This window comes from Asterias amurensis, chromosome 6, assembly GCF_032118995.1.
Source record: "Asterias amurensis chromosome 6, ASM3211899v1".
NCBI lineage: Eukaryota > Metazoa > Echinodermata > Asteroidea > Forcipulatida > Asteriidae > Asterias > Asterias amurensis.
Window position 1 is genome coordinate 4422517 of NC_092653.1, and position 1153433 is coordinate 5575949.

The following is a 1153433-nucleotide window of genomic DNA, read 5'->3' on the forward strand; positions in this document are numbered from 1 at the left end:
TTGAAATCCAATCATATTAAAGCCTATAAAATTATGATTTTTCTGGTAATTCGGGTAATTTATTCATATCACAGTTCCAGATTTCAAAGGGGCCCCGTAATCAGTAACGATCCCCTCGATCCACTAAAACTAAAGTTAGTAGTCTTGGCCGATTTCTCTGCCCACCAGCCGTCGATTTCACCAAACTCTTCCTAACTTAGAATTAATCTTAGGACTTAGGACGAGGTAAGTTCCTTATCCGAAAACGTAGGACGCTTTGAACCCATCCTAAGATAGGACGAGTTACTCGTTTAGTTCCTAGTTTTTCAGAACTGAGAAGTCTCCCGAATTCCGAAAACCTACACCTGCGGCAAATACCAGTAGGATTTAAAGCAAGACACGTTCACAAAAGAACATAATCTACCCAGCAAGAAAAACACATACACGGTGTTACCGCAAAACTAATAATATTGTATTGATCTCAAAAATACACATTCCATTCAGTGATTTCACTCATTGTCCTGCCAAAATAACATGAATGTTTATGTACTGAACTACGTGCTGTCTGCCCGAACCTCAATTTATTTGGTTCCACATTGATACACATAATTTGACTGCACATAATTTTCACAAAAATGTTTGTATCTCAACATAATATATGCATAAAATAACAAACCTGTGAAAATTTGAGCTCAATTGCTCGTCAAAGTTGCGACATAATGATGAAAGAAAAAACACTCTTGTCACAGAAGTTGTGTGCTTTCAGATGCTAAATTATGAGGTCTCGAAATCAAATTCGTGGAAAATTACTTCTTTCTAGAAAACTACGTTACTTCAGAGGGAGCCGTTTCTCACAATGTTTTATACTATATCAACAGCTCTCCATTACTCGTTATCAAGTAAGGTTTTATGCAAATAAATATTTTGAGTAATAACCAATAGTGTCCACTGCCTTTAATGTTGGGAAAACTGGAAATATCTCATTTTAATTTTGGACGATCTAAAGCTAAACTTAGGGGCATTATTGCTGTATACTTGGAATGAGTTGTCAGTGATAGTGGGGTGAGTAGGGTACAACCAAAGGGCAAAGATGACAAGAAAATAAAGTCAAGCCTAAGTGGTAAATTTCTACATCTTGTGGGAAATCAAGAAATTATACGGCCTTGTCGTGCGGAGTGAATGACATACATGTACAGAAAAATGATTGGAAAGGAGTAAAAAGGCGACCGAAAGAGACGTAGTTTGGACAAAGCGAAAACAAATTACCCATTCACAAATTGCTAATCTCTCTGATTGAGCAGAAAGTACTTACTTTTATTGAATCATTTTTTGCGCCGTAAGATGTATGTAATGTGTAGTTCGTTACTTTCTATACCGTATCCCAAATTCAACTGCTTGTCACTGGTGCCACGTTAATTATAGAATTTCAAGGTTTATCTTCGGCTTTACATTAGATCATTCATGCGATTATTCTGTTTAGTATAATGGTTTTTATTTAAGGATTGGATAAAGGCAATTAACTGTGACTGCCGTTATTCGTTTATGAGAGTATGGAAATAAATGTATTATTGAATTGAATTGAAAAAATAGTGGGTCGTTTGTATTGAACATAAATATGTTTAACAATTACGAATGGCAATAACATTTAAGACCCTTTATGTGTGCGCTTTTTAGTGGATCTTGACTAAGACCAACCATGAATATTTTTTTTCATTTTTCATAGAACTTGGGAAAGAACTACAGTGCTAACACACATCGGTGTATGGGTAATATGCTAAATCAATATCCTTTATCCCTGATGCAAATTTAACATCTATTAAATAAAAAAATTATATAAAACAAGTTTTATCAAATTTCGGCTTAAATAGAAGGGGAAAAAACAAGTCGTAACCAAATTGCTTTAAAAATGTCATCTATCGTTAATTAGATACAATTGCTTAAAGCCATTGGACCCTTTCGGTACAGAAAAAAAAGTTCACAGATTTACAGATAACTTACAGGGTTTACAGAAGGTAGTGGTGAAATACTTCCCTAGAAATACTATTCCATGAAATGCTTTACTTTTTGAGAAAACAGTAAAACAATATCAATTCTCGTTAACGAGAATTACCGGTTTATTTGAAACACAATCATGTCATGACACGGCGAAACGTGCGGAAACAAGGGTGGGTTTTCCCGTTATTTTCTCCCGACTCCGATGACCGATTGAGCCTAATTTTTCACAGGTTTGTTATTTGATATATAAGTTGTGATACACGAAGTGTGGGCCTTGGACAATACTATTTACCAAAAGTAAATAATGGCTTATCGGTAACTGTCAAAGACCAGTCTTCTCACTTGGTGTTATTACAATAAATAAATAGGAGCCAGCAAAAAAAATTGTATTAATTTTTTTTTACATATAAAATCCCATTTAAAAGCGCCAATACAAACGGAAAAGTACTGAAAGGTCGTTCATGAATATTGGTTGGCCAAAATAAAAACAATGTCACAGAGTGTCCTCGGTTGATTGTTGCGTGAGGAGGAACTGTGCAGGGTGTGCGGTAAACAAACAGGAATTTCCGAAGATTACCCCCAGAGATTACGAAGAGGAAACGGCCTGATGATAAAACACCTTTAAATAAATCAATATTGTTGTTTAAAAGGCAAAATTATTCCTTTGTTATGGGGGAACCGTTCGATATTTTTAATCCTATGTACAAAAATGTATTTGTTTACATTAAAGCCATTATACACTTTCGGTAAAGTAAAAAAAAAAAAAAAAAACAGATTTACAAATAATTTACAGGGTTTACAGAAGGTAATGGTGAAAGACTTCTCTTGAAATATTGTTCCATGAAATGCTTTACTTTCTGAGAAAACATTAAACATTAAAACAACATCAACTCTCGATAGCGAGAATTACACATGTCATGACACGGCGAAACGCGCGGAAACAAGAGTGGGTTTTCCCGTTATTTTCTCCCGACTCCGATGACCGATTGAGCCTAAATTGTCACAGGTTTGGGTTTTTTATATATAAGTTGTGATACACGTTGTGTGGGACTTGGACAATACTGTTTACCGAAAGTGTATAATAGCTTTAAAACTAACATGCAAACAATTAATTTCAAAGAGTGTCCGCGTTTTTTTTTAAAGGCAGTGGACACTATTGGTAATTACCGACTCAAAATGATTATTAGCACAAAAACTGACTTGGGACCGAAAGTGTCCACCCACTGCCTTTAATGAAGACAATCAAGATGAGGAAGTACACACAGAAAAACAACATAATTGCTGGTAGATAGCCTACTAGAGCCTTTTGTGAAGGCCTTTCACTTTCGTGTTTAGGCCACAATTTTACAGCCCAGTGGAAGAGTTGGGTGAGTGGGGATATAACGCGGCCTCGTGTGCTGTATCGATGTGTACGGTCTGGGGTAATCCCAGCAAACCTCATGACCTAGGATGTCGTGTTGTTGTTAACGGTGGAATTTCCACTGAAAATGGGAAATGTGATCTTAATTTTTTTTTAAGCCATGATTTCACGCAATGGTTTAAAAAATCAATCCTTTCAACTCGTGGTCTGATTTTGACTAGTTCTCTCTGCTTACACAGCAAATTCCCGGCTCTCAACAACTTCCATGGTTACCGGAATTCAATCGCTTTATTGACAGGAAGGGTCGCCTTTTCGCGACCTGTACTCGGTTTTACATTTCATTCACACCATTACAACGCATATTGCCCCTACAAGTACACAAATGTTAGAGTTATTATTTCATTATTTATTGGGAATACAACATGGAACTCATGCTTGGTTCAAATAGAGGACAACAAATTGCCGAACTCAGACGCTGCCTGGGGGGCTGACCCAAGTTGTATTGAGTTTCTCCTCGGCTATCAGGAAAAGAATGGTTCACTATGAAATATTTTTGGGGTTTCCAAATTAAAAACTTTGATTTCATGTAACCACGGTGCAGACATATATACGGAATTGCTGTATTGAAATATCGAAATAAACACACTGGTTTGTTGGGACTAATATTCTGAATCTGAGTTATATAGTCGTCAAAGCATCCTAATGGAAACGACACAAACTTGTTGTGTTCAGTTTTAGACGTGGGAGGAAAGCCCCTATTTATTATACGGAAAACCCACGTGGTGATAGGGACTGAAAAACCCAATCCGGTAATTAACGGACTGGGTCCGGGAATCGAACCGGGTCAACAGAGTTATACATAAAGCCAACAATGGCCCTATTTCACAAAGCTGTTAAGCAGAAAATACTGCTTCACAAACTTCTTTGCTAAGCACAACTTGAGTAGGGCACCAGCCGCAACAATGCAAACTCAATTTAATTTTGGCTGGTAACCTGTTTCTGCTTGGCGATACTATTTTGTGCTTTAGCAAGCTTTTGCCCTTAACAGGCTTTATGCAATTTGGCCCTGGTTGCCTTTTAACTAACTAAACTATACGCATGATATAAAAAATATGTATACATTAATTAATGCTAAACTTTAAAAGAATACACATTCAAACTAATGGAAACCATAAACCGAGAAGCTTAGGATGAGCCTTCTAAAACAAGGGCAGCGATGTGAAAAGTGCCGAGTTCACTGGCCGAGTAAAACCTCTCGGCTCCGGTCAGCTAAAAGACCGGGCGGATTTAGAATACGGGCCTGACCTAATTTTGGGTCAGTGTCTAAAATAACACAGAAATGGGTCAAAATGACGAAGAATCTGAGTAGCAGTCAGTACTGGCAGATGAGTGAGTCATAATCGAGTATCGAGTAATGTCTCTTGGGGTGCGGACGAGTCATGAGTAATGAAATACAGTATATTATAGGCCCCGAGTCATTTTTTTAGTCGAGTATAATATTAATGACTTCCAGTAGGCCCTACGAGTTTTAAGTAGAGTGGTATATTCACATTCATGATTCCGGATGCCAAACTAACATCTGTCAAAACTTATCAAACAGAATATTAAACCACGCACCGATGTGTAGTGAAAGAACCTTTTTTTAAATATTTGCTGTAGATAAGTTTGCCAGGTGCCATTTTCTGCAAAGATAAGCGTGAAATCTGCAGGGCTCATGTTTAAACTTATTGACACTCTCGGTAATAATTGTCATTGTTGGGAATCTAAACAAAAACTCAATAACAGACAGGCCTATTGCGGGAAACGGCTCACTCAAAAGTAACATTTCTTTTTAGAAAGAGGTATAATTTCTCACCCAAATAATAAAATACTTCAGGCTTGAAGCTATACGCATCTAAAAGCACACACAGAGTTGTGCAACAAAGATGTTTTTCTTTCGTTATTCTTCGATGACCTAAGCCAAAATGAGTCCAAATTTTCACAGGTTTGTTATTGTTTGCATACACCAAGTGAGAATACTGGTCTTTGACAATTTAGAAGTAGGCCTGTTACTGGGTTGAAGCCTTCGGTAAGGTCCAAGAGTGAAATTCAATGCACTTTGCCTCCGTGTTCAACCTTGTTCAATGGCTATTCTTCGACAGAAGCCGGTCACTTTCGTTATTGTTGTTTTATCAGAGGGTGAAAAATGAAATTTGTTCCATTCCAATGGATTTGTGTATAATAAAAGGAATATACAAATAATGCATCAGTTTGCCCCCCACAACAACAACAAGGACGGCACCCCCATGGTTGGACAATTGGACATACAACGTTCGTTGGTCTGTCAATTCGCAGTATTTTTTCTTTTACTTTGTATTATGGCTTGATTTACGCGATGCATCCAGTGGAACAAACTGAGTTCATTTTTTTGTTTTGGGTACAAGGAAACAACGTCAGGAAGTCAATAGAGGACACCGCGGGAATGATGACGCCATGCGGTCAAAATACGGAATATTGAACCTCCAAAAATTGTTTTTTAATTTATTACACCTCCACTTGATGTGGAATGGCGGCCTCTTTCTTCTTCCAACCGTTCCTTCATGGGGTGCGTTTGGTAGTCCTAACCGAAAAAACTGTTTCCGATCGGTTGAATTGACCATTGGTGTATCACTGGCCAATGACCGAAACATGCAGTTGTTGGTTTACGACCGCCAAAAGGCACTCCTGTTCTGTGAATCTCATGAATTATTGAGATGGTTTCGAGGGGATAGGCCACTTTTCTGAACGTTTATATTCCAGTTTTATATTGCGCTCTTCAAACCCGAAGGGCTTCTCAACACGCTTCCAACATTATTACCCCTGATCACCATGGCCTTAATTCATTCCATAAACCATCTCCTCAGCCCCCTGAGGAGTATAGCCTACAGCAATGTGCAAACAGCAAACCAGTCACAAGAACCATCTCTGCCCTCACAGGTACCCATTTACCCCTGGGTGGAGAGAAGCAATTATAGTTAAGTGTCTTACTCAGGGACACAAGTGTCACGACCGGAATTCAAGCCCACACTCTAGAGTGCTAAACAGAAGCATCAAAGCTTGAGTTCGGTGCTCTTAACCGCTCGGCCATGACACCCTTTAGAAAGGTTCGTGCTTTTCAGCACTAAGCAAAAATTGTCCCTCCCTAATGAGAATTACCATGCATGTCGCTATTTTTGTAATCTCTTGATAACTATCCCAGTTTTTTTTTTGCATTGTCACTTTGGTGTCACCTTGTGGATTATGTTCCAACAATACCAACATAATGATACAGCACTTATTTATATTACAACACTGTATGGGCCTATTACAGACCCTTTATAAGTCTTAGTTAGTGCAAACGCCCAAGTGTGTTACTGGAAAACACAAGGAAACTGCCGAGCACAGGAAGCCAAATTTTGTTTTGCTCAGTGATCATGTTCACTTCTGTTTTCCTTCTCATGGCACAAACAACAAAACAACAAAGGAAGTCAATATTGGTTACATGTGGTCCTTTCTCTAAGTTTTTATAGAATGGAGGTTGTCCATGCACTGAAATCAATCTTCCGTAATTGGAATAAATTATCCGTAATTTGGAATACACAACATAAAGACGTACACTGTCAAAAGTCAGAAACACTTCCCAGATTCAAATTATGGGGATAACAATAAATTTAACTAATTTTCCATGACCACATAACTTCAAAGAGAAATGATTCTCAAAATTGATTTATACTAAATCGAAAACTGCTGTATGTAGGCTACTTCTAACCATCTATGTTCTAACCAAATGATTTTTATTTTCTCCACGTTTTAACAAATTTCTTTTTTTACCTCTCAATTTTGTGTGTTTTCAATCGCCAAATAATAATACACAACATTATCATATGTGGGATATTTCATCCAGTCACAAGATGTAAAAATATATGGGGGAAGTAACTGGGTTTTTCCGTTTTATAGCTCCTTTGGTGCTAAGCCAGTACTTCAGGATATGAATGTTGCGGTAAACCACTGTCATGACATAACGCTAAACGAGGATGATTCGATCTTACTCTATGATTCGATCTATTTCCTTTCGTTACGATTCCACGTTTTTGTGAATGATGTGACAGTTTTTATTATTTTCTCAACAAGTTAGGCCTAGAAACTGAATCCAACTAAAGTTTTCTCAAGTGAATTTTGCTGTATCTTTCAAACCTGTTGGAATTTCGAGCTCAATTGGTCATCGAAGTTGCAAGAGAATAATGAAAGAAGAACACATTTGTTGCACTCGTGTTTTGTGTGCTTTCAGACGCCTAAGCGGGGCTTGAGGTCTGAAGTGTTTTAAAGCCATTAAAGCCATTATACACTTTCGGAACAGAAGAAAAAAATGAAAGTTCATAGATTTACAAATAACTTAAAGGGTCACTACAGAAGGTAATGGTGAAAGGCTTCTCTTGAAATATTATTCCATGAAATGCTTTAGTTTTTAAGAAAACATTACAACAATTATCAATTCTCGATATTTTCACAGGTTTGCTATTTTATATTATAAATTGTGATACACAAAGTGTGAGACTTTGGACAATACTGTTTACCGGAAGTGTCCAATGGCTTTAAAAAATATTTGAGTGAGAAATTACATCTTTCCCCAAAGAAATGTCAATTCAGAGAGAGCCGTGTTCTTACAATTGTTTAAACTGTCAACAGTTCTCCATTCATTGTTTCCAATTATTTTGCGCATTTATCAATATAGTGGCAGAATTGTTCGAAACCCGGGTAAGTGCTACTCTAATAGAGTATGGACACGTTGACTGGACTCGGGAATGGAACTAGGCTCCGTGGATCGCGGGGGAGTTGGTCTGGTCTATAAAAAGCTATTTGAAACCGTTTGTTATCAAATGCATAATGTGCATTTTAAAAGTAGAGTATATAATGATCTACACCTACACAAATACGCCTCTTTTACTTCGCGAACTAATAAACTTATCTCAATGACTAAATGACGCGTTCGGCCGTTTTTTAGTCCAAAAATTTGACTCCAAAAGTTGCGTGCCGCGTTATATAGTTCACGACGTTGAAGGAAAACCGGGCAATACCGAGTCATATTTGTGTGGAAGTCATATTTGTGTGGATGATTATTCTACCTTGAAACGTCTAAACGATTTCAAACTCTTTTCATAGACCACGCAATTCGCTCGATCAAAGGCAACGTGTCCCTTGTAGCCTTAGGCCTACACAATCCAACTCTCGCACTGACCCAGATCACTGAACAACACACCATACCTTTTACACAATTGACTCTCAAACACCGGCAGACTGTGCCCGTGGGAGTCAGACAGTCGCCCGGCGTGTGAACTTGACGGGAAGATGAAGGGGGTCAACAACAGTGACCTAGTTCCTAAAAGCAATTCATTCGTCAACAGGGGGCGCTATATGCAATCTGTGTTCTATTATAGCCTGAACGTCTGACGTCATTCTTCGAGGATCCTTGCGGATAAAGATAGGGGCCCAGTCTAATGTTCTGCGTTGTAGTTGCAGAGGGGTGCATGCAAGCATCACACTAAAGCAATAAACTCCCATAATAAACTTTGCTAATGCTAAATATTCCAAAACACTCAACAAATACTTATGAAAGTCCCCGAGCCTCTTGATCCATCAGATATGTTTTCAGCCAACTTTACTTCAGATTTCTTTTTCAATTTTTGTTAGATCAGCCGTTTGGAAATTTAGCTAAAGTTAGGCTAGAAGAAACACCCCCGAAAATTAGGGTTTTTTTTCTCAAAACCAACAGGCCTAAATCTATCAAATCTCCTCAAAAGTTGAAGCACAGAGCGCCACCACCTCCCCTCCCCCCCCCCCCCGCCCTGTTTATAACACAATTGTAATTACAAAATCTGATAATTTTATGCTCGACCCCAAAACTTTCTTATTCCACAGATTCTATAATCAGTTTGCCGCATGAATTTTGGCCCAATTAGTGTGTTGCACCCAGAGTCTCCTTATTTATTCCATCTTTATGATTACTATTAGAAATAACAGTTTTTTTTTGTTCAAGTCATTTTCGAAGTATACCTCTTAGATATATTGAGAACAAAAAACCTAAAATGTTTGGGAGCTTTTTTGCATTACAAACACATTTGGTGGTAGTCCCATCTATTATAGCAAAAAAAGCAGGCATTATTTGTTTGCGACACCCTTAATTGAAAAAAGGAAAAACATTACACAACAAACAGGTTTGCTGCATTTAGCGCCGCTCGGATCATGCTAAAAAACTGTCAAATATAGCACATATTTTTTAATAACCAATTATTGTTGTTTCATTATTTTATTACTTATGCAATAAATTTCGGTTAAACAATTAGAATTATTTTTACTAGCTCATTCATAAATATTCAAAAGTTATAATTCTCTTTTATTCAAATGAGGGATTTACCATGATGCGTGCATTTTGTTTAAGGTGCTATAGTGAACAACTGCTTGGTGTCATGATTGTTTTCAAATTTTACTATGCCCTTTTAAAGACACTGGACACTATTGGTAATTGTCAAAGACCAGTCTCCTCACTTGGTGTTTCTCATCATATGCATAAAATAACACACCTGTGAAAAGTTGAGCTCACATCGGTCGTCGAAGTTGCGAGACAACAATGAAAGAAAAAACACCCCGGTTACACAAAGTTGTGTGCTTTCAGATGCTTGATTTCGAGACCTCAAATTCTAAACTTGAGGTCTCGAAATCAAATTTGTGGAAAATTACTTCTTTCTTGAAAAATACGTCACTTCAAAGGGAGCCATTTCTCACAATGTTTTTTACTATCAACCTCTCCCCATTACTCATTACCAAGTAAGGTTTTATGCTAATAATTATTTTGAGTAATTACCAATAGTGTCCACTGCCTTTAACAAACATTTAAATTGCACAAAATAAATGTCCTAATTCACACACTCTTGATAACAAACTGTGCTGGTAGGCATGGACCGCTGAATGTTAGTTCAATTCTGTTTAACAGATGTTTTAAGCAAATTCAATTTTTTTCCAGCAAACTTTCAATCAAATAAAATACCTCCCAAGATTGGTTGCTTTGTTTTCAACAAATTCAACACAAATTTTTGAATAGTTGTAAGATATTGTTACAAATTCTGGCCATCTGTTGTTTTTTTTTTTGCGTTTATAACTTTCCATAGTTTTCCAAACTCGGTTGGCAAACACTTTGGCTGTAACACTGCAGAAGAAAGGTCCATAGAACTTGACAGTGGACACATTTCATGTGACATAGCTAAAAAAAACAGCCTCACTAAAGTAAAAAATGGACGAGAGATGGCTTGGCCAGTGCACACGTTGCACGTTTCCCTTGTTTGATCCTAGCAATGAGGGCCTATGCAAAGGTCCAGCAATATAGACCTTATGCACATGACGTCATTTCAGTAGGGCGCCCTCACCTAGAGGTCAAAAGGAGGTTGTTCATTGGCCAATCCTGTGCGCCACGTGTACAAATCTGTGCGTTTCGATTGTTTCGTCACCGTTTTTCCACTAAGATGGTCGCTGGATGACGTCAGTGCATAAGGTCTATAATACAGGGTGTGGATATTTAGGCATGAGATAAAGATGCACATAATACTGAAGAATATTATTGATAACTTTGTAAAGGAATCTCTTTGGCTTTCCACATGAAAGTTATACACACAAAATTGTTATAAAGGCACTGGACACCTTTGGTTGTTGTCGAAGACCAGTATTCTCACTGAGTGTATCCAAACATAATATGCTTAAAAGAACAAGTCTGTGAAAATTTGGACTCAAATGGTCATCAAAGTTGCAAGAGAACAAAGAAAGAAAAAACACCTTTGTTGCACAAATTTGTGCGCTTTCAGATGCCCTAAAAAGGCTTCAGGCCTGCTTTTATCAAATTCAAATATTTGCATGTACCTCTTTCTCAAAAACTACGTTACTTCAGAGGGAGCCGTTTCTCACAACGTTTGATACTGTCAACAGCTCTCCATTGCTCATAACCAAGTAAGTTTTTATGCTTATAACTATTTTGAGTAATTACTGATAGTGTCCGGTGCCTTTAAGGAATTTCTTTAGCTTTTCACTTAAAAACTATCCAAAATTGTTTTTAAGAAACTTTTTAAAGGGTCACATCAAGCATCATAACTTAACATTCTCAAATCCAGGAGGCGGTGCAACTGACCTCTGACCCAAGTCTTTCTTTGGATCTGAAACTGTCTCACAGCCGGGGGGAAGGTTCTTCAGGGCTGTTTTAGTCGTGACTGAAGTGGCACTATCATTATGTTTGGCTTTAAAGAGCTCGGGGTTGCTCTTGCTTTCACTGCCAACAGTCTCATACTTCAGATCAGTAAGTCTCTTGTCTTTTGCTCTTCCGTCACGTCCTTCACTGTGAGACGATTCTTTTGATTGGCTACTGCCACCTTTACCACTTTGAGACATGCCTTGTGATTGGTTAATTGGTGATTGGTATTCAGACCTCAGTTTACCTCTACCCTTATTTTGGCTTTGAGACACGTTATTTGATTGGCTAAGCTGTTCGGATCGCTGCAGATGACCTCTGCCCTTACCTCGAGATGGATCTTTCGATTGGTTACCTCTACGGTCACTGTTTTGAAACCTGTCATTTGATTGGTTGAGATGAGACAGTCTCCGTTGGTTTCCTCTGTCTGCGCTTTGGCTTTGATGAGATCCATCTTTGGATTGGTTGAAATGTTCTGGTCTCCGTTCTTCTCTCGTATGATAATGCTCCTTCCTAATCTCAGTTCTATCATTCCTGCTCTTACGTCTTACATCATTAGATTGTTCCCTCTTGCAATCTCCGTCAACGTTGTCCTCGGAAGCTTTTGCTCTTCGCCTCCGCCCTGAGTTATTCCTTGGCTCAGAAGTATCTCCCTTCGTTCGCATGTCGGTCTTAATACTAGCTGATTGCACACTCACATCTGCAGTTATGTCTCCAGACAGTTTTGAATCTGGCCCTTTCTTCCTACGCTCGTCATTTAAAGTTGGTTTTTCCTTCCGCCCTGTGGGCTCTGTTGAGCCCGGATCTACCGTGGCTTTGGCATCTGGATTAATTTTGTCTTTGTAATTATTTCTCCTCTTCTCAATTGGTCGTGTCCCAGACTTTGGACCCTCAATTCTGGTTTCACTTGAATCACACACCGGTTTGTCCAATTTATCGGCCGATGCATCATTTCTTCTTTCATTTTCCGTCCCACGAGGGTCATTTCTCCATTTTGATTCCTGCTCTCTCTCATGTTTCTCATGATCTTTGACCGTAATACCAGCTGGACGTATGCTATCATTGTCAAACCTCCTATCTGATTGGTCAGCCATATTGTCACTTCCAGTACTAATCTGTGATTGGTCGGTAGTGCTCTCATGCTCTGTTGATCCCTTATCCATTGACCTTTGACCAGGCCTGTTATCCCTTCTACCAGCATCTGTTGGTTTAGAAAAGTTTTCCTTATTACCCGAAGAATGTGGGCGTGTGTGACCCCTCCCTCTTGACCATCTCCCTTGGGCGGAGCCCCGCCCAGCCGGTCTGTGGTTGCTCCTATTGGACGATCTTGGCCTATCGGGGTAACTCCTCTTGTTATGTCCTGCGTCATTTCTAGAAACAGGAGGTTTTGCCTCTTCCTGCCCCTGCTCCATCTCACGTGGGGCAACATCTGGCGTCTTGGTATTTCTTTCGTGAAGGTTTTGCGGCTGTGTTGTAACCGCTGTGATGCCAGTATTTAGCGGCAGTGTAGGAGTCTGAAACGAACAATGCAAAGTAAATGAAGACGTTATTCGTCTCAACTTGAACATTTACTCTAATCAGCGGGTAGCTTACGGGGTTTAAATGCGAGATTCTCACAGGCCAAAAGGTTTCTCCAGGACCGGAAGGATTTAGTCTCCTTTGTTTTGTTCATCCTTCTTTTTTTCTGATTGATTATTGCCTCTCTGTTTACACATCTTTCTTCCTGATTGCCTCTGTCCTGGGCCCAATTTCATAAAGGCTGTAAGCTTAAAAACTTGCTAAGCACAGAAAAGTATTGCTTAACAGAAATAGGTCATACCAGCCAAAATTACATTAAGTTTACAATGATGCCCAACAGCTTTATGAAATTGTCAAGCAGTATTTTCTGCCTAACAGCTTCATGAATTGGGCCATGTTTCTCTTGTATACTTGTAAGTGTGTGTTGTCATTTTGCCTTTTGAGAAAGACTAGGGTCAAAACTTGAGCAATAAACTAATACCCTTAAAACCATTGGACACTTTCGGTAAACAGTGTTGTTCAAAGGCCCACACTTCGTGTATCACAACTTATATACAAAATAACAAACCTGTGAAAATTTAGGCTCAATCTGTCATCGGAGTTGGGAGAAAATAAACCCACCCTTGTTTCCGCACGTTTCGCCTTGTCATGACATGTGTTTAAAATAAAACCGTAATTCTCGATATCGAGAATTGATAATTGTGTTAATGTTTTCTCAAAAAGTAAAGCATTTCATGGAATAATATTTCAAGAGAAGTTTTTCACCATTACCTTCTGTAAACCCTGTAAGTTATTTGTAAATCTGTGAACTTTTATTTTTGTTCTGTTTTGAAAGTGTATAATGGCTTTAACATAACATTATATTAAACTGTAGGTCATTTTGGTTTGTACGCAGTTTGCAACAGCTAATTCTGTTTTCTCAGAAATCGTGTGTCTGAGAAGTAATATTTTTAAAGTGGAAAAGTTACCTGAGATATATCTATGAGGAACTTATTACTCTCAGCTTCAAGGTCAATGATTCCACCCTTTGCCTTCTGTCGTCTATAGAGGGCAGCAAACCTTCTCTGCATCTTGCGTAACTCGGCATCAGGGGTGTACGCTTCATGATTGGCACTAGGGGCTGGAGCATTTTCCAGCTGGGAAAGGTCGTAGGTCACTGGTTCTCGACAGACGGCACACACAGTCTTGTTGGAAATATACAATGATGTGTTAAATAGTTTACTCAAATTTCTTTTTGCCATTTCAGTTACTTTCGCTCTGGAATGCAGGCCTGATACTTCATGGAGGCAACAAAGCCGATTGCCTCCATGCCCTCTGGTCATTGTCTTAGTGCCCTTGAAATGCCCCAGTAGAAATTTACAATTTATCTAGGAGAAGATGCCTTAGTGCCCTTGCCCTTTCAAAAATGAAGCATACAGGCCTGGGAATGGTCTTGTCAAGTTGCTGTGTGATTAAAAATAGGAAGAAGATCAACTTGACCAGGGCTAGAAATGTTTTCATATTAAAAGTCGCATCCCCTTAAGGTGATCCCCTAGCTGCCGCTTCCCAGGTTGTATCGTAATTTGGGTGTGATCCCTGGCTACACGGCAGTTAACGGTTGTATGGCTTCTGACTGGCACCCCCGAACAAAGATTTTGACAAAATAGGGACACCGCCAATATAGGGCTAGATAGCTCAGTTGGTAGAGCGCCGGCACGTTAATCCGGAGGTCGTTGGTTCGAATCCCACTCTAGTCAATTCTTTGTTCAACCCCAAAAATCATTTACAAATTTACCCAGTCAGTTTCCCTTGTGGTTTATATTGATATCTGAAACAAAAAGTCGCATCCCCTTAAGGTGATCCCCTAGCTTCCGCTTCACAGGTTGTATCGTAATTTGGGTGTGATCCCTGGCTACACGGCAGTTAACGGTTGTATGGCTTCTGACTGGCACCCCCGAACAAAGATATTGACAAAATAGGGACACCGCCAATATAGGGCTAGATAGCTCAGTTGGTAGAGAGCCGGCACGTTAATCCGGAGGTCGTTGGTTCGAATCCCACTCTAGTCAATTCTTTGTTCAACCCCAAAAATCATTTACAAATTTACCCAGTCAGTTTCCCTTGTGGTTTATATTGATATCTGAAACAAAAAGTCGCATCCCCTTAAGGTGATCCCCAAGCTGCCGCTTCCCAGGTTGTATCGTAATTTGGGTGTGATCCCTGGCTACACGGCAGTTAACGGTTGTATGGCTTCTGACTGGCACCCCCGAACAAAGATTTTGACAAAATAGGGACACCGCCAATATAGAGCTAGATAGCTCAGTTGGTAGAGCGCCGGCACGTTAATCCGGAGGTCGTTGGTTCGAATCCCACTCTAGTCAATTCTTTGTTCAACCCCAAAAATCATTTACAAATTTACCCAGTCAGTTTCCCTTGTGGTTTATATTGATATCTGAAACAAAAAGTCACATCCCCTTTAGGTGATCCCCTAGCTGCCGCTTCCCAGGTTGTATCGTAATTTGGGTGTGATCCCTGGCTACACGGCAGTTAACGGTTGTATGGCTTCTGACTGGCACCCCCGAACAAAGATATTGACAAAATAGGGACACCGCCAATATAGAGCTAGATAGCTCAGTTGGTAGAGCGCCGGCACGTTAATCCGGAGGTCGTTGGTTCGAATCCCACTCTAGTCAATTCTTTGTTCAACCCCAAAAATCATTTACAAATTTACCCAGTCAGTTTCCCTTGTGGTTTATATTGATATCTGAAACAAAAAGTCGCATCCCCTTAAGGTGATCCCCTAGCTGCCGCTTCCCAGGTTGTATCATAATTTGGGTGTGATCCCTGGCCAAACGGCAGTTAACGGTTGTATGGCTTCTGACTGGCACCCCCGAACAAAGATTTTGACAAAATAGGGACACCGCCAATATAGAGCTAGATAGCTCAGTTGGTAGAGCGCCGGCACGTTAACCCGGAGGTCATTGGTTCAAATCCCACTCTAGTCAATTCTTTGTTCAACCCCAAAAATCATATTAAAGGAACACGTTGCCTTGGATCGGTCGAGTTGGCTTTTGAAAAGCGTTTGTAACCATTTGTTATGAAATGCATATGGTTAGAAAGATGTTTAAAAAGTAGAATACAGTGATCCACACACTTTTGCCTCAAAATTGAGTGGTTTTCCTTTTATTTTGCGAATTAACACGGTCTGCCATTTATGGGAGTCAAAATTTTGACTCCCATAAATGGCCGACCGTGTTTGTCGACGAAGTAAAAGGAAAACCACGCAATTTCGAGTGATACTGGTGTAGATCATTATATTCTACTTTTAAAATATCTTTCTAATCATATGCATTCTATAACAAACGATAACATACGCTTTTCAAAGACCAACTCGACCGATCCAAGGCAACGTGTTCCTTTAATAACTGGATATTCCAAGAATACAGAGCTGCCAACATTTGCATCTTGCAACCCAGGAGATTTCATCTATATGTTTGGTTTAAGTGTTAACACCATGTGTGTATCTACTTGCCAGGTAGAGCTTGTTCGTTAGAGAACTGCCTCGCTATATATTCTACTACTGCGGAGTAGATTTTTTGGATTGTTAAGGAGACTTCTCAGTTCTGAAAAAACTGTCCTGCTTTTTTACTTCTACTTGGACGGAAGGTATAGAAAATTGGCTTTAGCTTATAGGATCGTTATCACCTGCACTACCGCAGAGTGAGTTCTTAAATTGGTCTCATATAACAATCAGTTTTTCAATGTAAGCATCGTAAGTTTTCACCTCACCTTTTCTTCGCTTTCCTGAGCGTGTTTGAGATAACGAGCCAGACAGAGACTATGGAAGTAATGGTAGCAGGGCGTCTTGGTGAAGACGTCACCCTCTGTGAAACCATGTAGGCAGATCACACACTGACAGCTCGGTGTGTTGTTATTGGTGAGGCTCTCCTTGGCAACCTGACAAACGAACAAATAAGAAATCACAAAGAATGGTGTTAAAACATTGTTTCATTTTTTTAACAGAACTGCTTGACGCTTGACTCAAGTAAAACTTTTGAAGAGACCTTGATCGTCCGATTAATCCTCTGCATCATGCAAAAAGACTATCCATCATTTGCAGCTCTAGTTCAGCACTTTGTTGTCCGACCTCACTTACCAGGAAAGTGCCAATCAACTCTGCTATGTTTGCGTTAGACTGGGCCCCTGTCATTATCCGCAAGGATAAAGACAGGTACCGGCTACTCAGATCCAGTAATTCTATTGGATACAATGATATCATTGGATAAATGTGCAGTTACATGAGATTTCCATAGATGCCCAAACAGTACACTCCTATTAGTCCGCCATAGAATTTGACAGTGTATCTCTATGTGAAGTGAATGTAGGTCAAAGGAGGATGTACATTGTACACGCCAGCTGGAGGCCAGTCTTTAACATTATTCATGAGCCTCGAAGTGTGACGTCAGATGTTCAGGCAATGTTCGCGATTCATCTCCCTGAATTGGCAATTACTTGACACTAGAGGGCGTAAGTTTAAAAAGCTCATCGAGCCAACACGAAACCTGACTTGAACCAAGTCCTCCCAAATACAGACAAGTGGGTGAAACCAACTGCACTGCTTTAAACAAGTTACAGTTGGGTAGCATAAGAGATTATTTGTTTTTAAACAACGATTATACCTCAATTAGTTCATACAGCATAGCTCCACCCTGTCTCTCCTCAGCTAACTGCTTCAGCTTGGCATCAAGACTGAAAAAGAAACGCCCAAGAACACAGTCTTAACAGTATTAACACTACAAATAAGTTAAACAAAAAACTTCACTGATTATGTGTGTCTTAGTCTGAGCACCTTTTTCAAAAACATCAATCAAACTGAAAGGTATCCACTAGGCCCCACCAATTCTGGACAGTTGCCAAAATAAAATGATAATAGCCGTATTTAAAACGCACTTTTTGCCAAAGGATACAAAGCGCCAGGTATTTTTACTGCAAGGTGAGTGGGACGAAGTTTAAAATATAATGAGACCCAATACTAAGCACCATGTAATGGTTTTACAAGGTGCTTTGGCGCAATATGCTGCCAATCCAGCCAGGAACGCAGGGGCAAACTCCTTCTCTTTACCATAAGTGCACTGGGTTCTTTTACATGCGTTACACAACACATGGGACCAACGGCTTTACTTCCCATCCGAAGGATGAAGCAAAGGTTAAGTGTCTTGCTTAAGGACACAAGTGTCACGGCTGTGGACTCAAACCCACACTCTCCTGATCAGAAACACCAGAGTTTGAATTCAGTGCTCTTAACCGCTCGGCCACGATACTTCCCCATCATGTTCATGATGTGAGTATCAAAGCCCTTGACCCAACTAATGACGATAGATAAAGGCTTATTCTGTCTCTGTTATCAACTTACCTCATGAGGTGTTCGTCCGAAATCCCTCTGGAATTCCTGATGGTGATTTCCGGCAGAACGTCTGGGTACTGTCAAAAGTAAAATAGATAGTGTCAAATGGCCATACTCTCCCAATAACAAATCTTGCCTGTGACTTTACCTTTCAAAGGAGTACCTATAACTGTTTATACACTGACATAATTTTGTTCTTCTACTAAAACTGCTTGGGAGTACAGCTTAGAGTGGGACAAAAAAATTAAAAAGCATCACCCTGGCTTTCATTTCAGGAGTCAAACAACACAACAAATTTCCGGTAACTACTAAAAAATTTGAGCTTCTCATTATGAGTTATTACTGGGCTAAATTTTTACACTTGACAAAAGTCCCATTGATACACAAAATAATAATAATATCAAAGTCTTATATAGCGCACGTATCTACCAAACAAGGTACTCAAGGCGCTGAGTATATACAAACTTTCAGAAAGATAGGTAATTGCAGTGATGAGTTTTGAGACCCAATTGTTTAGCACCTTATAAGGGTCAGGTGCTATGGCGCATGCAGCAGTCACAGCAAGGAACACCGGGGCGAACCCCTTCTCTTTTCGAAAAGTGCACTGGGTTCTTTTACATGCGTGTACCCAGGTCGATTTTCTACCTCCCGCCCAAATAGTAGTTAAAAAGCAAAAAAAGTTCTTTTCAGAACTGAGAAGTGTCCTAAAAAATCTACTCCGCGGTAGTAAAATATAAATTAAAACAAGTCCTCAAAAGAACATAATATGCCTAGCAAGGAGATACACACATGGTGTTACCGCAAACCAAAACCTTGCCTCAAATCCCTAATCCTTGGTTTCGTTTATAAAATGTAACCTAACCTGCTCAGGTAACTTCATATCTAATGTCAGACACACATACTGCTCCTCTACATTATCAGCAGTGGCTGGATGCAAGACTACACTGACTTCATTCGCGATTCCACTGTTAAAACAAAAGGGGGACAAATTATAACACAATTACTTGGTTTTACTCTTACACCAATCAATGTCAGCACTTTTCAGAGTTGTGTAAACAAAATCACAGGCATATCACTTCGATTGGATTTGAACCCACTTCCTTTGCAGTTCTAATACAGTGACATACCAACTAGCCCACCAAGATTGCCCGGTAGCTAGCGGCAGTTAAAATTCTCTATTGTAGCAGTGGATACTGTACGATTTAAAGGATGTTAAATTTGCATCGGGTATAAAGAATATTAATTTTGGTTTTACACTTAAAACCATTATACACGTCCCACACTTCGTGTATCACAACTTATAATATATAAAATAACAAACCTGTGAAAATTTAGGTTCAATCGGTCATCGGAGTCGGGAGAAAATAACGGGAAAACCCATTTTTGTTTCCGCGCATTTCGCCGTATCATGACATGTGTTTAAAATAAATCTGTAATTCTCGCTAACGAGAATTTATATTGTTTTAATGTTTTCTCAAAAAGTAAAGCATTTCATGGAATAATATTTTAAGAGAAGTCTTTTACCATTGCCTTCTGTAAACCCTGTAAATTATTTGTAAATCAGTGAACTTTTTTTTTCTGTACCGAAAGTGTATAATGGCTTTAATTTAAAGTTTAAACCAATGTGCAAACACACTTTACCTGTCATCATAAATAATATTCAGTTCATTAATGTAGATTTCTGTTAGCAGTCTAAGTTCCTGGAGCAATTCACTACGGAAGAGAGAAATAGGAACACAACAAAACATAAATAAATAATTGTTGCACACATCTCATGCAATTGCAGTCTTTATACAGACTTCAGACTTAGACTTAAGTCTTATTCAAGGGTTACACTTTTAACTTTGATATTAATATCATTAATTTTTCTATTAAAATAGGCTTGTTATGTTGAGCTGAGCTGTAGTAAATCGGTCTCATCACAATCGCCATGGCGACTGTGAGGATCCGACTGTGATGGTAGCAATGTTAAAAGAGAGCCACTACAGCTTAGCAAGTTGGGCTATGGGCTATGTATGTTGAAAGGTATTTGTAATATAGGGGGGTATCCCCGCCCCACTGCCCACCGCCCCCTTCTCAATCAGTCAAACGTCACCACTTCTTTATCGATAAATGAAAGGTAAGCAAGAAGGATTGAATCAATTAAATCGGCTCCACTCCAGTAAAGTAACATTTTCAGTGACAGACTTCAATTAAAACACGAACCTTTCACTGGAATCGGTTCCTTCCGAACACTCGCTCACTGTGCGAACTTTCGTTCGACTAATGGAGGCTGCCATCTTGCATTTAGTGACGTAATTGAAGTGGTGACGTTCACGTCCCTGCAGCTATCTAGTCTTGATACAAGACCCTGTTGTTCATTAATAATTGCGATTCCCCGTTCCGCGCCGCACGTTTAACGTGTAGGTCCTTTGGGTTAGGGTTTTGCTAATTCACCAAGAACGTCTTGCACCAAGACTACGCTATCACGCTTCATACATTGAATTTCGTGCTCACAGTCACACTGACAGTAGCTCACCTGCCGGCTAGTGTATTTACTTTTTTAGTAAGTTTTGCGTGATAGATTTCCAATACTTTTCTTCACCATGAGTTTAAAGGTTTACTATGACCTCATGTCACAACCAGCGAGAGCTGTGGTGCTCTTCTGCAAAGCCAACAAAATTCCTTTCACGCCAAAGCCGGTGGCTCTTCGAAAATGTGAGTTAATTTTTTTTCTAGGGACGGGTGCCCTGCTCCCTGGACATGTAATGTAACTAATTCAGGACCACACATCTTTTGAGGAGTGGGCGGGGTATCGCGAGATCTGATTGTGATTATCTGCATTACTTTGCACAATTCATTTTTATTGACTCCTTTTTGTATAAGATTTTTTCACATTATGGCAAAGCCTTTGAATTTGTAAACAAAGTTGTGTATAAAAAAAACAAGTCTTTAGTTATAGTACTAATACACTCCGTCACTAGTATAAGTATAACTTTCAATAATTAAAGTATACCATGGAGGTAGCCCCATAAATCGGTCCAATCCATCCACTCTGTATCCTTGGCCTCTTTCGCTTTTTTGAAAACAACCATCTGCAACGGTCTGCATCGTGAAACTTACTGATCTAATGCTTCTGAACGAGTAGACAGCTCCGGCGCCTAGATTTGTTCAAACAAACATCACAGTTTTGGTAAAAAAATCAATAAATTTTGACTGAATTTTCTCATCGATCTTGCCAACTTGTTCATTTTGAAGCGTGGAAAGCCAAGGGTGCTGTTGCTCTAACTTGTTGCAGATGTTTTGGACATGTGGTTTCCAGCTGAGGTTTTTGTTGATGGTGGCTCCCAGGTACTTTACCTCATCAACGGTTCCAAGTGCAGACCCATGGATTGAGTAAGGGGTAGCTCCCAGAATGTTGGTATGTTTCTTGGAGATTCTGAGAACTTCACATTTGGCTGCGTTGAAAGGTATTAACCACTTTTCTTCCCACTCCTGGAGGTTGGCAAGATCTTTTTGTAATATAGTGATGTCATCTTGGGATTGGATTGGTCTATACAGGAGGGCGTCGTCAGCATAGAGGCGTGTATTATAACTAACACACTCAGGCAGGTTGTTGATGAATACTAAGAACAACGGGGGACCAAAGACGGAACCTTGAGGAACCCCTGATGTGACGCTGGCAACGTTGTCCTTTTTTCCCTCTAAGATGACTTGTTGGGTATTCCTGATAAGAAATCACGAATCCAAGAGAGTAGCAGGCCTCTGACACCATCGTGATGAAGTTTAAGTAGTAGATGCTCATGTGGAACTCGATCAAATGCCTTTGAGAAGTCTAATAGAATAGCATCGATCTGCTGCTTGTCTCGGAGTCCTCTAGCTAGGTCATCTACTGTAATCAGGAGCTGTGAGACGTAGGAATGCCTCTTTCTAAAACCAAATTGGCAGGCTGTTAACAAGTTGTTGAATTGTCTGGCTGTGGATGATGTGTTCAGTCGTCTTGCAGATGATTGAAGTGAGAGAATATATTGGGCGGTAGTTTTCAGGTCTGTGTTTGTCACCCTTCTTGAAGATTGGTGTCACGTCAGCTGTTTTCCATGCATGTGGAATCTTACCTTGATGGAGAGTGGCATTGAATAGTAAGCAGAAGATTGATGCAAGTTCTTCAGCTGCTTCTTTAAGAAGATAGGCTGGCAGGTTATCAGGACCACAGGCTGTGTGAGGTTTGATCTTTGCGAGGAGTTTCTTTACACCTTCGCAGTCGGTGGAGAATGATTGAATTGTTGGGTGCTGGCTTGTGCCAAGATCTGGTAGTTCAGTGGTATCCTCATCAGTAAAGACTAAAACGAACTGGTCGTTCAACATGTTGGATTTTATTGTACTGTCACTTTGTAGGTTGCCATCTTTCATCAGCGGGGCAACGCCAGGGTTCTCACAACGAGTACTCTTGATGAAGGACCAGAACTTTTTAGGGTTGCTAACTCCTCCTTGACACAGCACGTCATTGATGTGGGTGTTGTAAGCTGATCTGCAGTCACATTGCATCAATTTCTTGAGGTTCTTATATCTGGTCCAGTCCTTTAGTTTCTTTGACCGTCTAGCTCTTCTGAAGGCTTTCTTCTTTCTTCTGAATAGGGCTTTGATGTGGGGAGTGATCCATGGTTAACTGTACCATGTAGAAGACAGCTTGGAGGGGACCATCTTATCCAAGATATTGTGAAGGAAGATTGTGATCTGGCTCCACAGGTCGTCGACTGTAGTTTCAACAAAATTGGAAGAAACAAACTGGTTGCCAAAGATATTAATTTCAGACTTTATGCTGTACATGTCAGCCTTCTTCCATAAAAGGATTTTACGGCGGACCAGCTTTTGTCTCCTGGCATAGATATCAGATTAAGAACCATTACGTGATTGCATCATTATTGATAACTTATAAGTGGTTGAGGGAACCCGACAAAAAAAAGCAAAAGATTTTTATATCAATGGTGCTGGGGCCAAGGATACAGGGTGGGTTGGGCCAAGGATTAAGAGTGGATTGGACCAATTTATGGGACTACCATGGAGGTAGGTCTAATTCTACCTCCATGAGTAGCCCAGTAACTTGGTCCTGTACTTAATTTATTTTTTACTTTATCATTTGCATCTTCCTTGCCTTAAAAAGATGGTCGCCTAGCCTTGTGATGTTGTTAGGCAATTTGTTTTTAAAAATTCACGATTTTGACACAGAATGAAAAGGGTTGTGTCGATTGACCATTGAATTGGATAAGATTGATCTTGATTTATTTTAAAACTAAACTTTTGAGTCAACTTACTTGAAATATATCCATACTTGAATTGAATTTTTGAGATTAATTTCTTTCCTTCTTTTGAAGACGAGCATCAAAGTGAGGAATATGGTCTCATTAGTCCTTTTCGGAAAGTTCCTGTTATTCAAGATGGTGATTTTACACTGACAGAGAGGTAAGTTAAATAACTTTCTATATTTAATAAAATATTACATCCGTTTCATACATTTTTGTTACTGGGGTTAAATCTGCTGAGCACTGTTCTGTTGTAAAGATCAGGGCAAAATTTCATTCGTAATGCTTTGACGTTCTTGCAAGGGTATGGCAGTTCTTTCTTGGTAAAAAGCAGAGCAGTTTGTTTTTGGTAAAGGGCAATGAAGTTTTCCTTGGTAAAAGGGCAAAGCAATTTTTTTCTTTGTAAAGGGCAAAGCATTTTTTTTCCTCGGTAAATATCAGGGCATTTTTTTTCTTGGTAAAGGGCTACGCAGTCTTTTCCTTGGTAAAGGGCATAGTTTTTTTTCCTTGATAAAGGGCAAGGCAGGTTTTCTTGGTAAAGGGCAAAACAGTTTTTTTCTTTAGTAGAGGGCAAGGCCCTTTTTCTGTGGTAAAGGACAGGACAGTTTGTCCTTGTTAAAAGGCAAGGCAGGTTAGTTTATTTTATTTTTTTATTTTTATTTTTTGGGGGGAGGGTAAAGGGCAAGGCAGTTTTTTCCTTGATAAAGGGCAAGGCAGTTTTCCCTTGTTGGTAAAGGGCAAGGCAGTTTTCCCTTGTTGGTAAAGGGCAAGGCAGTTTTTTCCTTTGTAAAGGGCAAGACAGGTTTTTCTTGGTAAAAGGCAAGACAGGTGTTGGGAGGCAAAGGGCAAGTAATTTTTCCTTGATAAAGGGCAAGGCAGTTTGTCCTTTTGTACATGTAAAGGGCAAGGCAGTTTTTCTTTGATAAAAAAAGCAAGGCAGTTTTTTCCTTGGTAAAGGGCACCTCTATGAGAAAGTTTAAAATGTCTACCTCCTTGTTTGTTCCACAGTGTAGCTATCCTTCAATACCTTGCTGAGCGGTTTGACTGCCCGGATCATTGGTACCCTAAAGACCGCAAGGCGCGGAGCAAGGTGCAAGAGTACATGGCATGGCAGCACTGGAACACCCGCATGCATTGTGCAACAGTATTCATACAGGAGGTACAATCATTTGCTCGTGTAAATTCATTTAAAGGCACTGGGGTCGTTTTCACAAAGAGTTAGGTACTAGTCCTAACTTAGGACATGTCCTAGGAGATATTAAAAGCATAAGGCTAGTCCTGAGTTATGACCAGTAACTCGTCCTAACTCGAGATAAGACTAGTCTTAACTCTTTGTGAAATCAACCCCTGGACACCTTTGGTAATTGTCAAAGACCAGTATTCTCACTTGGTGTATCTAAACAAATGCATAAATTATAAAATAAAAATTCTGTGAAAATTTTGACGCAATTGGTCATCGAGGTTCATTTCATTCATTTCATTTCAAGACATTTATTTCCATTCTAACAGATAATCAAAATAGTAGTAACAAATAACAATATTGAGGAGAATTGAAAATGGGGGCGTAACCAGACAAGCCAAAGCTTGTTAGAGAACATTGAAAGAGAATATTTTACCCTTGCTGCACAAATTTGTGCGCTTTCAAATTCCTTTCAAAAAGGCTTCAGGCCTACATGGCTTAAAAATTGCAAAGAGCGTGGGTTTGAATCCCACCCGAGTAATATGCCTGTGATTTTTTTTGTCACAGAACTCTGGAAAGTGTTGAGTAAAAATTGCTTACACACATCGAACACGGTTAAAATCAAAATTCATAAATACCTCACACAGTTTCGCTATTCCTATTGGTGGAGAGCACGTTGCGTGGGGGTGTTTAAACCCTTGATAATGACCAGTGTTTATAACCGGTTGTGAGAGGATACTCCGTGCTAGTCTTGATGCAAGACGTATCTTGTTACGGGCGATGCAGGCGCTGTCGGTGAGTTGGCCGCGCTGTGTGTGAAAGGAAAACAGAACGTCTTGCACCAAGACTATACGCGCATGCGCACCAACGGAACCAAAAACTGTGTGAAATAGGCATGCAACACACGGACATTGCACATGTACATACCATGGAGGTAGAAACATACATCATCTCAAGGAAATCGAAGGAAACGGATAAGTTTTACAGAGTTTCTTACTTTATTACGCCTATTTCACGGCTGTTTAAAACCTTGCAGGATCGAATTGTCATGTTATTACATGGCATTTCGGCCCTGCGCTGTTTTAAACGGCTGTGAAAGAACTAGTTGCTACCCTTTTATTCCTTTGTGAATATTCTCTATCTCAGATGCAAATTTAACATCTATCAAAACATTCAATATCTTTGCAGGTGATTTTACCTAAAGCTACTGGCAACCCGCCAGATGAAGGAAAACTAAGAAAGCACGTCGCTGCAATGAACACCACACTCACAAACATGGAGAATTTTTTCTTGAAGGACACCCCGTATATCTCCGGACATCAGATCAGCATTGCAGACCTGCTTGGAGTGTGTGAGGTAATTCGCATTTTTGTCTCAGTTTTGGTCTCAGTTTTTTGGCTCGTAGCTTGATGTTTGCTTAATACCCAAGTCATAGTTAAAGCAGAGGCTGGGCGGCATGTATTTTTGAATGTTTCAATCGATTATTGTAGCGGTCCAACGGAATGATTTATATGTACACGCTTGGACACTTATCCGATCCAATGAGAATGTTTATATCGTTCCGACTTTTGAGATGTTCCCTTATCATTGACATCATTTAATTTGCATGGCACGCATGAGCACTAAATGACAGCAAATCGCACCATTTTGTATGGGGTTATGGTGGGGTGATGCAGACGCATAAATGCGTCTTAGTGCACATCTCTATGGCGTTTGCCAACCAATAGTGTCTGTACGCATGCTGAATGTAATTAGCATAATGTTTTGCTATTTTATGTTATTTAAAGTTTTCATCCATCCTGTTATTGGCACTTGCGCTGTTGGGTGTGGCTAAAATAAAGTTTAAAATTTTACAATATTTCATGGGAAGGGTCTTTTTTGCATTGATCATTCTGGTTGCACATATAGGTAGAGCAGGTAGTTGCTTCAGGAAGAGACGTCAGCGCCGGTCATCCAACCCTGAGAACCTGGACAGAGCGTGTTAAATCTGAGCTCCGACCTCACTTCGATGAAGTACACACCTTAATGCACAGTCTAAGGGACAGGAACAAGAAACACTAAAAGGATCAGCCAAGGCACCGACCGGCAGTCACAGTCACAATTAAAAGTGTCTTGCACGCTGCCATGACAGATATTGGGCCGAGTTCTCGATCCATTTATCGGCCGGTGTCCGGCAGGCACTTGTCTGACTTCCTGCCTAGGTGTGACAAACTGTGCGGAAACTTGTAACCTTCTGTTTGCCCAGCGCATCAACCGATATATTGGCGATCAGTTTGCAATGTGATTAAATGTGAATCGCTGTATCAGGTGATAAAGTTTGGAGTGACTCGATGCACGCTCATTTCCCTGATTTATTGGCGATTGGTTTGCAATGTGAATCGCTGCATCAAATTTTAAGTCAAAGTTGAGAGTAACTCGATGCCCGCTCAAAGTCAATTCCCAAAAATGTCCCAGCAGCCACTGACAGAAACAAAAACACTGAAAAAGATCAACAAAGGAATCTAAACCAAAATGTGCAAACTATGACATGGATGCTTTTCCCCCTTATCGCCTCAGGTGGTACAGGTTTCCGCTTCGGGTCGAGACGTCACCGCCGACCATCCCAAAATAGCGGCATGGATAAAGCGCGTCAGGGAAGAGCTCAGTCCACACTTCGACGAGGTCTTCACGGTTATAAACAGAGTGCGAGACATGAGTTTGAAACAGCAGAAATCAAAACTATGAAAACAGAAACGACATTGATGGATACATGGCCGTAGGAATTGGAGTGGAGTCCAAAAGCAGTCTGCTGAAAGCCCCACAATCTTTTGGGGGATATGATTGAAAAACATGATTTGACAATTTTTCATAATCAGAAATTTCCACAAGATACCATTGCAAGAGTGTGATATATCTTCAGTGAGGAACAGAATATTTCAAGAAATTCCTATTCAGGAGTAATTATTCTCCTAAAAATTGTCCTGTGGTACATGGCACTGCAATCTGCTGTGGAGGTGCATTCCAATACAGCAATACATTCATTCTTCAAAATGCCACAAATCTTTGTGGAATTCTGTGGAATTTTGTTTTCTAACAAAGTGAACTTAGTGTAGGGGGGTAAATATTAAATCAGATCAGGTCCAATCCTAAGAAACCTTTCTTTTCAACAAATTTTTTTTTCAATAATAACAATTCTATATCTTTTAAAGACAGTGGACACTATTAGTAATTGTCAAGACAAGTCTTCTCACTTGGTGTATCTCAACATATGCATAAAATAACAATCCTGAGAAAGTTTGAGCTTAATTGGTCATCGAAGTTCCGAGATAATATTATGAAAGAAAAAACACCCTTTCATACAAAGTTGTGTGCTTTCAGATGCTTGATTTCGCGACCTCAAATTCTAAACTTGAGGTCTCGCAATCAAATTCGTGGAAAATTCTTTCTTGAAAATTACGTCACTTCAGAGGGAGCTGTTTCTCACAATGTTTTATACTATCAACCTCTCCCCATTACTCGTAATCAAGAAAGGTTTTATGATAATAATTAGTAATAACCAATAGTGTCCACTGCCTGTAATACAAGTTCAGATGATAATAACTAACATTGCTTTGTCTACAGGCATCTCAAAGCACTTATTATGATTTGTGATCAAAATGAAAATGTCTAGTTATCTACTGGTGTAGCACCCTTACAGTTACATACATCGGACAAGTCATACACAACACCCGTCCAACGATAGGTCTTCTTGGACCTACTAGGTCTTGGACCTCAGTGAGGACACTATTCAAGCAGGATGAATATGCAAGAGGTGTATCAAGTCGTTCGGTCGGAGTTCAGCAAATATTGTTATTTTATGTTAAAAGAATAAAATATATATTTTGGTTAAATGCTGTAATTTAATTTTAAGAATTTATAATTATGAAGTGAAGTTAATAAAAAAAATTAAGATATCAACAACATGTGAAGTTGCCCTTGTCAGGAAAAGTTTATCAGTGTACGAACTATTAGTTTATCAAGACACCAAAACAGGTTAAACTATCTTACAACAATAATAATAATAATAATAATAATAATAATAATAATAATAATAATAATAATAATAATAATAATAAACATTTATATAGCGCCAAATCCATTAAAAATGCTCCCAGGCGCTTTACAACAACACAAATTTTAACCACAAAAACAAAACAAAAATTAAAAGGTCCAAAATTAAAATCCATAAAGTATGATCATAAAACAATAAAGATACATGTACAAGTAAAAAGATGAATATATAATCAATCAAACACATTGAGTAAAAGCCACCGAAATTGTTTGATCCAGTAAAAAACACAAAACATGTTATTACTGAAAAGCATGCGAATGATGCACAACATGGTAACCGTGTCGTGGCCGAGGGGATAAGAGCACCGAACTTAAACTCTGGTGTTTCTTTTCACAGTGTGGGTTTGAATCCCGGTTGTGACACCTGTGTCCCAAGCAAGGCACTTTACTGTAACTGCTTCTCTCTACCCAGGGGTAAATGGGTACCTGTGAGGGCAGAGATGGTTCTTGTGATAGATTTAGCTTAGTGTGCTACATATTTGGCAGCACAGGTTGTATACTCCCCAGGGAGCTGAGATGGTTTAAAGGCAGTGGACACTATTGGTAATTACTCAAAATAGTTATTAGCGTAAAACCTTACTTGGTAACGAGTAACGGGGAGAGGTTGATGGTATGAAACATTGTGAGAAACGGCTCCCTCTGAAGTGCCATAGTTTTCGAGAAAGAAGTAATTTTCCACGAATTTGATTTCGAGACCTCAGATATAGAACTTGAGGTCTCTAAATCAACCATCTAAACGCACACAACTTTGTGCGACAAGGGTGTTTTTTCTTTCATTATTATCTCGCAACTTCGACGACCGATTGAGCTCAAATTTTCACATGTTTTTTATTTTATGTTTATGATGAGATACACCAAGTTAGAAGACTGGTCTTTGAAAATTACCAATAGTGTCCACTGTCTTTAATGAATGAAATGGCCCAGTGATCAGGGTAATCATGTTGGAAGCGCTTTGAGACATACAAATAAGAGTTATTATTATTAACTGTGAAGCGAATGTGACAGCCTAGTATTACTCTTGTTATTTTATTTTACAACACCCCATACAGATATTCTTTCGAACTAAGCAGCATAGGTCAGAGGTTCAAGCCCTGTTCTTAAGTCTATTTTTGTCTCTGATCATCCATAACAGTAGACAAAATACACCAGTTGAGATTGTTTGTATTGTGTTGATGTGTAGGTATGTACATTCAAACCGGGGACCTATATACATGTATTAACAAAGATCAACAGGGTCCACGGTTCGGGAAAGGTCCACAGTTGGAAAATGTGTACAAACCAATGGGAGCTGTTGCAAAAAAGAGTGACAATAGGAGGTCCACGGTTGCAGGCGTACACAAGTTTTGTGTGAGTTGACTCTTTAACAGGGGATACTGCTGTCGTTATGGCGGCAGCCTCTTTGCCAATGTAAAGGAAAGATAAAGAAGGGTGTACAAACCTATGTAAATATAGCAACCAAGAGTTAATACTAAACACTCAAGGGATACAAAAAAAATATTTTAGCCTCTCGTGCCTCTTGAAAACCAATCAGATATCATTTTCAGATAACTGAACTTCAAACTAATATTATTATTATTATTTGTATACCAAAACTTTTTTAATTTTTGGTAGGTAAGCCATTTGGAGTGTTTGCTTATTACCCAAGAAAAACATCAAATGTTTGTTTTTCCCCAAAACTGACTCCTGCCACTTTCCATGAGGCATTTACCCCATCATATAGCCAAATAGTACAACTTTGAAACCTAAATTTATAAAATCTCCTCAATCGTTGTAGCACAGAACCCCCAGATTCGGATAGGTTGTTATGCTTATACACGAAATATTAATTGCATAACCTCAAAAACGTTCTTGAAAAAAAATGAGCATCTTTGCTGAAGAAAGAAAAGTTACACCGAACATCATGCGCAAAATTAATGTACACCATTGTATTCAACAGTTACCTTGCTGCCCTTACTTTGTTTCGATCTTGTTATCAAATGATGTTTTTGAACTCTCATATCAGTTGACATGAGATAATACAAGAGCGGTTAGGTACTGTTTTACTGTCAACATGCTGTAGGAATAAAAGGTTGCCACAATCTTCAGCTGGATTGAATGGCAGCCGATTTCACGTAAAATTTGCACCACAAATTTTGGATCGATTTCAAAAAAGTACGACCACGTGCCATGCTGAAATTGGCGCAAGTCTGAAAGTTACATCACAAAGTTTACTTTTATTGTGTAAAAGCATGGAGGTAGACAAGGCAGTACTTTATTGCGCAAGTAAAAACATTTATATTCATTTATAACTTCATTAGGCCTATAAACGTATATTACAACCAAATTCAATTTCACTTAAATATTTTGATAGGACGGTTTCATGTTGTCTAATTAGGCTGACAGGGTTATTTACTGTCGATGAAAAATACTTAATAAGTAAGTTCAACGGGCCTAGGCCCCTGCTGGGAATGGTAAAATTTACTCTTCATATTGCATTGGTAAACTAAATAATTCGATCTGTGGGTTTCCTCACTTATAGGTACTTCCAACAAACAAGTTTATAGGTAATTAATTGACACGATATCAACATTTTGTGTGTGTGGAAAACTTCAGGAAGAGTAAATGATTATTATCTCTGGAGTGTTGCCAGACTTTAAAAAAATAATTAAATATTGATGGGAACAGTCAATATTTGAATTCATTGGGTTTTCTGTTCTGAAGCAAATTCACCTACAATTCACTGAAGTTCAAGCACATTATACATACACATTACCATGCGGCACCGGGGGAAAGTCTATATCAACCCCGGTACAAACTTTTTGAACGTTGGAACAACAACATGGTCATAGTTGATTCAGCAGGTTGTTTTGCTGCCAAAGTTCACTCGTCATGTATCACGAAAGCCATTTTCTATAGCCACAATTAGATTGCACACAACATGGCGCATATAGCGCACAACTTTCGTAAGTCGGCTGCTTACTTTTATTGAACTCTATTCTACCTCCATGATATAATTAATCATGAGTCTAGAAGTCTACTACGACCTCTTTTCGCAGCCTTCAAGAGCTGTGGTGCTCTTCTGCAAAGTCAATGGGATTCCGTTCATCCCCAAACCGGTGACTCTTAAAAAATGTGAGTACTTTTATTTTAATACTTTTTTTCCACCATGATCCCTGTCGGGATATCTGTTCACTTACTCTGGTTGTAAGGGTGGCTGCACCCCCCTATATGAGGGTGAACCGATACCCCTGTTTCGATTGGTTGTCAAAGTTGGGTCGTGTGTCAGGTGGTCACCTTGACCACTTCGTCCATTTACAACGTACGAAGTGACATTTTGACACTATGATTTGACACTATGATTTGAATATTATGGTCCTTTCTACCATGATATTTTTTGAAAACTTTCCGTATCCTGCCACCCACGTGGGGTTCGGGATACCAAAATACCATTTTATATAATTTTATTAATGAAGGAAAAAGTGGTGCATGCAAGAGTATGCTCTTGGTTTGAACTGAGGGCACAGCCACAGAGCCTTGAGTCTTCTGATAGTAGGACCAATGGGCACTTCTTTTTGAGGTTGCCGCAAAGGGCACCAACCAATGCAAACAATTAAGACGCACCACAGCAATTGCTGTCGTGTACGTGGGTTATTTCAAAATAAATGGAGGGACAAAATGCATATAAATGCCCTTGTTCAGTGGGCTTTGCCTGGACTTCCAAGCAGTGGCCAATTTAGGCCATCTGAATTGGCGGCTACATCACCGGCTACAGCTGTTGCTAAATGTGTTGCCAAGAACGGAGCCAGAACTGGACTAGCCATAGTCGTGTCATGGCCGAGTCGTGTCATGGCCGAGTTAAGAGCACTGGATTCAAGTTCTGATGTTTGATCAGCAGAGTGTGGGTTTGAATCCCGGTTGTGACACTTGCTACGTAAATTGGGGAGGTAGTGCTTTCTCCTCTACCAGCCAGGCTTCGGACTGAAGATGACCCAATTGCCTACATCTGTATGGACTGTAAAAGGGGTAACCCTGTTTAAGCCCTAGGAGTAGGTGGCAAGGGCCTCTGGAAAAGTAATTGTAGCCCACACCTTGTGGTCATCAGGACTTGTTTGTCTGGCGACTTGCATTTAACAAAACATTTTAAAAAAAAGCTGTAGCCGCCAATACGGACCCGGCTCAATACCCACTTGATGCAAATTCAAAAGTTGAGTGTTCAGAAGTCGCCCAGCCAGACTCCTTTTTTTTATGTCTGTTGTGACTCGGTGCTCCATTGCCTGTTTATCTTGTTATTTTGTGTGGTTATTTCTTTGATACTACTAACTATGATTTTAATTGTTCCATTGTTTGAGTTTTAGTAATCTTATTTTGTGCTCCATTTAAATACTTGCTTTAAAAAAATTTATAGGCATGTATTTTTAAATGCAACTTTCCAATTCCAATTGTGCTCTGTACATTTTGTACATTTTTGTAAAATGTTTTTGGTTAATTCATTGACATTACTATTAATTTTGTCCATTTGTTGGAATTTTAAATCCAATTTGTCATCAATTTGTGTGATACTTGATATGCTTCTATTTTTGTCCTTGTTGAGCTGTTTTATTTTTATGAAAGAAAATGTTGGTCTCCAAGGTTGGTTTCAAGTGTGATATTTTATTTTGGCATGTGCAGGCCTTTAGTTTCATCTTTGAAAGAGTATGGCAATTTTCATTTTGCAAATCCCTTGTGAAAATCTTAAAGTCTATGGGAATATTTTAAAGGGGCACCGAGGCCAAGAGACCAGGGGCAACAGGGCCATTACCTCCGAGGCCTCTATGTTATTTAAAGCCATTGGACCCTTTCGGTAAACAGTATTGTCCAAGGCCCACACTTTGTGTACCACAACTTCTATACCAAATAACAAACCTGTGAAAATTTAGGCTCAATCGGTCATCGGAGTCGGGAGAAAACAACGGAAAAACCCACCCTTGTTTCCGCGCGTTTTGCCGTGTCTTGACATGTGTTTAAAATAAATCCGTAATTCTCGTTAACGAGAATTTACATTGTTTTGCTGTTTTCTCAAAAAGTAAAGCATTTCATGGAATAATATTTCAAGAGAAGTCTTTCACCATTGCCTTCTGTAAACCCTGTAAGTTATTTGTAAATCTGTGAACTTTTTTTTTTCTGAACCGAAAGGGTCCAATGGCTGCATGTGTGTTCCATGGAGCAACCATCTTGAAATGAGGCCAGAAGGGTAAATTAGTCTGATCCCAATAGATGTTAAATTTGCATCGGGATAAAGAATATTTTTTCTTTTTTTTTACCCATACACCGATGTGTGTTAGTACTGTATATATCGTTGCGGTGCCCGCTGCTAAAACATAGGATTCGAAACTGCCTCTAGCTACCGGGCAACCTCAATAGTCTAGTTGGTTAGACACTGCTCTAGAATTGCAAGGGTCGTGGGTTCGAATCCCACCCGAGTAACGTGCCTGTGATATTTTTTTCACAGGACTTGGGGAAAGTACTGAGTATACAGTACTAACACACATCGGTGTATGGGTAAAAAAAAAAAAAAAATTAATAGTCTGATCCTGTTTGGTGGTTGGCTATGAGAACTTTATACTCGTTTACTAATTGAACATATTGTAACATGACCGAATCTTAATCCTTTTTTTCTCTGTTTTTTAAAGATGAACCTTTAAGTGGTGAATATGGACTCGTTAATCCATTCAGGAGAGTTCCAGCTATCCAAGATGGTGACTACATCCTTACAGAGAGGTGAGTTAGGGGATGTCCAAAGAGTAATTTGTGCAATTTTACTACCTCGAATGGGGGGGGGGGGGAGCGCAGGGCAAGGGTTCTGAGGGGGGGGGGGATCCAGCTCCCTCCTGCATGCCCCCCCCCCCCCCCACCAAATAGATTTGGAGTGTCTCTTGGTCGACCCAAATAAATTTCAGAAGGGCGGACTTATAACATTTACATTTGCTCGACTCATGACAAGATCGACGGGACGACGTATGAAACGAAGACGTTCTGAAAGACTGCAATTGTTGATCTTTTCTACTTTGAGCGCGTCCAGTCGCTCGATGACTGTTTCAGACGTCAAACTTGTCAGGATTCAGAATTTGGTTTGGCGGGACTCTGGAGCGTCTGTCTGAAACAGTGTTACTGTGCCCTCTCTACTGGAGGCTGTGTTCGTTATAACTCGTTCAAAAATACTGCAATAGTCAATCTTTTGCGACTTCTAGCATGTCCAGTCGCTCCTTACTGTTTCAGGCGTCAAACTTTTCAGAATTCAAAATTGGTTTGGCGCGACTCTGGTGTTACCCTCTACGGGAGGCTGTGGGCGTTAACTCTTGTACACACAGACTGCCACAAAGTCAGAGATGCCAAGTCAAGAGGCCAGCTATGCGTGAGATTTTTAAAGTCTGACCCCCCCCCCCCCCCCTGCATCGTCGTTATTTTTTATTGTTTTCCCGGTCTGGCCCCAATGCGTGAGAAAATCGGTGCTGTGCGTGTGAGCTAGTCTTGGTTCCAAGACCATTGGTGTTGCGCGGTCACTATGCACGGCAAAAACTGTACACGCTTGTAATGAACGAACGCTAGCGGGCGCTCTGTTTCTCTGATTTAGATCTCACCATTTAGATCTCTTGGTGAGCACAGACATGGTGAGATCCGGAAATTAGAGAAACAGAGCGCCCGCTAGCGTTCGTTCATTACAAGCGTGTACAGTTTTTGCTGTGCATAATCGGAACGTTGGTTGTGTGTGACCGCGCAACACCAATGGTCTTGGAACCAAGACTACGTGTGAGCGTGAGACAGAGCCCAAATGCGTGAGTCTCACGCCTAATGCGTGAGACTTGGTAGGTCTTCAAAGTACCGGAACAAACTTGCTAAGCGCAAGTATTACTCTACAGAAACAGGCTACTAGCCAAAATTAAGTTAAGTTTACTTTGTTGTGACTGTGACTGGTGCCCCACTCACTTTTTGCTTATAGCAAAGAAAGTTGTCAATCTGTATTTTTTGCTTATAATAACAGCTTCATAAAATTAGGTCGTAGTGAATATTTTAAATCTCTGAAAATGAATCTGAGACCTTCCCCTCATTCCTTGTTCCTCCAACAGTGTAGCGATCCTTCAGTACCTCGCTGAACGGTACCACTGCCCTGATCATTGGTATCCAAAGGACATCAAGGCACGGGGTAAGGTGCAGGAGTACATGGCATGGCAGCACCTGAATACTCGAATGCATTGTGTAGCTGTCTTTGTGCACGAGGTATGTACCCATTTGCTGGAGTTCAATTTATGCTTGCTTCTTTTGGGCTTTGAGTTTCATCTTTGAAAAGGCAAGGCCATTTCCATTTTTAAAAGGGCACTCACTTTGGAAGATCTTAAAGTCAATGTAATTTTGCTGTATTTGCTTACTCTTTAGCTTAATGTTTATAATATCTTTTAAAAAATACTGTACAGCGTTTTTAGATTTTTTTATGTAAGACGCTTTATCAAAACTAAATAATTATTGTTATTATTATTTCTATGTTATTCTTTTAGAGGGACACCAAGGCCATGACCAAGGCAATTAAGGGCATGAAGTTCCAGGCTTGTTCTTTCCGTTTCAATATTAAGATTAATATGAATTAATGTTGATGCATATGAACCCTCTCAATCATTGGAAAATGAATTTTGTAACCAAATCAACTTACTAGGCCCTATTTGATGGGAGACTTTTGAATGGTAGGTGGCAGCAGACCTACATGTGCCCGGTTAAAGGCAGTGGACACTATTGGTAATTACTCAAAATAATTATTAGCATAAAACCTTTCTTGGTGACAAGTATTGGGAGAGGTTGGTGGTATAAAACATTGTGAGAAACAGCTCCCTCTGAAGTGCCATAGTTTTGGAGAAAGAAGTAATTTTCCACGAATTTGATTTCGAGACCTCAAGTTTAGAACTTGAGGTCTCGAAATCAACCATCTAAACGCACACAACTTCGTGTAACAAGGGTGTTTTCTTCTTTCATTATTATCTCGCAACTTTGATGACCGATTGAGCTCAAATTTTCACAGGTTTGTTATTTTATGCATATGTTGAGATACACCAACTGTGAAGGCTAGTCTTTGACAATTACCAATAGTGTCCACTGCGTTTAAATGCCATTATTTATGTTGTTCTGAGCAAGATCAATGGACGTAACCTGCTTGGTCTGCTGCAACCTAGAGTCCCCAAAAGTCCCCCAATGTGACAACATTTTCTCGTCCATCATCAGGGTTAAATTTCTTGGAGCTGCTGAGTTTCTTCAGAGTTTTCCGTTCAAAGACTTTAAAAGATTTTATAATTTTCTTCGATCGCAGTTTCTAAGAATAATCTTTGATCTCTCAGCTCTGTTTATAAACTTCTGTTCAGGTCGTTCTCCCCAGATCTACTGGAATTGCCCCAGACAAAGGGAAACTTCATGAGTATGTTGAGTCGATGAACACCACACTGACCAACATAGAGGATGTCTTCCTTCAGGACACCCCGTATCTCAGAGGGGATCATATCAGCATTGCAGACCTCCTTGCAGTCAGCGAGGTCAGTAGATTTTTTATTTTCTCCAAACTGTGAGTTTTGGGAATTTTATAGGAATTGTTTAGGAATTGTATCCCAACATATGCATAAAATAACAATCTGCAAATTTTTTAGCTCAATTGGTCATATCAGTTGCAAGAAAATAATGAAAGAAAACAAAATCTTGTTGCACAAATTTATGTGCTTTCAGATGCCTTGTAAAAGACTTCAGGCCTAAAGTCTTTTCATATTTGAGTGAGAATTTACCTCTTTCTCAAAAACTATGTTACTTCAGAGGGAGCCAGTTCTCACAATGTTTTGTTTTATCAACAGCTCTCCATTGCTCGATACAAAGTGAGCTTTATGGTAACAATTATTTTGAGTGATAACTAATAGTCTCCAGTGTCTTTAAGAGTGATTACCGAACGTATGACAATCCCTTTTAAGGTACTTTGATACAAGCGCCTAATAAATGTCTAATGTTATTATCACTGCCTCAGGTGGTACAAGTTTCTGCTTCGGGTCGAGACATCACCGCCGACCATCCCAAACTAGCGGCGTGGATAAAGCGCGTCAGGGAAGAGCTCAATCCACACTATGACGAAGTCTTCTCCCCTCTCAACAGAATGCGCGAGATGAGCCTTAAACAACGGAAACCCAAGCTTTAGATTGGAGAATCAGGCCTGCATTGGAGGCCATGGTCTCCGCGTTGCCCCTGGTCTTGGCCATGGTGCCCCTTCAAAAATGTCCCATTGACTTTAAGATTTTCCAATGAAAGTGCCCTCTGCACAATAAAAGTGGCCTTGCCCTTTTAAAGGCAGTGGACACTATTGGTAATTGTCAAAGACTAGCCTTCACAGTTGGTGTATCTCAACATGCATAAAATAACAACCTGTGAAAATTTGACAAGTAGCTGCATAGATGTAGTCAGATAGCCATTCCTCTCCCAGACTACATCAAACATAAGGCCAGAGCAATCAGAAGTCAACATCGCCTGAAATTTACAAGACTAAGAACATCTGTCGAATACTGCAACAAACTCTTCACAGGATATATAATTTGCAGGTGTGGTGTGCAAGGGTAGAGGTTGATATTGTGTATTTGGTGCTGACATCAAAGTTATTACAAACTTTTGAAATAAGTGAGGTCTAAATTAATTAAAACACCGACATATCAACCAGTTTGTTTTCTTTGTAGGTACAAGTTTATTTGGCTATTTTTGTTGAGCTACCTGGTCACAAAGGGACCATATCACCTAAAATTATTATATACAAAAAATACGTATTCACATTTTTTTCCCCACATGAACAATGTTTACATTCGTTCCAGCAATGTGCCTTATTTTTGACCGCGCGAGGGCGCTAAAAAAAATATTTTTATCACTTCCAGGGGTATACGCGATTCGCACTGCACAGATTAATAGGCGTTCTGTCAATTTTGTTGCGCCGTAGTTTCAATTTGCTTTAGAGTTGGATTATAACAGCTCCTTTAAAAGTCTTATTGTCCATGATGGATTGGATGTCTGTGGTGGTAGTGTGTTCCAATCTTTAATAACTGTTTTGGCTATGAATGAATATACCCCCGGAAGTGATTGAGAGCGCCCTCACGCGGTCAAAAATATGGCCAATTAATTTGATTTTGAAGGTACAGGTATTTGTACTTGTGGCAATTGGTGTTTTTGACATGTGGCCTGCAATGGCACAATTATATTTCTGCACTGTATTAAAAAGTAAATTCTTTGAACCACCCCCCCCCCCACATCTCCCCCCCCCCTTCCCCCTTAAGCCCTAAGAAATAAGCCACATACAGCAAGATGTTAACTCTAGGTAAAATTCTTGAATACAAAATACTGGAAACATAGTTCTTTTTAAAAATACACTTGTAAAGTTCTTTCAAAATGTTTTACAGATACTATTATTGTTGGAAAAATGCTGATGTCCTTTCGATGAAAATTATTCTTAAAAACAGGGGGTTTTTTTTTCACAAAATTATTTAACAGATTTTTCAAACACAAATTCTGAGTTGTGCAAGATAGGAATTTAAGCTGAAAACTATTACATGATGATAGTTTGTTCTTTGTCAAGATGGATTGCAATGCGCCATCTTTGATATATTAACAAGGGACAAGTGTGCCCGCTGTGCGTGCACCTTTCCCATGTCAACACACCAAAGATGGCGGTCGATGATGCGTACTGCAATCCATCTATAGAATCATAAATACTACTTTAATTAAAAGCAAAGTGTACCTTTGATTTTTTAACTTTTCCTGTGTGTTAATCCTATAAAATTGACCTCTTGCATATTGACATCACAACCCCCCCCCCCCCCACCTCAAGAAAAAACCTCACAAAAACAGGATTTAAAACTTGCTTGGTGGAAGTTTGAATAAAACAGGTTTGCGGTAACACCAAGTTAACGGCGTGTTCTTTTCAGGACCAACATTACTCACAAAGAGATATTTACAAGGTGTGACCACAAACCTCTCTTAGAAAAAAAGCCATCTCTCACTGACTTCAACAAAAACCTATCTTTCCAGTCTCCGACATCCATTTTATTTGAATCTTTGGTTTCATTGTCTTTCATTCCGTGTGTCTTTCATCCCTCTAGCTCTAGCAAGCAGTTTTATTCTCACTTCCCTCTCAACTGCAGAATACTCAGTTCCAAGGATCCAGGACTTTTAGTGGTACGTTTGCCATGGCCAATGGTACAAATCTGACTGTGTAGCCAGCGTCAAAAAGCACTTCTTCTCTTCAGGAGTGTAATTATTTATGATGGGGCGTGCACGAAAATCCCATAGTTTCAAATTCAACACAGCGAATGATTTCCCTGGTATAGCAGAGCAAAATCTCACACAGAGTGTCCAGGTAGCTACTCGATATTAGCATTCAGTGTCGGTGTCCACAAAAAAATGTTGGGTTGAAATATTTTGCTACACTGATGGATGAAATCGTTCCCTGCATATTCAGGATCCTGAATGGAATGAACTCGCAGTTTAGAATGATATTCCTTTAAACTAATAGCAGCTGCCTGTGTGAAGGACGCCCTCAGTGGGCTATGCACAGTATGGGTATTATTAGACAGGTCTCCTCTCTTTATCCACAGAAGGACAGGTACTGGTTAATGTAAACACATGTATGTCGGACTTAACTATGAATCTCCAGAACCATGATGAAGGCCATTTAAAATGATGGGAGTACACAGGCCCAACAGCAGATCTCTGGCGTAATCCACAGTGTGACATCAGATGTTTAGGCTAGTTAGTATTTTCGGTCAATTCAGGAACATAGTGAAATAAACTCGCAATTAAGACTACACTATTCCTTTAAACTCTGTAGGAAGGGCGCCCTCAGTGGGTTACGCACAGTTTGGATATTATGGTCAGTTCAGAGAGACATCCGAGGAGCTTTTGGTGACCTCGTCACTGCTGTCAGAAAGCCTGGGTGTTTTGCATGTGCCGTTGCTACTGTTCGAGTCGTCTCCGTTCAGATCTTCGGAAGTTTTGTCAAAGTTGCGTTTCTTGGATATTCCCTGTTGATTGAAGAAGGGTTATAAAGTTAAAGGGTTTAGGTACTTTTTGTAGGACACAAAACACAATGTCCACAGATTTACATTAAAGGAACACGTTGCCTTGGATCGGTCGAGTTGGTCTTTGAAAAGCCTTTGTAACCGTTTTTTATAAAATGCATATGGGTAGAAAGCTGTTGTAAAAGTAGAATACAATAATCCACACAAACATGCCTCGAAATTGCGTGGTTTTCCTTTTACCTCGTCGACTAAACACGTCGGCCATTTATGGGGGTCAAAATTTTGACTCCCATAAATGGCCGACCATGTTAGTTCGCACAGTAGAAGGAAAACCACCCAATTTCGAGGCAAACTTGTGTGGATCATTGTATTCTACTTTTAAAACATCTTTCCAACCATATGCATTTTATAAAAAACGGTTACAAACGCTTTTGTTTTGACCAACTCGTCCGATCCAAGGCAACGTGTTCCTTTAAACTTACACAGTTTGAAGGTGATGGTAGAAAGCTTCCCTTAAAATAAGTAATTTCTGAGGTGCTGTAGTTTTTACAACAAAATTCACTGAAATAACTTCTTATCTCGGTGAGATGAACATTATTTCGGCATGTACAACAATTCAACACGACTCTCCTAAAAACATTGCTCAGTGATTTTCACTTTTATTTCTCAAAAACTTAACGACTAATGAAATTGAAATTTCTACAGTTAAATTATAACACATACATCTTCATTCACAGTGAGTAGGGATTCATGCCATGGCCCAAAAACTTGATCAACAAAAAGTATCAAAACCCCTTTAAACAAAATTATTAAATGAGACTTTTTGTGAGCTTTGTCTTACCCCTGCTGGAGGTGGTGGCATCTTTTTTGATGGTGGGTTCATTAGGTTGTCAACAATGGCTTTCATTTTGTCGTCTTGTAGCCAAGGATGCTTGAGGGCTTGGTTCACTGTATATCGTCTTCTTGTGTCAACTGTAAGCAGTTTCTTAATTAAGTCCATGGCTGAAAGAACAAATTGTTTTGCTTGTTACAACTTTAATAGATGGGAATTTGTATCAGGATAAAGAATATTAATTTTGGTTTCACCCATATCAATGATGTGTGTTAGCACTGTATACTCAGCCCGAACTCTGTGAAAAAGAGTTGGTAAGACACTGCTCTAGAATTGCAACGGTCATGGGTTCAAATCCCACTTGAGTATTAATATGCCTGTGATTTGTTCACAACGCTCGGGAAAGTACAGAAGTGCTGGTTTCCTAGGGAAATCTGTCCTGGGAGATTTTGTCCCCCCAGAAGAAATTCACATGGGCTGAAGGAGGAGTAATTCAAAAGAGGTTGCTATCAAAAGAAATTTGTACACAGTTTGCCGTATGGGGGGGGGGCACACAAAATCAGCCACTGTCAGGAACAAAGATGTGACCCCTTTCTTTTATCAATAAGTGTCTTGGTGTGGATTTCACAAGAGTAAAGACTTAGTCTTATACTAGCTAGTTCCAACTTAGGACTAGCATTAATTTTTTAATATACCCTAGGACTAGTCTTAAGTTAGGACTATAGTCCAACTCTTTGTAAAATCGATCCCTTGGTTCTTTTATGTTCAATTACACAATTCACATGGGAACAACAGCTTTAATAATAATAATAATAATAAGACATTTGTAAAGCGCCTAATGCAAAAGCCTCTAAGCGCATAAAAGAAACAATAAAATAAACAATTAGAGAAAGATACAAGATACAAATCGGCAAATTACAAAAAAGAAGCTTTAAACAAATGAGTTTTCAACAGGCACTTAAAACATTGTAAAGAGTTAGCTTGGCGAATATGCACAGGAAAACTATTCCAAAGAAATGGAGCGGCGTAAGAAAAACAATACTTCCTATCCTAGTCGGATTTTATTCGCTCGTTTAGTTTTATTTATAGACTAAGAGCTACACGTCTTTTCTCACCTTTTTCCGATACACCTTTCCAGAATTTACCAGGGAAACTGTAGTACCCTCTCTTGATCTGCTCATCTAACGGCATGACAGTCACTTCCTCTGTGAATGGTGGATACCCACCAAGGCTGGAAAGGGATCAAACAGCCAAATGAATAGAGTTCTAGTCTGGTTTTACACAACAACAAATTACCTGGATCAGGACTTGAACCAATGGCCTTCGGATTAACATGCTGGTGCTCTACTAATTGAGCTATCCAGCCCTTTGTCGGCTTGCTGTCCCATCCGAAGGACCAAGCAATTGTGGTAAAGTGTCTTACTCAAGGACACAAGTGCCACAACTGGAACTCGAACCCATGCTCTGGCTCAAGGCTAACACACATCGGTGAATATATGGGTAAAACCAAAATTAATATTCCTTATCCGCGATGCAAATTTCTATCTATTAAAAATATACCCTCCATTATAAAAAAAAAACCTGACTTACCAAATAAATAAAATAACTCCTAGACTCCAGCAGTCCACACTCTTCCCGTAGCCAGTCTTGCCAGCCTTCGTCAGGACTTCAGGGGCTAGATAGGTTGGGGTACCGCATAACGTCTGCATTAAGGATTTCTCACCCACGAACTTGGACAAGCCAAAGTCTGTCACTTTTATGAGGGTTTGATTTTCATCGTTGGTGAGGAGGATGTTTTCTGGCTGTGAAATAATAATAATAATAATAATAATAATAAATAATAATAAAAAGAAATATTGAGAAATATTATGGTTGGATCTTATAGGGAGCTGAGAAAGATTAAAGGGATGTTATTGGCCCAATGACCAGGGGACCAATGTAAAGCGCATTGATACGGTTTATTGTGAAATGCACTATATAAGAATTACCTCAAAATCTAATTCTGATATGGTCTTGAAGTCAAATTTGTGGAAAATTACTTCTTTCTCGAAAACTATGTCACCTCAGTTTCTCACAATGTTTCATACTATCAACCTCTCCCCATAACTCGTTACCAAGTAAGGTGTTATGCTAATAATTAATTTGAGTAATTACCAATAGTTTAGTGTCCACTGCCTTTAATAAAAAAAATAAATTCTTATTTATTCAAGGGTTAAAAAATCGGAAATCAGACTTAAGTAGGAGGAATATCATGCCTGTTGATTTCTACGAGTTGTATTGGCAGATGCAGTAACAGTGAGCCTTTGTAATATGATAAGGGGATTTTTTTAAGGTCAAGAATACACACTTTTACGAGATTCATAATCAAGCATCTGAAAGCACACAACTCTGTGTGGCAAGGTTGTTTTTCTTTCATTACGATCCTATAAGCTAAAGTAGTAGTCCAGTCTATTTTCTATACCATCCGCCCTGGTAATAGTTAAAAAGCAGGACAGTTCTTTTCAGAACTGAGACGTCTCCCGAACCTCCGATTATCTACTCCGCGGCAGTAGAATAAAGCAAGACAGTTCCCTAAGAACAACTCTACCTGGCAAGTAGATACACACATGGTGTAACCGCACACCCAATATACAGAGATTCATTCAGTCATTATTTATGTTAGTCTCAACGTCATGCAATTCATACTTTTAAGTCCCTGTGAGTGATTCCGTTGTCATGGAGATATTTTGTTGCCAGAAGCATCTGGTAGAAGAGAACCCTTGCAGTCAACTCATCAAATTTCTTCACTGAGATCACCCTGTCGAACAGCTCACCACCTTCAACTCTAAACAAACAAAACGGGTCGATAATCAAAATCTTGTTTTAAAGGGTTTGGGTATTTTTTTGTACGACACAAAACACAAACATCCACAGATTAACATAAAACTTACACGTTTTAAAGATAGTGATGGTAGAAAGCTTCCCCTAAAGTTTTTATTGCTGAAGTTCTGTAGTTTTTGAGAAATTAGTAAAACAATTTAAGTAAAAAAAATTTGTCTCAGTGAGACGAAAATTATTTTAGCACATACATTGTATTTATGCGACTCTCCTGTAATTATTGCTCTGTGATTTTCACATTTTTTGTCTCAAAAACTTGAAGATTAATGAGGCTGAACTTCTACAAGTAAATTGTATTACATAAATCTCCATTCACAGTGAGTAGGGATTCAAATAATTCCTTATAAGTGCATTTCTGAATAGAACACATCTGCACTCGGACTTAATGTATGCGTCTATGTCACTATAACATGGAGTTTATATACAGTATATGGTACATAATTTGATTAAAGCCATTGGACCCTTTCGGTACAGAAAGAAAGAAAAAAAAGGTCACAGATTTACAAATAATTTACAGGGTTTACAGAAGGTAATGGTGAAAAGATTTCTCTTGAAATGTTCGTCCATGAAATGCTTTACTTTTTGAGAAAACGGTAAAACAATATAAATTCTTGTTAGCGAGAATCACAGATTTGTTATAAACACATGTCATGACACGGCGAAATGCGCGAATGTGTTTTCCCGTTATTTTCTCCCGACTCCGATGTCCGATTGAGCCTAAATTTCTACAGGATTGTTATTTTATATATAAGTTGTGATACATGAAGTGTGGGACTTGGACAATACCGTTTACGGAAAGTGTATAATGGCTTTAAGATGAAGTAATTTCAGAGCTTGAGAGATTGCATGGGGATATGACAGGATTTCTCCCCAATGAATGTAATATCCTTGCTTATTCCACTTTAAACAATAATTGAATCTACTACAGGAAAAAACGATTTGTATGCTTACAGTTCCAAAATTATGTAGAGTTTATCATCAGTGTGACACACATCCTCAATTGCTATGATGCAAGGCTGAAAACAAACATGTAAAATAACTTCTAACAAATAATAAAATATCCTTCAGTGGCCAGCTCTGGAACATCGTCTTTGTGGGTTGGGGCCATTTTGCAATGGAGCAGGAAGAGATAGTTCAGACTTTTATCTGAAGTCAGATTTTCTTGGCTGTATTTTTTCTCAAATTTGAAAGAGTAATGCTCTTTGATCTACTTCTATAGCACTGAGGATACTGTTCCAAAAAGCTCCTTGGAATCTATTACTCCAGTGGTTACAGGAAAAAAAAAGAATTCTTTTATTTCAATGTACCTCCTAAGATCTGGATCTCAGATTCAGACTTTTTGATCAGCAGTGACCCTCTTCCCAGAAAGGGCACTCTTAAGTTCTGTAGGAAAATTTGGTGGGACCGAAGGCCAAGACAGGGGGCAACCGAACAAGGCCACGACCTTCGTATAATGGTGACCAGGGGTGCATTCCACTTGCTCAAACATATCACAACCTTAGGCGCAACAGTTTTTTATCATGGGAACGATTGGTGAGGACTTTGTTAATATCAATATGGCAGCACTCTGTTATGAAGATGGCGACACCAAATACTGTGTGTTTACCGTACGACTGTCTGGCATTTTAAGGCAACCCACCAACACCTCAAAAGTCCATCGTCTTTAGTTCAATCCACTCGATCCACTCCAAATTGTTGACAAACACGCACAAACGTTCGTTACTTGGAACGCAAGTGGAACGCACCCAATACAAGTCTTTGAACCAGACTTCAAATTTAACTAGTGCACTGGCTTATTGGTATTACACAAAGTTTTCTTATTTATCAGAACGAATACAGGGCACCAGTCTAGGCCAGCAGCTGATAAGTGCATTAAACTCACATGATCTAACGACTTTAAAATGTTCACTTCTTCCATGACTGTCTTCTCCATATTCTGCAAAATATAACGATAATTTAAATACAGAGAGGGAATTCAGGGACTGGTTGTTTGTGTGTGTGTTGTGTTGTCATTTAGCCTTCGAGATCGACTCTGCTAGGGTTGGAATGACAGGCCATTAACTTTTTGTTGAATTTAAACCATGGTCCTAGTCTTGGTTGGTAAGCAATTTGCCATAGCCAGATCTACTTTAACAAAGTTCAATATAGACACTACCTTATGGAGGCAGGGAATAAAACAGGAAAGGGAACACAACAAAGTCTATGGGGGATCTTAACAACAGGGACCTTAAAGACGTCTCCACAGGGATGCAAACAATAGAATCTGTGTGTACTGTATAGACGATGTGACCTCTGACGTCACACGAAAACCATAGCATGATTCGCGCGCATACCGCCGGCCAAAACCTTTGTGTTTTGGCAGCTAGAAAGTGTATGCAATCTTACCATGACTAAGTGTCTTTTTGCCCGGCGAAACATGACGTATACAGTGTTTTTTCGATAGAGGGCGGTTTAAATGTAAACACAGGTCACATCGTCTATAACATTGCAGGGTGTGTATTACACTGCTAGTCAGTATTAATTCATTATACTCACACTTAGAACCGAGCCGCCGATGGAGAAAGTCTTCTTCTCGATGATTTTAATCGCAAACTTTTCACAGCTTCCTTTCCTGAAGGCCAACCTAACCAACCCACATGCCCCCCTGTTGAAAAAGATAAAGAACGTCACTTAATGCAGATCCAGCTGGATAGTTCGGTTTTGAAAAGCATCCCTATTTAAAGGCACTGGACACGCTCGGTATTTGTCAAAGACTAGTATTCTCACTTGGTGTACTCTCAACATTATGCATTCAATAACAAACCTGTGAAAATTTAGGCTCAATTTATCATCGAATTTGCAAGAGAATAAGGAAAGACAAAAACACCTGTGTTACAGATCTTTCAGATGCATAATAAAAGGCTTCAGCTGAAGTCTTTTATTATTTGAGAAACTGCCTTTCTCAAAAACTAATTGCTATGGTGCCCTGTGCTTTTGCCGTAGTGCCCTTTGCAAAGTTCCAATAATAAAATAACCTCAGAGGTGCCCCTTACAAGAGAAAAATGGCTGTGCCTTTTCAAGAGCAACTTTCAAGGCCTGAGAGAATTGGAATGCATGTTGTACCCAAGACCTTTGAAACCACAGTATTGAGCTCTATCTGTTGTCGAGTTTCCTATATTTAAAGTTTCAATTAAAACACATACCTTCCCAGTACTTTAGACAAGATGTATTTATTCCTAATGGCAGCGGGTAGATCTTCCTGTTCTGTTTCGTTGCTGTCCATGAAAACATATGCTGCAAAGAACAATCAAAACTTGTAAATGACAAGGCCTCCAAATACCCACTGGACCACTGGGCCATTATTTTTAGCAAAAAGCCTGGTTCATACTTCCTTCGAAGAATGCGATACGAATTTTGACGTCACAGGGCTGTTTTCGCAGCAAATGTTTCGCAGGAATTGAGCACAAGTCAACTGATGCGAACTATTCATTGCAAATTTGCGTCGTCAAAATTGTTATCGCATAAATGCGAATTTGCCTTCGCAGGAAGTGAACCAGGCTTTAAGCTATTTGAGAGAGTTGCGACATGAAGGAACCAGTTGTCTTTGGTCAAGTGGTTGTTGGATACCATTTTCAGTCCAAATGTTGCATAACCAAATGTGTAGTCTTGTCTGGCACCAAGTTCTGGTGGCTAAGTCATCGGCGTGTAGGTTCGAATCCCGGTGTCCCGTGTCATTGGGCAAGACACTTGGGCGTAAATGCTTCTCTTCACTCAGGGGTTAAATTGGTACCTGTGAGGGCAGAGATGGTTCTTGTGATCGATCTAGCTTGGTGCGCTACATACTCGGCAGCATAGGCTGTATAGTGAGATGGTTTAAAGATTGAACCAAATGGCCCTGTGACCAGGGGTAATAATGTACAAGCAATATGAGCGTCACTGAGTGACTGACTATAAGAAGCCACTTTTATTTTCATCAACAAATACAAAAAAAAGCTCCTTAAGGTGTACCTTTATTTTTGGGCATGGACAGCGCTATTTCATCGTTGTTCTTCATGACAGACTTGTTTCCTTTACCAATCTTCTCCCCGTTCAAGAAGGTTCCATTGGAGCTAAAGTCCTCAATGAAAACGAAGACGCTGTTGTTTTTCTTCTCCTGCAAGTTAAGAGACGTCAATTATGATTCTAAAAAACAATTCTTCAAAGAGAAAGTGTATTGTTCTTACAACCAAAAGTATAAAAAAAGGATAAAAAGGAGTGTTCTCTTCAACAACAAAAACAATAACAGGGATCCTCCTATTTTAGTCTTTATATTATTTTCCAGCTAGACCTCTATTTGAATCAATGAGTTGTAGGACTGATGCTTTGTTTTCGTAACTTGTGTTAGCAAGGTAGTGCTTCCCTTCTTGGAACAGGGAAATTTTCTTTATGAACACTTTAACGGGGCAATGATCAGGGGCTTGAATGCAATTGCCTCCATTGCCTCTGTAAAGTACCATGGCCAATTCCATAAAGCTGCTTTTACAGAAATTATTGCTTAACCATTTTTCTGCTTATATAAGCAGGAAACCAGTCACAAATGGTATGTGTAAAATTGTAGTATTTTGGCTGGTAACCTTATTCTGGTAAGCAAAGTTGTGTGTGCTTAGCTACTTTCTGTATTGAAGCAGCTCTAGGGGCCTTTCTCAAACCCTGGCCTGGGTTCAGTCTCCAGCCTGGGCTTCGTGCATTGCACCTACGCAGTGGAAATGCAGCAACTATGAACTGGCCTTCAAGCCTGTACTTTTTGGAGCAGAGTGTGTTTTAAATGGGGTGGTGGTTTCGAACATCAGACTGTGCCTGGGGTCGATTTCACAAAGAGTTAGGACTAGTCCTAACTTAGGACTAGTCCTAAGAGATATCAAAAATGTACAGCTAGTCCTAAGTTAGGACTAGTAACTCGTCCTAACTCAAGATAAGACTAGTCCTAACTCTTTGTGAAATCCACCCCTGGAGCCAGAGTCTAAAGGCATGGTCAAAAAGGCCCAGATAACGAGAACGAAAACTATAAAGATACACGCCCTTATTCAACCAATCGAGGGCGTGCATTTTTATCGTTCTCGTTTTCGTTATCGGGGCCTGTGTGACCGGGCCGTAAGCCAAGGTTTGAGAAAGGCCTAGGGGAGGCGAGTATTGCGAACCTTGTATATCCTGAAGTGCCTCTTGCTGATGGCTTGATAACATGGATTATTACACATCTGTTGAGTGGTGTAGGTGACGTCACACAACGAGTCTCGTCCAAAGATGTACTCATCCTTGCTTTGTTCCTTTGTCTCCTTTAGGTCTGCAAGAGAATTTAGAGAAATTCAGTTAATTCAAGGCTGTCTCTGCCCCTAGCCCAGCTTGGACTCCTCCAGTAACGACAGGGAGTCCAACCTGGGCCCAGTTTAATAAAGCTTCTAGGCAGAAAATACCAAAAGACAAGTTTCTTCGCAAAGAAATTTTTTAATGGGGTACCAGTCACAGTAGTGTAAACTTAATGTAATTTTGGCTGGTAACATAATTCTGTTCAGCATTACATTTCTGTGCTTACTTATAACTTACTACAGGCTTTTTGAGGGCTATGTGTCTCCAAAGCTTGCTATGAGGAGACATCCATCTAAACACTTTTTTTACTTTTCACAATTCTATCTACATTTGAAAGTGGGTGTTTTGCTCAGGACTTTGACTTAATATCTCTTTTAAAATGAGAAATTAAGAAATGTTGAACAAAACAAAATTATTTAGACAAGTTTGTTGTGATTTGTTGTTTATTCTTATTTTTTCTTTGGCCGTTTAAATTATGCGCTGAGTTTATAAAATAAATCAGGTTGATCGAACAAATAAAGAAAATAAATAAGTAGGACATTTTGGACATACAAGTTTTTAATTGTTTCTTCAATTTCTTTACGAAATGCATTTTCAGTTGTGATTCCTTTTTGTCAATTTTCATTGCCATAATTTTAAATAAATATTATAATTATGAATGATAGTAAAACTCATCCATGGTGCCTTGGTGGAGTAATATTCAATTATTACAGAAAAAGAAAATGATACAAGAGAAAAAAAACAAATAATTGCTTTGTTTATACATTGGTTAGCAAATCAGACTGGCACTTTACTCAATGCATTGCATTTCTTTACAAAGTCAAACTAAGGCACAACAAAACAATAAAAACGACCTACCCACTGCAACAAAAGTTTTGCCCACAGGCAACAGACGGCCCCACACAATCTCCGGGTTCTCATCGGCCTCCTCGTGCTCATCAAAGAAGCCGTCAACAACGTCTTGAGTCGGTAGCGTCTCCATGCTCGACACGGTGCCGCAGAGCTCAACGAACTTGACGTGTTATGTGAATTGGTCTGACTCATAGCGGCCGTGCCCGCGCCGCGTACGACGGTATACGGTCAGGCTGGCGTGCACCTCCGATGAATCACACTCGGGCCGTGGATGGTCGAATACTTCACGCGGCAAATTTAATTTCACATCAATCTAAGAAAATATGTTGAAGTATGATTTGAAAGTCAAAACAGTGCAATGATAATTAATAAGTTGAATTGTGAAATCTTTAGGATCATAATCATGACAAATAACGTAGAAAGGTTAAGAGAAAATGGCATGTCATTCAACTAACAAGAAAAGAGGGAACAGGAATTGTTTATTGAGCAGCCGACGGGGGACGGACGGGGTGGGTGAGATTGCCCAATTTTATTTCATAAAGAATTGATCCTGGCACACTTTCTGAGAGGAAAAACAAGCATGCATAGGTGCACAATGAGTAATAATGAGTGAAATTGTGTTTAATTTGGACACAACCCATGCCAAACTAATATTTCAGGGTGATAAGTTTCAGCAAAAATGAGGGGCCGGCCGCTGAGTGAAGGTGACTGGTGGTACCGGTTCGACCTACGGCGGGTCACGTCAATAAACTTGAAAAAAAAATTACTTGTTTTTGCTTTAAATTTTCGAATAGAATCTGAACATGTCATCTCATAAAAAAACTACCCAATATAGAATAATATATACAGATGATTATTACTTAAAATATCACGGACCAACGCTCAGATCTGTAAGAAAACTTACCTCAAAGTTTGGTCAACAATTGTTTTCCCAAGACTTTAGCATTCACTTGGATTGGCATGTGACGGCAGCTCTGAACACACGTGAAAGACCAATCAAGCATGTTCTGTTGACGAAGCGCTGTGCGTTGTCGCCGGAAATACTGTCGCTCTACGGTTGACCGCGGTGGTTGGCCTACCTACCTGTCCCAAGTAAAGTTTGTCGCTCAGCAGAAATGAGTCCGTCGACTTTTTATAGAGGGGGTTTAGAGTTTTTACTTATTTTAAAGAAACCAGAACAGCAATCATTCATAGTGATAACCAATTTTTCTTTCTCAGAAAGGTAAGTTAAATTATAACTAGTGTACTTTTTAAATTAAAATTTATACATTGTTTATGTTTTTTGTAAGGCTTTTTGAGATTGTAAAACCCCCATTCCTGTATACGTAACCTCGATCCTGATATGGAACACTCCATAGCCATTTTTGTTTGTGGTGTGTATGCATACTCGGTGTTTATTCCTTCATAAAATTCTCTCTGTTTACATGGATTAGACAGCGTGTCCTGGCCGCAGACACATCTCTGGACAGTGCATGGTCATCTCAGGACGCAATGGAGGTGTAAGTAAAGTACATACGTTTATTTATTGACGAACGAAGGGTTAAATTTGATACTAGTTTAGCTACTGTGTGTGTGTAAGCAGTGAATTAAAAAGGTCTGGGTGTCAAACTCCTGCTCTAAAAAATTATTTGTTTGACCTTTGACCTTTGTGACCTACCTTTTCCTTGCGCTTGTGTCCAACCTACTGTTTTAATTTATTTGAAAACTTTGCGTATCCTGCCACCAATTTTTCACTTATTTTTACAAAGCCCCCCAAAAGGAGTATATCCTCTGCTTACCAGTTATCACGCTATTATGCCTTTTTCTTTGAATTGGGAAAAAATAATGATGCAATATATCAACCGATGCCCTAATTATCTTCATTTGTTAATACGAAGTATGCAGACATATATTAAAACTTGATGGACATTGAAATGTTCACACCACACACCGATCTTGGATGACTTCAACTGGCCCCATTTGTTTTGAGTTTTTCCTATTTTCACGGCAAACAAGAAAGTATGGTTTCCCGGTGAAGCCATACATGGAAGAAACATCTGCAGTGACTACAAGTGTTCTTTAAGACTCTGTGTATGACTGTATAGCCAGCAGTTGCCTTCATTTTATTCAAAATATTTTTTTATTAAATTTTTTAAATTACCATGGTAACTTGCAAAAAATTTTAAAAAATAAAACAAAAATAAAAAGTGTGAATAATTACTGGCTTCAAAATCTGATTTCTATTTATTTTTTTTTCTACTTTTTTTCTTAATGTTTATAATAAAGCGTATTAATAAACAGTGATAATTTAATCAACAAGCTGATGTTTAAATTTTATGATAAATAATAGTATTGATACGAGGGTTACAAAATAAAAATCTCAAAAAATATTAGAAAATGATATAAGGCACATGGCTTCTTTAAGCCTCGGTATTTTTCTTTAAGAATGCTCAGCAAAACATTCAATCACATGATTTTGCTCATCATGAATTGTGAATTGAAATAGCGTTTGATGAAACTTTTTCGGTGGGCAAATATTTTTTTATGGCCTCAACATTATGACATATTTTTGTACCTTGTAGAAATGCCTAATATACCAACTTTTTTGCATTTACAAGTGCAAATGACCAGTGGAGCCTTACGTGTTTCTAAGTTTTGGTCAAAGAAGAGGCAAATAAAACTACACAATTTTTATCTAGGGACTGTTTACATCGCGCACAGAGAGGTAAAAGGTTTGCCACGATATTAGGGACACCTCGAAAACAGGACCTCCTACGATACATCTCATTTGGTGGTCTGATTAAATTATGAAAAAGTGGCTGTTCGTTTAGGCCAAATAACAAAAAATACTACAGTTGATCATCCGGATTTTCCCAAAAAGAGGAGGATGAGGGAGGGCCTTACTAATTACTATTTTTTTTTTTCAAGATGGTCGCTAAGTATTTCAAATCAAACAGGCCACCAATTCTTCATTTTGAATCAACCGCAAACTTATTTATAGGCCTACCTATTTGCATGAGGACCTGTGTTAACACTAACACTAACATAACAGGGTCGGATAACACTAAAAAGATTTGCTGGTAGGCATTCACTAATATTGTTTTATGAAACAGACGGTTACAAGTGTTCGAGAGCATCACGTTAGATTTGGCAAAAGCTCCTAGGCTAGTCCTTTTGAAAAGATGGATTTAAAAAAATAAAAAATAAAACTTTTTATATATTATTTTAACAAAAATCGAAAATTTAATAGTAAATAGTTTTAAAAAAAAGATGCGGCCCCAAAAAAGGATGTGGGTGGGAACTTGTTGGGTTCTAAACTAGTGGACAAGCCGTTAAATGTCTGTCGCAGTGGATAGCGTTCCGACTCTATTCCGAATCGCCCCGCGTTTCCCTCGGTATTCTCGCGGGAGTAGAAATGTTGGGAAGAGAAATTGGCAACCAGCAGTTCGCGCGAGAGCAGTGATCTCGCGAGAGCAGTATTCGATCGCGGAAGCCTGAATCATCACGACACGGCCACAACCGCGGCAGACCATTAACGACTTGTCCACAAGCCTAGTTGGGCTCTAGTGTTATGACTCTCTTTGAATTGAACATTGGTCTTATCTAGACCCAGGTACTGGGAGTAACGTCCGTCTGTGTGGGAGTAACATCCGTCAATGCCAGTTATTTTTAATAACCGATTAATCAAAAATTTAATATAAGCTTGGGCGATATCGATTTATTTTATTCACGATATATCGCCGACAATATATCGCGATATTCGATATAATCACGATTAATGAAAATTGACATGATCAGTCTTAAAACTCCAAGTGAAAGTTGTAGAAGAGACATCCAGTATAAGAGAGGTGTTCTAATGACCTATTCTTCTGGTTTTACTCCAAACCTATGGGGTATCAGCTAGCAAATACGTCGCGATATATAATCGATATATCGCAATTATCGCGATTATCGTGATATATCGTGATATATCGCTATTTCGATTAAAACCACATCCATCCGATATCGAAATCGTGTCCAAATTAATATCGCGATATTCGATAATATCGTGATATCGCCCAAGCTTAATTTAATATCAAGTATACTCGATATCAGCCTAAAAACAGTTCTAAAATATACAGACGATCGACAGTTTAGGGTTGCATTTTTACTGGTTTTCGGCTTGATCCTTCGCACTTATTGTTATACAACATCAAAATTTGTGTTTTGGGGGGCGGCCATGACTAAACATAAATAGACTAGTCCTAGTCAAGACGTAGTCACACAGGTTGTATGTTTTTTAATAAAGTTCTTTTGCACCTATTTCTATTTTCAGTGTTGATAGAAATGCAGCAATGTTGAGTAACTATGAGGTAAGTGCGTGGTATATAATCACAAAAGAGTCAACAAAAGGTTTACCAGAATGCATTTATTATTATTTTTTTAAGAAGTGCATTGCAACACCAAGTGTTGATAGTTTTTGTTTTTTTCATCTAATTTTTCATCTAACCAACTGAGTTAAAATTTTCACAGTTTTTTTTATTTAAGCCTGAAAACTGGTCTTTGACAATTATCAAAAAGTTTCCAGTGCCTTTAAAGACACTGGACACTATTGGTAATTGTCAAAGACCAGTCTTCTCACTTGGTGTATCTCAACATATGCATCAAATAACAAACCTGTGAAAATCGGTCGTCATAGATGCGACATAATATAAATACATCTTGTGTGGTTTAACTATATTATAGAGTCCACAAATGGTTTACTAGAATGCATTTTATTTTTTTTTTAGAAGTGCATTGCAGCACCTAGTGTTAGTATGAGTTTGAGAACACGCTGTGCCATCAAAATTCCACCAGCTTTAACTAGCCAGTATAGCGTGACTAAAACCTGATAAAGAGTAGTTGGTTTCACGCCTGGAGCCTTTTTGAGACATCTGAAAGCACATAAATTTGTGCAACAAGGGTCACTTTCTCTTGCAACTTCGATGACTAATTGAGTCCAACTTTTCACAGATTTGTTATTTTATGCATTAATTGGGATACACCTATTGAGAAAACTGGTCTGTGACAATCACCAAAGGTGTCCAGTGCCTTTAATGTCAAAGAGAGAGAGAGAGAGAGTTGTAATACAGATTTCCTAATTAACCTTTTGTGTGTGTGTATTGTCTTTTCTTGCTGTATTGTAGGTGTACTCACTTCTGACAGAGCTTCAGTCACAGACGTCATCCAATCGGAAGAAGCCAAGCAAGACACAACAAAATCTGGCAACCATTTCATATGAGGTAAGATCACTAAACTTTAATCCTCCAAAATCCAGGGCCTAATATCATATAGTTTTTAGCTCGGCAAAAATTTGCGGGACACCAGTCACAGATAGTCAATCTTATGACATGGTTCTTGACGTAGTGGTGCTTTACAAATGCCTTTTATGTATGTATGTATGTATGTGTTTAATTTTGTAGTGCTTAATTGCGGAACAAAAACAAATTGAAAGTTCATAGATTTACAAATAACTTACAGGGTTTACAGAAGGTAATGGTGAAAGACTTCTCTTGAAATATTATTCCATGAAATGCTTTACTTTTTGAAAAAACATTAAAACAATATCAATTCTCGATATCGAGAATAACGGATTTATTATAAGCACATGTCATGACACGACGAAACGTGCGGAAACAAGGGTGGGTTTTCCCGTTATTTTCTCCCGACGCCGATGACCAATTGAGCCTAAATTTTCACAGGTTTGTTATTTTATATATTAGTTGTGATACACGAAGTGTGGGCCTTGGCACTACTGTTCACGAAAGTGTCCAATGGCTTTAAAGGCAGTGGACAATATTGGTAATTACTCAAATAATTATTAGCATAAAACCTTACTTGCTAAGGAGTAATGGGGGGAGGTTGATGGTATAACACACTGTGAGAAACGGCTCCCGCTGAAGTAATGTAGTTTTCGAGAAAGAAGTAATTCTTCCACGAACTTGATTTTGAGACCTCAGAATGAGATTTTGAGGTCTCGAAGTCGAGCATCTGAAACCACACAACTTCTTGTGACAAGGGTGGTTTTTCTTTCATTATTATCTCGCAACTGTGACGACCAATTGAGCTCAAATTTTTCACAGGTTTGTTATATTATGTATTTGTTGAGATACACCAAGTGAGAAGACTGGTCTTTCACAACTGTCAATAGTGTCCAGTGTCTTTAAATTTGTGTTCTGTCTTACCTGTGTGCTATACAAATATTGTATTATATAGTAACTTTGTAAAGGAGGGAGTTCAAGAACATCAATCTCCTCTTAATCATTTGTCTTCCAATGTTTTCTTTGTATCGCAGACATCCAAGTATCTTGAGAACTCGCCCTGTAAACTTCAGAACCCTGACTGCATCAGGGATTTCATGAAGGCAGTGGAAACATTCAACATAACAAAGTAAGAAATCCATTGTCTTTAACTATCAATTAGGAAAAATTATGTATGTTGGTCATTTAATGAAAGGCAAGAGGTTTTTTTTGTAGGAACTATGGACGAACAATAACTTGGTAATAGGCATACTTGGGCATAAAAAAAAAATGTTATGTTGGCGTAACTCGACCTACTCTAAAAAATACGGCCGACCCTGGATATTTTTATTTTTTCAAGGGAAGAAATTTACTGATTAAAATCTTTTAAAGACATACAAATAAAATAAATGTCATCAAGAGTTTATTCTAGTTGTTGTGTGTAGCTTTGTTTTCTTTTGTTATTGTGTATAAACAATTAAAAAACATTAATTTTTGTTGCTGGGAGGGAAAACAAAAAATTCCCTACCTACCTACCCTATATTTTTGGGCCCGCTACGCCAACATAACATTTTTTTATTTTTTATCCCTTGTTACCATCAAATTCACAAAGCATTTGGGTAACAGATATTTCATTTTCATGCATTAATTTGTTGCTGTTTGTTGATATTTCAGAGCAGAGAGATTACAACTCCTTAACAACAGACCCAGCAGTGCAGTGGAAATACAACTGGTAAGACCATATGATCGTCTCGTTTTGCAGAGTTTCCATGCACTATTAGAAACACTGCACTCCCCCCCCCCCCACAACAACCAACAAAAAACATTGAGTTAATAATAATAATAATAATAATTGTGGCTTCTTATATAGCGCACATGTCTGTCACTCAGTGACGCTCGTGGCGCTGTAAACATATATTGTTTCCTGCAAGATGTGGGACTACATTTTTAAATTATTAGACCTACCGGTAATCCTTAGATAGCACCATGTAATGTTTTACAAGGTGCTCTGGCGCAATATGCTGCTGATCAGACCAGGAAAACCGGGGTGAACCCCTTCTCTTTTCGAAAAGTGCACTGGGTTCTTTTACATGCATCACACAACACATGTGACCAACGGCTTTGGTGAAGTGTCTTGCTTAAAGACTAAAGTGTCATGGCTGGGGATACAAACCACACCCTGCTGATCAGAAACACCAGAGTTTGAATTTGTTGCTCTTAACCGCTCGGCCACGACACTTCCACATTGAGTTTGATATTGTCTGTGTGGTTTTGTGGCAAACAAGTATCCTAGACTATGATAGTTTACAAAAATGTTTTTCCATTCCAGCATGCTGGAATTTCAAGGGAAGTTGAAATATTTGTCCCTTTGTATTTTTTAGATGATTGAAGAGAGTGAGGAGAGACTGACCGAGGCACAGATTGAACAGCTGCTGGATATCATTGCTACAACATTACCAGGGGGTGACACAGCGGAAGATGAGGAGGGTATGGAAACTGAAGATGTTATACCTGAGGGGGAATGACACTGAGTGCAACTTGCTACAACATTACCAGGGGGTGACACAGCGGAAGATGAGGAGGGTATGGAAACTGAAGATGTTATACCTGAGGGGGAATGACACTGAGTGCAACTTGCTACAACCTTACCAGGGGGTGACACAGCGGAAGATGAGGAGGGGATGGAAACTGAAGATGTTATACCTGAGGGGGAATGACACTGAGTGTAACTTGCTACAACATTACCAGGGGGTGACACAGCGGAAGATGAGGAGGGGATGGAAACTGAAGATGTTATACCTGAGGGGGAATGACACTGAGTGCAACTTGCTACAACCTTACCAGGGGGTGACACAGAGGAAGATGAGGAGGGTATGGAAACTGAAGATGTCATCCCTGATGGGGATTGATACAGAGTGCAACATGTTCAAGACCATCCAGGGATGATACTTCACAGGGGCAACCAAGGCAATGGCCTCCAGATTACCCTCATGCCTGTAGTAATTGCATTTGAGTGACCCTTGGCATGTTTCAGGCCTGATAATTCCTGGATGCTTTGACTCCATGCCCGTAGTCATTGCCTTACTTCCTCTTGAAATGTTTCAGGCCTGATACTTCCAGGACGCAAGAGGCAATTGCCCCATAGTTATTGCCTTTGTGCCTCTTGAAATGTGTCAGTAAAAAAATACATTTTCCTCTTTGAGGTGGCCCCTAACGGCAACAAAATATCAGGCCTGGCCATCAAAGGATAGAAGTTTTTCAATGTCAAGGATTGTATGGGCCTCTGTTACACTGACTATCAATATCATGTAATTGGAAACTTTGGATGGCTTCTTGGCACTTGCTAATTTTTTCTCACATTACTGATAATGAATTAACAGAAGTCTGCTGCCACCTAGTGTCTCCAGAAGAGCCTTTTAGGGGGACGATTGTGAATGAAACTAATAAATAGATCTAGGAACTATTAAATACATCTGCTTTGATGACATGAAGAGGAACAACCTCTTTCTCGTCAGAACAATAACAAAATTCTAAGAAAGTCTTAGTTATTTTCGGTAGTTTTTGTTTAAGATATGGAAATATCAATTTGTTTATTTATGAAAATAAATATAATTATTATATTCAAAATGAAATCTGGTAGTTTCTGTTTTCTTTATTTTGTCAAGTGTTTTAGTTTTGTAATATTATTCACAACTCGGTATTTTCTTTCAAAAAGAAGTTCCCTGAATGCAGATAAAAAACAATTATTGTCGCATGAGCCCTCTACTTTTAACTTTGTTAAATTCTAAACAGCGAAAGAGTATCAAAAGCGAAGTTGACATTTTTATGTTTATTAAGTTGTTTGTTAATTAATTAAATTGGGGGTAGGGGGCAGGGTCTTGGAGGAGTCGCAAGCTTGTGTCTAGAACACCAGAACCATGCAGATGTGGATTGTTTTATGGGGAGAAATGTTCCAACTGTTTCTGTTTTCCCAAAATCATGGAGGTCTGGGAAAATAATGCACAGCACACCAACAACATCAAAACTTTTGACTGCAAATATGTCAATAGAGGGCAGTATTACAAACGGACCTCTTCGTTCAGCGAATCTACCACCCAGTGGAAATCTAATAGCGGCTGGCTCAATTCGTGAAATAACAATAATTTTAAAGCTGAATTCACTACATGCCAGGTTTATATAAAATTCGAAATTTGAACATAGTGTATTCAGTCGTTTTAGATTGTTTTCCTTTGAAACGCTTTTTCCCCTGTAGTCCAAATTAACACCTTGCGGAAATCTAACAGCCAAACGTTACTTAATAAGTTATCGGTCAAAGGTTAAAGGTTAGGGTCGGTCACAGCAAGTTTCTAGAAAACGACAACCAGCGTGTTAAGTGATAACTGCCGGTCTTTTTATTTCGTCGAGAATTTCGTTTTAGAAAGCGATTTGGCAAAAGTAAAAACAATACAAATAAAATGCCTCGTGGTGGAAGAAGTCGTGGGCGATCTTTTTCGCCAGTAAGGTAATTTTTTAGAGGTGTTTTTGTCTTATAAAACCTGCAAATCAAGTTACAACAATTTTGTGTGAAACTGTTGTTAAATGTTACATCATCCACACTGTCTGTGTTTAAATTTGCTTTTCAATAAATACAAATAATTCATATCACGATATAGGCTCTTTATATTATTCTGAAAGGATGTAATATATTAATTGTAATCTGTCTTGGGATGTTCCCTTTCTGGGAGTATTTAATTAATTTAATTAATTGTAATTAAAAAGGCTTGTAAAACTACAATTGTAGTGCAGTTGAGTTGTTGCACTCCCAGCTCCTGAAGGGGGATTATTTCATCATGATGATTTCTTTCATATCAATCTATCTGCCACATTTAAATATTATAATATTTGATATACAAATAGGCTGTTTCATCAAGTTGATTTCACGTGTACCAAAACACACACACACACAGCCCCGGAAAAAAAGAACGAAATGTATTAAATCATAACTCACATTTTGTACAACTCACAACTATGCGACTTGACAGCAGGCAGGAGCATTCTCTCCTCATGCTTACATTTAAAAAAAAATTGAAATCGGATGAATAGTTTCGGAGATATTGTGAAAAATAGAGAGCAACGACAGAAACCGGATGCTTGCTTGGCCTCGCGTGTAGCGCCCATTCGTTTGTGCATGACGTCACCTTTAAATCCCGTGGACAACGGATTTTGGAAATCTTCGGAAAGGGCCGAAGAAGCCCGAAGACGTTTTTTTGCGATGAGGGAGCACATGTTTACTCAAAATGAGATAACGATTGCATCATCGTGTAGCCGATAAAATTCCGCACATGGTACATCTAGTCGCATAGCTTTTACCATGAAAACCTGTTTTTGTCTGCGTTTTCCTTTTTTTGAATTAAGATTTCTTCCAGAGATAATTATCAAAACTGAATGCGACTTTGTCAGTGCTAATTCCCATACTTTTAAGATTAACTTGTGAAAATTTGGTGTAATTTGATTATGTATTCTTCTCCCTCCGAGAGGTTATGTTCAACCATTTCTTGCAAAGTTGTCCTAAATACGCACGAATGTACATGTACGTCGCAGTCTGCAAACCTCCCTATTGGTAGAGGGCGCTCGTCATATAGTGCGCCCTCTTTTGCCATAGGCTGTGCATTAAACTTGGCCGTGGCCGATGTGAAGAAAAACATAACAAATTGAACTTGAACACAGGTATGTTTTTTGCACGATCCACGCTCATAAAAAACGGTATATCTCTGCAACCAAACATCCGATTTCAAAATTTTAAATTGATTTTTACTCCTTATAATACACCTTAACAGACCACATCTTGTCAGAGAAAAAATCACCTGCATTTAATTTCACTGAAACTGCCTAATACAAATATTGAAAATTCAAATTTAATAGACCTTAAATATTTACAAATAACCAATCTATCTAGCTACTCCTAGATTCTAGAACTATTTACTGAGATACATTGCGCTATCGTCTCTGAGACGATAGCGTAACGAACCTCATAAGTTCTAGAGTATTGCAAATCCATCTGGTTCAATTGATTACTGCTGATGGCCAAGAAAACTTCAAAAGGGATTGTGGAAGGAAAAGGGGGCTTTGTATTGTTAGTTGCGATAACGTAACCCTCCTGCTGACGGCAGGAGGGTTACGTTATCCCAACTATTGTATTGTAAGCCCCCTTTTCCTTCCACACAGTCACACAGTGCCTTTCCGCAACTAAGCAAAATCAACCAGGCGGTTTATGGATATAATGTATAATGTTGAACTTTATTTTTCCCCTTTTTTGTCAAGTACATTGATTTGATTAATACAAAAAGGCGCTATAAAGAAATAATTATATTTTAATTAACAATGTTGATGCTATTTAACAGGTCTGCCCCAGCGCCTCCGAGGACAGTTACTCGTGCTCCAGCCCCAGTGAGCCGAGCACCAGCACCCGTTCAACAACAGCAGCGGGCACCAGTCGCTGCACAGCCCCAGCAGAGTGGCATGGCGCCCTCTAGAGGCCCAGGCCTGTTTGGCCAGATGGCCGCTACAGCAGGTGGTGTGGCAATCGGATCTGCCGTGGTGAGTTAGCTTTATTTATTGAATTATCTGAAATCTTGACGTTACAATATTTTAGGCATTTTGAAACATTTTTTCTCCCTTTTTACTCGATCATAAACTTTGATGTTAAAATGAAAACTTAGTTTTGATCTATTGATGTTTGGTTGATTGCGGTTGGTTAATTCAATACATGATTATTTCCGTTAATCAGCAGACAATGTTAAACTGTGTCTGTAATTTGTTCTCATTTTAGTCTGGATTTTAATCGTTCAATATATATTCATTGATACACAAGTCAGTGATTAGATTGAAGTTATAAGTAAATTACATCTAAGTGGTTTTGTTGATATTGTTTGCAGTTTTAAATGCGATTAATACGAAGATGGAGTAAATAAACATAGTGTAGACATAATGCATAAATAGTTATGATAGCAACTGTGTTTGTATCGGGTCTAACACTTCATGAACAAGATTATAATATACTCAAAATAATAGCAGGCCTGATACTTCACAGAGGCAACAAAGACGATTGCCTCCATGCCCCGTGGTCATTGCCTTGGTGCCCTTGAAATGCTCCAGTAGAATGAACAATTTCCTCATAGGGTGCCCTTTACCAAGGAGAAAATGCCTTGGTGCCCCTGCCCTTTCACAAACGAGGCATATAGGCCTGCAATAGTGTATCCTGGGGCACAATTTCAGGAATGTCTGCACTTATAGATCTAAGATTTATGCCCTTATCTGGGTGCCTGAAGGGCAGAACTCTGTGGCAAAAAAAACTGGTGTGGAATTTCATCATTGAGATGTCAAGGCAAATTTTCATTTTGCAAAGGGCACTTTCATGGGAAAATCGTGAATGTTTATGGGAAAATTTTGAAGGGGCACTATGGCCAAGACCACGGGCAACTGAGGACATGGCCTCTGTGTAATTCAAGGCCTGAAAAACCTGTTTTGTAAAATTGGGCCCACCTGCTGCCCAGCTTGTTTTAATAGAGAATACAATTTTTTATATTTTTGTCTGTTATTTAGGCTTTCATTGCACAGTAAAATTGTGTGTTTTAATCTTTAGAAGAGATTTGAATCAATATTTTTCTACCCCCTAAGGGTCACACAATTGGAGCAGCCATGACGGGCGGTAGCAGTGAGAGACAGCAACCTGCAGATGTCACATACCAAGAGCAGCAGCCATACCAGCAGCAGCAGCAGCAGTCGGACCAGATGCAGGGGGGTGCCTGCCGCTACGAACTGCAGCAGTTCTTAAATTGTGCCCAGAGCCAGCATGATATATCTCTGTGTGAAGGTTTCAACGATGCGCTTAAGCAGTGCAAGGTGTCGTATGGTAAGAAAAACGAAAACAACTAAAGGCAGTGGACACTATTGGTAATTACTCAGAATAATTATTAGCATAAAACCTTTCTTGGTGACGAGTAATGGGGAGAGGTTGATGTGGTATAAAACATTGTGAGAAATGGCTCCCTCTGAAGTGCCATAGTTTTCAAGATGGAAGTAATTTTCCTCGAATTTGATTTTGAGACCTCAGATTTAGAACTTGAGGTCTCGAAATCAACCATCTAAACGCACACATCTTCGTGTGACAAGGGTGTTTTTTTCTTTCATTATTATCTCGCAAGTTCAAAGACCGATTGAGCTAAAATTTTCTGAGTTTGTCATTTTATGCATATGTTGAGATACACCAACTGTGAAGGCTAGTCTTTGACAATTACCAATAGTGTCCACTGCCTTTAACACAATAAAGCCGTGTTCCCATTTGACTTCTTGTTCCTCTGCCACACAACAAGTTTCCATGACCGGCTTTGGTGTAGCTCTACCGTGCACTTCCACCTGGACTTAATCCGCAAGTTTGCCTGGCGTTGCTGTAGGTTTACAGCCCAGAGCTGTTCCCATTGGACTTTTTAGCGGGGTAAAGAATTACCATGGCAGGGCGGAAGTTTTCCGCAACCTCTTTCAATATTTTTATGTCACAGTCTTTAAGAGTAGGGTGTCGTCGGGGTGGTACTTGCATGGTTGGCTGCATTAAGTTTGCACCACAGCTCCTCATAAACCATTTTACATTATACATGTAAAATGGGTCTCATTATTCCAAACATAGCTCTGTATGCCTAGCAAAAACATTTGGGCTGTATTAGAACTGAGCTGTATTAGAACTGCGTGTTGTTATTATTGTTGAAATTAAACTACATTTATAATGCATTACTCTGTTTTCATACGCTTAGATTTGACTCAATTAGCACTTTAAAAAAATAAAAATAATAATTTGATTTCTTTTTTGATAAGTGGGTTGTTTTAGAAAGTGATTAACTTTTGAAAAGAAAATTAGCTATTTTAAAATCCCCCGCAGCCTTAATGTGTATTATCCCCAGCCCTATTGGATATTTATGAAGTGGAAATTAGCCTGTTTTCAAGGCCTTCGTGGCTTGGACAGCTTAATAAAGCAGCTATCCCAAGCTACTTAAGTGGAGACCAAGCATACTTCAGAACAAGGGCTTTTTACAAATAAATCTTGACTTTTTAAATCTCGACTTTTGCTACCAAACTCACTAAAAGTCCAAACGAATCCGAAGCAACGGGGGTCAGTGAGAGTCAGCATACGTAAAGGCAGTGGACACTATTGGTAATTGTCAAAGACTAGCCTTCTCACTTGGTGTATCTCAACATATGCATAAAATAACAAACCAGTGAAAATTTGAGCTCAATTGGTCATCGAACTTGCAAGATAAGAATGAAAGAAAAAAACACCCTTGTCAAACTAAGTTGTGTGCGTTTAGATGGTCGATTTTGAGACCTCAAGTTCTAAACTAGAGGTCTCGAAGTCAAATTCATGGAAAAATACTTCTTTCTCGAAAGCTATGGCACATCACAGGGAGCCGTTTCTCACAATGTTTTATACCATATCAACCTCTCCCCATTACTCGTTACCAAGTAAGGTTTTATGCTGATAATGATTTTGAGTAATTACCAATAGTGTCCACTGCTTTTAACAGATTATGCACACTGCCTGGGAATACAACAATTATCAACCTTGGATCTGTCTAAAAAAACAAATTTGGGAAAGTTTGTGTTTTGATTTAAGCACTCATGAATAATGCAAGTTATGAATAACTGGCCTTAAAAAAAAAAATTGTTGGATTGCCCTATCCCGACCGACCGTAAAAGTAGGAAAATCTCAGTCGCTTTTTTTTTAGTATTTTTTATTTTATTTTCGCACACTTCTAAAGAGATTTTCACATGGTGTTCCCACAATTCTGTTATAGGACTAGATATCTGGCACACCCCTATAAAGTTCAATTACAGCAGTAGAGAAATGTCCTCTTGGGGTCAAAGGCGACCAGATATAGACAATTCCAACCATAGTTTTATCAAAATGGTGTCTAGCATTTCATTTCTCATGCTTCTGTTTGTATCTGTGGTTTTTTTTAGGTGTGCAATAAGAACTACAACGTCATTGCTTGGAGGTCTAGCAGACTGCACGTCGAAAGTTTTAAAGTTTTCAGATAAGTTTACTGATTTTTATGAGATGTTTTGAATGACATTGTTTGACCTTTCCAGTATTTAAAACTGTAACAGCATTGGTTATGGGGGAAGATTGTCTTTTCATTTGGGCCTGTTTGTGCGGCATGGACCTCAAAAACTGTTTATGTACACTTAGCGTGTGTGTTTTGTTGTGCCCTAAACCAAAATTTTCACAAACTATGGGAAGTGACCTCAAAATTGGTCGTGAACAAAATTCAGGTGGATCACCAGACATTGTCAGAATTAAAAACAGACTGCTGCATTAAATAATTTACGCCTATTAAGATTAGCTTGGATGACATAACATCAGGCCTGGAATCACATGACCTCTGTTGCCCCTGGTATTGGCCTTGGTGCCCATAGACTTTCAGATTTTTCCAATGGAAAATTTAGTCCGAGTGATCAGGTTGGCAAACAGTTATCTTTCGTCGCCTTCCCATCTCTAGGACCCCGGTTCGAATCACTCTGGGGGCACTACGAGTGATTGGTTTTCAGTTTGCTGCCTGGGTTTTTTCCTGAAATAATTCTCTGAGGGTTTTCCTCTCTTCCTTCCTTCTCTTCTCTCAATTGGGTTCTTGTGTAGTACAGTGGTTAGGTTTGCTTTTCTTAAGAGTCCTTGGCTTCACAACCAGAATAAATGAAATGAAATTAAATGAAATTGAGTGGCCGACCTAAACGTTAGTGGACCACTAACCCTAAACCAATGCTGTACCAACCTTTCCGAATAACATCAGGATATTTTTAAGGCTAATATCCCTCTTTAAATGATTCAGTACGAATTGTTATATATTTTCAAAGTGTGTGAGTGAATATATGTATAAATTAATCCATTTCTAAAAGGAATATTTATAAAAAATTCCTGTTACTGAGAAAAAAATAAGGGAACGTTTCTGATACCACCAGAAGCACCACACAAAAATGGTTTTCATGGGTGCTGAAAAAATAATAGATGCAGAACTCGAGACTCTGTCGATTGTTTTTTTTTTTTTTATCAAAAAATAACAAACAAGGGAAATAGACTAAAATAGGGAAACCATCAACATGAGGGTATCCGGGGTCTCGGGTTCATACCCAGCTCCAAGTCAATTTGTCTTTGTTCAAATCAAATTTGTTAAACCAGAGGTGGGCCCTATTTTATAGAGCTGCTTTTAAAGCACAAAAGGTAGCCAAGCACAACAAAACTATGCTTACCAGAATAAGTTTACCAGCCAACGTAGCTTGTCACATTTACAATCTGTGACTGGTATCCTGGCTTATTTTTGCTCAGCAGAAAGTTGCTTAGATAATTCTCTGCTTAAGCAGAAAGTCGCTAAGCATAATTCTCTGCTTTTATAAGCAGAAAGTTGCTTAGATACTTCTCTGCTTAAGCAGAAAGTTGTGAAGCATAATCCACTGCTTTTATAAGCAGAAAGTCGCTAAGCATAACGCTCAGTTTAAGCAGAAAGTCGCTAAGCATAATTCTCTACTTAAGCAGCTCTATGAAATTGGGCCCAAATTTGATTGAGGGACTGGCTCAATGCACATCTGAGCAAACACCTCTTTTTTGCGCTTGGCTCTCGTTTCCTGGATCGGTTTTCATTTGGAGGGTTTATCTTTGCTGATCAGCGACCAGTAAGGATGTTTTCAAAAGGGAAATACTTCCCTGGAAAAAACGATCGAATGAACTTATCCAACTGTGGACTGTAGGATATGTTGCGGTAAACTATTAATCAACCTGATCTTGGTTGCGTGAGAATGAGGTTTTGAAGAGGTGTTTCCCCCTGGAAGAGAAAGAGGATCGTAATAATAACCAATTCTTATAAAGCGCATTTCACAATAACTGTATCAATGCGCTTTACATTAGTGCCCTGGTCATAGGGCCAATAACATCCCTTTTAATGTTTCTCAGCTCCCTTGGGAGTATACAACCTGGGCAACAGTTTATATTGCTCCAAAGGCTTTTTCATTCACAATATCAACCTCTACCCTCATGTACCCATTTATACCCCTGGGTGAAGAGAAGCAATTATAGTAAAGTATCTTGCTCAAGGACACAAGTGTCACGACCGGGATTCGAACCCACATTCCGGTGACTTAGCATCAGAACTTGAATTTGATGCTCTTAACTACTTGGCCATGACATTTGAAAAAATATATTGACTGCTGTATTTTAAATTGTAACAAGTAAAATCAAATGGTAATTGTATTACTATTGTTGATCAGTCATTACTTCTGTTTTTCTTTATCTGTATGCGAGTTTCCAGGCAGATTTCTAAAACAGTGACTTGGATATAATGAAAATAGTTGGCAAGAATACAAACAGGTTTATGGAGAGCTTTGGTTTGCATTCTAATAGCTAGCAGGACCACTTATATTGACAAAGTGTTTATTTTAATTTGCATTTAAAAGGGAGGAAACTGAAGTTGTGTTTTGTTTTTTTATAAATAACTCTTAAACACTAAACAAACATTTATTTAGAATCGCGTGGAGAATAAAAAAAGATTTTATATCTTAAGAGATTCCCTGGAGGAAGATGCAAACGATGATACAAATATTCTCGGTAGCAAAACACCTGAGTCTGGTAAACAATGCTTTATAATGGGATCAGATAAATCGGCTCCGTGGCTTAAAATAGCCAGGTTTTACATGATTGGTTTGATGTGGTGTTGTGATGATTGCTTTCTGATCGCTATATTATAATGGTCTCTTATTGACTTGCTGAATAGTAGCCCTACGGCATGAGTGAAGATAGTGTGAAGAGTCACAGTGTGTGTTGTACATGATCAATAAACCAGTAAGCAATAGTTTCAGTTTTTGATGGCATTCATGGTACCCAGAGGGGCAAGGTTTAAGCCAGGACTTGGTAAAAGGATGTCAATATTTGCTGGAAATTTAAAGGAACACATTGCCTGGGATCGGATGACTTGGTCTATAAAAAGCGTTTGTAACCATTTTTTATAAAATGCATATGGATGGAAAGATGTTTTAAAAGTATAATACACACAAGTTTGCCTCAAAATTGCGTGGTTTTCCATTTACTGTGCGAACTAACACGGTCGGCCATTTATGGGAGTCAAAAACTTGACTCCCATAAATGGCCGACCGTGTTAGTCGACGAGGTAAAAGGAAAACCGTGCAATTTCGAGGCATGTTTGTGTGGATCATTGTATTCTACTTTTACAACATCTTTCTACCCATATGCATTTTATAAAAAAACGGTTACGAACGCTTTTCAAAGACCAACTCGACCGATTCAAGGCAACGTGTTCCTTTAATAACCGAGTGTTCACTTACAATACATTTACATGTAAATGACAGATAAAACAGGGTGTCAAAATTTATAACAGGGGGTCCAAAAGACACACAGCAACCTACTGGCTAACACTAATGGGCAAATGGCACCAGAGGTGAAGCGAAGGTGGCCATTCGCCCACTGAGGGGCACTGCTTGTAGAAGGCACTGCTTGTAGAAGGAACTCTCTGGGTGAAAAAGGGACATTTACAATTTTGTCTCGATCCACGCAAGAAATTCTTAAAATTGAAATGTAAACATTTTCGTTTTTTCATTCCTTTTTGAGATGGAGCTGGTTTCTTTTTAAGTTGCCTCATGAGACTTGGCCCCATATTATTAATTATTTCAATTAATATGATTGACATTTTTCAAAACTGACAAATTATCATACCATGCACCTTTTGCACAAGCAAGCATTGCATGAGGATTGGTTAATATTTCCAATTTTCATTGGTGTCATTAATAAGCTGTAAAACTGGAAAAAAATAACTTGCCTGTGATTTTGAAAATTTAATGCAGTTTATCCATGTAGTATATTTATTAACTACTACCTTCCTGTAAGTGTACATACATATTGATACCTCATTAAACCAATGCAATGTCGTTTCTAATGCATGTGTATTTAAAGAATTATAGAAAATAAAGTGTGGAGTTGAATCACAAACAAATGAAATTTTAAAGTGTGTGTTTATTACAGCCCAAGCCATTCAGGTTTTGTCGTTCTACAGTATACTATCGTCGCCTTATGCGCGGATGACTTGAAACTAGGCTGCCATATAAATGACCCATCTCTTATAGCCAATATGTTGCATGCATCAATGCAAGTTATCGACATAGTAGAAATGTTGAGTTGTCGAAATACATCATTGTATAGTTAAAGACAGTGGACACTATTGGTAATTGTCAAAGACTAGTCTTCACAGTTTGTGTATCTCAACATATGCATAAAATAACAAACCTGTGAAAATTTGAGCTCAATCGGTCGTCAAAGTTAATGAAATAATGATAATGATGATAATAAAAGAAAAAACACCCTTGTCACACGAAGTTGTGTGCTTTCTGATGCTTGATTTCGAGACCTCAAACTCTAAACTTGAGGTCTCAAAATCAAATTCCTGGAAAATTACTTCTTTCTCGAAAACTACGTCACTTCAGAGGGAGCTGTTTCTCACAATGTTTTATACCATCGACCTCTCCCCATTACTCGTAATCAAGAAAGGTTTTATGATGATAATTATTTTGAGTAATTACCAATAGTGTCCACTGCCTTTAATATCTTTGTGAAAAATGATGACTGTGAATGTGATAATTATCTTTCAATTCTCTTTCAAGAGTATCAAAGTACACTTACACAATCACACAAATGAGATAAATCGTCTTGTTCAACTCATTTTGATTCTGGTCGTTCAAAATAAATTCTGATTTAATAAAAATGATGACCTACAGTGTACAAGCCCTGAAGTCTAGTGGACCCCCCACCTCACAGTTCCAGCCCTGGGCCCAATTTCATAGAGTTGCTTAAGCAAACATACCGCTTAAAACAATTCTGCTTAGCAGAAATAAGCAGCATACCAGTCATAAATTGTTCACGTGCCATGATAATCTGCCTGGTAAGCTTATTCTGGTAAGCATAACTTATTTGTGCTTAGGTTTTTTTTTGTACTTCAGCAGCTCTACGAAATTGATGACCACATGATCAAATCAAAAGTATTTCCTGAGTCCCCTGAAACAATTGTCCTCTTCCACATGGAGCGTGCTTTACCACAATCCAGCTTAAAATTACCTCATCTTGCCACATAACTCTCAATGTAAGAGGAAATACTATTTTCAGCACAGCGTGTATTACTCATGTTTCCAAATGAGGTTAATCTAGGTTAGTTCCTCAGTAACATTCACAACTTTTTTTTTAACTGGAAAATACTTTCATTTATTGAGGAAGTATTTGTTAAGTTTGAAATGTATTGTATAGGCCATGTCTGATTAAACGCACTTGACCCTTTGGGTAATTACTCAAAAAGTTGTTAGCATAAAAACTTACTTGGTAATGTACAATGGAGAGCTGTTGATAGTATAAAACATTGTGAGAATGAGGTAATTTCTCACTCAAATAATTAAAAGAATAGGCCTGAACCCTTTTGTAGGCATCTGAAAGCACGCAAATTTGTGCAACAAGGGTGTTCATTATTTTCTTGCAACTTCGATGACCAATTGAGTCAACATTTTATGCACATGTTGGGATGCACCAAGTAAGAATACTGGTCAATTACCAAATGTGTCCAGTGCCTTTAATTAAAGGAAGAGTATACTTGTGTTTTTGGAGTAGTTTGATTGTTTGGAAGAATACACGCAGTTACTGAGAATAAAGAATACAAGCATAACTGACTTCTCAGATTCAAATTTAGGGGCATAGTAACTTATATCTGTTTCCATTTAACCACATTACTTCAACAAAGTGAAAAAAAAATTCTGAAAATGCTTTATACCATTGATACTACTGCTGTAGCCTTCTAAACAAAAGTTGTTATTGCCATTCATTTTCAAAGTGATTACCAAACGTGCAGATTGGGGACTTCAGAATTTGTTTTTTTAATATATAAAGCAAAACCTCTTTGTAACAGTGCTCTGTATGATGAGGGTTGACTAGTTATTGCCTGACCAAATGACAAAGTGCTCCCTAACAACAACCCTCCCCCCCTAGCAAGGCATGAAAAGTAGGGTATGCTTTAGGCATAGATGCATCGGTGTCCACTTAATCAATAATAATTAGCTTGAACTCCCCCCCCCCCCACACGACCTGTTCGACAATTGAACTAAGTAATTGGGTCTCAGGTGGATGTTATGTCACCAGTAAATGATGCAAATTGTATAATTCTGTTTCTTACTGATTGAATCATGATCTTGATTTGCCATTTCGGTTCGGTAAATTCTAAGGACATTGTGTTGTTTTGTTTTTTTCCCTTTGTGTTTTTTCACGGCTTAAAGGCACTGGGGTGGATTTCACAAAGAGTTAAGACATGTCTTATCTCGAGTAAGGACTTAGGACTAGTCTTAAGTTTTTAATATCTCCTATCTAGGACAAGTAACTCTCTTCGACCCCTGGACACGTTTGTTTATCATCAAAGACCAGTATTCTCACTTGGTAATGTATATCACAATGTATGCATAAAATTAAAAATCTGAGAAAATTTTGACTCAATTGGTCTTTGAAGTTGCAAGAGAATAATGAAATATATTTTTTTGATGTATTATTTAATTTGTTCCGAATGCATTTGGCCGATTTGTAGCAAGGTTTGTGCGTGTTTGTGTTGTCGCTTTTTTTGTTTTATCACTTCAATTCGGCAAATCTAGACAACAACTGACTTGGGGAGCAGAGTTCTTGACAGTAGTAATAAATTATGACAAAGTGTGCTTAGTGACATAAGAACTTACATAAGATTTTGTTTTGTAATTTCGTGTCCACAATTTTTTCCCACCCTTTTTTGTAGCTGTCTTCCCAGTTTCTGTTTGTGATTATTGTATTTAACATTATATACTTGTACATATATTTTTGATGTATTAGTCTGTGACTTTTTATTAGGTGAAAATTGTTTTTTTTTATTAAAATAATTTTTTTTGAATTAATTGAATTAAATTTCTAACCACGCATCAAAGAGACACATTTTCTTTGAATTGTGCGCTTCGGGCTGTATTTGCTATGAAACTAATGTGGTTGGAAAGATGTTTTTAAAGTAGAACATAATCGCACAAATACCCCTTGCCGGAAATTTAAATGTTTTCCTTTTACTTTATGAACTAACACATAGTTTTGTAGAACCAAAGGCAATGGGTACCTTTAAAGGGACACATTGCCCTGGATCGGGCGAGTTGGTCTATGAAAAGCATTTGTAAACGTTTGTTATAAAATGCGTATGGTTAGAAAAATGTTTAAAAAGCAGAATATTGATTCACACAATATGCCTCGGCCATGGAGTGCTGTGTTAGCTTAAAACATACAAGGAAAACCATGCAATTTCGAGGCATGAATGTGTGGATCATTATGTTCTACTTTTAAAACCATATACTGTAAAAGGCTTTTCTTTGGTTAGACTTTTCTAGACTATTCTAACCAATGCATTTCATAACACACGGTTATAATTGCTTTTCATAATAGACCAACTCGTCCGATCAAAGACAACGTGTCCCTCTAAGCAATACCTCTGAAACCCAAAACACCAAGATTATAAAACGACTCCCGAACTTGTCCTCATTAATGATACCCATTACACAAAGGAGGCTTCTCAACTTGATGACGGGACATTCCAACATGTCTGTGTTTTGTAATCCTACCTATACTGGAAAGCTGAAATGCTTCTGTCTTGTTTTTTATAAGGGCAGTGGACACTATTGGTAATTACTCAAAATATTGTTTTGCAAAAAACCTTAGCTGCATGGTAACGAGTAATGGGGAGAGGTTGATAGTATAAAACATAGTAAGTAACACAGTTTTTAAGAAAGAGGTAATTTTCCACCAATTTGACTTCGAGACCTTAGATTTAGAATTTGAGGTATCGAAATCAAGCATCTGAAAGCACACAATTTCATTTGACAAGGGTGTTTTTTCTTTCATGATTGTCTCCCAACTTGACAACCTATTGAGCTCAAATTTTCACAGGTTTGTTATTTGATGCATATGTTGAGATACACCAAGTGAGAAGACTGGTCTTTGACAAATACCAAAGGTGTCCAGTGAGTTTCCATTTCATAGGGCTGCTATTACCGCGAGCACAAGAAAGGCATGCTAACCTTCTGGTGCTTACCGCACGAAAATATATGATGTCACAACACAAATCCATGGTGAACGCGCAATATGGCCGCCCAATTCTTCTCCTAACCTGTGAAATATGCTTGCACCTTATCAATTTTTTCTGCTGCAGTAAGCAAGAAAACTTGCTTACAGTTAAGCAGCACATGAAATTGGTCCCAGACCATTATCTTCTCTGTCTTTGCCCTTTGATTAGACAGTGACTTAGCTGTAGAAAGTGGAACTAGCAAGTGTGTCTCCCACCCCCCCCCCCCCCCCCCCTCACCCACCTCTTAAAGGGCAACATTGATAAGCTACCAGGCAGTCTCAATGGTCTAGCTGGTAAGACCATGGAGGTTCTATCTCGCATGGTAAGACACTGTTCTAGCATTTCAAAGGTTATGGGTTGGCATCCCACCCGAGAATAATGCCTGTGATTTTTGTTCACAGAACTAAGGAAAGTACCAAGTACATGTATACATTAGTGTACATGTGGGTAAAACAAAAACTAATTTTCATTATGTTCTACTTATAAAACAATCTTTCCAACCACCATTTATTTCAAAGGAACCACTTTTGTAGCCCAAAGCAACCAATCCAAAGACAATGTTTCTCTTTGAAAAATAATAGAAAATGTAACTTACAAAATCACAAAGGTTTAGTTTTCCTGGTATATGTAATCCATACAGGAAGCATATTTATTAGTAAATAATGAGGCAAAAATACATACATCTCATATGAAAATTTCTTGTACTGTTGAACAAAGTTGTTACACAAAGACAAAATCTTGTATAATTGAATGTCGTCATCAAAGCAGACTTAAGCATCATGAATGTGTTTTCTCCCTGTATACATGTACATGTAGCTAGAGTGCATGTGCCTGTATAGTGTGTGTAGTCTAACAGTGCTCGAATTTATGATAATTGACGCACAAAACAAGCCATGCATCTTGCATTTGACTTAACATCTGTTGATTGCTTTCAGATAGATCTCGCCTTTAGTCCCAAACTATAATTTATTGTCATCAAATGGTGTAGAAAGAAGACTAACTTCCTGTAAATGCGAATGCGATGCGTATTTGACGTGAATTTGACGTCTAAACCCTGGTTCATACTTCCTGTGAATGCAAATTTGATGTGAATTTGAAGTCTAACTCTGTTTTCGCTGTGATATCCGCAAGAGAGTTGAACACAACTCAACTGTTGCGAAGTATGCCTTGCGAATATGAAACGTCAACATTCGTATCGCATTCGCAGGAACCGGGCTTTAAGCTCCATTATGTATGTGTTTTGTCCCTATACATATAGCTACAGTGCATGTGCCTGTATAGTAGGGATGCAGTCTAATAGTGCTTTGGTTTTAATTAATGCACAAAACAAGCCATGCATCTTGTTAATGTTAATTGCTTTCAGATCTAACTTAATAACAGACTGTGCAAGTCCCAAAATAACAGACCATGGCGCACTTTAATAAAAGGCGCACTGGATACCTTTGGTAACTGTCAAAGGACAGTATCCTCACTTGGTGTATCTTAATATGTGCATTAAATAACAAATCTGTGAAAACTTGGACTCAATTGGTCAATGATGTTGCAAGAGAATAGTGAAAGAAAAAAACACACTGTTGCACAAATTTGTGTGATTTCAGATGCCTAAAAAAGGCTTCAAGCCTGAATCTTTCTTTTGTTTGAGTGAGAAATTACCTCGTTCTCAAACACTACGTTACTTCAGATGTAGCCGTTTCTCACAATGTTTTGTATTATCAACAGCTCTCCATTGCTCGTTACTAAGTAAGTTTTAATGCTAACAGTTACTTTGAGTAATTGCCAGTACCTGTGTGCATTCAATCTGTGGACATTCCTTTCTTTATTCTATACTCGTAATCTTTTTCAACACTGGTGAAAACGCTGTGTGGACATGTCTAAGTCCACATAGAGTTCAAAGAAGGGGGAAACAAAACATTCTCAAAAACATTAGTTTCATCTTAAAAAAGTTATGGTTTCCAATGTATAGCCTTTTGGGAAAATGAAATCATCATTGTTTGTCTTTTCAAATGTTTTTGTTTGTATCTAAAAAATGTAAATAAATTAAATGCCAACACCAGCAGTCTAAAATATCAAGGTCTAAAAAGCTAAGCACTCCGACCAGCGGAGAGTGTTTTAATTATAAAATCCAGAAAACAATCTCCAGTTAAGTAATGCCACTCTTAAAAAATAAACTCCACACTCTGAAAATTAGTTAGGAAAATATATAATGCTTTTAAACATATTTAGCATGTGGCCAAAACTACCGCAAAATTCTGCAGAATCCGCAGCCTTTTGCATAAATTTTAAGGATCCATAGATTTATACAGGCATGATTTTATTCCTACTTAAAAGTCTGATTTCCGATTTGTCAACCAACGTCACATTTGTATGTCAGCCTTTGTACTTTTTCTGATGGCCAAATATCATGCCTTTTTATATCTTGAATTCTGCCACAGAACATTTACACGGTTCTCAGATTTGAAAATAATTTGATTGTTACCCTGTTGGGTAGTCCGACGGTCTTGTGTTTTTGAGTAATAACACCTCACCACTGTGAGTTTAATTTAAAACTGATAATTACAAATCTCTTTCAATCCTGTTGAGTATTGAAGTATTACCCTCCCATTAGAAAAATGTGACAAAATTGCTCTTATAGTGCTTGTTCCAAAAACAGTTGTGAAACTGTGTGTCTAGTGTTCTTCTCAATTTGATTCCAGTTTTGTATCAAATTTTCTGGTCTGCAGTAAAACAAATTTAGCTACAAGCCCTTTAGTCTTGTGGATTTTCCCCAAAATGTGAGTCCTTTTATAGGGAGGGTGCTATTGATTCTGGTTTAAGAAAGCAAACTTTCAGATTAATCAACGCTCACAACTAGTGGTTTTTTTTTCCAATCATTACCAATTATGTACAAGTATAAAACTTTTTAAGAAGTTTGTTTATCCAAAACTTTATCGATTAAATATATTTTCCACCACCATAACATAATCTCTCCAGTATCACTATATTAAACGCAATGCAAGTTTCATCTTTGGTAGTGTTAATGTTAACAATAAGTTTTTAGTAGTTAATTTATATTTTCCTGTAATCGTACTCTTCATTCTTATGCAATATATAAACAAAACAAAACAAAATAGAGGGCCAGCCTGTTTCTTTTTTATAAACTGAGCGACCAGTCGCTCTAAAGTACTTTTTTACAAATGTTTCTTTTTACACCAATGGTCATAACTCTCGATGGCCATATTTCGCTATGGTCAGAGTTAATAGTATTTACATAATTTATATGGTTTATGGTACCTAGGCTTAGTACCTGGGATTAGTAACTATAGGCTAATGTAATCTACGAGTATTAGCAGACAACTTGCTAATAATGAACTAACTCCCAAAGCAAATTTAAGCGACCTGTCACAAGTAGTGTGTACTTAGGCTAATGTAATCTACGAGTATTAGCAGACAACTTGCTAATATTGAACTAACTTCCAAAGCAAATTTAAGCGGCCTGTCACAAGTGTGTACTTTACGTTATTTTTTGGCTGGTGACTTGTTTGCTGCTAATTATTTCAGTGCTAAGCAAACATATGTGCTTAACAGCTTTAAAGAAATTGAGCCTAAAATACTAACATCCTTTGTATGGTGAGAAGCCAACAGCAATGCACCAATGGTCTTTCCGTTGTACTAATCCATGGGTTTTAAGTTATAGTAACTTAGTTATTCTACCAGTTACTGGGTTATTGAACTACAAGGATGGTTAGTTATACTTCTTAACAGAAAAGTGTTGATGTATATCTAATTTATGATAAACTTTTGTTATAATCTGAAATATATTTGAATTTAGATTCCTCATCGTCAGAAACAAGGGATGATGAAAAGAGACAGAAAATCGGTGGAAGTTTCTAAACTCATTCTAACCAATCTGTCAATCAAGTCAGAACATTTTTTACTACAATCACACACAATAATTACTTAACAAAGAGTGAACTCTTACTTGGGTTACACTTGGGTCCAACTTCATAAAGCTGTTACACAGAAAATACTGCTTTAGCAAATTTGCTAAAGCAAAAAATGAGTCGGGCACCAGTTGCACCAATGTCAAATTGATTGAATTTTGGCTGGTCCCCAAGTTTTGTATGCTTACAGGCTTTATGAAATTGGGTCGAAGTCATTCCAATCATTCTACTAACAGTGAGGTGAACGTGCAAGAGTGTAGCGTGCAAAGTGACACTTTTTGGGGGTGCAGCTGCTAAGATCAGTCTTGTGATCAACAAACATTTTTAAAAACCAATAAAAATTGTCTTCACTTGTCGGTATCATTACCGCTCAATATGCCCTACCAGTATAAACTCTTTCCTTGATAGTTAAGTTATAAATAAAGTCTTTTAGTGGAAAATATTATGTACATTTGTATTAAGTAGTACATGTTTTCATGTCTAACTTTCATCAAAAGATAACATCCTTGTTTTAGTACTTTCTTCATCACAAATTGTTCAAAAATCTTTACAAAAAATATTACACCAACTTTTTTTCCGAATTAATCAGATTGGAGAAGTCTTGACAGACTTGAGCTTGATTTGGGCAATTGTCTTCGTCTTAGAAACCTATCAATTATTCCAAAATAGTGGACAACTTATTTGTAATTCTGCGAACTTTTCAAAGTCCACCCGTGAGTTTTAGACTAATTTTGATCTAACCAAGCAGGGTCCTGAGCCCCAATTTCATGGATCTGCTAAGCAGAAGAAAGAATTGCATAAGAAATGTCTGCTCAGTCACATACAGTACATGTGGCATTATGCTTTGACTGGTAACCTTATTCTGGTAAGCATAATCTGTTTGTGCTTAGCTATGTTTTGTGCTGTAAGCAGCTCTATAAAAAGATCCAAATAATTACTTCAGGTTATGAATATAAAGCTGATGGAACGCAATAACAGGGAAGTTTTAATCCAAAAGGAGAATTGAGTTGGGAATAAAGAACAAAAAGTGTTATACATTTTCAGGAGTAAAGATGAAAGTCTCCGGCCTGTATGCTTTGTTTTTGAAAGGGCAAGGGCACCAAGGCATTTTTTCCTTAGTAAAGGCCATCCTATGAGGAAATTGTGAATTTCTACAGGAGCATTTTAAGGGCACCAGGCAATGACCAGGGGGCAGGGAGGCAATTTCCTTCATTGCCTCTGTGAAGTATCAAACCTGATGTCTGGAAGTACTTTTGGGGACTTGATCTAGTACTCGTAATCAAGTATCTCCTCCAGGAGAGCAGGGATCTCCACATGGGGCCAGGCACGACGGAAATCGTTTGCGCATTTGTTGAACATCATGGAGACGACACGGATGGAGGTGACCTGCATGAGGAGCCGAGCGAAGAGCTGTTTGTTCTTCCAGTCGCGGCGAGTCACCTCACGCTTCAAGACTTCGACGAGTTCACCCTGTAAGTGCTCTACTCTCTGCACCTCCTTCAGCCCGTAACGATCTGCAGAAAACATGAATTGACTCCAATTATATACAATGTTTTGTTTGGTTGTGCTTCTGTTTCAACAATTTAACCCGCTGCTAAAATATAGGAATCAAACTGCCTCTAGCAGTACAAACAGTTAACTGCAACAATGACCTTATAGTCGAGCCAAAAATATGGCTACAGGCCTAATTAATAGTTCCATATGAAAATGTTTTGTAACCTATTTTTCCCGATTTGTTTAGTTGTACTCTGCTTTTTTTGCAGATGGTTGAAATGTTAAGTGTTAGCCATGAGAATTTTAAGCCTTCAATACGGTTTCTAACAAGTTCTTGAAAATTTCTTGAAAAATAAGGCTGAACCCAATATGGTTTCCTTACCGGCACAAAGGATGATGATAGATGTGAAGATTGCCAGCTCTTCCTTTATCAAATCCAGCGAGTTGAAGTTGCGGACAAAGTCGTACAGAGTCTCCCAGAACTTCTCCTGCAATCCCATCCCTTGGAGGTCTGATAGTCGGAAGGAGAACTTGTCACTGTGATCCTCCGGTCCTCCAAAGTCAATGATTTCATTGTCGACTACCTTCAGGAAGGGGGCGGTCCGAATGAGCCAGATCTCAAAGAAACCAGCTTTGAGAAGGGTCATTTGGTCCTCCTGATTAATGAGAGATAAAACAGGACAGAGCATGAGATTTTTGCTAGGGTTGGTTAGTTGTTGGCAGGTCTGCTTGCCTCCATGTCCCTGGGCCTTGCCTTGGTGCCCTTGAAATGCTCCAGAACAAGTTTACAATTTCCTCATAGGGTGCCCGTTACCAAGGAGAAAAATGCCTTGGTGCCCTTGCCTTTTCATAAATGAAGCATAGAGGCCTGAACTGTTGGATTGCAACCGAAATTTTCATAGGGGAAAAAAAGGTTGGACCGTAACTCAATATTCTGGTTCAACCTCCAGTTACTGCTTCTTTAGTTCTGCATTTCATCCTCTTATGACGGTTGTTGGAATTTACTCTTCGGTTATTCTAGGTCAGAATTTTCAGCACCTTTTGCCTTTAACATGGTGCGACTATCTTCCTTTTGCCCTTTATAACTCACCTGAGGAAGAGCACAAAAGCCTGGAAGATTCTTGCTAAACTTCACCACGTTGACAACCGACGGGGTGATAACGTCTGTCAGGAAGGAGCGGACGGCACAGATCTGGGTGTAGATGGCAGCTGGATCCACAAAAGGCACTGGAGACATTAAGGCAAACTCCTGGGCCGCTACAAAGGACATGTCCAGTTGGTCGGTCTCCATCTGGCTCTCACAGGAGCTCTGCTTCAGCTTAAGCTATAGGAGGAGGACATCCACAGAAACAATTTAGTCATTTATTGTAAAATTTGATTCTTCTTCAATTTCAATTTCAATTAATTTATTGTTCATTAAAAAGATAAAAATGGAAAACTTACCTATCTAAACATTGATAAAAGCTCCAAAACAGAACACTAAAAAATGCAGATATAATGATAAAACTAGATTCTGAGAGAAGTTATTAAAGACTTCCGTTTTGCAGGACTTAAAATAACCCACTTCACCCACAGCAATTGATGTGGTGCCCTGTGCTTCTGCTGTGGTGCCCTTTGCAAAGTTTTAATACAAATTGATATATTTCCTCATCTAGAGTGCCCTTTACCAGAGGGAAAGTTTATTTTTAAGCATTGCACCTGACTGACACACCCAGCTCAGGTTTCGGCTCCAGCTAAAGCTGCTGATGTTCGAACCACTGTGTGCGAAATACACACAGCTCCAAAAATGTATAGGTCTGAATGCTGGTTCATACTGCCTGCACTTCCACTGAGGTGCCCAAGCCGTAGCCCAAGCCAAGGTTTTAGAAAGGCCCATGACTTATCTGACTTAAAGACACTAGACTCTATTGGTAATTGTCAAAGACCCTTCTTCACTCGTCGAAGTTACGAGATAATAATGAAAGAAAATAAAAATGAAAGAAATGTGTGCTTTTAGATAGTTGATTTTGAGAACTTAAATTCTAAATCTGAGGTCTTGAAATCAAATACGTGGAAAACTACTTCTTTCTCAAAAACAGTGTCACTTCAGAGGGAGCCGATTCTCAGAATGTTTTATACTATCAACAGCTCCCCATAACTCGTTACCAAGTAAGGTTTTATGCTAATAATTATTTTGAGTAATTACCAAAAGTGTCCACTGCCTTTAAGAGTTTTTAACCTTCTACTTACATGTGCCTGTGTGTTGTTAGTGAAGCATGTTCCTTCATAGGCCTGAACCAGTTTCTGTATAAGAGTGTACATCTCTCTGTCTCGCTGCTCTCTCTCCTGTATCTTCTCCTTAGTAGAGAGACTCTGGATTTCTGCAAGATTTCTAGCTTTCTGCTTCTTGGAATATCTTCCCACTCTGACAGCTGTGATGGATAAATAAATAATCAGAATAATTATTAATCGTGAAAAAATCACTAATAATAATAATAATAATAATAATATGAAAAAGGCCAATGAATTCCATTCCTTAAAGTTTTTAAACATTCTTCTCCTTAGAAGAGAGACTTGAGATTTCTGCAAGACTTCTGGCTTTCTGCTTCTTGGGATATCTTCCCACTCTAACAGCTGTGAGTGACAACAATAATCATAGCATAACAAATTTTGAGGAAGAAAAATTTGCTAGAGTGGGAATCGAACCAGTGTCCCTTGGATTAATACTAATAATAATTCATGTAAATACATTAGTAAAGCACCTAATGCAAAGCCTATTAGTGTATAAAGAGAACAATAAAATATGAAGGCAAATACAATTCAATGTAACACAGATTACAAGCAGCTTCAAACGAATGAGTTTCTAACGGAAACTTAAAACAGTGTAAAGAACTAGTCTAGCGAATATGCACAGGAAGACTATTCCAAAAAAATGGAGCAGCATAAGAAAATAATGTTTGCCCATTAAAAATGGAAGAAGCTTGTGCTTTATCAACTGAGCTATCCAACTCTAGTTGGTGGTCTCCCTATCTGTGGTAAATAGTGCAGCCTTAAGTCTTTTAAAATCAATCAAATTGATGACATCAAATTTTACTTGAGTGATGATTATCATCTAACTATATATTGGTTTGGTGGTAATACAAGAATACTTTTTGTCCTGTGGTTATAATTGTAATTATCATTCTTTGTATTTTAAATGATTTTGTAAGTACCTAATAATTACGTTCAAATATACAAAGGGATTTGCATTTGAGTTCACCTAATTTTTGATGGATTGGTGGGGCAGCCAATCAACTTAAATAAATTTACACAGCCTAGTTTGGCTTGAATGACAACCTCACTTTACACAAAGTCACACTCTATAAACTCTACTCTCTTTAAAAACAATCAGCTGATCTTACTGAGTATTTTAAGCCTATTTAGGCTTGTGCAAATGTTACTGTGTAACTGGCAAATGAGTTTTGGATTTAGATGTGGTTATATTTAGGGGGGGGGGAGAGATTGTGTGACCCAGTTTAATAACACTTGTTGATAAATTCTATAGGTTTTTGTGTAAATTGGTATGAGTCATCTTCTGTGTAACTGTATGAAGTACTACATCATACTGACATGAGTTAACACTTTATTTCTTTAATCTTTTGAAGTGAATATTTCAATGGAAATACAGTAAACAACGTGTCTTTTTGTTGGGCTATGTGGAAGGTTAAGGGGTGGGGTATACAGCTTGGGAACAATCAAAATTCAAAACACGCTAGAGTTTTATGTTGTTGCACTTTGATGCAATTGTTGCCATTAGTGAGGTCTAATGGAAAGAATTTGTACGGAAAGATATTGTTAAAAAAGGGTGTGAGATCACTAAAAGAAGGGGCGTGAGTGAGCTATTCCAAAAAAAGGGGGGAAAAGATATTGTGTTTACGAAAATACATTGTGAAAAAAGGGTGTTAGGGTCACTGAAAGAAGGGGCGCGGGTGAGCTATTCCAAAAAGTGGGGCAACCCTTAAACTGAAGTGAATAGAAAGAAGAAGCCAGTCTTACCGAAGGTAATCAAGATCTAATAGAGTCTTCAACAACTATAAGGTACCTGAGTCTATAACAAAACAGGTGCTTGAGCCTGAAACAGTGATACTCAAGTTCTAAACTAAAGGTACTAGAGTCTTTCACATCGGTACCCGAGTCTGAAACCAAATCACTTGAATCATAAACAAAAGTACCTCACTAGAACCTTAAACAAGTTACTAGAGCCAAAAACTATAGGTACCCGAGTCTGCAACAAAACTAAGCTTGGGTCTTATACTAAGTTATCACCAAGGAGAAAATGCCTTTGTGCCCTTGCCCTTTCAAAAACGAAGCATGTAGGCCTGCACTTGAGTCTAAGTACTTGAGTCATAAACAAAATCTTAAACCTGTTTTTCTTTCTTGTTCATTAATTAGGAAAGCTTACTTACAGTGCACAGACATTCCAACTGCGAGGCATTTCCTGTAGCGGCAGTGTGCACAGCGACCTCTACTTGTCTTGTCTATGTTACAATCACCGTCTTTTTGGCATTGAACGATTAATGTCTTGTTGCCAATGCAGCGTCTGAAGAAACCCTGGAAATTAAAAATTTTATGAAAGCGAACAATTAATGTGGTGGAAATTCAACCCAGGGGTCTTCCTTGATAGTGCTGCCACCAGTTGAAATAGTTAAAGGCATAAACCACCGGAGTTCCACCTCACCAGTTTAGTATCCTGAATTGGTCGATTGGGGTTCGCTGATTATCATTATTTCTTTTTTTTTAGGGGGGGGGACCTTAGTGCTCCACCTCCCCACCCCCACCAACAAACTGCTGCAATTTCCAAAATGATCAAGGAAAATCAACAATGAGAATAGTTTGCAGGTTTGGGCGATGATAAAATAACAAACCATTCATGTTCTGAAATTGCTCACTGCTAGTCCTTGATGAGGCTTTTGAAGAAGTACAAAATATACCGTGTTTACTTGCCCAAGGGCCCTTGCCAAGATATTCATCATTCAACACAAGAATTATCCACATGTAGTATAAGGGCCGGTTAAAGGCCCCAGAAGCTTTATATACAACCAAAACCATTTTCATGTAGACTTACGATTGTAGATGAATTAAAGAACATTTCATTTGTGTGATTGACTTCTGCTTCTGACCCAATTCTGGAGGGACTTTAACCGAGTATCAACTAGGTAATCAAACATGGGATGAGATAAAAACAAATGGTTCTCATTTGGATTTGAACCCAAGACCCCTGACACACCGGGCAGATGCTCTTCCAACTGAGCTATGAGACACAGCATCAGACTCCCTCAGGTTTTTCCCATAAGAACCTGTTTTCCTTGGTAGAGCATCTGCCCGGAGTGTCAGAAGTCTTGGGTTCAAATCCCAGTAAGGACAATTTGATTTTTCTCTCATCCCATATATTTCATTATTTCACTTCTATTGTGATTAGGCATCATGATACAAACTATCATGTTTATCGACTTGGAAGTTAATAAGGGCCCGCCAAAAGGCCCTTGAAGTTTCGCTACAACCCAGATCATTGTTCTAAGTTAATTCCTTTTGTTTGAGAGAAGATGGCTTCTTTTCTGAAGACTTTAGGTTTCAGAGTGGGATTCGATCGAGTCGGTTTTTATGATTTCTCGGTTCTGTTACCAGATTAAGATAAAATTAAAAGATAACAAGGGAGGATATAAAATACTCACTTTGCAGCCTTCACATGACGTAACACCATAGTGAATTCCTGATGCTTCATCCGTGCAGATTCTGCAAAGTGGGAGGACGGGTTTAGGAGGAGTTTTCTTGCAAGATGAGGGTGCCATTGCGTCTGAAGTGTCCAGCACAAGTCTGCAAAGCAAAATAATAATAAGGATTCATAAATATAAGTATCACAAAACAGAGCAATGACCCAATTGAAACTTTGCATCTATGGGTATAAGAAAAATGTAATTTTAAAAGTTGACCCTAACCTGGTCACACTATCAGGGCCCAATTTCACTCAGCTACTTAAGCACAAAAAAGTAGCTAAGCACAACAAGTACTTTAGCACACAACAAAATAATGCTTATTAGGATACAGGTTACCAGCCAAACCGCCATGTCATAAGTACAATTTATGACTGGTATCCTGGATCATGTTTGAATTGTTGGGACTATGGGATGTTGAGTGCATTCCAATGCCTGTTTAGGTACCCCCCCCCCAAAAAAAAAAATGTAATCGTTTAATGCTGATTATTGCATCTGACTGTTTGAAATCAGCAGAACAAGAATGATTGAGCTTGTTCTGAACCAGAAAACATAATAAGCTGTTTCAAAATGCTTCCCAAACAAAATGACCTATAATATGGTGTAAATGCAACAAAAAACATAGTTATGTGGCCTGACATTTCAACCCTAGCAGAATCTTTCTCAAAGGCCAAATCATTAATCTTACCACCTGAAAAATAAATACATAGTTTATAAAGTTGAATTTGCTTAATTAACAGTTAGAAACAGAAAAGACAATACCGCCGCATGAACATTTCTCATGAACTTACCATCAAACACATCACAACATCACCACCAAAATCAGACTGTCAATTTGCATCCCTATTTTCCCAGGCGGCGAAATGCAAATGAAAAGTCACTCACGCATATTTTGTTTTGTGTTTTCCCCACACGAGGAAATAATAATAATTTCCCAACAAAATAAGAAGAAACATAAAAATAATCAATACGCCTCTTGCACCATTGTTCCCTTGAACAAAATACAATAGGAGTTTCTATTTCATGGCGAGTTAGAAGGAAGAATGAAGAAATTATATGTCCGTGTACCTGTGTTGGTCTCTGATAAGAGAAATTTAACTCCCTGACTCACCGTGAATAACGTTTAAAGTTACTCTTTCTTTGGCAGGGATTTTGGTCACGTATTTTAACTACAACAAGTTTGCCTCTTTTGTTTGAAAGGTATTGTAGGCCTACACGAATGTTAGGGGTGAAAACATCCGTGTTTAATTTTCAGTCTGGAAACTCGCTGATTATGAATTTTTCCGTGGGGTATTTCCCCTATAAAATGAAGTAATTTTAAAGAAAACTGTATCGCCAAAAATATTTAATAAACGGAAAAGCTGATGACGACCATGTGTTTACATGCTGGAAATTGTGCTGTTTTTTTTCAGGATTTGTAGGCCAAGGGATTAATAAAAACATTGATTTTTTTTTCCTTCAAATTTTAGGGGATACAAATTACATATTTTCCTATAACCACATTACCTCGAAGTGAAACGATTCTCAAAATATTGTATACCATCCAAAGCTACTGTACTTATAACCAAATTATTTTTATTGCCATTATTTTTAAATGTGATTACCAAATATATATTCCCTTTAAAGTCCCCATCGATGATGTCACTTGACGACTTCACGATGTTCGTAATTTGTTTTAATCTAAAGTTGAAAACAAATAATAATGTATGTCAGCAGCAGATACAAAGGCAAGTGGTCATTGAGTTTGTGGGAAAAAAAACATACCGTTCGTACGCGTAAAAACGTCGACCACATATACCCCCAAAAGTCACCAACAATAAAAACAGCGCGGCTTTCAAATCAATTGATGGACATATTTTTCTTACCAAAATGACTATAGTAATTTCGCAAGGTTTCTTGATTCACATCGCTTTGATATATAACTTTTTGTTCAGTGTATTCTCCCTTTTTTCAACTTCTCTTTTTCAGTTCTTACCTTGCAAGTTTCCCGGTGGACTTTGATTTTTTAGCTCCTGAACACGATGCTACCGCCATCAATTTGACACAGATGTCGTGATCGGTGTGAAAAATAAATAAGAAAACTCTCCAGAAGAGTTGAACAATATTTAGAGCCCAGTCAAGAACACAGTTGAGGAAAAGAAATACCAAACCAATCGTCTAATATTTCAAGTCACATTGACATGATCAAACAGTCGCAAATATTGTTCAATAAAGCTCCATGCCATGGCGGGCGTTTCTGGACCTCATGGTTCCAGCCAGTCTGAGATAATGGGTCTGAACATGGAGCTATGATATTTCACTTTTAGGAGTCAAAACATTTTAGGAGGGGAAAATTTCGCCACGTGCGAAAGCTAGTCATCGTCAAACCAAACCTAGTACCAATTGTGGTACCTGGTGTCTGGTATTACGACCATTCAAATGTTTATGATAACTTATTAATCATAGGGCGGAGGTCACAGGTACAAATGCTTTCTATTTTTCCAAGGAAGCGGTAACAAAAGACAACACAAGGGAAGTGAACGCCCAGGTTTCACTGCACATATGTATCACCGATTAAAGTGACAGCTTATTAGCACCTCTGTTTTGACGACACCCACCACCCCCCCCCCCCTACATTAGTTAAACCATGATGATCAACTTGTTGCCCGTTTACTAATGACGTACAAACCCTTTTGTACACAAGACCAACGCGCAGCGACGGAAAGCTCTTCAACATGTATAATTGTGTACACTTCATTCAGAAAAGTTACTCTACCGTTAATTGTACAGCCATGAGTATTATTAGCAACGTACAAAAGAAGCTGTACATGTACGCGTACATTGGATTACATCAACTTTGTCTTCCTCCATGCTTTAACCATGGGTGCTTTAACCTTCCTTTAGAATGGTACAGTGTAGCTTGGTTTACATGTACACGTATTCTTAGAATAATACAAAATAACCGGTGTTTTTTTTAAAGTCTTATTGATAAAACAAGTAGGGTAAAGACGAACTAAATACATTAATAAACTATAAGTTTTCGTAGATTCGTCGTTATATACAACCACTGGTTGTTGAACAATGATAAAAACATGCAAGAAGTTGGCCTTGGTTTTAACTGTTCCTTGATGGTTGTTAGCTGCGAAAACTTGGACGTTAAGCTAACACAAACAAGGTACTCAAGGCGCTGAGTATTATAGAAACTTTCAGAAAGATAGCTAAATACATGTAATTGCAGTGATGATTTTTAGGCCCAAATATTTAGCACCTTATCAAGGTTTACAAGGTGCTACGGCGCATACAGCAGCCACAGCCAGGAACACCGGGGCGAACCCCCTTCTCTTTTCGAAGAGTGCACTGGGTTCTTTTACATGCGTTACACAACACATTATGTAAGCCTACGTGTAGATTATGATTATACACAGGAGAGAATTGTAATCAATAATAAAGAATACTAAAATACGAATATTCGATTTGACAGAAATTAGTGTTAGTCAAAACACCTTATGGTGTCCATTTTGATAAGCTTTTGGTATCTATGTGACAACACCCATTGTGTCAAACTTACCCTCAGTTTTGGCAGTGTTTAAACCATGGAGGAATCTCAGCAGATATTGCCTTCAAGATTGTCGATTAACTTATTTAAACGGCAACCTTTATACCAAATCACATCAGAGACACAACATCCTTTCAACACATTTAAGACACTTCTGAGAAACCTACTTGTTTCAGGAGACCTACCATCAATAACCTATTTATTTCATCTGTGCCGCGGCGCCTTTGAACAAACCTTTGATTTAGGCGCTTTTTAAATTATTTATTTATTAATGATTGATTGATTGATTTATTTTTTTTGGTGCACAATACACTCTACACGATCTGTTGTTGGGTAGCCATTTGGCAAAATCTTTGGCACTGTTTAAGGGTAGGGCCACACCCCTGTGAATCACCATTAGACCAAGTAAACAAATTTCACATGACATATTATGATCGTCCAGGGTGGGGTCTGAAAGAGAAGAATGAGGGCCTTTGTTTTGTAATAATTGTGTTCAAGGAGGAAAGAGTCAGGAGGAAAAATTATCTGGTGTTGTAAAAGTAACAATTCTGAATATGACAAAGTTACATCATTCGTCGAAAGAATTGTGCCAATACGAAGCGAAATACCAGAACAATTTTTTTTTTTTTTAGAAGGGCAACGACAAAAAGTACAGAAAAAAAGAATGTGGGCTAAAAAAGGATGAGGGCAGAATGAAGCTTAATGTATTTTGCACATCCATGTTTTTAAGACAATTCTACCCCCCCCCCCCACCCCCCTGCATCCTCAGTTACGATGGCGTGAATGACATAGCTGACACGGAGGGCAATCATGTAAAATTTAAGCTGTGATTATGTCTGTTCGGCTTGGACCCCAAGTGCACCACCTATTTTTACCCCAAACCCAAAATGAGGGGGCGAAGAGAAGGCTAGTCAAATTTTGACAAAGGGGTCCAAACACTGAGCCCACCACTATCCCACGCCCACACATCCGGGTTATACTCAGACCAAAATAAACAAACCGCACAAACCAAAACAAAAACAATACTACGGAAAAAATGTGACATTCTTTCTTTTAAACAAAATGTGCAATTTTAAAGTGTCACGTGGCCTTATTTTAAGTCAAAATTAATATTTGCGTCTCTTTCGGAGCCATAACCGACCAAAAGAGATTTGAGCGGTTATGTTTTTATTTATTTATTTATAGTAAAAACGTCACCTTGAATGTAATTTTTCATACAAAATCCTTTTTGAAGCACTTTCCCTTTCTGACAAATTTTGTTTTTAGAAAGAATTTTGTTAATGCTTTGATTCAAGCGGCCTACTCTTGCATCTTGCAATCAGGGATTTTTTTTGTCAAACCAAACAATTTGTCCTGAGAACTGAAAACAAATTGACCGCTGCGTATAGATCCATGTTAGTTAATTAGATCGGTTGGCATTTATATAAACCGAAGGTTATAAAATCAGAATCAGCCGAGGATGCATCCGGCGTGTGAGGGCGGAATAAACTTTGTTTTAAATAATGCATCAAAATTATAAAACAGGACGATTGACAATAACAGTTTAAAATTTGTTTTGTAATGTTGAATTTTACAGATCGCGAACTCAATTTGCCACTAAAGAATAATTGATTTCAGACTGTTTCTATAGTCATGGTTTTCAGCTTATTTTATCCTCTTTTTCACTCAGTCTCCTTAAAGGCAGTTGGCACTTTATTGGTAATTACTCAAAATAATATCGGCATACAAAACGCACTTGTTAACGAGTAGTGCCCCTGGCCATTGCCTTGGTGTCCCTAAAATGCTACGGTAGAAAATTGCAATTTCCTCATAGTTTTCCCTTACCAAGGAGAAAATGCCTTGATGCCCGTACGTGCCCTTTCAAAAAAAACGAAGCATTATACATGCATGCGGACCGCAACACGGGAAAACTGTCAACATCTCGTCTTCTGTACACACAGGTTTCAGATTTGTGGTTTACAGTGCTATTTGCGTTACATGATCCCTCAGGGATTAGTTTAATCTCCCGGAAGATAATTACAAATTAATAATCACCAATAAATGAATGTATATCACACAAAATAAAGATTAATTTATCAATCATTCAATAAATGAACAAACAAACAAGCGCGCAAAAAGAAATTATGACTGAAGCTTTTCTTTCGATAAAGACCCAACTTTTATATGGAAGCTGAAGAAATGAAGTTGTACGGTTCAAATAAAGAGAAGAAAAAACAAGAAACAAATAAATGAATACATAAATAAATACCTATTTGTCAGCGACAACTTTCTTGTGTTTTTTTATGGCCGACTTATATTTACCGAAGAAAAATAAAACGCACTGCAGCTAACGAGGATCAATTCATAAAAATGGGGATTTGAGAAACAAAATCTTTAAAAATGCGATTTTTTTTTTAAACTTACGATCTTCTTCTCGTGTTATTATCGGCGTCTCTGCAGAATGGTTCATGCCCATCAAGTTGTGCCCTACATTCCAGGTCCCTATAAGCACACAACGTGTTGTGTGACATATTCTCAAATTCTCAAACAGTTACTGTAAAGTATCAAGCTCTTATCAATAAAATGTGATATCTGTGACGAAGAGCAGGACGCCAAAACTGTGTCACGTCTTCCTCTGCAAAGTATAAACCCGTGAATACTGACCGACTCTAAATGACTTCTGATAATAGTGATATAGGCCATAGAAAAACTAAGACTTCTCCGTTTCATGTTATTAATTTCTCCAGTCCAATTCATCCATGGTCAAAAACCGTAAACAACCTTAAAAAAAAAGCCTTTTCGTAACCAACCTTTTTGCGTAATCTTCTGCTTATAAAACATCTTATGCAAAGGAATAGTTATATATAGACTGCGTAAAGCAGCAGGCCGCGCTGATACACACAGCTCAAGTCGATTCTCTGCTCATTAAGACAAGGGTGAGTGATGAGAGAGGTTCTAAAAACAATTAAAGCAATGAGTTGTGGGTATGTGCTGCAAAATGCCCCCCCCCCCCCCCGCCCCCTTCTACCATCCCATGCTGTTACCTCCATGGTTGGATCAACACTTATGTCTTATTGCATTGAATAATTTTTAACCGACAACTTGAGGATGGATGTACTTTTCAGGAGCCGATGGTACATGCACATACCTGATATTTCACGGATGCAACGAAGGCGATTGAAATGCACAAGTAGAAATTTACATTTCATCATAGGTGCCCTTTACCATCCCTTTACCAACGATAACATGTCTTGGTTCCCTAACCCTTTCACAAACTAACCGTACCCGGCATGCATAAAGTATAAAATATTAGGTTGGTTAAGTAACTTGAAGAACATCATCATAATTAAAGGAATTCTGTCAATTAGCTTACCGCATATTTGAGGATCCAGCCCAAACGTTATATAATGAGTGTTATTCACGAATACTGCCTACGTCAACGCAGAGAGTCCTATAGCTAGCTAGAGGTAGTCGTAGATTTAGTGGGGATTGGAGATAAGCCTTCCGTCCCGCAGAAGGCTTCCGTCGTCAGTGAGAAACCGACAACTCGTCTGTTCGTCCTCTTCCTTCCTTAAAGTCCGCCACTTTCTGTGTAGTTTGAAGGTTTTCTTGTAGAAGAAGCATTTGCTGCTTCCACGCTGGTGTACTTTGAGGGACTTTGTGCTTTGACGATCGAGCTTGTAAAGTTCGCAATTGATTTTCTCTACTGGCGGCAACGCTACGTGTGTGAATGGATGACGTGCTTTGCTAAAGGTGTCGTATACGTACGTTGACGTAATTGGTGGGTAAATAGCGGTGCTTGGTACCAATTGTTCGGGGATTGGGGGAAAGAAGTGGCCCGGGTATGGGTGACTCACTTTTTTGGTGCTGCTTTGGGCGTGGCAAGCACCGCTCCAGTGCCTATACCTGGTACCGCTTGCCGTTGTGGACCCGTGTCAGTCAGACTCGTATTCCTTTATATCCCGGTATATATATAACTCTGTTCTATGAACATTGACGTGATGGTGGCAAATATACAAGGATCTACATACAACATTGGTAGGCCCATATATAACCATGAACGAAAAAACAACAAACATTTTATTTTCGTAAAATTATACAAATAAGCTCCTATAGAAACATACTTCCTCGTCTTTCAAAGTATTGATGCAGAGTGGAAAATGAGAAAGTTTGAAACGGAAGTTGGCCTTTATATACTTCAAAAACAAATGGGGATACGACCCAAAATAAGCTATAGGGAATTGAACCTTGGAATACTATTTTTTTCAGAAACCACTGTATGTACAAGCATACAAAAGTGTGATTGTGATGTGTTATAGAAAAGACTCTGGACTGAGTGTGATATTCCCAAAACCATGCCATATTTGGTATGTCAAAGACTAGGGTCGATTTCACCAAACTCTTCTTAACTTTGTAGGACTTAGGGACGGGTAAAGTTCCGTTTCCATAGACTTTAGGACGCAATGAACCCATCTGAAGTTATGACGGGTTACACGTCCTAACTCAAGATAGGATTAATCCTAGCGTTTCGTGAAATCGGCTGCAGTATCCGCTGTCAGATACAAGTTTATACAATGAAGCCATACTGAATCCGGGCAAAATGTTTTTTCTATATCCGAGAAAAATGTTTTTTTCTAAAAGGAACAATCATGCTTGCAAAACTTCGAAAACGTTTTCACTCACTGCATGACCCAACATTGCGGTTAATTGTAACACGAGGCTTGATTTTGGCCTACTTTGTACTTTTCGTACATTTTTTTAGCCAAAAAATGGTAGACAATGTTTCAACAAAACATTGAGTATCATGAAAGTTGTGATGTCAAAAAGGTATGCTAACCATTTGAGAACATTATTGCATGGCCGGGTATCAATTAGTTTTGCAACACGTGTGTATCTATTCTTGCTTATGTGCTTGTGATAACTTGTCTTGCTTCATATGGTGTTATCGCAAACCAAATATACATTATAAACTTTATAATCACAATACGTATAGCCTATAATAGGCAACTAACCCGTTTAGGAATTATTTCGGGTTAATCTTTCGGGCATCGTGAAAAAGGATTTCAGAATTTGTCCGCGCTCCGTAATTAAACCCCGGACATGAAGGTCGACTTGTCCCCCCAGGGCTAGTAGTGCACCTTATTAATTCCCCCTATTATGTCCCCAGCTTTATTATAAGAATAACACATTCCAGGCTTATTCAAAATGGCCCCCAACAGCTCACTTTGCCTTTGTGTTCGGAGCACTCGCCCCTTCCGCTGTTCACTGAAAGGCACAATGGGCAGAGTAAGTTCCTACTGAAGAGATCAAAGGGAGAAATCACGCGGTGGAAAATTGGCAAGGGTTTTTCTGCCACTAAAAGTAAAAGCTTTTGATATTAGTGCCGGTAATTCAGTGATTTGGGCAGAATTATTTTTATTCCTATATGCATGGAATGTGGGTATTTGTTGTTGACTATAATAATCACTAGTGTTCACAGTAGTTTAGCTCTTACTCTTAAGGATCTGGGAATAGTTCACGCGTAAAGGTTTAGCCTACAGTGCTAAATTTCACTGATGATTATAGCCTAATAAACCATGGAATGTTGATCAGGTTTTCATAGCAAAAAAAACAGGGGTTTTCTGCCAAAGTGGTCACAAACAGTGCAGTGCTGTTATAAATGAATTTTTGATGCATTCGATTACACTGTCGGTGAATCGAGAGTTGAAATCCGGGCTATTCCATGTCAGTATCTATAAGGCTTTAAATGGAAAGAGAAGTCTGATTTTCGAAGAGTGCGACGTTGTTAAGATCCTGAGGTAATTTTCTGCAGAACTTGGCCCAATTTCATAAAGCTGCTTTCGCACAAAATTTTGCTTAAGCAAACAAATTCTTGCTTAGTAAAATCAGATTACCACTCAATTGTTATGCTATAGTAGTAAACAACAGCTTAATACCAGTCACAAGCAATGTCTCTGACATGAAATTGTGGCCAGTATTAAAAACATGTAAAATAAGCGAGCTATTTTCCTACTTAAGCAGTTGTTTTGCTTAAGCAGCTCTATAAAATTGGCCCCTGTTGAAAGGTTCGGTGAAAACATCCGGAGTGAGTTTATCTCGGGATGACGACACCTTCAAGGAAGAGTGCTGTCTTCCTTGTTACACCCTTCCAGATACACTTCCCCGAAAGTACAATGTTGGCTTCCAGCCTGACACACTTTCTTGAAAGAAAGTATAGAACGCTGTCTCAAGACACACATTTTCCCCTGAAAGTAGGATGTTGTCTTCCAAAGATATCTACATTTTCCGTCATTTTCAGAATGTTATCATTCTATGTTCTCCGGAGGTCGACATCCTATGAGTTCGGGTCGTCATCCCGAGACACTGTCGACATTTAACTTTCATAATGTCTACATCCTAAGATAACTATGGGAAGATGCCATCTTTACGTTTACGTCGGGTGACACTTCTATAGAACTCCATTCGAAACAAATGCATTTTTGCCTTATATATAGGGTGCGTTCGTTCCAGGACGAACGTGTGCGGATAATTACCCACGTTCGTCCTGGGAAAACAAACCGCCACACACCGGGGTCGACCCAGGCAAGCTAAACGAACGCATCCATTATTCACATCTATAGATCCTTGTGAAACGTTGCCAAGCTATAGAAAAGAGCCGAAGCGAATAAGCTATGGTTTCACTAACCATGGAATGCACTATACAGTCCAAATCCCGGCCTCGGGGTATTAGATACCCATGAAAAGTGCAAGTCTCGCTTGTATCCAAACTTTTTGGGGACCACTTAGGTCCAACGTGCAACACTACCTAAAGGGCACCAGACACCTTTGGTAATTGTCAAAGACCAGGGGTGGATTTCACAAAGAGTTAAGTTAGTCTTACAGGATGAGTTACTCGTCCAAACTTAGGGACGAGCCATAAATACACCGGAGGACACCTTTCAAAGAACGGTCTTCTCACTTGGTGTATCTCAACATAATGCATCAAATAAGAAACCTGTGATCATATTAGCTCAGTTGGTCGTCAATTTGCAGAGAATCATGGAAGAAAAAACACCCTTGTGACAAAGTGTGTGCTTTCAGATGCTTGATTTCGAGACCTCAAAATCAAGTTCTGAGGTGTCAAAATCAAATTCAAATTTTTTAGTGAGTGAAAAATTACTTCTTTTTAAAACTGCGTCACTTCAGATGGAGCGTTTCTCACAATGTTTTATTGTGGAATGGAGGTGGTTTTATACATCAACATCTCTCCATTGCTCGTTACCAAATAAGTTTGAACAATTATTTTGAGTATATTACCAAGAGCGGTAAGATCTTCAACCTTCAATGGTGAAATTCTGAATCTACAATATAACTATATAAATAGGCCAGGGAAGTCAATTCTTGTAAATAATTAGGTCAGTCTTTACGACATGCAAGAGTTTCACCTTTGATTCGAGTCATCAAACTTCATGTTCAACTCTTGACACCCGATCATGTTGCAACAGAAACAACAACAGTATTTCCTTTCCAGTGAAACAACAGGGCTTTTCCCGTACCCACCCTTTCCACTTGATTGTTACATTATGATGTTTACGGGTAGTATTTCATATCCTTCTAGATTGATAGATGAATATTAATGCATATTTTAAGATAACAATTTCCAGGCAGGCATTTTCCTGCTTGCATTTTTTTTTAGAGTATTCATTTCAGTAGGCTGATGAAAAATTAGTGTAGCTACCCGGATTTTTTTATTATTTATTATTTACTAGCCTCACGTCCAGCGGAGTCTCTCTCAAGTGCTAAATGACACACCGTTCTTTAAAGGCACTGTACACGTTTTGTAATTGTCAAAGACCAGTGTTCTTACTTGGTGTATCTGATCATAAGCATAAAAACCAAGCCTTTGAAAATTCGGGCTTAACCGGTCATCGAAGTTGCGAGAAAATGATGAAAGAAAAAAACACCCTTGTTGGATAAATTTGTGTGCTTTCAGATATGAATAAAAGATTTCTAGCTAGAAGTCTTTTATTATTTTAGTGAGAAATTACTTCGTTCTCAAAAACTACGTCCCACAATGATTTATACTTTCAACAGCTCTCCATTGCTCGTTACCAGAAGTCAGTTTAAGTTAGCATTGTTTTGTTAGCATTGTTTTGAGTACTTTTTATGAGCTAGTCTGGGAGGGCACATCTTTTTTGATGACAGTGTTTTGACTTTTGCCCTTCCCTGGACGGCCTGTGCTTGTTTTATTGTTTTGGGGTTTTTTTTGTCAGAAGAATTAAAATAAATAAATAATTAATAAATTATTAATGGTTTATTTTAATCTGAATAAAAAACAACCAAAAGGTTGACAACATTCAAATTTACAAAGTTTTTACAGAATTAAGAAAAACGGAATTAACAATAAACAGGCAAAATCTATACATAAATAGACGTGTACCTTCCCTTTAAAGGGTGCGCCCACAACACAAATAAAATAAAGCGTCGATCTCTCTAATTATATTAGATAGATTTTAGAGCCCCAACAGGTGTTTCAGGGTATAAATGTTGCCCTGTGCCAATTTCATAGAGCTGCTTTAGCAGAAAAATATTGCTTAATATTTTACTGCTTAGCAGAAATCCGCAGGGTACCAATCACAAATTGTACATGTGACATGTATTTTGGCTGGTAACCCTATTCTTGTAAGCATTCTTTATTTTGCTTAGCTACTTGTGCTTAAGCAGCTCTGTGAAATTTGGGCCCTGGGGTTCGTTTCCCTTCAACTTGATGTATTTTTGGATGACTAGGCCCTATACAAAAAAAAGGTGTATGGGCATCAGGATTGATGCTCGAACGTTCAGAAAATAACAGTGTTTTGAGTTAAAGACACTGAACACTATTGGTAATTGTCGAAGACAGGTCTTCTCACTTGGTGTATCTCAACCTATGCATAAAACAACAAACCTGTGAACATTTGAGCTCAATTGGTCATCGAAGTTGAGAGATAATATGAAAGAAAAAACACCATGTTGTGTGCTTTCAGATGCTCGATTTCGAGACCTCAAATTCTTAACTTGGGGTCTCGAAATCAAATTCGTGGAAGATTACTTCTTACTCGAAAACTACGTCACTTCAGAGGGAGCCGTTTCTGACAATGCTTTATATTATTGACCTCTCCCCATTACTCATTACCAAGTGAGGTTTTATGCTAATATTATTTTGAGTATTACCAATAGTGTCCACTGCCTTCAGGGTAAATAACTCACTGGGCCCAGGGACTCCCCATATTAAAATGAGCAAAGGATTAAAGTTCAAGAGTCAGAGAATAAATATCACTTTACTGCAAAAAATGTGAGAAATGTGAAAGTATTATTCGTGTAGTTTAGAATATTTAGCACTTCGCACTATATGATCTCAATGTGTGTCTGTATGCGGTGCACCCATAAGACCTTTCTTCTGTGACGTCAGAGACGCAAGTTTTCGGCCGATGGGGCAGGAACTTTCTGAGACGAGGTCTTGCACGTTCGTCTTTAACGGGGCAGGGTCCTGTCCGTGTGATGAAGAAACTCACCTTCGCCACATCCTTTATTGCACGGCCACGATACTGTAAGGTCTTAAACGGAAGTTCGAGACAAAGTCGTCTCTCTCTGATCCCGATTCATGAATTCAATTATTGTTAAAAGCGTGTATGAAAGTCTGTGAGACTCTTCAATTCCTGTTACGTCCATTAAAAAGTACGCTCAATATTATGGTGAGGCTTGGCTTCATGCATTGTTAAAGACAGTGGACACTATTGGTAATTGTCAAAGACCAGTCTTCTCACTTGGTGTATCTCAACATACGCATAAAATACAAACCTGTGAACATTTGAGCTCAATTGGTCGTCGAAGTTGCGAGATAATAGTGAAAGATAAAACACCCTTGTCACACGAATCTGTGTGCTTTCAGATGTTTGATTTCGAGACCTCAAAATATACTAAATCTGATGTCTCGAATTCAAATTCATGGAAAATTACTTCTTTCTCGAAAACTATCCCACTTCAGAGGGAGCCGTTTCTCACAATGTTTTATACCATCAACCTCTCCCATTACTCGTCACCAAGAAAGGTTTTATTCAAATAATTATTTTGAGTAATTACCAATAGTGTCCACTGCCTTTAATTCAATTGTTTTCAAAGCGTGTATGAAAGTCTGTGAGACTCTTCAATTCCTGTTACGTCCATTACAAACGTACGCTCAATATTATGGTGAGGCTTGGCTTCATGCAGTGTTAAACAACAATACCCATCACAGATCAAATCATAACAATATAGAGATATAAATCAACAATAGTTGCACTAGAGTCCCTCAAACTATAGATAAACAAAATTCCCGCAGACACATAAAGAGTTGCCTGCTTGTTTTATGCTCCACTGAAGTGCGCAATAATACAAATCATATTTATACCTTTATTACACCCCAACTATTTATCTCCAATCCAATCTTCAGTTCCTGCCTATTGTTGTAGTCCTACCATGGGCCAATTATGGCATTGGAATATTTATCTCTTTGTGTATTTATCTCTTCAAGATTGTTTTTGATTGTTTGTTTGTTTCTGACGGGTTTTATCGAGAGTCTGGGTCCCATGGGTGTCACGTGTAAATGATACACAGGGCCTATCTTGGTACTCGACTGTTGGACTCGATACTCGGTGAGTCGGCCACTTAATACTCGACCACAGTGGAGCTTTAAGTGGCAGGGTACCAAGAAAACATAGCTTTATGCAATTTTACAGTCAGAAATTGGGCCGACATGCCGCAGATATAAGTAGGATTTGAAACTTTGCATGGTGGAAATACTATAATAAGATTGCGGTAAACACCACGTAATGATAATCTCTAAATAAGTTGGGGTGGTTCTGAAAAGAACCGTTTAGTTTCAACTCGACGTTTCGATCAGTAGGCTATGCTCTGATAGTTGACACTACCTGTAAAAATGAAGAGTGTTCCGGGGGTCAAACCGTGTGCTCGTTGAAAATGTGAACCTTGGTTCACTGTTTAGTAGCACAATGTTAACCGTTCATGTAAGCTTTACCATTGAGATTCATTCGCCTATAAATAGCATGCTGTTTACTTTATATTCAACGTACGTACATTGAACAGATAACGATTAACGTTTTGTCCCTATAAGGATCGTGTGTGTGTGTGACCAAAGCGTCATTGAATGGATGATGTAATTGTTGCTAAAAATAACCTTTGGAATCCTGTTGTTGGTCTGACGTGCGTTGCCCGAGGCTGCAAATTTAAAACTTGATCAAATAGACAAATATTAGTTATACAAATAGCAACGTGTAATGAGTAGGGTAGATGGCCTTTTTCGATCCAAACCGGTGTCAGATGCAATCGTGTTCGCCATGCAATACTGTCCTCTCCGGACACTTTTGCATATGCAATCGTGTCCGACCGTTCGGCGGACAAGTACATAACTGTGTAATTATGTATGTGCGCGCGTAATGCACTGAACCTACGTAGCCTATATGCATCATGAATATTCACGTATTTTATGATTACAGCGAATACCCAACGGCCTAACCTTTCGGTTTTGCATGGGGGCGGACACAACTGCATATGCAAATGTGTCCGGGCGGACACAATTGCATTAGTGCAGCAGCGTCCGGGCGGACACGATTGCATATACAAAACCGTCCTGCGGACATTATTTCATATGCAATAATGTCCTCCGGATAGTGTTGCATAGAGGACATAATTGCATGCAACACCGGACCTTCTTCAGAGGCATAAACAAGTACAAACAAATACATATATATCCATTTATAAAAAAAAACCAATATTATAAAAAGAGGGGAAATGGGTTAAGGGAAGGATCCAGGAAAAAGCGGGAAAATTATAGCCAATCAAAGTTTCTATTTCAGAAACAATATTGGTGGCTATGAATAGCAATAGGAGTAAGGATGTTCAATGCAGATAAGGAGCTCCTTTAGAATGTGAATTATTGTCATATAACAAAATAAAATGTTACATCTGATGAGGGTCAATCTTTGACAGAGAGAAGGTATAACAAGACAGGTTTACCACTCGTCATTAAAGGGTATCTTAGTTTTTAAGAAAGAGGTAATTTCTCCTTAAAATATTGAAAGACTTCTAGCTAGACTGTCTTGTTTTCCTATCTGAAAGCACACAAATTCGTCCATCAATAGGGTTTTTTTTCTTACATCATTTTCTCGCAACTTCGATAAGCAATTGAGCCCAATTTTTCACAGGCTTGTTATTTTATGGTTATGATGGGATACACCAAGTGAGAACACTGGTCTTTGACAATTACCAAACATGTCATTTCAATGCTGCCACTTTGGCATGTTATGGTCTCACTAACAATTTGAAAAACAAATTTAATATTTCAATTGAAATTGAACTGTTTTTCTTTAATTCAAAACTTGGAATGGTTCAAATGTTTCGGAAATGGTGTGTCTTTCGATGCTGCAGGGATAGGGGTTGGGTAGGGGCTGATGGGCCGCATGACAATTTCGATCTGCGTTTGGTTATCACACTTAAACGTAGGTTAGAAGTATAGGCTGCACCAGCTTAGCATTTTGAGGGGAAAAAAGATAGGGGTTCAGTATGGGGGTTCTATCCTCAAAATTATGCATTTGAGAAACGTTACTGCTGCTATAACCAGCTAGTTTTATGCAATTGGCACTCAGATAGCACCAATGCCTTTATCAGTGGTCACGTTTACTTTGTTATTCTAATTCTCTCCATTAAGCACCCCTCACACACAGACCGCACAAACTGGCAACTTATACGTCAACAGTGACGTCACTGCTCCAATTTTGGTGCAAAGCCCGAAGCCTTTGAAGCTGATTAGCAGGGAGCTTTATCTCAAGCTGTGATACAAATCAATTAGGCCTGTTTATGCTCATTAGTTGTGGGTTATGTGTCCTTATAAACGTGGAAACCTAAAATAACTTACTGTTTTCCTTGGACGGTCAAAAATCTCGAGAACAATATGGCATTAGACAGAATTCGGAAACCTTTTAATTTTCATTTGATAAGCGGCCTTAGGGTGGTGTATACGTTTGGTAATCACTTTAAAAGAAAATGGCGATACAAACTGTTGGTTAGAAGCCTACAACAGCTTTCGATAGTACGAAGCGTTTTTGAGAAACATTTCACTTTGCAGTAATGTGGTTATGTAAAACTACATCAAGGGCTTGGGTAGCATGAAATCGACCACCTTACTATACCATCAGTTTCAGTGACCACATAACTTATTGCTTACCAATATCGCCACCTCACTGTGAAACCATCATCAGAACATCCTTTTTGAAAAATGTTCCTTTTTTGTCACTTATTAAAGGGAAGGTGCACGTTTGGTAATTGTCAAAGACCAGTCTTCTCACTTGGTGTATCCCATCATAAGCATAAAGTAACAAGCCTGTGAAAATATGAGCTAAATTGGTCATCGAAGTTGCGAGAAAATGGTGAGAATAAAAACACCCGTGTTGGACGATTATGTGCCTTTAGATAGGAATAAAAGACTTATGTCTAGAAGTCTTTTATTATTTTAATGAGAAATATTAACTCTTTCCCAAAACCTATGTTACTTCAGAGAAATTGTTTCTCACAATGTTTTATACTATCAACAGCTCTCTAATGCTCGTTACCAAGTCAGTTTTGAAGTTAATATTTGTTTTGAGTAATTACCAAATGTATACCTTCCCTTTAAGGAACATTATTTCATTGACAGAAACAAACACAAATCAGACATACCATTAAGATAATATTATATTGTTCAGAACAATACAGTTTATTCGTTGAGATTAAATCTCCAGTTATTTCTTCGCACAAATTTCAAAATATATTATTTTACAACAAAAATCCTCAGGTTTGGGAAATTTTAATAGGAATTTGAGCAGTAATTTCTTAAATTATTGTAAGCTGCTAGATTATAATAATATGTTCAAATATAAAAGAACACGTTGCCTTGGATCGGACGAGTTCGTCTATAAAAAAGCGTTTGTAACCGTTTGTGTTAAAATGCATATGGTTAGAAAGATGTTTTAAAAGTAGAATACAATGATCCACACAAACGTGCCTTGAAATTGCGTGTTTTTCCTTTTACCTCATCGAGAAACACAGTCGGCCATTTATGGAAACTCCCATAAATGGCGGACCATGTTAGTTCGCACAGTAAAAGGAAAACCACGCAATTTCGAGGCAAATTTGTGTGGATCATTGTGTTTTACTTTTAAAACCTCTTTCTACCCTTATGCATTTTATAACAAACGGTTACAAACGCTTTTTATAGACCAACACGTCCGATCCAAGGCAACGTGTTCCTTTAAAAACGTATGATTATGCTAATGTTTTTCAAAGCTATAGCACATAAACACAAACAAATCATTACTTCTTTTGTTTTTTATATATTAATTTCAGGACTTTTATTCCTCGTTATTCAGTTCATTAAATCAATTTGCACATTTTGAAGTGATTATTATTACAAAAATATAGTTAGAAATATGTTATTACAGTCATTATGCCAAGTATAGATTAAGTATATCCTCTGTCAACCAATCAAAAAAATATATAAGTATTTTAGCAGCACGAACAGATTAAAGGAACACGTTGCCTTGGATCGGTCGAGTTGGTCTTTGAAAAGCATTCTGTAACCGTTTGTTGTAAAATGTATATGGTTGGAAAGATATTGTAAAAGTAGACTACAATGATCTACACAAATATGCCTCCAAATTGCGTGGTTTTCTTTTTACCCTGTCGACTAACACGGTCGGCCATTTATGGGAGTCAAAATTTTGACTCCCATAAATGGCCGACCGTGATAGTTCGTGACGTAAAAGGAAAACCGTGCAATTTTGAGTGATACTTGTGTGGATCATTATATTCTACTTTTAAAACATCTTTCTAACCATATGCATTTCATAACAACTGGTTTAAAACGCTTTTAATAGACCAACTCGTCCGATCCAAGGCAACATGTTCCTTTAAGATATCAAATCTCTTCTTAAAACCCACATTACCGCATATTCTGATTACCTTCATGCAGGCATGCTACATTTGGTTGGCAAATGCCATAGAGTTGTGTACTTCTGTATGCGTCACACTTCCATCAGTACAAAAAGGTGCGAGGTTCCCTCAATTTGCCCACCCGTAGACTAGTTAGTTTGCATGAGCCATATGTAATTTAAATATATCATGGGAAAGGTCAATTCACCTGAGGATCCAGGTCTTTAAAAGTGCATTGAAATGATGGCACTTCCACTCTTTGATCACCCCAGAAGTAAGAAATTCCAAGGAGCTTTTTGGAAGTGTCAAATGAATTTATGGGCATCAAATGAGAAAAAAACTCAAGAGTAACGAAGAACAAATTCCAGTTCCCTGAGAATTTCTTGAAGGGTGGATAGACTGCCCTCGGGAAGGTATCATACATTTCAGAAGGTGCCGCCATCAACCTGGACTCTATGTATTGGGAAATGATTGCATCACAAAACTATTAACTTTGGATCCCATCTTTAATATATGAAATGCATACAGACCTCCTAGTTGCAGGAACTTTACAGTAAGTTTATATTTTGTTCTTTAAGTGCATCTTTGCATCTGTTCTGTATGTAGAAGTCGGCGTCATCTCGAGACGGAATTCCCACACTTGGGTTGCTCTTACATATCCTCTGATAGAATGTATGGTGGCAGGCGTTTTGGTGGGCACAGACGACTGTCTGGTGATTTCTGTGGGTGAACAAATATAACGTTTCCTTTTAAAGACACTGGACACTATTGGTAATTGCCAAAGACCAGTCTTCTCACATGGTGTATCTCAACATATGCACAAAATAACAAACCTGTGAAAATTTTAGCTCAATTGGTCGTCGAAGTTGAGAAATAATAACGGAAGAAAAAACACCCATGTCACACGAAGTTGTGTGCTTTCACATGCTTGATTTCAGGACCTCCAAATCTAATTCTGAAGTCTCTAAATCAAATTCGTGGAAAATTACTTCTTTCTCGAAAACTACGTTTCTTCAGAGGGAGCCGTTTCTCACAATGTTTTATACTTTCAACAGCTCTCCATTGCTTGTTACCAAGAAGTTTTTATGCTAACAATTATTTTGAGGAATTACCAATAGTGCCCAGTGTCTTTAAATGGCTTTACCCTGGACATTTAAAGCAAAGTGAAAAGTGATTTTTCTACATTTTGGGTAAAACGAGAGAGAACCTCATGGGTACCGAGTCCTACTATTGCAGAAACAAAGTCCCCTATACTATTTCCACCATAAATTAATGAACTTGACTTGGGTTGAACTTACCGAAGAGTAACGTCAGTCAGCGTCTCATCTCCAAGAAACTGATCATGTAAGATTTGGCAGCTACGACAGAAGGAGGACTCTGTCTGGTTTACAGGATTCACTATGTTACCTGGAGGAATAAAAAACAAAATAATGAACATTTATGATAATAACAGTAATACTACTGTGTTCTGTGTCCCTAGGGGCATATCAAAATGCTCAGTATTTTTCTTGCATGGTATATGGAGCTACGTTTTAAATTAGAAGACCTATTCCTTTATTGACCCAATTCACCTGACGTCACCCTCAGAATAATCTTGAAGCGCCATACTGGTGGGCAATGTCATTGTGGGTTGTTCAGTGAAGGACGCATTTTAGGCGACGCGGCGTTTAATTCGTAAACCCATAGCCCACCAACATGATGAGCGTGGCACAATCGCTGCATGTGACGTGCGTGCAAGGGGTCAATAGCACCATGTAGTGGTTTACATTTTTTTACGTGCATTACACAACACACAGGACCTACGGCTTTATGTCCCACTCATTAAAACACTATATTCAACGGCCTCGAGCCGGCTCCAGTGTAAACTTGGAGCCTTGTTTGGATTTTTTGACAGGCTATTGAAAAAAAAAAACATGAACAGTTACTCCTGCTTCCCCTCTTTGATCTTGAAGACTTTTGAGCAGAGCAGATAAGAACACCGGCTAATCACTCACATAAATCATCTCTGCCCTCACAGGTACCCATTCTACCCCTGGGTAGTGAGAAGCTTATGGTTAAGTGTCTTGCTCAAGGACACAAGTGTCATGACCAGGGTTTGAACCCACACTCCGATGACTACACCAGAACTAGGGTCAAATATACATTTAAAATATTATTATGTACCTTCCAATGTCTGGCTGTGGTTATCGAAGTGGATGAAGTTGTAAGCAGATTTGCTATCCTAAAAAATAAGCAGGAAAACAAATTCATTTTCAATGACCAATTTCACTTCTTCACGTCTTCTCAAATGTTAGCCTCAGTTTACTAAACCTTTAGTTTCAGGGCCCAATTTCATAGAGCTGCTAAGCAGAATAATTAGCTTAGCATAAAGTTTCTTCCTTGATAAAAACAGGTTTACCAACCAAATTTCCGCATGATTTTCAGGAGAAGGAAACAACAGCTGAATACCAGTAACAAGCAATATGCAACAAGTGGAAATTGAATGGTAATCCTGTTTTTTATCAAGGAAGATATTTCATGCTGCAGTTTGATGAAATTGGGCACTGGTCTCTTCTCAGTCATGGTTTTGATCTCGTTCTTCCAGGTCACCATTAAAGGGTCTAGGTGCTTTTTGAGGACACAAAACACAACGGCCACAGATTAACATTTAACTCACACAGTTGGCAGATAATGATAGTAGAAAGCTTCCCTTAACATAGCACTTACTGAGGTAAGTGCCGTAGTTTTAGAGAAACGAGTAAAACAAGTAACAAAAACTATTTTAGGGCTTTTATATAGCGCCTTTTCAATTAGTACCACACAACAAGACAATAGCATTGCAAATAATACAAAATAGCCTTTCAGAGACAATGTAAACAAAACAATTCATGTGTATATCCAGGGACAAAGTTTCCATAAACAGGGAGATTTTCAAACTTGTTCAGAGAATCTTTTGCAGAATAAGGGTGAGTTTGCAGCTCTGGTATCAGCGTTACTCAAATGCTATTCAAGACCACAAACCTACACTCGTTTTATACTCACCAAAGATCTCTCAGGTCTCACAACGTTCTTCAATTGGAGCTCCAGCTCGCCAAGTTCCCTCAAAACTGATTGCCACTGTAATAAAGAAGTGTTATCTTGTTCAATGCAAGTCTCCTCCTTGTAAAATGTTTTAGACATTTAGACATTTCGCAAAGTTGTGCCAAATTTTGGCGACCGGACTAACTTCCTTATGATGCCACGTTAAACATCCTCTCTGAGGAACGTTACTGTCTTCCAAAAAATGAGTCCTTAATCCTCAACTACAATCTGATTTGAGTTCTTGGTGTTGAGCCAATTTTTAGTAACATGAGTTGGTCATGAGTCATCTTTGATTACAACATGCAAATTTTCTTCTGTTTCATTTATTTTTTGTTTCTCAAGTTCCGTCATTGACAGAATGTTGAAATAATACGAAAATGCTTTAAGGGGAACTTTCACAATTCACTATTTATATATTTTTTTTCAACACGCAAACCATACTTTTTAAAGCCATTGGACACTTTCGGAAACAGTATTGTCCAAAGGCCCACACTTCGTGTATCACAACTTAAATATAAAATAACAAACCTGTGAAAATTTAGGCTCAATCGGTCATCGGAGTCGGAAGAAAATAACGGGAAACCCACTCTTGATTTTGCACGTTTCGCCGTGTCATGACATGTGTTTACTATAAATCCGTAATTCTCAATGTCGAGAATTGATAATTGTTTCAATGTTTTCTCAAAAAGTAAAGCATTTCATGGAATAATATTTCAAGAGAAGTCTTTCCCCATAACCTTCTGTAAACCCTGTAAGTTATTTGTAAATCTGTGAGCTTTTTTTTTTATCTGTTTCCGAAAGTGTATAATGGCTTTAAGTGGGATTTGACTCACAAATGTTCAGACTATGGACAGACTGTCACTACATGTGACATCAGTGCAAGGATTCAACACAGTCTCTTAGAAATGAAAACTCCCCTAAATAGTCACATCTCTTACCAACTTATTGAGCATGTCCTTCTCCTCCATGATGGATTTATCAGCGAGAAACAGCAACGTGGTGTCGGAGTGGGCCTGGACGTACAGACTGACATTCACTAAATCTTCCAGGGTGGGCTATGGAAAGAAGAAAATAAAACATGGGTTGAGAGTCATCGCCGACAAAAAGATCTGAAACTAGGATCCAAGTTGTAGGAGGTATTTTGAAATCATGATATTAACAAAGTTTTGTAACCCCTGGAGCTCAGATTGATCTTAAAGGCAGTGGACACTATTGGTAATTGGCAAAGACTAGCCTGCACAGTTGGTGTATCTCAACATATGCATAAAATAACAAACCTGTGAAAATTTGAGCTCAATCGGTCATCGAACTTGCGAGATAATAATGAAAGAAAAAAACACCCCTGTCACCCGAAGTTGTGTGCGTTTAGATGGTTGATTTCATGACCTCAAGTTCTAAATCTGAGGTCTCGAAATCAAATTCGTGGAAAATTACTTCCTTCTCGAAAACTATGGCACTTGAGAGGGAGCCGTTTATTACAATGTTTTATACCATCAACCTCTCCCCCTTACTCGTCACAAAGAAAGCTTATATGCTAATAATTATTTTGAGTAATTACCAATAGTGTCCACTGCCTTTAACTGTGTACCAATTTTAGTTGCCAAGCAAAGTGTGATGTCACAATACAAATCACTGTGGTAATATTGACAACTCATCTGGAGCCATGGAGTTGTACAGTATTCTCAGCACTGGATATAAATAAAACAACTGACTATTCTTAAGATGCTATGTCAGATTTTTGGCCGATTTGACCCCAAAATTTTGATTTAAAATTCAATAGGTATTTTGATGGGGGTCGAGAAAGTTACAAGCTTTCATTTGAGCCGTTGCTCGAAAAATTCCGCCAATTATTAGTAGCAGTGAAATAAATTAGTCTTTGTTGGGATCCCAACAATATATCACGTGACCAATTCTTATGTGTTTATAAGAAACGTTTTAAATTTTGGTCATGGTTCCTGACCATTAAAAGTAAAAGTTAAACTTTTTTATGTTAGAGCAGGTGATACTCTTTGAAATACCATTCACTCAAAAAAATCTATTTTTTAATGTTTTGGGCCAAAAATCTGACATAGCGTCTTTACAGGCGTCTTTTCCTGTAGCCTTGATCAAGGCTGTTGACGTACTGTTCCCCGGCCCGGTTCGCGGCACACGCATGCAGTGCATACACAAATGTACATTACCATACATTGTACAGCGAGAACAGTATAGCGTAGTTGTGAGAACGGTCGTGTCTTTGTATTTTCAAGCTCATACACGTGGCTCACACAACAGCCTTGATGGGTTTGTAAAGCTTTATCGGAATTCCGATAAAAGGGTATTCATGATGTGGGCGTGTCATTCTAAACATTGGCCAATCACAGGCGCGATTGAGAATGACGTATTACTGCTAGCAATCATGCCACGTCCATGTGTGTGTACGCTGTACGCTAGCTGTATATGTACATGTACTGTACTGTACTACGTGCTTTTTATAGCAGTGTCGGGAGCGTGGTTTATATATTAGCTATGATTGTAAGGGGTCTGAATGCGCTGCCAGACGGGTGAGCCGGACATGACTCGCCCGGTCGGTAATGGTGTTGAACAACTTCGAACAACTTCCGTTGTCTCGCGTTTCATTATAACACGAGGACTAGCATCATAATTACCATGTAGCTGGTAGATTTGTCCCTGAATTGGAAGCTGCTGTACTATAGGTGTAACGTTGTAGTGTAGTACTAGTAGTATGGCAAGAGTTAGTTTATGAAATTGAACTTTATTTGTAGTTGTTGTTCAGCCACACGCCATCTTCTACCGTCTGTCGACAACACATATTTTCGATCCCCAACTTTGATTTACCGCGAGAAACGTAATGAATAATATATGTCTACACTAAGACAAAATAAACAGCTGGGTTTCTTATCTTATCTGCTGGTCTGTGCTTGTGCTTCAAGGGGATGGGGTGTGTTGTACTGTCATATGCCCAACACCTAAGAATTCTTACCAAGTAGCCATCTTGCCGGAAACCCATGACACCTGGATACTTTTTTAACCTTTCTCAAACACATTTCACATGGTCTAATTTTCTTCCTTCTATTTCTAAACCCATGATTGATGCATTAAACGCGGTTGTTATATTTTGTTGAAAGTTTCTGTAGTTGTGTTGCAAATTATACACCACTGATTTCCAGCGACTTACAGTTTTGTTTTACTGGTAGGGATTTCTCCCTCGCCCGCCGCCATTATTGCAACTTTACTATACTACAGCCACTGCTTGTTTACAATACGTCGACGAGCACATGTGTGCGAGTGCTTGCAGAACAACGTTGTGATTGACATCGCAGCGAGAGTTTATAGGTCAACCAACAACCAATGAGAACGGGTTGTTAGTAAACATTAGCATAATGAGCTCCGCCCTAAATTTTGGCAGATACAAAACCATCAAGGCGCTACTTGGGAGGTACCCATGTACCGTAAGTGTACCGTATACAGATGGTACATGTACATGTACAGTAAGTATGTGTACATACGCTGTAGTACACGTATTATATGCACTGTGTTATGTATGGGGGTGCGCTGGCGGAATTCAGTGATGGGGACTGGGATTTTGCAGATCGCGGCTGGCTGTAGCGCCTTGATCAAGGCTACTTTTCCTGAGGTTGTGAGTAGTTTATCAGAAATAACTATTGTACCTTCAGGAATTTTTTTTTCACTAGGTTGGTAGAACCTTTTAGGACAAAACATCCATAAACAAATCGTTTCAAATGTGTATTAATGTAACCCTCTCTGAAATATACTGTGTTTTAGGCTTTTACAATGTAAAAGTAAGACACATTCTTTGCTATTCCTATTGGTGGAGAGTGCGTCACGTGGGTGTGTATAAACCTTTGTTTATGACCGGTAAAAAGTGTTGAAACATGGGCGTGACACGCAAGCTTGCACCTGTTCTTATGAGACAGTTTCTTCATTCCTATTGGTCGAGAGCAACGGCTGAAACAGTTGTGCCATATCACGCGATACGCGACGCGCACAGAATTCCCATAAGGAGTTGTTAAAGAAAGAAATCATTGAACAACCAAAATTTTTGCATTTATTTTACTTTTTGACCAAAAAGTGTTGACGTTTTAGACCGAAAAGGTATTTATGAATGGGAATCAAAGTGTGTTGAATCGGTTTTCAACTAGTGGTGTAAACCCGCCGAAGCCTGGTTCTTGATAATTTACCTTGACTTCGTCTTGGTAAAATTATCAAGAACCAGGCCTCGTTGGGATTAAACCACTCTAGTTGAAAACCTCTTCGCCACACCTTGATTCCCTAAATTAAGACTGAGCAAATAGAATTAGCTGTTGCAAACCAAGTGTAACATAATCAGTAAAGTGCTTATGTTACACTTATTATGAACACGTTGCCTTGGATCGGACGAGTTGGTCTTTGAAAGGCGTTTGTAACCGTTTTTTATGAAATGCATATGGGTAGAAAGATGTTGTAAAAGTAGAATACAATGATCCACACAAACATGCCTCGAAATTGCACGATTTTCCTTTTACCTCGTCGACTAACACGGTCGGCCATTTATGGGAGTCAAAATTTTGACTCCCATAAATGGCCAACCGTGTTAGTTCACTCAGTAACAGGAAAACCAGGCAATTTCGAGGCAAACTTGTGTGGATCATTGTATTCTACTTTTAAAACATCTTTCCAACCTTATGCAATTTATAAAAAACGGTTACAAACGCTTTTTATCGACCAACTCGTCCGATCCAAGGCAACGTGTTCCTTTAAGAACCTGCCCATGTATGTTGTGTAATCATTTAGCATTTAAGAAAGACTCTGCTAGGGTCGAAACATCAGGGCCCAATTTCATAAAGCCTGTAAGCACAATAAAAACAGGACAACCAACCAAATTTCCACGTGATTTTCAGGATAAGCAAACAACAGCTGAATACCAGTAACAAGCAGTATGCAACCAATTTAAATTTGGTTGCTAATCTTGTTTTTATCAAGGAAGAAATTTCTTGCTAAGCAAATTTTTGTGCTTACAGGCTTTATGAAATTAGGCTTTATGAAATTGGGCCCAGGCCATTATCTATTTTCTACAATTTATAAATATTAAAAAAGAAACGTTAACATTACTACATGTTCCTACCTCAGATTCATCAAGATTTGCTGCATCATCACCCTCAGAATCTTGGCTTCTTACATCTTCCACATCTTCAGATGGGTTCTCCTTTGCCTCAATCAATTGCTCTCTCACCTCTTCAACTTCCTCTGCAGCATCCTCCTCTTCTTTGCTCTCGATACCCGACGTCGACAATGAGAATTGTAACGTCTTGTCAGATTCCGAAGAACCCACCGAGCCATCTCCGTCCATTGCATTTTGTTGATAAGACTCGTCGCTGCCAGGTTGCTCTTCCGATGATCCAAAACCAGAGAGGCGAGCACATTGCTCCGACACCCCCTTGGAGTCTTCTGGAATGTCTTGTGTAATATTCTCTTCATTCTCAGATTCCTTGCAGACATTGAGAGCATTCGGGTCGTCTCCTGACCTGGTGCTTGGGTTCACCGTCTCAGTGTTCGTTCTTGTCAGGTTTTGCTCTTCATCATCCCCATCCAGTTTTTCCTGCTCTGAAAATAAATTGATCTCAACGTCACCATTCATGACAGTGTCGGTTCCGTCTCCCAAGGAAACCCCACAGGCCGCATCTTCAGCCTCCAGAGAAAGAACCCTCTTCTCTGACAACAAATTTGTCTCAACGTCACCTTTCATGGCAGTTCCTCTTTCGATTTCTTCTCCCAGGGTAACCCCAGAGACCGCATCTTCAGCCTCCAGAGAAAGAACCCCCTTTTCTGACAACAAATTTGTCTCAACGTCACCGTTCATGGCAGTTCCTCTTTCAGTTTCTTCTCCCAGGGTAACCCCAGAGACTGCATCTTCAGCCTCAGGAGAAAGAGGCACCCCTATGGGAGTCTCACATTGATGACATTTCAAATTGGCATTCTTATCTTGGACTGCTCTCTGGTCCAAGTCTTCATTTCTGATGGATGTCTTTATCGAAGAGGACTGAAGCAAGTCCGGGTTTTCTTGATGCTCGTCGCTCCTGCTTCTTAGAAGATCTGGTCTGTCTGCACCCAGATACTCTAAGATGGAATGTGAGCATTTTCCTGTTGCCTCTTTTACTGGAACCTGGCTATTTCGAAGGTGTTCTTTGGACGTGTGTAAATGATTGGTATTTTGCTCTGAAATGTAGTAATCCATTTCCCCAATTCCAACACAAGAGCTTTTTTTAATTGAACAATCTGTGCTACAATTGATAGCTTCTTCATCTACTTGTAATATCTTAACAGACTCTTTAGAATCATCTTTGGATGGAGTAAGACATTCCTCAATAATTTTTACATCTCCTTCCAGACTTGGAAGTCCACGTTCATCCACCGGAACACGATTCCGTAAGTGTCCGTTAGTATTTCTTCGGATTGACCCAGTTTCATTTGAGTTTTCCATGTGATGGCCACTTTTTGATGAGTTTGGCAATGTCACTGAGCAATCAACGACGTCCAGCACCTTCCTTGTGTCCTCATTCTCCTCTGAGTTTTTAGAAGTTATACTTGTCTGACATTCCTGATATGCAATCCCAGATAACTTGTTCGCCGGGAAACCCTCCTCGGCTTGAAGAGCTTCGACGACATCACCGCTATTCCTCGACAAAACGACGTCATTCACGTCCTTCACCGGAGATTCTGATGGTGACCCTCCCTTCGACCGCGATCTAGAGATACCAGACTTAGGAGTGGTTTGCCACACTGTCCCATCCAAAATGCCGCTGAAGTTTGATAAAAGTGTGCCGGCTTTTGAGCTTTTGAGTTTTCTCTTTGGTTTTGCAGGGGTTCCATTCGGCATCAAAGTTTTCCCATCTACCTTCTCGGTCAGAGAGGTAGGAGGGGTGTGGAAGACATCCTCGACTTCGGGCGTGACACAACTGGTTGATTTTGAGGAGGGCTGGGTTGGGGTCAGGATTTGACGGTATTGCTGCTTGGTGACGTAGACTGACATGATGCGGACACCGAATGGTAGCACGGTGTCTGTGACAGACTGGGACGGATGCTGGAAGAGAAAGAAACAGTCAACAAGCATTCTAAACAATTTCATCATTTCTCACAATGTTTTATACTATCAACAGCTCTCCATTGCTTGTTGACAAGTAAGTTTTTATGCATTTATTTTGAGTTATTATAAATAGTGATCAGTGCTTTTAAGCTGGAAACCTTTTTTCACCACAGACTATTGTAAAAAAATTCTCATTGCACTTACATGATGCTGATTTGGCTTGATGAGAAGAAGATGAGAGGTCAACTCAGGGGTCAGCTGGGTGCACAGAACACTGAAGGGAGATAACAAAATGTTACAAATTTGTCTATTAGATTTCTGCTTAAAACATAATATGCAACTGCAGTTAGGGTTCTTTTACGTGCATTACACAACACACGTGCATTACACAACAGACGGAACCTATGGCTTTACAGTCCATGTGAAGTTACAAGCAATAGTGGTGAAGTCTTGTTTAAGGACATATGTGTCAAGACCAGGACTCGAACCCACACTCTGCTGATCGGAAACACCAGGGCCTAATTTCATAAAGCCTGCAGGCACAAAAACTTGCTAAGCACAGAAATCATAGAAAAAACACGTCAGTCCAAACAGTTTTCATTGCTGTGACTGCACCACTCATTTTTCACATAGAATTCAAACTTCCTAATCAGTCATTTCTACTTTATGAAATTGGGCTCAGAGCTTGAGAACAGTGTTCTTAACTGCTCGGGCGGGACTCCCGACACACCAACGTTTGTAGAGAACACATCTAGCACAGAGCAAACTTACATACATTTTACATTGTGTTGACTGGCGCACCAGTCAGTTTTATGAAAAATAAATAACAGCTTTATGAAATTTCGCCCAGAAATCACATGCGGGGCTTTTGACCATTCAGCAACGACTCATAAATCACACCGTACCTACGTCTGTAGAGAATACATCCAGCAAGGAGAGATGATCGACTCTTCATCCATTGCAGAAGATGAGAGCATCTCAGGAATAAACAATTCCCACCCTGCAGTCAATGAATAAAGAAAAATAAGTTTGGTTTTACCCATACACCGATGTGTGTTCGTACTGAATCCTCAGTACTTTCCTGAGTTCTGCAAAAAAAATCACAGGCGTATTACTCGGTTGGGGTTTGAACCCACGGCCTACTGCAGTTCTACAAGCCTTTTTGAGGTATGGCGGACACAACGCTACAACACTGTCAAGTTGTGGTAAATTTGTGCATATTGACCCTAGAAATAGAACGAATTGCGCATTTTGGGGCGACGCGGCGTTTACACATAAACCTAATGACCACCAACACGGTGAGCGTGGCATCAGTCGCAGCGTGTGACGCCCGCGTTTCACGTCCGCCATACCTCAATAAGGCTTATAGCTGCCTCTAGCTACCAGGCTATTTCAGGGGATTCAGTTTCTCAGCACCCTGGGGAGTTTATAGCCCTGGGTAACCAGATCTCTCTCAAGGCACTAACGAATGCAATATGAACCTCCACCCCAGAAGGCACCCATATTTACCCACGGATGAAAAGAAGCAATTATAGTAAAGTATCTTAATCAAGGACACAAGTGTCACGACCGGGATTGGTATGAATGTCAGAGATGATCAATACTTTAAAAAAAATATCTCCTGAAAACAATTTGAGTTTACTGTTCAGAGCCAACATTCCCACAGAGAGATTTACACATGGTTGTACTATTTATTTATAGTTTCGTCCTATTTATCCACACCATGCACAACTTCAAACATACTTCTGTTATATACTGCATCAAACGCACAAGATAAAATAAGCATCAAATAAAAAGTTGTCATCGTTAGTTGTTTTTTCTATTTTACCTTTAATAGTCTTATACTCTGAATGGGTTCGAAGATGCCTGGCACTGTGTTGCCATAGCGACGGACGTAAGGCACGTAGAAATCCCAGATGGCACTCATATTGGATATAAATGCCTCTTTAGTGCCAGAAATCTGACAAAACCAAAAAAGAAAGTTTTCAAAAATGTTAGCTTGTATTAAAATTTCCACTCAATTTGTTATCAACATTTGATATGAGGAAACAGGCGCGTCTCAACATTTGTTTAGCTGTAATTTGATCAGTTCATGATTTTTTGTCGTAATGAGGGACTTTAGGGACCCTAGGTGGCAGCAGACTGACCAGGTAAATCCATTGTTCTTGGTAATGGATGTGTGCACGCTCAGAACTACGTAAACAATGGAAATTTACCTGGTAAGTCTGCTGCCACCTAGCATTCCAAAGTCTCCAATAAATTGTAAACTTTCCCAGCTCCTTGGGAGTATACAGCCCTGAGCTGCCGTGGCGCTCCAGTGGCTTTTTCATACACAATATCAACCTCGGTACCCTTGCAGGTACCCATTGATAACCCTGGGTGAAGAGAAGCAATTATCGTATAACGTCTTGCTCAAGGACACAAGTGTCATGACTGAGATTCAAACCTACACTCTGATAACTTAAAGGGAAGGTACACTATTGGTAATTGTCAAAGACCAGTCGTCTCACTTGGTGTATCTCAACATTTGCATAAAATAACAAACCTGTAAAAATTTGAGCTAAATTGGTCATCCAAGTTGCCAGAAAATGATGAGAGAAAAAACACCCTTGTTGAACGAATTTGTGTGCTTATATAGATAGGAATAAAAGACTTCTGGCTAGAAGTCTTTTATTATTTTAGTGAGAAATTACCTCTTTCTCAAAATCTATGCTATTTCAGAGGGTGCCGTTTCTCACAGTGTTTTATACTATCAACAGCTCTCCAATGCTCGTTACCAAGTCAGTTTTTAAGTTAATATTTGTTTTGAGTAATTACCAAACGTGTACCTTCCCTTTAACCACCAGAACTTGAATTCAATGCTCTAAACCACTCGGCCATGACACCCTAAAAAGCAGCCCCAAGAGGTTGTGCCTTGTCTATACTTACTCGTTGTACATTTGTTATTGAGCAATGGTAGAAGGCAAACACTCTGTACAAGTTTTCCAGTTTGTTAATGATGGCTGCATCTGGAGTCCTGAGCTTACAGGCTAGAGCCTACAGGATAATAAGGATGTAGAAACTATTCAATGATGATAACTCATTCTGATATAGTGCATTTTACAATAGCGTATCAATGTGCTTTACATTTATAGTGCCCTTTCGTCTGATTTCACAAAGCTCTAAGATTCATCTTCAGACGAGTTGTTTAAGACTGACACACATCTTAAGATAAATAATTAATAATAATAATTTAAGGGGGGGGGGGGCTAATCATCCTTACTCGCAGCTAAGAGCTGAATTGCGAAGGACGCGGCTACAACGTGTTCGAGAAGCAGGCATGCAAGGGCGCCTTTGGCTGCCAGCCACATCAACCCATTATGACCACGGAGCACAGCCAAAGATCGAAAGTGTTTGATTTTTTTTCCCGAGGGAGGAAAACCGGATGGTCTGGGAAAACCCTCGTGGCACAGCAGAGAACCAACGTACACCTCAACTCAAGTATGGCCCCAGCCGGGAATCGAACCGGGGTCACCTTGGTGAGAGGCGAGCGCTTTACGCACAAGCCAACCATGCCACCCATAGATCTTAACTCTTTGAGAAAATCTTAATTCTTTGAGAAATTGAGCACTTGTGGTTCAGGCATTAACATTCATTTGTGTAATCTTTCTCAGCGCCCTTAGGAAGAGTAAGCCATCTCGACAATATTGTCAACATCTTCCAGGGGTGAGAGTCATTGCCGACAGGAAACATCTTGAAGGTGATCCCCTGGCTGCCGCTTCCCAGGTTGTATCGTAATTTGGGTGTGATGATCCCTGGCTACACGGCAGTTAACGGTTGTATGGCTTCTGACTGGCACCCACGAACAAAGATATTGACAAAATAGGGAGACCACCGATATAGGGCTAGATAGCTCAGTTGGTAGAGCGCCGGCACGCTAATCCAGAGGTAGTTGGTTCGAATCCAACTCTAGTCATTTCTTCGTTCAACCCTCAAACGGAATATATTTTTTCAACTTTATATAAAATAATCCATCCTTCTAGCTTTCACAGAAAATAAAATCAAACAAATTAAACTGATATTTATTGGACAATTACCAGTGTAAATTTCCCCTCGTGGACAGTTGCTACTTTACTTCGTCGCAGTTTAAACAGCTTTGGTGTAGATCCAGTGATGCTCTTGGTCAAGTTGTACATTCCCACGATTTGACAGCAAAATATACACTGCATATCAAGTGTAGTCTGTAAGAGAAAGGATCTTTAAGGTAAGAACAGGGCCCAAATTCATAACGCCTGTAAGCACAAAAACTTGCTAAGCACAAACATATCTTTCTTAGCAAAAGTAGCTTACCAGCCGGAATACCATATAGTTACCATTGCTGCGACTGGTACCCCGCTCATTTCCTGCTTAGCAGAACTGTCTGCTTAACAGCTCTATGAAACTGGGCCCTGAATGATGGGCCCAACTCCAAAGTACTGCTTTTAAAACTCATTCAGGGCCTGCTATTTGTTGGCGATCCGAACCTATAATGCCAAGCTTTTTGAGGTTTTTGAAAATCTTTAAGTCTGTAAGTCAAATAATTCTTGCTAACCAAATAAAAATGTATCTAAGGCTATGCATGATGGAAAATACTAAGTATTAAAGTAAGGTTTGCGATGACACCATGTAAAAATCTCTTTTGTGAGTAGTGGTGGCTCTAAGAAGAGTCGGTTTGTACTGCTCGATGTTCGGTCAGTGTTTACTCTGACCGTCTTCCGGTGTAAGGGTAAAACCAAAATGGTCAGAGGATAATGACCAAAACGTCAAGCTCTTTTCAGGACAAACTGGCTCTTCTCAGAGCCACCAATACTCACAAAAGAGATTTTTACATGATGTCACCGCAAACCCTACTTACATCATTAGAAGAGATTTGTTTATGTGCGGTGTCAGGCCTAGTTATAAACGGATAGCCACAGAGGCCATGTTCATCTACTCACAGTTTGTGGGTAAAAGTAGACGATAGCATCCTTGGGATCATCTTCTTCCTTTTTGACGACGGAACGATCGTATATGAAAAACATTCTATCCCCTGGCCTGATGAAAGAAAAAAACCAATAGTGACAACGGGTTAATTCAAATTGAAATTCGAGCATGCTTCGTAACCCTCCGGCTCCGCCAACGGGAGGAGGGTTACGTTATCGCAACTAGCCTAGATCCTTTACAAAATCTAAAATATCCCTTAGAAAAGGGAAATTGGATATAGACATCTATGATATAGGCCTTAAAATTAAAGACATTTTGACAAAATAAGGGAAAAGATACCGTATCCTACCACCATGCTGCCATGCACTTTTTCATTTGTAATGAAATTGCCTGAAACAAAATAGATCTAATTTACCTAAAAGATTAATATAGATATGAGAATGAGATATTCCTTTTTGAAAAAAATTAGTGAAAAAGTGGTTGCAGGATACGGAAAGTTTTCACATGCATAACTCATGGAGGTATAAAGTTGTCAAACAACTAGAACTTCACTTCACTGCACTTCACACAACTTCCCAAGTCTTCACAAAACTTCAGTAGGGAGTCTGGCAAAATTTTCCTTTTTTCACAAAACCTCAACCAGTTTTATACCATTGGAAAGAGGATGGCAAGAGCAAACCAATGGTGTTTATTTTATTTCAATAGCTTCTATAATGGAGAAGCTATGCTCATTTAAACATGGCAGAGGGACGTTTTGAGTCTGTCAACTTCTTACTGATTAAAAGAGTGTGGAAACTGCTCATGATTTATTCATAAGAGCATATCAGACATTATAAATATGACAAAATTGATCTCAGTATTCACACCAATGGGAAAATATATGTGATAATTGTGTATTGTTTACATATTTTAAAGCCTAATTATATATTTAAAAAAAGGTAAACAAATTAAAATACATGTAGCGTGAATACATCTCTTTTTTTCTTGAAGATTCAAGCAAGTCAGTTTCAAAAACATAAGCTGCACAGTTAACCGCTACCATGGCAACTGAGAACGTGCATTTTATGTCAATAAACAAATGCTTTAAAGAAATATGGGAATTTGTGCGGTAAAATTCTTTTTAAAAATAGTTACAAAGTATTTTTTTAAAATTAGTGTCAATTCATTGGAGTACGCCCTTTTTTTATTTTGGAAAGTTAAAATAAATATTGCCAAATATCTCTTAAAATTCCGCACGAAAAACTTTATTTGTTTTAATTAATTTATTGTCTATCTTATTAAACAAAATATTAATAACAGTTAAGTTTAAACATGTATGTAACCTCGAACAATGAAAAGAAGCTAAAAAAGGCCATCAGAACGTAATTTATTTTAACCCACTCTGATTCTGAATTAAATCCCCGGGCGGATGTCGCCGCCAGGTGTTTTTTATTCGGTCTATTCTTTGTGTATCAGCGAATTGTGCAATCTTTCACAAACTGGTGTCCACACTCACGCAGCACCGCTTGCTGATACGCCATTTTTAAGTCAGGGGACACGACCATTGAAATGGCAATTTGCGCAGACACGGTGTGTCGGATAGTCTTGGTGGGATCCGGAAATCAGAGAAACAGAGCGCCCGCTACGTTGATTCATTACAAAAGTGTGCAGTTTTTGCCGTGTGTGCATAGATCGAAACATTGGTTGTGTGTGACCGCGCAACACCAATGGTCTTGGAACCAAGACTATGTGTCTGAGTGCGCAGTGCGGCACTGTGTTTAACCATCGACCCGATTTTGATGGTTTTTCTTGAGGAAACCTTCTCTATAAATTTGCTTTCCGCTTGTTTGCGCTAGTTAATAATAATTTTAAAAAGTGCATAGTCGACACCCAGTTGCAGTTCAGAGTCTAATCTTTCAAATAGATTTCTGTCAAAGAACTGTAATGACCTATAAATATGACATTTTGAAGCATTTTCAGGAGAAAAATCGACATATGTCCGTATTTCATGTTTTCGAAAAACTGGGCAAAAATGACATTTTTATTTATGTGAATTATTTCAAAATAGTACTATTGATTGGAAAGCTGACAAAATTCATCATCATGTACTTTGGTTTCTCACTTTATCTCAAAAGAAAGAGCACCCTCCAGTATTCTTGAAAATATACTTCTTGTGGCAGTCAACAAAATGGACGTTCAGAAATTTAGACACGTCAATATCTGGTCCCGAAAACGCAAAAGTAAACTTAATTTTTCACAATTTTACTGCAGCTTTTTCCAAGGTATTTTGTTTTCGATGGATTTATTAATTATTGTTCTTCTGGAAAACTGAATCCTTGTTTGATTTGGACAAGGTTAACGTTATCAATTTGAAAGTTCTTCACAGCTACTTTTCACACACAAACAGACATTTTGACAGACTCGCTAACTTCAGTTCAACAAATACAAACCAAGCAAATTAGCAAGGTTACAATTTTCATATGAAATGACGAAGTCCGAAAACAGTTTTATTACTATATAATAAAAGATATATGCTGATAAAATCGGATAACTTTCCGTATGGCGCCACCACTTTTTCACTCATTTTTACAAAAAGGGATATGTCAATCAGGTAAATTAGATACTATATTATTTTATTTCGAATGAAAAAGTGGTGGCGCCATACGGAAACTTTTCCATAAAATCATACGACTTAAACGAAAACACAAGGTTACTTCCAAAACAAGATTATTGCAACAAGCAAGAATGGTGAACTTGTTTTGTAAACACACACACACTGAACAACGAAGTCAAAAAGTTACCTCATCGCAAAGGAGGCTGCCATCTTGTCTAACCATTGTCATGTGATGATATAAACTGGGTAATAAACTTGTTCCAGTCTTCTCACTACTTGTCAAAGCGCGCCAATCGTTGTACAATCCGGCCGGACGGCGTGGTGGGCGCGCGTACTTCAACTTCAAAACCGCTAATCACTTTTCAGAATGCAGACTGAACTTCTAAAACGATCAGCTTGGTTCAAAGAAACAAGCCGATCCTAATTCATAATGTTAACTTTTTTTACCGATGAAAATATAATTGAACATCTTTACTACTAACCGGATCGCGGCCAAAATATGCACATAATCAGTCGTCAGCGAACGCTTGGAATTGGGCTTCCACAATCTCATCCTTCCATGCTCCGGTGCAGTCTAAAAACATTCCTGACAAAATCTTCTTCTTTCCCCACACAAATAATTATTTAAAATTCCCGATATCTAGACCTAAATGCATTATTGCCAGAGAACAGGCATCATCATGTGTCATAGCAAATAATTTTATTAACTAGTTCCGGCCATAACGTTTCCGAACCCTTACCATAACCCTAACGAAAACCCTAATTAAAAACCCAAACCTAACCCCAACCCAGGTAAAAGGTAAAACCACCAGCAGCTAGCAATATCCTGACCCTCTACAAGTGCCCTGACCCTCTAACCCTGACCCTTATCTGACCTTAACATCCCGAACCCGAACCCTTACCATAACCCTAACCAAACCTCTAATCCTGACCCTCTTACCATAACCCTGACCATAACCTGAGCCAGAAACCGTAACCCTAACAACAACCCTACTTATATAGTCTTAGACTAACCCAGGTAAAAAGTAAAACCACCAACAGCTAACAAGCAGCCTGACCATCTAGCATGGTGATCTCATTAGAGCTATTAAATGCTTTGCTAATAATGTTGACAGAATGGTATCTGGATATCCAAAGTTTGGACCATTGTTCCTTGCTTCACACGTTGTAAACGGGAATTCAATTCAAACACAGCCCGCCGAGGCATGGGTGAGTGTAGACTTGATTCAAGTCCCGTGTGAGTGTGACAGGTCTCTATATCATATCGTACCAACTAGCCCTTTGCCGTCAAATAAGTTAGTTGTGAATAATACGGGATTGGGACTTGAGTCAAGTCTAGGGTGAGTGTGAGCCGTGCGCCGTCTCTCGAGCAAGGTCGATCGTGCACACATGACAAGTTTTGGCTGGATGCTGAAGGTTGACCTAGTAAATCAGGCATAATACACCCATAACTTATTTAAACTGCCTGCAACACTGCTGTAACTACCAACTAGGTGAGTAGACTTCATGCACATGCAATTTGTCGCCCATGCAATAACCCACTGCACTGGGTCTTATCATAGGATGGTCCATGGTGGTTTACACTACTACAACCATGGAGGAATAAACTAGTTTATTCCTCCATGCTACAACTAGGTACAGTTGTCATTTTGGGCATGTTTTGGGAGACACAGTTTTGCATTGACCCGGCAATTGCAAATGTGTCTGCGCTGTACATAATCACCCATGCCGTATTGTTGTATGATGATCGATAAATACGACCATTATTAATATTAGGCATGTAGTCACCGTAAAAAAACAAGCTGTCTGTGTATTTTAAAGCTGATGTTTGTTGATGAATGTTTCACATATTTGACCATTACTAAGGATATTATTATCATTATTATTATTGTTTATTCGGCAAAAAACACATACAAAATACAAACATAATCAAAACAAAACAAAAACCAGGGACATATGCCTGGAATTAAAAAAGTTTACCAAAAAACTGTAACCCGAAGGCCTTCATTCCAATATCCCTGGTCATAATAAAAAAATCTATAATTATTTACAATAAATCTAAGAACATTAGTTAGACAACAGCAGAAAAAAGCAATGATGCAGAATGAGTGAAAATGCAAAATATCCCCCCCCACCTCCGACCAGGCAAAGAAACGAACCAGCAAAAATTTAACAAAAAAGAAGTTAATAATATAAAAATTATCTTTTAAAATTTAGTTAAAAGGTTCCCCAAACAGTTAAAAAAGAGGAAACACAAAAAGAAAAATATATGAAAAGAAAGTAAATGCCAACAGAATAATAAAAAATAAACAATTTTGCCCGATTGGCTACACCCAGCTCATAAATATTTAGTATTAAATAATTTTGCATACAGCTCATGTCAAAGGTCACACCACGACCTGCATTCCCAGGTTTAGTAAATAAATATTGTTCGCGTATGGCAGCTCCTTTGCACAGTGTGTGTATTTACTGTCTGTTAACCCATGCCAAATACACCACAGATTACATGTTACAAAATGAGTGAATCACAAACTTTGACCTTTCTTTTAATGTACATAAGTTTGGTTACCTTTGAAAAGTTTGATAGGCCATACACAGCCAGGGACCTATTGATCGTGATGGTTCTTCAGCTTTAAAACAGGTCAACCTACTTCTCTTTATTTACCAGAGGTTTACGTGCAGATCCTTAAGTGTTGTAGTTAATGAGGGGCGGTCTTTCAATATTTGAGCAGTGTTATACGTGTGGTTAATTGAGTTCAAAATGCTCTGAGAACAATCCAGCAAAGAGGTTCAATACTGGTGGACAGTCATAGATAACACTTCATCTTCTTTGAGGCGTAAGAGGGAGAGCTCACACCTAACAAACCTACAAGAAAACAATCAAACTTCAAGGAAAAAAATTGTACTTTGTGTTAAGCAGGCCTGGAATTCCATCTTTGAACATGCTGAAAGGGTTACGCCACTTTCATTTTGCAAAGGGCACTTTCATTGGCAAATCTTAAAGTCAATCTTTTTGAAGGGCACCAAGGCCAAGACCAGGGGCAACGGAGGCCCGCCTGTACGTATGTTATTCCAGGCCTGGTTTAGTAAAATTGAGCAGAAATGAATTTTTTGTTTGTTCTTTTTCTAATTTCCAGCCACATTGATGTCAAGACCTAGATTGTCCTAAAAGCTCAACATGGCAGGACACATGGCTAGCACCGTGGTCTACGACTGCATCGTAGTCGGAGGTGGAATCATCGGATCGGGAGCAGCCTACCAGATGGCCAAGGAAGGACACAAGACCCTCCTCCTGGAGCAGTTTTCTCTTCCGCACGCGCGGGGCAGCTCCTCCGGTCCATCGCGCATCATCCGTAATGCGTACGCAGAGGACCACCATAGTGCAATGGTCCAGGAGGTGCAAAAAACGTGGGAGGATATTGAACGAGAAACAAATACGACGTTACGGAGGTGAGATCATCTAGTGATCATGTTTGGTGATCATTCTTAAAGGAACACGTTGCCTTGGATCGGTCGAGTTGGTCTTTGAAAAGCGTTTTTTGACCGTTTATTATAAAATGCATATGGTTAGAAAGATGATGTAAAAGTAGAATACAATGATCTACACAAATATGCCTCGAAATTGCGTGGTTTTCTTTTTACCTCGTCCAAAAACACGGTCGGCCATTTATGGGAGTCAAAATTTTGACCCCCATAAATGGCCGACCGTGATAGTTCGCGACGTAAAAAGAAAACCGTGCAATTTTGAGAGATACTTGTGTGGATCATTATATTCTACTTTTAAAACATCTTTCTAACCATATACATTTCATAACAAACGGTTTCAAACGCTTTTTATAGACCAACTCGTCCGATCCAAGGCAACGTGTTCCTTTAAGACAATATTTAAAAAATGGTTTGGTTTGAAGCCTACAGCAGCTTTCGATAGAAAAGCATTTTGATAAACATTTCACTAAAAAGTAATGCGGTTATGTAAAAAGATATCCAGTGCTTAATACACATCGATGTAATTGGGGTAAAAACAAATGATTTTCTTTATACCCGATGCAAAACTAAGGTCTATTAAATTGTTGCGGTACCCGCTGCTATCACATATGATTCTATCTGCCTCTAGCCACCAAGCTAGCTTGGTGTTCTAGGAAGACATCTGCCTAAGCAATGCAAAGGTCGTGGGTTCGAATCCCAACGGAGTCGGTTGCCCTTGGATTTTTTTTCACAGAACTCTGGAAGGTTCTGAGTATACACATCGGTGTATAGCCTAAAGGGTTTTATCAAGTTATAAAAATATGCCAGTGCAACTTTCAGGACTTCTTTAGGAAAGAAAATAACTGCAACTTTTTAAAATCTCGGAACAGACAAACAGGAATGCTGGTTCTGAATCAGAGGAGGAACGCAGAGAGTTTCGTGAGCACAAGACAGACCCTAGTCAAACGCCAACTTCCTTTTGAGGATTTAACAACTCAGCAGCTGACAGCGCGCTACCCTCTGATGTCCTACGAGGGCCACTATGACTGTCTAATGGACACAGAAGCAGGCTTCCTTATCGCTAATAAATGTCTGCAGCTACTTCAGGTTGGCAAAACATACTAATTACTTTTGAGCTCGGTTCATACTTCATGCGAAGCCCTGTTACAGCCCTGTTTTCACTGCAAGTTAAAATTCGCTTCGCTTTCTCATTCACAGGAAGTGTGATTTTAATCAGCCTCATACACTAATTAATTACTTTTTCTCTCTCCCCCTATCATTGACTTTTTGGACGGACTCAATTTCACAGATCTTGAAATAGCCGTCTTTTTTCGTGTTCTTTACTGATCAGAATCAAGGAAATTGTCTTAATCTAGACATCTTTATAATAATAAATGCAGTTCTATATAACGCATTTTACAATTACCGTATCAATGCGCTTTGCACTAAGCACCCTGGTCATTGGGCCAATAACATTCCTTTCATCTTTCTCAGCTCCCTGGGGAGTATATACAGCCCTGAGCTGTCGTGACGCGCCAGTGGCTCTTTCAAACACATCATCAACCTCTACCCTCGCAGGTACCCGTTATGTACATATACCCCTGGGTGAAGAGAAGCACTTGAAGTATTTTTAAGCATCTGCTCACGAACACAAGTGTCACGACCGGGATTCGACCCCACACTCTAAAAACTTAACCACCAGAACTTGGCTTTTGATGCTCTAAACCACTCGGCCATGACACCCTATCGAGAAGAAATTAGACAGTTACGTTTTTTTTAATTTGGGTGTCCTTTGTTAATGAAAAAAAAGGCAAGGTTGAGCATTCGAATATGAGTTAACAGAGAAAAATGGACGTTCATGTCTATTTCACAGCAAAGTTGAAAATAACTGTGCCTTGCACTTACAAGAATGAAGTTGTCTCAGTCTTCCTTAGATAAAGGTGTAAATTTGTCTATCATTTCATCCTAGGATCTGTTTAAAAAGTATGGTGGCACGCTCCATGACGGTGAAAAGGTTACGAGGATAGAGCCAGGTCGTATCGTGACAGTCCACACCAGTAAGGGACAGTATAAGACAGGTGCGTTGGTACTCGCAGCTGGACCCTGGGCCTCTGAGCTTCTGAAACCCCTAGGTTTACATCTTCCACTTAAGGTAAATAAATAATAACATTAAATAATTATGAATATTATCTTAAAGCAGGCTTGAATCCTTTATTCTGATTAGTCGATCCATAGCAACAAGGAGTGTGCAATAAACTTATAACGCACGACCCATATCACGCCCTGCGAATTGTGTGTTTTAACTCCGCGTTTGTGCTTTTATTTATATAAGCTAAAGCTATATGCAAAACGTACAGCTTATAAGAAGTTAATGAAAATTCAAAAGTGGCGCATTTGTGTCAAATGCTGACCGTCACTTTTGTGCTTGAAGTTTGCTCGAAGATGCATTCGTTTTCGGCTTCTTTGGATATGGGACGCAAAAGTGCTATATTTTTTTTTGAATTCCACCCGAATACTTATAACAGATGCATCAACCAATTCTGTTTTATGGGTGATTGAAAGACTGATATTTATGAGACTCAACCTCAACAATTTGAACATGATTCTTTTGAGACAAAGATTTTGAATTGAAAAACAAGACCACTGAACCTGTCCTGTCACCAAAACTTGAGGCAGCCAGGTTGGCTTAGTGGTTTCTGTCCATGCTTTTTACCTCTGTGGACACCCGTTCGATATCCGGACCAGAGTCTTGCATGTGGACTGGGTTTTCCCTGTAGGGGTTTTCCTCCCCAAGCCTAAAACTGAAATGTCTTCATTGTTTTCTCTACAAAATGTTTGCCCGATGTTTCTATTAGGACACTTTGCCGACTTTACAATCCACATATAATCTAGATCCAGATTTACAAAGGCAATATTTTGTAACAAAACAGGTGACAGCTCTCAATGTTTTTTTTTGCAGGTGTGGAAAGTAAACGTCTGCTATTTCAAGGAAAAAGTACACGGTTGTTACGCGAACTACCCCATCATGATAGACGAAGTAGGGGAAGGGTTTGTCTACTGTTTCCCAAGTCAAGACTACCCAGGCTATATGAAGGTCAGTCAGGGTCAAAGGTCATTGTTATCCTTAGGTCACTTAAAGGGGTTTACATACATGAAATAGTTATTCTGAAGTCACACAGGAAAATAACTGAAATTCGAAATACAGGTTTTGTTTAAAGGGTGTGAATAACATTGGTAAGAGTAATGGTAATTTAACATCTATTAAAATCATTGCTGTACCCGCTGCTAAAATAAAGGAATCGAAATGCGTTTAGCTATCGGGAAATCTCGGTGGTCTAGTTGGACGTCTGCTCTAGATGCAAATGTCGTTGGTTCAAATCCCACCCGAGTAATATGCCTGTGAATTTGTTCACAGGGCTCGGGAAAGTATTGAGTATACAGTGCTAATACACATCGGTGTAAGGGTAAAACCAAAATTAGTAATATAAATGTTCACAGATTTGCACACAATGTACATGATTAAAAAAAGATCATAATGGGAAACTCCCGTTGAAATATTTTTGCATGAAATGCAATGGTTTTCGAGAAATGAGTAAAACAATTAGTGTTGATGTTACAAGTCCAAAGCTCAATGTTTGAAAACAGTGAAAGAAAACAAATCCACGGGCAAATCTCTCGGGTGGGATTCAAACGGCTAATGATTAATTCAAACTGGCTCTAGCCTTTCTTAGCTCAGTGATCCAGTGGTAAGACGTCTGCTCTAGCAATGCAAATTCTCACCCAAGTGATTTGCCTGTGGATTTTTTTTCTTCAGAGAACTCAGGGAAAGTACCAAGTATACAGTGCTAAAAACTAAAATTGTGTGCACATGGATGTAAGATACACTTTTAATGTTGTCAAATTATTTGGTTGTGATTTTCTTGTTGATTTTTGGTTCACAGTTTGGTTATTATTTGCTTCGAGATGAATTGGATCCAGGATCTTGTGGTTTTGATACCTTTAATTTAATCAAACTACTTTTTAAAATTTTTTATTCTTCTTCCTGCTTCATAAGTGAAGATTACCGCACTGCGGCTGGGCGCACAAGTGAAACCATGAACCGCAACCTAAATCAAGTACAATATTATACATGGTGCAGGTAAAAAGTTACCAGTAAGATTCTATCTAATTTTTGTGATTTTCTTGTTGATGTTTGGTTCACAGTTTGGTTATCATTTACTATGGGACGAAGTGGATCCGGATAGCAGAGATAAATGGACGGATAAACGCCAAGTCGATATCGATCATCTCAAGTCCTATGTCAGAAAACACTACCCCGGTCTGGAGTCTGAACCGTCCATTATTGAAAAGTGCATGTACACAGTAAGCACCCATCTATTCATTCATTTATTTCATTTAATTTATTCTTCCTACTTTGGTCAGATTTCAGATTTTTTGGGGCCCTTGGAAATTTAGAAATAATTTGCTCAGTAATCAAATTTATATATTTCACTGGCTACCAGTTGAGTCACGATCCCAATCTAAAATGCTCCTACTTATGTTCCTCTGCCTCAATGCCTCTGCCCCGTCGTATCTCACTGACCCATGTCCATCAAAGAACCTGTCAGAAATCTGGGTTCCTGTTCCCAAACTTAAATTTTTCGCATTCAAAGAACCAAACACAATGGGGGGGGGGGAGGATTGTGCCTTTTCTATTGCAGCACCAAGGATGTGGAATCATCTTCGTCAGAACATCAGACAACCTACTTCATAAACAAATTTCAAAACCTTGCTTAAATCTCACCTTTTTTGCGAAAGCCTACATACATGCTAATAGCAATGACTGTTGGATTGGCGCCTTATAAATTCTACTGATCGATTGATTGATTGATTGATTGATTGATTGATTGATTGATTGATTGATTGATTGATTGATTGATTGATTGATTGATTGATTGATTGTATATTATTTCCTTTCTGCAGTGTACACCAGGAGAGGATATTATTATTGACACCCATCCAGTACACCACAACATTGCGATCGGCTGCGGATTCTCAGGGAAGGGCTTCAAAATGGGACCGCTGATTGGCAAGATTCTGGGTGACCTGGCGATGGGTAAACCTCCAAAGTATGACATCAAACCGATCAGAATGAACCGATTCATGAATCAGAAAGCCAAGCTTTAGTCAATGTGTTGCCAGTCCCACACAGTGAAGGAGAAAAACGCATATAATCTTGTGAGGCTTTACACTTTACCAACTAATTACAGGTGCAGCCAGTACACTCTTTCTTAAGTACACTCTTTCAAAGACACCAAATGAACAACAGATAAATATCGTGAAAGTCTTTGCAGATCTTGTATTTGACAAACTCAGCAGTTTTTAGTCATCTTTGACTCGGCGATTGTTAAAGGAAGGTTACAGAATTGGTAAGAAACAAAAACGGTGAAGATCACAGATTTACACAAAACTTACACCGTCTAATGATGATGATAGTAGAAAACATCCCTTGAAATATTTCTCTCTGAAATGTCATATTTGATGAGAAATAAATAATCTAATTTCGCGTTTGGAGTTTATCGCTCAGTGAGCGTTTTATTCATTTTTGTTTGGGCATCACTATTTTCTCATGACCCAGATGGCCGATCGATCTAAAACTTCCACAGGTTTGTAAGTTTATGTGTATGATGGATTACATAAAGTGCTTACACTGCCAGCAACTGTTTTGTTAGCAACAACCAATTCTGTAATGTTCCTTTAATTGATATATAAAAAATAATAAAAAGACTGCTACATCAGTGGTTTTCTAACTGTTGTTCATGAAATGGACATATAACGAATGTGTACCGTACCCATACACATATCTTAGATAGAATATGTATGCACTGCCAAACCCCAGGTCCCAATTTCATAAAGCTGTTTAGCAGAAAATACTGCTGAAAAATGTCTTTGCTGAGCAAAAAATTAGATTGGGCACCAGTCACAAAAGTATAAAGTTTATGAAACGTTGGCTGATAATCTGTTTTACTAAGCAAGATTTTCCTGTGCTTAGCAGGTTTTTGTGCTTAGCAGGCTTCATGAAAGTGGGCCCTACATTCACAAGGTGGGATTTGTGGAAATTGGATCGTGTGTGAGTTTCCTTCCTTCTATTATGATAACGTTCTCAGCTGGATTTGAATATTAATTGAAAATTACTGAACAGTAATGTGTTGCCATATAACTTTGTACAATGTTAGATTTTTAATCTTTTCTGAAATATCATTTTGAAAGTTTGTTTCTTTAAACTCAGTAACATGTGACACAGAACCAGTATTTGAGTATACAGAGCTTAAAGACTCTGTACACTATTGGTAATTGTCAAAGACTAGTCTTCTCACTTGGTGTATCTCAACATACGCATAAACTAACAAACCTGTGAAAATTTGAGCTCAATTGTAGTCGAAGTTGCGAGATAATAATGAAAGAAAAAACGCCCTTGTCACAGGAAGTTGTGTGCTTTTAGATGGTTGATATCGAGACCTCAAATTCTAATTCTGAGGTCTCAAAATCAAATTCTTGAAAAGGTAATTCCTTATTCTCGAAAACTACGTCACTTCAGAAGGAGCCGTTTCTCACAATGTTTATACCATCAACAGCTCCCTGTTACACCAAGTAAGGTTTTATGCTAAAAATTATTTTGATTAATACACAACAGTAAAAACAAATTATAATCTTTATACCCAATGAAAATCAAACATCTTTCAGAACCGGTAGTATAAGTCAAGTGGCTTTCAAGTGACCTCATATCTGCCCTGCCTGTTTATCAACAGCTTGGTTAGATTTGTTTGTGTTTTGATTTTTCTTAAAGACCTGGACACTATTAGTAATTACTCAAATAATTGTTAGTAATGGAGAGTTGTTGATGTTTAAAACATTGTGAGATCTGGCTCCCTCTGAAGGAACGTATTTTTGAGAAAGGTAATTTCTCACTCAAAATACTTCAGACCTGAAGCTTTTTTGGCATTTTGAAAGCACACAAATTTGTGCAACAAGGGTGTTTTTTTCTTTCATTATTCTCTTGCAACTTCAATGACTGATTGAGTCAGAATTGTTGAGTCAACGGTTTGTTATTTTATGCTTATGTTTGGATACACCAAGTGAGAAGACTGGTCTTTGACAATTACCAAAAGTGTCCACTGCCTTTAAGATGGGTTGATCCCCCAAAAAACGCTATCACAGTTGTACTGATGACCTCTGATAAAAATTAACAAGGTTTGTTTTTGTACCAAAACAACTTTGGTAGAAAGGTGAAGTGTAGGTAATATTTGTACAAGGCCTACTCACACACTTTTGTAATGGGAAGAAAGTCCAGTTTATTTTAATACTTCAGTTTTCAATTTATGCAACCTAAATGATTCTGATCGTCGCACTATGAGCCTATATTTTATTCAACTTATTTCAACGTGCCTTGACTGTTATTAAAGGAACACGTTGCCTTGGATCGGTCGAGTTGGTCTTTGAAAAGCGTTTGTAACCGTTTGTTATAAAATGCATATGGGTAGAGAGATGTTGTAAAAGTAGAATACAATGATCCACACAAACATGCCTCAAAAATGCACGGTTTTCCTTTTACCTCGACGACTAACATGGTTGGCCATTTATGGGAGTCAAATTTTTCCCATAAATGGCCAACCGTGTTAGTTCTCAAAGTAAAAGGAAAACCACGCAATTTCGAGGCAAATTTGTGTGGATCATTGTGCTCTACTTTTAAAACATCTCTCTACCCATATGCATTTTATAACAAATGGTTACAAACGCTTTTTATAGACCAACTCGACCGATCCAAGGCAACCTGTTCCTTTAAGAATTTAAGATTATGTACAGGAAAATATGATTATTTTTATTAAGCAAAAACTTTGTTAAGTTTATGTCTATATACAGAGGATTTTTGTTCAGTGTAAATTTCACTATAAACAAATTTATAGATTTATCAAAGATTGCATAATTTGTATTTACATAATAGATAGCTTGTAGATAGCTCAGTTGGTAGAGTGCTGGCATTTTAAAATGGAGGTCGTTTGTTGTAATCCTGTTCTAGTAAACAAAAAATTTTCAACCCCAAATTGTTCAAAATAATAGTAATATTCTTTACATCCAATAATCTTGTCTCGAATTAAATTTATAAACAAAATAACCTTAGAAAATTTTAGTCACAGGGGATTATCACATTTATTTTAGAAAATTTTTAAATAGAATGACAGGTATTTGGTTTACAATTCGATCACATTTACTTGTTGAAAAATATAATGACAGGTATTTGGTGTACAACTTGTTGTTTTAATTGTGCAAATTATTTAGTCCGGCTTTTCTGAAATATTATGTCAAAAGTTCCAGCAGAAATATTTTTGAAGGAAATTTGTATTTTTTGTATTTTTCCCCTCCATGTGATTTTTTTCATGTGGTCTTGAAATCTTGCAATAAGTATTTTACTCTGTTTATAATAAAATCTTCATCAAATTTTTACCTTTAAAAAAGGTGCATTGTAACAAATAGTAAGATTCTTCATTTCTGTGTAGTTTGTACTCTAAACCTGGGTCCGATTTCATAGAGCCAGAAATATTAACACATTTCTGCTAAGCAAGAAAAGGCAGGATGGCACATAAAAGGCAGTGGACATTATTGGTAATTACTCAAAATAATTATTAGCATAAAACCTTACTTGGTAACGAGTAATGGGGAGCTGTTGATAGTATAAAACATTGTGAGAAAAGGTGCCCTCTGAAGTAACATAGTTTTCGAGAAAAAAATTAGTTTTCCACGAATTTGATTTTGAGACCTCGGATGTAGAATTTGAGGTTTTGAAATCAACCATCTAAACGCACACAACTTCGTGTGACAAGGGTGTTTTTTCTTTCATTATTATCTCGCAACTTCGACGACCAATTAAGCTCTATGTTGAGATACACCAAGTGAGAAGACTGGTCTTTGACAGTTACCAATAGTGTCCAGTGTCTTTAAACTACCGTTTTTAGCTGTATGAAATTGGGTGGTGGAGTTATCACATCTCGTTTTGCATGGTGTAAACTTGTTGTATACATTTAACAAGGAAGGTAGCACCATTGTTTTATGTATAAAACTTAAATACTACCTAATTACAATTAAAAAAATGCTTGAGCTTTCGTAACAACTGCTTCGTCATGCACTACCTTCCTTGTTAAATCTATCAGAATTACACAGCTAGTGTTAAAGATGCCTTGGATCGGTCGAGTTGGTCTTTGAAAAGCGTTTTTTGACCGTTTATTATAAAATGCATATGGTTAGAAAGATGATGTAAAAGTAGAATACAATGATCTACACAAATATGCCTCGAAATTGCGTGGTTTTCTTTTTACCTCGTCCAAAAACACGGTCGGCCATTTATGGGAGTCAAAATTTTGACCCCCATAAATGGCCGACCGTGATAGTTCGCAACGTAAAAAGAAAACCGTGCAATTTTGAGAGATACTTGTGTGGATCATTTTATTCTACTTTTAAAACATCTTTTTAACCATATACATTTCATAACAAACGGTTTCAAATGCTTTTTATAGACCAACTCGTCCGATCCAAGGCAACGTGTTCCTTTAATTTTCAAGAATAAAAGTAAATGAATAAGTAGCAAATAACACGAGTTTGATTCATTATGTTGATTTTGTAGTTCTTGCAACAAGCTTGTATGTGTGTTTCATTTGCCCAAATTAATGTATTTAAAGGCAAGGTGTACTTTGGTAACTGTTCCACAAGTTTTACTTGGTAAAACGCATCGAAGAGTTGTTTATATTATAAAACGTTGAAATGACACCCAGCTTTGTTTTCAATAACAAATTTCATTCTAAAAAAAAGGAATCAGGTTTCACACCTTTCTCAGGCATCTGAAAACAATTCGTTACAACAATTGTTTTTTTGGAACTTCAACGACCATTCATAAATACCTCAGACAGTTTCCCTATTCCTATTGGTGGAGAGTGCGTCACGTGGGTGTGTATAAACCTTTGTTTATGACCAGTAAAAAGTGTTGAAACATGGGCGTGACACGCAAGCTTGCACCTGTTTTTAAAAGACAGTTTCTTCATTCCTATTGGTCGAGAGTCATTCCTATTGGTCGAGAGCAATGGCTGACAGTTGTGCCACATCACGCGATACGCGCGACGTGCACAGCATTCCCTTATAAGGAGTTGTTTATGCGAGGGCTGCGGTGGGCTTTACCATTTCATAGCTGGAGGGGTGTTGTGTTGAAAGAAATCATTGAACAATTATAACTTTTGCATTTATTTTACTTTTTGACCAAAAAGTGTTGATGTTCGTGACCGAAAAGATGTTTTGAATGGGAATCAAAGTGTGTTGAATCGGTTTTCAACTAGTGGTTTAAACCCGCCGAGGCCTGGTTCCCTGGTTCTCAATAATTTACCTCAACTTCGTCTCGGTAAAATTATCAAGAACCAGGCCTCGTTGGGATTAAACCACTAGTTGAAAGCCTCTTCACCACACATTGATTCCCTTAATTAAATATGTTCATTAATACACAAGTTGGGATATATCAAGTAAGTGGCAACTACCAAAAGCATACCCTGCCTTAAATACTGGTCAATAAAAGTACAAGGGTGTATCTTTGGGGCACTTTGACAACTTAAAACTGTCCACTCTTGTTGTTTTAAAACAAATAAATTGTACAATTGTAAATAGAAAAATAGTTTTAGAAACATTGATCTAACTAAGCAATTATAAAAAAGTACCATTTTATTCTGGAAATTTTTAAAATTCAAAATCTCAAAAGAGGGAGGGGGGGGGGGCAATTTGAGGGAAGTTTTGGGGGACATGAACATCGATTGGGGGGGGGGGGTGGCCTTAATACACTACTGATCATTATATCAAATAAAAATTTTGTTTCTGAGAGTCAAACAAAAATGCAGACAATTTACATTTAGTTGATAAAGTATTGCATAGTTTATTTCAGACTTATCAGTAGTTATTTATTTTGCGAGTAAAAATGTTTTATTTTATTTTATGATTACATAATATTGATTAACTCCTCGATTGAGTATAACTGTTGCCACTACTGTTCATTAAAGGAACACATTGCCTTGGATCGGTCGAGTTGGTCTTTGAAAAGCGTTTGTAACCGTTTGTTATAAAATGCATTTGATTAGAAAGATATTTTAAAAGTAGAATATAATGATCCACACAAGTATCACTCAAAATTGCATGGTTTTTTCCTTTACCTCGTCAACAAACACGGTCGGCCATTTACGGGAGTCAAAGTTTTGACTCCCATAAATGGCTGACCGTGTTAGTTTGCAAAGTAAAAGGAAAACCACGCAATTTCGAGGCAAATGTGTGTGGATCATTGTATTCTACTTTTAAACATCTTTCTAACCATGTGCATTTTTTAACAAACAGTTACAAATGCTTTTCAAAGACCAACTCGACCAATTCGAGGCAACGTGTTCCTTTGAAGAGGTGCTGAAATTACGAAACTGTTTGAAATGATTGCTGCTGATAGACTGTGGTTTTGAAAAGGACAACTTTTAGCGTAGCCATCTTCTTTTTTTTCTTGCAGCTCGATCTCTGATGGCTGCATTAAACGTTTTCCTTTTTGGAGCAGCGTGTAAATTGCATGAAGTGGTTTCGAACATCAGCAGTTGAAGCCAAGCCCAATCGGAGGTTTGAGAAAGGGCCTTGTAACAATGCAACTACACTGAGGCTGGAACGGAAAAGTCTGGCTCCATTTTCTCATTGAAAAACAGTGATCATGATTGCTGTTGTGTACTGGGCACATTTCCAAATATTTTGCCTGTGAAATATATGCTTTTACATTGCTAAAACAGACAAACAGTTACTTGAATCTGAAATTTATATAAATTAAAAAATTACTTCATACAAAATAGTTCACAAAATATTATATAAAACAGTGACAATAGTACATGAAAATGACAGCAAAAAAAAAAGAGATTAAATATAATATTTTTATGCAAAAAAGTATTTCAGAGGAAAGATTAGATACAAGAATTGGCACTTGGGGAAGAAATTGTAAAAAAATGTACAAAATAATTATGTTCATTTATTATAAAACAAGTATAACAAGTTTAAAAAAAAAATAAAAAAAAAAAAGCAATTTCAAGATCAACTTGTACTTTTTAAAATGTTACATCATTCATTGGTTGCAATAAGGCCATGTCCGAGATATGGGGTTACTAAGGAAAGTCTGCTTTCAATGCATGTAATAATCATGTGGAACTGTCGTGGCCGAGCGGTTAAGTGCACCAAATTCAAACGTTTTTCTGATCAGCAGAGTGTGGGTTTGAATTTAAAAAAAATTAAAAATTCAGTACTTTCCCGAGTTCTGTAAAAAGATCACATGCATATAACTCTGGTGGGATTCGAACCCACAACCACCATTCTAGAGCAGTGTCTTACCACCTAGACCACCAAGATTGCCCGGATCCTATGTTTTAGCAGCCGGTACTGCAATAAAAAAATTATATACTTGTTTTCTTCTCTTTTGGAGAAGGTAAAAAAAAGCCGACTTCTGGTTAAAACGAAGAAATCGCATCCCTGATACTACCGTTCCATTTCTTTCTTAGAAGACATCCAGCATCCACAGCACGGTGGCTCAGTCTCATCCTCCAGCCTCACCCCAGGCTTCTTACTCGTCACTTTCACTCTCTCCGAATGTTTCTCGACAATCTTATCAACAAGACTCTCGAAGCACGTGTCGACGTTCATGTTCTTCTCTGAGCTTGTCTCGACATACTGGATGTCCAGATGCTCAGCGAGTCTCTTTATGCTCTCCTCGCTTACTTCACAGTCTTCTTTCTTGTGGCAGCGAGTTCCTACAAGAACTGCTTGGGGTGCTGAAGCATACTTGTTAAGATCTTCGTACCTAAAGGAAAGGGTGACTTCAGATTAGAAATTGATCAATAAACAAATCAAATATGAAATATGTTTAGGTAAGACTTGCATGGTGGAAGGATAATAGGGGCATAAGAAAATTTGCAGTGACACCATGCATGTACATGGGGGCCTAGACCTTTGGGACAGAATACTGTCCATCATTAGGAGACTGACGACACACAACTGATGACATACATTTATTGCAAAATTGCATATTTAGAACATTTTCAGCTTCCTAAGAAAATAATTTATGACATCAATTGTTTTCAAGAGAATTATGATATTAAGAAAACTGAAAACAGAACTATTTGTAATACTACGGGAAAAAAAAAACTAATTTTGAAAAATGGATCAGAAAATCTTACCAGTAAAGTACGTTCTGAAATGATTTCTCATTGGTCAGATCAAACAAGAGCAGTGCACCAGTGATGGTATTGTAATGGGACTTGGTTAAACTTCTGTAACGCTCCATACCTATATAATACACAATTCAGGCAACTTTTTCTTTGTTATTTTCTTTTTTTGAGTGATCGAGTGTTTGTTTATTTGTATGTTTGTTTGTTTGTTTGTTGTGGTGTTGGGTGTTGTTTGTTTGTTTGTTTGTTTGTTGCTTGGGGTGTTTGCATGTTTGTTTGTTGTTTAGATAATCATCCTAACAAGGGAAATTGACAAAGCTCCCACAGGGGGATATGAACGCCAAGCTGGCAACGGCTAATCCCTCTAAAACAGATATTGGTTGAGCGTCTATGATTATGAATTGCACAAAATAATAAATTGTGATTCAGTAACGCAAAGACGTCTAGTCTTTATGACTAGATAGATATTGTACTCTAGATACTGAATCACAATTTAGTTTATTGATTTGAGCAATTCATAATCCATAGACATTAAAGATGCTATGTCAGATTTGGGGCCCCAAACATTAAAAAATAGATTTTTTTTTTAGTGAATGGTATTTCAAAGAGTATCACCCGCTCTAACGATTTTTTTTTTTAACTTTTACTTTTAGTGGTCAGGAACCATGACCATGACAAAAATTTAAAACGTTTCTTATAAAACACATCAGAATTGGTCACGTGATATATTGTTGTGATAATTTTGGGCACTTTATTTCACTGCTACTAATAATTGGCGGACTTTTTTGAGCAATGGCTCAAATGAAAGCTTGTAACTTTTTCGACCCCCATCAAAATACCTATTGAATTTTAAATCAAAATTTTGGGGTCAAATCGGCCAAAAATCTGACATAGCATCTTTAAACCAATGGCTCCAGAAACATGAGGGAAAAAAACAAAGTTTATTTCTTATTATTAATTCTTTTCTATTTATTATTTATTTGGGTGGGCAGGTTTTTAAAAGATAAGTCAGATCATAGAGGAATTGGTCCTTGCTCTATGGTCAGGTTACTAGACACCAACAAAATAAATTCCCCTAAAACTAGTGAATTCTTTCAGAAAAAAATCTCAATAAGATTGTTTTCATCTTAAGGACCGATTCTTAGGCCCAGAATATTTGTTGTAGCAGGTATGGAATTTCATCTTTGAGAGGGTGGGGCCATTTTAATTTGCAAAGGGCACTTCTTTTAATATATGAAATGTAAGGGAAACCAAAGCAAAGACCAGGGGCAACAGAATGCATGGCTTCAGTGCCCTTCAAATAGTTCCATGCATGTTGGTGAATTAATTTTTGCAAAGTGGCTGACTAGAGTATTTTTTTGAACTGGGATGGTAACATGTAATTAGTTAAGGGCCATTTCATACTCGGAGGCAATTTACTCGGAGGCAATTTACAGGCAACCAATTCAGGCAGTCTCCAAGAAAAAGCCATTCACATTTTAATGATGACCACATATTTTTTGGGGGGGATCTTAAGACAGTGGACACTATTGGTAATTGTCAAAGACCAGTATTCTCTCTTGGTGTATCTCAACATATGCATACAATAACAAACCTGTGAAAATTTGAGGTCAATTGGTCGTCGAAGTTGCGAGATAATAATGAAAGAATAAACACCCTTGTCACACGAAGTTGTGTGCGTTCAGATGGTTGATTTCGAGACCTCAAAATTCTAAAAGGTGAGGTCTCGAAATCAAATTCGTGGAAAATTACCTTCTTTCTCGAAAACTATGTCACTTCAGAGGGAGCCGTTTCTCACAATGTTTTATACTATCAACCTCTCCCCATTACTCGTCACCAAGTAAGGTTTTATGCAAATAATTATTTTGAGTAATTACCAATAGTGTCCACTGCCTTTAAAGCCATTGGACCCTTTCGGTACAGAAAAAAAAAAGTTAACAGATTTACAAATAACTTACAGGGTTTACAGAAGGTAGTGGTGAAAGACTTCTCTTGAAATATTTTTCCATGAAATGCTTTACTTTATGGGAAAACAGTAAAAAAAAAAATACTAAATTCTCGTTGATGAGAATTACAGATTTATTTTAAACACATGTCATGGCGAAACGTGCAGATACGATGGTGGGTTTTCCCTTTATTTTCTCTTGACTCCGATGACTAATTTAGCCTAAATTTTCACAGGTTTGTTATTTGATATAGAAGTTGTGATACACGAAGTGTGGGCCTTGGACAATATTGTTTACCGAAAGGGTCCAATGGCTTTAAGACATTGTTCGAAAAATTACTTGTGTGTTACCAAGGTAGTCCTGTTGAGCAAGCACTGCAGTTGGTTGCCTCCAAGATGCCTGCAAAAATTTGACAGGTGTGACAAGGCCCTCAGAGTGTAAATTAGGAATGTCATTGGAAGCAGAACCTATTTACCTGCAGTATCTTGGATATCCAGTTTAATCCATCGTCCATTCCTGGTGATCACTTTAGTTTTGACATCCACCGAGTGGTCAGGATTGGTCGATCTCAAGCCAGTGCCCTCATCAACGTACCTTAGCAACAGACTCGTCTTGCCGATACCGGCATCCCCGATGAGTGCAATCCGTATGTGGTAGCTGATGTCCAGGTCGGACGATGGTCCAAGCCGATAGGAGTCTCCCCGAGGTCGACTCATGATCGAGGGACTTGAGGACGGACGGTCAGTTATCTCTTGACTTGAACATCCATCTAAAAATTGTTGATGAAATTATTAAAAAACGGTTACAAACGCTTTTTATAGACCAACTCGTCCAATCCAAGGCAATGTGTTCCTTTAACCCTACTCCTATACTATGAGGTTCGTTCCGCTATCATCTCATAGTGGAACGAACCTCGTTCTAGGAGTAGCTTAACCCCACTCTCAAGCAGGGGAATTGACTTACCCAGGGGTTTGCAAGGGGTTACAATTCAAAGTGTTTAGGTCAAAGTGAAGAGTAACTATCCAACTTTCTGCGTCAGACAAGGAGCGTACGCTTACTATCGTTAAAATTAACACATTTTGGCTCTATATTTTGCCAAATAATGTGAGTTTGTTTTGAACACAAACTTTCTAGACTTCAGAGAGAGAGAGCATGACAAAATATCCGACATGAGCAGAACACAAATTTAATTGCAAAACAGTGTTGTGCTTGATGGATATCGACTGACAAACCCTTGTCTATACTTCTAGAAACTATAGGCTCCCCTGTGAGCAGGGGAGCCTTATAGTTTCTAGAAGTAGCCTAGTCCTAGAGTTCACCACCACAACATGGGTCAGAATGCAGAGGATCAAAATTACAGAGAATATGGCAGTATTATGGGGTCTAGTTTTCAACTCGGGGACTATACGGTCATGACAAGACCCAGTAACTTGGGCGCTGTACTCCTTTTTTTCGAAATTTTGACGTTCTCTGTCTACAGAGCTAAAGAATGTCAAAATTTCGAAAAAAGGAGTAGGTCATGACAGATATCTATGGCTGAATTCCGAATTATACCGTATCCAAAGCTTTGAAACTAATATCAGTTAAAACATCTGACGACAACTTACCGCAACCATGCAGGGTATACGACAGCAGGAGGCGTGCGGTGTTGTTTACCAATGTCACCGTGTCCGTTCGTTGCTCTTCACCGGTATGTGTGTTCGCCCACCTTCCGGGTTTCAGTTCTATAGAAGATGCACCTGTAACTGTTTATCCACCTGTGGTTCCATACATGCGCCCTCTATATAAACACGTACACCCGCGCCTCCCGCTTCACTGACGTTTTTATTACCTCCAGCCTATATAAGAGAATTGTGACTGGTCGAAAGTTTGCAACCAAGTGTCACAGGTGTAAATGTACTGCGTGGTTTTGTTTTCTCTGCTTAAAGACAGTGGACACTATTGGTATTTGTCAAAGACCAGTCTTTCCACTTGGTGTATCTCAACATATGTATAAAATAACAAAGCTCTAAAAACTTGAACTTGATTGGTCGTCGGAGTTGAGAGATAACTATGAGAGAAAAAAAACACCCTTGTCACACGAAGTTGTGTGCTTTCAGATGCTTGATTTCGAGACCTCAAATTCTAAACTTGAGGTCTCGAAATCAAATTCGTGGAAAATTACTTCTTTCTCGAAAACTACGTCACTTCAGAGGGAGCCGTTTCTCACAATGTTTTTTACTATCAACCTCTCCCCATTACTCGTAATCAAGAAAGGTTTTATGCTAATAATTATTTTGAGTAATTACCAATAGTGTCCACTGCCTAATAAGTTAAATCCTATTTGATTTCAACAAAGAAGTATACCTCTATGGCTTTTACAATAGTATATTTAGTTCTGTTCTTTTTCATTCATGCCAATACATTTCAAATTACAGTTTATTTGATCTGTGGGAAAGTTCTTCTTTTGTACCCATCTTCATTGTTTATTGGAACTTGAGAAAACGCAAGTAGACTCATTTGCATATTCCTTTGTATTTATAGTTATTTCATGTTTATTCATTAGCTTATAGTCACAGACGGAATAAAAGGAATGAAGGCATTCTGTGGGTCTTTCTATTATCTTAATTAATTTGTTCACAAGACCATGGAGAGTGACCAGACACAGTTCTGCAAGGATCTAGTACAGTTTTAAAAAAGTTTTATGCAGCGCTTGCTGCACACAGTTTCCAGAGAGGAAATAAATCCCTTCTGACTCCCCCTGTTATCAAAACCAAGTCGTACGGTTCCCGCTATTTCCAATATGCATCAGCTGAGCTCAGTTATTGAACAGTTTTCCAGAGGTTGTCAAACAGGCTGAGACATCATAACAATTCAAAACCTGCTTAAATACATGTCTGTTTACTTTGTACAATAATTGTTGATTTCCTTTTACAGGGCATAGGGACCTCACTGTGATATGTGCTATGTAAGAATGGTTTTATTATTATTATTATTATAAAACAGATAACATATTCATAGGTTTCCCTAGTTGCGATGACGTAACCCTCCTCCCACATCACAACGTAGGTTTCGCCAATTTGGGGTTTTCATCCCAAATCTTAAACTGATGCCTGTTGCCTAACGACCATCTTGTCATTGGCACTTGCCTTCTTTGACATGTATTGAAATAAATAAATGAACAAAATAAACAAAACAAAAAGAAACCCAACAGCGTTATAAAATAGACCAATGATTTTATTTGCCATTAAAAAGATTTGAACACACTGCAAAATAAATAAAATACTACTTTGAATTTTACCCTGTGTACATTGTATTAATTAATAAATACAAGCACAAGTTAAAGCCTGTGGACACTTTCGGTATCCAAGGCCCACACTTCGTTTATCACAACTTATGTATAAGATAACAAACCTGTGAAAATTTAGGCTCAATCGGTCATCGGAGTCGGGAGAAAATAACAGGAAAACCCACCCTTGTTTCCGCACATTTCGCCGTGTCATGACATGTGTTTACTATAAATCCGTAATTCTCGATGTCGAGAATTGATAATTGTTTGAATAATTTCTCAAAAAGTAAAGCATTTCATGGAACAATATTTCAAGAGAAGTCTTTCACCATTACCTTCTGTTAACCATGTAAATTATTTGTAAATCTGTGAACTTTTTTTTTTCTGTTCCGAAAGTGTATAATGGCTTTAAAGACAGAAAACAGTTCCCCTGAACAAAACAATTCATTTTGTACAAGTTATAAGGTTAGTTCTCTATAAAATGTACTCTTTCATTAATAAACTTTAAGTAAAAAGACCACAGCTGCCCTTTCCAATTTATTTTTACAAATACATGATAAGTTTCCATTAAAATCCAGAATCACCTCTCTTCATTACACACTTCAAAAATTTGGTGGGTCTTAAAAAGTATATGGTAAATTATTGGTAAGGTGAATCTGCACCTTCATTAAAATGGTTCTTAAATGCAAAATATTAAAACAAATAAGACATGGCCAGGACATGAATCCCTTACTCACTCTGAATGAAGATATAATTTACCTGTAGAAGTTTCAGCTTCCAAAAAAAAACCCAGAGCAATTTTTCCAGGATAGTCGCGTAAAATTGTTTTACTCATTTCTTAAAAACTACAACACCTCAGCAGCAAGTAACATTTTTAGGGGAAGCTTTCCATCATCAATATCGTGATAACGATACCATAAACATTAAGATAAAAAATCATTCACAAGTATTGAAAGACCGGTCAATATTGAAACTTATTTTAAAATCATAATCCAACACTGGCTTTGTACTCCATAAGCTTCTGAAGTGTGATTCCACTTCCGCCGCATACAATCACCAGAACAGACTTCAACTCTGGCGGCAGCTTGCCTTCTTTTTGAAGATCTTTAAGGATGTTGCTATAGACACCTGCCAAAGCTGCTCCACATGCTACTTCAACGAGGATGCGATGATCATCTGAGAATAGAAACAATCATCTTGATTTATCAAACTTCTTGTCAGATTGCTGTGTCTACCATGTAAACCCTTGTTACTACATAATTGGGTCTCAGAATTCATCACTGCAATAACCTATCTTCCTGAAAGTTTGTATCTCAGTGCCTTGAGTACCTTGTTTGGTTGGTACATGCGTTATATAAGACTTTGATCTACCTAAATTAATTTCATATGTGAAGTTTAAATGAATTTAATTCTTACTTTTACTACTTACAGAAGCAAGATTTGAAACTTTGCATGGTGGGAATGCAATCTAGTGAGTTTTGTGGAGACACCATGTTAATAAACTCTATGTGCTGTGGTGGTTCTGAGAGATTTGTGAAGACACCATGTTAATAAACTCTCTCTACGAGCAGTGGTGGCTCCTCTCATCAGAACCACATACCACCCACTGTGGCTACAACACTAGAGAGGGGCAAGAGGCAGGGGGGCAAGCCAAGTTCTGATCCCCCTCCCCTGTTGCACCACTGCCCAGACTTGTGTGTAAACTTTGAGCCTTTGAACTGTTGATCTAAGAGGTGGCAAAGATCGTTTATATTCACCTAATAACCGCAGGCATCCATTCACAGCGTCCCGATCATCAACCACTACAGAGTGAATAGGGTGCTCTTTGCTGTACTCCAAGCTGCGTTTACAAACAGTCAGGGCACCAAGACATTTTGCCCGGCTAGAAAAGAGGGGCAAGTTATGAGAGATGGGAGGAAGATGAGGAGAAAAAATGAAAGGAGTGTTTAATGGGATGGGGCAACATTGAATTTCAACCTACCATGTTTTCAAGCATGGATGAGTTTTTGAGGACCAAATGTGAAAATTCCTGAAATTAGCTTGTAGGTCTGGCATACCTGTATGCTTTATTTTTGAGAGGGCACGGTTGCCAAGGCATTTAGCACCCTATGAGGAAATTGTAAATTTCTAAAGGAGAATTTCAAGGGCACCAAGGCAATGACCAGGGGGCATGGGGACAAAGGAGTTTGTTGCCTCAAAATTGTTATCGCATTTGCATTCACAGGAAGTATGAACCAGGTTTATTATGTTGAAGCATAATTTCAAACCCACCTTGTTATATCTGGTAGTGTGACCAACTCCCCAGCCAAAACCGCTGCGTTGTAACTATCGGCTCCTTTGGTTTCCATGGCAACAATAGGAACATCGCTCCATCCGACCTTCTTCATTCCTTGTACCACTCCGCAGAGCAGACCCCCGCCCCCTACGCAGACGACGACTGCGTCTGGCTTGACTGGCATCTGGTTGGCACTCTCGGATATGACCGTACTGTGCCCCTCCCTGTTGGCAAACACAAAATTACAAGAAGTTTTAGGAGCTTGGAATGGCTAAACTTGTGGACAAGTCGTTAAAACCCCAACGGGTAAGATAGCCGAGTTGTAGCAGTGCTCTTGCGAGATCACTGCTCTTGCGCGAACTGCTGGCTCACCGATTTCTACTCCTCAAATCGGGGAGCCAGCAGTTCGTGCGAGAGCAGTGATCTCGCGAGAGCACTGCTACAACTCGACTATCTTACCACATGAGGCTGATTTAACGACTTGTCCACAAGTCTAGGAATGGCAGACAAATTTTTCATTTAGTTTATCAGTGCTGGTTGTGAAGCCAATGACTCTCAGAGATTGGAAAACTATTGAAAGCCATAAATGCAAAATAAAAACAGATGGCTACAGTTTGAAACAATGTCACAAAATTATCCCCAGAGTTAAATTTGTTGGAAACAAAGCAATCAATCATGGCAGATGTTTTATTTACCAAAAATGTTGAACTTGGTCAGAACATAGGTTAACACGATTGGATGTTTTACGATTGAACATTCGGCCGTCCATGCCAACCAGCGCGGTTTGTTTATCAACAATGGAAAGGCTTATACTGATTTCGTTTTTGCTCTGGCATCTTTGATAAATTCAGATCTTACCATAAATCCGGATGATCAAAAGGATGTATTACGATGGAGCCGTCGATATCTTCAGCTAGCTTCATTGCATACTCGTTAGCATTATCCCATACCTGAAGAATCATATACAGAGAAAGTAGTCAAGAAAAAAGAAACTGATTAAGTCTTGGTTCCAAGACGCTTCTAGGGCGGGCTTCACAAAGAGCTAAGATTAATCTTAACTGCCCATCAATCGTAGTTACTAAGTAAAAGGTGATTTTACAATTTCATTGCTTTGTAAAATCGGGCCCTGTTGTATTATTTGCAAACAAAAATCAATGCTAAGAGAGGGTGCTATTATGACATGAACCGATATCAAAGGACAAACTGCTCTAACATTTTTGAGAGTAACTCAACTGGAGCGCCTTGGCACCAAGACTAGTTTGCGGGAAACAATCAGGGTTTCATTCCATGGCTTTTTTGATGGACCGGTAACCAATGAAGTTCATGTAAAGGCAATGTACTGGTCTTATTTTGTATGTTTGGTTTGTGCTATGTGTATACACTACATGCTGGGTAGATTTTGTTCTTTTGAGAACTTGTCTTGCTAATATTCTACTGCCGTGGAGTATATTTTGGGGAATTCGGGAGATTTCTCAATTTTAACAAGAACTGTCCTTTTAAGAACCGAGAAGTTTCGCGAATTTTGAAAAAATAATCTCCTCTGCAGAAGAATATATAGCAAGACAAGTTCTCAAACGAACATAATCTACCCAGCACGTAGATATACACATGGTGTTACTACAAACCAAATATACAGGGTCCAATTTCATGAAGCCATTTAGCAGAAAATAATAATATAACAATATTAAAATCGAAGTCTTATATAGCGCCTGTATCTACCAAACAAGGTACTCAAGGCGCTGAGTATATACAAACTATCAAAAAGATAGGTAATCGCAGTGATGAATTTTGAGACCCAATTATTTAGCCCCTTATAAGGGTTTACAAGGTGCTACGGCGCATACAGCAGCTACAGCCAGGAACACTGAGGAGAACCCCTTCTCTTTTCGATAAGTGCACTGAGTTCTTTTACATGCGTGATACAACACATGGCACCAATAGCTTTAAGTCCCATCCGAAGGACGAAGCAATGGTTATGTGTCTTGCTTAAGGACACAAGTGTCACGGCTGGGGATTCAAACCCACACTCTGCTGATCAGAAACACCAGAGTTTGAATTCGGTGCTCTAAGCGCTCGGCCACGACACTTCCAAATACTGCTTGACAAATTTCTTTGGTAAGCAAATATTGAGTCAGGTACCAGCCACAACAATTCAAACTTAAGTAATTTGGACTGGTAACCTGTTTCTGCTTAGCAATACTATTCTGTGCTTAGCAAGTGTTTGTGCTTACTGGCTTTATGAAACTGGGCCCAGGAAGTATCTTCAATACAAACTACTGCACATTAACCTTTCCATGAACTATGACCTCTGCTCCTTCATCCCGCAGACCAGCAGCCACAAAGTCTGGTGTACTCTCTGGAATGACGATGGTTGCTGGGTAACCAAGCTGCCTGGCTGCATACGCCGCTGCAAATCCAGCATTCCCACCTGACGAGTATTAACCAAATTTACATCTTGTTATCAAATTGGCACATTTGCTTGGCAAGCAAAAATAATAAAAATTTCAAATCATTCACCCTTCTTTCAAAGCGTATGGCACCTACTGCTTGACTCTGACAGATTTAGTATTGTGAATAGCTCAAGCTTGGCGCGTCATGGTCAAGCCATCCAGGGCACTAAACTCACACTCTGGTGGCTAAGTCACTGGAGTATGGGTTCAACCCAGTTGTGCCACACAGGTTTCCAAGAGCAAAACACTTTACTATAATTGCTTCTCATCACCCTGGATTTAACCGGTTCCTGCTAGGGTAATAATAATAATAATAGTAATATTGGCTTCTTTATATAGTGTCAAAAGGCAAAACATCTTCAACTGATGTAATGAATTTGGAAAATTTTGCAACTGCTTTGAGAAAAGCAGTCAAGGTCACTAACTGTATCTCTTACCTGATGAACAAATGATGTGTTTTCCACCCATCTGCACTGCCTGTGGGAAAAGAAAAAAAAAGTTACACTCAGGACTTGCATTACCGGGTAATATTGTGCCAAGTTCATGTAAATGCATTGGACACATTTGGTAATTGTCAAAGACCATATTCTCACTTGGTGCATCCCATTCTCAACATATGTATAAAATAACAAATCACAATTTGGGTTCATTTGGTCATCAAAGTTGCAATAAAATATTGAAAGAAAACACACCCTTGTTGCACAAATTTGTGCGCTTTCAGAAGCCTGAAAAAGACTTCAGGCCTGAATTCTTTTTCAAATTCAAATATTTTAGGAGAAATTACCTCCTTCTCAAAACCTATGTTACTTCAGAGGGAGTTGTTTCCTTCAATGTTTCTTACTATCAACAGCTCTCCATTGCTCAATACCAAGTAAATTTTTATGCTAATACTTATTTGAGTCGTTACCAAAAGTGTCCTTGCGTCGATTTCACAAAGATAGTTCTTACTTAGGACTAGTCCTAGGACTCTATTCAAAACTTAAAGGAACAGGTTGCCTTAGATCGGTTGAGTTGGTATTTGAAAAGCATTTGTAACCATTCATTACAAAATGCATATGGGTAGAAAGATGTTCTAAAAGTAGAATACAATGATCCACACTAATATGCCTCGAAATTGCACGGTCGGGCATTTATGGGAGTTTTCGACTCCCATAAATGGCCGACCGTGTTAGTTCGCAAAGTAAAAAGAAAAACCACAAAGCGCAATTTTGAAGCAAATTTGTGTGGATCATTGTATTCTACTTTTAAAATATCTTTCTAACCATGTGCAGTTTATAACAAACCAGTACAAATGCTTTTTATAGACCAACTCGACCGATCCAAAGCAACGTGTTCCTTTAAGGCTAGTCCTAAGAACTCGTCCTCACTCGAGATCTCTCTCTGAAATCCACCCCAGCGTTTTTAAACATTCCGTACCTTCTGTATTCTGTGTCCAATCCCTCTGATCTTAAATGACGCCGATGGCTGCATGTTGTCGCATTTGATGAAGACTTTACAGCCAACTACTTTACTCATTGGTACACTCTCCAACAGAGGGGTGCATATATGAAGAGGTTTCGCCATCATTGCCAGATTCTTTGGCCTTTATAGTTCTATAAAAGAAATAGAGAAATAAATTAAAGGGTTTGATTAATAATAATAATAATAGTAATAATAATTAGTGGATTCTTTTACAGCGCTCAGGTCCATCACGTAGTGACGCTCATGGCACTTCAACATTATTATCCCTGGTCACTGGGCCTTAAATCATTCCTTAAACCATCTCAGCTCCCTGGGGAGTATACAGCCTGTGCCGCTAAATATGTAGCCCACTAAGCTAATCAATCACAAGAACCATCTCTGCCCTCACAGGTAACCCAATTACCCCTGGGTAGAGAAAAGCTTATGGTTAAGTGTCTTGCTCAAGGACCCAGTGTCACGAATGGGATTCGAACCCACACTCTGCTGAACAGAAACACCACAGCTTGAGTTTGGTGCTCTTATCCTCTCAGGCAAGGAGTACAACATCATCTGCAGAACGAAGATTAATGATGTAATGTCCTTGTACTTTTGCACCAATCTGCTCATCTTGAATTGCAACTTGGATACAAACAACTCACAAATGAAGTGTCACAAAGCGTTGAGTGCTTTTTTACTTTAGAGTCGAGTTGGTTTGATTTTAGCTACGTGCGCGTCATTGAGGGCTTGTAATGGATTGTGGATACAACCAGTTAACAATGTACATGCGTCACAATACATTTGTCAAGTGTTTTTTCTACAGGGTCTCACAGTTTGGTTTGAGCATACAATGTTAGGTCTATTGTGTGTTCTTTGTTCAATAATCATCTTGTCACAACCAAGGTTGTTTCCCTGCTTTGAGATTTTTTCCAATGGAAGTGCCTTTAAAAAGAACTTTTTAAAAAACAGCCATTCCCTATATCAAGATGAAATTTCATGACTGTTATTATTATTATTATAAGAAAAGCCGGGGCAAAGCTAATCAGCCTCAGATATACAATTCCTTCCATTTCAAATTGATATTCAGTGCCCTGGAATACAAACAACTTGTCCCTTTCTGAAAATGATTTGCTTTCATCCATGTTTTGACATGATTTGCTTGTTCCTTTGTCATGTTTCAGCAACCACAGTAAACAACATTCAATGTCTTATCCATCTTTTTGGTTTCTGTCTCCAAGCTACGGAATAACAAACGGTTGCATTTATAAAGACTTGGCCAAAGCCAATTGGCCATTGAAAAAATGTATCTAAATTTACCTTTCACTGGGCCTATATAAGCCTCAGAGAAATCTGAGTCTTTCATCATTCTTGGGTGTTTTTGTGTGTGCGTTTCAAATAGCAACCAAACTAACATTTTTGTCAAACTTCTTAAGGTATCGTTTGTGCAGCAGATCTAACACATTTTTAGTGGCATTTCTAAATCCTTGTCATCAAACTTGATCGCGGGTTATAGTTTGTGGGTGTGTTGTGAGAGAGTTCAAAACTAAACAAAAACTATCTGCGATCAAGATGGAGGACATCCAAGTTAGCAACTCTTCCACTGAGATACAGCCGAGTGACTTTCAGATAGACGTGGGTACTTACGTGTACCGTACAATCAGCAGCATTATTATTCTGGTGCTTGGAGTGCCTGGAAACTCTCTCATTCTACGCGTGTATTGGTCAAAACCGCTCACGACAAGCACACACATTCTGATCATGGCGTTGGCTTTGATGGATCTCTTAATCTGTTTATGTCAGGTCTCTGATCTTGTGTATGATTGTCTTGCTCTAGTAACTGGTCAAATTGAACATAAAATGTTTGAGATAATGGGATGGATTGAGGAAACCTGCATGTTTACCTCTACTGGTGTCACCATAATGATTGCGCTCGATCGTTACGACTGCATCTGCCGCCCGGCGCACCTGCGATTTTTTAATGCATCAAGAGGAAAGGCGGCAGCTTTCATCTCGTTTCTGGTCGCTTTCTTGTCAACGACTCCAGAACTCACCACGGTACTTACTAATGTTGACACTCCTTTGTTGCACCAAGTATCGCAGGGAACTCGACTAGCTTATTTATTATTCGCATTTGTGGTCATCATCATTTCTTACTCTTGGGTCTACATGGCCATCCGGAAGCATGTCAAAATTGGTTTACCGTCCAACATGGCCAAACCCGATGTTAGCCTTCCGAAGGTTGACCAACAACCAAACCCAGTTACGGCACCAATAAAACCAGAACCAGCTTTACTAACTGTTCCTGACAAATTGGGCAATATGTCACTTCAGAAGGTAGCAGTAGCATCTATTGCCATGGTAACATCATCATCGACAAGGGAAACTAACAAGGCAGCCTCAGAGGGAAGCAGTGAGAACAGCGCCCATCCAACTACGCCACAGATGAGCACGAGTGGGTCCAAAGTTTCAGATCAAGTGCACCGTGACAACAGAGGGCGTCGTGTGAAAACAACTGGTGCCCCTTCTCTGCAGCGGAAGACAACCAGAATGTTGTTGATTACCAGTGTGGTGTTAATGGTGACCTGGCTGCCATATTGTATTTACATCTGTGTCTATTTTGCTGACCTTAATGGGATAAGTGTCAGCCCAATAATCGTAGATATACTAAGTCAGGTTTTTTCTGTTTTATACGTGAACAACTTCTGTAACCCGATTATTTACGGACTTGCAAATAGACGGTTTCGAAAAGACTGTGTGGAGTTGCTACGCAATCTTCACATTTGTTAGATTTGAATAACCAAAACACATCACCTTATTATGGAGCCATAACACATAAAACCATCATATAGCCCCATAACTATAACTTTATAAACATTATATTATTTATGTGAAAATTTATTCTTCTTTTTCCTTTAAAGTGCTGCTTCAGAAAATTTGAAGAGTACCGCACTGTGGCAGGGCGCACGCGTGAAACCATGGGACCGTAAGCCAATCAGGTGCAAAATATACATGGTGCAAGTAAAGACTGGCCAGCAAGATAACTAACTAGGTGAGACCCTCAGTGCATTCTTGAATGCATCTAGACTCTAGAGAGGGTGAGAGTGCAGGGTCCGTCTTCAAGCAGTTCCAGTCCCTAATTGTGCGAGGAAAGAACCATGAGACGTAAAACTGATTGCTGCAGTGTGGGATGTAGAAGCGAGATCCATGTACTCTAGTCAGGTACTGTGCTTCAGCAAGGTGTGTATTGTAACTCGATTATTTACGGACTTGCAGATAGACGGTTTTGAAAAGCCTGTATGGCGTTATCACAATAATCACATTTGTTAGATCTGAATAACCAAATTATATCACCTTTACATAAAGCCATAACATATAAAACCATCATTTGTGTCGATTTTATTGTAAACAATATGTATTCTAGCTGTATTTTTGCTCATCTCTTTTTTCAGCTGTGTTAATATGTAAAAACTGTCAATTAATTTTGGTTTTTACCCAAACACCATGTACACATAGGTGTATGGGTAAAAACCAAAATTAATATTCTTTATCCCCGATGCAAATTTAACATCTATTATATTGTTGCAAAACCCGCTGCCAAAACATAGGATTCGAACTGCCTCTAGCTACCGGGCAACCTGGATAGTCTAGATGGTAAGACATAGAATTGCAAGGGTCGTGGATTCGAATCCCACCCGAGTAACATGCCTGTGATATTTTTTCACAGGACTCGGGGAAAGTACTGAGTATACAGTGCCAACACACATCGGTGTATGGGTAAAAACCTAAATTAATATTATTTATCCCCGAATTTAACATCTATTATAAAAACTGTCTGTACAGCGTTTTTAGATTTTTAATGTTAGACTGTGATTCAAAGTGCGTGAAACAACCTGGTTTGAAAAGTGTGTAAAAGATAAGCAATTGGTTAAAAGTGTGAGAATCACTGGTGTAAAGTGTGTATAGTGGAAGGTTACTAGTGGGAAAAAAAAAAAATACCTAGCTGTTCGGAAAACTATAGGGGGCCTAAATGTATGAAAAAAACATTGACTGACAAGTTTGTGTAGTAACTAAAAGAAGAAGGTTTTTATCTCCACTGAACAGTGGCGTAACCTGAGGGGGGGCAGGGGGGGCCGGCGCCCCCCCGCTCAGAACCCTTGCCCCCCCCCCATATGAAATCAGAGATAAGTGTATTCTTAAATAGGCCTTATATATAAATCGTTTAAGGCTGCATCAGGGGGCTGCATAAAATGCTGTCGTAAAAAGGAAAACTTTTATTCATATCAGTAGGCCCTATGTGGACTATAATATGAAAAATGCGTCGAAACGCGCGCGCGATCGTATTGGCGGTAAATGTTTGTTGTGGTTTTGCGGTTACAGAGAGTGCAGGATATGACAAAGTTCTGTTAAATACGTTGTGGTCTGAACGCAGACCAATACTAATAGCTCCGTAAACACAAAGTCAGATCATGAGGTAGAAATTTCTACCTCCATGGTCAGATGCACTACAGAGAAATTTACTACAGCAAACAAATGGCCAGCGAAAAAGGTTGCTTAGACCATTTCTTCTCCTTTGAAGCAAGCGGTGCAATTGAGAGGTAGGCCTATTATCCGTTTCATAACTAAAATGTGATTATTAAACACCCACAATTTCGATCCTGTATTTTTTTTTTGATGGCTTACACTTGTTACAATAAGGCCGAGTAAAAAAAAGAAATATGTTTAGTGTCTGGGTTTCTCAAAAAAAGGAAGGAGGGGCTTTTTATTTTTTATTTCAAGATGGCCGCCATGAATGTCAAATATCAAATGGTTTTTTCTGCTGCTGAAATACACAAAACATTAATGAAACAGTTTGGTCAAGGCATTCAGACAAGACATTCAGATTTTGTTTTGTTTTGCTGAGATCATTTAAAATAACCCTTTTTCAAAACAAAAACAAAAAAAATGTGCATAAAAAAAACTTAAGAAAAAAGAAGAGGTGTCCTGTAAAAAGGAAGCGGGCGGGGACGCTAAACATTTCTATTTTCTTATTTTTACTTGGCCTAACATTATTATGTTTTGGGTATTTACACACCCACAAAGCCTATTTGAGAATGCCGTGTACAACTCTAAATTGGTACTGTGACCACAGTTGGTAATTTAATCCTTTTATACAGTCAAAAAGTTTTATCTTATACAAAATGAAATGTTCTCTAAGATTTTGTTGTTTTCGCAATCTTTTGTTACCTGCTGACTATAGACTGTTTTAGAACTGCATTGGTGTGTATCAACTATATATCAGTTAACACATTTAATAACAATCTTGCACTTCTTTGGCCCCCCCCCCCCAAATTTAATCTTTGCCTCCACTTGCCCCACCAAATGAAAATGTCTAGTTACGCCACTGCCACTGAACATCCAACTGACTTATGTGAATTTCAAGTTTCAATGAGCTTGACAAGTGTGTTTTTGTGAGCGGAAAATCGCGAGAAATTAGAAAAAGTAAAGTAGTATAAGACTAGACATCAAGTGTTTGTGGAAACAAACACTAGGTGTTCGGCAGTGGTATGGGCAGTGTTTGACTCAATGAAAAGAATTTTGATAATAGCTCGTCAAAATTAAGCGAAGTCAAAATGAAAATGTATTCTTGATGTGTAATGTTTTATAGCAGCAAAAGGTGTACATTTCAATCTGAAAGCCATTAAATAACGCCTTTTCTTGAAGAGCATTTTACAGGCATTTCCAGTTTTGACAGGTCAAAAGGTCAAGACAAGTTCACCAACATATTCAATTTTGTAAAGTACGCAAAGCCCTTTCATATGAGGTATAGATTGTCAAAATAGCTTATGTGGTTGAGGAAATATTAACTTAAAAAATATTGATGACTGTAGAAGAGACTAACTATAACCTAAAGGGAAGAGTAAGTTGAAAACGCCTTGGATATACCATGGAGGTAGATATACAACCAATGGGGGAAATGTGTAGTTCTTTAGACATGAATTTTTAAATTTCAACTTTCGATTTGATCCGGAAAACAAGGTCAAAATGGGGTCATGCCTGTGAAGCATTCACGCAGTTTTTATTGACTTTTCCGATGATGTATTGGTTGTAAGAATCCCTCATGTAGGTCAAAAGCTATGATTTTCTGAAACAATAAACTTTGAATTTTCATAATTCAAGAATGGATGACGTACATCATGACATAACAACAGTTTCCTCTCCTAATGAATATCTATGTGTAGAGTTTCAAGTTCATACGAGTTCTATGGAAAAGCCAAGTTGTTTTTTTAAGTGGACAATTATGGATGTTCCGAAGAAGAACTATTATTATTAAGAAAAAAAACAGACAAAAATAAGACGTGTTCCGGGCTGAAGGCCCATGGAGGAAGGGCCGAACACCTAAATACTGCTTAACTAATAACAGCATCACAAAATTATTGGTTATCACGATAATACGTAGACCCAGTAACTGGGGTGCTGTACAGTACTCCTTTTTTCCGGAAATTTTGTCATTACGGTCATACTTCCGATAATGACAAAATTTCGATAAAAGGAGTAATACCGATAATGACAAAATTTTGAAAAAAGGAATACAACCGATAATGACAAAATTTTGAAGAATGGAGTACAGCGCCCCAGTTACTGGGTCTAGGTTATTCTCATATCCTGGTGTCGTGGGTTTCAAGTAGGATAACGGGAATATTTTTTTACAATAAATAACTTTAAACAATTTGTTTAAATCATCTATCCAACCTTTTTACAAGACACTTTAAACCATCTATCAAACCTTTTTACAAGACACTTGCACTTCATTGTGTTGAAATCTTAAAAGTTTTGGTCTTTCGTTGCGAGAGATCGTCTGCCATTTACAGTGGTAATGCATGCAAAGTGTGTTTCCAACACTTTCATTGGTTGGTATTTTATTAAATTTTCAGAAGCTAGTATGGCGTGCTAAATAAATCATAAATCTCATTCAATTAATATTAAACAAATTTAATTACATTTTTGTCCTTTAAGACATATGGCTGCTAGGTTAGAATCCGGAGATATCACAAGGCATGACAGTAAAACACCCCGACCCCCTTGGAGCACAAACACTTCATAACGATCTGTTTTCCCCCATTTTAGACCAGCAATGTTTGGTTTCAGGAGATAAGAAACCAATCTGTTTTATTTTCTCTATTAAATGCTATTTATTACATTTAGCAGAATGTATTACAGTCTGCAGTTAATAAAAAAAAACTATTTTTTTCATTTTGGCACGCCATAGAATACCAAATAGCAACCACATCACCTGATCTATTGTAGTGACTGAGTGAAGGGGAATGAAACTTAATCTTCCAGACAATAATTTTGCTTTGAACTTTTGAAGTTGGATGTTGTTACTTTGACTCATTCGATTGTTGGTATAATATACCAAAAATTAATCATTTTATAAATGTTTGAGCATAACCTATGACAAGACCCAGTAACTGGTGTGCTGCATTCCTTTTAAACAAAAATTAACAAGAGCTTGCACAGAGTTGGGGGTAAAAAATATGTGACTATCGAAAACATATGATCCGACGAGAACTAACATCAACAACATACAATGTACGTCGGGCAGGAATACATAGGCCCTTTCATAATCAAATCATTGATTCAATAGAGCCAAAACGATAGACCAAGTATAACTGGGGCGCTGTTTGACCCAGTGACTGGGCGCAAGACTCCTTTTTTCGAAAAAGAACGACCGATAATGACCAAATTTATACGACCGATCATGACAACATTTCAAAAAAAAAGAGTACAGCACAGCGCCCCAGTCACTGGGTTCTGGCATGAGACCTACCTAGAAACTATAATAAGCCACTGGTAGCATGGAGTCCGCCCGATAGTCTGAAGGTCCGTTAGTCCGAAGGTTCAATAGTCCGAAGGTTCGATAGTCCGAATGCACAAATTTTCCATAAGAGGGGGTTCATGAGTCCGAAAATGTAATAGGGTTCGTTAATCCGAACATTTGATGCGATAGTCCGAAGGTTCATTAGTCCGAAGGTTCATCGATCCAAAGGTTTACTGGTCCGAAGGTTCGGTAGTCCGAATTTAGAATAAGGTTAGTTGGTCGGAAGGTTCGATAGTTCGAAACAAAAATGAGGTTCAACAGTCCGAAGGTTCGATAGTCTGAATCGACGATAAGGTTCGATAGTCCGAATTGACAATAAGGTTCGATAGTCCGAATTGACAATAAGGTTCGATAGTCCGAACTGACAATAAGGTTCGATAGTCCGAATTGACAATAAGGTTCGATAGTCCGAATTGACAATAAGGTTCGATAGTCCGAATCGATAATAAGGTTCGATAGTCCGAATCGATAATAAGGTTCGATAGTCCGAATCGATAATAAGGTTCGATAGTCCGAATCGATAATAAGGTTCGAAAGTCCACTTGACAAAACAAGTTGTTTAAATAGTCTGACTCCATCGTATTGGAAGATGGAGCAGAATGACATAATAACACTTGACGCCCCCTCCCCATTATACCACGTGATGGGACGGCAACGGGAGTGTCCCCCCCCCCCCCCACTCAAATAAAACTATTAATAATAATAATTATTATAACCGGCAATGGGTTATTAGGGAGATAATCGGCAATACGTATTTAGGGATTATAATATAACAATAATAATAATCTCCCGCCTAATTCTATATCTATGGTTTTGTTATCCGGCAAAGCCGTACGCGCAAGCATTGGCAAGACACACAGGCGCGCACGGGTTGCTATTATTCGTCAGATTAGGGCCCAATTTCATGGCTCTGCGTGACCGTAAGCACAGAATCGGGGTTTACGGAAGCAGGGAATTCTGTGCTTACGGCAAGCTTCACGTTACTAGGCATTCTACGCTTACAAGGCTAGCGCGGAAATTCGGCGCTTGCACGTAAGCGGGGAATCGTGATTGGGAAGCACAGAATTCAGCGGTAAGCAGAGCCATGAAATTGGGCCCAGCGCGCGACATCACGTATAGCCCATAGATGTAGAATAGAATAATTAGATCGGCCGCGCACCATTGCCTGTGTAGAAAAAGTTTTGGTTCGCCATGGACGCGCAGAAAATGCACCCGGGAGATAGGCTTTGGACGCGCTAAATGTCACGTGCCGACGGCAACACACAGAAAATGAACACGGGAGATGGGCCAATGGCGGACATGCCAGAACCCGCGTATGTACGCGCGGCTGATCTAGTTATTTCAATTCTATTTCTATGGTATAGCCCGGTTCATACTTCCTGCGAACTCGAATGCGAAGCGAATGTTGACGTCACAAATTCGCAACTCTGCTCAACTCACTTGCGAATAACGCTGCGAAAGGAGGGTTGTGACGTCAAATTCACGTCAAAATCGCTTCGCATTCGCATTCCAAAAAAGATTCAGCAACGTTTGATTTGAAATCAAGATCCATAGAGTGTTGTTTTTCTCGAAATAAATCTTTAATTTTGGACTTTTCATGTAAATTCGGACTACATCAAACCTTATTGTTTTTGATTCAGACTATCGAACCTTATTATTGTCAATTCGGACTATTGAACCTTATTGTGGATTCGGACTGTCGAACCATATTGTCAATTCGGACTATCGAACCTTATTGTCAATTCGGACTATCGAACCTTATTTTCAATTCGGACTATCGAACCTTATTTTCAGTTCGGACTATCGAACCTTATTTTCAGTTCGGACTATTGAACCTTCGGACTAATGGACCTTCGAACTATTTAACCTTCGGACTAACGAACCTTCGGACTAACGAACCTTCGGACTAACAGACCTTCGAACTAGTAAACCTTCGGACTATCGAGCGGTAACCGGTAGCATCACTCATGGACCATCCATGGTCATGGAGCAAGCACAAACGATGGAACTTATTCTGTTATTGCTTAAAAAAAAGAAGATTACAAACTACATCAGACCTCTCGTATAAATCATGAACATGAATGTCTCACAGTTTACATAATGATAGTCTTACCATGGGGATATAATACTCTCTACTTTTATGATTTTTTAGTGAAAATAGACAGCGGTTCAACAACAAACTTACCCGAAACAGCCATAAAGAGTGTATAACACATGTATACGGTATGGCGCCCTCTGTCGTTAGAACTTTACACATCAACGGGGGCGCGGCAGGGGGCGTAGTCCAACGAGCCAATCATTTTGCAGGAATTTCGACACCAAGAGATTGAGAGAGTGGGTGGGGCAGGATTCGAGTAGGGATGGTCAAGATTTAAATTGTTATCACAAATTTGGGAGATGATCATTTTACTTAGATACTTGACAACATGGGGGGACCATTGCACATTAGCCAAAATTGTTGAGTGATTGTTGTAATACATGGCCCAGAAGTCAATAGAGCATCAAAATCAAGTTCTAGATGTGGGTTCAAAACCTGGTCATGACACTTTATAATTGCTTCTCTTCAACCAGGGGAATTGGGTACCTGTGAGGGTAGTAAAGCCACTGGGGTGTCACGGCAGCTCAGGGCTGTATACTCCCCAGGGAGCTGAGAAAGATTGAAGGAATGTTATGGCCCAATTACCAGGATGTAAAGCGCATTGATAGGGTTATTACTGCGCTATATAAGAATTTAGTTATTACTATTATTATTATGCCAGAGTAAGACAACTTTTAATGTTTAAGAATTATGTTTAACAACATTTTCACTTCCTATTACATTACAAAAGATTCAACAACAGTTCTCATCTTGCAGTTTAGTAAACCAATTTTATTCACAATTCTCCAAAGTTACGAATATAACCAAGATTGCATATACAACTGTTCTAATTATAAATACATCAAGTCAACTAACTCTTAACTCTTTAACATAGACAAGGCTTTTTGAGTTCAGTAACTTTCTTTAGTACTGACAATACTTTTTGTCTGAATTTATCAGGCATTGTACTTGGCCCCTGGGGTTAAAAGGTGGAAAATTTCATTGAGTACAATGGTTAACCTACATGTATATAATAGGCTTGAACATAATTTTTAGGCTATTTAAAGACAGTGGACACTATTGGTAATTGTCAAAGACCAGTCTCCTCACTTGGTGAATCTCAACTTATGCATAAAATAACAAACCTGTGAAAATTTGAGCTCAATCGGTTGTAGAAGTTGCGAGATAATAATGAAAGAAAAAAACACCCTTGCCACACTAAGTTGTGTGCGTTTAGATGATTGATTTTGAGACCTCAAGTTCTAAATCCGAGGTCTCGAAATCAAATTTGTGGAAAATTACTTCTTTCTCGAAAACTATGGCATTTCAGAGGGAGCTGTTTCTCACAATGTTTTAAACCATCAACCTGTCCCCATTACTCGTCACCAAGAAAGGTTTTATGCTAATAATTATTTTGAGTAATTACCAATAGTGTCCACTGCCTTTAATAGCAAGTTTTGTCATTTTTCTGATGGCAAAACAAAAATATGAAAAATTGGGGGAAAATATAATGCCTGATATATTTAAATTTATGTAAGAAATAGCGGAAGTAATCTATATTATAGTAAATTTGATGGTTTAAATTGTATTTTTACTGGTACGTTGAATTTGAACTTTTTTTATCACTTAAACCTACACTGAATACTGATGATTTGCCTGTAGTTTCTCAGTCTGTACACAATAATTATTTGCTTTGGGGCCTTGCAAAAGGCGCCATAGACATTTTAAAATTATTTTTGATGAAGATGATGATGATTATTATTTGTTAACTATTTTTGGTACTTTTGGGACCCCAAATGTGCAAATTAATGCATCCTTTAGGTTTGAAGATACCTATGTAAAGAAGGCAATGAACAAATATCAGTTGTATATGTAAGAGGAAAAACCCCAAGTATAGAAAACCCGCACAATCATACTCAAGGCTTTGGTCCTGAAATTGAACTGGGAGGACTCACAGAGGTGAAAGGCAGGGAAAGAAACTACTGAGCCAACCTGAATACCCCCCCCCTTCCCCTCAAAAAAAGATTACATGTAATTTCAGGATTCAAATCCGATTTAACTTGGTAGTTAACTGTCAATGCATACTTGAATGATATTGGTTAAAAGTTGGAAATCAATTTAAAACCATTCTATTGAGAAAGATTTGACGACTAGATTTGATTCACATAAGGAGGATGATGTCAAAAGCGACTCTGCCTACCAGTTGAGGGAAGGTATTCGCTTTGCTCACGATCGAGCCAGAGAGCACTTAAAACAAAGTGCAAGGCGACAGAAGAAATACTACGATCAGAAGACGAGCCCAACAACGCTAGAGGCCGGGCAGTTCGTTTGGTTACCATTGGCCAGGGTGTACAGGAGGCAGCAGAAATTGCATGCACTGTCTTCAACACCTACCAGGTGGGAAGAGGAAGTAATCCCACCTACCGGAGGTCAATCGGTCCCAGAAACACCTGCTGAAAAGCCCAGGGGCATGGTGAGGATGATGCAGCCGACGCAGGGAGAAGGCGCTGATGACGAGGAACCAGTGGAGGAGCAAGTTGAAACCCTACCGATGAGTGACACACCATTTCAGCTTGGAAGACTTCTCCCAGGTCAATTGGTAAGATGGAAGGAGACGCGAGAAAGCGTCATTTACCGGTCCAAGGACAACAAAGTCATACGAGGAGAGACGAAAAGAGAATTTGACGTGGTTTACTTGAGACCATGCAAAAAGCCAAAGGATCAAAAACCACCTGCACTTGGGGGACACCTGTGTAGGTTGGTACTAGTTAGTTGCGAGATACCGGGGTGAATTTGTTACAATACAGTAAAACTAAACGGCAACAATCAGAGAAAAACGGTGTGTGTTTCTAATTTAAACTAACACAAATTTGTTGGTGCTACCAGTTGCTCATTACCAGCGAAAACTCTCTGTGTTTACTTAAAACAAAAGAATTTGAATAAACTCATTCTTCCAAATAACCATGGTGTATACTCCTTTTAAGGAACTTGTGTTGAATATTTAAAGGAACATTACAGAATTGGTAAGAAAACAAAATTGTCTAAGATCACAGATATACATAAAACTTTAAATACACAGTCCAATAATGATGATAGTGATCTGTCCGACATGTCATAATTTGATGAGAAATAAAAAATATAGTTTCGCGATAGCAGTTTATCGCTCAGTGAGCGTTATATTTATTTTTGTTATTGGCATCGTTGTCATGCAAAATATGTAGTCGGTTTTTAACAGATGGCTGATCATTTATCAGGTTTCAACTTCTACAGGTTTGTCAGTTTATGTATGGTGTATTACATTAAATGCTTACACTGCCAGCAACTGTTTTGTTAACGAAAAACAATTCTGTAATGTTCCTTTAAAGGATTTTGCAGAGAATATCTAATTAACCATAACCAATAATATAAATAATAAACAGCATGTCTGAAATATTGGAAACCCTGATGATATTTTGTATAACAAAACAGGATACTTTTTTTTCAATAATAATATATTCTCTTCTGAACCTATTAAACCTGCAAAAGTTACATAAATTAGCCCTCATTTGGAATGTTTCTTTACAATCTACAAAATAAAAACACAACTAATTAAACAATAATCTATTTGCACCTGTTTGGGAGAGATTTTAATAATTAAATCGGAAATACAGCAAACTAAAAAAGAATAAATTAACCAGAAATAAAAAAAAACGATTCAAGCTGTTTGAAACAACATAACATAACAATTGTATCGTTCTCTTCAACTCTGAAAAAGAAACGTATGTCCCCTGTCCCTTAGTCATAATTGTCAAATAATAATCAACTATTCAATAATTAGTTGGTGTATTGTATCGTTAAGCTATTGATTAATGAGAACAACAGAAATAATACAATTTAAAATAAACATCTTTTGCTAAGAAGCAAAATTGTACCAGTAAAGCAAATTCCGTTTAAAAAAAAATCGACATATTATTGCCCCATGTTGCTAGGATAATGTATTGAACCATTTCAGAAACAATTGGCTCCACACAAAAACTCATTTATACCCATAAAGTGAACCTTGTTTACAATAAGTGTGACCTTGCACATTCTTTGAGTATTCTGGCAGGCAAGATACTACACTGGTCCTATGGGAAAGTTGACATTTTGTGTCATAATTTTCACATAAAACCATATGAAAGTAAAAGCTGGAAAAGTTTTGAGATGTGCCCCCCTTTCATCATATCAAAAGTTGATAAGAATTAGACAGTGCAATCTCCATAAAATATAAGATTTCATGGTTTCTTCCATTGAGCTGTGTACAAATCGTGCCTTTCAGGAAATCCAGGCTCTGTGGCTCTTTTGTAAACATGTGATGTCACAGGTCACATCATCTATACATAATACAGAGTGCTTATGGGTGCATTCGTTTAGCTTCCCTGGGTCATCCCAGGTCTGCCCCGGTGCGTTCGAATAGCTTTTGACATCATTCCAGGGGCTCACCCAGGTCAGCCCCCAGTGCCCTGCTTGTGGAGTGGGTCACTTGGGGGCTGGCCCCAGGTAAACGACCTCACTACGAGAGCGGTGAGTGGTCGTTCGTTTAGCTCTTGTCAGGGGCACACCCGAGTGAGCACCGCGGGGTAGACCCAGGGAAGCTAAACGAACGCACCCTATATAACACTGTAAATTAAATTCGTGTCATGCCTGTGGGCAAACCAATGTTTTTGTACAGAACTTCTTTAAAAGTGTGATTTTTGTGCAGCTGTTGTCAGGCTACATGTATTTGCATATTGGTACCATAGTAATTTCTGTACATTCTGGACTCTATTTATGAAATGCATAACCAGTATTTGTGTATTCTATTTAAATAAAATAATGAATACAAAAGGGGAATCTTCATCATCATCATACATACTCTATGTTCCCAAAACTCGTCTGGCAAGTTACAGAGACCATGCCTTTTCCAGCTGCGCACCGCGTCTCTGGAATTCCTTGCCAGACGAACTGAGGGACACACCTGAGCTATCAACATTCAAACACAACCTCAAGACTCATCTGTTCAATTTGTCTGCTTGCTAGCTTCCGGCGCCTTTGAATGGTACCATTCCAGATACTGTGCACCTCATAAATTGTATGTTATTACTATTATTATTAACAGAATTTTTTTTTTCTTCATGTTTCTCGTTTGGCTATGCATCGTTTAGATGATCATTTGAGTGATACCGTATTTTACACCATATGGTAATTATAAAGTAATTATAAACTAATTATTATTATCATAATTGGTTTCTATTTAAATGTCTCAATCATCTCGAAACAGGTGATGTGTGCTTTAATTAACTATACATATTAACAAACTAGATGCACAGTTTAACAGATGATACATTTGCATCAGGGATAAAGACTAAGCATTTTGGTTTTACCCATATACACCGATGTATCTTAGCACTGGGTGGCATTCAAACCACGACTCTTGCAATTCTAGAGCAGTGTCTTACCAACTAGACTACCAAGATTGCCCGGTAGCTAGAGGCAGTTTGAATCCTATGTTTTGGCAGCGGGTACCTCAACGATATAAAAGATGTTAAATTTGCATCGGGAATAACGACTATTCACTCTTGTTTTATCCACATACAACCAATCTATCTTAGCACTGTATACGCAGTAATTCCTATACTCAGTTCTGTGGAATCCCACCCGAGTAATATGCCTGTGATTTTTTAACAGAACTCTGGAAAGTACTGAGTAATTGGTAAAACCAAAATACATGTAGATACACAGTGTTAATGTAAACAGATGCTAAAAAAACTCTCTTGCATTTCAAAATGGAAGATACCTAAACCATGCATAATTGTTTTCTTTTTTAAGTCTAGTTAGTCACCAAAATTTATCACAAAATATAATCCGACAGTTACAGTTGGCAAAAGATAGTACTATTGTTCTATTTCATAATTGTTAAAATTAAACATTCACATCTCACATAAATAACACATTTATTTTATATATTATATTTCTTGAAAATTAATTTACATTATTTTTATTTATTTTTTTCTGTACACATTGCCTGGCGGGTTTCATGAAGTTCAATTAAAGGAAGATCTCTGTTTTTTTAAGTAGATGAAATTGTAATTTTATTTGAATGGACACATTACAGCCCAGGATTGAAGTTACACCGAGGTTGCCCCTGGTGCCCTGTTCCCTGGCCTCGGTGCCCCATACACTCTTAAAGGAACGTTACAGAATTGGTAAGAAACAAAAATCGTGAAGATCACAGATTAAAATAAAACTTACACGGTCTAATGATGATGATGATAGTTGAGTACATTCCTTGAAATATTTCTGTCTGAAATGTCATATTTGATGAGAAATAAATAATCTAACTTCGCGTTTGGAGTTTATCGCTCAGTGAGCGTTTTATTCATTTTCTTGTTTTGGCATCGATGCAATGCAAAATTTGTAATCGGTTTTCACTATTCTCTCGTGTCCCAGATGGCTGATCGATCTCAAACTTCTACAGGTTTGTCAGTTTATGTATATGGTGGATTACATAAAGTGCCTACACTGCCAGCAATTGTTTTGTTAGCAAAATCCGATTCTGTCATGTTCCTTTAAGATTTATCCAATAGAAGTGCCCTTTGCAAAATGGAAATGACCTGAAATGCCCGCTGCACACTTAGGACTATCCTTAGGTTTGAATAACTCTTGGGACTAGTCCTAGGTTAGGACTCTCTTTGTGAAATAAATGCCTGCCGTCGATTTCACAAAACTCTTCCTAACTTAAGACTAATCTTAGGACTTAGGACGAGTCACAACCCTGCACTGTAGCATGCAGACCTTAAGATTAATCCTAAGTTACTCGTCCTAACTCGAGATAAGACGAGTCCTAACTCGTGCAAACGGCTGGTTCAGTAAAAGTTTTACACTACAAGCCCTGGGGCCCTTTGTAGATTTTCTTTAAAAGGTTTAGCTCTGATATTTTCTTGTTACTCATGATTAAAAACTGTTATTTTATTTTGTTTTTGTAGTCTGATCATACCCTGCATATTAAAAACAATAATCCTCGTCACCCGACCGGGACCAGACTAAATCCAGCCTTAGGCTGTATTTGAATAAGCAGCTGCAACTAATTTCAGCATATATGCTTCAACACACGTAAAAAAAACCTTGCAGTACCGTCATCGATCCGTTTTTCTGACTTTGCAATAAGGGGTAATTAAATCGGCCCCATTTTTATAACGCCTGAAAACAATTTCAAAATGAATTTTGCACAGCAAAATTTGTTGACTTGAGTTATTTTTTGCACACTGAATATTATTGTAATTGAGCATCAAATGATGTTTTTTTAGAGGCAACCGTTTATTGGCCCCAGGGCAAGGGGCCAATTTTACAGTGCTACTTAAAGGAACACGTTGCCTTGGATCGGACGAGTTGGTCAAAACAAAAGCGTTTGTAACCGTTTTTTATAAAATGCATATGGTTGGAAAGATGTTTTAAAAGTATAATACAATGATCCACACAAGTTTGCCTCGAAATTGCGTGGTTTTCCTTCTACTGTGCGAACTAACATGGTCGGCCATTTATGGGAGTCAAAATTTTGACCCCCATAAATGGCTGACGTGTTAGTCGACGAGGTAAAAGGAAAACCACGCAATTTCGAGGCATGTTTGTGTTGATCATTGTATTCTACTTTTACAACATCTTTCTACCCATTCGCATTTAATAAAAAAACGGTTACAAACGCTTTTCAAAGACCAACTCGACCGATCTAAGGCAACGTGTTCCTTTAACGGAAAGCAAATCTGTGTGCTAACTATAACAGACAAATTTGCTTAAGCAAAAAAGATTCTGGTCTAGCAAATAAAATCAATTAAAATAAAATTTGAGCTCAATTGTTTGACAAAGTTGCGAGATAAAATAGGAAGAAAAAACACCCTTTTCACACAAAGTTGTGTGCTTTCAGATGCTTGATGTCGGGACCTCAAAATCTAAATCGGAGGTCTCAAAATCAAATTAAAATATTTTAGTAGAAAATGACTTTTTTCTCAAAAACGACGTTACTTCAAAAGGAACCGTTTCCCACATTGTGTTATACTATCAACAGCTGTCCATTGCTTGTTACCAAGTAAGCTTTTATGCTAATAATTATTTTGAGTAATTACTAAAAGTGTCCAGTGTCTTTAAAGGCAGTGGACACTATTGGTAATTACTCAAAATAATTATCAGCATAAAACCTCACTTGGTAAAGAGTAATGGGGAGAGGTTGATAGTATAAAACAATGTTAGAAACAGCTCCCTCTGAAGTGACATAGTTATCGAGAAAGAGGTAATTTTCCACAAATTTGATTTTGAGACCTCAAGTTTATAATTTGACGTCTCGAAATCAAGCATCGAAATGCACAAAACTTCGTGTGACAAGGGTGTTTTTTTCTTTTATAGTTATCTCGCAACTCCGACGACCAATCGAGCTCAAATTTTCACAGGTTTGTTATTTTATGCATATGTTGAGATACACTAAGTGAGAAGACTGGTCTTTGACAATTACCAGTAGTGTCCACTGTCTTTAAGATGATGATCCAGCTGCAGCTGCTTTAGAAACGACCTCGGTTTAAAATGGCCGACTTGTGAGCAAGGTCTACTGCACATTCTCCGTGGGGTCACTCCGCTGTCCTCATCTTGACATACTGAAGATTGACAAGTGATTCATCTCAAATCCTCGTATGCCTTTGGCTGCAAAGTAGATGTAACCGGTGTGGTACACTGCGAAGGATAATAGAGATAACAATAACAATAATGGTAGGAATACAAGACATTTATAAGGGCAAATAATGCAGGAGCCTCTATGCGCAACACAAAACTTAAAACAATGACAAAATAAACTACAAGCAAGTGTTACAACAAAAAGATTCAAACAAACGAGTCTTAAAAAGTCCCTTGAAAATCTTAATAGAGTCAGCTTGGCGAATACGAAGATGTTAGTCATTCCATAATGAGGGTGCAATGCTTTTGAAACCTCTTTGAGCGGAGAATTTAGTTGAAAAAGAAGTTCCAGCCAGCATACAAAGAGGCTGAATAGGAATACATTTATGTAGAAAGTCAGATACATAGACGGGAGATAGGCCTTAAAGAGCTTTGAAAGTGATAATATTCAATTTATATGCAATCTGTAGTTTGATCGAGAGCCAGTAGAGTTCTTGATATGAGACACTACATTACAAATGGCGAGAGCAGTAAAAGCTTTCAATTTATTTCATTTATTCTGGTTGTGAAGCCAAGGACTCTCAGAAAAGTGAAATTTAAAGGAACCTAACAAAATTGAAATTTACACGGTCTAATGATGATGATAGTAGAAAACATCCCTTGAAATATTTCTGTCTGAACTTTCATATTTGATGAGAAATAAATAATTTAATTTCGCATTTGTGGGTTTATTGCTCAATGAGCATTTTATTCATTTTCTTGTTTTGGCATCAATGCAATGCAAAATTTGGTATCGGTTTTCCACTATTCTCTCGTGACCCAGATGGCCGATCGATCTCAAACCTCTACAGGTTTGTCAGTTCATGTGTATGGTGGATTACATAAAGTGCTTACACTGCCAGCAACCTTTTTGCCAGGGATACCACCTCTGTAATGTTCCTTTAATTACTGTCTAAGAACCCAATGGAGACAAGACAAGGAAGGAAAGTTTAGCTTTAGATGTGAGAGAAAAAAACCAGCAGAAATACTCTAGGGAAACCCACTCAGTCAAGTGGGGACAGAAAACCCAATCCACATAGTGCCCCCGACGTTCCAACCTAGGTTCTAGAGGTGGAAAGCGAGGAAAGATACCAATATGCTAACCCAACGACCCAAAGGTTAAATGTCACAAACACAAACTAGTGTCCCAGTGGTTGTCGGACATGGCACAAGTTTTAAGGGAAGGTACACCTTTGGTAATTGTCAAAGACCAGTCTTCTCACTTGGTGTATCCCAACATATGCATAAAATAACAAGCCTGTAAAAATTTGGGCTCAATCAGTCATCGAAGTTGCGAGAAAATGATGAAAGAAAAAACACCCTTGCTGGACGAATTTGTGTGCTTTCAGACAGGAATAAAAGACTTCTAGCTAGAAGTCTTTTATTATTTTAGTGAGAAATTACCTCTTTCTCAAAAACTACATTACTTCAGAGGGAGTCGTTTCCCATAATGTTTTATACTATCAAGAGCTCACCATGCTCGTTACCAAGTCAGTTTTTAAGTTAATATTTGTTTTGAGTAATTACCAAATGTGTACCTTCCCATTAAGCTTAGACAGGTTACCAGCCACAATAAAACAGTGTCATGCCAACATTTACGTATACCGTTAAACAGCTTCATAGGACCAATATTTAATGTTAAAGCTTTTAAACCCAGAACGTTTAAAGCACTCAATAAATGTTGTTTTCCCCCAAAAAAAACAATAATACATAAACATCGTTACTTCAAAGGAACATTACAGAATTGACTTTTGCTAAAAAAAACTGTTGCCGGCAGTGTAAGCACTTTATGTAAGCCATCGTATACATAAACTGTCAAACCTGTAGAAGTTTGAGATAGATCAGCCATCTTGGTCACAAGAAAACAGTGAAAAAACAACAACACTTTTTGCATGACATCAAATAAAACAAAAAATAATATTATGCTCACTGAGCAATATATTTCAAACGGGAAACAATTTTTATTTATTTTCATCAAATATGACGTTTCAGACAGAAATATTTCAATGGGTGTTTCTACCATCATAATTATTGGACCATGTAAAAAAAAAAATCACTTTTTTTTCTTCTTACCAATTCTGGTATGTCCTTTAATTGCATTCAATGAAAAAACATTTAATTGCATTCAATGAAAAAACAACCATCAAATGTGACATTATTTTTAGCCTTCGAGAAAGACTCTGCTAGGGTCGAAACGTCAGGCCATTAACTATTTTTTGCATTGTTTTTAATACTTACATCCTGGCACAAAGAACAGGAAGCCGATGATGATAAAAATTGCACTGGCAATATGTTCTGTCGAAGGAAAATATAAAAATTCATTGATTAATAATCATTGCCGGATTGATTTGAAGCAACTAGAGCAATGTATTACAAAAAAAGACCCTATCTCTGGTTACACCCTTAGGCTGAGTAAAAAAAAAACATGTTTAGCGTCCGGGTTTCTCTAAAAAAGGAAGGAGGGGCTTTTTATTTTTTATTTCAAGATGGCCGCCATTCTTTTTAAAATGTCAAATATCCATTGTTTTTTCTACTGCTCAAACAGAAAATAATAATAATAATAATAATAATAATAATAATAATAATAATAATAATAATAATAATAATAATAATAATAATAATAATAATAATAATAATAATAATAATAATAATAATAATAATAATAATATCAAAGTTTTATATAGCGCACGCATCTACCAAACAAGGTACTCAAGGTGCTGAGTATATACAAACTTTCAGAAAGATAGGTAATTGCAGTGATGAATTTTGAGACCCAAGTGTTTAGCGCCTTATATAAATGAAACATTTTGGTCAAGACATTGTTTTAGCTGAGATCTTTCAAAGTAAACCCTTTTTTTTATTAAATTTAAAAATAAAAAATAAAAAAGGAAGCGGCCTCTAAAAAGGAAGCGGGCGAGGACGCTAAACGTGTTTCTTTTTTTTACTCGGCCTTATGTTCCAACACCTCTACACATAAGTTCCTAACCCTAATCTGAACCCTCACCCGTCCGAACATAGAGTAGTCACCCTCTTTCTAAAGCAACCTTTGTTGGAAAAAGAAAAATAACAGATTGTTTCAATCTTATCTTTGCAAGACAATAAATGTGGCAATTGGTAGTTTTATAAAATTCCTTGCATTGGTGAACCAGAGATCTACTTGCCAGCATAGAAACATTAAGCCTAGCCCTATTATAGGACCCAACGTTAAAAAAATTCCCATTTTGATCGACCTCTCACAGTGTTGTCTGCTGCCGTGTCTACACATATACATTGGTCACCATATCTTGACTGCACAGCGTTAACATGCAAACGCAACGTAAGATCGTGCGTCTTGTGTACGCCAACAGACTGTGAGAACATGAACATGAACAGCAATATTTAACGTAGGGATCTGCATTTCACGAAAAATGACGGATTTGTGAGGAATATATGAAGACCATAACCTACCTCAGAATAATGTATGCTGACAGGGAATGTGAATCTGTTGAAATTAATGGCTTCTTGCAGGTAAGGTTTGAGTTACGGAATTATGAAGCTTTGAAAATTTTCCTCCCCAGAAATGGACCCTGATATTCAGGACGTCACTGTATAGTATAATACTAAAGTGAAAGGCCGCCAGGGATACTCAAAGCCCAAACCCAAGTTGCCTGTAATTAAAGCGTTTATTTGGTTTTTCCTATAGGTTCCTTTTTAAAGCTGACACACATTTAGTTGAAAACCGTTGATAACTCACCATGTTTTGTTGCTTCAAACACAATTCCAGCAGCTATTAACACTGCAAGATAGGAGAAAAAACACAGCATTAAAATTGTGCATCACACAGACCTGCGCACAATTTCATACCGTCAAATATTAAACCTACTCCTTTTGAATAGCATCATATGATGGTTTGCAAGGTGCTGTGGTGCATAATGCTGCCAATCAGACCAGGAACACCAGGGCAAACCCCTTCTCTTTACGATAAGTGCACTTGGTTCTTTTACGTGTGTTACACAACACACAGGACCAATTGTTTTACATCCCATCCAAAGGACGAAGCAATGGTAAAGTGTCTTGCTTAAAGGCAGTGGACACTATTGGTAATTGTCAAAGACTTGCCTTCACAGTTGGTGTATCTCAACATATGCATGAAACAACAAACCTGTGAAAATTTGAGCTCAATCGGTCATCGAACTTGCGAGATAATAATGAAAGAAAAAACACCCTGGTCACACGAAGTTGTGTGCGTTTAGATGGTTGATTTCGAGACCTCAAGTTCTAAATCTGAGGTCTCGAAATCAAATTCGTGGAAAATTACTTCTTTCTCCAAAACTATGGCACTTCAGAGGGAGCTGTTTCTCACAATGTTTTATATCACCAACCTCTCCCCATTACTTGTCACCAAGAAAGGTTTTATGCCAAAAATTATTTTGAGTAATTACCAATAGTGTCCACTGCCTTTAACAGCTCCTTTACGACATGCCATAAAAGTAATTTGAGGATACTCATACTACCCTAGAGCAATCCGTATCTGGAACCGACTTCCTGCTCCAGCAGTGAATGCTCCATCGATGGAAACATTCAAGTTGGCAGCTCTTCCAGCCATCAGGGAGATGCGTTCACCACCCCAAGCCTAAGAAGCCTGCAAATTACAAGTTTCTTTTTACATCATCACCACATCTTTATATACACCTTTTTTTTATCCATTGAGTTTATTGTTTTGGATTGGCACCTTGAGTTCTTGCTGCACCGGCTGATAGGTCATTGGCCACCAACCTCCTAGTCTAGCCTTCAAGGCTGTAAGAAGGAGCAACCTACTGAAGACTGAGTAATAAAACATTCTTTTCTTTTACTTACAAATGCCCACAACAAGCATAACAACTGATCCCAGCACAGCTCTCCAATTCTGCCTGATCTCCGGATGCTGCCACCACCTGCGAGAGAAAAATGGGAATTTGGCAAAAAGGAAAAGGTTTGAACAACGACTAATGAAGGCTAAGAATTCAGAAGAAGAAACTAATAAACTGAATTACAGGCCTGTAAGTTTTGGTTTTGAAACGACAAGGGCACCAAGGCAATGCATTTTCTCCTTGGTAAAAGAGGAAATAGTAAATATCTGAAGCCCGGTTCCATGCGAAGCGAATTTGACGACAATTTGACGTCACGACCTTCCTTTCGCAGCGATATTCGCAAGTGAGTAGAGCAGATGGCAACTGCTGCGAATTATTCGTTGCGAATTTGTGACGTCAACATTCGCTTCACATTCGCATTCACATGAAGTATGAACCGGGCTTAATGGAGCATTTCTAGGGCACTAAGGTAATGACCAGGGGGCACAGAGGCGATTGCGTCCGTTGCCTCTGAGAAGTATCAGTCCAGGAATTAAAGATTAAAATCAAGTTTTATTTCCTCTTCATAATCTTTTACTGGGATACTATGTGTATATGCAGTTGGGTGATGACACCCTTCAGCGACCCAGCAACTATCGCCGAGAGAACTAACATTCGGTAAAAGTGGAGAAATCCATTGGGGTCAGTTATTGTTACCAACAATTTCCCCCTAAAATTCATGTTCTGATATTGCATTCACAAATCATCCTTTCCGATTTAATATTACGTTTCATGGCTTAAAATTGTTGGTGACAACAGTTCTGACAAATTTTTCGGGCATTTAAAAAAAAAAAGTCTTTTTGCAAACGAGGGTCTAATAATAGGCCTTCTAGGGAATAACAAAGAAATACCCCCAAAAAGCTGTTTCTCCCTTTTGATCAGACAGACATTTTTGTTGTCAAGTGCCTTTGATTAGCGTTGTCCGGAAAAGGGTGCAATTTAAGTTTTTTTTTAGTACACTAATTATGATGCTAATAATTTTGTATCATATGCTGGTAAGCTTAGTAGAAGTAATGAGAGTATCACTTTAGACCTTTTTTAATTTTTATGATGATAACTCTTAAGGATTATTTCAACTCAAACGATTCATCATGGTGACAGTGTCAGATATTTACAGATGTCAGAAAGAAAGACTCTCATTCTCATCCATAAATTAAACAAGAACTTAACTAAGTGTTGTCATTTTTTTCCCCATCAATCTCAGTATTGCCACAACTTTATAGACTATTTATAGGGCCAATAAAATAAAAAATACCAGTTGATCGTCCTCGCCCACATCCTTTTTTTTTTATTACTATTTTTCATTTTCCAATTTTTGTAAAATAAAAAAAATGATAAAAAAAAGAAGTTTTTTTAAATTTTTAATCGATGGATCCTTTCAACACATTATGCTTAAAGCCCACCCTTGTTTCCGCACGTTTCTCCGTGTCATGACATGTGTTTACTATAAATCCGTAATTCTCGATGTCGAGAATTGATAATTGTTTAAATGTTTTCTCAAACAGTAAAGCATTTCATGGAATAATATTTCAAGAGAAGTCTTTTACCATTACCTTCTGTAAACCCTGTAAGTTATTTGTAAATCTGTGAAATTCTGTTCCGAAAGTGTATTTAATGGCTAATGCTCTCGAACACGTGTAACCGTCTGTTTCATAAAACAATATTAGTGAACGCCTACCAGATACTAGCAAATCTTTTTAGCTTTTAATAATCCGACTCTGTTAACACGGGTCCTCATGCAAATAGATGTAAAATAAGTTTGCAGTGTTTCAAACTGAAGAATTTGTGGCCTGTTTTAATTTGAAATACTAAACGGCCAACTTGGAAAAAAATAATTTAAATAATAAATAAACAGGCCCTCATCCTCCTCTTTTTTTGAAAAATCCGGCTGATCAACTGGTATTTTTGTTTTTATATGGCCTAATATACAAATGAAACAAGTTGTATTTTATTTCATAGAGCTCTTCTTCACAAAACTCTTCTTAAAGGCAGTGGACACTATTGGTAATTACTCAAAATATTTACTAGCATAAAACCTTTCTTGGTGACAAGTAATGGGGAGAGGTTGATGGTATAAAACATTGTGAGAAACGGCTCCCTCTCAAGTGCCATAGTTTTCGAGAAAGAAGTAATTTTCCACGAATTTGATTTCGAGACCTCAGGTTTAGAACTTGAGGTCTCGAAATCAACTATCTAAACGCACACAACTTCTTGTGACAAGGGTGGTTATTTCTTTCATTATTATCTCGCAACTTCGACGACCGATTGAGCTCAAATTTTCACAGGTTTGTTATTTTATGCATATGTTGAGATACACCAACTGTGAAGGCTAGTCTTTGACAATTACCAATAGTGTCCACTGCCTTTAACTTAGGATCACTCCTCATGTGATCATGTACATTTTGTGTCACTTGTGATAATAACTGGATCCAGTGCAACAGAAGTCATGGTGTGCATAGAGAGATTTGAATTTAGAAACAGAAAGTTTGAGCTTACCACATTTTTCCCGAGGCGGGAGCATTGTACTCGGATTCTTTCCTGGCCTGGGTGCTGTAATTCTCCTGTGACTCTTCAATCAGCGGCTGCAATACATAAATAACAGGGATTAGAACAAAAGCCAACACACCACATGTTGTTTTAGCAAAAGTATTCATTTAAAGGCAGTGGACACTATTGTTAATTACTCATAATAATCAAAAGCATAAAAACCTACATGGGAACGAGCAATTTCAATTTCCCTCGTGACATTAAGGTGTCCTTTGCCTTTACTTTGGAAAAACTGCCTTGTCCTTACAAAGATTTTAAATGTACAATAGATACTAGGATGCCCGCTGCACCATTTATACAAGTTCAAATGGGTGCATATTACAAGTTAAAATGGGTGCATATTACAACCAGGGCCCACTGTTATTGAGCTGCTAAAAGACAGTGGACACTATTGGTAGTTGTCAGAGACCAGTCTTCTCACTTGGTGTATCTCAACACATGCATAAAATAACAAACCTGTGAAAATTTGAGCTCAATTGGTCATCGAACTGCGAGATAATAATGAAAGAAAAAAAACCTTGTCACACGAAGTTGTGTGCTTTCAGATGCTTGATTTCGAGACCTCAAATTCTAAATCTGAGGTCTCGAAATCAAACTCTTTGAAAATTACTTCTTTCTCGAAAACTACGTCACTTGAGAGGGAGCTGTTTCTCACAATGTTTTATACCATCAACCTCTCCCCATTACCTATACCAAGTAAGGTTTTATACTAAAAATTACTTTGAGTAATTACCAATATTGCCACTGCCTTTAAAATATAAGCACAAAAACTAGCTCAGCATGCAACAAAAATACCAGTACAAAATTCCGTATCACAAGTAACATCTGTAAACTTTGCTTTACCTAAAGAAAATTGTTCAGCAATATTTTCTGCTTCAAGGCGCTCTAGTCAATGATGATGACAATTTGGCCCTGTAATCATCAATAATTAGTCCAACAATATAGCTGTCATTATGAGACAGGTTTATTAAAAAAATAGCGACCCAAGTAAACAATTGGGCTTTGTCAGTGTATGGAATACATCAACATTTTTTAATTAAATGGTATTCTCTTTTTAGCTACACTAGTGTCTGTCCCAACGGACCATAATGGACAAGGAGAGCGAAGGGAGTGTATAACTTTGGTAATTATTAAGGACCAGAAAAACCTACTTGGTAAAGAGGCTGAGCACTGGAGAGCTGTTGATACTCCACAAAATTGATTCAGAAACAACCCCTTTTGAAGTAATGTAGTTTTAGAGATAGAGGTAATTTTTTCACCGAATCATTTGAACCTGATGAAGCCTTTCTCGGGCATCTGAAAGCACACTCTTTGCAACAAGGGTGTTTTTTTTCTTGAAACCTTGGCCTACTCGCTCTTGAAATAACCCACAGAACCAACAGCAATTGCCCTGGTGCCCTGTGCTTTTGCTGTGGTGCCCTTTGCAAAGTTCTTATACATATGCAGTGGCACTAGACACAGATTGGATGTAGGGTTCGATAGTAAGGTTTGTGGTGACACAATCAAAAATATGGGCAGGCCTCCAAATAACCCATGGCACCCACAGCAGTTGCCGTGGTGCCCTGTGCTTTTGCTGCGGTGCCCTTTGCAAAGTTCCAATACAAACTTACATTTTCCCCTAGAAGTGCCCCTTACTAGAGGAAAAGTGCTGTGCCCATTCAAGAGCAAATTCAAGGCCTGAATGACCGAGATTTTCAGTGGTTGAATTTTGCCAGGGCGGCCCCTGCAATAAGCCTTTTTGAGGTATGGCGGAGACAATGCTACAACACTGTAAAGTTGTGGTAAATTTGTGCGTATTGACCATAGAAATAGAACGTATGCTATTCAGTGAAGTGCACATTTTAGGTGACGCCGTGTTTACACGTAAACCTAATGACCACCAACATGGTGAGCGTGGCATCAGTCGCGGCGTGTGACGCGTGCGTATCACGTCTGCCATACCTCAAAAAGGCTTATGGGTCTTTAGTTTTCCCAAAAAATTCTTTCTAATGCTACTATTTAGAAGTAACTGCCACCAAGAAAAGCACAACATAATATGATATATTGTTGAGAGAATGCAAAAACTCAAAAATTTAACAGAGAAATATAGCAAATCTGAGAACCTTGTAAGTTCCGGAAGAAACCAAAGCCCTCACTGTGTTCAAAGTGAACTTTGCAATGGGGCCTCTGCAAGCTAAGGGTCTATAGTTTGCTTCCAAAAACAAACTACCTCTATGCTACTATGTATTTAGAAGTAACTGCCACCAAGAAAAATAACAAATGTGTTATTATTGAGAGAATGCAAACATTCAACATTTTAGAGAAATAAAAGAAAATCTGAGAAACTTGTATGTTTCGGAAGAAACCGATGTCCCACTGAATTCAAAGCAAGAACTATCAATGGCTAAGATTTTCATTGGTTGAACCTAGCCATGGCGGGATTGGTGGCCTCTGCAAGCCAAATGATTACATTTTTCCAAAAACAAACTACAATGTACCGCTATGCTACTATTAAGAACTACCACCAAGAAAAGCAAAAAATATTATATAGATGTGAGAATGCCAAAATTCAAAACTAAAAAGAACTTAAATAAATTGGAGAACCTTATATGTTCCGCAAGAAGCCGATGCCAAACTATCCATATCAATCACTTCCTCAGCCACTCCATCCTGGTAAGACATTTTTTTGTCTCTTGAATTTGTTTATTCTGTCTCTAGAAAAAGGGTCTAAAACACATCAATGTTCGTCTCCTAATTTTTGCTGAAATAAGGCACTGGGAAAGATGTAGATTGCTAAAAACAATTACAATACTGGACCATTATGGTGACAAAGTATCAGAAGTCAGGCAAGCTGCAAAATAGTTTTGTGATGATCGATCGACTTGCAGGGAAAATTGCAGGGAACCGAAATTAACACCTTGGTGTACATGCCCAGTGAGTAGGTTGTTTTATCTACACAGACTCGGCCACACACTCCGGGGAACGATTTCCCTTGTTTAGTATCAGAGCAAAATCACAATTTCCTAGTCAATATTGCCATTCAGTGTGCACAAAATAAGTCCAGTCTAAATTTGTTGAGCACTACACAAAACTGCTGGTCGATATTGTTCCCTGCACTCTCCAACCACAATGAGCAGTTGACCAGTGAAAATGCTAGACACAAAATTGTATCAGTTGCTACTCAAAAATCACGTATGCTAGTCATCAGTGTGCACAACTCGATGTCACTCTAAATTTTTTGCTACACAAAATTGCTGAATGTTATTGTCCCTGTACCACAATTAGCAGTTGACCACCAGTGATGAAAGAAAAGACAGATCCAAAATGTATCAGTTGCTATTCAAAAATCAAATACAGTACATGGTAGTCAATACTGGCATTCAGTATGCACAACTCGGTGTCAGTCTAAATTGGTTGCTCCACAAAATTGCAGAATGTTTTTGTTCCCTGTACCATAACGAGCAGTTGACCACCAGTGATGAAAGAAAAGACAGATCCAAAATGTATCAGTTGCTACTCAAAAATCACGACTTGAATCAGCATTCAGCGCACAAAATAAGTTCAGTCAAAATGTGTTGCTACACAAAACAGGCTGGACGATATCGTTCCCTGCACTCAAACCACAATGTGCAGTTGACCAGTGATGAAAGTAAGGAAAGTCCAAATAGTGAAGTATCACAAAAGCTTTACTGGTGTCAGTCAGCGAATTCCTGCAACAAGTATCCACAGAAACCACAACCTATCCAACGGTGATGGTCCAGGTATTGTGCAGGTGTCAAGAGCAGGGCTCAGCACTGGTTCAGTAGTAAGCCTTGCGTACTGCATGCAGAGACGATCAATTCTTTTAATTCAAACCTCTAAAACTTCAGGTTGAATGATAGCAGCACTTAGTTTTCCAACGTGGAGAAAAAGGTCAATTGTTGAACATGTAATACAAAATCCCAGGAATCCATGGAAATACTCCAATAAATTATCACAAGGTAGATCGAAACAAAGCTGCACAAGCCTGGGTGTAGCAGAATACAATACTGCAGAGAGCTTTCACCGGCTTTTCAGCGTTTCCTCCCCACTACTACTAAAGCAGTGCTTCACCAGATGCTCTCACTAAACCCACCTGTTACTCGTTCCCAACACACTGGCTGTATGCTAGTAGTGTATGCTGAGTTTACAAATACACCATTAGAGAGCCAGGGCAGTCATCCTAACATAACTAATGCATAATTAATGTAGGCAAGCTGCAAGAAGGCCTATTTACATTGTTCTCTATTTAATAGTGTAAAGTGCCTTTGGATGATTGAGCCACACTGTATGATATTGATTGGGAACTCTGTGTCATAGTGGGTTAGTTTAGTAAATTGAATGTACTTTGCATTGCATATATTGTAGTTCATTGAGCCCTGCTCTATGCATGGATGGGAGTAGCTACATGTAACTGCCATAGAGAAGGGAGCAGTACACAAACTATCAGAGTTTAACATTATCAGCTCCTGAGAACATTGCACTAAGCTTACATTGCACCATAGAGCATAAAGCACGGACCAGGCACGATTTTACCCAGTATTCTGTTATTAAAGCACACTTTGAACCCTTTGAAATTTACTGTTAGGAGGAATTAAGCACCCCCCCCCCAATGGCAGCAGAGCACAACATGTACAGTTTTTATCATATTTTCAAGGTTCACCACGTATGTGTGCATTTATTCAATGAAAACAGCTGCTCAACAAGGTTGGAAGAAAAAAAATTGTAAAGATAAAAACTAAGTTTAGGGGATTGCACCGGTAAGACCTATCTGGCAGTGGCTGCTGAATGTGCCGCAGCACTTTGTAAGCCTTTATATATAAATGGGTCTCAACATTCACAAACTTCAAAAACCTGTCTTTAAAAAAAACATATAATAAGCCATTTGAGATGCTTGTAGATAAAGCACTGTATAAAAACTTCTAAAAACTGTTCCAATTGCCTCCCCGATTTACACCATGCCTGATGCGGAAGAGGGTGGGTCCCCTGTGAACTTTTTTTTCTTCTTCTGAACCGAAAGGGTCCAATGGCTTAAAGGCCCAGTGACAATAATGTGGAAGCGCTTTGAGACATGGTGTATAAAGCGATATATAAAAACCGACTATTATTATTTTTATTTTTATTAATATTTCCCATTGGAAGCGCCCTTTGCAAAATGGCTTTACCCTTTCAAAGACCAAAAATTTCAGGCCTGTTACTTCCTGGTTTTTGTTTTGGTCTGTTAAATAATTGGATGACCATTGCATAGGACGGATTTAGTCAGCATCCGAGCTTATGATGGGCATTGTTGTTTAGAAAAACCAACTTAAAGGTTTTGAGGCTATAATATAGAAGTAGTCACAGGCTAGTCAGTAGTTAAATTTTTAAGTTACACCAAAAGATTTTCTGGTTAAGACTCCAGCGTGCTAATCGAGTGTAACCTCCAAATTTGCGTGTATATGACCAACCTCAAAATTTTAGTTTTTGAATCCATGTATTTAGGTGCTATATTTTGTCAAATGGATGAAAAAGTGGCAGTAAGATTGGACATAGATAGATCTAGTAAAACTAAAGTGCTCCTCTACTACATTCTCAGTTCTATTCCTTGAACCACTTTTAATAGTTGTAGGTGAATGTAGTAAATAAATAATGTTCACTTTCTGGTGGGTCATTTCCATGACAAATCACCTGATGGGGTGGCCGGCTCTGTCTCAGATTTTGCCTTTTTTTTTTTAAACAATCCTGGGTGTCATGAATAAACACACACACACACATTTTAGAATCCTATTCCTCAATTTTTTTTTGAGATACGACACCCTAAAAAATTAAAGCCATTATACACTTTCGGAACACAGAAAGAAAAAAAATATTCACAGATTTACAAATAACTTATAGGGTTTAAAGAAGGTAATGGTGAAAGACTTCTCTTGAAACATTATTCCATGAAATGCTTGACTTTTTTAGAAAACATTAAAACAATTATCAATTCTCGACATCGAGAATTACGGATTTATAGTAAACACATGTCATGACACGGCGAAACGTGCGAAAACAAGGGTGGGTTTTCCCGTTATTTTCTCCCGACTCCGATGACCAATTGAGCCTAAATTTTCACAGGTTTGTTATTTTATATATAAGTTGTGATACACAAAGTGTGGGATTTGGACAACACTGTTTACTGAAAGTGTCCAATGGCTTTAATCTTATTCTTATGCTTTTATTAATTCTTCACTCAAAAATTAGATATTCCTTTTTGGTAAAAAAAATGAGTGAATATTTTTGGCAGAATACGGCAAGTTTTCCCAAGAGCCAGGAAGCCGAGAGCCATAACAGCCCTACAACAAGGACTTAATAGGAGGAGAGTTCATGTGAATTTTGAGACATTTATAGTGCTCCAATGGAGAGGAGATGAGAATTAGTAAACAAGGCTACACTACACACGAGCGCCCTCTGCTGACAGTGACAATTGATCTGACTGAGTCTTTCTCTTTTTAGTATTTTCACAAAAATCCGTTATCATGTTTTTCACTAACCTCCCAATTTTCCGACATTGTCAGTTCGCAAGGGCAGCCGTCAAGCTTTCCAGATGAGAACTACATCAGCCACATCTCAAATCAAGCTATTTGTGTGCATTTAAGTTCATTTTCACTTTTGTTTCTCGTGTTGTGTACAATCTTTAGGCATGGTTTTTTGTGTGTACTGTATGCACGCAATCATCGCATTCTGGGTGGTACCTAGTGACCGACCATTCACATATCATACAACGATACGCAAGGAACCAGTTCCCCCATGCGGCTTGTCGATTAAACCGTGGAGCAAGTTGAGTGAAATATTTTTAATGGGTCACAAGAAGTAAGATTAGATACATTGTTTAAGACATCGTCAACTTTCAAAATTATTTTATAAAATTTAAATAAACTAGTGACAAACATTCTATTTACAATCAAATGCACTACGATTGTTTAAAAATATAAAACTCATAAATTAGGCCCCTCCCTAAAACCTATTTTACCTGCTATGAATAATAGACTCTTCCAACCAGTAATCGCCCTCTTTCTCGTAAAAACAATAACAAGAATGTTCAGTATTGTTGTAAAAACTGATCAGAGTTCCTTACATTAACATTTTTAGAACTGACATGACCAGAGTTTGGTGCATTTATATCTTACGTAAATTTGCATTTGTTGTCTTTATCTATATGTTGTTACAATTTCCAAAGTGTGTCAAGTTGTCACGTAGCGTGCCGTGATCGTCTAGTGGTTAGGACATTGCGTTGTGGTCGCAATAACCCAGGTTCGAATCCTGGTCACGGCAGAATGAAAAATTCGGGCACGAAAGTGGCGGCACTTTTTTTTTTACTTTTTCGATGGTTGAAGTATTTATTTTTTTGCATGTATTTATCCCATGAAAGCTTTAAATTTTACTCATTTTGACTTCTTCTTTTCTGTACAACGAGTTCCACATATTCAAACGTGTGGACCAAATCAACCGAACCAACATATTTTGTTAATTTCTGTTGTCTTAAATAACTAATATGCTAAACAATAAACATTTTTTTTAACGAAAACATTGTTTCGTCTAGACATTGAAGAAAACATATTTAGCGGTGCATATTCGACATTATACATATAGTCATAACATTTACAAAAGGTTTCAAACATTTCCCCCCCCCCAATTTTTTGTTTTTTTAAGGCAATGTTAGTCGCTTCTAAACACCCAAGTTAAGTCAGTCACGTAGCGTGCCGTGATCGTCTAGTGGTTAGGACATTGCGTTGTGGTCGCAATAACCCAGGTTCGAATCCTGGTCACGGCAGAATGAAACATTCGGGCACGAAAGTGGCTACGAGTTGTTTTCTTCATATAGGTTTATGTTCACAGTAGTTCTGTTTTGCATGATGAATACACATTTTGATTTAATTCGTGCCCTTACGGGACCACAAAGTCCACCACCAACGTGCAGTGACCCAATCACCCAAAACCAACAAATTGTTACTGTCTATTTTTTTTTTTTTTTAAGAAAATATGTTTTGCCCGTCTAGAAATTTAAAAGAAGAAAACATTTTAGGTGTATGCGCTCCGACTGAAAGTGATTTAATTCAGCAAAAAATATTAAAATAATACGAGTATGGCCATTAGTAAAATAAAGTCTGACACCTGTGTTCCCGCCGACCAATGACAAGGATTTTAAGTGTGTAAAACATTTACAAGTCTGTGATAAATGTTCAAAAAATTATAAATATATAAGTTCAATTGTCAATAAATTAAGTTACAAATACTCATACAAAAAGTTTTAAACATTCCCAACCGAGTAAAATAAAAAACATACAAGTTAAACATGATGTTGAAAAGGCAATTTTTGCCAACTTTATAAGACACAATTGAAGTAATACTTGTTGATAAATTTCGAAAAGGTTTAGACCAAAGGTGTAACCATCATTTATAAAAATTGCTAACTACCGTTTGATTGTTGATTGATTGATGTAATTTTTTTTTTCAATTTTTTTCCTTTTTTTTTATTTCTGTAAAGTTTAATTTTTTGTTATGTGATTTCTTATATTTCTTTCTTTATTTTATTTTTATTATTATTTGTAAATGGAATACATAAAACAAATTCTTATACATCAATCATTTCACAAAGAAACAATAGTCACTTTGATTGTTGTATGATTATGAATGTTTGTTTTACAACCTTTATTTACCATGCGCCGATACCGAGATACGTTGATATAATTTATTTTAACCACAGATAAGTGTCCAAGTTGTCACGTAGCGTGCCGTGATCGTCTAGTGGTTAGGACATTGCGTTGTGGTCGCAATAACCCAGGTTCGAATCCTGGTCGCGGCAGAATGAAATATTCGGGCACGAAAGTGACGGCTAAATTTTTTTACACTCTTTAAAGTCCAAGTATTTCTTATTTTGCATGTAGTTAACTCATAAAACTTCAAATTTGTCTCGTGTATCCTCTTCTTCTTTCACACTGTACAGCGGGTATTCTGGACGGGTCCACTAAAGGTTCACATTATTCAAATTATGCGGATTACATCACCCAAAACCTCTATACCTATTTATTATTCTGTCGAACTTCCTAAATAAAATGAACAAAAGTTCACAAGGGCAGTCCTCAAGCTTTCCAGGTAAAAACCTTTAAAAAGCTTACTTTATTATTAGCAAATGCTACTAATAAAATAATGGGTTTTGTTTTTTATGAAAACATGTTTGTTTTTTCCCGTCTAGTCATAAAAAAAACGTATTTAACGGAAGGCATTTTAGACCTAATAAAAATGCGAATGAAACATTAATTTTTGTTCAGCAAGATATTAAAATGTTACGAGTATGGCCATACGGCAAAATAAAGTGTGACGTGTCTTCCACTACCGACTAATGGCAATAAGATAAATGGAAATATAGTGTTTGATATACATGCTCCTATCAATAAATATTCAAAAAGTTTTCTAATAAATAAATAAATAAGTACAACTGTCCCAAAACTGATATATTTTGTAATTAAATTTAAACCACATTATTTCATCAAGTCAGTCACGTAGCGTGCCGTGATCGTCTAGTGGTTAGGACATTGCGTTGTGGTCGCAATAACCCAGGTTCGAATCCTGGTCACGGCAGAATTGAAACATTCGGGCACGAAAGTGACGGCAACATTTTTGTTTTCCTCAACATATTTCTTGTTTGGCATATTTGTTTCATATATTAACTTATACAACTTTCATTTCCAATTTCCCCCTTTTCAACAATACATCATGCTTGGCAAACTGAGAGAGAAAAAATAGTTTATAATTCTTAGTTTAGGCTTCAATTATGTTCAATTCGACAACTAGATTGATAGAACATGTTAATACCATGTTTTGGCTATTGGTCCCTTCAGCTGTTTAGGCATAATATAGGCCTGTAGATGAACAAAATATTGCTTTCATAATAATTATGTACTGGATTTGATCGGCTATTATTTTTGGGCTTATTGCACTCACTTTTTGGAAATTATTTCAAGGCAGTCACGTAGCGTGCCGTGATCGTCTAGTGGTTAGGACATTGCGTTGTGGTCGCAATAACCCAGGTTCGAATCCTGGTCACGGCAGAATGAAATAGTTCGGGCACGAAAGTGACGGTAAGTTTTTTTGCCTTTCCAAAATGATCCTTCAATAGGTTCGCGCGTGAGTTCGTTCGATGAAACAAAAGGTGGGCAGCACGTGTGCTTTTCCCCATTTAAAAATGTCAGTTCCAGTTTAAAGTTTAGATAAATAAAACGGCTACAGGCATATTTGAAATAAATTGTCCAATTTATTTCTGATTTGTTTAGAGTAAACTTTCGAACGAAGATATTCTGCATTACAACGGACAGAGACACTAAAATTCTTTATACAAAAAAATTAATGTTTATTTTATTATTTTGTGGGGAAAAAACCAGTAGGGCCTACGCCACCTATGTTTTGAGCTTGAGGTCTAAGTCTTTTATGCACAAAATATTGCATTGATGTTATGCACAAAATATTGCTTTCAGAATAAACTATTGACGCAAGATTATGTATCGGACTTTGGGCGGCAATCTATTGCATGAACAAGCTGTAACTATTTCAAGTTGTCACGTAGCGTGCCGTGATCGTCTAGTGGTTAGGACATTGCGTTGTGGTCGCAATAACCCAGGTTCGAATCCTGGTCACGGCAGAATGAAACAAATTCGGGCACGAAAGTGACGGCAAGTTTTTTTCCTGAAATGAGGGGGAAATTTCTTGTTTCGCATGATTAGTTTTAGTTTACACATTTTCATTTTCAATCTATTTCCCCCATGTTAGAACAGTACAACCTGGCTTGGCGAGACAACATCATATACCATGTCTACGATAATGAACGAATTTTATATAATAAAAAAAAAAACACTTTCAGACCCATTTTACAATTCTCGGTACCGATTGATAGAAACTTAAGAATACCATTTTGCAATTGGTCCATTTCCCGTTTTATCTTTATGCACCAAATGTTGCTTTAATAATTATTGACGCCAGATAATGTATTGGACTTTGATCGGCTATTGTATATTGCGTGAACAAGTTAGTTACTATTCCAAGTTGTCACGTAGCGTGCCGTGATCGTCTAGTGGTTATAGGACATTGCGTTGTGGTTGCAATATCCCAGTTTCAAATTCTGGTCACGGCAGAATGGAACCAGGCACGAATGTGACGGCAAATTTTATTCTCAAATGACAGCCAATTGTTTCGCATGATTATAATAATTATATTTGTATATTTTTCACCTTTATTCTACCCCGTCTTTTTCGAAGAACTTAAACAAACAGTTTAGGCCCATAATACATAAAGAAATGCGTTAATATTAGGCCCAACATTTAATTTACCATGTGATGATTAATTTGCTCTCGGCCGCTTTTCCCCTTTTAGGCCTTGCACACATTTATGATTTCTTTATTGCGGCCAGATGTTTTATAAACTTTGGTTGGATGTGAGGCAAGTTACTAACCCAAGTTGTCACGTAGCGTGCCGTGATCGTCTAGTGGTTAGGACATTGCGTTGTGGTCGCAATAACCAAGGTTCGAATCCTGGTCACGGCAGAATGAAAAATTCGGGCACAAAAGTGACGACAAATGTTTTCCCCCATTGACAGCAAATTGTTTCGCATGATTATAATTTATTTTTACACTTTCATTTATATTCTACCCCCTTTTTTAACAGACCGACTTGGCATATTATTTTTAGATAAGGTTCGAGATTAAACAAGCTCTTTAGACCCATTTAATACATAAAGAAAAGCGGTAATTAGGCCACATCAGATTCAACGAAACGTCTGAATATTTTTTTCTCTCAGTCGATTTTCCCCTTTTAGGCCTTGCACACATTTATTGCTTTCATAAGTATTGCCGCCAGATGTTTTACACACTTTGGTTGGATGTGAACTCATGTCTATTGCTTAAACAAGTTACTAACTAAATCAAGTCAGTCACGTATAGCGTGCCGTGATCGTCTAGTGGTTAGGACATTGCGTTGTGGTCGCAATAACCCAGGTTCGAATCCTGGTCACGGCAGAATGAAAAATTCGGGCACGAAAGTGAAAGCAAAATGTTTTGCATAATCATAATTTAATTATATATTGTTCATTTATATTCAACCCCCTTTTTTAACAGTTGGCTTAATTTTGAGCGGGTTCGAGAATAAACAAACTATTTAGACCCATTTAATACATAGAAAGAAAAGCGGTAATTAGGCCCCATTCATTGAAACTTGTTAATATGTTTTGCTCTCGGTCGCTTTTCCCCTTTTAAGCCTTGCACACATTTATTGCTTTCATAAGTATTGCCGCCAGATGTTTTATAAACTTTGGTTGGATGTGAACCCATGTCTATTGCTTAAACAACTTAATAACTCAAGTTGTCATTTAGCGTGCCGTGATCGTCTAGTGGTTAGGACATTGCGTTGTGGTCGCAATAACCCAGGTTCGAATCCTGGTCACGGCAGAACTGAAACAAATTCGGGCACGAAAGTGACAGCACTTTTTTTCCTCAAATGAGAGCAACCTATTTCGCATACCTATCATTTACTTATATAACTTTCATCTTTAATCTATACTCCCTCTTTTTAAACTGAACAACTGGGCAACTTGACATGAAGCAAATAGGCCCCTACTTTTCTATGATATTCAAGATTAAACAAACACTTTCCATTATACATAAAGAAATGCGCATAATAAGCCCCCATATGAAAAATGTGAATGTTATTTTGCTCTTGGTCGCAATCCCCCTAGTAGCAAACAATTATTGCTTTCATAAGTATTGGCACCAGTATCTTATTGGACTTCGGTCGGTTATAGCCCCATGCCTAGGCTATTGCGTGAACAAGTTTGAATCTATTTCAAGTCAGTCACGTAGCGTGCCGTGATCGTCTAGTGGTTAGGACATTGCGTTGTGGTCGCAATAACCCAGGTTCGAATCCTGGTCACGGCAGAATGGAAAATTCGGGCACGAATGTGACGGCAAGTTTTTTGGCCTTTTTCACATTGACCTTTCGTTCGTGAGTTCTTTCGAAGATGAAGAAAGGGCAGCACAAGTGTTTTGACCCAGTGTTTTTATTTTTTTATATTTTTTTTACAGTTTTACACATTTAGCAACATTTAACGGCTAGGCCCCTATTGGCCAATTTATTACTGTTTTTTTTATTAAAGTGATCTATCAAACAAAACATTCTGCAAACGGACAGAGACATTGGGATTTGCGTAAAACTTCTTTGTAAACAATAATATCAACAATATACCTGTATACGCCACGGTTTTTCAGCTTTAAGCCTAGGCCTATCTATGCCCAAAATATTGCTTCGTAATAATCATTGATGCCAGGAAGTTTGATTGGACTTTTGTCGTCTATTGCATATTGCATAACAAGTTAGTAACTATTCCAAGTTGTCACGTAGCGTGCCGTGATCGTCTAGTGGTTAGGACATTGCGTTGTGGTCGCAATAACCCAGGTTCGAATCCTGGTCACGGCAGAATGAAAAATATTCGGGCACGAAAGTGACGGCAATGTTTTTTGACCATTCAAAGTTTCGTGCGTGAGTTCGTTCGATGATGCAAAAGGTGGCAGCACGTATTCTTTCCCCGTTTTTAAATTGTCAAATTTAAAAACTAAGATAACTTTAACGGCCATTTGTACTAAATTGTCCAATTTATACCGATTTGTGTTGTATTCATTGTTTCATTGTATCATAGGCCTACCCCATGTTTTTTTCTGCATGCTTTCTAAACCCATTTCACTGCTTATTAGAAATCCTTCGAGAAAGACTCTGCTAGGGTCGAAACGTTGGGCCATTTACTTTTTATTTTTATTTTTTAAAAGAAATATAAAATGAAAAACTTTGCAAACGAACAGAGACATTATAAATTCGCGTGAAATTCTTTGTAAAAACTAATTTTGAAGTGTAAGACTTGAAACTTTGCATGGTGGAAGTACGAAATAGAAAGGTTTGCGGTAACACCATGTAGGCCTAATGATAATCTCTGAAATGAGTTGGGGTGGTTCTGAAAAAAAAAATGGTTGATACACAGTATGCCAACAATATGTGGGTTTGTGTACAACCATGGATGTAGCTACCTCCATGGTAATACCATGGTTTAAACTACCCTGCAAAAATTGGGTTGGATTGGAATAGTAGGGTCAAGAAACATTTCAACTGGTTTGAACTCTGCTCACAATTACAGAGCATGTAATATTATTTTGGCAGAATCTCAGCAGAGTTTAATCTGATCGCTCATACATATAAAAAATAGTAGATTCATAGGTCAAGACCACCGTCACGTTTTTGTCTTCTTCATTTATTTTTCTACAATACACGTTCATCAATCTGACAACGCTCACATCGCTAACCTCTAAAATGATAAGCATGTACAGATGGCATAATGAGTGAATGAAACGCCATGCAAGGTCACAAGAAGAAAAAGTGAAGATGAAAATATTTCGGGGGAGCTGAAAATAGAAACAGATATTCCTGTTATATAATAGTCTAGATTGTATTGTAGGATGGAGGGAAACATTCAACAGCCGAGGAGTTACAAAGAGATGCAGTTTGTGGAATAAAGCTGTTGGCATGGCTCATTGTTCTACATCTCAGCAAAGCAAGGGTGCATTCGTGAGAAGAAGCAGAAAGCCTGATTTCACCTTCAAACACCCTGATTGGAGGAATCAAATGTGACACAGTGACACAATTTATCATAAACATTTATGCAGAAAAAGCAGAGGCTGGCTACAGACCAGCAGTTGGTTAGAGCATGGAGGAAGGAAGAGAAGGAGCTCCAACGACCCGCAAAACCGCAGAGTAACAAAAGAATACCTGACAATGCCCCTGTCTGACCAGTGGAAAAAGATAGGAGACCTCTAGCTGGACGGCCGATTAACGAGCAGGATTAGATTTCTTTGTACAGAACATGCGGTACCGCCGCTCTGCACCGTTGCCTTCGTGTAAAGTTGAATCATTGGAGACAAGAATTGTGTATACACACATTTTCATTGACCGTTTGTTGTGTTTACATGGAAATATCATAGCATATTTTTACATTTTTTGCAACTTTCCGGTCACTAGCGGTGGATAAAAATTTGGGTACTAGCACACGAGGGTGGTTGGTATTCAATTGTGTTCACCGTTTAGGTATCCAGTAACGTCCAAAAATGTTATCGCGTCTCAAAAAAAGTTGTTTTTTCCTTTATTATATCCATACGACATACGACACCATAGTTTGGTGAAGAACCAAGTGCGCACGCGCAAACTCACACACAGCAGGATGCCCATTGTTTGTGTAAGGTATGTGGGTGATTACGAGGTGTCGTTAAACGACCGCGGTACCGCGGGTTCGACTTTTGAAGTCCCTTTGTTCGAACTCCTTCTCTTCCTTCATCCATGGTTAGAGGTTATAAAGGAAGTATCTGGAATGTGTATCTCAATGATCATTGAAAAGCTAACAAAGATCAATGGCTACCTTTTCATGTGAACATTTTCAAAATAGTACTGCAAGATTGATACGTCTTTTGACAATGTTGGCTTTGACTAAAGCAGTGAAGCCTGCAGTTTCAGAGCAGGGAATTTACATTTTAGAGTGGTACTTCTGAGGAAAAGAGAGAGGCACCTTCATAAAGGCCGGTTTATAGTCGGTCGCATGATCGTCGCTCGTTGGAAATCTTGCGCGCGATCCTAAGACTGAGTGCTAAAAACTGTGTCTTTTTGTGATCGCACGTCAAGATTTCCATTGCGCGCCCATCGCGCGACGGACTATAAACCGGCCTTTCGGTTAAAACTGTGAATGACTTTAAAGAGATATTTAAAGTGAAGTCTTCCCGAGCCAATATGGCTCATCAGGCCGGTCTTTATATCCAGTTTCCTTGGCATTACAGGATTCCAGTCCATCACAGGTTACTCCCCAACTCTTGCCGGTGTCCCAGGGAATTCCGTCCCCCCGGAGATTCTGTCTCCTAGATCGGAAGGTAACGTGGACTGGAGGAGGAGGATTCAAAAGAGGACGCCCTCAGAAGTAGTTTTTACATAGTTCGCAAAATGGGGGGACAGAATCTCCTGCCACAGCGGTACCCATTTAGTCCTGGGTGGAGAGAAGCATTTATGATAAAGTGCATTGATCAAGGACACAAGTGTCGCAACTAACCAGGCAAGGATTCAAACCCACATTCTGTACAGAACTCGAGTCCACTGCTCTAGACCACTCAGCCTTGAAAATTGCAAAAGTTGTTTAAAGGATTCGGGTACTTTTTAAAAATGTCCACAGATTTGCATTAAACTTACAGGGTTTGAAGATAATGATAGTGGAAAGCTTCCCTTTAAATATTACTAACTAAGGTTGTGTAGTTTTTGAGAAATTAGTAAAACAAGTCACAAAATAATTTATTTTAGCATGTAAAATCCCCTTAACCAGTTATGATTTTACACCAAAACCATAGCATAACTGGTTAATACGTTTTTACATGCTAAAACTGAGACGAAAATTATTACTTTTACTCATTTCTCAAAAACTACTGCACCTTAGTAAGTAAAATTTCAAGGAAAGCTTTCTACTATCATAATATTCTAACTGTGTAAGTTTAATGTAAATCTGTGGACATTGTGTTTTTTGTTAGGAAAAAGTACATAGACCCTTTAAGGTCCGTGTATATGATCACAGGATCAATATTTCATTGAGATCGACGAGGGATGGAGTGAAGGTGAAGGGGGTCGGGGGGGGGGGGGGGGTTGTGACTGGTCACTGCTTAACATTCTTAATGGATGGTTGGTTTGATAACTGTTCTATGAAATCTAACATAGGTTGTCATACATTCTTAATGGATGGTTGGTTTGATAACTGTGTTCTATGAAATCTAACATAGGTTGTCATACATGAAGGCCTTAAAATAACCCACGACACCCACAGCAATTGCCGTGGTGCCCTCTGTAAAGTTCCGTTACACATTTACATTTTCCTCATAGAAGTGCCCCTTACCAGAGCGAATTTGCCGTGCCCCTTCCAGAACAAAATTCAAGACCTGTATGTGTAGATATAATTCCCTCAGGATAACACCAGCACAATCCTCTTCCAGAGTTTGTTTGCACATCGTTGATAACTTCCCAGCGATTCCTCAGACAACATTGGTGTCATCAGCAGAGTCTGGGATTCAACATGTAGCATCTTTTGGGCAGATTCCAGTGAACGACTTCCCTTGTATAGCAGAGCAAAATGCTACACAAGAAGTTCCAATTGAGATCAAGAAATCAGCATTCAGTGTGCACAGAACAATTTCCGTCTAAATTTCTTGTTATGCAAAATTGCTGGACGAAATCGTTCCCTGGATTCACAAAGTTGTTGAATAAATAATCACATTGTAAACAGTTCATCTCTGCTTGATCTACTTCTTCTTATTCTTTTTACGTAACTGTTGTCCTTCTCCCTTGAAAGCCTCGAAGTCTGGCACATCCTGCAAACAAATAAAAACAAGAGCAATACTTTACTGAAAACAAAGTTACCGTTTGCCTTTAAATCGTGAACGAGTATCTACACATTCAGGGCTAGAATTTTGAAGTGGACCACAGGCTCGAGGCCGGTAGTTTTAGCGTCGAGCCTGTAAACTCATGACTGGACAAGTCAGGCAGTCTTGTGTTTTTCAATTGAATAACAAAACCCCACATTGTTATTATGAAACAAAGACAAGTTGTGTTCACACGTTGACTTTGAGTCACATAGACACCAATAAAGACAAATGATAGTTACCTCGCCATTTGTGCCGTTTGTTACCGATGGTCTTACTGTTCTGATGAATGTGATTGTGCCCTTTTTGTAGTCGTAGTTTGGAATGCCCCTGTTAGGAACAAAAATAAACAAATATTTTAAAAGATACTTTAACACAACTAGAAATAAATGTAAAATGAGCATACACTACAGCCGACACAATAATAACTATAAAACCTAGTATTTATAATATATAGCACATTTTACAATAACCGTATCAATGCGCTTTACATTAGTGCCCTGGTCATTTGGCCAACAACATTTCTTTAATCTTTCTCAGCTCCCTGGGGAATATAGGCTGCCGTGGCATTCCAGAGGCTTTTTCATACACCTCTATATCAACCTCTACCCTCACAGGTACCCATTTATACACCTGGGGCACTGTGCCTGTTCATGTGTAACTATTATACAAGGATTACCTTACCTTTTTATTGTCGTTGCATTCAGAGGAACTGGTTTTGAATCTACGTTTTTCTTTTTTCCGTCTAACCGATTTCCTTGGCCCTGGAAAGCCTGTCAAGAATGAAGAGTGAAATGAAATTCAGTTAAAGCCATTGGACCCTTTCGGTAAACAGTGTTGTCCAAGGCCCATACTTTGTGTACCACAACTTCTATACCAAATAACAAACCTGTGAAAGTTTAGGCTCAATGGGTCATCGGAGTCGGGAGAAAACAACGGAAAACCCCACCCTTTTTTCCGCGCGTTTCGCCGTGTCATGACATGTGTTTAAAGTCACCTGGAAGTGGTATTTTTTCAAAATAAAGCTTTTGTCACTAATATATGAGTTTTGATGAGTGGAATGTGAATAAACAGTAAACTAAGGTTTTAAAAAATCAGTTCTTATGTTATTTACAAATTTAAGAGTAGACCCTGACCCGAGAAGGGGCTGTTTGTGACGTCAATCGAGGCAGACTTTGCCTGTAATACGTAGAGTAAACACAATTGCAAAGTACATGTACGGACCTAGTCGTGAGTTTGTACGTTTCAAAAAAAAATTTTTTGTTTTTTTCCGGCAATGCCGACCAGGTGTATTGCTGCTGAATGCAGAAAAACACTTTTTGAAATGTACCAACTCACGACTTGGGCGTACATGTACTTTGCACGTGTGTTTACTATACGCAATGCAGGCAAAGTCTGCCTCGATTGACGTCACAAAAGGGGTAGGCGGAGTCAGCCCCCAAACAACTTTATATATTTTTTAAACATATAAATCGTGACAAACAATTACTAAAAAAATTGTTTTATTGTTCGTAAGCACATACTCTTATGTTTGAAAGAAAAAAAATTCTATTTCCAGGTGACTTTAAAATAAATCCGTAATTCTCGTTAACGAGAATTTATATTGTTTTGCTGTTTTCTCAAAAAGTAACGCATTTCATGGGATAATATTTCAAGAGAAGTCTTTCACCATTGCCTTCTGTAAACCCTGTAAGTTAATTGTAAATCTGTGAACTTTTCTTTTTTTCTGAACCGAAAGGGTCCAATGGCTTTAAAAGCAGGACATTGAAATTTAAACAAAAACCTCTTTTCAAACGTACTTCCTTGGGTGTTCTGACCAGGGCCCACTTTCATAAAGCCTGTAAGCACAACAATTCGCTAAGCACAGAATAGTTGCCTAGCAGAAACAGGTTACCAGCCCAAATTATAATAAGTTTGCATTATTGTGGCTGGTTCACGACTCAACTTTTGCTTAGCAAAAAAATTTGTCAAGAAGTATATTTTTGCTTAACAGAAATATGACATTGGGCCCAGGCTCTGTCCAAAACTCAGATCATCATGTTTTAAGGATTGCGAGGGAAATCTCATTTCGCCGCAAAACTCAAAGACACTGGATACCTTTAGTAACTGTCAAAGACCAGTCTTCTCACTTGATGTATCTCAACATATGCTCAAAACAAACCTGTGAAAATTTGAACTCAATTGGTCATCGAAGTTGTGAGATAATAGTGGAAGAAATACCACCCTTGTCACACGAAGTTGTGTGCTTTCAGATGCTTTATTTCGGGACCTCAAAATCTAAATTATGAGGTCTCGAAATCAAATTTAAACATTTTTGTGGAAAATTACTTCTTTCTCTTAAAACTACGTTACTTCAGAGGGAGCCGTTTCTCACAATGTTTTATACTTTCAATAGCTCTCTATTGCCTGTTACCGTGTAAATTTTTATGCTAACAATTATTTTGATAAAGTACCGATAGTGTCCAGTGCCTTTAAGGAATGCCAGGGAAATTGCACTTCTCCTCACAACTTAACTTTGTCCGAGTGATCTTGAATTCTTACCATGAATTGATCTGTATCTATAAGTCCTGCACCATCAACCTGCATTTCCTGAGAAGAAAAAGTAAAACAATTACAGAAACACAAAACAATAAAAGTTGACCCTACAATCGTGCTAGTTTGACGACTACTAGCACCATCGGCAACATCACTTCATCAGAGCCCAATTTCATGGCTCTGCTTACCACTGAATTCTGCACTTACAATCACCATTCTCTGCTTATGTGCATGCGCTGAGTTTCTGTGCTAGCAGTGTAAGCGTAAATACCAAGTAACATGGAGTACGCACGCGCACAAGCCAAAAATCCACGCTTACCCTTGAAATACGCTTGGCGAAAGCACATAATTCCCTGCTTCCGTAAGCGTCGATTCTGTGCTTACCGTAAGCAGAGCCATGAAATTGGGCCCAGTAGTAGTCTGGGCCCAATTTCATAGAGCTGCCAAGCACAAAAATTTGCTTAGCATGAAATTTTGGCCTTCATATATAAACAGGATTTCTAACAAAATTTCCACGTGATTTTCAGGATAAGCAAACAACAGCTGAATATCAGTACAGGCAATAATTTGTTATGCATCAAATGGAAATTTTGTTGGGTATCATGTTTTTTTTTCAAGGAAGAAATTTCATGCTAAGCAAATTTTTGTGCTTAGCAGCTCCATGAAATTGGGCCCTGGTCAAACTCACCTCTGGGTCTTGTTCTGCTGGTCTGTGTCTCTGTGGTTCAACGTAACCAATAGGAGCAGCAAACTCAACCTAGGATCAGATCAACCACATGTATATAACAATAATAATAACAATAATAAAAACTCGTTTTTTATATAGCACCTTTCACACCCGGAGGGAGTCCCAAAGCGCTTCACATTATTACCCCTGGTGTCACTGGGCCTTAAATAATTCCTTAAACCATCTCAGATCCCTGGTGGAGTATGCAGCCTGTGCAACATTAATTAGCGCTACTTGGCTAAATCAATCACAAGAACCATCTCTGCCCTCACAGGTACCCATTTACCCCCGGGTGGAGAGAAGCAATTATAGTTAAGTGTCTTGCTCAGGGACGCAAGACCCACACTCTGCTGAACAGAAACACCAGAGCTTGAGTTCGGTGTTCTTATCCGCTCGGCCACGATACCCTAATAATGTCAAATAAATATACATTCTTAAAAGAAAATGTAAGGGTCCATCCAATATAAGAAATGTACAAGATTACTCCCAAAAAACTCAACCATGCAACTGTAACTTCACCAATAAAAAATGCAAAATGCAAAATTTCAATGATGTTGTATAGTATTTTTTCAATTTTGAATGGTAAAACTGAGGTTAAAAAGAGGAAAACAACTGATCCAAGGAAAAGTTGCATGCCTGAAAAAATGTTGACATACCAACCCACCCAGATTTCGATTTTAAAATAGTGACAGACTATCTAATATACCTTATACACAGACAAATAAAGTAAAGCCTGACTTTAGAAAACCCCAACTTATTGGGATGTTCGTCACTATCCCTGTCACAGTCACTATCAGGCGATCCCAGCTGAAGTTGAGCTGTCCTATCTGTAACACTCAAGTTGGGACCAGTCGCAACTACAGTTGGCACGATTCTGACCATTCCAAACTACAGTTGGCACGATTATTAAGTTGGCCACCTTCACCGAATTCAAACAGGGATAAAACATGTTTTAATCCCGTCTAAAACATGTTTTGTTAAAACATGTTTTTTTAAAACAGTTCTGTTTTTAAAAAACATGTTTTTTTTTTTTTTGGATTTCGCCACCCCAGAAAACAGGGAAAAATAAAACCATTTCAAAATATGTTTCTAAACTGTTTTTTGAAAGTGCAAAACATGTTCTTTCCTGCTTAAATCATGTTTAAAATTTTTTTTTTTTTTAAATAGTTTCTTTTGAAATGGAAGTGTTTAATAAATGAAACTGTTTGAAAAACAACTGTTCTTAAAAAATAGAGTTGGTCTGAGATTTTTTCACAAAAATTAATGCGAAGAATAACGGTTTGATATCCCGGAACACTACTACTGAATCAATTGTTACTACCCACACTCATGTCACACTCAATGATAGAGACTGCATCACTCGGTTTTGTCTCAAGCACCTGTAGTTCATAGCTCTGTTCAAAAATAAAAAATCTGTCATAAGTAAATCAAATTAACAATGTTGACAACACAAAGAATTATAACTACTTACTACTTACAACTTACGGTTTAATGGGTATATTAATTAGGCATAGCCTTTGTGACCCCATATCCTATCTTTTCCTCATTCCAGTGAGTATCCAGTTATGACTTGAATCCTGCAACAGTTTTGGCATCCACTATAGCTTGTGGAAGGATAAGTACATGTACATGTTTGAGTGGTTTCACAAAACCTTAAAAATTCTTAAAAATACCATTCACCAGGACAGGGGTCTACCAACAGTCATTCTTTTCCAGTGCCTTAGGATATGTAACAATCTCCTGCTAGTTTTAAGCAGGGTATGCAGTCAGTCCAGGGGTGGGTTTCACAAAGAGTTAGGACTAGTCTTATCTCGAGTTAGGACCAGTTACTCGTCCTAACTTAGGACTATCCATGCAATTTGTATATCTCTTAGGACTAGTCCTAACTCTTTGTGAAATCGACCCCAGCTCCGCTAGGTCAGGCTGAACTGTTTTTAGCCGCACTCTTACGTTCACTGTTCACCCACCTGCACTGTATATATCCAAACCCTCGCATGCACACAACAACCACAGTACGTAACACACCAGATGGTGGACTGTACTTTTATGGAAACTGAAGAAGAACCTAGCCTATAAAGCTAACCAACTGTTACCTGTCACCAGAACACAACACAGGACAAAGCCAACAACAGGGTAGGCCTCAGCTTCAGAAGATTGAGAGTTAAATGATTGATAACTTGGGGGTCCATCCTATCTTACCTTATTATTGTAATTGATTGCGATCATATCCCCCTTTGTTAGGCAGGCAAAGCCACGTAAGATATTCTCCAGACTGATAGGGTATATTAAGGAAACTCAAATAAAACTTAAAATATGTTAAATTTGCATAGGGGATAAAGACAATTTAATTTTGGTTTTACCCTTTCATCGATGTGTGTTCCCGAGTTCTGTGAAAAAAATCCACAGGCAAGTCACTCAGGTGGGATCGGGGCCTATGACCCTTGCATTTCAAGAGCAGTGTCTTACCAGCTGAAGACACTGCTCTAGAATTGCAAAGGTTGAAGTTTTGTATCCCACCGGAGTGATTTTCCTGTGGATTTCTTTTCACAGAACAATACTGAGTATTGACCCAATTCACCTGACTTCATCATCAGAATAATCTTGGATGCGCCATACTGGTGGGCAATATCAACGTGCTTTATTCAGTGAAGTGCGCATTTTAGGCAATGCTGCATTTACACGATTGCCCACCAACATGGTGAGCGTGGCACAGTCGCCGCATGTGACGTGCGTGCAAGGGTTAAATAGTTGGATCTCAGAATTCATCACTGCAATTACCTATCTTTCTGAAACTTTGTATATACTCAGCGCTAGGACTACTCAGCGCCTTGATTACCTTGTTTGGTAGATACGGGCGCTATATAAGACTTCGATATTATTATTATTATTATTATACAGTGCTTATTACACAATAATGCAAGGGTAAACACAAAATATAGTTCAATAAATTAAAAGGATACACTGCTTTGGGATTTGTGATATCTAAGAAGTCAACAGATTGAGGTTCAAACTTTGAGTAGGTAGCGACAGACAGACTGCAGCTCTCCACATTCAGTAGGTCACCCTCATCTAAAAATAGATTTTTCATCATCTGTGGAATGAAAAAATCAAGTTGACACAATCAGACGAGCTAGAAATACAATCTGGAGGGAGGAAAAGCTAATGGAATCATACTGGGTTCTAATGTAGTGCTTTATCACACCCAAAAGCGCTTGCACCAATGCGCTCAGTTTTTTGTCAGTGTTTTGAAACATGAGATATATTGCTTTATAGCACTACATGTCTGTAATGGTTAAAGAGGTGCTGTAACGCAATATGCTGCCAATCAAACTAGGAACACCGGGGGCAGACCCCTTATCTTGACGAATAGGTGCACTCTGGGTTCTTTTACATGCATTACACAACACACGGGACCTACGGCTTTACGTTCCATTTGAAGGCCGCAGCAATAATGGTTAAGTGTCTTGCATAAAGACACAAGTGTCACGACCAGGACTTGAACCGACATTCTACCGATAAGAAACACCAGAGCTTGAATATTTTATTGTGATGAAAAATTTCAGTCTTACCCAGTACGGTAAATAGACCTTTCCTTCATCGGCCACAAACTCCAGTACACCGCAGTGAGTTACTCTTTCCATTTTCTTGTGTGTCAATTTAAACAACATGGGGTAGTCGATATTCTGTCGGGCTGCAGAGAGGCACAAGGAGTAGTGTGTTTAGTTTAAACATTACAGGCAGTAGACACTATTGGTAATTACGCAAAATAATTATTAGCATAAAACCTTACTTGGTAACAAGTAATGGGAAGCTGTTGAAAACATTGCGAGAAACGGCTCCCTCTGACGTAATGTAGTTTTCCAGAAAGAAGTAACTTTCCTTGAATTTGATTTTGAGACCTCATAATTGGATTTTGAGGTCTCGAAATCAATCATCTAAAAGCACATAATTCGTGTGACGGGTGTTTTTTCTTTCATTATTTTCTTGCAAGTTTGACGAACAATTGAGCCCAAATTTTCACAGGTTTGTTGTTTTGTGCACATGTTGAGATACACAAAGTGAGAAGACTGGTCTTTGACAATTACCAATAGTGGCCTTTGTCTTTAGAGTATTTCAAGCAAATTGTATCAAATACAATATTTGATTTGGTATGACATTGCTCAATATGCAATAACTGAACTATTACTGAAGAAAGTTAGTTTGTTTGCAGCCTGAAATATATTTGAGCGAGAACTTACCTCCTTCTCAAAAACTATTTACTTCAGCGGGAGTCGTTTCTCACAAATTTTAATACCAAGAGCTCTCCTTTGCTCGTTATCAAGTATGTATTTATGCTAACAAATATTTTGAGTAATTACTAATACCGCCAATAAGCCCATTATCATTCCAACAAAGAAACAAAATGATGCTTACTCTTTTTCTAAAGTTTAAATATTGATGTTAAAGGCAGTGGACACTACATGTATTGGTAATTACTCAAATTAATTATTGGCATAAAACCTTACTTGGTGACGATTAATGGGGAGAGGTTGATGGTATAAAACATTGTGAGGAACGGCTCCCCCGAAGTGCCATAGTTTTCGAGAAAGAATTAATTTTCCACGAATTTGATTTCGAGACCTCAAGTTTAGAACTTGAGGTCTCCAAATTAACCATCTAAATGCACACACCTTCGTGTGACAAGGGTGTTTTCTTCTTTCATTATTATCTCGCAACTTTGATGACCGATTGAGCTCAAATTTTCACAGGTTTGTTATTTTATGCATATGTTGAGATACACCAACTGTGAAGGCTAGTCTTTGACAATTACCAATAGTGTCCACTGCCTTTAAAGTTTACATCTTTAGATGTCACTTTGATGAAACACAAACTATACTTACTTAAAACATCAAGAGCAGAAGGTGGCATAATAACTGAAATAAGAAAACAACAATTTTAGAATGTTACAATCACTATTGAAAAAAAATCCTCTTACAAGAAAATTCTCTAGATTTCAAAAGGCACCCTGTGAAAATTTACTGAAAAAATAAAAAAAAGTTCTCTAGAAAACACTGAGCAATGATTTATGTTTATGTTGGGTTTTTTATTGGGGTTTATATGATCTTCCCAACATGAGAACTCGGCAAAGCTCCCTCAAGGGGATACAAACCCCAAGCTAGCAACAGTTAATTATCTTTCTCTATTAGTTTAAAGTCTACGATTATGAATTGCACAAACCAATAAATTCTGATTCAGTAATTAGGTGACAAATAGTTTTCTAGTGATTGTGAAATTAGTGTTTAGCTTGGCCGGGCTCAAACCCAGACAACCTTGTGATTGCAAATCCTGCAGTCTAACCCCTTTACAAGGGTGCTGTAGTTTAGTCCAAGACTTAAAGACACTGGACACTATTGGTAATTGTCAAAGACCAGTCTTCTCACTTGGTGTATCTCGCATAAAATAACAAACCTGTGAAAATTTTAGCTCAATCAGTCGTTGCGAGATAATAATAAAAGGAAAAAAAAACCTTGTCACACAAATCAGATGTTTGATTTCGAGACCTCAAATTCTAAATCTGAGGTCTCAAAATCAAATTGGTGGAAAATGACTTTCTCGAAAAACTACGTTACTTCAGAGGGAGCTGTTTCTCACCATGTTTTATACTATCAACCTCTCCCCATTACTCATAATCAAGAAAGGTTTTATGCTAATAATTATTTTGAGTAATTACCAATAGTGTCCACTGCCTTTAAGAACATTCTAAATGTGTGTAAATCCAATCCAAATAAGAAACCAACTGCCGAGGGACAATAATCTCAGGCATGGCATTATTTCAAAAGTTGCCTCTCAAATAATGCCTATTAAGAGTTTAAACAATTTTGTTTTAATGAGGTGTAGCCCATGTCACAAGGCTAGAAGGCCATTTCAAGGTCACATGAGGGCTACACTGAACCGATTTGGGCTATATAGACCCAACTTAACTGTCACTAGGGACCCAGGCTGCAGGGGTTGCCCTTAACTTTTCTTTCAACTGGCCAGCAGGACCACTTGGCTTGATTTTTGACATGGTCCGCCAGGTTTTTGACTGGTCCGCCAATTTTTGATGTTATTTTTTTAAAACTAATAGTATACTGTTGTATACCAACTGCTCGATTTTCGATCGTCGCTATTTCAACATGAATTGCAACGTCAACAACTGAACAGCACTGGAAGCCATACTTTATTTATGTGTACCAAGTTATTGTGTTCGTAAGGGGGCTTGTTAATTTGAGAGTATTTTTTCTTTAAAAATGTAATAACAATAATGTTATTAAAATTAATTTAAAAGCAGGTCAAATTATTTGTCAGAGCAAAATGATCTTTATTTAGGTAGTTTTTTTTAGTCCACGGTTTATTGTAAGCACTCGACATTAAAGTATTCCTAAGAAGAACTTTGTTATGAAGAAAAAAAAAAGTGTTTGTACTATAAAAAACACCCCAAAAAACACTTTAAAACCGACTGTTAAAATATCATTAACTTTTTATGTACTGCCTTCAAATCTTCTGTGGGGGAGGGTTACGTGCGATCCGATCGCTCAAGTTATTTTATCATGTATAAACATTGCCTATTATTGTAGTTTTAATAAGTATTCATAAACATAATACATCGTACCGAAGTTCCCAAAATCTTCCCACTTTCGTCCAGAAAAACCCCCAACAAAAAGTAGACATCAAAAAAGTTGCAACATCCATGAAGAAGCATACGAGTTTGACGGTATTTTTTTCAATTATGTGTATGGAATGGTCGGTGCCGGCGTCTGTTTTGTGAACAAAATTTTCATTCATTTAAAAAACGTTTTTAAAAGCAGCAAAAACAACTGCGCCTTTGTTTAACACATGATTGCATTTTAGAACCCAAGTCTTTCTTGAAATCAACCAGCAAGAAACCCAAACAACTGCGCATTATGTGACTAATAAAACCATGGATTGGAACAATAAACTAGATCGCCCACCAATCGCCCGCAAAAAAAAAACAAGCCCCAAATAACAACAAAATTACGTAAAATCAGGACGGAAGAACTTTACTAAACATAATTAAATACTCCTGTTTGCTCATCCAGAGTATCCTAACTTGGTAATTTTTGTTGAGTGAAGCCTCACCGCCTCGCTCTTTTTTCGTAAACACGCAAGACTCTTATTCCCACACGGAAATCTGCTCCGTTGTCGACGACCATGCTGCTGACAGAATGTGTTTTGCTTTGTGGTCTTTTGTCAAGGCGATTGAAGCTAGTTTTGTAAGCTATCGCGTACTTTCACCAATAGAGGGCGTCTATTCCCACGCTATCGAATACTCTGAAACGCCCTTTAGCGTTCAATATTTCTTACACTTTCTGCCACACGTGAACTAATACGAAGACTACAAGCCTTTGCGTTGCATGATGGGATTTTGCGCTGTGTATGCGTGATCGTCGGAAGTTTGCCAGCGGTCAGCGGCACTTCAAGTGATTTTTATTACGTTTTATCCAAACCTTGAGTGAATGTTTTTACGTTTTATTCGAGCCTGAAAATAGTTTTAAAAATTGTCATAGTTCTGTAGTACCGCTGCCGATATTTTTGACTGTTTGAGCTGGTCCGCCGGTTTTCTACTGGCATTTGGCCAACGGACCTGCGTTAAGGTCGAACGCTGTCTGACCCATTGCCACCTACTCCTGGGGCTGAAAAAGGGTTACCCCTTCAAAGTCCGTAAGGATGTAGGCATGGGTATCATCCACTAGGAGTCACCTACTCCTGGAGCTGAAACAGGGTTACCCCTTCCACAGTCTGTAAGGATGTAGGCATGGGTATCATCCACTAGGAGCCACCTACTCCTGGGGCTGAAACCCCCTTCACAGTCTGTTAGGATGTAGGCATGGGTATCATCCACTAGGAGTCACCTACTCCTGGGGCTGAAACCCCCTTCACAGTCTGTAAGGATGTAGGCATGGGTATCATCCACTAGGAGCCACCTACTCCTGGGGCTGAAACCCCCTTCACAGTCTGTAAGGATGTAGGCATGGGTATCATCCACTAGGAGTCACCTACTCCTGGGGCTGAAACCCCCTTCACAGTCTGTAAGGATGTAGGCATGGGTATCATCCACTAGGAGCCACCTACTCCTGGGGCTGAAACCCCCTTCACAGTCTGTAAGGATGTAGGCATGGGTATCATCCACTAGGAGTCACCTACTCCTGGGGCTGAAACCCCCTTCACAGTCTGTAAGGATGTAGGCATGGGTATCATCCACTAGGAGTCACCTACTCCTGGGGCTGAGACAGGGTTACCCCTCACAGCCCGTTAAGATGCAGGCATGGGTATCATCCACTAGGAGTCACCTACTCCTAGGGCTGTCAAAAGGGGTTACCTCCTTCGCAGTCGGGAAGGATAATCACATCTAGGCATGGGTATCATCCACTACAGGATGCTGGTAAGGTAGCGCAGAGAGCAGAATGCGCTACCTTACCAACTTTTTTGATGCAATTATGGTTAAGTGCCTTATTAAAGGGATCAAGTGTCATGACCGGGATTTAAACCCTCATTCTGCTGCTGAAGAAACGGAGCTTGGGTCGGGAACTAAAACGCTCGGCCACGATATGCCACCAGGGGACTTGTAAACTTGTGTTTCTTCGTAAGACACAAAAACAGCTAGTCATCTTACTTTTTCCTCCTCGTTCCACATCTTGTCTGTATGTTCCAGTCAGCATAGACACAGAGTAACATCGGTACTGCTTGTTAAAGGTCTGGGGAAATGCGCCAAACATCTGAAACCCAAACTGAAATTTTTTAAAGAGAGAATACAAGGTACAGTTTGTATTTTTTTCTTTGTCCGTAAAAATGACACCTAAATGATGTCGTCATATGAATCTAGGTAAAAAAGTTGAGTTAGTTGCGATAATTGTTAATCCTGGATCCTGTTGATTGTCGTAAACTAGTGAAGCGGAGGGTTAAGAAGAAACATGATATTTTTGGGGACCTTTTTCAATGTCAGACATATTCATATGTGTCGATAGACTTTGCAAATTTCGCGTGTATCAGAATGAAAAAACACGTCAATCGAAGAATATACTTTTTTCTGAAATGAAATCTTTGATTTAAATTATTTCTATTAATTTTTATTGTTACAGTTTTTATTTAAGCCCAGTTTTATTCATACTTCCTGAGAATGCGATTGCAATACAAATTTTTACGTGACACATCCGCAAAGAGAAATTTGCATCAGTTGACTTGTGTTGTGCTCAGAAGGGTTATGACGTCAAAATTTGCATTTTGCAGGAAGTATGAACCAGGCTTTAGAAAATGATACTTAGCTTTTAGTAACAAATCCTCAAAAAGTCAAAGTCAAACTCAAATAATTTGTTAAATATTATTATTTTACCTTAGTCATTAGTGAAACAAAATTCCAAATTAAAATTCTGGGACAAGGATTCTTATTTTGATATTATCTCGATCTTGATGGAATACTTGATTCTTAGCTCCTTTCTACTAGGAACAACACTCAATGAGGCAACATTGAGTAACATTTCTGAGCAAAAATTCATTTCCTGAATGATGGTGGAAAGGAGTCAACAAACAGAATCAATATGTGACGATATTATTTACATTTCTTTTTGACAACCTAAGCTTTCATTTCATTAAAAGTACCATATAGCTTTTGTGTAGCGATTTCATCTATGTAAATCTTATGGTCTGTTAATACATACCATCGTGACTTATTAAAATGGCTTCTTCCTTAGTTGGAAATTTCTTTTCACAATCGGCGGAATGAAAAAGAAAACAGTTGACTCGCCAAAGTTGAGATATATAACAGAACAGACGGACGTATGAAGCTAAGCCACGAAAACTACAACCCACCGCTCTCTTCAGTGCCAAATAGTTTTGCGCATGCGCGAGATTTTCAGAAAGTCCAACATGAGATGAATTATTCATAGCAGTGACCCCATCGCTGTTTTGTGCATGTTTCTAAGACTTTAAAACCGAGACCGAATGACGTCAACTATGGCGTGTAAAACGTTGCATTATTCGATAATGTACATCATATGTGCGATGTTTCTCATATTTATGCGATAATTGTCACATTATGTGCTATATTCATTTGATGTATGCAATAAATGTAACATATATGCAATAAATGTAATATATATGCAGTAAATTGTAATATATATGCAATAAATGTAATATATATGCAATAAATTGTAATATATGTGCGATAAATTGTAATATATGTGCGATAAATTGTAATATATGTGCGATAAATTGTAATATATGTGCGATAAATTGTAATATATGTGCGATAAATTGTAATATATGTGCGATAAATTGTAATATATGTGCGATAAATTGTAATATATGTGCGATAAATTGTAATATATGTGCGATAAATTGTAATATATGTGCGATAAATTGTAATATATGTGCGATAAAATGTAATATATGTGCAATAATTAGCAATATATGTGCGATAATTTGCAATATATATGCGATAATTTTTAATATATGTTTGATAATTTTGTAGTATATTATATGCGATCATTTGTATGCGATGTTTTATGACGATATACATATGCGATGATTTAATATACATGTGCGATGTTTGTTCTTATATATGTGCGAAAACGGAATTGTGGGATATAGTATGGCTTCCTATCCACTTGATCCCCGTATCCGTAATGTTTTGGATCGGGCCAGACTATACTGTGGACGGTATAGTATGGTTCCTATGGTTCAATGAGATGGGCGTAGGGTTTAACTGATGGTCGGGGTACGAGACTCGAGCCGCGTATTTCCGAAATAGCCAGCAGCGTATTATTGGAAAATAGAACACACAGTACAGGGTGGTGACAAAAGTTGCGTTTTGCTCGTGAAGATAAGTTTTGGTTATTATTTCATATGCTTTTTACCCGGTCTCTACGGCCATCTAATAGATTGCCGCAGAGACCGGGTAACAGTCCGCGAGACAACCCGATGAAGTACACCGGCACTATAACCGGGTGCGTTAAGAGAGAGCATTTAGAGTGGCAACCCATGTTGACCGGGCAGTCTGGCAAACCTTTTCTTGGCCCCTTATACGGAAGGGTACCCGAAGCAAGATTTGTCAAAGAGAGAAACCTCCAGGATATAGAGGAAAGTTAATATAACTGGCGGAACATTGATGTAATTGTATCAACTTAGTGTTAAACGTTGAAAGAGTTGAGTATACAAACACTCAAGCGAAGGAAAAATTAATTTGAATATTACTTTCAGTGAGTAATTTTAACAGCTGATTTGAGGTTAGGATTGAAGTCAAAACGATACCAAAAAGTAAAGTGTATGGACAAATAGTATTTCATGCAAGCCAGTGTTTAAAGTCACCTGGAAGTGGTATTTTTTCAAAATAAAGCCTTTGTCACTAATATATGTGTTTTGATGAGTGGAATGTGAATAAACAGTTAACTAAGGTTTAAAAAAATCAGTTCTTATGTTATTTACAAATTTAAGAGTAGACCCCGACCCGAGAGGGCGCTGTTCGAGACGTCAATCGAGGCAGACTTTGCATGTAATGCGTAGAGTAAACACAATTGCAAAGTACATGTACGGACCAAGTCGTGAGTTTGTACGTTTAAAAAAAAAAAAAAATTGTTTTTTTTCCGGCAATGTCGACACTTTTTGAAAGCGAAACAGGTCAACTCGTACCCAAGTCAACTCGTACCCAAGTCAACTCGTACCCAAAATATTGTACCCAAGTCAACTCGTACCAAAGTCAACTCGTACCTAGGTCAACTCGTACCCAGGTCAACTCGTACCCAAGTCAACTCGTACCGTACAACGTACGTTGTATGCCGAAACGGAGAATTTCCGTGCGGCGTGATTTTGTAAGCGATAGGAAATAAAAATGATATTCTACCATCATATGGAGCTCACTTTTATTAATAATAATCTCACGAATTTCGTTTTTAATAATGTTTGTTCATCTCACTTCTGCCTTTTTTCCGCTAGGATATTCATTCAGATCCATTGTGGTTTCTTTTATTTAAATTCCCGCGTTGAAGGGTCGCCGTGAAAGGCGTTGAGCAGATCAGATGCGCACTAGTTCTTCGTATCAAGGAGGTATAAATATTTCGACCTCCATGTTCATATGAGACCAATTATTTTCATTGAAAAAATATACTATGTATAAAACGCAACCCTTCATGTTTACCTTGGTGTTTTTTCTGTTAAAGTGTTCCCAAAAGAAAATTTCATGGTAAGAATTCATTCAATTCATTCATTTGCGTTATGTTCTGATTATCGTTTTCCGATTCAAACAAGTACATTTTAACAAATATACTGTTCCACTTTTTCCAACCAAAACACTTTGCGTAAATTCTTATTATCTTTTTCCGAATAAAAAAAACAAAAAATTCATTCTAACAAGCCTATATTAAAAAAAAAGTTCTCTGATTAATTTTCCCCACCGATAGGGCCCTATTTACAAATTTAAGAGTAGACCCCGACCCGAGAGGGCGCTGTTCGTGACGTCAATCGAGGCAGACTTTGCCTGTAATGCGTAGAGTAACCACAATTGCAAAGTACATGTACGGACTTAGTCGTGAGTTTGTACGTTTCAAAAAAAAAAAAATTGTTTTTTTCCGGCAATGCCGACCAGGTGTATTGCTGCTGAATGCAGAAAAACACTTTTTGAAACGTACCAACTCACGACTTGGACGTACATGTACTTTGCACGTGTGTTTACTATACGCATTGCAGGCAAAGTCTGCCTCGATTGACTTCACAAAAGGGGTAGGCGGAGTCAGCCCCCCAAACAACTTTATATATTTTTTAAACATATAAATCGTGACAAACAATTACTAAAAACATTGTTTTATTGTTCGTAAGCATATACTCTTATGTTTGAAAGAAAAACAATTCTATTTCCAGGTGACTTTAAATTGTAGAACAGTTAAAGTTAGTAAATTACCGAGCTATATCTGAAACACTCATGATTGATTATCTTTAATTGTTGTCAATAAAATTTAAAAGTTGTTGTGCTATAAAAATTCAACTGTGTCTTGTTTGCAAAATCATTTTTCAAATTTTGGAATCTTAGTCACCACATTTATAGTTATGTCAGCCGCGAGCAAAAGGTGGTGACACCCTTCGTTAAGACAAACATTTTCTTTTTATTGCAGAATCAATAATAGTTGACCAATTTAGCCAGCTCAAAATTTGATACGTCCAGTCTATCTTCCTTCAAGATTCTGGAACAAGAAAGCAACTTTTTGTCTTAACGAAGGGTTCAAATTCTTTTCAAATTGTGTTTAAGTCCACCGTCTATGTAATTGGGCGGAATGTACATTGACAATGGCGTCAGAATAACTGTGGTTAATTAACCACTAGTTAGTGAACCAAATTTAGCCAGCTCCAAAATTTGTTACGCCCACTATATTAGTCTTGAAAGTTCTGGATTACAAATTAAATGTTTTGTTTTAACGAAGGGTATAAATGCTTTTCAAGTTATGGTTTTGTATTTAACAGTGATGATTTTTTGACATATTATTAAAACATGCAAAAAATACAAAATAAAAAATTTTGCCTTTTTGTTTACGGGTCATTTTTTGACGTTTTGTTAATGTTTTTCACTTTTTATAAATTATTTTTTAATCATGTAAAGCTATGAAATTGACATATTATCAATTAACAATTATAATAAATTATGCTAAAATACGCTGCTCGAGTCTCGTACCCTGACCATCAGTATAAACCCTACGCCAATCTCATTGAACCATAGGAACCATACTATACCGTCCACAGTATAGTCTGGCCCGATCCAAAACATTACGGATACGGGGATCAAGTGGACAGGAAGCCATACTATATCCCACAATTCCATTTTCGCACATATATAAGAACGAACATCGCACATGTATATTAAATTATCGCATATGTATATCGTCACAAAACATCGCATACAAATGATCGCATATAATATACTACAAAATTATCAAACATATATTAAAAATTATCGCATATATATTGCAAATTATCGCACATATATTGCAAATTATTGCACATATATTACAATTTATCGCACATATTACAATTTATCGCACATATATTACAATTTATCGCACATATATTACAATTTATCGCACATATATTACAATTTATCGCACATATATTACAATTTATCGCACATATATTACAATTTATCGCACATATATTACAATTTATCGCACATATATTACAATTTATCGCACATATATTACAATTTATCGCACATATATTACAATTTATCGCACATATATTACAATTTATCGCACATATATTACAATTTATCGCACATATATTACAATTTATTGCATATATATTACATTTATTGCATATATATTACAATTTATTGCATATATATTACATTTATTGCATACATATTACATTTATTGCATACATCAAATGAATATCGCACATATGTGACAATTATCGCATATATATGAGAAACATCGCACATATATTGTACGTTATCGAATAATGCAACGTTTGACACGCCATACCCTCCCGTGTTAACAAACTGATATGCAAAACACTGGGTTGAATTTCTGCCTAAATGCACATTCATGAATATGCAAATCACACTGTTTATTTGGGAAATAGTGCGAACACAGGGTAAGAAAACCTCCATTCATGATCCAACCATTAAAAGGTGTCAGTAGACAGTTTACCCAAAGCAGTTACGTGACAAAATATGACGGGGTTGAACTTTAAATGGTTTAATACAGAAAATAGTATTGGCTCAAAAATAAACACAACATTACGACTGCAAGAGATTAATCACAACTTGCGCATGCGTATTTCAATCACAACCATTCGTGGTTTAGCTTCATACGTCGTGTTGGTTATAGACCTTTCTTTTGCAACGTCACAGCCCGAGCTTTTGCCAACCCAGATTGGACAACTATGGAAAGCCATAAGTGCAAATCAAGAAAATATTGCAATTTTTTGTGATAATGTAACCAAATTTGTCGATTTTGTTTAAAACAAAACAACTAATTATGAGAGGTATTTTGTTAAACTGAAAGTTAGCAGAAAATGTTGAATATTGTTTAAACATTTGTTTTTACGATTTAGTGTTTTACTAACATTCGGCCGACCATGCCAACCAAGGCGGTTTATTGAGCAACAAAAGAAAGGTCTATATACCTCCCAAAGTTACAAGTACTGTCTAACCTTTTACCTTTGACCTTATTTTGTCAACATTTCTAGGCACTATGATTTAACGCTGTGGAACTAAATAACCATAAAATTATAAATTTACTAACAAATAACCATTTCCAAAAACTATTTATACATTTAAAAATATTAACTATTAATCTTAAAGTTTATTTTTTAAATATTTTTGTGCTTGCATAAGTCTTGTATTCAAAAGTAATTTGATTGACCTTTCGCACCGCATAAATTTGCCATTTTAGATAACCGAGTCCGAAACTCGACTATTTCGCATCTCTTACTAAATATCAAAATATTCCGCCTACCAGGCTACATCATTCCGCGGGAAAGTTAAAGGCGACGTACATTGAATGAGTGAAGAAAGAGCCGATATTTTGCTGTTGTTTACAACTCGTCGCAACGATCAGAAGTGATATAAACTACTGCTAAACGAGATCACAATGTTTGTTACGGATATTCGGAAGGATTTTTATGAGAAGGTGCTTCACAAGGTAAGTTGGCCGTCTTTCTTTTATTACGTTCAGCAGATTCCTTTTTCATTTCATCCAGTGAGAGCTGTACAGCACAATCAGTCGATGTCAGTGTGCCCGGGGATAGCACAGACAGTGACAGTCAGTCAGTGATGTGTTTTGTATAATTTTTTTATGATGACTCAGTTGACAAGTGAGTTGACTGATTGAAACCATGTGAACTTTTAAAAATATTATTTGTACCTTTATTGGTCAGCAGTCAGAACACAACGTGTAACAGCAGTCACTTTTTGTTTTATTTTTAATAAATACATATTTTGGGGGTTTATAATTATATTATATAAAATATAATTTATTTAATTATTAGTATTATAAAAAATAATATTATTTGGAAAAGTTTCCGTATGGGCTTGGCGCCACCACTTTTTCATTCGATATGAAATGATATTGACCCAAAGGTTACCGATTTATGGTCATTTGAATGTCAGAGGTCAGGCGCATTTTGACCGAAATCAACAAGAAAGAGCATGCCGTAGCGCGAAAACCGTTTATTGGATGGAGCTGAAATTTGATATTTGAGCTTGTTGAGCCATTATTACCCTATAAAAAAAATTTGAGCAAATTTGAAGAGGGTAGGGTTTAACCCATTGGGTGATTTGACACGGAATGACCCATCTAATTTAACCTCGAATGAAATATCCTTTTTTGTAAAAATGAGTGAAAAAGTGGTGGCGCCATACGGAAAGTCATCAAATTTTTTAAACAGAAATTGGATAACTTTACAAAAAGGGATATCTCATTGACATTTTTATTGAGGTAAATTAGTTAGATACCATATTATTTTATATCAAATAAAAAAGTGATGGCACCGACCGTATGGAAACTTTTCCATCAAATTATTAGTTATAATATTATAACAGCTAATTTGTACTGTGTTATTTTTTGTTAATAAATTACAAATGACACTGAAAATGTATTTTAGTTATTGTTTCAACATGCATTATGGCACTTAGTTTTATCTTTCCCTGACATCGGATTGGCAAATGTTAAAGCCTAGATAGATAGTTCCATAGTTCCATGCCGTTGTGACCTCATAATAATATTCACAACCTCTGTTGTGTCTGTTGCCCTGTGATGCCCCTTTAGATATTTCCCACAGACTTGTTAGGATTTTGCAGTGGAAGTGGAAGTGCCCTTTGTAAAATTATGAAGTCTTTGCCCTCTCAAAGATGAAATTCCAGGCTGGCTTTTGAATGCAATGCAATGCATGTTTTCCTTCCTCCCATCTTCATGGTGTACTTTTCTTTAAAATCCATTTTCTTTTTCCTGTTCCAGCGCGTTCTCGTCTTGGTGTCATTTGACATTGATGCAATATGTGCCTGTAAGATTCTACAGGCCTTGTTTCACTGTGACAGTGTACAGTACACCTTGGTGCCCGTCGTGGGTAAGATGGACTGGGAACGAGCTTTCTCGGAACACGCAGAGCAGGTATGTTCAAAAGGCATACATGTAATATTCTTCATAATCTCATTTCACAATTTATTTTACACGTACCTTCAGGAAATCTGTAAGATTAATATATTATTGATTATAGTTTGGCCTTTGTACTCAAGTTTTCATACAATACAATTTTACTTTTGTTCAATGTTGTAAAACAAACATGCAATTGTTGACAATGAATATTGAAATTGTTTGTTTGTTCATTTTCAATGTTTTTACTTCCATATGATTAGTAATGTTTCGCAGCTCATTTGTTTTTCACTTTTGCGTCATATTTTAAAGCTTTTAGTATAATTTGGCCTAAAAAGGCCTTAGTTAATAAACACTAAGGCCAAAAAAAAAAAAATACCAGTTGATCGTCCCCGCCCGCATCCTTTTTTGGGGCCGCATCCTTTTTTGAACTATTTATTATTATTATTTATTTTTTTTTAAATCCATATTTTCATAAGGACTGTCCTAGGAGCTTTTCCCAAATCTAAACGTGATGCTCTCGAACACTTGTAACCGTCTGTTTCATAAAACAATATCAGTGAATGCCTACCAGCAAATCTTTTTAGTGATATCCGACCCTGAATAGTGTCAGTGTTAACACAGGTCCTCATGCAACTAATAAAGGTATAAAATAAGTTTTCGGTTGATTCAAACTGAAGAATTGGTGGCCTGTTTTGATTTGAAATACTAAGCGGCCATCCCATCTGGAAAAAAAATAGTAAATAGTAATTAATAAGGCCCTCATCCTCCTCTTTTTTGAAAAAATCCGGACGATCAACTGGTATTTTTTTTTATTTGGCCTAATATAAAGAGTCTTAAAAGCATATTTTGATGTATTTTTTTTACGCCTAAATTTTGTTTTTGTTTTTAATGTTTCAATGTGAAATGTTTGGTTTAAAAATAATCAGAAAGGAAGAAAAGATGGACTAAATATTTGTGCATTACTTTACATTTAATGAGGGTATGTGTTCGATGATTTGTCACAGCTCGAGTTTGTTGTCATGATTAACTGTGGTGCAACGCTCGACATTCTGGAGACTCTCCAGCCAGAGGAGAATGTGACGTTCTTTGTTTGTGACAGCCATCGACCAATGGACCTTGTCAATGTCTACAATGACACCCAGGTGAGAATTAAGTGCTCACTCCGCGGTAGTGAAGTTAGTAACCAGAAGTCCCCCTGATCCACTAAAGCAATGTAGTAGTCCTGGCAGATGTTCTACCTTCGACTAGGTCGTGTCATGGCCGAGCGCTTAAGAGCACCGTATTCAACCTCTGGGGCCGATTTCACAAAGCAATAATGTTCATCGCAAGACAAATTTTCAGTATTACCATAGTGATTTGTATTGTGACATCACACTTTACTTAGCAACTACGGTTGATTTGCAGTTACGATCAATCTTAGGTCTTTGTGAAATCGGCCTCTGGTGTTTGATCAGCAGAGTGTGGGTTTGAATCCCGGTTGTGACACTTGCTACGTAAAAGTGAGGGGGTAGTGTTTTCTGCTCTACCGGCCAGGCTTCGGATTGATGCTCCCAAAGCCTACATCCTTATGGATTGTAAAAGGGGTAACCCTGTTTCAGCCCTAGGAGTACATGTAGGTGGCAACAACCTCTGAAAAAAAAAAATTGTAGCCCACACCTTGAAGTGGCCTTCAGGCCTTGTGTGTCTGGCGACTTGCATGAAAAAAAGAGGAAAAAAAAAGGAGTTAAAAAGCAGTACAGTTCTTTTAAGAACTGAGAATAAGTCTCCCAAAGTCCGAAAATCGGGCGTATAATATAAACTAAGACCTCAAGTCAGTTCTAAAAAGAACATAATCTATAGGCTAGCAAGTAGACAAACACCGCAAACCAAATATATATTGACACCCAGGTACCTTCATCAAATGTAGATGAAATCTTATCTATTGATTTGATATTTTGGGCAATCTTTTTTGTAAGCTGTTTGTAAAGTAGCCCACCATAACTGACATGTAGCCCACCGGAGTACCAGACTAATACACTGCTTTTTACTCGCCCCAAGAAAATTTTAGTAACCCAGATATTGTCTTAATATATGTACTTTTCTGATGTATTAAAGCCATTATACACTTTCGGAACAGAACAACAACAAAAAAATTCACAGATTTACAGATAAGTTACAGGGTTTACAGAAGGTAGTGGTGAAAGACTTTTCTTGAAATGTTATTCCATGAAATGCTTTACTTTTTGAGAAAACATTGAAACAATTATCATTTCTCGACAACGAGAATTACGGATTTATAGTGAACTAATGTCATGACACAGCGAAACATGCGGAAACAAGGGTGGGTTTTCCCGTTATTTTCTCCCGACTCCAAGACCGATTGAGCCTAAATTTTCACAGGTGTGTTATTTTTTATATAAGTTGTGATACACGAAGTGTGGGTCTTTGGACAATACTGTTTACCGAAAGTGTCCAATGGCTTTAATGGTAGCAATCACAACCAAATTAATGGTAAAATAAAGTTAATTTCACACACTGAGCCCCTTCGAGGTAGTAGTTCAAGGTCTGAGGAAGGCATTGTGCTAACCAGTATCTTTTCCCCTGGTTTAAGTGGTTAGTTTGTGAAGTTAAGTAAGAGACTGAACTTTGATGTATTTTTTGTCTTCAGGTCAAACTGCTGATAACACCTGAAGAATCCATCCCAAAATATGAGGAGATTTTCAGAGATGAAGAGGTGAGCGGGTTTTAAGGAAGGAAATGTCAACATCAAATATGAACATAAAGAATCCATCATTAATCCAGTCCATAGCAAACAGATAACCTGGCAAGCTGGTAGAGAGCTTACAGCCAGTGTTGGATAAGTTGATGGTACGGCACTTTTGATTGGTTCTCTCTGCTTTATAAATTATAACAGGAGTCCTGCAAAATTCCTGGGTGGAAAGATTTGACCATGTTATTCAGATAACAGGGCCCAAACTACCCACAGGCAACAGTCTGGTAACTTTTAGCTTTGGCCTATAACTCAACCTCAACCGAGAAAGTCCCGCAGTCTAGTTTTTTTTTTTTTTCAAATTTAGAAAAGTTATCTGGCCCAGTAAAAATGCTGAGTAATAATCCTAGAGTCTAGTGGAGATTCTTTTAAAATTTAAGTTCTGATCTTAGTGTAATTCACTGCTCTTTTTTCCTCCTCTTTATCTTCGATTTTAGTCTGATGAAGACGATAGCGGACATGAAAGTGACGGCTCGGAGCCAAACGGAAAGAGGCGTCGATATGATGCGGTAAGAAATCGGTCTTCATATTTTCTTCAAAGAAGTAAATCTACCATCAAAGAGTTTAAGAGGTCTTCCTTAGAGCTCAGTGAGTGGGCTATTTGAATTTTATAAGTGACGTCATATGCAAGGCTTGTATTAGAATTTGAAATGTAAGGGCCATGTCACGCGATTTACAGGCAACCAGTTCCAGGCAATCTCCAAGAAGAAAAGGCAGTCACATCTGAACGTTCAAATACTTTTCAGACATTGTCTACAAAATCACTTAAGTGCAACCAAGTTACCTGCAAAATTTGCTTGCTTCGTGTGACAATGCCCTTACATCCAGAACACCAAAAGGCTTGAAATGTGACTTTATATTTCTGATGGTCGTATGCAGGATGCCTTGGAGAAGAGGATGGAGAAGAAACGTCTCAAGAGAGAGTGGGATGAGAAGAGACATCAGCTGTTATTTGACTATGAAGAGTTCTCGGGATACGGTCAATCGGTAAGTCACGAAACGTCTTAGATTCTTAGATCCTATAAACGGAACGCAGGCACTGTTGTAGCCGCCACGATGGGAGGTGCTGGGCGGCCTGCCCGGGACTCACAATTTTTTGCCCAGCACTCTAGCATTGTGCCTCCCAGCACTGTTTTCCCCTAGAATAAATCATAAAATTCTCCACTGTGCATTGATCTGAGACAAAGCTAATGATAAGTAGTATCAAATGTCACAGAGAAAGAACATATTCAAAAGGCCATGCGACTTATTGCATGGCCCCGTAACACAAACAGTTTGGAAACATGGCATCATGCCTGAAGCTTGCACTTCAGCCATAATGGCCCCATAATTAAACATGAATAATTTTGTTGATCCGCTTGCCCTGAGTGGATTTTGAAATAATTTTATTTATTACCCACCACTAAAATTGGTCTAGCTACAACCCTGAACCCAGGAAGCCTAGGGATTCGGCAAAACTAAACATAATGCTACCGAAACGCACGGAAATCATCCATCATAGCAGTGTCATGAAATTGAGCCCAGGTTTGATTGTTGTAAGGAAACTTTTAATTCTTGACTTTGAACAGGCGGCAATGATAATGTACGACTTGGCTTGGAAGATGTCCAAAGACACAAATGATTTACTCTGGTAAGTTTTGGGTAAATTTGTTTAATTGTCGCTTTAGAAAATAGAAGCAAAACTTCTGAATAACGTAGTAGAGGATAAAGTATCATTTCAGTAGATGTTTATAATAGATGTTAAATTTGCATTGGGGATAAAGAATATAATTTTATGTACCCATTATACACCGATGTGTATTAGCACACACATCCGGGGAAGGGGGAAAACCTCCCCCCCCCCCCCAAAAAAAAAAAAAAACCCAAGTTATTATACTCTCTATTATCGATGCAAACAAAAAGCGATTAAATTTGTACGGTACCGGCTGCTTACACATAGGATTCAAACTGTCTAGACACCGGGCTAGCTCTGTGGTCTAGTGGTAAGACATCTGCTCTAGAAATGCAAAGGTCATGGGTTCGAATCTCACTCAAGTGATTTGCCTGTGGATTTTTTTTTCACAGAACTCTGGAAAGTACCGAGTATGAAGTGCTTAATACACACCGGTGTTAGGGTTAAGACAATTATATTGAGTGTTATTTCAATAAAATCTGTACTTTTGTTTGTAATTTTCGTGAAGTCATAACCTAACCCCTGTATAACGTTCACTTTTGTGTAGGTGGGCTATTGTTGGATTGACCGATCAACTACTCTCCAAGAAAATAGACAGGTGAGATTATTTTGCTCCTTCCGAAAGATTAGACAAAGAGCACTCTGTGCGTGACGACAAGTAGGACTTGAAACTTTGCATGGTGGAGTATAATAAACTGAGGTTTGCTGTAGCGCCATGTGTAAACATCTTTTGAGTAGTGGTTGTTCTGAAAAGAACCGGTAGTTGACACTCCTCGATCTACAGTTTTAAAATTGTACTTAAATCCTTGAGTATATTGTTAGTTCTAAAAAGAACCGGTGGTTAACACTTCTCAAAAGAGATTTACACTCGGTACTACCACTACCTCAAACCTCACCTTACTTAACTTCCACCATGCAAAGTTTTAAATCCTACTTCAATTCCAATTAATAATTTTCTTTACAAGTCTCCTCTCCCATTCTTTATTTCCTTTCAGAGAAACGTACGTCTTGGAGGCGACAGATTTAAATCGTCACGTGGCAAGACATAATCACAGAGGGGAAGACGAAGATGACTCCGTCTCCATCAACTCCATGAGGATATCATTCACCTCAGAGTATCCTTTGTATATTTGTTTACCGTAACAGTTATTATTTCTTCATTTTACAATTTAGTGTTGTCTATCCTGTTTTGTGTTGTATCGTTGTAATGAGCACATCCATGACATGCCTCTGCTTCTAGGAAAATGTGCAAAATAAATGATTTTTGAGAAATGAGTAAAACAGTTTTTGTTTAAATAAAATATTTTCCTGTGGCTCTGATGACCAATATGAGCTTAAATTTTCACAGGTTTGTTATTTTCATACAAAGTGGACCAACCTTTGCCACTTGCCAATTTTTCTTGCGACTTTAACGTTTTTAAGTGATTTTCTGATTTAATTTATTTAGTTGCCTTAATACTTGTTGAACAGACTTCAATTGGCGTTGTACAGGCATTGGTCATTATTTGACAGTCTGAGGCACTCATCGTACACAGCTTGCAAGTAAGTGATTGGCCCAGGGTTCCCCTTTATAGGCACGGGGGTCGATTTCACAAAGGTAGTCCTAAATTAGGACTAGTCCTAGGCAATGCTAAGAGATAGAACCAGTCCTAAGTTAGGATGAGTTACTGTTCCTAACTTAGGACCAGTCCTATCTCTTAGCATTGCTTAGGACTAGTCCTAAGTTAGGACTACCTTTGTGAAATCGACCCCTGGACACTTATGGTAACAACTCAAAATAAAATAATGACATAAAAACTTACTTGGTAACGAGGAATGGAGAGCCGTTTGATAGCACATGAGCATTGTGAGAAACGTCTCCCTCTGAGGTAACATAGTTGTTGAAAAAGAGGTAATTTCTCACTCAAATATATCAATCTGAGAAAGACGTCAGGCCTGAAACCTTTCTCAGGCATCTGAAAGCTCACGCTTTTGTGCAATAAGGCCGAGGGTGTTTTTCTTTCATTATTTTTGTTCAGCTTTGATGACCAGTTGAACCCAAGTTTTCACAGGTTTGTTATTTTATGCATGTGTTGAGAAAACTGGTCTTTGACAATTACCAAACATATCCTTTGCCTTTAACAGTTGTCTGCTGGCCAAATGCCAGGTAAAACACAGGGACCAGAAAATAACCACCATAAAGTGTAGAATGCTATTTTTATGCTCAGTATATTGCAATGAAAATGGGCGTGTGTTCAACAATTAAAAAAATCTTATATTTATATCAGCTTTTCTCTGTTATTATTTTTGTTGTCCCCTTTTCTTTGTAGCCTTAAGTTATGGACATTGAAGGGGTTCAAGAAGCTTCATGAGTTCTTGGCTGATATGGGTGTGCCGCTTTCTGAATGTAAACAAAAGTTTTCCGCTATGGACATGGGCCTCAAGGATAATGTGGCCGAGTGGCTGGTTACATCTGCTCGCAAGTTTGGGTGAGTGTACGTTTGTAACACAGGGGTCAATTTCTCAAAGACAGTTCTAACTTAGGACTAGTCCTAGGAGTTTTTAAAAAACTTAAGCCTAGTACTAAGTTAGTCTTAACTCTTTCCACCCCAGAGCACATTGTATGAGAGAATTATTAATTTGGTTAACATTCATGATCGTAACACATACACGAATTCAACTTTGTGAGACTGATTGGGTGAAGTACCCTTGTTCCCTTGGATTCATCATCTATTCAGTCTGCCGTACAAGCGCGCACAAAGTGCATTGAAGAATTAAAATCCTGGATGACTGAAAATATGTTGAAACCGAACAACAATAAAACCAAGTTCTTTGTTGCAGCCTCACCTCATTTCAATTGCCTCATGCCCAGTGTTCAACTGCAAATTGGAGATGAAATAATCTCACCTCCAATTCAGTGCCTATTTTCAAGAAAGCACTTAAAAAACATCTTTTTCCTTAGTTTCTGTTTATTGCTTGATTGCTCATTTGTTGTATTATTTGCATTGCTATTTTTTGTCTAAAGCGCTGTGGTCTAAATGAAACGGCGCTATATAAAAAAAAAAACATTGTATTGTATAAACCCATTGTATTGTTTTAAAAGATAGAACTATGTACCTTTAACTTTTCAATAGAACTATGTACATTGTGCAGAATTATGTAAACAACTGAAAATTACCTGACTTGACTACTGCCGCTTTAGTGTCGCAAAGTGGACAAAATGTAAGTTTTGCTGTTAAGAACTGTGTGGCCTCATAGTTCACAAGTTGGACGGCAATTTTTTTCAATAATGACTTTTCTCTGTGATGTCTTCTCTCAGGTTGGAGCAGATAACACTCTCTTCATTTCAAGCTCAGTACGGCTTCAAGAACAAGGTGATTTTTTTATTTTTAAAACAACATGTGTGTGAATTTGTTAGAAACAAACGAGTTTGGAATTATATTTTATATTAAAAGGACAATTTTGTACCCTTTTGAAATGGACATACATACATTATTTTACAGCGGCACTGCGTTACAAACTGCGGTATTAACATTTTCTAAACATGTGTTCAATTAATTTTTTTTATTATCATCTATTTCGAAGAAGAATGACTTGTATTTTATTTAAAATCATGTTCGAAGTTACTTTATTTAAAATCATGTTCGAAGTTACATGGATCATTTTTATCATAAGTTTGTTTACATAGCGCTATCATCTTATTTTCTTCAACTTGTTATTTGTGCATGAGATTTGTCTTTTTTATTTGTTACTAAAGTGTTATTTTTCTTTGTTATATTTTTGACAAGTGTTTCTTTATTTGCAAATGTTTCCCTTTGAAATCAAATTAACTTGTTTTGTTTTGTTTCCTTTGCCAGTTCTGTGCATTTGACATTGCCTATGCAGTCAATGCTCTTCTTGAATCAGTTGTAAGTATTTTTTGTTCTTCTTTTAGGAACCATAAAATGTTTTTTTTTTTACTCTTACATCTTTACATTATTTGAATTGACTGTCCTACAACAAAGCTGCAACAAAAGCGCTCAACCTGGCACCCAAACAAAAATGTCTCCCCCCCCCAATGGGCAGATCTCATTGGCTAAATGGTACTTGCGTAAACAACCCACAAAACGGAATTAGCCAATCGCGGGGAGTTGGCCGATCCATCCCACCTGGTAAACTTGTTTACTGTCATGTTACACCTCCATGTTTTCTTCAGTCCACACTTGACATCAATCACTCACTCACTTGGATGTTCCCAGAGCAAACAAACTTCAGGGTCAAAAAGCATTTAGTGTAGCTGGACCAATGATTTGAAACAATCTTTTTCCTGATTTTGAAATTGTAATGAAACTTTTATTTTATTTTGACACAGGAGATGAACAAGACTTTAGAGGGTAATTTCCTGGAAGCACTCGACTGTCTCTCAAGGTAACTGACTCTTTGACTGTACACTTTGTGGTATAAAATGGAAAGTTATTTTATCAGACTCAAAGCAGGCCAGGAATTACAAAGAGGCCATGGCCTCCGTTGCCCCTTCTCTTGGCCTTGGTGCCCTTCAAACGTTTCCACTGGTTTTTCAATGGATGTGCCCCTTGCAAAATGAAAATGGCCTTGCCCTCTCAACATGTTCAAAAAAGGAATTCCAGGCCTGTTAAAGCCAACACTTGATCACAATATTACACAGTTAAAAAACAAAAGACTTTACTGGCCCAACTTTAAAACTACTGGCCTTTAGGACTGTGGGCCAGTGTAAAGTTTGAGCCCTCTATGGGTGTGTTTTTGCCAGTCTTTTTTCAAGTTCAAGCTACAGTATAAAATGTAGAGAACACCAATCTACCCCTCTTACCACAAACATTTTTACATTAAAAAAAACCAAACTTTTAAATGACTTCTTTGGTGTTGGGGTAAAACCAAAACAAAAATTTATATTCTTTATTCCTATGTAAATTTAACATCTGTTAAATCAGTTTGTTACCCGCTGCACAAAAAATATAGGATTTGTACAGCAGCTAGCTACCGCGCAATCTCAGTGGTCTTCTTGGTAAGACACTGCTCTGGAACTGCAAAGGTTGTGGGTTCGAATCCCACTTGAACAATATGCCTGTGATTGTTTTTCTCCAAAGTAGTACCGAGTCTGTGTTAACACACATCAGTAAAAGGGTTTTACAAAAAAACATTTTGACTTCTTTATTGGCTGTAAGGGTAAAAAAAAGATACAAATTTTAAAATTAAAAAATTTAGATGACATTTTATTTCTTTATGGGCAGATCTAACATTGAGAAGCTCGTCCACGGTCTGGAATTATCTAAGCGCCAGTTCCGTGCCACCGTCAATCAGGTCCAGTCTCTACTAGACATGAGTCAAGTCATCTCGGCCGGGTCCTTCCTCTATGCTTTCATCCCAGAAGGAACTCCCGATGTCAAGTACTTCTCCATGCCAAACTGTCTTGGAATGCTTGCTAGGTTCACGCTTGAGGCCTATGTTAAAATGGTAATTTTTTTTTTAACAGTTTGTGGACAAAAGACTGAAAAGCACCAAGTGTAGAGGTTTATTTAGTTTTTCAGGCTCTTGGCGATGAGGGTCTGCGGATCTCCTCTCCAGGCAAAGTTTCTATATTTGGTTTGTAGTAACACCATGTGTATATCTACTTGCTGGGTAGATTATGTTCTTTTGAGAACTTGTCTCGCTTTATATTTTACTACCGCGGAGTAGATTTTTTGTAATTTGGGAGATTTCTCTAATGCTGCTGAGTAGATTTTTTGGATTCAGGAGTATTCACAGTTCTAAAAATGACTACCTGGGCGGAAGATAGGAAACTGGCCGGGACTGCTACTTCTCTTAGTGGATCGAGGGGACTTCTCGTTATTAACTTCATTGCCGCGGAATGAGTCCTCAATTGGTCTCAACGATTCGACGAGCTTGCTCTGATCATTGTCAGGAGACTAGGGGTCTACCAAGTACTTTCAAAATCCTTTTCCACTGTTGTCAGGAAAACAGTGGTAAAGAGCATGCATTTAATCCTGAAAATGCAGTTTAACTCAAAACTTTAGAAATTTCATAGGATTGTGCATATTTAGAACTTCAAACAAGTTAACAGGGACCATTTTTCAAGACGATCCAAATGACTTATTTTGATTAAGGTCCACAAAATGCAAGTTTGTCCTCTTTATCTTCAGGAAAAACTGTTTTTATGTTTCTTTTTGTTTCTTTTCTTTCCAGTCGAAGAACAGGAAGGCTAGAACGCTTCCACTTGTGATGACTGCACCTTTAAACCTTGAGACTGGGACGCTGTTAGTTGTTGGAATACCACCACTCCCTGAGCTGGAACAAAGCTCAAGAAAGTAAGTCCTAATTTGGGGTTAAACAAAGAAAGACATTGGCTAAAGCAGGATTTGAATCAATGACCTCAGGATTAACGTGCCGGCGCGTTACCAATTGAGCTATCCAGCCCTATGTTGGTGGTCTCCCAATCGCTGTGGTGCCCTGTTCTTTTGCTGTGGTGCCCTTAGTAAAGTTCCGGTACAAATTCAAATTTGCCTCATTGAAGTGCCCCTTACTAAAGGAAAGTTGCTGTGCCCCTTCATGAAGAAAATTCAAGGCCTACATATGGCCAACATGTTGAGAAAGTTTGTAAACCATTATATTTGTTATTGTTCCAGTTTCTTCGGAAGAGCTTTCGAGCAAGCTGGACAAAAGACGGGCTCGAGGATTCTCCATGACAAATTTGACTCGTCAGGTAAGAAGAAACAACTCTGGCTTTTATTAAAACATTTCTTTAATTTAAACCTTCATGTTTTAACTTCCTTACTTAAAAAATCAACCATGAAACTAAAGTATGTGAAAGCAAACTTACCAACATTATGAATACCAAACAATTATAAACAAAGTAGTTAAAAACACACAAATGGCAGTTATGTTTCTTTCGTTTATGCCAACAGAGTTGAAGAAAAATGCAATAAATTACACCTAGTATTAAATAAATAAAATAAAATTATAAACTAAATACTTATACCTGGAATGTAATGGAAAATTTTAGTTAAAGTACATTTTCAGCTGTCTTTAAAAATAGCTACATAAGGTTGTAAATGTATGTTGAGATCGATGGGTGTCAATGAGAGCAAGAGACTGTCAAGTTTGAATGTTGAATAAATTTTTCTTCTTTTGTCTATTTGGATTTGCAGTAATCGAAATGAAGAATGAAGATCGGAGTAAATTCTTCGATGCCCTTATCTCGCTGCTGACATAGGAATACAAGCACAGTAATTTCACATACTGGGTATGTACATAGTCGTTTATCAACATCATCTGTTATTTTAAAAAGGCACTGGACACCTTTGGTAATTGTCAAGAGAAGTTTCCTCTCTTGGTTAACCCAAACATAATTTTTTATTTTATGCATTTATGCATAAATAAAAAATCATTGAACATTTTAGACCCAATGGTCATCGCAGTTTCAAGAGAACAATAAAAGAAAAACCACCCTTGTTGCACAAATTTGTCTGCTTTCAGATGCACAATAAAATGCTTTCAATATTTGATTAAGAAATTACTTCCGTCTCAAAAACTACGTTACTTCAAAGGGAGCTGTTTCTCACAATGTTTTATACTATTGACAGCTCTCCATTGCTCGTTACCAAGTAAGTGTTTTTGCAAACAACTATTTTGAGTGATTACAAATAGTGTCTGGTGCCTTTTAAGTCATACAAATTTCACATAGAGTGGTGTGTGTTACTTCTCAGTAACTAACTACCAGAAAATATGTCAGACTTATTTATGTTTTTATTATAAATGTGGTTAACAACAAATTGTACAAAATACTCTAAAAATAAGCCCGTGTTTGTAAATTGTACAAAGTGTACATTATTAAGATGCTAAAACCCATGCCATTATGTGAAATATGCTAGCTTTAGTGCGAATATATTTAAATGAACTGACCATAAGCTACAATAACTGACCATATAGATCTTGGAATTTAACTAACTTGACACCTTTGGGTAACTGTCAAAGACTAGTGTTCTCACTTGGTGAATCCAAACAATGCATAAAATATGTGTGAACAGTTATGTGATACAATGGGTTTTGTTTGAACATGTTGTGCTATGTATTTAAAATTGTTTGTATGAGTTTTGCAGAGCCCAAACTTGAAAGAAATTTTCAAGGATTGGGCGTGTACTACCTTGTCTTTATGCCATGTACAAGTTTGTAGTTAATAAACAAAAAAAATGGACTGAAACTTTATATTTTAAATAAATTCTTTTCAGTTGAAATAATGATATCCAGGAATGACCACTAAAACGGACCTTGGTTTTGTCTTACGTCACTTGTTGAACAAAACATCTGTATTTCATTTCTTCCATACAGGCATGAATTGTTTTGGGAGCACAAACATTTTTAAGTTTCTCATTCCACCAGTGATCTCACATGTAAACACATAATGAGCCAGGCTCGTTTTGGAAGGCGTTTGTTTTGTTGTTTGTTAGCTTCCACAATGGGATATAAACACCAAGCTGGCAACAGCCAATCTCTCTTATACAACCGCTGGTTTAAAGTCTATGATTATTGAGTCAGTAACTAGAATACAATAATTATTCTAGTCATTGTCAAATGAGCTTTGTAGGATTCAAACCCACAACCGTGTTATCGCAAGTCCTGCAGTTTAACCATTTGCCAACGATGACATTACCTGATAGCATTATTTTAAATTAAATTAAATAAATTTGGGGGGGGGGGTGGGGGGGGGAGTTGAAAAGGAGGTATCACCTGATTACAAACTTTTAAATTGCATAATGGTAAGGTAGTGCCTACATGTTCTTTAAAGATAATGTTACTCTAATCATATTTTATTAAATAACCCTCTCTTTTTTTCTTGACAAATTGAAACTAACAAAAGTAAATGAATCTTCATGGAAGTTCTTGTTATAAATATCTTTAAAAATAAATAGTCCAAGACATTGAAATGTGTAAAACATGAGCGCAACACTAATAAATGTATTATCCATCTAAAACAGAAAAACATGTATATATTATCTTTTGTATATTAAATAAAGTAAATTACGATTTGTGATAATTTTTATTTGTACATAGATTTCAGTAAAAAGTTTTAATTTCTTAAAATATATTAGTACAGGCTGAGATTATAGGTAATGACAATTGTTTTGAACACAACAATAAATATATTAATCTTAGGTATAAATTTAGTCCTACTTTACAAAATATTTCCCAAACAATTTCCAAAGGTGGGGAAACATCTGAAAGTTTCGTAAATTTCTATAATAGCTTATGCCATGAATGTAAATAAAGTGTGAAAGATATAAATATTAAGAAGAAAACAAAATTTGAGTCCTTACTTGTTTTATATAAGGGTCATGGGTTTAAATCCCAACAAAATAAGTAGTTTGTGGTTTTTTGTCCCACATGACTCAAAAGAGATCAACCCGTTTGAAAAATACAACTTGCATACAAATAGTTGACTTTCATTTTGGTCTCAACTTGAACTTTCTCAAAGGTCAGTTTAAGTAGACGTGTTTTGTCAGTCAATACACATTCCGCAAATGCGGTTAGGATTTAATCATCATTAGGATTTAATCAGCTTAGGAACAGCTGATTGAATGTAACTCCGTGGAAAAAAGGATACTGTAGCATAAATCAGTAGAGTCTCGGTGCAAGACGTTCTTGTTGAGTTGGTAAAACATCCATGGTGCCGTAATACCCCTATGGCGTTCCATAAGCCCAAGAAGCCCTTTCGTAATGTCGTAATGTACAAGGTACATGCAAATAAACGCATTGCTACACATGTTGCACTATTCCACCGATAAAGAGTGTTTCTGTAAGCCGCGATCCTGCCGTGTGGTGGGGTGATCTGAAATTTTTTCAACAGCACCTGCTAATGTTCCATAGTAATTTGCGCGGCGAGGAGAAGTGGAGCAGGGGATTACGATACTTGAGTTATAGTGAATAACAACGCCTTGCACCAAGACTAAGATCTACAAAATTCACATTAGTAGAAGAGTACCTTGACTTGATGTGAACTCTGAGATTAAGAATGGTGGTGATGGAATAAAGAAGTCTCTCAGAATATTCCTTGGAAGATCTGATCAAACACGGCTTGTGCATCATCAGCTGCTTCAGGTGAACTGCATGGGAGATAAGAGAGGGTATGGAAAGTTATAATTTATTATTTAAGGGTGAGTGTAGATGGTTTGTTGTTTTATTTCCTGCGCCGACCGGTCGCTAGCGATCGGTTTAAAATCCCTTCAGACTTAAAACAAGATCACACAGTTTTCAGAATGAATGTATTCGATCAATTTATGACTAAATGGTGCATGACAGTGTTAATTGAGAAAGACTTATGTTAGGGTTGAAATATCAGGTCATTAACTATTTTGTGCATGAAATCATATCAAAAAAGGGAAAATAACAAAACTCACTGGTTGGGTACTGCAGAGAAGAAGTTTCTTGTTTTCTGTCGTCTCAGAAGTGGACTGCAAACTTGTCTTCTCCACAGTGCGCTTCCACTTTTTGAAGACGTTGGAGTAGAGTGTAGAATCGCCTCAGGAGGAGAGCCAAGACTTAACTTTGGAGAATGGTTTTTGAGTTGTCTTGATGGTGGTGAACTTATGTGATGCAGGCCAGGGAAGTCAGACAACCTGGGACTTATTGTCCACCTCTTCGGGAGACCACCTCCCTGTCTTGCACGTGACGAAGGTCTAGGAGTGGCGGCATCCGATGATTGTGATTGTGAAATTGCATCAGGTGGATTCTTAGAGACCAGAGATGCAGGTGACATTTGCCCATAGTCTACTAAGGGCGGGGAAAACGTTGTTGGAGAGATTTCTGGCGAGTACATCAACTTCATTGAACCAGGAATTCCAGCGTCATCTTGGGTTGAATCGTCTTCGGGGAGGGATACGGCTGTCACAGATGAGAGCGGGCTTTGGTTCTTTTGACTTGGTAGAAAAGGATGGGGATTAGATTCCTGGGAACCAAAGGGTACAGGTTTGTGTGACGGCTGAAATCCATGACGTTGGGCTGGAGCTGGAATATCGGAAGTTTTTGATGGATTCATGATTCTACGGCTCTGCTGGATTGAGGTAGTATGACGAGCTTTATCAGCTGAAGTTGATTCAATTGGATGAATATCTGGACGTTTGTTTGGATGAGTGATTTGGGAATGGAGAGGACTTCTATCAGTCAGTTTTGGCTCTGCAGTCCTTCTTGGTTGATGTCTAATTAATTCGTCATGTTTCTTCTGGTGAGAAACTGGAGCAGACACAGCCTGGCAGTCTCTCTGAAACTGGAAATTAAGAAAGGAAATAATTTCCAATCAAAACACTCCTACTGATGTTGGTGGTCTGAGATAATTTCTTTTTTTGTTTGTGTGCTGGCTCTGAAAAAGAGCTGGGCCCAATTTCATAATGCTGCTTACTTAATCTGGCTTTAGGTTCCTACGTCAAGCCTACAACTATAAGGGCTGTAAGCGTGTATTTCTGTGGTAAGCCTAAAACTGTTTAGGAGAAAATGCGCTTAGCAATTTGTTTTGCATAGCAAAAATTAACAGGGAGCCAGTCACAAACAAGACACATTGTGTTGTACTTTGGCTTGTAACATGTTTCTGCTCAGCAGTTTTTTTTTGTGCTAAGTTTTATTGTGTGAAAATAGGCCCAAGTTGTACACACCAATTTTCTCCAGAAAAAAATATTGATACTTCTTTTAAAATTGTTCTTTTCTTCATCAGATCCAACATTTAACACACAATAGACTACTTAAAATTTAAATCTTGCTAGGTAGATAATGTTCTTTTGAGAACTTGTCTTGCTTTATATTTTACTACCGCAGAGTAGATTTTTCTGGAGTTCGGGAGACTTCTCAGTTCTGAAAAGAACTGGCCTGCATTTGAACTACTACCTGGGCAGAAGGTAGACAATCGGCCGGGACTACGACTTTTGATAAGTGGCTGGAGGGGACTTCTTGTTATTTACTTCACTACCGCGGAGTGAGTTCTTAATTGGTCTCAACATTTCGACTAGCTTGCTCTAATCATCGTCAGGATGTTGATGAACAAGAAACTGTTCCTTACCTTTCCCGGTGTAGATCTTACATTGATAGCTTCTTGAAACTCCACTTGGAGACAGCTGTTGAGAAACTCCTCATCTGAGCTGGAGTTCATTGTGTACTGATTACTGTCAAGACTCAACTCTTCATCCGATGAGATGCTGAAGTGTTGGTCCTCGTTCATATCCACTGGCTGGTCTTGTCTTGATGCTTCAATGTAAAAGTGTTCAGAGTATTAGGTTTTTTTTCTGCTGAATTATTTAATATTGATGATAATAACTGTTTTTTTAAAGCGCCAAATTGACAAAGAATACAAGGCGCTGAAGAAAGAAGCAAATTAAGACGGAACAAAGATGCTGTCCACCATTTCAAGGGATGTTTTCAACTATCATCATCATTAGACCGTGTAAGTTTCATGTAAATCTGTGATCTTCACGATTTTTGTTTCTTACCAATTCTGTAACGTTCCTCTATAAAAACAACATACACCTGATAATTTTTGAAAAACAAATTTGTTTGAAGTCTTTTGAACAATCTTTAAAACTTCAAAATCTTCAAAACTACACATACCTTTCCTCATCTGATGCTGAAAGACTGGTGATTTACTAATGCAAGTCTTTGTTGTATTTGTGTTGGATGAAGCCGGACAGGATGCCAGAGCTGATTTTGCTGTTCTGAATTCATTGGCTCTGCTACTGCTGTCGGTGGATGGTGCTTGCCTGAAAAATTAATTTCAAATACATTCATGGTCCCTATGCATAGTGGGTTAAATTTTGAATTTTTCAAGCCATGAAGTTTCCAGCAATATAATTTTGAGAGTCATCAAAGACAATTTGAAGCAATTACCAAAAGCAGTCAAGGAATGGATTTGTTAATGACTGATTCATTTCAACTTTATTAATAACGACACTTGTTTTAAAATTTGTATAAAATGAGAAAAATTGACTAAAGCGAGATTGGAACCAATGACCTTTGGTTTAACATAATAATAATAGGCTTTGATTTATTTCAGAATTCTCACTTTAAAAAAATGTTTAAATGGCAAATTTAACGGTGCTCTACCAAATGAGCTATCTAGCCCCATCCATGTTGGCATTTCTTTAAAGTGAATCAGTGACTCTTGCTGATCAAGTAAAATAACCAATTGCCATTTAAACAAAAAATTTAAGTGAGAATTCTGAAATAAATCATAGCCTTTTAATTGTGTTTCGGGCTTTAGAACTCATCATGATCCCTGAACTGAGATTCATATTACCAAATGTAATTTTTTTATTATCATTACATTTATATAATTACCTTGCTGCTCCTTTGTTACTAGAGGGCCACATTGGCCTGAGTCCCATCGGTGGTGAGGAGACAACACTAGTGTCTTCTGTAGGTTGTTTGCTTATAGGAGACTTCCAAGCAAATACCTGACCTCTGCGCCTAACGCTTTCTGACAATGATCCGCATGGTTGTGTGGCCATACCTCGATACTGACCATGTGGCTGTGGATGGAGGGTTGCTGATGGTGCTGATTTGTTGATGTCCGACTGCTGCTGTTGTGGATCATGATACTGATTCCCTGATGCTTGTTTAAAGGTTGTTGAATTTTGTTGACGAGGATCAGGTTTTTCTTGTTGATGTTGGTTGATTGGTGCTGACTTGAAGGTTGCCATTTGCGGATGTTGACCAAACTGTGGCTGACTTGATGATGTTTGTCTGAAGGGGTTTAATACTCGCTGACTGGGATTAGGTTTGAGCTGGTTTGTGGATGTTGCACTCGCTGCTTCAAGTACGCGGGCCATTGGCTGTTGCCCAAGTTGTGGATCAAACGGTTGCTTATTTGCTGATGCCTGTTTGAAGGGGGTTAATACTCGCTGGTGTGGATTGGGTTGTTTGAGCTGGTTTGTGGATGTTGCACTCCTCCCTGCTTCAAGAACGCGGGCCGTTGGCTGTTGTCCAAGTAGTAGATGTTGCCGGTTTACTGATGCAGGTTTGAAAATGTTCGAGAGCTGGTGTTGTGTATTTTGTTGTTGTGGATGAAGGGTTGCTGATGCTTGATTGGGCTGCTTATAACTAGCCATGTCCCAAGGCTGCTTGTTAGACTCGTTGAAAGCTGCAAACAAATAAAATTTACAATAGGAATGAAGAAACTGTCTTATAAGAACAGGTGCAAGGTTGCGTGTCACGCCAATGAATTAACACTTTTTACCGGTCATCAACAAAGGTTTATACACACCCACGTGACGCGCTCTCCACCAATAGGAATAGCGAAACTGTCTGAGGTATTTATGAATAATTATTGATACTTTCTTTCTACATTGACAATCACTGATCTCAAGTAAATCCTACTTACATTGACTGCTGACGGGGTCAACCTTGGAGCTACTCTCCAAGAAAAAATCCTCTAGGTCCGTATCTGACCAAGACATATCTCCATCCTCGATATTCCTTTTGTCTACCACCCAGGGCGTCGCTTCTTCAGCGATTGGGAGCGAATCTAAAAGTAACACAATAATGTGTCAATTTTGGATGAATTGAATTGGTCATGAAAAAGGGAAACAATGGGCCTATAATGCAGACTACAGAAATAAACCTCTTCTAATGTTTGGACCCAATAAGCATTTAGATAACCAATCACAGATGGTTTAAACTATTAATTATTATTTTCAAACATTTATTAAAATTACTGTGATTTTGTGATTTTGACAGAGCTGCAACTCCCCCTGATTCTGCAGAAAGTTCACTGAAAATAAAACAATCTTGTCATGCTCTGATGATCTCCCTAATTATTGAAGTTGGTGTTGAATGTTATTCTAAATATCATCTCCCTCATTCTCCCTGAAGACGAGCAGAGTATACTATTCCAAATGTCGAGACCAAACCGGCTCTTTTCAGAACCAACACTCACCCTAAGAGATTTACACATCAGTCAATATAACATTTATTTCCACATTCACATTGAGGCATCATCCTTAAAGCCGAGGCTTGTGGTGGATGTACCCGTTACAACAATACAACTACAAAACGAAACAGGATAACAGCACTTAATCGACAAATAAATAAATACTTACTGTTACGGTAGATAACTACGTAAAGGTTTAATCATGGTTAAAAAAAGGTATATATAACATGTATGCGAAGTAAACAAAGGGACTAATAATAAACCAAACAATACGAATTAGAAAACATTATAACATAGATGAGTGAGTAAGTAACGGCTAAGCCAACTACCAATATAAAATAGCAAGTTCAATATTTATTTATAGTTTCTTCTTATTTTTCCACACCGTGCAAAGCTTCAAACAATGCTCCCTGATTGTTGTACAAAATCTCCTGATTGCTCTGCTTTGTCAAAACACCTTGTGCCGTCACATAAAAAGTTCTAAGTTTTCATTTGTAATTTACCTTCACATCTGACTTGATCTTCTGCCTCCTCCATCATGACTCCCTGACACCTTGTCTGTTGATACATATCCAGCATCTCCCATCCCTTAGCGGCTGATTGGGGAGCAGCAGGCGTCCTCGGGGTACCCATGAGGCTGGGGGTAGAGGAGGAGGAGGAGGAGGAGGGAATCACTGTCTTAGACTGAGGTGTAAAGGAGAATCTATCCAGATCGACATTGCATGTATTGCTTCCTTGTTTAGCCTGCAGATAAAAACACAAAATATAATGCAAAGAAATGTTTAGTGTTAAAGACACTGGACACTATTGGTAATTTTCAAAGACCAGTCTTCTCACTTGGTGTGTCTCAGAATATGCATAAAATAACAAACCTGTGAAAATTTGAGCTCAATTGGTCATCGAAGTCGCGAGATAATAATAAAAAACACCCTTAACACCTGAAGTTGTGTGCTTTCAGATGCTTGATTTCGAGACCTCAAAATCTAATTCTGAGGTCTCGAAATCAAATTCGTGGAAATTTACTTCTTTCTTGAAACTATGTTACTTCAGAGGGAGCCGTTTCTCATTATGTTTTATACTATCAACCTCTCCTCATTACTCGTAACCATGTAAGGTTTTATGCTAAAGATTATTTTGAGTAATTACCAATAGTGTCCACTGCCTTTAAATCCAATCAAATGAAACCGGACTTGGACTTCCTCCTGGAGATGTACCTGTGATTTTCTTCCCAAATCCACAGGCCTGGAATTTCATCTTCTAAAGGGCAAGGTCATTTTCATTTTGCAAAGGGCACTTCCATTGGAAACTCATAAAGTCATGTGAAACTTGTGAGGGGCACCAAGGCCAAGACAAATACTTAAAGGGATTCTATACTTTTGCTAACTGGAACCTACTGTTTGTTTCGACCCTGTATATAGTTGTACCAGTTGTACCATAAAACTAGCCTTTGAAATTTTAATTTCAAAAAGTTGTAGAGTTTTGAGATCTTGTCAAAAATCTGGAGCGGTTGTGTCCATGCAGGAAGAATAATCTGCAACTGTCGGTAACGTTTGTCAGATTTTAACACTTAAAAACACTAAAAAGTTATATAGTTTTTCATAACTGCAGCATTTCAAAGTAAAAATTTTCTCAAAATATACTATCCACAGCCGCTGTAATTCTTACCAAGTACGTTTTCAAGAGTCACCAGCAAATGTATACAGACCCTTTAAATATTTTTTACCTTAAAACAAATTCAAATTTCTGAGTTGGTATTCATTTTACAGAAACAATGGAATCCAAACCTTCAATCTTTTAACACTGGGTGTTTGTGGCAATACATCTAACTTTGCATGCAGATCACTAAAGTACTGGTCGAGCCGAGACGATCTAGCAGGCTGACCGCTGGCGGAGGGTGTGGTGGACACTGTTGACCTCTGACTGGACATTTCTTCCTTCGGCTTGGATTGCTTGATGGGTATTCCAAACTTACAGCATTCGTGAGCACAGGAGTCTTTATTTGAACAGTGATGGTTGCAGGGTTTACGGTTGCCATACTCTGATAAATCCTCATCATCAGTATTCAGATCTGACGAGGCAATAAATCACTTTTGATAGAAACTGTGTTTTTACTGTGTTTTTTTAAGGCAATCCTTCGGGCTCCAGCTGTTTCTTTGTTCTTTTCCCAACAAATGCATAAGATAACAAACCCATGAAAATGTTGACTCAATTGGTCATCGAAGTTGCAAGAGAATAATTGAAAGAAGAAAAATTGTGTGCTTTCAGATGCCTAATTAAGGCTTCAGGCCTGAAGTCTTTTAATTCTTGATTGAGAAATTACCTTTTTATCAAAAACTACCTTTACTTCAGCGGGAGTCGTTTCTCACAATGTTTTATACTATCAACAGCTCTCCATTGCTCATTAACAAGTCATTTTTTTGTGCTAACAATTATTTTATTGCTCATTACCAAGTAAGTTTATATGCTAACAATAGTGCCTTTAAATTGCTTCTTACCATTATCATATCCCTGCCAGCTGTTCATCATTGCCGGTTGCCTTCTTTTCACATGTTCTTGTGTATTAGTCTTGGGTTGTAGGGGTGTAGGATGAGATCGCTCTGTTGTTATGGCCTGCATGTGTTTGGGTCCAGAGTAGAAAGGGGTGTAGCTGCTCTGTACATCGAGTCCAACTGACATCGCGGATATAATCAATGTCACAGAATATTAAAAACATAAACTTGAAGAGAATACATTAGACATGGAGTTAAAACCAAATTTCAATGTCCTTTTAGATCACATTTGAAATAACTGTCAACAAAATAGCACTATACATAAACTTCTATTATGTAGGGAGTGGGGAGGACAATAGAAACAAATTGTATTCGGGGGTGGAAGTTCATCTTTGAAAGGGCAATGCAATTTTAAGGGCACTTCCATTGTTCATTCATTCATTCATACATTCATTCATTCATTCATTCATACAACATTTATTTCCATATCACAGAAAAACGAAAATACAGAAGATCATGCATGAAATAGACAATTAACAAAAGACGCATACAAAATGGCCATATAATAAACAAGAACTTAAAGATGAAGTGATACTGGGGCAAATCCTAAAAAAGCAGAGCTTGAGGAGGGATGCCTTACAGGACAGAAAAACAGACAAACAAGTGGACAACGTAACATACAAAAATGAGCAATGAGAAAGTTTATAGGCAAGTCTATTGAAAGTTTGTAGAGGCCAAGTGCAGGTTAACAGTAGAGGCCTTAGCCTCGGTAATTATAGGCATGTGGTTTGACAAAAATACTTCAAAAAAAACTTTTTTCCCCTCTATCTTAGATCATGCCCAAACTGATGGCTTTGGCTGGAATGCTAAACTGTCAAATTATTTAATGTCATTGCAGCCAACACTAAGAGTGTTTCATTTTCATTTTATTAACATCCCATTTCAAGGCCCACATGCCAAACATTAAAAAAAAAAAAAAACAAGAAAATGAAAAGTAGGATTAAAAAATGATTAAAAAAAACACACATGAAAAGAGGAATGGATGTGCAATACATCAATAAAACAACCAACACACAATGACTGTTTAAAACACAGTGGAATATAAGTAAGCAACCAGAGAAAGCATAAAAAGCATAAGTTGTCACTTGATTTGGATGTAGCCTTACCATAGTCTTGACTAATAAGATTGACACTGAGCTGTTCTGCACCTTTAGCTCTCTTGATGTAGATCTTTTTGCTCCATGCTCCACTTCTCACAAGCTGTGAATCCCTACACACCAGGTCAATTTAACACAATGCAAAGGGAACAAACACATTAAAAGTTACTTAACTGGAGTTATTGCTATAGCTTGAGAAACATATGTAAATAATGTGTGAAAAGGTCATACATAACTGCTCTATTTCTCTAGAGAAAATTTGATGACACATAAAATTTTTGAGAGAAAAACCTGAAATGAGTATATATAAAAAAAATCCTGATAAGCACACGAGTATTTTTTGTTTACTGATTTCAGGGTTTTCTAAAAAAAAAAACTTTATTATTTTTATAAATATGTCTGAATAAGAAAATACAATAAACGTATTAATTTCCCAACTGACCAGGAATTTGTATCAAAGTTCACTTACTTTAAAAGAATATTGCATATACAGTGAAGAAGAAGATTTTTTTTCCAAATTAACATCAAAACAACACACTATTAAGTAGAATTTGAAACTAGTAGGATTTGCATGGTGGTGGTAGAATTATCATTATTTTTCACAAATCAAAATCAAAGAAAACAGCTAAATTACATGACATTAGTAGAAAAACAAAAACTACAAGTCAAACAAAACGACTCCAAAAATACACAAAAGGGGAACAATACTTTACAATGGTAAAGATTAAAATGCAATCTATAGTAAGGTTTGCGGGAACACCATTTACATAAATTTATCTTTTGTTCTGAAGTGAAACGGTTACACCTCTATTTTTTGTCTAGTGTATTTTTCTAATCCTAACCCTAACCCTAACTTTAACCCTAGCATATAAATCATCAGGGGGTTTTCTGAACATAGGGGTGTCAGAATAAAGATCAGTCACTGGCGAAATACCTCAAAGATTCAATCAGTTTGCTCTGAATTCTAGTTCTGTATCAACACTTACATGATTCTCTGTTTGAAGACGACTTTATTATCAGCGTCTCCAATAAGAAGCATACATCCATGATAGGTCTTTGCTGTCCGCTTCTTGGCCAAGCTCTCCTGATTCATCAGACCAATGGTCAGAGTGATCTCAGCTGACTGAGTGTTGTACCGAGGGGCCTATGAGAAGAAAAGGTACCGCAAAATGTTTTTTTTTTCTTAATGCAAGTTTGCCCTAAACAAGGATAAGAGCCACTGTTGGTAAGGAGCTACAAGGAGAACAATTAAATGTGCAAATAACTCAGGGGAGCTGAAGGTAGGAATTGATACTGCTTTTAAACAGGCATGATAATTGGTCATTGGGAAACAAGTACAACAACATTTAAAGGGAAGGTACACGTTTGGTAATTGTCGAAGACCAGTCTTCTCACTTGGTGTATCCCATCATAACCATAAATTTACAAGCCTGTGAAAATGTGGGCTCAATTGGTCAACGAAGTTGCGAGGAAATTATGAAAGAAAAAACACCCTTGTTGGACGAATTTGTGTGCTTTCAGATAAGAATAAAAGACTTCTAGCTAGAAGTCTTTTTATTATTTTAGTGAGAAATTACCTCTTTCTCGAAAAATAAGTTACTTCAGAGGGAGTCATTTCCCACAATGTTTTATACTATCAACAGCTCCCCAAGGCTTGTTACCAAGTCAGTTTTTAAGTTAATATTGTTTTGAGTAACTACCGAACGTGTACCTTCCCTTTAATCGGGTACAAGGGCTAACCAGTATGTTCATATGAAAAAGGATTCAATAGACTTTGTAGGCTATTTAATCCCAGTTTTCCCCCAAAAAATCAAAGGGCCTAAAAACGGAAATCAGACTAAAGTAGGAAGAATACCATGTCTTTCTTTAAAGACAGTGGACACGATTTGCAATTGTCAAAGGCTAGTCTTCACAGTTGGTGTATCTCAACATATGCATAAAATAACAAACCTGTGAAAATTTGAGCTCAATCGGTGGTTGAAGATGCGAGATATTAATGAAAGACAAAAACACCCTTGTCACACGAAGGTGCTTTCAGATGCTTGATTTCGAGACCTCAAGTTCTAAATCTGAGGTCTCGAAATCAAATTCGTGGAAAATTACTTCTTTCTCCAAAACTACATTACCTCAGAGGGAGCCGTTTCTCACAATGTTTTATACTATCAACCTCTCCCCATTACCCTTAATCAAGTAAGGTTTTATGCTAATAATTATTTTGAGTAATTACCAATTATGTCCAATGCCTTTAAACAGTCTAGATTGTAGGATGGAGGGATAACCAGTTATAAACCAAAATACTGTGCAATATACATTGTTCATGACTGGTCTCCAAGAAAATAACTTCATTAAAGGTATGGTGTTTTATTTTTTTAAAGTACATTAATTTCAAACCTCGGAAAGCATACCTGCTCTATTGAGACATCATACTTTGGTAGGTGTGTGACAGCGTCTAGAATCAAATTTCCAAAGGGTGGATGCCTGTTTAAAATCTGTTATAAAGACAAAATAAATATAGAAACACTTTATAAATGAATTATTCTCAGGTTTGCAATTGGTAAACAAAAAATAAATAAAAGAAATTCTATAACTTTAGAGTATTGAAGTAAATGCTTTTGCAATAGGCTAGTAACATAAAAATGATGCTTCCCTTATCATTAGAGAAATTTTGTTTATTACATATTGCACACTTTTTGTACTTGAAGGTCGGCACGGCAATTTTCCTCTCTGGTAAGGGGAACTTTGCAAAGGGCACCATAACAGAAGCACAGGGCACCACAACAATTGCTGTGGGTGCTGTGGGTTATTTGGAGGCCTGAGGTGCTCACCAGTTCAAGCTCCCTTGGGTTAGTGCTTTCCACTTTCTGAAAGTTGGTTATTCCTGCATTGACCAAAGCTGTTCCAAGTGCTGGTCCAATCTTGTCTAGTTGCCTGGCCACATTCTTGGAGTTCTCCCAGAGTCTTGCCTTGAAACATTTGGAGATCATTGCAGCATGTAAGAGAGCCTTGAAATTAGTCTTCTGCATCAAGTACTCCAGTAAACCTTAGAAAGTAATCAACAAAAGGTGTAAATGTTTTAAGCTCTGCATGGTGTGGAGAATAAGAAGTTTAGTTCAGGAGTATCAAACGGCTAGAAATCTGTGATCATCACATAAATCCTTTCTGACTCCCCCAGTTATCAAAACCAAGTCGTTCCCGCTCTTTCCACCATACGGCAGTTCAGTTATGGAACAGTCTTCCAGAGGTTGTTAAACAGGCTGAAATATCAGAACAATTCAAAATTCGAGTGAAAACAAATTATGCCAAATCTCACTTCTGCTTAGAAGGCCTTATATTTTGTGCTAAATCCCTAAAAAGGGGTAATTTCCTCAACGTTTATGTTGAACTTACATCTTGTAAGTCTCTGACCAGCTCTGAAGATACGATTAGTGTCTTGAGTCAGACCAAAATCCTGAATGGGTAGACAGCCTAGCACTGACTGGATCAAGCTTTAAAAAAAAAAGACAAAAAACGAGAGTGAAAACTTCCAAAACTTAAAAACTTTTATTTGCTTTTTGATCATATTAAATTTGTAGTAATTTTGGTCAACTAAAGACCACTTTTCTTTCCTTTATTTGTATTTAAAGTTTTTAAATGTGTACATACATTTTTAATTGTAAAAAAAAACAAAACTTCAAATCAAATCAAATTAAACCTACAAAGGTAAGTAAAGCATGAACATAAACAAGAAATAGACTAATGAATCAATTCACTTGACATTATTATCTCAATACTTTTGGTTGCGCCATTGGGAGTCACTGTTTGAGAGTCAAATGTCACTGTGTGAATATGGTGTAGTGAGAACTTTGTGTAACAATCGTTTACACACTTAATAGGCCTACCTGGGCCCAATTTTATAAAGCTGTTAAGCTAGAAAAAAAATGATAAGCAAATTGTTTTGCTGGGCAGAAAAAGAGTGTTAATCTTATGGAATTTTTGCTGGTCACCTGGGGTGGATTTCACGAAGAGTTAAGACTAGTCTTATCTCAACTTAGGACGAGAACTTAAGACTAGCTATGCGTTTTTGATATCTCTTAGGACTAGTCCTAAGTTAGGACTAGTCCTAACTCTTTGTGAAATCGACCCCTGGTCACCATTGTTTATGTTCAGCAAGCTTTTGTGCTTACAGGTTGTGCTTACAAGCTTTATGAAATTGGGCCCGGTTAATTCCCAAAATGAAGAGCGTGTGCAAGGGGTTAATAGTATAATTTCTCACCAGTTAACTTTCATGTCAGTGGTCTTTATCTTTCCTTTCATTGGGAATCGAATGGTCACCCTGTTCTTGTCTTTGTTGAGAGTGTTCAAGACTTTTCTTTCATTGACCCTCAGTTGGATGTCTGCAAACTCCTTACATTTGCACAGCATGGTTAGCTAAAACATCATGAATAAATGAAAAGGGATGGTTAGAGCTGCTATTCCTTTCTGTTTCATCTCTTTAGAACAAAACTCACACGGAGAAAAGAGCAACAAAAGTATGGAAAAGCTGATGTTCACAAACTTTTTAACATCCTTTGACCACATTAGTAAACAAAGTACATCTTTTAAAGTAACAAAAAGTTAATGGCCTGACGTTACGACCCTAGCAGAGTCTTTCTCAAAAAGAAAAAAAAGTGTACACATACAAGTATATGTACAAAAGTAAAATTGGAAAGCAGCACAAAATTATAAAGCAGTACAATTTCCAGTAATAAACCACAAGTGAAACTGACTAGGTAAATTGATGGCCCAGTTGGTAGAACACTGGCATGTTAATCAGGCAGTCTTAGGTTCAATTCCTGCTCTAGTCACTTTCTCTGTGTTTGACCCAAAATAAAAGACATTACTTACAATTTCCTCCATGGATTCTGTGCCTACTACTGCACTAAACTGCTTCATAGTGTCAAAGGCAATGCAGTACCTTGCCATCAACTGCCCAGTCTCTGAAACAATAACACACAGTTTCCCATTTAAAATCAAATACAAATATTTCAACAGAGTGTGTCTAGCAAATTCAGATTTAGTAGACAGACATTTTTTTCAATTCAACAAAGAAAGAAAAGGGTCATGGGGAATCAAGCAAAACTTGTATAATCTTATCATCATCTTAGTATCATAGTATTGATTTTGTTTTAGCTACAATAGAGTTTAAAAAAAAACACCATTTGAACCCATTTGCAGACAAATAAAAAAGTAAACAAATTACTCTAGGTTAGACATTGCAATTTACATTCTGTGGCACTATCTTATTTTTTACAAAAAGGAAATTAGCTCATCAGCTGAAAATGTGCATGTCTGAGTATAGTGCCACAGGAATGTATGTAATTTTTGTACAAGTCTACTGATAAGACCATAAATAACCTGAGTTCTATAATTTGAGCCTCATATTCTTCTTGCATCAGGAACACAACAAATGCTTTGTGTTACAGGGTTTGGATACTTTTTGTTCCACGCAAAACACAAAGTCCACAGATTTAAATTCAACTTACATGGTTTGAAGTTAATGATATTAGAAAGCTTCCCTTAAAATATTACTTGCTGAGGCGAGTAAATATATAGCATGTACCACAGATTTACGTGACTCTCCTGAAAAAAATGCTCTGTGATTTAAACTTATTTTCTCAACTGAAACTTAATTCTACTGAAAAATTAGATTACATACATATTTATGCACAGTGAGAAGGGATTCATTTCTTTGCCAAAAACTTATAATATAATAATATCAAAGTCTTATATAGCGCACGTATCTACCAAACAAGGTACTAAAGGCACCGAGTATATACAAACTCTCAGAAAGATAGGTTATTGCAGTGATGAATTCTGAGACCCAATAATTTAGCACCTTATAAGGTTTTACAATGTGCTACGGTGCATACAGCAGCCTCAGCCAGGAACACCGGGGTGAACCCCTTCTCTTTACCATAAGTGCACTGGGTTTACATGCGTTACACAACTCATGGGACCAACGGCTTTACGTCCCATCCGAAGGACGAAGCAATGGTTAAGTGTCTTGCTCAAGGACACCACGGCTGGGGATTCGAATCTACACTCTGCTGATCAAAAACACCAGAGTTTGAATTGGGTGCTCTTAACCGCTCGGCCAAGACACTTCCACTTGATCTACAAAAGGTACCAAACCCTTTTACTATTGTGCAAGTTTGCCCAAAACAATGCTTAAAGTCACTCTTATTAAAGGGCAACAAAAAGAAGCATTTAATATGAAAATAAGTCAGAGGAACTGTAGGTATAATTCCTCAAACTTAACTTAACTTAACTTAACTTAAATGCATTTATAAAGCGCTTTAACACTGTTTCAAAGCGCTGTACAGACAAGAAAAACATCCTCAGGGTTTAGCTTAGATTTTAGTATAGAGGGAAAATGATAAAGGCAAGGAGTATATGATCAATTCAATTAGACCAAGGTTGAGGTCAGTCTTGTTTTGTTTGTATAACTCATAGATAATCTTTACACAATACTTACCTGTTGGTTTCAGGTCCATTGTTTCTGCATCCATCGTGACAAGACCAAAGTTTGACAGCAAATTCAGGTCTCTAATGCATATATCTTTAAAATAAAAAAACATTTGCGAATTCATGCTATTACTTAAATTAGGGTTTTCCAGTGTTAAGACCTCTCCGGGTAATTGTCAAATGCAGGCAAGACAAGTTATTTCTTGCAACTATACGTACTATGAGTTCATATTTAAATATTTAGAGGCTGATCAACATGTACACATGGCATATGTTATGACAGACATTTGGCTGATTTTTCTGAGGGTTCAAAAATCAGAATTCAGACTTGTTAATATTACTGGTTTGTTCAAATAATAGGTTTAATTATACTACAGATTTACAATAAAAATATAAAAGTACATCATAATATTTATACAATAGGGACATTAAAAATATAAAAGCAATAGACAATAGATTCGTTATGAATACCAAGGAAGAATACGATGCCTTAATTACCTTGTAGTTTTGTCTCCATCTGTTCCTTGGTGAGATTGGCAGGGATCTTGTAATGAGACGGATTCTTCATGATGCGGATATACAAGAAGGTAGACTTGAGCCACTCCAGTGCTATTGAGATGTCATTGATGGTGTGTAGGACTATCTCTGCATTCAGATGCTCTATCAGGTGATTGTGAAGGCTGATGAACGAGGGAAAAAAAGTTATCAAAATTGATATATTTTATCCCTGATGCAAATATGCTATATATTAAATCATTGCGGTACCCGCTGCTAAAATATAGGATTCAAACTGCCTGTAGCTACAGAGCAATCTAGTGTTTAAGACGCTGCTCTAGAATTGCAAAGGTCATGGGTTTGAATCCCATCAGAGTAATATGCCTGTGAAGGGTAAAAACCAAAATTGATACAAAGTGGTCAAGTTATACCGGCACATTTTCCGTTCATGGTGAATTCTTAAATAGATCTAATCTCGTAACTTTATTACTATTTTTTATTATTATTGTTCTTATTTGTTTGACCAAAAACATTAAAAATAAAAACATGTACATACAAAGTAAGAAATGTCACACATCAAGGACAGTCAAGATGAAAGATAAATTTTGTAACAAATACCAATGAAATTGAATAGAGGTACAGTAGGTAAGAATGAGATGGGGAAGAGATGGGGTGGGGATGAGGAATGTATATAAGGGGAAGCAGATTGGGGGATGGGGGAAGTGGGAGGGAGTTCAACAAGCAGAGTAAAGACAATCCAATCTAAGATGGCCAGAATGAACAAAAGTGAAAACACTGTGACTCAAAAGCCAGTTCATCCAATTCTAGGTTGGTAAAACTTTAATGAAGAGTTCACAGTTTTCCAAGTTAGTCACTCATTTTGAACAATACTCAATTTACATGTTCATATACAGAGCTTACCTGCTTTCAATGTCATCAGCTCCATTCAGCAGAGATAAATACTTTTTCTAAATAGAAGAGGAAAGTATAAGATCAAACATAATTATAATTAAAAGTCTTCATTTATGGGGAAAAAGCACATTTTTCTTTGGAAGCAAGACTGAGGTTTCAAATTAAGTCACATTTGGAAAGCCATAAGTCATAAAATATGAAATAGAATAATAGATTTGTGATTGCCATAAAAATCAAATATTGTTCTAATTTTGTTGTTGGGTGTCAATCAACGTAAGAAACATTTCAATAGAAGTGCAAGGAGTAAATATCTTTAACATCTGAGGAGTAACATTAGGCTGGATTCGAACTAATTTGCCTCCCCAGCTGTCCAGTTTAGTCGGAACAATGATTCATTCATGCAACACCTTACAGATACTGACTTGGGCTCAATTTTGATTCTAACAAGTAACTTTTAAATTTACTTTTTGAACTTTTAGTGTCTTTTCTTTTAAATATTAAAGTTTTTCTAGTTTTTTTTTAAATAGATACTTATGTACTGAAATGGTTCTTTTAAATGTTTTGTAATTCTTATGTATTAATAAACTATTGTCGTAAAGGCTGAAATGAATTTGTGGTGAATTCTGGTGTTGGGGATCATAAAGTTAATTTGAGTTTGAATTTTGCCCTATCACATGCTATTTCTAGCTCTTTGCAAAAACGTCTAGTGTACTTTCCTGTAATCGTTAAATTTGAGATACATTGTAAGATAAATTATAATTAACTTCATACCTTGCTCTCATGTTTGGTCATAATGACGGCAGTAGCGCTGGTATCAAACTGCGGCCGACCGGCCCTACCAATCATCTGTAGTACCTGTGTCTCTGTGTACTCACAGTACATGCCTGAGATGTAGTGCTGGGTGGATTTCACTACTACTAGATGGGCTGGTAGGTTAACACCCATCGCTAGAGTACTGGTTGCAACTAAAGGCACAAGAAATAAACTAGTCATAAACTTATTTCAGATTTTGTTTTCCAGATTTATTTTTGCAGTATCCAATGGATTTGACTACTACTAGATGGGCTGGTAGGTTAACACCCATCGCTAGAATACTGGTTGCCACAGAAATAAACTTATATTATAATATTTCCTAAATTTGTTTTCCGGATTTCTTGAGTTGACCTACCAATGAGTCCAAGCTACCTGGCAGTTATCTGTTCTAAAATACCCTACTCCATCACACATTGATTTTATGGCACTAAGGCACAAGTAATAAACTGATAATATTTAAATTTTGTTTTCCCTCTTTCTTTATGCAGAATCCATTGTTAATTTGAGCTGACCGACTAATGAAGCAACCAAGCTACCTAGCAATTAGATATCAAGTCCTAAAACTGATTTCACGGTAGTGCAGTTAGATCAATCCGCTAAGCTAAAGTAGTAGTCCCAGCCAAATTTCTATACCTTCTGCCTGGGTAGTAGTTAAAAGCAGGACAGTTCTTTTCAGAACTGAGAAGTCTCCCGAACATCCGATAAATCTACTCCAGGGTAGTAGAATATAATGGCAAGACAGTTCTCTAAGAACAAACTTTACCTGGCAAGTAGATACACACATGGTGTTACCGCAAACCAAATATAAATTAGATAGCTGCTCTAGAAAACTATGCTTGTAGGTAAAGTTAATGGCAACAAAATCTAACTTGGCAAGTACAGCAGTTTCTAGTTTTATTGTATATTATATCTACACTTGTGATTTGTATAGAAATAAAACAATCACCCAGCTACTTTCCCTTTAAAGACATGTGGACACTATTGGTTATTGTCAAAGACCAGTCTTCTCACTTCCTGTATCTCAACCTCCATAAAATAACCAACCTGTGAAAATTTGAGCTCAATCGGTCATCGAAGTTGGGAGATAATAATGAAAGAAAAAATAACCCTTGTCACACAAAGTTGTGTGCTTTCAGATGCTTGATTTCGAGACCTCAAGTTCTAAATCTGAGGTCTCAAAATCAAAATCGTGGAAAGTTACTTCTTTCTTGAAAACTACTCCACTTCAGAGGGAGCCAATTCTTATGATGTTTTTTAATACCAACCTCTCCCCATTACTCTTTCCCAGGTTAGGTTTTATGCTAATAATTATTTTGAGTAATTATACCAATAGTGTCCACTGCCTTTAATTCATAATACCATTATTCTAAATATATGTATCGTATACAATTCAAAACATTTAGGTGACAAGCTAAAACAAAATAAGAATAAATGGAAAAAGTAAACTTTTATGTACCATTCAGTTAAAATATAAGTTAAGACCTACTTTTGAAATGAATGGCAAAGTACAGTTTATTTAAGGATACAAAAATATATCTGACTGAAAATTATATTGGGTGACATGATTATCAGTAAATATTTTAGGAAATTTAAAAAAATTTAATTTTGAAAAGGATTAACAATTTCAATTTTGTACTCACTGAGAACCGGCAGATCTCCGCTGATGAACAATTCTTCCGTGATTTTCCTGTCTTGGGCATCTAGGCCTGCATGATGATAGCCCACACCACTCAGCAGCAACTCTGTAATTCAGAAACAATAACCTATGAATGAGCCAAACTTTAGTATCACAAGTTTTGGGCCATGGCATGGATGAGTCAATACTCACTGTGAATAAAGATATGTAATATAATTTACATGAAGAAGTTTCAGCTTCATTAGTCATCAAGTTTTTGAGAAAAAGGTGAAAATCACAGAGCAATGGTTTCAGGAGAGTCAAGTAAATCTGTTGTATATGCTAAAATAATTTGTGAGAAATTGTTTTACTCATTTTTCAAAAACTACAGCACCTCAGCAGCAATGTTTAAAGGGAAGCTTTCAACTATCATTATCTTTTTGAAACATGTGAGTCTAATGAAAACCTGTGGACGTTTGTGTTTTTTTTTGTCGTAAAAAAAACCCAAACCCTTTGAGTGGCACTACTTACCTCTTAGTTTAGTCTCTCTGATCATATTGGCTACTTTCTGTAGTCGTCGTTTATTTTGATCGTTCTTAATGAACCTGGCCTCCTTTATAAGTATGCTTGCTGCTTGCTGTACACTTTTACGAGTCGCATAGAACTGTGGCAGGGAGAAAACTACTTACTCTTGGTGGCACTACTTACCTCTTAGTTTAGTCTCTCCGATCATATTGGCTACTTTCTGTAGTCGTTGTTTATGCTGAATGTTCATAATGAACCTGTCCTCCTTCATAAGTATGCATGCTGCTTGCTGTTCACCTTTACGGGTAGCACAGAATTTAAGCATGGAGAAAACTACTTACTCTTGGTGGCACTACTTACCTCTTAGTTTAGTCTCTCTGATCATATTGGCTACTTTCTGTAGTCGTTGTTTATGTTGACCGTTCATAATGAACCTGGCCTCCTTTATAAGTATGCTTGCTGCTTGCTGTACACTTTTACGAGTCGCACAGAACTGTGGCAGGGAGAAATAACTTACTCTTGGTGGCACTACTTACCTCTTAGTTTAGTCTCTCTGATCATATTGGCTACTTTCTGTAGTCGTTGTTTATGCTGACCGTTCATAATGAACCTGGCCTCCTTTATAAGTATGCTTGCTGCTTGCTGTACACCTTTACGGGTAGCACAGAACTGTGGAATGGAAAATGATTCAAGATAAGACTTGAGGCTAAGTAAGTTAGATTTAAGTAGGATTTGAAACTTTGCATGGTGGGAATACGATATAGAATCTCTAATGAGTTGGGGTGGTTCTGAAAAGAACCGTTGGTTTCAACTCCTAAGTTAGATTTGTGATGACACCATGTAAAAATCCCTTTTGTGAGTAGTGCTGATTTTAACCTTACACCAGAAGACAGTCAGAGCACACTGACCGAAACTTTGAGCAGTACACTTCTCAGAGCCACCCCTCCCCCAAAGATATTTTCACATTGCGTCACCGCAAACCTTAATACTTACAATAGAATGAGTCCAATTTTAGTTTAAGAAGAAGAAAAGGTTGTTAGGGAATTGGCTTAGATTACAGGGAAATTATATCATTGGTAATTTTTGTGTGACTTTTTTTAAAGTATGGATTTTGGGGTAGGATTAAGTATGAAAAATTATCTACCGAAAACTTTGTCAAAATGTTAAAAAAGTCTTCTTTTTTCTTCTGTATTAAATAATAAAGTGAAACAATCTCACTGGATACTTCGGAATAAAACTTACCAGGTAAATTTTTATTGTTTATGTAGTTCTGAGCAAGCGCACATTACCCAAGAACAACAGTTAACCTGGTAAGTCTGCTGCCACCAACCATACTAAAAGTCCCCCCTTCCATTTCAACTATTATTGCCACTCACCACAAGTGTTGGTTTTTGATCTGAGTAGGTGTGTATAACTCCACCCAACTTGTAGTTGAGCGACAAGTCAAAGCGGAATTCAGACTGCCGGTCTGAGCAGGGGTAGGAAAGCACTACTTTCCTCAATTTAACAGGCCGGTGACTCTCATCAAGTCTGTTGGAACAATACAAATGATTGATCATTTACAAGACTTGGGTTAGGTTTGGCTTGGGTTGGGTTAGGGTAATTGGGTTAGGTTGGCGGAGGGTTGGGTTTGGTTGGGCTTGGTTGATTTAGGTTTGGGTTGGGTTTGGTTTGGGGTTGTGTTCAGTTTGGGTTGGGTAGGGTCAGGGTTGGGTTGGGGTTGAGTTGGGTTAGGGTTGAGTTGGGTTAGGGTTGGGTGGGGTTAGGGTTGGGTGGGGTTAGGGTTGGGTTTTGTTGGGTTTGGTTAGGATTATGGTTGGGTTAGGTCAGGGTTACAAAAATGTACCTTGGCTAAGGGTTTGTTTGGGTTTGTTTTGCAACATGTTTTCTTGAAAAAGGAAAATACAAATTTTTGAATCCAAGAATCGGATGTGTCATCTGGAAATAAATTGAGACTAAACCTTTTGAAATGATTTTGGGGGTTGAACAAAGAATTGACTAGATTAACAGGATTAACGTGCCGGCGCTCTACCAACTGAGCTATCTAGCCCTATGTTGGCAGTGTCCCTATTTTGTCAATATCTTTGTTCGGGGATGCCAGTCAGTAGCCATACAACTGTTAACTGCCGTGTAGCCAGGGATCACACCCAAATTACGATACAACCTGGGAAGCGGCAGCCAAGGGATCACCTTAAGGGGATGCGACTTTTTGTTTCAGATATCAATATAAACTAAACCTTTTGATAACATAAGACAATTAAATTTGGTTTTACCCATAAACACAGATGTGTGGTAGCATTAAATTTTGATATCATGTTTTGCTCAAGTCTTGAATTCTGGAGGAATAACATTAACACATGCAGTTCGTCAGGACAGAATATTTCACATTTTTGAAATTGATGATAATATCTTTTAAAGTCAGCAGGTTTTTGAAGGGGAGGTTGGGCAACAGTAAACAGGTATTTTGTATCATTTCAATGCATTGTTTGGTCTCCAGCAGTTTAATGAAGACTGAAAAATTACCTTACATTCAAAGTTTCAGTAACAAAGGGTGTTGAAATTCATTTGATTAATCAAGTAATTTATATTTGATCAGGTTTCTTACTTGTGAAAGACTCCACTTTTGCCATCAGTCTTTAACCATTCAGCTACCTATAGAAACAATCAAGTTTATTCCAATAAGTTTTCTTTCTCCGTCATATGATTCCGTCACTAATCAAAGTGTTAGCCTGAACACAGTTGAGACCAATTCAGAACTGACTCCGCGGCAGTACAGTTAATTACGATCCTATAAGCTAAAGTAGTAGTCCAGTCTATTTTCTATACCATTCGCCCAGGTAATAGTTAAAAAGCAGGACAATTCTTTACAGAACTGAGAAGTCTCCCGAACCTTCGATTATCTACTCCGCGGCAGTAGAATAAAGCAAGACAGTTCTCTAAGAACAAACACTACCTGGCAAGTAGATACCCACATGGTGTTACTGCAAACCAAATATACATTAACAATTAATTATTAATTATTTGTTTCATCCCCTCTGCCACATTATCATGGTCATAAGAACTCTTAGTGATATAAAAAGTGATAAAAAAATATAACAAAATAAATTATTAGGAAGGTAACTCACATCTTCAATATTTGGGATTGTAGCAGACACAGCTAAGAATCTCAAGTCTGGTGTCCCCCCTTCTGCCGCCTTCTCAGTGGTTGTTGCTTCTCTGGCCGCAGCTGCTTGTACTGTCTTCATTCTGCTGATCACTGCCTCCACAGTGGCGCCTCGATTCTCTTCATTCAATGAATGAACCTTAGTATGGGAGAGATGTAATGAGTTATTTTACTGTAAACAAATTGTTAATGGCCGGAAGTTTTGACCCCTAAATAAGTTTTTCTCAAAGGCTAAAAAGAGTTATTTAACTGTCATCTACTGTTGCTCATTTAAGCCCTTTTCACATTGTATCCGATAAGTAAGACCGATAATGTGGAACTTATGTTGTATTTCGTTTAGAGTAAGAGTGAGATCTTCAAAATTTTTGTTTACACTTCTGATATTGGCGTGGAAGATTGAAAATGAGTCATTTTCTTATTCCTTTGATTTGTCTCTGCGTTGTCTTTCTGAAAGGTATTGAGCACCACAGGAATTAAATAAAAGCTGACTAGGCTCCGTTGAATTCAGAATTGTCGGGTTAAAAACACAATCATTGAAACGAAGAGTAGTGTCATTCAATGGTTCAGAGCTACTGTCGTCACTAGTGCTATCGTTATTGGGCCCGGGGGTAGAAACGATCCAAGTGAGAAAGCTTGGGCAGCCGTTGTGTGAAAAGGACTTTAGTTTCTCGAGGAAGCTTTTGTTCACAGTTTTTGTAAGTTGTAACAATTAGTATGTTTACCTCATCAATTAGGAATAACTTGACTAACTGCACAAGAGACTTGTTGTCTCTCCATTTCCTTGTCATGCTGTCCCATTTTTCCTGTAAAATTTGAAAAAATTTAGAATAAAAAACTGAACAAAATGAACTGCTTCTTGACAAAAGATTTGAGAAGTCTATCTGCCATTTCAAAAAATATGATTAGCAGACCATATAAAAACAAACTTTTATTAAGTTTTTAAATATCCCGGATGCTGTTTAAATTGGCACATAAACCTGCCCACTGATTATAAATGATGCTTCACTTAAAAGCCAAAACTTATCTTTCAGATAAAGTCATTGATTAGTTTATCAATTTGTAACTGGACCCTTAAAGCTGTGAAGTAAAAGAAAATATACTATGATTGTTAAATGTCTATACCAAACCAGAAGAGACTGGACAGACTTAAAACTGACATGATGACACAAATTTGCAGAAACAAACATTTCAGAAAATTTTAGATGGTTAGTTTGAGGTGAAAAACTGTTTCAATTTAACAAACAATGAAAAAAAAAGGTTAAGTCTTCAAACTCTCTTCATGATCCAAAAGTTTCCAATAAGACTTACCGGAGTGGTCAAGACAATATTAATCTCTTGCAACTGGAAGTAATCATCGATCTCAGTGTCACCCGTCAGCTCTTGACACTTCAGACCAAGAGGCTCAAATTTATCTTTCCAGTCTTGGCAGCGCTGGCTGCACAGGGCTTTGATTGGCGCCACTATAATACAAAAAGATTGGTTAAGAACACAGCATAATTCAGAAAAATCATTGTTAATTTTTTTTTTTTTTTTTTTTATTGTGGGTGGGTGGGTGTGTCAAAAGAAATAACTAAAAATCGAACGCCAATTTAAAAACAAATTACTCAAAATAAACAACAATAATTGTAAAAAAGAAGAAGACAAAATACCTAGCTGGCCAAATCGTCAACTTTGATGACCAATTAAGGCAAAATTTTCACAGTTTGAGAATACTGGTCTTTGACAATTACCAAAGGTGTGCCTTTAAATATGCCTAGTATTTTCAGCATGTCTCCTATAAATAAATTCAAATATCTTCCGCATGAAGTCAAGTAAATTAGGGGGTTAAGACTATGATATACACCACTTACTGTATACAACTTTTGATTTGATGGCGTTCGCACCCAATGCTGTTAGCAAGCGCACAATGGCTAATTCGAATATAGCCGTTTTGCCTGATCCAGTTGGAGCACAAACAACCATGTGCTTGTCTGTATGAAGGACCTAAACAAGAAAGTGTGGGGAAATAACAAAGAACACCAATTGGTATTGTCACATATTGTGGGTAGTTTACAAAGCATTTTAAACGGGTTTTTTTCTAGACTTGAAATTTAAGCCAAGTTTTGTTTTCAGTGACAATAAAATATTAAAAAAATGATTGTTTTGATCTTGTTCCTTGGTGTTATTAACCAAATTAATCATCTGAAAATACCTACATTATAATTATACAGTAATCCTTTAAACAGCTAGTCATTTATACATGATTTTTAAGGATCTGTTCATGCAGGCCCTATGTTTATGCTTTACATTTCTTTGTGCAGAATAAAGAATTTGAAACTGAAAGCTCTTCAATGTCTGTGGCTCTACGCAGTGTTGTAGGACTAAAGACGGGGCTAGTTCTCGAGACCGGTCTCAAGACTGGTCTTGGTGTTGGTCTCAGACTTCAAGGTCTTGGCACTGGTCTCGGACCTCTAGGTCTCTGACTTGGACTCAGTCTCCGACTTGCTCTACAGAATACTTACATCATCAAGTACTTTGGACTGCACAATGTTGAAGTAGGGAAAGGGAAACACACATCTGTATTGTGTAGCTTTAATTTGGTTAAGAAATTTATTTATAACGATGGAAAGAAAATTGCTGTGATCAAAGATGGAAGTTGTTCACGTATATTACACATAAAAGTTTTCAAGGATACGTATTTCATTCACAGAGCGAAGTTTTGTGCCACTGTGTGTTGTTCCACCTGGGGTTGCATACCCTGAAATTAGAGAAAAAAAAATAGTAATAACTTTCACTTGGGAGACTCGACTGTTCACCTTAAAAACGTTCTTTACTATGTCAAGAGAAAGCATCAACAATACTTTGCTTATCGTCAGCAACATTTAAAAAACATTTTCTGACGATCACCTTATGTCATATAACCACATTACTCCAAAGAGCAATTTTTCTCACAATGCTTTGTACTATCAAACACTGCTGTATGGTTCTAAAAAAAAAAATTTATTGCCATTAATTTTAAGAGTGGTTACCAAGCATCAGGCCTGTATGCTTCATTTTTGGAAGGGGCAAGGGTACCAAGGCAGTTTCTCCTTGGAAAAGGGCATCCTGTGAGGAAATTGTAAATTTCTACTAAAGCATTTTAAGGGCACCAGGCAATGTCCAGGGGGCACTTGGGCACTGCCTCAGTGTTTTTCAGGCCTGAAGCATACGTTCCCTTTTAGGAAATAAGGAAAACATTCAAAAGTTATACCACCTACCAGGAATAGCTAGTGTATACGGACTGTCCGTCACCGTAGCTTGTGAGTCATCTCCATAATTATCTTGACTGCTTCTTTGGCTTGAAGTTACACTGTCCGATATTCGAACCCTCTTGGGTGTGAATGAAGGAATGAATCTTTGGCCATGTCTGTCAAAATTTAGTGGATGGAAAATAGTACTGAATTTCCACAAACAAATATACAGTATTATACACTGGGGGCAGATTACAAATGTTTATTTGGTGTGCGCATTACAACTCTTATTATTATTGTTATTATTAAATTTAACATCTATTAGATAAGAAGTGGCAAAACAAAAAATTAACCTGGTCGGCTGCGAACTTGGAATCACATCCTCAACTTGAGATAGAAGTTGTTGGTGCCCTTCACTTCTTTGGCTGTCGTCGTAGTCATTATTGAAGATATCAGACCTCGATGGCTTGGGATCGTCATCTTCAAACAGACTTTGTGATCCAAAGATATTGTCCTCATCGAAAGCTTCTCTGACAGACTGGTGTGTCCGTTTCAAAATACCCCTGGGTGCTATTGGAACTGGAAAATATATAAATCAAGTTGAGTGTAAATCACTGCTATGGTGAGAAATTTTAGTAATTTGCAATTACGCAATATGAAAGGGTATGACTTTATCAGTCAGGCGTGATCGAGCACTCACCAGCAGTTTGATGCAAGCCCCGACCACGCCAGTAGTATTCCTGAAACCATCCTGTGTGCTGTGTCTCTCCTTTATTATCATTATTAATTTGAAACGATTCAGTACCTTTGAAATTACTCTGTCGGAAGAGTTGTGATGCAGATATTTCTCCTTCATCATCATTATCTTGAAAGGATTGTGAGCTGGAGATATCTTGCAATGAAGATGGAGGAATGGGCACTGACTTAGCTGGTTTTATGAATGGATGACTGTTGGAGGAAACATCAAGTTGTGAGATGAATAATTGCCTATATTGTTTTGTGGCTGCACAAATAATCAAGAACAGCAAATATATAATTAAACAAAAGGAATTCAAAAGTCTCAAAGTAGATTTATTATCCATTTTCTACTAGTTATGTATATGACCTATAGGTTTACTTTCAAAGGAAACACATGATGATGAATAGTGCTCTTTTGTTTTTGTCAGGAGGGTCCAAACCTATATATTTTTTATTTGGAACTTTGTTACAACAAAAGGCAAAGTCAAGGGTTGATTACTATGAAGTACATACATTTACTTATTTTCTACCTGCAGCAATTCACATGCCCCAAATAAAATGAGGAATTGTTCTAAACTATTAAATTAGCAGTCTAAACTAATGTCTTATAATAACATTTGCCGAGGTAAGAGGAACTAGTTCATTTCAATAAGTTGGCTGTAGTACAACTGTTCTACAGAAACTAGAGATTCAAACAGGTTTTAGGTTTTTTGTTTTTGTCAAACAAAATATTGGAAAACTTACACTGTTGCCTGTTTGCTGCGGCCAATTGTGTTGGACATAATTATTTCTTTGCTCTATCTGATGACGGCAGGCCGGGGTAACAATCAGATCACTATGATTATGAAGGGAGAACCTTACTGGAGTAAAAACAGGTTGAACATTTACACCCTCATTATGAAAACAGACTATTGCACTGTTATTAAAGGAACACGTTGCCTTGGATCGGTCGAGTTGGTCTTTGAAAAGCGTTTGTAACCGTTTGTTATAAAATGCACATGGGTAGAAAGATGTTGTAAAAGTAGAATACAATGATCCACACAAACATGCCTCAAAATTGCGTGGTTTTCCTTTTACCTCGTCGACTAACACGTCGGCCATTTATGGGGGTCAAAATTTTGACTCCCATAAATGGCCGACCATGTTAGTTCGCATAGTAGAAGGAAAACCACGCAATTTCGAGGCAAACTTGTGTGGATCATTGTATTCTACTTTTAAAACATCTTTCCAACCATATGCATTTTATAAAAAACGGTTACAAACGCTTTTGTTTTGACCAACTCGACCGTTCCAAGGCAACGTGTTCCTTTAAGTATGAGACAATAACCACTTTGACAGTTTTATGTGCCATCTTAAACAAGGGAATGAAGGGGCAGATTTTTCAACATGTTCAAGGCAAGGCCAAGGGAATGAATTGGGCAGATTTGCTTACTTACTTCGATGGAGCTCAAACTTCCAACAAGCACCTTCCAGATGGAAGTTTGAAGCGTGTGGACACCGAAACAACCTTGTCATCCTGGTTGTTTCTGAGCTGGTTGTATCTTGTGATGATACAGACAGACAGACACTGCACTACAAAATGTGCAATATCTTCGCATAGCGGTAAGTCAGAGTCAGACGAGTGATTCTCAATTCCCATTCAATTAATCTCTGATTCTCTCTCAGTCAGACTCAGAATTAGATCAGAATATTACAATTGAATTATTAACGTTCTAGAAAGACAGTTTCTAAGGACAAATAATATATTTCAAATAAGCAAATTACATTACATTACCTTACAATCAATTATGATAGCAGCTCAGATGGTTGTTTTAGCAGACGACATTAAAAAAAAAAGAGTGTCCACAAATTTCCGGGCCAGCGGATATGATGACGTAATTGGAGGGAAGTTAGCAACCACTGGCCAATAATGTGTCTTCTTTCATTGTTCAGAAATACTATCCAATCAGACGATGCGACATGTGATAATAAAATAAAAAACACTGTGCAACTTGCAAGCTGAATAACTAATAAAAGTAGGCCCAACAAAAAAGATTTTTTTTAAAGATCAAATAATAACAAAAATCAAAGTTGTTACTAATTTGTAATGTAGTTTTGAAGTGAATTGTAAAACCGAAAAGATTTTCGTGGCAGAACGCCCGAGTTTTACAAACTAGTCTGGTTTTGGTCCAATCTGCTGCGCGCAGGCAGTATGGAAGAGTCCATGCTATCGAGCGACTGATACCAGACACAAGCTCCAGCGGGAAAAACAAAATGTCAGCCTCCATAATCAAACTTTATTGAAAAAAGAAGAGCGGATCTTACGTCTTCATCTTTCAAGTGAGAAACAAACCTATGGAAATTCTCTAACCTTGTAAAATATTCTAGGTGACTAGCCCTTCTTTTCGTTTAAATGTATTTGTTGTTTAGAACACAGACACACGGTTAAAAGTTAAAGTGAAATAGTTTTGTCTAGTTTCCGGACATGGAGTCTGTGAACGTAACCCTCCTCCGATCCCGCCGTCGTCGGGAGGAGGGTTACGTTATCGCAACGCAACTAGAACTAGCCTAGACCTAAATTTATTTTTAGAATTAGATATTTTATTTCAATCATTAATTAATGAATGAAAACATGGTGCAGGATACAAAAACTTTTCAAAATTTTGTACTCGGGTATTCGCTGGCCAACCATTTTTTGAATTAAACCATGATTTAAATTCATGCAAATTCATGCATGATGACTGCGACTTGCCCTTTTTTATATATTTGTGCGTCAACATGATCAATTATTTTTCAATTGAAATCCGTTGAACCCTCCTAGTCCTAGAGTCAACTAAACCAAATAATACATTAGAAAACATTGATGGGATCTTGTTGCCGCAGGTGTTTACAATAAAATGAAAAGTGCATGGTGCTAAGCCAATCTAATCTTAATATATGTGTGGAATGCCAGTACTTACTGGGAATGTTCTGGTCGTTTAATGAGGTTTTTTGGCTGAAACTTAGGTACAATTTTTACATCCAAACAGAAGGAATCAGCAAGCTAAAGATTTGTGCATATATAGTTTGTGTGTAATAATAATATATCACTATATAATTTTTTCAGAAGAATCTGAGAACCCATGAATCACCACTTGGTACATTTTTACAGGCAGGGAATCTTAAACACACAACAAAGATTGTAGTTTAATGGAAAATGAAATTGTTGATCTTGGCCAGCTGGGTATTTGTTTTTCTTTTTCGTTTGTTAAAAATTTTAAATTTTGGTTAAGTTCAGTTATTTCTGTATTATTTTTTTATTGATTCACAGAAGATGGTCTTTGTTGTCTGAGGATTGATAATACATTTCACCATGAGGCGCTCGGCTGCCCCCTCCCAGCTCGCCTCGGCATGTAAGAGACCACGATTTACCCCTCCTTTTGCAGTCAAACAGACCAGTGGCAACGAGGACAGTTTGGAAATCAAGAATCAGAGATCATCGAGTGCCATCACAACATCAAATAGATGTTTTGATGCACAGAAACCAATTGACGACCGCTCTGCTCTAAATGTTCTCCAGCCTCGCAAGCAGACAACAGAACCCACTGTTCAGACGTTGGGTTCTTCAGCTTTCACCAGTCCCATGAAGCAAACTTTAAATGCAAGAAAATCACTAACATCAAATGTAAAAGAAGACTCTGCAGAAATCAGAAAGTCAACAACCAGTGATCTCTTAAGATGCACTGATAACAAACTTTGTAGCAACTCGAACGACGAAAATTCAGTCCAGCCTCATGAAGGGTCAAAGGTCAAACAAGGTCACCTCATTAGTGGGTCTTTAGGAGACAGCGTATCAGCCACTGAACAAACTCAAGCTCCCGATGTGAAAGCAAGACCTAGAAGCATCCAGTATCGAGGGTTTAGGCAACCCTCACTGCAGACAACTCATCCCCCTAAGGCAGTGGCTGTGGCAGAGCCAGGGGAAGTTGAACCACACTACTTCAATGTTGTGTGGTATGTACGTTTCATACACTGTACTACAATACTTCAGCCAAGACCCTTAGAGCAAATTAAAAAGTGACTACTGACCAATAGACCCTGTGCATTGAAACTGCCTTCTTTGTCACCTAGAGTTCTTGGCTTCTTCTAGAATGAAAAATAAATGAAAATGAAGTAGGTCTTCACTGTTTTGGGCTTGTGACATCAATTGCAAGGGTCTGTTCCTATATTTAAACACTGCGGACAATAGGTTCTGATTGTTTATTACTAGCTGTTGACTTATTTTCCTTTCTAATAATACATTTTCAGGTGCAAGTTGTCCAAAAAGAAGCACAAGAAGTGGGAAGGGGATGGTGAGTTTTCTTCCTTATTTATTTGTCTTTCAGCTGTCTGTTTTATTATAACATGTATTAAAATCAGGTCTCCCTATTTTTCCAATATCGTTGTTTTGGGGTTAAGGTTAGGTGCAAGTCAGAAGCCATATAGCTGTTTATCTGCCCTTTAGCCAGGGATCACACCCATGTTTACAATGTGACCTGGGAAGGGGCAGCAGAGGGGAGGCAAATTTGTATTTCAAATTTCGAATAATACTATTTCTAATCTATATATTATTGTTTTTTACAGCTGTGCTTGTGACCAGAGGAAAGTCTGTCTCGTTATTAGACACAGAAGGAAAAGAGTAAGTTGATTTTTACCTTGATTTAAATATTAAACCCAGATTAATTTTGTGTGTGGTATTTAAACAATTTCCAACATTTTTATTTAAGATCAAACGTGATACTTAATGGAAGCATTTACCCCCATGTTTGCCTCTATGCCCCCTGGTCATTGCCTTGGTGCACTTAAAATGTTCCAGTAGGGTGCTCTTTACCAAGGAGAAAATGCCTTGGTGCCCTTGACATTTCAAAAATGAGGCATACAGGCCTGGAATAGGCTTTCTAAATGTTTCGTGGAAGGGGATTCCAGAGCCGGGGAGCAGCGGTTTGAAAGGCACAATCTACAGCATGCGACTTTAATAGTTTGGGGGCTATGGAGGTGTGTTTTGTTGAATTATGAGCGTAGAATGATGTGTTGAAACATTGCCAAAACGCACCAAGTTGTTCAACTAATATTTATTTTTCACACGACCGCAGATCGAGTCAGCCAAAATTTTGGGTTACCCACAAGTTTTGTTCATGTGTCCTCAGACAAATTTTTGAAGCGTCAAAGAGATATGAAGATGCCTAAGAGGTCAGATATTTTGTCAAATAACAAATGAAGTTAATAATTTTTGGTTTTTCTTGTGTGTGACAGAATCGGCAAGGGTAGAGGCTACAAATCCACTGAACTCAGCAGCTTGTCCGAAGGTCATACGCTGGTCATTGGTGGCAAGGAGATTGAGGTATGTTCATGAGGTATAAGTCAGGTATGAACTGAGTAAACTAAATGAGAGTATTACACGTGTTTATTTGGTTTACGGTAACACCATGCTGGGTAGATTATGTTCTACCCAGGAAGTAGATTTACACATGGGTCACTCTTAGCCAAATATACATTTATACCTTAACATGCAAAGCCTCAAATCCCATATAGATTTATACATCTTTGATCTTATACACCTTATTCATTAGTGACGTCATTACAAACAAAGTAAAGGTCATTCATTTTACAAATGCAAGGCCTTGGTCATCCTTTTGTGCATTTTTCTGGATTCTTTTGATGCTAATTTACCAACGTCTTGATTCTAATACTGCAGGTCATGAGTGAGATTCCCCAAAATGATTTCACTTCAGGCAAATGTTTCCAGACAACTTCAGCTGCCTCTCCTCCAGAAGAGACTTCCTTTTCATCAAAGCCTCCTGCTGCTGCCAAGCCGTTCATGAACCCACTGAAGGCTGGGTCAACTGCATTAAATCCTCTGGTAATTACAGGCATGATATTCTTCCTGCTTAAGTCAGATTTCTGATTTGTTTTGGTCGTGGAAAGGGGAAGTGTCAAATTTCTACAATAGCAGTGTAAGTGAAGTCTAGTAACCCAGAGTACAGATGCGCAAAAGCCGTAAAATCCCTGCTAACCTATGAAATACGCTTGACTTAAAGGCAGTGGACACTATTGGTCATTGTCAAAGACTAATCCTTCACACTTAGTGTATCTCAACATATGCACAAAATAACAAACCTGTGAAAATTTGAGCTCAATCGGTCGTCGAAGTTGCGAGATAATAATGGAAGAAAAAATACCCTTGTCACACAAAGTTGTGTGCGTTCAGATGCTTGATTTCGAGACCTCAAATTCTAAATCTGAGATCTCGAAATCAAATTCGTGGAAAATTACTTCTTTCTCGAAAACTACTCCACTTCTGAGGGAGCCGTTTCTCACAATGTTTTATACGACCAACCTCTCCCCATTACTCGTTACCAAGTAAGGTTTTATGCTAATAATTATTTTGAGTAATTACCAATAGTGTCCATTGCCTTTAAATCTTCACAGTCCATGCTGGTAAACATACGACCAACCTCTCCCCATTACTCGTTACCAAGTAAGGTTTTATGCTAATAACTATTTTTAGTAAATACCAATTCACTGCCTTTAGCCCAGAAATCCCTGCTTCAAGAGCACCAATTCTGTGCTTACAGTATGGAGAGCCATGAAAATTGGGCTGATTGACTGTTGTTAAACTTTTGTTGACTAATAATGGCAGGTAATCAGTGATGTTAACTCAGATTTAAAAAGCTTGTGTTTAAAAGCACTTTCACTTTACAGAGAAGTAAAAGTAGGCAATTTGCTAATTTTTTTTTCTGTTTAGATTTTGTAATAACTTTCAGCTAAAAACCCCCAGATTTGTTTGTGTGCCTTTCTATCCAGGCCGGCTCATCCAACAAAACAGCTCCAAAACCTCTCCACGATGCAACACAACCCGATGCCCTCGTAATGCCCCGCCCTTCCTCTGCACACCAGTGGGCCAACAATCCCCAGCACCTCCCTGTAGTGGATGTGGTCTTGGATCCCTACTTGACATCCAAGCTCAGACCCCATCAGCGAGAGGGAGTCATCTTCCTGTATGAGTGTGTGATGGGAATGAAGGGTTTCCAAGGAAATGGGGCAATACTCGCGTAAGTGTTAACTGGATTTAATAAAATAGGATAAAGAATGTTAATTTTGGTTTCATGGGAATAGAGGGTTTCCAAGGAAATGGGGCAATACTCGCGTAAGTATTAAAGGATTTGGGTACTTTTTCAAAATGTCCATAGATTTACATTAAACTTCAGGGTTTGAAGAAAATGATAGTGGAAAGCTTCCCTTCAAATATTACTAACTAAGGTTGTGTAGTTTTTGAGAAATGAGTAAAACAAGTCACAAAATAATTCTGGTCTCATGAGACCAAAATGATTTTAGCACGTAAAATCCCCTTAACCAGTTATGATATTATACCAAAACCATAGCATAACTGGTTAATACGTTACATGCTAAAACTGAGACGAAAATTATTACTTCAAGGGAAGCTACTATCATAATCTTCACACTGTGTAAGTTTAATGTAAGTCTGTGGACATTGTGTTTTTTGTTAGGAAAAAGTACATAGACCGTTTAAATGGATTTAATAAAGTAGGATAACGAATATTAATTTTGGCCTCACCCTTACACCGATGTGTGTTAGCATCTAATATATGGTTTAGCGCTATTTACTCAGAATTTTTCAGAGTTCTGTTTTTCATGGAACTCAGGAAAGTGCTGGTGTATCTAAGCACTGAATACACATCATTTTTCTTCTGTTTTTCACAGAACTCAGGAAAGTGCTGGTGTGAGCACTGTATACTCAGAATTTTTCAGAGTTCTGTTTTTTCACAGAACTCGGGAAAGTGCTGGTGTGTATGAGCTCTGTATACACGTCATTTTTCTGAGTTCTGTTTTTGAACTCGGGAAAGTGCTGGAAAGTGCTGGTGTAAGCACTGTATACACAGAATTTTTCTAAGTTCTGTTTTTCACGGAACTCAGGTTCTTTTTCTCACTGAGTAAACACCGTCTTCTCCGATTGTCACTTGTATCTACCTCTGCGTTACTTTGTGGTTTCAGTGACGAACTATTGCCAGTATCTGTGCTGAATCTTTCAGGATTTATTGTATTGTTGGCAATTTTATTTTTTCTAGGGATGATATGGGACTTGGGAAGACCCTCCAGTGTATCTGTCTAATATGGTAAGTTCAGGGATGTGGTCTCTCTGTTTTTAACCCTAAATAAAAATTTGTTTACCCCCCCCCCCCCAACAAAAAACAAACAAAAAAATACCAACATAGGGTGCGTTCGTATAGCTCCCCCTGGGTCGACCACGGTGTGTGTGGCGTTTTTTTCTTCCAGGACAAACGTAGGTAATTATCTGCACAGGTTCGTTCTAGAAAAAAAAACGCCACGCACCGGGGTCGACCCAGGGAAGCTAAACGAATGCACCCAAATAAACCACAGCTTGATTTGTTAAGTTTTTATAATTAAAATCAAATTTACAAATAGAATTTCCAAGATTGAGTAGGGTTTTTAAAATGAAAGATAAATGTATGTGAGCAGGCTTCGCGCTAGCAAGGTTTTGTGCTCGCAAACATTTACGCTTGCATATACCGGTACATGTAGGTCAGCCCTTGTTCTCAATAAAATGTTCCTGCTTTTTCAGGAAGGCCAAATATTATGCCCATTGAGCCACACCCTCCTTATCAGAAACACCGGAGCTTAAGTCCGGCGCAATTGACTGCTCGGCCACAACACGCCAAGGACTTTGAGAAGACATTTATGTCTTTATTAATATTTATCGGAAATAGACAAATTTTATGGAGACAATTGCTAACTCCTCCTTCGTGATGTAAACTGCAATTTGTATATTCTAAATATTGTTGTAACCCTTCTCCAGGTTATGTGATATGTCTCCTTTGGAATAAAACAAGAAATCAATCAATCAACATTCTATACCAGAGAATCTTACACAGCCAATTGGTTTATATGTCGTTGAGATCTGTCTTTGTTTTTAACACCAACAGGACACTGTTTAAGCAAGGTCCTTACAGGGGCAAGCCAATCATCAAGAGAGTGTTGATTGTCACACCAGGAAGCCTGGTTAAGGTAAGCATCAAAATAAAGTAGAAACAGAAAACAGGTGTGCAACTTTCCAGCTTATTTCCTTAGTTTTGGTGCCTCAGCTATGTCTCCCGGATTCTGCAGTTCCCTGAATAACCCAAATCTTTCTATGTTCTGATGCACAACTTACAGTATATATTTTGGTTTGCGGTAACACCATGTGTGTGTCTCCTGACGATGACTAGAGCAAGCTAGTCGAAACGTTGAGACCACCCAAGAACTGACTCCGCGGTAGTACAGTTAATTACAATCCTATAAGCTAAAGTAGTAGTCCCAGCCTATTTCTATACCATCCCCCAGGTAATAGTTAATAAGCAGGACAGTTCTTTTCAGAACTGAGAAGTCTCCCGAACACTGGAACAATCTACTCCGCGGTAGTAGAATTAAGCAAGACAGTTCTCGAAGAACAAACTCTACCTGGCAAGTAGATACACACATGGTGTTACCGCAAACCAAATAAATATTGATACCACACCATGTAATGCCTCAAATCCTATATACAAATTACAGTAATTACTATAAATGTACACCTTCTCCTTAACCAGTTAGTCTCCCTTGTAGTTTTTGATATATGAAATGAAAATTCACATCACCTGAATATGATCCCCTGGCTGCCTCTTCCTAAGTTGTACTGAAACTTGAGTGTTTTCCCTGGCTACACTGCAGTTGTATGGCTTCTCACTGGCATCCATGAACATAGATCTGTTCTGTATCTGTATCTATACCTCACAGAAACCAAAACTGGCATAAACGCAACGTTTGAGAGATATTGACAAAATGGGGAAACCGTCAACATAGGGCTACAATCTGGGCCAAATTGCTTGGGCCACCCCCTGCCCACTTTCCCTGACAATAAACAATTCTCTCCCCCGCCCCCGTCCCCCCGCTCAATGTTGACTTGAAGGCAGAAGAAGACCGTGCAACAATGAGAACCAACATTGAAAGGGGGCAGGGGGGCCCAACGAGATATGGCCGAGATTGCAGATAGCTCAGTTGGTAGAGCCCCGGCACGTTAATCCAGAGATTCAAATTGCGCTCTAGTCAATTTGTCTTTGTTTGTTCAGCCCCAAATATTTCTCCTTTATAAAGACATTATTCAATTATTTAAACATGGTTTATTTTTGGCCCTAATTATTAGAACTGGTGTCAGGAGTTCAAGAAGTGGCTCGGTAATGAGAGAATGCGAGTGTTTCCTGTAAATGTCGACAAGAAAGTCCAGGTACTCCTTTTTTAATTGTGTCTCAATTTATAATGAAATGCCTTTTTTTTGTTGGTGTTTGTCTGCAACTAAACTTGTTTAACATTTTTTTTTTTTTTAATAATATATTTTATTGTGGTAAAAATGAATGATAACAATGATTATGTTCATAAAGAAAACTTAATACAATGCCGGTACCTGCCTAAAAAAAAGTGCTCATGTCACTTGAGTATGACTGTGGATCATGTGAGCATGCTTGTTTGAACAGTTGAGCCTTCAAACAATTCTTGAATGTTGTGATGGATGGAGATGATTTGGGGAAGTTGGTTCCACACTTGGGCTGATGCTGCGGAAAATGACCTGGGCCCAATTTCATAGAGCTGCTTAAGCACAAAAATTTGCTTAAGCAAAAAATTCATTGCTTAGTAAAATCAGATTAGCGGCCAAGACTCCACTCAATTGTTATGCTAAGTAAACAACAGCTTAATACTAGTCATAACCAATGTATATGGCATGAAATTTTGGCCAGTAACATGTGTAAAACAAGCAAGCTATTTTCGTGCTTAAGCAAATTTGTTGCTTAAGCAGCTCTATGAAATTGGCCCCTGTGTTGCCCCCCAAAAAATAGGAGTCCTGTGATGAAGTATCATAAGCTCATTCGAACGTCATCAATTTTTTAATGTTTTTGTTCGATCACACCCCATGGGGTATCACAGGAATTTGCCAGCAGTCCAATCTACCCAGTCCTTATCATCAGTTATGAGATGTTCGTTCGATCCATTGAGGCCATAAGAAAGATTAACTTTGACTTGATTGTGTGTGATGAAGGACATCGCTTGAAGAATACCAACATCAAAACAACATCTGTAAGTTTTTTTTAAATTTTTTTTTTAAAAGTTTTATTATTACAGCAGAATCATGTGAGTATGAAGGAGGCTGTTCAAATAACTTGAGAAGTTTTTGCATTTTTGCTCTGCCGGCCAAGCCATCTAGTGGATGATACCAATGCCTACATCCTTATAGACTGTGAAGGGTGTAACCCTGTTTCGGCCCATGACCAGTATTCTCACTTGGTGTGTCTCAGAATATTCATAAAATAACAAACCTGTGAAAATTTGAGCTCAATTGGTCGTCAAAGTTGCGAGATAAAAATAAAAGAAAAAACACCCTAGCCACACAAAGTTGTGTGCTTTCAGATGCTTGATTTGGAGACCTCAAATTCTAAATCTGAGGTCTCGAAATCAAATTCGTGGAAAATTACTTCTTTCTCGAAAACTACACTATTTCAGAGGGAGCAGTTTCTCACAATGTTTTATACGAACAACCTCTCCCCATGACTCGTTACCATGTAAGGTTTTATGCTAATAATTATTTTGAGTAATTACCAATAGTGTCCACTGCCTTTAAATCTTCACAGTCCATGCTGGTAAACATGGTAAACATTTGAACAAATTTTCATTGTTAAAATAATGCTTCGGAAATTCCAAGTGTGCCGGAAAGTGCTAGAGCTCTTCGATCAGCAGGATACTTTAAAATTAAAGCTTATTAAAGGCAGTGGACACTATTGGTAATTACTCAAAATAATTATTAGCATAAAACCTTACTTGGCGACGAGTAATGGGGAGAGGTTGATAGTATAAAACATTGTGAGAAACGGCTCCCTCTGAAGTGACGTAGTTTTCGAGAAAGAAGTAACTTTCCACGAATTTGATTTTGAGACCTCAAGTTTAGAACTTACGGTCTCGAAATCAACCATCTAAACGCACACAAGTTCGTGTGTCATAGTGTCCAATGTCTTTACCACTGCAGTTCTACTCATGACCCTTACTTATTAGGTCTATCTTTTCCCCCTCTGGTGGTTAAAGGCACTGGTCATTGTTGGTAATTTCTCAAAATATTTGTTAGCATAAAAATTTAGTTGGTAACGAGCAATGGAGAGCTGTTGATAGTATAAAACAATGTGAAATACTGCTCCCTCTGTGGTAACGTACTTTTTGAGAAAGAGATAATTTCTCACTCGAAAATTAAAAGACTTCAGGCCTGAAGCCTTTTTAGGACCATTGTAAGCACACTAACTTTCGAAAATGGTGTTTTTCTGTCATTGTCTTGCAAATTGAGCTCAAACTTTCTCAGATTTGTTATTTTATGACTATGTTGGGATACACCAAGTGAGAATACTGGTCTTTGACAATTACAAAAAGGTGTCCAGTGTCTTTAATATAATTTATATTTGTTTGTTTTAATTGCAGCTAATATCAAGTATACCTGTGCAGAGACGGATTCTTCTGACTGGAACTCCAGTTCAGGTACAAATATTTGACGTCATTTGAAGTAGGGCGCCCTCTCTGACAGGTCAAAAGGAGGTTGGTCATTAGACTGGGCCCCCGAGACAGGTCCCCGCTGTCAGATCCCGTGATTCCATTGGATACAATCATGGTTTGGTGGATGTGCAGTGACATAGATGCCCAAATAGTCACTGCTGTCACGTCCGCAATAGAAGTTGACAGCGTATCTCTATGTGAAATGACCGAGGTCAAAGGTCAAACTATACTCCGCTTTTGATCTCGGTCTCTGGCGTTGTAGTGACGTCAGATGTTCAGGCTAGTTGGTCATTGGCCCATCTGGTGCACAGCTCATACAAATCTGTGCGTTTCGATGGTTTTGTTCTCAATTACCTCTAACCTTTAAGATGGCATTGTGGTTACATAAATGCATTTTGTGATGCGATCATAAGCTTCAGGCCAACAGGTGTAAAACTTTCAAAACTATTATTGTTTTTTTTGTAAATTTAAATACCAAAATATACCTCATTTTATTTTTGCAACTTCCTTCCTGAAAAATAACATCAAAAAGTTGTTAAAATTTGATTGAAACAAAAGGTGTCGATAATTCGTTTGATAGGCCTATCTCGCCCATTTCACTAAATTTTATTTTTAGTGTATCAATTTATTCATATGTTTTTTATGTTAATACTTAAATTTTTAGAATGACCTTCAAGAATTTCATTCAATAGTTGAATTCTGCAATCCAGGTGTCTTAGGTAAGTTGAATAGATTTGTTTCATTTCAATAGAAGAAAAAAAAATGTGAAATGCCATCGGACATTACTGTTATTTGGCAAAATGCGTTTCTGAGACTATCTGATCTTTGTATATGTATGCAGCACCGGTAACCAAATTGGCACATAACATGTTGATAATATGTTGGTAATGTTTTAGTTTTTGTGATTAAAATCACAAAAACTAAAACATCACACAGTGCAGTAGGCAATTACATTAATCCTTGTGCCCACCGCATGCATATTAACAATAACAGTTTGGAGTACAAACACAATGATCGTTGCACAACATTTAACAATACATATAGGGTCGTGGGTCTGAATCCCACCCGAGTAACATGCCTGTGATATTTTTTCACAGGACTCGGGAAAGTACTGAGTATACAGTGCTAACACACATTGGTGTATAGGTTAAAACCAAAATTAATAAAATATATTATTGTGTACAACATGCATGCATGTTTTGCTCAATACCACAGATGTTCTTAAAGGCCCAAAAATATGCCATAACAAAAAGAACAGGTGGGTATGTAAAGAAACAGGTGAGTTTAAAGGGGAGAGAAAGCCCATCTGTAACACTGATGATGACGTCACATGAACAGGAGACTTTCTGGGACGATAGGTGGCAGCAGACTTACCGGGTAAAGCCATTGTTCTCAGAATGATGCGCATGTTCAGAACTACGTGAACAATGAAAATTTACCCAGTAAGTCTGCTGCCACCTAGCGTTGGAAAGTCTCCGATTGGCCCAATAATAAGAACAGAGATTATATTTTGCCATTGTTCATTTGTAGGGTCCAGCGGAGCATTCAGACGAGTATATGAAGACCCCATTACCAAGAGCAACCAACCTCAAGCAACAGAAGAAGAGAAGAAACTAGCGGCTACTAGAGCAACAGAGGTCAGTAAAAAAACAGCAGAGAAACTAATCTGGGGTTGAACAAAGACAAAATTGACTAGGGCGGGATTGAAACCATTAACCTGTAGTTTAACGTGGTTTAGCAGCGCTCCACCATCTTACAGTTTTAGTGTTATTAGACTTTACATAAAAATATAAATATTCAAATCGATACATAAAGAAACAAAGAAGCGAAACAGCTAAAAAAAAATACCAAGCCAGCGAATGGCGAGGAGGAACAGGTGCCCAGCCGTCCTGCCACAAAGAATGTCCCCTAATACCCACCCCACTGTCAAAAAAAAAATGGAGAAAAAAAGGGGGCGCTTGAAGTCGGGACTGACAATTACGGACGACAGTGTAGCTGTATAGACCTACTATTTTGTCAAGACCTTTCTTGGGAGTGCCAGTACAAGCCAAGATTGTGCATGTATTGACTTATGTTATTGTTTTATTTTGTCTTCAGTTGTCCAGATTGACTGGTTTATTTGTTTTAAGGAGAACTCAGGAGATCAACAACAAGTATTTACCTCCCAAAGGTTTGTCATTTTCCCGCCTGTCTCCTGTTGAAGTGTAGTATGACTATTTATCCACATTTTCAATTTTCTGAGCAAAACTGTCACAGAAAGACATATTGCATACTGCACGGCAGCACCTTGTAAACCTTCACATGGCATTATAAATGAATATGTCTCAAACGTAGCTCCACATACCTTCCTTGCAGGAAAAACAAAAATCTTGAGTGCTTTGATAAGCCCATCGAGTGTGATAAAGCACTATATAAGAATCCAGTTTTATTATTAAAGGAACACCTTGCCTTGGATCGGATGCGTTGGTCTATAAAAAGCGTTTGTAACCGTTTGTTATAAAATGCATATGGTTGGAAAGTTGGTTTTAAAATTAGAATACAATGATCCACACAAGTTTGCCTCGAAATTGCGTAGTTTTCCTTTTAATTTGACTCCCATAAATGGCCGACCGTGTTAGTCGACGAGGTAAAAGGAAAACCGTGCAATTTCAAGGCATGTTTGTGTGGATCATTGTATTCTACTTTTACAGCACCTTTCTACCCATATGCGTTTTATAACAAACGGTTACAAACGCTTTTCAAAGACCAACTCGACCGAACCAAGGCAACATGTTCCTTTAAGTATATGCTTACCCTCTTGTCTGTGCTGTTCTTCTTGGTTCTGAGTTGACAAGCTCTATGAGTTGTACCATCCCATGTATCATCTTTGGCTAAATTCTGTACCACTTTGACATGCACATGCCATCATGTCATGCGTTATGCACACTTTACCTTCATTCAATTATTCAAGGTGAATATTGTTTTATTATTGCCAATAATAATAATAATGGCTTCTTATATAGCGCTAAGGTCCCTCACGCAGTGACACTCATGGCGCTCCAACATTATTACCCCTGGTCACTGGGCCTGAAATCATTCCGTAAACCATCTCAGCTCCCTGGGGAGTATACAGCCTTGTGCATCAAATATGCACTACTTGGGGCTAATCAATCAAAAGAACAATCTCTGCCCTCACAGGTACCCATTTACCCCTGGGTGGAGAGAAGCATTTATAGTGAAGTGTCTTGCTCAGGGACACAAGTGTCACGACCGGGATTCAAACCCACACTAGTCTGCTGAACAGAATCACTAGAGCTTGAATTCGGTGCTCTTATCCGCTCGGCCACGACACCCCACAATGCACATAGCGAACAAGACAAAGAAAATTTACGACATGATAAAGGTCTATTTCATTAATCCATTCATTCAGTTGAGACAATCGTCTTCTGCAAGCCAAGTCGTCTCCAGCTTGCTCTGTATCATAAGCTTTGATACGCCCATTGGGTGTGATAAACACTGTGAACCCAGTAGTAATATTACTACTATTGCTAATGCACACAGGGAGACAGTGAAAGTCTAGGCATGATAAGAGTCTATTCTATTTTATCCATTCATTCAGTTGAGACAGTCGTCTTCTGCAAGCCAAGTCGTCTCCAGCTTGCTCTGTATCAGAAGCTTCTAAGTTCCCGTGTGCTCCGTAGCTGCCTGACTGCCTCCAGCGAGTCCTCCCCTCACCTTGTCTGCATCATGGCGCTGAAGAAACTTTGTAACCATCCCGGGCTGCTGCATCAAGTATGTCAAGACACGGATGAGGAGCGTCAGGCTAGGGCTTCTCTGGATCCTGGCTACTTGCAAGAAGTAAGTGTGGTCAGAAGCCCCTTTAAACATGAAAGCCGAAAACGTCTGTCCATCGTTCTTGGGGCCAGTTGTTTGTCCCAAAGGTTGCATGCGATATCTTGACAAACATTCACACGATAACACACATGACATGTGACGACATGTACTGCTTAATAGTTTGTGCACGTGTGATCGTTGTGCGATAGCTTGGGACCTTGGTAATCATGCCATGCGTCGTTTTAAATGTCTGATCATAGCGATGCGTTTTTTGGAGGAGGTCTTGATCCTGGTTGTTTATAACACGGGTCCAAGGCAATTTCATCACACAGGTTCATTTCATACGAGGCAAGTTTGTGATTTTATTGCAGCAATGTGATTTCGTAGCAAACGGGTTCTAGTGGATAGAGTGATTACAGGGTAGAATTTTCTATTCGCTTACTACACTGATGTTTATTAAGCACTGTATACTCGGTACTTTCCCGAGATCTATTACAAAACCCTAGGCGAATCATTTTAGTACCCAAGACCTTTGCATTGCTAGATCATTAAAGGGTCTATGTACTTTTTGTAGGACAAAAAACACAATGTCCACAGATTTACACTAAACTTACACAGTTTGAGGATAATGATAGTAGAAAGCTTCCCTAAAAATATTACGTGCTGAGGTGCTGTAGTTTTGGGGAAATGAGTACAATAATGTCATGAAAATGATTTTGGTCTCATGAGACCAAAATATTTTAAGCATTTAAAAACGTACTTTCATGACATTGTTTTACTCAATTCTCAAAAACTACAGCACCTCAGTAAGTAATATTTGAAGGGAAGCTTTCCACTATCATTATCTTCAAACCCTGTAAATCTATGGACATTTTGAAAAAGTACCCAAATCCTTTAATATCAATTATTCTTTTTGTAGGAATCGTTATACAAGGACCTGTTTCCACTCTACCCTGAAGGCTTCACCCTGGACAGCCTAGACACTGACCACTCAGGCAAGATGCAAGTCCTTGCTAGTCTTCTACGCTCAATGCACAAAGATGGTCCATCAGAGAAGATTGTCCTGGTGTCCAACTACACACAGGTATAGCAAATAGCCCATGCCTAAAATGTGTATGTTGCTTGCTTGCTTGCTTGCTTGCTTGCTTGCTTGCTTGCTTGCTTGCTTGCTTGCTTACTTACTTACTTGCTTAAGTCAAGTGGTGTCCTCGAATCACAATGGTTCCCAAAGCCTTCCTGTCCCCCATTGCCGACTTGAAATCTGCTGATTCAAGTCCTGTCTCGATTTTGAGAATGTCAGTGTAAGTTAGTGCCGGTCTACCAGGTTTCCTCCTCCCATACTTAGGGGTCCACAGAACAATATTGGACACTGATTCGTCTTTGCTCCTGTAGCAGTGGCCAGCAGAGCGCCTCCTTCTCTGTCTGATTTTTGTTGATAGCTTGGGTAGGTTCCCATATAAGACTTTGTTGGTCATATGTTGACTCCAGTGGATGTATGTTGATGATTGTAACTTCTCCATGACATACTTTATGCAAGGATGAGAAATTTCTGAGTTTTGAAGTCTGCCTGGTGCAAGTAAATAATGTGTTTTCTCCAAATTATGCAGCAGGCTCTTTAATCCACTTCTCCAGTGCTAAGGATACTGTTTCCAAAAGCTTCTTGGAATCTATAACTTCAGGGGTTACCAAAAGGTGAAAGTGTCGTGGCCGAGCGGTTAAGAGCGCCGAATTCAAACTCTGGTGTTTCTGATTAGCAGAGTTTGGGTTTGAATTCCTAGCCGTGACACTTGTGTCCTTAAGCAAGACACATAACCATTGCTTCGTCCTTCGGATGGAACGTAAAGCCGTTGGTCCCATGTGTTGTGTAACGCATGTAAAAGAACCCAGTGCACTTATCGAAAAGAGAAGGGGTTCGCCCCGGTGTTCCTGGCTGTGGCTGCTGTATGCGCCGTAGCACCTTGTAAACCCTTACAAGGTGCTAAATAATTGGGTCTCAGAATTCATCACTGCAATAACCTATCTTTCTGAAAGTTTGTATATACTCAGCACCTTGAGTACCTTGTTTGGTAGATACATGCGCTATATAAGACTTTGCTTTAATATTATTACTATTATTTGAATGGTACCTGCTGAGATCTGGATCCCAGCTTCAGAATTTGTTGTCAGCGTTGACTCTCACCCCTGTTTATGTCAGATATATTCCTTGTTCTTAAAGCTTGCCCAATGAATCTTGAAATATGTTTTTAAGATAACAAAAAAGGTATTAGTTTACAGCTTTTTTCTTTCTCCTCTTTCCCATTCTTAAAAATTGGATTACTTTCACAAATTTCATACTTTTAAAGGAACATGTTGCCTTGGATCGGTCGAGTTGGTCTTTGAAAAGCGTTTGTAACCGTTTGTTATAAAATGGATATGGGTAGAAAGATGTTGTAAAAGTAGAATACAATGATCTACACTAATATGCCTCGAAATTGCGTGTTTTTTATTTTAACCTCGTTGACTAACACGGTCGCCAATTTATGGGAGTCAAATTTTTGCCTCCCTTAAATGCCCGACTGTGTTAGTTCGCGACGTAAAAGGAAAACCGTGCAATTTTGAGTGATACTTGTGTGGATCATTATATTCTACTTTTAAAACATCTTTCTAACCATATGCATTTCATAACAAACGGTTTCAAACGCTTTTTATAGACCAACTCGTCTGATCCAAGGCAACATGTTCCTTTAATGTTGTATTAATTTTATTTTATTAAATTTGTTAACCTTGGATGCACATGTTTTTATTTTTAGTGTATTTTTTTGTACTTTCTTAGTGTTTATTTTAATTTACATAAGTTATTATACATTATATATGTACTCTATTTGTTTGTAAGGAGAGGTCTGTAGCTCACAGTTGTTGCTTTGCTTTTGTTTCTCCAAGCTCATGTGAAAGTATTTTTGTATTGCTTTGAGAGCTGAATAAATAATAGCAATATCTTACTAATGCAAGGTAGAAATCTTGTCTTGATGAGTAGATTGTGTTTTTTCCACAGACCCTGAGTCTACTGCAGATGTTGTGTGAGCAGGAAGGTTATAAATTCTGTCGTCTTGACGGGAGTACACCGACTTCAAGACGCCAGGAGATTGTAGAACATTTCAACAGTTCATATTCACAAGAAAGTAAGTTACTCTACCCTGTCTTTGTAACGAAGTGTCGTGGTCGAGTGGTCTAGTTCATTGATCCAAAGCTCTGGTGTTGTTAGCAGCAGAGTGTGGGTTCAAATCCCAGTCATGACACTTGCGCACTTAAAGCCATTGGACCCTTTCAGTAAACAGTGTTGTCCAAGGCCCACGCTTTGTGTACCACAACTTCTATATCAAATAACAAACCTGTGAAAATTTAGGCTCAATCGGTCATCGGAGTCGGGAGAAAACAACGAAAAAAACCACCATTGTTTCCGCGCGTTTCGCCGTGTCATGACATGTGTTTAAAATAAATCCGTAATTCTCGTTAACGAGAATTCATATTGTTTTGCTGTTTTCTCAAAAAGTAAAGCATTTCATGGAATAATATTTCAAGAGAAGTCTTTCACCATTGCCTTCTGTAAACCCTGTAAGTTATTTGTAAATCTGTGAACTTTTTTTTTTTTTTCTGAACCGAAAGGGTCCAATGGCTTTAAGCAATGCACTTAACTATAATTGTTTTGTAAAAAAGTTGGGAAGGTAGTGCATTCTGCTCTACCAGCCAGGCTCCTAGTGGATGATACCCTTTATTTCTTAACTGTTTGCAAAAACCAAGTTTTGGACTCCCCTGATCAAAACTAATTGTTTTTTTTTTCTAATTTTTCAAAAGCTTTGTCATTTCATGCCCCAAAATGTATTGTGCACACCCTTAATCTCATTTCGCAGTATTTCTTTCTTTTTATTATTGAATCTATCTATCAGTTTGAATGTGGTTTTAAATTGATAGTGGGTTTTTTTCTGTATCAGCACTGATAATTGTCCATGTATCTTTATTGTACAAAGCTGTATTTCTACTGAGTTCCAAAGCTGGTGGCGTGGGCTTGAATTTGATTGGTGCATCCAGACTGCTGCTCTATGACATCGACTGGAATCCAGCCAATGATCTGCAGGTATGAATACCTCATTTACATAAATGTCCATTTACATAAATGGCCATTTCATTTTTATTTGATTAAAACGAATGGCCATTTCATTTTTATTTGATTAAAAAATTGTTTGTTTACAGACTCAATAATAACTTTTGCCCGCCTTTTTGTTTGCGTTTTGAAACTTAGATGCCCAGCTTTTTGAAGAGCTTTTGAAATCGTGCATACATTTTTTTATTAAAGTCATTCTCACCAAAGAAATGATCTTGCTGATTTGTGCATTGGTACGTCCCAAAGTCAATAGTATTTCTTGAGTGGTTATGCCCTTTTGTGATAGCATGTATACTTTGGGTCATACATGTTCCATTGATAACACTTTTTAGAACATAAAAACGATTGTACAGAATACAGTAATGACACATTCAGAATACATCAAATATATCGTACTTGTGTCGTCTTTTTTTTGCAGGCAATGGCAAGAGTTTGGAGAGACGGTCAGAAGAAACAAGTTCATATTTACAGACTCATCACAACGGTGCGTGTTTAACCAACCCAGTCAAAGTCATCCTTGGTGAATTCACCTTGGAAAAAGTGTTGTGGGACACACTAGAAATTATGGAAAAACATAAACGAAGACAATTCAAAGAACTGACAGGAGAGAATGCAAACTGTTCCCAGGCCTTGAACTACATGGAGGCCCTGCCACCGATTTCACCAAACTCATCCTAACTTAGGATTAAAGGAACACGTTGCCTTGGATCGGTCGAGTTGGTCTTTGAAAAGCGTTTGTAACTGTTTTTTACAAAATGCATTACGGGTAGAAAGATGTTGTAAAAGTAGAATACAATGATCCACACAAACATGCCTCGAAATTGCATGGTTATCCTTTTACCTCGTCGACTAACACGGTTGGCCATTTATGGGAGTCAAATTTTTGTCTCCCATAAATGGCTGACAGTGTTAGTTTGCACAGTAAAAGGAAAACCACGCAATTTCAAGGCAAACTTGTGTGGATCATTGTATTCTACTTTTAAAACATCTTTCCAACCATATGCATTTTATAAAAAAGGGTTACAAACGCTTTTTATAGACCAACTCGTCCAATCCAAGGCAACGTGCTCCTTTAATCTTAGGACTTAGGGCGAGTTGAATTCCCTATCCGAAGACGTAGGACGCATTGAACCCATCCTAAGTTAGGACGGGTTACTCGTCCTAACTCGAGATAGGATTAATCCTAGCGTTTCGTGAGAACGGCTGCTGGCCTTTTTTGCCCTGCTCTTATCATTGGTGCCCCTTCAAAAACTCCCCATAAACTTTAAGATTTTTCAATTGGAGTCCTTTTTGCAAAATGAAAATCTCCCCTGCCCTCTCAATGAAGAAATTCCAGGCCTGTGTAATGAACTTATAGGTAAGGAGCTAATTAGGCCCAGCTAGAAGCATAAAATACTGATGTGATTTCTCCCTTTTTAACCAGAAATCCGTTTTTTCTTGAAGTAAAAAAGGGGGAAAAAAAACTAAGATCAAATTCAAAAGAACATGAAGATAAAACTATATGGAACACACCGTATTGCAGAGTAGGGGTTTTAAAACCAAATTTAAATTATCCTGAGCAGGCTTTGCGCTCGCAAGCTTTCGCGCCCGCAATCTTTCACGCTCTGCGCTTATAGTGCAGATTTTTTCAACAGCTTATCACACCCATGATGAAAAGACAACTTTTTTAAAAATTTTGTACACAGGGTACAATTGAAGAGAAGGTTTATCAGAGGCAGATCAGCAAGCAAGGCCTGAGTGGGGCTGTGGTGGACGCCAAGAGCCATGGGCATGTCAAATTCTCACTGGAAGATCTTAAGGTAATAGCTTTGACTGATGTGTATAAAGCACTGTATACTCAGTACTTCCTAAAGTTTTGTGAACTAAAAACCACAGGCAAATCACTCGAGCAGGATTCGAACGCACAACGCAATGCTATATTGTTTGTATTTAGCGCCATGAGCACTTTTGATGGATTTAGTTTTCATTATTATTATTATAAGTTTTCATTATTATTAAGGGAATAAAAGGGGAGCGACAAGTTCTTAAACTGCCGTTTAAAACCTTGCAGGGGTGTGGCCGTACAATAAAGGCCCTTGCGAGTGTACCGGTATTGAGTGCCATGAGCACTTTGACGGATTTAGTTTTCATTATCATTATAAGTTTTCACTATTATTACATGTCTATGTTATTGTTTGTTAAGTGAGCACTTTTATGGACTTCTGTGTTTTATAAATTTTCGTTATTGTTATTATATAGGATTTGAGGCATTGCATGGTGAGGTATCAATGTATACCGGTATTTGGTTTGCGGTAACACCATGTGTGTATCTACTTACCAGGTAGAGTTTGTTCTTAGAGAACTGTCTTGCTTTATTCTACTACCGCAGAGTAGATGTTTGGGGATTCGGGAGACTTCTCAATTCTGAAAAGAACTGTCCTGCTTTTTAACTATTACCCGGGTGGATGGTATAGAAAATAGGCTGGGACTACTACTTTAGCTTATAGGATCGTAATTAACTGTACTACCGCGGAGTCGGTTCTTAAATTGGTCTCAATGTTTCAACTAGCTTGCTCTAGTCATTGTTGTTATTATTATTTGCAGGATCTATTCACTTTGACTGAAGGCACAGTGTGTATAACACATGACATGATGGCATGTACATGTCAAAGTGGTACAGAAGTAGTCCTAGATAACCCACAGGAGAGTACAGTGAATAGAACTTGCCAACTTGGAGCCAAGAAGAACAGCACTGACAAGAGGGTAAGCAGAAACTTTACTGATACAATTTAAAGGAACACGCTGCCTTGGATCGGACGAATTGGTCTATAAAAAGCTTTTGTAACCGTTTGTTATAAAATCCATATATGGTTGGAAAGATGTTTTAAAAGTAGAATACAATGATCCACGCATATTTGCCTCGAAATTGTGTGGTTTTCCTTTTACTTTGCGAACTAACACGATCGGCCATTTATGACTCCCATAAATGGCCGACCGCGTTTGTCGGCGAGGTAAAAGGAAAACCGTGCAATTTCGAGTGATACTTGTTTGGATCATTATATTCTACTTTTAAAATATCCTTCTAATCATATGCATTTTATAACAAACGGTTAAAAACTCTTTTCACAGACTAACTCTACCGATCCAAGGCAACGTGTTCCTTTAAAATGGTGATGAATATTGTCTAAAGTCATCAACACTTGGCGCAAGCAAGAGTCGTAATGGTTGATGGTGGCCAGTGCAATTCGGTCATTTTGTGACGCAAAATGGCAGCAGACTTACTAGGTAAATAAATCCATTGTTCTCAGTATTGTGCGTAAACATGTACTCAAAACTATGTAATCAATGGCAATTTTTCTGGCAAGTCAGCTACCACCTAGCGTTCCAGAAGGACCTCATTGGATTCATTTCACTATTTTTAAACAAGCTGACAAGATCCGAGTTAAAAAAAACAAAACAAAAAGTTGAAAGAAAATAATGGTGTTTGATTTCCGGACATTTTATTTTACAAAATTCTATTTACATTTTTCTTTACATTTGTTATACATGTATTATACAGAACCTGGCCATGAACCAACTGATGGAATGGAAACATTTCTTGGGTCCACTGAATGAAAACTACCAGGTAAGTTCAACTCTTGCTTAAAGACACTGGATACTATTGGTAATTGTCAAAGACCAGTCTTCTCACTTGGTGTGTCTCAGAATATGCATAAAATAACAAACCTGTGAAAATGTGAGCTCAATCGGTTGTCGAAGTTGCGAGATAATAATGAAAGCAAAAACACCCTTGCCACACGAAGTTGTGTGCTTTCAGATGCTTGATTTCGAGACCTCAAAATCTAATTCTGAGGTCTCGAAAACCTCAAAATCTAATTCTGAGGTCTCGAAATCAAATTTGTGATTTTACAAAATTGGAAAATTACTTTTTTTTTTAAAACTACATTACTTCAGAGGGAGCCATTCCGCACAAATATTTTATACTATCAACCTCTCCCCATTACTCGTTTCCAAGATTATTTTGAGTAATTTTAAAAAATTATTTTGAGTAATTACCAATAGTGTCCACTGCCTTTAAAAGTAAAATTGATAAAAAAGTGGTTCATGAATTTTGAAGTACCATTTCACTATTCTGTTTCACATCAACAATTCTGTTTGCACAGTGATTGTGGTTTTTACCCTCACACCAATGTGTGTAATAGCACTGTATACTCGGTGAGTTCTCAGGAAGTACCGCGTATACAGTTCTAACACACACGATGTAAGGGTAAAAACTAAAAATGTTACATCTATTTTCCTTCTGCGAATTTACTTATTAAACTGCTTCCATGACGTGTTGGTTAACAGTTACAGAGCAAAAATCTGTTATTTACGAAGACAACTATTTTTTATAGACATTTGAAAAGGAGATTATTACATTTGTGAAGAGGATGTTTTTGATTGTGTGTTGTACTACATTGTCCATGTATGCCATGAATTAATTTGTAATTAATGTATCAAGAAGGATTCTATACAGCACCAAACATCAAACCAGTCACTGAGCTCTTTACAATATTAAAAAGTAGTCGAAAATATTAACCAACAATAAAGCAAACAATTTACATTGATAAAAGTACAAATTTACAAGTTATAAAAAACAATACCACATTAAACATAAATAATAAAAGGTTAACAAAATAAATACCTATGCTCTGTAGATTTGTTTTAACATTTTATTTCATTTCAAATTAATTCTTTACTGGCAACACCCACAAAAACAGGCTTAGCTCATGATGTGACATCACTTGTGGAGTAAGGACCCTAAGAATAATAATTGTTTGAATTTTTTTTTATTAAGTTCTCGTTTCACCAGTGCCGATACATACATGTACTACATCGTGAGCAAGGCTTGTTTTGTGGGAGTTCCTAATTACATTGTTTCAAATGAAATAAATTGAAAACAAAATACCTAACGGTGATAGCATTGATAGTAACAGGTATATTTTCAACTGATTTATTATATATTTAGTAAAAACTTGGCATGGCATATGGACAAGGTAGTACAGGTTATATCCACCATTTTTTGAGTGATAAATTGATCACATGGACACGTTAATTGTTTATTCGTTTTTCTAAATGGCAACCCACATAAACAGGTCACAATAGCCCCCTCAAGAGTCCTGTTTTCCATTCTGAAAATATGTTTGGTCGTGCAGTCTTTATTTTTTGTTTTACAACTATTTTTCAGAGGGGATATAAACCCGTCACTAGCCACTGGTCAGCACATGAAAGAGTCAACTAGCTATTTTTGATTATTTCACTAAACTGTACACTCGTTTCTTTATTTGTTAGGATGAACATATAGCGAGTGCTGGGAAGCAGATCACATTCGTATTTCAGAATGAAACCAATGTGAAGCCATTGAATATTTAGAATCAACAAACAAACTCAACAAAGAGGAACATCTATGAATCATTCTGCAATACATTGACATTATTGTATAGAGCTGTGTTTTCGCCTGCTGAAAACCAAAGAGGTAATAGTTCTTAAACTGATGATTTAAGCAAAAAATAAGCAGTCTACAAGAACTGACAAGAATCTGCAAACCGACAAGAAGAAAGCGCTCGCACAAATGCTCAAGGATCCCTCCTACGCATCCAAATTGTGAGTTCCTGATGCACAGAGGTCAAGGTAAAAGCTTGTAAAGTGACATACATTTTTCAATTGGTGTTTTCTTGATGGCAAATCTTCCTGGTGATGTGGTTGTATCAGCTTAAAAGGAAGTAGTGACGTGGGCCGCCTTTAAATGGCAGGGGACTGTAAGAGACTTGACATCAAACGAGACAAACAGCCATCAGGTTACATCAAAATGGAGTGATATGTGCAGTTATATGCAAATTCTTTTATAACTGAATGCAGCTTATGAGGTTTTCCTCCTATAGACTGTATTGAATTTGACGTCACCATTCAAATATCTGCCCTACAACATGGCGTCTGTGAACGTGTGCGTGCTTGTGCCATAGAAATCAAACCGGGAATGCTGCGTGCTTCTTTGATGCACACGTTTAGACGCACATACAGTTTGCCCTACAAGATGGCGACTTTCATAGCAGCAAAGGGGTTATGCAATATGGTCTATTGAACTTGGGAATTAACTTTGCTCTTGAAGGTGCACTGCAATTTTTCCTCTGGTACAGGGCACTTCTATGTAGAAAATGTCAATTTGTATTGAAACTTTGCAAAGGGCACCATTGCAATCGCTCTGGGTGCTGTAGGTTATTTCGATGCCTGTTCTAATCAAATAAAACAAGTCATACGCCATATTTGAAGTCTGTTGGGTAATAATATGTCAACGTCATTTACCACCGTAGTAGTGTAAACTCTGTTAAGGAAATACTCCTCAGAACACTCAGAGAAATTGCATCCGTCCCTCCCGGTACCATAAAGAGAAATCACTGACAATGTTTCCAAGGCCGGCCGGTCAGAGTCGACTCTACAGGAGGTTGTTCCTTATAATGGCATCTACTGTCTTGGTTGGAAGACCATTAACACTTCTTAGGTCATCAATCTGCATACAAAAATAAAAAATAAAAATTACAAGAGTAAACTCGTGAGCACGTGTGTAAATCTTTGGTGTTGTTCTCTTTTTAGAGCATTGGCTCTTCGTCAGTCTCCTGACGATGTCAAGAGCAAGCTAATCGAAGCGTTGAGATCAATTAAAAACTCACTCCTAGGCAGTGAAGTTATTAATGAGAAGTTCCCTCGATCCACAAAGCGAAAGAAGTGGTCACGACTAATTTCCTACCATCCGCCTAGGTACTGGTTAATAAACTACTCTGCAGCATTAGAATATATTGCAAGACATGTTCTCAGAAGAACATAATCTACCCAGCTAGTAGATACACACAAAGTAATAATAATAGTAATTTGGGGGGGGGGCTAATCATCCTTACTTGCAGCTAAGAGCTGAATTGCAAAGGACGAGGCTACAACGTGTTCGAGAAGCAGGCATGCAAGGGCGCCTCTTGCTGCCAGCCACATCAACCCATTATGACCACGGAGCAAAGCCAAGATCGAAAGTGATTTATTTTTCCTGAGGGAGGAAACCGGATGGTCTGGAAAACCCTCGTGGCACAGCAGAGAATCAACGCACAACTCAACTCATATATGGCCCAGGCCGGGAATCGAACAGGGGTCACCTTGGTGAGAAGCGAGCGCTTTACGCACAAGCCAACCATGCTACCCATTAAGTGCCACCCAAAGTCTTGCTGCAAAGCAAATAAACCTTGATACCTCACCATGTAATGCTTCAAATCTAACACACCCTGGTTGTACCCACAGCAGGTTTACTAGTTATAGTTACTTCTTATATTCCACACAGTGCAAAGCCTAAAAAATCAAGAAACAAGATGACGAATTTAAAGGTGTAGGGACGGAAGGACTTGGTAGTTTTTTGACTGACCTTAGTGAATTCTCCAAACATTTGTCTCCAGCTGTGGATGAGTTGAGCTCTCTTCTCACCCACACTCTGGAGAGACTTTAGTTGCTTGACTGTCCCGGTGTTGAGTAGATGGATTATCTCGGCAGCTGGGGAAATATAAACACGAGGAGGATGATAAAAGGCAACGGACACCTTTTATAATTGTCAAAGACAAGTTATCTCAATTGGTGTATCCCAACATATGCATTAAAAAAAAGAAAATCTGTGACAATTGAAGTGGCAGAGCGGCTGTGGCAGGACGGCTTCGTAGAGATGCTGGTCACCTGTTCCTCTTCGCCACTCACTGGCTTGGTATTTTTTGCCTATTTTGCTTCTTTGTTTCTTTTTGTATCGATTTGTATATTTATATTTTTATGCCAGTGTAAAGTCTAATAAAACTAAAACCAAACGAAGTTGCGAGAAAATAGGCTAACGGAAGAAAAAAACACCATTGATGCACAAATTTGTGTGCTCTCAGATATAAAATAAAGGGCTTCATGACTATATTCTTTATCCCTGATGAAGTTATTACATCAACTAAGTCAACATGGATCAATTTTCCCTATCATATTTTAACCACAAGGCAACGTATACATTTTTATGGAAACTCACCATGTTTAGCTCTTAGTTCTGGGTTTGGTTGTAGATGATGTAAATTCTCCTTCTGACTCCCTTCATAACTGTCTCTACATGCCTTGATCTTCAGGAACTGCACATCTTGACGAGTGTGCTCTTTCTTCAGTGTAGGTTTAGTAGGTTTGGTGATGACAGGGGAAGGTATATTTTCCTGCGACGACACTGAAATATAGCAAGAACGATATCGTTGAGGGATAGTTGGGAGTTTATCTTTTAAAGTGATCCTTGAAAATGCTAATACCGCATTGTACAGTAACGGAACACTTTAAACTTGTATTGTAAAGTTTGCAAACAGAAAGTAGACTTCTCAAACATGAAACGTCGGCACCGTCGGCAATTGCTGTAGGGTGCCGTGGGCTTTTTTGAGGCCTGAATTATTCAGTAAAGAATTGTACAAGGGATCGTTAACTGGTTTCAAGAAACACAGAAGTCAAAAGGCTACCTGTCATTGGTTGGATGATGGCCTTCGGCTTAGAGCAATGACCGGTCTTGTTGGACTTGACGGTGTTCAATAAGTTTTGTTTTCTCGGCTGCACGTGCCCAACTTTGGCACTGTTGACCACCGTGTGATGAAGCTTGGTGTGGTCTCTTTGTAACTAGAAAAATCAGAGGTGTAATCAGATCAGAAATGGAAACAAATAAAAATTAATTTTGAAGATTTAGTTTGAAATGCATGTAAAACTTCCTGGTCTTATTTCATTTGTTACTTCTGGGTGTGAAGCTAAGGACTCGCATAAAAGTGAACTTAATCACCAAATGGGATTTGAGGCAATCGCATGCTGAGGTATCAATAGTTTCGACTATCAAGTTTCAACTAGTCATCGGCAGTCTCCTGACGATGACTTGGGCAAAACTCAATGCACAAAGTGTTCAAGTAAAAATTTACAATTTCCTCACTGTGTGCCGCTTACCAAGGAGAACATGCCTTGGTGCCCTTGCCCTTTCAAAAACAAAGCATACAGGCGGCCGTAATCTTAAACTTGTAAGATATTCTGCGTACCTCGGATAGCTGTTTGCTACTCTCCTTCAATTGCGCCAGTATCTTGTGATTTTGTTGATCATGCGACTGGTTTGAGTGGTCCTGATTGGTTGATGATGATGGGTTGAGATGAGTCAGGATGTTGGTCTCTAGTAACTGAAGGCGTTGTCGCATGCTCTCCTCAAAGTTGTGTTGTCGTTTCAGCAATGGGCTAAACAAAGAAACAAGTATGGCACAATATCTCAGTTTGTCAGCTCAGTGCTTCAAAGGAAAGGTACACGTTTGGTTGTCGCTCTTAAAGGCAGTGGACACTATTGGTAATTACTCAAATAATTATTAGCATAAAACCTCACTTGGTAACAAGTAATGGGGAGAGGTTGATAGTATAAAACATTGTGAGAAACGGCTCCCTCTGAAGTGACGTAGTTTTCGAGAAAGAAGTAATTTTCCACGAATTTGATTTCAAGACCTCAAGTTTAGAGTGTGAGGTCTCAAAATCAAGCATCTGAAAGCACACAACTTCATGTGACAAGGGTGTTTTTTTCTTTCATAGTTATCTCGCAACTCCGACGACCAATCAAGCTCAGATTTTCACAGGTTTGTTATTTTGTGCATATGTTGAGATACACCAAGTGAGGAGACTGGTCTTTGACAATTACCAATAGTGTCCACTGTCTTTAAAATTAATGGCAATACAAACTTACTTTGTAAGAAGTACGAGCTTTAGATAGTATAAAGCATTTTTGAGAATAACTTTATTTCAAAGTACACTCTTGATTTCCAGAGATGTAAAACAAAGAGCCATTCAAACAACTTTATTCCAGGTACTACATCTCTTCGAAACTCCTTGCCTGCTGCATGTTTTCCTCCATCCCACTATCTAGACTGTTTTTAAGAGGAATATCAGTTCTTACCCTCAGAGTTATTTTTCACACTAAATAACTGTTCTTCTTGTATTCCCTTATACCAAGAGTGGCTTTCAGCTTTGTTTAGGGCACACTTGCTGACAAAATTGTAGATAACAAATTCTGACAATTTGGTTGTGGGAGTATTCTTCAACATGATGCAGATTGACTATACCTGAGAAACGGTGCTTTCTCCTGTGGTTTGACGGCTGTAGATCCCACTTTGTCTCCGTTTGACCCTCTCTTAGCTTTCTTTGATGGTGAGCATGAAGAAGGTCGTTGTCCATCAGTGCTGTGTGCTCTTTTCACCGGTACACGTACAACTGGTTTCTCTATAATAAATAGAAAATGTGCCTTTAGAAGTTGCTCCTTTACAATAAATAAATTACTTATAACCTGGGCAAACTTTGATAGACTGCTTAAAAGTGGTAAGAAACAAAAATCGTGAAGATCACAGATTTACATAAAACTTAAACGGTCTAATGATGATGATAGTTAAAACCATCCCTTGAAATATTTCTGTCTGAAATGTCATATTTGATGAGAAATAAATAATCTAGTTTTCGCGTATTGAGTTTATAGCTCAGTGAGCGTTTTATTCATTTTTATTTTGGCATCGATGCAATACAAAATTTGTAATCGGTTTTTCACTATTCTCTCATGATCGATCACATAAAGTGCTTACACTGCCAGCAACTTCTTTTTTAGCAAAAACCAATTCTGTAATGTTCCTTTAAGCACATCAAAAAGCAGCTCAGCACCAACAAAACTTTGCTTACCAGAATAAGGTTACCTACCAAACTACTATGTCACGTGTACCTTCTTTGACTGCTACCCTGCTTAGTTTTGTTAAGCAGAATATTAATTAAGCACAAATATTTGCTTCAGCAGCCCTATAAAACTGGGCACTGCTTTGACAGTTCTGACTCAATTGGTCATCAAAGTTGCAAGAGAATAATCAAAGGGAAAACACCCTTGTTGCACAAGCTTGTGTGCTTTTAGATGCATAATAAAATGCTGCAGGTCTGAATCTTTTAATATTTGAGTGAGAGATTACCTCTTTCTCAAAAACTATTAAAGGAACACGTTGCCTTGGATCGGACGAGTTGGTCACTAAAAAGCGTTTGAAACCGTTTATTATGAAATACATATGGTTAGAAAGATGTTTTAGAGTAGAATATAATGATCCACACAAGTATCACTAAAAATTGCACGGTTTTCTTTTTACGTCACGAACTATCACGGTCGGCCATTTATTGGAGTCAAAATTTTGACTCCCATTAATTGCCAACCGTGTTATTGGACAAGGTAAAAAGAAAACCAGGCAATTTCAAGACATATTTTGACTCCCATAAATGGCCGACCGTGTTATTGGACGAGGTAAAAAGAAAACCACGCGATTTCAAGGCATATTTGTGTAGATCATTGTATTCTACTTTTACAACATCTTTCCAACCATATGCATTTTATAACAAACGGTCACAAAACGCTTTTCAAAGGCCAACTCGACCGATCCAAGGCAACGTGTTCCTTTAAACTTCAGAGGGAGCTGAGGTAAGTTTCTATGCTAACTATTATTTTGAGTAATTATCAATATTGTCCAGTGCCATTAAGCAATATTATCTTCTGTAGCAGCTCTATAAGATAGGGCCCAGGGTACATACCCATTGTCTCTCTTGTGAAGGGTCTGTTCACAATCTGTCTGGATTTGGAAGCAAAGTTGAGGGCAGTGTAAGTCTCCATATAGTTGGTCTCTTCGGGAGCGATGTTTGTGACCATACAGGCATGTGCACTGCCCCCAAGGGAGTCCTGCAAGAGGCGGGTCAGCTTGCTGTCTCTGTATGGAATTCGACCCTAGAGGAAAACAAAAACGGACTTAGTTTGAAACACCTAGTCAATTTAGACCCCTTGCATAACACGAAACGCTATACAGACGCTGAGCTCACATGCACATTTTTAGGCACAAAGAACAGCCACCGGTATATAGTCCAATCCCAAAATGTATCTTGCTGGTTTGTGTTGCCAGATCAAAGACAATCAATAGCATTTCTTGAGTGACTATGCTCTCTCGTGATAACATGTTTATTATGGGTCGTACACGTAGGATTTATGACACTTTATGAGTACATAACAAATATTGTACAAGTATAACCTTGGCACTGACTAAGCTTGGGCGATATCGATTTATTTTAATCACGATATACCGCCGACAATATATTACGATATTCGGTATATTCGTGATTAATTAAATTTGACGTCATCAGTCTTCAAACTCCCAGTGAAAGTTGTAGAAGAGACAGTCCTAGCATAAGAGAGGTGTTCTAATGACCTATTCTTCTGGTTTTATTCCAAACCTATGGGGTGCAAGATGTCTCAGCTAGGAAATACATCGCGATATAGCGATACTTAATCGACAGTGCGATATATCGCAATATATCGCAATATACATCGCGATATATCGATATTTCAATTTAAACCATATCGATCCGATATCAAAATCGTTTCCAAATTAGTATCGCGATATTCGATAATATCGTGATATCGCCCAAGCTTAGCACTGACAGAGTTTAGATAAAGTTGAAGCAACTTACCAAGCCCTGGTTGAGTGCATCCACGACTTTACCTAGTACAAAGAGTGACGTGTTGATGGCACCACTCTCTTTTAACCTATGAGGATATCACAAAAGGAAAACAAAGATGCAAGTTACCAATACAAAATATTAAATATGTGAGACGAATGACACCCTTAAAGCATCTCATTTTATTGAAATGGAAATTTGTGCAATTGCAAGACACTCAACCTCAATTGCTTAGTCCTTAGGATGGGGCATAAAGGCGTTGGTCCTGTGTGTTAAGAATTAACTCTACTGATGAACTTGCAGGTAAAACCATGTATAAAATCTGTTGGAGGAGTGTCGGTTCTGAAAAGACCGCAACGTCGCAACGTTTCAAACAAAAGGCTCTGCGCGTCTTTTTTTTTCTTCCCTGAAGACGAGAAAGAGTGTACCTTCGAAAACGTTGAGACCACAACAGCTGTTTGCTCTTGGGTGTGATTAATTACAATTGTTTGTGTTGTTATTGTTATCTATTAAAATACAAAAACACTCTCTTGATGACATACCTAATACCTTGGTTACCAGTTCTCTTGTTGTTCTCACTACCAGCTAAATCAATCAAGTACGCTTTCCCAATCTGCTTCCTGTATGGAGGCAGATGCTGTTTCTTCACAACCTACAAAAAGAGTGACAAGATAATGTTGTTTAGGAAAGTTCGCATTTTGTCACGGCCTTTCGTGGCTTGGACAGCTTCGTAGAGCCGAGATCCCAAGCGACTGAAAGGCGAGACCGCGCACAAATTGCGTCTCGGCTCACACACATGGTCATCCGCTCCAGTTGCTTTATGCAGCTGTCCAAGCAAAGAAGGTTAGAGAAAACTCAGCTTGTATTAAACATTGAGCTTTCTTTTTTTGATCTAATTTTGGGAGGATCGTTTTAAAGGGGTGTTTGTGATGAATGTAATGATTGATGGAGAAGCACATAAGAGCATTAAGACACAAAGAGAATGAATTAGAGAACGAAACCATTTAAAGATTGCTCTTCTCGTTTTTAAATGCTTTAACAAAACTACACCTCATTATATTACCACTTTACTGTCACATTACACTCCGCCACGATGTCTTTGGTCCACACTTGACATCACTCGCTTGAATGTTCCCCGAGCAAGCAAAAACTCTAGGTCAAAAGGCTTTCAGTGTGGCTGGGCCCATGATTTGGAACAATCTCCCAACTGCCATGAGGGAATCTAATACTCTTTCTGCTTTCCGTAAAGTCCTTAAGACTCACCTTTTTCCAAGTTAATTTCTTTCTAGTTCGCTATGATCTTGATGGAATTGCGCCTTATAAATTTTAATTGTTATGTTTAATATTTTATGTAAGAGCAGCGTGAGTTAAAATTAAGCCCTCATTCATGACTCGATTTTGATCCCCCCCACCCCACCCCACTCCTATAATATGCAGACATGCAACAGTTGGAAATGGTCCTTCCGCCCCATACCTTTTCATTGGATTTGTGTACAGAAACTTCAAAAAAGGTTTTTTTTCTGGGTAAGATGTTGAGAATGAGTTTCACAAAGAAATGAAGTGAGAGAGCATTATTGGATTTTTACTTTGAGTAACAGGATGGAGTGACTTCTGCTTGATCTGCTGTTGAGTTTGGTGGCAGCCGTGGTTCTAGAATAGCAAGATAAAAGAAAGTGTATTAATTAACAACAAAACGGAAGAATAAAGAAGCTTTGCTTGAGAATGATATTGAAGTGTCAAATTGTACAGGGAGTTTACATCCTAGAATGATAATGATGAAAGCTCCGGTATCCGCCACAGATAATGGGTGCTCATGGAGCTGATAATAGTGGCTTCTTGTAATTGCTTCAACATTCAGTATATTCCTGCACGATATGCATCCTATCAAACCAGGAACACCAGGGCAATCCTTTCTCATTTCGATTTTTTGTTTGTGTGCATTACACAATGCACACGGGACCAATGGTTAACGTCCCATTCGAAGGACACAGCAATAATGGTTATTAAGTGTCTTGCTTATAAGGACACAAGTGTCAAGACCAGGACTCGAGGCTTTAAGCCGGGTTCATACTTCCTGCGAATGCGAATGTGAATGCAATACGAATGTTGATGTCACAAATTCGCAACGAAATTCGCACTGAGTTGAGTTGTGCTCAACTCACTTGCGAATATCACTGCGAAAGGAGGGTTGTGACGTCAAATTCACGTCAAATTCGCTTCGCATTTGCATTCGCAGGAAGTATGAACCGGGCTTTACTCTGCTCAACAGAAACACCAGAGCTTGGGTCCGGTGTTCTTACCCACTCAGCCAAACAGCTTGTACATAACATGTGAAAGCTAGGCCTTGACTTTCATCTTTGAGAGGACAAGGCCATTTTCATTTTAATAAAAAAGTCTTTAAGTCTGTGGGAAACTTTTGAAGGGGCACCAAGGCCAAGAGCAGGGCAATAGAGACCATGGCCTTTGTGAAACACCGGAGTGTGGGTTTGAATCCCGGTCAGGATACTTGTGTCCTTGAGCAAGATACTTTACTATAGATAGTTCCCACATGACGTAAATCGGCCATCTTTACGGGCAATTTGGAACACATAGCCATGTGTTTTGCGCGAGAAAGGCGTGCAGCACGCGCAGAATTCACAAAACTCGTTGCCTGATTGGTTAGTAAACAGCGTGGTTGTGTTAATAAACTGAGCGCTTGATGCGCCTGCAAGCTTAAATGCAATTTGCCCGTAAAGATGGCGTCTATTGCAACTTATCTATACTTGCTTCTCTTCGCCCAGGGGTATAAATGGGTACCTGCGAGGGTAGAGGTTGATATTGTGAATGAAAAGCTTTCGGAGCGCCACGGCAGCTCGGGGCTGTATACTCCCTAATGGAAGCTGAGAAAGATTAAATGGATGTTTATTGGCCCAATGACCAGGGGACTAATGTAAAGCGCATTGATACGGTTTATTGTGAAATGGCTATATAAGAAATTTGTTATTATTATTATTATTATTAAACACCAGGCCTGGCAAGCATTGGTCAAATGTGTAAATTTACTAAATTAGTAAGATTAGGCTTATCTATTGAACAATCATCAACCCACCTGTTTTTGCTAGCCGGTACAAACAGTGTGTGAAACTCTTGAAGAGACTTGATCTCTCGCTCGGCAAGGTTTGGAATAAAGATGGTCCGATCACGATCTTCACGGATGGGTAGATCCTGACTTTTGACCTCCAGAAGGTCATACACCTGATTCAAGATTGTAGGTATAATAGTTTCACAAAAGTGTACAAAATGTTCACATATGAAAAAGGGCATTTATGGTAAACTTTTAAAGGCAAGTTTTTGGAACTGTTTGATTAATTTAATCATATAGAAATGTAGCTATGTTCATCAATAAAACAAACATGTGAAAATTTCAAAAGGTAAGCATTTTCAGATTTTGTTGTATTTTTGTTATTTATGATTTTTTTGTGAAGGCCACTTCAAGGTGTGGGCTACAAATGAACCATTTTTTCAGAAATCGATAATTAATTGGTAAATTAACTGTTTTTGCATTTATACCATAGATACTTTTGGTTGATAGGCATTTTGCAACAGCTAATTCAATTTTCTTCAAAATTGTTACGGTTGCAAGGGTTTTGCAGGAATGGTCAGGCTACCGGAAACCTATGATTGTTTTTAGTATTTATTTTAGATTTACCTTTTCCTGGTAAATTTCAAGGTATGAGAAGCTGAAAGTATAAGTCCACTGTGAATTTCTTGGGTCCTTTCTCTGTTTTCCAGTTGCTCTTTGAATACCGTTGACTGCACGTGGGATGAGGCCAGGATTCTCTGCTGTGCCCAACATAGTATGGGTCTTACCTAAAACAAAAGAACAACAAATATGCCTGAGATTATCCAAGCTTTCATTAAAAGTATTTGATTTTTTTTTTAAACGGAGCCTAATTTCATAGAGCTGCTGTAAGACACTGGACACTATCGGTAATTGTCAAAGCCCAGTCTTCTCACTAGGTGTATCTCAACATATTCACAAAATAAAAAGCCTGTGAAAATTTGAGCTCGATTGGTTGTCAAAGTTGCAAGATAACAGTGAAAGAAAAACACCCTTTTCACACGAAGTTGTGTGCTTTCAGATGCTTGATTTTGCGACCTCAAATTCTAAATCTGAGTTCTCGAAATCAAATTCGTGGAAAATTACTTCTTTCTCGAAAACTACGTAATATTTATTTTGAGTAGTGTCCGCTGCCTTTAACGGATGATTGTGTGCTAACTGTGCGAGGTTTCTTTTCATAACGCTGCATACCGTTTGCACTCGAAAAGGCGTGCTTAAAGGCAGTGGACACTATTGGTAATTACTCAAAATAATTATTGGCATAAAACCTTACTTTGTAACGAGTAATGGAGAGCTGTTGATAGTATAAAACATTGTGAGAAACAGCTCCCATGAAGTGACCTAGTTTTGGAGAAAGGAGTAATTTTCCACGAATTTGATTTCAAGACCTCAAGTTTAGAACTTGAGGTCTCAAAATCAACCATCTAAACGCACACAACTTCGTGTGACAAGGGTGTTTTTTTCTTTCATAGTTATCTTGCAACTCCGACGACTGATCGAGCTCAAATTTTTACAGGTTTGTTATTTTATGCATATGTTGAGATACACCAAGTGAGAAGACTGATCTTTGACAATTACCAATAGTGTACACTGTCTTCAACCTTCTAGTGCTAACTATATGAAAATGTATGACAGAACAATGCAAATCCTTTGTGAATGAGCAATCTGGCACCACCAAATTTTCTTGCAAACCTGTGAAAAACGCTTACACTTTTAAAGCAAATTGTTCTGCTATAGTTAGCACACAAATTTGCTTACTATGAAGCAGCGGTATGAAATTGGCCCAGTTAAGATCTACAACTTACATATTAAAAGACAACTCCAAAATTTACTGGGCCCAATTTCATAGAGCTACTAAGCACAAATAAATAGCTTAGCACAACAAATAATGCTTGACTAGAAAAGGTTACCAGCCAAACTAACATGTTGGGTGTACAGTTTGTGACTGGTATCCTGCTCACTTCTGCTAAGCAGCTATATGAAATTGGGCTTAGCTTTGTACCTGCACCAGTCGGCCCGTAAGCAAAAATGCTCACATTCTGTCCGTTCAGTATTTTGTCCATCAAAGGCTCGACACATTTTTTGTAGACATCTTCTTGTTTCGAGGCAGCGTCGAAAAAAGCGTCAAAACTATACTTGATAGTCTGAGTAGAGTTCCTCCAGTTCCAGATTTCCAGAGAGGACTCGTCCAAGCCATTGACGCAGAGCTTCTTATCTTTGTCTTCTTTGTTGACTGGGCGAAGCCGGACGGCAACCTTGATTCTTGTAGCATCTCCAGCGCTTTGGGCACAAGACATCTGTCAAAATAAATCAAAATTTCATTCAATTTAATTAAATTAATGGAAACTGTATCCTGCCACCACTTTTTCACAAGTTTTTAGGTAAATAAGATACTATTTTATTTCATAACATCTACATCTATCCAGCTACTTTTCAAAGCCTATAATGAATGAAAAAGTGGTGGCAGGATACAGAAACTTTTCCAAATTAATGAAATTGAAAACTCCAAAACAAGATCTTTATTTATATCTATAACCATACACAAAATTTGTCATTATCAGCCGTTTCTCCAAATTTGTCATTATCAGTCGTACGACCAATAATGACAAATTTCTGGGAAAAAGGAGTACAGCGCCCCAGTTACTGGAGACAGTGCAGTACCACTACCCCAACGAACTAGCCGGTAACCCACCTTGTTCGGCTGTTATGATGGCTCTCTTTTAACATCGATCTTGCGACTGTGAAAATTCTGACCGATGTTAAAAGAGAGCCATAACACAGCCCAACAAGCATGACAAGGTGGGCTAAACAAGGGGCCTACAAAAAAATACACCATACATAATAAAAAAAACATTTAAAAACAAAGGTTTACAGTTGAAAGCATTTTGGTTTTTGGTAATCATGTTTTTAAAATGTTTGTTGAGCACAAATCAATGGAGGAGTCCAACATGGCTAAGAGTAAGACCAAGCTTAGCTATGAAGTTGGAGCAATTCTTAATTTTGGAAAGAACGACAAGCATCTTGTTGTGTTGTGAAGTTCCTGATCCTCCCACATTCATTCGTGCACAAATTAAGCAGTTTTTATTCAGTCACGTTCGAAGTTGATTGCTGCCATGCTGGTCATGACCGATCATTGCAGCGACCATGAAGTGGATAACTTTCCGTATGGCGCCACCACTTTTTCACTCATTTTTACAAAAAGGGATATGTCAATCAGGTAAATTAGATACTATATTATTTTATTTCGAATGAAAAAGTGGTGGCGCCATACGGAAACTTTTCCATAAAATCAAAATTTACTTTTCCGATAGAGGAGCTGAAACACAACACGTCAACACGTCGCAGTCAAATCTACCACCTAATTTATCAGCTGGAAATTCAACCAATCAGCGTTGAGAATTTCGTGTTCGATTGTTGGTTACTCTTTACTCTTAATCAAGATGGCGGCTTCCTTGAGCTTCGATTGTTTCTTTGCCGTGTTTACTGTTTGCTTTGTGGTCTGAGCATGGAGTAAGGAAGGACATCATTCATATGTACACTTGGTGAGTGTTTGTTGTTGGTAGATAAAGATCTGACTTGTTTCCTAGTCATGCTATTGCTAGTCGTTTTGGTAAACCACACTCGTTTGTTGTTTAGCCCAAATTCCGGACAGTATTAAATAATGGACAACATGATTACCCCCCGCAAAGCAAACGCGCAAAACTTTGTCTTTTTGATTTGAAGAAAGTATCATTTACGTTTACGTAAACCAGATTAAGTTAGATAGTTTTGTCAAGTTGGAATTAGTCTGATTTTCTGACTAAAGTGAAGGGATAGTGACAACTTTGTGTAGATAATTCAAATTCTATCTAACTTTTCTTCGCTCGTGCAAGCGCAAAGTTTCTGGGCTAGCTGTGTAAGTGTAGAATGCCTAGAACGTGGAGTTGTGCACGCACACAAACTAGATATCACAAGCCAAAATTCCCAGCCAACCTGTGAGTGTAAAGTTAGTTATCGCAACTACTGTGAAATACGCTTGACGAAAGCGTAGAATTCCCTGCTTCTGCAAACGCCGATTCTTTGCTCTATAAACAGCGCACAGCCATGAAATTGGGCCCTGGATTACCCACAACCCAAACGCAACACTGCAGCAGAATTAGTTGCGTGATGTAACCCTCCTGCCGACGGCGAAGCAGGAGGGGTTACGATATCGCAACTACAACAGAAAATAAATTACTTAATTTTTTTACTTAATTTTATTGTTAATAAATATTAATTTTTATTTGAGAAAATAGTATTAGCAGTTGCACTTACCTTTTAAATCACCTATTATTATAGTATAAAATGCAAACCAAATTTAATCAGCAATGTTTTGATGCTAGCAGAGCAAGTCTTTTTTGAATGAAGGCAAATAACAACTTTTGTTATTTATTTTTAAAAGTATTGTTTATACAGGGTAGCCCCATCAGTGTAACAACACTGTTCTCCCTGGGGGCCCTGTAGAAAAAGCAAAACACAGAACAAGAGATAAACAAACGCACATGTTAAAGAACAAACCCCACAAAAGCAACAACAGCACTCTATACCACCAGGCACAAAATCAGAGAAAAACAAGGCCACAAAAAGCCAACAAACATGAACAGAAATTTAGTGAAGTGGAAATACATGAACACTTTAGAGAGAGAGATGGACACAAAGCAAGGGGGTAAACAATAAAAAGGGAGACAAAGGGGGGTTTGGTTGGAGAGAAGGGGAGACTTGACCACAAGAAGAAGATAGAAACACAAAGGACAATATCAATGGTGGGAGTAGAGAAAAAAGAATAGTAACTAGTTTAATACTAGTTTAATACCAGGACGTCATCCAAGTATGTGTTTTTGTTTTACTTTCATGTTTTCCTTTTTTTTTTAGGTTTTGAGTAAAACCTGTCAAAATGATGGCCACCGAGGAAAAACCAGCCGAGGTTCCTGTTACGGAGCAAGCAATCAGTTCAGAGTCCAAACAAGAGGAGGTCGATGCAGATACCTCTACACAAATGGAAACAGAAGTTGCTCCAACAAACGAAGAACCAGAACCTGAGGTGAAAATGGACACGGATGAAACACAGTTAGAAGACTCAAGCAATGTCAATGCAGAGGTAGTTGAACCTATGGAAACTAAACCAGCAGAACCCATAGCAGAACCTATAGCCGAAACTGAACCCAAAACCAGAGAGAAAGAAGTGGAGGACGTCGAACCAGCTAAGAAAGAGGAGGAGGTAGTTAAGAAAGATGATGAAGAAGTAAAAGTTAGTGATGAGAAAGATGTTAAAGAAGGAGCTGTAGAGGAAACACCCAAAGAACTCGTGGAGGAAAAGGAAATTGTTGTCGAGGATAAGGTTGATCCCGTCGTCGCCCCAAACTCATGTGAACAGGTGAACGAGCAAGTACTTTGTAAAGAAGAGTCTACAGAAATAATTGAAGACTGGGATGTTTTAGGAACAGACGATGAGGAAGGAGAGATCGCTCAGGATAAGAAGCGATCTGGAGTGTGGATGCCCGACGCCAACATCATCATCGACCTCTACCAGAAGCTCGACAAGGAAGGGGTTCTCGAGCTGCAGTGGAAGTGCCCGGGGAGACGTCAACCTGAGAAGGAGAAAACGGAGAATGAGGAGACGGAGAAGATGGAGGAAGAGATCGAGACGAAGGAAACTGAAGAAAAGAAAGAGTAAGTTTGTTTGTCCCCATAATGAAATTACTGTCTCGATATAAGAGAAGGAAGGTAGTAGTAACTACTTAGGGGACAAGCCAAGTACACACTTATATACAAGAAAGTAACGGGTGAATGAATTCAAGAACAAAAGGTGGATTCAGTGATTAAAGAGCATCTACTCCTGGTAGTGGGCAAGAAAACACAACCCTTTTAAGTCCTTTTTCGATACAGTTTAGGTTTATATTTGGTTTGTATCTACTTGCTAGGTAGACAATCTTCATGCTTTATATTCTACTACTGCAGAGTAGATTTTCTGGAATTCTGGAGACATCTCAGTTCTGAAAAGAACTGTCCTGCATTTGAACTACTATCTGGCAGAAGGTAGAAAATCGGCTGGGACTACTACACGTCCTTCCGTTACCGACCTTATTAATATTCATATTTTATAAACTAAAAGTTGTTTAGCCAAAAAGAGGAGGCCATTTTGAAGGCAGTCATTAATAAAAGAAACTGTGACATTTGCTTGATGAAACTAATTAAACTGTTAATGGTATCCATGATTTAAATGAGTTGTTTAATGAGTCAAAACGTCCTTCCGTTACCGCGGAATTGCCCTATAGCACAATTCAGTACTGCAAGTACTCTCAACGTGCTTTACAATACAAATAAACAAATTTATACAAGAGAAAGCAACAAATAAATATATGAAGTTTAATATAAACTTCAATACCCCACAGTGAGTTCTTAATTGGCATCAATGTTTCCCACATGTACTAGCCTGCTCTAGTCACCAAGTTGTCAAGTTTTGTAATCTTTGATCTTCTCTGTGGGTGGTTGTCAGAAGAATCCTTGTTTGACAAATTTTAACTTGCTTTTTTTTTTTTTTTACAGGGAAGAGGAACCCACAGAGTTTGATTTTGACATTGATACTCCATCCATTACAAGCATGACTCCAAGACGGACACCAGGTAAGTCTATTGTACATTAGTATTAGTGTTATCCATTCAGTCTACCACAGTTAAAGGAACAAGTTGCCTTGGAACGAACGAGTTGGTCAAAACAAAAGCGTTTGTAACCGTTTTTTATATAATGCATATGGTTGGAAAGATGTTTTAAAAGTAGAATACAATGATCCACACAAGTTTGCCTCGAAATTGCGTGGTTTTTCTTCTACTGTGCGAACTAACACGGTCAGCCATTTATGGGAGTCAAAATTTTGACCCCCATAAATGGCCGACGTGTTAGTCGACGAGGTAAAAGGAAAACCACGCAATTTCGAGGCATGTTTGTGTGGATCATTGTATTCTACTTTTACAACATCTTTCTACCCATATGCATTTTATAAAAAAAGGTTACAATTGCTTTTCAAAGACCAACTCGACCGATCCAAGGCAACGTGTTCCTTTAAGGGCACTGGAAACCTTTGATAATTGTCAAAGACCAGTATTCTCACTTGGTGTAATCACAACATATGCATAACATAACAACTCTGTGAAAATTTGGACTCGATTGGTCATCGAAGTTGCAAGGGAATATTGAAAGAAAAGACATTCTTGTTGCACAAATTTGTGTGCTTTCGCTTCAGGCCTGAAGTCTTTTATTATTTGAGCGAGAAATTACCTCTTTCTCAAAAAACTATGTTACTTCAGAGGGAACCGTTTCTCACAATGTTTTATACTTTGCTCATTACCAAGTAAGTTTTTATGCTAACAATTGTTTTTAGTAATTACCAATAGTGCCCAGTGCATTAAAAGCTCAACATTTGCATTAGGTCCCAATATATGGCGCTGCTTACCACAAACTTTTGGGTTTGTGACCTACAGAATTATGCTGTATGGACTGCCATAGACAACTTTGAACATTTTTGGAACACGCTTGTCGGCCATGGAATGAGCATGTTGGTCTAGTTAGTGACAAAGTTTGGTCATTTACTAGACCAGCATGTACCTCATCTTAAGGCTAACGTACACGTTCCCAGTATTTGCAAAGTTGTCCTACCCTGTGTCAGTAGAGATGTTAGCGCCCTCTTGTGACTATTTCTGTTTGTTGTTGACTCGGCCATTTTATACCCGAGTTGAATTTAGTTGAGGAGTTAGTTTGATCGCGAGCTAGACCAGCATGCTCCTTATTCTCTGGCTAACATGCACATTCCCAGTACTTGTAATGTTGCCTTACCCTGTGTCATTAGAGCTGTAGAGCCCTCTTGTGACTATAATAACAAATAAAATGAAGAAAAGAATCTATTTGTTTACTTGTTTATCATGACATGAAATTGGGCAACCTACGCCCCCTTTACAGGGTAAAAAATGCGGCAAATTCCTAAATGTCAAAACAAAGTACTTTATTTTCATGTCTTTCTTTCAGGCAGCGGTCATGCCCAAGGAAGTGGCAAGAAGCGAGTAGCCAGAATGGACAAGATCTTCAACGATATGATGAGACACAAGAGGATTGATGAGGAACTGCAGAGGTTTGGAGAAGACGATGATGAACCAAATAAAACAGACACAACACCACAGAGGGCCATTGGCAAGTTTAGAATCAGAAAAGATTTCTGATCTTATGTACCTCAGGGATGCCGTAGCCGAGCGGTTTACTGTGGTGGACTCAAGTTCTCAGGCCTGATACTGCAAAGGTTTGGAGAAGACTCTGATGAACCAAATAAAATAGACACAGCACCACAGAGAGCCATCGGCAAGTTTAGAATCAGAAAAGATTTCTGATCTACATTTCTCAGGGATGCCGTGGCTGAGCGGTTTAGCGTGGTGGACTTAAGTTCTCAGGCCTGATACTGCAAAGGTTTGGAGAAGACTCTTGTGACCCAAATAAAACAGACACAACACCACAGAGAGCCATCGGCAAGTTTAGAATCAGAAAAGATTTCTGATCTACATATCTCAGGTGGTGTCGTGGCCAAGCGGTTTAGGGTGGGGGGACTTGAGTTCTCAGGCCTGATACTGCAGAGGTGGTTTGGAAAAGACTCTTGTGAACCAAATAAAAAAGACACAACACCAAAGAGAGCCATCGGCAAGTTTAGAATCAGAAAAGATTTCTGATCTACGGTTCTCAGGGGTGTCGTGGCCGAGCGTTGTATGACGATGGACTCAAGTTCTCAGGCCTGATATTTCTCAGAGGCAACAAGGGCCTCCATGCCCCCTGGTCAATGCGTAGGCCCCAGTTCTGTAATTTACAGAATGTGGGTTAGAAACCTGGCCTGGTAAGTCGCGACACTTGTGGCCATGAGCAAGGCTTTTTACCATGAATGCTTCTCTCTACCCTGGAGTACCGACAGGAGTCGAACTGGCATCTACGCGATGGACTGGCATCATGTTCAGGTCGGATACAAAATTTCTCAGTCATTCAATGCCAAGGTAACCGGATATAAACCCGGCCTGATGAACCATACTGGCTTCCGACAGACTTTACTTTCTTAGTTAAAGGAGAAAAATAACACAGTTTGACAAATTCTTTCAATTTGTGACATGATGGATCTTAGTGAGGTAAACCATCTGAGGAAGTGACCAGGGATAGATTTCACAAAGATTTAAGAATAGATTTATCTCAAGTAAGGGCCTGTGAAAGGATTAGGGTACTTTTTGTAGGACACAAAACACAATGTCCACAGTTTTCAAATAAACTTATACACAGTTTGAAGATAATGATGGTAGAAAGCTTCACTTAAAATGTTACTGGATGAGGTGCTGTAGTTTTTGAAAAGTTAGTAAACAAGTCACAAAAAGATAATTTTCGTCTAACTGCATGTAAAAAATGTAATAACCAGTTGTGATAAAATACCATAACTGGTAAATACGTTTTACATGCAAATACTGAGACAAAAATAATTTTCGCGACCATGTTTTACTCATTTCTCAAAAACTACAAAACCTCAGCGAGTAATATTTTAAGGAAAGCTTTCTACTATCATTATCTTCAAACGGTGTAATTTTAATGTAAATCCAAAAAATAGGTAATGGCCTGACGTTTCGACCCTAGCAGAGTCTTTCTCGAAGGCTATTGACAACACAACAAACATGAACAGGTAACTAGGTGAAACATAAGCAGTGAAGTGGAAATACATGAATGGGGCTAGAAAGCATATTTAATGTAAATCTGTAGACATTGTGTTTTGTGTTACAAAAAGTACCAGCAGCCGATTTCACAAAACGCTAGGATCAATCCTATCTCGAGTTAGGACGAGTAACTCTTCCTAACTTAGGATTAATCTTAAGGTCTGCCTGCTACAGTGCAGGGTTGGGACTCGTCTTAAGTCCTAAGATTAATTTTAAGTTAGGAAGAGTTGGGTGAAATCGACGGCAGACCCTCTTAGTTAGGGCTAGCCTTATGTTTCTAATAACTCCTTGGACTATCTTTGTGTGATCAACCCCACGCCCAATTTCATAGGGTGCTTCAACTGACAAATATCACTTAACAGGATTTTCATATTAAGCATTTTTAGTTTGTATTTAACTTAAATTTGTGCTTAATCAGCTCTATGAAATTTAGCCCTGGTTAGTGGGACTGGTACACTCAAAATGACGCTCTCTATGGTAACAAGTATTTCTATTTCCCAGAGCTTGGGACAATGGTTAAAGATGCTATGTCAGATTTTTGGCCCCAAACAAGGTTATTTCAAAGAGTATCACCCACTCTAAGGACAAAAAGTTTAACTTTTACTTTCAATGGTCAGGAACCATGACAAAAATTTAAAATGTTTCTTATAAAACACATAAGAATTGGTCACGTGATGTATTGTCGGGATCCCGACAAAAACTTTATAATAAAAAAAATTGAGCAGTTTATTTCACTGCTACTCATAATTGACAGACTTTTTCGAGCAATGGCTCAAATGAAAGCTTGTAACTTTCTCGACCCCCATCAAAATACCTATAGAGTTTTAAATCAAAATGTTTGGGTCAAATCGGCCAAAAATCTGACGTAATAGCATCTTTAAAGCAGATTGGAACAAGTATTGGATTTTAATACAAATTTTAAAAAACTTTAATGAACAAATACTCAAAGCTGCAGATGATATTTTCTAACTTATTGACATTTTCAAAAGAAAAACAAAATAAAATTTTTTCTTAATAACAGCTTTTCAATTTATATATTTCTACTAAATATTCAAAACAATGTTGACTTTAATAGTCAAGAAAATATGTTGTCCACAGCTTTGGACAATGGCTATACATGTACATGTTCTTGTAGCATAATAGGATAACTATGGGGGTTAATTCGCTTTGTAAAAAGTATTAACCCTTACTCCCTAGGCCCATGCAACCGAATCCCCCAATATCCTGTACCGTATGGTAAGTCAACACAAAAATATGGTGACCTGGATAATAAAGGTATGCCTAGTCTTTGCCTATATAGTCTTGGCCCAAGACATAAGTGCTCGATATTGGATAGTGTACTACGTTCTGTTGTAAATTTCTAAAGCGCGCCCTCTTTTAGTATGATTTAGCTAACTTGACTGGCGAGCTTGAGTCTAGTCTAGCGAGCAACCAGTCAAGTTAGTTAAATCATACAATAAGAGGGCGCACTTTAGCGATTTACTTAAAGTAGGACACTATCCAATATCGAGCACTTACGTCTTGGGCCAAGATTAAGGTATGCCTGGCCCCATGATAAGCAATATTGTCATTTAGGCCTATTTTCAACCCTCTGCATGAGACCCTCTGCATGAGGCTCCGCCCACTACGCACGTGTGAGCAAGAACACGTGAGCCTCTCCAATGCCTTTCTGCACAACTCTGCCACGCGCGCCAAGCATACGCGCACGCATGTCGGACCTTATTTGTCGGACCTTTGTTGCGTTGTGATTGGTCAATACGCAATGGGGCAGAGCTTAATGGATCGGCGGTCTATGGACAACTTCTTGAAGAGGATTTTGGAGGGTTGTCTACATTTTCAGAGTTATTATTTCCAGGCTTTCTGACATTGTCAAAAGATAAAGAAAACAAATCCTAAATTGTTAATTGACTGCTCTTTTATATGCATCATTTTTTAATGACTCCTCACCAAATGATGCTCTCTTGTGGTAAAGAACATTGTTTTATTTCAACTTTGAAGTTTAATAAAAATAAGTGTACATATTTTTAACGGAACATATTGAATTTGTTATTCTTCTTCAATGCCTCAAACAGGGTATCAGTCTGCTTTTTATTGGTTAAATTTGTTGACACAAAAAACATCACCAGTGAGAAGTATTTGAAGCTCCAAGCTTTATATGTTTCATGTTTTATTTTAAATGTCATTTGTCCCCATACAAAAAAAACCCGAACCCAGCCAAGGTAATTGCACATGGTGGGAGGTCATGCCAAAATAGAGTTACTTTGGTGATGCAAATTCAGCCCTAAATTCTAAGTTCTTGGAACTTGGATTGGTCATAAATATGTTTACAAGTGTACAGTGTGGTCGACGAATAGATACTAAAAGTTTATCACCACCAACCCAAAGGTTTATACCAATTCTAAAAATAGACGCATGAGTTGTGCGGAGGGCATGGAGAAAAAGAAGGAAGGGTGTTCCTATCATGACGTCATAATTTAATTCATCATCAATGAAATCCAACGTGACATCACTGCCGCTGCATGTATGGTGCATGTACATGGGGTGTACAGTGCAAATCACCGGTAGTGTTTGACATGTACATGATGTAGATATAGTACAGCGCGTCGTCGTACACACACATACAAACGACGGAGTGTGCAGACAGGGTTAGTGGAAATCTCGCCTGAGTTTGCTGTTTTAAAAGCAATCTTGAGCTATTCTACGTGAAATAGTTCACACCAATCCAGAGTTTAGATATCATAGATCCCCACAACAACCATTGATTCCGACGTTATGTCCGGGGAAGCGGGTACGACTGGGACAAGTACCCGGGCGTCTGCCGCGGCGAGCGGGCCAACCTCGGCGGTGAAAATACGAGGCTCGCCCAGCAAGTACGTCAAGCTGAATGTCGGTGGTGCGCTGTTTTACACGACCATCGACACACTCACAAAACAAGACAACATGCTTAGGGCAATGTTTAGTGGACGGATGGAAGTGCTTACTGATTCAGAAGGTAGGTTTAGAGAAAGAAAATAAAGAGAGAATAATCACTTATTTAAATTATATTTATAAATATTAAAATAAGAAGTATCTATTTTTACTTCCCCCACCACACAAAAAGCCGCACATCAAAAAATGGAGATTATTATTTATATTGATAATGACATTAACACATTTTTGTTTGTGCAGTAACAAAAATAGTGTTTACCTCCATTGATTTGTAAATTAAATATGGAGGTTTAAAAAGAAAGACTAATTATAAAATACAAAAACCCAATAATGACATGCTCAAGTCAACCCAGTCAGTGTATTTGCAACAATCATAACCCTCCCCCTCCGACTGTCAGGAGGATGGAGAGTTTCGATTATTGCAATTACACCGACTCCGCTGTCGGCAGGAGGGTTATGTTATCGCTACTAGTACAGGGAATGACTCTAAATTTTGTTTTGTAAAGTGTACGTAGATTGTCTTGTAAATTACCTTTAAAGCTAAACCATTTTCATGTTCTGTTTCTCAACTCTATATAATATATTCCAGACCAGTTAATTACAATTTCTTACCATTTCCCCTATGTATTTATGTGTCATAGCTTCTATTTAAGGCCCATGTTTAGCTAAATTTTAGTGAAACACAACACTAACACTACAGATGATGTATTTAGAGGGAAGATATAGTTGTGATAACTGTAATCCTCCAGACGGCGATCGCAGACCATTGGGAGGATGGAGGGTAATCCGATTATCGCAACTGGAGAAGATAAACTATTGGGTAGTTTTGTTATTGTAACAGTCATTACCAACTCATTGATGACGTTATCACAGTTGTATTTTATCTTGTGTGTTTATTGGAATCTACATGAACAGCGTTTCGTGCAGTGTGTGCGGCAGCATCTTGTAAACCTTTATTATTATAAGGTGCTACAAGTCGGTTCAGTTCAGTTCAGTTCATTTATTTTTCCACAGTATTCACATGTATAACAGTCAAATACAATACTGTATTATGTAAACAGGGAGTGAAACTGTAGAGGAACCCATAAAAAAGCACAGCTTGTAAGTAATGGGTACCTATAATGAAGCATGTGCTTTGACCTAAATAAATAATATTACTGAGAGTAGTCTCAGAGATAACCAAAAATCAAAAATTATCTCAAAATCTGTCTTAAATGTTGACTTATTGGTAGTACGGGCGCTATATAATACTCTGGTATTATTATTTATACTAAAACTGCAAAAATAAAAAGTAATTTCCCCCTTAATTTTTCAGGCTGGATCCTCATAGATAGATGTGGTAAGCACTTCAACATAATTCTCAACTACCTCAGGGATGGCCAGATACCGTTGCCAGAGTTACAGAGTGAAATTGAAGAGCTTCACAATGAAGCCAAGTATTATTTGATACAAGGACTCGTAGACCAGTGTCAGAAGGTGCTAAAGAAGAAGCAAGATGAATATTTTCCAGTTTGTCGCATTCCTGTTATAACCTCACAGAGAGAGGCGCAGTTGCTTATAAGCAGTTCCTCTAAGGTGAGTTTGTACACACACAAATTATTTCTGTTGTAATTATTGTTGGTGGCCTGATGTTTCAAGGAGCCATTAGCAGGCCTGTGTGCTTCATTTTTGAAAGGGCGAGGGCACCAAGGCATTTTCTTCTTGGTAAATGACACCCGATGAGGAAATTGTAAAAAAAATTCCTGGAGCATTTCAATGGCACCAAGGCAATGACCAAGGGACATGGAGGGAATCACCTTCATTGCCTCCAAGAATTATCAGGCCTGCAACAGAGGAAATTGCCTCCAATCTCCCTGATCGTTGCCTTGGTGCCCCTTGAGATTATCTCTAACCATTACAAACTTACATTTCCTTCATGGAGGTGCCCTTTGATCAATGACAAACTGCCTTGTCCTCAGTACAAGAATGAAGCAATGTCATTCAAGGCAACGGAGGAAATTGCCTCCAAGCTCCCTGGTCGTTGCCTTGGTGCCCCTTGAGATTATCTAACCATTAGAAACTTACAATTTCCTTCACGGAGGTGCCCTTTGATCAATGACAAACTGCCTTGTCCTCGGTACAAGAATGAAGCAATGTCATTCAAGGCAACAGAGACAATTGCCTCCTTAACCACTGGACATTGCCTCGCTGCCCCTTGAAGTGATCCAGTAGAAATGTTCATTTCCCCTTATTGAGATGCTCTATAATATGGACAAATCTGCCTTGTCCTGAATGCCCTTACAAGAAAGAAGTGCCAGGCCAGCTAGAACATCAACAATTCTTTTCCACAGCTTTCAACAAGATTGAGAGATGGAGAAAGTACAATCCCGGCCATAATGCTGGGGCAGCGTGATAATAAACATACCCTCCCCTGTTCCACCAATCTCCTGCTCACTGTAGTTAAAGATGCTATGTCAGATTTTTGGCCGATTTGATCCCAAAATTTTGATTTAAAATCCGATAGGTATTTTGATTGGGGTCGAGAAAGTTACAAGCTTTCATTTGAACCATTGCTCGAAAAATTAGTAGTAGCAGTGAAATAAAGTGCTCAAAATTAGTTTTTGTCGAGATCCCGACAATATATCACGTGACCAATTCTTATGTGTTTTATAAGAGACGTTTTAAATTTTTGTCATGGTTCCTGACCATTAAAAGTAAAAGTTAATTTTTTTTTTTGTTAGAGCGGGTGATACTCTTTGAAATACCATTCACTCAAAAAAATCTATTTTTTAATGTTTTGGGCCAAAAATCTGACATAGCATCTTTAACTGGAGCGCAGAACGCGCAATAAACCCAGCTGGAAACGCAGATTTCTCACTCAAATATTTTAAAAGACTTCAGGCTCGAAGCCCTCTTTAGGTATCTGGACAATTTCTACAACAAAGCTATTTTTTTCTTTCATTATTCTCTGGCAACTTCGATGACCGATCAAGTCCAAATGTTCACAAATTTGTTATTTTATACATGTGCTGAGATATTGGTCTTTGACAATTACCAAAGGTGTCCAGTGCCTTAAATACGAGGCAACATTGAATGGAAAGGGGGGGGGCCGGGATTGTAGGTACACTGTAATTACATTTTTTGTTTCAGTATCTAATATTCAATCATGACCACAGAATCAGTTTTATAATTTTGTTTCACTTCCTTGTATTATCAGCCCATCGTAAAACTCCTGTACAATAGACAAAACAACAAGTATTCTTACACAAGGTGAGTTAACTGTTCTCGTTTTTCTTTTAAAGGGTTGTTGTTTCTAAGTAGCTGATTCATCAGAGTGTGGGTTGAAATCCTGTCCATGTCATTTGTAATAGATGTTAAATTTGCATCGGGGTTTTTACCCATATGTTAGCACTGTACACTCAGTACTTTCCCGAGTCCTGTGAAAACATTTCACAGGCATATAACTTGGGTGGGATTCGAACCCGGGACCCTTGCAATTCTAGAGCAGTGTCTTACCAACTGTACTACCGAGACTGCCCGGTAGCTAGAGACAGTTAGAATCCTATGTTTTGGCAGCGGGTACCGCAACGATATAATAGATGTCAAATGCGGAACTTGGGGAAAATAAACAATGACAAGTAAAACTGCCTTTGGAAATGTTCAATGTAAACTAAGTAGAAACTTTAGGTGATAGTGTTATTATTTTAATCTATGAGGAAAAGGAATTAGAAAATACATAAGGCATTGTTGTTTTTCATTTGAATAATAATATCTAACTGTGGCCTGTCGTACTGTGTAAAATCTTTTTACAAAAATAAACCAGATAAAAACATTTAGTAGATGTTAAATTTGCATCGGGGATAAAGAATATTAATTTTTGGTTCTTACCCATATACACCGATGTGTGTAGCACTGTACACTCAGTACTTTCCCGAGTCCTGTGAAAAAAATCCCACCCGAGTAAAATGCCTGTGATTTTTTTCACAGGACTCAGGAAAGTACTGAGTATACAGTGCTACACACATCGGTGTATATGGGTAAAACCCAAAAATTAATATTCAGATAAAAACAGTTTCAATTTTACACTTTGTGGAAAGTTAAGATTCTGCCGTCGATTTCACAAAATGCTAGGATTAATCCTATCTCAAGTTAGGACGAGTAACCCGTCCTAACTTAGGACGGGTTCAATGCATCCTACGTCTTCGGAACGGGAACTTAACTCGTCCTAAGTACTAAGATTAATCCTAAGTTAGGATGAGTTTGGTGAAATCGACGCCGGGTCTTCTAACATACATGTACATTATTGTACTGTACAAATTTTTTAGTTTAAAGTCCTGTGGTCTTGTGGTACTTTACCCTCAAGTTCAAGCCATGGAGGGAAACTAACATGGTACATTTTTCAAAACATTTTTCTTAACCACAGAGTGAGGAGTAGTCTTAAACGTTATCATGTAAAAATTGTTATTCCTAGTTTTAATTAATGTATTTTTTAACTGTTCCATTTCTACAGCAACTCTGACGACAACATACTAAAAAACATTGAGATGTTCGACAAGCTGTCTGTACGTTTCAACGGGCGCGTCATCTTCGTCAAGGACGTTATCGGCGGCAACGAGGAGATTTGCTGTTGGTCATTCTACGGACACTCAAGAAAGGTCGGAGAGATCAGCTGCACCTCCATCATGTATACCAGTGAGAAGAAACAGACAAAGGTGAGTGGGTCAAAGGGCAAGTGGGGTCATGTAGACTGTCAAAGCTCAAGAGGGGTCAGTTTGGCTCAGTGGTTTCTGTCCCTGTCTTTCACCTATGTGGACCCGGTTTGATACACACAAGATTTTAAAATGAAGATGGCTTTCTCCACTGATTTCACAATGACTAGAATAAGTATTGTCGTCTTGTTATCGAATCACATTTGCTAGATTTAAACAAATGGTAATCATAAACGTTAAACCAATGTTTGTATGAGAGAGATTTGCTTTTGCAAGATTGGTGTGTAGTAGATGTTTTGCCGATCATCTTAACAATCCCTGATGCATTTCTCATTCATTTCTTCAACAGGTTGAGTTTCCAGAGGCTCGTATCTTAGAGGAGACGTTAAACATTCTACTGTACGAGAGACTGGATAGCCAAGACGCCGAGGCACTGCACAACATCGGCACCAAGCTGGGATCCTTCGCAGCTGCAGCAGCCTGCCACAGCGACGAAGAGGATGACCATAGAGTCCGGAAGACATGAGGAGGGCTCGGCTGCCAGAACAATTCAGAAAAAGAGTGAGCTGTTTCTGATCTGGGCCCAATTTCATGGTGCTACTTGAGTAGAAAATCTTGTGTAGTAGTTATCTGCTAAGCAGAAATGAGCAGGATACCAGTCACAAATTGTACATGTGACATGGTAGTTTAGCTGGTAATTTTATTCTGGTAAGCATAATTTTGTCGTGCTTAGCTAACTTTATTTGCTTAAGCAGCTCTATGAAATTGGGCCGTGGGAATGTTCTTGAGGATACAGTTCCTACATAAATTCCAAACTAATTACACATTGTATTCTTAATGTTGTATTGAGATGATGCTTTGTACGGCAATGCTTTTTATATTTTATACTCGACACCGACGTTGGATGGGAGCTGTTTTCTTATGTAAGTATAGACCCAAAACATAGATAGAAAACATGGCGACAATTTTTTCAGTTGTGGGGTCACGTCATTTTCATAAAGGTACAGTGCATATTGGTAGAATATCAGTGGATATTGCATCAACATTAAAGTTTGCCTCCGAAAAAAGGCAACAGTAGGTTACAAATCATTAACAGTGTAGTTTATAGGTTTGTGTACCTCTTTATATGCGAGAAACAATTTAATGGCCGGACTTTTTTATTCTGGCAGAGGCCATCTTTATATTATTCCATGTTGGAATTTATATCGAAGTCCACAATGCAGTATCATAATTTTCTCCTACTTTAAGTCACAGAATGTAAAACAACGAAAAAGTTTAAGATTTTTTTTCATGGTGCCGGGTTGATGTGAGATTTTTGTTACAATGCACTGCATTGGTAATCTAGAAGTGTAATCTATCAGCTTGAAAGTGGACTAGAATTTCCTCCTTTTGAGAGGGCAAGAAAATTTTCATAGTTTTCATTTGGCACTTTCGTATGAAACACACTTAAAGTCTGTGGGAATCTGTTGAAGGGGCGCCAAGGCCAAAACCAGGGCAAACACCCATGATGGAAAGATTTTGTCTGTAGGATCAATTCTGAAGGAATGTAAACCAGTAATCTCTAAGGATTAAAACTAATCAATTCGTTTTGAAGGGGTAATGTTGCCATAACACTGAAGAAGAAAAATGACATCCCAAGTCCTGACATAACTTACAACTTCCCTCTGTTCGTTAATGTTTACAGTGTTGTTAATCAAATTTGGGCCAGACTATATTTTAGCCTCAGTTTGAGGCATGGATTTGTATCATAGAGTTATAAGAACTAGAGGGCGCACTGGTGATGCTTCTTGCACAAACGCAACGGGACCACGAGGAAGCACGCGCACCTTTCTGCACGCACGTTGAATATGAAGTTCACGTTGGAGTTTGTGTTTATTGAACGTTGACGCGATCCTGTTTTGTCAACTTACAAAATGGCCGCACAAACACACGCTAAGCAATGCCTGTTTGTTTAGTTTAGAAAATGGCCGCCGGGGCGCGTATATAAGCCAGTGCGCCCTCTAGTTCTTATATATAACTCTATGATTTGTATGCAAGTAAAACAAAATGGCTACTCCGTTGATCTTTGATAGGAAATACATTTACATACAAGCCTGCTATTTCACTGGTGTAAGTGCAAGGTAGTGTTTACTTGGTGAAGGGCTCATCTATGAGAAAAATGTCAATTTCTACTTGAATATTTCAAAGGGGCACCAAGGCAGTGAGTAGGGGCATGGATGCAATTGCCCCTGTTGCCTCCTTGAAGTATCAGGGCCTAATTTCTTACAGCTGCTTGTAAAGCTCAACAGCTTTCTGCTTAGCAGAAATGAGCAGAATACCACTCGTGTACTGTACATGTGACATGGTAGTTTGGCTGGTAACCTTATTCGGGTAGCATAAATTTGTTGTGCTTCAATGTGCTCAAATAACTCTATGAAATTGGGCCCAATCCTGTACATGTATGTGGAATTGTCGAGGATAACACAAACAAGCTAGAAAAATATCCAACATTTCTAATAAAACTCCAACTCTAAAATTCTTCCATTGTCAAACTATTGTCAGATTGCCTTAATCAGCTCTGTCATGCTCCACTTAATGGTCGCTTATGCCGTAGTTGAAAGTGGAAGTGTTTAATTTTGCCTCAGTAAGCTCCAGGAAGTCACTAGGAGTGAATGCCCTTGGTGTGGTTGTCTACGCATAAACAAGTTGTTGTTTGTTGGGCTGCTTTGCCAAGTATCGGAGGAAAAACAACAAGAGATGACACATGACAGGTGCAGAGATGTTTTTGAAGAGGGTTTGAGTTTTTTTAATGATCCTGAACCACTTGTCCACACTCCAATGTTAGTTTTATTTTTTCTGTACAACAATTCAAATTCATCTCTCCTGACATTTCACCATATAATAATATCATTGAACTCCTACATAACTCAGGCTTGTTATTTGACCCTGGGAACAACCATAAGGATAATCTTATTGAGTACAACTGAAGACACACCAGGGGCCAATTTCATAGAGCTGCTTAAGCACAAAATTTGAAAAAAGCTTGCTTATTTGACCAAGTTATTGGCCAAAATCCCATGTTTTATACATTGCTTGTGACTAGTATTTAGCTGCTGTTTACTTGGCATAACAATTGACTGGAGTCTTGGCCGGTAAACTAATTATATTAAGCAAGGATTTGTTTAGCTTTGAAGCAAATTTTTTGCTTCAGCAGTTCTATGAAATTGGGCCCCTGTGCACACTTGCTTTTCCTACCACTTGAGAATTCCCGTTTTCCATCCTGACCGGCGCCTGTGAATGGTTTTAAATCAGATTCAGAGCACCTTTACAAATGCTGTGTAATTATTAATTATTTATTATTATCATTATACACTGAGTTTATCTATAGATGGATTGCACATGACTTCATTGACCACTATTCTTGATGAAATGTGCACGCGTGAAAGGCTATCAGTGGCCGGCAGTTGTGCACAGCGTACTTTTTTCATTGTTTTTCAACAAATACGGCGGTCGATTACACTATGTGCAATCCATTTGTAGAGAAAGAACCACTATATCTACCCTGTATACTGACACAGCAAGAGGCTTCGGTCTGGCCATGATGTGCCATTTTGGGAGTCAAATTACATGTAAAGGTATGGTAAGGATCAAACTGCAGACGTGTTGCTTAAAAATGCAAAATGCACAGTAAACATATTTGAAACTGACTCCCAAAATTGCACTACCAAAACATTTGTTCAGGACGAGGACATTGGTTGAGTTGGGTCAATAGGCGTACCAGGGTAAAAAATGTACAGATTTACAAATTTTTAAGTAGGAAGAAAAATAGCCTGAAAAAAAGCTTGTACATGTAGAACAGCCCTCGTACTAAATACAGTTTTCCAACTTTTTTTCTAAAAGCTAAATACCATGCCGGAGCGGCTAATTTAGGCAGGGTCATTGTGTTTTGCTTTCTCAAATGCCTTGGGGTGGGGGGGGGGGGGCTAATTTTTACTAAAGTTGCAAGGGCTTGCGATTGTATGCTTATGTTGTTGTACATAACATTATGGTTGTTCAATCTTTGTGAACTGTAATGGTTTTGTGTTTACTTTTTCTGAATTTCCAACCGTTTCACTCGAGAGTCAAATTTGTCTTAATTTATTTTTATGAGAGCACCGAGTGTGCAGAACTGCATGTATATTCATGTAAAATATTGTATGGAAACAATAAATGGATACATTTTTCAAGAAAAGAAACTTTGTGACCTTGAAGTATTTATTGTTATGTTGTGTTAAGGTTTTGTTTGGCTCTTTTCGACCGAGGACTGCACTAGTTTTACAGTCATTAAGCTTTACATAGGATCCAGCATTTTCAATTCAATTCAATTAAGGGAATCAACGTTTGGTGGAGAGGTTTCAACTAGTGGTTTAATCCCAACGAGGCCTGGTTCTTGATAATTTTACCGAGACGAAGTCGAGGTAAATTATCAAGAACCAGCCCATGCAACTTTAGTAAAAATTAGCTTTAATTTAGTCTTGTTTGGAGCAAATTTGCAAAAAAAATTGTTTAAAAGTTTTTTTTTTTACTTACTACATGTATAATGGTGATGGATGCACTCTGCACTGATGCTAAACATAGAAGCTCAGTACCCGACTCAAAAGACCTATTTACACGACAGCAATTGAATATATATATTCAGTACATTTATTTCAATGCTGTCATACCAAACAATAATACAATAGCGTACATTTATGTTAAAATTAAAACAAGCAATATAGTATGAGGTATGATTAGGTACACAATACTTCAAAAAAATAAACAAGTAGTAATTTAAAGACAACATTTAGGTGTAAGGTTAAGCAAAATGCTTTTGTGCCCTAACCTATTGACAGACAAACATGATACCAAGGAACACAAACAAAGACGAAGACAAGGGACAACATGATCAGACGATAGGTGTAGGCCTACAAACAACACAAAGGCGAGTCATCATTAAATGGACTCGTACTATTAAAGTCATGAATTATAGGGTTATAAGGAATATGCATTTGAGTAGTAGTTTTTGTAGTTTTTTCGAAAATACAGGTAGAGTGAATGACCGATTAAATTGTACATAAATTTGCCTAATATCAATGATGATAAAAATCAGAGAACAAAATAATGCATTCTCCAGAAGACGATCAGAGCATACTGATCGAAACGTCGAGTTAACCCAACGGTTCTTTTCAGAACCACCCCAACTCATTTAGAGATTGTTATTACATGGTGTTACCGCAAACTCTTCTATATCTTATCTCCACCATGCAAAGTTTCAAGTCCTACTTAACATTAAAAAACAAAAAAAACAAAAACGACATCTCGCTTTCGTGAAGTAAGACGCCGGGTCCATTGCTTAATTTTAGCATGGTTGTAAAATATGTAGCAATGTTTGACAAGATTTTGCAAGAGAACTTGGACAGTAGATTTCTTTTTCTTTCACACATTGTACATTTAGTAAAATTTCACAACCATGCTACAATTTAGCAAGGGACTCTTGCTTAATTGCTCTCGTGTGACGAGTTTTTTAGACAATGTGACTAACGAACATACATGTGCAGTCGTGCATACATGGCCAAGTGTTATGTTTACTCACATAAACTGACTACTATCTGGCGTGACGATGAAGTGATTGTGTGAGAGCTAGTTGTGGAATGTTTGTCTCACATACAGGTTTTGTTAGCAAAAGTAACGTTAGTGTGGAGTCAAAAACATCTGCCGTCATCAACAACATTTTGGGAGTAAAAATTAATTTAAACAAGATATTTTCTGAAAACAAACCACATAAGGTATGATTAATTTAATGCTGGTTATCATACAACTATTATTAAAATCATTTCATAGTAAAAAAGTTGCACATAGGGAATTAAGTATTAATTATTATGCGCTATAATAATCTCAAGTTATTTATTGTTTTGGTCAAATACACGATTATTAATAGTCTAAACATCATTTGAGTATTTTTGACAAGATACTGGTCACATCCATTAAACTATATAAAAGTTTGTTTATATTTTAAAAATACAATTTCACCACTTTTTATCATTTTTAACTTGATTTTTAACTCTAAGTTACAAAATTCACTTTTGGGGTATTAAGTAAATAATCATATCTTCAAATCTGTTTTCATTATTAAAAATACACTTACTTGATATAAGTACATCACTACCATTTAAATTTTGTTATAAATTTGTCATACAAAAATCAAGACAGTTTTTTTTTAAATTAACGCTCACATAATAATAATAATAATAATAATAATAATAATAATAATAATAATAATAATAAAAATAATAATAATAATAATAATAATAATAATAATAATAATAATAATAATACTGCTAATAATCGGTTTTTATGTAGCGCTTTATACACCATGTCTAAAAGTGCTTCCAACATTATTACCCTGATCACTGGGCGATTTCATTCCTTAAACCATCTCAGCTCCCTGGGGAGTATACAGCCTGTGCCGCCAAATATGTAACGCGCTAAAGCTAAACCAAACACAAGAACCAGCTCTACCCATTTACCCCTGGGTGGAGTGAAGCAATTTAAGTAAAGTGTCTTGCTCAGTGTTATGACCGGGATTTGAACCCACACTCTGCTGAACAGAAACACCAGAGCTTGAGTTCGGTGCTCTTATTCGCTCGGCCATGACACCACATATCAAAGCAGGTTTCTAATATTAAATTTATACTTTTTAAAAATGTCCATAGATTTACATTAAACTTACAGGGTTTGAAGATAATGATAGTGGAAAGCTTCCCTTCAAATCTTACATACTGAGGGGCTGTAGTTTTTGAGAAATGAGTAAAACAATGTCATGGAAATACGTTTGTATATGATTAAAATAATTTTCGTCTCATGAGACGAAAATTATTTTCATGACATTGTTTTACTCATTTCCCCAAAACTACAGCACCTCAGCACGTAGTATTTTTAGGGAAGCTTTCTACTATCATTATCTTCAAACTGTGCAAGTTTACTGTAAATCTGTGGACATTGTGTTTTTTGTCCTACAAAAGTTACATAGACCCTTTAAGTACAGTGGTTTATTTTTAATCCTAGCCACGTCACTGCTCGAGTACCTCACAGACCCTCAACACATTCTCCCAAGGTACCAACTGTTTAAAACGGCTACCTGGAAGTAAAACTTGACACTTGGAAATATGTCACAAAGGAGATTTTTAAAAAGAATGTTCAAAAACGTTTAAAAGAATTTTTTTTAAAGATAATAAGACATGGTGAGGGAGACAGAAAGACACTAACTTATGAGCTGCAACGTTGACATATGAGGGCGCTACGAGAACAATAAAGGAGCAACTAAGAGTTACACAGTAAAGAAACAGAGTTGAACCTCTGCTCGGTGGAAAGAAGATTAGCTATGTTTGGGGCAACCCCATGGGAATAATCTCTTAAAGAGTTAAGTTGATTCTACCGCTGCGCCTAAAAACCAAATGCTAAGTGTGCCTTTGAAACACCAATAAACACACAGAAATCTAATTTGCATTAGGCTTCACCAATAGAGACCATGTTTTGCCAAAGAGGGCTGGCAGCAGAAATGAACCTATATGCCACTAATGGGCGAGACAAGTTTGATACTATTAAGTAGAGTAATTTACTTTGGAAATAGTGAAATCTTTGGTATCACAATATCTTCTTTAATACAAGCTGCTTGTTTAAAAGTAAAATCAATCATTAATGTCTGTTAGCCCATTAAAACCATAGCACAAAAAAATGGATGTTACGTTTTAAAGGAATAGAATACACACTCTCTTTGGCTTCAACTTCATAGCCATATATCATGGTGATGCTAACAGAGCAAGAGCAGGATGGCTTAGTAGCACCATTGGCCTATTTTCATTGCTCTGCTTACAGCTCAATTCTGCGCTTACAATCACCATTCTCCGCTTACAGGGTAAGCGCTGAATTTCTGGGCAAGCTGTGTAAGCAAGAATGCCTATAAGGTGAAGTACGCACTTGCACAAGCAAAAAAAACCTTGCGTACCTATGAAATAGGCTTGACGTAAACAAGGAATAATAATAATAACCCGTTTTTATATAGCGCTTTTCACACCCGGAGGGCGTCCCAAAGCGCTTCACATTATTACCCCTGGTCACTGGGCCTTAAATCACTCCTTAAACCATCTCAGCTCCCTGGTAGGGAGTATGCAACCTGTGCAACATTAATATGCGCTACTCGGCTAAATCAACCACAAGAACCATCTCTGCCCTCACAGGTACCCATTTACCCCTGGGTGGAGAGAAGCAATTATAGTTAAGTGTCTTGCTCAGAGACACAAGTGTCACGACTGGGATTCGAACCCACACTCTGCTGAACAGAAGCAGCAGAGCTTGAATTCGGTGCTCTTATCCGCTCGGCCATGACACCCCACAAAATTCCCGTAGATTCCCGTAGATTCTTTTGTTAAGATAAGCAGAGCCCTGAAATTGGGCTCTGATCTGTGTCAACATTTTGAACCCAGCATCTAAAGCCATACCCAAAGTCTTGTATCCATATACTACCCGAAAGACTACCAAGAATTATAACTAGGCCGTGCCCGAAACAGCGACTAAGGCTACAGCTACGGCTAGATCAATGCGTCAGCCAGTGTTGAGAAGCAGACGCACTGATCTAGCTGTAGCTGTAGCCGAAGTCGCCGTTTCGGACACGGCCTTAATCTTATATAACAAAATAGACTGGCCTTGGTGCTCATGATCAAAATCAAGACCATTATGACAAAACCTGTCGCAGTCTTTCTTGTTCCTCTTTGCCGAAGCCGAGGGATTCCAGGAAATTCTCTATAGATCCATACCTGAAAAAGTGAAAAAAGTAAACTTATTTATGACAGGTTTTAATTTGATTCCCTTGTGTTAAAAAATTGTTTTCTTCTCCAACATTTTACATCCTTATCTGGTAAAAATGTTGAAGAAAGAAAAATGTGAAAAGAATTGCGACCTTTTAAAACATAGGGGCCTAGTGTTTTCATAAACCTCCAGTGTACCAGTTTGGTAGGGTTGGATATATAACCAGGGCTCAAATTTTACACTGGACCATCCGCCTGAGGCATAGGCCAGTTATTTCAGAGTTGGGCCACTGAAGTCAAGACAGGACAAGTCCGGTGTTTTTTGTTTGTTTTCAATTCAACATCTTTGTCTCAAAAGAATGATGTTCAACTGTTGAGTTTAAATTTTCAAAAAATATATTTCAATTCTGCTGAGTATCACTCATAAAACAGAAGAAATAAATGTTCCCAAATTCGAGCCTACAGTGTATACAACAATTAGGCAATCATGTCAATATCACAGAACTTTATCACAGACCTTTATCACGGTGCGGCTTGATTTTACTCCATTCCCAACTCATTGTAACCAAACTGACGCTGGCAAAATAATAGTCTGGTGCCATGTTTGCGCAATGAATGTTAGCATTCATTACTGTTATGGAAACAAGGAACATGACCAAGATGGTGACAGCGTGATAAAGGTATACAGTCAATAATAGTCAACTAAAGTCAATCAAAGTGAATCATAGTTAATCATTATATGAATTGAATGTATACCTATCCCGAAGGTACTCCAGTACTTTCAACATTGTTTCTTTCTTTGCTGTGGCAAACGACTCATCAAACCTGAACTGTAAAACTATATCATCTCGCACAGACGACCGTATTGGTTTAAGTCCTTCCTGCCGTGTGGTATAAATAATAAGAACAATAAATCAGCACTTGTAATACGCACTTCATCAGAAAAAAAGTTCTAAGGCAGAAATCTAGATCAATTTTCAATGAAGACACATTATCACATTGTGATGGAAAATACCAGTATGGAGAAACATGCCAAAACAGGTCAACAGGGGTGAAATTTGAAGAAAAAAAAATTATCAATTAATGCAAAAACTTAGGAACTTCCTTCTTGATAAATAACATCAAGAAAGGGTTAAAACTATCTTTGAAACAACATGTACCATTGTATTTTCAATAAACAACTCGACTTTAAACCCTTTTTTCATTCAGTATACTCTCTCAATTTTAAATTATGCAAAAGGACAAAAGGACTTAAAAACATGAGCAAATCAACCAATCAGAATTGGTGTTGCATGCCTATTTATATGAACTGAGCCTCAGGAGACTTTTATAAAAGTCACTCCCAATTATGCATATTCATGAGCTACTGACCTCTGACATCGCATATTCCTCTGCTATGTACTCATCTGATTTTCCAAGAATGCTTAGTATCATGGCTGTTACGATTCCAGTGCGATCTTTTCCGTGAGCGCAGGAGACTAACGCTGGCAGATTATCTGGATTGGACACCGTCCTCAGAACTGGATGAGAAGGGAAAAGAATGGAACTATCATGGAGGAAAAAGCTTATTGTTTGTTGGGATTATTGGCCCAATGACCAGGGCACTAATGTAAAGAGCATTGAGACGGTAACTGTGGATATGATATGATTGATTGATTGAATTGATTGATTGAATTTATTCAGATAAGTAAGAAGAACTAGTTATTATTATTATTAACTTACCAAAGCATAACTGCTTGCCTCCGAACTCCAGCATGTCAATGTACTGTCCAGAAAGACCGTGGTCATTAATGGTATCCTTGAACATTCTCACAAAGTGCTTGAAGTTATTCCCCATGATGATGTCGAACACCAACACACAGAGGGCAAGCAGCCGTTTGTATAGCGGAGCCGAGTTAAAGGTTTTCATGGCCAATTCAAACGAGAAGAAATCGATGAGATACCGTCGTTGCGATAAATCTTTCACGTCAACGATCTTCTTCTTGAGACCTTTCATCGGAATATCGATTGGGTACGGTTTGACCTTGGGGTCTGGGAGGGATTTTGGAATGAGAACACCGACAATATGGTCGATAGCTTTCGGGGTGCTTTCACGAAGGTACTCTGTTTTGCTGCGAAGGTCTAAGTGGGTTCGTATACCAAGACTTTGAAGATGTTTAATGTCTTCCGGGGACGCCTTGTCCTGTTTGGCTGAGCGATACAGCTTCCCGTGGGCGTCGATCCTCCGAAGATTCAAAATGGAGTCAAGAGGAACGTGGACGTCCCCGTCGGGAAGATCAGAGCCATCTGATGGATTTGAGTTGTGCAGCGAGGCGAAGACCATCTTTGAGATGAGATTGATGGACTTGGCATCTGAGAGGAAAGGACGAAAGTTACTTTGATGGAGGCTGCGGCAAAGTCTTGTTACACTCATCAATGGGTGTTTTTTCTTGACGAGTGTAGAAGACTTCTAAAACTCCCTGCATGGATAGGAAAAATAACTAAATGTTAGATTCAAGTCAAAATAAATAGCACACACTTGATTTTGTTTTTTTAGTTCATTGGCCAAAAGTTGAAAAAGGATTACCCCGTAGCGTGACAAAGTCCCTGCCAAGACATAAACTGTTCTTTCTTTGTATCCACTGAAATAAATTGGTATCCTCTGATTTAGAGGAATCTTTTAAAAGGTTTTTTCCTTTTTCATTCCTTATGAAATAAATTAGTGACTAATTTACTCAAATGAGATGTTCCTTTTGGTGCTAAAAGATAGCAAGATACAGAAATCTTTCTGAATTTTAAAAGGGCCAAGTTTTTGCCTGCGATGGTTTTGCAAGGCTCTGCTAGTACCAACCCTGTATGGACATTGTCCCACCTTGTTCGTGTTGTTGGGCTGTAATAAGAGTAATGGCTCTCTTTTCACACTGATTGGTCTTAAAAAAACAAGTAGCCAAGGCCAGCTTCTAAAACTATAAAAGTGGGCTACTTCTAATCTAGAAACTAGAAATCGGGGAGACTTTATTTAGTTAGTACAGAGTATGATAAGAGCGAGCCATAAAAAAAAGCTCAACAAAGTGGGCTACTGTATCTAGCCTACCACACTATACTCTGACTGAGAGGGCTAGGTAGTAGTGTAGTAGTAGCCCACCTTGTTTGGTTTTTTATGGCTCACTTTTATCATTAGTCTTATCATAAATGGTAACTGTAAGATAAGGTCGATAATAAAAGAGAGCCCCAACAGCCCAACAATGCCTATACTAAGGGAATAAAAGGGTAGCTTCTAGTTTGTTCACGACCATCTAAAACAGTAATGACCAGTGTTTTAAACGGCCGTGAAAGAACTAGAAGCTACCCTTTTATTCCCATTCATAAATGCCTTTTTTGTTAAAAGGCATTAAAAAATACATTTATAGACACTTTTACAATTAATAATTCGAGGTTTGAAATATTTTTTCAAAAACTTTGTGAAGAATCTGTTTGATGCGCGTGGGTTGTGTGTACGCGCACGCGCTTAGATTACGCGCACGCGCTTAGATTAGGCGCTGTTACTATAGCTATGAATTGCGTTCCGCGTGATAATCTTTGAGCCCGACACACGTAAGCCAGCTTGTTATAAACACTGGTCATTATCAAAGGTTTATACACACCCACGTGACGCGCTCTCCACCAATAGGAATAGCAAAACTGTCTGAGGTATTTATGAATATATAATACACTCTATCTAGAATCCTGTATGTATGGTTTAAATAAGATTCCTGTGGGATTCTTTTATATGTTTCTGCACTTCTTTGATTCCAAATATTATTAAGATTCATGTAGTAAGAATAGATTATTACTTACAGGGTTTTGTTTTGTATGGGGAAAAAATCAGTGGAAGCACCACCTGTGAAATAATGCCCTTACCAACGCGAACCCAATGCAGTAAAGCGGGGCACATTAGCTGAAGCTTCAACACCTCGGAAAAGTTTCCGTATGCGCGCCACCACTTTTTCACAAATTTTTACAAAAAGAAATATCTCATTGAGCTGAGGTAAATAAGATACTATATTATTTCATATCGAATTAAAAAGTGGTGGCGCCATAAAGAAACTTTTCCCAACCCTCAACACCAAAGTAAACCAAAGTAAGTCAAACTAAAAAGTCCCAGGTTTCTAGATAGAAGTAGCCCACCACGCCCACTTATTCACCAACCAAAATCAAATCAAAGAGCTGCAAAAATTTTTTTATCGATCATCTTTCGAATTGTTTTGGTGTTAATTTTTAATTAAGAGCTTATCATACTTACTTACGATAATTTACTTCACTTCTAAACACGATTATTTGTGGTAAAGTCAAAGGATACAACCGTGTTTTCACATCGTTTTTAGTAGGAACGAAGAGAAGAGGCGCCTCCAAAAAATGATCATGTGTTTATATTTTTGTTTTTGTGTACACAGCGCCCTCAAGTGGCCAAACTTATCCAGGAATGTTTTCTGAAAAAAATTGTGTTGGGAAATTGCGGCAAAGTAACTAGTGTAAACAACCGTAAACAACTGTGTAAGTTGATGTATTCCAGACAGCAATGAAGAATCAAACTATCACCAATGTTTCGCCAGTATTTTGTGACGTGTTTAATAGCAATCCTGTTTTTATTTGAGACCACTGATAGTCAAGGTAAACAAATTGTTAACTTTTAATTATTTTATGGGAAAAGTTTCCGTATGGCGCCACCACTGTTTCATTCGATATGAAATAATATACTTTCTAATTTACCTCAATGAGATATCCCTTTTTGTAAAAATGAGTGAAAAAGTGGTGGCGCCATACGGAAAGTTATCCATTTTATGTAATTTTTATCAATAAATAACGTGTGAGCTTTGCCTTAACCAGTAACGGTATGGTTCACTGCCAAGGACCAGATCAGCCACTATTGAATAATAATAAATAATAATAATAAGACTTGTAATGCGCACGTATCCACCCTGCTGGGTGTTCAAGGCGCAGTAAAAACCAACAACAAACAAAACAAAACAAAACAAAGAAAAACAGACACAACAAAATTAGTCTTTGAAAACCTGTGACATATATAAGATAAGTTTTCAGAAGAGATTTAGCAATGTTTAGTGGCGTGGCTATTCGATAATTTCCTTTATGGTTATGACAAGTCTCCACAGCGAGGTGGTGATATTTAGACAAATAAATAATGAGCGAGGTGGTCACTGAATAAGAAGGGTTGACCACCTATCCTTTACTTTGATCAAGTTTGAAGGGGGAGTGGAAACAGTTGCGTTATTCCGTTAATTATAGGTCTAATAATAGTAACCTGAGAGGCTGAGCTGAGGGTCGCGATAATCACAACTAAGCTGAAAGGGGAAGACAGGGTAGAGATTACTGCAACATAGGATGAGATTATCGCAACTACAACTGAGGTAATGCGGTAATTTACAGAAAAGAACGTTGTTTTTTAATAAAATAATGGTTTGATCTCTTTCCTGTGTTTTCCCTCATGTTTTGTGTGTAAGTTTTCTGAATTGTTTCTTTTAACAAAACTAAGTTGAAAAATTACATTATTCCCATTTCTTCATTTCATTTACCTATGTACCTGTCTGTGGTTTACTTTCTTTGGTTTGTTAACACTTTGAATCTGAAACTAAAAAGTAGTCTGAGAAAAACGACGGATATGAAATAATCATTTTAAAAATAAATCATCTATTTTTGTCATCGTGCTACAGATATTCAAGGAAGGGTCAACCTGGGGTCAGATGGTAACTCTACGACATCCTCCACTGATTTCTTCTTCACGCTCAATGTCAACTCTGGGACCCTGCCATTGAACTTTGACCTGTACAATGTGACGGACGGAAGCAATGCCACGGGGGTTGCATTTGATGAAGATGTAAGTATGAATAGGGATAGAGTATCATGGGCGAGCGGTTAAGAGCATCAAATTCAAGCTCTGCTTGTTAAGTCATCAGAGTGTGTGTTTGAATCTTGGTTCTTGGTCATAACACTTGTGTCCTTGAGCAAGATGCGTTACTTTAATTGCTCCTCTCAACAAAGGGGTATATAAATGGGTACCTGTGAAGGTAGTATAATTGTGTATGAAAAAGCCTTTGAAAATATACTATCAATAGCTCTCCTTTGTTCGTTACCAAGTTATTTTTTTATGCTAGTACATATTTTTGAGTAATTACCAAATGGATCCAGTGCCTTTAAAGATATGATAGTATTTGGTTTTTATTATAGCGCTTTATACACCATGTCTCAAAGTGCTTCCAACATTATTACCCTGATCACTCAGCCATTTCATTCCTTAAACCATCTCAGCTCCTATGGCAGTATACATCCTGTGCCACCATGTAGTGCACTAAGCTAAACCAACAAACAAGAACCATCTTTACCCTCACAGGTACCCACTTACCCCTGGGTGGAGAGAAGCAATTACCGTAAAATGTCTTGCTCAGGGACACAAGTGTCACGACCGGGATTCAAACCCACACTCTGCTGAACAGGAACACCAGAGCTTGAGTTCAATGCTCTAATCCGCTCGGGCACTACACCCCAATATTACCCCACAGTACCCCAATATTACTCTTAATCCTTATTATGTGATATTTGTTTCATCAACAGGTGACTGTGTCCTGTGCCATAACGACAGTTTTCACTGAGGGAGATTCTGTATTACAATTCACTGATGCAGTCATAGAGCTTAGAAATGGCGTCACTGTGGGTGATGCGCCGTTTGAGTAAGTATTCTGAGCTAGGGTCCGAAGGAACTTGTCATGTGCAGTTTGGTGATGTACAGAGAAAATGTAGTATTTTGTGCTCAAGCTCTGTAGTTTTTGTTCAGCAGAGTGTAGGTTCGAGTCTCATTCATGAAATGGTTGTCCTTAAGCAAGACACTTAACCAACCTTTCCGATGGGACGTAAAGCTTTTGCCCTGTGTATTGTATGATGCACATAAAAGAACCCAGTGCATCAAAAAGAGAAGGGGTTCATCGAGGTGTTCCGGGTTTGATTGGCTGCATATTGCGCTGCATCGTAAACCACTACATGGCGCTAAGTAAAGGAAAAGGTTTCATTCATGTAGCTCCACAATACCTTGCAGGAAAATACTGAATGTGGAAGCGCCTTGAGTATTCACTGAGTGGTGGATATGAGCGCTATATAAAAAGCCATAATTTTTATGATTATTATTCACTCTTTGTTTATGGGATTTGAGTCATTGCATGGTGAGGTATCAATGTATATTTGGTTTGTGGTAACACCATGTGTGTATCTACTTGCCAGGTAGAGTTTGTTCTTAGAGAACTGTCTTTCTTTATTTTACTACTGCGGAGTAGATATTCAGATTTTCAGGAGACTTCTCTGTTTTGAAAAGAACCGTCCTGCTTTTTAACTACTACCTGGGCAGAAGGTAGAAGATCGGCTGGGCCTACTACTTTAGCTTAAAGGATCAATGTTAACTGCACTGCTGCGGAGTGATTTCTTAATTGGTCTCCACTCTTTGTGATTCTATACTTTCAGCATTGTATCCCAGGGAAGACAGGTTGAGGTGCAATGCAGGGGAGAGACGACAACCCCTGGGTTGACATCATACTTCAGTCTGAACACCTCGGCAGGACAAACAGGGTAGGTCTACGTGAATGGTAGTATTGACCACACGCGGCGACTGACGCCACGCTCACCATGTTGGTGGTCAATAGGTTTAGGTGTAAACGCCACGTAGCCTAAAATGCACACTTCACTGAATAACACACGTTGACATTGACCACCAAAATGGCGCATCCAAGATTATTTTGATGATGACGTCAGGTGAATTGAATCAATACATCCACATGGCAAGGGAAATATTGTGTTGACATAACCAAATATCCACAAGTGATGGGAAAAACTTGTGTTGACACTAACACAAATCCACAAGTCAATGCAAGCATTGTGTTGATACTGAAATGAATCCACAAGTCAAGTGAAACAGTTTATTGACACTGACACAAATCCACTTGTCTAGTCAAGGGAAACAGCGGTCAGCATTGTATCCCAGGGAAGACAGGTTGAGGTGCAATGCAGGGGAGAGACAAGATGTCAACCCCTGGGTTGACATCGATGTACTTCAGTCTGAACACCTCGGCAGGACAAACAGTGTAGGTCATCGTAGTAGTAGTGGTCCACAAGTCAAGTGAAACTGTTCATACAAATCCACTAATCAAGGGCAACACTGTGTTGACACTAAAATTGAAAATAAAACGAACCAACAAGTCCAGGGAAACTGTATTCACTCATACACTAACACACATCCACAAGTATAGGGAAACATTGTGTTGACATTAACAAATATCCACAAGTCAAGGCAAACAGTGTGTTGATACTAAAATGAATCCACAAGTCGAGTGAAATAGTTTGTTGGCACTAACACAAATCCACTGGTCAAGGGAATCAGTGTTTTGACACTAACAAATATCCAAAAGTCCACTAACCGTGTGATAGCATAGTCAAATATCCACAAGTCAAGGCAAGCACCGTGTTGAAACTGAAATGAATCCACTAGTCAAGGGAAATAGTGTGTGGACACTAAAATGAATCCACAAGTCAAATAAAACTGTTTGTTGACACTAACACCAATCCACAATTCAAGGGAAACATTGTTGACACTTTTGAATGCCCACAAGTGAAGGGAAGTTTTGTATTTTGACACTAACAGTATCCATAAGTCAAAGCAAGCAGTGTGCTGATACTAAATTGAATCCACAAGTCAAGTGAAACTGTTTGTTGACACCAACTTAATCCACTAACCAAGGATCAAGGGAAACAGTGTGTTGACACTAGCACAGATCCACAAGTCAAGAAAATGTGTGTTTACACTGGTACTGGTAGTAACAAAAATCAAAATACAGAAAATTTTCGACAGAATTTGTTTTTTAAATGCATTTTGACCAAGTGTCTTTCTAACAGTCAATTCAACGTTGTTCAAACGATACACTAACTTTTGTGTGATTCAACAGGCATGTAACAATCAAGAAAAGTCCCGTACTCAGTCTATGTCAGGAGAGAATCTTTGTTGCTAATAGCAACGGGATAACAAGAGGACAACTCAACCTGCAGCTAAGGTAAGTCTAAGAATACAAGCTTCGTTATCTTGCAGGCAAACATAAAAGAAGATTTATAATATAAAATAAAACCATTCTACTTCGCGCACAAATTGTTTTGAATTGTTCTGGTGATCCATTGCTGGGCTGCAAATTGGAAGGAGCGGGAACGTTAAAAGAACAATAAATTTTGCACTTGAAAAATAGTTTTTCAGAATTCAGAATTTTTTTCAGAATTTTTTGTATGTCCGCTTTTCGGAAAAAAAAGTATTTTCTTCTGATTATTTATTCTCTGTATGTACTGTCTGGTGCTACCTGGAAATAAATAAATAAATAGATAAAATAAATAAATAATTGGTTTCATTTTGTTAACAGTGAACCAGTGCAAGGATCTAATGTTACAGCACAGTGTGATGTCACTGGCATAACATCTGGTAAGTGATTGTGATCTTTCTTCCCAACACAGGGTGGGGGGAGGGAAAATGTTCACATTTGTTTGCAATTGTTTTCATCTATAGGCATTTTAACCACTTCACACTAGCCTTGCTCAAGGCAGTCGAATTATTCACTCCAAAAAAAGACCGCCGTTGTATAAAACCCACTCGTATTCACTCTGCGTAACATCGCACGACACGGTGCCCCCGTACACTATCCGCATGCGGAGGCCGTCAGGCCGACAGCCTTGTAGGGTCTGTGTTGAAGCCACTGACCTCATTACTATAATAAGCGAAGAGTTCCCACGGTCAGCTCATTAAATGCCCGCAAAAGACGAGACATGTCTACATCAAACACCACCACCACGGACGCTCAGCGAGCATGATAGGCGTGCGTGATTAGACGTCCGTCAAAATGAATAATTCATTTGCCTAACATCCTGTGTTGTCTGAGAGGTCTGACGAACGATATACATATTCATGAGCTGCATACTAGCATATCCGAGAGCCCCCCCAATTTTTTCCACTAGTGGAATTTTTTCAATACAACACATTAAACCCGGAAGATACAGACCCGACAAGGCTGTCGGCCTGACGGCCTCCGCATGCGGTTAGTGGTACGAGTGCGATGACTTGTGTGAACAGTATTCGTACGATGTGACAGTGTGTATACGGGTGGGTCATGCGGTGTGATCGCACGCACCACGAACAGGGTACACGGGTGGGTTTACAGCGGCGTCTTTTCGGAGCGAATAATGCGACTGCCTTGAGCAAGGCTACTTCACACTGGTTGACGTGTGTACTCACAAAGTATTTCTATGTAGAACTGCAGTTGACATGGTTCAACACCCAGAGTGTCCTCTTTTGAATACATCGATGCCTCATTTCATCTTTACATACCACCCTTACTCCTTGCAGGAGACACTATTGGTAATTACTCAAAATAATTATTCGCATAAAACTTTACTTGGTAACGAGTAATGGGGAGAGGTTGATGGTATAAAACATTGTGAGAAACAGCTCCCTCTGAAGTAACATAGTTTTCGAGAAAGAAGTAATTTTCCATGAATTTGACTTCCAGACCTCAGAATTAGATTTTGAGGTCTCGAAATCAAGCATCTAAAAGCACACAACTTTGTGTGACAAGGGTGTTTATTCTTTCATTATTATCTCGCAACTTCAACCACCAATTGAGCTCAAATTTTCACAGGTTTGTTATTTTATGCATATGTTCAGATACACCAAGCGGGAAGACTGGTCTTTGACAATTACCAAAGGTGTCCAGTGTCTTTAAATAGAATGCTCCTTAACAGGGAACATGACAGCGATTGTTGGCTGCGTGATAAAAGTGTAAAAAGTAAAACTCAAATTATATTCTTCACAATATTGGAAATGTTTTTGTCTTCCCTATCACAGTTGGCATGGTGGTGTGGTTGAGTTTCGACATAGTCAGTATCCTTATTGGTCAAGACAGTGCAACGGTAAGGATCATTGAAGATTAAATACTAGTAAGAGATGTTAAGCATCAATGTTGTGGATGATACTGAATGGTCAGAGAGCAGTCAATAATAAAACTTGTTCTTCACTGCCGCACTACACACAAGGGCTTTCTCACACAATGGGCAACCTACACAATAGCCCCGAACCAACCAACCACAAGTCTCCTTTCAGGAGAACCAATCAGAGCGTTTATTGAATCTACACTGAAGCCTCTGAACCCCTATATAAATAAGCCCACTTATTTCTTATCTCTTCAGTCTCCTGCGATGCCTAGAGCAAGCTAGTCGAAATGTTGAGACCAATTCAAGAACTGACTCTGCGGTAGAGCAGTTAATTACGATTCTATAAGCTAAAGTAGTAGTCCCAGCCAATTTTCTATACCTTCCGCCCAGGTAGTAGTTAAAAAGCAGGACATATCTTTTCAGAACTGAGCAGTCTCCCGAACCTCCGATTATCTACTCGGCGATAGTAGAATAAAGAAAGACGGTTCTCTAAGAACAAATTCTACCTGGCAAGTAGATACACACATGGTGTTACCGCAAACCAAATATATATTGATACCTCACCATGCAATGCCTCAAATCCTACATAAAACTTGTTCTTGTCATTATTACAGATGCCGTATGACATCACAGGTCGTGGTGACACCTTACAGGTTACATGTTACGCAGAATCAGACGATGATGTGCAGTATCAACGAAACTCATCATCAAGTAAGATCCAAATTAGTTATAAGTGATGCCCCACACCAACATCACACACTTGAAATGATATTTAAAGTGAAGACAACCGTAACATTAAGAAATACTTACCCTATAGGCTTAAAGGCACTGAACACTATTGGTAATTACTCAAAATAATTTTTGGAATAAAAACTTACTTGATAACAAGCAAAGGGGAGCTGTTGATAGTATAAAACATTGTGAGAAACGGCTCCCTCTGAAAGAGGGAGCCATTTGAGAAGGAGGTAATTTCTCACTCAAGTGATTAAAGACTACAGCTGAAGCCTTTTTATTATGCATCTGAAAGCACACAAACTTGTGCAACAAGGGTGTTTTTTCTTTCGTCATTCTCATGCAACTTGGATGACCATTTGAGTCAAAATTTCACAGACTTGTTATTTTATGCAATGTTGGGGTACACTAAGTGAGAATACTGGTCTTTGACAATTACCAAAGTGTCCATGCCTTTAATTCGGAGGTCATTGGTTCACATTCCTCTCTTGTCAATCCCATATCAATTTAAATTTACCCAGTCAGTTTCCCTTGTGGTTTATTATTTGATATTTGAAATAAGAAGTCACATTCCATTAAGGTGATCCCCTGGCTGCCGCTTCACAGGTTGTACTGGCTTTGGTGTGAACCCTGGCTACACGGCAGCTAACGATTGTATGGCTTCTGACTGGCACCCAGGAACAAAGATAATGACAAAATAGGGAGACCGCCAACTTTAGGGCTTGATAGCTAAGTTGGTAGAGCACCGGGATGTTAATGAGGAGGTCCTTGGTTCAAATCCAAAATTATTATACTTACAGGTACTTACAGGTCCTCTTCTGATTGTAGGCCTTTGCTGGCCTCTTTCATCAGATCTTCATACAACCTCCTGTTAACATTGCCTGTGCGCATATATGTGGGGGTTGGTTCATCAATGTCATATTTGAAGGGTTATGATTATATTACAATTAAAACTCCTTTCTATCCCAGGTGACATCCTCTTTGACTTTGAGATGGGTTCCGTAACAATGTTACCGGCCACATCCAGGGTGACCAGTAATAAATTCACCCCCTTACTGGTCCTGGCCGAACCCCTCCAGCCTGGTGACGATGAGGTAACGTTCCTGTGCACCCTCGCCCAGCTAAACTCAACGGACGAAGTGCAAAGCTTTCTCGACCGTGCGGAATGTACGGTACCAGAGAGTGGTCTCGCAACAACACCTAATCCAACAGGTAAGTACTAGCAGGGCTGAATTGCTTAAAGCATGTAAGCTGATAAACTTGCTTAGCACAAAAAAGATCTGGTGTAGTAGAAACAGGTTACAAATACAGCAACCATGAAGTTTACCTTATGGTGACTGGTGCCCGCCTAAATGTTTAGTTAGAAAGGAGATTTGCTGAGCAGTATTTTCTTCTAAACAGCTTTAATCTAAACTTGCTTAGCACAGAAAGATCTGGTTACTCATCCTAACCTAGGACTAAGCCAAATTGCTTAAAGCATGTAAGCTGATAAACTTGCTTAGCACAAAAAGATCTGGTGTAGTAGAAACAGGTTACAAATACAGCAACCATGAAGTTTACCTTATGGTGACTGGTGCCCGCCTAAATGTTTAGTTAGAAAGGAGATTTGCTGAGCAGTATTTTCTTCTAAACAGCTTTAATCTAAACTTGCTTAGCACAGAAAGATCTGGTGTAGTAGAAACAGGTTACAAATACAGCAACCATGAAGTTTACCTTGTGGTGACTGGTGCCCCACTAAATGTTTAGTTAGAAAGGAGACTTGCTGAGCAGTATTTTCTTCTAAACAGCTTTAATCTAAACTTGCTTAGCACAGAAAGATCTGGTGTAGTAGAAACAGGTTACAAATACAGCAACCATGAAGTTTACCTTATGGTGACTGGTGCCCGCCTAAATGTTTACTTAGCATGGAGATTTGCTGAGCAGTAGTTTCTTCCAAACAGCCTTAAATCTGCTAAGCAAAAGACTAAGCAAAAGACTTGCAGGGCAACATAGCATGTTGGCTGGTAACCCATTTCTACATATAGCAAGGTATTCCTCAGTAAATATTTACCAGCTTCATGAAACGGTGCTTAGTTTGTAAATTAACAGCTAGGCCATTCAAGAAGACAGTTGGGTAAAAGCTGGGGCAGAATATTGAACCACAGTTCAGACGGGACGTAAAACCCTGTGTGCTGAGTGTAATACCTGTAAAACGAACCCAGTTCACATACGTTGGTAAAAGGGTTTTGTCTAGGTTTTTCTGGTTTCATGGCAGCAGATTGCGCGATATATGTACTTAAAGATGCTATGTCAGATTTTTGGCCCCAAACATTAAAGAATTTTTTTTTTTTAGTGAATGGTATTTCAAAGAGTATCACCCGCTCTAACGAAGTTTAACTTTTACTTTTTATGGTCAGGTACCATGAGAAAAATTTAAAACGTTTCTTATAAAACATATAAGAATTGGTCACATGATATATTGTCGGGATCCCCAAAAAACTAATTTTGAGCACTTTATTTCACTGCTACTAATAAATGGCGGACTTTTTCGAGCAGTGGCTCAAATGAAAGCTTGTAACTTTCTCGACCCCCATCAAAATACCTTTTGAATTTTAAATCAAAATTTTGGGGTTAAATCGGCCAAAAATCTGACATAGCATCTTTAATAAGACAGGTTACTCATCCTAACCTAGGACTAAAATTATGATTTTAATGATTATGCAGATTTTATGTTAGGGGGCCATTCAGAATAGTCAATGCCTAAAAAACTTGTAATTTAATTTATAATGAAAATATACAGATAATATACAATATTAACAAACAAAGAAGAAGACAATACCCAGCTGGCCAAGCTGGCAAGATTTGTCATCATTCCTGAGTTAGTTACAGATTTGTTTGTTTGAGCCAGAAGAAAGCCAATGAAAAAAACTGGTGTTGGAAACCTTTGATAAAAAATATGCGCTTCGTTTGAGGCATCGCTTTTTCTTCAATGTATGGCTTGTATTATGAAGCCACTCAATTCTTAAAAATCAAAAATTGGGGTGGGTGGGTTAAAGAAAAAGAAAAAAAAGTGATATTTGTTTTTTTATGTACTTTTCCGAATGGTTCTTTTTATACTATTTTCAATTCCCATTTTTTTGCACCCCCCCCAAAAAAAAAATACCCAGTAATTATTTGTTTTTGTTCTACATACTAATAACTAATTGCACTTAAAAACCCCAAATTGGTAAGTAAAGCAATTTGAATACTTTTCACCCTTTTGCTTTGCTTGCCTGTAAGCAGTACACTGTATGGCTTCAGTAGTGTTCTTAGTGCTAAGATGAATCTCTGCAGTCAAATGATCTGGGTACTTTTTGTAACACAAACCACAATGTCCACAGATTTAAACTAACACAGTTTGAAGATAATGATGGAAGAAAGCTTCTCTTAAAATATTGCTTGCTGAGGTGCTGGTGCATGTTTCCCTTCATCCTATGATCGTCCATCTTTTAAGAGGAATGTCAATTTCTACCTTCAGCTCCACTGAGTTTCTGCATGTCTATGTTTTCTTCCTTGTAGCCCTTAACCTAGAGTGGCTTTTAGCCTTGTTTTGGGCGACTTAAAATTAAAATAAAAAGATGAGTAAAACAAGTCACGAAAATATGTTTTACATGCTAAAATAACTTGTTGTCTCCCGAGACTTCAATTAATTTTGTGACTTTAGAAAAAACTAATTTCTCAAAAACTACAGCACCTTAGCAAGTAATAATTTAAGGGAAGCTTTCTACCATCATTATCTGCCAACTGTGTGAGTTTGATGTAAATCTGTGGACATTGTGTTTCGTGTCCTACAAAAAATACCCCGACCCTTAAACTGCACAACGCTATGACTGGATGTGTGTTTTTTTAGCTACTTTTGTTCCTCAGGTTTGCAGAGTAAAACTGAAACTTCCTCCTCCTTTGTAATCCCTCCATGTACTTGACTAGTATAATTGTAACATCATTAAAGGCAGTGGACACTATTGATAATTGTCAAAGACTAGCCAGTTGGTGTATCTCAACATATGCATAAAATGTGAAAATTTGAGCCCAATCGGTCATCAAACTTGCGAGATAATAATGAAAGAAAAAAACACCATTGTCACACAAAGTTGTGTGCGTTTAAATGGTTGATTTTGAGACCTCAAGTTCTAAATCTGAGGTCTCGAAATCAAATTCGTGGAAAATTACTTCTTTCTCGAAAACTATGGCACTTCAGAGGGAGCTGTTTCTCACAATGTTTTATACCATCAACCTCTCCCCATTACTCGTCACCAAGAAAGTTTTATGCTAATAATTATTTTGAGTGATTACCAATAGTGTCCAGTGCCTTTAAGCTGCTTAAAGGCACTGGACACTATTGGTAATTGGTAACGAGCAATGGAGAGCTTTTGATAGTTTAAAACATTGTGAAAAATGGCTCCCTCTGAAGTAACATAGTTTTAGGAAAATAGGTCATTTCTCACTCAAATATTAAAAGAATTTAGCTGAAGCATTTTATTATGCATCTGAAAGCGCACAAAGTTATGCAACAAGGGTGGTTATTTGTCTTCTTCATTATTCTCTTGCAAATACGCTGACCAATTGAGCCCAAATTTTCACCAAGTGTGATACTGGTCTTTGACAATTACCAAGCTTGTCCAGTGCCCTTATATACAAAAAGCAGCTACGCACAATAACATTATGCTTACCAGGTTACATAAGCTTACCGGCCAAAGTACCATGTAAGTTGTATTATTTATGACCGGTATCCTGCTTACTTTTGCTAAGCAGAAAATGGTTAAGCAATTTGTTTGGCAGCTCTATGAGATTGGACCTTGGTGGAGTCAAGCTTTATCCCAGTGCCTAGCATGGTTAATTTAGCAGTGCTCTGATAAACAAAAATACTCTGCATGCTTACATCAAGTTTTATTTTATTTCTTGGTTTAAAATGGTGATGGAACTTTGCTATCTTCTGTATAACAACATTTATTTCTTACCCTGACACTGGTGTGTGATAGCTTTTCAAGTCCTGTGTATTAAATTTCACAGGCATAGGCCTACTGCTTGGGTGGGATTCGAACCAATGACCCCGATATTCTAGAGTAGATGTCTCAACCTCCAAGCCACTGGGCATGATTCCCAGTGAAGCGGCCTGCTTTGATAAGCAACAGGTTTTCCCAACAATTTAACAATTTCAGTTGGTATCATGGGTTCGAATCTCACTCAAGTAGCCTGTGAAATGTTCTCACAAGGGCCCAATTTCAAAGAGCTGCTAAGCACAGCAATTTGCTTAGCATGAAATTTCTTCCTTGATAGAGACAGGATAACCAACCAAATTTCCACGTGATTTTCAGGATAAGCAAACAATGGCTGAATACCAGTAAGAAGCGATATTCAACAAATTGAAATTTGGTTGGTAATCCTGTTTTTATCAAGGAAGAAATTTCATGCTAAGCAAATTTTTGTGCTTAGCAGCTCTATGAAATTGGGCCCAGGACTCAGAAAACACTGAGTATACAGTGTCTATCGCACAGTGGTGTAGTGTCAAATGTAAAACCCTTTTCTTTTTGTTCTTTATCGTTGTTAGAATTAGTACATTAGTTATACCCTCTGATTCTTTAGTTTAGTAAAATCTAAAAACATGGCTTCTTGTAACTTGAAAGTTTGTTGATGGACTATTCAAAATCGCATCACAGCTTTAAATTTGTTGGTTGCCAGAGTATTTGTAATGTAGTGGTTAGACTACAGTGCTTGAGATTGCAAGGGTATGGGTTCGACTTCAAAGCTAGCTGCTGACTTTTCACGATGCTTAGAAGTCATCTAGCTAGACTATTAAAGGAAACATATACCTTTGGTTTTTGGAGTCGTTCAAATGTTTTAATGTCGATGTATACATTGAAACTAACCTTGTGAAACTGTGAAAACGTTTTTGAGATAAAGTTGAAAACATGTAGACGCAAGAAGAATCAACCCTAAAAGGAATACATAATATAAAAGAGAAATTCGCTGACATAATCAGATTCACATTTTTTGCCATAACAGCTGACATATTTTTTACATAATAACATAACTTCAAAGTGAATTTTTTTTCAAAATGCTTTACACTACCGAAAGCAGATGTAGGCTTTTAACCAATGAATTTTTATTGCCACTAATTTCAAGAGTGATTACGAATTGTTTACCTTCCCTTTAAACTACAAAGATTTGTTTCTTTGTTCTCTCTGGAACAATCTTCCGTCGTCTTCCTCGTCAAGCTTCATCCGATAGTTCTTTCAAACAACTACTTAAAACTCATCTGTTCACTTTGTAATTATGTTTCATTGAACTGATTACCCTGCATGTCTATCTAAGTTATTCAATATATAGTTTGAATGTTATGATAATGAGTACCGGTAGGGCAGATGGCCTTAGTTTTCGATCCAAACCGAACCTTCTTCAGAGGCATAAAACAAGTACAAACAAACACATACCCATTTATAGAAAAGAAGAGGAGAAAGGGATTAAGGGAAGGATCCAGAAAAAAGCGGGAAAATTATAGCCAATCAAAGTTTCTATTTGAGAAACAATTGGTGGCTATGAACCAATGTTGTATAGATATATTGTACTTACTTTCGTATTTGTATTGATATTTTGCGTGAACAGCGCCATGAGCGTCATGCCTCACAGACCTGAGCGCTCTAGACGAGGCCACTATTATTGTTATTATTCTCAATATTCCCTACGATGGATCCTCTTGCAATCCATTGATCAACAATTTTGTCATCTTGTTTGATTTTGTGACTGCAGCTATTGCTAAGGGCGCAGTTGCTGTGGATATCCTATGCTTCAATGCTTGTTCACGTGATGATCAATGTGGGGTTGAAAACAAAAATAACTGCTGAAAAGTAAAAAATAACTAATCCTGACAATAAAATTAACTGTTAACAAGATTAACTTAAACAAAAGTAATAATAACTTCTTGAGAATAAAAATAACTGCCCTTTGAAAATAAAAAGTAACAGCTCAAAAATAACTGTTCTTAAAAATAAAATTAACAGCTTTTAAAATCGAAAAATAACTGCTCTCGAAAATAAAATTAACTGCCATTGAAAGAAAGAAAAACTGCCCTTGAAAATAAAAATAAAAAACAGTTTTCCATCCAAACCGGACCTTCTTCAGAGGCATAAACAAGTACAAACAAATACATATTCATTTATAGAAAAGAGGAGGGGAAGGGACTAAGGGAAGGATCCAGAAAAAAGTGGGAAAACTATAGCCAATCAAAATTTAAAAAAACCTGCCCAGGCCTGGAAATTACATAGAGTCAATAGAGGTCATGGCCTCCGTTGCCCCGGTCTTGTACTTGGTGCCCCTTCAATAGTTTCTATAGACTTTTGAGATCTTCCAACAGAAGTGCCCTTTGCAAACTGAAATGGCCTTACTCTCTCAAACATAAAATTTCCAGCCTGGGTAAGTGCTCTCAAAAATAAATAAAAAACGGTATCGAAAATAAAAAATCGATGACACTAACAGGCTTCTGTAAGAAACAAATGCAGTTTGTTACTTCCTTTGTTTGATTGTTTTAAAAGAATCATTGATTGGCAACCTTTCCTTTATTTGTGCATGATTTAGTACCGGTAATCAAATGAATAATATTGTTCTACTTGGTGTTACAAATTTCCAGCTGGTCCGACTCCTGCCATGACAACCTCAACAAACGCTTCAAATTCTACCTTGCCCACGAATACAACCCAACCGATCACAACACCCTCACCAACAACCCCTCAAATAACCACCCCTCAACCGACCACCCCGCCACTAACGACCCTTTCCCCGACTACCCCGCTCCCCACGACCCAATCTCCAACGTTCCCTGTCCCGACAACCCCACCAGGCAACGTCAGCTCAGAGTGGAAGCTCGCAGAGTCGGAGATCGTCTTCCAAGAAGGGGACATGGAGCTTGCATTGTTGGTCAGCCGGAGTGGCAGCAGGGACGGTTACCAGGGAGTCTTACTGGTAACCTGCTGTGCTGCTAAGGAACTTAACACAAGTCCGAAGTATAGCGGGTTGATAACCGCAATGGTGGCGACGGTCGACGTTCCACCAGCAAGATCTATCAACTGGACAGCTGCATCAGGTATTTAATCATCCAAACATGTAACTGTCACTTTGTTTGTCATCTAGAATCCTTTAAACAAGTCTTATATGCAGTAAAGATGGATTGCACATGACGTCATTGACCGCTTTCTTTTAAGGCAAACAATGCTCTGCGCACAACTCTCGGCCATTGATAGCCTTCCATACACCTTCAAAAGTTTCCCAAGTATTTTCCAATGGAAGAGCCCTTTGCAAAATGAAAATGGCCTTGCCCTCTTGAAGACGAAATTCCAGGCCTGCCATAGACAACCCATGTAGTTGTATAAAGTAGTTGGTTGACTTGCTGAAAAATGCCTCCTGATGATTTCTAGAGCAACTCACACCGCGGTAGTGAAGCTAATAACGAGAAGTCCCCTTCATCCACTAAAGCTAATTGTAGTCCCTGCCGATTTTCTACCTTCCACCCAGGTAGTAATTAAGAAGCAGTACAGTTTTTTTCAGAATCGAGAAGTCTCCCAAATTCTGAAAATCTACTTGGCAGTAGTAGAATATAATGCAAGACAATTAATATAATTGGAACATAATCTACCTGGCAAGTAGATATACACATGGTGTTACCGCTAACCAAATATGTATATTGATACCTCACCATGCAATGCCTCAAATCCCATATAGTCTGGTTCTATTATAAGTTATCACACAAGCATGAGTGGAATACGGAAAAATATAGCGCTTCTGCGTCCCATATCCAATGAGGCCGAAGGCAGACGCGCTATATTTTCCGTATTTCCACGAGCGCGCGTGTGATAACGTATTTATCTTCAAGCAAACTTGGCGCGTGACATAGAACACACAAGACGCATGGTAGTGATATTAGCCGTGCAATATAGGTTTTTATCACCACTCCATTCTGCCAATCTGATTGGAGGATTAGCGCGTACTTGAAGATAATAACGAATATAAAACAGAGATATCAAACGTAAAGATAAACGAATATAAAACAGAGATATCAAACATAAAGATGAAGTTTCATCACACTTATCGTGAAACAGTATTGGGTTTTATGGTTCTGGTTCACAGCAAGCACCTCTGTTAAACCGGTTTCCTCAGGCTTCCTGAAGGCGATTTTGCCATTGAAACTGATTCTTTTCCGGGTATATCTTTTGAAAACAAACAACTCATTTGGTTATCAAAATAAAGCTGTAAGCCAATTATACAATGAGCAGGAGGGTTAATAAAGTTCATTCCTTGCAGACGTCAGTCAACCCCAGACAGAGAGAGTCATCACAAACCCGGCCTACACCGAGGTCTCACCCTGCCCATGTGATCTGACGGCCAACAAATGTGATGTCAATTGTTGCTGTGACTCGGTAAGCCTTATCACCTGCGTCTTGAACACCCAGCGTGAATACATGCGCATTACAAGTCTTATTATTATTATCACCTTTATTTTAGGCAATCTGTTTGAATCGCACCATGGAGCATTTTATTTTTAATGAATGATTATTAATTGTGTTCTCGAGCAAGACCATTACCGCTTCAGTCTCCAGATGAAGAAGGGGTTTGCCGCATTGTTTCTGGCATGGTTGGCTGCATTGAAGGCACTGTTGGTAATTACTCAAAATAATTGTAAGCATTGACACTTACTTGGTAACAAGTAATGGAAAGCTGTTGATAGTATAAAACATTGTGAAAAAAGGCTCCCTCTGAAGAAAGATAGTTTTTGAGAAAGAAGTAATTTTCAACGAATTTGATTTTGAGACCTCAGAATCTGATCTTGTGGTCCCGAAATCAAGCATCTGAAAGCACACAACTTCGTGTGACGAGGGTATTTTTTCTTCCATTATTATCTCCCAACTTTGACGACCAATTGCGTTCAAATTTGCACGTTTAAAAAAAAAAATTATGCACATGTAGAGATACACTAAGTGAGAAGACTTTGACATTTACCAAAGGTGTCCAGTGTCTTTAAGTTTGTGCCACAGTGCCTCATAGACCTTTACAAGGAGCTACAATGGGTTTCATATTTCTTCAAGTATAGCTCTGCATATCCTGTAGAAAAATATGTCCATTTTGGAAGCCTTTATGGTGTGAGAAGAAGTGCATATATTATTATCTTCAAGTACGCGCTAATCCACCAATCAGATTCGCAGAATGGAGTGGTGATAAACAGCTATGTTGCACGGCTAATATCACTACCTGCGTCTTGTGAGTTCTATGTCACGCGTCAAGTTTGTTTGAAGATAAATACGTTATCACACGCGCGCTCATGGAAATACAGAAAATATAGTGTGTCTGCGTCCCATATCCAACTCGGCCTTCAACCTTCTTGGATATTCGGCCTCGTTGGATATGGTTATGCAGAAGTGCTATATTTTTCCGTATTCCACTCGCGCGATAACTTTATTAGTACTATTAACTGAAACTGAGACATTGGTTTTATGTCCGTCATTTTTTTGTTCTTGACATTTTCTTCCCAGCTCTGCTCGGAAGAAGAACAAACAGCCTTCATCTGTATCCCAGGTATCCCTGGCGGAAATTTTACCGTCCAAGACGATTACAACTGCAAAACTCAAGCCATTTTCAAATCAGACTGGTCCCCGTTCCTCTGTGTGGAAACCGACAATAGCCCCTACCTCGGGTACTACTTCTCGTCCCGCTCAGGGACTCGTAACGCGGCCAGCTTCAATGCCCTAAAAGCCACAACTCCGCAGACAACAAGTTTTGAGGACACTGAGCAACGCTCTCTGGAATTTCAGGATGAAGACACCAACGCAGGAGGGTATAAGTTTGGATTTCCGGTCGAGACTTTATTCAAGACTAGCGTCCGTGGGTTTCTCGCCCTGCCTCAGGTGGATTCAAACGGTGGCTGCTCTTGGCTTTCCCCGATCCGATTCCAGATGGGTACGTCTTCAAGTTGTGACGTGGACCCCAAGGAGGACCTATGCGTTGACTCCTCAGTGCTAAGCGCCCGCGCTTTTACACTCTCGTCCAATGCTGCGTATCCACCATGCTCGGAAGCACCGGGAATTCTGAGAAGTTACGGTGGTATTAATCCAGCACCAACATCCGTCAGGTACTACTGCACAGATGACATCACGGCCTACCTCGTTTCCGGATTGCGAATCGAAGAGTTGGTCTCTCCGAACCAAGAATCCCTCTTCCCTGATGGTAGCTCCAACGCTACCTTCGCACTGCCTGACCGTTGTTCTTGGGATGATGGGTTCACCCTCCCACCCGTGCCCCAATATAACAACCAAACTTCACTGTGTAGTAACATTGTGCTTGATGTCCGCTATGAGCTATTCTGGCGAGGAAACCAGATCGTCCAAGCGGATGCTATTGTCATCCTAGGCACGGCTGGCTTAGCGCTAGTGGGCACCAAAGCCTCAACAGACGACGACGAAGACGTCACATTTGTGACTCCCCCGACGACTCCTGTTCCGACCATGGAGGTAACAATGGAGGGCACTGAAATAGTAACCCTCATAGAAGATGTGACTGATATCATTACCATGCTGGGAACAGACCCAGAAACATTCGGAACTATAGACCCCACAACCCAAATGCTGACCACCTTAGCACCCACAACCCAGCCTCCGACTCTCCCTCCAACAACGACCCCTACCCAACCAATAACCACCCCTGCCATACCGGTAACCACCTCAGATTTCACCACGTCCTCCATGACTACCGGCAGTACCATCACTGTCGAACGATACCCTGCTTTGCCCTTCACCCAACGTTTCTCAGTCAAATTTACACACCTCTCCACGCCCATATCTGACCCTGCCCCAATTGACCCGCCAGACGTCAGCGATCAAGTAGAACGGTCTGGTAACCCTGGTTACATCATTGGGAGGAGAGTGTTGTCGGGTGTGGCTGTTTACGACCCTCAGACCGAGTGCAACAATGAGAGTCTGTGCGCCACCGTTGAACCAGTACAGTTTAGTGACTTTGTGAGGGTTGATGATGCAGAGATGAACAGGCTGAGAGTCTGGGCACCAGGTAAGGCCATAATAAATTCACGATGTAGTATGTAGAAATTTCATGCTCAAAGAGAGGTGTGTTACAGGTATTATAATAATATAACAATAAAAAAATCTTATATAGCCAGAATCCACCTAAAAAGAGGCCCAAGGCGCTTCACACAAACAATAAAAGTAAGAAAAGTAAGAAGTAAAAAGTGCACAATGTATTAAAAAAAAACTATGCTGAAGAAGTAAACATTCCTTAAAAAGTACAGTACAAAGTAAAATACAAACAATGAGAAGAGGTTACTTCATAAAACTACTGAAAAATTTAACATTACTTTAAAATAAAAGCACAGTACAATACTATCAAACAATTAATTGCTGCGGTGCCCTCTGCAAGATTCCAAAACAAACTTACATTGTTCTCATAGAAGTGCCCATTACCAGAGAAAAATAGACCTTTATTATGGTGCAGCCGTCTGGAGTTTCTCCAATTGATATCAATGTAACCAAACCGAGGCTGAAAGAACAAAATAGTCTGGTTCCTATTTGCAAAATTTATATTAGCATATTTTATAGTTATTTGATATGAGGAACATGACCAAGATGGAGGCATCATGATAAGGGTCTATTGCTGTGCCCCCTTTTAAAAGGGATTCAAGGCCCGGTCTTTGTGTTTTATCATATAAATTACTGGATGTGTATAACTTGAGCTCCAAGCGGATTCAAGATCGCACGCCCAACATCCAAGGATCCCTAAAAAATATATGTACTTGTTGTTACCACCTCCAGGGCCAGGGAGTCTATGCTCACAGTCTAGCCTGGTTGATGTCACATATGGAGAGGACCATGTCTCGGGCTGTATTCTCAGGCTAGGCTGGTCACAAGTCAGCAACTGCAGCGCATTGCGAGAGACGATGCTGATGGAGTTCCTGTCAATGATGGCAGCAGACAGGATTGGTAAAATCGGCAACGCAAGCACGACCATGTTAAGGAACTGGGCGCCAGTTTTTAAGTGAGTACCATTTGGGTGAATACAGCGTTTGTATTTGCCACACAGGCTGTGTTTGAATTGGCGACTCTGGCTACTGCTATGGCTGATCACCATGTCATCATCAGTGAAGTATAGGACGTCTTTAGCAACACCCTTAGCAACAGCCATAGCCAGAGCCAAAACTGCCAATTCGGATTCGGCCTAAATATGTAATAATCTCTTGAAAGCTCTGAATTTGCAATAACACTTCACATCAGATGGCGTGTATACAGTAATTATAATAGTGGTTTCCTACATGTATGTAGCACTCATATCCGTCACTCAGTGATGCTCAAGGCGCTTCAACATTCAGTATTTTGGAGCATCGTTTTGAAGTATGAGACCTACTACTACTTTACATAGCACCATGTAATGGTTTACACCCACAGCTGCACCCACATCACCTCGGACCAATCAAAACACAGATATGGAAAGCTTACGTCACTGCATGTTTAGCAAATGAAATCATACGCCTCTCTTAATATTTATGCATGAGGTACGTCACAATGCTATCCCAAACCGAGGCGTAGGCGCAACCACTGCAAGTGATGGGGGACTTGCGCCCATAGCCTCATTTTGGGTTAGAATTATGACGTCATGCATAAATATTAAGAGAGGCGTATTGTTCTAATGAAATCACATGTTCGGAAAAGTAGGTACCTGTCTTTATCCTTGCTGTTGAAGAAAGGGGACCAGTTTAATGTCTACTTGGACATTCATTAACAGTTCTTCTTTTGACCTTGATGAAGACACTATTTTAGCTTGTGACATCATATGCAAGGGGTCTACATGATCATCTTAAAGGCACTGGACTTTTGGTAATTACACAAAATAATTGTTGCCATAAAATCTTACTTGGTAACGAGTAATGGGGAGCTGTCGATAGTATAAAACATTGTGAGAAACGGCTCACTCTGAAGTAATGTAGTTTTCTAGAAAGAAGTAATTTTCCACAAACTTGATTTGGAAACCTCAGAATTAGATTTTGAGGTCCCGAAATCAAGCATCTGAAAGCCGAAACTTCATGTGACAAGAGGGTTTTTCTTCCATTTTTATTTTGCAACTTCGACGACCAGTTGAGTTCAAATTTTTTACAGGTTTGATATTATGTGCATATGTTGAGATACACCAACTGAAAAGACTAGTCTTTTACAATTACCAATAGTGTCCAGTGTCTTTAAAGTAATTTTCCTGTTTTTGTTTCTTCTTACAAGACCTGAGGAACAACCACTTCCAACTGACCCTCCACCTATCACAGCTGCCATGACAACTGATGCCATGACAACTGCTGACATGACAACGTCGGAGGAGCAGAACGAGACGCTCGAGTATCGACCTCTTGATCTGGGTCAGGGTGTGTGCTATGACGTACCCACTGGAGTGAATCTGGAGATCTTGTTTGCAAATACTGGGGAGTTCGGTGGTTTAGTGCAGCAAGAGATCCTATCCGCACGAATCAAGTAAGTGTAAAGGATTTCAGGCATTGCATGGTGAGGTATCAATATATGGGTGCATTCGATTAGCTTCCCTGGGGTCGACCTCGATGTGGAGTATTTTATTTTTTTCCAGGACAAACGTGGGCACATAATTACCCCACGTTCGTCCTGGAAAAGTCGCCTATTTTGTTTTCCAGTACGAACGTGTGCAGATGTTTACCCACGCTCCACCTGGAAAAAAAACAGACACATCATCACGTGAGCCTTCTCGTCGTGACATCAGTGCACCTCGGGTCACCCCCAAGTGACCCTATCCACAAGCGGGGCTCTTGGGGCTGGCCCGAGGTGCACTGACATCACCACGGGAAGGCTCACGTGATGATGTGTCTGGTTTTTTTTCCAGGTGGAGCGTGGGTAAACTATGTGCCCACGTTGTCCTGGAAAAAAATAAAATACGCCACATAGGGGTCGACCCAGGGAAGCTAATCGAATACACCCTTAATTTGGTTTGCGGTAATCAGAGCGTTGATTGACTTTACACTGAAGCCTCTATAAATAAGCCCACTTCTTTCTTATCTCTTCAGTCTCCTGACGACTTTTAGAGCAAACTAGTCGAAATGTTGTGACCAATTTAAGAACTGACTCCGCGGTAGTGCAGTTAATTACGATCCTATAAGTTAAAGTAGTAGTCCCAACCAATTTTCTATACCTTCCGCCCGGTAGTAGTTAAAAAGCAGGACAGTTCTTTTCAGAACTGAGAAGTCTCCCGAACATCTGATTAATCTACTCCGCGGTAGTACAATAAAGCAAGACAGCTCCCTAAGAACAAGCTCTACCTGGCAAGTAGATACACACATGTGTTACCGCAAACCAAATATTTAACAAGTACGTGTCTCGTTCATACACGGGTTTCTGGAGAAATTAGGGTCAAATTCTATTATTTATTTACAGGTTTAAGAATTGTTCTTGGTAGTGAAAGATATCGTATGGAAGCAAACTATTAAAAAAAAAATTTAAAAAGAAGATTTTCTTCCCAATGTCTGGGTCCAATTTCAAGGCACTACTTACGGCAGATTACGGTTGCAAGTCAGACCAGGAAAATGAGCCCTGAACTCCACTAATGTAAAGGGCATTGATACGGTTATTGTGAAATACGCTATATAAGAATTTTTTTAGTATTATTTTTAGTAGTAATTCTTTTTATTGCAGTATTATGAAAAACTCTTGCTCTTTCTTTGGAAGTGTCATGGCCGAGCAGCTAAGAGCACCAAGTTCAAACTCTGGTGTTCGAGTGTCAGTCGTGACACTTGTGTCCTTGAGCAAGACACTTAACCATTACTTTGTCCTTCTGATGGGACATAAAGAGCTGGTCCCATGTTTTGGGTAGTGCACGATTGTCGAAAAGAGAAGGGGTTTGCCCCGATTTTCCTGATTATTGGCAGCATGTTGCGCCACTCCCTTGTAAGCCATTATATGGTGCTATGTAAAAAGAGTAGATCTCACAAACCAAACGTAGTCCAACATACCTTGCAGGAACATGCTGTATGTTAAAGGGAAGGTACACATTTGGTAATTGTCAAAGACCAGTCTTCTCACTTGGTGTATCCCATCATAATCATAAAATATCAAGCCTGTGAAATTTTTTGTTCAATTGGTCATCAAAGTTGCTAGAAAATTATGAAAGAAAAAACCACCCTTGATGGACGATTTTGTGCACTTTCAGATAATAATAAAAGACTTCTAGCTAGAAGTCTTTTATTAAGAAATTGCCTCTTTCTCAAAAACTACGTTACTTCAGAGGGAATCGTTTCCCACAATGTTTTATACTATCAACAGCTCTCCAATGCTCGTTACCAAGTCAGTTTTTATGTTAATTTTTGTGTTAATTTTTGTTTTGAGTAATTATCTCAAAGAACTCATTAATCCGTATGTTCCAACTAGAGAAGGACTGCGATCTGCCAAAGATTTCTGAGTTCTGATCATCCCCCATTCTCGCACTTCATCTGGTGACCGGGGTTTCTCTGCTGCAGGGCCTACTTTGTGGAACCGACTACCCTACAATATACGCCATTCATCTTCATTAGCAGCCTTCAGAAAAGCTCTCAAAACCTATTTATATGACTCTTAATTTTGTTGTATGTTTATCTTGGTTTTTCTTTCTTTCTGTGTAAAGCACTGTGATACATTTTTTGTAAGAGCGCTTTATAAATGCCTTTGTAGTATAGTAGTATAGTATAGTACCAAATGTGTACCTTCCCTTTAAAGCACCGAGTGACGGATATGCGCACTATATAAGAAGCCACTATTATTATTGTTAGTTATATTATTATAATACCCATAGCTTTAGCAAGTCGACCATCAAGTTTCAATGCAGTGGAGCCAACAGCGTTGCATGCCACCTCAATCAAGCCTCTGATAATGCAACAGAATGGGTGCAGTCTTTTCCAGTAACAAGCACTGTGGTTTTCACCAGGGTGCCTGCTGAAGATTTAGGGCCAGGCTATCTGTAAGTTTCTGTCGTCATATTTCATCGTTTTCTCTATTTCAATAATTTAATATAAATATCACGTCCAAATTTATGGCTTCAACAGTGATCATGGCTGGATCACTTATGAGAGCATTACAGAATTTGAAGAAGAAAAAAATGGTGAAGATCACAGATTTAAATAAGGCTTACACGGTCTAATGATGATGATGATTGAAAACACCCCTTGAAATATTCTGTCAGAAATGTCATGTTTGATGAGAAATTAATAAAAATAGTTTCCTGCTTGGAGTTTATCACTCAGTGAGCTTTTTATTAAATTGTTTTTAATCGATGTCATGCAAAATGTGGTATTGGTTTTTACTATTTTCTCGTGACCCAGATGGCCAATTGATCTCAAACTTTTACAGGTTTGTCAACTAATGTATATGGTGGGTTACATAAATTGCTTTCACTGCCAGCAACTGTGTTGTTCGCAAAACCAATTCTGTAATGTTCATTTAAAGAAAAAAAAACGGGCATAGCCGTAAAAGCTGCTTGATTATGACACAGCTTTTTTTTGTTTACGAAATGTATGAACTGAGATTACTCCTGAAGGAACCTGCCGTCGATTTCACGAAACACTTCCTAACTTAGGATTAATCTTGGGACTTCCTAAAATTAATCCTAGCGTTTTTGAAATCGGCTGCTGGACCCAACTTTATAAACCTGTTTACCAGTAACCAAGTTTTTATACTTAGAATGGCAGAAAAATTGGCGAAAGCAAAAGTGTATTTCATACATGATTTAACAACCTTGACATCGGTGCTGACTCTGGGTCATCTTGGTGAACTCTAGTAATCCTATCAATTAAAAACAAAAGACCGCATTGAATATGAAGTCACTGTTCAAATATCTGCCTTACAAGATGGCGTCTTTGCGCATGTGCGTACGTGTGTGCGTGCATGTGCCGTAGAATTTAAACCGGGAATGCTGCGTGCAGCATGCTTCATTGATATACGCGGTTAGACGCGTATACGTTTTGCCCTACAAGATGGCGACTTTTTATAGCAACAAAGGGGTTATTCAATGCGGTCTGTTGCATCCATTAAAACAATTTAAAGTTAAGAAATACCAGTTTGACATTGGTTTATCCTTGTTTTTTGTCTGTTTACTTTCTCCAGGTTATCAGGCCCGATACGCTGCGACAATGATCAATGCTTTGAAGAGATGTACTTCCCTTTTAGTCCACGCTTTAAAGGTGATTCTCCACAGTATACCATTGGCGTGGCGCTGTTCCTAGTCTTGTTAACTATCGGCTATGTTGCATTTACAAGACTCTGATCATGAGGACGATAAGGTATTTTTGTGGAAATGTGTCCATTGTTCCGATAAACCAAAGAAACAGAATGTAAAACAGAGAGCAGTTATTTAGTTCCTTTTCCAAACCTAGGATTAGGCTCCAGATCTGGGCCCAATTTCAAAGAGTTGCTAAGCACAAAAAGTTGCTTAGCATGAAATGTTTGCCTTGATAAAGACAGGATTAACAACCAAATTAACAACCAAACAATAGCTGAAAACCAGTAACAAGCAATATGCAACAAATGGAATTTGGGTTGGTACTCCTGTTTTTATCAAGGAAGAAATTTCATGCTAAGCAAATTTTTGTGCTTAGCAGCTCTATGAAATTGGGCCCTAGCTCTAGTTTGGGCTCTGGCTCTGGCTTGGGTTCTGAATGGGGCTCTGGCTTAGGCTCCGGCTTGGAGTCCAGTTGGGGTTCCTTCTTGAGCTCTGTCTTGGGCTCTGCAACACTGGTACCTAGGCCTATGGAACACTGGTGCCTAGGCCTAATGAACACTGGTACCTAGGCCTATGGAACACTGGTACCTAGGCCTATGGAACACTGGTACCTAGGCCTATGGAACACTGGTACCTAGGCCTATGGAACACTGGTACCTAGGCCTATGGAACACTGGTACCTAGGCCTATGGAACACTGGTACCTAGGCCTATGGAACACTAGTAACTAGGCCTATGGAACACCAGTGCCTAGGGTCAAACAAACACCTTTACCAAGACCTCCAGAACTCTGGTGCCTAGTGCCTGATGTATACTAGTGCCTAGGGCCTATGGACTACTGGTTACTAGGATCTAGAGAGCACAGGTGCCCAGGGCCTTTGGAACACTGGTGCCTAGGGCCTACGGAACACTGGTTACTAGGATCTAGAGAACACAGGTGACCAGGGCCTTTGGAACACTGGTGCCTTGGCCTACGAAACACTGGTTACTAGGATCTAGGGAACACAGGTGCCCAGGGCCTTTGGAACACAGGTGCCTTGGCCTACGAAACACTGGTGCCTCACGCCAAAGGAACACTGGTGCCGAGGGCCAATGAACAGATGAGGGGATAGTAGTATACCACGATCTATAAATAGTTCATCCTTACAATTGTAGACATTTTGACAAACCTGTGTGATATGAAACGGTGCCTTTGTACAAATGTAAATAATGTTGTACTGTTCATCATGTGTTGTTGCAAAATTTTGAATTTTTTTATACATGATTCAAACTGGGCTACCTTAAGCGGCAGGCTCAGTCGCCATGGGGTTATGACATCTGCAGCCGATGTCAACAAGAGTAAGGACTAGTCCTAACTTAGGACTAGTCCTAACTTAGGACTAGTCCTAGGAGATATTAAAAACTTAAGGGTTACACATGTCACATATTCGGTTCACTGTTAGAAAGAGTAACCCGTCCTAACTCGAGATAAGACTAGTCCTAACTCTTTACGAAATCGACAGATTTTAATACGAGGGTTTGGTTTGAATCCTATCTAGTAGCTAGTAGCCTGTGGAGTTTTCTCAGTTGGACTCTTGAGTATAAAGGATTTATCACATAGGGCCAAAATATTCATCTTTTTGAAGTGTGTGCCGTTAACCTATTTTTTTTACTTTTGTAAATGTTATCTATATATTGTGACAGTAAACATTGAGGCACTCTTGCAGACATACTGGGCTTTTAAAAAAACGCCTCACAAATACACAACTGTAATAATTATTTTTATATTACTGCTAGGCCCATAATAATTATTATTGTAAATTGTTTGCCCTAAAATTATCAACACAAATTGTACATTTTAAAAATACCTAAAGTGACATTGGTTTGTAAATATTTTGAACTTTCTGTGTTTGATTGTTGAATTTTAAAGCTTTATTTGGTATTTCATCTAATAAAGCTGCTTGCTTCTTAAAGATTTTTGTAAGTGTGGTTTTGTCTGATTTCAGCCAGTCTTTTGACAAAGATGCAAGGCTTGCCCCCTTGTTGTTTTATTTGATTTCACACACATTTTTGACAAAAATTTTAGGTTTACCCCGTGTGAATTTATCAGATTTCAGGCACGTTTTAACTAAAATGCAAGAGTTACACCCCTTGTGATTTTTTTATTTCAGCAAATTTTTGACAAAAATTCGAGGCTCACCACCTATGATTTTATTGTAGTTCAGCTTTTTTTTGACAAAAATGCAAGGCTTACGCCTTAGATTTTCAGCCAGTTTGGGAAAAAACTGTAAAGCTTAACTCTTGTGATTTTATCTGATTGTATCTGATTTCAGCTAGTTTTTGACAAAAATGCAAGGCTGACCCCTTGTGACTTTATCTGATTTCAGCTAATTTTGGACAAAAACGCAAGGCTTACCCCGCCCTTATGATTTAATCCGAGTTCAGCAAATTTTGAATAAAAAATGCAAGGCATACCCCTTGTGATTTGATTTGATTTCAGCAAATTTTGAAAAAATTGCAAGGTTTACCCCTTGTGATTATCTTACTTTTCAGCTAATTTTTGACAAAAATGCTTGTGTTTTTATCTGATTCCAGCTAATTTGGGACAAAAATGCAAGGTTTACCCCCTGTGAATTCATCTGATTTCAGCCAATTCTGGACAAAAATGCAGGGCTTACCCCTTGTGATTTTATTTGATATCAGCAAATTTGTGAAAAAATTGCAAGGTTTACCCCTTGTGATTTTATTTGATATCAGCAAATTTGTGAAATAATTGCAAGGTTTACCCCTTGTGATTTTATTACTTTTGTGTATACAAGTGAATGGAAAACTACACAACCATACACAAGTCAATGGGAAACTACACAACCATACACAAGTCAATGGGAAACTACACAACCATACACAAGTCAATGGGAAACTACACAACGAGATACCAGTTAATGGGAAACTACACAACCATACACAAGTCAATGGGAAACTACACAACCATACACAAGTCAATAGGAAACTACACAACCACACACAAGTCAACGGGAAACTACACAACAATACACCAGTCAATGTGAAATTACACAACCACAAACAAGTCAATGGGAAACTACACAACCATACACAAGTCAATGGGAAACTACACTACCACACACAAGTCAATGGGAAACTACACAACCATACACAAGTCAATGGGAAACTATACAACCATACACAAGTCAATTGGAAACTACACAACCATACACAAGTCAACGGGAAACTACACAACCATACACATGTCAATGAGAAATTACACAACCATACACATGTCAATGGGAAACTACACAACAATACACCAGTCAATGGGAAACTATACAACCATACACAAGTCAATGGGAAATTACACAACCATACACAAGTCAATGGGAAACTACACAACCATACACAAGTCAATGGGAAACTACACAACCGTGACGAAGCTCCGCTGGCCCCCACGAGCCACCGCTCCGACTAGTGTAACGCTCATGGGGGACGGACAAGTCAAGTGGAAACTACACAACCATACACATGTCAATGGGAAACTACACAACCATACACAAGTCAATGGGAAACTACACAACCATACACAAGTCAAGCGGAAACTACACAACCATACACATGTCAATGGGAAACTACACAACCATACACAAGTCAAGTGGAAACTACACAACCATACACATGTCAATGGGTAACTACACAACCATACCAATGTCAATGGGAAAATACACAACCATACACATGTCAATGGGAAACTACACAACCATACACAAGTCAAGTGGAAACTACACAACCATACACAACCATACACATGTCAATGGGAACCTACACAACCATACACAAGTCAATGGGATACTTCACAACCATACACAAGTCAATGGGAAACTACACAACCATACACAAGTCAAGTGGAAACTACACAACCATACACATGTCAATGGGAAACTACACAACCATACACAAGTCAATGGGATACTTCACAACCATACACAAGTCAATGGGAAACTACACAACCATACACAAGTCAATGGGAAACTACACAACCATACACAACCATACACATGTCAATGGGAACCTACACAACCATACACAAGTCAATGGGAAACTACACAACCATACACATGTCAATGGGAAACTACACAACCATACACAAGTCAAGTGGAAACTACACAACCATACACATGTCAATGGGAAACTACACAACCATACACAAGTCAATGGGATACTTCACAACCATACACAAGTCAATGGGAAACTACACAACCATACACAAGTCAATGGGATACTTCACAACCATACACAAGTCAATGGGAAACTACACTACCACACACAAGTCAATGGGAAACTACACAACCATACACATGTCAATGGGAAACTACACAACCATACACAAGTCAATGGGAAACTACACAACCATACACAAGTCAATGGGAAACTACACAACCATACACAAGTCAAGGGGAATTGACACAACCATACACCAGTCAATGGGAAACTATACAACCATACACAAGTCAATGGGAATTGACACAACCATACACCAGTCAATGGGAAACTACACAACCATACACAAGTCAATGGGAAACTACACAACCATACACATGTCAATGGGAAACTACACAACCATACACAAGTCAAGGGGAAACTACACAACCATACACCAGTCAATGGGAAACTACACAACCATACACAAGTCAATTGGAAACTATACAACCATACACAAGTCAATGGGAAACTACACAACGAGATACCAGTTAATGGGAAACTACACAACCATACACCAGTCAATGGGAAACTACACAACCATACACAAGTCAAGGGGATACTTCACAACCATACACCAGTCAATGGGAAACTACACAACCATACACAAGTCAAGGGGAATTGACACAACCATACACCAGTCAATGGGAAACTATACAACCATACACAAGTCAATGGGAATTGACACAACCATACACCAGTCAATGGGAAACTACACAACCATACACAAGTCAATGGGAAACTACACAACCATACACAAGTCAATGGGAATATACACAACCATACACAATTCCCCCCCCCTCCCCGAAAAAAAATTGCCAGTTTTAGAAGGCCTTTCAAAATCGCCGCCCGACTTTTTATTATTTCTTGGGTTTTTTTCTTTAATAAAAAAAATCAGAAATTTAATTGTGGACAAAAAAGTGTTCCAAAATGCATCAAAAACCTCTTCAGAATGATTAAAACTAACATGAGGTACACAGAATATGTTATTGGTTAATGTGGATTGTGTCAGATTATTTCCTTCCAAACTAAAAAAAATAATTGTTATGTCTTCGCTAGTGGAGCGCATTTAACGAGTTTGCTAAAACGAATCGGGAAAAACTTGTGCGTTTTGCGCTCTGCCGAATTTTAGTTGCACCTGCTGGAAGAGCAAAAGCATGCGCAATCTGCAAATTTGTGCTCTGTTTGTACAAAGTTTGTACCAAAAAATGATGATTCTGATAAACTGCGTGCAATCTGAAGATTGTGCAAACATTGTAGATTGCGTTTTTGGTACACACAAGCGCGATTTAGCAATGCATGGCAATAATTTTAATTTTTTTTCCGGTCTAGCCCTAATGCGTGAGAAAATGGTTGCTGTGCGTGTGAGCTTGAGACAGAGCCCAAATGCGTGAGTCTCACGCCTAATGTGTGAGACTTGGTAGGTCGGCAAATTTTGGAGAAAAGTGTGAGGCTTACCCTTTGGTGATTTTGTCTGATTTCAACTAAATTGGACAAAAGTGCGAGGATACTCACAAATTTTATTAGTCTCACGAATGCTTTATTCACCAAAAATACCTACGTGATATCTTACACTGTGCCTTTCTAGGGTGTGAAATAGAACAATCATATTTACAAAAAATATTTACATTTTTTATAAAATATATGAGAACTAAGACTTAACCTCTTCATTTGATGGATTATCAACCACTAATTTCTATATATTTTCTGGTCAAAATATCTAAGATAGATTGCATTAAGAAGGGAACAAATATTTTGGGGGCATACTGTATTTTTATTCCACCTTTCAGTCTTGACAGAAACTAACCCTTTTTAAGATTTCAAATATTTGTTGACAACAATGCAAGGCTTACTATAAAATATCAACCCATTTTTGACTAAAAAATGCAAGGCTTACCCCTAGTGACTTTTTCAAATTCTCACTTTATTCCACACTTGTCTCTGTTGCACAGAAAAATAAAATATTGCTTTGCAGAAACAGGTACCGGCCAAAATGCAATATAGTTTACATTGTTGCAACTGGTACCACACTATTTTTTTGCTGAGCAAAGAAATTTGCAAAAGAAAATTCTGCTCCAACAGCTTTATGAAATTTGGCCCTTCCTTGGCATAACAACCCAATTTGATTTTTTTTTTTTTTTAAGTATAAGATCATTTCATGATCAATTGAAGGTGCTTTTCACATTTTTAAGTTTCTATGGTATACTACATGTATGGATGGATGTGAACACAACAAACATGTCTCATCTTGGCTTCTTTTTACACTTTCATCCCGTTTAAAGACACCAGCATTTCTCAGCGCTTGTTTTTCTCAATATGAATTTTTTCGAGTTAAGCCTGGTTGATACTTCCTGCAAAGGCAAATTTTGAAGTCACAAACGAATAATTCGCATCTGTTGAAATGTGCAGCAAAAACAGGACTGTGACGTCAAAATTCATTTTGCATTGGCAGGAAGAATGAACCGGGCCTGCTTCTGTCTAGAATCTTTGTCATCACTTAGCACTAATAATTTGTTACTTCTTGCTGCTTAGCAGACCACTAAGCATTTAATCTCCTACTACGTCTGACCTCCAGCCTCACTCTTCCCTCCATCCTCTTCCGGTGGTTTCTGAACTTCTTTGGGTTTAGGAATGGAATCTCTCGCCGTCAGCCACCGATGAAGATCAACCTGGAGATGCAATTACAAAGACATGAGTCTAAGGGCCTTGTCACATGGGGCAACTTTTACAGGCAGAAAAAAACTACCGCAGTGCATGCTGCGAGACCACTTTGGAAGCACTGGATACATTTTTCAAGGAATATTTTACCATCACCAAGAAAACAAATTCAAACTAGAATCCCTTTTCTTCTTTGAGGTTGCCAGTAAATTGCCTCGGACATTCAAAATCAGCACAAAGATATCCAGTGATAGTTGGCCAATAATTTGTATCTGTTAACTTGTATTGGTAAAATTTATAACCAAATATTTGTTTATAGTTATTTATAAAAATCACCAACATGTTCTTGTACAACAAATTTAGTTTCAATACATGAAATTAAACAATAAACAGACACTTTAAACACTGTACTGAGAGGGGGGGTGGGGTGGAGTTATGCGAGTTAGAATCTGGTCACCGGAGTAATATGGCTCTGGATTATTTTTTACACAGGACTTGGGGAAAGTACTGATTTTTAGGGCGGAGTCTAACTTCAAATGATAGGGATGGGGATATTGAAATGGCTTACTGTAATGGGGGACAGGGATAATACAACAAAGCAGAATTTTACCTGGAGATGTACGGTGAGGGGAGGGGGCGGAGTCTGTACATCCTCATCCTCGCTGAGCTGCGATTCGGACCTCTTCATCTTGGAATCTTTCTTATCGGGTTTGCCAGTTTTCTTGCCTGAAGGGTAAAATTGAGAAAGTTTAAAACAATCGTCACCACCTTAGTGCACAAATCTGAAGTATTTCTGTGAGAGCAGTTTTTTCGTAATGACACCCACTCCACAGCCTGACCGTCTGATGTAACACTTTGAGGCGCGTGATTTATACGCCAGAAACCTGCCTTGAGTCTACATCAGGATCCTTCCAAACACACCTTTGACCTCCAACTCATTCCACTAGGCATGCAGGACGTTGCTTTCTGCGTTACAAGGACGTGTTCAGAAGGAGACTCAAGAGGACATCCTCCCTTTCCACCTAGTGTAACCTAGACTTGACTCAAGTCCCAATCCCGTGCCATCCCCAGGAAACTACTGTTTTGTGATGCTCTGCACTCCAATAACAATGTGCAGAGTAAGAAACGACCTCGTCAAGTCCCATTCTCGGGACCACATTTTGACGGCGAGCGCGCACTGTACTGTATGCTATGGATTGTTTTATAGTAAGTTGAGGTAATAGCTTAGGGACCTCTCACACGAGAATGGGACTTGAATCAAGTCTAAGTGTAACCTGGCATCAGACAGAATAACCTGGAGAGCCTACACAACGAAAGCCTGCACCAATTATGACACCGAACGGAGACTAAAGGACCTTGAGAGGAGAGCTCGTAGCTACTTCAAGATTTGGCGATGAATGCCCGTGTCGGGCAATGGCCACTACTACTACATTTCACATGGAGATTCAAAGTCAAATCTATAGACCAATCCGACGAAACAAAATTGGTAGCGGTCTCTATTAAAAAATTACCAACTGCGGTGTCTTTTTGTGCACAAACTAGGCATTGAAGACACCGCAGTGGTGCGCAGTGCTCAATAACTGTGTGCCCGTTGCGCGCCTGGATTTGTCTATATATACATGTATCCACACAAACATCATGCATGCTGCATGCAGATGACCGAAAAGGCAGCTGACCAATCAAACATCACCTCAGACCAATCAAAGCACAGATACAGAAAGCTTATGTCACTGCACCTTTTATCCGATGAAATTATTGTATCCAATGAAATCACTGGTTCTGTAGAACCAGTGCCTGTCTTTATCCTTGCCCATAAAGACAGGGGACCAGTCAAGCTACTTCACTCTGTCTGCTTAATGTCACTTATGGCTGCTTTGCCTTTTGTTGGTTATGTTGGGAAAGATTCAGAAAATGTTCTTTTAATTATTTATACCTACCCTTGTCTTTGTCTTTATCTTTTACTTCTTTTCCTTTCTTGGCCTTTGAGGTGTCTCCACTTTCCTTTTTCTTCTTTTTGTCCTACAAATAAAAAAAGTAACAATTACTCTTTAGTTTTTCATAACTCAATTACAGATTAAATGAGAGCTGTCATGAAAAAGGGAATATGTACACACATTCCAGCATTTCATAATCAAACTCCCAATTTTATTTTTTGGATGGCCTGAAAAACTGTTGGACATTCTTGAAGACACCCTATTTATTTGGGCAAGTAAATGCTTTGTACACTATATACAAAAATATAACATCTGAATACCAGTGTTGTGACTACGGTAAACTGGCTGGTCGACACTAACCAGTTCTTTAAATAAACATGACTAGCACTCATGCAATGTTAAAGCATTGCCAACCAGTACTTTTTTGCCGACAGTGTAAAAAACAATCTGTGATCTATCTAGGTTTTTGATAACCGAGATAATAATACAACACAATGATCTTTATTAGATCCCAAAAAGGGTAATTCAAATGCTCGCATAATCGAGTTATAACCTTCAGTGATATGTATTTTTCTTACCTTCTTAGACTCTGAGCCCTCCTCTTTCTTCTGCTCCTCCTCCTCCTCCCCTACCAACAGCGATCCTCCTACACACCTACATGTCTCCTCAGTGCTATACTCCCCATCAATGAAGCTAGATAACTCCACAGTGTACAGACCTAGAACCGTCACCTCTGGAGGCGAGTGGATCAATTCTATCTCCGGTTCCTTCTTCTTCTTCCCCTTTCCACCTCCGGGTTTTTCCTGGATAGATACATGAGGTGAGTTAATAATTTTAGTTTGGGTTTGAACAAAGAAAACATTACTGGAGCGGGATTTGAACCAATGACCTCCAGAGGGTGCCAGTCAGAAGCCATATGATCATTAAATGGCTGTATGGCTTTCGACTGGCACAAAATAACAAAGTTGTTGACAAAATAGGGAGACCGCCAACATAGAGATATAGACAGCTCAGTTGGAAGAGCGCCGGCACAATAATCCGGAGGTCGTTGGTTCATAACCCCAATTTATTATTGTTATTGTTACTATGATGGAAAGAGGTCCTTAAAGATAGTGGACACTATTGGTAATTTCTCAAAATAAGTATTAGCATAAAACCTCACTTGGTAAATAGTAATGGGGAGAGATAACCTTCTGTTTTATTGCAATATACCTTGAAACATTAAAAAATCACTGGGGTGCGTTTTGGCGGTCGTGACCAACAACAGTTTCGGATGAAATTGCCATTGGTTAACCACTGCCCAATGACCGAACACACCCCGAGATTTGAGTTCCTCTTACCTTGGGTTTCTCTTTCTCGTTTTTACTATCCTTCCCGGTTTTGGCTGACTTGGCATGTCCCCCTCCTCCTCCTCCTGCTCCCTTCTCTCCCTTCTTGCCTGCCTCGCTGGCCTTCTCTTCACCCTCCTCTGCTGGTACGGACAGCACCTGATAAAAACAATCGTATAATGGTCAGTGAATAAGAGAAGACATCAAATGCAGCAATAACACTGACTCTTGAATAAAGTAGCAAACTTTTGTTGAAAACAGGGGGCCCAAGATCAGGGAAGAATGCAAAATTAACTAGGCAGTAATGCAGGGATAGCCTTAGAGGGTTGTTTAAAGCCATTGGACACTTTCGGTAAACAGTATTGTCCAAGGCCCACACTTCGTGTATCACAACTTATATATAAAATAACAAACCTGTGAAAATTTAGGCTCAATCGGACGTCGGAGTCGGGAGAAAATAACGGGAAAACCCACCCTTGTATCCGCACGTTTCGCAGTGTCATGAAATGTGTTTAAAATAAATCCGTAATTCTCGATATCGAGAATTGATATTGCTTTACTGTTCTTAAAAAGTAAAAGCATTTCATGGAATAATATTTCAAGAGAAGTCTTTCACCACTACCTTCTGTAAACCCTGTAAGTTATTCGGAAATCTGTGAACGTTTTTTTCTGTACCGAAAGGGTCCAATGGCTTTAAGGTTTTCCATGGTTTACCATCTGCAAGCTTTCAGCAACTCCTCAAGCTATATCTGAAAAGATAGCTTTGGCTATGGCTAAAGCTAGATCGCTGAATGGAAAATTCCAATTCTTCTGCTGCATACTGCTGCATGTAACTTTAAAGGCAGTGGACACTTATGGTAATTACTCCAAATAATTATTGGCATAAAACCTTACTTGGAAACGAGTAATGGGGAGAGGTTGATGGTATAAAACATTGTGAGAAACAGCTACCTCTGAAGTGACCTAGTTTTGGAGAAAGAAGTAATTTTCCACGAATTTTATTTCGAGACCTCAAGTTTAGAACTTGAGGTCTCGAAATCAAGCATCTGAAAGCACACAACTTCGTGTGACAAGGGTGTTTTTTCTTTCATAGTTATCTCGCAACTCCGATGACCGATTGAGCTCAAACTTTCACAGGTTTGTTATTTTAGGCATTTGTTGAGATACACCAAGTGAGAAGACTGCTGTTCGACAATTACCAATAGTGTCCAGTGTCTTTAAGTACTATTTTGTGAGATACATTTGTGGAACATTACAAACAACACAAAGTGGGGAATTCTGTGGCTAAACGCTCCTTCAAATTGGTCCTAGATGATCACTTAGAGCAAGTACAAGACATGAATATTGATCAGATATTGGTATGAGTAAGTCTTGCACCTTGTCTTCTTTTACAGTGATTGCCATTCCCCTCTTCAAAAACTCCTTCAGCGCAGGCAAATCATCGATGACCAACTCGTGCTCCCAGGTGAATTCCAGGCCCTCCTCAGACCATTGCAACCCCTCTGTTCGGTATGGAACTAGCTTTAATGGAGGCAGTGGTGAACCTGAGTGGTCTGTACCATTACTGGCTGAGGGGGGTGGCTGCTGATCTGATTGGTCTTCATCATCGGCTTCTGTGAAAAATGTTCCCTCTGTGACAGGTCCATCTTAGGAGGGAAGATTTAGAAATATTAGCATGAAGGTTTTGCTGTTTTAGGCCTTCCATCTTCAGGAAAGATTGGCGGTTTTTAAAAATAGTTATTGTTTTTAAAGTACCTACATGTATTTACCTTGGTTTGTGACTGGTTCTGCAGTATTGATGCACTGTTCATCACTATCCGTTTGCTCAACAACATCGTCTGAACTTGGTAGCTGAGGCTAAAAAACAATAAGGGAGTGAGTTAGTCAAGTGTACCAAATTCTGCACTAAGACTCGTCACCAGGGCCCAATTTCATAGAGCTGCTAAGCAGGAAAAAATTGCTTAGCATGACATTTATTCCTTGATAAAAACAAGGTTACCAACAAAATTTCCAGTTGCATATTCCTTGTTATTGGTTTTCAGCTGTTGTTTGCTTATCCTGAAAATCACTTGGAATTTTGGTTGGTAATCCTGTTTTTATCAAGACAAAAATTTAATGCTAAGCAAATTTTTGTGCTTAGCAGCTCTATGAAATTGGGCCCAGATTCGGGATTCCATCAGACTCAGTACATAAAATTACAATTTTTTTTTTGGTGGGGGAAGGGGGAGATTCTCAGGTTGGCTCGGTGGTTTCTTTCCCTGCCTTTCACCTCTGTGGACCCCGGTTCGAATCCCACCTCAGACTCGGAGCATTGCATGTGGATTGGGTTTTCAGTCCCTACATGATAGAATGGGTTTTTCCCCATTGGGGTTTTCCTTCCACATCTAAAATCTTTCCATTTCTTCTTGTTTTCTATTCATCCTATTGGAGCTAATTGTGCTATTGGATGTGTCATCAAATAAACAAATGAATTAATACAAATAAAACACTTACCCCCGAATCCTTCTCCAAGTCCCCTGTCTCTTTATCAGTCAAGAGCGATGCGACATCTTTGCTTTGAGCTGTCAAAACCCTAGCCTGGAAATCCTCCAGGAACATGCACTCTACATAGTAGGTACGCGTAACAATGGGAAACTCAGGCTGTTCCTCGGTGGCCTGCGGGACAGTAAAAGATGCCATCTGGAAATTTATTTGTTTTTGACGTTCGTTGAGGTCTCATTTAAAATCCGCTATGAATTAGTATAAAATAACGTGAAACTTCTAAAGGCAGTGGACACTATTGGTAATTACTCAAAATAATTGTTAGCATCAAAACTTATTTGGTAATGAGATATGGAGTGCCGTTGATAGTATAAAAACAATGTGAGAAACTCCCTCTGAAGTAACATAGTTTTGAGAAATAGGTAATTTCTCACTCAAATAATAAAAATTTCAGGTCCTACATGCCTATTTGATGCATCTTGAGGCACACAAATGTTTGCAGCAAGAGTCTTTTCTCTCTCACTGTTTTCTTGCAACTTCTTTGACCGATTGAGCCCATATTTTCACAGGTTTGTTATTTAATGCATATGTTGGGATACACCAAGTGGTCTTTGACAATTCCCAAAAGTGTCCAGTGCCTTTATCCCCATAAATGTAAGCCTAAAAAAGTTCCCCTTACCTGAAGTTCCGGGGGCATTGGAATACCTGTCACCATGCCAACCTTGACAGTAACCTTTGCCTCGTCTAAAATAAATTCTGTCAAAACAAAAAGAATATTAATAATTTGGGGGGCTAATCATCCTTACTCGCAGCTAAGAGCTGAGTTCGAGAAGCAGGCATGCATGGGCGCATTCAGCTGCCAGCCACATCAACCCATTATGACCACGGAGCACAGCCAAGATAGAAAGTGTTTGATTTTTCCCGAGGGAGGAAAACCGGATAGTCTGGAAAACCCTCGTGGCACAGCAGAGAACCAACGCACAACTCAACTCACATATGTTAAAAAATTTAAAAAATGTATATATTTTTTTAACCCACACCGAAGTGGCTATTGATTTTTGCGGTGCCCACTGCTGATATAGGGCTAGCTTGGTGGTCTAGGCAAAAGTCATGGGTTTAAATCCCATAGCATACTGAGCATACAGTGCTTAACAGATATCACTGTAGGGTTAACAACAAAATAATCATCTCATTGTTACCAATGAGTTTCTGAAGCTCAACTGACCAACCCTTTTTGTTTTGCTGGAAGAATGTTTATACACCCCCACGAGAGGATGTTACATACATACTTACATACACTGGGCTTTTATATAGCGTCATTTCATTAAGACATCATCTTTTCTTTGCAGTGGTCGAGGTTAAAGCCTTGAAGGGCGCTGCCGGGCAGGCCCACCCAGAACTGACAAATTTTGCACCGCACTCAGGGGAAAATTCACTGTACCGCCCAGAGACAGATTTCAACAAGATTGCACTTCAGCAACGATGACCCCATAAATAAATGTGAATAACTTTGTTGTCCCGCTCGCCCTTGGTGGACTTAAACAAATTGGATTAATAGCTCCTAACCACTTAAGTTGATCCAGCTACAACCCCGACAGTGGTCTGTGTACTTTGGAACAATGGACAGCTATTTTGTGACAAAATTCAATCCACGTTTGTACTTATAAACTTGTTTTTTTAACTTACGATTTTTCTAAAAATAGTTGGGGAGAATCGCAAGAAGAATATTTCTACATTCTAACAAGAGACGTGTCTTAATCTTTACAGTGGTCTGTGCGCAATGAAGTATTGTTAAAGCCAGCGTGAGAAAGCTCTCTTTCCAGAGATTGGACCGGAAGTATGGACTATACATAGACTGTTGTCTTCGCGCCAGCGGGAAAATTGTTGGCCAGCAGCCAAGGCAAGAGCCAAGATAACCGACTCTTTGCATTGTGTTGTGTATGATTAAGTTGTGATAGAGAGACCAGCAGCTCAGTTCAGTGAGTGAGCATTGAACAAGTTGTTCTCAAAGAATAAATAAATCAGTGTGTTTCATATTGAACGGAATTTGATTTCATTTCTTTTCTGTCTTCGTTTGGCTGCAGAGCAAACAAGGACCCGTTGGCAGTACGTTACAGTATTTTCTTACATTCTTGTCCACTATTCTGAGCGACTTGAAGTGATCCAGAATAAATTGATTGCTGATGAGCCAGGGACTCTTAACAGCGATGTCTCGTAGCTGTTTGGCTTCTGAACTCCAGCTGTAGTCGACGCTGTACGGAGAGAAAGTGGAGGAGATCAACTCCTCGAGGGTCTCCTCTTGCTCTTTATGTGCTCCGACATCTACAAGAACACAAAAGGATAAGTATTTCCATGCCTGGTGAAAAGTCCCCAACATTCAAAACAATCATTAACGATGCTATGTCAGATTTTTGGCCGATTTGACCCAAAAAGTTTGATTTAAAATTCAATAGGTATTTTAAAAGGGGTCGAGAAAGTTACAAGCTTTCATTTGAGCCATTGCTCGAAAAAGTTCGCCAATTATTAGTAGCAGTGAAATAAAGTGCTCAGAATTAGTTTTTGTCGGGGTCCCGACAATATATCACGTGACCAATTCTAATGTGTTTTATAAGAAATGTTTTAAATTTTTGTCATGGTTCCTGTCCATTAAAAGTAAAAGTTAAACTTTTTTTTCGTTAGAGCGGGTGATACTCTTTGAAATACCATTCACTCAAACAAATATATTTTTTGTTTGAGGCCAAAAATCTGACACAGCAACTTTAACATGAACAGCACATAAAAGGTGACGAATTACAAACTAACTTATTACCAGGCATGTGAGTGGACCCTTAAAAAAAGAGCTGCAAACACTACATCGTGTAACGACAAGTGAGCGCGCGTCACGCATTACGCTGCTAACATTGGGGCACCCGATTAATCGAATGCTTAACTCACATTATTGTAGTTGTACATTATTGTTGCGAAGCTTATAAGGCATGCCAAGCCTATATAAGGGTGGGATTTAAAAAAGAAAAAAAAAAGAAAGACAAAATCGACCTGATAAAGAAAAATCCGGAGATCGTTGGTTCAAATCCCACTCTAGTCCATTCTTTGTTCAACCCCAAAACTCATTCCAAAATTTACCCAGTTTCCCTTGTGGTTTACATTGATATCTGAAACAAAAAGTCGCATCCCCTTAAGGAGATCCCCTAGCTGCCGCTTCCTAGGTTGTATCGTTATTTGGGTGTGATCCCTGGCTACACGGCAGTTAACGGTTGTATGGCTTCTGACTGGCACCCCCGAACAAAGATATTGAAAAATAGGGACACCGCCAATATAGGGCTAGATAGCTCAGTTGGTAGAGCGCCGGCACGTTAATCCGGAGGTCGTTGGTTCGAATCCCACTCAAGTCAATTCTTTGTTCAACCCCAAAAAATCATTTCAAAATTTACCCAGTCAGTTTCCCTTGTGGTTTATATTGATAAAGAAAAAAGCGGATATCCGCTTTCAAGCGGAGATTTGACAGGACTGTATTACAAACCTTTCAGCGTTGTAGTGAAACGTGATTCTGGTAGACTCTTGTCACTCAAGGTGCGCTGAAAACAAATAAACGAAATCCCAGTAATAATCCAGGTTGAAAGTAAAATTAAAACAACCTGCCACTGCTTTACTCCTATAACTATGAGGTTCGTTCTGCTATCGTCTAGCGGAATGAACCTCATAGTTCTAGGAGTACCACTGATGAGTGCTACGTGTATAAGAAGCCACTATTATTATGATTTGTTTTATTAATGACACCATAATATTTAGTACATTTTCTAAATATGATTTCCTAAAGAATTTGTGTCTGGGTTACTAGAAATATCAAAGAATTAGTCATTATAAGTGTGTATTTGAAATTAGCAAGATTTACTCCTAGAAGTTAGAACTACATTTGACTAAAAAAAACCCAGACTTTTCCACTTTCAAGTTTCATTCATGGAGATGATGATGATACTTGATAGCGAAACGAACCTTGTATCAACTAGAAGGAGTAAGCCAACAGAATTAGCTGTAGATCATATAGAGGCTACGTTTATGGTGTTTACTTCGGAACCATGGAAGAAGATGCTTGACAGTGATAGACCCAGTAACTGGGGCGCTGTAGTCCTTTTTTGAAATTTGAGTACACCGCCCCAGATACTCAACTGGGTCTAGCTAGGTGCTTGCTCTGTGCACTTGGATTTGAACTATAAACACCTACCACCATTGGTATTTTATTTCAGAGCCAAGAAGTAGAACAATGCTGTACTGTAGTTTTCTTTTCACTGACAGTGATACTGTACTGACATGACTGACTACTGTCCTGTTACTTTCGTTATTTTTCTCATGTTGAAATAGCCTAATATGCATGTTAAACCATGGAGGTAGGATTAGACTACCTCCATGGTTAAACCATATAGTCTAGAGCAATCATGGCAATTATTAATTAAACATATCAGCGAATCAGTATCCTGCCACCACTTGTTCACTCATTTTTACAAAAAACGGAACATCTCATGTGAGTGAATTAGATACTATTTTACTTATATCAAAATGCAAAAGTTGTGGCAGGAACTTTTCCTGTTCGACATTCACATACCCAAGATCCTCGTCCGCAGGGAAATTCTGTAAGACATAATGTTCTAAGTTGCCTCTCAAACGCAGTGAAAGCGTCGATTCCAATAGCTACCGGCATGATTGCTTCATTATGCTGTCTAGCTCATATAAAAAATTAAAATATGACAGCGTGCCAATAATTTTGTAACATTCACACCACACTTTCTGTCAAGTTTCGGCTAGCTGTTTTTACTCCTTCACTAGCTGCTCTAAAAATTATCTTCATCGCTTGTGTTGTTTAGCAACGTACTACTGCCCTCTATTGTCAAAACTGAACCAGGTTAATCGTAAGTTTGGGGCGGGGCGTGAACGGAGGCTGGAGGGGGGAGTTTAGACAACAGAGTGTGCGGACTGACTGTGAGGGTGTGCATTATAACTAGGCACTGGACCCTTTTGGTAATAATTACTCAAAATAATTGTTAGCTTAAAACTTACTTGGTACATGTTGGGGAATGCAGAGCATCGCGCCTTTCTGGCGCGGCACGGCATTGGGACTCTTGAGTCAAGTTGTTGTTAAGTCTAGTCCGTTTGCCCCCTCCCCACCCCCCCCCCCCCCACACACCACTCAAGCGCCGCAGCCCTGACCACTAATGGCAAACTGTATACAAATTTCTTCTGATAACGCCCTCTTTTGAACAGTTCCCATGGGGACAGTATTCTCCGGCAGACCTGGGACACCGTTGAAAATACTGTCATGCACTGATCATGCTAATAGTAGATTTCGGTGCGTCTAATCACACAGGCTTGAGATTTATTGCACAAATACGTTTGCCATTCGGCAATTTCCATGAGTTCAAAATGTCATGAACTTACAGGAATTCTGACGAACTCCCTAAATATAGCTAGTCTACCAGCAGAGTTAATTCTCAGAAATCAGACTGCATCAAGCAAAATAATCATTACAATACGTTCAAAGGATCATTACAGAATTGTTTTTTTTTTGCTAACAAAACGGTTGCTGGCAGTGTAAGCACCGTATGCAGGCCGACTCCATCATACAAAAAATTGATAAACCTGTAGAGGTTTGATATCGATCGGCCATCTGGGTCACGAGAAAATAATGAAAACCGATTACACATTTTTTTGAGCATGACATCGATTTAATTTTTATTTATTAAAACACTCACTGAGCGATAAACTCCAAACGGGAAATTAGTTTTGTTTAGTTCTCATCAAATTTTGAAATTTCAGACAGAAATATTTCAAGGGATGTTTTCTATCCTTATCACTAGACCGTATTAGTTACAATGTGATCTTAGATGATTTTTCTCGTACCAATTCTGTATAGTTCCTTTAAAGGCACTGGACACTATTGGTAACTACTCAAAAAAACTGTTAGCATAAAAACTTACTTGGTAACGAGCACAGTGTTGATGGTTCATAACATTGTGAGAAACGGCTCCTTTTGAAGTAACGTAGAAATAAGTTATTTTCTCACTAAAATACAACTTGTACGACATGGGTGTTTTTTCCCTTTCAATATTCTCTCCCACAACTTCGACGACCGATTGAGTTCAAATTTTCACAGGTTTGTTATTGTATTGTGATGGTTTTCCCGTGCCCTGTAACTGGTAAACGAGCTGTGACAACATCAGCAGGGTATATTTCGTAAGTGATGGTTAGTTGGTAGGCCCTTGGCTTTTAAAAGGGACATCGAACATTATAATCCAAAATCATGACCAACATGCAAACCAACAAACACTGTGGATTAGATAGCTCAGTTGGTATTGATTTATTTCCTCAAAACCTAAAAAAAAAAAGAAAAAAAAAAGAAGATTTATTTACATCAAATACACAGTATAAGGAAAGTAAACACGTAAATAAAGAAATAGGTTAACCCTGCCACTCGGACGACCCCCAGAACATTGAAAATGTATGAAACAAAAGGATTGTCAGAACGATCGGAGTAGCCGACCGAGAGTGTCAAGATCATCATATTCAAGAAACTGGTTACGAAACAAAACTATTTTGACACCATCAAAAAATAATTACCATAGTTGACGCAGTTAACGTACGAGAGTTAAAGAAGGACATAGCCTAATAATGCAATGAAGCAGCGAAAATTCTTTGTGCAAGCTAAAACTGTTTTTAACTCTATCAATTAAAGTGTTCTTTTAATAAGCAATATCATCGCTGCCTTCGCAGTTTAGAAGGTGAGCATAAAAAAGACCTAGCCTTAGAAGTGCTCTTAAAAATCTGACAATACAAGTTAGAGGTTTTCTCTCTCATATAAAACATAAAATAAATATGCAAACTTCTTACCGACCAAAAGGACCCCAGCAGAGTCCTTCTTCACGAAAGACTCTGCTAGGGTCAAAACGTAATTAATTTAACTATTTGCAAATATTATTATTTATTAAATAAATATATATTGTACAAGAACAACTTCACTCTTCTATAAAAGGTATAATTTAATTCCTGAAGGGATGTACGACCCCCTATATCTCCATTATTTTTTAATATCATAAAGTTTTAAAATGTTATATACTCTCAAATATAAATAATGAAGAAATCGTCAAACGAAACAAACCTTTATAAATTCCTGTTTTTCCCCTCATATATAATAACACAGTTTGAAGAATTATCAACAAATGTTAATAATTACTATTAAAAATTACTATTAAAATATATTAGTTTGAAGAATTTTCAAACGATAATTTAATATGTACCACTGTAAGGTAAAACAATAACTTGTTTTCAAAAAATAATGTCATAATTTAATTTCGGGGTGGTACGTTCCTCTTTATAATAACACTATCTGACTGTTTTCTAAAGATCAGTAATAACTTATCAATGGTATCTTTGTTGTGTTTAAAACATGAAGTGAAGGTAAAAACAAAATGTCAAGCAAACTAAACTAAAAAGCCTAAACAGAAATCCGAATTTCAACAAATATAACTTAAATTGTTGGCAATAAATATAATATTTTAGATAAATAGCTTTTTGAATAAAAAAAATATCTTTAATTTCTTTTAGTATTAACACAAAAACAAACAAAAAACACCAGCGTCAGAATTAACCCCGATTCCGAGTCCAAGGAGGCCTGACCCAACTTCGGGTCAGGCTTGACCCAACTTAGGGTCAGGCTGGTTGACCGGAAACTGGTTTAAAAGGCACTGGACACTATTGGTGATTCCTCAAAAAGTGTTAGCATAAAAACTTACTTGGTAAATGAGCAATGGTGAGCAGTTAATATAACATTGAGAGAAACGGCTCCCTCTGAAGTAACGTATTTTTCTCACTCAAATATGAAAAAACTTTGATGACCAATTGAGTTAAAAATTTCACAGATTTGTTATTTCATGGCATATGTTGGGATATCACATGGTGAGAATACTCGTCTGTGACAACTATCAGAGGTGTTAAGAGCCTTTAAACGGAAACATTTACAGCGTCATTTATCCTGTTAAAGGGATTGTAGGCCTATATACATTTGGGTAACTAGAACCCACAGTTTGTTTCAATCCTAGTTGAATTTATTTTACCATAAAATATTTTGAGATATTGCAAAAAAATCTTGAGCGTATTAAATCCACGCAGGAAGAATAATCTATAACCTGCAATTGGAATACACAATTTCAGAAGCGTTACTATCAGTAACGTTTCTCAGAAAAAAAATTGTTTGAGTAAGGGGCCTACCATCCAAAGCTGCTGTATACTTTTCAAGTAAGTTTTTATTGTCATTTTTGTTTTGAGTCGTTACCAAACGTATACAGACCCTATATTATAGGTTGTCTCTGTCAATTTCGGAAAATGAGAAGCCAATTTAACCACCAAACCATTCTATTTCGCGCGAATTTGAATGCTCAGTTAAATTAGTCATTTCAATTTCGTTTTGAGCCTGGGCAAAAGTAATCATTCGATTGATAAAAATAATATCCAACTTAACATTCAACAAAATTCAAATTCACAAGAGCTTTCCTAGTCAAACCAGTTTTGCTAAATAAGTGTTATGCTAAATTGAACACATTGCCATAGGAATTAGAATGACACAAAACGAAATTGAATGCATTAACTCTGAATTTTGAAACACAGGAAAAACTGGTTTGGCATGGAATTTAAATTGGCTGTACTTTTACAGAAATTTACAGAGAACAAAACTATTTTCACCTACTGCTAGTACTGCGCTGATTTGGTCACATGATGCTTTAAAGGAATTTGTTTTCATTTATAATTTTACAAAAACCGACCTCGCGTCAGAGTTGCCGAGGGTGAGGTTTCCATTTCGTGATACTTTCAGGTAGCTTGACTCTCTGCATGTGTTGTCGTTGAAGTGTCTGAACTGAACACCCGCCATATTGGCTGACATGCTTTCACACCATATTGTAAGATTGTCTGAAGACTGTGGATCAAAGAAATAAGATCAAAATATTGATTGCTTTGGAAAAACTGATTGATTATTTAAAGGTTAAAGACGCTGGACACTATTGGTAATTGTCAAAAGACCAGTCTTCTTACTTGGTGTGTCTCAACATTTATGCATAAAATAACATACCTGTGAAAATTTGAGCTCAAATTGGTCGTCGAAGTTGCGAGATATTAATGAAAGAAAAAAACACCCTTGTCGCACCATGGTCACACGAAGTTGTGTGCTTTCAGATGCTTGATTTCAAGACCTCAAATTCTAAATCTGAGGTGTCGAAATCAAATTCGTCGAAAATGACTTCTCAAGTTTCTCGAAAACTACATTACTTCAGAGGGAGTCGTTTTTCACAATGTTTTATACTATAGCAACCTCTCCCCATTACTCGTTACCAACCTAAAGGTTTTATGCTAATAATTAATTTGAGTAATTACCAATAGTGTCCACTGCCTTTAACAACGTTACAGGCTTTGGGTAGGCCTACTCTTTGTAACACAAAACACAATGTCCACAGATTTACATTTAACAGTTTGATGTAATGATAGTAGTCGTGGGTCGTTTGTTCGAATCCCACCCGAGTAACATGTCTGTGATATTTTTGTTCCCCACAGGACTCGGGAAAGTACTGAGTATAAAGTGCTTACACACATCGATGAGTTTTGAGTATAAAGTGCTTACACACATCGATGAGTTTTGAGTATAAAGTGCTAACACACATCGATGAGTTTTGAGTATAAAGTGCTTACACACATCGATGAGTTTTGAGTATAAAGTGCTTACACACATCGATGAAATTTGAGTATAAAGTGCTAACACACAACGATGAGATTTGAGTATAAAGTGCTTACACACATCGATGAGTTTTGAGTATAAAGTGCTTACACACATCGATGAGTTTTGAGTATAAAGTGCTTACACACATCGATGAGTTTTGAGTATAAAGTGCTAACACACATCGATGAGTTTTGAGTATAAAGTGCTTACACACATCGATGAGTTTTGAGTATAAAGTGCTTACACACATCGATGAGTTTTGAGTATAAAGTGCTAACACACATCGGTGTATGGGCAAAAACCAAAATTTATATTCTTGATCCCTGATGCTAAATTAACATCTTTTATAAGTCTAAAGCTTCCCCTTAAAAAAGGTGCTGTAGTTTTTGAGAAATGAGTAAAACAATGTCACTAAAATAATGTCCGTTTCAATTTTAGCATGTAAAACGTATTTTACCAGATATGGTTACTACGTTTCTTACCCGGTCGTCGTTGGCGAATCTTGTAATTACACCATTTTGGACTCCGATGTAACCATGTGAAGACTTTATTCGGACCTGGATCCGACCAACTGACTCAAACTCTATTGTTGTGTTTTCATCTGAAACAGTAAAAGGTAAAAACAAATTGATAGCAACTGATAATTGAAGACTCAAAGGGAAGGCACACGTTTAATAATTACTTTCAAACTAACGTGGTAACCATTGGAGAGCTGTTGATAGTACAAAACATTGTGGGAAACGACTCCCTCTGAAGTAACGTAGTTTTTTAGAAAGAGGTAATTTCTTACTAAAACAATATAAGACTTCTAGTAGCCAGAAGTCTTTTATTCCAATCTGAAAGGACACAAATTCGTCCAACAAGGGTTTTTTTTCTTTCATCATTTTCTCGCAATTTTGATGACCAATTGAGCTCAAATCTTCACATGTTTGTTATTTTATGCTTATGTTGGGATACACCAAGTGAGAAGACTGGTCTTTGACAATCATCAACGTGTATAAAGTGACTATAAAGGCACTGTAGACACGTTTGGTAATTATCAAAGCCCAGTCAATTCTTATCAACTTTTGCATAAAATAACAATTCTGTGAAAATTTTGACTCAATTGGTCATCGAAGTTGCGAAAGAATAGTGAAAGAAAACAAACACAATGTTTTGTGATTTCAAATGCATAGTAAAAGGCTTCATCTGAAGTCTTTTATTATTTAAGTGAGAAATTAGCCAAAGACTAAAATTCTGGGCCAAATGTCATGGCTCTGCTAACCGCAAAGGCACTGGACACATTTAGTAATTGTCAAAGATCAGAATTGTCACTTGGTGTATCCCATTATACGTACATAAAATAAAAATCAACCCCCAAAATAAAAATAAAAATCTGTTAACATTTGTTGCTGACAATAATGAAAAAACACCACCCTTGTTACACAAATTTGTGTGCTTTCAAATACCTTAAAAAGACTTCAGGCCTGAAGTCGTTTATTATTTAAGTGAGAAATTACCTCTTTCTCAGACACTACGTTACCTCTATATGGAGGGAGCCGTTCCTCACAATGTTTAATACTATAAAAAAAGGTCTACATTGCATGTTCCAAGTAAGTGATATTACAGACAGTGCCCATATCACAGCAATGATATAACTAATAGAGGGACGACGTGCCAATTTGATCACTGAACCTTTGAGACCATAATCATTACCAGAATATAAAATGTTTGATAAACTTCTGCGGAACACTGGTGGTGTATATCTCAATGTCTTAAAAACTATTTTTCTATTCATTATTTGATGTACATTAATTTGCAGATTTTATTTTTCGCGAACGTCTTCTGAAGGAGTTGGTGAAATAACAACGTGAATCATAAGTGTAAAAATGTTGTTTTCCCGTGAAATTAATTTTCTAAAGTCAGTTTTCACGTGAAAATATTAAATCCGAATTCATTTTCCCGTGAAAATAATTACCCAAATGTCTTTTTGCGGGAAAACAAGTGATTGGACAATTATTTTCTCTAGAAACAGATGAAATTAATACTTCTTAGATTTGAATGGGCGAAAACGATCATGTGGCGAAGAAGCCGGCCAATGGCAACATTTTACGCAAAAGTACGTGCGTAACAAATATTTAAAAATACAACAACCCCAGAACATACTTTTTAATTAAACAAAGTATAAAGTTTTACTTACCGGAGTTGGGTGTCACACCTCTAACTTCACGAAGGCTGATGGACAGAACTTTTGTGGATCTGAGATTCAACAGTTTAAATTCATTACAACAATGTGGGTCACGACGGGCCCGCGATGGGTGCTGGAGACTCACTGCTGCCGGTACCTCAGCGTCGCTAGCCGGTGCTTCAAGTGAGTTCTGGCCCGGTCGAAGTTGACTCGACTCCGCAATAGGGTGGCCGATAGAAAAACATACTTGGTCGGCGAAGAACACACAGAGTAAGATCAAACTAATTGTAGACATCTTCCACAACGACAAAGCAATCTTTCCAGAGTTTTCCATTTTGTAAAAAAAATATTTTGTTTTGTCTTTGAACGAAAAATTTGGAGAGATTTTTCAGACTTCGGAGTCAGAATGTTGTTGGTGGAATGCATGAAATCTCGAGACTTTATACAGAATGGATGAATGCCCATCAAGACGTTTTCTGTTCGTTGAAATTACCATGGGGCGTAAACCAAAATTATAAATAAAAGAAATGAGCCACCAGGGGGTAAATTCGACATCGCGGCATCCTGCCCCTTTGAGAAGATTTTTTTCAAAAAAGTTCAGGGATGGTAAAACTAATTACTTATTGCTGCAAAAGTCATCAATCAGATTTGACTGAAAGTTTTCTGAGAAAAAAGGATAATTCAGATTTCGACATCCAGTCAGAAAATTGTTGTATCTCCCTGCATGGATTATCAACATTGTAAAACAAATAATTTATGAAGCTTCACTCTAAAATCTCACTGGTCAAAATTGACCGGTTTCCGAGTGTCGTTGGGACCATTCTGGGTCAGTTTGAACTGGACGCTGTTTAAAAATAACAAAGAAATGGTTCAAACTGACATAGGTCCTTTTCGAATCCACGGCTTCGGTCCGTGGATTCTGCTTCAGGCTCCGTCATCTCGTATGAAGCTCTGAGCACGTACGCAAAGCACGCGCAATATTTGACAAAACAACCGTGGGGCCAAGCTAGCCTGAGCCGAATCCAATGCCGTGGTTTCGAAAAGGGCCATGAGTCTGAGTGACACAATCACACTTTTCTAGATTTCAGGGTCAACTCGACCCGGAACGTCAGGCTCAACGGACTCAGAATCCAGGTAATTTCTCTGACCCGGGAAATTTTTAGAGTGTCACTGCAAGGTGTCAGTTTTTACTTCTCTCAGACAACATTTCCAGCCAACTAAAAACAAATTAATTTTTACAAGCGAACATGTGAGAGAATTGTTGCCTGTTAATTGACCTGTGTGCATCGGCCTTAAGATTTATGACGTCGGGGACCTGGGCCCTATTTCATAAACATGTAAGCACCAAAACTTACTCAGCATATAGAATAGAATTGCTAAGCAGAAACAGAATAAAACTTGGGACCAGCTCTATGATATTAATAAGACCAGTGAGGAAGAAAAAGTGTGTGTGTGTGTGTATAGATCTTGGCTACGGAGGGGAAGAAATTGAAAAACCACCGGCGATCGTGTTGATACATAAAGTCCCATAGGGTTTGACCAGGTTTTTTTTTTTACCTCTGGACCAGCTGGGTCACAACTTTTCGAAGAATCTGGATTTGGTCCTAAACTTTTCAAAGAATCTGGATTTAGTCCTATTGCATTTCCACACATGATTTTAACACTTCGTTAATTTCTCCTTGATTATACTTACCAATGACTGCTTCTATTGTGGGGGGCATTTAGAATAGTACGGGTTGTCGTTGCAGTTCCAAGGGAGAGGCAATGCAACCGGAAGTCGTTCTGGCCGTGTGGTAACTTCGCACTACCACTATAGAATTTCCATCCTTAATTTTTTTTTTTATATATTTATTTCTTAAGAACTCCCTTTTTTAATGGATTAAGAAGAATACAAATTCCTCATTGAAAAGCACTTCAATAGTGGCAAACTTACTTGGTAACGGGCAATAAGAGCTGTTGATAGTACAACACATTGCTACGGCTCCCTCTGACGTAACGCAGTTTTTGAGAAAGAGGTAATTTCTCACCCAAATATTAAAATTTAATAAAGAACTTAAAGACAGTGTACACTATTGGTAATTGTCAAAGATCAGTCTTCTCACTTGGTGTATCTCAACATATATGCATAAAATAACAAACCTGTGAAAATTTGAGCTCGATCGGTCGTCGGAGTTGCAAGATAACTATGAAAGAAAAGAACACCCTTGTCACACGAAGTTGTGTGCGTTTAGAAGGTTGATTTCGAGACCTCAAGTTCTAAACTTGAGGTCTCGAAATCAAATTCGTGGAATATTACTCATTTCTCCAAAACTAGGTCACTTCAGAGGGAGCTGCTTCTCACTCATGTTTTATACCATCAACCTCTCCCCATTACTCGTTACAAAGTAAGGTTTTATGCCAATAATTATTTTGAGTAATTACCAATAGTGTCCACTGCCTTTAAGACCTGAAGCCCTTTTTAGGCATCTGTAAAGCAGACACAAAGGTTTTTTCTTATTTACTTGCAACTCCGATGACTAATATTGAGTCCAGATTTTCACAGACTTGTTATTTTATGCATGTCCCAAGTGAGTATGGTCTGCGACATTACAGAAAGTGTACCATAACCTATTATTTCCGTCAGACGGCCCTATTGTCCGAGCATTTAAAGGAACACGTTGCCTTGGATCGGACGAGTTGGTCTATAAAAAAACGTTTGTAACCGTTTGTTATAAAATGCATATGATTGGAAAGATGTTTTAAAAGTATACTATGATCCACAAAAATTTGCTTCGAAATTGCGTGGTTTTCCTTTTGCTTTGCGAACTAACACGTTCGGCCATTTATGGGAGTCAAAAATTTGACCGTGTTAGTCGACGAAGTAAAAGGAAAACCGTGCAATTTCGAGGCATGTTTGTGTGCGTGTGCGCACACGTTTGCGATATGCGATGTCCCTTCAGGGCCACCATAACAAACGGTTACAAACGCTTTTCACAAGACCAACTCGACCGATCCAAGGCAACGTGTTCCTTTAACATCTTTAAAAGAATCTCAACTACGTCCTTTTGCATTTCCTTACTTAATTCCATTCTGTACTTTACTCTAGTCGAGATTTCTAAAAATATTCTTGATCCGACAAAATCCAAGTAGGCCTTTCTGAAAAGACCCCACACAGCTATCCCGCAGTGATTGACACGAAATGGAAACATTGGGTAAAGCATTCAGAAGTTGTCCTGCCATTTAGGCGGTTTTCATTAAAGGTCTGGACACTATTGGTAATTGTCAAAGATCAGTCTTTTCACTTGGTGTATCTCGATATATGTATAAAATAACCAACCTGTGAAAATTTGAGCTCAATCGGTCGTCGAAGTTGCTAGATAATAATGAAAGAAAAACACCCTTGTCACACGAAGTTGTGTGCTTTCAGATGCTTGCTTTCGAGACCTCAAACTCTTAATCTGAGGTCTCGAAATCAAATTAGTGGAAAATTACTTCTTTCTCGAAAACTACGTTACGTCAGAGGGAGCCGTTTCTCACAGTGTTTTATACCATCAACAACTCGTACCACATAAGGTTTTATGTTTATAGTTATTTTGATAAATAACCAATAGTGTCCACTGCCTTTAAAGACACTGGACACTATTAGTTATTAGTCAATCTGACAGATGTGAGAAATCAATCTACGAGGATATCCGAAGTCATTTTCCACGAATTTGATTTCGAGACCTCAAATTTAGAATCTGAGGTCTCGAAATCAAGCATCAGAAAGCACACAACTTCGTGTGACAAGGGTGTTTTCTTCTTTCATTATTATTATCACACAACTTCCACGACCAATTGAGCTCAAATTTGTACAGGTTTGTTATTGTATGCATATGTTGAGATACACCAACTCTAAAGGATAGTCTTTGACAATTACCAATAGTGTCCACTGCCTTTAATGGAGTTTTGCTCGGGTTTTCGATTAATACCGTTGATCACACGAAGTTTTTTTTCATGAATTCAAACGACAGCAAAATGGTTGGTATAGTATTTTAATGAAATGTATATGATATGTCCAAGTTGGGAAATCTTGGAGGAGGTCGTCATCTAATTCTGGCGACTGAAATCTCCTCATTCAGTCCGTGGCAATTTCAACAAACAGAAGCTTCTTATAATATGTGATTTGGCATTGTATGATGACAGATGTATTTGGTTTGCGGGAACAATTGTGATAGCCAGGTAGATTATTCTTTTAAGAACGTATTATACCACGGTGTAGATTTTCTGAATTCGGGATACTTCTCAGTTGTAAAAATTAAAATAACCGTTCTGCTTATAATTTACTACCATGGGCGGAAGGTAGAACATCGACGCGGGACTACTATAGTACTTTTGCTATTAGTGGGTCGAGCAGAATTCTAGTTCGTCAGCGGAGTCAGTTCTTCCGTCTCAAAGAATTCGACTTATAGGTAATTTTTCTTCTAGCCGTCGTTAGGAGACTGAACATATCGTTAGAAAACTTTTTGGTGGGGATTCGTCCATTCTGTATAAAATCTCAAGATTTGTCATGCTTTCCACCAACAAAGTTCTGACTCCGAAGTCTGAAAATCTCCCCGATTTTTCATAAAGATGAAACGAAACACATATTTAGAAAAATAATGACAAACTCCCGAAAGATTGCCTTTCTGTTGGAGAAGATGTCTGCAGTTAGTTTGCTCTCACTTTGTGTGTTCTTCGCCGACCAAGTTGTATGTTTTGCTTTTTTAACCACTCTAATGCGGGACGCTGTACGTCATGACGTACCGGTAGCAGTGAACCTACAGCACCCGTCGCGAACTAACGGACTGCAAATTAGAATCAGATTCAGTATACAATTTTTGTCGGTGTAAGACAATGGTACATCTGCCGGTAAGTAATCCCTGTTTTGTAACATGAAGGTAAATTAACCACATTGAATGGTCTACAACTGCCGTGCCTACATTAAAAATCTTGCCTGTGGCCGTACAATTGTATACTCCTCTCGGCAAATAGAACCATTTAGTTCAGGGCCTACATCAACACTGTATACCTATCCCTTTTTCGGGCTCTCAAACTTGTCTAGAATAGAATAGAATTTTGCTTTTTATGTAATTGGGTGCACCCTGAAAAACTGCTCCACCCACTTCAGCAGCAATTTGTGCCAAACATCCCCAAAACAAACACCCCAACAAATAAACAAACAAACATTCAAACAAACAAACAAACAAACAGACAAAACAAATTATCAATACAACTCCGTAGATAAACCATAGTTAATTTACGGCAACATTTTACCAAAATGGAGTTTATTGATGACATTAGAAGATAACATATTTAGAGCATTTTAGTACATATTGTCAAAACACATTGTGTATAAGTTGTTTTTGGGTGGCATTATTTAGAAATTCACATTTTGTACCCAATACATTGATAAAAGGTCGGTAGACACAACTTTACATGATGTTGTTTCCCCTTTCAGAACATACAAATAGTTATTACATGGTGTCTCCACCAACCTCACTTGATTATATATTCACCGTGTCAAATTCCAAATCCTGCTTATCTCGCTGTGAATAAACCCAACGTACAGGAATAAACCCAACGTACAGTTGTGCCACCAGTTTACACACCTATGTTCCAACACCCCTTATGTATTCATAATACCATGGAGCAATAAACTAACCCTAGGACTAAACCCAACCCCAACCCCAGCATCTAACCCTAACCTCAACCCTAGCATTAAAGTCAGTGGACACTATTGGTAATTACTCAAAATAATTATTAGCATAAAACCTCACTTGGTAACGAGTAATGGGGAGAGAATGATGGTATAAAACATTGTGAGAAACGGCTCCCTCTGAAGTGACCTAGTTTTTTGAGAAAGAAGTATTTTTCCACCAATTTGATTTCAAGACCTCAGAATTACACTTCGTGTGACAAGGGTGTTTTTTCTTTCATAGTTATCTCGCAACTCCAACGACCAATTGAGCTCAAATTTTCACAGGTTTGTAATTCTTTGCATATGTTGAGATACACCAAGTGAGAAGACAGGTCTTTGACAATTACCAATAGTGTCTTTAACAAAAGGATTTTATATTGGAACAGTGGGTGTCGGAACGTAGAGTAGCCAATATGCCACCATACACAACCTGTGCTGGACCCAATTTCATAGAGCTGCTAAGCACAAAAATTTGCTAAGCATGAAGTTTCTTCCTTGATAAAAACAAGGTTACCAAATTTCCACGTGATTTTCAGGATAAGCAAACAACAGCTAAGTACCAGTAACAAGCAATATGCAACAAATGGAAATTTGGTTGGTAATCCTGTTTTTATCAAGGAAGAAATTTCATGCTTAGCAAAGAATATCTCAGGCTACACTGTGTACAAGAAACAATATAATTAAAACAACATAATACATATAACAAAATTAGCCCCTACAATTGGAGGCGGGATTGCGGGCACAAACTTAAATTGACTTCTTATGGTTCTACAAATAAATAGAACATTACAGTCTGGTTCTTTGAAGTACAAACTCTGAGTATAGAAACCACTGGTATGGTTCCTGCTACACTTTTTGAGCCGTTTGCGTCCAGCATAATGAAGCATTTTTTTGAGAGAGATTCAGGTTTGCCAATTCATTCTATGATTTCAAAACAATTGATTTTTTTGGTGTTGGTATCACCCAACTTTAAAGCGTTAAATTGTGACTAAGCGAGTCATTGTACCATAAATTATTCAAATCTAACTCGGAAATGGCTTAAAATTATGCTAAGCGTGCTAAAAGCGGGAAACCAGTCACAAACAGTACACATAGCATGGTATTTTGGCTGGTGACCTTATTCTAGAAAGCAAACTTTTTTGTGCTTAGCGACTTTTTTATGCTTAAGCAGCTCGATGCTATTAAGCACTAAGTTGCAATTAAGACCAGAAAAATTACCTACTGCAAATAAAACTTGCTTAGCAGAGATAGGTTACCAGCCAGAATATTATGTAGTGTATGTTTTTTGTGACCGGTTATACTTTGCTTCGAATGAAAAGAGCTGCTTGTATGGATGTTAAAACAAATGTATGTTTGGTGAGTTTTCAATCATTAAAAGATGGAATGTTCCATTCAACTCGATATTGAAGGAATATTCCATATTACAAATCATGAAAATATCCTTGCCGTTGCATCCTATAAACATTCATTATTTGCACAAGCAGTTGGAGGTCATGGGCTAATGTTGATGCCAGACACTGAACATCACCAGAAATACAAAACTACAAAGTTTGGACCAAAATGTGGACTATTTTTCTCCTATTGGTGACTGCTTTACTTCTTCCAAGAAAATTTGAAGAGTCAAACATGAAGTAAGGTTTATACAACAAAAGAAAATATCTGTGTCTAAATTGATTCCCCAGACATTTTCACTGGAAAGCCCGACTTAATAATAATCTTCAAAATCACCTGTGAAAACAACTAACAAGTTTGACACAGTGTGGACTTTTTTTTCCCCATTGGTGACTGCTTTACTTCTGTGGAGAAAATTTGTATGGTCACACATGGAGTTAAGGGTTAATTTAATACAACAAAAGAGAATGTCCGTCTTTGAAATTCATTCTGCAGACATTTTTATTGGAAAGCCTGACTTAATTGTCTTCAAAATCACCTGTGACAAGTTTTAACACAGTGTTGCAATTTTGTCCCCCTTTAATGACAGCTTTACTTCTTCCAGGAAAATAGTGAAGGGTCAAACAGGGATTAAGCTTTTATACAACACAAGAGAATGTCCGTCTCTAAATAAATTTCACAGAAATTTCCACCGGAAAGCCTGACTTAATTGTCTTCAAAATCACCTGTGACAAGTTTTGATACAGTGTGGACTTGTTTTCCCCCTTTAATGACAGCTTTACTTCTTCCAGGAAAATAGTGAAGGGTCAAACAGGGATTAAGCTTTTATATAACACAAGAGAATGTCCGTCTCTAAATAAATTTCACAGAAATTTCCACCGGAAAGCCTGACTTAATTATCTTCAAAATCACCTGTGACAAGTTTGGATACAGTGTGGACTTTTTTTTCCCCCAACTGTGACTACTTCACTTTCTTCCAAGAAAATGTAAAGGGTCAAACAGGGCTTAAAGGGTGAAAACAATAAAAGAGAATGTCTGTCTCTAAATTCATTCCACAGACGCTTTCACTGGAAAGCTCGACTTAAAAATAATCTTCAAGATCACATGGCATTGCATGGTCTGTCTGTTAATGCTGTATAATGCTCTAGTCACATGTCACATAAAGGCATGATATATGGTCATTGGGGGGAAACAGGTAGAAATATTTCACTGAGTACAAGAGCAGACATACAAGATCACCTGGACTCAATTTCATGGCTCTGCTTACCGCCGAATTCTGCGCTTACGACCATGTTTCCCCGCTTACGTGCAAGCGCCGAATCTTTGCGCTAGCCTTGTAAGCGTAGAATGCTTGGTAATGTGGAGTATGCACGCGCAGAAGCCAAAATTCGCCGCTAACCCAGGAAATACCTTTGCCGTAAGCACTGAATTCCCTGCTTCCGTAAGCGCCGATTCTGTGCTTACGATAAGCAGATCCATGAAATTGGGCCCTGAGGTAGGCTTTAATAGACATTGCTGGCTATTCATTAACACTTAGTCAGATTCTTGCCCTTGGGGTCAGTATTTAAGGCACTGGACACAAATTACTCAAAATAATTGTTAGAACAAAAACCTTCTTGGTAACAAGCAATGGAGAACTGTTGATAGTATAAAACATTGTGAGAATCGGCTCCCTCTGAAGTAACGTAGTTTTTGAGAAAGAGGTAACTTCTCACTCAAACAATAAAAGACCTCAGCTGAAGCCTTTTATTATGCATCTAATGAAAGCACAAATTTTCCAAGTTTGCAAATTGCAAATTTGAGGACCATCTGAGCCCAAATTTTCCCAGTTTTATTTTTTTATGCTTATGTTGAGATACACCAAGTGAGAACACTGGTCTTTGACAATTACCAATAGTGTCCAATGTCTTTAAGTAGAAAGAATATCATGCCTGTACATGTGAACTATCTGTTCTGGGTCACCAATATGGTGATTCAATCTTGAGCAACAGCCAGAAAGGCAAGGAGAGGTCAGCACACAAAATCAGCTGAACTAGTTTATTATCAACTGACCCTTGATGACCCTTGGTGACCTTTGGATTGACCTCACCAAGTTGGAGCAGTGTTGGCCAGACGGCGCATTCGCCTGATGAGAAGAAAAAAAGTGGGAACAAAAAAAAGTGGTTAATATTTTATCTAGATACAGACATTGTACAAGCTATTGTCACATTTTCTTAAAAACAAAATTTAAGAATGAAAACTGATTAGTGCATTATCACACCAATAAAATATAAAGCAGATAATCTTTAGTGAGGTAGATGGTAGGCGTATGGAACACTGGTACCTAGGCCTATGGAACACTAGTAACTAGGCCTATGGAACACTGGTACCTAGGCCTATGGAACACTGGTACCTAGGCCTATGGAACACTGGTACCTAGGCCTATGGAACACTGGTACCTAGGCCTATGGAACACTAGTAACTAGGCCTATGGAACACTGGTACCTAGGCCTATGGAACACTGGTACCTAGGCCTATGGAACACTGGTACCTAGGCCTATGGAACACTGGTACCTAGGCCTATGGAACACTGGTACCTAGGCCTATGGAACACTGGTACCTAGGCCTATGGAACACTGGTACCTAGGCCTATGGAACACTGGTACCTAGGCCTATGGAACACTAGTAACTAGGCCTATGGAACACTGGTACCTAGGCCTATGGAACACTGGTACCTAGGCCTATGGAACACTGGTACCTAGGCCTATGGAACACTGGTACCTAGGCCTATGGAACACTAGTAACTAGGCCTATGGAACACTGGTACCTAGGCCTATGGAACACTAGTAACTAGGCCTATGGAACACTGGTACCTAGGCCTATGGAACACTGGTACCTAGGCCTATGGAACACTGGTACCTAGGCCTATGGAACACTGGTACCTAGGCCTATGGAACACTGGTACCTAGGCCTAATATACACTGGTACCTAGGCCTATGGAACACTGGTACCTAGGCCTATGGAACACTAGTAACTAGGCCTATGGAACACCAGTGCCTAGGGTCAAACAAACACCTTTACCAAGACCTCCAGAACTCTGGTGCCTAGTGCCTGATGTATACTAGTGCCTAGGGCCTATGGACTACTGGTTACTAGGATCTAGAGAGCACAGGTGCCCAGGGCCTTTGGAACACTGGTGCCTAGGGCCTACGGAACACTGGTTACTAGGATCTAGAGAACACAGGTGACCAGGGCCTTTGGAACACTGGTGCCTTGGCCTACGAAACACTGGTTACTAGGATCTAGGGAACACTGGTGCCCAGGGCCTTTGGAACACAGGTGCCTTGGCCTACAAAACACTGGTTACTAGGATCTAGGGAACACAGGTGCCCAGGGCCTCTGGAACACAGGTGCCTTGGCCTACGAAACACTGGTGCCTCACGCCAAAGGAACACTGGTGCCGAGGGCCAATGAACAGATGAGGGGATAGTAGTATACCACAATCTATAAATAGTTCATCCTTACAATTGTAGACATTTTGACAAACCTGTGTGATATGAAACGGTGCCTTTGTACAAATGTAAATAATGTTGTACTGTTCATCATGTGTTGTTGCAAAATTTTGAATTTTTTTATACATGATTCAAACTGAGCTACCTTAAGCGGCAGGCTCAGTCGCCATGGGGTTATGACATCTGCAGCCGATGTCAACAAGAGTAAGGACTAGTCCTAACTTAGGACTAGTCCTAGGAGATATTAAAAACTTAAGGGTTACACATGTCACATATTCGGTTCACTGTTAGAAAGAGTAACCCGTCCTAACTCGAGATAAGACTAGTCCTAACTCTTTACGAAATCGACAGATTTTAATACGAGGGTTTGGTTTGAATCCTATCTAGTAGCTAGTAGCCTGTGGAGTTTTCTCAGTTGGACTCTTGAGTATAAAGGATTTATCACATAGGGCCAAAATATTCATCTTTTTGAAGTGTGTGCCGTTAACCTATTTTCTTTACTTTTGTAAATGTTATCTATATATTGTGACAGTAAACATTGAGGCACTCTTGCAGACATACTGGGCTTTTAAAAAAACGCCTCACAAATACACAACTGTAATAATTATTTTTATATTACTGCTAGGCCAATAATAATTATTATTGTAAATTGTTTGCCCTAAAATTATCAACACAAATTGTACATTTTAAAAATACCTAAAGTGACATTGGTTTGTAAATATTTTGAACTTTCTGTGTTTGATTGTTGAATTTTAAAGCTTTATTTGGTATTTCATCTAATAAAGCTGCTTGCTTCTTAAAGATTTTTGTAAGTGTGATTTTGTCTGATTTCAGCCAGTCTTTTGACAAAGATGCAAAGATTGCCCCCTTGTTTTATTTGATTTCACACACATTTTTGACAAAAATTTTAGGTTTACCCCGTATGAATTTATCAGATTTCAGGCACGTTTTAACTAAAATGCAAGAGTTACACCCCTTGTGATTTTTTTATTTCAGCAAATTTTTGACAAAAATTCGAGGCTCACCACCTATGATTTTATTGTAGTTCAGCTTTTTTTTGACAAAAATGCAAGGCTTACGCCTTGTGATTTTATTAGATTTTCAGCCAGTTTGGGAAAAAACTGTAAAGCTTAACTCTTGTGATTTTATCTGATTTCAGCTAATTTTGGACAAAAACGCAAGGCTTACCCCGCCCTTATGATTTAATTCGAGTTCAGCAAATTTTGAATAAAAAATGCAAGGCATACCCCTTGTGATTTGATTTGATTTCAGCAAATTTTTGAAAAAATTGCAAGGTTTACCCCTTGTGATTATATTACTTTTCAGCTAATTTTTGACAAAAATGCTTGTGTTTTTATCTGATTCCAGCTAATTTGGGACAAAAATGCAAGGTTTACCCCCTGTGAATTCATCTGATTTCAGCCAATTCTGGACAAAAATGCAGGGCTTACCCCTTGTGATTTTATTTGATATCAGCAAATTTGTGAAAAAAATTGCAAGGTTTACCCCTTGTGATTTTATTTGATATCAGCAAATTTGTGAAATAATTGCAAGGTTTACCCCTTGTGATTTTATTACTTTTGTGTATACAAGTGAATGGAAAACTACACAACCATACACAAGTCAATGGGAAACTACACAACCATACACAAGTCAATGGGAAACTACACAACCATACACAAGTCAATGGGAAACTACACAACGAGATACCAGTTAATGGGAAACTACACAACCATACACAAGTCAATGGGAAACTACACAACTACATACCAGTTAATGGCAAATTACACAACCATACACAAGTCAATGGGAAACTACACAACCATACACAAGTCAATAGGAAACTACACAACCACACACAAGTCAACGGGAAACTACACAACAATACACCAGTCAATGTAAAATTACACAACCATAAACAAGTCAATGGGAAACTACACAACCATACACAAGTCAATGGGAAACTACACTACCACACACAAGTCAATGGGAAACTACACAACCATACACAAGTCAATGGGAAACTATACAACCATACACAAGTCAATTGGAAACTACACAACCATACACATGTCAATGGGAAACTACACAACCATACACAAGTCAATGGGAAACTACACTACCACACACAAGTCAATGGGAAACTACACAACCATACACAAGTCAATGGGAAACTACACAACCATACACATGTCAATGGGAAATTACACAACCATACACATGTCAATGGGAAACTACACAACAATACACAAGTCAAGCGGAAACTACACAACCATACACATGTCAATGGGAAACTACACAACCATACACAAGTCAATAGGAAACTACACAACCACACACAAGTCAACGGGAAACTACACAACAATACACCAGTCAATGTAAAATTACACAACCATAAACAAGTCAATGGGAAACTACACAACCATACACAAGTCAATGGGAAACTACACTACCACACACAAGTCAATGGGAAACTACACAACCATACACAAGTCAATGGGAAACTATACAACCATACACAAGTCAATTGGAAACTACACAACCATACACATGTCAATGGGAAACTACACAACCATACACAAGTCAATGGGAAACTACACTACCACACACAAGTCAATGGGAAACTACACAACCATACACAAGTCAATGGGAAACTACACAACCATACACATGTCAATGGGAAATTACACAACCATACACATGTCAATGGGAAACTACACAACAATACACCAGTCAATGGGAAATTACACAACCATACACAAGTCAATGGGAAACTACACAACCATACACAAGTCAATGGGAAACTACACAACCGTGACGAAGCTCCGCTGGCCCCCACGAGCCACCGCTTCGACTAGTGTAACGCTCATGGGGGACGGACAAGTCAAGTGGAAACTACACAACCATACACATGTCAATGGGAAACTACACAACCATACACAAGTCAATGGGAAACTACACAACCATACACAAGTCAAGCGGAAACTACACAACCATACACATGTCAATGGGAAACTACACAACCATACACAAGTCAATGGGAAACTACACAACCATACACAAGTCAAGTGGAAACTACACAACCATACACATGTCAATGGGAAACTACACAACCATACACAAGTCAATGGACACTTCACAACCATACACAAGTCGATGGGAATTGACACAACCACACACCAGTCAATGGGAAACTACACAACCATACACAAGTCAATGGGAAACTACACAACCATACACAAGTCAATGGGAAACTACACTACCTCACACAAGTCAATGGGAAACTACACAACCATACACAAGTCAATGGGAAACTATACAACCATACACAAGTCAATTGGAAACTACACAACCATACACAAGTCAATTGGAAACTACACAACCATACACATGTCAATGGGAAATTACACAACCATACACATGTCAATGGGAAACTACACAACAATACACCAGTCAATGGGAAATTACACAACCATACACAAGTCAATGGGAAACTACACAACCATACACAAGTCAATGGGAAACTACACAACCGTGACGAAGCTCCGCTGGCCCCCACGAGCCACCGCTCCGACTAGTGTAACGCTCATGGGGGACGGACAAGTCAAGTGGAAACTACACAACCATCATGTCAATGGGAAACTACACAACCATACACAAGTCAATGGGAAACTACACAACCATACACAAGTCAAGCGGAAACTACACAACCATACACATGTCAATGGGAAACTACACAACCATACACAAGTCAATGGGAAACTACACAACCATACACAAGTCAAGTGGAAACTACACAACCATACACATGTCAATGGGAAACTACACAACCATACACAAGTCAATGGACACTTCACAACCATACACAAGTCGATGGGAATTGACACAACCACACACCAGTCAATGGGAAACTACACAACCATACACAAGTCAATGGGAAACTACACAACCATACACAAGTCAATGGGAAACTACACTACCACACACAAGTCAATGGGAAACTACACAACCATACACAAGTCAATGGGAAACTATACAACCATACACAAGTCAATTGGAAACTACACAACCATACACAAGTCAATGGAAACTACACAACCATACACATGTCAATGGGAAATTACACAACCATACACATGTCAATGGGAAACTACACAACAATACACCAGTCAATGGGAAATTACACAACCATACACAAGTCAATGGGAAACTACACAACAGTGACGAAGCTCCGCTGGCCCCAACGAGCCACCACTCCGACTAGTGTAACGCTCATGGGGGACGGACAAGTCAAGTGGAAACTACACAACCATCATGTCAATGGGAAACTACACAACCATACACAAGTCAATGGGAAACTACACAACCATACACAAGTCAAGCGGAAACTACACAACCATACACATGTCAATGGGAAACTACACAACCATACACAAGTCAATGGGAAACTACACAACCATACACAAGTCAATGGACACTTCACAACCATACACAAGTCGATGGGAATTGACACAACCACACACCAGTCAATGGGAAACTACACAACCATACACAAGTCAATGGGAAACTACACAACCATACACATGTCAATGGGAAACTACACAACCATACACAAGTCAATGGACACTTCACAACCATACACAAGTCGATGGGAATTGACACAACCACACACCAGTCAATGGGAAACTACACAACCATACACAAGTCAATGGGAAACTACACAGCCATACACAAGTCAATGGGAAACTACACAACCATACACAAGTCAATGGGATACTTCACAACCATACACAAGTCAATGGGAAACTGCACAACCATACACAAGTCAAGGGGAATTGACACAACCATACACCAGTCAATGGGAAACTATACAACCATACACAAGTCAATGGGAATTGACACAACCATACACCAGTCAATGGGAAACTACACAACCATACACAAGTCAATGGGAAACTACACAACCATACACAAGTCAATGGGAATATACACAACCATACACAATTCCTCCCCCCCCCCAACCCGAAAAAAAATTGCCAGTTTTAGAAGGCCTTTCAAAATCGCCGCCCGACTTTTTATTATTTTGGGTTTTTTTTTCTTTAATAAAAAAAAAAATCAGAAATTTAATTGTGGACAAAAAAGTGTTCCAAAATGCATCAAAAACCTCTTCAGAATGATTAAAACTAACATGAGGTACACAGAATATGTTATTGGTTAATGTGGATTGTGTCAGATTATTTCCTTCCAAACTAAAAAAAATAATTGTTATGTCTTCGCTAGTGGAGCGCATTTAACGAGTTTGCTAAAACGAATCGGGAAAAACTTGTGCGTTTTGCGCTCTGCCGAATTTTAGTTGCACCTGCTGGAAGAGCAAAAGCATGCGCAATCTGCAAATTTGTGCTCTGTTTGTACAAAGTTTGTACCAAAAAATGATGATTCTGATAAACTGCGTGCAATCTGAAGATTGTGCAAACATTGTAGATTGCGTTTTTGGTACACACAAGCGCGATTTAGCAATGCATGGCAATAATTTTAATTTTTTTTCCGGTCTGGCCCCAATGCGTGAGAAAATGGTTGCTGTGCGTGTGAGCTTGAGACAGAGCCCAAATGCGTGAGTCTCACGCCTAATGTGTGAGACTTGGTAGGTCGGCAAATTTTGGAGAAAAGTGTGAGGCTTACCCTTTGGTGATTTTGTCTGATTTCAACTAAATTGGACAAAAGTGCGAGGATACTCACAAATTTTATTAGTCTCACGAATGCTTTATTCACCAAAAATACCTACGTGATATCTTACACTGTGCCTTTCTAGGGTGTCATATAGAACAATCATATTTACAAAAAATATTTACATTTTTTATAAAATATATGAGAATTAAGACTTAACCTCTTCATTTGATGGATTATCAACCACTAATTTCTATATATTTTCTGGTCAAAATATCTAAGATAGATTGCATTAAGAAGGGAACAAATATTTTGGGGGCATACTGTATTTTTATTCCACCTTTCAGTCTTGACAGAAACTAACCCTTTTTAAGATTTCAAATATTTGTTGACAACAATGCAAGGCTTACTATAAAATATCAACCCATTTTTGACAAAAATGCAAGGCTTACCCCTAGTGACTTTTTCAAATTCTCACTTTATTCCACACTTGTCTCTGTTGCACAGAAAAATAAAATATTGCTTTGCAGAAACAGGTACCGGCCAAAATGCAATATAGTTTACATTGTTGCAGCTGGTACCACACTATTCTTTTGCTGAGCAAAGAAATTTGCAAAAGAAAATTCTGCTCCAACAGCTTTATGAAATTTGGCCCTTCCTTGGCATAACAACCCAGTTTGATTTTTTTTTTTTTTTAAGTATAAGATCATTTCATGATCAATTGAAGGTGCTTTTCACATTTTTAAGTTTCTATGGTATACTACATGTATGGATGGATGTGAACACAACAAACATGTCTCATCTTGGCTTCTTTTTACACTTTCATCCCGTTTAAAGACACCAGCATTTCTCAGCGCTTGTTTTTCTCAATATGAATTTTTTCGAGTTAAGCCTGGTTGATACTTCCTGCAAAGGCAAATTTTGAAGTCACAAACGAATAATTCGCATCTGTTGAAATGTGCAGCAAAAACAGGACTGTGACGCCAAAATTCATTTTGCATTGGCAGGAAGAATGAACCGGGCGTGCTTCTGTCCAGAATCTTTGTCATCACTTAGCACTAATAATTTGTTACTTCTTGCTGCTTAGCAGACCACTAAGCATTTAATCTCCTACAACGTCTGACCTCCAGCCTCACTCTTCCCTCCATCCTCTTCCGGTGGTTTCTGAACTTCTTTGGGTTTAGGAATGGAATCTCTCGCCGTCAGCCACCGATGAAGATCAACCTGGAGATGCAATTACAAAGACATGAGTCTAAGGGCCTTGTCACATGGGGCAACTTTTACAGGCAAAAAAAAACTACCGCAGTGCATGCTGCGAGACCACTTTGGAAGCACTGGATACATTTTTCAAGGAATATTTTACCATCACCAAGAAAAAAAATTCAAACTAGAATCCCTTTTCTTCTTTGAGGTTGCCAGTAAATTGCCTCGGACATTCAAAATCAGCACAAAGATATCCAGTGATAGTTGGCCAATAATTTGTATCTGTTAACTTGTATTGGTAAAATTTATAACCAAATATTTGTTTACAGTTATTTATAAAAATCACCAACATGTTCTTGTACAACAAATTTAGTTTCAATACATGAAATTAAACAATAAACAGACACTTTAAACACTGTACTGAGAGGGGGGTGGGGTGGAGTTATGCGAGTTAGAATCTGGTCACCGGAGTAATATGGCTCTGGATTATTTTTTACACAGGACTTGGGGAAAGTACTGATTTTTAGGGCGGAGTCTAACTTCAAATGATAGGGATGGGGATATTGAAATGGCTTACTGTAATGGGGGACAGGGATAATACAACAAAGCAGAATTTTACCTGGAGATGTACGGTGAGGGGAGGGGGCGGAGTCTGTACATCCTCATCCTCGCTGAGCTGCGATTCAGACCTCTTCATCTTAGAATCTTTCTTATCGGGTTTGCCGGTTTTCTTGCCTAAATGGTAAAATTTAGAAAGATTAGAACAATCGTCACCACCTTAGTGCACAAATCTGAAGTATTTCTGTGAGAGCAGTTTTTTTGTAATGCCACCCACTCCACAGCCTGACCCTTTGACGTAACACTTTGAGGCGCGTGATTTATACGCCAGAAACCTGCCTTGAGCCTACATCAGGATCCTTCCAAACACACCTTTGACCTCCAACTCATTCCACTAGGCATGCAGGACATTGCTTTCTGCGTTACAAGGACGTGTTCAGAAGGAGACTCAAGAGGACATCCTCCCTTTCCACCTAGTGTAACCTAGACTTGACTCAAGTCCCAATCCCGTGCCATCCCCAGGAAACTACTGTTTTGTGATGCTCTGCACTCCAATAACAATGTGCAGAGTAAGAAACGACCTCGTCAAGTCCCATTCTCGGGACCACATTTTGACGGCGAGCGCGCACTGTACTGTATGCTATGGATTGTTTTATAGTAAGTTGAGGTAATAGCTTAGGGACCTCTCACACGAGAATGGGACTTGAATCAAGTCTAAGTGTAACCTGGCATCAGACAGAATAACCTGGAGAGCCTACACAACGAAAGCCTGCACCAATTATGACACCGAACGGAGACTAAAGGACCTTGAGAGGAGAGCTCGTAGCTACTTCAAGATTTGGCGATGAATGCCCGTGTCGGGCAATGGCCACTACTACTACATTTCACATGGAGATTCAAAGTCAAATCTATAGACCAATCCGACGAAACAAAATTGGTAGCGGTCTCTATTAAAAAATTACCAACTGCGGTGTCTTTTTGTGCACAAACTAGGCATTGAAGACACCGCAGTGGTGCGCAGTGCTCAATAACTGTGTGCCCGTTGCGCGCCTGGATTTGTCTATATATACATGTATCCACACAAACATCATGCATGCTGCATGCAGATGACCGAAAAGGCAGCTGACCAATCAAACATCACCTCAGACCAATCAAAGCACAGATACAGAAAGCTTATGTCACTGCACCTTTTATCCGATGAAATTATTGTATCCAATGAAATCACTGGTTCTGTAGAACCAGTGCCTGTCTTTATCCTTGCCCATAAAGACAGGGGACCAGTCAAGCTACTTCACTCTGTCTGCTTAATGTCACTTATGGCTGCTTTGCCTTTTGTTGGTTATGTTGGGAAAGATTCAGAAAATGTTCTTTTAATTATTTATACCTACCCTTGTCTTTGTCTTTATCTTTTACTTCTTTTCCTTTCTTGGCCTTTGAGGTGTCTCCACTTTCCTTTTTCTTCTTTTTGTCCTACAAATAAAAAAAGTAACAATTACTCTTTAGTTTTTCATAACTCAATTACAGATTAAATGAGAGCTGTCATGAAAAAGGGAATATGTACACACATTCCAGCATTTCATAATCAAACTCCCAATTTTATTTTTTGGATGGCCTGAAAAACTGTTGGACATTCTTGAAGACACCCTATTTATTTGGGCAAGTAAATGCTTTGTACACTATATACAAAAATATAACATCTGAATACCAGTGTTGTGACTACGGTAAACTGGCTGGTCGACACTAACCAGTTCTTTAAATAAACATGACTAGCACTCATGCAATGTTAAAGCATTGCCAACCAGTACTTTTTTGCCGACAGTGTAAAAAACAATCTGTGATCTATCTAGGTTTTTGATAACCGAGATAATAATACAACACAATGATCTTTATTAGATCCCAAAAAGGGTAATTCAAATGCTCGCATAATCGAGTTATAACCTTCAGTGATATGTATTTTTCTTACCTTCTTAGACTCTGAGCCCTCCTCTTTCTTCTGCTCCTCCTCCTCCTCCCCTACATCCAGCGATCCTCCTACACACCTACATGTCTCCTCAGTGCTATACTCCCCATCAATGAAGCTAGATAACTCCACAGTGTACAGACCTAGAACCGTCACCTCTGGAGGCGAGTGGATCAATTCTATCTCCGGTTCCTTCTTCTTCTTCCCCTTTCCACCTCCGGGTTTTTCCTGGATAGATACATGAGGTGAGTTAATAATTTTAGTTTGGGTTTGAACAAAGAAAACATTACTGGAGCGGGATTTGAACCAATGACCTCCAGAGGGTGCCAGTCAGAAGCCATATGATCATTAAATGGCTGTATGGCTTTCGACTGGCACAAAATAACAAAGTTGTTGACAAAATAGGGAGACCGCCAACATAGAGATATAGACAGCTCAGTTGGAAGAGCGCCGGCACAATAATCCGGAGGTCGTTGGTTCATAACCCCAATTTATTATTGTTATTGTTACTATGATGGAAAGAGGTCCTTAAAGATAGTGGACACTATTGGTAATTTCTCAAAATAAGTATTAGCATAAAACCTCACTTGGTAAATAGTAATGGGGAGAGATAACCTTCTGTTTTATTGCAATATACCTTGAAACATTAAAAAATCACTGGGGTGCGTTTTGGCGGTCGTGACCAACAACAGTTTCGGATGAAATTGCCATTGGTTAACCACTGCCCAATGACCGAACACACCCCGAGATTTGAGTTCCTCTTACCTTGGGTTTCTCTTTCTCGTTTTTACTATCCTTCCCGGTTTTGGCTGACTTGGCATGTCCCCCTCCTCCTCCTCCTGCTCCCTTCTCTCCCTTCTTGCCTGCCTCGCTGGCCTTCTCTTCACCCTCCTCTGCTGGTACGGACAGCACCTGATAAAAACAATCGTATAATGGTCAGTGAATAAGAGAAGACATCAAATGCAGCAATAACACTGACTCTTGAATAAAGTAGCAAACTTTTGTTGAAAACAGGGGGCCCAAGATCAGGGAAGAATGCAAAATTAACTAGGCAGTAATGCAGGGATAGCCTTAGAGGGTTGTTTAAAGCCATTGGACACTTTCGGTAAACAGTATTGTCCAAGGCCCACACTTCGTGTATCACAACTTATATATAAAATAACAAACCTGTGAAAATTTAGGCTCAATCGGACGTCGGAGTCGGGAGAAAATAACGGGAAAACCCACCCTTGTATCCGCACGTTTCGCAGTGTCATGAAATGTGTTTAAAATAAATCCGTAATTCTCGATATCGAGAATTGATATTGCTTTACTGTTCTTAAAAAGTAAAAGCATTTCATGGAATAATATTTCAAGAGAAGTCTTTCACCACTACCTTCTGTAAACCCTGTAAGTTATTCGGAAATCTGTGAACGTTTTTTTCTGTACCGAAAGGGTCCAATGGCTTTAAGGTTTTCCATGGTTTACCATCTGCAAGCTTTCAGCAACTCCTCAAGCTATATCTGAAAAGATAGCTTTGGCTATGGCTAAAGCTAGATCGCTGAATGGAAAATTCCAATTCTTCTGCTGCATACTGCTGCATGTAACTTTAAAGGCAGTGGACACTTATGGTAATTACTCCAAATAATTATTGGCATAAAACCTTACTTGGAAACGAGTAATGGGGAGAGGTTGATGGTATAAAACATTGTGAGAAACAGCTACCTCTGAAGTGACCTAGTTTTGGAGAAAGAAGTAATTTTCCACGAATTTTATTTCGAGACCTCAAGTTTAGAACTTGAGGTCTCGAAATCAAGCATCTGAAAGCACACAACTTCGTGTGACAAGGGTGTTTTTTCTTTCATAGTTATCTCGCAACTCCGATGACCGATTGAGCTCAAACTTTCACAGGTTTGTTATTTTAGGCATTTGTTGAGATACACCAAGTGAGAAGACTGCTGTTCGACAATTACCAATAGTGTCCAGTGTCTTTAAGTACTATTTTGTGAGATACATTTGTGGAACATTACAAACAACACAAAGTGGGGAATTCTGTGGCTAAACGCTCCTTCAAATTGGTCCTAGATGATCACTTAGAGCAAGTACAAGACATGAATATTGATCAGATATTGGTATGAGTAAGTCTTGCACCTTGTCTTCTTTTACAGTGATTGCCATTCCCCTCTTCAAAAACTCCTTCAGCGCAGGCAAATCATCGATGACCAACTCGTGCTCCCAGGTGAATTCCAGGCCCTCCTCAGACCATTGCAACCCCTCTGTTCGGTATGGAACTAGCTTTAATGGAGGCAGTGGTGAACCTGAGTGGTCTGTACCATTACTGGCTGAGGGGGGTGGCTGCTGATCTGATTGGTCTTCATCATCGGCTTCTGTGAAAAATGTTCCCTCTGTGACAGGTCCATCTTAGGAGGGAAGATTTAGAAATATTAGCATGAAGGTTTTGCTGTTTTAGGCCTTCCATCTTCAGGAAAGATTGGCGGTTTTTAAAAATAGTTATTGTTTTTAAAGTACCTACATGTATTTACCTTGGTTTGTGACTGGTTCTGCAGTATTGATGCACTGTTCATCACTATCCGTTTGCTCAACAACATCGTCTGAACTTGGTAGCTGAGGCTAAAAAACAATAAGGGAGTGAGTTAGTCAAGTGTACCAAATTCTGCACTAAGACTCGTCACCAGGGCCCAATTTCATAGAGCTGCTAAGCAGGAAAAAATTGCTTAGCATGACATTTATTCCTTGATAAAAACAAGGTTACCAACAAAATTTCCAGTTGCATATTCCTTGTTATTGGTTTTCAGCTGTTGTTTGCTTATCCTGAAAATCACTTGGAATTTTGGTTGGTAATCCTGTTTTTATCAAGACAAAAATTTAATGCTAAGCAAATTTTTGTGCTTAGCAGCTCTATGAAATTGGGCCCAGATTCGGGATTCCATCAGACTCAGTACATAAAATTACAATTTTTTTTTTGGTGGGGGAAGGGGGAGATTCTCAGGTTGGCTCGGTGGTTTCTTTCCCTGCCTTTCACCTCTGTGGACCCCGGTTCGAATCCCACCTCAGACTCGGAGCATTGCATGTGGATTGGGTTTTCAGTCCCTACATGATAGAATGGGTTTTTCCCCATTGGGGTTTTCCTTCCACATCTAAAATCTTTCCATTTCTTCTTGTTTTCTATTCATCCTATTGGAGCTAATTGTGCTATTGGATGTGTCATCAAATAAACAAATGAATTAATACAAATAAAACACTTACCCCCGAATCCTTCTCCAAGTCCCCTGTCTCTTTATCAGTCAAGAGCGATGCGACATCTTTGCTTTGAGCTGTCAAAACCCTAGCCTGGAAATCCTCCAGGAACATGCACTCTACATAGTAGGTACGCGTAACAATGGGAAACTCAGGCTGTTCCTCGGTGGCCTGCGGGACAGTAAAAGATGCCATCTGGAAATTTATTTGTTTTTGACGTTCGTTGAGGTCTCATTTAAAATCCGCTATGAATTAGTATAAAATAACGTGAAACTTCTAAAGGCAGTGGACACTATTGGTAATTACTCAAAATAATTGTTAGCATCAAAACTTATTTGGTAATGAGATATGGAGTGCCGTTGATAGTATAAAAACAATGTGAGAAACTCCCTCTGAAGTAACATAGTTTTGAGAAATAGGTAATTTCTCACTCAAATAATAAAAATTTCAGGTCCTACATGCCTATTTGATGCATCTTGAGGCACACAAATGTTTGCAGCAAGAGTCTTTTCTCTCTCACTGTTTTCTTGCAACTTCTTTGACCGATTGAGCCCATATTTTCACAGGTTTGTTATTTAATGCATATGTTGGGATACACCAAGTGGTCTTTGACAATTCCCAAAAGTGTCCAGTGCCTTTATCCCCATAAATGTAAGCCTAAAAAAGTTCCCCTTACCTGAAGTTCCGGGGGCATTGGAATACCTGTCACCATGCCAACCTTGACAGTAACCTTTGCCTCGTCTAAAATAAATTCTGTCAAAACAAAAAGAATATTAATAATTTGGGGGGCTAATCATCCTTACTCGCAGCTAAGAGCTGAGTTCGAGAAGCAGGCATGCATGGGCGCATTCAGCTGCCAGCCACATCAACCCATTATGACCACGGAGCACAGCCAAGATAGAAAGTGTTTGATTTTTCCCGAGGGAGGAAAACCGGATAGTCTGGAAAACCCTCGTGGCACAGCAGAGAACCAACGCACAACTCAACTCACATATGTTAAAAAATTTAAAAAATGTATATATTTTTTTAACCCACACCGAAGTGGCTATTGATTTTTGCGGTGCCCACTGCTGATATAGGGCTAGCTTGGTGGTCTAGGCAAAAGTCATGGGTTTAAATCCCATAGCATACTGAGCATACAGTGCTTAACAGATATCACTGTAGGGTTAACAACAAAATAATCATCTCATTGTTACCAATGAGTTTCTGAAGCTCAACTGACCAACCCTTTTTGTTTTGCTGGAAGAATGTTTATACACCCCCACGAAAGGATGTTACATACATACTTACATACACTGGGCTTTTATATAGCGTCATTTCATTAAGACATCATCTTTTCTTTGCAGTGGTCGAGGTTAAAGCCTTGAAGGGCGCTGCCGGGCAGGCCCACCCAGAACTGACAAATTTTGCACCGCACTCAGGGGAAAATTCACTGTACCGCCCAGAGACAGATTTCAACAAGATTGCACTTCAGCAACGATGACCCCATAAATAAATGTGAATAACTTTGTTGTCCCGCTCGCCCTTGGTGGACTTAAACAAATTGGATTAATAGCTCCTAACCACTTAAGTTGATCCAGCTACAACCCCGACAGTGGTCTGTGTACTTTGGAACAATGGACAGCTATTTTGTGACAAAATTCAATCCACGTTTGTACTTATAAACTTGTTTTTTTAACTTACGATTTTTCTAAAAATAGTTGGGGAGAATCGCAAGAAGAATATTTCTACATTCTAACAAGAGACGTGTCTTAATCTTTACAGTGGTCTGTGCGCAATGAAGTATTGTTAAAGCCAGCGTGAGAAAGCTCTCTTTCCAGAGATTGGACCGGAAGTATGGACTATACATAGACTGTTGTCTTCGCGCCAGCGGGAAAATTGTTGGCCAGCAGCCAAGGCAAGAGCCAAGATAACCGACTCTTTGCATTGTGTTGTGTATGATTAAGTTGTGATAGAGAGACCAGCAGCTCAGTTCAGTGAGTGAGCATTGAACAAGTTGTTCTCAAAGAATAAATAAATCAGTGTGTTTCATATTGAACGGAATTTGATTTCATTTCTTTTCTGTCTTCGTTTGGCTGCAGAGCAAACAAGGACCCGTTGGCAGTACGTTACAGTATTTTCTTACATTCTTGTCCACTATTCTGAGCGACTTGAAGTGATCCAGAATAAATTGATTGCTGATGAGCCAGGGACTCTTAACAGCGATGTCTCGTAGCTGTTTGGCTTCTGAACTCCAGCTGTAGTCGACGCTGTACGGAGAGAAAGTGGAGGAGATCAACTCCTCGAGGGTCTCCTCTTGCTCTTTATGTGCTCCGACATCTACAAGAACACAAAAGGATAAGTATTTCCATGCCTGGTGAAAAGTCCCCAACATTCAAAACAATCATTAACGATGCTATGTCAGATTTTTGGCCGATTTGACCCAAAAATTTTGATTTAAAATTCAATAGGTATTTTAAAAGGGGTCGAGAAAGTTACAAGCTTTCATTTGAGCCATTGCTCGAAAAAGTTCGCCAATTATTAGTAGCAGTGAAATAAAGTGCTCAGAATTAGTTTTTGTCGGGGTCCCGACAATATATCACGTGACCAATTCTAATGTGTTTTATAAGAAATGTTTTAAATTTTTGTCATGGTTCCTGTCCATTAAAAGTAAAAGTTAAACTTTTTTTTCGTTAGAGCGGGTGATACTCTTTGAAATACCATTCACTCAAACAAATATATTTTTTGTTTGAGGCCAAAAATCTGACACAGCAACTTTAACATGAACAGCACATAAAAGGTGACGAATTACAAACTAACTTATTACCAGGCATGTGAGTGGACCCTTAAAAAAAGAGCTGCAAACACTACATCGTGTAACGACAAGTGAGCGCGCGTCACGCATTACGCTGCTAACATTGGGGCACCCGATTAATCCAATGCTTAACTCACATTATTGTAGTTGTACATTATTGTTGCGAAGCTTATAAGGCATGCCAAGCCTATATAAGGGTGGGATTTAAAAAAGAAAAAAAAAAGAAAGACAAAATCGACCTGATAAAGAAAAATCCGGAGATCGTTGGTTCAAATCCCACTCTAGTCCATTCTTTGTTCAACCCCAAAACTCATTCCAAAATTTACCCAGTTTCCCTTGTGGTTTACATTGATATCTGAAACAAAAAGTCGCATCCCCTTAAGGAGATCCCCTAGCTGCCGCTTCCTAGGTTGTATCGTTATTTGGGTGTGATCCCTGGCTACACGGCAGTTAACGGTTGTATGGCTTCTGACTGGCACCCCCGAACAAAGATATTGAAAAATAGGGACACCGCCAATATAGGGCTAGATAGCTCAGTTGGTAGAGCGCCGGCACGTTAATCCGGAGGTCGTTGGTTCGAATCCCACTCAAGTCAATTCTTTGTTCAACCCCAAAAAATCATTTCAAAATTTACCCAGTCAGTTTCCCTTGTGGTTTATATTGATAAAGAAAAAAGCGGATATCCGCTTTCAAGCGGAGATTTGACAGGACTGTATTACAAACCTTTCAGCGTTGTAGTGAAACGTGATTCTGGTAGACTCTTGTCACTCAAGGTGCGCTGAAAACAAATAAACGAAATCCCAGTAATAATCCAGGTTGAAAGTAAAATTAAAACAACCTGCCACTGCTTTACTCCTATAACTATGAGGTTCGTTCTGCTATCGTCTAGCGGAATGAACCTCATAGTTCTAGGAGTACCACTGATGAGTGCTACGTGTATAAGAAGCCACTATTATTATGATTTGTTTTATTAATGACACCATAATATTTAGTACATTTTCTAAATATGATTTCCTAAAGAATTTGTGTCTGGGTTACTAGAAATATCAAAGAATTAGTCATTATAAGTGTGTATTTGAAATTAGCAAGATTTACTCCTAGAAGTTAGAACTACATTTGACTAAAAAAAACCCAGACTTTTCCACTTTCAAGTTTCATTCATGGAGATGATGATGATACTTGATAGCGAAACGAACCTTGTATCAACTAGAAGGAGTAAGCCAACAGAATTAGCTGTAGATCATATAGAGGCTACGTTTATGGTGTTTACTTCGGAACCATGGAAGAAGATGCTTGACAGTGATAGACCCAGTAACTGGGGCGCTGTAGTCCTTTTTTGAAATTTGAGTACACCGCCCCAGATACTCAACTGGGTCTAGCTAGGTGCTTGCTCTGTGCACTTGGATTTGAACTATAAACACCTACCACCATTGGTATTTTATTTCAGAGCCAAGAAGTAGAACAATGCTGTACTGTAGTTTTCTTTTCACTGACAGTGATACTGTACTGACATGACTGACTACTGTCCTGTTACTTTCGTTATTTTTCTCATGTTGAAATAGCCTAATATGCATGTTAAACCATGGAGGTAGGATTAGACTACCTCCATGGTTAAACCATATAGTCTAGAGCAATCATGGCAATTATTAATTAAACATATCAGCGAATCAGTATCCTGCCACCACTTGTTCACTCATTTTTACAAAAAACGGAACATCTCATGTGAGTGAATTAGATACTATTTTACTTATATCAAAATGCAAAAGTTGTGGCAGGAACTTTTCCTGTTCGACATTCACATACCCAAGATCCTCGTCCGCAGGGAAATTCTGTAAGACATAATGTTCTAAGTTGCCTCTCAAACGCAGTGAAAGCGTCGATTCCAATAGCTACCGGCATGATTGCTTCATTATGCTGTCTAGCTCATATAAAAAATTAAAATATGACAGCGTGCCAATAATTTTGTAACATTCACACCACACTTTCTGTCAAGTTTCGGCTAGCTGTTTTTACTCCTTCACTAGCTGCTCTAAAAATTATCTTCATCGCTTGTGTTGTTTAGCAACGTACTACTGCCCTCTATTGTCAAAACTGAACCAGGTTAATCGTAAGTTTGGGGCGGGGCGTGAACGGAGGCTGGAGGGGGGAGTTTAGACAACAGAGTGTGCGGACTGACTGTGAGGGTGTGCATTATAACTAGGCACTGGACCCTTTTGGTAATAATTACTCAAAATAATTGTTAGCTTAAAACTTACTTGGTACATGTTGGGGAATGCAGAGCATCGCGCCTTTCTGGCGCGGCACGGCATTGGGACTCTTGAGTCAAGTTGTTGTTAAGTCTAGTCCGTTTGCCCCCTCCCCACCCCCCCCCCCCCCACACACCACTCAAGCGCCGCAGCCCTGACCACTAATGGCAAACTGTATACAAATTTCTTCTGATAACGCCCTCTTTTGAACAGTTCCCATGGGGACAGTATTCTCCGGCAGACCTGGGACACCGTTGAAAATACTGTCATGCACTGATCATGCTAATAGTAGATTTCGGTGCGTCTAATCACACAGGCTTGAGATTTATTGCACAAATACGTTTGCCATTCGGCAATTTCCATGAGTTCAAAATGTCATGAACTTACAGGAATTCTGACGAACTCCCTAAATATAGCTAGTCTACCAGCAGAGTTAATTCTCAGAAATCAGACTGCATCAAGCAAAATAATCATTACAATACGTTCAAAGGATCATTACAGAATTGTTTTTTTTTTGCTAACAAAACGGTTGCTGGCAGTGTAAGCACCGTATGCAGGCCGACTCCATCATACAAAAAATTGATAAACCTGTAGAGGTTTGATATCGATCGGCCATCTGGGTCACGAGAAAATAATGAAAACCGATTACACATTTTTTTGAGCATGACATCGATTTAATTTTTATTTATTAAAACACTCACTGAGCGATAAACTCCAAACGGGAAATTAGTTTTGTTTAGTTCTCATCAAATTTTGAAATTTCAGACAGAAATATTTCAAGGGATGTTTTCTATCCTTATCACTAGACCGTATTAGTTACAATGTGATCTTAGATGATTTTTCTCGTACCAATTCTGTATAGTTCCTTTAAAGGCACTGGACACTATTGGTAACTACTCAAAAAAACTGTTAGCATAAAAACTTACTTGGTAACGAGCACAGTGTTGATGGTTCATAACATTGTGAGAAACGGCTCCTTTTGAAGTAACGTAGAAATAAGTTATTTTCTCACTAAAATACAACTTGTACGACATGGGTGTTTTTTCCCTTTCAATATTCTCTCCCACAACTTCGACGACCGATTGAGTTCAAATTTTCACAGGTTTGTTATTGTATTGTGATGGTTTTCCCGTGCCCTGTAACTGGTAAACGAGCTGTGACAACATCAGCAGGGTATATTTCGTAAGTGATGGTTAGTTGGTAGGCCCTTGGCTTTTAAAAGGGACATCGAACATTATAATCCAAAATCATGACCAACATGCAAACCAACAAACACTGTGGATTAGATAGCTCAGTTGGTATTGATTTATTTCCTCAAAACCTAAAAAAAAAAAGAAAAAAAAAAGAAGATTTATTTACATCAAATACACAGTATAAGGAAAGTAAACACGTAAATAAAGAAATAGGTTAACCCTGCCACTCGGACGACCCCCAGAACATTGAAAATGTATGAAACAAAAGGATTGTCAGAACGATCGGAGTAGCCGACCGAGAGTGTCAAGATCATCATATTCAAGAAACTGGTTACGAAACAAAACTATTTTGACACCATCAAAAAATAATTACCATAGTTGACGCAGTTAACGTACGAGAGTTAAAGAAGGACATAGCCTAATAATGCAATGAAGCAGCGAAAATTCTTTGTGCAAGCTAAAACTGTTTTTAACTCTATCAATTAAAGTGTTCTTTTAATAAGCAATATCATCGCTGCCTTCGCAGTTTAGAAGGTGAGCATAAAAAAGACCTAGCCTTAGAAGTGCTCTTAAAAATCTGACAATACAAGTTAGAGGTTTTCTCTCTCATATAAAACATAAAATAAATATGCAAACTTCTTACCGACCAAAAGGACCCCAGCAGAGTCCTTCTTCACGAAAGACTCTGCTAGGGTCAAAACGTAATTAATTTAACTATTTGCAAATATTATTATTTATTAAATAAATATATATTGTACAAGAACAACTTCACTCTTCTATAAAAGGTATAATTTAATTCCTGAAGGGATGTACGACCCCCTATATCTCCATTATTTTTTAATATCATAAAGTTTTAAAATGTTATATACTCTCAAATATAAATAATGAAGAAATCGTCAAACGAAACAAACCTTTATAAATTCCTGTTTTTCCCCTCATATATAATAACACAGTTTGAAGAATTATCAACAAATGTTAATAATTACTATTAAAAATTACTATTAAAATATATTAGTTTGAAGAATTTTCAAACGATAATTTAATATGTACCACTGTAAGGTAAAACAATAACTTGTTTTCAAAAAATAATGTCATAATTTAATTTCGGGGTGGTACGTTCCTCTTTATAATAACACTATCTGACTGTTTTCTAAAGATCAGTAATAACTTATCAATGGTATCTTTGTTGTGTTTAAAACATGAAGTGAAGGTAAAAACAAAATGTCAAGCAAACTAAACTAAAAAGCCTAAACAGAAATCCGAATTTCAACAAATATAACTTAAATTGTTGGCAATAAATATAATATTTTAGATAAATAGCTTTTTGAATAAAAAAAATATCTTTAATTTCTTTTAGTATTAACACAAAAACAAACAAAAAACACCAGCGTCAGAATTAACCCCGATTCCGAGTCCAAGGAGGCCTGACCCAACTTCGGGTCAGGCTTGACCCAACTTAGGGTCAGGCTGGTTGACCGGAAACTGGTTTAAAAGGCACTGGACACTATTGGTGATTCCTCAAAAAGTGTTAGCATAAAAACTTACTTGGTAAATGAGCAATGGTGAGCAGTTAATATAACATTGAGAGAAACGGCTCCCTCTGAAGTAACGTATTTTTCTCACTCAAATATGAAAAAACTTTGATGACCAATTGAGTTAAAAATTTCACAGATTTGTTATTTCATGGCATATGTTGGGATATCACATGGTGAGAATACTCGTCTGTGACAACTATCAGAGGTGTTAAGAGCCTTTAAACGGAAACATTTACAGCGTCATTTATCCTGTTAAAGGGATTGTAGGCCTATATACATTTGGGTAACTAGAACCCACAGTTTGTTTCAATCCTAGTTGAATTTATTTTACCATAAAATATTTTGAGATATTGCAAAAAAATCTTGAGCGTATTAAATCCACGCAGGAAGAATAATCTATAACCTGCAATTGGAATACACAATTTCAGAAGCGTTACTATCAGTAACGTTTCTCAGAAAAAAAATTGTTTGAGTAAGGGGCCTACCATCCAAAGCTGCTGTATACTTTTCAAGTAAGTTTTTATTGTCATTTTTGTTTTGAGTCGTTACCAAACGTATACAGACCCTATATTATAGGTTGTCTCTGTCAATTTCGGAAAATGAGAAGCCAATTTAACCACCAAACCATTCTATTTCGCGCGAATTTGAATGCTCAGTTAAATTAGTCATTTCAATTTCGTTTTGAGCCTGGGCAAAAGTAATCATTCGATTGATAAAAATAATATCCAACTTAACATTCAACAAAATTCAAATTCACAAGAGCTTTCCTAGTCAAACCAGTTTTGCTAAATAAGTGTTATGCTAAATTGAACACATTGCCATAGGAATTAGAATGACACAAAACGAAATTGAATGCATTAACTCTGAATTTTGAAACACAGGAAAAACTGGTTTGGCATGGAATTTAAATTGGCTGTACTTTTACAGAAATTTACAGAGAACAAAACTATTTTCACCTACTGCTAGTACTGCGCTGATTTGGTCACATGATGCTTTAAAGGAATTTGTTTTCATTTATAATTTTACAAAAACCGACCTCGCGTCAGAGTTGCCGAGGGTGAGGTTTCCATTTCGTGATACTTTCAGGTAGCTTGACTCTCTGCATGTGTTGTCGTTGAAGTGTCTGAACTGAACACCCGCCATATTGGCTGACATGCTTTCACACCATATTGTAAGATTGTCTGAAGACTGTGGATCAAAGAAATAAGATCAAAATATTGATTGCTTTGGAAAAACTGATTGATTATTTAAAGGTTAAAGACGCTGGACACTATTGGTAATTGTCAAAAGACCAGTCTTCTTACTTGGTGTGTCTCAACATTTATGCATAAAATAACATACCTGTGAAAATTTGAGCTCAAATTGGTCGTCGAAGTTGCGAGATATTAATGAAAGAAAAAAACACCCTTGTCGCACCATGGTCACACGAAGTTGTGTGCTTTCAGATGCTTGATTTCAAGACCTCAAATTCTAAATCTGAGGTGTCGAAATCAAATTCGTCGAAAATGACTTCTCAAGTTTCTCGAAAACTACATTACTTCAGAGGGAGTCGTTTTTCACAATGTTTTATACTATAGCAACCTCTCCCCATTACTCGTTACCAACCTAAAGGTTTTATGCTAATAATTAATTTGAGTAATTACCAATAGTGTCCACTGCCTTTAACAACGTTACAGGCTTTGGGTAGGCCTACTCTTTGTAACACAAAACACAATGTCCACAGATTTACATTTAACAGTTTGATGTAATGATAGTAGTCGTGGGTCGTTTGTTCGAATCCCACCCGAGTAACATGTCTGTGATATTTTTGTTCCCCACAGGACTCGGGAAAGTACTGAGTATAAAGTGCTTACACACATCGATGAGTTTTGAGTATAAAGTGCTTACACACATCGATGAGTTTTGAGTATAAAGTGCTAACACACATCGATGAGTTTTGAGTATAAAGTGCTTACACACATCGATGAGTTTTGAGTATAAAGTGCTTACACACATCGATGAAATTTGAGTATAAAGTGCTAACACACAACGATGAGATTTGAGTATAAAGTGCTTACACACATCGATGAGTTTTGAGTATAAAGTGCTTACACACATCGATGAGTTTTGAGTATAAAGTGCTTACACACATCGATGAGTTTTGAGTATAAAGTGCTAACACACATCGATGAGTTTTGAGTATAAAGTGCTTACACACATCGATGAGTTTTGAGTATAAAGTGCTTACACACATCGATGAGTTTTGAGTATAAAGTGCTAACACACATCGGTGTATGGGCAAAAACCAAAATTTATATTCTTGATCCCTGATGCTAAATTAACATCTTTGATAAGTCTAAAGCTTCCCCTTAAAAAAGGTGCTGTAGTTTTTGAGAAATGAGTAAAACAATGTCACTAAAATAATGTCCGTTTCAATTTTAGCATGTAAAACGTATTTTACCAGATATGGTTACTACGTTTCTTACCCGGTCGTCGTTGGCGAATCTTGTAATTACACCATTTTGGACTCCGATGTAACCATGTGAAGACTTTATTCGGACCTGGATCCGACCAACTGACTCAAACTCTATTGTTGTGTTTTCATCTGAAACAGTAAAAGGTAAAAACAAATTGATAGCAACTGATAATTGAAGACTCAAAGGGAAGGCACACGTTTAATAATTACTTTCAAACTAACGTGGTAACCATTGGAGAGCTGTTGATAGTACAAAACATTGTGGGAAACGACTCCCTCTGAAGTAACGTAGTTTTTTAGAAAGAGGTAATTTCTTACTAAAACAATATAAGACTTCTAGTAGCCAGAAGTCTTTTATTCCAATCTGAAAGGACACAAATTCGTCCAACAAGGGTTTTTTTTCTTTCATCATTTTCTCGCAATTTTGATGACCAATTGAGCTCAAATCTTCACATGTTTGTTATTTTATGCTTATGTTGGGATACACCAAGTGAGAAGACTGGTCTTTGACAATCATCAACGTGTATAAAGTGACTATAAAGGCACTGTAGACACGTTTGGTAATTATCAAAGCCCAGTCAATTCTTATCAACTTTTGCATAAAATAACAATTCTGTGAAAATTTTGACTCAATTGGTCATCGAAGTTGCGAAAGAATAGTGAAAGAAAACAAACACAATGTTTTGTGATTTCAAATGCATAGTAAAAGGCTTCATCTGAAGTCTTTTATTATTTAAGTGAGAAATTAGCCAAAGACTAAAATTCTGGGCCAAATGTCATGGCTCTGCTAACCGCAAAGGCACTGGACACATTTAGTAATTGTCAAAGATCAGAATTGTCACTTGGTGTATCCCATTATACGTACATAAAATAAAAATCAACCCCCAAAATAAAAATAAAAATCTGTTAACATTTGTTGCTGACAATAATGAAAAAACACCACCCTTGTTACACAAATTTGTGTGCTTTCAAATACCTTAAAAAGACTTCAGGCCTGAAGTCGTTTATTATTTAAGTGAGAAATTACCTCTTTCTCAGACACTACGTTACCTCTATATGGAGGGAGCCGTTCCTCACAATGTTTAATACTATAAAAAAAGGTCTACATTGCATGTTCCAAGTAAGTGATATTACAGACAGTGCCCATATCACAGCAATGATATAACTAATAGAGGGACGACGTGCCAATTTGATCACTGAACCTTTGAGACCATAATCATTACCAGAATATAAAATGTTTGATAAACTTCTGCGGAACACTGGTGGTGTATATCTCAATGTCTTAAAAACTATTTTTCTATTCATTATTTGATGTACATTAATTTGCAGATTTTATTTTTCGCGAACGTCTTCTGAAGGAGTTGGTGAAATAACAACGTGAATCATAAGTGTAAAAATGTTGTTTTCCCGTGAAATTAATTTTCTAAAGTCAGTTTTCACGTGAAAATATTAAATCCGAATTCATTTTCCCGTGAAAATAATTACCCAAATGTCTTTTTGCGGGAAAACAAGTGATTGGACAATTATTTTCTCTAGAAACAGATGAAATTAATACTTCTTAGATTTGAATGGGCGAAAACGATCATGTGGCGAAGAAGCCGGCCAATGGCAACATTTTACGCAAAAGTACGTGCGTAACAAATATTTAAAAATACAACAACCCCAGAACATACTTTTTAATTAAACAAAGTATAAAGTTTTACTTACCGGAGTTGGGTGTCACACCTCTAACTTCACGAAGGCTGATGGACAGAACTTTTGTGGATCTGAGATTCAACAGTTTAAATTCATTACAACAATGTGGGTCACGACGGGCCCGCGATGGGTGCTGGAGACTCACTGCTGCCGGTACCTCAGCGTCGCTAGCCGGTGCTTCAAGTGAGTTCTGGCCCGGTCGAAGTTGACTCGACTCCGCAATAGGGTGGCCGATAGAAAAACATACTTGGTCGGCGAAGAACACACAGAGTAAGATCAAACTAATTGTAGACATCTTCCACAACGACAAAGCAATCTTTCCAGAGTTTTCCATTTTGTAAAAAAAATATTTTGTTTTGTCTTTGAACGAAAAATTTGGAGAGATTTTTCAGACTTCGGAGTCAGAATGTTGTTGGTGGAATGCATGAAATCTCGAGACTTTATACAGAATGGATGAATGCCCATCAAGACGTTTTCTGTTCGTTGAAATTACCATGGGGCGTAAACCAAAATTATAAATAAAAGAAATGAGCCACCAGGGGGTAAATTCGACATCGCGGCATCCTGCCCCTTTGAGAAGATTTTTTTCAAAAAAGTTCAGGGATGGTAAAACTAATTACTTATTGCTGCAAAAGTCATCAATCAGATTTGACTGAAAGTTTTCTGAGAAAAAAGGATAATTCAGATTTCGACATCCAGTCAGAAAATTGTTGTATCTCCCTGCATGGATTATCAACATTGTAAAACAAATAATTTATGAAGCTTCACTCTAAAATCTCACTGGTCAAAATTGACCGGTTTCCGAGTGTCGTTGGGACCATTCTGGGTCAGTTTGAACTGGACGCTGTTTAAAAATAACAAAGAAATGGTTCAACTGACATAGGTCCTTTTCGAATCCACGGCTTCGGTCCGTGGATTCTGCTTCAGGCTCCGTCATCTCGTATGAAGCTCTGAGCACGTACGCAAAGCACGCGCAATATTTGACAAAACAACCGTGGGGCCAAGCTAGCCTGAGCCGAATCCAATGCCGTGGTTTCGAAAAGGGCCATGAGTCTGAGTGACACAATCACACTTTTCTAGATTTCAGGGTCAACTCGACCCGGAACGTCAGGCTCAACGGACTCAGAATCCAGGTAATTTCTCTGACCCGGGAAATTTTTAGAGTGTCACTGCAAGGTGTCAGTTTTTACTTCTCTCAGACAACATTTCCAGCCAACTAAAAACAAATTAATTTTTACAAGCGAACATGTGAGAGAATTGTTGCCTGTTAATTGACCTGTGTGCATCGGCCTTAAGATTTATGACGTCGGGGACCTGGGCCCTATTTCATAAACATGTAAGCACCAAAACTTACTCAGCATATAGAATAGAATTGCTAAGCAGAAACAGAATAAAACTTGGGACCAGCTCTATGATATTAATAAGACCAGTGAGGAAGAAAAAGTGTGTGTGTGTGTGTATAGATCTTGGCTACGGAGGGGAAGAAATTGAAAAACCACCGGCGATCGTGTTGATACATAAAGTCCCATAGGGTTTGACCAGGTTTTTTTTTTTACCTCTGGACCAGCTGGGTCACAACTTTTCGAAGAATCTGGATTTGGTCCTAAACTTTTCAAAGAATCTGGATTTAGTCCTATTGCATTTCCACACATGATTTTAACACTTCGTTAATTTCTCCTTGATTATACTTACCAATGACTGCTTCTATTGTGGGGGGCATTTAGAATAGTACGGGTTGTCGTTGCAGTTCCAAGGGAGAGGCAATGCAACCGGAAGTCGTTCTGGCCGTGTGGTAACTTCGCACTACCACTATAGAATTTCCATCCTTAATTTTTTTTTTTATATATTTATTTCTTAAGAACTCCCTTTTTTAATGGATTAAGAAGAATACAAATTCCTCATTGAAAAGCACTTCAATAGTGGCAAACTTACTTGGTAACGGGCAATAAGAGCTGTTGATAGTACAACACATTGCTACGGCTCCCTCTGACGTAACGCAGTTTTTGAGAAAGAGGTAATTTCTCACCCAAATATTAAAATTTAATAAAGAACTTAAAGACAGTGTACACTATTGGTAATTGTCAAAGATCAGTCTTCTCACTTGGTGTATCTCAACATATATGCATAAAATAACAAACCTGTGAAAATTTGAGCTCGATCGGTCGTCGGAGTTGCAAGATAACTATGAAAGAAAAGAACACCCTTGTCACACGAAGTTGTGTGCGTTTAGAAGGTTGATTTCGAGACCTCAAGTTCTAAACTTGAGGTCTCGAAATCAAATTCGTGGAATATTACTCATTTCTCCAAAACTAGGTCACTTCAGAGGGAGCTGCTTCTCACTCATGTTTTATACCATCAACCTCTCCCCATTACTCGTTACAAAGTAAGGTTTTATGCCAATAATTATTTTGAGTAATTACCAATAGTGTCCACTGCCTTTAAGACCTGAAGCCCTTTTTAGGCATCTGTAAAGCAGACACAAAGGTTTTTTCTTATTTACTTGCAACTCCGATGACTAATATTGAGTCCAGATTTTCACAGACTTGTTATTTTATGCATGTCCCAAGTGAGTATGGTCTGCGACATTACAGAAAGTGTACCATAACCTATTATTTCCGTCAGACGGCCCTATTGTCCGAGCATTTAAAGGAACACGTTGCCTTGGATCGGACGAGTTGGTCTATAAAAAAACGTTTGTAACCGTTTGTTATAAAATGCATATGATTGGAAAGATGTTTTAAAAGTATACTATGATCCACAAAAATTTGCTTCGAAATTGCGTGGTTTTCCTTTTGCTTTGCGAACTAACACGTTCGGCCATTTATGGGAGTCAAAAATTTGACCGTGTTAGTCGACGAAGTAAAAGGAAAACCGTGCAATTTCGAGGCATGTTTGTGTGCGTGTGCGCACACGTTTGCGATATGCGATGTCCCTTCAGGGCCACCATAACAAACGGTTACAAACGCTTTTCACAAGACCAACTCGACCGATCCAAGGCAACGTGTTCCTTTAACATCTTTAAAAGAATCTCAACTACGTCCTTTTGCATTTCCTTACTTAATTCCATTCTGTACTTTACTCTAGTCGAGATTTCTAAAAATATTCTTGATCCGACAAAATCCAAGTAGGCCTTTCTGAAAAGACCCCACACAGCTATCCCGCAGTGATTGACACGAAATGGAAACATTGGGTAAAGCATTCAGAAGTTGTCCTGCCATTTAGGCGGTTTTCATTAAAGGTCTGGACACTATTGGTAATTGTCAAAGATCAGTCTTTTCACTTGGTGTATCTCGATATATGTATAAAATAACCAACCTGTGAAAATTTGAGCTCAATCGGTCGTCGAAGTTGCTAGATAATAATGAAAGAAAAACACCCTTGTCACACGAAGTTGTGTGCTTTCAGATGCTTGCTTTCGAGACCTCAAACTCTTAATCTGAGGTCTCGAAATCAAATTAGTGGAAAATTACTTCTTTCTCGAAAACTACGTTACGTCAGAGGGAGCCGTTTCTCACAGTGTTTTATACCATCAACAACTCGTACCACATAAGGTTTTATGTTTATAGTTATTTTGATAAATAACCAATAGTGTCCACTGCCTTTAAAGACACTGGACACTATTAGTTATTAGTCAATCTGACAGATGTGAGAAATCAATCTACGAGGATATCCGAAGTCATTTTCCACGAATTTGATTTCGAGACCTCAAATTTAGAATCTGAGGTCTCGAAATCAAGCATCAGAAAGCACACAACTTCGTGTGACAAGGGTGTTTTCTTCTTTCATTATTATTATCACACAACTTCCACGACCAATTGAGCTCAAATTTGTACAGGTTTGTTATTGTATGCATATGTTGAGATACACCAACTCTAAAGGATAGTCTTTGACAATTACCAATAGTGTCCACTGCCTTTAATGGAGTTTTGCTCGGGTTTTCGATTAATACCGTTGATCACACGAAGTTTTTTTTCATGAATTCAAACGACAGCAAAATGGTTGGTATAGTATTTTAATGAAATGTATATGATATGTCCAAGTTGGGAAATCTTGGAGGAGGTCGTCATCTAATTCTGGCGACTGAAATCTCCTCATTCAGTCCGTGGCAATTTCAACAAACAGAAGCTTCTTATAATATGTGATTTGGCATTGTATGATGACAGATGTATTTGGTTTGCGGGAACAATTGTGATAGCCAGGTAGATTATTCTTTTAAGAACGTATTATACCACGGTGTAGATTTTCTGAATTCGGGATACTTCTCAGTTGTAAAAATTAAAATAACCGTTCTGCTTATAATTTACTACCATGGGCGGAAGGTAGAACATCGACGCGGGACTACTATAGTACTTTTGCTATTAGTGGGTCGAGCAGAATTCTAGTTCGTCAGCGGAGTCAGTTCTTCCGTCTCAAAGAATTCGACTTATAGGTAATTTTTCTTCTAGCCGTCGTTAGGAGACTGAACATATCGTTAGAAAACTTTTTGGTGGGGATTCGTCCATTCTGTATAAAATCTCAAGATTTGTCATGCTTTCCACCAACAAAGTTCTGACTCCGAAGTCTGAAAATCTCCCCGATTTTTCATAAAGATGAAACGAAACACATATTTAGAAAAATAATGACAAACTCCCGAAAGATTGCCTTTCTGTTGGAGAAGATGTCTGCAGTTAGTTTGCTCTCACTTTGTGTGTTCTTCGCCGACCAAGTTGTATGTTTTGCTTTTTTAACCACTCTAATGCGGGACGCTGTACGTCATGACGTACCGGTAGCAGTGAACCTACAGCACCCGTCGCGAACTAACGGACTGCAAATTAGAATCAGATTCAGTATACAATTTTTGTCGGTGTAAGACAATGGTACATCTGCCGGTAAGTAATCCCTGTTTTGTAACATGAAGGTAAATTAACCACATTGAATGGTCTACAACTGCCGTGCCTACATTAAAAATCTTGCCTGTGGCCGTACAATTGTATACTCCTCTCGGCAAATAGAACCATTTAGTTCAGGGCCTACATCAACACTGTATACCTATCCCTTTTTCGGGCTCTCAAACTTGTCTAGAATAGAATAGAATTTTGCTTTTTATGTAATTGGGTGCACCCTGAAAAACTGCTCAACCCACTTCAGCAGCAATTTGTGCCAAACATCCCCAAAACAAACACCCCAACAAATAAACAAACAAACATTCAAACAAACAAACAAACAAACAGACAAAACAAATTATCAATACAACTCCGTAGATAAACCATAGTTAATTTACGGCAACATTTTACCAAAATGGAGTTTATTGATGACATTAGAAGATAACATATTTAGAGCATTTTAGTACATATTGTCAAAACACATTGTGTATAAGTTGTTTTTGGGTGGCATTATTTAGAAATTCACATTTTGTACCCAATACATTGATAAAAGGTCGGTAGACACAACTTTACATGATGTTGTTTCCCCTTTCAGAACATACAAATAGTTATTACATGGTGTCTCCACCAACCTCACTTGATTATATATTCACCGTGTCAAATTCCAAATCCTGCTTATCTCGCTGTGAATAAACCCAACGTACAGGAATAAACCCAACGTACAGTTGTGCCACCAGTTTACACACCTATGTTCCAACACCCCTTATGTATTCATAATACCATGGAGCAATAAACTAACCCTAGGACTAAACCCAACCCCAACCCCAGCATCTAACCCTAACCTCAACCCTAGCATTAAAGTCAGTGGACACTATTGGTAATTACTCAAAATAATTATTAGCATAAAACCTCACTTGGTAACGAGTAATGGGGAGAGAATGATGGTATAAAACATTGTGAGAAACGGCTCCCTCTGAAGTGACCTAGTTTTTTGAGAAAGAAGTATTTTTCCACCAATTTGATTTCAAGACCTCAGAATTACACTTCGTGTGACAAGGGTGTTTTTTCTTTCATAGTTATCTCGCAACTCCAACGACCAATTGAGCTCAAATTTTCACAGGTTTGTAATTCTTTGCATATGTTGAGATACACCAAGTGAGAAGACAGGTCTTTGACAATTACCAATAGTGTCTTTAACAAAAGGATTTTATATTGGAACAGTGGGTGTCGGAACGTAGAGTAGCCAATATGCCACCATACACAACCTGTGCTGGACCCAATTTCATAGAGCTGCTAAGCACAAAAATTTGCTAAGCATGAAGTTTCTTCCTTGATAAAAACAAGGTTACCAAATTTCCACGTGATTTTCAGGATAAGCAAACAACAGCTAAGTACCAGTAACAAGCAATATGCAACAAATGGAAATTTGGTTGGTAATCCTGTTTTTATCAAGGAAGAAATTTCATGCTTAGCAAAGAATATCTCAGGCTACACTGTGTACAAGAAACAATATAATTAAAACAACATAATACATATAACAAAATTAGCCCCTACAATTGGAGGCGGGATTGCGGGCACAAACTTAAATTGACTTCTTATGGTTCTACAAATAAATAGAACATTACAGTCTGGTTCTTTGAAGTACAAACTCTGAGTATAGAAACCACTGGTATGGTTCCTGCTACACTTTTTGAGCCGTTTGCGTCCAGCATAATGAAGCATTTTTTTGAGAGAGATTCAGGTTTGCCAATTCATTCTATGATTTCAAAACAATTGATTTTTTTGGTGTTGGTATCACCCAACTTTAAAGCGTTAAATTGTGACTAAGCGAGTCATTGTACCATAAATTATTCAAATCTAACTCGGAAATGGCTTAAAATTATGCTAAGCGTGCTAAAAGCGGGAAACCAGTCACAAACAGTACACATAGCATGGTATTTTGGCTGGTGACCTTATTCTAGAAAGCAAACTTTTTTGTGCTTAGCGACTTTTTTATGCTTAAGCAGCTCGATGCTATTAAGCACTAAGTTGCAATTAAGACCAGAAAAATTACCTACTGCAAATAAAACTTGCTTAGCAGAGATAGGTTACCAGCCAGAATATTATGTAGTGTATGTTTTTTGTGACCGGTTATACTTTGCTTCGAATGAAAAGAGCTGCTTGTATGGATGTTAAAACAAATGTATGTTTGGTGAGTTTTCAATCATTAAAAGATGGAATGTTCCATTCAACTCGATATTGAAGGAATATTCCATATTACAAATCATGAAAATATCCTTGCCGTTGCATCCTATAAACATTCATTATTTGCACAAGCAGTTGGAGGTCATGGGCTAATGTTGATGCCAGACACTGAACATCACCAGAAATACAAAACTACAAAGTTTGGACCAAAATGTGGACTATTTTTCTCCTATTGGTGACTGCTTTACTTCTTCCAAGAAAATTTGAAGAGTCAAACATGAAGTAAGGTTTATACAACAAAAGAAAATATCTGTGTCTAAATTGATTCCCCAGACATTTTCACTGGAAAGCCCGACTTAATAATAATCTTCAAAATCACCTGTGAAAACAACTAACAAGTTTGACACAGTGTGGACTTTTTTTTCCCCATTGGTGACTGCTTTACTTCTGTGGAGAAAATTTGTATGGTCACACATGGAGTTAAGGGTTAATTTAATACAACAAAAGAGAATGTCCGTCTTTGAAATTCATTCTGCAGACATTTTTATTGGAAAGCCTGACTTAATTGTCTTCAAAATCACCTGTGACAAGTTTTAACACAGTGTTGCAATTTTGTCCCCCTTTAATGACAGCTTTACTTCTTCCAGGAAAATAGTGAAGGGTCAAACAGGGATTAAGCTTTTATACAACACAAGAGAATGTCCGTCTCTAAATAAATTTCACAGAAATTTCCACCGGAAAGCCTGACTTAATTGTCTTCAAAATCACCTGTGACAAGTTTTGATACAGTGTGGACTTGTTTTCCCCCTTTAATGACAGCTTTACTTCTTCCAGGAAAATAGTGAAGGGTCAAACAGGGATTAAGCTTTTATATAACACAAGAGAATGTCCGTCTCTAAATAAATTTCACAGAAATTTCCACCGGAAAGCCTGACTTAATTATCTTCAAAATCACCTGTGACAAGTTTGGATACAGTGTGGACTTTTTTTTCCCCCAACTGTGACTACTTCACTTTCTTCCAAGAAAATGTAAAGGGTCAAACAGGGCTTAAAGGGTGAAAACAATAAAAGAGAATGTCTGTCTCTAAATTCATTCCACAGACGCTTTCACTGGAAAGCTCGACTTAAAAATAATCTTCAAGATCACATGGCATTGCATGGTCTGTCTGTTAATGCTGTATAATGCTCTAGTCACATGTCACATAAAGGCATGATATATGGTCATTGGGGGGAAACAGGTAGAAATATTTCACTGAGTACAAGAGCAGACATACAAGATCACCTGGACTCAATTTCATGGCTCTGCTTACCGCCGAATTCTGCGCTTACGACCATGTTTCCCCGCTTACGTGCAAGCGCCGAATCTTTGCGCTAGCCTTGTAAGCGTAGAATGCTTGGTAATGTGGAGTATGCACGCGCAGAAGCCAAAATTCGCCGCTAACCCAGGAAATACCTTTGCCGTAAGCACTGAATTCCCTGCTTCCGTAAGCGCCGATTCTGTGCTTACGATAAGCAGATCCATGAAATTGGGCCCTGAGGTAGGCTTTAATAGACATTGCTGGCTATTCATTAACACTTAGTCAGATTCTTGCCCTTGGGGTCAGTATTTAAGGCACTGGACACAAATTACTCAAAATAATTGTTAGAACAAAAACCTTCTTGGTAACAAGCAATGGAGAACTGTTGATAGTATAAAACATTGTGAGAATCGGCTCCCTCTGAAGTAACGTAGTTTTTGAGAAAGAGGTAACTTCTCACTCAAACAATAAAAGACCTCAGCTGAAGCCTTTTATTATGCATCTAATGAAAGCACAAATTTTCCAAGTTTGCAAATTGCAAATTTGAGGACCATCTGAGCCCAAATTTTCCCAGTTTTATTTTTTTATGCTTATGTTGAGATACACCAAGTGAGAACACTGGTCTTTGACAATTACCAATAGTGTCCAATGTCTTTAAGTAGAAAGAATATCATGCCTGTACATGTGAACTATCTGTTCTGGGTCACCAATATGGTGATTCAATCTTGAGCAACAGCCAGAAAGGCAAGGAGAGGTCAGCACACAAAATCAGCTGAACTAGTTTATTATCAACTGACCCTTGATGACCCTTGGTGACCTTTGGATTGACCTCACCAAGTTGGAGCAGTGTTGGCCAGACGGCGCATTCGCCTGATGAGAAGAAAAAAAGTGGGAACAAAAAAAAGTGGTTAATATTTTATCTAGATACAGACATTGTACAAGCTATTGTCACATTTTCTTAAAAACAAAATTTAAGAATGAAAACTGATTAGTGCATTATCACACCAATAAAATATAAAGCAGATAATCTTTAGTGAGGTAGATGGTAGGCGTATGGAACACTGGTACCTAGGCCTATGGAACACTAGTAACTAGGCCTATGGAACACTGGTACCTAGGCCTATGGAACACTGGTACCTAGGCCTATGGAACACTGGTACCTAGGCCTATGGAACACTGGTACCTAGGCCTATGGAACACTAGTAACTAGGCCTATGGAACACTGGTACCTAGGCCTATGGAACACTGGTACCTAGGCCTATGGAACACTGGTACCTAGGCCTATGGAACACTGGTACCTAGGCCTATGGAACACTGGTACCTAGGCCTATGGAACACTGGTACCTAGGCCTATGGAACACTGGTACCTAGGCCTATGGAACACTGGTACCTAGGCCTATGGAACACTAGTAACTAGGCCTATGGAACACTGGTACCTAGGCCTATGGAACACTGGTACCTAGGCCTATGGAACACTGGTACCTAGGCCTATGGAACACTGGTACCTAGGCCTATGGAACACTGGTACCTAGGCCTATGGAACACTAGTAACTAGGCCTATGGAACACTGGTACCTAGGCCTATGGAACACTAGTAACTAGGCCTATGGAACACTGGTACCTAGGCCTATGGAACACTGGTACCTAGGCCTATGGAACACTGGTACCTAGGCCTATGGAACACTGGTACCTAGGCCTATGGAACACTGGTACCTAGGCCTAATATACACTGGTACCTAGGCCTATGGAACACTGGTACCTAGGCCTATGGAACACTAGTAACTAGGCCTATGGAACACCAGTGCCTAGGGTCAAACAAACACCTTTACCAAGACCTCCAGAACTCTGGTGCCTAGTGCCTGATGTATACTAGTGCCTAGGGCCTATGGACTACTGGTTACTAGGATCTAGAGAGCACAGGTGCCCAGGGCCTTTGGAACACTGGTGCCTAGGGCCTACGGAACACTGGTTACTAGGATCTAGAGAACACAGGTGACCAGGGCCTTTGGAACACTGGTGCCTTGGCCTACGAAACACTGGTTACTAGGATCTAGGGAACACTGGTGCCCAGGGCCTTTGGAACACAGGTGCCTTGGCCTACAAAACACTGGTTACTAGGATCTAGGGAACACAGGTGCCCAGGGCCTCTGGAACACAGGTGCCTTGGCCTACGAAACACTGGTGCCTCACGCCAAAGGAACACTGGTGCCGAGGGCCAATGAACAGATGAGGGGATAGTAGTATACCACAATCTATAAATAGTTCATCCTTACAATTGTAGACATTTTGACAAACCTGTGTGATATGAAACGGTGCCTTTGTACAAATGTAAATAATGTTGTACTGTTCATCATGTGTTGTTGCAAAATTTTGAATTTTTTTATACATGATTCAAACTGAGCTACCTTAAGCGGCAGGCTCAGTCGCCATGGGGTTATGACATCTGCAGCCGATGTCAACAAGAGTAAGGACTAGTCCTAACTTAGGACTAGTCCTAGGAGATATTAAAAACTTAAGGGTTACACATGTCACATATTCGGTTCACTGTTAGAAAGAGTAACCCGTCCTAACTCGAGATAAGACTAGTCCTAACTCTTTACGAAATCGACAGATTTTAATACGAGGGTTTGGTTTGAATCCTATCTAGTAGCTAGTAGCCTGTGGAGTTTTCTCAGTTGGACTCTTGAGTATAAAGGATTTATCACATAGGGCCAAAATATTCATCTTTTTGAAGTGTGTGCCGTTAACCTATTTTCTTTACTTTTGTAAATGTTATCTATATATTGTGACAGTAAACATTGAGGCACTCTTGCAGACATACTGGGCTTTTAAAAAAACGCCTCACAAATACACAACTGTAATAATTATTTTTATATTACTGCTAGGCCCATAATAATTATTATTGTAAATTGTTTGCCCTAAAATTATCAACACAAATTGTACATTTTAAAAATACCTAAAGTGACATTGGTTTGTAAATATTTTGAACTTTCTGTGTTTGATTGTTGAATTTTAAAGCTTTATTTGGTATTTCATCTAATAAAGCTGCTTGCTTCTTAAAGATTTTTGTAAGTGTGATTTTGTCTGATTTCAGCCAGTCTTTTGACAAAGATGCAAAGATTGCCCCCTTGTTTTATTTGATTTCACACACATTTTTGACAAAAATTTTAGGTTTACCCCGTATGAATTTATCAGATTTCAGGCACGTTTTAACTAAAATGCAAGAGTTACACCCCTTGTGATTTTTTTATTTCAGCAAATTTTTGACAAAAATTCGAGGCTCACCACCTATGATTTTATTGTAGTTCAGCTTTTTTTTGACAAAAATGCAAGGCTTACGCCTTGTGATTTTATTAGATTTTCAGCCAGTTTGGGAAAAAACTGTAAAGCTTAACTCTTGTGATTTTATCTGATTTCAGCTAATTTTGGACAAAAACGCAAGGCTTACCCCGCCCTTATGATTTAATTCGAGTTCAGCAAATTTTGAATAAAAAATGCAAGGCATACCCCTTGTGATTTGATTTGATTTCAGCAAATTTTTGAAAAAATTGCAAGGTTTACCCCTTGTGATTATATTACTTTTCAGCTAATTTTTGACAAAAATGCTTGTGTTTTTATCTGATTCCAGCTAATTTGGGACAAAAATGCAAGGTTTACCCCCTGTGAATTCATCTGATTTCAGCCAATTCTGGACAAAAATGCAGGGCTTACCCCTTGTGATTTTATTTGATATCAGCAAATTTGTGAAAAAAATTGCAAGGTTTACCCCTTGTGATTTTATTTGATATCAGCAAATTTGTGAAATAATTGCAAGGTTTACCCCTTGTGATTTTATTACTTTTGTGTATACAAGTGAATGGAAAACTACACAACCATACACAAGTCAATGGGAAACTACACAACCATACACAAGTCAATGGGAAACTACACAACCATACACAAGTCAATGGGAAACTACACAACGAGATACCAGTTAATGGGAAACTACACAACCATACACAAGTCAATGGGAAACTACACAACTACATACCAGTTAATGGCAAATTACACAACCATACACAAGTCAATGGGAAACTACACAACCATACACAAGTCAATAGGAAACTACACAACCACACACAAGTCAACGGGAAACTACACAACAATACACCAGTCAATGTAAAATTACACAACCATAAACAAGTCAATGGGAAACTACACAACCATACACAAGTCAATGGGAAACTACACTACCACACACAAGTCAATGGGAAACTACACAACCATACACAAGTCAATGGGAAACTATACAACCATACACAAGTCAATTGGAAACTACACAACCATACACATGTCAATGGGAAACTACACAACCATACACAAGTCAATGGGAAACTACACTACCACACACAAGTCAATGGGAAACTACACAACCATACACAAGTCAATGGGAAACTACACAACCATACACATGTCAATGGGAAATTACACAACCATACACATGTCAATGGGAAACTACACAACAATACACCAGTCAATGGGAAATTACACAACCATACACAAGTCAATGGGAAACTACACAACCATACACAAGTCAATGGGAAACTACACAACCGTGACGAAGCTCCGCTGGCCCCCACGAGCCACCGCTTCGACTAGTGTAACGCTCATGGGGGACGGACAAGTCAAGTGGAAACTACACAACCATACACATGTCAATGGGAAACTACACAACCATACACAAGTCAATGGGAAACTACACAACCATACACAAGTCAAGCGGAAACTACACAACCATACACATGTCAATGGGAAACTACACAACCATACACAAGTCAATGGGAAACTACACAACCATACACAAGTCAAGTGGAAACTACACAACCATACACATGTCAATGGGAAACTACACAACCATACACAAGTCAATGGACACTTCACAACCATACACAAGTCGATGGGAATTGACACAACCACACACCAGTCAATGGGAAACTACACAACCATACACAAGTCAATGGGAAACTACACAACCATACACAAGTCAATGGGAAACTACACTACCTCACACAAGTCAATGGGAAACTACACAACCATACACAAGTCAATGGGAAACTATACAACCATACACAAGTCAATTGGAAACTACACAACCATACACAAGTCAATTGGAAACTACACAACCATACACATGTCAATGGGAAATTACACAACCATACACATGTCAATGGGAAACTACACAACAATACACCAGTCAATGGGAAATTACACAACCATACACAAGTCAATGGGAAACTACACAACCATACACAAGTCAATGGGAAACTACACAACCGTGACGAAGCTCCGCTGGCCCCCACGAGCCACCGCTCCGACTAGTGTAACGCTCATGGGGGACGGACAAGTCAAGTGGAAACTACACAACCATCATGTCAATGGGAAACTACACAACCATACACAAGTCAATGGGAAACTACACAACCATACACAAGTCAAGCGGAAACTACACAACCATACACATGTCAATGGGAAACTACACAACCATACACAAGTCAAGCGGAAACTACACAACCATACACATGTCAATGGGAAACTACACAACCATACACAAGTCAATAGGAAACTACACAACCACACACAAGTCAACGGGAAACTACACAACAATACACCAGTCAATGTAAAATTACACAACCATAAACAAGTCAATGGGAAACTACACAACCATACACATGTCAATGGGAAACTACACAACCATACACAAGTCAATAGGAAACTACACAACCACACACAAGTCAACGGGAAACTACACAACAATACACCAGTCAATGTAAAATTACACAACCATAAACAAGTCAATGGGAAACTACACAACCATACACAAGTCAAGCGGAAACTACACAACCATACACATGTCAATGGGAAACTACACAACCATACACAAGTCAATAGGAAACTACACAACCACACACAAGTCAACGGGAAACTACACAACAATACACCAGTCAATGTAAAATTACACAACCATAAACAAGTCAATGGGAAACTACACAACCATACACAAGTCAATGGGAAACTACACTACCACACACAAGTCAATGGGAAACTACACAACCATACACAAGTCAATGGGAAACTATACAACCATACACAAGTCAATTGGAAACTACACAACCATACACATGTCAATGGGAAACTACACAACCATACACAAGTCAATGGGAAACTACACTACCACACACAAGTCAATGGGAAACTACACAACCATACACAAGTCAATGGGAAACTACACAACCATACACATGTCAATGGGAAATTACACAACCATACACATGTCAATGGGAAACTACACAACAATACACCAGTCAATGGGAAATTACACAACCATACACAAGTCAATGGGAAACTACACAACCATACACAAGTCAATGGGAAACTACACAACCGTGACGAAGCTCCGCTGGCCCCCACGAGCCACCGCTTCGACTAGTGTAACGCTCATGGGGGACGGACAAGTCAAGTGGAAACTACACAACCATACACATGTCAATGGGAAACTACACAACCATACACAAGTCAATGGGAAACTACACAACCATACACAAGTCAAGCGGAAACTACACAACCATACACATGTCAATGGGAAACTACACAACCATACACAAGTCAATGGGAAACTACACAACCATACACAAGTCAAGTGGAAACTACACAACCATACACATGTCAATGGGAAGCTACACAACCATACACAAGTCAATGGACACTTCACAACCATACACAAGTCGATGGGAATTGACACAACCACACACCAGTCAATGGGAAACTACACAACCATACACAAGTCAATGGGAAACTACACAACCATACACAAGTCAATGGGAAACTACACTACCTCACACAAGTCAATGGGAAACTACACAACCATACACAAGTCAATGGGAAACTATACAACCATACACAAGTCAATTGGAAACTACACAACCATACACAAGTCAATTGGAAACTACACAACCATACACATGTCAATGGGAAATTACACAACCATACACATGTCAATGGGAAACTACACAACAATACACCAGTCAATGGGAAATTACACAACCATACACAAGTCAATGGGAAACTACACAACCATACACAAGTCAATGGGAAACTACACAACCGTGACGAAGCTCCGCTGGCCCCCACGAGCCACCGCTCCGACTAGTGTAACGCTCATGGGGGACGGACAAGTCAAGTGGAAACTACACAACCATCATGTCAATGGGAAACTACACAACCATACACAAGTCAATGGGAAACTACACAACCATACACAAGTCAAGCGGAAACTACACAACCATACACATGTCAATGGGAAACTACACAACCATACACAAGTCAATGGGAAACTACACAACCATACACAAGTCAAGTGGAAACTACACAACCATACACATGTCAATGGGAAACTACACAACCATACACAAGTCAATGGACACTTCACAACCATACACAAGTCGATGGGAATTGACACAACCACACACCAGTCAATGGGAAACTACACAACCATACACAAGTCAATGGGAAACTACACAACCATACACAAGTCAATGGGAAACTACACTACCACACACAAGTCAATGGGAAACTACACAACCATACACAAGTCAATGGGAAACTATACAACCATACACAAGTCAATTGGAAACTACACAACCATACACAAGTCAATGGAAACTACACAACCATACACATGTCAATGGGAAATTACACAACCATACACATGTCAATGGGAAACTACACAACAATACACCAGTCAATGGGAAATTACACAACCATACACAAGTCAATGGGAAACTACACAACAGTGACGAAGCTCCGCTGGCCCCCACGAGCCACCACTCCGACTAGTGTAACGCTCATGGGGGACGGACAAGTCAAGTGGAAACTACACAACCATCATGTCAATGGGAAACTACACAACCATACACAAGTCAATGGGAAACTACACAACCATACACAAGTCAATGGGAAACTACACAACCATACACAAGTCAAGCGGAAACTACACAACCATACACATGTCAATGGGAAACTACACAACCATACACAAGTCAATGGGAAACTACACAACCATACACAAGTCAAGTGGAAACTACACAACCATACACATGTCAATGGGAAACTACACAACCATACACAAGTCAATGGACACTTCACAACCATACACAAGTCGATGGGAATTGACACAACCACACACCAGTCAATGGGAAACTACACAACCATACACAAGTCAATGGGAAACTACACAGCCATACACAAGTCAATGGGAAACTACACAACCATACACAAGTCAATGGGATACTTCACAACCATACACAAGTCAATGGGAAACTGCACAACCATACACAAGTCAAGGGGAATTGACACAACCATACACCAGTCAATGGGAAACTATACAACCATACACAAGTCAATGGGAATTGACACAACCATACACCAGTCAATGGGAAACTACACAACCATACACAAGTCAATGGGAAACTACACAACCATACACAAGTCAATGGGAATATACACAACCATACACAATTCCTCCCCCCCCCCCCCCCCGAAAAAAAATTGCCAGTTTTAGAAGGCCTTTCAAAATCGCCGCCCGACTTTTTATTATTTTGGGGTTTTTTTTCTTTAATAAAAAAAAAAATCAGAAATTTAATTGTGGACAAAAAAGTGTTCCAAAATGCATCAAAAACCTCTTCAGAATGATTAAAACTAACATGAGGTACACAGAATATGTTATTGGTTAATGTGGATTGTGTCAGATTATTTCCTTCCAAACTAAAAAAAATAATTGTTATGTCTTCGCTAGTGGAGCGCATTTAACGAGTTTGCTAAAACGAATCGGGAAAAACTTGTGCGTTTTGCGCTCTGCCGAATTTTAGTTGCACCTGCTGGAAGAGCAAAAGCATGCGCAATCTGCAAATTTGTGCTCTGTTTGTACAAAGTTTGTACCAAAAAATGATGATTCTGATAAACTGCGTGCAATCTGAAGATTGTGCAAACATTGTAGATTGCGTTTTTGGTACACACAAGCGCGATTTAGCAATGCATGGCAATAATTTTAATTTTTTTTCCGGTCTGGCCCCAATGCGTGAGAAAATGGTTGCTGTGCGTGTGAGCTTGAGACAGAGCCCAAATGCGTGAGTCTCACGCCTAATGTGTGAGACTTGGTAGGTCGGCAAATTTTGGAGAAAAGTGTGAGGCTTACCCTTTGGTGATTTTGTCTGATTTCAACTAAATTGGACAAAAGTGCGAGGATACTCACAAATTTTATTAGTCTCACGAATGCTTTATTCACCAAAAATACCTACGTGATATCTTACACTGTGCCTTTCTAGGGTGTCATATAGAACAATCATATTTACAAAAAATATTTACATTTTTTATAAAATATATGAGAATTAAGACTTAACCTCTTCATTTGATGGATTATCAACCACTAATTTCTATATATTTTCTGGTCAAAATATCTAAGATAGATTGCATTAAGAAGGGAACAAATATTTTGGGGGCATACTGTATTTTTATTCCACCTTTCAGTCTTGACAGAAACTAACCCTTTTTAAGATTTCAAATATTTGTTGACAACAATGCAAGGCTTACTATAAAATATCAACCCATTTTTGACAAAAATGCAAGGCTTACCCCTAGTGACTTTTTCAAATTCTCACTTTATTCCACACTTGTCTCTGTTGCACAGAAAAATAAAATATTGCTTTGCAGAAACAGGTACCGGCCAAAATGCAATATAGTTTACATTGTTGCAGCTGGTACCACACTATTCTTTTGCTGAGCAAAGAAATTTGCAAAAGAAAATTCTGCTCCAACAGCTTTATGAAATTTGGCCCTTCCTTGGCATAACAACCCAGTTTGATTTTTTTTTTTTTTAAGTATAAGATCATTTCATGATCAATTGAAGGTGCTTTTCACATTTTTAAGTTTCTATGGTATACTACATGTATGGATGGATGTGAACACAACAAACATGTCTCATCTTGGCTTCTTTTTACACTTTCATCCCGTTTAAAGACACCAGCATTTCTCAGCGCTTGTTTTTCTCAATATGAATTTTTTCGAGTTAAGCCTGGTTGATACTTCCTGCAAAGGCAAATTTTGAAGTCACAAACGAATAATTCGCATCTGTTGAAATGTGCAGCAAAAACAGGACTGTGACGCCAAAATTCATTTTGCATTGGCAGGAAGAATGAACCGGGCGTGCTTCTGTCCAGAATCTTTGTCATCACTTAGCACTAATAATTTGTTACTTCTTGCTGCTTAGCAGACCACTAAGCATTTAATCTCCTACAACGTCTGACCTCCAGCCTCACTCTTCCCTCCATCCTCTTCCGGTGGTTTCTGAACTTCTTTGGGTTTAGGAATGGAATCTCTCGCCGTCAGCCACCGATGAAGATCAACCTGGAGATGCAATTACAAAGACATGAGTCTAAGGGCCTTGTCACATGGGGCAACTTTTACAGGCAAAAAAAAACTACCGCAGTGCATGCTGCGAGACCACTTTGGAAGCACTGGATACATTTTTCAAGGAATATTTTACCATCACCAAGAAAAAAAATTCAAACTAGAATCCCTTTTCTTCTTTGAGGTTGCCAGTAAATTGCCTCGGACATTCAAAATCAGCACAAAGATATCCAGTGATAGTTGGCCAATAATTTGTATCTGTTAACTTGTATTGGTAAAATTTATAACCAAATATTTGTTTCCAGTTATTTATAAAAATCACCAACATGTTCTTGTACAACAAATTTAGTTTCAATACATGAAATTAAACAATAAACAGACACTTTAAACACTGTACTGAGAGGGGGGTGGGGTGGAGTTATGCGAGTTAGAATCTGGTCACCGGAGTAATATGGCTCTGGATTATTTTTTACACAGGACTTGGGGAAAGTACTGATTTTTAGGGCGGAGTCTAACTTCAAATGATAGGGATGGGGATATTGAAATGGCTTACTGTAATGGGGGACAGGGATAATACAACAAAGCAGAATTTTACCTGGAGATGTACGGTGAGGGGAGGGGGCGGAGTCTGTACATCCTCATCCTCGCTGAGCTGCGATTCAGACCTCTTCATCTTAGAATCTTTCTTATCAGGTTTGCCGGTTTTCTTGCCTAAATGGTAAAATTTAGAAAGATTAGAACAATCGTCACCACCTTAGTGCACAAATCTGAAGTATTTCTGTGAGAGCAGTTTTTTTGTAATGCCACCCACTCCACAGCCTGACCCTTTGACGTAACACTTTGAGGCGCGTGATTTATACGCCAGAAACCTGCCTTGAGTCTACATCAGGATCCTTCCAAATACACCTTTGACCTCCAACTCATTCCACTAGGCGTGCAGGACATTGCTTTCTGCGTTACAAGGACGTGTTCAGAAGGAGACTCAAGAGGACATCCTCCCTTTCCACCTAGTGTAACCTAGACTTGACTCAAGTCCCAATCCCGTGCCATCCCCAGGAAACTACTGTTTTGTGATGCTCTGCACTCCAATAACAATGTGCAGAGTAAGAAACGACCTCGTCAAGTCCCATTCTCGGGACCACATTTTGACGGCGAGCGCGCACTGTACTGTATGCTATGGATTGTTTTATAGTAAGTTGAGGTAATAGCTTAGGGACCTCTCACACGAGAATGGGACTTGAATCAAGTCTAAGTGTAACCTGGCATCAGACAGAATAACCTGGAGAGCCTACACAACGAAAGCCTGCACCAATTATGACACCGAACGGAGACGAAAGGACCTTGAGAGGAGAGCTCGTAGCTACTTCAAGATTTGGCGATGAATGCCCGTGTCGGGCAATGGCCACTACTACTACATTTCACATGGAGATTCAAAGTCAAATCTATAGACCAATCCGACGAAACAAAATTGGTAGCGGTCTCTATTAAAAAATTACCAACTGCGGTGTCTTTTTGTGCACAAACTAGGCATTGAAGACACCACAGTGGTGCCCAGTGCTCAATAACTGTGTGCCCGTTGCGTGCCTGGATTTGTCTATATATACATGTATCCACACAAACATTATGCATGCTGCATGCAGATGACCGAAAAGGCAGCCGACCAATCAAACATCACCTCAGACCAATCAAAGCACAGATACAGAAAGCTTACGTCACTGCACCTTTTATCCGATGAAATTATTGTATCCAATGAAATCACTGGTTCTGTAGAACCAGTGCCTGTCTTTATCCTTGCCCATAAAGACAGGGGACCAGTCAAGCTACTTCACTCTGTCTGCTTAATGTCACTTATGGCTGCTTTGCCTTTTGTTGGTTATGTTGGGAAAGATTCAGAAAATGTTCTTTTAATTATTTATACCTACCCTTGTCTTTGTCTTTATCTTTTACTTCTTTTCCTTTCTTGGCCTTTGAGGTGTCTCCACTTTCCTTTTTCTTCTTTTTGTCCTACAAATAAAAAAAGTAACAATTACTCTTTAGTTTTTCATAACTCAATTACAGATTAAATGAGAGCTGTCATGAAAAAGGGAATATTTACACACATTCCAGCATTTCATAATCAAACGCCCAATTTTATTTTTGGATGGCCTGAAAAACTGTTGGACATCCTTGAAGATGCCCTATTTATTTGGGCAAGTAAATGCTTTGTACACTAAATACAAAACATAACATCTGAATACCAGTGTTGTGACTACGTTAAACTGGCTGGTCGACACCAACCAGTTCTTTAAATAAACATGACTAGCACTCATGCAATGTTAAAGCATTGCCAACCAGTACTTTTTTTGCGGACAGTGTAAAAAACAATCTGTGATCTATCTAGGTTTTTGATAACCGAGATAATAATACAACACAATGATCTTTATTAGATCCCAAAAAGGGTAATTCAAATGCTGGCATAATCGAGTTATAACCTTCAGTGATATGTATTTTTCTTACCTTCTTAGACTCTGAGCCCTCCTCTTTTTTCTGCTCCTCCTCCTCCTCCCCTACATCCAGTGATCCTCCTACACACCTACATGTCTCCTCAGTGCTATACTCCCCATCAATGAAGCTAGATAACTCCACAGTGTACAGACCTAGGACGGTCACCTCTGGAGGCGAGTGGATCAATTCTATCTCCGGTTCCTTCTTCTTCTTCCCCTTTCCACCTCCGGGTTTTTCCTGGATAGATACATGAGGTGAGTTAATAATTTTAGTTTGGGTTTGAACAAAGAAAACATTACTGGAGCGGGATTTGAACCAATGACCTCCAGAGGGTGCCAGTCAGAAGCCATATGATCATTAAATGGCTGTATGGCTTCCGACTGGCACAAAATAACAAAATTATTGAAAAAATAGGGAGACCCCAACATAGAGATATAGATAGCTCAGTTGGAAGAGCGCCGGCACAATAATCCTGAGGTCGTTGGTTCATAACCCCAATTTATGATTATTGTTGTCACTATGATAGAAAGAGGTATCCTTAACTCTAATATTGTAAACTGATCTAAGAAAACCTTTTATTTTATTGCAATATAACTTATAAAACATTAAAAATCACTGGGGTGTGTTTTGGCGGTCATGACCAACAACAGTTTCGGATGAATTTGCCATTGGTGAATCACTGGCCAATGAGCGTAAAAGTTACAGGTAACAACTGCCAAAACACACCCGAGACTTTAGTTCCTCCTACCTTGGGTTTCTCTTTCTCGTTTTTACTATCCTTCCCGGTTTTGGCTGACTTGGCATGTCCCCCTCCTGCTCCTCCCTTCTCTGCCTTCTTGCCTGCCTCACTGGCCTTCTCTTCACCCTCCTCTGCTGGTACGGACAGCACCTGATAAAAACAATCGTATAATGGTCAGTGAATAAGAGAAGACATCAAATGCAGCAATAATACTGACTCTTGAATAAAGTAGCAAACTTTTGTTGAAAACAGGGGGCCCAAGATCAGGGAAGAATGCAAAATTAACTAGGCAGTTACGCGAGGATAGCCTTGTCAGGTTGTTTAAAGCCATTGGACACTTTCGGTAAACAGTATTGTCCAAGGCCCACACTTCGTGTATCACAACTTATATATAAAATAACAAACCTGTGAAAATTTAGGCTCAATCGGACGTCGGAGTCGGGAGAAAATAACGGGAAAACCCACCCTTGTATCCGCACGTTTCGCAGTGTCATGAAATGTGTTTAAAATAAATCCGTAATTCTCGATATTGAGAATTGATATTGTTTTACTGTTCTTAAAAAGTAAAATAAAAGCATTTCATGGAATAATATTTAAAGAGAAGTCTTTCACCACTACCTTCTGTAAACCCTGTAAGTTATTTGAAAATCTTTGAACTTTTTTTCTGTACCGAAAGGGTCCAATGGCTTTAAGGTTATCCATGGTTTACCATCTGCAAGCTTTCAGCAACTCCTCAAGCTATATCTGAAAAGATGGCTTTGGCTATGGCTAAAGCTAGATCGCTGAATGAAAAATTCCAATTCTTCTGCTGCATACTGCTGCATGTAACTTTAAAGGCAGTAGACACTATTGGTAATTACTCCAAATAATTATTGGCATAAAACCTTACTTGGTAACGAGTAATGGGGAGAGGTTGATAGTATAAAACATTGTGAGAAACAGCTCCCTCTGAAGTGACCTAGTTTTGGAGAAAGAAGTAATTTTCCACGAATTTGATTTCGAGACCTCAAGTTTAGAACTTGAGGTCTCGAAATCAAGCATCTGAAAGCACACAACTTCGTGTGACAAGGGTGTTTTTTCTTTCATAGTTATCTCGCAACTCCGATGACCGATTGAGCTCAAACTTTCACAGGTTTGTTATTTTAGGCATTTGTTGAGATACACCAAGTGAGAAGACTGCTGTTCGACAATTACCAATAGTGTCCAGTGTCTTTAAGTTCTATTTTGTGAGATACATTTGTGGAACATTACAAACAACACAAAGTGGGGAATTCTGTGGCTAAACGCTCCTTCAAATTGGTCCTAGATGATCACTTAGAGCAAGTACAAGACATGAATATTGATCAGATATTGGTATGAGTAAGTCTTGCACCTTGTCTTCTTTTACAGTGATTGCCATTCCCCTCTTCAAAAACTCCTTCAGCGCAGGCAAATCATCGATGACCAACTCGTGCTCCCAGGTGAATTCCAGGCCCTCCTCAGACCATTGCAACCCCTCTGTTCGGTATGGAACTAGCTTTAATGGAGGCAGTGGTGAACCTGAGTGGTCTGTACCATTACTGGCTGAGGGGGGTGGCTGCTGATCTGATTGGTCTTCATCATCGGCTTCTGTGAAAAATGTTCCCTCTGTGACAGGTCCATCTAAAGAAGTTAGAAGGGAAGATTTAGAAATATTAGCATGAAGGTTTTGCTGTTTTAGGCCTTCCATCTTCAGGAAAGATTGGCGGTTTTTAAAAATAGTTATTGTTTTTAAAGTATCTACATGTATTTACCTTGGTTTGTGACTGGTTCTACAGTATTGATGCGCTGTTCATCACTATCCGTTTGCTCAACGACATCGTCTGAACTTGGTAGCTGAGGCTAAAAAACAATAAGGGAGTGAGTTAGTCAACAAAGTGTACCAAATTCTGCACTAAGACTCGTCACCAGGGCCCAATTTCATAGAGCTGCTAAGCAGGAAAAAATTGCTTAGCATGACATTTCTTCCTTGATAAAAACAAGGTTACCAACAAAATTTCCAGTTGCATATTCCTTGTTATTGGTATTCAGCTGTTGTTTGCTTATCCTGAAAATCACTTGGAATTTTGGTTGGTAATCCTGTTTTTATCAAAAAGCAAATTTTTGTGCTTAGCAGCTCTATGAAATTGGGCCCAGATTCGGGATTCCATCAGACTCAGTACATAAAATTACAATTTTTTTTTTGGTGGGGGGAAGGGGGAGATTCTCAGGTTGGCTCGGTGGTTTCTTTCCCTGCCTTTCACCTCTGTGGACCCCGGTTCGAATCCCACCTCAGACTCGGAGCATTGCATGTGGATTGGGTTTTCAGTCCCTACATGATAGAATGGGTTTTTCCCCATTGGGGTTTTCCTTCCACATCTAAAATCTTTCCATTTCTTCTTGTTTTCTATTCATCCTATTGGAGCTAATTGTGCTATTGGATGTGTCATCAAATAAACAAATGAATTAATACAAATAAAACACTTACCCCTGAATCCTTCTCCAAGTCCCCTGTCTCTTTATCAGTCAAGAGCGATGCGACATCTTTGCTCTGAGCTGTCAAAACCCTAGCCTGGAAATCCTCCAGGAACATGCACTCTACATAGTAGGTACGCGTCACAATGGGAAACTCAGGCTGTTCCTCGGTGGCCTGCGGGAAAGTAAAAGATGCCATCTGGAAATTTATTTGTTTCTGATGCTCGTTGAGGTCTCATTTAAAATCCGCTATGAATTAGTATAAAATAAAGTGAAACTTCTAAAGGCAGTGGACACTATTGGTAATTATTCAAAATAATTGTTAGCATCAAAACTTATTTGGTAATGAGATATGGAGTGCCGTTGATAGTATAAAAACAATGTGAGAAACTCCCTCTGAAGTAACATAGTTTTGAGAAATAGGTAATTTCTCACTCAAATAATAAAAATTTCAGGTCCTACATGCCTGAAGCCTATTTGATGCATCTTGAGGCACACAAATGTTTGCAGCAAGAGTCTTTTCTCTCTCACTGTTTTCTTGCAACTTCTTTGACCGATTGAGCCCATATTTTCACAGGTTTTTTATTTAATGCATATGTTGGGATACACCAAGTGGTCTTTGACAATTCCCAAAAGTGTCCAGTGCCTTTATCCCCATAAATGTAAGCCTAAAAAAGTTCCCCTTACCTGAAGTTCCGGGGGCATTGGAATACCTGTCACCATGCCAACCTTGACAGTAACCTTTGCCTCGTCTAAAATAAATTCTGTCAAAACAAAAAGAATATTAATAGTTTGGGGGGCTAATCATCCTTACTCGCAGCTAAGAGCTGAGTTGCGAAGGACGCGGCTACAACGTTTTTGAGAAGCAGGCATGCATGGGCGCATTCAGCTGCCAGCCACATCAACCCATTATGACCACGGAGCACAGCCAAGATCGAAAGTGTTTGATTTTTCCCGAGGGAGGAAAACCGGATAGTCTGGAAAACCCTCGTGGCACAGCAGAGAACCAACGCACAACTCAACTCACATATGGCCCCGACCGGGAATCGAACCGGGGTCACCTTGGTGAGAGGCGAGCGCTTTACGCACAAGCCAACCGTGCCACCACAAAAAACACTTAAAACCGTTTCATGGCTTCTGACTGGCACCCAAGAACAAAGATATTGACTAATAGGGAGACCGACAACATAGGGCTGGATAGCTCAGTCTGGCGACCACTGGCTTATCTGTAATTGTTCTCTACTTTTACCTCTTCGTTTAATAGACCATTCTTTAATTAGCTGTATGTTCAATTTGCAATAATATGGAAGTAATTGTCGAGTTGAATTGAATTTAATTAAATTTACTCTGGAGATTGCTGAAATGGCTTGGGTGATGAGATCGAGAAAATAGTGGGAGAAACCACTCACCTATTTTTCTGGCCAGACCCTTGAAGTGGTGTTTCTCATCTGCCGAGATCCCAATATCATCAAGAATGGACAGACTTCGTAGGCTGTCTATAATGAAACCTCGATAGCCTGGTATCAACTATCAAGAATGAAAGAGTGTTAACAGTTTATTAGTTTGATTTGTAGTTTAATTAACACACGTTGCACACTTTGTAATTCAGTAGGATTTTAGTATTTGAACGATGGGAGTATCATCATGTGAGGCTTGCCGTAGCACTGGCTGTAAATCTCTTTGAGTAGTGTTGGTTCTGAAAAGAAACAGTGGTGGCAAATCAATGTAACAATCAGTATGCTCTGATGGCACTTCTACCTAGTTTTGGAACCCCTAAAGTTAAAATTTCACAAAGTATTTAGGAACAGTTTCCTCAGCACTAGAGAAGTAGACAGAAGAGCAGGATTTCTTCACAAGAGGGAAAAATAAAAGCTGGTCTTCATCACTAGACCGACTTAAAAAGTTTGAATTCAGATACAATTCTAAAATTCCTCAACCCCGATATTATTAGTCTGTCAATATTTTTTAAAACAAACATTGGGGTGGGTGGGTCAAAAGGATTTGTGAAAAAAATATTGACATTTTTAAACACTGATTGTTCTGAATAGCCCCAGAGGAATGCACTTACTGCAAGAGGGTTACCGATTAGGACGAGATTCCTGAGTTTGGGAAGCGTTGCTAGCGTCTGCACGACCTCGATGAGGTCACAAAGGTTATTATGACTCAGATCAAGAGATAATAGATCGGGCCTGGAAACAGAACAAACAAGAAATTTAATAACAGTGTGTTATTTAAGCCTTGAAATAATGTAGGGATTTGTTTGTTTAGAGTACCTAAGGGCTGACCTTAAAAAAAGAAATACGATAAAATAGGAAGCTTGTTAAAATACATCAGGTTTAAATTGACAAGTTTCTTATCTAACAAAGTGGATAGTCTGTAGTGGATGTTCATGTAGCGATAGTGGATAGTCTTATAGACATAGTAGATAGTCACATAGAATATAGTGGATAGTCAAACAGACATAGTAGAAAATCACATAGAGATAGTGGAAAATTCATAGTAGATAGTCCCATAGAGATAATAATAACAGTTCTTATATAGCGCATTTCACAATAACCGTATGCGCTTTACATTAGTGCCCTGGTCAACGGGCCAATAACGTCTCTTTTTTAATGTTTCTCAGCTCCCTTAGGAGTATACAACCTGGGCAACAATTTATATCCAGTTTATATTCATTCACAATATCAACCTCTACCCTCGCAGGTACCCATTTATACCCCTGGGTGAAGAGAAGCAATTATAGTAAAGCATCTTGCTCAAGATGCTTTGACTATAGTGGATAGTCTCATAGAGATAGTGAAAACTTTATAGTGAAATTAGTTGATAATCACAAAATTTCTTACCAGTAGGTTCCCGTCATGTAGTCATGTAGAGCAGAGATCTTGTTTAGACCAAGGCCAAGATGACTTAAAGTGGGAGGTGGCTTGTTGCATAACGGTTCCAAATCACTGATCTGATTGGCCACAAGCTCCAAAACCTAGGCATTGTGAAAAAAAAACCCGTTAAGTTGGAAATAGCAGTAGAGAGTGTTGAAAACTGGGTCCAACTTCATAAAGCTGTTTAGCAGAAAATACTGCTTAGCAATTAAATTCTATGCTAAAGCATAAACTGAGTGGGGCACCAGTTTCGACAATATAAACTTTATGGAACTTTATAAGGCATGATTTCACAAAGAGCTTGGATTGATCTTAAGTTATTTAATAGCAAAGTGTGATGTCATTATACAACCACTGTGGAAATACCGACAACTCATCTTAAATTGAATCTTTAGTGCTTTGTGAAATAGAGCCCTGGCCCCATCAATCTTACAAAAGCTAGTAAATTGCACAAGCAACATAAATCCTTAAGGTCACCTGGAAGTGGTATTTTTTCAAAATAAAGCTTTTGTCACTAATACATGTGTTTTGATGAGTGGAATGTGAATGAACAGTTAACTAAGGTTTTAAAAAATCAGTTCTTATGTTATTTACAAATTTAAGAGTAGACCCTGACCCGAGAGGGCGCTGTTCGTGACGTCAATCGAGGCAGACTTTGCCTGTAATGCGTAGAGTAAACACAATTGCAAAGTACATGTCCGGACCAAGTCGTGAGTTTGTTCGTTTCAAAAAATGCAATTTTCAGGCAATGCTGACCAGGTGTATTGCTGCTGAATGCAGAAAAACACTTTTTGAAATGTACCAACTCACGACTTGGACGTACACGTACTTTGCACGTGTGTTTACTATACGCATTGCAGGCAAAGTCTGCCTCGATTGACGTCACAAAAGGGGTAGGCGGAGTCAGCCCCCCAAACAACTTTATATATTTTTTAAACATATAAATCGTGACAAACAATTACTAAAAAAAATTGTTTTATTGTTCGTAAGCATATACTCTTATGTTTGAAAGAAAAAACAATTCTATTTCCAGGTGACTTTAAAGGCACTGGGCACCTTCGGTAATAATTGTCAAAGACCAGTATTCACACTTGATGTATCCCAACATATGCATACAATTTTTGACTCAAATTTTTGACTTAACTGGTCACTAAAGTTGCAAGAGAATATCAAAAGAAATAATGCCACTGTTGCACTGATAAAGGCTTCAAGTCTGAAGAATTTTTCCAATTCAAGCATCTTAGTGAGATATCACCTTTCTCAAAATCTACGTCACTCCAGAGGGAGTCGTTTCTCACAATGTTTTATACTATCAACACCTCTCCATTGCCAGTACCAAGTAACAAGGTTTTAGCCAGAATTTGGTAAAAGGGTGTCCAAATTTGCTGGAAATTTTAAAACTGGGTGTCCAAATTGTTCACCTACAATAAATTTACATGTAAATGAAAGATGAAACAGGGTGTCCAAATTAAAAACAGGGTGTCCAAAAGACACCCAGACACCCCTCTGGCTAACACTATGCCAAGTAAGTTGTTATGCAATACACCTTTTTTTAGTAATAACCGAAAGGGTCCAGTGCAGTTAAGTCCATGAGTAGGAAAAGACCTCCGACCATCGACCCCATTACCTTTAGCGTGCTTGGAATATTACGGGTGTCAACTGCTCTCAGTTTATTCACACTCAACGTAAGTTCTTCAAGATTCCTGAACTTGAGTAAACCGTCATCAACTCTATGCACCTTGATAAAAATGGAATCAAAATACAAACAAAATAATAATTCATGTTTAATTGTATCAGGGAATGTATATATTTTTTTAACCCACACCGAAGTGGCTATTGATTGTTGCGGTGCCCACTGCTGATATAGGGCTAGCTTGGTGGTCTAGGCAAAAGTCATGGGTTTAAATCCCACCTGCGTAATTTTCCTGTGGTTAAGTACTGAGCATACAGTGCTTAACAGATATCACTGTAGGGTTAACAACAAAATAATCATCTCATTGTTACCAATGAGTTTCTGAAGCTCAACTGACCAACCCTTTTTGTTTTGCTGGAAGAATGTTTATACACCCCCACGAGAGGATGTTACATACATACTTACATACACTGGGCTTTTATATAGCGTCATTTCATTAAGACATCATCTTTTCTTTGCAGTGGTCGAGGTTAAAGCCTTGAAGGGCGCTGCCGGGCAGGCCCACCCAGAACTGACAAATTTTGCACCGCACTCAGGGGAAAATTCACTGTACTGCCCCGAGACAGATTTCAACAAGATTGCACTTCAGCAACGATGACCCCATAAATAAATGTGAATAACTTTGTTGTCCCGCTCACCCTTGGTGGACTTAAACAAATTGGATTAATAGCTCCTAACCACTTAAGTTGGTCCAGCTACAACCCCGACAGTGGTCTGTGTACTTTGGACAATGGACAGCTATTTTGTGACAAAATTCAATCCACGTTTGTACTTATAAACTTGTTTTTTTAACTTACGATTTTTCTAAAAATAGTTGGGGAGAATCGCAAGAAGAATATTTCTACACTCTAACGAGAGACGTGTCTTAATCTTTACAGTGGTCTGTGTGCAATGAAGTATTGTTAAAGCCGGCGTGAGAACGCTCTCTTTCCAGAGATTGGACCGGAAGTATGGACTATATATAGACTGTTGTCTTCGCGCCAGCGGGAAAATTGTTGGCCAGCAGCCAAGGCAAGAGCCAAGATAACCGACTCTTTGCATTGTGTATGATTAAGTTGTGATAGAGAGACCAGCAGCTCAGTTCAGTGAGTGAGCATTGAACAAGTTGTTCTCAAAGAATAAATAAATCAGTGTGTTTCATATTGAACGGAGTTTGATTTCATTTCTTTTCTGTCTTCGTTTGGCTGCAGAGCAAACAAGGACCCGTTGGCAGTACGTTACAGTATTTTCTTACATTCTTGTCCACTATTCTGAGCGACTTGAAGTGATCCAGAATAAATTGATTGCTGATGAGCCAGGGACTCTTAACAGCGATGTCTCGTAGCTGTTTGGCTTCTGAACTCCAGCTGTAGTCGACGCTGTACGGAGAGAAAGTGGAGGAGATCAACTCCTCGAGGGTCTCCTCTTGCTCTTTATGTGCTCCGACATCTACAAGAACACAAAAGGATAAGTATTTCCATGCCTGGTGAAAAGTCCCCAACATTCAAAACAATCATTAACGATGCTATGTCAGATTTTTGGCCGATTTGACCCAAAAATTTTGATTTAAAATTCAATAGGTATTTTAAAAGGGGTCGAGAAAGTTACAAGCTTTCATTTGAGCCATTGCTCGAAAAAGTTCGCCAATTATTAGTAGCAGTGAAATAAAGTGCTCAGAATTAGTTTTTGTCGGGGTCCCGACAATATATCACGTGACCAATTCTAATGTGTTTTATAAGAAATGTTTTAAATTTTTGTCATGGTTCCTGTCCATTAAAAGTAAAAGTTAAACTTTTTTTTCGTTAGAGCGGGTGATACTCTTTGAAATACCATTCACTCAAACAAATATATTTTTTATTGTTTGAGGCCAAAAATCTGACACAGCAACTTTAACATGAACAGCACATAAAAGGTGACGAATTACAAACTAACTTATTACCAGGCATGTGAGTGGACCCTTAAAAAAAGAGCTGCAAACACTACATCGTGTAACGACAAGTGAGCGCGCGTCACGCATTACGCTGCTAACATTGGGGCACCCGATTAATCCAATGCTTAACACACATTATTGTAGTTGTACATTATTGTTGCGAAGCTTATAAGGCATGCCAAGCCTATATAAGGGTGGGATTTAAAAAAGAAAAAAAAAAAAAAAAAAAAATCGACCTGATAAAGAAAAATCCGGAGATCGTTGGTTCAAATCCCACTCTAGTCCATTCTTTGTTCAACCCAAAAACTCATTCCAAAATTTACCCAGTTTCCCTTGTGGTTTACATTGATATCTGAAACAAAAAGTCGCATCCCCTTAAGGAGATCCCCTAGCTGCCGCTTCCTAGGTTGTATCGTTATTTGGGTGTGATCCCTGGCTACACGGCAGTTAACGGTTGTATGGCTTCTGACTGGCACCCCCGAACAAAGATATTGAAAAATAGGGACACCGCCAATATAGGGCTAGATAGCTCAGTTGGTAGAGCGCCGGCACGTTAATCCGGAGGTCGTTGGTTCGAATCCCACTCAAGTCAATTCTTTGTTCAACCCCAAAAAATCATTTCAAAATTTACCCAGTCAGTTTCCCTTGTGGTTTATATTGATAAAGAAAAAAGCGGATATCCGCTTTCAAGCGGAGATTTGACAGGACTGTATTACAAACCTTTCAGCGTTGTAGTGAAACGTGATTCTGGTAGACTCTTGTCACTCAAGGTGCGCTAAAACGAATAAACAAAATTCCAGTAATAATCCAGGTTGAAAGTAAAATTAAAACAACCTGCCACTGCTTTACTCCTATAACTATGAGGTTCGTTCTGCTATCGTCTAGCGGAATGAACCTCATAGTTCTAGGAGTACCACTGATGAGTGCTACGTGTATAAGAAGCCACTATTATTATGATTTGTTTTATTAATGACACCATAATATTTAGTACATTTTCTAAATATGATTTCCTAAAGAATTTGTGTCTGGGTCACTAGATATATCAAAGAGTTAGTCATTATAAGTGTTTATTTGAAATTAGCAAGATTTACTCCTAGAAGTTAGAACTACATTTGACGAAAAAAAAACCCAGACTTTTCCACTTTCAAGTTTCATTCATGGAGATGATGATGATACTTGATAGCGAAACGAACCTTGTATCAACTGGAAGGAGTAAGCCAACAGAATTAGCTGTAGATCATATAGAGGCTACGTTTATGGTGTTTACTTCGGAACCATGGAAGAAGATGCTTGCTCAGTGCTAGACCCAGTAACTGGGACGCTGTAGTCCTTTTTTGAAATTCGAGTACACCGCCCCAGATACTCAACTGGGTCTAGCTAGGTGCTTGCTCTGTGCACTTGGATTTGAACTATAAACACCTACCACCATTGGTATTTTATTTCAGAGCCAAGAAGTAGAACAATACTGTACTGTAGTTTTCTTTTCACTGACAGTGACACTGTACTGACATGACTGACTACTGTCCTGTTACTTTCGTTATTTTTCTCATGTTGAAATAGCCTAATATGCATGTTAAACCATGGAGGTAGGATTAGACTACCTCCATGGTTAAACCATATAGTCTAGAGCAATCATGGCAATTATTAATTAAACATATCAGCGAATCAGTATCCTGCCACCACTTGTTCACTCATTTTTACAAAAAACGGAACATCTCATGTGAGTGAATTAGATACTATTTTACTTATATCAAAATGCAAAAGTTGTGGCAGGAACTTTTCCTGTTCGACATTCACATACCCAAGATCCTCGTCCGCAGGGAAATTCTGTAAGACATAATGTTCTAAGTTGCCTCTCAAACGCAGTGAAAGCGTCGATTCCAATAGCTACCGGCATGATTGCTTCATTATGCTGTCTAGCTCATATAAAAAATTAAAATATGACAGCGTGCCAATAATTTTGTAACATTCACACCACACTTTCTGTCAAGTTTCGGCTAGCTGTTTTCACTCCTTCACTAGCTGCTCTAAAAATTATCTTCATCGCTTGTGTTGTTTAGCAACGTACTACTGCCCTCTATTGTCAAAACTGAACCAGGTTAATCGTAAGTTTGGGGCGGGGCGTGAACGGAGGCTGGAGGGGGGAGTTTAGACAACAGAGTGTGCGGACTGACTGTGAGGGTGTGCATTATAACTAGGCACTGGACCCTTTTGGTAATAATTACTCAAAATAATTGTTAACTTAAAACTTACTTGGTACATGTTGGGGAATGCAGAGCATCGCGCCTTTCTGGCGCGGCACGGCATTGGGACTCTTGAGTCAAGTTGTTGTTAAGTCTAGTCCGTTTGCCCCCTCCCCACCCCCCCACCCCCCACACACCACTCAAGCGCCGCAGCCCTGACCACTAATGGCAAACTGTATAAAAATTTCTTCTGATAACGCCCTCTTTTGAACAGTTCCCATGGGGACAGTATTCTCCGGCAGACCTGGGACACCGTTGAAAATACTGTCATGCACTGATCATGCTAATAGTAGATTTCGGTGCGTCTAATCACACAGGCTTGAGATTTATTGCACAAATACGTTTGCCATTCGGCAATTTCCATGAGTTCAAAATGTCATGAACTTACAGGAATTCTGACGAACTCCCTAAATATAGCTAGTCTACCAGCAGAGTTAATTCTCAGAAATCAGACTGCATCAAGCAAAATAATCATTACAATACGTTCAAAGGATCATTACAGAATTGTTTTTTTTTTGCTAACAAAACGGTTGCTGGCAGTGTAAGCACCGTATGCAGGCCGACTCCATCATACAAAAAATTGATAAACCTGTAGAGGTTTGATATCGATCGGCCATCTGGGTCACGAGAAAATAATGAAAACCGATTACACATTTTTTTGAGCATGACATCGATTTAATTTTTATTTATTAAAACACTCACTGAGCGATAAACTCCAAACGGGAAATTAGTTTTGTTTAGTTCTCATCAAATTTTGAAATTTCAGACAGAAATATTTCAAGGGATGTTTTCTATCCTTATCACTAGACCGTATTAGTTACAATGTGATCTTAGATGATTTTTCTCGTACCAATTCTGTATAGTTCCTTTAAAGGCACTGGACACTATTGGTAACTACTCAAAAAAACTGTTAGCATAAAAACTTACTTGGTAACGAGCACAGTGTTGATGGTTCATAACATTGTGAGAAACGGCTCCTTTTGAAGTAACGTAGAAATAAGTTATTTTCTCACTAAAATACAACTTGTACGACATGGGTGTTTTTTCCCTTTCAATATTCTCTCCCACAACTTCGACGACCGATTGAGTTCAAATTTTCACAGGTTTGTTATTGTATTGTGATGGTTTTCCCGTGCCCTGTAACTGGTAAACGAGCTGTGACAACATCAGCAGGGTATATTTCGTAAGTGATGGTTAGTTGGTAGGCCCTTGGCTTTTAAAAGGGACATCGAACATTATAATCCAAAATCATGACCAACATGCAAACCAACAAACACTGTGGATTAGATAGCTCAGTTGGTATTGATTTATTTCCTCAAAACCTAAAAAAAAAAAAAAAAAAAAAAAAAAAAAAAACGTAAATAAAGAAATAGGTTAACCCTGCCACTCGGACGACCCCCAGAACATTGAAAATGTATGAAACAAAAGGATTGTCAGAACGATCGGAGTAGCCGACCGAGAGTGTCAAGATCATCATATTCAAGAAACTGGTTACGAAACAAAACAATTTTGACACCATCAAAAAATAATTACCATAGTTGACGCAGTTAACGTACGAGAGTTAAAGAAGGACATAGCCTAATAATGCAATGAAGCAGCGAAAATTCTTTGTGCAAGCTAAAACTGTTTTTAACTCTATCAATTAAAGTGTTCTTTTAATAAGCAATATCATCGCTGCCTTCGCAGTTTAGAAGGTGAGCATAAAAAAGACCTAGCCTTAGAAGTGCTCTTAAAAATCTGACAATACAAGTTAGAGGTTTTCTCTCTCATATAAAACATAAAATAAATATGCAAAAGTCTTACCGACCAAAAGGACCCCAGCAGAGTCCTTCTTCACGAAAGACTCTGCTAGGGTCAAAACGTAATTAATTTAACTATTTGCAAATATTATTATTTATTAAAAAAATATATATTGTACAAGAACAACTTCACTCTTCTATAAAAGGTATAATTTAATTCCTGAAGGGATGTACGACCCCCTATATCTCCATTATTTTTTAATATCATAAAGTTTTAAAATGTTATATACTCTTTGGAAGTCAAATATAAATAATGAAGAAATCGTCAAACGAAACAAACCTTTATAAATTCCTGTTTTTCCCCTCATATATAATAACACAGTTTGAAGAATTATCAACAAATGTTAATAATTACTATTAAAAATTACTATTAAAATATATTAGTTTGAAGAATTTTCAAACGATAATTTAATATGTACCACTGTAAGGTAAAACAATAACTTGTTTTCAAAAAATAATGTCATAATTTAATTTCGGGGTGGTACGTTCCTCTTTATAATAACACTATCTGACTGTTTTCTAAAGATCAGTAATAGCTTATCAATGGTATCTTTGTTGTGTTTAAAACATGAAGTGAAGGTAAAAACAAAATGTCAAGCAAACTAAACTAAAAAGCCTAAACAGAAATCCGAATTTCAACAAATATAACTTAAATTGTTGGCAATAAATATAATATTTTAGATAAATAGCTTTTTGAATAAAAAAAATATCTTTAATTTCTTTTAGTATTAACACAAAAACAAACAAAAAACACCAGCGTCAGAATTAACCCCGATTCCGAGTCCAAGGAGGCCTGACCCAACTTCGGGTCAAGCCTGACCCAACTCCGGGTCAGGCTTGACCCAACTTAGGGTCAGGCTGGTTGACCGGAAACTGGTTTAAAAGGCACTGGACACTATTGGTGATTCCTCAAAAAGTGTTAGCATAAAAACTTACTTGGTAAATGAGCAATGGTGAGAAGTTAATATAACATTGAGAGAAACGGCTCCCTCTGAAGTAACGTATTTTTCTCACTCAAATATGAAAAAACTTTGATGACCAATTGAGTTAAAAATTTCACAGATTTGTTATTTCATGGCATATGTTGGGATATCACATGGTGAGAATACTCGTCTGTGACAACTATCAGAGGTGTTAAGTGCCTTTAAAAGGAAACGTTTACAGCGTCATTTATCCTGTTAAAGGGATTGTAGGCCTATATACATTTTGGTAACTAGAACCCACAGTTTGTTTCAATCCTAGTTGAATTTTTTTTACCATAAAATATTTTGAGATATTGCAAAAAAATCTTGAGCGTATTATGTCCACGCAGGAAGAATACTCTATAATCTGCAAGTGGAATACACAATTTCAGAAGCGTTACTATCAGTAACGTTTCTCAGAAAAAAATTGTTTGAGTAAGGGGCCTACCATCCAAAGCTGCTGTATACTTTTCAAGTAAGTTTTTATTGTCATTTTTGTTTTGAGTCGTTACCAAACGTATACAGACCCTATATTATAGGTTGTCTCTGTCAATTTCGGAAAATGAGAAGCCAATTTAACCACCAAACCATTCTATTTCGCGCGAATTTGAATGCTCAGTTAAATTAGTCATTTCAATTTCGTTTTGAGCCTGGGCAAAAGTAATCATTCGATTGATAAAAATAATATCCAACTTAACATTCAACAAAATTCAAATTCACAAGAGCTTTCCTAGTCAAACCAGTTTTGCTAAATAAGTGTTATGCTAAATTGAACACATTGCTATAGGAATTAGAATGACACAAAACGAAATTGAATGCATTAACTCTGAATTTTGAAACACAGGAAAAACTGGTTTGGCATGGAATTTAAATTGGCTGTACTTTTACAGAAATTTACAGAGAACAAAACTATTTTCACCTACTGCTAGTACTGCGCTGATTTGGTCACATGATGCTTTAAAGGAATTTGTTTTCATTTATAATTTTACAAAAACCGACCTCGCGTCAGAGTTGCCGAGGATGAGGTTTCCATATCGTGATACTTTCAGGTAGCTTGACTCTCTGTAAGGGTTGTCGTTGAAATGTCTAAACTGAACACCCGCCATATTGGCTGACATGCTTTCACACCATATTGTAAGATTGTCTGAAGACTGTGGATCAAAGAAATAAGATCAAAATATTGATTGATTTTGAAAAACTGATTGATTATTTAAAGGTTAAAGACACTGGACACTATTGGTAAATGTCAAAAGACCAGTCTTCTTACTTGGTGTGTCTCAACATTTATGCATAAAATAACAAACCTGTGAAAATTTGAGCTCAAATTGGTCGTCGAAGTTGCGAGATATTAATGAAAGAAACACCATTGTCGCACCATGGTCACACAAAGTTGTGTGCTTTCAGATGCTTGATTTCAAGACCTCAAATTCTGAATCTGAGGTGTTGAAATCAAATTCGTCGAAAATTACTTCTCAAGTTTCTCGAAAACTACATTACTTCAGAAGGAGTCGTTTTTCACAATGTTTTATAATATAGCAACCTCTCCCCATTACTCGTTACCAACTTAAAGGTTTTATGCTAATAATTAATTTGAGTAATTACCAATAGTGTCCACTGCCTTTAACAACGTTACAGGCTTTGGGTAGGCCTACTCTTTGTAACACAAAACACAATGTCCACAGATTTACATTTAACAGTTTGATGTAATGATAGTAGTCGTGGGTCGTTTGTTCGAATCCCACCCGAGTAACATGTCTGTGATATTTTTGTTCCCCACAGGACTCGGGAAAGTACTGAGTATAAAGTGCTTACACACATCGATGAGTTTTGAGTATAAAGTGCTTACACACATCGATGAGTTTTGAGTATAAAGTGCTAACACACATCGATGAGTTTTGAGTATAAAGTGCTTACACACATCGATGAGTTTTGAGTATAAAGTGCTAACACACATCGATGAGTTTTGAGTATAAAGTGCTTACACACATCGATGAGTTTTGAGTATAAAGTGCTTACACACATCGATGAGTTTTGAGTATAAAGTGCTAACACACATCGATGAGTTTTGAGTATAAAGTGCTTACACACATCGATGAGTTTTGAGTATAAAGTGCTTACACACATCGATGAGATTTGAGTATAAAGTGCTAACACACATCGATGAGATTTGAGTATAAAGTGCTTACACACATCGATGAGTTTTGAGTATAAAGTGCTTACACACATCGATGAGTTTTGAGTATAAAGTGCTTACACACATCGATGAGTTTTGAGTATAAAGTGCTAACACACATCGATGAGTTTTGAGTATAAAGTGCTTACACACATCGATGAGTTTTGAGTATAAAGTGCTTACACACATCGATGAGTTTTGAGTATAAAGTGCTAACACACATCGGTGTATGGGCAAAAACCAAAATTTATATTCTTGATCCCTGATGCTAAATTAACATCTTTTATAAGTCTAAAGCTTCCCCTTAAAAAAGGTGCTGTAGTTTTTGAGAAATGAGTAAAACAATGTCACTAAAATAATGTCCGTTTCAATTTTAGCATGTAAAACGTATTTTACCAGATATGGTTACTACGTTTCTTACCCGGTCGTCGTTGGCGAATCTTGTAATTACACCATTTTGGACTCCGATGTAACCATGTGAAGACTTTATTCGGACCTTGTCCAGACCACCAACTATCTCAAACTCTATTGTTGTGTTTTCATCTGAAACAGTAAAAGGTAAAAACAAATTGATAGCAACTGATAATTGAAGACTCAAAGGGAAGGCACACGTTTAATAATTACTTTCAAACTAACGTGGTAACCATTGGAGAGCTGTTGATAGTACAAAACATTGTGGGAAACGACTCCCTCTGAAGTAACGTAGTTTTTGAGAAAGAGGTAATTTCTTACTAAAACAATATAAGACTTCTAGTAGCCAGAAGTCTTTTATTCCAATCTGAAAGGACACAAATTCGTCCAACAAGGGTGTTTTTTTCTTTCATCATTTTCTCGCAATTTCGATGACCAATTGAGCTCAAATCTTCACATGTTTGTTATTTTATGCTTATGTTGGGATACACCAAGTGAGAAGACTGGTCTTTGACAATCATCAACGTGTATAAAGTGACTATAAAGGCACTGTAGACACGTTTGGTAATTATCAAAGCCCAGTCAATTCTCATCAACTTTTGCATAAAATAACAATTCTGTGAAAATTTTGACTCAATTGGTCATCGAAATTGCGAAAGAATAGTGAAAGAAAACAAACACAATGTTTTGTGATTTCAAATGCATAGTAAAAGGCTTCATCTGAAGTCTTTTATTATTTAAGTGAGAAATTAGCCAAAGACTAAAATTCTGGGCCAAATGTCATGGCTCTGCTAACCGCAAAGGCACTGGACACATTTAGTAATTGTCAAAGATCAGAATTGTCACTTGGTGTATCCCATTATACGTACATAAAATAAAAATCAACCCCCAAAATAAAAATAAAAATCTGTTAACATCTTTACTCAATTGGTCATTCAAGTTGCTGACAATAATGAAAAAACACCACCCTTGTTACACAAATTTGTGTGCTTTCAAATACCTTAAAAAGACTTCAGGCCTGAAGTCGTTTATTATTTAAGTGAGAAATTACCTCTTTCTCAGACACTACGTTACCTCTATATGGAGGGAGCCGTTCCTCACAATGTTTAATACTATAAAAAAAGTCTACATTGCATGTTCCAAGTAAGTGATATTACCGACAGTGCCCATATCACAGCAATGATATAACTAATGGGGGACGACGTGCCAATTTGATCACTGAACCTTTGAGACCATAATCATTACCAGAATATAAAATGTTTGATAAACTTCTGCGGAACACTGGTGGTGTATATCTCAATGTCTTAAAAACTATTTTTCTATTCATTATTTGATGTACATTAATTTGCAGATTTTATTTTTCGCGAACGTCTTCTGAAGGAGTTGGTGAAATAACAACGTGAATAATAAGTGTAAAAATGTTGTTTTCCCGTGAAATTAATTTTCTAAAGTCAGTTTTCACGTGAAAATATTAAATCCGAATTCATTTTCCCGTGAAAATAATTACCCAAATGTCTTTTTGCGGGAAAACAAGTGATTGGACAATTATTTTCTCTAGAAACAGATGAAATTAATACTTCTTAGATTTAAATGGGCGAAAACGATCATGTGGCGAAGAAGCCGGCCAATGGCAACATTTTACGCAAAAGTACGTGCGTAACAAATATTTAAAAATACAACAACCCCAGAACATACTTTTTAATTAAACAAAGTATAAAGTTTTACTTACCGGAGTAGGGTGTCACACCTCTAACTTCACGAAGGCTGATGGACAGAACTTTTGTGGATCTGAGATTCAACAGTTTAAATTCATTACAACAATGTGGGTCACGACGGGCCCGCGATGGGTGCTGGAGACTCACTGCTGCCGGTACCTCAGCGTCGCTAGCCGGTGCTTCAAGTGAGTTCTGGCCCGGTCGAAGTTGACTCGACTCCGCAATAGGGTGGCCGATAGAAAAACATACTTGGTCGGCGAAGAACACACAGAGTAAGATCAAACTAATTGTAGACATCTTCCACAACGACAAAGCAATCTTTCCAGAGTTTTCCATTTTGTAAAAAAAATATTTTGTTTTGTCTTTGAACGAAAAATTTGGAGAGATTTTTCAGACTTCGGAGTCAGAATGTTGTTGGTGGAATGCATGAAATCTCGAGACTTTATACAGAATGGATGAATGCCCATCAAGACGTTTTCTGTTCGTTGAAATTACCATGGGGCGTAAACCAAAATTATAAATAAAAGAAATGAGCCACCAGGGGGTAAATTCGACATCGCGGCATCCTGCCCCTTTGAGAAGATTTTTTTCAAAAAAGTTCAGGGATGGTAAAACTAATTACTTATTGCTGCAAAAGTCATCAATCAGATTTGACTGAAAGTTTTCTGAGAAAAAAGGATAATTCAGATTTCGACATCCAGTCAGAAAATTGTTGTATCTCCCTGCATGGATTATCAACATTGTAAAACAAATAATTTATGAAGCTTCGCTCTAAAATCTCACTGGTCAAAATTGACCGGTTTCCGAGTGTCGTTGGGACCATTCTGGGTCAGTTTGAACTGGACGCTGTTTAAAAATAACAAAGAAATGGTTCAAACTGACATAGGTCCTTTTCGAATCCACGGCTTCGGTCCGTGGATTCTGCTTCAGGCTCCGTCATCTCGTATGAAGCTCTGAGCACGTACGCAAAGCACGCGCAATATTTGACAAAACAACCGTGGGGCCAAGCTAGCCTGAGCCGAATCCAATGCCGTGGTTTCGAAAAGGGCCATGAGTCTGAGTGACACAATCACACTTTTCTAGATTTCAGGGTCAACTCGACCCGGAACGTCAGGCTCAACGGACTCAGAATCCAGGTAATTTCTCTGACCCGGGAAATTTTTAGAGTGTCACTGCAAGGTGTCAGTTTTTACTTCTCTCAGACAACATTTCCAGCCAACTAAAAACAAATTAATTTTTACAAGCGAACATGTGAGAGAATTGTTGCCTGTTAATTGACCTGTGTGCATCGGCCTTAAGATTTATGACGTCGGGGACCTGGGCCCTATTTCATAAACATGTAAGCACCAAAACTTACTCAGCATATAGAATAGAATTGCTAAGCAGAAACAGAATAAAACTTGGGACCAGCTCTATGATATTAATAAGACCAGTGAGGAAGAAAAAGTGTGTGTGTGTGTGTATAGATCTTGGCTACGGAGGGGAAGAAATTGAAAAACCACCGGCGATCGTGTTGATACATAAAGTCCCATAGGGTTTGACCAGGTTTTTTTTTTACCTCTGGACCAGCTGGGTCACAACTTTTCGAAGAATCTGGATTTGGTCCTAAACTTTTCAAAGAATCTGGATTTAGTCCTATTGCATTTCCACACATTATTTTAACACTTCGTTAATTTCTCCTTGATTATACTTACCAATGACTGCTTCTATTGTGGGGGGCATTTAGAATAGTACGGGTTGTCGTTGCAGTTCCAAGGGAGAGGCAATGCAACCGGAAGTCGTTCTGGCCGTGTGGTAACTTCGCACTACCACTATAGAATTTCCATCCTTAATTTTTTTTTTATATATTTATTTCTTAAGAACTCCCTTTTTTAATGGATTAAGAAGAATACAAATTCCTCATTGAAAAGCACTTCAATAGTGGCAAACTTACTTGGTAACGGGCAATAAGAGCTGTTGATAGTACAACACATTGCTACGGCTCCCTCTGACGTAACGCAGTTTTTGAGAAAGAGGTAATTTCTCACCCAAATATTAAAATTTAATAAAGAACTTAAAGACAGTGTACACTATTGGTAATTGTCAAAGATCAGTCTTCTCACTTGGTGTATCTCAACATATATGCATAAAATAACAAACCTGTGAAAATTTGAGCTCGATCGGTCGTCGGAGTTGCAAGATAACTATGAAAGAAAAGAACACCCTTGTCACACGAAGTTGTGTGCGTTTAGAAGGTTGATTTCGAGACCTCAAGTTCTAAACTTGAGGTCTCGAAATCAAATTCGTGGAATATTACTCATTTCTCCAAAACTAGGTCACTTCAGAGGGAGCTGTTTCTCACTCATGTTTTATACCATCAACCTCTCCCCATTACTCGTTACAAAGTAAGGTTTTATGCCAATAATTATTTTGAGTAATTACCAATAGTGTCCACTGCCTTTAAGACCTGAAGCCCTTTTTAGGCATCTGTAAAGCAGACACAAAGGTTTTTTCTTATTTACTTGCAACTCCGATGACCAATATTGAGTCCAGATTTTCACAGACTTGTTATTTTATGCATGTCCCAAGTGAGTATGGTCTGCGACATTACAGAAAGTGTACCATAACCTATTATTTCCGTCAGACGGCCCTATTGTCCGAGCATTTAAAGGAACACGTTGCCTTGGATCGGACGAGTTGGTCTATAAAAAAACGTTTGTAACCGTTTGTTATAAAATGCATATGATTGGAAAGATGTTTTAAAAGTATACTATGATCCACAAAAATTTGCTTCGAAATTGCGTGGTTTTCCTTTTGCTTTGCGAACTAACACGTTCGGCCATTTATGGGAGTCAAAAATTTGACCGTGTTAGTCGACGAAGTAAAAGGAAAACCGTGCAATTTCGAGGCATGTTTGTGTGCGTGTGCGCACACGTTTGCGATATGCGATGTCCCTTCAGGGCCACCATAACAAACGGTTACAAACGCTTTTCACAAGACCAACTCGACCGATCCAAGGCAACGTGTTCCTTTAACATCTTTAAAAGAATCTCAACTACGTCCTTTTGCATTTCCTTACTTAATTCCATTCTGTACTTTACTCTAGTCGAGATTTCTAAAAATATTCTTGATCCGACAAAATCCAAGTAGGCCTTTCTGAAAAGACCCCACACAGCTATCCCGCAGTGATTGACACGAAATGGAAACATTGGGTAAAGCATTCAGAAGTTGTCCTGCCATTTAGGCGGTTTTCATTAAAGGTACTGGACACTATTGGTAATTGTCAAAGATCAGTCTTTTCACTTGGTGTATCTCGATATATGTATAAAATAACCAACCTGTGAAAATTTGAGCTCAATCGGTCGTCGAAGTTGCTAGATAATAATGAAAGAAAAACACCCTTGTCACACGAAGTTGTGTGCTTTCAGATGCTTGCTTTCGAGACCTCAAACTCTTAATCTGAGGTCTCGAAATCAAATTAGTGGAAAATTACTTCTTTCTCGAAAACTACGTTACGTCAGAGGGAGCCGTTTCTCACAGTGTTTTATACCATCAACAACTCGTACCACATAAGGTTTTATGTTTATAGTTATTTTGATAAATAACCAATAGTGTCCACTGCCTTTAAAGACACTGGACACTATTAGTTATTAGTCAATCTGACAGATGTGAGAAATCAATCTACGAGGATATCCGAAGTCATTTTCCACGAATTTGATTTCGAGACCTCAAGTTTAGAATCTGAGGTCTCGAAATCAAGCATCAGAAAGCACACAACTTCGTGTGACAAGGGTGTTTTCTTCTTTCATTATTATTATCACACAACTTCCACGACCAATTGAGCTCAAATTTGTACAGGTTTGTTATTGTATGCATATGTTGAGATGCACCAACTGTAAAGGATAGTCTTTGACAATTACCAATAGTGTCCACTGCCTTTAATGGAGTTTTGCTCGGGTTTTCGATTAATACTGTTGATCACACGAAGTTTTTTTTCATGAATTCAAACGACAGCAAAATGGTTGGTATGGTATTTTAATGAAATGTATATGATATGTCCAAGTTGGGAAATCTTGGAGGAGGTCGTCATCTAATTCTGGCGACTGAAATCTCCTCATTCAGTCCGTGGCAATTTCAACAAACAGAAGCTTCTTATAATATGTGATTTGGCATTGTATGATGACAGATGTATTTGGTTTGCGGGAACAATTGTGATAGCCAGGTAGATTATTCTTTTAAGAACGTATTATACCACGGTGTAGATTTTCTGAATTCGGGATACTTCTCAGTTGTAAAAATTAAAATAACCGTTCTGCTTATAATTTACTACCATGGGCGGAAGGTAGAACATCGACGCGGGACTACTATAGTACTTTTGCTATTAGTGGGTCGAGCAGAATTCTAGTTCGTCAGCGGAGTCAGTTCTTCCGTCTCAAAGAATTCGACTTATAGGTAATTTTTCTTCTAGCCGTCGTTAGGAGACTGAACATATCGTTAGAAAACTTTTTGGTGGGGATTCGTCCATTCTGTATAAAATCTCAAGATTTGTCATGCTTTCCACCAACAAAGTTCTGACTCCGAAGTCTGAAAATCTCCCCGATTTTTCATAAAGACGAAACGAAACACATATTTAGAAAAATAATGACAAACTCCCGAAAGATTGCCTTTCCGTTGGAGAAGATGTCTGCAGTTAGTTTGCTCTCACTTTGTGTGTTCTTCGCCGACCAAGTTGTATGTTTTGCTTTTTTAACCACTCTAATGCGGGACGCTGTACGTCATGACGTACCGGTAGCAGTGAACCTACAGCACCCGTCGCGAACTAACGGACTGCAAATCAGAATCAGATTCAGTATATAATTTTTGTCGGTGTAAGACAATGGTACATCTGCCGATATAATCCCTGTTTTGTAACATGAAGGTAAATTAACCACATTGAATGGTCTACAACTGCCGTGCCTACATTAAAAATCTTGCCTGTGGCCGTACAATTTTATACTCCTCTCGGCAAATAGAACCATTTAGTTCAGGGCCTACATCAACACTGTATACCTATCCCTTTTTCGGGCTCTCAAACTTGTCTAGAATAGAATAGAATTTTGCTTTTTATGTAATTGGGTGCACCCTGAAAAACTGCTCCACCCACTTCAGCAGCAATTTGTGCCAAACATCCCCAAAACAAACACCCCAACAAATAAACAAACAAACATTCAAACAAACAAACAAACAAACAAACAAACAAACAAACAGACAAAACAAACTATCAATACAACTTCGTAGATAAACCATAGTTAACTTACGGCAACATTTTACCAAAATGGAGTTTATTGATGACATTAAAAGATAACATAATATTTAGAGCATTTTAGTACATGTCAAAACACATTGTGTATAAGTTGTTTTTGGGTGGCATTATTAAGAAATTCACATTTTGTACCCAATACATTGATAAAAGGTCGGTAGACACAACTTTACATGATGTTGTTTCCCCTTTCAGAACATACAAATAGTTATTACATGGTGTCTCCACCAACCTCACTTGATTATATATTCACCGTGTCAAATTCCAAATCCTGCTTATCTCGCTGTGAATAAACCCAACGTACAGGAATAAACCCAACGTACAGTTGTGCCACCAGTTTACACACCTATGTTCCAACACCCCTTATGTATTCATAATACCATGGAGCAATAAACTAACCCTAGGACTAAACCCAACCCCAACCCCAGCATCTAACCCTAACCTCAACCCTAGCATTAAAGTCAGTGGACACTATTGGTAATTACTCAAAATAATTATTAGCATAAAACCTCACTTGGTAACGAGTAACGGGGAGAGAATGATGGTATAAAACATTGTAAGAAACGGCTCCCTCTGAAGTGACCTAGTTTTCGAGAAAGAAGTAACTTTCCACCAATTTGATTTCGAGACCTCAGAATTACACTTCGTGTGACAAGGGTGTTTTTTCTTTCATAGTTATCTCGCAACTCCGACGACCAATTGAGCTCAAATTTTCACAGGTTTGTAATTCTTTGCATATGTTGAGATACACCAAGTGAGAAGACAGGTCTTTGACAATTACCAATAGTGTCTTTAACCGAAAGATCTTATATTGGAACATGGGGTGTCGGAACGTAGAGTAGCCAATATGCCACCATACACAACCTGTGCTGGACCCAATTTCATAGAGCTGCTAAGCACAACAATTTGCTAAGCATGAAGTTTCTTCCTTGATAAAAACAAGGTTACCAAATTTCCACGTGATTTTCAGGATAAGCAAACAACAGCTAAGTACCAGTAACAAGCAATATGCAACAAATGGAAATTTGGTTGGTAATCCTGTTTTTATCAAGGAAGAAATTTCATGCTTAGCAAAGAATATCTCAGGCTACACTGTGTACAAGAAACAATATAATTAAAACAACATAATACATATAAAAAAATTAGCCCCTACAATTGGAGGCGGGATTGCGGGCACAAACTTAAATTGACTTCTTATGGTTCTACAAATAAATAGAACATTACAGTCTGGTTCCTTGAAGTACAAACTCTGAGTATAGAAACCACTGGTATGGTTCCTGCCGCACTTTTTGAGCCGTTTGCGTTCAGCATAATGAAGCATTTTTTTTGAGAGAGATTCAGGTTTGCCAATTCATTCTATGATTTCAAAACAATTGATTTTTTTGGTGTTGGTATCACCCAACTTTAAAGCGTTAACTTGTGACTAAGCGAGTCATTGTACCATAAATTATTCAAATCTAACTCGGAAATGGCTTAAAATTATGCTAAGCGTGCTAAAAGCGGGAAACCAGTCACAAACAGTACACATAGCATGGTATTTTGGCTGGTGACCTTATTCTAGAAAGCAAACTTTTTTTGTGCTTAGCTACTTTTTTATGCTTAAGCAGCCTGATGCTTTTAGGCACTAAGTTGCAATTAAGACCAGAAAAATTACCTACTGCAAATAAAACTTGCTTAGCAGAGATAGGTTACCAGCCAGAATATTATGTAATGTATGTTTTTTGTGACCGGTTATACTTTGCTTCGAATGAAAAGAGCTGCTTGTATGGATGTTAAAACAAATGTATGTTTGGTGAGTTTTCAATCATTAAAAGATGGAATGTTCCATTCAACTCGATATTGAAGGAATATTCCATATTACAAATCATGAAAATATCCTTGCCGTTGCATCCTATAAACATTCATTATTTGCACAAGCAGTTGGAGGTCATGGGCTAATGTTGATGCCAGACACTGAACATCACCAGAAATACAAAACTACAAAGTTTGGACCAAAATGTGGACTATTTTTCTCCTATTGGTGACTGCTTTACTTCTTCCAAGAAAATTTGAAGAGTCAAACATGAAGTAAGGTTTGTACAACAAAAGAAAATATCTGTGTCTAAATTGATTCCCCAGACATTTTCACTGGAAAGCCCGACTTAATAATGATCTTCAAAATCACCTGTGAAAACAACTAACAAGTTTGACACAGTGTGGACTTTTTTTTCCCCATTGGTGACTGCTTTACTTCTGTGGAGAAAATTTGTATGGTCACACATGGAGTTAAGGGTTAATTTAATACAACAAAAGAGAATGACCGTCTTTGAAATTCATTCTGCAGACATTTTGACTGGAAAGCCCGACTTAATTGTCTTCAAAATCACCTGTGACAAGTTTTAACACAGTGTTGAATTTTTTCCCCCTTTAATGACAGCTTTACTTCTTCCAGGAAAATAGTGAAGGGTCAAACAGGGATTAAGCTTTTATACAACACAAGAGAATGTCCGTCTCTAAATTCATTGCACAGAAATTTCCACCGGAAAGCCTGACTTAATTATCTTCAAAATCACCTGTGACAAGTTTGGATACAGTGTGGACTTTTTTTTTTCCCCAACTGTGACTACTTCACTTCTTCCAAGAAAATGTGAAGGGTCAAACAGGGCTTAAAGGGTGAAAACAACAAAAGAGAATGTCTGTCCCTAAATTCATTCCACAGACGCTTTCACTGGAAAGCCCGACTTTAAAATAATCTTCAAGATCACCTATGGCATTGCATGGTCTGTCTGTTAATGCTGTATAATGCTCTAGTCACATGTCACATAAAGGCATGATATATGGTCATTGGGGGGAAACAGGTAGAAATATTTCACTGAGTACAAGAGCAGACATACATGATCACCTGGACTCAATTTCATGGCTCTGCTTACCGCCGAATTCTGCGCTTACTACCACGTTTCCCCGCTTACGTGCAAGCGCTGAATCTTTGCGCTAGCCTTGTAAGCGTAGAATGCTTGGTAACGTGGAGTATGCACGCGCAGAAGCCAAAATTCGCCGCTAACCCAGGAAATACCTTTGCCGTAAGCACTGAATTCCCTGCTTCCGTAAGCGCCGATTCTGTGCTTACGATAAGCAGATCCATGAAATTGGGCCCTGAGGTAGGCTTTAATAGACATTGCTGGCTATTCATTAACACTTAGTCAGATTCTTGCCCTTGGGGTCAGTATTAAAGGCACTGGACACAAATTACTCAAAATAATTGTTAGAACAAAAACCTTCTTGGTAACAAGCAATGGAGAACTGTTGATAGTATAAAACATTGTGAGAATCGGCTCCCTCTGAAGTAACGTAGTTTTTGAGAAAGAGGTAACTTCTCACTCAAACAATAAAAGACCTCAGCTGAAGCCTTTTATTATGCATCTAATGAAAGCACAAATTTTCCAAGTTTGCAAATTTCAAATTTGAGGACCATCTGAGCCCAAATTTTCCCAGTTTTATTTTTTTATGCTTATGTTGAGATACACCAAGTGAGAACACTGGTCTTTGACAATTACCAATAGTGTCCAATGTCTTTTAGTAGAAAGAATATCATGCCTGTACATGTGAACTATCTGTTCTGGGTCACCAATATGGTGATTCAATCTTGAGCAACAGCCAGAAAGGCAAGGAGAGGTCAGCACACAAAATCAGCTGAACTAGATTATTATCAACTGACCCTTGATGACCCTTGGTGACCTTTGGATTGACCTCACCAAGTTGGAGCAGTGTTGGCCAGACGGCGCATTCGCCTGATGAGAAGAAAAAAAGTGGGAACAAAAAAAAGTGGTTAATATTTTATCTAGATACAGACATTGTACAAGCTATTGTCACATTTTCTTAAAAACAAATTTAAGAATGAAAACTGATTAGTGCATTATCACATGATTAAAATATAAAGCAGATAATCTTTAGTAAGGTAGATGGTAGACCAGGCCCCTCCAGGGCCCTGTCTTTATCAGCAAGGATAACGACAGGTCCTTGCTTTTCAGATCCAGTGATTCCATTGGATACAATGATGTCATTGGATAAACGTGCAGTGACATGAGCTTTCCATAGATGTGCTTTGATTGGTCGGGGTGATTTGTGTGCCGCTGACAAACCAAACAGACACTCCCATCACATCCGCCATACCTCAAAGAGGCTCAGGTACTTGCATGTGATACTGGTGTAAAATCAATTTGACTAGGTAGCTCTATGTGAAATGAATGTAGGTCAAAGGTGAACGTACAGGCTGGCTTGGGGCCGGTTTCTGGCTTTATTCACAAGCCTCGAAGTGTGACGTCAGATGTTCAGGCTAGGTAGATGTCAGATGTTCCGGTTAAAATCAAGCCACTAGAATTCACCACAAGGGGGCGCTATGACTCACCTGGTATTTCGATCTTGATCCCTGATCTTCTTCTCCATCTCGGCGTCTGTCAACGTCTCAAGGAAGGGGCACCATTGGTCGGCTTCTCCTTGGTTACGTACTGCAATCTCCACGGTGGGTAATGGGGATTCACTGAAAATGTGGAATAATATATAATAACGTTAATTTTGGTTTTACCCATATGCACTGATGTGTGTTAGCACTGTATACTCAGTACTTTCCTGAGCTCTGTGGAAAATATCACAGGCATATAAATCGAATGCCAAATTCGAACCCACAACCCCTTGCAATTCTAGAGCAGTGTCGCTTTCCAGCTAGACCACCGAGATTGCCCGGTAGCTAGAGGCAGTTCGAATAGAATATTTTAGCAGTGAGTAACGTTAGATTTAATAGATGCAAATATTTAATAATGATATTACATAGTATATCTTAGAATAACAAAATTCTTAACAATCAAAATGATTCCTTAATAAAAACATGGGCCCCCTTACGATTAAAGGAACATTACAGAATTGGTAAGAAACAAAAATCGTGAAGATCACAGATTTACATAAAACTTACACGGTCTAATGATGATGATAGTAGAAAACATCCCTTGAAAAATTTCTGTCTGAAATATTTGATGAGAAATAAATAATCTAACTTCGCGTTTGGAGTTTATCGCTCAGTGAGCGCCTTATTCAATTTTGTTTTGGCATCGATGCAATGCAAAATTTGTAATTGTTTTTCACTATTCTCTCGTGACCCAGATGGCCGATTGATCTCAAACTTCTACAGGTTTGTCAGTTAATGTATATGGTGGATTACATAAAGTGCTTACACTGCCAGCAACTGTTTTGTTAGCAAAAACCAATTCTGTAATGTTCCTTTAAACAAGGTTAACAAATTTAGATTGAAAATTATCTTAGGCATGAATAAATTAAACAGATTAAAATTGCAAAAACAGAGTCCAGAATGCTCTGGGATAACACAAGAAAATACACAGCATCTTAAAGGCAGTGGACACTATTGGTAATTACTCAAAAATAATTATTGGCATAACAACCATCTAAACGCACACAACTTCGTGTTGCAAGGGTTATTTTTCTTTCATTATTATCTCGCAACTTTGATGGCCGATTGAGCTCAAATTTTCACAGGTTTGTTATTTTATGCATATGTTGAGATACACCAACTGTGAAGGCTAGTCTTTGAAAATTACCAATAGTGTCCACTGCCTTTAACAAAAATATGGAAAGTGGTTTTTGGTTTATAACAAAATGAACAAAAAGTTACTTTCCTAAAAGCACATAACTCTCCAAACAGGTTCTGAATGAACATGCCACACAAATAAATAATCTAAAAGCATCAGTTATGAATTCTTTTAAAATAAGCATTTTTAACGAGCCAAATGTAGAGGTGAGGCTTGCACTCTTCGCCAACTTTGGTTTTAATACATCATGCCTTAACCTTAACCCCTGAGTTATTCACTAGCATTCTACATCACTCTTCTACATCAATCCAATATCACACAATACTCAACATCCAAACTGTTGGACACTTTATTGGTATACCTGATCCAAAGTAAAACACCCAGTTTAATGGTGTTACAACAAAAGAAATAGAATTGGATTTTAAATGGTCGAGGAGAAGAAAAGTGGGTAATTAGGTTACAAAGCACTGCCTTTAAATCATTAAACTTAAAGGAACACGTTGCCTTGGATCGGTCGAGTTCGTCAATAAAAAGCGTTTGTAACCGTTTGTTGTTTGTTATAAAATGCATATGATTGGAAAGATGTTTTAAAAGTAGAATACAATTATCCACACAAATTTGCCTCGAAATTGCGTGGTTTTCCTTTTACTTTGCGAACTAACATGGTCAGCCATTTATGGGAGTCAAAAATTTGACTCCCATAAATGGCCGACCGTGCTAGTCGACGAGGTAAAAGGAAAACCGTGCAATGTCGAGGCATGTTTGTGTGGATCATTGTATTCTACTTTTACAACATCTAACCATGCATTTTATAACAAACGGTTACAAACGCTTTTCAAAGACCAACTCGACAGATCCAAGGCAACGTGTTCCTTTAACAAAGCACAAACAGGTGTGCCTACCATAATTTGGTTACCAGCCAAACTAAAACATCATATTTAAATGTGACAAGCCAGAGGGGTGTCTGGGTGTCTTTATGGACACCCTGTTTTATCTGTCATTTACTTGTATTCATGTATTGTACAAACAATATAGACGCCCAGTTTTGAAATTTCAAGCCAATATGGAAACCTTTTTACAAAATCTTGGCTTTCTTGGTAACCCGTATCCTGATCACGTCTGATCCCATCCCACGTAAAGTAGACACAGTTTAAATGCGCAGACCTCAGTGCAACAAAATAAAAGCAAACATGCTGTTGGATTGGAGGGGTTGGTGGTTTGTAAAAAAAGAAGGGAAACAAAGTTATGTTCTGTAAAGATGACCAACCTGAAAGCATATGTTCTCTGATGCCAGCTGAGTTGCCCTCTGATGCTGTAGGCTATGGCCGTTACAAACTCACCGCCCAGACCCAGGTCGGCACACAGCTTGAGGGCGTATTCCTCCGGGCTGTTGTCTTTGCAGGCCATGTCCCACTCAAACTGATCCACTAGGGAGATGTTTCCAACGTGGATGTTCAACTAGGAGCAAGACAAGGAAGAAATGAGATTAATAGATGTATAATTTACATCGGGAGTAAAGAATATTGATTTAATACATAGAAATAGAACCCAGAGAACGCTGAGCTCGGCCACCCTCTGTGTCGTCTGTGGACGCAGCGATACCACGCGATACGTGCGTATGGCAAAATTATCATTGCGTGAGACGCGTGTATGGCAAAATGGCAAGATGTCAGCGCACATAGACCGTTTTTAGTGTGTTCATAGGTCAATGATGATGTCATTGTATAGCAAAATTGAATAGCAAAATATTTTGCCATACACGCGTAACAAAAATGGCGTATGTGCGTCCATAAAAATGGTCTCACAACGAAACCGCACGCACAATGAGACAATCAGCATTCTCCGGGTTCTATTTCTATGGTTTAATCCAAACACTGATGTATGTAAAACATTGTGCATCTGAATCTGAACTATTAAGTCTGCAAAGCATGCTAATCCCACATTTTTTTGTAATGAAAAACAATAATGAAATTTCAGTTTTAGTTGCGGGAGGAAAACCATATAGGGAAAACCTAGGGACTGAAAAATCCAGTCGACATGCAAGGCTCCGGTCCGGGCATCGAACCGGGACCACAAGAGTTGGAAGGCAGGGACAGGACCAATTGAGCTAACCTGACTACCTACAGGTTTTTTGACGTGGATACTCAAGACTTTCCCGACTTACTAGACCCAGAACCTCAAACATTTTACAAATAAGGTAATAACAGACTCTGTGCATCACAAGAAAATCAAAACTACCGGTTTTGACGCATTGTGGACTATTTCTTTCTCCCTTGATTACCTCACTTCTTTCAAGAAAATGTTCATGCTCACAGAGATTTTAAGAAATCTTGAGAAATTGATTTGCCGAAACCCACATAACCTCCATATGAACATGTACAAAATCCTCAGTAAAGCATGAAGTGTTTTTCTGCTTATGAATCTACGTACTGAACTGGTACCTGCTTAAAGGCAGTGGACACTATTGGTAATTTCTCAAAATAGTTATTAGCATAAAACCGTTTTTTGATGAAGAGTAATGGGGAGAAGTTGATGGTATAAAACATTGTGAGAAACAGCTCCCTCTGAATTGCCATAGTTTTCGAGAAAGAAGTAATTTTCCACGAATTTGATTTCGAGACCTCAGATTCAGAACTTGAGGTCTCGAAATCAACCATCCAAACACACACAACTTCGTGTGACAAGGGTGTTTTCTTCTTTCAGTATTATCTCGCAACTTTGATGACCGATTAAGCTCAAATTTTCACAGGTTAGTTATTTTATGCATATGTTGAGATACACCAACTGTGAAGACCAGTCTTTGACAATTACCGATAGTGTCCACTGCCTTTAAACACAGTGAGTGGTTATGGTGTCAAAAATCATTTGTCATCATATCTCGCCCTCACCCCCCCTCACCTACACCCCTCCTTCCCGAGACTCACCTTCAAAATGACTCTCTGATCCGATTGGTCCTCTAGTATACTTGTGTCTGCTGGGAAGGCGTCAATCTGTGTACGGATGGCTTGGGCGATGGACTGTACAAAGTTTACTGGAGGAAGATCGAGATCCTCGCATAAAATCTCAGCGAACATCTCAGGCGTGATTAATGTCTCTGTAAATTTAAATTATAATAATAATAATGTTTAAAATTTATAGTGCGCCCCTTACATACAAAATGATCAAAGGCGCAGAACACATGTTAAGAAGCACAGAGTGGAAGAAAAAGACAAAGAAAAAAGACCAGGCCGGTGCCAAAACAAAAGTCTGGGGATACCTTGCATCAAAGCCTGCGGCCGATATTGGTGACTGTCAAAGACCCTTGTGTATCGCAATAAACAAAGGAAATAACAAACCTGTGAAGTTTTGAGCTCAATCGGTCATAAAAGTCGCACAAGTAGTGAAAAACCCAATCATCACATTTCGGACTCATAAGAAAAAAAAATATTTTTGTCGTACTCATTTAATATAAAAACTATAGCATTTAAAGGCAGTGGACACTATTGGTAATTACTCAAAATAATGATTAGCATAAAACCTTTCTTGGTGGCGAGTAATAGGGAGAGGTTGATAGTATAAAACATTGTGAGAAACGGCTCCCTCTGAAGTGCCATAGTTTTCGAGATAGAAGTACTTTTCCATGAATTTGATTTCGAGACTCAGATTTAGAACTTGAGGTCTCGAAATCAACCATCTAAACGCACACAACTTCGTGTGACAAGGGTGTTTTCTTCTTTCATTATTATCTCGCAACTTTGATGACCGATTGAGCTCAAATTTGCACAGGTTTGTTATTTTATGCATATGTTGAGATACACCAACTGTGAAGGCTAGTCCTTGACAATTACCAATAGTGTCCACTGCCTTTAATTTAAAAAACTATAGCATTTAAAGCATAAATACTTTACTCATATACTTAGACACACAATGAGTAGGCCCTACTACTACTCTGACTCATAGTGAGTACTACTACTCAGACTCATAAGGAATTCCTCATACTCATAGCTTAGTACAAGTACTCGCACAGAAAGGGAATTACTCATTCTTATGGCAAAGTACTATAACTAAGTACTATTTTTCAGACTCATAGAAAAGAACTACTCCGACTTACAGCAAAATACTAGTATTCAGACTCGCAGCATTCAGAGTTCTAGTACTCAGACTGATATGAACATTGTAAGCACATCATTACGTGCTAAGCATTATCTTACGTGCTAAGCATTATCTATTTTTTCTTCTTCTGTTTCTTCTTTGGGTTTTTTTCTTGATACTTTCCGAGTCCTGTACAAAAACATCACAGGTATATTACTCGGATGAGATTTGAACCCACGACCCTTACAATTCTAGAGCAGTGTCTCACCAACTAGACTACCGAGGTTGCCCGGTAGCTAGAGGCAGTTCGAATCCTATGTTTTGGCAGGCTTGTTATTTTATGCTTATGTTGGGATACACAAAGTGAGAAGACTGGTCTTTGACAATTACCAAACGTGTACCTTCTCTTTAAGAAGCACAGAGTGGAAAAAAAAGACAAAGAAAAAAGACTGGTCACCAGGCCAGCGCCCAAACAAAAGTTTGGGTATACGTCGCATCAAAGCCTGTGACCGATATAGGTGACTGTCAAAGACCCTTGTGTTCGAATACTATGTTTTGGCAGCGGGTACCGCAACGATGTAATAGATGTTAAATGTAACATCTATTATAAATATTATCTTAAAATTTAGGTTGAGAAGGACTCACCGTTCTTATTCCACGTAAAGGTGTCCCTGAGTTTCTGACCTTCAATCTCCATATCAAGCCTGATGGGTACTAGCGTCTCTGGCATGTCTGCATTGTCATGGATTATGGCTGGATCATGATCATCATAGCTGCAGAAGAACAACATTCAGGGATTGAAATGATACACGATGAAAGTGTATAAACTCTTCGCTTACGGTAAACAGAGCCATGGAATTAGTTAAGAGCACTGGACTCAAACTCTGGTGTTTTCGATTAGCAGAGTCTGGGTTTTGGTCCAAGTCGTGACACCTGTGTCCTTAAGCAAGACCTTTAAAGCCATTGGACCCCTTCGGTAAACAGTGTTGTCCAAGGCCCACGCTTTGTGTACCACAACTTCTATATCAAAATAACAAACCTGTGAAAATTTAGCCTCAATCGGTCATCGGAGTCGGGAGAAAACAACGGAAAAACCCACCCTTGTTTCCGCGCGTTTCGCCGTGTCATGACATGTGTTTAAAATAAACCCGAAATTCTTGTTAACGAGAATTTATATTGTTTTGCTGTTTTCTCAAAAAGTAAAGCATTTCATGGAATAATATTTCAAGAGAAGTCTTTCACCATTGCCTTCTGTAAACCCTGTAAGTTATTTGTAAATCTGTGAACTTTTTTTTTTTTTTCTGAACCGAAAGGGTCCAATGGCTTTAACCTTGATGCTTCGTCCTTAGGATGGGACGTTGAGCCGTTGGTCCCTTGTGTTGTGTAACACACATAAAAGAACCCAGTGCACTTATCAAAAAGAGCAGAAGCCCTGGTGTTCCTGGTTTGATTGGCTGCTTATTACACCACAGCACCTTGTAAACCATTGTATGAAGCTATGTAAAAAGGAGTGGGTCTCTTAATTCAAACCTAGTCCCACATAAGCTTGGGCGATATCACGATATTATCGAATATCGCGATATTAATTTGGAAACGATTTCGATATCAGATGGATTTGGTTTTAATCGAAACATCGATAATTGCGATAATCGCGATATATCGCAATATCGATTAAATATCGCGATGATTTACTAGCTGAGACATCTTGCACCCCATAGGTTTGGAGTAAAACCAGAAGAATAGGTCATTAGAACACCTCTCTTAAGCTTTCACTTGGAGTTTGAAGACTGATGATGTCAAATTTCATTAATCGCGATTATATCGAATATCGTGATATATTGTCGGCGATATATCGTAAATAAAACAAATCGATATCGCAAACTTGCAGGAAAATACGAATGTTGAAGTGCCTTGAGCATCACTGAGTGACAGATATCATCGCTAAATATAAGAAGCCACTATACTACACTTACCACATGGGAAATGTTCGTTGTCTTTTCGGACCGACTCGATTACGAGAGATGCTGGTGGAGCACGGTACAGCGTCCAGGTGATGTGAGCTGTTCGGTATAGCTGGTACCCAATCCCTGCTGCGTTTGGGTTTAGCTTCTCGTAGGTTGTTGGTGTCTGTGCTGATTGCGACTGCCCGGTACTTTGAATCCCGGCCCTCGAGGATCTCCTCTACCTCTGTGGACTTCAGGAGAGTAACGTTGGTGGCAAGTCCATGTTGGCCGAACCCTAAAATAGAATTAAGATTGTTAGGTTTTGTTCTGCCTCGACGGCATAGTGGGTATGGAGGGTGGATGCATTTATGCGAGTAGGAATGAAACAACCACATGGTAACAAAGCATCAAATTTTCTAAAGTATTGCAAACTTGAATAATAAGTTTTTCTAATCTCGCACATAGAGCTCTTTGAACAAGCCCAACTAGGTTGATCACTGTTTGCCTGGCTTTATAGTAAACTCTTCAATTACATTAGGGCCATGGCATGTGTCACCCTGGTTTTGGCCTTAGTGCCTCTACAAAAGTTTTTTATAGAATTTAACATTATAAAAGCATCCTGTGCAACTAATGTAAAATGGCCTCTTGAAGAAGTTGCGATAACGTAACCCTCCTGCGTAAGCTTCGTAACCCTCCGGCTACGCCGTCGGCAGGAGGGTTACGTTATCGCAACTACTCTTGAAGATGATTTTCTAGGCCAGTTCAATCATAGGCACATGTGTATATCCTAAACTGATACCAAGGTTACCCATCCTGATATAACAGAAATTTACTTGACTACACATATGAAGAAAAACATTACGATTGAAAACCATTTGAGTGAAGGAACTTTTCTAATTTGCCATAATACATGTATGGCAATACATACATGTATGTATTTTACTTTGTGCACAAAATAAATTTCAATTTTGTTAAAACTACATCCTAAAACACCAGGTCATCATTCCTAAGCCACTTACGATCTCCTATTGTGACTATTTTCTTGCGTTCTTCTACTGTTGCCAACTTTCTCCATAGCGATGGGTACTTTTTGTAGAGTGAGCCACGGAACATGCGCAGATAGTACCCAACCTGCAAAACAAAATTGAAGTATTATCATTTGTTTGATTTTTTGTCTTTTTTTTCTACTGAAAAGTTTATTCCACACTTATAATGGATTTTATAACCTTTTCCTTTTCTATGGCTCCCACAGGGTTTTATTTTTAAAGGGAAATAAAGGCAGAAATTCACGGCAAGTTGTGTGTCGTGCAGGGCTGTATGCTTCAAGGGCAAAGGCAATTTCTCCTTGGTAAAGGGCACCCTATGAGGAAATTGTAAATTTCTACTGCAGCATTTCAAGGACATCAAGGCAATGACCAGGGGGCATGGAGGCAATCGCCTTTGTGCCTCCATGAAGTATCAGGCCGGGTCGTTGTCCAGCGGGTGAGCTCCGGTAGAGACACTTGTGTCCTGATAATAAGCAAGACATTTGGTAAACCACTGCTTCATGCTTCGGATGGGACATAAAATAGAGCTGTAGGTCTAGCTCCTGTGGCTGTGTGTGTTGTTTAAAAAACCTATATCAACGCACAAAAAATATCCCAGTAATATCAGTAAGTGTACACACTTATCGCAAAGAGACTAGAACTATTTTGGTTTCTACCGCTATCGTCTCCTGTAACCATAAAATGTATTCAGAGTTCCGTATTCAAACTCAGAATGAAACAGCAGGTAAATTTGTTTAATGGCCTTTTGATTGATATTGATTGAAAACTTTTCTGTTGTAATTGTGTACGACGTACGAGGGGAATGTGCTTCAGCAGGTTCACGCTTTGAATGGTCAAACAATGACCGAGTTGAGAGGGGAACAAATCCGTATCCTGCCACCACCTTTTCCGTTTAAATATGAGATTTCTAACAATAGCAATCTCATAAACATATTGAAATCATTCCAACAGGCGGAACAACACACAAAACACACACGTCAATCATCAATCGTCATAGTTTGACATCGATGAAATCATAGATGTAGAAATATTGACAAAGAATATTTCAACGTGAACATACCAAACTCTATATTCTGCGCCCAATGTACGGGTCTCTTACTTTAAATTCAACTGATTTGAAATCTCACTTACCTCAGAACCGATCATAAACTTGTCTCCACCTTCCTCAAACTGAAAAACATCAGGTTTTTTGCCGTAAGTTCGCGGAGGAATCGGGACTTTCTCACCGTTGGCCGCCATCTCGTCTCGTTTGTGTTTGTAAAACAAAAGCAACTACAAGCGCCCTCTCGTGAAATATTTTGAGGGAAAACACGTGGGGGGAGGGGACTACCCAGGAAAAAGGGGAGGGTGAATCCCGAATCGCCTTTTAATATACCAGATTACAATGCGGTAGTTTGTTTATTCTTATAGCTTTGTCCTTCAATCACATTTTAAATGACAAGGCTCTAATTTAATGTTGACGAAGAAAAAAAACCTGGGTCAAGTTGGGGTAAAGTCTTTGCATTGAATAACCCAAGTATAACTGACCTAAACAATATTGCAAAGATGTAGTCATAAAGCCAAACAGGGCTATAAGCCATTTCAACCAGGACTGGTGAACTTCCATTTCCCAGAACAGAGGCAACTTAAAAACTTTCAAATAGAGGGAGCCAGTCATTGAATGTCTTTCCTTCACCTCTTAAAAGTCTGGCAGCATAAATCATTTCAAACTTTAAAATAATGAGTATTTCCTAGATGTAAGAAATGAGAAATAAATGAATAAATAAATAAAACAATACAGACAGTTGATACTTTTAGAATCTTTAATCTTATATATTATTTATGTATATGATGACTACATATGTTTAAGACTCTTTTCAAGACATTTCAAAGAATCTCGGCAGCAATGTCAGCGATAGCCTGAACATCTTAAAGCCATTATACACTAACGGAACAGAAAAATAAATAAAAGTTCACAGATTTACAAATAACTTACAGGGTTTACAGAAGGTAATGGTTAAACACTTCTCTTGAAATATTATTCCATGAAATGCTTTACTTTTTGAGAAAACATTAAAACAATTATCAATTCTCGACATCGAGAACTACATCGGGAAACAAGGGTGGGTTTTCCAGTTATTTTCTCTCGACTCCGATGACCGATTGAGCCTAAATTTTCACAGGTTTGTTATTTTATATATAAGTTGTGATACACGAAGTGTGGGCCTTTGGACAATACTGTTTACCGAAAGTGTCCAATGGCTTTAAAGACACAGGACACCTTTGGTAATTTTGTCCAAGACCAGTCTTCTCACTTGGTGTATCTCTACATGTGCACAAAAAACAAACCTGTGAAAATTTAAAATCATTTGTCATCCAAGCTGCGAGATAATAATGGAAGAAAAAACACCATTGTCACATGAAGTTGTGTGCTTCCAGATATGGTTGATTTCGGGACCCCAAAATCCAATTCAGAGATCTCAAAATCAAATTTAAATATTTTAGTGGAAAATTACTTCAAGTTCTTTCTTGAAAACTACAAGTTCAGAGGGAGCCTTTCTCACAATGTTTTTATACTATCAACAGCTCTCCATTGCTTGTTACGAAGTCAGTTTTTATTCTAACAATTATTTTGAGTAATTTCCCCTGGCTTAGGCTCCATCTCTTGCTTTGGCTCTGCGACACGCTACGGTCGCAGTAGAAATACAGTGAGCATGAACTGGCCATCAGGCCTTCACATTTTTGGAGCAGCGTGTATTTTGCACACAGGGGGTGGTTCCAACATCCAATGGCACCTGGGCCCAATTTCATAGAGCTGCTAAGCACAAAGATTTGCTTAGCATGAAATGTTTGCCTCGATAAAAACAGGATTACCAACCAAATGTCCACATGATTTTCAGGATAACCAAACAAATACCAGTAGCAAACAAAATGCAACAAATGGAAATTCGGTTAGTAATCCTGTTTTTATCAAGGAAGAAATTTCATGCTAAGCAAATGTTTGTGCTAAGCAGCTCTATGAAATTGGGCCCTCGAGCCGGAGCTGAAGCCGAAGTATGAGAAAGGTTTCAGACATACTTTGGTTTGCGGTAACACCATGTGTGTATCTACTTGCCAGGTAGAGTTTGTTCTTAGAGAACTGTCTTTCTTTATTCTACTACCGCGGAGTTTATTATCGGATGTTCGGGAGACTTCTCAGGTCTGAAAAGAACTGTCCTGCTTTTTAACTACTACCCGGGCGGAAGGAATAGAAATAGGCTGGGACTACTTCCTTCAGGTATTGCTGTTGTGCAGTCTCCAGGGGAACCTCACCTCAGGATTGGTTCCTTATACTTGCCATGATTCAGTATGTATCAACCATTGTTCCGCAGATTTGCGTTGCCTTAATTGAAGCATGACCTTGCACTAACTGATAAGGCATTTTGCGGTGCCACTGATTTAATCACTTTCATAATGGAGCCTGCTCAATAGTGTCCATGTACTTCAACCAGTCCAGTGTTAAGAACAAATATTCATCAACCTCGGAGCTTGGGCTAGGCGCAAGTTGGAGTTCTTTGTGCACAGTTAACGGACAGGCCACAGTGGAGTGTGTTGCTTCGGGAGCTTTCACAGGCTTTGTATAAGCGGATGAGCGGTACTTTGCATCTCTGCCAGCGAGGATTTCCTCTATCTCTGAGGCCTTTAGAAGAGTAATGCTGCTGGGAAGTCCATGTTTGTAGAGACCTTAAAATAAAAAACAACATTGTAATTGTAAGGCGATTTTTAGCCAGGCGGCGGTGGTGAATATGTAGGGAAGGTGGACACTGGCCTCGATAACGAGAACGAAAATGTTAACAATGCACACCCTTGATTAGTTAATTAAGCGTATGCGTATTCTGCATGGAGCAATTCAACCAAAAGAATGTGTTCTCTTTGCAACCTGATTGTGATCGTTTTCGTTATCGCTGCAGTCTAAACAACAAGATGGTACAAAGCATCAATTAATGGCCAAATTATTGCAGGCCAGGAACTAGGCCACGCATGACCTCCAATGCCCCATGTCTTGGCCTTGTTGCCCCTTTAAGAGTTTCCCTATGACTGTAAGAAATGCCTTTATAAGGTGAAAATGGAAGTGCCCTTTGTAAAATGAAAATGGGCATGCGCTACAAAACAGCTCGGTGGCATTTATTTAAAGACACTGGATACTATTGGTAATTGTCAAAGACCATTCTTCTCTCTTGGTGTATCTCAACATAATATGCATAAAATGACAGACCTGTAAAATATATTAGCTCAATTGGTCGTTGAAGTTGTGCGATAATAATGAAAAAAAAAAAACACCCTTGTCACACGAAGTTGCTTTCAAGACCTTAAAATCTAATTCTGAGGTCTCAAAATCAAATTCGTGGAAAATTACTTCTTTTTCAAAAACTATGTTACTTCAGAGGAGGGTTACTCTTATCGCAACTACTTCAGAGGGAGCCGTTTCTCACAATTTTTTATAATATCAACAGCTCCCCATTTCTTAACCAAGTGGGCCTAAGGTTTTATGCTAATAACTATTTTGAGTAATTACCAATAGTGTCAACTGCCTTTAAAGCCATTGGACCCTTTCGGTACAGAAAAAAAAAAAAGTTCACAGATTTACAAATAATTTACAGGGTTTACAGAAGGTAATGGTGAAAGACTTCTCTTGAAATATTATTCCATGAAATGCTTTACTTTTTGAGAAAACGGTAAAACAATATAAATTCTCGTTAACGAGAATTACGGATTTGTTATAAACACATGTCATGACACGGCGAAACGCGCAAACAGGAGTGGGTTTTCCTGTTATTTTCTCCCGACCCCGATGTCCGATTGAGCCTAAATTTCCACAGGATTGTTATTTTATATATAAGTTGTGATACACGAAGTGTGGGACTTGGACAATACTGTTTACCGAAAGTGTATAATGGCTTTAAATGGTTATACTTTCTAGGTCACTTACGTCGATGTGCTGTCTTGGCTATTAAACAACGTTGTTCTCTTGTTGCTTTCTTTCTCCTAAGAAGAGGATACCTTTTGTAAACTCCGCCAGCCATCATGTCCAGATACCACCCCACCTGCAAACCACCCCCCCAAAAAAAAAATTATATAAAAAAAATAATAAATTTTAAAAATTTAATTTTTTCTTTGTTCAATGTTTGGCTTCCAGAGCCAAAGGATTTTTTTTTTCAGGGAAATTATAGTATACAGGCAGAAATTCATGGTCCAAGATTTTCAAAATACACTCAATATTCGTATTACAAATAATTGTTGTTATTAAAAATCGGCTGTTTTCGACAGGGTGCCAAATTTGTTTTTGTGCATGTCCCAAGTTTGCAGCAAGATGCCGTAGTGATACAGCGCTGTACTCCATTCAGAAAAAACACTCTCCCTCGGACCATGGCATTCACAATCACTACTCCTAGAACTATTTCGGTTTCGTCCGGCTAATCGTGAGACGATAGCCGGACGAATTCGAAATAGTTCTAGGAGTAGGCATTCACATACACCACTGCAGACTGTACTGTACCATTTTACGAATCTCTTACTTTCTAATTCAACCGTTGGTATGAATCGCACTTACCTCAGTACCTATCATATACCCTTTTCCACGTTCCTTGAACTGGAAAACATGTGGTTTTTTGCCGTAAGTTCGTGGAGGTACGGGAGCTGCCTCATCGCTGCCCTCCGCCATCTCTTTCGCGTTTTTTGTGCCTGGTGGTGATTTACAGCACGCCCTCTCGTGAAACATAAAAGGAGAAAACACACTGGTCGGGTGGGGGGCGGAACCACCTAAATCACAGTTTTCAAATAGTTCATAGTTCAATTTCAAGGTTTATTGTTCAATTCAACCATTTAAAATGACAACATATAAAATTGAAGGAGACAAAACTTAAATAATATATAAAGTGGGGGAGTCCGCTGGCATTTAAGGAGTTCAAAACTAATCACTTATGCCATATGTTGAAAAAAAATGTCACCCTCCATGCTTCCCTTGTATGTCTTTGTCTTTTTAGTCATGCGGATGCTCTAAGTAAACTATGCATTTTGTTTGTAGGCCTATTCTCAGCTTGCATCATTGTATTTTCACTTATTTCTTATATTCAGTACATTTATTTCAATGCTGTCATACAAAACAATAATACACAACTTCACAACTTGTTTCCCACTCTTCACAACTTGTTTCCCACCCTAAGCAGCGACCACATCACTACACAGCAGTACAAAAAGCCATACAGTACAGTTTGTTAATCCTTAAATCAAAATATCAAAGAACTTGTTTGATGTTTAAACCGAAAACCATCAATGAATGTTTTGCATTTGAGAAATGTTTTTAATCCTTAAAAGATTGAATTTGTTGTAAACTGACCTACAAAATATTGCAAAGATGTAATATTTGCAATATTTTGTAGGTCAGTTTACAACAACGTCAATAGTTTATACTTTTTAACTAAAATCTTTTACAATTTTATACAAATCTGTACAAGATATTGATTTAATTGTAATTATTTTATATAACGTCACACATATCCTTTACACTACGGGTTTTTGCCAATAAAATACTATAAATAAGTTAAACAAAATACAAATTTCAGCCTAAAAAGACGTTTTAGCTATTTACATCATTTATGGTTGAACCTGTACAAAAAAACCCATTTCAAGCTCCATGATGAACAGCCGCTTCCTGTGGCAGGTGCGCAAACTGTCACAATGAGGGGCTCCACCATTGATGTCCTCACTCCGTCCTTAAACCAGCAGTACATAAAATAGTAGTTAATAGAGACGTTCATAGAATATCTGCTAGCAGTGCTAGAGAATATCATTACATGGTGTTACCGCAAACCTTTGTATTTCCACCATGCAAAGTTTCAAATCCTACTTAAAGACACTGGACACTATTGGTAATTGTCAAAGACCAGTCTTCTTACTTGGTGTATCCAAACATATATGCACAAAATAACAACGGGTTGTTTTGAAACCTGTGAAATAAACTCAATTGGTCATCGAAGTTTCGTGAGAATAATGGAAGAAAAAACGACTACAGTCCAATTGGGAGTAGAAGTGGCAACCAGCAGTTCGCACGAGAGCAGTGATCTCGCAAGAGCACCTCCACAACTCACAACCTGTCCACAAGTCTACTATCATAATGGAGCCTGCTCAATAGTGTCCATGTACTCCAAACAGTCGGGTGTTAAGAACAAAAATTCGTTATTCTCAGAGCTTGCACTGGTCGGAAGTTGGCATTCTTGTGCCAAAATCAGAGGAGAAGGTAGAAATGAGTGTTTTGAAGGAGCTTTCACGGTCTTTTTAGCTTTCATAGCCTTGTTGGTTTTCACAGTATATCTGGTTTTCACCCTCTTTCTGGCTTTCACAGTCTTTTTTGCTTTCACCGTCTTTTTGGCTCCCCGGTACTTTAAATCTCGGCCCTCAACTATCTCCTCAATTTCTGTAGCCTTCACGAGAGTAACAAAGGGGGGAAGGTTGTGACTGTCGGGACCTGAACAACAAAAAATACAATTGCAACATGATTTTTCTTACCTTTACTCATTTCTCAAAAACTACAGCAACTAAGTTAGTAACATTTTCAGGGAAGCTTTGTACTAAGTTCAATGTAAATCTGTGAACATTAGAAAAAAAGTGAATTGACCCTTTAACAAATTAATTCAACTTTCTGGGTCACTTACAAATACAATCCAGAATCTTGAGTAACATCTTGCGCTCTGTTACTGATGTCACTTTTCTCCAGAGCGATGGAAACCTTTTGTAGATTGAGCCATTGTAAATGCCGAGATAATCACCGACCTGTGAAACATTTTTTGAATATTTTTTTTTACTCTTAAACATTTAATTATTGTCCCCAAATAAAATAAAAAAGACAACGTAACCCTCCTCCTGACAGCGAGAGGTGGCCTCCTCCCGACGGCGGGAGGAGGGTCACATTATCGCAACTAATGTCACACTCGCCTACTCCTAGAACTATTTCGGTTTCATCTGGCTATCGTACGGGAGACGATAGTCGGACGAAACCGAAATAGTAATAGGAGTAACACTCACCATGCTCACACAACTATTCAAAAATAGTGTTGAACTTGAAGAATTAGTTTTATTAAAACTTATTATTTTTAAAAAATAAAAAAACTTTTGAAAGAAAGTTTACAAAAATGTTGAATTTATTTTAGTCAGAAAACATGGAGGTAGAAATAGACCTGCATGTATGCGAGGTTTGTTTATCAATAACAGGCCCTCAGCCTCAGCTCCCACAACCCACCACGTGTTTCATGCACAAACACAACAACAACAAAACAAAACACAACACAATCAATCCTCCTTCAATTCAATGCCAAACAAAAAGACAAGCCCTAAATTTAAGTTAGGCACAATGCCCATATAATAATACCCGGCTTACCTACCTCAGAACCTATCATAAATTTGTTTGTATCGTCCACAACATTATCCAGACGCAAAACTCGTGGTTTTTTGCCGTAAGTTGGGCGACGCACGGGGGCTTTGCAGGTCTCACTTTTTATTTTGGCTGCCATTTCTTTTTTGTTTGACACTTTTTATTTTGCAACGTACGCCCTCTCGTGAAATTATTTGGGGGTTGGGCGGGGTTGGGGTTGGGGGAGGATGGGGAGGAAGCCGATCAATGATATCAGAATTGACTCTGACATTCAGGAAACTTAAAACTGATGACATCGTTTGTTTATTGATACAAAGCTTCTTAAATGTTTGACGCTGTTCAAGTGAGACATCAACAAGTGCATCAACACAATGCATTGTGTTGGCCCAGTTTGCCAAAGTCATGCAAAAAGCGCGTGGCGGCAATACGCGCGCCAAGTCATCCCCAGGGCCCAAATTCATAGAGCTTTTGCTTAAGCAAAAAAATCCTTGCTTAGTAAAATCAGATTACCGGCCAAGACTCCACTCAATTGTTATGCCAAGTAAAAAAAAACTAAAAACCAGTCACAAGCATTATATTTGGCATGAAATTTGGGCCAGTAACATGTGTAAAATAAGCGAGCTATTTTCGTGCTTAAGCAATTTCTTTGCTCTATGAAATTGGCCCCTAGTTTGATCCATATAGGACTCCAAAGCATGGAGGAATTTCTCCATGTCCAAAGGGTCTTGGTACTTTTTTTAGGACACAAAACACATTTTCCACAGATTTACATCAAATTCACCGCACATAGTTTGAAGATAATGATGGTAGAAAGCTTTCATCAATACTTGCTGATGACAGTGCTCAGTAGTTGAGAAAGGAGTAAAACAAGTCACAAAAGATAACTTTCGTCGCACCTCGGGAGACGAAAGCATTACGTATTTATTTCGAGAAATTGTTTGACTAATTTCTCAATATAGGTTGCTCAATTAGCCTATAGATGTAAAAACAGTTTTTTCTTTTCTTTTCAAACTGGCCGTAGCCGTAAGATAGCCGCCTATAGCTATCAGCGCATTCGAGGAAGAGGGTGCAATAAACAACTTTTCCAACAGTAGAAGGAAAATACACTTCCCCTTGGGCAAAACCACGTCATATCGACAAAAAACAACACCAGGATGTTTGCAGCAGCAGCAACAAAAACAGCTGCCCCCCGGCCCCTCCGAGCTCCCACCCCCTACCACCCGCGCGCCCAAATAGAATAAAATAAAAGTTCGGAATTTTCAAACACACCATACAAACTTTCCAAACAAAGGTTCGAAGTTCAAAGTTCAAGGTACTACTACTCGGGCTTTACACACCGCCGCCTCCCACTGAAAAAAAATGTAAACACGCAGGGTTTTTGAAACCAGGAAGAAATTTCAGAACAAATAATTTAAGCTTTGAGCCAGTATAAAGTATACACAACACCAGGAAACTGTGACACAGGTAATGAATAGTATTTTGACATTGATCACTCGGGAAATGCTGACACTGGTCATGGACACGATGGAGGTAGATTTTTTTCCTCCACAGATGCACTGAGCATGCTGAGCTCAGCATGCTGAGCATGCTGAGTGACAGCACTTGTTTGTTTTATTCTAGGTCAGCATGAACGATACACCAATAAATTGAGGTGTTTATCACCATGACATTCCTGGGTTTCTCCTATAGGTTTCTTGAATGTGTTCGTGAACTTTAGTGAAGCATGATTTGAAGTCATGCCACTTCAAGGTTACGTATTGCCTGGTTAGTGGATTGGCACCAAACCAAAGCGCTTGTTTTGAAGCAACGGCCTCTCGCATTCTAGTTCTACATTTATTGTCGTTATTGTCCATGCATTTGTTTGGTGACTGCACTACTTTGATCATTTCGTTCTTACTTTACAAATGGTGAAACAAACCCAAAGTCAAGGAACATTGGGTGTTTAGGAAAACATCAAAGTACACATCAAAGTACTCACACACAAGAACAATATGAAGTTCAGAGTAACCCAGTAACACCGTCAACCCCATGTTGCGATAAAAAATTAAAAAATCCCATTGCATATAAAAATTATAACATAAAAAGTGTCGGTGAACACTGCTGGTGATAGAATTTTTTCCCAACAATAACAACTCAATTTGTGTAAAGGCCTAGAGTTACTTTTCACTTTCAGTAACAGTTAAACCTGTCCGGTAATATTTATTTCCTTCCTCAATAATTATCAGTAATCGTTGAAGAGGTATCTTTTGTTCAATACCCCAAAAGAAAGTGTGTCACTTGTGGCTCACTTCCTTCTCAAAGAAAAATAGTTAGCTACCAGTTTTGAAACATAACAAAATATGTATTTTTTAGTTAGGCCTATACATTCAATTAAAATAGTTTAGCTACAACTTTAGTTGCGATAATGTAACCCTCCTCCTGGCGGCCGTCGGGAGGAGAGTTACGTTATCGCAACTACTACAACTTTTGAAATATAACAAAAAAACATTGAACTTTTAACTATTCAATGCATTATTTAAAGGAACGTTACAGAATTGGTAAGAAACAAAAATCGTGAAGATCACAGATGTTTTCAAAACTTACAAAGTCTAATGATGATGATAGTAAAAAAACATCCCTTGAAATATTTCTGTCTGAAATTTCATATTTGATGAGAAATAAACAATCTAATTAATCGCTCAGTGAGCGTTTTATTCATTTTTGTTTGGCATCAACGCAATGCAAAATCTGTAATTGGTAAAATCTGTAATCGGTTTTCACTATTCTCTTGTGACCCATTTGGTTGATCGATCTTAGACTTCTACAGGTTTGTCAGTTTATGCCAGCAACTTTTTTGCTAGCAAAACCGAGTCTGTAATGTTCCTTTAAGAAAGGCAATGTAATTTGCAAAACACTTTACACTGTAACATGCTGCAACTGCCAGTACCTAATCCGACCTCATTAGGATTATAAAGGTCCTACTTGAGTTTCCAAAACATGCACCGTCATTTATAATTCTACCTTGTTTGTACACTTCCACATACCTCATCTGGTTTCCAGGCTCCAATGACTTTGTCTTTTTTGGCGAGCGTTTGAGTGCTTCCAGGAATAAACATTTGTTCACCTGAACAGGAAATAATGTCTAGTTGAATAGAACCCACTGGAGTGGTTTTCTTATGCTTTAGTGTTAGCGGACATATAACATTTAACCATTGTTGGTGGAAATTGTCAAGGGTGACGTTGGTGGAGAGCCACAGTTCTATAGTCCAACAACGTTTGACATTTGCAACAGATTTTGACAACCAAGCAACCACAAGTTTCAAACTGCACCGCAGTTTTTTGTTTTAAATCTGGGCATAGAATCCTATTTCTGAAAGTTTAAATTGTTCTCTACGTATAACAACACCAGCTGAATCTTGTGTCTGAAGACTTGCTAGCCTTCATAAAAGTTAAACTTGGCATTGAAAGCGAGAGTTTACTAAAAGATCAATTTTAAGAAAGGCTTCAGATTTAGACAAGTTTTCTTTGTCTTTAGTATGCAACAGATTTGTCATTATGAACGGTGATGATAATAAAATGTCAATGTCGACCATTGATAGCATGGAGAAGTCTGGTAAGTACTTGCATAGATTGTTTTTTTTATTTTTAAACCATGATGTTAATTTTTTTTCCTTTCTCCTTGATTGTTCTAACAATACATTTCACACATTTCACACTGTGTTTCCTCAAATGCGTTCGCCTTATTTATAAATAAAATGATAACAATAAGTTTTTATATAGCCCTTTTTTACTCCCAAAGGGTGTCCCAAAGCGCTTCAGATTATTACCCCTGGTCACTGGGCCTTGAATCATTTCTAAAATCATCTCAGCTCCCTGGGAAGTATACAGCCTCGTGCAACAAAAATGCGCTACTCTGCTACATCAAACACAAGAACCATCTCTGCCCTCACAGGTGCCCATTTACCCCTGGGTGTAAAATGCACTTCCGTTGGAAAATCATGGTCTTTTGGAAACTTTCTTGGGCACCAAGGCCAAGATCAGGGGCAACAGAAACCATGGCCTCCGTTAGCCTCTGTATAACTCGTTTTTCTGATTTTCACAGAACAATTAAATGTGCTATGAACTGCGACTTGAACTGTTAAAGGAACACATTGCCTTGGATCGGTCGAGTTGGTCTTTGAAAAGCGTTTGTAACCGTTTTTTATAAAATGCATATGGGTAGAAAGATGTTGCAAAAGTAGAATACAATGATCCACACAAACATGCCTCGAAATTGCGTGGTTTTCCTTTTACCTCGTTGACTAACACGTCGGCCATTTATGGGGGTCAAAATTTTGACTCCCATAAATGGCCGACCGTGTTAGTTCGCACAGTAGAAGGAAAACCACGCAATTTCAAGGCAAACTTGTGTGGATCATTGTATTCTACTTTTAAAACATCTTTATATATGCATTATATACAAAACGGTTACAAACGCTTTTGTTTTGACCAACTCGTCCGATCCACGGCAACGTGTTCCTTTAACAGTTTCAATTCAATTAACCCATACATATTGCGAGTTCAACTATCCTGATTCCTGTCTCAGCTGAAATGAATAGTTGAATACCATCTTTTAACAAATCCCGTCGTCTAAGGTTTTTTGGTTTCTTTTTAATATTTTGTTTACAACCTAATGATTAATTAATAAAAAAAATTATTTTGTTTTTTTAAACTACCTTTCTTTATCCACCTGTATGTCTAATTCATTTTTTTTATTTTGTGTTTATGTTTTAATTTTTGTTCTTTTCTGTAGAGACCTAAATGGAAATAAGTCTTAAGTTTTTTAGGGCTATCCTCAAATAGTTTTGTGCAATTTTCTCTCATGTTTTATGCTTGCATTTATTTATAAATTTCTTTGTACATACTCCTGTTTTTTTAGTGTAATTTGCTGTGTTTCTTGCTGTGTTTTATCAAATAAATTCTCATTAAGTTAGATTATACTCTCTTAAAATCACCAGTTTACCATTCTTGAAAACTTCTTAATTCTATTATAAAATTAGAAATTAGATTTGCGCGGAAATGTGACTATCGTAGTATATTTTAGTTCATTTGTTACCATTAATTCAGGGCTCAAACATTAGTAACAACCCTTAAAAGAAATTGTGTGAGTTCTTTCTGAAAGCCGACATGTTTTGAAGATTATAGTAAACATTCTGCGAAATTGTTTTGTCTGAAGTGCCCCAGTTGGTTAGAATTCAATAAAAGTATGTCAAAAGTCTACAAAGATCACCTGGGGCAGTTTGGGGGAATTTCTGTGGTGTCTGATTGAATGAATGCTGCACGCAATACTGCCTGAATGGCGGTTGGTACTCACAAGGACCGATTAAACGTTCATGATGAAAATACCATGTAGTCTTTTGCTGTTTTCTCAATAAGTAGGCACCGATTCAACTGAAACTTTCACAATGACTTTTTAAATCTTTCCTTATAATTTTGCCTAAGATAAATCAACATTTTGTTAGCAAAAACCACAATGACACCACCTTTAACATGAAACATTATTGTGTTGCTGTATTTCATCATAAAAATTATCACAAAGTTGAATTTTAGGTTGTTTCTAGGGCCCTTATTAGCATAACCATACAATGCATTATTTTACAGACAACTTTTGGGCAGCTTACTGCATTGCATGCAGTTAAGGAACACCTGGTTGTACGTACCTTATTAATGGTGATACAAATTATTTGGATATTACTTTGGGTTACTCTCCCTTTAAGAGAAATGTAAACAGTGGAATTCATTTGAATTGCATAATTTTGCTCTTTGAATGGCCTGGAACCGGTAAATTGCCTCGTGAAATCATGTTTAAAGGGAAGGTACGCGTTTGGTAATTACTCAAAACAAACATTAACTTAAAAACTGACTTGTTAACAAGCATTGGAGAGCTGTTGATAGTATAAAACATTGTGGGAAACGACTCCTACTGAAGTAACGTATTTTTTGAGAAAGTGGTAATTTCTCACTAAAACAATAAAAGACTTCTAGCTAGAAGTCTTTTATTCCTATCTGAAAGCACACAAATTCGTCCAACAAGGGTGTTTTTTCTTTCATCATTTTCTCGTAACTTAGATGACCAATTGAGCCAAAATTTTCACAGGCTTGTTATTTTATGCTTATGATGGGATACACCAAGTCAGAACAATGGTCTTTGACAATTACCAAACATATACATTCCCTTTAAAGAAGATTTACAGTGTGTATATAAATAGGGCTTTTTTGCTTCACAAACAAAAATTCAGGCAGCTTGGAGATGAACGATCTGCTAGTCATTTAAATAGTAATTACAAGTTTACCTCTGCCCTTTGCAAGAAGAAAGTTATCGGGCCTGCATTTAAAGGAACACGTTGCCTTGGATCGGACGAGTTGGTCAAAACAAAAGCGTTTGTAACCGTTTTGTATATAATGCATATGGTTGGAAAGATGTTTTAAAAGTAGAATACAATGATCTACACAAGTTTGCCTCGAAATTGCGTGGTTTTCCTTCTACTGTGCAAACTAACACGGTCGGCCATTTATGGGAGTCAAAATTTTGACCCCCATAAATGGCCAACGTGTTAGTCGACGAGGTAAAAGGAAAACCACGCAATTTCGAGGCATGTTTGTGTGGATCATTGTATTCTACTTTTACAACATCTTTCTACCCATATGCATTTTATAAAAAACGGTTACAAACGCTTTTCAAAGACCAACTCGACCGATCCAAGGCAACGTGTTCCTTTAATTTAAAATTGAAATGTAAATGTTAAAAACAATTTCTTTTTGACAGATTGCCTAAAAATTCTCTGTTTGCAAAACTCCCCATTTATAGGAAAATTAAACAAAACTTTACAGTGGGAAAAACCTTGTGACACTAAATCAACTGTTTTGTCATTTAACTTCCTTTTTCACTTCCCCTGGTTTTTTTCTGACATTTCTCACATGCTTTTGTGATTTTCTTGTTTGGTTTTGTTTTTGTTTCGTTTATGTTGATTGATTTTTGTTGTTTTGGGGTTGTGGGAGTGAATTATAGTGCTGAATACAATGCATTTTTTTGGTCAAATTGTTTCACGCCCAAATAATCACACTTGCTCAGTTTTAATTTTCAATCTTCCAAAGAATACCATACATGTACTCGGTTGGGATTCGAACCCACGACCTTTGCAATTCTAAAGCAATGTCTTTCCAGCTAGAACACGGAGATTGCCCTGTAGCTAGTGGTTGTTTTTTCACAGACCTTGTGAAAGTACTGAGTACACAGTCTTACACACAGCGATATGGGTAATCGATGCAAATTTCCATCTATTAAATACCATAAATTGCTTCTCTTCACCCAGGTGTATAAATGATGGACCCATTGCTGCTGGGGATTCCAGTGAAATCTATCACTGCAAATTATCAAAGAAAGCTGTAAGAGTTCATAATTGTTTTCTTCATCATAGGGGGCGGTAACAAGATGGGTCTCTTCACCAAAGCTGACGACGAGAAAAAGATCGTCACAGACGAACAGACTCACGAGAATGGCAAAGAGTCACATCATGACCCGGACGACCCGGACTACCACGAGGCCCCGATGACGTTCCGAGAGAAACTAAGAGAGTTGCTGCATTCACAGAAGTTTCAGATTATCGTGATCGTCTTGGTCGTTTTTGATTGTGTCTTAGTCATTGGAGAGTTGATTCTTGACTTTGAGGCATTAGCCGCTGTAAGTGTTTTAAAATGTCATAGTTTTATAAGTTTTGATATTCGGGGTTAAACAAAGAATTGACTAGATTGGGATTTGAACCAACGACCTACGATTGGACTATGGCAACGCACTTTTACTTGGAGCTAACACAATTCAAATTAATAGATTTCAACATTTTCAGAATTGGGCTGCCAAACTAATATTTTGTGCTTCTAAACATGATCATGCAACTGCTTTTCTCAAAAAGCTACATTGGCTCCCGGTGAAAGAGCGCATTCAATTAAAAATATTGGTACATGTGTACAAATGCTTAAATGGACTTGCACCAGCATATCTTTCATCTTGTTTTTCTTTTCACATTCAAACTAGGGCTGGGCTTTGCTCAGCATCAGACAAAACCCGTCTTGCTGAAGATAAACCGAGCAGCAAATCTCTTCAGTCCGCTGCATCTAAATCATTTTCCTAAGCCGCTCCAGGACTGTGGAACTATCTTCCCATCACAATACGCACCTCAATTTCACTGCCTATTTTCAAGAAAGCACTTAAAAAACATCTTTTTCCTTAGGGTCTGTTTATTGCTTTATTGTTCATTTGTTGAATTATCTGCATTGCTATTGTTCGTTTAAAGCGCTGTGGTCTAAATGAAAGGGCGCTATATAAAAACCCATTGTATTGTATTGTATTGTATTGTATTAATGCACTGATCCCAAGGTCTGGTCTTTTGCGAGTGCTATGCGACAAACCGATACCCATCCTCATTTGTCCCTTGTGCAATAAAACAATACAATCTCACTTTCAAACGTTAATTATAAACTGATCGCCAATACAACACCAGGTATTTTATTTTTGTAGACACTCATTATTACTTATCGCTTTTTAGTGCATTTTCTTGTAATTGTATAAAACTCTTTTAAATGTTTTTAATATTCATTTTGGTTTTTACCCATATTCATACCAATGTGTGATAGCATTGTACACTCAGTAACCCGAGTTCTGTAAAAAAAATCACACTCATAATACTCGGCTGGGATTCAAACTCGCAACAGTTGCAATTCTAGAGCAGTGCCATACCAACTAGACCCCAGAGATTGCCTGGTGGCTAAATGTTTTTAGTGTTTCAATGTTTTTACTGTTTTGCGAGCATTTGAGATCCTTTTTGGGATCTAACAAACATAAACTGAATTGAATTGAATGAGTATTTGGTAGGGGTGTCGTGGCCGAGCGGATAAGAGCACCGAACTCGAGCTCTGGTGTTCTGTTCAGCAGAGTGTGGGTTCGAGTCCCGATCGTGACACTTGTGTCCTTGAGTAAGACACTTTACTATAATTGCTTCTCTCCACCCAGGGGTAAATGGGTACCTGTGAGGGCAGAGATGGTTCTTGTGGTTGGTTTAGCTTCGTGCGCTACATATTTGGCGGCACAGGCTGTATACTCCCCAGGGAGCTGAGATGGTTTAAGGAATGAAATGGCCCAGTGATCAGGGGTAATAATGTTGGAAGTGTTTTGAGACATGGTGTATAAAAGCGCTATATAAAAACCGAATATTATTTATAATGGGTATTCATCTTACAGGCCAAGGGATGCAGCTTAGAGGGAGGGAACAGTTCCGAAAGTGGATACGAATCGCCCTACTATAACACTTACAAGAATGAAACACAAGACCCTTATAACGACGATCCACACGTAGAAGAAGAAGAAGAGCACAAGGAATCACCGACTAAGCTTGCGGCCGAGGCTTTCCACATCATGAGTCTGATCATTCTGAGTATCTTCATGATTGAGCTGGCGCTAAAAGTGTTTGCGCTGGGCGCTAAGTTCTTTCACAGCAAACTGGAGGTAAATGCTGTTTGTGTGTGTGTTTTTATGGGATTTAAGGCATTGCATGGTTAGGTTTCAATACATATATTTATTTGGTTTGCGGTAACACCATGTTTCACATTCTACAATGGTAGAGTTGGGAATTTGGGAGACTAGATCGGTTCTGAAAAGAACTGTCCTGCTTTTTAAAGGCAGTGGACACTATTGGTAATTACTCAAAATAATTATTATCATAAAACCTTACTTGGTAACGAGTAATGGGTAGAGGTTGATAGTATAAAACATTGTGAGAAACAGCTCCCTCTGAAGTGACGTAGTTTTCAAGAAAGAAAGAATTTTCCGCGAATTTGATTTCGAGACCTCAGATTTAGAGTTTGAGGTCTCGAAATCAAGCATCTAAAAGCACACAACTTCGTGCGACAAGGTGTTTTTTCTTTCATTATTATCTCGCAACTTTGACGACCGATTGAGCTCAAATTTTCACAGGTTTTTTACTTTATGCATATGTTGAGATACACCAAGTGATAAGACTAGTCTTTGACAATTACCAATAGTGTCCATGAGAGCCTTTAACAATACCTGGCTAGGCTGATGGTAGATAATCGGTCGGGACTACTACTAATTGCCTCAGTGGATCAAGGGGGCTTCTTGTTATTAACTTTGAGTCTGTTTAGTTTTTCTTTGAGCTTAATTTTGGATGAAGTTGTCAATCTTTTATATTGGAGGTTAGGTATTAGTCAAACTTTGATTAATGCTCTTGAGCTTTCTTGCTCATTTGGGTCTTACTTTCGTTAAAGGTGGGACATAAACCTTATGTTCACATCAAAACAGAAATTAATAATAATATGAGGAAATTTTTCTTCTACAGCGATATAAAAAATGTTGGACAGGACTTCAGCCATATTTCACATTCTATGCGGGACAGGAAACTTTACATTTACATATCACAAGAGGAAAAAAAGGTTGTGTCATGGAATGTTTCAAAACCATTGAAAACAAGTTCTTTGAAAGTGCAGATGTATATAATAAACAAATGAAGTGCTCTATTTAGTAATGACAGGATGAAGGTGAAGTTGCCTGTGGTCAAATAAAATGCTGGGTTACTTCCTTGTTGGTGTACTTTTGTTTGATGAACTTTGATACCTTTTGGTCTTTGTTTAAAGGATTGGGGTGCTTTTTGTAGCACAAACCACAATGTCCACAGATTTACACTAGTTTATTACTCGTGATTAAACTTAAACAGTTTGAAGATAATGATAGTAGATCGCTTCCCTTAAAAAAATACCTGCTGAGGTGCTGTATTTTTGAGATATGTGAAAAAACCATGTCACAAAAATACGTTGTCTCACTGCGACGAAAATGATTTCCGTGACTTGTTTTACTCATTCCTAAGAACTACAGCTCCTCAGTAAGTAAATTTTAAGGGAAGCTTTCTATCATCATTATCTTCAAACCGTTTAAGCTTAATGTAAATCTATGGACATTGTGTTTTGTGTCCTACAAAAAGTACTCTTTAAATGACAGACTTGCTATACCACTTCAAGGAAATTAAAGGCCAGTATTAATTTGATCGAATAGTAATTACTTAAAGGCAGTGGACACTATTGGTAATTACTCAAAACAATTATTAGCATTAAACCTCACTTAGTAAAGAGTAATTGGGAGAGGTTGGCAGTATAAAACATTGTGAGAAACGGCTCCCTCTGAAGTGGAGTAGTTTTCGAGATAAAAGTAATTTTCCACGAATTTGATTTCGAGACCTCAAGTTTAGAACTTGAGGTCTCGAAATCAACCATCTAAACGCACACAAGTTCGTGTGACTAGGGTGTTTTTTTCTTTCATTATTATCTCGCAACTTTGATGACCGATTGAGCTCAAATTTTCACAGGTTAGTTATTTTATGCATACGTTGAGACACACCAACTGTGAAGGCTAGTCTTTGACAATTACCAATAGTGTCCACTGCCTTTAAAACACAAAACATAAAATCATGAATCTTTTTTGTTTCTTTCTTGCTAAGGTTTTTGATGCAATAGTTATTGTGACATCCTTCATACTCGACATAGTCACCTTGATCTTCCCTGAACAATTCGCTGTCTTGGACCTTATTGTTGTCCTACGTTTGTGGCGTATCCTTCGCATCGTTAATGGTAAGTAACAGTGGACATTTATTGACTTTACCAGGGCTCGAATTTAAACCCCGGGCCATGGGGTCGAGGCAAGTGAGGTATAGCCATTGGTCAGTAAACTTTAAGGCACTGGACACTATTGGTAATTGTCAAAGACCAGTCTTCTCAATTTGTGTATCTCAACTATTCACAAAATAACAAACCTGTGAAAATTTGAACTCAATTGATCGTCAAAATTGCGAGATAATAATGGGAAAAAAACACCCTTGTCACACGAAGTTGTGTGCTTTCAGATGCTTAATTTTGGGACCTCAAAATCTAATTCTGAGGTCTTGAAATCAAATTTGTTGAAAATAACTTCTTTCTTGAAAACAACGTTACGTAAGAGGGAGCAGTTTCTCACAAAGTTTTATATTATCAACAGCTCTCCATTGCTTGTTACCAAGTAAGTTTTTATGCTAACAACTATTTTGAGAAGTTACCAAGAGTGTCCAGTGCCTTTAAGACTGGACAAGTCCAACAGTCTTGTCTTTTTCAACCGAATAATAACACGCAACTGTAATGCCCGTCTGGCCCTTCTGTCTAGCAGAAGCATCAGCGCCATTTTGAGACTAGAGCAACGTAAGTTGAGATGACCCAAAGGGTCGTCAGAAGTTTTGATGCATTTTAGCCCGTTGTCATGGAATTAGAGCGCATCGCAAGTTAAGATGCATATACATTTTAACCTTTTGTGACACATTGCAACGCTTAATGAAATCGCTCCCTGAGCTGCCAACATTAACATCTTGCAATAGGGGAGATTTTGTACAAAGATCAGGGAGACAGTTAGAATTACGTTAATCATAACAGGAAAAAAAGTTTCCATAACCAGGGAGGTTTCAAATTCATTCATAAAAACAAGGAAAGATTGGTTTACTTTCAGGAATATTTTTGCAGAATCAGAGAGAGAGAGTGGGCAGCTCTGCTTATGAAACATCAATAGCATCACGGCAAAATAAAATAAAAATTTGCCTTTGAGACTGCAAGGGTTGAAACCTAGGGCCAATACAAAAAATGTGCGTTTATACCCTAGGTCCATTCGGTATGTAAGCAGTTTCCAACTGCTAATTATATTTTCTCAAAATAAAGTAAGACACAAAAGTGTTCCACTATAAGCCACTTCGGAGTTCCAGCTGCGCATGTCTGTTACTGCTGACAACGGACTTTGTCTATCTCCCGGGTCTATCTCCCGGGTCACAGGAGATAGACAAAGTCCGTTGTCAGCAGTAACAGACATGCGCCACTGACATTCCGAAGTGGCTTATTCAAAGTCTGGTTTCCTGACTTCTCTTCCCAGGGGTGGTTTTGTCCGTGGAGCAGCAGGCCGAGAAGAAGATCCACCATCACAAGAAGTTGAAGAGACGTGCCTTGTACATTCTGAGAAAGTTTGAGACGTACAGTGAGGCACTGGAGGGAGAGATAGAAGCACTGAGAGGTTTACTTAACGCCAACAAAGTGGAAATCGGTAAGCTTGTGATCAGTTTGGGGGAACAAAAAGGAATCCTTGAAATCTATTATCTTTTAAAGGCCCTGCCGTAGATTTCACAAAACTCTTCCTAATTTAAGACTAATCTTAGGACTTGGGACAAGTCCCAACCCTGCACTGTAGCATGCAGACCTCAAGATTAATCCTAAGTTAGGACGAGTTACTCGTCCTAACTCGAGATAAGACGAGTTCTAACTCTTTGTGAAATCGACCCCTGGACACCTTTGGTAATTGTCAAAGACCATTATTCTCACATGGTGTTTCCCAACAAATGCATAAAAATAACACAACTGTGAACATTTGGGCTCAATTGATCATTGAAGTTGCAAGAGAAATAAAAAAAGAAACAGTACCCTTTTTGCACAAATTTGTGAAATTTCAGATTACTTAAACAAATATTAAAAGAATTCAGGCCTGAAGACAGATTTCCCTAGGAAATTATGGTTTTAGGTTTCATGTATTGATATATATCACTTTCCCAAACACTGCCGGAAATCATGGTTTCAGGTTTCTTGTACTAGTATCACTTTCTTGTATATATTACACTGCCAGTGTGGCAGGAGAGTGAACCATGTACAAACTTCTTATGATAACGCCCTCTTTTGAATAACCTCCTTCAGCCCATGTTAATTTCCCATATGGGAGACAGAAGCTCCAGGGGACAGATTTCCCTAGGACACTTGGCCCTAGACACCTGCAAGGGTTTAAACTTTCTTGTATCAATCAATATCACTGTTCCCAAGCTTGATTGTATTTGTATAATATATCACTTTCGTTTCAGCTTTCTTATTTTGAATGAAATATATCACTTTCACAAACACTGCCCAAAGTTATGGTTTTAGCTTTCTTGTATTGATATAATCACTAACCATTCATTCACTTTCACAGATGAAGGAATGATTAAGAACAAACCGGTAAAGCCGCACTACGACAAGAAACTACACCTTGATACCATGGAGGATGGGAAGGAAGACCACCATGGGATGAGTTCTAATGACAGTCAGATAGCCCTTGACTGGACGCAAGACCCCGTGTACGGTGAGAGCAGTCAACCACCGGATTATGCCTCGACCCTACAACAAGCCTGACGACCAAACTGATGTCAATGCTATGTGCCCAATTTCATAAAGATGTTGAGCAGAAAATTATCATTAACAAATTTCTTTACTAAGCAAAAAAACCGAGTCAAGCACCAGCCACAATCATGTATTTGCACAACATCTATTAAATGTTTTTGCACAACATCTATTAAATGTTTTTGCTCAACATCTATTAAATGTTTTTGCTGTTGTATCTAAAACACAGGTCGTTCGAATCCAGTTTTGTCTCTCCAAAACTTGGCGTCTTTCGTTTGGTAACCTGTTTCTGCTATTAGCAATACTATTCTGTGCTAAGCAAGTTTTTGTGCTTACAGGCTTTATGAAATTGGCCACAGACCTCAAGTTTAATGGAGGGGGCGGGGGGGGGGGGCATCCACAAGACCACGGGGCTTGTATCTGAGCTATTTCAGTGGACCAGAACTTGTTGTACAGGACCGGAATCAAAATGAGAAGGAAAAACAGTTTTTCGAACAGGCAATATAAAATAAATCTCATGTTCTTACCAGTGCGTATACTCCGATGCGTAACATAATTTAAAATATATTTATCGTCCTCACAGTCAACATTTGAACCTCTTTTTTTAACATTGATTTTTACATTAGGCAAAACATTATATCAAAGCTTTCCTGTTTGAAACTTTTGATAGGTAAAGGGAAGGTACACGTTAGGTAATTGTCAAAGACCAGTCTTCTCACTCATAAGCATAAAATACCAAGCCTGTGAAAATGTGAGCTAAACTGGTTATCAAAGTTGCGAGAAACTGATGAGAGAAAAAAACACCCTTGTTGGACGAATTTATGTGCATTCAGATAGGAATAAAAGACTTTTATTATTTTAGTGAGAAATTACTTCTTTCTCACAATCTATGTTACTTCAGAGGGAGTCGTTTCTCAAAATGTTTTATACCATGAACAGCTCTCCCATGCTCGGTTACCAAGTCAGTTTTTGAGTTAATATTTGTTTTGAGTAGTTACCAAACGTGTACCTTCCCTTTAACAAAGAACACAACCAATGTCTTTGGGAAAGTATGCAATGTATTTCACACAATGTCCATCATGTACAAATTGTAACAAAATTATTATAAATACAAAGTATATTTCTTGAAATATATTCTAATATGCATAAGAAAGTTTTACAGAATTGTTTGTTAATTCTTTTACGATACTCTAATTTTAAATTTTTATATGATTAATTTTAATGAGCCATTTAAAGCAGAGTTTATATTTTACGAGAAATTTGATTTTTTTAATTATATGAATACAGAACACTATGCAGAGTAAAAACAGGTCGTTGTAGAAAATATTTTTTTGCCAAATCATTCCCAAATTCTTTGTGTCTTTCATTAATGATGATATGAGGCAGGGGTTGAATTTTTTTTTTTTTTTGGGGGGGGGGGGGGGAAACCCACAAGACCGCAGGGCTTGTAGCTCAAAACTGTTACTGGACCGGAATTGAAACTGTGAATGTGAAAAAGCACCAGAGAGAAGATTTAAATCTCATTTGTATCATGGGTAACTTCCTTTGTATTCAACAGAATTATATTTGACTGAAAGTTGATCTTCTGAACACAAACACAAGATCACTGGCTCAATGCTAACTAACACCACTGGTCTTGGGCCCGTGTTTCAGTGTAAAATTCAAGCCCTGTAAGAGGATGTGACAATAGTTGGTGTAGCTGTCTTCAAATTTGTGGCTGCGGCTGTTGCTAAGGGGGTGTTGCTTTGGGCATCGTAAGCTTCAAAGCATTGTCAACAAGACTATCAAGGCAAAGCTATAGCCACTTTTTCAGACCCAGCCATAGTGTTTGTTATTGACAGAATCTTGATTGATGTATTTTTGTGTGTGATCCGTTGAGTTTTATAATTAGAACTAGAGAGATGGCCCTTGTCATTTGCATCTCATAGTACTATGCTCCATGGACACAAATCTACTGCGGCCCATATTCGCTAGTGCCTACAGAAGTCGTGTTTTTTACTTTTTTTTTTTTTTTTTTTATGTAGTATTGCAATCTATCGCCGAACTGTTGCGGTACATCACCGTACTATTGCATTATATCGCTGTATTTGATTGCATTATATCACTGTATTTTATTTTGATATTTAGCCGTATTTGTTTTGTGATGTATCACCATAATTAGTTTTGATATATAGCTGCATTTTATGCAATAGAACCAATGTATGCCAGCCATTTTTTTAATTTTTTTTTTTTTTTATGCAAGTCGCCTGACACACAAGGCCTGAAGGCCACTTCAAGGTGTGGGCTACAACTATTTTTCCAGAGGCCATTGCCACCTACTCCTAGGGCTGAAACAGGGTTACCCCTTTTACAGTCCATACGAATGTAGGCTTGGGTATCATCAATTCGAAGCCTGGCCAGTAGAGCAGAAAGCACTACCTCCCCAATTTTATCCAAGAGACTCCCCATCCCCTATGTAACAACAGACAGTTACTCATCTCAAATATGTAAATGTATTTTTGCAAGTAGGGTAAACCATGTATTTATTCCAGTAATTTTTTTCAAACTTCTTTTTCCATTTGTAAATGAATTTACGTAACAATTGTTAATATGGGAACAATGAACATTGCCAATCAAATTGGTATCAGGCCACTTAAGCAGAATGCAATACCTTCAAAACTGTTTACGAAGCAATTATGGTTCAAATGCACAAGTGTCATGACCGGGATTCGAACCCACACTCTGCTGCTGACAACACTAGAGTTTGGGTTTTGGTGAACTAGACTGCTTGGCCACTGTGTTATATAATGGATCAGCACCATTTTCTCAATGGCCAAAAATGTTTCTTTTCGAGCCGTGTCATAGGCTTTCGTACATCCCCTACATTTGAAAACTCCACGGTATGGTGAAACAGTACCGTCCCAGTACTAGTAACAAAATGATAGTAGCTGATTATTAATAGTGATAGTCGCTGTTCGTTTCTGCTATCTACAGCCCATTATTTCAGAAACAACTCACAGATTCAGGAACTTTTGTTGTGCCAATGATTTGCTAATTATTAAAATAATTAAGTGCCATGTTTAATACTAATTTGATCTTCCATGAGAGAATGTATTTTTGTGAAAACCAACTAAATAAAATGTAAAATTATATTTGATTAATGTGTCATTATTATCAATATTTATAAAGACTTGTAGAAACCGAGTCAAGTCCACATTACAAATGTGCGCAAATTGCATCTGTAATACTACAAAAACATGAAATATAAAGGGGGAAAAACATGAAATTGTTTGCGCATTTTAGAAATATAAAACCACAGGTTTGGACACAATATGGACATATTTCTTTCTCCCTTTGGCGATAGCTTTACTTCTTTCAAGAATTTTTTAAGGTCCAAGGAGATTTTGGGGGAAACCTGAGAAATCACATGCCGTTAAATGTTGACGAGGAAGCAATGAAGTTATGGAGTTCCACTCCATAATAAGGGGTTCAAAGAGGAAAAAAAAAAATGAAATTTATCTTCATTTTAGAAATACTAAACCCCATGACACGATGTGGAATTTTCTTTTTCCTTTTGGCGATAGCTTTACTTCGAAGGTCCAAGGAGATTTTGGAATTTTTTTTGTACGAGGAACCAATAGAGTTATGGAGTCCCACTCCAAAATCAGGGCTTGCTAGTAGTACTCTCCTATAACTCACATCAAAATGACAGAACCAAAGATAACATATTTTTGTATCCCAGGCAGTTTAATACAACCATAAGCATTATAAAACATAAGTTGTACATAATCATTACAGTTAATATTAATTCTTGAATTAATAAATTACATGTGTTGTGTCCTCATCAAATAAAAAGAGAATCAAAAAAATTTATCTGGAATTTTTAAAAGAGAAAAAAAAATTATCTACAAAAAAGAAGAAAAACTTTTGAATCCAAAACAGCAACAAATTTGATTTAACCAGTTGACACCAGGGCCCAACTGCATAAAGCTGTTAAGCAGATAGCTCTGCTTAGCAAATTCTTTCTTTGCTAAGCAAGAATTGAGTGGGGTACCAGATGCAGCAATGTAAACTGTAATGTATTTTGCCTGGTAATCTATTTCTGCTAAGCAACATATTTACGTGCTTAGCAAGTTTTTATGCTTACATGCTTTAAGTAATTGGGTCCAGATGTGTTTACTGCCAATTATGATCTAAATTTTAGGTTAGTTGACATGATGGCGTTGCCACCTTTTGATAACCCCTGGAATTATAGATTTCAAGGAGCTTCTTCGAACAGTATCCTCAGTGGTAGATAGGTGGATCACAGAGCAGGATTTATTTACAAGGAAAACAATAAAAGGCGTAAGTTCAGATAAAAGTTCTGAAATTTCTCATTCTTGTATCTGCCCAGTGCAAAACAATTCACATTTTGTTGGATACAGATAAAAATGGGGTAGACTTGTTTTTGTATCTTAAAACACGGGTCATCCGAATCAAGTTTTGTTTCTCAACATTTTGCGTCTTTCACTTCTCATCTTTTCTTTCCTTTTCCTTTCTTTCTTGCTTCCGCTCTCTTCATGCCCCTGACGTCTTTCTTCATTCTTGGATCGACGACCTTGTAGTGTCCCTTCACCCCACGAGGGCGCTTGACCTTCTTGGCAGCCTGGGATTTCTTGGCGACGATGTACGTGACTTCCTTAGTCTTCGTTTTCAGCTTGGCCTTCTTGTATATCCTGAGAACGGAAAGAAAATTGAGGACATGACAGCAACATTGGAATAGACATGGAATAATCTATTGCTTTGCTATCATAATAATAATAACCTGTTCTTATATAGCGCTTTTCACTCCCAAGGGGTGTCTCAAAGCGCTTCCGACATTATTACCCCTGCTCGCTGGGCCTTAAATCATTTCTTAAAACATCTCAACTCCCTGGGGAGTATACAGCCTGTGTTGCCCAACGGTCGACAATAGACAGTAATGAATGCTAACATTCATTGCGAATGGCACCAGACTATTATTTCGTCCAGCCTCAGTTTGGTTACGACCACACCGTGAAAAATATTTAAAGTCCCTCGCTCGAAACTTGCTCATGGCACCAAACACTTACTGTTTGATCTGGTTCATCTTTTCCTTCTCCGAGATGTCAACAGTCTCGCCGATGGCCTCTGCCTTCTTCCGTAGCTTCTCCATCCGTTTCAGGGAGCGTTGGCGCTTACGGGCTTTCGCTTCCGCTATTTTCTTGATCGGTCTAGCATTCACCTCCTTGAGACGGGCACGATAATCTGCAACCATGTCCTGGATTGGGGGGGGGGGGAAGAAGTCAGAATAGTCAATGTGTCAACAAATTTCATAATAAAATCATAACACTGAACAATAAAGTAATGCAAAAGAACAAATCAAACAGATATTTTATATCAAAGGTCTCCAAGATTAGTTTTCAATCTTGAGATGAACTAGGGCTTTGTGAAATCAAGTCCAGGGCTCAAAGAGATTTGACAAAAAGCTAAGATGCTAAGCACAATACAAATCACCATGGGGATATTGCAAACTCATCTCAAGGAGAATCTTAAAAGCTTTGTGAAATCTAGCCGTGGGGCCACATTCAGAGCTCAGACTAATCTTAACTGCAAATCAATCTTAAAGGCAGTGGACACTATTGGTAATTACTCAAAATAATTATTAGCATAAAACCTTACTTGGTAACAAGTAATGGGTAGCTGTTGATAGTATAAAACATTGTGAGAATCGGCTCCCTCTAAAGTAAGGTAGTTTTCGTGGAAGAAGTAGTTTTCCATGGATTCAATTTCAAGACCTCAGAATTAGATATTAAGGTATCGAAATCAAGCATCTGAAAGCACACAACTTCATGTGACACGGGTGTTTTTCTTTCATTATCATGCAACTTCAACGACCAATTGAGCTCAAATTTTCACAGGTTTGTTATTTTATCCATATGTTGAGATACACTAAGTGAGAAGACTGGTCTTTGACAATTACCAATAGTGTCCGGTGTCTTTAATTGCCAAGGAAAGACTGACCCCACAATAGAAATCACCATGGCATTATCGACATCTCATATTAAGATGACTGTTGGTGCGTTGCAAAATCGAGCCGTGGTTACCTTGGTTACAGGAAGCTGCTTCTTGACATGTTTGACCTCTTCCTCAACGAACCAAGCTGGTAGGTTCTCTTCCCCGTAGGAGAAACGGTTGTAGCCTTGCTCCAGGATTTCACGTCGTTTCCTCTTGGATGTGGCCATCAAGGTTCCCAAAGCGAGGCCCTCGGGGTCCAGATACTGCGCATGTGCAACTGTAATGGGGGGGGGGGGGGGAACAGAGTTATCATCAACTATTTGTAGGAATCTTTAAAGACATAGTGTACCTTTGTTTTTTTAACCGTTCATATGTTTTAATTCTGTATTAATGAAGATATATACAATAAAACTAAACTGTGAAAATTTGATTGCGTTTTTGAGATACTGCCGAAAATCTGAATTGAATAATTCCTAATAGGAATACACCATTTAAGAAACGCTACTGAGAGAAACGCTTCTTAAGATTCAAATCTTGGAGGAAAAGAATGTATGTCCTTCTACATAACCAAATTAATTCAAAGTGAAAAACTTCACAAAATGCTTTATACCAAGGCTTGTAACCAAAAGGTTTTAGTGCCGTTCATTTTGAAGAGTGTTTACTGAAGTTGTACCTTCCCAAGTAAAAAGCATCGAATCAAATCTAAATCTTAAAACATTACTAATTATTCTCATAATTCCAAGAAATATCATAAACAGGATAAATTTTACAAACAGTAAGCATCGACTTACAAGCAAAGAGTCAATGTTAAAGGGATACGTTTCCTTGGATCGGGCGAGTTGGTCTATGAAAAGCGTTTGAAACCATTTGTTATAAACTGCATATGGTTAGAAAGATGTTTTTTAAAGTAGAATATAACGATCCACACAAATATGCCTTGAAATTGCATGGTTTTCCTTTTACATCATGAAATAACACGACACGCCATTTTGTGGAGTCAAGTTTTTGACTCACTAAAATGGCAGACTCATTTGTTTGAATCTTTTTTTTGTGTTAATTGCTTTTAGTATATATTTGTTTTCCATTGTTATATGTTTTGTGTTGCGCATAGAGGCTCCTGCGTTATGCGCCATATAAATGTATCTTATTATTCTTCTTCATCTTACTATTATTCTTATTAAAGAAGTCAACAACACCAACCTGCTGCACCGTCCGACCCAACCACCTCAAACCCAGCTTTCTTCTCCTTGGCGCTCTTCTTCTTCTTCTCCACGGGTCCCTGATCGGTCCCTTTAGTGTCGATCATCTCCCGAATCATCACCTCGTCGTCGTAGTCACTATCGCTGCTATCGACCTCAACGCCATTTGGCGTCTCGGCGTCCGAATCGTCGCTGCTGTCCGAGGGTAGGTCTTCCCTCTCTTTGTTGCCTTTATCGGAGATGCTCATGATGCTGGTGTTGAAGCGAACACTCTTGGACGAGGCTTTCCGATTGGACGAGGGCTGGTCGTCTTCATCGAGGGAGTCTGCATCGTCACCATTCTCTCTTTCTGTTAAATAGAACAACAACAATAACAATAGTGGCTTCTTATATAGCGGGCAAATACCCCTCACTCAGTGACACTCAAGGCACTTACCATTCAGTACTTTCCTGGAATGTAAGTCTGACTACGTTTGAATTATGAGACATTCTCCTTTTACATAGCATCATGTATTGGTTTACAAGGTGCTGTGGCGCAATATGCTGCCAATCAAACCAGGAACACCGGTTTCTTTTCTATAAGTGCACTGGGTTCTTTTATGTGCATTACATGGTTACAAGGACGGAGCATCATGGTTTAATTGACACAGGTGTCATGACTGGGACTCAAGCCCACACTCTGCGAGTTTGAATCTGGTGCTCTTTATGACTGCTAGGCCACGTCACGCCACGAAAAGGTGAGGTCAGGTTGGTGTAATGGTATCACCTCCGGGACTCCTATTCCAATTCAATGTTTTTGACTGAATATTCTTATAGAACAAAATAGGGTTTTGACTCACCAATTATTGTTCCCCCTTGTTCTTTGTAGTTGTCAGTCATTTGACCAATCTCAAAATCTTCATCTTCATCTGCTTCAAGCCCTGAGAATATAGACTGGCGATGTAACGATAAGAAAAGCATTAGTACTGGTCTACACATGGTTTCGAGAACTAGGGTGGCCGATCTCTTGGATGTTGGTGGCTGGGGCTTAGGCTGCGGCTACTGCTTTGGGCATTAGTGTTGTAGCCACGATGGGCAGTGCTGGGCAACCTGCCCAGAACTCACAATGTTTGCCCAGTAATTTCAGCATACATTGTGCCGTTCAGAACTGCCTTCCCTCCAGAATAAATCAAAATGCTGTCCACTGTGCAATGATCTGAGACACAGCTAATGTTAAGGAGTATCGAATGTCACAGAGAAAAAACACAGTCAAAAGGCCATATAACGTCTTGCATGGCCACATATTTGTGCATCTATTTTGGGAAGAGGGCAAATGGGGGGGGGGGGGGTTGCAGAGAAAACAATGCGAGGGACAAATGCCCTCCTGTGGTCCTCCACAGCTCCGCCACTGCAAGCTTGCAGGGTTAGCAGCTGGAAAGTCTAAGAGCAAAGGGCTGTCTAACTTTGTTTACCCAAATATTAAGTGAATATATCATACTTTTTAAATTGGGGTCTTTGCGGGGTGTGGGCAAGAGGGAGTAAAGAATGCAAACATGTGTCGGGAACAAAGGCCCTCCTTTGCCCCTCCAGCACATGCAGAGTTAAGCCCGGTTTATACTTCCTGCGAATGCGAATGCGAAGCGAAACTTGACGTCACAAATTCGCAACGAACGTTTCGCAGCAGTTGAACTCTGCTCTATTCTCTTGCGAATATTGCTGCAAAAGGAGGCTGTGACGTCAAATTCAAGTCAAATTCGCATTCGCAGGAAGTATGAACTGGGCTCTAGTAGCTAGGTAGTCTAGAGTAGAGGAGAGGGATGTCTTACTTTGTTGAACCACATATTCGTGCGTCTGTTTGATTTAGTATTTGGATCTTCATCATCCAGGTCAACCATCAGTGGGTTCTTCTTTTGTTCATCGATTTCTTCATCCTCAGCTCCAGGGTCACTGTTCGATGGAGCAGAAACTTTCAGTTAAGTGTTTAATTTTATCCATACAAAAATGTATAATATATACATGTACAATAATTTTCCCGCTTCTTTCTGGATTCTTTCCTTAATCCCTTTCCCCCTCTCTTTTTCTATAAATGGATATGTATTTGTTTGTACTTGTTTTAATGCCTCTGAAGAAGGTCCGGATTGGACCGAAAAGCTAAGGCCATCTACCCTATTCATTATTTTAATATATACAATAACAATATGATAACTAGTTCTTATAGACCCCATGCAATACACGCAGCGTACTCACATGTGCCTATCCTGGGTGTCATTTTGGGTGTCAAAATAGTAAAAAAAAACATGCACAAAAGAGAGTTGACACCCAGAATTTTCGCACAGTGTTTGGAGGCGCGTTCTGTATTGAAACGCTACAGGTACGCTGAGGTCACGCGCACGTTTTTATGCAAAGCGACTGTCCAATGATCTGCCTCCTTTTTGAGAATGTTACAGTATATGCAATGGGTCGTTATAGCCTATTTCACAATAATGTATCGATGCGCTTTACATTAGGTGCCCTGGTCATTAGGCCTCTAACATTCCTTAAATCTTTTTCAGCTCCCTGGGGAGTAAACAACCCTGAGCTGCCGTATGGCACTTGTGGCTTTTTCATCCACAATATCAACCTTTACCCTCGCAGGTACCCATTTATACCCCTGGGTGAAAAGAAGCAATTAGGCCTATAGTAAAGCATCTTACATTTTATCAATGGCTATAACAATAATAATAGTGGCTTTTTATATAGTTCACATATCAGTCACTCAGTGGCACTCGCAAAAACAAAAACTATTTCAAACACTTTTCATAGACCAACTCGTCCAATCCAAGGCAACGTGTCCCTTTAAAAAAAAAAACTCACATATCCGAGTTGCCTCCATCTGAGTAGTCATCATCCTCGTCGCTGCTCGTTCTCTTCTTCTTATTATTCCTCATCCTCTCTTCCATCAGAATCTCCGCCTCATCTGAGTCCAGCTCGCTTGGGAGGTCGCTCTCGTCCGAAGACTCGTTCATCAGGGCTTCAATCTCAGAGTCGTGATCCTCCTGCTCCTGGGCGTCCTTGTCTACGATGCCGGAGTCATCTTGATTTACTGCTTGAAGTTGCTGCGTTATAAAAAAAATTAAAAATTATTATCTAAAACCTCCGACAATTTGTTTTAATATTAAAAGCCTCCGACTATTGCCATGTAACTGATCCACAACGCAGGGCTGTGATTGGCAGTTGAAAAAAAAAACCTGAACTGTGAGGGCAAGCACGCAATCTTGCAAAAGCAAAGCCTATATACTTGCATACATTTATCTTTGGTTTTAAAAGACCAACTCTGCAATCTGGGGCGTTCTATATGGTTTTATCTGCATAAGTAGTATTTCTAAGCACACATATGCAGATGAAAAGGGTTGAGCCATTACCCAAAGCGTTTCAATGAGAGTACTCAAAAGCACCCCGCATATAAGCTTAGTACCAGGATCCCAGACAAACAAACAAAATTTCACTAACATACGCGCGGGTACGTGTGTCCACGTTTTATGTTTGCTCGCGTGTACTGACTATACACTACTGTAGTGCCATTTGGTGAGTTAATGATGCCATGATCGCTTAGGTGGTGGAATGTTTGTCTGACAGCCGGGTATTTTGAGCAAAAGTGACGTCATTAGTGCGGAGTGCTATAGCAATGGAATTCGGGCCACTGGTGAATAGAAGGTTCTCAGCGCTAGGGTTAGCGTTAGGGTTCAGTCACCCGTTGATCGCAATACAAATACAATGAAATGAAAGTGCAGCAAATCACCTTTTTATTCTTAATGTTCTGTAACGCAAACAGGGACGCTGTCTCCGTGGTGTCAGTCTGGCTGGCTCCTGTACTCATTGCCATGGCCTTCTGCAGACGCTCTCGCAGTTTCTTCCGCATCTTCACCTTGTCTTTTCGTTTTCTGTGAGACAACAGTTCAATTACATTTTAATGCAGTTCTTAAATGCATGTGAAACAAATTGTTTCCTTGCCACCATTTTCACAGACCATGTCATTCATGGAGGAATATGTAAACTTGTATTCGAGCTTTGCAAAGGGCACCACAGCAAAAGCACAGGGCACCATGGCAATTGGTTATTTCAAAGCATACAGTCTAGTGTGGATCCAGCACAAGCATAACAGCTACATTTAAATCAACAGTTCGTAAATGCATGGGAAACAAATTATCCCCTTGCCACCATTTTCACAGAGTATGACATTCAGGGCCCAATTTCATAAAGCCTGTAAGCACAAAAACTTGCTTAGCACGGTATTTCTTCCCTAATTTAAAACAGGATAACCAATAAAATTTCCACATGCTTTTCAGGATAAGCAAACAACAGATGAATGCCAGTAACAAGCAATATGCAACAAATTAAAATTTGGTTGGTAATCTTGTTTTTATCCAGGAAGAAATTTCATGCTAAGCAAAATTGTTGTGCTTACAGGCTTTATGAAATTGGACCCAGGCCTGGCATGACACAGAGACATTAGAGGCCATGGCCCAATTTCATGGCTCTGCTTACCGTAAGCACAGAACTGGCGCTTATGGAAGCAGTGATTTTGTGCTTACGGCAAGCGTGTTTCACGGGTAAGCGGCGAATTTTGACGTCTGCGCGTGCGCCCTCCTTGTTACTAGGCATTCTACGCTTACAAGGCTAGCGCAGAAATTCAGCGCTTACACGTAAGCAGGGAATCGTGATCGTAAGCGCAGAATTCGGCGGTAAGCAGAGCCATGAAACTGGGCCCTGGTCTTTGCCTTGGTGTCCCTTTCATAGTAGTGGAGGTAAAAGTAGATGGAAGAGCTCATAAGGATAGATCCTACTCACCTCTTGTTGGTAGCTTCTTCTTCTTCCTTGGCTTCTTGTAGTTGTTTATCGATAGCTTCAAGTTCATCTTCACTGTCATCAGCCTCATCATCAGCCTCTCTGTATAGTAAAGACAAACCAAATCAAAATTATGATTGATGGTTTATTGTAAAAACATCTGCTTGTTGCATTCCAGAGACTGAATTAAAATACAGATTGTATATAAAGATATAATACAGATTGTATTTAAAGATGCACTTCAAAGGAAACAAGAAAGGAATGAAATACACAATGTATATAAAGAAGTTTCTTAACAAATGGAACAAAATGTTTGTTTATTAGATGTTATATTTGCATCAAGGATTGGGGATAAAGACTATAATTTGTTTTTCTCTTAAGCCCTGTTCGCATTGGACTTAATTTAGGTAAACTAATCGAGCAAATGGGTAACTTACCCATTTTAAGTCCAATGCAAACAGCCCAGTAAGTTTCCCTCCCAGGTAACTTACCCGACCCGAATGGATAGTTTAAACGAGTGCCTGGTTAAATTGACCAGGTTAGTTTGCTCGAGCCGAAAAGTCCAGTGCGAACGCGATCAGGGTAAAAGCCGTCCCAGTAAAACGCCACATTCGGTCCCCGATCAACTGCCGCCCTGAGTGATCGTGTGATGACACCCCGTACACGTGCATTGTTTACACGGTCGGAAGCTCGGTTGCACTCAATGCGTTCTCGCTGTCATGCTTCCCCGTCAAAGGTCACTGCGATAGTGTCCTCTTGTGTTTGTCTTAAGTTAGTCGGTATGTGTTTTATCGATCGTGTCAGTTAGTTTACCCACGTCATTAATCCAAGTGCGGACGCTGGTAAGTTTCCCCTTTTGGAATGTTAACCACTGTCTCGGTAAATCATTAGTCCAATGCGAACAAGGCTTTACACTTATGTCTATTAAGCTATGTATACTCTAGAGAAAGAAAATTCACAGGCAAATCACAACGGGTGGGATTTGAACCATTTGCATTGCATTGCATTTGCATAACCAACGAGCTAGCCAAGTGGCTAGAGACAGCCGGGGATCACCAAAAGGATATGCAACCTTATCGCAAATCATTGGTAATTTATCCTATGTTCAACCCGAAATCATTTCTTAAAATATCGAACAGACAGCCATCTCATCTCTTACCCATCTCCTCCCGCTCCTTTGCCTTTTGCCTCTTCCTCCTCCTCGGCCTCCTTGGCCGCTTTCTCTTCCTCCTCCTTCTTGGCAGCAATCTCCTTGGCAATCTTCTTCTGCCAGTTGAGCAGCATGCGAATCTCCTTCCTTCCCAGCACTTTGATGTCCTTACAGCAGTGCTTGATCTCCTTGGTGGTCAGAGTGTGATTGGCGAAGGCAGGGTCGTCGAAGGATAACTAGAAAAGACAGGGTCAAATAGGGAAAAACTGGTTATAAATGCATTCACCTATGAATGGATCTTTTGGTGCTCTGTTGCACAACACAGAACAGCCCCTCCACACAATGCGGGTCTCATACTTTCACAATTTTGGGAGGAAAATCCTTGCGTACACTTTGAAATGGCCATCCACACCTCCCTTTGTACAGAAGGGTGTCATGGCCGAGTGGTTTAGAGCAACAAATTCAAGTTCTGGTGGTTAAGTCCTCAGGATGTGAGTTTGAATCCTGGTCATAACACTTGTGTCCTTGAGCAAGACACTTCACTATAATTGCTTCTCTTCTCCCAGGGGAATAAATGGGTACCTGCGAGGGTAGAGGTTGATAGTTGATATTGTGTTGAAAAAGCCACTAGAGCGCCAAGGCAGCCTGGCGTTGTATACTCCCTAGGGAGCCGAGAAAGATTACTGGAATGTTATTGGCCAAATGACAAGAGCACTACTGTAAAGTATATTGACTATTGTGAAATGCACTAGATAAGAACTAATTATTATAACAGTGTTTTCAATTTCTATGACATTAAAAAAAAATATAAAAAAGGTGCCTGATCAGCTGATAAGTTTCATGCTTGATCTTTTGATCAGTGACACAATCTTGTCACTGCCAAGCCGGGATAAAACTCAGCAGTTTCTAAATGTGTTGTATTTTTTTCCAGTTTTATCTCAAACTTCTTTAGTCTCTCACCTCGCTAGCGCTGTTGAGAAGTTCCACCGGAGAACTGGTAGCCACAAAGTCGGACATTTTAACAACAGTGTGTTGTGTGTAGTTCCCTTCTTCGTAGCCCTCCGCCTTGACTTTCTTGGGTTTGTTCGGGTCGGCGAGGATGGCAAACTTCTGTTTGGTCTCCATGGCAACTTCACTGAAGATGAATTTGGGATCGAAAAACCTTGGGTCTGCAATGAAAAAAAAAAGAAAATAACAATTATTAATAAAATATTTTCACACTTTTACGCTACAAAAAATTTAAAAAAAGGAGAAAACAAAATAACAAATCAGGATTGAAATTTTTTTATCGGCGGCACATTCTGTAAAATTTGTGTGTATTTATTTTTAGAGGGGGGGGGGGTATCACATGTGGATAAAGTGGTTAGGAGACTTTGTTTACAGAAAAGCCAAAATTGTACAAATGTTATTTCAAGGGAAAATAAAAGTAATTTGGGGTTGAACAAAGACAAATTTCCTAGAAAATGTCTTGAACTTATGACCTAATTATTGTGGCCGCGTTCCAACAACTGAGCTATCTAGCCCTTACATTGGCAGTCACCACATTTGTTCAATATCTTTGTTAGGGGGTGCCAGTCAAGAGCCATTCAACTTGTCTCTCTCTCTCTCTCTCTCTCTCTCTCTCTCTCTCTCTCTCGTCTACCCGAGGTTGGAATCATGTTAAGATTTGCCCATCCCTGTCTATCACTCATTAAGTTGGACAGATCGGTTAGAAGCACCCCGATGTCTCTGGCAACTACATCTATAAACTGAGTTTCTGTCTTCCCCTATTCCTCCTTCCACGTTTTGGTGAGCTGGGCCCAACTTCATAGAGCTGCTAAGCACAAAGGTTTGCTTAGCATGAATTTTTTTCCTTGATAAAAACCAGTACCTAGCAATATGCAACAATTGGAAGTTTGGTTGGTAATCCTTTTTTTTATCAAGGAAGAACTTTCATGCTAAGCAGATTTGTATGCTTAGCAGCTCTATGAATTTAGGCCCAGGTAATAGGCTGAGAAATGTTCTTAAATGTTCCTGTGAAAGTGCCTTGTGAGTCTCAAAAGACCCTGTTGTATTTTGTTGTATTGAATTCAAAATGCTGCATACCGATTTTGTCCGGTGCTATGTACCCCTGGCAGACAACAAAGATCTCGGCCGACTCAGCACGGGAAGCCTGGGGCTTAGTGGCGTGCACCTTCTTGAACAGTTGCTGGAGAACCCACATGATGGGCTGGTAGTCCTTAGAGCGAAACATCTTGGTGACGAACCAGCCGCCTTTCGTCAGGAACTCAGAGGCAAGCTTCATCGCCCAGAGGGTAAGCTGAGCTGTAAAGATGAGAGACAAAAAAAAGTAATTTTATAAATGTGTATAAATTGGTACATTTATTTTTATTAATCAATTCACACAGAATTACTGGGGTTTATTAATGTTTACAGCCAAAATCATGCGTAGAAATTTTAATATATTAATTGACAATCGTTGTGTCGATGATTAATAAAAAGTGCTTGAGGTTTTCAAACATATTACCACTGAACATTTTTGTAAAACTGGTACATAATTTCATGGCGAATATTTCCGTTCGTTAATAAATCCAGGTAAAAAACACCTTTTTTACAGTTAACAATACAATTTTGTCAACAGTTTGAAAGTGATTTAGATGCATATGACTCTTGTGCACACATTTTACGGTTGAATTATGTTCAAATGTTCTGTTAAAGTGCATTTCAAAATTGTTGTCGTGAGTTGTTGTGAGGGGTCATGAGTTTTTCGGTATTTAGTGCGACCGGTGTTTCAATGTTAACTAACATCTCCTGATCTAAATGCCATTTGAAATGTTAAAATTGGACTTTCTTTTCTTTGAGTTTCACATAGTTAAAAACGACCCTTTCTGCGGACAAAGCCAATTGGAAAAATGCACTAGCAAATGGTTCCCATTTAAGGGCGTTAGAGCAAGCGCCAGTTGGGCAGGTGAGAATACCGATAGTGCTAGGAATTGTTACCTTGTGTGAATGCATCCAAGACCCAGCTGGTACCCACGTTGGGTGCACCGTCATGGAGTACGCAATCAACCTTCCATGTTTTAATCTCTTTCCTCAATGCCTGCGTGAATGTAAACACAACAATTCAAAGTGGTAAATATGGAAAACTCAAAGGCAAATGGTGACTGGGCAGCTTTCTTGCCTCTTTTAAAAACAAATGCGAGTCGCGATACAACCAAGGCCTGAGGGCCACTTCAAGTTGTGGGCTACAACTCTTTTTATTCCAGGGCCGTTGCCACCTATTCCTAGGCTGAAACAGGTTTACCCCCTTTACAGTCCATATGGATGTAGGCTTGGGCATCATCAATCCGAAGCCTGGCTGGTAGAGCAGAAAGCACTACCTTCCAATTTTACATGGCAAGTGTCACGACCAGGACTCGAACCCACACTCTGCTGATCAAACACCACAGCTTGAATCCGGCGCTCTCAACCGCTTGGCCATGACACGCTTTTCCTGCATATGGCTGGTTATGGATAGTCTTAACTCAAGGTGTAAGTGATTGGTACGGCATAGTGTCTAACACTACTTGTAACTGCACTACTGGTAAATCAATCAGCGATGTCTTAGGTTAATAATATTCCATACCCTGCCATCTGGCACCCTCTGTTGCCCATGTTGTTCAAGCTCTGTGAAAAGGCAAGATACATCCAACAGCTTTGCTGCTAAAGATGATTTTTTTCAGGGAATTTCTTTTTAAAACCAAAATGTAACCTCATGTAAACTTATGAAAATTCTCTTTTAGCTAATACTACTATGCTTCTTTTGTGGATTTTAAATGTATATTGGTTAAGTTCACGGTGAGTTGACGGCACCAAGCGAGTTGACGACAAGTAGTAGGGTGAACAAATCAGCAACTTTGAGCCAAGTTGACCCCCAAATGAGCGGTGCACAAGTCCAGTGACATGCATCTATTGACCCAATTCACCTGACGTCATCATCAGAATAATCTTGGATACGCCATTTTGGTGGTCAATGTCATTGTGCATTTAAGGCGACGCTGCGTTTACACGTAACCCTATTGACCACAAACATGGTGAGCGTGGCATCAGTCGCCGCGTGTGATGCGCTTGCAAAGGGTCAATAGGATTCATTGTGTGAAAAGTGACTAGGTGACTTACACTTCTGCATTTCTCTGTGGTGATATCAGCCACGAGTGTTGTAACATGTGGGATGGGTCGAATAGGGAAGAGGTCCACACCTACGATCAGGCTGGACATTGGCATATTCTTGGACGCTACCTGAAGCCTGGACACGAATAGGGGAAATAAACACAATTGTAACCTTGTCACTAAATTAAGCTTGGGCGATATCGATTTATTTTATTCACGATATATCGCCGACAATATATCGCGATATTCGATATAATCGCGATTAATGAAACTTGACATCATCAGTCTTCAAGTGAAAGTTGTAGAAGAGACAGTCATAGCATAAGAGAGGTGTTCTAATGACCTATTCTTCTGGTTTTACTCCAAACCTATGGGGTGCAATATGTCTCAGCTAGCAAATACATCGCGATATTTAATCGATATTGCGATATATCGCGATTATCGCGATATATCGCGATATATCGCGATATTCGATAATATCGTGATATCGCCCAAGCTTACACAAAATCATTACAAAACTACTGTTTCAGGCAGTGGACACTATTGGTAATTACTCAAAATAATTATTAGCATAAAACCTTTCTTGGTGACGAGTAATGGGGAGAGGTTGATGGTATAAAACATTGTGAGAAACGGCTCCCTCTGAAGTGCCATAGTTTTCGAGAAAGAAGTAATTTTCCACGAATTTGATTTCGAGACCTCAGATTTAGAACTTGAGGTCTCAAAATCAACCATCTAAACGCACACAACTTTTTCTGACAAGGGTGTTTTTATCTTTCATTATTATCTCGCAAGTTCGATGACCGATTGAGCTCAAATTTTCACAGGTTTGTTATGTTATGCATATGTTGAGATACACCAACTGTGAAGGCTAGTCTTTTACAAAAACCAATAGTGGCCCTTGCCTTTAAGATCCAGATTCAACAGGTGTCTGACATACTTGGACTTATTCTGATGCGATCAAGCACAACGTTTTTTAATTATAAATACATTTGAAAAGAGCAGAATCAATGCTTTAATACTGATTATGCCACTTTTGTTTCAAAAGATTTGAAAGTAGATATTACCATGAAATGCGAGAGAATAAAACTGAGAAAAAGGCAAGTAAAGTCGAATCCTTTGTTGGAAATACCTTGGCACATATTGTATTTTTTAATGTTAATTTTAAAACCTTTTTGATGTTTTTTCTTCAGAAAGGAAGTTGCCAATATAAAATTTAAAATTTATTATTATTTTTGTTTCAACCCTGTTTGCCAGTTTCGGCCTGTTTCTCCATACTGATATTTTCCAGTGACACATTTTGCTACAATGCTTCACATATCTTTGACCAGCAGGGCCCAATTTCATGGCTCTGCTTACCGCCGAATTCTGCGCTTACGATCACGATTCCCCGCTTATGTGCAAGCGCTGAATTTCTGTGCTAGCCTTGGAAGCGTAGAATGCCTAGTAACGTGGAGTACGCACGCGCAGAAGCCAAAATTTGCCGCTAACCTTTGAAATATGCTTGCCGTAAGCACAGAGTTCCTTGCTTCCCTAAGCGTCGATTCTGTGCTTACGGTAAGCAGAGCCATGAAATTGGGCCCTGATGACTTGAAAAAAATAAAATGAAGGTGGGCTAGAACAGGGTTCTGTTTCTTACCATCCTCCTGGAGCAGCACACAAATCTATGAGGACACGAGACTTTTGCAGAAACTGGAATTTACGATTGAGCTGAATCAATTTGAAGGCTGATCTGGCTCTGTAACCTGAAACAAGTCAATCATTCAAAACATTAGTGTGCTATAGACAAAAACATAAACCCTTTTCCTTTAAACTGTCTGGTGAACATTCAAGTGAATTTGAATGATGGGTTTTGGAGCAGTTTTGAATCTTATGTAGGGCAATTGTTTGTACACTGCTAAAACTTATTAGCATTCACTTGGCACCTACCTCCTGTGCCAAATAATTTCAAAACGTAAACTTCTTTTTTTACAAAGGGTCAATTGATACTAGTTGTGATTATCAAAACCTTATCCTCCCGATGATGGGGTGGTTCTTAAATTAAACCCTCCATCCTTCCGACAGAAGGGGATTTTAAGCCAGAAAATTGTGAGTCTGTCACTCACTGTGTGTACTTCTGCTGCGTAGTCGCAAGCAATTCCTTAAAGTTGGATGTTTTCAGAGCTGAGATACACCAATTGTGCCCAACAAAAATATTAACAAGCCAAGTGTTGCACATGATTTTATAGATGATAATGCAGCATACGATACAGATAAAATCTGTAGGTGTAATGGAATTTAGTGCGTTGCTTGGCGTGTACTTGAACTAATTTTTAAACACACTGGACACTATTGGTAATTGTCAAAAACCAATCTTCTCACTTGGTGTATCTCAACATATGCTAGTTGCGATAACGTAACCCTCTTGCCGATGGCTTAGCAGGAGGGTTACGTTATCACAACTAATCATATGCATGAAATAACAAACCTGTAAAAATTTGAGCTCAAGTTGCGAGATAATAATATATAAAAAAACACTTTTGTCACACAAAGTTGTGTGCTTCTTTCAGATGCTTGATTCTGAGACCTCATTCTAACTCTGAGTATTCGGAATCGATCGCGCTGCGCTATTGAAAGATCTATTGGTTGCGCAGCAATCGGTCGATCCCACAACAATCGGTCGCTCGCTACAATTGGTGATTGCACAGCAATCGGTCGATCGGCCGATTGTGCAGGAATGGTTTACCTGCACGATAGGTCGATATTGAGCAAAACCATTCCTGTACAATGGCCGATAGCACAAAGCCATACCAGCAGCACGATCAATTGATCATGCACGATCGGTCGATCGCGCAAAACCATTCCCGCACAATCGGTCGAATGTGTGAAACCATTTCTGCACGATCGGTTGATCGAGCAAACCCCTTCCTACACGATTGGTTGATCGCGCAAAGCCTTTCCTGCACGATCGGCTGATGGCGCAAAAAATACTCGTACGGTCGATCGCGCAAAGATATTCATTGCGCGATCCACTGATTGTTGTGCGATCGACCGATTGCTGCACCATCAATAGCGCAGCGCGATCGACCGATCGTGCAGATTGACCGATCGTGCCCAACAGCTACTTTACTTCAGAGGGAGCTGTTTCTAACATTGTTTTAAACTATCAACAGCTCTCCATTACTCGTTACCAAGTAAGGTTTTACGCTAATAGTTATTTTGACTACCCCTGAGTAATTACCAATAGTGTCCACTGCCTTTTTTCAACTTGCATTGCATTATTGCACAACATCAATCAAGCACAACGACGAACGTTTGGGGGCAAGAGTCGGGATATAAAATAGATTACAATTATGACAACAATATTATAAAGAGTTGTAACAATCAATTACTAGTGGTCATTAAGAACTCATAAACGTCATTGTTTTCATCGAATCAAAGCAAGCAAGAACGGAGGGAAAAGGAAGAAGATGAGCAAAATGAAATTGTCACTTATTTGTAGATAAAATAAAAATAATAAAGTAATTTATCAATTTGGTCAAAAAGAAGTTTGGAAAGCCACACTTTTGTTGTCTACAATCTAACTCACCTGATTCTTTTGCAAGATGGTAATACCTATCCTTCCTCTGTTTCCCGGTCTTCCCCTTTTTACCCATGTTTAACCCCAAATTCTTTAAAATAAAGTTACAAAAATGGGAAAGAAATGTTTCCACATGCACGTCGATGCATTTAAAGTCTCTACACGTGTGTTGTAACGAGAAATTGAACGTCCCCGAAAGTATGTCCTAAGGTTATTTAACAATGCAATTCAAAGGTGAAGACGATGATCATTTACATTTTGTATGAGAACGAGGTACACATCGCAAAACAGTAGCGCGCCCTCATGCGGCTGATTGGCGGAGAGACAAATATCCCGGGCTGAATGATTGTTGTTTTGTTGTTTTGATTTGTGCTCATGTTTCTTGTCTTTAGATGACGTACCAGAACTGCTGTGAGTAAAGTCGGAAGAGAAAGTGTGTAACAATTCCCGGATCTCGTGACCGATCCTTTTGTGATTTTCTTGGGTAAGGTTCATCAGCTCTTTTCTATAGATTCTAGGTCAAAATCACTCTGAATTTTATCCTTATTCATTTACACAACAAGACCACAGCTTAGGAGCACATACTGTGTAGTGTAGTGTGTCTAAAAATTGCAACCAGCATGCCCAAGAAATAAGAGACTAAAAGAGAACCAAGCTGAAGCTAGCCGCGAATTCTCAGCCGCGAATTCCCAGCCGCGAATACCAGCCGCGAATTCTCAATTTACGGCCGAAAAGTCCAGCCGCTAATTCGAGCCTCCACGCCAGCCGCGAATTTCATTACCAAAGTAGTTTCACGAAGCGACAGGATTTCCTAAGTTGTTCATCCACATAAGCCACTATTTCTTAAATTTTGTAAAATCATGGCAATTTTGAACGTTGGTTTTGTAAAATTTTGGTCATAATAACAAAATGTAGGCCAAATTAGGTTAAGCTAATTGAATTTTTAATGCTTTAGTCGATCCATCAAACTATATTGGTTACATATCGACTTTCTGAATATCAGTTGTTTTGAAAATAAAATAAAATAATAAACATTGCATTGAACAAAATCTACCTAATATGATCCACAGATAATAAATTTAGTGTTAAATCTTTTAGACACTAAATTAATATTCCATTGCAGCTTTACTAGGCCATCTAATTAGTTCCTAATTACATTTATTTTGTGTTTTTTGTTAATAGCAAAAGTAGTCACTTTAAAACGCAATTTACCTCGCATAATTAACAAAAAATTAAATTTTAGTGTTTAATCATTAAGACCATTTCATAACACACCGAAATATTCCGTTGCAGCTAATTACACCATCTAATTAATCATAATGACACCCATTTAAAGGGTATGGGTTTTGTCTCTTTTGAATAGGACTATCACAAAAAAACAACAACATAAGTAGTCACTTTGAAACAAATTATACCTCACATAGTTAACGAAATTGTTAATTTGTTTTGCTTAATCATTAAGACCCTTTCATAACACATCGAAATATTTCGTTGCAGCTAATTACACCAACTAATTGGTGCCTAATTAAACCACTTTATATGCTGTGGGTTTTGTCTCATTTGCTTTTTATCAACGAAATAACGTAAGTAGTTACTTTACAACAAAATGTACCTCACATAATTAACAAATAGTTACTTTTTAGTGTTTAATCATTAAGACCATTACATAACACATCGAAATAGTCCGTTGCAGCTAATTACACCATCTAATTGGTGCCTAATTAAACCACTTTATATGTTGTGGGTTTTGTCTCATTTGAAGGGAATTTTTAGACTAAAAAATAACGTAAGTAGTCACTTTAAAACAAAATGTACCTCTCATTAATAACAAATAGTTTATTTTTAGTGTTTAATTATTAAGAACATTTTATAACACGTCGAAATATTCCGTTGCAGCTAATTACACCATCTAATTGGTGCCTAAATAAACCAATTTATATGTTGTGGGTTTCGTCCCATTTGAAGGAAATTTTTAAACTAAAAAATAATAAGTAGTCACTTTAAAACAAATTGTACCTCACATAATTGACAAATTGTTACTTTTTAGTGTTTAATTATTAAGACCATTTCATAACACATCGAAATACTCCGTTGCAGCTAATTACACCATCTAATTGGTGCCTAATTAAACCAATTTATATGTTGAGGGTTTTGTCCCATTTGAAGGGAATTTTTAGACTAAAAAATAATAAGTAGTCACTTTAAAACAAAATGTACCTCACATAATTAACAAATGGTTACTTTTTAGTGTTTAATCATCAAGACCATTTCATAACACATTAAAATATTCCGTTGCAGCTTATTACACCATCTAATTGGTGCATAATTAAACCTCTTTATATGTTGTGGGTTTTGTCTCATTTGAAGGGAATTTTTATCAAAGAAATAACGTAAGTAGTCACTTTAAAACAAAATGTACCTCACATAATTAACAAATGGTTACTTTTTAGTGTTTAATCATCAAGACCATTTCATAACACATTAAAATATTCCGTTGCAGCTTATTACACCATCTAATTGGTGCATAATTAAACCTCTTTATATGTTGTGGGTTTTGTCTCATTTGAAGGGAATTTTTATCAAAGAAATAACGTAAGTAGTCACTTTAAAACAAAATGTACCTCACATAATTAACAAATAGTTTATTTTTAGTGTTTAATCTTTAAGACCATTTTATAACACATCGAAATATTCCGTTGCAGCTAATTACACCATCTAATTGGTGCCTAATTAAACCAATTTATATGTTGAGGGTTTTGTCCCATTTGAAGGGAATTTTTAGACTAAAAAATAATAAGTAGTCACTTTAAAACAAAATGTACCTCACATAATTAACAAATGGTTACTTTTTAGTGTTTAATCATCAAGACCATTTCATAACACATTAAAATATTCCGTTGCAGCTTATTACACCATCTAATTGGTGCATAATTAAACCTCTTTATATGTTGTGGGTTTTGTCTCATTTGAAAGGAATTTTTATCAAAGAAATAACGTAAGTAGTCACTTTAAAACAAAATGTACCTTACATAATTAACAAATAGTTTATTTTTAGTGTTTAATCTTTAAGACCATTTTATAACACATCGAAATATTCCGTTGCAGCTAATTACACCATCTAATTGGTGCCTAATTAAACCAATTTATATGTTGTGGGTTTTGTCCCATTTGAAGGGAATTTTTAGACTAAAAAATAATAAGTAGTCACTTTAAAACAAATTGTACCTCACATAATTGACAAATTGTTACTTTTTAGTGTTAAATTATTAAGAACAGTGTTTAATTATTAAGACCATTTCATAACACATCTAATTAGTTCTTAAATAAACCAATTTATATGTTGTGGGTTTTGTCTCATTTGAAGGGAATTTTTAGACTAAAAAATAACGTAACTAGTCACTTTAAAACAAAATGTACCTCACATAATTAACAAATTGTTACTTTTTAGTGTTTAGTTATTAAGACCATGTTATAACACATCGAAATATTCCGTTGCAGCTAATTACACCATCTAATTGGTGCCTAATTAAACCACTTTATATGTTGTGGGTTTTGTCTCATTTGAAGGGAATTTTTAGACTAAAAAATAATAAGTAGTCACTTTAAAACAAATTGTACCTCACAAATTGACAAATTGTTACTTTTTAGTGTTTAATTATAAAGACCATTTTATAACACATCGAAATATTCCGTTGCAGCTAATTACACCATCTAATTGGTGCCTAATTAAACCAATTTATATGTTGTGGGTTTTGTCCCATTTGAAAGGAATTTTTATCAAAGAAATAACGTAAGTAGTCACTTTAAAACAAAATGTACCTCACATAGTACACTTCAAATTAGACAAAACCCACAACATATAAAGTGGTTTATTTAAGAACTTATTCGTTGGTCTAATTAGCTGCAACGGAATATTTCAATGTGTTATGAAATGGTCTTAATGATTAAACACTCAAAATTAATTATTTGTTAATTATGTAAGGTACATTTTGTTTTAAAGTGACTACTTACGTTATTTCTTTGATAAAAATTCACTTCAAATTAGACAAAACCCACAACATATAAAGTGGTTTATTTAAGAACTTATTCGTTGGTCTAATTAGCTGCAACGGAATATTTCAATGTGTTATGAAATGTTCTTAATGATTAAACACTAAAAAGTAACTATTTGTTAATTATGTGAGGTACATTTTGTTTTAAAGTGACTACTTACGTTATTTCTTTGATTAAAAATTCCCTTCAAATGAGACAAAACCCACAACTTATAAAGTGTTTTATTTAAGAACTAATTACATGGTCTAATTAGCTGCAACGGAATATTTCAATGTGTTATGAAATGGTCTTAATGATTAAACACTCAAAATTAATTATTTGTTAATTATGTAAGGTACATTTTGTTTTAAAGTGACTACTTACGTTATTTCTTTGATAAAAATTCACTTCAAATTAGACAAAACCCACAACATATAAAGTGGTTTATTTAAGAACTTATTCGTTGGTCTAATTAGCTGCAACGGAATATTTCAATGTGTTATGAAATGGTCTTAATGATTAAACACTAAAAAGTAACTATTTGTTAATTATGTGAGGTACATTTTGTTTTAAAGTGACTACTTACGTTATTTCTTTGATTAAAAATTCCCTTCAAATGAGACAAAACCCACAACTTATAAAGTGTTTTATTTAAGAACTAATTACATGGTCTAATTAGCTGCAACGGAATATTTCAATGTGTTATGAAATGGTCTTAATGATTAAACACTCAAAATTAATTATTTGTTAATTATGTAAGGTACATTTTGTTTTAAAGTGACTACTTACGTTATTTCTTTGATAAAAATTCACTTCAAATTAGACAAAACCCACAACATATAAAGTGGTTTATTTAAGAACTTATTCGTTGGTCTAATTAGCTGCAACGGAATATTTCAATGTGTTATGAAATGGTCTTAATGATTAAACACTCAAAATTAATTATTTGTTAATTATGTAAGGTACATTTTGTTTTAAAGTGACTACTTACGTTATTTCTTTGATTAAAAATTCCCTTCAAATGAGACAAAACCCACAACTTATAAAGTGTTTTATTTAAGAACTAATTACATGGTCTAATTAGCTGCAACGGAATATTTCAATGTGTTATGAAATGGTCTTAATGATTAAACACTCAAAATTAATTATTTTTTAATTATGTAAGGTACATTTTGTTTTAAAGTGACTACTTACGTTATTTCTTTGATAAAAACTCACTTCAAATGAGACAAAACCCACAACATATAAAGTGTTTTATTTAAGAACTAATTAATTGGTGTAATTAGCTGCAACGGAATATTTCAATGTGTTATGAAATGGTCTTAATGATTAAACACTAAAAAGTAACCATTTGTTAATTATGTGAGGTACATTTTGTTTTAAAGTGACTAAGTACGTTGATTTAGTTAGTAAAAATTCCCTTCAAAAGAGACAAACCCCAAACAATATATTAAATGGTAAAACTAGGAACAAATTTGTTGTTCTAATTAGCTCAACGGAATATTTAGATGTGTTATGAAATGGTCTTAATGATTAAATTATTTGTTAATTACGTACGGTATTTTGGTTTAACGATTTTCTTTTTCAAAACAAATGCAGAGAGAGTCGACTACGTTACTATTAAAGATTGATGGATCGAATAAAGCATTAAACAATCAATTATCTTACCCTAATTTGGCCTCCATTTTGTTATAATGAACGAAATTTTACAAAACCAATATTCAAAATTGCCATGAATTTACCAAACCATAAACTAAACAAACAGTGGCTAAAGTGTGGGTGAACAGCTTAGGAAATGTTGTCGCTTCGTGAAACGGGAAAAGCGCGGCTGCCGCGGCGACTCGAATTAGCGGCTGGACTTTTCGGCCGTAAATTGAGAATTCGCGGCTGGCATTCGCGGCTGGGAATTCGCGGCTGAGAATTCGCGGCTAGCTTCAGCTTGGTTAAAAGAGAGGGGTCTATAAAAAAAAGTACAAACGGAAAAGTTTCCGTATGGCGCCACCACTTTTTCATTCGATATGATATAATATAGTATCTAATTTACCTCAATGAGATATCCCTTTTTGTAAAAATGAGTGAAAAAGTGGTGGCGCCATATGGAAAGTTATCTGTACAAACAGTAGGGCCTTTTGTCAACTTTGTGAGCTGGTGTTGTTACATGTTTCTGTGAAGGTATGTACACAGTATTAATGTAATGTTTTACTCCGATTTTAATTTATTCTGGGTCTGGTTCTTGTGAATTACTGCAAAATCTCACGATTAATGGGAGAAATTGTTTAGTTAGGCTTATGCCTTTGTGACCCCATCGTTGATTCCTTCCTCTTCTTGAGTGTTGACACTGTTTTGGCATTTACTACTTTGTGTGGGAGACTGTTCCAACCGTTAGATGATTCGCTGTGAAAAGAAGTTCCTTCTGCACGCAATGTTTTTGTTGAGAGTCGGCTTGTACAATTTAAGAGAGTGGCCCCTCGTACTGGTGTTTCTAGCTGTATTAAAGAATTTCTTGCAGTGGACGTTCTCCAATCCCTTGAGCAGCTTAAAGGTTTCAATAAGGTCACCTCTCAGTCGTCTTTGTTCTAGCGTGTATAAGTTCGGGGCTTGAAGTCTTTCTGTGTAGGGACGTACACGCACAGATGACTGAGGAGCAGTAATGACTTACATCAATCCACTCTTAATCTTCGGTGCTTGAGTTTTGTCTGAAGTTATTTAATATAGTCATCAGTACTCCCCCTATAACTATGAGGTTCATTCTCTGGTATTGTCGCCACCCACATAGAACAATAGTGAAATGAACCTCATAGTTCAAGGTTAGGAATAAGACATCAGCATCTTTTTTTGAACAATACTTTTTTGGCTAATAATTAGTTCCATTGTGTTTGTGGTCTCCCTGTTTCAAGCTTCATCGCTTTAAAGCCATTATACACTTTCGGTAAACAGTATTGTCCAAGTCCCACACTTCGTGTATCACAACTTATATATAAAATAACAATCCTTGGAAATTTAGGCTCAATCGGACATCGGAGTCGGGAGAAAATAACGGGAAAACCCACTCCTGTTTTCGCGCGTTTCGCCGGTCATGACATGTGTTTATAACAACTCCGTAATTCTCATTAACGAGAATTTATATTGTTTTACCGTTTTCTCAAAAAGTAAAGCATTTCATGGACTAATATTTCAAGAGAAGTCTTTCACCATTACCTTCTGTAAACCCTGTAAATTATTTGTAAATCTGTGAACTTTTTTTTTTTTCTGTACCGAAAGGGTCCAATGGCTTTAAGGTTTTATCTTCTTAGTTGAAAAAAATTTGGTCGTTTAAAAAAAATGAAAACATGTATCGTTCAATTTGTTTTATTGAAAAATTAACTGAATTGAATTGAATTGCTTTAATTGAAATTATAGAGCAATTATGAATAATGTGAGAAAAATATTGGAAGTGGTATATTTCACGTATGATCCAATTTCTCTTTTGTTTTATGCCAGATTTAGTTTGACAACAATGATGATGTTTCTTTTCACACTATTGCTCTGCTTGGTGAAAGTAAAAGTCATTATCAGCATCCAGCTACAACAACAGTTTAACAAAGGTAAATTTTTCACTTTAAGTTTCTGAGAAGATGGTCAATTTGATCATGGATTGATCTATAAAAAGCTCTGTGGTATGATTAGAGTGACAAATAAAGCAGAAGACTTGGAATCATCTTCACTGAAAGTCAAAAGATGCGATAATCGTGACCCTCCATCCTCCGACTAGACCCACATTTTGCTGAGGTGAATTTGCCTCGGCTACAAAAGTTGGGAGGATGGAGGGGTAAGATTATCGTAACTAGAAAGCTTAGAGACCACACTGCTCACTTCAGCAGCCCAATACAATTTGGGACACAAAAGGAGGAAATAGCTTATCCATATCATCAATGGATGAAAATGGAACAACATAGTTTTTTCTACGTTGCCCCCTTTGTATCCCATGATGCATTGCCAAAGAAGGCCCCGCGCGATCATTAGACGTCAACACCAGACACCCTTTTGGCTCACAGGGCAAGTGACCCACAGGGCAAGTTCAGAAGTGGCTTAGCCCGCAGCAGTTTTTACTAGACAATGTATGCTAGGGTGAGCCTTGTACTGGGTGTGTTCGATTAGCTTCCCCGTGTCGTCCCCCGATCTGATCCCGGTACGTTTGAACAGCTTTGACGTCATTCCAGGGGCTCACCACCCGGGTCAGCCCCAAGTGCCCTGCTTGTGGAGTGGGTCACTTGGGGGCTGGCCCAAGGTGCATGACATCACAACGAGAGGGTGTGTGATCGTTTGATTAGCTCTTGTCAGGGCTCATCCGAATGAGCACCACAGGGTCGACACAGGGAAGCTATTATCGAACGCACCCAATGTTGAAACAAAAAATGGCATTTATTTCTGTAACCATGTCAAACCTGTTTTCTTGTTAGGCGGCAAACCCAATGTATTGTTCTTGGTGATTGATGATTTCCGACCAGCCCTGGGTAGCTATGGAGAGCGTGTGCATACCCCCAACATGGATCAGCTCGCTGCTCAGTCCATCAGATTTACTGATGCCCGGGCACAGGTGAGAAGCCACCTTCTTGGGGCCATTTTACAATTACAGATAACCAGCTCCCTGCTTGCTTACTTACTTGCTTCAGTCAAGTGATGTCCTTGAATCATGATGGGCCCCCCCCCATGCCTTTCTGTCCCCCATTGTCGATTTTAAATCTGTTGATTCCAAACCCGTGTCCATTTTAAGAATGTCAGTAGAGGGTAGGTTAGTGCGGGTCTTCAAGGTTTCCTCCTCCCATACTTAGGGGTCCACAGAACAAAATTGGATACTGGCTCGTCTTTGCTCCTGTAGCAGTGGCCAGCAAAACCCATCCTTCTTAACCAGCTCCAGTAAATCTCAATAAAGAAAATGCATTCACATTTGAATGTTCAAGTATTTTTCTTGGGGATCGTCGCCTCCAAGATGCCTGCAGAAGTTGCCTCCTGTTTATCATCAATAGTCTGGGATGGGTGATTTAGAATTGTGTGTTCAGAAGCCTGAAGCCTTTCTCAGATTCAAATTTTGGGGTTGAAAGTTACAACTTTCTGTAAAACTACATTACTTCAAAGGGAATACAAATGTTGTTGTTGGGTAGCTACCTAACGTGAACTCTGCCTTTAATGACCTTTTATTTTATATGGACTGTACAGCAAGCTGTATGCGCCCCAAGCAGGATCTCCTTCTTGACAGGACGGCGCCCTGACTCCACCTTACTGTGGGACTTCAGGTCCAGCTATTGGCGCCAGTCTGCGGGCAATTACACCACCATACCACAACACTTTAAAGACAACGGCTACTACACATTGTCAGCTGGCAAAGTATTCCATCATGGTGAGTATAGCAGGCCTGTATGCTTCGGTTGTGAAAGGGCAAGGGCACCAAGGCATTTTCTCCTTGGTAAAGGGCAGCCAATGAGGAAATTGTAAATTTCTACTGGAGCATTTCAAGGGCATCAAGGCATTGACCTGGGGCATCCGAGGCAATCCCCTTTGTCGCCTTTGTGGAGTATCAGGCCTGGTATAGTAATACGCTGGCTCAGCCAGATGTTTAAGTTGGTGGACAAGGTGGCATAACGTGGCAGTGCGGTTAAGAACACCAGTCTCAAGCTCATCAGCAGAGTGTGGGTTCGAGTCCCGGTCGTGGCACTTGTGCTCTAGAGCAAGATTTTTTTTTTCTTCTTTTTTTCTTTCTTTTTACTTATTTGCAATGCTCAAGTTTACACATACTTGTAACAATACAACATACAAGAACAAATTACATACCAAGGAGAAACAAAGAGGGGACAAAAAAAAAACAAATTTGTGCAGGTTGTTGTTGTCCAAAGCTATTTTTTCTCCAATGTGTAGTGAAACTTAACTAAGTTCAAAAAGGAGGTCATATTCGGTTTGTTGTTCTTGAACCTACAATTATAGATAGCTTTCTTCGCCAAAATAATACATACATTTTCCAACAGTACCTCAGAGTTATGTACATCAAGGCCAAAAATGATAGATTTATACTCCAATTGGATGGCAACATAAAATAATTTCTCCCACCAGTTCTCTACATTCGCTCTAGAGCAAGATGCTTTAACATAATTACTTTGTCCTTATCATGGAAGAGTAGGGTTTAACCCCTGTGTAAGTTCTGGTTCACAAAGCAAGCACCCTTGGCTTGTGAGCTACAGTGATCAAATTCACTTATGATGCATCATTGGTTTCTTTACCAGAAATGTATATTAATAAAAGTAAAGACAACCGCATGGAAATTTACTTGGTAAGTCTGCAGCCACCTAGCGTTCCAAAGTCTCCCAAAGTCTCCCATGTTCTCAACAAATTGTGAAGATTATTATTATTATTTTTCTTTAAAGGTCCTTGCTCCAACAACACTGATGACTACCCTTATAGCTGGTCAGTACCTTGCTACTGGCCGACCAGAGAACACAAAACAAGCAAGGTGTGTATTTGAGTACCATTTTTTACCTGGCATATATTTGAACGAAGTTACATGTAACTTAACTATGATATTGTATATATGATTTTAGGCATTGCATGGTGAGATATCAAAATATATTTGGTTTGCGATAACCCCACAATTTTTAGATTGTTTTGGAGAATTCAGCCATGAGATTGTAGTACGCATTGATTGTTGATTGAGTTCGGGCGGTATGTTCTTAGATGCTCAAGAACGCATAGGATCGCTGTTCATGTTTCTTCAAGCCGAAGATGATGATGTAGCACCTTCTTGTACAGTGTTCTCGACTGATCCCTGCTGAAAGGTAGTGTTTGATCTAATGTTCTGAGTGTATTGTTCTCGGGATGTGTTCTCATCGTTCGGGCGGGTGAACAGTGCACTCGGGCCAAGAACACACTGCCGGAACTCAGCTATTCAGTTTGTTTGAATGGTTTGAATCATGATATATTATCAGGCATGACATTCTTCCTACTTAAATATGATACCTTGGCTAGACTTGCGGACCAGAGGCAAATGGTCGTTTCATTTTATTTTATTTGCCAGCAAACAGGAAAAATCACATCAAAAAATTGCGAATCCAAAGATCTACAAGAACAAGCAAAACAATAATTTTAAGAAGAATACAAATGGTCTGTTGCCGTGATAGTTGATTCTTGGTGGTGGCGTAATGATTAAAGTCTTTGCAATCAAATACTGCTCTCGCGAGATCACTGCTTTCGCGCGAAGCTGCCAGCTGCCAACTATGAGCGCGAGAGCAGTAGTCTCTCCAGGGGCAAGCAGTCTCCTGTGAATATCGCCAGTGTCGCAGGAATCGCGGAGAGAGTCGGAACGTAATCACGGCGACAGACATTTAACAACTTGTCCACAAGTCTACACCTGGCCTGCCATTTATTTCTGTGTCGGTGTGTCATTTTAATTTCTCATAAATCTTTGTTTTTGTCAGCCATATTGTCTTGTTTTTATTTGAGCCCAGTTTGAGTGCTATTGGTGAGTGAAATATTTTGTTTTCAGCACTAAACTGCTGCAATATGCATAGAGAGCTTAGTTTACCATATCTTTGTTCAAGAAGTCAGTTCAAGTTTTGAGTTTTTCAACATAGAAAATACTGCATCTAAATCTGCTGAGCTTTATAATGTAGTAAAGTATAGGAGCTACGCTGAGTAACAGATGCAGAAACCAACATTAATCGTGCAACCCTAAATCCCAGTTCCTCACACAAATAAAATTAAGGAAATCAATGTGTGGTGAAGAGGTTTTCAACTAGTGGTTTAATCCCAACGAGGCCTGGTTCTTGATAATTTTACCGAGACGAAGTCGAGGTAAATTATCAAGAACCAGGCCTCGGCGGGTTTAAACCACTAGTTGAAAACCGATTCAACACACTTTGATTCCCATTCATAAATACCTTATTCGGTCAAAAAACATCAACACTTTGGTCAAAAAGTTAAATAAATGCAAAATTTTTAATTTTTCAATGATTTCTTTCAACACAACACCCCTCCAGCTATGAAACGGTAAGGCCTCGGCCCGATCGGGTAAACAACTCCTCGTAAGGGAATGTTGTGTGTGTCGTGCGTGATGTGGCACAACTGTTTCAGCTATTGTTCTCGACCAATAGGAATGAAGAAACTGTAAACTGTCTTATAAGAACAGGTGCAAGGTCGCATGTCACGCCCATGTTTTTAACACTTTTTACTGGTCATAAACAAAGGTTTCTACACACCCACGTGACGCGCTCTCCACCAATAGGAATAGCGAAACTGTCTGAGGTATTTATGAATACTCTTTTAAAGACACTAGACGCTATTGATAATTATTCAAAATAGTTGTAGCATAAACAACAAATGGTAACAAGCAACGGAGAGCTGTTGATAAAAACATCGTGGGAAACAGTCTCCTCTGAAGTAGTGTAGTTTTTAAGAAAGAAGTAATTTTCCACTCTTTGATTTTGATTTTGAGGTCCCAAAATCAAGCATCTGAAAGCACACAACTTTGTGTGATAAGGGTGTTTTTTCTTCCATTATTATCTCGCAACTTCAACGACCATTGAGTTCAAATTTTCACAGGTTTGTTATTTTGTGCATTATGTTGAGATACACCAAGTGAAGTGAGAAGACTGGTCTTTGACAATTACCAAAGATGTCTAGTGTCTTTAAACCATTTTACTGTGAGGTTATTAGAGCAGGTCTTTAAAGGGTTTGGGCAATTTTTGTGCGACACAAAATACAAAAGTACACAGATTTTCATTAAACATACATGGTTTCAAGATAATGATAGTAGAAAGCTTTTCTTAAAATATATTACTTGCTGAAGTGTTATTTCATTTGGAAAATCCGCTTTAAAACGTTTGTCAAAGACAAGGTATACCTTTAACTTTTGGAACTGTTTGAGTGTGTTAATCCTGTATAAATGTAGATGTATACAGATAAAACTATCATGCAAACATTTTATTTCAAAAGGTGCTTGCACTTTTTTGATATTGCCGTAAAAGAAGAGCAATTACATCCACACAAGAAGAACACTCCGTTATAGGAATCCCAAACTCAGCTTCAAATATTGGGGCATAAAAACCTGATAGCTTTTTACATAATAACATTATGTCGCAGGGAAATGTTTCTCAAAATGCTTTATACTATTGAAAGCTGCTTTGCTTTGCTTGAATTGATTTAAGTTTAAAATTACTAATGAATACAGTGGAAGAAAAAACCCTTATGTGCCTCTCGTTAACACTCTAACAGTCAAGAGCGCTTTGCTGTTCAAATCTACTTACACCGTTTGAAGATAATGATAGTAGAAAGCTTAGCTTAAAGTATTACTAGCTGAGGTGCTGTAGTTTTTGAGAAATTAGTAAAACAATGTCACGAAAATACGCTTTACATGCTAAAATAATTGTTGTGCTTCCAAAAAAGACATTTTTTGGTTAGAACTGCACTTGCGGGGTGGTTTGACAGTGTGTAGAGGAAATATTAAATAAAAGGGATCATAGACACCATAGACAACGCCCAAAGCCCACTTTGAGCAAGTTTGAGTCCCTACATTTAGTCAACTACTGACCAGCAACATACATGCGCAGTGTTGCACTCACTCGAACAACTCGTTTGGAAGCCTAAGTCAACCGTCGGTACCTTGGTATTCAACACTCCATTGCCTTCAGTGTTGTCGCTATAGTGTCACTGGTTCCCCCTTGGGCTTTGGCTTTACAAATGTTAGCATGGAACAGGCTACCGGGACCGGGAAGAAACCATGGTCCTGACGCTTGTTCTAGATGGTCAACCAAAGTAGTCAACCAATGGTCGACCAACCTGGGTTTGAGTCAAAATAGTCAACCTTTTGTTAACCATGGTGCCCACTCGAACTTGCTCAATGTTGCTCTACTAAACATGTCTGCCCCATTTATACTGGATATACGTGTTAATGGTTTCCTTGTGTGGTACAGGTATGCCCAGGGCCTGATGGCAAGCTTCATGCATACACCATGTGTCCCGTCAACGTCACTGAGCAGCCCGGCGGCACCCTGCCAGACATAGACAGCACTAACTACGCCATATCGGCTCTTCATGATCTAGCCGCTGTAAAAGACGAGAAGAATCTTCTTATGCATCACAAAGGCAATAAGCCATCGGTGATCAATCCTGCGTTGCATACTCCATTCTTCATGGCAGTGGGTTATCATAAACCACATCTACCATTCAGGTATGAGAGTTTGAAAATCACAGCCCTCATTTTTTGCCCATTGCCTAGTCTTGGTACCAAGACACTCCTGTGGATGCAGTTAGGAAACCTAACACTATCTAAACCACTCGTCACTTGTAGACTTTTGGTAGACTGAGTCGACTAGAAATTTAACAGAGTGTCATGGCCTCGTGGTTTAGTGCACTTGACTCAAGGTCTAGTACTGCAAGGGTGTGGATTTGGGTCTCGCTAGTGGCACTTGTGTCTTTGAGCAAGCCATTATTGCTATGTCCTTCAGATTGGGTGTATTAAAGTCATAGATCCCACGTGTTGTAAAATGCACGTGACGTGAAATAATCCAACACTTCAAAGGAAACAAGTTTGCCCACAGATGTGTCTGAAAGGGTTAGCTACAAAGTGCACTACATTCCCTTGTAACCTTCTATTGGCCTTTCAAAGATCCCTCATAAGAGAACTTAATCGCTGAAGCTTTCAAGCTTGGGCAAACCTGTGCTTGCTATGTGAACCAGAAACATCAGGGTTAACCGATAATTAATTTTCTTTATGGACAATGAGCATCAGCTTGAAGATGATTCGTTGAGAAATATGAAGCCAGTTTCAGAATGACAAGTGAGAATACTGGTCTTTGACAATTACCTCTCTTTAAAGACAGTGGACACTATTGGTAATTGTCAAAGACCAGTCTTCTCACTGGGTGTATCTCAACATATGCATAAAATAACAAACCTGTGAAAATTTGAGCTCAACCGGTCATCAAAGTTGGGAGATAATAATGAAAGAAAAAACACCCTTGTCACACGTGTTGTGCGCTTTCAGATGCTTGATTTCGAGACCTTAAATTCTAAATCTGAGGTCTCGAAATCAAATTCGTGGAAAATTACTTCTTTCTCGAAAACTCTGTCACTTCAGAGGGAGCAGTTTCTCACAATGAACAGTTATACTACCAACCTCTCCCCATTACTTGTTACCAAGTAAGGTTTTGTGCTGATAATTATGTTGAGTAATTACCATTAGTGTCCCCTGGCTTTAACAGCGATCATGTTTTTATCAACCCCCCCCCCCCATAGGTACCCAGAGGAGTACAAATCTTTGTATCCTCTACATACAATGAAGATGGCCCCAAACCCAAACTATACTAAGGATCTTCCGCCGGTAGCATGGGAACATTGGAGAGATGTACGAGTCGGTGAAGATATTCCAGTCCAAAAAGAAAAGGACTACTACGGCCCTATGCCGCCAAAATACCATGTAAGTGTTAGGAGCGGTACTTGTGTTGTTTTCATCATCATCATAATCATCATTTAGGCTGTGTTCATCAAGTGTCGTAAGATGTAGCTCCCCTCATGTAAACGCTATTCATTTATATTTTGTGCAGTTCTCATCCATGTTGTTTCTGCATAAACCCTGATGACATCTCTCCATCTTCTTCTCTGTCTACCTCTTTTCCTTTTCCCTTGTCCTTGGTTGACAATCAATTATTCTTGTTGTTCATCTGTTGTTTTAATAATATGTAATTCTCCAGTTTGACATCTTTCATTATCTTCAAGCAGGCTTAAATCCTTGATTCTGACTGGTCGATCCATAGCAACAAGGAGTGTGATATAAACTTATATTGCACGGCCCTTACATGTATTACACCCTGCATATTGTGTGTTCTAGCTCCGCATATTGCTATACGCAAAATGTACGCTTACAGCTTATATGAGAAGTTAATGTAAATTCAAAAGTGGCGTGTTTCCGTCAAATAACTTTGGTTTTACCCTTGCACTGATGTGTGTTAGCACTGTATACTCAGTACTATCCCAGGCATTTTACTGGGGTGGGATTCGAACCCACGACCTGATTGTGATTTTTTGTTTTCATGTTGTTTCCAGCTGCTGATGCGTCAGGCGTACTTTGCTGCAACGTCTTACATTGACCATGAGATCGGACGCTTGCTGTCGACACTAGAACAAGTAGGATTTGCAAACAACACTATTATTGCTCTCACTGGGGATCATGGTAAGTGGCTTTTATTTATTTATTTTTTCGGGGATGGCAAGTAAGTCTCATACTCAGAATTTCATTTAAGAAAATCTATATTTCCAATTTTAAACTCGTTTATAATTTCATGTCTGATTTAAAAGCGCAGTTAGTGAGATCACAAAATATTTTGTTGATTAAATCAATGAAGATGTCGATATGAAGTTGAAGACTTGCACAGTTTATGCCTAGGGCTGGTCAGGCTCAGACACTATACTGCCCTGTATGCTTCTTTTTATCCAGCCATTTTTCACCTTGGTTAAGGGCACCCTATGAGCAAATTGTAAATAAATTCCTACCGCAGCATTTCAAGGGCACAAAGACTTTGACCAGGGGCTTAAGCAAAAAAGATTTTGTGCTTGAGCAGCTCTATGAAATTGGGCCATGGGGACATGGAGACAATTGCCTTCAATGCCTCCGTGACGTATCAGGCCTGACTAAATGTTGCTTGTTTTTCTGGTATCAGGTTGGCAGCTTGGTGAGCATCAGGAATGGTCCAAGTACAGTAACTACGACTCTGCTACACAAGTGCCCCTTATGTTTTACATCCCTCAAGTCACCAATAAACGCTGGAACCATCCACACAGATTCAGCCTCATCAACCCGCTTAACACCATCACGGACTTCAACACATCATGTGCAACATCAGGTTTTGCAAGCGACGCTTTCGCTGAGCTGGTGGATTTATTCCCGACCCTTTCTGAAATAGCCGGGCTAACCGTACCCCCAGTATGCCCCATCGATACCTTCCACACCCAGTTTTGTTCAGAGGGGGTAAGTCTGGCACCCGTAATCCACAACATTACTGACACACCGAGTAAGGTGGGTATCATACGCTGGAAGAATGCCAGTTTTAGTCAGTACCCCCGGCCGACATTCTACCCGTCGCATAAGACCAATACGCCGCAGCTCCCAGAGATAAACATCATGGGTTACTCTATGCACACTAAGGACTATCGCTATGTGGAGTGGCTGCCGTTTAATCATACCACGTTTGCAGTGAACTGGTTGAAGCCTTTAGCCGTGGAGTTGTACAGTTATAGAGAAGACCCTCTGGAGATGCAGAATGTGTATAATCACACTGCGTATCAAAATGTGGTTAAAGACCTAGCGCGTCAACTCAGACAGAACTGGAGGCACGCTTTACCGATCACCCACAATGGTACGCACCCATAGCTCTATTATGGGTGCGCTCGATTAGCTTCCTTGGGTAGACCCAACTGTGCTCACTCAGGTGAGCCCCTGACAAGAGCTAATCGAACGATCATTCACCCTCTCGTAGTGACGTCATGCACCTGGGACCAGCCCCCAAGTGACCTACTCCACAAACAGGGCACTTGGGGTTGACCCTGGAATGACGTCAAAGCTATTCGAACGTACCGGGGTCAGACCGGGGTTGACCCAGGGAAGTTAATCGAAAGCATCCAATAATAAAAATAATAATAAAGACATTTGAAAGCGCCTTATGCAAAAGGCTCTAAGTGCATTTAGAAGTTTTCCATCAGTTTTTAGTAAAATTATTTATTTGCTTTTCAGGGAATGAAATCTTTCTTGTTACTTATACTGTATTTTGATCGGAGCTCATGTTGTGCATAATGCTTCATTACATAATGTGTTATTTACCGACTTTCAAATTAATGTATCCCTCCGAACTTTATATTTTGTGCTACGGCAGTTTAATGCTCATCTTAGGTTGGCTTTTATCAACTTGTATGTTATGGACTATATATTTTAACAATTTTAAATAACTTCAGATTAACAATATTTAAGGCACTGGACATTATTGGTAATTACTCGAAATAATTTTTAGCATAAAAACTTACTTGAGCTGTTGATAGTATAAAACATTATGAGAACGGGTCCATGAAGTAGCAAATTTTTTAAGAAAGAGGTAATTTCTTTACTTAAATATTAAAAAGCTTCAAGCCTGAAGTCTTGTATTATTTTGTTAGACACCTAAAGGCACACAAATTTGTGCAAGTAGGGTGGTTTTTTTTCCATTAAACTATCTTGCAACTTCGATGACCATTTCAGTTCAAATTGTCAAAGATTTGTTGTTTTATGCATATATTGGGATACACCAAGTGAGAACACTGGTCTTTGACAATTACTAAAGGTGTTAAGTGAATTTGATAACGCTAATGAGTGTGCAGTATAATTGTAATTTAAGGTAACAGTAATTATTTGGTTTTACCCAGATACACAGATGTGTGTCAGCACTGTATACATATACTCCGTACTTTCTAACAAGTTTTGTTGAGCAAAAATCACAGCAAATTACTCGAGTGGGATTCGAACCCACGACGTTTGCAATTCTAAAGCAGTGTCTTACCAACTAGAACCTGGAGATTGCCCGGTAGCTAGAGGCAGTTCAAAATCCTGGATGCAAATTCAACATCTATTAAATTAAGGTACCAGCAGTCGAACTCACAAAGAGTTAGGATCGGTCCTAACTTAGGACTAGGTCTAGGAGATAATAAAAAATAAGTTCAGACGAGTAACTCATCCTAACTCGATCCACGCATGTATTATCATTATTAATAAGGGAATCAATGTGTGGTGAAGAGGTTTTCAGCTAGTGGTTTAATCCCAACGAGGCCCGGTTCTTGATAATTTTACCGAGACGAAGTCCAGGTAAATTATCAAGAACCAGGCCTCGGCGGGTTTAAACCACTAGTTGAAAACCGATTCAACACACTTTGATGAATCCATTTTTTAAATAATATATTTAAAACAAAATCGATATGGCATACAGTATCTGTAGGAGCATCCAAAGGCGCTGGTCGCTGGCAAACCACTCTGGTTGCAACCAAAGATTGAAAAAGATAGGTCTTAAAATGACATTCATAAATACCTCAGACAGTTTCACTATTCCTATTGGTGGAGAGTGGTCACGTGGGTGTGTATAAACCTTTGTTTATGACCAGTAAAAAGTGTTGAAACATGGGCGTGACACGCGAGCTTGCACCTGTGCTTATAAGACAGTTTCTTCATTCCTATTGGTCGAGAGCAACGGCTGAAACAACTGTGCCACATCATGCGATACGCACGACGCGCACAGCATTCCCTTGTAAGGAGTTGTTTACCCGAGGGCCTTACCATTTCATAGCTGGAGGGGTGTTGTGTTGAAAGAAATCATTGGACAATTATAATTTTTGCATTTATTTTACTTTTTGACCAAAAAGTGTTGATGTTTTTTTACCGAAAAGGTATTTATGAATGGGAATCAAAGTGTGTTGAATCGGTTTTCAACTAGTGGTTTAAACCCGCCGAGGCCTGGTTCTTGATAATTTACCTCGACTTCGTCTCGGTAAAATTATCAAGAACCAGGCCTCGTTGGGATTAAACCACTAGTTGAAAACCTCTTACCACACATTGATTCCCTTATTTAAATGTAGTGGATAATTTTGTGCTTATTTTCTTCCGTTTTCTATTTTTGATAATTTATTTATTTCAATCATAATAAATTATTAACAAATTAAAATCAATTTTTTTAAATATGATATACTAACTGTGAGTCTTTCTATAACAGCAATTTCTTTATTAGCAGTATAACTTAGGTTTTGTGATTTACAAATAAAAGCTTAGAAGTTTTGTAAGTAAATTTTCCAGAAGGTACTAATATTTTGCAGTACTAATAAATGATCATGAGGTGTCATGGAATTTGAAATGATTTTGCCGTTTTGCTTTTTCTGTATCTGTACCAGTTTTACATTTGCACTATTTTGGAAGGTTGTGCATTCTGCTTCACCAGCCATGTTCCCGAATTGATAATACCCATGCCTACATCCTTACAGACTGTGGAGGGGGTAACCCTGTTTCAGCCCCAGGAGTAGGTGGCTCCTAGTGGATGATACCCAAGCCTACATCCCTACAGACTGTGAAGGGGGTAACCCTGTTTCAGCCCCAGGAGTAGGTGGCTCCTAGTGGATGATACCCATGCCTACATCCTTACAGACTGTGGAGGGGGTAACCCTGTTTCAGCCCCAGGAGTAGGTGGCTCCTAGTGGATGATACCCATGCCTACATCCTTACAGACTGTGGAGGGGGTAACCCTGTTTCAGCTCCAGGAGTAGGTGGCAGTGTGCCTCTGGTGTCGGTTGGTTTTGGTCGACAGCCCAAATCAGATTTAGCCCTCGCCCCAGAAGTGGCCATCCGGTCCATCCAAAAAATAAAATATTACCCCCAAATAATACGTTTTTTTAATCCACTGGCATGGGAACAAAGGAAGTAGGAAAACATGCCAAATTGCTGGGAATGAAATTTGTCACAGAGGATGGAGGAACTCATTTAAGGCAGCAAGCAAAACATTGCAACATTCTAAGACAGTAATATGTAGCCAGGACATTGTTTTATGTGGGGGCACAGGGGTCGATTTCACAAAGAGTTAGGACTAGTCCTAACTTAGTCAATAGGAGTCCTAGGAGATATACAAATTGCATGGATAGTCCTAAGTTAGGACGAGTAACTGATCGTAACTCGAGATAAGACTAGTTCTAACTCTTTGTGAAATTCACCCCAGGGCACAGAAGTGAAGGGAAGAGATGATAAAGGACATGGTTTTTCAGCTTTCCGGTTGGGGGGGGGGGACACCTGATATCTGAAATTAAGGGAGGAATGAATCGCACAGCTTGAAGACCTCTAGTGAAGTTGATAAATGAAACCAACGATGCCTCATAAGCCAGAGGAAAACCCACACCAGCTATTGGAGTAAAATGGAAATAAAAGAGCTGTACAAAATTAGGTAAAGGTTTTTTAAGAGGTACCCCTTCAAGCTAAATCAATCTCAAAAACCACGTCTGCCCTCACACTGGGTACCCATGTACCCCTCGGTGAAAAGACGCAATGATGGTTGAAGTGTCTTGCTCAAGGACACAAGTGTCGTGACCGGGATTCGAACACACTGCTTGATGATGACTGACTTGAGTAAAGATGGCCAGAACTTGATCCAGTCCAATGCACTTAACCACTCGGCAATGACACATCACAGCATGAACAGTAACATAATGCCAGTAGCGTATCTAAGGTATGCATGGCAGGTATGGCACGTGTCCAGGGTGCCACTTGATTGGGGGGGGGGAGGGGCATGCCAACGGGCAGTTTCTATCAACGTCAGTAAAACAATCCTCAGAACATTTGTGAATGATATACAACGTATTGCCTTACCAACAGAATAGCTGCAGGAACACTCTCCAACCCTCTAAATTTAAAGGCACTGGACGCTGGGCATCGGTGATCACTCAAAATAATTGTTAGCATAAAAACCTCTTTGTTAACGATCAATGGAGAGCTGTTGATAGTATAAAACACTGTCAGAGACGGCTCCCATTGAAGTAACAACGGCTCCCTTTGAAGTAACGTAGTTGTTGAGAAAGAAGTAATTTCTCACAAAAATATTCGAATTTGATTTTGAGACAGAATTAGATTTTGAGGTCACAAAATCAAGCATCTGAAAGCACACACCTTGTGCGACAAGGGCATTTTCTTCCATTATTCTTTCGCAACTTTGACGCAAATTTTTCACAGGTTTGTTATTTTGTGCATGTTGAGATGCATGTTGACACCAAGTGAGAACTAACACTGGTCTTTGAAAATTACCAAAGGTGTCCGGTGTCTATAAACTTTTCACTGACAATATGACTATAAAGACACATCAATTAAGACATACCATCTGCCTGTCATCTCGTACATCACATTACACATCACAGCGTCTTTAATATCATAATGGTTTATGTACAGCAAAAAATGTCAATGGCACAGGATGTATTAATAAAGAAATCTGTACAAAAGATCATTTCAACAAATACATCTGTGATAGGTAGAAGTAAGTCTAGCAACAAACACCTGCTAGTATCTACCTATGCTTATGAAAATCAGGCTGGGCACATTTCATTTTTACTAACTTGTTCGAGGCAGAGATAGTAGGCTTGAATTCAAGTCTGAAATCATGCGTTTATATTCATTACTCCATTAAGGTGACTGCCTTATTAGCTCGGTCTTGGTCCTTGAGCGGCGCTGGAATGGGCTGATGTCTATGCAAGGAGGTGCGTTTTTGCGGTCATTTTTGCGGTCTTAACCACTAACTGTTTCGGTCGTTTGCCAAAGGTTATTCACTGGCTAGTGACCGAAACAGTTATTAGTAACAGCCGCGAAAATGCACCCCCCCCCCCCCCCCGAGGCAAAAACATAAAGAGCCTTAATGCTTAGCTGAAGAATGCCCAGCATGACTTGAGTTTATTCAAGAACTAACAATTTTTGTCCATGAAAATACAGTGTTTCTGTAGGCCAATATTTCTTTTTGTGAACCCACATGATCTCAGACTTGAAACCAAGACTATATTGATGTTAGCCGGTATCTGTTCTCATTCTGGCATATCTACTAGTAATTTAATTGATGAGAAGGATACCAGCCAACAACCACAATTTATGCACGGCACCCACTGTAGGATCATTTTTGCTGAAGTTTTATATAAATAATTGTTGTAAAAAATAAACAATAAATAAATTACTTTAGAAATGAACATTATATAAACGTTCATCCTCCAAAATAACATTAATGCAATCTCTTCTACTCTTTTTATAGATTTTTTTTTCTTCAAATAAATTTATTTGATACAAAAACATGCAGTTCTTAATCACCTAAATAATTTCTTTAACGATCATGTTTGATAATAAAACACTGTCTAAAGCAGTGGCATCAGCTTCCCAAAATGAAAACTATGCACATCTTGCTTTAAGGACATTGGACACTATTGGTAATTGTCAAAGACCAGTCTTCTCACTTGGTGTATCTCAACATATGCACAAAATAACGAACCTGTGAAAATTTGAGCTTGACTGGTCGTTGAAGTTGCGAGATAATAATGAACGAAGTTGTGTGCTTTCAGATGCTTGATTTTGAGACCTCAAATTCTAAATCTGAGGTCTCAAAATCAAATTCGTGGAAAATTGCTTCTTTCTTGAAAAGTTTGTTACTTCATAGGGAGCCGTTTCTCACAATGTGTTATACTATTAACAGCTCCCTATTACTCGTTACCAAGCAAGGTTTTATGCTAATAATTATTTTGAGTAATTACCAACAGTGTCCACTGCCTTTAAGCAGTGGCATCAGCTTCCAAGAATGAAAACTATTCATATCGTGCTTTAAGGTACAGTAATATTACCATATGTACACAATACTCTATTCATCCAAATATAAATACAAACATTAATTTATTTATAAGGTGATTTTAAAAAGTTGTTTTATCTACATAAAGGACACAAGCAGTTAGCTCTCCGTAACGGCAAAAAATCAATTTGGCCATTGTGTTAAAAAAATGTAAAATATATCCGTTTTTGGGTAGGTAAAAAGCATAGACCCCCCTTCATAGGGCGCCGTAATAGAAACCTGTACACATGTAAGCACAGCAGCCACCACTTGGACAATGATAGGTCTCCGTTTGACATCAATGAGGGCGCTGTTTCAGTTTCGTTCGAAATTGGTCAATTTCAGTTCCATTTTTTTAATGTCTGCTGGAACCTTGGCCCGAGATGTTCGACAATTATGCATCAACTAGAACGTTTACAATTGGTCACCAAAGAATGAGCAAGTGATGAAATTTAGTACTGTAGTGTCACCTGGGCCCAACTTCATAGCACTGCTTAGCAGCAAATTTTGTGCTTACTGTGCGATTTCCATTTCAAAGCGCTGCTAACTGTAAGCACATGAAAAGGCATGCTAACCTTCCGGTGCTTACTGCACGAAAATAAATGACGTCAATGGAAATCCATCAAAAACGCAAAATGGCCGCCTATTTTTTTCTGCTAACCTGTGAAATATGCTTGCACCTTAGTAAATTTTTCTGCTACCGTAAGCGCGCTATGAAATTGGGCCCAGGTGAGCCCAATAAAGCCTGAATACACAGAAACCTGTTAAGCACAGAAAATTTTTCTTTAGCAAAGCCAGGTTACCAGCCAACATTCCATAAAGTTTACATTGTTGCGACTGGTGCCCCACTCATTTTGTGCTTACAAAAGGAATTTGCTAAGCAGTACTTTCTGATAAACAGCTTTATGAAATTGGGCCCAGATGATCCCAATTTAAAGAGCAGAAAAAAAACAGTGCTTAGACAGTTCATCTTCCTCAGCAAACAAAAATTGCCTCTAGTGTGTTCTCTTGTCTACACAACGATAATAGTAATTTTTGGGGTTAAACAAAGAAAAATTACTAGAGCGCGAATAACCTTCTGCAACAACGTGCCAGCACTCTACCAACTGACCTATCTTCGTGAAATCAAGCAGACCAAATAAACTCAACTTGAAATAGATTGGTCCAACATCCACATACATAGCTAAATGTATGATATTTCTATTTTTGTTTTCCCCCAAAGTCATAGGTTGCTAACTGATCATTGTATAATCAAACAAATATTTTTAAGAGGCTTGACACGTTATAACTGCTTGGAACACAAAAATATGTTCATATTATTGAAATTTTTTGTTGGCGAAACAGCTCCGCATTTGTACACAAACTCAATCATGTCTAGTTATTTTTAGGTTTTTGTACATAAGCTTTATGAAATTGGGCCCTGCGATACATCCCAGACAGGCTACGCATTATTTGGCAGGTGATGATGCACTGAAATAAACGAGCTACCTCAGCCAAGGTCACGTTTCCAATGTTCATACTTAAAGGCACTGGACACTATTGGTAGTTGGTAATTTAAATAATTGTTAGCATAAAAAACTTGCTTGGTAATGAGCAATGGAGAGCTGTTGAAAGTATGAAACATTCTGAGAAACGGCTTCCTCTGAAGTAACGTAGTTTTCGAGGAAGAGGTAATTTCTCACTCAAATTTTAAACGTCTTTTTAGTCATCTGAAACCACACAAAAAATCGTGCAACAAGCGTGTTTATTCTTTCATTATTCTCTTGCAACTTCAACAACCAATCAAGTCAAACTTTTCACAGATTTGGTATTTTATGCATATTAATGGGACACACAAAGTGAGAATACTGGTCTTTGACAATTACCAAATGTATCCAGTGCCTTTAAAGGCATTGTACACAATTGGTAATTGTCAAAGACCAGTGTTCTCACTTGGTGTATCCCAACATAAGCATAAAATAACAAGCCTGTGAAAATTTGGGCTCAATCGGTCATCGAAGTTGCAAGAAAATGATGGGGGAAAAAACACCCGTGTTGGACGAATTTGTGTGCTTTCAGATAGGAATAAAATACTTCTAGCTAGAAGTCTTTTATTGTTTTAGTGAGAAATTACCTCTTTCTCAAAAACTACGTTACTTCAGGAGGGAGTCGTGTCCCACAATGTTTTGTACTACCAACAGCTCTCCAATGCTCGTAACCAAGTCAGTTTTTAAGTAAATATTTGCTTTGAGTAATTACCAAACATGTACCTTCCCTTTAAAATGTAAACACAGACAATGCAATACATTATAAATACCCATGGCCAGTGCTACACCACCATGGACTGTTCTGACTATCGAAACCCAGGCAACCCATTCAGATTCCCCATCAACGTAAACAGTTCTCACGCATACATTTGTTTTACCTTACTATTTTCAGGCCGATTTTTTTTGTTTTTTTGGTTTTACTTTTATAGCAAATGTTGCTGTATGTATTCAGTCTATATCATTCATTAAAATAATCTGTCATATAATCTTTCTTATTTGTTTTTTTAAATAATCTGTAAACGCTCAATTAACATTCAAAATCAAAGCACACAGTAACCTCCAGCCTTGTTCCATGATGTATTATTATCATGGATTCGCTGGAGCCGATTTCCTACCACTTTATGCCATCTAAGCCAAATGTCATGAGCTGATTATAACATATATGCCTCTAGCTGGGAGATGATTTTATTTAAAGCAGACATTTTTTACCCATCTCTCTTTTCTTTCTTTTTTCTTCAAGTTTTCTTCATGGCGCAACTCTTAGATTATTCATTTCAAAGCAATTGTATGAAGAAACATTTCTCAAAATTGGATAATAGTTTTCTCTTGGTGTAATCTGAATGAACAGAAAGTTACATTTTAGAGGTTTACAGATCCTCTACACCATTTCAAATGGATACCTCAAGGTCTGGGCCCAATTTCATAGAGCTGCTAAGAACAAAAATTTGCTTAGCATGAAATTTCTTCCTTGATAAAAACAGAATTACCAACCAAATTTCCACGTGATTTTCAGGATAAGCAAACAACAGCTGAATACCAGTAACAAGCAATATGCAACAAATGGTAATTTGGTTGGTAATCCTGTTTTTATCAAGGAAGAAATTTCATGCTAAGCAAATTTTGGTGCTTAGTAGCTCTATGAAATTGGGTCCTGATGCAGGAAAAGTCTCTTTATCTCTGCAGGCCTGGAATTTCCATTCAAAAGTTTCCCTTAGACTTAAAGATTCTCCAATGGAAGTGCCCTTTTTTAAATTGAAAATGGCCATGCCCTCTCGAAGACGAAATTCCAGGCCTGGCTAAGTGATGGCAAGTTTGCACAGAACGCCTACAAAAAGCGTGGGAGCTGCAAATATCACACCAGTTTATATTCCGTATGTTTGTGCACACAATCTTTTCTATAATAAGCACAGAAAAATGCTTACTACGGGTGAGAGTTACTGCCAACAAAAATGTCTCAAAATAGGATATAAATAAGAGGAGGTATGCTGATAGCATATCCATCTTTTGGTAACCCCTGGAGCTCTTCGTTTCAAGGAGCTACTGGAAAGTATCCTCAGCAATCTTGGGATTTCTTGATATGTGCACAAAATAAAAGCAATCTTTTTTTTCATGAGGAAGACAAAAAGATACAAGTCTGAAACTTATCACCTCTGTAGTTCAACAGCTCTATCAAATTTCACCTCCTAACCAATAGTTTGCTCCACAAGAAAAAACTGTGCTTAGCAAATCCAACGATAAATTTAGCAACTAACAATAGGTGCATCTGTAAGTAGGCTTTGAAACTTTGCATGATGGATGTCCTTTTTAGTAAGCATTTAAAATGGACACTAATAAACACGTATGTTGAGAGGCATCATGACATTTAGCTTAGTACATGAACATTGTGGTCAAATCAAACATACCATACCCAACTCGTTCCAATAAATTAACAAAGAAAAAACACAGAACCGACAACTTCAAGTTTCTAAAACAGCATGAAATAAAAAACATAAACAAAAACAGAGACCAAAACATTGATGGAAATTATGCCAGTGTTTCCCCTGCTACCAACAAGAGGTGGTTAGTAACAGCCTTGCTTATTTTTCCCGCCAAAAATTCCTGGCCAATTTCAACACTTCACATCAGTTGACTTCCAAACAGATGGAGAGAAAAAGTAGATTTTGAATTCTGCATGTGCATAAAATGCAAATTGAATTCCAAAACGCTTTGTACTTTGTTATTTCCCTGGTGATTGCCTTGGTGCCCCTTGAAGCGCTTCCAGTATAAACAAATTCCCCTACAGAGGTGTCCTTTACTTGAAAAGAAAACCGACTTGCCTTGTGGCAAGAATGAAGTACCTGGACTGAGAATATCATGGCCGATAGGCTGAGGGGAAATACTTGGCAATAGATAGTTCCCAATAGACGCCATCTTTGCGGGCAAATCTAAATTGACTTATGATATGCATCAGTTTTGCTACATGGCCAAGTAGTTTACCTGTCAATCATGCAAAGAATTTGATAAAACATGCCTGCGTCAAGCAGTATTTACGCAAACTGCATAGTTGTGCGTTGAAAAAATTTAAGATAATCGCCCGCAAAGATGGCTGACTTTGCAATTTGTATTATCACAAAGAGAACTCTTTATAGACCTTTATCATGCTGCCACCATCTTGGTCATGTTCCCTGTATCCAACAACAGTAACAGATGCTTATATTCATCGTACAAAAAAGAACCAGACTAACTTTCCTTCCAGCCTCAGTATGGTTACATTGGTTTGAATGTGAGAAAATCAAGATGGCCGCATAAGATAAAGGTCTATGCATGATGGCTCAATGCAAATGTTCCGCAAATTTCCATTTTATAATCAAATGCATGTATAGAGGTATGAAAGACAAATCATACACTAAATGTGTTGACGGAGCTTGAAGGCACAAAATATGAAAGAAAAATAAAAAATTCTATTGGCACTTTACCCACATTACATAAAACTACAGGGTCCAATTTCATGATGCTGCTAAGCACGCAATTTTGCTTAGCATAAAATTTCTTCCTTGATAAAAACAGGATTACCGACCAAATTTCCATTTTTGTGCATAGTGCTGTACTGGTTTTCATCTGTCGTTTGCTTCTCCCAAAAATCGCATGGAAATTTGGTTGGTAATCCTATTTTTATCAAGGCAAAAAAAATCATACTAAGCAAATTTTTGTGCTTAGCAGCTCTATGAAATTGGGCCCCTGCAGACATGCATGTTACAAAAACCCGGGGCCTCATTTCATGGTGTCGCTTACCACAGAATTCTGCACTCAACATCTGCACCAATACAAGCGTGCGAACCTTTGAGCCATAAAGCGCAGAGATTCCGCGGATTGCAGCACCATTTTCCCCGGATCCCGTAATTAATTAATATACTTCCCAACTCTGATTGCGAATTAATGCAACATTGCTCGTTGTAAATCTGCTCCCAATTATCAATATCAAATATGCATATTTATATGCACATAATGTAGGAATTCATAAAAAAAATTATCATTAATAATAATTTAACAATAAAAAATATATTTTAACAAAATGATTTGAGGTTAGAATATTATACTAGGGAGACTTTTAATTTCCACTTGTGAGTTTTTTTTAGTTTTTTTTTAGCATTCCACACAAAGCTCTTTAACTTTGTCTACGAGTCATCAGTTTTTATCGCAACATTTTCTTGAAAATAGCGTCAAGACATTCTGTAGTAAGCCAGCACAGCAAGGGAGAGAAACTGAGCGTGTATTTAGTTTAGGACAACTTATGGATGGTTACCATAAAAGTTAAATGTTGTGAAGCCAAAAAGAACCCATTCTTGTACCAAATTTATTTGGAAATATTTTTTCTTTAAACTACATACAAGGATCTTTCATGGACCTCACAGACCTTAATTCAATCAGAGTTCCATAAAATACATTTAGCTTTCTGGAAACAAAAAATTAGTTTCCAGTTTCATTGTGCTGCAGCAAAAAATCAGTGTGATTACCAAACTGGAAAAAACGTCAACCCCTGAAAAATGTACAAGAACTATCGACATCCGAGGAGTATCTTTTACCACATAAAAAACTTCTAAACCGACAAAACCGTGCCTACATTTTACAATAGTACACTTAAATAAATCTCACACTTTTTACAGAATTACAAAATGGTGAATTTGATGTCAGAGTGGTGAATTGAATTGGATGTCAGTATGGTGATGTGTCACCACCGCAGCAATCTGGGCCCCATTTCATAGAGCCGCTTAAAAGCAAATTATGCTGACCGGAATAAGGCTACCACCCAAACTAGCATGTCACACGTTTGTGACTGGTATCCTGCCAATTTCCGCTTAGCAATACATTTTTTTAAAGCAATGTTTTCTGCTTAAGCAGCTCTATGAAGCTGGGCTCTGTCTGGCTGAACTGCACAGTGACTCGGAGACTGGTCTCAAACGATAGTTGATCTGATGTGATGACATTTTAGTGTTTGGACCTGAAACAAGAAGTCCACTTAATGTAAGGTCTTGAAACACTATGTGGACTTACACACGTCCACACAGTGATGTTTTCACAAAGTTGAAGCATACTGAGACAAGAAGTCCACTCAATGTTAGATCTTGCAACATTACGTGGACTTACACACGTCCACACAGTGTTGTTTTCACAGGGTTGAAGCATACTTCTTTTTACACTTGTACACAAAGGAATGTCCACAGTGTGTATGCAACATGCAAAAGAGACCCTTCCATGTGTGTGTGTAGTGAGAAGCCACAAGAGCACTGCATCTAATGCCGTTACAACATCCACATAAAAAAACAAACCACAAATCCGAACCTTCAAGACACTACATTTTACTCTGTTTTGTACCATGAAGCCTGGTTGATGATGATGATGAAGATCATGATGATGAAAAATTTGTAATAACAGCTGTGTGTTGTTTCAAGCTTCACTCATGACCACTTGATCTACATAAAGAAACACGCAGTCGATACCTGCCCTTTCCAACGTTCAACAACCATACATCCCTGTGTGTTGACTTCAAAACATCATCTACCTGCTGTGGCAGTTATAGTCTCCAATCAATCACTTTTTTTAACAGCATTTTTATTATATGAGAGCAAAATGATAAGTGGGCACTTTGGGTCTTGGCACCATCATAAACATAGAATATTGCAATGGACAATGTGACATCTGAAGCAACCCCGCTGCTTTTTCCTGTGTATTCGTTGAGTTCTGTTAACACACATTCTCAGTCACAATCCCAGCCATTGTCTTTAATCATATGAGCCAGCTCAATGATGTATTTGCCCTCCTTATACTTCTGGCTGTTCTCAAAGGCATGTTCCTGCAGCAAAGAAAAAAAGACAGAAGAAAAACAATTGTAAGATAAGATAATTGTGACCCGCTCTGTGAAAATGAGTCAGATGTAGGCAATTTCAAGAATTGAATTATCATGGCTGGAAAGAACACATCAGCAGCAGTAATTTGGTATATGTCTAAGCTTTGGGGTGTATCGCGTTGCTGAGTTACTCCCGTTTGAAATTAGCCACTACACCATTTTTTGTGAAAAACGAATTACAAGTAAAATGATATGTTAAACTACCATTAAGTGCAAAAGGATACAAATTAGAAAATAAGTATGATCACAAAATTGTTGTATTTATAGCTTTATTGCCTAAAAGTAAGTGCTCTAAAGGTTAACCATGCAACTAAAGATCTTAAAAAGAAGAAACAAAGATATTTTTTTTTTTACATTTTCCACAATAAACTGTCCATAACTTGATATTGCATTGGACGACATGTGACTCGTTTTCACAGAGTGGGTCACAAATATTTGTTCGGCCACTGTTTAAAAACCATAACATCACGAAATTGTTGTGCACCTCGAGCTTTCTGAAAAATAATTAACTCAAAACCAAGATCATTTAAAAGAATACTTACAATATATTTCTGCTATTGCAATAGCAGAAAGCAATAGCAGAAATAAATTGACATAAAAACAAACATTGAGTACATTGGCTCTTTTCGGAGTCAAAAAGATATTTACTACGTGCATACTGATTAACCCATAAACGTTGTCATTAAATCGTAGCCGGCCCATGACGAACATCAAATGATGGCTCACCCATCAATTACTGCATTAGCGTCCTCAATAGATAAAACCGTAGGGCGCTCACGTGCAGCAACTGGATGACAGTTCATAATTCCACGAACATAGTCACAGAGCGAGGCCAAATTTCAGAGCTGCATAAGCACTTAAAGTCGCTCAGCACAGCAACCCCATGCCTACTAGATAAAGGTTACCAGCCAAAATACCATATCACATGTACAATTTGAGACTGGTATTCTGCTAACTTCTTCTAAGCAGGAAACAATTGTTAACAAAAATTTCTGCTAAGCAACCTTATGAAATTGGGCCCTGCTTTGATCATAAGGTTTATCGCGATTAGCAAAATATCAAGAGAGGGCGCTGTTGAACCCACACAAAGGTATAGGCGTTGTGTGCGCGAGTCGTAGAAACTGCATAGAACCCGCCCCATATTCCTTCCCACAATGCATTGCGTTTCTGAATCGTGATAAACCTTATGACATAGCCCCTTTAAAACAAACTCACATATTTCCATCCGAGTGTAGTTTTACAGCATTCACAGAAGATATCGGATACAGCGTGTAAGCCTGTTAGTAGAACTCTCTCCTCGGCTGGACCACATGCTATATTCACTCTGCAATTTATCAACAAACGAAAAGGACTCCATTACAATAATAACAACAACAACAATAATAACGGCCAGACATGTTTATCTATAGGCCTGACCCCTACAGAGATAACCATAACTGGTTTACCAAGCAAAGCTATATCCGACCAAACAATGTGTTTGAGGAACTATTGTTCTGTAATAATAATTCTCTAAAATTGTATGCAATTACAAAGTTTATAAAAAGTTAATGAAACAATATGAAATATATGTGATCATTGAAATACACAAAGATAATCATGAACTGATTTTATTGCAGACCCAATAAAATAAACATCCATATTCTATGCAATTAAAACCCACACACGCATTTCTGCAATTCTCATAAACACATAAAAAATTAAATAGGATTTGAGGCATTGCATGGTGACGTATCAATGTACATTTGGTTTGCAGTAACACCATGTGTGTATAAAAAAAGTTGGGACAATTTCCTTCATAAAGTGGGGAGGCAACGTACACTGCGTCCTTTCCTACACTGCGAGACCCTAAAAGTAATTTTATTCGTTTTATTGCTACGTGCGGCATCACATGAACTAGCGTCAGGTATAGACTTGTCAACAAACAGATCCTGTCAGTCAGACAACCAGCCAAATAATGAGCTTGAACTGTGTACATCATACACAAAAAATTGTTTGTTACACTGAGTATCCACAAAAGGAAGTTTTTAGAGGTTTTTTTTGTGTGTGGTTTTTTAATAAGGAAACTATATTCGGAAATTACTTTCTGCTAAGATGATTCCCCTTGTGCACAAGGAACAGGGTTACAGTTGTGGTTTATTATGTGATAAATTGGTTTTTTTTTAATCTAATTTATGTCCAGAATGATTGTGTGTGGTTTATATTGTGTATTGCATCTTTGCAAGGAATAAGCTGAGTTGAATTGAATTGAATATTATAGTATTTTTGTCTTAACACCACACTTTGAATACATTGAACTCTTTTATATCATAAATAAGTATCTTTGAATAGTACTTTTTTAAATTACTAACAACTGTAAAAAACTAACAAGATTATAGTTACTTCTAGTTTCAATATTTCTCAAAACTTTGAAAAATTTCCATAAGATATAAATGTCATTGTCAGGCAGGTTTGTAAAGCACCCTAGTTGGGAAAAATAAAGTTTTTTTAGTATTAAAATATTTAGCCCTAACACAAAACTTTCAGTACATTGAGCTCTTGTGTTTTTGAATATTATTTAATACTAACATCTGTAAAACTAACAACATTTTATAGTTTCTTCCAATTTCAACATTTTTAGATTTGTTATTTTGGGGATGTTTGACTAAAAACTTTAGAAAAATAACCCCAAAATGTATATATGTTCTGGTTTTATTACTAAAAACAAATACATAGTTGGCAGCCACTGGCTGAAATAACCTTCTTTTCAAGTAAAATTGTATTAGTATAAAATAGCAAAACTACATATTAAAATGCTGAGGTCGTTTGCAAAGCACAACCTATACAGATGTTACAACATATCAGCTGCAACAACAACAAGCACTATACTAAAACTACACTACTTCATCATGTCTCCTTAAATAGCTACATGGAATGTGTCATAGATATCTTGCAATGTAATAGGGACAGGTTTAGAAGAGCCAAGAGTGAGAGAAAAAAACCCTGGGTATCGAGGGACTATATAGATGAAATCACTGCCAGTAACTTGACCCCTGAGTGCGGTGACATTGTTAGTCCTTCCAGCTTGTGCCAGATGGTTGAGCTTGTCAAACTAATATTACAATTACATATTACGTACACTATGTAATGACAGCTGCTTTATGCAACGTACACACAAGTAGGAAGTGTACAAAAAGACATCTTGAAAGCAAGTTTCCTTCGTTTTCTCAGCGAAACATTTGACAAGTTTTCGACATATAGTTAATCTTCCAGCTTGTGCCAGATGGTCGAGCTTGTCAAACTAATATCAGATTTACATTATAGATACATGTTATGGCAGCTGCTTTATGCAATTTAAACAAAAGTAGAAAGTGTATAAAAGACATCTTAAAGGCAGTGGACACTATTGGTAATTGTCAAAGACTAGCCTTCACAGTTAGTGTATCTCAACATGTGCATAAAATAACAAACCTGTGAGAATTTGAGCTCAATCGGTCATCAAAGTTGTGAGATAATAATGAAAGAAGAAAACACCCGAAGTCGTGTGCGTTTAGAGGGTTGATTTCGAGACCTCAAGTTCTAAACCTGAGGTCTCGAAATCAAATTCGTGGAAAATTACTTCTTTCTCCAAAAACTATGGCACGTCAGAGAGAGCTGTTTCTCACAATGTTTTATACCACCAACCTCTCCCCATTACTTGTCACCAAGAAAGATTTTTTGTAATAATTATTTTGAGTAATTACCAATAGTGTCCACTGCCTTTAAAAGCAAAGTTTTTTCTTTGTTTTGTCAACTAAATTTTTTTAACGATTTTTCGAAATTAAGTTTAGAGTGACCTCTTTTTCAAACCTCAAATTTATGTCCCAAGGGATATTCCAAATGGCGGGGATTCCACAAAATTATTGAAGGAATTTTCTGTTAAATATTATACAAATAATGGATGCTCTTTGAAATGAAGTTGAAGGGCTCTTTGACCATAGACTTTTGGAGAAACAGTAGGTTTTTTTTAGTCTTAAAGAATTAGCCGGGAGAATGAAGAGGCTGAACACGAACATATTTAAAGACACTGGACACTATTGGTAATTCTCAAAGACCAGTCTTCTCACTTGCTGTATCTCAACATGCACAAAATAACAAACCTCAATTGGTCATCAAAGTTGGGAGATAATAATGAAAGAAAAAACACCCTTGTCACAATGAGTTGTGCACTTTCAGATGCTTGATTTCGAGACCTCAAATTCTAAATACGAGGTCTTGAGATCGAATTCGATGAAAATTACTTCTTTCTCGAAAACTACGTCACTTCAGAGGGAGCCGTTTCTCACAATATTTTATACTATAAACCTCTACCCGTTACTCGTTAACTTTAAAGGAACACGTTGCCTTGGATTGGTCGAGTTGGTCTATAAAAAGCGTCTGTAACCGTTTGTTATAAAATGCATATGGTTAGAAAGATGTTGTAAAAGTAGAATACAATGATCTACACAAATATGCCTCGAAATTGCATGGTTTTCCTATTACCTCGTCGACTAACACGGTCAACCATTTATGGGAGTCAAATTTTTGACTCCCATAAATGGCCAACCGTGTTTCTTCGCGACGTAAAACAAAAACCGTGAAATTCCAAGGCAAGTTTGTGTAAGTCATTATATTTTACTTTTAAGTTATCTTTCTAACCGTATGCATTTTGTAACCACTGGTTTCAAGCACTTTTCAAAGACCAACTCGACCAATCCAAGGCAACGTGTGCAGAAGATCAGATAGTCTGAGCTCTGAAAGTGAGATTTCATACTTACACTGAATTGAATAGATACGCCCTGCCTTGACTTCCCTGAAATGACTAGAAAACAGGGACAAAAGAAACAGCAAATTAGTCTCATATCAATTCAATTAAACTAATATCAATTCAAAGACACACTTCTGGTCTCTAAAAGGAAAATATTGCATTTAGTACTCTCAGTAATAGACAAATAATAACAATGAAAAAAACATCAATTCTGGGTTAAACAAAGTAAATCTAGGTTAGTCGGATTTGCACCTATGACCTCTATTAAATGAAAAGCTATTTAGCCCTTATGTAGGTAGTCAGTCCCCAAATTAAAAACTGAAGCCCCCCTCCCCCAAACTAAAAATAAATAAATAATTAAGTAAAAATAAATAAATAAAACATATAAATACTGAAGTGGATGGCATCATAATAAAAGCTATACACTCACAAATCAAGTTCAGGTAATTAAGAATAAGAAACTTGGCAAATATTAATTAAATTTGGGTTGAAAAAAAAGAACAAGTATTTCCTTGTGGTAAAAAAACATACCACAAAAATGAAAATGATTCATTTGGGTTTTTAAAAACCCAAACATATACATGAAAATAGTTACACAAAGTAGAATGTTCTGAAAAAGGTTAAACCGTTCATTCATTTAAATTTAAATTCAATTCCAAGGCACAGTTCTAACATAAAAAGATTCAGAAATAACATGTTTAAATAAAAATTTGAACCTCCGTATTCTCAGTGTACATTTACGCAAATAAACCAATTTCGTACAGTTTTCATATTATAGTTTTTTGTAATACAATTTTCATACAAATTTTCTATTGAGCAGGGGAAAAAAACACTAAACATTTTGGCTGTTTATTGAAAAACATAACCAAAAATCAAAACAAACAAAAACAAACGAACATATACAAAAACAAATCAAACTAATGTTTTAAAAATAAAATGAGCCATTTACTGCATCCTTAATTTCTGTTCAAATTATTTATAAACAAATTTTCAGAAAGAACCAGTCGGTGTATTTTTTGGCGTGGGTTAATTCCAGCCGAGTTAGATTCCGTTCATGTGCTAATGATGTGCACGTGTCCACTAGACATTAGAGCACGTGCAGTTACTAAGCCCCACAATGACGTGCGTATATTATACTAAAGGCCAAGTAAAAAAAATTCCAGTTGACCGTCCGGGTTTTTCCCAAAAAGAAGAGGATGAGGGCCTATTATTTTTATTTTCTATTTCTTTCACAGGTGGCCGACAAGCATTTTAATTCAAACTCGCCACCAATTTTTTTAGTTTAAAGTCATCACTAGTTACAAGTTTTGTAAGTTTAATGAGAATGTCCACAGAAAATTAGTCTTTTTGAATAAGAAACAAAAGAAAAGTATAAAAAAAAAAAATAAAAAAAAAAAAAATGCGGCCTCAAAAAGGGGGAGGAGGGACGATCAACTGGTTTATTTTGTTTGGCCTGATGCATACTTCAGTGTTGCAGCCGTAGATGCATGGCATTGCCCATAAATCGGCAAGATGGCAAATACAGAATTTTTTTCGTGGAAACGAGATTTTATGAAACGGCGTGGGTGCTAGTGCGTGCATGCTGTTGTTGGGGGCAGATAGGGAAAATATTTGGGCGACTCTAGCTACGAGAGGAGGGGCAACAAAGTAATTTATGACCAGGGAGGAGGGAGTGAAGGCAATTGCCTCTGTTGTCTCCGTATTAGTGTCTGACCTGCACAGTGTACATGGATTTTTAAAAGAGTTTGGGTACTTTTTGTCAACACAAAACACAAACGTACACAGATGTACATTAAACTAACACGGTTTGAAGATAACGACTGGTACATTGTAGAAAGCTACCCTGAAAATATTACTTCCTAAGGTGCTGTAATGTTTGAGAAATTAGTAAAACAATTTCACGAAAATAATTTTTGTCTCAGTGAGACGAAAGTTATATAAGCATGTACATTGGTTTTACGCATCTCTCATGAAAACATTGCTCTGTGATTTTCAATTTTTTTTCTCAAAAGCTTGACGACTGATTAAGTTTAACGTTTAAAGGTAAAAGATATTACATACATAGTGATTGTGGATTCATGTCATGGCCAAAATCTTGATCTACAAAGGTATCAAAACCCTTTAACCAGAGTGAAACTTTATGAAATACATAATGACATAAGCGCTTAAAGCCATTGGACACTTTCGGTAAACAGTATTATCCAAAGGCCCACACTTCGTGTATCACAACTTATATACAAAATAACAAACCTGTGAAAATTTAGGCTCAATCCGTCATCGGAGCTGGGAGAAAATAACGGGGAAAACCCACCCTTGTTTCCGCACGTTTCGCTGTGTCATGACATGTGTTAAAAATAAATTGGTAATTCTCGATATATAGAGAATTGGTAATAGTTTTAATGTTTTCTCAAAAAGTAAAGCATTTCATGGAATAATATTTCAAGAGAAGTCTTTCACCATTACCCTCTGTAAAACCTGTAAGTTATTTGTAAATCTGTGAACTTGTGGGTTTTTTTCTGTTCCGAAAGTGTCCAATGGCTTTAAAACCGCAAAACTTTCAAGAGGTACTCCTAAGGAGTCGGCAGGGTCATCAACCCACGTTTCTAAATTGTAAGGCCTCAAAAGGTTTCTGGTTTTTTTTGCAACAAGGACAACTCCTGAAATCTGTGGGAAAATTTTGATGCAGTACCAAGACCAAGATAATAATAATAACCACTAGTTCTTATTAGCGCATTTTACAATTTCTGTCTCAATGCGCTTTACAAAATTTTTAAAAACAAAACACTCCATTTTAAGGGTAAGCACAAAATTGTTAAAGGAACACGTTGCCTTGGATTGGTCGAGTTGGTCTTTGAAAAGCGTTTGTAACCGTTTTTTATAAAATGCATATGGGTAGAAAGATGTTGTAAAAGTAGAATACAATGATCCACACAAACATGCCTCGAAATTGCGTGGTTTTCCTTTTACCTCGTCGACTAACACGTCGGCCATTTATGGGGGTCAAAATTTTGACTCCCATAAATGGCAGACCATGTTACTTCGCACAGTAGAAGGAAAACCACGCAATTTCGAGGCAAACTTGTGTGGATCATTGTATTCTACTTTTAAAACATCTTTCCAACCATATGCATTTCATAAAAAACGGTTACAAACGCTTTTGTTTTGACCAACTCGTCCGATCCAAGGCAACGTGTTCCTTTAAGATCAAAAACACAATCGTTCAAAGATTTTCAGTATTTGTGTCACTTCCTTTAATATTTTCGCTTAAAATACTCTAGTTTTTGAAAAATGAGTATAACAAATAGTTTTGAACTCAAATCCAAATGGAGAAATCACATCCCTGTTATTTGCATGTTGGGGAAAAATAATGTGTGATTTTCTTCACCAGGCTGACTTTAAAAAAGAGTCGGAATTCAAATAAAGTCTGAAATTTCTCATTCTCGATCTCAGCAAAGCAACTGAATTTGCTGCTACAGCTACATGTAGGGCTACAGCTACATTTCTGTGTCATCATGCATAGGTATAGGACATCCATAGCAACACTCATAGCAACAGCCGTAGCCATAGCTACTAGGATATGGCCTTACCTTTGATATGAGGTCATCATGGTTAGCCAGATGAGCCCTGCAGTGGATGCAGCTATAACGCCGGTGACAGCTCGGCAAGTACGCCTGGAATGTCTTCACCATTTTGTCAGAGTCTAGATACGTGCTTTGATCCTTAAATGCCGTTTCTCTTTTTTTATAGGGCCATCCAATGCCACACACACACAACGTTGAATCTATACTCGTATTGACGTTGGTCCTCACTGCCGAGCACACACGCAATCCTGACTAGCCGCGTCACGGTCTTCAAAAAATTGATTCGCACCTGTTGAGCTGACTTCCGAGAACGTCTAAGACATCAGTTAGTCTGCATCAATGAACTGGTCTAAACTCGCTTCGGATAAATCGCCTGGGATAAATGGGAATACTAATGACTCTGAGAGGACACCATGACACTTAAAACAGAAGAAGATGCATTACTGAGACACATGTGGTCGTCGTAGAGTGGTTGTCGTAAAGTGGTTGCTAGCTGCCCGAGTACCACAACCCTCAAGCAGTCCCAGAAGTTAATCCTCACATGCGTAGCACGTCACACCGTGTATCCACGTAATAGAGGTCTCAACGATACGGTCCCTTCAGAGGGAATGTACAGATGTCTCCCGGTTGGAGCATGGAACAATATGCACGACCCCACTGGACTGAACTTGTCAACGTTGACGTCGATGAGACGGGCAAATTCCGAGAGGCTGCCAGCTTTACGTGTCTCTTAGAAGAAGCTCAACTCAATCAACTTGAGTATCTGCAATGAAATAAATAAAAAATAACCATTATTACATGGAATACCTCATACCTCAATTTACTGTGTACATGTATGCTATAGCCAGTTAACTCTTGTGTTTTGGCATATTTTTGTAACTTCAACTTTTACCTAACATTGAAGCCATTGGCCTTTGGGCCAATGTGTTGAAAATAACAATATCTACCAGAAAAACATTATTTGGGTCCCCAATTTCATGCGGCTGCTTAAAAAAGCACATGATAGCGCTTTGCAAATTTTCTGCTAAAAAGCAAAATAAAGCAGGGTGACTGCCAAGCAACAATTTCACGGCTCTTCTTATAAATCATGGAACTCTGTGCATGCTTTACAAGGCATTCAAAGGGCAGAGTTACGTGGTAAGAAGAAATATGTATAGTGCCCAATTTTACACAGCTGTTTTAAAAAAGCCAATTGTAGCGCTTTGCAGATTTTCTGCTAAGGCAAAAATAAGGGCCCCATTTCATGGTTCTTGTTATCGCGCAGAGTACCTGTCCTTTACTGGGCATCCTAAGCGTGTTGAAAAGAAACATGAAATTGGACCCAGGTGCAAATGAAACATGGCATTTTGGCTGGTAATCTGGTTTTTTGCTTTGCCGGTTCTTATGCTTTAAAAACAACTCTATGACATAGTAGAGAATCATCATTTTTATCCCCACTTTCATGAGGACTCTATCTATTGAGATACGAGAAATTAGTTCATCACAAAATCAGGGGAGAGAGTCATTACTAACGAAAAAGTCTGAAACTTGGATACAAATTCAAAGGTATGTTGACATGATGGCATTTCTGCCGTTTGGTAACCCCTGGGGTTATAGATTCCAAGGAGCTTTTGGAAACAGTATCCAAAGCACTAGAGAAGTAGAACCAATGAGCAGGATTTCTTTGCTTGTGGAAAAAAATGTTGTCTGATTTTCTTCACCAGGCCGGCATAAACAGTCTGAATTCAGCCAAAAGTCTGAACAATCTCATCCCCGCAAAACTGAATATGACATGAGCCCCTGTTAAAATGTCAAATCACTCTTGCATTTAATTACAGTTTCCCGATAAAATCATTCCCATTCCTCTGGTAGACTAGCATTTAATAACCTGCAATCAGTCGGATGCATATAAAGCCATACACATTTCTAGGAAAAAGAAGTTGATCCACATCAATGCATTTTATACATGTATGCACATAATTTCAGACAAACATGTACCAAAGATCAAAGAAAACCCATTAGGCCTACATTTACATCAAAACATTATGGTAATGAGATGAGGTTATTATGATAAAAAGACCTTGACATGATGTATGTACATCAGGGACCATTTTCATAGAACTGTTTACATGAGAAATGTTTACCTTTCAAGGGAAGGTATATGTTTTGTAATCACTCTTTAAAGGCAGTGGACACTATTGGTAATTGCTCAAAAAAATTATTAGCATAAAACCTTTCTTGGTGACGAGTAATGGGGAAGAGAGGTTGATGGTATAAAACATTGTGAGAAACAGCTTCCTCTGAAGTGCCATAGTTTTTGAGAAAGAAGAAATATTCCATGAATTTGATTTTGAGACCTAAGATTTAGAACTTGAGGTCTCGAAATCAACCATCTAAACGTAAACAACTTCGTGTGACAAGAGTGTTTTTTCTTTCATTATTATCTCTCAAGTTCGATGACCGATTGAGCTCAAGTTTTCACAGGTTTGTTATTTTATGCTTATGTTGAGATACACCAACTGTGAAGGCTAGTCTTTGACAATTACCAATAGTGTCCACTGCCTTTAAATTAATGGAAATTAAAAACTATTGGTTAGAAGGCTGCAGTAGCTTTCAATTGTCTAAAACATTTTGAGAGACATTTCACTTTGAAGTAATGTGGTTATAATGTAAAAATACATCAATTTTTATGCCCCAAAATTTGAATCTGAGAAACGCTTTTTAGATTGTGTATAATTCTATTGGGGATTTTTATTCACTCCAGATTGTCTGCGATATTTCAATAATGCAAGCAAATCAAAAGGGTTCAACAAACCATACACTTTGCCTTAAGCAACTTCCTGCTAACCAAAATCAAGTAGGAATCCAGTTACAGGTGGAATGTGTAGTGGTATCATATATTTTGACTTGTAACCTAGTAGACCAAATTGTTTTGAGCTTAGCTACTTTTTTGTGCTTAAAGACACTGGACACTATTGGTAATTGTCAAAGACCAGTCTTCTCACTTAGTGTATCTCAACATATGCATACAAAAACAATCCTGTGAAAATTTGAGCTCAATCGATCGTTGAAGTAGCGAGATAATAATTAAAGAAAAAAACAGTGTGACATGAAGTTGTGTGCTTTCAGATGCTTGATTTCAAGACCTCATATTCAAAATCTGAGGTCTCGAAATCAAATTTGTGTAAAATTACATCTTTCTCGAAAACTACGTCACTTCAGAAAGAGCCATTTCTCACAATGTTTTTTACTATCAACCACTCCCCATTACTCGTTACCAAGTAAAGTTTTGTGCTAATAATTATTTTGAGTAACTACCAATAGTATCCACTGCCTTTAAACAACTTTCTGCTCACCAAAATCAAGTAAGAATCCAGTTACATATGGAATGTATAGTGGTATCATGTATTTTGATTTGTAACCTAGTAGACCAAATTGTTTTGAGCTTAGCTACTTTTTTGTGCTTAATTAGCTCCATGAAATAAGCCCAGCCCCTCTTGCCAGCTACAATGAATTCTAGCAGTGTGTTTTCCGTCGCTAGGCTTCAACAGCAGCCGTCGATTTCACAAAGAGTTAGGACTCGTCTTATCTCGAGTTAGGACGAGTAACTCGTCATAACTTCGGATTAATCTTAAGGTCTGCATGCTACAGTGCAGGGTTGGGACTCGTCCTATGTCCTAAGACTAGTCTTCAGTTAGGAAGAATTTTGTGAAATCAACGACAGTGTATTTACCTTTTATGCTCTATTAATCATGTAAATGTTTTGATTGTACTTTTTAGCTGTCCTTGTAGTGTCAATCATCTGAATACAATTGGCTGGTACATTTCTACCGCTAAAAAACAGGGCCACATTTGATACGGCTGCTCAAACACAAAAACTAGTTTAGCACACCAACTTTAAGCCTACAAGAGTATGGTTACCATTTCATGTAACCCATTTGGGACTGGTATCCTGCTTATTTGCTGAGCAAAAATAAGGTATTAAGCAATATTTCTTGCTTGCGCTGCTTTATGAACTTGGGGCCTGTGCCAAACTCCATAGAGCAGCATAAAAGCAGAAAAAATAGCTAAGCACAATAAATTATGCTTACTGCTTCCCAAGAATTACCTACTAAAATACAATTTTCATTAAAAAACAATTACAAGAAGCGTAATTCTGTTTACGGTTCATTATCTGTTTAGCCGATAGGAAAATTCATTGAACACTTTATCTTCTTTTAAGACCTCAAACAACTGAACTTCATACTTTCCAATGCTTCATTTTAAGACCTTAAAAATAGGGATGGTTAATTTTAAGACTTTTTAGTTCTTTTATGATTCACAGAAACCCTGATAAACGTGACTCGAGTCTCATAAGCAGGTTATATGAGCTTCCATGTGTAATGTAATATTTAATATGATTTTGAAACTAAGAACCATGACTGAAATTAAAAACTGTGTGTGCAATCAGCCAGGCTGACATATCCTGCTATTTATTAACCACTAAATACATGACTACAGCTCGCAAGACTCCTCCAATTAGTTGACAACATTGGTCAGCTACCTTTAGGTATTCAGCATAGAGTTATATATAAGAACTAGAGAGCACACTTGCCTATATACGCGCCCCGGCATGCGCCCAGGCGGCCATTTTCTAAGTTGACAAAACAGCTATCTCACAGCGTGTGTTGGTGCGGCCATTTTGTAAGTTGAACAAACAGCATCGCGTGAGCGTTCAATAAAAAAAACCTTTAATGTGTATTTCATATTCAACGCGCTTGCAGAATGACGCGCTTGTCATCTTGCGGTCCCGTGGCGTTTGTGCACGAAGCATCACTCGTGCGCCCTCTAGTTCTTATAAATAACTCTATGGTATTCAGTAGTAGTCGGGCCTTGCACAGCAATTTTGTCTCTGGTGGTAAGAGGCACCCCTATGTAATGTATGAGGAGGAAGTACTGAGTATACAGTGCTAACACACATCGGTGTATGGGTCAAAAACCAAAATTATTATTATTATTATCAAAATATTTTTTAAGCCCATTGGATTCAAGCATAGCTAGACTCGTCGCTACTTGCAATTAACGCCCCACACACCAACAGAATTGCATTTGTATTCAGAGGATCAACCATATGATGCCAATCTTTTGAAAAATAAAACCCATGTGATGCTGTCACTGCACGCTGCGAGACTCCTCATAGGCTGTCAAATTTTTCACTTGTGCCCTCCCAGTGTTAAATGTATATATATCTGACAACAATAACATTTCTTAGAAACTGTTGCCTTTGTATGCAGAATTTTAGGCCTGGCACTACAAGGTCATGACCTCTGTTGCCCCTGGTCATTACGTTGTTGCCCCTGGTCATGACCTTGGTGCCCCTTTAGAAGCCCTCTTACAGCGTTACTTCATACAACTATAACATTTCTTAGAAACTGTTGCCATTGTGTGCAGAATGTTAGGCCTGAACTACATGGAGGCCATGGCATCTGTTGCCCCTGGTCTTGGCCTTGGTGCCCCTTCAGAAGTTTCACATAGACTTTATGATTTTTCAATGGAACTGCCCTTTGAAAATGAAAGTGGTCTTGCCCTCTCAAAGATGAAATTCCGGGCATGTTGTTTGCACAATTTAAAGCCTGGCACCTCAAGGAGTTCCTGGCCTCTGTTGCCCCTGGTCCTGGCCTTGGTGCCCCTTCAGAAGTTTCCCGGCATCAGACTTTTTCCAAGTGTTCTTGGAAAAAAGTCATTGCCCACTCGAAGATAAATATCCAGGCCTGCAATTTTAGGTTTATATAACATTATATAAAACCTAGCTGTTATCCAACATTGTCTGGCTGTTTTCCTTTGTTCTTTTTCAAGGATCCCATTGAGCAACTGTTAAATAATATTTCTTTTTCACTGAAAGGACATTGCAAATCTAAGCACATCATGCAGGGTTGTCCACAATTTTTGAAGTAGCAGGTGAAAATGAAAAACAAATTATTGAAAAAAGATTTCCAGAAAACAACTGGGGGAAAAAAAGAGAAAATTAGAAGAAAAGCTACCACAACAATGGACCGAATAGCCGGCGAAATCGACGAAAAGGAACATAAAAGCCATTACAGGAATCAACTTTCATATCAAGGCTCTATTTATACCTTTACAGGTTTCCACTCTCATTATAATATAATCACTGAAACCGACGAATAGCCGGCGAAATCGCCGCCAGCTGGCGCTTCTGGACAACGCTGTCATGTCATGTCTGTTTTTTAATATTTTATTTTATGATAAAAAAAGTCATCAACATGAAAAGGGATATTATGCCATTACAGGAATCAACTTTCATATCACTAACTACATTTATACCTTTACAACTTTCCACTCTCATTAAAATATAATCACTGAAACCGAAATTCCAAATTGGCCATTTGTTAAAGGCCAAATTAAATAGTATTTTATTACAGTGGCCAGAATGGCCTTTAAATGAATAAAATAAGAAAGCTTGAGGGCAGGTGCTAAAATGTCAATAAGAAATGAGTTGGACAGTACAGACTTTAAAGGTAGCAGGCCTGATACTTCACAGAAACAAAGAAGGGAGATTGCCTCCATGCCCCCTTTGTGCCCTTGAAATGCTCCAGTAGAAATTTACAATTTCCTCAGGGTGCCCTTTGCAGAGGAGAAAATGCCTTGGTGCCCTTTCAAAAAACGGAGCATACAGGACTTTGGTAGGTTCATAGAATGTTTTTTTGTCGATGTAATGCACAAATACAATAAAAGTCACAAGTGAAAATTTCAGATATGACTCATACATGAACTGTTTTCTCAGTTTCAAATGTTTTTGGGTGACAAATTACCCAAGCTACATTATTTCAAATGGAATCCTTTATCAAAATAGTTTTATAGCACCATTAGACTTGACTCAAGTCCCAATCCCATGCCATCCCCAGGAAACTACTGTTTTGTGATGCTCTGCATTCCAAAACCTGTTCCGCATGCGGGACAGGGACTTGACGATGTCGCAGTCGCCTGATATGTAAATGTATTCACTTATGAATATGTAACATTGTTACGTGATACGTTTTGACCAATCAAACGCACCCAAAATGAAGACTAGTTCATTTGTCATTTGTGGGTTAAGTACTTAGTTGATGATTGAAATAATTTTTTTTAATAACCAATTAATTATAAAAAAGAAAGCACTAAATGTTCATTTGAATTTAAGTAACATGTTGTAACATACATTGGGGTCATTTTTTTTCTTAAAATTTGAATTTTGGGAAGTGCAATAAAACGACTTATGACACCGACACCCCCTTGCCTGCTAATGAGTTTACCCGCCCCACGCGCGTGCCGCGTATAGACGCGTGCCTTACAACGTCTTCTACTGTGATGTCACAGAGTATAATGAATATTTTACCGGCGGGCAGCGCTTCCACGCTCCCATTGGTTTTGTACATCTCCCCATTTGGGGAGATTTTCCTATAACAACGTGCAGAGTAAGAAACGACATCGTCAAGTCCCATTCTCGGGACCACATTTTGACGGCGAGCGCGCACTGTACTGTGTATGCTACGTGTTGTTATAGTAAGTTTGGGAATATGCTTAGGGACCTCTCACACGAGAATGGGACTTGAATCAAGTCTATAGCACCATCAGCTGCAGTGCTTCTCACCAACTAAGTTTGTAAGTTTGTATGGTCATTATTTTTTGGAGTATTTCCCAAACTAATGTATGACCAGTCTTGTGCCTTCCTTTGATCAAAAAAAAATAAAAACCAAACAATGCCAGACAACAACAAAAAGCAAAAATAGTTTGTGCCTCTTTAAAAAAAAAAAAAATAGTTAGTGCCTAAATGTATTTCGTCTCATTACTCATTGCTGACAAACATGGCTGTATTCAAAATGAAGATAACACAAAATAAAAACTAATGGGTCTCTTGATAGTAAGGCTTCAAATAATTATAAGATCTGTTTTATGTCTGCAGTCAACAATTCACGCACATGCTAAAAATGTATTTTCACTACAAAACCAAACAAATTAGAATAGTGACAATGCTACTAGTCTCCAACCACATAGGCCTGTGTATAGTAAGCAAAGATCACAAATAGACGCACGTACATAATGATTTGTATTCAGATAACAACAATGGAGGTGTGACTGTCTACATGTATTTATTATGTATGAAATACAATACACGAGAGTGGATTGTACCCCAAGTTTTGTCAGTTTGCTGACAGAAACAATATCGGCCATTTGCATTGACGTCAGGCCATACAAGGCTTTCACCCTGGATACGGACTGCGTACTACGCGCTGCGTTTAAGGCAGTCAAGTCCTATGGTACACAAAGCTATGCTACAAACACATGCTACAGACACATACTATGTCACGAGTCGAGTGTCGGTGTTGTTCGCCTGACATGAAACAAATGTAGATTGTAAATTTACACTCATGTCCAAGTGTTATTGTGATCATTTTTTTATCATTTTTTTGTACATATGTATTGTCAAAAATAGTTGCTGATGAATGCATGTGTAAACAAAATAAATCTTGTCTTGTTTTCTAAAAGATTTAAGATATTTTATAATGGAACAAGCGTAGAATGTAAAACAACACTCATGTCCAAATGTTATTATTGTGATGTCCTTTGTGCTTACTGTATTGTCAACAATAGAAAGCTAATAAATGCACATGCGTAAACAAAATAAATCCTGTCTTGTTTTCTCAAAAAGATATGAGATTTTTTTAATTTTTTGTTTAAGTAAACAAGCACGGCTACACTAACATTAAGTGTTCAAACAACAATATTTTCAGATAATATTGGTGAACATTAATGGCAAACTTATGTATGTCAACATAAATGTCTGCCCTTTTCTGGCAGGTCAAAATATGACTGCTGTTTAATCACGGAATTCCGGTTGTTAGTGGGGCAAATGGGGAAATATCTCAGGGGTCGAAATTAAGTGTATTGTCATGGTAGTCAGCAGGGCTAGTAACCAATAATTTTTAGTAGCCCTGATGAGATTTTGGTAGCCCGAAAGACACATTATGTCTCACGTCACGGCTCAAACTTTACAATACACCATAGCACAGTTCTTTGTTATTTGTAATGATGATTTTTGCTTTGTTTTTCCACTAGCCCGTCGGGCTATCAAACTGGAAAAATCAGTAGCCCGGCTGTAAATCTGGTAGTCCCGGGCTAGCGGGCTAGTGGCAATTTCGACCCCTGTATCTGTGGGTAATTTTTGTGCCTTTGATGATACAAACGTGGAATTTGGCCGGTCAGAAGTGACACAACCGGAGCTGCTGAGCCAGGGGTCAGAGAAAATGTTGTTTAACAATTTTCTTTTAAGCAGAAATAAGCAGGATACCAGTCGCAAATGGTACTTGTGATGGTAGTTTGGCTGGTAACCTTATTCTGGTAAGCACAATCTTGGTATGCTTAGCAGGTAGGGATCACCAAGGGGGATGAAACTTTTTTGTTTAAAAACTCAAGTTGAAACCAACAAGGGAAACTGACAGGGTAAAATTTCTCTTTTTTTTAAATGATTTGGAGTTGAACAAAGAAAAAATTACTGGCAGTTTTATCATCTTACTGGATAACAAAATTAAAAAGTCTGATCACACAGAAGGCCCTTTATTAGTGTACATAATATTGGTTTCCTTAAACTTGACCTCTGGGTCATAAAACACTAACTAGGAAGTAACACTTAACTCTACACCAGTGCATTACATTCGGTATGTGTCTAAAAATTATATTGTGCGTTACGTACAGTGAATGGAATGCACAAAGCACTGATGTCAATAGAGTTTGTTGAATACAAAATCTGCAAAATAGTTACTCTAAATTTTTACTAAGTCTGTTGTTCATTTCGGTGTCTAAAAAGTTAACAAGTCTAATGTGGCTGTGCAGAAAATCACATTTTCGTTCAGTTCTTTTAGTTGTTATAGTTTACAAATTGAAATTTTAAAATAGAGCAAAGGAAATTTTGCATTGTCTTGAAATCACTGCAGCTGTGTGCCCTTCTACGTTGTACAGATGGTCATTGTCGATTGTTCAGTTTGATTCACAGAAGTATTCAATAATTGTTTGGATTGGTATGGCACAGTCAATATTATCATACAATGATGGCATCAAGGTTGGCCAACTGTAGGTGGGTCGAGACTGCTCCACCCAACAGCACAAAACCAACGACTCACTAATCACAATTCTCATTTAAAAAAGGCAGTGAGGACACTATTGGTAATTACTGAAAATAATTCTTAGCATAAAAACTTACTTGGTATCAAGCAATGGAGAGCTGTTGATAGTATAAAACATTGCGAGAAACGGCTCCCTCTAAAGTAACATAGTTATCGAGAAAGAAGTAATTTTCCACGAATTTGATTTCGAGACCTTAGAATTAGGTTTTGAGGTCCTGAAATCATGCATCTGAAAGCACACAACTTCGTGTGACAACGGTGTTTTTTCTTTCATTATTATCTCGCAACTTCAACGACCAATTGAGCTCATTCACAGGTTCGTTATTTTATGCGTATGTTGAGATACACCAAGTGAAAAGACTGGTCTTTGACAATTACCAATAGTGTCCAGTGTCTTTAAGTTATTATACTGGATTGGTAGAGCTAACAAAATAGTCCAAGGCAGTGTTCTTGCTTCCTTTGATCAAATACAAGACATAACAAACCTGTGAAAATTAGGGCAGTGAGTCAGGAATAAACAGTGAAAAACTAAGCTCAATTTTCTGCAGCTGGTTCAAAGAAGTATTGACAGAATAATTATTTGAATTGGTATGACACAGTCAATATTATGATACAATGTGGGCTATTATAAAGGTTGGCTAACTAAAGGTGGGACGAGCCAGCTCCACCCAAAAGCACAAAACCAACAACTCAATAATCACAATTCTCACTGCATAAACACAATATTCACTGACACTGAGAAACATGGGTGCAATGTACCCCAAAAAAACAAAAAAGCACATCCATAACAAAACAATGAACAGCCCAGCCTGGTTTGTTGTTAACCAAACATTAAAGTTATTATGAAGGGTTGGTGGAGCGGTGGAGCTGACAAAAATTTTTTTAGACGCAGACGGTGTTCTCGTTTTGAATGATCAAGTACAATGAATAACAAACCTGTGAAACATTGTGCTTCGAGTCAGGAAAATACCATAGTTTTGTTCTTTTGGTTGGTAAGCAGTTTGAAAAAGTTAAGCTACTTATATTGTCACAACAAACAATCGACAACCAGAATTCATAGCTAGTTGCATGGCTAATTAAAACAATGACAGCGCTGAATTGCCCTTCTATTATACACGTTCTGTAGTCTGGTAGTTCCCTTGAACTTTCATGGTTTATTAGCAACCTGCACATTAGTTTGCAAATTGCACATTTGAGCTCAAAGAAGTTGCAGTTATTTGAAATTAACATTTGTCGTCATTTGATTAAAGTCACCTGGAAATGTTTTTTTTTTTTTCAAACATAAGAGTATATGCTTGCGAACAATAAAACAATTTTTTTAGTAATTGTTTGTCACGATTTATATGTTTAAAAAATATAAAAAGTTGTTTGGGGGGCTGACTCCGCCTACCCCTTTTGTGACGTCAATCGAGGCAGACTTTGCCTGCAATGCGTATAGTAAACACACGTGCAAAGTACATGTACGTCCAAGTCGTGAGTTGGTACATTTCAAAAAGTGTTTACCTGGTCGGCATTGCCGGAAAAAAACAAACTCACGACTTGGTCCATACATGTACTTTGCAATTGTGTTTACTCTACGCATTACAGGCAAAGTCTGCCTCGATTGACGTCACGAACAGCGCCCTCTCGGGTCGGGGTCTTCTCTTAAATTTGTAAATAACATAAGAACTGATTTTTTAAAACCTTAGTTAACTGTTTATTCACATTCAACTCATCAAAACACATATATTAGTGACAAAAGCTTTATTTTGAAAAAATACCACTTCCAGGTGACTTTAACATCAATGCACAGAGGTTTGTTGAACCATAGAGCAACCTTTGCAGATCCCCTGATCATTAGATCATGGTACATCTGGAATTACACCCAGGCAACAAAGGACTTACTTTGCCCCTCGTCTTGACATTGGTGCTCATTCAAAAGATTCAAATTGACTTTAATATTTTCCAATGCCCTTTGCAAAATGAAAACGGCCTATCAAAGATGAAGTTCCGGGCCTGTCATGGAGTTCAATTATGTGATTTGGAAACTGGACAATAGACCTTTCTATTGTTGATAAACAAACCATGCTGATTGGCATGGCAGCCACAAATGATTCTGGTTGGCATGGCAGCCAAATTTCACAAAAGTGTTAAACAGATCATGTGTCAAATTTTTATAATTTTTCAAACTCTCACTTTAAACAAAAAATACATCCCATGATTTTGTTGCTTCGATTCCAACAACTTCCACACTGTTTTTTTAAGGCAGTGTCCGAAAATAGGTGGCTACAGCTACGGCTACAGCTAGATTTCTGCGTAATCATGCGTTAAGGTGTAGGATGTCCTTCGCAACACAACAGCTGTAGCCGTAGCTGTAGATGCCAACTCAGACCTTGGTTGAAAAAAGGTCCGGCTGTAGAAAGGTAAGTCTACAAAATCTTTAAACACAATCTTGGAGAGGACTTAAAGTCTGACCACATCATAATAGACCCACATGTTAGCTCTAGGGGTCTCATGACCACAACCTTCCCTCACATGGCTGCTGGCAGGGTGACCTCCCAGTGATTCATATGACCTGAAATCAACGCTGGTGCCAGCCTCCTCTTTGGAGAGAACAAAGGCCCCAATTGAATATCAATACCATTCATTATTTCAGCAGTCAGAGCACTGTCTGAAGTTCAAGAACACATTGTTTGGAAATGGGAACAATTGATTCAGCGAAAACCCACTGCCATTTAGAGATATATGGTGCAGAGAACGATTTAGTCCAGTAATTATGCATAGCAAAAAAAATTTAGACTGAATTTATTTTGTGAATAATGGATCCCTATATGACAGTAGCAAATTGTGATTTTTGAGTAGCAACTGATACATTTGTGTAGCATTTTGCTCTGCTATACTAGGAGGAATTGCTTACAGTGATGGCCACTATTAGGTTTTGGTAAATTTGTCTGTATACACCCAACCAAACAATATTATAGTGACCACTATATCAAAAAGACTAATTAGGAGGTCACTTTGTAAAACAGCTGATTTGTTTGACAAAGATGCATTGTAGGCCTGCATGACATTAAAATATTTTAATTTAGTGTTTACCAGAAAAAGGTTACCATTTGTGACTGGTACCCTTCTCAATTTTGCACAGCAGAATTTTTCTTTTTTAAGCAACAATAAACAAACAAACAAACGAACAAACACCCCAAAAAAAAACAAACAAACAAACAAACAAACAAACAATAATGGTTAAACAGCTTAATAAAATTGAGCCCTGCTCTGTCTTTTAATTATTAATTGGGGAGGAAATTATTATCGAAAATTCTTCATTTCTTAGGGTCTTAGAAACAAGACTTATTTCCCAGTAAAATGACTAAAGACTGGTCATCACATACAGTCAAAGCTCAAGTACCGATGAAATCATTTTTCCCTGCATGGTTGATGATTGGGGAAAGCCTACTGAATATCAAATCCCCAAGTCAGGAGTCTTGAGTCAACACCAGTCACCATTGAACGTGGATGATGAAGATGAAGATGAGTCAAGTCTATCTCCATGGTCTGAGGTAGTCACATTTGCCTAGAGGTGTTAAAGGCACTGGACACTATTGGTGATTACTCAAAATAATTGGTAGCATCAAAACTTACTTGGTAACAAGTAATGGGGAGAGGTTGATAATATAAACAATTGTGAGAAACGGCTCCCTCTGAAGTGAAGTAGTTTTCGAGAAAGAAGTAATTTTCCACATTTTGATTTCGAGACCTCAGAATAAGATTTTGAGAAGATAAGAAATCAAGCATCTGAAAGCACACAATTTTGTGTGACACGGGTGTTTTTTCTTTCATTATTATCTCGCAACTTCAGGGACCAACTGAGCTCAAATTTTCACAGGTTTGTTACTTTATGCATATGTTGAGATACAGCAAGTGAGAAGACTGGTCTTTGACATTTACCAATAGTGTCCAGTGTCTCTAACCACAACCAAGGCATCATCAGTGCTGGCTAATAAATTTATAGACCAAGTGAGGAGTACATACGAGAAAGGGGCCGTGCTGGTTTTGTTTTGGGCTAAGTTCTGGCGTAACAGTGGGACAAATTTTGGCACTGCAAGACAATTTAAAATTTGACAAAGAAAGCAAAAACGACAAAATAGAAATTTTCACTGCAAGGTTTTTATCGGTGTAAAATTTCAAGCAAATCAACTCCTCTGCCCCCCCCCTTACTTAACCAAAGAGATCCCCCCCCCCAATACGCCCACGACCCTAGAAATAGATCTTCAAGAAGGAGTTTGTCAGCTAATGATGATTGTACATGATGTAGATGTATTTGAATTTCCACGAAAACTTGAAGATTTTACCAGCATGTGGTGATTTATTTAATGTAGACAGTAGACCTACATCATGTACACAAAAACCACATTGGTCAGAAAAAAAGGTATCTACTTCCTGTTTCAATTTTTAAGTAGTTCTCCTTGAGAAATTGTGGTCAGACAATGGTATGTTTGTTTGTTCTGCTCATGCTGGGGTTTCAGTCAGTTCAAAACATTTTGTTTTGTTATAGTCTGTGTATAGTCTGTGCATGGGTTGTGTACATTTTACTTTTTTTCGGTTTTCTACATAAATTTGTTTCATTAAAAACAATTTTTGTATGTTTTTATACAAACAATTTCAACCCTGGGCCCAATTTCAGTAAGCTGTTTTTACTAGTAAAACAATGGAAAGCATTATTCATTCAATTTTTTAAAATTATTATTTGTTTATAATAATGCTCAAAAATGGCCCATTTTGAGCCAGCTCGTAAACAATTGCAAGTTACATATTGCCACCTGGCATTGCAAAGTCTCCAAATGGGGCCCTTTGGTGACAACAATGCTAAAATTTGTCTTTTTTTCTTCCGAGGTCATATAAAAAATCATAAAAACTGCTATATTCTTGTACATGTACGTACCATGTATCATGGGCCCAGTTTCATGGCGCTGCTTACATTACATTACAACAGAGTTCTGTGCTGTTTGCCCATGTCAAGGCCCGCTTCCCTAAGAACATCAATCTGTGCTAAGCATGGTCCACAAGTTTCAGCCCAGATTATTTTCTTATTCTCCCAAGAGTATCCCCAATAATAAAATCCTCCAGGGGCAGCATTGTGTACTTTGAAGGTGTAATTTGGAGGTCACAAGCACGACCTTAGAGAATAGCTCAAGGAAACTCCGACTCAACTATACAGGTAGGATGAATTGAAACCAAGGCAGTGGACACTATTGGTTACTACACAAAATAGTTGTTTAGCATAAAAACTTACTTGATAAAGAGCAATGGGGAGTTATTGATAGTATAACAAATTGTGAGAAACGGCTCCCTCTGAAGTAACATAGTTTTTTGAGACAGAGATTATTTCTCAATCAAATATTAAAATACCTCTAGCCGGAAGCCTTTTTTAGGCATCTGAAAGCACAAACATTTTTGCAACAATGGTGTTTTTTGTTATATTCTCTTGCAACTTTGATGACCAATTGAGCCCCAATTTTCCTAAAATGTGTTATTTTATGCATTGGGATACACCCAACCCGAGTGAAAATACTAGTCTCTGACAATTACCAAAGGGGTCCATGCCTGTAAGTATTCCCCCAATATATCAACAGGTGGCCCATAGTACACTCTGTCATCTTAAGGTTCACTTTCATCTTTTAGTAAACAGACACCACTCTGAAGACAATGTTTAAGGCTATGACCTCAAGGTCCCCCCAGTGCTGACCAGAAACTTCCCTTGCTACCTCTTGTCCAGCATTCCAGGAAAATGATGTCACTAATCTGTTATTTCTGTGTGTTATCATTTCTAAACCAAGACTTTCCCCTCCACCAAAACCCTTTTAAAAACATCTCCCCCCTTTCCACTGTTGGCTTGGACTGAGTCCTTTGACTTTCCTGTATATTTTTAGTACAAGAGACTTGCCTCTTCCATTCATGAGATAGGTAAAGCACCCCTGGAACAATTGTACTAAGTCTCCTGATGTAATAAGATCTGACCTATACTTTGTTTCAAGTGTTAAGTTCCTGACATTGTCACCTAGACCACACTCAACTCAACACATAAGTTCAGGATCTCCAGTTAACCAAAGACACTAGAGCCAGTAAACTCACACGACCCTGCTAGCCTAACGGTCTTGTGTTTTTCAATTGAATAATATAGACTAACTCCTACCGGTACCTCATTGTCTAATATCTATGTGAAACAAATCTGATATAATCTCTAAATTCTCTTGAGTATCAAAGTACGCTTACACAAAAGTCACATGAGATACATTTATCAAGATGTTCTCTTAGAGCTTGTTCAACTCGTTTTGATTCTGGTGCTGATTTCACAAAGCAATAAAATTCATCGCAAGACAAATTGTCAGTATTACCATAGTGATTTGTATTGTGACATCACACTGTAAAACTTATTAGCAAGAGGACCGATATGCAGTGTAGCCCGGTGTGGCGGTTTAAACATTCCGTGTGTTCAGTTTTCCGAATGACCGAATACGGTAACATTACGTCATGCAACGCCTGCGCACAGCAAGCGCAAGTAGTCAATTTTATAGTTAGTGCCGTACTGAGTCCCCGAAAACTGAACACGGCGGAAGACTCAAACCGCCACACCGGTTCATACTTCCTACGAATGCGAATGCGATACGAATGTTGACCTCACAAATTCGCAACGAATAATTCGCAGCAGTTTAACTTTGCCCAACTCACTTGCGAATATCGCTGCGAAAGGAGGGTTGTGACGCCAAAATTCGCTTCGCATTCAAATTCGCTTCGCATTCAAATTCGCTTCGCATTCACATTCACATTCGCAGGAAGTATGAAACGGGCTTTAAGATAAACTACTGTGCAATCGACCTCTGGTCTTATAAAAATAAATTCTGGTCTAGTAACATTTTGAGCTACCAAGTACAACCTTTTACCGCCAAATTCAATCCCTGTACTTTTGTTTGCAAATCCTCTTATTCTCTGCGTTACACAAATCTTTCGTGATTTTGGAAGCAAATGCTACATTATGTATCATAGAGCAAGGTCCTTTCAATATGCAATTACGTGAACCTTTGATACTGATAGAGCAACCACATTGCCAAGGCCTCCAGAGCACACAGTACTGAACATACCAGGTTTTTGCAGCATCCTACCTCTAACCATCAGTGGTCCACTGGCCAAATGCAAGTTCAAACATCTCTATGCCCCCTGATCATTGCCTTGGTGCCCTTGAAATGCTCTGACAGTAGAAATTTACGATTTACTCATAAGATGCCCTTTAAAGCCATTGGACCCTTTCGGTACAGAAAAAGAAAACATTTCACAGATTTACAAATAACTTACAGGGTTCTCTTGAAATGTTACTCCATGAAATGCTTTACTTTTTGAGAAAACAGTAAAACAATATCAATTCTCGATATTAAGAATTACAGATTTATTTTAAACACATGTCATGACACGGCGAAACCGTGGGGATACAAGGGTGGGTTTTCCCGGTATTTTCTCCCGACTCTGATGACCGATTGAGCCTAAATTTTCACAGGTTTGTTGTTTTATATAGAAGTTGTGATACACAAAGTGTGGGGCCTTGGACAATACTGTTTACCGAAAGGGTCCAATGGCTTTAAGTACCTAGGAGAAACAGCCTTGGTGCCCTCCTTTGCCCTTTAAAAAACGAAGCATACAGGCCTGGTACCTGCACATGGTACTATATGAATAACATAGTAGGCAATAGGCCATGAATGATGCACTCTTTGAATGCACACTATGTAGGGGTTAACTGTTACATTCGGAGTCCTTCTCAATCCAATAAAGCCATTATCTTCGCCCAATGCAGATCCCTACAGTTATTATTCCACCTCCTCCCTGAATAGTGCATGTCTTTAGATGAATATAACATAAGGACCAACTCCATCAATATCTAAACCACTGGTGGTCATAATGTATGCAAATCTTATTTGATTACATCCTTCATGGACACTGTGGGTAAACACATGTTGCAAAGGGAACAAAAAAAAACCAAACAAAGAGACTGCCTGCCTACATGTGTTAATAGTGCTCCATTGATCAACAGTGTTTAGGGAAGGAGCATGAAACCATGTGAAAGTCACATATGTGCATTTGTTTTCTTGCAATTATAATGCTTGTTGGACCATGTGGAGCTATGGTTGGACACAAAGGGGGTTAAAGGCTCAAGAGCTTCCACCATTAAAAGGATGATGTATGAAGGAAGTTTCTTCTTCCAATCCATATCTTTACAATTCTTTCCCATTATATGTAACCAAAGGTCTGATATGTACATCTATGCATCCGTTGCCCTGGTCTTGGCCTTGCTGCCCCTTCAAAAGTTTCACATAGACTTTAAGATTCTCCAATGGCAATGCCCTTAAGGAAGACAGCCTTGCCCTTTCTAAGATGAAATTCCAGGCCAGTAACATCGATTGAACCTTCTTGTGTAACTTGCTGGTGGAAAATGAATGATGAACGACAGAAAGGCCATGCATCATAACTTTTATGCTTCAGAACTTGAGTACCGTGCCAAGTAGACTGTTTGGATTCCAACCACAACTTCTGTCTTTCTTTTTGTTATGACATTGAAAAACAAATAGTAAATTAACAGCCTGGGATTTCGTTCTTGGAAGGGCAAGGTCATTTTCATTTTGCAAAGGGCGATTCCAGTGGAAAATGTAACGTCTATATGAAACTTTTGAAGGGGCACCGCGGCCAAGACGAGGGGCAATATGGCTTAAGTCATGGTTTTCGTGTAATTCCAGGCCAGAATACCAAGTGAACATTGACCCTGTGCCCAATTTCATTAAGCGTTTACAGGCAAAAAATCTTGTTAAGTACTAAAAACTCTTACTTAGCAAAAATAAGCTACTGGCAGCCAAAATACAATACAATTACCATTGCTGCGACTGGTTAACCCACTCATTTCTTAGCAAACTGGTTACCAGCCAAAAGCCCATAAAGTTAACGTTGTTGGGAGTACCAGGTAGTGGGTAGTGCCCCACTCATTTCTTGCTTAAGAGCAACTAAATTTTCTAAGCAGAATTTTCGGCTCATTGGGCCCTGGTCTTTACTGCAAGAGCCAGTACCCGAGGAAGCCATGGCAGTTTGGCTGAGCTATATTGTGTACATATTTCATGGAACCATTTAGTTACTTCCTGTGTGTATACAAAGTATCGTGGATTCCTGATAAAACCAAACAAACATCACTGGACAACAAACATTTTGATAATACTATCAGATTTCTACCTCCATGATCAGCACTAAGGCCAGGCCTAAATTAAAATATGTAGGTTTCAATCAACAATGGACCAACACCAAAGTAACACCTGTGTTGTTTAAAAACGTTATAAAACCAGATTGCAAATCAATCACCAGTGTTTGGTTTTTCACTCTACAGGCTTGAAACTACATCATGGAGGCCATGGTCTTTGTTGCCCCTGGTCTTGGCCTTGGTGCCCCTTCAAAAGTTTCCCATTGACTTTATGATTTTCTAATGGAAGAGTTTTTTTGTAAAATGAAAATGGCCTAGCCCTCTCGAAGATAAAAACCCAGGGTTGACTCTATACCCATCCCAACACTGGATAAACAAACATACAACATGTAGGGCCTATACAGTACAAGTAATTCTCATTGCAAAGAGTTGTATGAAAAAGAACACACTTTTGTTGAATGTTTATTGTACTTCTTTTAAAACAATAAACAAACAACATTCTCAGTGTAAATTAGAAAAAAGAATGAAAAGGGCTGAATGTTTATTGCATTACAATAAACAATCATACAAACATGGAGTCATCTTGAGTTCTCATTGCAAACAAAATGAAAAAGAACACACTTTTGTTGAATGTTTATTGTATTTTTTTTTAAAACAATAAACAAGCATACAACACTTATGAAAAAGAACACACTTTTGTTGCAAGGTGCGTACCTGTATGTAAGATGATAATAAGCCTATTTATGCAGTTACTAGGGAATAGGGATTTACCTAAAGCCTGTGAATGTTTTTTAATGCAATTACAAACTGCATGATAGAGCTCAGTCCGAGATAGAGTTCAGTCCAATTATGGCGCATGGTGACCTGCTCTATGTCCCCTGCCAACCGAATAATCTCCATTACACGCTAGGGTAGGGGGAAGAGTAAGGTTCGGGTTAAAAATAGGAGAATACTATCCAGTAGTGTCGGAATGTGTAGGAGTGCAAAACTGCGCGTAAGATTTGAAGACAATTTATTGCTTTCCAGTAATGTTTTCCCATTGCCTTTCTTGGGTGCTCCGTTGTGATGGAGCAAATATTATTAAAGGAACACGTTGCCTTGGATCGGTCGAGTTGGTCTTTGAAAAGCGTTCTGTAACCGTTTGTTATAAAAATGCATATGAGTAGAAAGATGTTGTAAAAGTAGAATACAATGATCTACACAAATGTACCTCGAAATTGCGTGGTTTTCTTTTCACCTCATCGACTAACGCGGTCGGCCATTTGTGGACGACCATGTTAGTTCACGACGAACAAGGAAAACTGTGCAATTTTGAGTGATACTTGTGTGGATCATTATAATGCTACTTTTAAAACATCTTTCTAACCCATGCATTTCATAACAAACAGTTTCAGACGCTATTTATAGACCAACTCGTCCGATCCAAGGCAACGTGTTCCTTTTAACCCTAACTGTTACAAAATAAAGCCATGAACCATGTGGGTGATTGGCTGTGTTTGTTTATTAGGGGGGGGGGTGGCTAGTATGGGGAAGTTGAGAAGGGTGGAGGTAAGAAGGCGGGAGATAGAGCCAATTTAACCTTGGATTATGGAGGAAGGAAATTTCGTTCCTCCATGCTTGGTTTCAGTATTACGAAGCAAACACATCCTTATGATTCTGATGAAGTCTTCTGGCAGTGATCCAGTGTGTCTGGCAATGTGGCAAATTTGGTGAACGTTACAAGATCATGTCACGCCAGGCATGTGCTGTACTATACATTCTTCTACGTAATATACACAGGTATGAAATGAAAGATTAGTGCAGCACATGGCAATGCAGGCCTGTATGCTTTGTTTTTGAAAGGGCAAGGGCACAAAGGCATTTTTCCTTGGTAAAGGGCACCCTATGAGAAAATTGTAAATTTCTACTGAGCATTTGAAGGCCACCAAGGCAATGACTTGGCATTTAGGATTGCATGCGTGGAAAATGTTATGGTGTCTGTTACAGTCAGCATAATAAACTATACTTAGAAATAAACATAAATGCAATACTTAGAAATAAACACAGTGGCCTAAAAAAAACAAAAAACTTCCCAATAAATTTACAAACAACCACTGTTGGTGCCATTTGTCTCATTATTTTGTTTAAGGCCTATTTCCTTGTGTTGTGAGAGTATACTGCAACTAACCTCCCTTACTTGTTTTACACACGGAGGCCTATACAAAACATGACAAGTTCAAATAACAGGATGGCTATTAGGAAACGAGAGGAAATGTTCAGATTTTAGATTGGAAGGAAAAACCCAAATGAAGAAAAGGAAAAGATTCAGTCCGCTATCATCTCCACAATATATAGCGGAACGAACCTCATGTAGGAGAAGGGCAGAGCTATGGTGGGATTTGAACCAGGGTAAACAGAAGTGGAAGGCTGGGGCAGCGTGTCATGGCCGAGAGGTCTAGTTTAGCACACCAAATTCAAGTTGTGAGGACCAAGTCACAACAACATGGGTTTGACATTGAATCTCAGTCCCGGCATGAGCAAGACACTTCTAGATAACAGTTGTTGTTCCTGGACGTTTATAATAATATCTTAAACTTGTTGACTTTGCCCAGTAATGAAGAAAATGTAGAAGTGACACTGTGGAAGAAACAGCTGAGCCAGCTTTTTTTATTATAGGAATATCGCTGACCACAACTGTCACTTTCCCAAAAACAAAACAAAACATTCTATGTCTGAATCGATACAGATCACACATAAAATTTAGTTGTCCCAAAAAACTGGACGAAAAAAACCCATTCTGCTCAATCATAATTCTGCTCAATGTTGACCCAGTAACTGAAATTCCAACTCTTATCAATAACCACACAACTGTCATTTGGCTATATCATAATACTATATGTACGACGATTGTCTGAATTATTGAATTGAAAATATCATAATATCCAGATCTTCCAGTTCCATTTATCATTTTAATAGTCTATCATTCCTCTAGAAATAACACAATAAACACAGCCAGCTGTTGCAGCAGCAGCATGCATCATCGGGCCATCTAAGCTGTCTTTACATTATATTTGTACAAAAGATACATAATTTTTATGAAAACATTTGTTTGCACAATTTCTTACCTATCTATTCCTTTGTGATGGAAAACCGAAGAGCTTGCACCACCAGATCATACGGAATGAATACTTGCGTCTGGAGTCAAGAATCTGACAGGAAGTCTCACAAAATTGACGATTTTCTTTGTCTGACGAGAGTGGTCGAGAGCGCAGCGCGGAATACTTGTGGTTAGAACAGCGAGTTTATGTTGTTATTAATAAACAACCTCTAGCAGCCTGCGCGTGAATCTATGATCCGAAAACGGGATGTGAAAAAAAGGTAAACACAATGTACAGTGTGCTGTGGTATATGAGTAATGGTTTTTCTGCATACATACAGTACCATGCGATATGGCGCGCTTACGACTGCAGTGTGCTGTTTTGTGCATAAGTGATGTACTTTGGGGTTAAACCACTTATCTAATTGAAAGGTTGTTAGTTTTTCTTTTGTGATATGTTTTTGTACGTTTGACAATAATGTTTCTATCAAATAGTACAAAGTTTACAATAACTTAAAGAATTAAAACAGATTGTATTGTTTAAATTGTTCATTAATTCACTTGACTTGTATTTGTAGGTGCTGATAAATTAATATTCCCCCTGGTTTTTAAATGGTATGGCTCATTGTATGTGGATTGCGACACAGCCTCAGAGCTACGTGCGTTGGTTTGTTTGGGTTCGTATGCAAATAAGCCACACGGATTGCCCGTGTTGTTTATTACCTTGGTTTCTGAAAACTGTCTTTTTGCGATTTTGTGTGAGCGTTTTTCCTCATATAAGTTAAAGAGGGAATCACATTTTGAGACCTGTCTAGGAAATCATGGATGAAGGAATCGATGAGCAAACTCACTTTAAATTTAACCTTATTTTATAATAATTGCGATAATGAAAATAAATATCCACAAGTCTAACGTTGCCTTGGAAACTTACAATTTTATTAACATGAAAAAACGTATTTCCATTACTTATTTTACTCATTTCTCACAAACTACAGCACCTCAGCAACTAATTTTTTAAGGTACGCCTTCTACTATCATTATCTTCAAACGTGTAAATTTAATGTAAATCGGTGGGCATTGTGTTTTGTGTTACTTCACTTATCATATTTATGGGTAGGTAGACACGTACAGTCATGACAATAGGCCTACAGCATGACTTTCTTTCTCCTTTTTTGTTTTGCTGCCCCTTTAACGCTTCCGTACCACTGACCTCCTAACCATCCGTTGGCTTTACCGCACATAAAATCCAAACTGGGCTATTCCAGGAAGAATCAGTAAACACGGGTCCAGTTCACAACACGGTCCCCTGGTATTATATCATGACATGTAGAATCATAGAGTAAGGGTAGAATTAATCACGAGTTGACCTTTGTATCTGTTTTGTAAAAAATGATGATGTAACGTCTATCACACAAAGCGATACTCTGATAATCAACGATGTAAACAAGACATTTATAGTGTTGCGACGACCAAAGTTACTCTTTTAAAAATATGTTCATGTTGTTGGTACACTTACCTTAAAAAAAAATGGAGCTGCTTAAAGCCAGTGGACACTATTGGTAATTGTCAAAGACCAGTCTTCTTACTTGCTGTATCTCAACAAATGCATAACATAACAAACCTGTGAAAATTTGAGCTCGATTGGTCGTCGGAGATGGGAGATAATAATGAGATAAAAAAACAGCCTTGCCACACGAAGTTGTGTGCTTTCAGATGCTTGATTTCGAGACCTCAAATTCTAAACTTGAGGTCTCGAAATCAAATTCGTAGAAAATTACTTCTTTCTCGAAAACTACGTCACTTCAGAGGGAGCTGTTTCTCACAGTGTTTTGTACCACCAACCTCTTCCCATTACTTGTTACAAAGTAAGATTTTCTCCTAATAAATATTTTGAGTAATTACCAATAGTGTCCACTGCCTTTAAGCATAACAAACTAATGCTAACCAGAAAAAGGTTACCTGCCTATACATGTACAATTAATGACTGGCACCCTGGGCCTAACATTATGGAGCTGCTAAGCACACAAAGTTGCTTAGTATGAAATTTCTTCCTTGATAAAAATAGGATTACTAACCAAATTTCAAACAACAGCTGAATACCAGTAACAAGCAATTGTTACTGGTATTCAGCTGTTGTTTTGCTCATCTTGAAAATCACGTGAAAATTTGGTTGGTTATCCTGTTGTTATGAAGGCAAAAATGTCATGCTAAGCAAATTTGTGTGCTTCTAGGAGCTCCATGAAATGGGGCCCAGAGAGTCTGCCACAGTTTCCGGGTTAGTCTGACCATCTGACCAAAAGTGGATCAGGCCCTCCAGCTATTGTCCAAAAGCCAGGTCAGAACTGACCGGGAGTCAAATTTGTTAAGTTTAGACTTTTTTTTAGGACACCACTCACTATGCTTTCACCCAATTCAATATTTTGTAAACCTCCCATGATTGGTTGTTTTGTTTTGAACAAACCCAACACAATGTTTGAATATTAATGTTTAACATTGTTACAAATGGTATGCCAGTTTTGCTATATAATGAATTTATGGCTTTTCATTATAGTTTTCCTGGCTCGGTTGGCAAACACTCAGGCTGAGATGTCTTGTAATAGACAAGGACATGCTTTGCAATTGTCGTAATCGTCCTACGCATCAGCCATATCCAACTATACAGCAAGATGCATGTTTTTTGATGAGCATGTATTAAGAAAGAAAACACTTTTCTAGATAAAAAGAAAACCATGAAACTTAATTGACGGTAAAATAACGAATAAATAAGCAGTCGCTTAAATCACTGTTAACAAAAAGAATACGTTGCAGTCCACAAGGCAATAAATTTAAGTGGTGCCCCATGGTTCAATTTTACGACAGTTTTCGAATTGTAAACAGAAATGCATCTGTTTGAATACCAGCATGTAAACAACAATTGAGTCACGTTTCGTTGGTAGAAATTTTGTTGAACCGTAAAGAGGCAAAATTTTATAGTCCCAGCTTTCTGTTTTGCGTGTCCAACATTTTGAGTAGCAGCTGCTCTAATAATGTCCAGTGTTAAAGGCAGTGGACACTATTGGTAGTTACTCAAAATAATTATTAGCATAAAACCTTACTTGGTAATGAGTAATGGGCGGAGAGGTTGATGGTATAAAACATTGTGAGAAACGGCTCCCTCTGAAGTGACATAGTTTTCGAGAAAGAAGTAATTTTCCACAAATTTGATTTCGAGACCTCAGATTTCGAGACCTAAGATTTAGAATTTGAGGTCTCGAAATCAACCATCTAAAAGCGCACAACTTCGTATGACAAGGGTATTTTTTTTCTTTCATTATTATCTCGCAACTTCGACGACCACTTGAGAGCAAATTTCCACAGTTTTTTTAAATTTTATGCAATATGTTGCTCGAGATACACCAAGTTAGAACACTGGTCTTTGACAGTTACCAATAGTGTTCTGTGTCTTAAGCAACGCCAACACTATTTTATGCTCTTCGTGACCACATAATATTTTGATTCAATAACTCTTACGCAGGAATTCAGACCCGAGTCCGTACCGTAGTGAATCATGTCGTTATTATATACGGCCATTATAAAATGACGGGTTATTATGGCGTACGTCATGAATGTAATTATGAAAATGAAGGATTCTCCACAACAGACTATGACCCTTTTCGAAACCACGACTTCGGCTTAAGATTCAGCTTGAGGCTCCATTTCTCTCGTGGAAACCCTTGTCGCGTATACGCAAAGCACGCGCACGTGATTGTCAAACAACCGCGGGGCCAAGCTAGTCGTAGCCTGAGCTGAATCCAAAGCCAAATCAAGTCGTTTCGAAAATGGTCTAATTAAGACAACAAAAACATAGAGAAAGGACAACAAAACTAACCTGTAAAGATTCACTTTCTTAAAAAAAAGAATAACAACAAAAGTGACTTTTTGAAATGAAATTGAATGTTGACAGGTATAGTTTTTGAGACTGCCGAAATTCTGGAACGGCTACTAATATTGGAACACACAATTTGAGAAACGTTTGTGACAGTAACGTTTCTCATATTCAAATTTTGATGATACACAATTATATGTTTCCATTACTTCTATGTGACTATTCTAAAAACAAAACTTTGTATCGAAGGCTATTATGTTTAGAACCAAGGTTTTTTATTGCAATACAATAAGATGATCACAAAGCGTTTTCCCTTTACTAAACAAGTCATTAACATCATCGGAATAAACTCAATCACTTTATATTCTGAAACACAATGTAAGTGTATCTGCCAACTTATTTTTAAGTTTTGAAGCCACGCATTAATTAAGTGAGTGTTGTGTATATTTTAAACAAAGTGCATTTGTCTCGAGTTTTTGGAGCTCGGTATTAGGTTTGTTTATGGTTCATTGTCACGGTCAAGTGAACTACAATTATTGGTGACCCGTGTCAATAGTTATTCAGACCTTTAGGCTTCATGAGTGTTGTTGTTAGTGTTTTGACATAAAATGATTGATGGTGGACTGTAGACTGGGAAATGATTAAAAATCGTCGGGAAACTGATGTCGTCGTCGCCAGGTAGAAAGAAAGCACCTCAGTCCGTAGGTCATGTTTCGAAGTCACCCGTTGCTGACCGAAGGGCGATTGTGTTGTGTGTTTGTGGACGAAGCACTCGACCCGTTTGGCGATCTGGAAATTTGCGGCTGAAACAACTGGGTGTTGTTCCCGAGCACCTTAAGAGGCAAACAAACAAAAAGTGACCACATCTCACTATTATTAACGTTATCTCTATATTTGCATTTAAGACCAAAATAAAGTATGTACTTTTGTCCGTAAAATTATAGCCGAGCGCCTTTGAGGCAAACAAAACATTGACCACATCTCATATATAAACCCTATATTTGCATTGAGACCAAAATAAAGCATTGTATTTATGTCTTTAATATCATAGAGCAAACTACTTTAATGTTAAGCCGTGTGAAAAATATGTACTTAAAGGACCAAAACATCCTGCGTCCTCCTGATTTTATCTTAACGACGTTCTTATCAATCTAGCGACATGGTCAACACTTTGATAAAGTTGGCAGTGTTCCAGGGATGGTCAAGGCGCAGTACAGAGGTCGGAAACGTGAGGTCATAAAACCCCGGACAATATGACGGGTGCCTGGATTATTATCCGGGCTCACTCTGCGCTCTGCGGCACCACCGTGGTCACCTTTAAAGGCAGTGGACACTATTGGTCATTACTCAAAATAATTATTAGCATAAAACCTTTCTTGGTAACGAGTAATGGGGAGATGTTGATAGTATAAAACATTGTGAGAAACGGCTCCCTCTGAAGTAATGTAGTTTTCGAGAAAGAAGTAATTTTCCACGTTTTTGATTTCGAGACCTCAGATTTAGAACTTGAGGTCATGAAATCAAGCATCTGAAAGCACACAACTTCGTGTGACAAGGGTGTTCTTTTCTCTCATTATTATCTCGCAACTCCGACGACCAATTTAATTCAAATTTTCACAGGTTTGTTATTTTATGCATTATGTTGAGATACACCAAGTGAGAAGACTGGTCTTTGACAATTACCAACAGAGTCCAGTGTCTTTAATGTCACCCGTAAATGACAACTATCCAACAGTACTGAAACAATATTCAAAACATTCAAATCAAACCAAAAATAATGAGATGGCAACTAAACTTAATTTTGCTTTATCTGTGTTAAAGGCATTGTACACGTTTGGTATTTGTCAAAGATCAGTGTTCTCACTTGGTGTATCCCATCAAAGCATAAAATAACAAGCCTGTGAAAATTTGGGCTCAATCGATCATCAAAGTTGCGAGAAAATGATGACAGAAAAAACACCCTTGTTGGACGAATTTGTGTGCTTTCAGATAGGAATAAAAGACTTCTAGCTATATAGAAGTCTTTTATTATTTTAGTGAGAAATTACCTCTTTTTCAAAAACTACGTTACTTCAGAGGGAGTCGTTACAGGAGTTACATTATAATGAAAACGCTCGAATGTTTAAAAACAGGTCAGACTCCATTTTGAAAAAGGAGCATGCGCTTTAAGCTGCATTGTAAGCAAAATTCGGGACTAAGTAAATAGGGCCGACTAATCTCTATTTATAGCGAGATCAGTGGTACGGCCTAGTCCAACAACCGCCCAGGTTAAAAACACCGTACTGCACAATCATGGACCATTTATCATTATCAGCAAACCTTATATTTGCTGTTCAGTGCACCGCACGCGGGTCATTGCGCCCATTGTTAAAATTATTTTTTAAAAATACAAGAGTTAGAGGTAAACTTGGCCGATATGCTGGAATGAAGGAATACTTTTTGCAACAGTTCGTTGTGGATGATTACCAGGAATAATTGGTTTCTGTGAGATTCTGTCCCCTATACCATGGAGGAATATGCATACACACTCACAGCGAACTACCGTGTACAAACTTCTTTTGATAGCGCCCTCTTTTGATGATCCTCCTCCTCCAACCCATGTTATTAAATTTTCCATTATGGAGGGGGGGGGGGGGGCAGAATTTCCGAGGTACAGATTTCCCTATGACAGAAGTTTGTACATTGTTTATAATATGCCACTGATCGACGAACATATCGATATGATAAAAAATAACATGGGCCCTTTCCGAAACCAGGACTTTGGCTTTGGACTCGGCTCAGGCTAGCATGGCCCCTACACACTCAGGACTTCAGACGAGAGAACCGAGCCTGAAGCCGTGGTTTCGAAAAGAGCCATAGTCTTGGCCACTGACGTCAGTGATCGATTGGATAGTGTAAACTATATAACCGCTACAGCGCGCCCTCGGTATATGATTTAACCAACTTGACCAATACAAACCTGTATATCGGCCTTTGGTCCCGAGTCGCATGACGGACTGACAGCGAGGGGTGAGCACGGACGACTACCAGCTTTCCCACGCTCAGACTCTGCACTGGGAGATCTACTCCTTGAAGACGTCTCCAGCATCCGTGGTGACATCTTCGTACGAGTTGTCTCTTCAACCAACTCGCAGTCGCTCACCTTCCGTAGCTGCGGTAGTGGAGGACTGTGGTTACGGTGGAGAAGCCCCATTTTGCCACGAAGATCTTGATAGATATTTGTAGGTTTGTCTTCTCTTGGCGAAACATGCGGAGATGATTCCATTGAGCTACAGGAGCTCATGGCATCTGGTCCTGACTGCAAACAAACGCAAACTGTGTTTTATTAAAAGTAATTCATGCTATACTCAACGAAAATGGTAGTCAATTATTGTGAACGCAAAGCCATTGTGGATGTCCTCTTTTCTTACGCAGACGAAGTTATACCATACATGTCAATGTTCTCAATTCACATTCTTGTTATCTTGGCAGAGGGTGTCCCAAAAATGTTCTCATCTCACACTCTTATAAGTTTCCTATTGGCAGAAGGTGTCCCAAAAATGTTCCTGTTCTAACACTCTCATCCTCAGGGTATAGAGTGTCCCCAAATGTTCTCATACTCATGCACTATTTTCCTCTTGGCAGAGGGTGTCCCAAAAATGTTCTTTTTCCCTACATAAGTAGGCCTACCCCATAAAATCATTATGAAATTCCAAGCACACAATGAACTTAGATGGAGTGGGTGGGTGGGTACTATACCAAAATGTCAAGGACCAACATTAACGGACGACATGGTAATGGGTCATGGTTTTCTTACCAACCTCTTCTTGTTGGTCTAATGAAAACTCCTCACCAATCTCCTCATCTTCCGGTAGGCTTGGTAGAGACGAGCAGCTTGAACACTTCTGCACGAACTCCTCCATGCATTGAACCACGGTGGAAGGGAATTTCTCGTGGAAGGTTTCTGGGCTTCTGCTCCGGCTTCGAGAGACGCGTTGGCTCGGCGCAGATCTCGTCTCTCGTTTTGCTGTTCGTCCTCGACTTTGAGAGCGGGGCTTCGTGGATGTCCTGTAGCACCCGGAGTTCGTTTGTGTGTTCATTTGACGTCCCACATGATGTCTGTCCTTGTGGGACTGTGCAAAATGCATCACCCCTTGAAATTGTTCCAAATTTATTGGAGGTTTTCTCGCATCGACGTAAGTCGCGTAAGCATCCTCCACGGACGTGGAAGAATTGGTTGTCTCCAATGCAATAAGCGAGGCGGCCACAGCAGCTCGACACACATCGTGGGCGATTTCTGTAACAGCCTTTGAATTTTCGCGGGCTTCTTTAGCCAGAGTGTCTATCACCAAAGACCTGTATCTTGCTTCAGAAGCACGCTGTAGTACTGAATCAGCAATAGCGGCTATATCGAGTGCATTGGAGAAGGCCTGGATAAACCCCGGAGTTCCTTGGTCAGGGTTGGGAACGGGACTCGTAGTCGATGACGGAGTAGTACAAGTAGACTTATCAGCAGATTGGGTTGAGGCTTGATGGTGAAGATTATCTGCAGTGTCTGTTTTGTCACGTCTTGCTGACCCAAGACCATTCTTGGTATCTGTTTGATTACCGGGCGTTGGAGGCTCCATTCTGACATTTAGAATAAAGAATAATTTGTGTAACACAAATAGCCCAAAGTTCATTAGATTGTATTTTGCATGTTATTTTCCATGGTGTGTCATATAGTCCCACTTCGCAGTTATAAACAAAGTTTCTTTTGGGATCGGACAAGTGAATTAAAATCCGCTTTTTAGGTCAGAAAAGAGGAAAAGTAGAAAATGCATTTTCACACACAAAAAATTGAATCTGCTTTTCAGTATAGCAGAAAAGTAGAAAAAAAAACCAGAAAAGTTCATAAAAGGTCCACAAAATCTGCTTTTCATCTATTCTGATACCAGAATGTTCTGCTTTTAAGCAGGCCATTTTTCGCCCTCCATACTTATTATGACCTGAACGGAAAAAATTGTGGAATTTCAAATTTTTCATTTTAGTTTTACACTAAACAGGCAACATGGGGGGGGGGGGGGGGGGTAACGCTGTACTACTACACTGCACAAGGAACACTTTGGCACAATAATTGGCTTCGGCACTTGCAGAAGTGACATATTAATTCTAGCTGATGCAACCTGCAACCAACTATCCCCGACCCGAGAACATAAAGAGAAAACTGAAGAAGAAAAAAACATAACGACGAACAGAAATGTGAATTAACTTCCTGCATACACGTTCGATTGAGCAACTCACCGTGTTGGACGTTCCTATCAAACCCTTACCAACGATCACACAACTGCACCACAAATTCACCCATATTCAGACATTGCCAACAAAACATTAAACGGCACTAAAATGATCGATCTAACCCCGTTCGCGCGTTGTGGAAGACGCCCGAAGATAGCGTGACGCCACCCTCACGCGTACAAATCTCAGTCACACGGACAGCAGGACGTTGTTTTATGATGGCCTGTAATCCCCAACCTGTTCCGCGCATGGGGACCACAATCAGTACATTTTGACTGACTGCGGGAATGATTTCAGGGACCTCTCGCACGAGAACGGGACTTACTTAAGTCAAGCAGGACTTTTGCAAGTGAGCGTCTTCCGTGTCACATTTTGCTCCAGTTTATGATGTTTGGTGTTGTTGTCCAAGTTGAACCAGATTTTTTTTAAAATATAAACCACTACCTGATAGCCTTTGTCGACGTGTACACACTAGTGGTACTATAGGTGAGACGTTGAACACACCATGTAACTTTTCACCAATCGGAACGTAAGCCGCTATGCCCTTTAGCCGAGTGAGGGCGGTAGACATTTTTAACAGTGTGATGCCCAATTTATGCTTGGCAACTTTCTCCTATCAGCAAAAATGACCAGGATTGTTTTTGGCCGATAACCTTGTTACAAATGGTAAGCATATTTTTGTTTTTCAGCTACATAAAATTAGGCCCATGTGACATGCCCCCCTCCCCAATTATGTTATTGCGCCTGCAATTGCCTCCCCTCCATGTAAAAATGTCTTCTTTAAAAAAAAAAATTTTTTTGTAAGTAACACAAAACACAATCTTGAAGATTGATGGTAGAAAGCTTACTTGCTGATGCTGTAGTTTTTGAGAACTGAGTAAAACAATGTCATGAAAATACATTTTACATTCTAAAATAATTTGTGTGACCTGTTTTACCTATTTTACCAATTTCTCAAACACTACAGCAAGGTTTTAGCCAGAATTTGGTAAAAGGGTGTCCAAATTTGCTGGAAATTTTAAAACTGGGTGTCCAAAATGTTCACTTACAATAAGTTTACATGCAAAATGACAGATGAAACAGGGTGTCCAAATTAAAAACAGGGTGTCCAGTAGACACCCAGACACCACTCTGGCTAACACTATGCACTACAGCATCTACAGCAAGTAATATTTAAGTAAGGTAGGCTTTCTACCATCATTATCTTCAAACTGTGTGCGTTTATTGTGTTTTCCTGCAAAAAGTACCCCTCCTTCTGAGTATCTTTGTATTTTGTAGAATGGCCCCTGAACCATTGGATTGCCCAGTTACAGGAGTCCAGCTAAGTTACTGTGATTGGCAAAATGTAGGCCTACCACAATCTACTGCAATTCTTGCAATTCTTGCATGGAGATAAACAAATAGTTAGTTTATTAGGCACAGAAGTGATGGACACACACTTTCTCAAACGATCTGTTTTGTTTTTATTACAAAGTTTGATTTCACAGTTTACCACTGCATCTTGAAACCAAGTAACGTCCGCTGTACAAGAAATAATCACTATCACTAAATACTGCACCTCCAACAAGTATAACACTCTCTAAAACAATAAACAACAAGATAAGAAAACTTGCACCAAATAAAATCCTATAATTTCTATAACTATTATTTCGCTTTTTTTTCTCTGAACCAAAGGCCTTCATTTAAAGGAACATTACAGAAGAGGTTTTCACCAACAAAACAGTTTCTGGCAGTGCAATCACTTTATGTAATCCACCATAAACATAAACTGACAAATCTGTAGGAGTTTGAGATCAATCGGCCATCTGGGTCACACAAATTGATCACACATTTTGCATGACGACTTTACACCAAAAAATTGACTAAAACGCTCACTGAGCGATAAACTCCAAACAGGAAAATAGTTTTATTTATTTCTCATCTAATATGACATTTCAGCAGAAATATTTCAAGGGATGTTTTCTACTCTCATCATCATCATGAGATGGTGTAAATTTTATGTAAATCTGTGTTCTTCACGATTTGTTTTCTTACCAATTCTGTAATGTTCCTTTGATAGTCCACCTTGACTATCGGGTTATGTAAACATTCATCGATTACACATAATTTCTTTGATTTGATTCAACTTGGTTTCAGTCAGTAAAAGCTAATTATCTTTTTTAATTAAATAAAAGCTGAAATCTGCCCTCAACTGGCTAGCGCAGGGACGACAAATTCAAGGTTTTGAAAATAGAGAACCTGAACATGTAAATCATTTTAAAGGGGCGGAGTACAAATTTGTTATCTAATGAAGAGGATACTCTCCTTAGATGTTCATGCAATCATTTTACTTCTTGTTTTTGGCAAAGTGCATGTAATGCAATCTTTGCCATTACGGCAAATTTGAAAACATGTTTTGGGAAAAATATGTGTGAATTTAAATGCGTGTTATGAAAATGAATGAGCTTTTGCTGAAATTGGCCGAGAAAACCTATAATAATAAGACAAAAATTGTAATCAATCATGTCACCCTATTTTGATTGAAGTTGATTTAAAAAAAAAAATGAAAACTGGCATTGACCATTTGTAAATAAATCGATATACACCCGCAGTTTGAGCTTTGAAATATTTACTCTGTAAATCTCGGCAATTATAGTTTAACACTTTAAAAACCTACCCTAAACTTGTTTTATATTGCACAAAAATTCAATGTAAAATAAGGCAAATGTTATCCATATTGGATATAAAGCTAATTTCAGTATTCATCACAACAAATTGCATTGGCCCTTTGATATTTTTAGAAATAATTTATACAGTTCTTGATTTATTGTCTGCTAACAACTTGCATAACCAATCTTTCATGAGAAAAAAACATTTACAAGCTGAGTTCTGAAAGTTAAAAATTCTGTATTAAATCAACATTATATACACATCACAACGCACAATATATACAAACTTAGTATAGTAGCAAATGTTCACATTATTTCTGATAAAATATATGATCCTCTTTTATAAAGTGAAAATAATTTCAATTTATTAAATTAGAAAATGTCTGTTCTTTTGTTGTTAATCCAGGGAAGGTTAAGTGTTTAAAATTGTGGCAATGGGTGTAAAACATCAAATTCATTGGACTAGAAACCAATGATCAGAGTCTACCTTTAGTATTTGTCGAAGACCAGTATTCTCACTTGGTTTAACCCAACTTACAAACAAAAAAATCTCTGAACTTTTGAACTCAATTGGTCATCACAGTTGCAAAAGAATAATGAAAGAAAAAACGTCCTTGCTACACAAATTTGTGTGCTTTCAGATGCATAAAAAAGACTTCAGGCATGAAGCCTTTTTATATTTGAGCGAGAAATTACCTCTTACTCCAAAACTTTCTCAAAGGCCTTTTCTTGTCTGGGCGGCTATGGCTGTTGCTGAGCAGCCTATGATTTAATGCATGTCACCATGGTGATGAAGCCACAGCAATAGCCAGTTCGTACACAACCTCGGATTTGGTACACTGAACTGAATGAGTGCAATAAAGGTTCATTGGTTCACACACAGAATTTGGGCGGAATACATGGTTTATGTTCATGTTGTTATGTCACATTAAAATTTCCCAGGGAGGCAAGTCAGAGCATTGCTATAATAGCAAGCCAGCGGAAATAAGAAAACGTGGCCCACGTTCAAAAATATGCTTACCACAAAAAGGAGTTACCGGTCATAATACTCATGCAATGTACATTACTACTTACTGGTTCCCCGTAAATTTGTGACGAGCAAATCAATGTACTAACAATATTCACTAGCATACAGCTCTGTAAAATTTACCCATGCGCCCGATTGTATTCTGGAATCTATATCTGCTATAATATGGATTTAGCACCGATCCCAACACAAGCAGTTTTAAACAAAGAATCCTTGGTTATGCTGATCTTTAGTTTATAAGATAGCGAAAATAAGCCAAAATATAGTCAGTGTTGTTTAAAGTTTTACGTGGTGTGGCTAATGGGAGACTTTCCAAAGCTAGGTGGTAGCAGACTTACCGGGTAAATTTCCACTGTTTACGTAGTTCTCAACATGCGCTTAATTATGAGAACAATGGCTTTACCGGGTAAGTCTGCTGCCACCTATTGTCACAGAAAGTCTCCTATAAGAAGTAACTACCAACTATAACTAATAAACTTGTTGTTACAACTATGTGTACATCTGCTTTGGGAGGAGTGTTGGCTCTAAAAAAAGCTGTTTATGTAGGTCTTATCACGCTGGTTCTTTTCAAAGTAAACACGCCTTCCTCTCAAAAGAGTTCTAAATATGAAAATATAATTCCCAAAAAATAAAAAGAAGAAGAAGCTGTAATGGCATAATTTTGTTTTTAAAAATTTTAAATCTAGCATTTCTTGAAAACATTAGTCAAGAAAAATAGTTGTTTTTAAAAATATTTCACTAAATTGCACAAATTATAGTGTCTGTTATCTATAAACTCTATTTTTTTAATAATTTAAGCAAATAGTAAGGTTCTCTATAAATAATAGTTATAACTAGATTTGTTCATAGATTTTACTTTTTCTATTAAGTGCAAATCAAATTCACAGTAAGCATAACAAAATATTTGAATGCAATGCAAACAGAACGCTGAGTGTCTGCGTCTAATAACTTGCCACAAACAAAAACACATTTTTCACAGCTATAAATAAGTTAAATTAAAGACACTTGATTCATTTTCTTAATTTCTTTTCCTTTGGCATTGTCGCATAAAACCTTTTAAGAAAGACAAAGGGAGGGCCCAGCTCAGCCACTTTGCCATGTTTTTTAAATATTTTTTTTAAAACACGTTATTTATGTCTATTTTGAAAACACATCTGCATCATCTATGCTTCCTACAACGCCCACAGGGCACAATGTAACTATGGGCATAGATTTGGGGCATGCTAATTTGATGGACGTCAAATTTGTAACATTTAGGAATCTTTTTCAACATGTGACAGTATACAAACAGGTTTGCCCTCAACTTGCTCAGTTACTAGCAAACATGACCCGGGCCCAATTTCATGGCTCTGCTTACCGTAAGCACAGAATCAGCGCTTACGGAAGCAGGGAATTCTGTGCTTACGGCAAGCGTATTTCACGAGTTAGCGGCGAATTTTGGCTTCTGCGCGTGCGTACTCCACGTTAATAGGCATTCTACGCTTACAAGGCTAGCACAGAATCTCGGCGCTTGCACGTAAGCGGGGAATCGTGATCGTAAGCACAGAATTCGGCGGTAAGCAGAGCCATGAAATTGGGCCCTGATAGCTTGTCATTTCATTAGTCAGACAGCTTTTTTTTACAAGGTCTGCACTTCATTGGGTTCCTTTTCAACACGCCATGGATAATATTATTACATGAATGGAACACTTTGTCTTTTGATACCACAAACTTCTGAGCCAAATTTCAAAGAGCACCACATTCTTTTTAACACATACTTCCTGGTTACCCTTTTTACATTTATGCAGATCTATGAAATTGGTTTGTGGTTCTACTTATGAAAGATCACAGTGACACAAACAACCAGAGACCACATTATTACTTTCAAAGTTCTTATAAAGTGAGACAACAACGTTAATGGACTGTCACAATACAAACATATCTGACTAGTACCCACAGTTTGGCTGGTTGTTTTCTCCTGAGAGCATGGCATTTTATCGGCTGACGAACACAGGACCTTTTTGGTGGGGATGGCTTGACGGTCCAGTTGTCAGCTCCTTCTTTGGATGAATTTTGTCCGAGAATAATCCTGGCTGGACGTTGGTTTCCGTAGTGTAACACACTCTGACATCCTACGTGGTCCCAATTTTATGGAGTTGCTTTAAGCAGAAAATATTGCTCAACAATTTTTGTTTGCTAAGCAGAAATGAGCAGGATACCAGTCACAAGTTGTACATGTGACATGGTAGTTTGGCCAGTCACCTTGATTTTGTTGTGCTTAGCTAGCTTTTTGTGATTAAAGCAGCTCTATGAAGGGCCCAGGGGCTAGTCCGGGGTATACGATGTTAACTCCAGAATGGAAACCTCTTCTGAGGTGATGCCTTGCTTTTCTTGCTCCCTGCTTTCCTTCCCTCTTGCCTGGTTAGCTGCTTCTTCAGGTGTTGATCCAGAAGTTGGTGGATATCGATCTGAAGAATATGAATTCAAATACATCATGGTAACTTAACGACACTGGACACTATTGGTAATTGCCAAAGACTGGTCTTCTCACTTAGTGTGTCTCAATAACTGCATAAAATAACAAACCTGTGAAAGTTGCAAGATAATAATGAAAGAAAAAACACCCTTGTCACACGAAGTTGTGTGCGTTTAGATGGTTGATTTCGAGACCTCAAATTCTAAACCTGAGGTCTCGAAATCAAATTCGTGGAAAATCACCTCTTTCTCGAAAACTATGTCACTTCAGAGGGAGCTGTTTCTCACGATGTTTTATACCATCAACCTCTCCCAATTACTCGTTACCAAGTAAGGTTGTATGCTAATAATTATTTTGAGTAATTACCAATAGTGTCCACTGCCTATAAGGGAAATGCCTTGAAGGGTTTTGGTACTTTTGTGCGACACACAAATTTTCTCCTGAAAATATTTCTCTGTGATTTTAACTTTTTTTTGTGTGAAAAAAATAACGGACTAATGAAGCTGAAACTTCTACAGGTAAATTATGTTCATACATCTTCATGATGAATAGGGATTCATATCTTGGCAAAAACTTGATCTACCAATGGTATCAAAATCCTTTCATCGAAAGCCTTGATGGGGATTGATGTCATAAATGCATTCCAACAGCTTTATTCGACATGATGCATCTCTCTGGAAATGTTTCATCAGGTAACAGAGGGAGGAATTGAATAGTTGAGATGAGATTAACCAAGTTGAGATTAACTAACCTGCCATTCATCTAGCTGTTGTGATAAGCTGACCTTCTGTTTAATTGCTCCGATTAATTGATCGTCTAATTTACTCATATCTGTCTTAGCTTGAGTCAACTCCTCTTCTGCAGCCGTCCGTCTACCAATCAAATAGAGAAAAACAAATCAAGAAAAATTTTAATAATTACACCTTTTCATAGAACAAGTATAAGATCATTTAAAGAGAAAGTATACGTTTGGTAAACACTCTGTAAATAAATTGCTATAAAAACATTGGTGAGAAGCCTACAGTAGCTTTAAATTTTGCAAAACATTTCACTGCAAAGGAGTGTGGATATGTTAGAAGATATTAGTTTTTGTGCCACTTGAATCTGGTAACGCTTCTCAGATTGTTTACTGTTGTTAGGGATTATTCTTCCTGTGTGGACATATTCACTCCAGATATTGTGCGACATCTCAAAAACTGCGACCACAAATTTTTTATTGTGTACATCCACATTTATATAGGATTACAAAAATTAAACGGTTCCAAAACCAATGGTGTACTTTGCCTTTGAGGTCAAGAGGGGATCTACAAAGATATTAGAAAGGGGGTTAGAAAGTTCCTGAGTGAGCCCTCAGTTGTCCTAAGCAGTCTCAAACACACCTGCAAAAGACGGCTTGACCCAAGACTAACCCATGAATTCATGCCATAATGATTTCATTATAACTGACCTTTGTATAGCCTCATCTCGCTCACTCTGCAGTCTCTCAATGATTTCATCTTGGCTGACATCGGATGAGATGTCATGTAGAGGATCCAAGGATCTCCTCCTGGGATCAAAGACAGACAGGGAGCTTCCTGAATCTTCCTGTTGGTAAAATCAACCAAATATTCTCATGAACTTCAATTCATAAATACCTCGCACAGTTTCGCTATTCCTATTGGTGGAGAGCGCGTCACGTGGGTGTGTATAAACCTTTGTTTATGACCGGTAAAAAGTGTTGAAACATGGGCGTGACACGCGAGCTTGCACCTGTGCTTATAAGACATTTTCCTCTTTCCTATTGGTCGAGAGCAACGGCCGGGACAGTTGTGCCACATCACACGATACGTGCGACACCCACAGCATTCCTTATAAGGAGTTGTTTCTAAAGACTTGTTCTAAAGACTGGTGTGGTCCACAAGGAATTTTGTTTCTAGAGTCTTTGAGAAACTGTTAAGTGCAGAGACAAAGGACAGAACAAAAGAATGCTACCCACAAGGATGTATTTTTGAGACTGAGTGAACTGCTCAGGCATTGCATTGTACTCAGTAGTGTAGTACTCAAACTGGAAAGCCATAGTTGGTACTTGACTGAAAATGTACTTTGACTTAGAACCTAGAATTTGATCTTATTATAATACATATATATATATATGTAAAAATTCAATTCATTAATTATTATTTTTATTTGTTTAAGGGTAGGGGTAAAAATAAACCTGGATTTTTGGTTAAAAACAGAGAAATCTCATCCACCTACCCGATCACCTTCACTAGACATGACACTGATGTCATCACATGTTGCTAAATCATCCAATGAGGATGAAGATGCATGGCGTAACTCATGCTCAAGACTCCGAACCTAGTGGAAGCAAACAAACAAGGAAAAGAAGATTTTATTCATCAGATACCAACAAAATATTATGACCGATTTATTTTCTATTATTCATTTTTATTTACCCTTACACCAATGTGTATTAACACTAGGTCCCAATTTCATGCGCTGCTTAGCGGAGAGCATATGTTTGTGCTAAATGTAGCAGAAAAATGTGCTTAATTATATAAAAAGTGTATTTCAGTTTAGCAAGAAAATTAGGCAGCCATCTTGGGCGTTCACCAATCACGTATTGGTATGCCATTCATTTTCATAATAGTAAGTACTGGAAGTTAGAATATATTTTTGTGTGCTTATGATAAGCAGCGATATGAAATGGAAATCGCACAGAAAGCACAAAATCGGCCGTTAAGCAGCTCTATGAAATTGTGCCCAGTGCATTCCTGAGTCTTGTGAAACCCCCGCCCCCACAGGAGTATCACTTTGGTGGGATTTGAACCCATGACCATTGCCATGCTAGAGCAGGTCCAAATTTTCATGGCTCTGCCTACAGTAAGCAAAGAGTTGGCGCTTGCGGAAGCAGGGGATTCTGCGTTTACGTAAAGTATATTTCAAGGGTCAGCATGAAATTTTGGCTTGTGTGCACCTCACGTTACTACGCATTCTATGCTTATACAGCTAGCGTAGAAATTTGGCACTTGCCTGCAGGCGGAAAATGGTGATCATAAGCGAAATAGGGCGTAGACATACCAAGCTACACAGGTGTTAGCAGCGGGCACGCAAGCAAGTTTAAAAACAAGTTAGTTTTCTCTTTTCATTATTGTTTTAATGATTCCACAAATAAACAGAACTAAAAAAGAGAAAAAAACTCCTTTTATCAAAATACTGTGTCACTGTCTCAATAAAACCTTTATTAATGGATTAAAAAATAACCCTGAAAATCAAGAGTGATCAAACAAAGTAAAATAAAATCAAGACCTTTTCCTCCTTTGTTCCACAATTAAGTGTTGAGCTATTTTATGCAGAGTAGTCTTTGTTTTTAGTTTTATACTTTTTGTAACATAATTGTCTCTGCTTTTAGAGAAAAAAAAGATGGGAAACCAAAAGGAGAGAAGAAAAAAAAAAGGAATAAAAAAGAAAAACAGAAAAGAGAGACAAAACAGAATCAAACAAGTAACTATGGAAAACCTCAAAACTCTGGAAAAATATGTATGGACTTCAAATGTCAAATGTCAATCTTTTTTTTACACTCAAAGAGCTATAAACATTTTAAAGCTTTATATTTTTCAATTGGCGAAATCATGACAACACTAATGAACCTGTATCTTAAACTACCAGCATTATAATTACATTTCCAAATGCAGTAAAATAAACCAATCTGATCTGTTGTTTTTTCAATTGAGAGCACTTTCTCCCACAAAATATTTTTAAATATTTTATCACGCTTGTGATAAATTTGACCATGAACCTTATGGGTATGCCACTATCATTCCATACACCAAAAAGGTTTAATATTTGATAGCTCACTTTTTGCATTTAGACACAAGAATTTAACATCGCATAAATTTAGATAAAAGCTCAAACATTGCTTCCCGAAAGAAAAACATCTGTTCCGACTTAAGGATGAAGCGCCAAATAATCCTCATTGTATATGAGATAGGAATGATAAAACAACCATCTCATTACATCCAGGGACTACATCATGAAGGGAAACAACACAAAAGAACAGTTACCATAGCAACAAAATATTGACCAACTCAAGCCAGGAGGGAAAACAGATGGAAAATAAAATGAATAGTTAATTCAATTGTTCTGGCTGAGTTGTTCATGTGAATATCTCATCACAGATCGGCCATGTTTGATTGGTCTGCCTTATCTATTAACAGAACTGTCTAACATTAAAGAACGTCTCCACAACTGCAGAATAATTCCCTCTTAAAAGACTTGACCTAAAATAAACAATTTTGAATCAATTCTGCGAAACATAAATATGCATGTTTTTTTTTGTCCTTGGGAAATATAAAGGTACATTGTACCAAGTACAAGGGCTGACCTACCTGTACATGTGCATGTGGTGATGGCTTTAAAGCCAATGGACACTTTCGGTACAAAACAAAAATTAAAAGTTCACAGAATTACAAATAACTTACAGGGTTTACAGAAGGTAATGGTGAAAGACTTCTCTTGAAATATTATTCCATGAAATGCTTTACTTTTTGAGAAAACATTAAAACAATATCAATTCTCGATATCGAGAATTACAGATTTATTTTAGACACATGTCATGACACGGTGAAACGTGCGGAAACAAGGGTGGGTTTTCTCCCGACTCCGATGACCGATTGAGCCTAAATTTTCACAGGTTTGTTATTTTATATACAAGTTGTGATACACTAAGCGTAGGCCTTGGACATTACTGTTTACCGAAAGTGTCCAATGGCTTTAATAGGCTTTCAGGCTGTTTTTAATCAGAATTTGTCCGATTTCCCAACGGAAAAAAACAAAACAAAAAACCAAAACAGAAATCAGACTAATGTAGGTAGAAACAAATATACTTCCTTAGTAATCGGTACTCTATTAACAAAACCAAACATATGTACTAATTTCTCTTATATATCCAATTGCCAAAATGAAGAATTCAGAAGGATTGAGGTGGGCAGCCTCCAAAAAATAAAGGTTTCTAAACCAAGGGATGTTTTAACCTCCCTTTAAATGAACATAACACAAAAACAAAACAAACAAAACAAACCAAAACATTTACATTTGAAGGAATAGAAGGCAAAAAAACAACACAAAAACAAACAACATTACAAATACTAACCCATATAATAAAAATGAACCAATCTACACATGTAAATTCCCCTACTGCAATACATTATCAAACAACAAAATAAAATATACGCCATACATAGGACAAAGACTCCACAAAGAACAGAATTAACCATGGCCACAAAAAAAAAGTGACTTTGAAGTACAGAAGAGAGCAACAAAATAAAAACCAACAAGCAAGGAAACAAACAAACAACGACCCCCCTAAAATAAACCACTCCACATATTATGTAAATTCCCCTTGTAGAAGCCCACCCACTATGATCAAATGAGGTCATTAAAAAATACAAACACGTAGATTCGTGTTTCACCATCACCGCAAAGAAACCATAGTGTAACCATAGCAACAAAATAGTGACTTCGCGAGTACAGGATAGAAAGCCAACCAAAAACCCAAGGCTGTGATTATTAATCCGCTTCCAAATTAATGAGCAAAAACACAAATTAATGAAATGATTAGGGAGAAATACAAAGCTGTTAGCTGTAATCTATTCAGACTGCTGGCAAATGGTTATGTAGGATTTTGATGAAAATGTTGATGTATGCAAGCATGATTCTTCAAGCAGGCTATGGGGCAATTGCCTCCATGGCCCCCAGTCATCGCCTTTGTGCCCCATTAATAAGATGTACCCACTTTTTTCTTCACAATTTTATTTCGGATTTTTGTGTGTGTAAAAGAAAGACAACAAATATTTGAATAAAAAATAAAAATATATCCACATGAAATTAGAGATATGGACTCTTTGTAAAACAATTTATTTTGATAAAGCACTTTTCCTCTAAAAACTACTGCATCAAAATGAGGGACGAATGGAAGAATACAATAATCCTAACTAAATGCAGCTCAGTGCAAGTTGACTCCTAATTGCAACCCAGTTGGCGCATTTTGTTGTTTGGAAGGGACTTGGAAGGGATTGGAATATAAAAATGATGGAAAAGGTCAAAACCATAAACTTAACACATAGCTAGCTTTACATGACTATATCAAGAAATGTAAATTAAAATTGAAATTACTTTTTTCCTGAAAATGAAAAAAAAAAAATTAATTGCTGTCAGCTTATACTCTTTATCATTACAAGTTTATTTGAAAATTAAAATTGAAATTACTTTTCTTGTAAATGAAAAAAAAAAAAAATGTAAAAAATTGCTGTCAGCTAGCTCACTTTTTGCCATTGCATGGATTATTTGAGAATTGCGTTGCATGCATTATTTTCTACTACCAAGTGTTAGCTGACCCTCAGCAACCAAACTAGTCTTGGTTCAAGACTCCCTGGATTTGTAACAAGAGAGCGCGCTATCACCCCCAACGCGCTATCAACCACGAACCGCTATCACAGGAGTCTTGGCACATTCGTTAAATCTCCCCCCAAAATCAGGGGGAAACATAATGCGCGTGCGTAGGTTTCCCACAGAGCCTGCCCCTTTTTTGGGGGGAGATTTAACGAATGTGCCAAGACTCTCCTGTGATAGCAGTTCTCGGATGATAGCGGTTCGTGGTTGATAGCGCGTTGGGGGTGATAGCGCGCCCTGTTGTGACAAATCCAGGAGAGTCTTGAACCAAGACTACAACCAAACCGGAACAGAAGATAAAGAAACAAAATAAATATCCCATTTTTCCCTTAGCAGTGATGGGAGTTATGTTAGGATGAAATCAAAAGATTAAGATAATGAGGGGAAAATTTGCATACTGACCTCTGAATACAGAACCTGGGTCAACCTGTGTCTGGTCTTTAAACAAGTAAGATTTGAAGATAGATATTAGAAGACAACATACATAAGTGTACAACATGCACTGAACGGTGCCTTGAGAGAAGACTAACAAGGATACTTTTTTTCATACATTCTAAATTCACTCGATAAAAGAGAGTTTTTAAGAAACGTGACAAGAAAATAAATGTGTTCAAGTAAATAATGTGCAATATTTCCTGAAGCAGCAACACAATTTTGAATCACCTGTACAAAAATACATGTAAGAACCGTTCAGTTAAAGGTAGTGGACACTAATGGTAATTACTCAAAACAACTATTAGCATAAAACCTGACTTGGTAACAAGTTGAAGAGAGGTTGATAGTATAAAGCATTGTAAGAAATGGCTCCCTCTGAAGTGCCATAGTTTTTGGGAAAGAAGTAATTTTCCACAAATTTGATTTTGAGACCTCAGATTTAGAACTTGAGGTCTCGAAATCAAGAATCTAAAGGCACACAACTTCGTGTGACAAGGGTGTTTTTTCTTTCACTTTTATCTCGCAACTGCGATCAACGATTGAGCTCAAATTTTCACAGGTTGGTTATTTTATGCATATGTTGAGATACAACAAGTGTGAAGGCTTGTCTTTTACAATTGTCAATAGTGTCCTCTGACTTTAAACTGTTTTCATGGTTTAGAAGAATAACTATATATGACCTTCTTGTACAATTTTGTTTCATTGATTGCAGAAAAATTATAAGAATTGATCGCCACTGTTTTGCCACTGTTCTCGCAATCCATTCTTCTGTTACTTCTCATTTGTGCTTGACTCCTGCACCCAGCACCTATACGCTGTGCGGCCAACAAGCATTCACAGTCAGCCCACCTACATTATGGAACAATCTACCTCTTCACATCCGTCAGGCATTATCTCTTGAACCCTTCAAAGCCATGTTAAAAACTCATTTGCTTTTATAAGCCAAGTTGTTAAAATTTGTGTTTATTCGTAAAGTTACAAAGCGCTGTGCGCTTTGTAACTTTTCCAAGAGGCGCTTTATAGATACTATTTATTAGTGATGTTATATTCACCTTAGCTGTCAGTGTACAAAGCTCCGAGTCTTTCCTCTTAAGTTCCTCATCTTGTCTGTCAACCTCTGCCTGTAATAACTCAATATGAGATTGAGTGCTGCATAACTCGCCTCTCAATGCCTCAATGTGATTCTCTAGTTTGTCGATATCTGTCTCACTTGATGTATCAAATACACTCTGATGGTCAAACAGTCCAAACAAATACTTCAAATTCTTATAATATTATAATAAGATTAATTTAGGGGGCTAATCATCCTTACTTGCAGCTGAGAGCTGATTTGCGAAGGACGCGGCTACAACGTGTTCGAGAGAGCAGGCATGCAAGGGCGCCTTTGGCAGCCACATCAACCCATTATGACCACGGAGCACAGCCAAGATCGAAAGTGTTTGATTTTTCCCGGGGGAGGAAAACCGGAGGAAAACCAGATGTTCTGGAAAACCCTCGTGGCACAGCAGAGAACCAACGCACAACTCAACTCACGTTATGGCCCCGGCCGGGAATCGAACCGGGGTCACCTTGGTGAGAGGCAAGCGCTTAACGCACACGCCAACCATGCCACCCCTTAAAGGCAAGGGACACTATTGGTAGTTACTCAAAATAATTATTTAAGCATAAAAACTTACTTGGTCATGACTAATGGGGAGCTGTTGATAGTATAAAACATTGTGAGAAACGGATCTCTCTGAAGAAACGTAGTTTTAGAGAAAGACGTCAATTTCTAGAATTTGATTTAGAATTTGAAGTGTCGAAATCAAGCATCTGAAAGCACACAACTTCTTGTGTCAAGGGTGTTTTTTTTCTTCCATTATTATCTCTTAACTTCGATGACCAATTGAGCTCAAACTTTCACAGGTTTGTTATTTTGTGCATATGTTGCGATACACCAAGTGAGAAGACTGATCTTTGACAATTACCAAAGGTGTCCAGTGTCTGTAAATGTTAACTTACCTCTCCATCTAACTCTAAATTTCTAGTGATATGTCTGGTAACACTCCTCAAGTCCCTGAGTAAACACAAGACCTCCTTTGGATGTGCAGCACCAACCCGTACTATTTCCTGTGAGCCCTTCCTATTGGCTAGTGTTCTTTGGTAACGCTGTGGTGAGCCAATGGGATTTGGTGTAGCTTGGAAGGCTTTGAGTTCTCGGACGAGTTCAGAAAGGGTAGATTGGACTTCATTTAAAACGTCTTGCAACTGTAATGCCATTTAACAAGAAAACACACTGAAGTTAGCTTTAAAGAAGTGTAGATAATATCTAATAATAATAACAGCATTGATAGCGCCATAGAAAGAAACACTTTTACAAAAAAAAGGGCAAAACTTTCAAAAAGTACAAAAGGTACTAGTTTGTAAGGGGGATTGTAGAGCTAAAATCTTTAAGGGGACTGTAAAGCGAAAATCAGGTAAAAGTTAAAATTCTTCGCAAATGGCCCAAAGACCAAGACACTATTCAGGCTTTTACAAGAACAAATTTTCATAGCAAGCTGATCCTTGAAATTGGGCCCAGAATTTGAAGATAGCGTCCTCCTGTTGACGTTACCTGTTGATGCTCCATATGACACACCTCATCTTGGCACGCTTTATCACCAGCAGCATTACTTTCTCTAAACGGAGAGGTTCCGCACTCCTTCATTTCCGTCACCTCCGCCCGTTTCTCCTCCTCCACAAACCCTGTATCTACATCATCACATTCAATGTCCTCGTCTTCATAATTCACAGCAGCTGCCGCTCCCTGAAGTCCATGCTCCTCATTTGGATCAGCCCGCCCGGCCACGCCCATCTCCAAGCCTAGTTCAGAGTGGAGGGAGTTGCCTAGGAAGTCAGCGGCGTTAGCGGACGAGTTGAGAGTGGAATGGTATCTGAGTTCTTCTAGTTCTTCGGCGGTGTCGTTGTGGAGCTGTCTTAGCTTGGATACCTCGGCATCACGTAGCCCCAGCTGTAACCAATCCAAATAGATATTGAGTTACGCTATAAAGACCCATGTCACACAGGCAATCTCCAAGAGAAAGGGGCATTCACATTTGAATATTCACATCTTTTTTTAGGGATTGTGAGACATTGTTTAGAAAATTACTCATGTGCTACCCTCGTGGTCCTATAGCAATTGCACTGCAGTTGGTTGCTTCCAAGTTGCCTGTAAAAGTTTCATCTCTGAAAGTCACTATTCACACCCCAAATCCTCTAAAATCCATCTCATGATTTTGCTTGAATCGGATGAGTTCAATACTGAGCTCCGAAGTTACTAGATACTCTCAGCATGAGGCAAAACATGCACAAGTTCTACGAGAGTCCAATCATTTGACTTATCATAGACCGGAGTGATGCATTTGTGAAGGTGGACAGCCAGAAAACCCCTAACGTTTTATACAATTTTTGCACACTGTAATAAGGCCACATACAAAATTAAAAACAATTGTTGATCGTTCTTTTCTTTTTTTTTGCGGATGGGAGAGGGAGGGAGGTTTTTTAAACTTTTTTTTATTAGAAAATTTTTGTTGACATGCCAAATATGAAATCAAGAATAAAGAAATCATCACAACCACTACAAAACAGGGTTTGTGTGTTTTTGATGTTTTCAATAGTTTTGTCAAACAAATTTAACTCCTAGATGACATTTTCTGCAAACTTTTTCAAACAACTAAGCACAGTGTAGCCCAAGTAAATATTTGAAGAATTGTTTTTGCTTTGCCAACATGAATAAAAACCTTCTTTAAACATTTTTTCAAACCTGTACATTTTGAAAAAAATATAATTGAAAAGGTTGTTTTTTATTATTATAAAAAAAAAGAAAAAAAAAAGGGGGTCGGGGGGGGGGGGGGGGGGTTTGAACGGTTGGGCAAGATCAACAATTTTTTTTTTATGTGGCCTAAGACAGCAATTTTCCTAGTACTAGCGTGGTTACAACCTCAAATCGAGCGCTATTTTTGATATTCAGGTATAATATTTTGAAAAAAAGTAGGAACATTTTATAAAGTGCAAGGGCTGACCAAAATAATCAAAATTTATTTGAATTTCTAAGGCAACCCCCCCCCCCAGAAATCAGACTAAAGTAGGAAAAATATCTTGCCTGAACATTGTACAAGGCACTTGAAGTGACCACTAGTGGGAACAAGCAAGCTAACCCAGGGGGGCAGACCTGCACTCATGTTCCCCTGAGCCTTGCTTTCTAGCATATCACATGATTGGTTCTCAACAAATAACAAGGGCTACCCTAAATAGTCAAAATTTATTTGAATTTCAAGAGCAAACATCCCCCCCACCTGTAATAAGACTTAAGTAGGAAAAAAATCTTGCCTGAATTTTTTACAAGTCATTGAAAATTACCAACGGTCGGAACAAGCAATCTAACCCAGTGGGGTACACCACTCATGTTCCCCTGAGCCTTGCTTTGTAGCATATCACATGATTGGTTCTCAACAAATAATTTTTTTAAAGATGCTATGTCAGATTTTTTGCCGATTTGACCCAAACATTTTGACTTAAAATTCAAAAGGTATTTTGATGGGGGTCGAGAAAGTTACAAGCTTTCATTTGAGCCATTGCTCGAAAAAGTCCACCAATTATTAGTAGCAGTGAAATAAAGTGCTCAAAATTAGTTTTTGTCGGGATCCCGACAATATATCACGTGACCAATTCTTATGTATTTTATAAGAAACGTTTTAAACTTTTGTCATGGCTCCTGACCATTAAAAGTAAAAGTATAACTTTTTTTCGTTAGAGCGGGTGATACTCTTTGAAATACCATTCACTCAAAAAAATCTATTTTTTAATGTTTGGGGCCAAAAATCTGACATAGCATCTTTAATGTTAATTGTGGAAACAATCTATTACTGATGTATAACATTAGTATCCATGTGTACCTGCTGTTCGAGTTCTCTACTGTGTTTATCTAACATGAGACATCGATCGTTGGTTTCTTTGAGACTGGACGCCATTGTATCTCTCTCGGCGCTGGTTGTGTGTAGTTTACGTTCCAACTCTCCCCGTTTAGCAGACAGACGCTGCATCTGCAAATACAAGATAAATACATTAAAAACTTATAAATTAATGAGAATGTCCAGAGTCAGAATTACATCTAGGGGAAAAAACCCCAAACAAAACAAAACTAATTTATCCGGAGTCAGAATTCACAGACTGATCCAGTAATCCTAACACTGTCATAGAGGCCAATTAAATCCGCCGATTTGCGATTGTGTATTGCCAGTGACGATTAATCCAAACCCTATTTGTAAAATCAAATATGGTTTAAATCGTAAATAAATGACCTTTGTTTGGAAAGTACATACTTTAAATTCAACTAAAGTCATTAATCATCTAGAAAACATAACAAAATTAATAACTTCCACCTTGAAATAATTGGCATTAAACATTAACACAAAGCACTGATAGATTTAGGTACTTTCCGATAACTACACAGCAGCTTCTACCAGCCACTGATTATATAATTGAAATCACTCCAACAAGCCATTTGTTTACTAATTGATAGTTACCAGCATTAGTGCAATAACCCAGTCTCATCTCTTCCTATCCTTTATTTATTTATCACAGTTGATTTCCCATGGAAAGCACAATAAACTCTAGCTGATTGACTCGAGCTGACTCTAACGAACATCCGCACTAAAACTACTGCATTTGGTTTAACAAGGTCATATTCACCATATTATTTCCGACTTTACGTGGAGCTATGATTGGCTAGAGTGCTAATTTGTCCTGTGGTTTTGAAGCCGTGTGGGTGTGTCTATATTTTGTGTACAAAGTTGAAATTTTGAACCAATGGTGTATTGCTTTTGGATATGAGTGATTTTATTCCTTTCTGTGCTTTATAGAATCAAAAGAAATTAAAGCATAATCAGTTTAGTGCAGAGTATACTTTGCACGGTTACTGACATCTATAGATGAAAAATTTCTGGGAAAAAACTGTTTTGCTGTCATGCATAAATATGCCTCAAATATGTTCATGTCCAAGAGGCTTATAAAAAGATGTGTGCCTATGGAATCAATATTTTTGTACCTAATACCTAATGAAACATGGTGCCTATACTAACAGGGACTTTGAAACATTTTGCCTATAAGGGCCCACAGAGCACTGGTGCCTAAAGGGCCCCCAAACTACTGGTACCTGTGTAAGGGCCTATGAAACATGGGTACCTGTTTATAAGGGACTTTTGAACACTGGTGCCTATACGCCTTTCCTAATATTTAATGCATGAGATATGTGTACGTCACAATGCTAATCCAAAACGAGGCGATTGGCGCAGCCACTGAAAGTGATGGGGGACGTGCGCCCATAGCCTCATTTTGGGTAAGAATTATGACGTCATGCATAAATATTAAGAGAGGCGTATAATAAACAGAGTACTGGTACCTATCCGATTGGCCCAAAATATTGGTACCTATAAAGGGCCTAATGGAACATTTGTTCCTATATATTATACTATTGTAAATTTAAGACACAAATTCAGTTTTTTAACTGCCAGTGTCTTTTTTAAATATTGTTGAATAAATAAACCATTAAAAAAAAAAAAAAAATAACATGTATAAGGGCCCAGAAAGTACTGGTGCATAAAGAACCCACTGAACATTTGTGCCTACAAAAAATAGGCAAACAGGACAATTGTGCCTGGTGGTGCCTGGGACACTCCAATAAAAACACTTTGACAAAAGATCACTATCACTATACTTCGTAAAACACTATGGACAATAAAATCGGAGAGAAAAAAACTTTGCAATTCACAAGAAAACATGCCACTGTCTGCATGAGTTTTAACCCACCTCTTTCTGCAATTCTTCAACTTGTGGGTCTTCTCTATGCTGCGAGTGTTGACGTCTAAGATGAACCTGGTCTCGCAATCTCTGTATATGCTCATTCAGTTCCTCTTCTACATCTGATGCCTGAACAAAAACAAAATACACACACAATATGTATAAAATATATGTGGCGCAATGATAGAATACAATAGTAAAAGGGTACTCTGACATTTGTCTAGAGGTGTTCCAACAGCAATGATTAGTTGGAGCCACACTCATGAAGACACTGTGAAAAACATTCCCTGAAATCACAAACAAAATATCATGCTGCAAACAAGAAAAAAACCCAACTTGCTCTATGTGAAGGAAACATCACCATTCAGTGTAATTTTTTCGATTGTCCGGAGTGCTGACTGTGAGCAAACCCCATATGCACACAAACAACCATGGTTCCGCAGTGTATAGTGCCAGGACTAGAATTGCATCTTTGAGAGGGCAAGGCCAATTTCATTTTGTAAGGGGCACTTCCATTGTAAATTCTATGGGGAAGATTCTGAAGGGGCACCAAGGCCAAGACCGGGGGCAACAAAGGCCATGGAATCTGTGGCCTCCATTTAGTTTTAGGTCTGAGGTGCTGCACACAACAACCCAAAACTTGCCAACCTTTTTCAAATGATACACTGCGGTAAGAATGACCTCTCTAGGAGAAACCGTTTTGTGAATCAATCCTATTAGATTTTTAATTGTTCATTGGTAAACATATGTTATTTGCTTTCCTCCCGAGTCAAATTAAATATCACAGAATAAGATTATTACTCAAGCGACCTGAAGCACTCAATCTGATCATTTTACAAATCAGATCTAACCCATGCTGTTATATATTGCCCTTCAAAGGCACTGGACACATTTTGTAATTGTCAAAGACCAGTATTCTCGCTTGGTGTATCCCAACATGCATGAAATAACAAATATGTGGAAATTTGGACCCAATTGGTCATCGAAGTTGCAAGAAAATAAATGAAGAAAAAAAACCCTCACACTTATTGCACACATTTGTGTGCTTTCAGATGCCCTCAAAAGACTTCAGGCCTGATTTGAAATTCAAATATTTTTGTGAGAAATTACCATTTTCTAAAAAGCTGCGTTACTGCAGAGGGAGTCGTTTCCTACAATGTTTTATACTATCATGCAACAGCTCTCAGTTGCTTGTTACCGAGTCAGCTTTTATGCAAATATTTGTTTTGAGTCATTACCATAAGTGTCCTGCCGCCTATTTCACCAAACTCTTTCTCACTTAGGATTAATCTTGGGACATATAACCAGTTAAAGATGCTATGTCAGATTTTTTTTAAGTGAATGGTATTTCAAAGAGTATCACCCGCTCTAACGAAAACAAGTTTAACTTTTACTTTTAATGGTCAGGAACCATGACAAAAATTTAAAACGTTTCTTATAAAACACATACGAATTGGTCACGTGACATATTGTCGGGATCCCGACAAAACCTAATTTTGAGCACTTTATTTCACTGCTACTAATAATTGACGGACTTTTTTGAGCAATGGCTCAAATGAAAGCTTATAACTTTCTCGACCCCCATCAAAATACCTAATTGAATTTTAAATCAAAATTTTTGGGTCAAATCGGCCAACAATCTGACATAGCATCTTTAAATACCATATCGACAGACATTAGGATGCATTGAATCCATCCTAAGTAGGTTGAGTTACTCATCCTAACTCGAGGCAGGATTAATCCTAGCGTTTCGAGAAATCGGCTGCAGTGCCTTTAAAATAAATTTGCTAGAAGCGAGTATAAATCGATGAAGATGAATCCCCGTCAGCCGTGACCTTTACTTCAATCAAGACGCTTGATTATTGAGAAAGAGAGAGATGGATTGAAGGGGGGGGGGGGGGGGCGGGGGGTAGCGAAGTAGACCATGAATCCCTCTCTCTCTCAGATTAGGCCATCAGAGTGGAAATCTCATTTGACGTTCAGCTGTCCGCTACATGTGTATGTCAGGAATCAGGTGTCAACTGATATGACTAAGTCCTCATGTATATCAAATCCAGAATACAAGTATATATATATATTTCCTAATGACGGATTTCCGTTATGTACTATTTTTAGAGCTCAGATCTATTTTGAAGAACTGTTAACTCCAGGTCCGATGTTTGTTGTGACTTTTAGAACGAGTAATACTGTCAATAAAAGCATTTAATATAAATTGATCAGGGGATATGTTTGCAAAGACATAAAACCTTGACACGCTTCAGCTTATTTCACTTTAAGAACACACGATAAGTATTATTTTACACATAAATGAAATACAAACATACATGAAGCTATGCAACCAGCTTACTTAAGAATAATTAAAATACTGTGGAGCCTTTAGACTTGACTAAAGGGAAATAAGATCAGCGGTATTTTTCGAGACAATGTGGATTTCTGGGGATTTATTGTGAAATATCTATCTAGCAACCTGTTTACGTTTATCAGTTTGTGACTGCCAAGAGAATCAAGAGCAATAGTGATGCATTGAGCACAAAAAATAGTTATAAGCACAACAAAATGTTACGCTTACCATAAAGGTTAGTTACAGCCACGAATAACTCAACACCACGATCTGTGACAGATCCCCTTCATATTTTCGCTCAGCAGACAAGTGATAACCAATATTTTCTGCTTTAAAAGCAGCATTTTGATATTGGGCAAAGATCTTCATAATGTGACTACCTGTCTTCTTAACCCTTTTCTTTCTCCAGAAACAACAAAAATATTCATCAAATTATTGAGGAAACCACAACAGTCATGTCAGAAGTTTATCTGAGAAATCACTCTCGACGATAGTGAGAATACGCTGCAGGGTGAACCGCTCAAACATGGCAAAAACAAAATGCTCCCCTCGCTATCTCATTTTTACATCTGACACGAAAATGTCTGGCGTATCGACGTTTCTATAAACGTATGACTGCAAGGTTTTTTACCTGATCATGGCGAATGTGGCACATTCTCAGCTTTCAACAGATTGAGATCAGAACGTGAATGTCAAGCAGTCACAATGAAACCTCATATCACAATGAAACTTCATAAAAGGCACTGCGCACCTTTGGTAATTACCAAAGACCAGTCTTCTCACTCAGTGATCCCAACTTATGCATAAAATAACAAACCTGTGAAAAATTTCGACTCAATTTGGTCATCAAATTTGCAAGAGAATAATGAACGAAAAAACGCCTTTATTGCACAAATTAAGTGATCTTTCAGATGCCTGAGAAAGGCTTCATGCGTGCGGTCTTTCTCAGATTCAAATATTTGAGTGAGAAATAACCTCTTTCTCAAAAACTACATTTCTTCAGAGGGAGTAGTTTCTCACAATGTTTTATACTACCAACAGCTCTCTGTTGCTCATTACCAAGTACGTTTTTATGCTAATATATTTTGAGTATTCAAATTGCCAAACATATCCAGTCTCTGAAGGAATCTTACAGATTGTGATCAGAACATGAATTTCAGGCAGTCATAATGAAACCTTCATTGATGTTCGTAACAATGAATTCACAGCATTGAACAAAAAGAAAGAAAAAAAATTCTTCTGACAAAAACAAGTTCTTCTGTGAAGGCCTACATTGTTCAAATGTTAAAGAGGAGCTCCAAGGTCAAATTCTGTTTTGCGATGCACTCATTTCCAATAGCTAGAGTCCTAGTGAAAGTGTAGACAAATTACAAGTCTCTAACAAAAGAAAGGGTACCAAAAACAATGGAATTTTTAAACTGTTTAAATATCAGGAAAGGAGTAATCCCCCCCCCCCCCATTTTCATAATGACTCTATTTATTAGTAAAACTCAACTAAACTATTTTATTAGCAAATTCTATTTTAACTTGTCTTTGTAGTGTATTTTTAATGTTTTTGTATTGAAACATTCTTTTAATTTGGCCTGTGGAACAGGAGTTGAAAAAACCCCCAAACCAATTATAACGATAATGGGAGGATTATAACAGGAAAATTTCAATAAATTATTATTATTGTTTAAATTCTTGTAGTTATTCTTGTAATTTGGCTGTGGGCCAGGGACTGAATAAAATTTTAAAGATAATAGGTGGATCTTAAAACAAAATTTTACCGTGGAAACCGTCTTAAACACAAGGCATGGAAACGATGTGCAACACAAACATGCATTGAGTTACATGTAGCTCAGAATAATTTAAGAAACCATTTAGATTTGTGTCAGGCAGGAACTTGATTTGATGTGGTTTACCTTAAAGGCCTGGACACTATTGATAATTACTCAAAAATCATTTTTAGCATAAAAACTTACTTGGTAACGAGCAATGGAGAGCTGTTGATAGTATAAAATATTGTGAGAAACGGCTCCCTCTGAAGTAACGTAGTTTTTGAGAAAGAAGTAATTTCTCAGTAAAATATTTGTATTGATTTCGAGACCTCACGCGAGAGATTTCAAAATCAAGCATCTGAAAGCACACAATTTCCTGTGACAATGCTGTTTTTTCTTCCATTATTACCTAGCAACTTCAACGACCAATTGAGTTCAAATTTTCATAGGTTTGTTATTTTGTGCATGTTGTGACACACCAAGTGAGAAGACTTGGTCTTTGACAATAACCAAAGTTGATTGTGATTTACCTGTTTGATTTGATGGACCAGCCTCTGATTCTGCTCCGATAACTCATCAACAACTGACTGTTTCTCCTTCTCCATTGCTCTCTGTGAAGCCTTCTGATTGGTCAGTTCCTTGTGCATACTGGATAATTCTGATTGAAGGTCCAATAGCTTGCTCTCATACTCCCCTTGAACATTTTCAATTCTTCTTCTCAGATGATGCTTCTGTTGTTCTAATTCCTGATGAAAATTAGATACAAGGTATTAGGTAAAATGTCACACAATGTCTACACTCTACACATGTTTGGAAACATTGCACAACAATTGCAACATGGCAATCTTTGTTTATAGGATTTGAGGCATTGCATGGTGAGGTATCAATGTATATTTGGTTTGCGGTAACACCATGTATGTATCTACTTGCCATGTAGAGTTTGTTCTTATAGGCTGGGACTACTACTTTAGCTTATAGGATCGTGTAGTCCCAGCCTATTTCTATACCATCTGCCCGGGTAATAGTTAAAAAGCAGGACAGTTCTTTTCAGGACTGAGAAGTCTCCCAAACCCCCGAACATCTACTCCATGGTAGTAGAATAAAGCAAGACAGTTCTCTAAGAACAAACTCTACCTGGCAAGTAGATAAACACATGGTGTTACCGCAAACCAAATATACACGCAATCTTTTTTCCTACTCCTACATGCAGGCTCATTTCAAAGGTAAGGAAAATAAAATCTTTCATTGAAGAAGAAAAAGAATTAGCAGATTGTAAACTTCTTAACGTTCTGTTGTATAAATGCGTAGACTTTTAATGGCCCCATATGTTTCAACACTTAGAATACACAATCCAAGGAACGTTACTGTCAGTAACGCTTCTCACATTTGATATTTTTGGGATAAAAACTGACTTATTTTCCCATAACCACATTACTTCAAAGTGAAATGATTATCAAAATTGCTTTATACTATCGAAAGCTGCTCAGTACTTCTAAACCAAGTATTTTAAGAGTGGTTACCAAACATAATTATGCCTATCACCTTTAAGATTGGCAGTGGCGAGCTTGTGCTTATGAGAAAAAGAGTTGCAGACAAAATCTCTTAATTAAGGACTTAAACGTTAAGAAATAAAAAAAATAAAATAAAAAATGTTTATTTCCTTCTCATTCTGAAAATCTTTCTTGGTTTGTCATCCAGGGATGCCTTGAATGTTTTCACATAATGTACATGTACATGTGACAGCGTGCCAATAAAACAAAAAACAGCTTATCTTCCTCGCCCCTTTTATCTTGTTTGAAGCCAACCTTCATTGTAAAACTTATATGTAGTTGTAAAATGCAATTGATTACTGGCTAGCTTGTGCTTATTAGAAAAAGATTTGCAGCAACTATCTCTTTAAAAAGGACTTAAACGTTGAGAAAAAAAAAATTGTTTATTTCCTTCTCATTTTGAAAATTGTTCTTGTTATGTCTTCTATTTATTCATGCCTTGAATGTTTTCACATAATGTACATGGACATGAGAGGACAGCATGGCATTCGTATGCACCACCAACTCAGCTGTGAAATGCGATTGATTACTGGCGACGGTTTCCCGGTATTATTATCCTGTTGCCATGGAAACCACCTTGCAGATTATTAACAAAACAACGACTTCACTCTTTACGTGCATGCGGTAACCCATTGAAAGCCTGTTTTTTTCTGCCTCAAACTTGATTACGCTATTTTATCTTTAAGACTGTAGTCTTGCATTTTGATCAAATCAAATAGATGGAGACAAGAAAGTATTAGGGTTAACTGCAGTTTATGCAGTGTTATTTTAAATTAATTCCTGTTCATCGTTGTTCAGTGCCAAGTACGTGGGAGCTTGACACACTTCATTTGGTGCTAACATTATACAATTGTTGCACGCTGTGACGGGGTCCATGGCGTTTACACTCGAGGGGGAAAATGGAACCCGAGGCGAAGCCGAGGGTGCCATTTTCCCTCGAGGGTGTACAAAACCCATGGACCCCAGTCACAACGTGCAACAATTGTTTTGTTATACCTTTGTATAATTGTTATTCCTCTTCTCGAAGTTCTGTTGTCATCTTCAAACATTACTACGACAGACTATTCATTGTTTAATAAGCAGACGAACAAGAAACAATTCCCTCAAACCCGCGGTTGTTTCGTACACAGGGCTGGAAATCGACCAACGCTTGGAACGATCAAGGTGATGTACACCAGTGTACATCACTTTTCATATTACCCGGCCAGTCGAGCCATGTAACATGCGTTTTTGTTGCACGTCACGTGATTTGTTCTCGATCAATCAAACTTCGCAGTTTGTTACCGAGGTATAACAATTGGCATTGTGTACCCATTCCTCCTACATTGTGCCTTCATTGTGTTCTGGAAATCTCAGGCATTTTTGAGTGAGGATTTTTTTATATTTGTTTATTTCTACCACATCTTGGGCATGGTATAATACATAATTTTAAAATGTATGTCAACCAGAAAATCAGAGTAAACAGACGTCTGTTTCGCCCATTCAGTGATTCACTGAATGGGTGATGAGTTAACATGAGGATGATTATTCATACATTTATCTAGCCATGACACTCCTATTTGATTATGATAATAATAATAATAATAATAATCCCACCCGAGTAACATGCCTGTGATATTTTTTTACAGCACTCGGGGAAAGTACTGAGTACACAGTGCTTACACACATCGGAGTATGGGTAAAAAAAACCAAAAATAATAATATGATTTGGCATTTATAAAGTGCCTTTTACCAGAGGATACAAGAGTTTTTTAAGGGGGGGGGGGCAGACTAAAAAACCCAGATAACATGCTAAGGAGATGGTTGGATCTTGAAAGTGAGACCAGTTGAATTTCTGCTACAGGGGCAGGAAGTTTGTTACATACGAGGGGCACAGATGGGGAAAGCTGGATCACCAGCCTGATTGCAACATTTGGGAATATCAAGACATATACCTGCATTTATAAGAACAAAGACAGTAGGAAGACATTATGAAGTAGAGATGAGACTGAGAGGTAACTTAGCCAAGATAAAGTGTGTTGAAAAACTTGTATACAGTATGAACAAGAGTGCGGAATTGAGTGTTAAACAGCCAGGAGCCAGTTGAGGTCGTTAAGACTAGAGACGCAAACGAGGGAAAATTTTGGCTTCTACAAAATGAGCCTGTTACACCCTGTTTTGTTTTCTTTGACAAAGAGAGATGTTTTTCTGAGATGCACCATTTAGAATACAGCTGAAATGTGAAATTGTAAAATACATTATAAAGAAAGGAGCTTATAATTTCAATGTTCAAGATTAATAAAGGCACTGGACACCTTTGGTAATTGTCAAAGACCAGTCTTCTCACTTGGTGTATCTCAACATATGCACAAAATAACAAAACTGTGAAAATTTGAACTCAATTGGTCATCAAAGTTGCGAGATATTAATGGAAGAAAAACAGCCTTGTCACACGAAGTTGTGTGCACTCAGATGCTTGATTTCGGGACCTCAAAATCTAATTCTGAGGTCTACAAATCAAATTCAAATATTTTAGTGGAAAAATACTTCTTTTTCGAAAACTACGTTACTTCAGAGGGAGCTGTTTCTCATAATGTTTCATACTATCAGCGCTCCATTGCTTGTAGCTATTGTTAAGTTTGTATGCTAACAAATATTTGTGTAATTACCAATAGTGTCCAGTGCCTTTAAGAAAAGATATGTTTCAGATAAAGTTGTCAGATAGTGTCATCACGCAGGGCTCGATTGATATAGTCACTAGCCAGGTGTGCAAACACTATTCAGCATCATGATTCAAGTTAGCTCTGACAACATGGGTCATACCATGATAAAAGTCCAGGTCTAATACTTCACTGAGGCAACAGAGGCGATTGCCTCCATGCCCCCTGGTCATTGACTTGGTGCCCTTGAAATGCTCTACGGTAGAAATTTACAATTTCTTCATAGGGTGCCCTTTACCAAGGAGAAAATGCCTTGGCGCCCATACCCTTTCAAAATAGAAGCATAAAGGCCTGAAAGTCTACTGTTTATAAAAATAATATAGGCCCCAACAACACATTCATAAATACCTCAGACAGTTTCGCTATTCTTATTGGTGGAGAGCGCGTCACATGGGTGTGTATAAACCTTTGTTTATGACCAGTAAAAAGTGTTGAAACATGGGCGTGACACGCAAGCTTGCACCTGTGCTTATAAGACAGTTTCTTCATTCCTATTGGTCGAGAGCAACGGCCGAGACAGTTGTGCCACATCACGCGATACGCGCCACGTGCACTCCTTATATGGAGTTGATTACCCGAGGGCGACGGAGGGCCTTACCATTTCATAGCTGAAGGGGTGTTGTGTTGAAACAAATCACTGAACAATTATAATTTTTGCATTTATTTTACTTTTTTACCAAAAGTGTTGATGTTTTTTGACCGAAAAGGTATTTATGAATGGGAATCAAAGTGTGTTGAATCGGTTTTCAACTAGTGGTTTAAACCCGCCGAGGGATGGTTCTTGATAGTTTACCTCGACTTCGTCTCAGTAAAATTATCAAGAACCTGGCCTCGTTGGGTTTAATTCACTAGTTGAAAACCTCTTCACCACACATTGATTCCCTTATTTAAGTGTGCATATAAAAGCACATTTTTTGAATTAAGGATTGCCAAAAGAATTATGTAGCACACGGACATCGAGACAAAATAGGACATACCAGCTTAAAAATCTACTGCTCATAAAAACCTATGAACAAAGTATGAACAAAGTGTGTAAAAATATTACTTAATGAATTTAGGATCCCCCAAACACAAACACTCTAGTGGACAAAAGAAAAAATGAAAGGAGTCCAAACTTTAGGTAGTTTGGCTGTTTTCATTATTTTTTTTATTCCGACTTCAACGAATGTAACAAAAGAAAGATTTCCATATGCTATTGCTGTCACACGCATTGTTATTTACATTGTATAATTAGAATCAATTTGACCTCTAACAATCAACATTGGAGTGTGAAATGTTTACACAATGGGAGGGAGAGTACAACATATTGCTATGCCCTTCAAACCAACACTGTCATATGATTACTTAAAGGAAATGTAAACAGACATCACTCTGAAATTACAATAATAATATGTAACCACTCTATAAAATCACTTTCCAAAAAGAAGAAAAAAAATTGTAACAAAATTAAGTTTTCAAATGCAGAAGATGCAAAGAAGTTTTTTCGATTTGAGTTAGAAGCGTATGTGACACGTCATCAAATTGAATAATTGGGACACGGCAACTCAAAAACTTAGTTAATAAATAATGGAAGATTTAATCTGAAAAATAACAAAGACAGAAAACTCTCAAGATGTCATTGCTATGCCTTAACAGAAAATAACCATAATGTCAAATTAGTCAACAATATGTATTACTAAATATTAATGAAAAAACAATTAATAAGAATTTCAGAGTAAAACTGTTTAATAACAACAGTTGGACAAATTAATCAAAAATAGAGGCCGACATGTTTGAATCTACGTACCGCGTAGCTATCACTGCTCTGTGATTATATAGCCATTTATTGTATGTAGGGACTAATATGCAAATGTGTACCAGCACAAATGGATGGTCAAGGTCAAACTGATACACAGAGTGCGCTTTCTGGGAAAGTGGAGCTCTATCGAGTCAAGTCACGTACGCGCAAATGCTTGCAATCAATGTCAGCCGTCCCTAACAACGGCATCGCCGTATTTTGACCATGAGTAATTCACAGACAGATGTGACTAGATACAGGGTCCTTGGAATTTTTACAAAGAGAATTACAGAACCTGAAATTATACGAGACAGACATTTATGTTGGATTTAAGGTTTCAAAACAATTGCTGTGAAAAAGAGGATAAAAACAACGAAAAACATTAGTTGTTGTTTAAAATCCTGTTGTTTAAAGTACCTGCTGCTAAACATAGGATTTGAACTGCCTCTATCTACTTGGCAATTTCGGTGGTCTAGTTGGTTTTATGACACTGCTCTTGAATAGCAAAGTCGTGGGTTGGAATCCCACTTGAGTAATATGCCTGTGTTTTTTACACAGAACTCTGGAAAGTACTCCATATACAAAGTGCTAACAAACATCTATGTACGGGTAAAACCATATTCTTTATCCCTTTGATGCAAATTTGACATCTATTAAATTATTGTTTTATGCTGAATTTTTTAAAAGTTCATTCCCTACTGAAGACTAGCAGGGGGGAAAGATGATATTAATGAAACTCATCACATCTCGTTGAACAATTGTCAGTAGAGATTCAACACAGATACAGGGCTCAAGTTTTTCACTGGACCACTGACCCAAGACCAGTGATTTCAATGTCGGTCCAGTAAAAGTTAATTCCCTACTGGAGACTAGCAGGGGGAAAGATGATATATTAATGAAACCCTGAAGCTCACATCTCTTTGAACAATTGTCAGCAGAGATTCAACACAGTCTCAAGTTTTTCACTGGACCACTGACCCGAGGCCAGCGATTTCAATGTCGGTCCAGTCAAAGTTCATTCCCTACTGAAGACTAGCAGGGGGAAAGATGATATATTAATGAAATCCTGAAGCTCACATCTCTTTGAACAATTGTCAGCAGAGATTCAACACAGATACAGGGCTCAAGTTTTTCACTGGACCACTGACCCGAGACCAGCGATTTCAATGTCGGTCCAGTAAAAGTTCTTTCCCTACTGAAGACTAGCAGGGGGAAAGATGATATATTAATGAAACCCTGAAGCTCACATCTCTTTGGACAAAAGGAGATTCAACACAGATATAGGGCTCAAGTTTTCACTGGACCACTGACCCAAGACCAGTGATTTCAATGTCGGTCCAGTAAAAGTTAATTCCCTACTGGAGACTAGCAGGGGGAAAGATGATATATTAATGAAACCCTGAAGCTCACATCTCTTTGGACAAAAGGAGATTCAACACAGATACAGGGTTCAAGTTTTTCACTGGACCACTGACCCAAGACCAGTGATTTCAATGTCGGTCCAGTAAAAGTTAATTCCCTACTGGAGACTAGCAGGGGGAAAGATGATATATTAATGAAACCCTGAAGCTCACATCTCTTTGGACAAAAGGAGATTCAACACAGATACAGGGTTCAAGTTTTTCACTGGACCACTGACCCAAGACCAGTGATTTCAATGTCGGTCCAGTAAAAGTTAATTCCCTACTGGAGACTAGCAGGGGGAAAGATGATATATTAATGAAACACTGAAGCTCACATCTCTTTGGACAAAAGGAGATTCAACACAGATACAGGGCTCAAGTTTTTCACTGGACCACTGACCCAAGACCAGTGATTTCAATGTCGGTCCAGTAAAAGTTCATACCCTACTGAAGACTAGCAGGGGGAAAGATGATATATTAATGTAACCCTGAAGCTCACATCTCGTTGAACAATTGTCAGTAGAGATTCAACACAGATACAGGGCTCAAGTTTTTCACTGGACCACTGACCCGAGACCAGTGATTTCCATGTCGGTCCAGGGGTCGATTTCACAAAGAGTTAGGACTAGTCCTACCTAGGAGATATACAAATTGTATGGATAGTCCTAAGTTAGGACGAGTAACTAGTCCTAACTCGAGATAAGACTAGTCCTAACTCTTTGTGAAATCCACCCCAGTAAACTCAAGACAGGACAAGTCAGGTGCTCTTGTTTTTTTTTCAATTCATCATCTTTGTCTCAAAAAATTATGTTCAAATGTTGAGTTTGAGTCTCACAAATAATATTTGCAATCCCTGCTGAGTAACAACCATAACTTTTCTGAGTGTTTTGTTCAAATGAAACAGTTAGGGGATAAAACTGTGTACTATTCTCTTTTCATTTTGATTCTGGTCTTGCAAGTAAAATCCTGATACAGTAAAGATTCTGAGCTACAAGGCCTGCGGTTTTGTGGATTTTCCACAAATTTTAGAGCCCCAGTTCAACTCATGCGGTCCAATATTTCTTGTACATGTAAAATGCAGTTTTTTTTCTCTCCAATTTTGTTGTCCAAAGTGTTGAACAGAGTAGTGATCGTTTTGTTGTTTAGGGTTGACAAGTGTTTTTATTGGTGTGTCCCAGGCACCACCATAATAATAACCCGTTTTTATATAGCGCTTTTCACACCTGGAGGGCGTCCCAAAGCGCTTCACATTATTACCCCTGGTCACTGGGCCTTAAATCACTCCTTAAACCATCTCAGCTCCCTGGTGGGGAGTATACAGCCTTGTGCAACATTAATATGCGCTACTCGGCTAAATCAATCACAAGAACCATCTCTGCCCTCACAGGTGGATTTTCCCGCTCAAACTCAGAGCCTCATAATTTATTCTTCACTATTTTGCTAGAGCTTGAAATGTTTTGCTGTTGAAGTGAACACTTTAAGTGAATAGTTCCTTTGATGGGAGAAAAATTGCTTTGAATATTATTCTCAGTGAGTAAATTTAATGGCTGATTTGTGGAAACGATACAAAAAGTAATTGGAGTGTATGGACAAATATTTCAAGCCAGTGTTTGAAATTGTAGAACAGTTGAAGTTGGTAAATTACCATACTATTTATTATCCTGTATCACTCAAGATTGATTATTTTGCAATTGTTGTAAAAACAAAATTGAATTGTTGTTGCGCTGTAAAAATTCACTTGTGTCTTGTTTGCAAAATCATTTGTAACATTTATGGAATCTTAGTCACCATATTTAAGTTAAGTCGGCCACGAGCAAAAAGTGGTGACAGTCGGAAATATCCAGTACGAGTCCCAATTTTCTGAGTCCAGTTGGTCAAGTCCGAGGCTGAATCACTGACATTCTGGAGTCTGAGTCCAAGCCCACCGAAAAACGTAGACTGAATTTATACTGGAGTGTCATACAACGGTCCCCGACGCTTGTTTTAAAGGGTCTGATGGGTACTTTTTGTAGGACACAGGGCACAATGTCCACAGATTTACATCAAACTCACACAGTTTGAAGATAATGATGGTGGAAAGCTTCCCTTAAAATATTATTTGTTGAGGTGCTGTAGTTTTTGAGAAATGAGTAAAACAAGTCACAAAAATAATTTTTGTCTCAGGAGACAATTTTTTTTATTAGCATGTAAAACATATTTTCGTGACATTGTTTTACTAATTTTTCAAAAATACAGCACCTCAACAAGTAATATATTTGAAGGTAAGCTTTCTACTATCAATATCTTCAAATGGTGTAAAATGTAAATCTGTGGACATTGTGTTTTGTGTTCGAAAAGTACCCAAATCCTTTTTAAACAAATATACAACCAATGTCTGATTAATTATTGATGAATTGAAAACATGTACACTCTTCTGTACCAGTACTGTTTGTTTTTATGATGGGAAAACAAACTTTATTACTCGAGTACAATGTGCATTATATTATACCAGTACACTGCAGAAACACGTAAATAATAAAATAGAAACTAGTAGAGTAAACACTTCTCGCTGATGTACGGTTGCTTTACTGCACATGTTTGCTTTCTATTTCAAATGTTTTTCCAAGCTCTAGTTTTATTTGTGGCACTCCACACAAATGTGACTACACACTGTTGTGTTTGAAAACTTCTTTTGATGAATCAAACTTTTCAAATATGTAAATTTGGAACAAAGTAGATTTTTGACTTTGTAGCTGACTTTGTAGCCAATGAATAGCCTATTTTTTTTGCTAACCTGTGAAATCTGCTTGCGCCTTAGCAAATTGTTCTGCTACAGTAAGCTAAAAAATTTGCTTACCGTTTAAAAGCAGCGCTATGAATTTGGGCTCATGTGACAACATATCTGGCTGCAGCATTCGCAAACAGACACACCCTCAGAATGTTAAAAAAATGCACTTTCATTTTTTAAATTCAAATATTTTTTATTGATTTCTAATAAACTGTGGCCGGGGCATTTCAGACAAAATAATTTCACAGGACAACCATAATACCATCTTTCATTATAACAAGTAAGCTTTCGGATATAAATTACACACAATTTTTTTGGGGGCACCAAACAACGACGCCTACCTTTAATTTGCTTAGCCACAAAGAATAACAAATTGTACAGAAACCTTTCTTTCCAACAAGGTCACTAAAAATGATGAATATCCTACAGTAATAATGACTAAGGATGGACGCCATAATACTACATACAAGCATGGCAGAGGGTAGAATACAAGTGCATGTTTATTATGACTGGCAATATTTGCAGAGTCCTTCACATATCCTGCCTGGGGCTTAATCTCATTAAGTAATAAAGGATGAATGGCATTAACAATTATTAACCCATGGACTAAGACCCTGCCAGCATGTACTGAACAAGTGCTACATACACGTATTCAATCTCCTACGACAGGTGTAGGGCCTTTTGTACGTTAAACATTTCTTGTATTTGAACCCGGCTCGGTGAAAAAAAAACCCAAACATACTCGGGCTTATGTACCACACCAGGGCTCTTTTTTCACACTGGACCACTAGCCTGACGCCAATGACTTCAGTGTCAGGCCAGATAGGATCAAGACAGGACAAATTTGATGTTTTTTATTGTGTTTTTTTTTAAATTCAACATCTTTGTCTCAAAAGAATTATTTTCAAATCATATGTGCAGTTTGAGTCTCACAAAAACTTTCAATCACTGTTGATTATCTCACCAATAGAACAGAAGATCTTTTCTTAGTGTTTCGTTCAAATGAAAAAGTTTAGATGAAAACCAATGCTCTCATTTTGCTTCTAGTCTCTTTTCATTTTGATTCAGGTCTGATAAATAAAATCCCACTCCAATAAAGATTCTGAGCTACAAGTCCTGGGGTCTTGTGGGTTTCCCCAACAATTTTAAAATCAAGGTGCTTGAACAAAGATAATTTGTTTTACGAGGTTTCTGAAACTGTTGAAAATGGGCCATATTTTTGACCGCGTGAGGGCGCTCTCAATCACTTCAGGGGTTATATTCATTCTTACCCAAACCATTTATTAAAGACTGGAACACATTACCACCACAGACATCTAATCCATGACGGACAATAAGACTTTTGAAGGAGCCGTTATAATCCACCTCTAAAGCAAATTGAAACTACGGCGCAACAAAAGTGACAGAACGCCTATTGATTTGTGCAGGGCGAATCGCGTATACCCCCGGAAGTGATAAAAATACTATTTATAGCGCCCTCGCGCGGTCAAAAATAAGGCGCATTATGAGAAAAGTAGCACCTTGTAAGGGTTTACAAGGTCCCAGCACACTCAGCAGACACTGCAAGAAACACTGGGGCAAACCCCTTCTCTGAGCGCTAAGTGTACTGGCGGCGGAGTGGCGGTATATTTTACATGCATGTAATTTACACAACGCAATGAAACCTACAGCTTTATCACTTCCGAAGGATGAAGCAATGATGCTTAAGTGTCGTGCATAAGGACACAAGTGTCAAGACCTGGACTCGACACCACACTCTGCTGATCAAAAACACCATGAGCTTGAGTCCAGTGCGCTTGACCGCTCGGCCACAATATGTTTTCATTTTATGTAGTGAACGAAATCGGATAATGAAACAGAGATGCTATCCGATTGGTTTTGGGAAGTGTTCTCATATTTATCCATTTTAATCCTCAACAGGTACATGTATGTCATAAAACAGTGATGGTTAAATGTCATCCTTGCGAAAACACAAGAAATGTAGTCGGAATGAAATGCTCTGGTTACAATAACACATGGTGGACCTTTTCTTTCCAAGTAAAATATCTGAACACAATTTTGCAAAACAATGAGCATGCATAATGTACAACTTACAATGCAAATTATTTAGTGCTACTGTGCAGCTGTCAGTACTTCATTGGATAACAAACGTTGTATAACATTGTATAATTATACAATTGTAAATCAATGTTGACACTTTTCAATATAATACTACTGTGCAGCTAGTTACACTATTGCTGCCAAACAATTGAAAGTCTGGTAGTCTTGTCTTACATAATGTTTTTCAATTGAAATATTTTTTTGTTTTAAATGATGTTCAAATGTTGTCTTTCAGTCTGATAGTTATCTTCAGTTCTGGGCACAAAAACTTGCTAAGCATACAAGTGTTGCTTAGCAGAAAAGGTTTACACACCACAATTAGTGCGCATTGGGTGACTGCCGGGTTCCCCACTCAATATTTGCTTAGCAAAGAAATTTGTCAAGCAGTACATTCTGCTTAAAAACAGCTTTATGAAATTGGGGCCCTGTTGTGTGAAAGTATACTTTACACAATAAAATAAACTGGATAAACTTTCTCTTAGTACTTCTTCAAATAAAACTGGTCTATTGTATTATTATGTTAAACCACAGATGGTAAACTGTGTACAGATTAGATATCTCCTCATTTTGATTCTTGTCTTGAAAACAAATTCTGACCTAAACATTTTAGAGCTATAAGCCTCGTGGTCTTAAAGCCATTATACACTTTCGGAACATTGAGGTCGAAGGTCAGTTTTGCTAAAACATTCCATAAAGTACATCTAAGACTCATCTGAAACAGTCATGATACAGTTTCAGGGAATGATTTCATCAAGCGATTTTTGCATAGCGAAATATTTGGACTGAACTTGTTTTGTGCGCACTAGTATTAAAGCCATTATACACTTTCAGAACAGAACAAAAACAAGAAAAAAAGTTCACAGATTTACAAATAACTTACAGGGTTTACAGAAGGTAATGGTGAAAGACTTCTCTTGAAATATTATTCCATGAAATGCTTTACTTTTTGAAAAAACATTAAAACAAATATAAATTCTCGATATCGAGAATTACAAATTTATTGTAAATACATGTCATGACACGGCAAAACGTGCGGAAACAAGGGTGGGTTTTCCCGTATTTTCTCCCGACTCCGATGACCGATTGAGCCTAAATTTTAACAGGTTTGATATTTGATATATAAGTTGTGATACACGAAGTGTGGGCCTTTGGAGTCGGACAATACTGTTTACCGAAAGTGTCCAATGGCTTTAAATGGTTTTTACCCCAAAATTCAAAGCCATGGCATGAAGGTAGTAAAACATGCCAATACTTGGACAGAATGTTTTTAGTGTGGACAAGTTATTATACAAAGGAACGGCCTATACTGTGGTTCCAAAAACTAAGGGTGACAATTGCAAATGTCTGCAGACGACGAAATAACACGCCCCGCCCACTCACTACTGCGTAGTCAGTTTGTGATGACGTCACAATGAGGGTTGTAACTACAACACTAAACAAAGAGCATTGTGTTCATTGTGCAGCATTGTTTGATGAATCACATGGTAAATATTGGTAGGCTCTGATGCTGGACAAAATGCTTGTTTTCGCCAGTCTATTCATTAAATGCAGTTTTATACTTTTTATTGTTATTACACAATATGGCTGCAGAGATAGATAAAAAGGTTTCAAAGGTTGCGATGGTAGATAATTAAAATCTAAACAGGGAGAGAGCTTCACAATAATTTATCCCACCGTAACCATGGTAATACAGGATGGTAATATCAATAAACAGGCAGCAGGTGGAGAAAGTCTCTACTTTCAAGCTTGAGTACATACAATGTTGGCTTTGTGCAGCAAATGCTTCCACTTTTAATGTAGTCATATGTACATTGTGGCTTAAAACTTACGTTTTATGAAATTGGGCCCAGGTCTAAAAAAAAAAACTTTATTAAAGGATTTGGGTACCTTTTCAAAATGTCCATAGATTTCCATTAAACTTACATGGTTTGAAGATAATGATAGTGGAAAGCTCCCCTTCAAATATTACTTACTGAGGTGCTGTAGTTTTTGAGAAATGAGTAAAACAATGTCATGAAAATACGTTTGTAAATGATTAAAATAATTTTCGTCTCATGAGACGAAAATTATTTCCATGACATTGTTTTACTCATTTCCCAAAAACTACAGCACCTCAGCACGTAATATTTTCAGGGAAGCTTTCTACTAGTACTATCATTATCTTCAAATTGTGTAAGTTTAGTGTAAATCTGTGGACATTGTGTTTTTTGTCCTACAAAAGTTACATAGACCCTTTAAATGGCAAATCCATGTTCAATTGACCATGCTGTGATTTATCTAACTTTCCATGTAACACTTTGTTAAAAACGTTGACAAATTAATATTTTCCAGACAAGTATCCATGGAAACGGCACGTTATGTATTTAAGGCCGATGATGAACAGTAGCCAGAGTAACTGTGGAATTACACAAAGAATTGGAAAGAGGTGGTAGGCATGGAATTTCATCTTTCAGAGGGCAAGCCAGTTTCCATTTTGCAAAGGGCACTTTCATTGGAATCTTTACAGTCGACGGGAAACTTTCAATGGAGCACCAGGGCCAAGACCAGGGGGCAACAGAGCCCATGGCCTCCGTGTAATACTAGGGCCCAATGTCAAAGAGCTGCTTGAGGAATGAATGTTGCTTAACAAGTTTCTATTAAGAAGAAGATGAGCAGGATACCTGCAGTCAGAAATTGTACTTGTGACATTATAGTTTGGCTGTAAGCTTAATTTGTGTATGCTTAGCTACTTTTTGTGTTTTAACAGGGCCCAATTACATAGAGCTGCTAAACACAAAAATTTGCTTTAGCATGAAATTTATTACAGGATTACCAGCCAAATTTCGATTTGTTGCATATATATTGCTTGTTACTGGTATTCAGTTTTTTTCTTATCCTGAAAACCACATGAAAATTTGGCTGGTAATCCTGTTTTTATCGAGGCAAAACAAATTCATGCTAAGCAAATTTTTGTGCTTAGCAGCTCTATGACATTGGGCCCAGCTACTACAAAATTAGGCCAAGGAGTGGGGTGGGGGTTGGGGTTGAGAAGGATCACATACCTCCATCTTCTCAGCTAATTCTTGTTGCATCTGATCTTGCCTCTTGACTAACTCTTCATTACGCTCCAGTAACGCCTTGCCGAGCTCCGCGGCTAGAATCAGATCCTTCTCTTTTTGCTCCAGTTGAGCATAGACATCATCCTCCCTTGACCCCTGACCCGGTGACGCCGCCTCCATCCGATCCACGCCACCGAAATTATCAAAGAAATCCAACGACCCCTGGCTGGGGTCGAAATCGTCGAAGGAGAGGTTATCCAGATTATCCATGATGGATCCCTGGTCAGACATGGCGGTAGGAATGTTAAAATGGTGCATCACACCAAGCCTTGACATGGTCTAACAACACGCAGCAGTAAGCTGAGGAGTGTAGTTCGTGAACAACCCTATAAATCATTGGTAGTGGCGGTGGTCCCTGTATTGCAGGGAGTTCAAGAGCGACGCTTTGTGATTGTAAAGTGTCGTCAGCTGCTGCTTTTATCATACGGTCAGAAACGGCACTCTACCTGTTGAACAAAGAAAAGCAATGAGTGCGTCATGCGCCATAAACGGACAGGTTTTTAAGCCATTCATATAAAGACAATCGACCGTGAAGCTGCTATTGTGTTGGTTCAATCAATACACAGTGGAATATTCACATTTTTTTTATAATGAGTGTCAAGTCTTTTATCACCGAGATTTTTATGTTTTGAACAAGTCCATACAGGATTGTGTCTATTTTTGTTTTTTTTCATGGGGAAAAAGAATTGGTGACCTTGAATTTAAAAGCATGTGTTTCAAGTTGGATTTATTGTCAAAGAGAATGAATAGGCCAATAAAATGTATTTTCAAGGGTTTAGCAGTTAAGACAACTGTTAAAGATGCTATGTCAGATTTTTTGCCCCAAACATTAAAAAATAGATTTTTTGAGTCAATGGTATTTCAAAGAGTATCACCCGCTCTAACGAAAAAAAGTTTAACTTTTACTTTTAATGGTCAGGAACCATGACAACAATTTTAAACGTTTCTTATAAAACACATAAGAATTGGTCACGTGATATATTGTCGGGATCCCGACAAAAACTAATTTTGAGCACTTTATTTCACTGCTACTAATAATTGGCGGACTTTTTCGAGCAATGGCTCAAATGAAAGCTTGTAACTTTCTCGACCCCCATCAAAATACCCATTGAATTTTAAATCAAAATTTTTGGGTCAAATCGGCCAAAAATCTGACATAGCATCTTTAAAGAAATGCAAGGGTTATGGGTTTGAATCCAATCCAAGTAGTCAGTGAATATCTTCCGGGAGAATTTGGAAAGCACTGAAAATATAGTGATTATCACACATCGGTGTAATTATTACATTTTTTACATACTGCATGAAATTAGTAAATACATTTTATCGTTGAATTTATAAATTGAGGAACACAGACAATAAACTAAATCAAACATTCATATTCAAAAATTTCCTATCATTCAGAGAAATTCAGTAGAAAAGAATTAACCACTTCAATCAATCGAAATCATTGCAAATTCCATTAGGTTAATAGCCAATTATGTTTTCGGATACAAAAAAGTATGATTTAGCTTGATTAGGCCCCCTATTAGTTTTATTTTTATTTATAAAAATCATTCGAACCAGTAACACTGGAGCTATCTCTATGGGAGCTATGCATCTGCCACTTCCTCCCTTAATTTCCAATTCTATCCTTACCCCAGTCCAAAAACTTCAACAAACATAGAGGAACACAAATTTTAAACTGCATACAAAGTCTTAAAATCATGGGGAAAAAACATTTGGCTCCTTTTTGACGATTTCCACTCTTCGTAATGTTTGACACCGCTGATCGATTAACACCATTTTAAGTACCTTCGAGTATGAGTGTACGCAAGAAACCATGAAGCATGATGATTTTTTTCTTTGTAAAAGCCCAACAATTAGCATTTTAGCTACCAATTCCTAGAGAGGAATGATTTCACAATGGGGACATAAATTCCAGAATCCATTGAAAATTGTCAACTCGGACTTGGAAATTTGTCCGTTCCCGAGACCTCTGGTACATTCCTTAGACCTTTGAATTGGAACATTACTTAGGGCTCCCGTGCATTCCTTTGACCTCCGATATGTTTCTTAGACCTCCGGTACCTTCCTTAGACCTCTGATATGTTTCTTCTCTGATATGTTCCTTAATAGACCTCCGATGTTCTATAGACCTCCAGTACTTTCCTTACTTACTGTAAGGCCCGGTCCCACTGCAGCACTAACGAGAACGATAACGATAACAACGCAAAGAGAATGCATTCTATTGGTTGAATGAGCATGTGCGTATTCTGCGTGGAGCAATTCAACCAATAGAATGCGTTCTCTTTGCGTCGTGATCGTTATCGTTTTCGTTATCGCTGCAGTGTGACTCGGCCATTAGACCTCCAATATACATGTTTCTCCTGTACATCCAGTAACTCTGACCAACCATCACCATGCTGTCTCCAGAAGACAATCAGAGCATACTGATCGAAACGTCGAGTTGAAACCAACGGTTCTTTTCAGAACCACCCCAACTCATTAGAGATAGTCATTACATGGTGTTACCGCAAACCTTTCTATATCATCACCATGGTGCAAGTAATTTTACTATACGCTAGATCCAGGATGGTCAAATTTTTGTGTCCAAACCACTTTTTTATTCATTCAAAAAAAAAAAGGTAATGTTTAAACTTTTGATCACCTTATTGAATGATAATATTTTCCATACCTGTAATTTTTAACCAAAACTACGGTCTTCTGACTCTTCATCAGCATAGGATGACCTGCTGATGATAGAATAATTGGTAGAAAATTACAGTATGGAAATATTTCCAGTGTTGTGTTCAAAAGTTAAGCATTTAAACATTAAATTGTATATTTACTGCGTTCAGATGCATTTTCAATTAATTAGTATTACACAAAATGAGTTAATTGCTTTGATAATATAGCGGATGGGGGAGGGACGGAGTTTAAAAAAAATAAGTTTTGTTGACATGCCAAATATGAAATCAAGAATAAAGAAGTCATCACAATCACTATAAAACAGAGGGTTTGTGTGTTTTTGATGTTTTCAATAGTTTTGTCAAACAAATTTAACTCCTAGATGATATTTCTGCAAACTTTTTCTAATAACTAAGCACAGTGTAGCCCAAGTAAATATTTGGAAAATTGTTCTTGCTTTGCCAACATGAATAAAAACCTTCTTAAAACACCTTTAAAACTTGTACATCTTGAAAAAGTATCATTGAAAAGGTTGTTTTTTATGATAAAAAAGAAAGGAAAAAAAAGAAAGAAAAAAAAGAAAATGGGGTCGGGGGTTTTGAACGGTCAGGCAGGGACGATCAACAATTTTTTTTTTATGTGGCCTAATATTGTAACGTACTGCCAACGGATCCTTGTTTGCTCTGATGAGCCAAATGCAGACAGAAAACAAACAAACTCAAAATCCGTTCAATATGAACCACATTGATTTATTTATTCTTCGAAAATGACATCTTGTTCAATGCTCAGTCACTCACAGAACTCAGCATTTGGTCTGTCTAGTTAGAACACAACTTAATCGTGGACAATACATTGCTAGAATTGGCGCCAAAACGACACAGCCTGCCAGCCCACCTGGATAATCTCTATATTACTCCTAAAACTACGAGGTCCGTTACGGTAATTTTGAGACTGCGGAGTGGATTTTCTGGACCAACTTTAAGGTCAATGAGAGTTCAAAGAACACATAAAGCCTAATTTTGGCGAGATTTGATAAAAAGAAAAGAAAAAGAGATTTGAGTTCAAATCGACATGCCAAAAGAAAAAAAAACAGAACCGGTGTTGTGATGATGATCACCTATGAGGTTCGTGGGGACAATAGCGGAACGAACCTCATGTTCTAGGAGTAATCTCTCATCATTATAGCATTTTGTTCTACATCAGCGAATACGATAATTCGTTCAATGACTGTACAGTTCACACCAAGTTCATGCCAACTGTCTAGGAAGCATTGTCCTTCCATGATCCGGCAGGGCCATTCCAACGCACCGGCGGGGCTTTCGTCCAATACACAAAGCGTACAGTTCGAGTTTGTTACTATTAACATTTGCCATAATATTTCTAAATTAAGGTATCTTTCCTTGTAGTTGCATACTTCTAGAAACTATAAGGCCTTATAGTTTCTAGAAGTAGTAATTGCATTCTACCTCTAGACCTCGGTTTGGACATCATCGGGGGGGGGGGGGGGAACTATGTGGATTGGATTTTGTCGACTGTGCAGCATCCCATAATATATTTGCGATAACATAACCCTCCTCCCGGCGGCCAACCAGGCCGGAGGTCTCCGGCCTGCGGCCGTTGGAAGGAGGGTTACCCTCCTCACGACGACCGTTGGAAGGAGGGTTACGTTATCGCAACTACATCCCATAGTCATAAAAGGTTTTTCCTGGAATAATTCTCAAGGGGTTTTCCTCCCACATCTAAAACTGAAACTTCCTCCCTTGTCTTCGGCCATTTGTTCTGCGCTTGAGGCTTTTTGCATTGGGGTACAGTTCACATCCAGCACAGATTTCCATCTTCAATCTTCAATTGTGAAATCCTTATTCAGCTATGTACAATAATACATTACATAGCTATACCATGGAGCTATGCTATGGTTCCATCATCACATATCAGCAGTCATTCACAGTCACACTTTACAATACAGTTTTTTAGTCTTTACACACACCATGACCATGGAGGTAGAATTAAACACAGGCCCAGGCTTATTTCTATTCTATCTACTGCCCTGAAGAGTCAGTAATTTTAGAAAAAGTTAATAAAAGTAAGATAAAAACTCTACATATCGTTAAAATAAAAGCAAGATAAAACTCTACAAAGTCACCATGGTTTTTACTCACGTCAATTATTTATCATTTGTCGTTGACGACCACACACACACACAAATCCTTGGGAAAAATCGACACTGTCTGAACGGTTTCTCACAATGTTATGATGTGCATGCAGAGCTTGCATGCAGATCGTATAGCGCCGGCCGCACACACACACGACGTACACGCAGACGACATCCGCACGAGTTTGTTTACGAATAATCATCAGACTCGGCGGCTGTTTGATGTTTGTGGTATAGAAACAGAAAATAGTTAAGAACTTTGAAAATTGATACCCAGACTACCCCAATATAGCTTTACGCGTGTAAAGCAAACTTTTGAATGGTTCCCATACTAATCGTTTCTGATTGGCTTTTGCATTCAACACTCACAAAAAACAGAAACCGTTGGGTATTCAACGCGCGGTGTTCGACTTGTTCTGGAGGTGTGTATTTTTTATCGTTTTTAATTTTATCGAAAAGGACATATTTTGGCCGTAAAATTTAACTTTCATAAAACTCTGTGAAATCATGTTTTAATTTCATGTGTGTAGAGTACGAATAGGTATCCAGAGAAGAATAACTTTGCTCAACATGCTCAAGTCAAGTTTATTTTTATATTTTTGTTTTGTATTTTTTTCTCGGGTATTTTTTACTTGGGGGGGGGGGGGGGGGGGTGTGGTCGGGGTGTAGTCCAGTCCACCTTGTTGGACTGTGTTCTAATAGACAGATTAGACAAGTTACCGTATGGGGATGGTGCCACCACTTTTTCGTTTGATATGAAATAATAAAGTATCTAATTTACTTCAAAGAGAAATCCCTTTTTGTAAAAATTCGTGAAAAAGTTGTGTGGCGGGGTCGCACTAGAAAACCGACAACTCACGACAACAATTTTTAAATGCACTTTAACAGAATATTTGAACATAAGTCAACCGTTAAATATATGCATAGAGTCATATGCACCCAAATCACTTTCAAACTGTTGAAAAATTTGTATTTTTAATTGTAAAATAAGTATCATATGGTGCCATACGGAAACTGTTCCACTAAAAATGTGGGTGTTTTATGCCTCTCTTTATTTTAACACCGGTTATCATTCATATAATGAAACCCTTTTTCTACAGTCACTGAAAAGACCGATATTAAAAAAAGAAACTTAGAAAGCCCTCAATTCAATCAATTCATATTCATAAGCATTTGTAATCACTGTCTCTGCTGGTAAAGTTGCCTTTATTAACAATCAGGCAAGCCAATTTTTTTAATTTGCGTGTTCACAATTTTTAAACTAAACAAATAATATTATCTTGCCTGTGGCACAAAATTGACATGAACTATGCAGTTTGCATGAATAATTCACATTGGCCAGAATGGCCGGGAAGCAGCGGCGGTTTGTAATTCAGGATTCAGTGTTGGTTGTCATCGTCAGACCAGAAATAAAAACAGGATTCGTTTGTCTTTCATTCAAAGTCAAACAGTCAAATTTGTTTTTCTATTTTAACAAAGTTTATCGACAAGTTGCAGCGCAGTTTTAGTGGATTGTTTCGTGCTATGTCACAAGAAATTCTGTACAGATTCTTCCCAAGTTTTTGAACAAACAAAAGTAATCAATTTAGGTGGAAGTTTAGACCCAGCAGAATTCCCTTCATGCAGCGTATAATTCACGACAGGTGGTGAGAATTAAACTTATATATAGTTGGATCGACAAAGATCGCGCATTGTTCAAAGTTTTTGCCCCGACTAGTGTAAATTTTTAACATTCATGTGAGGAAACAAAGTTTGTGCTGTCTCAATATAGCACACTGCGCAAATCATAAAAGGGGACAACTTCAAAGATTGTGTCCAACATCATTATTGTTCTGACACTCATAACTAAATGTAGGAGTACATTAATGATAAATATAGGACACTTTGAATGCTTCTTCGCAGCTGCTGCACTTTTAACAATTAAACTAAACAAGCAACAAATGCAATGTAAACTGAACTACACAGCACCCAATAATGTAAATTAAAAAACTAAAACGGGTTTTAAATTGAGTAGGGGCCTACTGTGTACACGTAGTTCAGTTTACAACGCATTTGTTCAGTTCAATTGTTACCCCCCAACTGACTTACACACAACCAATGTTGTGTAGTACTTAGGTCTTTAAAACCAAAATTATAGAATTATTTCCTCAACCCATTCTCACAGCTATAGCCATTTTTAATATTATTTTTTCATCAGCTGGAGAGTGAGACTGCAAAATGAGTAAGTCCGTTCATCTTCAGCGTGGTGCCCTGACTCCCGGTAGGATAGTCTCCACTGATGGGATCAACGCTAGAACCAGCCGTCTTAACCAGTTGTTTCTTGGAAAGACCGGCACGGCAGGATGGCGTACACATATCGCCAGAGAAGGACTTCTTGATGCCCTGCTGGTGCTCTACGAAGAGTGCAGTGGTGAACAACTTATCAGAGATAAGCATATCTCTACGTTTGTTGCTAAATGTGAGTTGATGATTGTCCTCTGAAAGATTTATTTTTCCTGTCACTTTTATATTTAAAATCTTATTATTCAAAATAAGTAGAAGAATCGGAATATAAAGTACTTCCTGTTTGTGAATTTCTCTAGACAATAAGCCAGAGGCCAGGGGTTTTAGTGTCGGGCCAGTGACCTTATGACCAGGGCCCAATCTCAAAGAGCTGTTAAAAGCACAAAAATTTGCTTAGCATAAAATTTCTTCCTTTATAAAAGCAGGATTACCAACAAAATTTCCATTTGTTGCATTGCTTGTTGCTGGTGTTCAGCTGATGTTTTGCTGAAATACAAGGCATGTGTCTTACATGGAATAGTCATGTGGATTATATTTCTAAAGTCATTTCTAGAAATATTGGTGTGATTAAAGGCAGTGGACACAATTGGTAATTGTCAAAGACTAGCCTTCACAGTTGGTGTATCTCAACATATGCATAAAATAACAAACCTGTAAATGGTATTGCATTCCCTTTATAACATATTGATGGGATCTTATCTTAATTATAGGATACTTGCTTGGGGAGCTGGTTCTGCTACTAATCTCAATCGACTTCTCAATCTTGCAGAAACGAGCTCTTCGTATAATTAATTTTGCAGATTTTAACGCATATTCAGACTAGGCCTGGGCGAATGAGTTCTTTAAAATGAGTTCCAGTTTTTTTTTATGAATGAACCGAGTGACACTTTCTAAAACTAATAATCCGCCCATAAGATCTCATTCACAAATGAACAGTGCCCTCTAGCAGCAAAAAATAATAATAATTATTATATGATATTTGAATATCCGGTTAATTTCGGAAAGTTGGCCAGCGGTTAACCGAATACCAAATTTCGCTATTCGCCCAGCACTAATTCAGACCCCCTTTTCATCAAATATTAATATAATACTTTGAAACTGAAGGATATTTATCGCCTACAGCTGATGTATTGGCTGTCCTGCAAAAATTTACAGCTTTCAATTAAATCTATTTGTTATTTAAATTCAGTTGTTCATTCTCATTTTACCCGCCAAGCTTCTAATGTTTACAATTCTGACACTTGTACTTTCCTTGCTCAGGAAACTATTAAACATGAGGGACCCATGCTGTGGAACGTGACTAATGAACACCTTAGAGTTTTCAAAATCTTATTTATCTTTAACCATGTCTTTAAATCTGACACGATGGAAACTTATTTATAGTTGAGTGAATAGATACCATGTATAAGAGATGTTAAATTTGCATCGGGATAAAGAATATTAATTTTGTTTTTTACCCATACACCGATGTGTATAGCACTGTATACTCAGTACTTTCCCGAGTCCTGTGAAAAAATATCACAGGCATTAATTTACTCGGGTGGGATTCGAACCCACGACCCTTGCAATTCTAGAGCAGTGTCTTACCAACTAGACTACCGAGGTTGCCCGGTAGCTAGAGGCAGTTCTAATCCTATGTTGTTGGCATGTACTTATGTACTTATTATCTAAACATGTACAGTGCTGAATGGGAATGGGTGTTCCCCTCAGCCGCTGGGAATCCTCGCCCACATTGCCCACCCATATTGCCTGCCCTTTCCCTGGGTGGTATTCAGTTTCGGTCGAAACAAGGCTGTTGTGTTTAGTTTTTTGTCCAGTGTTTTGTTTACGTCCTTCATCTATTTGTTAAGTGTTAACTTATATTTCTTTTTGAGTTTACATGCGCGCATTGAGATATAATTTTATATCTCGCCTCACCCACGGACCTTTTGGTTCACCGAAGTGTAATTATTATGTGTTTCAATGCAAAACATGCGCAGTGACCAACCATTGCCTACAAGCTCTGCTTCTAAAATGGATCCCTCTGCTGTGTCATATTTATTTTCATCTTGATATAGATGTATTGTATTCTTTTAAACCTGATCGCTCTTGAGTGATTTAGTATTTTATTTGTTGATACTGTGGAAAATAAAATGAACCTTGAACCTTAAAGCACTGCCGTGCTACTCAAGTATACTCGGTGGTTGCACGACATGTTGACAAACCTTTTATGTGCAGTATCTAACGATCTACATGTAAAGGCTTTCCGTTGCTGGGAGTGTTCTGGAATGGGATCGGAAACAAATTCTGACTGGAACAAACTTATTCTAGATTCAGAATTAAGCTCAATATTTTGTTTGACAGTCTTAAAAAAGCTACAATGACGCCACTCCCCATTGATGGTAATTATTATAAGGCAAAATTATTATAAGTAAAAAACAACATCATTATGAATTTATCATTATATTTGAGTGTCACTGCTCTAATTGTCGTCATGTGCCACTTGACTTCTAAGCGACGGTTTTCACATGTCGCCATCTTGAATTATTTTAAGTGTGGCAGACTATCTCAATAAGTTCGTTGTTTGTCACCGATTCTTCTGTTATGTGAAAATCATTTGAGTTTGACATGGCAAAAGAGCGACATCTAGCGCAGGCCTTAAATCATTGTATTAAAGATGATCTGGTAACCTAACCACCATTTACTAATATAATACATGTAAAACCAGTAATTGTAATCATGCACCAGTTACGACTCGGTAATTACTTCATGCAGTAGGATTTTTGAGAGTTGTATAGGATCCGTGTCAGGACAAATTTGTGCAGTGTATAATGGAGCAGGACTTTTGATTCACCCACCGCTAGAGAGAGGTGTGTAGAGAGAGGCGTGTAGAACTCACTGATGTCAAAATAGTGTACAGAGCAAGAAGTATGCGCTTATTCAGTTTGTACACGTTTCAATGGTGTAGGATGTACACAATACATGCCTTATATTTTCCCCTGCAGATCTTTCTGGGTATATACAATTGTTACCAGTATCCCTTTTTTTCTGAAGAGCCGAATATTATGCCTGTAAAAAAAATGGTCTAGTTGAAAGGCTGCTGACCATAAGCCTTTTTGAGGTATGGTGGACGTGATAGGAGTGTACTGTTTGCAGAGCTGGGCACCAAGGCATTTTCTCTTTGGCAAAGGGCACCCTATGAGGAAATTGTAAATTTCTACTGAAGCATTTCAAGGGCACCAAGGCAATGACAAGGGGCAACGGAGGCAATCGCCTCCGTTGCCTTTGTAAAGTATCAGGCCTGTGTTTGGTTCAATGGGTGTTTACAGACAAATTTACCCAAACCTAAATAGTGTTGTAGCATTGTGTCCGCCACATCTAAATAAGGCTTATTATTATGTACCCATTTTGATTACAGATAAATCAACAATCGATGAAGTCAAGAATCTTCGAATCGGAATCAATGACTTTGAGGTGAAGGATGTGATTGGGAGAGGTCACTTTGGTGAGGTCCAGGTGGTGAGAGAAAAGGCCTCTGGTGATGTGTATGCTATGAAGGTACTTCATAAAGATGGCACTCTATCCAAGGAGAATGTGAGTATTGGTTGAAATTTTTAAAAACAAAACATGTTAAAGACACTGGATGATTCTTAATTGCTCAAAATAATTGTTAGCATAAAACTTTACTTGAAAGCGATCAATGAAGAGATTTTGATAGTGTAAAGTATCGTGAGAACAGCTCCCTCTGAAGTAACGTAGTTTTGAGAAAGAAGCAATTTTCGAGACCTCAGAACTTCGTGTGACAAGGGTGTTTTTTTCTTCCATTATTATCTCACAACTTTGACGACCAATTGAGTTAAAATTTACAAAGGTATGTTTTTTATGCATGTTGAGATACACCAAGTGGGAAGACTGGTCTTTGACAATTACCAATAGTGTCCAGTGTCTTTGAGGACACAATAATAATTTGCTCTGTTCATTCTTTACAGATGGCGTTCTTCGAAGAGGAGCGTGACATCATGGCCCGCGCCAGCAATGATTGGTTGACGCAGCTCCAGTATGCCTTCCAGGATCGCCACAACCTGTACCTTGTCATGGAGTTCCATCCTGGCGGTGATATGCTCTCTCTACTCAGTCGATTCGACGACGTGTTCGAGGAGAGTATGGCCAGGTTTTATCTGGCTGAGATGGTTGCCGCAATCCACAGCTTGCATACTATGGGATACGTACACAGGTGAGAAACCCCTTTTTAATAATACAGACATGGGCCTGATGCTTCTCTTTTGAAAGGGCAAGGCGGCTATTTTAGGGGAAAATAGCCTAGGACTTTTCCAGTATAAGGATCGTTACAGAATTGGTAAGAAACAAAACCGTGAAGATCACAGATTTACATCAAATTTACACGGTCTAATGATTACGATAGTAGAAAACATCCCTTGAAATATTTATGACTGAAATGTTATATTTGGTGAGAAATAAATAATCTAATTTCGCATTTTGAGTTTATCGCTCATCGATGTCATGCAAAATGTGTAATTGGTTTTTTACTATTCGCTCGTGACCCAGATGGCCGATTGATCTCAAACTTCTACAGGTTTGTGAGTTTATGTATATGGTTAATTACACATAGTGCTTACACTGCCAGAAACTGTTTTGTCGGTAAAACCAATTCTGTATTGTTCCTTTAGTTTGAGGGTGTTGTTTCCATTTAAAAGCTCCAAAGCCGTATATATATTTCAGCCGCTTTTTAAAATTGTCGTCCTGTTTTTATGGCAAAAAAGCTCATCTTTGTACTTGCTCCTGTGTCAAAATGTCTATTTTAAAGTTGGACTGTTTTGCCATGGAAGGGCACAAAGGCCTTTCCTATGAGGAGTTGTACATGTCTGTAGAAACATTTCAAGTGGTATCAAGGCAATGACATGGGGCAGTGGAGTCGATTGCCTCCATGTGCATGTAATAATAATAATATCAAAGTCTTATATAGCGCACGTATCTACGTAACAAGTTACTCAATGCGCTGAGTATATACAAACTTTCAGAAAGATAGGTTATTGCAGTGATAAATTCTGAAACCCTATTATTTAGCACCTTATAAGGGTTTACAAGGTGCTACTGCGCATACAGCAGCCACAGCAAGGAACACCGGGGCAACCCCTTCTTTTTTCGATAAGTGTACTGGGTTCTTTTACATTCGTTACACAACACATGTAGTGTCAGGCCTGCAAAGTTGTTGGCTTACAGGCCTTGAATTTCATTTTTTTAGCGGGCAAGGACATTTTAATTTTCAATGGGCACTTCCATTGAACAATCTTAAAGTCTGTGGGAAACTTTTGAAGGGGCACCAATGCCACCACCAGGGGCCTCCATTGCCTCCGTGACCCGCTGTGTAGTTTCAAGCCTGAAACTATTGCTTTCTTTCTTGAATTTGATTTGTAACTTTATCCTTTTAACTCCTTGATTAAACAGGGATATCAAACCAGACAATGTTCTCATCGATCGGACTGGTCACATCAAACTGGCCGATTTTGGATCATCAGCTAAGCTGTCTAAGGACACCAAGGTGAGTGTTAAAGGCAGTGGACACTATTGGTAATTACTCAAAATTATTACTAGCATAAAACCTTACTTGGTAATGAGTAATGGGGAGAGGTTGATAGTATAAAACATTGTGAGAAACGGCTGCCTTTGTAGTTTTTTGAGAAAGAAGTAATTTTCCGCGAGTTTGATTTTGAGACCTCAGATTTATAACTTGAGGTCTTGAAATCAAGCATCTGAAAGCACACAACTTCGTGTGATGCGGTGTTTTTTTCTTTCATTATTATCTCGCAACTTCGACGACCAATTGAGTTTACATTTTCACAGGTTTGTTATTTTATGCATATGTTGAGATACACCAAGTGAGAAGACTGGTCTTTGTAAATTACCAATTTTTATCTTTAGGCAGTTTCAAATAATAATAGACCACCTACTGTCTGACCACAGTCACAGATTTGCCTATGACCTCTTTGCTTTCTCTGTAAATTCCAACCATGTTATTGAATTTTAAGTTTTAAAATTTGTTCATGTACAAATGTTTCAATTTGGCCTCTGGCAGCGAATACAATTTTTATTTGTGGATAAACCATTTCAAATCTATCAAATAAAAAAAAATCAGTATCACCCATTTTGGTTTTGAATGATAGATAAACTATGCCAGCCTGCAATATGATACAATGTGTTGGATGCATGTACACAGTACACATATATTTCCACAGTATTGCACAGTTGTGTCACCAAACCCAACCTGTGCAGTTGAATCGTTTTGAACGTTCGTTGGAAGTGGTACCAAGAGTAAGAGGGTTTATGTTATTAATAAACTCAAATATAATGTACCACAAACAGAGCAACAGTGAGACAGTTGTTACAAAAGTACAACGTAAATGAGTTTTTATACAAATTGTACAGACCTCCCAGACAGCTTCGCTCCTCAAGTAAACCTGCTCCTGAACGCTCCAGGTTGCTTGCACCCCAGAAATGACCGCTCCTTTTCACATGCCAGGCCAACTCTTTGTAACAGTGAACCACTTCAACTGAGACTAAAGCCCAGTTCATACGTCCTGCGAATGCGAATGCGATACAAATGTTGATGTCACAAATTCGCAACAAATAATTCGCAGCAGTTCGCAGCAGTGTCATCATTGTTAAGACATGCAAAAAATAGTTAATGGCCTGACGTTTTCGACCCTAGCAGAGTCTTTCTCGAAGGCTTTAGCCTTCGAGAAAGACTCTGTAGCCTTCGAGAAAGACTCTGCTAGGGTCGAAACGTCAGGCCATTAACTATTTTTTGCATTTATCCCCTTTGTCCATTTGGTTGGTAAGTTGTTTGACACAGCTACTTCTATTTTCTCACTGTTAGACATGACGCACTAGAAATGTTCAATGTTATTATCTTTATTGTTATAATATTAAAAGGTATACGCCAAGATGCCTGTGGGGACACCAGACTACGTCGCCCCAGAGGTCTTGATGAGTATGAACAGCAACGAGGGCGTGTATGGTATCGAATGTGACTGGTGGTCTCTGGGTATTGTAGCCTTTGAGATGCTCTACGGGTACACGCCCTTCACTGAAGACTCCCTCGTTGTGACTTACAGCAATATTATGGACTTCAAGGTGAGTGCGTTAAAAAACCTTTTTAGCGTGATGATTCAAAAAACAAGTTAAATTCTCCCTCAGATTACCATACCAAAATAGATGTACAAGTTAACCTGCCTTTTCCATCCATTTGAGAGTAACTAAAAGCTAACCTTTATAATCAACTCAAATAACTTTAACTTCAACCCAACTTGAGATTGCTTCCAGAAACTTCACGGAGGCAACATAAGCAATGGGAGACTTTTGGGACGCTAGGTGGCAGCAGACTGACCAGGTAAATCCATTGTTCTTGGTTATGTGCGCACCATCTGAACTACGTAAACAATGGAACTTTATCTGGTAAGTCTGCTGCCAGCTAGATCAAGTTCAAGCGAGGGACTAAAATTTACCATTGGGAGATTTTGCCTGGTACCCAGGATGTATTGCATGCTTATGGAAACCATGTAATATTGACTAGTGGTTGACAAATAGTCACTACTCGAACTTGCCCTTTGCGTTCTTTTTATTGCCTCAATTCAACTGGCCATTGCCTTGGTGCCCTTTGTCTAATGTCCAGTGACCTTGTCAAGTGTTTATTTCATTAACAGAACAAGTTGACAATTCCTGCATCACCATCTGCCAGCGAGCACGCTAAGAGTTTTATTAAGGGTCTACTCGGTGATAAGACAACAAGGTTGGGTTACAAGGGACTAGGGTGCCATCCTTTCTTCAATAGTATAGAATGGACAACACTCAGACAGAGTAAGTATGTTAGATGAAGGAAAGTAGGACAAAAGAAGTTGATGGTCGCAGGGCTTGAAATTCACACTCGAACGCAGGCCTCTGGTTTTAGCGTCAGGCCATAGAATTACGACTGTACAAGTCCAGTTGTGATGTGTTTTTTGAAGGAACATTACAGAATTGGTTTTGCTAGCAAAACAGTTGCTGGCAGTGTAAGCACTTTATAAAATCCACCATATACATAAACTGACAAACCTGAAGAAATTTGAGATCGATTGGCCATCTGGGTCACGAGAGAATAGTGAGAAACCGATTATAAATTTTGCATTGCATCGATGCCAAAACAAAAATGAATAAATTGCTCACTGAGCAATAAACTCAAAACGCGAAATTACATTATTTATTTCTCATCAAATATGAAATTTCAGACAGAAATATTTCAAGGGATGTTTTCAACTATCATCATCATTAGACCCTGTAAGTTTATGTTAATCTGTGATCGTCACGATTTTTGTTTCTTACCATTTCTGTAACGTTAAACTCACTGCATTTTTATTCATACTGATAAATACAAATGTCTTCAATTCAGTTAAGTATTGAGTACCCATAAGAAAAATGAGATAAATCTTCTAAGATAAATCTTCTGAGATTTTTAATATAATCTATACACTTAAGTACAAAGTAATGCCACAAATGGAACCAGATTAAAGCGTACACCGTGAGTACATGTTGGTCATCCCTTGAATTCCATAAAGTGTTCCTCCTTTTTCTAAGGACCAAATATCACGCTTGTGTAGTCTAAAAGAGAGACCAATAACAGCAACCCATTGTTTACACTTTCTTCAAATCTCACCCTGATGTTTGTGTTCGTGTAGGTGTGCCGCCCTTTGTCCCTACAGTCACCAGCGTGGACGACACCTCAAACTTTGATGATTTTGATGCTGAGCCTCCCCACTCCAATATGAGTCTTGCGTCGAGTGAGCGTGGCTTCTCAGGACGGGACCTACCATTCATCGGCTTCACGTACACCAAGACGCTGGCCACTCATTCTGCTTTGGATAGCATCAAGTGAGAATAAAATATTTTGAGTTTCTTTTTGCGAATGTGATCCACTGCAAAAAAGTGCTCATGAATTATATTTTCATCATCATCAGTCAACATAGGCTGCTGCCGAAGATTAATTTTTTTCTGTTTTTTTGTTTGTTTTTACTTATTTTTTGTTATAAATATTTTGTATGTAAGCTTGGCATGTCTTATAAAAGCTTGGCAAGCCTTATATAAGCTTGGCAACAATAATGTACAACTACAATAATGTGTGATAAGCCTAGTTACTGGATTAATGGGTTTTCCTAAATGCGTCACGCGCGCTCACTTGACGTTACACGATCATTCTTACATCATGTAGTTTTTCAGCTCTCTTTTTTTAAGGGTCCACTCACAGGCTGCTCTTAGATGACAGCTGGATGGCGTCAATGTATTACTGTGAAAAGGTCAAATAACCTTTCCTGGGTTGTCTATTTCTATCCATATTTTTTTCCGACCAAATTGTAAAATATTGGTCAAATAATTTTTGTTTTCAGGAGTTCCGTGAGCCAGGAGTGTGCATCACCAATGACCAAGAGTAACCTGGAGCGTCGTCTGGCAGCCAAGACACAAGAACTACAAGCTATTCATAGTAAATACCATCACACTGAAGATTCACAGGCTGCTATGACCAAAAAGGTTAGTCAACATAGGCCCTTTATGAATTGACGGCTTCGGCTTTGGATTCGGCTCAGGCTAGCTTGGCCCCGCCGGTTGTTTTGACAATTGTGCGTGCCTTGCGTATACGCGCTCAGGGGTTCAGACGAAAGAACGGAGCCTCAAGCCGAATCCAAAGCCGAAGCAGTTGTTTTGAAAAGGGCCTTAATTTCCTTCAACAACAACAACAAAAATATGACATACATGCAGGCCTGATGCATCGTTCTTGAAATTGGCCGGGGCACCAAGGCGTTTTCTCCTTTTAAAGGGCACCTCTATCAGAGAATTGTTTATTTCTAATGAAACGTTTCATTGGGGCACTAAGGCAGTCATCGGGAGCATTGAGGCAATTGCCTCTGTGAAGCATCGGGCCTGTACATAGGCATGTGGGTTGTGTGTGTGGGTTGGGTGAAATATTGTCCCTGCAAACATTTAAGAATGACTTGGCATTGTTATATCTAAACTTGGTTTGTGGAATGATTTTGGGATCCCCAGAAGCCTGTAGTTTGTTTATCCCCTGGGTCAAATTTTAAGGTCATTATGACTAAAACAAAACAAAAATGTTGTCTGTGGGATAACTAAAAAAGGACTAGGCATTTTACCTCCAAACTTAAGGTGTGAGCTGGTCTTGTGATCCCACAAAGGCCTATTTTTGTTCACCTTCTAGGTCAAATCCCAAGAAACGGACTGGCTTGCGGGCATTTCTTTTTTACAAAATTTGTCTTGTTTTTTCTTTTTCACTATCAGTTATTTATTTGAAAACTTACAAGATGTTGGTGGTTTGTTTACAGGTGTCTGAGTTGCAGGGAGCTGTGAGAGAGAAGACACTGTCGCTGAAGGCCACTAAAGCAGAGAAAACAGAAATGGAGAAAGACTTAGCTCTAGCACACACTGAAATCACTGTAAGTACAAATTATCTTCAGCAGCAATGTCTAAACAAAATTAATAATAATTCATTTATTTATATTGCGTCTGTTCCATAAAATGTACACAAGAGCATAACAAAATAATTAGACAATGATTAAAAAGCTAACAACTATTAAAAGCAAGGAAATACCACAATAAAACACAATTATAAAAACAATATTAAGCAAAAACATTTTCTTACTAATGCAATAATTTCCAAGATACTTTATCAATGTGCCAAAAGGTTGGTCCAGACTCTTTGAACTGCCAGCCTAAGTTTGGTTTACTTAGAATAGTTTGAAATAACAGATATTCAAGACGGCAGTTTCCTAGTGGAGAGTTGGTTGTTTCCTTCCATTTGGGATATCCCATTGATGTGAAAAATATGAATGGAGCTACTCTCAAGGGTACTTGCAGGACAGGCATGTGATTTCACAGGATATTTCCTTATTTCAGAGTCTTTAAACTTTCTTGAAAGAAGTAAAGCAGTCACCAAAAGGAAAAAGAACCTGTATTTTTTTTTCTTGTGAGTCAGTGAACCTCCTGATTTGTAAAATCCGGGAGGTTCTTGGTATAGAATAAGGGGGACAGACAATTTTTCCATGATTTTCCACATTTATCAAATCGCATCCCTGGCATTACTAGCAGGAATATCATATTTGGTGTGCTGAATGTCAATTGTACCATGGTATAACACTTGAAATAGTACTAGAAACTATGTGAAGGGTGCTGGACCAAGTATAGATCCTTGAGGAACACCGATTGTTCATCAACTCTGATGATGCAGTGATGATACAAAAAGCTCAAGAACTGTGTTTCTTGTTTATGCACAGAATCTGAAGAGGATGTTGGAGTTGGAGAGATCACAGGTGAAGGCGTCAGACACCAAAGCTGTGGAGCTCCTGGGCCAGATTAGAAACACCAACAAGAAGACCACACAGCTCAAAGATGAACAATTCAGGTAACGGAACTCATAGCGCATGAAAAGAAAAAATAGCATCAATCTAGAAAGGAGTAACAGACAAGAAGAAAGAGGGAACAGTAAGATGAAAGGGAAATAAACAAAAGAAAAGACTACTGAAAAGCTGTTTGAAACAAATGAAATTTCAATCTGTCTTTAAATGTGTCCACGGTGCTACTATCCCGAATGTTTTAGGGCAACTGATTCCAAAACGGTCCAGCATGTGCAAAGGACATGTGTCCCCCCTCCCAGTTTGTTGGAGTTTTGGGGACAACAAGTAAGCCAGAATCCAAAGAAAGAAAACGCCTGGAAGGAACATAACGTTGGATGAAGGCCCGGTCCCACTGCAGCGATATTGATAACGATAACGACGCAAAGAGAATGCAGTCCATTGGTTGAATGAGCGTGTGCGTATTCTGCGTGGAGCAATTCAACCAATAGAATGCGTTCTCTTTGCGTCTTGATCGTTATCGTTGTCGCTGCAGTGTGACTCGGCGTTAAGACTAATATTATATTTATCTGATTGACTTTACAGGGCTGAGCTTGAGGAGCATCAGCAGGCCTTGTCTCAGATGGAGCTAGATCGCTACATGGCTACTCAACGAGGTACTAAGATGGAAGCAGATCTTAAGACGATTACTAAGGCGTGTGAAGATGCCAAGTCAAAGGTCATTGAGCTCCAGGCCAAATTAGCCAAGGTAAATATGTCGTACTAAACTCTCGCCGTTTTCAAACTCAAAATTCATTATAACATAATATTGATTTGTGAATAAATTTATTTTGAGATCTGGACATCAGGCATTCATAAAACATTCCCCCTTATTGTCAATTGTCCAACCTGGAGCAGTTATAAATGAGTACTTGCAAGGCGATGTTAATAAAATATTCTTCTTTGGACGTTTATCACTTTGACAGAGCAAAGAAGCCTCAAGACACCAAGTGAAGGAACTTCAGACCCAGCTTGATCAGGTACGTCGTTATATTAGTTAATATGGGAGTATAAGCTGCAAATGATTTGTGTATTCGAATGTTGAGAGTTGTTAAAGTGCACAATGTTTCTGTTGCATATGAAAGCAATGTTCCTAAGAACCCACTGTTAGCGAAATGTTTGAATAAACTGTGCCATTAAAGTGCATGACTGAGTTTTATTCGCACATTATTAAATCAAAGTCCGTTGGAACCCAAATAGAAGCGAGACTTGCAAAGCTATAAATTCATTCATTTTTGTTCTTCTTCACAAAAACACAAACAGAATTACTCTTTTGAGCTTCTTGCTTCTGACAAAGCAGATTTTATTCTATATTGATGAAAAGATTGGGTTCTCTTTATTTCTAAGCTATTTTCTCTTGGAAGTAAACAATTTTTTTAAACATGATTTTTCTCCTCTGCAAATCCTGTGGACAGATCTCGGCCGACAGCACTAAAGAAACGGCAGCACTCCGTAAGAAGCTCTCCAAAGCCGTGGAGTCTAGCAAAGAAGCAACCGAGCTGATGGCCAACCTACGCCAGGAGAAGAATAAACTTCACGACGAGCGTCGTATGAGTCGACTGCAGCGGGAATGCTGCCAGGATATGAGGCAGAAACTACAGGATGCCGAGGTGGGTTTACTATAAAGTATACATTGATGAAAATAGTATGCATGTGTTGTGTAGTTGAACTTGTGTAGTATAAATACATAATTTTATCTGTTTGTTTTTTTAAAAAGTAAATGGCGAGTATCCGCTTTTGGATTTCAAATAAATAAATATAATAAAATTACATCTAATGAAGCACAGATCAACACTCCCTGTGTTGCGTTTTGCAGGTATGCAACTTTTCCGCGGAATTCCGCATTAAAAAAAATTTTTTAAGCGTGAAAAATATTTAAAAAAATAAAATATTTTTAAGCCTAATATATGCCTGGCATTAACAGTGTACAACTACAGTTATTTAACATAAGCCTAGTACATGCTAAAAATGCACCTAAGAGCATAATAAACCTCAACATTTTCTAGGGTACCATTGTGGGTATCACGTCCCGTGGCGTTTCGGCTGCCTCGCTCCGCACTTGCATTTTCCTCTTTTTTTTTTCAACGGGCAGTTGCATGCCTGGTTTTGTAGTTGGAGTATACTGAGTGCAGGGTTGTGAATGCAGATGAATGAGACCTACGGCTTTACATCCAATCCGAAGGATGAAACAATAATGGTTCAGGTTAAGTGTCTTGCTTAAGGACACGAGTGTCAAGACAGGGACTTGAACCCACACACTGCTGATCAGGAACACCAGAGCTCGAATCTTCTCAAAAAGAAAAGAAGTTCGATGGAAATCTTGACGCGCGATCATAAAAAACAAAGTTCATAGGCCTCGGCGATGAGTATAAACTGACTTTTTGGATCGCGCGTCAACGTTTCCATCGCGCGACCATAGTGCAATCGACTATTAACCAGTCTTTACACTGTTGTATATAAGATGTTACGCATCGAAATAATAAAAATTCAGTTGAGAAACACAAGACCGCAAGACTTGTCCTGTCAAGAGTTTACTACCCGACGGTAAAATCACTAGTCTCAGATCTGCGCGAATTTGGAGCCCTTGTTTTGATGAAATTTTTGTTAATTATTTTTCCTTTTATTGTATAGGATTGCCAGAAATCTCTGGAGCATCGTCTACGTACCGTTGAGCAACGTGAATCCAGACTTATGGAGGAGGTACAGTCTAAGCATGGCCTGCACCAGAATCTCACTAAACAGATAATCGTAAGTCGCGGCAATAATATTAATAATATTAAGTTTTTATATAGCGCTTTCCCGCCCAAAGGGCTTCCCAAAGTGCTTTACATTATTACCCCTGGTCACTGGGCCTTAAATTATCCCTTAAACCATCTCAGATCCCTGGGGAGTATACAGCCTTGTGCAATTACATATGCGCTATGGCTACTTTGGCAACCAATGTGTATTCAATAGTGACGTAAACTTTTAATTGGAAGATTTTGGTGAACTACGACGAACCTTGAACTTAAAAAACTGACCAAAAGCTTATTCATAGCAGTCATTCATTGTTAGGTTTCGTGTTCACCTTGCAGGAGATTGAAGAGAAATACGAGGCTGCCCACGAGGAGCGCCAACGGCTTGAGAGAAGTTTACACAAGAAGGAAGCTGAGATGGAGCAGAGACTGAGGGTGAGTGTCTGTCATCTCGTAACTCACTAACCAATCATTGGACAGAATAGAGATTATGATCAGAGAACAGACTTTATGAGGTCAAGGAATTCCACCAATCGTTCATTTTAAAGTCACCCAAATCAAAAAGGGCCCTCACTGAGGCCAAAGGAGGCAAACGATTGGACGATAGCTGTTCTTTGTGTATAAAAACATGCATCTTACCTCAGCGCCCCAGTATCGTTTCCCATTTCGTGAGGGGGTCCATAGTAACCACTACAAATTCAGTACAAATAGGGCCAGTTTAATCGGCCCTGCCGATACACAGTTTGAAAACTGGGGTGTTTTAATGTGGGTAGGATCAAGGAATAATAATAACAAATTCTTATATAGCGCATTTCACAATAACCGTCTCAATGCGCTTTACATTAGTGCCCTGGTCATTGGGCCAATAACAATCCTTTTAATGTTTCTCAGCTCCCAGGGAGTATACAGCCGTTGCTGCGAGTTACCGCGCTCCAAGCTATTCATTCACATAAACCATCTCTGCCCTCACAGGTACCCATTTTACCCCTAGGTGGAGAGAAACAATGGTTAGTATAATAAGAATCCTTATTGGTGTTAATTGTAGGATCTGCAGCAGCAGCTTGAGATGTCCAAGAGGCAGCAGCAGCACATGGTAGACAGACATGTTGCTGGTGCATCCCAGCAGAGCCAAGTCAAGATTCAGGAACAAGATGCTGTAAGTAAAAATGTCTCCTATTGACCCATTTCACCTGACGTCATCATCAGAAAAATCTTGAATGCGCCATACTGGTGGGCAATTTCACTGTGCGTTTTCATATATAACTCTATGCATAGAGTATGCTGTGCGTTATGCAGTATGTGCATTATGTGCGTTATGCATTTTAGGCGACTCAGCGTTAATACACGTAAACCTAACTTGCCCACCAACATGGTGAGCGTGGCACCAGTCGCCGCATGTGACGCGCGTGCAAGGGGTCAATACTAACTCTTTCATGCACCGACCGGTCACACTAGCAAACAGTTTTTAAGTCCCTTCAGACAAATAAAGAACGCACGACCACACAGTTTTCAGAATGGGAAAGATGACTCTTGAGGGTGCTATTGTGACTTTAAAAAAAAATATTAATTTGGGGTTTATTCAGCATCCTTCACAAGGTGATGGTTTAAGCCCTTTTCACATTGTATCTATTATCTCGGTGGAATACAGCCCTGGGGAGGCCCTGGTACTTTTTTACCCCACGGTTACCTGGCGCTCTTTCTCACTGTGTCCTTATTCCAAGGGGTTCCGTTTGAATTTTTCAAGAATATCCCAAGGTTTTACCACTTAACCCCCTACTCTGGAGCAGCGGTGGCTATTTCCTGGGTTTGCCCATTTGCCAGGGCAGACCGGGGGCAGACAGGGGTAAAGCAATCACAGTGTGAAAAGGCTGGCCGTTATTCCCTAGGGGGCAACCCCAGGAACAGAGTAGTGTGAACACGGCTTTAGATAAATAGAGATGTTGGATTGAATGCATAACATGCTCGTCTTATTTCTTTCCAGACTATCACCATGCTACAAGGTAAAGTGGGCGTCTTGGAGAGACAGATTGAAGAGATGATGGATACCAAAGATGATAAACTACTCCAGGAGAGGAAAGAACTCAAGTAAGTTTCTTAGATACCCACAATCTTAGGACACCGAGGCCTATGTCAGTGTTCTCCCTTAGCAGTGGTCCACTGGCCAAATGGCAGTTAAAGCAACAGAGTCTCCCTGTTAGTCAATATCGTTGTTCGGGTGCCAGTCAGAAGCCATATCACCGTTAACTGCCGTGTAGCCAGGGATCGCACCAAAAATTACGATACAACCTGGGAAGTGGCAGCCATCTTTAGAACTTGCTTCATTGTTCGATCAAAATTTACCCACAGTACAGCGTTCCCCCTTAACAGTGGTCCGCTGGTCAAATCCCAGTGAAAACACCCGAGTACCAGACAAAATTCCCTCATGCTATGGTGGTTCAGCATGCTAGTCCAGTATGCATCCCTTTTTTCTACAAAAAGCTGGTGGACTAGTGAAATGTCAAGGTAACTGGTCCCGCTGGTCAGTTACTAAAAAACTTAAGAGCAAAGAAACTGTGTTATACTACAGAGTATTCTGGGCCCAATTTCATAAAGCCTGCAAGCACAAAAATTTGCTTAGCATGAAATTTCTTCCTTGATAAAAACAGGATTACCAACCAAATTTCCATTTGTTGCATATTGCTTGTTACTGGTATTCAGCTGTTGCCTGTTTTTCCTGAACATCACGTAGAAATTTGGTTGGTAATCCTGTTTTTATCAAGGACGAAATTTTATGCTTAGCAAATTTTTGTGCTTACAGGCTTTATGAAATTGGGCCCTATTGGTTCTTTAAGTGTCTAACTTGATGCTATTATTTGTAGGCGAGTTGGTGAGGAGAGGGTGGCCGATCTGCAGCAGGAGAAGTACTACCTGGAAACACAGCTGGGTAAAGTAGAATGTGAACTGAAGCAATCTCTCATCAACCAAGAGAGTCTCAAGAAGAGAATGAATGAACTACAAGAGCATCTTAATCAGGTATGATACACACATCATGGCTTGTGCCCAATCTGAAAGCTTGGCCCAACTGCAGTTGGGCAGGTTCCAACTATAGTTGGGTAGGTTGAACTTGAGTGTGCTCATGTAGTGCAGCTGCTAAGGTGAACAATTGTGCACTTTGTGGTAAAAGCATGAAATTTGCTATGATGGTTGGTATTGGGCTAATTAACAATTTAAGATCGGGACCCACCTTGGGTCTCGCCTATTTAGGGGCGGAGCCTCATTTGCATAAAAAGGGGGGTCTTTGATATAAATATTGGGCAAAATCATACTTAGAAAAATTTTTTTTTGTTCTTTTGACCAAAAATATAATTTTGAAAATCATAATTATAAGTGAGAACATAAAATTAGTGGAAAAAATGCCCATTTGTGGGCGGAGTTTCAATATTTCTAAAAGTGGGCGTTTTTAAAACAAAGTGTTACCTTCAGTGAACTATTACTGTTTTTTAATTGTTTTTTTTCAGCTGATTTATGTTATTTGAATAGAAATACTATACAAGAATACATTTTTTCCATTAGTTTACATAGTTTCTTTATTTCCCCCCTCTTTTGTGGGCGGGGCCAGAGTAGTAAACGAGGGTTCGCTAAATTACACACGTGTAATGATCACTAAGCTGTAGCATACTTGTCGGAATACTAAGTAGGTAACATGTACAGGGAAAAGGAAAAGTGGTGAGTTGGTATTTGATGAGGCCATTAGAGAGGCCATTGAAATCTACCAGTCTGACCCAAGTTAATGGGGGTTTAGGAAATGTGCTGTGGATAGAGGGTCGATATCCATTGGTCAGGAAGAGTAGGAGCCAAATGTCACTTAGCTGGAGGCTGATGTTTTGAAGAAGGGTGTCGTGCTGGTAACTTCAATGTCCTCTAATGCATTCGCGGTGCCAAGGCTTCTTGTTCTTATCGTGTCCACATACACTATATATTGTGTTTCAGCCAGAACTGGACACAGTTCCTAGCAAGAGCGTTGTACTCTGCATGCAAGGTCCTCAGTTCTGTATTCCTGCTCCGTAGTTTGTGGCTGTCTCTTACATATGCAGGTAACGTCTTCAGAGTCTTGATATCCCCACTTCTTGAGAGACACGTTGCACCGGCCAGTTGATGTTCTTAGTCTGTTGAGGCACTTCTATTCAGCCCAACCTGAGTCAGCATCAGGGGGGAGTTCTTCCGAAGCACTTATGTCCATGGATGTTCTAGGTGGAAGTTTACCAAGTCTCTCATGTCACATGGCAGTTCGAAGAGCCCCGGCTTCTGCACTTGGTTTGACTTTGTTGAGGAAGCTTTTCCTGGACCGAGTCTATTCTTAGCAGGTGTGTGGCTGAATTGAGGGTTTCGCTCGTGGTATGGCTATACCAGAAAGTTTGTACAGACTATCAGTTGGTGTTGGTCTGAGGCGTCCAGTGATGAGTCGGCATGTAGCATTGATGGCTAGATCAATTTTCTTAGCGTGGGTAGATCTTTCCCAGACTGGGCACGCATACTCTGCAGATGAATAACAAAGGGCTAAGGCTGTTGATCAAAGAGTGTCTGGACTGGCACTCCATCTTGTTCCAGTAAGTTTGTTGGCAATGTTGTTTCTTGCACAGACTTTGGCTTTGGTCTTCGCAACATGGGTCTTAAAGGAGAGGCAGCGGTCTAGGGTGACACCTAGATACACTGTATGGTCACAGTTTTCAAGAAGAGCCCCAGACCAGAAGACGTTCAGTTGGAATTTGGCTTCTCGATTACAGAGATAAAAGGCTGAATGAGAGTGATGACTTCTGCAGCACTATAGTCAATTCGGGGGTCGGTAAAAGAATCCCTCGTTTTATGATGAAGTTTCTTGTGAGCGGAAGGTATATTGGCCTTATGCCTGCTTGATGGAACATACACGGAAGAGTGAGTAGTGGTATGTGGTTGACCTTGGGTATGGGAACATATAGTTAAGTTTGGGGCGGCTTGGTGGTGTTAATCTGGTTGAAACTGTAGCTGTCCATACGATTGCGGTGACCCTACAATTGTCTTTAAAACTCCTCTGCAGAAAGTGACTGTCAAAATTGGGGCCAGAAACAATACGATCCACAATCTCACTGGTAAATTCTTGGTAGCAAATGCCGAAACACTTTGCTCATCGGCGCTAGCTGGGGGCTGAGTATTGTGATCAAGTTTAGAGAACCTCTCAAGCCTACTCGATATTCAACTGAACAGCACCATGAGGACCATCGCTGGTGCTGTTAGCTGCACAAAGACTGATTGGCTACCAGTCCTGAGTAAGGCAAATTTCCCTATTCAGATGATCCAAAGAGAGTGTGCCATATCAGTGATGGTTCTCTAAAGCTAAAGCAGAAGAGCGGCGCACGCAGTGGCAAGGTCCAGACGGCACAAGTTCCTGATGAAAAAGAATCGCACCATCCAGTTCCCGGGGATAGACCTTCCCAATGGTAAAGTGTACCTCCTGAACCGGTTCCGCACTAACTCGTCACTCCAACTAGCCAATTCTCTTCACTCTGACTCAATTAATCAACTGCAGAGACAGCAAGGGTCAGTCGCACTACGATCTCCTGTGTCGACGTCCTATAGAGCTTTGTGGTCGATTTCACTAGGCCAGGCAGTTGTTTACCTCAAGATGATCTTGGACAGCCTCTAGATATTTTCCAGCAAGGAGCTGGTGCTAGGCCTCCCCTGGAGTTACTGGCGATGCGAAGAGTGTTTTTAGCTGGGGTGTTGTCAGCCAGGCGAGCGATATGACAAAAGAAAGCAGAACGGCGGCATTGAATTACTCAGACTGGCAAACCCACAACTCCAACAGACCAACTCACAACTCCGACAAAGGCTATCCTGTCCTATATATTGAACACCATAGACACAAGTTGTAGGAACCATGAACAAGAGGGTGTGTTTAGATGCTAAGGTAATGAAGAAAGAAGAACTGGTGTACAACGGTCAATGTTGGTTATTTTTCATTGGAAACTGTGGTGGAGGCTGTTGTCTTGTTTCTTTGTGGTTGGGATCAGGCATAGACAGCTATTGCCAGACTGCCCTTGTCCCATGGTGAACACGGTGAACTTGATGCTTGGGTGTTGCTGGTTGAGGTATCTGTATAACATTTTGGGGGCTGATGGGTAGAGTCGGGCCACATCATCAGTTCCAATGAGCTCTTGTGGGAATTTGGAGAGGCAAAAACTGTGTAAGAATATTCAATATTAAGTCATCACTGCTGGTTTAATTTGTTTAGCACCCAATCGTTTACTCTCAAGAGGGAGCAAAGAAGTGCTGTGAGTAAAATGTAAACACTGTTACTGCAACTTAAAATGTAGAAATATTGTAATTAAATGTCTATACATGTATTTACACGGTTTTGCATGTACAGTACAACAACCAAGGGGCTAGAAATGGTTTTATTTTATCCCCACTTTCAAAAAATGTGACTCCCCCCACACAAGGGGGGGGGGGAAGACAGTAATTAATTTTTAAATAACTATTTTACTGTTATTATGTATTTTAGTATAAAAGCTATGAATGAGCAGAGAAAAGCAAATAATTTAGTCAAAATTAACTTATTACATTTTTTCTGCCCCCCCCACTTTCTTACAAATATGACTCCGCCCACTAAAGGGGCAGAAATCAAGACAGTTATTAATTTTAAAATAATTATTGAACTGTCATCATGTATTTTAGTCTAAAAGAAAGAGCAGAGAAAAGTAAATTTAGTCAAAATTAATATTATTACATTTTTACCCCCCTTCTTTCTTAAAAATATGACTCCGCCCACAAAATGGGCAGAATTCAAATAATTATTGAACTGTTATCATGTATTTTAGTCTAAAAAATTAGCCGAAATGTTTTTCAAATAGTCAAAACTGACATATTAAATTTTTTACCCCCACTTTCTTAAAACGTAGCCCCACCCCTAAAATGGGTGAGGTCCAAGATGGGTCCAAATCTTAAAATGATCTTTAGGGTGTATATAACGACTGTAGGAAGTTTCATGCTTTTACCACAAAGTGCACAATTTGTCCACATATGGGCCTTAGCAGCTGGACTAATGTGAGGGAGGGCCCAACTATTATTTGGACAGGATACTTAAGTTGGGACTACAAGAGCATCTCAATCAGGTAGGATACACACATCAATGTCTTGTGCCCAATCTGAAAGCTTGGCCCAACTGCAGTTGGGAACTATTGTTGGGGTAGGTTGAACTTGAGTGTGCTCATAGGTGGATAGGCCCAACTGTTATTTGGACAAGATACTTAAGTTGGAACTACATGAGCATCTCAATCAGTTATGACACAAACCTGGTGTTTCTGTTCAGCAGAGTGAGGGTTCGCGTCCTGGTTGTGACACTTATGTCCTTTTGATATGGGGCATAAAGCTGTAGGTCCTGTGTGTTGCGTAATGCTCGTAAAAGAACCCAGTGAACTTACAACTTAGCTAGTACCGCTGATTTCACAAAGACTAGAATAAGTATTGCCGTCTAGTTACCGATTCACAACTTATTGATATGTGCAATTCATAATCATAGACATTGTTTTAACGTTTGTATGACAGAGATTGGCTTTTACCAGTTTGGTGTTTATATCCCCTGTGGGAGTTTGCCGAGTTCTCTTGAAGGTAAGATCATCCAAACAAACAATTGTGTGATTTTTTAAGACTGTATTTCTCTTTTTAGATGACGGAGTACCAGGAGACAGAGCTTCATGAGGTACGTCAGCAATTGCGAGACGCCCACGCTACCACCCGGGACGCCAACCAAAACATCCAACGACTAGAAGATAGCCGAGCCATCCAGCAAGAAAAGGCAACTAAAGTGCAGATGAAGCTGGACTCGTACAAGCAAGAAGCGGAAGACAAGCTGCGACAAATACAGGTAGCTTCTTGAAGTTAACCCTCTGTATAAATCTCGCTCAGAGTTACATTTTCTTAATCTCACAGTTCAGTAGACTCCTTGCACAATGAGCAGTGCACTTGCACACACCTTTCCTGTCTGCTATTTTGGGAGTCAAAATCGTGATTTGACTCCCTAAATAATGGAAATGGTAGACGCTCATTGTCCATAGGTGCGTTTCGCGTTGTGTAAGGGCTCTATAGAAACTACATCAAAATGTGGCATGAGCTTCCTGTACAAAATTGCCAGCTCACTCACCTCATTCAAGTCGTTCCTTAAAGCTCACCTGTTAGGACTATAGACTGTATTAATATGACATCACCTTTGAAATATCTGCCCTACAACATGGCGTCTGTGCGCATTTGTGTGCGTGCATGTGCCGTAGAAATCAAACCAGGAATGTTGCGTGCTTTATTGATATATGCGTTTGGACGCGCATACGGTTTGCCCTACAAGATGGCGACTTTCATAGCAAAAAAAAAAAGGGTTATTCAATACAGTCTATTTTCCAATTCCGAATATTTTTCAAGTTCAATTGTTATTACTTCTTTCAGCAAGACAAGTCGGAGATCGAGGAGAAGTTTGAAACGCTCCGGAGTAGCTGCTCAGTCATAACGGACTTGGAGGAGCAATTAACGGAGACGTCTGAACGCTGCCAGGAGCTGATGCTGCAGAATACAGAGTTAGAGAATGAGATCGAAGGACTGAGGGAGGAGAAGAACGGACTTGAGACGGGGAAAGAGGAGATGGAGGAAGAACTTGGGGAGAAGAGGAGGACATGTGGGAACCAGGAACTGGTGAGTTATCAGATTGACTGCAGAATAAAATCATGAGAGAAGGTACAAAATTGTGATAGATAGTAGTTTGTGTACATCTTCATCAGGCCTGTGAAATCTCCGCTTTTAAGCGGATATCCGCTTTGTATTGACTGCACCAGTTTATTATTTCCTCTTTTGTTTAGTTCCAAATTAAAAAAACCCAAATATTTCCTGTCAGTTGATAGTAGTTATACAGCACACGCAAAGTTCGTATATCCTATTTACATGTGTGCAGTGTAAGTGAATCTACCGATATTCATTTGAACGTTGTGGTCTTTGCTGCCGTTTGTGAGTCGGTAAAACATAGTGCTGTGTCTACTGCGGATACAGCATATAGAAACCTGCATTGCCATTTCCCTTCATGTCCTGAATTGGCAATTTGTCAAGTTCCCAACTTTACCCTATTTAGATTTCTAAAATAAAACAGGTGTCTGTGTCATATTATTTTGTCAGACAAATTTACTGGAAAAGTTTACTCTCAAAATCAGCATCTCCTGAAATCAGCAACGGCCTTGCAGCCATTGATGCGACCCTGCAGTCTTACGAATTGACGCCTCTTTTCTCGGTTTTGGGAAATTATCGGTCTCTTAAAGGATGAACATCCAGATATGAATTAAGGACTGAGTCATGTATTAAAGGCAAGTTTTCTTTTTGTGACATTAGACTATCTCAATGTTGAAGTCATCTTGTGTGATGCTGGAGGAGCAGATCGTTGACATGGAAGCCTTGAATGATAAGATGGAAGAGAAAGAGACTGAGCTGAGACAAGAGAGAGACGGACTGGTCCAAGAGATCAATGAGAACGAGTTACAGCTACAGAAAACCACCCAGGCGCTGGAGTCTGAAAAACAAGCCAGGTAATGCACGGTACTGTATTACAAGCAAAGAAAATCAGATCAGGCAATTTTCTTGCAACCAATCTTAAAGAGGAAGGGAAAAGAGCAATTCAGTTTTCTGATGGTCTTACATTTTTCTGACCTCGCGTTAAAATGGTGTAAATTGCCATTGTATTTGATATTTGGTACCCTTCCAGTGCAACATTTGACATCAAAAACATGATGACATCATTCTGAGAAAAATGTACGGTTACGTTTTGGTTCATAACTGAAATTCAGCTGTTAAATTTTATCACATATGAACAATTTTTGCTTTTTGATCAACTTCTCTTATCCTGAGGATAGTTTTCCTAAAAACTCTTTAAAAAAAAAGTCAGAAATGCCATCATTTTAAAGCATCTCTTAAAATTTGGATCCTCGTTTCAGACTTGTATGTTTTTTTAATCTCTAAAGCACTTTGGGGAACCGGCCGATTTCACAAAGAGCTGAGATTGATCTTAACTGCAAATCAATCGTAGTTGCTAAATAAAGTGTGATGTCACAATGCAAATCACTATGGTAATACTGACAATTTGTCTTATGATGAAATTTATTGATTTGTGAAATTGAGCCCTTGATTTTTGTCTAAGCACACCACTGAATAAATATTTCTTTTGGTTGATATAGAGAATGGTCAGAGCAGAAACACAGAGAGGTTAGCAGTAATCTTGAAGAGAAAGAGAAGACTCATCAAGCTCAGATTGAGATGTGGAAATCACACGCAGCGGAGCATAAAGAGAAAATAGCCGCACTCACTGATAATGTAAGTTTTGAGAGGTCAGCAATATCTTAGATAGCTGCTCCCATAAATCGCTCCTGCAAATTTTGCTTGGGAACCTGGCCACCCGTCTTTGTTTTCATCAAACGACATAACCACCGTTTTCTAGTAACACCAGGATTGCGCTGAACTCAAATTTATCTTTTGGAACTGTACAAGTTGTTTTTGTTGCTCATTTGCTTTTCTCTCGGTGTTATGTCTTGCGTATATTTTTGTTTTGTCTGCCCTGCACTGTACCATGGCCAACTTTGTTGACAATGATAAATGACCTGCCGTCAATTTCACAAAACTCTTCCTAACTTAAGACTAATCTTAGGACTTAGGACGAGTCCCAACCCTGCACTGTAGCATGCAGACCTTAAGATTAATCCTAAGTTAGGACGAGTTACTCGTCCTAATTCGAGATAAGACGAGTCCCAACTCTGTGTGAAATCGACGGCTGGACTTAAGTGTGCTTTCTTTATCCTCTGCCTATTGATATTTTGTATATATTGATTTGCTCAATAAAGATCGATTTACCACCACTAAAGTGGATCTATGTTCCGTGAATTATACTTCTTTGCCGAACTCCAATTGAAACCAGTTTTGATTTAAAGACACTGGACCACTTTGGTAACTGCCAAAGATCAGTCTTCTCACTGTGTGTATCTCAACATATGCACAAAATAACAAACCTGTGAAAGTTTGAGCTCATTTGGGCGTTGAAGTTGCGAGATAATAATGGCTAAAAAAAACACCCTTGTCACACGAAGTTGTGTGCTTTCGGAAGCTTGATTTCGGGACCTCAAAATCTAATTCTGAGGTCTCGAAATCAAATTAAATATTTTAGTGGAAAACTACATCTTTTTCGAAAATTACGTTACTTCAGAGGGAGCCGTTTCTCACAACGTTTTATACTATCAACAGCTCTCCATTGCTTGTTACCAAGTAAGTTTTTATGCTAACAATTATTTTGAGTAATTACCAATAGTGTCCACTGCCTTTAAGTTAAAGTTGTTTTTCCTTTGACAGATCAATGCCTTGGAGAAGCAGAGTGCCCTCCTTGAAGTCAACCTTAAAGATGTCCAGAAGAAATACAGCGAGGAACAAGAGGACAATGCTCAACTGGAGCAAGAGGTACACCCTTCTCATCACTCAATAATAACTATTGATCTCTACTGTATTGAAATTTATATTACTAATCGTGCCGCCGCAACTACTACAAAAATAGTCGCAACTTCCTGCTTTGGTGAACCAATTGTGTTCATCATCTTGCCAGATGTAACACCACTAACATGCATCTCAGAGCAGCCTCAACTACCAGCTTTCAAATACCTAAATGCAAAACTGAGCGCTATAGTAAATCCACGCTACCCTCATTAGCTAGAATATTGAAATAATTTTTGGGGCTGCTTGGTAAATTTTAAACTTTTTGTCTGTTTTTTATGTATGTCTATGCCATTTTTCTGCGTGTTCCTGCTAGTTAATGATTTTTTTCTTTAAATTTTTGTGTATTATGTATAGATTTTGCCTGTTTATTGTTAATTCCATTTTTATTAATTCTGTAAAAACTTTGTAAATTTGAATGTTGTCAACCTTTTGGTTGTTTTTATTCAGATTAAAATAAACCATTAATGATAATAATAATCACTATATAGAGTCAAGTAGTAAATTTCACTAGTCGCCCACGCTAAGTCACCATTGCTAATGTGTTTGATTATTTCCAGGTATCAGAGCTGGAGGGCCAGCTGCAGAAGAGCAAAGCAACGACCTTCAAGCTGACACAGAGCCTGGAGGAGGCCATAGAGAGAGGTGAACAACTGAAGGCAGAGGGACAGGATCTAGAAAACCAGATGGAGACAATGCAGGTAATATAGTAGACTGGTGCCCTGAAGGATAAGGACATGTATTGGGTTTACAGAACCAGCAATCACATTGGATACAAAGTAAATGTATTACAATACATATTATACAAATATTGACTGCTTCAAGTGCTATGATTAAAACTACGACTCCCGAGGTGATCCTCGGAGCGTTCTACTGATTGGGTTGGGGGTGGGTAAAAAGACGTCTGGGCACTGCGCGCCATGTAGTAGTCTTTACTATTGCATGGCAAACAACTATCACACGGTCGCCTGGTCTGTAGTAAAACTAAGACATATCATGTGAAGCGCTCTAAACCAATGAAAAGACAGAATGGTTGTTAGGGGTGTTATAAACATCCATATGATGGTGTATTGTATGTAAATGTGTACTTAGAATCCAACTGTGCAATGAATGCGAGATCAACGGTACATCCATACCACGCGAATGATGTTGGTTCAAGACCACCCTCTGGTGTACTTCACGAGTTTGGTCTTGTAAAACAAATTCTGGTCCATTCTGAGCTACAAGCCCTGTAGTCTTGTGGGTTATCTGCCAAAATTCAAGCCCTGGTACCAATTTTATACTCCTGGATGAAGAGAAGCAATTCAGGGATGAGATTGCTCAGACTTTTTGCTGAATTCAGAATGTTTATATCCGCCTGGTGAAGAAAATCAGACAATATTTGTTTCCACAAATTAAGAAATCCTGCTCATTGGTCTCTCTCTAGTGCTTTGGATACTGTTTCCAAAAGCTCCTTGGAATCTATAACCCAAGGGGTTACCAAATGGTAGAATTAGTATCATTTCAACATACTTTTGAATTTAAATCCAAGTTTCAAGACTTTTTTGTTAGTAATGACTCTCACCCCTGGCAATTATAGTTTAGTGATCATTTTTGGTATTATTCTCATGATTCCCTCAGGTGCAACACACCCATGAGAAGGTGAAACTTGACGGTACGCTGGCCCAGCAGACTAAACTGATCGACTTCCTTCAAGCCAAGACCGAAGCTCCACCCAAGAAGAAGAAGAAGAGGCTGTTTGGTAAATCGGCAAAAGAAAGCACGATGTCGTCCATCCCATCCATCCCGATGCAGGTAATAAGACTAACGCTTTCTGTAGAGGGTTTAAGTACCTTTGGTAGATTTATTGTTCGGCCGTGACATGAATCCTTACTCATTGTGAACAAAGATATGTATAATATACTTTACCTGTAGAAGTTACAGATTCATTAGTTATCAAGTTTTTGAAGAAAAAAAAAGGAAAATCACAGAGTGATGTTTTCAGGAGAGTTGCGTGCACCGGACCCGAGCTCTGGTGTTTTTGATTGGCAGAGTAGGTCTGGGCCCAATTTCATAGAGCTGCTTAAGCAAAAAAAAATTGCTGAACCCAAAAAAAAAACTTGCTTAGTTAAATCAGATTACCGGCTAAGACTCCACTCAATTGTTATGCTAAGTAAACAACAGCTAAATACCAGTCACAAGCAATGCATATGGCATGAAATTTTGGCCAGTAACATGTGTAAAATAAGCAAGCTATTTTTGTGCTTAATCAAATTTTTTGCTTAAGCAGCTTTATGAAATTGGCCCCAGATTGTGAAACTCGTGTCCTTAAAAGCACTAGTTAGTCATTGTTTGTGTGGTTGATCTTCCTCAGTACAAGGAGCTGCAGCAGGCCTTGGAGATGGAGAGAGTCAAGAAGAGAGATCTACAACAGCAACTGACTAAGACCAAGGCTGAGCTACAAGTTGCTAGGATGGAAGGTCAGTTTGCTTAGCATAATATGTGACCGTACACACAGAAAATGCACAGAAAGAATTAAATTAACTGAGACACTGCTGTAGAATTGCAAGGGTCGTGGGTTTGAATCCCACCCGAGTAACATGCCTGTGATTTTTTTTCACAGGACTCGGGATAGTACTGAATATACAGTATTAACACACATCGGTGTATGGGTAAAAAAAAAAAAAAAAGAATGAATATTCTTTATCCCTGATGCAAATTTAACATCTCTTATGTGATAACGTTGATTGAACAAATGTGTTTTAACCCGGATTTTGTTTCAGCCTGTTTGACATGGGTTCTTTCGTTTTTCAAAATGCAGTTTAAAAGAATCAACTGTTGAGGTACTCACTGCTAAAATATAAAATTCAAACTGCCTCTAGCTACCGGGCAATCTCGGTAGTCTAGTTGGTATTGCACTGCTCTTGAATTGCAAAGGTCGCATGTTCGAATCCCACCTCGGTAAATAAGCCTGTGATTTTTTTCACAGAGCTCGGGAATATAGGCTTACTGAGTATACAGTGCTAACAAACTAGAGTGTGAATTGGTAAAACCAAAATTAATAATCAATATCTTATTATTGATGATATTACAGTAAATACAAAGCCTCGGTCGGACTTCAAGACGCCCAGGCCCTCTTCCAATCCGGCCAATCCTCGTCTTCTATCAGCCATCGCCTTATCCCCAACCAACCAGCCCAGCCCCAGTCTCTTCACACCCATCCCCAATGCGAGGGCCAGCTCCAAACGCAAGACGGCCCAGAGCGGGAAGGATGCCAAACGCCCCAAGGAGCGCATGAAGCATAACATACCACACCGACTGGTCATGGGTCTTAATACCAGAGCCTCTAAGTGTGGTGTGTGTGTGGATACTATACACTTTGGACGACAGGCTGCCAAATGCCAGGGTACGTTTATTATTTGATTCCGTTCACCAAAGATGATCATGATGCCTAGAAGCTTCCAATGTTTAAAAAAAATGTGTGCATATCGTTCACAGTTGAAAATGAACTGATTTAGGCTGCAGTTTTGTATTCTTTTGCTTTTTATTTTTACTTGATGTTTTTTCACTATGAAGAGTGTAGATATTATGTAATTTTTTGTGTTTAATTTGTAACTAGTTCAAATTTGCAAAAAAATAGTTAATGGCCTGATGTTTTGACCTTAGCAGGCTCTTATTTAAAAAATTAATATTAGGCCATTACCTATTTTTTGGGTAAATATAAAACAAGGACATTAGGTTGACACATTTTTTATGATAACAAATCCTGTTAAACTTTAATTCTTTTTCATAGAATGTAACCAAGTGTGCCACCCTAAGTGTGCCCCGTCCATGCCCCATACCTGCGGCCTACCATCACAGTACGTCCAACACTTCAGTCATGCCATGCACAGTAAGACTGCATCACCGACGGTTGGCTGCCCCGTTACAGGAGACAGTGAGGCTGTCGCATTACAGAGCTGGATGAAGATTCCAAGGTTAATATTAGTTAATATCAATTATTAGTACCTTCCGGAGGTGCACAGAGGCTGCAAACCTGCTGAATTGTGTAAGACTAGGAGGTTCTGTGTTTTACTTTAATTTTATCAAAGGATGTTTAAATTTTCTTTTCAGAGTCGGCAAATCAGGATGGGACAAGAAATGGGTGGTCCTGGAAGGAACAAAGCTTTGTGTCTATGAAAAGGAAAACACAAATGGTAAGTGATAACAGTTGTACTGATTTGACGAGAATGTGGTATTTATTAGAAACAACACTGTGTTTATAATGAGCCCTTTGAAGGGCCCTTCCAGGCCCAAATTTATAGTCCTTCATGCCAAAATTAATAGCCCTTTACAGTCTAAATTAATAGCGCTGTTGTGGTGCCTTGTGCTTTTCATGAGGTGCCCTCTGCAAGATTTGAATACAAATTTACCCCATAGAAGTGCTTTTTACCGGAGGAAAATTGCCGTGCCCCTTAAAGGGCAAAGTTCAAGGCCTGTATGTTATGTTTTGAGAAGAAGTAGTATGAAATAAATGTTGACTTGAATGGATATTATTTGACACAGGTGGCGGCCAGACTGTCGATGAGTTTAACCTCTGTCCAACCGATGGCAGAGTCACAATCCACACTGGCATCACAGCTGCCGAGCTGGGAAACACCGCCTCCACGGACCTAGCGTACGTCCTTCGCATCGAGTCGCACCCTCACACCACCTGCTGGCCCGGCCGCTCCCTCTACCTCATGGCCGCCAGCTTCTCCGACAAGCAGCAGTGGATGATGACGTTGGAGTTTGTCATGAGCGAGGGCAGTGTGGGGGCAAAGGTCGCCAGGGATAAAGCGAGGCTCCTGGGGAATACCCTACTCAGTCTAGAAGGGGAGAACAAAGTGGATATCAACTGCACTGTGTTGCTGAGCGCAGAGGTGAGGTACTGGTTGAGTAGAATAGCGCCCTCTAGGAACCATGTTTGGTTTACATACCTGACTCTGAGTTATGTTAATTTTTAGTGAACGGTAAAGATAGATCTTCACTCTCTAATAAAGTCACACCGTTGTTCTGATAAAAGATACTGCCCCCTCCCATGTCAAACAAACTAAATTGCCTTTCTGCTCGTCTACGCAGTAGGGCCTACTTGACATGTTCACAAGCTAGGCACAATTTTGATGGATAGTGAAACGCTGTTCCTATTCCGTTGACATTTTTTATCAAAAAGTGTGTTTGAACAAATTCATCGAAATATATTTGACAAACAGTGTAAAGCATAGTTGTAGATCAATGCATTATACAAGCTTTTGTATAGCAAACTCCTTATGAGCAAACCCTGGTACTATTGTTCCACAAACATTTATTTAGAATTGTGTATACGTATTCGCCGACGTCTCTTACCATACTATTTAAAAGCTTGTCCCTAATCATGTGACATAGCAACTGTCTTGATAGTCTGAGGAATTCAAATTTAAGTAGTAACTTGTGATCAAGTATGTCATTGTACCAGACACTATTCAAATTTAACGCATGGCTTATATAATTCCGATCATGTGAGAGCCATTATTTTTAAATTTCTGAACTTTGATTATCCCTTGAATGCTATAGTTGATGCTGATTGGCTCCGAGGAAGGTCTGTTTGCCATGGCAACGACCAAGAAGGCGCAGCCTTTGTCGCAGCTGAGTGGAATTGAAAGCGTGTTCCAGATGAAGGTTATGGCTTCAATAGGCATTGCTGTCTTGACTGTGGGTAGGTTCTCATCATAACTAATAGACCCTTTCCATGAAATATGTAAATTGTGCGTTTGCACTAACACTGTTGGTGGGCAAAATTCGGTACATTCTTTTTGTTTTGGGCTGACGGTGGCATGTGGTGGCATGACGCAAACACATTTGTGCGTCTACATAGTGCACAACTATATCAATTACACAACTGTATCAACTACAGTTGTCTGAGAAACTTTTTAAAATCCGTTCAGCTGTGTAAATCACCCACACACCTTTGTTTACATATTCCTGAATGTCATTAGTAATGTAAAATAGAGCTAGCCTCCCAAGATGAAATGTATCCCTTTTTAAAAACAAAATTTCCTTTCAATTTTGTTTTCTAATTACTGACACCTGCCAGCCCTCTGAAAAGAAAATAACTTCAAGAAGATGTAAACATGTTTTAGATAAGTGTAAACAACGCATTTTCCTTTTTACTTTCATTAGCAGCTACTCTGTAGATGAGTAGTGTAGTAACTTCCCATGGGATAGACCAATGAGTCGATCAATGTGTCTGCTTATTTATATTGTGCAGGTTCTGAGCGTAGACTCTGCTATGCTGATCTGACCCACTTGAAGACCATGGCAAGCCAGGCTAGCGTCACTGAAGCTGTCATCAACTACACTCCAATTGAGAATATACAGGTAATTAGAAACATACAGATGATGCTAATCAGTGGCGTGTTGTGGTCGAGCGGTTACGAGCACCGGACTCGAGCTCTGGTGTTTCTGATCAGCAGAGTGTGGGTTCGAATCCTGGTCGTGGCACCTGTGTCCCTGAGCAAGATACTTTACCATACATTAAGCTGTAGGTCCCAGTAGGGTTCGTAATGGGCGTAAAAGAGCCCAGAACACTCATGATGGATGAGTACGGATTAACCTTGATGTTTCTGGTTCACAAAGCAAGCACCCTTGTTTACAGATTTCCTCAGGCTTGTGAGCTACAGTCATTAAGTACACTTGATGCATCATTGGCTTCAATACCAAAAATGTATGTTAATATTAATAATAATAATAATAGTACAAAAGTCAAAATGGTGTTTGCCAATCAATTTGTGAAGATAGAAGCAATGGGTTTGGAACCAATTTTGCAAGATGAGATTGGTTTATCTTAGCTACCAATGGTAAAACATCCATAAACTTCAGGTGAACATTGCTGAATGACTTATGTTATAATTTATTTTTTTACTCAGGAGTGCCACCTGTTTTCCTATGGGTTTGTGAATGGAGCAGCTTACATATGCGCAGCTACCCCTCATAAGATAACCATATTCACACACAGTAAGCAGAATGGAGTGACAAAGTTCACCCCACGTAAGGTAAGAAGGCCGAACTCCTCTAAGATGGATTGCGCAATCATGTTCATATAGTCACATTCTTGGTTACAATTTCCCAAACGTCTGTTTGCTAAAAAAAAAAAGTATGAAAACTCAATGAAGTGTTGAAAGAACATAAGCCCACTATTGCATGATGTTTTCCTAACTTTATTCTGACTTACGCTTTGTCTACCCTCATCAGAATACTCGGCAAAATCCATTTTTAAGCCCAGTTCATACTTTCTTCGAATGTGAAGTCCAAATGCCATAATTACTATAAAGAACAGTTGATTCATGACTGTACTCTTATTCACCAACAGGAGATCAACACGGCGGAGCCATGCAGTTGTTTGTTGTTTACATCCAACAGTCTGCTAGCAGGGACTGATCGTTTCTATCAGATTGATCTCGATCAATATCAAGTTGATGGTGAGCAAACTCTTGATCTTGATATTTTTTACTGCACAAATTGCCTCAGATGTGGCTGTTGACGTGCAGACTCGATCAGTTTAGTTTTTATTTGAATCAAATGCGGCTAATCATTCAGAATCCAGCGTTGTTAGAAGTTTTGCTATGGATAATAATAAGTAATTATTAAACTAGTAACTAGTTATAAGTAGCTGGTAACTATTAAACTGTATCATAGAGTTATATATAAGAACTAGAGAGCGCACTGGCCTATATACACGACCTGGCATGCGCGCAGGCGGCCATTTTCTAAGTTGACAAAACAGGCATTGCTTAGCGTGTGTTTTTGCGGCCGTCTTGTAAGTTGAAAAAACAGCCTTGCGTGGCGTTCAATAAACACAAACTCAATTGTGTGTTTCATATTCAACACACGTACAGAATGGCGCGCGTGTCTCCTTGCGGTCCCTTCGCGTTTGTGCAAGAAGCATCACCAGTGCGCCCTCTAGTTCTTATATATAACTGTATGAACTGTATCCACAAGTTTACCAGTTATAGTAACTTACTTTTCAGAAATCATTTTAAAACAAGTTAATCAGGAGGTCGCCGGTTCAAGGCCCGCTGTAGCAAATCTGTCTTGGTTCAATCCAAACTGATTTTAAAATGTGCCCAGTCAGTCCCTTTGTGGTTTACTGCTTGAGCGGGTATTGAAATGTTTGCATCTGATCCCTGTTGTGCTTTACAGAGTTCCTGGACTCCAGCGATACCTCGCTGGCCTTTGCCGTCTTTGGTGCTAGTAGAGTCAACAGTTTCCCGATCGCTGCAGTACAAGTTGCCCCCGATGGCTTCGACAGAGAATTTCTACTGTGTTTCCATGGTAAGTGTTTTCATCCATTGACACTTCTTTGTTGAGTGACTCGTTTTTTATTATTATAAACCAGATACTCTTTAAGTCATTAAGGCTAAGTCTTACGAGGCAAGTTTCAGGCAACTAATTATTCTTGGGGAATGTAATGCAATGTAAAATTACAGATGTGCTACCAGAGTGGTTCTGCATGCACTGCTGTTGGTTGCCTTCAAGTTGCCTGGTGTGACAAGGCCATTTGCCTATATGTATTATCTTATAAGAATTTGAAGAATTTTTAATTCTTGTCCTAGTGCAATTTCCCCCCCCCTATATTTTGTTATGGCTTTTGGATCCCTCCCCTCGTGTTTTCTGGTATGGTAATGCCTGCAGGCACAGCCGCTTGTAAATAAATGGGTCTTACACTTCAAACACAGAGACACCCTCGGGTGTTATATAGCCCTACGTACAAACCCCTAGGTTTTATGTTTAGCTTGTTTGACTGAAGCCATGCCAGGCACCTTTGTATAGACGCTTCAGATGAATTTTGTCCAAGTTTGTGTTTTCAGTCAAGACTCAGGAGTTTAAGGAAAATAAACAACAACAAATATTTTTAAAATAAAAAGACAAATAATAAACCCTGTGATCCCTGGCTACACGGCACTTTGCGGTTGAATGGCTTCTGACAGGCACCCCCCGAACAAAGGTATTGACTAAATAGGGAGACCGCCAACATAGGGCTAGATAGCTCAGTTGGTAGAGCGCCGGCGCGTTAAACCGGAGGTCGTTGGTTCAAATCCCGCTCTAGTCAATTTGTCTTTGTTCAACCCAAAATAAAAAAAAAAAAAAACTGTACAAAACTCATGGAACCTTTGATTTTGCAGAGTTTGGAGTGTTTGTGGACAGCAAGGGTCGTCGTACACGTGCCGAGGACATGAAGTGGTCTCGACTGCCGTTAGCGTTCATGTTCCGTGGGCCGTACCTCTACGTGACTCACTTCAATTCAATGGAGGTCTGCGAGATCAAACCACATGTTGAACAGGACAGGTAAGCAGAATTAAACTTAAGTTTTTTTTATTTTGGGCTGTCATATTGGTGTAGTGGACCCAACAGGCCAACAACAAAAGTGTTTCTCTGTAAGTAAGTTTTTTGGGGCTTAATTTTTCAGAGTAATTAACAAAGGTGTACCCTCCTTTTAAAGGAACATTACAAAATTGGTTTTTGCTAACAAAACAGTTGCTGGCAGTGTAAGCACTTCATGTAATCCACCATATACATAAACTGACAAATCTGTAGAAGTTTGAGACCAATTGGCCATCTTGGTAACGAAAAAAAGTATTTAAAAAAAACACCCAAAAAACGATTACACATTTTGCATGACATTGATTTTAAAAAAAGGAAGAAGAATAAAATGTTCACTGAGCGCTAAACTCCAAACGGGAAATCAGTTTTATTTATTCTCATCAATTAATATGACATTTTAGACAAAAATATTTCAAGAGATGTTTTCTACTATCATCATTAGAGCGTGTAAGTTTGATGTAAATCTGTGATCTTAGACAAGTTTTCTCTTATTAGTTCTGTAATGTTCCTTTTAGTCAAGTTTGTTATTTTGTGAAGTGAAATACCTGTATGAAGAAAAACTGATTTTGTTATTCCAATGTATTTGTTCTTACAGTCGTGGTGTACATACCTTCTTGGATCTACCCAGCCCACGTCTAGCAGGATACGGTATCACTCAAGGCACTGTGTATGTAGCTAGTACATCAGATGCTGGTATTGATCTAGTATGCCTGAAGGGTCATGCAACCACTGGTAGGCCTGACTCCAAGGAGCAAGATGTACCGGCCAAGTCCCTGAGGAAACGGCCCCAACCTGGAGGGAGTGTAGCCGCTAGAGGGTAAGCTACAATCATTACTACATTCTTGAGCTGTTGTTGAACAAATGGAAATTAAACAAACAAGCAAACATACAAACATTCATTTTGGAAACTTGTTGAAGATTTGTGACAGCATAAAACAAAGTTGTGAGCACCGGTCAACATTTTGGAAACTTGTTAAAGATTTGTTACAAAATTATTTTAAACAAATTTTTGGGAACTGATCAACATTTTGGAAACTTAGTGAATATTTGTGAAAAAAAGTTTTTGGAAAATTCTGAAGATTTGTGAAGCCTAATTTTTGAAATTTTTTGAAGATTTGTAAAACACATTGAAGAATACTGTTTAAGTTTGAAGTGCACATTTTAAAAAAGTTCCATCATTTTTGTTTGTGTCGGTTCAATACTATAATTCTTTTTTTGCACTCCTTCAGGAGTTCCTTGAAGCGCCCTCTATCGGAAGACTCCATCAATCAGTCGTCCAGCAAGTATCCGCGCAGTTCGTGTTCCAGTCAGGATTCCAGTATACTGAGCCGTGCTTCCTCTACTTGCTCCTCCAGCACTGTCTCATCATCAGGCAGTGTAAGACGCTCGCCTCGCTTTAAGACGATGTCGTCCTCCGATGAAGAGTCCAGTACTAGCTGTAGCTCACTGCAGAAGATCTTCACCCCTAATAGGACCAGTAAGAGGGGCAAATTCACTGAGGTCTAATCCCAGTATTTGCCAGTTTTACTAGAAATAATTTTTATGGTACGGCTCGCCTCGCTTCAAGATGATGTCGTCCTCCGATGAAGAGTCCAGTACTAGCTGTAGCTCACAGCAGAAGATCTTCACCCCTAATAGGACCAGTAGGAGGGGCAAATTCACTGAGGTCTAATCCAAGTATTTGCCGTTTTACTAGATCTAATTTTTATTGTTTGGCTCGCCTTGCTTCAAGACGATGTCGTCCTCTGATGAAGAGTCCAGTACTAGCTGTAGCTCACTGCAGAAGATATTCACTCCTAATAGGACCAGTAAGAGGGGCAAATTCACTGAGGTCTAATACCAGTATTTGCTGTTTTACTAGATCTAGATCTAATATTTATGGTATGGCTCCCCTCGTTTCAAGACGATGTCGTCCTCTGATGAAGAGTCCAGTACTAGCTGTAGCTCACTGCAGAAGATCTGTACTGAAATGTCTGGATATGAAATTTTCCAGTGTAATATGTTAACATAGTATCCCAATTTGTAAATACATGACAACATTTTTCATTTGTGTAATTTCTGTTGACATTTTTACTGACAAAATTTGATTGAAGAAATGAACAATATTGGTTCATTTGTAATGGTTGTACAGAAATGGAACGTCTCTCTAAAGGGTTAACTTAAACCAAGACTTAAAGGGTCAGAAATAGTCTGCTCCCTTTATAAGTGATGGAAATCAGTATTCATGATTGTATATTGCATACAGTGAAACAAGCAATCAATAATGGTGGCAGCAGTGCTGTACTCCAATGTATTCAGCTAGTGCAAATATTTTTTATTAAGCATTTTAAGGTATTATTTGAATAATTAAGGGATGCTGTTTAACTACATGTACTTATTGCTTCTGTGCATTGAGGTCGAAGGTCAGTTTTGCTAAAACATTCCATAAAGTACATCTAAGACTCATCTGAAACAGTCATGATACAGTTTCAGGGAATGATTTCATCAAGCGATTTTTGCATAGCGAAATATTTGGACTGAACTTGTTTTGTGCGCACTAGTATTAAATGCTAGTATTGATTAGCAAATGGTGATTTTTGAGTAGCAACTGATACGTTTTGTGTAGCATTTTGGTCTGCTATACAAGGAAAATCAGTCACTGCAGTTTATACAGAGCCTAAACATTGCACTACCAAACTATGAAGGTCAGACAAAATGGTTCTTCCTTCTGGTATATTCAGTCGCCCAAACATTCCTGGTTAAAGGATTTTTATGAATTGGTTGGGGATTATTGTGGAGAAGTTCTCCTCTTAACGCTAAGTTTATGTTTAACTTCTTAAATAACTGCTTGCTCAAAAACTTATATTCACGCTTTGCTTGCTGCTCGTTTTATTCCAACTGGCTGAGTGTTTGTACTATAACTATCATATCAATGCAATAATTGGTTGTTACCTAAAAATATGTAAGATCTCTTATACTTTCAATTTCTACATTTTTTGGTTGCATATATATCTGTGGGTTTTTTTTACGGTGGTAAGGGAAGCCATGAAAATGGGCACTTGTGAATTGGGACATTACATGTACATTGATCAGCCTTTAAAATCAGATCATTTTCTGTTGCATTTGAGTTTGTTGGCAAGCTCAACTTCAACAATCCTTTGATGTGAATTGGCACACACAGTGAGTCACTGTGACACCATTCATTTTGACACTTTGTTGTTTTCTAGTCAGAATGTTTGCAACTATACTTTTTCATTCAAACCATATATTGAAATGCCATTTTTTATTATAATATTTGTAGAAATCGAATGAGCTTTGAATAACCATATGAACTTTTTAAAGTTCATATGGTTAATGACTTTTTAAAAAAAGTCATTTATAGACATAGTTCACCTATTGTAACTGTAAATTACGCGACAATTGAATGATTTGTAAATAAACATGTGTGAAAGGTAAAATGTAAAACAATGTGTGATTTGTGGATTAATAGTGTTACAAGATTGGACTCAAATAATTTGGGGTTGAAAAAAGACAAAATTTACTTCAGTGGGATTTGATCCAATGACCCCCAGATTAACATGCTCTACCAACTGCGATATCTAACCCATGTGGGTTACTACTTGAAGATTGAACCAAGACACCAAATCAAACGAAAGAGAGATCAACTAATTTTGTTAGATGCGATGTAAACTTTCTGAAGATACATTTATACAATTGATTATCTACAAGAGGACATGGATGTAACTAGAATTTTTGGATGTTTTCAGTCACGTCAGCTGAGGTCTTGAATTCAATTCAAATATATAAGTGAGAAATTACTTCTTTCTCAAAAACTATTCATAGGGAGCCATTTCTCACAATGTTTTATACTATCAACAGCTCTCCATTGCTCGTAACCAAGTTAGTTTTTATACTAACAATTATTTTGAGGAATTACAAATAGTGTCCAGTGCCTTTAACTTGATTAATAAAAAAGGTTTTAGCCCAGAAATATGTGATGTATCACTTTGAATCAAAACATTGCAATTAAAACGTTTTGTATAATATAGGGACAAAATTAACATTATCCACCCTAACTTTTTTGCAACTTTTTCTAAAATTGTAAAAAGTGACTTTCTTATAGATAATAGGCTCTAATGGAAAATGATAAGAGAGAATATTTCCAGTGGCTTGACTTGACTTGAAGCCTGAGGATTAAAATACATATGAAGTATTCAAGATGTGAGAAAAATAATGGAACATAACCTAAATGCAATTTAAAAACTGGAATGTTGCTAAATATATGCCGATTAATCATGTTTGACTTGCATAAAACTTGTGAGTGGAGTGATCTATTAATATTTTAAAAGTATTTCAACCATTAATGGCAAAAATAAACACCTGGATTTAAAAAAGAAATTGTCAAGTTTCGCTACTACAAATCCAGGATGAGCAATTTCAGATTTTTTTCTGACTTTAGACTATTTCATGTCTCACTTTTGACTTTAATAATCCTGCTCTTTATCCGTTTCTTTGAGGATGGAAATATTCCAAAAGCTCCTTGAAATAATAATAAAAAAAATTATCAAAAGGTAGAACGTTATCAATTCTAAATGCTTCCAAAAATGTGGAGCTTTTCAGACATTTTAATCAATGCTGACTCTCAACCCTGGATTGAACCAGGGCTCTTTTACAATCAACAATTTCAGAAAAAAAATATTCCATAACGTAAAAATAAAAGACATACTTACTCGCAACTATTATGTATTTGGGTTCAGCTAAAATAAAAAGAGTTATTGGATGCTGTAGGCCTACTTATTTAATATACATATTAATTGTAACACAAACATTTGGCAAATTAATTTAAAACAAATTCATTTGTCAAACACAACAGTAAAAACATTGGTAAAAAAGTGTACAAAAAGAAGGAAAATCTTCCAAATTTGGTGTAATGCGATTGAAAATAACACAACGAGAGTGTTTTACTTGAATTACTAGTCATTAATTATTATTTGAATCTGAGCCTATTTACAGTTCGCCTCCATGCCACTCCGGTGTGTCGGAGTGCGCGATTCTTTTCCCCATTTATTTTCTGTTTACACAGCTGTTTAAACTTTATTACGCGGTCATGCAACAGTCGTCGATTATCTTCTTCAAAGTGCGCATGCTTTTTAGGACCACAAGAGCGCGCCATTGAACAGGCGGGATTTTGGATATAACTGGCACTGATGTTTTTATTTGTAGTGCACGACTCGCCTGCTCATGAAATAATTCAGAAAATCTAGTCTTATTTAGTTCTGTCATCTACGTTACTAAGTTATGCTGTAAAGTGAGACATCATGAGTGTACAGCTATCATCCGGAGCCTTGAAGGTGGGAAATATAATGTTCATTTTTAGTCCCACTTTTGTGGGGGCTAGTTCGTTGAAGAATAGTTAGTTCATTTTGTGAATGTGAGTCGTGTGTGTGACTGTCACTCAGGTGCTGTTCAAGACCTGGCTGCCTGAGCAGTATTCATGGCTTATGGCTTAATCAACGCTTGTTTATAACGTTTGGATGGACATCTGGCCTATTTAGCCCCATAAATTGTTCAAATCCACTCCCAAGGATACGGAGTGGATTGGACCATTTGATGGGGCTACTGGCGTATGTGTGTATTTCACAATTTGTTTGGACTGTATTTTTATGTTGAGTTGAGCTGCAGTACAATACAAACATGTGATGATCGATTTAAATGTGCAAGGACATGTTCCAATCATTAACGTGTGTACATGCTGTAGACATGGTAGACATTTAGAAGTTGTAGTTTTTGACAGTGCTAAATCATAAATGTTACTTTGTCTTTGTTCAGTCCCAACTTTAGAATTGGGATAACTTTCCGAATGGCGCCACCAGTTTTTCACTCATTTTTACAAAAAGGGATATCTCATTGAGGTAAATTAGATACTATATTATTTCATATCGAATGAAAAAGTGGTGGCGCCATACGGAAACTTTTCCTTCCAAAGTATCAAAATCAAATTCAAATCAAAGGCAATGCAAATTGGAAGTTAAGTCAATAGATAAGAAGTTGTTTGATAAGATTAATTAAATAGATTAATTAATTAAATAATCTTGATGATGGGACCACTGACCAGTGTTTGTTACACACTTTGTTGGGAATGAGAGTGATGGGAACACACAAGACACAGGTCATGCAATTGGCCGGGACAGCTCAATAAAGGCCCAACTAATTTTATAAATTAGCCAGAAACTAACTTCTATTTTAATAATAGGCATAGCTGGGATTGCCTGATTCCATTTATTAGTCAGGCTGTCAGTGCATCAGAGTGAGACAGTTGGGCAGCCTAACCATGCGTGGGATTGCCCGATTGTGTTATGATCAGTCAGTGGATATTTATTTATTAAGTATTTTCCTATCCCCTCAGGAAAAGAACTGGGAAAAAAAATACAAATCCATTTATCCAGGTTACATTATTTGGACATATGACAGCAGCTTATAATGATGCAATGGGCGACCACCCATGGATGGGTCCACCGTTTGCTTGACCAATTCCTTACTACAGATCTCAACTATAGTTTGGCTGTCGGAGACAGAACGTGTAACAGCACACTCAACTATAGTTGGGCTGTCCCAACTGTACACTCATGTTTGGACTGGTCGATTGCCCCCCCCCCCCAACTACAGTTAGGCTGTCCCAACTGTAGTGTGACACTCGAGTTGGGACTGGTCCTAACTATAGTTGGGACTGGCCCAAACTATAGTCAGGCTGTCCCAACTGTACACTCAAGTTTGGACTAGTCGATTGCCCCCCCCCAACTACAGTTAGGCTGTCCCAACTGTAGTGTGACACTCGAGTTGGGACTGGTCCTAACTATAGTTGGGACTGGCCCAAACTATAGTCGGGCTGTCCCAACTGTACACTCAAGTTGGGACTGGTTGGTTACCCCCCCCCCCCAACTATAGTTAGGCTGTCCCAACTGTAGTGTTGGACACTCGACTATAGTCGGGTTGATTCTTAGTTGGGACAGAACATCTTCAATAACTTAATTTGAAATAAAATCTCGCAAAGTATGCTGTTCTCTTCTTGAAAGGGATACATCAAGGAATCTAATCATGTGTCAATAATTATTGTTTGGTGTTTGGTCCGATTCTCAATTGGTTCAATAATAAACAACAGTTTTATGTCATGTGGGATGTATTTTTTTACAGGCAATCAATGATGGTACACAAGTTGACAAGCCGGTATTCCAACTCTTGGTAAGTAGGAGAAAAAAAATAAAAACTGACTATGAAATAAAATTCATAAATACCTAAGCCAGTTTATCCATTCTGATTGGTCGAGAGGGCATCACGAGGGGTTGTTTGAACGGATGATATAACACCAGTAAAAAGTGTTATAAGACAGTTTCTTCATTCCTATTAGTCGAGAGCAACAGTTGAAACAGTTGTGCCACATAACGCTATACGCGCGATGCGCACATCATCTCCATATAAGGAGTTGTTTACCCGAGGGCCTTACCATTTCATAGCTGGAGGGGTGTTGTGTTGAAAGAAATCATTGAAAATTTATAATTTTTGCATTTTTTTTACCTTTTGACCAAGAAGTGTTGATGTTTTTGGACCAAAAAGGTATTTATGAATGGGAATCAAAGTGTGTTGAGTCGGTTTTCAACTAGTGGTTTAAACCCGCCACACATTGATTCCCTTATTAATATACACCATCTTGTCTACAGGCACAAGGCCATTAGTTTGAGTGTAGGGCCAATAAAGTCATAACGGAAAAAGTCTGGCAGTCTTCTATTTTTCTGTTTAAAAATAATATCCAATTACGGTGTAAAGAATCCACAACCCTGCAAGACTGAATCTCAAAAAGTCATGAGCTAGAATTGTTAGAGAGTTGTGTCAGTGTGGAAACATTTATTCCTATATTTAATATCATTTCTTTTGTTAATAATAACTTGTGAAGGCACTGAAGAAACTGAACCAATCAACAACTACAAACAATGCCGTGGATCGTTACCGGATACTCCTTTCAGATGGAATTCACAATAATTCAGGTATGTTGCATTATCATTCCGTGTTTATTACAGGCCTCAAAATTACCCATGGCACCCACCACAATTGCCATAATGCCCTGTGCTTTTGCTGTGGTGCCCTCTGCAAAGTTCCAATACAAAAATTTCTGTGCCCCTCAAGAATGAAATCCAAGGCCTTCTATTGAGACGAAATTTGTGGCAGTTGGTGGCTGTCATGAAATGGCTTTAAACCATAGCGATACTTTGTTCATCTTTGTTTTTTCCATTTGGTCTTTGCAGCCATGTTGGCTGTGCAGTTGAACCAGATGGTAACTGATGGCAACCTGGAAGCAAACACAGTCATCTGCCTGGAGCGCTATGTCTGCAACAGCCTGGCAGGTAACAGGTAAGAAATGACAGCATTGGGATTTAACCAAAACAAACAAATAAAAAATAAAATCTGAAAATCTAACATACGCAACTTCTGGCCTTGCTATCTTTGGACTTGTAAAACAGGTGTTCTCTTTTATACAAATACAAGTTCTCACAAGAACATGTTCAACCCAAGCATACACTTCGGGGGTCAAAGGGCAAGGAATGACCGGGATTGTGTGGAGTTCTGAGCCAATCCACACCTATGAAGTGTCCCATATGGTCTGCGTCTCAAAAACGGCCTCTCCTAGTCAAACTCCTATCTGCCAGGCTACAAGTGCCGATCCCTGTTGCGAACTATGGGCAGCCTGTTGCGAACTATGGGCAGAGGTGTGTAGGCGTGTTTCTGGCGCCTTAAAACCAGATTGCTCTGGGCAGGAGCAATCTGGTTTTACTTGGTGTTACCGCTTGGTGTTACTGCAAACCAAATAGACTTTGATACCTCACCATGCAACGCAGGGCTCAAATTTTGGGGAAAATGAGAAGAGCAAATAATAATAAGAAGAGTTTCACATATGAGATGTTTTTGGGAAAAGCCAAAGTCTATTTGGTTTGCAGTAACACCAAGCTTTAACACCAAGTAAAACCAGATTGCTCCTGCCCAGAGCAATCTCTACGCTGCCCTACTAAGGGTAACTGTTAAGATCAGGGAACGAAGGATGAGGCTTGCTGGACACTGTGTCCGCCATCCAGAGCTAGCTGTGAGCCCACTAGTTCTCTGGGAACCCATTGATGGAATCAGGAGCAAGGGCAGGAGGAGAATTACATTCGTAGATCTCAGCTGATCTATCAGCTGAAGAAGGACGCAACACAACAGGAAACATCTGAGCTTAGGACGCTGATGCTGGACCGGGATGTGTGGAAGACGACCATCAGAGTTTCCCGAGAAGGCGTCCGCTGAAGACGTCCTCTCGCTCAACTGAATATAATAGTATTTACCTCTTGCCAGTGTTAATTAAAAATGCAGTGAGGTGTTATTCAAAAACCACAGGAATTGTACGGTCGTAGGTTTATAGGCCAAACACTTAAATCACTGGCCTCGGCCCTGCGGTCTAGTGTTAATTTCGAACCCTGCATTGCCCAAAAAGGTGTTCTCTTTCCACTTCAATGTTTGGCAGATATAAAACCAATATTTAAAACAAAACTTTTATATTTGTTTGTAGGCGTGTGGTGATAGTCCTGGAGGTAAAGGTCATAGCTACGGCTTCTCAGGTCGGGGGCAAGATGGGCAACCCTGTCGCCCTGCCCCTAGGACCCAGCACTGGGGGCGGTTCCAATGGGCAGCAGGCTGCAACACCACAACAACCAATGAGACAACCAGCAGGTAAGAACGGAATTGTTTGTGTCCAAAACTCTTGATATCTTGTGTGTGTGTTTGGTTTTGAGGCCACATCATCACTTAACAAATATTGCCTCGTTCTTTGGTTGGGACCAAAGTGTTAGGCTGAGAGGTGTCTGGGTGTCTTTTCGGACACCCTATTTTAAATTTGGACGTCCAGTTTGATCTCTCATTTACATGTAAATGTTTTGTAAGTGAACAATTTTGACACCCAGTTTTTTAAGATTCAAGCAAATTTTGACACCTATTTACCATCTCTGGCTAAAAACTTTGGATGGGACATGGAGCCATTGGTCTTGTGTGTTGTGTAAGGCACGTCAAAGAGAGGGTTTGCCCTGGTGTTTTTGGCAGTGGCTGCTGAATGCGTCATAGCACCTTGTACAAAAAAAAACTTACAAAGTATAACATACAAATATGGACATGCATCTGTTGGGATTAAAACACAAAAAACTGTGTTGATGTTTTTGCCTCAATCTGTCTTTCCTAACCTCTCTCATTTTGTCGTCCTCTCTCTAACCAGTCTCACCGATGTCAGTTAATAAGGGTAGCAGCTTCCAGGGAGCTGTGTTGATGTTTTTTCGCCTCAGTCTGTCTTTTCTAACCTCTCTCATTTTGTCATCCTCTCTCCAACCAGCCTCACCGATGTCAGTCAATAAGGGTAGTAGCTTCCAGGGAGCTGGTGGTAGCTACAACAAGCCAAACTGTGTTGATGTTTTTGCCGCAATCTGTCTTTTCTAACCTCTCTCATTTTGTCGTCCTCTCTCCAACCAGCCTCACCGATGTCGGTTAATAAGGGTAGCAGCTTCCAGGGTGCTGGTGGTAGCTACAAGCCAAACTGTGTTGATGTTTTTGCCGCAATCTGTCTTTTCTAACCTCTCTCATTTTGTCGTCCTCTCTCCAACCAGCCTCACCGATGTCAGTTAATAAGGGTAGCAGCTTCCAGGGTGCTGGTGGTAGCTACAAGCCAAACTGTGTTGATGTTTTTGCCGCAATCTGTCTTTTCTAACCTCTCTCATTTTGTCGTCCTCTCTCCAACCAGCCTCACCGATGTCAGTTAATAAGGGTAGCAGCTTCCAGGGTGCTGGTGGTAGCTACAAGCCAAACTGTGTTGATGTTTTTGCCGCAATCTGTCTTTTCTAACCTCTCTCATTTTGTCGTCCTCTCTCCAACCAGCCTCACCGATGTCAGTTAATAAGGGTAGCAGCTTCCAGGGTGCTGGTGGTAGCTACAAGCCAAACTGTGTTGATGTTTTTGCCGCAATCTGTCTTTTCTAACCTCTCTCATTTTGTCGTCCTCTCTCTAACCAGCCTCACCGATGTCGGTTAATAAGGGTAGCAGCTTCCAGGGTGCTGGTGGTAGCTACAACAAGCCAAACTATGGAGGTGCCGCCGCTTCAGGGATGAGTCCACCTAAACAAGCTCAGCCAATCAGCAGTCTCACACCTTACCAGAACAGGTGGGTACATAGCCCGATTATTACGCTAGAAACCTACCTTGACCGAGCGAACAGATCCTTACGGATGTACCTTTGACGTTGTATTCATTTCACATAGAGATTCACAGTAAAACTATACGTTCATATACATGTAAATACATATAATACAACATTACATACCAGGGCCCAATTTCATAGCCCTGCTAAGCACAAAAATTTGCTTAGCATGAAATTCCTTCCTTGATACCAACCAAACTCCATTTTGGATTACCAACCAAACTCCATTTGTTGCATGTTGGTTCTTACACTGGTATGCAGCTGTTGTTTGCTTGTCCTGAAAATCACGTGGAAATTTGGTTGGAATTCCTATTTTTATTAAGGGAGAAATTTCATGCTAAGCAAATTTTCGAGCTTAGCAGTGCTATGAAATTGGGCCCTGTACGTGTGCAAGTACATTGTGTACAAACATCATGCACGCTGTATCTGGACCTCGGACCAATCAAAACACAGGCTATATGAAAGCTTTAAGCTGCAAGTTTATCCTGTGAAATAATTGTATCTAATGAAATATCTTGGTCTGTAGCACCAGTGCCTGTCTTTATCTTTGCGGGTAAAGACAGGGGACCAGTAAATGTGGTGTGTGATGGCAGCTCTCAACAAAGCCTTCATCTTTCATTCTGCACAGGTGGACCATCAAGGCTCGCGTGTCCAGCAAGTCTAATATCCGGACTTGGAGTAACTCCAGAGGAGAGGGCAAGCTGTTCTCATTGGATCTCTGTGATCAGTCCGGAGAGATCAGAGCCACTGCATTCAAAGATCAGTGCGACAAATTCTATGACATGATTGAGGTCGGAAAGGTGAGATAAGTATGGATTGAGGTTAACATTTATCTGTTGACTGGAAAAACTGTAATGCGACTGACCGTAATGCGACTGACCATGGTTTTGCCATGTATACCTAAAAGTTGCTGATACTCATGTATAAGAGTTGTGTGTTACATGTACATGTAGTAACCAACTATTTTTAGTAAGAGGAAACTTTTGATATGTGACTAGTGTATTTTTAACCATGTCCTTTTTCCAGTAACGATTTCTTCCTACTTAATCCGTGTTTGAATTTTCCCCTAACAAAAAAAATCAACCAAAATGTACACCTTTTGTGTATGCAAAACGCACGGGATCACTTTCTTTCACCCTTTGGTCGAATTGTACAATAACCTGTAAATGTGCTTTACATTAGTGCCCTGGTCATTGAGCCAATAACATTCCTTTATTCTTTCTCAGCTCCCTGAGGAGGATCGCTCTTAGGTTTTCAACTGACAGACAACTCGACTTAGGACCAAGACAAGTCGACGGATGGCCGTGACGGGGGCCTCAGCACGGGGCGCACACTGGGCAGGGAATGGGGGGGGGGGGTAGGGTTGGGGTAAGGGTTTACAGGAAATTTGTGTAACGGAGGTCTGTTCAACCGTTGAGTCCTCTTGGCCATCCGTCGAGTTGTCTAAAAGTCGAGTTGTCTGAACCGTAGAGTCGTCCAAACGGTTGAGCTGTCTCAACCGTGGAGTTGTCCGAACTGTCGAGTTGTCCGAACTGTCGAGTTGTCTGACGGACGAGTTGTCTGACATCCTTTCAAACATATCAACCTCTGAAGATTATCTCTCAATGGCAGATGGTTGTATGTTCACATGCTGTGCTTTTCCATTATTTGTTCTCAGCGATGTGCCCTTTGCAAGAGGTTATAAGATTCTTGGATTGTATCTCAAAGTCCTTGTACAAAAACATCCTCCTTGGATTTCCTCAGGTTTACTACTTATCTCGAGATAGATTTTCAGATTTCAACGCTAATTCCAAAATGTCTTTGTTGGTTTCCTTCAGGTTTTACTACTTATCTCGAGGCACTCTGAAGTCTGCCAACAGAGGTCTTTAGATTTTCGGATTTGCAGGCTTATTAAAAAAAAAATTCTTTCTTGGTTTTCTTCACTACATAATCTCAAGGAACTTTGAAGTCGGCCATCAGTGGTCTTTAGATTTTCCAGATTTCAACGCTTATTCAAAAATGTCTTTCTTGGTTTTCTTCAGGTTTACTACATATCTCGAGGCTCTTTGAAGTCCGCCAACAGACAATACACGTCCATTACCAACGACTACGAGATGACGTTCAACAACGACACGACGGTGGTGCCATGCGAAGAGGAAGATGAGTCCATCCCTACGATGCAGTTTGATTTCAGGACGGTCTCGCAGCTGGAGAACATGAGCAAGGATACTATGCTTGGTAAGAGGAGAGAACGTTTGTCCGAAACCAATCTAGGGGATGAAATGCTGGTTGTTGTTTTTTGTCTTCTTTTCTATTTCAGTTTGATTTGTGATAACTGCAAAACATGACCTATTTTAAAAGCCAAAGGGTTAAATTTTGCAAAGTTTCAAATATTTATGTTATTTTGTTGTTTGAAATTTTGATAATGTGTCATCTTTATGTACTTTCAATTCCTGCAATTCAGTTGCGAAAAAAATGGAAGAACGATCTGTTTGTTAAAACAGTAATCAGCAATAAACAATCAAAGATACGCAATAAACAAAATCAATCAAATAGAAGTAAAAGCAATCCAAAGACTTAAAGCCATTGGACACTTTCGGTACAGAAAAATAATTAAAAGTTCACAGATTTTTCAAATAATTTACAGGGTTTACAGAAGGTAATGGTGAAAGACTTCTCTTGAAATATTATTCCATGAAATGCTTTACTTTTTGAGAAAACATTAAAAGAATATCAAATGACGGATTTATTTTAAACACATGTCATGACATTACTGTTTACCGAAAGGGTCCAATGGCTTTAATACATGTATCCCTACAAACAGAAACGAAAAAACTGTTTTAATAATGTGGTCATTTTGAATATAAAACAAACAAAAAATAGTGTGGGTAAATTGTTCCCTTGACCTTAAAAATGCTCTTTGTGTATTTCTTCAAAAGGAATACTATGCATTAACGTCACTCGCACCGACTATTTGGGGAGTCATATCGCCCATATGCACAAGCTCCATCTTTCAAATCTACCGCGATGCAATGTGGGTAACCGAGTACAGTTAAACGTTGAAAAAAATCAAACTGCAAAGATGGACGTCATGCTGTTAACTAACATAACTGCCCAAAGGTTTTCTTGTATAATGCGCATTGCTTAAAAAATCAGTGCGGTTATTATGATGGTCACCCGTGTTGCTTGGACTCGTTTCTCATCCAAACTTCTTTTCGCGCCACTCATGCACATTGGGGAAGTGATGGGCGATTGCGCGTATGGATATGATGACGCACGTCTGTACCACAGAAACAGTTTGCGCTTTCATCATGTATTAAAAAAAAAAAAACACAAAAAAACATACTTTTTGAAGCCAAGAATAAATATGGACACTTCAAGATTCAAGACTGTTTCTCAAGAAGAAATTTACAGAACAGATGATTAAAAAAGGTATGAGTGAGTTTTGTTGTTTCTTTTTAAACATCGTTATTGATGATAAATTTCTGGGAAGGATGCCAATCAAAGGGTCAGCTATAATCAAGCATTCCATCCCCTGTATTGGAGCTGTATTGAAAAATGCATGAAACTATTAATTTGCCTTCTTTTTTTGTTAAATTATTTTGTTCATGAAATTTTTATTGAGCTGACTTTTATTACTCATTCAAAAGGTTTATTAATAAACGTTCTCATCGTGATTGATTGTTATAATTGTTATACCCTCTTAAATTTTCTGAAAAGTATTAAAGAGCGCAAACTAGTTGACCTTTGTAGGCTTACAACTTTTAGAAAGAATTTTTTTAATTTAAATCTTAAAGAGCTCAAATGAAGTTTTCTTTTTACTTTTTAGAGAACAAAACCGCAGAGTCCAGTAGCAGTGGACCACCTGCTGCCAAACCAGTAGCTACTGTACTACCCGTACCCTCACTATCTGTCTCAACAACAACCGCCAGTCAAGCTAATCAGCCAGCAACAGGGCAAGGTCATCAGGTCACCGTCTTCCATCCAGTGCCAGGGGAAGGAGGAACTCAACAGGTTTTTCAAGGGTTTCCCACTCAGAGGTTCATGGTGCCTGGACCCGGAGGAACACAACAGCAGGTCTTTGGCTTCCGAGGGACGGGTCCGATGATTCGCATCATGCACCATCAGCACCCTGGGCTCGGTCTGAGGGCGACGCTGCCTAATACATCAACTTCGGTGTCGACGGGGACTACTGGGTTGTCGACCTCGGGTTTCATGGTCCATCATAATCTCGTAGCTGGTCCCAGAACTGCAACTCCAGGGTCTGCCACCACCTCAACAAGTTCCTCTTGTACAGTGCACCATCACCATGTTGTTCATGGACCGCGAGTGGTATTTTCAAATGCACCGCCTGGTTTACAATCTAGACATGCTGCTCCCGGTCTGCGGATGCTGGTGCCTACTACATCAACATCGGTGTCGACCGGTACTACTAGTACGACAACCTCCGGTTTTGTGGTCCATCATAATCTTGTAGCTGGTCCTAGAACTGAGATTCCAGGGTCTGCCACCACCTCAACAATGTCTTCTTCTACCGTGCACCATCATCATGTTGTTCATGGACCTAGAGTAGTATTTTCAAATGCACCGCCTGGTTTATCGTCTGGACATGCGGCTCCCGGTCTGCGGATGCTGGTGCCTACTACATCGACATTGGTGTCGACTGGCACTACTGGTACATCGACCTCAGGTTTTGTGGTCCATCATAATCTAGTAGCTGGTCCTAGACCTGAGACTGCTGTGTCTGCATCGGGGTCTGCTACCACCTCAACATTGTCTTCGTCTACCGTGCACCATCATCATGTTGTTCAAGGTCCACAGGTAGTATTTTCAAATGTACCGCCTAATTTACCTCCTGGAAATGCTGTGACCGCAGTAGCACCAACATTTGTTATGCACCATCAGCATCCTACAATTGGTCAAAGACCAGGGATGCCTGCTACTGTTTCATCAACAGTGGCTCCATCTCCCTCAACCTCAACTGTCAATGCTGGCGCTGCATTCCAGATTCAGTTTCAGTGTCGGCCAGGTCAACCTCCGACACCAATGATACGTGTCTTCCAAAATGGGCCACCTGGCCCTCCCGGTACCCACAGAGGTATGCAGGGGCAGCAAGGAGCTCCAGTGTTTAGAAGCCCTGTGCCTTCCACAACAGCTCCTCAAACCTCTTCTGCACCCACACCATCACCTGTCCCTCAAGCGACACCAACGCAAGTACGTCCTTCAGGATACCAGAGAAATGCTTCTGCTGCTGCACCGGAGATCGAACTGAACGCCAAACCAGAACTGGCTGCGCTTGCACAGCACATCCGGAACATCGCTGCTGATGTCAAACCGACAAAAACTGGCAACACCAGGGGTGGTGCCATAGATCAAGAGAGACGTGACGCTGCTCTGGCGAGTTTGAGAAAGAAAGCAGCCAGGGCAAAGAGTAAAGCTGAGTCGAGGAACACACCAGTTGAAGAAACATCAGTTGACAATGTAGAATCACCATCAAATGAGAATGAACTTCCTGCAGACAGTCTCAAGGGTCCGGCTGAAGAGTCTACTGCAAAAACTGGAGACTCAACTCGTCGCCGTAAAAAACGACGCAAGAAAGCCAAGCAGCAGTCTCCTTCCTCGGAGAGAGCTGAGCAGAGCGATGTCTCAAATGCTGCTGTTGACAAACAGACTGACCAAGACCAGGGAGCGGTACAGGCTGACCAGGACCAGGAGGGGGTACAGACTGACCAGGACCAGGGAGCGGTACAGGCTGACCAGGACCAGGAGGGGGTACAGACTGACCAAGACCAGGGAGGGGAACTTGCTTCTCAGAAAGACGGAACTGAAAAGATTATTAAAGAAGATGTCAAATCCCTCAGTGAGCCTAAATCAGCAACCTCATTCAGGTCGGTTGAAGAGGACAAATCAACTGATGATTCTGATGATAAGGACAGCTCCGAATCTGACAGCGAGTTGGCTTCCTACTCAAAGTCTGATGACGCTAGCCAGAGCCTGTCTAGCCAGAGCCTGCCTAGCCAGAGCCTGTCCAGCCAGAGCCTGTCTAGCCACTCGGGGAGCTCAGGGAAAAGCTGTCAGGCCATGAGTAAGTCTCTTTCAATCTCAAAGGATGAACAAGCCTCTTGGACTGATACCACCACACTTCCTAAGAATCTGCTGGAATCGAGGCAAGATGCAAATGAAGATGCAGGTTCCCTTGAAACTGAGCTCCAAACCGCAACTGGATCATCAAAAGCAAATGATGCCAGTGAATTATCTCCATCAGAGAATTCAATGACCCAAAGTGTAAGTCAAAACTCACAAGTTGGAGTTGAGCCAAAGACCATTAATGAGGTCATTGAAGAAGCAGGTTCAAAATCTGTTCAAGTCTCACAGCCACTTGACCCTCAGGAAGATTTCAAGTCAAAAGTGACATCAAGAGCTGATGATTTTGTCTCTCATGTAAAACCAAACCGCGCCACCAATCATGTTGAAGACGTGAAAGTTACTGATACTGTTGTCCCGTCTTGCACTAAAGAGATCTTCTTTAACACTGACACAGTATCAGAGTTGGAGATACCTAAGCCATCACTGTCTAATATGCAGACAGATGCTGAGTCAGTTGCTCAACCTGACGGAAATACGCTCAATGATTCTGTTTCAAACAATACCCAAGCTACAGACACAAAAACAGAAAAGAGTGACTCTCAAACCACACCAAGCTTTGAAATGGATGGAGTTCAAAGTTCTGATTTAGGCTTGAAACCAGTAAGGCCCAAAGTTAAGCCTTCAGCAACGACCCACATTCCTGATGAGAACCTCTTAGTGAAGCAGGATCAGACTGAAGAGTTACAGCAAGATCATCTCGATGTACAGCGCGAACAGCTAGCACTTGAACGCAAACGTCTAGACTTTGAAAGCCAGCGTCTCCTCCTGGAGCAAGGGAGGCTTCTGATTGCTGAAGATCATTTGAAGACAGAACAAGAGAAACTGAAGGCAATGCAAGAACAATTGCAGCTTCAGCGAGATCAACTGAGTCTGGATCGACAGCGATTCGCCCTTGAGCAAGATCGTGTTGAAGTCTCTCGCGAAGGCCTTCAAGTGGAGCGCCATCGCCTGTGTACGGCAGAACAACGAGCCGAGGACTCAAAGCTGATTCTCAGCAGCTTGCAGGAGATCAGTCAAACTTTACAGATGTCTGTTGGTCTCTCGTTCCAGCAGTATGGGTTTCCTGTGTCCTATGACTCTGACGGTGGTGCAGCTTCTGAGCAGCAGGGCTACATGCAGGACGCGTCCGGGGAGGTTTTGCCGGCGGAGGAGGCCTTATTTGAGGAGCACCCTCCTGAAGAGGACGATAGCGAGTGGACTGTAGTTGGAGGCACACGGGCATCGTTAGGACACCATCAGTCACAATGGATGCCAACTGAGGGTGCTGTCACAGACCAGGGTGCGCAAAGTGGATGGCCAACAGAGATTCCATCTTTAGATTCTGATACATTATCTGCTGAATATCTTCAAACTCTTGAAGAAATGACACAACCTAGAGCTTCTGGTGATCTCAGAACAACACTCCAAAGGACAGTTAGACCAGGGGAAAGATCAAACGAAGAGCAGAGTTCACGTGAGGGTCAGAGGTTATCACCCATTCATGGTCTTAGCACCATAGAAGGAAGAAGAACGACGACACAGAGCTCGAGTTATCGTCAAAGTAGAGGTGGAAGGTCTGATGGGAGACGAGGATGGAATGGTTCAAAGAAAAATAAGAAAAGCAAACCAGGCGACTGAATTTGTTGATTATTTGAAAACTGACATGATTCTAGTCTACACAATTAGTCCAAAGAACTGATCAATCATCTGTTATTTCCTAGAGATGGTACAGCGTTTGAGAGAGTAACCAATGAAAGTAAAACCAAAACCAAACAAACATGTTAGTTTTCCATTATGCTTGGGAGGCAAGTCCGAGATTCCGGTGCTGATGCTGATGCTATCTTAGTAAACTTAAGGCAGAGATGCTGACTATTTCAAGGTGAACTAACACCACATTGTTTTACCGAAAAAGAACTTGTCAGGCTTTTTTCATAATGTTTTCTGTACTTGGTTTAGTCGTGGTTTCTTTGTGACAATGATATTCTCATAATTTATGGAAGAAATTACTCAAAATAATCCTGCAGATTAGCATGGGAATTTTTTTCACCCGGTGAAAGTGAAATACTACAAGATTGCATCACAATTGCCTTCTAGTTGTGAAGGTCTTTTTTTTGTATTGCTTTTGCAAGCAAAATTATTTTTGAGTATTGTGTACCAAAAAATTCTAAAGTATAATTTTGTAATATTCAATGAATATTTTATTTGTTAAAATTTGCCAAAGCTAGTACTGAAAATTACTACCCAAAGATGGTTTGTTTTATAATCATGACCGTAAAAGAGAGATATTGGTTAACTGGTTGGTTCAGCATAACTGCCAAATTTAATGTGGCCATATATACATTTTGAAAGCTTTTACAAAAACAAGTAAACTTGTATTTTGCAATATTTTTGTGCTCAAGATTGAGAAAACTAGCTGTCAACATGACTCTCTAATAGTAACATGCTGAATAAGTGAAAGTTACAGGGAAACCTGTCCGCCAGCGATTCTGTCCCCCATTTAACGAATTGTTAACATGGGCTGAAGGAGGATGTTTCAAAAGAGGGTGCTATCAGAAGAAGTTTGTACACAGTTTGCTGTATGAGGGACAGAATCAAGTTGGGGGGGGGGGGGGCGACGATCGGGGACAGAATCTCCTGCCACACTAGTCTAGTAAGTACTATGAGACTAACAACTTCCAAAAAAAGTGCATGAGCTTTCAAAGCAACAACTTCTTTATCAGATGCAATGAAGGGGACGAGCCAAGTACATACAAGAAAGTTACGAGTGAATGAGTGCAATAATAAAACGTTGAGTCAGTGACTAAAGAGCATCTATTTCTGGTAGTGGGACAGGAAACCCTATTAATTTCTAGATCAAAACAGTTCAAGTTCAAGTTTGTAACAAAGTTTGGTTGCTAACCACGATAGTATGCACATCATTTCATGGTTAACTCCATGGGAATTTTTTCACCCAGTGAAAGTGAAATACTACAAGATTGCATCACAATTGCCTTCTAGTTGTGAAGGTCTTTTTTTTTGTATTGCTTTTGCAAGCAAAATTATTTTTTAATATTGTGTACCAACAAATTCCAAAGTATAATTTTGTAATATTCAATGAATATTTTATTTGCTAAAGTTTGCCAAAGCTAGTTAACTCCCGCATGCCAAGTACATGTATTCGCAGAGTAGTCAATGATTGTGTCACTTTTGAAAGTGAGCAGGCAAAAGGGTTGAAAACATTCAATACATGATTGCTAAAGTATGCAATCGGCTTGATATTACTTGTTTTTACAAATTTACACATTCTTGTTTTTCTTTAAAGGGAAGATACACGTTTGGTAACAACTCAAAACAAATATTAACTTAAAAACTGACTTGGTAACGGGCATTGGGGAGCTGTTGATAGTATAAAACATTGTGGGAAACGACTCCCTCTGAAGTAACGTAGTTTTTGAGAGAGAGGTAGTTTCTCAGAAAATTAATAAAAGAAGTCTTTTATTCCTATCTGAAAGCACACAAATTCGTCTAACAAGGGTGTTTTTTTCTTTCATCATTTTATCGCAACTTCGATGACCAATTGAGCCCAAATTTTCACAGGCTTGTTATTTTATGCTTATTATGTGATACACCAAGTGAGAACACTGGTCTTTGACAATTACCGAACGTGTACAATGCCTTTAAAGAAGATCATAGCATACTGATCGCATTGTTGAGTTGTCGACCACCGGTTCTGTTCAGAACCAACACTTCTCAAAAGGATTTACACATTTCACTCCCACCATGCAAATTTTCAAAGCCTTTTGTTTTTTCTTTAAAAAAACTTGTTTAACCATATTGCATGTATTGTCGAAAAATGTAATTCTTACCAATTTCTTACTATGGATATTGATGAATACCCAAGATTAAATAAAAGAAGAAATGTCTTGTTTATTATTTGGTAAATTACTCTGTTGTAAATAAATGGCTAATTGCTCCGGTACACTGGAATCAATTTCTTGTGTCTTGGTCATCTTGGTGTGGGTTCGAATCCGGGACAAGACATTTTGTGTCATCGAGCAAGACACTTTTTTTTTATACAGCACTCTGATTTGATGGTGTAGTTTTTGCTAAAAATTCCTGGATTTCAGAAAATCTTTTGACCATTCAAATGATCACTGAATCAGTATGTCAGACTCTTGCATTATTACTAGTTAGAAAAAAACCATGACATTTAACAAGTTATCTGAATCTGGGGTATTTGGGTCTGTTTTTAGTGTGGAGTATTTTTGACACTCAATGGCAGATGTAAACTGAAATAATGCATTGCAATACAAGCAAACAAATTGTTACTGTTTATTTCGCCATAGATATGGGAAAATATTTACTAAGAATAATAATATTTTATTATAGGCTGAGTTGAAAGTGCCTTCATGCAGTCAAAAATTATGATAAATTGCTTCTCTTTAAAGGACTCCGCAAAAAAGACACTCTAATGATCCCTTTGCATATATCCTGCCTTTGCTGAAGTCATTCAATGGAAACATGCACATGTGTTCACACAACTCTTGATTGTGGCCATAGAGTTATATATAAGAACTAGAGGGCGCACTGGCCTATATACGCGACCCGGCATGCGCACAGGTGGCCATTTTCTAAGTTGACAGAACATGGCGTGTGTTTGTGCGGCCATTTTGCGTTTCAACGTTCAATAAACACAAATTCCAATGTGTACTACAACGCGTACAGAATGGCGCGCGCGTGTCTCCTTGCGGTCCCGTCGCGTTTGTGCAAGAAGCATCGCCAGTGCACCCTCTAGTTCTTATATTTAATTCTATGGTTGAGGCTTTTCTTTGACCTCAGTGAGGGCGCTCTTCATGATCTCAATATGCAAGGGGTCAATAAGTACAGGGCCAAACTTTATGGCTCTGCTTACTGTAAGCACTGAATCAGCGCTTTACGGAAGCAGGGAATTCTGTGTACACGGCAAGTGTATATTTCACTGGTTAGCAGGGAATTTTGGCTAGTGCGCGTGAATACTCCTCGTTCCTAGGCATTCTAAACTTACACAGCTAGCTAGCGCTGCAATTCGATGCTTGTATGTAAGCGGAGAATGGTGATCGTAAGCGCAGAATCCAGAGAAACCTTGGGCTCTAGAATCTTTCTGTTTATAGAGCTGGTAAAAAAAAAAAAAAAACCTCTGGTGTTTCTGATCAGCAGAGTGTGGGTTCGAATCCCCAGCCGTGACACTTGTGTCCTTTTAAAGCAAGACACTTAACCATTGCTTGTCCTTCGGATGGGACGTTAAGCTGTTGGTCCCATGTATTATGTAACGCATGTAAAAGAACCCAGTGCACTTATCGAAAAGAGAAGGGGTTCGCCCCGGTGTTCCTGGTCCGATCGGCAGCAAATTGCGCCACAGTACCTTGTAAAAGCATTACATGGTTCTATCAGAATTAGGTCTCATAATTCAAACGAAGTCCCACATCTTGCAGGAAATACTGTATGTTACAGCACCAGGAGCGTCATTGAGTGACGGACATGTGCGCTATATAAGAAGCCACAATTATTATTATTATTATGAAAAAACCTGAACACCAGTAACGGGATGGTGATTAGGAAACGAGTAGAAACGTTCAGATTGAGATGTGGCCAAAAAAGACGAAAAACAAAAAACAGCTGTTTGCAGCTAAAGTGACTTTGGCTGCCTATGGCTAAGGCAGTTTACTGCATAGTTTTTAGCAACCAAGCCAAAGCTACTGCTGGTGCTGATTACATTCACGCATGCGTACAGACACTATAGATGGGCAAACGCCATAGAGCTGTGCACTAGGCAAAAGCACACACCTCACCATCAACCCCAAACAAAAAGGTGAGATGTTCCCTAATTTTAAGTAGGATTTGAAACTTTGCATGGTGGAAATACAATATGGAAGGTTTGCGGTAACACCATGTAATGACTTTCTCTTAATGAGTTGGGGTGGTTCTGAAAAGAACCAATGGTTTCACATCATGGTTTCAACTCAGGAGTTGAAACTAACTGTTCTTTTCAGATACACCCCAACTCTTTAAGAGATGGTCATTACATGGTGTTACTGCAAACCTTTCCATATTCCCTTGTTTTGTTAACCAGTAGTGTTAGTGCGCAGTGCACACAAGACCATTTACATATTTCATGGGAAGGGTCTTAGGACTTTCACACACACACACACTCTCTATAATGCAAACAAAACCTTTCTCTGTTTGACATTTCAGATATCATTGGTGTGGTGAAGAGTACCGGTGATGTATCTACGATAACGACCAAGACGACTAACCGTGAGCTGACCAAGAGGGAGCTCCAAATCATTGATGACTCCGAGAAGATTGTCAATCTCACACTGTGGGGAAATGATGTAAGCTTAATTGAGCCAAGACTTTAACTACATTGCTATGAATATTCATTTTGTTTTTTACCCATATACACCGACGTGTGTTAGCACTGTGTACTCGGTACTTACCCGAGTCCTGTGAAAAAAAAATTCACATGCATATTACTCGGGTGGGATTCGAACCCACGACCTTTGCATTCCAGAGCAGTGTCATGCCAACTAGACCATTGAGATTGTCCGATGGTAAGAGGCAGTTCGAACCCTATGTTGCTATGCTTCCAAATGTTAAACGGTTAAACCCCCAAACTCTAGCATGTTGTGGCCGAGCAGTTAAGAGCACCGGATTCAAGCTCTGGTATTTCTGATCAGCAGAGTGTGGGTTTGAATCAAGGGCAAGACACCAGTGTCCTTGACCAAGACACTGAACCATTATTGCTGCATCCTTCGGAGTGGATGTAAAGCTGCCGTTGGTCCTGTGTGTTGTGTAATGCACAAAAAAGAACCCAGTGCACTTATCGAAAAGAAAAGGGGTTCGCCCCGGTGTTCCTGGTCTGATCGGCAGCATATTGCGCCACAGCACCTTGTAAACCATTACATGGTACTATGTAAAGGAATTGGTCTCGCACTTCAAAACGTAGCTCCACAAACATGTACCTTGCAGGAGAAAATATTGAGCGCTTTGATACACCCCTAGGGGTGTGATAAAGCGCAGTGTTATTATTAATATTAATAATAACTACATGTAGTTCTTATATAGCCCAGGCATGCAACTTTTCCTCGAAGCAGCTGATTTTTTTTTTAATCTCGGTTTTACCATTCAAAATTTTAAAAATACTACACAAAATCATTGACATTCTGTAATTTCCTCTTTTTTTGGTGAAGTTACAGTTGTATGCCTGATACTATCAGTGATAGCCATTTCACAATAGCGTCTCACTCTCAAGCGCTTTACATTAGTGCCCTGGTCATTAGGCCAATAACATTCCTTTAATCTTTCTCAGCTCTCTGATGGTGACCATACAGCCCTGAGCTGCTGTATGACTTTTTCATTATCAACCTCTACTCTCACAGGCACCCATTTATAACTCTGGGTGAAAAGAAGCAGTTACAGTAAAGTATCTTGCTAAAGGACACAAGTGTCATGACCGGGATTCGAACCCACACTCTGGTGACTTAGCACCAGAACTTGAATTCAATGCTCTTGACCACTCGGCCATGACACTGTAATGGCAAATTATTACACTAACTAAATCCTTTATAACATTTCCGCAGGCTGAAAAGTTTGATGGATCCAGTAACCCGGTGATTGCAGTGAAGGGAGCCAGATTGTCTGATTTTGGTGGGCGTTCTCTCTCGGTACTCATGTCTAGTACGGTGCAGATCAATCCCGACATCCCACGAGCACACCAACTTAAAGGATGGTAAGTCAACATGGCGGAGTGAAGAACTTCTATCTTAAAAGGAACATTACAGAATTGGTTTTTGCTAACAAAACAGTTGCTTGCTGACTAAGCACTTTATCTCGAGTTGGGACTAGCCTTCAGTTTTTAATATTTCCTAGGACTGGTCCTAAGTTCTTTTTGAAATTGACCCCTGATGTCTTTCTGGAAAATAATGGGCAACAAATCAACAAGATTAATCAACAAGATGTAAAGTGCATTGAGACGGTTATTGTAAAATGTGCTATATTATTATTTATTTTTAGGTTGTCAGATGTTGTATTGTTAATTTTCTTGTAAAGGTTTGACAAGGTAGGCCGTACTCAGGATGTCCAGTCCATCTCTGGACAGAGGATGGGCGGTGGAGGTGGGGCTAACGCCAAATGGTTGACCCTAGAAGAGGTCGTCTCACAGAACCTTGGACAAGGAGAAAAGGTAAGCTTAGAGAATACTAAGGGCTGGGAATATAAATAAGTATGACAAATTGGCACCAGGGCCTGATTTCATAGAGCTGCTTAATAGTTTTCCCCTTAGCAGAAATAAGCAGGATATCAGTCAAAAATTGTACACATGACATGGTAGCCTGGCTGGTGACCATATTCTGGTTAGCATAATATTTTTTTTTTGCTGAGCTACTTTTTGTGCTTAAAGGCAGTGGACACTATTGGTAATTACTCAAAATAATTATTAGCATAAAACCTTTCTTGGTGACAAGTATTGGGGAGAGGTTGATGGTATAAAACATTGTGAGAAACGGCTCCCTCTGAAGTGCCATAGTTTGTGAGAAAGAAGTAATTTTCCATGAATTTGATTTCGAGACCTCAGATTTAGAACTTGAGGTCTCGAAATCAACCATCTGAACGCACACAACTTTGTGTGACAAGGGTGTTTTTTTCTTTCATTATTATCTCGCAAGTTCAATGACCGATTGAGCTCAAGTTTTCACAGGCTTGTTATTTTATGCATAAGTTGTGATACACCAACTGTGAAGGCTAGTCTTTGACAATTACCAATAGTGTCCACTGTCTTTAAGTACAATTCGATGCAATGTTACCTCTGGCAAACAGTTTGGATAATTATAAAGAAAATGATAATAAAATATATAATTAATGTACATATTTTTTGAATTACAGCCTGACTACTTCACCACAAAGGGGACGATCATCTTCATGAAGAAGGACAACAGCATGTACACGGTGAGTTTCCAAAAAAACACAAATTGACAACAAATCGTTAAAAAGTGTTAAATGGAGGACTGGGTTTTAGAGAATATTAGGGAGATAGCAGAACATAGCTAAGTGTAAAATGAATATTTGACGCCCTAAGTTTTTCCTTTTATTTCAGCCTACTACATATATCAGGGATGTTGTTTTCACAGTTTTTCAAAGAATATTTTTGTTTTTTTATCCCCCCCCCCAATTTTTTTTATTTTATTTTTTGTTAAAGATAAATTCTGAAAGAAATGAAAATATAACCATATAAAAATCTTATTGACCTTTGAACATATGTATCGCTTTTCTTCCCACATTTAAAAGCGTTTCGCTTTTTTAATTAATTTTTATGACCCACCCACCAACAATTTAAAATAAAAGAAAATCAAAATGTTTAAACAGTGACCACAACATTTTGCCCAACTTCAGGAACAGTCCTAGAAAAGTGATAATGCACAGCCGCATTTTCCTCTCTCTGTTTCAATGTTTGAAATTGTTGTATTTTTCTTTATTTCTTTAGGCGTGTTCATCGTCGGAATGCAACAAGAAAGTCACTGATAATGGGGACGGAACATACCATTGTGAGAAGTGTGCCAAGGATTACCCTGGTTTCCAATATAGACTCCTGCTTTCTGTAAGTAGCACCAAAAAAAAAAAAAACATTTTGGAAGCGTTCATTTTCTGTACATGTCCGAGAAATAGAGCATAAAAATCACTGAATCGCTTCATATTATTGTTGATTTTGTGATAAAGTTGTCAGGGGCCTTTCTGAAATCTTAAAACGAATAAATCAGCTTGTAATAAATTATTCATTTTGGTTTTTACTTATATACACCGATGTCTGTTAGCACTGTATACTCGGTACTTACCCGAGTTCTGTGGAAAAAGAAAATCAGGCATATTACTCGGGTGGGATTCGAACCCACGACCCTTGCAATTCTAGAGCAGTGTCTTACCAGCTAGACCACCGAGATTGCCCGGTAGCTAGAGGCAGTTCGAATCCTATGTTTTAGCAGTGGGTACTGCAAACTGTTTATTAAATGTTAACATTGCATCGGGGATTAAGAATATATTCACAGGACTCGGGTAAGTACAGAGTATACAGTGCTAACACACATCGGTGTATATGGTTAAAAAACAAAATGAATGTTCTTTATCCCTGATGCAAATTTAACATTTTGTTGGGTTCGAATCCCACCCGAGTAACATGCCTGTGATATTTTTTCACAGGACTCGGGAAAGTACCGAGTATACAGTGCTATTAACACACATCGGTGTATGGGTAAAAAAAAAAAAAAAACTAATATTGTTATAAATTGTAAGGAAAACAAAAGCTTTTACTTCATGCTCGGAGTAAACAAGGACCTGGGCCCAATTTCATAGCGCTGCTTAGCGGCCGAGTTTGTGCTTACTGTGCGATTTCCGATTTCATAGCACTGCTAACCGCAAGCACACGAAAGGCATGCTAACCTTCCGGTGCTTACCGCTCAAACATAAATGACGTCACAATGCAAATCCATGGTAAACGCGCAATACGGCCGCCCAGTTTTTTTTGCTAACTTGTGAATAACGCTTGCACCTTAGCAAATTTGTCTGCTACAGTAAGCACAAAATTTTGCTTACCAGCGCTATGCGCTTTGAAATTGGGCCCAGGTCCCAATTTCATAGAGCTGCTTTAAGTATAAAATATTGCTTAACAATTTGCTGCTCAGCAGATTTGAGCAGGATACCTGCACAGCAGTTTTGAGCAGGATACCAGTCACAAATGGTGCACTACACATGGTGTTTTAGCCGATAACCTGTTTCTGGTAGGCATAATTAATGTGCAATCTTTTTGCTTTAGCAGCTCTTTTAAATTGGGCCCAGGTTTAAGTGTACGCTTCATTATTTGTAAAGATTATTTCAAGTACATTTCTAAAGTGAAGCTGCTTACTATGGACTCGAGCAGGTCTTTTCTACAAGTGATCATGGTGATTAATGTTTGGTTAGATTATCTTCCCGTTAAGGGAACTCTGCAAACTCCCACAAGGGGACACACAAAGCCGGAAGGCCACTTCAAGGTGTGGGCTACAATTATTTTTTTCCAGAGCCCGTTGCCACCTACTCCTAGGGCTGAAACAGGGTTACCCCTTTTACAGTCCATATGGGCGCTTTGATTATGAGTTGCACAAATTAAAAAATTGTGATTCAGTCACTAGACGACAATATTTGAGTCTAGTAGTCATTGTGAAATCAGCAGATAGCTCGGTAGGATTCGAACCCACAACCTTGTAATTGCAGGTCCTGCAATGTCTCTCTTTTTTTTGCAATCATTTTTTTCTTCTCCCTTTTTTCGGCAACAGGCCAACATCGCGGATGCCACCAACACACAATGGACAACCATGTTCCAGGATACAGCAGAGCAGGTTCTCGGGAAAACGGCAGACGAACTGGGGGCACTCCGAGATACGGTTTGTATTAATTCAATTTAACCATAGCAGTGTCCAAGGTCAATTAAAAAAAAAATAAAACCAGCCCAACTGTAAGGTTAGGGCAGAATTTTTCTCGAAGGCCGTCTAGAAAGACGGGGTCAAAACGTCAGGGTCAAAACGTCAGGCCAATAACATTAGAGGGTAGTGGGCTGAGCACGGAACTCAAGCTCTTGTGATTCAGTTCCGCAGAGTGTGGGTTCGGGAGTTGTGACACTTGTGTCCCTGAGCAAGACACTTAACTATAATTGCTTCTCTCCACCCAGGGGTCAATGGGTACCTTTGAGGGCAGAGATGGTTCTTGTGATTGATTTAGCCGAGTAGCGCATATTTGTTGCACAGGCTGTATGCTGTGACCAGGGGTAATAATGTTGGAAGCGCTTTGAGACAGATGCCCTACAGGTGTAAAAGTGTTATATAACTTGTTATTATTATCATATTTTTTTTGGAGTTTATAATTATTGTTGTAACCTAACCAAGGGTGATTGGGTGTTCTCCTTCGAGCAAAATAAAAAGTAAAATTAAGTATTGTCATCCACAACTCTGGTGAAATGCAAAAGTTACAATCATTTATTTTGAAGTGCTAGTTTGACTGATTTTCTGCAAAATATTGGTTTGTTCTACACGCAGGATGAAATCGGTTACAACAATGTCTTTGAAGCGGCTTCCTTTGAGACATTTATTTTCCGGATGCGCATCAAGATGGAAACATATAATGTAAGTAGAACTAAACTCCCCCCTCCATGAGTCAAATAATAATGTATTCTTGAATTGTTTTTGAATTCAGAGGAGCGCTTTCTACATTTTCTAATATTGGTTTTTGTTTGGCTGTTATTATTTTTCGCACTCTGATTTGGAAAATTCAGAGAAAACAATTTTTGTGAACATTTTAGCATAAACTGACTTTTCCATATTTGATAATTTGGGCTAAAATATTGTAGGGTTTTTAAAAAGTGTTGAAGGAACTTAAAAGGAGCGTTATCTTTCTGTTATCTCTACGCAGGAGGAGGCTCGACTAAAGTGTACATGCGCTGGTATCCAACCAATTGACAACAAGGAACTCTCCAAGAAACTCATCACAGACATCAGAGCTCTGGCTGCAGCTTAAACTCACCATCCCGACCCATCAGAGCTCTGGCTGCAGCCTAAACTCACCATCCCGACCCATCAGAGCTCTGGCTGCAGCCTAAACTCACCATCCCGACCCATCAGAGCTCTGGCTGCAGCCTAAACTCACCATCCCGACCCATCAGAGCTCTGGCTGCAGCCTAAACTCACCATCCCGACCCATCAGAGCTCTGATCACAGCCTTCACCATCAGAGCTTTTGTCGCTGGCAAAACTCTCCATCCCGACCTATCCGATCTCTCGCCACAGCCTTAACCTTCCTTCTTGACCAATCAGAGCTCTTACCTGACATATTAAAACTCGCCATTCGGAACCATCATACTTATCATACCGATGGATCAAGGCCTATGTATATCTTTCTCCATTACTTTTGTGTGGGCACGCCCATGAATTTTAAACTGTTTGTATAGATAAATGGTTTATCAAAAATCTAGCAGCACTAAGACTGAATTACAATGTTTACAGAATTTTAAAACATTGTAATAATAACACATCGTTAAATGTGTACAATGCAAAGTCAACAAGGAAACTTTGAGAGAGTTTCTGGAAAACAAATGTCCTTCAATACGTTTCCTGATCAGAATGAAATGTGTTCACAGACCAGTGCAAAGTGTCTAGTTATAGTTGTTTTAAAAGTTACCTTCACTTTGACTCGACAAACAGGGGATATCAATTTTTTCTACCACTTTTTACACTACAATGTTTAGCGTTAAGAAAAGTCCATGTGGCTGCACCAAGCAAGATATTTTCGGAAACACTTTTTGTAGAATTTATTTTTCAAAAGGTTTTGATGTAAGCTTATGTATTCTCCATGTACATGTACTGTTTACTTAATAGAATGATCAAGGGTAAGTCTTACACAATGACCAAAGCATGATTTTATACTGCCAAGTTAGTTCTTGTTGGCACTTTCTTAGTTTTTGCGCAGGTGGTGGGGGGGGGGGGCAGAGCTGTGTTTTGGGAGATTTGCAAAACTTAAGATTTTTCGGTCAGTTAAAATGCATGTAGGCCTACCTATGTACACAGAGTGCCAAACAAACCTGCACATTGGGTTGTGTTATATTTTATTTGGGGTTACATGGGGAATTGTGGTAAGCCCCCCCCCCCCACCCTACACCCAACGGTAGGGTGTAGGGGGGGGGGGTTACCCTCTGCCCCAATATTTCAGGCATAGACTGTACTACATTTATATACTAAAAATGGCGTCCAGAAAAGAAAACTGGTTCCCTATAATACACAAAACACAGTTGAATATTATTTTGTTTTTCCTTTGTACTTGTTTATTTTCATACTGCATGAAATAAATTTTCTTCAGTACATCCTTTTGTCTCACTGGTTATAATTTTGTGCGCTAAAAATATCAAGTCATTCATAAATAATATAGAACATAATGTAAATTGGTAATATCAAAATTGCACAGGTTTGGCATTGGTGAGCTTGGAGAATCCAAAGCCTTGCATAATCTTCAATTCAGGCTGATGGCATGGGCCCTTACCAGGGATGAGATTTGTCAGACTTTTATCTGAATTCAGACTTTTTAAGTCTGCCTTGTAAAGAAAATCAGCCATTACTTTTTCCATATAAAATAACAAAATCCTGCTCTTTGATCTACTTCTCTAGTGCTGAGAACACTGTTCGTAAAAGCTCAGTGGAATCTATAACTCCAGGGGTTACCGTATAGGGGGTAAAAGCCATAATTTCAACATACAGCAGAATTTGGATCCTAGTTTCAGACCTTTTTGTGAGCAATGACTCTCATCCCTGCCTTAAATTTGCGCCAAGTGTATTTCACACAGGTTAGTGGGGAGTTTTGGCTTGTGCACAAGCGTACTCTTGCGCTAGCATACTTGCGCTACAAGCAGAATGTGGTGATCATAAGCACAGGATTCGACAGTAAGCAGAGCCATGAAAATTGGGCCCTGAAATTGGGCATCCAATGGAAGGCTTATGGCCTTGAACCCCAACCATAATCTTCATTAATAACCATCAGGCTCCCCTATGAAGTTCCCAGATACAAACTCTCTTGGGGTGTGCCTGAGGTTTTTCCCCATGCTGGCCCTATTCCCTGGAACAGTCTTTCACTTTCCCTTCGTCAATCCTCATCAGCTAGTTCTTTAAAAAAATTACTCGAAACCTATTCGGGAAAGTACCGAGTATACAGTGTTTAGGCCAGGTCCGAAACGGCGACTTTGGCTATAGCTTCGGCTAGATCGCGCGCATCTGCCTTTTGATCTAGCCGTAGCTGAAGCCGTTTCGGACACGGCCTTACACACATCGATGTATGGGTAAAACCAAATAATATTCTTTATCCCCGATGCAAATTTTACACCTATCAAAACCTATTTCTTTCAAACTCTGATCCAAATTAGTTCATTTTTGTCTGCTCTTTGCTTTTGCATATTTTTGAGTGTCGGGGAGTGATGGTTTTTGTGCCCCACTGTTGTTTATTATTATAGCCACCAGTGCATAGACTTTGTTCTGCAAAGCAATCATCAGTCCAATGAAAACCAATCGGCCTTATACGGGTGGTTCACAATACAGTAATTGTTCAGAATATCCACATTAATTTGTCAAATCTCATCCCTGTTGCATGCAGATAAAGCGGCAAGGTTTTATATCTCTGTTGTGTTTATGGCATGAGATAGTACTGTTCATGAGGCCAGTGAATGTTTTCTAAATTATGTCAGTCGGTCATTTTAATAAAAATGACCGCTAATAAGTAAATTGTAGAATTGTCCACATTCAAGTTGACCTCATTCCACTCCTGCAGTATCTTTCTTGCTCCATGTTGTGAAGCCTAAGATGACAGCTTCAGTCTCTGGCGAATTGTTCTGCATGATTGACTTTGACTCCGCCCCATTCAAGTAGCATCTTGTCTGGACTGTCATCCCACTGTCCAGGCAGCTTCACCTGCGGATTAAACATGACGTTAAAAATTAAAAGTGTTTACAAAGGTACAGATCTATGAAGTACCATTTATTTTCCGAGATGCAACTTTTCTGAAACCACATTCTTTTACCCCAAAAATCTGTTTTTCCTTCCCCTACCTCAAAATTCAAGCCCTGTTCTAAGAAACTTACCTTAGCTGCTCTCTCTGCATCTTTTGTTTCCATCTTCTTTTGCTTTGCTTGGGCCACTCTTGTTCCTGAATCTCCACAGCCCCAAACCTGTTCAATTCACATTTTGTAACAATTATTACACATTCTAACTCATTTCTACCTTGCATTAAAGGAACATTACAGAATTGGTTTTGCTAGCGAAAAAGTTGCTGGTAGTGTAAACACTTTATGTAACCACCATATATATAAACTGAAAAACCTGTAGAAGTTTGAGATCGATCAGCTATCTGGGTCACGAGAGAACGTTGAAAAAAACGATTACAAATTTTGCATTGCACCGATGCCAAACAAAAATGAATAAAACGCTCCCTGAGTGATAAACTCCAACTTGAAATTAGATTATTTATTTCTCATCAAAAATGAAACTTCAGACAGTAATATTTCAAGGGATGTTCTCTACTATCATCATCATCATTACACTGTAAGTTTGAAGTTTTATGTAAACCTGTGATCTTCCTGATTTATAATTCTTACCAATTCTGTAACGTTCCTTTAAGAAGCAATTATTTCATGTTGGAGGGAACCTTTGATACAGAAGATTGACGGAAATGTGGATGGAATGTCCTCCAATGAAAAAGTTGTTTCACACACACAGGTTTACAAGGTGCTGTGGTGCAATATGCTGCCAATCAAACCAGGAACTCCTTCTCTTTTCGATAAGTGCACTGGGTTCTTTTACGTGCGTTACACAACACACAGGACCATGACACGCCACCATGTGTAGCATTCAACTAATATACGTAATTTTTACTATGCTGTAAATGTAGTTGATAAAGTTATGCTTACCTCCAGAGTGTGAACTGATCCACTGGTATAATTATGCTCCACAACGTCCAGCCCTTCTTTGAGTTTCAACACTCTGTGTTTACTATTCCGTCCGATGCTGATACCACGTGGGATGTTCCGCGAACGTTCATTGAAAAGGATCATACTGTCGCCCTCTGGAAAACAAACAGCGAGATGCAAATTAAGAAAACCCCACATGGTCATGTTTTACTTTAGCCAAGGAAGCGGAAATAGCTTATGAAGACTGAAAGGGGAGACTGTCTTTCTCCACAGATGGTTCTATTTAATTCAGTTTCATTTAATGTTCCAAAGACCCCTTGCATGTGACGTCACACTCTCAAAAAACGCCATTCCCGGGGCCAAAAGGAGGCAGATCATTGGATGATGGCTGTTCTTTGTGCGTGGCTTCAGCGTACCTGGTAGCAGTTTACAAATTGACTGCAATTGTTTAGTTAATTTTAACATTTTAAATTAACAAGCAACTTACCCTCAAGTTTCTTAACATCTGGTGAAAGTCTCATCACACAACAGCTACTGCCTCCCCAAGGCTGTGTCCCCTCCCTTCATGGAGAAATTAAAAACAAGTTAAATCATTGTAATTATTATTAAATTTTTGGTAATGAAGCAAACAACTCCTCAAAGCTAAATTACATCCGGTTCATACTGCGAAGTGTGAAGCGAATTTTGTTGACACAATAATCGCTGGGTTCAATCCCCAAGGCGTGACACTTGTGTCCTTAAGCAAGACACTTAACCATTGCTTCGTCCTTCGAATGGGACGTAAAGCCGTTGGTCCCATGTGTTGTGTAATGCATGTAGAAGAACCCAATGGACTTATTGAAAAGAGTAGGGGTTTACTCCGGTGTTCCTGGCTATACGGTGCTACAAAATTTGGTCTCAGAATTCATAACATATCTTTCTGTATTAATGTATCTCAGCACCTTTAGAACCTTGTTGGTAGATACGTGCACTATATAAGACTTCAGGGTTTTTTTCATTTTTGTTTTCAATTGTGACACAAGAAAAGTCGTCTTCGCAGGAAGTATGAACTGGGTTTGAATCACATTAGCTTGATAGCCCGAGGAAACCTTTAAACAACGGCTTTTGCTGTTGACACAATCATTAGAACCATCAGGGTGGGGATTCAAACCCAAAGGCCTTGAATTTCAATCTTGAAGAGGGCACAGCAATTTTCCTCTGGTAAGGGGCACTGCAAAAGGAGGGCACCATGGCAATTGCTCTGGGTTATTTCGAAGCCTGCCCATATGTTTGATTCTGTCACCATACCTTTAATGTTAACCTTACCTCCATTCTGTGTCTAGTGCCACTGCATTAGTATTAGAACTTTGCAAAAGGCACCACATCAAAAGCACAGGGCAATTGCTGTGGGTGCCATGGGTTATTTGGGGGCCTGCCCATATCTTTGATTGTGTCACTACACACCTAAATGTTACCCTAACCTCCACTCTGTGTCTAGTGCCACTGCATAGTAATAGAACTTTGCAAAGGGCACCATAGCAAAAGCACAGGGCACCATGGCAATAGACCGATCCATTAAGCTCCGCCCCATTGCGTATTGACCAATCACAACGCAAAGAAGGTCCGACAAATAAGGTCTGACGCGGCAGATTGTGCAGAAAGGCATTGGAGAGGCTCACGTGTTCTTGCTCACACGTGCGTCATGGGCGGAGCCAAATGGATCAGTCTATTGCCGTGGGTGCCGTGGGCTATTTTGAGGCCTGCCCATATGTTTGATTGTGTCACCACAAACCTTACTATCGAACCCTACCTCCACTCTGTGTCTAGTGCCACTGCATATGTATACCCCTCATCACAGCTGAGCAGCATGAGGGTAGGACCCCTGTAGCCAAAGACGTGATGCTGAAGTCTGTTCGTACTCAATCCATGGTCCTGACTGCTGTACAGTAATGTCCAGAAGCCGTTATCTAAATCCTATAAAAAGCAGAATACAATTAAATGTTTATTAATTGTCCACAAAATAGATATTGGCTTTGTTGAACATGCTCATAACAGTAAAAACTAGTTGTAAAATTTACAGAAAAACTAATTATGCTGAAGTAAACTAATACTTACATGTTGAAACTTGACACTGGATTTATACAAGGGCATATCCAAAAACTTATGTAGAACATTCAAAACAAATTGGTTATTTTTACAATACGATTTCCATCTAGTTTGATATAATTTGTTTTGATTACCCTTTAAGGCACTCTATAGAATCCTTACTGCATGGGTATATTAAAGTCAGTGGACACTATTGGTAATTACTGAAAATAATTGTTAGCATAAAACCTTACTTGGTAACGAGAAATGGGGAGAGGTTGATAGTATAAAACATTGTGAGAAACGGCTCCCTCTGAAGTGACTTAGTTTTCGAGAAAGAAGTAATTTTCTACAAATTTGATTTTGAGACCTCAGATTTAGAACTTGAGGTCTCGAAATCAAGCATCTGAAAGCACACAACTTAGTGTGACAAGGGTGTTTTTTCTTTCATTATTATCTCGGAACTTCGACCACCAATTGAGCTCAAATTTTCACAGGTTTGTTATTTTATGCATATGTTGAGATACACCAAGTGAGAAGACTGGTCTTTGACAATTACCAATAGTGTCCAGTGTCTTTAAACAAAGTGAACTAAGTAAAGCACATACTCAGTACTTTCCCAAGTTCTGTGAAAAAAACTCACAGACAAATTACTCAGGTGTGATTCGAACCAATGACCTTAGCAATGTGTCTGCAACGATTAAGGAGTTTTTATTTTTGCATCGAGGATAAAGAATACAATTTGTTTGTTTACCCTTACACCAATGTCAGTTTGGGGTTGAGTTTAAATTTTCAACGTGTTCCCTGAGTATTATAATTGAATGATTGTAGGCTCTTTTGGGGAAAAAAAGAAGTCTAGCTGGGTTTTTTCCCTGCCAGCCTCAGTTTGGTTTTCATTGCTCTGGGAAGCACAAGATTGCCAGACAAAAACCATTATCAAGATGGTGCTAGTGTCAAACCAATGCTTACTTCTGTTGCTCCATTAGAATTCTGTTTGGTCTGGTTCCTAAGGGTCCTCAGAAAGACACTGGATAGAGATGATTGAAGGATCCACCACCATGACTTGCATATCAACCGTCCTCCAATTATGTCAGCAGTATCCACCAAAGATAGGCATTTCTAAGTAAAAAGAGTGATTGATTTTATCAGCCGAGTTGTTTTAAGGAGTTAAAACTCCTTCAAAGCAAGTGGACAATCTCACTCCCAGTTAATCTGCAGTAAATGTTTGCAATGGAAATCAATCTGCACCCAAACCCCACCATCACCACTACCAATCCAACTCTGTGTGAAAGGGTTTCATTCAAAGGTTGACTTTGGGCAGTAGGTTTAGGGATAACTACTTTTATGAATTATTGTTACTGCATAATGCACTTGTAATTGAAGTCGGTCAAAACACGAGAACAATTCCAGGCATAGCAATAGTTTGTACTGAAGTTTTTGATTGTCAATGGCACAGCTGAAAACCCCCAAAACAAGCCAATCAGGTGATCAGCTGACAGCTGCATACCTTGTAATGTTCCTCTTCAATGTACACACTTCTCTGTAAACATTGACAACCCCAACTTCCCAAGCTACAACTTCTAGAAACCCCACCTCTTCTCCTCGAAGCCATCCTACAAGACACTTGTGCATTCCAGTGAAGAGTTCTGGACAGTTGCCATCAATCCAGTCTGCAGCAGATGACCCCTGACCCTTTGAGGTCAGCAAGGTCGCTAAAGTGTTGATGACCCTGTCATCATCCACGCTGTGTTGGGAGAAAGAAGTACCAGAGCTGACCAGGAAGAGGCGGAGAGAAGACTGGAGGAGACACGTCACATCTGGGATAGAAATGAACAAAGAAAGAGAAACTTCATTTATGTTTCGTCGGATGAAATATTCTTCAAAATATCTCTGAAGAAATTATCTTTGGTGGTTGGGTTGGATTAGTGGTATCTTTCCTCATCTTCCACCTCTAGGACCCTCTGCATTTTCTATCAGATTAGTTTTGGCATAATGCTGGCACTCTCCTTATTAGGTCTAGAACTCTCTTTAGGAGTAACTAATTAAAAAGGCCGGTTCCTAAGTTAGGACAGGTAATTCCTCCTTTTCTTGAGATAAGACTAGTCTCATCTCTTTGTGAAATTCACCGGAGGGGGCGGAGGAAATATTTAGGATTATAACAAACTTCTTCTGGTCCCTCTTCTGGTCACTCAAAGTCCCTCGGGGGAATAGACACACACTATTTAGCTCATTGCCAACTTGGGTCAATTTCACAAAGATGATCCTAAACGTGGGACTAGTCCTAGAGGACTCATTAGGAGTTATTCAAAACTTAAGGCTAGTCCTAAGTTAGGACATGTAACTCCTTCTAATAAACTCAAGATAAGATTAAGAAGAAACTGAACACTCCACACCTTGATGGTTAAGAGAAGCACGACCACAGAACACCTCGATATATGTTCTGCTCTGAACAGAAGTTGAAGTCAGAGTCAAGATCTTTGACAATGAAACCGAGCAGTCTCGCTTTCTCAGCTCCGATCCAGATGGGCTCATATGACTAAAGAGTTTCTCTGCAAGTGTTTGACCGGCTGAGGGAAAATAACTCTGTGTGAGTTTCAAAGAAAACAAAGGAGTTAGTGGAGTTTGAAACATAAACAACTTTAGATAAAGAAATCTAAAGAAATGTAAAACCTGTGTACCTTTTTTCTTTAGTATAATACCCCCAAAACAACAACAATTGACTGCTTAACTTTAAATGATGTTAAAAACTAAAAGTGACATATACTTACTATGAACTTATCTTTGCTCACATGGTCACTACCATCTTGTGAAACTGCCTGTAAATTGTTGGAAGTAAATACACAACACAATTTATTTTAAAAACAAGTTAAAAGCATAACTTTCCATATGGCACCACCACTTTTTCACTCATTTTTACAAAAAGGGATATCTCTTTGAGGTAAATTAGATACTTTATTATTTCATATCGAATGAAAAAGTGGTGGCGCCATACGGAAACTTTTCCCTAAAAACTAATACAAAAGTGCTTCTATAGGCCAAGGCATGTGGAAATACCATCAAAAGTATTTCCGCGGCATTCTATATTCCGAGTCTAAATCTTGTGTGTATAGATGGCAAAGCATCATAAAATAATGTAATGGAGACATCACACCAAATTTTTGTATAGTCTAGAAGACAAAGAAGAAATTTCAGCTTGAGACATTGGTTTTGTGGAGGAAAACCCCTTTATGTAGGGAAAACCAGGTTGGGAAGTCTAACAAACCCAATCCACACGCAAAGCTGGGAATAGAACCGGGGTCCGCAGAGGTGAAAGGCAGGGACAGAAATCACTGAGCCAACCTGACTGCTACAGTACATGACTACTATTACTACTGCACTTAGTAACTTACAGATATAAAGTGAGCCAGTGGTCCATTTCGTTCTCCTGATGATGAACTTGAAGAATTTCCTTTCTGACTCGATTCTTGGCCTCCCATTTTGTGGATTTATACGGATAAGATAAGGCAGTTAACGCACGACACCTCAATCAATGTTGCCGGAGTGTAGTCCTCTCTGTAGACTGTAGTGGTATCATGGGTAGTGGTACGAATGGTAGACCAGTCTCCGTTATGGATGCACTGTCCTGCTACTTGGCAACTTGCTAATGCTAGTGCTAGCGGCCTCCACTATATACAGTAAGGCTAGTGAGTAGTGAGTCGAATGGTGAGTGGCAGTTTACTGAGACAAGCATGCGCTGAGTGAGTGCAGTACTGCACACTATGAGTTGACCAGTTGACAATATCAATCATTATCATACACAGCAAAAAACCACCATTACCATACCGTTGCTAAACTTAAAATTCACATACGTTATTTATATTACCATAAGCGCCGACTAAAACCAAAACTGAGTACAGGGGAAACCACTTGGCTTATGATCGTCATCGCCACAAATCTACGCGCTATTGTTTAGTCATCATTCAGAAACCGGAAGTAAACAAACCCAGCTGGTATAAAGGGCGCCCTCCATTGTCCTTGATTTTTAGATGCCCAACTTTTTAGGACATTTTTTTATAGGCACTTTTTTTTCTGTACATCAAAATTGGCACTGTCGTCGCCAGGTGCAATAATGACTCAGATATGTTTTGTAATGACTGTTGAGTAAGAATTGCAGATGGAACAGGCCGAATACCCGTCCATTATCCTACCACCACACAAAGAACAAAGAGAAAAGGATATTTTAATTTACACTCCATGATGATGCTCCTTATGAAGCTAGCCTATAGAGCTTTTTTATTTATAATATAGCTCTATGAGCTAGCCTGAACATCTGACTTCGAGGCTCGTGAATAGACCTTATGCACATGACGTCATTTCAGTACGGCGCCCTCGCCTTGAGGTCAAAAGGAGGTTGTTCATTGGCCAATCTATGTGCGTTTCGATTGTTTCGTCACCGTTTGACCTCAAAGATGGCGGCTGGATGACGTCAATGCATAAGGTATATTTCGCAAGAGATCTACCGTTGGGCCTACGCCCATAATCACCTTCACGAACATGGAGAATCGAGTCATATTATATTTGTCAACGTCCGACTGGGTATCAAGAAAACAAACTCAACCCAAATGTAAGCCAACAAGCACAATTTATTTCAAATACAATAATTATAACTATTCATGACTTGATACAAAATTTGTATAAGAATAAAATAGCTGGAAGCAAGTAAGGCACTTTCTAAACGCGGCTTGTCTTTGGGAGTGCGACACAAGAAGTAAAAAGAGAGGCGGGACCGGAGCTTGTGGTTAAAGGCACTGGACACTTGGTTATTGTCAAAGACCAGTTTTATCCCTCGGTGTGTCCCAACATAATATGCATAATTATACTTTCAAACCTGTGTGGAAATGTGTGCTCAATTTGTAATCAAAGTTGTGAAAGTAAAAACACCATTTGTTGCGTTACTTTGTGCGCTTTCATTATAGTTTTTTTTTATGCATACAAAAAGGCTTGTTTGATTATTTTGAGTGAGAAATTACCTCTTTCTCTAAACTACGTTACAATTCAGAGGGAGCTGTTTCTCGCAATGTTAAATACTATCAACAGCTCTCTATTGCTCGTTACCAAGTCAATTTTTATGCTAACAATTATTTTGATTATTTGCAAATAGTGTCCAATGCCTCTAAGCGTGACCTGTAGCTGCCGCTTCCCCGCTCCTTCGTACCAGTACCTCTAGGGTTATCCGAAATTAAAACTGGAGTTGATTTTTTGTATGCAAGTCGCCAGACACATACGGCCTTGAAGGCCACTTCAAGGTGTGGGCTACAATTATTTTCTTTCCAGAGGCCATTGCCACCTACTCCTAGGGCTGAAACAGGGTTACCCATTACAGACCATACGGAGGTATAGGCTTGGCTGCATATAAATGCTCTAGCTGCTGCCCACACATAGTGCGGCGCCACTCTTTCCTTAGAATCTTTCTAAGATCACTATAATTGTACCACAATCCAATTTGGCAAGAAATAAAAATAAACTCATAATCGCAGCCAACCCCTGCCCAGGCTCGATTTCACAAAGCTTAGGATGAGTTGTCAATATTATCATAGTGATTTGTATTGTGACATCACACTTTTTTGCAGTTTTGAGTGATTCGCAGATGAGATCAATCTTAACTCTTTGTGAAATCGGCCCCCTGCCCTGGTTGGGAAGTTATCAAGAAAATTGTGTTGTCTGTAAAGTGACGTCGCCACTTTGGGGCTTATCGCATACTCACGCATGACGTGCGCTTGTTGCTTGAACCAAGGAACAAAATATTGTGCGAAAATAATTGTAATCTCAATCAGTAACTTCGGATATAGTCCATTTCGGTTTGCGTTCTATTCAAAGTCGTATTTTTGTCGCCGACTGAACCATTCACCACTCTAGCCTTTGGCAAACCGTTACAACTCAACTCACAATAATGAAGGATGCCAAAGGCTATTATATTAAGCAGTGACTTATTATCAGCAACAAAAATATGACTTATTTCACTTTGGTTTATCGGCCGCGTTATTTGCCGATACGCGCTTTAGAAAGTGCTTCGTCTTTAAGATTGACTCTGCTACCCTAGACATTAAAAAATATCTTGGGGAAAAGAGATACAGTGCATGATATCTGAGGTATTTTTAATTACATAAATGTATCTAAGATGTACAGAAGAAGAGTTAACAGTATAGTAAACTAAACTACTTGTGGTCAATATTAGTATAGTCAACTATTAACAAAATGCATTTTAAAGTTAAGTAGTGGGTTACACTCTATCGTTGTTATAGAATAGTGATTTTTGATAGAGATCTAAAGCTATATCTGTTAGGTTTTTGAAATAAAAGGTTAGTACACTCTCAAGGTTATAATTGACCCAGTTCCCATGAGGCCTGATCAATATCTGGGTCAGACTGACCAGAAACTGATACAGCCTGGGTCTGTCTGACTCGTAATTTTGACACAGTTTCCGGATCGCCTCAGAAATGGGCCAGGCCCTTGGGATCCGGGCGTTTAGAGTGAAGTGAGAGTAATTGGGGACTTTGGAACGCTAGGTGGCAGCAGACCTACAGGTAAATTTCCATTGTTTACGTAGCTCTGAGCATGCGCACATTACCGAGAACAATGAAATTTACCCGGAAAGGCTGCTGCCACCAAGCGTCCCAAAAGTCTCCTATTCCATGCAAGAAAACAGAACACGAATAATATTCTTGCAGAGGTAAGCGAAAAGATGCAATAAATTGCATAAAGAAGATGCAAGAAGATGCAAGAAGTTTCATAATGATTATTTCATAGCTATACTGACATACATTTGGGTATTCGGCGGACGTCAGGCACGGGGTGGGACATTGCAGGGGGAGCTTAGTGCCATGATTGGGCGAGAAGGACAATGACAATCGCCCTTGATTTTCAGGGTCCAGTTTCTACTACCGTTGACCATGACATGCAGTACACCAGAATGATACGTTCAATTTTCACATGGGCAACATTGGATTACATTTTTTAAACGAATGAACCAATGGTAACAACGGAGTTGAGAAGTTACATTAGGCATCCACTTCCTCAATTTCTCTCATAAACACAGTTTTTTGCAATCATAGCCTTTATTCTTTTGCACCCCTCCCCCACAGAACATTGCGCAGCCAACATCACATGATGTGGTTGGTTGAAGACGCCCAAACCCCACCTAGAAGTTAACCCCGTGCGGTACACCGAATACCAATGTGCCACTATGTGTGTAGCCTTTTGTCAAGGCTTTCGTGGCTCGGACAGCTTCGTAGAGCTGCGATCCCAAGCGTCCAGGGCCCAATTTCATAGAGCTGCTAAGCACAAAAATTTGCTTAGCATGAAATTTCTTCCTTGATAAAAACAGGATTACCAACCAAATTTCAATTCGTTGCATTTTCCGTGTTGCTGGTATTCAGCTGTTGTTTGCTTATCCTGAAAATCACGTAGATATTTGGTTAGTTTTTATCAAGGAAGAAATTTCATGCTTAGCAAATTTTTGTTCTTGGCAGCTCTATGAAATTGGGCCCTGAAGGGGAGACCACGCTCGCGAGTGGCGAAACCTCGGCTTCGACACTCGGATCGCGCACTATATTGGGCTCCCATTCAAGTTGTTTGGGAGATTGCGGCTCATAATGAAGCTGTCGAAGTCATGAAGGCCTTGACAAAAGACTAACTACACTGGGACTTTTCTGTACTACATACAAAGAAAACAAAATCTCTCAGATATCACGCAGCAGCCGCCGAACGAAGCACTACAAAGCACACATAGGCAAATCAGGCTGTCGTTAAACTCGGCGCCATCTTGGCCGTTTCGTTACCTAGATAACCTAACCCTGCCTGACCTATGACCTTGATGGCCTCAAGGGTCTCCTGCCCAACGGGGATGATGTAACGGGGCGGTAGGAGGAACCCATGGTCGCCCTTGTCTGGGAGCTCAACGGCGTAACAGAAGGGGACACCAAGTACACCGTGGGCGTAGTCCGCACTATTTCCGGCAGCCTTGTCTGTTGGTAAAAGGCCACAACAAAAATCAAGGTGTTTCCTCTGATTGGTATAAGACATTTGTTTTAGCGCCCCCTGTTGACAACTTACTATGTAAGATATTTATGTCAAAATGTTCAGGTTCATCAAAGAACAATTTATTATCATGTGCTCACATTGCAACTTCCACAACTTTTGCTTGTAACCTTCAAATTTATTTACCTTTAAGCCGAAACACTCAACAAAGACACAATCATTACTCGCACTCGAGAAATTTATGTAAAACTTTACAATTACTTCTTGTAGCAAAATTTAGGTTTAATATAATACTTACATATGACGTCAGCAATGCTACCCACATCATACTTTGTTCCATTGATCTGTTCAATAGCCGACGTAGCATTCAATGCCAACGATAGCTATCACGAAAAGACAAAACATCAACAACTTCAGCTTTGCACACGATAAGATTTGGGAAAGTACATAATAATATTTAGCCAAGGAACTTAGTATCGCCAACATCCATAGAAAAATAATGTGGACATGACTTCACAAGCCCAACAGCGCCCTAATTGAGGTAAAAGGGAGACCTTTCATTGGCCGAGAGTATATCAGACGTCATAGACCTCTATAGCGCTGTCACCATCTTGGTCATGTTCCCTGTTTCCATATGAGCCTCAGTTTGGTTACTGAGTTGGAATGGAAAATCAAGATGGCCACACCGTGGCAATGCGTGCGTTCGATTAGCTTCCCTGGGTCTACCCCGCGGTGCTCACTCGGGTGAGCCCCTGACAAGAGCTAAACGAACACACTCGCCCTCTCGTGGTGACGGCATGCATCTTAGGTCACCCCCAAGTGACCCACTCCACAAGCAGGGCACTGGGGGCTCAGGGTGAGCCCCGTCAAAGCTATTCGAACGTACCGGGGCAGACCGGGGTAACCCAGGGAAGCTAAACGAACGAAGGTCTATAGGCATGTTTGCGAGTTATTTTAGCGCCAGCAGTAGCAGCCTAGGGTGCCTGTGTGTGAATAATGAAGCGAGTCAGCGACCACCTGGAATTAAGAGGTGCAGTTCTTTTGTTTGAACTTCTACAACCAAATTCAAAGTATACGACATAACATCATTAAAGTTTCCAGTATTGTTTATTTTAATGGCAAGGTATTGTTTTTCCAACCGGTCGCTTGTTTCAATCCTACATAAAATGTAAATGGATATAATCAAATTTGAATGTGAAAAATTTAATTTAAAAGGTGGTTGCGTTTTCAGGGAAGAATAATTCGTGTTATGAATACACAATTTGAGAAGCGTTTTTAACTCCTCCCAGATTCAAGTTGGGGCATAACAACTGATATATTTTACATAACCGCATTACTTCGAAGTGAATGCTTTATCGATAGCAGACTAAGTTCAATTCCGTTCTCGTGTGAGAGGACCCTATATCGCGCCAACTACACTCTACAAGCAAACAAGCCATTACAGCAGCGCGCGCTCGCCGCCGTCATGTGGTCCAATGCGGAACAGGTTGGGAAATGCAGAGCATCACAAAAGAATAGTTTTCTGGCGATGGCACGGGATTGAGACTTGAGTCAAGTCTATATCGAAAGCTGATGTATGCTTCTAACCAAAAGTTGTTAATGTCATTTATTTGAAGAGTGATAACCAAACACAACAACCCTCACCTGATCCTCGTAATTATCAGGCAGCACATTGTCATACCCGTATGGCGTCATCCAGTACTGGCTATAGGCGTGGAAATCCAAGAAGGCGAAGACGGGCTGCCTCTCCACTAGACCGGTCAGGTAAACAGATAGCTGTTTAACCTCGGTCTCGGAGAAGGCGAATGGACCAGCGTATGTGTCGTCACAGGTCAATGTGCTCACACCACTAACTTTGTTTTAAAAAAAGAGGCAAATTATGCGATTTTATTTGAACATTTCGGTGGCTTTATGCATACCTGCGTGGCCTGTTTCTACACAGCTCACTGTTGCTTCAGAAATTAAAAACACAGGCCAACTATTTTTTGCATTTGTACCATATTTTTTTAAGTTAAAAAACAAAAGCCAATTATTTGATCTTATTCCAACCTTTCGGTGGCTTTGTTTTAAAGACAGTGAACACTATTATATTAGTTATTACTCAAAATAATTATTATCATTAAACCTTGTTTGATTACGAGTAATGGGGTGAGGTTGATAGTATAAAACATTGTGAAAAACAGCTCCCTCTGAAGTGACGTAATTTTCGAGAAATAAGTAATTTTCCACGAATTTGATTTCGAGACCTCAGATTTAGAATTTGAGGTCTCGAAAGCATATTCTGAAAGCACATAACTTCGTGTGACCATGGTGCGACAAGGGTGTTTCTTTCTTTCATTTATATCTCGCAACTTCGACGATCGATTGAGCTCAAATTTTCACAGGTTTGTTATTTTATGCATGTTGAGATACACCAACTGTGAAGACTAGTCTTTGACAATTACCAATAGTGTCCAGTGTCTTTAATAACACTGCATTGCAAAGAGAAAGAAGCACGTTGTATCTATTTCAGTTCCAGACTGTTGCTAAGACTTACTAAGAAATACCTTGAAATGAATAGAATTGAACTATTATACTTCAGCTATGATGACGCTGGTTATGGTCTTAGCCGTAGCTGTAGCCGCTACAAGGCCTTAGCCGTAGCTGTAGCCGCGAACAAGGCCCATATGCATGCATTTTCACACACGTACCAAAAGTCGGGGGAAAGAGGTACGCCGTCTCTTGTCCGCCATGCAATACTGTCCGCTCCGGACAGTCCGCTCCGGACACTTTTGCATATGCAATCGTATCCGGGGCTATGCAAAAACCGTCCGGTGGACATGTACATGACTGTACAGGTATGTGCGCGCGTAAGCGAGCGTGCATGCACTGACCCTACATAATAATATACTGCACGAATATTCACGTATTTTATGATTGCATCGAATACCCAACGGCCGAACATTTCCCATGTTATTCATGACATGCACTTAGCTTGTAAAAAAATTGTGAACTTGTTCCGTCGACCAAGGCGTTTAATTTACTACAAGGACGGTTTTGCACGGGGGCGGACACAACTGCATATGCAAATGTGTCCGGGCGGAAACAATTGCATTATTGCAGCAGTGTCCGGGCGGACACGATTGCGTATGCAAATCCGTCCGGCGAACATTATTGCATATGCAATAATGTCCTCCAGATACAATTGCATAGAGGACATAATTGCATGCGACACCGGCTCACCGTTTACGCAATTCAGTGGTGTAGAATCAATTAAAAAATTAGTTGATTAGATGATGTGTCCCTTTTATATACACATCCCTTCAGTAGTCTGACTTACCTCCCCAGTGAAAATCCCAATTCCTGTTTGGATCTGCTCCAGTGCAGCGGTTACCCTTAGGTTTGGATCGTGTTTTCCGCCACAGTCGATACTAGCACAAGATAACATGAAACAAGTGACGTGGATCATGGTCAATAAATGATCAGAATTGTTTGCGTCACCGTGGTTGAGCGGCCTAGCTCACCGGTCCCGTAGTAAAATAGCTCTGGTGTTTTCAGCAGCAGAGTGTTGGTTCGAATCCCGATTATGACACTTGTGCCCTCGAGGCACTTAACCACAATTGCTTCGCACACAGTTGGAAAGGTATAGCGCATTCTGTGTTACCAGTCAGGCTCCTAGTGGATGATATACCCGTGCCCGATCCTAACACAGACTTTGAAGGGTGTATTTTATAACCCTATCTCATCCCCAGGAGTAGAGGTGAAAACGTGCCTGGTGGCAGTGGTTGAAATCCAAAATCAGTTAAGTGTATCCCTCACATTGAAGTGGCCGTCCGACCAGGGCCTAATTTCTAAGAGCTGCTCAGCACAACAATTTGCTTAGCGAGAAATTTCATCCTTGATAAAAACAGGATTACCAACCAAATTTCTATTTGTTGCATATTGGTCGTTACAGGTATTCAGCTGTTGGTTTTTTTTTTTTCTGAAAATCACGTGGAAATTTGGTTGGTAGTCCTGTGTTTATCTATAGGCAAAAGTTTCATGCTAAGCAATAGTGCTTAGCAGCTTTATAACATTGAGCCCTTGTGATGTTAGGCAATCTCTCAAAACAAAAAATACACTTGGTAGGCCTACTCACCGATTCGAAAGTGAAGACGTAACCATCAACGTTTAAGACTGGTAAGATATACCAGTCCAGACCGTCAAGGAGAGCTTTCATGTCGTCATCTTCAACAGCGTAGCCTTCTATTAACTATGGTATATAATATAAGGAGATAACAACAAAAACGGTTACAACCATATTGATGAAAAGGCATGCTAACCTTCCGGTGCTTACCGCACGAAAATAAATGACGTCACAATGCAAATCCACGGTAAACACGCAATATGGCCGCCCAATTTGTCTGCTAACCTGTGAAATACGCTAAGGCTTAAGCAATTTTTTCTGCTACAGTAAGCACGCAAATTTGCTTACTGTTAAGCAGCGCTATGAAATTGGGCCCTGATGTTAGCGCACTTGGGAGGGATCTTCATCTCTCTGCCTGGCCCGATGGAGAAGTGATGGTTACTTGTGCCGGACGTATTATGACTGAAACATTACCCACAGTATTTTGTTGGGGGGGGGGGGGGGGACAGTTGCCTACCGGTATACCAAGTTATCATTGGCTGATATTTTTCGTGTAATGCCTTGAATCTATAAAAAAATAACAATTTAAGAATTAAATCAAAGTTTTGGGTCAAATCGGCCTAGTAAAACGGACGCTACGTAGCATTGCCCAATTTTTCCCATATACGTATATACAGTGACCTTCATTCATAGCCTGAACATCTGACGTCACACTTCGAGGCTCGTGAATAACACCAGAGACCGGCCTCCAAACCGGTGTGTACATTCACCTTTGACCTACATTCATTTCATCTACACAAATGCAAGTACACACACAAGTACATACCACACACGTGGACACATGCAGACGACCGAAAGTATAGCTGTCCATATCTGTGTTTTGATTGGTCGTCCGAGGTGACCTCAAACCAATCAAAACAAACCCAGCTACGGTAGCTTTAGTCATTGCATTTTATCCAATGGTATCACTGGATCTGAGTAGCAGGTACCCGTCTTAATGTTATTATTACCTCTTTGGTCATGTACATGACCGTTGCTGGTGAGATCCATTCCCTTGAATGCATTCCACCCAGGAGGAAGATAGCTTGTTTGACAGCACCCGTCGGTGATGGAGCACCTACCTGGAGATCGTACAGTAATATCAATAATTATAAACATTGTTCAGGAGATTACCCATCAAAATATAAAAACCCGGTATGATAAATAATTAAAGACAGTGGACACTATTGGTAATTGTCGAAGACCAGTCTTCTTACTTGGTGTATCTCAACAAATGCATAAAATAACAAACCTGTGAAAATTTGAGCTCAATCGGTCGTCAAATTTGCGAGATAATAATGAAAGAAAAAACACCCAATTGTCACACGAAGTTGTGTGCGTTTAGATGGTTGATTTCGAGACCTCAAGTTCTAAACTTGAGGTCTCGAAATCAAATTCGTGAAAGACTACTTCTTTCTCGAAAACTACGTCACTTCAGAGGGAGCTGTTTCTCACAATATTTTATACCATCAACCTCTCCCCATTACTTGTAATCGAGAAAGGTTTTATGATGATAATTATTTTGAGTAATTACCAATAGTGTACACTGCCTTTAAGGATCATTACCAGCGCGTCCTAAGGGACGTGGCCCAATTCAATAGAGCTGCTTATGAAGCACAACGGAAAAATACCGGATAAAGTGTGTGTAAAAACCAACCATTATGCAGAATTGTATTTGAAGAAAACTTGGCGTGAATAATGATTGTCATATTGTTTTCAGGGGACAAGTTATATATTTTTCCGGTCTACCGTTTCTTGAGAAAATGTACTGTTTGCCTTTGCAGAAGAGTCTGTATTGTGTAGGAAGAAGGGCCTACAATCCCGGCCAAAATGCTTGCATTATTTGGTAATAAAAAAATAATAACACTCAGACAATCCCGGCCAAAATGCTTGGGCCACGCATTCCTAACGTTATATCCCCTGTCCACTTCTCATTGACAATGAACACTATCTCCCCGCATCCCCCCCCCCCCGCTCAATGTCGACTGTAACGCAGAAGAAGACCGCCAATTACAACCAATATTGAAAGGGGGCAGGGGGCCCACAACTAGATATGGCCGGAATTGTAGCCTCATCACTCCCTTCTTCTGGACACACGACCAGGTGTCAAGAAAGTTCATCTCATTTGCTTAACTTGAATTGTTACTTAATTATACGCTCTTTGCTAAGATAAATAGAGTGTTCGGTTCCTTTAAAGTCTTACGAACTGTTCTGACATGACTGAAGGCACGTTAAGGTCGACTCTTTACGCTTCACGCGAACAGGTAGCCAGGCGTGCTAATGTGGGGCAGAGTCACCGGCAAGAGCCGCAAGAATTCTCGCTGATAATTTGTTGAAACGACACGCGTTATTTCAGAACACACCAGAACATTTTAAGGAAGTACAATCCAACCTTCTTTTTTTCCACGCAATTGGTGGTACCACACATTATAAGTTAAAGACACTGGACACTATTGGTAATTGTCAAAGACCAGTCTGCTCACTTGGTGTATCTCAACATATGCATAAAATAACAAACCTGTGAAAATTTGAGCTCAATTGGTTGCGAGATAACTATGAAAGAAAAAACACCCTTGTCACACGAAGTTGTGTGCTTTCAGATGCTTGATTTCGAATGTTTTATATTATAACAATAACACCCCTTACCAATATTCTGCCTTTTCTTTGGTATAGAGCGCGTCACATGAATGATATGTCTTAGTTTTACTAGACGACGGCCGTGTGATAGTGCATCGGTTTGCCGTGTGATAGTGCATCGGTTTGCCGTGCGCTAGTCCGAAGACTATCACACGGCGTGCAGTACCCACAGACCTCCGATGCGTGTACGGGGATGATAAATTATAGTCTGTAACCATTTCGGATTACATGACACTACATGCAGCACAGTAAAGGTTTTTCGCACTCTGTATTCGCGTCACCGTGGATTGTAGCATTCAGGTCTGTAACTTAATAGTACAGTATTTAGAAATGTTTGGGGTGTTATAAAACAAATATTGACTGCTTTTACTCGTGCAATGGTTAAAACTTTGACTCCCTCGGTGATCCCCGGAGCGTTCTATTTTCCCTCGGCTTCGCCTCGGGAAAATAGAACGCTCCGGGTCATAGTTTTAACCATAGCACTCGAAGCAGTCAATATTTGTATACTATCAACCTCTCCCCATACTCGTTACAAGTGATGTTTTATGCTATCTTATATGTTTACCAATTGTCCATTATAACCTTTAAATCTGATAAATTTCCGCGCAATATTACAAACTCCGACATTTGTAAAGTTCGTTACAGGCGGGATTGGACACTTACAGGGTTGCGCAGTATGCGTAAAGTTCGAGCTCAGTGCTTCTCTGTTGGCAACACGTTTATGTTGCCGTATCATGGTTGCACTATTATAATTAATCAAGCGAGATACCAATTCATTAAATCAACACGCTGTATGCGTCCATGGGCATTTTTTCAATAGGAAAAATATGGCTGAAAAGTGCACACTGTCAACAATTGAGTGTGTACATGAGCTAAGTGCTTCCCTTCACCCAAACTATAGTCGCTTAAAATAAAACTTCATGTAAACACATTTGTCAATAATATAAATGGCGATACCAATACACTTTTTGTTTGATAAGACCTATAATGTTCAATTCCTTCCATATAAAGCGAGTGAAATAACATTCAGAGTGTGGGTTCGAGTCCAGGTCTTGACCCAATTCCAGTATGGACTTATTGCTAAGAAAATGGGTTGCTCCGAATGGCAAGCCGAATGCGCCGCAGCACATTAGTCTTGGTGCCAACTTAAACAAAAAATGGGTAAATTATTGTAAGCGCTTTAAAGCGCTATTTTTTTTTTTCAATTTATGCAAAGTAGCTTATTACAACGACACTTTAATTGGGAGGTATCTAAAATGATTAAAGGATTGAAACTATAGGGACCAATCCATTTACGATTTAAAAATACATCCTAAGCATTTAAAAATAAATCTAAGCATTTAAAACCAAATCTAAAAGATAATTGACAAAGATCAGTCTTTTCCCATGGTGTATCTCATCATATGCACAAAATAACAATTGAACTCAATGGTCGCCGACGTTGCGAGATAATAATGGAAGAAAAAAACCTTTGTCACACGAAGTTGTGTGCTTCCAGATGCTTGACTTAATGCTAACAATAATTTGGAGTAATTAACCAATAGTGTCCACTGCCTTTAATGTTAAATCTAAAAATGGATTGGTCGATATTAACAATCCTTTTAATTGCCTCCTAGGCCCTTTCGACTGATGTTCTTCTTTTTCTTTTTTTTTCTTTTCTTTTTTACAAACTAACCAATTACCATTTGCACAATAACTGCAAACTCCCTTTTATGGTGAAACCAGCTACGGTGCGATGAACACTGTCTTTTCTATGATGAATGCCCTTACATCTTTAGAGAAATGAGTAGCGGGTTGAGTATGCCAAAAATGCTATGCTGGGCATGCCCTGCAGGCATTTTGTATACTTCTGTTTTTCCTATAAAATTAAAACAACAAAGCCCTCGCAGAATGTGAGTTGAATAGAATGATCACGAGGGATCACTAATGCTGATAATCCTACACATTTTTCTGTTATAAAGTTGTTGGTTTAAGCAATGGATGCATATTATTATAGGCATATACTCTCTTATGTAAACAAGTGAACATTTCACTCTCTTGTCTGAGTGGTGTCAGTTTCGCTCTTTTGTGAGTGAAAGTCAATCTGTGTCACTCTTTTTGAGTGAAATTTTAACGAACTTCACTATAAATCGAGTTGAAAGTAGTCTTCCCGTCTTTCACTCTAAAAAGAGTTGTCCGCTCTCTTTTTGCAAGAGTGGTATGGCGGACAGAACGAGTGGTTTTCACTCTTTTACATTAAAGCCAGTGGACACTATTGGTAATTGTCGAAGACCAGTCTTCTCACTTGCTGTATCTCAACATATGCATAAAATGACAAACCTGTGAAAATTTGAGCTCGATTGGTCGTCGGAGTTCCGAGATAACTATGAAAGACAAAAACACCCTTGTCACACGAAGTTGTGTGCGTTTAGATGGTTGATTTCGGGACCTCAAATTCTAAACTTGAGGTCTCGAAATCAAATTCGTGGAAAATTACTTCTGTCTCGAAAACTACTCCACTTTAGAGGGAGCCGTTTCTCACAATGTTTTATACTACCAACCTCTTCCCATTACTCGTTACCAAGTAAGGTTTTATGCTAATAATTAGTTTGAGTAATAACCAATAGTGTCCACTGCCTTTAAGCGAGTAACTTACACCTCGTTTCAAGGAAAAAAGTATTCAAAGATAATTTAAAACACACATAATGAGATGCGTGTTTAGCATGTGCGGTATTTCCAATAACCTGACCAATGAAGCATCGCGTTGCGCTGTCTACGTCACGGGTCGTCAGATAGCTCAGCTAATCAGGTGTGACCTTCTATGAGAACCATCCCTGGCTGGTATGCCATCTTCTGGTTTACTTTAAAGGCACTGGACGCCTTTGGTAATTGTCAAGGACCAATAATCCCACTAAGTGATATGCCAACATAATTTTGCAAATACAATAACAAATCTGTGAACATTTTGACTCAATTGGTCATCGAAGTTGCAAGAAAATAATGAAAGAAAAAACACCCAAATGTTGCACATATTGCGTGGGCTTTCAGATGCCAAATAGAGGGTTTCATGCCCAAAGTTTTTTAACATTTGAGTGAGAAATTACATCGTTCTCAAAAACATTGTTACTGCAGTACAAAGGGAGCCGTTTCTAACAATGTTTTTTTTTTTTTTTTTTTACTATCAACAACTCTCTATTGCTCGTTACCAAATAAGTTTGATGCCAACAATTATTTTTAGTTATTACCAATAGTGTCCAGTGCCTTTAATATTTCATTTTCGCCTGCGACCTTTGCAGAATTTGGTAAAAGAATTACGTGTTTAATTGCATCAACACAGGAAGTCAGCCCGGCTGCGCACTATGATTCTGTCATGTCATTCATTCATTTGGACTCAATTTGTATCAAATCAGGCATGCTTGATTTAGTTCTTAAGTTTTTTTTGCGCATGTTAGAAAATGATCAATGATTATAGACTTACGGAAGTAGGAATTAATCTTTTGTAGATTTAGACAGTGATATTGAAGATATTTATGTTATTATCGAGCCATTGACCCAAAAAATTGCAGCATTAATTAGGCATACATGTAGTTTGGCAGAAGAGTGTGAGGTTTTGCCATTCGGAATAATCAATGTTTAACATTTTCAACATCGAAATGATGGACGAGGTAGAATTAGTGCTTCAACAAAACAAAAAAGAAGAAGATAAAACACCAGGCTGGTCGAGCTTGCAAAAAATTTCATAATTCTTGACTAAACTGCAAAGTTATTTCGTTTGGGCTTAGGGAAGCGGTTGGAAACTACTGATGTTTAAGACCTTTGATCTAAAATATCTGGTTTAAACATATTATCTGGTTACATCAACACAGGAAGCCAGCCCGGCTGCGCACTATGATTCCGTAATGTCATTCATTCATTCATTTGGACTCAATTAGATTAGATTAGATTAGATTAGGTTAGATTTTTTATTCGTCATGCCCAGCATAAAAATCACTTTCTCGATTTGCACATTAAAGGCAGTGGATTTAGAACTTGAGGTCTCGAAATCAACCATCTAAACGCACACAACTTCGTGTGACAAGGGCATTTCTTCTTTCATTATTATCTCGCAAGTTCGACGACCGATTGAGCTCAAATTTTCACAGGTTTGTTATTTTATGCATATGTTGAGATACACCAAGTGGGAAGACTGGTCTTTGACAATTACATAGTGTCCACTGCCTTTAAACATACCTGGTTACATCAACACAGGAAGCCAGCCCGGTTGCGCACTATGATTCCGTAATGTCATTCATTCATTTTGGACTCATTTAGATTAGATTAGATTAGATGAGATTTTGTATTCGTCATGCCCAGCATGAAAATCACTTTCTCGATTTGCACATTAAAATACAGTAATTAAAAATAGCACAAAAAATACATGAAATGTAGACATTAAAACAGCAACAACATAATAAAATTTGTATCAAATCAGGCATACATATTCAGGCTTAAATATTCATTTAAGGCCGCATTCTTCGTTATACAGTATATATAAAGATTATATTATGACGCTATTCAATTAAAAACAGAAAGAGTCTGTATGAAAAAAAATTAGAGAAATTATGGGAATGCAATCGGAGCTGCAGATTGGGCGGGCGTGTAAATTGAGACCCTACCTTCAAACAGTTGATTGGTCGTTTTTCGTATGACGTTGCGATTTGGAAAGTTGAGACGATTTCTGGGTAAACCTCGCTTAGTTGAATCATCCAATCGTCAATCTATGACAGAAAAAAAACCAGGTAACTTGGTAAACAAAATAAAACAATTGCTCAATATTGTCTGTTAAAGGAGGACACTATTGGTAATTGTCAAAGACCAGTCTTCTCACTTGCTGTATCTCAACATATGCATAAAATAACAAACTTGTGAAAATTTGAGCTCAATCGGTCGTCGAAGTTGCGAGATAATAATGAAGAAGAAACAAAACACCCTTGTCACACGAAGTTGTGTGCTTCCAGATGCTTTTCGAGACCTCAAATTCTAAATCCGAGGTCTCGAAATCAAATTCCGCATTTGTGGACAGGTTATTAAAGCCATTGTACACGTTAAAGCCATTGTACATTGTTACGGAATAGAAAAAAAAAATTAAAAGTTCACAGATTTACAAATAACTTACAGGGTTTACAGAAGGTAATGGTAAAATACTTCTCTTGAAATATTATTCTATGAAATGCTTTACTTTTTGAGACAACATTAAAACAATTATCAATTCTCGACAACAAGAATTACGGATTATAGTAAACACATGTCATGACACGGCGAAACGTGCGGAAACAAGGATGGGTTTCCCCGTTATTTTCTCCCGACTCCGATGACCGATTGAGCCTAAATGTTCATAGGTTGGTTATTTTATATATAAGTTGTGATACACGAAGTGTGGGCCTTTGGACAATACTGTTTACCGAAAGTGTCCAATGGCTTTAAATGTTTGTAAAACGGCTCTCACGCGATTGATGGCTAATGACTATACCTTACTTTTAAAACGTCACAGCCCGAGTTTTTTTGCCAAGTTTGGAAAACATATGGAAAGCCGTAAATGTAGATTAAAAAAACAGATCGCTACTGTTTGTAAGGCGCACGGTCCATTTAGGGCCGGTTCGGCAACCATCACACGATTGTCAAACGATTACAGTAGCAAACGATTCAGCAGCGATTGTGAGACGATTGGGGGATAGGTTCTTCAAACGCTTCAGTGCGCTGAGCTTGTCTGGTCGTCCGGAGTCCGAACAAAGGGGCTATAATCGGATTACTGTCCATTGTGTTGGGATTATAGCTTTGACTGTTTGGTTGTGGACTATGAATATGAATTTAAAAACTAAAATGTTCTAACACTTTATTTTTGGGCTGTGTTTTTTCCATTTCTAAAATACTCGTCAAAAGATACCACACATCCTTTTTTTAATCGTGAAAAACGATGAAGTATAACCTGACATTCTACTTTACCTCTTTTTGTCATGTATTTGCTGGTTGGCTTCGCCTAGCGCTGGCAACGTCAATGTACCTCACATGGGTACATCATGTACATGTATACTCGATTTGAGCGTTCGAGACGAACTCAATTTTTGGTTGGTTGTGACCAACTAAAAATGTTTCCCAACTAATGTGTATGTTTTTACTAAACGTATAGCCACGGTGGGCGGCGGTGGGCGGGCCCGCCCAGCACTGACAATTTCCGCCCAGCTTCAGCTGAAAAATAGACTGCCGCCCACCACAAAGTTACCCAAAAAATTAATAAAAAATTTAAAGTTCGACTGATTTTGATCACATTGCAAGACTAGAATGTCATGTTTTGTCATTTTAAATGCAGTTTGTAATTTTTTGAGCCAGAATTACGAGCAATAAAAACCTCAAACGTGTTTTCCCATGTAATTTGCCTCTTCCCATCTTCTGAAGTTTTCTTCGTGAAATGTGCCCTGACGTTTTTATTGATCGAACTATAGTACAGTGTAGAAGGCGTACCGTCTATACAAGGCTGACAGCAGTGCTGGTATCGTGCAAATGTACACGATGTATGTGTGTACATGAGGTATACACCAGCGCGCGCTGTGGTAGACCCTAGAGTGCACTACAAGTCTAGTCGTGAGGTTTTCGCGGGGATTTCACGCATTCCATATACATACACACAAACAGTATCGCCACACAACAGTACAAGGGCTGTGTAAAGTCTAGTGTACGAGTTCGCGTGTCCCGGATGTAGGCATGTAAACACGTTCGCTTCGCCCACACGTGTGACAGCGCGCTGGGTTTTTCACTTGAATGACATCTGTGTAAATTTTAAGATGGTCTCGCAACGTACGGTAAGCTGAACGACTTTTTTGAAAAACGCAAAAAGATTGGAAGATGATATAAAAGTATCTCGTGCAGCTTCAGTTAGTTTATTTATAAAATATTTTTATGATTTCCGTTCGGGTCTACCTCTCAAAATCAAGAATCCAGATTTTTTTCGACTTACACAACACGATGTTCAAAGCCGTGTTTCGCCCCCCAAAAAATACGTTCATTCATGATGCTAAGAAAAAGCTACTACCTGGGCGTACACACCACACCAAGCCAAAACCAAACCATTGTTACCAGTACTCCCGGCCGCGGAGGATTAGTAGGGATTAGCGAGGGATTAGCGGTGGAAGTGTCAGTGGTAGCCTGGTGTGGGCGAACTCTTTGTTAGTTGTAAACCACAGTCAAGTGCCAACTCTTTTGTGTTTCACCTCAGTAAGTCTTTCTATAATCTCTGGAAACGATTGCGTCCCGAAACTCAACCGATTGACCCTCTGTAAAATAATCGTTTGCAGCAAGCGGGTGATGGTTGCCGAACCGGCCCTAAATGGACCGCGCGCCTAACAATGTACACAAATATTCAAACATGGTGTTGATTTTGTTGAAAACAAAACAACTAATTATGGGAGGTATTTTATTTAATTGAAATTTAATTTGGAGAAAATGTTGAATTTGGTTAAAACATCTGTTATACGATTTGTTTTACTAAAATTTTGCCGTCCATGCCAACCAAAACTACATTCTTCTAAAACAATTTGTGGTTACCATTGATAGGTTTTGATAATTCCCAAAGAATAGCTGATCTTCGTCATCCATCTCCTCGTTGACTTTGATCTGTTCGTCTATCGCACGCTGTACATCTTCCATGACACTGTGGACCGTTATGCCGTCGTGCTCGAGCAGACCACGGGCGTACACCTCGTGGGACGGGGCTACCATGATGTCGATCATTTGGTCAGGTGTCCTCGGCTCACGCCAAAAGTCCAGCTTCACAGTCAGAAAATGAGGGGGGGGGGGTTCCAAATAATCAGAATTACCAATATTTAAAAACACAAACTCTCTCGAAATAACTGTGGATGTATGGGTCAAAAGAAAAAGCTAAAAATCGAAGTTCAATTTTCAGTTAAAATTATAGAAAATGTTTAAAAGTCGTGCTCTGTGCATGTCTGTATGTCTGCGTTTTGTGTAACTCTAAAACAACAAACCGATAGCATATGAATTCCATTTTCTGTTCTGCTGCTTCCGGGCGTGATATTATTCTAAGTGTACAGATTACAACTATTGATTATTCAGTTGTGCAAGTCAAATGCATGATAGTTGCGCTTCAAATTGTTTTACCCCTGATGGTCATTAGGCCATTTATTTCATTTTAATAAACTACATTTCCGTGATAGCCCGTACTGCCAAATTAGCTTAAACAATCACATGAACCATCTCCACCCTCACAGTTACCCATTTACCCCCGGATGGAGAGAATCATATAGTTAAGTGTATTGCTCAAAGACACAATTATGTCAGAACCGGGATTCGAACCAAGTATACACTCTAATGACTCGATTAGCACACAGAACTGGAGTCGGATGCAGTAAGCTCGCTCGGCCAAGACAATAATAATAATAACAACAATAACACTAATAACATGCATTTATATAGCGCTTAATACAAGGTGTCTAGACGCTGAACAGGAAGTGTAAGATAACAAAAAATTACAATTAAAAGTGGGATTAAATAGCAGAAACAAGCCACGAAACACACATCAAAATTTGATTATTCTTACATTTCCACCGAGACATAACAACATCTGTGTGTTGGAAACATATTATGGCTATCATTACACAGACAATGGTCATTGTCATGAGCCAAATGTCAAACTTACAAACTGGCTTTTCGCGGGTAAATACAGGCGGTAAAATACACCATATGCCGAAGGATTGTGGTTGGTTTATTTCAATACTGTGTAAATACAATTTCATTTTAATAGGGAAATGTTTGTTTGCATAATTGCCGCCGGCCCGTATTACTATTTGTTTTTGGCATGTGTCAGCTTTGAATTTCTATCCAAAATTAGATCTAATTAAAAGACAAATAACAGATGCGTTGATTTTCCTCAGTGTTGGTTTTGTCTGCTTTGTTTATTGTATGCAAGCAATCATAAAAGTGATGTCCAGGTTTTGTATACTACAACCGTGTATCTAATGTGTCGGGAATAATATTCACAATTTTCCCCAGTAGATACCGGTAAGTTTTTTTTGTTTTGTTTTTAAATACACGCATGATAAATTGCAAAAGCTTGACACATTACTATAACACTATTTGGTTTTGGTAAATTTGTCTGTGTAGGCTACACCCAAATCAGACAGTGCACTCCTGTAAACAGTGTCACCATACCTCAAAAAGGCTTGAGAGAACACAAATGGTATTCGTATAGGGGAATTAAAAAGACTGGCGTGCTCTTCAAGGAATTTTTGTGTTCAAAGTCTGCGGGAGGTTCTTAATTATGAAAGAACAATGATATGTCCATGGGGTGCAAACAATAAAACGAATGTTTCTGTTCTGTTTAATTTTTTTTTTGTGTACATTTACAATCAAATCAGCACGTAAATGCAAAACATTTTAACCATAAATTGTTTTCACAATGCCATCATGCTTGTTTGTAGTGTGCATGTCCGTTATAACCACAAGGGAAACAACATCATTTACTAAAAGCAGAGAGTTTAGCGAGCGCTTGTGTCAAAATTGGCGGCTATAATAAAATAATACGGAAAACTAGAAATCGCTTCCTCGGTTGCCTGTCGTGCACGGCCGAGCGGTTCACCTGACCCAAGCTCCTGTATTGCCAGCTGTAGCATAGTGCGGGCTCGAATACATGACACTTGAGCATATTATTAAATTGCTTCGTACAAGTTGGGAAGGTAGTGCATGCTGCTTTTGTTGGCAGTCAGTCACATCGACCATGAGGCACAACCACAGATCGAAACCGTTTGATTTTCCCGGACGAGGTAGGAAAAACCGGGGGACCCGGAGGAAACTCCCCGGAAGGAGAGATACCACCGTACAACTAAACTCGTAGCAGGCAGTGAGCCGAACCAGGGCCACAGTGGGGAGAGGTCCTGAGCGCTTTACGCACAGCTACCAAATATGACCTAATACCATCTAAAAAAACAATCTTAAAGGCAGTGGACACTTTTGGTAATTACCCAAAATAATTATTAGCATAAAACATTTCTTGGTAATGAGTAATTGGGAGAGATTGATGGTATAAAACATTCTGAGAAACGGCTCCCTCTGAAGTGACATAGTTTTCGAGAAAGAAGTATTTTTCTACGAATTTGATTTCAAGACCTAAAGTTTAGAAATTGAGGTCTCGAAATCAACCATGTAAAAGCACACAAATTCGTTTGACAAGGGTGTTTTATTCCTTCATTTTTATCTCGCAACTTCGATGACCGATTGAGCTCAAAGTTTCACAGATTTGTTATTATTTATGTATATGTTGAGATACACCAAGTGAGAAAACTGGTCTCTGACAATTACCAACAGTCAGTGTCCACTGTCTTTAAGTATATACTATAGGCTTTACCTTATTATTTTCCCCTTCCTATAAGTAGGCTTACCTTTTCATCCCCAGAGTCGTAGATCTTTCTCACAAACTCCATGTCTGTCTTGTGGGTGGCTTTGACTCTCAAAAGTTTGAAGCTGAAATTATAATTATGGGAGATGGAAATGGAAAACCGAAACAAAAATATTGAGAAATTGTGATGTTAGAAACACCACATGTACGATGTGAGGCAGGCCTTTCCCATCAATAGACTTCGTAAGTTAGAGTTATTCCTGATTTGTGGTCCCAGTCTAGGACATCAGACTATCCGGCGTTTGTACGACAATATATATCTCAACTTCGAAGTATTATTGAAATTGGTTTCATTTATTTCATTTCATGTATTCATTCAAGCCAATGACTCTCAGAATAGCAAATAAAAATCACTATACTAGCCAAGATTAAGAACCCAAATGGGGGGAAGACAATGAGTGAAGTTTTAGTTATTGAAGGAAAACCCTGGGAATTGCAGGGGAAAACCAGGGCTGAACCAAATCCACATAGTGCCCCCGATACCATGTGATTTGAACTGGGTTTCCAGGGGTTGAAGGCTATAGGCAAGATATAATTAAGCATTTATATTGATACGTTGCCAACCTAGTGGTTATACACGACTAAACTAATTTATTTCATGTTTAGGATTACACAAATCAACATTCTAATACTCCATCTTCTTCATCTTCGTTTTGGGATTCAACTCACCACTCCCGATTTGCGACGCTCTTGTCAAAACCGTTTTGACTTTGCACGCTGAAATTTTGTTTGTTGGAAAAGTACATGGTTGCATCAGTGGCCAGTAAATTTTAGTTGTATGTAGGCCTACTACTTCATTTTCTGGTTGAAAATTATTTCATTGAAAAATGGTCAAAACAAAAGTACTGTAAGGGCCTCGTTACACGAGGCAATTTTTACAGGCAACTTGTAGGTAATCAACTGCAGTGCATTCCTCTTCAGACCACTTCGGTAGCACATTAATGTCCGTACAATCCCAAAGAAAATCTTTGAACTTTTAAAATGTGAATGCTATTTTTTCTGGGATTGCTGGTTGTATACTGGTTGCCTGTAATTAAATTGCCTCGTGTGGGTCGACATGTATGGCCCTCTTGGGGAAAAATATGATACCAGTTTCAAACTCGCCTCTCTGGATGATCACGACTTGCAAAAAAAACATATGTTGGTCTGAAAACAATTTGATATTAAAGATAATTTTTAAACAATCTTACCCATCATATCTCGCCGGCTCAGCATCAGTAATTACCACAAAATATAATATCACCGAAGAAAAAATAACGGTTAAATTCCACATGATTTCTAGCAATTTTTCCTTCTTCGTCAGACGTCCTCTCATCCCGAGTTCAACTCGGGGTTTGATGATAATCAAAAACTAATACTACAGAGACTTTTTCCCGTTGTCTTTAGTTTCGTGCATTGTGCGTGCCGTCTGCATTGATGATGACACTAAAACCAGACAGGGTTGGGAAACAGTGTGTTGTGGAATGCCAGTTTGCTCTTCCAGTGTCGTGTCTGATGATCTACCATTGGCTAGCATTGTGACGGGATGCATCCCATACACAGCATTGGGGAAATGGAAGGGAAAACACTGCTGACAGAAACTACTTTTAATAATTTACATGTGGCGAGTTTCGTGGGATAAAGTTTAATTAATTTTTTTAACTGACATTGGCTCTAACGATAATAGCCTGGTACCAGCATTATTGTTTCATTAACGGTATGTTATTAATTACCAAACAGGGCTGGAACGTTTTATATGACCTATTATTGATTCTGGCAACATTGAAATACTTATTTGCAGGCGTTAATTATCTTTTTCCCATTCGGAGGGTATAGGTGTTATAGAGGAGGTAAAATGGAAATAATGTGTGGGCAAAATTCCTTCCTCCATTGTGCTACTAAATTTCAACTCCCAACTTTCTACAAAACGGCTGTTCAGTACAGTACGGCGGCTGAATATGATGTGTTTTTAGCACATTTTTTTCTTCAACAAATTGATTGGATGTGGTTTTCATACGAAGCCTGTGCGGGCAAAATGATCACCATGGCCAAATATTCTGTTTGACAGACAAAAATATAAAACAGGGTTTCTAACAATTAATTGGTTTGACTAAAGACAAATACGACTGGCGCTCTGCCAACTGAGCTATACCTAGCCCAATGTTGGTGTTCAGCACATTAGTAAATTTTACGAAATGCACGTCATCCAGAAGCCATTCAAGTGTTCAACCATGAGCTGCTGTGTAGGAATACAACTTGAAAGCGCCCGGCACCTTAAGGGCCGAAGCGACTTTTTTTTTAATAATAAATCTCAAGTAGGCCCCCCCCCCTAAAGAATGAGCCACGAAGGAAACGTACTGGGGAGATTTTAAACAATTTTGGATTGGAGCAACGACACGGCGGATTAACGTATCGTGCGCAATATTATTAGCGGTCGCCAGTTTGCCTGAACATCTGACGTCACACTTCGAATCTCGTGAATTACGCCCACGCCAGAGATCTGCCGTGAGCCCGCATACATAATAACCTTCGACCCGCGCATAATTTCACATGGCAATTATGGTTCTGGAGATTTGCAGTTAAAACCAAAACCGACATACATGTGCTACATACCTAAAGCCAACACCTGTCCTTTTTCTTCGAGTTAAAATACAGGGGACCAGTCTATGTGCGCCATTCAGACTAAAGGTTATACTACAGCAAGCAAAATATGGGCGGAATCCGTCACATTCTGCATCACATCATGATTGGAGACCTTTCCCCAATTTCATAAAGCTGTTTAGCAGACTAATACTGTATAAACGTATTTGCTAAGCAACTAATTGAGTGGCCCATGGCCAGTCACAAATGTAAACTTGCAAGGTGTAGCCTCCCCACGGGCTGATAAACCGGCTTAGCGTAATTCTGTTAAGCAATTCACTTTGCTCAAGTTTTTGTAAGGCCTAGGCCTACAGGCTGTAAAATAGGGCCCGCTTCTGCTAGTCAATAATTAAGTTTTGTGCCCGTAGACTTCCCGTTATATCTTTGTACCAGTTTTCTCTTCTTCACAAAAATGCTAGTTTGTACGTTTTTGACTCAAATTTTTAAATGTGTTGGCCTAAAGCTACATATTTTGCAGTGTAGTTTTTAAGAAAGTTCCTTTCATTTTTATCTCTGTATTGAAGTGTATTTTATCCAACCGTTTTAATAAGGTTACAAATAATACAAGATATGAACTTATAAGTTCGCATCTTTTGGCGTCCTCATCATCAGTCATCTCTGTTTTAGCCTTAAAGTGATGCCACCAGACGGCACTTGAGGGCGCCCTTCATTTAACACATGTGGAAGACAAATCGGGAGGTTTTGGGGGAAAGAGTAAGTTGTGCATCTTCTTTCTTTACTTTTCTTTCATTTACATCAAATATTTACTTTTTAAAGTAACTAGCATTAAATCATAACTTAAATGGAAGATAGTGTTCATTTAAAGGAAAAGTTTCCGTATGGCGCCACCACTTTTTCATTTGATATGAAACTGGCGTTAAGGGACCCCGGCTGAAGTAAACCTCATCTCCAGCTTTTTACTCGCACCTGTACATAATTCTATCTGCACCTGACACAAATTCCTGTTGCCTAAGTCAACACATGCGCTCACACGCAGTGCGTACATCTTCAACCATTTGAAGGCTGCACTTTACAAGGAAGAAGAAGAAGAAGAAATAATATAGTATCTAATTTACCTCATTGAGATATCCTTTTTTGTAAAAATGAGTGAAAAAGTGGTGGCGCCATACGGAAAGTTATCCCATTTAAAAATGTCAATGTGATGTAATTCATGCCGGACAAAGCGCACAGCTAGCCACAGGGCACAGGTGAGGTGACTGGAAATGGAATTTTTGTTTTACTTAATTTTTGTTTTACTTAATTTTTGTTTGTTAGGACTAGGTACTACAACAAGAAAGTGTAAGTATAAATAATCATGGTAAATAACCATGGAGGTAGACGAGTGTTTTAAATTGTTTGAAGTTGCGCACTTCACTGAAGGAATGATTCGGTCATTAACTGTGATAATAAACCAATTCTAACAACATGAGGAGGCCCATGTCTTTCCATAAAAATAAATTTGGGAATTTGTTACGCCCCAACTTGATAATCGTCCCAACTATAGTTGGGACTGGTCCCAACTTGAGTGTTAAAGTTTGGGTGTCCCAACTAAAGTTGGGACAGTAATGCAGGGTACCAGAGAGTAGTGACTGTCCTAACTGTACCAATGACTGTCCCAACTGTAGTTTAGACCATCCTTATCAAATAAAATATTATAAAATAAATTTGGTCTATTCCCACTACAGTTGGGCCAGTCATTACTACAGTTGGGACTGGGGTCCCAACTAGAGTAACGACTGTCCTATCTTCTATGAGGAGACCATCCCTACCACTCAGCTAAAATATTATCAACCCAGGGGTCGATTTCACAAAGGTAGTCCTAACTTAGGACTAGTCCTAAGCAATGCTAAGAGATAGGACTGGTCCTAAGTTAGGACCAGTAACTCATCATAACTTAGGACTGGTCCTATCTCTTAGCATTGCCTAGGACTAGTCCTAAGTTAGGACCAGTAACTCATCCTAACTTAGGACTGGTCCTATCTCTTAGCATTGCTTAGGACCAGTCCTAAGTTAGGACCAGTAACTCATCCTAACTTAGGACTGGTCCTATCTCTTAGCATTGCCTAGGACTAGTCCTAAGTTAGGACTACCTTTGTGAAATCCACCCCAGGCCTATCCCACAGACTACACTGAGTTGGGACAGTCAACTGTCAACCCATTGGTACAGTTTGGGACTGCAGTCTGCTGGTGCAGAGAAATAACCGCAGTCTCAGACTTGAAATCAAGTCTACACAGTTTGGACCCTACAGTACAGAAATCCCAACTACAGTTGGGACTCCCCAACTTTAACACTCAAGTTGGGACTAGTCCCAACTATAGTTGGGACGATTATCAAGTTGGGACGGAACAAATTCAATGAAGAAACTAGAAAAAATATATTTTATTATATCAATTTGAGTATGAAATTTTAGTGTGATTTTTTTTACAATTATAATTATATAGGCGTAATAAAAAATAAATAATTATACTAAAAAAATTTTTAGTGCCTGGACTACATAAAAAAATGTAGATTTTTCAGTGTTATAACCCTCTACCTGCTAATTTTCAACAATTTTGACATTAAAAAAAAATAATAATACACACTCCACAGAGGCATATGTAAAAATTGTTAAAAATGAGGGTTGCATGATAAATGAAGTTAACAGCTTTGCCACTGCTGAAATTGGTGCATGCATTGTATCAGAGATATTAATAATCCGTAAAATTCACCCATCTTGATTAAAAAAACTACATGCTATGAGCTGGTAAGAGGGTCAAGACTTATGACCTAATTAATTTTGGTTTTACCCATACTACTAGTAGTGTACACCAATGTGTGTTAGCACTGTATACTCGGTACTTTCCCTAGCTCTATGAAATGAAAGGTACTCGGGTGGGATTCAAACCCACAACTTTTGCAATTCTCTTACCAACTGTACATTTTGATCTACCCCCGTGCTAGGTACAATCCTTAAAAATAATGGCAAGCCAAGTGGACACCGTTCCTCTGGCCAATGATGCGCCTCAACAAGACGATGAGACGCCAACAGAGGAGGTTCCTGTACCCATGGTAACATCCAGCCAAACAAAGGAATCTGCAGAGTGTGAAGAGACAGCAGTAGAGGATTCTGCCACTTCAAGTCAGACGGAAAAAGAGAAAGAGTCTAAAGGTTTGTTTCATAAAACCATTTACTTCAAATTTCTTACCCTGTGTGCAGCGAAGAATTGCATAAATCAAGAAGTTGTGATTCAGTAACTAGATGACAATATTCACTGTAAAATCAGTGGTTAGCTTGGTACGATTCAAACCCACAACCTTGTGGTTGCAAGACCTGCAGTCTAACCACTGTACTACAGTGGTGTTGATTGTGCTTATCAGTTTCCCTGTTTTGTAATAACAATATAACATCTCTGAACGTCTCTCCATTGGCTTCATATCAGTGCTGGCATTCTGTTCAAAATTCTTCTCCAAACATTTCAATGCTGTAACTGAAGTGAACCAACTTACCTGAAAGATCTACTCACCCCATCAGCTAGCAAAGACACCCTTGTAATCTGTAATATTACAATAATAATAATACAGACATTTATATTGCGCAGTGACGTATATAAATATACTCTACTGCGCATTACAAGGAATACAAAAAAAAATATTGCCACCAAAACAATGTTCAACCCTCTACACATCAAACAAGCTACCACTATCTCAAGTTTCAAGACTCTTCTCAAAACATTTCTGTTCAATTCATCGTATACATATTTTTCTTTTGTTCATCTGAGCGCTTAGAGACTTTCTTTTGGAGGTGTTAGACGCGATGTAAATGCTTTCGAGAAAGACTCTGTTAGGGTCGAAACGTCAGGCCATTAACTATTTTTTGCTATTATTAATGAATACACACAGTGGGTACTCACTGCCTTTGAAACTTATCTTTCTTGGTTCAGATGTGGCTCCAGAATTGAATGAAACGGGAGATCAATCTGCAGTGAAATCATCGGCCGCAGAAGCTGAGTCAGACCCGTACCATTATCTCACCAGAGAACACTTCACATCAGAGATCTTCAAGATTGAAATAAAGAATCTTCCGAGGCACTTTGGGTTTGCAGTGAGTATCAATAAGTAAAATGCTAGGCATAGATTTCAGAAAGAATTTGAAGCCATTGGACACTTTCAGTAAACAGTAATGTCCAAAGGCCCACACTTCGTGTAACACAACTTTTATATAAAATAACAAACCTGTGAAAATTTAGGTTCAATCGGTCATCGGAGTCGGGATAAAATAACGGGAAAACCCACCCTTGTTTCCGCACGTTTCGCCGTGTCATGACATGTGTTTAAAATAAATCCGTAATTCTCGATATCGAGGATTGATAATTGTTTTAATGTTTTCTCAAAAAGTAAAGCATTTCATGAAGTAATATTTCAATAGAAGTCTTTCACCATTACCGTCTGTAAACCCTGTAAGTTATTTGTAAATCTGTAAACTTTTAACTTTTTTCTGTTCCGAAAGTGTCCAATGGCTTTAACCCTTTAGAGACCATAGCACCCACAAGCGGCTTGTCCCAAAAGGCCTATAGATTTTTATCGTGGTGCAGCCATCTTGAATTTCTCCCATTGATATCAATGTTACCAAACCGAGGCTGGAAGAACAAAATAGTCTGGTTCCTACTTGCAAAGTTTGTTTGTTTGTTTGTTTTTTATTTCCAAATATCACAATAAATAATCATGAAACATACAAGAAATAAGAACAACGAGTGATAATAGGAGGGCACCAGGAAAAAGCCTGGGCTTATACAGAGCCTGGACCCTTCGATAAGTGATTATTAGCATTCATTGTTGTTATTCGATGCGAGGAACAAGATAAAGATGGAGGCAGCTTAATAAAGGTCTATAGCGACGGTGAGCGTCTGCAGGGTTTGACCTACTTCCCTTCACATAAAGAGGTCAAAGTAAAGGTCATGTCCCGATGTGAAATTTGTCCAATGTAATTATGCTAACATTGTATTCCAATTTCTAAACACAAAACTAAATTTTCTATTTCATGTTATTTCTGTTGACATTTTTACTGACAAAATTTTATTAGAGAAATTGAAATTAGGCTCTTTTTGTATCAAAAAACTTTGTGTAAACCCTGACTATACATGTACTAAAGTTGTATGACTTCTATGGGAAGATTGAGGACACATGCTAGCAAAAGCCTCTTGGCATAAAAACAAACCGATGCAGAAACTGGTTTACTTAATAATAATAGTAATAATGATAATAATCACAAATTCTTATATAGCGCATTTCACAATAACAGTAACAATGCGCTTCACATTAGTGCCCTGGTCATAGGGCCAATAACATCCATTTAATGTTCTCAGCTCCCTTGGGAGTATACAGCCCTGAGCTGCCTGTAAGGCGCTTGTGGCTTTTCATACACAATATCAACCTCTACCCTCGCAGGTACCCATTTATACCCCTGGGTGAAGAGAAGCAATTATAGTAAAGTATCTTGCTCAAGGACACAAGTGTCACGACCGGGATTCGAACCCACACTCCGGTGACTGCACCAGAACTTGAATTTGATGCTCTTATCTTAACCACTCGGCCATGACACCTCTACTTGTGCCCTACACAATTTTGCTTAGTAAAGGAAGCATTATTTTCTGCCAAACAGCTTTTTGAAAGTGGGCCCTTGACTGCTAGTCATTGTATCAAATGTTATTCAAGCTTATATACATGACTAATTTGTTCTTGCAGCAACTGAAGAAGATGCTTGTTAATCTACAGTTGAAGCCTAAGAAGGTCAAAGCAGTCAACCGAGCAACGTATGCTTTCGTCACCTTCAGGTCAGTGTCTCAAAGAGTGGGTGTGGTTAAGTGGTTAAGCAGATAAAAATTTACTAATTTGAATCAGAGTTTAGACAAATTTTCATAAATATTAAATTTGCATCCTGGATAAAGAATATTAATTTGGTTTTACCCATATACATCGATGTGTGTTAGCACTGTATACTCAGTACATTCCTGAGCTCTGTGGAAAAACCCACAGGCATATTACTTGGGTGGGATTTGAACCCATGACCTTTGAAATTCTAGAGCAGTGTCTTACCAACCAGACCACCGAGAGGCAGTTTGAATCCTATGTTTTATCTTCATGAATATTTGTTTATTTGATCTTGCATTAAAAAAATATAATAAATTCCTGGTGTATTTCACTTATGTTTGTGGAATATACTAGACAAAAGTTTTGTTAACCAAGCTTTTGGAACATTTTCTTGTCAAATTTTCCTGTTGATTTTGACCATATTGCAGATGTTTATGACAACGAGAAATACATGTAAGTGAATTTGTTTTCTTCATATTTTGTAAAGCAATGAAGAGGATAAAGAAGAAGCTTTGAAAGTTCTTGACGGTCACAAATGGAAGGGACAGATTCTGAAAGCCAAGGTGAGAAAAAGAATAGTAAACGGGCGCACCATTTCTCAGAATGTCTCCTGATACAAGGTGTTCTATAAAAAAATCCTTGAGCCTTCAAATTTTCTTAAAGGGGGAAAGCAATTGGTGTGTCATGGCTGAGTGGTCAAGTTACCCAAGCCGAAGCTTTGGTGCTGTCAGCAGCAGAGTGTGGGTTAGAATCCAGGGCCCAATTTCATAGAGCTGCTAAGCACAAAAATTTGCTTAGCATGAAATTTCTTCCTTGATAAAAACAGGATTCCCAACCAAATTTCCACATGATTTTCAGGATAAGCAAACAACAGCTGAATACCAGTAACAAGAAATATGCAACAAATGGAAATTTTGTTGGTAATCCTGTTTTTACCAAGGAAGAAATTTCATGCTAAGTAAATTTTTGTGCTTAGCAGCTCTATGAAATTCGGCCCTGGTCTTGACACTTGTGCCCTTGAGCAAGGAACTTAACCATAATTGGCTAATAAATAAGGTTGGGAAGGTATTGCATTCTGCTCTACCAGTCAGGCTCTTAGTGGACGATAACCATGCCAATCCTTACAGACTGTGAAGAGGGTTATCCTGTTTCAGCCCCAGGACTAGGTGGCAACTAGCCCCTGGCAGCAGCTGATTTGGGTCGATATCCCAAATCAGTTAAATGTAGGCCTCACCTTGAAGTGTCCATCCGTGGCCTTGTGATGGAAGCAATCTCTCAAAATTTGTTTTCTTAAATTTTCTATTTTTGATTAGTTAGCTAAGCCAATTGAAGACCCATACGCCAAGAGTGTAGCTCTGAAGCGATCTCAAGATGAGTCGGAAGGAGACTCCAAGGAATCCAAGAGAAGACGAGAAGAGGAGAGTTTGCCCGTAGAGGAGAGGTTAGTTTATCTTGTAGAAAGAGAATAGGGAGTCATTGTTCAAGCTACTCAGTTTGTGAGACCATTTTAAAAGAAGGTGAGGTAAAAACCCAGTAATAACATGTGTATCCTTAAAGGCCTTGGACACTATTGGTAATTGTCAAAGATCAGTCTTCTCACTGGGTGCATCTCAACATATAACACACCTATAACAAAACAAACCTGTGAAAATTTGAGCTCAATCGGTCATCGTAGTTGCGAGATAATAATGACAGGAAAAAGCACCCCTGTCACACAAAGTTGTGTGCTTTCAGATGCTCGATTTCGAGACCTCAAGTTCTAAATCTGAGGTCTCGAAATCAAATTCGTGGAAAATTACTTCTTTCTCAAAAACTACGTTACTTCAGAGGGAGTCCTTTCTCGTAATGTTTTATACCATCAGCAGCTCCCCATTTTTCGTTACCAAGTAAGGTTTTATGGCAATAAATATTTTGAGTAATTACCAAAAGTGTCCACTGCCTTTAAGGGTTTGGGTACTTTTTTTGTAGGACACAAAACACATCGTCCAGAGATTTACATTAGAATTACTCAAGTTGAAGATAATGATGGTAGATAAAAGCTTTCCTTAAAATGTTACCTGCTGAGGTACTGTAGTTTTTGAGAAATGATTAAATCAATGTCAGAAATTTTTTTTTCTCAGGAGCTAAATGTTATTTTAGCATGTCCAACGTACTTACCAGTACTGGTATTTAAGCGACATTCCTGAAAACATTGCTCTATGATTTTAACTTTTTTCTCAAAAACTTGACGGCTAATGAAAATGAAACTTCTACAGGTAAATTATATTACATCCATCTTCATTCACAATGATTATGGATGCATGTCATGGCTAAAAACTCCAGTTACAAAAGGTATCAAAACCCTTAAATAGTAACTTGTAATTTTTGTGTTTATAAATTACAGACTTAACAATTCGGTCACTCCACTGTGGAAACAGCCTTATGAGGACCAGCTGGAGATCAAGCAGAACAACACCATTGAATTCCTACGTCATTTGACTAAGATGCTGCAAAAGAATGTGGGCGACATCACACCATGGCTTGCACAGCAAAGGTTTGTCCCCCATTTTTTTGTGGAAGTGTCGTGGCCGAGCAGTTGAGAGCACCACATTAAAACTCTGGTGTCTCTGATCAGCAGAGTGTGGGTTCGAATCCCCAGCCATGACCCTTGTGTCCTTAAGCAAGACACTTAACCATTGCTTTGTCCTTCTGATGGGACGTAAAGCCGTTGGTCCCATGTGTTGTGTATAGCATGTAAAAGAAGCCAGTGCACTTATCAAATAGAGAAGGGGGTTCGCCCCGGTCTTCTTGGCTGTGGGTAGCACCTTGTAAACCCTTATAAGGTGCTAAATAATTGGGTCTCAGAATTCATCACTGCAATAACCTATCTCTCTGAAAGTTTGTATATACTCATCGCCTTGAGTACCCTGTTTGGTAGATATATGCGCTATAAAATACTTCGATATTATTAATGTTTATTTATAATGACCGTCACTGGGTCCAGTGGTTGGACCGCAGGACTTGCAATTACAAGGTTATGAGTTCAAATCCTACCAAGCTAACCACTGATTTGACAAAGATTATAATAACTCTTCCTGGTTTGTGGAATTCATAATCATACAAGTTGAACCATTGTTTGTATGTTGGCTGTTCCCAGCTTGGTGTTCATATCCCCTTGCTAACTAATTCATGAAATACTGTTTTTACAGGAAAAAGCACAATGGAATGGCCTGTGAGTTGGAACCAATAAAACCATCGGTGAGTTTCTTTTAGTTTTTCAAGTTCTTTGATAAGTGATAGAAACCATGTGCCCTTGTTGGCAAATTGAAATACTGAGAGGCTCTTTGGCGACCCCAAACAGCATGATGGTCATTGGTTTAACAAGTTTGTTTGTGCTTCAGTGATGTAGTTCTGACCAAATCCTAGCCAACATTTTGGCCGGGTTGGCTTATTTTCAAGATGGCAGATTTGACAAACCATAACAAATTATTTATTGAATTTAAAAAAAGAATTACTCTTAAACACTGAAGCATACAAATCTAATAATGTTCTTTTAGCCTTCACAACAGACTCTTTGAGAATTGAAACATCAGGTCATTAACTATATTTTTCAAAGTTCTAAAGCTGAGTTCCGTTGAAAAAAAGAACCTGTTTGAGATACATATCAATATAATTTGAATAATCAACCATTTTTATAGAGCTCTCAGAAATTGTTTTGTACAGTGTTTTTTTCTGTTGTAAAATTGATTCTGCTCTGGGTTATTAAAAGGCAGGGGCTTTTTGGGAAACCCTGAAAAGAGTTTTTGCACCACTAAGTCCATGCAAAAAAAAAGTAAACCCTGCTTTGTTGGAAGTTTAACACTTGGTTTTTTCTATTGTTACTCCTTCATAGCCAGTTTTAGAGAACTACCGCAACAAGTGTGAGTTTACCGTCGGTAAGAGCGTAGATGGAATAGGTAAGATCACAGCCCAATAGACCCTTTGCATACCGGCCGTTGCTGAGAGCAACAATGCGATTACACACATGTGTACGGGCTTCAGCCAGTGAGAAGTGTTACTTTGAATTCAGTGGGGCGCTGTTTGAGCTGTTGACACCATATAGTAAAGTCTGTCCTGAGCCAATAAGGCTCATCAGGCCGGTGTTTATATGCGGTTTTCTTGGCATTTAATGACTGAGAATATTTCTATTCCCACCGGACAGGATGCCAGTCCATCGCAAATTACTCCCCAGCTCTCACTGGTACCCACTTGTAGGCCTACTCCTGGGTGGAGAGAAGCAATGGTGATAAAATGCTTTGCTCAAGGAAAAAAGTATCGCGACTGACCAGGTCAGGATTCGAACCCACATTCTGTACATTATCTAGACCGCTTGGCCACGACACCCCAGATTGACGTCATAAGCCAGCGGTCTATTACACAGAGCTGCTTGGCAGAAAAACAAATTCACTTGTGAAGTTAGTGTTGTCAGAGAACCAGTCAAAACAAGCCAGATTGATTTTGGTTTCAGCCGGACTCAACTTCATAAAGCTTTTGTTTATAACAGTTACTATTACAGAAAAAGTGCTTAATATAATAAGTAAAGGTGTACTTCATATTAAAAGCAAATGTCAATAGTTGGCTGTGTGTACAGTTAAAGGCAGTGGACACTATTGGTAATTACTCAAAATAATTAATAGCATAAAACCTTTCTTGGCGACAAGTAATGGGGAGAGGTTGATGGTATAAAACATTGTGAGAAACGGCTCCCTCTGAAGTGCCATAGTTTTCGAGAAAGAAGTAATTTTCCACGAATCTGATTTCAAGACCTCAGATTTAAAACTTGAGGTCTCGAAATCGACCATCTAAATGCACACAACTTTGTGTGACAAGGGTGTTTTCTTCTTTCATTATTATCTTGCAACTTTGATGACCGATTGAGCTCAAATTTTCACAGGTTAGTTATTTTATGCATATGTTGAGATACACCAACTGTGAAGACTAGTCTTTAACAATTACCAATAGTGTCCACTGCCTTTAATACAATGTAAAAAAAAATATATATATCATTGTTTTTGACTAAAAAGTTACACATTCTCTTTTTTTTCTCCTTGCAGATAAAACTGTTGGATTCAGGTTAGGAAGCTACAGAGGTAATAATAACCAATTTGAACTTTTATTCAAAAACTGTACACAAAAAACGTACCTGTTCATTTGTTAGAGTCTCCAGTAAATCATGTTTATGATGACCATCCAGCTAAATTTTAAAATATTATTTGTGACCCTTGTTGATATTGACCAGGTGGCCAGGTATCCGTGGTAAACCCCTCTGCCTGCTCACATGTCTGCCCCGCCACCAAGGCCATTGTGGCTGCATTCCAGAAGTACATCCAGACAGAGTCATCTCTGGAGAGCTACGGTCAACAGATGCACACAGGCCACTGGCGCATGCTGCTGGTCCGGACCAGCATGATCGGAGGACGAATGGCTGCTGCATTCATGCACCCACAGAATTTATCCAAGGTCAGTGTGGAGGTCAGAGGTTGTTATCAGAGGTCAGATGTTGGTATGTTTGGTCAGAGGTTGATATCAGATGTCAGTGTGTTAATGGTCAGAGGTTGTTATCGAAGCAAATCGGGTCGAAACTCGGTTTATTTAGAGCCCTATGCAACTCGAGGGTGGCTTTCAAACCCATGAGCTGGGTAACCTATTTCTCAGTGCATTGTAAGAATTTCATTTCTGTAATGTGTTGAATTGATTAGTTTGGGTTTAAACTGACTGGAGCGGGAGTTCCAGATTAACAGACCAGCACGCTACCAACTGAGCTATCAAGCCCCTATCTATTTTTAGGGGTTCCAGTCTGATGCCATATAACACAAGTTTACGATACACAGGCGCGGATCCAGGGGGGGTGGGCCTAGGGGGCACGTGCCCCCCCGGTAAAAAAAAGAAAAAGAAAAAAAAAGAAGTATTATGACTACAAAGTTGTGCCCCCCCCCCCCCCCCCCCCCCCCCCCGGTTAAAAAAATCCTGGATCCGCGCCTGATACAAACTGGGAAGCTACAGCCAGAGAATCAGCTTAAGGGGATGCAACTTTACTTGAGCAGGATTTTAACAAGTGACATCCGGATAAACGAACAAGTGCTCTACCAAATTGAGCTATCCAGCCCTACATTGGCAGTCTCCCTGTTAGTCAATATCAGTACTGAATTACTTACGACATGTTTTGTACTTTATGATTTATTAACGACTATTTTGTTTTGTTTCTACAGGAGGCAATAGAAGAAGAGAAGGTGAAGCTAAGAGACTTTTTTAGAGAGGGTGACGGTAAAAGCTGCGGGCTGACGTCACTTTACATCAACCTACAACCAGAGGAAAGAAGGTATTAAAGTCATGGATTTGGGGTTGAACAAAGAAATAAAATAATGATAAACAACTGAATCTGACTGGGTAAATTTTAAATGATTGGGGGTTGAAAAAAGACAAATTTACTAGTAAAGTAATAGAGCAGGATTTGGCATCTGAAAGCACACAAATTTGTGCAACAAGGGAGTTTTTTCTTGCAACCTCAAAGACCAATTGGGTCCAAGTTTTCCCAATGTTCTTATATTTGTTGTTTTATGCATATGAGTGGATACACCAAGTGAGAATACTGGTCTTTGACAATTACCAAAAGTGTCCAGTGCCTTTAAATGAGGCACATCCTTATTTTTGTCCTGTGATATTTTTTGCAGAGGTGATAATTCATACAGTCACCTTGACGGAGATGAGTATATCAACGAAGATCTGCTGAATCTCAAGTTCAGAATATCACCAGATGCCTTCTTCCAAGGTAGGTATAGATTTTTCTATCGCAACATCACATTCTTGAGTTTCTGCCAACCGACGTTACAAACTATGGAAAGCCATATAAATGCAAAGAAAAAACACATGGTAAATTTTTTTAACAATGATCAAATGACTATTTAAAAATAGTGTTAACTACAAAGCAAACAATTAATTGAAAGTTTGCAGAACGAAATGTTGAAGTTGGTTAGGGCGCCTGTCAACGCGATTGAATGATTTACTAACATTCGGCTGTCCATGCCAAACAGCGCAGTTTGTTTATCAATAATGGAAAAGTCTATAGAATATTCAAGACATCACATCACTGTTATCTTCACTTTTAATGCCCTTTCACTTTTACCTAGAAGTGCCTGATTTTGGCGTCAAGTATCGTGTCAAGATCTTTCCTTCTTGAACCCAGAAGTTGCCAAAGGTGATGCAATTCTCAGCTATGAGTTTACATGATAAAAGTTTTGGCTATGGCATGTTGTGGCCGAGCGGTTTAGAGCACCGGGTTCAAACTCTGGTATTTCTGGTCAGCAGAGTGTGGGTTCGAATCCTGGTCGTGACACCTGTGTTCTTAAGCAAGACACTTAACCATTATGCTTCGTCCTTTGGATGGGACGGACGTTAAGCTGTTGGTCCTGTGTGTTGTGTAACGAACGTAAAATAACCCAGTGCACTTATCGAAACGAGAATGGGTTCACCTGGTGTTCCTGGTTTAATTGGCAGCTTATTGCACCACAGCACCTTGTAAACCATTACATGGTGCCATGTAAAAAGAAGTAGATCTCATAATTCAAACATAGTCCCACATACCTCAGGTAACTGAGTGCCAAACATGAGGGCTGTATTAGAAGGCGCTGTTATTATTGTTTCCCCATTCAGTGAACACTGTTGCAGCGGAGGTTCTCTACTCCACAGTTGGTGATTGGGCTGAAGCCACTCCTTCAACCACTGTTCTAGATATCTGCTGCGGTACAAGAACCATTGGAATCACCCTAGCTAAGGTACAGGTTCTACTCAACTAAGTAACATTCAGTAACCTGAATATTCTGTTTCCCCATTCAGTGAACACTGTTGCAGCGGAGGTTCTCTACACCACAGTTGGTGATTGGGCTGAAGCCACTCCTTCAACCACTGTACTAGATATCTGCTGCGGTACAGGAACCATTGGGATCACCCTAGCTAAGGTACACGTTCTACTCAACTAAGTAACATTCAGTAACCTGCGTGCCAACGTCATGTATTTCTACTTCACCGCTTTTGTTACACTTATGTTTGTTGTGTTGTCATTAAGCCTTCAAGAAAGACTCTGCTAGGGTCGAACCATCAGGCCATTAACTATTTTTTCTTAAGTGCGATACAAAGCCTTTTAAATGCAGCCCCCCTCCATACCTAACATCTTTAGTTTATGAATAGTCAATTTCGCTTTTCACTGTAGATCTGTCTCAGTCTCTCCTATTATATTATATTATATTATTATATTTCCATTTTAACTTTAAAGCCAAATTTTGATGCCCACGGGCCAATTGTTCAGTGTGATGAATATTGGATATAAATTGTTTTCCTTCTTATTGCATAAAAGTTTAATCGTTGGTTATTATTTTTTCTGTGTGACTTATAGAGAGTGATGAAAGTGATAGGCATTGAGATGAACCAACAAGCTGTTAATGATGCTATATACAATGCAAAGACTAATGGTGAGTTGGCAGGTTACCATGTACATGTACACAATTTTTAATTAAACAAAAACTAACATCAGAAGGCCATGGACGGTCACTTTAAGGAGGGGGCTACACTTAACTGTTTTGGGCTATCGACCCAAATCAAATCAAATCAACTGCCATCATGGGCACATTGCCGCCTACTCCTGGGGCTGAAGTAAGGTTACCTCTTCACAGTCCATAAGGATGTAGGCATGGGTATCATCAATTAGGAGTCACCTACTCCTGGAGCTGAAGTAAGGTTACCTCTTCATAGTCCATAAGGATGTAGGCATGGGTATCATCAATTAGGAGCTTGGCTGGTAGAGCAGAATGCACTACCTTCCCAACTTTTTACGAAGCAATTTTTGTCCTGACCGGGTGTCCAACCCACACAGTTGCCCATAGTTGCAAAGTGAAACTATTCCTTTGATAAAACCTGAATTTTTTGTTTGTTTGTTTGTTTGTCAGACCTGAGCAATATTGAGTATACGTGCGGCAAGGCAGAGGATGTATTACCAGATATCATGAATGATCTTAAGGACTGTGAGGATATCGTTGGAATTGTAGACCCTCCGAGACCAGGAATGCGTAAGTCATTTTATCAGGGATGAGAGTCAATGCTGACAACAAAGTCTGAAATTGGTATCAAGGGCCCAATTTCATAGAGCTGCTAAGCAAAAAAATTTCTTCCTTGGTAAAGACAAGATTACCAACCAAATTTCCATTTGTTGCATATTGCGTGTTACTGGTATTCAGCTGTTGTTTGCTTATCCTGAAAATCACGTGGAAATTTGGTTGGTAATCCTGTTTTTATCAAGGAAGAAATTTCATGCTAAGAAAATTTTTGTGCTGAGCAGCTCTATGAAATTGGGCCCAGATCCTAGGAGGTACATTGACACGATGGGTATTCCACCTTTTGAACACCCCTGGAGTAATGGAGCCCAAGGAGCTTTTGGGAAGTGTCCATAGTGCTAGAGAAATAGACCCAAGAGCATGACTTGTTTTATTTGGAGGGGGAAAAAATGCATCTTGATTATCTAGAAAGTCTGAATTCAGACAAACGTCTGAACGTTCTCATCCCTGTTTTATCTGTCATCTCTTACTTGCTTGGAAGATTATGTTCATACACGGCACCCTAAACTGCATACAGTTAGACATATAATTCAACAACATTCTGTCTTTGGCTCAACTGCCTGTTATGCTTTTATTATTGCATATTATCAAATAACCAATTTACACATGTACAGTATAATACATTCTGAGTAATCCAGGCATGATATTCTTCCTACTTGAGTTTGATTTCATGTTTTGCCCCTTGAAATATACAGAAAAACTGTGATTGAATAGCCTTAACAGTCTATAAACGGTTTGGGTACTTTTTGTAAGACACACAACACGATGTCCACAGATTCACATTAACCTAGCACTGTTTGAAGATAATGATGGTAGAAAGCTTCCATTAAAATATTACTTGCTGAGGTATTGCATTTTTTTATAGAAATTAATTAAAACAATGAGCCGGATAAATAAAAACTAGCAATTACTTATCAAGTAAAAGGTTCAGCATTAGCAAGAAGACTGAAAAGTAAAAGATCAGGCATGAACATTTTGCTCGCTGGATTACCTTTCACTTATAGACATATAAATAAAAACAACATTTTACTAACATACTGTAGCAATTACTAATATTTTTACAAGCTACTACATGAGGAGCTTGAGATTTTACTTGAACAACAGTGTTGCATATATGGCTCGGTATCGCGTCAGTATTAAAGGGTTATTTTTCCCTTGACCTAATGATCCAACTATAAATGTTACTTATAAATTTGTTGTGTACTTTATTTGCTCTAAAAGAACCAATCTCTGGAGCGCTGGCGTGGAGAGGCTGGCTGTTTCCTCATAGCCACTGCCGCCATCAAAAACTTGACTAAGTGGAAACTGCCCCGCCTGCATTTCAGTTAATCGCTATTGATCAGCGAGTCCATGCCTCTATTGTTATACTCCTGAATACCCCGCTATTGTGCTTTTCTCCGACCACTTACTAATCCGTTCAAGTAAGTGGTGTTTTTCCAGTAAAAGGTTATTTATAGAGATTTGAGCAAATTCTCATGCCTGATCTTAAACTTATCGACATTTTGTTAATGCTGGCCTTTACACGGCCCAGTATCTTGTGAAACTATCAGGTAATAGTAAAATGTCGGTTTTATTTACATCTCAATAAGAAGAGTCCCTCAAGCATTGATTTTACCTACTAGTTCGACCAATTACTAGCAATATTAAGGCTTTCTTTTATTTATTAGAATTTAAGTAAAAGACTAGTAAAAGCAAATGCTAGTTTTTATTTATCTGGCCCAATGTCACAAAAATATATTCACCAGTACTGGTATTTACGCATTTCGAGGCCTGAAACCATCACTCTGTGTTTTTCACTTTTTCTCTCAAAATGACCAATGAAGCCGAAACTTCTACAGGTAAATTATATTGCAACATCTTCATTTACAGTGCGTTTGGGATTCATGTCATGGCCAAAAACTTGATCTACAAAAGGTATCAAAACCCTTTAAACCCTACACCAAGTAGGTCAGCCCCTGTACTAAAAAGAATTATCCTACTTTTTTCCATGAACCGAATGTCATGCTTGGAATGATCTATCTTCCACAGCTCCTAAGGTTCTCCAAGCTGTACGGCGATGTGCCAACTTAAGACGGCTGGTCTACGTCTCCTGTAACCCACAGAATGCCATCAACAACTTCATCGAGTAAGTACAAAAATGATTCACACATACAGGCCTGCAGCTGATTTCACAAAACTTTACGCAACTGCGTAAGTCCACTTGCGCAACATACGCCATAAATGTTGCGCAAGTGGACTTACGCAGTTGCGTAAAGTTTTGTGAAATCAGCCCCTGGAATTTCATCTTTGAGAGGGCAAGGCCATTTTCGTTTTGCAAAGGGCACTTTTATTTGAAAATCCCAAAGTCTATGGGAAACTTTTGGAGGGACTGATTTGTGCGGGGCCAAATAAAACAGTTAACCTGTTAAAACTTTGTCATTTTGATTCTCGGTCCAGTCATTTTCCGCAACAAGCCTTGCGCTATTGTGGAGTTGTACCCCAAATACAAGAACGTTATATACACTGTATATTTGTTTTGTTTATTGTACATTGCGAAAAAAATGGGCAAAGGATTTTGTCTTTGGCATACTAGTTTTGTTTGTAATACTGATACATGTATGGCAAGGTTCCTTGGAAGTGTTTACTACCCTAAAAAAAAATAAAAAAAATATGGGGCTCCAAGCGAAAATCAAGCATTTCTTGTCAAAATTCAACACTGTATTTCTTCGCTCCTCAAAAAGATGAGAAGAGCATTAAAATGACACATCATTAGAACCGTCTAAAAAGTAAACCACTTGAGTACGGCGAATACTACGGTATTCCTACTAGGGATTATTTTTTCTGTGTGGACATAATTATTTGCTCAGGAATTTCAGCATTATCTCAAAAACTTGGCCACCTTTTGAAATGAAATTTCAATTTTATAGGATTGAAACAAACCTTGCCTTTTCATGACATTTTCTTACTTCCAAGAACTGCTTGATTTTTGCGTGGGGCATCAAAAATAATAATTGACAGTGTGTAGAATGAAACATCTATTATAATACTAATAATTAAAAAAATGCGTTTTACTTTCAAAAATGAGATTTTATTTATAAGAGTTGTGTTAATAAATAAACCTACTCTGTCAATAATCTTTCAATATGAGACTTTTGAACACTAGGTTGCAGCAGACTTACCAGGTAACTTTCCATTGATTTAGTAGATTTTAGCCTGCGCACATTATCAAGAACAAAGTCTGCTGCCACCTAGTGTCCCCAAAGGTCTTCCATTAAAACCCGGTGTCTTTTTAGAAGAAATGTTGAGTTTTGACTGTATTAAATTTTCTTCAGTTTCAATTTAAAAAAAAAGTTCTTAACATCTAATCTTTTTATGATAACCATGTTAAAGATTTCATGACTTTAAAAATTTAATAAGTGTTGAATAATTGAATTACCCGACTTGATTGCATCCTTAATGCTGAAGGGTAGTACTTAAAAAATGTATTGCTTAATCCTTACACTTCATATCCTCACTGGTCTGATATCAGTAAAAAAATAAAATAATTGCAAAAAGTAGTTGATGGCCTGACGATTCGACCCTCTTTGAGCCTGCTAGGATCAAAATGTCAGGCAATTAACATTTGTTGCATTTATACCATGGGTCCTTTTGGTTGGTAAGCTGGTTGCAACAGCTAATTCTATTTTCTTGGTAAAATCATTGTTATAACTGCCTAACAATAACAACGTTTCCTACTCAAAGAAGATACCAGAAACTTATATCAGTGATCGTAATTATCTACTATAGTGTATCTTTTCCCTCCTTCTTTTTAGTTTATGTCGTCCTGTATCGAATCGCAACAAAGGCATTCCCTTCCGACCAGTCAAGGCAGTAGCTATAGATCTCTTCCCACATACCAAACACTGCGAGCTCATCATATTGTTTGAGAGAGCAGACAAAGTGGATTCTTTCTACACGGTGCCAGACGGCGCTTATTAGGCTGATAAGCAGGTACAAGAGGGTGCCAGTAAGGCGCTTACTAGGCCGTTAACCAGCTTCTGCAGGGTGCCAGAAGGCGCTAACTAGGCCGCTAACCAGCTTTTACATGGTATGGTGCCAGACAGCACTTACTAGGGTGTTAACCAGCGTCAACAGGGTGCCAACCAGTTCTACATGGGGCTATTCAGCCTTTACATGGTGCCAGAAGGCGCTTTACTAGGGTGTTAACCAGCGTGTACATGGTATGGTGCCAGGCAGCGCTTACTAGGGTTTTAACCAGCTTCAAGAGGGTGCCAGACAACACTTACTATGATGTTAACAAAATGGAAATGGCCTTGCCCTCTCAAGGACGAAACTCCAGGCCTGTGCCTGGATATACATCACAGAAACCATGGAATGAACAATATCATGGAAGTTATAGAGGTCTAGGAATTGATGGTAACAATTGTCGAGGTCCCCAAAGTTGTTGATTTCATGTAGATATTCTTCACACCAACAAAACCCTGGAACTGACGCACCGCCTTTGTGCTACTGTACAGTAGTCTTGTACACATTATTCAAGTCATGAGTATTGAAAATAGATGGTAAGCTACAGTGATGTAAAAGTACATGTAACTCCAAAGCAATCAAATGCTCCATTGTGGAAAGTTGTTCCAGCCCTGCAAGAAAACTTACAAGCACGAAGTGAAAGTTTTCCATAGAGCATCAGACTTTCAAGAGTACAATGTCGCCCTCTGACCGCCATCAAGTAGCATGTAAGCCTGCTCATTCATTCATACTCTGTGTACTTCTTACTGGACCCATGTACTTTGTGCGCTGGATATTTCTTGGCATTCAATCCAATCTTCTCCATAGCAGCTTGCGGCAGATCTACATGGCATTTCTCGGCTAACCGTATGAGATACATCAAGACATCGCTGAGCTCCTGACCGAGATGCTTTTTGTCCTTTTCCGACCAGTCTGTGGAGAAATGACCACAAATAAATCTGGAAATTTACTGGGTTTTTTTTGTGTTAGCTTTATGCAAACAAACTGTAAGCAGGCACGATTTTCAGCACTTGGGGGCAAAAAGAAGATTGTATTCTTATCTAAATTATAAAGTCGGCAAAACATTCTACTGGAAAAATCACCCACATTTTTTGTAGATAAGACAATGGAGAAATTTCAGTTTTATACATGATAGGAAAACTCCTTCATAAGGAAAACCAACTCGGTCAGGTGGGGACTGAAAAGCCCAATCCATATGCAAGGCTCCTGTCCAGGAATCGAAAAAGGCATGGACAGAAACAACTGAGCCGACCTGACTGCCCTTGTATTGTGTACAAGGGGTGAACTACATGTACATATTAAAGGTATCGGCATCTATAAACTTTTAAACTTTGTTAAATTTTCAGAAATCAGATTTAAGTAGGAAGAATACGATGCCTATTCAAGTGAAATTTACTGACCACTTAAAGGCAGTGGACACTATTGGTAATTACTCAAAATAATTATTAGCATAAAACCTTATTTGGTAACAAGTAATGGGGAGAGGTTGGTAGTATAAAACATTGTGAGAAACGGCTCCCTCTGAAGTGGAGCAGTTTTCGAGAAAGAAGTAATTTTCCACCAATTTGATTTCGAGACATCGCGTCTAGAATTTGAGGTCTCGAAATCAAGGATCTAAAAGCACACAACTTCGTGTGACAAGGGTGTTTTTTTCTTTCATTATCATCTCGCAACTTCGACGACCGATTGAGCTCAAACTTTTACAGGTTTGTTATTTTATGCATATGTTGAGATACAGCAAGTGAGAAGACTGGTCTTTGACAATTACCAATTGTGTCCAATGTCTTTAAAATCCACACAACCGGTAGTTGTCCTTTGAGGTTACCTTGGTTTTAATCCGGAAAAATGTAGTTATTTTCAAAAAAGTAATTTTATTTACATCGGATGTCTTACCTTCAAGCCCCTCTTTACATTCTCCTCTCCATTGACTACATGAAGGATGCAAACAATTATGAATTACAATCTGATATGGCAAGATTACATTTCGTCGGTCGTACCACGAACTGACCTAACTGACACAAAATCACACATTTTCGCAAATTTGTTTTAAAACAAATTATTGACAAACTCAATGCTGTTAACATTATCAGCAAGTTTCAGTGCCTAATATGTAATAGTTTGGTAATTACACTAATTAGTATAAACGACGCATCGCTGGACTTGCCATTTTGTCTTTTCACAAAGTGACCTATCTAGATACGTCGCTTTACCAATGGTTAAACTATGCGCTACAGCATGTGTGATTATGGTGCGCATGCAAATTTTCGTACCACGAAGTGACCTAACTGGGGAGCGTAGTATTTTCACAAAGTGACCGATCTCGATAGGTCTCTATTACGCATTGGTTTGTACACAGCGCGCTGCAGGCAAAAATGAAATTTTCATTTTCACAAAGTGACCCATCTGTTTAGGAATTAATTACTTCTTAAAATAGTTTTAGGGATTAAAACACATTGATAGTTCTGTATGAATAAAGTATTCAGCTTTGTTTTCGTCATAAAATAATACAATAAAGTTGGTAAAGCAGACTCCGAAACAGCAGTTTCAAAAGTAGTGCAACTTCAATCGTGATTTTCTCTGAACACGTTTTTTAAAACAGTGAACGAGTTAGGTCAGTTCGTGGTACGAACGGCGATTTGTGTGCTTAGATAATCTTCTCGCCAAGGGAACTCGGTAAACTCCCACAAGGGGATATAAACACCAAGGTGGCGTTTCTCTGATACAAACATTGACACTTTTTTTATATCTTTTTAGGTTATGCTACCCATTCATGTCAACGCAAGGCTAGCAAGGTACTGTGGCAAGCCTCATTGTAAATGTGCGAACTTTGAAGATAGAAATGCTCGGGTTTTACCGTTTGCAAAATCTCCACCATTGTGATTGACCCACAGTGAAATAGATTATTGAATTAAAAAAAAAAAAAAACTAAGAAAACAAGTGTTATCCATTCCTTTAACTTAAATGTTTAATGTATGAGAATTTGGTAACTAAATGCCGAGGTTGTGTAAGGATAAAACCCCATTTTTAAGAGTTCTAGCATAAAGAATTCAAAAGGGTGTAATGTAAAAAGTAGCCGTGATCGAAGAGATGTCAACGATGACCTTTGTATTTACCTTTCTCATATATGAAAAGCCAACAATATTATATAAAATCACCATCGCAAAAAAATAAAATATCTTACAGAATAAAACTTTCCGATCTCTAAAGTAGATATTTTATTTTGTTGAAATTCATATGAACTTACAAAAGCTCTGAGACTTCACCAACTTCACCAATCTGTGAAATAAAGAAGGAAAACCAAAAAGATGACAGTTGGTAATAGTTATAATAGTCAATTAAATTACTCCTAAATATAGACACTGCTGATCCCTTAAATTCATGCCGTTTAAACTTTGGTGTCATATTTATTCTGACATCAGTACAGTAAGAAGGCTTTGTTACATTCCAATTGAAAAAAACCAAACCAAAGAAATACCCACTTCTTTATGGGTAAACAGTTTCTAGTTAGCAGACAATATTGCTCAACAATTTTCTGCTTCTAGAAGATAAGCAGGGAACCAGTCACAAATGGTACATGAGACATTGTATTTTCGCTGGTAACCACATTTATAACATGATTTGTAGAATCATTGTTTTGTGCTTAAATATATTTTTGTGCTTGGGCTCTCGTGCTGTTTTCATGAAACTTAATGCCATGGCGTAAGTCCACTTGCACAACATTTATGGTGTAAATTGTGCACCACTTTCATGGAATCGGCTGCCGGAACCTAAAGCCAAGAGCTTACCATTGCTAGCAGTAGATTCCTTGGCTGATGGAACTGATCCCAATCTCTCTGCTTGGCAAAATCAGCTTGGACAGATCTCCTAATCAGATAAGAAATCAAAGGCAGTACTTATAATAATTAACTAGATTAAGCTCATTAGAAAACTTTAGAGACCATTAATTTATGTATAATCATCACTTAACTATTTTCCCAGACATGGTTTTGTTGTTGACTTGTTGAAATAATATTTGTTTGTGTAAAAGTGTCTGTCAAAAACCCCCATATAAAACCAAAAATCAGTTTTGTTTTTTACATTGGGAAATGTCAATTCAGGCCATGACCTTTGCTTTGACCTTTTTGGTCGAGTAGAAGTAGGTTGGATCTTCCAGCCATTTTATGTCCAGTGTCTGCATTTTTTACGAGTCCTTTTCAGGCCACTATGGTCTCTATAAGTACATACAAGTACAAATCTATTGGATAGGATCGGGTCACTTTTAAGCCATATAACTTCCTAGTTCTACTCCGAGTATCATTTTCCAGTGAGCCAACCAACCATTTGAAACCATTCAACTCACTAGGGTTGTGTATGCTGGCACCAGTGTACAGACCCAACAGTGTACATGGGTACTTTTATCAAACTGCAGACTGGCACAGCTTCAACCCTCGCACAGTATTTCTCAGAGGCTAAAATCTTCAAGAAAGACTCTGCTAAATGCTAGGGTCAAAACGTCAAGCTAGTAACTTTTTTAACAAGAAGTTTCAAATAAGTTGTTGTATCCATGATGTTTAAACGTTTTTGCATTTTGATAAACGTACAGTTCCTCCATAGTAGGACCATCACTGAATCGGAATTCTTGGTTGCCTCTATCGGCCGAGGATGCCACACAGTCCGAGTCCATTGTGATACTCCGTACGTCTGAGATCTCAATCAGCCTAGGTGTACTTCTAATGGCAGGAATCTCACTACTGCGTTGTCGTGTCACGAAGTGGTGCTGTTGGCTTTCTGACTGTCTGGCTGCAACGTGGATGTACTCGCTGGATCCTGGCAGGCTGTGGTGGAGATTAGGTGATTGGACAGGTCTGGTAGGGAGGTACGTGGGAAATAATTAAGTTCAAAGTTGGAAAATGAAAGTTAGGTGGTCTGTAGTGGCGTAACCACCCTAGAAACCTTGTGCAACTCCCTCTTCCCATTTGAGATTGAAATGCTCAAATGAATGGTTCGTCAAATAGCCTCCCCCCACCCCACCTCTCCCCAAATGAAAATGTTTGGTACAGTACACCCACCAGTTGTTTAGAGTATTTTTAATTTGTTTGATTACAAGCTAAATATTACAAATATTTAAACTAATTGCTGTCTGTCCCTGGGCATACAATTATGAAGTAATTATGGCTAAATAGTAGATGTTTTGTTCTAACAGGAACCAAGGATGAGAGAAATGTCTTCAATGTATGACAGTGTCGTTTCTGGTTGTGTCATGTGGAGCCAACCGTGTGGAGCAACACGGAAACTCAAGATAAGTACCATGCCAGTGAGTTAGCCCACTTTGTTGAGCTGTAAATGGCTCTCTTTTTACATAGGTCCTATCACAGATGCCAGCCATTGTAATGCCGGCTGTGATAGCACCGATGTTAAAAGATACCAATTTACATTTACAGCTATAAGGTGGGCCAAGCAGTATGTATAATTTTTTTTTTTTTTTTTTTATGATTTTGTAATTGTGGTTTCAAGCTCGGATTACTATTTTGTTTGAGCTATATCACTTTTTCTAAAACACTTTAAAATACTTGTGTTGTGTACATTGCATTAATATCAAACAATAAAATCTTTGCCCCAAAACAATTTAGGACGAATAACATTGCCTTTTGCAGTGTAACCAAGGTCCCTGCACTCAAAATATTATATAATGTAGCCCAAACTATTGTGTACGAACTTTGGCCTAAACTTTTTCTATGCTTGGACCAAAGCAAGGCCTTAAATGCTATCATTACACCATGGAGGAAGGAACACGCCCACAAAAAAAATCCCAGCAGATTCTTAACACCTGTTCCGTTGTTGGGCGGTGTATGGTAATTGATTGGCAGCACCGCGCCACCCACATAAGCCTACCTTAGTTCAGATTGAAAATGCCGTGAATTCTATTAATTTTTGTAATTCTGCATTCGAGCATTTATCCCACAATTCATAAGTTTCATTCACCTGTGATGAAGTGTAGCATACCTAATATTTCTTTGCAGATGAAACCGCGCGCTCTCTGATAGATCAAGTGCGTGGTCAATATTGAAGGGCGCCACCTATTGGCAGTCCGAAGACCATCGAGTCCAGTAAATTTTAATTTAACTATTTTAACATTAAAGTGTCTGCTGGTGGCTCCGTGGACTATCTATCTTTAATTGTTTTCGAGGCAATTTAAATTTACAGTTTTCGGGTACGGCTCCTAAAGTTGTCACATATTAATTCACGCGGTTCGAAAAAATATCGCGCGTTCGTCAAATGAAAATTAGAAAGAAATTATGCCAACAAAACAAGACCGCGAAATGATACAAAGCAGCAGCTCACGTTCTCATCATGCACGAGATTGTACCGCCCTTCCTGGCAGCAGCGGTTTTGAATCCCGAGGACACCGACCGATCACAAATGTTGGAAGAAATCCAGAGAAAATGTCATCTACGTCATTAGAGCTAGCTGCGACCGTCAAGACGGGCATGCAGGATTAACAAACTTGTAATGCCGACAAGAGACCTCGGGACCTCGAGGTTTGCGTATTTTTAAAAGCGAAGTCTACTTGGCATTGCATGGCGATGTATCAATGTATAAATTGGTTTAACCAACTTGTAATGCCGATAGGAGACCTCGAGACCTCGAGGTTTGCGTATTTTTAAAAGCCAAGTCTACTTGGCATTGCATGGCGATGTATCAATGTATAAATTGGTTTGGGTATAAACTTCGTGTATATTATAGGTTTATGTTCTTTTTGGAAACGTGTCTCGCACCTGTACATAATTCTATCTGCACCTGACACCAATTCCTGTTGCCTAAGCCAACACATGCACTCACACGCAGTGTGCGTACATCTTCAACCATTTGAAGGCTGCACTTTTTAAGGAACAAGAAGAAGACATTCCACTACTTCTAGTAGAGTTCCAGAATTCGGGAAACTTCTCAGTTCTAGAAAGAACTGGCCTGGGCGGGGAAATCGACAGGGACTACTACTTTCGTAATTAGTGACCACTTACCCCTGTACAAGCATGACACCACCCATACCATCTTGTGGTGAAGGAATACTCGACACTTCAATGGTCACATTACTCTCATCTACATTAGCCGAGTAGTCAATCAAATCATCTGATAAGAGTTCGGAGAATCTTGGTACACTTCATCGTCAGATGGGAGCGCCGTTTTGATGGCTGCCTCCTGTCCCCGTTTCGAGACGTGGAGGCGGTCTGCTGTTTTGGTTGTTGGGCGCGCCCTTGGGCTCCAGCAGGGATGATTGGGGGTTTCAGGTTCCTCTGTCCTATGGTTTAAAAGAAAAACATCAACATCAAAGATTATGTAAAATTTTTTTCACCGTCCTCGGGTTAGTACCGAGTAATGCTAACACACATCGGTGTGCAAAACCAAAGTTTAAATTCTTTATCCCCGATGCAAATTTCCATCTATTAAAAACATCAACCATCTTGAAAATTAAGTTCAGTAATACCGTTTAAATCTAATGTGCTTTTCCTTACTTTCTTTTGTAGTGCGTGACGGCATTGCAGATGTACGATTTGATGGCGCCACAAAACTTTTTTCCTCACGATGACGTCATTCCTTAAAAGTGGACAGAGGCGCATTACCTGGGTAGCAATTTAAAAACACGATTTGACGAATATACAATATTTTTTTTATTCAAACAAGAATCTCCAGTTTATATATTAATAGCTTTTGAACCACGCAACAAGCATTAGACCATTCAGGAATGTTCAAGTTAGTTAAAAAAAAAACATAAAACAAAACACACACCAAATGACTTGCAATCACAAGGTTGTGGGTTTGAATCCTACCAAGCTAACTGGGATTTCACAATGAATATATTAAGTAATGTCATCTAGTTTACTGAATCACCATTTCTTGATGTGTAAAATTCATAATCCTAGATGTTCACCATCCCCCAAGGTGGAAGTTTGCCGAGTTCCCTTGATGGAAGATCATAATATAAACAAACAAAAATCCAGCACTCGTAGCACACTTTACCCACGTCGGTAGCCCGGCAATATCATGGTATTAAAAGCATCCCCAGGTTTGGCTTTGGATTTGGCTACATGAGGCTCCGACGGGGCCAAACTAGCCTGAGCCGAATCTGCAGCCGATGCCGTGGTTTCGAAAAGATAGTCGCATGAGTTGATCTCACCTCTCCGATGATATCTTCCATGTGGTGACATTTCAATCCCTTCAGAACGTCGGAATATTTCTCAACGGCTTGTCGAACTGCAGACTAGAACAAACGAACATGTCCATTATTTAAAAGTTATCGAAACATTTTCATTGAAAATCTGTTCAGTTGTTTGTGATAGAACATCTTTTGACTATCGATGATCATGAAATTAATGGCTTATAAAGGTATCGACACAAAACTAGAAACGCAGAAAGTTACGTTTCAGAAAACAAACAAGCATCCACAGACATTATAGTGTTTTAGTAAATCACTTCAACTTTTTGCTTTTAGTAACAAACGAAAAGTTTTAAAGTAATCATTAAGGTGGAATAATTTTCATCCAAAATATTGTTCTATCCATTTTTGAGGATACATAACATTTGGGATTAGCTATGATAAACAAGAACAGCAACCCAGAAAGATGAGTTTGAAACATTTAAGCAAGCTTCAGACAATTAATTTTTATCAACCACTATTAACATTTCGATTCTGGAAAATTGAATACTAAGTCCTTACTTACATTAAAGTGAAGATGTGCCTTCGGATCATGGCGTGCTGCATCCCAAAGCGAGGTCGAGCTCCCAGCCTCGTGATCGTCATCCTGCTCATTATGCCTCGATCTGGGACTGAAGAACATGTCCTTCTGAGAGTACATCATCGGTTTTACACTGTACATTGGTGACGAATGCTTAGAGCGAAGTATTTCTCGTAGACTTTTCCGCAGTCCACAGAAGAGAGCCCCGGACGAGAGGTGCGCGAAACGGTAAGCGCCAGATTGGGGCGTGATGCTCGCACCGGCGGTTGCCTGCTGATGAGATGTAGAAGCGCCCTGACTTTGGTCCGCCATTTTTATTTTTTACTTTTTTAACTCGACGTCAAGTTTTGGTTTGAATTCTGAAACCCTTCGTTTTTTTCTGAAACTTGGGTTAAAAAGAGGAACAAGATTTATTTGTATGGTTTGAGGCGACACCATGTAAAATTTTAATTTGTGAGTGTAGTGGCTCTGAAAAGAGCCGGCTTCTGCTCTACCCTATAGCTTATAAGAATGTTTTGCTTTCCCCCTGGAGATAAGTTTTTTGAAAACTAACAAGATTTAAGTAAGTATGGTTTGCGGTGAGTAGTGGTGGATCTGAGAAGAGCCGGTTCTGCTCGACGTTTGTTTGACTCTGCTGGACACAAGTTTGTCTTTTCCTGTCGTGTTTTGTTCAGCCAATTTGATTAGTTGACGATCGCTGAGAAGGGGTTGAGACCGCACCTTCCTTACTTCAATACAATTGCAGCTGAGCTAAAGTTCATTTAATTCAAAATGCAGACGCAAATCTAAAGGATACAACAAAAGATACCAAATGTATTCAAACGTGTAATTTTTTGTTGTAAGCGCTGTGATACAGATCATTCAATTTAGAAATAAATGTTTAAAAATTCGTAGGGTATATTTTATTGCTAAAATACGCCATATAGGATTCAAACGTTGCCTGTTTGAGAAACCGCCGAAAATGTGTGGATAAAAAGTAAAATGTTTAACTGACCCTGGGATTGACAAGCAACAAAAACAGGGTTGGTGTAGTCTATAAAATAACAGAACAGAAAAGAACAACGATTTAACATAAGCCAACATCAGATTATACAATAGTAGAGCTAAAGAAAATACAAACATTGAATCAAAATAAACTCGAGTAAAAATTTCGTTCCACTGCAAATAGCAATAGAGAAACCATTAATTATTCTACCCTTGAACCAAAGATAAAATTGTTCCTAAGTCTGGCCTTTATTAAATATTCACGAAAACTCTAGAGTCCAGTAAAGAACAAAAAGTTTTATCAAACTGCTATACAAAATTGACAGGGCTGTCCAAAAAGACAATACATACTAATTATGAGCCAGCAACAGTCTAGCTGGATGTAAGCCACCTGTACAGTGATCACATAGCAATTAACTATACCATGGCTATACACACAACCTCACACACACCACAGTAATTATTGGTAATGACTTTGTTTCGTAATCTTGTGTGATGTAGCTAAACATGGGGGGGGGGGGGGGCTTTTGCTATTTTGTTATGACACTTCTAATTAGTTTGGCTAGTTCTTTGCTTAACCTTTTGGTATGTAATTTACAAAATCTGTTGATCTTGGTCTCAAACTACCTCCATGGTCTCAGTCTGCATCTCAGTCTTGTCACAGACTCTGCTCAGGGCTTGACTAGTACTGCCTTGTAACAGTCTTTCATCATTACCTGGCACTCGTTCTCCAGTACTACTCAAGTACCATTTTGAGCGTACTCAAACTTGTACTCGTACTTGGCTAGCAAAATACTCAAGAGTCTTTACCCAATATTACTCAAATAATCTGTACTCAAAAGTCATAGTACACAATACTCCACTCAAAATGCTCCAGACTCAGATCTTATGTACAATCAAAAACAATTTGCGTTATAATAATGTCAATTTCGAAGAAGAAAAAAAAGGGAGAAAAGCGCCCCAGTTACTAGGTCTACTCATACTCTGGTCATTTTCAAAAGTGTCTCATAGATTTTGTAATGGAAATGCTCTAGTCTTTGCAAAATTAAAATGACCCGAAGTGTCCTCTCGAAAATAAAATTCACAGGCGTCAGGCCTGCTGTATTTTGTACTAGGGACTTTTACCCATTTTTTGTCAAAACATTATTTTTGGTAACGCATGGACCCGATGTGGCAGCCTCAGCGCTCCAGCGGTCTCAGAGCTCCGGGTGACGTCACCGGAGATTTCGGCACGCAGTAATCACGGTCTCAGATCTCTGGCGTGCCAAGCTCTCCGGGATGACATAGCATGCTGTCGTTGCAGGCGTGAGTCCCCGTCCCCCCCCCTACCGCCACGAATAAATCTTCGAGACCTGTTTTTTTTATCGTACGAGTGCTTTTCCGAGGGGCAACCCAAAACCCTTTTCTGGCTTTCAGAAGAACCTTCTTTGTAATTCCCACTCCTAAAATACTTATTATAAACGCGATTACTTTTTGCACAATACTGTCACATACGCTCCACTACTTAAACACACGATATGGGCGCCGCCATGACAGCTACAAGAGTAGACTTGTGGACAAGTTGTTTATGGTCCCACGCGGTGAGATAGTTGAGTTGCAGCGAACTGCTGGTTGCGTGACTACTACGAGCTGGCTGGAGTCGGGCTGCGCAGTCAGTAGTTGCGCAACCAGCAGTTCGCGCATGGAGAGCACCGCTTGCAACTCGACTATCTGGGACAATAAACGACTTGTCCGTAAGTCTACTACGAGAGTGTACTCGGCACGGCGCTAAAATCGACTACTTTCGCTTGGTGTGCGCAGGCACGGCATGACGTAATACTACTGTATTTGGTTACCTGGAGCTCCGAGACCGCCGGAGCTCCGAGACCGTCACACCGAGCCCCAGCTCATCATTAACACTAAGATTTTTTTTTATTTTCCTTTATAAATATGGATTGTTAATGAATTTTTCTCTTCAAAATTTGAAGAATGCTTATTTTGTGTTTACCTTTCACGAAACGTAACGTAGGGGTCTACGTGATTGTGGTATTATCACAAGCCGGTCCTGGCTGATTGTTTTAAATATAGGCCCTATGCACAACTGGGCCCAATTTCATAGCGCTGCTAAGCAAAAAAAAAATTCTTAGCATGAAATTTCTCCCTTGATAAAAACAAGATTTCCAACCAATTTTCCACGTGATTTTTAGGATAAGCAAACAACAGCTGAAGACCAGGGCCCAATATCATGGCTCTGCGTACCGTAAGCACAGAATCGGGGCTTACAGAAGCAGGGAATTCTGTGCTTACGGCAAGCGTATTTCATGGGTTAGCAGCGAATTTTGGCTATCTGAGCGTGCCTACTCCCCGTTACTAGGCATTCTTGGTTTACAAGGCTAGCGCAGAAATTCGGCGCTTGCACGTAAGCGGGGAATCGTGACCGTAAGCGCAGATTTCGGCGGTAAGTAGAGCCATGAAATTGGGCCCAGTACAAGCAATATGAAACAAATGGAAATTTTGTTGGTAATCCCGTTTTTATCACGGATGAAATTTCATGCTAAGCATTTTTGTGCTTAGCAGCTCTATGAAATTGGGCCCAGGACTAGTGACTCGACGCTCTCTTGACCTCCTCCTTGAAAACCTACCAAGTACCAAGTTTGGTCAAATAAAATGTCGAACCCCGCACGACGCACGTAGTCGTAAAATAAATACAGTCGTTTGACCAGTTCTGGATCACTTTTTGAATTCACATTGTTTTTTGTTGCAATCTCTTTGATATCTTAAACAAAAAAGTTTATCAGTTTACCTAAACATGACATAAAACTCACCAAGTATTCACTGACAAAAAAAGGTTAGTTCTTTTGAAGAGGCTTTAAGAAAAGTATTGTCACCTGTTTGACCAGTTCAGGATCAGTTGAATCTATTCTGAATCAGTAGAGTGCCCTTTATTGCAAACCCATACTCCCATTCATAAAACTGTCTCTCAAGGACACAAAACTTCAGAGGTGTGTTGGCATGGACTTGGACTTCATTTGTTTAGTGAATGTCATGCAAGTGTCTTCAATAGCAGCGCAAAAACCCAGTGACAAAACCACAAAACAACAGCAAAAGCAAATGAAAAGTGAAGCGAACCTAAAAAGCATTATCGATCCCTCCAAGTTTAAATTTCTAAAAAAAAAAAATCTGAAAGAATTTGTTGAAGTAATGTTTCTCAAAATCATCTGAATAAACTTTCTACTGCAGTAGTATGATTTTACCATACTTAGTAAGTTAGTGCGGCACCATTTGACGCAATGAGATGTTGAGTGATCCCGAACTGGTCAAGGGTAAGTTGCCCCCTTAAAGACGATTTTGGTAACTTCGTCTCCTCAAAAAAACAAGAAGTCTGCACAGTATTTACAGGAATGTTTTTTTACACATTTTTATCATTTTACATAAATATTTTTTGCCCCGGCACTCTAATTCTAAAGGTAAGAAGTTTTAACAGTGTTTTTCAACCAACATTTTTAAACAAAAAAATGATAAATTTCGCAGACAACCTTCAGGAAAACAGCCATAATTTATTTGCTGATGATGTTTGGCACCTTATTTTGGGTTTGTTGGTTTAATGAGTGTTAATCTTCACATTTATCAACAGAAATTGGTAATAATGAGAAGTGATATAACTATTTGGTTATTGCAAAGTTGAAGTGATCCCGAACTGGTCAATGATCCCGAACTGGTCAAATGACTGTAGATACAAGTTGTATTACAACACAAAACACCCGAAGAAAAAGCACTATACTGTACCGTATTGTAGGGCAATTCTGCTGCCTGAAATCGACACCAAGGATATGATAAATTAATGATGATACGGCGGTGCTAAAATGGCTGATAAATGAAAAAAACTATCACGATTTTTGACACATTTGCATAAAGCATGCCCAGCACTAGCACTAACTGCAGCAGCAGCGATAAACTAAAATAATAATAAACACTCGTTGACGAGCGCCCCCAAGAGTTTAATGTTTGATGATGAAAAGCTAAGGCCGTGTCCGAATTGGCGACTTCGGCTACAGCTACGGCTAGGGCGCGCGCGTCTGCCATTCTTCAACACTGACAGACGGGCTGATCTAGCCGTAGCTGTAGCCGAAGTCGCCAACTCAGACACGGCCTAATGTTCTTTTCTTTTTTGATCGTGGTGGAAAAAGATTATTGGCAAATAATGCAGGGGTTACCAAAAAAAAAGAATTAAACTCATTCTTGCATTAAGGTGATCATGTTAACCATGGAGCAATGTGTTAACATTCTGCTTTTCTCTTATTGAAAAAAACACAGACTTGAAAAAGGGAATAAAATTATATTAAAAATTGCCATTGTCACAATTACCGCAAAAGTGGACCTCTTGAATTCATAAACAATAAAACTGATCTGTAGGGGAACTCACTTGAGAACAAAATCAACTATATCTAGATCGAATAGGGCTAACGCGAGGGAGATGCAAAACGAAGAAAAGTGACTCATGGTGTCGGGTTTCTCACAAAAAACAGTATCATTGTAGAAATGAAATTGTGAGTTCAGACGGTGGAGTGCTCCTGATCTACCTCCATGTCCTGATCCTCTCTTGCTGCTAGGCTGATATAAATGTACTTGGGCCTGGGTGGGTGACTCACCCACACTACTACTACCAAGAATGAAATTGTGGGCGCTCCCTCACATGTATTACCATAGAGCGAAGGAAGCTTGCTAGTCTTTGGTATTACAAATGACTTTACCAAAAGTAACAAACTCCGTTCTAGACGAGAATAAACAGGGCATAACTTTACTGAAATCTTGAATCCCAGAATGATATTAAAATCATGTGTTTTTGTCTATCTCTGCAACACCATCAAACGCATTAGGTCCACTTCTTGCATTGCTGTGTACGGTGTACACGTGAGGAGACCCAAACTTTTTTGCGCCATAACCTCTGAGATCCGCTTGAGCTAGCTGCAGATTGGGGCGACTCGGCTGGACTCCTAGACGACAGTTTCAATAAAACTTTTCAATCCGTCACCAAGATAAATTTACTTTTTTCTCTCTCTCCAGGGAACAGTGGCATTATGAAATGACTGGAATATTTAAGTAATATCATAAAGATCAAGACTTGTTTTCAAAAAGAATGCCAGTTTATCAACTTTTTAGCACGTGTGGGTCCGTGGTTTGTTTAGTCTTGTCTACGTGTAACAGCGCCCTCAACCGACTTGGCAATGCCATTGTCAGAAGTGCATGCATGTCGTAATGCACGATTTGGTCATGGGTAATGTAACGTTAGGTTGCCCAGCGGAACTGTGCTGAAATTCGGCCAAAGATTACAAATTTTCCTCTTCCAAATACAAGTAAGTATACTGTATATCTTAAAGATTTGTAAAACAGGTTTTTTATTTCGATTGAAGTGAATTTTGCATGAAGATTGGTTGTGCGCGTATCACCGTGTGCGTGCCTGATCATTGATGAATCCTTGTGACTCATTCATCATTCATTAATCAATTCCTTATTCATTTTGACTCGGTGTCTTTCTCTTGTCAGCTTGTTAAGTCAAGTCTTCGACTGGATCTTGATGTGTGACTATATTAATATGTACAGTATTTTCTCTGTAATTTACTGAATGGGAAAACTCCGTTTCATGCTTTCTTTCCCTTTTTAAAAAAATCCTGTAATAAGGTCAAGTGTATGACTATGAGGGCAATATCAATTATTGTACGGAATTCAGGCTTTCTTCCCTTTTTTAAATAATCCTCTAATGGGGTCAAGTGTATTAGGTTTATAATTGTACGGAATTTGGGCTTTCTTTCCCTTTTTTAAATAATCCTCTAACGGGGGTCAAGTGTATTAGGGCAATATTAATAATTGTACGGAATTCGGGCTTTCTTTCCCTTTTAAAAAAAATCCTGTAATAAGGTCAAGTGTATGAGGGCAATATTAATTATTGTACGGAATTCGGGCTTTCTTTCCCTTTTTTAAATAATCCTCTATTGGGGTCAAGTGTATGGGCAGTATTAATTATTGTACGGAATTCGGGCTTTCTTTCCTTTTTTTAAATAATCCTCTATTGGGGTCAAGTGTATGGGCAGTATTAATTATTGTACGGAATTCGGGCTTTCTTTCCTTTTTTTAAATAATCCTGTAATGGGGTCAAGTGTATGGGCAATATTAATTATTGTACGGAATTCGGGCTTTCTTTCCCTTTTTTTAAATAATCCTGTAATGGGGTCAAGTGTATGAGGGCAATATTAATAATTGTACGGAATTCAGGCTTTCTTTCCCTTTTTAAAATAATCCTCTAATGGGGTCAAGTGTATTAGGATTCAGCCTTTAATTTAATTATTTCCCTTTTGGAAATAATCCTCTAATGGGGTCTTGTGAGTTTCGTATAAAATATATTGACAACACAGCTGCGCATTAGCTATAGCGCAGTTGTGTATTTTTGAGCCTAATGAGGGCGCTGTTGTGCATCTTTCAGAGTGCCCCCTCGGTTGCCAAATATTTATAGTTAAGCAACAGAGCGCGACCTCAACTCCGGTGTACTGTGTACGTATGAACGTCACCGCGACTCCGTCTCCGCGGAGGCGCAGTGGAAGCTTCGAAGTGTACCTGCATTCTATAGTTGTACCCATACGTGTAGGTTCCAGTCCTGGTCTGGCTGTTTGCAACACTTGTGTCATTGAGCAAATGCTTTAGCATAACTGCTAAGCTCCTCCCACCCAGGAGTACAAAATGGTACTACTACTCTAGCGAGAGCCGACTGCATTCCTTTTAAGCAGGGGAATACCTATAGCTAGACCCAGTAACTTGGCATGAAATTTTGTCATTATCAGTCGTACTAGTAATACTAATAGTATGACCGATAATGACAAAATTTTGAAGAAAAAAATGCAGTGCACCGTCTCAGGTTTGCCCCACTCGAATTTTCCTCCGGCATTTAATTAAAGCTGAGCATTTCTTTTTGTTTCCTATATTAATCCTATTCATTTTGTTTAAAGGCACTGGACACTATTGGTAATTACTCAAAATAATTTTTTGCATAAAACCTTACTTGGTAACAAGCAATGGAGAGCTGTGGATTGTTAAAAACATTGTGAGACACAGCTCCCTTTTTGAAGTAACATCATTTTTGAGAAAGAAGCAATTTCTCATTAAAATACTTGCATTGAATTCGAGACCTCAGCTGAGGTCTCGAATTCAAGAATCTGAAAGCACACACAGACAGTGTTTTTTTTTCCATTATCCTCTCGCAACTTCGACAAGCAATTGAGTTAAAATTTTCACAGGTTCGTTATTTTATGCATATGTTGAGATACACCAACTAAGAAGATGTAGTATTTGCTGTTGGAATAATAAACAAATTAAAAATACCATAGTTTTTTTCTTCTTCTCTAGATAATGATGTCAGGTCATTTCAAGCGTGCCAACTCCACAGTCACTAAACCCTTTGCCTCCATGGAGCCAGAGACGAGTCACAACAATAGCAGCACACCTCTCCGTCTCTTTGTAGACGCCAAGAAGAAAATCAATGAGATCTTCGGAGAGGTTGCATCGCACATGAAGGAGGGCCAAGAATTTATCATTGGTGAGTGAAGACCTTCTTTGCCTTACCCTACAGACCATTCTGTGGTCGCACCGCCATGGGTCGCGGCAGCATAATGTTCCGTACATGAGGGCATGGAAAATTGTCGTCTTTTACGCCTTTTGTTTCCTTTGCTGGGCAATACAATAGGCCTATACAATACAATGGATTTTGATGTAGTGCCATTTCATTTAGACCACAGTGCAGTTTGACAACAGTATGTAGAATATTCTTATTAGATAATTTGAAACTGAACAGAAAGTAAATATTGAAATTTTGTCAGAAAACCTTGTGCTAGAGAACTGTTTTGCTACATATTTTACTAACGCGGAGTAGATTTTTGGATTTGGGAGAATTCACAGTTCTGAAAAGAAGTCTTCTGCTTTTTAACTACTACTTAGGCGGATGGTAGTTTTCTTTTTTATACTCCATGTTATTTTAACAGGAATACCCAGCGAGCTTCATGTTGTCTCGAGTGATCATCAAGAGAAAGTAAATGAGTCCTACAACCAGGTTCAGGGAATCCGTGAGGTGCTAGCCAGGGACCACATGAAGGTGGCCTTTTTCGGCAGGTACAGTCGCCTCTTGACATTTCTATCGCCATATGTTGTCATCATTTAGGAGCAAGTTCTGGTGGCTACTAGACTTCACTAGACTGACTAGACTAACAGAAATCATAGAGCACAGGGAGATTGACTATATATCGAACCAAGCACTTGAGTGCAGTCGACTATGGTCAATTGGAGAGCTGCGACGTGGCTCTGGTCAAGTCTAGTCACTCCCTCGCTCGAACTTGCTCTAAGTTAAACTGATACATTTATTTTTGGTTTTACTAAACAACGATATGTGATAAGCACTTTATACTCGGTGCTTTCCACAAGTCCGGCTGGTACAAATTACTAGGCATACTAATTCAGGGCTTGAATTTGGGAGGAGAATTCACAACACTATTGGGCCAAATTTCATAGAGCTGCTAAGCACAAAAAGTTGCTTAGCATGAAATTTCTCCCTTGATAAAAACAAGATTACCAACCGAATTTTCACGTGATTTTCAGAATAATCAAACAACAGCTGAATACCAGTAACAAGCAATATGCAACAAACGGAAATTTGGTTGGTAATCCTTTTTTTATCGAGGAAGAATTTTCACGCCAGGCAAATTTTTGTGCTTAGCAGCTCTATGAAATTGGGCCCAGGGGTTGAAGCTCAAAATATTTACTGGACCAAAATTTAATTTACAAGACCAGAATCAAAATGAGTTGAAAATGCACCAAGTCTTAGGGAAGATCTATGCCATTTATCTTATGTCTATAGATGCGTACTTCGATACTGAACAGAATTGAAAGATATTCTATCAGATTCATAGTCTATTTCACAAAGATATCAGTAATACACAATGAGACATTTTTAATTAAAAAGACCACCGAGCTTGGCCGGTCGTGAGTTTACTGGACAAAAACTTGCTAAGCACAAAAAAGAATTGCTTTAAAACAGAAATAGGTTACCAGTCAAAATTACCTTGAGTTTACATTGCTGTGACTGGTACCCCTTTAAGTTTTTGCTTAGCAGAGACAATTGCTGAGCAGTATTTTCTGCTTAACAGCTTTGTGGAATTTGCCCCCGGGTGATATAAGTAAACAAAAATTCTCCTTGATGTTTTTCAGAACAAGTAATGGGAAGAGCAGTGTAGTGAATGCTATGCTGAGAGATAAGGTGCTACCTACGGGCATAGGACATACTACAGACTGCTTCCTGTGCGTTGAAGGCAGCGATACCACAGAACCATATCTTCAAGTTGGAGATTCCGAACAAAAACTCAGCGTAAAGGTGAGCGGCTGAAAACATTCTTCCTTGCAAATTGTTCTTCATTAAATTTAAGACCACGCTTTTAGGGCTTTAACTTGGGAAAATAGAATTAGTTGTTGCAAAAAACTTACCAACCAAAAGGATGAATGGTATAAATGGTATAAAAAAATAGTTAATGGCCTGACGTTTTGACCCTAGAAGAGTCTTTCTGGAAGGCTACACATTGGGGAACAATTGTAAAATTGCATAACAATCGGTTAAAAGATCATAGTTAGAATGAGAAGTATGATTTGAAACTGTGCTTGGTGGAAGTGTAACTAAGAGAGGTTTGTCGTAACACCACGTGAATACCTCGTTTGAGTAGTTATGGTTTTGGAAAGAACCGCTGGTTGACAACTCAATGTTTCCATCTGGGCCCAATTTCATGGCTGTGCTTACCCCCAAAATCTGGGATTACGATCACGATTCCCCACTCGTGTAAACGCCAAATTTCTGCGCTAGCCTTGTAAGCCTAGAATGCCTAGTAACGTGGAGTACGCATGCGCAGAAGCCAAAATTCGCCGCTAACTCGTGAAGTACGCTTGCCGTAAGCACATAATTCCCTGCTTCCGTAAGCGCCGATTCTGTGCTTACGGTAAGCAGAGCCATGAAATTGGGCCCAGTATGCTCAGATCGTCTTGAAGTTTAGTCTTCTCGTAGAGAAGATTCATCACATTTATCAAGATTTTTCCAAAGGTGGAAATGATGTGTTGAAACATACCTCCTAAGATTTGGATTCTAGTTTCAGACTTTTCTTGTCGGCAGTGCCTTTCACCCCTGATTTACCAGTGCATGTTATTTTCTTTATCCAGTCCGTAGGTCAGATTGCCAATGCTTTATCTGATGAGAGGATATGCGATCAGAGTAGTTTTGTCAAGGTGTGCTGGCCAAAGTCACGCTGTCATCTCCTGCAAAATGACGTCGTTTTCCTTGACAGGTAAGATTGTTTGATTATTAGTGAAATTAGTTCTTAGTGAACTGGGTCTTTCAAGGTCTTATAGGTTCCTTCTGCTCTGAGCCCACTGGGATTCCCCATATCAAATTGAGTCAAGAGTTAGTGGATAATTTTCCCTTGACTTTGAGAGACTGTTTGATTTCTAAGTGATGTTTTTGTATTTTTGAGTACAATACAATAATACAATACAATACAATGGGTTTTTATATAGCGCCATTTCATTTAGACCACAGCGCTTTAAACGAACAATAGCAATGCAGATAATACAACAAATGAACATTTTGCAACTAAACATTTTGCACTGTATTCTTTGGAAGTGTATTTAGTTGGATGTACCCTGATCCCTCACTGATAGGAACAGGTTCAACCTCAAGATTAACGTGCCGGCGCTCTACCAACTGAGCTATCCAGCCCTATGTTGGGGGTTCTTTGAGTTGGTCTTTGAAAAGCGTTTGTAACCGTTTGTTATAAAATGCATGGTTAGAAAGATGTTTTAAAAGTAGAATACAAAGATCCACACACATTTGCCTCGAAATTGCATGGTTTTTCTTTTACTTTGCAAACTAACACGGTCGGCCATCTATGGGAGTCAAAACTTTGAGTCCCATAAATGGACGACCGCGTTTGTCGGCGAGGTAAAAGGAAAACCACACAATTTCGAGGCATATTTGTAGCAAATGGTTACAAATGCTTTTCAAAGACCAACTCGACCGATCCAAGGCAACGTGTGCCAGGGGATATATCACCTTAAGGGGGGATGCGATGTCGTAGATTTTCTGTATTAATAGTTAAAGGCAGTGGACACTATTGGCAATTACTCAAAATAATTATTAGCATAAAACCTTTCTTGGTGATGAGTAATAGGGAGAGGTTGATGGTATAAAACATTGTGAGAAACGGCACCCTCTGAAGTGCCATAGTTTTCGAGAAAGAAGTGCCATAGTTTTCGAGAAAGAAGTAATTTTCCACGAATTTGATTTTCAAGACCTCAGATTTAGAACTTGAGGTCTCGAAATCAACCATCTAAACGCACACACTTTCGTGTGACAAGGGTGTTTTTTCTTTCATTCATATCTCGCAAGTTCGATGACCGATTGAGCTCAAATTTTCACAGGTTTGTTATTTTATGCATATGTTGAGATACACCAACTGTGAAGGCTAGTCTTTGACAATTACCAACAGTGTCCACTGCCTTTAATGTCATAAATTTGTACACTTTTTTGTGTTTTACCTCAGCCCGGGTATCGACGTTGAGCCCAATCTGGATGATTGGATTGATAAATACTGTATGGATGCCGATGTGTTTGTTCTGGTCTCCAATGCTGAGTCCACCTTAATGAGAACGGTATGTATGTAACTCAAAGTCAACTCGAAGTCATAATTTAAAGAATGTATGTGTACTGTGACTGCTCTATGTATCAACACTCCTATGTTTCGACATAACCCCTTTTGATCTACACTCTAGGTTTGGGATTAGGGTTGCGGTTATGATCAGAATACAGAAAAAAACATTGGGAGTGGCGGAGCAAAGATGTGTAATCATGTCTCCCACAGATTGCTGAGCGTCATTTTCCCATTACTGACACACTCATGCCTGTGCACACTGCCATGATTAAGGCAAGAACAATTAAGGCAAGAACAATTCTTCACTTTGAAGCAATTGGCTCAGACTTGTACCTTATAAAAGTAACCAAAACAATCTGTGTTTGTAGTTCATTCCAATATTTAAGAAAATATTAAAGAAAGGCGACTCTTTTTGATGTTGTGTTTCTGTTTCTGTTATAGGAGAAAAGTTTCTTTCATAAGGTCAGTGAGAAGCTGTCCAAACCAAATATCTTCATTTTGAATAATCGCTGGGATGCTTCAGCAAATGAGCCTGAAATGGAAGCAGTAAGTATGGATGTCATTTCAACTTTACAGTCGTCTTTTTTGAAGTTGTAGTTTTTGTTTTGATGTTGTTGTTTTTTCAAATTCTACCTGACGTCTTCATGACAATAATCTTAATTGCGCCATTTTTGTTTTTTTTTGGGGGGGGGGTAAATGTACTTATTTTCGGTACCTATGGAGACCAGGGATAAAACAAAAAGACTCCATAGGTGAATTCTTAAGACTGGGATGCTCAAGGAAACTTGTGTACAAAGTCTTTGGGAAACTGTTAAGTGCAGGTACAACAGAAGATATTTAAAAGGATGCATTTTTTAAGAACTTGAGAAATGGAAGACGATAGTAAAAAATTATTTTACAAATTTGGTCTACATCTCACAATACTAGGAAAACTGAGGACCTAAAGACTAAGTTGGTTTTAAAGTTTTTCTTAAACCACTGAAGACTCTTACCAGAGCTGCCGACTCTCCTTGATTCTGCAGAAAGTTTTCACGAAAATCAAGCAATCTTTCTATGTTTTGATAAACAAATTTGAAAATCTTCTTGATCATGAAAACTTTGTCCCTATCATATTGAATGTAATTTCAATATCTCGGCAGCACTGCAGTCTTAAGTATATTAATATCATTGCTGAGGAAGTTCCAGTACTTAGGGCATTAAAATTAAAGAAAACTCATGGTTTTTTTTAAATTTCATGTCCTTTACAGGTAAAGAAGCAACATTTACAGAGAGACATTGAGTTCCTTGTTGATGAGCTGAAGGTAGTAACGAGACAACAAGCAGAGGACAGAGTTTTCTTCGTCTCGGCTAAAGAAGCTCTCATCACCCGTATCCCTAAGCCAGCACACACACCAGATTCAAGTAAGTTTATAGTACAGGGCTGGTAGGATTTGAAACTTTGCATGGTGGGAGTATGATTAGGTGAGGTCTGTGGTAGCACCAAAAACACAACAAGCAAAGGTTGGGGTCTTCAAACAGTGTGGTCTTCAAGTGGGGATTATTGGTGCTGCTATGAACCTTTTAACCAATGAGCTATCAGACTGAGACTCATCAATTGTTATTATTGTTTACAAATTATCATTACCAGTCCTTAGGTGAGGTCTGCGATAGCACCATGTGTAAATCTCTTTTGAGAAGTGTTGGTTCTGAAAATATCCGATGGTTGACAACCAAAAATACTCCAAAAGAGATTTACACATGGTGCTATTGCAAACCTCACCTTAGGACTGGTAATGACGAGTCTCAGCCTGAGAGGCGACTGGTTATGAACTTTCATAGCAGCACCAATAATCCCCACTTGAAGACCCTAATGTTTGAAGACCACACTGTTTGAAGACCTTTGATTGTTGTGTTCTGGGTACATGCAAGATTTGCATTATCTATGCCCCAGATCTTAGTTTCTTTGTTGTTTTCTATCAAGTGAAGTTTCAAATCTTTGTATTGATACCGGTAGCAATCCTCAATACAAATAGTTCTTTTGGGGGAAAGGAAAATATTTTACTTTTGTGGACCCTCCGCTTGAATTTGGCCTCAGACTGGAGCCTCGCATGTTGATTAGGATTTTTCGTCACTACATTATTTCATGGACTTTCCCCTATTTGGGGTTTTACTTCCACATCTAAAACTGAACATTTCTTCTTATTTCCTATTCATCCTGTGCTGAGTATAATGTGGGGTGTTTAATGAGATTAATATGTGGTTTAACTTGGGCCTTTTTCAGCCCAAAGTTAAGAACAAGCAATAAACAAAATATCTATAAATGTTGTTTTCTTCTTTCTAGGTGGACCTCTTGCAGATGGGTTTCAGGCTAGACTGTTTGCCTTTGAGAATTTTGAACGTAAATTTGAGGTAAGGAACATATTATAATATGATAATAACGGAAATGTACTGAGCGCAGTAAACTTTATTACTCTGATCACTGGGTCATTAAAGCCATTGGACACTTTCGGTAAACAGTATTGCCCAGAGGCCCACACTTAGTGTATCACAACTTATATATAAAATAACAAACCTGTGAAAATTTAGGCTCAGTCGGTCATCGGCGTCGGGAGAAAATAATGGGAAAACCCGTGTCATGACATGTGTTTTATACTATAATCCGTAATTCTCGATGTCGGGAAATGGTAATTGTTTTAATGTTTTATCAAAAAGTAAATCATTTCATGGAATAATATTTCAAGAGAAGTCTTTTACCATTACCTTCTGTAAACCCTGTAAGTTATTTGTAAATCTGTGAACTTTTTTTTTCTGTTCCGAAAGTGTATAATGGCTTTAAGCTTACCACAGAGCTAATTCAATCACAAGAACCATCTCAGCCCTCTCAGGTACCCATTACCCCCTGGGTGATGAGAAGCAATCTTGCTCAAACACACTTGTGAAGGATTAGAATAATGGAACAATTCCGGTATTTTGCTGGAAAGCTATCAATAGACCTTATGCACATGACATCATTTCAGTAGGGCGCCCTCACCTAGAGGTCAAAAGGAGGTTGTTCATTGGCCAATCCTGTGCGCCTCGTGTACAAATCTGTGCGTTTCGATTGTTTCGTCACCGTTTTTCCACTAAGATGGCCGCTGGATGACGTCAATGCATAAGGTCTATTCAAAACAAAAACAGATGGCCATAGTTTGTAGAAATGTAACACAGATATTCAAAAATATGTTGAATTTTTTTGAAACAAATCAACAAGTCATTCGAGATATTTCAGCTCATGAATTTTTTTAAAGAAAACTGTAAAAATTTTGAATTTTGCTGCAGTTTAAAATTTTTTTTTTGAATGTTTTACTAACATTCAGCCAGTGTCCATACCAACCGGCGCACTTTGTTTATCAGCAATGGAAAGGTCTATACGTTCATTTTAAATTTCTGTGTGAACTTCATCCAAACGTTGTTTTCTGTTGTAGGAATGTATATCACACTCTGCTGTTGTAACCAAGTTTGAGCAACATGCTAAGCAGGGCAAGCAGATTGTGACGTCTACACAAGACATCTTAGATGACGCACTTCAGGCATCGTCTCAAAAACGGTAAATATCACCAGGGCCCAATTTCATGGCTCTGCTTACTGTAAGCAAAGAATCAGCGCTTTTGGAAGCAGGGAATTCCGCGCTTACGTCAAGTGTATCTCCTGGGTTAGCAGGAAATTTTTGCTCATGTGCACGTTACTAGGCATTCTATACTAACACAGCTAGCGCAGAAAAATCGGCGCTTGCACAGTAAGCAGAGAACGATGAGCATAAGCGCAGAATCTGGGGGTAAGCAAAGGCATGACTTTTTTTGTTACTGCAGTTGAGAGAAATCATGATTCACCTGAATATAATTTGCTTGTACTTCTACACCGATGTGTATTAATTAAGCACTGTATACTCGCGACTTCCCAGGGTTCTGTGTACAAAATTCACAGGCAAATCACTTAGGTGAGATTCGAACCCCTGTCCTTTGCCTTGCCCCATGCAAAGCTAACATTTATCAAATCTTTGCAGTACCTGCTGCTCACACATAGGGTTGAGCTGCCTCTAGCCATCATCGGACTAGCTCGGTGGTCATCATCAGTGTTCATGGCTCTGCCTGTCTGCCAAAAGAATTTTTTTTAAAAGATTTTTGAACTTGAGCATTAGCTCTATAATAATTTTATTATTTTATGATTATATAGGGCGACGTGTATAGAGAAACGTAAAGACCGAACTGACAGACTGGAATATGTTACGACCCAACTGAAGCTGCTCACCGGAGAATGCAAAGAGAAAATTAAGGATACAGCTGAACAGGCCGAGACCAAGGTAATGCTGGGATGTTATTTGTAATTTATTCGTTGTGTACCTGGAAGAAGGCCCTATGCCCTTCTGGCAAGCTCAGTTGGTATAGCACTAGCACGTTAAACCGAAGGTCTTTCGTTCGGTCAATTTGTTTTTTCTTTAATCCCAAGTATATAATAATAACAAGCTCTTATATAGCGCATTTCACAATAAACCCTATCAATGCGCTTTACATAAGTCCCCTGGTCATTGGGCCAATAACATGCCTTTAATTTTTCTCAGCTCCCTATATGGAGTATTGACCTTTATCACGGTGTGGTCATCTTGATTTTACTCCATTCCAACTCATTGTATCCAAACTGATGCTGGACGGAATAAATGTCTGGTGCCATGCGCAATGAATCTTAGCATTCATTACTGGTATTGGAAACAGGGAACATGACCAAGATGGTGACAGCATGATAAAGGTGTATAGACTATATAGCCCCGAGCTGCCGTGGCGCTACGAAGGCTATTTCATTCACAATATCAACCTCTACCCTCGCAGGTACCCATTTATACCCCTGGGTGAAGAGAAGCAATTATAGTGAAGTATCTTGCTCAAGGACACAAGTTACTTTCATGCTCCAATGTTTGTAGTGTCATAGTGTGTGAAGGGAAACATGGATATTGGTTCTAAAGTTTCCCAAAGGTTTTAAGAGCTACTTCCAAATCTAGCCTAAAGCCTCAATTTTTTTTACAGGAAGAGGAAGACTATTATTTTTTGATTGAGTATTTTGTTAATTCACTACCCGATTTTAAAATATCACTCAAAACACCTTTTCCAAACTTATTTCGCTTCTTAGGCTATTTATTTCTTTCTCATTGCTTTGTACATGTATTGTAAATATTTAATTGCTTGTGATTCTGTTGTAAAGCGTTGTGGTACCTTTTTTTGTGTAAGAACGCTATATAAATGCTAAGATTATTATTATTATTATTATTATTATTATTATTATTATTATTATTATTATTATTATATGTTTTGTGGTTGTTGTTGCCAGGTATCAGCGGCCATGACAGATGAGATCCGAAAGTTATCTCTCCTAGTGGACCAGTTTGATCGATCATTCCATTCAGACGCACTCGTTGTTAAAGTCTACAAAGAGGTGAGGAAGAACATTTCCAATTCATTCCACCTAACCGACATTATTCCACAAACTGCATCTCTTTGGAACTTCCTGCCTGGTGCATGTTTCCCACAAACTGCATCTCTTTGGAACTTCCTGCCTGGTGCATGTTTCCCACAAACTGCATCTCTTTGGAACTTCCTGCCTGGTGCATGTTTCCCACATACTGCATCTCTTTGGAACTTCCTGCCTGGTGCATGTTTCCCACAAACTGCATCTCTTTGAACTTCCTGCCTGGTGCATGTTTCCCACAAACTGCATCTCTTTGGAACTTCCTGCCAGGTGCATGTTTCCCACAAACTGCATCTCTTTGGAACTTCCTGCCTGGTGCATGTTTCCCACAGACTGCATCTCTTTGGAACTTCCTGCCTGGTGCATGTTTCCCACAAACTGCATCTCTTTGGAACTTCCTGCCTGGTGCATGTTTCCCAAAAACTTCATCTCTTTGGAACTTCCTGCCTGGTGCATGTTTCCCACAAAATTCATCTCTTTGGAACTTCCTGCCTAGTGCATGTTTCCCAAAAACTTCATCTCTTTGGAACTCCCTGCCTGGTGCATGTTTCCCCTCCATCCTACAAATCTAGACTGTTTTAAGAGGAATATCAATTCCTACCTTCAGCTCCCCTTAGTTTTTTTTCACATTTAATAATTTTTCTTCTTGTAGCCCGTTACCAAGAGTGACTTTTTTAGCCTTGTTTGGGCCAAAGTTGCATATCAAAAAAAAAATATATAAAAAAATCTCCTTTGGAGTATGCAGCACCCGCAGCCAACAAATGGGCACACAAGTTGCTATTCATCCACATCAACAATCTCTACATTCGCAAGTACAGCATTTTTACCTGGGTGAAGAGAAGCAATTATAGTGAATGGTTTTGCTCAAGGACAAAAGTGTTATGACCAGTATTCAAACCCACATTTCAAAGACTAAACCACTAGAACTTAGAATTAACAAGACAACCTTTGAAATCTAATTTAAATCTTGAAATCTACGTGCGCATTACAAGTCTTATTATTATTATTTTTATTATGATTATTATTATTATTATTATTATTATTATCTACTAAATTGTTTGTTCTTCTTCCTTTGGGTCTTTAGGAGTTGCAGAAGCATTTAGAGGCAGGTCTTGGTCGTAATCTAGACGCTCGGTGCTCCTCAGCTGTTATGCATGATGTCCATCAGATTCAAACACAGATGACAGGTCAGACATAAACCCCCTTAACCCTTAGCAGTGCCCCCGGCCGATTTATTAAGCCGCAAGCTTCAACCCTGTTGAAGTTTATGCAGTTCCTATGTAATTAGTTTGTTTTTAAAGCCATTGGACCCTTTCGGTTCAGAAAAAAAAAAAAAAGTTCACAGATTTACAAATAACTTACAGGGTTTACAGAAGGCAATGGTGAAAGACTTCTCTTGAAATATTATTCCATGAGAATTACGGATTTATTTTAAACACATGTCATGACATGGCGAAACGCGCGAAAACAAGGGTGGGTTTTTCCGTTGTTTTTCCCGACTCCGATGACCGATTGAGCCTAAATTTTCACAGGTTTGTTATTTGATATAGAAGTTGTGGTACACAAAGTGTGGGCCTTGGACAACACTGCTTACCGAAAAGGTCCAATGGCTTTAAGTGCTTCTTCTACGTTCCTTGTTTCATCAACACATAATATTTTATGTATTATTATTAATATTTACTTGTCTAAAACAAAAACAAAATCTTTGGGCAGCGTGACACCAGATGAGCATGTGGCCATTCTTTTACAGTTCAAAACAATTTTATTACAATGCAATGTTGATCCAACTTTGCATTTTTTCCAAAACGATGAAATGCTTTGCACAACTGATCTTTAAAACTATTTTTAAATTGACTGAATTTTCTCAGACGGTATGTCGGCCCTCCTCCCCGACGAGTCCAAGGAGCAGATGGGAAGCCTCCTCTTCAGACGAGACTTTGATTTGAGCTATCGCTTGGACTGCCAGCATCTCTTTGCCGACTTCTCCGAGAACGTAGAGTTTCATTTCTCACTCGGCTTCACTGCTCTCATGAACCGCTTCCTGGGGCCCAAGAACACCAGGGTGGCCATGGCTGGCTTTGCTAACGCGGTAGGTCCATCGAAATGTTCCTGGGACCAATTTCAGAGAGCTACTTGATCAAAACATATTGTTTGTAAATAAATAAAAAGATAAAGAAGTAAGATTTTGAAAGCAATTGTTTTCTAATTTTTATTTCATAATTGTTACTAATCCTTGGATGAAATATTATAGTCCACATGTAATGAAATGTCTTAGAACTGATCGATTTTTATGGAAATCGTAAATTGTTCTTACTTGTTATTTTCTGTCTCAGATTCCACGCCCTTTTCCAAATGCTGACGTAGCGGGTGCCACCAAAAATGAAGAAGATATGACAGTTGCCATGGTGACAGGATTAGCGTCTCTGACATCACGTACCTCAATGGGGCTGATGATTGTCGTTGGAATTGTAAGTATGAAAGACAACAAATATTTCAGTATGTACAAAAACAATTATGTGACTCTCCTGAAAACATTGCTCTGTGGTTTTCACATTTTGTTTTTTCAAACATGACGACTAATGAAGCTGAAACTTCCATTAGTAAGTTTTACACCAAAGCAGATCCTTGCCATTTGATTGGAGGATTGTCGGTCACGTGATAGCAAATAAAAGTACTGTTGTCACTCACTGTGCATTTTTCGTTCCATCCAAAAAGTACTATTGCACGCTGAGTAAAAACATCACTGTCTTTGGTAATGCAGCAGTGTTACTGCAAGGCACATACATTCGACGTCTGCGTGTCTCAAAATAGCTGTACAGAACGCACATTGTCACTGTTGAATCCAACAGGCCGACCCAAAAGAAACGGGTGTAATTTCACAATTAAAAATTGTAGGCCTACGCTTTGTTTGCTTTTAAAGTTATATCCTCCAATCAAAATGACAAAGATCTACTTGAATGTTATATAAAACAAATAATAAATGTTTTTCATTCGTGCAATGGTGCAAATATTTTCATTCGTTGAAAGCTGGAATGTTCCATTGAACTCGGCTCCGCCTCGTTGAATAGAACATTCCATCTTTCAATTCATGAACATATTCACACCATTGCACTCATAAACATTCATTATGTGTATATTATCACATACATCTTCAATCACAGTGACTAGGGATTCATGTCATGGCAAAAAACTTGATTTACAAAAGGTACGGAAACCATTAACACAAGTTAAGTAGTAGTATTATTATTATCGATTAGGTTTGGAAAGCGGTTGGTTGGCGAGTGCTTGCAGTTGGGGGCGGTCTTTACTCCCTCCTGTACGTCTATGAGCGTTTGACGTGGACCAATAAAGCCAAGGAGAAGGCTTTCAAGCAGCAGTTTGTGCAATATGCCTCAGAGAAGCTGAAACTATTGGTCAACTTCACCAGTGCAAATCTTAGCCATCAAATTCAACAGTAAGTACATTAATAACTAATATCCGAGTCCAGTGACAGTGAAGTTAGTTTGATATTGGACATTCAAATAGGTTTATATGGGGAGTGTCTACTTTTTTTCAATATCGGATATTGGTCATTCACATAGGTTTATACAGCGAATGTCTACTTTTTATTTCCATATTGGACATAAGTTATACATAGGTTTATACAGCGAATGTCTACTTTTCAATATTGGACATTGGTCATTCACATAGGTTTATACAGTGAATGTCTACTTTTTATTTCAATATTGGACATTGGTCATTCACATAGGTTTATACAGCAAATGTCTACTTTTTATTTCGATATTGGACATTGGACATTAATATAGGTTTGTACAGCAATGTCCATTAATGAAAAGTAGACATTCACTGTACCAACTGAATGCGAGTGTCCAATATTTAAATAGCAAAGTAGACATTCGCTGTACAATTTCTAATGTGAATGTGCAATGTCTAATATCAGACAAACTTTACTGTCATCTGAGTCCAGTGTTAAACAAAATTTGAGGTACAGTACTTGATTGTAATAACTTTTAAGGGCTAAATGGTTTTAACATTTTCACCTCAGTTATTGTGACAACAATTAGTGAGAATTACCCAAGCTGCTTTACCAGCTTGTGTATAAGCCAACCTGAAAATAAGCCATGGACCACATAAAGCCTGAAATCAATTCATAAGCCTTAGTTTGTGGTCCAAAAACATGGTATGAATGACTTAAAAGGCAGTGGACACTATTGGTAATAACTCAAAATATTTATTAGCATAAAACCTGACTTGGTAATGTGTAATGGGGAGAGGTTGATAGTATAAAACATTGTGAGAAACAGCTCCCTCTGAAGTGAAGTATTTTTCGAGAAAGAAGTAATTTTCGACGGATTTGATTTTGGGACCTGATTTTCGAAATCAAGTATCTGAAAGCACACAACTTCATGTGACAAGGGTGTTTTTTCTTTCACTATTATCTCGCAACTTCTCAAATCCCCCCCCCCTCCAAAAAAAAAAAATTCACTTTTCCTTTGACCCTCCTCTTCCCCAGGGAGCTGTCCGGCACCTTTTCCCGTCTATGCCTTGAGGTTGACAACTCCCGTGACACACTGAAGAAAGAGTTGATCCAACTGGAAGCAGAGAGCCAGAAACTTGAAGCGATGATGTCAAGAGCCAAAGTCTTAAGGTACACAAACGTTATATCTTGTACAATTTACATACGCGTCCTCTTCACTTGTTTCGAACATAACTTTTTGACCACCCATAGTGTTTTTGTTTGTATGCTTGATCAGTTTTTCCGGAGATATGTGCATTAAAAGTCCATATTATTATTAATAATTTCCATTGACCTGTGTTTTGTATTAGGAACAAGGCAGGATGGCTGGACAGTGAATTAGATCGCTACATCCGGACATACCTTCAACACTGACAAGCAAGAGATGGATACTATAAGATAAACACGGCAGTGAGTGGTAAAGTGGTACAGAATAAGTAATTAAAAAGGACGTTCTTTCCAAGCCACTTGTTTTCAAGAAAAATAACATTACCCTCTGATAACTGTCGTCATATAGGCTGCAGATGTTATGGAAAAAGATGAATTTACAAATAACATATGAGGTAGGATCACGCAATATGAGTGGTTTGTCGACCCAGGTAATTTTCTTTTTATACATTTGAAAAATAAAGACACTATTTATGGTTTACCATTACACACAGTGGACAGTTAATATGGGAAACCAAGACCTAAATTGTGTCTTGATTATATGCAACACATACGCACTGGTAGGAAAATGGCGTCACGACCTTCGTCTATTTTTAAACTTGGAGAATAAGATTATCAAGCTTATTTGATTTAATTCAACCGGTAGGAGCGACTATTGTACAAGAAGAAGGGTCTAACCTGTGCAACAAATATTCTGTGAAGTTTTTTTTTTTTTGAGTTTGTAGGCTTTTGCTAGACTCGTATCACATTGTTTCAACTCTTTCACGTGCCAACTGTCGCTAGTGACCAGTTTTAAAAATAAATTTTGTAACGCAAGAAAAAAAATTCGAACGGTCGCACAGAATGTTAAAGAGGACTCTTATGGGTACTATTGTGACCTCTTTTTTTGGGCGTCGCCATTTGCAAAAAACGAGCAATCAATTAATCTGTCCATATGATCAATTTATCACTAAAATAAATGGTGCATGAGAGGGTTAATTGTTACAGTCAGGGAAACTTTTAGGTGTCAAACAACCATTGACTTCAACTGCGTGCTATATATTACGTTAAATATTACTTTAAAACGTTTGTGCAAATTGGCACCACTGTCCACAGAACCAACAGTTTACATGTGTCTACTGTTTAGAACACTCGTCAGATGTTATGTATATGCTGGCATTTTTTTATCTCTCATTCTGAACCATAGAGGGACCATATTGTCATGGTTGAGTGGTCTAGTGCACTGCACTCAAGTTTTGGTGGCTCAGTCATCAGGGCGTGGGTTCAAATCCCGGTCCTGACACTTGTATCCTTGGGCAAGACACTTTATAACTACATGTACATTTGCGTCTCAACACCCAGGAGTAATTGGGTACCTGTGAGGGCAGAAATGGTTCTTGTACTACTCGTCGAGCTGAGATGGTGTGAGGAATGACACAAAGGCCCATTGAACAGGGGTAAAAGTGTCCAGTATTGTACTAGCGACTGATTTATCAGGATTGTTCTCCAAATCTCCTTTGGTCATCAAGTTTTCTTAAAAGGAGTAAAGCAGTCACCCAAGAGGGAAGGAAATAGTCCACATATCCAAAGCTGTAGTTTTGTGTTTGTGGTGAAACACCGAGTCTGTATAAACCTTCCTGAATTGTAACATCTTAGACATTCAAATGCATTCTGGGCCTAGTTTAGAGAGAAACCCAAGCCTTACAAGCCATGTATTGCTAATTTTCACACTCTTCAAACCTTATCCCTCCATTTAATGGTTAGACAGTAGGAAGGTTTTTTTCATTTATAAGAACAAAGTCCATCTTTGTTTTTAGTAAGCTAGCCCCCCCCCCCCATTTAATGAAAACAAAAAAATTGCTTAAGCACGAAAATGCCACATACATTGCTTGTGACTGGTATTTAGCTGTTGTTTACTTAGCATAACAATTGAGTGGAGTCTTGGCCGGTAATCTTTTTTGCTTAAGCAAAATTTTGTGCTTAAGCAGCTCTATGAAATTGGGCCCTGGGCTATCTTCTCACCACCTTTTTACTATTGTGCAATTTGTATAAACCTACTGCAAGTTTTTTGTTTGCCCTTTCTTTCTATTGTACAAACTTGTTGTTCAAGTGCAACATGAAAAAAATCTTATGATTTTAAAAACTTGTATTCATCAATTTCATTCAAGGTTGTTTCGTTATGATAATCCAATGTGACGCTAACCTAGAGAATGAAATCAGTTGGTGTTTTTAATTCATATAGAGGTGATGAATTGCCTGAATTTATTTGCATGATATTTTTTTGGCTCTTGATCTTGCTGTGAATCGAGCTGGGAATCTGGCTATGAATCTAACTATGAATCCGGCTACATGTATAGATCTGGCTATGGATTAAACTAGGGATCTGGCTACATATATAGATCCAGCTTCTGATCACTCCATATTAAAGTCTAGCTACATAGGTAGACCTAGTCTTGGCCCAAGACGTTAGTGCTCGATATTGGATAGTGTACTACGCTCAGTTGTAAATCGCTAAAGCGCACCCTCTTTAACTGGAGAGCTTGACTGGCGAGCTTGAAATCTAGACTAGTCTGGAGTTGCTCGCCAGTCAAGCTCTCCAGTCAAAGAGGGCGCGCTGCGGTGATTTACAACTGAGCAAAGTACACTATCCAATATCGAGCACTGTTGTCTTAAGGGCCAAGACAAGGATAGACCTGGCTATGGATCTGGCTACATATAGATTCAGATTCAGATCATGCCATAAGTCTAGCTACATTGATAGACCTGGCTATGGATCTGGCTACGTGTATAGATCCAGCTTAAGATCTGGCTGTTGTTCTAGCCGTGTATCTGCCTACATAGATAGACCTGGCTTATGGATCTGGCTTATGGGTGTGTCTACAGGTATAGATCCAGCTTAAGATCTGGCTGTTGTTCTAGCCGTGTATCTGGCTACATAGATAGACCTGGCTTATGGATCTGGCTTATAGGTCTGGATTGTGGGTCTGGCTAATGGGTATAGCTATGGGTCTGGCTATGGATCCCATTGTGGTCATAGTTTATTGGCTGTCTGTATGAGACTTTAAAGGGTTGGACACCTAGACTAATCTTTGACGATTATTTTGAAAATGAATTTATTTGCCATTGTGCTTTTGGCGTATAAACCCAACAGTGAAAAACGAGTTTACTTTTTTTACTCCAAAATACATTAGTAGACTTAAGTGTATTATGCTATATATATTTTAAGTTTGACCACTCTTTTATTAAGGGTATTGAATTTTTATTTTTCAAAATCAAACATACAAGGTTTTACAAATGTGAATTTGTGTATTAATTTGTTAAATATTCTAGTTGATGAAATTTCCCGGGAAAAAAAAATCAAGAAAAAATACATACAACAAATGCCTCCTGATGAATTTTGGTTGTTTCCTTGTACATACTTCTGAATGTATTTGTTGTCAAAATTGAATTATCTTGCCAAGTTGTGAGGTTTGTTTTTTGCGAATCCCTGAATGTTAGTTTTTTTTTTAATAAAATGCAATTTGTTGCAGTTAAAGGCATTGGGCACCTTTGGTAATTGTCAAATACCAGTATTCTCACTTGGCCTAACCCAACATATGCATAAAATAACAAATCAGTGAAAATGTTGACTCAATTGGTCATTGAAGTTTTATAGAATAAAGACAGAAAAACCATCGTTGCACATGTTTGTGCAACAAGGACTTGTTGCACAAATATGTGTGCTTTCAGATGCCTAATGAAGTCTTTTATTACTTGAGTGAGAAATTACCTCCTCAAAAACTACGTTACTTCAGAGGGAGTCGTTTCTCACAATGTTTTCTACTATCAACATCTCTCCATTGCTTGTTACCAAGTATAAGTCTTTATGCTAAAAATTATTTTGAGTAATTACCAATAGTGTCTAGTGCCTTTAATTGGTAACTTAATTGGCCTTTAACAGTGCTTTCCCCTAGTTGTCAGTCTGAGTGAGCTGGTAAGAGTTCATATTGATGATTGCAGAACGATTTATTCTGCCTGCAAACTGACAAGAATGCAAGTCACTCAAATGTGCGCAATTATTCCATCTACAAATCAAAATTATGAGTTCTTCATACACGGGGGTCAAGAAAACTGTTCTGTAAGGACCTAAAGTGTACAATTTCCGATTTGTATTCATGGTTATAGCAGGTATTTACAGTGAAATGGTGATTGCCTAAAAAATAGCAAGGTGGTTTCTGAAAGTAGCGAGGATTTCATAGCTCTGCTTACTACAGGACTCTGTGCTTATCGCTAATTCACTTGTTTCACAGGGAACTGTAAGTACACTTTTTTTGTGTGACAAGCAAGGAAAAACACTGGTTGGTTACGATAGGTCAGATGGTGAGAAATGAACTGGGCTCAATTTCATAGAGCGTTGAAGCACAAGAAGTGGCTAAGCACCAACTAATTATGCTTACCAGAATACAGTTACCAGTCAAAATGCCATGTCACATGCACAATTTGTGACTGGTATCCTGCTCATTTCTGCTAAGCAGCAAATTGTTGAGCAATATTTTTTGGTTTAGCAGCTCTATGAAATTAGGCCCTGGGGTGGATTTCACAAAGGTAGTCCTAACTTAGGACTAGTCCTAGGCAATGCTAAGAGATAGGACCAGTCCTAAGTTAGGATGAGTTACTGGTCCTAACTTAGGACTGGTCCCATCTCTTAGCATTGCCTAGGACTAGTCCTAAGTTAGGACTACCTTTGTGAAATCCACCCCTGGGCCCATTTTCATAAAGCTGTTATGCAGAAAATACTGCTTGACAATTTTCTTTGCTAAGCAAAAACTGAGTCGGGCACCAGCCACAACAATGCAAACATAATGTTATTTGGGCTGGTAAACTGATTCTGCAAAGCAATACTATTCTGTGTTTAGCGAGTTTGGCTTATAAAGTTGGGACTTGACAGGTTGCTTGGTGTTGTTTTTTGGTCCCCGTTCAAGCCGAAGAAGAAAAATTGCCAGGACACTTTTACCCATAATTCATACCTTGGTCCAATTTCATGGCTCTGCTTACCACGAGACTCTGCGCTTATGGCAAATTTTTGTTCAACAGCCTATCACATCCCTGCCTGATAGAATCACATGCTATACAGGACACTGTAAGAACACCACTATTTGGGCTAAGCTTTGACAAGACATTTGAACTAATGAACTATTGCACTTATTATGTTTTAGAGTGTCATATTAATAAATTAACTTTAAAAGAAAAGTGTGTCAGTTGTAGTGCCAAATGATTTATAAGTTTGTTCTTTTCCTTTACGTGGTCCACACCCCTCAGTCCGTTCAAAGCCCTTGTCCCTCCTCCCCCCTAAAAACCAAAAACACAAAAAAACAAAAACAAAACAACCACAATTTTTTGTTTAAACCTAAACAAATAAATACAAAAAAGTTAACAAAATTAAGAATCTATTAATAACGAAATTCTTTGTCCCTGCTTCCCCCCATAAAGCAAATCAATGGACATATGTTATTCTTCAGTTTACACAGTAGTCGGTACGCAGCTAACATTGGCCTTCTACAGCACTGCCATCGGCTGAGCTGCTAATTTTGGGGTAGGTGTAGTTGCTTCTTTCGGGGTAGGTGTCCCTTCTTTTGTGGTAGGCTCAGCTGATGTAGCGGCCAGAAAATCTGTTGTGTGAGGAGATAGAATAGAGTAATTTTGGGTCAATCTCCCAGTTGTCGATACCCGAACTTGCTTATCATTATACAGGTTCTTCTAGTGTAAATATGAAAAATGGTTGACCAGCTGATCCAGACAACAATTTGATGGGGGGGGGGGAATCTGTCAGATGGAGCACGTGAACGCGGAGTGCGAAGGCTTAACTGCGTGGGGTACTATAGTTCTTGATGCTCTGTTGCAATTCTATAATTGATGATGGAGTTGGCGGGGTTGGTCAAAAAGTGAAGGGCCTAACCTTAAATCGGATATTAAGTGTATTACCCTTACCTGGGCAGTTGAAATACTGATGAATGCTCTGCTGGTCCCGCGTGAACAGCGGCTTGTCCGTGAACTCTTGACCACCGTCCTCATCGAGGTGACTATGCCGTCCAGCTAGGCTCACACCTCCTGGTCTGATTTGGGTGCAGCTGCATCGTCTAGCGTAGTCTTTGCAAGGCATCAACCAGCGGAGATGGCCACGGTCGTCTACCTCTTGCCCGTAGTAGCAAACCCTGGCTTTGACATGCTCACCGCTCCAGAGAGTTGCTGTTATTAAACAAGTTGCATAGTTTAATAGATGGAAATTTGCATCGGGGTTAAAGAATATTAGTTTTGGTTTTTTCCCTATTATACACCGATGTGTGTTAGCACGGTATACTCGGTACTTACTCTAGGCATCTAGATATGTGAAAAACACAGACATATTACTCGGGTGGGTTTTGAACCCACGACCTTAGCAATTCCAGTTCATTGCCATACCAAACTAGTGGCATAATACGTAAATGCTTTTAAAACATGCATCTTCACAAATACAAAAACAAAAAAACTTACCACCAACAAAAGTGACGAAGACCGCCAATCGCAAGCTAGTCATTTTCTACCTGTGTAGGCGCACACAGTAAACACACGTTGGTGCAATTTATGAAGGTGTTACCAGACTGATTTGAATCAACGTGTTGTGATACAGTAGACTCTTAATAACAAAGTCGCTGTTACTGGCCAAATTACCTCTTTATACCAGGAACGTTGTTATAATTAAGAGGGCAGCAAAAAAAAAGAAACACAAAGCAGAAACAGATTTGGGACGTACTTCAGAATGTACCTTTTATAAGCAGAACCTCTTTATAAACAGTGCTCTTTATTTAACAAGAATCAACTGTATAATGCGTTTGACAACAAAAGCTTTCAAGCATCTTTCTTTAGCATCCGTGCGGAGAGTAATATTTTAGACACAGTTTCAATGAGAGCTTGGTTGGTCAGATCGTGATGATTATTAGCCGTGCTAGTTGAAAATCAATTTTGCCGACCTCGAGTTATCGGATTTTACGCAAAAAATCTTATTTAGGGCATACTCTTGCTAATTGTGTTACGGTTTCCATGACAACATTTCTTTGTAGAACCAACACGAACTTGCCATGAACTGTTGTTGCTAAAATTGCATTCATCTTTTACGGCTGCACATTGCAGCTGTTGATAATTTATGGCATTTTAAGAAAAAGAAAAAAACACAAAGGGTTAGTCTAGCATTTCGAAATTGAGCTTAAATTAAAAAAAAAATCACTAGGGGTAAGTCCATCATTTTAAGCGAATTTGAGCTTAAGTTAAAAAAAAATCACAAGGGATAAGTTCAGAATTTTAAGCAAACTTGGGGCTAAATTGAAACAATCACAAGGGGTAAGTCCAGCATTTTTATCAAATTTTGGCTTCAATTAAAAAAAATTCCAGCATTTTAAGCGAATTGGAGCTTAAATTGAAAAAATCACAAGGGGTAAGTCCAGCATTTCAAGCGAATTGGAGCTTAAATTGAAAAAATCACAAGGGGTAGGTCCAGCATTTTTAGCGAATTGGGGCTTAAATTGAAAAAAATCACAAGGGGTAAGTCCAGCGTTTTAAGCGAATTGGAGCTTAAATTGAAAAAATCACAAGGGGTAAGTCCAGCATTTTTAGCGAATTGGAGCTTAAATTGAAAAAAATCACAAGGGGTAAGTCCAGCATTTTAAGCGAATTGGAGCTTAAATTGAAAAAAGTCACAAGGGGTAAGTCCAGCATTTTAAGCGAATTGGAGCTTAAATTGAAAAAATCACAAGGGGTAAGTCCAGCATTTTTAGTGAATTGGAGCTTAAATTTAAAAAAATCACAAGGGGTAAGTCCAGCATTTTAAGCGAATTGGAGCATAAATTTAAAAAAATTTCAAGGGGTAAGTCCAGCATTTTAAGTGAATTGGAGCTTAAATTGAAAAAAATCACAAGGGGTAAGTCCAGTATTTTAAGCGAATTGGAGCTTAAATTGAAATAATCACAAGGCATTTTAAGCAAACTTGGGCCTCAATTGAAAAAAATCACAAGGGGTAAGTCCAGCATTTTATGCAAATTTGGGCCTCAATTGAAAAAAATCACAAGGGGTAAGTCCGGCATTTTAAGCAAATTGGAGCTTAAATTTAAAAAATCACAAGGGATTAAGTCCAGCGATTTTAGAGAATTTGAGCTTTAATTGGTAAATTTTACTAGGGGTAGGGCCTAACCCTTGGGGAAATTTGTGATATTTGACACCTTTTGCATTTGTCAATTTTACACCAATTAAATTTTTTGACTACAACTATAACAAAAATGCCAGCCCTAACCCTTACCTTAAACCTTACCTTTAGGGATTTGTTTGCAGTTTTGTCCATTTATGGTCAAATCTGTATGATGTCACCCCCATGATGTCTGTTTTTTTTTAAAAGAGTTTCTTTAAGAGGTTTTTATTTTAGGTGCAGGCACTTTTTTAAAACTTCATATATGAATAGTCCAAATACTACAACACTTCTTTAATTTTTATAAAAATCCACAGTTTGACCTTGAATTGTATTACAGTTGGGGCGCTAATGGAAGGGGTAATAGTTGTTTTATCTCCTTTTTAGGGAAAGAAAATCTATAATAAAAACTTCCCATTATTTTTGAGGGCCTATAAAGTTTGCTACATGTATAGCGTTATTTGGACAACTTGACTTAAGGGATAAAGAAACAGCAATCTGAAACTATTAAGTGTTTCATAACAATTTCTTTTTTAATAAATTTGTCTTGTTATGTTTAGATTCATTCACACAGTGTCTATTTACATCATTTATGAATAAAAGCACATTTTGAGGTTTATATTAGGCATTGGACACCTTTGGTCATTGTCAAAGACCAGTATTCTCACTTTAGTGTATCTCAACATATGCACAGAATAACAAACCTGTGAAAATTTGAACCCAATTTGTCACCGCAGTTGCAAGAAAAGGATGAAAGAAAAAACACCCTTGTTGCACAAATTTGTGTGAAGGCCAGTGAAGTCTTTTATTATTTGAGTGAGAAATTACCTCCTCCTCAAAAACTAAGTTACTTCAGAGGGAGCCATTTCTCACAATGTTTTAAACTACCAACATCTCTCCTTTGTTCCTTACCAAGAAATTTGTTATGCTAACGATTATTTTTTAGTCATTACCAATAGTGTCCAGTGCCTTTAAGACAATCTTAAAGTGGTGAAAACAGAAGCTAAATTGAGGGAGCTAAGGTCAACAAAGTACCCCATAAACAGGTACAATCCATTATTTTTCACTATTACTCACAGAAGCAGAGGGCACTATTTAAAATGTTTGAAATTTCCAGTACAATATTAGTTTGTTTTTACAATGTTTTTCTCCTGAATGAATGCCAGAAATTGGGCAAAATGGAAGTGGTATGAATTTCGAGCGTCTGCGTTGTGGAATAGAACAGGCAAAAAACTAGTTAAACCTTGGATGTGATTAACATTGAATTTACTATACACAAACTGGCAGTGTCACCGTACAGTGCCCCCTCTTCAGGGCCCAATTTCATAGAGCTGCTTAAGTAGAAAATACTTCTTACAAAATCTTTGCTTAGCAACAAAGAGCAGGATATCAATCGCAAACTGTACACGTGACATGATATTTTTGCTGGTAACCTAATTCTGGTTAGCATAATTTTGTTTTGCTTAGTGTATTTTGTGCTTGTAAGCAGCTCTGTGAAATTGGACCCAGTTCACATCAGAGAGTCCATTATTTCCAAACAGCTGTCCACTAAAATCAACCACATGCAACTCAGCATCCTCTCACTGGCAAGTTGGGACCTACACGTATAAATGGCTCACATGGAGGAGAAATACACATTCACCGGCCCCCACAAAAACTACCATATTGAAAATGCATCAAAGAACTATCCTGCCAACATGACCACACAAGCAAAGTCAGTTTTAGAGGCTGAACAATACTGATGTCTACGACTGACTAGCAGCCAGATAAAATAGAACCCTTTTTTCTCTAAAGATAAGGCCATGTCCGAATCAGTGGCTACAGCTCAGGCTACGGCTAGATTTCTGTGTCATCATGCATTGAGGTATAGGACGTCCTTAGCAACACCCTTAGCAACAGCCATAGCCAATAGATGTAGACGCCAATTCGGATTCGGCCTCAGAAGCGACTATTCTATCGTCGATAATCAATGCAAAGAATTCTACAGGTATGTGCACGTCTAGCGGTATAAGTGATCAGCTTGGATGTTGCCGGCAATCTCTGCTTCCCATTTATCACCGTTGTTTAGGAGTTTCTCCTTATTGTATAATAGCTCTTCATGCGTTTCTGTTGAAAACTCAAAGTTAGGACCCTGAAATGAAGAAGAATAAAGTCGTCATTTTTTAGAATGAATTTTTTGCATGAATCTGGGTTTCCATAGTGGGGGGCAGGGTGGGGACATGTGGCTGCATTGTGGATCTGCCGCTGTGCTCGTGGTGCTTAAAAATTACCACAATGTCACAATTGCTTAGTCACAATGTACCACTTACATTTGAATTCATCAGACTATAGAGCAGCTGCTATGCCAAAGGTTCATGGTAAGCTTTTGCATAGCAACCTCCAGATGAGCAGTGTACAGGACAATATTCAAATCTAACGCGCAAATGGTTTATTGCGCCATTGGAAGTGAAAGTTTGTATATACTCAGTGCCTTGAGTACCTTGTTTGGTAGATATGAGCGCTATATAAGATTTCGACATTGTCATTAAAATTACTTATTTATGAATGCTATTAACAGGCATATTTACTCATTGAGTAATTGTCTGTTTATTTTATGCAAGAACTCCAAGTTATCATTTAAAAGCCTACCTCCACAATGGCATCAACAGGACAGGCTTCTTGGCAGAACCCACAGTAAATGCATTTAGTCATGTCGATATCATAACGGGTCGTTCGCCGGCTACCGTCAGCTCTTGCCTCAGCCTCTATGGTGATGGCCTGAATAAGAAGAGAGAGAGAATGAATTGTTTAAAGGCAGTGGACACCTTTGGTAATCGCTCAAAATAATTATTAGCATAACACCTTTCTTGATTACAAGTAATGGGGAGAGGTTGATAGTATAAAACATTGTGAGAAACGGCTCCCTCTGAAGTGCCATAGTTTTCGAGACAGAAGTAATTTTCCACGAATTTGATTTCGAGATCTGAGATTTAGAATTTGAGGTCTCGAAATCAAGCATCTGAAAGCACACAACTGCGTGTGACCATGGTGCGACAAGGGTGTTTTTTTCTTTCATTAATATCTTGCAACTTCGGCGACCAATTGAGCTCAAATTTTCACAGGTTTGTTATTTTATGCATAAGTTGAGATACACCAAGTGAGAAGACTAGTCTTTGACAATTACCAATAGTGTCCAGTGTCTTTAACACCTGACTGATGAAGCATTGGCATGAACACAGAAGGGACTTTTCAAACGATAATATCGACACAACTTCTCAAAACATCTGCATTTAAAGTATTTGCTCATCACTTTATACTATACATCCACTAAGAAGTGAAGGGGAAAGACCATGTGGTGTGCTCATGTGATGTGATAGATGGTCTAACTGATGCAGTTAAGATGGTTTGCCTAAGGGGGGCGAGTCGTGGGAGAGATCGCCCCAAACTGGGCTGTGTAGCCAATGTGACAAAGTGGAAGTGGCCGAATTGGCCTGAACTATTTCTGCAGTGTTTTGGGCATTCTGGACATTAAAAAAAAAAAATCAAAAATCAACCGACCCAAGAAAAAAATCTAGTGAGGTGCAATCCAACAAATATTTTTTCCTTTCACTTATGTTATCTCCTCAATAGCAATGAATATTACAGACATGCAACTAGGACTACATGCAACTTTATAACTGTAAAAAAAGAGAAATGGTCGATCAAATTTTTAACAGTTTTTTATGGCAATGTTTTGAAAAGAAAAAGAGGAAATCAGCTGATCAGGTGAAAAGTTGCATGCCTGATATTAACTGGAAAATAATCTGTACCTGTGCTGGGCAGATAGCCTCACAGAGTTTGCAAGCAATGCACCTCTCTTCACCTGAGGGGTAACGTCTCAGGGCGTGCTCACCACGGAACCTTGGGCTCAATGGTCCCTTCTCAAAGGGGTAGTTAATGGTGGCTGGCTCACGGAACAGGTAACTCATTGTCATTCCCAGACCTGGATGGAAACAGGACAAATATTTGAAATTATTATGAAAAATGTACTATGCGGTAGTAGAATGAATATATAGCAGGAGAGTTATCAGGCCTGTGAGTGGACCCTTAAAAAAGAGCTGAAACACTACATGATGTAAGAATGATCGTGTAACGTCAAGTGAGCGCGCGTGACGCATTTACGCTGGTCGAATTGGGGCATCCCATTGATCCAGTAACTAGGCTTATCTCACATTATTGTAGCTGTTTATTATTGTTGACAAGCTTATACACTGTATAAGGCTCGCCAAGCTTATAAAAGGGGATACATTTATATATTAAAAAAAAAAAAAAAATGGAAATAAATAAAGCAAATCAAAAAAAAAAAATGGATATCTGCTTTAAAGTGGAGATTTCACAGGCCTGGGTTCTCTAAAATAACAAACTCTATCTGACAAGGTCACAACCCATATACTGCAACAGTCATTGCAGGCCTTGAATTAACCCACGGCACCCACAGCAATTGCCCTGGTGCCCTGTGCTTTTGCTGTGGTGCCTTTTGCAAAGTTACAATTACATTCTCCCACATATTAGAAGAGCTCATTAAAACATTTTTTTTTTTTAGATATCCCTGAAAATTTAGAGCGAATATGCTCGGGCAAGAAGAATAATCCCTAATATGATTTCACAATCACATAATCACCTTGCTTTGAGGTTAAAGCCATTGGACCCTTTCGGTAAACAGTATTGTCCAAGGCCCACACTTCGTGTATCACAACTTCTATATCAAATAACAAACCTGTGAAAATTTAGGCTCAATCGGTCATCGGAGTCGGGGAAAAAACCCACCCTTGTATCCACGCGTTTCGCCGTGTCATGACATGTGTTTAAAATAAATCCCTAATTCTCGCTATCGAGAATTGATTTTGCTTGACTGTTTTCTCAAAAAGTAAAGCGTTTCATGGAATAATACTTCAAGAGAAGTCTTTCACCACTACCTTCTGTAAACCCTGTAAGTTATTTGTAAATCTGTGAACTTTTATTTTTTTGTCTGTACCGAAAGGGTCCAATGGCTTTAAATGCTTCTCAAAATGCACTGTATTGTGCTATTGAAAGTTCTTGTAGGTTTTTAACAGAAACTTTTGATCGCCACTTAATTTTAATAGTGAAAGTATACCTCCCCTTTAACTTTGGCTTATGGAGTTTTCCTAAGACCTAGAACATTGCTTGATGATGGTTCTCACCTCTTACAAGCTCTCCGAAGAATAGTCTGGTGGCCGCTCTGTCTGTGATCTCCCTCATACTGTCTCCAGGCTCTACATTATTCACATATTCTGGAAATGAAAATTGCAGGGTACAGTGCTCAATTTAATGGTAATGTTTCAAAACTTTCAAGTCGTGGTTTGTCTGGGTTTTATGTCCTCTTCCTATATTATTTCTTGAGGAGGGGGCCCCCATCCCCCAATTTTTGGAGCGGTTCAACAAAATTATTCATATGTTATTATTGGACCATTATTGATGAAGTGGGGCCAGCAGCCGATTTCATAAAACGCTAGGATTAATCCTATCTCGAGTTAGGATGAGTAACCCGCCCTAACTTAGGATGGGTTCAATGCATCCGGCGTCTTTGGATACGGAACTTAACTCCCTAAGATTATTCTAAGTTAGGAAGAGTTTGGTGAAATCGACGGCTGGTTTCCAAACTGTTCATGCTATGGGGCCATGCAATAAGTTTAATGGCCTTTTGACTGTGTTCTTTTCTGGGACATTTGAAACTCAATCATTAGCTGTGTCTCTCAGATCAATGGACAGTAGACACAAAATGTTGAGTCCTGGGCAGGTCCCCCAACGTTGCTACGTCACTGTTTACATGGAACATTTTGAGCACCAAATGAACACAGGACACGCACAAGAAAATAATCAAAGGGTGGGCTGCCTTATTGAAAAAGAGATGTGAAATGTTGGGATTATCAGAAGGTAGATTGAGCTGAATTTGAGACAAATGTTGGGGAGGGGGTGTATATAATTACTTTTTTAAAATTTTAAATCTTGCAAGATTCTCGACAGTGAAAACTGCAAACAAATTTACTTATTTATTTAACATCTATGGGCTGAAAAAAAAAAACATCCAAAAAGTCAGAAGTGTCACGCAAAAACTACCAATAACAAAGAGGTTAAATCTAGAGTTTGGTGTCTTGGTCAAGGGCAAAATGTTCCACAGCTTGGGGAAACTTGAATGTGAAGCCAGCCTCGGACATAATCAGAGTTTGGAGCTAGGATGCTACTCAACGAGCTAACCGCAAAAGGGATTACTTACTGTACGATGAACAGAGTCTAGAGGGCGCTGCTGATACAGCCTTCAGTGATGTCATCAATAGACCCAGATGACCTAATAAAGACAAAAACATTAGCAGGATAAGTGACATTGCAGTTACAGAGGTAAGAAGGATTTGAAACTTCCCATTGTGAAAGTTTAACCTAAGACCAAGAGAGGTTTTTGGTAACACCTTGTGGATTTATCTCTTTTTGAGTTGTAGTAGCACTGAAAAGTAGTGTTTCTGAAAAGTCGAAGAAGGCACCGCTGGTAATTGTCAAAGACAGTATTCTCACCCGATAAATCCCCAAATTTATGAATAAAATAAAAAACCTGTGAAAATGTGAACTCAATTGGTCGTTGAGCTTGCTAGAGAGAAAAGAACACCCTTGTCGCACAAGTTGTGTGCTTTCAAATGCTCGAATTTAAGACCTCAGCTGAGGTCTCTAATTAAATTCAAATATAGTGAGAAATTACTTCTCTCAAAAAAAATATGTTACTTTTTCAGAGGGAGCCATTTCTAACAATGTTTTTTAAATTTCAACAGCTCTCCATTGCTCGTAACCAAAGAAGTTTTATGCTAACAACTATTTTAAGTATTTCCAATAGTGTACAATGCCTTTTAACCATTGATTCTTTTCAGAAACACCCTACTTAAAAAAAGAGATATTCATATGGTATTAACAGAAACTGCTCTTCGTCTTACTCTTAGTTAATTACGGATCTGTCATTATTTGCAGCTTGCATCCAGGGAGAATTTGTAATTTTTCTAAATATCTCCCTGGCCTGGGCCTGATTGTTTCAGTTGGCCCCAGGGAGATAATTAGATGCAAAAAAAAAGTTAAAGGCAGTGGACACTATTGGTAATTACTTAAAATAATTATTAGCATAAAACCTTACCTCCCTTGGTATGGGTATAGTAACGAGTAATGACTAATGGGGAGAGGTAGCCCTGGTAGGACGTCAGTCAGTGCCACTGCACTGACGTCCTGGGTATAAAGGTTCTTTACAATGCGAACACAAATTCGACTACACTTTTCATTATTTTTTACCTGATTTGAGAAGTTGAAATTCCGTTCATATATTCTTAGTGTCCCTTAGGGCGGTAATGATCCATGCAAGAAAGTGTTTACAAGCAAGTCCGTTCTCGACGTGCGAGCGGGAAATGTCAATTTTAATTTTCTTTTCACAAAATATGAACACCAAAGGAGAAAAATCAATAATTTTAAATAAAACGATCATGAAGTTCCAACTACAAGGAACATGTGAGTAAAAGTTCAGCTTCCTGAGTTAAGTAGATATATTTTTTAAAATTTTACAAAGTTTTTCGCAATGGTACGGAACCTTTATACCCTGGACTCTGTCGCGTTGCCTGCAACGGAGGAGTCCAACCTGGGCTAGGGGAGAGGTACTCCTAGAACTATTTCGGTTTCGTCCGGCTATCGTCTCCCATAACCTCATAGAGAGCCATCTGTCACGTGTTCAACGACCCATGGTTCAATGAATTTTGGAATCAGAAATCTCTTTTTTTTCTTTTTTAATCCTGCCAAAATTAGGCTCTATGTGTCCTTTGATATATCAATGTGTATTCTATCGACCAGAGAATCCACTCCGCAATCTCAAAATTTGTTAAAAATGATAAAATCTTACCGTAATATTCAGATTCCCTATCTACTGTACGTGTTACTCCTCTGCCCAATTGAAAATTACCCGACCTCGTTTTGCGAGAATGCGTCACGAGAGGGCGGGTACGATCCGTGATTTGTGTACAAAACATACATAGAACCAAGAAGCTCGCACAGGGTACCAGTATGTACATTTTTTGCACACAAAACACAGCCGTGTACATACTGGTACCCTGTGCAAGCTTCCTGGTTCCGTTTTTTGAGACCTCAAGTTTACAATTTGAGGTCTCGAAATCAAGCATCTGACAGCACACAACTTCGTGTGCCAAGGGTGTTTTTAAAAATTGTTGTCGTGAGTTGTCGTGAGGGGTCGTGAGTTGTCGGTATTTACTTAGTGCGACCCGGCAGCGTATTTTTTTTCCTAGGACGAACGTGGGCAATTAACATAAAATGTTCCAATTTAAGTAACTGTCAAAGTAACGGCTATTCAAGTAAGAACAAATTTGACAGTTACTTAAATTGTAACATTTTATGTTAATTGCCCACGTTCGTCCTAGGAAAAAACAAACACGCGACCCGGCAATGCCGTTTTCTCGACAATATTTTTAGCATGGATTTCAAACCTTCGAAACTCAATCATTTTACAAAATATCGTCCATTTCTTTTGCACAAATTGACAGTTCGGCATCTATAGAAAGACTTTATCCATTCTTTACCTCAGTAATGTACAAAAGTAATAATAATTTACCTGGTTTTGTGACACTTTTCCCAAGCTGGTAACTTCTCCCGAGCAACGCCATTTTGTAAGTTGTGTAAACCTGATAAGTAGTGGTGCGCCCTCTACCGAGAGATGGCGCGCAGTCTAGTCGGACAACGGTCAAAAAGAGGTGGCATAACCATTGATCTCCATTATACTGTGTTCGCAATATTTCCCAAATAAACAGTGTGATTTGCATATTCATAAATATGCATTTAGGCAGAAGTTCAACCCAGTGTTTTGCATCTCAGTTTGTTAACACGGGAGGGCGCCAAAAAGCTCTAAAAGGTGCTCATAGATTCATAGCCGCAACCAATGCTTGTGCTGATTAATATTCAAAAGTTATTTTAAAAACTATTTTAAGTATCTGAACCTCTTGAAAACCAATCAAATATATTTTCGTACAACTAATAAAGCATCTGATTTCTTTTCAATTTTTGGCAGGTCAGCTTTTGGGAATTTTTGCTAATTAGGTCATACCCCGGAAAAAAAACACAGACAAATAATGTGTTTTTTTCCTAAACCGCTGCAAGTATGATCACTTTTTCACTTTCCAAGCCAAATAGGACCAACCTCAAAGCCTACATTTATCACATCTCCTCAAAAGCTGAAGCACATAGCACCCAGGTTGTGATAAATTGTTATAGGCCCCTAGCGACACAATTGATTGCATGACCCCAAAACAATATTATTAAACAGAATTTGAGGGCATGGAATGATAACCCTGTTTTGCGCATGACTTTTGGCCTATAGTGGCACCCTGACAACTAATGGGGCTTATTCGTCTCTCGTCACCTCTTGGCTATTGTAAAAATATATCCCATCAAAGATAATTGAGCTAAAACAGAACACGAACAAGCATAAACAATAACGTGAAGCAACTTCATTGAAACCACGCAACTATTTACCGTGACATTGACATTCTTACCGATCCATAATAATCTCGACAGTAAGGAATGTATCGTGTATGTTGAATATCTTCAATCTATCTTAAGTTTTTGTTGTATTTGTTGGTATAATTCACTCTCCCAGGCAAATTGTAAGAAACTCCAGCGCATAGGCCAGCAGGATTATTGGAGCCGACACTATAAGAGCATGCAAGAAATCATGGAAGATTACATTATGACTCAGTTTAATAAGTTTTAACCATCAATTTTTTCAGAACCACTCAGGCAGAGTCCGACAACTATGTCTCAAGACCAACAGTTTTAAGAGCTCGTTTTCTACCTAGCGCAATACTAACCTTTGTAACAATAGTTGGTCGAGATAACGTGGTGCATTTTTAAAAATTGTTGATTATTGTGTATTTTATGATCTGTATTATCGCCCTTTCTATTACTTTAATTTTATAACTATATTCTTGTTGTCTATTGTTTTTATGCCTCTATTTGTATTAGATTCTCCTTATAGGCCCAACACAGGGAAAACAAATTTCATGCTGTTACCATGACAATAAATATTTTGAATCTTTGAATATCAAGTTGTCTTCAAATGCAGAAAAGCGTTAAAATTACAGGCCTTTTATGGTTCGAATGGTTTTAGGCTGCTTTCCTCTCTTGTTTGTCATAACAAAAGTTGCATTTTCAATGAAAAAGGAACCAAAATCTAATAGTAAACACAAACATATACATGCGCATAAACGCAGCAACATGTTCTTCAATAATTTTGATCAAGATTTTTATCACAACCATGGACGAAGGAAAATACAATATTTCCTGCCTCCATGTTACATTTATGCGGAGTTCCTTTGCCCTTCCAAATATCAGTCAACTTAATGAGTGCTGTATACAACAAACAAAAGTACACTGAACATGGAGATCCATTGGTTGACAATTTGCATCGAAAAATTTAATTAAAAACTTTGATGTAACAAACTGTCTCCCTTCCTCCACCGTTGACAATTACTTTTGCCTCAAAAACTTAACTCAGAATGTGAATGAAATGAAGATTCACACACAAAGTTGAAAATAAATCAGCGGAAGCTATTATTGCATTCGGTGCGTCTATTCGCACAATCTTTATTTCTTTAATGATAGGCAAATACCGTATTATTCCATTGTTGTATATAAAAAACATTGTTAATTTGCAGTTTGAAATACGTTGTACAAAAGGTTAAAATGATGCAAAGAAACAATCCCTCTTCAAAGTTATGGTTGCAGCCATTTTAACTATTATTTCTGTAATGTTGAAATTTGATGTAATAACGAGGATTATAAAACCATACTATATTGTTGACATATTTTTGATGACGAGTTGTTTTATTTGTTAAGAGAAGTTTAAAAAAAGTGAAAGTGGTACCAATCTCCCTAGACGCATTTTTTCCACCAAAGGCTATTTGAACAATTCAAAGTACATACATACATCATAAAAGTATACCTTTAATCTAAACATGAGAAGAAAATATATATGCATTTGTACAATTCGTTTTTGCAACAATACATAGCAGTACAACATTGTCCATGTCCAACTTGTATAATCTAGAAGAAATTGCACATTATTTTAATATATAAAGGTTCATGTAAATGATACTACAGAAACTGCTTTAAAAAAAACAAAGCTTCTTTAACTGTTCCCTTTTTCCACAAATAGAAACGATAATACCACACAAAATTGTCTTGAGCCATTAATGAAAGCTGAACTTTGATGCGTTGGAAGGATGAAATCATCTGCTCTGCAACTTGGCCTTCGATCTTGAACACCCATCTGTTTGTATCCAATGGAACAGGCCAATGAAAGAATACAAAAAGGAAATACATACTTAGATGAAATTAATAAAATCATGTCGAAATTATGAGATGAGTGGCTGTGGCAAATATTAGTTTTGTTTTAGTTTATAGTTGAAATTCTCTTTTTAAGCTATTTTTTGATACAAACCTACTTTTTTATGACTGTATGTATTCAGGTTTTTAATTGAATTGTGTAGTTCCCATTGCATTGTGTATGGTTGTGTAGTTTCCCGTTGACTTGTGTATGGTTGTGCAGTTTCCCGTTGACTTGTGTATAGTCGTGTAGTTTCCCGTTGACTTGTGTATGGTTGTGTAGTTTCCCATTGACTTGTGAATGGTTGTGTAGTTCCCAATGACTTGTGTATGGTTGTGCAGTTTCCCGTTGACTTGTGTATGGTTGTGTAGTTTCCCATTGACTTGTGTATGGTTGTGTAGTTTCCCATTGACTTGTGTATGGTTGTGTAGTTTCCTATTGACTTGTGTATGGTTGTGTAGTTTCCCATTGACTTGTGTATGGTTGTGTAGTTTCCCATTGACTTGTGTATGGTTGTGTAGTTTCCCATTGACTTGTGTATGGTTGTGTAGTTTCCCGATGACGGTGTATGGTTGTGTAGTTTCCCATTGACTTGTGTATGGTTGTGTAGTTTCCCATTGACTTGTGTATGGTTGTGTAGTTCCCAATGACTTGTGTATGGTTGTGTAGTTTCCCATTGACTTGTGTATGGTTGTGTAGTTTCCCATTGACTTGTGTATAGTCGTGTAGTTTCCCATTGACTTGTGTATGGTTGTGTAGTTTCCCATTGACTTGTGTATGGTTGTGTAGTTCCCAATGATTTGTGTGTGGTTGTGCAGTTTCCCGTTGACTTGTGTATGGTTGTGTAGTTTCCCATTGACTTGTGTATGGTTGTGTAGTTTCCCATTGACTTGTGTATGTTTGTGTAGTTTTCCATTGACTTGTGTATGGTTGTGTAGTTTCCTATTGACTTGTGTATGGTTGTGTAGTTTCCCATTGACTTGTGTATGGTTGTGTAGTTTCCCGTTGACTTGTGTATGGTTGTGTAGTTTCCCATTGACTTGTGTATGGTTGTGTAGTTTCCCTTAGACTTGTGTATGGTTGTGCAGTTTCCCGTTGACTAAGTGTATAGTCGTGTAGTTTCCCATTGACTTGTGTATGGTTGTGTAGTTTCCCATTGACTTGTGTATGGTTGTGTAGTTCCCAATGACTTGTGTATGGTTGTGCAGTTTCCCGTTGACTTGTGTATGGTTGTGTAGTTTCCCATTGACTTGTGTATGTTTGTGTAGTTTCCCATTGACTTGTGTATGGTTGTGTAGTTTCCTATTGACTTGTGTATGGTTGTGTAGTTTCCCATTGACTTGTGTATGGTTGTGTAGTTTCCCGTTGACTTGTGTATGGTTGTGTAGTTTCCCATTGACTTGTGTATGGTTGTGTAGTTTCCCTTAGACTTGTGTATGGTTGTGCAGTTTCCCGTTGACTTGTGTATAGTCGTGTAGTTTCCCATTGACTTGTGTATGGTTGTGTAGTTCCCAATGACTTGTGTATGGTTGTGCAGTTTCCCATTGACTTGTGTATGGTTGTGTAGTTTCCCATTGACTTGTGTATGTTTGTGTAGTTTCCCATTGACTTGTGTATGTTTGTGTAGTTTCCCATTGACTTGTGTATGGTTGTGTAGTTTCCTATTGACTTGTGTATGGTTGTGTAGTTTCCCATTGACTTGTGTATGGTTGTGTAGTTTCCCGTTGACTTGTGTATGGTTGTGTAGTTTCCCATTGACTTGTGTATGGTTGTGTAGTTTCCCTTAGACTTGTGTATGGTTGTGCAGTTTCCCGTTGACTTGTGTATAGTCGTGTAGTTTCCCATTGACTTGTGTATGGTTGTGTAGTTTCCCATTGACTTGTGTATGGTTGTGTAGTTCCCAATGACTTGTGTATGGTTGTGCAGTTTCCCATTGACTTGTGTATGGTTGTGTAGTTTCCCATTGACTTGTGTATGGTTGTGTAGTTTCCTATTGACTTGTGTATGGTTGTGTAGTTTCCCATTGACTTGTGTATGGTTGTGTAGTTTCCCATTGACTTGTGTATGGTTGTGTAGTTTCCCATTGACTTGTGTATGGTTGTGTAGTTTCCCGATGACGGTGTATGGTTGTGTAGTTTCCCATTGACTTGTGTATGGTTGTGTAGTTTCCCATTGACTTGTGTATGGTTGTGTAGTTCCCAATGACTTGTGTATGGTTGTGTAGTTTCCCATTGACTTGTGTATGGTTGTGTAGTTTCCCATTGACTTGTGTATAGTCGTGTAGTTTCCCATTGACTTGTGTATGGTTGTGTAGTTTCCCATTGACTTGTGTATGGTTGTGTAGTTCCCAATGACTTGTGTGTGGTTGTGCAGTTTCCCGTTGACTTGTGTATGGTTGTGTAGTTTCCCATTGACTTGTGTATGGTTGTGTAGTTTCCCATTGACTTGTGTATGTTTGTGTAGTTTTCCATTGACTTGTGTATGGTTGTGTAGTTTCCTATTGACTTGTGTATGGTTGTGTAGTTTCCCATTGACTTGTGTATGGTTGTGTAGTTTCCCGTTGACTTGTGTATGGTTGTGTAGTTTCCCATTGACTTGTGTATGGTTGTGTAGTTTCCCTTAGACTTGTGTATGGTTGTGCAGTTTCCCGTTGACTTGTGTATAGTTGTGTAGTTTCCCATTGACTTGTGTATGGTTGTGTAGTTTCCCATTGACTTGTGTATGGTTGTGTAGTTCCCAATGACTTGTGTATGGTTGTGCAGTTTCCCGTTGACTTGTGTATGGTTGTGTAGTTTCCCATTGACTTGTGTATGTTTGTGTAGTTTCCCATTGACTTGTGTATGGTTGTGTAGTTTCCTATTGACTTGTGTATGGTTGTGTAGTTTCCCATTGACTTGTGTATGGTTGTGTAGTTTCCCGTTGACTTGTGTATGGTTGTGTAGTTTCCCATTGACTTGTGTAAGGTTGTGTAGTTTCCCTTAGACTTGTGTATGGTTGTGCAGTTTCCCGTTGACTTGTGTATAGTCGTGTAGTTTCCCATTGACTTGTGTATGGTTGTGTAGTTTCCCATTGACTTGTGTATGGTTGTGTAGTTCCCAATGACTTGTGTATGGTTGTGCAGTTTCCCATTGACTTGTGTATGGTTGTGTAGTTTCCCATTGACTTGTGTATGTTTGTGTAGTTTCCCATTGACTTGTGTATGTTTGTGTAGTTTCCCATTGACTTGTGTATGGTTGTGTAGTTTCCTATTGACTTGTGTATGGTTGTGTAGTTTCCCATTGACTTGTGTATGGTTGTGTAGTTTCCCGTTGACTTGTGTATGGTTGTGTAGTTTCCCATTGACTTGTGTATGGTTGTGTAGTTTCCCTTAGACTTGTGTATGGTTGTGCAGTTTCCCGTTGACTTGTGTATAGTCGTGTAGTTTCCCATTGACTTGTGTATGGTTGTGTAGTTTCCCATTGACTTGTGTATGGTTGTGTAGTTCCCAATGACTTGTGTATGGTTGTGCAGTTTCCCATTGACTTGTGTATGGTTGTGTAGTTTCCCATTGACTTGTGTATGTTTGTGTAGTTTCCCATTGACTTGTGTATGGTTGTGTAGTTTCCTATTGACTTGTGTATGGTTGTGTAGTTTCCCATTGACTTGTGTATGGTTGTGTAGTTTCCCATTGACTTGTGTATGGTTGTGTAGTTTCCCGTTAACTTGTGTATGGTTGTGTAGTTTCCCATTGACTTGTGTATGGTTGTGTAGTTTCCCATTGACTTGTGTATGGTTGTGTAGTTCCCAATGACTTGTGTATGGTTGTGTAGTTTCCCATTGACTTGTGTATGGTTGTGTAGTTTCCCATTGACTTGTGTATAGTCGTGTAGTTTCCCATTGACTTGTGTATGGTTGTGTAGTTTCCCATTGACTTGTGTATGGTTGTGTAGTTCCCAATGACTTGTGTATGGTTGTGCAGTTTCCCGTTGACTTGTGTATGGTTGTGTAGTTTCCCATTGACTTGTGTATGGTTGTGTAGTTTCCCATTGACTTGTGTATGTTTGTGTAGTTTTCCATTGACTTGTGTATGGTTGTGTAGTTTCCTATTGACTTGTGTATGGTTGTGTAGTTTCCCATTGACTTGTGTATGGTTGTGTAGTTTCCCGTTGACTTGTGTATGGTTGTGTAGTTTCCCATTGACTTGTGTATGGTTGTGTAGTTTCCCTTAGACTTGTGTATGGTTGTGCAGTTTCCCGTTGACTTGTGTATAGTCGTGTAGTTTCCCATTGACTTGTGTATGGTTGTGTAGTTTCCCATTGACTTGTGTATGGTTGTGTAGTTCCCAATGACTTGTGTATGGTTGTGCAGTTTCCCGTTGACTTGTGTATGGTTGTGTAGTTTCCCTTAGACTTGTGTATGGTTGTGCAGTTTCCCGTTGACTTGTGTATAGTCGTGTAGTTTCCCATTGACTTGTGTATGGTTGTGTAGTTTCCCATTGACTTGTGTATGGTTGTGTAGTTCCCAATGACTTGTGTATGGTTGTGCAGTTTCCCGTTGACTTGTGTATGGTTGTGTAGTTTCCCATTGACTTGTGTATGTTTGTGTAGTTTCCCATTGACTTGTGTATGGTTGTGTAGTTTCCTATTGACTTGTGTATGGTTGTGTAGTTTCCCATTGACTTGTGTATGGTTGTGTAGTTTCCCGTTGACTTGTGTATGGTTGTGTAGTTTCCCATTGACTTGTGTATGGTTGTGTAGTTTCCCTTAGACTTGTGTATGGTTGTGCAGTTTCCCGTTGACTTGTGTATAGTCGTGTAGTTTCCCATTGACTTGTGTATGGTTGTGTAGTTTCCCATTGACTTGTGTATGGTTGTGTAGTTCCCAATGACTTGTGTATGGTTGTGCAGTTTCCCATTGACTTGTGTATGGTTGTGTAGTTTCCCATTGACTTGTGTATGTTTGTGTAGTTTCCCATTGACTTGTGTATGTTTGTGTAGTTTCCCATTGACTTGTGTATGGTTGTGTAGTTTCCTATTGACTTGTGTATGGTTGTGTAGTTTCCCATTGACTTGTGTATGGTTGTGTAGTTTCCCGTTGACTTGTGTATGGTTGTGTAGTTTCCCATTGACTTGTGTATGGTTGTGTAGTTTCCCTTAGACTTGTGTATGGTTGTGCAGTTTCCCGTTGACTTGTGTATAGTCGTGTAGTTTCCCATTGACTTGTGTATGGTTGTGTAGTTTCCCATTGACTTGTGTATGGTTGTGTAGTTCCCAATGACTTGTGTATGGTTGTGCAGTTTCCCATTGACTTGTGTATGGTTGTGTAGTTTCCCATTGACTTGTGTATGTTTGTGTAGTTTCCCATTGACTTGTGTATGGTTGTGTAGTTTCCTATTGACTTGTGTATGGTTGTGTAGTTTCCCATTGACTTGTGTATGGTTGTGTAGTTTCCCATTGACTTGTGTATGGTTGTGTAGTTTCCCGTTGACTTGTGTATGGTTGTGTAGTTTCCCATTGACTTGTGTATGGTTGTGTAGTTTCCAATTGACTTGTGTATGGTTGTGTAGTTCCCAATGACTTGTGTATGGTTGTGTAGTTTCCCATTGACTTGTGTATGGTTGTGTAGTTTCCCATTGACTTGTGTATAGTCGTGTAGTTTCCCATTGACTTGTGTATGGTTGTGTAGTTTCCCATTGACTTGTGTATGGTTGTGTAGTTCCCAATGACTTGTGTATGGTTGTGCAGTTTCCCGTTGACTTGTGTATGGTTGTGTAGTTTCCCATTGACTTGTGTATGGTTGTGTAGTTTCCCATTGACTTGTGTATGTTTGTGTAGTTTTCCATTGACTTGTGTATGGTTGTGTAGTTTCCTATTGACTTGTGTATGGTTGTGTAGTTTCCCATTGACTTGTGTATGGTTGTGTAGTTTCCCGTTGACTTGTGTATGGTTGTGTAGTTTCCCATTGACTTGTGTATGGTTGTGTAGTTTCCCGTTGACTTGTGTATGGTTGTGTAGTTTCCCATTGACTTGTGTATGGTTGTGTAGTTTCCCTTAGACTTGTGTATGGTTGTGCAGTTTCCCGTTGACTTGTGTATAGTCGTGTAGTTTCCCATTGACTTGTGTATGGTTGTGTAGTTTCCCATTGACTTGTGTATGGTTGTGTAGTTCCCAATGACTTGTGTATGGTTGTGCAGTTTCCCGTTGACTTGTGTATGGTTGTGTAGTTTCCCATTGACTTGTGTATGGTTGTGTAGTTTCCCATTGACTTGTGTATGTTTGTGTAGTTTCCCATTGACTTGTGTATGGTTGTGTAGTTTCCTATTGACTTGTGTATGGTTGTGTAGTTTCCCATTGACTTGTGTATGGTTGTGTAGTTTCCCATTGACTTGTGTATGGTTGTGTAGTTTCCCATTGACTTGTGTATGGTTGTGTAGTTTCCCATTGACTTGTGTATGGTTGTGTAGTTTCCCATTGACTTGTGTATGGTTGTGTAGTTCCCAATGACTTGTGTATGGTTGTGTAGTTTCCCATTGACTTGTGTATGGTTGTGTAGTTTCCTATTGACTTGTGTATGGTTGTGTAGTTTCCCGTTGACTTGTGCATGGTTGTGTAGTTTCCCGTTGACTTGTGTATGGTTGTGCAGTTTCCCGTTGACTTGTGTATAGTCGTGTAGTTTCCCATTGACTTGTGTATGGTTGTGTAGTTTCCCATTGACTTGTGTATGGTTGTGTAGTTCCCAATGACTTGTGTATGGTTGTGCAGTTTCCCGTTGACTTGTGTATGGTTGTGTAGTTTCCCATTGACTTGTGTATGGTTGTGTAGTTTCCCATTGACTTGTGTATGGTTATGTAGTTTCCCCTTGACTTTTGTATGGTTGTGCAGTTTCCCGTTGACTTGTGTATGGTTGTGTAGTTTCCCATTGACTTGTGTATGGTTGTGTAGTTTCCCATTGACTTGTGTATGGTTGTGTAGTTTCCTATTGACTTGTGTATGGTTGTGTAGTTTCCCATTGACTTGTGTATGGTTGTGTAGTTTCCCATTGACTTGTGTATGTTGTGTAGTTTCCCATTGACTTGTGTATGGTTGTGTAGTTTCCCATTGACTTGTGTATGGTTGTGTAGTTTCCTATTGACTTGTGTATGGTTGTGTAGTTTCCCGTTGACTTGTGTATGGTTGTGTAGTTTCCCGTTGACTTGTGTATGGTTGTGCAGTTTCCCGTTGACTTGTGTATAGTCGTGTAGTTTCCCATTGACTTGTGTATGGTTGTGTAGTTTCCCATTGACTTGTGTATGGTTGTGTAGTTCCCAATGACTTGTGTATGGTTGTGCAGTTTCCCGTTGACTTGTGTATGGTTGTGTAGTTTCCCATTGACTTGTGTATGGTTGTGTAGTTTCCCGTTGACTTGTGTATGGTTGTGTAGTTTCCTATTGACTTGTGTATGGTTGTGTAGTTTCCCATTGACTTGTGTATGGTTGTGTAGTTTCCCATTGACTTGTGTATGGTTGTGTAGTTTCCCATTGACTTGTGTATGGTTGTGTAGTTTCCCATTGACTTGTGTATGGTTGTGTAGTTTCAGATTGACTTGTGTATGGTTGTGTAGTTACCCATTGACTTGTGTATGGTTATGTAGTTTCCCCTTGACTTTTGTATGGTTGTGTAGTTTCCCATTGACTTGTGTATGGTTGTGTAGTTCCCCAACGACTTGTGTATGGTTGTGTAGTTTCGCAATGACTTGTGTATGGTTGTGTAGTTTCCCATTGACTTGTGTATGTTTGTGTAGTTTCCCGTTGACTTGTGTATGGTTGTGCAGTTTCCCGTTGACTTGTGTATAGTCGTGTAGTTTCCCATTGACTTGTGTATAGTTGTGCAGTTTCCCATTGACTTGTGTATGGTTGTGTAGTTCCCAATGACTTGTGTATGGTTGTGCAGTTTCCCGTTGACTTGTGTATGGTTGTGTAGTTTCCCATTGACTTGTGTATGGTTGTGTAGTTTCCCATTGACTTGTGTATGTTTGTGTAGTTTTCCTTTGACTTGTGTATGGTTGTGTAGTTTCCTATTAACTTGTGTATGGTTGTGTAGTTTCCCATTGACTTGTGTATGGTTGTGTAGTTTCCCGTTGACTTGTGTATGGTTGTGTAGTTTCCCCAACGACTTGTGTATGGTTGTGTAGTTTCCCGTTGACTTGTGTATGGTTGTGCAGTTTCCCGTTGACTTGTGTATAGTCGTGTAGTTTCCCATTGACTTGTGTATGGTTGTGTAGTTTCCCATTGACTTGTGTATGGTTGTGTAGTTCCCAATGACTTGTGTATGGTTGTGCAGTTTCCCGTTGACTTGTGTATGGTTGTGCAGTTTCCCGTTGACTTGTGTATGGTTGTGTAGTTTCCCATTGACTTGTGTATGGTTGTGTAGTTTCCCATTGACTTGTGTATGTTTGTGTAGTTTTCCTTTGACTTGTGTATGGTTGTGTAGTTTCCTATTAACTTGTGTATGGTTGTGTAGTTTCCCATTGACTTGTGTATGGTTGTGTAGTTTCCCGTTGACTTGTGTATGGTTGTGTAGTTTCCCCAACGACTTGTGTATGGTTGTGTAGTTTCCCGTTGACTTGTGTATGGTTGTGCAGTTTCCCGTTGACTTGTGTATAGTCGTGTAGTTTCCCGTTGACTTGTGTATAGTCGTGTAGTTTCCCATTGACTTGTGTATAGTTGTGTAGTTTCCCATTGACTTGTGTATGGTTGTGTAGTTCCCAATGACTTGTGTATGGTTGTGCAGTTTCCCGTTGACTTGTGTATGGTTGTGTAGTTTCCCATTGACTTGTGTATGGTTGTGTAGTTCCCAATGACTTGTGTATGGTTGTGTAGTTTCCCATTGACTTGTGTATGGTTGTGTAGTTTCCCATTGACTTGTGTATAGTCGTGTAGTTTCCCATTGACTTGTGTATGGTTGTGTAGTTTCCCATTGACTTGTGTATGGTTGTGTAGTTCCCAATGACTTGTGTATGGTTGTGCAGTTTCCCATTGACTTGTGTATGGTTGTGTAGTTCCCAATGACTTGTGTATGGTTGTGCAGTTTCCCGTTGACTTGTGTATGGTTGTGTAGTTTCCCATTGACTTGTGTATGTTTGTGTAGTTTCCCATTGACTTGTGTATGGTTGTGTAGTTTCCTATTGACTTGTGTATGGTTGTGTAGTTTCCCATTGACTTGTGTATGGTTGTGTAGTTTCCCATTGACTTGTGTATGGTTGTGAAGTGTCCCATTGACTTGTTTATAGTTGTGTAGTTTCCCTTTGACTTGTGTATGGTTGTGTAGTTTCCCGTTAAATTGTGTATGTTTGTGCAGTTTCCCATTGACTTGTGTATGGTTGTGTAGTTTCCCTTTGACTTGTGTATGGTTGTGTAGTTCCCAATGACTTGTGTATGGTTGTGTAGTTTCCCATTGACTTGTGTATGGTTGTGTAGTTTCCCATTGACTTGTGTATGGTTGTGAAGTGTCCCATTGACTTGTTTATGGTTGTGTAGTTTCCCTTTGACTTGGTATGGTTGTGTAGTTTCCCGTTGACTTGTGTATGTTTGTGCAGTTTCCCGTTGACTTGTGTATGGTTGTGTAGTTTCCCATTGACTTGTGTATGGTTGTGTAGTTTCCCATTGCAATGTGTATGGTTGTGTAGTTTCCTATTGACTTGTGTATGGTTGTGTAGTTTCCCAGTGACTTGTGTATGGTTGTGTAGTTTCCCATTGACTTGTGTATGGTTGTGTAGTTTCCCATTGACTTGTGTATGGTTGTGTAGTTTCCCATTGACTTGTGTATGGTTGTGTAGTTTCCCCTTGACTTTTGTATGGTTGTGTAGTTTCCCATTGACTTGTGTATGGTTGTGTAGTTCCCCATTGACTTGTGTATGTTTGTGTAGTTTCCCGTTGACTTGTGTATGGTTGTGCAGTTTCCCGTTGACTTGTGTATAGTCGTGTAGTTTCCCATTGACTTGTGTATGGTTGTGTAGTTTCCCATTGACTTGTGTATGGTTGTGTAGTTCCCAATGACTTGTGTATGGTTGTGCAGTTTCCCGTTGACTTGTGTATGGTTGTGTAGTTTCCCATTGACTTGTGTATGGTTGTGTTGTTTCCCATTGACTTGTGTATGTTTTTGTAGTTTTCCATTGACTTGTGTATGGTTGTGTAGTTTTCTATTGACTTGTGTATGGTTGTGTAGTTTCCCATTGACTTGTGTATGGTTGTGTAGTTTCCCGTTGACTTGTGTATGGTTGTGTAGTTTCCCATTGACTTGTGTATGGTTGTGTAGTTTCCCGTTGACTTGTGTATGGTTGTGCAGTTTCCCGTTGACTTGTGTATAGTCGTGTAGTTTCCCATTGACTTGTGTATGGTTGTGTAGTTTCCCATTGACTTGTGTATGGTTGTGTAGTTCCCAATGACTTGTGTATGGTTGTACAGTTTCCCGTCGACTTGTGTATGGTTGTGTAGTTTCCCATTGACTTGTGTATGTTTGTGTAGTTTCCCATTGACTTGTGTATGGTTGTGTAGTTTCCTATTGACTTGTGTCTGGTTGTGTAGTTTCCCATTGACTTGTGTATGGTTGTGTAGTTTCCCATTGACTTGTGTATGGTTGTGTAGTTTCCCATTGACTTGTGTATGGTTGTGTAGTTCCCAATGACTTGTGTATGGTTGTGTAGTTTCCCATTGACTTGTGTATGGTTGTGTAGTTTCCCATTGACTTGTGTATGGTTGTGAAGTTTCCCATTGACTTGTTTATGGTTGTGTAGTTTCCCTTTGACTTGTGTATGGTTGTGTAGTTTCCCATTGACTTGTGTATAGTCGTGTAGTTTCCCATTGACTTGTGTATGGTTGTGTAGTTTCCCATTGACTTGTGTATGGTTGTGTAGTTCCCAATGACTTGTGTATGGTTGTGCAGTTTCCCGTTGACTTGTGTATGGTTGTGTAGTTTCCCATTGACTTGTGTATGGTTGTGTAGTTTCCCATTGACTTGTGTATGGTTGTGTAGTTTCCTATTGACTTGTGTATGGTTGTGTAGTTTCCCATTGACTTGTGTATGGTTGTGTAGTTTCCCATTGACTTGTGTATGTTGTGTAGTTTCCCATTGACTTGTGTATGGTTGTGTAGTTTCCCATTGACTTGTGTATGGTTGTGTAGTTTCAGATTGACTTGTGTATGGTTGTGTAGTTACCCATTGACTTGTGTATGGTTATGTAGTTTCCCCTTGACTTTTGTATGGTTGTGTAGTTTCCCATTGACTTGTGTATGGTTGTGTAGTTCCCCAACGACTTGTGTATGGTTGTGTAGTTTCGCATTGACTTGTGTATGGTTGTGTAGTTTCCCATTGACTTGTGTATGTTTGTGTAGTTTCCCGTTGACTTGTGTATGGTTGTGCAGTTTCCCGTTGACTTGTGTATAGTCGTGTAGTTTCCCATTGACTTGTGTATAGTTGTGTAGTTTCCCATTGACTTGTGTATGGTTGTGTAGTTCCCAATGACTTGTGTATGGTTGTGCAGTTTCCCGTTGACTTGTGTATGGTTGTGTAGTTTCCCATTGACTTGTGTATGGTTGTGTAGTTTCCCATTGACTTGTGTATGTTTGTGTAGTTTTCCTTTGACTTGTGTATGGTTGTGTAGTTTCCTATTAACTTGTGTATGGTTGTGTAGTTTCCCATTGACTTGTGTATGGTTGTGTAGTTTCCCGTTGACTTGTGTATGGTTGTGTAGTTTCCCCAACGACTTGTGTATGGTTGTGTAGTTTCCCGTTGACTTGTGTATGGTTGTGCAGTTTCCCGTTGACTTGTGTATAGTCGTGTAGTTTCCCATTGACTTGTGTATGGTTGTGTAGTTTCCCATTGACTTGTGTATGGTTGTGTAGTTTCCCCTTGACTTTTGTATGGTTGTGTAGTTTCCCATTGACTTGTGTATGGTTGTGTAGTTCCCCATTGACTTGTGTATGTTTGTGTAGTTTCCCGTTGACTTGTGTATGGTTGTGCAGTTTCCCGTTGACTTGTGTATAGTCGTGTAGTTTCCCATTGACTTGTGTATGGTTGTGTAGTTTCCCATTGACTTGTGTATGGTTGTGTAGTTCCCAATGACTTGTGTATGGTTGTGCAGTTTCCCGTTGACTTGTGTATGGTTGTGTAGTTTCCCATTGACTTGTGTATGGTTGTGTTGTTTCCCATTGACTTGTGTATGTTTTTGTAGTTTTCCATTGACTTGTGTATGGTTGTGTAGTTTTCTATTGACTTGTGTATGGTTGTGTAGTTTCCCATTGACTTGTGTATGGTTGTGTAGTTTCCCGTTGACTTGTGTATGGTTGTGTAGTTTCCCATTGACTTGTGTATGGTTGTGTAGTTTCCCGTTGACTTGTGTATGGTTGTGCAGTTTCCCGTTGACTTGTGTATAGTCGTGTAGTTTCCCATTGACTTGTGTATGGTTGTGTAGTTTCCCATTGACTTGTGTATGGTTGTGTAGTTCCCAATGACTTGTGTATGGTTGTACAGTTTCCCGTTGACTTGCGTATGGTTGCGTAGTTTCCCATTGACTTGTGTATGTTTGTGTAGTTTCCCATTGACTTGTGTATGGTTGTGTAGTTTCCTATTGACTTGTGTCTGGTTGTGTAGTTTCCCATTGACTTGTGTATGGTTGTGTAGTTTCCCATTGACTTGTGTATGGTTGTGTAGTTTCCCATTGACTTGTGTATGGTTGTGTAGTTCCCAATGACTTGTGTATGGTTGTGTAGTTTCCCATTGACTTGTGTATGGTTGTGTAGTTTCCCATTGACTTGTGTATGGTTGTGAAGTGTCCCATTGACTTGTTTATGGTTGTGTAGTTTCCCTTTGACTTGTGTATGGTTGTGTAGTTTCCCATTGACTTGTGTATGGTTGTGTAGTTTCCCATTGACTTGTGTATGGTTGTGTAGTTCCCAATGACTTGTGTATGGTTGTGTAGTTTCCCATTGACTTGTGTATGGTTGTGTAGTTTCCTATTGACTTGTGTATGGTTGTGTAATTTCCCATTGACTTGTGTATGGTTGTGTGTTTCCCATTGACTTGTGTATGGTTGTGTAATTTCCCATTGACTTGTGTATGGTTGTGTAGTTTCCCATTGACATGTGTATGGTTGTGTAGTTTCCCATTAAGTTGTGTACGGTTTTGTAGTTTCCCCTTTGAGTTGTGTATGGTTGTGTAGTTAGTTTCCCATTGACATGTGTATGGTTGTGTAGTTTCTCATTGACTTGTGTATGGTTGTGTAGTTTCCCATTGACTTGTGTATGGTTGTAAAGTGTTCTACTGACTTGTGTAGTTCCCAATTGACTTGTGTGTGGTTGTGTAGTTTCCCATTAACTTGTGTACGGTTGTGTGCTTTCCCATTGAGTTGCGTACGGTTGTGTAGTTAATTTGAGTTGGAAACTTACCATAATTTTATAATAATATAATGAATAGGGTAGATGGTCTTAGCTTTCGATCCAATTCGGACCTTCTTCAGAGGCATAAAACAAGTACAAACAAACACATATCCATTCATAGAAAAAGAGAGTGGGAAAGGGATTAAGGAAAGGATCCAGAAAGAAGCGGGAAAATAACAGCCAATCAAAGTTTCTTATTCAGAGACAATATTGGTGGCTATGAACCAACAGGAGTGAAGTGGCGAAGACAAAGGATGTTTAAAATGAAAGGATGGGTTACTGGACCATAAAAGTGGTAAATTTATTGTTCGACAACAATGCAGGGAGACATGAAAGGGTAGGATTAGAGAGCAAGTTGCATCATGATGATTTTAAAAATAGGTATGAGGGACCTGTGGAAAAAAGGGGGGGGGGGACTACTTACATCAGATAGTTACAGTGATGAATTGATAAAAACAACTTCAAACAAGATTTATTTATACTTTATGAACAGAATATGTACAACATAAGTTCTTAGGCCGAAGTGAAGTGGAGGGTAATGAGAAGTTATTTAACACCAGTGTTTATGTTATTTTAAAGTCCAAAGGGTTAGACTGTCTTGAGTTGGTGAATCCAGTGTGATTCTCTACTATTGCGGTGTGTGTCATCACCATTGCAAGCTTCAATCACCAGAAGTTCAACATTGTATTGTATTTGCACACATTTATTTCAATGCTGCCCTACATTTAAACTTACACATTTTACAAAGTTTTATAAGTATATTCAAATTATGAGTAGTTTACAGTATTACTTAGTATCTTAGGATATGAAAGTTTACAATGATTTAGATAGTTTATTTATTAGGAAGCTTTTAAAGTAGGACAACAATTAGGTTAGGGTGAAGCAGAGGCTTTTGTGCCTTAACCTATGGGCAGACAAACAACATAAAATACTACACAGAAGAAAGAAAACACAAGACAGACTAGACAAACAAAATACACGACAGGGGCTAATATATGATGGTGAGTAAGTTAACAATATACTTAAATAAACCTACGAATAAGCATCAAGAAGTTGTTTTTTTAATTTTCTTGTGAATGCAGGAAGAGTGGTTGAAGATTTAATTGGGTAACTCAAATTATTCCAAAACATAACGCCACGTTGAACAAGACTATTTTGGTATAATGTTGTTCTCTGGCGGGAAACGAACAGGTTTTTTTTGGCAGTGCTACGAGTATAGTGTGAATGGATGTTGGAAGTTAGTGCGAAAAGTGATTTAATGCAACTTGGCAATGCGTTATTCATAGCTTTATACATAAATTTACCCAAATTTAGTTGGTAAAGGTCAATAATTTGTAGTAATCTAAGATTAAAAAATAATGGAGCCGTATGGTCACGGGCACCAGCATTAGAAATAATACGAACAGCTCGCTTTTGCAAGGTGAGAAGTCTACTGCTTTGTGTTAAAGAACCACCCCAAGTAAAAATGGAATAATTTAAATACGGAAGAACCAAAGAGTTATACATCAATGACACTATGATTGGGGCTGTTGAAGTGGATAGAGACTGGGTACGGTTTCTTAGTCTTTATGGAAGAGACATGATTCGCAAAGCGAAGACTAAGTTTGGTCTTAGTCTCTCCCACATATTGCAGCCCACATCTCTTACATGATATGACATAGACTACATTAGACGTGCTACATTCAGAGTCGGTCTTGATGTTGTATGAAGAGCCAGTGGTATGACTCTTCACCTTAAGTGAGGGCTTAATATGCAGACACGTTTTGCATTTGGAACGGGTACATTTGTGACAGCCAGGTATATCTGTCGCGGGTTGTGTTTGGACTGTACCTGGGGGAAGTTTGGCCCTCACAAGTATGTCACCAAGGTTCTTAGGGCGGCGGAATGCAACCATGGGAACCTTAGGGATTGCTGAGTGTAACCTGCTGGAGGAGTGAAGTATAGGCATGTTATTATTGAGAATTGAGGGAAGTTTGGGTAGTTTAGGGTGGAAGATGGTGACCAAAGCAACTCTATTGGTCGGAGCTTTTTTAGCTCCCGTGTTAGCCAACAGAGTATGACGAGGTACAATGAGAGCCCTGTTGATAGCAAGTTGGACCCTACGTTCGCTGTGTCCCCTAGATACAAGGTATTTCCTTAGCTCTATGAGCGCCTCTTGTACAGGGTATCTTTGGAACAGATACGCCTGATACGCAAGGCCTGACTGTAAGCAATTGCCTTCTTACAGTGACTCTTACAGTGACTAGGGTGACAGCTATTGGAGAGAAGGTACTGGTGGGTTTCGGTGGGTTTACTGTAAACATCTGTGACAAGGCCATTTGGAGACTTGGTTATTGTCACATCTAGAAAGTTCACACTGGTGAGAGATTGTTCGGTAGTGAACTTTATGGTGAGGTGAAATAAGTTGATATGGTTAATAAACTCATCCAAGCTGTCTTGGTCACCACACCAGATGGAGAAAATATCATCAATAAATCTCCACCAAACTAGTGGTCGGTTGGGGGCGGAGGATAGGAGTCTGTCCTCCAACTGAGACATGAATAGGTTAGCATATGAGGGTGCCATTTTGGTACCCATGGCAGTACCCTGTACCTGTAGAAAATGCCTGTCAGAAAATGTGAAATTATTCTTCATTAGAATGTGGCTCATGAGTTCCTTAATATGACTCACTGAGGGGCGGGACTGATTACTAGCATTGAGGGCAGAGACACATGCACTCATGCCTTCATGATGGGGTATGTTAGTATACAGTGATGAAACATCAAAAGTAACCAAAATAGCAGAGTCAGGTATTTGCGTGCTTGACCTCATCTAGTTTGTGGAGAAAGTCTTTGGTATCTTTGATGACGGAAGGAATACGGCAGACTAAGGGTTTGAGGAAGCTATCGACAAACTCAGAAATGCGCTCTGTGGGGCTACCATTCCCAGATACAATAGGTCTCCCCGGGTTATTGGGCTTATGTATCTTATATAATAATAACATACCTCGATAATTTGCTGACTGAGTGAAACTAAACTGATGCCAATCCATTATCTTGGTGATGTTTTTAGCAATCGTCTCTCTCCCCCCCCCCCATGTGCTCTTTACGTCCGCAGCCGCCTTGAAGAGAAAACGCCACGGGTCGTCGGAATAAATTAGTAAAGGTAACAAATATTCATGATTCTCATCTTGACTGATGAAGAGGAAACAACACGGACAAGAGACTAAGCAAGCACTGGTTCCAACAGCACATACATTGTTCATAAACCAAATGAGAAACAGGAACCAGCGGCAATTACCATAGAACGTGCACGGTTGTAGTTCGTGGTTTAGCTTCATACGTCTGTTCTGTTACATATCTAAAAAGAGCGAAGGAACGTCATCGAAGCTCGACTGGGCCCCTGTCTGTATCAGCCTCGAACAATGACGTCAGACGTTCAGGCTACATCGAAGCCGGTGTCGTATGCAATTATGTTCTTTATGCTATACTATCCGGAAGACATTATTGCATATGCAATAATGTTCGCCGGACGGTTTTGCATATGCAATTGTGTCCGCTCGGACGCTGCTGCATAATGCTATTGTGTCCACCCGGACACATTTGCATATGCATTTGTGTCCGCCCCCGTGCAAAGCCGTCCTTGCAGTAAATTAAACGCTGTGGCGACTGAACACGTTTGCCATTTTTTTTTACAAGCTAAGTGCATGTCCTGAATGATAATTATGTGAAATGTTCGGCCGTTGGGTATATTCGCTGCAATCATAAAATACGTGTATAGGTTCAGGCAGTGCATGCACGTTCGCTTATACGCGCGCACATACATGTACAGTCATGTACATGTCCACCGGACGGTTTTTGCATAGCCCCGGACACGATTGCATATGCAAAAGTGTCCGGAGCGGACAGTATTGCATGGCGGACACAATTGCATCTGACACCGGCCCTTCACAGTCTAACATCTTTTCCCCGGGTGGACGTGGAGGGGAGCTCCAGGGAGGCCCCAGGAGTTTGACGGTTACCCTGATGCACCCGTATGCATAACTGTTAATAATAACTGTTATTTTTATTCATAAGACAATCTGTCGTTAGTCTAATAACATTTGGGGCTATATTATCTGCATGTAAATAGAAAACTAAAAACAAGTTTTAAAAACTTTGAAATTATCGCATTGATTGAAACTCTGGAAAATGTAAATTAAAAAAAAAAATCTAAATTTTGCCATTGCTCGTGTATCATAATTTGGAACAGAAAGCTGAACAATAATTTGTTACAAAGTTTTTGGGCCTGTATGATCGTATTTTTTTTTGTCCGGGTGGGACTGAGGAGGTATACTGTTTAACCAGAAAAAGAAAAACAACAAACCCTAAACATCAAAATAAGTGATTCATGATTATGCGCTTTTAATTTGAACGTATTTTATTTTATTCATAAAGATTACAATTTTTCTGGTTTAGTGGCTGTGTTTCAATTTACAATTTGAACAATTGAGGCCTATACGATTATTTGGTTTGAACTTAGAAGCATCTAACTCATTAAACTTTCTTTTTTCTTTCACAGCCGCAAAAGCTTTAGGCCTACCCAACCGAGGTTTGCAGAGTACGGACAGCGGCTGATCACTTCACAAATGATTACCATTAGTCAATGCTTTTTATGTGACCCACTCTGTGAAAATGAGTCAGATGTTGCCCAAAGCATTATTGTGTAATGGACAGTTTAATGTGGAAAATGTCAACAACAAAAAAATGTTCTTTTTTTTTATCTTATAAGATCTATATTTGCATTGTAAACCTTTAGAAGAATTATTTTTAGGAAATAAAGCTATGAATACAACAATTTGTGATCATACTTTAATATAATTTGTATCCTTTTGCTTGAAATGGTAGTTTAAAACATCACTTTACTTGTATTTCGTTTTTAACAAAAAATGATATATATGGCTAATTTCAAACAGGAGTAACTCAGCAACGCGATACAAAAGCTTTGACATATACCAAATAACTGCTGCTGTGTTTATTTCCAGCCATGCATATAACTCAATTCTTTAAATTGTCAACATCTGACTCATTTTCACAGAACGGGTCACAAATTACCCATGAATACTTTCGAAAACGAAAAGTAAAATATTCTTCCCTCAGAGAAGCTTAAAATGTTTTAATAAAAATGACAGATCCCTACCAACCCAGGATCCAATTGTAAGAGCGAGACCGCTCATATTGGAGGTAAACGAAAGAAATGACAAGTTCCCTTTTATACTATATACTTGAATCAAAAAGTCCTATCCATATAGAAATATTCTTCATTCAAAAATATACTTGTGAAAACAAAAAACATGGCACTTCTATGCGTATTCAGTTACACTTGAAAACTTAAACCAAAACAAAAACCCGAATCAGAAGCTAAAACTTTGTCAAAAACTACACCTGCAATAAAATGAAATCAAAACCACTGTCAAAATGCCGTACTGTATAATATACAACATTATGGCTGTCTACTTTTGTTAATAAACAAAATGGCCAAGTTATCCACCTGTTTTCTCATTAATTAACTTTCAAAGAACCAGAGATGTCTCTACGTCAATAGAAACTACTAATTAGTGCGTACTAAAACAATAAAACAATCTCAACATATGAACAAAATAACAAATCTGTGAAAATTAGAACCCAATTGGTCGTCGAAGTTGTGAAATAATAATGGAAGAAAAAACACCCTTGTCACACGAAGTTGTGTGCTTTCAGATGCTTGATTTCGGGACCTCAACATCTAATTTTGAGGTCTCGAAATCAAATTCGTGGAAAATTACTTCTTTCTCGAAAACTACGTTACTTCAGAGGGAGCCGTTTCTCACAATGTTTTATACTATCAACAACTCTCCATTGCTTTATACCAAGTAAGTTTTTATGCTAATAATTATTTTGAGTATTTACCAATAGTGTCCAGTGCCTTTAAGCATTATTCGCCCAAAAGAATATAGAACCAAGTCTACTTTTTGTTTTACTAGACCTTCATTTTGAATAATAAAAGCTTACATTATATAAAATATTCTTGCATTTCAAACACAAACATGATTTTGATACAAACGTCAATAATTGAAAACAACACAGTCACCACCCTGTTCCTCACACGGTAGCCCGTTAGTATGATAAACAAGAAATAATCAAATATATAAATATCAAATATCATATAAATATATACATATTTTACACAATAACAACTTTGATTTTCTTTGCATTCATGAAAAGCTTTTTAAAACAATGAGCTATTGTCTTTAGTTTGTACACAATAATTTTACAGCATATAATATATATTTCCCGAGAGAATTAAAAGGAAGACAATTGTTATAAATGCTTTTAATGTTTACTTGAAACGCTGGTTTCCTGTTCCCCGTTTTGAATATTATGTATCGCAATAAAGTAGGCACTTTCACTGCAAAAAAAACTGGGTTATAAATATTGACACCATGGGTGTTGAGATAACACTGATTGCTGCATAAAAACAAAATAACTAATTTAGTGTTATTTGAACACCCTAAGATGTTTATTTTGTTCAGCTCTCTTTGGTATCTGTATGTGACGACACCAATTTTGACAACCCAGTTTCTGCAGTTTATTTAACAAATCGTTTAAAATGAAAAGATACATTAAAAACACTGACAAGTCTTCTTATTACTTGGTGTATCTCAACATATGCATAAAATAACAAACCTGTGAAAATTTGTGCTCAATTGGTCGTCGAACTTGCGAGATAATAATGAAAGAAAAAACACCATTGTCACACAAAGTTGTGTGCTTTATAGATGCTTGATTTCGGGACCTCAAAATCTAGTTCTGAGGTCTCGAAATCAAATTCGTGGAAATTACCTCTTTCTCGAAAACTACGTTAATTCAGAGGGGGAGCCGTTTCTCACAATGTTTTTTACTATCGGCAGCTAATAACTATTTTGAGTAATAACCAATAGTGTCCACTGCCTTTAATATGCCAAAATATACCGTAAAGCCGTAAACATTATTGGTGATACAGCTAGTGGTCCAATGACCCTCAAACACCAGACTTACCAACAAGTCCTCGTGGCGCAACGGATTAGCGCGTTGGACTTCTAATTCAAAGGTTCCGGGTTCGAATCCCGGCGGGGATAGAGTTTTTTCTTGATGATAACTTGAACTTTGCTTTTTCACATGCCATTTTTTAACAGGAGAAGTTTAAAATTTAAATTTAAAAGTCCTATCTAGGCCTATGAAATCTTAATCAATTTGTCGGTGAAAGACAAGAGTACTTTCCCCTCGTCTATTTGTCATAATTTAATCTTGACAATTTGTCTTTTACATATATATTTTTTATTCGGCACGTTCATCAGTTACAGGTTGCTTTTTGTTTAGCCATGTCTTTGGTTGCCAGACTTACTCTTCATCAATCATGGGTCCCCGTGGCGCAACGGATTAGCGCGTTGGACTTCTAATTCAAAGGTTCCGGGTTCGAATCCCGGCGGGGATAAAGTTTTTTCTTGCATATTAGCTTAATCAAATTTAAATTGAATGTCCAAATTATGCACTATTTATATGCCTTTATTATAGGCATGTTTTGAAAAGACAAAAACAAAAATCCTTCGCGTTCAGATTGGTTTGTTTGCAAAACTTGAGCTGGAAAATGGTACATTTATTTTTACATTTCTGCCGAATTGTTAAGTTTCAATAAGTGAGAAAATGGCCCGTATATAGTTTATCCATCCAAATCATCCTTCGGTTGTCAGACTTACTATTCATCCTGCATGAGTCCTCGTGGCGCAACGGATTAGCGCGTTGGACTTCTAATTCAAAGGTTCCGGGTTCGAATCCCGGAATCATACCTTTTGATGCATTTATACATTTATACTCATAAATAACCTTTGTAACCTTGAAAAGACCGGTGTAGAGACAATGGACTAATTATAATTTCCACAAGAGGAAGGTTTACATCTTCGACTTGTTTGTAAAACTTTATAGACAGTGAATAACGATGCGAAGAGAGGTGGGGCCTGACCCCCTTGCTTCCCCAGATCGAAAAAACAAAAATGCAAATACATAGGTAAAATTAAATCGGGAAATGTTTACATAACAGTGTAATGTTAACTGTGTTTTTGTTGTTGCGTATGGCCTCTCACCAAAAGGGACATTTTCAAACGCCTATCAAAAATAATTGTAAGGTCAGTTATTAAAACATGGAGTTTGGAATTTTGGCCCCACATCAGTGTCTGTGGAGAGTCCATTATAAAACAGCTTTATAATAAAACCTTAGCACCCTGCCTACTGGGGACAGCACCTCTGTATACAATGCGCGCCCACCAGTTTTGGTAGTCAATATTCAATCGTGCATATTTCGATACCCAAAATGAGTCAATATCACTATTTACAATTCACCATTAATTAAAAACTAAAACAAAATACACAATTCCAGGTGTTAATGTGATGCTCTTATTATAAGACTCATCAGCTGGAATATTCATTAGGGATACATTATCGTATTATTTCAGATAGTTTGACTGGAGATGTAAAAAAAAAATCATATTCGCACCTCCCCTCTTGTTATTTTCACATAGGCAGCCTCGTCCAGCTTTGAGTATTGTTGCTTGACGACATCGAAGAAGAACATTGGGTCTTTCACCAGGCATGGGTCGAAGGACTCCTGAACAAGGCGTGATTTCGTCTGCTTGAAGGTACTCGTGTGCTCCAGTGAGGTGGGCAGACGCAGAAACCTCGGGCATGCGTAGTTTGGAAGACGCGACGTGACGTATTTGAAGGTTGACACGGGGTCAAAGATCGAGTTTGGGTAGAGCAAGATGGCCGCCATGCCAGCTTTGCCGTAGTGACCTGTTAATGGATATAATAAAGGAATTTCATTTTAATTTTATGAAATCAAGAGCCAGTGTCCCAGGGAATTCTGTCCATGGAGATTCTGTACCCGTATCAATGCTTCAAAAGAGGGCGCTGTTAGAAAAGGTGCACAGTTTGCCATTATGGTGGAGGGGGGGGGGGAATCTCCTGTCATACCCGAGTCACTCAATGAGCACTCAGCAGGGGTCTCATAATTCTGCTGATACCATAGAGCTATATAGCTCTATGGCTGATACACACATGTTGGTGTTGACAGCAGCAGAGTGTGGGTTCAAATCCCAGTCATGACACTTGTACTCTTGAGCAAAATACTTAACCGTTAAAGAAACACGTTGCCTTGGATCGGTCGAGTTGGCCTTTGAAAAGCATTTGTAACCGTTTGTTATGAAACGCATATGGGTGGAAAGATGTTGTAAAAGTAGAATACAATAATCAACAGAAACATGCCTCAAAATTGCGCGGTTTTCCTTTTACCTCGCCGACTAACACGGTCAGCCATTTATGGGAGTCAACTTTTTGACTCCCATAAATGGCCGACCGTGTTAGTTCGCAAAGGAAAAGGAAAACCACGCAATTTCGAGGCAATGTTGAGTGGATCATTGTATTCTACTTTTAAAACATCTTTCTAACCATATGCATTTTATATAAAACGGCTACAAATGCTTTTTATAGACCAACTCGTCCGATCCAAGGCAACGTGTTCCTTTAACCGCTTGTAAAAAGTTTGGAATGTATATCATTCTGCTCTATCAGCCGGGCTCCTAGTGGTTGATACCTAAGCCTACATCCTGATACGGAATGTGAAGGGGTAACCCTGTCTCAGCCCAGGAGTAGGTGGCAACGTTCCCCCTGCAGCCAATTTCACGAAACGCTATGATTAATCACATCTCAAGTTAGGACGAGTAACCAGTCCCAATTTAGGATTCATCTACAAAGGGTCTTTGTACTTTTTGTATAGGACAAAAAAAAAAACACTGTCCACAGATTTACATTAAACTTACAAAGTTTGAAGATAATGATAGTAGAAAGCTGCCCTGAAAATATTACTTGCTGAGGTGCTGTAGTTTTCGAGAAATGAGTAAAACGATGGCCTTCACAAAGAGACACACATCTTTGACTAATTACTATGGCAAGTAGCCAACATATTTAAAGAGACCACTTCGTCAATGGAGAGGTTTAACTTATACAGAATGATTTGAGAGGTCTTTAAAGGGTCGGGGTACTTTTTGTAGGACAAAAAACACAATGTCCACAGATTTACATTAAACTTACACAGTTTGAAGAAAATGATGGTATAAAGCTTCTCTGAAAATATTACTCGCTGAGGTGCTGTAGTTATTGAGAAATGAGTCAAACAATGTCATGAAAATAATTTTCGTCTCAGTGATCATGAGACGAAAATAATTTTAGCATGGAAAAACGTATTAGCATGACATTGTTTTACTAATTTCTCAAAAACTACAGCACAACAGCAACTAATATTTTAAGGTACGCTTTCTATATTATCATTATCTTCAAGTGTAAGTTTAATGTAAATATGTAAACATTGTTATTTGTGTTTTTAATACAAGAGTTAGAAATCGACGGCTGGTGACAGTAGATTTGGCCCAAGTGTATTATAGCCCTCACCTTGAAGTGGCCGTCCGGCCTTGTGATGTTAAAGGCAGTGGACTCTATTGGTAATTGTTAAAGACTAGCCTTCACAGTTGGTGTATCTCAACATATGCATACAATAACAAACCTGTGAAAATTTGAGCTCAATTGGTCATCGAACTTGGGAGATAATAATGAAAGAATAAAACACCCATGTCACACGAAGTTGTGTGCGTTTAGATGGTTGATTTCGAGACCTCAAATTCAAAATCTGAGGTCTCGAAATCAAATGCGTGGAAAATTACTTCTTTCTCGAAAACTATGGCACATCAGAGGGAGCCGTTTCTCACAATGTTTTATACCATCAACCTCTCCCCATTACTCGTTACCAAGTAAGGTTTTTTGCTAATATTTTTTTTGAGTAATTACCAATAGTGTCCACTACCTTTAAACGATTTATCATTAACAAAACAAATCCCATAAAAAAAAGGATACACGTTTAGTTCTTATGCAAGAATACCTTACCTGGCACAGTTACACCATAAACATTAGCCTCAAACACTGAGTCCACTTCATGTAAAACTTGAGAAACCTCGGTCGTTGCCACATTTTCACCTTTCCACCTGTCGCCAGAATTAAAAAAATATTATGGCGAGGAATTTTTATTTTTATATTATCGGAGGATGCACACAATGGGTCGGAGTTCCGTCAGTCCCCCGAGGAGGACAGACGAGACGTAAAGAAGAAGGCAAAACATAAAAACCCAAGAACCTGTTTTGAGTTTGAGTCAAGCTGACAATGCGTAGAGAAATATTTGACTCTTTCTTGAACCGTTGCCACATTTTTTGATTGAGGATTGATGAGGTCCTAGAATTTCACCACTGGCTATTTTTACTCAAAACTCAACCACAACTTTTGGCAGAAGTTTCCAGTGTTAACATAACTTGACATCTGTAGATCATTTTGACTTTTAAATTTTACTTTTTAATAGCAAATCTTGATTTCCTCTGTTTTGTTTAACCATACCTCAAACATGCCTTCTTAATTAAAGTAATGAAGGTTTCAGGCACGTTTCCTTCCTCTGTGGTAACAATGTCTAGCTCACTCTTTAAAAATTATGGATTCATTTACTACCAAGGCCCAATTTCAAAGAGCTGCTTAAGCACACAAAGAAGCTAAGCACAACAAAATTATGCTTACCAGAATAGGGTCACAGCCAAAATACAAGTTGTCATGTACCATCTACGACTGGTATCCTTCTAACCACTGCGTAGCAGATAATCCTTACGAAATATTTTCTGAACATTAATTCTTGTTTTTACCCTACACCAATGGGCAAGTTTGGGTGGCGATCATTTGTCAACCACTGGTCAATGTTCCATGTTTACCTATGCATTAAATACATCCTGGGTACCAGGCAAAATCAACCAATGGTCGACTATAGTCGACTATATAGTCGACTATAGTGCCTCACTCGAACTTGCTAAATGTGTGTGAGCACATACTCAGTACTTTCCCCGAATCCTGTGAAAAACATTACGTGCATATTACTCGGGTGGGATTCGCACCCACGACCTTTGCAATTCTAGAGCAGTGTCTGACCAAGACCACCGAGATTGCCCGGTAGCGGAGGCAGTTCGAACCCAGCAACGGGTATCTCTCAATATTTTCTGATTAAGCAGCTATAGGCTTACATGAAATTGGGCCCAGGACAAATTCTTACTTCTCTTCCATGTCCTTACCTAAAAGTATCTCCCAATCTGTCTTTGAAGTACAAGTTGTAATTCTCATCTTGAACAAACAGGTCTCCCGTGTTGAAGTAGACGTCACCATCTCTCAAGACGTTGTGTACCAGCTTCCTTTGCATCAAGTCCTCCTTCCCAACATACCCCTCCAAGGGAAACGTCTTGTTCACAGGGCAGAGCAATAGCCCAGTGTCTCCTAACAATAACCACACAGACAAACCACAATTTAATAGATGCAACCGGCTAATCTCGATGGTCTGGTAATCGATTCCCTCCCGAGTAATATACCTGTGATATTTGTTTTTAAAAAATCGGGAAAGTACTGAGTATACAGGGCTAACACACGACAGTGTATAAGGGTAAAACCAAAATATTAATAAAGCACAATATTTAGTTGTATGCCATGTTTCATAACACTACACAATAAATGCTAATTGTGGTTCTACCTTCTGTATCTGTGTGACAACCCCTATGGTTCAAATTTAAACAGATACCGGTGGTTCAGCCGAGTTAGCCATTTTCAATGACCCTCACACACATCTCCTCATCAAGTCCCCGTGGCGCAACGGATTAGCGCGTTGGACTTCTAATTCAAAGGCTCCGGGTTCGAATCCGGGCGGGGATGTAATTTTTTTCTAATTCACCGGTTTAACAACTTGACTTCTACTTATAAATTAATCCCCTTACCTGTTACTTTGAAATATAGAAACGTGACCATGCAAGAGAAAACTTACATAGACCACACACCCAACCTGAAAGCGAGCAGGCTTGAATATAATTTTGATAAGGAATATTTGAAAGTAGTTTAAAGGCAGTGGACACTATTTGTACTCAAAATAATTATTAGCATAAAACCTTTCTTGGTGACGAGTAATTGGGAGAGGTTGATAGTATAAAACATTGTGAGAAACAGCTCCCTCTGAAGTGACATAGTTTTCGAGAAATGAATTTGATTTCAAGACCTCAGATTTAGAACTTGAGGTCTCGAAATCAACCATCTAAACGCACACAACTTCTTGTGACAAGAGTGTTTTTTCTTTCATTATTATCTCCCAACTTTGATGACCGATTGGGCTCAAATTTTCACAGGATTGTTATTTTATGCATATGTTGAGATACACCAACTGTGACTGCTACTCTTTGACAATTACCAATAGTGTCCACTGCCTTTAAATGCGCGTACTGTCCCCCAAACACATACAAGTTTCCTCACAAGCAATGAAAAGAGATACTAAAAAAAGATAGTGATGTACGATGCTGCGTGAGTTGAGAGTACAACGACCCATCACCTCCAACAAACAATGCATTGTATTATAATGTAGTTGAACTCCAATTCAACCGGCAAACTCCATCATGTTTTGCCCCTCAAACGTCTTGGCCATGAGGAAACATCTTATCCCCCAGGCATTGTTTTTTGAAATGCACTTGTCACAAAACCCCCGTCTTCATTTTCTCGGGGTACTTTGTGGCGTCACACCCAATTCCTCTTCATTGAAGGGAGATATCCCGTGATAGGACAAAAATAAACCCTTAAAGGCACAGCCGTCGAGTTCACCAAACTCCTCCTAACTTAGGATTAATCTTAGGACTTAAAGTTCAGTTCCGTATCCATAGACGTTGGACGCATTGGACCCACCCTAAGTTAGAACGAGTTATACTCGTCCTAACTCGAGATAGGATTAATCCTTGCGTTTCGTGAAATCGGCTGATGGACACCTTTGGTAAATTGTCAAGGACCAGTATTCTAACTTGGTGTATTCCAACAATTAACAAACCTGTGAAAATTTGGACTCAATTGGTCATCGAATTTGTCATAGTTGCAAGAGAGTAATAAAAGAAAAAACCCAGCCTTGCACATTAAAGGCAGTGGACACTATTGGTAACTACTCAAAATAATTATTGGCATAAAACCTTACTTGGTAACGAGTAATAGGGAGAGGTTGATACGAATTTGATTTCGAATTTGATTTTTAAAGGGTTGTTATTTTATATACAATGTTGAGATACACCAAGTGAGAAGACCGGTCTTTGTCAATTACCAATAGTTTTGCTTTCAGAAGCATAATAAAATGCCTCAGCTGAAGTTTTTATTATTATTTGAGTGAGTAATTACCTCTTTCTCAAAAACGACGTTACTTCAGAGTGGAACCATGTTTTTGAATGATTACCAATAATGTCCACTGCCTTTAAACCCATAACTGTCCCATATTATTTTCCATCAGTCATCGAAACTTGATGATGCCACGGGCCACCGCGAATCTTGGAAAGGCGCCATGTAAAGCAACTTTCTCACTTTGATTGACGTGTTTTTGGAATGACGGAAGTTGCGCATTTTTTGTCCTGACAGGATGATGAATTGTATAAAACAAAAACTGAGTAAGTTTGGGAGACGAAACTTCACTCCGTGCTCAGGAATGTCTTTTGCGAACTCATGGTTCTTTTGAGCAATATTAAAAAAGGCTCCAAGCTAAGACATCAACCACTATTAAAATTCGGGTGTTTCAACACACGACACAATCAGAAAAAGTTGACGATGAATTGTATCGAAATACTGAGCTGAGACGAAACTTCACTACGTGCGCAAGAACGTCTTTTGCGAACTCATGGCTCTTATAGAAAGTTGTGAGCAAAAAAACCCACCCCAAAACAATCAGTTATAAGACATCAAACAGTGTTATGTCAGGTTTGCACTCAGGTTGACTCAGTGGTTTATCTTCATGCCTTTCACCTCTGTGGACCCCAGTTCGATGCCTGGACCGGAGCCAGCCATGTGGATTGGGTTTTTCAGTCCCACCTGGCTGCGTGGGTTTCCCTCTATAGGGGGTTTCCTCCCGATGTCTAAAACTGAAATGTCTTCAAAACAAATTAATTGTGTGAACATTTTTCTCACTATTTGTTCGTGATTCCGATAGGCGATTGAGCTTAAACTTTCACATGTTATTTCATGTATACATGTATAGACTTTATTTTGTGAGGATACTGGTATTTGACAATATTTTGACCGCGTGCTTCGAACAAACTTACCGGGAGGAATCTTGATGCATCGACCCTTCTCATCCCGAATAGGCTGGGCAGACTCGTAATCATACTTGATCAACTCGATCGGACAGAATATCTACGGAAAAAAGAAGAAGATATAATTACCTGAAGATAAAAATAACAAGTCTGGTTTCAATTTAATGTTGTGAAATACACTGCAAAACAGTGGTGTTAAACTTGACACCATGGGTTGTTTACACAATTGTCACATTAATACCCAAAGGAGAATAACAATTAAACATCAGAGGGTGTTAAAACAACACCAATGTAATTGTGTTGGCAGTAATTAGTATTATTTTAGAAAAGTTATTGTAAAATTTCACTCGAAGTGCAAAATGTAAAAACTATAAGACTATGCTAAAATGAAGCAAGGAATCATCGTTTAAGTTGCTCTCGTGTGAAAACGACTTTTAAATATGTTTGAATCTAAATTACCCTTAGTAAAGGAGGCCAGCATCCCACCGATCCGATCTTATTGTCTACATTCATGATGCCGAAGTTAGCTTCAGTCGCCCCGTACGTCTCAAGGATCCTCCCGATACTGAACCGCTCCATGACTTCGCCCCAGATATCACTTCCGAGCCCGTTACCCACAGCCACTCGGACCTTGTTGGTTTTCTCTTCCGGACTCTGTGGGATTGGGAAAAAAAGGACAAAGTTGGGATACAGCAAAGTTTGTAATGAGTGGTGTCTGAAGCTTTGCATGGTGTGGCAAATCTCTTTTGTATAGACCTTATGCATTGACGTCATCCAGCGGCCATCTTAGTGGAAAAACGGTGACGAAACAATCGAAACGCACAGATTTGTACGCGCGGCGCACAGGATTGGCCAATGAGCAACCTCCTTTTGACCTCTAGGTGAGGGCGCCCTACTGAAATGACGTCATGTGCATAGACCTTTTCGCAAATAACGGGGCGCGCGCGTAAAGCTTGGAATTAGGTGCATTGTGGTCCAGCTGGTATCCAAATTTGATCCATATCTATCCCACAATGCACCTCATTCAACAGTCTGCGCTTGCGCATTGGTATTTGCGGTAAGGTCTATAAGGTCTATAGTGTTGTGTTGCATGCATTTTACGTACAGTAAGATTACAAATGCATCTGGATGTACTCATACCTCGTTTACTGGTAACGTAACCAAGTCGCTATAATACCAAGCTTTCTGCCTTTGTTCAGGGCAGTTGGTTGTCCGGCGTGATGCCGTCAACATTTCCTACACCTTCCATATTTCATTTTGTGACTCATGTACAACATGCAGGTTGTTAATAAAACCTCGGGGTCCAGAAACTGATTGGTCAACTTGTTTTCTTTCGTTCGCCTGTCCTGGTACCTCCCCTGGTAACAACAAAGAGGATGGCTCTGCAAAGAGCTGGTATGGTATCGACGTTTTGAACAGTATAATATGCTTTTCTTCTTCATTTCTCATGAAGACTAGCAGAATATACTGTTCGAAACGTCGAGACCCGCCACAATGGCGCTTTTCAGAGCCATCACTCATACAAACGAGATTTTACACAAGGTTGTATACCCCCAAGTTTAATGTTTAATGTTAATTCTTTTCATCCAGTTTCCAATGGCGTCACAAAGTTTGTTTCTTCCCAATTGTACCTTTGGCTCTCACCACACATTTTTATTTCCATTCAAAGCTTTATAATGTAACTGTCTTTGGATATCTCGACTTTTGAATTTACTAACCTGCTTCCCTGTCACAATTCCTACTTCAAATATAAAAAGCAATAAATATACCGATGGTAGTATTTCTTCTTTTGGGTTTCCCTTTCATAAGCATAAAAAGTTGCTGAGCACAACAACATTATGCTTTAAGGAATCAGGTTACCCGCCAAACTATCATGCAAAATTAAAAAATTGTGACTGGTATCCTTTTTATTTCTACTAAGCAAGAAAAATGTTGAGCAATATTTTCTGCATTTTATGAATTATTGGGCCCAGATCGTTCAGGCAGGAGGAAGTCCAGGCTCTGTGGTAACCTTGTACATATTTATTTATTTATTTATTTATTTATTTATTTATTTATTTATTTATTTAAACATCTGTATACATTATGATGTCACAGACCACGTGGTCTACACTTGAAAGCCTTCCCCAAGTCACGGTCCCTGAAACTTAAATTTCCCATTTTCTGAAAAATATTTGTATTTTAGTGACACTTAATACAAGACTTGCATACCTCTGGGCGCGAAAGAAGATATCTAAACAGCTCTCCAATGTACATGATAATGGTGACGTCATGCTTGCAGCAATCCGTCCAAAACTGAGCTGCTGAAAACTTCGGTCTCAGAACCATCGTTGCCCCTATTTATATAATGAGCAATAACAAGAAATGAAACGTTTAGTTATTTTTGGGTACAAACACAACAAGGCATACTTCCTTATAAAACAAGGCACTGCACTAAACACTGGGACATTGACTCCAAAAGTGATTTGTGCAACCAAGGTAATATTGTGACGATGACGTCAGGTAAATTGTTTTAAATACCTTATGTACATGACGTCATTTGAGTAGGGCACCCTCGCGTCGAGCTCATAAGCACGTCGTTTATTGGCCAGTCCAGTTTGCAGCGCGTAAAAGTATATGCGTTTTCCATTGTTTCATTTTCGGTTAGCCTCAAAGATTGCGGTTGTATGACGTCAATACAAAAAGGCCATTGCAGCACTGCACACAAATACAGACTGTTCTACTTCGCGTTACAATTCTGAATCCACCACTCACCATACGCCCGAACCGGAGAGCAAATACAGCTGGTCATTGGTAGTGGGTTCATACCGTATTATATAGGTTTTTACATAAATATATTGGTTGAACTAATAGGATATCACTACTGGATGTTGACGCCAATTGGTACCCTCCATGTTTGTTGCAAATAACATACAGTGTAGGAGGGGCTAGTATCGATCTGCGTGGGAACCACCTACTCTCTATTGTTATCGCCAATGAGTCAAAAAGGAAAGCTGTTATAAACTCTCTACTATAGCCAACATAATATCGAATATGGTTGTCACAAATGAGTCATAAGAAAGCTCTATCTAATAAACAATAAATGTACTTCCATGTCAACAAGAAGAGGTTATAAATATTAAACTGCGTGGGCCAGTGCAACTCGATTAAAGTCAGGTGGCTTATGATATTTTCCATAACTAGACATTAACACCGCACCTGGTAGGTTTTTGACGATTTGTTTAGAAGCGTTGGTGGTATATGCAAACAGTAGTGCAGAGAGAGAACGAGTATAAAACTTTAAAGGAACACGTTGCCCTGGATCGGACGAGTTGGTCTATAAAAAGAGTTGGTAACCGTTTTTTATAAAATGCATATGGTTGGAAAGATGTTTTAAAAGTAGAATACAATGATCCACACATTTGCCTCGAAATTGCGTGGTTTCCTTTTACTGTGCGAACTAACACGGTCGGCCATTTATGGGAGTCAAAAATTTGACTCCCATAAATGGCCGACCGTGTTAGTCTACGAGGTAAAAGGAAAACTGTGCAATTTTCGAAGCATGTTTGTGTGGATCATTGTATTCTACTTTTACAACATCTTTCTAACCATCTATGCATTTTATAACCAACGGTTACAAACGCTTTTCAAAGACCAACTCAATCGTTCCAAGGCAACGTGTTCCTTAATATTATCATCTGATAAAAACCGTTGATGCTGTATACAAAGAATGAAAGATGTTCAAATGGATAAGTAACTATTCTGGTTAAATAAAACAAATTAATCATTACTCCCGATAAGCCCTATCTTCCTTTTAATAAACACAAGGAAGTCATAACTTGTTAAAGGCAGTGGACACTATTAGTAATTACTCAAAATATTTATGAGCATAAAACTTTACTTGGCAATGAGTAATGGGGAGAGGTTGATAGTATAAAACATTGTGAGCAACGGCTCCCTCTGAAGTGGACTTGTTTTCGAGAAAGAAGTAATTTTCCACGAATTTGATTTCGATACCACAGGTTTAGAATTTGAGGTCCGAAATCAAGCATCTGAACGAACACAACTTCGTCTGACAAGGGTGTTTTTCTTTCATTATTATCTCGCAACTTCCACGACCGATTGGGCTCCAAATTTCACAGGTTTGTTATTTTATGCATATGTTGAGATACAGCAAGTGAGAAGACTGGTCTTTGACAATTACAAATCGTGTCTAGTGTCTTTAATGGATTAATTAGAGCAATTTACGGCTGAGGTAATTTATTATAACCATTTCCAGGATAAAAACCATACTAAAATCTCTAAAAGTAATTTCTCGGCTTAATAACACTGTGGACACTATTGGTAATTGTATCTGAGTCTTCTCACTTGGTGTATCTCGACATAATATGCATAAAATAACAAACCTGTGAAAATTTGAGCTCAATTGTAGGTCGAAGTTGCGAGAGAATAATGGAAGAAAAAACGCCCTTGTTGCACAAGTTGTGTGCTTTCAGATGCTTGATTTCGATACCTCAAAATCTAATTCTGAGGTCTCTCAAATTCAAATATTTTAGTGATAAATTACGTCAGATAGGGGGTTATCTTCCATGGACTTTTTATTAAAGGACATGCTGATCGGAACTAATTTCATAAAGCCTGTTTTGAGCGGCCTTTAGCAGTTTCTTTAATAATTGCTTAGCACTTTGGGTGCCAATATTAATTTGATTACGCGCCAAACTTGCACAGTTTATAGGTCTACAAACAATCCGAACAGGCAAACATATTTTTTTTCCAAATATAAATTGGCCCTATATGGCGTCAGAGAAATGAACGAATTTGTTGAAATAATTTCTTGGTTTTTTGTTTGTGGTTTCTCTATTTTTAAGAGACTGTGGAGTACAACATGCCGACGGTTGCGCGTCTTGGGCACAATCAATCTTTCACACGACTTGTCTAATGTTTCTTGATAATGAGTCAATACTATCAAAATGTCGGCAGTAACTAAGCCATGTACCCAAGGGCACGAAGAGGATGTTTGAATCGATCCATCGGGGTGTCTTAAACATGAGTTGTCAAAGTTCGCTTGACGTGTTTGGCTGCGATATGCGGTCAACTTTGAAGGCACTGCAGCCGATTTCACGAAACGCTAATCCTATCTCGAGTTAGAACGAGTAACTCCAAGTGAAAAGAGTAGTACGTATAATTGATTTGTAAGAGCAACCGAGTAACCGGTTCAATCGTTCAATACTAAGCAACATAATTGAAGACCTGGGTATCCTCACATCTCTCTAAATGTCATGTAATTGATGAGGTTCAATTAACATGGTTGATGTATAATGATCGATAACTGTAGGTATCTTTGCCTGTCAAGTTGAATGAGTCTTCAAATACTTCAATGCTTCACTTCTCTTCCTCGTGTCCTCTGGTTGCCCTTTTCCCACCCATAATCAATGATCTAATCTTTTTTGTGATTTCTCTATTTCTAAAAGACTAGGGAGTACAACCTGCCGACGGTTGCACGTCTTGGGCACAATCAATCTTTCACACGACTTGTCTAATGAGTCAAAATAATAAAAATGCCAGCAGTAATTAATCCATATCCAAGGGGAAGAAGAGGATGTTTGATGAGGTAAAGGAACATTTAGGGCCTATAGGGAATTGGTGATACAAAAACTCGTCAGAGATCACAGATTTACATAAAACTTACACGGTCTAATGATGATAAAGGTGAAACCATCACTTTAAATATTTCCGTCTGAAATAATATATTTGATGAGAAATAAACAAAATTACCTAATTTCCCGTTAAGGCACTTTATCTAAACTTTTCCCGGATAACTAGCGGAAATGTTTTCCCGGAGCTAATTTGTTATCCCTCAACAAAATATTGTGCATTCTGTATAAACTCCAGGAAAGGTTTTCAGGAAAGTTCTATGGGCCATTTGTTTAATGTTGGTAAAACCCCACACACTTAGATTTGCTATCTACTGGGAGCCAGCAAATGTTCCCAAATGGTGTCGGGAAAACCCTTCCACAAGTTGTTCGGGGAAAGTTTTGATAAGGTGCCTAATCATTTTGGTTTTGAAACGATTCGAATGCAAAATGTGTGATTACATAAAGTGCTTACACTGCCAGCAACTGTTTTGTTAGCAAAACCAATTCAACAAACAAACAACAAACAACCACGAACACTACACGCTTACATGTTGCAAGCTATATGGAGTCTGCAAAATGAAGCATCAAAAACTATACCAAAGGTATCGTAAAAAGGTACATTAAAGCTTGTTAGTTTAAAAAATGTTTTCTACCCCCGCCGGGATTCGAACCCGGAACCTTTGAATTAGAAGTCCAACGCGCTAATCCGTTGCGCCACGAGGGCTCGTGTAGTTAAATGAAGCATCAAAAAATACCAAAGGTATCGTAAAAAGGTACATTAAAGATTGTTAGTTTAAAAAAGTGTTTTCTACCCCCGCCGGGATTCGAACCCGGAACCTTTGAATTAGAAGTCCAACGCTCTAATCCGTTGCGCCACGAGGGCTCGTGTAGTTAAATGAAGCATCAAAAAATACCAAAGGTATCGTAAAAAGGTACATTAAAGATTGTTAGTTTAAAAAAATGTTTTCTACCCCCGCCGGGATTCGAACCCGGAACCTTTGAATTAGAAGTCCAACGCGCTAATCCGTTGCGCCACGAGGGCTCGTATAGTTAAATGAAGCATCAAAAACTATACCAAAAGAATCGTAAAAAGGTTCATTAAAGATTGTTAGTTTAAAAAATGTTTTCTACCCCCGCCGGGATTCGAACCCGGAACCTTTGAATTAGAAGTCCAACGCGCTAATCCGTTGCGCCACGAGGGCTCGTATAGTTAAATGAAGCATCAAAAACTATACCAAAAGTATCGTAAAAAGGTACATTAAAGATTGTTAGTTTAAAAAATGTTTTCTACCCCCGCCGGGATTCGAACCCGGAACCTTTGAATTAGAAGTCCAACGCGCTAATCCGTTGCGCCACGAGGGCTCGTATAGTTTATTAGCATCGAATTTAAGTTCAGATGGTTAGCAATCGGAGTGTGGGTTTGAATCCCTGTCATGACGCTTGTGTTCTTAAAGCAAGACGTTTTTACTATGATTGCTTCTCTTCATCCGGGGGTAAAAATGGGACGCTATACGAGGTTGGAAGTTGATATTGTGTTTGAAAAAGCCTTCAGAGCAAAAACCAATTCTGTAAGGTTCCCTTAAAATTTAAGGCCCTGTTTTTGACAATTCCCTCTGTATGTTGATGTCACTTCGAAAGACAAATCCCATAAATTTCTGCCTAAATTTTTGCAGTACAAAAAAAGTCAAGTGTGGAATTCCAGCTGATTAAAACCATCTCTGTGAAACCTTCTCGTGTTCATACTCGGTTTGCATGCGGTAACCTCTTCCTTTTTTGCTGCGTGTGTTTTGTTCTTTAAGAACTGGTCACGCTAATTATTCTACTGCCGCAGTGAGTAGATTTCGGAATTCGGGAGACTACTTAGTTCTGAAAAGAAATGTCCTGCTTTATTAACTACTACCTGCAGGGGTGTAAGGTAGGAAATCGGCCGGGACTTACTATTTTCTTTCAGTGGATGGAGAGGACTTGTCGTTAACTACACTGCCGTAAAGAGAGTTTTTAACTGGTCTGAACGTTTCGGTTAGCCTGCTCTTTAATTAGTCATCGTCGGGAGATTTTTCAAGTTTCGTGAAACTCAAACTCGTTTCAGAAGAAGGGCCTTTTAAAATGTTTATTTCCGCCAACACTTCACCAAAGAGAAGTTTGAAAGAGTGTGGAATCCAAATTTGAGAGGATGCACATTATTCAAAGTACAGCTTGATATTGTGATGACATCTGGCCTGGGCCCAATTTTAGAGAGCTGCTTAAAGGAACACGTTGCCTTGGATCGGTCGAGTTGGTCTTTGAAAAGCGTTTGTAACCGTTTTTTATAAAATGCATATGGGTAGAAAGATGATGTAAAAGTAGAATACAATGATCCACACAAACATGCCTCGAAATTGCGTGGTTTTCCTTTGACCTCGTCGACTAACACGTCGGCCATTTATGGGGGTCAAAATTTTGACTCCCATAAATGGCCGACCGTGTTAGTTCTTACAGTAGAAGGACAACCACGCAATTTCGAGGCAAACTTGTGAGGATCATTGTATTCTACTTTTAAAACATCTTTCCAACCATATGCATTATATACAAAACGGTTACAAACGCTTTTGTTTTGACCAACTCGTCCGATCCAAGGCAACGTGTTCCTTTAAGCACAAAAAATAGCTAATAAGTAGACAAACTGCTTACTAGGATAGGATCACCAGCCAAAATAGCATGTATTTTTTTACGAAATGTGACTGATAACCTGCATTTTCTTGCTAAGCAGAAATATTATTTGGTTCACTAACTTGCTGCTTAATCAGCTCTATGAAATTGAGCACAGTTTGTAATCTATTTACAGAAGTCTATAGGCCAACGCTTGCTTGTGAACATAAATTGAAAATATTGGATTTATATTTTGTTCTGTTTTCTTACCGTTTCTGATAATATTGCTGAGTCCAAACAATAGTGCTGAAATGTGATAGAGCGGTAGCGTGACGTACATGACGTCATCTGACGTCATAGCTACGCAGTTGAGAAGATGACCTCCTGCCATCATTTTGTAATGTGACATCCTGCTCGCTTTCGGGAGTCCTGAGCGGAGAAGGACGGAAAACAAATTAAAATTATTTGATTTAAGATAATTAATCGGTTTCAATTAATCTTATAAGTTGACACAAAAATTGCAAACGGCAATAACAGTATTGTTATCAACAAAAATATATTTGTGCATAAAATGTCTGCAGTCATTTCTGTTTTGAGTATACCTTTTATGATGTAATGTAGGCATATGACGTATAAAGAATAATCGTATTTTCTACAATGTGAGAATAATACATGCTGAAAAACTATTTGGGCAGTTTTATACTCTGCAAATTAAAGCATCGACGGCCATACCAAAAAAATCGTTGCGTAAGAAGCTTACTTTGAATGTCTTTGTAAGAAGGTAATATTAAATAACATACAAAAAACTATATCCCCGCCGGGATTCGAACCCGGAACCTTTGAATTAGAAGTCCAACGCGCTAATCCGTTGCGCCACGGGGACTTATGCAGAAAGAATAGTAAGCCTGGTAACCGAAGGATTAACTTTACTCAGAAAATTTGTGTGTTAACGCAAAGTTTCAAATTTGGTTTTGGTTGTTTTAAGTTTACCATTCAGCAAACAAAAGTAAAATATAAGCAAACACACACCCGACAAACAAACACCATCAAACTAACAAACAAACAAACGTCCAAGAACGTATACGCTTTCATGTTTCAGGCTATCAAAGTAACGTTAATTAGCAAAAACGTTCGTCTACCCCCGCCGGGATTCGAACCCGGAACCTTTGAATTAGAAGTCCAACGCGCTAATCCGTTGCGCCACGAGGGCTTGTGATTTAGATAATCGAGTACAAGTTGCGATGGTTTAAGCCATGGGAGTGTGGGTTCGAATCCCTGTCATGACTCTTGTTTCTTTTATCACTTGAAGTTCGTTACTACAATTGCTTTTCTTAATCAATGGGTATAAATGGGTTCCTGTGAGGGGAGAGGTTGATTTTGTGTTGATAAAAAGTCTGTGGGGCGCCAAGCCAACCAGGGCTGTTATATTTTGTTTTATAATGGTCCAATGACCGAGATGTAAAGCGCATTGATATACGGTTGAAATGTGCAACTGCACCACGTGATGAATAAACAATAAACCAGTCAGGCGTGACCGGGGCGTGCACCTATGCGCCATTCACAACAGTACAGTTTTTGCAAGCGCTATTATAAATACAGTGTCTATGTTGTTTGTTGTGTTTCATCAACTGTCTGTTATGTTCAGTACTTTCCGAGTCAATGAACTCGTTAGGAAACAAAAGAAACAAAGTTAAGTGTAAGAATTAAATGAAGACTAAGAAAAAAACGGAGGTGAAAAACTGATCAAGATTTCCAAAATGTCTCAGGTTTAGTTATAATAAGAGTTAAATTATATGTGACCGAGTAAGCCCATTATGAAAATGGCTAAATGAAGCATCGAAGGTCCAGTCATCGTTGCGTAAAGAAGATAAATTAACTACGTTAAATTGCAAGAAAAACTGTGGTTTATCCCCGCCGGGATTCGAACCCGGAACCTTTGAATTAGAAGTCCAACGCGCTAACTGGGACTCATGCAGGACTAATAGTAAGTATGGCAACCGAAGGATGGACTTTTCTTTGTTTTGTGGTTTGTGTGGATGAATTAGAAGTCCAACGCGCTAATCCGTTGCGCCACGGGGACTTATGCAGGATGAATAGTAGGTCTGACAACCGAAGGCTGAACTTCTCCCCGATGATTTGTGTGTTATGCAAAGTTTCTTCGTTCAGTTCTGTTTTAGTTATGTTTTAGTTATGTTTACAAAATTCAAAGGGGTTGCAACTTATACGAACAAAACGTACCATACAAGCAAACAACCAACCACACAAACGAACAGTAAACAGACACGACAACACGCTTACATGTTGCAAGCTACTTTGGATGTCTTGTATTGTAAGAATGTAAAATTAAATAACATACAAAAAACTTTATCCCCGCCGGGATTCGAACCCGGAACCTTTGATTAAAAGTCCAACGCGCTAATCCGTTGCGCCACGAGGACTTGTGCAGGAAATGTAGTAAGCCTGGTAACCGAAGTATGAACTTTACTCAGAAAATTTGTGTGTTATGCAAAGTTTCAAATTTGGTTTTGGTTGGTTTAAGTTTACCATTCAGCAAACAAATGTAAAATATAAGCAAACACACACCCGACAAACAAACACCATCAAACTAACAAACAAACAAACGTCAAAGAACGTATACGCTTTCATGTTTCAGGCTATCAAAGTAACGTTAATTAGCAAAAACTTTCGTCTACCCCCGCCGGGATTCGAACCCGGAACCTTTGAATTAGAAGTCCAACGCGCTAATCCGTTGCGCCACGAGGGCTTGTGATTTAGATAATCGAGTACAAGTTGCGATGGTTTAAGCCATGGGAGTGTGGGTTCGAATCCCTGTCATGACTCTTGTTTCTTTTATCACTTGAAGTTCGTTGCTTTTCTTAATCAATGGGTATAAATGGGTTCCTGTGAGGGGAGAGGTTGATATTGTGTTTGATAAAAAGTCTGTGGGGCGCCAAGGCAACCAGGGCTGTTATATTTTCCCAGGGAGCTGAGAACGATTAAAGGAATGTTTTATAATGGCCCAATGACCGAGATGTAAAGCGCATTGATATACGGTTGAAATGTGCAACTGCACCACGTGATGAATAAACAATAAACCAGTCAGGCGTGACCGGGGCGTGCACCTATGCGCCATTCACAACAGTACAGTTTTTGCAAGCGCTATTATAAATACAGTGTCTATGTTGTTTGTTGTGTTTCATCAATTGTCTGTTATGTTCAGTACTTTCCGAGTCAATGAACTCGTCAGGAAACAAAAGAAAAATAGTTAAGTGTTAGATTTAAATGTTAAACTCTCAGGTTTAGGTATAAAAGGGGTTAAATTATATGTGATCGAGTAAGCCCATGATGACAATGGCTAAATGAAGCATCGAAGGTCCAGTCATCGTTGCGTAAAGAAGATAAATTAACTACGTTAAATTGCAAGAAAAAAAGCGGTTTTATCCCCGCCGGGATTCGAACCCAGAACCTATTAATCAGAAGTCCAACGCGCTAATCCGTTGCGCCACGGGGACTTATGCAGGACTAACAGTAAGTATGGAAACCGAAGGATGGACTTTTCTTTGTTTTGTGGTTTGTGTGGATGTTTCTATGGTCCATTTTCTAACAATTCGGCAGAAATGTAAAATGTTAAGTTTTCAAGATCAAATATGGGCCACTAAAAAGCAGTTGCAATGAACGTTTCGAATAAAATGTCAACGACGCATTGTTAAAGGTCAAATCATGAATGTCATTCCCCAACAATTGTTTACAATTTATTTTACAAAATATGCCTAAACAGTATGGACAATTAATTTACATTTTAACCAGAATACGATTTAATCATTTGAAATGGTTTCCTGTTCAAAAATAGAATGTGGCAAGTGGCAAGGTCAAGCTATCGTTGCATAAAGAAGGCATATAAATTAAGTTAAAATGGAAGAAAAATATTTATCCACGCCGGGATTCGAACCCGGAACCTTTGAATTAGAAGTCCAACGCGCTAATCCGTTGCGCCACAGGGACTCGCTAGAAATCAGGAAGTTTGGAAACTGAAGTCTGGACCTATTCTTTATATCGACGGTTTGTGTGGACATAGTTTCTACGGTTGATTCTCGCAATAATTGAAACTTCACACTCTAATAGTTGTTGTCCAACAAATTCTTTTAACAATGTTAATAAAAACTTTCATGATCAAATTTGGCAAAATAAAAAGCAACTACCAATAAAATGATTGTGCCGAATATAAACATTATGGTAAAAGAAACATTCTCCAGATCAAATCATAACCAGCGAATTCTTGAATCTGAACGCAAAGGGAAAAAGTTAAATTAGAATTTACAAAATAGACCTGACTGTCAGTTTAAACTTTAAACAGTATATGATTCAACCATAAAAATTGTCGCCTGTTCAAAAATGAAATTGCGACAAACGGAAACAGCAAGGTCAAATTATCGTTGCGTTAGTAATATAAATAAATTAAGCAAAAAAACAAAACTTTATCCCCGCCGGGATTCGAACCCGGAACCTTTGAATTAGAAGTCCAACGCGCTAATCCGTTGCGCCACGGGGACTCATGAAGTACGAACAGTAAGTCTGGCAACCGAGTGATGAAATCTGACGTCCATTAACTTTTTCTTCATTTTGATTGTTTGTGTGGGATAGTTTCTACAGTCCATTTCCCAATATTATGGAAACTTAACGTTTTAAATATTTTTGTTTTATACGGCAGAAATGTAAAATGTAAGTTTGTTCCAATATAAGAGTGTCGAAAAAAATTTATGGTGAAAGAAACATTTTCCAGATCAAATGGTAACAAACGAATCTGAACGCGAAAAAAGACTTTTGACTTTCCCTGACCGAAGTAAATTTAGAATTTTACAAAAAAAATGCCCTAATTTAAGTTTTAACATTTAACAATACAAGATTTAACCATAAAAATGATCTCTCGTTCATGTGGCAAACTAAAGCATCAAAAGCATCAAAGGTCAATAACTTAAGCTATTATGCGAGAAAAAAAACTTATCCCCGCCGGGATTCGAGCCCAGAACCTTTGACTTAGAAGTCCAACGCGCTAATCCGTTGCGCCACGGGGACTGACGAGTAAGTCTGGCAACCGAGGGATGGCCTCTGACGTAATTTTACTTTTTTTTATCAAGTACTTTTTGTTTCGTGGATACTTAACTTCCTTACTTGTTGCGCAAGAAGGGTTATCATATGACGGTAATTGAAAATAAAATAGAACTAGGATTTGAAAATTTGCATGTTGGAAACCAGAATATAGTAAGGGTAAAGTTTGCTGTAACACCATGTAATGATAACCTGAAAATGAGTTGGGGGAGGTTCAAACTCCCTAAAAATAGAACTAGTTAAAAAAAAAAAACTTGTTGTTCCAGATGTGTAGATGTAAACGAATGGGTTTCTGAAGTGAGCGTTGCGTAAAAAAACCTATACAAATTAAGACAAAATGTGAGAAGTCTATCCCCGCCGGGATTCGAACCCGAAACCTTTGAATTAGAAGTCCAACGCGCTAATCCGTTGCGCCACGAGGACTATACATAAATTTAAGTAAGTCCGGCAACAAATGAATGGTTTTGTGGATATTTTCTACGGTCCATATCAAAGTTATCAAAATTTTCAAGATGAAATATGGCAAGTTATCGTTGCGTAAAGAATGTAACTAAATTAAGCTAAAGAATTTTTTTTATCCCCGCCGGGATTCGATCCGTTGCGCGGCGAGGACTCATGCAGGATAAATATAGTAAGTTTGACAACCGAAGGATTGACTTTTCTTTATTTGAAAAGGTTTGTGTGGACAGCTTCTATACGGTCTATAAACATAACTTGTTAAAGGAACACGTTGCCTTGGATCGGTCGAGTTGGTCTTTGAAAAGCGTTTTTAACCGTTTGTTATAAGACTGATATGGTTAGAAAGATGTTGTAAAAGTAGGATACAATGATCTACACAAATATGCCTCAAAATTGCGTGGTTTTCGTTTTACCTCGTCGACTAACACGGTCGGCCATTTATGGGAGTCAAAAAGTTGACTCCCATAAATGGCCGACCGTGTTAATTCGCGACGTAAAATGAAAACCGTGCAATTTTGAGTGATACTTGTGTGGATCATTATATTCTACTTTTAAAACATCTTTCCAACCATATACATTTCATAACAAACGGTTTCAAACGCTTTTTTATAGACCAACTCGTCCGATCCAAGGCAACGTGTTCCTTTAAAATCATGTTTGTAACAGTTGGCAGAAACAGTTTGGCAGAAATGCAAATTTTAAAATTGTTCAGATCAAATACGGCAAAATGGCAAAGCAACTTTAATATGAAAGGATTAAATATGTAAAATTTCAAGATCAAATCATTACGAACGAATGAATCTGAGCGCGAAGGGAAACACTCTTACCGTTCACCGACAAGTTTAGATTAGACAAAGTTTCTCTAGTTGGACATTCAATTTAAATTTTAAACAAGTATGTTAATGATTTAATCATTAAATAATTGTCTCCTGTTCAAAAATGGCATGCGGCTATTAAATGAAGCATCGTTTTGTAACGAATTTAAATAAATCAAACTAATTATTCAATATAAAACTTTATCCCCGCCGGGATTCGAACCCGGAACCTTTGAATTAGAAGTCCAACGCGCTAATCCGTTGCGCCACGAGGACCCGTGCATTTGGTCAAATAAAACAGAACTAGGATTTGAAACTTTGCATGTTGGAAACCAGATACTATAGTAAGGGTAAAGTTTGCTTTAACACCATGTAATGATAACCTGTAAATGAGTTGGAGTGGTTCTGAAAAGAACTGTTGATTTCAAGCTCCCTAAAAGAAGAACTAGTTATAAAGACAACCTGTAAGCGTTGCGTAAAAAAACCTACACTAATTAAAAAAAAAATGTGAAAAGTCTATCCCTGCCGGGATTCGAACCCGGAACCTTTGAATTAGAAGTCCAACGCGCTAATCCGTTGCGCCACAGGGACTCCTGTATGCAAATAGTTAGTCTGGCAACTGAATGGTGGATATTTCTTTATTTCGATAATTTGTGTGGACAGTTTCTATACGGTCTATAAACATAAATCTTTAAAATCGTGTTTGTAACAATTTGGCAGAAATGCAAATTTAAAAATTTTCCAGAACAAATACGGCAAAGTGGCAAAGCAACTTTAATATGAATGCCTCGAAAAATCAAGTAAATATGTAAAATTTCAAGATCAAATCATTACGAACGAATGAATCTGAACGCGAAGGGAAACAACTCTTATCGTTCACCGACAAGTTTAGATTAGACAAAGTTTGCCTAGTTGGACATTCAAGTTAAATTTTAAACAAGTATGTTAGGATTTAATCATTAAAAAATGGTCTCCTGTTTAAAAATGGCATGCGGCTATTAAATGAAGCATCGTTGTGTAAAGAATTTAAATAAATTAAGCTAATTATGCAAGATAAAACTTTACCCCCGCCGGGATTCGAACCCGGAACCTTTGAATTAGAAGTCCAACGCGCTAATCCGTTGCGCCACGAGGACCCGTGCATTTAATCAAAATAAAATATAACTAGGATTTGAAACTTTGCATGTTTTAGACCAGATATGGGTAACGTTTGCTGTAACACCATCAAATGATAACCTCTAAATGTTCTAAAAAGAACTGTCGATTCCAAACTCCTTAAAAATAGAACTACTTATAAAAAACAACCTGTTGTTCCAGAGATGTAAACGAATGGGTTTCTGAAGTAAGCGTTGCGTAAAAAAACTACACTAATTAAGAAAAAAGCCTATCCCCGCCGGGATTCGAACCCTGAACCTTTGAAATAAAAGTCCAACGAGCTAATCCGTTGCGCCAAAGGACTCATGCATTATAGTAAAATAAAATTAAAATTAGTATAAAAACAAACCTGTTGTTCCAGAGGTGTAGATGTAAACAAATGGGTCTCTGAAGTGTTGTCCCTTACGGAGCTCCCTGGGGAGGTCAACATCGTAGTCTTTTCCGTTCAGGTCTAAGTTGTTCTGTAAGATACCATCGATGGATTGGGTTCCTTGAAGACGACTACCTCCCGAGGACTCCAAGGCCCAGATCCGAACCTGTTTCTTCTTCAACTCTCCTTTGATGTCGGCAACCGCTTCTCGTAAGCTGTCTCCTGGTGGTGAGATTTGGTGGGAGGAAAATTTGTATGGAGTTAGTGAAGATGTTAGGTATTTCCTTGGACGAACTTGGGAAATGTAACTGAAGAACGACTTCTGAAAATGCCATCTGAATCGGATTTTGACAAAATGTTTTCCACCATTATGTAATTTTTAAAAACACAATATAATGGGAAACGTTCAATCCCCAAAACTGCGTTACTTCAGAGGGAACCGTTTTTCACAATGTTTTTTTAATGTTAACTCTCCATTCCACGTTACGTTTTTATGTGTCATGCTATAACAATTGTTTTGAGTAATTACCAATAGTGTCCAGTGCATTTAAGTTGCAATCGTATGATGTGAGGTTTCTCAAGTTCAAAACAACTTTCCATTCATTTCAATTTGGTATCTTCATTTTTATTATAAGTATTAAGAAAAATCACGGTTAACAAACGGAAGCATCGGTTTATGGATGGACAAACTTTATAAAGTTAACGTGAAATTTAAACTTCATCAACAAAACTCGCCTACCTGGCCCAAAGACAAGAATTTTCGCTTGGCTCGCCTCAAAGCAGTGCAGCAAGCTAGTCGAACGAAGATTGAAGTTCAATAAGGCACATGTCACCCCGAGTTTAGCAAAGGCCAACAGAGTCCAAATAAACCTCGGTTCATTCTGAATGAGCACGGCCACTGTGTCCCCCTGTTTCATCCCGCAGTGCCGAGCGACGTACGCCAGGCGGTTTGCTTCGCGGTTCACCTCCCGGTAGGTGTACCGTACGTCCTGGTAGATTAGGAACGTCTTGTCCGGTGTGGTGCGGGCGTGTCTCTCGAAGTCGTCCACGATTGTGAGCGGGACGTCTCGCTTCGCGCACCGGCTGAGATGACGGGCCATCCGGGCTTTGTCGACGATGAAACACAAGTCGCTGTAGAGTCTTGGGTACAGGGCTTGTAGGATGAGGACGGCCCCGACTATAAGAAGGGAGATGGCTAGCGGGATGACGGCGTAGATCATGGTGGTGGTGAAACGTCGAGTGGACGTCCTCTTGTAGGTCTACCCTCTGAAGTTAAGAAGACAAAACAAGTTTGTTTTTAAGCTGAAGCAATGAGTGAAAGGGTTGAGCAATGAGTGAAAAAGTTTTAAAATGAACTTTTACTCGATCGGGGAAAACTGCATTTTGAACTAAAGAAGACAAAATCAGTTTGTTGGGAAAATAGTTGTCCTTGTGTTTAGGCTAAATACTACCTGCTGAGCAATGAGCGAAACAGTTCTAAAAATGAATTTTTACTAAATCGGGGGGAAAATGTATTGAAGAACCCTTTTGAACTTAAGAAGACAAAATACGTTTGTTAAAAAAGGTTGTTTTTAGACTAAATACCTAAGCAGTTCTAAAACGAACAAAGTTTGTTCAATATTTTACTCACAATCGGCAAAATAATGTATCGAAGAACACAAGACGAACACCTCCTAATATGAAGGACAAGATGAAATGAAATGACAAGTCCCTGGAATTCTAGAACTGATTTCCCGTTTTTACAGAGTCATCACCGCACATTATCCATGGGGTTTATAAATACACAAAACAACTAAACATAAGCTGGTTAAACACGTAATCGTCAAGGGGGTAAGAAAGTGCGGTGATCCACGGGTCGTTTGGAGTTCAACAGAAGCAGGCCCACTCAGCGTCTTGATGCAATGCTTCCTTACTACAAGATATGTAGATGAATTGCAAGGTGTCACCTATATCAAAGTCACGCGATAAGACAGCGAGAGGGCAGCAAGGCTGTCTCATGTCAAAGAAGGCTTCTTGCTCAGGACCCCCTCCCCCTCCCGACCCAAGTGACATCGTCTCCATTCGATGGGGTTCCTTTAAAGGCACTGGATACTATTGGTAATTACACGAAATAATTTTGAGCATAAAACCTTACTTGGTAACGAGCAATGGAGAGCTGTTGATAGTATAAGACATTGTAAGAAACGGCTCCCTCTGAAGTAACGTCGTTTCTCGAGAAAGTATAGTTATTTCTCACTAAAATATTTGAACTTGATTTCGAGACCTCAGAATTTGATTTTGAGGTCTCGAATAAAATAATCTGAAAGCACACAACTTCGTGTGACAAGGGTGTTTTTTCTTCCATTATTCTCTCGGAACTTCGGCGACCAATTGAGTTCACATTTCACAGGTTTGTTATTACGTGCATTTGTTGAGATACACCAAGTGAGAAGACTGGTCTTTAACAATTACCAAAGGTGTCCAGTGTCTTAAAGGAACATTGCAGAATGATTTTTGCTAATAAAACCATTGCTGGCAGTGTACAGCACTTTATGAAATCCACCATATTATACATCTTAAACTGACCGAATCTCTAGAAACCTGAGATCGATCGGCCATCTGCTGCATGTATCACGAGAAAAGAGTGAAAAACATAATAGTACACATATTTTTGCATGACACCGATTAAAACGCTCAATGAGCGAGAGACTCCAAACGGGAAATTAGTTGTATTAATTTCTCATCAAATATGACATTTCAGACAAAATATTTCAGAGGATGTTTTCTACTATTATCATTAGACCGTGTAAGTTTTATGTAAATCTGTGATCTTCAAGATTTGTTGTCTTACCAATTCTGTAATGTTCCTTTAATCGAAGATGGTTAGTCATCGGGCCTATTCGAGTTATAACAGACAACCGGTGTTTTATAATTGATTGGAATTTATGAAATCGGAAAAATTAAGATAAAATATTGTGACGCGAGGAGGAACTTGCTGATGGATGTTGAACAGACTGCTTTTAAATTTTAGGGTCATATATCAAAAATACAACATATTTCTATAAATCTTGCGGTTTTTAAATTGTTATTTATCAGGATGACGTCATAATGAGGGATCAATTAAATGGAACAATCGGGAACAATCGGAACAAAACGTCACAACTGGTTATACCTATTCGAAGAGGTCCCGAGGTGGTGACTCTCAGAGGACAATTATGGTGAGTTATAAAACAATTGTGGTGAACTAAAGAATAATTGTGGTGACTAAAAGACTTCAGGCCTGAAGTCTTGTAATATTTGAGACGTTAAAAACAAATTCTCAAAAACTACGCTACTTCAGAGGGAGCCGTTCCTCACAATAACTTATACTATTAACAGCTCGCCACCAAGTAAGTTTGTATGCTAACAATTATTTTGCGTAAACACCAAAAGCGTCCATTGCCTTTAACCAATTTAATTAGCAATTTACGCTCTCGTGTATAGCATGCTAAAAATAAACATCGAAGGAAGGATCTCGATGCGTGTTTCACCAATTGCATTAAGTTACCGGAACAAGACTTCGTAATGAGCAGGATTTGAGTATTGCTCCCCGGTCTTTTAGTCCCAAAACCACCCGTGCCTCTGACTCGTCGTGATGGCATGCAATTCTGGTTTTTTAATGTATTCGCGAGTTGTTCACAAATAGTTAGACAACCTATCTGTGTAAGTCATTAAAGGCTGGAAGCTGTCCTTTGCGATTTCGGATTTTCATATGAGCAGTCTCACAGAAGAAAAAAACTGCAATCATAAGTTTGTGGGTTCGAATCCCACATCAGCTAACCACTGATTACACAATGACTGATTCGAGTCTTGTCGTCTAGTTTACTAAATCACAGTTTCTTGATTTGTGCAATTCATAATCATAGAAACAAACCAATGTTCGTATGAGAGAGATTGGATGCCAATACGGCATGTCAAATACTCTCGAGGTGGAATAACTCCCTCAAAATGTTTCAGACTTACAACAGTCTTCGATGCAGTTAACATTTTTGCTGCTTTGCGAAATAAGGACATGCTTTAATGCATAATAAAGTTTGATCGAAATCGAGGAATTCTCATTTTGTTCTTTTTAATTGTTTGTTTTATTCAAGCTAGGACTCCATTGGTTTTGCACACTTAGTCTGCCCAATCCCCAGAAGAGTACACACGATTAAAATCTTCCACACAGAGAAAGGGTAAAGCATGCACTACGTATTTATTTAGAAGGTGAAATTGATAGATTGCCACAAAAAGCAATTTGTATGAAGGCCTACATGATAAAGTATACATGTGCCAGGGGTGGGGTGTTGTAAAATGAAAAGTTTGGTTAAACTTGTGTGTTGTTGTTGTAGGATAACCAAAGAGCAATAACCTGGTTCACCCCACGGCGCAGAGATCTTTACCAACCATACTGCATTCATCCATACATATAGGTGCGTTATAAACAACAATCATACAGCCCGAATAAAAAGGTAAATTTGCGTAACAAGTGCTATAAAGTCAAGGTCTACGAATTCACATGCATGGGTAATTTCAACGTCGTCTACAGTACATGTATGTGAATACATAGAACATGAAAGCAACCAGGAAAAGTAGCTGTCCCTTTTGAAGAAGATTAGGTAAGTTTGGATTGGATTGACTTCATTTGTTTTTTTGTTATTGAGCTATGAGTGTCTGGTACAGCTTGGTGAGACCCAGAAAATAAAACAAAGAACTTGTGTTTTCGGATTAACGGTGGGTTTCTGACTATACTTTATCTACAAACACTTTAGGCAGTGGACATTATTGGTAATTCCTCAAAATAATTGTTAGCATAAAAACTTACTTGGTAACAAGCAATGGAGAACTGTTGATAGTATAAAACATTGTGAGAACCGGCTCCCTATGAAGTAACGTAGTTTTCGAGAAAGAAGTAATTTTCCGCGAATTTGATTTCGAGACCTCAGAATTAGATTTTGAGGGCCCGAAATCAAGCATTTGAAAGCACACAACTTCGTGTGACAAGGGTGTTGTTCTTCCATCATTATCTCGCAACTTCGACGACCAATTGAGCTCAAATTTTCACAGGTTTTGTGTGCATATGATGAGTTAAACCAACTGAAAAGACTAGTCTTTGACATTTACCAATAGTGTCCAGTACCTTTAAAAGAAATAGTCTTTTGAATGGTTTTGCTATCGAAAATGAATCCACATAGGGTAAGTGAAGCGAATTGACAAAACGAAAAATGATCATGCTTTTGAGGAGTGTGGTGATTTGGCACGGCAGTCTAGCTGGGGGTCATAGGACAAAAACGACAGATGGACAATCAAATAATTATACCTCCTTCATTAATCCAAGTCTGTTTTTATTTTCTTCATCTGACAGACACAGCTTTTTATTTAAAAATGGCGGAACGGCTTCCACAAGGTGAAGAGTCAAAGGTCATGTGTCAGGCTTGTGATGAGGAAAACGCGGCAATTTCACGATGTTTGAGTTGTGAACATTACCTCTGTCTGCAGTGTCAGAAAGCACACCAACGTTTCTCTGCATTGAAGAATCATGAGATCAAAACTTTGGCTGAATTGCAAGAAGTTGATGAAACCCAAACTGAATCAACGATGAACATCTCCAGATGTGACATCCATCCCAATCAAGATTTCTGCCTCTACTGTATGACGTGTGAACAACTGATCTGCAAAGTATGTGCAAAACAGCACCGGGCACCAAAACACACAGTCGTTGATCTCAAGAGTGCTACTGAAAAAAGCATTAAAAACATTATAGATGGTGCTTCTCAGCTAGATAGAAGTTGTTATAATTTAACCAGTAGATTGGAGCCTTTGTTTTACAATCTTTGTATCATGATCAATGAAACAAAAAGGCATATTTCTGAAAAAGCAGACAAAGAAGTTATCAAGATAAGAATCATGGAGAAAAACCTTTTGCAAGAGGCTTCAGATGCAGGTAGTAGAAAGGGCAAAACATTAGCAAAACTTATGTTTGCAAAGGAGTCACTATCGTCAGTACAATATTCAAACACACCTTGCGAGAGTATGAAGATACTTAAGAACAGACAAAAACATCTTCAAGAGTACATCAACATAGATGCAGAAGAAGCTGTAGATTTGACGAACGATCTGTCCTTCCTGAGTTTCAAAGAAAGTGAAGGTGGGATGGAAGGTGAGATGGGGACACTTTTACTAAAAGAAACACGGTGGGAAATGTTGACAGCCGAAGTCGGTGGACAATTTAATGGGGCATTTTCCACAGACCGTTTAATTTTAATGGGTCAGGAAGATGCACTAAGAACGAAACCAAGAATGAAACCAGATGGAAACATTTTGCACACTTATAATCAGTCGTGGCTCAGGGGTTACTTAGAAAACCCCAACTCACTTGCTGTAAATAAAGATGACCATATCATTATCTTGGACGGTCCAACGGTCAAGACTTTTGGGTCAAACTGTCGGCTTCTTATTAGCCAGTTCACTCCAGATGAAGACTTTGAACCCACGTGTCTTGCAGTAGATGAGAACAATCTGATAGCAGTGGGTTATGAAGACAAGGAAACGGTTTCTCTACACAACCCTGATGGATCCCTCATCAGAACACGGTCTACTCCAGGGATTGATAAGTACATGGCCATGAGGAATCAGCGAATCATTTACACCAGTCGTATTGATCGTGCGCTTATATGTGTCCAGTGTTGCAGTCGAGACCTCCCCGTTCGAGACCGAGGGGGAAACCGAGCTCCCCCTCCCCATCCGACACCGATACACCGAGGGGGAGACCGAGCTCCCCCTCCCCATCCGACACCGATATACCGAGGGGGAGACCGAGCTCCCCCTCCCCATCTGACACCGATACACCGATGGGGAGACCGAGCTCCCCCTCCCCATCCGACACCGATACACCGAGGGGGAGACCGAGCTCCCCCTCCCCATCCGTCACCGATACACCGATGGGGAGACCGAGCTCCCCCTCCCCATCCGACACCGATACACCGAGGGGGAGACCGAGCTCCCCCTCCCCATCCGACACCGATACACCGATGGGGAGACCGAGCTCCCCCTCCCCATCCGACACCGATACACCGAGGGGGAGACCGAGCTCCCCCTCCCCATCCGACACCGAAACCAAGACCGATATCAGGGTATCCGACACCGAAACCAAGACAGAGACCTACATGTACCCCACGCAGACAAACAATTATGTAAAAACATAACACATTAAAGACACTTGACACTATTGGTAATTGTCAAAGACCAGTCTTCTCACTTGGTGTATCTCAACATATGCATAAAATAACAAACATGTGAAAATTTGAGCTTGATTGGTCGTCGGAGTTGCGAGATAACTATGAAAGAAAAAACACCCTTGTCACACGAAGTTGTGTGCTTTCAGATGCTTGATTTCGAGACCTCAAATTCTAAACTTGAGGTCTTGAAACCAAATTCGTGGAAAATTACTTCTTTGTCGAAAGCTACGTCACTTCAGAGGAGCCGTTTCTCACAATGTTTTATATTATAACACCCCTTGCAAGTATTCTGCCTGCTCATTGGTTTAGAGCGCGTCACATGACATGTCTTAGTTTTGCTAGACGACGGCCGTGTGATAGTGCGTCGGTTTGCCATGCGCTAGTCCGAAGACTAGCACACGGCGCCGTGCGCTAGTCCGACAGACTAGCACACGGCGTGCAGTACCCGGACGTCCGTTGCGTGTACGAGGATGCTAAATTAATAGTCTGTAACCATTTCGGATTGCACGACACATACATGCAACACAGTAAGTAAAAGTGTTTGCAATCTGTATTCGCGTCGCCCGTGGATTGTAGCATTCAGGTCTGTAACTTAATAATAATAGTACAGTATTTAGAACGGTTTGGGGTGTTATAAAACAAATATTGACTGCTTTTACTCGTGCATTAGTTAAAAACTATGACTCCCTCGGTGATCCCCGGAGCGTTCTATTTTCCCTCGGCTTCGCCTCGGGAAAATAGAACGCTCCGTGGATCACCTCGGGAGTCATAGTTTTAACCATAGCACTCGAAGCAGTCAATATTTGTATACTATCAACCTCTCCCCATTACTCGTGACCAAGTAGGCCTAAGGTTTTATGCTGATATTTATTTTGAGTAATTACCAATAGTGTCCACTGCCTTTAAGGGTGATATCAGCTTTTAAAAATACCGAGTATGCAAGCTAATTAAAATTGTAGTTCTGCTGTAAAGATTTAGAAAACACACAATCACATTTAGTTAAGTTTCCCCACAAAAATTCACACTTGGTCATTTCAAGGCATCATTTTAAACATCTTTATATTGGTTTACATATTTGACAAATCTTGCCGGCAGGAAGTCCAGGCTGTGACATCTCCCATTTGGGGAGACATACGCCTTTTGGGGGCAGTTATATTTTAAACTTTTATGCTGTTCCGGGCATCCTACTTTTGCTTAACTGAAATTGTTAATATATTTTTAATGTGTGTTCTGTACTTAATTGTGAATGTTTTTCCTAAATAAATATCACTATTTTTAATATTATTATCTCAATTTCTGAAAAGCAACAAAGCCCGCGTGCGGCACACTCACAGTTACTGAAAGTAGTCTGGTCCGTAATAGTCTAGACCAGATTTTAAAAATACCAACTTCGAGCGGCATTTTTGAGTAAAAGTTGGTAACATACCTGATTTAACTAATTTGGGGTGCTGAATCCGAAAATGACGGATACCAAGGCAAATTTGTAGTCCTTGTCCCTGAAAAATCAAATTTAAAACAATACAGAAAACCTAGCAGACGACGGACTTCTCACGTGAAAATTAGTCAGGTTCTGCTGTAGTTCCATGTAGATGCTGTCAGGGTACCATACATGGCAGGTACCCAGGAGTGCGTTTTGGTGACCCCAACCAAAAACTGTTTCGGTTTTTGGTCGTTGGTTCTGCTGTTCAGACTGAACGGTAACCGAGTTGTGAGCTCGGTTACCGTTTTGGTTATGACGTCAGAAACAGTTTTTGGTTGGGGTCGCCAAAACGCACTCCATGTATAGGTCAGGTATCCGTAACAAACTTTTGAGTGTACTGGATAGATCTGCTATAATTGCACTGCCAGATGGATCAATAGGTGCTCTCAATGTAATTTTGAAACTATTTGAGTTAGTGTTTTTTTCTAATAAAGAGATATTGAACATAATTTCTCTGTTGTTAAAAGCAGAAACCGTTGATCATTTTCTCTTATAATGTAGGCCTATCACTATACTTAAACACGTAGGCCTACCAGGTGAAGTCATACTCAACAATGAAACAGTAAATTGTATTGCATGTCAATTTTTCAGTGATCCCTGTTTTTGAACAGGTTAATTTTTAGTGTTCACACTCATGGCTTGAAATTAACTTACCAGTCAAAAAGAAATGATTTTAAAGGATTTTGAAGCAACTAATTTTTCGTTTACAATTCTCCCTCGTTTTAAAAAGTATGCTTCACAGTTTACGAATTAATCAAACTTTTGTAGGCTAACAATTTAAAAAATAAATTCCAGTATGTTTGTTTGCAGTATAACGCATATTAGTCGTGTTTATAAAAACACGGACAAGAAGACGATAATTCTTGTTTCTCACAAGAAGACGATAATTAGATTCAGAAACAAAGGACAACAAAATATGTATCCCCTCCATTGATAAAACAATCCACTCCTCTCTTTTCAGCTGGGTGTGAAGAACAAGGGAACAACAAATATATCTCTTTATCTATTATTACCGCTCAATCCACAAGTATAGACTACTATTTTATTTTTGTATGTCAGCTATGACTGATCTTGAGGCCTGGTTCTTGATAATTTACCTCGACTTCGTCTCGGTAAAATTATCAAGAACCAGGCGTCGTTGGGATTAAACCACCAGTTGAAAACCTCTGCACCACACATTGATTCCCTTAATACTTATGAACCGCCAGGGTTTGTTGTGAAGCGTGTCCCCTGTTCAAAACGTGTGTTGATCCTTCGTTTGTTTTGTAGGCCTATTGTCTTGCATTCTTGTAATTGATGTTTTTGTTTGCTGTTTTGTTTTATTTTATCTGCTTTCATGTTTTGGTAAAGATTCGCAAATCGGTCCTTAATAGATAAATAATTTTTATTTATGAACCGATTCAAATCAATTTAATTAAATTCTCAGAATGGTTGTGGAGGGAATCTTTTTCCTTGCGCAAAAACCAAGCTGACGTTTTAAAAATTAGAAAGAGTAAAAGCACTACACTATTTAACAAAACAAAAATAAAAATTATTATTTGTAGCTTTGTTTTGTCAAACTGTCTCTTCACTTCTTGTCCTTAGCTTTGCAAATAAAGTGTGAAATCACAATAACAAACGATGTATCCATGCATGTTTTCCGACTGCCTACTGTCTGCAGTCTCTATAAATGCAAAAGAGTGAAAAGGCACTCTTAAGAGCCACATGAGGGGATTCTTTTTCGAGTGGTATTCTACTCTTTTAGATTGAAGTTCACATCTCTTTGAGTGATTTTTCACTCTGTCTTGGAGTGAAAAACCCCTAAAAGACTGAAATAACCACCACTCTTTTTTAAAGAGTCATTTGAGGGACAACTCGAACTGTAAAGAGTGGTGTTTTTTCATTCTTTCACATTTAGAGAGATGGTGACCGTGTAAATATCACAGTGCTGGGGTATCGCAGGGTTAAAGGATAGAAAACAGGTTTTTGTTGTGAAACAAAAAAATACCATAAAATATTATAAGCTTCCTTTAATTTTGAAACCTCAAGCAACACGCACGCACCAACGTTGGAAATCACTCCCAATGTCGGAAATGTAAGACATTTCCTATGAGTCACCAGTCCCAAATCTTGCAAAGGTGTTGTTAACCATTAAAACAAACCAACATCAAACTCATCATTAGCATTTTAGTTTTGATGTAAAATGATGGATGACACACCTGTGCCCCCCCCCCCCCGCCACCACCTGCCGCTCACCGGCGCTTAGCAGCTTTGTGACCCATTAAAAGTTGCCCCACCAATCCCCATTCCCCTTTCCATCTGGATTAGAGCACGAGTGTGAGATTTGACTATTAATGTTCACTGCCAGCAAGAAACCGGAATATATATTTTTTCTGTACACCAAAAGTCCCACTGTCGTAGTGCTTTTCGAAGGGGGAATTTCTGTTTCCCAAATCTAATCAAAATGGCAATTCTTTACCCCATCACAGAACAAACAAATGCCGGAACTGGGAATTCTTGAAATTCGGAACTCGGAACTCTTTGCCTTCAACGGAAACTATATGCCGTTTGCGAAATAGCGACAACGGCTACGGCTACGGCTTGATCATCCCGTCAGCGAGCATTGAGGCTTAGGATGCTCATACAGAAACACCCTTGGCAACATCAACAGCCGTAGCCACAGTCACTACTTAGGACACTTCCTTTATATCCCGGAAAACAAAAACTTCTGCGTTCACACGTTCAACATGTTTCATTGTTGACCCAATAGCAGTGAAGTTAGCAGCGAATTTAACTAACTTTTGCGTTCACACGGTCAACATGTTTCATTGTTGACCCAATAGCAGTGAAGTTAGCAGCGAATTTAACTAACTTTTGCGATCACACGGTCAACATGTTTCACTGTTAGCCAATAGTAGTGAAGTTAGCAGCGAAGTTAGCTAACTTTCGCGTTCACGCGTTCAACATGTTTCGCTGTTTAGCCAATAGCAGCGAAGTTAGCAGAAAAGTTATCTAACTTTCGCGTTCACGCGTTCAACATGTTAGCCAATAGCAGCGAAGTTAGAAGTGAGGTTAGCTAACTTTAGCGTTCACACGGTCAACAGCAGCGAATAGCAGCGAAGTTCTTAGCAGTGAAGTTAGCTAACTTTTGCGTTTACACGGTCAACTTGTTCTACTGTTAGCCAGTAGCAGTGAAGTAAGCAGCGAATAAAGTAACTTTTACGTTTTGCGTTCACACGGTCAACATGTTTCGCTGTCACGTAAGATGCAGTGAAGTTAGCAGCGAAGTTAGCTACTCGTGTGATCGTTGTCCTCTAAAAGTTTAATTAAAGCGAATCAGGCCTACGTACAATTTAAGAAAAGCAAATACTTCCACTAGTTTCTCTTAAAAACAAAACCCAGAGAAGATGATTAAGTGATGACAGAAAGGAACATCCCTTGGCAGTGAATGTCTTTCCTGAACATGTCCGGGGGGCATGATGTGACTGTTATTGTATAGTCAATTAACTTCCGAAAATAACTTTGTATTTCGGGAGATGTGTAGGAAGGGCGCACTCTTATCTTGTTTTCGTTCGGTGGACATTTTTCTATGGTAACTAACTATAACGATGTTTTAAAGGCAGTGGACACTATTGGTAATTACTCAAAATAATTATTGGCATAAAACCTTTCTTGGTGACGAGTAATGGGGAGAGGTTGATGGTATAAAACATTGTGAGAAATGGCTCCCTCTGAAGTGCCATAGTTTTCGAGAAAGAATTTTCCACGAATTTGATTTTGAGACCTCAGATTTAGAACTTGAGGTCTCGAAATCAACCACCTAAACGCACACAACTTCGTGTGACAAGGGTTATTTTTCTTTCATTATTATCTCGCAAGTTCGATGACCGATTGAGCTCAAATTTTCACAGGTTTGTATGCATATGTTGAGATACACCAACTGTGAAGGCTAGTTTTTGACAATTACAAATAGTGTCCACTGCCTTTAAATGAACAGTGGTTGATTTGACAAAACTCTTCTTTGTTAGGACTAGTCCTATATATAGGCAATGCTAAGAGATTGGACTAGTTTTAAGTTAAGACCAGGGCCCAACTTCATAGAGGTGCTAAGCACGAAAATGTGCTTAGCATGAAATTTCTTCCTTGATAAAAACAGGATTACCAACCCATTTTCCATTTGTTACGTGTTGCTTGTTACTGGTATTCAGCTGTTGTTTGCTTATCTCGAAAATCACGTGGAAATTTGGTTGGAAATCCCGTTTTTATGAAGGCAAAACATTTCATGCTAAGCACATTTTTGTGCTTAGCAGCGCTATGAAATTGGGCCCAATTAATGGTCCTAACTTCAGATAAGAATAGCTCTTTGTGAAATAGGTCCCAGGTATGATGATGAAAGTATGTGAATGGCCCTATCTAGATTGTTCCAGATCGTGTTTAGGGCCCATTTCCTAGAGCTGGCTAAACAGAAAATGTTGCTTAAAATTTGTTCTGCTAACCAGTCACATGGCAATGGTATTATGGTAGGTAGCCTATGTCACCTAATTCTGGTAAGCACAATTTTTCTGTGCTTAGCCACTGTTTGTGCTCAAAAGGCTCTTCGCAATTTTCTCCAGGTACCAAGATCCCCGTTTAACAAAGAGACCGAAATTTCGTTTTGATATCAAGTCTGAAATCAAATAAATTAACTACCTTGGTTGCTGTTGCTGCTGCTGTTGCTGCTACTGCTGCTGCTGTTGTTGTTGCTGCTGTTGATGCTGTTTCTGCTGTTGCTGCTGCAGTGTTGTTGTTGTTGTTGTTGTTGTTGCTGTTGTTGTTGTTATAGCTCTCGTCTCCGATGCTGCTCTTTACAGGCCGAGATTAGAAAACAGTATTCAAAACTGTCAACTCCTTTTAACTAAAAGATCAAAAATATGTAATACAGGTGATTTAAAAAAAAATTATAACTAGCTTCTTCCTGACATCAATCCAACCCTTATGTTAGACTCCAAGAAGTATAAAACATTGATCGATGGTTCTGCCTTTGAGACCATCGCTTGCCGTCGCTATCAATCTTGAAGGAGTGATTTTTCGAGTGTACTACGCGGTCATGAACGCTAAGGAAGTGGAGAAAAAGTGAACCGTTAAGGGCACTGGACACCATTGGTAATTGTCAAAGACCAGTTTTCTCACTTTGGTGTATTATGCACAAAACAAGAAGAACAAAACCTGTGAAAATTTGGACTCAATTGGTCATTGAAGTTGCTTAGAGGACAGTGAAAGAGAAACAAACCTTGTTGCACAAATGTGTTTGCTTTCAGGATGCCTAATAAAAGGCATTTCACAGGGGGAGCCGTTTCTCATAATATTTTATACTATCAGCAGCTCTTGCCCGTTACCAATAATGTTTTTATGCTTAAAATTATTATAGTGTCCAGTGCCTTTAAAGGATTCGGGTACTTTTTCAAAATGTCCATAGATTTACATTAAACTTACAGGGTTTGGAGATAATGATAGTGGAAAGCTTCCCTTCAAATATTACTAACTAAGGTTGTGTAGTTTTTGAGAAATGAGTAAAACAAGTCACAAAATAGGTTTGGTCTCATGAGACCAAAATTATTTTAGCATGTAAAATCCCCTTAACCAGTTATGATATTATACCAAAGCCATAGCATAACTGGTTAATACTATTTTACATGCTAAAACTGAGACGAAAATATTACTTTTTCTCATTTCTCAAAAACGACAGCACCTCAGTAAGTAAAATTTCAAGGGAAGCTTTCTACTATCATAATCTTCAAACTGTGTAAGTTTAATGTATCTGTGGACATTGTGTTTTTGTTAGGAAAAAGTACATATACCCTTTAAGCGATATTTTCTATTCAAGAAGCTTAACAATGAACCATAAAATGAATGTTAAAATTCGTACCAGGTACAAACACAACTAAGAGCCGACCAAGTGACACTTCGTTTCCTTCCTCAAGTCAAGCATAGTTTGGTTTTGTGGGTTAACGCCAATGAGCTCACACATCAACTGATTGATGAGTTATAGCGACTAAAGACATCCGAATTATACAAAACAGCTGAGTTTTCATTCTTACGGAACTAACATTCTTTGTTCATTAAAGGCAGTGGACACTATTGGTGATTACTCAAAATAAATGTTAGCATAAAAACTTACTTGGTGACAACCAATGGATAGCTGTTGATAGTATAAAACATTGTGAGAAACGGCTCCCAATTATTGAGTTAAATTGTCACAGGTTTTTTATTTTGTGCATATGTTGAGATACACCAAGTGATGAGAAGACTTGAGCTTAAGTCGTCGAAGTTGCGAGATAATGATGATAGAAAAAACACCCTTGTCTCACGAAGTTATGTGCTTTCAGATGCTTGATTTCGAGTCCTCAAAATCTAATACTGGGGTCTCGAAATCAAATTCGTGGAAAATTACTTCTCAAAGCAAACAAATTTGTGCAACAAGGTTGGTTTTTCTTTCACTGTCCTCTAGCAACTTCAATGACCAATTGAGTCTAAATTTTCACAGGTTTGTTCTTTTCGTTTTGTGCATAATACACCAAGTGAGAAAACTGGTCTTTGACAATTAGTGTCCACTGCCTTTAATAACTGTCGAAGGTAAGCCTTATTTCAAGACAGGGAAGTTCCCTCCTCCAGTTCATATGGGATATAAATAATAACTTGGTGTAATATCCTTTATGCCCGGGGTTGCGAAATTCCCATTGTGTCGCAATGTAAACTTTCTGAGAAGAGGTTCAAGTTTGGGTGTTACGGAAACCAACTATTACAATCGAGAAACATGCGTGCAAAGAATCGTTGACATTGGCCCAGCTGTTGACGCTGATTGACGGGCCTTTCCCAAAGGGCCGGGCTCATTAGGGCTATTTATTGACAACTAAACTCAAACATTTCACTCCAAAACTTCAAGGAAAATCAAAAGACGGTGGAATTCGCTGGGACACTGCACTCTGCGTTTGGAATTAAATCATAACTCGATTGGATTGCAGATTTTTAGTGGGGGTGTTTTGGTGGATATTTTATGACCGCTGGACGTACACATGACAATTGGAATGCCGTTTAGTAGCGGTTAATTACCGGTAATCAAATGAAGTTATAAATTGGGGACCACTTTTTTCCCTGATGTTTTCAGGAAGGCCTCCGAGGCAAATAGTGATTACTGAATTATTTTATAACCAAAATTGCAACTTGTACTTTTTCACCAAGGGTCAATATTGAAAGCCACGAATCAAACTTGCAGATGTTAGGTCCGATCTTTGTCCGTTTTGACCCCCAATATTTGGGTTTAAAATCTTATTATTATTTTCTAACAATGATGAAACGGTCAACGATAGGTGGTATATATAAAACCTGAAAATAAGTTATTGGCGATATCCCAGTTGCATTAGCCATATACAAAACTTAGGCCGTGTCCGAAACGACAACTTCGGCTACAGCTACGTCTAGAGATCAGCGCGTCTGTCAGTGTTGAAGAATAAGCAGACGCGCGCGCCCTAGCCGTAGCTGTAGCCGAAGTCGCCGTTTCGGACACGGCCTTACTTCTTGGTAACAAGCAATGGAGAGAGCTGTCGATAGTATAAAACATTGTCAGAAAAGCGTTGATAACCGTTTGTTAAAAAATGCATATGGTTAGAAAGATGTTTAAAAGTAGAATACAATGAGCCACACACATTTGCCGCGAAATTGCGTGGATTTCCTTTTACTTTGCGAACTAACACGGTCGGGCATTTATGGGAGTCAAAAATTTGACTCCCATAAATGGCCGACCGTGTCTGTCGACGAGGTAAAAGGAAAACCACGCAATTTCGAGTGATACTTGTGTGGATCATTATATTCTACTGTTAAAATATCTTTCTAATCATATGCATTTTATAACAAACGGTTACAAACGCTTTTCAAAGACCAACTCGACCGATCCAAGGCAACGTGTTCCTTTAAGAAAGAAACAAATACAACAAATATTTCCGAAAATTTGGGCAATGCAACTTTACCCTACAGTGATTATTTGCAAAGCTAATTAATATTTCCTTAGAGGGCCTATCTCACTCAACACTAGTGCAGCCGCGAAAATTGTGTCCAGCCTTGGTCTAGCTTAACACGTGTTATCGCAAACAAAATTAAAAACAACGTTAAAATGGACTATCCCAAAAACATCACAGTATTGGATACAACTGGGAGGGGTCTAATTTGGCGAGACATGGGTTTAGGGCGACTAAGTGGTGTAGGATTAGGGGTAATGCAACTTTAACATACACCGATTACTTACAAGCTAATTAATTTTTCCCAATATGACCTAGCTCACTCACCACCAAGGCAGTGATACTTGTGTCCAGTATTTAGGTCTAGCTAACACGTGTTATCGCAAAAAAATATTAAAGGCAGTGGACACTATTGGGAATTGTCAAAGACTAGCCTTCACAGTTGGTGTATCTCAACATATGCATAAAATAACAAACCTGTGAAAATTTGAGCTCAATCGGTCATCGAACTTGCGAGAAAATAATGAAAGAAAAAAACACCCTCGTCACACAAAGTTGTGTGCGTGTAGATGGTTGATTTCGAGACCTCAAGTTCGTGGAAAATTACTTCTTGCTCGAAAACTACGTCACTTCAGAGGGAGCCGTTTCTCACAACGTTTTATACCATCAACAGCTCCCCATTACTCGTCACCAAGAAAGGTTTTATGCTAATAATTATTTTGAGTAATTACCAATAGTGTCCACTGCCTTCAAAAACAACCGTTACATTGGATTACCCAAGTCTATCTAAAAATAAATAAAAAACATCACAATATTAGATACAAACTTTTCATCATAAATGGGAGGGGGTCTAATTTGGCGAGACATGGGTTTAGAGTGACTAAGTGGTGTTGGGTTAAGGGGGTAGGCCTATGGCGTCTGTCAATGTGGGGTGGGGTGCAGTGTGTCACCTCTTAGACCCTAGTGCTGTCTCCTGTGCTTAAAGCTTTCAATACGGGCTCTTATTGCCGTCTGGTCGGCATGAAAAAAACATATTTTTGGTAATTATAGACGATGGTGTTTACGCCCTTGCCAGGAAATTGCAAAATTAGAAAATTGCAAAGACTACGTTCGTTCAATTTATCTCAAAGTTTCTTGATGTTTATCTTATTTTTATCCAACTCAATTTAGTTGTAAAACCCATAACTCATTTGTAATCATAGTCCAACTGATTTTGTAATTACGTAAACCTTTTTATCCGATGTCTTACGGGACTATGGTAAATAAGTCTGAAAGGCAGTGGACACTGTTGGTAATTAATTGTTAGCAAAAAAACTTATTTGGAAACAAGCAATGGAGAGCTGTTGATAGTATAAAACATTGTGAGAAACGGTTCCCTCTGAAGTAACGTAGTTTTTGAGAAAGAGGTAACTTTCCACGAATTTGATTTCGAGACCTAAGATTTAGAATTTGCGGTCTCGAAATCAAGAATCTGAAAGCACACAACGTCGTGTGACAAGGTTGTTTTTTTCTTTCATTCTTATCTCGCAACTTCGACGACCGATTGAGCTCAAATTTTCATAGGTTTGTTATTTTATGCATAAGTTGAGATACACAAAGTGAGAAGACTGGTCTTTGACAATTACCAACAGTGTCTAGTGTCTTTAACATGACCCTAAGCGCTACAAATTATATGGATATTTTAATCAAGTTATTTTGTTTTCCCAAAGTCAAATCCGTTTGATCCGCTTTCCTCTACCGCAGCGTCCAGAGACTCCTGGGCTATCTTGACGGCTTTGACGGTCCGTCTTGACCGACTGAAGATAGACAGGCGTAGGTTAATTGATGGTGCACATTGGAAACAGAGTAATTTATAACTTGTCAAAAATCTTTTCCGAATTGCGGTTGAGACAAAGTTGTAACTTCATTGCAAAGATTCACTTACTTTAGTTCAACTGTCATGTACTCTTTACAAAACGAAAAAATGGAAAATGTGTTGAAAATGAGCAGGATACCAGTCACAAACTGTATATTTGACATGTCAGTTTGGCTGATGATAACCTTATTCTGGTAAGCATAATTTTCTTGTGCTTAGCTAATTTGTGTGCTTAAGCAGCTCTATGAAATTGGGTCCTGGGCTCTGTATTGCAAACAAATTTCATAACTTTTGAAGGACTCACAACAGACCAAACGCTAAAAGTCTCCATTTTTACAAGGATTCATTTTCCCCTTCTCTTTACACAGCAAGGGACGTATGCCTTCGGGGTAACCATTGCACGTCAGTCAGCACTTCCTTCAAGCTAACCGGCAGTAGTAATAAGATAAAGTTGGCAGAAACAAACTTTTGATGTGTAAGACTGATTGTGAAAATACCACACTTGGTCCCAAGCGGGCATTATTCAATGGACGATAAGAAAAGGTGCATGCACATGTATGGTACTTCAATTCAGCCCACTTATACAGCCCTATACGAGGGCTGACCCGGGGGCTGTTTCCCCCCAATGTTTGATCGGTTAATAAGAAAGTGTTTACTCGCTTCATCATCAGACTGCACTTTCATGAATACATGACTTTAGGCCTTCACTCTGACATTGTAATGTCACAATGATAAAATGCTGAAGTTCCGATAACAACTTAAAACTACAAGTCCGTACCAATTAACTGTATACCCGATCGAAACGTCGAGTTTAGAACCACAGCTCATTTCAGTACATGGTGTTACCGCAAACCTCTCTATATCGTATTTCCACCGTGCAAAGTTTCTAATCCTACTTGTATACCTGTACCAAAAGATACTATTAAAAAACTTTCACACGAGAGCACTTTATCAAAGATCCCTTGCTAAGTTGTAGCAAGATTGTAAAACTAAAAGTCCAAACAAATGTACTGTTTACCTGTAAAAAAAGATACTATAAAGCCCCTTTCACACGAGAGCACTTTATCAAGGGGTCCTTTGCTAAAGTGTAGAAAGGTTGTCAAACTTTACAAAATGTTCCTCGTGTGAAAAGGACAACCATTTTTGCCCAAGGTAGACACTTTCGTTCCAGTATCCGCAGGCCAAGTCTTTTGAAACAATTTATTTATTATTATTTATTTATTTAAAAATCTTTATACAGGATACAAAAAACAGCACAAGAGTTGTTTTACATTATGGTCCCGTTTAAAAAAAAAAAAAAAAATATATATATATATAATATTTTACAACTTTCTTTGTATTTCTGTAATTGTTTACCAACATCGAGAACATTTCACCACATATGTTTTTTTTTACGTCGCGTAAAAAAAAAGGCTTCCTAAACCTCCACCTACCATTGAGAGTTTACTCGACAGTCGATAACATCAGATTTTTTTTTTTTTAAGTGAAGCTTTAAGTTAGTGCAACTCAACGGTTTGGTTCAGCGTTTCAAAGCTGACACATGGATGTCCTCTGAATGACCCTCAGTCAAACATAAAGGCGTACTCAAGATTATACTGTTCTCAGGTTTAACCAATCCTTCTCGGAAAGGGGCACCGTGTTTATGATCAAGGGTGTAAGATAGCCCCCTCTCCCATTCTACGTCTTGATGCATGCCTCATTGTTACACTGCCCTTGTGTATAGGCTGCGGGTTTTTGTTTACTAAACAATGATCAAACTGTTAAGGTGTTTACAAACAACAAAGTTGCGTATGCTTTAGATTTGTGTGGGCCGAGTTGACAGGAGACACACACCCTGTGGATTGAGCCATCGTATCAACACGCAGCATGCCTCCAAATCCTTGACCGGTTTGCAAATCCCCCGGATTGGAGAAAAAAAAGGCAACAACAAAATAAGCCGAAAAGCTCTGAAAATGTAAAATAATCACTGGAAAATTGCTCACCGTATGGTCTTGGTAGCGCTATGGGAAAACTTCCATCAGGCAGACAACACATTCCCGCTAGAGTCGTTTGGAATCTTGGGTAGGATGAGTGAAATAATTAACCCGCCAAAAAAATATCGAGGTTTTTATAACTGCCCGCCCATCGCAGGGGGTCTATTAGACTTGAGATCACGTGATCAAACCGTTTACTTTTGGGTGTGGGTCTATGAGTATGGCACGCCCACACTTGTTATACACCACGGCATAGAGACGTCATCATGCCGATAACCTCGTTCGGTCTATCACACGTTTTGTAATCACGTTGATAATGAGTATAACAGACTGGCATGATGATTTTGATAATTGCTTTAAAGACAGCGGACACTATTTGTAATTACAAAAATAATTATTAGCTTAAAAACTTACTTGGTAACGAGCAATGGAGAGCCGTTGACAGTGTAAAATATTGTGAGAAACAGCTCCCTCTGAAGTAACGTAGTTTTTAAGAAAGAGGTAATTTCTCACTCAAATACAAAAATACTCCAGCTGAAGCCTTTTATTTTGCATCAGAAAGCACACAAAGTATTGCAGCAAGGGTGTTTTTTCATGCATTATTCTCTTACAACTTCATGACCAATTGAGTCCAAACTTTCAAAGGTTTGTCATTTTATGCAAATGTTGGGAGACACCAAGTGAGACTACTGGTCTTTGACATCTACCAATAGTGTCCAGGGGTGGATTTCACAAAGGTAGTCCTAACTAAGGACTAGTCCTAGGCAATGCTAAGAGATAGGACTGGTCCTAAGTTAGGACCAGTAACACATCCTTACTTAGGACCAGTCCTATCTCTTAGCATTGCCTAGGACTAGTCCTAAGTTAGGACTACCTTTGTGAAATCCACCCCTGTGCCTTTAACAACCATTAAAATGATGAGTAACAGTGAGATATCCGGAGGATAAAGTTATCATAAAATGACAGATTACGTAAATGGGATATCAGTGTAGACTTAAAACGATTCTTTTTAAGGAAGGTTCACCCATAAACCAGGCTAAAGACCTTTTGATTGCAACGTCACAGTCCGAGCTTTAGCCTACCGAGTTTTGAAAACAATGGAAATCCGTAAATGCAAATCAGAGACAGATAGATAATGTTAACAATGCTACACATATATTCAAAAATAGTGCTGAATGTGATGGGAACAAAGCAAACAATCATGCTAAGCAAAACAATTATAGAGACACCAGTCACAACAATGCAAACCTCATGTAACTTTGGCTGGTAACCTGTTTTTGCCAAGCAAGGCAAGCCTTTTCTGGTGTACTTTATTGGGGCAAACTAAACATAAAAGCCACTGGACACATTTGGTAATTGTCAAGTACCAGTATTCTCATTTGGTGTATAAAATAACAAGTCTGTGAAAACAATGTCTCAATTGGTCATCAAAGTTGCAAGAGTGCAAGAAAAAAAACAAATTTGTGTGCTTTCAGGTGCATAATAAAAGGCTTCAGGCCTGAAATCTTTTATTATTTGTGTGAGAAATTACTTCTCAAAAACTATACGTTACTTCAGAGTGAGCCGTTTCTTACAATGTTTATACTATCAACAGCTCTCCATTGCTCGTTACCAAGTTAGTTTTATACTAACAGTTATTTTGAGTAATTACCAATAGTGTCAAGTGCCTTTGAATGCACTGGACACTATTGGTAATTGTCAAAGATCAGTCTTCTCACTTGGTGTATCTCAACATATGCATAAAATAACAAACCTATGAACATTTTGGTCTCAATCGGTCTTCGAAGTTGCGAGAGTGTCGAACAAGTTGTGTGCTTTCAGATGCCTTTATTTGAGACCTCCTCTGAGGTCTCTATATTAAATTTAAATATTTTAGTGGCAAATAACTTCTTTCTCAAAAACTACGTTACTTCAGATGGAGTTGTTTGTCACAATATGTTATACTATTAACAGCTCTCCATTTCCCTACCAAGTAAGTTTATTACCAATATTGTCCTGTGCCTTTAAGCATGAAACAAACGTAGAATTGCACATGTCATTTCCCTTAATTGCAATCCATATAGGCCTACCACAGAATGTAACCCTTTAAAAATCTTCGACGGTAGGCAAACTCAATTTGTCGACACGGGCATCAAATGAAGGGAGAATTATCCATGACATTTCCTAATGATGATAAGGTATATTTTGTGGATTTCACCGAATCAAAGTGGAGTGAAATCTCTTGATTTTAATACCGGCCTTGTACCGATTACCCAGCGGTACCGCATCAAGGACACCAGGGGGAACAAATCTATCCCCAAAGACTTCCTCTCAAGAAACCGCACTTTCCTTTCACTGTGTGGTACGAGTGTGACACCCGTTCCTTTTTCAATGTCCATTCTATTTGAAACTCTGTTGTTTTTTTATAAGCCTACCGTCGTTTTCTTTTATGAAATTATTGTTAAAGACACTGGACACTATTGGTAATTATCAAAGACCAGTGTTTCTCAACAAATGCATAAAATAACAAACCTGTGAAAATTTGAGCTCAATTGGTCGTCGAAGTTGCGAGATAATAATGAAAGAAAAACACCCTTGTCGCGCGAAGTTGTGTGCTTTCAGATGCTTGATTTCGAGACCTCAAAATCTAGTTCTGAGGTGTCGAAAGCAAATTCGTAGAAAATTACTTCTTTCTCGAAAAAAAAACGTTACTTCAGAGGGAGCCGTTTCTAACAATGTTTTATACTATCAACCTCTCCCCATTACTCGTTACCAAGTAAGGTTTGATGCTAACAGTTATTTTGAGGAATTACCAAATCCATCACTGCCTTTAAAAAAGGCCCTTGATACCTTTTGTAGATCAAGTTTTTGGTCATGATATGAATCCCTACTCACTGCGAAAGAAGATAGTATGTAATATATTTCACCTGTAGGAGTTTCAGCTCATAGTTTTCAAGGTTGGGAGAGAAAACAAATAAAAATCACAGAGCAAAGTGTTCAAGAGAGTTGCGTAAATCCTTTATTACGCGCCAAAAATAAGTTTCGGTTCACTGAGAAGAAAATTGTTTGTGTGACACTGTTTACTCATTACTTAAAAACTGCAGCACTTCAGCAAGTAAAATTTTAAGGGAATCTTTCCACCATCACTATCTTTAAACCATGTTAGTCTAATGTAAATCTGTGGACATTTGTGTTTTGTTTCATACAAAAAGTACCCAAACCCTTTAAACAGAAACAAAAACTGAAACCTCACCGTTGCGACATCATCTCGCCTGTTCGAAAATTCACAAGGTCATGTCAACCCGCTTTTAAAGATTGATGTGTGATGATACAAACGTGTTTTTGTAATAAGGATGTTTACAACCCAACAGATCAAACCAAAACCATTTTATAAAATGATAGTAAAAAAAAAAAAAAAAAAAAAGCTGAAACCGCACTGTTGCGAAATCATCTCAACATCCCCCACTAGGTCTATACCCGATTTTAAAACTCACATTATTTATTGATTATTTTGTTTGACGTCTGATGATATACAAATAATGTGTTTTTGTAATAAGGATGTACTGACAAATAAATGTGTAATCAAAGATAACCTAACCCAATTCTTACTGATTGTCACAACATCCGAGGTCAGGGCAGGTGTCGTGACTTGGTCTTGATCAATTACGCAACCTGACATCCTGAAATCGACTGAGATCGACTAAAGACATTTTAGTACACTTTGGTAATTGTCAAACACCAGTCTTCTCTCTTGGTGTATCTCAACAGATGCATTAAACAACAAACCTGTGAAAATTTAAAGGAACACGTTGCCTTGGATCGGACGAGTTGGTCTTTAAAAAGCGTTTGAAACCATTTGTTATGAAATACATATGGTTTAAAAGATGTTTTAAAAGTAGAATATAATGATCCACACAAGTATCACTCAAAATTGCATGGTTTTCATTTTACTTTGCGAACTAACAAGGTCGGCCATTTATGGGAGTCAAAAAATTTTGACTTCCATAAATGGCCGACCGTGTTAGTCGACGAGGTAAAAAGAAAAACACGCAATTTCGAGGCATATTTGTGTAGATCATCTTTCTAACCACATCGATTTTATAACAAACGGATACAGAACGCACTTCAAAGGGAGCCGTTTCTCACAATCAACAGCTCCCCATTGATCGTTAACATGTAAGGTTTTATGCCAACAATCATTTTGAGTGATTACTGATAGTGTCCAGTGCCTTTAAAGGCAAAGGTGTATGCATACACTTTTGGTTTTTGAAACCGTTTAAAGAACCGTTCGATATAATGGTTGCGTTTTTAAGATATCGCCGAAAGTCATGAGCGGTTATTTCCACACAGGAAAAATAGTCCGTTTTTGTTGGAAAAACACAATCTCAGAAGCGTTTCTGCAGTAACGCTTCTCCGATCCAATAGTGTCCAGTGCCTTTAAGCACACAATTTAAGCACACTAAAAGTATGCTTACCAGAACAAGGGTTACCAACTAAAATACCATTTCACACGTACGAAATGTAACTGGTATCTAGCTCAATTGTGCTTAGCAGAAAAATGTTAAGCAGTATTTTCTGCTTAAGCAGCTCATGTTTGTTTCTGGGGGTCATTGCGACATCAATGTGGATTTTCTCTGTGGGTCTATCTTGTATTAAAAGCGAACAATCTAGCAACGGTAATCAACACGTAATGTTGTCAGCTGCGGATCATTTTCAGGTCATATATGGGCCAACGAACTTTTTAGGTATGAAGTCATTACACAATTCTCACTTTTTATTTACTTTCGTGTATAGGGATGGAAGCTAAATCCACACATTATGAAATGTTGACTCTCTTTGTAATATGTTATTTTAAATAATAGTTTGTGAACATAGAGTAACTGATCACCTCGGTGAACAGGAACAACGTTTCCCGCCAATAACTACGTAATGTACTTTTGGTGGAACTCGTTTATCTGGTATTTATAGGCTCGATCCGTCCGTTTGAAGTCCCGTACACCAACAACACATGTTTTGATGTACTAGTAGATAACGAGTATATCATTTGTTTTAACCTTTCAACGATGTGAATTAAAAACTGTAATTAAGCACTGCAATACTCAGTACTTTCCCGAGTTCTGTAAAAATGAAAAGAAAAGAAAAAAAGATCAACAGGCAAATCACTTGGAGGGTTTAGAACCCACGACCTTTGCATTGCTTAAGCATTGTCGTTTACCCACCGTTCTCCAGGCTAGCCCAACAGAGGCAGTTCAAACCATTAATATATAGCAGCGGGTAACTCATATTTTCGAAATAACTGACGGAGCCAAGCCGAAAGAGTGAACTTAAACCAAACTGAGACCATCAGGTATAATATCTTGCTCCTGTATCCTGCGAACCAGTTTTCATTTCCGGGAACACGACTAAAATTGTAGGGTGAAAAGTGTAAGATATCTAATAAGATCACAAATCATGCCAGTACTTCGCTTTAATTCCATTCACTACTGTAAACCAGTAGATTAAAACACTATAGGAGCCCCAAATAATATAGGTCGATTGGGTGGGGGTGTTTAGGGACTAAAAACCCAAGTCTTGGCTAGGATTATCTATAGCTATATGCATAATGATACATAGGCCTTTAACTCCCGCTGTGATAGCAATCAGTGCTCTGTTCGTGTCGAGTAGGTATTACTGATGTCAGATCCCACTTGTTATACCTTGTCAACCCAAAGACCCTCTCGACACACTGACCTAGAGTGGGGTGCATGCAACAACGGGAGGAGATCAGGGGCCTGTTGAAGTTTGAAAAATCTACAAGTCATAAAACGATGACAGGTCTGCAAGGAGTTTTGAGATCTCAATTCGGTCCCAACGTGCTGGGCGATACACTTGTTGTAGAACACGGGACAGTAAACCCGAGTTCTATGCCAACTTCCTAATTACTTGGACTTTCTCTCTCGGGGAAAGAGAAAATCAGGATCACGGTGCATGGAGAGTAACTGGCTACGAGCCAGGTTTTTTTTCCGTGTTTTTTTTTTTTCGTGTTGGGCCACCCTCTTGATACCAGGGCCCAATTTATTAGAGCTGCTAAAGCAGGAAAAAAATATAAATTTATTAAAAATTTCCTAAAAATATTAAACCAGCCAAACTACCATGTCACATGTACAATTTGTGACTGGTATCCTACTCTTTTCTGTTTAGCAGAAAATTGTAAGCAATATTTTCTGCTTGAGCAGCTCTAGGAAATTGGGCCCAGCCCGATACGTAACCGCACCGTACTTGTAAATCTGGCAGGGTATGGTCGAGAGTTATGGAAAGAATTCTTAAGATTATGATCCTTCTCAATCAAGAAACTAAATCAACCGCTGTTTGCTACTCCAGATGGAGGTTACCCCCCTTCATCTGGTCTAATCTACAGGGGGATCAACTGGTGCACCACTAAATGGGTTACGTTTGCAAAACTTTGCGTTTTATGTACCGTGTATGGTCGCGGGTGGTCGGTGTAAGGTCTACCTGAAATGAGCTTCCATACTTCGGCAAAATATCACGACTGAAACAAGGGCCTGATTTCATAAAGCCTGTGCTGCCCAATGAGCGGCCATTAGCAGAATTTCTATTCCGTAAACGCTGCTTTTACGTAATGCAAAAGCCACGTATATAAAACCAAGTGTATATCACTGATACATCACCTTGCAATGTCTCAAACATCACACGTAAGCGTCTTTATGACAATTTAACCCCGGTTCATACTTCTTGCGAATGTTGACGTCACAAATCCGCAACAAATAATTCACATCAGTTGACTTGTGCTCAACACCTATACGGAACATCCGCTGCGAGTGCAGAGCCCTGTGACGTCAATTTTTTCTTCAAAATATGAGGAGTGATGGAGATTTCATAATCTTACCAACGGAAAGATTTTGAGATAATATGTAACCCCATCACATACAGTCCTACGAGGTAACAACACCGGAAGTTTTCCTTGAAAAGGTTATACCTTTGCCATTCTAAAATGGCAGCACTGTGAAAGGTCTGGTGTCTCATACAAGCTTGCTCGTTAAAAAAAAAAAAAAAAAAAAAAAATTATTTCCAGGAAGAAAGACAGAGAATGATTGTGATGATAACACATGAGTGAAACACTGTAATAAAGATAAATTAAAAACAATAACAGGTTTCAGCTGTATTTTGCACATGATGTTGTCTTTCAACTTGGAAAGACATTCACTTTGAAGTTAAACTATCACTTCAGTTTGTAACGTAACGAAACTACAGTTGAGTGTAGATTCGTAAAAATAATCTACACTTTTATCAGTAGAGTGACGTCACAGAAAAAGTAAACAAAAACTAAGAACTAAACAGCTTTGGTAGTTGGGGCTCACTGATTAACAGTCATTTATCCACCACACGCATAACATTATTTTTATATGATCTGGGATATTTCCAAGATCTACCTCTCCGTCAACCCCATCTCCTAGCCCCCCCCCCCCCCCTCCCCCGCAACACAACACTCAAAATTCTGAGTCATCGTTCATATTTGTCAAGGACTACAACCGTAGTACACCCAAAGGCTTGGGAGTGAAACCCGGGCCGTAGTGCTCTGATTTCCGCATAAACTCTGCTTGAACCCCCTCTCTTTTTGCGTTGAGCTGTTTGAGCAACAAGGAACTCATATAAAAGACACCCAGAAAACACAAACCGATCCCCTTGTCACTGTGCTGCAACAACCCCGTCATGTTGACAAACATCAAGGGGTGGTTCTGTAACAGTGATGTGATGATAAAGTGTTTTCACTGGGCTTCGGGTTGATTCAAGATGATAGGAACAATTAAGTTTGCACTGTGAGAAGGTCATTATTGCATTAGGTTGAGGCACGCGCCTCCATCATCACAATAATGCTTGCCAAACTTTGGGAAAATATTCTGCTACCCTTGTCGAAAGAAAGTTTGTTCTGTGTCTATCTCTGTTTAAGCAACTGGTGAGTTTGTGGTGAGTGTGTTTGTGTTTACATTTAGGTTTCCCGAGTCCATACCGACTTGGGGTGGGTGGGGGGGATAATCAATACTTGCCATTCCAAAGTTTCATTCGCTGCAAAAGAACTTGGGCATTACTTTTATAATATTGGTGTCCGTTTTAAAGCACGTGGATTTGATTCTGCAGCGTTACTATAGTATAACCATTTTGCCTCCATTGGAATTTAAGGCCCCCCACCCCCTATAATAAAATGTTTGAATTTGCGCAAGAATTGCACGGTCGATACACGGCCCAATTCCATAAAGCTTTTTTTATCTGTGAGCGAATTGTTGCGCTTACTTATAATAGCCGAAAATCATAGGATAGTGAGTGAACACGATCGAAAAGAGTTTACAGCGCGCGCGCGCATTCACAGCAGATTTGCGCTGTTGCGTCACCATTCTGCTTACACTTACAAAACCCACCTGCAAGTTGGCAGACCATTTGCTGCTTGCGGTCAGCAGCAGTGTGATTGAAACATTGATATCTATAATTATATTGACAATTCTGTTAATGGCCGCTTACAGGCTTTATTTGGCCGTTTATTGCAACGTACCTGTTGTTTTCGACACCAAATACGCAGATTGCATATTTTATCAAAAATCACAATGTATCGTAAAAACGCATTTCAGAAATGTTTGGTTCCGAGTTATAGTCTAAGAAGAACGTTAATAAAAGCCAAGCCCTACATGCCTATGGACATTTTCTGTTCAATGCAACACGGAGCAAGGTGAGCAATTCTCGGTGACGTCATATGCGTCACGTTCCTTCGTCTCGAAGGAATTACATTCAACGAAGACATTTGTTGAAGCTTCCTTCCAGAAATTCTTGGAAAACATACATTTAAAAACCCAACATTCTCGTCACTAACACGATTTTCCAGCTGTGGATTTGTTTCCCAAAAGTTTTCCATGAATTTTTGAACACGTAACGTAAGAGTGTGACCTTATGGTGGTACCTGAGCTTATTTGGGAGGTTCTCTTTCAGGGAAATGTGAGTATGTTGAAGAGATGGTGCTTATTGGTAATTGCTCCAAGAATGAATGAACATAAAAACTTGCCTATACCAAGAAGCACTGCAGATAACATTTTGAGAAACGATTTCCTTCAAGGAAATGTGGTTTTAGAGAGAGGGATTAAAAAACATTTCACTCTGTGAGAAAGGTTTCATCTCAGATTGTGTCCACAAATTATGAATTATTGTTCCTGCGCGGACATGATTTTTCACACGTTATTTAAAATTCGTTAAGAAAACATTCTTTAAACCAAAAACCAAAATACGATTAGAGTTGTTTAAGGTTTCGTTTGGGTTCAGTACCAATTTAGGTGTACTTGCTAAGCTGATAGCATATAAGATGCTGTTTGTCTTTGATTATTATAGCTATACATGTTTAAAGGCAGCGGACACTATTGGTAATTACTCAAAATAATTATTAACGTAAAACCTTTCTTGGTAACGAGTAATGGGGAGAGATTGATAGTATAAAACATTGTGAGAAGTGGCTCCCTCTGAAGTTGCGTAGTTTTCGAAAAGAAGTAATTTTCCACGAATTTGATTTCGAGACCTCAAGTTTAGAATTTGAGGTCTCGAAAAAAAGCATCTGAAAGCACACAACTTCGTGTGACAAGTGTGTTTTTTCTTTCATAGTTTTCTTGCAACGCCGACGACCAATCGAACTCAAGGGTGTTATTTTATGCATACCAACAGAGAAGACTGGTATTTGCCAATTACCAATAGTACCCAGTGTCTTTAAGCACACTCTTCTGCTAGCAGATATGTGAAACTGAACTCTGTCAACTACACTGGCTTCGCTCGTCGGAGTAAATCTCGACCCTGTAGGTGTATTAATTACTTAATACACATGCGTTAATATCCCACGGCTTCAATGTTGCAGACGAAAGATTGATAGAATGTGATCGTCAAGCAATGTCATGCGAAGGTCGGCCGGCACTAAACAGAGTTCATTGTTGTACCAAGAAGTGGTGATTGCTCGGACCAATTAAAGGGGAGGTTGGGGATTTGACTGAGACGTAGGGGGTACTGATACGGTAGACCATGAGCTGAAGTGGTGGGAAACCGAGTGGATTCCAAACATTTGTAAGTCATAAATATTCAAATATATTCATGAATATTAACCATTCTGCAAGGGTTGTTAGCGTTGACACCATAAATACCAAACAAGAACCAACATTTAAAACATAGGCCCCTAGTGTTAAAATAACACAAATTTCTGCCAACACAATTATCATGGTGTTGTTTTGACACCACATGGTGTTAATTTTGAGGCTACATTGGGTGTGACAATAACACCCCAAGTGTTGAAGTAAAAAGATTATTTAACAATTAACATGCTGTTTGCGTCATCTCCCATATCGGATCAAACGTTTTGCTTGTAGTTTACGAATTACTTGCAGTGTTTTGTAGTATCACAACTGTACTCAGAAAGACAAATTATGGGTATACATCTTATCCCCAACAGACAATGAGTCCCCCTGATATATGAATTAATTTGTTGAGGGGAAAAAATGAAATTATCATTCTGGTTTGTAGGGGGCCCAGGGAAAAAGTTACGGCAACTTGTGAAAACATTTCAACATCAACCACTGTCATTACGCCTTCATATCGATACATCACAGACAGTTTATGAGAACTTGCAGACATCTCAAAATATTATCAAAACATCCGCTAACTCGTTACTAAAAAAGAACATCAATTATTGCCAACATTTATCAGAACACAGACCAGTGCGTCATGTTTTGTAAGTTCTAAAAAGTTGTGGTGAAAATGGGGGTCCCTTTGGGAATGGGGGTGGGGGGAGGGTGGCTATTTTAGATGGTGTGGGTAGGAAACCCACAGATGGGGGTAACGAGGGCCGGAAAACCTCTAGATGTATACTTATACAGGCTTAATCAGGTTGGGACTGTAACCCGATAGGCTCCGGTTCGTTTTGAACAAGTCTTGATCCTTTAAAGGCACTGGACACTATTGGTAATTACTCGAAATAATTATTAGCGTAAAACCTTTCTTGGTGACGAGTAATGGGGAGAGGTTGATGGTATAAAACATTGTGAGAAATGGCTCCCTCTGAAGTGCCATAGTTTTCGAGAGAGAAGTAATTTTCAACGAATTTGATTTCGAGACCTCAAGTTTAGAATTTGAGGTCTCGAAATCAACTATCTTAACGCACACAACTTCGTGTGACAAGGGTATTTTTTCTTTCATTATTATCTCGCAAGTTCGATGACCGATTGAGCTCAAATTTTCACAGGTTTGTTATTTTATGCATATGTTGAGATACACCAACTGTGAAGACTAGTCTTTGACAATTACCAATAGTGTCCACTGTCTTTAAAGGCACTGGACACGTTCGGTATTTGTCAAAGACCAGTATTCTCACTTGGTGTATCCCGATATAATGCATAGCATAACAAGTTGGTTGGACTGTATTGGTCATCGAAGTTGCAAGAGAATAATGAAAGAAAAAACACCCTTGTGTTGCACACATTTGTGTACTTTCAGATGCCTATTAGAAGTCTTCAGGTCCGAAGTGTTTAGTATTTGAGTGAGAAATTACCATTTACTCAAACGTTACTTCAGAAGGAGCCGTTTCTCACAATGTTTTATACAATCAACAGCTCTCCGTTGCTCATTACCTAGACAGTTTTTGAGCTTACAATTGTTTTGAGTAATTACCAATAGTGTCCAGTGCCTTTAAAGTAGGACTGGTTGCAAACGAGGAAACACCTTATAGCGACAATAGCCAGGGATTAAAGGAACACGTTGCCTTGGATCGGTCGAGTTGGTCTTTGAAAAGCGTTTGTAACCGTTTTTTATAAAATGCATATGGGTAGAAAGATGTTGTAAAAGTAGAATACAATGATCCACACAAACATGCCTCGAAATTGCGTGGTTTTCCTTTTACCTCGTCGACTAACACGTCGGCCATTTATGGGGGTAAAAATTTTGACTCCCATAAATGGCCGACTATGTTAGTTCGCACAGTAGAAGGAAAACCACGCAATTTCGAGGCAAACTTGTGTGGATCATTGTATTCTACTTTTAAAACATCTTTCCAACCATATGCATTTTATAAAAAACGGTTACAAACGCTTTTGTTTTGACCAACTCGTCCGATCCAAGGCAACGTGTTCCTTTAGGTTTGGGTGGGCACTGGGTGGGCACTGGGCGGGCACGTGGTTGGGCTATACCCCCCTATAAGCCCCCCTTGAATTCAGCGGTGCGTGCGGCAAGAGAAATGCTTCCGTCGGAACATTTTGTTTCAATAAAATCTGATGACCGCTTTCTTGCAATGCAGTTTATGTGAGTAATTAAAGACACTGGATACTAGTGGTAATTTCTCAAAATAATTGTCAGCATAACAACTTACTTGTTAGGTTCAATGGAGAGATGTTGATAGTATAACACATTTTGAGAAAACGGCACCCTCTAAAGTAACGTCGTTTTCGAGAAAGAATTATGTCTCACTAATATATTTGAATTTGATTTCGAGACCTCAGAATTTGATTTTGGGGTCTCGAACTCAAGCATCTGAAAGCACACAACTTCGTGTGACAAGGGTGTCCACGTCATCATGAAAAAAGACGTGCTGCCAGACGCTGTTGTTCAAAATGCACACATTAAATTTATTATAATAAACGAAACAAGTCAATACCCGTAATATAGGTTTTCTCGGTCAATTTCGGAAAATGAGCAGCCCTTTTAACCACCAGCGTATTCTATTTGGCACGAAATTGAATGCTACTGAAAAGGGTCATTAGATTTCGTTTTAAGACTAGTCAAATGTACTTTTACGTTATTCGAGTTAACAAAATTCATCAAAGCAGCATTCAAATTCACAGACGCTTCTTGAGGCGTGTGTGTCACGAAAAAGAATGACGTACGCTAAATTGAGCAGAGTGCCTAAGGAATTTGACTCGACTCAAAACGAAATTGAACGGCCGAATTCTGAATTTGAAACGCAGTTACAACTGGAGAGGAAAATCAGTTTTAATTCGAACGCATGAGAATGAAATTGACTGCTCATTTGCCGAAATTGACCGAGAAAACCTTTATTATATCAAGTAATCAAATAATTCTAAAATCTGTATGATTTTCTATTTAATAGATACACAAATAAATTCCGATGCGATCAAGGCCTCCAAGAACAGATACAGGTCAGCTAAATATATTGGCCAAACTTTGGACAAATTTTCGTATGAATAATTGTCAAAGCTGCAATAATGTGTTTGGACTGCGATCCATACCTTAATTGCCGCTGCTGATAAACTGTTCATGTAAGCCCAATAATGAGGATGAAAAAAATATATATTGTTTTGCTGAAATGGTACCCATTCCACACTTAGTAAGCAAGCGGCAAACAGAAAGTAAACAGGAGAAACTGTGACAAAACAGATCGAACAAACGATGCGATCAGTGTTTTCTAAAGCATGCAGATGGTATTTATGGAGTGGGCTGGTGAGAATTCTGTGAGACTCCCAACATGAAACACCTATTATTATTTAATTACCAATAGTGCCCAGTGCCTTTAAGCAAACTCAGATCTTAAGTTGACATTAAAGGCATGGACACTATTGGTAATTACTCAAAATAATTATTAGCATAAAACCTTACTTGGTAACAAGCAATGGAGACTTGTTGATAGTATAAAACATTGTTAGAAATGGCTCCCTGTAAAGTAATGTTGTTTTTTGAGAAAGAGGTAATTTCTACCATTATTTTGTGCAACAAGGGTGTTTTTCCCAATTCTCTTGCAAATTTGATGACCATTTGAGTAAAACATTTCAGTGGAAAATTACTTCTTTCTCGAAAACTTCGTTACCTCAGAGGTAGCCGTTGCTCACGATGTTTTATACTATCAACATCTCTCCATTGCTTGTTACCAAGAAAGTTTTTATGCTAATAATTATTTTGAGTAATTACCAATAGTGTCCAGTGCTTTAAACGCTACAGTAATATTTGTCCATAAATCCTTAAGTTGTTGTTCTCGCTAAATGGAAGTCAATTTGCACGAATGGGTTTAGGGGGCGAGCCCCCGCAATGGGCACACCTGATAATTCTTGCGTCAATATTGGGAGCCGTAATGCAATATCGATTTCCTCGCTTTCAAAAAAGGTCATCAACCACAATAAATAAGTCAATGATTAAAGATTTTGAAGCGGAAAAAATGGTCATGGTTAGTGAAAACATAAATAATTTTGAGAGCTATTTTCAAATTTGCGAAAACATTTATAAAAGGACATGCAGATTTATGAATTTACCCTTTCATATAAAAATAATAATAAGCCGCACTCAGTGCTGTCAAAGTGCTGCTTTAAAAAAAAACCCGCAAAACCAAAGTAATATTATTTTCAATGCACTGACGCAATTATTATCTGTAAAGGATTTGTTGAAAACATTACAAAATCAATTTCGTTTAACCATCGCGTCTATCTTTTTTTTTCAATACGCTACAGAGCTTGTGTTCCACGAATATAAATAAACAAACAGAAGAGTACTCACTTTTTCTTTATCAAGAGACGAAACGGTGATCCGAAGTTCCACAAGGTTATGTTGTGACACTACCAAAATAAAGCAAGTTATATAAAGACCGAACCGGCTGCAGTGATTGGCTCTTGGAACTTTCTCAAGTCAGCCTGGTCCAACCCTCGTCAAGATATCGCAACCACCGACCGTGATATGAAGCCATGGTACGGGGGGATAAACGATTGGCAATCCCCCCCTCGCCAGGTGGAGTCATTCTGAGGGCAGTGGAATCTCTAGGGAGGGAGAAAGGAGTGAGAAATGTTATTTCATAATGTATACACAAGTCAGGTATCCCTGAAATGAACAGATGGAAAACTACAAAATATAACAAGACAGAAAATATCAAGACTCGACCAAATTTTTGAAGGACAACAATATAACCAATGTTGCTTTACAGTATATCAAGAAAAATTTACAAATCTGTTGTTCTGTGAGTTTTTTTCACGAGGAATAGTGTAACGAATTCAAATGCAACTTTTGGAAAATTGTACCGTTCACCAGAGACACTCTGGAAAGACGGTACCCATCGATGTGCGATACGCACCGTGGGACAGGGTGGTGGGGGGTGCATAGAGTATTTACCGTACATTGATGTTATGTGTGATAAAACCAAATTAGTATTCTTCATCCCCGATGCAAATGTTGTACCTGTTAAACCGTTCACTTAATTTCAGGACGTGAATGGTATGAGAACATTATAGTATGGCAGTGGACACTATTGGTAATTACTCAAAATAATTGTTAGCATAAAACCTTACTTGGTGACGAGTTATGGGGAGAGGTGATATCATAAAACATTGTGAGAAACAGCTCCCTCTGAAGTGGCGTAGTTTTCGAGAACGAAATAATTTTTCACGAATTTGATTTCGAGACCTCAAGTTCAGAATTTGAGGTCTCGAAATCAATCATCTGAAAGCACACAGCTTCGTGTGACCAAAGGTGTTTTTGCTTTCATTATTATCTTACAACTTCGACGACCAATTGAGCTCAAATGTTCACAGGTTTGTTAATGTTTTGTGCATATGTTGAGATACACCAAGTGAAAAGACTGGTCTTTGACAATTACCAACAGTGTCCAGTGTCTTTAAAACAGCGTTTGTACCAGGAAATAATTATGTTTGACACGTTTGGACAAAACATGAAATAGAGTTTTAGAAATTACTACAAACAATAGCAACGACTTACGAACCCACCCCATATCTATTTTTCCCCTCACTCAAATAATATAGACTTAGAAGGGCGATGACGACTCTGACATCTTAAAGATCATATCTAGATCATTTGCTAATTGTTGCATCTCTTTAATAAAATAATAAATTAAAGAGAGCCGCATGCAAGCCTCAACGCGCTTTACAGCATAAACAATATTTAACTCATCTAACACTAGTCTATTATTTTCAATGTGAGACTTTGGGACGCTAGGTGGCAGCAGACTTACCAGGTAAATTGCCATTGTTTACGTCGTTCTGAGCATGCGCACATTACCGAGAACAATGGATTTTTACCTGGTAAGTCTGCTGCCACCTAGCGTCCCATCAGTCCCCTATTAGATATATTTAATAATAATAAACTATTTTTGTAGAGCGCATATCACAATCACAGAGAAGTCCCTATGCGCTTTGAGATGAAAACAAAAGAGAAGTAAAAGTTAATAGAGATGTGAAGTAAATACAAAAGGAAAATTTAGTTGATACAGAAAGAAGTACTGAAGGCTATTGCAAAAATAAATGTGTTTTTAACTTTGTCTTAAATAAATTCACTGATTGAGCTTGTTTTATGGTGTCCGAAGACTATTCCATAATTCTGCTGCTGCTGCTGCAAAAGCTCTGGCCCCATAAAATTTAGTAAACGTCGAGGGACAAACTAAGAGAGACCTGGATTTAAAGCAGAGATTACGAACTGGATGATATTTTTGGATGAGTTCCTGGAGATAAGTTGGGCCTAAACCTTGCAAACATAAGAAAGTTAATGAAAGTATCTTATACTGAATACGGTGTTTTATCGGAAGCCAATGTAAATCATGCAAAATAGGAGAAATGTGTTCACGCTTTTGAGTACGTGTCACCAATCTAGCAGCAGAGTTTTGGATTCTCTGAAGCTTGTTAATATGTACATCAGGAAGACCATACAAAATGCTGTTACAAAAATCAATGTGAGACATTACATGTGCATGGACGAGTCTTTCTGTTGATTTCTTGTTTAAGAATGACCGTATTGTACCAATTTTATGAAATGCAAATGAAGCAGCTCTACAGGTATCATTTACATAAGCATGCATTGTAAGATGGTTATCAAGTTTGACGCCAAGATTTCTGGCAGAATCTGCCACTGTAATGACAGCCATGTCATCAAGGATGAAAGACTCGAGTTGATGACTCTGTCTGAATTTACTGGTAAAGTGAAGAACCTCAGTTTTATCTGCACTAAGTTTGAGATCATTCTGAACAGACCAATATTGTATATCTAAAACACAAGCCTGTAGTTTTTGAACCGCATCATATTGTTTACCATCTTCAATGAATACATAAACTTGAGTATCGTCTGCATACATCATACATTTCAAATTGTGATGAGAAATAATGTCCTGCAGTGGTGCTGAATACAAAGTGAATGCCAAAGGGCCTATGACAGAGCCCTGAGGGACACCATGGGTGGATGAATAAATATGAGATTTAGAGCTTCCAATAACTACAGAGTGACTTCTGTTTTTAAGGTAAGAAGTGAGTAGTTTCAGTGCATTTCCGCCTATCCCATATCTTTTCTCCAAGCGAGAAATGGGCAATAGAGTGCTGCATTTTTTTTTGTAATGGGGCGACACGTTGACTATAGATGTTCTGCCACATTTTGTTTAAGTAAGGGAAATTTGGCGTCAAGACATTTCATTTTAAATCATCGACGTCCTCACTATTAACAGTGGGAGGTAAGTTAACACCAGTTTTGATTGAATTTTATTTCTGGTTTGCAATAAATTGTTGAGCACATTGTCTATGAATGTTTTATGAAATCGGGCTCTACTCTCGTACAAAAAAACGGGACTGTTGGTTTATAGTTAGTCCAATTTTGGGACTGACTTATAAAAGTCCCTTACAGCTTCTGTTTTCACAATTACACATCGATCGAGCACGCATCAAATTGATTTCATAGGTCATCCGCTCATCAGTTTATTTATCTCTTGCACTCACAAACGGAAAGTTTTTTTCCCCAGAATTTTTCTACAATGTGTCAATATTCACTTGGGACCACGAGCGAGCACGTTTTTATCATTTCCATTTGAGCGCACAAACTCGTGTTTACACCTTGTGAGGCAGGTGGGTACGAACCAACGAAGCAAGTCCCCACTGTGAACTTTTCCTGACGTTTCTGCACTGATTATATCCAGTCATCTTGGGACTTGCAATCATATGTTTTTGAGTGGAGGGATCTTACGAAACGCGTACCAATATTCTGGCAGCTTGCCCAGTGTTGAGTCAGTACATTTTTTTTAGTCATCATCGGTAGGACTAGGAGAGATTTGGCGGAATTACTTTGTTACACACCGCGCTGGGGCCTGACTTCAACACGGGGCCCGGCCTCGCGGATCACGGCATGCCCTTCCCTAGTGGCTGTTCTCTCTGGGGACCCGGAGTTTGTTACCTGGAAATCAGTCAAATCCAAAATATGGACGTGATAGTTGGCATGTTATGAAATTACGGATGTTTGATAGACAGTTGGGAGGTTGTGAAATTCTGATATGCGCGATGCTGAATCATGGCCCCGCCTCTGGATGGATACAGGGGGGGGGGGGGGGGTAAATGGCACGTTCTATATCAGAGTGTTATCAACAGTTCTAACCTTTTCAACATCGATAATCCGTTTTGGTATTTCAATCAACATTTTAAATGTACTGATAATTATCAAAGACATTGTCACTCCTCAACATAATGCATAAAACAAAAAACTGTGAACATTTGGACTCAAAAGAATAATGGAAGAAAAAACACCCTTGTTGCACAAGTTGTGTGCTTCCATGCAGATGCCTTGAATTCGAGACCTTAGCTGAGGTCTCTTATTTAATTCAAATATTTGAGTGATAAATTACTTCTTTCTCAAAAACTATGTTACTTCGGAGGGAGCCGTTTCTCACACTGTTTTAAACTATTAACAGCTAGCCATTGCTCGTTACCAAGTCAGTTTTTATACTAACAATTATTTTGAGTAATGACCAATAGTGCCCTTAAGACCAATCTTAGCTCTCTTGAAAGCGCAAAGACTCATCAGAAATTACTTCTTCGTAAGATTGGGCCCAGGCCCACTGTGATGTAAGCCTAGAATGGTTCCTGGTGCCATGAATTTTCCCAAATTCATGTATTAACAGATTGTCTAGTTGTGATAATGGACCAAAAAACAAACAAAAACAAAACGAATACAAAAACAAGTTCAGATTGAGTTGTCTTGGTTAGCTAACATAATAGAAATAAACAAACTAACAAAAAACGAACACAATATGTTCAGATTGAGTTGTTTTGATTATCTAGCATAATGGAAATAAATAAATAAACAAGCAAACAAACTAACAAAAAAACGAACACAAGTTCAGATTGAGTTGTCTTCATCAGATAGCATTTGTTTCGACAAATCAAACCCCAACATTTCTCCGTTGATGATATGGTAAGCCAGGGGTGCTGTTGTTCCAACTTGTGCCATCCAGCAGCCACTTGTTTCGAAGCAAGTTGGCATTGATTGATCGTCACAGAATAAAGCGTGACCTTGTCATATTGCTAACAATTGGCCACATGTCTTAATCAGTTTGGACGAAACAACGACAAATAAGTTGCTTGTTTGCGTCAATGTCTAGTAGAGGGCATGTAGAGTTTGCCCGGTTAGTGCAAAGGGAGAACATTCTTCACTCAGCTGTGAGCGAGTGCATAGTTATGAGGAGGAAACGATCATAATTTACACTCCACATCGTGGTGGTGCGTGCTGGGCTCTCAACTTATTGGTGACGTCACGAACCAAAGTAGAAAACAAGTAAACGTCGGGTTATGTTTTATCGGTCTCTGTTTTTGTGCACTTTTTTTGTGCACTTTTTTTGGAAAGTTGCCAGCTAGAAAAAGCCCACTTAGAGGATTTGTGATGGAGCCACCGAACACGGGGCAATGTGATCATGTTTAGTGGGGATAGTTACAGGTGCCTTTTTACCCCCACCACCCGGCTCCGATTCAGGGTTGTGATGAGCCAAAAGTTCAATCGTTGTTAACAAGAGTTATGGTTTAGTTATTGGTGCGAGATTGTGAGCTTTCTCGTATGGCTTTTGATGGAGAATTGATAACATACACAGTTTTAGTTAATGAACATGAATAAATAAGGGAATAAAAGGGTAGCTATACTAGTTCTTTCACGGCCGTTTAAAACAGGCAGGGTCGAATTGCCGTGTGATAAAGGCCCTAGCCGAAGGGCCTTTACGGTTACTTCAGAGGGAGCCGTTTCATCAACAACTCTCCATTGCTCGTTACCAAGTAAATTGTTATGCTTACAATTATTTTGAGTAATTACCAATAGTGTTCAGTGCCTTTATTGACATCTCAACATGCATTTGAATCAAATTCATTTGAATTATAGGATTTTGTTGATGATGAAAAGGTCCATCTATAGAGGAAGGATGTTTTTCATAATGATTGAGGTGGAGTGATTCGCTTCCGTCTCTTATCGGGACTGTTACAGACCTGGGTGGATCAAGGCACACCCGGGCAGAGCCGAGCATCGGATGTAACTACATATCACCAGAGAGTAAGATGTCTCCCTCAGTGAAGTTTAGATAAGCAGCAAGGTAATGGAGAACCTGGGCTAAGTTAAAGGTATTGGACACTATTGGTTAAAGGCAGTGGACACTATTGGTAATTACTCAAAATAATTATTAGCATAAAACCTTTCTTGGTGACAAGTAATGGGGAGAGGTTTGTGGTATAAAACATTGTGAGAAACAGCTCCCTCTGAAGTGCCATAGTTTTGGAGAAAGAAGTAATTTTCCACGAATTTGATTTCGAGACCTCAGATTTAGACCTTGAGGTCTCGAAATAAACCATCTAAACGCACACAACTTCGTGTGACAAGGGTGTTTTCTTCTTTCATTGTTATCTCGCAACTTTGATGACCGATTGAGATCAAATTTTCACAGGTTAGTTACTTTATGCATATGTTGAGATACACCAACTGTGAAGGCTAGTCTTTGAAAATTACCAATAGTGTTCACTGCCTTTAACGAGCAATGGGGAGCTGTTGATAGTATAAAACACTGTGAGAAACGGCTCCCTCTGAAGTTAAGTTTTGAGAAAGAGATTATTTCTAACTTAAATGTTAAAAGCCGGGCATGAAGCCTTTTGGTAGGCATTTAAAAGCATAACTATTTTTTCAACCAAATGTGTTTTTTCTTCCATTATTCTGTTGCAGTGATGTCAAATTAAGTCAAAGTTTTCACTTTGTTATTTTGTGCATATGTTGGGATACACCAATTGAGATACCTGGTCTTTGACAGTTATCAAAATGTGTTCAGTGCCTTTAAAACCCACACTACAAATCCATCTAACAAAATGGAAACAAAATTGAACCAAAGCTGGACACAATTTTGAGGTTCTTGGGTGTAGTCCTTGCTTATCTCTTTTATAGACTGTGACGGGATGGGTGGTAACATTTGCAGCTTATTAAGCCTGAAATTAAGATTGAGAAGTAATTTGAAGCCTCGCATCAAAACAATATCCGAGTTTATGTTCAGACATGAAGTCAATGCATAATTGAGCTCCAGGGCCTGATGATTTTAATTGAATTTAAAACAAAACAAACTGATATGTTACTGTATAGGCATGTCTAAATAAAGTTTTTTCTTTTAACATGAATTTTCCCCTAATATCGAAAACTTTTAAAACTGAAAAGTCAATTTTTATTAACTAAAAAATTGGTCCAGTCTACCAGTTATCTGTTTTGACTCCATAAGATTTAAGTTATTTTTTGCTTATCTATTGATTTAGTTTTCGTGTAAAATTACAAATAGTTGAAACAACAGTTGTTTGATGTGCTACTTATTGTAGTCCAAACAGTTTAAAATATTCTAACAGCCTTTTGTGTATAATAAATAAGGTAATCTTTCAATATTTTGATGTATTGTTTGAGATACGTCATCAAACTACCAAAAGTTGAAACAAGAGTTTAAAAATGCATTCTTTTAAATTAAACTTGTCAAAACAGTCTATTCAGTCTATCATAGATACCTGTCGTGTTTCATTGATTTTTTCCCTTCCCATTTTGATCTATTGTTTAAGATTTATCCTAAAATTACCAAATATAAAAGTTTCAAAAATGCAGTCACCAGTGGGCGATGAAAGGGTCACGTCACCCTCATGGTTCTTGGGAGGGGGGTGATTCAGATTTCGGCAAGGGTCCAAGGCCTCGGAGGGGGCTCATGTTGTTTCCTGTCCTTATTTCAACGTACCAAGCTGCAAGAGAGTGGGGCTCTACGGCACTTTTGGCATACAGCCCGGCTAATTAAACCTGATAGGCCGAGGGGGTTTAAAACAAGCAACGGAACAAGTGTCTCTCAAAGCCATTTAACCACAAAGGGGGAAACGGATCTTGAAGACCACACAACGAATGACAAACCAAAAAACCCACAGCTTCTTAAGAAGCTTCTTTTCTTAAAGGCACTGGACAAAGTCATTTGGTAATTGTCATTGTCAAAGACCTGGGGTGGATTTCACAAAGAGTTAAGACTAGTCTTATCTCGAGTTAGGACAGGGTACTCGTCCTAACTTATGACTAGCCATATGTTTTTAATATCTCCTAGGACTACTCCTAAGTTAGGACTAGTCCTAACTCTTTGTGAAATCGACCCCCATATTCCCACTTGGTGTATCCCAACATATATGCATAAAATGTGAACATTTGGACTCGATTGGTCGTCAAATTTGCAAGAGAATAATGAAAGAAAAAAACACCCTTGTTGCATTACTTTGTGTGCTTTCACAATGCTTTGCCGTTTTTCACAATGCTTCATACTATCAACAGCTCTCCATTGCTTTTTACAAAGTAAGTTTGATGCTAACAATTATTTTGAGTAGTTACCAATAGTGTCCAGTGCCTTTAAGTGACGCTAATGAAAGAGAATAGGAGATGTTCACAATTAAGTTTCTTGTTCACGTTTCGAGAAGAAAAAGAACCAAACCGCAAGAAAGTTAACTCAAAATCCGGTTTGCAAACCCTTACTCAGCCTTCAGACAAATCCAGTAGAAGCTCCCCTCAATACTTCTTAAAGGTTATCTAAAGTTCAAGTCCAAGCCCAATTCCTTCTGACCTTTAGTTGACAGTGCCCTGGGGACGAGGGTAAAACATGCGGTGCAGTACTCGTTACGCCACCTTGGAGTGGTTTAGTGTGCATTATTCATCCTTAACCGATTGGAGTCCCACACTAAAACCCCTAATTGAACCATTCCCTTCGACGATTGGGATATAAATCTTTCCACTCTATCACTGACTTGTTGATTTCTTGTTTTCCCCGTTTTTATGGGGACTTTTTGTATTGTTGATGGAGGGGATTTTTTAAGGGGTAATTGTTTTATTTTATTGGTGATGTATGGTAAGGAACGATTACCTCCATTTTTTGCTCGTATGTTGGTTGAGGGAGCGATCTGATCACCCTGGCGGGTTGGGCCACAACCCTTCGCTACATACACGTATACCTTTTGTAATTTCTTTAAACATTGATGGCCATAAAAAAACTGAAGTAAAGCCCCTTTCACACGAGAGCAATAGCAAGGGTCCCTTGATGAAAATGCACCTCGTGTGAAAGGACAGTAATTTTTGGAGTGTCCAGGGTCCCTTGTCAAATCTTGTCCAGTATTGCTACATTTTGTCGGAGGTCCGGACCTACGACAAAATCTTACACTAGCGGAAGTTTTGACCGAGGACGTGGGCTACATCATCGTGTGAAAAGCCCTTAAGAAGCACTGTAGCTGTTGATAATGTATGACATTACATTTAAACAAACTTCCGAGTAATGTGGTTTTAGAGAAAGTGATTTGAAAACATTTCAACCTGAAAAAACCCCCACACGTTTCTGCATGAAGCGTTTTTCAGACTGTACATGAACATTTTTTCATGCGTGGACATAATCGCTCCAGATTTGCGGCAAAGTAACAACGATAAAGAGTACGCGTCCAGACGAGTTGTGTTTGAGATTTTTTTTTTTATTATCAACAAACAAAAACCCCTTGTGGTAAAAAATAAATAAAAATTGTGTTATGCAAGTGACATACCGGTGAACTAACCATGGCATTTGTGCTATAAACCTTTGACATTACAATTTGTTTCAAAACAAGTGCTCATAGGGTAAATGAGAAAACGAAAGACAGTTTATGACTTGACGGACACTTCGATATTTAAAGTTATTTTATATCAGTAGAAAACAAGGGCAGATTTGGAGACACAAATAAAAAGTTATTATTTTGTAAATTTATTGCCACGTCGAGTCGTCTTCACAGCCATTTTGTTGAGAGGGTCAAACTGAAAGACAACACACCCTAGTACTTCTTCCACACTAAATACTTAGTGCATCAGGGTTGGTCTTCATTGAAACGTTGACAGCAGAATTGGACCCTAACATTCATTGTTTAGTTTTTAAAGTAAAACAATTCGATATTTACTATTTAATTTTGCAGTGCCTCGATCACAAGCTTATAATATAAATTTCCATGAATCTATAAAAGTATTTATGTTAAGAGACTTAAGAAATGACTTGATGACTTTTACGAACATCCAGAATGAATAATTTCTTGTTCGTTTCAGGATTAGATCAGTAAAAACATTCATGCTCCCCTCAAGATTATAGATGCCATGATTGATTCCTGATATTTCAAATTCCGCTTTTAATTTAAAAAATATTATTTCCCCTTTCCCTTAAATAAAAGACTTCAGTCAATGAGGACAAGCAGAAACATAATTAAATTCGACATGAACATAACTTTTATTAACAATTTGTATAACTAAATTAATTTTTTCTCAAATCAACAAAAAGAAAATCATATAATCAAACAGGCTTAAACACTTAAATCTTTCTCTCAACTTAAACAAAATAAATTCATTTTTAATCATCATTCCTTTTTTTTATTCTCTTAAAGGAACACGTTGCCTTGGATCGGTCGAGTTGGTCTTTGAAAAGCGTTTGTAACCGTTTTTTATAAAATGCATATGGGTAGATAGATGTTGTAAAAGTAGAATACAATGATCCACACAAACATGCCTCGAAATTGCGTGGTTTTCCTTTTACCTTGTCGACTAACACGTCGGCCATTTATGGGGGTCAAAATTTTGACTCCCATAAATGGCCGACCATGTTAGTTCGCACAGTAGAAGGAAAACCACGCAATTTCGAGGCAAACTTGTGTGGATCATTGTATTCTACTTTTACAACATCTTTCCAACCATATACATTTTATAAAAAACGGTTACAAACGCTTTTGTTTTGACCGACTCGTCCGATCCAAGGCAACGTGTTCCTTTAATTTTTACTAATCGTAAGCGGAGTTGAAGGTTCTAAGGTCAACTTTACTTTTCAGTTTAAAGGTACAATTGCAAACACGAAATCTAGTCTGTTTGTACAGCTGGCAGAGATTTTTTCAAAAAATCTCATTTTTAATTCAAGCAGTTTTCTTCTTTAATTAACCGTACGAATCAGCTCATTTACATGTAACACTTTTCTTTTTTGTACGATATAATGTAAGTCTACCAGTCAATTGGGTCTCTTAATTTTGGGGAGTCTTCTTAATTTTTTGAGTCATTTTGGTTGGAATCTAGTTCTTGCAAACACTTATTTTGTATGTACAGTATGCAGTTACATTTCAATTCAATTAGTTGTTTTCTTTAATTAACAGTACAGCTCAGCTCATTAAAATGGTGTACTGACACTCGTGTTTTTTTCTTTTTTTCTTTTCTTACATGACAGTGTCATTATTGGAGTCTTAGTTTATGAAGTCTTCTTAGCTTTTGGAGTCTCTCAACTTTTGGAGTCTTCATTCTGTCGGTTATAAAGTTTTTCTTGTAATGTTTTTCTCGATCGTCCAGCGACCATCTCTCCTGATGACTATCCACCAAAACCATACAGCGTGCGTCCTTGCCGCTTGAGGGCGTACACCACGTCCATGGCAGTGACTGTTTTCCGCTTGGCGTGTTCACAGTACGTCACTGCATCGCGGATTACATTCTCAAGGAACACCTGAGAAAATAATGGAGAGAAAAGATAATATAAATTAATATTTTAGAGGATAAATATTTTATAAATATAGTACCCCAAATAACCATCTGAACCAGAATAATAATTTCATGAACGGTTGCAAAACTAAACTTTTTGAAGAACTTAACTGTGAACGCATGATTATCACCGACACTAAAAACTGACCAACTAGAAAATTACTCTTTTACTCTTACACCGATGTGTGCAGGCACTGTATACGTTTCCAAGTTCTGTGAACCAAATCACGGGCATTTTACCCTTACAATTCTAGAGCAGTGTCATACCAACTATCCACCGAGATTGCCCGGTAGCCAGAGGCAATTCGAATCCTATTATTTTACCAGCGGGTACCCCAACATCTACAGAAAATCTTGTTCAAATATTTTAAAATGTGGCCTTTACTAGGAACTTATGTTTTATTTTGTCAACAAAAATAGGCAACTAAAGGAAATGTACACAAATCAATTCAAATGAAACTAATTCATTTGTAGGTTTTGCAACTCGTAGGAAATGTACACAGATCAATTCAAACAAACGAACAAATACAACACCAAAAATTGCACAGGAAATAGAGAACAATGGCAAACAAAAATGTACAAAAACTGTTATTTTATGAGATGAACGATGTTGTTTGACTGCCCTTTTGAATTTAAGTAATTGTTACAACGATTGATGTTAAGTATGTTCCATTGATGAGCTCCGGTGTATAAATGTCTAGTAGACTACTCTATCCCTTTAACTCTATGAACAATAAATAACCCTATTTGAATAATCGTACACAACCGTGACCTTTATGAAATGATAGATAGTCTGGTATCATGTCATTTCAGAAACCTTTCCAGTTTGTTCATTCTGTTTGACCAACATGCGATCAAGTATCAATACTTAAAACAAACTAACTTGTTTGTGTGACTTGCAGCCTTTTTTTCAATATAACTGACAACGCAGAGTGTTACTTTTACTTGCCTTGAGCACACCCCGTGTTTCCTCATAAATGAGTCCAGAGATTCGCTTCACCCCACCTCGGCGGGCGAGCCTCCTGATTGCTGGCTTGGTGATTCCTTGGATGTTATCTCGGAGAACCTTACGATGTCTCTTGGCACCGCCCTTCCCCAGGCCCTTGCCACCTTTACCCCGGCCTGACATTCTTGATGATGACGAGGTTTTCTTATTCTATGAAACTTAAGCACCCTGTGCGTTCAGACCGGAGTATTATTCAAACAGTGGGGGCTGTGAAAAGACGATGCTGGGTTTAAGTACCTCTGATGCGGACGTGTTCTAGAGAAACATTTGGCGGTATTTGAACATCATTACGGTCACCTGATTTGCTAACTCGAGATTTGTGAGCCGTTTAGTTTTCCCTCCTTCGCCGTGGATTTTAGTGCGCCCCATTTTCCGTGCGATTTTATTGGATGAACTGGGGGGGGGGGGGGAGTGGAGAGAGATTATGATCAAAATGACAGAATGACAAAGAAAAACAAATAATTTCAGTGAGGAACAAAAATAAGTTTGTAAAGAATCAACCTTATTCACCCGTTTTCCCTCCTAAAATTTCGCCACTGATTTCAGGGCACATTTTTGGCGCGTTTTTACTAGATGGCCGGGTTGGGGATGGGGTAGGGGTGGAATAGAAGAAAATGGTTTAAGTGAATGGAAAAATACAATTTGTACGAGAATTAACCTGATTTAATACCCATTTAGATTTGCGAGATGTAAGTAAAACTTCCACTGATTTCAGTGCACCTCATTTTTCGCGCGTTTTACTGGATGATTTGAACCGGGTATGGGATGGAAGAGGGATTAAAAAAAAAGGAATGACTAAGAAAATGGTTTCAGTGAAGAGAAACAATAATATGTGTAAACCTCATTTAGAGGAAACAGACGCTCAATTGTTTTCTGCTCACTCAGCTGTAGACTAGTCTGGGACTAGACCAGAGTTCGAAGGGGGGAACAAATGGGCTGGGGCAGAATTTAGCTTTTCAAAGAATGGACGGGTATTTAAATTTCCAGCTGGTGTCAGATGCAATTGTGTCCGCCATGCAATACTGTCCGCTCCGGACACTTTTGCATATGCAATCGTGTCCGGGGCTACGCAAAAACCGTTCGGTGGACATGTAAATGACTGTACATGTTCATGTATGTGCGCGCATGCACTGAACCTACGTACATCATATTATGCAGCCTGAATATTCACGTATTTTATTATTACAGCGAATACCCAAAGGCCGAAAATTTCCCATGTTATTCATGAAATGAACTTATATTAGCTTGTAAAAAAATAGTGAACGTGTTCCGTCGACCAATGGCGTTTAATTTACTGCAAGGACGGTTTTGCACGGGGCGGACACAACTGCATATGCAAATGTGTCCGGGCGGACACAATTGCACTATGCAGCAGCGTCCGGGCAGACACGATTGCATATGCAAAACCGTCCGGACGATTGCATATGCAAAACATTATTGCATATGCAATAATGTCTTCCGGGTAGTATTGCATAGAGGACATAATTGCATGCGACACCGGAACCAAAATACAAACCAGGTGGACTTGTTTTGTTTCAGGGGGAAAAAAACCCCTGACCTAAGATTTGTTTTCCATGAAATTGCATGACTCTGAGTAATTTGTCTGTTAATTTGCCGTTAATTTGCTGTTGACCCCACAGCAGATTATGTTTATGAATCAGTTTTGAATTTTAATTAAATCTATCACTACTTTAGCCAGAAGAATAAATCATATCCGCAACAAGCAATTTGTTGTTGTCCTCTCAGAAAAAAAGTTGGATTTTACTCTCTAAATAACTTTGGCAAAAACAAAAGCCATGTATAAAACAAAGAGCAAAAACTTATCAAATAATATTGTAACAATCCTTTGAGAACAGACTGATGGGGCTACCCTTAAATAAGACGAAATAAATAATAAAATGTTTTTGTAAGCCCCCCCCCCCCTTTGTGTTCGCCTAAAATATTTGGTGTTCATATTGCACCATTTATTAACCCATCCATCCCATTGATTGTTGGTCGTCAACAACCCATTGAAAACGAAAACTCCCTGCCCTCAGTTTTCGTCTTTTGATACGAAGAGCCTTAAACGCAGGGTCCATACTCTAATTGACAAAGAAACATTCAGCCCTATTATGCTTCCATTATTGTCCCCAATGTATTCAAAGTCTCTTTCACAACAGTCGTACAGCGGGGAATTTAAACGCATTCTTTCAATTGAAACAACCACGTGGTGTGGTGATTTAGGCAAGGCTGGAAGGGAACATTTTTCCTATGGGTGAGACTTCTGAAAATGTCTACAGTGTGAATTTTTAATATCCCCAAAAACACTTTAAAACCGAAATTTAATAAATACATTAATTAAAGTTGACTCAGTCATAACATGTTTTGTGCTATGATTTCAAAATTAAAAAGCCCTAATGGTAAATCAAAGACACTATACGCCGTTATGCAACCCCAATGAACAAAATGGAACCAGCAGAAACCGCTAATAAAAACTCACGTTTTCTCCGTATGTAATCATTGTATGCCATCTTGACGCCTTCTTCGCTGCTAACTCCACCACCTCTATACGGCCACCCGCACACAGAACGCTGCAGTTAGCACCACAACTTGAAGAAGGAAATTGTTGAGTGATTTTGTGTACATTTTCCAGTCTTGAATTCCAGTTATACATTATGTCTGGACGTGGTAAAGGCGCCAAGAAGAATGTGAAGAGTGTTTCCCGTAGCTCTCGGGCCGGTCTACAGTTCCCTGTTGCTCGCATCCACAGGTTTCTCAAGAAAGGTACGTGTATATCTTGAATGTCTTTGAACTTCATCCTAGATCTCTCCCCAATTCTTGAATATGTTCTCGTAAACAGTGACCTGCAAAAAAAAACAAAAAACAAAAAAAAACATTATTAATGTTAACTGCTGTTTAAAGTGAAGAATTTCCATCCAAGTTGTGGTATTGAATATTCCCCGATGTCCTGAATGTTCTTGTAAACCATTGACCAAAACAAAACCAGTAAACCTAATGTTGCATTGTTTAGCTGAATAGTACTCTAATGCAATTGTATATATACAGTTCCAACCAAACTTGTTAAACTGATTTAGGCCGTCTTTCCCACAATATTGTACATGACTCTATTATTTGACAATTCGTGCATCCCAAAACTGAATTTGACATCGGTTTTCCTCTTTTTACTCAACAACAATTTAAATGCTTTATCTCAACGCCACATCCTTTCATATTTTTTTCTCAAACATGCTTTTAAATTTTCCAGTTTAGGAAATGTGACTATTCAGACAGACTTTTCAAATCATCATGACTCGAATATAGTAATCTTGCTCAGATATGATTTTGTTTTGGGTCACAATAAGTCAACACATTTCCCACGAGTTTTATTGTGTGTCTTGTATAACGGTACTTGATTCTACAGTCGATTTTGAAAACGAATGCTCCTATCCTGCCACCAATTTGTCATTCGTATATGAAAAAAAAGGAATCAAATCTACTCCAACGTGATTCTCCTTTTGGCAGAAATGGGTGAATATTAGTATTGGATACAGAAATCTTTCCCTAACCTGACCATAGCTCAATTATTTTACTAATTCTTTCGCTACACATTCAGGACAGTACTGCGGTCGCATTGGAACCGGTGCGGCAGTCTACATGGCGGCCATTTTGGAATACCTCACCGCTGAGATTCTCGAGTTGGCGGGAAATGCAGCACGTGACAACAAGAAATCTCGCATTATCCCGCGCCACGTCCAGCTCGCAATCCGCAACGACGAGGAACTGAATAAGCTGCTCAGCCATGTCACTATTGCTCAGGTTAGTTGACATTTTATTTCTTAAGATTTAATTTCTTAAAAAAAAAAAGTTAAACAAAACTTTCCGTATCCTGCCACCAATTTTACACTTATTTATTTATACTGTTTTTACAAAAAAAGGATATTCTTGTTTGAGTAAATGATAGATACTATTTTGTTTATTTTATAACGAATGAAAAAGTGGTGGAAGGCTAAGGAAACTTTTCAAAAAACAAATCTCCGAAAAATTTTCAAGTAGGCTACTCCCTCCAAACATTTTTTTATTGACATTGGTTTCAAATAAATTTGTACCATTTTTGTTGTGCGTCTCTTTTATTTCAAAAAAATTCAAAACTTTGTTGTCACTTCACATAAAAACATTTGGAAATTTGTTTTAAATAAATTTGTTCCATTTTTGTTGTGTTTACGTCTCTTTCAATTCAAAATTTACAAAACCTGTATTCTCACTTCACCAAAACTGCAGCCATCGGCTCTTTTCAAACCAAAAGTGAATGTTTACAAGAATTAATTGGCTTCAGTTCCATCTGCAGAAAATTTGTTTTAATCCAATTGTTGATGTATCTTTGCTGTAAAGTTGTACGGTTTGGTTGAATTTCTTTTAAAAATGAAAACTCTAAAATGTTTTGATTGTTTTTTTTTAACAGGGAGGTGTTATGCCTAACATCCAGTCCGTTTTGCTGCCCAAGAAGACCGGCAAGAGCAAGGGACCACCAAGCCAAAGCGTGGAGTTTTGAATGATTTAATTCTAGACATAGTAATTATTTTGTTCACAAAAATTGGCTTTTCAAAATCTTTGGGCAGTCTGCTCACTAAAAACTAAAAGTCTGAATCCAGAATCGAGTTTTCAAACATGGTTGATCGTGCACTGTTGCAGTAAATTCCTGTGAAAATGTTTGAAAATATTTAATTTAAGAAGATCATTTTCTGTAAAGGTAAAAACAAAACTGTACATAATACTTGGGCTCGTTGGATGACAAAATTAGAAAAGATAATGTCTGAAATGAATAACACAAAATCGTTTCCTCAAGTTGGCGCAACACCATTAAATCTATTTAATTAAGGTATTACAAAATTTGTGTATTTAGTTATCTTATCTTGTGTAAATAAATGTTGTAAAAATGCCTTTCCCAGTGTCTTTAAATGTTGAGATTGTTTTTATAATCATGTGAAAATAAAACGTTTCTTTAAAAAAAAATCTTTTCGTTTCACACTTAGTGTTTCCTTACTTTTGTTTATGATAAATAAACGACATAAAAGACTGTTAAAATAATAATTTGGGTTATCGAGTTCTAACAACTGCTCTTTTTCAAAGAACTATTAAATGGAAGGTACACGTTTGATAATTACTCAAAACGAGTATTAACTTAAAAACTGACTTGGTAACGAGCATGGGAGAGCTGTTGATAGTATAAAACATTGTGGGAAACGACTCCCTCTGAAGTAACGTAGTATTTGAGAGGTTATTTCTCACTAAAATAATAAAAGACTTCTAGCTAGAAGTCTTTTATTCCTGTCTGAAAGCACACAAATTCGTCCAAGGTTTTTTTTTTCTTTCATCATTTTTCTCATAACTTCGATGACCGATTGAGCCCAAATTTCCGCAGGCCTGTTATTTTATGGTTATGATGGGATACACCAATGAGAACACTGGTCTTTGACAATTACCAAACGTGTACCTTCCCTTTAATAAAAGACTCTCACTCACACTTTTAAAAGGTAATGGGGATATTTAGTTGTGTCAGTCGCTCTCTTTGAACTTCAGGAAAGGATAATGAAATTGTTAATGCATTTTTTTGTACAAAGCATCAGAAATCCACGACCAACAACAGATCACATGAATATGCAAATACTTTATTAAAATTGTGAATTTAGATTTAAACTTGATGAAAGAAGGCTATTATAACATTGATACATCATGTGAACAGGAACTGTAATGGGGGGGGGGGGCTTGTCGGAACGGAATATGCGAGTGCGAGTGTTGCAAGATCATTAGCAAATCATAAATTTGGGCTGGGGCGCTGTACATGTTCGTTAAAGGTAGTGGCACTATTGGTAATTGTCAAACACTAGCCTTCACAGTTGGTGTATCTCGTGGAGAATTACTTCTTTCTCATAAACTATGGCACTTCAGAGGGAGCCGTTTCTCACAATGTTTTATACTATCAACCTCTCCCCATTACTCGTTACCAAGTAAGGTTTTATGCTAATATTTATTTTGAGTAATTACCAATAGTGTCCATTGCCTTTAAAGGTAAAAACAGCAAAAGCTGGTATGTAATCCCGCTGGTTATACTGGGCCAAACTTCATTGAGCTGCAACAAGTAGCTAAGCACATCATTATTATACTAACCAGATCAGGAGCCAGGAAAATCCTATGTCTCATGTACAATTTGTGACTGGTATCCTGCTCATTTTTGTAAGCAGAAAATTCTTAAAGGCAGTGGACACTATTGGTAATTACTCAAATTAATTATGATAGCATACTTGGTGACGAGTAATGGGGAGAGGTTGATAGTATAAAACATTGTGGGAAACGGCTCCCTCTAAAGTGACAAAGTTTTCGAGAAAGAAGTAATTTTCCACGAATTTGATTTCGAGACCTCAGATTTAGAATTTGAGGTCTCGAAATCAACCATCTAAACGCACACAACTTCGTGTGACAGGGGTGTTTTTTCTTTCATTATCATCTCGCCACCTCGACGACCAAGATTGAGCTCAAATTTTTACATGTTTGTTATTTTATGCATATGTTGAGATACACCAAGTGAGAAGACTAGTCTTTGACAAATAGCAATAGTGTCCAGTGTCTTTAAGCAATATTTTCTGCTTATGAAATTGGACCATGATAATTTTCAGGGGGGGGGGGGGTACATTTGTACAAGAGTGTGGGAAGAATGTTTCTAGCCTATTGATGTACACAGGGGGTCCCTGTACAGACGAAAGCATTTTCTTTGTGATTCTGAAAATACCTCATAAGACATACAAGCGATGTAGGTATATATTTCTTGTTAAATGAAAGGTCCATTAAAGCCATTGGACCTTTTCGGTACAGAAAAAAAAAGTTCACAGATTTACAAATAACTTACAGGGTTTACAGAAGGTAGTGGTGAAAGACTTCTCTTGAAATATTATTCCATGAAATGCTTTACTTTTTGAGAAAACAGTAAAACAATATCAATTCTCGATATCGAGAGTTACGGATTTATTTTAAACACATGTCATGACACGGCGAAACGTGCAGATGCGAAGTGTGGGCCTTGGACAATACTGTTTACCGAAAGGGTCCAATGGCTTTAAATAAAAACCCATTTAAAATGAAAACATTGAATATGGAGCAAAACAAATATATTCGCCTTTGATACGCTTTATCGACAATTTGTTAATCCTATTTTCTGTATAGATTTTGAAACTTTGTGGAAGTATTACTGTGAGAGCTTTGCGATAATACCATGTGAAAATCTCTTCTTGAATTGTCAACACAAAATACAGATTATACGACCACTGATAAATGATCATTGATTCCCGAAACACCAAGCCGTGCATCAGAGCCAATTGAACCCCCCCCCCCCCCCCCCCCACCCCCGGTAGGTACTTCAAGCAAGCCCGCCAAACAACGGCTAATAGCCGGTCATTAAACGTAGTGTTGCTACCTAACTTCGAGTGTCTAGTAGTAATAAACCGTTGAATATTAACTCATCCCGAAATAAAAAAACACCTGCAATATAAATCATTTCTCTGTCTAGGGCGTTCATTCCTCCCTCATCCGTTGTCGTACCATGGAAACTATGCATCCGCTCTATAAGGAGGATTGATTAAATTGGATGCTTCATTTTGAATCTACCCGGACTATGAGCATGGTGCTTCGTAGACCGTCGGGTCTAAGGGGCCGTTGTTATGGCGCATTTTGAGGGACACTACAAACTGAAATCGAGTGAGAACTTCGATGATTTTCTCTCTACTCTAGGTGAGTGTATAAAGCTGCCCTGTTACGAACCCAAAGCATCAGTGTAGTTATGAACGGATGTCATTTTGTAAAAGCTGAGCTGAGAAAATTTCAACAGTGGCTGATGCAATGTCCTCGTGGACTCGGACAGTGGTTGTTGACGATGTCACAAAGTTAAAGACACTATGGACACTATTGGTATTTATTTAAAATAATTGATAGCTTAGAAAGAGGTAATTGTTCACTCCAAAGTTCAGACCTGAAGCCTTTATATTAAGCTTCTGACAACACACAACTTGTTCAACAAGGGTGTTTTTCTTCCAGTATTCTCTCGAAACTTTGACGACCAATTGAGTTGAAATTTTCACAGGTTTGTTATTTTATGCATATTATGTTGAGATACACCAAGTGAGAATAATGGAATTTGACAATTACCAAAGGTCGTGCCTTTAAGTAAGTTAAGGTGATTATTTGACACATCCCTTTTGTGTGTATTGGTGGTATAATTAATCATGCAGTTTTTAAACCGATTTTTGTTACAAATAAAGTCGTAATGATTTATTTTACTGTACATGTATACGCAAAACTACAGCTTACTTATTTGACAGTATACGCCCCAAAATGGGGTCAAAGACAGTTTGCAAGAGACGATTTTTAAAATTAAACACCTTTGTTTCCAATAGTATTTCAATTTGCGATGCTTAGCGTTGGATTAATTATTAAAAAGGATCCTAATCTTTTAAGATTATATAATCTTGTATAATCCACAGCACGGTCAAATTGTAGGCCAACAGTATCCGGTGGTTTGATAACGCATAATTTATAACAGGATCGTTTTTTAAAACCTTGCCCTTGGTGTCAGAAAACAAATTAGTTGCAACCATTGAGCAATAGGTATTCACAATCAAGGCATCCAATTCAATAAGCCATTTTGGGATATGGTGAACACATTCATATGAGACTATAGAGTATTAGGTTTGGGTAAATTTGTCGGTATACACCCAAACCAAACAGTGTACTCCTATAGCGTCCGCCATACCTAAAAAAAGGCTAATTCTATTACTGGTTTAAATTGGTTAATAAAAGGTAAGTTACCTCAACAAAACGCAACATAACATTTCTCTTAGGTGTCAGAAAACAAATCAGTGAGCAAACGTACAAAATCAATGTATTCAATCCAATTCGATTACAATGGTTTAAAGGCAGTGGACACTACTGGTAATTACTCGAAATATAATTATTAGCATAAAACCTTTCTTGGTGACGAGTAATGGGGAGAGGTTGATGGTATAAAACATTGTGAGAAACGGCTCCCTCTGAAGTGCCATAGTTTTTCGAGAAAGAAGTAATTTTCCACGATTTTGATTTCGAGACTTCAGATTTAGAACTTGAGGTCCCGAAATCAACCATCTAAACGCACACAACTTCGTGTGACAAGGGTTATTTTTCTTTCATCACTGTCTCGCAACTTCGATGACCGATTGAGCTCAAATTTTCACAGGTTTGTTATTTTATGCATATGTTGAGATACACCAACTGTGAAGGCTAGTCTTTGACAATTACCAAAAGTGTCCACTGCCTTTAATGGTATGATGTTTCGACCCTATCAGAGTCTTTTTCGAAGGCTGAATGACAACAAAACAGGAGTTCATGTTTGCTGTATTGTTGTTAAACCCTCGAGGAAGACTCTACATGCTAGACGTCAGGTTCGCATTGATACCATGGGCCATTTTGGTTGTTAAAGGAACACGTTGCCTTGGATCGGACGAGTTGGTCAAAACAAAAGCGTTTGTAACCGTTTTTTATATAATGCATATATGGTTGGAAAGATGTTTTAAAAGTAGAATACAATAATCCACACAAGTTTGCCTCGAAATTGCGTGGTTTTCCTTCTACTGTGCGAACTAACACCGTCGGCCATTTTTGGGAGTCAAAATTTTGACCCCCATAAATGGCCGACGTGTTAATCGACGAGGTAAAAGGAAAACCACGCAATTTCGAGGCATGTTTGTGTGGATCATTGTATTCTACTTTTACATCTTTCTACCCATATGCATTTTATAAAAAACGGGTGCAAACGCTTTTCAAAGACCAACTCGACTGATCCAAGGCAACGTGTTCCTTTAAGTATAAGCAGTTTGCAACAGCTGAATCTGTGTTCTCATAACGTTTAATTGTTAAATTACAAACGTACTTTGGTCTCTGAATAGCATAATTACAACCTAACGAGGCACAGGTAACAAACAGAAGCACCAATCACATTCAGACCACCTGCAAGCCTGTGTCATTCATTAAACACATTGGTACTTTGCACCCACTAAATGCATTTTGTTTGGTAATTAACAACGCATGGTAAATACAACATTAGTGATCCGACACCGCACGAGAATGCACCTATTCAAATGTTCTCCAATATTAATGTTTGCATTTGCTGTGAATTTTGTTTGCGTGTAAATACAAAGTTCAGTAATGTTCACTCCTCTATTCCTTAAAGGCACTGGACACTATTGGTAATTTCTCAAAATAATTGTTAATAGCATAAAAACGTACTTGGTGACGAGCAATGGAGAGCTGTTAATAGTATAAAACATTGTGAGAAACGACCCCCTCTGAAGTAAAATAGTTTTTGACGAAGAGGTAATTTCTCACTCAATTATTAAAAGACTATCCTGAAGCCTTTTTGACACCTTAAAGCGCACAAAATGTGTGCAACAAGGGTGTTTTATGTCATATTTTTATTGAAAATTCGACGAACAATAGAACCAAAATTTTTACAGATTTGTTATCGTTCTATGCATATGTTGGGATCACACCATGGAGGTAATGGATACATCAAGTGGGAATACTGTCTTTGACAATTACCAAAGGTTTCCAGTGCCTTGAACACTCAGACTTAAAGGCAGTGGACACTATTGGTAATTACTCAAAATAATTATTATCATAAAACCTTTCTTGATTACGAGTAATGGGGAGAGGTTGATAGTATAAAACATTGTGAGAAACGGCACCTTCTGAAGTAATGTAGTTTTCGAGAAATTTTCCACGAATTTGATTTCGAGACCTCAGATTTAGAATTTGAGGTCTCGAAATCAAGCATCTGAAAGCACACAACTTTGTGTGACCATGGTGCGACAAGGGTGTTTTTTTCTTTCATTAATATCTCGCAACTTCGACGACCAATTGAGCTCAAATTTTCACAGGTCTGTTATTTTATGCATATGTTGAGATACACCAACTGTGGAGCAATAGTGTCCAGGGTCGATTTCACAAAGAGTTAGGACTCGTCTTATCTCGAGTTAGGACGAGCTACTCGTCCTAAGTTAGGATTAATTTTAAGGTCTGCATGCTACAGTCAGTGCAGGGTTGGGACTCGTCCTAAGTCCTAAGATTAGTCTTAAGTTGGGAAGAGTTTTGTGAAATCGACGGCAGTGTCTTTAATAGTTGTGTACGATACCGAACGCACGCAACCATCGTCTCTGAAGGGTCTGTAAATAAACCCACCCAGACGGGTATGGGGGAAACTATGGCTTCTGGAATTAGGAAGATGACCTTGATTAAGTGCATGAATGAAAGGTAACATCATCCAGAATTCTTCTAATAGGGACCTACAGCTCTGTGCCTACTGAATACACAAGTTAAGCTTGATGAGGAAAAGCACTTGCCCGCAAATAATTAATGTCATTTCCTCCAATGTCACAATGAGAAGGGTGGCGGCAGGGGTAGGGGTGGGTATCGGGCTGTTCGTTAACAAAAACCTAACTTTTTAAAGCTGAGACATGACACACCACAGGCAAGGCATATGAGTGAATTGTAAAAAGTGTGTATTACCCTTTCGGCGTAGGGCGCAGCGTCAAGGTAACAGTCAAGAGTGACCGGACATACTAGCGATAACGGTATGGCTTTTCGTTGTGCAATTTAACACTATATGTCCAAGAGCACTTGGACAGACAAACTTTCAAATCCAACAAACACAAAAATCAAAAGAGAAAATATAATCCTTTAACTTTCAAAAACTAAAATATTAATCAATAGAGCCATACTTTCAAAACAGGCGTGAATCCCTTGCTACGTCATATCGGCATCTACACGAAACCAACTCTTGCAATCTCCGTAACCAATGGCAACCACTTCAAGATCAAGCAATCGGCAACTGCCTTCAAGAAGTACGATCTGGAGTTTGATATTGGGAAGGTGTTTGACAACAAGACGATAGATGGCAGAATGGTAAAGGCAAGTATAGTCAAGGCATTCAAGTAAAAGAGTCTGTGACAAAATAAATGATTGGACTCAAAACAAGACTTGTAGTCAAGACTTTGAGTTAAAAAACAAACGCCCAAAACTATACCGGTGTAGCAGGAGATTCTGTCCTCCGGATTGTGAGTGTCCCCCCCCCCCCTCCCTCCATAGACCTTTTCGCAAATACCGGGGCGCGCGCGTAAAGCTTGGAATTAGGTGCATTGTGGTCTAGCTGGTGATCAAATTTGATCCATTTCTATCTCACAATGCACGTCATTCAACAGTCTGCGCTTGCGCAATTTTATTTGCGAAAAGGTCTTTGCTGAGAACTTCTTCTGACAGCGCCCTCTTTTGAATAATCCTCCTTCTGCCCATGTTAATAATACTTTAAATAAAAAAACCTACAAACGATCTATGGAAATACGAATTACCACATTAAACAGTTTTGTGTTTTGGGTGTAAGGATTCTACCTCCATGATTACGCCCAAACTGTTATGTGGAAATTATAGTCGGCCGTGTCGAGTCTTCCAAACCGCATTCGTACATACAGGACAAACGGGCTTTTGACTCAATCAGTACACGTCATATCATGGTTGCAGCAACGAACTGAGACGGTTACAAAGTATGATTAAAGGAACACGTTGTCTTGGATCGGTCGAGTTGGTCTCTGAAAAGCGTTCTGTAACCGTTTGTTATAAAATCGGTATGGTTAGAAAGATGTTGTAAAAGTAGAATACAATGATCTACACAAATATGCCTCGAAATTGCGTGGTTTTCGTTTAACCTTGTCGACAAACACGGTTGGCCATTTATGGGAGTCAAACATTTGACTCCCATAATGGCCGACCGTGTTAGTTCGCGACGTAAAATGAAAACAGTGCTAATTTGAGTGATACATGTGTGGATCATTATATTCTACTTTTAAAACATCTTTCTAACCATATGCATTTCATAACAAACGGTTTAAAACGCTTTTCATAGACCAACTCGTCCGATCCAAGGCAACGTGATCCTTTAACAAAACGTACACGATCCAGTAATTACCTTCCATCAAATCAATATAGCGCCACCACAGTGTCAGATTCTGAAATTCTATTTTATCCCAATTCAGCGACACAGGAATTGTAATGAAAAAGATTCTAAATCGACACTTCAAATTCGTTTTATAGGCCTATTTTTTTACTTCTTGTTTTAGAGTTGTGTAATGCTAGATGACGACCGGTTAATTCAGACAGATTTACCCGTGAACACGGCGGACGAGAAAATCTGCACTTTTATTCGTGAAATAGATGAAGACAACAACTTGGTCATGGTGAGTTAACAAACGTTTATCAATTGAGATTATTTGCAAAATTCTCTCCAACAAATAACGTTTTAAAGTTAGTAATTAAGCCAGAGTGGTTCAATAATATTGTTGAGGTGTTTGTTATTTCAGACCGTTTGAAATGATTAAAGAACTAAACTAACGCGCACAGCATTCCCTTATAAGGAGTTGTTTACCCGAGGGCAGCGGAGGGCTTTACCATTTTAAAGCTGGAGGGATGTGGTGTTGAAAGAAATCATTGAAAAATTATAATTTATGTATTTATTTTACTTTTTGACCAAAAAGTGTTGATGTTTTTGACCGAAACGGTATTTATGAGTGGGAATCAAAGTTTGTTGAATCGGTTTTCAAAGTGGTTTAAACCCGCCGAGGCCTGGTTCTTGATAATTTACCTCGACTTCATCTCGGTAAAATTATCAAGAACCAGGCCTCGTTGGGATTAAACCACTATTTGAAAACCTCTTCACCACACATTGATTCCCTTAGTAACAGTGCTTGAAAACAAAGGGAGGAATTGGCAATGTATAACAAAAACTTTCATTATGACTGTATCCTGTTTTTTCTCTCATATTATAACAGACGTGTAAAGTCAACAATGTTGTGAGCGTGCGGGTTTACCAGCGAACGATTTAGACCGTTCAAATCAACGGACGCATGTTATTCCCGACTGATGACCCCACTGCCACACACGGATTCGGTGTTAAGTTGAATAAAGCATTTATTATCTACTTGTACATAACAGTACATAACAAAATGTGAACAAAAACAAAATGTTTGGAGGCACATTGCATATAAGCTAAGGCTTGCAGTGGAGTGCCTTTTAGAGAGAAAAACAGAACAAACAAACTTGTTAATTTATGAACAAATTACCTTGGCTGTTTAATTTACAAAAATACACATGGGGACGATGATCTGACACGAAAGGAGTTTAGATAAATAACGACTAAAAACTGCAGTACAGGAACTCATTACATAGTGTTGCTGCAAACCTTTTCCATAAGATGATCATGATTCAACACAAATTGGTGACCGATTGGTACTCTGCGCCTGATCAATCGGTTTCAAAAGAAAGTGCGTACAGGATTCAGAGGAGACACAACTATTATTTGCCTACGGATTAATATGCTTGAAACTCTCCTCTAATGGTATGGTCTTGGTATCCAATTGCCATAGTTACACAATACTGCATTTTACAATAAATAAGACATATGTAAGAGTTAAAGATTTGATTAATGTAGTGTAATTACTTTCACTGGAAGTTTTCACACAGGATCGCTATTATCACTATTGAGGACAGTGCCCAATTTCATAGGGCTGCTAAGCAAAGAAACTTTCTTCATGAAATTTCTTCCTTGATAAAAACAAGATTACCAAACAAATTGACATTTGTTGCACATCCCTTGTTACTGGTATTTGCTTAGACTGAAAGTCACCTGGACATTTGGTTGGCAATCATGTTTTTATCAAGGAAGAAATATCATGCTAAGCAATTTGTTTGTGCTTAGCAGCTCTATGAAATTGGGCCCTGGTCTTTGACAATTATTACCCAAAGTATTCCCTGGTGCTAGTATAGGTTTTCTCGGTCAAATTCGGCAAATGAGCAGTCAGATTAATATCATGCATTCGATTTTGAAGCTGTTTTGCCTCTTCAGTTGTTACTGCGTTTCAAGTTCAGAATTTGGCCGTTCAATTTCGTTTTGAGTCGAGTCAAATTCCTTAAGCGTAGCGTCGTTCTTTTTCGTGACACATACGCCTCAAGAAGCGTCTGCGAATGTGAGTGCGACTTTGATGAATTGTTAAATTGAATTATTATGTTGTTAAATCGAATGACGCAACATTAGATTTGACTAATCATAAAACGAAATCGAATGACCCTTTTTAGTTAGCATTCGATTTCGCCGCACGAAATAGAAAACCTTGATGGTTAAATTGGCTGCTCATTTGCCGAAATTGACCGAGAAAAACCTACAAAGTACAATATCGTCGTAGTTATTTTCACACGGGAAAGTATTACGTCACAGTATCCTGTAATTAAATGCAATCATACAGGATACACTGCATATATGCAAACTATCAGACCCATATATGGGCCTGATAATTTGAATATTGGTCTATGAATATATTTTCACAGATGATAGCATGAATAATTAATTAGGTCGCGGCTGCGATGCGTGACCGCATATCATGACATCAAAGGGATTGTATATGAAGACTATTAGTGTGATTGTCATGCATGTTCTGTAAAAATGAAATGTGATTATCAAGAAAATATCACAAATTGAGTAGGTTTTTAAACTCAGAATGATGACTTCCTACAATAATGTTCGCGAGGGTGTGCATAATATTGGTATAAAGAGTAAAACAATACATAATGTTCACAATTTGCACACAATGTACATGGTATAACGATGTTCGAAACTCCATTTACTCCAAAACATGTGAAAGTATAAAGGCACTGGTCACCTTTGGTAATTGGATATGTATAAAATAACATGTATGAGACAATTTTGATTCAATTGGTATGGTGGCCCCGAAGGGACATCGCATAACGCAAACGTGTGCGCACACGTATGCAATGTCGTGAAACAAATCGCGAATATATGCGCACACGTATACAATATCGTGAAACAATTCGCGAATATGTGCGCACACGTATGCAATGTCGTGAAACAATTCGCGAATATGTGCGCACACGTATGCAATGTCGTGAAACAAATCGCGAATATGTGCGCACACGTATGCAATGTCGTGAAACAAATCGCGAATATGTGAGCACACGTATGCAATTTCGTGAACCAAATCGTGAATATGTGCGCACACGAGTGCGATTTGTTTTGCAATGTCGTGAATTTTATTGCATACCATGTTGCATACCATTAGGATGATGTCATAGTTGTGGATAATTTGTTACCGATCTAGGGAGTACTGTGGCGCTACAGCAGGCTCCCTCTGTAAAGCATGTGTATACCCAGGAACTTGGCACCAGGTCAAGGACGACCACACGCCTCGCTTGCCTCACAACAAAGACTACTGCTGCAATGACTACCGCTTATCTCACTGTTGGAAAGAAACCCCCCAGATCATTAGACATTTTATTCAAAGGTATGCAACATGGTATGCAATAAAATTCACGACATCGCAAATAATATTCGCAGACGTGTGCGCACCTATTCGCGAATTGTTTCACGACATTGCATACGTGTGCGCACATATTCGCGAATTGTTTCACGACATTGCATACGTGTGCGCACATATTTGCGATTTGTTTCACGACATTGCATACGTGTGCGCACATATTCGCGAATTGTTTCACGACATTGCATTCGTGTGCGCACATATTTGCGAATTGTTTCACGACATTGCATACGTATGCGCACACGTTTGCGATATGCGATGTCCCTTCAGGGCCACCATAAATTGGTCATCGAAGCTGCAAGAGAATAATGAAAGAAAAAAAACGCCTTTGTTGCACAGAGGCTTCAGGCCGGAAGTCTTTTAATATTTGATTGAGAAATTACTTCTTTCTCAAAAACTATATACGCTACTTCAGAGGGAGTCGTTTCCCACAATGTTTTATACATCAACAGCTCTCCGTTGCTCGTTACCAAGTAAGTTTTTATTGTTATGCTAACAATTCTTTTAAGTATTTCTCAATGGTGTCCAGTGCCTTTAATGTTTTGAATCGATTGAAACAGCCGGTGTACTCCATTAAACCCTTGCTCCATGATGTAACTGAGACTACCTTTGACAGCTCACACTAATTACTAATTACATCATGGAGGTAGAACAACTATAGGCTACACGCAAGTGTCAGACACGGCCGTTCATTGATTAATTGGTCACTGCGGCTGTATAGGCTCAGTGTACTGAGCAAATACTTAAGCTAAATATATTTGATTCCAATGCATGTTAGACATGCATGGGTTTACTGTATACCGATGCAACGGTTCCTGTCGGACCACGTAACACTGTTTTGACTTTTCCATGCCATTTCCTTGAACGGTAATGATTCCATGGCATTTCCCGGCAGGCAAAAAGCTACACCGATCATTTATGATTGTGTCATAAATTCGAGTTGTAAAACTAAAGCTGAACAAGTTTTGAGACAAATTACCTTCTTCGTATCAAACGTTGATATCAATATACAAATATAACTGTTAATGTTTTCATCAATTGAGATGTTTACAAATCGCGCCTGTGTGGAACTTAAGGGCACGGGATTGTACTATTGGTAATTGCTCAATATAAATGTTAGCATAAAATACTTACTTGTTAGCGATCAATGGATAGATGCTGATAAACGGCTCCCTCTGAAGTAACGTCGTTTTCGAGAAAGAAGTTATTTCTCACTAAACTATTGGAATTTGATTTCGAGACCTAGGAATTTGATTTTGAGGTCTCGAATTCAAGCATCTGAAAGCACACACCTTCGTGTGACAAGGGTGTTTTTTCTTCCATTATTTTCTCGCAACTTCGACGACCAATTGAGTTCAAATTTTCACAGGTTTGTTATTTTGTGCATTATGTTGAGATACACCAAGTGAAAAAGACTGGTCTATGACAATTACCAAAGGTGTCTAGTGTCGAGTGTCGTTAAGGCTCTGTGGATATTTTGTAACCATTGTAATATCACAGGTTACTTGATTTTAGCAAAAGTGTGCAAAAGAAATACTGACCGATGCATCAGAATTTAGAATGGATTCACGTTAAGACCAACATCATAAACACAATACTGTAATTAAGTATTAAAAACATTAAAAATAATCTACATGTATGGCTTTTAATTAGTTGTGTATAGGTTAACATGAAATGAAATAATATTCGCAATACATTGAGATTTTCAAATAATAATACCGCACATAATTATTATATTATCTCGATTTTTGAAATGTTACTTACAATAACATAAATCTCGTTTGATTATATTATATAGACCACCTGACGCGTGCTATACCTGACGCGTATAATAATAACAAATTCTTATATAGCGCATTTCACAATAATTCGTATCAATGCGCTTTGCATTAGTCCCCTGGTCATCGGGCCAATAAACATCCCTTTAATCTTTCTCAGCTCCCATTAGGGAGTATACAGCCCGAGCTGCCGTGGCGCTCCGAAAGCTTTTCATTCACAATATCAACCTCTACCCTCGCAGGTACCAACATCACTGTCTAGTAAAAACACACTAAGCTGTATTGATTCCTATAAAACAAAATATCGATGTCCTATAAAACAAAATATCGATGAGCTTTTGTCTGGGCTCGTGCATAAATAAGATCTAACGGTGTTGGAGACTAATTCATGTTCAAGTATTTGTTTCATGAAACACCATTGTGTTATAGTTGCATGTATGGGGCAATCATTATAATGTCACGCACAGGTCACACTCATTATGGGCTCAAATTGAAAGGGGGGGGTGTAAAACAAGACTGCAATGTTGCAGCTCAAAACGACTTCACTTGATCCCTAAAGTGTATGAAACATTATAATAGCACGGTCTTCACACTCGTTATGGACTCAAATTTGAGGAGTGATTAAACCGTTTTGCTTCACCACAAAAAAAAGCAAAGAGCAAATTTATTTGCCTGATGGGTAATAACAAATTCGATGCAAGAATTGAAAGATCAAATACTCAAGGTCAACATTTTGATCATACCTATATTTTGTCTAAAATGTGTTTAATTATACTTATTTATTTATTTATTTAAATATTGGTTAATTAATTGACCATCGATCGTAACTAGTGACCACGCTAGCGTTACATTTGGTCCTCTGTGATCCAGTTTAAAATTAAAGACCTTCTCAAGTCGCACCCCCCCCCCCGCCTTTCCCCGGAAGCTGTTGAAAGCGAACCCTTTAATTTACGTGTATATGACACTTCCGCGATATCACGAACTGATTTCTCTTGGAGCTTTTAACATTCCTTTATTTCAACTGTCGAATAATTTTTAGTCATGACGGGGTTGAAGAAGCACTCACAGGGTTATCACAGGGCGTTTCCACTCAAAGGCTGCGACACATCTACCTAATGACACCTAGGCTTCAGAGAAATTCATAATCAGGCTGTCATATCACGTGGAAGTCGGTTAGGGCGAGGCATACAAACTCGCCAGGAAACACTGCAGCGTATAGTCTTTACCGCAGTCTGCAGCTAGCTACAAGGGAAATCATTCTTGCTAGCGAAGTCAATCAACACAGACCGCTCTCTTCCTCTGTCTGATCTAACAACCGTGGGTGAAAATGGCACAGTTTAACGGCAAGTTCAAGCTGGATAGCAGCGACAACCTGGACGAGTTCATGAAGGCGCTTGGTAAGAGGATTGTGTGTTGTTGAAATAATTATATCACACCCATGTGTACAAATATATTGTGCTGTTCATTTTTATGAGATCACCACATTGTATTCGGTTGTGCATTGTACAACATAACATGCGTAGGTTTATGGGTAGCATTTAACTTCCGCGGTGGTTCAAATATGAGGTCGCACTGTGACAAAGTATGCATTTCCATAAAATATTTTTTTTTTCCCCGGGAGATTTGACTATTATTATTTGTGTGCATATTACCAGACTGCATATTGAATGGATGTGCTCCCAAGCGTATAACAAATGGATTACAGTATGCGAAGAGGAAGGACCAGGCACTATGCATGATGACATAATTCTCTCTGGCTGTAGTAGGCCTATTACGAGAACTTGCAAATGTTTATAAATAAACATTCTTTAAAAAAAAGAAAAAATTATGTCCAAATTCAGGGTCCTATATAAAGTCTGTGGCCCGGTAACTAATCGAAATTTAAAGACAATGGACACTTTTGGTAATTGTCAAAGACTAGTCTTCTCACTTGGTGTATCTCAACATATGCATAAAATATCAAACCTGTGAAAATTTGAGCTCAGTTGGTCGTTGAAGTTGCGAAATAGTAATGAAAGAAAAAACACCCTTGTTACACGAAGTTGTTTGCTTTATATGCTTGATTTCGATACCTTAAATTCTAAATTTGAGGTCTCGAAATCAAGTACGTGGAAAATCACTTCTCTCTCGAAAACTACGTCACTTCAGAGGGAGCCGTTTCTCGCAATGTTGTATACTACCTACCTCTCCCTATTACTCGTTACTAAGTAAGGTTTTATGCTAATAATTATTTTGAGTAATAACCAACAGTGTCCAGTGCTTTTAAATAGACTTCCCGTCAGTTTGGCAATGGAGCTATAAAAAGGGTTTGACCCATTCTTGGACATTTTGACACCGTTCGGTTCCGGGTTATTTTTTACTGAAACGGATATGGGGCAGTGAGGACACTCCCGGCGGTGGTGAAAAGGGGGGGGGGTCAACTGACACACATGAAAGTCAAAACACTGTTGGTACTTCACCGTTTGATCGGAGCCAATATGTTAAAATATGCCTATAAATCTTTGAGATCAAATTTAATTATTTATCACTTTTTGGTTCTGAAAATACAAACAAATATTGCTTTCATGAGGTCATCCTGGGTCTAAGATTGAGTCACACGCCAGTGAAACAAAATTATTATCGAGCTACATTGGTGTGGCAGAAAATGGGAGGAAACAGGAAAAATAAAAATGATGAAAATACAACCAAAACCAACAAAAAATGCCACCAACTCAGAATGAATGTTCACACCTCAACAATCCACAACAATAGAATAAACTATAATTTAAATAATAGAAAACCTGCACGTACAACCATGTGATAATTCTCTTTGAAAGGGAGTGTGGACTGTATACCCGCAGGTTTATACTATTATGTATATCATTCTTATCATTCACACCATGCAAGCTTCAAACATCAGGTTCTGGTAAATTACTGCACAATCTCCACATTATTGGGATGTACACGTGCAGGTGACTGAGCAGCAATGGTTTACATGAAGTGGGTCCCCTGATGATGTTACCTTTTTACCAAGTTAATTTCTTTCTAGTGAGCTATGATCTTGATGGAATTGCGCATTATAAATTTTAACTGTTATGTTATGTTATGCTACCCATATCCATAGCTTGAATTAAAAATAATAATAGTTGGTGCGTCGCGAATATCCTGTGGTAGTTTGTTCCATTCTCAATTCACAATTCAACGTAGTCCACAACGTTGTTTAAATTAATTTCAGGCCAAAACATGTTCGTCTCGCATTCCTTATCATTAACACAAGATGTCCCCGCCATCCAGGAATATTGGTCTGTTATGTTAATTAGTTACATTTCACAATATAGGAAGCAAATTTACGTTGCCGGTAGTCAGGAGGCATCCGTCCTTGAAAAGTGCATCGCAGACAACAGCTGAATAATGTGGGCAAGGCAGTGATTGTCAACGTTGGTATTTAAAAGCACATATAACACAAGACTACTAATTTGGTTCCTTCAAACCCTAAAAATTTTCAATTAATTTATTGGTAAATAAATGTATTAACTTATTTTGAAATATAAAATGCTTCAGCGATTTAATTTGCTATGCTGGAGATTAATTATTATTCAAACATTAAAGGCATTGGACACTATTGGTAATTACTCAAAATAATTATTAGTATAAAACCTTTTTTTGGTGACTAGTAATGGGGAGAGGTTGATGGTATAAAACATTGTGAGAAACGGCTCCCTCTGAAGTGCCATAGTTTTCGAGAAAGAAGTAATTTTCCACGAATTTGATTTCGAGACCTCAAGTTTAGAACTTGAGGTCTCGAAATCAACCATCTAAACGCACACAAATTCGTGTGATAAGGTTTTTTTTCTTTCATTCTTATCTCGCAAGTTCGACGACCGACTGAGCTCAAATTTTCACAGGTTTGTTATTTTATGTATATGTTGAGATACATCAACTGTAAAGGCTAGTCTTTGACAATTACTAATAGTGTCCACTGCCTTTAAGGCGCTGGACACGACTGGTAATTGTCAAAGACCAGTCTTCTCACTTAGTGTATCTCAACATATGCATACAATAACAAACCTGTGTAAAAAATTGAGCTCAATTGGTCGTCGAAGTTGCGAGATAACAATGAAAGAAAAAACACCCTTGCCACACGCAGTTGTGTGCTTTCAGTTTCGAGACCTCAAAATCTAATTCTGATGCCTCGAAATCAAATTCAAGGAAAATTACTTCTTCGAAAGTATCACTTCCCCACCTCGAGTCGCCAGCCATGCCAAACCTAGCCTGTCTGATACAAGGCTATACAGTGTCTTAATCATCATCACATTTTCTTACATTTTTTCCCCGATGAATATCCCTTAACATTGTCAGTGGGATTTCCCCTTTCGGTCCCAGAGTGAGTGTTACTTTACGTGGTTACCGTGGCAACACCTTGGGCAGAAGTGGAACAAGGTCCCCCTCCTGCTCTTGTGAATTTCCCAACCCTATCAGGGAATTCTTAGTCATCACTTAACATTTTGTAACCTTAGCCATCAAACTGTCTGTCTCTAATTGGGATAGAGTTCTTTTTGTTTGCAGTCTAGCCGTAAATTGACACTCAACTACGGCATTCTTCAAGGGAATGATATCATACATGAAATAAGATTTGTAAAAGAAAATAATGATCCACAAAATTAAGAGACCAACTACAAATACAGCTGTTTAAATGTATGGCTTATTTATGTTTGGATTATTTTGTTTAAAGGAACATTATAGCAAAAAAGTTGCTGGCAGTGTAAGCACTTTATGTAATCCACCATATACATAAACTGACAAACCTGTAGAAGTTTTAGATCGATCTGGGTCACGAGAGAACAGTGAAAAACCGATTACAAATTTTGCATAGCATTGATGCCAAAACAAAAATGAATAAAACGCTCCCTGAGCGATAAACTATAAACGCGAAATTAGATTATTTATTTCTCATCAAATATGAAATTTCAGACAGAACTATTTAAAGGGATGTTTTCTATCATCATCATCATTAGACCGTGTAAGTAATATGTAAATCTATGATCTTCACGATTTTTGTTCTTACCAATTCTGTAACATTCCTTTAACCTTATAGGCCTACGTGAATAGGACTAGATCACTTGGCCGGGAGATATTTATTTCTCAGAAAATGTAAGGTCAATAAAGGCGTTCCAAGTTTATATACGTGATTGATGACAGTCGGTTTATAGTCTACTTGGAGAATTTCCTATGTTCATTTGATGTGACTGATGGGACCTTTATGGCAGGAGACCCCCCCCCCCCCATATGGCTACGTACAAACTACTTCTGATAGCGCCCTCTTTTGAATCATCCTCCTTTATAGCCCTCGTTAATTTCCCATAATGGGGTACAGAATTTCGGGCGGGAAGATTTGCCTGGGAAACCCGACACATAGTAACATTTACAAAGACAAATCAGGGTTAATGGGACTGGTTGTCAACTTCAGATTATTAAGTAATTCTGTGTAATTGCACATTCAGAAAGACAGATTCCTTTCAAAAAGGGGGATTTGATATCACAACGGTCTCTTATAATATTAACGAGACGCCTAGATTTACAACACTTGCTCACTAGTCTACACTGAACTTGTAAAGATACTCTGTCCATATTGACTTCAACAAACAGTCGGATTTATTCCTTAACAAGAATGCGATGCGGCAGTAAAAAAAAAAAAAAAACAACAGAAATTAAACAAGTGAAATTGCGCAGGTCTGAACTAAAAACCCAAACCTCCTTTCTCAAAATGGATAATTTTGATACTAAAAGATGTTAAATTTGCATCGGGGATAAAGAATATTAATTTTTGTTTTTACCCATACACCGATGTGTGTTAGCACTGTATATTCAGTACTTTCCCGAGTCATGTGAAAAAAATATCACAGACATGTTACTTGGGTGGGATTCGAACCCACGACCCTTGCAATTCTAGAGCAGTGTCTTACCAACTAGGCTACCGAGGTTGCCAACTAGACTATCTAGAATTGCAAGGGTTGTGGGTTCGAATCCCACCCGAGTAACATGCATGTGATATTTTTTTCACAGGACTCGGGAAAGTACTGAATATACAGTGCTAACACACATCGATGTATGGGTAAAAACAAAAATTAATTATGATACTATTTGTAATGACTCTGTGAATGTTCGTTATCCCGCTCCCATTAGGTGTAAGTGAAGAGATGCAGAAAGTTGGTGCTAGCGTGATCCCCGAGGTAACCATAGAGACAGCTGATGGTAAACACTTCAAGATCACGACCGCCACCTCTTTCACTACCGTATTAGTTGAGTTCAACCTTGGGGAGGAGTTTGAGCTTACTACTGCGGACGGCAGAAAAACCAAGGTATTGAATTGAATTGAATTGAATTGAATGGGAGACTTTTGGGACGCTTGGTGGCAGCAGACTTCCCAGGTAAAATCCATTGTTCTCGGTCATAGGCGCACGCTCAGAACTACGTAAACAATGGAAATTTACCTGGTAAGTCTGTTGCCACCTAGCGTCCCAAAGTCTCCCATTCAATTGATCGCTGCCAATAAGCCATTTTGAGATCATAAAGGAGGACACATTTCTAAAAAAAAAATGGTTTGGGTAAATTTGTCTGTATAGACGATGTGACCTCTGACGTCACACGAAAACCATAACATGATTCGCTCGCATACCGCCGGGCAAAACCTTTGTGTTTTGGCAGCCAGCTAGAAAGTGTACGCAATCTTACTATGACTAAGCAACTCAGTGCCCGGCGAAACATGACGTATTATAGTGTTTTGTCAACAGAGGGCGGTTTGAATGTAAACATAGGTCACATCGTCTATAGGCATACACCCTAACCAAACAGTGCAATTATATGTGGTTACTATTATACATCTCTTTACAGCATTAGTTCAGTCAATTGAACATAGTTTAACAGGTTATTTATTTCAGTTATTTATCAAGCGCTAAGAGATAACTTTATAACAGCGCTATATACGCCTCTCTTAACGAGGCGATGGGCGCAGCCACTGCAAGTGATGGGGAACGTGCGCCCATAGCCTCATTTTGGGTAAGAATTATGATGTCATGCATAATTATTAAGAGAGGCGTATAAATCGCATATAAAACAGTTATTATAACATCACAAGGTACTCTGTTCTCTGTAATTTGCGTATCCCATTGAACATTGCAGGGGGGGGGGGGGGGGGTTCAGGGGACTAAAAGTTAAATCGTCTAGAATCAAAGAGTATTCAAGGTCGATGAAATAATAATATGAAAAGTGAGTTTCCTCATGCATGTATGACGCAATGACTAACCAACGCAGGAGGATTTGAGTACTTACACGCGCACGTCGCGTCATGTGAAGCGAAACGCAAAGCAGGTCAATGGCACTACGCATATACGTAGCTTTCATTGACGTTAAAGTAGTTAGGGGTGGGTAAACCTCCCGCATAGCTATATGTGACGTCATTTAGAATGGTCTATATATCAATTGAACATGACGTCACTGGCATGCACTGACCATCTTTGGTGTAAAACAACTATCAGCCAATCATAATCCTTTCACTCGTGCATGTTTCACTTTCATCAAAGATGTCGGCAAATGCAAGAGGTCTGTTGTGTAAGATTTGGCACCTAATGGCGTTCCGATAGCAAGATAGATAGATGAAATGCTTCATTAAAAAAACTGTCCTCGCATGCGCAGCTCAAAAGGCTGAATCACAACAATTTTACATTTTCCATCAACTAAGTGACGACATGGTTTGTTTTCTTTGAACCGAATCAGCAAAATATTAATCTCAAAACATTTGTTGTTGTGTTCTTTAGAATACGTATAGCTTAGAGGGTGACGTTCTGAAGCAGTTGGAGACCCCAGCCGACGGGAATGGAGTGAGTGCAACATACGAGAGATCGATACTGGCTGACGGAAATTTAAACATGGTGAGATGATTATTTAACTTAGTCTTTATCTGTGAGCATTTTCCAGGTCTCCTGGACTTTTTTCCAAATTTTGTTCGCTGTTTTCGCATTTAGTGCTTGTCTTTTAACAGATCGTTGTTCAGCTCTATGCCTACGTATTTTGAAAGTTGTGCAATATTGTATAGTTTACCCATTTGCCAGTAGAAATCGAATTTCTATTTGTTGTTTAAAATGTGGAAAATTAATGAAAATCTAATCATCATATACCTCTGCCTCGAAATAAATAAATAAAACACATGCAGTAACATTTTATCTCTATCTTTTCCAATCTAAGTCTTAGATACTAACTTCAATGTAGTATGTGAACTTGCGTTTTAGCAATAGAAGTGTTTTGCCAAAACACTTTTAATAGTTCTCAAACACAGTTTTGGCCAGTTGACGAAATCAAAGAGCGTTGTGACGAACTGAGGTGCTCGTTATGTACAGTACATACATTTCTATTGAAGGACATTTTCCAGAAAACAATTTTGAAATAATAATTCGCAGGTGGCCTTTCGCATCTGATAAGGGCTGTGCTGGATTGTAAAAAAATAAAAAATTAAAATGAATTTGCAAATTTTTGTCTTACTCTTGTTTCAGACAATGACGATAGGAACCATCGTTGCAAAACGACTATACAAGAAGCTTTGAATGCACCTGACAAAGACAAACTTGCATGAAATATACTCAATTCCAGATAGGTTATGATTTATAGTAAGGTAGACTTAGTTTGTGTCTTTAAAAAAAGTAGATAATTTAGTATGATGATCTTCAAGCATGCGGAGTCAATGTGATGTGATCTACTAGGTGTGGCCACGCTGAGCTGTGTGTGTGTGTGGAGAGAGATTGGGATAATTCTTGCAATAAGAAACCAGTTCCGTCAAAAAATGTATAAGCGCGCAGAGGGAGTGGATAGTGCTATTACTTGGACTGAACAGCGACCACCTATAGGAATTCCATCAATGACCAAAGGAGTTGGCCCTCCCCATAGACCTTATGCACATGACGTCATTTCAGTAGGGCGCCCTCACCTAGAAGATGACGTCAATGCATAAGGTCTATTGCGCCTCTCTCAAGCCACTGCTCAGGGGATCGGGTCTTGCGCTTTACATTCGAATTGTGTGAACATTTGCACTCCATTGTTTTGAAACTAAGTTACGCATTCCAAAGGAGGATCAACTCTGAATTTGCGCGAGACATGGGGCCGATTTCACTAAGCAATACAAATTCATCGCAAGACAAATTTTCAGTATCACCATAGTGATTTGTGTTATGACATCACACTTTACTTAGCAACTATTGATTTGCAGTTAAGATAAATCTAAGCTGTTTGTGAAATCGGCCCCTGCACGATGTTTGAGAAACTTTTCTCCAAGTTTTGTGTGAAAGGCACCAAACATGTTATTGCATGTCTATATAAAGGACCCAGTTATCAATTTAAACACATTCAGTCAAATCTGACCCAAGAAGTGGTCAAACTGATGCGAAATCTGAGTTGAAGTCCCATTTTTAACCAGTAACCGGGTCAGTCTCTGACCTTGTAGTGTATAAGAACAACACATTAACCATTCTGGCATGCAGCTTACAACTACAACCGCATTTGACCTTTTCAGTGGACTGTGCGGTTTAAATATATACCTGCCATTTAAACTATATAATATTTGTATACTTAATTACATAAAGTTCACCATTTTAAATTTCAATATTACTCTATTGATAATGCACATAATGTGATATTACATAATGCCTGAGCCCGTGGACTGAATCAGGCCATGTTTGTTTGTCAAGGCATGTCGTGATTAATTTCCTCAAACGCTGTGAATTGTTCGAAGCTTTTCCAAAGAATAGCTAACGTTAATGTTTTAATACACACCAAAAAGTACCTTAATCATGATTAATGAGGATGTTTGAATGAATTAAACTCGTTTGAAAAAGCAAAGTTTGAGTACAGACTACTGGTTTGATTTTGAAATATTTTGTGTGTCTCCGATTTCTCTCCACCATTTTTCCTAAACCTAAAATCTCACTACGATTGAAAAAATAATAATAGACCTCTGCCTGACATCACAAAACGTTTGAGCGGCCGGTGTCCAAGGGATAACTGTCCGCCGAGATTCTGTCCCCCTTATGGAAAATTAACATTGGCTGGAGGGAGACGATTTCAAAAGAGGACGCTATCCAAAATAAATTTGTACACAGTTTGTCATATGGGGGGGGGGAGACCAAATCTGCGGGGAGTGGGGGGTGGGTGACAAAATTTCCTGTCACACCGGCATGCACAAATTACCTGTGTACGGTATACTTAGGGACGTACCTTTCGAGGGACTTGGATCAAGTCTAGTGTAAGCGCTGCATATGGATTGTGTCTCAGCTCAGCCAAAGATAACTCTTTATTGACATCACTGAGGGGGGAATTTTTGTAGCTTGAGACTTGCATAAAACATAAAACCAGTTGACAATTTTTGAAGATTCACAAATAAATAGATAAACTACTAATACTACAAAACAAAAAGGCTATCTCACAATGGAAACAGAGTTTCTGTAATTGTAATGCAGTAAACCGAAATACATTGTACACCTCCTCAAGTGATGTTATCACCTATAAAGACAAACAGAAAATCAAATTCTCACGAAGTAGGGCACACTAGCCAATAACAAAGTCATTGTCCAATGTACACTTATAGAATCACCCATTCACCCATTCAAATTGGTGTATTGAAGGGGAACACGGTACCCCAAATTGAGTCCAAAGTATCAACTTTATCTAAGAATTAGTTCAATTGCTGTTTGCATAATTATTGTAGGCTTACATGACCTTTGTATGAGTCTGGTACATTAACAATGATTCACCAAAGTCTGTGCGTGTCTGTGTGTTTACAGTCGTATGTAATACTACAACAGTGGAAGGCAAATGCTACTTTGTTAAAAAGAAGGGTAACGCAAACTTGTCCTTAGTTTTTGTCCTCAAAATAAAAACAATGTTAAAATTATATTTCAACCTCAACTATAAAGATATCTTTTTATGGATTTTTTTTGTTAATGTATTAAGGTTACCATCATAAAAAAATGTCCCCGCTAGGAATCAGCATGGAAAAGAAACTGTTGTTACCAAATGTGTAAATACAATGCAAGGTACACGTATATCTCTGATTAAAAATAACAGTTTATTATTATATAACAAAATATTAATTTAGGTTTTACCCTTACATCGATGTTTGTTAGCACTGTATACTCAGCTCTCTCTTCTTAATGTAAAAAAAAATAAATAAACCACTCTCTATTTTCCGAGTGGTGTCAGTTTCGCTTTTTTTGAGAGTGAAATTCAATCTCTGCGTGGCACTCTTTTTGAGAGACATTGGAACGAATATAATTTCACTCTAAATCGAGATGTATAAGTACCCGTATTTCACTCTAAAAAGAGTTGTCCGCCATATGGCTTTTTGCAAGTGATATATGGCGGACAAAACGAGTGTTTTTCTTCAACAAATCACAGACATTACTCGGTGAGATTCAAGCCCACAATCTGAGCAATTCTAGAGCAGTGTCTTACCAACTAGACCAACGAAACTGCCCGGTAGCTATATACAGAGGCAGTTCGAATCCTTTGTTTAAGCAGCGGGTGCCGCAACAATTTAATTAACATCCAAGTTTATAATTCTATTTAAAAGTTAACACTGATAAGGATCTCGCAGTAGAGCAGTCTCACGTGTGTTATCGTGATATTAAATTGTTATGTAAACACAACCCGTTCCTGTACTTTATCACTTAGGCTAGTCCTTGATCAAGGCGTTCTTGTTGAGTTGGTAAACCCATAGGCTATACGCGCATACACAGCGCGTCGCTGTTCGATAGTAATGTGCGCGGTACATATAGTGGATGGAATATAACTAAAACGGCTTTCACCAAGACTAGTGGTAGGCCGGCAGAGTCACCGAAGGGACACGCCCCACGTGTCCTGCAGGTAACACTAATCTAAAGTGCATGATTCTGTGGTATTACGGACATAATTCCACTTGGCCGTCCAATTACTGAAAGGAGAGGTGATAATTCCAACAACGAGGAAACACACTGCAGAAATGGCACAATTTAACGGCAAATACAAGCTGGATAAAAGCGAGAACTTCGATGAGTTTATGACAGCAATGGGTGAGTTAAAGTCCTTTTATACAGTCACACAATGATTCTTCAAAAGGTGTTTGAACAATACCCTCGAGCGATTTTTGAGATCGGAATAATTTTGGGTTTGGTTTGTTTCGTTGGGAAAATAAGTAGCACTCAAAAGCACATTAATAAACTTTAATATCCTATTCAACAAGTGCCACCTGAGAAGCTAGTGCAACTTTAAGACATCGGGAGATAAAGGCAGCTTAGAGGAACACGTTGCCTTGGATCCAGGGGAGTTGTTCTATTAAAAAGGGTTTAACCCGTTTGTTCAGAAATCATGGTTAGAAAGATGTTTACAAGTAGATTACAATGATCCACACAAATATGCCTCGAAATTGCGTGTTATTTTGCGAACTACCACGGTCGGCCATTTTGTGAGTCAAAAATTTGACTCCACAAAATGGCGTGCCATGTTAGTCCACGACGAAAGAGGAAAACAATGCAATTTCGAGACATTTTTGTGTGGATCTTTATATTCAATACTTTTAAAACATCTCTCAAACCATATGCATTTTATAACAAACCATGTTTAAACACTTTTCATAGGACCCGCCCGATCCAAGGCAACGTGTCCCTAAAAGAGGCCTTCTCTCTAAACTACTTTCATTGCACTTCAAGAATGCGAAAAGTGGGTTTTAATTGTGTTTTGAAAGATTCTAAATGCATCATATAAAATCGACTATTTTTTACATAATGATAAAACAGAAGTTGACAGACCTTACTTTTTGTATTCAATCAATTTGAAACCAAATAATGTCCACAGCAAATGGAGAAAAAACCACCAATCCCGAACATCTCAACACTCAAACACTGTCAACTAACTAAACAAACAAAACAAGAGCTGATTTTTGTGCTGATGTTTTTTGATTTTTTTTTACCTTTTCCGCTAAATTCTGCAAACAGGAAACGTGTCCGCAAAATGCATCAATATAACATGGGTTTAAATCTGTGCATTTTTTAACGTGTCATCTCCTAATGAGAGTGAATACACTCGGTCGTGAGGTGTGTGGAATCATTTTAACATGTGTATAACGAATTTGCAATAGTGAAAAACAAACAGGGAAGCAAACAATCATGACGAGCAGTTTTGTTGTGGGAAGTTGTTGTAAATCATGTCCTTGTTGTTTTCACTTTACAAAGTTCTTTCCCCTTCATTCTACTGTAAAATGAAGTATCATTCATTGCAGCATTAGATTAAATTAGCAAAATTGAAATTTAACGATAACTTAAACCTGCGATTATGCCCTGCGACTAAAACCTATTTAAGAAACTAGTAAAACTTAAAGTTAACTATAACTTTACTCGCGGTTTTGCCTTGCAGTTAATAACTAGTTAACATAACAAACCCACTTTTAGTAGTCGCTAAACCAGGAGTGAGAGTCATTATTGACGAAAAAGTCTGAAACTTAGATACAAATTCAAAGGTATGTTGAAACGATGCCATTTCTACTGTTTGGTAACCCCTGGGGTTAATGACTCCAAGGAGCTTTTGGAAACAGTACCCAAAGCACTTGAGAAGTAGACCAGTGAGCAGGGTTTTTTTTTGTTGAAAAAAATATTGTCTGATTTCTTCACCAGGTCGACATACAAAGTATGAATTCAGCCAAAAGTCTAAACAATCTCATCCCTGCTAAACGTTCAATGCCCGTTATAAAGGAATAACAGATGTAACAGAAACTCCAAAGTACCTTTTGGAAGTGACTCCATTAATAAAGCAATAAATGTTAATGACACAGCAGCCATGCTCATTACACACAAAAAATAAAAATAATTGAAGCCTTCAAAATAACACCTGCCAACAAAGAATTATTTCCGAAGATTTAAAATAAGATAAAATAAATAAATGAACACTTGATTACAAAATTGTCCGACGAGTACAATTATATCCAACGAGCGAGTTGGACTGTCCGTTGTTTGCTGACCATTGTTTGCTGTTTTCTTTCATTATTCTCTCGCAACTTCAATGACCAACTGAATCAATTGGGATACACCAAGTGAGAGTACTGGTCTTTGACAATTACCAAAGGTGTCCAGTGCCTTTTTAGTGTCCAGTGTAATTGAAGTGAAGAAAATGAATGGTGCGTGTAGATACATATTTGCAAATTCGTATCTGCAATTTAACAGTGAACGCTTGTACCTTTGAATCCTATTTTGCTAACTAATTGAGTTATTTTTAGCTATCATATCTAATTGAGATTACCTTTTAAATGGACCGTTGTTGCATTTTCCCATGAGCGTCCGGGAGAGCGCCCATGTGGTCCAAGCTGATAAACATTGTTTTTGTCTCTAGCATAAAGAGTAAATATCGGTAAAATAGGCGATTATGTTTTACAATACGGTTGCCTTTATGACGGCAAATTGACCGTGGAGTCTTTAATACGACAACGCGTAAAGCGTTTGAAATAATGTAAATGACAATCGACACCTTTTACAGTTCCTGTATAAAAGGGAACTGTACTGAGATGGATTAGGCCCTTTAGCCTTCTGATGCTCGTGAACAAATGAAATTAACCAAAACAATAATTATGACTACCAAAAATGGGCGTGTCACCCTTTTATGTTCAACATCACAATGCTACTTTGACACGGCTAAATCACTGTTAGTGCTATTACTATTAGCATTATAAAGCCTCCCAGTCTCCAATCACTTCCACACTGAAAAATAAATATTCATTTTGAGGCATGGACGGATAGAAAAAGTCTATACAATGCCGCAGAGGTATTGTACCGCACTTAAAAAAAAAATAAAAAATTCCCGATCAGAGTTAACCCGGAGCCCGGGTCCACGTATTAGCAAGATAAGTTATCAACTGAACAACTCTACCTGGCAAGTAGATAAACAATGGTGTTACCGCAAACCAAATATACATTGATAGCCCACCATGCAATGCCTCAAATCCAATACGCATGAAAGAGAGAAACAGAGGAATCTTGGCAATAAAAAAAAAGAGGAAAGGTTGATATTTGTCCACAGAACGTGAAGGAAAAAAAGAGGAAAATCAAACCCCAAAAGAGGAAATCAGCTGAAAAGATGAAGTCTCACATGCCTGAATATGAAGCATGTCCCTCTATAGCAAAGTGTACTCCCCCCCCCCCCAATCACATCCTGACACATAGGGTCTACAATCTACCAATAACGTTTTAGACAGTATCCAACCATGGACACGCTCCTTCTCCCAGGGTCCTCCGTTTAGCCAATCCCACCAGCCCAGTCAAATGAAGGATAGGCCTAAGGCCCGGGGTCGATTTCACAAAGGTAGTCCTATTTTCTTCCTCCATGTCCTAACTTAGGACTAGTCCTAAGCAATGCTAAGAGATAGGACTGGTCCTAAGTTAGGACCAGTAACTCATCCTAACTGAGGACTGGTCCTATCTCTTAGCATTGCCTAGGACTAGTCCTAAGTTAGGACTACCTTTGTGAAATCCACCCCCGGTCACACAGGCCCCGATAACGAGAATGATAATGCCAGCCCTCGATTGGTTGACTAAGTGTGTGCGTATTCTGCGTGGAGCATTTCAACTAATCGAGGGCGTGCGTTTTTATCGTTCTCGTTTTCGTTCTCGTTTTCGTTCTCGTTATCGGGGCCTGTGTGACCAGGCCTTAATTGACATTGTCCTGAAACTGCTATCATTTTTTGACTAGGATCTTTATTTGATCAAACACAATCGATATCAAACAAACACACAAGTAGCCTGGGTCGTCAAGCCATTTGGCCTTGTAATATTGTGATCACTTCACATCTGTATTAGTCTTGTTTAATTAACAAGATAAATCATTCAGATTTTTAAGCCCCATGTTTTCCAAAATCAAATATTATTATGTGTTACCGATACATTGCATTTTACATTCACAATATTTATTAAATCTCTTTAAAAAAAATCTAAAAAATCTAAAACTAATTAATTTGCTTTTGAACACCTGCCCATTGAATTGTGTAAAATTTTACTATCTCTTCGTTTACACAGGCGTAAACTTCATGCTCCGTAAAGTCGGAAACTCTACTAAGCCTGTCGTCACCATGTCAACTGAGGACGGCAAGGTCTTCAACTTTTTATCAGAGTCTACATTTAAGAACGTTAAATTACAGTTCACCTTGGGTGAAGAGTACAGCGATACAACGCCTGATGGCAGGAAAACTAAGGTATAAGTGTTCTGTTTAAAAATCCACTTTGAAAAGCTTTACGTCACTATATATGGCAATTTCGTAGTACAGAACAAAAATTGCGTTCAGGCTAGGGTTGGGATCAGACTCAAAGGGTCACAGGTCCCTTTTGAAATCCACGGCTTTGGATTCGGCTTCAGGCTCCATCCTCTCGTCTGAAGCCCAGAGCACGTATAGCACGCGCAAATTATCAAAACACCTGTGGGACCAAGCTATAGCCTGGACTGAATCTGGAGCAAAGCCGTGGTTTCGAAAACGAAAGGGCATAATAAATGTCTTGGATGACGCCCCACACTGTAAAACAAATTTACGGATATTTTTTACAGTGCAGTAGAGTGCTGGACTCGGAAGGACTGGGCAAGTCTGAAAATCTGGATCTGGAATACCTTATGCGACACAGAACAGAAAAGGGAAAACAAAGGGGCACCGTAGAGAAATTATACAGGCGTGTTGCTCCACAAACTATTGTGTGTAAAAAGTCTTTAGGAGGCTTATAGGGGGCAATGAAAGAAATGACTAAATATGTCTTTAAGGGGACGCATCCAAATAAGCCATTGATTCGACTATGTTCGGCACGAAGGAAAAAACTCACTACACTCAGTGCACCGATTTATTGTACGTATAATCTTCGATAAAGTCTCTGTTAGAGTCGAAACGTCAGGCCATTTTACTATTGTTTGCATGTATTTTTGGTTGGTAAGCAATTTTCAACAGCTAGTTTTAGTTTCTCTGTATATTTAATCTAACATTGTCACACACAAGACAGTGTGTGTACTGATGATGTATTTTGTTGGCTTAAAATACTGTTCTTTCTTCCTATTTGTTTATAGAACATCATCAACATGGTTGACAACAAACTGGTTCAAACTGAGAAGCCTGCCGATGGTAAGGGCAAAGAGGTCACCTACATCAGGGAAATTACTGAGTCAGGGGATATGAAACTGGTAAGTTTAGTTCGCAAAGTAAAAGGAAAACCACGCAATTTCGAGGCAAATTTGTGTGGATCATTGTATTCTACTTTTAAAATATCTTTCTAACCATGTGCATTTTATAACAAACGGTTTCAAACGCTTTTCAAAGATCAACTCGTCCGATCCAAGGCAACGTGTTCATTTAATTATTATGAAGGGTTTGGATCACATCTCATTCTTAATATAATTCAATATTCAATGGTACGTTTATTGTATACTCTTGGGGTTACATTCAGAACGCCTTTTTCTTTAATTTTAACAATACTATTCTTTCTGCTCATATTTTCAGACTTGCAAAATCGATGATATTGTGGCAACACGCATGTATCTCAGGCAATAAGGACCCTCATTACAAACCCCATATTTCTTCAGTGAGCACCACCCTGTACTTCCTAAACCACCAGCATTAGACCTTTCTTTTGTTGAAAAAAAACTGCCTTGGTTGGCATGGCCGGCCGAATGTTAGTAAAACACTAAATCTTAAAAACAGATGTTTTAACCAAATTCAGCATTTTCTGCAAACTTTCATTTAAATAAAATACCTCTCATAATTATTTGTTTTGTTTTTTAACAAAATCAACAAATTTGGTGACATTGTTACAAAAAATAGCGATCTTTTCTTAATTTGCACTTACGGCTTTCCATAGTTTTCCAATCTGGGTTGGCAAAAACTCGGGCTGTGACGTTGCAAAAGATATACAACGAGGACCCGAAATGGTCACCCAAGTTTTTTAATTTAAACGGATTTTTTGATATAAAAAAATTAATACATTTTTTTGCAATGTTTATAAGGTGTGTTAATCAATCAATCGTATGTCTGATATTTTTTACATGTAATCTGTATAATCTGAATATTGTTCGTATTATCGATACAAAAAAACCTTAAGATTAAAAAACAACTATCTACACTCTGTCGTTGAGGTGTGCGTTAAAATGATTCACTTGTACGTCACTTTCCAAATGTTGCAATAAAGCGGCATGGGGCTCCCGAAAAAGACGTTACATTAATGATGATGACGTGACCGTAATCCACTGTTTTTCTTTTATTTAAAATCATCACCCCCATACTTCGAGCACTAAAAATTGTCACCCTGGTTTTGAAATTTAAAAATATTATTTTGGGTCTAATATGTTCTTTAAATCCAGATAATTTATCATTTTCTATTAGGCCTACAAGTCATTTGAAACATATTGATATGTCAGCGTTTACTGCGTATGTAATTGTATGGCACGACACATCGCAGGATGCACATCATTGTGTATAGAGAGAACAGATTGTGTTTTTTGTCTGAATGCTTTGATTTATAGGCCTTATGCACATGACGTCATTTCAGTACGGCGCCCCCGCATTGAGGTCAAAATGAGGTTGTTCATTGGCCAATCTATGTGCGTTTCGATTGTTTCGTCACCGTTTGACCTCAAAGATGGCGGCTGGATGACGTCAATGCATAATAAGGTCTATTAAAGAACCATTGTGATGAATTGCTAAAGAAAAAATATTTCTAAGGGGAATAAGGAGTGTTTCTAAAAAAAATCTAGAAAATCAACATACCCAGGAAACCTTTAAAAACGAATAAAAAGTAGTCTATTGCGTTCTTGAAAACAAATAATGATGACCTTCATTGCCAATTAAAGTCACGTAAACAACTTTGTAAATAAACTGTTGTTAGTTTCGGTGTCTGTATTTTAATAGTATTATATAAAAATTATGCTCATTAGTCACATTTTGGTTTTTACCCATAAACACATCACTGAATACTCAGTACTTTCCTGAGTTCGGTGAAAAGGCAGGCATCATGAAAGATTGATGTTACAATGATTTTTTTCTTTACCCCCCCCCCCTAACAAGGAAAAGAAATCCGATAAAAACTGTCTTACCGTACGTATGTGCTCAGCCTTTGGTGTGAAGTCACCTTTTCCCAAGCAAAAGCCACATGGCTACATGACATCACGGTCTTTGCAGACGATATATCCCGAAACACACAGTCTGCATTATTTTGCATCCTCTGTCCGTCATTTGGGTCAAGATAAATTCCAATATCCGGGTAGAATTCAAGTTTCAGTCCCGCATAAACATTCCCCGATAAGGCAGGATTCAAACAATTGCTTTATCCGACTTCTTCTGCTGCGACACATCCAGAAACAGTCTGCATTTTGGCCATCCTCTGTCCGTCATTTCTTGCAAGATAAATTCGAACGGTCTCACATAAAAATTCCCCGAAAAGGCAGGATTCAAACAATGTCACTCATCATTTCATCATTTAGGCTTTGTTCATCAAATCTATAAGATGTAGCCCTCCTCGTGTAATCGTCATTCGTTTCTATTTTGTGCAGTTCTCATCCATGTTGTTCCTGCACATACCCTGATGAAATCTCACCATCTTCTTCTCTGTCTACCTGTTTTCCTTTTCAAGTCCGTAGGCAATCAATTATTCTTGTTGTCCATCTGTTTTCATCTTTTTTTCGGGCAGTGTGCCAGCCCATTGCGATGTCTCTTGCCAGTTTCCTCTCGCGTTTCTGTCTGTTTAATCTTGTCTGGGATTGAGATATGTAGCATTTTTTTCTCTCTGTTGCCAAAGCTGTGCTGTCCGGAGTTCATGTTTTCATCGGTGTTGTTGCTCTCCATGTTTCTGCTTCATACGTTATTGTTGGTAGCACACACTGATCACTTAATCTATGCCTAATCCAACTTCGTCTGCTACAATAAATGTTGTGGATGCTATAGAATTCGCATTGTAACAAAATGGCTATACTCTCGCATACAAAGCGGAATGAACACAACACACGTCTCAAAGCAAATTGTATTACATGTACGTTGCCGCTGTTTTTTGCAATGGAGCAATTTGATTGGCTCTCAAAGTTCCAACAGGTGTTACGTGTTGCGCTACACGGCAGGAATGTTTAGGAGTGGATAATTATTGTCGTCTGCTACACTACATCCATCGTTCGTATGTGTAAATTTTGAATTGAAAAGCATGGCAACAATGTATGTTTCTGCTGATCTACTTGCTAGGTAAATGCTGTTCTTTTGAGGACGGTCTTGTCTTGCTATAGACCTTTATCATGGTGCAGCCATCTTGAGATTATCTCATTGATATCAATGTTATCAAACCGAGGCTGGACGAAAAAAAAATAGTCTGGTTCATATTTGCAAAATGATTATCAGCATTCATTATTGTTGTTATTCGATACGATGAACATGACCAAGATGGAGTTGCATGAAACAGGTCCATATTCTACTGTGGAGTAGCTTTTTGGAATTTGGGAATTGTCCTGAACTCTGAAAATATCCCAAAATACAATGCCTCAAATCCAACATTGTCAACGGTGTTAGATTATTTAATTGTATATTTTACAGACAATGTTTGTTGTACAACGGTAGGCCTACTTGCACTCATTATAGTAATAATAATTACATTTATAGAGCGCTTAATACGGATGTTTCTAAGCGCTATAACCAGATTGACAAAACAGATGCGTTTTAAGTTGAGATTTGAAAGTGTCCAATGAAGAAGCTGCTTGAATGTGGGTGGGTAGCTTGTTCCAAAGTGTTGGAGCTATGACTGAAAAGGCCCGATCGCCATAGCGTGTCATGGTGCGGGGTCCCGGTGAAAGCTGGAAATGAGCGATTGAAAAAGAGCGAAGGCGTCGGGGAGCTGATGAAAGTGAAGAAGAACGAAGGGCTATGAGGTCTTGGAGATATACCGGAGCCAAATTATGAACAGCTTTATACACAAGAAGAATTAGCTGTCAAATTTAAAACACTGGCTCACAGGCAGCTCACACATGTAAAAAACATCTTCAAAGAACAAATTACTCCAGAGTAACTTAATCCAGAGAGCTGCCATAAGCCAGTAATTCACAAGCCTCAAGGCGTGTTAATAGAATGCTTGCCTTGGCCGCTATCGCTAATGAAACGGCGTGAAAAACTACCATTGGCCCAGAGTTGCTCATAGCCCAATTATACGCGTGTATGCTTGACATAAGTAACGCCCAATTCAATCCATAAATGTATTAGCTATGGTAAGAAAAATGCAGAGCTTTATTCTGGACATTACGACTAGTGTGCTAGTGTCGTATGTAATGTGGAACGTCTCCTAAACAGATACATTCAAATCACACAGACATGTAAAGAAACAAGAAAAGTCAGATTTATTAATAAACAGTGTTTATTATTCATATGATTGAGTTATACAAAAGAAGCAAAATTCAATTTCGACTATGGAAAATTTCCATAAAACGGGAAGAACATTTCATGACACCATAAAAACCACACAGGGAGTCATTTATTTCTAAAAACGAAATTAAATTTGCATGAAACTCAAAAGTATATTTACAATTAGATTGCTACATGTAGTGCTGTAAACATGGCACAGTTCAGAAGGTTTTTCAAGTTGGATAGAAAAAAACATAGTTTTCCTGGTTAAAGTAGGAATAATTTGTCTTGTCCCACAGCCATCTTTGTTCTACAATCCATGTATGCAAATCATTATCAATAGCAGTTTTCATTCAACAGAAAGAGGACACACTGCATGTATTTGCAAACCCAGTTTTAGTTCCACCGATTGAACACTTCGGCTATGGCTACACAACTGCAGCCAATAGCTGCAGCCACATCGAGATTACTCATTTCATACCCCTTCTGAAGCCCGGTTCATACTTTCATGGGAGCGTCTCAGGTGAAACATCGCATACAGATTTTATTGCGTCACCGAAACTTCACCTTGCATTCGCAGGAATTGTGTAAACCGGGCTTTAGTCCGTATCATAATTGCGGCTACGGCTGTTGCTAAGGGAGTCCTATACTTCAACACATAGTGACGCGATAATCCAGGCAGAGCCATAGCAGTAGCCGTCAAGTCGGAAACGGCCTACCATAATGGACCCTTCCCATGAAAAATGCTAATTACATTCACACATGCCCACAGAAATGTGCACTAAGCAGACGCACAAACGCGTCTGCCATCATCCCCATACAAAAAAGCGAATGTTAATTCATTTTGCCAAAACGCACGCCTGAAATGCAATTTACAGATTTCGTGGGAAGGGTCTATTGAATTGAGTGACAGATAGAAATACAAGATGGCTGCACTATGACAAGTCTCTATTATTAAATAACTAAATCTTATCCAGGTTTACATTGTAAATAATAGCGCACATCGATTTATATTTGAAAGCCTGTTGCGATAGCGCCCTCTATGGCACAAACCCAACACACCAATGAAATTGAAATCTAAAACCCAATGACCTTATCTTCACCTATCAGTCACCACTTGCCCGGATGGAGGAAAAGCAACATCCCCTTTGCTCAAGGCTGCGTACTCTTCGATAGGATAAAAAGGAAATGATATACATACATAAACATTATGTACCGGTATATAATGCAGGGGACTTTTAGGATGCTCGCTGGCAGCAGACTTACCATGTAAAATTTATTGTTCTCCGTAATATCTGTTAACAATGATAATTTAATTGATAAGTTTGCTGCCACCTAGCATTTTAAAGTATCCCCCTCTGATAACTTTCCAGTATCTCATTTTGTTTCTATACTGGGACTTGGGCCATATCCAAATTCGGCGGCTACAACTTTGGCTCTGGCTGTTGCTAAGGACATCCTATACCTAACGCGTGATACACGGGAAACTAGCCATAGCCGTAGCTGTAGCCGCCTATTCGGACATGGCCTCACTCAAGTGAGGCAAGGAGCCTTAGGGATGAAGTGGGTACCTGAACGGGAGATAGACCTGGGGTCAAATTTCAGAGAGCTACTTAAGCATAACAATAAGCACAACAAAATTAAGCTTACAACAGGAAGGTTACCAGCCAAAATACCATTCCACACATGATTTTTGTGACTTTTCTTCCGATTATTTTTTGGGTTAGCAGAAAATTGTTAAGCAATATTTGTTGCTTAAGTAGCTCTTTGTAAGCACAAAAGGTAGCTATGCAAAATTAACATATGCTTTCCAGAATAAGGTTACCAAAATGGCATGTCACATGTACAATCTCTGACTGGTGTCCTACCCATTATTGCTTAGCAGAAAATTTTTAAGCAGTATTTGCTGCTAGTGCTTAAGCAGCTCCATAAAATTGTGTCCTGCCCTACACTAACTCTCAAGTTCACAAACTTCAAATCTAGAACACCAATGTTTTTTTTAACTTCATTTGTTAAATACAGACAACAAAACGGCAGAACAGAATTACATTTTGGTATTCTACATACCAAATGATTTTGTAAGCAAAATAAAAATGGACTTTTCCCTGAAACCAAACACACTGGTAGTACCGAGCGTCAACAAAACAGAAATCACTGGACACTTTCCGAAACGCTCAAGGACGAATGTCAAGTAATACTTTTGTAAAACACCTTAAATAATATATTTTTGTGTCTAAAATTAAGTAGAAAATTCAACAATCCCCAAAGCAAATATCTATCAAATGAGTTATCTACTAAAAGTTTTTTTTTTATGAAATAAGCATCAATCTATACAGGTTAGTAAATAGTCCACTAAAATGTTACTCATTTATTTTTTAATTTATTTTTTATAAACCCCCGATTTTTAATCTCCTTTGGTTTTATAGCAAATTATATATATATACATTATACAAATCATGATTTGCAAATTGGAGGCCCAATTAACTCCACATTATAATGTATATGATATACACTTATGCTCGATTATGTAGCATTTATGTAGCCATTAAAAACATTAATACATTGCCATCGTTCATCCTTATGAAGTTGCTTAACTTTAACGATATCTAGGTAAACAAACTACCTCGGTACAATGGAAAGAACAAAGTACTACGGGAAAATTGTTGGAACAATTTGTTAGCAGTTATAGTCACTTGAATGCAAAACATACCATATGCAAATATATGCATATAATTCGTGCAAATATTTTCAAATACATGCAATTACCAATGAGCCAATGGACCTTTCCCATGAAATATGCAAATTACACATCAAGCGTGTGTACTAACACAACTGTTGCGCAAACAAGGAAACAACGTGCCTTTTGGGCTACTGGTGGCATGTTGCAAGTGGTTTTCTTCATCTGACTAGGACCCAACTCTATGGTGTTGGCTGACCAAGCATCTCTATGCATGCACAAATGTTATTAGCATTATTTCATTGGAAGAGAAAATCGTTATCCTTTTTTTAAAACTGATTATCCTAGATGAGCTTTGCTAAATTAATCTTCAAAGCATGTGCCATAAGGAAAAGAAACTTTCTTTGACTGTCATAAATGATTCAAAGTTCAGAATTTGATTTCAGGAAAAAAAGACAAAAAGTTTCTTCTCTGCTTGCAGAGTACCTGAGTGAGGTATCATATCAATAGCAGACTGGTACCTTTTAAAGTTAATTCACACCATGCGATTTGTCATTGGCCATCAGGGGCCCAGACAGCGGTGTAAAATCAGGTCGGGCACTAAAACATTACTTATTCTCAGGAGCAAACATTGATTGCATATGTTATTATATAATAATAATCATATCATTCGAATTCATACAAAGATCAAAATTATGCCATTTTGAAAAAGAAAAGAAAAAAGTTGTGAAAAAAAACACGAAAAAATGCGTCTCTATCTAAACTCAATTACAGGAAGCTGCCAGACGAGTTGTCTACATGTTAACAATTATAAAGGAAGGCACATTCACTTGGTTTAAATACATATTTTATCAGCTAAATATTAAGGTACATGTAGCATCAATTTGTCTAATATTGTTTAAAGGTAAAGTCTACACTAGCAGTCACGTTCGTGTCATTGTTCTCTTGGAAGTCATTATACCTTCCATTTCTTTTAAAGGTTCACACTTTATTTCCGCCTGGACTAAAATTTTGATTTTATTTATTTACCAATTAAGTTGAAACGACTTATAAAAACTGTTTGTTTTCAACTTAATACATGTATGATATTTTCTCCAGAAATCTCCACAAAATCGACAAGCTTAAAAAAAAAAAGGGTCTAAAAAAGTTCCCAACTACTGCCCCATTTTATGCCATGGAATCAAGTATTTCATGTGGTACTACTTTATAACAACACTCTATTTTACTGATAATAAATGAAAAATAAATAGAACATAATTATATAATACTATGTCAGGAGGCATATATTAGAGATTGTGAGGCATAACAGGATATCAGAAGTTGTTATATATCGAGAAAGGGGATGTGGTATTTTTTTGCCATATCCGCCCGATATAGAAAAAGCAACCTCATAGGAAGTGATAGGCCAAAATGATTTGTGCAGCGACTACACTTGCATCCTCCTTCAATCTTATTGAACACTCATTGCAGACAATTCTCAATGATTTTACCTGTTAAGCAAGGGTTGGCAGGAAACCAGTGGGATTTACAAATGTAGTGCATTCCCATGGCATTTGGAGAGGTAACCAGTTTAAGCTAACACCAAAAGATTGCTGTGCTAAGCAATTTTTGTGTGTCAAGAAGCTCTATGAAATTGGCCCCTCGTCCAAACTTAGTGCAACTGCAACAATTACACACTTATCAGCTTCATGTCATGTATTTGATTGGATATGGCCACTACAAATTGAGTCTTGGTTGAAACTCATAATCAAAACTACAAAAGATATATATAGAGATTTGTTTACTTAAATAAACAAGTCTTGTCATGTTAAGAGAGCTTAGTTGACGCAATATCTATAAGACTGTTTTTAAAGAGTAAGAATGATTTCACTATTTGTTTTGAGGAAATCAGGATTTGGTGCATATAAATAACTGGTCCTTTTTTACAAATACATGTATTTGAAAGACATTATCAGTTAAAACAAGCCTGATACTTCACGGAAGCCTTGGTGCCTCTTCAAATGTTTTAATCAAAATTTTGTCGTAAACGTGCCCTTTAACCTTGGAGCCATCGCGAAAAGCCCTTTTAGAAAAAAAACATCCATTCTGAAAATTAAATTACATTGTGAGCTGTATTCTGTTGCTGCGCAGCAAAATATTTGCTATAAAATTGCGGTTCCTGGGGTGGATTTCACACAGAGTTGGGACTAGTCTTATCCCAAGAGGCTGAGTAGCTTGTCCTAACTTAGGACTAGCCTTAAGTCTTTTATAGCTCTTAAAGAGTCTTAGGACTAGTCCTAAGTTAGGACTATCTTTGTGAAATCAACCCCAGGGTGATAATTTTTTAAGAGCTTGATGCAGTTAAGCAGAAATAATTGCAAAGATAGTCAACAGGCGGTACCATTCACAACATGTGAACGACAAGGTATTCTGGCTGGTGAACCGTTATTGCTAAGCAAGCTTATTTTCTGTGGTTAGAGTTTTTGTGGTTAATTATGTGGCATTTTAAGTGATAACCTCAGTATTCCTGTTGCTGCTAAGCAATATTTTCCTGTGCTAAGTAAGTGTGTGAGCGCACCACATCGGACATAGACGTACAAGTGACTACTCGTTACTCACGGTGTTCTGTTACAGGGAAACTTGTCAACAGCAGGTCAACCCCAACTGTGCCTATCGCTCAAACACAGGGTGTACAGAATCCACGTACTCAATATTATAATAATAATAATTTGGGGGGGCTAATCATCCTTACTCACAGCTATGAGCTGAATTGCGAAGGACGAGGCAACACTGTGTTCGAGAAGCAGGCATGCAAGGGCGCCTTTGGCTGCCAGCCACATCAACCCATTACGACCACACAGCCAAGCCAAGATCGAAAGTATTTGATTTTTCCCGAGGGAGGAAAACCGGATGGTCTGGAAAACCCTCGTGGCACAGCAGAGAACCAACGCACAACTCAACTCACATATCGCCCTGGACGGGAATCGAACCGGGGTCACCTTGGTGAGAGGCGAGCGCCTTACGCACAAGCCAACCGTACTCACTATTCCTACTATAGAGTATGTAATCAATAAATGTTTGTTCCTTTAATTTTTAAATAACTTGTTTTAAATTAGGACTTGATACAAATTTATTTGAGAGCTGTTAATATTTTGAAATGTTTATTTATTGAAAGGTACATGCCAATTTAACATGTATCATGTACTCAGTCTTATCCAATCACTCACACACTCTGTGTATTTACATGTACTTAATGCCCTGTACACAAATTACAGACCCCATGTTGTTGATACCACCAGGGCCCAATTTGATAAAGCTGTTAAAAAGAAAATACGGCTCAGCAAAATTATTTGCTAAGCATGAAATGCGCCGGATACCGGTGGCAATAGTATAAACCTTATGAAACCTGTTCCTGCTAAGCACCATTGTCTGTGATAAGCAAGATTTTGTACATGTACCTACAGGCTAAATACAATTGGGCCAAGACCACATCATTTCATGTTGGTGCTTCTTTGCCTGGGCCCAGGGCCCAGTTTCTTAGAGCTGCTTAGCACAGAAATTTGCTTAGCATGAAATTTTTTCTTTAATAAAAACAGGAATACCACCTAATTCCATTTGTTGCATATTGCTTGTTACTGGTATTCAGCTGTTATTTGCTCATCCTGAAAATCACATGGAAATTTGGTTGGTAATCCTGTTTTTTTTTTAATCAAGGCAAACATTTCACGCTTAGCAAATTGTTGTGCTTAGCAGCTATATGAAATTAGGCCCTGGTGAATCTGAACATTGGTGCATGAGATGTGTAGTCTGAGGGAAATAGTCTGATGAACTGAGTAATGCATACATACATGGTTAACCCATGGCTCGCTCTCCAATGGTCTCTCACTCTAATTTGAACTGCCCACCTTAGCGGCGAGGTCGTCCAGCTTGCTCTGCAGCTCCTTGATGGTGCTTGTGTTCTCGCTCACCGTGGACTTGAGGGACTTGACCTCATCCTGAAGGGCCTTCAGTTCCTATGGAAACAAAAATAAATCATGTTGGAAAAACAAAATTTCAAAATGCCATGGGGGATTGAAGTCATGGCACGGTTTTTGGAAAACTGGCACATTTTAATTTGAAAGTGATGGTTGGAATAAAGTTGGCAACCAAAGTCATTTCCCACACCAAAGTTCGACCAGCTGTTTAAAACCGGCGCCTAATTTCATTAACAGTAGGAACGTTTTTGCTCTCACTAAAGATATAAAAGCGTGTTCATGTTTACAAAATGGACTTGGATTGTTGCGTCACTCATTAGCGGTAATGAAATAGAGACAGTAATTAGAAGTGGTCAATAAGCAGACAAACTCTGCTTACAGGCTTTATGAAAGTTAACTTCAGCACCAGGGCCCAAAAAAATTTGCTTAGCATGAAATTTCTTCCTAGATAAAAACAAGATTACCAACCAAATTTCCTCGTGATTGTTAGAATAAGCAAACAACAGCTGAATACCAGTAACAAGCAATATGCAACAAATGGAAATCTGGTTGATAATCCTGTTTCTATCAAGGAAGAGATTTCATGCTAAGCAAATTTTTGTGCTTAGCAGCTCTATGAAATTGGGCCCAGATGAATCTACTTACTGTGCTACTGGCTCCTGATGCTGCCGCTGAAGAGTCTCCACTGTGAACCTTCTTGGTGAACCCTGATACCTTGTTAACCGTCTTCCCTACACGGACTTCCTTCACCTTAGGCTTGAAGCCAGTCTTTAGGGAGACCAGAATGGGGTCTTTAGTTGCACCCTCCTCCCACTGATCAGCGGTTAGTGCTGCCTCGTACCCGGGGGTGTCTGGGAACAAGTCATCTTGAAAGAGATCCGACTTAAATAAAAAAGACCCCAAATAAGACGTTCTGATAAATAGTTTTAAAGGCAAAATACACATTTTATCTTTGCAACTGTTTCATCGTTACGTTTCACCTATTTATAAAAAGGCAAGCACAAAATTAAAAGTAAGACTACTACAATTATAAGTAAGATACTGGCACTATAAAGGGGCTACTGTCAGTTTTTTTTATTATTAGCTGTTTCGTAGCGAAGCGCAGCGAAACAGCTCTTGTTTTTGTTAAAGTTTTTTTTATTATTATTATTAGCTGTTTCGTAGCGCAGCGCAGCGAAACAGCTCTTGTTTTTGTTAAAGTTTTTTTTATTATTATTTTTTTATTTTTTATTTGTCATCTTCAGAAAAATTCCATATAAGTGCTGATTTGCAATGTTCCCAAAGAGCAATTGCAATGAAATTTTCAGGGATGAAAGGTATTGGTGCAATGATCATTGCGAAACAAGGATGTCATTATGGCATAATCAGAAGTCACGTGACGTCATCTTAGAGGTGTTGTATTTTAAATGTTTGAAAATTTATAACAAATCAGCCACAAGAGACCGTAGGTTTCTGTTTGCGGGATTGGGGAGGGATAAATAAGGTCTTCATTTTGTTTCGTGTTCGTGACCTCACATGACCTCTACTTCCGGTCGAAACCGGAAGTGGCCCTCTAATTCAAAATTGGAAAAAGATATGAAGTTGCTTTTATTGATGTTAGTGCGTGGCAAGGGTGGGCAGTTAAAAAAAAATACCAATGACGTCACAAAATGCAACGGCGCCCTCTAGCGGCAGGTTGAAAACTCGTCAAAATGGAATTTTTGAAGATGTGTGTGGTGAAGTTTTTTGTAATCACTTCAAATTTTACACACACGTTAACTGTCAGGCAGCCATCATATGTGTGAAGTTTCAGATCAATGACGTCATATGGGGTCACGTGACGCGGCCTTAAAGGTGCACTTTTTGAACTAATATAACTCTCTAAGTAATTATGCGATTATGTTGAAACTTGGTAGGTTGTTAGATATTGGCAAGCTCCCGTGAATTGTGAAATGACGTCATAGTGACGTCATCACACGATATTTTATGATTTTTTCGATTTTTGCACCTTTAACGAATAAATTGCTATCCGAACATGGTATAATCCAATTTTTTTTTTTAAAAGCCTGGATTATTTATAACTGCTTTAAAAAAAGAATAAATTTCAAATTCAGGTGACAAAATTTAAATTGTTATTAACGAAACAGCTCTGCATTTGTGCACAAATGCAATCATGTCTAGTTTTTTTTTTAATTGTCATCTTCAGAAAAATTTCATATAAGTGCTGATTTGCAATGTTCCCAAAGAGCAATTGCAATGAAATTTTCAGGGATGAAAGGTATTGGTGCAATGATCATTGCGAAACAAGGATGTCATTATGACATAATCAGAAGTCACGTGACGTCATCTTAAAGGTGTTGTATTTTAAATGTTTGAAAATTTATAACAAATCAGCCACAAGAGACCGTAGGTTTCTGTTTGCGGGATTGGGGAGGAATAAATAAGGTCTTCATTTTGTTTCGTGTGCGTGACCTCACATGACCTCTACTTCCGGTCGAAACCGGAAGTGGCCCTCTAATTCAAAATTGGAAAAAGATATGAAGTTGCTTTTAACGATGTTAGTGCGTGGCAAGGGTGGGCAGTTCAAAAAAAATACCAATGACGTCACAAAATGCAACGGCGCCCTCTAGCGGCAGGTTGAAAACTCGTCAAAATGGACTTTTTGAAGATGTGTGTGGTGAAGTTTTTTGTAATCACTTCAAATTTTACACACATGTTAACTGTCAGGCAGCCATCATATGTGTGAAGTTTCAGATCAATGACGTCATTGGGGGTCACGTGACGCGGCCTTAAAGGTGCACTTTTTGAACTAATATAACTCTCTAAGTAATTATGCGATTATGTTGAAACTTGGTAGGTTGTTAGATATTGGCAAGCTCCCGTGAATTGTGAAATGACGTCATAGTGACGTCATCACACGATATTTTATGATTTTTTCGATTTTTGCACCTTTAACGAATAAATTGCTATCCGAACATGGTATAATCCAATTTTTTTTTTTTAAAAGCCTGGATTATTTATAACTGCTTTAAAAAAAGAATAAATTTCAAATTCAGGTGACAAAATTTAAATTGTTATTAACGAAACAGCTCTGCATTTGTGCACAAATGCAATCATGTCTAGTTTTTTTTTTTATTTGTCATCTTCAGAAAAATTTCATATAAGTGCTGATTTGCAATGTTCCCAAAGAGCAATTGCAATGAAATTTTCAGGGATGAAAGGTATTGGTGCAATGATCATTGCGAAACAAGGATGTCATTATGACATAATCAGAAGTCACGTGACGTCATCTTAAAGGTGTTGTATTTTAAATGTTTGAAAATTTATAACAAATCAGCCACAAGAGACCGTAGGTTTCTGTTTGCGGGATTGGGGAGGAATAAATAAGGTCTTCATTTTGTTTCGTGTGCGTGACCTCACATGACCTCTACTTCCGGTCGAAACCGGAAGTGGCCCTCTAATTCAAAATTGGAAAAAGATATGAAGTTGCTTTTAACGATGTTAGTGCGTGGCAAGGGTGGGCAGTTCAAAAAAAATACCAATGACGTCACAAAATGCAACGGCGCCCTCTAGCGGCAGGTTGAAAACTCGTCAAAATGGACTTTTTGAAGATGTGTGTGGTGAAGTTTTTTGTAATCACTTCAAATTTTACACACATGTTAACTGTCAGGCAGCCATCATATGTGTGAAGTTTCAGATCAATGACGTCATTGGGGGTCACGTGACGCGGCCTTAAAGGTGCACTTTTTGAACTAATATAACTCTCTAAGTAATTATGCGATTATGTTGAAACTTGGTAGGTTGTTAGATATTGGCAAGCTCTCGTGAATTGTGAAATGACGTCATAGTGACGTCATCACACGATATTTTATGATTTTTTCAATTTTTGCACCTTTAACGAATAAATTGCTATCCGAACATGGTATAATCCAAATTTTTTTTTAATAGCCTGGATTAGTCATAACTGCTTTAAAAAAAGAATAAATTTCAAATTCAGTTGACAAAATTTAAATTGTTATTAACGAAACAGCTCTGCATTTGTGCACAAATGCAATTGTGTCTAGTTAATGTTATAAATTATAATAACGGCAAAAACCAAAATTGTTGACCACTAGTAAAGTTAACAACTGAAAAATGGAAAATGCACAAATAAAAATGAGATATAAAGTGACAGATAATCATTGACAGATAATCATCGACAGATAATCATTGACTCATAATCATTGACTCATAATCATTGACAGATAATCATTGACAGATAATCATTGACTCATAATCATTGACAGATAATCATTGACAGATAATCATTGACTCATAATCATTGACTCATAATCATTGACTCATAATCATTGACTCATAATCATTGACTCATAATCATTGACTCATAATCATTGACTCATAATCATTGACTCATAGTCATTGACTCATATCAAATACGGGGTACAGACAATAGATGAAGGATTAGTAATACAAATTAACAATAATAATAATACTAGAGCATAAGGTACAAGGGGTCAATTTCACAAAGATAGCCTCAACTTAGAACTAGTCCTAGGAGTTATTAAAAACGTAACGCTAGTCCCAAGTTAGTACCAGTCACTCGTCCTAACTCGAGATAAGACTTGTCCAAACTCTTTGTGAAATCCACCCCCTGGCCTGGAACTCATCTTGGAGAGGGGGAGGACATTTACATTTTTTCAAAAGGGCACTTCCCATGGAAAATCTTAAAGACCCTGGACACTATTGTTAATTGTCAAAGACTAGTCTTCTCACTCGGTGTATCTCAACATAGATGCATAAAATAACAAACCTGGGAAAATTTGAGCTCAATGGGTCGTTGAAGTTGCGAGATAATAATGAAATAAAAAAAAACCTTGTCACACACAGTTGTGTGCTTCCAGATGCTTGATTTCAAGACCTCAAATTCTAAATCTGAGGTCTTGAAATCAAATTTGCAGGAAATTACTTCTTTCTTGAAAACTACGTCACTTCAGAGAGAGCCCTTTCTCACAGGGTTTCAAAAGAGGGCGCTATCAGAAGAAGTCTGTACACAGTTCGCCAGGACAGAATCTCCTGCTAAACCGGGACTAACAAGAGGCTAGCTTTGTAAAACAGACGAGATGATGTTTGATTCTAATGGTTAAAATTAACTTCTCATTTTGAGGTATAATAAATTGAGTTTTAACTTTCATTTAAAATGATCAGTCCAGGATTAACCATCTCAGTCCTCACCTTTCTCGGTACTGTCATCGCCGTGGGGATAACAACAAAGTGATTTGTGTTTCCCTTTGAGGATTTCTCGATGCGGTAAAATCGCATGACCTCATTCTGATTCACGTCACAGCCTCGCTTTGGCATTGGTGCCGCGAACGTCTGAGGCTTCTCCTGGAAAGAACTTAACCAGAAGATGTAGGGCGCCTCATCTGTGATCTCGTAGTAGCGGATTACTGAGTCACCCTATAAAAAAAGGAAGGATAAATCAAAAATAAAATCGTCAATGCTTTCGGTTTAAATGGATTACTGTTTTAGTTTTATTTTCAGTTGGCATTTTCGAGGAAATATATTTGACTCTCAGGTTAAGGTTAAGCAAATTAATTCACAAATGTTGGTATATTTCTCTGAATATTGAGATATCACCAAAAATCAGGAGCAGTTGTGTCCAGGCAGGAGGAATACAATCTGAGAAACATGAATGTTTTCCGGCTAATTAATAAAAAGCAACAAATTTTGTGCTCAAAGTGACATTTATTCTTATTAGTTGAGCAAGCCTTGAACTTAGCTCTTGAAGGGGCGCAGCTATCCCCCGTGGGTAAGGGGCACTTCTATGAGGAAAATAAAAAAAATTATTTGAAAAGGGCACCACAGCAAAAGCACAGGGCACCACGGCAACTGCTGTGGGTGCCATGGGTTATTTCAAGCCCTGAGTGCAGTGCAAACCACTCTTCAGCCGTAGCCACAGTCACAGCCAGAAATGAAGCCAGAGCCACATGGTTTTAATACAGAAAAAGGAAGTTGTGGAGACCACTGTTGTAGTATCATACTTTTTAAAACGTTGAGTTAAAACCAACGGTTCTTTTCAGAACCACCCAAACTCATTTAGAAATTATCATTACATGGTGTTAACCGCAAACCTTACAATATTGTTCTTCCACCATGCGAAGTTTCAAAGCCTACTTTTCATATAAATATTTGGGTACCCGATAAGCTTGGGCGATATATATATATTTTTTTATAATCGCGATAAATTAAATTTGACATCATCCGTCTTCACACTCCCAGTGAAAGTTGTAGAAGAGACAGTCATAGCATAAGAGAGGTGTTCTAATGACCTATTCTTCTGGTTTTACTCCAAACCTATGGGGTGCAAGATGTCTCAGCTAGGAAATACATACACGAATATTGCGATACTTAATTGATATCGCGAAATATCAATATTTCGATTACAACCAAATCAATCCGATATCAAAATAGTTTCCAAATTAGTATCGCGATATTCAATAATATCGTGATATCGCCCAAGCTTAGTACCCGCTGCCAAAAACATAGTATTCAAACTGCCTCTAGCTACCGGGCAATCATGGTTGTCTAGTTGGTAAGACACCGCTCTAGAATTGCAAAAGTCGTGGGTTTGAATCCCAACCAAGTAATATGCCTGTGAATTTTTTCAAAGGTCTCGAGAGAGTATACAGTGCTTACAAACATGGATGTTTGGTTAAAAGCCAAAATTAATATCATATTTCTAGCTTACCTTAGCTGCTAGGTAGATCATGCCAGTGTCCCTATCATAGGTTATAACATTCACTCCGTTAGATTGATCGATTTCATCAAGTTCTTTGTTCTTTCCAGTTTTCTATGAAGAAAAACAAGCAACACAAATTAATAACACAAAAAACTTTGATAATGACATCTTAACAAAACTATGCCTACCTGAATAAGGTCACCAGCAAACATACCATGGCACAGTTTCATTAAGCTGTTAAGCAGATAATACTGCTTGACAAATGTCTTTGCTAAGCAACAATTTAGAGGGGCATCAGTCACAACAATTGAAACTTAAGTATAATTTTGGATGGTAACCTGTTTCTGTTACGCGATTAATTTCTGTGCTTAAAGACACTGGACACTATTGGTAATTGTCAAAGACCAGTCTTCTCACTTGGTGTATCTCAACTTATGCATGAAATAACAAACCTGTGAAAATTTGAGCTCGATTGGTCATCGGAGTTTGGAGATAACTATGAAAGAAAAAAACACCCTTGTCACACAAAGTTGTGTGCTTTCAGATGCTTGATTTCGAGACCTGAAATTCTAAACTTGAGGTCTCTAAATCAATTTCGTGAAAAATTACTTCTTTTTCAAAAACTGCGTCACTTCAGAGGAAGCCATTTTTCACAATGTTTTCTACTATCAACCTCTCCCCATTACTCGTTACCAAGTAAGGTTTTATGCTGATAATTATTTTGAGTAATTACCAATAGTGTCCACAGCCTTTAACAAGTTTTTGTGCATGCAGGCTTTATGAATTCTGGCCCACGTCACATGTGCCATCTGTGACTGATATCCTGTCATGCAATATTTTCTGCTTCAAGACACTGAACACCTATGGTAATTGTCAAAAGCAAGTCTTCTCACTTGGTGTATCTCAGCATGCAGAAAACAACAAACATGTGAAAATTTGAATTCAATTGATCATGGAAGTTGCATCAGAATGATGGAAGAAAAAACACCCTGGTCACACTAAGTTGCATGCTTTCAGATGCTTGAATTCGAGACCTCAGCTGAGGTCTCGAAATCAATTCAAATATTTTAGTCAGAAATTATTTCTTTTCACCAAAAATTACGTTCAGCGGGAGCCGTTTCTCACAATCTTTTATACTATCAACAGCAAATACCCATTAGATAGAAGACACTATTTGTTTTTACTTAACCTTGCCATGAATTTGCAGACAAAACAAAATGAAAAGATAAGATAGCCTATTTCAAAACTGTCACTGTAAGATAAATATGTTACACACTTTTTCAATGGAGCATTCCAAACACAAAAATGCTTTGTTTATGAATAAATGACGCAAAACTAAATAAAATTTCATTTCATAACAACATTCACTGAATGTTGAAATACACTTTTAGTTTTTGATTCAATAACTCTCTCTCTCAAAAACAAAACAAAAACTCAACTCAAAACAAAACAGAAAGGATATTCCATGAAGACCTTCAAAGTATCAAGTCCTTCAAAGGCAGTGGACACTATTGGTAATTAATCAAAATAATTATTAGCATAAAACCTCACTTGGTAACAAGAAATGGAGAGGGGTTGATAGAATGAAACATTGTGAGAAACGGCTTCATCTGAAATAACACAGTTTTCGAGAAAGAAGTAATTTTCCATGAATTTAATTTTGAGACCTCAGAATTAGATTTTGAGGTGTCGATGGTCGAAATGAAGCATCTGAAAGCACACAACTTCGTGTGACAAGGGTGTTTTTTCTTTCATTATTATCTCGCAACTTTGACGACCAACTGAGCTCAAATTTTCACAGGTTTGTTATTTTATGCATCTATGTTGAGATACACCAAGTGAGAACACTGGTCTGTTAATGCGCACATCCACCCTGCTTAGTGTGCTTTACAGAGCTGCCAACATTTGCAATCAGGGAAATGTTCTACAAAAAAATCAGGGTGAAATTTAGTACTACATTCAACACAATAGGGAAAATGGTTTCCACAGTCAGGGAGGTTTTCAAGTTTTTCCATCAGAACAAGTAAAGATTGGTTTATTTTCAGAAGAATTTTCAGAAGAATTTAAAAACAATTACCTCATCCCAGAGTGCAAATTGCCGGGCACTCATTTTGTCGAAACCAGTAGTAAATATTCCCTGTTTGACGAACGTAACCATCTGTGGCTTTGAGCCCTCATGTCCGTCCCATTCCTGCATAAGAGGGTACATGGATTAAAGATATCAATTATACATTGTTTATGTACATTTACTTGACTAATTTGAAAACATGGAAAAAGTGTTCTATGTTGAGTTAATAACAACATGCTGACCTGATACTTTGCTCTAGTTGGGGCAAGGCAGTTTGTGTAAGGACCGTTTCCTTAGAAAAGGGCACCCTCATGAGGAGAATGTAAGTTTCTATTGAAAAATCACCAGGGACACCCAAAGCAATGACCAGGGGCATCAAGGCAAATGCCTCTATTGCCTTCGTTTAGTTTAAGACCTGCTGTCTACCAGTCTACTGATCAACTTTATTTGCTACGTAAATTAATGCATCGTTGGAGATTGGGTTGTACTATAGACCGTGTGATCTGTGACATGACATGTTTTCCAAAGAGCCACAGAGTTTGGACTTCCTGCAGGCACGATTTGTGCACAGCTCAATGGAAGACAATATAACATCTTACGTTTTATGGATATTGCTCTGTCTAATTTATATCAACTTTTGATACGCCGGAGGGGACAGATCTCTACTTTTATGACTCTCAAATTTATGTGGCAGTTGTGACACAACAAAATGTAAAACATTTTTACATGACCTGTGCAGTATCTTGCATGTCAGAAAAGCCCTAGTATGTACAAGGTCACACGCTTTGAAAAACAAAGGTTACAAAAAGCTATAATATGCTCCAAAACAATTTCATGACTTTTGTCTCGTTGCTAACAAAGAGACATTCACTTCTTTCACATGTATCAACGAAAAACAATCTGGCCACGCTCTCAAGAGAATTCAAGCAATTAAAAAACAAGTTAACAAAAGAGTTTAAGCTTTAAACTTGATTCCTACCTTTTGCAAGGCCCCACTGTGAGAGTCGAACACGCGAATCTTCTTGTCCTTTGCCGTGACTGCAAAGCGACCGCCATTGTAGTCGAAGGCAACACCAAAAGGCATGTCTGGTAGAAGGACTTCTGTTATCACGCTAGCGCTCTCAAGATTCCAGATCAAGACTTTGCAATCTTGAGCTGTAGCGAGAGGGGATATAAATGTACAAATATTAATATGTCAAACTTACAAAATGTATGCAACTATCCCACATGATATCATAACTACAGTCTGCTTAGTTGATCTACATTTGTGTTTCATTCAAACAAAACCATATATGGATGAAATTGAATGGTCAGACAGAAGTTAGGGTTAAAGGGTTTTGGTACCTTTGAAGTTTTTGGCCATGTTATGAATCCTCAATCACTTTAAATGAAGATATAATGTAGACCTTCCAGCTTCATTAGTCGACAAGTTTAAAAAAAAAATTAAAAAAAAATGTTTTCAATCGAGTCGCATAAATCCGTTGTACATGTACATGCTAAAATAATTTTTGTCTCACTGAGACAAAAATTATTTTTGTGAATTTGTTTTACTCATTTCTCAAAAACTACAGCACCTATATACAGGTAATATTTTAAGGCAAGCTGTCCACTTTCATTAACTTGTCCAACAAACTAGTGACTAACCAGCTGTCATAAGGATATTCTCTGCTGTTGGATGCCACATGAGCTTGACGATCTTCTTCTCATGGTAGTCAAGTTTCAACATCGGCTCGAGAGCTTTCTCTGTGTCAAGACCTTCGTCCGGGATGTTCCACAGGTATACGGCTGCATACTCATCCCCGCTGGCGATGATGTTATCGTCAAATGGATTCCACGCTAGGTCAAGCACTTTACCCTTGTGACCTCTGACCTGAGGGTGATCAGGGTCAACCCGAGAAGGCTGCAAGAAAGAAAAAGTACATGCTTAAAAGCCTTATTCTTGATTTATTTGTTGATGTCCAAATTTCTGTCATTGTATTCCTATTTTTGAGTTGCTGTCATTGTTGTCTATAAGCCATTTTGAGATATGGCGACACAATGCTATGACACTTAAAAAACCACAGCGCCTCAGCAACTAATATTTTAAGGTACACTTTCTACTATCATTATTTTCAATCAGTGTAAGTTTAATGTAAATCTGTGGACATTGTGTTTTGTGTTACAAAAAGTACCCAAATCCTTCAAATAGGTTAGGGTAAATTTGTCTGAATACACCCAAACCAAACAGTGTCCACCATACCTCAAAAAGGCCAATGTCTAAGTTTTTGTCATCGTTATTGTCATCGTCATTTTCGTCCATGTTTGAGTTGCTGGACGTCATTGTTGTCAACCATTGTCTGAGTTGCTGTCATTGTTGTCCATTTGTTGTCATATCCACATATTTTCTTTAACAATTTTAAATTTTCTACATTGTGTCTGTTTTTAATATTTATATTTTTTTTAGAGGCCGGTCTGCTTTTTAATTTTTTTTTTATATGATTTTGGTGTTTTTTTTAAAGGAAAAAGGGATATTTTCTAACGATCTAAGCAAAAAACAAAAATCTGAATGTCTTGTAAAAAACGTTTTTCATTTATGTGCTGTGTGAACAGTAGAAAAAACAATGGATATTTTATATTTTAAAAAGAATGGCGGTCATCTTGAAAATAAAAAGCCCCTCCTCCTTCCTTTTTTTAGAAACCCGGATGCTAAACATGTTTCTTTTTTTACACAGCCAAGCATTGGCTGATCCATAATAAACCCTTCCCATGAAATATGTAAATTGCACATAGCGCGTGCGCACTAACGATTTGGTTGGCAAATTGAGGGAACATCGCGGGTAATGGGTGCGTCACGCAGACGCGATTGCGCGTCTGCTTAGTGCACAACCCTATGGCAGTTGCCAACCAACAGGGTCTGTACGCATGCGTGAATGTAATTAGCATACTTCATGGGAAGGGTCCATTGAGCCTCTGGTTTGGTTTGCTTCTATGCAATTGTATTTAGTGAGATGTAGTGGTTTGGCCCAATACTTGAAAGTGGAAAACAAAATCAGTTGTGCAAATCAAGATAAAACTTTGCGCTAATTTTTTTTAAATGAAAGTCGTGCCCATATATAAAAATTGCACAGCTGAGGCATGAAACTGATGCTCGAAAAACACAGATAAGATGAAAAATTAATAATAATAATTCCCTTTGTTGCGGCACGGCGGCGATTAATAATAACAATAACATTGGGGCGGTTGATTGATGTCATCATCAGACTAGAGACAAAAACAGGACGCACCTTTGGACCAAATCCTGCCACCACTTTTTCTTTCGTTATGAAATCAATTATAGCAATGTAATTTTACTAAAATGAGAGATATTCCTTTTGGTAAGAATGAGTTATAAAGTGATGGCAGGAAACAGAAATGTTTTTGTTTATTTATTATTTTGAATCTGCCAGCAAGTTGTACATGTACTTCCAATTTAATAGTTAGTGTCATAAAAATAATAATAATGGCTAAACTGTAATTTACTAGAAGTCATCTAGCCTTGCTCAAGGCAGTCGAATTATTCACTCCGAAAAAAGACCGCCGCTGTATAAAAACCCACCCGTATTCACTGTGCGTAACATCGCACGACACGATGCCCCCGAACACTATCCGCATGCGTCGGCCGCCAGCCTTGTAGGGTCTGTGTTGAAGCCACTGACCTCATTACTATAATAAGCGAAGAGTTCCCATGGGCCATGCGGTGTGATCGCACGCACCACGCACAGGATATACGGGTGGGTTTACAGCGGCGGCGCGTCTTTTCGGAGCGAATAATGCGACTGCCTTGAGCAAGGCTAGAAGTCATCTCGACTTTTTCGCAATGGCGGCGGGGATTCGAGTGGAAACTGGAAGTTCTTGCCCACCCCTTTGCAATGCGGTTCACTAGCCCCTTTGCAATGCGGTTCAATAGTTCAATGATCGTTATTATAGTATACCCTCCATCCTCCCCACAGTACGACCGTCAAGATGGAGGGCTATGATAATCGCAACTAACTATCAGTCTATAACATTGACAAATTTGCGCATTTGTTGTCATCGTCAGACTTAAAAACAGAGACAAAAACAGGATGCATCGGAACAATTTACGGATAACTTTCCGTATCACGCCACCACTTTTTCACTCATTTTTACAAAAAGGATCTCATTGAGGTAAATAAGATGCGTTATTCTTTTCCCAATTTACCATATCCTGCTAGGCCCCCTACCACTTTTTCATTTGTTTAAAAAAAAAAAAATATTTTTCTAACTTATACCCAAATCAGGAATTCCATTTGTTTGGTAAAAACATAGTTATAAAGTGGTGGCAGGACACGGAAATCAACACAGTAATCTGGTGTCGGCAAGTTGCACTTCCAATTAATTAGTTTCATAAAAAATATTATGCCTATTATTAAAAATTAAAAAAAATTGCTAAAAAGTAAAATGAAATTGTTTTTGAAGTCATCTCGACCTTGGACTTTGTTTTAGACGACGGCGGTGTGGATTCGATTAGAAATTGGAAGTTCTTGCCCCACCCTTTCTTCTATCATGTCCATGTGCCTTAAAAACATTACTAAACAGGTATATTCAACGATTAATAAAGAAAAAGTACTCTACCTCATCAAGCTTGAATACAAGGAAGGCACCTCCGCCCTGGGGTTTCGTGGCAAGGGCCACAAACTTTGGGTTGACTGCACAGATGTGTCCGTCGGTTGTTCCATCATTGACACCGCGGATAAAAGTGAACTGCTGCTCTGCCTTTGCCGATGTCCCGAAGACATGACGAAATTTACTCGATCTCACGAATTTTCCAGCCATTTTATGACTCTGTGATTACTCTCCCAGTATCGGTGCAAAGTTATCTGGGCTAGAATATCAAGAGGTTTGTAGTGGAATGATCCTGTAATTTGTTGAGGAAGAAAGGGTTGGACAAAAGCAGGAAGTGGGTCTGCGGGTGTGGGAGTTGGCTCAGGTCGGGCTGCAGACGCGTACCCAAACTAGGAAGTTGTATGTGTTTCTACATGCAGTATAGACTGGCTCCGTAAACAGCGTGGAAGGCAGGCGGAAAAACTAAGCATAGCGATCCCATTAGTTGACAGTGTTGGAAAAATGAACCGGTACTAATGAAAAACAACCCAGACGACGTAAACGTGTTGGTATTGATGTTTGAAGCAGGGAGCCTGACTTTTAATGTATTTTCTGATACATTGGTGCACGGGACGGATGATGATGATGACACGAACATGGCGGGTGCCGCGAAAAGACAAAAAGTTGAAACTCTAGGACAGAGGGACAACTTAGATAATGATGCACCCACTGTATTTCTGAAATGGTGTGATGATTTGGGGTTTAATGTTAATCGGAAGGTACGACAGCTACAGTTTGAGATCTGCATAGTTTTTAGTGAAGCCTTAACTGAACTGAAGGGACTTGCAGTTCACAACACAAGGTTGTGGGTTCGAATCCTACCAAGCAAACCTCTGATTTTACAATGACTAGAATTTGTTGTCGAGTTTCCAAATCACAATTTCATGGTGTATGCAAATCATAACTCATAATTCATAATCATAGTATGAATATGATCATTATGGAGGGTAGAAGATTTAAGTTAACTTTCCGCATGGCGCCACCACTTTTTCACTCATTTTTTACAAAAGAGATATCTAATTGAGGTAAATACTAAATTCAAAATTAGAAATAGAATAGATACTACAGTATATCATTATCATATCGAATGAAAAAGTTATGGCGCCGTACAGAAACTTTTCCAGAATTAATTCTGCTTATGAATTGCACAAATCATTTGTGATTGACAATTTGTTGATTTGAGTCAATCTTGATGTGATAACTTAACCCTCCTCACGTCGGAAACGTAACCCTCCTGACGGGAGAAGAAGTGGGGCCTCTTGGCAACAGCCCTTTTAATATAATAGCAAAAGTCCATACCACCAAATAACATTCAATTTGCTTGATTTAAACAATAAATATGTTTTCATTCTTTTAAAAAAACTTTTAAACAAAATATACAACAGTTTGAAAAAATATGTCCTTGTTTTGTTTTTTGTTTTGTTAGGTAAGAGTGGGTAAGCAGGGCTCCTGTAGTCATTATGGAATGATAGCAGAAGACGACATACAAAAAGGAGAGACGTTGTTTAATGTGCCTAGAGATGCCCTACTGCACCCAGCCACCTGCTCTATCTCTTCAATCTTAAAGAAAGGTACTTACAGGGGTGTGGGTTCGATTCATGCCCTGGTCAGTTGTAAGACTTGTGTCCTTTATCATAATTGCTTCTCTCCGCCTAGGAGTACAACACCCAGAAACCTGTTCTCTTCAATATTGCAGAAAGGTACTTCCTGAACGAGGTGTCAAGGCAGAGCGGTTTAGGATGGGGGATTGCAATTTCTGTAATTTTCTGAATTTGGGTTCAAATCCTGCCCTGGTCAGTTGTGAGCCTTACAATGTCCTTATCATAAATGCTTCTCTCCACCCAGGAGTATAACCCCCAGACACAGAAACCTGTTTGTTTTCATCAATCTTAAAGAGAGGTACATATAATGTACTTGAAGGGGTGTCCTGGCCGAGTGGGGATTCAAGTTCTGTAATTTTTTGCATGGGTTTCGAATCCTGTCTGGTCATTTATTGTGAGACTTGTGTCCTTTATCATAATGGCTTCTCTCCACCCAGGTGTACAACACACAGAAACCTTAAATTCTCTCTCATCAATATTTAAAAGAGTATTGAAAACTGTATATAAACAAAAACGTAATGAGCCATGTTGGCTGTAGACAGAATTTATTTTTAAATTGATGGGTACAGCTCTACCACTTTGTAAGGGCTCAAAATAAACAGACTTAACTGTAATTTAAAGGTAGGGTTTAATTTTGGTAATTGTCACAAACCAGTATCCTAATTTGGTGGATCCCAAAAGTATGCATTATTGACAATAATGGAATAGTTTGTCAAATTGAGAACACCTAGTTATATGAACATTTTCTTCAAGAAAAAAAAACAAATGTCAAAAACAATAATTTCATTTAACTTTCCATTAGACATTCCCTACATAGACCCAAATCCTTCTATAGCCGATTTCTAAAGTGAAGGATACATTTTTATTTGATATTGCAGGAGAGGTTAAGCTGAACAGTGCTAGTGGCTGGGTGCCTCTCTTACTAAGCCTAATGTATGAATACACAAATAGTGAGTCAAAGTGGGGGCCGTATCTGGACGCTTGTTGTCCTCCAGACTCGGACCAACTGGATCAGCCAATGTTTTGGGAAAGGTAAGTAAAAACAGACAAGAAAAAGAGGGTGACAAAACAGAAGATGGAGAGATGAACTAAGTACATATAGGGACATTGCTTGGCAACAGAAAGCGCAGGATAGAGTGAGATGGTGAATTGGTAAAGAGGCTTTCCTCTTGCAGTGGAGTGATTATTTAGGCTAGAATACTAAAAAAAAGATTTTTATAATGTTTTATGACAATTCAATTTTATTTATATTTTGCATGACGAGGATAGATAAAAACAACTTCAAACAGCATTTTTACCCCAATTCACCTTACTTAAAAAAGGTTTTCCCTGAAATTTCACAGGTGTTGGCCAATTTTATTTCATTGACAAAGAATAGAGAAAACTTTTATTCCATTGAAAAAGAATAGAGAAACTACACTTATTTTGCAGCAAAACCAAAGTGAATGGTTATTAATGGTCAATAAATTGGAGGGTTTTCTGTGTAGTGTGTGGATGCATTCATCACATAATGTCATTTTGCAGACTGGCAGTTTATCTATCAGTCCATAAGACATAAGACATAAGACATAAGAAAACTTCCATCCAAATGGATGATACTGAATGGTCAGTGGGTGGTAAGAGGGTTGTCATATTACAGGTTGGCACAGCTTTTGTATCAGTCAAAATGGACGATACTGAATGGTCAGTTAGTAAGAGGGTTGACTGTGTATTGTAAGCTTGGGCGATATCAGTTTATTTTAATCACGATATATCGCCGACAATATATCGCGATATTCGATATAATCGCGATTAATTAAATTTTTCATCATCAGTCTTCAAACTCCCAGTGAAAGTTGTAGAAGAGACAGTCATAGCAATAGGAGAGGTGTTCTAATGACCTATTCTTCTGGTTTTACTCCACACCTACGGGGTGCAAGATGTCTCAGCTAGGAAATACATCGCGATATTGCAATACTTAATCGATATCGCGATGTGTACAATTTAACATTTGAACCAGTCAAAGTTTCATATGCAAATAGTTACACAACATATTCATCTGACTAACATGTGACCTAATAGACAAATGCTACACCTTATTATAGTTATGTGTTATTTTTACCTTTCTTATTTACAGTGAAACAATTGCCAAAGAACTAAAGAGAACTGGTGTTCCTGAGTTAGTTGAGAAAGATGAAGTGAACATACGTCAAGAGTACAAAAATATCGCTGTACCTTTCATGAAAAAGCACCCAAAACAGTTTGAGTAGGTATAATAATTATACATATTATCACACCTCATGCATATTTATGAGTTTGTTTGATTATTTTATTGGTCAATGCTGCCTCAAGTCACTTAGATTTATAAAAATATGGGATGATATTTTTAAAGGTTTGTTGAAAAAGTATGTTTAACAAAAATGAAATAATTTTCCAAAAAGTATATCAAAATGTGAACACCCTATTGGATGAAAATTTAACTCAAAAAGAAAAAAAAAACAAGTTACTTTTCCACAAGAAAACCTTTACAGTCATTTGAAAAGGTGGTTCCCTTTTTGAGATATTGCCGAAAAGCTGGAGCGGTTATGTCCCTTCAGGAAAAAATAATCTGCAATTGGAATACACAATCCAAGAAACTTTTCTGACAGTAAAACTTCTCAGATTTAAACTTTGTAACCGCAGTACTTTGAAGTGAAAAGTATCTCCAAAATGCATTATACTTTTCAAAGCAGCTGTACCTCTTATTACCAAGTAAGTTTTAATTAGCATTAATTTTCAGAGCATCCCAAAGCTGCGTTATTGCTTACCAAGTTGGAGTTGTTATCGCCATTAATTTTCAGGGTTATCACCAATTCGAAAACAGACCCTTTAAGAAACTAATAGTTTACCTCTTTCTTTAAGTCTCAGCATCCACACCCTGGAGCTGTACAGGAAGATGGTAGCCTTTGTAATGGCCTACAGCTTCACAGAACCCAAGAAGAAGACAAAACCTCCTCAAGATGATGCTGAGGAGGAGGATGAAGATGACAGTGATGAGGATGATTACCTTGAAGATGGAGGCCCCCCCATGATGGTACCGATGGCAGACATCTTGAATCATGTCTCTAGGAACAACGCCAGGCTACAGTTCGGAGAGACAAGTCTGAGCATGGTCTCAACGAGGGAAATTAAAAAGGTATGTGTGTGGTGTCGTCCCTACCGTAGTCTTAACCTCTTGCGGTTCTGTCATGTTGAAGAGCAATTTGAAAATGTTACTAGCTTATTGTGTTTGTATTGTTAATGCATATTTTGCTGATTGACAAGGACAGGGCCTAGTTCCATAAAGCTGTTGAGAAGAAAAAACTGCTCAGCAAATTTCTGAGCAAAAAATTGAGTGGAGCACCAGTTGCATCAATGTAAACTTTACGGAATTTTGACTGGTAGCCAGTGTCTGTTAAGCAAGATTTTTCTGTGCTTAGCAAGTTTTTATGCTTTTATGGTCCACTGGCTGCTCCTTCCCAGGCTGTATCTGTAGATTGACAGTTAACCGTCAATAAACGCTTCTGCGGCTTCTGACTGCATCCCTGACATTGAAAAATAGGGAGGGACTGCCAACATAGTTCAATTCAATTCAATTCAAAATTGGTTTATTTTCATATAAAAATACAAGACCAAATAAAAAGTCATAGACTAATGGCATTTGGTTAACAATAAAAGTACATCAAAAATAAGTGTACAAGTTTACATGATAAAACAATAATATTAAAAATATTACTAGAGTTAAACAGACAAACAGGAATTGGGAAAACAGCGTTAGACAGGAGGGGGGATTTGTGGACACAAAATAAAAACAGAACAAGGGAGTTTAAAACAAAACAGCAACATTCTGTAGGCAAGGGAGATTTGGACACAACAGGAGCACAAAAGAAATGAAATGGAGCTATAATGAAAATAGGGCATGGGAGCTCAGTTGGTGAAACACGGCACATTTATCCAGAGGTCGTTGGTCCAAATCCTGCTCTAGTAAATTTGCCTTTTGTTTAATCCCAAATAAGTCTTGTAAGTTTGTCCCCACCACTCATATGAGGAAAATGCTACATTCACAAATTGTATCGGTCATTTCCTATTCTCTTGAACAGAATGAAGAAGTATTCAACACATATGGTCAGTTGCCCAACTGGCAACTGCTGCAGATGTACGGATTTGCTGAACCATACGCAGATAATGTATATGATACAGTAAGTAGAAAAGACTTCTGGAAGTTTGTAGACAGGCCTTGTTTTTCCTTAAGCCGCCACCAGGAAGTTTTAAAAGCCATGGAGTCGATTTCACAAGACTCTTGATAACTTTAGGACGAGTTCAATGGGAATGCTGAGAGATAGGACTAGTCTTATCTCTGTGGTGTCTTCTAACAACGTTGAACAGGTGAACATTGGCAACCTTAAGCGAACATTGGCAACCTGAGGCAAACTTACTCTGAGGTGTTGTTGGGTGGTTTTTAAACTGGCGGACAACAGCACGATAACCCGACGCCTATTGGATTTTTTGTAACAAAAATAATGGTGTGTTTTCTGTGGTTGATAACGCAGTGTGGTTGAATTGAAATATTAAGTTAGTAAGTTGATGTAATAGCGTAACAAAAAAATACGTAGCAGTGTTTCCATCTTCATTTCGCAGCCATATTGACATCACAAAGTTCACAATCAATCCAAAGATCAAAAACATTTGCGATCTGTTTGTGCAAGTAGAACGCACACCTGACATTGTTCATAATGTTTTGTCATTGATACATTTGAATACAGGTTGACCTGTCTGTGAACTTTCTGAAGGATGTGTCTTCAGCCGAGGCTAAGTTTGAGTTCATAACTGACAATTGGGAGGCGTACGGGGTCGATATAACCATCGGGTGCAGTGAGGTGATTAATAAATGGGAGACGTGTAACATACTCAAGGTAAATCCGGTTTGAATATTAATTTGTAAAGTAAAGACAAAAAAATAAACTTCTGTTTACAAAGATTGTTATTAAGGGAATAAAAGGGTAGCGACGAGTTCTTAAACTGCTGTTTAAAACAGGCAGGGTCGTGGCCGTTCGGCTCGGGCCTTTATCGCATGGCCACGACCCTGCAAGGTTTTAAACGGCAGTTTAAGAATGAGTCACTTCTTCTTTATTCCTATTCATAAATGCCTTTTTGGTTAAAAGGCGTAATAAAGTAAGAAATTCTGTAAACTTATCCATTTTCCAACGTCCTTGAGCTCTGTGTGTTGCATTTGAATGACCGAGACAGTTTTCAGATATGCATTTGTGCGCGTAGTATGCATTTAAATGTTTTCGGGAAAAACGGTTATAAACAGCTCCAGCTGGTCATTATCAAAAAAACAAAGGCATATTCTCGGGTGGGATTTGAACCCATGACCTTTGCAATTCTAGAGCAGTATCATACGAACTAGACCACCAAGTGCCCGGTGGCTAGAGGCAGTTTGAATCCTATGTTTAGCAGCGGGTACTGCAAACGATTTAATAGATGATTTGCATCGGGGATAAAGAGTATACATTTTGGTTTTACCCGTATACACTGATGTGTGTTAGCACTGCACACTCAGTTTTCACAGGACTCGGGGAAAGTACTGAGTATGCAGTGCTCTCACACATCGGTGTATACGGGTAAAAACCAAAATAAATATTCTTTATCCCCGATGCAAATTTCCTCTATCAAATCAAACTAACTCCCTTTTCAGACAGACGCTCAAGAGTCAAATTATTGAATTAAGTGCATTAAAAGTTCAACATCTGAAACTGGTAGAAGCAACTGGACGCCCTAGAAGTCGGAAGACCGACTGTTGCAGTCGTTCGGAAGGACTCTGGAGCGGCTTGGTTTCAGATGTCGATCTTAACAATAACATGAGCTGAACCTTATGTAATGTTATGTTAAGTTTGCCTGTCTGAAACCAAAATTTATTTGGGTCGACCTAGAGTTGCTCTTAATCTTTTTCATTCGGCGCGACTCTGGAGCGCCTTGCGCGACTCTGGAGCCCCTGGCGCGGCTCTGGAGCGCCTGGCGCGACTCTGGAGCGCCTGGTGCAACTCTGGAGCGCCTGGCGCGACTCTGGAGTGCCTGTCCGAAACGGTTGTAAAGTAGGAAGAATATCATGCCTGTTCATTGTTTGATGTTCCAGATGCTAAGTATGACTGTAGAGGAGTTCAAAGCACACGAAGAAAGACTTCTCGATTTTGAGCGGTGGGAGGAGGATGTGGAGGAAGATTTTTATGATGACATTTATGAAGACATTTTAACCTTTGGTGAGTTTTTTTCCCCCATTATCTTTATATATTTCTGGCCCCTTGCTTAATCCAGAAATTTAGTCAGTGTGTTTATTTTCCTATTTGGACGTATAATCTAAAAATTGTTGGAAGTAAAGATGTGCATTTGTTTAAAAGCACAGAAGTGCATTGGTTGTAAGCACCAAAATACACAGGTCCTAAGCACAGAACTGCACGAGTCCTAAGCACAGAACTGCACGAGTCCTAAGCACAGAACTGCACGAGTCCTAAGCACAGAAGTGCATTGGTTGTAAGCACCAAAATACACAGGTCCTAAGCACAGAATTGCACAGGTCCTAAGCACAGTGTTGCATGGGTCCTAAATAAGCACAGTATTGCATGGGTCCTAAGGACACAATTGCATAGTTCCTAAACACAGAAGTGCAGGTGTTGTAAGCAAACGGTTGCGCGGATGCTAAGCACATAATTGCATGGGTCAAAGGCACTTGTTTCATAAGTGTAAGCCACCAATTTCAAATGAATGTAAGCGAACAATTCTGTGCTGTTAATAGGGTCTGTTAAACTAAACTTTAAAAACTAATTAACAGCCTATAGTTTTGACCTTAGCAGAGTCTTTATCAAAAATAAAACAAACTTTAAAAAAATAAACTTCAATGGCCTTTTGTGTGAATCCAGGCCTGAAATTACTAACTGTTTTGCTTTCATTTCTACAATAGATGGTTTGCATAAGATTCCAGATACGTGGAAGACTCTTCTAAACACTTGTGCAACACGCCAGTTAGCAAGCTACAAGAACACATTGGAGCAGGATTTACAGCTTCTTGAGGAAAATCAAGCTGACCCTCTTCAGAGCAGAGAGAGGCACGCATTAAATGTCCGTGTGGGTCAGATGAAGATACTGGAGAAAATAACTCAATTGACGAGGGTAGAAAGATCACAGGATTCAAGCTAAGCTTACAGATACAGGGATGAGATCGTTCAGACGTTTTTCTGATTTCAGACTTTTTAAAGTATACTTGATAATCAAGATGCTTCATTTTCCTTCAAATTAATTAAGCCAGGCTCTTGGATCTAATTTTCCAGCACTGAGGATAGTGATGTCAAAAGCTCCTTGGAATCTATAACTCCTGCAGCTGATTTCACAAGACGCTAGGATTATTCCTATATTGAATTAGGACGAGTAACTTGTCCTAACTTAGGATGGGTTCAATGCGTCCTAACGTCTTGGATATGGAACTTAACTCATCCCCAAGTCCTAAGATCAATCCCAAGTTAGGAAGAATTTGGTGAAATCGACAGAAGGGGTTGTCAAAAGCTGGAACTTCTATCATTTGAATGTAGTTTCAAAGTTCTGGGTCCCAGTTTCAGACTTTTTTTTTTCAGTAATGACTCTTATTCCTGAAAGAATAAGTACGATACACAATTCATGTGCTAAAGCAGGATTTAGCAGGGAAAGTGTCACAAGGGATGCACTTCACATGGCTGGTGAACTTTTCTGTTTGAAACTGTTGCTTGTTGGTTGTAAAACGATAAACAAATCTTTAAATCAAATGTTAAAATTGTTAAAGTAATGCATTTGCCAAGGGTATAAGATCACAGTATTCGTGCTTAGTTTAAAAAGAGAAAATACGTACAAATTTGACGAGCTACGCAAGATATAACAGGGAAAGTGTCATAAGGGATGCACTTCAAATGGCAATTTAGGCTGGTGACTATTTTGTTAGGCAAACATTTCCCGGCTCAGCAACTTTGGTTTCGATGCATTACAGCAGGATTGTTATTAATGTGGAAATTGTTGCTTGTTGTTTCTAAGTTAATTAAATTTAGAATAAAATTTTAAAGTTACACAGTTAACAAGGTTATAAAGATTCTACCATAAGCAAAACTTTATTGGCTCAGCAAATTTTCCTGCTTAGCTATGTTGGGTTTTGATGCATTACTACAGGAAAATGATGGAAATCTTGGCGAGTTGTTTGTAATATCAGGGGTCAGAAATGTCAGACTTTCATCTGAGTTCGGATTTGTTTAAGTCTGCTTGGCAAACAAAAAATGCTAAATTTTTGACGTTCCGATATTCAAGTCTGCCTGCTTATCTACCTAGGGTCTCGATGCATTACTGCAGGAAAATTATTAACAAATTATGGATATCTTTGCTAGTTGTTCGTAATATCGGGGGTCAGAAATATCAGACTTCTATATGAATTCAGACTTTCTAAAGACACTGGACACTATTGGTAATTGTCAAAGACCAGTCTTCTCATTTAGTGTATCTCAACATATGCATAAAATTACAAACCTGTGAAAATTTGAGCTCAATTGGTCGTCTAAGTTGCGAGATAATTATATAAGAAAAAACACCCTTGCCACACGAAAATGTGTGCTTCTAGATGGTTGATTTCGAGACCTCAAATTCTAAGTCTGAGGTCTCGAAATCAAATTCGTGGAAATTTACTTCTTTCTAGAAAACTATCTCACTTCAGAAGGAGCCGTTTCTCACAATGTCTTATACTACCAACCTCTCCCCATTACTCGTCACCAAGTAAGGTTTTATGCTAATCATTATTTTGAGTAATTACCAATAGTGTCCACTGCCTTTAAGTCTGCTTGGTTAAAACAAAATCTGTATCATTCTCTAAATAAGAAAAGTCAGGCTCTTTGATCCACTTATATAGCACTGAGGATAATGTTCCTAAAACTCCTTGAAAGCTACAACTCCAAGGGATGATCAAATGTGGATTTTCTATCATTCCAATGCGAGAATAAATAGATGATCTAAATTCATGATCTAAGCAAGATTTTGCAGAGAAAGTGGTAAACTATTCTGCTTAGCAAAACTTTCTGGGCTCAGCAAGTCTGCCTGCTTATCTGGTTTTGGTGCATTACTCTGGGAAAATTGTTACAAAATTATGGATATCTGTGCTAGTTGTTCATAATATTGGGGTCAGAAATTTCAGAATTCTATCTGAATTCAGACTATTTAAGTCTGCTTGGTTAAAACAAAATCTTTATCATTCTCAAAATAAAATAACTCGGGGCTCTTTGATCCAATAAGGAATAGCTTGCAGTAACACCATGTAATGACTATCTCTAATGAGTTGGGGTGGTTCTAAAAAGAACCATTGGTTTCAACTCGACGTTTCGATCAGTATGCTCTAATCGTCTTCTGGATCCAATTCTCTAGCACTGAGGATACTGTTCACAGAAGCTCCTTGGAATCTATAACTCCAGGGGTTATCAAAAGGTGGCAATGCCATCATGTCAAATCCCAGTTTCAGACTTTCCTTGTTGTCGCCGACTCCTACCCCTGTAAGATACAACTGTATTGTACAGTACACAAATGTTAAATAAAACTTAAAATTGTTGAATTTATTGCTTCGTTGTTTTCAATACAGACTCTGAATAAAACAACTGTTCCAAGCAGAGAAAACGGAATATTTTCCAATAAATGGATTACTTTTTATTCAAAAAAATTACAGTCTTTTTTGATAATTTGTACATTTCCTTATACAAACAGTGATGCTTAATACAATAGTCATGTCATATTTAAATTTGTTTACAAGAACATTCTACAAAACACAGTGCATTTTTTTGTTTAATTCAGTAAAACATACAGATCAGCGTAACGGTAAAAGAGTTCTCAATTTTTTTTATATACAAAATTACATTACAAGTGTTGTCTTCTATAGTCTGTGCCTTTTAAGCCATATTTTACAATTTGTAAATAACAGAAGATAACACGGGTGGTCAGACTTGCACATTGAGGTCAAGGGTGTCAAAGGTCACAGGGGTCAAGATTTTAGGTTACCCTAATGGCATACTCACAATACATAACAAGACTAAGAGGCCTTGTTTCTATTTAGTTATTTTTCCGGCTGTGGCTTGTGGCTCACAGCAACTGCCTTTGTTTAGGTTGAAACCAAATCAAGTGGCTAGCTATGACTACGGCTTTTGGCTACAGTAACAATGTTGAAGACTTCCGGCTAAATCTCCTGACAAAGCCATTAGGTCAGACACAACCTTAAAGGCCATAGGCCTTTTGCGCAAATGCCCCATTGCGCAAGCATTAACTGTTGAATGAGGTGCATGCTGGTCAAGCTAGAAACAAAACTTGATCACTAGTTAGATCAGCGTGCACCTCATTCCAAGCCTAACGCACGGTTACCAAGTATTTGCAATAAGGTCTATGTCACTGAGGCAAATTACGGGCAACAAGTTCAGGGAAACCAGTTCCGGGCAATCTCCAATAAGAAAATTCTTTCAAGTTTTAGTTTTCTCATTATTTTCTTTGGGATAGTGAGTTACAGCTAATCGAATGTCTCTTGGGCTTCCAGAAGTGTTCCTTGTGCCTACAACACAAGTGGTTGTTTCCAAGTTGCCTGTAAAAAAAATGCCTTTCATGACACGCCTTTAAGACTGAAAGTAAATATTCTGGGACTACAACCTATTACTCGCCGATAAACTTCATTATCAATTTCCCTTTATGTTTGGGAAATCTGGCATTAAATTTCGAAAGATAAGTAAAACAACTTTGTTTATGCTTAATTTTAAGTTATCAGATACGCCCCTCGGTGTTTGACTTTAACATCCTTATGTTTTTGAGAAGTACTTCTAGCTTTATTACAAGGATCTACTTACAAATTGCACATAATTCAACAGTTTCAAAATGTATGTTCACAAATTACTTTTTTATTTGCATACCATCATTGTTTTTATCTGTTATTTTTGAACATCACATATTTTTAGAGGTTCACTTTTGTAATGAAAGATTAACACTTTGGTTATCAAAGTTGCAAGAAAATAATGACTGAAAAACAGCCTTGTTACAAATATTTGTGTGCTTTTATTTTAGATGCCTTAAATGGCTTCAGGCCTTACCGGTCCGCCTTTATTAGGAGTGTGAGAAATTTACCTCTTTCTCTACGTTTACTTCAGAGGGGAGCCGTTTGTTTCTTACAATGTTTTATACTATCAACGGCTCTCCATTGCTCTTTTTTTTTTTGTAGTGTTCTGTTTTGAAGCTTTATGTCAATGTTTTGACATGTAAATTTTCCATTTTTATCTTTTTAATGGACAAATAAATTATTGAATTGAAATGTTACCGAGTAAGTTTTTATGCTTACAACTATTTTGATTAATTACCAATAGTGTCCAGTGCCTTTAATGTTCAGGGTTGACCCGTTATTGCTTCCACTAAATTATCAATTTGATGTGAAATTCCTTCTTTTTTTTAAATCTTTTTTTACATTGATTGATGGTCAAATCCTTACTCCGTTTACAAAATATGTAGACTATATATTTTTAACATTGTCAAGTTTTTGGGAATACACCTCTCATAATATTAATGCATGACGTCACCATTCTAACCCAAAACAAGACCATCAGCGCAACCACTGCAACTAGGATCGAGTGGCTGGTACTGGTGTTGGCGTGACGTACACCGAGGGCCTCATTTGGCTCAGATTTGTGACGTCATTCATGAATATTAAGAGAAGCAAAAGGAGATTTAGAAACCTACAAAAAGCACAACTTTCAACATAGCGGTATAAAATAATGCATAGGTTTAGAGAGGGACATTTCTGGATAAAAATACAACCCTCACCTCCTTTGGCCTTAATACAAGTACATATTCATATGGATAATACACTTCAGACTCAGAGAAAACATTTGCTTGTTCGGGGTACAGGTACATGGTCAGGTACGTTTGTTTTTCTTTTACGATATTAAAGGCTGCGCCATGAGCAAACCAATAGGAGCCAGGTTACTTTGCCCCTTACAGTCTCAATTTGAGTTACATTACTTATAATGAAAGAAACAAGATGGCTGCCCACAAGATTGGCAGCAGAGGGGTATAAAATACTAACTTAATTCCTAATCCCACTGACCCTAAAAACAAAGAACTCTCTGATTATTTGTATACAGAATAATTTCTTGCAAATGGGTGTACACTTCACAACAGTCCTAATTTGTACAGTATAGACCGTATTGAATATGACGTCACCGTTCAAATATCTGCCCTACAAGATGGCGTCTGTGTCTGTGAGTGTGTGCGTGTGCTTGCTTATGCCATTGAAATCAAACTGGGAACGATGCTTGCTGCGTGTTTCTTTGATGTACACATTTAGACGCGCATACGGTTTGACCTACAAGATGGTGACTTTCATAGCAGCAGAGGGGTTATTCAATACGGTCTATTAGATGTACATGTACGTATTCAACTCTACACTATGTACATTATATCACATACACTGCTGTACATTGTCCCCAGTTACATTGCCCTTTTACACAGAAGACAATGAACTGGGTTTTTGTTTTTGTCTGAAATCATTCATTAGGGACAAAAGTCTGAAAGTTGGAGACATTCCACAGGCAAAGCACTAGGTGTATATATATTTCACAATTATACTTTAATTGCACTTTAATAATTAATGTTTGGTGTATCGCTTGAGGCGTACCGATCGGATCGGTCTTGTAGACTCGATTTAAGTTCTGGTGTCCGAGTCATCGGGGTGTGGGTTCGAATCCCGGTTATAGCACTTGTTTCCTTGAGCAAGAAACTTACATGAAAGTACAATTGCTTCTCTGATGGTACTTGTGATTGATTAAGCTTGGCGCACTACATTATTTGGCAGCACAGCAGCCGATTTCACGAAACTTTACGCAACTGCGTAAGTCCACTTGCGCAACGTTTTTTGGCGAAAGTTGCTCGATAAATGTTGCTTAAGTGGACTTACGCAGTTGCGTAAAATTTTCAAGAAATCGGCTGCAGGGCTGTATACTCCCCAAGGGAGCTGAGAAGGTTGAAGGAACAAATTAATCGCCCCAGCGAGTGGGGTAATAATGTTCACATTGCATTAAAATTGGTGGATACATGACCAAGCTCTATACATGTAAGTGTCATTGTTATTTTTTATTTTGGAAAATTAAAGTGCTTGGAACTTTTTTTCCGGACGTGACGCGCTGCTTTCAAACGGCTCTCATCATAATTATATTCAAAATGTTGTCCGTAATGGTTGATTTCAGACACGACATTGGTCAACCAGTCTCCAATCAGCATTGTTACAATAGAGGATTTTACATTTCATCTACAAACAATAGATCCTTGTCATTTGATTGGAGGATTGTTGGTCATGTGGCATTCATTATTCATACCATTACATGGCGCCATCAGAGTCATAGACTGTCCATTTTGGAACTAATAAATTTGAGCTCAAGTGGTCGTCGAAGTTGAGAGATAACTATAAAAGAAAAAACACCCTTGTCACAGGAAGTTGTGTGCTTTCAGATGCTTGATTTCAAGACCTCAAATTCTAAATCTGAGGTCTCAAAATCAAATAAGTGGAAATATACTTCTTTCTCGAAAAACTACTTCACTTCAGAGGGAGCCAATTCTCACATTGTTTTATACTATCAACCTCTCCCCATTACTCGTACCAAGTAAGGTTTTATGCTAATAATTATTTTGAGTAATTACCAATAGTGTCCACTGCCTTTAATACACAGAAGTATACATCTCTCATAGTGGATGATAGAACACAATCTCGTACAATTTTACCGTTACTTTTTTTTCCCCTGCAAATGACAACAATCTACTTGGATGTTATATAAAAACAGAAAACTGCACTTGGCAATGGAGATCATATATTTTCAATCATGCAAGATTAAATTTTCCATTCAAATCAGATTAATTTCATTGATTGAATGGAATATTCCATCTTTCAACTCATTAAAATATTCTCACCATTTGCACGCATAAACATTCACAATTATTTGTATAATATTCTCCTACAAATGTTTTACATATTTCACAAGTATCACAACTTTAATTTTTTACATTATACATAAATATATTATAATCCTTTTGATTCCTTGTAAAAAAAATATTCAAAACACTTGCTGAATTTTTTATGACCAATATACTTCAAAATACACACTCACAGAAAAACAAAGGACCGATGCTCTTAAAATGTATTAGTTGTAAAAACTTAACAATACCCGACAGAAATGCGTCCCATTTCTGTAAATTTAAGAGTTGAGAATAGAAATAATTTATTAATGATAATCACAATACGCCCAAACATGGCTACTATTGTCGATTTTTGTACGATAGCAAAAATGAAACAGAAACTCTGTTTTGTTTTACAAATATAATAAGCTTGTCAACATGGGAAACATTCAAAAATGTCAATTCAAACTTAACCTCTTTATGACCTCTTTCTGTGTATTGACCCCTTGCACAAGTGTCACATGCGGCGACTGATGCCACGCTCACCATGTTGGTGGGCAGTTAGGTTTACGTGTATTAACGCCGCGTCGCCTAAAATGCACACTTCACTGCATAACGCACAGCATAGAGTTATATATATAAACGCACATTGAAATTGCCCACCAGTATGGCGTATTCAAGATTTTTCTGACGATGACGTTAGGTGAAATGGGTCAATAGATGATGTCAAATCTTGCGTGTGTTTGCGTGTACTGTAGACATTATTTTGTATAAGCTGCTTGTGGCCCCACAGGTCTCGTAAAGGTTAAGACGAGATGAGTATACTGTTCGAAAAGTCAATACCACAACTGCTCTTTTAAGAGCCAACACTCCCACAAAAGAGATTTACAAATGGTTGTACTGGCAAGTTTACTATTTATTTATAATTTATTCCTAAGGTTAACATTGTTAATTAAAATGGGTTCCAGTTGAAGCTAGTCTTTTTGTGCAGTTGTGATTTCCCCCCAAAACAAGACTGTTGTAGATTTAAATTCAGATGAAAAAATTCCTTCAAAGTTTTTCAATCCTTGCTGGGGTGCACAATATCAAACAGTTTGTTCAAACAGTGTGAGGGAGTTAAGATTTCAAATTTGTTCCATATCATGAAGTCAACTCGTTGATCAATACCCGCTTACAAGAGTTTTAAAAGTGAGACAGAGACGTGCATGATTAGTGAATCTCTTGAGCTGTGTATGAATTGGTCTATAGTTTGATGCAAATGTAAACTGAATCTGCATAAATTAAAGCAAGCACACCACATCTGTGTATTTGTTAGATTGTACGTATTACTTATTACTTTGTTTACACTTGTTACTTCCAACGCAATGTTTACGATTCATACAACAAACTCTTACATAGTAGCTCCTTATATGAATTCATATAATATACCCCAAAAAACCAACTGATCATTTCAATCGTCGACCATGGATGTCATTTTACATTGATAAGAGATAGTTTGCACATACTCTTTTTTTTCTTCATCTCGAAGAGCATAGAGACTTCTCTGTGATTGTGATATGCGCTCTACAAGAATGGTCCATTATAATTATTATTATTAAGTGCTTGACTTCTCCAAATACTTGTTTTTGTGTGTATAAATCATGATGTGCAGGTCATATTGTCTGACATGTGTTATTGTGGTTAATGAACCTTGGTTATTCACTCAGAACCAGTGTGGAAAGTTCATCATAGAATGTCATCGCATGTGCTTCAGTTTATGTCGGTACGAAACTCAAGCAATAAGAACCCCACACAACATCTGTGTAAGGTGTGACATGTCCCCATGACATTAAAACCAAACAACCATACCCAGCTTTTAAAGGGACTGGACAAGTTTGGTAATTGCTCAAGAAATATATTAGCATATAAACTTACTTGGCTCCCTGTGTGGTTATGTACTTTTTTAGAAAGGTTATTTCTTCGGATCTGAGAAATACTTCAGGCCTGAAGCCTTTCTCAGGCATCTTAAAGCACACAAATTTGTGCAAACAAGGCTGTTTTTTTCTTTAATTATTTTCCTTTAATGACCAATTGACCCAAAATATTCACAGGTTTGTTATTTTATGCATAAGTTGGGATACACCAATTGTGAGAATACTGGTCTTTGACATTTACCAATAGTGTCCAGTGCCTTTAAGGGCATGTTAATCATCTACAATATCTGTGTTTGTTTTACAGTTGGTAATGTTTACTTATGTTAAAGGCAGTGGACACTATTGGTAATTGTCAAAGACTAGCCTTCACAGTTGGTGTATCTCAACACATGCATAAAATAACAAACCTGTGAAAATTTGAGCTCAATCGATCATCAAAGTTGCGAGATAATAATGAAAGAAGAAAACACCCTTGTCACACGAAGTTGTGTGCGTTTAGATGGTTGATTTCGAGACCTCAAGTTCTAAATCTGAGGTCTCGAAATCAAATTCGTGGAAAATTACTTCTTTCTCGAAAACTATGCCACTTCAGAGGGAGCCGTTTCTCACAATGTTTTATACCATCAACCTCTCCCCATTACTCGTCACCAAGAAAGGTTTTATGCTAATAATTATTTTGAGTCATTACCAATAGTGTCCACTGCCTTTAAGGGTATGTTAATCATCTACAATATCTGTGTTTGTTTTACAGTTGGTAATGTTTACTTATGTTGAAGAGGCCGTGTACAAACCAACTCAAATTGGAAACAAAAATTACAACTTCAAATTAGAATGCCATGAAATGCCAGAGAATGTTATTCCCCTTCCAGTGCAAATTTGGTCAAAATTGAATGACATCCATTTGACAAGAAGAAGCTTTAAACTAAAATTTCAATTTTTCAATTCAAACCAAATCATAGTAAATCAACAGCAGATAATAAAAACATATTTGATAATAACAAAAAAAATGCACACTTTATAGTACCTTTCTTTACACTGAATAAAAGCAGCAATTTCTTTTTCATATAAAATAAAAAATATATATCAAATAATATACAAACGAAATACAGAGTAGGTGAGGAGGGTGCTTATTGGTAATTTATATTTTTCTAATTGTGGACCCTAAGCTAAAATTGTACTGAAGCAGGATTTGAACCTTGGCCCGCTGAGTTATAATACAAGAGCTACGTACTGGGAAATTCCAAGTTGTTAATCCTCTCTGTATGCACGTGTATCAATCACTACAAATCCACACAGAAAGTCTAAAGAAGGTTTTCCCGGTCGAATTCCAGCCTTTATGTGAAAGAAAAGCAAAGGTCACTGCACCAGGTCTTCAATTTTTGGAAAACTTTCATGCCAGCTGCTCAACATTGCAGCATTACTATATTTGCTAAGTGCAAATTTGCAGGGGACCAGTCACAAACAATGTACATTACACAACATTGTAGCTGGTAATCCATTTTTGCTAAGCAGGATCTGTCTGTGCTTTGTAAACGGTTTGTGCTCTCCAGCTTGGGCCAGGACTGGATTTCACAAAGCACCAAGATTCATCTTAAGATGAGCTGTCAAAACTGCCATAGTGATTTGTGTTGTGACATCACACTTTTCTCAGTAATTAAGATTGAGACACATTTTAAGATGAAGCTTAGCTCTTTGTGAAATTAATGCCTGGACACCTGGGCCCAATTTCATGGTTCTGTTTTCTGTAAGCAAAGAATCAACGCACACGGAAGCAGGGAATTCCGTGGTTCTGTTTTCTGTAAGCAAAGAATCAACGCATCAAAAGCAGGGAATTCCATGCTAACGTCAAGTGTATTTCACGGGTTAGCAGGGAATTTTTGCTTAAGTCCATGAGAGTACTCCCTGTTACATGTACTAAGCATTCTTTGCTTCATAGCTAGCACAGAAACTTGGTGCTTGCGCAGTAAGCGGACACTGATGATGGTAAGCGCAGAATTTGGCGGTTAGCAGATCCATGAAATTGGTCCTGAAGGCACACAGTGTCGAATCTTGGTCTTTCAGCATGTCCAGAGGCCCTGTGTTAAAGTCAAGCTTCAGTACATTTTCTCCTATCAGCGTGAACTAATATTGTGAAAATTGTGACAGTCTCAGAACTGTTTTCATCTTCCTTGAAGGAAGACATTTTGCAATCTCAGTAAAAACTTGCAGTGATCTGTGGGGCTCATTGACATTCAGTAATAAAAAAATCATTTAAAAGCAAACAACAAAATAATAATATAACATCTAGAACTGTACACTCGATTTATACTTGATTTATTATTTACAAACATTGCTACGGTTACCGCGAGACAAACCAAGCGTTCACAGTGATTTTATAATTCATGGTTACCATTTTTAAACTTTCGTAGAACCCATCTGGACAAAATAACGAGAAATATCTGATTTGTTGTTAGATTTTGTTTGAAATGAAAGACTTTTTAAAATAGCACTTGAGTAAGCGAAACAAGCAAAGACAATAATAGAGTTACTTATAATCTGCAGATTTGTTTTCCTTCTAAATTATGATCAGTACGACAAACAAGAAAAAAGACCAAAGAGGCAAGTTTCAAAGAGCGTTTAAAAAACATTGATGCTGAATAGTTTCATTTTTGATAAGCAAAAAACATTTGCTGGGGGATCATTCATACATGAGCTCTATGTATAATTATGACCGACTGGTAATCATTTTCTGCTAAGCATAAGTTAATGCGCTTAGCAACTTCATGAACTTTGACCAAGTATCACTAACCCAATCAAAAGTAACTTATGATGCTATAAATTTTGGGTTATAAGCGATTTGTTTTCCCCTTACAGGCAGAATTAACAGAAATGTAATGCATTAAAATAATGAAGTTACACTCCTACATCATTCAGTGACAAACCCTCAGATAGTCCACTTGCCAAAACAATAATTAAAAAAAACAGACCATAAAATTTGCAGAGCAACGTTCATGAAGTAAAGACTGACTCTGAATGGGGTTTGTCCAAACAGATTACCTGAAAGTCAAACAACGTTATCTGATAATTAGCACAGGATATTATGTAAGGATCCTGTACAATAAAAATAGAATACATATTCCAGTCCAACTACATAATATGAGGAGAGGTAATGCTCTTAAGCAGGTAATTTTGCTTAGCAGATATCTTTGCTAAGCAAGAATTAAGTGGAGTACCAGTTGCAGCAATGTAAACTGTAGTGTATTTTGGCTGGTAACCTATTACTGCTAAGCATCATATTTCTGTGCTTAGCATGTTTTAATGCTCAACGCTTAAGGAAATTGGGCCATGCTCATACTTTTAGCCAATGTGTCTAGAAATTTTGTATTAGGACTATGTCCTGAATTTTTTAGTGGCGTTGTAACATAGAAATAGAGGGCAGTTTAGCCCTGGGGCTAACCATTTTTTGCAGGAATTTCACTTATAATCAATTATGTTCATTTGTTTCTTCTGGTCGTGCAATATTAACACTAAGTACTTGTTGTTTTCACAGTAAAATTACAAGTTCTTATTTTAAAATCCGAGGGCACTAACAACAGAATTAGGGTTGGCAGAAATAATAACCAAAGAAGTCTTCAGGGGAATCGTTCACTGCAGATTTATAGACTGGGGAAATTAATTATTGATTTGTTTACATATCACATCAGTTAATTTAATAAACATGCCTCATGTAGAAAGTAACGATTGTTCGAATCACAAAATTTCAAGTAAAGTTTGTAGTTTTCAAAAGGTTCCTTGCAACCAAGCACAGACGCATGCCCCGAATTCACAGAGCTGCTGAAGCAGACAAACAAATTCCTACCAGCCAAAATTAGCAGGATGCCATTCACAAAAAGGTACATGTGACATGGTACTTTAGCTGGTAACCTTATTCTTGTAAGCAGAAATTTGTTTTTTGCTTAGTTACTAAACTATTGTGCTCTATGAAATTGGGCCCAGGTTCTATGCCCAGTCTGTGTCGAGAATTAAGAGGGAGGTTTAGCTGCACATTATGCATGTTATGCGAGCAAAAACATAAACGTCAGAAAATTGTGGCGTTTCTAGGTGACTTCACCACTTTGGGCTTATTGGATGCTCACGTATGGTGTCTGCACGTACGTACCTGCTGTGAAAACTTGTAACTTCACGTATGCTTAAAATGTGAGATTTTTATAACAAAATTTTCTCACGTTCGCGTTTACGTTTTTTTTCTCACGTAACGTGCAGCTAATCCTCCCTAATAACTCTCTGTTCAACCAGTATGAAAATAAAAAATTTTACTTCTTTTGAAATTCCAGCATTTGAAAACAATTGATCATCTTCACAAAAAGTTCTTGAAAATGGGCCGAGACAGTCTGACAAGCTCCACAACAGGAATGTACATGTAGCATCAGAAACAGTTTAAGTACATCATGCATTTTATCTTTTTGTACAGGAATGTTTTTTTATGTTATAGAGAAAGAATACCTATCGGTGTTTGATGGCAGCGCTGCATGCGTTAAGTCCATACCTCGCCGTCATCCATAACCAAAGTAACCACGAACCAACCACTGTGCCTAGTCTACCTCGCTCAATTAGTCATTGAATCACGCAGAACCTCTTGTAGTCGGCTTCGATGTCGTCGTCGATGGGCGTCGTGTCCGGTTCTTTACCGATTATGTCCGGTATGAAGTCTGCGTAGCCGAGACCTTTACGCTCGTAGAACAGCATATAGGCGTTGTCCATGTCGATCTCTTCTTTCACTTCCTGTGGGGTCAAATATATTAAACAAATGCAGTTGTGTTACCACGGTAACAAATTGGGAAGTTTTATTGGTCGAGAACCAATCATGTGATGTGATACAAAGACGCAGGTTACATGGCTTAGGACGCACACTAAGTAACGGGGTCCACCCTTATGTACATCCTTGGGGGTAAATGCCACCCATGTTCTCTGAAGCCTAGGTTTCATTTCACAAAGAGCTAAGATTGATCTTAACATGTGCCAAGATTGATGAAGAAGAAGTGGATCAACCTTAAATGCGAAGCAAAGTGTGATGTCAAAATACAAATCACTATGGTATTGTCATTATTGTCATTGTAACATATTTAATAATAATAATAATAACAAGCTCTTATATAGCGCATTTCACAATAAACCGTATCAATGCGCTTTACATTAGTGCCCAGGGGTGGATTTCGCAAAGAGTTAGGACTAGTCTTATCTCGAGTTAGGACGAGTTACTCGTCCTATAACTCGTCCTAACTTAGGACTAGTCACACGTGTTGTATATCTCCTAGGACTAGTCCTAACTCTTTGTGAAATCGACCCCTGGTCATTGGGCCAATAACATCCTATTAATCTTTCTCAGCTCACTACAGGGAGCATACAGCCCCAAACTGCCGTGGCGCTTCGAAGGCTTTTTCATTCACAATATCAACCTCTACCCTCGCAGGTACCCATTTATTCCCCATGGTGAAGTGAAGCAATTATAGTTAAGTATCTTGCTCAAGGACACAAGTGTAACGAACGGGATTTGAACCCACACTCCTGTGACTTAGCATCAGAACTTGAATTCAATGCTCTTAACCACTCAGCCACGACACTCTACATATTTCTGGTAATGAAATCAAGGATGCTTCAAAGGTGAACTTGATCACTGAGGAAGAAATGTTAGAGCGGAAAAGAGCACCGAATTCAAGCTCTGGTGATTCTGTTCAGCAGAGTGTGGGTTCGAATCCCGGTCATGACACTTGTGTCCCTGACCCAGACACTTCACTGTAATTGCTTCTCTCCACCCAATGTAAATGGGTACCTGTGAGGACAGAGATGGTTCTTGTGATTGATTTAGCCGAGTAGCGCATTTGTTGCACAAGGCTGTATACTCCCCAGGGAGCTGAGATGGTTTAAGGAATGATTTAAGGCCCAGTAACCAGGGGTAATAATGATGGAGCGCCATGAGCATCACTGTGTGACCGCCCCTGAGCGCTATATAAGAAGCCATGAGAAGAAGAAGAAAGGATAAGAAGAGGAAGCAGAGTGGGACTCTTTCTTACCTTGACGCTGCTGTCATTGAAACAGTACCATTTTTTATTTGGGTTGACAGCATAAGCCACATAGTGACCTCCTCCTAGAATACCAGTATGACACTGTCAAGGCAATCAAACAATTCTCAATTAGAAATAATATTGTCTCTTATAAACCCAATACATTATTTGGTTTGTAGTAACATTATGAGTGTATCTACTTGCTAAGTAGATTATGGTTTTTTCGATACAACAAATCTGAACATCATTACTGAGTTAAAGGCAGTGGACACTATTGGTAATTCTTCAAAATAATCATCAGCATAAAACCTTGCTTGGTAATGAGTAATGGGGAGTGGTTGATAGTATAAAACATTTTGAGAAACTGCTCCCTCTAAAGTGACGTAGTTTACGAGAAAGAAGTAATTTTACACAAATTTGATTTGGAGCATCAGAATAAGTTTGAGATCTCGAAATCAAGCATCAGAAAGCACACAATTTCGAGTGACAATGGTTTTTTCTTTCATTATCTCGCAACTTCGACAACCAAACTCAAATTCTCACAGGTTTGTTATTCTATACATATTTTGAGATAAACCTAGTGAGAAGACTGGTCTTTGACAATTACCAATAGTGTCCGGTGTCTTTAATAAATCTTATCCTCATAATTATTTATCTCTCAAATTGAACCAACTTAAATTTGCATACATGCATACATGAAGATGTATAATAAAAAGAAGCTGAAATAATAAATAATAAGAGATACAGTTTTATACAGTTTATCAAGCAATAAGATACCTGTAGAGCAACATCTATGTCATGTATGTGTGTACAAAATAATAATAATAGTTTAACTTATAATGCGCCAACTCCAGACAACGCTGTTCAAAGGCGCATGACAATGTACAATTAAAACATTAAAGGGAAGGTACACGTTTGGCAACTGTCAAAGACCAGTCTTCTCACTTGGTGTATCCCATCATAAACATAAAATAACAAGCCTGTGAAAATTTGGGCTCAGTTGGTCATCGAAGTTGGGAGAAAATGATGAAAGAAAAACACCCTTGTTGGACAAATTTGTGTGCTTTCAGATAGGAATAAAAGACTTCTAGCTAGAAGTCTTTTATTATTTTAGTGAGAAACTACCTCTTTCTCAAAAACTACGTTACTTCAGTGGGAGTTGTTTCCCACAATGTTTTATACTATCAACAGCTCTCCAATGCTCTTTACCAAGTCAGTTTTTAAGTTTTGAGTATAGTTTATGTTTTGAGTAACCACCAAACGTGTACCTTCCCTTTAAACCATTAAAAATCACATTACACATGAGAACAATAAATATGGAGAGAGGATTATTACCAAAGCTATGAAGTAGCAATACAAATATTCATTACAAAGCTCAACAATTCTGAGAACCAAGTACGAAAAAGAGACAACCAAAATTAAAAGCTCAAAAGTGAGGCAAGGCAACGCTGTTCAAAAGGATCACCATTGAAAAAAAAACAGCTGAAAAAATGAGTGAACAAGCATGTTAATAAAAAAATCATTTATAGAAACAGGTGGGGGCTGGGTCATTCCGTGCCAATCACCTAAAATCCAGAAAAGTTTGACACACTCCCTCTCAGATTTTGTTTTTCCTTTTTCAAATGATCCCCAATGGGTGCCATGAACACACGAAAAAATTGAAAAAAGGCAGAATACACAAAAAATAAGTTTCAAGGGGCGGGGCTTAATTTTTTAGGGAGCCATATCTGTAATAAACAAATTGAGGAGTGGGATTCTAAAAAATTTGTGTGTTCATGGCACCCACCTAGGATTGTTTATAAAAAAAAATTAAAAAAAATTAAAAAAGCAAGATCTAAGACAGCGTCTTCAAACCCATCAAGTGATTAGGACTTCAAAATGGAAATACACTCGAATAGAAGAATTTCAGGTGTTAAGATCGAGTAACACTGCAGCGATAATGAAAACAATGCCGATCACGGAGCAAAGAGAACGCATTCTATTGGGTGAATGAGCGTGTGAGTATTATGCGAGTAGCAATTCAACCAATAGAATGCATTCTCTTTGCGTCGTGATCGTTATCGTTTTCGTTATTGCTGCAGTGTGACCCGGCCTTTAGCCATAAAGTTACAGTGGGAACACTTGTTAAGTCACCAGGGTTGTAGCTAGACTTATTGTAGTGGTGGGTTATAAATTTAACTTTTTCAAAGTCTACCATCGTCAAGCGGATCAACAAAATCATTCATGTTTAATTATGGAGCCATTATTGCTGAAGTGCAAGCTTCAGGCATGATGCCAGGTTTCCAAACTGTTCATGCTATGGGGCCATGCTATAAGTTTAAATGGCCTTTCGACTGTGTTATTCTTGATATTCATTATCATTAGTTGTGACTCAGATCACAATGCACAGTTGATAATATTGAAGTAATCTAGGGGAGATCTGTGCTAGGCAGCACAATGTGTTTTGCTTAGAGTGCTGGGCAAAAATTGTGAGTTCTTGGCGAGTCCGCCCCAGCACCGCCCACTGTGGCAACAAACACTGTATGTCATGTATGTCAAAGGCTTTGTCACTATTTTGTCACACTAAGGCGTGTTTTCCTGCTGTATTTTGTCTAAATAATCTAAATTACTTACAGCCACACCATAGAGTTCATACATATGTTGCAGATGTCCGTTCTCATCCCGGTCATCCTCCGTCTCTCCCTTCAGCAGCGGGTGTGAATCCGTAGCGTCCATCCTCGGACTCAATAATGACCGTTGCCTCGTCAGCGCCTCACGTTCCATCCCGTCTGTCTCCTCCGACATCCCCGCGTCTCCCGCCGACTCCTGGCTCTCTGGGTGAGTCTTGGAATCCTTAAGAATGAGGTTACGAGGTCGCTTACCGGCCCGGCCGCTGCAAGAGATCCCTGCCCCACCACCCACGCCGCATCGAACAGTTTCCTCCTGGCCATCAAAGTGACCGTTAACCAGGGCGCTATCGCCACACGTGCATTCCGACAAGCTCTTCTCTCCGTGTTTTGTCTGATCCTTCGACTCATCGTTCATTTTTACTTCGTTTACGCATATTCCGCCCTGGGAGTTGAGACTGTCCGCGTCGCCGTCGATCGCTCCTTCCTGAGCAATGTCGATCACCTCCATCATCTCGCTGCGGGGTCGTTGTCGTCCGATGACTAAGTTCCTAAAGGCAACAGGGTGACGGGGAGCCAGGAAGTTCGACGGATCAAAGTCCTCCTTGGGGAATTTGACGATCTTCTGAGATTTGACCCAGCGGCCGTTGACAAACTGAAACCTCTTCAAGTGGATAACCTGAATGAATACAACAATTACATATTTTTAAGCATTTTCACCACAAACCGAAGATTAATGATGCATGAGATAATGAAAATTTGAGTTAATGACAAAGCAATGCTCATCTTCGTCAGATTATAAAACCAATTTTCAACAAATCACCAGCATTGATATGGCAATCATGAGGCACAATTCAAATTCCTAAATACTTTTGTCTTTAAACCCTCTAACCGTGGTTCTACCGAGGTTTTTTTTTAAACTGTGGAGCATTCTGGGCCCAAACTTTGGAATCCTTATACGTTCTTCTCTTGATGAATTTTGTGAAATTATTATTACAAAAATTGTTTCATTTTTTTCCCCCGTTTTTTTTGTTTTCGCGTTTTAGTCAACACTTGAGTTTATTGGCAGAGTACCCTACTTACTATTAGACCATTCAATATAGACTACAGTGGTTTTGAATTGTATGCCAAAATTTTCGTTGTCTTATCCAGAGGGGGAGAGAGAAAATAAAAGTCAAGGGAAACCCCTGCCACGATAACCAATCAAGTGCCAATCTCACCAGTATAGGAGGCAATCTCCAGATATCCAGTTTCTTGACAGCGAGCCGATGGTGTTTACACTTGGAGCAGTAGTAGAGTTCATCTTCTCCTAGCTCCTCCTCCTTAGTGAATGCTCTGAGACAGTCGTCAAGACTGATGGGCTCCGACTGAAGACGTCTGCTCTTCTCAACGCTCTCGTGCTCCGTCACCACCTTACCAGATATAATAATAATATTAATATTTATCCATTCTTGTATTGCGCATATCACCGTCAGGTACCTACATGTATGCGCTGTCGGTATTTTCCTACAAGGTATATTTATGTGGAGTTAGATGTTGAAGAATGCAACTACTGTATAACCAGGGATCACAACCTAGTTTACGAAACAAGCTGAGAAGTGATAAATGATGCAGCAGGGATCATCCGTAAACTCATTGTTTTTAGAGGATTGAAGCTGTATCTAGCAGTTGGTGTCTTGGGAGTTAGTGTTAAAGAGAAAACAACGGTGATAAAAAAATGTACAATGTCTACCAAGTCATTGTTCTACAGAGAGAATTGCCTTCTACACCCAATCAGAGTGTTCTTACTAAACACCAGGGACCTCTCAATATTAAAGCATCATGAAACCTGATTTAACAGATGTTAAAATTTGCATCAGGGATAAAGAATCTTATTTGATTTGACCCTTACACCGCTATAGGTAAGCAAAGTATACTCAGTACTTCCCCGCGTTCTGTGAACAAAATCACAGGCATATTACTCAGGTTGGATTCAAACCAAAGACCTCTCCCAATCTAGAGTAGTGTCTTACCTTTAGAACACCGAGATTACTCAATGTAAATTTAACATCTTTCATCAGTATAAGCTTGGGAGATATCACGATATTATCGAATATCGCGATATTAATTTGGAAACGATTTCGATATCGGATGGATTTGGTTTTAATCGAAATATCGATATATCGCAATATATCGCGATAATTGCGATATATTGCAATATCGATTAAATATTGTGATGTATTTGCTAGCTGAGCCATCTTGCACCCCATAGGTTTGGAGTAAAACCAGAAGAATAGGTCATTAGAACACCTCTCTTATGCTATGACTGTCTCTTCTACAACTTTCACTTGGAGTTTGAAGACTGATGATGTCAAATTTCATTAATCGCGATTATATCGAATATCACGATATATTGTCGGCGATATATCATGAATAAAATAAATTGATATCGCCCAAGCTTACATCAGTAGTTATCAATCAATCAATCAATCAATGTACATTTATTTTTCATGTAGACAATGACAAAGCATACAGTAGAAAACAAATATTGATGAGTATAATAATGAAGGACGGATGCCAGATAATTTAACAGTAATACAATGTATAGAAATTTGAAGATAATAACTACAGAAATTAACGCACTGGTCAACATGCAGGGAAAGTTTAAGCATAATGCTTTTGTATATTTCCCTGAGACAGACAAGGACTTGGACTACAAGGACAAAAGAACAAAAGCAACCAAAACAAAGAACAAAGAAACAAACATACAAACAATCTATTAAATCATTGGCACCCGCTGTTAAAATTTAGGATTCCAACTGCCTCTAGCTACTAGGAAATCTCGGTAGTCTAGTTGGTAAGACATCTGAGACCTGACTTACCCTTTCTTGTGACGTTTGATACCTAAGATGTAACGCCGTTGGGTCCCAGTCTATGGCCAAGAAGGTCGTCCCAGAGGTGAACGGGTCACTACAGCAGGAGATCTCACAGCCACGACAGAATCTATCCACACATAAAAACATCCATCAAGAACAGTTAACAACGAGTTCTTATGCAGCGCTTAATCACACCGTACCAAGGTTCTCAGTATTTTTTCTTGCAAGGTACGTGGAGCTATGTTTTGAAGTACACATGTACAGTATGAGGCCTATTCCATTATAGCACTACGTAATAATTTACAAGATGCTGTGGCACAATGTGCTGCCATTCAAACCAGGAACATCGGGGCAAACCCCTTCTCTTTACGATAAGTTAACTGGGTTCTTTTACGTGCATTACACAACACAGTACCTACAGCAAAGGATGCAACAACAACGGTTAAGTATCTTGCTAAAGGACACAGGTGTTACGACCAGGTTTTGAACTCACACTCTGCTGATCAGAAACACCGGAGCTCAAGTCAGGTGTTCTTATCCGCTCGGCCATGAGACGCCATAAATAGAAGTAGTCCACTGTTCAATTGGTTACATTTCTTATCGTCACCGTTTAAAAGCTCAAAGCAATCCCAAGTCAATTTTGATGGATTTGGAACTTCAGGGCCAAACCAATAATGAATTTCATGGCATACTGCAGAGACAGTTTAAAAGCCACAGTGCAATGTGCAATAAGGTTTACTCACCTGTACCAAGGACACCAGGCACACGTGATGCCGTCTTTCTGCACAGCTTTCAAGGTGAACGGATAACTATGGCGAGGACTGTCACTAGCGAAGAAACAACAAACGCTAAGTCAAGCATATGACACAAACGGAATTGGTGCCTTACAAATTCAATAATCGATTGACTGATTGAATGATCAATTGATCGATCAAACAATCAATCAATCAATCAATCAATATGACACATTGACTGATAGACTTCCAATGACCACAAAATTGGCACATTGAGAAATTCAATAACCGATTGACTGATTGGATGATTGATTTATTGATCGATCAATCAATCAATCAATCAGGGATGAGAGTCATTGCTGACAAGAAAGTCTGAAACTGGTACCCAGATCTTAGGAGGTTCATTGAAACGATGGCATTTCCATCATAGAGCTGCTAAGCATACAAATTTGCTTAGCATGAAATTTCTTCCTTGATAAAAACAGGATTACCAACCAAATTTCCATGTGATTTTCAGGATAATCAAACAACAGCTGAATACCAGTAACAAGCAAGTATCCATTTGCTGCATGTTGCTTTTTTCTGATATCCAGCTGTTGTTTGCTTGTCCTTAAAGTCATGTGGAAACTTGGTTGGCTTTCCTGCTTCTTGCTAAGCAAATTTTTGTGCTAAGCAGCGTTATGAAATTGCGCCCAGAGCCCAGCTTTCATGAGAAGACAATCAGAGCATACAGATTGAAACGTTGAGCTCAAAACAACAGTTCTTTTTCAGAACCACCCTAACTTTTTAAAGATGATCGTTACATGGTGTTACCACAAATCTTACAGTATAGCGTATTTCCACCATGCAAAGTTTCAATCCTACTTATCTCATCTCTTATCAGTTGATTAATGAAATGAGACTGATTGATATATTGATTGATTGATTTAGGAAAGCTAGACAAACAGACGTAGAAGTATTCACCCATCCTCGGCGTATTTCCACCATGCAAAGTTTCAAATCCTACTTATCTTATCTCTTATCAGTTGATTAATGAAATGAGACTGATTGATATATTGATTGATTGATTTAGGAAAGCTAGACAAACAGACGTAGAAGTATTCACCCATCCTCGGCGTGATTCTTGTGGCCATTCTCCATGGGTGCCGTTGAGCTGACTAAGCGACTGACTTGCATCCAGACTGATGAGTACAGCTCCTCGTGAGACGTTGCCCCAGCCAGACACGGCAGGATGATGGGGATACCAAAGAGGCATGGACGACTCTTCTGCCACGATAGAAAGTACATGTCCATACGGATCTAGAAGGAAGAGAATAATAATAATAATACAAAAAAATGTCTTACGGTTTGTCTATTGCGCTGTTTTCAGTATTATCAGGGCAAGGTACATGTGTATGTGGGACTATTTTTGAATTATGAAACCTACTCCTTTTACGTAGCACCATGTATTAATGGTTTACAACGTGCTGTGGCGCAATATGCTGCAAATCCAGCCAGGAACACCCCGGGCAAACCCCCTTCTCTTTTCTGAGTCCGATGCTCTTAACCACTAAGCTACGACACACCACGAAAAGATGATAAGTGGGCTACAACTTCTATATGAAAAAAAACCCAGATGAATAAATGAGAAAGAGAAAAAAAACCACCTACATGTAAATACAGGCTTTCTCCTGAAGACGAGCATACTGGTTGAAATTGCGAGACCAAACCGGCTCTTCAACACTCCCTCAACAGAAAAGTTTACTACTATTTATAGTTTATTCCTCATTACTAAATTCCTGTCTTACCATCTTCCGATGCACCGCGACCACGAATCCCTCAAAGTTGTGAACAGCGGTAGGGGAGGCTCCTATGCTGCTGTTAGCACTTGCTGTGCTCGGTGTGCGACTGTGTTGCTTGACGGGTGATGGAGTCATTGATTGCTTCTCAGTCACTGGAAACGAGAGTAGCAAATCAGGAAATAATAATAATAATAATAGTAATCTTATTTAGCTCAAGGCGCTTCACGGAAATACATAATAAAATAATATATGTAGTAAATTCATCCGGATTGTTGGATAAGACTTAGACACTGGACACTATTGGTAAGTGTCAAAGACCAGTCTTCTCAATAGGCATGAAATAACAAACCTGTGAAAATTTGAGCTCAATTGGGCGTCAAAGTTACGAGATAATAATGAAAGAAAAAAACACCCTTGTCACACGAAGTTGTGTACTTTCAGATGCTTGGTTTTGAGACCTCAAAAATCTAATTCGTGAAAAATTACTTCTTTCTCGAAAACTACACTACTACAGAGGGAGCCCTTTCTCATACTGTTTTATACAATCAACAGCTCCCCATTACTTGTTACCAAGTACGTTTTTATGCTAATAATTATTTTGAGTAATTACCAATAGTGTCCTCTGCCTTTAAAGCCAGTGGACACTATTGGTAATTGTCGAAGACCAGTCTTCTCACTTGCTGTATCTCAACATATGCATAAAATAACAAACCTGTGAAAATTTAAGCTCGATTGGTCGTCGGAGTTCCGAGATAACTATGAAAGACAAAAACACCCTTGTCACACGAAGTTGTGTGCGTTTAGATGGTTGATTTCGGGACCTCAAATTCTAAACTTGAGGTCTCGAAATCAAATTCATGGAAAATTACTTCTTTCTCGAAAACTACTCCACTTTAGAGGGAGCTGTTTCTCACAATGTTTTATACTATCAACAGCTAGCTCCCCATTACTCGTTAACCAGTAAGGTTTTATGCTTATAATTGTTTTAAGTAATTACCAATAGTGTCAACTGCCTTTAAGGCTATGCATGGTGGAAAAATACTAAGTAAGTAAGGTTTGCGGTGACACAATTAAAAATTTCTTTTGTGAGTAGTGGTGGCTCTGATAAGATCGGTTTAATGACGGTCAGAGCACACTGACCGAAACATAGAGCAGATCAAACTGACTCTTATCAGAACCACCACTATTCACGCAAGAGATTTTTACATGGTGTCACTGCAAACCATACATACTTAGTATCTGGATTGTTGAGAATCGTGGGTTTTGATAACTGTTTTTCGAATCCAAGAATAGTGTATAGACCAATCCAACGAAACAAAATTGGTAGCGCCCTCTATTGAAAATTACCAACTGCGGTGTCTTTTTGTGCACAATCTAGGCATTAAAGACACCGCAGCAAACGGCTCAACATTTGCGCGCCCGGTGCGAGTCGGATTGGTCTATATGTAGTACATATCATTTTTGTTATGCATCATCTGCATTACTCCTGAACCAAAAAACGAACCTCACAATCCAAAACCTTCTCTTGTTTATAAAAAATAAAAACGAATAAAACTTACCAACATCACCGTTTAGTCTGCCCTGCCCCACCTCCCCATTCTGTTTCACAACACCCCCGCCGTTGGACCCTCCCATGTTGATCATGCTGATACTGGTGGCCTGATAGGCTGTGATACCGATACCATGGTTACCTTGGATGACTCCATTTGGTGGAGGGGTGGTTATGGTCAGGTCATTGGGAGTGGGTGAGTTGATGGGAGGGAGAGTTTGCAGATTGATGAGGCTGTCTGAATGGATTGTGTCTGGACATGACAGGTCAAAGAAAAAAGGGGGAAACAAAATTAAAAATTACATTTAATGAGTTGAGAAATTGGAAAAAGTGAGAGTTTTTTTTCAAACCCTCAATCATGTCCAACTACTATGAATTTGGAAATCTTCATCTTCAGGGTGTGGGTTCGAATCCCCAGGGCCCAATTTCATGAAGCCTGTAATCATGAAATTTCTTCCTTAATAAAAACAGGATTACCAACCACATTTCCATTTGTTGCATATTGCTTGTTACTGATATTCAACTGTCGTTTGCTTATCCTGAAAACCACATGAAAATGTGGTTGGTAATTCTGTTTTTATCAAGGAAGAAATTTCATGCTAAGCAAATTTTTGTGCTTACAGGCTTTATGCTATTGGGCCCAGGCCTCTGAAAGCTTATCAGCTTATGGCAATACTTACAACTGATCTTAAGAGAATCTTAGCTCTCAGTGAAAATGACACATGGGCCTAATTTCTTGAAAGAAGCTTGAAAGCATAAAAAAGTACCTCCGCACAACAAAAATACGGTTACCGGAATATGGTTACCAGCCAAAATACCTTGTCACATGTACAATTTGTGACCGGTATCCTACTGGTTAAGCAATAGTTCCTGCTTTAGCAACTTTATAAATTGGGGAATAAATACTTACTGTGTACGGTCGTGTTTTGTTGACTCGGCGATGGTGAAATTAAAGGAATTTCATAGCAGTATAAAATCCCTCCAAGTAACGTTCTTATCTTTTGCGCATCTGTTGGGAAACTCTGCAAAGGAAAGAGGAAGAAGAAAATGTATTCCGATTACGTGAATTTCCCTTTAAAGGAATATTACAGAATTGGTATAAAAAACTCGTCCAAGCTCACAGATTGCAGCAAGAGTGCGCCTGGACTAAATTTTATTAAGCCTGTGAGCATACAAACCTTGATAAGCACAGAAAAATCTTGCTTAACAGAAATTAGTAACCAGCCAAAAATATATAAAGTTGCAACTGGTGCCCACTCGTTTTATGCTTGGCAAACAAATTTGCCAAAAGCAGTATTTTCTGATTAACAGCTTTAAATGAAATTTGGTCCTGATGATAAGCACAAAAAATTCTGGCTGAACAGAAGTTGGTAACCAGCCAAAAATATATAAAGTTGCAACTGGTGCCCCACTCGTTTTATGCTTAGCAAACGAAATTTGCTAAGCAGTATTTTTTGCTTAACAGCTTTAAATGAAATGTGGCCCTGATGGTAAGCACAGAAAATTCTGGCTGAACAGAAAATGGTAACCAGCCAAAAATATATAAATTTGCAACAGGTGCCCCACTCGTTTTATGCTTAGCAAACAAAAGTTGCTAAGCAGTATTTTCTGCTTAACAGCTTTAAATAAAGACTGCTTACCCGGACCATAGCGCCCCCAACCTCTACGAGTAACAGCTGATCCAGTTGAAGGTCGCACAGTTCACCAAGCTGTTTCTTGAACGCTTTGTACTTGGCCTCCATGTTCAGCCTCAGGCCGTACTTGATGGGTACTGAGCCGTCTAATCTAACAACTGTAAACAGAATAAGTACATGGTGAATCAATTTTTAAATCTTGCAATCACAAGGTTGTGGGTTCCAACCCTACCAAGCTAAACGATGACAGACCTGCCAACCTTGGAATTTTTTTTTGAGTACCACATTATTGCAGCGGCATAAACATGATCGCCCAGTGCACAACGGCATATGGCACAATGCTTACGGTTAGTCAGCAAAAACCAGGGACCACTTCATTTTAGATGAACCATTCATTTAATGTAATTATATATCATATTCACACAAAATACAGGCTACTTCATAATAAAAAAAAAGTTGTATCATGATATCAGTGATTATCTTAGGGGTGGTTGATGTGGCCTTTTCTGACTTTGTGCTCGTGACCTCAACAGTCTGGAAAAAAAAATGAAAAAGAAATAACAAGTTGACTGCTGGAACTATGTTCCAAATGCCTAGATCAAGGATTTAAAACTGAAGGGGCAAGTTTTTTTTTTTTTAATATCACAAAAAAAATGGCCAGGGGTTTCCTACGGGCGGTGAGCCCATTTTGACACATTTCTGATCCATAACATATATTAAGCTCTGTTGAACAATGTTCCTAAATTATTAGTAACTTAAACTCGGCATGCAAATATTATAACTTGGTATCTGGCTTTGGTTGCCCAGTAAACGGACAAACGAAAGCCAACCGTAGCGTTTTCCAGTTCCACTTCAATTCAGGCATGCTTCAATTCATCATTGTTTCCCTTATCAGACTTATACAAAGATTACAGGCCATTAAATTCCCTTTATTCTCCCCAAATTCTCGGGAGTTGGGAAACATCGTGACGTAAATAATATTATTATTTACGTCATGATTATTAATAACATGACTACCTCCTGACCTAAACTGCTGCCGCTCTTTGAGTGAGATGTCTAAATCAAATGAAGTGTGTGCACTGCCGACTGCACACATGCACTGTATTTTCCACGTTGAGGAAGAAACTTCTTCGGAGCATGCATTCTCTTTTTTCCGGGTGGAGGAGTACTCTTTCCCCCATCACTGACACTTCGCCTTCGAGCAGCGTCCATATAAACACACGGCGACGCCGAACGAATTCGAGCCGAACACGTGCGTTGTGTGCACATACATGTACATGTACATCCTCCATGCATAAGGCTGTACATGTACTATACCAGGTTGACCGAACTGGTATGCGCCATTCCCACCCCCTCTGTTACGCATTGGTTTATTAGTTTTCCAGCGGGAGTAAGAATTTAAAAAATAATTCTAAGCACAACCTCTTTTTTATCGAAGCGCCTAATGATCACTCAGATGTGGGGTGTTTCTGAACTGTTGTTTTTGCACTTGGGTCGAACGAATAACAGTTGATTAAATTGAGAACAAAATTGTCCGTTCGTGCTGCAGTTTTAAAACACCGCGATATAGATTTAGCTTTTTGCGTACGTTCTGCAGAATATCTCGTACCACCGTACTCAGGGGTGAAAATGCGTGCATGGAACGCAAAATGCGTACAGGTTGGCAGGTCTGCGATGATTTCACAATGACTTGAATAAGTATTGCCGCCTAGTTACTGAATCAAAACTTGATTTGTGTAATTCAAAACTCTGAGCTGCCATAGCCCCTTTCGTGGCTTTTTCATAAACAATACCAACCTCTACCCTCGCAGGTACCCATTTATATTTTATACCCCTGGGCAAAGAGAAGCAATCATAGTAAAGCATCTTGCTCAAGGACACAAGTGTCATGACCAAGATTCGAACCCACACTTTGATGACTTAACCACCAGAACTTGAATTTGATGCTCTTTAACCACTCAGCCATGACACCCTACATACAACTATCAAGCACCTAGCATAAACCAAATATAAAGATATAAACTGAAAAGGTTGAAAGGTTGGAACTTACCTACGATCTCTACATGCATGGAGCTCTCCATGGGTAGAGGTAACGAGAGGAAGATAAAAGGATCAAAGCGTACGCTGGTATGACCGCACGTCTTGCATCGCACCTGAGACTTCAACTGACCCTGGAAGAGGTCTACTATGACGGATTGGTTACGACGGAGATGGTTCTCCCATGCCTTGTTAAAAGGAAAAAGAGAGATTATCAAACCATGAAAGGTAGTTGTGTACGTGTTTGTCTGAACAGGGCTTGAAGTCAGACGGAAATAGGATTGATTCTCAAGTGCAAATCAGTCGTAACCACTAAGTACAGAGTGACGTCAAAATACAACCCATTATGGTAGTAATAACAACTCATATTCAGAAGAATCCAAGTGCTAATCCAAGTGCTAATCACAAGATATGTTGAGCTCGTATTGAAGTATGAGACTTATTTCTTAAAAGCACCATGTAATGGTTTACAAGGTGCTGTGAAGCAATATGCTGCAAATTATACCAGGAACACCGGGGCGAACTCCTTCTCTTTAGGATAACTGCACTGGGTTCTTTTAGATGCGTTACACAACACACAGGCCAACTGGCTTTACATCCCATCCGAAGGATGATGTGAACTAATAAAAGTAAAAATCTTATTGTATGAATACCTCTTGGGAGACTTCTTCATCCGGTCGTCCGTCGCTATCTTTCAGCTCAACGTATGGCTTCTCTTGGACTCTGTTCAAATCTTCATGAAGACCGTCCAGCAAGAACGCTAATAACTCCTGAGAATCTTGCTGCTGGAAACCGTTAAAGCGCGGTGCGTACTTGGCTATCGTCCACTGTAATAGAATTGTACAGTATACACATTTTGATTGTGACCTCTTTTGATGAAAGATTAATTTTGGTTTTTACCCATACACTGTATACTCAGTACTTTCCTGAGTTCTGTGAATAAAATATCACAGGCATATTCTCGGGTGCGATTCAAACCCTTGATCATATTGATAAAGTAAAAATAAGTGCCTTAACCATTTTACGTATAGCTGTTCAAACTTTTGATCAAACACATAAAACGACGCACATCTCCACAAATTGTACATCTACCATTTCCACCATTTTGGAAGTAAATTCCTTTGCGAACTCCCAAAATGGTTCCAAATGTTTTTTGCAATATTCAGGGCTCGAATTTGGGGAAAAAATCCACAAGACCGCAGGGCTTGTTGCTCAGAATTTTTACTGGACCGGAAGATTTTTTACAAGACCAAAATTTTATTAGGAAAAAAAAAGTTAACACGATAGAACAGCAGGCCTTTTTCATCCCTTAGGAGGTTTTTTTTTTGCTGTGAAACCCAATCAATAAAGTTCCATATACCTACTTCACGTCATTCTCGCCGCCTCAAAAAAAAAATTCAGATTTGACAGGCAAATCACCAACAAAACACTGCAACGTGCAGCATTCATAAAAAGATCGTCATACAAAGATTGTCCAAAAATTTGACAGCAGTAATCAGAAGCTCATCACTGTTGGTAGCCATACTTAGCAAGACGTTTGGCAACAAGACCTTACTTTTAATCCATGCAACACAGGGATGTGTGGTATTGCAACCAGACCTTCTTAATGCAAATTCAACACTCCTTTGCAAGGTATCAGACTTTACACATGGTCAGTGGTAAACAAACATCGCTGTACTAAGGTGTGCCGCCGCGCCGGGTACCAACACATCACTCCCTCGTCCCCGCTCGCTCACTCCCCGGGTGCATAAACATAAATGGTTTGAGACTAGATGTACAAGGTGTGGGCATGAGTAAACTGAATGGAAAACTTGTATGCAGCCTGATGCACATGAAAAAAGGACGGATTGATGTTCCGCAGGCGTGCTCAGAACACTGATTTGACGACAAGTAAAACAAAAACTTTTATTTTAAATGAGATTGAAATACATTTTTTAATGAAAGATAATATATTTCATATAATTATTTGTAATAGTAACTATATTAGTATGCATAAAAAAAACCACAAGACCGCCGGACTTGTTTGGCATAAAGTTTACTGGACCGAAGCTAAAATCACTGGCCTCGGGTCTGCGGTCCAACGTGAAATTCGAGCCCTGAATATCTCATAAACTCTACCACCTTTTGAAATTTTCACAGGTTAGTTTTATGGTACATATCTACAACTAAATAGGATAGACACACACAGTGAGTTCCAATAACCAAACGTATACAATCCCTTTAACCATGAAGCCTTACCCTGAGTTTGAGAGGTGCAACACTCTTTGCATTACCAGCCCAGAGTTCTCGTACCAGGTCACCGTATCGCTTAGCAATGTGCCCCTTCATTCCTAGCGGGTTGGTCCTGAAACACAACATACAGATTGACATTGCATTAAAAACCGCAAAGATATGACATCGCAAGTATGTGTTCAAAACAGATTTGCATTGTTCAGGCGTGATATTTGGTCCTTGGAAAAGAAAAAACACACATGGAATAAGCTTATAAAGACTTTGCAGGCTGCATAGAGTTACATATAAGAACTGGGCGCACTGGTGATGCTGCTTGCACAAACGCAAGGAGACACGGGCGCCATTCTGTACGCGCGTTGAATATGAGGTACACAGTGGGAGTTTTTTTTTATTGAACGCTACGCGATGTTGTTTTGTCAACTTACAAAATGGCCGCACAATTACACGCTATGCGATGCTGTTTTGTCAACTAAGAAAATGGCCGCATGCGCGCACGCCAGGCTGTGTATGTGTGCCAGTTCGCCCTCTAGTTCTTATTTAACTCTATGGCAGGCTGTCTAATCACCTTTTCTGTGACTTTTCCAAGGGACAAACAAAACAATCAAAAATCTTCCTAAAGTAGGAAGAATATCATGTCTGATTGCCGTGTCACTTACAAGACCCACCATCAAAGCAAGCTTTGATATTGTGTATGAAAAAACCTTTGGAACGCTACAGTTGCCCAGGCTGTATACTCCCCAGGGAGCTGAGAAAGATTAAAGGAATGTTATTGGTCCAATGACCAGGGCACTAATGTAAAGTGCATTGAGACGGTCATTGTGAAATGCGCTGTATAAGAACTAGTTACTATTATCATTTATCAATACTCACGAGTTAAGCTCATAGAGGAAGGAGTCTGTCTTGAAGTAGAGTGTGAGTGGTTGTGTATTACTGATGCACTGTATAGCCGCATTCATAAAGCATGTATTACCAAGGTTACTCATGCCAGTCAGTCCGCTCTCTGTCCTCACAACTGGAAATCACAAACAATAAACAAAGGTCAGTGAGGTCGTTTAGACACTAGACTAAAGTCGGTTTAACTCATGGTTCAATCCAATCGAGATCAACTCTTTGTTTCTGAACGGTTCTAAAGTTAGACAGTCGAGCTGGGGGTTTATATTTAACAGCTTTGGGTTTATATTTTAAAACACTGTGTTTGGACCACATCCAGGTTAAACTCACAACAGATGACCCGTTGACCTCTGTGATCGTTACGTAAACACACGGTGACCAATGAAAACGACAAGCATATGTGAATAAACTGGATGCTAGAGAAATGGGATTGCGTCTGCTTTTACCTCTTAAAACCGTAGATAACCGTATCGGGTTTAACTCAATGCTGTCTGATCGCAATGGGAACAACATTTTACAAAATAAAACAAAAACAAGTTTTCTAAGTGAGTTGAAAATCATTTTAGCATTTACAACAGATTTACGTGACTCTCCTGACAACAATGCTATGTGATTTTCAATTTTTTTTTTCTTCTCAAAAAACTTGACGATTAACATGACTAATGAGGCTGAAACTTCAGCAGGTAAATTACATTACAAACATCTTCATTCACAGTGAGTAGGGATTCATGTCATGGCCAATAACATTATCTACAAAAGGTACCGAAACCCTTTAAGACCATATACAATTCTGACCTTGTTTCTTGTTATCTTGTTTGCTCTTAGCCAACAGTGACATCTCCTCAGGCCAGCTAAGATCCTTATTCCTGACTTCAATCAAGACGTTTTGATCCTCAGTGATGTTCTGCTGCTCTAAGGTGCTCGAATCATCCTCCAGTAAGATGGGATTGTTCTGTTCAGAGATGATCATCGGAGGAGTAGATTAGATTAGCCAAATATTTAAACACAGTCACAGGAATTTGAAGTACTGGTCTCACAAAAAAAGTCATTAAAGGAACACGTTGCCTTGGATCGGTCGAGTTGGTCTTTGAAAAGCGTTTGTAACCGTTTGTTATAAAATGCATAATGGTTAGAAAGATGTTTTAAAAGTAGAATACAATCGTCCACACACATTTGCCTCGAAATTGCGTGGTTTTGCTTTTACTTTGCGAACTAACAAAAATTTTGACTCCCATAAATGGCCGACCGTGTTAGTCGACGAGGTAAAAGGAAAATCGTGCAATTTCGAGGCATGTTTGTGTGGATCATTGTATTCCACTTTTACAACATCTTTCTAACCATAAGCATTTTATAACAAACGGTTACAAACGCTTTTCAAAGACCAACTCGACCGATTCAAGGCAACGTGTTCCTTTAAACACTATAGTTATCCTCAAATACAGCACAATAAATGTACAAACTTTATACACAATCAGTGCAATAAAAAATGTTACCTAAAAACTACAATTACTTCTTACATGAACAGATGAAAGATTCTCATTAAAAACTCACACAGCCGATGGTATAAAACTATGCTTAAGTCGATCAGTTTTTGCACAAGTTGATCTCATCCTTCTTCCTGAAGGCATGAAGATCATTTGAACTGGTACCAATAGACCAGTGTATTGTTACTGTATCATGATACATTCAACAACTTTGACTCTGATCATGGTCAAAATTGTGTATAGGGCAAGTGAAGAGGTGAAAGAGCATTTTTTTCTTTTTTTAAAGCCAGTTTTTATGGAACAAAAAAAAGGTGACAAACACTTCCCAATTTTGTTTGTTTAAATTGTGTGGTGAAAAGTGGTTGTCACAAGGTCCATATTAAAAAATATAGACCACTAAACCTGCATAAAATAAAGAAGTACATGTACATCATGTATTATAAAGAAAAAAAGAAAAAAGAAAAAATGCAGTCTTTTACATCACAGCAGTTCAAGCACACAATTGGGACAGTCAGCAACTTTGATAAAGCCTCTACACTCCCCTGATAAAAATCATTAAAAGTACCTTGTCCAAAACACACACAACAAAGAAGTTCAAAGGTAAAAGATTATAGTAAAAAGAAATGCATAGAAATAACAAATATATGTTGACCAGAAAAGTTGTTCACATTGATAAATCAGACTTACCAACAGACAAAGTACACATTTTATTTGCAGAAAGATTTTTTCATTTCCCATATTTCAAGATTTTCTGATGCACATATGAAATCATCAAAGACTACCAATTGTTTAACATTACATATGATTTGTTTTTGGCCTGCCCACCTCTCTGCCTGCCCACCTACAGTATAAGACTTGTACAATGTAGAACATGTAGAACCACACATTTCTGACTCAGAAATACCATTGTTGAACTGCTATCCAACGCACATGGCATACCAGTGCATGTATTTCATCCTATAAGGGAGCTTGTCAACCATGCCAATCGGTCAACCAGTGACTACCAGGCTAACGTTGACTACCAGTATAACAGCAGACGAGCTACCCTCTTAAATTTCAAGGAAATGCAAACGAGACTGCCAGCATAATTGTTATACAGTATGGTCAATAAGGTTTGATAAAATACATGCAATTAAATACACGATGTAACATGTAACTGGGGTCAACAAGATGGACAAAAATAACTAAGAAATAGAATTAGCTGGTGCAAACTGCTTACCAACCAAAATGACCTACATGTATGGTACATATGTATAAATGCAAAAAATACTTAAAGACACTGGACACTATTGGTAATTATCAAAGACATTTCTTCTCAACTTGGTATATCTCAACATGCATAAAATAACAAACCTGTGAAAATTTGAGCTCAATCGGTCAGCTGAGAGATAATAATGAAAGAAAAAACACCCTTGTTGCACGATGTTGTGTGCGTTTAGATGGTTGATTTGAGACCTAAAATTCTAAATCCGAGGTCTCAAAATCAAATTTGTTGAAAACTACCTCTTTCTCGCAAACTACATGTACTCCACTTCAGAGGGAGCCGTTTCTCACAATGTTTTATACTACCAACCTCTCCCCATTACTCGTTACCAAGTTAGGTTTTTATTCTAATAACTATTTTGAGTAATTACCAATAGTGTCTACTGCCTTTAAAACCTGACCTTTTGAACCTAGCAGAGTCTTCCTTTTAGCCTTCGGGGAACATTCTGCTAAGGGTCGAAACGTCAGGCCATTAACTATTTTTTGGCAAGATTAACTAATAACACTTTGTAACGTGAGTCACGCCTACCTCATCTTTGAGATTCCAGAGCCTCATCTCCTCACTGCGTATTCTGAGCCGGCCTGAGAGGAACTCGTATACCTGCTGCATGGTGTGCATCTTACTGAAGCAGGCCGTGTGGGCGAGGTACCTCTTAGGGGCCGGAGGGGTCGAGTTGCTGTTCTGACTGAAGCTAATACCGCTAGCTCCGATGGAGACGTTGCCTGTGTAAGGTTAGAGTCAGATGAATTGTATTAGATCGATGGCAAACATTGGAAACATAGCCTTTCAATGGGGAGCTTTGGGCTCAAAAAAGCATTTGTTATAAAATGAATAGTGCAGAATGATGTTTTTTATAAAGAAAATTTTATGATTAACACAAATATCCCACACAATTGTGCGGTTTTCCTTTACTTCAAAACTAAATGGATACTCGTTTTGTGGAATAAAAATTTGGTTTACGTTTATTCCTGCAGTATGGTAAAATAATAAAATAAAAGTACTACTTTTAAAGTAAAGATCTTTCAATGCAGAAGACAACCTGGGCCCATTTTCATAGAGCTGCTTAAGCAACAAATATTGCTGAACAATTTTCTGCTAAGCAGAAATGAGCAGACTGACTACCTCTGAATTCCTTTTCTGCTTAACAGCTTTATGAAATTGTGCGGATGTAAAGACTACAGGGATGAAGCTCACCAATATTGACCCCATTCCATGCATTCTGTCTCTGCTGTACGGTCTGGTGTCTAAGGAGGCGTACACTGATTGGGTATAACTCTAATGAAGCACTGGGCTCTCCTTCTAAAGGCACTATCACCTACAAAAGAAATAATTATCAAGTTATTCCACTGTATCAAAATCAAAGTAAATACCCGGTAATCCATGTCTGTGCTCATTTTGTAATTAGTCTTTCATACACTTGGTTTTCTTTTGGCGATAAGAGATAAATAAATATAATTTACTGCATACAAATATAAAGTAGATGACAAAATTTAGTTTTACATAATAAACCATAATGGAAGCTGAAAAGGGTAAAATTATATAATCAGTTTTCCTTGTGGTTTATTATTTGATATCTGAAATAAAAAAGTGGCATCCCCTTTCAGGTTGATCCCCAGGGTGCCATTTCCCAGGTTTTATTGTAAACTTGTTTGTTCCCGGGGCATTTGATAGTATAAAACATTGTGAGAAACAGCTCCCTCTGAAGTAACATAGTTTTTGAGAAAGAAGTAATTTCTCAGTCAAATATTAAAAGACCTCAGGCAAGCCTTTCTTAGGCATCACAACTAAGGTGTTTTTTTTTCTTCCATCGCTCTCTTGCAACTTTGAGGACCAATTGAGTCCATTTTTTCACAGAATTGTTATTTTGTGCATATGTTGGGATACACCAAGTGAGAATACTGGTCTTTGACAATTACCAATAGTGTCCAGTGCCTTTAAAAAAAAATAGGAATAAGGAACCATCAAGATTGAAGACAGACTTACATTTCTTGGGAGAGACGGCCCGCCAGCATACCACTGTGACAGGGCCTTCCATACTGGCTCTGGTATGATTTCATAATCCTTGCCTTGCATTAGCGGCGGATTACGTTTCAATCTGCCGCCCTCGTTTGTTAATGTCCCGACCTGCGATGATAACAAAAATAATCTCATCAAAGTTAATTCCAACATGAGCCAATAATCTTTGAGTGGATTTGGAGTTGGATGATTGCATGATGTTTATTCCCTTAGCTGGTTGCCAGTAAACAGGGCTAAAATTCATAAAGCTGCTTAAGTAGAAAATATTGCTTAACAATTTATGCTAGGCAAAAATGAGCAGGATACCAGTCACAATTTGTACACGTGACACAGTGTTTTGGCTGGTAACCTTATTCTGATAAGCATTATTTTGTTGTGGTCAGCTGCTTCGTTGTGCTCTTATACATTTATTTTCATATCTCTAGGAAACACATACTATAAGTTGTTACAATGCAAAACACATTTTCTATTACTTAATTTTCAGTTAATTATCTTGGCGCATGTCGGCGTATACATTGTGCCAGTATTAGTAGTGAGCAATTTGAACAATATTCTATTTTTTTAAATTTATTTATTTATTTATTCTTTCAGGCTTTAAAAACATTTTAAAAAAATACAGCAACAATAACAGAAAATGTAGGATTTAAAAACATTAGGAAAACAATGAGAGACGTAACAAACCAAACATAAAAAGCAAACAGAAACCTAGGGATTGCCCAAAACGACCAGATCAATATCCAAAGCGACAACCCCTTTAGGTAGATAAATAAGACATAAAATAAGCAATCAAAGGGGAACATTCAAGAAATAAAAATGAACCATTAAAGAATACGGCAAGAGGAGAGGGCATTTTGTTCTCACAAAATGGCTAAAATCAAGCACCCACCTTTCTGTTATCGGGCATAATGAGCAGAGTATTATCAACAAGTCCTGGCTTAGGCGGGCCAAGACTTCCCTGATTCCCAGGCCCAGACTTCTTGGGTGACCTCGTGGGGCTGTTCGGTGCCGAGCTTGACCCATTACTGTGGGTGCCGCGGCGTGAGAGGAGTGGGCTACGGGACTTGGTCTCACTCCACGCTTGGGTGCCTTGTCTACCGAGGGTGCCGCTGGCATTAGGGCTCGGCATCTTGGAATGGTTCAGGGTCTGGTTGGAGAAGGGCGGCTGTAGAGAGAAACAAATAAAACAATACTAGAAATACAATTGTTTATTTTGGTTAGCATCTTTCTAGAATGAGAGAGATGTTCGTCCATGGTTTTTCAAAGCATGGTCAGGGCTTGTTAAAACTACACAACATGTACGATGCAGGTTTTATTTGAAGAAAATGGATAACAAGTAGAATTACCTTGGAATTACCTTATTTTACAGTATAAGTGTAAGACTTCACACAGTGATCATAAAAAGAATTCAATCGCTGGCAGACAAGGCGCTCTTAACGATAAGACGCGACAATGTTTTGGGGGTCTAAAAAGTCAGATAAGACAAGACTTATCCGCAGGAAATTACAATAGTTCCCCTCATTAATTGCTAGAAAAAACTTCAGGCTTACCATCTTCTGCTAAGGACTGAAGTGTAGCAATTTCCAAGGCTTTACTCTGAATATTACTATTGTGTCATGTTGCAAACTTTATTTGTGCTTTTTTATAAATGTTGTTGTCTCTGAGGTTAACCGAGTTGTTAAGAACTGTTTGTGTCGTGGCCGAGCGGTCTAGATCACTGGACCCAAGCTCTGGTGTTGTCAGCAGCAAAGTGTGGGTTCGATACCCAGTCATGGCACTTGTGCCCTTGAGCAAGTCCCTGGTGACAGTTGATTTGGTTTGATAGCCCACATGAGTGAAAAGTAGCCCTCACCTTGAAGTGGTCGTCCAGCCTTGTGAGCTGGGCGATATCTCATAAAAAAAACAATTTTTTTTTTACCTGCACCTAAGGGGCCATTCATAATAGTCGATGTTAAAAGAATTTGTGTTTTTTTTTTCTCAAAACTGTTTTGACCCACCCACCCACCCCAAATTTTGATTTTCAAATATTGATTTACTTCACAATATACTCTATACACTAAAGAACGAAGTAATGCCTCAAATGATGCAGATTTATCAGGTCAAAGGATTCAAACATCAGTAGTTTATTATAGCTGTTCCTGGCTTAAGCAAAACAACTTTGTAGTTATAATCAGAAATGAAATTGGCAAGCACATCAAACTTTGTACAACAGTTTTTAGTTTGACATGACCCTTAAGACCCTCATGACCCATTTTAGTTTATTGTTCAGTGACGACAAACAGACCTGCTATGCGCCAGACGACGATCTGGACCAGCGAGGCATTTTATTTCTTTCTTATTTTTATCATGTTGTAAAAAAAAAATGAATTTCGATCTTCAGTTATTTCTTTTGACCCACCCAGCCACAAACAAAAAATAAAATTGTTAAACATTGACTATTATGAATGGCCCTTAAGAGGGATAAGGCAGGAGATGGATACAAAGTTATATAACAAGAGCGTTACCTTGTGGCTGACGTAATGGTTCCAGGTCCTCCACCAGTTCATGGAGATGAGATACCACGTCTGGGTCAGTCTAAACCCCCTCCTTTTCTCTCTCTCAACCCAGCCCAGAATTACTTCTTTCTCCTCCTCGGTGGTCTGGGGTCTTAAACCAAGGATGATGTGACATACCTACATGTACATGTACAGGGAGGAAAGGGAAATCAGCCACCAATGAGAAATGCAATTTGATGAAAAGTCAAAAGGTTGGTTGTTTATTTTCTTTTTAATTGAAGCTAGTGTCAAAATTTGCCGCAACAGCTACATATGGCTCTGGCTAGATTTCCGTGTCATCGTGTGATGAAGTCCATTTTGTCCCGAGTAAAGACCGAGTCACACTGCAGCGATAACAAAAACGATAACGATCACGACGCAAAGAGAACACATTGTATTGGTTGAATCACGCAAAATACGCACACGGTCATTCAACCAATAGAATGTGTTCTCTTTGCATCGTTATCATTATCGTTATCGCTGCAGTGGGACCGGGCCTTAACACCCTCAGCAAAGATCATAGCCACAGCTGTAGCCACCACGGCCAAGTTTCAAAGCCCTTTTCGAAACCATGGCTTAGGCTTCCGGCTCCGTCCTCTCGTCCGAAACCCTGCTGAGCGCGTACGCAAAGAACGCGCATTTGTCAAAACAAGCACGGGGCCAAGCTAGCCTGAGCCGAAGCCGTGGTTTTGAAAAGGGCCATAGAGCTGCTTAAAGCAGACCCCTTTGTTTTGAGTAACTACCAATAGTGTCCAGTGCCATTGAGGGATAAAGCCGTCCCAAAAAGCATTTTTGCGAATTCCACTTCCGTGTTTTGTTTGTGGGGTGTTTTTTTTTTTTTTCAATACATGTGGGCTAGTGAAAAAACCTGGGGGCGATCCAACCTTTTTGGGGAAAAAGCTAAGAGAAACCTCTAGAGTTGCCGAGATCCCTGTTGACAAAAATTAAGGGAAATCCTGGAGTTTGCCAAGTTCTCTGTTGGGAAAATCATTCAGACAAACATCCCCTACCCCCACAATGAATTCTTACTTGAAATAGGAGTTTACAGAAGTCATCCGGTAGACTGTTCTTGATTGCCCACATCTGGAATTCCTCTTGCGTGATGCAGCCGTCTTTATCACCGTCGTGATTGGCCAATATATCAGCTGCTATGTCAACTGGGTCCAAATTCTCCACTGACTTGACATCCTGGTTGAATCAAAATTAGAAATGGACTTAGAAATGGAATGGAAATCCAAGATGGCCGCCATATTATGTATTGGTGAAGTGGTTCCTATCAAAATTGCAAAGCCCAGGTTATAAGGAGTACGTGGAAAAAAATTGTGCTTTTGTCTGGACACCACATCCATTCGCTAAGCTGCCTGACTACAGACAAACAGAAAGACAGACCAACAAACCACTCACCACTTCCAGTCCTACTCTACTCTCTCTCCTACAGACAAACAGAAAGACAGACCAACAAACCACACACCACTTCCAGTCCCCCTCTACTCTCTCTCCTACAGACAAACAGAAAGACAGACCAACAAACCAATCACCACTTCCAGTCCCACTCTACTATCTCTCCTACAGACAAACAGAAAGACAGACCAACAAACCACTCACCACTTCCTGTCCGACTCAACTCTCTCTCCTACAGACAAACAGAAAGACAGACCAACAAACCAATCACCACTTCTAGTCCCACTCTACTCTCTCTCCTACAGACAAACAAAAAGACAGACCAACAAACCACTCACCACTTCCAGTCCCACTCTATTCTCTCTCCTGACATTGAGGAGACTCTGGACCATCTTCTCCAATTCATCTCGATTCAGCAGGCCGTCCTGGTCAGTATCAAAGATTTTGAAGAAAACTGAAGAGAAAAATAGCACGCCAGCTCAAAAATTAGTTCAGTCCATCCAACAATATATGTACAACTACATGTATTCCTAATAATTTTGTTTTTCACCCATACACCGACGTGTACCAAGTAAGGTTTTGTGCTAATAATTATTTTGAGTAATTACCAATAGTGTCCACTGCCTTTAAAACTTCACTTATGCCCCTTATAGTCCTGAGCCAATGAATTGATCACAGGCCTTTATGCTTCATTTTTGTAAGGGCAAGGGCACCAAGGTATTTCCTCCTTGGTAAAGGGCACCCCTTGAGGAAATTGTAAATTTCTACTGGAGCATTTCAAGGACACAACGGCAAAGACCAGGGCCTATTTTCATAGAGTTGCTTAAGCACAAAAATTAGCTAACCACAGCAAAATTATGCTTACCAGAAAAAGGTTACCAGCCAAAAAACCATGTCACATGTACAATATGTGACTGGTTTTTCTGTTCATTTCTGCTAAGCTGAAAATTGTTGAGCATCATTTTTTGCTTAGGCAGCTCTATGAAACTGGGCCCAGTAGAGAGCATGGAGGCAATCGCCTTCATTGCCTCCATGAAGTACATGTGATCATTCTCACTTTGCAGAAGAAATCTTGTGCCAGATATTTGAGGTAGTAGAAGTCGAGATTGAAACTATTCCCAACCAAATCAGCAGCTTACATTTTTGTCTCAAAAAATTTAAAAAACCAAAAATGAATACTTTTTTTTAGAAACGTTTCTTTTTGCCTGACAATTTCTTTACAACGCCCTTTAAGTCCTGAGCCAACGTATTGATCATCCACACTCGGCAGAGGAAATCTCATGCCAGATATTTGAGATACATGTAGTAGAAGATGAGATTGAAACTATTCCCGCTCTTATCAGCAGCTTACATTTTTGTCTCAAAATTGTTTTTAAACCAAAATAAATGTTTTTTTGAAGAAACTAATCATTTCTTTTGCCAAACAATTTCTTTACAACACCCTTAAAGCCATTGGCCACTTTCGGTAAACAGCACTGTCCAAGGCCCACACTACGTGTATCACAACTTCTATATAAAATAACAAACCTGTGAAAATTTGGCTCAATCAGTCATCGGAGTCGGGAGAAAATAACGGGAAAACCCACCCTTGTTTCCGCACGTTTCGCCGTGTCATGACATGTGTTTAAAATAAATCCGTAATTCTCGCTATCGAGAATTTATATTGTTTTAATGTTTCTCAAAAAGTAAAGCATTTCATGGAACAATATTTCAAGAGAAGTCTTTCACCATTACCTTCTGTAAACCCTGTAAGTTAATTTGTAAATCTGTGAACTTTTTTCTTTTTTTTCTGAACTGTAAGAGTCCAATGGCTTTAAAGTCCTGAGCCAACGAATTGATCATTCACACCCAGGCAGAATAAATCTCATGCAAGATATCCAAAGATAGTAGTAGTCGAGATTGAAACTATACTCGCCCTCATCAGCAGCTTACATTTCTGTTTCAAAACATTTTAAAAACCAAAAATAAATGGTTTTTTTTTATCATCGTTTCTTTTTGCCAAACAATTTCTTTACAACACACATAAAGTCCTGAGCCAACGAATTGATCATTCACACCCAGGCAAAAGAATCTCATGCCAGATACTTGAGATAGTAGAAGACGAGATTGAAACTATTCCCGCCCTTATCAGCAGCTTACATTTTTGCCTCTCTATCCTTGGTCCTCGACAGCACGCTGACAGGCCGCATGCCATCTCCTTCAGGTCTATGTGGTTATCACTGTTCACATCAAACGCATTGAAGACTCCTAGAATGTCAGACGACAAAAAGGGGAAAGAGAATTAAGCTGAGACATTCCACTTTCTAGATAGTCTATCAATCTAATATGCTTTTACATTCAATTCCAGAGCTGAAAGGGGTTGGGATTATCTTGCCTTTTTTTACGTTCACTGAGTGGCATTATAATTTTTCAGCACTGAATACTCCTAGAATGGCAAACGATGAAAGAGAGAATAAGAGATTGAAGTTGTTCATTCAATAGATACTCTATCATGGTGTGATCAAACTAATACGCTTTACATTCAATTCCAGGGCTAGAGGGGGGGGGGGGTGGGGGTGGGGGGTGGGGGGGTGGAGGATAATCTGGCATTTTTGTACGTTCACTGACTGACATTATCATTTTCCAGTAATGTTAGGGCATAAAAGATATGCATTGATTATTCCTAGAATGTGAGACGACAAAAAAAAAGGAATAAGAGATTGAGGCAGTACAAACATTCCCACTCATCATGGGGTAATCAATGTAACATCTAATACACGTTTACATTTAAAGCCATTGGACACTTTCGGTAAACAGTATTGTCCAAGGCCCACACTTCGTGTATCACAACTTATATATAAAATAACAAACCTGTGAAAATGTAGGCTCAATCGGTCATCGGAGTCGGGAGAAAATAACGGGAAAACCCACCCTTGTTTCCGCACGTTTCGCCGTGTCATGACATGTGTTTAAAATAAATCCGTAATTCTCGCTATCGAGAATTTATATTGTTTTAATGTTTCTCAAAAAGTAAAGCATTTCATGGAACAATATTTCAAGAGAAGTCTTTCACCATTACCTTCTGTAAACCCTGTAAATTATTTGTAAATCTGTACCGAAAGTGTATAATGGCTTTAAAGCAGGGCTGGAGGGGAGATAATCTGGCCCTTTTTTCACGTTCACTGAGTGGCATTAATTATCCTTTCCAATAATGTTAGGGCAATGAAAAACTATGAAGTATTTAGAATATAAAAACAATGTAGACTATAATCATTGTACAGCATACTCTTATAGAACTTAAATCAATCTGACATCAATCTAACATCTAATGATCTGGGCCCAATTTCATAGAGCTGCTTAAGCAAAAAAATTTGCTTAAGCAAAAAAATCATTGCTTAGTAAAATCAGTTTACCGGCCAAGACTCCACTCAATTGTTATGCTAAGTAAACAACAGCTAATACAAGTCATAAGCAATGTATATGGCATGAAATTTTGGCCAGTAACATGTGTAAAATAAGCGAGCTATTTTCGTGCTTAAGCAAATTTTTTGCTTAAGCAGCTCTATGAAATTGGCCCCTAGTGATCAATCTAACATCTAATATGCTTTTACTTTTAAACCAGGACTGGAAGGGGGATAATCTGGCCTTTTTTTTTCTTCGTTCACATCATTGCTCAGTAATGTTTGGGCAATGAAAGATATTACAAAGATACGGTAACACTAAAAAAAGATCCTACATGTATAGCATGGTGCTATTAATCTAACATCTAACACACTTTTGTATTCTCTTGCTTCGACCATTTTTACAAGGGTCGTGGGTTCGAATCACATCCGAGTAACATGCCTGTGATATTTGTTCACAGGACTCGGGAAAGTACCGAGTATACAGTGCTAAACACACATCGGTGTATGGGTAAAAACCAATTAATATTCTTTATCTTCGATGCAAATTTAACATCTCTTATTATCATTGCGGCTGCCAAAACATAGGATTCGAACTGCCTCTAGCTACCGGGCAACCTCGGTAGTCTAGTTGGTAAGACACTGCTCTAGAATTGCAAGGGTCGAGGGTTCGAATCCCATCCGAGTAAACATATTCCTGTGATATTTTCTCACAGGACTCGGGAAAGTACTGAGTATACAGTGCTAACACACATCGGTGTATGGGTAAAAACCAATTAATATTCTTTATCTCCGATGCAAATTTAACATCTCTTATCACTTTTACTTTGCTCCTCATCGAAGCTCTTTAAACGTTTCCCGTGAAGCAATGGTGTAAGAAACACAGGACCCAATTTCACATAGCTGCCTATATGCAGAAAATAATGCTTTACAGTTTCCTGCTAAGCAGCAATGAGCAGGGCACCAGTCACAAATTGTACATGCGACATGGGAGTTTGACTGGTAACCTAAGTGTGGTAAGCAAAAGCTCTATGAAGATGGGCCAAGAGAGACTCCTTAGCAGCACTTACCTTCACATAACTCTTTGGGCATCGGTGGTGAGATCAATGGTATGAATGTGTCTAGGTCAAAGCGGCCGGTCTTTGACTGCGCTTGCAGTGCCCAGTATTTCTTCTCCAACTCAATAATATCTGTCTCCTCCACTGTTAAAACAAATGAAATGAATAAATATGGGGTTAGTCATCCAGATGTTACTCTCAACTTCAGCTTAAAGTTGCTGGGGTCGATTTCACAAAGAGTTAGGACTCGTCTTATCTCGAGTTAGGACGAGTAACTCGGCCTAACTTAGGATTAATCTTGAGGTCTGAATGCTACAGTGCAGGGTTGGGACTCGTCCTAAGTCCTAAGATTAGTCTTAAGTTAAGAAGAGTTTTGTGAAATCGATGGCTGGACACTTAATTACTCAAAAACTGGTAATTACTCAAAATCATTGTTAGCATAAAAACTTACTTGGTAACAAGCAATGGAAAGAGCTGTTAATAGTATAAAACATTGTGAGAAACAGCTCCCTCTGAAGTAACGTAGCTTTTTAGAGTGAGCTAATTTCTCACTCAATCATTAGAAGACTTCATAGCCCGAAGCCTATTTTTAAGCATCTGAAAGCACACACTTTCAATATTGTCGTGCAACTTTGATGACTAATTGAGTCCAAATTGTCACAAGTTTTTTATTTTATGCATTTGTATGGATACACTAGGTGACAACACGCATCTTTGTCACAACGGTGTATTTTAGTTGCTTTTAACGTTTTTACCAGAAAAATAAAATAAATATAAATATAAATAAATAAAGCACACTATAATATCACCAAATGAATTCAATAGAAATGAAATTAAATGCATGCACACAGTGACATTAGAAGAAAAAAACATGACCAAAAATAGATTTCAATTAACCTTGCAATCAAGATTGCATTCATGAAGGTGGCAGTTGTCATTAGTGAACACGTCATCAACATTTGATTATTCATTTTAGTCCAGGGATCCCCTCGTACTAACAGGTCCTCTAAAGTTTCAACATTCTCACAAATGTAAAAAAAAAAAAATCTGATGTAGGAAGGGAGGAGGAGCCAACGCATGACTTTAAAAGGTGAACAAAATGTTGATTTTTAAACCCCTGAATTCTTCTGAAGGTAACCACTAGTTCTTTTCCAGAACCACCCCTACTCAAAAGAGATATTCACATGGTGTTACCACAAACCTCTCTTAGTTAACCCCCCAAATTAACAAAGGAAAAATTTATTTCAGACTTTTTCCCATAACGCATGGAATGTGGTGGGTAACTGGTCTAGTGCACCAAACTCAAGTTCTGGTGTTGTCAGAGTTTGGGTTCAGAGCTCATTTTTATAAAGCCTGAGAGCACAAAAATCCTGCTAAGCACAGAAAAATCCTTCTTAGCAGAAATAGGTTAGCAGCGAACATTCCATACAGTTTGCTACCAGAGCCCCACTCCTTTCTTGCTCAGCAGAGAAATTTGGAATGAATGTAGGAACCTAACCAGCAATAATACTGTTTTCCTTCCAGTTTGCTACCAGAGCCCCACTCATTTCTTGCTTAGCAAAGAAATTTGGAATGAATGAAGGAAGCTAACCAGCAACAATACTGTCTCCCTCCAGTTTTCTTTGTCACTACTTACAATAGACTTTACTATGCACAACCCGCAGCGCATATTCCTGTCCGATCCTGTCCGCCACTTTCTGTCAAACCGTGCACAAAAGGATGGTACACGTGTTTACGCACTTCCGAACAAGGAGCGTCTACAATTTCTGCCTTTTTGGGGAAGTCCAGTTTTTTGTGTGCACGTTTTTACACACAAAATTACGAACAGGAGACGCGTGTGTATGTATGTATGTATGTATGTATGTATGTATATATATACGCTAGGTAGTGTGCATAGGGTCTATACGAGAAAAAAAAAAAAAAGGAAAAGGAAACCAACGTGGGTGACCTTTGACCTGTTCATTCACCTCAACAATTACATAACCTTATGCCTACCTCATTGGCTACTTCTCTAAATCTAGGAACCCCTGAGCAATAATTTCCCCCTACTTAATTATCTTGTTAAGTCAATCAAGTGACAAACTGTGGCTTCCTCTCTTCTCAGAATAGAAGTACTGCTCTGATTAGAACCACACTAATGAAGTTAAGATGATTCTCCATTACTACACGCCTCCTTGCACTGTCAGATGGAAACCGGGCATCTTTGTTATCTGAGAAGTTATTTCAATCATAACCAATGGAAATTTCAATCCAAACGGTTGGAAATTTCAATCCAAATGGTCAGAAACTTCAATCCAAACGGTTGGAAATTGAAATGGTGGATAATATTGAATGGTCATACAGTACACATGTTAATGATGACACATGTAGGACTGTTCATGAAAAAGACCTGAAAGATGTGTTCTCTGGAATGGATGTTCGTCTTATATGCATGCACATTTTGCTGTTGGCTCACAGGCTTGTAAAGTACATGTACTTTGACCATAGAGTTATATATAAGAAATAGAGGGCGCACTGGCCTATATACGCGGCCCAGCATGCACGCATGCGGCCATTTTTTTAGTTGACAAAACAGCACTGCACAGCGTGTGTTTGTGCAGCCATTTTGTAAGTTGACAAAACAGCATCGCATAGCGTTCAATAAACACAAACTCCAAAGTGTACTTCATTCTCAACGCGCGTGCAGAATGGCACACGTGTCTCCTTGCGGTCCCGTCGTGTTTGTGCAAGCAGCATCACCAGTGCGCCCTCTAGTTCTTATATTATAACTCTATGACTTTGATAGAACATTTAAAGGCCTTGAATTAACCCACAGAAGGTGCACTATATTTTTGCTGTGGTGCCCTTTGCATGTTTCAAAAATTCTAGTACAAATAACCATCTCAACCATACTATAACAAAAATGCATGCCCCTTCAAGTTCAAGGCCTGGATGGCCCTTACATAACTATTTTAGTGACGAGCCAGCACGACCAATAAGCTATTAAATTGTTGCGGTACCCCCTGCTAAAATATAGACTTCGAACTGCCTTTAGTCGGTACATGTTCATGTGCACTACATGTATGTATCTGGCTTGATACAAAAGACAAATTTTCAACTCAAGGGCCACTGTTCAAACAGCAACGCAAACAGAATGATTAATCTTACAGTGTGTCACTCCGGCTAGAGTCTGGTAGAACGTTGGGGTATCACTCTCATCGGATAATCGCAGACCGGGCTTGTTAGAGTCTTGAAGTAACCATGCCGACAGCTTCATCACGTGACTGTGCTTGAGGAGCCAGGAGCAGAACTGCTCGTACGAAACTCGATCATCCTTTTCGAAAAAGATAAGAAGGCGGTGGGAGGGAGGGATTAGCTTTTGGTGTGCCAAGTTATTATTGTACGTATACAATAATCCTGAAGCAATTTCGGTTGGGGATTTTTTCTCAATCCATCGGAATTTATAACTTTTTCCAAAATCTACCTAGGAACATTTTATAAAGCCTCTAAGCACAAACATTTGCTAAGCACAGAAAAGTATTGCATAACACAGACAGTTACCGACCAAAATCACATTTAGTTTATACTGTGTGACTGGTGACCCGCTAAATTTTTGCTAAGCAAAGAATTCTGTCAGGCAGTTTTTTCTGCACAACAGCTTTATGAATGTCACAGGCAAATTGCCCCACAATCTTAAATTTTTTTAGAGTTGCATTTTTGCTTTTTTTTTTTTTTTATTATAACCATGTTCATGTACGAAATGTGAAAAATATTGTTCTACAAATATAGATTTTTGCTTCTGAAACATAAATGGCTGTTTTATTCATCAAAACATGTTTGCTTTAATTTCAGAGTACTGAACATGCAAATTTGTTTTCTTTTATTATTCTTAAAATGAAAAGAAATAAAGAAAACAAATAAAAAAATCATGAAATAAAAAAAACATTGCCCTTAGCAACCCTGCCCTTAGTTTCATACCATTTCAGAGCCAATTGAAATATTGATTGCCTACACCTTTTGGCATTTAGTGATTAAAAAAAGTGCCGCACAATTTCATCATAACGGTCATTGACCGAGGAAAAAAAGGGGGGAGGGGTAATAACTTGATTGGCAGGTTAAACATTGATGAAAAATACATTTCGATCACCTCTGATTATGCTTTAAAATATTTATTACATATACAGGAAGTTCATGTGAGCTGAAATTATCAGTGAGGTGGCCTGGCCCAAATTTCATAGAGCTGCTAAGCACAAAAACTTGCTTAGCGTGAAATTTTTTGCCTTCATAAAAACAGGATTACCAACCAAAATTCCACGTGATTTACAGGATAAGCAAACAACACCTGAATACCAGTAACACGCAATATGCCACAATAATGGAAATTTGGTTGGTAATCCTGTTTTTATCAAGGAAGAAATTTCATGCTAAGCAAATTTTCGAGCTAAGCAGCTCTATGACATAGATCCTTGGTCTTGGCCTTGGTGCCCTTCTAAATTTTCCCATTGGCTTTAAGATTTTTCCAATAAAAGTGCCTTTTTTGTAAAATGAAAGCGTCCTTGCCCTTTAAAAGATAAAATTCCAGGCCTGAAGGAGACAACAACAAAAAAGAGGTGGACAACGTAATTTTGTTTTTTCACCTCTCGGAAGAGTTGAGCAACCTCTTGGGGTGGCGTGTTGCCGTCACATGTTGAGATGAATTGCTCCACATCCTCCTGGCTAATGTACATGCCATTCTCCTGACACGCACACAATGCAAAGATAACTGCAATAGAGACAACAAGAGCAAAATAAAGGGTCAGTGTTTGGAGGTACATGTACAAAAATGTATACACAGTCGAGTTTGACCACTACTTTAGATGCCACCTATTGTACTTTCTGTTGTTCTTGTGTTGAAGCAATCCCTATTGGTTTTGTACACAAATGACTAGTGAGGACCCATCATGAAAACAAAGAACCGACTAGTACATGTTTTGTATGTAAGTCAGTGTTGTGGTAGTCTGTTGGTGTATTTGTTTGTTTTGTTCGTCTTTTGTCTGTCCGTAGGTACGGGAACAAAAGCTTTGCTTCACCCTATGCCTAGATGTTGTCCTGTTTGTCATTATCTACTCAACTTCGGTGTAAATTGTTATTGTCTTTACTTCATCTGTGGTTTGCCATTATTTATTCATTACCATGTATATTAACTTTAATGATGTACACAAATGTAACTTTATGGCAACATTGAAATAAATGTATTGAAATGAAATAGTGAGGACCTATTGTCCCTATTTAAAAATGTCCTCGGAGGGTAGGCCATACAAACCACTGTACATGTATGTAGGAACAAGATACTTATACCTTGATGAAATATAAAGGGAAGGTATGAAGTTTGGTAGTCACTCTTAAAATTAATTGCAATAAAAAACATTGGTCAGAATCAAAGTTGTAAAACATGATTACAACAATGGGAGATGATACTTTTATTTTAAACTTTAACCACCAGACAACTGGCAATAGCTGACTTATGCCCCGATATGCATCACAAAGAATTAATTGGAAATTTACCCCAAAACCTGATAACTTATTTCATGATTCTGGCTAAAATAATAATGAGGGCAGCAATAATTTCCTGTATACTAGTGCTCAGTTTTGCACAGACACAGATAAACAGTAAATACATGCACTTCATTTTTCAAAAATGCATCTGTTCTCTTCTCGCCCATAAACCACTTTTTCGTAGCTTTCTTTATTCCAGCGCATTGTCTGTAAAATGCGCTACCTGTATATAGGCCCTAAATCTTACCTATTATTATATATTATTTATTTGAGCTACAATATACATGTACATGTACATGTATATAAGCTAAACATATGGAATTGATGAATACTGTCCATGCAAGTACAAAACAACCAGTAGGCCTTCACAGCGACACTGGGTTGTGTCATCTACATAGTTGACTCATACCTTTCTACGAACCACAGACACACACAAACCATAGAGTCTAGAGATAGGTCCTAGCTCTATGCACAAACCATGGTCACACACAGCAGACAGTTAAAACTCATCCTCGTCACCACACTGAATGATGTGACTAACTGTCATGACTCATGACTGCATCAGTCCATCCATCAAGGATACAACCTCCATCTCAGCACTGACAAAGATCATAATCCCCCCAACATTTGACACACCTTATTACTGCTGGGGGGTCTGTCAATACACCCTTATAACCCTCATCCCCTGTCACTCCCTCAAACTCTAAAACGCTTGACATGTAACCCAGCTTGCCTTTCAACAAGCAGGCCTGATACTTCATGGAGGCAACAAATGCGATTGCCTCCATGTCCCCCGGTCATTGCCTTGCCTCCATGCCCCCCGGTCATTGCAATTGCCTCCATGCCCCCCCCCCCCCCCCCCCCCCCCCGGTCATTGCCTTGGTGGTTAATGCCCTTTGAAATGCGACAGTAGAAATTTACAATTTCCTCATACATACGTATGTAGGGTGCCCTTTACCATGTTTACCAAGGAGAAAATGCCTTGGTGCCCTTGCCCTTTCAAAAACAAAGCATACAGGCCTGTCTCTCCCTCAAACTACACTCAAACTGATCATGTTCTAATTCACTAGCCAGCCTTTCAACAAGTCAAGCCTGGAATTACATGTACATGGAGACCGCGGAGGGATCATGATAGCCTCAGTTGCCCCTGATCTTGGCCTCGGTGCCCTTTCAACATAGACTTTAACAATAATTTACAATGAAAGTTCTCGTTGCAAATTAAAAATAGCCTTGCCCTCTCAAAGATGAAATTTCAGGCCTGAAAAGTACCACAGCATTTCAACTTTTCAACTGGTCCACTGCCAAAAAAAAAAAGCAACTTAGCATTATTTGTTTGGTGATTTCTTAGGAGGGAAGTAAAAAAGATACAAACTAATGAACATGTAAGTTTAATGCAACATGTGTGCAAGTAGACTGAAGCATAATGTAATGTACATAATGCTTTTTAATGCATCATACCCGTACATTTGGTTTGGGTCCCCCGCCACCCCCGCCCACTTTCTTTTACATATGGATTGGAATTTTATATTTTATGCATACGTATGTACATTATACTTGTATGTTGGGATACACCAAGTTAGAATACTGGTCTTTAACAATTACTGGTCTTTAACAATTTTTGTGTCCACAAATCCCCCCTCCTGTCTATTGCTGTTTTCCCAATTCCTGTTTGTCTGTTTAACTCTAGTAATATTTTTAATATTATTGTTTTATCATGTAAACTTGTACACATATTTTTGATGTAATTTTATTGTTAACCAAATGCCATTAGTCTATGACTTTTTATTTGGTCTTGTATTTTTATACGAAAATAAACCAATATTGAATTGAACTGAATTGAATTGAAAAAAAATGTGTCCAGTGCCTTTAATACTATTGATGTAATGTGTCTTTCAATGTAAGTTAATCTTGTACGAATTTCGTACAAGCCTAGTGGCTGTGAGAGTGTTTTTATTGTAATAAACAATTTAAAATCAATCCAAGTTTAGCATTAATAAACAGCTCAAGTACAGATTAAATTTATCCAATCCCAACCCGCGGCACTCAAACTTACACACATTGAAAAATAATCAAGCATCCCTGGCAAGCATGATTTGTTTCTATGACAACATAATACATGTATACCCATGAATGTCCAATGTAATGTACTTTGTAAACAGCGTGAAGTACATTGTGCTATGTAGGATCTCTGGGGTTGAATTTGTCGTGCCTGGGGCAGGCAAAAAAAAAACCAATCTGACAGCAGAACAGGAAATTTCAGATTGTTTGTTTGGCTGACAACACAAAGCGCCTGACTACATATTGCAGTACCTAGGATCTAGTAGTACACTACAAACGTGTGTAGCTTTTCCCGACATTTCAAAACGACATAAATGAAGAAAAAAAACAAGTAAAAGCAGGAGCGTACTGGATTAATTTTGAATTAATTAAATGGTATAAAATAAGTGAAAAGAGTATCACTGGACAGAGCACACTGACAATTGACAGCAAACCATTTCCAATTTAAAATACAGCTCTGCTTTTATGCAAAATAAATGCTGAACAATTTTTTTGCTCATACCAAAGGTGTCCAGTGCCTTTAATTTTGTTTTATGCATAGTACAATATCAGGCGCCTCGATTGATGTTCCGGAAGAGTGCAATACACAAATGTTTATTATGATAAAATGTGTGTTTGTATTCCAATTTTACTTAAATTTTAAAGACACTGGACCCTATTGGTAATTGTCCAAGACTAGTCTTCACAGTTGGTGTATCTCAACACTATGCATAAAATAACAAACCTGTGAACATTTAAGCTCAATCGGTCGTCGAAGTTGCGAGATGTTAATGAAAGAAAAAAAACACCCTTGTCGCACCATGGTCACACGAAGTTGTGTGCTTTCAGACTTGACTTCAAGACCTCAAATTCAAAATCTGAGGTCTTGAAATCAAACTCGTGTAAAATTTCTTCTTTCTCGAAAACTACCTCATTACTCGTTACCAAGTAAGGTTTTACGCTAATAATTACTTTGAGAAATAACCAATAGTGTCCACTGCCTTTAACAATCATCCACATTTCTAGTTCAGAAATTCTAAATTGACGTTGCGGCAATATCTACATATAATTAGTAAAGCAATCAGTAACGTTTTTAACTGAGAACATTCTTTATTGACGCCGGGTCAATATTTAAGCCTTTCTACTAAGCAATCATCTACGCTCTCATTTCAAAACTTTCTAAATTGACGGTGCGGCAACATTTAGAATAAGCTGTTGTCAATATTCTCATTCCAGAACATTTTAATTGACATATACACTGTCAATATTTAAGCAAATCTATAATTGGTAAACAATCATCAACATTTTAAGTACAGAATATATTCTATTTTGACATTGTGGCAATATTTAAGCCATTGTTGTTAGTAAACAATCGATCAACATTCTCATTCCAGAATATTCTAAATTGACGTTGTGGCAATATTTCAGCTAAATTGCCAACATTCAGAATTCAAAATATTGACGTTGCGACAATGTACATGTCAGCCATTCTAGTTACCCCATAAACAATTATCAACATTTTGAGTCCACAGTGTTCTAAATTGACATTGTAGCAATATTTGAACCATTCTTGCTATTAATAAGCAATCAACAACGTTCTCATTTCAGAATGTTGTAAATTGATGTCGCGGAAAAATGTAAGTCATTCTAGAAACTAACGTTCATCAATAATCTCATTTCAAAATATTCTAAATTGACATTGCAGCAATATTTGAACCATTCTTGTTACTAAGCAATCAACAACGTTCTCGTTTCAGAATGTTATAAATTGATGTCGCGGAAAAATGTATGTCATTCTAGATATTAACGATCATCAATTATCTCATTTCAGAATATTCTAAATTGCAGCAATATTTGAGAGAGAGTGAGGCTTCTCCAATTCAAATTTCAGGGCATAACAAGTCTTACCTCAAGAGTGTCTCATTACCTGGAAGTGAATGTTTCTCATGCGTTATACTATCGAAAGCTGATGTAGGCTTCAAACCCAAAGTTGTTATTGTCATTCATTTTAAGAGTGATGACAACACGTGTCCCTTTTATCTATCTATCCATCTTTTTATCTAGCTTCCCTGTAACCACATTTCAAAAATGCACAGGAAGCCAGGAGTGCACCGATTGTAACAAGTACGAGTTGTTTAACTTGTGACAAACTGTCAACCCCTTGATTCTGATCTCGAGTAGTGTGCAGACCATGTTTTATGCAGCCCTTTGGGTGTGATTTTAAAACTACTACGAAAAAAGGACAAAATAATCGGGAGAATAATGGATGGGATGCCTGGGTCCCTCTTTGGTCACCTCAAGAGTGTCACATTACAGAGGATTTTACAAACTCTCTACAACATCAACACTGCCAATAATAACAACCTTGAGGAGTGGATACACACAATACATGTATGGAGGTGGGGGGGTACACTTTGACAGACTGTTGCATTTATTCTTTGACCTACATATTCACTGTACATTGCTTGAAGGTCTTCTCACTTGGTGTATCTCAACATACAACAAACCTGTGAAAATTTGAACGCAATTGGTCGTCAAAGTTGCGAGAGTACAATAACGGAAGAAAAAACACCCTTGTTGCACAAATTGTGTGCTTTCAGATGCTTGATTTTGAGACCTCAGCTGAGGTCTCAAAACCAATCAAACATTTTAGTGAGAAATTACTTCTTTCTTAAAAACTACGTTACTTCAGAGGGAGCCAGTTCTCAAAATGTATTATACTATCCACAGCTCTCCATTGCTTGTTACCAAGCAAGTTTTTATGCAACTGTTTTGAGCAATTACGAATAGTGTCCAATGCTTTTAAAGTGGGTGAAACCAGTTCCAACAATGGAGGATGCAGAGAGTGGATATTATCATTACAAATATCTTTCACTGCGATGTCTCATGCTATGTTAAGATTTTCTTCCCAATGAGTTAACTCAGTAAACTTCAACAAGGGGATATACGTACACTGCCAAGCTGGCAACAGCCAATCGCTTTCATATTAACATTGGTTTTATGTCTACATACGTATGACTATAATTATGAATTGCACAAATCAAGAAATTGTAATTCAGGGTCTGGTAAGTTGACAATACTCATTCTAGTCATTATGAAATCAACAGTTAGCTTGTAGGATCCTAACCGACAACCTTGTGATTGCAGTTGCAAGTCCTGCAGTCTAACCACTCATGTACAGCCTTGGTTCTCATAACGCCGAGACAATGCTTAAATACTGCAGGCCTGTATGCTTCATTTTTGACAGGGCAAGGGCACCAAGGCGTTTTTCTCCTTGGGTAAAGGGCACCCTATGAGGAAATTGTAAATTTCTACTGATAGCATTTCAAGGGAACCAGAGGGCAAGGAGACGATCGCCTTCGTTGCCTCTGTGAAGTACCAGACCTGTAGTGTATCCGAATCATAATGTATTACAAACATAAAAAACACCCTCGGTATTTTTGCAGTACGCAACCAAACTAAAGGTACATGTAGTACCCAAACAGTCTGCCGATGCGCAGAATTTGTCGCATAGTGTCCCCAGGGGGTATCTTCCATTCCAGACTCATTGATCAGACTTCCAGGTATTTCTAATGAGACTTCAATTTCCGCATCAATTAATTTCCGCATCAATTAATATCGCGAACGCGGAGACGGGTTATCTGTGGTGGTATGTACATTATAATCACATCCTTTACATTATTCTGTACAAATTTTATTACATGTCTCTCGTTTCTGGCGATACATTAAAGGCACGGGACATATTTTTTAATTGATAAAGACCAGTATTCTCACTTGGTGTATCACAGTAAATACAACAAACCTGTGAACATTTGGGCTCAAGTGGTCATCGAAGTTGCAAGAGAATAACGAAAGAAAGAACACCCTTGTTGATTTACTTTGTGTGCTTTCAGATGCCTTATAAAAGGGCTGAGTGAGAAATTACCTCTTTTTCAAAAACTATGTTACTTCAGAGGTAGCCGTTTCTCACAATGTTTTAAATTATCAACAGCTATCCATAGTTTGTTACTAACAATTATTTTGAGTAGCTACCAATAGTGTCCAGTGCCTTCAAGCAATGATAAAAAAGAAGACTGCAGCTGAGTTACATGTACCAGGAATAGAAATCAATTTGCGTAGTGTGCACAAGATTGCGTAAACTCTGATGTTCCCAAATAATCAGTAAAAATGGCCTTGGAGTGCTCAGAGTGCTGGGCAAAAATTGTGAGTCCTGGGTTAAGGGCTGCCCAGCACCGCCTACCGTGGCTACAACACTGATGTCAACTATTACATGGGATGATGGTGCTTTTAAGGAAAAAAAAGGTCTCAGACTTCAAAAAACAAAGCTCCAAATACCTGCAGAAAAAAACCAGAGTGTAATTAGAGCGCCATGGGCACCACTGACTGCCGGATTTGTGCGCAATATAATAAGCCACTTTTATTATTATTTCTACTATGTAGTTCAAATCATTTTCACAGACCTGGAGTTCAGACTCGAATGGGCAAGGCATTTTTTCATTTGGCAAAAGGCAAAACTTTCCAGTGGAAAACCTGAAAGTCTATTTAAAGACACTGGACACTATTGGTAATTGTCATAGACCAGTCTTCTCACTTGGTGTGTCTCAACATATGAATGAAATAACAAACCTGTGAAAATTTGAGCTCAATCGGTCGTCGAAGTTGCGAGATATTAAAGAAAGAAAATAATACCCTTGTCACATGAAGTTGTGTGCTTTCTTATGCTTGATTTCGAGACCTCAAATTCTAAATCTAAGGTCTCGAAATCAAATTCGTGGAAAATTACTTCTTTCTCAAAAACTACGTCACTTTCAGAGAAAGCTGTTTCTCACAATGTTTTATACCATCAACCTCTCCCCATTACTCGTAATCATGAAAGGTTTTATGATAATAATTATTTTGAGTAACTACCAATAGTGTCCACTGCCTTTAAGAAGCTTTTTTAAGTGGCTCCAAGGCCAAGATTAAAAGCCTGTTACTATTATAGGCCCAGTTTTCAAAATGATTATGGAATCTTCTGAAACCAAGTGTTGTCCTTTCTCCCTTTATTTGACGTATTCGGTCCATTGCCTTTTTAAAGGCAGTGGACACTATGGTGATTACTAAAAATAATTATTAGAATAAAACCAAAAGAGAAACTGCTCCCTCTGAAGTAATATAGTTTTCGAGAAAGACTTTGTGTGACAAGGGTGTTTTTTTCTTTCATTATTATCTCGCAACTTTGACGACCGATAGAACTCAAATTTTCACAGGTTTGTTATTTTATGTATGTTGAGATACACCAAGTGCGAAGACTGGTCATTGACAGTTACCAATAGTTTCCAGTGTCTTTAACAGTCCGTTTCCTTAATTGCTTTGTATCGTTTAAATTTGTTGTTATTCTTATTGTTTAATTAACTTTTAAGTGAATTAATGTAAATTTAGATGCAACCTAATCATCTGATTGTGAGGTTTTGTTTTTTTATATATTGAAAAAACAAATAAACCATTCATCATAAACCTTTTTTTATTTTACGCACTGAAATGTTTTGAGCATGACGAATCTACGAATGAATTAATGTACGAAAGTCAGTCCTTCACAAGGAAGATTGTCTCTTAATTGCCACCTGCCAGAGCCCTCTTAACAATCAGTACGACTGCCTAGAGGTGAAGGGAGAGCAAACAACCCAGCCTCCATACTCAGGAAGTGGACTGGCAGTACAGTTTCAAATAAGAGATGGCCCAATTTCATTGCTCTGCTTACTGCCGAATCAAGCACTTCGATCACCAGTCTCTGCTTACTTTGCAAGCAAAGTTGTGTAAGTAAGAATGCCTCGTAACCTGGAGCATGCACCCGCACAGGTAAAAATTCCCTGCTAACCAGTGAAATACACTTGACATAAGCTCAAAATTCCCTGCATACTTCTGTAAGCACCAATTCTTTTGCTCACGGTAAGCAGAGCCATAAAAATTGGGCCTTGATCTTGATTCCCTTGCTTTAAAACTCAAATGAAAATACAATGAAATGTTGCTCAAGTTTGTATCCTGATGAAAAAGCATGAATGTAACTCTATGCACGTAAAAAAAAAATAAGAACAAATACTGTTTGAGTTAATTTGGATGTCTGTCTGGGTTTTTGTTCTTCTTTGTTGGAGTGTTTTTTGTTTGTATGTTGTTGCTAGTACGTAGTATGGTTTGCCTGGGTGTTTGCATTTAAAAATAATAATAATAATAAGGGGGTGGGGAGGGGGGGGGGACAGATGACGTTAAATCACAAAGATTTCTTAAATAGACATGTTTGTATGAAAAATGATTATCATCCCCAAGGCATACACAATAAGCAATCAACATCCACAGTAGCATGCAGCACCAGAGTCTAGCTTTCTTCTGAAAACGATCAGCGCACACTGATTGAAATGTTGAGTTGCTATACCAACGGTTCCTTTCCGAACCACCACAACTCATTGAGATTGATATTTGTTTTTAAATGTGATCTTTCTGCAAATATGACTACAAGACTGTCCCTGTAGTCACTATCTGTGATGCACAGCCACAATCATTGGTACACATTTTTGTCGTGTCCATTTTATGAAACGACATTTTGAAAAACCACTTTCTGTAGCAGACTCAGGAAAATACAGAGTAAACACTGTACTTTCCTGAGTCTGGACATTGTGTTTTTTTGTCCTACAAAAAGTACATAGACCCTTTAAACCAGATATTAATTATTTTAAGATGAATAAAAAACTATCCCCACCAACTGAATGTAGCCTTCCAAAAAACCAATACTACAATCCTTCATCCTAGCCCTACTAGTGATTATGATGCCTAAATGCATACGTCGGAATAGCATGAAGAAGGTGCATCTCAAATCATGAGAGGAGCTCCCCTCTCCATCCTCCCTCCAAGCCGTTGCTCTCTACAGCAAAGCTTCCTCAGCAACCTATACTCAATGCACTTACATGTAGCCTCTCGACAGTCTCCCCAGGGATGGTGGGGGAGCGTGTCAGACAAATTTAGGGGGAGGGTCCTCTTAGAGCGAATGACCGCCGTTATTCATTCCTTTCCCTCACTGTCAAATTATCACAAACTGATTGTCTGCACTGATTCATTTGCATTATTTATAACATACAGACAGGCCTGTAGGCTTCGTTTTTGAAAGGGCAAGGGCACCAAGGCATTTTCCTTTCAATAAAGGGCACCCTATGAGGAAATTGTAAATTTCTACTGGAGCATTTGAAGGGCACAGAGGCAATGACCAGGGGGCATGGAGGCAACCCACGGCATTGAAATAACCCACAACGCGGCACCCACAGCAAAAAACATTTGCTTGAATACTGTCTGGTACAATGATGTGCTTGATCACGAGTTACCACTTAAGTTTGAGTTCATCAGTCTTAAGAGACAGTTTCTACATGTACTTGCGCCGTATGTCACATGATTAAGGGCACGCTTTTGCCTAGTTACATAAGATACGATGAAAACCTAAACACGATACTTTACGAAGGCAACAAAAGAAATTGCCTTCACACCCCCTTGTCATTGTCTAAGTGCCCCTTGAGATGTTTCAACGGAAATGAAAGTTGCCTTGTGTAGGTACCCTTAAACAAAATAATTCCTTGCCCTTTTACGATATCTTGAGCATCGGAAGTATCAGGCTTGCATGTGATTGATGTCCAAGCATGGTAGACCTCATTAAAACTCATTACATGCATTACAGTGGCGCACAAAGCTACTTTTATAGTAAGTTAGACATTATAAGAATTTGATTCGTTTTCCACATTAATGGCTGGGGGTGATTATCTGTCGCTGAGTTCACAAAGCACTAAGATTCATCTTTAAAGATGAGTTGTCACCATTACCATACTAATTTATATTGAGACATCACAATATATGATACAAAGTTAAAGGGAAGGTACACCTTTGGTAATTGTCAAAGACCAGTCTTCTCACTTGGTGTATCCCAACATAAGCATAAAATAACAATCCTGTGAACATTTGAGCTCAATTGGTCATCGGAGTTGCGAGAAAATGATGACAGAAAAAACACCCTTGTTGGACGAATTTGTGTGCTTTCAGATATAGGAATAAAAGACTTCTAGCTAGAAGTCTTTCTTTTATTATTTTAGTAAAAAATTACCTCTTTCTCAAAATCTATGCTACTTCAGAGGGAGCCGTTTCTGACAATGTTTTATACCATTAACAGCTCTCCAATGCTCGTTACCAAGTCAATTTTTAAGTTAATATTTGTTTTGAGTTAATTACCAAACGTGTACCTTCCCTTTAAAGGCAGTGGACACTATTGGTAATTACTCAAAATAATTATTAGCATAAAACCTTAGTTAGTGACGAGTAATGGGGAGAGGTTGATAGTATAAAACATTGTGAGAAACGGCTCCCTCTGAAGTGGAGTAGTTTTCGAGAAAGAAGTAATTTTCCTCGAATTTGATTTTGAGACCTCAGATTTAGAATTTGAGGTCTCAAAATCAACCATCTAAACGCCAGACCTCGTGTGACAAGGGTATTTTTTCTTTCATTATTATCTCACAACTTTTACAATGAATTTAAGCTCAAATTTTCACAGGTTTGTTATTGTATGCATATGTTAAAATACACCAAGTGAGAAGACTGGTCTTTGACAATTACCAATAGTGTCCAGTGTCTTTAAGCTCAATCTTGGCCCTTTGTGAAATCGGCACCATCTCTGGCTCTGCTTACCATAGGCAAAAAATCTGCACTTGTGAAAGCAGAGAATTCCGTGCTTACGTCAAGAGTATTTCATGGGTTAGGTAGAAATTTTGGCTTGTGCGCATGTGTACTCCACATTACTAAAGCATTCTACACTTACACGGCTAGCGCAGAAATTTGGCATAATGTAAGCGGAGAGTGGTGATCGTAAGCGCAGAATTCGGTGGTAAGCAGAGCCATGAAATTGGGAACTGTGCCTTAGCATGAATTTTTTTGCCATGATAAAAACAGGATTACCAACCAAATTTCCACGTGATTTTCAGGATATAAGCAAACAACAGCTGAATACCCGTAACAAGCAATATGCAACAAATGGAAATTTGATTGGTAATCCTGTTTTTTTTATTGTCCAAGGAAGAAATTTCATGCTAAGTAAATTTTTGTGCTAAGCAGCTCTATGAATGGGCCCAGGGGTGGATTTCACAAAGAGTTAGGACTAGTCTTATCTCGAGTTAGGACCAGTTATGAGTCCTAACTTGGGACTAGCTGTACGTTTTTGATATCTCTTAGGACTAGTCCTAAGTTAGGACTAGTTCTTACTCTTTGTGAAATCGACCCTAGGTCTGGTAACTAAACTTACATTTGAGTTTCTCCGTCTGTGATCCTTTGGCCAAGAGCACCATGCCACTGAAGAGTTCCTTGAATATGAGACCCTTGTTGTTCCCACCAAATGCAAAGTACAGATGCTATAAAGAGAGAAGGAAAATCAAACCAAAAAAAAAGAGTTTAAGAAATTGTTTTTGAAAATCAAAGTCTCTTCAATTGTGTAGATCACAGCTCTACTCAAAAGGAGTCGTTCATTTTATTCCATCAAAATTAGTAGTTGATTACTTGGAGTAACAAGAATCAACTAGCAATAAATGAACTTGATTGAAACCCAGGGCGTTCCTTATTGCTGAAGAGAGGACACTACTCAACCCCCAAACACTATGAGGGTAGGAATTAAATTTCTACCTGCATGCCAATACCATACTGGTAAAGGCAGTGGACACTATTGGTAAATTACTCAAAATAATTATTATCATAAAACCTTTCTTGATTACGAGTATATGGGGAAAGGTTGATAGTACAACAAATTGTGAGAAACGGCTCCCTCTGAAGTAAGGTAGTTTTCGAGAAAGGAGTTATTTTCCACAAATTTGATTTCTAGACCTCAAATTAAGAATTTGAGGTCTCGAAATCAAACATCTGAAAGCTCACAACTTTATGTGACCATGCTGCGACAAGGGTGTTTTTTTCCTTTCATTAATATCTTGCAGCTTCGACAACCTAAATGGCAGATATCTGCTGTTGGATATCACATTAAAAACAAAATTAAATTTTTTTTTTTTTTTTAAATATACAAGAAAGACAAGAACATGTAGGCCTTTGTGTAGCTCATGTTATTTTTTTGTTTTACTACTTTTGCACACAAACTGCATAGTGCATACAATGGTCAAGATCATTAAATTAATAACCTGTACCATGCAAGCCACCGGTATTGTCTTGTGCCCAACACACAACATGTGTGTCTTGGGAAGCCTTCTTCACTAGGCTCTGATTACAGATTATTAGCAGAAAGGCTAGTGGTCAAATGAATCTAGTATTACAAGACTCAATCTAGTCTCCATCAGAACTCAATTTCATCATGGCGCTGTGCTTATCGAGGGATTCTGTGCTTACGGCTCCACGAAGAACCCGCAGAAATTCAGCAGGCCGTCAGCGTACCACGATATTACTGTTTCACCGTGAATGTGGACACTGCACACACAAACGCGTAGGCCTACAGGTCTGTCACTTTGAAATTTGGAAAAAAGGACAGATACTGTACATGTATTGAAGCGAGAGGTAGAAACAGATTGTCAAATGGCAGGAGAAGGGGGGGGGGGGGGGCATTGACGAGAAGGGGAGTCCTGCTGCTGCCCTGCCACACCCCCTAGGGTCAAGAATTCGTGCTTATTTATACAGGCAACAGCTGATTAGGAACCTTTTGCGAGCGAAACAATGCCCTATTTATTACAGTGCAATCTATTTCAGGTGGTGACCAACATAGACTGCCGATTTGGTTGTTTTTTTGTGGATATTAAATATTTTGGTTGATTCCTCCTCTACAAATCAAACATTTTAGGGCGTTTTTAAACATGGAAATTGGACCACGGAAGAAGGAAAAGCATGAGACAGTTAGCAGTGATCATGCTGCCTATGTAGCAGGATTCTCCACATGATGCCCAAGAAGGCATATTGGACCGTTACACGCAATTTTGGCCGAAAAACAGAAAATCGTTTGAATGAACCATCATAAAGAATGCTCAAGATTGCACAGTGAAGGGCATTTAAAATCGGTAAAGCCCTCCGCCGCCCTCGGGTAAACAACTCCTTATAAGGGAATGCTGTGCGCGTCGCGCGTATCGCGTGATGTGGCACAACTGTTTCAGCTGTTGTCTCGACCAATAGGAATGAGGAAACTGTCTTATAAAAACAGGTGCAAGGTTGAGTGTCACGCCCATGAATTAACACTTTTACCGGTCATAAGCAAAAGTTTATACACACCCACGTGACGCGCTCTCCACCAATAGGAATAGCGAAACTGTCTGAGGTATTTATGAATAACTAGTAATCCCCAACAAATTCCCCATGGATTTCATCACTGTCATAATCCACTCCTCAGTGGCCTTGAACTGTGCAAATCTATTATCTATTTAACACCCCCCCCAAAAAAAGCAGATGATAATCTAGAACAGACCGGTAATGTGATGTTCACTGAAAAACTGCGTATTGTTTTTGGATTCTGTGACTGTGGGATATACATAATGTGTATTGTGATGACCTTGACTTTTGCCAGTCTATTATGAATAAAACCTCATCCAGATGGGAGTGGGAAAATAATGTGTACATCACAATGTGTAGGTTTAAAGGCAGAAAATAACTGGTTCAATTGGAGCGGTTACTTTTGATCATAGGTTTGTCCTTTTTTCTCTGTTTTGATGAATAAAATTTGTTTACATTAAAGCATACTGGTACAAAGGCCTTGGACCTTGCTCTTGAAGTGGCACAGACACTTTCCTCTGGAAGGGCACTTCTTTGGGGAAAATGTAAATTTGAATTGGAACCTTGCAGAGGGCACCACAGCAAAAGCACGAGACACTACGGCAATTGCTGCAGAGTGTGAGTTATTTCGAGGCCTGCATACATACGTACATGTAGGTGCTTTGTGCTTGTTTTTAAAAATTCACACAAGTCCATTAAAGCAAAACAGGCAATTATTGTCATAAAAACTACAGACCAGTACAGTATGTTCACAACTCGACGATGGAAGAAGAAAACATCATTCTATATTGAGATTGCAGCAGAAAAGGGGGAACATATTCTAACTTGTCTCCAGATGTTATTTTTAAAAACCCTTGATTCTACAGTACGTGGTAGGCCTACTCAAATGTAATCAGAGACTTTTGAGAGGTGGCGGCAGCAGACATAACGGTCCTTTTTTGCGGCTCTGAGCATGCGCGCACATGTTCAGTATTGGGCGCATAGGTCAGAGCAGCACGCGCACTGGGAGAACTGTTAACAAAAAAGGACTGTCTCAAAGCCTCCCATGTCTTTCCAAAATGTAAATTTAAATGTTGTTCTCATTAAAGACAAATTGTGCAGTATCTTGCCTGCCAGAGAATGCCCCGGAATGCACCAGGTCACACTTTTTGCAAACACAGTCTATAAATACTCTGCTTTTTCATCAAGTGGTGCACGATACAGCCTCTCCCATCCACGACCCACTTGAGCTTATCAGGTAATGGAGCTGACTTTGTTTCAATCTTCCTGCCCCACAATGTTATCATCTTGAACCCAATTGATCAACACAAATCATATGCACGATTCCTGAAGGGGCATCCCCACCACTAAGCCTGTGTTAATTTTCTTCACCTACAGGTGTGCTCAAAGTGTGGCCACCGTTTGTTTTCTTATTGGCTCATGAATTTACATACCATGTACAAAGTGAAGTGAGATAATATTGATGGCAGCATGGCCGACTTGGCAACTTAAAACCATTACATTCTTGATGGTTATCACGAGCGGTAAAGTAGTTTGATTTTACCATGATTTTACATTAAAAATGTTCAAAAAATTTCATTAAAAATTCTCCTGAATGAATGCCATCATTCAAATAAAGTAAGTTTACTTTTAAGTTGAAGCATGATGCTATTGTTTATTTGCATCGGGGATAAAGAATGTTAAATTTGGATTTACCCATACAGATGTGTGTGTTGTTAGCACTGTACTCAGTACTTTCCTGAGAAAGTGTAGTGTTTTGTACATTAGCCATTGTACACAACTCTTTTTAATCTCAGGTATCTTTTTTAATCAAGTACAGTGTACAACTACCCGATCACAACAAACATGCAGTACCCAAATCTCCGTCTCTCACTCAACCCCAATCACGCATGGACCTTGGTCTAGCATGCCCCAGGCACTGATTCCTGATTTTTTTTTTCATTTGATACTTGGCGTTTGGTCGAAGCCTGAGTTATAACACGCACCCAAGTTCAAGAGAAATTCTTAACTACAGCCTAAAAGCCTGGACCCAATTTCATAGTTGATTATGCAGAACATTTGCTTAAACAATCGTCTGTTGAGTAGAAATTAACAAGATATCAGTTACAAATTGTACATGTGACGTGGTAGTTTGGCTGATAAGCTTATTCTGGTAAGCATATAGTTTTGATGTGCTAAGCTATTTTTGTGCTTAATAGCAGCTCTATGAAACTAGGGGCCCCATGATACTGTGCTGCACTAACAACAATATGGTAGTTTCACTTTTTTATTTTCTGTGAAATCTTTGTGGCGAGCCAGTCTTGGCGAGCCAGTCTTGGCGAAGCAGTCTTGGCGAAGCAGTCTTGGTGAAATTGCCAAGGGTCTCCATTGAATACATGCAGCTAGATTTGCCCGAGGGTTGATGCTACTACTGGCACATCATCTTCCTTTTCCGAGTTCATTAACATGAGTTTCATTGAATATTTAACAGCATACAATGCACTGGAAAATTGAAGGCGGCTGGCACTATTGGTAATTACTCAAAATAATTATAAGCATAAAAACTTACTTTGTAATGGGCAATGGAGAGCTGTTGATAATATAAAACATTGTGAGAAACGGCTCCCTCTGAAGCAACATCTATAGGTTTTTTAGGATAATAAAAGACTTCAGCTGAAGCCTTTTATTATGCATCTGAAAACACAAAGTTGTGCAACAAGGGTGTGTTTTCTTTCATTATTCTCTTGCAAAATTGATGACCAATTGAGCCCAAATTTTCACAGGTTTGCTATTTTATGCATACAAGCATGTTGTACATGTAGAATACAGGTCTTTGACAATTACCAAGCATGTCCAGTGCCTTAAAAGACATGGACACTATTGGTAATTGTCAAGGACCCGTCTTCTCACTTGGTGTATCTCAACATTTGCATAAAATAACAAAACTGTAAAAATTTTAGCTCAAATGTGGTCATCGAAGTTGCGAGTTAATAATGAAAGAAAAAACACCCTTGTCACAATCTGTGGATATTTCAATTAAATGTTTTGCAAGATGACTGGGGGTGGACGCACATGTACTGTGTACACTAGGTACAGGTTCAGAAATTTAGTCTGTAATACGTTCGAACATGTATTACAAACATGCTGAACAGTACAGTATCTGTGTACACTTACATAAAGTTTGTCATCAGTCACGCCCTGTACTTGTTCACCTGTGCACTACACTTACAGCCTCAGGTAATTAAATATGACCAGCTGGCAAGCAACACCATCAGATCTGACCATTTCTGACCTACTTACATACAAACAGTAACGCACTTGGGATTTTCAACAGGACGACCATCCGATTTCTGTGTAAGGAACACCATAAAAGGCACCATTTGACCTACAATGTACATGACATGTACTCGCTATTTCTTCGTAGAGGTGATGCACAAGCAGCGGGAAAAAAAAATTCACATCAGGTATGAAATATCCCAACCTTTAAAGGGTTTTGGTACTTTTTGCAGATCACAAAACACAATGTCCACCGATGTACATTAAACTTACACGGTTTGAAGATAATGATTGTAGAAAGCTTCCCTTATAAGTGAGGGGCTGTAATGTTTTAAGAAATGAGTAAAATAACGTCACAAAAATCATTTGCATCTCTCTACGGAGACAAAAATTATGTACCAGTACTGGTATTATGCAACTCTCCTGAAAATGTTGCACTGTGATTTTTCACTTTTTTTCTCAATAACTTGACGATTAATGAAGCCGAAACTTCTACAAGTAAATTATTTCACATTATGCGTCCATGTGTACACATCTTCATTCACAGAGAGTAGGGATTCATGTCATGGCCAAAAACTACACCCTTTAAAGATTTAAAGTACTTTCAAGGATGCAACATGCACAGGAGAGAGGAATGGATTTCCAGGCTGAGTTTTAAAAAGCAGGTTGCGGCAAAAAATCAATCAAGGAAAAATGTGCACTTTCATTGAGGGCCAAATCTTACTCACTGACTGTTTCTCATTGGATTGTTTATTTATTTGTGAGGAATTATCTTCTTGCTGATCACTAACCGCTACAATACACTGTGCACAGATGACAACCTGAAGAAATGTTTAAACCCGTTCAAAAGTCAAGATGCAACGTACATCGAAAAGATGGCTGGTCGTGATCAGCAGAATGACTAAAAAATCATAATGTTTTAGCACAAAAATATATTTTTTTGCGTGACTACCAAAGGTATTAGTCTCCCTTTAAAGGAACACGTTGCCTTGGATCGGACGAGTTGGTCTATAAAAAGTGTTTGAAACCGTTTGTTATGAACTGTATATGGTTAATATAATGACCCACACAAGTATCTCTCGGTCGGCCATTTATGGGAGTCAAAATTTTGACTCCCATAAATAGCCGACCGTGTTATTGGACGAGGTAAAAAGAAAACCACGCAATTTTGAGGCATATTTGTGTAGATCATTGTATTCTACTTTTACATCATCTTTCTAACCATATGCATTTTATAATAAACGGTCACAAAAACGCTTTTCAAAGACCAACTCGACCGATCCAAGGCAACGTGTTCCTTTAATGCATTATGACACCAACCTCACTCACAAAAGCTGTCTAATTTGACTGAGTCATACTCTGGGAAACTTTCCACTCACTCACCTCACATTGTATTAATAAAACTACGATTTAAATGTTCACGGATGACGACAGGCCTGGAATTTCATTTTTTGAACATGTTAAAAGGCCAAGACCATTTTCATTTTGAAATGGGCAGTTCTTAAATCTTAACGGCATTTGGAAACTTTTCGAGGGCACCAAGGCAAAGACCAGGGGCAACAGTAGCCTGCGTGTAATTCCAGGCCTGTGCTCATGAATAGTAATTTTGGTTTTTACCCATATATAGTCTCAGATCTAGCGAACGAACTTGAATGAACTTGCTCATGAACTTAAACAGGTTCCAACAACCAAGCTAACAAAACTTATCTTCCAGTACGCGCTAATCCACCAATCAGATGCTCGAACTACTAGGGGGATAAAAACATATTACTTCCTCTGTTTTATATCCTACTTCCTCTGTTTTTATTACACAGTGCGTATTGTGAATGTCAATGCGTTACGCTCCATATACGGACAGTGCAAAAATTACATCCCAAACTTTGTGTGTGTGCATGCTATTCGCCGCGAAATAACGTTCTGAAATTTTTAATTTTGCGCCTTGCATGTGAGACTGGAAGACAAATTCCTTATAACACAGGCGCTCGTGTGATAACTTATAATATGCCTGTATCGCAGGCCCTCTACAAACAGTGTATGCCCTACACACAACTCATGTCTAATTGCATGATCTTGTAACGCCTGATATTGGATTTCAATGCAATATCTACCCGAGCACAACGTGGTGAACAGCGAAGCTCTTTGCTCTCAAGATTCCCCACTTCATATTCTCTTCTTTGAGTTTGACAATGATGAATTTCCACGGCAGAATCGGGATATGAGATACACGACGTGCACAATGGGTGAATAGTGTGCATTTATACATGCCATTGTAGCTTGTTGTTTACAGTCACTAATGAGGCGTTCAGTGAAATGGCACATTGACAATGAGCACTTACATGTAACTTAACTTTAAACTAAACTTAAAGGAACACGTTGCCTTGGATCGGTCGAGTTGGTCTTTGAAAAGCGTTTGTAACCGTTTTTTATAAAATGCATAAGGGTAGAAAGATGTTGTAAAAGTAGAATACAATGATCCACACAAACATGCCTCGAAATTGCGTGGTTTTCCTTTTACCTCGTCGACTAACACGTCGGCCTTTTATGGGGGTCAAAATTTTGACTCCCATAAATGGCCGACCGTGTTAGTTCGCACAGTAGAAGGAAAACCACGCAATTTCGATGCAAACTTGTGTGGCTCATTGTATTCTACTTTTAAAACATCTTTCCAACCATATGCATTATATACAAAACGGTTACAAACGCTTTTGTTTTGACCAACTCGTCCGATCCAAGGCAACGTGTTCCTTTAATTGGATTTATAAAGCACTCTAACACTGTTTCAAAGCGCTGTACATTAAAAAAAGACATGTCAATTTGTACAACAATTACAGAGTAAATGCATTGCCTGTGCATATTTCATAATTTGTCATGTAATATGAGAACCCCAATTTGTACACACAATGTATACTGTGTAGACTAATGTGAAGCTGCATGACGGTCGGAGGTCTAGATAAACACGACTGTTTGCATTGCTTAGTGTACCAACAATCATTGACCACTAATAATATTCCACTTTTACATCAATAGCAAAGTAGACTCATACTATACAACTTCCTCATAAAGGGTGCCCTACCAAGCAGAAAATGCCTTGGTAAAATGAAGCATATAATGTACAGCCTGGGATGGTGGATGTGACCATTTTGTGAAAGACACATTACATGCACAAAACATAGAGCTTTGACAATTACCATGGCTACAGCAAACATCAGTTTACTGGTGGAACACACATAGTGCATACATTAAGTTCACTCACTCGTACATGTGTGTATACATGTATCCACTGTACAGACACAAACAATGCATCAAAAAGTGTATTTAATGCTGTCACCTAACACATGGCATGACAGTTTTAAAGATAAATTTGGAAGTGTAATGAACGATCTCATTTGGCCATTAGAAGCTGATTGAACGACATTTATTACGCATCCATGAACACAGTGACAGCCCTATCAGTACAGGTCTACAATGTACACGTAGTACATTAAATACACAAGTACTGTAGCTAAACATTTGTAATGGTACACACGCTTATATCCTTTGAGTTGATAAAGAGCAGTTATGAAGGAAAGCACAAGAGATTCAAATACAGTTCACTGCAGCACTACATAGCAATGTATTCTAATGATAATAATGGAGTCTCGGAAAGCGTGGGCATCTACATCTTTGATGAGGCACGCTCATGGCTTGCTCATGATACAAAAACAGTTCAAAAGAAAGGGACAAAAGTGTATGTTAAACGTATGCATAAATTGGCTCAGTGGTTTCTTTCACTGCCTTTCACCTCTGTAATCCACTACTATACACAAAAGTTATAGTTTAGTTTGAATACACAATTTGTATAGGTTTACTGCAATAAGTCTGCTGACACTGTTCATATTTTTCACATCCAGTATGATTCCAGGAAGTAAGAATTTATTGCAATTTTGTAGGAAACATACAAATCGCGCAAATGTCACGAACGCAAGAGCTTTAAATCCACAGTGCACACCATACATCATGTAGGCCCTACACCCATTTCTCAGCTCAGTGACAGTATTGACTGTTGGTAGAGCTGAATTGTTAATCCGGATTTCTGTGTTCACCCACAAGATTTGCAACTGAATTAATCATGTTGTCACTTACAAATTATTTTGACATTTCTCGTATTGTTGCAGGTGCAAGTTTCACATGAATTTTTTTTTTTTTTCAATGATTTAATGAATTTTATGGGGAAAAAATTTAATAAATTTTAGTAAAGAAAACGGATATCTGTGCAAACAAAACGCAACACTGCAGTCTGGTTGACACTGTATTACTAGAACAAAATTGAACGATCTGCAAAAATAATCTGTAAATTTAATACAGAGCACTACACATGGTGTAATTACTTCAAAATGCTTTGAATCAATAGTGTGAGACATGACAATGTATCGTCCATTAAGTTTAATGAAGGCTATAGCATGTTCTCCACAAAATGCAATTGAGCACACAAAACCCTATTTGACCTTGTGAATACATTAATCGAGATTATAATGTAGTCACAACACTGACAAACAGATACACTGCAACTGAATGTGCATGGAGGTTCCTACCCATTGAAACCATGGAGGTAGAATTGAAACAGAGGACTTAAAATCACAATCTACATGGAGGTGTTTTGACAATACAGAGCAAATGGCGAATTCGCGAAAAAACAATGGGGATGTTACTAAAAACACACTAAAACCCGGTTCATGTATCATGTTCTTCATGTGAATGGGATACGAATGATATCACAGGGCTGTTTTCGCAGAAAATGTTTTGCAGAAAAAGTTTCGCAGGAATTCAGCACGAGTCAACTGATGCGAATTATTTGTTGACGTCAAAATTCGCAAAATAAGTATGAAATGGGGCTTAGAAACGATGAGAGAACAAAGAGAGGTCCTTACTTTTGGGGTAGTACAAACATGGATGATACCTGTTCAGGGGCATACACGTTTCCAATGAAATCATGGAGCTAGAAATACATTGCAGATCTTGATCTACCATGTATCCCCCGCCCCGCAATGGTTAAACAAAATTAAGCGCACATTGTATGCGTGTATATGGTCAGTGAACTAGTAGTTCCACAAAGACCTAAATATTGAGAAAACTAAAACTCAGCCTCACTTTACTGGAGAGAGAGATACCGAGTCGTCATGTTTACTGAACATTTATCAACAGTAGACATATCATAAGTTACTAGAAAGCCGAGAGAGGTCACTCTGAACCATAGTCGACAACGGAAACGCACGGACGACGTAAAGAAATCTTATAACCGCACAGAACAGCACCGCTAAAAAAATAACTCACCGAAAAAGAAAAATCAATACCCAAACAGAACTGTGTGCAGATACATGCTGACAGGCAAAGCTACATGTTTAATATGAGTCCAACCCAATAACAGAGACGCAACCACTAGACAGGACAGCCGAGGGAGGAAATGCCTACTCCAGCTCATTACATCCAGTACTCTGATTTTAAACATGATGAGATATTTTGAGGGCAGGGCAAGATACTTTGAGAGGGATGGCAAATGCATAAATGCTTCCCCCCCCCCCCCCCCCCCAACAAGAAACGTCATTTACATTGCAAATTGTTTTGCTCTGAGGTCAAATATTCATTTTACAATAAAAGCCCCCTCATCTTTCGGCATTTCACAACCATTCCTCTCATTCAAATTCACAATTGTACAATTCCTTTTATGAATGCTGTGACACTGACAGCCGACTGACGACCTTCCTAGAGGCAATGGAGGCAAACGTAGGCTTGTCAATGTCATTGCCATGGTGCCCTTGAAATGTCCTAGTCCAAATTGTAATTTTCCCCTCATATAGTATTTAGTTCACCTTGTCATTGCCATGGTGCACTTGAAATGTCCAAGTTCATTTTACACTGTACAAGTTGTAATTTTCTCCTTTCACAAAGACCAAGAGCTACGTCAGTTACATGTATTGCATCACAGCGACCTCCCTCAGCAGTTAAAGGCAGTCAAAATAATTTTTAGCATAAAAGCTTACCTGAATACAAGTAATGGAGAGCTGTTGATAGTAAAAAACATTGTGAGAAACGGCTCCCTCTGAAGTAATATAGTTTTTGAGAAAGAAGTAATTTTCCATGAATCTGATTTCTTCAACTTTGTGTATCCAATCAAGCTCAAATTTTCACAGGTTTGTTATTTTATGCATTTGTGGAGATACGATACACCAAGAGAGAAGATTGGTCTTTGAACATGTTGAAAGTTACCAATAGTGTCCAGTGTCTTTAACCGCTGACCAAATGGCAGTTAAAACATCTCTTAAACTTATCTGGCTGCCTTGTTCAGTGTTGAAAAGCATCCTAATTTATGAAATGAAAAGCTAACTGGTCCTGCCGGCAGGTCACTGAAACAAGCCCTGACGTACAAAATGGGTTCACTCAATGTTAAAGTAATGACACCAAAGCAGGTAAAGGAGCCGACCCATATAAACAGATTTTGGTCAGAACCAAATCCAATATAAATAAATCACCTCCGACCATAGTGAGAGATGATTACCTGTACAGAAACTGACATAACCGAATTGACTTGCACCATTTTCTTGATGCAGGTTGGTGACAGTCACTACCTCCCCCAACAAATCCCTTATAAATACATTTAAATCACCATTCATTATTTATTTAATGATTTAGTTGGTTCTTGTTCCAAATGTTAATTTCATTGTTTTTGTGATTTTTCTTGTTATTACACTTTTTTATACCTTCTATTTCAAAATGTTTTAATGATTTATGTACATGTATGAATTTTCCTGATGTTCCAATTTTCAAGTTTGGACTAGCAGACAGTGTTTGAGTACACTTTTGGTAATCCTGGCCAACATGAGCACGAACGGGCGAATACCTGATTTTGTTCCGCTTTTATATATTTTTTATTTTTCAGACTATTTCTTGGTTTTTGTTTTGAGAAATGGCCAAACAAATAATAAATAATAATATGATAATGTATTTGGGTCTGTCCACGCTAATGGGTCTTTTTGGTTCCAAAAGATACCTTTTTGGACTGTGACTGGGAGGGTACACAAAATACAAAATTTTTCCCTGTATTTTGTTTTTTACAATTCTCTGCTGATAGTGAGTGTGCTTACCAAACAGTATAACAAATGTCTTATTATTTAAGAAGTTACGCAGTTTTCTTTAGGACACATTGTTTGTAACGAGGACAGACATTTTGTATTGGAATTGACTAGAAATGGATGACACAAATAATTAATTAATTTATTTACTCAAAGGTTAATTAAGTTAGACCCATTGCCCCTATTTTTATGGTTATCTGTAAAAACCAAGAGTACCTTGAGGTTTTTCAGCTGGTATGAATGTTTGTTTTTAACATGGACAGACATTGTGACAAATATCTGTCCATGTTACAAACCTAATATCTTCAAGATAACTCTCTGTAGTTTCTTGAGTACCCACGCAGATGTCTTGGTTTTGCCTAGAAACATTCTTTGCAGGGACAACAGAATTGTAGGGGACAACATTTTTGGCAATTTGTTTATATTATTATGCCTTTCTCACCATTTATGTACGAAATGTCTGTCCAACATTCCCCTGTTACAAACATAATCAACTTGAAGATGATCCCCAGTTATTGCTAAAATACAGATAAATGTGTCTTGCTCTTTGCAAACAAAAACCTTGAAGTGATTTGGAATGTGCATGGGAAACAGGCTTGACAAAACTCTTCTTGTTTATTTTTGTCACCCATTTATAAAAAAAAGTCACATCAAATGGTCCCATTAGTGTGGACAGACCCATTTAAGACAAAGGTGTGACAACAGGGGAAAAGTAGCATAAAATGAAAGAATTCATGGTTGTTTTAGACATAAATATACCCTAAGCATTAGGCTCAGATTACTACTGGGGTAACCGGATTTTCTTGGGAGTCGAGCGTGTGTAACAGGCTTCCGATCAGATTAAATGGCAATTTACCGATGCACTCTACAAACTGGACCAAAATAGACACTTGGATAATGACTTAAAGGAACACGTTGCCTTGGATCGGACGAGTTGGTCAAAACAAAAGCGTTTGTAACCGTTTTTTATAAAATGCATATGGTTGGAAAGATGTTTTAAAAGTAGAATACAATGATCCACACAAGTTTGTCTCGAAATTGCGTGGTTTTCCTTCTACTGTGCGAACTAACATGGTCGGCCATTTATGGGAGTCAAAATTTTGACCCCCATAAATGGCCGACGTGTTAGTCGACGAGGTAAAAGGAAAACCACGCAATTTCGAGGCATGTTTGTGTGGATCATTGTATTCTACTTTTACAACATCTTTCTACCCATATGCATTTTACAAAAAACGGTTACAAACGCTTTTCAAAGACCAACTCGACCGATCCAAGGCAACGTGTTCCTTTAACAGCTAGGCAGAGTGAATCTCTTTTATAATACAAGGTCTTCATCAGACATAATGTGATGTTGACAATTACGGAGGCTCATAGTATGCACCATTCAACCTGTGTGCTGAACATGTTAAAATGATTTATTTAACAGGTCCAAATCCTTCTTTTTCCACTTAGACTGTGCGAGTCTTACACAAACAAAAATTTAGAAATCTACTTGAAAATTGTATTATATTTTTCTACATCAAATCTTCTTTTAAAATTTTATTCTAAATAAAAATTCTTAAAAATTGAAAAAACTACACGCTAGCAGAAATGTCTGTTTGTAACGTGGGTTTAAACGTGCACTTGAAAGACTAGTTGCGATAACGTAACCCTCCTCCCGACGGCCGCCAGGAGGGTTACGTTACGTTATCACAACTATTGAAGGACCTACATTAGTTTTTTGTTAAACTTGTTTACATTATTAAATTATCATGTATAGACCTGTAGACCCATGTGTAAAGTGTACAGTACATGAGATACATAATGTAGATATGCAGGCCTACATTGCATGTGATCATTTGTACAATACATACATTATGTGTATAAAGATAAAGAGGCAATTGCAGGGGTTGAAATTAAGTGTATTTTCATGGTAGTCAGCAGGGCTAGTAACCAATAATTTTTAGTAGCCCTGATGAGATTTTGGTAGCCCGAAAGACACATTATGTCTCGCGTCACGGCTCAAACTTTACAATACACCATAGCACAGTTCTTTGTTGTTTGTAATGATGATTTTTGCATTGTTTTTCCACTAGCCCGTCGGGCTATCAAACTGGAAAAATCAGTAGCCCGGCTGTAAATCTGGTAGTCCCGGGCTAGCGGGCTAGTGGCAATTTCGACCCCTGCAATTGACAAATTATAGGCCTATATGTAATTATGTATGTATGCACACTCATCCATGGTTCTTAATTTTCAAATGCGGTACATGCGTTAGAAGCCTTACCTTAAAATCCCCCAAAAAGTATGTAGCAAAAAGTAATCTTGTGATCATGAAAGTGGGTTGACATTTTCTACTAATGAATCCCGATGTACAGCACTTGTAAACAATTTTTTTAACATATAGAATTGTCATTGTAGGCCTGCAAATTCCTATAGAAAACATGAGGTTAAATAACAACAAATTGTTTTCCACCTACGCCAAAACTATTTTTGAATTCTGAATTTCTTTAAAAAATTCTGCGTCAGCTTTGATTTATTCATAGTCCTTGGAATCAAGTCCTGATTGATTGTTTGTCCAAATGCAAACGTCATCCGCCAATGCAAACACCATACTGTCCATATACGTATGAAAAGTGCAATTACATAGCAACGGATTCGCAGAGCCCAATTATACAAAAATTCACATTTTTTTAGTAGAGGATGGGTTACGTCAGTGGTAGTTTCAAAGTAAGTGCAAGTGTGTATGCTTGGTTGGCTTTTGAATGGTCTTTAGATGCGTTTGGATGACTCTGGAAATTAATGTCAATAAAAACTTACGTGGTAAAGAAGTACAGCAGCTTCGGAAAGTACAATTGTGCATTTTGAGAAACTTTTCACTTCAAAGTACTATGGTTATGGAAAACGATGTCACTTTTTAGCTCAAAATTATGAATAACTGTAGGACATGTAAGACCTGTTACTCTTCTTACACTGTGTGTTCCTATGATTTATGCCTATAGGCATAGTTTTTGCAACTATTTCTCCACTATTTCTCCAGAAGACATTCAGAGCATACTGATCGAAACGTTGAGTTGAAACCAACGGTTCTTTTCAGAACCACCCCAACTCATTTAGAGATTAACACATGGTGTTACCGCAAACCTTTCTAAATCGTATTTCTTCCATTCAAAGTTTCAAATTCTACACAATTGTTTGTCATTTTCCAGGGCTCGAATTTGTGTGGAAAACCAACAAGATCAGAATATAATGGAATGTAAAATTTGCATACAAGGGATTTCAGAATATGATTTGGTTAAAATTACCCTTACACCAATTTGTGTTTTTTAAAAGCACCGTAAACTCAGATCAAAATCAAACAGAGAAACACTTTCTACAGTAAGTTGAATAATCACGAAGAGAAGATTTGTCACATTTAATTGTGGTTAGGTTCATCCTTCAATAGTCTTTGAGTATACTGAAAGATTGCAGGCTCAAAGTCTGAAATAACACAAACAAGACCGCCAGACTTCAACCTCGTTCCCAGGGGTGATCGATCTCGCCGCGCCATTTTTTCCCAGCATGCCTTGCTCGATCATAACCCCTGGAAGTGTAACTCCAAAATATCCAAATATAAGGGATATTACGGCGTTAATATAAGGGATATAAGGGATATTACGGGCGTTAGTCGCGCACACGCTGGATGCGCCGTGTGTAATGAAAGTCATAAACTTGCCTTGGTGTTCAGTGTTGCGTATACGCACGCGTTTCGGCGTGTAGAGCTTTTTGGAGACGCACAGCGTTTTAAATTTTGCGCGTATATCAGGGGTCGAAATTGCCACTAGCCCGCTAGCCCGGGACTACCAGAGTTACGGCCGGGCTACTGATCTTTCCAGTTTGATAGCCCGAAGGGCTAGTGGAAAAATAATGCCAAAATCATCATCACAAACAATAAAGAACTATGTTATTGGTGTATTGTAAAGTTTGAGCCGCCTCGCGAGACATAATGTGTCTTTCGGGCTACCAAAATCTAATCAGGGCTACTAAAAATTGTTGGTCACTAGCCCTGCTGACTACCATGGAAATACACTTAATTTCGACCCCTGTATATCATAGCCAATCAAAGACACGGATCGGAGTTTCGCTCCCAGGGGTTAGGGACGTACGCAGAGCAAGCGTGATACGGCGCGCTGCCCATGGTAGCGAGGTTGGCCAGACTTGTTCGATCGTGAAAGCTCTTCAAGCAGAAAATATTGCTTAACATTTATCTGCGAAGCAAAAAATTAGCAGGGTACCAGTCACAAATGGTATGTATGTTACATGATGTTTCGGCTGGTAACCTTGTTCTGGAAAGCATAATTTTGTTGTGTGCAGCTACTTGTTGTGCTTAAGCAGCTTTATGAGATTGGGCCCTTTTTGTGTGAAGTGGGCATGCTTTACAATTGGAATCACACTGATGCATACCTGTATGGTTTCGATTTTGAAAGGGCAAGGACATGAGGAAATTGTAAATTTCCACTGGAGCATTTCAAAGGCACCAAGGCAATGACCAGGGGGCATGGAAGCAATCGCCTTCGTTGCCTAAGTGGAGTATCAGGCTTGTGGTGATGCAAACAGTAAAAAAGACCTTGCAGACGAGACGAGTTGCCACTCATTTTGTTGACCCTCTAGATGTACCTGCCAACATATGCCTCAACCATAATAACTAACCAATCACCAACGCAAGACACGTCACTGTGTATTCATGGTGAACAGACGTCTTCTTCATCACGTGTTTGTTTGTTTAGATGATCTTCCCATCAAGGGAACTTGGCAAACTCCAACAAGGTGACATAAACGCCAAGCTAGCAACAGCCAATCTCTCTCATAATATACAAACATTGGCATGTATAATTATGAATTGCACAAATCAAGAAATTATGACTCAGCAGAGAGACGACAATAATAAGTCACTGTGAAATAAGCAGTTTGCAAGTCCTGTAGTCTAACCACTGGCCCACATCTCAATGTAAAACCCATCAAATAAAATTAATCCAGGAAAAAGCGATGTTTTTCTCATGCTGCATATGACTGCATCTCATCTATGGAACACACTTCCATCACTATGTCAAATCATCGGTTTCTTTTCCATCGCTGTGTTTTCACTGTGTAAGCAACACGCAGACCCCGTTTCTCAAAGTCGAGAGTAAATGGAAGCGCAGAGCATAGTCATAATTCCAGTTGTCGGGTGCGTGTACGCAGTAGCAGCGAGTAAGAACCGCCTTTAATATTGTCCAATATACCTAAAAAAGGCTATAATTGCTGTGGGTACCAAGGGTTATTTTGAAGCCTGACAATAATAAGTACTTAAGTCTTTAAAACTAAATTTTGATTTAAAGGGTATAAATACCTCTCCAAGCTTGGTTGGCATTCCATCCCCAAGTACATCCTTCACAAACACGGGTCGGCTCATGTACCCAGCAGGGGTGGAATAACGTTTAAACGCCTCCCGTAGACGCTTAAATTCTTCATCAGACACTGCAGAAGAAAAAAAAAACCAATCGGTTATTAGTAGTTTCAAAGTCAAGAGGTTTGCATCCCGACGATTGAAGTAAAGGGTCACTGTGTGCTTTCTTTTTGTTGTCTTCTGGTTTCCGGTACACATACTTTGATGCATTTTATAGCGGAGTGTCGTTGCAGAGCGGTCTTGTTCACCGGACCCAAGCTTCGGTGTTGTCAGTAGCAGAGAGTGGGTTCGATTCCCGGTCATGACACATGCGCCTTGAGCAAGGCACTGAACCATAGTTGCTTCATAAAAAGTTGGGAAGGTATACATTGTAAAGCATTCTGCTCTACCAGCCAAGCTCCTAGTGGATGATACCCATGCCTACATCCTTATGGACTGTGAAAGGGGGTAACCCTGTTTCAGCCCAAGAAATAGGTATATAGGGTGAGACATGTATCTCAATACAAAATATTTAGAGTTATCTTTGGCCATCTCAACTGGCTGAACTTCCTGCAACCAGTGATTTCTCAACAACGCTGACGTCAGTATTTTGAGCCACAAGCTGATCATTTAAGCCTTTTCTACTATTGCCCCACCCCTTTTTTGGAAGTGCTCTTTGCAAATTGAAAATGGCATGGAATCCCTTGAATTAATCTTTTGTTCTCTTTTTATATAGAAAGCTTAATTACTATGTTAGTTTTTTATTTTTACTGGATTATGTGCAATGCCGGTGTCAAATAAAAAAATACTTTGGAAACAACTCTTATCCAATAAATTTGTGTGTGGATTGCCTTTCTTGATTACAAGAAGGATCAGACTCAACATAAACAGGTATCAATACAAGAAATAAAACAACCTTTTTACACTACAAAAAAAAATCACTTGTTCGCACATATGGGTCCAACCTATGTTTGTTTGACAGACCCTTTCACACTACAACATTTCAATCTGGCGTTGACTAGCGTAGAGCGCTCGACCATTGTCAAAACAACCCCTGCTCAGGGGACACATAGACATACATGTATGAACAGAACTACTAGTTCTTGTTGGACAGTGTGAATGAAAGGGGAGAGGATTTGAAAGTGTTGAAATTTGATAAAGTCAACAGATCCACCTGTAGGTCTACTGGAATCATAGCTTTTGGCACAGATAACGCTAAACGACCTAGATACAAGTGTTATTTATACATTTATAAATACTGCAGGCAGTTTCGTTATGAGCACGTGATAAACAAGACTAAGTGTTTAAACATGGGTGTGGCGCGCAAGCTTTGTGTAAGCTTGGCAATATTTACGGGTAATGCAATATTAGTACACTGGTAATCAATGTACAGCTATGTATTGAGTGTCACATAAGGACACTTTGCGAAACGAGGCATGACAGCATGACAAAAACTAAAAGCTTAAACGTACAACAAATTTTAGATAGCTTTTTTTCCAACATAATTTTTACGCTTTTTAACGAAAAGGGCATTATGAATGGGAATAAAAATGCTATGTCCGGCCCGTTCTTGAACGTTTGTTTAAAACCTTGCAGGGTCAGGGTCGTGTGATAAAAGGACCTTACATTGTACATGTACCTTTGCTTTGGCCCTTCACTGTATGGCCACAACACTGCAGCTTTAAACTAACGAAACAAGAACAATTTTGCCTTCAGAGTGTACTGCATAAATTTGCCTAGTTTTCATTGGAACACACACACAGCGACTACCATAATGTACATCATACATGATAACACAACAACCCCCCCATCTTGCTTACATGTAATCATCAAATTCCAGGCTGATACCCAATACAATCTTGTGGACATCAAACACCAAACAGCATTTTGTGTCATCGGCCAACTTCTGGGCTGAACTTTGATTTTGGTCTTCTTTGTTATTTGACTATGTCATTAATTATCATCAGTAGGACAAAAATTAAACACGTGGCTTAGAATTGTTAGGTTGCAAAATGACTAACTAAAAAAGGAACCGTGTTCAGGAATCAGACACATTAATTAGTGAAAGATGCTTTGACCCTGTCACTTGGTGTATAAAACTGATGATAGACAATGGTCTGTTGGTGGAGCACGTACAAGCAATGATTGTAAAAGATTAGATAAATGAGTGCAATGGTGATAATATTTTCAAGTTGAAAAACTGAACCATTCAATGGGCGTGGCCAAGTTATATGGAACTACAATAGGGAGGTTTAGCTGCACGTTCCACTTGAACGTCAGAAAATTGTGTTTTAAAACCTCACGTTTTAAGCCTTCGCGAAGTTACCATGTGAAAGGCTATTTGTGTGAAAGGCTATTTGAGTTGTGTGCAGCACAAACACATGCACTTTTTGATTTGTTTATAATCGAATACAGCGGTCGATGACGCTACATGTATATGATGTGCAATCCATCTATTGCAAACCGCTCATGTTGAAAAACTACTCAATTGCAGAATGTTCCCACAACTCCAGAAGCTACAGCTACACCAACTGATGCGTTTCAGGCTTGTTTAACTTCAAAGGAGAGCCTTTCACAAAGTTGCAGGTTTTCTGTTAAAGTGTTCTACAAAAACATCCCACTTTGCATGGTTGTATTGTAATCATGGTCATGCACAATACAAGAAGGTACTAGAAAAATATAAGAAAGCTTTTGTCATTTTATCTCGAATTTTACTTGAATCAATGGAAAAATAAACTCACTTGAAAGTTTTCAATCAAGAGACCAACCAACTTAACTTCATCACATGTATGATGTAAATTGATTTGTTATGTTTTAAATAACGAAGGGCACTTTAGTCTTGTCATGAAGGGATTTTGTGCAAATCTTGTTGATTTCAATTGCGACTATCAAAATAAGGAACAGTGATTTGTGAGGCCTTCGACAATGCGACACAATGATGTGTCTACTATTAGTTGCTACTTTAAAAATCACCATTTGCTATTCAATATTAAAGCCATTATACACTTTCGGTAAACAGTATTGTCCAAGTCCCACACTTCCTGTATCACAACTTATATATAAAATAACAATCCTGTGGAAATTATGGCTCAATCGGACATCGGAGTCGGGAGAAAATAACGGGAAAACCCACTCCTGTTTTCGCGCGTTTCGCCGTGTCATGACATGTGTTTATAACAACTCCGTAATTCTCGTTAACGTGAATTTATATTGTCTTACCGTTTTCTCAAAAAGTAAAGCATTTCATGGACTAGTATTTCAAGAGAAGTCTTTCACCATTACCTTCTGTAAACCCTGTAAATTATTTGTAAATCTGTGAACTTTTTTTTTTTCTGTACCGAAAGGGTCCAATGGCTTTAACATGATTAAGATTCAGCATTTACATAAAATAAATACAATGTATGATCAGTCAAATATTTTGCTATGCAAAAAAAGAAAAAGGCTCATGCTGGACAAAATCGTTCCCTGTTCTCTCTGTAGGGGCAGTGCAGGTTGTGTACAAACTACAACTGGAGAAGTCACTCTTTCAAAAAGTGTAGTGTAAACAACCACAGATCAGTATTGTTGGTGGTACGGTGTGACTGGATAACTTTCCGTGTGACCATCGTATCAATCATGTGACTGAGCATGGAGGATCTACCTCCACTCCATGTTCCATGTTGTGAATGTGAGTGAGTAAACAAGGCAAGGTCAACCATGGCCAGATGACATTGTCAACTGCCTGTCAACACTACCGTACAGACATTAACATTATATTACAAACAAAATATGGCAGTACAGACAGACAGTAACATTACAACAGGAGCATTGGCCACAACCCAACCTACACTATACAACAGTGCACTGTTGAGTTAAACTGTTGCCGTATTTACAAAACGACTACGACGAGTCACCACACACACACGACGTCACGCACATCATCTGCCTGGGAAAACGGCAAAATACCAGTTACACCCCCACGACAAAAATCGCTGCAAATAATGGTACAAACCTCGTTTTATTGCGTCCTCATACGGTATAATTGAGGGCCGACTCTCCTTATTTCCCATGCTGAAATATACAAAGTTTCTGAGTTCTACGACTCGACAAAATACACAGTTGTTTTTACACCATCGCTCTACATGCTGACTGTGAAATAGCCGCCATGTTGGCTTACTACACTATTTTTCAGATAGTCACATGATTTAGGCGGATTGTTGTGCGTGTGTGCGCGGAGGCGCTGTGTACGCTCCAATCGAACTGCGCATCACTCGGAGATTACTGCGTGTGCGTGAATGCGCGCTGCTTGCTGGGGAAATTTCCAAAGGAACTAATAAAAGTCACTGATTTAGGACACGCACACGTGAAGCGCATGCGGATATGCAGCATGCATGCTTTGTTTGTCAACACGTCAAACTCGGTGTCACACTTTTTGATTGCTTTTCCATGCTTGGAAACGATAGAACTTCTGCGGTTTTGCTAAGCCTAAGGACCGGAAAATGCTGAAGTTAAGGTGCTACATTTAAAGAACATGGTGAACATGTAGATTTTGGTTTTTAAAAGTTTGATAATGGCATTCTCTTCAACAAGTCAAAAAATTGAGTGTTGGTGCAGCAAGCAGTAAATGTCACAAACGATGTGATAAAAAGAGCAATATTTCATCATCATCATCATCATTATGGAGGTACAAAAACTGAGCATTTCATTGGCTGAATGGATGCAAGTGCAACTCTGTTTCAAGATTTTGACATTTCCAGAAGTTTTTTTGTTATAGAACCATTATAAATCGCAATAATGAGTACCGACATCACAGTGATCGGAGTCTACGAATCCGCCGCTGCAATCGGCAGAGATTTAGAGAAACTCATTGATGCGGTCGGGAGTGACTTGGTGGCGGAGGTGATGCCCAAAGTTATCAGCGTCCTTGAGCAACTGGAGACGTGCGTAAAACAACGGGAAAATGAGAACAGCGAACTGCACAAGATGCAGGAAGAGTTGAGACGGGTGAAGCAAGAGGGCGCTATTGCAACTGAAGATAACCTGCGACTGATCGTGGCAAGTTTTCTTGTTTATCGCCGGGTATCCAAGATAATGTGGGAATTATAACGAGACAAATGGTCAAATATTCAAATATTCAAAAGGTCAAATAGGTCTGATAGGTCAGATGTTGGCAGGCACAAAGAGTGTACACAGATCTGTATTAAAGAATTATACCTTAAATGTGCCTGCCTGAAAGTAACAGTTAAGCGTGTAAGCACAAAATCTTGCTAAGCACAGAAAAGTGTTGCTTAGCAGAAACACATTACCGGCCGAAATTACATTTATAAGTTTCAATGTCATGACTGGTGCCCCAATCAATTTTTCGTCAAGCAGTATTTTCTGCTCAAATAACGGCTTCATGAAATGGGGCCCTGGGGTCGATTTCACAAAGATTCCTAAACTAGGACTAGTCCTAGAAGTAAAAGCTCAAAGTCTAAGTTAGGACGAGTTATAGTCTTGACTCTTTGTGAAGTCCACCCTTGTCACTCCTTGGCATAAACCCTAGTATTCCGGCTGATTTAATCAACCAAACTTTTAGTTTTAACTTATAAATTTGTTTGCATCCAGGGGCCAATTTCATTAAGCTGCTTAGTCAGCAGAAAATATTGCTTTATAAACAATTTTCTGCTTAGCAGAAATTAGCAGGATACCAGCTACAAATTACACTCATGGCATAGTAGTTTGGCTGCTTACCTTATTCTGCTGAGCATATTTTGTTATGCTTCAGCTACTTTTTGTGCTTTTAAAGCAGCTCTTTAAATTTGGGCCCTGGTAGTAACAGATGAGAATTTGTCGGTGAAGTTGCTTCTTTAAAGTGTAATTTATAAGGAAAAGATGGGATGAAAGAGGAGGCAGTGATTCAAGAAGGATCAAGAGATGATGATTAATATGAGATGGAGGCGAGAGGAAGATGAAAAGGAACAGGTTGAGAGGATTGCGGCAGAAGTATTTAAGGAGAGGAAAGAGAAGATGACTTGTGGAAGAAGAGTTGGCCGGGAGGAGGAGGATTAATTAAAGATGAACATTGGCTTGTAATAAGGGTGGAAACTGAGATGAGTGTAATGAGACAAGAAGTTGATGGGAGCACTTGAGAGCAGGGAATGATTGGAGAGGAAAGATATGAGACGATAACTGAATTCAATCAAGAAACTGTTTTTGTGGCCGTTGAGTTTGGGATGGGGTTTAATTCGGCTAGTGAAGTATGTTGGTTAAAAGGCTTAGGGGCTGAACACTCCTTTCTGGTTATCAAACGAAGGCTAAATTGATGCACAGTGAATTAGATTGATCTTAACTTAGTATCAGTCTTAATTGCTAAGCAAAGTGTGATGTCACAATACAAATCACTATGGCAATACTGACAACCTCATCTTGGACACTTTCAGAACATAACAAAAATTAAAAGTTCACAGATTTACAAATAACTTACAGGGCTTACAGAAGGAAATGGTGAAAGACTTCTCTTGAAATATTATTCCATGAAATGCTTTACTTTTCGAGAAAACATTAAAACAAAATCAATTCTTGATATCGAGATTTACGGATTTATTTTTAACACATGTCATGACACCGTGAAACGAGGGTGGGTTTTCCCGTTATTTTCTCCCGACTTTGATGACTGATTGAGCTTAAGTTTTCACAGGTTTGTTATTTTATATAAGTTGTGATACACAAAGTGTGGGCCTTGGACAATACTGTTTACCAAAAGTGTCCAATGGCTTTAACTTGGTATCAGTCTTAATTGCTAAGCAAAGTGTGATATGTCACAATACAAATCACTATGGCAATACTGACAACCTCATCTTAAGATGAATCTTGGTGCTTTGTGAAATCGAGCTCAGGGGTGCCTCATATAAATTTAAAGCAAACTTAATCACTGTATTAGCTCAGAAGCCCAAGGAAACCCTTGCTTGCAATGAAACAGAAACACTACAAGGTAAACCGCTACTCTTCCATGATGATAAGTGGTGGTTTCGTTTACATGCACTAATTACCCATTACCAGAGCTCAAAATTAACACTGGCCATGAGGCCAGTGACTTTAGAGTCGGGCCAGTAAACTTGAGAACAGACAAGTGCGGTGGTTCTGTGTTTATCAACCAGTAGTACCTTGGGCAATGTGTAATATCTTTGTGAAAGTATGTTGGCTAAAGTATGAATCTGATATCTTTCAATTATGTACGCATACAGAGTACACATAAAATAAGACAAATGAGATAGATCTTAATAGATGTTAATTTTTTTTTTTTTTACCCATACACTGATGTGTGTTTGAATACTCAGTACTTCCCGAGTCCTGTGAAAAAATATCACAGGCATGTTACACTGCTCTGGAATTGCAAGGGTCGTGGAATTGCAAGGGCCTTGGGTTCGAATCCCACCCGAGTAACATGCCTGTGATATTTTTTCACAGGACTCGGGAAAGTACTGAGAATACAGTGCTCACACACATCGGTGTAGAGATATATCTTCTTTTAGTGCATGTTCAACTCATTTAGATTAATGCTAGGATTAATCCTAGTTACTGGCTAGGATTAATCCTAGTTACTCATTCTAACTCGGGATGGGTTCAATGCATCCTAACATCTATGGAAATGGAAATTAACTCGTCCTAAGTCCAAAGATTAATCCTAAGTTAGGAAGAGTTTGGTGAAAGCAACAGCTGCAGTCTTGTGAATTTCAGACCTGATACTTCACGGAGGCAACGGAGGCAATCACCTCCGTTGCCCCTTGCCATTGCCTTGGTGCACTTGAAATGCTCCAGTAGAAATTACAATTTCCTCATAGGGTGCCCTTTGCCAAAGAGAAAATGCCTTGGTGCCCTTGCCTTTTCAAAAACAAAGGATACAGGCCTGGAATATTCTTCCCAAACTCAAGCCCTGATTACACTGTACCCAAAGTATAACATCCTATCCAAACTGATCATTTAGTGTTTCGTTTTTTACTTCTTCCACCTTCAGAATGTGAAGGAGCTTGACGCTCAGAGGCAGAAGGAGATCCGAGACTGGATGGCAATGGCTACTGAACTGCAGAGGGATAACCAAAGGTTGAAATCACAGCTCAGTGAGAAAGAAGGAATCGTCGACAGAGAAAAAGGTACAGATTTTCATGAGTGACACTCTTTTACAATTTACCCCTTGCATTGGCTGCCATTGTTGATGAAACATGCACGCTATCTATCATTGGCTGGGTCATTCCGTGTCAATTCAACACGCTTTTGGACCTGACCCTCACGGATTTATATGAAATTCGGTGTGCTGATTGGACTCCCTGAGAAACGCCCAAATCCCAAATTTTATGTAATTCGGATCATTATTTTGGGAGATACGGCTTAACGAACTTTTGACTAATTAGCATGACCTGCTATGTTTGGACAATCATATCTCCAAAAGTAAAACACCTACAGAGATAATATTTACATCATTTTGAAGCTCTTGACATGGCCCACATTTGATAACATAAAATCAAAAAATTTCCACGCACCACCGAAAAAATACGCAAAAATTTGACCTTTGACCTTGATTTGCGAAAATGCGTATTTTTCAAAATGCGTAATTATTTTATAAATGCAAGTTTAAGATGTAAGCAACAATATTCTGAAAAAATGTGATGGGCACTCTTACAGTTTTTTTGTTATGATTTTTTTAACATTGGCTATCAAGGCCAAAACCATAAAAACGCATTGTACAACATACACAATGTACAGTGTACAGAGTATTGTGTGGTAGTGTGTACACGCACATTAAAAACCATGTCACCCTGGTAATAATGTGGAGTCCAAAAGTTTGTTTCATGACATGACTTAATGAGCTAATTCATTTCATCCCCTTGATTTAATATAGGAGACACTGTGTATCAGACATACATGTACTGTATACATGTAAATACAATACAATGTGAATACTCTGTACACTGTACATGTACAGTGTCAGAGTATTCACATTTAGTGCTTTAAAAGTCAATTCCCTGGAGGATGGATCATAGAGAAAAATGTGTTGTGACCCATTTAAATCACACAGCAAGAAAAAAAGCAGGCTTAAAGCAGGTATCATAAAGGTTTATATTGGAGCATCCAAGTCTTCATTTCACTCGAGCACAGTTTATGCACCGGCTATCGCAAGAAGATATCTGAATTGTCGCCTGAGAAAATATTCTCAACAACTGAAAGTTCTAGCAGTGATCCAGAAGTTCAGGCACCATCAATGTCATCTGCACATCAGGATGTTTTTGTGCAGCCAAATACCGACATTAACATTATCAATGAGGCTATGACAATTATTGGTTGTATCTCCTATCATAAGTAAGAAGAAAGCTCATGGAAGTTACATGGAAAACAAAGTTAAGAGAATAGAGACAACAATTAAGTAGAAACTGGAAACTGCTCCAGGAAAACAGTTCGGTGATGATGAAAGTAAGATGATAAGTCAGTTGAAACAAAAATTTCATTCCTTGACCAAGAAAAGTGAAAAAGTTCAAGTCTTGACCGTCTTACCAGTGAGTTGGAGTATCAAAAGAATAGCAGTTTATTTTTGGAGCATCAAACTACATGCCAAGAAAAGCAAAGAAACTGGTGAATTAGCAGGGAATGCTTTCCATTCCAAATCCTAGCGCTGGAAATCTCTTTCATTAAAAATGGTGCAAACTGTGAGAGACTTTTACTTGTTCGAGTCCGTCAGCAGACAAATGCCAGGGATGAAAGACTTTGTGTCGGTTACTGTTGATGGTGAGAAGAAACATCTCCAGAAACATCTTGTTCTTTGTAATCTGAAAGAAGTGTTTGAACTTTTCAAGGAAACAATCCTCCTGAAAGTTTTGCTGAAAATTTGCTGAACTTGGGCTGAAGCAGTGCATCCTTGCCGGATCTAGTGGAGTGCATTCAGTTTGTGTTCGTACTAACATCAAAATGTGAAACTCAAAATGTGAATGATTATCTTTGAATTTCTAATGTACATGTATCATGTACACATAACTACACATAATACTGTACATGTACATGTACATACATGTACGTACATGTACGTCCAATGCGTTTTTATAGTTTTGGCCTTGTTAGCCAATGTTAAAAAAATCATAACAAAAAAACTGTAAGAGTGCCCATCACAATTTTTCAGAATATTGTTGCTTACATCTTAAACTTGCATTTATAAAATAATTACGCATTTTGAAAAATACGCATTTTCGCAAATCAAGGTCAAAGGTCAAACTTTTGCGTATTTTTTTGATGGTGCGTGGAAATTTTTTGATTTTATGTTATCAAATGTGGGCCATGTCAAGAGCTTCAAAATGATGTAAGTATTATCTTTGTAGGTGTTTTACTTTTGGAGATATGATTGTCCAAACATAGCAGGTCATGCTAATTAGTCAAAAGTTCGTTAAGCCGTATCTCCCAAAATAATGATCCGAATTACATAAAATTTGGGATTTGGGCATTTCTCAGGGAGTCCAATCAGCACACCGAATTTCATTTAAATCCGTGAGGGTCAGGTCCAAAAGCGTGTTGAATTGACACGGAATGACCCGGCTGAGAGTTGTGTGCAGTGCCTAAATGAGTACATGTTTCCATTGTTCTTCATCAAAAATGGTGGTCAATGACTTCATGTACAATCCATCTGTACTTGTAACAGCCCAAACTGTTTGAACATTCAATATCATCCACTTCATGTATGGTTGTGAACGAGAGGATACATTATGCAGCCTGCGTTGTGATCATGTGTTTGTCAGGCATTCATGAAATAGACCGATCCATTAGGGCCATATCACACGAGGCAATTTACAGGCAACCAGTTCCAGGCAATCTCCAAGAAGAAACGGCATTCACATCTGAATGTTCACCTATTCTTCTTGTGGACCGTAAGACATTGTTAAAAGAATTACCCGTGTGCTACCGAAGTGGTCCTGCAGCATGCACTGCAGTTGGTTGCCTCCAAGTTGCCTGTAAAAGTTGCCACGTGTGACAAGGCCCTTAAGCTCCGCCCCATTGCAAATTGACCAATCACAACCCATTGCACAACCAAAAGTCCAACACTATAAAGTCCGACATGCATGCGCGTATGCTTGGCCAGCGTGGCAGAGTTGTGCAGAAAGGCACACGTGCGCCGTGGGGGGAGAACTTAAAACCTACATATTGAGAAAAGCAAGTAGGTCTATAGAAATATGTTAGTCATAAAAACAGGACTAAAGTGTAAAAAGAGGCCAAGATAGGACATATTTGATTTGAGGCATTCCATTGTGAGGTATCAATATATATTTGGTTTGCGGTAACGCCATGTGTGTATCTACTTGCCAGGTAGAGTTTGTTCTTTAGAGAACTGTCTTGTCATATATTCTACTACCTTGGAGTAGAATATATGACAAGACAGTGCGGGAGACTTCTCAGTTCTGAAAAGAACTGTCCTAAAAAGAACTGACCTCCTGCTTTTAACTACTGCCTGTGATATTCACATCCATGCCTTTGAAACTTTTAAATGTGAACACCCCCCTTAATTTACCAAGAAATTAACTTATATAAAATTTTTAAAAATCTGAATTGGGCTTTTTTTCCATTTGTCCTTTTAAATATTATTGACAGAATCTCGCCCTCAAAAAAAAAAAAAATTCTCTTTACAGCTCATGAGAAGGAGGCTTTACAGGTTCTTTACCAGCTCAAGGAGACGGTGGATGCTCAAAGAGATCTCGTAAGAACCAAAGATGATGAGCTTAGGACAAGAACTTTGGAGGTTGACGCTGTAAGTCTCTACTTCATTCCTCATTAAAATTCATAACTTTTGCTCGTAATAAAAAGAACCAAAATTTTATAGGGGATATTTATTGCTTATTTCATTGTGTTCATGGTTGGAAAGTGACTTGCTTCACAGGGAACAGCATTTTAAAACCATGGATTTAAAGCGTGAAATTGGGTAGATTATGTAAAGTCCGTTTGCGCATATGGTTTCATAGCAAAAAGGGGGTTATTCAATACGGTCTATAACTTGAGGAGGAGATCAGGGGTAAATGCCATGTCTACTAGAGAGAGAGATGTAAAGCGTGAGTTGTAGATGGAGGCATTTTTTAAAGGGAGAGGGGTCATTAAGCACCAAGATCAGGGCCCATTTTCATGGCAATGCTCACCGTGAGCAAAGAATCGGGAATTCCGTGCTTACATACGTCAAGTGTATTTCACGGGTTAGTGGGGAATTTTTGCTTGTGCAGGTATGTATTCCACAATATTGGGCATTCTTTGCTTGCACAGCTAGCGCAGAAGTTTGGTAATAATAATAATAATAATAATAATAATAATAATAATAATAAAGAATTCTGCCATAAAAGCAGAGTCAAGAAATTGGGCCCAGGACACACACTCACACTCTGCTGAGCTTCAACACCAGAGCTTAAGTCGAGTGTTCTTAACTACTCCACCATGACATGCCAGTTTTTTTACCCCCATGTAATTTTCGATTTGACATTGAACTCTTGTTTCACTGTGTGATTTTGTTCTTTGTTTGTTTTTCATAATTCATTACTGGTCAGTTAACTGTAGCTGCTGTAAAACTATGTAAACCCTGTATACTTGGTTTCCGGTTGTTTACGTGTGCTGGGTAGATAGGATTTGAGGCATTGCATGGTGAGGTATCAATGTATGTTTGGTTTGCGGTAACACCATGTGTGTATCTACTTGCCAGGTAGAGTTGTTCTTAGGGAACTGTCTTGCTTTATTCTACTGCCACGGAGTAGATAATCGGAGGTTCAGGAGACTTCTCAGTTCTGAAAAGAACTGTCCTGCTTTTTAACTATTACCAGGGCGGATGGTGTAGAAATTAGACTGGACTACTACTTTAGCTTATAGGATTGTAATTAACTGTACTGCCGCGGAGTCAGTTCTGAATTGGTCTCAACGTTTCGACTAGCTTGCTCTAGTCATCGTCAGGTAGATTATGTTCTTTTGAGAACTTGTCTTGCTGTATATTCTACTACTGCAAAGTAGATTTTTGGGAATTCGGGAGAGTTCTCTATCTCGTGGAGTAGATTATTTCGTAATTCTGGAGACTACTTGGTAAATCCTGTTCCTATATAAATTTTTCAGTTGCAGCAACATGTTGATAGATTGGCGACCGTGACCGCCAACCTCAGACGTAAAAACGAACTCCTCAACGCCATGGCCAAGAACTTCATCCAAGAGAAGTCAGAACTGCAGTCCAAGCTAAGCGCCATCGGTAAGGAGACGTCGGCAGAGCATCAAGGGACTGGCAGTAGAGACGGCGTCGTCAAAGAGGGTCTTCAGAAGAGTGCTGAGGATGGTGCAACTGGAATGGTCCCACCTGCTTCTAATGTGAGAATTATGTCAAAAATTGTTGCACATTACTTTTGCCAAGTGTTCAGTATTATTATTATTATAGTAGTGTCTGGCACAATAATTATCCAAGTTGCCTGAAAAATTGCCCTTTGTGACACTGTCTTTAAAGGGTTTTGATACCTTGGTAGGACCTGATCTTTTGCAGTACCTTGATTCACCCATTTGGTTCTCTCTTAATAGGAAGAGCCTATGAACATGAAACGCAAGATGATCATCGACTTGTCCGACCTGGACAGACCTCGGTTCACTCTGCATGAACTCCAGGCCCTCCTAGCAGAGAGAGACAAGGCTCTATACCTGAGATGAAATCTTTTGCATTAGCTTTGAATTACCCATTTTGATTTTCTATTGATAGGAGGAGCCTATGAACATGAAAGGCAAGATGATCATCGACCTGTCAGACCCGGACAGACCTCGGTTCACTCTGCATGAACTCCAGGCCCTCCTAGCAGAGAGAGACAAGGCTCTATACCTGAGATGAAATCTTTTGCATTAGCTTTGAATTACCCATTTTGATTTTCTATTGATAGGAGGAGCCTATGAACATGAAAGGCAAGATGATCATTGACCTGTCAGACCCGGACAGACCTCGGTTCACTCTGCATGAACTCCAGGCCCTCCTAGCAGAGAGAGACAAGGCTCTATACCTGAGATGAAATCTTTTGCATTAGCTTTGAATTACCCATTTTGATTTTCTATTGATAGGAGGAGCCTATGAACATGAAAGGCAAGATGATCATTGACCTGTCCGATCCGGATAGACCTCGCTTCACATTGCATGAACTCCAGACCGTCTTAGCAGAGAGAGACGAACTCAAGTTGGACGTCATGGAGTTAGAAGATGAACTAGAGCAGTACAGGTTGGCTTCTGTTCACTGATTACATTGTATTGGTTTGATTTGGTTGTCTTAAGATGGAAAGAATTTGTTTTGAAGGGTCAGTGGTGTTTAAAGCTTTGCATCGTGTGGAGAATAAGAGTAACTATAAATATAATTGTGAATAGTAAACTTGCTGGTACAACCATGAGTAAAATCTCTTTTGAAGGATTGGTGGCTCTGAAAAGAGCCGGTTTGGTCTCCTGAAGACGAGCACGGTATACTGTTCGAAACTAGTGCTGGGCGAATAGTGAAATTAGGGCGCTGTTCATTTGTTATGGGTGGATTGATATTGGTTTTAGACAGTGTCACTCAGTTCATTCATAAAAATAACCGGATCTAATTTAAAGATTGCGATTTGCTAATTCTTTTCATCGTGATTGACTCTATGTGGAGGAAAACTTCTACACTCACACAGATCATGAAGGTTTTGTTTGTTGTGATGTCAATAAGTGATTGGATTAGTAGTCTATTCTACACTCAGACAGATCATGAAGGTTTTGTTTGTTAAAGGCAGTGGACACTATTGGTAGTTGTCAAAGACCAGTCTTCTCACTTGATGTATTTCAACATATGCATAAAATAACAAACCTGTGAAACTTTGAGCTTGATTGGTCGTAGGAGTTGCGAGATAACTCTGAAAGAAAAAAACACCCCTGTTACACAAAGTTGTGTGCGTTCAGGTGCTTGATTTCGCCTCAAATTCTAAACTTGAGGTCTCAAAATCAAATTTGTGGGAAATTACTTCTTTCTCAAAAACTATGGCACTTCAGAGGGAGCCGTTTCTCACAATGTTTTCTACTATCAACCTCTGCCCATTACTCGTTAACAAATAGGTTTTATGATGATAATCATTTTTAGTAATTACCAGTAGTGTCCACTGCCTTTAAGCTGGTTATTGTAAAGCCTAAGAGCTTGATTGTTACAAAAGCTTAAAAAGATGATCACCTTTGCTGATGATCTTGTGAGGTCATTACCTCTGTTGTACATGTATACCACAGTTCACACCTGTTTGCAGCAGGTATTTGTTGATCTAAACCACAAGAGAAACTTACTTTGTAAATTCTGCGTTGAACACAAGTCAAAGTTCCAAGAGTGGGATTTGAACCAACGACCTCTACCGTACCTGAGTTAAACCAGAAGTTGTTAGTTTAAATCACACTGTAATACATTTTTATTTGTTCAGCCCCAAATTATACAAACATTTCCCAGTCAGTTTTCCCTTGTGGTTTATAACTTGATATTTGAAATAAAAAAGTTGCATCTCCTTAAGGTGATCCCCTGGCTGCCGATTCTCAGGTTGTATCATAACATTTTGGTGTGATCCTTGCTGTAAGGATATAGGAAAAAAATGCTCCATCACCTTGAACGATGAATGATTTCCAAATAAACATCGAATGATTTCCAAAAGCATAATAATTAACATTTTGTTTTAAATATTGACCACTGTGTGATTGAGGGCCAGTTTTGGTTGCGTGATGGAAATCTTGACGGGCGATCATAAAAAACACAGTTTATAGGCCTCAGCGATGACTTAAAACTGTGCTTTTAGGATCCTGCGTCAAGATTTCCATCGCGCGCCCATCGCGCAACCAACTATAAAACGGCCTTTTTAAAGGCACTCAATACCCTAGTGCCTTCCCGAGTACTGTGCCAAAATAAAGCATATTTGTCAACGATTGTAATTTCAGACCCAAACGAGATGATAGACATTTAAGTGACGCTGACAGTCAAGAGAGGAGAGGCTCAAATGCAAGCAAGAACAAAGGGGAGCCGTCAGGCATCAAGAAATTGTACGTATCAGTTTAAGATCACTCTGTCTCTTCTACTGAAACACTCAATGATACCTGCATTGCTCTTAACCCTTTGTAGCAGCTGCTAGAGGCTTAAGCTTATATACTCTTTAGCGGCTTGGCCCGTCCAAGGCTGGCTCAAACATTTTGGTTTCCTATGCAAGATCACTTTCAGGTTAATTGTGAGAGCGTTTTTTTGTTTTCTATTTAAAAGTAAGTTTCAAAGGCATACTTTGTAAGGATGGGAAAATGACATGTCCTATCTCGACCCTTTTTTTTACACTTTCATCTTGTTTTTTCGGCAAAACAGCTCATCTCTGAATTTGTTGTTTTAAAAATGTCATTTTTTTTCAGTTGTGTTGTTTTGTCATTGAAGGGCTGGACTGCAAACCGCCCACAACAAATGACCTCCTATTCATCTAAAAAAAGTCCTGAAAAGTAATAACCTGAGTTGTGTTTGTTCAATGTTACCCATGGATGTTGATATACTATGTGTACATTTCTGAAACAAAACAGAGTTTTTGGCTCCATATTATTTTTCCAAAGACCACATTGGGTAACTTGAAAGGTTTTTTTTTACCTTTCTTTCTGACCACCCAGTTTGCTAGCTGCTTGCTGCCCCGGTTCAATACACATGTGCCAGATATGTTAGCTCCTAAGTAGATAACACAAAGTACTCAGTGTGAGTATGCAGATGTATGGTTTGAATATGGAGTGAAGTGCAGTGCGATCATTCAGATAAGGAGATGGTACACCATTGGTTAGAGTTTTATGTCTTGGCTGGGGGACGTTCAAAGCTATGCGACACGGCTCGACAAGAAGGCATTTTTTGCCCAATCAGACAATGGTACTGCCCCATCATATCAAGTCCAAACTTTGCGACATTCCCACAAAGCGTTCATACATGCAAATGTTTTCTAGCCACAGTTAATGAAAGTCAATCAACCTACACTACAGATAGGTTGAAACAATTGATTGTGATGAAAAAGTTAAGCGCTTGGACATGAAACATTACCAAATGCCAAATTGAAAATATGAAACAAACAAAAGTACTCAACAGTGATGTGCCATTATTTTACTTAACTGTTTGAATGATTTTGGTATTTACTAGCCAGTATCATTGGATACACTCTGAAACTGCAACCCCAACCCTAAATGCCTGAGTTTGATGGATTCATTGTGTGACCAAACTAACCACACAGTTATAGGGCCAGGTTAAATTTTACAATGGACCATTTAGCTTGGTATTCGATTAACGTAATACATAGCAGGCAGTTGACTGCAGAAGACCAAGCATATCTTGAAGAGGAAAAAATGAGCGACAAAAGCACACAAACTTTTAAAATATAATTATCGATAGGCTGCATAGATAGGACACTACTTAAAGGAACACGTCGCCTTGGATCGGTCGAGTTGGTGTACAAAAAGCGTTTATAACCGTTTGTTATAAAATGCATATGATTGGACAGATGTTTTAAAAGTAGAATACAATGATCCACACAAATTTGCCTCGAAATTGCGTGGTTCTCCTTTTACTTTGCGAACTAACGTCGTCGGCCATTTATGGGAGTAAAAAATTCCCATAAATGGCCGACCGTGCTTGTTGACGAGGTAAAAGGAAAACCGTTCGAGGCATGTTCGTGTGGATCATTGTATTCTACTTTTACAACATCTTTCTAACCATGTATATTTTATAATAAATGGTTACAAACGCTTATTATAGACCAACTCGCCCGATCCAAGGCAACGTGTTCCTTTAAAGTCTTCTCTCTTGGAGTATCTCTACATATATGCATAAAATAATAAACCTGTGAAACTGTTAGCTCAATCTGGTGTCGAAGTTCCAAGATAATAATGAAAGAAAAAAACTCCCTTGTCACCTGAAGTTGTGTGCTTTCAGTTGACTTGTGCTGAACTCCTGGAAAACATTCGCTGGGGAAACAGTCCTGTGCCCTCAAAATTTGTTTCTCAATCGCAATCCCAGCAAGTGTGAACCAGGCTTTACTCTTTTTAGTTTCAAAGATGCTGGTAGAATTTGGCCTGTCATTTTATGAATTCCAGCTTAAGGGAATATAGAGTCAGTCCAACTGACTGTAGTCTTTATTGAAACCAACCATTACTTATAATAACACGTTAGCTTGTTTTCATGCCAACCTTTAAAGGAATGAAGAGTGTTGTGTCACCATAAGGGAGGTGAGGTCGAAATACAAGGATCATGTAACTTTAATTTTCTTCACTTGTACTTATTTCTCTTTTTACGTATAACTAGAAAAGCTGGCATTTCGCAATTGTTACTCTTTTAATTCGGTTTGTCTTGCAAAGCATTAAGTGTCAGTATTCTGAGAAATGCAGATAAACTGCAATGGAAAAAGCTTGTCACAACTTAATCTTCCATTTTGTATGTGTTGGCACTTGATGCACAAAAAAGTACTTTGTGTGCCTGCAGCCGATTTCACATAACGCTAGGATTAATCCCAACTCGATTTAGGACGAGCAACCCGTTCTTACATAGGATGGGTTCAATGCATCCTACGTACTTGGAATACGGAACTTTACTCGTCCTAAGTCCTTAGATGATTCCTAAGTTAGGAAGAGTTTGGTGAAATCGACAGCTGGTATGCAGAGTGTTCTGCATGCATCTAACATCCACCTTTGTGCAATCCTTCAAATCCGAAATGCTTGGATAGTAAACTTAATGCAAAAAATACCAAGTGTATTCTTGTCATTTGATTGGTGAGGTGGCATAACATTTTTTGGCACTGTCAAGATCAAAAGTAACTGTCAGTTATCAAAACTATAGCATGTCCAAAGGAAGTTGAGTCCCCGATGACTGTCTTTGTTCCATTTATGTGCAAATCTGTGAACATTTTTTTAATTTTACTCGTACCAATGTTGAGCACACTTTTTGACAAGCATGTCTCCTGAGCTTGGTTGGTGGTCAAGGAAGCCAAGTTAATTGTTAACCCCCTCTTATGACATTGCACAAATGTATTTGAAATGTTTATATATTGTATTGTCTTGATAATTTTGATCGTTTAGTTAAGAAATATTAATCTACAGCATGTTTAATACATCTTCCTCTTCTTTTGGGCTATCTTTCTTGTTCTTGCAAATTTTATCACGTTATACGCCTTTGGTAAAGGTCTGATCCTTGGTAGAGTGTTGCTGTCTTATTATAAACCACAGTTTGAAAAGAAATTATGCACTAGTTAATTATTTCATGTATGCACAGCTCATTTTGTTTTAAAATTCAGCAAGAAAGACTTAGAAGCATATATTTTCAAATTGCTGATACATTTTGTGGTTTACTTTCATTAGCAAAAGGTGAACCTGTGACTGGAGCTTAAAATCAGGTGTTCCTTTTTTATTGCATTTTTTTAAAGCAAATTAATGTTAAATTATTTACCAGGTTTGCCTTAAATTTTGAGAAATTCACTTTCACTCTCCGGTTTTATTTGTTCCAGGTTTTCCTTTCTCTTCCGGAAAAATCCCTCAAAGTCAACTAGCACCAGCCTGGAGGAAAATACTTGGGAGTTTTTGGAAAAGCCGGCCAAAGGATCACATCTGACACTCCCCGCCGATATTGACCAGAGGTCTCGAGCTCTCTCAGGTCCGACACCCGCATCCATCGAAGTCCAGGAGGAATCCCTATCCAGGGAACAACGATCTTGCAGCTACCATGGACCCCCTGTCAAGATTTTAGAGAAGAAGACCTCTAGGCAGCAAGAGATGACGATGATTGTAAGGACGGACAGCGATAACTTGGTGGAGGTCAGCCAAGACGTGACGTCGATGTTTAATCAAAAGCGCCAGGACGCTGTCCGCACAACGGTTTTGGTAGATATAACCCCCGTCCCAACGGTTTTAGGAAGTCCCAATTCCCAACCCGCCAGTCGCAATAACTGTAATAATAGCAACTCAGATGTCAGTTGTGAAGAGGTAGCCTCCCCAAAGGCAACTGGGGAGGTTACAGGTCAAGGGTCAAATATAAAGGTTCTAGTTGATAACAACGAAAATGAGAATACAGAATTTGAAGTTTAAATTGTTTTAAACAAATGTACTAATCAAAAAATGCCGCAATATATACTTAAGATTGTTTTAAGAACAAAGTACTTAAATTTTAAAATTCATGTGATGTTTTTGAAATATTCTATTAACAGTTTTATTATTTAAAGAAATTTTGAGTGTTAAATGATGTATGAAAACCACAAATTGAGGAAAACCATAATACATAAGGAATATAACCACAAACTCACTTGCCCCAGGCTCCGTTCTGATGTGGGATTCAAAACCAAATGAACAGAAATGAACTAAAACCTTGCCTCGGCATACGTGTCTTTTTTCAAGAGTAAAAAAGTTTTGGAATTCTCATGATGTTCCCGCCTTTCGTTCTGAAGCTACTTACATAGTTCCCTCACTCGTATTTGAATCTTTATTGATAAATACAGTACTCTTGCGTCAAAGAAGAGAATTAATGGACCTTCATTATGTGGCCATGGTGTTTTTTCTCTCATACAAAACACTGTTTCCCAACTGAGGCTGGAGCCGGGGAATCAGAATAGTCTGGCCCCTTTCATATTATAAGAATCGGTATTTAGTATTGTTACTATACACAAGAAACTCGACACATACGATGGACGTCTGATTGGGGCTTTTACCTGTACATGTACTTGTATAATATAATACCACATGCTTCTGAAGAAGGTCTGGTTTGGATCAAAAGCTAAGGCCATCTACCCTACTTATAATATAATATATATTATATAATACATCTCTTAATAAAATTATATCATATTTTAAAGGCAGAAAATATATTACCTATAGATATTTTTAATCCAATTCATTTTTGTTTCAAAAGCACCTTGTTCCTATTTTATTCCCTCCCGCCTTTTGAAGAGGCCGGGCTCGATTTTACAGATTTTTATGTTTGTTTTAACCAAGAGTTGACAATATTGCCATTGTGATTTGTTTTGTGATGTCAAACTATGCTGCAGTATATGGACTGCACATGAAGTCATTGACCACCATCTCCGTTAAAAAAAACAATGGAAAAACGCTTGCATGTTTGTGGTTTGTGTTGTGCACGACTCTAAGCCAGTGGTAGCCTTTCACACATTCAGGTTTCATCAAAGATGGCGGCCAACCTGTCTAAAAATCAATCTAAGGTCTACATGAAATCCAGCCATGGGCATATTTATTCATCTAGTAGTTAGAATAGCTTTCATATTATAAAGGTAGATACTTTACATGTATACATTTTTATTACACTTGTGCTCTTAAAGAGTTTAAACATAGTTATATAAAATTTACATATATAACACCCTTCCAGATTAGTTCTTTGAAAGAATTTATACCGAAAAAAGTGCCTTTTTGATTGTTTACTAACATTACTAAAGTTTAGGATATACACGTACTCTTGTGCTAACATCCCCCTTCCCAGGTGTGTTGATTTATATTGCATGATTTATCTGCATTTTGTGAATGTTTTTTGCCATGTGTTTTCTTCCAGCATTTTATTTTATCCAAATAATTTATTCAAAATTCTGAAATTATATTAAATATTGAAGTTAAGGAGTTTAACATGCTGGTCTGGGAAGTTTTGGGGGAAAATATTGTTTATTTCCAACTTTATGAACTTTACAGTTTGGTCAACTAACTTCACACTCAACTGTGACAGTTAAGACTTTCTAAGTTTGTTTTCTTCATGCATTTAATTTCATTAACATCAATTTTGTTAAAGGCACTGGACACGTTTGGTAATTTTTCAAAGACCATTGTTCTCACTTGATGTAGTTGTTGCACAAGTTTGTGACGCATGAATAAAAGGTTTCAGGCCTGATGTCTTTAAGAGTCCCTGCCTGTAAGAATGTACCAAATTAGGGGGGGGGGGGGGGGTGTGATTTATGGGTTCGCAGATCTTCTTCCAAAAAATTAGAGTGATACACCATCATACCAAACGAATAAATCCAAAATTTTAGTTTGCTGACGCTTTCGGTTTTGGAGTTACCAGTTATCAAAGTTTGGGCCAAAAAGCCCTCGAGAAACGAATAGTACATTCCCTGTAAACACAAAAACCAGCGCCAAGGTCATCCCAAAAAAAGTAAAACATTTTTTGAAACCTCCAGTTGGGCTTATATCAAAAGTAAAAAAAAAAAGTTGGGATCTCGTTGGCGCGTCATGTTACGCGCACCTGAACCTTTGACGAACAGTGCCCTCGTGCCATTTTCAACGCCTCATAACTCAGCGCGCCTATAGGATCCCATGAATTAAACAAGTTCAAATGAAAGAGCTTGCATCCCTAAAACAAATTTAAGTGCAAAGTGCGTGGGATCTCGTTGGCGCAGAGAGATAATAGAGGTCAAAGTTCAAATTTTACCAATATATTGCGTTTTCGCACCTCCGTAACTTCGCGCGCCAACAACAAAAAATTGTTTTTATGGCAACTAAGTATTGGAACAGTTTTCATCTAATGACAAATGAAAAAAGAATCTTGGGATCTCTGCATCTTGCATGTCAAAAGATTTTTTGAAAATTTTCTAAAGTATTGCCATTTCACACATTTTTGCCTAAATTGGGACAACATTCACTTTTCTCATCACTGTATCTGTGGCAAACAAGATCCCATCAATTTTTTCTTGTATTTGGTTAAGTTGAGTGTTCCTTAACAGAATTCAATTGAAAAATAATTGAGATCATGTTGGCCCGCCAATATAACAAAGGTCAAAGGTCATATGAAACTACACTACTGCCTATTTTGGGCGATTTTGCGTCGTCTAGAAATCCACGCGCCAATATGATCCCATTAAGTTGTCCGCATTTTATGATTATATAGATTCTCAGCAACAAATAAAAAGCAAAAATCAAATGGGATTTGAGTGGCGCTAACAAATAATATTACAGATCAAAAGTTCGCAATACATGCCTATACTTATGCATTGCTGTGGCAACCGAAAGTGAGAAATATCCCCCAATTTGAAAATGTTGGCAAACCATGAAGGGGATAGGTCTCCAAAGTGAATTTTGGTCAAGAGATAGACTGGACTTGTTTTTACAAATGGTGTTAGTTTAATGTTGGTGGGTAACTGTTGCCAAGGTCAAAGGTTACAAAGAATATGGCTGTTTTTGATATTTTCTGTCAAGAGCCAACTTCAGAGCCTTTTCAAGATTTTATTTAATGAACAAGGGCTCTATCCTTTATGTTGGGGAAAACCACTTATAATATCTAGGCACATGTGATTGTCCCAAATTAATTATAGAGCCCTTGTTCATTTGATAAAATGTTGACATGGCTTTGAAGTTGGCTCTCCACAGAAAATATTGGTGTTTTGTAATTCATTTTCTGTGGAGAGCCAACTTCGAAGCCCTGTCAACATTTTATCAAATAAGGAAGGGCTCTATAATTAATTTGGGACAACCATATGTGCCTAGATATTATAAGTGGCTGTCCCAAACTGAAAGGATAGAGCCCTTGTTCTTTAAATAAAATCTTGAAAAGGCTCTGAAGTTGGCTCTTGACAGAAATATAAAAAACACCCATATTCTGTGTAACCTTTGACCTTGGCAACAGTTACCCACCAACATTAAACTAACACCATTTGTAAAAACAAGTCCAGTCTATCTCTTGACCAAAATTCGTTTTGGAGACCTATCCCCTTCATGGTTTGCCAACATTTTCAAATTGGGGGATATTTCTCACTTTCGGTTGCCACAGCAATGGTACAATGTGTATAGGCATGTATTGCAAACTTTTGATCTGTAATATTTGTTAGCGCCACTCAAATCCCATTAGCTTTTTGCTTTTTATGTGTGCTGAGAATCTATATAATCATAAAATGCAGACAATTTAATGGGATCATATTGGCGCGTGGATTTCTAGACGACGTAAAATTGCCCGAAATAGGCAGTAGTGTAGTTTCATATGACCTTTGACCTTTGTTATATTGGTGGGCCAACATGATCCCAATTATTTTTCAATTGAAATCTGTTTAGGAACACTCAACTTAACCAAATACAAGAAAACATTGGTGGGATCTTGTTGGCACAGATACTTACAGTGATGAAAAAAGTGAATGTTGTCCCAATTTAGGCCAAAATGTGTGGAATGACAATACTTTAGAAAATTTTCAAAAAATCTTTTGACATGCAAGATGCAGAGATCCCAAGATTCTTTTTTCATTTGTCATTAGATGAAAACTGTTCCAATACTTAGTTGCCATAAAAACAATTTTTTGTTGTTGGCGCGCGAAGTTACGGAGGTGCAAAAACGCAATATATTGGTAAAATTTGAACTTTGACCTCTATTATCTCTCTGCGCCAACGAGATCCCACGCACTTTGCACTTAAATTTGTTTTAGGGATGCAAGCTCTTTCATTTGAACTTGTTTAATTCATGGGAACTTATAGGCGCGCTGAGTTATGAGGCGTTGAAAATGGCACGAGGGCACTGTTCGTCAAAGGTTCAGGTGCGCGTAACATGATGCGCCAACGAGATCCCAATTTTTTTTTTTTACTTTTGTTATAAGCCCAACTGGAGGTTTCAAAAAATGTTTTACTTTTGTTGGGATGACCTTGGCGCACATTTTTGTGTTTACAGGGAATGTACTATTCGTTTCTCGAGGGCTTTTAGGTCGAAACTTTGATAACTGGTAACTCCAAAACCGAAAGCGTCAGCAAACTAAAATTTTGGATTTATTCGTTTGGTATGATGATGTATCACTCTAATTTTTTAGAAGAAGATCTGAGAACCCATGAATCACCACTTGGTACACTCTTACAGGCAGGGACTCTTAAATATTTGAGTGAGAAATTACCTATATAGGATTTGAGGCATTGCATGGTGAGGTATCAATGTATATTTGGTGTGTATCTACTTGCCAGGTAGAGTTGTTCTTAGGGAACTGTCTTGCTTTATTCTACTGCCGCGGAGTAGATAAACGGAGGTTCGGTAGACTTCTCAGTTCTGAAAAGAACTGTCCTGCTTTCTCAACCACTCGGTTTCTTCAGAGAGAGCTAATTCTCACAATGTTTTATACTATCAAGGTTCAAATCCTGATTGAGTTGATTTTTGTGCCAAATATTTTCATCTGAGACGAGAGTTTCAGTAGTGTAACACTTTGAGGTTTTCATTCCGGGGTTGAACAAAGACAACATTAATTTACTTGGGTTTGGTTTGAACCTGCAACCTTTCCCGGAGGGCCGAGTTCAAATCCAGATGTAATCAAATTTTTGGTTAAAGACACTGTACACCTTGGTAATTGTCAAAGACCAGTCTCCTCTCTTGGTGTATCTCAACATTACATATAAAATAACCAACCTGTGAAAAAATGAGCTAAACTGGTCGTCGAAGTGGCAAGAGAATAATGGAATAAAAACGCCCTTGTTTCACAAGTTGTGTGCTTTCAGATACTTGATTTCGGTACCTTAAAATCTAACTTTGATGTCTTGAAATCAAATTTGTGGACAATTACTGTTTTCTCAAAAACTATGTCATTTAAGAGGGAGCCAACTCGCACACACCGTTTTATTTATACTATCCTCTCTCCCTATTACTAGTTATTAAGTTAGGGTTTCTGTCAATAATTATTTTGAGTAATTACCAATAGTGTCCAGTGCCTTTCCGTTGCCCTTGTTGTTTAGAACTCATGATCTTGTGCACGAACTTTGGTTTTTATCACTTTTGTATTTTATATGACATGTTTACTAAGAGGAAATACTTAAATTTTGATTATTTTTAATGAAACCTTGTCAATGCCAAGCAAAGTCAATTTTTTTAATTCCTTTTATCAAAAATAAATTTCAAAGCAAAGCTTTTCATAAATTATCTAATTGTTTAGCTATTTGAAATTGGAGAGAGAAAAAAAACAGTTTCAAGAGATGTTTTCATCATTTTTTTCTTCTTTTCTACCTTCTTTTTTGAAGAGTATATTTAGTTGTATTTGCAGGTTCTCACAATGACACCGTGAGGTACGGTGGATACACACTTCAGTGAAAGAAAGTTCGAAAAATACTCTCATAAAGTGTCAGGGATGTTTTAAGCAAGGTCATATCACCCCCTCCCCCTCTTTTTTTAAATTGTACCCTTGGAAAAAACAGGGGAATGCAGGATATTGTGGAAAAGCCATGCCAGGAGGGCCATAATATACAGGTCAACAGTGTTAGTCAATAAAATAACAACCATCCACTTTTAAAACAATTTACTTTCAGACACGTGCGCTATTAGACAGAAATAGTTCATGTTTCTCCATCATAGAACCTTATAATCGGTTACATGGTGTGCTACATAAACAAATGGGTCTAAATATTTACAACCTTTTTCTAACTTGCATGGCATTTTGTTAGATAGAAATATTGTTTTTGGAAGGTTGTTAAGGCCTACTGGCCACAAACAATTGCAATTGGAATATTACTTTGTTTTGTTCTTAATTACCAATCTTAAAGATGGTCTTGAAAATGTTCCGGTTTGTGCCAGCTTCATTTGCTGCTTTTTCCGACAATGTACAATGCTGCTTGATTCAGAAATTTTAATAAAGGAAGTATTAGCAAGCAAACTTAAACGTTTTTTTGTTTGTTTTTTTCAATTGTTTTGTTGCAATATCATTGACAAATATTGTATAATAATGGCCTATTATGTGCTTTGTGGATCCCCCCCCCCGCGAAAAAAAAATTAATGTAATTAATTTCAGATGAGCATGCTTGCGATTTATTTTTCTCAACCAGATGGATCGCCTTTGACCTAAAATAATGTCCTTAAATGTATTTTTTATTCTCCCTCTTCACCAATATGAAAAATAATGTTGACCTTGATTTGAATTGAAACAAAGCCTAACACGACAGACGGTGCAATGACACGTGCGAAACAAATTATTTGAAACGAGGGGGAAAATGGCGGTGTTTTTTATGTTAAAAGGTGGGCAAAGAGAAAAGGGTTGAACATTGAAAGAAGAACGGTGGTTTGTACGTAGACAGCCGGCCTGTGACCACACACATCGCACGGGGGAGTTTTGCCGAGTTTACCCGGCTTTCCTCTCGCCCCCCTTGACATAGCGACTCGACGACCGATATCACAAACTTCTTTTGAATCATCCTCTTTTGAACCTTCCTCTTCCAGCGCGCCATAGTTGAACTTGCGACGATTAATTTCTACCTAGCGGAACGCATGGGCGTCAATCGGGGGGGGGGGGGGGGACAGGGGGACATGTCCCCCCCCCCCCACCTTTTGGAGGGTGGGGGATACAATATCACATGTCCCCCCCCCCCCACCTTTTTGACCACCTTTATCATGAAGCCTAAGTTTCGCACTGTGTAAGACGAAACCCTGTGTCCCTATATGGACATTAATCCTGTGGGCAAAGGATGACACAATATCCCCTCTCTAACTTGGCCCTAGATTGCATCACAGAGCATCTAAAATGCAAAATTTTCCCGGGCCCTTAATCGGGCCCGCACCCCGAGCCGTAAAGGCTTCTAACACGCATGTTCCATCGTTGACAGATTTGCACCTCCCCCTTGAAAGATCGGAAGGGACGTGTACCCGACCCCACCCCACCCCACCCCACCCCACCCCATTTTCGAAGGGTAGGGGACACAGTATCAATGTTCCCCGTGTCGTTTGACTACCTTTATTATGATATGCAAATCGTGTTTTGCACTGAGGAACTGTGGAGCACTGGAACACAAATATTCACACAGCTCATTGTTCTGTTTCGTTTGCCATTTGGCCGCTTAATGGCCTAAAGATTGCACCACAGAGCATCTAAAAACACAAAATTTTCCCGGGCCCTTGAGCGGGCCCGGACCCATGCCGTAAAGGTTTCACACTCACGTGCTCACTATTTGACAGTAAAACTTGGTTCATAGAGCCGCACTTGAAGATGCTGTCAACCCAAAAGGTTCTATACTGCTGCTCACATTTTACAGATGTTCTGTTCCGTTCTGTATGCCTCTTGAGGATCTAGAGCATCTAGAATGCAAAATTTTCCCGGGCCCTTAAGCGGGCCCGGACCCATGCCATAAAGGTTTTGCACTCGTGAGCCCACTCTTCGACAGGTTTACTCCCTAAAACTTGGTTCATAGGTCCGCACTTGAAGATGCTGTCAACCCAAAAGGTTCGATACTGCTGCTCACATTTTACAGATGTTCTGCTCCATTTCTGACAGATTTGCCCCATAAAACTTGTGTCTTGGGTCTGGTGATGATAGGGATGAAACGCTGTCTGAGCATTAGAATGCAGAAACAATATTGATATAACGAAGCTATAATTGAGTTGCTTTTAGGTACAATAACCATGATAGCAAGAATAGGTGCATCATAGCTTGAAATAGGCATTTAATTCAAACATCTGAGAGGGGGGAACATCACCCCTCAGATTCACTAGATTGCACCAGAGAGCATCTACGGGCTAAAAAAAATTCCGGGGCCCTAAAGCGGGCCCCGGACCCCACGCCGTAAATGTTATGTCCCCCCCACACTTTAAGACGGATTGACGCCCCTGGCGGAACGAACCTTGACCAACTGGGCGCAGTATTTTTATCTATTTATTTTTCGAAATTTACTGGGTGCTGTTCAAAAGTTCGACAAAAGGAATACAGCGCCATGGTCTACGGGAATAATTCATAATCTGGGGTGCGTTCGTCCCTGCTGCTGAGAGCCGACCAAGCTGTTTTTGTGTGTGACGTTTGTTTTTTTCCAGGACGAATGTGTGCAGATCATTACCCACGTTCGTCCTTGACAAAGAAAACGCCACTCACTGGGCCGGCGTCAACCCAGCGAAGCTAAACGAACGCAACCATAAATTCTGTCAAGGTTTAGCGAGTTTGGACTTTACGGTCAACGATTGTTTTGTTTACTTTTTGGGAATTATTAAAGGAACACGTTGCCTTGGATCGGACGAGTTGGTCAAAACAAAAGCGATTGTAACCGTTTTTCATAAAATGCATATGGTTGGAAAGATGTTTCAAAAGTAGAATACAATGATCCACACAAGTTTGCCTCCAAATTGCGTGGTTTTCCTTCAACTGTGCGAACTAACATGGTCGGCCATTTTAATGGGAGTCAAAATTTTGACCCCCATAAATGGCCGACGTGTTAGTCGACGAGGTAAAAGGAAAACCACCCAATTTCGAGGCATTTTTGTGTGGATCATTGTATTCTACTTTTACAACATCTTTCTACCCATATTCATTTTATAAAAAACGGTTTCAAACGCTTTTCAAAGACCAACTCGACCGATCCAAGGCAACGTGTTCCTTTAATATATATAGGTCAACATGTTGTCACTCAGCTAGCTCAGAGCTATGCTGATCATGTGAGTGTGTAGTGGCGTTGTATCCATTTCCCCCCCGTTTTCAGCAACGTCTGTGAGGCGAAATGGTGGAATGGGATTGTGTGGTTGTGGGGGCTGGTATTGAGGGCTCGTCTACTGCTTATCAACTTGCCCTGAAAGGTTGCAAAACACTCCTGATTGAGCAGGTAAGAAGAAACATCAATTCTTGATTGACTCTCTGGGCCCAGGCCTTGTTATATCTACCTCCAATGGAGGCTCCATGGTTATATCCATATTGTTTCTGCATTCTAATGCTCAGACGGCGTTCCAGACCTATCATCACCAGACCTATCATCATTGGAGCACGTTGGCTTTGCTTTGTGTGAACCTGTCAAATTTTGTTCTTGCAGGGCAAAGCAATTTTTCCTCTTGTAAGATTTGAATGGGCACTTCTGACTGTGATTGATTGTGGAAAGCTTAAATTAGTATTGGATTCTGCTGGCCTGTTCGGACGTAGTTGCATTGCATTTATTTGGCATGTGACATGACTATGAGGACCTTTGGGGATACTCCTAGAACTATTTCAGTTATGTCCGCTATCGTCTCACGATAGCGGACAAAACCGAAATAAACTTTCCGTATGGCGGCACCACTTTTTCACTCGTTTTTACAAAAAGGGATATTATATCTCATTGAGGTAAATTACATACTAATAATATATTATTTCATATCGAATGAAAAACTTTTCCCACTTTGGTGGTGGATCCTTACGGATAGGCCTAAACTTGTGAACAAAATGGTCTGCTGCGGTAAGATAGTCGAGTTGTGGCCGTGCTCTCACGACTCTCACGCAAACTGCTGGTTGCCAACTTCTAATATAATGGGACCACACCATGAGATGAGAGCAGTAGTCTCGCGGTGCCAGCAGCTCAGCAGTCTCGCGAGAATATCGTGGGGAGATATATAAAGCTATCACAGCGACAGACATTTAACAACTTGTCCGCAAGTCTAGGATGGGCCCAGCACAGCAACGGGCATTAAAAATTACCTCTGGTTTAAATCAAGTAGGTGATGACCCACTACAATATATATAGCCCTTGCTGTATAATGAAGTGCATTCCAGTAAAATACAGACCCAGTGCACAGGGGGTCAAAATGTGCACAAAAGAATCTAGGACATTTTTTTTGCATAAATGAATGGGCGTGTAACCACTTGTGCATGTTTTGAACCCCAAAAGTGGCGGACAGGAGATACGCGTGTACATAGTATACACGTTGTGCAATGGGTCGTTATAATGGAAGAACCTCATAGTTCTAGTGATCCTCCAAATAGCATAGGAAACTTGACTTTTTAATAAATTTCAGTTTTTGTTCTCTCCGTTGTTACTTTTCATGATGAATGATGAACAGTTTCCCCTCGGACATAGCAGAGGCAGCTCCCACGGTCACTCTCGCATCACCCGCTATGCCTACGTTCAGAAACACTTCTCTGAGATGATGCCAGAATGCTTCAAGATTTGGGCTCAGCTGGAACGAGACAGCAACACCAAGCTCTACAGGTTGATAAATTATGTTTATCGTCCCCGCTTGCTCACTTTTCAGAGGCCGCCTGCTGTTGGTTTTTTTGAAAACTTGAAACGATACGAAGAAAGAAGTAAATTTAAAATAAAACGATTTTTTTTCTATTTTAGACCAAAAAGAATCTGGCTACCATCTTAAAAAGTAGCCCTTCTATGGTTATTTGGAAAAAGAAAAAAAGGGACCTCCTCTCCTTCCTTTTTACAAAAATGCAGAATGTTAAACATGTTTTTGTATTTGTTTGGCCTTATTTTCTCTTGTGAGGGATGCAATTTTTATCATCACTAACTCCGTAATCTACCATCCCAAAAAAACTAGCCCAAAATCGTGTGTTGAGGCTAATGTAATTTAGGATCATCAGATAAAACCACAGCTGTACTGCTTTCATTTTTTGCCTTCGCACATCTGGGTGTAGTACAGTAATAAAACGAGTAATTAAATGTATATAAATGAACTATAAATAAAAACACGTTTTAAAAGGAACATTACAGAAACGGTATTTGCTAACAAAGCAGTTGCTGGCAGTGTAGGCACTCTATGTCATCCACCATAAACTGACAAACTTCTAGAAGTTTGAGATCGATCAGCCATCTGGGTCACGGGAAAAAGTGAAAAACAAAACACATTTCTGGCATGATATATCAATTAAAAAAGAAGAAATAAAACACTCTCAAAGCAATAAGCTCCAAACAGGAAAATCAGATTTATTTATTTCTCATCAAATATTTTATTTCTCATGAACTATTTTATTTCAGACAGAAATATTTCTAGGGATGTTTTCTACTATCATGTTCATTAGACCGTGTAAGTTTTATGTAAATCTGTGGTCTTAGTCAATGTTTTTTTTCTTAGCAATTCTGTAATGTTCTTCTAATAATGTCAATAAAAAAATCACTAAAATATCATTTGAATTTGCTCCTTGCCAATGTAGAAAAGAGGGCTTGCTGGTCATTGATGAGCCACCCTACAGCAATCTTAACATGGTTAAAGGAGCACTGGACAGCATAAACCACAAGTACACTGCGTTGACATCATCGGAGATATGCCGTAAATACCCTGGAGTTTCTGTAGCCCCGGATACCAAAGGCATCATAGAGCACGATGGGGGTATTCTACTGGCTGATAGCTGTTTGAGAGCCATGCAGGTATGATTGGGGGGGGGGGGATGAGAAAAGTCTCACGAATTAACTGAATAATAATATTCATTCATTCATTCATTCATTCAGGAACATTTATTTCAATACTGTAATTCATTACAAATGACTCTGGACACTCTTGGTAATTGTCAAAGACCAGTCTTCTCACACTTGGTGTATCTCAACATATGCATAAAATAACAAAGCTGTGAAAATTTGAACTCGATTGGTCATTGGAGATGCGAGACACAAAGTTGTGTGCTTTTGGATTGTTGATTTTGAGACCTCTCTCGAAATCAAATTCGTGGAAAATTACTTCTTTCGCAAAACTACATCACTTCAGCTGTTTCTCACAATGTTTTATACTATCTACCTCTCCCCATTACTCGTAATCAAGGAAGGTTTTATGATAATAAATAAATTTTGAGTAATTACCAATAGTGTTCACTGCCTTTTATAATAATAAACTGCATTTGAATAGCGCATATCACTAAGGTCCCTATGCACTGGATAGGAAAAGTAGAAACCAACAGGAAAAGAAATACCAATGGAAGAATAACTAGTGGTAAATGGTGAAGAGGTGAGTTTTTAAGCCATTGGACCCTTTCGGTAAACAGTATTGTCCAAGGCCCACACTTCGAGTATCACAACTTCTATATCATATAACAAACCTGTGAAAATTAAGGCTCAATCGGTCATCGGAGTGGGGAGAAAATAACGGGAAACCCACCCTTGTATCCGCGCGTTTCGCCGTGTCATGACATGTGTTTAAAATAAATCCGTAATTCTCGTTATCGAGAATTGATATTGTTTTACTGTTTTCTCAAATAGTAAAGCATTTCATGGAATAATATTTCAAGAGAAGTCTTTCACCACTGCCTTCTGTAAACCCTGTTATTTGTAAATCTGTGAACTTTTATTTTTTTTTTCTGTACAGAAAGGGTCCAATGGCTTAAAGTCGATTTTGTAATTAAAGGGTATGTAGGCTTGCTAGTGACTATAAAATTTGTCGTGGTAAAAAGTACAACATTGGATAGATATGCTTTTTGAAAACAAGTTTTACCTCAAATTACTGCGGGTATCACTTCAAAGTGAAATTTTGTTTCTCTGAATAAATTTATATTATCAAATGCCGCTCTATGCGTCTAGCCAAAGGTTTTTTGTTACCATTAATTTAAAGATTGATTATCGAATGTGTGCCTTCTCTTTAATTTAAGGGTCTGTACGTGTTTAGTAATGACCCTGAAAATTGATGGCAATAAAATATGTCTTTGTAAAAAAGTACAACTTTGGGTACGATATGCTTTTTCAGAATTTTTTTCACCTCGAATTACTGTGGTTATGGGAAAAAAAAGTAGTCACAAAAAAGTTAATCTGTTGTGTATTCCAATTGCAGATTATTTTTCCCTGCAGAGGCATAACTGCCCCGTCTTAGTTGTATTGTCACTTGCTGTCACTTATCATCACTATTGCCATGCTGTCATTTTGTCACTTTCTCTTAATTGTTTATTACATTGACACCATTTTGTCCCTTAGCCCCTTATCTTCAAAGTATCTCAGAAGTATCAAACAGCCAGTAATCAATCACTTCTGAATCCTCCAGTTATCAAAACCAAATCGTACATTTCCCGCTCTTTCCAAAATGCAGCAGTTCGGTTACGGAACAGTCTTCCAGAGGTTGTTAAACAGGCTGAAACATCAGACCATTTCAAAACCCGAGTGAAAATATATCTGTTCAATTTGTACAACTGTTGATTTTCCCTTCACAGCGTATAGGGACCTATCGGGGTAATGGTGATATGCCCCATATAAAAACTGTTTGTTATTATTATTATTTCCTATCCACCCTTTTTAGACCCAGTTTCTAAAGCATGGTGGCACAATCAGAGACTCGGAGAAGGTCCTTCAGGTCATACCCGGTGACATTGTCACCATAGTGACAAACAAAGGACGACATCAAGCCAAGAATGTTGTTCTGACACCAGGACCATGGGCTTCTAAGATGCTGAGACCACTTGGGCTTGATCCTCCACTAAAGGTTTGTAGTGAAACAAAAAAAGAAGTTTTCTCTGTGGAATTTACGACAATCAGAGATAACCTGGATAAGGTTACACATGTAGTAGTAGTAACAGTAGTAGTCCCGGCCCAGTTCTTAAAGACACTGGACACTATTGGTAATTGTCAAAGACTAGTCTTCATTCTCTAAAACCACGTCACTTCAGAGGGAGCCTTTTCTAACAATGTTTTGTACTATAACCCTCTCCCCATTACTCTTTACCAAGTAAGGTTTTACGCTAATAATTATTTTGAGTAATTACCAAAACTGTCCACTGCCGTTAAGTATTGAGGTTCCGTACTGACACAGGGTCATGCTGCAGCAGCCTACACAAGTGGGGCTACTCCGCTTTGTGACTGTGGTGAACCCCAGACAATGCGCCGGATGATAGCTGACTGCCCACTCTCTCACCTTGATGGTGACATTGAAGCCCTTCACCTGGCTGAGGACCCAGCTTTAAACTGGCTTACGGACTTCGGAACGAAAACAGCATAGCGTACGACATCATCATGCTGCAAGACTTGTTACACACACTCGTTCACGTGAATCCATTTCCCCAATTTTTCAGAATATACATTGGTCACCAGTTACACAGAGAATAATTTTCAAACTTTTAGTTAATATTAATAATAATAACCCGTTTTTATATAGCGCTTTTCACACCCGGAGGGCGTCCCAAAGCGCTTCACATTATTACCCCTGGTCACTGGGCCTTAAATCACTCCTTAAACCATCTCAGCTCCCTGGTAGGGAGTATGCAGCCTGTGCAACATTAATATGCGCTACTCGGCTAAATCAACCACAAGAACCATCTCTGCCCTCACAGGTACCCATTTACCCCTGGGTGGAGAGAAGCAATTATAGTTAAGTGTCTTGCTCAGAGACACAAGTGTCACGACCGGGATTCGAACCCACACTCTGCTGAACAGAAGCATCAGAGCTTGAATTCGGTGCTCTTATCCGCTCGGCCACGACACCCCACAGTTACAACATACAAATTCAAACATGGTATACATGTAGCTTAATATCTCATAAAATTAATCCGAGACTATTGCCCTACTAGAATTCTTCGTTCTGGGTTACAAAATCTTCTCACTCCTTTTCCAGCCACCACCAAAGCTTATGGGCAAAGCGCTTTTCAGGTTGCATCTCTGGAACTCTGGAATTCATTCCCTAGTAGTATAAAAAAAAAGCTCCTATGTAGAACAGTTTTAGTTTCTAATTTGAAGACTCATCCTTTTGTTAAATAACTTGTATTTTACATTGTATGCATTTTGTAGTTCTTTCTGTATTTTCTGTTATTTTTGTATTCAATAGTCCTGGTTTCACTCTTTCACTTTTCCTTTAAAGGCAGTGGACACTGTTGGTAATTGTCAAAGACTAGCCTTCACAATTGGTGTATCTCAACATATGCATAAAATAACAAACCTGTGAAAATTTGAGCTCAATCGGTCATCGAAGTTGTGAGATATTAATGAGGAAAAAAAACACCCTTGTCACACGAAGTTGGTGCGTTTAGATGGTTGATTTCGAGACCTCAAGTTCTAAATCTGAGGTCTCGAAATTAAATTCGTGGAAAAATACTTCTTTCTCAAAAACTATGGCACTTCAGAGGGAGCCGTTTCTCACAATGTTTTATACCATCAATCTCTCCCCATTACTCGTTACCAAGTAAGGTTTTATGCTAATAATTATTTTGAGTAATTACCAATAGTGTCCACTGCCTGTAAGCACTAATTGTTATTTTGCGCTATCTAAAAACTGTTCATTATTATTACTATTATTATCATCATTGCTACCACAAAGGTTTCATATTCCTGTCTCTTTACCCTCATGACTTCGTTCAGGTGTGGAGATTAGATGTGTGCTACTGGCAAGAGAAGATACCCGGCCAGTTTGATAATTTCCCTGTATTCATTGCGTATGGAACAGGAAACCATTACTATGCTTTACCAAGTGAAGAATACTCTGGACTTGTGAAGGTATATGTTTGTGATCTGAATCATTTGTACTTGTATCAGGGAACTGTTTTCGCGATCATGACCAATAACTGTTTCAATTGATTTGGCTCTTGGTTAAAGCCAGTGGACACTTTCGGTAAACAGTATTGTCCAAGGCCCACACTTCGTGTATCACAACCTATATATAAAATAACAAACCTGTGAAAATTTAGGCTCAATCGGTCATCGGAGTCGGGAGAAAATAACGGGAAAGCCCACCCTTGTTTCCGCACGTTTCGCCGTGTCATGACATGTGTTTACTATGAATCCGTAATTCTCGCTAACGAGAATTGATAATTGTTTTAATGTTTTCTCAAAAAGTAAAGCATTTCATGGAATAATATTTCAAGAGGAGTCTTTTACCACTACCTTCTGTAAACCCTGTAAGTTTTGTAAATCTGTGAACTTTTATTTTTGTTTCTGTTCCGAAAGTGTATAATGGCTTTAAACAGTTATTGGTTACACAGCCCGAAAACGCACCCCAGTTAAAATTATAGTTTTTCGTCGCCAGACACACAAGGCCTGAAGGCCACTTCAAGGTATGGGGTACAATTTTATTTTGTTCTTCCAGGGGCCGTGTACCTACTTCAAGGGCTGAAACAGGGTTACCCCCTTTACATTTCATACGGATGTAGGCTTGGGTATCATCAATCAGAAGCTTGACTGGTAGAAAGCACTACCTCCCCTTGCTTTTAACAGGTGACTTTCGTAATGAGGCTTTCAATTGTGCATCGTGAACAAAGCTGTGCACTTTGGGGCCTTGAAGTGACACGTTGTCTTGGATCGGGTGAGTTGGTCTATGAAATGCTTCAACCATTTTGTGGATACAAAAATTTGACTCCTTGTTGGCATGCCGTAGTAAAAGGAAAAAAGTGCAGTCTCAAGGCGTTTTTTTTTTGTGTGTGGATCCTGATGTTCTACTTTTAAAACATCTTTCTAACCATGTGAATTCTATAGCAAATGGTTTTAAAGGAACACGTTGCCTTGGATCGGACGAGTTGGTCAAAACAAAAGCGTTTGTAACCATTTTTTATAAAATGCATATGGTTGGAAAGATGTTTTAAAAGTATAATACAATGATCCACACAAGTTTGCCTCGAAATTGCGTGGTTTTCCTTCTACTGTGCGAACTAACATGGTCGGCCATTTATGGGGGTCAAAATTTTGACCCCCATAAATGGCCGACGTGTTAGTCGACGATGTAAAAGGAAAACCACGCAATTTCGAGGCATGTTTTGTGTGGATCATTGTATTCTACTTTTACAACATCTTTCTACCCATATGTATTTTATAAAAAACGGTTACAAACGCTTTTCAAAGACCAACTCGACCGATCCAAGGCAACGTGTTCCTTTAAACATATTTCATAGACCAACACGCCTGATCCAAGGCAGCGTGTGCCTTCAATGACATTGTCTCATTGTGCATTACTTTGTTGCTATTTCTAGGTGTGCGATCACAATGAGCATGAACTAATAGACCCTGATGCTAGGGACGCACCTTCCAGTGACCATCAGCTCAGAGAGGCGTTAATCAAGAAGTTCATTCAGAAATTCTTTCCTGGCTTACATGATACGCCCGCTATCGTGGAGAGATGTATCTATTCGGTAAGGAAGCTTATACTATTATCTGTTTTTAATACTACAAACATACAACAGAGCATTTATAAAGCGCCTTCTAGACAGATAAAAATGCTATAAGTGAGCAAACCAATGGAACTGTACCACAACATATTACATTTAACACATATAATTCTTAAGAAATAGAGTGGTGTCTCATGGCTGAGTGCCAGAAGATTCAGTGGGTAACCAGTAAACAAGGTTTATGACCCACTGCTTTACACCCAGTTGTGTCCCCCCCCCCCCTGATTTCAGAGCCATCCTCGTCTTGCCACCTGAGATGAATAGCTTTTAGTAGCCCCTTAATGTGTCTCTTCCTTGCTTCCCCCCCCCCCCCCACCACGGACACGGATAAATTTGTCTATTAGGTTGAGGCTCAGGATATCTGTTTTTTTTTTCTCTCTCTTGCAGTTTACGCCAGATGAGAGTTTTTATCTGGACACTCATCCCAAGTATCCTAATATAGTTATAGGCTGCGGTTTTTCAGGTAGGTACCGGTAGTGCACTTTTTGTATTTAACCATGTATAGAATGTCTTTTGAGGGAGTGTTGGCTCTAAAAAGAGCCTGTTGGTCTTGGCGTTTTTGAAAAGTATACTCTGCTCGTCTTCAGGAGAAAAGGATTTTCTCTTTTTTTTTTTCCTGAGGACGAGCAGAGTAAACTGTTTGAAAAACGTCAAAATCAAACTGGCTCTTTCCAGTGCCAACACTCCCTCAAAAGATTTTTAATACATGTTTGTACACACTTAATCTTAGTAGTCTTGATGTTGTCAGATTAGAGAAGGTCAAACCATAGAATTGTAGTTTCTTAAGAAATAACCCTCAATGTTGTAATCTTGTGTTTAGTCTATCACAGCAACATTTGTTCTCCTAAAGCAAGTCTTCAAATTTGCTTAATGGGTCTTCTCTTTAATCTCCAGGTCATGGTTTCAAGCTGTCTCCGGTTGTTGGTAAAGTACTCAGCGAATTAGTAATGGGAACAAAGCCGAGCTACGATCTCTCAATGTTCAGACTGTCTCGATTCCCCAACGGCCCACTAGCTAAGCTTTAGATGCCTTAAAAGGCACTGGACACTATTGGTAATTACTCAAAATAATGGTAAGCATAAAAACTTACTTAGGAACGAGCAATGGATATCTGTTGATAGTATAACACTTTGTAAGAAACGGCTCCCTCTGAGGTAACATAGTTGTTGAGAAGGAAGTAATTTCTCACGCAAATAATAAAAGACCTCAGCTGATGCCTTTTTATTATGCATCTGAAAGCACATGAAGTACTAATAATATTGAAGTCTTATATAGCGTACGTATCTACCAAACAAGGTACTCAAGGCGCTGAGTATATACAAACTTTCAGAAAGATAGGTTATTGCAGTGATGAATTTTTGAGTACCAATTGGTTAAGGGTTTACAAGGTGCTACAAGGGTGTTTTTAACTTGCAACTCCGATGACCATTTGAGCCCAAATTTTCACAGGTTTGTTATTTTATGCATATGTTGTGATACACCAAGCGAGAATACTGGTTTTTGACAAATACCAAATGTTTCCAGTGTCTTTAATATTTGTAAAAAAAAATTCTTAACTCATCAATGTACAGAGAATGGCTACCTCAATGTAGATCAAATAATATTTGCAACTCCATCCAACTTTCCATCTCTCTTTGCCGAACCAAAAGGTATAAAAATAACACCATCCCAGTGTACACTGATGTGTTTAAAAATTCTTGATTTTTAAATGCAAAGTACTAATTTTTATTTACACCAAAGATACTGACTGGCTCTTTAGAATTCTTAACTTTGACTCAAATTTCAAAAGTGGGATGTGGTGTCGTTTTTTGGAAATTGACACTACAAGTCAGTGTGTTGCTCGCTGCTGAGAGCTTTGAGTTCTAGTTGTGATAGGACATTTGCTTTTTATGGTTAAGGTCTCGGGTTCGCTTCCCACCGAGGTAAATGACTGTGAATTTAAAATTAAAAAAATTACCCACAGGATTCTGGAAAGCACCAAGTATGCAGTGCACGAACACAACCCCCAAGTTAACACAATAATAGAACAAGTTGGTGACAAACATGTGAAATTTTTTATAACACCCCTTACCAACAATAACTCTGCCTTTTCACTGGTTTAGAACGCGTCACATGATGTCTTACTTTTACTAGACGACGGATGTGTGAGAGTGTATCGGTTTGCCGTGTGATAGTGCATCTGTTCGTCGTGCGCTAGTCCAAAGACTATCACACAGCATGCAGTACCCAGACGTCCGTTGCGTGTACGAGGATGATAAATTAATAGTCTGAAACCATTTCGGATTACATGACACTACATGCAGCACAGTATAAGTTTTCGCTATCTGTATTCTGGTCGTCCATGGATTGTAGCATTCAGGTCTGTAACTTAATAATAATAGTACAGTATTTAGAAATGTTTGGGGTGTTATAAAACAAATATTGACTGCTTTTACTCGTGCAATGGTTAAAACTGGAGTCACAGTTTTAACCATAGCACTCGAAGCAGTCATCATTTGTATAATAGTTCATAGCTGTTACACGATATCATTTCACATTTTCACAGGACTCGGGGGAAAGTACTGAGTAACACTAATTGTTGTATGGGTAAAAGAAAACAAAATAAACATAATATGATAAATGTCGAGTGTAAAAACTTCCAGGTTTTGCCAGAGAAGGTCACAACTTTATGATGTCATTCCAGTTTAATTTACTTGACAAGTTTTATACAAACAAAAGTAATCACTTTTAGCGACAAACAATTCCAGTATCATCAGCATGGTTTTAATTTAAGATCTCTTTGTTTTTCAAACAGAAAATTGTCATTGTAAATTTTTGTTTAATGGGCCCTTAAGAATAATCTCTAGGGAAGATAATAGCAATTAATGATAGTAAATGTTAATAGTAATACTTTTATATGTAAACAAAATATTTTTTAAAAGGTTTAATGTGCTGTTTAGAATTATCCCTACGGAAGTTGGGAAAATATTTAATAATTATAATGATACATTTGTATATCGCCTGAGGTATTTTCAGAAAAAAATGCTATAAGGGTACTGCGCAATAAGCCTTTAAAGTATTTTAAATTCACAGATATTAAGATGGTTTACATCAGCATAGAAAAGGTACACAAGAATAAAAAACATTTACATTTTAAAATTAAATAACAAAAATACTTTCAAAAGTTTAGCAACCTTTATTGAACCTAAGATTAACCAGACCCAAGGCCGTTTCATAGAGCTGTCAATCACACAAAAATTGCCTAGCATGAAATTTCTTCCTTGATAAAAACACTATTGTTGCATACTACTTTTTTTCTAGTGTTCAGCTATTGTTTACTTATCCTTCAAAAAAATCATGTGGAAGTTTAGCTGGTGATCCTGTTTTATATGTGCTTAGCAGCTCTATGAAATACCAAAGTCAGTACTATTAAACAAATCTATTATATTTTACATACTTTATTTGAAATTGAACTATGTGATTGTATACTATTTCCATACAGTTTATTACAAATTATGTAATTAAAATAGTTTCTACTCATGATGGCTTTTAGTAATTTATACAATTTTATTTGCCACCTTTTTATTTATGGTAATGAAATATCGATTATCTGATCGGGTATTGAAACAAAATAATGAGCACAGTATTTTAAAATACTGTGATCTATCCCCCCCCCCCCCAACACGTTTGTAATAAAGTTTTACTTCGTCTTGCAGACGTCACATGAGGTCGCACTTCATGATTAGTTGTAAGTGTTTCCATCAAAATTGCAACATGACCCGATCGCTTGCCTGCTGCCACATTGTATAGAAATTAATAGAGATTGTTTATGTCCCTTATGTTGTACCCCGCAAAAAGTGACCAAAATGGTGTCGGACCACTATATAAATCTGACATTATTGTTGTTTCGTCAAAATGCACACCTTTTCAATCTTAAAGTGCCCCTCTTTCAATTAATTTTAGCTGATTCAATTCAATATGACGAATTACTCCAGACTCTTTTTGCCGGAAAAAAAACTCAATAATGAGAATTAGATCAGTTGCTGGCTCCTAATTAGAAATAAATTGTAACCTTTTTAAAAAAGATGATCAGAAATGCCGAGCGATGAGCATGATTATATAATCATAAAGCTCTTTAAAAGAAAAGTACTTTTCCGAGTTAGAGGAAACGTCACCGAGTGTAAATTTTAAGGGAATTTCTCGTGTTGATGAATCTCGCCCACCGTCTTCCCTTTTGGGTGTTTCAATGATATTTTCCAAAATGAATTAAACAAAATAATGAGTAAACTTTTTGGGGGGTTTTGTTAACTGTTCGATCGTTTTGTATATTAAATGTAGATGTATGCCTATAGTACACCAAAAACGAATAACATCTGCAAGTTTCATTTCAAAAAATGGTCGCGCTTTTGAGATATCGCCGAGTCCGGAACAATCACGCCGCGCCGGGAGTTTCAACAGTTTGGGCCATAAAACGCAATTTCGAATGGTTAATGTTTCACAAAATGCTTATACTATCAAATGCTGCTGTAGGCTTTCAAACAAAGTTTTTTTTATAGTGATTTCCAAACGTATTCCCTTAATGACTCAAAACATTATGATAGTCAACAATTCTATAACTGCACTTATTTTTGATCAAGGTAAATTCTAGCCCACCTTGTTGAGCTGTTAATGGCTCCGCTGTTAACATCGGTCTCATCACTGTCATCACTGCCACCATACTGTCACCATGTAGTGGTGACAGTGATGAGACCGATGTTAAAAGCGGAGCCATTAACAGCTCAACAAGGTGGGCTATGGTAAATTCCTGTTTAGTAAAGACACAATCCAACCAGCTTTGAAAATTAGTTGAGAAATAATGTGTGATTACATTTTTAAAAACACAATTCCAAAGCAGTGTATGTTTTGTTTCAAATTCAGCAGTTTTGAGGTTTACGAAGTCGGATCAAAGTTTAATGCCGACTTCTCTGCCTTTAAAAGTAGTTTATTAAACTAAACTTAATTCTGGAGGTTTGATATTGTTTTTGCTGGTAATGGTATTACAAAATTTGCCAATTGTCCTTGCTTCGCACTGTCCGCGTCGCGATAGTGTTGTGTTTCTGCCCTGTGACTGCCCTATCCCCCACCCCCCGTCCCCCACCCACCCAGGGGCCCATCCCAGGAGAGGAGATGCTTCGTCTCGTCTCCTCCATCTCACCGAAATAAAGTCGAATGAGATAATTTCTAACGTTGACGGCGCTCCGCAGACTTTGATTCCTTGTGTGCAGAGGACGTTTTTTTCCCCTAGGACGCTTGTGCATAATGATATCGATCTCAACAGAATGTGCAATGAAGCGAGAAAAAAAGTTAGTTCACTTTGTCTCGAGAGGCAGAGTTCAGTAAGAACATGGAGGAATAAATTCCTTCATGGTAAGAGAAGAATGGAGAGAAAATCATAGCAGAATGAACAAGTAATCCGCCCGGGCGGATAGTGTGCCCGTTTTTTTTTTCAGTGTGTAGTGCTAATTCTACCTCCATGGCATGCTATGACCATAGAGTAAGGACAGAGACTCTATGCTATGACCATGGTATGACACCGAAACTGCTGGTGTTATAGATAATCTATATACGAAAATGCAATTGCCAATTCTACGGTCTAGTAGGATGATGGTTTGTGGATGGAGCTATAATGATTCTTTTATATAGCTCTATGGAGGGCACTCAGCTGGAAACTTTGGAACACGTGAGCTTCTTAAACCGGAACGGTATGATGATACAGTATACACACATTTGCATCCTGGGAATAAAATCTACGGATATGGACGCGTCATCATGAACCTGCGCCATCTTTAATTCGCGCAGCGCAGGGTATTTTGCGCGGGATGTAATCACAATCTCTCTAGAAAACTGCGCCGACGAAAAAGTTTTTCGTGAGATAAACTCGCAATTTCCAATCGCTATGGCATCGTTGTCTGCTGCAGATCAAATTGAACAAATTGTACAAGCCGCAATCCTCCATGATCAACAAGGTAGGAAGGAGAACGGGGAAGATGAACAGCATGACCAGGGCAGTTCCGTAGTTGAAATGACGGTGGAGATAACATCCAACGACGGCGAAACTCTCCCAACGAATGAACACGAACACCGAATTCACATGAATGGCTACATCAAACGCCTGGATCTTGGCAAGTCTCCATCGTCAATCATCTCCGACGAAAAGTACGAGAGCGTCTTGAATTATCTTCAGAATCCAGATGCGGCGATTGCTCCCCATCTTCGATATTGGATCGCGAATAAAGAGTTTCAGCTGATGGAAGACCCAAACGACGGGGCCAGTGACGGCAGTAACGTGGTCGTCATCCCACGACCGGTCAAAAAGAAGATGTTGGTGAGGCTTTTTTTTTTAAATAAGTTTTATTTTTTAAAGTTTTGGTAAAAAAGACCTGGCACTATTCTCAAAAATTTGGTGATCCTAACATAACACATCACAATAACAAATCTGTGGAAATTTAAATCAAAGTTGCACGAGAATGATGACAGAAAAAACACCATTACAAATCTACAAATTTGTGTGATTTCAGAACCAGATGCACAATAATAATAAAACTTTCATGCCTGAAGTTTTAAAAATAAAAAAAGGTTGAAATTACTCTTTAAAAAACCCTCTTTTAGCAGAGGGATAAGGGTGTGATTTCAGAACCAGATGCACAATATAATAATAAAACTTTCATGCCTGAAGTTTTAAAAATAAAAAAAAGGTTGAAATTACTCTTTAAAAAACCCTCTTTTAGCAGAGGGATAGGGAGCCGTTTCTCACAATGTTTTAGACTCGATCAACAGCTTTCAATTACTCAAGTTACCAACCAAGTATGTTTTTATGCCAACAATTAGTTTGATTGAGTGATTTAAAATTACCAACCAATGACCAGTGCATTTAAAACTGTCAAAACTATGAAAGAATTTCGAATTTGTTAGTGCTACTCTGTTGTTACTTACTTAATTAAAAATAATACTTACATTTTAATTACATTTTTTAATACTTGCTAATAAACACTTGCTAATAAACATGACAAACGTCAGGGTGTTTTGTTTTGTAGTATGATTACCTTAGATTGCTTAAAATTTTATATAGGTAATAATTAAACTGCATGCAAACATTGCTAAATCAACGCACAGCTTTTCATGGGATACAAGGAATTTTGCTTTCTTACATAATTCGCATGAAGTAAGGACCTGGCTTAAAAGTGAGTGACCCTTTGAAAAAAATTACATGGCCTTGCCGTCTCAAAGATGAAATTTCAGGAATGCATCGGCTTCCAGGAAATTACATCCTTGAACTTGAAGCTTAAATCACGATATTCACCACTTACAATTTTTTAACTTTGTATTTTTTTGTGACGAACAATCACAGGACAGAGGGGGAGGTGATTTCCTACGCGTTCTGCCAAGTTCCGCCATCTTTGACATCATCCAAGAAATTCACTCAAACCAGTTTGAGCATTGTGGATATAAGAGGGTCTTAGAATATGTAAGTATCTTCATCATCCTGAGCGTAATTTCTAAAAACTGTTAAGCAGAAAGTGTTGCTTTGCTAAGCAAAAATTTAGTGGGGTACCAGCCACAACGATGTAAACCTAATGTTGTTTTGGCGGGTGGCAACTGTTTTTTGTTAAGCAATTATTATTTATTAAATCGTTTCCTTTATTTGTCAGTATTTGATATTAGGAGAAGGTTGATGGAGGATGGCAGTCCAAAAAGAGGACCACTTAGTGACCTAATTTTGTTCACGATCCACTGTCTGTAAGCACTTTACTTGTACAAATAATCTAATGATAACACTCTTATTACCTCCATGTAGGCGCAGACTAAATATTTCAGAATAACGAGGGGCTATGTTCAAGAGTTTGGCCGTTCATGTCCTGTATGCCATTCAACAGGGTTTACTAAAGATGGTAAACGCAGAAAATTTTCCAGCAAATTTTCCTCCAGCGGAATGAAATTGAAGAGGTATGTTAATTTTGTTGAAAGACGGGACAGTTCTTTGCAGAACTGAGAAGTCTCCCGAACATCCGATAAATCTACTCCGGGGTAGTAGAATAAAGAAAGACAGTTCTCTAAGAACAAACTCTAGGATACCTGGTATGTTGATGCACAGTAATTGTGTTACCGCAAACCCATATTGATACCTCACCATGTAATGCCTCAAATCCTATAATGTTAATTTCTATGCACAATATCTGCTGTTGATATCATTTGTTTTCAAAAAGAGACACAACAAAGCTTGGGCAATCAAGTTGGCGGAAAGACTTTTACAAGAAAATGTAAAATATTAAAGTGATAAACATTGCACCATAATCTTTGCCACTTTTGACATAAAGAATGCAGGCAACCCCAATCAGTTGTTTTTAATGATGTTTTTAATTTCACTTTCTCTTGATTGTAATAAACAGATCTAAATTTTCCTAAGCCTGACTGGAATGCTCAATGTTACTATTTTTGTAAGATTGTCTAAGTAAATGTGATCAAATTACCCAAACTCATCAGGGAATCATCTTCCACCGTCATTTAAAAAAAACAAACTCAAGACCTACTTTTCCAGTCAGCCTCGTCATTAATACATTGTTGTTCTGTTTTTCTTTCTTTCTTTGCTTTGTTCTTGTTTTATTTATTGTTCAGCGCTTTGATCTGTGCTGAAGGCACTTTATAAATACCTGTATTATTATGAATTTTCCATGAGTGAAACACAGCCAATACTTTTGTAAAATTTCTGAGAATGACCAGTGAAACTAGTTGAAATGTAAACAAATTTTACGTAAGTATTGGGTGTGTTTCATAGAAGTCTCATTTGCTAAGTTGATATTTTACCAGCCTGATGAACTTCTTTCATGATCAATGTGATTAAGTAATGCTTTATTGCTTCTGCAACTTGTCTACAATTCAGGGAGGCTGAGGAGATTTGTAACTACTATTACATATTTGTTGTCTTCGTGTTTGTATTAATTTTTGTCATAAGTCATAAAATTAAAAAAAAGGCTTTGGGTTTTTAGGTTTTTTAAATGAGGAATGGGATATTAACTGGTCAGATTACAATAAGTCAGTGTTGAGTAGTAATAGTGTAAGTGTGTTTTGTGGTGGTGTTTAAAACGAAGTTGGGTAATGACTCTGAAAAATTAATGGTGTAGGAAATTACAGCAGCTTTGGACTTTGAGAAACACTTCATTTCAAAATATTACAGTGATGGAAAAAGATATCGCTTTTAATCACCAAAACTTTCAATACGGTAACCCTTTTTCAGATTGTTTATTCCTATAGGGATCATTACTCTTCCTGCCTAGCCAGGACAAATAATTTTCTCAGGAGTTTTGGCGATGTTTCAAAATATAATTTGATCACCTTTTGAAATAAAACTTTCAAAGGTTAATTTCATTGTACAAAACTTATATTAGATGGGAATAAAACAATCGAACGGCCCCCCCCCAAAAAAAAATAAATGGTACACATTGCCAGTTTGCCTTTAAAAAAAGACATAGTTCCTATACTCAATTTTTCAACTTTGTGGATGAGGAATCTCATTTTGCCAGGGTCATTTCAACCTCGTCTGAAGCCAGGGTTTTCACGTCGAATCACTGTGTGGGCGATAAATTTGAGGACAAGGTTGTTTGCTACAATAGTCGGGCACTTTGTGTTTACATGGATTTAAAGCGTACAGGCGCGCGTGTACGTCCAGTTACCATGCCACGTGCTGCCTTGCGTGCAAAATGGCATTAATTTCTCGGCGGATTCTTCGCCTTTTATTGTCAACGAATGCGAGGAGATTTGGTCCAGTTCTTTATGGTAATCTTTCTCAACATAGTCGGCAGCTCTGTGGGTGATTATTCCGGTTTATTACATGAGTGCAAGTTGTAAATTACGCACCCGAAGTGTTTCCGATTGGCGGTGTTATATAATTACTATTAGTTATTACTGAGTCAACTCGACCACCGCAGTTTCGTCGGGAGACTGCCCGCGGCAACCGAGCGAGAGCTCTCGTGATGAGGGCAAACTCGACCGACCGTGGCATTGATTTTAACGACTTTTTTTTACACTCGACCCTGTTTGGGGGTGAACAGACTTTTTCTTGAAAATTAATTATTTTTGTTTGTTTATTAATTTAATTATTTCGTTTTTTAATAATAATATTACTTAAATACTATTTTAAAAAGAATTATAACTAATTTTTAAAATTTTCTTTAACAAAAAAAAGGGTTTTTCCTTTTTTTTTTGGCCTTTTATTATTGAGTTTTCTGCAATTCGGAGATATATAATTCATGAATTGATACTGCAGCATCTAATATCTTACCAGGCCTGATACTTCACGGAGGCAACGGAGGCGATTGCCTCCAGTGTCCCTTGCCATTGCCTTGGTGCCCTTGAAATGCTCCAGTAAAAATTTACAATTTCCTCATACGGTGCCTTTTTCCAAAAAGAAAATGCCTTGGTGCCCTTGCCCTTTCAAAAACGAAGCATACAGGCCTGTCTTACTATATATTTAAAAAAGTTGTGTTTCTATTAAGTTTTTAGTAGCAATAATGAAACCCTCCTCCCGATCGCTGCAAAGGTTACGTTATTGCAACTATTCAATACTTTTTAAACTGTTTTTTTTTTTGTATTATTTATATTAGTAATTTATTTTTTGATGGGAAACAATTGTTTCTTGCTATTTAAAAAAAAATGTTTTTGCTTGTCCACACATTAAGCCAAAATTCAGGAACAATCATATACAAATACTATGGAACTACTGGCTGATATTTGGAATTGTACAGCACAGGAATTCTTTTTCTGCTCAATTTAGAATGTTGCTATCATTTAGACTGTTGAGATGGTCCCTATGGTCGATTTAAGGCTTTCTCTTTGCTTCTAAAACCAACTGATTCATTATTTAGAGAGTGGTTTGGGATGTCGGGAAAAACTGATTTTGTTGTTGCTTATGTCAATTTTTGTTACCAGGGAGCATTTGAAGCCAACATCGAGTAATAGTCTCCGACTGCCAAAGATTTACACCAAAACAGGAGATGCAGGTGAGAGGATTCGTGATCATAAAAGATTATTTAAAAAAATCATTTCTCAATTTTATTTGTTTTCCAAACATAGTATAATGGAATAATAAAAATACAAAATATAATCCTGAAAGGGTCCCTCGGCTATTTTATTTTGCCAAATTTTCTCATCGGACTCTATTGATATGGACAACCAATTCGAGGCCTGTTTACAATAATGTAACAATAATGATCTTAAAGGCACTGGACACTTTGGGTAATTACTCAAAATATATTAGCATAGCAACTTACTGGGTAAGGAGCAACAGAGTGCTATTGGTAGTGTAAAACATTTTGAAAAACGGCTCCCGCTGAAGTAATACAGATTTTGAGATACTAGGTAATTTCGAACTAAAATATTTGAATTTGAAAAAGGCTTCAGGCCCGAAGCCTTTTTTTCTGCCATTTGAAAGCACACTCAACTGTACAACAAGAATGTTTCTTTCTGACGTTATTCTCTTGCAACTTGGATGACTAATTGAGCCCAATTTGTTATTTTATGTATAAGTGGAGATACACCTAGTGAGAATACTGGTATTTGAAAATTGCCAAATGTGTCTTAGTGTCTTTAAAGGCAGTGGACACTATTAGTAATTGTCAAAGACTAGCCTTCACAGTTGGTGTATCTCCACATAAGCATAAAATAACAAACATGTGAAAATTTTAGCTTAATCGGTCATCGAAGTTGCAAAATAATGAAAGAAAAAACACCCTTGTCACGTGAAGTTGTGTGCCTGTAGATGGTTGATTTCGAGACCTCAAATTCTAAATCTGAGGTCTTGAAATCAAATTCGTGGAAAATTACTTCTTTCTTGAAAACTATGTTACTTCAGAGGGAGCCGTTTCTCACCATGTTTTATACCATCAACCTCTCCCCATTACTTGTCACCAAGAAAGGTTTTATGCTATTTTGAGTAATTACCAATAGTGTCCACTGCCTTAAAAATTGTACACCACAGTTCACTTTTGGTTGTCTCGTGTCATTTTGTCTTTTGCAGAGTTCTTGTTTTCCGGCCAGGCGTGTCATCATTGACAGCCATGGGGCACTAGAAATGTTCAACATTATTGTTATTATAAAGCATTGTATTCAAGTTTTTAACAATGGAATTCCAAAAGGCATCCTACAGTACTGGGTACCGCTGCTGCTGCGTACCCTGCAAAATTTAAATTATTGTAAATAAATTGTTTCATACAGGATCCTCTGCGACAATTACTGGCGACCGTAGACCTAAGAATGATGACGTATTTGAAGCACTGGGTGCCACAGATGAACTCTCATCAGCTATTGGGTAAGTTGTTTTTTTGTTGCTACAGAAGCTTTTGCAATTTGGATAATAGTTTGGTTACAACAGCTTGGAATTGTAAAAAAGCATTTTGAGAAACCTTACACTTTAAAGTAGTGTGGTTATGTAAACACATCAATTTTGATGGCCAAAGTTTGAATCTGAGAGGGTTAAGCCCGGTTCATACTTCATGCGAATGCGAAGCAAATGTTGACGTCACAAATTCGCAACGAATAATTCGCAGCAGTTGCCCTCTGCTCTACTCACGAATATCGCTGCGAAAGGGGGGTCGTGACATCAAATTCACGTCAAATTCGCTTCACATTCGCAGGAAGTGTGAACCGGGCTTAAGTGTCGGTAATGTTTCTCAGATTTTGTATTCCTATGTAAAAGGATTATCATAATGCGTTGATATATTTGCTGTGGATTTTAAGCAATATCCCCAAAATGCAACCACCTTTTTAAATGAAATGTTCACTTGTTAGTCTTATTGTATACATTACCACAATCGAACGGTCCTAAAAAAACAAAACGTTATGCTTTGCCTTTAAATTGCCTAAGTATCACGCCAGTGGCTTTTTGTTTGCTTTCGTTTGGTTACAAAATGTTAAACCATACTGTTATCATAATTTAGTTGAATATTTTATTATTTAATTACAGCCTTACAAGGGAGTTTGGCAAAGAGGCGGAGCACACATTTGACTCGCAGCTTCAAGAGGTATGTAGTGTTATTGATAGGGAGGACTGTGTCAAAAAACCTCAATAACGAATTGTATTCCTTTAGTGCCAATTGAAAGTCCCTTGTCGCACTGCAGCCATTTTTGTCATGTTCCTTGTATATCCTGTGGTATTTACTGTAATGATTCGCACAAGGGATCAGACTGTTTTCTCTTGGTGTGGTCATCCATTTAGCCGATGCAGTGTGTTCGCATCATAGAGTTATATATAAGAACTAGAGGGCGCACTGGTGATGCTGCTTGCACAAACGCGACGGGACCGCAAGATGACAAGCGCGCCATTCTGTACGCGGGTTGAATATGAAATACACATTTGCGTTTTTTTTTTTATTGAACGCTCACGCGATGCTGTTTGTTCAACTTACAAAATGGCTGCACAAACACACGCTGTGAGATGGCTGTTTTGTCAGCTTAGAAAATGGCCGCCTGCGCGCATGCCGGGGCGCGTATATAGGACAGTGCGCCCTCTAGTTGTTATATATAACTCTATGGTTCGCTTCAATCAGTAGTCAGTATGCTTGGAGAGTTTCAGGAGAAAGCAGAGGATTATTTAGCACTCATTTATACATCACACTACCCTCTGGCATTTCAGAGAGTAGAGCATGCTACGGAGGCCATGACCTTTGTTTTTGTGGAGGGGCAAGGGCACCAAGGTATTTTCTCCTCGGTAAAGGGTACCCCATGAGGAAACTGTCAATTTCTACTGGAGCATTTCAAGGGCACCAAGACAATAACCAGGGGGGATGAAGGCAATCCCATTCGTTGCCTCCGTGAAGTGTCATACCTGTGTTTTGGAACGTGGCAACATGGCAGTTACTGTGCGTGCTGTGTGTTATTTGGAAGCCTTTAAGATGTTTTCACTCATCTGTTGTGTACTTTGATTAACTTCCATAGATCCAGTGTCTCCTTCAGGATGTCGGGTCTTGTATTGCAACACCAAAGAGCCAGGCGTCTGCAAATCAGTTGGGTAAGTTGCAAATAGTTCATTAACAGAAGAAGAAAAAATAATAATTGGCCGCTTTAAATTCTTTCAGTTCCAATGTTGTACATTACAATCTACTTTATGTACTCCTTCGTGTATTTTTGTTTGTTCAGAGTTGATGGAATTTAGCGAAGTGAACGTGGTAAAACTGGAGAAGTGGATCGATGAGTACACGAGGCTTTTACCTCCACTAAAGAACTTCATCCTGCCGGTAAGAATTGTTGAGTTTTCTTTATAGAGTGATAGTAAGGAACAGTGTGCTGGTTTATCTAGATATTAAGTAGCCCCGTGTGTAAATCTCTTTGGGGTAGTGTTGGTTCTGAAAAGAACTAGTGAATGGAAAAGAAACAAAATGGCTGCACCATGACAAGTGTCTGTTGATCATAATCATTAATTGTCCTTGTCTGTAAAGGCTGACCAATCTACCTGAACATTTATTTATCTGAAATCCTGCCATTTCTTTGATTTCCAATCATGATGAATTGTATAATTATATTTTAAATCAATTATATGAGGTTTTATTGGTTATTTTTTTCTTTTAGTCTGGTGGCAAGACAGGAGCATCTCTTCATGTTGCTCGAGCAGTATGTCGCCGGGCTGAACGAAGGTAACACTTCTTATTCCGATATAAGTGTTTGTTGTTTATTACAGAAGGAGGAAGCTCACTTGATTGAACTGTCATTTAAATGCCATTCATAAATACCTCGGACAGTTTCGCTATTCCTACTGGTGGAGAGTGCGTCACGTAGGTCTGTATAAACCTTTGTTTAAGACCGGTAAAAAGTGTTGACACCTGTTCTTTTAAGACAGTTTCTTCATTCCTATTGGTCGAGAGCAACAGCTGAAACAGTGCAATTTGCGCGACGCCCACAGCATTCCCTTATAAGGAGTTGTTTACCTGAGGGCAGCGGAGGGCTTTACCATTTCATAGCGGGAGGGTTGATGTGTTGAAAGAAATAATTGAACAATTATAATTTTTACATTTATTTTACTTTTTGATTAAAAAGTGTTGATGTTTTTGACTGAAAAAGTACAATGTATTTATGAATGGGAATCAAAGTGTGTTGAATCGTTTTTCAACTAGTGGTCTAAACCCGCCGAGGCCTGGTTCTTGATGATTTACCTCGACTTTGTCTCGGTAAAATTATCAAGAACCAGGCCTCGTTGGGATTAAACCACTAGTTGAAAACCTCTTCACCACACGTTGATTCCCTTAGTAATGAAGATCATGTTTTTTTTTTACACTGTGCTTTTTAAATATGTTTTTTATGTCCTATTTTTTTGTCTTATATAACTTGTATTTTTATCGTTGTAAAGTGTTAGCTTTATTGTTGGTTGATTACAGATGCTTTTGACTCTTTTTAATTTTATAAAGCGTTCTGGTTTGATGTCGGGTGCGGTATAAATCATGCTTATTATTATAATTAATATTATATTATGTCATTGTGCATTGGTCAAGTTCGGTTTTAACAGCAACCAGTACCCCAAATCATTTTCAATATTGGCCTCAAGTTCACAAAATGGTCCTTGTTCGAACCCCGCCATTGCTGTGCCTTGTAAACTGTAGTTCCCTCTGAACATTGTCTGGGCCCTTTTTCATAAAACCCGTAAGCACAAAAATATGCTAAGCACAGAAAAAAAATCTTGCTTAAAAGCAGAAAATAGCTACCAGCCGAACTACCATATGTTTACATTGTTGCAACTGGTTCCACTGAGCATTATTTTCTGCTTAGCAGCTTTTTGAAATTTGGCGCTGGTAGTTTACTAGATCTGGCACTTCATCATGGATTGTTTTTAATAATGACTCCATACGTATTAAGTTTTAGGCCTTGTAAATAATGCTTTTCATTTTGGTAACTTCTTTAAAATTTATGTTTTTGCTATGCTCTGTTTGGAAATTTTCATGAAGTGTGGAATTAAATGTGAGTTTAAATTGACAAATTAACAACATCACTGTAGCAATTAACTATATTTTGTTTCACTTCATTAGACTGATTCCACTTGTTCAAAAGGAAGAGGTCGATGAAGTTGTCGAGAAATTTATGAACAGGTAAGACAAATAACTTTTTCTTACATTTTTATTGTACCCCATTCATTCTCAGCTCACTTGTTTATTCTGTTTATTGGGCTACCACAGGCCTGGAATTACACTGAAGTGTAGTTTCCAACTAGGTATGGGTTTTTACTCCCACTTCTCAAACTGAAACTTCCTTCATTGTCTTCTCTTCATCGGGTTCTAGGCTAATACAGTAATGAAGTTTGCTTTTAAAGGCAGTGGACACTATTGGTAATTTTCAAAGACGAACCTTCACAGTTGGTGTATCTCAACATATGCATAAAATAACTAACCTGTGAAAATTTGAGCTCAATCGGTCATCAGAGTTGCGAGAAAATAATAAAAAAAGAAAACACCCTTGTCACACGAAGTGGTGTGCTTTCAGATGCTTGATTTCGAGACCTCAAGTTCTAAATCTGAGGTCTCGAAATCAAATTCGTGGAAAAATACTTCTTTCTCAAAAACTATGTCACTTCAGAGGGAGCCGTTTCTCACAATGTTTTATACTATCAACCACTCCCCATTACTTGTAACCAAGAAAGGTTTGATGCTAATACTTATTTTGAGTAATTACCAATAGTGTCCACTGCCTTTAAGCCCTTGGATAAATAAAATGAAATTAGAAAATTGTCCATTAAAAGATTACATTTTAAAAGTTTGATCGCATAACTTGATCTTTTCATCACCCACAGATTGAGTGACTACCTTTTCACCCTGGCAAGATACGCTTCCCACTGCGAGGACATCGATCCGATGATTTACATCAAAATACGCTCACGAAAGCGCAAGAAGTGAGCTCAGCATGGAGTGTTATCCTCTCTGGGGTTGATTTCACAGAGTTAGGGCTAGTCCGAACTTAGAACTAGTCCGAGGAGATATTAGAACTCAAGGCTAGTCTCAAGTTAGTTCAAGCAACTCGTCCGAACTTGAGATAAGACTAGTCTTAAAGGCAGTGGACACTATTGGTAATTGTCAAAGACTAGCCTTCACAGTTGGTGTATCTCAACATATGCATAAAATAACAAACCTGTGAAAATTTGAGCTCAATTGGTCATCGAAGTTGCGAGATAATAATGAAAGAAAAATAACCCTTGTCACACGAAGTTGTGTACATTTAGATGGTTGATTTCGAGACCTCAAGTTCTAAATCTGAGGTCTTGAAATCAAATTCGTGGAAAAATACTTCTTTCTCGAAAACTATGGCACTTGAGAAGGAGCCGTTTCTCACAATGTTTTTTACCATCAACCTTTCCCCATTTCTCATCACCAAGAAAGGTTTTATGCCAATAATTATTTTGAGTAATTACCAATAGTGTCCACTGCCTTTAGGTCTTTGTGAAATCCACCGCTGGAGTATTGACAAAAGGACAGAGAGTCAGCTGGGGGCAGAGAGAGATTGTTTTCCCTCAATTCATTCACATTTTGTAGATCCGCAGTGATACGATTTACGATTCAATGTTAATGATTTGTTTTCTTCTTTTTTTTCCCAAAACTTGTTTGACCACCCCACCCACCCCAAAATTTAGATTTTTTTTAATGTTGAATGGCTTCATAATACTCTATACTGAGGTACAAAGTAACGCCTCAGATGAGTCAGATATTCTAGATGGAAGGTTTTCCAACATCAGTAGTTTTCAATGGCTTCTCCTGGCTTAAACAAACAACTTATACTTTGTAGCTCAGTCGGGAATGAAATTCTATTTTGGAAACGACACTGCGAAGTGTCTGAAAAGTGCCCGATAATTATCCATTTATGCTGAGTGTGCTAAATGTTGGAGCATTTGGACAGTATACACAGCGGCAAAATAAAGGATGACATGTGAGTCGTGACACTAGTTCTGCCAATCAAAAGACGAGGATCTGTGTGCAGTACATGTAAATAATTGTACATACAGTTCTATGATATGAAATTTGTGTTTTCTGAATTGATGTTTTGTTTCATTCCCACACGGGAACCGTTTTTCTTTCTTTCTTTTTATTACAATAAGTAAGTTTTTACCATGTTTTAACTTTAACTAAAAGGTCTATGTACTTTGTTCTAACACAAAACACAATGTCCACAGATTTATATGAAACTTACACTGTTTGAAGATAATGATAGTAGAAAGCTTCCCTTGAAATATTACTTACTGGGGTGATGTAGTTTTTTAGCAATGAGTAAAACAATGTCACAAAAATGATTTCTGTCTCAGTTTTAGCATGTAAAATTGTATTAACCAGTTGCAGTATGTTGGTAGAATACCACAACTGGTTAAAACGTTTTTAAATGCAAAAATAATTTTTGTCTCGCCGAGAAGAAAATTTATTTTTTGACTCACTTGACCAATTTCTCAAAAACTACAGCACCCCAGTGAGTAATATTTTAAGGTACGCTTTCTACTATCATTATCTTCAAACCGTCTAAGTTTAATTTAAATCTGTGGACATTTTGAAAAAGTACCCGAATCCTAGGAGAGAGAGGGTCATTTGCTTGAGCCCCTTTAATATCCTCAAAAAAACAGGCCCCAATTTCATAAAGCTGTTGAGCAGAAAAATTCTATTAAGAAATTTGTGTTCTTAGAAACAAGTTCAATCGGGCACCAGCCACAACAATGCAACCTTAAAGGCAGTGGACACTATTGGTAATTACTCAAAATAATTATTGGCATAAAACCTTTCTTGGTGACGAGTAATGGGGAGAGGTTGATAGTATAAAACATTGTGAGAAACGGCTCCCACTGAAGTGCAATAGTTTTCAAGAAAGCAGTAATTTTCCACGCATTTGGTTTCGGAACCTCGGGTTTAGAACTTGAGGTCTCGAAATCAACCATCTAAATGCACACAACTTCGTGTGACAAGGGTGTTTTTTCTTTCATTATTATCTCGCAAATTCGATGACCGATTGAGCTCAAATTTACACAGGTTTGTTATTTTATGCATATGTTGAGATACACTAACTGTGAAGGCTGGTCTTTGACAATTACCAATAGTGTCCAGTGTCTTTAATGTAATTTTAGCTAGAAGCCTGTTTCTGCTTAGCACTACTTTTCTGTGCTTAGCAGATTTTTGTGCTTACAGGCTTTATGAAATTGGGCCCTGCACTCTAAAGGGACTTTAATCCCAAGTGTTTTGACTTAGATCATCCATTTTTGCTGTACCAGTGGTAGGCAGTTAGTTTTAAAGGGGTGGCAGTGAGGGGGGGGGGTCTGTTGAACCATATTCTACAAAGTCGGACAACGTCTTCAACAGGATTTAGGGGGATTGATAATTTTGTCGATGTCGATGCAAAAACATTTTTCTCCTTAATTGCGATAAACAGGAGTTTGAGAGTGTTACAATTTGTTGTCTTGTTTAAAATAATTTTTGGTGTACAAACAAAACCTGTAGGCGTCGAGACATGACATTTGTGCATATTGTATCTAAAGTAGGATTTGACACTTGGGATGGTGGAGGGTTTGCAGGAACACCATGTGAATATTATCTCTTATGAGTAGTGTTGGTTCTTTTTCTTAACAGAACCGGTGGTGAAATTGTTGTTGAAGACACAGGACACTATTGGTAATTGTCAAATTACCAATAGTGTCAAGTGCCTTCAAGAACTGGTTTTCCGAACCACCACTTCTCATAAGAGATATTCACATGGTGTCACCGCAAACCTCTCTTTACTATAATACTTTACTGTAATATTCTATTATTTGAGATTTGTTTTTGCACTGGAGCGACATTTGAGTCAAATCAATGTTCAAATCTTTGGATGTTGTAAATAAAACCAGAGGACTAATAAAAACACGAACCATACTTTTACCATTTCTGTTTTGTAAAAATCTTTTTAAGTTGTTTATTGCTATTTGGCTTTGAAATGGCAGAAAGAACCTTTTAATTCTCTTTAGTACTACATTAAAAATCTAAAACACAATGTTAAGAAAGTTGCTTGTGGGTTATTAACATCAAGCACAACAAATACTGTACAAATATTATTACTAAAAATACCACCTTAAGTACATTGTGACCTATTCAATAAAATAATGCTGGAAAATGCACAACAGAATCTGGTTTGGATTTCACTAAGAGGTCAGACTGGACTTATCTCCAGTCAACTCGTCCTACTTGCATCCGATTCCACTTGTCTTGGTGCCCTTTTAAAAATTTCACATTGACTAATATTTCCCATTGACTAAGATTTCCCATTGACTAAGATCTCCCAGTGGAAGTACCCTTTCAGAAAAATGAAAATGATATGAAATTCTATACAGCCTCATGAACTTATTAAATAGTGCGTTCTTAGTGTATTACCACACGCGGCCTGGACAAAAAGGCCCATAAAGACCACGAGGTTTCCATATGAAATTTTTCATTATAGTATGTTAACTTAGTGTCCCAATTTTCTAACACAAAACTAAATTTGTTGTTTTCCTGTTATTTTGGTTAAAATTGTAACTGACTAAATTTGATTAAAACAATAAGAATAATTATTAGTAATATCTGGGTGTTTTCTTTTCATTGTACAGAAATTCATGGTCTCTAAAGGGTTTAGTGATATTTACATTTATAAGCAAGGGGTAGATAAAGTTGAAAACCAACTTTAATGCTGTAAAAATTGTAAAAACTTTAATTAAGAACAAACCCTAAAAAAACATTACTTTGTTAAGTTCCTTGTTAAAAATTTCACTTTGACAAATACCATACATTAAAAAGCTTTATAAAATTTTTTAAAAAGGCACATGAGTAGCTCTATTGCAAAAAAAAAAGAGGCCTAACTTCCAACGGTTAATAGAAGTTGAAAGACAGTCTCTTTGTGTAATGCTGTGTTGTAAATAAAAACCATGGTGTTTCAATTCCATCTTGTCTTGTAACTGAACTTCTTGTACAGTCTGCCTGTAGAGGTGAATGTAACTGACTATCATAACTCCTCGTGGTCCGCTTGTAGTCCATGGGTTTTGGAGTCCAGCTCGTCAGCCTCTTTGAACCAGTCTTTATAGACTGCTAAGGGGTCAGAGTTGATGTGTTTATGGAACGATATTGGTAATTGATGAGCCAGGAAATCGATGGCGTAGTCTACTGGTCGAGCCTGTGTGAGGATGGAGATGGATTGGTTTAGACAATAAAAACATAATCGGGGGTTGATTTCACACAGAGCAAAGATAGATTTTAAAGCCACTTGACACTATTGGTACACACTCAAAATAATTATCAGCATAAAAACTTACTATGTAACAAGCTTTGAAGAGCTGTTGATAGTATAAAACATTGTGAGAAACGGCTCCTGAAGTATTGTAGTTTTTGAGAAAGAAGTAATTTCTCACTCGAAAGACTTCAGCTGAAGCTTTTTACTAAGCATCTGATAGCACACAAATTTTTGCAACAAGGGTGTTTTTCTGCCATTATTCTCTTGCAACTTCGAGCCCAAATTTTCACAGGTTTGTTATTTTATGCATATTATATTGGGATACACCAAGTGAAAATACTGGTCTTTGAAAGTTACCAACGGTGTCAATCTTTCGATTTCACCAAACTCTTCCAAACTTGGGATTAATCTTAGGACTTAGGATGAGTTAAATTCCGTATCCAAAGACGTTAGGATGCATTGAACCCATAAATGGAGATGGGATTAATCGTAGCGTTTCGTGAAATCGGCTGCAGTGCCTTTGATAAACAACAGTAAACTTACTTGATGGAAGAGTGGTGAGTGTGAGATTTGGAGGTCGTGCCGTTTGGCGCACATCCCAAGTATCATATCATCTGGATCTTCATTCTTGTTGCATTTACATCCGGTGGCTAGGAGATCCTCTATGCCTCTACGACTGAACACCATTCTGGAGATCCAAATGAGATGAAACAATGTTTAGTGGATTGAGGAAGAGTGCTCACGAGTAGGTATACACGCTCAAACCGGGGACCTTCAACAATAGAGGCAGTGAGTCCACAGTCGGGCAAGGTCCACAGTAAGAAAACGGTTACAAAACCAATGGGACGATAGGAGGTCCACGGTTGCAGGGGTGAACAAGCTTGTCAGAGCTTGTCAGTACATGTACATCTAGAGGTTGACAACTCTATGAATGTTGAAATAAACTCCACACAGTACAAAGCAAGACTGCAGATTGGAGAGCAGGATAAGAAAAATAGTGTGGATGCAAATCTGAAACTTTCATTCCCAGTACAAGCTTTCGGCCGTGCACAAAGTGAGATTTTAGTTCGGGATCAGTGGTTTTTTTTTTTATAGAAATGGTTTTGTGCAAAATCTTTGGCACAATCAGTCGACCATGCAGGAATGGTTTGTGCGATCGGCTTATCGAGCAGGAATAGTTTGCGAAATTTGACATTGTTGCCACTGGTGCCTCACTAAATTTTTGCTTAGAAAAGAAATTTTTTAAGCAGAATTTTCTGCTGCTAAACAGCTTTATGAAATTTGGTCAAGGTCCTTACCCGCCTCCACCAGTTAGGTAGTCGTATCCCCAGCCCATTCTGAGATGTCCATAGCCGTAACGCTCCCCTAAGAAGACTGCCTCCTTGGCATCGTAACAGGATAAGACGCCCCGTAGCCTGGCAACACTGTAATAAATAAACAAACAGAAAGTATGATCAAATGTCTGGTCAATGTTTGTCAATACAAAATGCCGTTCCGCCTCGTTTGCCCTACACAAGATCGGTCAAATTCGCCAGTTCATAAATAAAACAACAGCAGAAAAGCTCATCCATGCTTTTGTAATTTGTCATCTCGATTACTGCAATAGTCTCATCTATGGATTGCCCGACTCACAGCTCAGAAAACTCCAACTCATTCAAAACTCAGCGGCTCGTCTCATCACCCGGTTAAGAAAACGATATTCAATTACTCCAGCTTTGCAATCTCTCCATTGGCTTCCTATTCATTCTCGCATCATCTTCAAAATTCTCCTTCAAACATTTCAATGCAGTCTTGGAAGTGGACCAACTTACCTGAAAGATCTACTAACTCCATACACTCCTACTAGAAACCTCCGTTCTGCTAACAAAGACACCCTCGTTATCCCTAAAGTTACCACCAAAGCATATGGTCAACGTAGTTTTCAGTTTGCTGCACCTCACTTATGGAACAATCTCCCTCTACACATCAAACAAGCTACTGCGATCTCAAGTTTCAAGGCTCTTCTCAAAACACATCTATTCAAATTATCTTATACTTAATTATTCTTTTGGTTCCTCTGAGCGCTTAGAGACTTTCTTTTGGAGGTGTTAGGCGCTATAGAAATGCGGTTGTTATTATTATTATTATTAAATGATCAGCAGTTGTTATTTGGGCCTGACTTACTGTATCAAGGTTTTCCCTAGTTTTTTTTTTTTTAAAAACTGGGGGGGGGGGCATTCTGGATCCAAATTTGTTGATGCCAAAGCTCGCTGAACTGAAGCACGTTCTTTGATTTGTTTTCTACTTTTTGTTTATCTTGGTTTAAAACCCCTACTGTTTAATCTGTAGCATTCTAAATGGATTTCAATTGATGTTAACAACACTTTACAAGATGATCAATGGTGTTATCAAAGCCGACCACGGCCAAATGTTAGAACCTAAACTGCAGAGGGCAAGAAAGGGCAACGACAATCAGTTCAAAATACCCAGCATCTCATCTACCATCTACGAACAGTCTTTTTTTCCAAGAACACTAAAACTATGGAATAGTCTTCCTCAATCCCTCATAAATTCCAAATCCCACCAAATCTTCAAAGGTGGTTACATTCACAATCGTGGCCTAAACGACAACAACATAAAACCGAATTAGACGATGCTCTCCTGACCTCCTTGTTAAGTTCCCCAGCGGAAGCTTCAGGAGGAAAACCTACCAAGTACCAAGTACCAAGTTTGTGATTTTTTAAAATTTTTATTTAAATTATTATATATTTACCTGATAATTGTGTCATCATCGATTACCACCAGCCAGGGGTATTTGAGATACTCTGGCTTGGAGTTGAACATATTGAAAATGGCAAACAGCTTACCGCAGTGACCTGGGTCAACAATATATCAAACTGCAATTTAAATACCTGTTTGTCATACTGTCTTGGAGTGTGTCCGAAACGGCGACTTCGACTACAGCTACGGCTAGATCGCGCACGTTTACCTAATCTTCAACACTAGCAGACGCGCTGATCTAGCTGTAGCTGTAGCCGAAACCGTCGTTTCGAACATGGCCTTATACTAAAAAAACGGTCCGTTAAAAAAATGGTGGACCGCATTAGTTCATAACGGAAAAGGAAAGTCACACAATTTTAAAGCATATTTGTGTGGATCGTTGCATTTTATTTTAAAAACATCTTTCCAACCATATCAATTTTATGCAAAACGCTGTTAAGTGCTTTTTATAATCCAAATCGCTCAATACAAAACAACATGTCCCTTTAAGTGACAATTCAGTTGCAGCTGTAGCTGTCAGGAATCAGCCGTAGTTGCAAAAGAGCAAGCTGACTGGTCTGGTTGCAATCCTTTAAAGGTAATGCATACATGTACAGTTGGGTTTTTGAACCGTTTGATTTTAATCCTACATAAATGTAGTTGTATAAAAAAAAAATAACCTGAGAAAATTTTATTCCAAAGGTCCATGCAGGAAGAATAATTCCATAAAGGGATACACTATCTGAGAAGCGCAACCACGCATGGTTATCTTCTTTAATATAACACCGCTGAGGTCTCAAATTCAATTCAAATATTTACGTGAGAAATTGCTTCTTCCTCTCATGTTACGAAGGGAGACGTTTCTTACATTGTTTTATACTATCAACAGCTCCCCATTACTCGTGACCAAGTAAGGTTTTATGATATCAATTATTTTGTGTAATTACCAATAGTTTCCACTGCCTTTAACCGTCTTACCTCTTTCAGTATTGGGTACCCCTGATGCTATGGTGGGTATGCTTTCATCCTCAACATCGCTGACATAGACAATATCCTTAGTGTGCCTGCCTAAGGTCTGCTGGACAACAGGCACTGGAATAGTAATACATAACAATACTGAATTCTTATATAACACTTTATCTTCAAGTACGCGCTAATCCTCCAACCAGATTGGCAGAATGGAGTGGTGATAAAAACCTATATTGCACGGCTAATATTAGTACCTGCATCTTGTGTGTTCTATGTTTGCTTGAGGATAAATCTGTTATCACATGGGCGCTCATGGAAATACGGAAAATATAGCGCGTCTGCGTCCCATATCCAACTCGCCCTTCGGCCTCATTGGATATGGGACGCAGACGTGCTATTTTTTTCCGTATTCCACTTGCACTTGTGTGATAACTTATATTGTCACATTTGACGTGTATACCGAAACGCTCAGTGTATTTTTCTTACAAGGTATGCAGAACTACCTTGATGAATTATCTAAGACCTTTTCCTTTATATATAACCATGTAATGGTTTACAAGGTGCTGTTTTAGGTCTTAAATAGCAGCGTGATGACCTTAATGCATAATGTCCATTGTTGAATTAAATATTTGGACCAATTTTTACTTTTTTCTTAAATGCATAAGTAAAGTTAGCAATACCTCATAATATCATTTAAAAATTACCTCTTTCTTTGTGGAACTGTTCACAAGTTTTGACCATAAACAAGATGTCTTCCTTTGGCACAGCATCTCCCTGTTGGATGGATACAGCAACATCAGACACATGACAAAACCAAAAAGCATTTTAAAGTAAGTGCACAACAGAGGAGCTTTCTGGTGAATGATTCTAGTTTTTGTTCTTGAGCTGCTGGTCAAAGGGAAGAATGTGGTTCAGTTGTTAGACTGTGGTTAGACTGTGGTTAGACTGCAGGACTTGCAATTACAAGGTTGTGGGTCTGAATCCCCTAAGCTAACCGCTGATTTCACAATGACTAGAATAAGTATTGCCAACTAGTTACTGAATCACAACTTCTTGATTTGTGTAATTCATAACCATAGATGGAGTTTAACCAATGTTTGTATGAGAGAGATTGGCTGTTGCCAGCTACGCGTTTACATCCCCTTGTGGGAGTTTGCCGAGTCCCCTTAATGGAAAAAATATACATATATTTTGGATAAAGAGGGATAGGATAGGAAAGGACTTAAAAGAACATCAGTGTCATGTAGGTTTTTAGTGCAATGAACAGGACTCGAACCCACAATCTGATGGCTTAGCCACCAGGACTTGATGCAAGATTCACATCATAGAGTCTTTCTCGGAGGCCAAGATTTTTAGCCTTTGAGATAGGCTCTGCTTGGGTCTTAATGTTTTTATTTTTATTTTTGCATTCATACATAGGTCCTTTTTGCTGGTGAGCAGTCTGCTACAGCTAAGTCTATTTTCTAATTAGTCAACTCACACAGACAGGAAGCTCCTTTGGGTGGGCTGTGACACACTCATTGTCCACATGTTTTCCAGAGCGTATTGTGTTCATCAACGTTTTCCTGATGGCTTCATCTGTCCTGATTTTCATATTTGTCTCCACGTTCCCGGCGCACAGCGATGGTAGATTGGTCAGCTTAGTACCGTTTCCTTCATTCCAGATGTAGACTGCTAGCTGTTAATATTTAAAAAGCAGGTTGAAAAATTATAAATCATCGGTTAATTTTTTAAATGTCCTTTAAGGGACAGTAACCCCTTTTTTTTAGTCATTCGATTCTTTTAATCCTTCATAAATGTAGATATATAACAATAAAACTATTAACCTTTAAAAAAAATGTATAGACATTTGCAAACATCTGACATTGATTGCAGAACGACTTCATGAAGTAGCTTTCCTCAGAAGGCCTTCAGTTGAAACATGTTTTTTGGAAGGTAATCTCAACTCACAACAACATAGTGCAGAGCACATGAAAACCTTTAGGTAAACTTTTGTGTTCCCAATGCTAAAATAGTAGTCCCAGCCTATTTTCCATACCATCCGCACGGGTAACAGTTAAATAAAAAACAGGACAGTTCTTTCCAGAACTGAGAAGTCTCCCCAACACCCAAACATCTACTCCACGGCAGTAGAATAAAGCAAGACAGTTCTCTAAGAACAAACTCTACCTGGCAAGTAGATACACACATGGTGTTACCGCAAACCAAATATACATTGATGCCTAACCAGGCATGCAACTGCCCGATGAAAAAAAAAGAGGAAACTTTTCGAGGCCCACAATGGTACCCTAAAAAGTGTTGAGGTTTTTTATGCTCTTAGGTTCATTGTTAGCATGTAAGACAAAGTGGAGTGTTTTATACAACTAAAATAACATGGAAAAAACACCTTGCCTATGTATGCACCGTAATTCGAAGGTGGCAAAGCATTGGGAGTTGATTAAGTTGAGGAAAACTAACTATTGTTGTCCAGGTAATTATGAAATTGGCATAAAATTATTATCCCCCCCCAAAAAAAAAAATAGAAAAAAAAAAAGAAAAAATTTTTTTTTTTTTTTTTTGTTTTCTTGGGGGGGGGGGGAATAATAATTTTATGCAAATTTCATAACTACCTGGGAAACAATAGTTACTTTTCCTCAACTTAATCAACTCCCGATGCTTTGCCACCTTACAATGGTCGGTGCGAGCCACTTGTCCCCGCTTGCCGTCGTTAAATCTCCCTCTTGCACACCACGCAATATGCCATTCCTGGCTTGTCCACTTTCCGGACGGTTTCGGAGAGCAGTTTACCGTCTACGTCTTTTTTTTTCCCAACCAGAACCACTTCCAGGTAGTTTTTACTCCTTTATCTATGGCTTTAATTTGGCCAGGTACCACTCGGTCCCGCTCTAAAATATAATTTCTTTTGGATGTCATTTTGACGGACGTTTGAAGATGAGACTGTTTCGTAACGCAATGTGAGACAAGCACACAGTATACATGTACGTTTGGTAACTAACTCACACACACATACATGTACAACACGTGTATACTATTGCAAAACAGTGGGACCAGACGAAGACACGACCTTAGACTCATTTCAAGGCTGTATAATAACTTGGTTTAGCACACAACTCGCCCGCGCCACGGGGTGCGTTCCACTGTTCCAGATTTTTCGACCGTAAACACGGCTATTAATGACCGCACGCAGTGTGTAAACGTATGCATTGCTTGCTGTGGGCTTTAGATTGACCATGCAGTAGAATGGATTGCGTACCGAGGCAGAGGCCAGACCATGCGTTACGATGCATTGTTGAATTTATCTTAAGATCGCGCTAACCGCGGAATGTATTTTTTTAGCGCTAATCATATTTTTAAAAACGCGGAATTCCGCGGAAACGCGGAAGAGTTGCATGCCTGCTAACCATGCAATGCCTCAAATCCTATATAGTTTCTTTTTTACATTAAAGTGGCTGACGTTTCGACCCTAGCAGTCTTTCTCAAAGGCTTTCTCAAAGACTGTCTCCTTTAGCCTTTGTGAAAGACTCTGCTAGGGTCGCAATGTCAGGCTATACCTATTTTTGCATTTATACTATAGGTCCTTTTGGTTGGTAACCAGTTTGCAACAGCTAATTCTTTTTTTCTCATTTTTTATATCTACACCGCCTCATTTCTGAAGGACAAAGCTTTCGGTGGAGAGTCTTTCTCAAGGACACAAGAGTTATGTAACCAGAGAAGTGTCAAGACCCTCTATTTGGAAACCCTGTATCTTGCAGAGCTTGAATACAGAGAATTGGCAAGCTCTCTATATCCCACATCCTGTATGCAACAGACCTTGAATAATCAACAACGATGCTACTCTCTAAAATTTCTACATACATGTAGAAATTTGAAAGATGACTGCACTTTACCTCGTGTTTGATGTCGATGGCAAAATCCATCTTTTGCTGCTCGCTTTCCCATCTGTCAGCTAGGCTTAAAACAAAACAAAAAATTCATAACTTGTCAAAATGGTCAATGATTTAAGTACAGCAGAAAATATGCTTAGCACAGGAAAAAGTTAGGCATGCTTCACTAACACAGCTAGAGCAAAAATGTTGCGCTTGAAAGCAGAGAACGATGATCGTAAGCGCAGAATTCGGCGGTAAGCAGAGCCATGAAATGTGGCCCAGCTGTGCTCACTTGCAATGGAATTTGAGCCACTGTTGGAATATCCAAGGTTTCTTAAACTTGGTCAGTATCTGGAGCGAAGATCAGCGGGACTGATCGACCATACATCCAAATACAATGACAGGAAAGTGTGCACGGCATAGTTACTTCACCATTATGTAAATATGATAATATGTACATTTAAAGGCAGTGGAAACTTTTGGTAATTACTCAAAATAAATACCAGCATAAAACCTCACTTGCTAACGAGTAATGGAGAGAGGTTGATGGTATAAAACATTGTGAGAAACGGCTCCCTCTGAAATGAAATAGTTTTTGAGAAAGAAGTAATTTTCCACGAATTTGATTTCAAGACCTCAAGTTTAGAATTTGAGGTCTCAAAATCAAGCATCTGAAAGCACACAACTTCATGTGACAAGGGTGATTTTTCTTTCATAGTTATCCCGCAACTTTGATTGTTTATTTTCCACAGGTTTGTTATTTTATGCATAAGTGAAAAGACTGTTCTTTGACAATTACCAATAGTGTCCACTGTCCATTGTCTTTAATAAGGAAGATTTTTAGGCATTATGGAGTATAATAATAAAGACATTTATAAAGCGTCTAATGCAAAAGCCTCTAAGTGCATAAAGACAACAATAACATATTCAATGCAAGTAAGCAGATTACATAGTACATAGCAGCTTAAAACAAATGAATTTTTAACCGAGACTTGAAACAGTGTATGACGTATATGAGTGTTTTAGCACTTTTTTTATCTCATAACAAAACAAACTACCTGTGGAGAAGGCTTGAACTGATGAGCCAGCCCGCCTCCAAATCTGGATACAGGAATTCAGATGGGTTGTTATGGAAACGGTAGTGGTGGATGATGGTCGCCGACCGGTCCGCTAAAGCTCGTCCTAGAAACCATTCCTGCAGATTGAAACAATTTGCCATCAAGTCACATTTTGAAACAGATAAGCATGGAGTCCCAGAGAGGTGAAAGGCAAGGAAAGACACCACGAGGAAAGACACCACTGTGCCAAACCAATCACCACAATTCCGTGTTTCGGGGTTTGTAGGTCTATGTCTTCTTTCCATTGTACTCACCTTTTCTGAATTGTATTTCTTAAGAACTTCCACCAGTCCATGGACACTCACTCGAGTTTGCTCCTCACAGAAGAAAATCCATTTTGCCTTTCCTAAGTCCTCTCTCAATCTGCACCAACAGATAAACAGGTTATAGAAAGTGTTAATAATGGTACCAGAGCATTGGTTATGGAACTAAATGGTAAGCTATTCACTTAAAAAGAAAGACACTCTTAATGGACTGTAAGGGTGGCAGGCTTGGCTTGTGTGTAAAGCGCTCGCCTCTCGCCAAGGTGACCCGGTTCGATTCCCGGCCAGGGCCATATGTGAGTTGAGTTGTGCATTGGTTCTCTGCTGTGCCACAAGGGTTTTCCAGACCATCCGGTTTTCCTCCCTCCGGAAAAATCAAACTCTTTCAATTTTGGCTGTGCTCCGTGGTCATAATGGGTTGATGTGGCTGGCAGCCAAAGGCGCCCTTGCATGCCTGCTTCTCGAACACAGTGTAGCCGTGTCCTTCGCAATTCAGCTTTTAGCTGTGGGAAGGATGATTAGCCCCCCAAATTATTAGTGAAAAGATTACAGTTCTGTAAATATTGTGAGTTCAACTATATATTGATTTGTTCTAATAATAATATCAAGTGGGAATTCTCCTGAAGATGATCGGAGCATACTGACCAAAACATTGATTTGTTTACCACCGGCTCTTTTCAGAACCAACACTACAATTATCGCTCACTGACTGAAACTTACTTTGGAAACACAGGCAAAATTGTCCATACACCACTGAACTCATACTTTTCATGCAGTAAAATGACACGCGGAATCCCCTGCAATCAAAATAAATGAATAAATCAAACAACTCACTCCCTGTTGTCCCTTTGCCAAATAAAAGGTTCCAGGTAAACACAAGTTTGTATGTCAAGTTAAAGGGAAGGTACCGGTATACGTTTGGTATACTACTTAAATTAATGGCAACAAAAAGTAGAAAGCATTTTTGAGAATAATTTTCACTTTTAAGTAATGTGGTTATATGGGAAAAGGCTTCAGTTTTTATCCCCCCAAAAATTTCAATCTGAGAAGTGTTACAGATTGTGTATTCCAATTACGGATTATTCTTCCTGCGTGGCCACCTTTTGAAATGCATTTTTTTCAAGTAAATTTCTATGTATAATCTTTCATTTACACAGAATTAAATGGTTAACGGTTCCAAAACCCAAAGGTACACAGTTGTTTTAGAATCTTACCAAGTTCAGAATACGGAACTGTTGTTCTATATCCACTTTTGTTTCCTGTGCCCATTGTAAATGAGTGCTTGCCTGTTGGCTGCGAATTATAAAAACAATATCTCCACCGGTGACACTAAAGTGTCCCTGTAAACAAAAATGAACAAGTTAAGTTTTGTCCTTTTAAAAGGTAGAATACATGGTTGGTTGTGGTGACTGGTCTCAGTCAACAGCTCGAGCCCTTTGCCTACTTACAACTTTAATAAGTGATGGGCAGGGGGAACATAGTCACCATAAGCCAGGCTAAACACGTACCTGTAGTGTATTTTTTTTTATGTCAATGGTCATTAAAGTTGGTTAAACACTAGCCTAATAAAATAACTGAACAAAGTTAGGGCGTGAAATATTTTAGTTTTATTACCAACTTACTCACAGTTTTTACAAAATCACACTATTTCTACTTAACTTCATTTGTTTAATTTAATGTTGTTTGGATTTTGTTTTTATTAAACTTTAATTTAAACTAAAAAAAGCCTTAGGGCCTACTCCTACAGACAGAGTCCCAGATTCCCTAGAAATAGAAATATGGTTCATTTAGCCTAGGAGTATTTTATACTTTACATATAATATACAAAGTAATGCTTCATTGTACTTGTAGCGTAACTTTCTAACAAATAAATGTATAAAATACCCTCTAGGTAGAACCATAAATAAATGCTTGTTGAGTGGTTCTTTACTTTATTTGGATAACTTTCCGTATGGCGCCACCACCTTTTCACTCATTTTTACAAAAAGGGATATATCAATCAGGTTAATTAGATACTATATTATTTTATTTCGAATGAAAAAGTGGTGGCGCCCATACGGAAACTTTTCCGGAGGTTATTTCAGTTTTATGAGAACAGTAACAAACATTTGGACAAGTGGAATGTTTCTTATTGTTATTTATTATATGTAACGTGGAATACACAACGGTAGACTGACCTCCAAATCGCGTTCTGCCACTGTGGTTAAATCCCGCGGAAGATATGGATCAAAAGTAGCGGCAAATACTCCTTGATAAATAATGACAACAACATAAAAAGCATTATTGTTGAAAGGTTATCATATCATGGTATCTCAATGTACAAATCAACGTGAGGATCGTTTAATATCAGTTAATTTCTTACCAGCAGCAGCAGTAATGAAGAACAGTAACTCAATGATGGGGGCCGCCATGTTTTACAATGATCCCTCCGCTCTACCTCTGAGAAAAGCGCAAATTTCTAAATCGAGCAAGAATGCTTAAAATGCGCGTCCGCTCAATTACTGTGGCACAACATTGGGCTCAGAAATGAGAATCTGCTTAAAGGAACACGTTGCCTTGGATCGGTCGAGTTGGTCTTTGAAAAGCGTTTGTAACCGTTTTTTATAAAATGCATATGGGTAGAAAGATGTTGTAAAAGTAGAATACAATGATCCACACAAACATGCCTCGAAATTGCGTGGTTTTCCTTTTACCTCGTCGACTAACACGTCGGCCATTTATGGGGGTCAAAATTTTGACTCCCATAAATGGCCGACCGTGTTAGTCCGCACAGTAGAAGGAAAACCACGCAATTTCGAGGCAAACTTGTGTGGATCATTGTATTCTACTTTTAAAACATCTTTCCAACCATATGCATTATATACAAAACGGTTACAAACGCTTTTGTTTTGACCAACTCGTCCAATCCAAGGCAACGTGTTCCTTTAAAGGAACACATTGCCTTGGATCGGACGAGTTGGTCAAAACAAACGCGTTTGTAACCGTTTTTTTATAAAATGCATATGGTTGGAAAGATGTTTTAAAAGTAGAATACAATGATCCACACAAGTTTGCCTCGAAATTGCGTGGTTTTCCTTCTACTGTGCGAACTAACATGGTCGGCCATTTATGGGAGTCAAAATTTTGACCCCCATAAATGGCCGACGTGTTAGTCGACAAGGTTAAAGGAAAACCACGCAATTTCGAGGCATGTTTGTGTGGATCATTGTATTCTACTTTTACAACATCTTTCTACCCATATGCATTTTATAAAAAACGGTTACAAACGCTTTTCAAAGACCAACTCGACCGATCCAAGGCAACGTGTTCCTTTAACTTGAATTCCCGAAAATTTGGTTTCTGAGATTGTTTTTAATATTTCCTTTTGACTGTGTGGGCGCATTCGTGCACTTTATTTTCCCAAATAAAACCAAAATAAAGCAAGCTCCCAAGGCCTACACTGTCAATGCAAAGATTCCACTTTTGGGTGCACCGAGATGAATTTACCTTTGCATAATCATTAATGATGTCATGATCTGTATGCAACTCTGAGGTAAATCGGTTGTTAATTACATGTTCGCTGTTAAAACAACTCCACGGCTAACCAAAGTGGAATTATAACATCGTTTTGCACTAGAGACCCGCCGACCCCGAAGCCAATCAATTGCTTGCGCTTCGCATTTGTTGTTTCAAGATATAGGAAACTCCATGCCTAGGGTTATTATATTATTATTGGTTTATTATCCAAACTTGGCAGCCAGAGGCTGACTTGCGTTTAAAATTACAGAGCATAAGAAAATATATATACTTTTTTTAAACTACAGTAATATTGATTTAAGTACAAATACAAAATACAAGATATTCAAAGACTAAAATACAAAAATACTTTCCACTAGGGAGGAATAACACACCTCGTGCTATAAACTCTGTTAAAGGAACACGTTGCCTTCGGGCTGCGCTTTGTTGGGCGTTTTTGGGCTATGACAAGCGTTTGATGTAAAATGGTTACGGTTGGAAAGATGTTAAAAAAGTAGAATATAATGATCTACACAAACATGCCTTAGAATTGCTTCACTTTTGCTAACTTTCTCGAAACAAAACGCTCCGCCATTTATGGGGGTCAAGATTTTGACTCCCATAAATGGCCGCCAAATTCACTAGTCTTATTTCCAGTCGCAGCCGTTGAACTATACGACTGAGCAATTATTAACAATTTTACGAACCCATTTGTATCTATATCTTCCTCCATGGTTACTCCAACAACAAAAAACAGTTCATGAACAAAAATAAAAGGGCCTACGTTGAATTAACTTTTTATTAATCTATCTAAGCAGCAAGTTCAGCCCACGTCCCGGGGCCGAGCGGCTGCCGTCCAGCGGGCCATCATCCCCCGCGGCCAGACCTCCCCAGACGCAGTGAACTCCCCGTTCTTGCTCGTACGATGTAGGATTTTAGCGGGGCCAGTCTAGTAATGCGAACACTTTGTACACGAAAGAATGTCTAGTACCCGTATACTAACTAGCGAGTGGAGTTGAAAATGGACGTGTCATGACCTCCCACACCAAAACTACAGCTAGAGAATTCATCCTCTCAATAAAACATCTGCTCAGACATGTCAGAGGCGTTTACCGTGTTTACCGCGTAAGTATAGTATGCAATTGCGAGTCACATAGGCCTATACCCCACAGTTCGTTTTTAGATACAAAATTACAGGGACTTTACTTCTCTGTCCTTTCTCTATGCTGTTTGCATGTACGTATGTAGAGTCACAGGGCAACAGGACAGTGGTGTCTATTACTAATACTAGTCCATCGCCATAGGATAGATGATGTCACTTGTCTTATTTGCCAACATGATCCTTTCTTCGGGGTATACATTCATTATTTTATAAAATAATGTTTATGTCTATTATGGGGATGTAAGGAAAAGTTTCCGTATGGCGCCACCACTTTTTCATTCGAAATAAAATAATATAGTATCTAATTTACCTGATTGACATATCCCTTTTTGTAAAAATGAGTGAAAAAGTGGTGGCGCCATACGGAAAGTTATCCGGATGTAATTCCTTGACCTTGGTCTTGGCCAGTACTTTTTGACTTTGAGGTAGCTCCTGTTTACATTGCTCAGAATCATTTGACAGCAAAATTTATGGTGCGATGCATCTGAACAGGGAGCACATACTGCAAATGGTAGTTGGCAAGGAAAGCTAAAATAAATTAATACTCTTGTCCACAAAAATGAAGCTTCCATAGGTCCTTTTCAAAACCACGGCATCGACTATGGATTCGGCTTCAAACTCCGTCCCCTTGTCTGAATCCCTACGCAAAGCACGCTCAGTATTGTTCAAACATCTGGGGGCCAAGCTAGCTCTAGCTGAATCCAAAGCCAAAGCCGTGGTTTTGAAAAGGGCCATAGTCTAGAAAATCTCTTTTCAAAAATTACAAAACAAAATCAGAAACGGGGAACAATTTTATTATTTTGTAACATTTTTGTATTGATACTTGATTCCCAGGTCACAGTGAAAGTTGGGTGGTGATGTGATTATTGAAGCCGGTATGGACAAGAAAGAGTACACGTACATCAAAGAAGTTTTCCAAGCACGGTTAGATGACAACCAGCTTCTTCGCAGGACAGGAAAACTCTGCTAATTAGGCCTGGGCGACCAGTGAAAATTACTAATCGACTAGTCGCACCTCCATCCAATAGTTGCGACTACGACACTAGTCGCAACAAAAGTTTAATTATCACGATGCACTGTGGCAATGTGTGCCGCAAGCACAATATAGTCTAATTCAAGCGGAAAAGATTGAAGATTTGTGTCACTGATGTCTGACTGTTCTGTAAGTAAATTATGTTGTCATGAATAGTCATGAGCGACTAAATTGGTTCACCAAACAGGTAGACGAAATTTTTTAAAAACTATTTTTGTAGCACGTTTAACCGAATAGTTGAAAACAATAGTCGCGACTCGACTCAGGATTCAATAGTTGGAGTGCGACACTAGTCGCCCAAGCTTACTGCTAATGGTGCAAGAATGACCTCTACCCGCAGCCGCCATCCCCCCCCCCCCCCAATACCACCACCACTACTACCAACAGAAGAACTTGTACAAAACACAAATCCAGATTTTCCACTTCTTAAATTTAATTTCCATGTAACTTTCCACAATTTGCCTACAAAATTGTTTGTACAGGTGTGCATAAGATATAAGGTCAGTGCATTATTAGCATTATTGGCAAGTTCTAGAGTTTGTATGTAATCAAAGAGAATCTTTGTCACAAATTAATAGGAACTTTATAAAAAAATATGGACAATTTATTGAATGTTTTTACAATTCACAGCAGTACACGATGTATTTGCAAACATTAATTAAATTTGTCCTTTGCCAAAGAACACTATAGTCCCATGCAGTATCCTTAGTAATAGTTGGTGTATCTCCTCAATATTTATGCATACAATAATAAACCTGTGACAATTTGGGCTAAATTTGGCAATATAAGCTGCAAGAAACAGTGAAAGAAAAACACCATTGCAGTATAGAAACAAGTCCTTTGACATGCCTCTCATCATGTAGACTTTATCAAGTGAGTTTAATGATCACAAATTAGTAATTACCAACATCTAAGGTATAAAGTCCCTTTAGAGAGACCAATGCTATAGATCGAGTGATTTGGTTGTAAAATGCATATGGTTAGAAAGGATGTTTTAAAAGTAGAATAGAATGATCAACACAAGTATGACTTGAAATTCGGTGGTTTTCCTTTAAAACTTTTACTTATTCGAACTAACATGGTCTGCTACTCAACACTGACTAGTTGTAAAACATCATTCTGACCATGCATTTCATAACAGGCATGTGGTTGAAATCAAAATATACTTGCAAGGGTTAAGGTTAAAAATTTGAAATGGCACTGTGTTTATCAAACTTGTTGCATCTATGATCCATGTCTCTTTATGAATACAGAATAAAGATATTTCAGATAAATTTATTTGAATACAGATTGTTTATGTTTTTGTATTTGTTGTTCTAGTGTGTTTTTTGTTACAAAATATCGAAATCTCAAATAAATAATACAATAAATATGATGATTGTATAAACAATTGGCCATGTACTTCAAATTAAACTTAATCATATTATGTCGTTGTGATGAAAACAAACTCTGCTCACATCACATTCAATGATTTGTTGACATAAGTAATGTGCAAAAGAAAATAATAATAAGTTGAAATATTGACATTGTGTGTTAATTTAGGAATAAGAATCTACTTGTTGAAAACAGGAAATATTGCCATTTGTAAAACCTGTTTTGCATAAATCATGTGTACATGAAAGTTGAAACTATCTGGAAATATATCCCTGATTTTACAAACACAGTAACTATGTAGTGTTACTCTATTTCCAGTACCATTCTGACACAACACATGTTGTCTGTGAAGGCTGGCTGGGTGGCAAAGTCATTTGTTGTGTACATCATGCTCCCCTGGTGTACATGTCATTCCTGTGATGTTGTGCCAACTCTAATGGTGGTCCAGAACAAGGTGCCTCAAGATCTTTTCAAATATAAACACAAACATTTTTGAAACAATTAACAAAATAAAAATTGGTTATTTGTACATGTATATGGAATATAAAACCCATGCACTTGATGTTGATTCATTAAAGTGACATTTTTGCAAATATTACCTACCTGCAGCCGATTTCACGAAACTTTACGCAACTGCGTGAGTCCACTTGCGCAATTTTAATGGCGCAAGTTGCTCCATAAACGTTGCACAAGTGGACTTACACAGTTGCGTAAAGTTTTGTGAAATCGGCTGCTGGTCAAAGACATGATGTTATTAAAATTTGGGATGTGGCTGTTCAGTGTAAAGTTTTTTGGTAATGCAACGTTGGCGAAGGAGGCTGTTTACAAGTAACTACAATGAATGAAAGCTTAAATTTGTGTTTCCTTATTAAATGTTTGTTTACACATTTACTTTGTTTTTCCTTTTTTTTGGGGGGGGGGGGTGGACAGATCAAAATATCATATAACAAAACTGGACTGCTTTGACAGTACATGTGTATATTGTTATAAATGCACATGCCATTGACAGTATGAAATAATCAGTCTCTTACTGCCAAGTTTGAGAAGCATTCATCCGGCCTTTGTTTGCAGCATGACCTCTCCTGTTGTGTTGGCATCTTCCTACAGTTGGTACAAACACACCAGCTTGGCAAGAGCTTTGCGGAGGTGGATGATGTGGACTTGAAGGTGCCGGGTTTGATGAGGTCTCCAAGATGTTTACGCCAAGTCCTGGCATCTGCTCACATAGTACCTTCAACAAGAAATTCATAACCATTGATATAACTTATTAGTTCTCGACAATTTTATTTTTTATTGTTTGAAAGGTCACACTTCTTTGAAAGAATTCGGGTTGACTTGGGTACGAGTTGACTTGGGTACAATATTTTGGGTAAACTGTTAAAAATATACAAAAAACATTTAATAAATCTGTACTATTTAGTATTTTAAAAATGTATTTCTACAATTTTTACAAAAGTCCTCCCCTTCCCAGCCAGATAAACGACTCTTTTAATTGTAGCATCAAAGTAAATTAGGGTAAATTATGCCAAGTCATTAGGACGCTGGACACTCGATTCAAATCCCCACCCCCATCTATGCACCGAGTGAATAGATCTACAAAATTACATGTAAGCTAGTCATAGTACATGTACATTTATGTACTCTCACAACTCAGTGCTGCGGCTGTCATGGCTGTGAATTTACGTGTCATGTCCACAATAACAACTAACAATAACATTGCATTGGGTATAAACAATCACGGTCCGTTCTCTCTCTCTCGTCGGCTAGTCCATGTCCCACTACATTATTCTTACCCTGATTTGCGAGGTGTCCGTTCCTTCTTTTTGGACGTGTCTTCAATCATCTCTTTGCGTAGAGCAATGAGCTGAATCTGTGTTTTTCGGCGATCCATTTTGACAACAAAATGGTGTGTTTACATTTCACACAACGTCGTGTGGCAATTGGTGCAAGATATGTGAACAGATTTCCTATGGTACATGTGCGAGTAGGATTCTACTCTACTCTACTCACTATATAACTGGTACTCTTCACGTCGCTGTGTTAAGCCAATGCAAAAATAACTGAGTACCAGCATACACCATACCATACACATACACACATACATAATGTATATTACATGTACACTGCATGCTCTCGTCCCTCTCGTCCGCCGTCGTCGCAAGCGTCGTCCACGGAGTAGAGCAGAAAGCACAGAGGTCAATGAGTAGAGTAGAATCCTACTTCGCCTGTGTGGTAAAATTTTTGTTAACATATCTTGCAGGGTGGTAGAGAACGGTATGTTACCTCGTGTTCATCTGGTAGGTTTACCAGGCCATTGTCTACGGCGCCAGCCTAACTGCTGTGCATCGCGCATAAACGGACGATCGTTTTGACGGCTTGAAAAACGTATATATTTCGCGGGCCATGTTTCGGGGTCAGAGGTCAGTGTTTGTTTTTTTTAATTACCATTCACTAATTACAACACATTAAATGTGTTTTATTTCAAGAACAACTCTTAATAAGTATAAGGAACACCCTCAAACGTGAAATTTTGTGAAATCTGAAGGCAACGTGTTCCTTTAAGTGCTACTATTCATTTAATATTTTAAAAGATCATTTGGGATAGCCGGTAAAAAGTCCCACCCAAAAATGGAATCTGCATGTACCGCCCATCACCTGGGGATGGCACCGCATTTTCAAGCTGGTAGCAGAAAATACTGCCTGGATTCATTTTTTGCACCAGTGTCACGTGGTCGTCACCCCGTGCGTTGTCTTGAAGTAAGTTGAAGTATATCTTCAAAAGGTATAATAAACAAATTTTTGTCTGTTGTGTGTAAATTTACAATTCAATAGGGAGTTCACTGACAGGTGGTTTAACCACATGGGCTTTGACATCCGACGGGTGTCTCAAAATTGACATTATTAACAAAACAAATACATGGCCAGGTTATTCAATAATGAGTTTGTGTGCAAGCCCTCCCCCCGGCCGCGACAACGTGGTAGGCATTTAAATTTGCGCGCGAAACTTTTATACACAATATTGCGCACGAGCATTTTCGTATTCTGTGCGCTCTAAAAATATTGCGCTCAATAACGAGTGGTTGGTATGTGTAAACAAAAATGGCGAACACTGGTGGAGCTGCATACCCGAAGTGGTTACTCGATTCTAAAAGTGAACTTACACGAACAGACGTGAGTATATTTCTGCATGAGATAGACCACTCCGTAGTCCTAAATATTTTGTGCCGAAATTTATATTCAAATTTCTGAGTACTGTTTGTCAAACCATAGAGTAAGGACAGATGGTCAAACCATCCCTGGTCAAACTAGGCGAGGATGGATTTTTTTTTTACACAGGGACATGGCCAATGGCCGGCTGTCACAGGCAGACAGCAGACGTACCGCGCCGAGTGATAAAATAAATCATGGAGCTATAAACAATACACTGTAATTGGCGTTACCTGTTTTGTATTATGTTAAGTATTGACCAGTTACTGTGACTAGTGTAGTCATAGAAGAAGGTCACCAGTTTTATCCTGAGATATTATTTGGCAATACAATGCAATAATAGGGCCAACACAGTGACAGCTTTCTTTATTTATTGAAGTTTCTTTGCGTGCGATGTCAATCCACCATGTTCTTGTCTCCCACTGGACCATGACTGGACTGGTCACGGTCGGCTGCATGCCATCTGCTGCTCTGGCTCCATGCCAGCTGTACAGCACTAGCTCAGAAGCCATTGTTAATCTCCCTTTTATGACTATTTAGTCTGCCTGACAGTCGTTAAAATTGAAAAGAACTAAAACTTAAGAAAGAGAGCCTAATGCTATAAATAATGAGGGAGAGAGACGAATGACAGGGGGATATTATAATTTTTTGTTGTTAACTATATTAACAGTATTAATTATAAGCCTGAGCTGAGAGAAATTCTTGGTTGATTTGACCTTTTAACAGTTTAAGCCTGAGCTGAATTGCTCCATGACAACTAACTAAATACTGACATTGAATTGTAAAACTGAATCCTTTCATATTTTCACTTTTACCCTTTATTATTATTATTATTATTATTTTTATATTTCATTTTTTTAACATTGTGTCTTCTTTCTTCTTGCGAATTGTTTCCTTCAGGAGTGGAAGGTGTTAACTGAAGAACTCTATCAAGCGATTCAACAGCAGCTGACGGAAAGTCGAGTTTCACGGTTCACTGAACTCTCCGACGCAGAAAAGCAACTGTTTTTGGAAAGGGCAGCTAAGGCAATACAGGAAGGTAAGTTGGAAACCTCAAGTTTTGAAAGCAAAACTAGAACCAGTGGTTTCCAGTATACTCATGAATTTGCTTATAAAATACTTACAATAATCTTATAAGAATCTTAAAGAACCTTCAGATCTTATAAGAATGCTCTCAGGATTTTGGAAGATTCTTATAAGATTCTTATAAGATTCTTAAACCATCCGTATAAGGCAATCTACCCTACTCATTATCTTTACAAGATTCTTATACAATCCTTATAAGATTTTTATTCAATCCTTATAAGATTCTTATCCAACACAGGGGTCGTTCACACGCTGTACTAAAGTTGGTCTAAGTCCACTTAGACCGGTTCGGGTTTAACTTTTGTGCGTGTGAACGCAAATAAAGTTAGACCGGATCGGGTTTAAACCCCAAAACTTAAACCGTCCAGCGAGGCGGTCTAAGTCTAAACCGGTTCGGGTTTATCTTTTAACACTGCGTGTGGACAGAATGACATCCGGTTTTAACTCACAACGGACGACTCATTGTGTGGTTCAATGCACACGCGCAGGACCCGGAGTGCTTGTATACGGTTTCTGTTGCCTCTGATGCTGAAAAGCACCGAGTATTTATATTACTTTCTTGCCGCTTACCGAGTTGGCGAAACCCTCTCGATCACATCGGTGTATGCAGTTAAACACAGGCCCACGCCCATGATTTATTAAATTCTGAAACAAAATTATATTTTCCAAGCTTTTTTTGTTGAGTGTCCTACAATAAATTGAAACTGTTTTTCATGCGTATACTACGAGCGCAGCGAAGAAGCATATTTTTGTATTGCTTCCCACATGTACAGCGCTGCCATCCCATAGTGATCACTCTCTGATATCCCATAGTTATCATCACCGATCCCGTGGATGTGCCTTTCTATTGCCGTCACCGTTATTAGCGTGCTGTACTTTCAATCTAGGAGAATGAACTGCAGTGGGCGCGAGGCTGTGTGTAGGGGAAATTCCCTACGCCAGCAATATCACCACGTTGTTGGGAAGTTGGGAGAGTACTGCAAAGTACATGTATTTACGTAACTTGCACGTGTGTAGTTGTGTTTATGAACGAATCGGAATAAAAATCGCGGCACCAGCTTTTGAGAGATCGCAACTTCCAATCGATTGAAGTACAAACTAAAAGTATTTATTAAATCGGAAACAGTGGTATAAAACAAAACACAAAAATGAAACGTGTTCTGTTTCATGGAATATGGACAATATTTTGGTGAGTTTTCTCGGCGGTTTGTATCAATATTTTGTTTGTTTAAAAAAAAAATTTTGAGTCGTGTTCATGTTTGTTTTAAGTGCCCATATCCTCCTAACGGTAAAACTGTTACCGCGTTCGATTGAGCCATTTGTATCCAATAATTATGCCCTGTCTGATCATCCAGGGCATGGGGCACTCAGTATATCAGCATACTCGGTGCGCGAATCTGATGAATAAAACCGGATGTTAGAGCAACGGGGTCGCGTCTACTTTGACCTCTTAAAACCGAAGATAAACCGGATCGGGTTTAACTCTGTGCTGTCTGAACGCAATGGGTTTTTATTTTTACGACCACCCCCCGCTGCTCGTAAAAGTTAGACTGGTTCGGGTCTAAGTTAGTACGCTGTCTGAACATACCCACAGATTCCTGTACAATTCTTATAAGATTCTTACACAATTCTTATACAATTATTATAAGATTCTTATTTAAAAGAGTATTTTGTAAAGGGGGACTGTCAGAATTCCTCTTTTTATTGCAGTGTTTGAAATATTCCACTCGAAGTACTTGTGAACTTAATCATGCATATTCATAAAACAAGTAAAATTTTCCTTTTCTCAATATTCATCAACCAGGCCCATTGATTTTCTTTGTTGACATGTAAATAACTGACTGTTTTCTATTCTAAGAACCAAATATCATGCCTGCATTTATGCAAAAAAAATATTTTTCAGGCGAGACTCTGCAGAACTTCAAACAGTTAGCATCTAAGTCGCTAGACCAACATCTTAGTAGTCTCGCTAATCAACAGCTACTCACGTCAGCACCGACTGGAAGCAAGTCAGAACTTATACTCGACCATGCTAGAGAGGGCGCCCTTGGTCTGCTAAAGCGCTGGCCGGGCAACAAAGCTAAACTGCATCAATTCTTCAATCAGGCACTGCCCGATCGTCTTAGACAGATTACATGGAGGCTGTTTCTGAGGAGTCCAAAAGGTAACTGCCAATCAGCAATGTTGTTAGCGTGTTTTATTCTGTGCTTACAGTCACCAGGGCTATGAAATGGAAACTGCATAAAATAAGCACAAAATCAGCCTGTTAAGCAGCTCTATGAAACTTTTTGATTTGGTGTTGAACAAAGAAACAATGACTAGAGTGAGATTTAAACCAACTACCTCAAGATTGGCGGCTTGGCGCCCTACCTACTGAGCTAACTAGCCCTATGTTTGTGGCCACTATTCTGTCAATATCTTTGTTTGGGGGTGCTAGTCAGAAGTCAAACAATCATAAGCTGCTGTGTAGCCAGGGATCACACTCAAGTATACGACACAACCTGGGCAGCGACAGCCAAGAGGGGATGCTACTTTATATTTTTCAGATACCAATTAATAATAGTCCAGTCAGTTTCCCTTGTAGCAAAGTTTGTATGAACTTTTTGATTTTGTAAAAATTATGTTTTTGTATTGTTAACATTTATTGTTTCATTTAATTGCCAGTGAGGTCGTTATATCTGGAGCAACTGAAGTCGGATCCCAACAACGTGATGTCCATCTTGGATCTGGAAATCATTCAGACCAGCGAGGCCCTCTTACTTAGAGAGCCAACATTTGAAGAACTGGCAAACAACACAGGTACATGACTCTAAAAGCTGAATTATAACATCCAGGAGCTTCCAGGTCCTCAATTAGAGGGGGGGGGGCAGGCCCACAAGATATTTATCAGGATTTTCCTATTAGGCAAATCTTGTTCATGATGAAGGTGGGGGGGGGGTTGATCAAGAATGACACCTACATGTAGGGTACTTTGGTGTGCCTGGTTGAAATTCAGCCTCGACCCATTTAGTGAGATATTCAGCTCTCGGTTGGGGCATCGATATGCCAGTTGGAAGATGGAGGATACTGTCTTCGGTATGCTCATCGAGATACCATCTGTTGAAGAGCTCAGCAAGCATGCCCACAGGCCATTTATCAGGATTTTTCATATTTGTCAAATCTCAGTCATGACATATTCAGGAGGCTTTTCATGTGCACGGGAAATTGCGCTCAAACCTGAACTTGTTCACTTTTTAGATATACTTCATGCGATGAAGGCCGTCCTCTCCTACCACCACGTCTGCAAGAAAACTAAGAGTAGCCTGATCGACACGGACTACATGTTGGTAATTCCTTTTCTTGTCAATGTGTTATCAACTACACGGCCTGAGCAGCTGGTACTGGAGACTTCGCTGTCCGTATTGATAGAGGAGTTTCTGACATTTATGACTAGTCGGCCGATATACATGAGAGAATCATATGTACAGGTAAATAAATATCAGTATATTTGTTTTAATCCTGTGTAACTGTACTACTGTAGATATATACAATAAATCTGACCTGTGAAATTTTCATTGTAAAAGGTGGTAGCTTTTTTCAGATAACCCGGAGCGGATATGTAAACGCAGGAAGAATTCTCAGTTTGAGAAACGTATATGTCAGTAATGTGACATTTTCATGCTTTCGATTTTTTATGTCATTGCTTGATTTTATCTTTTACTTTAAAGGCACTGTACACTTTTGGTAATTGTCAAAGATCAGTGTTCTCACTTGGTGTATCCCATCATAAGCATAAAGTAACAAGTCTGTGAAAATTTGGGCTCAATTGGTCATTGAAGTTGCGAGAAAATGATGAAAGAAAAAGTACCCTTGTTGGACGATTTTGTGTGCTTTCAGATAGGAATAAAAGAGTTCTATAGCTAGAAGTCTTATATTATTTTATACTATCAACAGCTCTCCAATGCTCGTTACCAAGTCAGTTTTTAAGTTAATATTTGTTTTGAGTAATTACCAAACGTGTACCTTCCCTTTAAGCACATGTCCATTTATTAACCATTGCTCACTGTTTTCTTTTTTTTGGCTGTCATATCTGTAACTGCTAATCACGATTGTTTTAAAGCGTACAATTCTGAAGACCCTACTTTTTCATGGCCGTGCCTAAAGTTTTGACTTTTGTTCAAATCTACAGCAATGAAACTAATTTTTTATTTGATTGTTAATTTTGACAGGGTTTTCAAGAGAGTATGGAGGTCTTTGCTGGTCAGATTGTTGAAATACTCCAAGAGAAAGATGAACCGTTAGTGCAGCACATGGAAAGAATATTCAAGAGTAAGTTACCTCCCTAATTTGTTAGGGCTCTCCCCTTGCACAACCTATTGTATCGGGCCGATATTTAAGACCAATGGGCAAATTTGACCAACATGCACAAAACCCCTCAAACAATATTACTGTAAAGAGAATCCTTTCCCAAAATAGTTGACACTCTCGAGAACTGCTGTACTTGACATAGTGTTTCTTAAGGCCTTTTCACACTTCAAAAAATCTCTGTGTTGGACACTTATACGATCCTGATAATGTGCACTGACCTTAATACACTACAACTTTTCAACTTGGTGTCGACTGGATATGGCGCATTATCCGTGTCGAAACCAACCCTGCCCGGGAGGTGGGTTGATAAATCTCTATCCGTGTCGAAGATTCCAACACGTATCAAAAGCCGTAGTGTGAACACCTCCGAGTTAATTTTCGATCCAGTGTGCGTGGCATCCGCGCACACTACAGTTGTCCAGCGCGTACGAAAAACTGCGTACAAAAGGCGCTGCGTACATAAAAAGTAGCCGCTTCCTGCTTCGATCCGTGTAAGATTTTGCAGTGTGAAACGGTTACACAAGTAACCAAAAAGCCGATTTCCTACAGAGCTAGTGTGAAAGCGAAGCTGTTTCTATCCGTGTTGAAATTTTACCAAACCAACATGGACCATGTCCGGATAAGGTTCGACACGGATTGAAGATCGATAGTATGAAAAAGGCCTTCAGTTTTTAAGGCCATAAGGTCTGGGCGACTAGTGAATGTGGCAATGTTTGCTGCAGGCGCAATAGAGTAAAATTTGAGCCAAAAAGATTGAAGGATTGTGTCACTGATGTCTGATTGTGTTTTGTAAGAAAAAATTATGTTGTTGTGAGTAGTCGTGAGTGACACAATTGTTTCACCAAACGGGTAGTCGCCTCTATTTTTGAAGTAGTAGCGACCATTTTTTGGTAGTTGCGACTCGACTAATCAATCAATAGTCGCAACTGCGACACTTAGTCACACGAATCGCCCAGGCCTAATGGCCATTAATTATTGAGGTATTGACCAATCTATGACCCTACCTATACACACTATGAAAAGCTTCAAACACCACTTAGTAATAGTAAGCACGTTTACACTACTTTTGTATCTTTTGGGGGTCCTTATTCTTCAGTCTTAATTGAACATGAACTAACTTGATTTAAACCTCACAGGGCGTTTCACTGGTCTCTCTTCCATGGTGCAGGGCATAAAGCCACTGGTTAGACCAATGAGCAGATGTCTCTTTGTTGGTAAGTCTGAAAGAAACAAAATACAGTGAAGCCAACATTTTCAATTTCCAGTTCATGATAAATGTTATTAATTTTGGTTTTACCCTTACACCGATGTGTGTTAGCACTGTATACTCAATAGTTTCCCAAGTTCTGTGAAAAAAATCACAGCTATACTCCTGTAGGATTTGAACCCACGACCTTGGCAGTTTATAAGAGCAGTGTCTACCAACTAGACCACCGAGATTGCCTGGTAGCTAGAGGCAGTTCAAGGACTGAGTATGCAGTGCTAACACACATTGGTGAAAGTTGAAAACCAAAATTAATATTCTTTATTTTCAATGCAAATTAAACATCTATTACCATCTTTTTGAATGTTAGACAAAGTTTTCATGCCTGGAATATGGTATCATGGGCAACTTAAGACCAATAACGAAATCGAAAATGGTAACGATAAAAATGCATGCCCTCGATTGGTTGGACACGCAGAACCACCCCATGGTCATTCAACCAATCGAGAGCGTTCATTTTTATCGTTATCATTTTCAATCTCGTTATCGGGGCCTGTGTGATTTTGCCTTAAATACTGTTGTGATAACAGTTGTTCTGTGCATGGTTGTCCTGCTATAGACCGTATTGAATAACCGCTATTTTGCTATGAAAGTCGCCATTTTGTAGGTGGACCGCATGCGCGTCCAAACGCGTACATCAATGAAGCACGTAGTGCGCAACATTCCCGGTTTGAGTTCTATGGCACCAGCACACATACACGGCACGCACGCACAAGTGCCATGTTGTAGGTTAGATACACAACCTGTACAGTTGATAAATAATAAGGGCCTTAAACGATGAAATGTGTGTACAATTTATTTCATTTGCATTATGTTTTTCCCAATGACTGATGTATGAATATTAATTTGATGTGTGTACATTTTGTATGTGTCTTTCCTTCCTATTTCAACTTTGCCTTTTTTGTAACAATATAAGTGGTATTACTTTATGTTTGTGATGATCGTCTTTTCTATCTTGTTTCTACACTTCTTGTTCAGTGCTTAGAAACCTGGTATTAAGCGCTATGTAAATGCATGTTATTATTATTATTATTATGAATATCTGTTCATTTTATATTGCTGAAGAAAATGACTCATGAGTTCCCATTTGTTGGAAGTTCATAATTATGGAAGTGCTTTGAGATGCCCTTCGGGTGTTAAAGCGCTATATAAAAACTTGATTATTATTATTATAACATTTCAGTCACATCAGTTTTCAAAATTCAAATATTAATTTTTCCCTGACTGAGATATTTCCTCTTGTTTGCAGGCTATCTAAGTCTTGATGCGGTCATGTTTGTATGGGACCAGTACATCCTTGGACTGGATAGACCAGACTATGATGTCATACCTAGCCTGGCAGCCATTGTGTTAATGCTCCTTAGGAAATATTTGCTGCAGTGTCAGAGTGTAAGCAAAGCTAGAATATTTTGTTTCTAAAGATAATGCAGTTTGCAATATGGTTACTAACAGTAATAAATACTTGTAATGCGCACATATCCACTCTGCCGGGTGTTCAAGGCGCAGTAAACCAAAAACAAGTGCAAGAAAACAGACACAACTAAATTAGTCCTTGAAAGCCGTAACATAAGATAAGTTTTGAGAAGAGATTAAAATGTTGTGGTACAAAGACAACATCTAAGACTTAGTTGTAGAGAGTTCCAGATGCCTGGCGCAGCTTAAGAAAAAGATCTGCCATCCCAGGAGTGTCGAGACTTGGGTTCAATGAGGAGAAGCATGGTACTGGATTGATTGCTTGGCGTGTATTTTCATTTTTACGCATTTCACACTATGCATTACGCCCAACGTGTGACGAAGACATGGATGTCGTCCTTTGTGTTTTCTCCTTTGATTCTCTAATTTATTTTTTTACAACCATTCATTGAAGTAAACGGTCTCTAACCCTCTCATTGTGTTTGATCACAGTTACCTGAGATGGAAAACGCACTAAAAAGGAATGCCAACAAATTGAACAAAGACCAACTTATATATGAGGTAATAAGCAAGATTTGTACCTAGGCCTGTTTTGTTTTTGTGTTGTGGTGATTTGGACAATTTTGTTTGATTGTGTTTTTAGGGTGAAGACATTTCAGACTGTTGTATGAATTCAGACTGTTTTAGTCTGCCTGGTAAACAGAGATTGTTGTATTTTTCTTCAAATAAAATTTGTTGTAGTCTTTGATCTACTTCTCCAGCACTGAGACTAGTGCTCCCAGAGACTCCTTGGAATCTATATCTCCAGAGTTTATAAAATCCGTATAGACTGTAAAGGGGGTGACCCAGTTTCAGCCCCTGGATAAAAAGTTGATTTGTAGGTTTTTTTGTAGCCCACACTTTGAAGTGGCCTTCAAGCCTTGTGTGTCTGGCAACAAAAACAAAAGTTTCTAAAAAGGTTGGAATGCAATCATTTCAACATACCTCCTTAAAGGCAGTGGACACTATTGGTAATTACTCAAAATAATTATTAGCATAAAACCTTTCTTGGTGACGAGTAATGGGGAGAGGTTGATGGTATAAAGCATTGTGAGAAACGGCTCCCTCTGAAGTGCCATAGTTTTCGAGAAAGAAGGAATTTTCCACGAATTTGATTTCGAGACCTCAGGTTTAGAACTTGAGGTCTCGAAATCAACCATCTAAACGCACACAACTTCGTGTGACAGGGGTGTTTTTTTCTTTCATTATTATCTCGCAACTTCGATGACCGATTGAGCTCAAATTTTCACAGGTTTGTAATTTTATGCATATGTTGAGATGCACCAACTGTGAAGGCTAGTCTTTGACAATTACCAATAGTGTCCACTGCCTTTAAGATCAGGATCTCAATTTCAGACTTTTTTTCCTAGCAATGATTCTCATCCCTGTGTTTTGTTTTTGTCTAGATTGGAAGTAATTTCTACCAGACCCTTTACGGTCAGCTCAATAATGGGCAGGATGGCATGCCAGTACTGGATCCAACGCAAGGTAAAATAAAATGCATGTGAATCGGGAAAACAATTTCATCCAGCAATTTCAGCCCGGTGTTTAGATCCTTATGGCAAGTTTTGACATCACAGAGTTGTTTTCGCAGCGAATTTTTCGCCGGAGTTTAGCAAAAGCTAACTGCTGCGTATTACTCGTTGCAAAATTGTCACGTCAAAATTCGCTTCGCATTCACAGGACAAATGAACCGGGCTTTAGCATAGCAAATTATTTATACTAACCATGTTTTGTGCACACTGAATGCTAACATTGAGTTAGCAAGTGATGATTTGTGAGTGACGACTGAATAATTTTGCTCTGCTATAAAACGGATTGCTCACTGAGAAATGCTAATCACGATTGCCACTTTTGCCATCGTGTTATGTCAGCCCTGATGTTAACTTGTGTGTCTATGTATATATTACTTTGCATTCATCTTTGGTTTAAACATTTATACGATTTTTTGGCTGTCTCTGAATCAGACTGTCACTGTGTCTTTCTTCTCTAAAATGTGATCTTGCCATATGTTTTGATTTTTGTTTAGTATTGTGTATTTTTTATGTTTGTTTATATATGAATAATTTTTCATTGAATTGCATTGATGTAAACGAAAGATTTTTCGTCTGTCCCTGAATCAGGCAGTCTCTGTGTTTTTTTATGTGAAATGTTGTGATCTTGCCGAATGTTTTGATTTTTGCTGAGTATTGTGTATTTTTATGTTCATTTATATATGAATCATTTTTCATTGATTTGCATTGATATTTAAATGTGCTTTTATCTCCATCTGTGAAATTATTTCTGAATCATTCAGAGTTTGCAACTATTTATTTTTAATATTAATTTTGTTTTTTTCCCCATACACCGATGTATGTTAGCACTGTGTACTCAGTACTTTCCCGAGTCCTGTGAAAAATTTCACAGGCATGTTACTCGGGTGGGATTCGAACCCACGACCCTTGCAATTCTAGAGCAGTGTCTTACAAACTAGACTACCGAGATTGCCTGGTAGCTAGAGGCAGTTCGAATCCCATGTTTTGGCAGCGGGTACCGCAACGACATAATTAATGTTAAATTTGCATCGGGGATAAAGAGTATTTATTGTGGTTTTTACCCATACACCGATGTGTGTTAGCACTGTATACTCAGTACTTTCCCGAGCCTTGTATATATTTTAATGTCATATCCATGTGTTTCTATTATGTATAGTCATGATATTCTTTCTACTTTAATCTGCTTTCTGTTTTCCCCTCTCAGAAAATTCAGCACATTTGTTGCTTAAATAGCCTGAAAAAAACCTATAGGCTTAGCATATATATTTGTATGTTATATCCATGTGTTTCTAGTATGTAAAGTCATGATATTCTTTCTTCTTTAATCTGCTTTCTGCCCCCCCCCCCCCCTCAGAAAAATCAGCAAATTTGTTGTTTCAAGCCATTATACACTTTCGGAACAGAAAAAGAAAAAAAAAGTTCACAGATTTACAAATAACTTACAGGGTTTACAGAAGGTAATGGTGAAAGACTTCTCTTGAAATATTATTCCATGAACTGCTTTACTTTTTGAGAAAACATTAAAACAATATCAATTCTGGTTATCGAGAATTACGGATTTATTTTAAACACATGTCATGACACGGCGAAACGCGCTGAAACAAGGGTGGTTTTTCCCATTATTTTCTCTCGACTCTGATGACCGATTGAGCCTAAATTTTCACAGGTTTGTTATTTTATATATAAGTTGTGATACACGAAGTGTGGGCCTTTGAACAATACTGTTTACCAAAAGTGTCCAATGGCTTTAAATAGCCTGACAAAAATATAGGCCTAGCATATTAATGTGTCGGTAAGCCCTTGTAGTCAGTATACTTTGTTCCTTCTTATATGCTAAACATCATGTATGATTAAGTGATCATTGTCTTTTAACTTTTTTTACATTCTTATTTTATTAATATAATTAATTTTATTAGCAAACCACACACTATATAAATGTGTACAAACATTATTATTGGTCTTTTCTTTAAAAATATTATGACCTTGTGTGATAACTGATAACCTATTGATTTTTAGTTTTTTCCCATTTATATTGTTAATTTACATAAATTTCGTCAAACTGTTAATGTTACTTATGTAGCTTTTAATTTTTATAGTAAAACAAACTCTGAAGATCTTTTAATTATTTTTTTCCAAAAATGTTGAACATGACTATAGTTGCAATGCCATGGGAGTACTGGCACAAGGAGATGTTGCCTCAAAGATTAAATAAGGCACAAAACAGACGGCAGGAGAGAGAAGACAGGGAACAAGACAGAGACAAACAAAATCAAAGGTGAGTCCATTAACAACAACAACAACAACAACAACAACAACAACAACAACAACAACAACAACAACATTTATTTCTATTTCACAAACAATATTACAAGTATCATACAAAAATAGAGATTAAGATTAAAACAGCTAATTATTAAAGACAATGGACACTATTGGTAATTGTCAAAGACCAATCATCTCACTTGGTGTATCTCAACATATGCCTAAAATAACAAACCTGTGAAAATTTGAGCTCAATCGGTTATCGAACTTGCGAGATAATAATGAAAGAAAAAAACACCATTGTCACACAAAGTTGTGTGCGTTTAGATGGTTGATTTCGAGACCTCAAGTTCTAAACCTCAGGTCTCGAAAGAAAATTTGTGGAAAATTACTTCTTTCTCGAAAAATATGGAACTTCAGAGGGAGCCGTTTCTCACAATGTTTTCTACCATCCACTATAACAACAGTGTAGGAAAAGGACGGAGTAAGTGAAATGGTGGCAATCCCCGGTAAGCGTTGGCTTGTTATTTTATGCATATGTTGAGATACACCTACTGTGAAGACTAGTCTTTGACAATTACCAATAGTGTCCAGTGTCTTTAACAAGACCAAGACAAACAAAATCAAGAGTGAGTCAAATAATTGAAGATATGAATGAGAGGTTTGCGGTAACACCGTGTGAATATCTCTTTCTGAATAATGTTGGTTCTGAAAAGAACAATGCCGTTTTCTTTTCAGAACCAACACTTCTCAAAAAGAGATACTCACATGGTGTTACCACAAACTTCTCTTAGTTATGCACTTCCACCATGCAAAGTTTCAAATCCTTCTAACCCAGTAATTGAGAAAATAGAATGATCTGCTGCAAACTGTTTACCAACCAAAAGGACCTATGGCATATGTAAAAAATAGTTGATGACATGACATTTCAACCTCGCAGAGTCTTCCTCGATACAACTTTTATCTATTTTTGTTCTGACTAGGTTGAAAGACGAAGAAAATGACCAAGTAAAGCAGGAGAAGTTCAAGGAAGAGGATAAAGCTAAGCTCAAGAAAGCTGAGCAGAATGCTAAGGAAGAGCAGTTGAAGCTACAGAGTCTCTTGGAACAGGTAATTGGAGATTGAGTGGGGAAGGTGTGGGAGATTTTGGAACCTAAAATGACAGAACAAATTTACCAAAGTTAGAAGCTCGGCTTTTAGGCAGCCCCAGGAATAAGTGGCTGTCCGGCAGACACGCATAAAATTGTATTTTAGTGGTACGAAACAAAAAATTGCGTCTGGCCATGTCTGGCCATGTTAGCCGATATCTTGTAAAAATTTAAAGATTTATCATCGATCAATAAACATTTTGTTATGAACAAATGGTCAGCTTAAATTGTGCACGTTGTATGAAAATGTTATTTTACTGGGAATAAAATCTTGTTTTATTTGTACTGCTTAGTGTCTGAAAGAAATGTTTGTTCTCCGACAGGAAAATAAAAAACGATTGGAGTCTGAGAGGGCAGCCCAAAAAGAAATAGAGCAACTTAAACAACAACTCGAGAAATTGAAACAAGTAAGTCAACATCTAGATTTTGTCCATTTACCAAAATCAATTGTCATTATATTTTAATTTATTTATTTGTTTATTTCTTGTTTATCCTGGGAAATCCATTCAGTAAGAAAAACTCACTGATCTCCCATGCATCCCAGCTAATAACAATCTACAGATGTGCACTTAAGATAAATTTACACGGTAATACATTGTACATTCATTTAAAAAACACTAGATCCAAGCACACATAAACTACAAAACAGCATTTTTAAGTAGGACGAAGAAAATTAAAGGGGAAAAAATACACATCCATTAAAAACACTCAACCAAATACAAAAGAAACACATGAACCACAATGAAGTTATAACAAATGTTAATACATGTCATTATAGTGTCTTGCTCTGGAACCCAAAAGTGCTCAAAGGGTTTGGGTACCTTTTGTAGATAAAGTTTTTGGCAATGACATGAATCCCTACTCACTGTGAATGAAGATGTATGTTACACATTAATTTACTTGTAGAAGTTTCAGCTTCATTAGCTGTCAAGTTTTTGAGGGAAAAAAGGGAAAGTCACAGAGCAATGTTTTCAGGAGAGTCGCGAAAATTTGTTGTGCATGTTAAGACAATTTTCTTCTCACTGAGACAAAAATTATTTTTGTGAAATTGTTTTTACTCTTTTTTCATACATTACAGCACCTTATAGCAAGTAATATTTTAAGGGAAGCTTTCTACCATCTTTATCTTCAAACCGCTAGTTTAATATAAATCTGTGGACGTTTGAGTTATGTTTTTAGTATCCAAACCCATTAATATAATAAATGCTTTCAGTTGGCGTTTGGTTTGTTTTTGTCAGTTTAAAGGCAGTGGACACTATTGGTAATTACTCAAAATAATTATCATCATAAAACCTTTCTTGGTTACTAGTAATGGGGAGAGGTTGATAGTATAAAACATTGTGAGACCCAACTCCCTCTGAAGTGACGTAGTTTTCGAGAAAGAAGTAATTTTCCAAAAATTTGATTTTGAGACCTCAAGTTTAGAATTTGAGGTCTCGAAATCAAGCATCAGAAAGCACACAACTTCGTATGACGAGGGTGTTTTTTCTTTCATTATTATCTCGCAATTTTGACGACCGATTGAGCTAAAATTTTCACAGGATTGTTATTTTATGCATATGTTGAGATACACCAACTGTGAAGACACTAGTCTTTGACAATTACCAATAGTGTCCACTGTCTTTAAACACACGGATAATTGAAATAAAAATTAATTGTAATTTTTGTGTGTGTTTCTCCTCATGTAAAATATTTGTATTGTATCTCCTCTCTGTTAGAGCAAACAATCTCCTGTAGCTGCACCTCCTGGACCTTCTGCAAGATCAGAGCAAAAGCCTTCAGAATCAAGGTAAAGAAACAATTCTTTGTCAACAACAAATTATTTCAAAATTGGGTAGAACCCAACTTCTTTTCGTTGAAACTTTCAAGCATTTGAAAGTTAAAAATAACAAACAATAATTTAGGTGTTGGCTTGCCAATTAAAAGTGTTTATGTTTCTTTTAATCAATATTTGGGATGGTTAAGTTTGAGTCATTTATACTACTTTCATTTATAATAAATAAAAAAAAGAAAAAAAAGAAAAAGATAATGGCCTGACGTTTCGACCCTAGCAGAGTCTTTCTAGAAGGCTAATAAAGGCTTTGAGAAAGACTCTGCTAGGGTCGGAACATCAGGCCACAATTTTTTTTGTTTTGCATTTAAACCTTTTGTTTAGTAAGTTGTTTGCAACAGCTGATTCTATTTTTCATTTCATTTTTTTCCCATCATCTTTCTTTTTTTAAAGGCCAGCAAGTAAAACATCAACTCCTGCTGATAAGGAGGTCTCTCTTGCTCCGAGACAACTCGATGATCCTACTGCAGCCAAAGCAATGATGACTGATATTATGAAAGAATTCATGCATGGCATCAAGGCGGGTAAGCTCAATGTTAACCCAAGGGTCCTGAAGGGTGCTTGAGTACCAACTATACGCCTTTTATGCATGAGGTACATCACAATGCTAACCCAAAACGAGGCTATGGGCGCAGCCACTGCAAGTGGTGGCCAACGTGCAACCATAGCCTCATTTTGGGTAAAAATTATGACGCCATGCATAAATATTTAGAGAGGCACATAATAGGGAAGTTTAGCAGCACGTTATACGGGCCGTAAAAAAATGGTGTTGTTCCTAGGTTAGGGGCCGTTCATAATTGTCGATGTTTTTAAAATTTCGATTTCTTTTCCAAAGATTGTACATGTACCGATACGTACATTCTATACGTAGCCCATGTACGTGTACACATTGTACCTCGGTTCGTCATCGCGCGCAGGAACGCTGGTACGCAGGCAAGTCAAACTTTGCTCTCTTTTTTTTATGAAAAGTGAATTTCGATTTTCAATTATTTACCTTGACCCACCCACCCACTAATTCGAAGAAAGAAAAAAAATTGAAATTTAAAAAACATCGACAATTAGGAATGACCCCTTGCATCACCACTTTGAGGTTATTTCATGCTCACATATGAGGTCTGCACTTATGTACCTGGCGTGAAAAATGGTAACTTCGCGTATGCTGAAAACCTTAGATTTTAACAACACAATTTGCTGAAGTTCACGTATTTGCTTGCGTAATGTGCAGCCAAACCTCCCTAATTTTTCTTGGTTGGTATTTTGAGCCTCAAATGAAGCATGCGGCAGGCCTGGAATTTCATTTTTAGAGGGAAAGGCCATCTTCATTTTGCAAAGGGCACAGTGAAAAGTATATGGGAAAGCTTTGACGGGGCACCAAGACCTACAAGACCAGGGGCAACGGAGACCATGGCCCTTGTGGCATCCAGAGTAGAATCCTGACATTTTGCCGACCTTAAAAATATTTATAGGATTTGAGGCATTGCATGGTGAGGTATCAATATATTGACCCTTGCACGTACCCGCGTCACACGCGGCGACTGATGCCATGCTCACCATATTGGTGGGCAGTTAGGTTTACGTGTATTAACGCCGCGTCGCCTAAAATGCGCACTTCACTGCATAACGCAGAGTTATATATGAAAACGCACAGTGAAATTGCCCACCAGTATGGCGCATTCAAGATTGTTCTGATGATGACGTCATGTGAAATGGGTCAATATTTGGTTTGTGGTAACACCATGTGGGTATCTACTTGCCAGGTAGAGTTTATTCTTAGAGAACTGTCTTGCTTAATTCTACTACCACGGAGTAGATTGTTCGGGTGTTCGGGAGACTTCACAGTTCTGAAAAGAACTGTCCTGCTTATTAACTATTACCTGGGCAGATGGTAAAGAAATAGGCTATTACTTTAGCTAATAGGATTGTAATTAACTGTACTACCGCGGAGTCAGTTCTGGGTTGGTCTCATTGTTTCGACTAGCTTGCCCTAGTCAGTTCAGGACAGTCAGGACAGTTCTTTTCAGAACTGAGAAGTCTCCCGAACCTCCGATTATCTACTCCTCGGCAGTAGAATAAAGCAAGACAGTTCCCTAAGAACAACTCTACCTGGCAAGTAGATACACACATGGTGTTACTGCAAACCAAATATATATTGCCCTAGTCATCGTCAGGAGACTAAAACAATTTTTTATATTTTTATACATGTTTTAACTGTTGCGTGATGTACGAAAAACTTGGGCTAGGTTGGGTTAACAAATTAGAATTACAACCAGACATTCCGATAAGAACCAGTTGTTATCTGATTCTTTGTTTATCTTATTTAATTTCTCTCAGTACATGGCGACTAGGCGACACAAATAATGAATTGCAAGCAGCTGGTACCGGTTAGTAACGCCAACCTACTGTGTGAAAGGAGGCAGGAACCAGGTCATATCATGAGCAGTATCAAAAAGTAATGGGTCAAAGCTCGCATGATGACCATGAGTTCCTGGCATTCGTTAGTTTTTTGACAAAGATAGCTCCACAAGGATTTTTTCTCGAGAAAACATGGTTGAGTATTTGGAGCGGGGATTTGAATCCCGGTCATGAGAAATGGGTAACCTGTGAGGGTAAAGATTGTTGATGTGAATGGCGAGCAACCTGTACGCCAATTTGACTGCCGGTGCTGCATACTCCACAGGAGTTGAATTGGTTTCAGCATTGCTCTATGGTTTCAGAAATACTTGAGCCCCAATGAACAGGGGTAGTAATAGATGAAAGCATGACACAACTATTGTGCCTATTTAAGATAAGTGCCTATTAATTAAACAGCTACCTGAGCGGAATGTTTTCAACAGAAATGGTATTTTTACTTGTTTATAATGCACCTGTTCACCATTTTAATGTAATTTTGATATGTGTACACTTCTGAACTTTTCGTAATTATCGATTAAAAAATCAGGCCCCTACCTAAAGGTTTTTTGAAAAACTAAAAACACTTCTGCCGTTGAGAGCGGGCGTCAAAGGACAATGCCGCTGACGTCATTTGTGGGAGTTTGCTTTGTTATACATCCACGCTGCAACAAAGCGGCTTTATCTACTTATGACGTTTTGAGAGTGATTACGTAACGGGGCTTTTCGCAAATCTCGCAGAAAAGCTCTGGACAAGGGCATACAAAATGATTGTTTTTTTACACAATTGAAACCTATTTATAATCATATGACTCGATTTCCTTATTCATCGAAAATATTTTAAGTGGAATTCAGCAAAGTTCACAACTTGACATTTTTGTTCAAGCAGGTCTGAAGTGCCTATCATTAAGTGCCTAGCATTAAAACAAAGTCTGGTCTCCTTATAGGAATGATGATTAGATTACCCTGTGCATTGTGTACACTGGGAACCTGACTTTATATGTAAATACTAAGTAAATATAAACGGGGAAGAGTGCAATAAACAATCATGTGTTGTCTTTGATATTTAGGTTTTCTCAGTTTGTTTTAATTCCAAATATAAGTTTATTATTTGAGTTGTAAATTAATTCTTCATAATTCAGATGGTACAATTACAAAAATGGCATGGGAGAAATATTTACAAAAAATATTTTGATGATTGTCATAGCTCAAAGTGACAATAATAGTCGTAATATATATTTTATACCGCGTTTAAAGGTAATTACTCAAAATAATTTGATCTACTTCATTTGAACAACCCCAAATCAGTTTAAAATTTACCCAGTCAGTTTCCCTTGTGGTTTATTATATGATATCTGAAATAAAAAAGGCACATCTCCCTTAAGGTGATCTCCTGGCTGCTGCTTCACAGGTTGTAACGAAAACGTTGTGATCCCTGGCTACATGGCACTTAACGGTTGCATGGCTTCTGACTGGCTGGCACCGCCAACATAAGCCTAGACAGCTCAGTTGGTAGAGCACCGGCATCTTCGCACAAAGGTCATAAGTTCAAATCCCGCTCATGTCAACTTCTCTTTGTTCAATCCCAAACCATTTAAAATTTACCGAGTCGACTTCCCTTGTAGTTTATCATTTGATACACACATATTTAACTCTAAGTGCAATATCTACATTTATCTTCAAGTACGCGCTAATCCTCCAATCAGATTTGCAGAATGGAGTGGTGATAAAAACCTATATTGCACGGCTAATATCACTACCATGCGTCTTGTGTGTTCTATGTCACTCGCCAAGTTTGCTTGAAGATAAATACGTTATCACACGCGCGCTCGTGGAAATACGGAAAATATAGCGCGTCTGCGTCCCATATCCAACTCGGCCTTCGGCCTCGTTGGATGTGGGAAGCAGACGCGCTATATTTTTCCGTATTCCACTCGCGCTTGTGTGATAACTTATAGTATGATAATACAAGTAACATTTTAACAAAAAGTTAAACCCTGTGGGACAACATTTTTAGTTTTGTTAGTATTGCAAGCACATACATTTTGTGGGTACAAAGCAAAGTGTATACGTATACATATAAAGCCAACTCTTAGTAAATTGTAGTTATGCTAAAGACAATACATTTGGAAGCGCAAGTTAAGACCTCAAGAAAAAATCTTCAATTACTTTCAGAATTCATCCTCTTGTTAATAATATATTTAAATTTTACTTAGAGAATAAGTTTATTATTGGATTGTATACATTTCTGAAATGTAAACCATAAAACATCATTATGTGAATTATTTCATGGTAAATAATCTTGTTCTTTCTCAATTAAAAACATTGTAAAATATGATACCTGTCTTTGTGCGTGTCAAATTCATACACAATCGTTGATGGCAAAAGAAAAACTTGTAGCCGATTGCCATTATAAAAATCTTAATCATGACGCCTTCTATAGTGTCGTTATCCCCAAAAAATGCTCATGGCGCTTTTAACATTGTTCAAAGATGAGAAAGCTTAAACTTTTATTTTCATGAAGTTGCAGACTTGTTAAAATCCTGCCTTTTGAGCTATTTCCCTGTACTGAGAATACAATGCTCATTGAAATCTCAAGTTCCATCATTTCAACATATCTCTCAAACTTGGATCTTGGTACAGACATTTTTATCACCAATTATGAACCCTAATCTCTGATTGTTTCACAAAGTAAACTTGACCGAGTTTGGAGACTGCAGTGAACGTTTTCTCCCCATTGTTCTTGACTGTAACTGATATTGATCCTGTTTACCATTGTCTCCAAGGGTATGTTCAGACAGTGTACTAACTTAACCTATTCAACTTTACAGGGTGGTCGTAAAAAATTGCGTTCAGTACAGACAGCACCGGATATGGTCTTTTTTTAATTCTGTCCCCACACAGTGTCAAAAGATAAACCCAAAGTCGTCTAAAGAGAAACCCCCTGGCTCGACAGTCTAACTTTTATGGGTTAAACCCGATTCGGTCTTACTTTAGAACCGTTCAGACACACAGAGTGGAACCACGAGTTAAACCTACTTTAGTACTGTGTCTGAACGACCTCTAAATCTAACTTGTTTCTGGGTGGTACAAATATTTTGCTTTTGACCTTTGGCATTTGATAGCATTCTTAGAAAGGGTCAGAGATAAGTTTGTTGAATTGAAAACAAAAGGATTTGAATGAATGTTAGCTTTTGACCTTTGATAACATTCTCAGAAAAGGTCAGAGATATGTTTGTTGAATTGGAAACAAAAGGATTTGAATGAATCTTAAAACTGATGATGTAATCATTGTCTGCGACTAATGATATCTCAGTGTGAAGATTGTTGCTGTAATTGACAGATAAAGATGTCAAGTTCGTCAATACTTGTGCAAAACTGATAATGCCGGCATTGAAAAACTACTGCCTAAACAATCGAATTGAGAACTGATGATGTATCAATGTCAAGTTCGTTAATATTTGTGAGAAACTGATAGGCCCCGAATTGAAAACAAAGGGATTGGAATGAATGTTGTCTTAAAAGTGAGGATGTATCAATGTCTAGTTTGTTAATATTTGTGAGAAACTGATAGGCCCCAAATTGAAAACAAAGGGATTGGAATGAATGTTGTCTTAAAAGTGAGGATGTATCAATGTCTAGTTTGTTAATATTTGTGAGGAACTGATAAAGCAGGCATTGACAAATTATGTCCAAAACCATTTCATTATTGCATCATAAAAAAAGCTTGGGTATCAGAAGGTCATAAAAAAAGAGTCCGTTATCGGAGGGTGAGTTCTCTCTTTAATTCCTGCAATATAAGCATCTGCTTCACGCCTTGATTCTTAATGCAGGCATTGACAAATTAGTGCCTAAACTGTTACATTATAGCCTAAATAAAAAACGGTTATCGGAAAGTGAGTTTTCTCTTTAATTCCTGCAACATGAGCGTCCTCTCTACGCCTTGATTCTTAAAAATAGATCTGTTCTCCTGAGCTCGCCGAGCGAGGTAGGGAAGGAGGTCCTCTATTGGGCCATACGGGGAAGACTTGTAGATGAGGTAACCCTCGCGACCTATGTGGAAAAAAAATAAACAATAGTTAAAAGTTATGTAATAAACTGAATATAATAAGTCATCACACAAGCGCGAGTGGAATACGGAAAATTGTAACGCTTCTGTGTCGAATATCCAACAAGGCCAAAGTTGTGACACTTGTGTCCTTAAGACAAGATCCAAAATTGTTTTGGCCTGAAAGAAACCAAGTATGTGTACAATGTACATCCTTTACCCTAAAAAAACCTGTAAAAATGGGTCGCATATAAACCGTAACTTTGTGCACATCGTTCAGGGGTGCTTGGAGATGCCCGCAAGTAATAAAACGTTGAAGTTGTGTTTATTAAGAAACTAATTTCTTACTTAGGGTGTCGTGGCTGAGCAGATAAGAGCACCAAACTCAAGCTCTTATGATTCTGTTCAGCAGAGTGTGGGTTCGGGAGTCATGACACTTGTTTCCCTTAGCAAGACACTTAACTACATGCTTCTCTCCACCCAGGGGTAAATGGGTTCCTGTGAGGGCAGAGATGGTTCTTGTGATTGATTTAGCCAAGTAGCGCATATTTGTTGCACAGGCTGTATACTCCCCAGGGAGCTGAGATGGTTTAAGGAATGAATTAAGGCCCAGTGACCAGAGGTAATAATGTGGAAGCGCTTAGAGACACCCTTCGGGTAGGAAAAGCGCTGTAAAAACTGGTTATTATTATTATTATTAATAGTGTAAATGTCTTACCTAGCGCATAGGTGATGTGGTCCGCCATACCCAAAATTTGACCAAAGACAACCTCACCAGATGTACGAGATAGTCCCAACGCCTGCATTCTAAAAAAAAAAAAGGGGGGGTGGGAGACTCTATCATTAAAATCAAGAAACACTTTCAAGCAGGAGGTTGGTTTACATACTTGAAAATTGTAGGCTTTTGGCATTAGGCACTTTACAAAAATCTTTATTATTATAAGGGGTGATCGAACAAAGAAACATTGACAAGAGCTGGATTCGAACCAACAACCTCTGGATTAACTAATCACCAGCGCTTTAAAAGCCATGTTGGCAATTTCCATAGCTCAGTTGGTAGAGTGCCAGTGTGGCAGGAGATTCTGGTGCCTCCCCCCCCCCCACAGTGAACTATGTACAAAATTCTTCTGATAGCGCCCTCTTTTGAACCATCCTCTTCCAACCCACGTTAATTTCCCATGAGGGGGCAGAATCTCTGGTGGATGGAATTTCCTGGGACAGCAGCATTTTAATATTCATGTTTCATGTTCAAATCCTGTAAATTTGTCTTTGCTCAACCCCCCATCATTTAAAATCCACCCAGTCACTTTCCCTTGTGGTTTATTATTTGATACTTAAAATTTAGTTACTAGGGTCATTTCCAAATTTAATGGCTTGTGGCTGCGGCTGGATTGCCACGTAACATGCAGTGAAGCAAAGGTTGGCCTTGGCAACAGCCGTATCCACCAATCTAGACACAGCCAATTGTCTTACTTTAATGCTGCTTTCCGTACTGACTCTTCGTTGTGAGTTGCTACAATGATTGCACATTTGCCAGGATTCTTGTGTATGCGAGTCAGCATGAAGTCAACGGCGTTGTTGTACATCTCGCTCGTAGCTTCAAAACTTGGATGGCATGGATCTTTACAGAGGGAGAAAACAAAATGTTCAAAAAACTCTTTCACGAAAACCCAGTTCCATCCCTGGTGAAATCTTTATAGTATAAACAGGCCTCCAAATAACCCACAGCAATTTTTGTACGACTCAAAACACAAACATCAACAGGGGCCAATTTCATAGAGCTACTTAAGCAAAAAATTTGCTTAAGCACGAAAACAGCTCGCTTGTTTTACACATGTTACTGGCCAAAATTTCATGCCATATACATTGCTTGTGACTGTTATTTAGCTGTTGTTTACTTAGCATAACAATTGAGTTGAGTCTTGGCCGGTAATCTGATTTTACAAAGCAAGGATTTTTTTGCTTAAGCAAAATTTTGTGCTCTATGAAATTGGGCCCAGATTTACATTCAACCTACACGGTTCAATAAGGTGCTATGTTACATTGAGAAATAAGTAAAACTATTTCATAAAAATAACTTTTCCTCTCAGTGAGACGGATATTATTTTAGCAAGTGCAGAGGGTTTACCGGACTCTCCTGAAAACAATGGTCTGTGATTCTCACTTATCAACTTATCAACTAATAAAGCTGACACTTCTGCAGGCAAATTATATTTACATAGGGCCTATGTAATCTTCATTCAAAAATGTAATGGCCAAAAACTTGATCTAGAAAAGGTATCAAAACCGTTTAAAGAACCGTTTATTTTACCTTCCAATTGATGCTTCTCAGCATAATCTTTCTCTCCATCAAGATAGGCTCCTCGTACTATTTTAACTCCAAAACATAAACCCTGTTGCTCTGCCCACTGCAAGTCCTTTTTGAGTTCGTCAAAGCTTTTCTAAGGAGAAATGTATAAATATTACTCAATTTAAATAAACCACAAGGGAAACTCACTGGGTAAATTTGTAAATGATTTATGGGGTTGAACAAAGAATTGACTAGAGTGGGATTCGAACCAATGACCTCCGGATTAACAGGCCGGTCGTTGGTTCGAATCCCACTCAAGTCATTTCTTTGTTCAACCCCATAAATCAATTTAAATAAATTAAATTAAATTAAATTAAACATTTATTTCATACTACTCTTGTCAAACATTATACAAAATGCTACATAGATAAGCAAAATTATACACACATAAGATGTAGGGAAAATAGTTAGTCGATGTAAACCAAAATAAAGAGAGTATAGGGCTGTCAGATTAAGCCAAGTCTTGTAGAAGACAGCCTAGACAGACAAACTACAAACAAGGAGACAAGACAAACAGGTAACAAGGAAACATAATAAAAACTAGACTGGGTTGCTATGAGAGAAATGTGTATTAAAAATGGCGACTGACTACAGAGATTTAAGCATGTGGAATTTTCCTGAAGCATTGATTTTGTTAACATCTTGTTTTGGCTTCAAATTGTTTTGGAAGGTGTAAACCTTCCTTCTTGTGTCCAGTTTGTTGTGGTGGTGTAAAGCGTCTGTAGAACCTCTAAAGACCCTTTCACTTAATAATAATAATACCAAAACTTGTATAGCGCCCTAATCATGTGAACATGCTCTATGGCGCTGAACATGGACAAATAGACAAACTAACAAATAAGAAAATACTGAATTATAACAACGGGAGTAAACATTCTTAAAAACAATCAACCACTTAGTAAACAAACTTAATAAATAGAAATCCTGAAGTATTAAAAATGCAATTAGGTGTAAAATCTAAAATACAACACATTATTACACATTGCCAGCATTAAGAGTAGGTTAAAAATATACATAGATTATTGACAATTAAAACTTATTTTAAAACCATTCAGTGAAAATGTTTAATTTTAAATAGATGAGTTTTCAGTGCGCTCCTAAATTTGTTCAGTTCTGTTAAGTCTCTTAGGGATGTGGGCAGAGAGATCCAGAGTGTAGCAGCTGCCTTTCCAAACTGCCTATCACCATAATATGTGGACGTTTTAGTGAGAGGTACTCTTAAAGACACTCAATTTAGCAAGGCTCCCAAGTTTTAGTGAGAGGTACTCTTAAAGACACTAAATTTAGCAAGGCTCCCAAGTTTTAGTGAGAGGTACTCTTAAAGACACTCAATTTAGCAAGGCTCCCAAGTTTTAGTGAGAGGTACTCTTAAAGACACTCAATTTGACAAGGCTCCCAAGTTTTAGTGAGAGGTACTCTTAAAGACACTCAATTTAGCCAGGCTACTAAGTTTTAGTGAGAGGTACTCTTAAAGACACTCAATTTAGCAAGGCTCCCAAGTTTTAGTGAGAGGTACTCTCAAAGACACTCAATTTAGCAAGGCTCCCAAGTTTTAGTGAGAGGTACTCTTAAAGACACTCAACTTAGCAAGGCTCACAAGTTTTAGTGAGAGGTACTCTTAAAGACACTCAATTTAGCAAGGCTCACAAGTTTTAGTGAGAGGTACTCTTAAAGACACTCAATTTAGCCAGGCTACTAAGTTTTAGTGAGAGGTATTCTTAAAGACACTCAATTTAGCAAGGCTCCCAAGTTTTAGTGAGAGTTACTCTTAAAGACACTCAATTTAGCAAGGCTCCCAAGTTTTAGTGAGAGGTACTCTTAAAGACACTCAATTTAGCGAGGCTCCCAAGTTTTAGTGAGAGGTACTCTTAAAGACACTCAATTTAGCAAGGCTCCCTTGCTTATATGAATAGGCACCTTATATATGAAAGGCAGGCATGCTCATGTACTTCACCATAAAAGGTGAAATTACAAAATTTCATAATCAATGATTTTGTAATGTATTTTTCAATTTTGAACGGTAAAACTAGCTGAGATTGAAAAAAAGAGAAAATCAGCTGATCCGAGGAAAAGTTGCATGCCACGAAGGGACAGCAAGGTAAAAACTGTCCAAAAGAACAGCAAATTGGGTTCCCCTTCCCTTCTCTGTTCATGCATAGTAAACGTCCTTGCTCACAAACAAAATGTGTTTTTGTTATCATATACAATTATCGAAAAGACTGGTACAGTATGATTTGTGTACAACTACAATAAGTCACACTCTTTCCACCTGATTGATATACAGTGTGTGTTGTGTTGGCCTTTGAAGGACTCTGCTTGGGTCAAACTGAGGTCAATGTTGTATGGTACCATGCTATTAATATCTCCGTGCACAGACACGTTTAACCATGGAGGTAGAATTAGTACCAATCTATATGCGCAAGTATTGCACAATGAGTTCAAGTGTGATACTACACTGTCTGGTCACGCATGATATTCGTTGGATCTTTGAAAAAAGTGGGACATTTTATTGAGAACTTTTCAGATTATGTGTTTAAAAAATTCTGACTTTTCTTAGGGCCAGAAAATCAGAAATCAAACTTAAAGACAGTGGACAGTGACACTATTGGTAATTGTCAAAGACCAGGCTTCTCACTTGGTGTATCTCAACATATGCATAAAATAACAAACCTGTGATAATGTGAGCTCAATCGGTCATCGAAGTTGCGAGATAATAATGGAAGAAAAAACACCCTTGACACAAGAAGTTGTGTGCTTTCAAATGCTTGATTTCGAGACCTCAAATTCTAAATCTGAAAAATCTCAAAATCAAATTCGTTGAAAATTACTTCTTTCTCGAAAAGTACTCCACTTCAGAGGGAGCCGTTTCTCACAATGTTTTTTACTATTAAGCTCTCCCCATTACTCGTCACCAAGTAAGGTTTTAAGCTAATAATTATTTTGATTAATTACCAATAGTGTACCTTCCCTTTAAGTATGAAGAATGTCATGCCTGCTAGTATAACATGTGTTAAATCAACAAGTTTTTTTTCAAACCAATTTTAAGTAGGAACATTTGATCAGGTACAAGGGCTTACCTACAACGTACACATGGTGTAAGCTTTAATAGACATTTCAGGATATTTAAAGTCACCTGGAAATAGAATTTTTTTTCTTTCAAACATAAGAGTATATGCTTACGAACAATAAACAATTTTTTTAGTAATTGTTTGTCACGATTTATAATTATGTTTAAAAAATATATAAAGTTGTTTGGGGGGCTGACTCCGCCTACCCCTTTTGTGACGTCAATCGAGGCAGACTTTGCCTGCAATGCGTATAGTAAACACACGTGCAAAGTACATGTACGTCCAAGTCGTGAGTTGGTACATTTCAAAAAGTGTTTTTTCTGCATTCAGCAGCAATACACCTGGTCGGCATTGCCGGAAAAAAACATTTTTTTTTTTTTGAAACGTACAAACTCACGACTTGGTCCGTACATGTACTTTGCAATTGTGTTTACTCTACGCATTACAGGCAAAGTCTGCCTCGATTTACGTCACGAACAGCGCCCTCTCAGGTCGGGGTTTTCTCTTAAATTTGTAAATAACATAAGAACTGATTTTTTAAAACCTTAGATACCTGTTTATTCACATTCCACTCATCAAAACACATATATTAGTGACAAAAGCTTTATTTTGAAAAAATACCACTTCCAGGTGACTTTAATCGTTTTTAAGGGCAAAACAAATCGGAAATCAGGCTGATGTAGGATGAATATCATGCCTGGAAAACACAACAAATGATGATAGTTTTGGAAACAAAATCCGGAAGTTTACCTTTAAATAACACTGATAGGTATTCCATACATAAGGTCTTTCCTTATTGAACTTCATCATGAGTGCCAAGGTTAGCAGAGTTAACCCTGGGTTTATATTAGTCTTCTCTGCATCCACCAGTATCTGTATGTTGTTCTGTACTGCATGCTGTGAAAAAAAGGAAACACAAAATGAATGGTTTGTGGTACAGGGCACTGTAGCAGATTTCACGAAACCCTAGGATTAATCCTATCTTCTCGAGGTAGGACGAGTAACTCATTCTAACTTAGGATGGGTTCAATGCATCCTAACTGCTATGGTTAAGGAACTTAACTCAACCTAAGTCTTAAGATTAATCCTCAGTTAGCAAGAGTTTGGTGAAACAGATGGCTGGACATGTTTGGTAATTATCAAAGGCCAGTATTCTCTTTTGGTGTGTCCCAACATTTTGGCTCAATCGGTCATCAAAGTTGCAAGAAAATTATGAAAGAAAAAACACCCTTGTTGTACAAATTTGTGTGCTTTCAGATGTCTAATAAAAGGCTTCAGGCCTGAAGTCTTTCAATATTTGAGTGAAAAATTACCTCTTTCTCAAAACTACGTTACTTCAGAGGGAGCCGTTTCTCACAAATGTTTCATACTATCAACAGCTCTCCATTGCTCGTTACCAAGTAATTTTTATGCCAACAATTATTTTGAAAATTAAACAAATAATTATAACAATTTATTTTACCTCACATATATTGTTGAGTCTCATTAAGGTGAGCTGAAGATGGTTACACTCCGCCTCGGTCAACATGGGGATAGGCGCCATCTTCCCGTCTAATCCCAGGGCTAGATTACGCACGCTAAGGGGAGTGTCGTTGTCAAAGCCTAAATTGTACTCTGCGAGTTTTTCTGATAGACGGGCCTGTAGAACAAGAAAAAAATATCAGTATATTGTGTCAGTAAAATTTCTGCTGCATTTTGTTTTTACTTTGGGAGTGTGATAAAGCGAAGATCTCAAAATGAGTCAGTTGACTTTTACCATCCATTGCGACTTATTTTCAACTTTAGTTGACATATTTTTGAAATTGCCTTTTTACAAATGTGTATTTATATCAAGATTTTGGTATAAAAAAACTGGTTTGTTTTTCTGGCAAGTTGTTTCATAGTATTAAGTTTGTGCTTAATCTGTCACTTCAATACTGGCAAAGTCTTTTTCACAAAGAACAGGTACCGACAAGTATAACAGAAGCAGTCAATTGGAAATTGGGTCTGTCCATACTAATGGGTCCTTTTGGTTCCAAAAGATAATGTTTTGGACTGTGATTGGGAGGGTACAAAAAAGACAACATTTTCTCCTGTATTTTGTTTTGTACAATTCTCAACTGATAATAAGTATGCTGACCAAACAGTATAACAAATGTCTTATTATTTAAGAAGTTAAGCGGCTGCTTAAAGACATATTGTTTGTAACGAGGACAGACATTTGGTATTGGAATTGACTAGAAAGTGATGACACAAATGATTTTAATGAATCAATTTCCTATAAAGTTAAATTAAGTTAGACCCATTGCCTCTATTTTTATGGATCTGTAAAAACAAATAGTACTTCAAGGTTTTAAGCTAGTGATGGGCCTGTGTAAAATTCAAAGCCCTGTGTTCTAAACTGATGTTTAACATACCATAACATCTGCCTTGGTGAATGAAGTAATTTTGAGTTGGCTGACTGGGCTGAACTTGTCTGCTAACCGAGCTGAGAGATCGTTGTTGGTCATGTAGTCTCCGGCATTCTTATCGTATCTTGGTTCGTCGTAACTGCACCCCCAGTTAATCAAAAAGAAAAATTTTGCCTGTTAAACTGCTAGGCGAAGAAACTTTGAGGAATGTTCTTGAACTGTTGCTTTTTAAAGGCAGTGGACACTATTGGTAATTATTAAAAATAACTTTGAGCATAAAACCTTTTATGGTGACGAGTTATGGGGAGAGGTTGATGGAATAAAACATTATGAGAAACGGCTCCCTCTGAAGTGAAGTAGTTTTCGAGAAAGAAGTAATTTTCCTTGAATTTGATTTCAAGACCTCAGATTTAGAACTTGAAGTCTCAAAATCAACCATCTAAACGCACACAACTTCGTGTGTCAAGGGTTTTTTTCCTTTCATTATTATCTTGCAAGTTCGATGACCGATTCAGCTCAAATTGTCACAGGTTTGTTATTTTATGCATAATGTTGAGATACACCAACTGTGAAGGCTAGTCTTTGACAAAAACCAATAGTGTCCACTGCCTTTAAAAATGATAACAACAACAAAATATTGGGTCAGCACAGTGGTATCTTTCCCCACCTTCCACCTCTAGGACCCCGGTTCAAGTCCCTCCAGGGGCACTATGTGGATTAGGTTTTCAGTCCCTACCTGACTGCGTGGGGTTTTCCCTGGATAATTCTGTAGGGTTTTAATTCCTCCCACATCTAAAACTGCAACTTCCTTCCTTGTCTTCTCTCCATTTGGATCTTGGCAAGTACAGTGGTTAAAGGACCTGTTGTCTTGGATTGGTGGAGTTGGTCTCTAAAAAGCATTTGAAAACCGTTTGTTATGAAATGCATATTGTTAGAAAGATATTTTAAAACGACAGATCCACACAAGTATCACTTGAAATTGCTTGGTTTTTCATTTACGTCGTGAAGAAAAACGTTTGGCCGATCGTGTTAGTTCGCGACGTAAAAGGAAAACACGCTACTTGTGTGTATCATTATGTTAAACTTTTCTAACCATGCATTTCATAACAAACGGTTTCAAACGCTTTTCAAAGACCAGCTCGTCCGATCCAAGGCAACGTATTCCTTTACGTTCCCTTTCCTTAGAGTTACTAAATGTAGCTTCACAGCCAGAGTAAATGAAATTAAATAAAAAATATTGGATGCGGACCTGTCTTGGCTCTCCCCGACGTCTTCCTCGGCTGTGATAGATAAAATAGTCGCCACACCTGCGTTTTTAAACTTTCTGACGAGTTCCTTTGCTTCGACCTCTCCGTTTCCTGCGATGAAGTGGCCGTAGAATGTGCACCTTGCAGAGAATTCAAACAGTCGCTGCCCAAGAAGACGCTGTGAGACACTCATGATCTGTTTGGGTTGGCCACAAAAATAATATTAATGGGATAGCTATTGTGCTATCAAATGTGGCCCAGACAAAGCCGACCCATGATGTGATAGATGTAAATTTCTGCATCGGGGATGGGGATAAAGAATATCAAATGTTTTTACCCTTACACTGATGTGTATTAAGCACTGATACTCGGTACTTTCCCCTGTTTTATGGAAAAAATCCACAGGCCAATAACTTGGGTGAGATTAGAACCCTAGTCATCGGGGCAAGTTCTGTGGTCTAGTGGTAAGACATCTGCTCTAGCAATGCAAAGGTCTTGAGTTTGAATCTCACATTGTGACTGGCCTGTGGGTTTGTTTACACAGCACTCAGGAAAAGTACCGAGTATACAGTGCTTTATACACATTGGTGTAAAGGTAAAAACAAATTATATATAAATGTGATATAAATGCCTACAATTTGTAGGGTGTTTTCAAACCTTACCCTAAAGTTGCCGCAAAAAATAAAAGTTTCTTTAAAACTGACAAATGTTTTAGACTTCAGAACCCCACATAGTACCTATTTTTAGTCTAGTAGAAATGTTTTATTAGCCTACCTATTTGGTAGTAGTTTTTTACTAATCCATACAAATTCTATTTCTAAATACCTTCAAACTGTTGTCAACGAATGCAGTGTAGCTGCATAATTTCAGCACAACTAATCCACGTGAAAGCTCTCTGATGGTCTTATCTCGGAAGGCTTCGGGTGTTGAGAAGTCAAAATGTTGATGGCCAGCAACTTCTGAATGTGAACTTCTGCAACTCCCGGGAACTTGATGAAGGCAATCCGAGGCGGGGATTGTTCCGACAGGAGGTCTCAGAATCCTCAGCGAAGAATTTCTAGAAGAGTTCACTGTTCGACAAAAGTGAAGTCCAGCGACCAAGCCCCTGCCTTGGTGGTGGGGAAGAGTTCGGATCCCATTTTGAAGTTTGTTTGAGTGTAAACACTTGAAGGAGGAAAACAGCTCTGAAAGAACAGGCTGCGATCGCAACATCTTGGTGCTAATTTATTGGGAGGTCTTGTCCTACGGAGTATGGAGGAAGAAATATTAAACAAGTTATGCATTATTTAATAATTAATTAGTTAATTAATGATATAACTAAGCAAATAGTTTACAATATCTTGTATGGTCTGATCCTATCCCAGGTTGGACTCCTCTGTTGCATAACGCAACACCCTACATCTGTACCACCACTGTACTCTAGGTGCGTTCCGCTATCGTCTCTACGAACGATAGTGGAACGAACCTCATTTAAGTCAAATAGTTTTAGGAGTACCACCACTGTACCAGAGCTAGGTTGATTATTATTGCAACTATTGCAGTTTTAGGAGTACCACCACTGTACCAGAGCTAGGTTGATTATTATTGCAACTATTGCAGTACTTGCAATCACAAGGTTGTTGGTTCGAATCCTACCAAGTTAGTCCACTGGTTTCACAATGACTGAAATAAGTATTGTCGTCCAGTTACTGAATCACAACTTCATGATTTGTGAAATTCATAATCATTACCAACGAGAGAGATGATGGTGGCTCTAGTGTTGCCAGCCTTGGTCTTTGGTGTTTATAATCCGCCTGTATGTGGTAGTAAGTTTGCCTAGTTCCCAAAGACCCATTGTGACCGATAGAGAAAGGCTTCACGCTTGACTAAATTAGTGTAGGATTGACCATGGCCATACCTTGACACATGAAAAGGAAGACCATACCCATAAACCATCATCCGATTCCATGCATATATTATAAACAAACCGGAAATCACCCACACGCGCGTGTACAAAAAAAGTACAACTTGTTGATTATTTCATTTGGACTAGTACTTTATTAGTAGTCTACTCTAGTGGACTGACTAGACGACTATGCACATAAACATTCGTCCTCCAATGACTTTGACAGCCCCAGTTAGCGGTTTATACTACGTCATTGTCAATGGATAAAGACTGTAGGAGTTAGGACAGACAATCAATCTACTCAGTGTTGCAGATGTTATTGTATTTGTTAATTTCAATGTACTACAGTCATTTGACCAGTTCGGGATCATTGACCAGTTCGGGATCACTTCAACTTTGCAATAACCAAATAAGTATATCACTTCTCATTATTACCAATTTCTGTTGATAAATGTGAAGATTAACACCCATTAAACCAACAAACCCAAAATAAGGTGCCAAATATCATCAGCAAATAAATTATGGCTGTTTTCCTGAAGGTTGTCCTCGAAATTTATCATTTTTTTGTTTAAAAATGTTGATTGAAAAACACTGTTAAAACTTCTTACCTTTAGAATTGGAGTGCCGGGGCAAAAAATATTTATGTAAAATGATAAGAATGTGTAAAAAGACATTCCTGTAAATACTGTGCAGTCATCTTGTTTTTTTGAGGTGACGAAGATCCCAAAATCTTCTTTGGGGGGGCAGCTTACCCTTGACCAGTTCGGGATCACTCAACATCTCATTGCGTCAAATTGTGCCGCACTAACTTACTAAAGTCAGTAAGTATGATAAAATCATACTACTGCAGTAGAAAGTTTATTTAGCTGATTTTGAGAAACATTACTTCAACAAATTCTTGTAGATTTTTTATTTTGTGAGAAAATTAAACTTGGAGGGGTCAATATTGCTTTTTAGGTTCGCTTCACTTTTGCATTTGCCTTTGCTGTTGTTTTGTGGTTTTGTGGCTGGGTTTTTGCGCTGCTATTGAGGACACTTGCATGACATTCACTAAAGAAAGGAAGTCCAAGTCCATGCCAACACACCTCTGAAGTTTCGTGTCCTTGAGAGACAGTTTTATGAATGGGAGTATGGGTTTGCAATAAAGGGCACTCTACCGATTCAGAATAGATTCAACTGATCCTGAACTGGTCAAACAGGTGACGATACTTTTCTCAAAGCCTCTTCAAAAGAACTAATCTTTTTTGTCAGCGAATACTTGGTGAGTTTTATGTCATGTTTAGGTAAACTGATAAACCTTTTTGTTTAAGATATCAAAGAGATTGCAACAAAAAAACAATGTGAATTCAAAAAGTGATCCCGAACTGGTCAAACGACTGTATCATAACATAACTTCCTGCCAATAATACAGTGGGACAGTTAAAAACCATTTGTATAGTGTTCATTCCATCATAAAGGAAGGACCCTTCCTCTCTGATTCCATAGCTCAACCCCTACCTACCCCTTGCTGTTCCCTGCTCTCTGTGGCTCTCAACTAGTTTCTTGCCCCGACCATCCCCCCAGGGTTCCCACGTACACAACACCTAATAATAACAACGGAAACATCCGATGATCCGATTTATGCTGCCTCTGCTGAGCCTTCTTCGTAAACGCTGAAACTGCGCCCTCTTGTGAATAACCCGCGGTTATTTATTGCGAGTTGGATCGTGTGGATTGCAGAGAAATAACCACAGTCTCGCGGACTTCAACGACAAAGAGGCGTTTAATAAATAAAAGGTGATGTGTTTTAAAACCGGTAATCAAATTTTCAATCTGCGATGGTCTTTCGCGATCGGTGGCATGAATTGCCTCAAAACGAGAACTTAACTTGTCTCATATAATTATGTTAATAATCTGGAAACACAAACAACAAAATTTGTCAACTTTTCATTTTGATTATAATGTGAAATCAACTGCATTATTTATTTTTTTAATGAGGGGTGTCCGACCGCTTTATATGTGTTATATTTTGTGCATTTTTTGACCATGTGACTTTTTAAAACACAATAATTATGACGTATGTCTGTTTTAAATTACTAAGTCATATAAATATAACAATTTGAAAACTTTCAAACCAACTTATGATTTTTATTTTGTGATGTATATTTTTTTGCAAACCGTTTTTGAACCGAAAGAAATACAAAGTTGGATCGTTTTTAACAGTCACAGTAATCAAACAAATTCAAAATATTTTAGGGGGGGAGGTGGGGTGGGGAGGGTGCAGAATCTCCTGTCAACCCCGCGTTTCTGCAATACTGCCCTCTTTGCCACAGCTTCGACCCAACTTGACGGGCTGCCGTGACCGATCTCAACCAAAAGCGAATAATTTTGCAATCTGTGGCCGTTTGTATGATTTTTTAGACTGTCAGATTTTAGATTTTACTTTGTTGTTCTTCTGGATTTGTGACAAAATGTGGATTGGAAATCCCTATGACCAGCTAATGCCACCGTGCCTGTTTGGTGCAAAGGCATCTGTCCGCAACAACCACAGAAATTTGCGTAAAGGACGGTGTTCCATTCCCGGTTACCCGCAAGAGTCTGGTGTGGTTTACTTTGGTATTTCGTGTTTATGGAAAGTGTCAACTAAAGTAGGTCAGAAACAAAAAAAAACTTTCTTCTTGATCAGGGCGGTAGTTATAGATTTAAAAGTTGACTGAAATGGAGGGAAAACCACTGTCTAAAGAAAACTTTCACTTTACCAGCCCAACAGGTAAATGTGTATTGTCCGTGGTTATTACAGAAACAACTAAAATCACTTAACGACGTCTGGATAGTATTTGTGGGAAGTCTTTCTAGACTATGATAAGGTGCCACTTAGTTGGTGTGGTTTTGGCAAGATCACCTGTACATTTATGAGCTTCCGTTGTAGAAGTCACTGCCAATTTTGTTGATGGTTCTTTGATGGTTGTAAAACGCACGTTGTTAATTAATGACCTGCTGGCCCAATTTTATAGAGCTGCGCTAAGCACAAAAAGTAGCTTAGCGTAACAAAATTATGCTAACATCCAACTGAGGTTATCAGTTAAACTAACATGTCACGTATACAATTTGTGACTTGTATCCTGCTCATATGCTTAGCAGACAATTGTTAAGCAATATTTGCAGCTCTTAAAGCGGCTTCCTGGAATTAAGCCTACTGTGACCGTGGCCCCATGTTCGTTATATAGTTCTATGCTTGGTCCTCATCATGTCCTCTGTTCCGAGTCAAACACATCTTTGACTTATGCTTCTGTTCGGTTAGTATTTGGACAGTGGCCCAAATCAGTGGTTGACTGTACCATAGATCACGTGAGTCATTGAGGTAAACTTCCTTGGATGCCTTACTCCATGATTTAAAGGAACACGTTGCCTTGGATCGGTCGAGTTGGTCTTTGAAAAGCGTTTGTTACCGTTTGCTATAAAATTGATATGGTTAGAAAGATGTTGTAAAAGTAGAATACAATAATCTACACAAATATGCCTCTAAATTGCGTGGTTTTCGTTTTACCTCGTCGACTAACACGGTCGGCCATTTATGGGAGTCAAAAAGTTGACTCCCATAAATGGCCGACCGTGTTAATTCGCGACGTAAAATGAAAACCGTGCAAGTTTGAGTGATACTTGTGTGGATCATTATATTCTACTTTTAAAACATCTTTCCAACCATATACATTTCATAACAAACGGTTTCAAACGCTTTTTTATAGACCAACTCGTCCGATCCAAGGCAACGTGTTCCTTTAAGAAGGACCTTCTGAAGGTTCTAAAACAATCATCTAATTGAACAAAATTATTGTTTATTTCCTGAGGATAGATACTATTTCACTAGTAGCTACAAATGAAAGGGCTACTTATTGATAAATCATGCCGTATCCATCTTTAAAGGCAGTTGACACTATTGGTAGTTGTCAAACACTAGTCTTCACAGTTGGTGTATCTCAACATAATTATAATAACAAACCTGTGAAAATTTGAGCTCAATCGGTCATCGAACGTGCGAGATAAACATATAAGAAGAAAAACACCCTTGTCACACGAAGTTGTGTGCGTTTAGATGGTTGATTTCGATACCTCAAGTTCTAAATCTGAGGTCTCGAAATCAAATTCGTGGAAAATTGCTTCTTTCTCGAATACTATGGCACTTTAGAGGGAGATGTTTCTCACAATGGTTTATACCATCAACCTCTCCCCATTACTCGTCACCAAGAAAGGTTTAAAATAATAATACCATTAGTGTCCACTGCCTTTAATTTTTAATAAATCATGCCGTATCCATCTTTAATGAGTGAGAGCACTCAATGAATGTAAGCCTATTTTGTTGTTGTTGTTGTTGTTGTTGTTGTTGTTGTTGTTGCTGTTGCTGTTGTCGTCTTTTTCGTTGTCGTTGTTGTTATTGTTGTTGTTGTAGTGTTGTTTTTGTTGTTGTTCTTGTTGTTGTTCTTGTTGTTGCTTCAAATAGTCATCAACCGAAATGAAATCAAGAAGAAAAGCGCACACTCTGCAGGGTAATTACGTTACGTTACGTCACGTTGCGTTATAAGTTTGAGATACATCTTGGACCAAGACTATTGATTTAACCAAACTACCAATTCCCATTCGTATACTTCCATTCCGTGTTTCATATACTTGGAACTGCGTGTTAGTCCGAAGGGGAATGACAACCGGAAGGAAGATGTGAATTATCGCTTCGACAATGATTCAAAGGCCTTACATCGACAAGGGGATTCGTTGTGTATCGATGTCTTAGAAGGTACGGACAATGACATCGCATATGATGCTCTTTTCTTGATCAACGGGATTGGGAAATCGTTTTGTGTTCCCCCTTTTCACAACGTTGGTAGTTGTAATAACAGAATGTGAAACAGTAAAATTATTTGTAAAGCAGTAGTTCACCATGACTTCAAGACCATTTTGTTTTTGTGTTATCTAAAGTTTTACACTATCACATTTTGGGACCTTATGCACGTGACGTTAATTGAGTAGGGCGCCCTCTGCGTTTTTATTGTTGCATTAAAATTGTTTACCTCTAAGATGGTGGCGGGATAACTTCAAAGCTAGGTAGTGTCTGTAGCGCGATTGCGCGAATAATTATTGGTCTTAGGCTTTGGTTTTAGGTTCCGTTGTCTCGTCTGAAGCCATCCGCGCAATGGTCGGGCGTATGAAATCTCGACGCGCGATCATAGGACTCAGTCTTAGGATTGCGCGCAAGATTTCTGTCGCGCGAACATCGCGCGACCGACTATAAAACCGGCCTTAACGCAAAGCACGCGCAATATAGTCACAGCATCCGCGGGGCAAAGCTACCTGAGCCCAGACTGGGCCCTTGTCTTTATCCGTTATTCACTTATTCACGAGCCTCGACGTGTTACGTCAGATATTCAGGCTAGCCTGAGCCGAATCTTGGGAGCCGTTGTTTTGAAAAGGGCCATAGACAACTGTTTGCTAATGTTCGCTTGAAGCCGGACTTCTAAGGAAAATGATCTGAAATGGAATTTTATTGAGGCTTAGGGCCTAATGCAAATTGTAGGCGCATGCTCCTAAAGTAGAAAAGATGTGCACATCACTGTCACGAAGATTAGCTTTCCCAAAAGATTGTGACTCAGGCCTGGTGTGCAAGAAATGTAAAAAAAAAACCAAAAAAAGAATGTTGGACAAGAAACAATATTTTTGTTTTATTGCATATTCAGAAACACGTCAGAGACAGATATTCGAGGAAACATACATTTTATTGGGCTATGCGTATTTTCCGGATTCTCGAAGAGTTTCCGGTTGGGATGGAGTCATAAGGTTTCAAACAGTATGTATACCATGTAGTTCACGACTAAAACTTGGAGCAATTTTGCTCGAAACATGTGTGTCAAGTTTTTTTTTTTCAAGTCAATTTCCTTAAATCACTAAAAACATGATTTAAAGATAGGAAGAAACTATAAATAAATAGTAAACTTGCTGGTGTAACCATTTGTAAATCTCTTTTGTGGAAGTGTTGGCTCTGAAATCAGCCAGGGTGGTCTGGACGTTTCGAAGAGTACACTTTTTAAGGATACACTTATAAGTTGTGATTTCAATGTTAAACAAGATGTGTACGCGTAGTGAAAGGAAGATGGGGGTATACCCTCTGCCCAATGTTACCTTCTGTATAAAAACATTTTAGTGGACACACTATTGGTAATAATTACTCAAATGATTATTAGCATAAAAACGATTGGTAACGTATAATGGCCATTGCTCGTTGCTGGAGAGCTGTTGATAGTGTAAAACATTGTGAGAAACGGTTCCCTCTGAAACGTAGTTTTTGAGAAGGAGGTAATTTCTCACTCAAATAACAAAAGACTTCAGCTAAGGCCTTTTATTATGAATATTATGAAAGCACACGAATGTGTGCATCAGGGTTTAAAAGTTTTCGTTCATTTATCTCTTCAACTTCGATGACCAAAGAGTCCAATTTTTCCACATTGCTATTTTATGCATAATGTTGGGGTACACCAAGTGAGAGTACTGGTCTTTGACAATTATCCAAGGTGTCCGTCCTGCCGTCGATTTCACTCGACTTAGGACAAGTAACTCGTCGTAACTTAGGATTAATCTTAAAGTCACCTGGAAATAGAATGTTTTTTCTTTCAAACATAAGAGTATATGCTTACGAACAATGAAACAATTTTTTTTAGTAATTGTTTGTCACGATTTATATGTTTAAAAAATATATAAAGCTGTTTGGGGGGCTGACTCCGCCTACCCCTTTTTTGACGTCAATCGAGGCAGACTTTGCCTGCAATGCGTATAGTAAACACACGTGCAAAGTACATGTACGTCCAAGTCGTGAGTTGGTACATTTCAAAAAGTGTTTTTCTGCATTCAGCAGCAATACACCTGGTCGGCATTGCCAGAAAAAAAACAATTATTATTTTTTTTTTAACTTACAAACTCACAATTGTGTTTACTCTACGCATTACAGGCAAAGTCTGCCTCGATTGACGTCACGAACAGCGCCCTCTCGGGTCGGGGTCTACTCTTAAATTTGTAAATAGCATAACAACTGATTTTTTAAAACCTTAGTTAACTGTTTATTCACATTCCACTCATCAAAACACATATATTAGTGACAAAAGCTTTATTTTGAAAAAATACCACTTCCAGGTGACTTTAAGGTCTGCATGCTACAGTGCAGGGTTGGGACTTGTCTTAAGTCATAAGATTAATCCTAAGTTAGGAAGAGTTTTGTGAAATCGACGGCTGTATTTAGAATTGAAGCATTGGTATGTGTTTATTATGAGTGTGCCAATTAGCATACCTGGCCAGTAGGCTTTTCCTATTATTCTCCCATGGGTTGGTCGTGAAACATGAAACAACAAACACATATCACCCTCACTTTTTTTCTTCTTCTTCATTTCCTTTCGTGGAAAACGAACTTCAAGAGAGCAACACTCGTCGTCATTCCATGGAGGAAGACAATTAGGTCATCATTTAGACCTTTTAAAAATCTGCCTTGGGCTCTTCATTATACTTTGAGTTTGCACTAGAACATAGACTGAAAGGAATGTAGTTACAACATATTAAGATCAAGTGTTTGGCCATGACATAAATCATTACTCAATGTGAATGAAGATGTATGTAATTATACCTGTAGAAATTTCAACATCATTAGTCATCAAGTTTTTGAGAAAACAAGTGAAAATCACAGAGCAATGTTTTCAGTAGAGTCGCGTTAGGCCGACATAGGGCCTACTAAACAAATTTTCGTGACATTGTTTTACTGATTTATCAAAAACTGCAGCACCTCGCAAGTAATATTTTAAGGGAGGCTTTCTATACCATATTCAAACCATGTACGTTTCATGTAAATCTGTAAACATTGTGTTTCGTGCCGTACAAAAAGTACACAAAACCTTAAATATAATTATCAACAATAATGATGATCTATTAAACTAGCACTGCTATTTTTTTATTTTTTTATTTTTTTTCTAAGAAGAGAATAAAATCATCATAAAGCTGTGCACTTTTCTCGCAAGCGTTTGCAATCCTGGCATTTGACCCTCGAATCGGTTCACTCTGAAGGAACCCATGGTTCACTTTAGAGAGCAAGAAAGAGGGGGAACAAAAAGTTAAACAAATACACAACACCAAGCCTCCCCAAATCTCGTAATGCGGCTCCCGAGGCTCGGGGCTCGCAATAATTAGGCCCGCCTTGTGTGTCATATTTTCACAGGACTTAACGAATCACCGTGTTCAAACCTTGCAGTATGTTTACATATCTTGCGGCATGCCACCTGTATAATTGCGTATTGTATTGTTTGAATGGTCATGCCGAGTCCGATAAATCCCATCAAAGAATAAAGGTTATCTCCGCGAGCAAAGATTCTCGCCCCCCCCCCCCCAACAAAAAGAAGAAAAACAATCGCAGATAAACATTTTTTAGCGTGGAGTTTAAACAACTTCGGGAGGTCAAGCTTGTGGGTTTGTAAGTCAGAGTGCAATGGAAGAGCTGAAATAATATTAGTTGGAGTCAATTAGCACAAAATGGAAGAGGAGGGATTTGTAAACAAAATTGTTCAAATTGCGTAGGCCGATATTTGACAAAGGAATGTTTTAACAGATTATTAAAGGATTTAAATGATTTTTTGAAGACCTTAAACGATTTTTAGGAATGTTTCAAAAGATGTTTAAAGGCTTAACTGATTTTCGTTAAAGGTTTTAACGAATGTTTAAACGAGTTTTAAAGGATTTAAAGAATGTTATTATGAGATTTTAAACGGATTTTAATGATTTCTTATTAAGGATTTTAAAATGAATTTAGAAATACTTATAGAGAATGTTTTAAAGGATTTATAAAGATTAAACAAAATTTTGTAAATATTTAAGTGATTTTTGAAGGATTTAAAGAAGGTTTTTAAAGATTTTGTAAATGATCTAACTTTTTAAAGGATTTAAATAATGTTTTAAAAGCTTTTTAAAGGATTTATTTACTTTCCATAGGATTTAAAGAATGTTTTACACGACTTTTAAAAGAATTACAGGATATTTTACAAGATTTCTAAAGGAACCGAATCACTAAACTTCGGGTCAAATCAGCCCCTGACTCAAACCTTCCACTTTGAACTTTTAGGGTTACAAATAAGTTAGGCATAAATGATTTTTCCATAATGAATTCTGACTTTGTCAATCAAACTATTTGATGAGAAAGTATGGTGTAGATAATGAGTTGAATATTGCCAGTTGGCGGTCCTTTTTATCTTAAACCTGTTTCAATGAAACTGAACCATTTGGGAATACATTAAATCTGTCTCTGACCGTGGAGGAAGAAAATAGAATCTTGCGGTGCTTCAGAAAGAACAGATGGTTTGAAACCTTGGTGATAATTCGACTTCAACTTTGCGAAAACAGTGTCATTGTTTCCTGACTCACCTTGTTAACTTTGTACTTTTGATGAGAGAGGTTACCATGAATTTCATGGTTGTTGGTATACAGCAAATACCTCTTAAACCTGCACTTTTTTGTTTTAATTTATCAGAATTTTTAATTGTCAAAATAAAATAAATGGTTTCAAGTATACTATCGAATGTTCATGTTGGTAATCAAACTAAACGCGAAAGTAATGTGCAGTTAATAAGTTAAATATTGCGAGTTGGCGGACCCTTTTATCTATAAAACTGTTTCAATGAAACTGGGCATGTTGGGAATACATTCTAATGAGGTCTGCAGTGATGCAAACATAAAT

The 1153433-nt window shown here is 38.5% G+C and overlaps 58 protein-coding genes, 2 long non-coding RNA genes, 32 other non-coding genes and 1 pseudogene across 123 annotated transcripts; 42 read left to right on the top strand and 51 right to left on the bottom strand.

The window, feature by feature from the left end:
- Positions 1 to 9657: 9657 nt before the first annotated feature.
- On the bottom strand, positions 9658 to 20743 carry LOC139939013 (uncharacterized). The gene is made up of 8 exons (XM_071934722.1): positions 20665 to 20743; positions 20101 to 20172; positions 19322 to 19424; positions 18469 to 18536; positions 17735 to 17804; positions 16845 to 17012; positions 14045 to 14260; positions 9658 to 13072 (listed from the first exon to the last, which is right to left on the bottom strand). The coding sequence occupies exons 1-8, from the start codon at positions 20736 to 20738 to the stop codon at positions 11459 to 11461; spliced, it is 2385 nt and encodes a 794-aa protein (XP_071790823.1). The 5' UTR covers positions 20739 to 20743; the 3' UTR covers positions 9658 to 11458.
- Positions 20744 to 20952: 209 nt separating this feature from the next.
- Positions 20953 to 28843, top strand: LOC139938256 (glutathione S-transferase theta-1-like). 2 transcript variants are annotated; one of them, XM_071933669.1, is made up of 5 exons: positions 20953 to 21156; positions 23811 to 23898; positions 24747 to 24897; positions 26107 to 26274; positions 27475 to 28843. In XM_071933669.1, the coding sequence occupies exons 1-5, from the start codon at positions 21045 to 21047 to the stop codon at positions 27640 to 27642; spliced, it is 687 nt and encodes a 228-aa protein (XP_071789770.1). In that variant the 5' UTR covers positions 20953 to 21044; the 3' UTR covers positions 27643 to 28843. The 2 variants fall into 2 exon arrangements, with proteins under 2 accessions (XP_071789770.1, XP_071789771.1); XM_071933670.1 differs by having other exon boundaries at positions 26827 to 27617.
- Positions 28844 to 31887: 3044 nt separating this feature from the next.
- LOC139938258 (glutathione S-transferase theta-1-like) lies at positions 31888 to 38180 on the top strand. The gene is made up of 5 exons (XM_071933671.1): positions 31888 to 32118; positions 34656 to 34743; positions 36090 to 36240; positions 37368 to 37535; positions 38012 to 38180. The coding sequence occupies exons 1-5, from the start codon at positions 32007 to 32009 to the stop codon at positions 38177 to 38179; spliced, it is 687 nt and encodes a 228-aa protein (XP_071789772.1). The 5' UTR covers positions 31888 to 32006; the 3' UTR covers position 38180.
- Positions 38181 to 38186: 6 nt separating this feature from the next.
- On the bottom strand, positions 38187 to 51962 carry LOC139938255 (serine/threonine-protein kinase Chk2-like). Its single transcript, XM_071933668.1, has 13 exons — positions 51824 to 51962; positions 50926 to 51232; positions 49902 to 50044; positions 48733 to 48877; positions 47928 to 48018; positions 47281 to 47389; positions 46628 to 46681; positions 45697 to 45761; positions 44554 to 44692; positions 43459 to 43670; positions 42984 to 43099; positions 41878 to 42038; positions 38187 to 41039 (listed from the first exon to the last, which is right to left on the bottom strand). The coding sequence occupies exons 2-13, from the start codon at positions 51047 to 51049 to the stop codon at positions 40890 to 40892; spliced, it is 1509 nt and encodes a 502-aa protein (XP_071789769.1). The 5' UTR covers positions 51050 to 51232; positions 51824 to 51962; the 3' UTR covers positions 38187 to 40889.
- Positions 51963 to 52279: 317 nt separating this feature from the next.
- On the top strand, positions 52280 to 70120 carry LOC139938402 (uncharacterized). The gene is made up of 7 exons (XM_071933907.1): positions 52280 to 52418; positions 55214 to 55250; positions 56064 to 56159; positions 57212 to 57306; positions 62537 to 62732; positions 63813 to 64047; positions 66147 to 70120. Exons 1-7 carry the CDS (start codon positions 52411 to 52413, stop codon positions 66155 to 66157), a joined length of 678 nt encoding a protein of 225 aa, XP_071790008.1. The 5' UTR covers positions 52280 to 52410; the 3' UTR covers positions 66158 to 70120.
- Positions 70121 to 74818: 4698 nt separating this feature from the next.
- On the bottom strand, positions 74819 to 92725 carry LOC139938772 (nuclear hormone receptor E75-like). The gene is made up of 7 exons (XM_071934395.1): positions 92369 to 92725; positions 85443 to 85584; positions 84177 to 84321; positions 81982 to 82163; positions 80843 to 81076; positions 80135 to 80408; positions 74819 to 79772 (listed from the first exon to the last, which is right to left on the bottom strand). The coding sequence occupies exons 1-7, from the start codon at positions 92371 to 92373 to the stop codon at positions 79525 to 79527; spliced, it is 1230 nt and encodes a 409-aa protein (XP_071790496.1). The 5' UTR covers positions 92374 to 92725; the 3' UTR covers positions 74819 to 79524.
- Positions 92726 to 103889: 11164 nt separating this feature from the next.
- Positions 103890 to 121868, bottom strand: LOC139938997 (uncharacterized). Its single transcript, XM_071934701.1, has 13 exons — positions 121837 to 121868; positions 119071 to 119167; positions 118192 to 118335; positions 117044 to 117151; positions 115944 to 116075; positions 115021 to 115115; positions 114320 to 114389; positions 112157 to 114112; positions 107973 to 108089; positions 106996 to 107070; positions 106138 to 106195; positions 105273 to 105381; positions 103890 to 104694 (listed from the first exon to the last, which is right to left on the bottom strand). The coding sequence occupies exons 1-13, from the start codon at positions 121857 to 121859 to the stop codon at positions 104523 to 104525; spliced, it is 3156 nt and encodes a 1051-aa protein (XP_071790802.1). The 5' UTR covers positions 121860 to 121868; the 3' UTR covers positions 103890 to 104522.
- Positions 117998 to 118070, top strand: Trnas-gcu (transfer RNA serine (anticodon GCU)). The gene has a single exon. It is a non-coding gene; the product is annotated as a tRNA-Ser (tRNA).
- A 770-nt stretch (positions 121869 to 122638) lies between the features above and the next one.
- LOC139938986 (peroxisomal sarcosine oxidase-like) lies at positions 122639 to 132626 on the top strand. Of its 6 annotated transcripts, none has more exons than XM_071934681.1 (7): positions 122639 to 122667; positions 124787 to 125099; positions 126005 to 126221; positions 127084 to 127266; positions 128074 to 128208; positions 129318 to 129476; positions 130077 to 132626. In XM_071934681.1, the coding sequence occupies exons 2-7, from the start codon at positions 124828 to 124830 to the stop codon at positions 130278 to 130280; spliced, it is 1170 nt and encodes a 389-aa protein (XP_071790782.1). In that variant the 5' UTR covers positions 122639 to 122667; positions 124787 to 124827; the 3' UTR covers positions 130281 to 132626. The 6 variants fall into 6 exon arrangements, with proteins under 6 accessions (XP_071790782.1, XP_071790783.1, XP_071790779.1 ...); XM_071934682.1 differs by lacking the exon at positions 122639 to 122667 and adding an exon at positions 122707 to 122858; XM_071934678.1 differs by lacking the exon at positions 122639 to 122667 and adding an exon at positions 122937 to 123142.
- A 3868-nt stretch (positions 132627 to 136494) lies between these two features.
- LOC139938416 (ras-related protein Rab-3A-like) lies at positions 136495 to 142096 on the bottom strand. The gene is made up of 4 exons (XM_071933923.1): positions 141912 to 142096; positions 140780 to 141073; positions 138368 to 138476; positions 136495 to 137991 (listed from the first exon to the last, which is right to left on the bottom strand). The coding sequence occupies exons 2-4, from the start codon at positions 141018 to 141020 to the stop codon at positions 137670 to 137672; spliced, it is 672 nt and encodes a 223-aa protein (XP_071790024.1). The 5' UTR covers positions 141021 to 141073; positions 141912 to 142096; the 3' UTR covers positions 136495 to 137669.
- A 1436-nt stretch (positions 142097 to 143532) lies between these two features.
- LOC139939073 (serine dehydratase-like) lies at positions 143533 to 159823 on the bottom strand. 5 transcript variants are annotated; one of them, XM_071934789.1, is made up of 8 exons: positions 159778 to 159823; positions 149714 to 149889; positions 148735 to 148774; positions 148136 to 148275; positions 146706 to 146797; positions 145844 to 146071; positions 145330 to 145454; positions 143533 to 144748 (listed from the first exon to the last, which is right to left on the bottom strand). In XM_071934789.1, the coding sequence occupies exons 2-8, from the start codon at positions 149861 to 149863 to the stop codon at positions 144558 to 144560; spliced, it is 966 nt and encodes a 321-aa protein (XP_071790890.1). In that variant the 5' UTR covers positions 149864 to 149889; positions 159778 to 159823; the 3' UTR covers positions 143533 to 144557. The 5 variants fall into 5 exon arrangements, with proteins under 5 accessions (XP_071790890.1, XP_071790893.1, XP_071790891.1 ...); XM_071934792.1 differs by lacking the exon at positions 159778 to 159823 and adding an exon at positions 151798 to 152179; XM_071934790.1 differs by lacking the exon at positions 159778 to 159823 and adding an exon at positions 151786 to 152179.
- An 8017-nt stretch (positions 159824 to 167840) lies between these two features.
- On the bottom strand, positions 167841 to 189910 carry LOC139938870 (transmembrane protein 134-like). Of its 2 annotated transcripts, none has more exons than XM_071934517.1 (6): positions 182288 to 189910; positions 175728 to 175813; positions 173200 to 173276; positions 172097 to 172138; positions 170602 to 170658; positions 167841 to 168384 (listed from the first exon to the last, which is right to left on the bottom strand). In XM_071934517.1, exons 1-6 carry the CDS (start codon positions 182303 to 182305, stop codon positions 168296 to 168298), a joined length of 369 nt encoding a protein of 122 aa, XP_071790618.1. In that variant the 5' UTR covers positions 182306 to 189910; the 3' UTR covers positions 167841 to 168295. The 2 variants fall into 2 exon arrangements, with proteins under 2 accessions (XP_071790618.1, XP_071790617.1); XM_071934516.1 differs by lacking the exon at positions 182288 to 189910 and adding an exon at positions 178362 to 182240.
- Trnah-gug (transfer RNA histidin (anticodon GUG)) lies at positions 182997 to 183068 on the top strand. Its single transcript has one exon. It is a non-coding gene; the product is annotated as a tRNA-His (tRNA).
- Positions 183496 to 183567, top strand: Trnah-gug (transfer RNA histidin (anticodon GUG)). Its single transcript has one exon. It is a non-coding gene; the product is annotated as a tRNA-His (tRNA).
- Positions 184528 to 184599, top strand: Trnah-gug (transfer RNA histidin (anticodon GUG)). Its single transcript has one exon. It is a non-coding gene; the product is annotated as a tRNA-His (tRNA).
- Trnah-gug (transfer RNA histidin (anticodon GUG)) lies at positions 185304 to 185375 on the top strand. The gene has a single exon. It is a non-coding gene; the product is annotated as a tRNA-His (tRNA).
- Positions 185774 to 185845, top strand: Trnah-gug (transfer RNA histidin (anticodon GUG)). Its single transcript has one exon. It is a non-coding gene; the product is annotated as a tRNA-His (tRNA).
- On the top strand, positions 186361 to 186432 carry Trnah-gug (transfer RNA histidin (anticodon GUG)). The gene has a single exon. It is a non-coding gene; the product is annotated as a tRNA-His (tRNA).
- Trnah-gug (transfer RNA histidin (anticodon GUG)) lies at positions 187259 to 187330 on the top strand. The gene has a single exon. It is a non-coding gene; the product is annotated as a tRNA-His (tRNA).
- Positions 187730 to 187801, top strand: Trnah-gug (transfer RNA histidin (anticodon GUG)). The gene has a single exon. It is a non-coding gene; the product is annotated as a tRNA-His (tRNA).
- Positions 188159 to 188230, top strand: Trnah-gug (transfer RNA histidin (anticodon GUG)). Its single transcript has one exon. It is a non-coding gene; the product is annotated as a tRNA-His (tRNA).
- Trnah-gug (transfer RNA histidin (anticodon GUG)) lies at positions 188645 to 188716 on the top strand. The gene has a single exon. It is a non-coding gene; the product is annotated as a tRNA-His (tRNA).
- On the top strand, positions 189183 to 189254 carry Trnah-gug (transfer RNA histidin (anticodon GUG)). Its single transcript has one exon. It is a non-coding gene; the product is annotated as a tRNA-His (tRNA).
- A 146-nt stretch (positions 189911 to 190056) lies between the features above and the next one.
- LOC139938869 (ubiquitin recognition factor in ER-associated degradation protein 1-like) lies at positions 190057 to 206374 on the bottom strand. Of its 4 annotated transcripts, XR_011786219.1 has the most exons (13): positions 206222 to 206374; positions 205180 to 205294; positions 201407 to 201439; positions 200096 to 200217; positions 199487 to 199617; positions 198726 to 198798; positions 197852 to 197920; positions 196488 to 196556; positions 195806 to 195853; positions 193949 to 194037; positions 193507 to 193594; positions 192742 to 193213; positions 190057 to 191850 (listed from the first exon to the last, which is right to left on the bottom strand). XR_011786219.1 is itself a non-coding variant. In XM_071934512.1 (12 exons), the coding sequence occupies exons 1-12, from the start codon at positions 206222 to 206224 to the stop codon at positions 193145 to 193147; spliced, it is 897 nt and encodes a 298-aa protein (XP_071790613.1). In that variant the 5' UTR covers positions 206225 to 206374; the 3' UTR covers positions 190057 to 193144. The 4 variants fall into 4 exon arrangements, 3 of the variants coding, with proteins under 3 accessions (XP_071790613.1, XP_071790614.1, XP_071790616.1); XM_071934512.1 differs by having other exon boundaries at positions 190057 to 193213; positions 205180 to 205282; XM_071934513.1 differs by lacking the exon at positions 197852 to 197920 and having other exon boundaries at positions 190057 to 193213.
- A 5569-nt stretch (positions 206375 to 211943) lies between these two features.
- LOC139938868 (cell division control protein 45 homolog) lies at positions 211944 to 227334 on the top strand. The gene is made up of 18 exons (XM_071934511.1): positions 211944 to 212188; positions 213503 to 213655; positions 214645 to 214782; positions 216288 to 216353; positions 216827 to 216898; positions 217269 to 217376; positions 217958 to 218019; positions 218609 to 218659; positions 219057 to 219176; positions 219532 to 219603; positions 220371 to 220529; positions 221360 to 221414; positions 221898 to 221948; positions 222392 to 222447; positions 223287 to 223509; positions 224239 to 224360; positions 224679 to 224755; positions 225201 to 227334. The coding sequence occupies exons 1-18, from the start codon at positions 212138 to 212140 to the stop codon at positions 225263 to 225265; spliced, it is 1701 nt and encodes a 566-aa protein (XP_071790612.1). The 5' UTR covers positions 211944 to 212137; the 3' UTR covers positions 225266 to 227334.
- A 138-nt stretch (positions 227335 to 227472) lies between these two features.
- Positions 227473 to 256379, bottom strand: LOC139938866 (uncharacterized). Its single transcript, XM_071934510.1, has 35 exons — positions 256331 to 256379; positions 255301 to 255416; positions 254624 to 254766; positions 254172 to 254397; positions 253846 to 253994; positions 253284 to 253346; positions 253111 to 253178; positions 252460 to 252592; positions 251918 to 252069; positions 251332 to 251412; positions 250572 to 250748; positions 250052 to 250098; positions 248823 to 248976; positions 247983 to 248115; positions 246947 to 247048; positions 245265 to 245458; positions 244503 to 244549; positions 243585 to 243766; positions 243097 to 243180; positions 241467 to 241558; positions 240856 to 241010; positions 239991 to 240088; positions 239429 to 239643; positions 239009 to 239092; positions 237590 to 237747; positions 236613 to 236716; positions 235453 to 235626; positions 234742 to 235025; positions 233461 to 233701; positions 232409 to 232552; positions 231367 to 232168; positions 230641 to 230789; positions 230096 to 230280; positions 228447 to 229312; positions 227473 to 228152 (listed from the first exon to the last, which is right to left on the bottom strand). Exons 2-35 carry the CDS (start codon positions 255336 to 255338, stop codon positions 228089 to 228091), a joined length of 5988 nt encoding a protein of 1995 aa, XP_071790611.1. The 5' UTR covers positions 255339 to 255416; positions 256331 to 256379; the 3' UTR covers positions 227473 to 228088.
- A 382-nt stretch (positions 256380 to 256761) lies between these two features.
- Positions 256762 to 280531, top strand: LOC139938471 (DNA repair and recombination protein RAD54B-like). Of its 2 annotated transcripts, none has more exons than XM_071934021.1 (24): positions 256762 to 256875; positions 257846 to 258528; positions 258823 to 258866; positions 259138 to 259192; positions 259807 to 259894; positions 260249 to 260413; positions 261358 to 261605; positions 262641 to 262688; positions 263517 to 263598; positions 264752 to 264832; positions 265528 to 265677; positions 267061 to 267117; positions 267797 to 267851; positions 268663 to 268769; positions 269230 to 269302; positions 270731 to 270969; positions 271865 to 272029; positions 273977 to 274103; positions 274950 to 275056; positions 275502 to 275567; positions 276769 to 276882; positions 277667 to 277825; positions 278622 to 278687; positions 280394 to 280531. In XM_071934021.1, the coding sequence occupies exons 2-24, from the start codon at positions 257888 to 257890 to the stop codon at positions 280472 to 280474; spliced, it is 3018 nt and encodes a 1005-aa protein (XP_071790122.1). In that variant the 5' UTR covers positions 256762 to 256875; positions 257846 to 257887; the 3' UTR covers positions 280475 to 280531. The 2 variants fall into 2 exon arrangements, with proteins under 2 accessions (XP_071790122.1, XP_071790121.1); XM_071934020.1 differs by having other exon boundaries at positions 256787 to 256923.
- Positions 280532 to 281476: 945 nt separating this feature from the next.
- LOC139938472 (kinesin-like protein KIF22) lies at positions 281477 to 294065 on the bottom strand. The gene is made up of 14 exons (XM_071934022.1): positions 294021 to 294065; positions 292723 to 293017; positions 291309 to 291469; positions 290709 to 290854; positions 289207 to 289270; positions 288163 to 288272; positions 287633 to 287708; positions 286706 to 286895; positions 285217 to 285373; positions 284158 to 284347; positions 283600 to 283753; positions 283134 to 283319; positions 282504 to 282628; positions 281477 to 281609 (listed from the first exon to the last, which is right to left on the bottom strand). The coding sequence occupies exons 2-14, from the start codon at positions 293015 to 293017 to the stop codon at positions 281535 to 281537; spliced, it is 1929 nt and encodes a 642-aa protein (XP_071790123.1). The 5' UTR covers positions 294021 to 294065; the 3' UTR covers positions 281477 to 281534.
- Positions 294066 to 294153: 88 nt separating this feature from the next.
- Positions 294154 to 607171, top strand: LOC139938154 (uncharacterized). Of its 2 annotated transcripts, XR_011786116.1 has the most exons (5): positions 294154 to 294262; positions 295611 to 296408; positions 297285 to 297361; positions 298758 to 299533; positions 607149 to 607171. XR_011786116.1 is itself a non-coding variant. In XM_071933537.1 (4 exons), exons 2-4 carry the CDS (start codon positions 295633 to 295635, stop codon positions 298946 to 298948), a joined length of 1044 nt encoding a protein of 347 aa, XP_071789638.1. In that variant the 5' UTR covers positions 294154 to 294262; positions 295611 to 295632; the 3' UTR covers positions 298949 to 302493. The 2 variants fall into 2 exon arrangements, 1 of the variants encoding a protein (XP_071789638.1); XM_071933537.1 differs by lacking the exon at positions 607149 to 607171 and having other exon boundaries at positions 298758 to 302493.
- On the top strand, positions 303046 to 312029 carry LOC139938278 (BTB/POZ domain-containing adapter for CUL3-mediated RhoA degradation protein 3-like). Its single transcript, XM_071933692.1, has 5 exons — positions 303046 to 303452; positions 304704 to 304963; positions 306585 to 306637; positions 307878 to 308079; positions 308426 to 312029. The coding sequence occupies exons 1-5, from the start codon at positions 303233 to 303235 to the stop codon at positions 308600 to 308602; spliced, it is 912 nt and encodes a 303-aa protein (XP_071789793.1). The 5' UTR covers positions 303046 to 303232; the 3' UTR covers positions 308603 to 312029.
- On the bottom strand, positions 312526 to 321265 carry LOC139938277 (uncharacterized). Of its 2 annotated transcripts, none has more exons than XM_071933691.1 (5): positions 321143 to 321265; positions 318600 to 319336; positions 318249 to 318397; positions 317634 to 317758; positions 312526 to 316886 (listed from the first exon to the last, which is right to left on the bottom strand). In XM_071933691.1, exons 2-5 carry the CDS (start codon positions 319288 to 319290, stop codon positions 316805 to 316807), a joined length of 1047 nt encoding a protein of 348 aa, XP_071789792.1. In that variant the 5' UTR covers positions 319291 to 319336; positions 321143 to 321265; the 3' UTR covers positions 312526 to 316804. The 2 variants fall into 2 exon arrangements, with proteins under 2 accessions (XP_071789792.1, XP_071789790.1); XM_071933689.1 differs by having other exon boundaries at positions 321139 to 321265.
- LOC139938632 (tectonic-2-like) lies at positions 321329 to 348756 on the top strand. 2 transcript variants are annotated; one of them, XM_071934230.1, is made up of 16 exons: positions 321329 to 321506; positions 322565 to 322728; positions 323463 to 323578; positions 324360 to 324464; positions 325835 to 325939; positions 326294 to 326352; positions 327769 to 327833; positions 328469 to 328565; positions 329556 to 329798; positions 336229 to 336681; positions 337896 to 338011; positions 339122 to 340649; positions 341408 to 341630; positions 342863 to 343108; positions 345426 to 345590; positions 346733 to 348756. In XM_071934230.1, the coding sequence occupies exons 1-16, from the start codon at positions 321437 to 321439 to the stop codon at positions 346890 to 346892; spliced, it is 3915 nt and encodes a 1304-aa protein (XP_071790331.1). In that variant the 5' UTR covers positions 321329 to 321436; the 3' UTR covers positions 346893 to 348756. The 2 variants fall into 2 exon arrangements, with proteins under 2 accessions (XP_071790331.1, XP_071790332.1); XM_071934231.1 differs by having other exon boundaries at positions 336439 to 336681.
- On the bottom strand, positions 352621 to 364325 carry LOC139938152 (uncharacterized). The gene is made up of 13 exons (XM_071933532.1): positions 364096 to 364325; positions 363016 to 363070; positions 361624 to 361817; positions 361182 to 361188; positions 360175 to 360251; positions 359508 to 359669; positions 358784 to 358871; positions 358392 to 358660; positions 357027 to 357173; positions 356265 to 356489; positions 355690 to 355771; positions 354363 to 354478; positions 352621 to 353763 (listed from the first exon to the last, which is right to left on the bottom strand). Exons 1-13 carry the CDS (start codon positions 364189 to 364191, stop codon positions 353653 to 353655), a joined length of 1629 nt encoding a protein of 542 aa, XP_071789633.1. The 5' UTR covers positions 364192 to 364325; the 3' UTR covers positions 352621 to 353652.
- On the bottom strand, positions 387727 to 399446 carry LOC139938155 (uncharacterized). Its single transcript, XM_071933538.1, has 13 exons — positions 399217 to 399446; positions 398137 to 398191; positions 396745 to 396938; positions 396303 to 396309; positions 395296 to 395372; positions 394629 to 394790; positions 393905 to 393992; positions 393513 to 393781; positions 392148 to 392294; positions 391386 to 391610; positions 390811 to 390892; positions 389484 to 389599; positions 387727 to 388885 (listed from the first exon to the last, which is right to left on the bottom strand). Exons 1-13 carry the CDS (start codon positions 399310 to 399312, stop codon positions 388772 to 388774), a joined length of 1632 nt encoding a protein of 543 aa, XP_071789639.1. The 5' UTR covers positions 399313 to 399446; the 3' UTR covers positions 387727 to 388771.
- LOC139938935 (leucine-rich repeat-containing protein 43-like) lies at positions 424162 to 439542 on the bottom strand. Its single transcript, XM_071934609.1, has 16 exons — positions 439295 to 439542; positions 438214 to 438268; positions 436819 to 437012; positions 435519 to 435629; positions 433859 to 433992; positions 433084 to 433204; positions 432425 to 432542; positions 431703 to 431779; positions 431029 to 431190; positions 430316 to 430403; positions 429916 to 430184; positions 428553 to 428693; positions 427817 to 428041; positions 427243 to 427324; positions 425916 to 426031; positions 424162 to 425317 (listed from the first exon to the last, which is right to left on the bottom strand). The coding sequence occupies exons 1-16, from the start codon at positions 439388 to 439390 to the stop codon at positions 425204 to 425206; spliced, it is 2103 nt and encodes a 700-aa protein (XP_071790710.1). The 5' UTR covers positions 439391 to 439542; the 3' UTR covers positions 424162 to 425203.
- On the bottom strand, positions 454433 to 465972 carry LOC139938133 (SWI/SNF-related matrix-associated actin-dependent regulator of chromatin subfamily B member 1-A-like). Its single transcript, XM_071933511.1, has 8 exons — positions 465842 to 465972; positions 464684 to 464795; positions 463695 to 463959; positions 462367 to 462494; positions 460575 to 460744; positions 458918 to 459108; positions 456459 to 456590; positions 454433 to 455841 (listed from the first exon to the last, which is right to left on the bottom strand). The coding sequence occupies exons 1-8, from the start codon at positions 465947 to 465949 to the stop codon at positions 455802 to 455804; spliced, it is 1146 nt and encodes a 381-aa protein (XP_071789612.1). The 5' UTR covers positions 465950 to 465972; the 3' UTR covers positions 454433 to 455801.
- On the bottom strand, positions 466539 to 470400 carry LOC139938432 (SWI/SNF-related matrix-associated actin-dependent regulator of chromatin subfamily B member 1-like). The gene is made up of 3 exons (XM_071933959.1): positions 470280 to 470400; positions 469659 to 469773; positions 466539 to 468412 (listed from the first exon to the last, which is right to left on the bottom strand). Exons 1-3 carry the CDS (start codon positions 470388 to 470390, stop codon positions 468138 to 468140), a joined length of 501 nt encoding a protein of 166 aa, XP_071790060.1. The 5' UTR covers positions 470391 to 470400; the 3' UTR covers positions 466539 to 468137.
- On the bottom strand, positions 470547 to 473236 carry LOC139938134 (uncharacterized). The gene is made up of 3 exons (XM_071933513.1): positions 473107 to 473236; positions 472381 to 472498; positions 470547 to 472193 (listed from the first exon to the last, which is right to left on the bottom strand). The coding sequence occupies exons 1-3, from the start codon at positions 473233 to 473235 to the stop codon at positions 471838 to 471840; spliced, it is 603 nt and encodes a 200-aa protein (XP_071789614.1). The 5' UTR covers position 473236; the 3' UTR covers positions 470547 to 471837.
- On the top strand, positions 474425 to 489332 carry LOC139938304 (voltage-gated hydrogen channel 1-like). Of its 2 annotated transcripts, XM_071933731.1 has the most exons (7): positions 474425 to 474560; positions 476611 to 476688; positions 480533 to 480795; positions 482350 to 482613; positions 484616 to 484745; positions 486061 to 486228; positions 487138 to 489332. In XM_071933731.1, exons 2-7 carry the CDS (start codon positions 476631 to 476633, stop codon positions 487335 to 487337), a joined length of 1083 nt encoding a protein of 360 aa, XP_071789832.1. In that variant the 5' UTR covers positions 474425 to 474560; positions 476611 to 476630; the 3' UTR covers positions 487338 to 489332. The 2 variants fall into 2 exon arrangements, with proteins under 2 accessions (XP_071789832.1, XP_071789833.1); XM_071933732.1 differs by lacking the exon at positions 476611 to 476688.
- Positions 488741 to 508328, bottom strand: LOC139938303 (pre-rRNA 2'-O-ribose RNA methyltransferase FTSJ3-like). Its single transcript, XM_071933730.1, has 16 exons — positions 508168 to 508328; positions 506239 to 506344; positions 504609 to 504735; positions 503451 to 503550; positions 502557 to 502775; positions 501432 to 501640; positions 500481 to 500707; positions 499325 to 499423; positions 498276 to 498417; positions 497351 to 497592; positions 496324 to 496444; positions 495358 to 495451; positions 494520 to 494867; positions 493409 to 493596; positions 492395 to 492582; positions 488741 to 492019 (listed from the first exon to the last, which is right to left on the bottom strand). The coding sequence occupies exons 1-16, from the start codon at positions 508232 to 508234 to the stop codon at positions 491818 to 491820; spliced, it is 2679 nt and encodes an 892-aa protein (XP_071789831.1). The 5' UTR covers positions 508235 to 508328; the 3' UTR covers positions 488741 to 491817.
- LOC139938580 (iduronate 2-sulfatase-like) lies at positions 508505 to 528074 on the top strand. 2 transcript variants are annotated; one of them, XM_071934156.1, is made up of 9 exons: positions 508505 to 508642; positions 515671 to 515774; positions 516630 to 516766; positions 517387 to 517567; positions 518586 to 518671; positions 522126 to 522382; positions 523450 to 523630; positions 524257 to 524383; positions 524871 to 528074. In XM_071934156.1, exons 2-9 carry the CDS (start codon positions 515687 to 515689, stop codon positions 525578 to 525580), a joined length of 1767 nt encoding a protein of 588 aa, XP_071790257.1. In that variant the 5' UTR covers positions 508505 to 508642; positions 515671 to 515686; the 3' UTR covers positions 525581 to 528074. The 2 variants fall into 2 exon arrangements, with proteins under 2 accessions (XP_071790257.1, XP_071790259.1); XM_071934158.1 differs by lacking the exon at positions 508505 to 508642 and adding an exon at positions 514274 to 514362.
- On the bottom strand, positions 530083 to 570076 carry LOC139938263 (protein yippee-like 2). The gene is made up of 5 exons (XM_071933677.1): positions 569750 to 570076; positions 547311 to 548067; positions 543734 to 543777; positions 540177 to 540285; positions 530083 to 538907 (listed from the first exon to the last, which is right to left on the bottom strand). Exons 2-5 carry the CDS (start codon positions 547410 to 547412, stop codon positions 538812 to 538814), a joined length of 351 nt encoding a protein of 116 aa, XP_071789778.1. The 5' UTR covers positions 547413 to 548067; positions 569750 to 570076; the 3' UTR covers positions 530083 to 538811.
- On the bottom strand, positions 572847 to 578969 carry LOC139939039 (uncharacterized). The gene is made up of 4 exons (XM_071934753.1): positions 578849 to 578969; positions 577387 to 578194; positions 576546 to 576884; positions 572847 to 574419 (listed from the first exon to the last, which is right to left on the bottom strand). Exons 2-4 carry the CDS (start codon positions 578191 to 578193, stop codon positions 574306 to 574308), a joined length of 1260 nt encoding a protein of 419 aa, XP_071790854.1. The 5' UTR covers position 578194; positions 578849 to 578969; the 3' UTR covers positions 572847 to 574305.
- LOC139938153 (uncharacterized) lies at positions 580300 to 623056 on the bottom strand. 3 transcript variants are annotated; one of them, XM_071933535.1, is made up of 14 exons: positions 622974 to 623048; positions 620822 to 620876; positions 618091 to 618593; positions 603284 to 603499; positions 598662 to 598781; positions 596750 to 596896; positions 594430 to 594825; positions 593838 to 594083; positions 592889 to 593065; positions 591804 to 591839; positions 587208 to 587309; positions 586420 to 586556; positions 585724 to 585844; positions 580300 to 584964 (listed from the first exon to the last, which is right to left on the bottom strand). In XM_071933535.1, exons 3-14 carry the CDS (start codon positions 618421 to 618423, stop codon positions 584842 to 584844), a joined length of 2154 nt encoding a protein of 717 aa, XP_071789636.1. In that variant the 5' UTR covers positions 618424 to 618593; positions 620822 to 620876; positions 622974 to 623048; the 3' UTR covers positions 580300 to 584841. The 3 variants fall into 3 exon arrangements, with proteins under 3 accessions (XP_071789636.1, XP_071789635.1, XP_071789637.1); XM_071933534.1 differs by lacking the exon at positions 620822 to 620876 and having other exon boundaries at positions 622974 to 623056; XM_071933536.1 differs by lacking the exons at positions 591804 to 591839; positions 620822 to 620876 and having other exon boundaries at positions 622974 to 623056.
- Positions 623057 to 623348: 292 nt separating this feature from the next.
- LOC139938246 (citron Rho-interacting kinase-like) lies at positions 623349 to 663734 on the top strand. Its single transcript, XM_071933655.1, has 39 exons — positions 623349 to 623388; positions 625164 to 625424; positions 628647 to 628822; positions 629218 to 629462; positions 630695 to 630788; positions 632180 to 632380; positions 632950 to 633103; positions 633958 to 634150; positions 634663 to 634804; positions 635614 to 635724; positions 636562 to 636689; positions 637225 to 637387; positions 637605 to 637658; positions 638094 to 638288; positions 639310 to 639426; positions 639753 to 639848; positions 640459 to 640569; positions 641395 to 641498; positions 642272 to 642425; positions 647095 to 647292; positions 647865 to 648107; positions 648792 to 648985; positions 649631 to 649766; positions 650793 to 650897; positions 651488 to 651628; positions 652548 to 652721; positions 653281 to 653386; positions 654001 to 654312; positions 654700 to 654883; positions 655020 to 655102; positions 655452 to 655807; positions 656478 to 656619; positions 657172 to 657281; positions 657830 to 657955; positions 658273 to 658381; positions 659103 to 659234; positions 660086 to 660248; positions 660880 to 661101; positions 661514 to 663734. Exons 2-39 carry the CDS (start codon positions 625184 to 625186, stop codon positions 661788 to 661790), a joined length of 6192 nt encoding a protein of 2063 aa, XP_071789756.1. The 5' UTR covers positions 623349 to 623388; positions 625164 to 625183; the 3' UTR covers positions 661791 to 663734.
- A 1699-nt stretch (positions 663735 to 665433) lies between these two features.
- On the top strand, positions 665434 to 691303 carry LOC139938252 (replication protein A 70 kDa DNA-binding subunit-like). The gene is made up of 17 exons (XM_071933665.1): positions 665434 to 665614; positions 667455 to 667502; positions 668212 to 668302; positions 668561 to 668666; positions 669856 to 670016; positions 671339 to 671486; positions 672151 to 672322; positions 673544 to 673739; positions 683838 to 683977; positions 685226 to 685374; positions 685695 to 685827; positions 686526 to 686588; positions 687124 to 687237; positions 688946 to 689053; positions 689702 to 689788; positions 690075 to 690154; positions 690319 to 691303. The coding sequence occupies exons 1-17, from the start codon at positions 665582 to 665584 to the stop codon at positions 690341 to 690343; spliced, it is 1854 nt and encodes a 617-aa protein (XP_071789766.1). The 5' UTR covers positions 665434 to 665581; the 3' UTR covers positions 690344 to 691303.
- On the top strand, positions 674671 to 680209 carry LOC139938079 (uncharacterized). Its single transcript, XM_071933458.1, has 2 exons — positions 674671 to 674779; positions 675331 to 680209. Exons 1-2 carry the CDS (start codon positions 674671 to 674673, stop codon positions 679263 to 679265), a joined length of 4044 nt encoding a protein of 1347 aa, XP_071789559.1. The 3' UTR covers positions 679266 to 680209.
- A 208-nt stretch (positions 691304 to 691511) lies between the features above and the next one.
- LOC139938253 (uncharacterized) lies at positions 691512 to 700114 on the bottom strand. The gene is made up of 10 exons (XM_071933666.1): positions 699557 to 700114; positions 698936 to 698983; positions 698561 to 698750; positions 697761 to 697984; positions 697137 to 697286; positions 695893 to 696056; positions 694591 to 694664; positions 694104 to 694258; positions 693279 to 693365; positions 691512 to 693108 (listed from the first exon to the last, which is right to left on the bottom strand). Exons 1-10 carry the CDS (start codon positions 699641 to 699643, stop codon positions 693010 to 693012), a joined length of 1278 nt encoding a protein of 425 aa, XP_071789767.1. The 5' UTR covers positions 699644 to 700114; the 3' UTR covers positions 691512 to 693009.
- Positions 700115 to 700829: 715 nt separating this feature from the next.
- On the bottom strand, positions 700830 to 722805 carry LOC139939109 (carboxypeptidase B-like). Its single transcript, XM_071934848.1, has 10 exons — positions 722578 to 722805; positions 721371 to 721452; positions 718522 to 718743; positions 715599 to 715700; positions 709299 to 709409; positions 708301 to 708414; positions 707503 to 707593; positions 705828 to 706036; positions 704482 to 704566; positions 700830 to 704170 (listed from the first exon to the last, which is right to left on the bottom strand). The coding sequence occupies exons 1-10, from the start codon at positions 722700 to 722702 to the stop codon at positions 703941 to 703943; spliced, it is 1371 nt and encodes a 456-aa protein (XP_071790949.1). The 5' UTR covers positions 722703 to 722805; the 3' UTR covers positions 700830 to 703940.
- A 1866-nt stretch (positions 722806 to 724671) lies between these two features.
- LOC139938354 (tRNA (uracil-5-)-methyltransferase homolog A-like) lies at positions 724672 to 742935 on the top strand. Of its 2 annotated transcripts, none has more exons than XM_071933816.1 (18): positions 724672 to 724720; positions 726948 to 727155; positions 727928 to 728088; positions 729729 to 729817; positions 730342 to 730417; positions 731168 to 731295; positions 732238 to 732387; positions 733043 to 733091; positions 733726 to 733789; positions 734927 to 734962; positions 735112 to 735332; positions 736082 to 736191; positions 736544 to 736641; positions 737523 to 737644; positions 738262 to 738337; positions 738812 to 738931; positions 741005 to 741101; positions 742768 to 742935. In XM_071933816.1, the coding sequence occupies exons 1-18, from the start codon at positions 724685 to 724687 to the stop codon at positions 742931 to 742933; spliced, it is 2007 nt and encodes a 668-aa protein (XP_071789917.1). In that variant the 5' UTR covers positions 724672 to 724684; the 3' UTR covers positions 742934 to 742935. The 2 variants fall into 2 exon arrangements, with proteins under 2 accessions (XP_071789917.1, XP_071789916.1); XM_071933815.1 differs by lacking the exon at positions 737523 to 737644 and adding an exon at positions 737706 to 737827.
- Positions 742936 to 743697: 762 nt separating this feature from the next.
- On the bottom strand, positions 743698 to 756594 carry LOC139938355 (uncharacterized; annotated as a pseudogene).
- Positions 756595 to 757886: 1292 nt separating this feature from the next.
- Positions 757887 to 778026, top strand: LOC139938038 (mitofusin-2-like). The gene is made up of 18 exons (XM_071933391.1): positions 757887 to 758009; positions 760051 to 760240; positions 760683 to 760809; positions 761902 to 762064; positions 762895 to 763019; positions 764274 to 764382; positions 764823 to 764927; positions 765629 to 765782; positions 766702 to 766769; positions 767825 to 767946; positions 768573 to 768699; positions 769719 to 769823; positions 770941 to 771043; positions 771725 to 771945; positions 772190 to 772324; positions 773114 to 773310; positions 774370 to 774504; positions 774684 to 778026. The coding sequence occupies exons 2-18, from the start codon at positions 760054 to 760056 to the stop codon at positions 774745 to 774747; spliced, it is 2247 nt and encodes a 748-aa protein (XP_071789492.1). The 5' UTR covers positions 757887 to 758009; positions 760051 to 760053; the 3' UTR covers positions 774748 to 778026.
- A 1141-nt stretch (positions 778027 to 779167) lies between these two features.
- LOC139938039 (uncharacterized) lies at positions 779168 to 781152 on the bottom strand. The gene is made up of 3 exons (XM_071933392.1): positions 781030 to 781152; positions 780487 to 780744; positions 779168 to 780167 (listed from the first exon to the last, which is right to left on the bottom strand). Exons 1-3 carry the CDS (start codon positions 781070 to 781072, stop codon positions 780055 to 780057), a joined length of 414 nt encoding a protein of 137 aa, XP_071789493.1. The 5' UTR covers positions 781073 to 781152; the 3' UTR covers positions 779168 to 780054.
- Positions 781153 to 783238: 2086 nt separating this feature from the next.
- Positions 783239 to 791396, bottom strand: LOC139938040 (NADH-ubiquinone oxidoreductase subunit 8-like). Its single transcript, XM_071933393.1, has 6 exons — positions 791334 to 791396; positions 788964 to 789035; positions 787891 to 787980; positions 786499 to 786671; positions 785339 to 785467; positions 783239 to 784841 (listed from the first exon to the last, which is right to left on the bottom strand). Exons 1-6 carry the CDS (start codon positions 791383 to 791385, stop codon positions 784710 to 784712), a joined length of 648 nt encoding a protein of 215 aa, XP_071789494.1. The 5' UTR covers positions 791386 to 791396; the 3' UTR covers positions 783239 to 784709.
- An 18237-nt stretch (positions 791397 to 809633) lies between these two features.
- Positions 809634 to 810302, bottom strand: LOC139938160 (uncharacterized). Its single transcript, XM_071933545.1, has one exon. It carries the CDS (start codon positions 810300 to 810302, stop codon positions 809634 to 809636), a length of 669 nt encoding a protein of 222 aa, XP_071789646.1.
- Positions 810303 to 811926: 1624 nt separating this feature from the next.
- On the bottom strand, positions 811927 to 873874 carry LOC139939099 (long-chain fatty acid transport protein 2-like). Its single transcript, XM_071934836.1, has 11 exons — positions 873839 to 873874; positions 852222 to 852426; positions 839578 to 840104; positions 838818 to 839060; positions 831204 to 831362; positions 824902 to 825026; positions 823150 to 823344; positions 822700 to 822790; positions 819673 to 819871; positions 818456 to 818553; positions 811927 to 816313 (listed from the first exon to the last, which is right to left on the bottom strand). The coding sequence occupies exons 3-11, from the start codon at positions 840056 to 840058 to the stop codon at positions 816006 to 816008; spliced, it is 1899 nt and encodes a 632-aa protein (XP_071790937.1). The 5' UTR covers positions 840059 to 840104; positions 852222 to 852426; positions 873839 to 873874; the 3' UTR covers positions 811927 to 816005.
- Positions 814532 to 814605, top strand: Trnar-ucu (transfer RNA arginine (anticodon UCU)). Its single transcript has one exon. It is a non-coding gene; the product is annotated as a tRNA-Arg (tRNA).
- Positions 814888 to 814961, top strand: Trnar-ucu (transfer RNA arginine (anticodon UCU)). Its single transcript has one exon. It is a non-coding gene; the product is annotated as a tRNA-Arg (tRNA).
- On the top strand, positions 820227 to 820300 carry Trnar-ucu (transfer RNA arginine (anticodon UCU)). The gene has a single exon. It is a non-coding gene; the product is annotated as a tRNA-Arg (tRNA).
- On the bottom strand, positions 828956 to 829029 carry Trnar-ucu (transfer RNA arginine (anticodon UCU)). The gene has a single exon. It is a non-coding gene; the product is annotated as a tRNA-Arg (tRNA).
- On the bottom strand, positions 829115 to 829188 carry Trnar-ucu (transfer RNA arginine (anticodon UCU)). Its single transcript has one exon. It is a non-coding gene; the product is annotated as a tRNA-Arg (tRNA).
- Positions 829274 to 829347, bottom strand: Trnar-ucu (transfer RNA arginine (anticodon UCU)). Its single transcript has one exon. It is a non-coding gene; the product is annotated as a tRNA-Arg (tRNA).
- On the bottom strand, positions 829434 to 829507 carry Trnar-ucu (transfer RNA arginine (anticodon UCU)). Its single transcript has one exon. It is a non-coding gene; the product is annotated as a tRNA-Arg (tRNA).
- On the bottom strand, positions 829594 to 829667 carry Trnar-ucu (transfer RNA arginine (anticodon UCU)). Its single transcript has one exon. It is a non-coding gene; the product is annotated as a tRNA-Arg (tRNA).
- On the bottom strand, positions 831743 to 831816 carry Trnar-ucu (transfer RNA arginine (anticodon UCU)). The gene has a single exon. It is a non-coding gene; the product is annotated as a tRNA-Arg (tRNA).
- Trnar-ucu (transfer RNA arginine (anticodon UCU)) lies at positions 832070 to 832143 on the bottom strand. The gene has a single exon. It is a non-coding gene; the product is annotated as a tRNA-Arg (tRNA).
- On the bottom strand, positions 832840 to 833013 carry Trnar-ucu (transfer RNA arginine (anticodon UCU)). The gene is made up of 2 exons: positions 832976 to 833013; positions 832840 to 832875 (listed from the first exon to the last, which is right to left on the bottom strand). It is a non-coding gene; the product is annotated as a tRNA-Arg (tRNA).
- On the bottom strand, positions 833299 to 833371 carry Trnak-uuu (transfer RNA lysine (anticodon UUU)). The gene has a single exon. It is a non-coding gene; the product is annotated as a tRNA-Lys (tRNA).
- Positions 833624 to 833697, bottom strand: Trnar-ucu (transfer RNA arginine (anticodon UCU)). Its single transcript has one exon. It is a non-coding gene; the product is annotated as a tRNA-Arg (tRNA).
- Trnar-ucu (transfer RNA arginine (anticodon UCU)) lies at positions 834372 to 834445 on the bottom strand. Its single transcript has one exon. It is a non-coding gene; the product is annotated as a tRNA-Arg (tRNA).
- Trnar-ucu (transfer RNA arginine (anticodon UCU)) lies at positions 834862 to 834935 on the bottom strand. The gene has a single exon. It is a non-coding gene; the product is annotated as a tRNA-Arg (tRNA).
- Trnar-ucu (transfer RNA arginine (anticodon UCU)) lies at positions 835410 to 835483 on the bottom strand. Its single transcript has one exon. It is a non-coding gene; the product is annotated as a tRNA-Arg (tRNA).
- On the bottom strand, positions 836389 to 836462 carry Trnar-ucu (transfer RNA arginine (anticodon UCU)). The gene has a single exon. It is a non-coding gene; the product is annotated as a tRNA-Arg (tRNA).
- Positions 837516 to 837589, bottom strand: Trnar-ucu (transfer RNA arginine (anticodon UCU)). The gene has a single exon. It is a non-coding gene; the product is annotated as a tRNA-Arg (tRNA).
- On the bottom strand, positions 837831 to 837904 carry Trnar-ucu (transfer RNA arginine (anticodon UCU)). Its single transcript has one exon. It is a non-coding gene; the product is annotated as a tRNA-Arg (tRNA).
- Trnar-ucu (transfer RNA arginine (anticodon UCU)) lies at positions 838376 to 838449 on the bottom strand. Its single transcript has one exon. It is a non-coding gene; the product is annotated as a tRNA-Arg (tRNA).
- On the top strand, positions 841938 to 846032 carry LOC139938163 (uncharacterized). Its single transcript, XM_071933553.1, has 2 exons — positions 841938 to 842035; positions 844201 to 846032. Exon 2 carries the CDS (start codon positions 844221 to 844223, stop codon positions 846030 to 846032), a length of 1812 nt encoding a protein of 603 aa, XP_071789654.1. The 5' UTR covers positions 841938 to 842035; positions 844201 to 844220.
- A 10505-nt stretch (positions 873875 to 884379) lies between the features above and the next one.
- Positions 884380 to 886364, bottom strand: LOC139938688 (histone H4). Its single transcript, XM_071934303.1, has 2 exons — positions 886083 to 886364; positions 884380 to 885098 (listed from the first exon to the last, which is right to left on the bottom strand). The coding sequence occupies exons 1-2, from the start codon at positions 886260 to 886262 to the stop codon at positions 884967 to 884969; spliced, it is 312 nt and encodes a 103-aa protein (XP_071790404.1). The 5' UTR covers positions 886263 to 886364; the 3' UTR covers positions 884380 to 884966.
- A 2276-nt stretch (positions 886365 to 888640) lies between these two features.
- LOC139938623 (late histone H2A.2.1-like) lies at positions 888641 to 891109 on the top strand. Its single transcript, XM_071934218.1, has 3 exons — positions 888641 to 888902; positions 889732 to 889934; positions 890578 to 891109. Exons 1-3 carry the CDS (start codon positions 888794 to 888796, stop codon positions 890665 to 890667), a joined length of 402 nt encoding a protein of 133 aa, XP_071790319.1. The 5' UTR covers positions 888641 to 888793; the 3' UTR covers positions 890668 to 891109.
- A 2460-nt stretch (positions 891110 to 893569) lies between these two features.
- On the top strand, positions 893570 to 900659 carry LOC139939125 (fatty acid-binding protein, adipocyte-like). 2 transcript variants are annotated; one of them, XM_071934872.1, is made up of 4 exons: positions 893570 to 893897; positions 897928 to 898100; positions 899309 to 899425; positions 900017 to 900659. In XM_071934872.1, exons 1-4 carry the CDS (start codon positions 893828 to 893830, stop codon positions 900068 to 900070), a joined length of 414 nt encoding a protein of 137 aa, XP_071790973.1. In that variant the 5' UTR covers positions 893570 to 893827; the 3' UTR covers positions 900071 to 900659. The 2 variants fall into 2 exon arrangements, with proteins under 2 accessions (XP_071790973.1, XP_071790972.1); XM_071934871.1 differs by having other exon boundaries at positions 893577 to 893897; positions 897928 to 898106.
- Positions 900660 to 905401: 4742 nt separating this feature from the next.
- On the top strand, positions 905402 to 914225 carry LOC139939023 (fatty acid-binding protein, liver-like). The gene is made up of 4 exons (XM_071934734.1): positions 905402 to 905747; positions 910513 to 910688; positions 912144 to 912257; positions 912876 to 914225. The coding sequence occupies exons 1-4, from the start codon at positions 905678 to 905680 to the stop codon at positions 912924 to 912926; spliced, it is 411 nt and encodes a 136-aa protein (XP_071790835.1). The 5' UTR covers positions 905402 to 905677; the 3' UTR covers positions 912927 to 914225.
- Positions 914226 to 916180: 1955 nt separating this feature from the next.
- Positions 916181 to 923233, top strand: LOC139939104 (fatty acid-binding protein, liver-like). Its single transcript, XM_071934840.1, has 4 exons — positions 916181 to 916421; positions 920406 to 920581; positions 921433 to 921546; positions 921863 to 923233. Exons 1-4 carry the CDS (start codon positions 916352 to 916354, stop codon positions 921911 to 921913), a joined length of 411 nt encoding a protein of 136 aa, XP_071790941.1. The 5' UTR covers positions 916181 to 916351; the 3' UTR covers positions 921914 to 923233.
- Positions 923234 to 925724: 2491 nt separating this feature from the next.
- Positions 925725 to 946120, bottom strand: LOC139938049 (coronin-1A-like). Its single transcript, XM_071933404.1, has 8 exons — positions 945757 to 946120; positions 942790 to 943045; positions 942125 to 942300; positions 941155 to 941268; positions 939087 to 939188; positions 937571 to 937795; positions 933005 to 933241; positions 925725 to 932398 (listed from the first exon to the last, which is right to left on the bottom strand). The coding sequence occupies exons 1-8, from the start codon at positions 945955 to 945957 to the stop codon at positions 932273 to 932275; spliced, it is 1437 nt and encodes a 478-aa protein (XP_071789505.1). The 5' UTR covers positions 945958 to 946120; the 3' UTR covers positions 925725 to 932272.
- A 216-nt stretch (positions 946121 to 946336) lies between these two features.
- LOC139938050 (N-lysine methyltransferase setd6-like) lies at positions 946337 to 965409 on the top strand. Its single transcript, XM_071933405.1, has 9 exons — positions 946337 to 946505; positions 947213 to 947357; positions 948266 to 948419; positions 949504 to 949632; positions 950268 to 950541; positions 951485 to 951583; positions 952148 to 952297; positions 953521 to 953644; positions 954343 to 965409. The coding sequence occupies exons 1-9, from the start codon at positions 946383 to 946385 to the stop codon at positions 954576 to 954578; spliced, it is 1434 nt and encodes a 477-aa protein (XP_071789506.1). The 5' UTR covers positions 946337 to 946382; the 3' UTR covers positions 954579 to 965409.
- A 150-nt stretch (positions 965410 to 965559) lies between these two features.
- LOC139938046 (ubiquitin carboxyl-terminal hydrolase 32-like) lies at positions 965560 to 1037494 on the bottom strand. 2 transcript variants are annotated; one of them, XM_071933398.1, is made up of 30 exons: positions 1037290 to 1037494; positions 1033263 to 1033390; positions 1015612 to 1015717; positions 1003373 to 1003497; positions 1001904 to 1002069; positions 998769 to 998900; positions 996458 to 996565; positions 994657 to 994772; positions 993947 to 994105; positions 992888 to 993055; positions 991273 to 991548; positions 990354 to 990494; positions 989565 to 989685; positions 988899 to 989092; positions 986418 to 986574; positions 985602 to 985743; positions 984738 to 984843; positions 983153 to 983326; positions 982513 to 982687; positions 980469 to 980620; positions 979739 to 979850; positions 978839 to 979081; positions 977286 to 977431; positions 976604 to 976797; positions 975508 to 975585; positions 974771 to 974891; positions 973130 to 973321; positions 971917 to 972588; positions 969313 to 969405; positions 965560 to 968023 (listed from the first exon to the last, which is right to left on the bottom strand). In XM_071933398.1, the coding sequence occupies exons 1-30, from the start codon at positions 1037345 to 1037347 to the stop codon at positions 967856 to 967858; spliced, it is 4923 nt and encodes a 1640-aa protein (XP_071789499.1). In that variant the 5' UTR covers positions 1037348 to 1037494; the 3' UTR covers positions 965560 to 967855. The 2 variants fall into 2 exon arrangements, with proteins under 2 accessions (XP_071789499.1, XP_071789498.1); XM_071933397.1 differs by having other exon boundaries at positions 975508 to 975591.
- Positions 1037495 to 1037588: 94 nt separating this feature from the next.
- LOC139938047 (RILP-like protein 1) lies at positions 1037589 to 1054898 on the top strand. Of its 3 annotated transcripts, XM_071933402.1 has the most exons (8): positions 1037589 to 1037790; positions 1038052 to 1038332; positions 1041274 to 1041409; positions 1044920 to 1045038; positions 1046373 to 1046618; positions 1047348 to 1047502; positions 1049209 to 1049310; positions 1052775 to 1054898. In XM_071933402.1, the coding sequence occupies exons 2-8, from the start codon at positions 1038072 to 1038074 to the stop codon at positions 1053349 to 1053351; spliced, it is 1596 nt and encodes a 531-aa protein (XP_071789503.1). In that variant the 5' UTR covers positions 1037589 to 1037790; positions 1038052 to 1038071; the 3' UTR covers positions 1053352 to 1054898. The 3 variants fall into 3 exon arrangements, with proteins under 3 accessions (XP_071789503.1, XP_071789500.1, XP_071789504.1); XM_071933399.1 differs by having other exon boundaries at positions 1037589 to 1038332; XM_071933403.1 differs by lacking the exon at positions 1038052 to 1038332.
- Positions 1054899 to 1062025: 7127 nt separating this feature from the next.
- Positions 1062026 to 1074506, top strand: LOC139938059 (peroxisomal sarcosine oxidase-like). Of its 4 annotated transcripts, none has more exons than XM_071933422.1 (9): positions 1062026 to 1062111; positions 1062658 to 1062777; positions 1063982 to 1064130; positions 1065081 to 1065294; positions 1067141 to 1067323; positions 1069189 to 1069323; positions 1070790 to 1070948; positions 1071372 to 1071447; positions 1071879 to 1074506. In XM_071933422.1, the coding sequence occupies exons 2-9, from the start codon at positions 1062676 to 1062678 to the stop codon at positions 1072007 to 1072009; spliced, it is 1149 nt and encodes a 382-aa protein (XP_071789523.1). In that variant the 5' UTR covers positions 1062026 to 1062111; positions 1062658 to 1062675; the 3' UTR covers positions 1072010 to 1074506. The 4 variants fall into 4 exon arrangements, with proteins under 4 accessions (XP_071789523.1, XP_071789521.1, XP_071789522.1 ...); XM_071933420.1 differs by having other exon boundaries at positions 1062033 to 1062111; positions 1062570 to 1062777; XM_071933421.1 differs by lacking the exon at positions 1062026 to 1062111 and having other exon boundaries at positions 1062507 to 1062777; positions 1071879 to 1072056; positions 1073087 to 1074506.
- Positions 1074507 to 1076514: 2008 nt separating this feature from the next.
- LOC139938844 (uncharacterized) lies at positions 1076515 to 1088144 on the top strand. The gene is made up of 11 exons (XM_071934488.1): positions 1076515 to 1077327; positions 1078351 to 1078467; positions 1078798 to 1078946; positions 1081926 to 1081996; positions 1083210 to 1083303; positions 1083958 to 1084015; positions 1084929 to 1085001; positions 1085130 to 1085227; positions 1085559 to 1085623; positions 1087007 to 1087066; positions 1087765 to 1088144. The coding sequence occupies exons 1-11, from the start codon at positions 1076899 to 1076901 to the stop codon at positions 1087865 to 1087867; spliced, it is 1317 nt and encodes a 438-aa protein (XP_071790589.1). The 5' UTR covers positions 1076515 to 1076898; the 3' UTR covers positions 1087868 to 1088144.
- A 2714-nt stretch (positions 1088145 to 1090858) lies between these two features.
- LOC139938843 (beta-1,3-glucosyltransferase-like) lies at positions 1090859 to 1103642 on the bottom strand. The gene is made up of 14 exons (XM_071934487.1): positions 1103494 to 1103642; positions 1103309 to 1103379; positions 1102346 to 1102471; positions 1101852 to 1101928; positions 1101123 to 1101231; positions 1100809 to 1100945; positions 1099772 to 1099835; positions 1097365 to 1097562; positions 1096589 to 1096658; positions 1095894 to 1096007; positions 1094929 to 1095031; positions 1093475 to 1093600; positions 1092720 to 1092864; positions 1090859 to 1092119 (listed from the first exon to the last, which is right to left on the bottom strand). The coding sequence occupies exons 1-14, from the start codon at positions 1103540 to 1103542 to the stop codon at positions 1091952 to 1091954; spliced, it is 1557 nt and encodes a 518-aa protein (XP_071790588.1). The 5' UTR covers positions 1103543 to 1103642; the 3' UTR covers positions 1090859 to 1091951.
- A 1485-nt stretch (positions 1103643 to 1105127) lies between these two features.
- LOC139938846 (uncharacterized) lies at positions 1105128 to 1108099 on the top strand. The gene is made up of 2 exons (XR_011786214.1): positions 1105128 to 1105751; positions 1106623 to 1108099. It is a non-coding gene; the product is annotated as an uncharacterized lncRNA (long non-coding RNA).
- Positions 1108100 to 1108251: 152 nt separating this feature from the next.
- On the bottom strand, positions 1108252 to 1110127 carry LOC139938845 (uncharacterized). Its single transcript, XR_011786213.1, has 3 exons — positions 1109989 to 1110127; positions 1109227 to 1109426; positions 1108252 to 1108661 (listed from the first exon to the last, which is right to left on the bottom strand). It is a non-coding gene; the product is annotated as an uncharacterized lncRNA (long non-coding RNA).
- Positions 1110128 to 1111289: 1162 nt separating this feature from the next.
- LOC139938841 (uncharacterized) lies at positions 1111290 to 1131051 on the top strand. Its single transcript, XM_071934484.1, has 16 exons — positions 1111290 to 1111366; positions 1112303 to 1112441; positions 1114392 to 1114652; positions 1115153 to 1115287; positions 1115726 to 1115955; positions 1116697 to 1116796; positions 1117972 to 1118049; positions 1119349 to 1119488; positions 1120005 to 1120073; positions 1120958 to 1121039; positions 1123244 to 1123361; positions 1124332 to 1124458; positions 1124820 to 1124903; positions 1126215 to 1126285; positions 1126721 to 1126851; positions 1128659 to 1131051. Exons 1-16 carry the CDS (start codon positions 1111295 to 1111297, stop codon positions 1128670 to 1128672), a joined length of 1851 nt encoding a protein of 616 aa, XP_071790585.1. The 5' UTR covers positions 1111290 to 1111294; the 3' UTR covers positions 1128673 to 1131051.
- Positions 1131052 to 1131189: 138 nt separating this feature from the next.
- On the bottom strand, positions 1131190 to 1145321 carry LOC139938842 (hydroxyproline dehydrogenase-like). Of its 2 annotated transcripts, none has more exons than XM_071934485.1 (10): positions 1145205 to 1145321; positions 1142644 to 1143060; positions 1141821 to 1142014; positions 1140578 to 1140710; positions 1139644 to 1139820; positions 1138932 to 1139078; positions 1135075 to 1135204; positions 1134237 to 1134384; positions 1133482 to 1133570; positions 1131190 to 1132768 (listed from the first exon to the last, which is right to left on the bottom strand). In XM_071934485.1, exons 2-10 carry the CDS (start codon positions 1143028 to 1143030, stop codon positions 1132602 to 1132604), a joined length of 1572 nt encoding a protein of 523 aa, XP_071790586.1. In that variant the 5' UTR covers positions 1143031 to 1143060; positions 1145205 to 1145321; the 3' UTR covers positions 1131190 to 1132601. The 2 variants fall into 2 exon arrangements, with proteins under 2 accessions (XP_071790586.1, XP_071790587.1); XM_071934486.1 differs by having other exon boundaries at positions 1145201 to 1145307.
- Between the last annotated feature and the right edge of the window lie 8112 nt (positions 1145322 to 1153433).

What these genes read in the sequence shown, in the direction of transcription:
- LOC139939013 (XM_071934722.1), bottom strand. Translation starts at nt 20,738, where the DNA reads ATGGCAGCCTCCATTAGTCGAACGAAAGTTCGCACAGTGAGCGAGTGT. An exon ending in GGAACCGATTCCAGTGAAAG is followed by an intron (nt 20,173 to 20,664) that starts GTTCGTGTTTTA and finishes TCTCTTCCGTAG; the next exon opens with TGAATTGCTCCAGGAACTTA. An exon ending in CTCAGGAAAGCGAAGAAAAG is followed by an intron (nt 14,261 to 16,844) that starts GTGAGGTGAAAA and finishes ATTTCCAACAAG; the next exon opens with ACTGTGTGTGCCGTCTGTCG.
- LOC139938256 (XM_071933669.1), top strand. Translation starts at nt 21,045, where the DNA reads ATGAGTTTAAAGGTTTACTATGACCTCATGTCACAACCAGCGAGAGCT. An exon ending in GCCGGTGGCTCTTCGAAAAT is followed by an intron (nt 21,157 to 23,810) that starts GTGAGTTAATTT and finishes CTTCTTTTGAAG; the next exon opens with ACGAGCATCAAAGTGAGGAA. An exon ending in GATTTTACACTGACAGAGAG is followed by an intron (nt 23,899 to 24,746) that starts GTAAGTTAAATA and finishes TTTGTTCCACAG; the next exon opens with TGTAGCTATCCTTCAATACC.
- LOC139938258 (XM_071933671.1), top strand. Translation starts at nt 32,007, where the DNA reads ATGAGTCTAGAAGTCTACTACGACCTCTTTTCGCAGCCTTCAAGAGCT. An exon ending in GACTACATCCTTACAGAGAG is followed by an intron (nt 34,744 to 36,089) that starts GTGAGTTAGGGG and finishes TTCCTCCAACAG; the next exon opens with TGTAGCGATCCTTCAGTACC. An exon ending in ACCTCCTTGCAGTCAGCGAG is followed by an intron (nt 37,536 to 38,011) that starts GTCAGTAGATTT and finishes TCACTGCCTCAG; the next exon opens with GTGGTACAAGTTTCTGCTTC.
- LOC139938255 (XM_071933668.1), bottom strand. Translation starts at nt 51,049, where the DNA reads ATGGAGACGCTACCGACTCAAGACGTTGTTGACGGCTTCTTTGATGAG. An exon ending in CTCTACATAATTTTGGAACT is followed by an intron (nt 44,693 to 45,696) that starts GTAAGCATACAA and finishes TTGTTTGTTTAG; the next exon opens with AGTTGAAGGTGGTGAGCTGT. An exon ending in GAAAGGTGTATCGGAAAAAG is followed by an intron (nt 42,039 to 42,983) that starts GTGAGAAAAGAC and finishes TTGTTCTTTCAG; the next exon opens with CCATGGACTTAATTAAGAAA.
- LOC139938402 (XM_071933907.1), top strand. An exon ending in CAATGTTGAGTAACTATGAG is followed by an intron (nt 55,251 to 56,063) that starts GTAAGTGCGTGG and finishes GCTGTATTGTAG; the next exon opens with GTGTACTCACTTCTGACAGA. An exon ending in TGGCAACCATTTCATATGAG is followed by an intron (nt 56,160 to 57,211) that starts GTAAGATCACTA and finishes TTTGTATCGCAG; the next exon opens with ACATCCAAGTATCTTGAGAA.
- LOC139938772 (XM_071934395.1), bottom strand. An exon ending in CTAACAACACACAGGCACAT is followed by an intron (nt 81,077 to 81,981) that starts GTAAGTAGAAGG and finishes CTCCTCCTATAG; the next exon opens with CTTAAGCTGAAGCAGAGCTC. An exon ending in GCTTTTGTGCTCTTCCTCAG is followed by an intron (nt 80,409 to 80,842) that starts GTGAGTTATAAA and finishes CTCATTAATCAG; the next exon opens with GAGGACCAAATGACCCTTCT.
- LOC139938997 (XM_071934701.1), bottom strand. Translation starts at nt 121,859, where the DNA reads ATGGCAGCCTCCTTTGCGATGAG. An exon ending in TCTACTTTTACCCACAAACT is followed by an intron (nt 118,336 to 119,070) that starts GTGAGTAGATGA and finishes TTTCTCTTACAG; the next exon opens with ACTACACTTGATATGCAGTG. An exon ending in AGAGTATAAGACTATTAAAG is followed by an intron (nt 115,116 to 115,943) that starts GTAAAATAGAAA and finishes CATTGACTGCAG; the next exon opens with GGTGGGAATTGTTTATTCCT.
- LOC139938986 (XM_071934681.1), top strand. Translation starts at nt 124,828, where the DNA reads ATGGCAGGACACATGGCTAGCACCGTGGTCTACGACTGCATCGTAGTC. An exon ending in ACTACCCAGGCTATATGAAG is followed by an intron (nt 128,209 to 129,317) that starts GTCAGTCAGGGT and finishes TTTGGTTCACAG; the next exon opens with TTTGGTTATCATTTACTATG. An exon ending in TTGAAAAGTGCATGTACACA is followed by an intron (nt 129,477 to 130,076) that starts GTAAGCACCCAT and finishes TCCTTTCTGCAG; the next exon opens with TGTACACCAGGAGAGGATAT.
- LOC139938416 (XM_071933923.1), bottom strand. Translation starts at nt 141,020, where the DNA reads ATGAGTCGACCTCGGGGAGACTCCTATCGGCTTGGACCATCGTCCGAC. An exon ending in GGATATCCAAGATACTGCAG is followed by an intron (nt 138,477 to 140,779) that starts GTAAATAGGTTC and finishes TGTATTATATAG; the next exon opens with GTATGGAGCGTTACAGAAGT. An exon ending in TTTCAGAACGTACTTTACTG is followed by an intron (nt 137,992 to 138,367) that starts GTAAGATTTTCT and finishes CCTTTCCTTTAG; the next exon opens with GTACGAAGATCTTAACAAGT.
- LOC139939073 (XM_071934789.1), bottom strand. Translation starts at nt 149,863, where the DNA reads ATGATGGCGAAACCTCTTCATATATGCACCCCTCTGTTGGAGAGTGTA. An exon ending in TTGGACACAGAATACAGAAG is followed by an intron (nt 148,775 to 149,713) that starts GTACGGAATGTT and finishes CTTTTCCCACAG; the next exon opens with GCAGTGCAGATGGGTGGAAA. An exon ending in TTTGATCATCCGGATTTATG is followed by an intron (nt 146,072 to 146,705) that starts GTAAGATCTGAA and finishes GTTTGCCAACAG; the next exon opens with GGAGGGGCACAGTACGGTCA.
- LOC139938870 (XM_071934516.1), bottom strand. Translation starts at nt 178,439, where the DNA reads ATGTCTTACCAGGATGGAGTGGCTGAGGAAGTGATTGATATGGATAGT. An exon ending in TATGCTTGTTGTGGGCATTT is followed by an intron (nt 172,139 to 173,199) that starts GTAAGTAAAAGA and finishes CCTATCTTGCAG; the next exon opens with TGTTAATAGCTGCTGGAATT. An exon ending in GTTTGAAGCAACAAAACATG is followed by an intron (nt 170,659 to 172,096) that starts GTGAGTTATCAA and finishes TTCCTTCGACAG; the next exon opens with AACATATTGCCAGTGCAATT.
- LOC139938869 (XM_071934512.1), bottom strand. An exon ending in TGTGGAACGAGGAGGAAAAA is followed by an intron (nt 201,440 to 205,179) that starts GTAAGATGACTA and finishes TTCTTATTTCAG; the next exon opens with TTATTATGCCACCTTCTGCT. An exon ending in CAAACGGCACAAATGGCGAG is followed by an intron (nt 193,214 to 193,506) that starts GTAACTATCATT and finishes ATTTGTTTGCAG; the next exon opens with GATGTGCCAGACTTCGAGGC.
- LOC139938868 (XM_071934511.1), top strand. Translation starts at nt 212,138, where the DNA reads ATGTTTGTTACGGATATTCGGAAGGATTTTTATGAGAAGGTGCTTCAC. An exon ending in GACACAAATGATTTACTCTG is followed by an intron (nt 218,020 to 218,608) that starts GTAAGTTTTGGG and finishes ACTTTTGTGTAG; the next exon opens with GTGGGCTATTGTTGGATTGA. An exon ending in CTCTCCAAGAAAATAGACAG is followed by an intron (nt 218,660 to 219,056) that starts GTGAGATTATTT and finishes ATTTCCTTTCAG; the next exon opens with AGAAACGTACGTCTTGGAGG.
- LOC139938866 (XM_071934510.1), bottom strand. Translation starts at nt 255,338, where the DNA reads ATGTCCAACACAATTGGCCGCAGCAAACAGGCAACAGT. An exon ending in CAATCCCAAATATTGAAGAT is followed by an intron (nt 250,099 to 250,571) that starts GTGAGTTACCTT and finishes TTGTTTCTATAG; the next exon opens with GTAGCTGAATGGTTAAAGAC. An exon ending in ACCCAAGGGAGCTTGAACTG is followed by an intron (nt 239,093 to 239,428) that starts GTGAGCACCTCA and finishes TCTTTATAACAG; the next exon opens with ATTTTAAACAGGCATCCACC.
- LOC139938471 (XM_071934021.1), top strand. Translation starts at nt 257,888, where the DNA reads ATGAGGCGCTCGGCTGCCCCCTCCCAGCTCGCCTCGGCATGTAAGAGA. An exon ending in CAACTGCATTAAATCCTCTG is followed by an intron (nt 260,414 to 261,357) that starts GTAATTACAGGC and finishes CTTTCTATCCAG; the next exon opens with GCCGGCTCATCCAACAAAAC. An exon ending in TGACTGGAACTCCAGTTCAG is followed by an intron (nt 267,118 to 267,796) that starts GTACAAATATTT and finishes TTAAATTTTTAG; the next exon opens with AATGACCTTCAAGAATTTCA.
- LOC139938472 (XM_071934022.1), bottom strand. Translation starts at nt 293,017, where the DNA reads ATGTCTTGTGCCCAAAGCGCTGGAGATGCTACAAGAATCAAGGTTGCC. An exon ending in TTACGGGCCGACTGGTGCAG is followed by an intron (nt 291,470 to 292,722) that starts GTACAAAGCTAA and finishes CTTTTGTTTTAG; the next exon opens with GTAAGACCCATACTATGTTG. An exon ending in ACTGGTAACCAAGGTATTAG is followed by an intron (nt 287,709 to 288,162) that starts GTATGTCATCAA and finishes ATATCCTCATAG; the next exon opens with GTTAAAAGAGAGTGGTGCCA.
- LOC139938154 (XM_071933537.1), top strand. Translation starts at nt 295,633, where the DNA reads ATGATGGCCACCGAGGAAAAACCAGCCGAGGTTCCTGTTACGGAGCAA. An exon ending in GAAACTGAAGAAAAGAAAGA is followed by an intron (nt 296,409 to 297,284) that starts GTAAGTTTGTTT and finishes TTTTTTTTACAG; the next exon opens with GGAAGAGGAACCCACAGAGT. An exon ending in GACTCCAAGACGGACACCAG is followed by an intron (nt 297,362 to 298,757) that starts GTAAGTCTATTG and finishes TCTTTCTTTCAG; the next exon opens with GCAGCGGTCATGCCCAAGGA.
- LOC139938278 (XM_071933692.1), top strand. Translation starts at nt 303,233, where the DNA reads ATGTCCGGGGAAGCGGGTACGACTGGGACAAGTACCCGGGCGTCTGCC. An exon ending in AGTGCTTACTGATTCAGAAG is followed by an intron (nt 303,453 to 304,703) that starts GTAGGTTTAGAG and finishes TTAATTTTTCAG; the next exon opens with GCTGGATCCTCATAGATAGA. An exon ending in AACAAGTATTCTTACACAAG is followed by an intron (nt 306,638 to 307,877) that starts GTGAGTTAACTG and finishes CCATTTCTACAG; the next exon opens with CAACTCTGACGACAACATAC.
- LOC139938277 (XM_071933691.1), bottom strand. Translation starts at nt 319,290, where the DNA reads ATGAGTGTAACAAGACTTTGCCGCAGCCTCCATCAAAGTAACTTTCGT. An exon ending in AGGAATATGCGATGTCAGAG is followed by an intron (nt 317,759 to 318,248) that starts GTCAGTAGCTCA and finishes ACCACACGGCAG; the next exon opens with GAAGGACTTAAACCAATACG. An exon ending in CTGGAGTACCTTCGGGATAG is followed by an intron (nt 316,887 to 317,633) that starts GTATACATTCAA and finishes TCACTTTTTCAG; the next exon opens with GTATGGATCTATAGAGAATT.
- LOC139938632 (XM_071934230.1), top strand. Translation starts at nt 321,437, where the DNA reads ATGTTTCGCCAGTATTTTGTGACGTGTTTAATAGCAATCCTGTTTTTA. An exon ending in CAACTGGACAGCTGCATCAG is followed by an intron (nt 336,682 to 337,895) that starts GTATTTAATCAT and finishes CATTCCTTGCAG; the next exon opens with ACGTCAGTCAACCCCAGACA. An exon ending in AACTGGGCGCCAGTTTTTAA is followed by an intron (nt 341,631 to 342,862) that starts GTGAGTACCATT and finishes TCTTCTTACAAG; the next exon opens with ACCTGAGGAACAACCACTTC.
- LOC139938152 (XM_071933532.1), bottom strand. Translation starts at nt 364,191, where the DNA reads ATGCCGGTAGCTATTGGAATCGACGCTTTCACTGCGTTTGAGAGGCAA. An exon ending in AGAACCAGTCACAAACCAAG is followed by an intron (nt 358,661 to 358,783) that starts GTAAATACATGT and finishes TTCCCTCCTAAG; the next exon opens with ATGGACCTGTCACAGAGGGA. An exon ending in TCACTGTAAAAGAAGACAAG is followed by an intron (nt 357,174 to 358,391) that starts GTGCAAGACTTA and finishes TGTTTTTATCAG; the next exon opens with GTGCTGTCCGTACCAGCAGA.
- LOC139938155 (XM_071933538.1), bottom strand. Translation starts at nt 399,312, where the DNA reads ATGCCGGTAGCTATTGGAATCGACGCTTTCACTGCGTTTGAGAGGCAA. An exon ending in CAATGCCCCCGGAACTTCAG is followed by an intron (nt 394,791 to 395,295) that starts GTAAGGGGAACT and finishes ACTGTCCCGCAG; the next exon opens with GCCACCGAGGAACAGCCTGA. An exon ending in AGATAAAGACAAAGACAAGG is followed by an intron (nt 389,600 to 390,810) that starts GTAGGTATAAAT and finishes TTTACCATTTAG; the next exon opens with GCAAGAAAACCGGCAAACCC.
- LOC139938935 (XM_071934609.1), bottom strand. Translation starts at nt 439,390, where the DNA reads ATGCCGGTAGCTATTGGAATCGACGCTTTCACTGCGTTTGAGAGGCAA. An exon ending in CAATGCCCCCGGAACTTCAG is followed by an intron (nt 431,191 to 431,702) that starts GTAAGGGGAACT and finishes ACTTTCCCGCAG; the next exon opens with GCCACCGAGGAACAGCCTGA. An exon ending in CCCTCACCGTACATCTCCAG is followed by an intron (nt 425,318 to 425,915) that starts GTAAAATTCTGC and finishes TTGCATCTCCAG; the next exon opens with GTTGATCTTCATCGGTGGCT.
- LOC139938133 (XM_071933511.1), bottom strand. Translation starts at nt 465,949, where the DNA reads ATGGCGGCCAACGGTGAGAAAGTCCCGATTCCTCCGCGAACTTACGGC. An exon ending in CTTTACGTGGAATAAGAACG is followed by an intron (nt 460,745 to 462,366) that starts GTGAGTCCTTCT and finishes TTAAATTTACAG; the next exon opens with AGACATTAATCACGCCTGAG. An exon ending in CAGAGAACATATGCTTTCAG is followed by an intron (nt 456,591 to 458,917) that starts GTTGGTCATCTT and finishes CCACATTTTCAG; the next exon opens with TGAATCCCCATTACCCACCG.
- LOC139938432 (XM_071933959.1), bottom strand. Translation starts at nt 470,390, where the DNA reads ATGGCGGAGGGCAGCGATGAGGCAGCTCCCGTACCTCCACGAACTTAC. An exon ending in GGTATATGATAGGTACTGAG is followed by an intron (nt 469,774 to 470,279) that starts GTAAGTGCGATT and finishes GGTGGTTTGCAG; the next exon opens with GTGGGGTGGTATCTGGACAT. An exon ending in AGCCAAGACAGCACATCGAC is followed by an intron (nt 468,413 to 469,658) that starts GTAAGTGACCTA and finishes TTTTATTTTAAG; the next exon opens with GTCTCTACAAACATGGACTT.
- LOC139938134 (XM_071933513.1), bottom strand. Translation starts at nt 473,235, where the DNA reads ATGGCAGCCAAAATAAAAAGTGAGACCTGCAAAGCCCCCGTGCGTCGC. An exon ending in AATTTATGATAGGTTCTGAG is followed by an intron (nt 472,499 to 473,106) that starts GTAGGTAAGCCG and finishes AATGTTTCACAG; the next exon opens with GTCGGTGATTATCTCGGCAT. An exon ending in CAAGATTCTGGATTGTATTT is followed by an intron (nt 472,194 to 472,380) that starts GTAAGTGACCCA and finishes TTTGTTGTTCAG; the next exon opens with GTCCCGACAGTCACAACCTT.
- LOC139938304 (XM_071933731.1), top strand. Translation starts at nt 476,631, where the DNA reads ATGAACGGTGATGATAATAAAATGTCAATGTCGACCATTGATAGCATG. An exon ending in TCTTTCACAGCAAACTGGAG is followed by an intron (nt 482,614 to 484,615) that starts GTAAATGCTGTT and finishes TTTCTTGCTAAG; the next exon opens with GTTTTTGATGCAATAGTTAT. An exon ending in TATCCTTCGCATCGTTAATG is followed by an intron (nt 484,746 to 486,060) that starts GTAAGTAACAGT and finishes TTCTCTTCCCAG; the next exon opens with GGGTGGTTTTGTCCGTGGAG.
- LOC139938303 (XM_071933730.1), bottom strand. Translation starts at nt 508,234, where the DNA reads ATGGGTAAAAAGGGGAAGACCGGGAAACAGAGGAAGGATAGGTATTAC. An exon ending in CCATCTTGCAAAAGAATCAG is followed by an intron (nt 506,345 to 508,167) that starts GTGAGTTAGATT and finishes GACTTGTTTCAG; the next exon opens with GTTACAGAGCCAGATCAGCC. An exon ending in CGAATATGTGGTTCAACAAA is followed by an intron (nt 495,452 to 496,323) that starts GTAAGACATCCC and finishes TTACATCGCCAG; the next exon opens with TCTATATTCTCAGGGCTTGA.
- LOC139938580 (XM_071934156.1), top strand. Translation starts at nt 515,687, where the DNA reads ATGATGATGTTTCTTTTCACACTATTGCTCTGCTTGGTGAAAGTAAAA. An exon ending in ACAACAACAGTTTAACAAAG is followed by an intron (nt 515,775 to 516,629) that starts GTAAATTTTTCA and finishes TTTTCTTGTTAG; the next exon opens with GCGGCAAACCCAATGTATTG. An exon ending in TGCTCTCACTGGGGATCATG is followed by an intron (nt 524,384 to 524,870) that starts GTAAGTGGCTTT and finishes TTCTGGTATCAG; the next exon opens with GTTGGCAGCTTGGTGAGCAT.
- LOC139938263 (XM_071933677.1), bottom strand. Translation starts at nt 547,412, where the DNA reads ATGGTGAAGACATTCCAGGCGTACTTGCCGAGCTGTCACCGGCGTTAT. An exon ending in ATGATGACCTCATATCAAAG is followed by an intron (nt 543,778 to 547,310) that starts GTAAGGCCATAT and finishes CCTGTTTTCTAG; the next exon opens with TCATTTCAGGGAAGTCAAGG. An exon ending in CTACACTCGGATGGAAATAT is followed by an intron (nt 538,908 to 540,176) that starts GTGAGTTTGTTT and finishes TCTTTGCTGCAG; the next exon opens with GAACATGCCTTTGAGAACAG.
- LOC139939039 (XM_071934753.1), bottom strand. Translation starts at nt 578,193, where the DNA reads ATGGAGCCTCCAACGCCCGGTAATCAAACAGATACCAAGAATGGTCTT. An exon ending in CATTAGACCAACAAGAAGAG is followed by an intron (nt 576,885 to 577,386) that starts GTTGGTAAGAAA and finishes GTTTGTTTGCAG; the next exon opens with TCAGGACCAGATGCCATGAG. An exon ending in GACCAAAGGCCGATATACAG is followed by an intron (nt 574,420 to 576,545) that starts GTTTGTATTGGT and finishes TTGCCTCTTAAG; the next exon opens with GTGCTCGGGAACAACACCCA.
- LOC139938153 (XM_071933534.1), bottom strand. Translation starts at nt 618,423, where the DNA reads ATGTCAAGGCTTGGTGTGATGCACCATTTTAACATTCCTACCGCCATG. An exon ending in TGGTCCATCAAATCAAACAG is followed by an intron (nt 598,782 to 603,283) that starts GTAAATCACAAT and finishes GTTTTTGTTCAG; the next exon opens with GCATCAGATGTAGAAGAGGA. An exon ending in TTTGTACACTGACAGCTAAG is followed by an intron (nt 591,840 to 592,888) that starts GTGAATATAACA and finishes ACTTGTTTAAAG; the next exon opens with ACCAGACACAGGTTGACCCA.
- LOC139938246 (XM_071933655.1), top strand. Translation starts at nt 625,184, where the DNA reads ATGAGTAAGTCCGTTCATCTTCAGCGTGGTGCCCTGACTCCCGGTAGG. An exon ending in TGAAAAGGAAAACACAAATG is followed by an intron (nt 655,103 to 655,451) that starts GTAAGTGATAAC and finishes TATTTGACACAG; the next exon opens with GTGGCGGCCAGACTGTCGAT. An exon ending in GGGAGTGTAGCCGCTAGAGG is followed by an intron (nt 661,102 to 661,513) that starts GTAAGCTACAAT and finishes GCACTCCTTCAG; the next exon opens with GAGTTCCTTGAAGCGCCCTC.
- LOC139938252 (XM_071933665.1), top strand. Translation starts at nt 665,582, where the DNA reads ATGAGTGTACAGCTATCATCCGGAGCCTTGAAG. An exon ending in ACCAATGAGACAACCAGCAG is followed by an intron (nt 670,017 to 671,338) that starts GTAAGAACGGAA and finishes CTCTCTAACCAG; the next exon opens with CCTCACCGATGTCGGTTAAT. An exon ending in CTCACACCTTACCAGAACAG is followed by an intron (nt 671,487 to 672,150) that starts GTGGGTACATAG and finishes CATTCTGCACAG; the next exon opens with GTGGACCATCAAGGCTCGCG.
- LOC139938079 (XM_071933458.1), top strand. Translation starts at nt 674,671, where the DNA reads ATGGTCACCCGTGTTGCTTGGACTCGTTTCTCATCCAAACTTCTTTTC. An exon ending in GTATGGATATGATGACGCAC is followed by an intron (nt 674,780 to 675,330) that starts GTCTGTACCACA and finishes TTTACTTTTTAG; the next exon opens with AGAACAAAACCGCAGAGTCC.
- LOC139938253 (XM_071933666.1), bottom strand. Translation starts at nt 699,643, where the DNA reads ATGGGAGGCCAAGAATCGAGTCAGAAAGGAAATTCTTCAAGTTCATCA. An exon ending in GCACTAGACACAGAGTGGAG is followed by an intron (nt 694,665 to 695,892) that starts GTAGGGTTCGAT and finishes TTCTCCATGAAG; the next exon opens with GGAGGGGACACAGCCTTGGG. An exon ending in GATCAGTTCACACTCTGGAG is followed by an intron (nt 693,366 to 694,103) that starts GTAAGCATAACT and finishes TGAATTGAACAG; the next exon opens with GTTTGGGGCTGTGGAGATTC.
- LOC139939109 (XM_071934848.1), bottom strand. Translation starts at nt 722,702, where the DNA reads ATGAGAGGACGTCTGACGAAGAAGGAAAAATTGCTAGAAATCATGTGG. An exon ending in ATTATCAAAACCTATCAATG is followed by an intron (nt 715,701 to 718,521) that starts GTAACCACAAAT and finishes TTTCTGTCATAG; the next exon opens with ATTGACGATTGGATGATTCA. An exon ending in ACGTCTTCACTTTCGAATCG is followed by an intron (nt 707,594 to 708,300) that starts GTGAGTAGGCCT and finishes ATCTTGTGCTAG; the next exon opens with TATCGACTGTGGCGGAAAAC.
- LOC139938354 (XM_071933816.1), top strand. Translation starts at nt 724,685, where the DNA reads ATGTGGAAGACAAATCGGGAGGTTTTGGGGGAAAGA. An exon ending in AGTTTGCCCGTAGAGGAGAG is followed by an intron (nt 731,296 to 732,237) that starts GTTAGTTTATCT and finishes TATAAATTACAG; the next exon opens with ACTTAACAATTCGGTCACTC. An exon ending in GCCATCAACAACTTCATCGA is followed by an intron (nt 741,102 to 742,767) that starts GTAAGTACAAAA and finishes CCTTCTTTTTAG; the next exon opens with TTTATGTCGTCCTGTATCGA.
- LOC139938038 (XM_071933391.1), top strand. Translation starts at nt 760,054, where the DNA reads ATGATGTCAGGTCATTTCAAGCGTGCCAACTCCACAGTCACTAAACCC. An exon ending in AACAAAAACTCAGCGTAAAG is followed by an intron (nt 762,065 to 762,894) that starts GTGAGCGGCTGA and finishes TTCTTTATCCAG; the next exon opens with TCCGTAGGTCAGATTGCCAA. An exon ending in CAGGCATCGTCTCAAAAACG is followed by an intron (nt 767,947 to 768,572) that starts GTAAATATCACC and finishes ATGATTATATAG; the next exon opens with GGCGACGTGTATAGAGAAAC.
- LOC139938039 (XM_071933392.1), bottom strand. Translation starts at nt 781,072, where the DNA reads ATGACTAGCTTGCGATTGGCGGTCTTCGTCACTTTTGTTGGTG. An exon ending in CTTCGTCACTTTTGTTGGTG is followed by an intron (nt 780,745 to 781,029) that starts GTAAGTTTTTTT and finishes GTTTAATAACAG; the next exon opens with CAACTCTCTGGAGCGGTGAG. An exon ending in TCAGTATTTCAACTGCCCAG is followed by an intron (nt 780,168 to 780,486) that starts GTAAGGGTAATA and finishes CTCACACAACAG; the next exon opens with ATTTTCTGGCCGCTACATCA.
- LOC139938040 (XM_071933393.1), bottom strand. Translation starts at nt 791,385, where the DNA reads ATGGCGTTGCTCGGGAGAAGTTACCAGCTTGGGAAAAGTGTCACAAAA. An exon ending in GAAAAGTGTCACAAAACCAG is followed by an intron (nt 789,036 to 791,333) that starts GTAAATTATTAT and finishes TGTCTTTATTAG; the next exon opens with GTCATCTGGGTCTATTGATG. An exon ending in CTTCGGAGAGCTTGTAAGAG is followed by an intron (nt 786,672 to 787,890) that starts GTGAGAACCATC and finishes GTTTCCATCCAG; the next exon opens with GTCTGGGAATGACAATGAGT.
- LOC139938160 (XM_071933545.1), bottom strand. Translation starts at nt 810,302, where the DNA reads ATGAGGTCAAGCACGCAAATACCTGACTCTGCTATTTTGGTTACTTTT.
- LOC139939099 (XM_071934836.1), bottom strand. Translation starts at nt 840,058, where the DNA reads ATGATCTACGCCGTCATCCCGCTAGCCATCTCCCTTCTTATAGTCGGG. An exon ending in CAGCAATATTATCAGAAACG is followed by an intron (nt 825,027 to 831,203) that starts GTAAGAAAACAG and finishes TTATATAAATAG; the next exon opens with GGGCAACGATGGTTCTGAGA. An exon ending in ATCTTCTTTCGCGCCCAGAG is followed by an intron (nt 823,345 to 824,901) that starts GTATGCAAGTCT and finishes CCAATCCCACAG; the next exon opens with AGTCCGGAAGAGAAAACCAA.
- LOC139938163 (XM_071933553.1), top strand. Translation starts at nt 844,221, where the DNA reads ATGGCGGAACGGCTTCCACAAGGTGAAGAGTCAAAGGTCATGTGTCAG.
- LOC139938688 (XM_071934303.1), bottom strand. Translation starts at nt 886,262, where the DNA reads ATGTCAGGCCGGGGTAAAGGTGGCAAGGGCCTGGGGAAGGGCGGTGCC. An exon ending in AAACACGGGGTGTGCTCAAG is followed by an intron (nt 885,099 to 886,082) that starts GCAAGTAAAAGT and finishes TTATTTTCTCAG; the next exon opens with GTGTTCCTTGAGAATGTAAT.
- LOC139938623 (XM_071934218.1), top strand. Translation starts at nt 888,794, where the DNA reads ATGTCTGGACGTGGTAAAGGCGCCAAGAAGAATGTGAAGAGTGTTTCC. An exon ending in CCACAGGTTTCTCAAGAAAG is followed by an intron (nt 888,903 to 889,731) that starts GTACGTGTATAT and finishes CTACACATTCAG; the next exon opens with GACAGTACTGCGGTCGCATT. An exon ending in GCCATGTCACTATTGCTCAG is followed by an intron (nt 889,935 to 890,577) that starts GTTAGTTGACAT and finishes TTTTTTTAACAG; the next exon opens with GGAGGTGTTATGCCTAACAT.
- LOC139939125 (XM_071934871.1), top strand. Translation starts at nt 893,828, where the DNA reads ATGGCGCATTTTGAGGGACACTACAAACTGAAATCGAGTGAGAACTTC. An exon ending in TGATTTTCTCTCTACTCTAG is followed by an intron (nt 893,898 to 897,927) that starts GTGAGTGTATAA and finishes CTTTCAAAACAG; the next exon opens with GCGTGAATCCCTTGCTACGT. An exon ending in TAGATGGCAGAATGGTAAAG is followed by an intron (nt 898,107 to 899,308) that starts GCAAGTATAGTC and finishes TTCTTGTTTTAG; the next exon opens with AGTTGTGTAATGCTAGATGA.
- LOC139939023 (XM_071934734.1), top strand. Translation starts at nt 905,678, where the DNA reads ATGGCACAGTTTAACGGCAAGTTCAAGCTGGATAGCAGCGACAACCTG. An exon ending in CGAGTTCATGAAGGCGCTTG is followed by an intron (nt 905,748 to 910,512) that starts GTAAGAGGATTG and finishes CGCTCCCATTAG; the next exon opens with GTGTAAGTGAAGAGATGCAG. An exon ending in CGGACGGCAGAAAAACCAAG is followed by an intron (nt 910,689 to 912,143) that starts GTATTGAATTGA and finishes TGTGTTCTTTAG; the next exon opens with AATACGTATAGCTTAGAGGG.
- LOC139939104 (XM_071934840.1), top strand. Translation starts at nt 916,352, where the DNA reads ATGGCACAATTTAACGGCAAATACAAGCTGGATAAAAGCGAGAACTTC. An exon ending in TGAGTTTATGACAGCAATGG is followed by an intron (nt 916,422 to 920,405) that starts GTGAGTTAAAGT and finishes TCGTTTACACAG; the next exon opens with GCGTAAACTTCATGCTCCGT. An exon ending in CTGATGGCAGGAAAACTAAG is followed by an intron (nt 920,582 to 921,432) that starts GTATAAGTGTTC and finishes ATTTGTTTATAG; the next exon opens with AACATCATCAACATGGTTGA.
- LOC139938049 (XM_071933404.1), bottom strand. Translation starts at nt 945,957, where the DNA reads ATGGCTGGAAAATTCGTGAGATCGAGTAAATTTCGTCATGTCTTCGGG. An exon ending in GAATATCCTTATGACAGCTG is followed by an intron (nt 942,301 to 942,789) that starts GTTAGTCACTAG and finishes CTCTCGCTACAG; the next exon opens with CTCAAGATTGCAAAGTCTTG. An exon ending in CATCAGGAGCCAGTAGCACA is followed by an intron (nt 932,399 to 933,004) that starts GTAAGTAGATTC and finishes TTGTTTCCATAG; the next exon opens with GAACTGAAGGCCCTTCAGGA.
- LOC139938050 (XM_071933405.1), top strand. Translation starts at nt 946,383, where the DNA reads ATGGCGGGTGCCGCGAAAAGACAAAAAGTTGAAACTCTAGGACAGAGG. An exon ending in GGTTTAATGTTAATCGGAAG is followed by an intron (nt 946,506 to 947,212) that starts GTACGACAGCTA and finishes TTGTTTTGTTAG; the next exon opens with GTAAGAGTGGGTAAGCAGGG. An exon ending in AAGCACCCAAAACAGTTTGA is followed by an intron (nt 949,633 to 950,267) that starts GTAGGTATAATA and finishes TCTTTCTTTAAG; the next exon opens with TCTCAGCATCCACACCCTGG.
- LOC139938046 (XM_071933397.1), bottom strand. Translation starts at nt 1,037,347, where the DNA reads ATGGGAAATAAGGAGAGTCGGCCCTCAATTATACCGTATGAGGACGCA. An exon ending in TTGCTCAACTCTTCCGAGAG is followed by an intron (nt 1,002,070 to 1,003,372) that starts GTGAAAAAACAA and finishes TTTTTCGAAAAG; the next exon opens with GATGATCGAGTTTCGTACGA. An exon ending in GGAGATTGCCTCCTATACTG is followed by an intron (nt 972,589 to 973,129) that starts GTGAGATTGGCA and finishes GTATTCATTCAG; the next exon opens with GTTATCCACTTGAAGAGGTT.
- LOC139938047 (XM_071933399.1), top strand. Translation starts at nt 1,038,072, where the DNA reads ATGAGTACCGACATCACAGTGATCGGAGTCTACGAATCCGCCGCTGCA. An exon ending in ATAACCTGCGACTGATCGTG is followed by an intron (nt 1,038,333 to 1,041,273) that starts GCAAGTTTTCTT and finishes TTCCACCTTCAG; the next exon opens with AATGTGAAGGAGCTTGACGC. An exon ending in GATGAACTAGAGCAGTACAG is followed by an intron (nt 1,047,503 to 1,049,208) that starts GTTGGCTTCTGT and finishes TTGTAATTTCAG; the next exon opens with ACCCAAACGAGATGATAGAC.
- LOC139938059 (XM_071933422.1), top strand. Translation starts at nt 1,062,676, where the DNA reads ATGGTGGAATGGGATTGTGTGGTTGTGGGGGCTGGTATTGAGGGCTCG. An exon ending in AAACACTCCTGATTGAGCAG is followed by an intron (nt 1,062,778 to 1,063,981) that starts GTAAGAAGAAAC and finishes AATGATGAACAG; the next exon opens with TTTCCCCTCGGACATAGCAG. An exon ending in TGGAGAGATGTATCTATTCG is followed by an intron (nt 1,070,949 to 1,071,371) that starts GTAAGGAAGCTT and finishes TCTCTCTTGCAG; the next exon opens with TTTACGCCAGATGAGAGTTT.
- LOC139938844 (XM_071934488.1), top strand. Translation starts at nt 1,076,899, where the DNA reads ATGGCATCGTTGTCTGCTGCAGATCAAATTGAACAAATTGTACAAGCC. An exon ending in ATAAGAGGGTCTTAGAATAT is followed by an intron (nt 1,078,468 to 1,078,797) that starts GTAAGTATCTTC and finishes ACCTCCATGTAG; the next exon opens with GCGCAGACTAAATATTTCAG. An exon ending in TTGACTCGCAGCTTCAAGAG is followed by an intron (nt 1,084,016 to 1,084,928) that starts GTATGTAGTGTT and finishes TAACTTCCATAG; the next exon opens with ATCCAGTGTCTCCTTCAGGA.
- LOC139938843 (XM_071934487.1), bottom strand. Translation starts at nt 1,103,542, where the DNA reads ATGGCGGCCCCCATCATTGAGTTACTGTTCTTCATTACTGCTGCTGCT. An exon ending in AGTTCCGTATTCTGAACTTG is followed by an intron (nt 1,101,929 to 1,102,345) that starts GTAAGATTCTAA and finishes TTTTGATTGCAG; the next exon opens with GGGATTCCGCGTGTCATTTT. An exon ending in AGAAATACAATTCAGAAAAG is followed by an intron (nt 1,100,946 to 1,101,122) that starts GTGAGTACAATG and finishes TTCAATCTGCAG; the next exon opens with GAATGGTTTCTAGGACGAGC.
- LOC139938841 (XM_071934484.1), top strand. Translation starts at nt 1,111,295, where the DNA reads ATGGCGAACACTGGTGGAGCTGCATACCCGAAGTGGTTACTCGATTCT. An exon ending in AGTACTGGATCCAACGCAAG is followed by an intron (nt 1,121,040 to 1,123,243) that starts GTAAAATAAAAT and finishes ACATGACTATAG; the next exon opens with TTGCAATGCCATGGGAGTAC. An exon ending in TACAGAGTCTCTTGGAACAG is followed by an intron (nt 1,124,459 to 1,124,819) that starts GTAATTGGAGAT and finishes GTTCTCCGACAG; the next exon opens with GAAAATAAAAAACGATTGGA.
- LOC139938842 (XM_071934485.1), bottom strand. Translation starts at nt 1,143,030, where the DNA reads ATGTTGCGATCGCAGCCTGTTCTTTCAGAGCTGTTTTCCTCCTTCAAG. An exon ending in TCACCAAGGCAGATGTTATG is followed by an intron (nt 1,139,821 to 1,140,577) that starts GTATGTTAAACA and finishes CTTGTTCTACAG; the next exon opens with GCCCGTCTATCAGAAAAACT. An exon ending in CCTATCAGTGTTATTTAAAG is followed by an intron (nt 1,135,205 to 1,138,931) that starts GTAAACTTCCGG and finishes ATTTCTCCTTAG; the next exon opens with AAAAGCTTTGACGAACTCAA.